General features: G+C 23.9%; 259 protein-coding genes and 3 non-coding genes across 262 annotated transcripts; 122 read left to right on the forward strand and 140 right to left on the reverse strand.

The window, feature by feature from the left end:
* Nucleotides 1-1026: 1026 nt before the first annotated feature.
* PCHAS_0500100 (fam-a protein) lies at nt 1027-2530 on the forward strand (the record flags this gene model as incomplete). The annotated part of the gene is made up of 6 exons (XM_051320955.1): nt 1027-1151; nt 1336-1558; nt 1649-1718; nt 1865-1974; nt 2078-2296; nt 2444-2530. The coding sequence occupies 6 exons, from the start codon at nt 1027-1029 to the stop codon at nt 2528-2530; spliced, it is 834 nt and encodes a 277-aa protein (XP_051176927.1).
* An 878-nt stretch (nt 2531-3408) lies between these two features.
* Nucleotides 3409-4580, reverse strand: PCHAS_0500200 (CIR protein; the record flags this gene model as incomplete). The annotated part of the gene is made up of 3 exons (XM_051320967.1): nt 3409-3501; nt 3604-4428; nt 4566-4580. The coding sequence occupies 3 exons, from the start codon at nt 4578-4580 to the stop codon at nt 3409-3411; spliced, it is 933 nt and encodes a 310-aa protein (XP_051176928.1).
* A 2538-nt stretch (nt 4581-7118) lies between these two features.
* PCHAS_0500300 (fam-b protein) lies at nt 7119-8128 on the reverse strand (the record flags this gene model as incomplete). Its single annotated transcript, XM_016800075.1, has 2 exons — nt 7119-7886; nt 8063-8128. 2 exons carry the CDS (start codon nt 8126-8128, stop codon nt 7119-7121), a joined length of 834 nt encoding a protein of 277 aa, XP_016655127.1.
* A 1167-nt stretch (nt 8129-9295) lies between these two features.
* Nucleotides 9296-12632, reverse strand: PCHAS_0500400 (CIR protein; the record flags this gene model as incomplete). The annotated part of the gene is made up of 3 exons (XM_016800076.1): nt 9296-9607; nt 9698-12484; nt 12615-12632. 3 exons carry the CDS (start codon nt 12630-12632, stop codon nt 9296-9298), a joined length of 3117 nt encoding a protein of 1038 aa, XP_016655128.1.
* Nucleotides 12633-15896: 3264 nt separating this feature from the next.
* On the reverse strand, nt 15897-20022 carry PCHAS_0500500 (phosphatidylinositol 4-kinase, putative; the record flags this gene model as incomplete). The annotated part of the gene is made up of 4 exons (XM_016800077.1): nt 15897-15995; nt 16112-16200; nt 16411-16726; nt 16819-20022. 4 exons carry the CDS (start codon nt 20020-20022, stop codon nt 15897-15899), a joined length of 3708 nt encoding a protein of 1235 aa, XP_016655129.1.
* Nucleotides 20023-21927: 1905 nt separating this feature from the next.
* On the reverse strand, nt 21928-23024 carry PCHAS_0500600 (CIR protein; the record flags this gene model as incomplete). Its single annotated transcript, XM_051321023.1, has 3 exons — nt 21928-22020; nt 22125-22877; nt 23013-23024. The coding sequence occupies 3 exons, from the start codon at nt 23022-23024 to the stop codon at nt 21928-21930; spliced, it is 858 nt and encodes a 285-aa protein (XP_051176929.1).
* A 1802-nt stretch (nt 23025-24826) lies between these two features.
* Nucleotides 24827-25986, reverse strand: PCHAS_0500700 (CIR protein; the record flags this gene model as incomplete). Its single annotated transcript, XM_016800079.1, has 3 exons — nt 24827-24910; nt 25016-25834; nt 25972-25986. 3 exons carry the CDS (start codon nt 25984-25986, stop codon nt 24827-24829), a joined length of 918 nt encoding a protein of 305 aa, XP_016655131.1.
* A 3750-nt stretch (nt 25987-29736) lies between these two features.
* On the forward strand, nt 29737-31183 carry PCHAS_0500800 (fam-a protein; the record flags this gene model as incomplete). Its single annotated transcript, XM_016800080.1, has 6 exons — nt 29737-29867; nt 30020-30251; nt 30347-30416; nt 30587-30696; nt 30790-31020; nt 31175-31183. The coding sequence occupies 6 exons, from the start codon at nt 29737-29739 to the stop codon at nt 31181-31183; spliced, it is 783 nt and encodes a 260-aa protein (XP_016655132.1).
* A 1780-nt stretch (nt 31184-32963) lies between these two features.
* On the forward strand, nt 32964-34651 carry PCHAS_0500900 (erythrocyte membrane associated protein 1, putative; the record flags this gene model as incomplete). Its single annotated transcript, XM_016800081.1, has 6 exons — nt 32964-33199; nt 33389-33620; nt 33720-33789; nt 33948-34057; nt 34156-34389; nt 34547-34651. The coding sequence occupies 6 exons, from the start codon at nt 32964-32966 to the stop codon at nt 34649-34651; spliced, it is 987 nt and encodes a 328-aa protein (XP_016655133.1).
* Nucleotides 34652-38509: 3858 nt separating this feature from the next.
* PCHAS_0501000 (reticulocyte binding protein, putative) lies at nt 38510-46816 on the forward strand (the record flags this gene model as incomplete). The annotated part of the gene is made up of 2 exons (XM_016800082.1): nt 38510-38564; nt 38682-46816. The coding sequence occupies 2 exons, from the start codon at nt 38510-38512 to the stop codon at nt 46814-46816; spliced, it is 8190 nt and encodes a 2729-aa protein (XP_016655134.1).
* A 1755-nt stretch (nt 46817-48571) lies between these two features.
* On the reverse strand, nt 48572-49351 carry PCHAS_0501100 (Plasmodium exported protein, unknown function; the record flags this gene model as incomplete). The annotated part of the gene is made up of 2 exons (XM_016800083.1): nt 48572-49189; nt 49280-49351. 2 exons carry the CDS (start codon nt 49349-49351, stop codon nt 48572-48574), a joined length of 690 nt encoding a protein of 229 aa, XP_016655135.1.
* A 5856-nt stretch (nt 49352-55207) lies between these two features.
* PCHAS_0501200 (early transcribed membrane protein) lies at nt 55208-55759 on the forward strand (the record flags this gene model as incomplete). Its single annotated transcript, XM_736413.2, has 1 exon — nt 55208-55759. The coding sequence occupies one exon, from the start codon at nt 55208-55210 to the stop codon at nt 55757-55759; it is 552 nt and encodes a 183-aa protein (XP_741506.2).
* Nucleotides 55760-57854: 2095 nt separating this feature from the next.
* Nucleotides 57855-58664, reverse strand: PCHAS_0501300 (early transcribed membrane protein; the record flags this gene model as incomplete). The annotated part of the gene is made up of 1 exon (XM_736057.2): nt 57855-58664. One exon carries the CDS (start codon nt 58662-58664, stop codon nt 57855-57857), a length of 810 nt encoding a protein of 269 aa, XP_741150.2.
* A 3214-nt stretch (nt 58665-61878) lies between these two features.
* Nucleotides 61879-65172, forward strand: PCHAS_0501400 (DNA polymerase delta catalytic subunit, putative; the record flags this gene model as incomplete). The annotated part of the gene is made up of 1 exon (XM_736620.2): nt 61879-65172. One exon carries the CDS (start codon nt 61879-61881, stop codon nt 65170-65172), a length of 3294 nt encoding a protein of 1097 aa, XP_741713.2.
* Nucleotides 65173-66304: 1132 nt separating this feature from the next.
* PCHAS_0501500 (rhoptry neck protein 12, putative) lies at nt 66305-67075 on the reverse strand (the record flags this gene model as incomplete). The annotated part of the gene is made up of 1 exon (XM_733340.2): nt 66305-67075. The coding sequence occupies one exon, from the start codon at nt 67073-67075 to the stop codon at nt 66305-66307; it is 771 nt and encodes a 256-aa protein (XP_738433.2).
* Nucleotides 67076-68734: 1659 nt separating this feature from the next.
* PCHAS_0501600 (enoyl-CoA hydratase-related protein, putative) lies at nt 68735-70565 on the forward strand (the record flags this gene model as incomplete). Its single annotated transcript, XM_016800086.1, has 2 exons — nt 68735-70261; nt 70500-70565. 2 exons carry the CDS (start codon nt 68735-68737, stop codon nt 70563-70565), a joined length of 1593 nt encoding a protein of 530 aa, XP_016655136.1.
* A 931-nt stretch (nt 70566-71496) lies between these two features.
* Nucleotides 71497-73061, reverse strand: PCHAS_0501700 (golgi re-assembly stacking protein, putative; the record flags this gene model as incomplete). The annotated part of the gene is made up of 2 exons (XM_016800087.1): nt 71497-72782; nt 73028-73061. The coding sequence occupies 2 exons, from the start codon at nt 73059-73061 to the stop codon at nt 71497-71499; spliced, it is 1320 nt and encodes a 439-aa protein (XP_016655137.1).
* Nucleotides 73062-74125: 1064 nt separating this feature from the next.
* Nucleotides 74126-75761, reverse strand: PCHAS_0501800 (phosphomannomutase, putative; the record flags this gene model as incomplete). The annotated part of the gene is made up of 8 exons (XM_016800088.1): nt 74126-74230; nt 74327-74407; nt 74608-74671; nt 74791-74934; nt 75048-75139; nt 75239-75315; nt 75469-75580; nt 75699-75761. 8 exons carry the CDS (start codon nt 75759-75761, stop codon nt 74126-74128), a joined length of 738 nt encoding a protein of 245 aa, XP_016655138.1.
* A 1921-nt stretch (nt 75762-77682) lies between these two features.
* Nucleotides 77683-78456, forward strand: PCHAS_0501900 (myosin essential light chain ELC, putative; the record flags this gene model as incomplete). Its single annotated transcript, XM_739185.2, has 3 exons — nt 77683-77817; nt 77999-78127; nt 78328-78456. 3 exons carry the CDS (start codon nt 77683-77685, stop codon nt 78454-78456), a joined length of 393 nt encoding a protein of 130 aa, XP_744278.2.
* A 2214-nt stretch (nt 78457-80670) lies between these two features.
* On the forward strand, nt 80671-82140 carry PCHAS_0502000 (conserved Plasmodium protein, unknown function; the record flags this gene model as incomplete). The annotated part of the gene is made up of 1 exon (XM_737007.2): nt 80671-82140. The coding sequence occupies one exon, from the start codon at nt 80671-80673 to the stop codon at nt 82138-82140; it is 1470 nt and encodes a 489-aa protein (XP_742100.2).
* Nucleotides 82141-83511: 1371 nt separating this feature from the next.
* PCHAS_0502100 (conserved Plasmodium protein, unknown function) lies at nt 83512-85038 on the forward strand (the record flags this gene model as incomplete). Its single annotated transcript, XM_738686.2, has 1 exon — nt 83512-85038. One exon carries the CDS (start codon nt 83512-83514, stop codon nt 85036-85038), a length of 1527 nt encoding a protein of 508 aa, XP_743779.2.
* Nucleotides 85039-85484: 446 nt separating this feature from the next.
* On the reverse strand, nt 85485-88561 carry PCHAS_0502200 (conserved Plasmodium protein, unknown function; the record flags this gene model as incomplete). Its single annotated transcript, XM_016800090.1, has 3 exons — nt 85485-85502; nt 85602-85714; nt 85828-88561. The coding sequence occupies 3 exons, from the start codon at nt 88559-88561 to the stop codon at nt 85485-85487; spliced, it is 2865 nt and encodes a 954-aa protein (XP_016655139.1).
* A 1240-nt stretch (nt 88562-89801) lies between these two features.
* On the forward strand, nt 89802-91391 carry PCHAS_0502300 (26S proteasome regulatory subunit p55, putative; the record flags this gene model as incomplete). Its single annotated transcript, XM_737961.2, has 2 exons — nt 89802-89924; nt 90111-91391. The coding sequence occupies 2 exons, from the start codon at nt 89802-89804 to the stop codon at nt 91389-91391; spliced, it is 1404 nt and encodes a 467-aa protein (XP_743054.2).
* Nucleotides 91392-92331: 940 nt separating this feature from the next.
* Nucleotides 92332-93828, forward strand: PCHAS_0502400 (tRNA pseudouridine synthase, putative; the record flags this gene model as incomplete). Its single annotated transcript, XM_738420.2, has 1 exon — nt 92332-93828. One exon carries the CDS (start codon nt 92332-92334, stop codon nt 93826-93828), a length of 1497 nt encoding a protein of 498 aa, XP_743513.2.
* Nucleotides 93829-94208: 380 nt separating this feature from the next.
* On the forward strand, nt 94209-94964 carry PCHAS_0502500 (conserved Plasmodium protein, unknown function; the record flags this gene model as incomplete). The annotated part of the gene is made up of 1 exon (XM_738419.1): nt 94209-94964. One exon carries the CDS (start codon nt 94209-94211, stop codon nt 94962-94964), a length of 756 nt encoding a protein of 251 aa, XP_743512.1.
* A 506-nt stretch (nt 94965-95470) lies between these two features.
* Nucleotides 95471-101599, reverse strand: PCHAS_0502600 (serine/threonine protein phosphatase 8, putative; the record flags this gene model as incomplete). The annotated part of the gene is made up of 2 exons (XM_016800091.1): nt 95471-95564; nt 95682-101599. The coding sequence occupies 2 exons, from the start codon at nt 101597-101599 to the stop codon at nt 95471-95473; spliced, it is 6012 nt and encodes a 2003-aa protein (XP_016655140.1).
* A 1819-nt stretch (nt 101600-103418) lies between these two features.
* On the reverse strand, nt 103419-105653 carry PCHAS_0502700 (peptidase, putative; the record flags this gene model as incomplete). Its single annotated transcript, XM_733185.2, has 1 exon — nt 103419-105653. One exon carries the CDS (start codon nt 105651-105653, stop codon nt 103419-103421), a length of 2235 nt encoding a protein of 744 aa, XP_738278.2.
* A 1523-nt stretch (nt 105654-107176) lies between these two features.
* On the forward strand, nt 107177-108121 carry PCHAS_0502750 (conserved Plasmodium protein, unknown function; the record flags this gene model as incomplete). Its single annotated transcript, XM_016800092.1, has 4 exons — nt 107177-107243; nt 107361-107409; nt 107552-107591; nt 107693-108121. 4 exons carry the CDS (start codon nt 107177-107179, stop codon nt 108119-108121), a joined length of 585 nt encoding a protein of 194 aa, XP_016655141.1.
* Nucleotides 108122-108354: 233 nt separating this feature from the next.
* On the reverse strand, nt 108355-109310 carry PCHAS_0502800 (pre-mRNA-splicing factor RDS3, putative; the record flags this gene model as incomplete). The annotated part of the gene is made up of 5 exons (XM_016800093.1): nt 108355-108444; nt 108534-108611; nt 108742-108854; nt 109065-109103; nt 109295-109310. The coding sequence occupies 5 exons, from the start codon at nt 109308-109310 to the stop codon at nt 108355-108357; spliced, it is 336 nt and encodes a 111-aa protein (XP_016655142.1).
* An 824-nt stretch (nt 109311-110134) lies between these two features.
* Nucleotides 110135-114829, reverse strand: PCHAS_0502900 (tRNA wybutosine-synthesizing protein, putative; the record flags this gene model as incomplete). The annotated part of the gene is made up of 1 exon (XM_016800094.1): nt 110135-114829. One exon carries the CDS (start codon nt 114827-114829, stop codon nt 110135-110137), a length of 4695 nt encoding a protein of 1564 aa, XP_016655143.1.
* A 2317-nt stretch (nt 114830-117146) lies between these two features.
* Nucleotides 117147-118532, forward strand: PCHAS_0503000 (conserved Plasmodium protein, unknown function; the record flags this gene model as incomplete). The annotated part of the gene is made up of 1 exon (XM_736144.2): nt 117147-118532. The coding sequence occupies one exon, from the start codon at nt 117147-117149 to the stop codon at nt 118530-118532; it is 1386 nt and encodes a 461-aa protein (XP_741237.2).
* A 1128-nt stretch (nt 118533-119660) lies between these two features.
* Nucleotides 119661-121183, forward strand: PCHAS_0503100 (conserved protein, unknown function; the record flags this gene model as incomplete). The annotated part of the gene is made up of 2 exons (XM_016800096.1): nt 119661-120776; nt 120989-121183. 2 exons carry the CDS (start codon nt 119661-119663, stop codon nt 121181-121183), a joined length of 1311 nt encoding a protein of 436 aa, XP_016655144.1.
* Nucleotides 121184-121359: 176 nt separating this feature from the next.
* PCHAS_0503200 (conserved Plasmodium protein, unknown function) lies at nt 121360-123219 on the reverse strand (the record flags this gene model as incomplete). The annotated part of the gene is made up of 1 exon (XM_740076.2): nt 121360-123219. One exon carries the CDS (start codon nt 123217-123219, stop codon nt 121360-121362), a length of 1860 nt encoding a protein of 619 aa, XP_745169.2.
* Nucleotides 123220-125502: 2283 nt separating this feature from the next.
* Nucleotides 125503-132015, forward strand: PCHAS_0503300 (eukaryotic translation initiation factor subunit eIF2A, putative; the record flags this gene model as incomplete). Its single annotated transcript, XM_741024.2, has 2 exons — nt 125503-131709; nt 131827-132015. 2 exons carry the CDS (start codon nt 125503-125505, stop codon nt 132013-132015), a joined length of 6396 nt encoding a protein of 2131 aa, XP_746117.2.
* An 832-nt stretch (nt 132016-132847) lies between these two features.
* Nucleotides 132848-137050, reverse strand: PCHAS_0503400 (conserved Plasmodium protein, unknown function; the record flags this gene model as incomplete). The annotated part of the gene is made up of 1 exon (XM_016800097.1): nt 132848-137050. The coding sequence occupies one exon, from the start codon at nt 137048-137050 to the stop codon at nt 132848-132850; it is 4203 nt and encodes a 1400-aa protein (XP_016655145.1).
* A 1649-nt stretch (nt 137051-138699) lies between these two features.
* On the forward strand, nt 138700-139413 carry PCHAS_0503500 (conserved Plasmodium protein, unknown function; the record flags this gene model as incomplete). The annotated part of the gene is made up of 1 exon (XM_741025.2): nt 138700-139413. The coding sequence occupies one exon, from the start codon at nt 138700-138702 to the stop codon at nt 139411-139413; it is 714 nt and encodes a 237-aa protein (XP_746118.2).
* Nucleotides 139414-139841: 428 nt separating this feature from the next.
* PCHAS_0503600 (zinc finger protein, putative) lies at nt 139842-144288 on the reverse strand (the record flags this gene model as incomplete). Its single annotated transcript, XM_016800098.2, has 4 exons — nt 139842-143653; nt 143787-143879; nt 144009-144151; nt 144275-144288. The coding sequence occupies 4 exons, from the start codon at nt 144286-144288 to the stop codon at nt 139842-139844; spliced, it is 4062 nt and encodes a 1353-aa protein (XP_016655146.2).
* A 6965-nt stretch (nt 144289-151253) lies between these two features.
* PCHAS_0503700 (60S ribosomal protein L30e, putative) lies at nt 151254-151805 on the forward strand (the record flags this gene model as incomplete). The annotated part of the gene is made up of 2 exons (XM_732414.1): nt 151254-151377; nt 151603-151805. 2 exons carry the CDS (start codon nt 151254-151256, stop codon nt 151803-151805), a joined length of 327 nt encoding a protein of 108 aa, XP_737507.1.
* A 576-nt stretch (nt 151806-152381) lies between these two features.
* On the reverse strand, nt 152382-159253 carry PCHAS_0503800 (conserved Plasmodium protein, unknown function; the record flags this gene model as incomplete). The annotated part of the gene is made up of 24 exons (XM_016800099.1): nt 152382-152543; nt 152635-152770; nt 152895-153054; nt 153175-153370; nt 153496-153633; nt 153764-153927; nt 154029-154275; nt 154460-154540; nt 154633-154708; nt 154836-154954; nt 155088-155152; nt 155291-155497; nt 155599-155719; nt 155871-156108; nt 156221-156346; nt 156472-156791; nt 156901-157105; nt 157274-157378; nt 157517-157835; nt 157970-158051; nt 158191-158352; nt 158580-158683; nt 158827-158953; nt 159173-159253. 24 exons carry the CDS (start codon nt 159251-159253, stop codon nt 152382-152384), a joined length of 3741 nt encoding a protein of 1246 aa, XP_016655147.1.
* A 1692-nt stretch (nt 159254-160945) lies between these two features.
* On the forward strand, nt 160946-163528 carry PCHAS_0503900 (conserved Plasmodium protein, unknown function; the record flags this gene model as incomplete). The annotated part of the gene is made up of 1 exon (XM_733343.2): nt 160946-163528. The coding sequence occupies one exon, from the start codon at nt 160946-160948 to the stop codon at nt 163526-163528; it is 2583 nt and encodes an 860-aa protein (XP_738436.2).
* A 565-nt stretch (nt 163529-164093) lies between these two features.
* Nucleotides 164094-165749, reverse strand: PCHAS_0504000 (conserved Plasmodium protein, unknown function; the record flags this gene model as incomplete). Its single annotated transcript, XM_738095.2, has 1 exon — nt 164094-165749. One exon carries the CDS (start codon nt 165747-165749, stop codon nt 164094-164096), a length of 1656 nt encoding a protein of 551 aa, XP_743188.2.
* Nucleotides 165750-166541: 792 nt separating this feature from the next.
* Nucleotides 166542-169175, reverse strand: PCHAS_0504100 (tRNA methyltransferase, putative; the record flags this gene model as incomplete). Its single annotated transcript, XM_740256.2, has 1 exon — nt 166542-169175. The coding sequence occupies one exon, from the start codon at nt 169173-169175 to the stop codon at nt 166542-166544; it is 2634 nt and encodes an 877-aa protein (XP_745349.2).
* Nucleotides 169176-171060: 1885 nt separating this feature from the next.
* Nucleotides 171061-171435, reverse strand: PCHAS_0504200 (autophagy-related protein 8, putative; the record flags this gene model as incomplete). The annotated part of the gene is made up of 1 exon (XM_740257.1): nt 171061-171435. The coding sequence occupies one exon, from the start codon at nt 171433-171435 to the stop codon at nt 171061-171063; it is 375 nt and encodes a 124-aa protein (XP_745350.1).
* A 1992-nt stretch (nt 171436-173427) lies between these two features.
* On the reverse strand, nt 173428-175555 carry PCHAS_0504300 (RNA-binding protein 34, putative; the record flags this gene model as incomplete). The annotated part of the gene is made up of 10 exons (XM_016800101.1): nt 173428-173522; nt 173670-173724; nt 173828-173905; nt 174079-174119; nt 174217-174370; nt 174459-174533; nt 174636-174713; nt 174805-174908; nt 175001-175114; nt 175198-175555. The coding sequence occupies 10 exons, from the start codon at nt 175553-175555 to the stop codon at nt 173428-173430; spliced, it is 1152 nt and encodes a 383-aa protein (XP_016655148.1).
* Nucleotides 175556-176634: 1079 nt separating this feature from the next.
* PCHAS_0504400 (flagellar outer arm dynein-associated protein, putative) lies at nt 176635-177312 on the reverse strand (the record flags this gene model as incomplete). Its single annotated transcript, XM_016800102.1, has 3 exons — nt 176635-176751; nt 176848-177033; nt 177310-177312. The coding sequence occupies 3 exons, from the start codon at nt 177310-177312 to the stop codon at nt 176635-176637; spliced, it is 306 nt and encodes a 101-aa protein (XP_016655149.1).
* Nucleotides 177313-178300: 988 nt separating this feature from the next.
* On the reverse strand, nt 178301-181024 carry PCHAS_0504500 (conserved Plasmodium protein, unknown function; the record flags this gene model as incomplete). The annotated part of the gene is made up of 3 exons (XM_016800103.1): nt 178301-180094; nt 180191-180771; nt 180859-181024. The coding sequence occupies 3 exons, from the start codon at nt 181022-181024 to the stop codon at nt 178301-178303; spliced, it is 2541 nt and encodes an 846-aa protein (XP_016655150.1).
* A 1405-nt stretch (nt 181025-182429) lies between these two features.
* PCHAS_0504600 (cytoplasmic dynein intermediate chain, putative) lies at nt 182430-184460 on the forward strand (the record flags this gene model as incomplete). Its single annotated transcript, XM_016800104.1, has 1 exon — nt 182430-184460. The coding sequence occupies one exon, from the start codon at nt 182430-182432 to the stop codon at nt 184458-184460; it is 2031 nt and encodes a 676-aa protein (XP_016655151.1).
* A 283-nt stretch (nt 184461-184743) lies between these two features.
* On the reverse strand, nt 184744-186257 carry PCHAS_0504700 (rRNA (cytosine-C(5))-methyltransferase, putative; the record flags this gene model as incomplete). The annotated part of the gene is made up of 2 exons (XM_738721.2): nt 184744-186048; nt 186153-186257. 2 exons carry the CDS (start codon nt 186255-186257, stop codon nt 184744-184746), a joined length of 1410 nt encoding a protein of 469 aa, XP_743814.2.
* A 500-nt stretch (nt 186258-186757) lies between these two features.
* PCHAS_0504800 (ribosomal silencing factor RsfS, putative) lies at nt 186758-188035 on the forward strand (the record flags this gene model as incomplete). The annotated part of the gene is made up of 1 exon (XM_738719.2): nt 186758-188035. One exon carries the CDS (start codon nt 186758-186760, stop codon nt 188033-188035), a length of 1278 nt encoding a protein of 425 aa, XP_743812.2.
* A 440-nt stretch (nt 188036-188475) lies between these two features.
* On the forward strand, nt 188476-193342 carry PCHAS_0504900 (conserved Plasmodium protein, unknown function; the record flags this gene model as incomplete). Its single annotated transcript, XM_016800105.1, has 3 exons — nt 188476-188544; nt 188635-188757; nt 188849-193342. 3 exons carry the CDS (start codon nt 188476-188478, stop codon nt 193340-193342), a joined length of 4686 nt encoding a protein of 1561 aa, XP_016655152.1.
* Nucleotides 193343-194423: 1081 nt separating this feature from the next.
* On the forward strand, nt 194424-198075 carry PCHAS_0505000 (N-acetyltransferase, GNAT family, putative; the record flags this gene model as incomplete). Its single annotated transcript, XM_016800106.1, has 3 exons — nt 194424-197651; nt 197743-197938; nt 198032-198075. The coding sequence occupies 3 exons, from the start codon at nt 194424-194426 to the stop codon at nt 198073-198075; spliced, it is 3468 nt and encodes a 1155-aa protein (XP_016655153.1).
* Nucleotides 198076-198617: 542 nt separating this feature from the next.
* Nucleotides 198618-201404, forward strand: PCHAS_0505100 (dihydrolipoamide acyltransferase, putative; the record flags this gene model as incomplete). Its single annotated transcript, XM_016800108.1, has 11 exons — nt 198618-198872; nt 198976-199042; nt 199144-199491; nt 199606-199685; nt 199781-199815; nt 199905-199997; nt 200082-200162; nt 200245-200296; nt 200416-200453; nt 200542-201001; nt 201093-201404. 11 exons carry the CDS (start codon nt 198618-198620, stop codon nt 201402-201404), a joined length of 1821 nt encoding a protein of 606 aa, XP_016655154.1.
* A 1091-nt stretch (nt 201405-202495) lies between these two features.
* On the reverse strand, nt 202496-203599 carry PCHAS_0505200 (ADP-ribosylation factor, putative; the record flags this gene model as incomplete). The annotated part of the gene is made up of 5 exons (XM_016800109.1): nt 202496-202583; nt 202719-202869; nt 202994-203081; nt 203199-203269; nt 203452-203599. The coding sequence occupies 5 exons, from the start codon at nt 203597-203599 to the stop codon at nt 202496-202498; spliced, it is 546 nt and encodes a 181-aa protein (XP_016655155.1).
* Nucleotides 203600-206121: 2522 nt separating this feature from the next.
* On the reverse strand, nt 206122-207565 carry PCHAS_0505300 (conserved protein, unknown function; the record flags this gene model as incomplete). Its single annotated transcript, XM_016800110.1, has 4 exons — nt 206122-206216; nt 206335-206832; nt 206970-207202; nt 207324-207565. 4 exons carry the CDS (start codon nt 207563-207565, stop codon nt 206122-206124), a joined length of 1068 nt encoding a protein of 355 aa, XP_016655156.1.
* A 753-nt stretch (nt 207566-208318) lies between these two features.
* Nucleotides 208319-213178, reverse strand: PCHAS_0505400 (conserved Plasmodium protein, unknown function; the record flags this gene model as incomplete). The annotated part of the gene is made up of 1 exon (XM_731718.2): nt 208319-213178. One exon carries the CDS (start codon nt 213176-213178, stop codon nt 208319-208321), a length of 4860 nt encoding a protein of 1619 aa, XP_736811.2.
* Nucleotides 213179-214526: 1348 nt separating this feature from the next.
* Nucleotides 214527-216275, reverse strand: PCHAS_0505500 (conserved Plasmodium protein, unknown function; the record flags this gene model as incomplete). The annotated part of the gene is made up of 1 exon (XM_736261.2): nt 214527-216275. One exon carries the CDS (start codon nt 216273-216275, stop codon nt 214527-214529), a length of 1749 nt encoding a protein of 582 aa, XP_741354.2.
* A 1357-nt stretch (nt 216276-217632) lies between these two features.
* Nucleotides 217633-219097, reverse strand: PCHAS_0505600 (apicoplast integral membrane protein, putative; the record flags this gene model as incomplete). The annotated part of the gene is made up of 2 exons (XM_016800111.1): nt 217633-218072; nt 218185-219097. The coding sequence occupies 2 exons, from the start codon at nt 219095-219097 to the stop codon at nt 217633-217635; spliced, it is 1353 nt and encodes a 450-aa protein (XP_016655157.1).
* Nucleotides 219098-220877: 1780 nt separating this feature from the next.
* PCHAS_0505700 (endomembrane protein 70, putative) lies at nt 220878-223494 on the forward strand (the record flags this gene model as incomplete). Its single annotated transcript, XM_016800112.1, has 7 exons — nt 220878-220973; nt 221248-221631; nt 221726-221832; nt 221940-222818; nt 222897-222964; nt 223086-223167; nt 223251-223494. The coding sequence occupies 7 exons, from the start codon at nt 220878-220880 to the stop codon at nt 223492-223494; spliced, it is 1860 nt and encodes a 619-aa protein (XP_016655158.1).
* A 594-nt stretch (nt 223495-224088) lies between these two features.
* PCHAS_0505800 (ATP-dependent RNA helicase ROK1, putative) lies at nt 224089-225924 on the reverse strand (the record flags this gene model as incomplete). The annotated part of the gene is made up of 1 exon (XM_739717.2): nt 224089-225924. The coding sequence occupies one exon, from the start codon at nt 225922-225924 to the stop codon at nt 224089-224091; it is 1836 nt and encodes a 611-aa protein (XP_744810.2).
* An 802-nt stretch (nt 225925-226726) lies between these two features.
* Nucleotides 226727-227515, forward strand: PCHAS_0505900 (deoxyribose-phosphate aldolase, putative; the record flags this gene model as incomplete). The annotated part of the gene is made up of 1 exon (XM_739718.2): nt 226727-227515. One exon carries the CDS (start codon nt 226727-226729, stop codon nt 227513-227515), a length of 789 nt encoding a protein of 262 aa, XP_744811.2.
* Nucleotides 227516-228104: 589 nt separating this feature from the next.
* PCHAS_0506000 (conserved Plasmodium protein, unknown function) lies at nt 228105-245557 on the reverse strand (the record flags this gene model as incomplete). The annotated part of the gene is made up of 5 exons (XM_016800113.1): nt 228105-228354; nt 228475-228907; nt 229000-238560; nt 238670-245240; nt 245357-245557. 5 exons carry the CDS (start codon nt 245555-245557, stop codon nt 228105-228107), a joined length of 17016 nt encoding a protein of 5671 aa, XP_016655159.1.
* Nucleotides 245558-247389: 1832 nt separating this feature from the next.
* PCHAS_0506100 (schizont egress antigen-1, putative) lies at nt 247390-253281 on the reverse strand (the record flags this gene model as incomplete). The annotated part of the gene is made up of 5 exons (XM_016800115.1): nt 247390-247429; nt 247592-247716; nt 247932-248027; nt 248125-248177; nt 248379-253281. The coding sequence occupies 5 exons, from the start codon at nt 253279-253281 to the stop codon at nt 247390-247392; spliced, it is 5217 nt and encodes a 1738-aa protein (XP_016655160.1).
* Nucleotides 253282-255234: 1953 nt separating this feature from the next.
* Nucleotides 255235-260142, reverse strand: PCHAS_0506200 (PHAX domain-containing protein, putative; the record flags this gene model as incomplete). The annotated part of the gene is made up of 1 exon (XM_732924.2): nt 255235-260142. The coding sequence occupies one exon, from the start codon at nt 260140-260142 to the stop codon at nt 255235-255237; it is 4908 nt and encodes a 1635-aa protein (XP_738017.2).
* A 6052-nt stretch (nt 260143-266194) lies between these two features.
* PCHAS_0506300 (RNA-binding protein, putative) lies at nt 266195-270272 on the forward strand (the record flags this gene model as incomplete). The annotated part of the gene is made up of 2 exons (XM_016800116.1): nt 266195-267254; nt 267409-270272. 2 exons carry the CDS (start codon nt 266195-266197, stop codon nt 270270-270272), a joined length of 3924 nt encoding a protein of 1307 aa, XP_016655161.1.
* A 974-nt stretch (nt 270273-271246) lies between these two features.
* PCHAS_0506400 (methyltransferase, putative) lies at nt 271247-272157 on the reverse strand (the record flags this gene model as incomplete). The annotated part of the gene is made up of 2 exons (XM_734001.2): nt 271247-271779; nt 271920-272157. The coding sequence occupies 2 exons, from the start codon at nt 272155-272157 to the stop codon at nt 271247-271249; spliced, it is 771 nt and encodes a 256-aa protein (XP_739094.2).
* Nucleotides 272158-272646: 489 nt separating this feature from the next.
* On the reverse strand, nt 272647-274914 carry PCHAS_0506500 (conserved Plasmodium membrane protein, unknown function; the record flags this gene model as incomplete). Its single annotated transcript, XM_016800117.1, has 3 exons — nt 272647-272694; nt 272959-273670; nt 273803-274914. 3 exons carry the CDS (start codon nt 274912-274914, stop codon nt 272647-272649), a joined length of 1872 nt encoding a protein of 623 aa, XP_016655162.1.
* Nucleotides 274915-277855: 2941 nt separating this feature from the next.
* Nucleotides 277856-279325, forward strand: PCHAS_0506600 (ZIP domain-containing protein, putative; the record flags this gene model as incomplete). The annotated part of the gene is made up of 6 exons (XM_016800118.1): nt 277856-278000; nt 278087-278458; nt 278626-278744; nt 278876-278963; nt 279041-279105; nt 279197-279325. The coding sequence occupies 6 exons, from the start codon at nt 277856-277858 to the stop codon at nt 279323-279325; spliced, it is 918 nt and encodes a 305-aa protein (XP_016655163.1).
* A 5729-nt stretch (nt 279326-285054) lies between these two features.
* On the reverse strand, nt 285055-287010 carry PCHAS_0506700 (serine/arginine-rich splicing factor 4, putative; the record flags this gene model as incomplete). Its single annotated transcript, XM_737436.2, has 4 exons — nt 285055-286213; nt 286307-286393; nt 286632-286717; nt 286912-287010. The coding sequence occupies 4 exons, from the start codon at nt 287008-287010 to the stop codon at nt 285055-285057; spliced, it is 1431 nt and encodes a 476-aa protein (XP_742529.2).
* Nucleotides 287011-288951: 1941 nt separating this feature from the next.
* On the reverse strand, nt 288952-290655 carry PCHAS_0506800 (citrate synthase, mitochondrial, putative; the record flags this gene model as incomplete). The annotated part of the gene is made up of 1 exon (XM_016800119.1): nt 288952-290655. One exon carries the CDS (start codon nt 290653-290655, stop codon nt 288952-288954), a length of 1704 nt encoding a protein of 567 aa, XP_016655164.1.
* A 1735-nt stretch (nt 290656-292390) lies between these two features.
* PCHAS_0506900 (kelch protein K10, putative) lies at nt 292391-295075 on the forward strand (the record flags this gene model as incomplete). Its single annotated transcript, XM_732034.2, has 1 exon — nt 292391-295075. The coding sequence occupies one exon, from the start codon at nt 292391-292393 to the stop codon at nt 295073-295075; it is 2685 nt and encodes an 894-aa protein (XP_737127.2).
* A 439-nt stretch (nt 295076-295514) lies between these two features.
* PCHAS_0507000 (phospholipid scramblase, putative) lies at nt 295515-296780 on the reverse strand (the record flags this gene model as incomplete). The annotated part of the gene is made up of 1 exon (XM_734937.2): nt 295515-296780. One exon carries the CDS (start codon nt 296778-296780, stop codon nt 295515-295517), a length of 1266 nt encoding a protein of 421 aa, XP_740030.2.
* Nucleotides 296781-299217: 2437 nt separating this feature from the next.
* On the forward strand, nt 299218-301698 carry PCHAS_0507100 (4-hydroxy-3-methylbut-2-en-1-yl diphosphate synthase (ferredoxin), putative; the record flags this gene model as incomplete). The annotated part of the gene is made up of 1 exon (XM_738214.2): nt 299218-301698. One exon carries the CDS (start codon nt 299218-299220, stop codon nt 301696-301698), a length of 2481 nt encoding a protein of 826 aa, XP_743307.2.
* Nucleotides 301699-302005: 307 nt separating this feature from the next.
* On the reverse strand, nt 302006-302857 carry PCHAS_0507200 (CDGSH iron-sulfur domain-containing protein, putative; the record flags this gene model as incomplete). Its single annotated transcript, XM_016800121.1, has 4 exons — nt 302006-302101; nt 302264-302367; nt 302528-302597; nt 302771-302857. 4 exons carry the CDS (start codon nt 302855-302857, stop codon nt 302006-302008), a joined length of 357 nt encoding a protein of 118 aa, XP_016655165.1.
* Nucleotides 302858-304019: 1162 nt separating this feature from the next.
* On the reverse strand, nt 304020-305225 carry PCHAS_0507300 (conserved Plasmodium protein, unknown function; the record flags this gene model as incomplete). The annotated part of the gene is made up of 1 exon (XM_733720.2): nt 304020-305225. The coding sequence occupies one exon, from the start codon at nt 305223-305225 to the stop codon at nt 304020-304022; it is 1206 nt and encodes a 401-aa protein (XP_738813.2).
* An 833-nt stretch (nt 305226-306058) lies between these two features.
* Nucleotides 306059-321952, reverse strand: PCHAS_0507400 (dynein heavy chain, putative; the record flags this gene model as incomplete). Its single annotated transcript, XM_731076.2, has 1 exon — nt 306059-321952. The coding sequence occupies one exon, from the start codon at nt 321950-321952 to the stop codon at nt 306059-306061; it is 15894 nt and encodes a 5297-aa protein (XP_736169.2).
* Nucleotides 321953-324020: 2068 nt separating this feature from the next.
* Nucleotides 324021-325019, forward strand: PCHAS_0507500 (orotidine 5'-phosphate decarboxylase, putative; the record flags this gene model as incomplete). The annotated part of the gene is made up of 1 exon (XM_729697.2): nt 324021-325019. The coding sequence occupies one exon, from the start codon at nt 324021-324023 to the stop codon at nt 325017-325019; it is 999 nt and encodes a 332-aa protein (XP_734790.2).
* A 1095-nt stretch (nt 325020-326114) lies between these two features.
* Nucleotides 326115-327187, reverse strand: PCHAS_0507600 (conserved protein, unknown function; the record flags this gene model as incomplete). Its single annotated transcript, XM_016800122.1, has 4 exons — nt 326115-326140; nt 326385-326462; nt 326803-326932; nt 327182-327187. 4 exons carry the CDS (start codon nt 327185-327187, stop codon nt 326115-326117), a joined length of 240 nt encoding a protein of 79 aa, XP_016655166.1.
* A 27-nt stretch (nt 327188-327214) lies between these two features.
* Nucleotides 327215-328795, forward strand: PCHAS_0507700 (HORMA domain protein, putative; the record flags this gene model as incomplete). The annotated part of the gene is made up of 7 exons (XM_016800123.1): nt 327215-327290; nt 327402-327441; nt 327842-327881; nt 328001-328220; nt 328342-328443; nt 328531-328607; nt 328769-328795. The coding sequence occupies 7 exons, from the start codon at nt 327215-327217 to the stop codon at nt 328793-328795; spliced, it is 582 nt and encodes a 193-aa protein (XP_016655167.1).
* A 56-nt stretch (nt 328796-328851) lies between these two features.
* On the reverse strand, nt 328852-329139 carry PCHAS_0507800 (conserved Plasmodium protein, unknown function; the record flags this gene model as incomplete). Its single annotated transcript, XM_016800124.1, has 1 exon — nt 328852-329139. One exon carries the CDS (start codon nt 329137-329139, stop codon nt 328852-328854), a length of 288 nt encoding a protein of 95 aa, XP_016655168.1.
* Nucleotides 329140-329242: 103 nt separating this feature from the next.
* On the reverse strand, nt 329243-331806 carry PCHAS_0507900 (conserved protein, unknown function; the record flags this gene model as incomplete). Its single annotated transcript, XM_016800125.1, has 8 exons — nt 329243-329299; nt 329403-329560; nt 329728-330373; nt 330660-331071; nt 331245-331353; nt 331445-331481; nt 331580-331615; nt 331783-331806. The coding sequence occupies 8 exons, from the start codon at nt 331804-331806 to the stop codon at nt 329243-329245; spliced, it is 1479 nt and encodes a 492-aa protein (XP_016655169.1).
* Nucleotides 331807-332772: 966 nt separating this feature from the next.
* On the forward strand, nt 332773-334869 carry PCHAS_0508000 (conserved Plasmodium protein, unknown function; the record flags this gene model as incomplete). The annotated part of the gene is made up of 1 exon (XM_739119.2): nt 332773-334869. One exon carries the CDS (start codon nt 332773-332775, stop codon nt 334867-334869), a length of 2097 nt encoding a protein of 698 aa, XP_744212.2.
* A 1289-nt stretch (nt 334870-336158) lies between these two features.
* On the forward strand, nt 336159-338145 carry PCHAS_0508100 (conserved Plasmodium protein, unknown function; the record flags this gene model as incomplete). The annotated part of the gene is made up of 3 exons (XM_016800127.1): nt 336159-336400; nt 336544-336813; nt 336945-338145. The coding sequence occupies 3 exons, from the start codon at nt 336159-336161 to the stop codon at nt 338143-338145; spliced, it is 1713 nt and encodes a 570-aa protein (XP_016655170.1).
* Nucleotides 338146-338657: 512 nt separating this feature from the next.
* Nucleotides 338658-346349, reverse strand: PCHAS_0508200 (SNF2 helicase, putative; the record flags this gene model as incomplete). The annotated part of the gene is made up of 1 exon (XM_739625.2): nt 338658-346349. The coding sequence occupies one exon, from the start codon at nt 346347-346349 to the stop codon at nt 338658-338660; it is 7692 nt and encodes a 2563-aa protein (XP_744718.2).
* Nucleotides 346350-352107: 5758 nt separating this feature from the next.
* On the forward strand, nt 352108-353586 carry PCHAS_0508300 (conserved Plasmodium protein, unknown function; the record flags this gene model as incomplete). The annotated part of the gene is made up of 1 exon (XM_731853.2): nt 352108-353586. One exon carries the CDS (start codon nt 352108-352110, stop codon nt 353584-353586), a length of 1479 nt encoding a protein of 492 aa, XP_736946.2.
* An 871-nt stretch (nt 353587-354457) lies between these two features.
* Nucleotides 354458-357502, reverse strand: PCHAS_0508400 (conserved Plasmodium protein, unknown function; the record flags this gene model as incomplete). The annotated part of the gene is made up of 1 exon (XM_731637.2): nt 354458-357502. The coding sequence occupies one exon, from the start codon at nt 357500-357502 to the stop codon at nt 354458-354460; it is 3045 nt and encodes a 1014-aa protein (XP_736730.2).
* Nucleotides 357503-358591: 1089 nt separating this feature from the next.
* On the reverse strand, nt 358592-359080 carry PCHAS_0508500 (RNA-binding protein, putative; the record flags this gene model as incomplete). The annotated part of the gene is made up of 1 exon (XM_737412.2): nt 358592-359080. The coding sequence occupies one exon, from the start codon at nt 359078-359080 to the stop codon at nt 358592-358594; it is 489 nt and encodes a 162-aa protein (XP_742505.2).
* A 620-nt stretch (nt 359081-359700) lies between these two features.
* PCHAS_0508600 (ATP synthase-associated protein, putative) lies at nt 359701-360096 on the forward strand (the record flags this gene model as incomplete). Its single annotated transcript, XM_737411.1, has 1 exon — nt 359701-360096. One exon carries the CDS (start codon nt 359701-359703, stop codon nt 360094-360096), a length of 396 nt encoding a protein of 131 aa, XP_742504.1.
* Nucleotides 360097-360419: 323 nt separating this feature from the next.
* Nucleotides 360420-361909, reverse strand: PCHAS_0508700 (conserved Plasmodium protein, unknown function; the record flags this gene model as incomplete). The annotated part of the gene is made up of 2 exons (XM_016800128.1): nt 360420-360559; nt 360706-361909. 2 exons carry the CDS (start codon nt 361907-361909, stop codon nt 360420-360422), a joined length of 1344 nt encoding a protein of 447 aa, XP_016655171.1.
* A 1067-nt stretch (nt 361910-362976) lies between these two features.
* Nucleotides 362977-363639, forward strand: PCHAS_0508800 (conserved Plasmodium protein, unknown function; the record flags this gene model as incomplete). The annotated part of the gene is made up of 1 exon (XM_736992.2): nt 362977-363639. One exon carries the CDS (start codon nt 362977-362979, stop codon nt 363637-363639), a length of 663 nt encoding a protein of 220 aa, XP_742085.2.
* A 114-nt stretch (nt 363640-363753) lies between these two features.
* PCHAS_0508900 (RAP protein, putative) lies at nt 363754-365717 on the reverse strand (the record flags this gene model as incomplete). Its single annotated transcript, XM_016800129.1, has 6 exons — nt 363754-363801; nt 363947-363991; nt 364097-364201; nt 364317-364526; nt 364718-364981; nt 365100-365717. The coding sequence occupies 6 exons, from the start codon at nt 365715-365717 to the stop codon at nt 363754-363756; spliced, it is 1290 nt and encodes a 429-aa protein (XP_016655172.1).
* Nucleotides 365718-366294: 577 nt separating this feature from the next.
* On the forward strand, nt 366295-367749 carry PCHAS_0509000 (conserved protein, unknown function; the record flags this gene model as incomplete). The annotated part of the gene is made up of 1 exon (XM_735100.1): nt 366295-367749. One exon carries the CDS (start codon nt 366295-366297, stop codon nt 367747-367749), a length of 1455 nt encoding a protein of 484 aa, XP_740193.1.
* Nucleotides 367750-369238: 1489 nt separating this feature from the next.
* On the forward strand, nt 369239-372475 carry PCHAS_0509100 (exported protein 3, putative; the record flags this gene model as incomplete). Its single annotated transcript, XM_016800131.1, has 1 exon — nt 369239-372475. One exon carries the CDS (start codon nt 369239-369241, stop codon nt 372473-372475), a length of 3237 nt encoding a protein of 1078 aa, XP_016655173.1.
* A 691-nt stretch (nt 372476-373166) lies between these two features.
* On the reverse strand, nt 373167-376553 carry PCHAS_0509200 (conserved Plasmodium protein, unknown function; the record flags this gene model as incomplete). The annotated part of the gene is made up of 1 exon (XM_740669.2): nt 373167-376553. The coding sequence occupies one exon, from the start codon at nt 376551-376553 to the stop codon at nt 373167-373169; it is 3387 nt and encodes a 1128-aa protein (XP_745762.2).
* A 534-nt stretch (nt 376554-377087) lies between these two features.
* On the reverse strand, nt 377088-380409 carry PCHAS_0509300 (EF-hand calcium-binding domain-containing protein, putative; the record flags this gene model as incomplete). The annotated part of the gene is made up of 7 exons (XM_016800132.1): nt 377088-377153; nt 377250-377375; nt 377469-379264; nt 379357-379749; nt 379841-379964; nt 380052-380145; nt 380279-380409. The coding sequence occupies 7 exons, from the start codon at nt 380407-380409 to the stop codon at nt 377088-377090; spliced, it is 2730 nt and encodes a 909-aa protein (XP_016655174.1).
* Nucleotides 380410-383431: 3022 nt separating this feature from the next.
* Nucleotides 383432-385708, forward strand: PCHAS_0509400 (glutamine--fructose-6-phosphate aminotransferase [isomerizing], putative; the record flags this gene model as incomplete). Its single annotated transcript, XM_733904.2, has 1 exon — nt 383432-385708. One exon carries the CDS (start codon nt 383432-383434, stop codon nt 385706-385708), a length of 2277 nt encoding a protein of 758 aa, XP_738997.2.
* Nucleotides 385709-386038: 330 nt separating this feature from the next.
* On the reverse strand, nt 386039-387187 carry PCHAS_0509500 (ATP synthase mitochondrial F1 complex assembly factor 2, putative; the record flags this gene model as incomplete). The annotated part of the gene is made up of 1 exon (XM_732558.2): nt 386039-387187. One exon carries the CDS (start codon nt 387185-387187, stop codon nt 386039-386041), a length of 1149 nt encoding a protein of 382 aa, XP_737651.2.
* A 788-nt stretch (nt 387188-387975) lies between these two features.
* On the reverse strand, nt 387976-390600 carry PCHAS_0509600 (conserved protein, unknown function; the record flags this gene model as incomplete). The annotated part of the gene is made up of 1 exon (XM_733627.2): nt 387976-390600. The coding sequence occupies one exon, from the start codon at nt 390598-390600 to the stop codon at nt 387976-387978; it is 2625 nt and encodes an 874-aa protein (XP_738720.2).
* A 1112-nt stretch (nt 390601-391712) lies between these two features.
* PCHAS_0509700 (conserved Plasmodium protein, unknown function) lies at nt 391713-396430 on the reverse strand (the record flags this gene model as incomplete). The annotated part of the gene is made up of 13 exons (XM_016800133.1): nt 391713-391744; nt 391854-392957; nt 393044-393599; nt 393687-393805; nt 393938-393985; nt 394152-394368; nt 394473-394688; nt 394799-394845; nt 394933-395118; nt 395222-395440; nt 395538-395611; nt 395699-395882; nt 396061-396430. The coding sequence occupies 13 exons, from the start codon at nt 396428-396430 to the stop codon at nt 391713-391715; spliced, it is 3372 nt and encodes a 1123-aa protein (XP_016655175.1).
* A 497-nt stretch (nt 396431-396927) lies between these two features.
* On the reverse strand, nt 396928-412152 carry PCHAS_0509800 (conserved Plasmodium protein, unknown function; the record flags this gene model as incomplete). The annotated part of the gene is made up of 11 exons (XM_016800134.1): nt 396928-397013; nt 397333-397967; nt 398057-398313; nt 398408-398556; nt 398656-401116; nt 401211-402071; nt 402167-404095; nt 404223-404438; nt 404523-406697; nt 406825-411457; nt 411569-412152. 11 exons carry the CDS (start codon nt 412150-412152, stop codon nt 396928-396930), a joined length of 13986 nt encoding a protein of 4661 aa, XP_016655176.1.
* Nucleotides 412153-413495: 1343 nt separating this feature from the next.
* Nucleotides 413496-413693, forward strand: PCHAS_0509900 (cytochrome c oxidase copper chaperone, putative; the record flags this gene model as incomplete). The annotated part of the gene is made up of 1 exon (XM_016800135.1): nt 413496-413693. The coding sequence occupies one exon, from the start codon at nt 413496-413498 to the stop codon at nt 413691-413693; it is 198 nt and encodes a 65-aa protein (XP_016655177.1).
* Nucleotides 413694-414002: 309 nt separating this feature from the next.
* On the forward strand, nt 414003-414593 carry PCHAS_0510000 (conserved protein, unknown function; the record flags this gene model as incomplete). The annotated part of the gene is made up of 1 exon (XM_016800136.1): nt 414003-414593. The coding sequence occupies one exon, from the start codon at nt 414003-414005 to the stop codon at nt 414591-414593; it is 591 nt and encodes a 196-aa protein (XP_016655178.1).
* Nucleotides 414594-414902: 309 nt separating this feature from the next.
* On the reverse strand, nt 414903-415374 carry PCHAS_0510100 (conserved protein, unknown function; the record flags this gene model as incomplete). The annotated part of the gene is made up of 3 exons (XM_016800138.1): nt 414903-414954; nt 415109-415186; nt 415277-415374. The coding sequence occupies 3 exons, from the start codon at nt 415372-415374 to the stop codon at nt 414903-414905; spliced, it is 228 nt and encodes a 75-aa protein (XP_016655179.1).
* Nucleotides 415375-416191: 817 nt separating this feature from the next.
* PCHAS_0510200 (conserved protein, unknown function) lies at nt 416192-421211 on the reverse strand (the record flags this gene model as incomplete). The annotated part of the gene is made up of 16 exons (XM_016800139.1): nt 416192-416227; nt 416365-416403; nt 416533-416640; nt 416773-416844; nt 416950-416988; nt 417071-417343; nt 417466-417531; nt 417654-417692; nt 417781-417917; nt 418024-418051; nt 418170-418314; nt 418426-418520; nt 418625-418690; nt 418792-418887; nt 418968-419339; nt 419481-421211. 16 exons carry the CDS (start codon nt 421209-421211, stop codon nt 416192-416194), a joined length of 3342 nt encoding a protein of 1113 aa, XP_016655180.1.
* A 1268-nt stretch (nt 421212-422479) lies between these two features.
* Nucleotides 422480-423663, reverse strand: PCHAS_0510300 (conserved Plasmodium protein, unknown function; the record flags this gene model as incomplete). The annotated part of the gene is made up of 3 exons (XM_016800140.1): nt 422480-422671; nt 422780-423421; nt 423520-423663. The coding sequence occupies 3 exons, from the start codon at nt 423661-423663 to the stop codon at nt 422480-422482; spliced, it is 978 nt and encodes a 325-aa protein (XP_016655181.1).
* A 1560-nt stretch (nt 423664-425223) lies between these two features.
* On the forward strand, nt 425224-426226 carry PCHAS_0510400 (conserved Plasmodium protein, unknown function; the record flags this gene model as incomplete). The annotated part of the gene is made up of 5 exons (XM_016800141.1): nt 425224-425357; nt 425513-425615; nt 425736-425816; nt 425927-425987; nt 426081-426226. 5 exons carry the CDS (start codon nt 425224-425226, stop codon nt 426224-426226), a joined length of 525 nt encoding a protein of 174 aa, XP_016655182.1.
* A 255-nt stretch (nt 426227-426481) lies between these two features.
* Nucleotides 426482-428059, reverse strand: PCHAS_0510500 (conserved protein, unknown function; the record flags this gene model as incomplete). The annotated part of the gene is made up of 1 exon (XM_735175.2): nt 426482-428059. The coding sequence occupies one exon, from the start codon at nt 428057-428059 to the stop codon at nt 426482-426484; it is 1578 nt and encodes a 525-aa protein (XP_740268.2).
* Nucleotides 428060-428833: 774 nt separating this feature from the next.
* On the forward strand, nt 428834-431512 carry PCHAS_0510600 (conserved Plasmodium protein, unknown function; the record flags this gene model as incomplete). The annotated part of the gene is made up of 1 exon (XM_016800142.1): nt 428834-431512. One exon carries the CDS (start codon nt 428834-428836, stop codon nt 431510-431512), a length of 2679 nt encoding a protein of 892 aa, XP_016655183.1.
* Nucleotides 431513-432198: 686 nt separating this feature from the next.
* Nucleotides 432199-433818, reverse strand: PCHAS_0510700 (cell division cycle protein 20 homolog, putative; the record flags this gene model as incomplete). Its single annotated transcript, XM_016800143.1, has 1 exon — nt 432199-433818. The coding sequence occupies one exon, from the start codon at nt 433816-433818 to the stop codon at nt 432199-432201; it is 1620 nt and encodes a 539-aa protein (XP_016655184.1).
* Nucleotides 433819-434955: 1137 nt separating this feature from the next.
* Nucleotides 434956-435165, reverse strand: PCHAS_0510800 (conserved Plasmodium protein, unknown function; the record flags this gene model as incomplete). The annotated part of the gene is made up of 1 exon (XM_016800144.1): nt 434956-435165. The coding sequence occupies one exon, from the start codon at nt 435163-435165 to the stop codon at nt 434956-434958; it is 210 nt and encodes a 69-aa protein (XP_016655185.1).
* Nucleotides 435166-436327: 1162 nt separating this feature from the next.
* PCHAS_0510900 (conserved Plasmodium protein, unknown function) lies at nt 436328-440473 on the reverse strand (the record flags this gene model as incomplete). The annotated part of the gene is made up of 1 exon (XM_736446.2): nt 436328-440473. The coding sequence occupies one exon, from the start codon at nt 440471-440473 to the stop codon at nt 436328-436330; it is 4146 nt and encodes a 1381-aa protein (XP_741539.2).
* Nucleotides 440474-443836: 3363 nt separating this feature from the next.
* PCHAS_0511000 (40S ribosomal protein S2, putative) lies at nt 443837-445001 on the forward strand (the record flags this gene model as incomplete). The annotated part of the gene is made up of 2 exons (XM_016800145.1): nt 443837-443899; nt 444273-445001. The coding sequence occupies 2 exons, from the start codon at nt 443837-443839 to the stop codon at nt 444999-445001; spliced, it is 792 nt and encodes a 263-aa protein (XP_016655186.1).
* A 1091-nt stretch (nt 445002-446092) lies between these two features.
* PCHAS_0511100 (biotin--protein ligase 1, putative) lies at nt 446093-446953 on the forward strand (the record flags this gene model as incomplete). The annotated part of the gene is made up of 1 exon (XM_738724.2): nt 446093-446953. One exon carries the CDS (start codon nt 446093-446095, stop codon nt 446951-446953), a length of 861 nt encoding a protein of 286 aa, XP_743817.1.
* A 430-nt stretch (nt 446954-447383) lies between these two features.
* PCHAS_0511200 (conserved Plasmodium protein, unknown function) lies at nt 447384-450749 on the reverse strand (the record flags this gene model as incomplete). Its single annotated transcript, XM_740104.2, has 1 exon — nt 447384-450749. The coding sequence occupies one exon, from the start codon at nt 450747-450749 to the stop codon at nt 447384-447386; it is 3366 nt and encodes a 1121-aa protein (XP_745197.2).
* Nucleotides 450750-452631: 1882 nt separating this feature from the next.
* PCHAS_0511300 (U3 small nucleolar ribonucleoprotein MPP10, putative) lies at nt 452632-454614 on the reverse strand (the record flags this gene model as incomplete). The annotated part of the gene is made up of 1 exon (XM_731232.2): nt 452632-454614. One exon carries the CDS (start codon nt 454612-454614, stop codon nt 452632-452634), a length of 1983 nt encoding a protein of 660 aa, XP_736325.2.
* Nucleotides 454615-456267: 1653 nt separating this feature from the next.
* On the forward strand, nt 456268-457869 carry PCHAS_0511400 (mitochondrial ribosomal protein S22 precursor, putative; the record flags this gene model as incomplete). The annotated part of the gene is made up of 1 exon (XM_016800148.1): nt 456268-457869. One exon carries the CDS (start codon nt 456268-456270, stop codon nt 457867-457869), a length of 1602 nt encoding a protein of 533 aa, XP_016655187.1.
* A 754-nt stretch (nt 457870-458623) lies between these two features.
* Nucleotides 458624-460230, reverse strand: PCHAS_0511500 (merozoite capping protein 1, putative; the record flags this gene model as incomplete). Its single annotated transcript, XM_016800149.1, has 3 exons — nt 458624-459517; nt 459674-459915; nt 460221-460230. 3 exons carry the CDS (start codon nt 460228-460230, stop codon nt 458624-458626), a joined length of 1146 nt encoding a protein of 381 aa, XP_016655188.1.
* A 2175-nt stretch (nt 460231-462405) lies between these two features.
* PCHAS_0511600 (DNA-directed RNA polymerase II subunit RPB7, putative) lies at nt 462406-463162 on the reverse strand (the record flags this gene model as incomplete). The annotated part of the gene is made up of 2 exons (XM_732717.1): nt 462406-462690; nt 462914-463162. The coding sequence occupies 2 exons, from the start codon at nt 463160-463162 to the stop codon at nt 462406-462408; spliced, it is 534 nt and encodes a 177-aa protein (XP_737810.1).
* Nucleotides 463163-463853: 691 nt separating this feature from the next.
* Nucleotides 463854-464362, forward strand: PCHAS_0511700 (conserved Plasmodium protein, unknown function; the record flags this gene model as incomplete). The annotated part of the gene is made up of 2 exons (XM_732460.2): nt 463854-464029; nt 464320-464362. 2 exons carry the CDS (start codon nt 463854-463856, stop codon nt 464360-464362), a joined length of 219 nt encoding a protein of 72 aa, XP_737553.2.
* A 112-nt stretch (nt 464363-464474) lies between these two features.
* On the reverse strand, nt 464475-466416 carry PCHAS_0511800 (meiotic recombination protein SPO11-2, putative; the record flags this gene model as incomplete). The annotated part of the gene is made up of 9 exons (XM_016800150.1): nt 464475-464843; nt 464932-465024; nt 465142-465266; nt 465407-465469; nt 465598-465658; nt 465742-465825; nt 465958-465998; nt 466121-466249; nt 466374-466416. The coding sequence occupies 9 exons, from the start codon at nt 466414-466416 to the stop codon at nt 464475-464477; spliced, it is 1008 nt and encodes a 335-aa protein (XP_016655189.1).
* A 463-nt stretch (nt 466417-466879) lies between these two features.
* PCHAS_0511900 (centrin-3, putative) lies at nt 466880-467909 on the reverse strand (the record flags this gene model as incomplete). Its single annotated transcript, XM_016800151.1, has 5 exons — nt 466880-466999; nt 467097-467140; nt 467259-467336; nt 467497-467611; nt 467727-467909. The coding sequence occupies 5 exons, from the start codon at nt 467907-467909 to the stop codon at nt 466880-466882; spliced, it is 540 nt and encodes a 179-aa protein (XP_016655190.1).
* Nucleotides 467910-469252: 1343 nt separating this feature from the next.
* Nucleotides 469253-470413, reverse strand: PCHAS_0512000 (60S ribosomal protein L3, putative; the record flags this gene model as incomplete). Its single annotated transcript, XM_016800152.1, has 1 exon — nt 469253-470413. The coding sequence occupies one exon, from the start codon at nt 470411-470413 to the stop codon at nt 469253-469255; it is 1161 nt and encodes a 386-aa protein (XP_016655191.1).
* Nucleotides 470414-472351: 1938 nt separating this feature from the next.
* PCHAS_0512100 (palmitoyltransferase DHHC10, putative) lies at nt 472352-474538 on the forward strand (the record flags this gene model as incomplete). The annotated part of the gene is made up of 11 exons (XM_016800154.1): nt 472352-472405; nt 472545-472589; nt 472741-472831; nt 472954-473025; nt 473102-473161; nt 473248-473308; nt 473431-473476; nt 473745-473935; nt 474025-474097; nt 474251-474316; nt 474464-474538. 11 exons carry the CDS (start codon nt 472352-472354, stop codon nt 474536-474538), a joined length of 834 nt encoding a protein of 277 aa, XP_016655192.1.
* A 613-nt stretch (nt 474539-475151) lies between these two features.
* Nucleotides 475152-478490, forward strand: PCHAS_0512200 (methyltransferase, putative; the record flags this gene model as incomplete). The annotated part of the gene is made up of 13 exons (XM_016800155.1): nt 475152-475192; nt 475370-475574; nt 475674-475905; nt 476090-476301; nt 476435-476498; nt 476587-476702; nt 476819-477042; nt 477145-477362; nt 477459-477519; nt 477602-477667; nt 477837-477892; nt 478055-478150; nt 478348-478490. 13 exons carry the CDS (start codon nt 475152-475154, stop codon nt 478488-478490), a joined length of 1734 nt encoding a protein of 577 aa, XP_016655193.1.
* A 728-nt stretch (nt 478491-479218) lies between these two features.
* On the forward strand, nt 479219-481123 carry PCHAS_0512300 (protoporphyrinogen oxidase, putative; the record flags this gene model as incomplete). The annotated part of the gene is made up of 1 exon (XM_016800156.1): nt 479219-481123. One exon carries the CDS (start codon nt 479219-479221, stop codon nt 481121-481123), a length of 1905 nt encoding a protein of 634 aa, XP_016655194.1.
* A 701-nt stretch (nt 481124-481824) lies between these two features.
* On the reverse strand, nt 481825-482643 carry PCHAS_0512400 (RING zinc finger protein, putative; the record flags this gene model as incomplete). The annotated part of the gene is made up of 1 exon (XM_739214.1): nt 481825-482643. The coding sequence occupies one exon, from the start codon at nt 482641-482643 to the stop codon at nt 481825-481827; it is 819 nt and encodes a 272-aa protein (XP_744307.1).
* Nucleotides 482644-483817: 1174 nt separating this feature from the next.
* Nucleotides 483818-484981, reverse strand: PCHAS_0512500 (rRNA-processing protein EBP2, putative; the record flags this gene model as incomplete). Its single annotated transcript, XM_740817.2, has 1 exon — nt 483818-484981. The coding sequence occupies one exon, from the start codon at nt 484979-484981 to the stop codon at nt 483818-483820; it is 1164 nt and encodes a 387-aa protein (XP_745910.2).
* Nucleotides 484982-485917: 936 nt separating this feature from the next.
* PCHAS_0512600 (nucleolar preribosomal assembly protein, putative) lies at nt 485918-487063 on the forward strand (the record flags this gene model as incomplete). Its single annotated transcript, XM_740815.1, has 1 exon — nt 485918-487063. One exon carries the CDS (start codon nt 485918-485920, stop codon nt 487061-487063), a length of 1146 nt encoding a protein of 381 aa, XP_745908.1.
* Nucleotides 487064-487464: 401 nt separating this feature from the next.
* PCHAS_0512700 (partial CSTF domain-containing protein, putative) lies at nt 487465-489407 on the reverse strand (the record flags this gene model as incomplete). Its single annotated transcript, XM_016800157.1, has 3 exons — nt 487465-489118; nt 489209-489287; nt 489374-489407. 3 exons carry the CDS (start codon nt 489405-489407, stop codon nt 487465-487467), a joined length of 1767 nt encoding a protein of 588 aa, XP_016655195.1.
* A 1550-nt stretch (nt 489408-490957) lies between these two features.
* On the reverse strand, nt 490958-492016 carry PCHAS_0512800 (conserved Plasmodium protein, unknown function; the record flags this gene model as incomplete). Its single annotated transcript, XM_016800158.1, has 4 exons — nt 490958-491033; nt 491177-491338; nt 491513-491599; nt 491919-492016. 4 exons carry the CDS (start codon nt 492014-492016, stop codon nt 490958-490960), a joined length of 423 nt encoding a protein of 140 aa, XP_016655196.1.
* Nucleotides 492017-494750: 2734 nt separating this feature from the next.
* On the forward strand, nt 494751-497113 carry PCHAS_0512900 (merozoite TRAP-like protein, putative; the record flags this gene model as incomplete). The annotated part of the gene is made up of 2 exons (XM_016800159.1): nt 494751-496440; nt 496557-497113. The coding sequence occupies 2 exons, from the start codon at nt 494751-494753 to the stop codon at nt 497111-497113; spliced, it is 2247 nt and encodes a 748-aa protein (XP_016655197.1).
* Nucleotides 497114-497557: 444 nt separating this feature from the next.
* PCHAS_0513000 (conserved protein, unknown function) lies at nt 497558-498027 on the reverse strand (the record flags this gene model as incomplete). The annotated part of the gene is made up of 2 exons (XM_016800160.1): nt 497558-497662; nt 497779-498027. 2 exons carry the CDS (start codon nt 498025-498027, stop codon nt 497558-497560), a joined length of 354 nt encoding a protein of 117 aa, XP_016655198.1.
* Nucleotides 498028-499464: 1437 nt separating this feature from the next.
* On the reverse strand, nt 499465-500692 carry PCHAS_0513100 (inner membrane complex protein 1m, putative; the record flags this gene model as incomplete). Its single annotated transcript, XM_016800162.1, has 2 exons — nt 499465-500457; nt 500573-500692. 2 exons carry the CDS (start codon nt 500690-500692, stop codon nt 499465-499467), a joined length of 1113 nt encoding a protein of 370 aa, XP_016655199.1.
* A 2512-nt stretch (nt 500693-503204) lies between these two features.
* Nucleotides 503205-507504, forward strand: PCHAS_0513200 (conserved Plasmodium protein, unknown function; the record flags this gene model as incomplete). The annotated part of the gene is made up of 4 exons (XM_016800163.1): nt 503205-506858; nt 507004-507054; nt 507174-507218; nt 507421-507504. The coding sequence occupies 4 exons, from the start codon at nt 503205-503207 to the stop codon at nt 507502-507504; spliced, it is 3834 nt and encodes a 1277-aa protein (XP_016655200.1).
* Nucleotides 507505-508342: 838 nt separating this feature from the next.
* Nucleotides 508343-510016, forward strand: PCHAS_0513300 (WD repeat-containing protein, putative; the record flags this gene model as incomplete). Its single annotated transcript, XM_735866.2, has 1 exon — nt 508343-510016. One exon carries the CDS (start codon nt 508343-508345, stop codon nt 510014-510016), a length of 1674 nt encoding a protein of 557 aa, XP_740959.2.
* Nucleotides 510017-510297: 281 nt separating this feature from the next.
* Nucleotides 510298-512394, reverse strand: PCHAS_0513400 (conserved protein, unknown function; the record flags this gene model as incomplete). Its single annotated transcript, XM_016800164.1, has 1 exon — nt 510298-512394. One exon carries the CDS (start codon nt 512392-512394, stop codon nt 510298-510300), a length of 2097 nt encoding a protein of 698 aa, XP_016655201.1.
* Nucleotides 512395-513065: 671 nt separating this feature from the next.
* PCHAS_0513500 (LEM3/CDC50 family protein, putative) lies at nt 513066-514622 on the reverse strand (the record flags this gene model as incomplete). The annotated part of the gene is made up of 1 exon (XM_738435.1): nt 513066-514622. The coding sequence occupies one exon, from the start codon at nt 514620-514622 to the stop codon at nt 513066-513068; it is 1557 nt and encodes a 518-aa protein (XP_743528.1).
* A 1176-nt stretch (nt 514623-515798) lies between these two features.
* Nucleotides 515799-516128, reverse strand: PCHAS_0513600 (conserved Plasmodium protein, unknown function; the record flags this gene model as incomplete). Its single annotated transcript, XM_016800165.1, has 1 exon — nt 515799-516128. The coding sequence occupies one exon, from the start codon at nt 516126-516128 to the stop codon at nt 515799-515801; it is 330 nt and encodes a 109-aa protein (XP_016655202.1).
* Nucleotides 516129-517133: 1005 nt separating this feature from the next.
* On the forward strand, nt 517134-518225 carry PCHAS_0513700 (adenosine deaminase, putative; the record flags this gene model as incomplete). The annotated part of the gene is made up of 1 exon (XM_737659.1): nt 517134-518225. One exon carries the CDS (start codon nt 517134-517136, stop codon nt 518223-518225), a length of 1092 nt encoding a protein of 363 aa, XP_742752.1.
* A 550-nt stretch (nt 518226-518775) lies between these two features.
* On the reverse strand, nt 518776-521320 carry PCHAS_0513800 (conserved Plasmodium protein, unknown function; the record flags this gene model as incomplete). The annotated part of the gene is made up of 3 exons (XM_016800166.1): nt 518776-520821; nt 520929-521177; nt 521258-521320. 3 exons carry the CDS (start codon nt 521318-521320, stop codon nt 518776-518778), a joined length of 2358 nt encoding a protein of 785 aa, XP_016655203.1.
* Nucleotides 521321-522140: 820 nt separating this feature from the next.
* PCHAS_0513900 (heptatricopeptide repeat and RAP domain-containing protein, putative) lies at nt 522141-523466 on the reverse strand (the record flags this gene model as incomplete). Its single annotated transcript, XM_735209.2, has 1 exon — nt 522141-523466. The coding sequence occupies one exon, from the start codon at nt 523464-523466 to the stop codon at nt 522141-522143; it is 1326 nt and encodes a 441-aa protein (XP_740302.2).
* A 3488-nt stretch (nt 523467-526954) lies between these two features.
* Nucleotides 526955-531067, forward strand: PCHAS_0514000 (conserved Plasmodium protein, unknown function; the record flags this gene model as incomplete). The annotated part of the gene is made up of 1 exon (XM_016800167.1): nt 526955-531067. The coding sequence occupies one exon, from the start codon at nt 526955-526957 to the stop codon at nt 531065-531067; it is 4113 nt and encodes a 1370-aa protein (XP_016655204.1).
* A 1256-nt stretch (nt 531068-532323) lies between these two features.
* Nucleotides 532324-533057, forward strand: PCHAS_0514100 (transcription elongation factor SPT4, putative; the record flags this gene model as incomplete). The annotated part of the gene is made up of 4 exons (XM_016800169.1): nt 532324-532339; nt 532453-532504; nt 532591-532687; nt 532827-533057. The coding sequence occupies 4 exons, from the start codon at nt 532324-532326 to the stop codon at nt 533055-533057; spliced, it is 396 nt and encodes a 131-aa protein (XP_016655205.1).
* A 417-nt stretch (nt 533058-533474) lies between these two features.
* PCHAS_0514200 (pre-mRNA-splicing factor ATP-dependent RNA helicase PRP22, putative) lies at nt 533475-537579 on the reverse strand (the record flags this gene model as incomplete). The annotated part of the gene is made up of 4 exons (XM_016800170.1): nt 533475-534917; nt 535024-535152; nt 535489-535545; nt 535636-537579. The coding sequence occupies 4 exons, from the start codon at nt 537577-537579 to the stop codon at nt 533475-533477; spliced, it is 3573 nt and encodes a 1190-aa protein (XP_016655206.1).
* A 1025-nt stretch (nt 537580-538604) lies between these two features.
* PCHAS_0514300 (claudin-like apicomplexan microneme protein, putative) lies at nt 538605-539894 on the reverse strand (the record flags this gene model as incomplete). The annotated part of the gene is made up of 1 exon (XM_740020.2): nt 538605-539894. One exon carries the CDS (start codon nt 539892-539894, stop codon nt 538605-538607), a length of 1290 nt encoding a protein of 429 aa, XP_745113.2.
* Nucleotides 539895-541242: 1348 nt separating this feature from the next.
* PCHAS_0514400 (conserved Plasmodium protein, unknown function) lies at nt 541243-544089 on the reverse strand (the record flags this gene model as incomplete). Its single annotated transcript, XM_740021.2, has 1 exon — nt 541243-544089. The coding sequence occupies one exon, from the start codon at nt 544087-544089 to the stop codon at nt 541243-541245; it is 2847 nt and encodes a 948-aa protein (XP_745114.2).
* Nucleotides 544090-548811: 4722 nt separating this feature from the next.
* PCHAS_0514500 (conserved protein, unknown function) lies at nt 548812-549690 on the reverse strand (the record flags this gene model as incomplete). The annotated part of the gene is made up of 2 exons (XM_016800171.1): nt 548812-549365; nt 549570-549690. 2 exons carry the CDS (start codon nt 549688-549690, stop codon nt 548812-548814), a joined length of 675 nt encoding a protein of 224 aa, XP_016655207.1.
* Nucleotides 549691-551664: 1974 nt separating this feature from the next.
* On the forward strand, nt 551665-552837 carry PCHAS_0514600 (26S proteasome regulatory subunit RPN9, putative; the record flags this gene model as incomplete). Its single annotated transcript, XM_739627.2, has 1 exon — nt 551665-552837. The coding sequence occupies one exon, from the start codon at nt 551665-551667 to the stop codon at nt 552835-552837; it is 1173 nt and encodes a 390-aa protein (XP_744720.2).
* Nucleotides 552838-553320: 483 nt separating this feature from the next.
* On the reverse strand, nt 553321-554973 carry PCHAS_0514700 (tRNA N6-adenosine threonylcarbamoyltransferase, putative; the record flags this gene model as incomplete). Its single annotated transcript, XM_739626.2, has 1 exon — nt 553321-554973. One exon carries the CDS (start codon nt 554971-554973, stop codon nt 553321-553323), a length of 1653 nt encoding a protein of 550 aa, XP_744719.2.
* Nucleotides 554974-555606: 633 nt separating this feature from the next.
* PCHAS_0514800 (RNA methyltransferase, putative) lies at nt 555607-556314 on the forward strand (the record flags this gene model as incomplete). The annotated part of the gene is made up of 1 exon (XM_016800172.1): nt 555607-556314. One exon carries the CDS (start codon nt 555607-555609, stop codon nt 556312-556314), a length of 708 nt encoding a protein of 235 aa, XP_016655208.1.
* Nucleotides 556315-556848: 534 nt separating this feature from the next.
* PCHAS_0514900 (calmodulin, putative) lies at nt 556849-557568 on the forward strand (the record flags this gene model as incomplete). Its single annotated transcript, XM_016800173.1, has 1 exon — nt 556849-557568. The coding sequence occupies one exon, from the start codon at nt 556849-556851 to the stop codon at nt 557566-557568; it is 720 nt and encodes a 239-aa protein (XP_016655209.1).
* Nucleotides 557569-558312: 744 nt separating this feature from the next.
* Nucleotides 558313-558966, reverse strand: PCHAS_0515000 (ookinete surface protein P28, putative; the record flags this gene model as incomplete). The annotated part of the gene is made up of 1 exon (XM_016800174.1): nt 558313-558966. The coding sequence occupies one exon, from the start codon at nt 558964-558966 to the stop codon at nt 558313-558315; it is 654 nt and encodes a 217-aa protein (XP_016655210.1).
* Nucleotides 558967-560388: 1422 nt separating this feature from the next.
* Nucleotides 560389-561042, reverse strand: PCHAS_0515100 (ookinete surface protein P25, putative; the record flags this gene model as incomplete). Its single annotated transcript, XM_739934.1, has 1 exon — nt 560389-561042. One exon carries the CDS (start codon nt 561040-561042, stop codon nt 560389-560391), a length of 654 nt encoding a protein of 217 aa, XP_745027.1.
* Nucleotides 561043-562099: 1057 nt separating this feature from the next.
* Nucleotides 562100-562770, reverse strand: PCHAS_0515200 (conserved Plasmodium protein, unknown function; the record flags this gene model as incomplete). Its single annotated transcript, XM_016800176.1, has 2 exons — nt 562100-562532; nt 562640-562770. 2 exons carry the CDS (start codon nt 562768-562770, stop codon nt 562100-562102), a joined length of 564 nt encoding a protein of 187 aa, XP_016655211.1.
* Nucleotides 562771-564560: 1790 nt separating this feature from the next.
* Nucleotides 564561-565655, forward strand: PCHAS_0515300 (MORN repeat-containing protein 1, putative; the record flags this gene model as incomplete). The annotated part of the gene is made up of 1 exon (XM_016800177.1): nt 564561-565655. The coding sequence occupies one exon, from the start codon at nt 564561-564563 to the stop codon at nt 565653-565655; it is 1095 nt and encodes a 364-aa protein (XP_016655212.1).
* Nucleotides 565656-566500: 845 nt separating this feature from the next.
* PCHAS_0515400 (conserved Plasmodium protein, unknown function) lies at nt 566501-568588 on the forward strand (the record flags this gene model as incomplete). Its single annotated transcript, XM_739262.2, has 1 exon — nt 566501-568588. One exon carries the CDS (start codon nt 566501-566503, stop codon nt 568586-568588), a length of 2088 nt encoding a protein of 695 aa, XP_744355.2.
* A 2763-nt stretch (nt 568589-571351) lies between these two features.
* Nucleotides 571352-573208, forward strand: PCHAS_0515500 (conserved Plasmodium protein, unknown function; the record flags this gene model as incomplete). Its single annotated transcript, XM_729239.2, has 1 exon — nt 571352-573208. One exon carries the CDS (start codon nt 571352-571354, stop codon nt 573206-573208), a length of 1857 nt encoding a protein of 618 aa, XP_734332.2.
* A 1982-nt stretch (nt 573209-575190) lies between these two features.
* On the forward strand, nt 575191-575826 carry PCHAS_0515600 (protein phosphatase inhibitor 3, putative; the record flags this gene model as incomplete). Its single annotated transcript, XM_016800178.1, has 3 exons — nt 575191-575362; nt 575547-575657; nt 575765-575826. 3 exons carry the CDS (start codon nt 575191-575193, stop codon nt 575824-575826), a joined length of 345 nt encoding a protein of 114 aa, XP_016655213.1.
* Nucleotides 575827-576395: 569 nt separating this feature from the next.
* Nucleotides 576396-578070, reverse strand: PCHAS_0515700 (conserved protein, unknown function; the record flags this gene model as incomplete). The annotated part of the gene is made up of 3 exons (XM_737869.2): nt 576396-577306; nt 577421-577690; nt 577941-578070. 3 exons carry the CDS (start codon nt 578068-578070, stop codon nt 576396-576398), a joined length of 1311 nt encoding a protein of 436 aa, XP_742962.2.
* Nucleotides 578071-578434: 364 nt separating this feature from the next.
* Nucleotides 578435-580849, reverse strand: PCHAS_0515800 (conserved Plasmodium protein, unknown function; the record flags this gene model as incomplete). The annotated part of the gene is made up of 5 exons (XM_016800179.1): nt 578435-578677; nt 578872-579896; nt 580082-580274; nt 580365-580636; nt 580780-580849. The coding sequence occupies 5 exons, from the start codon at nt 580847-580849 to the stop codon at nt 578435-578437; spliced, it is 1803 nt and encodes a 600-aa protein (XP_016655214.1).
* A 480-nt stretch (nt 580850-581329) lies between these two features.
* Nucleotides 581330-583477, reverse strand: PCHAS_0515900 (ribosome maturation factor RimM, putative; the record flags this gene model as incomplete). The annotated part of the gene is made up of 2 exons (XM_016800180.1): nt 581330-581438; nt 581619-583477. 2 exons carry the CDS (start codon nt 583475-583477, stop codon nt 581330-581332), a joined length of 1968 nt encoding a protein of 655 aa, XP_016655215.1.
* Nucleotides 583478-586901: 3424 nt separating this feature from the next.
* PCHAS_0516000 (mRNA-decapping enzyme subunit 1, putative) lies at nt 586902-589838 on the forward strand (the record flags this gene model as incomplete). Its single annotated transcript, XM_016800181.1, has 1 exon — nt 586902-589838. One exon carries the CDS (start codon nt 586902-586904, stop codon nt 589836-589838), a length of 2937 nt encoding a protein of 978 aa, XP_016655216.1.
* Nucleotides 589839-590268: 430 nt separating this feature from the next.
* Nucleotides 590269-591142, reverse strand: PCHAS_0516100 (conserved Plasmodium protein, unknown function; the record flags this gene model as incomplete). Its single annotated transcript, XM_016800183.1, has 5 exons — nt 590269-590296; nt 590400-590534; nt 590678-590721; nt 590793-590849; nt 591008-591142. The coding sequence occupies 5 exons, from the start codon at nt 591140-591142 to the stop codon at nt 590269-590271; spliced, it is 399 nt and encodes a 132-aa protein (XP_016655217.1).
* A 941-nt stretch (nt 591143-592083) lies between these two features.
* Nucleotides 592084-594348, forward strand: PCHAS_0516200 (conserved protein, unknown function; the record flags this gene model as incomplete). Its single annotated transcript, XM_738305.2, has 1 exon — nt 592084-594348. The coding sequence occupies one exon, from the start codon at nt 592084-592086 to the stop codon at nt 594346-594348; it is 2265 nt and encodes a 754-aa protein (XP_743398.2).
* A 157-nt stretch (nt 594349-594505) lies between these two features.
* Nucleotides 594506-596499, reverse strand: PCHAS_0516300 (phosphatidylinositol N-acetylglucosaminyltransferase subunit A, putative; the record flags this gene model as incomplete). Its single annotated transcript, XM_016800184.1, has 7 exons — nt 594506-594557; nt 594688-594757; nt 594874-594961; nt 595074-595115; nt 595201-595950; nt 596030-596226; nt 596340-596499. The coding sequence occupies 7 exons, from the start codon at nt 596497-596499 to the stop codon at nt 594506-594508; spliced, it is 1359 nt and encodes a 452-aa protein (XP_016655218.1).
* Nucleotides 596500-597667: 1168 nt separating this feature from the next.
* PCHAS_0516400 (DER1-like protein, putative) lies at nt 597668-598737 on the reverse strand (the record flags this gene model as incomplete). The annotated part of the gene is made up of 3 exons (XM_016800185.1): nt 597668-597867; nt 598044-598271; nt 598380-598737. 3 exons carry the CDS (start codon nt 598735-598737, stop codon nt 597668-597670), a joined length of 786 nt encoding a protein of 261 aa, XP_016655219.1.
* A 1971-nt stretch (nt 598738-600708) lies between these two features.
* PCHAS_0516500 (conserved protein, unknown function) lies at nt 600709-601752 on the forward strand (the record flags this gene model as incomplete). Its single annotated transcript, XM_737387.2, has 1 exon — nt 600709-601752. The coding sequence occupies one exon, from the start codon at nt 600709-600711 to the stop codon at nt 601750-601752; it is 1044 nt and encodes a 347-aa protein (XP_742480.2).
* Nucleotides 601753-602234: 482 nt separating this feature from the next.
* Nucleotides 602235-603563, reverse strand: PCHAS_0516600 (conserved Plasmodium protein, unknown function; the record flags this gene model as incomplete). Its single annotated transcript, XM_737388.2, has 1 exon — nt 602235-603563. One exon carries the CDS (start codon nt 603561-603563, stop codon nt 602235-602237), a length of 1329 nt encoding a protein of 442 aa, XP_742481.2.
* Nucleotides 603564-604518: 955 nt separating this feature from the next.
* PCHAS_0516700 (leucine-rich repeat protein) lies at nt 604519-605887 on the reverse strand (the record flags this gene model as incomplete). The annotated part of the gene is made up of 4 exons (XM_016800186.1): nt 604519-605097; nt 605250-605349; nt 605463-605593; nt 605768-605887. The coding sequence occupies 4 exons, from the start codon at nt 605885-605887 to the stop codon at nt 604519-604521; spliced, it is 930 nt and encodes a 309-aa protein (XP_016655220.1).
* Nucleotides 605888-606920: 1033 nt separating this feature from the next.
* Nucleotides 606921-611381, reverse strand: PCHAS_0516800 (RNA polymerase II-associated protein 1, putative; the record flags this gene model as incomplete). Its single annotated transcript, XM_734035.2, has 1 exon — nt 606921-611381. One exon carries the CDS (start codon nt 611379-611381, stop codon nt 606921-606923), a length of 4461 nt encoding a protein of 1486 aa, XP_739128.2.
* Nucleotides 611382-612236: 855 nt separating this feature from the next.
* On the forward strand, nt 612237-613727 carry PCHAS_0516900 (heptatricopeptide repeat-containing protein HPR1, putative; the record flags this gene model as incomplete). The annotated part of the gene is made up of 1 exon (XM_735034.2): nt 612237-613727. One exon carries the CDS (start codon nt 612237-612239, stop codon nt 613725-613727), a length of 1491 nt encoding a protein of 496 aa, XP_740127.2.
* Nucleotides 613728-614721: 994 nt separating this feature from the next.
* Nucleotides 614722-618846, reverse strand: PCHAS_0517000 (S-adenosylmethionine decarboxylase/ornithine decarboxylase, putative; the record flags this gene model as incomplete). The annotated part of the gene is made up of 1 exon (XM_740696.2): nt 614722-618846. The coding sequence occupies one exon, from the start codon at nt 618844-618846 to the stop codon at nt 614722-614724; it is 4125 nt and encodes a 1374-aa protein (XP_745789.2).
* Nucleotides 618847-621939: 3093 nt separating this feature from the next.
* On the forward strand, nt 621940-622887 carry PCHAS_0517100 (early transcribed membrane protein; the record flags this gene model as incomplete). Its single annotated transcript, XM_739639.1, has 1 exon — nt 621940-622887. The coding sequence occupies one exon, from the start codon at nt 621940-621942 to the stop codon at nt 622885-622887; it is 948 nt and encodes a 315-aa protein (XP_744732.1).
* Nucleotides 622888-624243: 1356 nt separating this feature from the next.
* On the reverse strand, nt 624244-624877 carry PCHAS_0517200 (conserved protein, unknown function; the record flags this gene model as incomplete). Its single annotated transcript, XM_016800188.1, has 3 exons — nt 624244-624362; nt 624488-624549; nt 624690-624877. The coding sequence occupies 3 exons, from the start codon at nt 624875-624877 to the stop codon at nt 624244-624246; spliced, it is 369 nt and encodes a 122-aa protein (XP_016655221.1).
* Nucleotides 624878-625875: 998 nt separating this feature from the next.
* On the forward strand, nt 625876-627038 carry PCHAS_0517300 (haloacid dehalogenase-like hydrolase, putative; the record flags this gene model as incomplete). The annotated part of the gene is made up of 2 exons (XM_016800189.1): nt 625876-625947; nt 626073-627038. 2 exons carry the CDS (start codon nt 625876-625878, stop codon nt 627036-627038), a joined length of 1038 nt encoding a protein of 345 aa, XP_016655222.1.
* Nucleotides 627039-628269: 1231 nt separating this feature from the next.
* On the forward strand, nt 628270-630333 carry PCHAS_0517400 (WD repeat-containing protein 70, putative; the record flags this gene model as incomplete). The annotated part of the gene is made up of 1 exon (XM_738486.2): nt 628270-630333. The coding sequence occupies one exon, from the start codon at nt 628270-628272 to the stop codon at nt 630331-630333; it is 2064 nt and encodes a 687-aa protein (XP_743579.2).
* Nucleotides 630334-630921: 588 nt separating this feature from the next.
* PCHAS_0517500 (pre-mRNA-splicing factor CEF1, putative) lies at nt 630922-633624 on the reverse strand (the record flags this gene model as incomplete). Its single annotated transcript, XM_738370.2, has 1 exon — nt 630922-633624. The coding sequence occupies one exon, from the start codon at nt 633622-633624 to the stop codon at nt 630922-630924; it is 2703 nt and encodes a 900-aa protein (XP_743463.2).
* A 1424-nt stretch (nt 633625-635048) lies between these two features.
* On the forward strand, nt 635049-636758 carry PCHAS_0517600 (bromodomain protein 1, putative; the record flags this gene model as incomplete). Its single annotated transcript, XM_016800190.1, has 3 exons — nt 635049-635742; nt 635878-635961; nt 636052-636758. 3 exons carry the CDS (start codon nt 635049-635051, stop codon nt 636756-636758), a joined length of 1485 nt encoding a protein of 494 aa, XP_016655223.1.
* An 804-nt stretch (nt 636759-637562) lies between these two features.
* PCHAS_0517700 (plasmepsin VII, putative) lies at nt 637563-639939 on the forward strand (the record flags this gene model as incomplete). The annotated part of the gene is made up of 8 exons (XM_737936.2): nt 637563-638076; nt 638324-638385; nt 638495-638533; nt 638649-638710; nt 638837-638916; nt 639003-639066; nt 639198-639235; nt 639377-639939. The coding sequence occupies 8 exons, from the start codon at nt 637563-637565 to the stop codon at nt 639937-639939; spliced, it is 1422 nt and encodes a 473-aa protein (XP_743029.2).
* Nucleotides 639940-640777: 838 nt separating this feature from the next.
* PCHAS_0517800 (ubiquitin-conjugating enzyme E2, putative) lies at nt 640778-641939 on the reverse strand (the record flags this gene model as incomplete). Its single annotated transcript, XM_016800191.1, has 5 exons — nt 640778-640926; nt 641077-641205; nt 641300-641467; nt 641586-641665; nt 641890-641939. The coding sequence occupies 5 exons, from the start codon at nt 641937-641939 to the stop codon at nt 640778-640780; spliced, it is 576 nt and encodes a 191-aa protein (XP_016655224.1).
* Nucleotides 641940-644974: 3035 nt separating this feature from the next.
* PCHAS_0517900 (Sec1 family protein, putative) lies at nt 644975-646906 on the reverse strand (the record flags this gene model as incomplete). The annotated part of the gene is made up of 1 exon (XM_736776.2): nt 644975-646906. The coding sequence occupies one exon, from the start codon at nt 646904-646906 to the stop codon at nt 644975-644977; it is 1932 nt and encodes a 643-aa protein (XP_741869.2).
* Nucleotides 646907-647671: 765 nt separating this feature from the next.
* Nucleotides 647672-648743, reverse strand: PCHAS_0518000 (conserved protein, unknown function; the record flags this gene model as incomplete). Its single annotated transcript, XM_016800192.1, has 5 exons — nt 647672-647768; nt 647945-648009; nt 648178-648213; nt 648323-648357; nt 648554-648743. The coding sequence occupies 5 exons, from the start codon at nt 648741-648743 to the stop codon at nt 647672-647674; spliced, it is 423 nt and encodes a 140-aa protein (XP_016655225.1).
* A 539-nt stretch (nt 648744-649282) lies between these two features.
* Nucleotides 649283-649915, forward strand: PCHAS_0518100 (ribosomal protein L27, putative; the record flags this gene model as incomplete). The annotated part of the gene is made up of 1 exon (XM_732366.2): nt 649283-649915. One exon carries the CDS (start codon nt 649283-649285, stop codon nt 649913-649915), a length of 633 nt encoding a protein of 210 aa, XP_737459.2.
* A 1258-nt stretch (nt 649916-651173) lies between these two features.
* PCHAS_0518200 (thioredoxin-like associated protein 2, putative) lies at nt 651174-652952 on the forward strand (the record flags this gene model as incomplete). Its single annotated transcript, XM_735778.2, has 1 exon — nt 651174-652952. The coding sequence occupies one exon, from the start codon at nt 651174-651176 to the stop codon at nt 652950-652952; it is 1779 nt and encodes a 592-aa protein (XP_740871.2).
* A 678-nt stretch (nt 652953-653630) lies between these two features.
* On the reverse strand, nt 653631-655526 carry PCHAS_0518300 (flavoprotein subunit of succinate dehydrogenase, putative; the record flags this gene model as incomplete). The annotated part of the gene is made up of 1 exon (XM_737271.2): nt 653631-655526. The coding sequence occupies one exon, from the start codon at nt 655524-655526 to the stop codon at nt 653631-653633; it is 1896 nt and encodes a 631-aa protein (XP_742364.2).
* A 2156-nt stretch (nt 655527-657682) lies between these two features.
* On the forward strand, nt 657683-662836 carry PCHAS_0518400 (conserved Plasmodium protein, unknown function; the record flags this gene model as incomplete). Its single annotated transcript, XM_016800194.1, has 8 exons — nt 657683-657722; nt 657930-661392; nt 661573-661659; nt 661828-661880; nt 662014-662116; nt 662220-662276; nt 662395-662542; nt 662705-662836. The coding sequence occupies 8 exons, from the start codon at nt 657683-657685 to the stop codon at nt 662834-662836; spliced, it is 4083 nt and encodes a 1360-aa protein (XP_016655226.1).
* Nucleotides 662837-663250: 414 nt separating this feature from the next.
* On the reverse strand, nt 663251-664078 carry PCHAS_0518500 (translation initiation factor IF-3, putative; the record flags this gene model as incomplete). The annotated part of the gene is made up of 1 exon (XM_727504.2): nt 663251-664078. One exon carries the CDS (start codon nt 664076-664078, stop codon nt 663251-663253), a length of 828 nt encoding a protein of 275 aa, XP_732597.2.
* A 1083-nt stretch (nt 664079-665161) lies between these two features.
* On the forward strand, nt 665162-665698 carry PCHAS_0518600 (ADP-ribosylation factor, putative; the record flags this gene model as incomplete). The annotated part of the gene is made up of 1 exon (XM_736948.1): nt 665162-665698. One exon carries the CDS (start codon nt 665162-665164, stop codon nt 665696-665698), a length of 537 nt encoding a protein of 178 aa, XP_742041.1.
* Nucleotides 665699-666413: 715 nt separating this feature from the next.
* PCHAS_0518700 (conserved protein, unknown function) lies at nt 666414-668874 on the forward strand (the record flags this gene model as incomplete). The annotated part of the gene is made up of 12 exons (XM_016800195.1): nt 666414-666466; nt 666645-666752; nt 666840-666984; nt 667102-667235; nt 667353-667440; nt 667541-667604; nt 667748-667794; nt 667909-667956; nt 668126-668238; nt 668373-668465; nt 668672-668744; nt 668833-668874. The coding sequence occupies 12 exons, from the start codon at nt 666414-666416 to the stop codon at nt 668872-668874; spliced, it is 1008 nt and encodes a 335-aa protein (XP_016655227.1).
* A 1706-nt stretch (nt 668875-670580) lies between these two features.
* PCHAS_0518800 (methionine--tRNA ligase, putative) lies at nt 670581-673280 on the forward strand (the record flags this gene model as incomplete). Its single annotated transcript, XM_735843.2, has 1 exon — nt 670581-673280. One exon carries the CDS (start codon nt 670581-670583, stop codon nt 673278-673280), a length of 2700 nt encoding a protein of 899 aa, XP_740936.2.
* Nucleotides 673281-674085: 805 nt separating this feature from the next.
* PCHAS_0518900 (U2 snRNA/tRNA pseudouridine synthase, putative) lies at nt 674086-677214 on the reverse strand (the record flags this gene model as incomplete). Its single annotated transcript, XM_016800196.1, has 1 exon — nt 674086-677214. One exon carries the CDS (start codon nt 677212-677214, stop codon nt 674086-674088), a length of 3129 nt encoding a protein of 1042 aa, XP_016655228.1.
* Nucleotides 677215-679587: 2373 nt separating this feature from the next.
* Nucleotides 679588-681015, forward strand: PCHAS_0519000 (conserved Plasmodium membrane protein, unknown function; the record flags this gene model as incomplete). The annotated part of the gene is made up of 1 exon (XM_726478.2): nt 679588-681015. One exon carries the CDS (start codon nt 679588-679590, stop codon nt 681013-681015), a length of 1428 nt encoding a protein of 475 aa, XP_731571.2.
* Nucleotides 681016-681914: 899 nt separating this feature from the next.
* On the forward strand, nt 681915-685670 carry PCHAS_0519100 (S-antigen, putative; the record flags this gene model as incomplete). Its single annotated transcript, XM_739389.3, has 1 exon — nt 681915-685670. The coding sequence occupies one exon, from the start codon at nt 681915-681917 to the stop codon at nt 685668-685670; it is 3756 nt and encodes a 1251-aa protein (XP_744482.3).
* A 2073-nt stretch (nt 685671-687743) lies between these two features.
* Nucleotides 687744-688667, forward strand: PCHAS_0519300 (conserved Plasmodium protein, unknown function; the record flags this gene model as incomplete). Its single annotated transcript, XM_736634.1, has 1 exon — nt 687744-688667. One exon carries the CDS (start codon nt 687744-687746, stop codon nt 688665-688667), a length of 924 nt encoding a protein of 307 aa, XP_741727.1.
* A 1440-nt stretch (nt 688668-690107) lies between these two features.
* On the forward strand, nt 690108-691328 carry PCHAS_0519400 (conserved Plasmodium protein, unknown function; the record flags this gene model as incomplete). Its single annotated transcript, XM_736465.2, has 1 exon — nt 690108-691328. The coding sequence occupies one exon, from the start codon at nt 690108-690110 to the stop codon at nt 691326-691328; it is 1221 nt and encodes a 406-aa protein (XP_741558.2).
* Nucleotides 691329-692653: 1325 nt separating this feature from the next.
* On the forward strand, nt 692654-694393 carry PCHAS_0519500 (conserved Plasmodium protein, unknown function; the record flags this gene model as incomplete). The annotated part of the gene is made up of 1 exon (XM_737701.2): nt 692654-694393. One exon carries the CDS (start codon nt 692654-692656, stop codon nt 694391-694393), a length of 1740 nt encoding a protein of 579 aa, XP_742794.2.
* A 1451-nt stretch (nt 694394-695844) lies between these two features.
* On the forward strand, nt 695845-697773 carry PCHAS_0519600 (conserved Plasmodium protein, unknown function; the record flags this gene model as incomplete). Its single annotated transcript, XM_735679.2, has 1 exon — nt 695845-697773. One exon carries the CDS (start codon nt 695845-695847, stop codon nt 697771-697773), a length of 1929 nt encoding a protein of 642 aa, XP_740772.2.
* A 1735-nt stretch (nt 697774-699508) lies between these two features.
* Nucleotides 699509-700159, forward strand: PCHAS_0519700 (conserved Plasmodium protein, unknown function; the record flags this gene model as incomplete). Its single annotated transcript, XM_741094.1, has 1 exon — nt 699509-700159. The coding sequence occupies one exon, from the start codon at nt 699509-699511 to the stop codon at nt 700157-700159; it is 651 nt and encodes a 216-aa protein (XP_746187.1).
* A 1477-nt stretch (nt 700160-701636) lies between these two features.
* On the forward strand, nt 701637-702573 carry PCHAS_0519800 (conserved protein, unknown function; the record flags this gene model as incomplete). Its single annotated transcript, XM_741091.2, has 3 exons — nt 701637-701746; nt 701847-702054; nt 702229-702573. 3 exons carry the CDS (start codon nt 701637-701639, stop codon nt 702571-702573), a joined length of 663 nt encoding a protein of 220 aa, XP_746184.2.
* Nucleotides 702574-702829: 256 nt separating this feature from the next.
* PCHAS_0519900 (phosducin-like protein 2, putative) lies at nt 702830-704429 on the reverse strand (the record flags this gene model as incomplete). The annotated part of the gene is made up of 8 exons (XM_016800198.1): nt 702830-702859; nt 703041-703108; nt 703231-703352; nt 703473-703570; nt 703664-703750; nt 703851-703915; nt 704077-704200; nt 704382-704429. 8 exons carry the CDS (start codon nt 704427-704429, stop codon nt 702830-702832), a joined length of 642 nt encoding a protein of 213 aa, XP_016655229.1.
* Nucleotides 704430-705396: 967 nt separating this feature from the next.
* Nucleotides 705397-708453, reverse strand: PCHAS_0520000 (acetyl-CoA transporter, putative; the record flags this gene model as incomplete). The annotated part of the gene is made up of 9 exons (XM_016800199.1): nt 705397-705456; nt 705608-705711; nt 705903-705960; nt 706085-706171; nt 706285-707116; nt 707246-707430; nt 707540-707624; nt 707739-707838; nt 708291-708453. 9 exons carry the CDS (start codon nt 708451-708453, stop codon nt 705397-705399), a joined length of 1674 nt encoding a protein of 557 aa, XP_016655230.1.
* Nucleotides 708454-709375: 922 nt separating this feature from the next.
* On the reverse strand, nt 709376-714476 carry PCHAS_0520100 (conserved Plasmodium protein, unknown function; the record flags this gene model as incomplete). The annotated part of the gene is made up of 3 exons (XM_016800201.1): nt 709376-709389; nt 709604-709800; nt 710056-714476. The coding sequence occupies 3 exons, from the start codon at nt 714474-714476 to the stop codon at nt 709376-709378; spliced, it is 4632 nt and encodes a 1543-aa protein (XP_016655231.1).
* A 3250-nt stretch (nt 714477-717726) lies between these two features.
* Nucleotides 717727-719931, reverse strand: PCHAS_0520200 (pyruvate kinase 2, putative; the record flags this gene model as incomplete). The annotated part of the gene is made up of 1 exon (XM_737195.2): nt 717727-719931. The coding sequence occupies one exon, from the start codon at nt 719929-719931 to the stop codon at nt 717727-717729; it is 2205 nt and encodes a 734-aa protein (XP_742288.2).
* Nucleotides 719932-721553: 1622 nt separating this feature from the next.
* PCHAS_0520300 (conserved Plasmodium protein, unknown function) lies at nt 721554-725155 on the forward strand (the record flags this gene model as incomplete). Its single annotated transcript, XM_016800202.1, has 12 exons — nt 721554-721789; nt 721938-722052; nt 722215-722313; nt 722422-722630; nt 722704-722840; nt 722939-723045; nt 723175-723240; nt 723388-723493; nt 723609-723827; nt 723964-724265; nt 724395-724675; nt 724900-725155. The coding sequence occupies 12 exons, from the start codon at nt 721554-721556 to the stop codon at nt 725153-725155; spliced, it is 2133 nt and encodes a 710-aa protein (XP_016655232.1).
* Nucleotides 725156-725883: 728 nt separating this feature from the next.
* PCHAS_0520400 (ADP/ATP transporter on adenylate translocase, putative) lies at nt 725884-726789 on the reverse strand (the record flags this gene model as incomplete). The annotated part of the gene is made up of 1 exon (XM_739170.1): nt 725884-726789. The coding sequence occupies one exon, from the start codon at nt 726787-726789 to the stop codon at nt 725884-725886; it is 906 nt and encodes a 301-aa protein (XP_744263.1).
* A 2197-nt stretch (nt 726790-728986) lies between these two features.
* PCHAS_0520500 (conserved Plasmodium protein, unknown function) lies at nt 728987-732376 on the reverse strand (the record flags this gene model as incomplete). Its single annotated transcript, XM_732135.2, has 1 exon — nt 728987-732376. One exon carries the CDS (start codon nt 732374-732376, stop codon nt 728987-728989), a length of 3390 nt encoding a protein of 1129 aa, XP_737228.2.
* Nucleotides 732377-734830: 2454 nt separating this feature from the next.
* Nucleotides 734831-737062, forward strand: PCHAS_0520600 (dynamin-like protein, putative; the record flags this gene model as incomplete). Its single annotated transcript, XM_016800203.1, has 1 exon — nt 734831-737062. The coding sequence occupies one exon, from the start codon at nt 734831-734833 to the stop codon at nt 737060-737062; it is 2232 nt and encodes a 743-aa protein (XP_016655233.1).
* Nucleotides 737063-738357: 1295 nt separating this feature from the next.
* On the forward strand, nt 738358-741293 carry PCHAS_0520700 (TFIIH basal transcription factor complex helicase XPB subunit, putative; the record flags this gene model as incomplete). The annotated part of the gene is made up of 3 exons (XM_740725.2): nt 738358-738488; nt 738679-739427; nt 739558-741293. The coding sequence occupies 3 exons, from the start codon at nt 738358-738360 to the stop codon at nt 741291-741293; spliced, it is 2616 nt and encodes an 871-aa protein (XP_745818.2).
* Nucleotides 741294-742840: 1547 nt separating this feature from the next.
* Nucleotides 742841-743523, forward strand: PCHAS_0520800 (enhancer of rudimentary homolog, putative; the record flags this gene model as incomplete). Its single annotated transcript, XM_016800204.1, has 3 exons — nt 742841-742943; nt 743107-743227; nt 743430-743523. 3 exons carry the CDS (start codon nt 742841-742843, stop codon nt 743521-743523), a joined length of 318 nt encoding a protein of 105 aa, XP_016655234.1.
* A 176-nt stretch (nt 743524-743699) lies between these two features.
* Nucleotides 743700-748913, reverse strand: PCHAS_0520900 (conserved Plasmodium protein, unknown function; the record flags this gene model as incomplete). Its single annotated transcript, XM_016800205.1, has 17 exons — nt 743700-743798; nt 744061-744096; nt 744213-744305; nt 744406-744497; nt 744576-744883; nt 745065-745198; nt 745393-745476; nt 745636-745709; nt 745858-746004; nt 746095-746262; nt 746359-746419; nt 746545-746613; nt 746701-747219; nt 747436-747714; nt 747821-747925; nt 748130-748316; nt 748588-748913. 17 exons carry the CDS (start codon nt 748911-748913, stop codon nt 743700-743702), a joined length of 2781 nt encoding a protein of 926 aa, XP_016655235.1.
* A 603-nt stretch (nt 748914-749516) lies between these two features.
* On the reverse strand, nt 749517-750990 carry PCHAS_0521000 (conserved Plasmodium protein, unknown function; the record flags this gene model as incomplete). The annotated part of the gene is made up of 4 exons (XM_016800206.1): nt 749517-749684; nt 749902-750012; nt 750173-750292; nt 750700-750990. The coding sequence occupies 4 exons, from the start codon at nt 750988-750990 to the stop codon at nt 749517-749519; spliced, it is 690 nt and encodes a 229-aa protein (XP_016655236.1).
* Nucleotides 750991-751895: 905 nt separating this feature from the next.
* PCHAS_0521100 (antigen UB05, putative) lies at nt 751896-752897 on the forward strand (the record flags this gene model as incomplete). Its single annotated transcript, XM_016797372.1, has 4 exons — nt 751896-751932; nt 752225-752364; nt 752496-752560; nt 752783-752897. The coding sequence occupies 4 exons, from the start codon at nt 751896-751898 to the stop codon at nt 752895-752897; spliced, it is 357 nt and encodes a 118-aa protein (XP_016655237.1).
* Nucleotides 752898-753449: 552 nt separating this feature from the next.
* PCHAS_0521200 (GDP dissociation inhibitor, putative) lies at nt 753450-756161 on the reverse strand (the record flags this gene model as incomplete). Its single annotated transcript, XM_737812.2, has 1 exon — nt 753450-756161. One exon carries the CDS (start codon nt 756159-756161, stop codon nt 753450-753452), a length of 2712 nt encoding a protein of 903 aa, XP_742905.2.
* A 642-nt stretch (nt 756162-756803) lies between these two features.
* On the forward strand, nt 756804-757225 carry PCHAS_0521300 (conserved Plasmodium protein, unknown function; the record flags this gene model as incomplete). Its single annotated transcript, XM_016797373.1, has 2 exons — nt 756804-756867; nt 757113-757225. The coding sequence occupies 2 exons, from the start codon at nt 756804-756806 to the stop codon at nt 757223-757225; spliced, it is 177 nt and encodes a 58-aa protein (XP_016655238.1).
* Nucleotides 757226-757436: 211 nt separating this feature from the next.
* On the reverse strand, nt 757437-759608 carry PCHAS_0521400 (conserved Plasmodium protein, unknown function; the record flags this gene model as incomplete). The annotated part of the gene is made up of 9 exons (XM_016797374.1): nt 757437-757524; nt 757617-757729; nt 757971-758087; nt 758186-758305; nt 758445-758549; nt 758730-759044; nt 759168-759266; nt 759388-759468; nt 759567-759608. 9 exons carry the CDS (start codon nt 759606-759608, stop codon nt 757437-757439), a joined length of 1080 nt encoding a protein of 359 aa, XP_016655239.1.
* Nucleotides 759609-762944: 3336 nt separating this feature from the next.
* Nucleotides 762945-764970, forward strand: PCHAS_0521421. Its single transcript, XR_001678646.1, has one exon. It is a non-coding gene; the product is annotated as an 18S ribosomal RNA (ribosomal RNA).
* A 533-nt stretch (nt 764971-765503) lies between these two features.
* On the forward strand, nt 765504-765623 carry PCHAS_0521441 (the record flags this gene model as incomplete). Its single annotated transcript, XR_001678648.1, has 1 exon — nt 765504-765623. It is a non-coding gene; the product is annotated as a 5.8S ribosomal RNA (ribosomal RNA).
* A 1847-nt stretch (nt 765624-767470) lies between these two features.
* On the forward strand, nt 767471-771405 carry PCHAS_0521461. The gene has a single exon (XR_001678647.1). It is a non-coding gene; the product is annotated as a 28S ribosomal RNA (ribosomal RNA).
* A 1515-nt stretch (nt 771406-772920) lies between these two features.
* Nucleotides 772921-780789, reverse strand: PCHAS_0521500 (zinc finger protein, putative; the record flags this gene model as incomplete). Its single annotated transcript, XM_016797375.1, has 1 exon — nt 772921-780789. The coding sequence occupies one exon, from the start codon at nt 780787-780789 to the stop codon at nt 772921-772923; it is 7869 nt and encodes a 2622-aa protein (XP_016655240.1).
* A 2994-nt stretch (nt 780790-783783) lies between these two features.
* Nucleotides 783784-785550, forward strand: PCHAS_0521600 (serine/threonine protein kinase RIO2, putative; the record flags this gene model as incomplete). Its single annotated transcript, XM_739840.2, has 1 exon — nt 783784-785550. One exon carries the CDS (start codon nt 783784-783786, stop codon nt 785548-785550), a length of 1767 nt encoding a protein of 588 aa, XP_744933.2.
* A 610-nt stretch (nt 785551-786160) lies between these two features.
* PCHAS_0521700 (conserved Plasmodium protein, unknown function) lies at nt 786161-790003 on the reverse strand (the record flags this gene model as incomplete). The annotated part of the gene is made up of 1 exon (XM_016797376.1): nt 786161-790003. The coding sequence occupies one exon, from the start codon at nt 790001-790003 to the stop codon at nt 786161-786163; it is 3843 nt and encodes a 1280-aa protein (XP_016655241.1).
* Nucleotides 790004-791644: 1641 nt separating this feature from the next.
* Nucleotides 791645-793261, forward strand: PCHAS_0521800 (holo-[acyl-carrier-protein] synthase, putative; the record flags this gene model as incomplete). The annotated part of the gene is made up of 1 exon (XM_732653.2): nt 791645-793261. One exon carries the CDS (start codon nt 791645-791647, stop codon nt 793259-793261), a length of 1617 nt encoding a protein of 538 aa, XP_737746.2.
* Nucleotides 793262-797868: 4607 nt separating this feature from the next.
* PCHAS_0521900 (AP2 domain transcription factor, putative) lies at nt 797869-805707 on the forward strand (the record flags this gene model as incomplete). Its single annotated transcript, XM_738857.2, has 1 exon — nt 797869-805707. One exon carries the CDS (start codon nt 797869-797871, stop codon nt 805705-805707), a length of 7839 nt encoding a protein of 2612 aa, XP_743950.2.
* Nucleotides 805708-807448: 1741 nt separating this feature from the next.
* On the forward strand, nt 807449-808258 carry PCHAS_0522000 (ribosome-recycling factor, putative; the record flags this gene model as incomplete). Its single annotated transcript, XM_730875.2, has 1 exon — nt 807449-808258. The coding sequence occupies one exon, from the start codon at nt 807449-807451 to the stop codon at nt 808256-808258; it is 810 nt and encodes a 269-aa protein (XP_735968.2).
* Nucleotides 808259-808577: 319 nt separating this feature from the next.
* On the reverse strand, nt 808578-809732 carry PCHAS_0522100 (conserved Plasmodium protein, unknown function; the record flags this gene model as incomplete). The annotated part of the gene is made up of 6 exons (XM_016797378.1): nt 808578-808623; nt 808717-808774; nt 808889-809013; nt 809110-809231; nt 809345-809403; nt 809549-809732. 6 exons carry the CDS (start codon nt 809730-809732, stop codon nt 808578-808580), a joined length of 594 nt encoding a protein of 197 aa, XP_016655242.1.
* Nucleotides 809733-810875: 1143 nt separating this feature from the next.
* PCHAS_0522200 (conserved Plasmodium protein, unknown function) lies at nt 810876-812324 on the forward strand (the record flags this gene model as incomplete). Its single annotated transcript, XM_733081.2, has 1 exon — nt 810876-812324. One exon carries the CDS (start codon nt 810876-810878, stop codon nt 812322-812324), a length of 1449 nt encoding a protein of 482 aa, XP_738174.2.
* Nucleotides 812325-812387: 63 nt separating this feature from the next.
* PCHAS_0522300 (conserved Plasmodium protein, unknown function) lies at nt 812388-818316 on the reverse strand (the record flags this gene model as incomplete). The annotated part of the gene is made up of 6 exons (XM_016797379.1): nt 812388-812511; nt 812624-812853; nt 813046-813100; nt 813226-813489; nt 813632-813738; nt 813829-818316. 6 exons carry the CDS (start codon nt 818314-818316, stop codon nt 812388-812390), a joined length of 5268 nt encoding a protein of 1755 aa, XP_016655243.1.
* Nucleotides 818317-820187: 1871 nt separating this feature from the next.
* PCHAS_0522400 (conserved Plasmodium protein, unknown function) lies at nt 820188-820547 on the forward strand (the record flags this gene model as incomplete). The annotated part of the gene is made up of 1 exon (XM_016797380.1): nt 820188-820547. The coding sequence occupies one exon, from the start codon at nt 820188-820190 to the stop codon at nt 820545-820547; it is 360 nt and encodes a 119-aa protein (XP_016655244.1).
* An 818-nt stretch (nt 820548-821365) lies between these two features.
* PCHAS_0522500 (conserved Plasmodium protein, unknown function) lies at nt 821366-821599 on the forward strand (the record flags this gene model as incomplete). The annotated part of the gene is made up of 1 exon (XM_016797381.1): nt 821366-821599. The coding sequence occupies one exon, from the start codon at nt 821366-821368 to the stop codon at nt 821597-821599; it is 234 nt and encodes a 77-aa protein (XP_016655245.1).
* Nucleotides 821600-822691: 1092 nt separating this feature from the next.
* On the forward strand, nt 822692-824151 carry PCHAS_0522600 (steroid dehydrogenase, putative; the record flags this gene model as incomplete). Its single annotated transcript, XM_016797382.1, has 5 exons — nt 822692-822796; nt 822927-823259; nt 823415-823505; nt 823591-823721; nt 823843-824151. The coding sequence occupies 5 exons, from the start codon at nt 822692-822694 to the stop codon at nt 824149-824151; spliced, it is 969 nt and encodes a 322-aa protein (XP_016655246.1).
* A 798-nt stretch (nt 824152-824949) lies between these two features.
* PCHAS_0522700 (transmembrane emp24 domain-containing protein, putative) lies at nt 824950-826050 on the forward strand (the record flags this gene model as incomplete). The annotated part of the gene is made up of 1 exon (XM_740805.2): nt 824950-826050. One exon carries the CDS (start codon nt 824950-824952, stop codon nt 826048-826050), a length of 1101 nt encoding a protein of 366 aa, XP_745898.2.
* A 1005-nt stretch (nt 826051-827055) lies between these two features.
* On the reverse strand, nt 827056-835821 carry PCHAS_0522800 (erythrocyte membrane-associated antigen, putative; the record flags this gene model as incomplete). The annotated part of the gene is made up of 1 exon (XM_016797383.1): nt 827056-835821. The coding sequence occupies one exon, from the start codon at nt 835819-835821 to the stop codon at nt 827056-827058; it is 8766 nt and encodes a 2921-aa protein (XP_016655247.1).
* A 4043-nt stretch (nt 835822-839864) lies between these two features.
* On the forward strand, nt 839865-841497 carry PCHAS_0522900 (alpha-tubulin 2, putative; the record flags this gene model as incomplete). Its single annotated transcript, XM_734387.2, has 3 exons — nt 839865-839926; nt 840064-840184; nt 840328-841497. 3 exons carry the CDS (start codon nt 839865-839867, stop codon nt 841495-841497), a joined length of 1353 nt encoding a protein of 450 aa, XP_739480.2.
* Nucleotides 841498-843349: 1852 nt separating this feature from the next.
* On the forward strand, nt 843350-844295 carry PCHAS_0523000 (40S ribosomal protein S19, putative; the record flags this gene model as incomplete). Its single annotated transcript, XM_016797384.1, has 2 exons — nt 843350-843352; nt 843780-844295. The coding sequence occupies 2 exons, from the start codon at nt 843350-843352 to the stop codon at nt 844293-844295; spliced, it is 519 nt and encodes a 172-aa protein (XP_016655248.1).
* A 1619-nt stretch (nt 844296-845914) lies between these two features.
* Nucleotides 845915-853306, forward strand: PCHAS_0523100 (pre-mRNA-splicing helicase BRR2, putative; the record flags this gene model as incomplete). The annotated part of the gene is made up of 1 exon (XM_016797386.1): nt 845915-853306. The coding sequence occupies one exon, from the start codon at nt 845915-845917 to the stop codon at nt 853304-853306; it is 7392 nt and encodes a 2463-aa protein (XP_016655249.1).
* An 82-nt stretch (nt 853307-853388) lies between these two features.
* Nucleotides 853389-853808, reverse strand: PCHAS_0523200 (conserved Plasmodium protein, unknown function; the record flags this gene model as incomplete). Its single annotated transcript, XM_737369.1, has 1 exon — nt 853389-853808. The coding sequence occupies one exon, from the start codon at nt 853806-853808 to the stop codon at nt 853389-853391; it is 420 nt and encodes a 139-aa protein (XP_742462.1).
* Nucleotides 853809-855059: 1251 nt separating this feature from the next.
* PCHAS_0523300 (eukaryotic initiation factor 4A-III, putative) lies at nt 855060-856232 on the forward strand (the record flags this gene model as incomplete). Its single annotated transcript, XM_734922.2, has 1 exon — nt 855060-856232. One exon carries the CDS (start codon nt 855060-855062, stop codon nt 856230-856232), a length of 1173 nt encoding a protein of 390 aa, XP_740015.2.
* A 1431-nt stretch (nt 856233-857663) lies between these two features.
* On the forward strand, nt 857664-859847 carry PCHAS_0523400 (serpentine receptor, putative; the record flags this gene model as incomplete). Its single annotated transcript, XM_016797387.1, has 7 exons — nt 857664-858312; nt 858495-858908; nt 859040-859081; nt 859172-859256; nt 859402-859461; nt 859575-859624; nt 859774-859847. 7 exons carry the CDS (start codon nt 857664-857666, stop codon nt 859845-859847), a joined length of 1374 nt encoding a protein of 457 aa, XP_016655250.1.
* Nucleotides 859848-860255: 408 nt separating this feature from the next.
* On the forward strand, nt 860256-861407 carry PCHAS_0523500 (methyltransferase, putative; the record flags this gene model as incomplete). Its single annotated transcript, XM_016797388.1, has 4 exons — nt 860256-860424; nt 860559-860681; nt 860863-861056; nt 861138-861407. 4 exons carry the CDS (start codon nt 860256-860258, stop codon nt 861405-861407), a joined length of 756 nt encoding a protein of 251 aa, XP_016655251.1.
* A 1007-nt stretch (nt 861408-862414) lies between these two features.
* PCHAS_0523600 (conserved Plasmodium protein, unknown function) lies at nt 862415-863122 on the forward strand (the record flags this gene model as incomplete). Its single annotated transcript, XM_740960.2, has 1 exon — nt 862415-863122. One exon carries the CDS (start codon nt 862415-862417, stop codon nt 863120-863122), a length of 708 nt encoding a protein of 235 aa, XP_746053.2.
* A 391-nt stretch (nt 863123-863513) lies between these two features.
* PCHAS_0523700 (AP-4 complex subunit sigma, putative) lies at nt 863514-864127 on the reverse strand (the record flags this gene model as incomplete). The annotated part of the gene is made up of 2 exons (XM_740957.1): nt 863514-863772; nt 863946-864127. The coding sequence occupies 2 exons, from the start codon at nt 864125-864127 to the stop codon at nt 863514-863516; spliced, it is 441 nt and encodes a 146-aa protein (XP_746050.1).
* Nucleotides 864128-864474: 347 nt separating this feature from the next.
* Nucleotides 864475-865097, forward strand: PCHAS_0523800 (BSD-domain protein, putative; the record flags this gene model as incomplete). Its single annotated transcript, XM_740959.1, has 2 exons — nt 864475-864535; nt 864748-865097. The coding sequence occupies 2 exons, from the start codon at nt 864475-864477 to the stop codon at nt 865095-865097; spliced, it is 411 nt and encodes a 136-aa protein (XP_746052.1).
* Nucleotides 865098-865492: 395 nt separating this feature from the next.
* On the reverse strand, nt 865493-866878 carry PCHAS_0523900 (conserved Plasmodium protein, unknown function; the record flags this gene model as incomplete). Its single annotated transcript, XM_740961.2, has 1 exon — nt 865493-866878. The coding sequence occupies one exon, from the start codon at nt 866876-866878 to the stop codon at nt 865493-865495; it is 1386 nt and encodes a 461-aa protein (XP_746054.2).
* Nucleotides 866879-869045: 2167 nt separating this feature from the next.
* On the forward strand, nt 869046-869612 carry PCHAS_0524000 (apical asparagine-rich protein AARP, putative; the record flags this gene model as incomplete). The annotated part of the gene is made up of 1 exon (XM_731861.1): nt 869046-869612. One exon carries the CDS (start codon nt 869046-869048, stop codon nt 869610-869612), a length of 567 nt encoding a protein of 188 aa, XP_736954.1.
* Nucleotides 869613-871612: 2000 nt separating this feature from the next.
* On the forward strand, nt 871613-872807 carry PCHAS_0524100 (glideosome associated protein with multiple membrane spans 2, putative; the record flags this gene model as incomplete). Its single annotated transcript, XM_731976.2, has 2 exons — nt 871613-872294; nt 872389-872807. The coding sequence occupies 2 exons, from the start codon at nt 871613-871615 to the stop codon at nt 872805-872807; spliced, it is 1101 nt and encodes a 366-aa protein (XP_737069.2).
* A 925-nt stretch (nt 872808-873732) lies between these two features.
* On the reverse strand, nt 873733-877236 carry PCHAS_0524200 (conserved Plasmodium protein, unknown function; the record flags this gene model as incomplete). The annotated part of the gene is made up of 1 exon (XM_734212.2): nt 873733-877236. The coding sequence occupies one exon, from the start codon at nt 877234-877236 to the stop codon at nt 873733-873735; it is 3504 nt and encodes a 1167-aa protein (XP_739305.2).
* A 1573-nt stretch (nt 877237-878809) lies between these two features.
* Nucleotides 878810-879807, reverse strand: PCHAS_0524300 (conserved Plasmodium protein, unknown function; the record flags this gene model as incomplete). Its single annotated transcript, XM_016797390.1, has 2 exons — nt 878810-878826; nt 878925-879807. The coding sequence occupies 2 exons, from the start codon at nt 879805-879807 to the stop codon at nt 878810-878812; spliced, it is 900 nt and encodes a 299-aa protein (XP_016655252.1).
* A 1349-nt stretch (nt 879808-881156) lies between these two features.
* Nucleotides 881157-881603, reverse strand: PCHAS_0524400 (early transcribed membrane protein; the record flags this gene model as incomplete). The annotated part of the gene is made up of 1 exon (XM_740585.2): nt 881157-881603. The coding sequence occupies one exon, from the start codon at nt 881601-881603 to the stop codon at nt 881157-881159; it is 447 nt and encodes a 148-aa protein (XP_745678.2).
* Nucleotides 881604-884582: 2979 nt separating this feature from the next.
* On the reverse strand, nt 884583-885811 carry PCHAS_0524500 (tryptophan-rich antigen; the record flags this gene model as incomplete). Its single annotated transcript, XM_016797391.1, has 2 exons — nt 884583-885389; nt 885512-885811. The coding sequence occupies 2 exons, from the start codon at nt 885809-885811 to the stop codon at nt 884583-884585; spliced, it is 1107 nt and encodes a 368-aa protein (XP_016655253.1).
* Nucleotides 885812-887606: 1795 nt separating this feature from the next.
* PCHAS_0524600 (tryptophan-rich antigen) lies at nt 887607-888904 on the reverse strand (the record flags this gene model as incomplete). The annotated part of the gene is made up of 2 exons (XM_016797392.1): nt 887607-888473; nt 888710-888904. The coding sequence occupies 2 exons, from the start codon at nt 888902-888904 to the stop codon at nt 887607-887609; spliced, it is 1062 nt and encodes a 353-aa protein (XP_016655254.1).
* A 2440-nt stretch (nt 888905-891344) lies between these two features.
* PCHAS_0524700 (conserved rodent malaria protein, unknown function) lies at nt 891345-892806 on the reverse strand (the record flags this gene model as incomplete). Its single annotated transcript, XM_016797393.1, has 3 exons — nt 891345-892063; nt 892188-892641; nt 892759-892806. The coding sequence occupies 3 exons, from the start codon at nt 892804-892806 to the stop codon at nt 891345-891347; spliced, it is 1221 nt and encodes a 406-aa protein (XP_016655255.1).
* Nucleotides 892807-895276: 2470 nt separating this feature from the next.
* On the reverse strand, nt 895277-896115 carry PCHAS_0524800 (CIR protein; the record flags this gene model as incomplete). Its single annotated transcript, XM_016797394.1, has 2 exons — nt 895277-895495; nt 895618-896115. 2 exons carry the CDS (start codon nt 896113-896115, stop codon nt 895277-895279), a joined length of 717 nt encoding a protein of 238 aa, XP_016655256.1.
* A 5111-nt stretch (nt 896116-901226) lies between these two features.
* Nucleotides 901227-903852, forward strand: PCHAS_0524900 (Plasmodium exported protein, unknown function; the record flags this gene model as incomplete). Its single annotated transcript, XM_016797395.1, has 2 exons — nt 901227-901295; nt 901396-903852. The coding sequence occupies 2 exons, from the start codon at nt 901227-901229 to the stop codon at nt 903850-903852; spliced, it is 2526 nt and encodes an 841-aa protein (XP_016655257.1).
* Nucleotides 903853-906705: 2853 nt separating this feature from the next.
* Nucleotides 906706-907077, reverse strand: PCHAS_0525000 (early transcribed membrane protein; the record flags this gene model as incomplete). The annotated part of the gene is made up of 1 exon (XM_016797396.1): nt 906706-907077. The coding sequence occupies one exon, from the start codon at nt 907075-907077 to the stop codon at nt 906706-906708; it is 372 nt and encodes a 123-aa protein (XP_016655258.1).
* Nucleotides 907078-912819: 5742 nt separating this feature from the next.
* Nucleotides 912820-913596, forward strand: PCHAS_0525100 (Plasmodium exported protein, unknown function; the record flags this gene model as incomplete). The annotated part of the gene is made up of 2 exons (XM_016797398.1): nt 912820-912891; nt 912982-913596. 2 exons carry the CDS (start codon nt 912820-912822, stop codon nt 913594-913596), a joined length of 687 nt encoding a protein of 228 aa, XP_016655259.1.
* A 1685-nt stretch (nt 913597-915281) lies between these two features.
* On the reverse strand, nt 915282-923575 carry PCHAS_0525200 (reticulocyte binding protein, putative; the record flags this gene model as incomplete). The annotated part of the gene is made up of 2 exons (XM_016797399.1): nt 915282-923395; nt 923521-923575. The coding sequence occupies 2 exons, from the start codon at nt 923573-923575 to the stop codon at nt 915282-915284; spliced, it is 8169 nt and encodes a 2722-aa protein (XP_016655260.1).
* A 3786-nt stretch (nt 923576-927361) lies between these two features.
* Nucleotides 927362-928811, reverse strand: PCHAS_0525300 (fam-a protein; the record flags this gene model as incomplete). The annotated part of the gene is made up of 6 exons (XM_016797400.1): nt 927362-927385; nt 927543-927773; nt 927867-927976; nt 928144-928213; nt 928303-928540; nt 928684-928811. The coding sequence occupies 6 exons, from the start codon at nt 928809-928811 to the stop codon at nt 927362-927364; spliced, it is 801 nt and encodes a 266-aa protein (XP_016655261.1).
* Nucleotides 928812-932234: 3423 nt separating this feature from the next.
* Nucleotides 932235-933721, reverse strand: PCHAS_0525400 (fam-a protein; the record flags this gene model as incomplete). Its single annotated transcript, XM_016797401.1, has 6 exons — nt 932235-932264; nt 932420-932650; nt 932745-932854; nt 933024-933093; nt 933185-933422; nt 933591-933721. 6 exons carry the CDS (start codon nt 933719-933721, stop codon nt 932235-932237), a joined length of 810 nt encoding a protein of 269 aa, XP_016655262.1.
* A 3547-nt stretch (nt 933722-937268) lies between these two features.
* PCHAS_0525411 (CIR protein) lies at nt 937269-938418 on the forward strand (the record flags this gene model as incomplete). Its single annotated transcript, XM_016798229.1, has 3 exons — nt 937269-937283; nt 937403-938182; nt 938284-938418. The coding sequence occupies 3 exons, from the start codon at nt 937269-937271 to the stop codon at nt 938416-938418; spliced, it is 930 nt and encodes a 309-aa protein (XP_016655467.1).
* Nucleotides 938419-940942: 2524 nt separating this feature from the next.
* Nucleotides 940943-942057, forward strand: PCHAS_0525421 (CIR protein; the record flags this gene model as incomplete). The annotated part of the gene is made up of 3 exons (XM_051320974.1): nt 940943-940945; nt 941042-941818; nt 941923-942057. The coding sequence occupies 3 exons, from the start codon at nt 940943-940945 to the stop codon at nt 942055-942057; spliced, it is 915 nt and encodes a 304-aa protein (XP_051176930.1).
* A 1297-nt stretch (nt 942058-943354) lies between these two features.
* On the reverse strand, nt 943355-944288 carry PCHAS_0525431 (erythrocyte membrane antigen 1; the record flags this gene model as incomplete). The annotated part of the gene is made up of 2 exons (XM_016798227.1): nt 943355-944065; nt 944196-944288. 2 exons carry the CDS (start codon nt 944286-944288, stop codon nt 943355-943357), a joined length of 804 nt encoding a protein of 267 aa, XP_016655465.1.
* A 2617-nt stretch (nt 944289-946905) lies between these two features.
* PCHAS_0525441 (Plasmodium exported protein, unknown function) lies at nt 946906-947333 on the forward strand (the record flags this gene model as incomplete). Its single annotated transcript, XM_051320976.1, has 2 exons — nt 946906-946981; nt 947059-947333. 2 exons carry the CDS (start codon nt 946906-946908, stop codon nt 947331-947333), a joined length of 351 nt encoding a protein of 116 aa, XP_051176931.1.
* Nucleotides 947334-948417: 1084 nt separating this feature from the next.
* On the reverse strand, nt 948418-949200 carry PCHAS_0525451 (Plasmodium exported protein, unknown function; the record flags this gene model as incomplete). The annotated part of the gene is made up of 2 exons (XM_016798226.1): nt 948418-949038; nt 949129-949200. 2 exons carry the CDS (start codon nt 949198-949200, stop codon nt 948418-948420), a joined length of 693 nt encoding a protein of 230 aa, XP_016655464.1.
* Nucleotides 949201-950652: the final 1452 nt, after the last annotated feature.

Here is a 950652-nt window from a genome sequence, read left to right on the forward strand (position 1 = left end):
CCTAAACCCTAAACCCTGAACCCTAAACCCTGAACCCTAAACCCTGAACCCTAAACCCTAAACCCTAAACCCTAAACCCTGAACCCTAAACCCTGAACCCTAAACCCTAAACCCTAAACCCTGAACCCTAAACCCTGAACCCTAAACCCTAAACCCTGAACCCTGAACCCTAAACCCTGAACCCTAAACCCTGAACCCTAAACCCTGAACCCTAAACCCTAAACCCTAAACCCTGAACCCTAAACCCTAAACCCTGAACCCTAAACCCTAAACCCTAAACCCTAAACCCTGAACCCTAAACCCTAAACCCTGAACCCTAAACCCTGAACCCTAAACCCTAAACCCTGAACCCTAAACCCTAAACCCTGAACCCTAAACCCTGAACCCCTAAACCCTAAACCCTAAACCTAACCCTAAACCCTGAACCCTGAACCCTAAACCCTGAACCCTAAACCCTAAAACCCTAAACCCTAACCCTAAACCCTGAACCCTAAACCCTAAACCCTGAACCCTAAACCCTAAACCCTGAACCCTAAACCCTGAAACCCTAAACCCTAAACCCTGAAACCCTGAACCCTAAACCCTGAACCCTGAACCCTAAACCCTGAACCCTAAACCCTAAACCCTAAACCCTAAACCCTAAACCCTGAACCCTAAACCCTAAACCCTGAACCCTAAACCCTAAACCCTGAAAACCGTTACAACGCATAACATATAAAAAATTATTGTATTAGAAAAATTCAAAACAAAATATTTTTCATACTCTATAATTTTTTTAAGTTGTTTTTCTTCCCTTACAATGATTCATTTAAATAAAAAATTAGCTATTTAAATAATTATATAAATTTATTATTTTTTATTATTTTTTTATTTTTTAATTTTTTATTTTTTTTATTTTTTTATTTTTAAATAATTATTAATATTTTATAAATTCCTTTCATATTTGTTTACTTATATTTTAAATCTCTTATAATATAGCATGTTTGTAATCTTTTTAAATTAATACTTTACTTATCGAATCCAAAAATGAATAAAAGATATATTACGATTGCTTTGACACTTTTAAGTCTCGCAGGATATATTCAAAATGTAGTATTTGCAAGCGAAACTGCTTCAGATGGTGCTACCGGACTAGCAAACCAAATATCTGTGTATGAAAATATGAAAATATGAAAAAAATGAAAAAATATATACATATTATATAAATATGCATATTCGTCAAACGCATCCCTTCATAATCATTAAATATTCAAAATCCCATCATAAATTCATTTCTTTCTTTTTTTTTTACGCATTAAAAATAATCTCCCTTTCACCAATAATATTTATATGCAGATTTGATGAATACGACGACGATATGATATGTGAAAACTTAGAAGAAGCTTCAATAGCATTGGATCATGCAAAAGACTCATCAACACTTTTACTAAAACTTGCCGAGAATATGGACGGTTACTCGCTCGATTCTTCAGGAAATGAAAATAGACCTATATATTCTAAGAAAATTGGAATTATAGATATTGGAAGGCTTCAGGTTACCATCCCATCTGCCTCTAAGGTATCAAATATCAAACAATATTTAGCATATAAAAATAACTTAAAAATAAATAATCATTATTATATATATACATATCTTTTTTTTCATTAGTACGATGATGTAATAAATACTATCTGGGATTACAATGATAAACAAAAATTGGATGACATATTTATTATTGGTACATAAAAAATAATCAATAAATTTAATATATGGCTATCACTATTTACCCATCTTTCGATTTTCTATTCTTTGACTATTATTTTCATTAATATTTTCTTATATCCATAATATTTCATTTATATGTGCAAAATAATTATTTTTTAGGATATCTTGCTCGTGTATATACTCCATTTTTAGTCATAATGGAGCAAGGTAACATATATCAAACGGTTAGAACCATCAGAAGAAGATTTTCTGTAGCCGCAAAAATTAAAGTAAGGAGCGTCTTCCCCATTATTCCTCTAAAAATATTATTATTCATATTATTATACATTAATTTACACAATACATATATTTTTGTATTCACTAATTTTGTAGGTATCAAATGACACAACTGTAATTGTGTGTCCTACAAGAACTTTAAATTATATCGGTGGTATCGTTAAAAAAACTAATTTGATAGAATTTTTACACAGTACAAAACCAATCGAAACTGACATTAAAGCTGAGCAAGCATTAGACAAATTGCGTTCTAACATAGCCGGATATATAATTAAACACCGCGACGATAGCGTTGAAGTTACTTATATAAACGCTGTAAGCAATCTCAAAAGATAATAATATAATCATTTCATTCTTATTTTAACATTTATTTTAAGTCTCTTTCTCTATATTTCATATATTTTATGATATTCACATACAAAATATTGACATATTTTATATATTTATCCATTTTTTTCGTAGATTTGTGAGTTTAGAAATTATAACAACAATAAAAGAGATAGAGATATTACATATACAAATATTCTAAACTTAGCAAAAAACATCTGATCTAATAAACAACAATATCCCCCAAGTAAATATCTTTCGACACTTTAATATTGGGATACATATATTAATAAAATTAAATTGTCTTTATACATAATGCTTATTTAAATTACCATCACAACATTTTTTCGTTTTAAAAGTGATTATTTAACATGTAATTTTTCAGCTCTTTTCATTAAAATATATTGAATGTATTTAATTTGTGATTAAATCAAATAATTAATCCTATAATTCAATTATATTTTCTGTTTTATTACCCTTTATATCAATTCGATCACTTTTTTTACATTAAAAATTTTTGTTTCGTATTTATATTATTTTCATTATTATCATAAAACTTAATTTAATAATTAATTATATATCAATATAGAAATATCATAAAATATATCGATCACCATCCTCAAATTAATGTACCTATCATTTTGTTTTATCTTTATTATTTATATTTTTTCCCTTAATGTTTGTCTATGAAATCCTTTACAGAATCCAAATAATCAATACTAATATAAATATCAAACATTACAAATTCTGTCATTTTTAAAACTTGTTTCCTATATATATTTTAAAAAGTTTCTTAAATTAATAAATATTATCAAATTATACAAAATTAAATGTAATGTGGTCCTTAGTCCTAACACTTATATGGGTTCCATAAAGACAACCTTAACCCTGACCCACAACATAACACTATATAAAAAATATGCAAAAATAATGCAAAAACAGCACAAAAATGCAATAATATGAATATATATATTTATATTATATTGATTATATTATTTAATTATTCTTATAAACCCCAAAATTACATATTTCCAAATAAACTGTTTCTTAGCATATATCAATCATTATTACTATTCCTGAAATAATCACTACTATTCGAATCATACATAACTGGCCATTTTATTCTTTATTTTTTTTACTTTTTCTCTTAAATATTGTCTATGACGCCGTTTATCAAATCCAAATAACGAATACTAATATAAAATGTTAAGAAGCATATGATGTTTGTTAAAGTTTGCATATATTTAATGAAAATGATTTTTAAATATTATATTTATAAATTCCTTATTATTTACCTTATAAGAAATTCCCAAGAAAATTGGTATTGCAACAAATATCGATAAAACTGGAATTAATTTGCTTGCTATCGACGAGTTTTGTGATGTAACTTCAGAACTTTGCATAGAAGTTAATCCAGAACTTTCTAAAGAATATTGTGCAGATTTTTTTGTTGATTTTATCGGTGGAAGGGGTGGAAAATTGCTCGATTGAGCATCATTACAATTCTTTTTTAAATTTTCATAATCATTTGATAATGTAGACAATATTTGACTATATGGACTGTCTTTTATATGGTTAGGATCGTCATTAAGTATTTCAAATTTTTTAACAAATTCACTAGCTTTTTGCGAACATTTTGTACAATTTGACTTGTTTTCATCAATTTCAGTATACATGTTACATAATAATATAAATGCTTCATGTAATTTAGTCATATCTTTAATATCCACATATTTTTTTATTTGTTCTATGTAATTATTATGTTTTCGATTCCAATAACCATATTGTTTAAAATTGTTATAAATATCATTTGTTCCAAATTTTTGACTCGGATGTTGATTCATTTTATAGCTTAACCACAAAATAGCATATTGAGCAAGTTTGTCCCTCTCTAATTCTTCTGGACTATAATTAATCTTAAGCGTTTCTTGCAAATGTATAAAAGCAGAGATAACTGTTTCGCTATAACCAATGCAATGCCCCTCTTGTCCATCTTTCCTCCCCTTCGCCTCATTATTGGTAGGGCAATAAGTGTCAAATAACGTGCTACGAATAATTTCTATTGCTTCCGTATTCCTTTTCACTTCAATTAAATCATCAATCCCTTTAATTACATCACACTACGAATATATTTTACGAATTAAAGAGAAAATGTATTAATGTAAATGTTACTAAAATGAAAATTAATATAATTTATAGGCGATCCAGCATATGAATCATATGTGAAGACCATGTTGTATTTAAAAAAATTATATACCAAGTCCTTATTCATTATAATGAAACTCTGTTATAATTTGGAGATCATATGGAATTATATTATTTATATATATTGCATAAATATATGCTATATTTACTTAAGTTCTGTGTATAGCAATTATCTTTCTTCAAGCATATTACATTTATTTTATGTCAATTAACTAAATTACTTTAAATAGATGGCTAGTTAGTACACCTTTGATTAATTATATATATGATGAATTTTATACAAAAAATACGATTCTTACTAACATATGTATAGCTTTATTACAAAAATAGATATACTATTATAATGAATTTAAATCATATTTCCTTATATTTTGTTTGAAGATAGAAAAGGAACATATTTATATCTTATGTTTTAATGATTACCCTTCTAAAAATTAAATGCTGTATAAGTCTAAAAAAAACAATATTCCATTATTACTATAATCTTAAAAGTATATAAATAGTTATTTAATAAGATAAATTACATTTTTATATACTTGTTTCTTATAATATATAATATAGTATTTTTAAATTAAGATGCATTATGCCCTTTTCTAATTGCATATACATAAATTTATATTATTTTTATTTAATATAAATTATTCATGATCCATTTTAATATATCCAATAAATTTATTTGTATTCCTATGTACTTCAATTTAAAAATATACCTTATTGGACAATTTTATAATATATTTTGAGCACCTTTTCTATGGTTTATAACAACAATTAGCACTAAACCCGTATTTGTTGAGCTATTTATAATCTTAAATAAGTCTTTAAATCCAGATTATTTTTTAAATAATACATAGCAAACCCTAAATATATAACACATAAATAAGTATTGATGCAATTTTTAAACCATAATATAAAACTATTGTAATTAGGTTGTTATATTGCGCTTTAAGAGGAGAAAAGTGAAATGTATTTGCTCTTTTAATATATATATTTATATAAATATTCGATAAATGTTCTCAGGATTCATTTTTATCTTATATGTTCTATTATTATAGTTATCAATATATATGCATTCAAATAATATATTAAAATTATATGATAAATAATGCTATTTTAAATTAAAAAAAATTATTATTTACTAAGTACTGGTAATATAATATATGTCAATATGGAATAATAAAAGACACTTAACATTAATTTAATCTTTAACCCTTTCTCATCGATCCAGCTTTTTAGAATATAAAACCGTGTATCCTAAATGGTATCTTTGACAAAATATGTAACATTGATATATTTATAATGCACTATTGTATGTCATTGACTTATTATTCATTCAATAAAAAAAATATTTTATATCTCTGTTAGAAAATACTATTATATAGTTTTATAATTTTTTATTGAATATTTATAGAAAACAATTGTATGCAACATATGACAGGGTTTATAGAGGAATTTAAAAAAAAAAAATTTATTAATTTTTACAATAATATATGATTTTATAAAAAATATATTTTAATCATTCATTATGTTAATAATGTTTTATTCTTATAATTATATAAATAAATTTATAATTGAAAATTAAGTGAACCATTCCAACAGCATCCTCATTATGTATACAATAATACTTGATCATTTAATATTATAATTATATAAACATATTTTTTAGTTATGCATATGAGTTTTTTTACCTATAATAATAGTAATAAACGAATTTACTTATTTATTATTGTTTTATATTTATATGTACTTTTAAATATAGAACCCTGAACCCTAAACCTGGAAAAGCTTTCTATGCTTTATTCCTTCATATAGAAACATATATTTATATATATATTTTTTTGGGCACCGTAATATTCGAAGATTTGTGTTAATATAACGATTTGTTTCCCCACATAATGGTTGCTTTAAATTGTCATCATAAAGTGTTTTTTTGTTTTAAAAATGTTTTCTTTGTATATAATTTGTTTATGTCTTTTAATATTAGGATGTATCTGTATGTATTAATTTGTGAATACTACAATATAACGGTTATTATTTATGATATTCCTTTCATTTAATGCTCGTCACCCTTTTTTGTTTACAAACGTAGATATCATCTCAAGATTAAGTATACAGAGATGGTAACTATATTTAATTAATATTCAAAGACAAATAAACATGATCAAATTATAAATAAATTAATAAAAATATACTTTAACCCAAAACGCAAATTCAGTAGAACAAAAATTCCAACCATAAATACAAACCTATATATAACCTCAATATAGCTTATAATTTTATTAACAAATGTGTTTAAATTAAGTTTATTTAAAATAATTATAAATATTAACTAAAAATGAGTAAAATAAAAATCCATTAATATATAATATATATGTGGAAATATGGATAAATATGTTTTTAACAAACACTAAACAAAGACAAATTCAATATATATTACATTAAAAAAAAAATATATATATATGTATATATAATAAAACAAGCGGTTAAATCAAATTTCATTATTCTATAAATGCAAAAAGTGTAACTTTTATGCCATAAAATATTAAATATATTATTTTTAATCATTTAAACAAGTATAATAAATCATAATAATAAAGAGTGGTTATCTTTATTTTTGGGGTTTTAGGAATTTTAAGGATTTTAGGAAATTTGGGAAAATTTGGTTGTTTTTTGGTATTTTATATATTTTAGAGCCTAATTTATAGAATTGATAGCATCTAAAAAGTGTTTCAGCTGTAGCTCCTACAATTATAGGAAGAAATGCCCATATATTAACTCCTGGTATGAGAATCACACCACCCATGATAATTAATATTCCCGCCCTCACATATAATCCTTTGCGCTTTCTGTTTAGCTCTCGTATATTTTTTAATTTATCATAAGCAGTTGTATTGACCACATTCTGCTCATTCGCCGTGATAACTCTTAGATATTCGGATCCGTTAAGGCCTTCATAATTTGATACAGAAGCAACTTCACGTCTATTTACTATTCTTTTATCTTGTATTGGTTGTATTGCTAATTTATTATTCTTTATATTATCAAGCTCTTTTTTTACTTCATCTAATTCTGTTCGAAGTTCATGAATGAGCTTTTTTGTTTTTTTATCTACATTATTTAAATTGGGTAATGTATTATTTCTTTTATCCTTCTCTCTATGTGAATCTATAATATTTTGAATTTTTTTTATAACCTCGTCATCATCATCTTCATAGTCATCCTTATAGTCATTCAATTGATCTGCAAGAGTCAAAGTTGATCCATAAAAATTATTTAAATCAAATTGATTGTCTGCACCTGCTAATATTCTATTATTTTCTAAATTTATTATATCCCTTTCAAGGCATATGCTGCTCTCGTTTATAAAGTGTAATATCTGCAAATAAATGAAATATTTATTAATATATATAATTATTTTTAATTGATTCTTTAATTTAACATAAATGGTTTACCAATACATGAAAAAATAATATAAAATGAATATAAAACAAATAGATACAAAAGCTATAATGAAATATTATTAATAATAAAGGAAAATTGTGTGTAACTTACATTTTTGCCATATCCAAAAAACCAAATAATTGAAAAAAAAACGGAATTTAAAATATTGACTCTCATTTTTAACTTTACTCATTAAATAAATAAAATAATGATGATAACTTCATATTTATTAATTTTTTGTTCTAAATTTTATGAATATATTTATAAAAAAAAAATATGATATTTATTTCATTTATTAATTTTTGGATTTTTTATAGAATTAATTTATGTAACCGTTGTAATAAATTTCTTATCTCCATTAAAGGTATTTATGAAAATAAATATTATATTTTTTTTTCAAATAAATATTAATTTTTCTCTAAAAAATACCCAATTTTAATATTTTAATTATAAAAATAGTATAGTATATATTATTTTTTCCATAAAAAATATTTTTTGGAACTTGTTATACAAACAGGCTTTTAATATAATTTATAATACATTGTATATCTAGTGATACAGTTTTAATATTTTATAAGCATATATTTTTTCTATTATTGCTTGCATACGAATAAATTAACAAATATCCATTAAAATAATAAAATATTAGATACATATATTTTTTATATGAATAAATACGAGCATATAATGAAAAAATTAACAAATCATCGTTATTATTTTCATTTAAATGGTTTCATATTTGTTATATTTCTCCAATTTTAAATATGACTTAATAATATTCGATATTTTATTTACCATTTTTTGTAAAAATACTTTTTTTATAAATTAATATGCAACAATTTTATTTATAAATCCATTTAAGAATCCGCAACATCAAATTTTTATTAAAATTATATTAAATATACGTATTTTCAAATGAAATTAAAAAAAATAATCAAATTACATATTAAATGAGAAAAAATAATACATATAGAACCAATATATTGAAAGGGATATAACTTTATTTTTATTTCAAATCGAAAAAAGAAACATACTTAATGCTATTATCTTTTATTTTCATCATATTCATTTAACAAATGCTAAGACATTTTTTCTATTTAAATAACACAATATTTTGATTTTTATAAATAATAATTAACGACAAAGAAATATTATAATTCAGTTATAATAGAGAATTTCATCATATAGAAAGTTTATTTATGTTTTATTGTAAAATGTAAAGGGAGCCTTAACTTGGTTCCCATCTATACAAATTAATTATATTAATAGACAAATTTACTATTTAGCATTCTTTAATTTTATACATTTTTTAATTCGATTTAAAATATAAGTTAATTAAATTTATCATTCTATGAAATCGCGCTTTCTTTTATAAACAAAAAAAATCAACAAAAAAATTAAATTAATAAATGGTACAGGATCAGCCTGCATAAGTTGGTATATTTTTAATGATGGAGATTTTTCCCCATAAACAAAATTTATAGATTTTTTAGTCTGTTTTTTTTGACTAGATGATTTTATAATTATTTGTATTTGTTTTTTTCCATCACTTGAGTTTATAACCATTTTTGTCGTTTTATTTACACCAACCACATTTATAACCTTTGTCATGTTTTTTTTTCTCGTCATTTCCCTTCGCCATTCAGATGACAAATACTAACATAAAAATGTGGAAAAATATATAAATTTCGACAATAATGAAAATTCTTTAAATGTATTGTATTTAGTGATTATATTATTATTTACCTTACACACAATTAATAAAATAATGGGTATTAAAACAAGTATAATTGGAATACCAGTTATACTACACTGTTTAGATGTACAACACGCTAATGTGGTATTCATAAAAGTTATTTCAGGTTTACAATCCTCAGATCCATTCCATGTAGTTGGAATTATACTCCATGTTTTTTTCAAATTGGGGTCAGGACTTGATGATTTTACCAATTGAAGATTTGGTGTGTCAGATTTTTTTTGATTAAATGTATCGTCTTGTGTGGTTTTCTGCGTGGTAGGTTGTGATTGGGAAGCTGGTTGTTTTGGTTGTGGTGTATTTGGTGATGGACCTTTTGGGGAATCTGATGGTGATGATGGTGGATCTTTTGGCGTACCTGATGGTGGAGGTGGTGGTAACTGACTAGGTGGATCTTGCGATGTATCTTTTGATGGGGGTTGCGGCGAATCTCCACTTTTTTGCGAGTTATCACTATTTTGGGGTAGGTTATTATCTGGGATGCCTGGTTTAGAAGGAGTATTAACTTGTTTAAATTCGTCAGTTATATTATTAATAAATTCACTAAAATCATTTATGGATTGATCGTAAAAATTTTTTAAACTATCCTTAACCTCATTATATGCACTATTAATTTTATCTATAGAATCTTTGAGCTTTTGTTGATGTTCATTAACAAATTTTGAAGCTTTATTAAAATTGTCCACTCCATTAAATACGAATTTTAAAAAGGGTTTCCACAAATCACTTGATCCATCACTGTTACTTCCTTGTTCACCTGATCCAGGATTACCTCCTTGTCCACCATCATTACCTTCTTGACCACCACCATTACCTCCTTGATCACTACTTGGGCCTCCTCCTTTACTACCTGCGCCTCCTCCTCCACCACCAATACCTCCTCCTCCACCACCAATACCTCCTCCTCCACCACCAATACCTCCTCCTCCACCACCAATACCTCCTCCTCCACCACCAATACCTCCTCCTCCACCACCAATACCTCCTCCTTCACTATCTTTGACACCTTGCCCATTATCTGAACCTCCTGATCCACTTCCTGGCACACCTCCTGGTCCTTCTTTGTCACCAACTGGTCCTTCTTTGTCACCAACTGGTCCTCCTTTGTCACTACCTGATCTTCCTCTGTCACTGCCTGATCCACCCTCTGACCCTTCTTTTCCAACATTTGTACCAATCGATTTACCATTTTCTTCATCACCTTTACTTACTTGACTGCCTTCCCCACCCTTTGGAGCTCCGGGTTCTTTAACTCCACCATTCATATCTCCGTTTTTAACTCCGGAACCTACTTTATCATTTAATCCACCATCAGGGCTTCTGTTTTCACTACTTGAACTTCCTGTATCTCCCTCTTGATGGCTTGAAATTCCTCGATTACCTGTACCTTGTTGACTGGTATTTGCACCTCCCTGGCTATCATTAGATATTTGACCATCTGGCACACCATCTTGTATACTCTTTGTATCTTCTGTTCCATCACCTGGACTTCCTTGATCAATTTGTTCACCACCTGGTACATTACTTGTGTCTCTTGTTTCACTACCTGGACTTCCTTGATCACCACCTGATACATCACCTGTTCCACCTTTTGAATCACCTTTTCCCTTACCGGGATCTCCTGTTTCACTAACTTTATCAGCGGATCCACCACCTGGTTCACTATTTGCTCTATCACCTCCATTTGCTTGACTACCTTTCCCACCACTTGGAGTTCGGGGTTCTTTGTCTTCCCCATTCTTTTTTTCGCTTCCAACTTCGGGGCCCTTTATCTCACTTTTAGAGTCCCCTGTTTCTTTGCCTGAATCCTTTGGTTCATTTTGATCATTTTTTCCTGGTTTTTGAGATTCTTGTAGTGAAGATGAAGACAATCCCACTTTTGCAGGTGGCTCTTCAGATGGTGTTGTTGATGATGATTGTTGTGTTTCTGGTTGTGGTTCTTGTGGCGATGGTGGTGCTGGTTCTGGTGAATCTTGTTTTAGTGGCTCTTTTGGTGGCAGTGATTCTTTTTTTGAAGAAGATTGTAATGATGGTTTGTCCGTTTTTTTTTTTACTTTTCGTTTACATTTTGTATTACTGAAGTTATATGATTTAAAAACTTTCGACGATCTCATCTCTACTCCAGCTATTGTTGTAAGTGTTTGAAGAGGAATTGATAAATTTTGTTCTCTAATTTCCTTCATAGTAGGCTCTCTAAATTGATCATATATATATTTTAATTTATTTAATAAATGGAGATGGGATTTGCATTCAGAAAGCAAATTGTAAAGGATCATATATTGATTAGAACATTCGGTAGAGTTCATAATAATGTTCTTACTTTCAGTGCCATTTTCACTATAATCTGTAATTGTTATACATATTTTATTAAGTAATTTATAAAATTCGCTCATATACTTGAGATTAGCATTTTTCAAGCCCTGTATATTATCAAAAAGAATCCAATGATCCAATTTTGCTTTATGTTTCTTTAAATACATGTCATAAGCCTGATTTAAAGTAATTTGTTTGTTTTTGTTTTCACTTTTGCTGTGTATCTTAAACAATTTATCACTTAGCCACATCAAAAAACATTCATCATAATCATTATACTCATCCTTTCGTATTGATTTTTTGAATAGCATAAGTATATATGCGGCCAAAGCATTAATACGAGCTTCATTTGTTTTACAACCATCGTTACTACAATATCCTTTGATGGTTGGTTCGTCGTTAATTCTCTGCGCATCGACATCTTTACCATTAAAATAACCATCAGCTTCAATAAGTAAACCACACTAAGAAATATTTATAAAAATATACATTAATTCAAATTTTATTCAAATAAAATTTAATATGATTTAAGTATAAATTAAACACAATAAAATAAAGAATATAAGTGTCTTATTTTAAAATAAGGTTATTTACCAGTATTTCGTGGTTCATTGTAACGGAATCTTGTTTTTAAACTGTAGATTGACATCATATTATTTTTATATAAAACTTATATACTATATCAAAATAATTTATACAATTACATGTCTTTCTATATGAGATTGCCAGTAATTAAATGCAATATTAGTGTTATTCTCAATAATAATATTAATTTAAAATAATATAATGAAATAAAACTTATATTAACTTTTGTTGCAATTGAGATAAGCATTCTTATTTTGGGATTTGTTCGAACCATTTTTATCATATGCGAAATATCGCTATTCTTAATAATATTTGAAATAGCTTCATTGTATTATTTTGTGTAACATTTCAATAAGTTTAAATAAAACACATTTTCTAATTATTATATGCTTATGCATTGAGGACTATGCATTTTTTAGATTTATAGTAAAGAGGTCACCAATTTTATATTATTATAAAAATGTACAGAATTAGAAATGCATTATTACTATAATTGTTAAAAATATATTTGTATCTCATTATTTGAATGTCATGTATTGATATATGTTATTGCTCAACGTGAAATATTACAACTTTTTATATATTTCTAATAAATATAAACACAATTTGTGTTTAAATTTAATATTATTATTTTTTCTAAATAAATGAATATAATACGTTTAATTATCTTAATAATTCACCTTAAAATATGTAATAAAATTGCTTATGTGCTAACATTTCTTTATATATAAATATAATTAATGAATAGTTGTGAGTGCATATCTTATTTTATTTTTAAAATTAAAAAAGCATAATATAAAAATTAGGTTAATTGAGCTACTACAATTAAAATGAATCATGAATATAAATTAGTTTTAGAATAATAATTAGTATATATAAAATGTATATTATTCTTTTCATTCTTATTATCTATTTAATATATAAATGATTAATAAATGTATTTTAAACAATAAAGAAAATAAATATAACTGTTTTCGTATAATTTAATTTTAAAATTCTATTAATACTTTGGTTAGAATAATTATTTAATTTAGAAGCAATATAACAAGGGTCCCCATCTTAAGTACACGTTTATACTTATAATCTAAACATATATTATGTGTTATATATTTTATAATAAAACGTTATTTATTTATATAATGAAATTTCTGTATTTTTAACGAGCATTATGGAATTATTATTATATTGATTGATAACTTTAATGTCATAGCACCATAATAAAGTATACTTAGCAACAAAATGTAGTATTTTATTTGATTTATTATGCATACAATTTTAATATTATCATCCATTTAATATTATATATAATGAATTTATACACATGTGGTGCATCAAATAAACATAATATATTATTCATATTTAGTAGCATACTAATCCATTATTATTACTATTATTGCTACTAATATATCACTGTACACTACAATGGGATAATTAACGCCCTCAAGAAAAATACTTTAAACCAATTAGTAATTTTCCTTGTTCCATTGTTTTAAAGTGCAACATTTTAGAGCATATATTATTTAGTAATAGCACTATATTTAAAATATAAATTTATAAGTTTGTATATATAATAATCTAATATAAATATTATTAGTTCAAATAAAATTTATTATTGTTTGCTTTCTCAACAAAATTAATATTTAATTATATGAAGTTTTTACAATAAAATAATATTTCAATATTATTTGTAGAATATTTACTATCTTATATGTATAAGCATATAATAATAACCTTATTTCTATATACCTAATTTTTTTAATTATCATAAAAATTATTAGAACAAAATATTATATGAAATTTTATTAATATACTTATATTTTATCTTTAACTATTTTAAAATATAATTTATTTATAGCTCAAAATTATAAAACTTAAAATATTGTATATGTAGTTCAATTTTTATTGTATTATTAAAAATGGTAGATGCATAAAATGCATTTTGTAGATAACGTTGTATTGTCGAATCTCGATCGATATTTTGTGAATCTATATTTATGATTACCTATTATATGTTGTAATATGCTTAATTAATCTTAAAATCACATATTAACCTGAAGTTGCATTATAATGTAGATAAATGTTCCAAATAAACCTGATTATATAATGTAGCTTCATATATAAGATTACTATATAATTTGGTTGGAATATTGCAACTTAAATCAAAATGATAGTGACACAAATAATATGTTTCATCGAATAAAGAAACATACTGTGCTATTCATTATTCGATATAGCTTTTGGGTAACATGCCTATATAATAAATAATAAGGATTCTTATATATAGTTAGCCCGAAATTAGCAATGCAATATAAAATATAAAGTTATAATATTTCCACATTTAATATATATGAACATATTATATGAAAATATTATAACATATGGGAAATATTTTATGTGGCCCTTTCATATTAATGGATATCCCCCTTTTTTGGGTGCATATTTAGACATAATTTTGTAATTAAACATACGAGGGCGTTGCATATATTTAATCAACATTTGCATACCAAAATATTATCAAATTATAAACAAATTAATAAAAATATATCCCTAGCCTTAACTCAAAACGCAGATGCAGCTAACCAAATAATACCATAATACATAACCTTGACTCATAATGCAAATACATATTCGTAAATGATGAACACCTAAACCCTAAACCTTTTCACACTATTTTATTAATTTTATAAAAAAATTTAACACCTTCCCCATTATTTAAAACAAGCTTGCAATATATAAGAAAAAAAAGCTTGAAAAAAACGAAGAAAAAATAGCATACATTTAGCTTCAATGAATGCAAAATATAGAGGAACTAAATAATAGTTTAATTTAAATGTAAAAGTTTTAACTAAAAAAAAATAATAATTAAAATAACCATTTCATATACAAATTAAAAAAGCAAATGCAAATAATTGATGATAATAGAAAAATTAAAAAAAAAAAGATAACTGTTATATGTATATATAGTAACGAAGGGAATGACAAAAAAAATATTATATGCAAATTCTATGCAATATTTTGAAAACATTAGCATACCAAAATTAAACAAAAAAATACAAAAACAAAATATAGCAATTTGGGCAATGGTAGCAATATTTTCAATAATCAGAAATATATAAAAATCAAAAAAACATGTTAAAGTGAGGCTATCAATTGAATTACACCCACATAAATATATGGATTCCATTTTGTGGTATGCTTTATTCGCTAATTTGCGTATATGTTTTTTTTTCATAATATTTTTAATTTACTGAAAGGTGTGTATATATATGATACATTTGTTTAGATATAAATTTACACAATTCCAGTTGTTACTCGTTGATAATAATCATATAGAACACTTCGGAAGTTGTTGATAGAGGCGTCAATTAATTCGTTAATTCGTTGTGTGCACTGTAGAAAAAAAAACAGATATATTGTTTAAAACGTTTATGCAAAAGTGTAAATATAAGATGGACTATACTATTATAGTAAATGTGTAATACTATATATTAGGGACATATTTTTACCTCGTCAACAGTTAAGTTTGTCATAAATCTCTCTTTTAAGGAATCGATGCAAAACTGCGTTCCATTCGAAAAGCATGGCATTTTCAGAACTGAAAAAAGGAGTGAATCCAAAAATAAAGATAGAAAAATGTATGAAAATAAATCAAGGAATAAATATGTAGCCCATTGTATATATCACTAACTATGCAAAGTGATAAGTGAAACAAACATAATGATAGTGACATTAATGCATTACTAAAGCGTAATAAACAAATTGATATATTTTATTTGCCCTCATTTTATTATTATGTAAAATTTACCTGGCATCATTAATTCAATAAGGAGAATAATTTCTTCAGAATGTTTGCGAGCTTCTAAAAATCCACTGACAATCAGGCGTCTAAAATATTCAAAATTATCTGAATCTTCACCATCCATAATATCTAAATATTCTTGTGTTAATTTGAAATATGGTGCTTCAAAATTCATATTTCCTGGTGAGTTTGTTAACATGAACTCATAATCTATATGTATTATATGCCCAGATGAATCTAATAACATATTTCCGTTATGCCTATCCTTTACTTGCAGCAAGTATGAAATTAAGGAATACGCTGCATAGCTTTCTATAAAATTCTGCAGAAATAAATGGAAAGATACACATATATATAGAGAGAACGTGTACGAACATGGTAATGTACATATGTATATAATAAATAATGTCGAACCTTTTTAGCCTCAAATATGTTATCCGCAAAGGCGATGTTGAAAATCGGTGAAATGCTATCTGTGCCAGACTTTTTTTTGAGTGAATCAACAGAACAAGTATCAGGGACATATTCAATTATTCCTGAGTTCGATCCAGTGACTAATATTTCATAAGGCCGTAACCATAACGGCAAACCAGCATTGTCAAATATAATTTTGAATTGTTTAATTAATTGAGAAGCTAATAATTCTTGTCGTAAATCATCACCCCATTTTACTATGACAGATTTAAGATCCCACGATTTTAATTTACCATAAGGTGATATTTTTCGAATTTTTTTTTTCTTATCTTCAAATGATTCTCCCCATAATAATGTTTTTATATTTTTACAATTTTTCTTTTTAAATTCTTCATTTAAATAATTTTCGACTTTAAAATATTCACTTATATCTGGTGCCACAGAAGGTAATTCTACAGAAGAAAAGCAGTTTCTTGTATTATGAGGATGTGATGATAATCCATTAGCTTGTTTTCCACTACTTTCTCCATTTTTATTATTATCATCTGGTTTGAAGTTGTTTAAATTGCTTGGCATAGATGCAGATTTGGTGGTTATAAATTTATTTGTTTTTATTCTTATTGCAGATGATTCACTAGATGTACTATTTATTTCATTTTTATTATCATTATTATTTTGCTTTCTTAATTTTCTTCTTTCCATTTCGTTATTATCATATTCTTTATCACTATATCCATCATTTGATTTTTCTTTTGCCAATCCAATACATTTTTTAATAAGATATATATTTTCTTCTTCTTCAGAAGATATTAAATTTTCTCTCCTTAAATCATCTACTATAGCATTATATACATAAAGATCATTCATTTTTATTGCATTTAAATCTTTGAAATCGTTTAAACTACTATTTGTACTACTAACTTCACTAGGTTCATCATCAGCACTATTTGTGCTGCTATTTAGTTTGCTAATTTGTTCTTCCATATAATTATAAAACTCTTGATACTTTTTATCATCATAATATTGATAAGAGTTCTCATTGGATTCATAATAACGACTTCCACTAGCTTCTCCTATATTTTTGTTACTATTATTTATTAATATTTTTTTATTTTGTTCTTCATAACTTGGCTTCATTTCACATTCATAGGAACTACCATTTTCATTATATCCTCCATAATTTTTTGTAAGAATATAACTATTATGTTTCAATTCATCATCACTTTTTTCATTTTTTGAATACTCATCATCACTGATATAACTTTTTGCCCCTGATTCTTGTTCATTATTTTGTGTCGTTTTAAATAAATTATTATTTTTATCATTTTCTATATTAAATAATCTATTACTTACACAAAATGTATTATCACTAATATGTGAAATATCTTCATCTAAATCTGCTACTTCGAAAACCAATAAATATGGTACTCTTTTTTTTGAAAAAAATATTTTACATTCATCATTAATAAAATGTAATATTTGTAAATGTTTAGGACTCTTTTTTTGTTTTCTTCTTGATCCACATATATCTGATTTACTAGCAGATATTGATTCCATTGGTATACATAAACCTGTCATGGAAAACATATTTTCAGAAGAAGCTACTATACACCTTCTCATAGCCATCCATGTATTTAAGGAATATAAAAATTTGTTTAGCAATGCATTTCGTACATCTATATTAGTTTCATTTACCAACAGATTAGATGTTGTTATTAATAAATTTATAAAATTGTTCAGCAAACTAAAATAATCACATCTTCTTTGTTTCATAAAAAATTGTTGTAGCTCTTCAATCACATCAAAACTATAATTACAATCTGGGAGTGAACATTTAGAAAAACTTAATGGGTCTCCTAATTCTGCATAAGTACTTGGCAATCTTATTTTCGCAGATGCTACAGTTAAAGGTCCTGTATTTATTATATAACATGATGGCATTTGAGGTGATAAAGGTTTTTTTTTATTTTTATCTTTTTTTTCTTTTTTCGCCTCAAAAATATGTGCACATTTAGGGCAAACACCATCATTATATTTTTGCTCTCCACCGAGATAATTATTATTTTCTGCTTCTTCATTAATATGCTCATCATTCGAATGCATTGGTTGAGGATCAATCATATCATCACATTGAGGAGCCTTCAGTTTCTCTCCATCCACTATATCACTATTTTGCTGGTCATTGTTCTTAATATGACTTGAGCAAAAACACGTTTCTTTAAATATTATGTCTGAATTATTTGAAGATGATAATATATTTGCTTTTTCGACTGAATTACTAAGAATTTTGTTAAATGTTTTAATTTGATTTATTTTTTCATTTGTTCTTATTTTTTTTATAATAAATTCTCTTTTAAATAAAAGTGGATTTGCCAAAATGAGAAGATCGGTTTGCTTATCTTCTTTAAAAATTTTACATTCACTATTTCGGGGTTTACAATTAACTGCAGCCATTTCGATTTCTTGTATCATTTTTTGAGATATTTCTTTATATTTAGGTATATTATCTTCAACAATTGAATTGTATAGCCAATATAATTTTAAAGCAAAATCCATAGATTTGCTAGCTTTATCTAAAAGAAATCGATAAAGAGACGATGATTCATATCGTACTAACGATATTTGGCATAATTGAGGTAAGTAAAATAATATATCTTCATGATTTCTTTGAGTATATAATGAATTTACTAAATACTCGTGTAACCCTACTTCTTTTATATCATATAAATATCTAATATGTAAATGTGTGTCTAAATTTTCACATCGAAACCGCCTCAAAAGACTTCCCTCTTTTAAAGTGCTTCGAGAGAAACTCGGTTTATTATCACAATCATCTTGACCCATATTTTCATTACCATTACTTGTATTTATTTCATTTTTTTCTGATGTACTTTCATTTTTATTATTTTCATAATTTTTATCATTATCATTATTAGCAACTTTACCATCATCTACATTATCATTATTAGCATATTCACTATAATACATATCATCATTGGCATATTCACTATAATATGATACATCTCTATAATCTTTAACATTTATATCATCTTGGTAATCTCTAAGATTGTTTTTCTTTAATAATGCTTCTCGTTTAAATTTTGCGTCATATTCTTCATTAGTTTCGTATATTAATTTGCTAGCACGAGTCATCAGACGTTTTAATTCATATGCCTTAGATCGATAACACAAAGGTATAAACATATTAATATATATATATACGTTAATATATATGTCACAGCATGTAAATAACCACTATTATACAATTTTCGATATACTAGTTTATATTTTGTTTTGACAACTTACAATCAGATCCGAGCAATGTATTGATGCAGCCAAAAGGGTATATAAGACGATCCAAACTAAACTAAATATCCTTTTATCCATTTTTTTATTAATAAAAATTGTTTTTCGAATCAGATGGTTTAAATAATATACATGATTTATTCATTTTAGCTTCCTTTTTATATATTATTGTTGTAAAACAATGATGCTTTTATTTAATATTCCAAATTTTTAATTTTAATTTATTTAAACAAGTTGTCCCATATTTATGAAAGTATATTATAATAAATTATATGTTACTTCTATTTTAAAGCATCCACAAAATTATTATCATGGAATTATAAGTTAACAATATTTTTTTTTTTTTTTTTTTTAATTTAATATAAATAATATAATTTATTTTAATGTATAAAATATATATATAACAATTTATTCTAAATACATAAAATTCTATATATTTATTCTGAATATTTTTGTTTAATTAAACCATTATATTTAATGTAACAAAATTAATTTTTATATTTAAAATATAAATAAAATAATCCACTAATTTATATCCATATACAATAATTCTATCGTCGAAGATGTCGATATACAATTTCGAAAATTTTATATTTATGGTTTTTTCAAATAACAACTCATTTTCGTAAATAGTACATTATTTTAATTACAAACAAATAAGTTTATGCAACAAATTCGCCCTAAAATATTTTTTTACATATTTTATATAAATAAATCTTTAGTTTAATTTAAAGGTTCATTTAATAACATGTTTTATACTTTATAAACATATGTTTTTTATTTTTGGATGTCTACATCCAAATTAATATAATTTAATTGTGGTAATAAAATATTGGATTTATATATATTGTAAATCAATTTATGCAAAAATATGAAAAACAATTACCAAAAATTATTATTTGCATATAAATACGTGCTCATTGTTATATTTCTCAAATATTTAATATCATTTAATAATATTTTATATTTTTTTATAAAAATAGGTGAATGACACTTAATATGGCTCTCATATATCAAAACCCGGATTATTTATACTAATAAATCCAATATGGCTTATTTATTATTGCTTGAATTTTATATTGTCTTTTAAATAAGAAAATAAAACCTATTAAATTTATCATATAAATAATGTTTTTCCTTTTATAATTAAAAAAATAAATTAATAAATGGACGGGTCGGCCTGCATATAATTCTCTATATTAATTAATTCCATTTTTCTCACAGTTTCTCATAATAAATATTAAATTATTTAAATCGGCGTTATCTTATAAAATCAAATCGACATTTGGGGATCATCTGTCTATATCGATTTCGATATTTGATCGATTATCCCATAAGCTATTAACCTCAAATTAACAATAAAATACAAAAAGTACATAATATACTTCAACACATTCCCATTAAGTTATATTAATACGAAATGCAATTACTATAATTTGTCCTATACATATTTTTAATAACTCATTTCCTATATATATTTAAAACAATACCTTAAGCTAATATGTTATAAAGTTATTAAAAACTATAAAAAATTAAATGCGATGGGGTACTTAATCCTAACCCATATGTGGGTTTCACAAACACAGCCTTAACCCTGATCCACAACATAAAAATATACAAAAAATATATAATAAATATACATATATAACTTTATATTTTATTGATTATATTATTTAAATGCTTTTATAAACACAAAAAATAAGCTCCAAAATTATGGCCAAAAATTACTTATTTCGAAATAGACAGCTTCTTATCGTATATTAACCATTATTACTGTTCCTGGAATAATCACTATTTTTCGAATCATATATTAATGTTCATTTTCCTCTTTATTTTTTTTATTCTGTTTCTTATATCATGTCTTTGAAGTCGTTTATCAAATCCAAATAATGAATACTAATATAAAAATGACAAACGTATATACATTTTTTGATCATCACATATAAGGAATCACGAAAAAATATTTTAAATATTATATTTATAAATTCCTTATTACTTACCTTATAAGCAATACCCAAAGATATTGGTATTGCAGCAAATATCAATAAAACTGTAATTAATTTGGTTGGTGTCGTTTTTATCTTTGGAAGAGTTGGAAGATCGTTACAAGAACTGCAATTTTTAGCACGACTATTTTTAAAATCATCATAATCATTAAATAAATTATACAATATTTCTCTATATGAACTATTTCCAGTAATATTATAATCCTGATTAAGACCTTCAAAATGTTTAGCAAAATCTTGAGCATCTTGCAAACAATTTGTGTAACTTTTTTTTTTCCCATCACATTCAGTATACAATTTACATATTGATTTTAATGGAACATAAAGTTTCGTCATTTCTTTAATATCTATACTCATCAAATATGGATTTTTATTTATAATATCCAAATAACTATTATAAGACCCATCACCATTTATTTTATCAATAAAATTCTCATTATCCTTTATATATTTTTTTTGAAAATCATTTAGATTACTGATTTCATATTCTTTTTTTTGATTTAGTTTATAAAATAACGATAAAATAACATATTCACCAAATTTCTTCATATTTAAATCTTTGTCGTTCATAAAATAATTGAGCATTTTTATAAAATAGGAGCTAACTATTGCTTCATAAGGAAAACATTCCCCACCCCCATTATCGCCAGTACAATATTGATTCTGTATATTATCAAATTCAATTATTGCCTTTAAATTATTCACATCCACAGAAAAACCTTTATCGATTGCATTAACTAATTTACACTACAAATATATTTTAAAAATTAATAAAATATGTATTAATGTAAATGATACTAAAATGAATATTAATGAATTTATAGGCGATCTGACATATGAATCACATGTGAAGAGCATATTTTATTTAAAAAAATTATATACCAGGTTATCCATTGTAATTAAATTATGTTATAATTTGGAGATTATGTGGGATGACAATATTTATATATGTTGTATGAAATATATGTTGTATTTACTTAAGCTCTTTACATATATATTATCTTTCGTTAAACATATTATTCTTAATTTTAACTTCATATAAAATAATAATACAGTAATATTACTAAAATCATATTATACTTATTTATGGCAATTAGCTAAATCACCTTAAATAGAGGGTTGCTTAATACACTTTTACCATATGTATATATGATAAATTCTATACAAAAATGCTATTATTATGATAATTCTTAAAAGTATATAAATGGTTATTTAATAAGATATATTACATTTTTATATACTTGTTTCTTATAATATATAATAGTTTGTTCTAAAATTATAGTATTTCAAATTAAGTCATATGATCCATTTCCTATGCAAATCACATAAAATTAAATTATTTTTATTTAATATAGATAAATTCATAATCCATTTTAATGTGTTCAGTAACTTTATTATTATTCCTACGTACATCAATTTAGAAATATACCTTATTGGGTTATTTTATAATATATTTTGAGCATCTTTTCTACGATTTAAAACAAAATTTAGCACTGATACCATATTTATTGAGTTATTTATAAGCTAAAATAAATCTTTTAATGCATATTGTTTTTAAAATAATACTTAGTAAATGCTAAATATATAACACATAAATAAGTATTGATGCAATTTTTAAACCATAATATAAAACTATTGTAATTAGGTTGTTATGTTGCACTTTAAGAGGAGAAAAGTGAAATGCATTTGCTCTTTTAATATATATATTTATATAAATATTCGATAAATATTCTCAGGGTTAATTTTTATCTTATATATTCTATTGTTATATTTATCAATGTATATACATTCAAGGAATTCATTAAAAATTCTATATTTTGTTATTCTATGATAAAATAATGCTATTTTATATTAAAAAATGATGATTTATTAAGAACTGATAATATAATACATGCTAATATGGAATTATAAAAAGACATTTAACATGAGTTGAGTCTTTAACCCATTCTCCATCGATCCAGTTTTTTAGAATATAAAACCATATACCCCCAACTGTATCCTTAACAAAATATGTATCGTTGATAGCTTTATAATGCACTATTATATGTCATTGATATATTATTCATTCAATAAAACAAATATTTATATATTTCTGTTAGAAAATACTATTATATTTTTTATATTTTTTTACTAATATTTATAAAAAATAATTGTATGTAGCATATAATAGATATGTATTGGGATCTTTTTTACATTTTTTTTTAAATTAATTATTAATTTTTTAAATAATATATAATTTTATAAAAAATATATTTTTTAATCATTCATTATGTTGTAATGTTTTATTCTTAAAGTTATATGAATAAATTTAGAATAGAAAGAACCATTCCAACAACATCATCATTATATATACAATAATAGTTTATCATTTAGTATTATAATTATATAAATATTTTTTTAATTATACATATGAACTTATTTGTCTATAATAATAAATGAATTTATATATTTATAGTTTTAATACTTATATTGAGTTTTAAATTAAAATTCATGGAGTTTTAACCCCAAAATAAAGCATTTTATATTTATCGTATAAATAATCGTTTTTTCTTTTATAAACAAAAAAAATAAAAAAAATAAATGATACAGGATTATCCTGTATGTGTTTGTATATATTTAATAATCCCATTTTTCATCGACGCAATTTATAATTATTCCGATTGGTTCTTTTCGATGAATACATTTGTAACGCCATTTTAGGCTTTCTTTTGATCACTCAAATTTATAATCTTTTTCATGGCTTTTCTTTTCGCCTTTTTTCGCCATACGGGTGTTAAATACTAACATAAAAATAAAAATATATAATTATTTGTCTTTTTATGCACTCAAAAAATATGTTGTAATGTATATTTTTTTAATTTATATTTTTGAATTGTAATATTTACCTTATATGAAAATCCTAAAATAATGGGTATTAAAATAAGTGGAACTGCAATGTAGGATAGTTTATTTGCGTTATTTACACTTGTTGGGGTTACTGATGGAACTGGTAAACTAACTTTGGTGGGTGTATCTATTTTTGAAACTTCAAATTTCAGTTTCGCAAACTCCCATTTTTGTTTACCATTACATAAATTCTCACAACTTTCTACCCCTTTTGGTAGCGTCAATTCGGGAAGTTGATCATTATTTTTTCTAAGTTTATCATAATCATTTTTTAAATTTGACAATACACTACAATATGGATTACAAATCTCTTTCCAGGGCGCACTCAAAATACATATACGATAAAATTCATCACATTTTTTAGCAGAATTTATGCATTCTTCGTTGTTTGAAGAGTTACTACATTTATTAATTGTTTCACATATTCCTTTAAGTAAATCATAAAGTCTTTTAAAGTATAAAAAATGAAATCCCATTATATCTTCGTTTTTATCTGTATACTGACGGTATTCACTAAACCATTCATTTTGTGTAAGTATGTCATAAATAGTATTTCTTATAAGCTTTATATTCGTATTTTCCCTAATTTTATAACTAAGCCATAAAATAGCGTATTGGCCAAGTTTAATATCCTCTGGCTTTTCATCATCAATGCTCTTAAGATTTTCTACCAATGCCGTAAAAGCGGAGCCAAGAATTTTTTCATCAGTGTCACAGTTTTTATTAGGACAATAAGCTTTGAGTATATCATTAAACTTATAGTTTTGAGATCCTGAATCAAAGGTAATATATTTCTCAATCTGATCAATTTGTTCACACTACGAATATATTTACGAATTAAAGAAAAGAATGTATCAATATAAATTATACTAAAATGAAAATTAATATAACTTATAGGCAATTCAGCATATTAATCACATGTGAAAAGGATATTTTATTTAAAAAATTTATATACCACTCCCTTAGACATTATAATAGAATTTAATTATAAATATTACGCCTAAATAAATATGTGTTACTTGCACATATATATAATATATATATGATTAAGCATATATTTACTGTTTATAACAATTGAATTAATGTAAAATAATAATAAATGTGGTTAAAAAGAATATTAAATTTCATTTATGTCTATTTAGCCAAATTCCCTTAATATATAATATGTTCAAATATTCTAATCATATAATAGAATAAATAAACAAATATGTAATATTTTTGTCAATATTCAGAATATTCCTATTACATAAATTTATAACCTTGTAATAGTTTAAATAAAGTATATCTCCTAATTATTATACGTTTTCACATAGAAAATAAAAATGTATTTTTTCGTTTTTATAATAAATTAATTTAAAAAAATTGTATTAGTATAAATATTTAAAGAACCAAAAATAATTTGCTACCCGAATTGTTCAAAACGCGTTTGTGTCTCATCATTAGACACCCTTAATGCACTTATATAAGTTACAATTCCTCGTGGCATATTGATCTTTAATATGTTTTCCAATAAATGAAAAGACATTTTTTTGTTTAAATTATAATATTTAATAAATAAATGAATAAATAATTCAATATTATTTTTTCTAATTAAATGATATATTTGGTGCATTTATATTTAATCAATATATATATTATAAGCTCATTTTTAAATATACAATAACCTTACTTATTTCCTAGCATTTCCTTATTATAAATATAATTAATCAATAGTTTTGAGTGCATATATTATTTAATTTTAAAATTAAAAAACATAATATGAAAATTAGGTTAATCGCGCTATTCCAATTAAAATAAATCATGCAAATTGATTAGTTCTGGGGTAATTGCTAGTATATATAATGCATATTATTATTTTCATTCTTATGATCCATTAATATATAAATGATCAAGAAATGTATTTAAACATAAAGAAATAAATATAGTTGTTTTGTATAATTTAATTAAATATATTAATTTTGAATTTTATAATTGTGTTCATACTTTGTTTAGAGTAATTAATTAATTCGAGAAGCAATATAATATGAGTTATCATTTTAAGTATACATTTATACTTATAACCTAAAATATATTATGTATTGAATATTTTTTAATATCATATAGTTAGTTTAAATGTAAATATATTATTTTTAACGAATATTATGGAATTATTAATATTGTATTGATTGGTAACTTTAATATCATGGCATCATAATAAAGTATGCCTAGCTAAAAATTGTAATTATTAATTTGATCTTACATGCAAACAATTTTAATCTTATCATACCTTAGGAATATATATAATGAATTTTATACCCATACAGTGTATCAAATAAGTATAGTATATTTGTTCGTATTCAGCAGCATACTAATCCATTATTATTACTATTATTATTTTTGCTGATATACCATTGTATGCTCCAATGAGATAATTAATGCAATCAAGAAGAATACTTCAAACCAATGTATAAAGCTTCTGTATTCCATTGTTTTAAAGAATAATATTTTAAAATATATATTATATTCTGAAAATAATATATTTAAAATATAAATTTATAAGTTTATATATATAATACCCTAACACAAATACTATTAGTTCAAATTAATGTTAATATTAAATTATATGAAGTTTCCACAATAAAACGACATTTCAACATTTTTTATTAGTAAAGTATTTTATTGATTATATGTATAAGCATATAATAATAACTCGAGTTCCATCTATCATATTATTTATAATAATTAAAACAAAATATGATATGAAATTTTATTAATATACTTATATTTTATCTTTAACTATTTTAAAATATAATTTATTTATGGCTCAAAATTATAAAACTTAAAATATTGTATATATAGTTCAATTTTTATTGTGTTATTAAAAGTGTTAGATGCATAAAACGTCTTTTATAGATAATGTTGTATTGTCGAATCTCGATTGATATTTTATGCATCTATATTTATGATTATCTATTGTATATTAGTATTACGTTTAAATAATATTAAGCATATACCAATTAACCTGAAAGTAATTATAATGTAGACAAGTGCTCCAAATGAATATATATGTTATAGTCTCATATATAAGATTACTTATAGCTTGGTTGAAAAGCTATAATTTAAATAAAAATAATTGCAACACAAATTATAAGCTTTACTAAATAAAATGCTTCATCAAATAAAGAAATGTATTGCATATAATGATATGCATAATTCAATATAAATATGGGTTAACAAGTCTTATATAATAAATAATAAGGGACCTTATATATAGTTAGCCAAAAATTAGCAACAACATGTGAAGTTATAATATTGGCATATATAATATATATGAACGAATTAGATGAAAGTACTATAACTTATGGGAAATATGTTATGCGACCCCTTTCATATTGATGGGTATACCCTTTTTTTGGTTGCATATTTAGGGATAATCTCAAGGTTAAATATACGGGATGGAAAATATGTTATGCGACCCCTTTCATATTGATGGATATGCCCTTTTTTTGGTTGCATAATTAGGCATCATCTCAAGGTTAAATATACGGGATGGAAAATATATCTAATCAACATTTATAGACAAATAAATATGATCAAATTACAAACAAATTAATAAGAATATAGCCATAACCCAAACCTCGATTCCATAGAACAAAACTATAACCCATAATACAGAACCCTGACCCATGATACATGAATAACTCGGCATCAAGAATATTAAAATAAAAAAATAAATTATTTTTATGTATGCATATATATATTTCTTGACTTTACAACTTTATGTTTCATTATTTTATTTTTATATTTTATTTTTATATATTATTTTTATATATTATTTTTATATTTTATTTATTTATATTTTTTTAAATTTTATATATACTCTGTTTTATTATTAAAAGGGAATTTATAATTTGTGTTAACTTATAAAAAAACATGCGCGTCAATATATTGCCAATAAATAATTTTTATAAAATTAAGAATTATGCTAGAAATTTTTTATTTAGTAAAATGTGTATTAAAAGTGATAAAAAAAAACACGCAAAATGTTTATTCTCATAGTGTAATTTGATCATACTATTATTATAATGAGGTAAAAAATATTGTTATTATAGCAATATTAGTAATATATAAAATTAACTGCATTTCTCAAATTAATTATTTTAATATTTAAAAAACAATAGACATACTTTATGTTAAAAAATGTGCATTATCAAAGAAATTTTATAAACACATGGAAAAAAATAAAAAAAATATTTTAATATAATTATTAATGTAGTATATATGTAATTCCATACGTAATGGAATGTGTTATAAATTTTAGACTGAGCTTAATCATTTATAAAAATATAAAACTTGTGTATTCATAATTTCATATATTAAAAATATCATTTATATAATATAATTAAAATTATTTATTTTTAAACATTATAAATTAATCCAACTATGAATCATACTATTCTTGATATTCATTATTTATGAAGTGTTCTATTATTAGCGTTATTTTGTGATTGAATTATTTATATAAAATATATATTAAGATTATAAATTAGATAAAACTACACGAATTTAGCATTTAAATTAAAATATGTATTTTTTTAAAATAAATATAAGTTTTTTATACTTTATTGGAGAAAATTATTTGCTTCAATTTTAATTAGGCTTGTGCAACTTTTCGAGTTGTTAATTTTTAATTAAAAAAATAGTAATTTATATTTTAACGTTTTTTTTGTAAAATTCAAAAATGAATAAGCTTTATATTCAAATAGTTTTTTTCGTTTTAAACATCTCCCTTTATGTGAATAATGTAACCCTTGCAACTGAGATTACTCCAGAAGAAGATACAACCCCCAAATCAAAAAATCGGTATTCTACGTAAGAAAATACAACAATATATATAATATACTATATATTATATATTTCTTATGAAACTATTGAATATATGCCTGTGAAACAATGCTATAATATAAATACAATACCTTTATTTTTGTACACATAAAAAATATGCCCATTTTTATCAATGACAGTTCAGAAGAAATATATGAAAAAAACAAGCACCTATTATGTACCAATCCCGAAGAAACTCCAAATGTGGCCGAAGTTATGAACGAAGCTGTAAAATATTTAGAACATTATGCTACAAAGGATGGTTATGAATTATGTCAAGATCAATATTCTTCTAGTAGGGTTTTTTTTAAAACAAAACATAATAATACAAAAGTTAAAAAATATTATTCTGAGGTTTATGATCCCGATAAGGTATCAATTAACGAACAATGTTAAAGTTATAAACCAAATTAAAATTAAAAAATGATTATAATTTATATGCATATATTTCTCTTTGTTTCCATTAGTATAATGAAATAATAAACATGTTATGGGATCCCGATAGCAAACATTTTTTAGATAAACCTTCTTCTAAAAGTATATAAAATATAAATAATTAGTCAAACTAGCATATTGATGCTACTATTTATCCGACATTTCATTATTTATTATTGCCATTGTTATATGATACTGTTTATTGTTTCCTGTATCTTCAAATTCATACTATTTTAATTTCATCCATGTAATTTTATAATATTGTTTTTTAGGAAAAATTGAACGTGTGTACAGTCCAAATTTAGTATTGATACAGCAACGTTACAAAGACTCGATTTTTGGCCGTTGGAAATATTTTTATGCTTTAGCTACAAAGGCTCAAGTAAGGGACCCTTTTCTCTTTAGTTTCGTTACAAATCATATTTTTCGTATTATTCACAATAATTTATTCAATACAATTTTATTAATTTTGTAGACATCAGAAGACACAACTATAATTGTCATGGCTTCAGGAAATATAAATGACCACAATCCTTCTAGTAAAGAATATAAAAACCCTATCGTAGAAAGCGCAAATTTATTCAAAATTGACATTGATTCTGAAGATGATATTAGAAAAGGAAAATTAAAAAAAGTGTTTGTTAACCTAGCCGGATACTACATTCAAAGAAGTAAATATCGTGTTGATATCACCAATATCGAATCTGTAAGAGACCTACATATTTTAATAGCACAATAATTAATTTCAACAATTGTTAAAAAATATGGTTTTAAATAAATGCATATATTTATAATATATACTACAATTTGCAAAAAATTTTAATATTTTATACATTCATCCATTTATTTTTTTTTCTTAGATTAATTAACATGCTTCCATTTAGCAAGAATGCATTGTTGGAAAATCTTTAGATTATTCTTTCATTCACATATAAGCATATATTTCATATATATTTTCAGCATTGTATATTAGAAGATTTATGTTAATAAGTCGATTTATTTTCATGCATAATGGTTGCTTTAAATTATCATCATAAATCATTTTTTTCATTATAATAAAGTATATTTTGTGTATTTAATTTTGTGAACAAATAAGTGTTATAATTCATCAATTATTTTTTCTGTACAATTGCCCTTTATATTCGTTTCTATCACTTTTTTTCATTAAAAATTTATGTTTCATACATTATTGTTTCCGTTATTTTTATTGTTTCCGTTATTTTTATTGTTTCCGTTATTTTTATTGTTTCAGTTATTTTTATTGTTTCAGTTATTTTTATTGTTTCAGTTATTTTTATTATTCCCACAAAGCTCTAAATTCAATACTTTATTGTTTCCGTTATTTTTATTGTTTCTGTTATTTTTATTGTTTCCGTTATTTTTATTGTTTCCGTTATTTTTATTATTCCCATAAAACTCTAAAATTAATTATAAATTAGTTATTTTCAATAGGCGATGTCTTAAGTACATAAAATATTTATTATTCATTCTTTTAACACTAATTATTTAGCATCTTAATAATAAGAAACATATCTCTAAGAATCAAAATACTACACGTATTTAGTTTATGATATTCTCCTTAAATAGGAAGGAAATAAGGAAGATATGTTTTTTTAAAATCAAAATTTGATGTATATCCCTATTTATTCTACATAGTTCATTTTTATTACACTTTTTCTACCACTATGTTTAATGTGCATATGCTATAAAAATATATTGAAGTATTCAATCACATTAAAAAGAATTATATTTTGCAAATTTATATATTCAATGACGTAGTTTTGGATTATAAATTAATGTTTCGCTAATCATCGGTCCTAAATAATTAATTCATTTAATATTTTTTCTTTTATATGCATATGCTCCTTTTTTATTAAAGCCTATATACTATTTATTGACATTTGAATCTCTTTATAATATAATTTATAATCTTTCACATTCCAATAAATATTATGAAATTTAAAAAATTTCAATCAAAATGGAGCCCATAATAGTGCCCCCCCAAAATATATCGCATAGAACAAAAAAGTAATTCATGTTACAGAAACTATATACACAATACATAATAACTTTCCCTAAAACATGAAAAATTCATGATTCGCCATCAAGAAAATTATAATTAAAAAATAGAGATCTTTTTTGGGTAAGATGCTCCATGATTTATTTTACATTTTTTTTTTTTTTTTAAATGTGTGTATATATATATATATATATATATATATATATAATCAGATGCAAGAAATATTTTTATAGATTTTAGTTTTGGTTTAATGAACTATAAAAATATAAAACTTGCATATTCATGATGCTATATATTAAAAATATTTATTTTTAGGTATTATAATATTAATGAAATTATGAATAATAAATTTTTTTATATTCATTATTTATGAAAGTTTCTATTATTAATGCCGTCTTGTGATTGAATTATTTATATAAAATACATATTAAACTTATAAATATGATAAAACTACACAAATTTAGCATTTAAATTAAAATATGTATTTTTTTAAAATAAATATAAGTTTTTTATACTTTAATGGAGAAAATTATTTGCTTCGATTTTAAATATACTTATGCAACATTTGGGTTTTTAATTTTTAAAGCAATACAATATATTTTTTAATGTTTTATTAATCAAGCCAGAAAATGATTAAAATATATATTAACATAATTTTTTTTGGTGTAAACTTGCTTGCATACGTAAGTGATAAATATTTTGCAAAAGAACTTGCTGCAAGTAACGATGCCATACACGAAGATGTTTTAGCTAATACTGCTCTGCAAGAATTTGTTTCATCCAATGATTCTTTACAAAACCATACCATGTGTACTGATGCTGCACTAAAACAGTCTTCATCCAATATCACACCGCAAAAAAACACGTAAGAAAATATACCTATATACATAATATATATAACCACACGAAATATATCTGTGGATATGTTTGTTCATATATGAGAATATTATATACACATTTGCATGCCGATTCGATCTTCAAAATACTATTTATAAATACATTTTGTTTTTTTTATTTTACAAATTAAAAATAATCCCACTTTGACCAATGGCAGTTCGAATGAAAATTGTGAAAAAGGAAACTCACAGATGTGCAGTAATCCCGAAGAAACTAACAACGTAACGGAAATCATGGACGAAGCTGTATATCGTTTACGGCAGTATGCTAATTTTAATCATGGTTACAATGATTATTATATAGGCAATGAGGAACTATCTTTATGTTTTACGGAACATGAAGGCACAGAAATTGAAAGATTCTATCTTGCAATCCCCAATCCAGATAAGGTATGAAATACCAAACTTATTTTTTTATGTTATAAAATTAAGTTCAAATAAAAAAATATAATTATTATATATATGCACATATTTTTTTGTTGCCATTAGTATAATGAAATAGTAAAAATGTTTTACACATTTAAAGGCATTTCCTATTTGGGTAACCTCGATGTTAAGGGTATATAAAAAATCATCAATTAAACATTTTAATATATTATTTTCATGCTATGTTTCCCGTTTATTTTTTAATTTTTCATTCTACCATTTTTCATCCGCCATATATTATTTTTTTGTTATGTATTAACTTGCATAATGAAATATTATAATTTTTTTTAGCAAGAATTGTTCGCAAATATTATTCAAATTTAGTAATGATGTATAATGATTATAAAGGTCGCACAATACCATTTCATGGATATAGTTATGTTTTATCTGCAGATGTTCAAGTAAGGAAAACTTTTTTCCCTTTGCCCCTCTATATATGATATTTTTCATATTATACACAATTTATTCAAATATAAATATATTTGTATTCATTTTGTAGGAATCAGAAGACATAACAATGTTTGTTCAAACATCTGTGGATATAAATGGCCACAAGGATGCCAATAAAACAAAATATAAAAACACTATTGTAGAAAGTGCAAATTCATTCAACACTGATGTTTATACGAGTGAATATACCCAAATGCAAAAAATAAAAAAATTGTTTATTAATTTATCCGGACTTATCATTAAAAAGAAAAGCGACTACGTTGGTATTACCTACGTCAACTCTGTAAGCAATATAAAAATTATAATAACATAATAATTTGGTTTCGTTATTATCAAAAATATATGCTTTCTCTTAATTTTCCATATTTATAATATTTCCATTCATTCACAAACAAATTGACGCACTTTATATATTTATCCATTTTTTCCTTTTTTCGTAGATTTATGATGATAAATCCCTTCCAAAAAGTTTTCGTGATAGAGACCTTAGAGCAAAAAATATGTTACACTTTATCAATTTAATAAAAAATAGTTTTAAAGAATAAATGCATAATCCGCATAGTAGTTTTCATTTTAATATTGGGGCATATATATTAATAAAATCAAATTGTTTTCATACATCATACTTATTTTAAATTACCATCATAAAATGTCTTTTATATGATTTAATATTGTATGCTTTAGATCTATTTTCTTAGCATTTTATTATAAGGATAAACCTCATGTATTTTATTTTGTGAATAAATAGAACAAAAATGTTGTAATTTATGATTTTTTTTGTATGCCTGCCCTTTATATTAGTGCATATCATTTTTTTGTGCTAAAAGTTTTTGTTTTGTTATTTTAACCATATTAAATCTATATTAACAATCAATTGTATATATTGTACTTTATGGAAAATGGGTTATGCGACACATTCCATATTAGGCTGTGCCTTTTTTTCGCTGCATATTTTAACTTTTGAACTTTATCTCATGATTAAATATACGGAATAGTGTCTATATTTAATCAACATTTACAGACTGATAAATATTACCAAGTTATAAAAAATTAAATAAATATCCAATTTATAACCATAACCCCATACATAAATTCCATAGAACAAAACTATAACTCATGACAAAGAACCATACCCCATTACATATAATAATAAAACACATGCTTAACAATACCATAAAAAATATATAATATTACATATAATTAGTCATCTAATTGAGTTTATAATTTTAGACAAATAGACGCACAACTATTAACATCACATGCTGATCATAAAAATTTAAGCTATTATTTCATATTATATAATTATAAAAACAATATTAAAAAAGAATATCCCAAAAATATTAACTTTTTTATTTATTTTATTTCCCTTTACTGTTACTTTATTATCCCCTTTTTTCTGTTGAAGAATATAAAAAATTTTCAAAAGGGATATGTAACTTATTAATTTGTTTAGATTCTTAACATTATTCATATTAAAACCTTTTTAACAAGTAAAATAAATTTAAATAACGAGAAGTAGACATGCACATATTTTCATATAAAATGTTGCATCAATTGCAAATTTTTATTTCTCTAGGGAGTTAAAAAAATATAGCGACACCAGCTTATAAAATTGTTCTACATTGCTAATATTACATTCCTATTAATAGTATCAAATGTTGTTTATACCAATTTAATGGATTCTTATTCGAATTATTCAATTTTTATATTCTTTAATTACTAGTTCTAATACTTTTGTTGCGTGCCAATTTTATATCTTTTTCTCTTTTTTCCTTTTTATTCTTATTTTTTATTGGGATTAAAACTTTTAATTAGTGTATCTTTATCTATTCAAAAAGTTTCATCGTCGCTCGTTTCGATGTTATTATTTTTCATGCTTACTATACAGCGGTTTTTATCTTTCAGTTTCACAAATCATGATTTTCCAATAATAGCAGCTTTAAAGAACCAAAAGAAAACATCCTACAAAATATTTTTCATATTTAACCTTTATTTGAAGAATTCAAAAAATTAATTGTCGTATGGAATTTGTTTTAATTTAATCAATTTAAAACAGTTCAACAATGCTACTTGGGAAATCAAATTAAAAAAAGTAAAATCATACAGAAAATACATTTATGGTATTTGCATATTTTTGGAATATGCTGAAATAATATTTTAGTCATAAAAAATGTTTTAAAATATAACTTCATTATTTAGCCTGATACTTTAAAGTTGCAGGAAAATAAAGAAAAAGGCAATATACTAGTAATGCTGAAGACAACCAAGATACATTTATTAATGTGTGTAAATGCGTATAAGAAATTTTATAACTTATTTTTGAGTTATATTTTATCTTTATTAGTTACATCCCGCATTATTTTTACAATATAACTTTCTAAATATTTTCATAATAAAAAACAAATAAAATCTCGAATAGAAATAATCACAAATAAACACAAATTCCTAATGAAATAATATCAAACGAAGGTATGTATTTTTTAAGCATTATCCACTTTTAAGTTCATATCCATTCAAATGTCTTTAACACAAAAATAAATACATATAAAAAATATTATGCACAACGATTATATATTGGCTTATGATAAGTTGTCCTTACATGGAAATTATGCTTATTTATTTATTATTATTATTATTATTACTATTATTTGCCTTATTATTGCTATTGCTGATACTCACCATTATATACCGCAGTGGCATAATTAATGCGCTCGATATAAATTTTTTAAATTATCTATAACATTTACTTTTTTAAGTGTTTAAAAGGTATTATTTAGAGTAATATGTATTTTTTCTCATAAAAATGCCATGTGTTAAAATATATATATGAGTTTGCATATTTATAATAACAGTAAATTATAAATAAAAAAAAATTAATTGTTATATAATTTCCCTACAAAATTTCCATCACACATAAATATGACATTGCCTAAATTAAACATGTTTCAGTATTTAACCATTTATATAACTTAAAAAAAATATATAGTAGAATAAATGACGCCATTTTCATATCCCAATTTTTTATTAATCATTATAAAATAGTTGCAACCAAAATATATTATGAAAAAAATATTTTTTCTCATTTAGCTATTTTAAAATACATTTATTTTATATATATTAAAATTTCCCAATTTACACATATAAAAACTATTAATAAAATAATGTTGATAATATAATGTTATACAATATGGGAATTAATTAAACCGCGCAAAATATTCCTATTTCATGAATTTTAATTTTAACAGGAATTTAAAGTAATTAAGTTCAAAAATTGCATTAATATAATTGGGATTTACATTATTTATTATGCAGATGCTTATATTATAAATTTTTATTAATATATATAATTAACTGCATTTTCAAAAATAATGATTAGCATTTATGATATAATTTATAAGGGTATTATATATGGGTAGCCCAAAATTAACACTAAATATAATGTATTAATATTACGCATTAATAATATTTAATTTATATTAAACCGTTAAATGCAAGCTTAAACTTATATTTTTTTTTTATTTACGATTTTCTTTTAATATTAATGCTTATTATTTTTTGTGTGTTGCAAGCTTAGATTTAATCTAGAGGTTACTAAATTGAAATTGCTGCACATTTTTTTTATAATTTTTACTTATATATTTAAACGGTTATTTATTTCTATGTAATGCTTTATAAACCTGATTCAATGAATATTATAAAATTTTAAAATTAAGTTAAAACAAAAATCTACACATGGGACCCCACATTATTTTAAATTATATTTTATATAATATAACACTAATTATTTATTATAAAAAAGAAGCATGGGTTATTATCATTTAAAATATGCATTTTATTTTTAATTAAAAATTATATAACATTTATTCATGCATAAAAAAAACAAAAATATCCTATATTGCAATTTTATATCTTCCTTTATTTAGCTATCATTATATTTTTTTGTGTGTATTATGGGCTCACTAAAAGAGGATTATCTTATTATTTATTTCCCTTTTTGTTAATTAATTCTTATAAGTTTTTTTAATATTTGAATTTCTTGCAGCACAATTTAATTTTAAAAAAATTTGTTATATCTACCAATTTGTTTATTTGTAGAAATTTTTTAAAGATATATGAGATAATAATTATTTTATTTTTTATATTTCCACACCACCAATTATTCATTTGCTAATTAGTAATTATCTATTATAACTATAATTTTTTACTTAATAATAATTTGTTCTCTATACACACATTTTTTTATTTTTACAAAACAAAACGATGTAACTATATATAAGAAAGAACATTAAAAGTGGAAAATTAAAATAAAAAAATAAAAATAAAAAACACAGTCATGAAATAGAGAAATAAACATATGTAAAACATATTATTTTTCGTTCTAGAATATATATTATATTTTTACGATGAAAAAATTTATTTATATTACAACTGCTTATATTGTTCTGTTTACTTCATTAGGTAACAATAGAAGCATTTAACTAATATTTACAATTCTTATATACACAAATTTATTTAACATATATTCATATAAATTGGTACACTTATATATTAACCTTTTTCAACTTTTACATGCAGAAGTAACTTATGGGAGACGAATTGAGACGGAAAAAAAGAACCATGACACACAGTTAAACAATTTTTATTTATATCATAATTTAGGAGGAAATCTTAATGATTCAAACTCTTCAAATGAAAAACAAGATAATAATAAAAATAATGTCATTAGTGATAACAAATTTATACAACCCCATTCAAATACATACTTTGGAAATCAAAAGGACACTGCAAATGATGAAATCACATTATACAATGACTACACAAATAAAAACGACTTTGATACTTTTAAAATTTTTAATAATGACAACGAAAAGTCAAATAGAAAAGAAACTATAGTTAAAAGTTCTTTTATACAACAACCCATTGCGCCACCATTCGATGCTTCTCTATATAATAAAATAGATATTATATATGGTACATCATATGCCACCGAAAATTTAGAAACTTTTTATGTGAACATGGGGGTAGCTCATGATCTTCAAAAATTACTCTCTGATCATGCCTATTATAATTCAAAATATGTAATAGAATCTACAAGGGCTAAACTCAAGCAACTAGATGAGAGTATAACAAAAATAATAAAAGACTGTGAACATATAAAAAAAAAATTAATAAATGCAATGCTCAATTATCAAAATCCTCTTTATGAATTTTATAAGAATCGCACGAATGGTTATTATAATTCATATGCAGATCCCCAAAAAAACTATGTAAACTGCATGCTTCCACGATATAAAAATCTACTACCCCAAGTAGATGATGCTATTTCACCGATGAAATATGATTATGAGTATTTAGCTTATTATAGTCCATCGAGTGTAGATTACTTTTATAAAAAATATGCTATGTCTACGAAAGATCATATGAGTTCTCAATTGAAAACTTTAAAAAATTATACGATGATCAATGATAAAGAAACTGTTCCACATATAAAATCATTAATTGAAATTTTAAAGTCCGAAGGGGAACATGACAGTCTTGCAGCTAAACTATTTTTTTTAGAAAAGCAATTTGAAGATACTATAAACAAATCGAATAAATACGCGGAAAAGTGTAAATCGGCGGATTCAATAATGAAAGAATATCTAATAGACAGTAAAAAAAAGCATGATTACGATAAAATGTTTGGCAAGATTACATTGATAGCAATCAAACGATCTCTTTTCACGTATAATTTAAATAACCTAAAGTCTTTGGATACAGTATATAAGTATCAAAAAGAAGTATTAAACCGTCTTGTTAAAACAATAGGAAAACTATTAATAGAAAAACCTGATCCAAATAACAATCAGGTATTGAAAGATAGTCTTGATGATTTTAATGAATTTGATAAGCCAATACCCAAATCTAATTTAACAGCATTAGAAACAAAATTTATTGAAATATTTAAACAGAAATGGGATTCTTATGATAATAAAAAAACTCTTGGCAAAAATAGTGAGCAATATAGCACTGTAACCTTAATTTTACGGGGGATGCAAGAATTCAAAGGCATAATTGCTTCTATGGAAGTTTACAAAAGAAGGAGCGTTAATTCAAAAGAGAAAATTCGGTCCAAAATCGATGAAAATTTAAATAAACAAACTTATGAAGAAATAGAAAATGGATTGAAGGACTCTTATGCATTAGTAAAAGGTTGGAAAGAATTAAAACTCCAAATAAAAAGACTATTAGAAGAAGACTATGAAAGAGCTATTGAATTGGAAGGAGAAATTACCGATTTATTTAAAAAATATTTGGAAATAAATGATGAAATCATACGTTTAAACACGTTAAAACTCGAATTAAAAGAAAAAATTAAAAATATATCTGACAAAAATGAATATGTTAAAAAAGCAATTGACTTAAAGAAGGTGGTAGAAAATAACAATGCATACATTGATGAATTAGCTAAAACATCGCCATATCAAGTTACGGAATATGTAAATAAAAAAAATAAGATATATAGTACAATAAATTCAGAGTTATCTAAAATTTATCAAGGAGACCTCGATGCACTTTACAATGAATTATCTTCTATAGTTAAAGAAAATGCCATTGATAATACAGAAGACAAAACGGAACTTGAAGATTTAAAATCGAAAATATATAAAGAATATAATAAAATTGAAAACATGAAAACTGAAGCAGTTAAATTAAATTTAAATACCATCGAAGATAACAAAAATGAACTTTTGAGCACTATTGTGGAAATGAAAAAACATATATATAAGGAACTTAACAATGAGCTAAATACAATGGTAGAAAATTTTAAAAGTAAAGAAAATCAGTTGTCAAGTAATATAAGTGATTATTCTAATTATAAAGACGAATTAAATAAATATAAATCTAAAATTTCAGAAATCAAAAATCAATATAATGATCAAAGTAATATAGACAATATAAAGGACGAAGAAGCAAAAGATAACTATGAAAAATCCAAAGAATACATCAAGACAATATCTAACAAAGAAGACGAAATATCAAAAACCATAAATGAAATGAAACGCATGAAAAATGACATCTTAAATAAAGTGAATGTATTTGTTGATTTCGAAAATAATAAAAAAGAAAAGATTAACCCAGAGCACGAATCATTTGCTGAATTGGTAAATAAAATAAAAAATAAATTTTCAGATGACCAGTTGAGTGATTATGAAAAAAAACTTAATGATATTAAATCTTTAATTAATGAAACAAAAAAGTCCATCGAAGAGGAATACCAAAACATGAATATTCTTAAGAAGGTAAATGGGTATTTAAAAATATGTAAAAATACGACAGAATCTATAGAAAAATTCCGTAATAAGAAAAATAAATTAAATGAAATATTAAATAAAAATATAGAAACCATAAAAAATTGCAATTTAATAGAAAAATCGTATACAAACCAATTTGATAGTGCATTAACAGATAAAAAGACAGAATTAGAAAAAACATTCACAGAATTGTCTTTAAGTAATTACGAAGCGAATAACAATGAATTGATAAAGTATTTTAATGATTTAAAAGAAAATTTAGGAACACCTAAAGGAAACATCCTATATCACCAACTCGCTGAAAAAGAAAAGGCTACTAATGACATCGAGCAAAAAAATGTTAATGCAAATAAAAATGTTTCAAACATAGAAATAGTAATCCATACATCAATTTATAACATTAGTGACGAGATAGAAAAATTAATTGGAACAAATATAGAACTCCTAAATAAAGAAATACTTAAGAAAGCAGAAACCAGTATAACCAATTTTAATGAAATAAAGGAAAAATTAAAGCATTATAATTTTGATGATTTTGCGAAAGAAGAAAATAAGAAATATGCTGATGAAATTAACAAAATTAAAGATGATATTAAGACCTTAGATCAAAAAGTCGATAAAAACATAAAGAAATTAACGGAAATAAAAAATACATCAGAGAACTATATTAACGAAATAAAAACGCAAATAACTAATTCAGAAGATGTAACAGATAAAACCATATATAATAAGGATCCAAAGGAAATTGAAAAAAAAACAAAAAATATAGTAACAAAAATCGATAACAAAAAAAATATATATGATAATATGAAAAAATTATTAAATGAAATAGCAGAAATAGAAAAAGATAAAACTTCGTTAGAAGAAGTAAAAAATATAAATATGTCATATGGAAAAAGTTTAAATAAACTATTTTTGGACAAAATTGACGAAGAAAAGAAAAAGTCTGAAAATATGATAGAATCAATGGAAAAATATATAAAAAACATTGATGAAATAAAAAAGCAATCACCCAAAGCGGAAATTAACACATTTAATGTATCACATTCCAAATATAATGATCATTATATTACTAGTCAGAAAAATGATAAAAGTATTTCCGATATTCGTGAAAAATCTTTAAAACTAACAGAAGGAAATTATGAGGAATCAAATATAAATGATATTAAAAACACGTTGCAAATATATCTTTTAGACGCCCAAAAGCATAATAGTGACACAAATCTTTATTTAAATGAAATTATCAATCTATATAACATTTTAAAGTTAAATAATATTAAAAATATTATTGGTGAAGTAAAAGGATATACTAAAAAAATCGAGGAATATAATAAAAATGTAAAATCGGAATTAGATAAATCAGAAGCACTAATTAAAGCCGTCAAAGAAAAGCCAGACTTCGAAACATGTAAATCGAAAGCAGGGTCAACTATAGATGATAAAGATGTTGATGAATGCATAAAGAAAATTGCTGAATTAAAAAATTACATTTTAAGTGAAGAGTCTAACAGCAATACCTATTTTAAAAATGCTAAAGAGAATAATGAAAATGCATCACTACTTTTTAAAAATATCGAAATGGCAAACAACAAGATTCAACACATAATGAAAACTCAAAAAGATAATGGCACTAATGATATGGATTATAATTTAGATGAATTGAAGGAAAACATGGATAAATCTAAAAAATACACAGACGAGGCTGATAAAAATGCAAAGCAAGCGGAAGAAAATAAGAATCTGTTTGAACAACATAAAAAAGATGTTACTGAACTTTTAAAGAAATATTCTGAATTAGCAATAAAAAATAATATCGCACAAACAAAGAAAGACTCAAATATTATAATTAATGAAATAAAAGAATTACAAAAGCGAGCTACCCTTCAAGCAGAAGCATCGGAGCAAAAAATTAACAAAATAAAAAAAGAAAAATTTAGTATTGAAGACGACACTGCTAATAATAATAAATCCAATAAAGCAGCTATAGGTATTCAAACCTCTTTGGAAAATCTTGAAAATAAATTATTAAAAATAACCAATATAAACAAAAAAATATATGATTGTTTAACAGAAACAGAAACAATAGAGAAACAAATATCAAGTTCTTCCATAAATAGTCAAGATACAGAATTAAGTAGCCTTCAGACATTTTTAGAATCCCTCAAAGACCAAAAAAAAAATATTGAAGAGCAAAAAACAGAATTAGATAACCTTGATTCTGAAATTAACAGTATAGAAAACGATGTTGATCAACATAAAAAAAACTACGAAATTGGAATTCTCGAAAAAATAAAAGAAACTGCCATTACAAATAAAGAGGAATTAGAATCAATAAAAACCTCAATAGAATCAACAATAAAAAATGTAATATCATCTTTTAATACAAATGACTTAGAAGGTATTAATAGTAATGAAAACTTAGAAAAATATAATACTGAAATGAATAATATATATAACGAATTTATTACCTCATACAATCTAATAATAAATTATTCAGAAGATGCTTCAAAAGAACCCATAACATATGATCAAATTAAAAATACACGAATCACTGCACAAAATGAACTCTTAAAAATTATAGAAAGCAAAAATAAATCTAAATCCTACTTAGATAATGTAAAAATAAAAGAAGTTGATAGAATAATTACTCATTTTAAAAACAAATTAGATAATGTGAATGATAAATTTACAAACGAATATTCAAATATCAACAAAGGTTTGGAGGATATTTCAAAATCTATTGAGAATGTTAAAACCTCAACCGATGAAAATTCATTATTTGATATATTAAAAAAAACCAAAGATGCGTATATGGGAATGATTGGTAAAACATATTATAGCTATAAAGATGAAGCAGAAAATATATTTAAAAATATGGTTAAATTAGCATATTCTTTAAATATTCAAATACAAAATAATTCAGGCATAAATTTATTTGACAATGTTAATATAGCTGTATTATCTAGCTTAAGTTCAGAAACAAAAGACACATTAAAATTTATTCCATCAGCAGAAAATGAACCGGAAATATATACGAAAATACGCAATTCTTATGATACTCTTCTCGATATATTTAAAAAAAGTCGAGATACACATAAAAAGGAACAAGATACTTTAAATATAATGGCCAAAAATCAGCATCTATATGAAAAAATACATGCATCCAATGAATTAAAAGGTGCATTAAGTGATACAAAATACAAAAAAGAAAAAATATTAAACGATATTAAACTAGTTTTACATAAATTTGATGAATTAAATCAATTAACATGTGATTCTCAAAATTATGATACTCTTTTAGAATTATCAAATCAGAATCAAATAAAAACCAAAATTGACAATTATGAGCAGGAAAAAAGAAAGTTTGGAATGGATTTTAATGTAGAGACTGTGGAAGAAAAATTGGATAATATCATTAAATCTATAGAAAAATTAGAAAATGATCATGATTCTTCAGAAAAAAGTGACTCTAATATACAGCATAATGACCAATTAAACGAAATGACTGAATTATTTAATACTGAGATAAAAATCATTGAGAACAAAATAATCGAAAAAAATGGTTTAATTGATAAACTAACAAAAATGAGAAAGGAATGCCTACTTTTTTCATATACAACATTGGTCGAGACTTTTAAAAGTAAAGTAAGTAATTACTCGGAATTTATAACATCTGCAACTAAATTTTCAAAAGAATATTTAGAATATATTAATAATAGTACCGATTCTTTAAATGATGACATCGATGCATTACAAACAAAATATAATTTGAATCAAACAAAGAAACATATGGTAAGTAACATTACCGATGTTACGAACGATAACAATAACTTAATAGAAAAAGAAAAAGAAGCTACTCAGACAATTAATAATTTGACCAAGTTATTTACAATAGATTTCCAAAATGCTGATGCCAATATGTTATACAATAATAAGCTACAAATGACTTATTTCTATTCCCAACTTCAAAAGTCAATTGAATCCATAAAGCAATTGTATAAAAAAATACGTGCCTTTAAACTATCAAATATATATCTTATTAATGAAAAATACTTCGATATATCCAAACAATTTGATAATATTTTACAGTTACAGAAAAATAAATTAACAGAAAATTTAAATAATTTAAAGGAAATTGAACAATATGTTTCTGATAAAAAAATAAATTTCCTTCATACAGTAAATGAAAATGCAAATTTCAATTTCAATGTGCTTAAAGAGGTATATGATAATATCATTAGTCGTGAAAACAAAGCCCATGATATTGAAAATGTTAATAATAAAGAAAATGAAAATATAATGCTATACACAGATACAATTACCAAATTAACAGAAAAAATACAAAATATCTTAAATTTTATTACAACTCATGAAAATGATAATAATATAATCAAGCAACATATTCAAGACATTGATGGAAATGATGTATCAAAAATTAAAGAAATTCTAAAAACCACAATACAATCATTTCAGCAAATTCAAAATAAAATAAATGAAATCAAAGACCAATTTTATGGTAATAACAATATAAATAGTATTATAATTACCATATCACAAAATGCAAATGATGTAAAAACATTATTTTCTAAGGATTTAACTATAGAAAACGAACTCACGAAAATACAAAATCGTTTAGAAAATATTAAAAATGCTGCTCATGAAAACAGAAGCGAACAAATGATTCAATATACTAATGCTATACACAATTATGTTGTGCAACAATTTAACAAAATTGAGAATAATCCAAATCAAAACGAAATAGACAGCACAATGGAAAATATACGAAATTATAATAAAGAATCCGAAGTAAAATTACAACAAATATCAAATTCCCAAAACGAATTTGCATCAATAATCCCAGAGATTTCTAAGCTTATTGCTTTAATTAAATCTAAGTATGGCACTAATAATAATAATATCTCATATAAGTTTGCCATTAAGCATGAAGAGGATGCCCAAAACATACTTAATGACTTAAATAAAAGCCAAAATATCCTTAGACAATCAATAAATCAAAATAAAAAGAGTATAGAAGATTTAGGACATAAAAAGCAAGGTATTAACAATAATAACAATTTACACACTATTAATAAGCACCAAGAAATATCGCAAATAAAATATCCTAATAATACATCCCATAATAATAATGATGATGCCCAATATAAAAATTATCATCACTCAAATTCAGATAAAACAGATTCCTCCAAAACAAAAAGTTCAGGAGATTCTATTAAATATGCGGGAGCAATTGCATTTGGTTTAGTAGCGTGCTATGCAGTTGCAAATTTCCAAAAAAAAAATGATACAAATGAAATGGATTTAGATAATGGTGAGATCTTTTATCATGAAGGGGAAACTAAGTATTTTGAAAGAGGCGACGAAGTTATAGAAATAAATATGAATGAAGACTATTGATTTAATTAAAAGTTAAAGTAATAAAATATCATCATTTTACACTTTCGAAATAGACAATGTTTAATATTAATTTTTAATTTAATTACTTTGATTAATTAAAAAATATGTATTCTACAAGTTAAAATTATAAGAAATTTACAACCCAAAATAATAAAAAGTCCCTTTATAAATATTTTACATATATAATACAATAATTTATATATTCAAAATAATTTTTTTGTTTACATATATAAATGCTAGTTGCCGAATTTTATATGTGTGGCATCCATTTATAATTGTAATTATATAATAATAAATTAACACATTAATGGCATTATACAATTAAATCATTAAAATTTGTCTCATTTATTAAAATATTTGCAATTTTTTTATTTTTTTTAACTTTTATATTTTTTCGTTTTTTTTTGTTATTATTATAATTTTATATATAACTTTTGTTGCTATATATAAAAAACAAATTTATAACTTGCATTAATATGCAAAAAGATGTTTATCAACATTACTATCGATCTACAGCTTCTATCATCTTATGGTTATAAAAATTTCGATTAAAAGTAATAAAAAAATCAAACACGAAATTCACCACAATCGGAAATTGTTATTCTATATAAATTTGATCATGCTATCGTTATTATGAATAGAAATATTCTAGTTGTTGTTCCAACCATGCATAAACATAATATAATTCTTAGCTTAAATTAATTTTTTCAATATTAAAAAATATAAAATCATGCTTTATACTCAAAGTAAAGGAAAATCTATAAAACACCAAAAATAAATGGAAAGAAACAGAAAAACTATTATTTTTATATAATATTAACTACTATCCATTTTGCCATATCTGTTGTTAATTAATATATTTTTATCTATAATTATATTAAAATTGTATATTGCAACTTGTATCATTTTAAAAATTGTTGTATTTTTTACAATATTTCTCTAACTTTATATTTTATACTTTAAATTATTGGCATACTATGGTAAATAATATAAAGTTTCCCCATGCTTATTCAAATATAAGATATATATTTAATTCCATGCATGATATATTTTATAAATTTTATTTTTAATTATTCCTATTAACTTATTTATTTTCCTAATGATGAAAAATACAGTTGTATCATTAAAAATTTAAAGACTACATATGGATGCTATCAAAATTGAATGGAGTCACTATTTGTGGCCACCATGAAGTATATATACGAAATTGTTTTAAATGATTAATAAAATTATTGTTCATCTTTTATATATAATAAGTTAATAATTTTCAAATAAAATGATATAATGGTATATAATAACATTAATAAACATACAAAGGCAAGCCAATATCAAATGCAAATAAATTAAACTCAAGACAGACCATGTTCGAATTTTTATGACAATTCTATATTATATGTAAATCAATTAAATATATCAATATATGAAAAATATGCAATTAATCAAAGTTTTTAAAGAACACATATGATAAATATATTTATTTCATAATACATGTTTCTGGGGAATATGTGCAGATACTATTTTTTATTATCATTTTAAAGGTGTTATTGCCAAAGCATAAACAAATCGTGAAATATACAATTTATGCATCGGGTTACATAAAAAACGCGAATATTTACTATTAAATGAAATTATATCAATATAATTATTTATTAATATTCACCATTTTTTATGTATGATTATAGTTTAAGGATCCAATGGATGTATATATTTTATGTTTCATTGCATAAATTGATTTTAAAATGCCCTTAAATGATATTAAATATTTTTTTTTCTGGTCTTAAAAAACACATTATAGAAGAATGTAGTGACATATGAATACAAAGCGAAGGATAACCAATAGTTAGTAACATAATCAGCAGCCAATTTCTCTGTAGGGTTCAATATTTGGTTAATTGGGAAACCAAGGGCAAAAGCTCCAGCACCCAAAAATCCTGATCTCATATTAACATTGCATATATACTTTTTGATTTTCTTCATATTAATACCCAAAAAATATTTGGGATTTTTTTCATAGCTGCGTGATAAGTAATCTCGTTTACTGTATGTTCGGTAATTCGAAGAATATCCTTCTTCCTCAAATTCTATCTCATCATCATCATCATCATCGTCATCGTCATCGTCATCGTTAATCATATTATTATTATTCATATTTTCTTTTATAAAATTTTCTAAATTAGCAATATCGTTTTCATTTAGATTTATTTCCAATTCGTCTTTTTGTGACTCAGCATTGGATTCCTTTTTTTTTCGGCGACATGAACTTAGAGGATTCGTGCTTGGTACTGCTTCAGATTCTGCTAATAATCTATTAACTCTTGATGACAGTGTAATTACCGCATTGTGTTCTTTAAATATATGTTCGCTCTTATTCACCTAAAAATAGTACATATAAATTAAATATATATTGGAATAATAATAGCATCATAATAATAGAATCATATTGTGTGCCATATTTATTCTTACCTCATTTTGGTAATATTCACAACATATTATAAGGGCAAATATAATAGGTTTAACCAAAACAATTAAACTCATTTTTTTAATATTATATAATAATATTTTAAATAATTAAATAATAGAAAAATATAGTAATGTTTATTGTCTCTTAAATAATAACACTATAGTATATTACTATTCGAAATTTATTTTATGATATCTTTATTAAAATAATTATATTTAAGAATATATAATAAAATATACCAATATAATTTATAATGCTCAAAAACTATAATAATATTTTGTTATAATTATATTAATTATAACAAGTTGCATAAAGAATTTTCAATTAATGTATAGTTAGTCTATTGTTGTTTGTTAATTAAAAAAAATTAATTAAAATTACCAAATATGTCAAATAATAGAAATAATAATTATAATAGTAAAATAATAAATTAATAATAATAGCAATAATAACAAACTGTGAGGAATAGCTATAATTAAAGGAGAGAAAATGCATTTTACTTGACATTACTAATACAAATAAATAATTTTTATAACATATTTTTTCTTTATAATTGCATGTAATGCACTAATTTTATTTATCTTATATATTACTATAAGTATAATTTCTCTAAAAAAATTATTCCTTTTTCAATTTTATAGCAATAACCATAACAATAGTATTAAGTAATTAAATCATTAGGAAATATAACATGTAAAACAAAACTATATAAAATAAAGAATTATGAAATGAAGCCTATTAGATAAAGGTTACCAAATTAATGAAAATAAAATATTTTGAATAAATTTATTTAAGTTTAACAAAATAATTAATATAAATAAAATAAAACTATTATAATAATGATAAACCCATACAGCAATATGTTGTATTAGCATTTTGTTTATAATAACATATTAAAGTTTTTAAATGTCAATTTAAAAATATTACAAAAATGTTTTACAGATATAAAAGAGTGTTCTATTAATAATATTAACCTTGAAACTGATCCCAATATTTAACTTAAATACAAAAATTCGATATCTAAATAATACCATTATTTATATACGGCTTTCTAAAGTTGTAAACGATAATATGGTGCTTTAATACAAATGCTTATTGCATATTTTATCCATCGATAATATTAAAACGTAATAAAATTTGAGGTCTAATACAATATCATAAATATATGATACTATTCAAAAATAATAATAGGTTGGAATTTCAATATGAATGCTATCCCGTAAAAACATTAAAACTTAATGTAATGACTTTACTATAATATTATTTATGCAAGCATATGCAAATGGCTTTCCCTAGATATAATAATTATTATTATTTTCAATGATAAATTAATATAATAAAGCACATTTTTATGGCATTGTATGACTATAAATTTTCCTAAATATTTGTAATATAAATAATTCTATGTATTTATTTCAATAATCAGTGTCACGATCATTTATAATTACATAATAATACATGAAATATATGAACCGTATGCGATACAATTGTGATGGTTAATTTATAGCAATTTTATTTACTGTTATAATGTTTGTTATTTTTTCGATCAGTTTAATGCTTAAATTTAAATAATTTATATGCACCTATAATTATTTTGTAAAATTTGCTCATCTTCAATACCTTAAATTATTTCATTTTAAAAAATGTTCAAAGAATTTTTTGTAGACATGCCCCTTTTATGCTAATATTTTAACAAAATTTAATATTAAGTATATAAAATTTTTTTTTCATACTTTACAAAATTTAGCAAGAACAGCATCGTTGTAGAACTATACAACTGTTGTATTATTTATTATTTATAAAATTATTTTAAAACATTTTTATATTTTACCTATTTTTTTTTAAAAATAACATAATTTTTGTTATTTATTCATTATTTCATTCAATATATTTAAAATTTTTATTTCTCATTTGCGCATAGTTAAAAAATGCCTAATTTTACTTTTCTCATTTAGGCCATATTTAAACAAAAATCCATATATGATAAATATTTCTATATGTAGAAAATTGAATTACTTAAAAAATTCAAAAATTGTTCATATAAAATAATAATAATGAGCAAACAAAATAAGACCAAATGTAAACTAATTATATATCGGCCATTATCCAGAATATAAACAATAGTATCTCTTTACTAACGTAATATATAGTATTAAGATTTAATATGGTAGTAAAAATAAATGATTTTTTCCCATTTTCCAAGCTTTTTATACTTACATTATTAATATGGATTGCGTAATTTTCCATTAAAGTGCCATATAAATATTTATAAAATGAGCACCATATTTTTGTTTAAAAAATGTGTGAAGCTACATTTTGTATACATTCAATTATATTTGCACCTTTTTGCATGTCATGTTATTATCAACTTTTTAATTTACAATCTATTACTTTGAAAACCTAATGGAATGTGACCACCAAGCTCATCACTTCACTCTCACTTAAAGTTACAAGGACATTAACTAACGTAATATCAATACCAAATCAAGTTAATATCATATCGAGTGAACTCTCAAACTTAATAAAAGTCTCATTTTCAATGTCTCTAGTAAAGCCCCAATTTATATTCAAAATTTTCACAAAACGATGAAGACACATATGATCTAAAAGCAAAAATAAGTGCTATCAAATATGGTATTCATCTCAAAAACATAATTCAAAAGTTACAAGGATTTAATTATGCTGACTCTATAGCTATTCAATTAGCAAAAAATAAAAGTGCTAAAAAAATCATTAGGAAAATCTAGGGTTCTAATGATTCGAAGATTTAATTGGTATAGTAAAATATTCAGAGAATTCAGAGTTAAAGAGTTATTTACTTCCAATAATTTATAGAAAATACTTAGTGTATTACATTATTACAGTAGCCTATCTAACAATGAAAATAATAAATGTCTTTCAACCACTGAGAAAAAACAAACAAATTTTTAGTATTACCCTTTTTATTTAAAATAATAAATAATTTGTATGATAAAATGATGACACAAAGTTTCCTAAACATATATAAATCATATAAGACAGGAAGCTTTCTTAATAAAGCAATTTCAACTAATGTTTTATTCGTTAAAATGGTAATTCCAATATTAATGAGGATTGTGCAATAGCACATTTGTCTTTTGTAAAATGAATCGTATATCACATAACATCCATCGTTATTATAATTGCATCATTTGCATTTACCTTAGATAATTTAATCAAATACCGCAGCCCCATCATAAATAACCACTATCATATACCTTTTGTCACCCTCTTCGAATAAACACCCAAAAATTTAATTAATCAAGAAAAAAATGATGTATAATAAAATTTATCATATCCTTAGTTGTAACTATTTTTTATATTTTTAATGGGGTATTTAATCCTTAGTTATAATACAAAATGCATATTAAGAAAATATTCCTTATATTTTAATAAGTCTATAAGTTCTCATGCTAATGCTATATTTTAGCATTTTCATACATTTCAAAGTATTCCTCCTTTGACTATCGTATAAATAATGCATATAACACAATACAAAAAAATAATTAAAAAAAATATACCACAGTTATCCGCTCAAATATATAAACCTATTTATGCATCAATCATATTAGTATATAACACATTTAAAAATGTGTAAGCACCATAACTATATATATATATAATTTCAATTTTTTTAAGTTTATGCTCCCTTTTCCATACATATATTTTTTTATTTTATGTTTAATCCGAAATCTGCATAAAAAAACATGAAATGACCAATAATTTCCTATAAAATAAATGCTATAATAAAAAATAATCGCTTTGTTTCTTATTTTTAATAGTTTTAAAAGTGTATTTTCTAAAACTTAAAAAACCTTCCTATCAAAACATTAAATTTGTTGTTAAATTCGATTATTAAAAGGATTTAAGACGCTTTAAGGCTGCTTAAAATTTTAATAATTCCATACTTGTTTCCTTAAAATAAAAAAAGTAAAAATATAGGAGTTCATACAAAAATACAACAATATATACATTTATATTATCCCAACTCTCTAACTTATGTTGGCATTATTATCAGAATAACCAACAACGATAACATAAATCACACATATTTTGTTATATTTTCACATAAAATATAAAAAACGCAAATAAATATATATTCTCATTGTTTTTTCGTTCCGCACAATCACCATTACAATTTTTTGCAAACCAAAAAAGTGTATGCAAAAACAATATATCGTTAAAAATATTTTTGTTGTCTAATAAATTGCAAGCAATTTTCGCTATTTTCAAATATTCATTATTTAATGTGAAAACTTATATAATATCATATTTATAAAAATAAAAAAATTTATGGGTGCGTGGTGAAAATAATAATTATATTGCCAGGGGCTTTTCTATTTTTGGTGTAAGTGATAAATATTTATTGGCGTTAAATGAATTTGTAAAAAAAAAGATAAATCTTCATAATTATTTTAATACAATTTATAAGAACCAAACACGACCATTATTTTATTACATATGTATATAATAATATTGCATATACAATCAATATTATTAAATACTATAAAATTAGCCAAAACAAAATCAGGGTACATACTTGAACAAAGCACCCTGAATCATAAATCCGAAATTACAACATATACATAGCTTATATGCATTCATATTTATTTAATATAGTAATGACAACAATTTGATAAAGTGTTGTATTTATTTATATATCAACTGTGTATACATTTACCTATTTGTTCGTTTACTAGTATTTTTTCTTTATATCATTTACGTAGGATTTTAACGCATTTTTATATATTATTATAAAATATTTCCTCATATTAATTTTATAAAACTATTAAACATACCATAATATACATGTATATATATGAACAATAATAATTAGCATTATTTAAAAAAGAGAACCACATACTGTTAACTATTATAATTCATTTAATTTATCTTACTTATATAATGTGCCATACATATTATATCATTATAACAATGCTATGCTATTATATTAATCATTTATTATCGCTATAAATTCCATGAGCGATATTTATGAATTAAATGTTTTCAAAACAAAGGATAATAAATTGAAATATTTCCAAAAGTTTTAATATTATGTACATATATATATACATACATATAATAATATTTAGTTAACTAGTTATAAAATAATTTTTCAATAACATGGGCAAATTTCTCTATTTAAAAAAATGCCTTATTATATTTTTATTTTTTTATTTAATATAGCAAGAAAAATAACCATAATTTATATAAAATATTTATAATTATTGCTATATATATATATATATATATATATATATATATTATATACGTGCCTTTTTTATATATACAACGGTTGTTTTTTCGTGATTAGTTCTATCTTTAAATTTTTACAACTGTTGTCAAAAAAATACCCAATATTTACTAATATTATAATTTTAATAATTAGCTTTAAAATAGTATAAAATTGTCTCGAAAATAATTATTATAAAAAATCTAAAAAGCTAGCAATTAGTAAACGCATTATAATATTATTCAGCATGCAATCCAAAGAATATGTGAAAATTTTATCAATCAAATATTCAATTAAATTCAATCAATATAGAAAAATATAAAGCCAATTAAGAAAAAAATAATAGATAGCTAGTAAAACTAGCTAATGTTATATTAAGGATATAATTCTATATCACAACTTCAAAAAAACAAAATATTAGATTTTAATTTAAGTTTATAATTTAAAAAATATATATTTTATAAATACAATTAATTTTTTTTTATTCTTTAAAAAATTATTTTTGATTCTAAAAATTTAAATATTGTTATCTTAATATTATTTATTGTATTTTATTTTTTATCTTATTATTATAATAAACTCTTATTATTGCATTAATTCGCTTCACATATTTACTATATTTTATTATTATTATTAATATTATTATTATATTATAATTTTTTTACTTAACTATACGAAAATGAAATTAGCAAAAGCATTCTATTTTGTTGCCTTTTTATTGGCTGTTAAAGTTTTAACCCCAGGATCTAATAATTATGTTGAAGCCAAAGCTGCAAAATCAAAAAAAGTAGCCAAGGGTGGTAATGGGTTTATTAGAAAAATTAAAGATAACAAGATTGCATTTTTATCTACATTAGCTGCAACAATAGGATTAGCAATTGGTACTACATTTGGTGTAATGCACCTTCAAAAGAAAAAAGGAGGTAATAAAAAGCCATTGGGCGGTGCAGGAAAAAAACCAACCCCAGCACCAGAAGTTAAAAACCCAGCACCAGAAGTTAAAAACCCAGCACCAGAAGTTAAAAACCCAGCACCAGAAGTTAAAAACCCAGCACCAGAAGTTAAAAACCCAGCACCAGCAGTTAAAAACCCAGCACCAGAAGTTAGAACCCCATCACCAGAAGTTAGAACCCCATCACCAGAAGTTAGAACCCCATCACCAGAAGTTACCCCCCCAGCATCAGAATCTGATATAAAATCATCACCATATTATTATAAAACAAGATTATAATCATCAGCATCACACTAATTGTAGTTTCTGGTTGATATTATATATTTTTATATCATATTATGACAGTAGACCAACAATCCAAGGTATATCCCATACATTGTAAAAATTAATTGATATAATTAAACAAATCAATAGAGGCCAATAATTTGAGGCATTTAAATATCTTGGTGTTATCAATCTGACGTTTTAGAACATTTGATTTTAATTTTTATATACCATATATATAAAATAATATATTGGATTTATTAAAGTATCAATATTGATATAAAAATTCCAGAACTTATATATATTCGCGTGTTTGCTTTAGGATGGTTTAATTCCGATACTACATTGAAATAATTTTTTGTTTTCCGATTTGCCCCTATTTATTAGCATAAAAAATATTTTTTTTATTTTAAGAATAATATCATGTTATTAATATTAAAAAATATATTGTGCATATAATACACATATGCCATGATGTTACTCAAGCCCTTTGTAATAAAAATAAACCGTGTTTTACTGTTTGTTGGAAATAGGCCGTGATATATATTTTTGTCTGTAAGTGATATTTGATTTAAATATCATTTATAGTAATAAAATTAATGATATTGTTAGAACGATTCAATGCAAATGCTACATTGCATGTAATATTTTTTTTATGTTTTTATTTAAAGCATATAATGCCAATACATTTTATGCACATATATATGTAATATTAAATAAACTACCTAAAACTATATAATTATAAAGAAATAATTTGTATGTATTAATATAAAAATTACATAAAATACAACATAAATATAAATGGTATAGCGATAGTAATTTATATATTTTGCTATTAATACTGTTTAATTATGGTAAATTGTAATATTAGGTTTATAAAATATATGAAATATCAATAAAAACCTTTGTTAAATAAAATTGTTCATCAAATAAACTAAACATAAAGGTATTGTGATATATAATTCGATATAACTCTGAATCACCATTATCACTTCTTATACAATAAACACTTATACTATAACATATTAAGAGTTCATATATATGGTTAGACAATATTTAACATTAAAATATAAAATATCGATATTATATTTTAACAATATTTAATCTATAATTACACTAAAAATATATGCACATCATTTATGAAAAATATTTTATAAGTGGTATATTTGTGTTTTTCATATTTAAGGTTAATGCAGAATTAGAAAGCCATGAGATATGGTACATATAATTTATTATTTTAATAAGTTACTACTTATATATACTTAATGATCTAAAGGACACCAATAAATATTATAGAATTATAAAAAATTCAATCAGGACAAAATGTTGAACTCTAAGACAATATAACAACTTTATATGCTGACTTTTAAAAATAATATATCTGGAACACTAAAAATTTTATGAAAAAGTCTTTAGGAAATAAATACAAAATTTATACAACACTATATCCCTTACAGTAAAAACAAACTATGTAAAGTTATATTTTAAAAGGAATTATGTATATTTCGTCAAAATTGAAAACGTATTTTTATGCATACATATGTAAAAAAGTTTGCATATACGGCTGTTTTCATTCATATTTCTATTTCACTGTCTACAAAAAATATTTTATAATCGTTCAAATAATACGCTATGAAGTAACTCTCTATCCCTAACAAAACGTACAAATTATTTAAAAATAACAAACAAAACACTAAAAATTACTCTCAAAAATACATATAATTCTCTTTCGAACAAAAATAATACACACATTTACAAATATAATTATCAAATATATTATATATAATTTTTTTTCTTCTTCGATTTCTTTTCGAAGCCAGATTTATTTTTATTTGCTAGAATCCGTTTTCATTTCTTGAGACAATATATTTATATTTTAAAAAATTATTTTTATGAATTATTTGTATACTACAAATTAAAGGAAATATTTATATATACGTTCAAAATAAACAACTATATTGTAAAATCTTTATACACACATAAAGTAAAATAATGGTTAAAATGCTATTTTTTATAAATTTTTTGCTTCTTTACTCTTACTTTTTATTTTATAAACATATTTATCACAAAACAATGTTCTATTTCTGGATTACACTAATAATGAATTATATTATATGTATGGGTCGAATGGCTTCTCATCTATACCATAAGTTTGATGTGCTTCATTCATTAACTCGCTTAGTTCATCTTTATATTCTATAAAGTCATTTATTCCTTCCTTAGCGTCATCTACAAATAAATTACTATATGATCCCTGAGTATCTGATGCCATATAATATGTGTTAAACGTTCCATCATCACTGATGCTATAACTATATGCATGATCGACTGGTTTTTGTTCTGGGTATGGTTTTGGATAATACTCTAGAAATCGTTTTGTATAGTGTTTTTTATATTGCTCTAGATATTGTTCTGGACTTTGTTCTGAATATTGTTCTGGGAATTGTTCTTGGAATTGTTCTTGGAATTGTTCTGGGGATTGTTCTGGGAATTCATCTGCGTATGGATTTTCGACTGGGCTTATTAATGATATATCTTTAGGAGTGTCTACATCATCAAAGTTTTTAAAGCGGTTTTTAATTCTAAATTTGTTTCGAACTTCAGGATTCATACAAACAAGTGCTAAAGCAAAGGCGATTGTTGATCCTACAATAGAAGCGGCTATAGCTGCTATCTTTTTGTTTCGTCCATTCTGAAATATTTTGTTTGTTTTGTTTTCTACTTTAGCATTATTAGATTTTGGAGTGTTTGCCTCATCAACTGGTGCTACCTTATCATCAATGGGTGTTACATTATCATTAACTGATGTTACATTATCATCAACTGGTAATGCCTTATCATCAACTGATGATGCCTTATATTCCAAAATACCGCAAATTAGTAATATGAAAAAAAAGAGAGAAACGTATGTGGTTTTCATTTTATTCAGACGTAATTATGCGCTGAAAGGTATATATCTATGCTAATATCGATCTATATTATTTATTATTTTTTGTCTAGGTATTTTATTTCTTTTATGTATAAATATGTAATAATAAACAAAATTTAAGGTTGCTGTGGTTTTATTTTTTGTTCGTTTCTTTCTTATATACTTATTTAATTTTTTTTCAGTTAAAATTTAAATAACTGATTTTCCTTATAATTATTTATGATGGTGTATATCTCTATATATATAACTAATTATATATATTGGACTCTATAAAAATTTTTTTCTGTGTAAAGATAAAAAAAATATATAAAATATATAATATAATATTATTTAAAAATAATTGTATTTATTTTATTATATTTTTTTATAAAAAGAGTTTAATATATTTCAAAATTCAGTCCCCTTTTTTTATTGGATTATATATATAGCTCAACAAAATTTTTATGAAACACCATAAAAGGAAAGGATCAACCATAAAATATAGCTATAAAAGAATAAAACATCCTATGTTTTGAGGACTATATAAACTATGAATATGTATAATTAAAAAATAACAAAAAATAAATCATCTGACAATGATAATTTCAGCATGTATCCAAAATAATATTAAGAACCACTAATTCGTTCAGTGTCTATTTATGGCATATTTCGTGGATTATCCACAACAACACTTATTTTATGAAATTTATAATAAATTTTATTTATTTATTATTATTTTTTAACATATTTATATATGTATATATCCATATAATTTACGTTTTTTCATTATTTTCATGATATAATAATTCATCTGTTGTTCCCATTTTTATTCACCCTATAATGAACCATATGTGGATGTATGCATTATATATATGTTTTTTTTAATATCCTTGAATAAATTACAAATTATTTAATGTGGTTTATATAATAATGCATATATTATGAAACCAATATAATAGGGAAAATAAATAAGCGAGTAAAGTTTTTACAAAATTGTCACACCAATTAATACATTAAAAGAAAAAATTGCATGCATCAAAAAATGAATCCATTATATTTAATAGTAAATACATGAAAAATTCAAAATATTATTAAATTTAATGGGATTCATATGCTTATTTCCCAAATCTTTGGTACATGCAAAAGATATGTTTAATACGAATTAGTGAGTACCATAATTGTACTAATAAAATGAAAAGGACATAAATTAAGCAGAATGCAATAAGCCTACTTCTTTTTTATTGTAATTTGGTATCACTAATTCATTTATTTGATTCACAACAAAAATATATCAATCAATTCAATGCTTTTGTATGTAGCTGTTAAAGATATTTTTATGGACAAAAAATTATTTTATTACGTGCATATATGTTCACGGTTGTATACAAGCATTTCCTATTGTTCAGTATTTGCTCATAGAAACAATATTGAAAATATTTTATGATATTTTAAAAAATAAATATATAACAACATCATAAAATTGCTGAATAAAAGACAATGCTACAATAACCAAACAAAAAAACCGCATTATCACAAAAGCAGTTTTTTCATTCCAAATTTTGATAAAAATTTAAATGATTAACAATCAAACGAAAGAGTTAAATCTTTCAAAAAAAAATAAAGGAAAATTGATGGGCTTTTAATTAAAAAAATCATAAATATTCGTTAAATTTTAAATTATCAATCAATGCCATTTTACACTTAAAATATTACACACATAATTATTTGTATGAATCATTTTTTAATGTTTTTATTTCTTTTTTGTGTAGTATAAAAATATAATGAATTGTTGTTACATTTAGGAAAATAAACAAGGAACCAAATGTGTTGATTTTTTTTATGTATATATTACAAAAGCCCTTTAAAATTATTTTTTATAAAAATAATTTGTATTCGCTTTTAGCTTTGTAGAATACTATATAAATGTGTGTATTGTTATTTCAATATATTTACAATTTACACTCATAAAAAATATATATATAGGTCTCAAAATTATATTTCCTTTTAGCGTTATGCATCTATTATTAAAGTCTTCTACATCGACAGTTAAATATATATATAGCAATAATAAGAGTCATCATAAATTGCATGTTAATAATAGTTTATTATGCTATTTTGAGAATTTAATTAAATTACATAAAAAGGAAAAAACTCAAAATATGTTTTTATGTCTCTCGCAATTTTAATATTGTGTATTTTATATATTTTTTTATATGGGATTTTATTATATATGAATAAACTTGTGGGAAAGCACGAAAATTTTTGCTATATTCATTTTCCTCTTTTTTGGTATATAAGAAAAGCAAAATTTGTAAGAACATTTCATAATTTATAAAATATTTACATATAGGGAGAGAAAAAAGAAACATATATTATTTATTTATGCATATGCCCACACGGTGCTCCTTCGAATTTACACATAGCATAGTTATAACAACATAGCACCTTATTCATTCCTTTCTTTTATATAATTAAATAAATTCCATTAAATCTTTAAATGTAAAACATGCATTCCAAATAAAATTATAAACGATAAAAATAAAAAATACGTAAAAAAATTATTTAAACATTTTGTGCCATTTTCCTCACATTATTTTTTCACACTTCCTTTTTTTACTAATTCGAAAAAAATGCTCTTCATTTTTTCCAATTGATAAAAGACGAATTTTAAGTAATTTTTTAAGAAATAACATAATGATGCAAGCATTTTATTATATATATAGCGTATTTATTATATGAATTATATTTTTTTTCGAATTTTTTTTTTTCCACATATATTAATCTTGCTCTCTAAATTAGCTAATGCATGAATAAAAAAAACTACACATCCATTGAATAACATTATAAATAAGCAATTTTTCTAATTCATTTTTTAGCATTCCTTCTTTTTCATGCTATATCATCTCGCTCATTTGTTTATTATTATTTTTTTTCACTTTTTTTTGGTTAGCTATTGTCATTACTAACATATATATCTTATAATAAAAAATATATTTTAAATATTTTAAAATGTTTTGTAAAATAATTTGTCCTGGCAATTAAATTATGCATATTTCTCATATGAATGACGCATAGCTATTACACATAAATAATACATGTGCATCTTGCATGTGTACACAAAATACACATTTTTTATAGCTTAATAAAATAGCGAATTTTTTTATATTTGTTTCTCATACACGTTAATACATTCCATATATTAATGAACTAATTAGGATCACAAAAAATGGAACAAAACATATTTTCGGCCACAAATGTAATTCCTTATGGTCCTCTTTACGATAAAGTAAAAAAGGTGAAAAATAATGACCAAGATGAAAATTATCCTGTTGTAGAAGAATACGAAAAGTTGCTAAAAATATATGAGAGACCAAATCCGTATGATTCAAATGGCTGTTTAAAATTCAACAACAATGATGATTTGATATTATTTCAGATCGACTTAGATTACACTGTGGAAAATATATTTCGAAACGTGATTTATAGTAATGAAGGCTCTACAAATAATAGCGATTCTAAATGTGATAGTATCTATGAGCCATATAAAGCAATCCTAGGCAAAGAAAAAAATTTCGTATCTGTTCCAATTATTCGAATATACAGCATCACAAATTGCGGATATAGTGTTTTAGTGAATGTTCACAACTTTTTCCCATATTTTTATGTAGAGAAACCAAACGGTTTTAATAATGATGATATGATAAAACTTGAATCTATGCTAAATGAAAATCTGAGTCTAAATAATCAATTTAAGATGTATGAAAATAAAATATTAAAAATCGAAACTGTTAAAACAGAAAGTATTATGTATTTTAAAAAATCAGGAAAAACGGATTTTTTAAAAATAACCGTCTTATTACCTAAGATGGTTCCATCATTAAAAAAATATTTTGAAAATGGTATAACTGTTAACAGTAAGCATTTTGGTGGTATCGTATATGAAGCCAATTTACCATTTATTTTAAGATATATTATTGATAAAAAAATAACTGGTTCATCATGGATTAAATGTGAAAAGAATAGTTATATTATACGAAGTAAAAACAAACAATCGTCTAATTGCACATTTGAAATTGATATACATTATGAAAATATAGAACCTATGCCGTTAGAAAATGAATATCAAAAAATTCCCAAATTAAGAATCCTTTCCTTTGATATTGAATGTATAAAATTAGATGGAAAAGGTTTTCCAGAAGCAAAAGCAGATCCTATTATACAAATATCGTCAATTTTATATTTGCAAGGTGATCCAATTGAAAATTGTGCAAAATTTATTTTTACACTTTTAGAATGCGCTAGTATACCTGGTTCAAATGTTATATGGTTTAATGATGAAAAAACAATGCTAGAAGCATGGAATGAATTTATTATAAGAATAGACCCAGATTTTTTAACAGGTTATAATATCATAAATTTTGATATACCATATATATTAAACAGAGGTACCGCTTTAAACTTAAAAAAATTAAAATATATAGGTAGAATAAAAAATGTTCCAAGTATCGTTAAAGATGCCAATTTTTCTTCAAAACAATTTGGGACACATGAAACAAAAGAAATTAATATTAATGGAAGAATACAATTCGATGTTTACGATCTAATTAAAAGAGATTATAGATTAAAATCGTATACATTAAACTATGTGTCATTTGAATTCTTAAAAGAACAAAAAGAAGATGTGCATTATAGCATAATGAACGATTTACAAAATGAAAATTCGGAATCGCGTAAACGTATAGCCACTTATTGTATTAAGGATGGTTTGTTACCCTTACGATTAATTGATAAATTATTATTTATTTATAATTATGTAGAAATGGCTAGAGTTACTGGTACACCATTTGTTTATCTATTAACTAGAGGGCAGCAAATTAAAGTTACTTCACAATTATATAGAAAATGTAAAGAATTAAATTATATTATCCCTAGCACATATATGAAAGTTAATAGTAATGATAAATTTGAAGGTGCTACTGTTTTGGAGCCAATAAAAGGTTATTATATAGAACCTATTTCGACTCTCGATTTTGCATCTTTATATCCATCTATTATGATCGCCCATAATTTATGTTATTCTACCCTCATAAAAAATAATGATGAAATTTCTGACCTAAATAAAAACGATATAACAACGGTACCAGGAAAAAATAATTTTAAATTTGTTAAAGGTAATGTAAAACGGGGTGTATTGCCATTAATTGTCGAAGAATTAATAAAAGCCAGAAAAAACGTAAAAGCTATGATGAAAAATGAACAAAATCCAATTACAAAAATGGTGCTTAACGGCAGACAATTAGCACTTAAAATATCAGCAAATTCTGTTTATGGATATACTGGTGCAGCGGCTGGGGGTCAGTTGCCTTGTTTAGAAATAGCTACCTCAATTACTACATTCGGTAGATCTATGATAGAAAAAACAAAAGAAACAGTTGAAGCATATTATTGTAAAAAAAATGGGTTTGAGCACAATGCAACTGTTGTATATGGTGATACAGATTCTGTAATGGTTAAATTTGGCACAAATGATGTTGGAGAAGCAATGAGATTAGGTAAAGATGCAGCAGACAGAATAAGTAAAGAATTTTTAAATCCTATTAAATTAGAATTCGAAAAAGTATATTGCCCATATTTATTACTTAATAAAAAGAGATATGCAGGCTTATTATACACTAATCCAAATAAACATGATAAAATGGATTGTAAAGGTATTGAAACAGTTAGAAGAGATTTTTGCATACTTATACAACAAATGATGGAAACGGTTTTAAATAAATTATTAATAGAAAAAGATTTAAATAGCGCTATCGAGTATACAAAAAGTAAAATTAAAGATTTATTAACAAATAATATAGATATGAGTTTATTAGTTGTAACTAAATCATTAGGAAAAACTGAATATGAAACTAGATTGCCACATGTTGAATTGGCAAAAAAATTGAAACAACGAGATAGTGCCACAGCCCCCAATGTTGGGGATAGAGTTAGTTATATCATTATAAAAGGTACAAAAGGACAAGCACAATATGAAAGAGCTGAAGATCCATTATATGTATTAGATAATAATTTATCAATAGATCATAATCATTATCTAGATGCTATCAAAAATCCACTATCTAGAATATTTGAAGTTATTATGCAAAATTCAGACTCTTTGTTTTGTGGAGAACATACAAGGCATAAAACTATCCTAACATCAAGTCAAACAGCTTTATCGAAATTTCTTCAAAAAACTATTAGATGCATAGGTTGTAATAGCTCAATTAAAAAACCACCATTATGTAACCATTGTAAAACGAACAAAGAATTCTCTATTTATATGCAAAAAATTAAAGATTTAAAAGTCAAGCAAAACGAGTTCTTTCAACTATGGACCGAATGCCAAAGATGTCAAGGAAATTTACACATAGACGTCATTTGCATGAATAGGGATTGCCCCATATTTTACAGGAGGGCAAAAATTAAGAAGGATGTAGCAAACCTTCAAGAACAAGTTACATCCCTCAAAACTGAATGGTAAAAGGAATAAAAATACCAAAAGGGAAGAAAACCAAAAAAATAAATTCTTTTTTTAATATTCATTTTATCCGCCGTTTCAATATTTATGTAAATTATGTAACAAACTTTTGATGTGCACCCAAAAAAATTAATAATACCCCCGAATATTTTATGTTTTTATTTTTTTTGCTAAAATGCAAAAGAATTATAATACAATGGAATATAATTATTCGTACGTAATTAGAACGATCATCTAGCCTCACATGCTACTAACATCATCCCAATTAAAAACTATACACAAAACGACTACTTTAAGTTATGCCCCATACAAAATTTTAATCGCTTACATAGTTTTATCAATTTAAAAAAGGGGATTATATATCTCATATAATAAATGCAGTGCCTCTTTTCATCTTTAAGCTTTTAGAGAGGCATGGGCATAAATTCTTTTTTTCTAATTTTTTTTCTAATTTTTTTTCTAATTTTTTTCTACATAATGCGTTAATAAAATCTTCGTGATAATGCTTTTTTAAATCACTTACAATAATACCTTTATTTCTTTTAATATATGTATAATTTACCGCAGGAAAATACATTTTTTTCCTCTTGTTGCCCAATGCAACTATTGTATTAAATATTCAGCATATTCCTTTTCTTTTAAGACACAACACATGCTTATACATATGATTTACCTATTCCAATTTTGTGTAGAATTAATTTTTAATTGACATTTGTAACTCTTTAAGGTTTTAAGTTTATTTCACAATTTTAAAACAAAATCACAATATGCACTTAAATATACATATCATCATATAAATTCACATACACAGATACACCATTAAAAATGATGTAACTAACAAGCCAAATAAACAAAAAGAAATAACACATGAAAAAAATTACGTATTGATATTCGACTTTTTTTAACATGCATTATTTGTATTTTGCTTAAAATCTAAAAATTATAAAAAAAAGAAAAAACAAATTATAATATAAAAAATAAATCGAAAACATACATTACTATTTGTTATTTGTTCCTATTTATTATTCCTTTGTGTCGAAATGCCCCATAATTGCTCAAAGAAAATTCATTTTCTTTACACAGTTTCATTGTTTCAACAATTTTCTTAAATATTGCTTATTAGAAATTAGGTATTTTATTCGGTTAAATCTGACATATTTTCTACAAATGTATTTTTTGGATATTCTGAATAAATTAAATCATTTTCTATACTGTTCATATCGTTTACTTCTTTGTCATTTATTTGGTTATCATATTGGTTGATATCAAAAACATTATCTACTTTTAATATATTAGCACAAGCTAATGGAATGCCACCAACACATAATTTTTCAAACATATATAATATGGAAATTTTAGGATTATGGGCATCATTTTCAATAACAATTTTTTTATCTCCATCATTTTTTATAACTTTGGATTCAGATACTTCTTCATTTTCATATGAAATATTTGTAACATCATTATATAATTTACTGCTTGTATTTTTTAATTTTAGTATGTCTTTGTATAAATGTGTCATTGCACAAAAGTTTTTAAAATAATTGTTTTTCATAACAATAAATTCACAAACATCCTTAGAACTATCAAGAACGTTTTCGGATATCAATATATTGTTTAAAATTTCATTTTCATTGTTTCGATTCTTCAAATTTGGTAACTTATTTGCATTGATTGTGGATTTTTTCTTATCCATATTTCTATTTCCTAATTCATTTTTGCATTTATCGTCACCATGATTACATGTTTTTTCCTTTAAATTATAATTTACACCGTTGAAATTTTTATTGTCATGTTCCTTAACAGTATTATTAACTGTCTTATGCATTCTCAAACTTTCTACATATTTATATACAACCAATATGTATACCAAAACCAAAAAGGAATATCTATTAATTTTTGCCATTTTTACTTGCGTATAATTTTTTATTTAGATATAAAAAATATCGATTTTTTCAAAGAATCTATATGTATGTATATTATGCATATACGTATAACTATTGTATTCACATAAATATAGAACTCAGATACATAAAAAATCACTTTATATATTTCTCTATTTAAACAAAGTACTATCCAAAACGTTTTAATTTAAGTTAAAAAATTGCAATCATATAAAAAAAATAATTTTTAGAAAAAAAATAAATGATGAGGATAAACTTAGAATTTAAAAAATCAACCGCTAAAATTTAGCATAAATTCGAAAAAGACAAAGTTTACATATTTTTTAACTTATCACCATAAGAAAACCATACGTAAAAAATAAACAAAAGACGTATATAAAAGTATGCATATTGGTGCTTCGTATTTTTTGTGGTTTTACAGAAACATACTAGTTTATATTTAAAAAAAAATAATATATACATGTATGTATATTTATTTCGAAGAATTTTCATGAATTAAAAAAAATTACCTATATAATGCATACTCCGTGCTGCACTTTTCTACTGATTGTATAGACTGACCAAATAATTGGTAACACCATTTCATAAAAATATGTACCTTTCGTTAATCTATAAATATAACCAAATGTATTTGTAAGACTCTTAAAAAAGTTGTTTATTTACTAAGAAAATGAACAAATTATAAAAATATAGGCATTTCCTTTATCATATGTACAAACCATCACTCTATGACGCCCCATAAAATGGGGGCATTAAAGGGGAAACGATAATAATTAATAACATAAAGACGAATAAAATAATATGATATTAATATGTGTGAATATAAAAAAAGAATCAATACCTAGGTAACGTGGCTAATAAATAAATAGATATATACATAAAATACACTACTCAATTTTCCAAACACAACACCTTAACACGCATCTTTACTATATCAATCTCTCACAAATGTTATGATATGCCACATATGTTTATCCATATCATTTTTTATAAAAATTTTATTATATCCTTAAAATATATATTAAATACAGCAAAATGATAGCCCTAAATTTTACAATACTCTTCGATCGTAACTGTATACATATATCATAGTTCCTCTAAAATATACAGTTTCACAATGCTTGTCACACTATTTTTCTAATTCTCTACTATAATAATATATATTTTTCCAATAAAAAAAGCAAAAAAAATTCCCCTATAATAAAAGTATATTTGCTCCCAAATTTTTATAAGAATATAAAAATTGGAATTCATTTGGCTTATACAAAAATGCACTGTGCAATATTTTTTTTTTAATTTCCTAAGGAATGCTGAAACCACGGTATGTATTTATATGCATCCATTAAATGTAAATATACCATTAATAACTGAAATATATCTTGAGAATATAAACCATATTTTAATTTAAAATTTATTCATGAATGAAAAATATTGGAGGTACACAAAAAAATACATAAATGCGTAAAATGTTAAAAACATACTTATAATCCATCATGATATACCTATTCCACATTTGCCAAAAATGAATTAGCATAAAAAAATAAATATGCTTCAAATTAAGTAATAAGAAAAAAAAAAAATAGGGACAAAAAGGAAGCATTTAAACATTGTAGTAAAAAACACACAATATATACTATCACCCAAGAAATATCTTTAAAATTATGCTTAATAATTTGAATTATATTATAAGAAAGAAAAAAATAAGCAGCGTATTGTTGCTACCAAAAAAGTTTAATTCTACTCACAAAAATTATATAAAAACGAGTATATTTAAAGATGATGACATATATATAGATCCTCTTCAAGTACACAATGAGCAAACAAACAAAACAAATTATCTTAGCTGTGGAAATCCAGACGAGTGTGTATACAACAGAAGTAATGTAGGCATGAATACAATTATAATAAATAATAAATATATTAATATAGAACTTATAAATAAGTTATATAAAATCCTTAGAGATAGTGAAGTTAATTATACTAAGAGGTTCATATTCTTAACTTCGTTATATAATGATACATTTAATTATAGTTATAATTTATATGATATATTAAAAATATTAGAAATATATCAAAAAACGAAAAATACCCATTATTTAAACATTTTTAAAAAAATATTAATAAATATTAATGAATTAGCATATTTAATATTTTCATATAAAAAACCATTTATATCTTATTGTAATGGAAAAATACAAGGGTCTGCTGGATTTTTAACATTTCTTGCTAATAACAGTTCATCTTATTTTCATTCGTCATATTCATATAATAATTTAAGTTACTCATTCTTACCATATGGTGGCATTTCTTATATACTAACACAATTAAGAGGGTCGTTAGGATTATATTTAGCATTAACTGGTCTAGAAATAAAATCGTCTGATTTAATTTGGTCTGGTTTATGTAAAAGATGGATGTCAGATGATAGCTTAGAATTAATGGAAATAACATCAGAAAGCCAATTAGAAGTTTCTGAACAAAATGCAAATATATTATTAGAAGAGCATTTTTTAACTGTCCCAGAAATATACACATTAAAAAATTATGAAGAAATTATACATGACCATTTTAAATATAATAATTTGTTATATATATTAAAGAAATTAAATATTTCGAGAAAAAGTGAAAATAAAAAAATTAAAAATTGGGCTGATCAAACTTATCAAAAAATTACTTCTTTACCTCCATTAGCAACTCATATCACATTTGAAATATTAAATATATTAAGAAATTATAAAATGGAATTATTAAAAAGGGCACAAATAACAAATAAATTATGGAATGATCTTATAAAAAACAGTTATAAAATAGCATATATAACAAAAGAAGAAATAAGCATGGCTGAATTAAAAAAAACAATAGACAATGCGCTTTTTATTAAAGCTTTAAATCTAGAGACAAATGCTCTTTTAAATTTTGTTTCTTGTCCTGATACATTAAATGGTATAACATCATACTTAGTTAAAAATACCGATCATTCATTTAATTCAAATTATATTAATAACAATATATTCGACGTCAAAAAAGATATTATTCAATATTTTATTTTTTACAAAAATAATTATGAATATTCCCCATATGATAGACCTGATATAAGTTTCTCCAGCTTAAGTGTTCTTGATAAATATAATCAAAATTATAATAGTCAGTATGGCAATTCTCATGACAAACTGTTCTACCAAAATGAGGTAATTTCATTATTATTTATTTGGTTTTTTCTTGTTCGATAAAATAATTTATACACCATTTATCCATGAACATGTGTGCATTGTTATTTCCTATTTATATTATTATGCTATACATGGGTATTATTCTCCCTATTACATCATTTTGAATAAATTCATATAAGTTATATAGTTAGCTAATATTACCCACGTTTTTGAACGGATATAATACATATTATTACATTTTTTTTCATTTTATCAGATCAAAAAATGGAGCGACGATTATTTAAAAGACGAATTAAACAAGATTAACGACCAACTTTTATAGATATGCTCTATTTAACTGCAATGCAGTATAAAACATATATATATTCCTTTTTCCTCTTCACAAAAGTAATTCTCAATACCTACAATCTTTACATAAGCACATACATATGTATTTATATATATGCATACATTGGTGGTTAAGGTACTCATAAATTGAGAACACTTCCTTATTCTATAACAGCTCAATGTATTATTCATATTATACTGTTTTATATATCATTTTTATATTTTATTTTAGATTCCTCATAAACAAAGGATGCAAATTAAACGAAGCATGTTATTAAAAAAAACAAAAAAAATTACAATATATACAATGAATTTTATTATTAATTGAAAATGTACACATGCATTTTTAAAACTTTTAATATAATATTTAAATGTCTAACATTTAGACAAATCGATAAATCATCAAATATATTGTTGTTACTTTTTTTTGTGTCTTTTCTATATTTCATTATATACTAAACATTTTTTTTCGATAATTTACTGTTATATTCTCCATTGTGTAACATAAAAATAACAAATTAAAAAAAAACATAATTTAAAATAATGTTTTAATACCCATTAAGCGCTATTTTTAGCGCTATAATCTTTTTATTCTTTGCTGAATATGTAGCAATACACCTCTTTTTGTATATATAAATTTGGCTCTATTTTCAACTATTTGGTTTTTTTTTCATTTAATGTAGGTATCGTTTTCCATTCCTTATTCTTCACATATCATCATTGTCAGTATTACTGACAGAAGTATTGCTCAAGGTGCTATTGAATGCATAAATTATTTCATTACACATTTTAAGGCATTATATTTTTACTACTACTTATATATGTATACCAGGCTTTATTGCTTAGCTTGTAAAAAACATATAAATTAGTGTCTTAACAAAAATCAATATCTTACGTAATATACCTCACTGATATTTTATGTAGTTTTATTTATTGCCAACCAATTCATTATAGCCATCTAAAGGAGTTTCCAAAATTTTCATTTGTTTTATGTTATTGAGTATTTCATTATTTCTTCTCATACTTTCATATATTTCCGTCATTTCATCAGTATATATTTTCATGTTTTTGACATATTCCGAATAATTATTCTTTCGTTTGTCGCTACATTCGCTACTGTCACTGGCATTATTAAACTCTTCTTCACTATTCACAATTCCACACCTTTTAATTTCATCTTTTTCAATTTCGATCGTTGAATTTTCATCATAACTATTCTTGTTATCATTTTTTACACCCACGGAGATATTTGTTTGCTGATTTGTATAGCAAAAGTCATCTATCTCGCTAACTTCATTCGTATTTTGGGCTAGCAAAATGTTATCAGTATTATTATCTTTACTACATACATATTCATTACTAATTTTTTCAGATTTATGGAAATTTATAATGCGATTATCATTATTATATTCTGAATTTGTTGAGAGTGAAGCCACATTCCCACTATTGAAATAATTAAATTGGTCTTTCTTTTGGCTTTTCATCATTTCTTTATCATATTCTACCGAATATTCATCACTGCCATGCTCATGCTTCTCTAATCCATTGTTCTGTGGAAAACATATTTCTTTGAAATTGTTTTCTTCCGTTATATTATTTAAATTTTCTTTATTACAAATGGGGATTGCTTGTAAATGCTTTGCTTTAATGCTATCCTCCAAAAATTCTATATTTTTCCATATTTCATCAAGATTTATTTTAATTTTGCGTATCATTTCAGTGTTACTATTATATATATACATCTGCGATTTACATAAATCGTCTTGGTTTTTTATATTTATATTATTATCAAGATACTCTGTTAATTCTTTTTTATTTCTAATTATATTATTCTCGTGTCCTATTATATAATCAGTATCCTCCATTAAATTACATTCGAAATCTGAAGAGTTATTAAGCGTTTTTAAAATTCTAACCCCTTCATATAATGCATTAAAACGTTCATAGTTTATATTTATTCCTAATAATCCATTCCCACTCCATTTCTTTGGTACAATTTTTATTTCCTTCATTTTTGCATATCGACAATTATAAACATATAAAATTAGTTCCTTATTTTCATAATTTTTAACCTTGTCTATAAAGTTGTTATATGTATTAATAGACTCATCCAATAATATTACATCATCGATTTTAACTATGTAATCAAAAAATATTTCCAAATTACATTTACTCGCTGGGCCATTTTTGCTTATTTTTATTATTCTATATCCTTAAAAGGAAAACAAATATAGGATGTTATGTTTCTAAATGCATGAAAAATTAAAAAAGCATGCAACTATTATGACGAACAGTATGATTATTCAGCTATGTAACATATAAGAATTCACTAATAGAACCAGTTAATATATGCATATAAGAAGAATAAGACAATAAGTATGTTTTTTTGTATTAAAATACTCATTCCTTAGCATTTCCTCTTAATGCTGTCAGATTTTTTCTTTTCATAAAACTTACCCCCATTGTTTTCCTTCGTTTGTCCTGCTCCCATTATATTTATTTTATTCCTTCTGTATATTGTTGTTTTATTTTATTTTTTATTTATTTTAATTTTTTTACAAACAAAGGTGATCAAACATTTTCTCGATACATTCAGCAATTTTTAAAACAAATACAAATTGCTAAATGGATATTACAACACTATTATGTAATATAATAGAGCAAACAAAATACATAAATTAAAAATATACAATCGTTAAAACTTATATAATTATTCAAATGCACACATAAATGAACAAACAATTTAAAAACTTATATATTTTTTTTAACAACACATCCCTTATAATTTCGATTTTAAATTAATTAGTATAATTTAATGCACAATAATAATAAATCTATGTGTTTAAATATTTATTTTTTGGCTTATGTTATTTCTTTTTATATTTTTAATTGTGTCCCCATAACATCACAATCAATAACATCAGACATATTTTTATTTTTTTTTTTTCTATATATGCGTATAAGTGGCTATTTTCTTTCTTTTTTTATATATTTATTTGCACAAATTAAAAAAAAAATCTTATAACACCTGTAAATTATTTAACATTCTTTTTACATATTTTATTCTGTTTTTTTTGATGTGTTGTAAAATAGCCAAACTGTTGGCACATACCCTATGTTCTAATAGGGTTAAATATAATTTATAAAAAAAAATTAAACGAATAAAAAATAAATATATAACTTAAATAAATTCATATAATTTCAAACAAAATAATCATCACAATAATTTTAATCGGAAAAAAAGAAAATAGCATTATAAAAAAATATAATTTTATTTTTATATCACTGATTTTAATTGGGATAAATCCATTATACCCACATGTAATATACCATATTGTATTATATATATTTTATATCCTTATTATTTTGTTAAATTTTACAAATTTAACTTTATAGCAATAACATAAGGCTATATATATTCTCAGACATGTAAATGCAAGATCTGTCACATAAACACTTTTAAAATGCAGTGAAATTAAAATATAATAACATTATGAACGTATTAAACTCCAATTACTAAAAAAATATAACTTTCCCTTTTTTATATCATTTTTTTTAACTGTCTAAAAACGTCCTTAAAACTTTAATAGTGTCATCTGGGCATGTAACTGAATAACCACGCACTCTTTTGTCGTGAAATATTTCATAATCATTTCCTCCCTAGTTAAAAATGCATAGTGGAAAAAGGTTACAATATATAAATAACATATGATAATTATATGGAAATATAGATATTCATTGTTTTTGCACTCTTACTATATCTGTTTTATCGCCAAAAAAATATATTTCATTGGATATCCCTTCTATGTGTCTCAAACAAAATGTCTTATCCCATCCCTGAAAAAGACAATTTATTTTATATGCCAGCATATTGAAATTATATAAATATACACAATAAAAAATTACATTCATTCATTTTTATTGCCCAATACACATTAAACATGATGAAGCACCATAAGTAAACATATATATGGGCATGCACATATATATTCCTTATATTCATAAATTGTGAATTTATTTGCTTCTTTTCTTAGTACTATTGGAAAACAATCTATTGATATTTGTCCTCCTATTGAAAACGCGAGGTCATATTTCCCAAACCTTTCAATATAAAAGATAAAAACAGATATAATAAAACCGGTAAAAAATAGCGAATCAAAATATAAATTTCGAATGTTTAAAAAAAGAAACAACACTATTTCATCACAGATTAAGATTACTCGTTAATCAAATTTGATCGAAATGTTTTAAGAATATCATGCTTGGAATTATATGCACAAAACTCTTCTCTATCTATATATGAACAATTTCGCCCAATGGGACTAATGTTTATTATTCCGTTTCGTAGTTCAATGAAGGTTCCTCTAAAATGTTAAAATTTAAAAACGAAAAAGCAATAAAAATAATGACAAATAGACATTATGTAATATCGCTTTCGATCATCTATTATAGATTATTTTATTATTTATAATTTTACCTCTTCTTTGGAATATCTAAATTGACAATATACAAAAGGCAATAGTTTATGAGATTTTTTAATTTGCTTTCCCCCAAGAAACTTACAACATTCTGTTAAAAGAGACATAATAAAACAAAATTATACAAAATTATACAAAATTAAATGAAATAACATCTTAATATATTATTTATGTGTATTTCGATGTGTACCTCCGAAAAATATTGTTCATTATTTTTGTGCGCTATTACTCCATTTTCTGAAAATATATAATCAAAAATTTCAGGATCTAGGTTAAAAAATAAAAAAAAATTAGAAAAAATCGTAAATTAATACAAATTGAAGATTATATATTTATTAATGTTGTATTTAAACACAAAAAATACATGTGCTTATATGAATGATAAAGAAATAATAACCATACTTTATTTTTATTACTTACATTGTATTTGCTCTATAATTTTTTTATAATCAGATCCTCCAACTACTGCCAATAAACAATCCTCTTTAGATTTTAGTTCCAATAATGTATCAACCATTTCTTTTTCGATCGTCTAATTTGTATAAAAATTAAAAATATGGATACATGCATTATAAAAACATTGATTTGCGAAACAAATATATGCAAATCGAATGTTGCTTTTTTAATGTTTTTAAAGAGAATGCACGTACTTTTCGAGATTTTGTTAAGGTTCCATCTACATCGAACAGAAAAATTTTGCTTTTTTTTGCCATACTCATCATATAAATTAAATTCCTCAAAAAACAAGCAATCAGACTAATTTTGTATTAGGCTTAATATACATTATTTCTCAATCAAACAAAGCGAATTTGTATAAAAATTCGAAGGCTATATATTTAAATAGAAAACCGGAAGACATAAAAATCAAATAAAATGGTAATTATAGTTTAGAATAAAAATTGTAGTCAATAATTGTAACATAATATATTAAAGCTTATGCGTATATTTCTTGTAATTTATACGTTAATAAATATAATATTTTCATATTAACTTTTTTTTTTGTTTTCTTGGTATCCAAATTCAAGGATATTTTTTAGTAACAATTTTTATGAAAAACATGTTTATCAAACAATTTAAAAAAATTAACATATATTCATTTATAAAAATATGTCAAAAAAGATAAATATTTTATTTGCTTAATAGTAAACATAAAAAAAATTCATATTACTATATACCTGCACATGAAAATAAACCTTATTATTTTTTTTCATTACACACCTTTTGTGTATAACCTAATAAAAATAATTTTCATGGCTCCCTAATTATAAATCTACAAAAATGGTGATTAATGAATTGAACAAATATACTTAAAGAACAATACCGTAATATATAAATTTTTTTGTGTGTAAACATTTTATTTTTTTGATGATATACATTCTTGACTACCCATTTTTATACATATAGCTATTAACAGCTGTGCTAACAAAATATATGTTTACTTACATCCTTCTAAGGTAAACTATATATTACCCAAAAAAAAATATCAGGAAGTAGTAACACATATATATTACCGGAAATATTATATTTCATAAATAATATATTTAATGGAATGGTATTTCTTTGGCTGTGTGCACATAATGAAACATATGTATGGGATGCTTTCATTTGTCCATGAATTTGGTCATTATATATAATAGAACATACATAATTGACATGTGTAGAAATGCGTTCATATTCCGGCATTTTCATTCTACAATGGCTTAAAAATATCGAAATTTCCAAATGTTATTTTATATTTAGGAAGAGACAATGATAATATGAGAATAATTTTAATTTGCATCCGTTTTTTTTTCACAACCCATTTTTTTCCCTTATGTGATTCATTTGAAAAATTAAATAAAATAATAAAAAAATATATACATGTTATATAATATAAATTTTTTTAAAAGTTAATACGTAATTAATTATATACAATTTTTCTCTAATTATTTATAAAAATATAATATACACACAAAAAAAATAAAAAGGATTGTACTAACGTTAAAATATATGTTTAAGTGTACGTGCACATATGTACGCCCTTTAGTAATATAAAAATTAGAATATTATTTGGTAATAAAAATTAGAGGGAAAAATAAAATTTATAATAAGCCATAAAAATACAACCTCTAAGGTTAAAATCAAAAAAACAACTGAACAAATTAAAATTTAAGCCAAACTTGTTCTGTTAAAATTTATATATAACATAAAAAACCTCATACCCATATTGTTAAAACATAATATAAGCAACTATATATTAAAATAATTAAGAAAAAAAAATGCCTTTTTAATTGCACACGATTATGTGACCTTCTAGCTATTAATATTTTTTTTGCAACATTATACGCAACTTTTATATAGAATAAAAATTTAAAACACCACCAAAAAAAAAGAAAATTATATGAAAATTAAATAAATTAATTAAAATAAAAAATAAAAACAATATATATATAAAAACACTAAATAAAGAAGAAATCTTGAACAAAAAAAATATATTTATATATATATATATTTTTTAATTTATACAACCCCTCACGAAAAAATAATTTTTTGTTTCCATTTGCCTTTATTATACCTTTTACTTTTTTTGTTTGATCATTTTTTTAATTTTTCATTTTACAAAAATTATCATATTATTTTCAATTTAGTGCAAAAATGGAAGATAAATTTAGAGAAGCTTTCATCCTTTTCGGGACATGTAATGATACTCTTGAGTTATACCAATTTTATGAATTGGCACATTCTTTTGGAATTGTACTAACAGAAGACGAGAAAAACGAATTACCAAATGTAAGAAAAAAAAATAAAAAATATATGTTTTATTATCTATACAACCCACACTTGTAAATGACTTTATATTTCATTCGCTCACACATTTTTATTTACACTATGTTGCATTTTATATTAAACTGTGCTATTATTTATGCCATTTCTATCGCATACCATTCAATATATTTTTTTTTTTTTGAAGGTCGTTGACATGAACTATTGGCTAGATTTTGCAAACAAACACTACAACAGCGAGGACCCACTTAAGAAGATTAAAAGTGCAAATGAAAAAAACTCTAACGTCAAAATAAAAATCGATAACTTTGTTGGAGTAAGTTATATTACATTATTTTTTGTATACTTCATACAGTTTTACATTTATTACATGTTCCACATTATTATACAATTATTTTATAAAGAATTTACCGACTATTCCACGCTTATTTCTTTCATATAATTTTTAAATTGCTCCATAAGACATGTTTACACACGTTTTTATTCATTTTTTATTTTACTTATTCAATAATATAGATTATGAATGCATTGGATACAAAATTGTCTGATAAAGACATCAATTTATTATTAAAAATTGCAAACCCCAATAATGAAGATACCATAGACCTTAATTCCATTTCACAAAAATTGGAAGAAGTTATGTAAATTGATTCATTATTACTTTTTTTATTTTCCGAAACTTCAAAAATATCACTTTTTGTACAAAATTCACATAATCAATATATTGTGTGTGTATAATATTTTTTATTTTTTGGATACCGAAATTTATTTATTATATTCAAATTAAGATATTATTTTACTGAACCTTTCATGTTTTAGTTCCTTAGTACTTTTTTCCGTAATCAAGTTATTGCAAAATATGCATACATAAGTGTATATAATAATATCTATACTCATTTATTAATTGTACAAAACTAATTTGATTTTTCTTATGTCCCAAATGCGCATGTTTTTGTTGAAAAAGTAATTTTTTTCGTAAGAAATTTTTTAAATAAAATATATCGTCATGTTTCTTTAAAACTTTCCGTTTATTGCGTAATATGTAAATTAGTAGAATGCTTGAAATATTTTTCAGTAATTAAATAACATACATATTATAAGTATATATGTGTAATTATAAATTGAAACGAGCGAATTTTCCCCTTAAAATGCAGTAGTTAATTCATATAATGCCTATACTTTTGAAATGTTCCTCTATGTAACTGCCAATGGACGGAAATATATATACAACCCATCATTCCATCGTTCTCCTCGTATAAAAATTTATTGTAAGGAGGTAAATTTGTCTGACTTATTTCAATATATATGCATATTTGTAAACAAATATACCCAAAACTTCAATTTCCCAACATACAAATTATTCTATTTTCTTAAAAATTGGAGATAAAATAAAAATAAGCATAAATATACATAAATAAGAATAATAAAAAAATATAACTTGTAAAATTACAATTGATCGGTATATTTATATATTGCATATTTTCCTCTTTAATATTATGGAAAATATTTCTTATTCTTAATTATTGTTCCCTCTCCCATTTTATTTATTTTTTTTTTTTTCATTAATTTTTAAACATATATTAGCAAATATAAATATGAATAAATGCATATTATAATGAACTCTCTTAAGTTTCATTATTATAGTATGACTTTATTTTTTACATAATTTATGGGTATATACAAATTAATTTTATTATCAAAAGCTTGTAATTATAAAACCCAAGCAAAGGTTAATGCATATATCAATCACAAAGTATATTATTGTCATTATAAAATTATATACATAAAATCACATATTTAACATAATACATACATAACAATATATGTAATAAAATAAATATTTACTGATTTCATTGGAACAAATATATTTCCCCTTAATCATAATTATAACACATAAATACCAAAACTAATATGGCTTTTCTTACCATCATAAATTCGTAATACGTATATAATATTATATATAAAAAAATTAATGTAATAAACATGCCGAATTATAAAATTTTGAAACTTTTTGATTAAAGGAACCATTATATATATATAATATTTTTTTCAGTTCCTTTATTTCCCCGCTTGTTTATGTAAATTAATCATTTAGAACAAAAAGAGGGTTGATTTTATTTCTGTGTATGCATTTCCCCATTCGTTACATATTTGGATGGAGATTTATTTTTCAATTTTTTCACTGTTGCCAAGATTCTGTGCTTTCCAGTAATTTCATTCCATTCAAAAAGTTCCAGCGCCATCTTTATTTTTGATGCCAAAGATTTATCATTTGCATTCCTTTTTTTGGCAAACAGAAAAAAACGATGATATAGGAATGCCAATCGTATGCGCATAATCGAACGCATATTACCAAACAAATCGAGAAAAAAAAAAAAAAAAGGGAACATATAGGTGGCAAAATATTAAGTACAATACTGGATGTCATACATATGGTGAAGTATATACCAATGTTCTTCCATAAGTATATTAATTCAATCATGCTATTGCAGCAATTTACATATCCCCAGAAAATACTAATTTAAAAAGGTATGAGAATTTAATGCAGTATACATATGTATGCACATGTTTAGAGCGATTGAAAGAAAAAGGAAACGCTAATACTTTCATGTAAAAAATTGTGATTATTTTTTTGCACATACATAAGTATATCGATATGATCATTTTTAACCATTGCATTATTGATATGCTTTTTCTGTTTTACTTTGTTTCACTTTTTTATGTTTCTAGAGGAAGGGAAGAAAACAATAGATACCGGTATTATTGGCGGCATATTAAAAATAATTTCAATTAAGAATAATATGTAAAAATATATAATGAAAATAAATGAATCGAATTAAATATATAGATTAAATAAAAATGCCAGATTCCGCACATGTATTTATGGAAAATGTTTTTCATTTAACGGGATATTTGCATCGATTACTTTTCCTTATGAAAGAACTTGATATAAAGGAACATGAAATTAGCAAAACTATTGAAGAAAAAGAAGAACTCTATTTAGAAAATTTAAATTATATTCATAAACAAACTATAAAAAAACAGTCTATGCATAGCCAAAATGATCACTCAATCAATCATCAATTAGTAGACGAAAATGGTCATGAAATTTCTAATAATGATACGAACATCCATATGGATACATTTTCTAAAAGAGAAGAAAATGTAAAATTAGAGATATCACCTGATGATAATAAAATAAATGACGATTTGGAAACAGAATATATGAATAATGAAAATTTAAAAAAATATATAAAAACAAAAAAGGATGCAAAGCATATCAAAGAAACGGAAGAAACATCCTTTAGTAGTGAATTAAAAAATGTAAGTAAAATACTCGCAGATGATCAAATGGAAACAGATATGATGGCACAGAATATTGATGATAATTTAGATAAATACGATAATATAACAAATTGGAATGCTAAAGAAGAAGATGAAGACAGTGATGATAGAAAACCTGAACTTTTATTTAATGAGGATGAATTAAATGAATATTTAAATATAATATCAAATGATAGAGAAAGTTGTATGGCCCTATTAAGGGAAAAAATATGCATAAATAACCAAATATCTTATATGATCAAAAGTTATTATGAAAAATTAAAAAAACAATATGATAAATTATATATTGAAATGGAAATGAATGGAGAAACACCTCCTAATATATATAGTACAAATAAAAATAAAAATGAATATCCTGATTATGATGATAATTTAAACATAAATAATAATATAAACGTTATGAATAATAACACAAGTAGTGGAAGAAACAAAGGCAATTATGCCAACTCAGCCGTAGGTGCATCATCGGTTGCTAACTATACAAATGAAAATTATCAATATGATGCTTACGACTTTGAATGCACTAAAGAAGATGATAATGAAATTTTAAATAAAATGAATAACCGAAAACATAGTGTTAAATATGATGAAGATTATAACCCATATAATAGTGAGAAAAGTAAAAAAAGTAAAAAAGCAAAAAGGAATAGATCAGATAATGCACATTCAAATAAATTATCAAAAAATAATGGTGCAAAATCTAGCCAAAATATTGGGGCAAGTAAAAATATCAATCCCATAGAAAATAAACCTAATAAAATGAGAATAACAATTGGATCTTTGGCAGATTCTCATTTGAAAAATAATGAAACTTTAAAAATAAATAAAGATAATAAAACAGAAAAAACTGAAAACAAAGATCCAGAAGACCTCCTATTTAATGCTGGGATTACTGGTGATGATCATATTTCCGAACACGACGATAAAAATGATGAAAAAAAAAATGAAAAAAATACCCATAAAAATAAAAAAACACAAAAGTAGCGAATATCAAACATATAATTCATCATTAATTTTTTTTCCTATTTTTTGTACCTTGTTGAAAGGGGTATCTCTATATTTAATTTTCCAAGAGTGGTATATACAAATTAATTTGAGAATATTAGATATATGGTATATATGTATATCATCCTGTTTTTTTTCAAATTCATTGTATTATGCATATAAGTATGTGCAGATTTTTGCAAAAAATATATTAGAGGATAATGATGAGCTTTCTAAAACACTCCTAGAAAATAGAACAGCAAATATTTTTGTGTCATTTATTCTTTGCCAAAGTCATTTGTAGCCTTTTTAAGGGAAATATGTATATAGATGGATATATACGATATTATTCTAACACCTATGAGCATACACACAGAACACAGAAATAGTTGTGAATTCCTTCCTCATAATGAAATTCTCAAATTTTTCAAAATTCCCAAAATTCTCAATAATATGGCAATTTGTGGGAGCCTTTAAAAATTTGCAAAAATTTTTTTTTCTTTTTTAAACGGGAAAAAACAAAAAATGACAACAAAGCAAATGAACAAGCAGAACAAGGAACATATATATTAAAGATATTTTTTGCAAAGCTTACAATATATATTTTTTTCTTTTTTTTACACATTTTTTAATTAATTTTTTGGTTAATTTTGTATTTAAAAATTAAAAATTTTTATTTTATTTTTTTTAATTTCCCTTCATATGAAGATTGATATATAATAGTGTTTTATTCTAGTATGAGAGGTAATTCTATATTATGTATACGTGCATATGTGCATGAAACATGTATACATTGTGTAAACTATTTTGAAACTATGTCTTTTTTATTTTTTCTACACTATTTACCTTTTTTTTTTTTTTAATAAACTTCCCTAATTTCTACAACTATATAAATATAATTAATACTTTTTAATTTCAAAAAATATTTTTTTTATCTTTTCCATGCATTTATGGAAAAACTATTTAAATTGTAACCTTAAATGGGATTATTGTATTTTTTAATTTTCATTTTATCTTATTTATAAATATATTTTTTTTGAAAAAAAGCCTTGTTTAATTTGTACTAAATGTGTGTCCAAATATAAAAAATTGTTCTCAAATATATACACCCAAAATCCATTTATTTTATTTACCTAGTAACTAAATTTATGGTATACAATTTGTATAGACTGTCATAAAAAATATACAATACTTTTTTTAAATATATCTACTGTCTTATATAAATTTTATGCGTTTCTCTTACTATCACTTTTAGTATATATATGTATGGCTTCAATATTATTTTAATACAAAATCCACATATATACATTAAAAAAACGATCAAACAAATTTGTATATACATATACTCACGTACCCCGTGAAGCACAAACCATGAACTTCCCCACATATCCAAACGAAAAATATTTTAAATTAATAGACTTAGCAAAACAATATGATCAATGCCAAAATGATTTACTGTATTATAATAAGATAGACAAAAAAGGGATCGAAAATAATATACCTTCTTACAAAAAACATGAAGAAAAGACAGGGAATATAAATACAGATCCAATCGAATTAGTTCAGAGACAAATAACTTTTAGGCCATTTAATATTCATGAAGAAGAAAAAAACGAAGAAGAGAAGAAAAGAATTTCTATATCCACTAATAATACAAAACATAACTTTAAAATGTCGAGAAAACGTCAAAAAATTCCAACATATACTAGTTCTCTCATAGGTGAAAAAAAAAACAAAAATAAACATAGTCCTACAAAATCATTTAAATATTATTCAAATCAGCCATTTAAAAAAATAAAACGAGAAAAAAAATATAAAATTTCAAAAATACCCAAAAAGCGTTTATTAAAACGTCATTTTCAATTGTCCCATTATTGTAGGATACCAAAAAATAGGGGCCTTAAATTTTCAAAACAAATACACGATGGAAAAAATAATAAACAAAAAAAGCAAAGTACAAATATTAAAAAAGAAAAGAAAAAAAATAGTGTAAACTGTCAGCAAACTGATGACAATGATAAGACAAATAAAGAAGATATAAATTTACAAAAAAAAAAAAATATTCAAAATGGTATATTTAAAAGTAAAAAAAATGAATATATGGATGAAAAAGTCAACCCATTTAAAATAAAGAATAGTAATGATAACAAAACTGATCAAGCTAATGAAAAATCAAATCACTCTCTTAAAAAATATGCAAAAATTAAAAACAACGATTCTTCTATGCTACATATATGTTATGATCCAAAAAAAAAGTCTAATAAATTAAGTTCTAAAAATATTCTCAAAAAATGCGAAGATAAATTGGATGAACCTGGCAATAGTAAAATAAACTGCTCAGATAAGTCACCCGAAAATGATACTATTTCATATAACGAATTAAATGTAGATCCTTCTATTTTAGGATCTACTATTAAAAATAAAAAACAAAAAAATATAAATATAAGAAAAAGTATGAATGAAAAATCCATGATTCATAAGAAAGACAATCTTGTATTAATGTCATCAAACAAAATTGTTAAAAAAAAAAAATATTTGCCTAAAAGTTTTAAATACATAAAGAACAATTCTGCGTCCCCTCAAAAGGTACACACACCCATTAACAGCAATAAAAAAAAAAAAATAAATAGTACCCAAGATAAATGTTATAAGAAGGGAAATAAAAAAATAAATCATACAATTGTTGGGAAGTTCAATGTGGATAAATATAACAAAATAACTAAAACTAAAAAAAAAAATTTAATAAAAGAAAATGTAAACAAAGAATTACAAAATGCTAATACTTATAGAGGACTTTTAAAGGCTCTAAATAGAATAAGTGTTATTGTTTCTACTAAATGCCGAAAAAAAAAGTCAAGGAAAAAACTAAAAAATTTAATGCGCAGAAATATAAATTAACCTTTTTATAAAACTATAAATTATATCATCATAATGTCATTCTATCAAGCATGAATATATGCTCAATACAACATCATAAATTTTATTTGATTAATTTTGTTGCTTTATTTTTGTCTAATGTTGTATACAAACTGTGAGAGTACTCGTTTTTTTTTTAAATTATATACATGGTGAGCTACCAAATTTGAAAACATATATTATTATATCGTAATATGTTTATATAAATAGGAAAATCAAACAAATACAAATATAATTCTTAATTAAAAAAATTGACATTTTGCACACATAATTGTGCATTTAAAAACAATTAATTAAATATTTTTTAAAATTGTCATGCAAATGTACAGGTATGTGCATATAGATGAGTATAAACATTTCATCTATCAAATAATAAAAATACAAAAATATAAAATCAAATTCTAAAAAAGGAAAATGGCATCCCCCATTTATTCTAAAATACAATCCTGAAAAGGTTAAATAAAAAAATAAAATATATATAAGAACATATAAAAATGGAAAAAATTATATTATAATGTATCCTGAATTTTTCTCTTTTTTCTAACTAAGACAAATGGTCCCACTATAACTTCATTCCTTTGCTTTATCTTTTTCTGTCGTTTCTCATTCATATTACTGATGAATATCTTCAGAAAACTCGATATGTCATTGTGCATCTCTATAGAAAAATTATTTAAACAAGCAATTAAAATAAAATATTAGCATATAATAAACCAGCATATGTAGACAAATATCAAATGCATATAGGTATCAAACAAATTTACAACATACTTGAAGTTATGGATATTTCATTTTGCTGATAATTCTTTTCCAATGCATGATCCAAAAATAAGGCAATTTTTTTAAGAATATTTAATGAGATAAAATGGAATATTGTATAATTAGGTATTCCCTCTGTTTTCATTAAAATGGTATTTATATTTTTCTTACACAAATCTAAATATTTCAAATCGTTTTTGCAATAGTCTTGTAAAATTACATTGCCAAGTAGTAACAAATATTTTTGTTTTTCATTTTTTAATTTTATTTTTGCTAAATCCCATATATTAATTATGTTCAAATACAAACATAAGATACATGTGTATATTTGTCTAAGTGTAACTTCATTTAGTGTCTCATATTTCATTTCATTTAAAACATGAAATAACATTCTTGAACTAAAGGACATGCACAAATTCGATACTTCAAAGCTGGGTATTTTCACCTTGTGACAATGATCCATCTTGGTGTTTTTGTTTATACAATAATTATAATCTTCACATTTTTTAGGATTTTCATTTTCATAAAACGAAAGATGATCATTTATTTTTTTCCCATTACCTTCATAATTTCCCAAATAAAAATAATCCGAAATATTTATTGAAAAATAAGAAATTAAACATTTATATTCAAATGGAAAAATGTCTAGATGTTGAAAAAGAGAAAGACACAATGTCCTAAATGCTAACCTTTTAACTGTCTCATATTTTTTATCAAAGTTATCAAGTAAGGGAATAGATGAATTGTTGGACGATTCCAACTCGCTCCAAAAGCATTCCTCTTTATTGTTTCTATTATTTTTACCATCACTAATATTAAAATTCTTCCCTATGATAGCTGATCCTTTTAATTGCCTTTCTTTTTCCTTACTCTGACACAACATAAGTGCATATTCAAGACAGTATAAATGATCATAGCATGTTTTGAAATCCTGATTTTTCAATGAACTATTTTTCGTATCACCTTTGCAAAAAGACTGAAATATTCTAACAATTAATAAGCAATCTCTAGTATTTAATATTTTTATTTTTTTATAATTTGTTTGCAAAAAATATATACCTTCTTTATTTTGTTTTAACTTGCCATGCTTGGAATATAATTTTTCAAATTCTTCCATATATTTATGAAAAATTATATGAACAAATTTATAAAATAATAAAAAAAGGACATAATCATTACTCAAATTTATTTCATACTTTGAATATAAATAATCAGCAATACATCTTAAAGAGAACTCTTTCCACATTTCAATAACTTTATAATTAAAACTATGAAAAATATTTAGCGAATTTATTTTTAATTTTATAAGTGATAATACTATTGATGATATTTGGATGCAACTAAATTTATTTAAGACCTTTTCTTTTTGTATATGTTTTAATATTTTTGTCAAAAGCGAAGAATAATATATTTCTCCTTTCTCACATATCTTGTTAATAAAATATGATAAATTCCCATTATCTATCTGTTCATTATTGAAATATAACTTTTCAATATTGCATAAATTATCATCCACACATTTATTATTATTACTATTATAAAACTTTTCATACTGTTTAATACCGTCTACAATATTTCTAATATACGATACATATTGCTTATCGGTTATTCGTTTTAAAAAAATATATTTCTTATACTTTTTTTTCAACAACCAATCACTATTTTTTCCAAAGCTATATAATATATTACATATATCAATATTATTTAAATATTCAAAATTTTTATTAAAATAATAACAACAAATATAGAGAAATTCTACATGTGTAACATGAGAATTAACTAATGAATGTAAAATGATTATTAATTTTGATATATCATATTTTTCTATATAACATATATTTTTTATTTTTTCTATATCTTCTCGACTTGTTTCACTATAACACATTTTATTATTTTGTTTTGATGGTGTGTTAATATCACGTTTTTCTTTATTTAAACATACTTGTGTATATTTTTCAAAATTTAGCTTATCTTTTAAAAATGTCATAACAAAATAATCCGAAAAATAATAGGATAATAAATTATATTCATTCAAATTTAATTTGGAAAATAAATTTAAGATACAACTTATTTCATCTATATTCATTCGTTTCACATCGTATAAAAATCGTATTGATATTTCATCATATATTTTATGATACCTCTTTATATTACTATTACTTTTTTTATTCAAATCTGTTTTGTCTCTTTCCCTATTTAGTTTCACTGTTCCATCAAAGTTTATACGACAAAATTTTGGACCTTCGACTAGGTTCTTTATTTCGCTTTCTTCTTTCACTTCTACATCTCCAATGCTCATACCCCTATCATATAGCACAGTTCCTTTACTTAACGCATTAGAAATAATATAATAACTTTGTGTATTTATTCGATGTATCATAAACCCTTTAGTTAATCTGTTTGCACATTTCAACCAAAAAATATGCTCTTTAAAATAGTTTATTTTTGATAATATATTCATACAATAAGATAAATCCCTACCCATCATTTTACTAAAATTTATTTTTTTTATTATACTTTCATATTGCCTATATATATCTTTTATATCCTTTATGGCAACCTTATCACATTTTTCATATTCAATCGATTTATTATTATTTTTTTTTAATTTATTATTTATGTTATTAAATATACGACTAACACTTGATGAATATTCTCCTGTACTATAACATCGACACCATTTTTGATACCGTACTTTTGATTCGACACCCAAGCATTTCTTAAAATATATATTAATTGAAAACATACTTATCCTATCATTTTCTGATAACTTTTTTATTCATATTATTTTTACAGTATTTTGAAAAAGAGCTTATCAGTAAAACAATGTCTTTTTATGAGTAAGCTGGAAAAGTAGAAAATACACAAAAATACGAAATGCTAATATTTATATATATTATTAAATGAATGGAAATATAGGCCTATATGTACTGATAAATATATAATAGTACATATCTTTTCCTAAGCCTAACCCCCATTTCGAATAAACAATTAAATTTGGAATATTTTAATCTTCTATTCCTTCACCATTTTTAAATATTATCATATAATAAAATATATACATTCCCATAAGATAGTATACTATTTATATAATTCATGTTGTAAACCCATATAGTATTATTTATATCCATATATCAGTTTTCATATTTCTACATACATACTTTTACATTATTAATTATGTACCTTCGAACAAACAACATATTTTTAATTTGTAGTGCATTTTATATTTATACCAAAAAATTATATACAAAATATGTATATATAAAAATCCAACATTATAAATATTTTTTTTGTATAATATTTTATATAAAAAAATTTTCCTAAATTAAAATATGGCAACACAAACATTTTCTATTTATATGTGAAATATCCTTAACATTTATTTTTTTTTATTACGTCATAAATATAAGGATAATAATAAAGCGCATATAATACATACCAGCGATCTCCATATTTTATTACGCATACATAATAATATGTGTATACATTCCTTTATCAATTTGAAGTGCTTATTGAGATATTTTATAAGCAATTTTTAAAACACTGCTTGTTGAAAAAACTTTTCATATTCTTATGTTTTCTTTTTTTTAACCTCTTTTTATATAATAAAAGCTATAGTAATATTTATTTTTATTTTTTTTTGAAGCTTTACAAAATTTAGATAGTATTATTCCCATTTGCATATGTGTACCGATATTCTTTATATACCAAATTATAATACTTTATATACCTTAACAATTTTGCAGTTATTTTTTTAATTCTCTTACTTTCTTTACCCCTAATAATCCTCACTGTTACATGATTATGGAATAACATGTATATATGTTATGTATGAATATAGGTACTATCACCATAGAAAAAATTAAAAAAGAAATAACGAAATAGCAAAAGATTAAGTATAAAAATATATAAAAATAAAAATAAATAAAAAGGGCTAGCCAAAAAAATAAGAAAAAAAATCCTCAGTTTGTACGAACAAATATAAAATGGAAGATACAGCAGCTAAAATTATCGGATCCAGCGATGGTCTCTTGACTGATCCAAGAATAGCCCAGGACTTCAGCGCAGAAACGAATGAACTACTAGCTAAGGCGGAAAACTACTTTACGGTATCAAAATAAATAAGAAAATGTTTTATAACAACGAAAGTGATGTACATCCATTGTGATAGCATATATATAACTCTTAACAACAAATTGCATTCCTTCATCTTGTTTTCATCTTTTTTAACACCAAATAATATACTTAAATTACACACTTATATACATATTCTATTTTGTGATTTCATTTTCTAGGTGGGAGACTTTGAACTAATCATAGAAGAACTCATATTGCTCGAAAAAAAATGTAGGCAATCATATGATGGAATATCAACAAGTAAAATTTGCTGTTTCATTTTGAACAAATACAAATTAATGGAAAACTACAAAAAAGTAAATGAATATTTAATATTTTTTAATAAAAAAAGAGGCCAATTAAAAAGGACGATAATTGATATAATAAATTTATGTAAATCATGGATTGTTGATATACAAAATAAGGAAGAAAAACTAAATTTAATAAATACTTTATGTACAATTAGTGAAGGAAAAATATTTGTTGAAGTCGAAAGATCTGAAATTATAAGAATATTATCAAAAATAAAGGAAGATGATGGTAATATTGAAGAAGCTGCAAATATATTACAAGATGTTCATGTTGAAACATTTATATCTATGGACAAAAGAGATAAAACAGAATACATATTAGAGCAAATGAGGTTAGTGCTTTTACGTAAAGATTTTATTAGATGTCATGTAATTAGTAGAAAAATTAATCCCAAATTATTAAATACAGATGAATTTGCTGATCTTAAATTGAAATATTTTCTTTACATGATTCAATATTACATTAATGAAGAATCTTATTCAGATGTTGCTAATTGCTATGAGCAAAGATTTAACACAGAGTGTGTTCAAAATGATCCTAATTTATGGATTGATGAATTAAAATGTTATATCATTTTTTTAGTATTATCTCCTTTTCAAGAACAACAAACTAAATTTTTAAATTTAATAAAATTACAAAAAAAAAAATTAAAAGAAATACCAACATATGAACAAATGGTTAATGATTTTATTAAACAAGATTTAATAGAATGGCCATTATCTTATGAACAGGAATTACAATCATTTTACATTTTTAATGACTCTGTTTTTGTGGGAGGCGAAAATAGATGGAATCTTTTTAAAAAAAAAGTTATGCACCATAATATACATGTTATTTCAACATGCTATAATAAAATATCATTACAAAGATTAGCTCAATTAATAAATTCAACAAATGAAGAATCAGAAAATTTATTATTAGAATTAGTTTCAAATAAAATGTTAGATGCAAAAATTGATCGTTTATATGGGGTAATTAAATTTGGACAAAAGAATAATCCACAAACTTTATTAAACAATTGGTCATCTCAAATACATCAAATTGTTGACATACTCGAAGAATCATCGCATTTAATACAAAAAGAAAGGATGGTACATGAAGCAAAACTTAAACGAATGCAATTGGAAAATAAAAAAATGGCTCTCTAATTTTTATACATAATAAATTACAAACTTTTCCCACCTCATTCTTGTTCTATATTAATTTAATAAATAAAAAAGCCGTTCATATGATGAAGTGACCAAAATTAACTTATTTATTATTTGTATGGGACTATCCCCTTTTCTTTTTATATTTTTTTAAATGTTGCATACTATGAAATAAATCATATTTTATTTCCATCAATATATTTTCGTAAAATATATGTCACAGATATTACACACGAATGTGTATATATTCATAGTGTACCAATATGTATTTTTTATGCATAGTGAAAATATTATATTCCTTTTTTTCTCTGTGTTGTTTTGTAAATCTTATTTTACATTACTTTTGTACCGAACCAAAGGGTCTACGGAATATATCGTGGGAACATCCTACTTGCAAGAAACTGATCATTTACATAATGCTAAAAATTATATAATAAATATTATAAAAATTGTAAAAAAATTCCTAAATAATCGCCATCTTGTGATTATATATTTTTCTCGATCCATAAAAAATAGCTATTCCTCCTTTTGTTTAAATTATTTCATAATGTCATGACTGGTGAATAAATAAATAAATATATATATATATATATACAAACTAAACAAAATAATCGGAATTATAAAAAGGAAATACAAGCGGGTCATCCATTTTCCAGGTATCCATTTTATATGCCTCTCCGTCACCCTACATAATATACGCAATTTAAAGGTACCCGTTTTATATATTTTGTAATATATAAAATATTTTTAAATAATTTATTCGAATATATATATGTGACAATTTTTAAAGATAAACATAAATTATGATATAAATTTTGCTGCAAAAAAACAAGCTGATACCACAAAGGAACAATAATACGATGATTGCAAAGGGATGAAGAGGCATGAATAGCCATTTTACAAACACACAAACTTATAATAATACAAAGATGCCTGAAATATGCAAAAGCAGAAATTTAAAATATTACGAAAATACCCCATACTATTGTTCATACTCTACATGTTAGTCAATATATGTATGTGTAACAATAACAAAAGTAAAAAAATATTTTATCTAAACCCAAATAAAGATAATAAAAAGTCGAGAAATACCATAAATAAATATTCAAAAAGGAATATTAACAAATATGATAGCATATTGAAATATTATTTTGTATATCCATATTCTGATACTCATAGTAATAATAAAAGAAATATAAAATGTGATAATTTATTTAACTCAAAAGAAACAAAAACAGGTTGCATTGGCAATAGTAGGAATAGTAAAATATATTACGAATGGCGAATTACAAAAATAAAGGATATCTCCAAAAGTAAAAAAATCAAAAATGGAAACCCTCATCTTGATTTTTCCAAAGACAATGATAAAGATGGTAGTGAAAAAATCGAAGAAAATAATCCCAAACACAAACAAGTTGTAGAAAATTTGCAATATAACTTAAATTCAAAAATAGAAAAAAAGAAAACAGAAATTGAACAATCCAACGAATTGGAGGTTAATTTAAAAAATGAAACAAACACTTCCGATCATGTTATCTCGAAAAATGAAGTAGATATGTATATAAAAAAATATGAAAGCGTTTTTTTAAATAGTAAGAGTAGAATAATGAACTTAATACCAAGTGCTGTACAAAATAATACAAAAAAGGAAGCAACAATTGATGATATATTATATGGAGGGTTTTTAAATATTTATAAACCTGTCAAATTATATTCTATGAAAGTATGTGAAAAAATTAAAAAAGTGTTAAAAAATTATTTTATTAATATAAATAAAAATAACATTAAAATAAAAGTAGGACATGGGGGAACATTGGATCCATTTGCAGAAGGGGTCTTAATGATAGGAATACAAAGGGGTACAAAAGAATTATCCAATTTTTTAAAATGCTATAAACAATATCTAGCAGTTTCTGTATTCGGGATAGAAACCGATACGTTGGATAGAGAAGGAGCAATAATTAAAATGAAAGACATGAAAGAAATAAAAAAAGGCGATGATGATACTACTGAATTGTTACAAAGTGATAAGGAATATGCAGAAAATTTAAAAAACGAATTATCTAAGAGTATAAACAAATTTATTGGGTGGAAAGATCAAGTACCACCTATTTATTCATCCAAAAGAGTTAAAGGATTAAGATTATATGAATATGCACGAAAAAATATACCCGTTAAAATAAAATCGAGTAAAGTTCATTTAAAAAATATAAAATATTTAAAAGAATTGGAATTTCCATTTTTTGATTTGCATATACATTGTTCAGGCGGAACATATATAAGAAGTCTAATACGAGACATTGCACATTCCATAAATCAGTATGCTACTCTAATTAAATTAATTAGAATAAAACAAAATGAGTATTCCTACAAAAATTCTTTACATTATGATGACATAAATATCGAAAATATTAAGAAATATTTTATTAAGTTATAAAACTCTTTGTTATGCATTTCCCGCATTTTTTTTGTTTACTTTTTTTACCTTTAAAAATTTACACAATTTTCAGTAGGTAAGCGATTTTTCGCGAACTCTCTTTCCTCATATATACTTCGAAAGCATCATTTTATTTATCCTATTCATAATATTAATAAAAATAATAATTATTATTATTTTATTTTGGCATATTACCTATACGAATAGTGACCCACCTTTTCATCGCAAAGAAAAATTTCTATAATTCCAATGTCAAGATATACCCAATAATTATATATAGCTTTACACACATATATAGATATATACTTTACTAGCTCTATAAATATAATCGTTTTATATGTAAGCCTTGAAAGTAATACCACAATACAAAGGACAAAACAATGGTGAAAATTAAGAAAAAGTTGAAAGGATTTACAGATGGAATAAAAATATTGGGAACTTTTCATAATGACAAATATGTAAACGATGAAAATGAAAATGATGATATAATAAATGATCCTTTATATAAAAACATTATTGATCAAAGACAAACAAATATTAATCTCGATTTTAATCTTAAAGAAGTTATACAAAAACAAATAAATTACAAAGATCTTAATTTGTATTTAAATCAAAATGATACATCCATTCTTTTATCTATACTTTTATATAAAGTTTTAATGAAAAAACCACAAAATGTTGTTGAGTATATTGTTAACGAATTAAATGATCTACTTAATCAACCTACATTGGAAAAGGATGAAAATGTAAATTCTCAAAGTAGTGATAATAATAGTCATATGGAATTATCAAATTGTGACGATGTTAGTAAAAGTAAAAAAAATTCCTTAGACCAACAACACACAATTATAAATCCAAAACCAATGGAATTAATAAATAGTAAAGCCTTTTTAGGAGATGATATATTGAGCTTGGAAAATTTATTAAGTATTGTAAATTTTACAAAAATTCAAAATTCTGATCAAATTTATTTTAATAATTTATTAAAAATATTAAAACAATTTAAAAACTTTAAAAATGATTGTATACTTTTAAATGAAAAAATTAATCCTAGTGATATTATACCTATGGACAAAGCTTTTCATTTAGCTACGCTTTTTTACACTAATCATTTTTCGAGATCCTTCATTAATTAGTTCTCTTTCCACACACACACAAAGCAACACCATTTTATAATTTATTTTTGTTTATTTCAAAATGTAGGAAACAAAACTAGTCTTATTAACTGTCAAAATCCATGTTTTAGTATGACTTTTCCAAATGTCTATATCTCAAATACCATTTTTATCTCATTATTTTATTATATATTCTTTATATTTTTATATTATATATATTTTTTTTTTCCTGTAATTAAACTAAATATCGCTATTTGACCTGACCGGCAAGGTTGGTAAAACAATTTATAAAAAAAATACAGTTAAATATTTATAAATAATGATAAATGAAAAAAAATTAAAAATGGACAAAATAACAATAAAAAACAAAAATTTATAAAAAAATAAAAATATACTTAAAAACAGTTTTCGAAAAATGCACACATTCTAAAATGTAGCATTTATACAAATTTTGCGAATAACAAAAAAAATAAAACTGAAAAGAATGAGGATAAAATTAAAAAAAATAAATTAATCAATTAAATTCTTCAGGATTGGGAGTCATGTAAATCATCTAAACTTTTTTGGAGAGATAATTTTGTTTGTGGTTGAGGGTCTGGAGGCAAATGTTGCATTTCTACCCTAAAAGATTAAAATAAAAAAGTAAAGCCATAATTACATAGAATAATCAAATTGAGAAAGTACGAAACTAAACTGTTTTGATGAATATGAAAAAATAATAACTTGTTCGCAACTTACTTATTCAAAGAATCCATAGTGTTGCTTTCATTTCTTGTGTTTCTCATTGTTGCTAAATTATGTTCTCTATTGTAGCTTCCATTTTTCATTTGGGTTTTATTTGTTAGGGCCAAATCGGGGGGCATCATATAATTTATTCTTTTATACACCAACCCATCATCAATTTCATCCATAGAATTTAAACCTTTAATATTATAACATTTTCCAATATTTTCATTTGACAATGAACTTATTTTTGAACCGTTCCCATTTTTAAAATTGTCTTCATTTTCCTTTAAGTTATTAACTTCATCATAATTAAGAAATATATTTGAGCTGCTTTGTTCGATTGTTTTTTCATTTTTGAAAAAAGTGTTTATAATTGAATTGGTATTATTTCTGCTGTTTCTGCTGTTTGTGCTGTTTCTACTTTTGCACAATTCATTATTTTTTTCATCAAAATTTTCTTCAATTATTTTATCTGCATATTTATCTGACTCAATTTTATAATCACATCCTTCTAATATTTCGTCTTTCATCATTTCATATTTTTTTTCATCGAAAAATATATTGTTATGCTCGTTTTTTTCCATTCCAAAATTATCAAACTTGGTTAAATCTTTATTTATATCATCCATACTTTTACCATTACAATAATTTTCAAAATCGTTAAAAATTTCATTTTCTTTATTATTGTAAAATTTGTCATGATCATGATTTTCTTCAGATTCATTTTTTTCACTACTGTCGTCTTTACCTTTATATTCGTCCCCATTCTCGTCATATCCCATATTCTCTTCTTTCTCTTCCTTTTCTTCGCTTCCTATGTGCTCACTACAAGGGTTTTCGAAAAGGTTGCCATCATTTTTGCCTGTATCAGAGCCCAATAAATCGTCTTGCTTCTTATCATTTTCATCTTCTTCCCCCTTGCCATCACTACAATTATCTAAATTTTTTTCATAACTCAAAACTTTTAACATTTCATTCATTATTTCACTATCATCTAAATTATCATTTTTTTTTTCACACACATTTGTATCATCTGCCAATACATTTTCAGCATTATCATCATTGCAGATGCTTGTAGAATCTTTATTAGTATAAAATTGGGGTGCTTTTAAATCTATTAAATCATTATTATTTTCAACTTCCTTATATTCATTTCCAGAAGTTTTAGAAGGTATATCCTCATGCTTGGTATTATCAAAGTTGTGTGCACTTTTAGTTTCATTTTGAACGTTTTCTGATTTATTTATTTTGTCTTCTTCACCATTTTTGGATACCATATTAGCTTTTTCTTTGTTGCGACTTTCATTAAGATTCATATTTTCACATTCAGGTTTCAAAATTTGATTAAATATTGTTATATTTTTATTTTTTTTAATAATTAATGCACTGGATGCATTGTTTTTATATTTATTACAATAATTTGTAGCTGAAAATAGAGTCAATATTTTTTTATTAAAATCATATTTATATCCTTCAGGAATACATTCATTTCCTCTTATTATCATTTTGATTTTATTACTTTTTAGAAAGGTAGATAATCTATTTTTTCCAAATTTTACTGTTATTTTTCCTCTACTTGATGGGATTATATCATATTTTTTACAACTCTTCAATAATTCCATATCATTATCATCTAAATAATTTATAGGATCAGACCATAATGTATCTATGATTATTTTTTTTAATATTTCACTTTTATTATTATTATTTCTATCAACATTTTCTGGTATTATAACCGGTTTTTCAATATTTAAATAATCCTTTACATTTTGAATACTATCACCAATACCACTATGTATACATAAAATTTCATTGTCTAATAAAACAGATAAAGGTAAAAATTCTAAAACGTCATTAATTCTGTTAAATACTTCATATGAATATGCACATATAACATCATCTTTATAATTTATCTTTCCTAAACAATTAAAATTACTTTTTATTTTTTTTTCAATATCTTTATAAAAACCATATATATAATTAAATAATCTATTTTCATGATTTCCTCTTATTAAATATATATGTCTAGGAAATAATATTTTTAAACTGAATAAGAAGCAAATGACTTCTAAAGATAATTCTCCTCGATTTAAATAGTTACCCAAAAACACGTATTTCATATCGTTTTGATTGGTTGCACATTTAGCATTCTCATCATTTTCTAACTCCTTCTCAGTTTTTAATGAAGAAATTATTTTATTGTTATTATCATGCATTGGCCAATTGTACATATTAAAAAAATCAACAACATCAAATAAGTTTCCATGTATGTCTCCAAATATTTTACATGGCAAATTAACCAATTCAAGTGAATTTTCTAATTTAAATAATTTTACAACTTCATCACATAAAAGAAGAACATCATTATAATTACATACTCTAAATATATCAAAATAATTTTTATAATCCTCTCTTTTCTTTTTATAACAAATATTATAAAAGGTAGTGAACACCTTAAAAGCAATATCCTGATTTAATGTTAATAATTTATGATCTGTTATATATTTTTCTCTATACTCCTTTACAACATCCTTAATACTGTTTTCCACTTGTTCGTTATCATCAACAATCAAATCATAATCATATATTTCTTTTACTTTCAAATTTGATTCACAATTTTCTTCTTTTCCAAAGCGAGGTAAAACATCCCTATTTTTTGTTTTTTCATTACTCTCTAATAATATATTATCATCTTTATTTATATTATTACTTCCTTCCACTACTACATCAGTATTCCTAATTTGGTTTTCCCCATCTTGATCTTCTTTTAAATTTTCATCATGCTTTATATTATTTTCGTTTCCATTTTCTAAAATAGTATCACATTTTTTATCAAAACCAGAAATGGTTAAACGATTTGGATTCAAATTCATACCTTCAGAATCGTTTATTTCATTTTTATCATTTACCCCAAATTTTTCATTAGCATATGAATCATCATTTATTTTTGTTTCTTCATTTGTTTTTTCAAAATTATTTGATTCCTTTTTCAAATCAGAACCCATTGTATCTAACTCGTTCATGTCACCAACAGATTCTTCCACTACATGTTCCATTGAACCCAACTTACTATTTTTAATATTTGCTTTATTTTTTATTATTTCATTTTTATCCTTCTCATCACCATATATATTATTATAATCAGTTTCGTAACTATTCGTTTGGAATTCCACTGATTGGCTATCCGTAAAAGTATTTCTTCCTTTCCCATCAAAATGAATATCATTCATTTTTGATTTTTCAAAATTCTGACTAATACTAGCTAAAAATTCATTTTTCTTAACCTTGTTTGTATTACTATAAGTTTCAATTGGCAATTTTTCCATTGATGTTTCTTTTTCTTTTAAATTGGCTAGCACTTTTCCGGTGCCAACTTTTGAAAATGTATCTATATCAATTTGCTCCGACGAAGCATTTTCTGTTATATCTGTAAATATTCCTGAACCCTCATATGCATTCATTCTTCTTAACATATGAAAATTGTTATAATCCTCATCTAAAATATTATTCGATGATGTACTAAAATGAATAGTATCATGGGAATATCCAGAAACATTTCTCAAATTGCTATCAATAATATTATTTGTTTCTTTACTTATTTCATTATTTTTTTTATTTTTAGAGTATATAAAAAAGAAATCATCACCATCTACATATTTTTCGGGTATCAAATTTTTTGCATATGTGTAAAGAAAATATTTTTTTACAACACTAGCAACGTCACAATTAGATCGTAACAAATTTGCTGTTCCTTCAATTTGCTTATTTGCTATTAATTTATAAAAATAGTCATAACTAATTTTTTCATTATTTTTCATAAGTTTATCCCTTTCATTAATAACAAAATTTTTTAATTTATTTTTATCCGTTTTTAATTCTAAATGTTTCAAATCATTTGATAATTCATATATATGATATAAAAATACTAGCATTTCCTTACTATTTAAATATCCATCTCTGTCCAAATCATAGGCTCTAAAAATTAACTGATGGCGTAATTTCCCTGCATCATCAAATATATCATTACCCATTTGAGGACTGCATGCTAACATACCTATAATAAAATCACTTTCAGTAATATAATATTTTCTTCCTCTGTCTAAACAATTAAATATGAATAATATAATTTTTTTTGATGAAAAAATATTTTTATAATTTCTAAAAATTTGTTTAAAATTTTTTAATGATATTAAATTTGGATAGTCTGTATGCCCATATTCATTAAATAAATATTTTAAAAATATGAATTTTTCTATAATCTTATTATTTTTTTTTTCAAATAATTCATATATAATGTCTTTCATAACATTTTTTATTTCATTTTCATCATTATTTGATAAATAATTTTTAAAAATATGTTTATTATATCCATACATATCAAAAAGTAAATTAAATAAACCATGTTTTTTTATATTCGTATTTTCATTATAAGATGCTATAATATTTTTCAATAATCTATTATGAGATTTCCATTCTAAAAATTCATTTCGATTTTTTTGATTTATTTTTATAGTTTCATTACTCATTGAAATATTATTATTTTCATTTTTTCCACTGTCTTTTTCGATTTCACTTTTATCAACACCCTTCCTATTATTATAACTATTCACATATTCTAATGATGTATCTCCCTTTACAAAATTGTTAATATTATTATACGAAAAAATTTCACTACTTAATTCTGTATTGTCATGATGTGCCTCTCCATTTGGAACTTCAATTGTTTTTGCATTACATAAATCATGAGTGTTTTCTTCTTTGTTATTATAAATATGTTTATATAAATTTCCAGACGTTTCTGTATATACAATCGGTGAATTTATATTGTTAGCTAATATTTTACTATCATTATTATCTCCTAAGCAATCAGTATTCAAAACTGGAGCATACTGTTTATTCATAGAATTAATCTGAGTCTCATAACTATCATTATTATATATTTTATAACCATTTACATTTTTATTATTCGCTACGAAATCATATTCTCCCGAATTATTTTCATATTGAATATGCTTTGAATCTTTTTTATTATCCGTATTATAAATTTTACAAATATTATTAATACCAATCGAATTATCATTTTTATTTGGATTGTTGTAATGATATTCTGATGTTTTATATAAACGAGTATTTCTTAAATTCATATTTTTATCTGGATTTACAATTAAATTGTTTATATTATTTTGATAATTTGTATATCCATTATTTATTTTATCTTCATACGGATAAAACATATCATTTTTATATTCTACTACATTTGGAAGATTATAATTCCCCATGATATTTCCTCTATTTATGCTACTTGTTATATTTGTCTTTGGATTTGTATATATCTCTTTATTCATATTCATATTGAAAGAATTATTATAAATATTTTTTCCTGTATTAATAATAGGACTCTGTTCATAAATAGTGTTATTGTTTTTATTATGATCATTCAAAAGGTATACACTATTCTTATCATTTATTCCTTGTTCGAATAGAGAAATTCCATTATTATTTTTTATATTAACATTAGGGTAATAATTTTTAATATGTGTGCCTGAACTTCTGCTTCTATAATAGTGAGGATATACATTATTTTTATTAATTTCATCATCTACTTTTACAAATCGTTTATTCATACTTATATTATTCATCGTATAATTTTTATCTATCATATTATAAGGCATACCCAAATTGTTATATTTTACATTTCTCATTTTACTATCACCATAATAATTATTATTATTATTTATACTGCTCATTCCATATGGCCCTAAGCCTCCCAATTCAACTGTGTTATAACTATACATAGAATTTTCTGCTATTCCATTTTTTTTAATTCCCTCACGATTTTTCAAAGCCAAATCATTATCTAATTTATTCTGATATTGTGCATATCCACTCCCGTATATATTATTTTCCTTCCTTTCAATACCGTTCTTCATATTTTTTTTTTATTGAATTTCTTTATGAATGCACATGTATATATTAAATGTCTGGTATTGCTGCTCCAGGTATTAAAATTTTTATTTATTACAAAAAGTTGAAATAATAATTTATAAAAAATCTGCAACTTATTAAAGTAGTAAGCGATACAAAGATAGAAAATTTTGACAGACAGGAAAATGCGCCAAATAAACGCAAAAACAAAGCAAAACAAAAGACTAAAAACTATAACAAAAACTAAAACAAAAATAAAAAATAAAATAAAACTAAAACAGATAATTAACAAAATGTATGCCGTCTAGCGGTTACAAACATTACAATTATTTATTTGCTCGTTAAAGTAGCAAAATAATATTTCCGTATTTCCCTTTATTTTTTTTTACACACAAATAGCGTTAAATTTCTCGTATTAAAAAATTGAAAAATTTATATAATTGCCTCCATAATAATAAAGTTAATAAAAATTCAGATCTTGGAAATGTAATAAAAGAAATTAAATGTGTTTACCAGAACAAACATATTTTTTCCTACAAAACATGCATGGAAAAAATTATCCATATATTTTACATAATATATTTTATATACATATGTAATGCTCTTATTTATACAACCATACGCACATATTGTCTAATCGCATGTACGTTATAAAATAATGCAAAACAATACGAAGCAAAATAAACATATAATATATGAAAATAACAAAATTATTATATTTATATATTATTATTTTTTTATTATTCCCATATGTAATGTATTTACATATAGTTTTTTTCATTACACTTAATACAAAATTACTTATTTTCAAAATGCATTAATGTGCACTTACCATACGCTTATTTTTTTTTTATTTTTACTTTTTATATATTTTCATTTTTATTAGGACACATTCTAGCTTATTATATTTCACCGATCTCCTATATGTATTCCTATTTATTTGTAACAGTAAATAAAATATTTATTTTATATGTCTTATTTATAGTTCCGGTTTATGCAACACTAAATAATATATAAACTTTTGTTTTATTCAACTAGTACCCAAATTTCAAATATTATTCATATAAAAGGTGTGCAATACATAAAAAAACGTTGGCAACCATTTTTTTAGCTTTTATTATGTTGTATATCCCTCTCTCATTTTCAATGATTTATACGGAAATACAAAATATTCATTTTTCAACTTATTTGCTTTACCTATTAAATGATAAATTCACCGTTTTTGGAACTTCTCTTATTTTAAAGCCAAAAAATTTGAGTAATATATATTTAAAAAAAAAAAAAAAAGTTGTAATAAAAATATTTATAAAATAGTACATGACAAAAATGAATATATAGGGTCATATAAAAATTTTCATTTAATTTGGCATGAAAATGGTATGATAAGACATAGGTTGAAAATAATTATGTTGTTTTAAAAATTGCATAAAATTAAAAGATTTAAATAATTATTTATGCCAAAAAATAAAAACATTATATCAAAAAAAAATAAAAAAATATATAAACATAGGAAATATGTACATATATATATGCATATTTTTTATAAAATATTAAAGACCTTACGATTTTAAATATTACAAAATTATAAACATTAAATTTATGAAAATATATAACATTTACTAATTAATGTAACATATTCATTTTATGTTCCTCAAAAATTTTTACACACTTACAAAAAGATATATGTAACTAAAAAATCGGTGGTTTTATTCCATCTTTTTAAGCATATCATATATTTTAAAATGCACACAGCATGTGGTACATTTTTAAAAAATGACATACCTTTCATGGTTTATATTATTTTTTTTCTTCGATACCCACAAATTAACGAGAAGATACTTTTGCAGTACGAACAGATCTTCTATATAAATAATAAGATTGTATATCCACTATTAACAAAATAAACAGTACCATTATAAAAACATAAAATCTTGATGAAACTGATTCACATGTTTTAGTCTCATGATTTAATGTATAAAAATACCATATAGAACAATCTGGATCAATACAAATATTCAATGCAGGCTCATATATTTGATCACCTATACATTCCACTTTCTGTGTGCATTTATCATTGGAGTGATGAAAACTTTTTTTATTTGAAAGTCCAACTCTATAATTTTCTTGATCCACTACAACATAAAAATTATTTAATACATAAGTTCCAAATTTTATTAATGGTTTCGTTGTTCTTCCACTATTTCCATTTGATGTACCTTCCCTTACATCAGGGATTATACATAAATAATTATTATTTGGTCCATCCTCTTTAATTATTAAATTATCTAAAGGAATATGAATATTTTTTATATTTTCTCCATGCCCATTATCATTATTATTTATATTATTATTCGATACTATATCGTTATCTGAAAAGGAAAATTTCAAAACAGGTAATGGTCTATATTTATCATCAATTGAACACATTCTAGGTACTGTATCCTCATTAAATTCGATTTCTTTATTGCTTGGTATACATCTTTCATCATTTTTATTAACAGGTAAATATTGCATTAAGCTTAACCAAAACATTTTCGGAAGAACTAAGCACTTACTACTTAAATCAATAGCGCCTTGCCAATTGCTACTATTTTTCCCAAATATATTATTATTACATACTTCTAAATTATATATTGTAAATTGCATAAAAGAATCTGAAAATATTCCACCTCTTTCTCTTGGTTCAGACCATAAAATAGGTTCATATTCTTTTTTATAATCCCCTATATGTATTTCTGAGGGTAGCATTTCTCCGTTTAACATATTTGGATTACCATTTTTTGTTTTAGATGAAAATAACTTAATTACAGATTCTTGGATATTTGTTACAAATCCTGTATTATTCATATTCTTATTTTTTTTATTATTTTCAACTAACGCATTATAAAAATTTATATTTCTTCCATTCTTTTCTGATGAATTGTTAATATATTTTTTTGTTGCATTTTCAGGTAAATTAATATCAATACCAAACAATGAATTATTTTTTTCAAGTATTTCATTCCAAACACTCTTATTTCTACAACTTAATTCATTACCTGCAAGTCCCATAATACCATCTGTGTCTTTAAATAAATCCCAGTTATTATAAATAGATAAATCTACTATAAGCTTAATATCTGCAGTTTCAAATGTATTTAAATTATTTGGCTCCACTTCACCATTATCATTTTTTCCCTCGACTTTTTTATTTACATGTTTTAAGTCCATAAGTTCAATTGTGTCAAACCCTTCTATATGACTTGCGCTATATTTTAATGCATCATAGTATATGTTTGGATATTCAACTTTATTATTTATGTTTAATCTTTTATCAGCATAACATTCATAAGGCATGGATAATATAGCAGGTAAGCAAATCATATTATTGCTACACCATAATGCAGTTTCTGAAAGACTAGGGTCATAACATTTTCTCTTACTATTCTCATCCTTTTGATAACATGAAATTGAATCATCCATAAAAACATACATTCCTTCTAATCGACTATTCAAAGAAAGTTTTAACAATTGATTTCCAACTTTAACATTCGTATATATATTGTTATGCTCAGTAAAATATAAATCTAATGTTAATCCTGTAAATTCATTTACAGTTTTATAATTACTTTTATTTCTTTCACTCTTTTCTTCAACATTTTCAATAGTATCACTACTAACACTCATATTTATTTCTTTATTTCCATTTTTTTCATCTGAAGATTCCAGTGTGTTAGATTTATTATCATTATTAATATGCATATCCTTTTTATTTTCATATTGCTCGGCATCGTTCCCCTTATCACTTTCAGCATTATTTCCCATTGGTTTCATTTCATCATCCACTTCATGATTGGAATTTGTAGTATCCACGTTTTCATTTTTTGGTGTTATATTTTGAATATTAACTGAGGACCCGGGGGAATTGCTTTCCCCTATATCACTATTTAAAAGTCTGTGACTAATATATTCATTTTTATGTACTATATCATTATGTTTAAATCCAAATATGCATATGACCACCACAATTAATATAAGAGAGAAATTAAAACCCTTGCATATTGTGTTTTTTATATCCATGAATCCAATATATATATTACATACATAGGATTGTTTGTGTTATCCTGTTTATAAAATATTTGTCTCTCGTCTTAAGCCTTTGGTATACTTACGTATATAATATATATTATGTATATATATTTTTCTTCGTTTTTCTTATTCAGTTAATTTATAAGTTGAAATACCAATGGCGAAAATACATATGACAAATATTAGTAGTAGCCCAAAAATGGAAAACAAATGAAAATAATTTTTTACAATCTTTAATAAATAATTATATTTATGAATATTACATATATTTTATTTATAATTCCTTTCCTTTATTTCTTTTAATATATTCTTTTTAATTTTTTTTTATTAAACTTTGATATATTTTATTTTCCAGTATAATTTACCTTATTTTTTGTTTCGATCTTTATTCCGCATTATATTATGCATTATTCTTATGCGCATATTTATATATCACTCGAACCATATAAAGTATTTTATTTTTTTTGGAAAATTTACAATTATATACAATGCTATGCTAATTAACAATTTTGCCCTTTAATAATTATCGTCATATTTTTACAATTTTTTTTTTTCCACCTTATATAGTATGAGAGATTATGCATACATTATATTATGTATATATATGTATATGTATAAATACGTATTATTATACATACATGGGAAAAACAAAAATTATTATTTTTTTCACAATATTTTGTTACATTATAAAAAGCAAAAAAGCACAGTAATAAAAGCCCATAACCTTTTCATCAATTTTCTTTTATTTTCCATTACACTATTATAGTATTATTAATATATATATAGGGTACTTATTTATATATTTGTCACCACTTAATTAAGAAAAAACACAAGACGAAAAAAAATAATGATTTGCTTTTTATAAAATTAACTTATTCTGTATATAAATACAGATTTTGTAACTATGTAAATAATTAAATACGAATTAATCGTTTCCTTTTTCCCCTCCAAAGAGGTATTTAATATCCCTTCTCATGTGTATGCAACTAATATATACACACCTTTAGATATTTAATTTATCAAATGGTTTATAGATCCTTGTGCAATGCTACTTCGCATGTACATACACATATTTCTATCATATATCCATATATATCACTTTCATTCTTAATATTTATATAATCCATATTCTTTAGTACAACATATTACACCCTACCCCTATTTTACAATCAAAAAAACACATAACATTACATTGTAACTATTGAGCATCATCGAAATATTTAAAAATATTTTTTAGTTCAACAAAAAATAAATGGTTTTAGCTATTTTAATTTTTTTAACTTAAATTATTTTAATAAAATTTTCATTTTGTAATTATTCATTCGGCCTCTGTTCTATCATCTTATTAAAATTATATTTCGAATCCGTTGTTTACCCTCCATTTTCATGTTGTGAATTTTGTTATATGTCATTTCTTTTCACTATAATCCCCTCTCTATATTTTTGTGTTTTTTTTTATTTAATATAATTTTCATTTCTTATAAAACAAATAAAACACAACTATTATCAGCACAATGAATATAAACATGTCTGAGTTTAGAAAGCGTTTCATGGACAATATTAAGGATCGCCCGATTAAATGTAAAACTATATAAATACAGTTTAACACTATAAATTTGAAAATATTAAGACAACATTATATTATTTTTTTTCACAATTCTTCTTACATATATTTTTCCATTTATAATTTATTGGAAGCGATTCGCAAAAACATGTTTATTGAATCTATTCTATTTAAAAAAAACGGGTTATATAACTATATATGTCTATTTGTTTTTTAATTAATTATTAAAAACTATAAAAAAATTGTCTTTAAATATTTCTACACAGCAACATTATAGAATGTTTTTCCATGTATTACATTCTTTTTGAAATTAAATTCTTTGCAGACTTAAGGACAAAGATAAAGAAATAAAGATTAAATTGATTGTTATAAAAATAAAAATCCAAAAAATGAAAAACCACCCTCCAAAACAAATATATAAATAAATACATATATGTGTGTATATATCCTATTTGTTCCTTTTTAGTGTAAACTGATAATGATCAAATATCCCCATATACTATATCCCGGAAAAAATAATAATCAAATGCTTAAAAAATATAATTTACATTATAGAAAGTTTTACGCGGGAAAAAATATAATAATGGATATATTATTAAAGTCAATAAGCCCGATTTTATATAAATCTATTCTTACAGGTTTGCAAAATGAAAACTGTAACAATAAAATCGAAAACGAATCCAAAGAGACTGTTGCTACATATAGAGATGAAGACCTTTTGAAAATCTATAAGAAATTCGTAAAATCTATTTTAACAATCATTGGGACGAAAAATATAGAGCTAGTATTTACAGAAATATACAATTATGCAGATATATCCAACTATTTTTCATATATGAATAATAATCGCCATCAATATGCTATTTCAAATTATTATATTGAATTATTCACTTAATAATAATACAATAAGGCATTGAAAGTTGTGTATGCTAAGTCAAAAAATAAAAAATAAAAAAAAATCTAAAAAAAAAGGAATGTACCAATAAAAATAATGTTATTCAAAATTGATGAATATGCATTCTTTTCGTTATATCTATTTATTTTTGAAAAATAATAAAATTGTCATTTATTTTGCTTTTATTTTATTTATTTTCAATTGTGGTTCATATTACAAAAAATAAAACATATCTACTGCTTTTTAAACTCATATTTTTTGTTTTCATAAAACAGATCCGTCTTTGCACTACCTAAGTTAACAATTTTCGGGCATCCATCTCTCTGAAAAAAAATATAATATAACATAGTGATTCATATTGTACATAAACATGGGTACATATTCATATGTGTTAATGTTATCTATTTCTTACGTCCTTTTCACAAAGGCAGCATTCCTTGCAATAGTAGGCATCCGATATACCTACCTCTCCACAAATAATACATCTTCCCTTTAAAAATAATAATATTATTTTAATGTGTTATATTTAAGTTTAGGCACATATATGAATATATTCAATAAAATGTTGAAAACCAAATAGACAAAATTTTATGTATATCGTTGTTTGAATAATGCCCTACCTGATAACTCCCATAATTACATTCATCGCATATTCGTACCAAAGTGTATGGCCTTACATATGAATCACAAATTGGGCATTTACCATCACATTTTTCACACAATCTTCCAATAGCTGTATAAAATAGGTAAGTATATATACACATATTAAAAAAATGGATATTTTTATGAATATAAAATTATATTTTTTATTCAAAAACATAATTATATTCCCTTTTTATTGGCTTTATTTTTTCTTGTCATATTAATATAGTATTAAACTTTCGAACCCATATATAAACCATATATGTATCTTCTATTTATTTGATAATTTTTCTGGTGTTACCTATTCCTGGTTGTTTTCGGCACATAATCAGATCGGGATCTAAAAAAAGGGAATCCATTATAATATATTAAAAGAACGAACTAGCATATTTACATTCATTTTGTAATACGCAAACTATAAAATGTCACCACATTATATACATATTTCAATGCTATCCAGAAATAGGCATATGAACATTTGAAATATATCAAATCAACTAGCTAAAGTTTAGTATCATTTTTTCCACTTACGATGTTTTGCTGCCATCTTCACTATATATTATATGATTAATATATTTATTACTCGATTAAATTTTTGTTATATTCTATTTTCTATTTATAACAAAACAAGTTATAATAATAGTTATTATTTTTATTTTCTATCCCTTGCTATTTTTATAATTCTATATTTCCCCTTAATTAAATATCAGTATAATAATATCCTATTTTGTGGGCAACATAATTATTCATACAAATATCCCAAGATCATAAATTTTAAAGAACGAATTTTTTATATTCAAATAATTTTGATATTTTTAAAGCAACGGAAATATAACCTCAAATTATGAATACCGTTTTTTTTTTTCTACCGTCATTTTTTAAATCTACAATTTTATATGAAAAAAAATTTTAATGTTTAAAAAAGTATACATTGCAAATTTAGAAAATGTTATTTTAAAAAGTTTGCATATATATATATACGTTATTTTTGAAAAATATTTACTTTATTATTAACAATGATGGTATACAAAAATGGAAAAAAATCCAGCATTACAATAAAAAATGGTAAGGGAACATAGGATATAAAAATATTGCAAATAAATAGACTAGAAAAAATTATTAAAAATAAATAACTGTGTCTCATCCATTGTATATGATCAAATATTATATACAAAAGATAAAGAAAAAATATATGTACAACACAAAAACAATTAAAGAAGTAACATAGTTCAAATGATATACCACAAGGTTTATTTATATATAATATATGGAGCATAAATAAAGTATGTCCATTTTCTAAGCATATTATAGAATAAACAAACCAATTAGTGGAAATACAATGATTTATATTTTATACTTCATAAAAAGAATTCAAAATTTTTTCAAATATTTTAATTGAGGAACACATTCAATATCAACTACATAGTGATAAATACGAGGAGCATATGATTTAACTTTCTCAACATGTGAAATACTAACTTTCCAATGTGTTTTATATATTTTATAGTCTTCTATAGATATTTTAAAAATTTCAATTAAAACATCTTGAGCAAAATTTAATCTAGGTGATATATTACTTCCTGAATATTTACAATCTATCTCTTTATTTATTATTTCATATTTATTAATATTATTCGCATCTTTCTCTTTTTCATTATGATGCCATTTATCAGTCTTTAAAAATTCTAATACATTTGTTTCCTTTGTGTTATCAATTTCCATTGTTTTATTATATCTCTCATATTCATAAGTATTTAATGTTTCAAAGAAAAAATTGTCTTTATAACATTCTTCTGCAACTCCATGTATATGCAATGTACCTCCTACCTTATCATCTATTAAATTAAAACCCTTTTCCCATGCATTTTTACTATCTGGTAATAGACCAAGTAAAATGCGGTGACACTTTTTAATTATGTTATCATTTTTTGACATTTGAAAAGAGTTTTCTTTTAATATATATAAGTTTGTTTTTTTTATATTATTTAACTTTATCGATTTTTTTAAAAAATTCAATGAATGGCGATTAATATCAAATGCATAGTAATTATTTATTTTACTGTCTCCTACAAATTTTAACAAAGGAAGTGTAAAATATCCTGCCCCACAAAATAAATCCACAACATTTTCTCGAAAATCGTCGCCCATGTAATGATTATTATTATGTATGTTTTTTTTTTTTTTAAGAAACATATTTTTCATTCGTTCTTTTTCGGTACCATTACCAGAACAAAACATACATTTGCTTAAATCTAATTTGTACATAACATTATTTTCTGTATGTATTGTTTTTAAATTATGACCATTCATTAAATATATTTTATTTTTTCTTAATTTTCCTGTTATCTTTTCATATATAGCAATAGATTTTATTTTTCTTTTTTCTCTCCCCGTTTCACCCTGTTTAAACATTCTAATTTTTACATTATCATCCTTATAGATCTTCGAAAATTTGTTTCTGCATAGTATTCCTTCTTTTATGCACACGCTAAAACTGTTAACAACTTTCTTTCGTTTATTTCGTTTGGCTGCTAAACATTTGAAGAGACCTTTTTTGTATATCCTTATTCTTCCAAATAAATTCGTTTTTAAATTATTTTCACCTTTTTTGTGTGTGCAATAGTTAAAAATTTTTTTTATAGATACAAAAAAATGATAAACAAGTTTTATAAGATGGTTATATTTGTATTTCATTCTCATCATAGTGTAAATATCAACATATTTTTTTTTTCGTTCCCCTTTTTTCGTTTTACTATTTTTCCATTTTTCTCTTTTCCTTTGCAACAGCAATAAGCCTATACTTTTTTGATCGTGTTCATTTTCTTTCAAATATGGAATACACAAATCTATCAATGGTTTTAAATGCATATAATGAAATATTAGGATATCTCCTATTATTTCATATTTGTTACAAGCTCGTAAAATTAAGCTTTTATCCGATTCATTTAAATAATTTTTAATTTTATTATTTACAAAATTTTCAAATAATTCCTTTAATTTTTTTTTTAAATTTTTTTTTTTTTCATTTTTTACCTTGCTGTTCATGTAAAATATTTCCTTATTGTCACACACACATATTTTGTCTAAAAAATTTGTTGGCATATCCTCCATTTTTCTCTTAATTGGTATATAAAACCCTTCTTTTTTAATATTATTTATATTAAATTGAGAAAAAACTATTTTTCTGCTTTTATCAAAATTGTTTACATTTTCTAAATAATTTTTTATTTCCTTAAGAAATGTTTTATCCTTTGCTATAATATATAGATCGGAGTCACATGGGGTGTCACAATCTTTTTTACAGTTGGTTATTTTTTTAATTTTAATATCTTTTGCATATATAGAAGCATTTTTATTTTCTTCTACATCATTGTTCTTATGTATATTTTTTTTTATTTCCGTATTCTTGTCAAATGAATTACACTTTTCTATATCCATAATAGCTTTCTTAAAATTTGCATGCACAGGCAGGTCAAAAAAACTTCCAAAAGTGAAAACAATACATCCACCACCAATAATATATATATTATAATTTTCGCACACAACCTTTGATCTTACATACATACTATTAAAATAAAATTTATCTAAATAATACCATTTATTTTGTTTCATATTAAATATCCATATATCATTTAATGTTCTATGATAATTTAATCCCCCTATTAATACAAAATAATTTGTGTCAATTAAGCAGGATGTATGAGAAAATCGACATAAAGGGAAATTATATTTATCATCTCCTTCACATTTTATAAAGTCAAATAAATCTGTTTTAATATTATATATGTAAATATAATTTACATTTTCAATACTGTGCAATATTAATTTATTATTATTTTCTTCTATTTCATCAAATGTTGAACTGCTATTACAATTTGCTTTATCCATTTCCCAACCTTTTCCATAATTACCTCCTATAATATAAATTATATTTTTTTTATTATTATAAATCATAGAATGATTTTTAATTGGAATTATATTTTTTTGAATATCATAATTTCCTTTTTTATTCCATACAATATAGGCTTCATCATTTATTTCATTTATCGTTATTTTCCCTTTCCAAATATCATTTAAAATTAAGCTTGAATTATTCACACCCCCATATGTATAAAATATATAAACACTCGAATAGTTTCCTTTTTTTTTATATCTTTTTACAACGACACATGCATGTCTATATCTTGGAACAGGTACTTCATCACTTTCAATATGCTTACTACTGTTATATCTAATTTTTGCCAAACTCCAACTGTTTTTTTTAATATTATAAACCCATACATGGTTAGAACATGTTTGTGGATTTTTTCTTCCCCCAAATATAAATGCATAATTGTCATCTAATTTTAAAAAAACATGAAATGCCAAAGATGGTAATTCAGTTTCACTAATTACGATTTCTTTATTTAATGTGTCATAAATTTTTAATTTATTATTTCTAACTCCTTTTGTGAACCCTCCAAATATATAAATTTTATTTTTATCCATAAACATATCATGCCCCCAAACAAAAAAATTATGAACATCATCTTTCTTTGGAAAAACAGACCATTTCAATATAGTACTTTCGCTATTTATATTTATTATTTCATTTTTTTCTAAAATTTCTACATTATATTTTTTTAAGTTTATTTTTTTTGTATGCTTTACTTTTTCAAAGCACCTACTTTCCACCTCACCAATTTCGATCGGTTTACTTTGCATGTTTTTTTTTCCTCCTCTATTGTTTATGCTACCATTTACCCGATCTTTATCATGCACAAACTTGTAACTAATATCAAAAAATTCGCCATTAGCTGTATGTATTTTTTCTTTATAACATTTGTAAAAGTGTATAAGTTGCATAACATTTTTAGACATTTTATGATTGCATATATCAATTAATTCTATTATTTTATTTATATCTATATCGAACGAATTTCCCAAATAATGTTCTAACCTCATCGATCCTCTAATTGCAACTGTTACATCTTTATTAAAATTAAGGATGCCACTCTGTTTCAACCCAGCACCTTGAGCTATTTTTAGTAACCTCAGTGCACTACATAAATCAATGCATTTTACATGAATAATAAAAGGTTCGAATTTTATATATATATTTTGCTTTGCTTTTTTTATTTCATTTTTACGTCTCTTTAATTCGAAATAATTATCTATATTTTCATTATCACTAAGGCTATGAAAACAGTTTTTATTTTGAATATGCGTAGGTTCTTCCCTATTAGGGTTAGCCAAATTTTCATCATGGTTAGACAAATATTTTTTTTGACTTAATGCATGACAAAATTCTTGTTTCCAACTTTCAAATAATTTTTGTTTAATGTTCTTTGCATCAATTTCTAAGTTGTTATGCGAATGACTACAATAAAATAGCTTGACATTTTTTCTGTGAGTGGGTGCCTTTTGTGAGGTCGAAAAATGTTTATAATTATTTATATCGACATTATTTTTTTTTTCATCCCCATCCTCGTTAGATAGTATAAAATTTTTTAATATATATTTTTTTTTTAAATACGAAAGAAACTGGTTATCTTTACAATTTCCCTCTAATTCATTAACGACATGTGGCGCGTCTAAATTGGTATTTAAATGAATATCGGAAGTGTTTTCTTTTTTATTTTCGTTTTTCTTTTCGTTTTTCTTTTCTTTTTTCGATTTGCCAGCTTCACAAAATATGATTGTTCTACCTGAACAGCAAGAACTTGTATAATAATTTTCGTTCCTATTAATTTCGTATATACATGGATAAATTAATAAATCGATGCTTTTTTTTATTGATTTATCATTTTCTTTTTCAATTATTTCTTTTTCTTCTATTATTTCTTTAACCTTTTTTTCAGCCAATTTATTATTATTATAAAATATTTCCTTACAGCATTGCGAATGTTTAAAGTTGTTATTCATTTCATTATGTTCATTCCCATTTTCATGTGCATTATATATATTTAAATATATATTATATACATCATGTTCACAATTTTTATAAATATCTACATACTTAAATAAACTGCTATCATTATTTATTATTTTTAAAACGTTTTTTTTCTGTTCTATAAAATGGTGCATGGTGAATACTTTTCTTTTTCCAAAATTTAGTACTTGCCTTTTCACCTGTTTGTTAACTTATATAAGTTTACATATCCAAATATACTTAATACAAATTTAATAATATACGAAACGCTTTCGTTATTTTTATACAATCATTATTTATCTGCTATTTTTGAACTTGTTATATGATTACTTTGCACAACCCGTTAATGTTTTTTTTTAAATCGTGTTTTATATTCAAATTTGTTTACTATTTAAAATGCATAACTAACCAATAGTCCTTTTTCGTGACTTAACGTTAGACTATTTAAAATGTTATATACATATTGGCATTACATGATATATAGTTTGAAGAAATGTAAATTAGCTATGCTATTATTTTTTTAATTTATAGAAAGTAAACATATACCAAAAGACTATTTCATATTTAGCAAAATATATATATACATACGAAAATATACAAAACTTTTTAAACTCAAATTAAATATGACAATCGTTTCCTACAAAAGAGGAATAAGTAATGTTATTATTTTTATTTATTTTATCACCTTATTTTCAACTATTTAATAATCAACATCCTGAAAAAATATTAAGAAAAATATATGTTACATTTTATAATAAGCAACTATATTATTTATAATATACATGCGACGTCCTTATATATATCCTACAAGCCCCGGCAAAATAATATACTGTTTAATTGGTAAAAAAAAAAATATTTGTTAATATAATATTTAATAAAATACGATTAAAATAATTATTTATAAATTTTTATAAATAATGATATATTATAATTTTTATTGCATTCCGCAATTAAATAATATTTTAATTATTTAATAAAATAGTTAACATATACAATCCGTATTTTATTACGAATTTTATGTTTTGAATTTCGTAAAAATTGTATGTTTTAAAATTGCCAGCATAACATACATTATGTATTTATACGACTATATAAATATTTATTTCAAATAATTTGCAATCATGGATAGAATAAATATAAGCATAGAACATTAACCATATCTTCATTTCGAGGATAATTACCAGCTCCTCATATTATTTATTCGTTTAATATATATATACGAATAAATACAACAGCATTCAATTTTATCGATTTATTTTTTGTACTATCACTATTTAATGTAATAAATATACAAAAATGGATGGAAAATTTGTTGAAATATAACCACTACTTATTTTATTATTCTTTAAAATATATATGATTGTATTTATTTGTAAAGAAAGTATTATTTATTTCGTATAATTTTCCATTTGTTTTATATTTTATGAGCATAAATTATCGTTAAACAGTTTAAAACAATAAAAATGGAAAGCCCTTCATGAATAATGCTTATTTGCATATAATTTTTTGTATATTATGTATCCATTTTTATATTTAATTTTTTGGATATTATGTATCCATTTTTATATTTAATTTTTTGGATATTATGTATCCATTTTTATATTTAATTTTTTGTATATTATTTTTACATATCCATATATGCTATTTGAGAGTTAATATTTTTTCATTTTATATCCTAGACATATACATAACTTTATTTAACTAACCTTGCCATTGTCCAGACGAATACTATTATCAGACATTGGATATGCATAGATATAATTATAACCCGCTGATTTTTGTGTTTCGCATTACTTATAAATAAGTATATATAAAAATAATACTCTCTATTTATGTATTTTTTAGTTACTGTTCATGTCAATTTTTCGTCAAAATTAAATATTGTGTTTTTCTTGTGTTTTCTATTTTTTAATAAAAGAGACGAGATAAGGCACGAGCAATAGCAAGAGCAAATCTAAGAGTGCGAAGCGGGTGTCTGATAATGCTTTTATATTACGAGTTGATAATTCGTATTATTCATTTTTATTAATTTTTTATGCATTCCTTTTTATTTCATTCCTTATTGTGCCACTTGCATATGCAATAATACCCTACGCGCATTATTTAAAAAATAAATAATGTAAATAAGGAAAACAATTATTTTGTGCATACATTTGTGTGTTAGCATTAAAAGGATAAGATAATTTTTTAAAGTGAAATATATATGTATATTTATATTTTGAATATAGGATAAATATTTTACATACTCTTAAATATATAGCTTAGCATTTTTTTTAATATCTTCACATATATTTATTAATAATTTTTCAATACCTTTTAATATGAATCTGTGTTTTTTTTTGAATGTTCGAAAAAAAAACGCGGAGTATCGTCACTATTCATATTATTAATAGTGTGTGTGGAATTATTTTCACAAACACTTACTTATTAATTTATTTATTTTATTTATTTGTTCCTACTTGCTTGTAATTTATGGAAGGAAAGAACACGAACCAAGATAAAGAAATCATTGTTGGAAAAAATGTAATCCATAACAATTTTGAAAGCACAAATTTTATGAATAATTTCCGAACCCTTTTAAAAAACGAAACAAATGAAAAAGATTCTAATGAATACCCAAACTATTACATATTAAATAACGAACTCGGGATAAAGGAATCTATAGATAATTTTATTTTTACAAACAATAACAAAGGCGATATAAATAAACAAGAAAAAGCCGTGAAAAAATATATTATCCATTTAGTACCATCAAAAAATTCAAATTTTTATAATTATATTAAAAAAAAAAAAATCGAAGTTTTAAATTTGTATGGAACTGATGAGACATATAAATATGATACACACATAAGTTTAACTGGATTTTTTTATTGTGATAATATAAATACTTTTATAAAAACATTATATATATTTTTCTTTTATTATGCAAAATTATATTATATATATAGAAAATTATTATTAATTAATTTATTCTTTCATATACATCTTAAAAATAATAACGACCCAAACCATACTTTCTATATTATCAATAAATACAAAAATAATACTATTACCTATGAAGACAAAACTGTAAAGAATAAAAAAGATCAATTTGCAAAACTAAAAAATGAAAAAACAACACACACAAAATGTAATACATACTTACAAAATTATGAAATAACAAACTCAGCTTTGTTATATAAAAATTCAATTATATCCAATAATGATAAAACACATATTCTTAAAACAAATGATGGTTATGTTATTATTCCTATATCATGCGATTGGGTTAAAAAATTAATTGAAAATTTCCAATTTTTATTAAAAAATAATAGTTTTAAATCTTTTAATAAAAGAAAATTAAATACTCGAGATGATATATCTCGTACTTACCTTTTTAAAAATGAATATTTTTATAAAACATCAAAAACAACATTAACAAAAATATGTTTTCAAAATAAAAATGAAAATACAATTAATGAAATTGAAAATGGCTATAACCATAATCGAACTCACCGAAATAAATCAAAGATAACTATACTCAAATCTGAAAATGAATATAATCAAAAAAGTAACAAAATTATTAAAAAATTATCACAAGAAGCAAATATAATAAAATATAAATATAGTGATACTAATGTGAATTTAACAAATTTTCGAATAAAACGATGTAATCATATATCTCTAGCTTGTAATCGAACTGATAATGAAATAAAAAATAATATTGCAAATATGTATAATGATATTAAATATCATTTTTATAATTGTCCATGGGATTTAGTTATGTTTGAATGTGATGACGATAGTGCTAATCAAGACAAAAATGCAAATTACTTTTTAAAAGAAATATTTCGATTCAAAAATTTTGCAGTCTCGTAGTTTTAAAAAAGTCCACATGGACTGACTCCAATTTTATGGAACACAAAAATAAATCTACCTATTGTATACCATTTAACTTATCTTAATATTCATGTATACATAATGCACGTATGCATGTATGTGTAGGTTGGCAAAGTTACAACATCCCTTTTTAATTTTGAAAGTTTTATATTCTTTTGTAGAAAATTTAATTATGAATTTAACACGTTTTTTTTATAAATAAATATGCCAGTACTGTTGTTATATGCTTAACGGCTATGAGCTTGGCATTGTATATATAATGATGTGTTCGTGTTTGTATTGTATATATCTTTGTATATTATATAATGCTTTCGTTTTATATTTTTATTTATTCTAATTCATTATTATAATTAATTTATTTTATTAACTTTGTATATTAATTCATTTATTGATACTTATGTTTGCTCCTTTCGTTTTTGTTTTTCTTTTCGTACTATTTTTAAAATACCCTAAATAGCCATTTATGCCTTTAATTCAAAATTTATGTTTTTTTATTTTTTAACGCCTTATGTCCTAACCCATTACATGTATGTGTGCACTAAACGTATTCAAACTATAATACCTTACTAATTCACCAAGCAACGTTACGATAATTTTATTTGCAATATCTTTAATTTTGATATTTGAAATTATATCCATATTAAATAAATTGTGTGCATATTTTATGGAAATATTTCATATATATTTCCAAATTGAGCATTGTCCTTGAAAAATAAAAGAAAAGTTTTTTTCAATTTTTATTGTCCTCATATTTCTATTCACCATTTATAATAAAAATAAAAAAATAAATTATATCCAAGCAAAGGCAAAAATGTAACCATAATCGTTTTACACTTAGCCATATGAATGTTGTACCTTATATTAATAAAAAATTTACACTCATAATAAGCAACATCATATTTATTTCTATCCATAGAATATGTTTCTTTTTGCCTTTCCTTACATGTCCTTTTTTTATTTATTTTTCTACACATACTTATTTCTTGAAAAAAAACAGAAAAAAAATATTTGAAATAAAAAATTATATAATCGAACGATTAACGAAAAGGACATAATTTTCCATTATTATATCAATGACCTGTATATAAAAATGTGTAATCAACAAAAATGAAAAAAATAAATCAACCAAACGAAAACGAACAAAACAATGATTATGCTATTCATTTTGAAAAAAAAAATTCAGTTCCCAAAAATGAATATGAAGAACATACTCCATACAGTATTACACACACAAATAAGGATGATCTTAAAAAAAAAAAAACAAAATACAAAACTCAAGACAGTCATAACAACATAAAACCATTTCAAGTAAAATTTTTATGTCATGTAAAAAGTTATAATTTAAAAAAATTAAGTATTATTCTTTTTTATAAAAAACTTAAATATTGTTTTTTTGATAATAATAATATTTTATGTGTATTTTTAACCCCAGATAAAGCTACAAAAAGCTTCTATAGTATTGAAAAAATATATAATATCGACAGCTTGTCATTTAAAAATAATGTTACCGAACAGAATGCTCAATACATTATTTTTATATTCAAAAGTGGATCTATAGTTATATGGGAAAATTTTTATAATCCAGAAAAATATGATTATTTTATAAATAACCTTATTTTATTTTTTAACCTATATTCTAATGAGCCATTACTCCCATTTGCTATTCAGAACGATAAAATATATTATTCGCTAAAACAGCCAAACCAAAATAGTCATGTTAAAAAGCAATCATATATCGAATTAGACACACAAAAAGTAGAAAATGAAAATAATAATGCGGATAAAATCGATGAACATATAAATCAAGACCTTACTACAAATCCTTTAGAGTTAGACAATTTCAATTATGATAGTAGCGAAAATTATAATTTTTTTTTTGAGGATATAAACGAAGATAACCATGAAAAAAAAAAAAAAATTTCAAGTAGCAGAGTAATATATTTAACAAATAATTCTATAGAACAAAAATTAACAATATCATTTGCCTTGTCTCAATCTATTAGATTGGATGTACATGAATTTCTTATGGATAATGCTATCAATATATTATTTACCATATCAAAAGAAATTGCAACAAATGGCAAATGCTCTGTTTCGAAAAAACAGCTATCAAATATGATAGACGTCTATTCTAGCATTATCAATGTTAATGCTGTGCAAGATTTTTTAGATGTCCCCGAATATTTTTGGAACAAAGTTCAGTACGAACATATGTGGTTTGAGGTACATTTTTTTTTTTATATATAAAATTAAAGCTATCCAAAAAATGTGCTAGCTAATTTTAGCTCGAAAATTGATAAATACCTGAACAAGCAAGAAAAATTATGAACGTTCAGAATTTTTTTGTAGGTTTATTATTACATTATTCATATTTTTTATTTTATATATCTTAATCATTTACATATTTTCACATTTATAAATCTTTTATCCGCCAGATGCACAAATATATGGAAATCCCCGAACGAATAAAGATACTAAACAAGAGATATACATATTATAAAGACTTTTTAAATGTCATAAAATCGGAGGTTTACAATAAAAAAACCATTAACACATATCGAATTGTTGCTTTGTTATTATTCATACACGTGTTAGCCTTAATTTTCAATGATATATTTTTTGAAAATTAAGCAAATAAAACAGGAAAATTTAAAGCACAAAAAAAGGTTAGCATGAGCCAGTATAATTAATTGTACAAATAGCCACAAAAAAAGGAACAAATGTGAAAAAATTGAAAAAGTTAAAAAAAAAAATGAAATTACTTAGTTTATACTTCTCTGTGTGCACACACCTAAAGTATAATGATCTATTTTTTTTCGTTTATTAAGTTAAAATACAAATATTGTGATATATTTTTACTGATGTCGTTTTTATTTTTTGGCAAACTGCCATCAGAAGGGTCGTCAGTGGAAATTTCCTTTTCCGGGCTCAATAATGATTTAGTATGATCAATAACATTTATTGTATCTTCATTAAAGCGTTTTTCAATCTTGTTATATTTATATGTTATCACTTTTTGTATTTCATTGTTTATTGGCAAGGGTGTTATATTTGAATTTGTATTATCCTCTTGCTCAATTTTATTTGTATTTTTTTTTTCTTCAACTAGCGAATTTAAAAATTTAATCATTTCTTCCCACTCTTGGTAATTTTTATTATAAAATTGTAAAAATAATTGTAGATCATTTAAATTAGTATAATTTTCGAATTTTTTTTTATTTTTAAATATTAACAAATCAATTTTTGACAATATATTATCATTGTGAATTTGCAAATGTTTACAACATGTCAATAGACGGCATAAATAAAAATAATCAAATACAAGGACATTTTCAATGTTATCTATAACTATATTTATAATTTCTTCCATATTATTATCAACATATGGAAGAACAGTAAAAAATTCCAAAATTAATATACGTTCTTCAAAATTTATTTTGCTTGTTTTTACTTTTGATAATAAAAAGTGTAATAATCTTTTATAAATATATACATAATTAAAATAATTTAATTCTTTATATGCACATAATAATTTTATTAATTGGTTTAATGATAAAAAGGCTAAACAACTATTTACTTTATAAAACAAAAGAGGAACAATATTATTTAATATTTTCTTATTATAATCTTCGCAATTATTTTTTTTCTTGTCTTCTTCCGCTTTTTTGGTTTCATTGTTTATATAACAAAAATCATCGATTTCTTCACCTTGTTTTTTTTCATTATCTTTAGATAAATCACTCTCCGAATAGTTAGTATCGTTTGTGTGTGCATCTGTTTTGTTATCCTCCCTTTCTATCCCTAGTCTGTCTTTTGCTTTGCCAAGGTCATATGCATAATTATCGTTAGCGAAATAGGCTTGATAAATTTTATCTCGTTTTAAAACATCCAAAATGGTTTTTATTTGTATTACTGTATTATATATAGAAATAGAGTCCATCAATTTTATATTTTCATAAATATATTTTATTAATTTATAATATAACTCAGAGTATGCTACATTTGTTTTTTTTGAATAAGCAGACAATATATGATTAATATAATTATATTTCATTTCATCAAAATGTTTTAACATATAAAAATAACATAAGTCTAATAGTTCATCATCAATTATTTTTAATTTTACTAATGCGTGTAATATATTACTAATTTTTTTCATACCAAATGTATTTAAATTATTTTTTATAATTTTTAAAAATATTGTCATTAATTCATAATCTGTATAATTTAAATTATTACTAGCCAAAATATATCTATAAATATTATCATATGTTAATTTATTGTATTCTATTTTATTTTCTTTAAATATATATAATGCCCTATTTGACAAAATAGAGTATACTTGGAAATTTCTTTCCTTACATAAAGCATAAGATTGTAAAATAAGCACAACATCTTGAAATTCAAAATTGCTTGAATGTTTTTTTACTAAATCGGTATATATATTAAACATTTTTTTATTAATAAAACAATTTTTTACATATTTTTTAATTCCATAACTTATATTTTTACTATCCATATTAACTAGCTTTTTTATTACATCATTTTCTATATCTGTCGTTATTTTTGTTGAATATCTTTTGTTTGTTATAGGTCCTACGAATCCATTTTTTCCCATCCCACAATTCGCTAACTCTCTTCGTATATGCCCCATAAACCTCATCATTTTTCACAAAGTTATCAACCTTCTTATCATCAATGCCAAGATATATGCATATGCTTGATGCTGTTCTTTATTGAACCAACTGAATTGCTTACACTATTTATTTTATCATGTTACTTTATACTTTTTAAAGAAGAAGCACGATCAAATGACTTAACTCTTAGCCTTTATGAGTGCTAGCAAATATTTTTTTTTTATTTTCCTTTTTTGTCACAATTATACAAGTACATTATGCTGGTAACACAAAATATAATAAAAAAAAAGATCACATATATACATAAATAATAGCATATTTATGTACAAACCGTTACAGTATATATTTTAAAATTTATTTTTTATTGAATAGATTTAAATATAAAAAAATTAAATTAACTATTGGAAATTATTACACCAATTTAAGAAAAATAAATTGGTTATTTTTACTGCCCTTTTAACCATACGCATGTGAATCGACCTACATAGGATTATATAAATTTTTTGTTTTTATAAAAATAGTTAAATAATTTTTTCGTTCATAATATTTATATTTAATGTAGATTTCAATTTAAAAATTGAGAAAATAAAACCTTATCACCCTATTATTTTGTTAATTACATTGGTAAGCCTCTTTTATACAATAGTGTACAATTCAAACAAGTGAATATATAAAAATTATAAAAGTATATTTTATATGTTCCTATTAAATATACATATGTCTATTCTGCTTGGATATTTTCTCCTTAAGCCGATTAAAAAAGTAGCATAACAAAACTTTATTTTGTGTGCTTTAGATTTAAAGGTGTGAGAAATTTATTTAATTGTACAAGCATGCATAAGGTTGACATAATTATTTATAAGTCCAATTAAATTATGTATAATTAAAAAAATTAAATATACCAAGCATAACATATATATATAAATTTTACACTCTTTAAAAACAGCTATTAAAAATTGTGTATAGCTATATTATATGTGTAGGGATAATAAAAATAATTAAATAATTAAATAAAGCCTTATTATTTTCTTTGTGTTGGTTTTTAATAAAATAATTGGAAAATTGTATTTATTTTAACATATATAAGGATTATTTATGGTCACATTTTTATTTACATTTATGCAAAACATGTTATATACAAGTTTGATTAGCAAAATGAATGCAAGCCCTTTTCTGTGTTTCATAGGCGATTAAATTTGTAAATTACAAAGCAAAGCAAAGCAAAGCAAATAAATAAAAAGATTTGCTTTGCCTACGCTTGTTTAATTTATTTTTGATAAACTGGAATGAAATTTCTAATTATTTAACTAACCCATAGCCATTTTGAAATGTACAATAAATAAGCACAAGAAAAATAACTTTAATTATGCCGTAAATACATATGTAAGCAAAGAATATTATACGTAATTTTTTTTCTTCGGTTAAAAATTTATATATTAAAAATTATTTAAAGAATGTAATCATAAATAAAAACGAAATGATTATTTTTTACTTCTCATACGTATAAATTATTTATATAATATTCACTGCTATACATATGCTATCTCTCAAGTGCTGCGCATAAAATACATATAAAAACGACTAGTAAGGAATGCATAATAAGTATTGATATTATATATATACATATTTATTTATTTGCTTATTAGTTATATTTTTTCTTAATATTTTTTCTTAATATTTTTTACCCTTAAACTTTTTTTTTTAAGTGTATAATTTATATATATAATAATATTGTATTTCCTTTTTATATTAATAATGATTTATAAAAAAGCGGAAAAGCTTAATTCATTCGTTCTTATATTTTCAGTTTCATATTCCTAATAATTTTTTATACTTATTATTAAGTATTTATAATTTTATACTTTATCAAGTATATATTATTTTTTACCTTTTATCAACTATTTATATTCCTTTCTCTCTTTTATTAACTATAATTTTACGATTTTCTTTTTTATTAACAATTAATAATATTTCCCCTATTATTAAATAGTTATATTTTTTTTTGTTGCTTTTTTCCATCCATATTTAATCCATAAAAAATATATATATATTATATATTTCGTGTAAAAGAAAAAAAATAATAATAATAATAGCTAGATATTGTTAAGTAAAAAAAGCAGAAGACTTATTGACGAGATCCTAAAAAAAACACACACATTTCAGTAAAAGCTAGTTGAAGAATAAATCATATATTATGGTTTAAACATTTATTAAAATTTAACAAACAAGAACTTCTCTATATACACAAATATATACGTGTGCGTGTATATATCTATGATTCGAATTAGTAATCAATTATAAAAATTTAAAAGATGAGCGAATTGCTTATTAGATTTAAAAGTGGAATAAAGTTATATAAATTTGAAAAAAATGAAAATAAATATGACAGTCAAATAATTTTTGAATACGATGGGTATATACATGATGTGATATGGTCCCATGATGGAAATAGTTTCTTAATCTTTCATTCCACAGATGGTGTGTTATTAGTATTAAATTGTTCCTCTAACATTCGAATTAATCAAATCAAATGCCATAATAAATATAAAGAATTATTTACACAAGATAATTTATCATTAATCAAGCATGTACAATGGTCACCAAATAATAAATATATTATTATATTTTTTCCATACGATGAAAATAAACATAAAGATATAGGTAATGTTTTATTATGGAGTACAGAAAAAAATAAAGTTATATCTTCTTTTAAAATAAAAAAAAATATTTGTTCAAATTGGCCGATAATTCATTTTACTAATGATGATAGATATTTCTTTTTACAAAAAAAATCAGATATGTATATTTATGATACGTTAATATTAGAACACGATGAAAATACTAATTCAAATGATGTTTCAAATAAAGATATTCCAAGTAATTATATTTATTCATGGAACCATCTTAATGTAATTGCTATTTACTTTTCTAAATATATTGATGATCAAAATTCCAGATATTTTGTTTTACATACAAAACATAATTTTCTAGGAGATATATATGTATATAAAATTGAAGGGCTAGCCCCTGATCAGTCACCTTCATCTATTTCAAATCGAAACAGTGACGAACATAATAATCCACCTTCCAAAGATAACAACAAAATAAACATAACCTTATTAACAAAGCGAAACTTTCAGCATTTAGATAATCTAGTATGCTTATATTCTATCACCGGAAAATATATCATATTCCTTGTCTCAACCAATGATACAACAAATACATCTTACGGATATGTAAGTAATTGTTACTACTGTTCATTAGTTTCAAAATCTGTAAATATAAAAAAAATTAATACTCAGGTTGCCCAAGATGCAAAATGGAGTACCATATCTGATGAATTTTTAATTATAGAAGGAAAATCAGATAATATAATTTATTTATATGATTCCAATTTAAATGTTAAGTCAAAAATATCGGCCCAATATAAAAATACGATTAAATGGTGTTCCTTTGGAAATATGATAGCCTTAGGGGGGTTTGGAAATTTAGCTGGAGATATTGATTTTTATTATAAAGAAAAAAATTATAATACTACATTAATTAAACAATATAGAGAGCCTTGCACTGTTTTGTGTGATTGGTCTACTGATGGTACTCTTTTTATGACAGCATCTACTTTTCCTAGAATGAAAGTTGAAAACACTTTTAAAATATATACCTATGAAGGAGATCTAGTTAATAATTATAGCTTTAATGAGCTATATGATGTTAAATGGAAAAATTGCTTACCAGGTGTTTTGAAAGAACCACCGAAACCTAAACCTAAACTCATAGACAATAAAAAGAATGTTTATAAAATTAAATATATAAATCATGATAATCTATCTACAACTAATAATACTATATCACATCAACGAAATAATCCCAATGCTTTTCCCGCGTCTCGCATTAATCGAAGCATTCCAAATGTAAGCATAACAAATAATAATAATATTACGGATCTTCCTGACTCTCTTCAAATTGCTAACGACTTAAATGTTTCCAAATCCGCCGATCTAACGAATGCAAATATTTCTGCAAATTTTGATACTAACAATACCGAACTAATTGATAAAGAAAAAGGTGCCTCATCTGCATCTAATCCAAATAAACTCTCACATCTACCAAGGAATCAAATACAGAACCCACAAACTGCATCTAATAATCCAAATAATATTATTAAACAACCAAAAAAAAAAGAAAAAGGAGCTGGAGGAAATCTTTATGATTGGGATATTGATTGGAGAAAGAAAAATGCAGATTTAAATTTACAATCAAAAAATAAATCATCTATTTCAACACCTTCTGGACTCACAAACTCAAATCAAAATATTCTTGATTTGAATAATATCCCCAATGGATTGAATAATTATAAAAAGATGTCTGAATTTTTAGCTCAAAATGATATATACAATAATTCGGATCAAATAGACAAATCCGAATTACTATCTTCTTTACAAAAACAATATTCTAACCTACTTAGTTCTGCTAAAAATTATAATAACATTGATAAAAGTTTAATTGAAAATATTATGGAACAAGAGATTAGAAATAATTATGAAAATAAAGAAATGGGAAGTGCGTTAATAAATAATATATCGGAAATGGATCGGGTCGAACGAAATAATTATTTAAAATCAGAAGATTCAAAAAATATAAGAAATGAAAACAATATAGATAATACAAATAAAAAGAATGATACAAATTTTACAGATGACAAGAAAAAGAAAAAGAAAAAAGATAAGGATAAAGATAATGTTTCTACATTTAATAATCATGGCGACCCTAATCAAAAAACTGAAAATGATGCACTCACTTCTAATAAAGGTCTTAGCACCGTTATAGATACCCAAGGGGGTAATAATAAACTTCTTATGCATATAAAAAATGATCCAAATAAAAAAAATTATTTAGAAAAACAAGGTGATGATACAACAAATAAAGATAAATTTAATAAACCTAATTTAAAACAAGATCAAAATAATAAAAAAAAAGGAAATGAAAAAATTGTTGAAACAGAAAATAATATTCCTGAAGGTACCGAAAAGGATCAAAAAAAAAAAAAAGAAAAAAATAAAAACAAAAAATCAAAAAAAAAAAAAAATGAAATATTAGGTGAAACAAATGATAACTCACCAAGCAATGATCTAGACCAATCAGGAAAACATCCAATTAATTCTGAAGATCCTAATTTTCAAAACAATTCCAATAATCAACTTAACAATGATAATAACATGTATTCAACTATATTCCAAGAAATTATAAAAAACAATGCACCTGAAAATAGTAACATGGCTGGTATCGCAATTACGAATGAACATACACATAATCAAAATTTAGAAAACGCATATAATAAAAATATGCATCATGAGTTAAACCAATACAACGATAGTCGATTTATAAATATGAAATTAAACATTATGAATGATATCTATAATAATGAAACTATAAATGGGTTCCCATCTTCGGTAATTAAGTCAATCAAAAATGATGAAACACAAAGAGATGCAAACAAAATTGGAAATATAAATCGAAACTATTTACCAAATGATTATCAAATGAATATATCCCAAGATAAAAATAGTAAGGAAGATAATTTTAATGAGCTTTCAAATAAAGAAAAACTTATCAAGCATATTTTATTTTTAAAAAAACAAAGAGAAAATAGTATAATTGAAGAAAAGAATCTAATCAATTATCAACAAAGTGATAATATGGATATGCATAATTATATGGATCATAATGAATATCTTAAAATAAATCCAAATTCTCAAGATTCCAAAATGATAGATCATGAAATATCAGTAAATGATTTTACTAACATTCATAATAATTCTAAATTTATACAAAATATAAATGAATTAAAATCTGGACGTTCAAATTCATTTTTCTATAATCTTAATAATAAACAGAAATTATCTGAAACTGATTATCAAATGTTTCAACAAGCAGGATATAATGATTCTTCGAATTCTCAAAGTGCTGAAAATATTTGGACAAACGAAATGGGAACCACTCCATTTAATAATAAAAACATACAGCAGAATGAAGACTTATTAAAATTATTTAAAACTGTTCTTCCACATGCTAAGGTAAATATTCTTGGAAAAAAGAAAGACGAACATGATTTTGATGCTAGACAAAATCGAGATAAAATAAATATGCAATATTATCATGATCAATCTATAAATAATAACAAAAGGGAAACTCTTGATTATAATACACAATCAGAAATTAAAAATAATTATATAAAACAAAATTCAATAAATATTCGTCAAATGGTTGGAGAATCGAAAGAACAACTTATAAAAGAAAATATGATTAATCGAAATAAAAATGAAAATTCCAATGTTCCACATTTTAATATATCTACAAATATGAAGTTACAAATAAATAATTTAGATTTTGGTGAGCTTTTAAAATTTTACCATTCATTAAATATTCAACAAATTCAGTTAAAATTATATTGGATATTTTTTAAAATCAAAAATTATGATAATAATAATACTCCAGAATCATTAGGAAAAGAAAATAAAATATTATTCAAACTGAAGGAAATAAAAGATATATCAAGTTACGCTAATTATGTAATTAAAATAACATATGAAAAGAATGCAAAAAAATATCAATCCTTATTACAACAATTTATAGTTATATTAAAACATCATGATAATTTATATCAACAAAAAAAAGATAAAATTAAAATGGAGCATTATGACAAAAATTTTATTATAAATTTTATTAATAGCATTGATCAGATAGTAGAAAAAACATCAGCTTTATCTTCATCTCAATCGGTACAAGACATAAATACATATAATCATCAAAATCAATATGCTCATCAAAAAAATAAACCAGACTATCAAACATACACAGCAGGTTCTGTTTCAAATCCAATGCATTTCAACAATTCATCTGCATCATCTCCCTATGAAAATCATACCCATAGAAATCAGACATTGAATTCTCATAGCATAAATAGCAATATTAATAATTACACTTCCGGAATCAAATCGAATAATAATAATCTAAGAGATAATGAACAAGCACTAGATAATAATAAAAATATGATTATCCAAAAAATGGTCGATTATTTTAAACAAATAAATGCAACGACGGAGCAAAAAATAAATCTTTTAAACAGAATCAATTTAACAGATGCACAAAAAAAATATATTATAAATAAAATACATTTTAATAACAATGAACAAAATAATAATTATAATAGCAATTTTAATATAAACTCTGAAAACGATGATCATAAATTATATAATATGTCTATCAATGCAAATAATAAAAATACAATAAGAATGCCACAAGATCAGTTTAATATATCACCACAAGAAATTAACCATAATAATGATTCCATGATGTATTCACAATTTGATAATAACAATGATGCAAACATAGATGGTACATCTCCTATTTTAAACATAATTCATAAATCAATTGCTAATAAAAATAATCAAAAAGATTTTAAAAATAATACAGATGCAGAAAATAATCAAATGCTATTACAAAAATATCAAATCCTTAATATGTTGAAACAAAAAAAGAAAATGGAAATGGAAAATGCAGATCATTCTACATCATTAAAAATAGATGAATTAAATAATTATAAATATGATGATATATCACATCCATTTAAACATTCAATACCTCCACATCACTTACATCGTCAAGACATTAATAACTTTTCTGATCAATCAAATTTTAGAACTTCAAACAATACTTCATCGGAACGTATTGATTATCCAATTCAAGAAGATGCTGATCCTAAAACTGCAAACTTCTTACCCTATAACTCTAAAACCCATATGAACCACCCTAACAATACAATGATAAAAAACAAATTAAATACTATGGATAATCAAAAGCAAGACAATTCAATGAATAGAAATTTTTTCAATTTTTCTCAACAAGGTGATCATAATAATGCTACTGGTTTATCACCTCCTTATGATCCTGCATCTAAAATGTCTATAAATAGTAGAAACAATAAAAATGAACCCACTCCAAATGAAGGGGATCAAAGTGAAAATATTCAAACCGCTAGATCCACAAATGATAAAAATAGTGAAACACTACCAAATAATAGAGATACTAATAAGGACCAAAAAAATACAGACAATAATAATTCAAAAAATAGAAGTGCTAGTAAAAATGGAAATAAAAATGATCGTAACAATGAAAGAAAAGAATATGAACAAGTTACAACTAATGAAGGAAAAAATGAAAAAGGTAAAAAAAAAAAAAATCAAAAAAATAACACAAATCAAAACTCATTAAATTCTAAAAATATGGGTGGATCAAGAAATGGAACTGAAGCTCAAGTTCCTAAAACTTCATCTGAAATAAATTCACCAGAATCTAATGTAAATGATGAAAATAAAAATGATAATAAAACAATTAATATTTTGCAAGAGCAAAAAAATACAATGAATCAAAATAATATTTATGATGTTGAAGATGCTAAACGCCCAGATGCATTAAGAGATAAATGCTGGCAATATATCGACCCAAAAGGTGTTGTTCAGGTAAATAAAAATGCTACTTATTAACAGTTTTTAAACACAATTTCGTATTCATATATCTATGATGCTACTTTAATCACTTCCTTTTTATACCTATTTTTTCCGCTTTTTTTTATATAGGGACCTTTTTTTCTGGAAGAAATGAGAATGTGGAGTGAATTAGGATATTTCGAACCCATGCTACCAGTTAGGTGCTGTGATTCGGATCGTTTTATTGCTTTAAACAAATTGTTTCCTCCTCCACATAAACCATTTACTATTGTTCCCAAACCCCAACCAATATTACAATGGGAAGAAGAACTACTATGAAGTTTTATTTATTTAATTTATATTTATCTTACAATTTTTTAAACTTTATTTGGCTATACGCATTTATATTATTCTCATTTCTGTCTACGTAAACCCTCGCCATTTATGTTTCTTCCTTGCCGTGCATATATACATGTACACCTATATACGTATAATATATGTATAAACTTGTTAATTGTATTTTTATTATTTATCACTGTACTTGTCAGTGTTTTTTTTTGTCATTGTTTTTTGTGTGCATAATTAAATAAAATGAAGAAAAAAATGCATACATATAATATTGTATGTTCATATTTTTAACATAAACATAATGTTGTCATTTTTATTATTGTTATGCTATTTTTAGTCAAACATGTATATATATATATATATATACACGCATTTATATTGTGCACTTAATGTGTATATATGTGCATATGCTTGTCTATGCATGGTTATAAAAACATTTTATCATTACCTCGTCGAGGATTTTAAATTAGCCAAATTGGAGTTTTAGTTCAATTATTCTTTTTAACACTCGTGTGTAAGTACACACACTGGTAACATTAAATTGGCGCATTTTCAATATGCCCCAATCAAACAAAACAACATTAACATGTCATAAAACAGCATCAACATGCCATAAAAAAACATTAACATGCCATAAAACAACCTTAACATGTCATAAAACAACCTTAACATGTCATAAAACAACCTTAACATGTCATAAAACAACATTAACATGTCAGAAAAAATAAGCGCATTAGCATGCCGGAAAAAGTAAAAACATTAACGTGCAGGCAAAAATATATTATGTCACAATTTTAAGCGAAAGGAATTCACTTTTTCTTACTCATTTGCACCTCAATTTTTCATACCTATTTACAAGTGCAGACGTTCTTAAAAATGTATTTTTTTTTAAGGCAATCCCTGATTTTTTTGTTAAATAAACTTTAGAAGGTTTATCCAAAATTTTCTCTTCATAAATTATTTCGGGTGATGAAAATTTATAAATTTCATTTTCTCTTTTTATTATATTGTTATTAATAATGTTATTGGGAATTTTAATATTTGTTCGATTATTAATTATACTCCCATTGTTACCACTAAAATAAGGTTGTACATTACCACCTTTCGATGTTGTTTCCTCCTTATTAAAATTGTTAATATTTTTTTTACTGTTCATATAGCCATTAGTATAGCTAGCACAATCATATTTATAGCTACCATTTAAATGGTCTTTTTTTATACTATTTGTTAAATAATTTTTTTCTCTCTTTTCTTGTGTGTAACAATATTTGGTACCACTTCTTTTCATCAGTCCCTTTAAATTTACACTCTGTTCAATGTGTGCATTGATTGGATATTTTTTGTATTGGAATTTTTTTACAATGGATAAAACAGTTTGATCCATATTGTTGTTATTCCCCCTTATATTAGCACTCATATTTTGTACATAATTTTTAAATAAATTATTATCTTCACAAAATAATTTAGCTAGCTTAAAATATTCAATATTATATTTTAAGGAATATTTTTCATATTTATTATTTTTTTTTTTTTCGTTGTCTTCTTTTTTTTTATCCTTTAAATATGCCCTCATAAGTAAACCTTTATCTTCTTTACTTATTGGTTCTTCTGAATTTGGATATGCATCATTGTTATTAACATTTTTTAAATGACAATAAAAAGATTCGTTAAAATATACAACATCAATTTTATTACTATTTATATCGGTACCTAAACTATCACTAGAAATTATTCTGTCTTCACTATTACTGCTACAATTACTAATATTATTTTTTTTATAATTATCTAACCATTTAATAGGAACTCCTTCAGAATATATACTACTACTTTTTTTTTCATTCCAAAAACTATCTCCTTGATTTTTGTTACAATATATATCACGCTTATTTAAATTTGGACAATTCCTACTAATAGTATTTCCGTCTTTTCCCCTTTCATTTATTACCTTATTTTTTAAACCCTTTATAGTATCATCACTTAAGTGTGCACTAAAGGAAACATTCCTCGATTTAAAGGAACAATCTTGTACATCATCAAATTTTTTTTCTACATCATTTAATATTTTTGGTTCTTTTTTTATCAAATCCCTTTTCATAGCTTCAATTTTCATCTTTAAAATTTTTTTTAAAACAGCGCTTTTTATGCTCGTATGGCTAGTTCTTGTTTTTTTCTCAAGCACAATACTGTTATTGCCATTGCCATTTCTATTGTCATTATTTATGTCCACATTTTTCGTCTTACATGATTGTTCGACTTTTTCTTCTGAACAAACATTATCTTTATCTACATCAAACAGATTAAAACTTTTTTTATTTTCCAAATTTGTGTCCTTTTCATTTTTGTCTAGACCATCCCAAAAATGATCACTTGTATTATCTTCATTACAATATGAACTATCATAATTTTTATGATTTTTTTTATCAAAATAATTCTGTTCTTGTTTTAAAACATCTTTACATTCATTAATATGTTGAGATAAATTTTTTATATCTTTTAATTTATTACTAACTATGCTGGTAGCTTGTTTAAATTCTTTTCTTTTATCTGACAATTCTTTAAGTAATTTTCTTGGAGTTAATTTATTATTATCATTATAAAACCATGGGCTTATATTCTCGTAATTTTTCTCCCTATTTGAATATTTATATGTACATATATTCATACTATTACTTCCTTTGTCTGTATCTTCAAGCATACATACGTCTCTACTATAATTTGGTTCGTCGTCATTTTCTATATCACTTACTTTGGGGTACTTAAATGGAAACCTTATTTTTTTATAGTCAGGATATGAATGGGAATATTTATCGTTCATACTTACATTTTTTTTATTTGAAAATATTTCTGAATTATGAATATTTATGTTACAACTTTTGGATAGATCCTCTTCTTTTCCATACATGATCAATGGATCCGTTTTAGTGGAAATATCCATTACATTTTTATGACTAAAATTAGTATTAGAATCATTTTTTGTATAATTTTTATCGCTTCGATTTTTTATATTATTATCCAGTATGCTATCTTCTGACCCTCTTCTCCATTTCTCTTGATTCACAGGTTCTATAATTTCATGCATCTCTTTGTTCATATTATATTTATCTTGATTATTCTCATCCTCTTCAATATAGTAGTACTTTTTTGTTTTATCAAATTCTTTGTGAGGACAGCTAGCCAATAATTTAAAGTTTTTGTTATAAATTTGGGAACCTATATATTCAGAAGAAGTTAAATTAGAGGATTCAAGTTCATTTTTTTTTGCCATAAACAATAAATTATTACTGATTTTGTCATTATATTTATGGGCCCTAAACATTGATCCTTTGTCATTGTCATTGTCATATTTATTTTTATTACACTTTAGGCAATCATATTTATTACTGCATGATTCGTCTATATCCTTGTGAGAACGACCACTGGATAAGTATCTCCTACTTTGTCTCTTATAAAAACATCTGTTACATACTTCACAAGGATATGTCAAACCATTATAATCATTTAATGTGTCCCGTCCATAACAATTTGTTTTATACAATTTCTGAAAGCTTTCATAACTACTGTTATTACTGTTACTGCTGTTAGCAGTTCGCGCAGTTCTTACACTGTGCCCACGTTGTCCACTCCTCAGTCTCAATTTAGAATCAGCTTGTAAATTTCTTAACCTTTTTGGAGCAGCATAAATGTCATCATTATTCTGTGACATTTTATTACCATACAGTTTGCTTATTTTGACTGCTTGCTTTTTCCTTTTATCTAGCATACTATATTTTTTATAACCATTATGAATATAAACATTTTTTTGGGTTGTAAACAATTCTATACTCCTTGATCCTAAAGATCTTTCTTCATCTAAAAAGCTTCCCATATTTGAACTTCCACAATTTGAAACATGGTCAGCATTACAATCAGAGCAACATAAAGATTCACTAACATCAGATGAGGTTTTTGAAAAAACCTTCTGAGAATTTATAGACATACTTTTCATAGATGTACAATTTGAAAAAATCGAAGAACATTTTTCATTTGATATTCTCTTAGATTCTTTTCTTTTTTTTTCAAAACTTTTAATTTTATTTTTCATTTTTTTTTCAATTTCCATTAATTTTATAAAATCACTTCCATATGTTCTTTTATTAATCATATACCTATTCATATTTTCTAAATTTTCAAATTCTATTTTATGATTCACTGTACTAAGTTCATTCATACTGTCTAAGCAATTATCATATAAATTAAAATTCGATGCCTCGCCCTTCTCCACTTCTTTAAGTTTGTCTGCACAATCTCCCGACTCGCTATTTTCAGAGCCCGCATGTTCAGACCCCACATTTTCAGACCCCACATTTTCAGAACCCACATTTTCAGAACCCACATTTTTGCTGTCATTCTTAGCGTCAACATTATCTTTCGCTTTTTTATTGTTGCTTTTCTCACCGTTTATTACATATAAATTATTAATTTTACAATTGACAAAGTTACGAAATAAATCGTTTAAATGATCTTGGGTTTCTTTAGATACGTATCGAAAATTTTCTCCATCTTCACATCCATACAAATTAATGTCTTTATTTTCTTTTTCATTATTTAAGATATAATCACCAATTATATTTTCACTTTTATTATTTATACTTACTTCATCTTTTGTTTCTTCCTTTTTTGAATCTAATTCATATCCTCCTATAGATCCTTTTCTCTTTATATTAAAATTGCCACCATTTGAAATGGATTTATTTTGAAACTTTTTTATGTTTACTAACTTGTTTATTATAGTTTTCCCTTTCATAGGATCACCATTTTTAATTATTTGTTTTCTTTGTTTTATTTGACTCGATATTATTTCATTGTGTAATTGTTTTTTCTTTTTATTTAAGTTTGTATCATCATTAATGTTTATATTTTTAGTATTGTTCCCACGTTTTGTTTCATTCCATTTGTTTATATTTCCATTTCTCGTTTTTAATAATCGAACTCTATGTTTTTCTAAAGATTCCTCTAACCTAAATTTGATTCGTTCTAAGCTTACCATTGCTATGCTTATACTTCAACTCAAATATTGAACAGGTCAATATTTAACAATATATTAATTATAAATTATCGTCACGCTTGTTTACTTTTTCGTTGTCTCTCCACACTTGGCTTGATATGAAAAATATATAACAACTAAAAGGTATATGACAATTAAATAATATAAAATAATTTTAAAAATGCATAATTAATTAATGTCTGCCCATTTATTTACTATATGTCTTGCGTAATTCAAAAAAAATTATTACTCTCACGAAACACAGACATACACATGCACACTGATCGTAAATAGGGAACAGACAATGAACAGGTTGAAAATGACAACGCGAATAGGAGGATGGAACTGTTCCTAAACTTTTGTCACGATATTTCAACTATTACACTAAGATACGTGTAACTTTATAAACAAAATCTACAAAATCTATCATGAATAATATATATACATACAGAAGGTATGCTCATTATATATTCGATACAAACATAAATATAACAATTTAAAAAAAAATTATATAGTTTCATATATTTACAAAAAAATAAAAGTAAATAAAAAGTAACTACAAACAAATACGGACAAAATAATGTCACTTTCGATGGTGTGTTAAAAACAAAATAGGTAGACAATATATTTTATTTTTAATTATGAAAAATAATATAAATAAAAATATACATAATAATTTATGCAAACATTGTGTAGAGTTAAATAGTAATCCGTTTATTTCATGTCCCCACACTTCGTTTTCGTTTTTCTTTCGTTTTGTATTTTCGCATTATTTTCGCATTATTTTCACATTTTTCACGTTTAATTAATTCCTATTTATTCGCTAAAACGCTATTTTGTTTATTTTTTTATTTTTTTATTTTTTTTATTTTTGTTTTTTTTATACTTTTCTTCTTCCCCTTTGAGGGCAACAAACAAAAACAATTTTCCTACACATGATAGGGCATATACTTATGTATGTCTATACATAGAATGGTGAAGTATAAAACAAATTACATTCTTTCTTTTTTTAATCTACATGTTTATGCACATAACAAGTAAGGAATATGTTATTCTAAAAATAATTTATAATTTTTATTTACAATTTTACATAAATATGTATATCCAAATTATGTGTAATATTATATTTTCTTTTGATTTCATAACTATTTATAAACAATTTTTATATATCTATATTTTATGGTTTTCCTAAATGACTGTCTTTTCATTTGTGTCTATTTTACCTTTTTATAAAATCTATTTTATATTTATTTTTGTTTGCACCTATTTGCATTTACATACATTATCATCTATTTTATCTCTTTCTCATAAATCAACCTAAAACTACAGAACCAAAGAAAAAATAACCAACTCTAACTCGTATCAACTTCTCAACGATTCCAAACAATTCTGACAAATTCAACTTATAAACTTTGTTTCAGTAAATTTAAAAAATAAAATTTTGTTTTTACTTCCTAACCATTTCATCAATTCTTTATGAACACGTGGTCACATTTGTAGTCGAGCTAAGCCTCCTTAGTTTTATCGAACCGTAATAAAGGCATACTTAAAATTGCGAATTGTCAAGCCGTAGGTATATATATAGATATAGATAGATATACACTTCAATATCTTACCACTGTAGTGATATCTATTTTTTAGAGGACCACCAAATGAAATATTACCTGAGCTTGATCAAGAGCAGATTGTGGCCCCAAAGAAAAAAACGACCTAGCCATACAATCGTATCTACTAATAATAAAATTAAAAAAATAAATAAAACAAGAAATGAGAGAAATGGAAGTGGAGTTCCTAGTGATAGTTTACTTACACAAGAAAACGGAAAGAAAAATTTAAAAAGAATGCAATTGGCAAATAAAATTAACCTAAACCATTTTATTAATATAAAATTTGAAATGAATAATATAAAATATAATGAAATCAGAAGATATTATTTAAACAATTCAAATAATTTTATAAATTCAGATGGATTGAAATGTAATATAGTATCTGCTATCAATTGTCATGATAATATTTTATTTTATTTATTTGTCTTTTCTTTTACAAATATAAAGAATAATTTCTTAGAGCTTATACAAATTCATATTAAAAATTCTAAAACAAATGAAACAGTATCAAAAGACGTTCCATTTGTTATCGTAAGTCTCAATGATTCGAAAAATATCGACCACCCCCCTTTTCAACACACTTCAAATAATCATAAACTTTTTAGTAACGTTAAAATTGCAATAAAAATACAAGAGAATATTAAAATAAGTAAATATGCAAATGAAAATACATCTATTCAAGATGTCTCTATGGATAGCATATTTTATGTTATAGAGTACAGAATGTGGAACACCTATTACGAGCTGAATCAAAATTAGCAAGCCATTTCGTCTGTTTTATAACTCCAAACTTAATAAGAAACGTGTGAATACATACAACTATATGCTGCTTACGTTCCTAACTTATGATGCGCAAATCGCATCCAAAGTTTTTACAAACATGTTCCAACCTAAATAGTAGACAATGCCATAACTTACACCCTTAAACGTCTTTATATAATTTTTTTTTCATTTTAAAGTTTTTGTTTCTAATAAAAGGGGAATACACATGCTATTATAAAACTAATAAATATTGTTTATCTACAAACCCAAGTGATGTTTACACATACTAAAACGTATCTAATGCTTCGTGCACTTTAGAAAATAAAAAAACATAATAAAACATAATAAAATGTAATAAAATATGGATATATAAAGAGAAAGCACAAGTTTGAGCCTTCTTCCGTTCGAAATTGTATTCCCATTTTCTACTCGGCATTCTTTGCAAAATTAAAAACCATGTCTCCACAAAAATTCATGGAATATTCTTCATCATTCAAAGGAAAGTCTTTGTTTTCAAAAAAAAAATTATTGTTAAAATTTGGATCTTTATTATTGTTTATTTCATTTATGTTCCCATTATTTTCATAAAAATCATTTTCTATGCCATAATTAAAAAAATTTGGTTGCCCCCAGAAATCACCACCCTTATTAATATTGTACTGATTAGTATTTCCTAAATAATTTGCATCAATCATTAAATTTTCAACCTCATTCCCATTTTGTAAAAACATATTATATTCCTGATTCATGTGCCCATAAAGCATTTCATCATTTGTGCTTGCATTTCCCTTAAAGCTAATACTATTTTCTTGTCTATTTGTTTTATTTTTATAATTATGTTGGGTGTAAGGGGAGGCATACTTATTATTGCCGGCTATATTGTTATTACCAATTATATTGTTATTATGAGTGCTAACGTTTTCCATTTCCTTTTTTTCATAAGCCCATGGCGAATCAAAATATCTTTGTACTTCGAAAAAAGGATTCGTTGAAAATATTTCATTTTCATACATTCCCTCTTCATAATTGTAAAAATCAGGACATCCATTATCTTTTTCATAAGCATTTGAAATGGTTGGAGAACTATTTTTTGCTTCTACATTATTTAACTGGTTTATATTTTTCTTTTTATTATCTAGGCATATGCTTTTTCTTGAATTTAAAAGCTCATTATTTATTTCATTAAAGTTTGACAATATTCCTTTTATAATACTTCCGTTTATTTTTTCATTTTTGTTATTTACAATTTCACATTTTTGATCCCATTGATTGGGTTCTTCATTTTGAATTAGCAAACAACTTTTTTTTCTTCCTTCAGTTTTAGATGCAGAATTATTATCACGATGGGTTCTTGTAAGGATAGATATAGGAACACCATTATGCTTATTATCATAAAAACGTTTACTATCTTTTGTCATTACACCGTTACGTATTTCATTCGGTTTATTTTCAAATTTCTCATCCCCTCTACAACAGTCAAATTCGGAAACATAATTTGGATCCTCCATCCCATTTTTTTTGATACCTTTATTAAATGGTAAGTAACCAAAATGATCTATTTTACTATTCGTTACTAACTTTTTAATATCATTCAAATTGTATATATCATTTTCAATTTCGTTGTTTATTTTTTCCACAGAATAATTGTCATACATATCTTCCCTCTTAAAATATGAATATCCATTTTCAGCAATTTCAATGGTATCATCATTTTTTTTTTTTTTTTTTTTTTCTTTTCGATCATCTGAAAATTTACGTATCATATAGTCCCAGTTATTTTCACTTCCTTCATTTTCTATATCATTTCCTTTTCCCATACTTCCTAACCTTTTATCAGAATTTCTCAGCTTGTTTGGTGATTCTATAGGATTGATCATACCTCTTAATAGGTTCGTAGCATCTCTCGAATTTTCTTTATTTCTATTATTATTTAAATTATTAAATGTTTTCATCTTATTTTTATCATATGGAATCATATGTGGGTTCATTGATGTTTCTACTGATTTAGAGACAGATGCATTATTTTTTGTTTTAGGAATTTTATTCATCGATATTTCAAACCCATCATAACAATTCATATCTTCATTTTCATTTTCTATTTTTTTCCCTTCCCATTTTGATCTATATTTTTTAAAACACATGTCATCTTTAACATATTCTTTTCCACTATTCTCAAGATTCATATTGCTAACCATTTTATCTACTCCAAAATGATGTCTACTACTTCTATTTTCTTTATCTTCATCTCTATAAATAAAATTGTTTTTAATTTTATTCCCTTCCATATTAGTTCTTCTCATTATTGTCTTATCTAATCCAACTACTTTAATATTATCTAAATATTCAGTTTTATTTTCTCCAAACTTATAAATCATACTCTCTTTAAAACATTCATTGTTTGCACCTCTTGTTTCTACCCTATCCATTTTTCCTGTTTTCAAATTTGACACGCTTCCAATGTTTCCTACCTCCTTCTCTTCCTCTTTATCTGATGCAACAAAATTTCCAAACGTTGCAAACTTCAAACTTGAGCTAATGTTATTTCCTGAAACATCAAACGTGGTACTTTCCAATTCTGCAGATTTTATTTCTTCATCCTTTTCACATTCAAAACGATTTCCAACAAAATTCGATGTTGAAACTCCTGATATATTTTGCATAATCTTGCTCGAATATTTATTATTATTTAAAAATTCATTATCATTTATATTTTCACCACAAAAGGATCCATTTATCTTGTAATCAATTTCACTTTTATTATTTTCTTTTATTTTATTTGGTTCGTCTCTCTCTTTATGAACATCTTGATCATTCGCATTTTTTAGATGCAACTCGAACCCATTCCCTATACTCATAGAACCCACTGTATCTACGCAATGTGTACTATTCCCCTCATTATTACTCCCCAAATTAAATTCACACATTTCTCTAAATCCTGAATAAAATAAATCATTATTTTTTACATCCTTTTTTTCATAATAATTTATATTTGTTTGATCCGGCAAATTATTTCTTTTATTTTTTAAGTCTAAGTATACATTGTTTTCATACTTCTCATCAATGTTGCTACTAGATATATATCCATCAAGATCGTAAATAACATTTTCTCGACTAGTTAATAAATAATCATTTGTATACGATTTGTTTAACTTATAATTATATCCTTTATCTTTTTTTTTATTTTCAATTTGAAAGTAAGATATCTCATCCATAGTTAAATTACTTTTTTCTTTGCCATATAAATTGTTATTTACTTTATTATCATTTTTCATTTCATCAAACTGAATAGGACTTGTTTCTATAGACACATCTGGGAAACGATTATAACATAAATTAACGTAGTTCAAATTATTTTTTTTAATATAATTATTTCCATCCATCAAATTATTCATAGGTTCATAATTTTCTATTATATTATTATTTATCCTATTTGGTGTATGACTATATTTAAATTCGACATTATCATTTATTATATCCTCTTCTCCATAATTATATGGTGTTTTTTTTTGAAAATTTATAGATTGTCTTAAAACAGAAATATTATTTACTAAATCTGAATCCGTTTCATTATTCACAAAATTCATATTCTCATTTTGTCTTCCATCATTTTGCCTTCCATCATTTTGCCTTCCATCATTTTGTCTTCCATCATTTTGTCTTCCACCATTTTGACCATTACTGCTACTACTCTCACAACTGTTCTGTAACACACAATTTAGATTTTCTACAAACGATCCATTCTTTGCATTATCATTCATATTTATTATTGATAATTTTGTATTTTTTATTATTCCATTTTGATTGTTAATATCATTTTTTTTCTCATTGATATAAATAGTTGATCCTAAATTGTTTGGTCTTGCTTTTACTAAATTCGTTCTATTTATGTTCTGCACATTTTTAGTCACAAAATTATTAATAGCAAGATTGTTTGACAAAACTGATGAGTTCGAACTGTTTTCCATTAGCATTACATCTAATAATTCATTTCTCTTATTAATCATATTATATTCTATTTCAAAATTTGAATTATTATTTCTCACAGTTTGATATCCTTTCATATTGCTCAACATTAATCGTTTCCCCTTACTTATGTTACCCAAAGAGTTATCACAATTTGACACACTATTCATATCACTAATCATATTGTCTTCACAGTCGTAAAATTGAACCAGCTTTGTGTTTATGTCGTTTATCGAATGCGCGAACCTGCACTGGTTCCCCTTTATGCACCGCCCTGAAATGGGAAGAAAAAAAAGGTCAGAAAAAAATGTCAGAAAAAATGTCAGAAAAATATACAATAACAAAACGAGCAAAATTGCCAAAATTGGCGAACTAGCGGAATGAAGAGACGGGTGGGTAGACTGTACCTTCTCGGTGGAGCTGGCAGATCGCCGGCTTGCCCACTTCCCTCAGCTCGTTCACAGAATGGGCATATATGCAACTATGATCAGTGCATTTTCCTATCAAATTGAAAAAAAAAAAAAAATATATAGTATCAAAGTGAAAAAAAAAAATATATAATATCAAAATGAATATTATGCATACATTTCACATGCATATGACATAAATTCGGACAACTTTAAGCATACCTAAAATGTAACTCTTGCATAATTTTGTTTTTCTCATGTCTGGCTTTATTCTCAATTCATTGATGTCATGCGCAAAGGTACAGTTTTCTCCTCTATCGCATTTGTTTATTAGTGCGTACTTGCACATTTGGATCTTGTATATCCTGAAAAGGAATTTATAAAAGTTAAAGAAAGATGTGTAAAATATTTAATGGATCCCATTTTAAATGCATGCACAAAATTTAAAGAAGATACAAATGGCTATGTAATTGTTTATATTTTCATACTTGAATCGATGCATTTTGTTTTCTGAAAGTTTTATGTAAGTAGAATGGAAGTTGCCCAAAAAGAACAACAAACAAATAACAAATAAAACAAAATAATAAAACGTAAAGACAATTATAATATTATGTACATATAACTATTCCACTCTATTATTTAGAAAATTGTTAATATATTAAAAGGTGGAAAAAATAAACATAATTATGTAAAAAAATAAGCATAATTATGTAAAAAATAAAAATTATTGTGCATTATCCTTGTTCATATTTTTTTAAAAATACAACAAAACAAACGATTATAATAATACAAAAATAGTATAAAAAAAAAATTGTCTATCTTATGAAGGACAAAATAAAAGCAAATGAAAATCAAAGTGTTATAAAAAAAACAAAAAAATTATATTATGTAAAAACATATAATATAATAATAAATGTAGCTTATGATGTATTAATAAGGTTACACAAATATAGATCTACAAGACAATTACAATATAAATATAATAAAAAAAATTGGTTATACAAACTCAAAGAACATATAATTTAAACATATGAAAATAGATTATTCTATATTATAAATGATTATATATTATTTTATTAAGCATACATACACACATATATATATAAAAAATCGTAAGGCCAAAAAAATTTTTATTTTTTGGATTTATATATATATACATTCTTTATGCCTAATTATTTTAGCACTTAGCATTTGTGTTTTCTCTTTACACTTTTTTTTTGTTGTTGTCATTTTTTTGTATTATTTATCATTTATTATTTAATGTATATTGTAAAAATATATAATTATTGTATATGCATACCTATGTGCATATAGCATACAAATATTTTATTTATTTACGATCAGTTTTATTTTTACTATACATATACCAAAAGGCCATGTCAATAAATCAAGCAAATTATGTAATGCAAAATGCACAATATAATATTTAATAAACTATTTTATATTATTTCCTTTGTTCTCATATGCTTGAGCTATTACATTTGGGAAATATTTTCTGCATACTCATAATATATATATAACAACTATGTGTAGGTAAGAACATACAAGAAAATATAAAAATAAATAAAATATATTGAAAAGGAATTGCATATAAAAATAAACAATTTCGAATTAAAAGGAATTAATATTATTCATATAAAAAATCAAAAAGGCTTATGAAAAAAAAAAAAAAACAATGATAAAATATAAGCTCATACATAAACATATATGTAGACATGGATATACAAAAAAATACAAATTTATTAAACATAAATTGTATCAATTATTATATGATACCATAACTAAATATACACAAAGGTACAAAAAACGAAATCAAATAAAATATATAATAATAGAAAAATATGAAAAATTAATTATTACATTAATTTATAATAAGCATATAAGACAACTCAAATATACATAACATATATGTACTGTGTAAAAAAAATATGAAAATAGCTAACTAGCTAAACAATATCGTATATAGAAATTAATTTTTAACAAACTATATAAACACAAGTATGAAAAACAAATGAGTATAAGGGATAATGGAAAATAAAATCGAGTCATAAACTGGACACATAAAGGCTTAGTCTACCGAAAAAAATATATAACAGAAAAAAAAATTTTATTTTTAATATTTTCTATTTTATTAATTTTCAACCAATGGACTTCCTCAGATTCTATGTGTAAATATATGCACACAGATATATTAATAAATAAGAAATGAAAATATAAAGTATTATTTTATTCTTAATTAAACAATGCAATGTAAAACAAATCTATATTTTTTTGAGTTCTAGTGTGTGAATCGATGCATCAATATGGCATTCTACATATAAATATTATGTACAAAGTAAAAGGAAGACATATATTTATTTCGCTTACTAGCTAACATATTATTTACACACTCACTCTGTCTATATTATATATTCTCATACAACATCCTTCAAATATTTCATATATAAATATGCATAGGTATAGAAAAAATTACATATAAATATATGCATATAATAAAAATGCAAAAATCATTATAAAAATACACACATATGTTTAACAAATTAAAAATAAATATCATGGATCTGATTTAAAGAAAAAATCATTCTTGTTCATATATTTAACACATAAAACCATACAAATATAGAGATCTATGTGTAAATTCAAATCTCTACTGTTCTATATGCATATGCATATACATTTTTTTAGTTATTTTTTTTCTTGCTACATTAAATAAAATATATAGCTGCATAAAAATATATGAAATTTTTTTTTTTTATACACCTTATTAGTGATACACAATATATGTTGTAAATGAAAAATAAGAATTAAAAAGTATAAGCAGAATCATAATATCTTCATAAATATATGTATTTTTTTCCTTTTTTTATATATAATACATAAAACATGTTTTTGTTTAATTATAACCAATTTAACAAATAGCCATATTATTTTTTTTTAAAATAAAAAATGTACATAAATTTATGAACAGTTAATAATTATATATATACTTATTCTTATAGAGAATATATGCATACACCAATTACATGGGTTTATATATTATTATTTGGCGCTATAAAAATATATATAATAAAATAAATCCAACACACATATATGCTCATACTAGTTTCACAAGTTTAAGATGAAATAAAATTATTTAATTTATTTTTGTAACCCTATGATATATTTTTCATGTATACAATTTTAAATTCATTCGAAAAATCTCTTAAATTGTTTATAGGTACATTAATAATCCGTGTATATGCAACGTATCTTCAATGCTTATATATGCTCAATGTATATCTCTATATAGGAATATACGACATCTCCTATGTAGATTTATTCAGTGTGTATACAACAGGTAATATATATATACCGATTATTAACATACATGTAAATATGCATATAAAATATATATGTAGCTATATTTTTTTTCTTTTTTTTTAATTTAAAGAAATGTATCAATACACTAAAATCAAAGTTTCATAAAAGAATAAATTAAATAATAAAATAAATTGTAATAAAATATTTAACTTCTTATAACCAGTAAAAGAAAATTGTAATAAAATAACTTAAAATGTTACCATAATTAAAAAATACACACACACATATTGGTATATATAACATAGGTATAAGAAAAAATTCCAATTGTTTTATAGGTTTATGTAATTAAAAATATTATATCATATTATTAAAAAGTTGTAAAAAATTTCCAGGATACATATATTATTAAATAAGGTAATAAAAACTGTTAAATAATAAAAAATAGGGTAAAAAAAGTTAAATATATAAATAGCTTTAAATTTATGAATGTATCGCTATTCATTTTTTAGTATAAATAAAATATATAGCTATCCATGCAAAATATAAATTTATAAAACGTGCTACATTAAAAGGTTGTTAAAATAATAACAATGTCTATATTTTTTATTAATAACAATAATACTCTATTCTATTCAGAAATAAATTTATTATATTCTTTTACTTTTAAGGAACACATTATTTCATGTCTCCAAAAAAAAAGAAAAATATTTGTGTAACAAGAACAACTATGATTAATACAACATATAATATGTAGAACGATATAATGTGTATAAAAATATTAAGCATGTAAAAATTTATATAAAATACAAATTAGCACATATATAAACATACAGGAAAAACTGTATATCTCTTTAATTATGAAACACACAAACAGACATATCACGTAATAAATGTGAAAACATATTTATGCTAAGCAACAAGTAATGTATATATTATGCATATATGTATATATATATATCTATTTGGATTTTCTGTGGATCTAAATGTCATTAAAAATAATATTCCACAGGTTGTGTGTTTGTATGAAAGGTGCCACTATACTTTTTTACAAAAATAAAAAATTTATAATGAAGGACACCAAAATTAATTTATCATTAAATGTAAAAAATTTAATGTGTGCAATCAGTTTATCTATACATTCCTATTTAAGATATCATTCCTTAATTAAAATAAAAAATTAGGAAGAGAATCATGTAACAAACAAAATGCTTAAATAAAAGAGAATAAAAAACACATAAGCAATAAATAAAAAAGAGAAATTTTTAAATGTAAAGATTTCTTCTTAAAATAAGTTTATCACTCTGATGATGAAAAATTTTTATATTACTTATTTTTATTTTTTTCATTATAAGTATATATATAATATATTTAGTAAATGTTAAATAGAAACTCTTTATAATGGACAAAGGACATATAAAAATAAATATCTCGATAATATGCAAATCACCTGTGAAATACAAAATAATATATTTTTTTTTATATAGCTTTATTTATTTTTTTTTAATGAAAATATTATTAACTGTTCATACAATAAACAACTTTAGGTACTTATACACAATGGTACACAATCTTTATATTTAAGTTTGGGGGCTTATTTTATATGCTCTCAATTTTATTAACATTACAAATAATTATGTGTTATGCATAACATAAAAAACGTATTTTAAAACTTTATAACAAATAAACAATTAATATATTGAACAAAATTGTATTATTAATTATATACATGAACATACATGTGGAAAATAAAAAAAAAAGGTGACAGTGCATTATATGTACATATCTAACAATCGTAATATTCTTAATGCAACTTACTGTTGTAACTTAAAAATATACACATAGACCTTAATATTTTTTTTTTTTTTAAATAACACATATAATAATTCTAGTATTTTTAATATAATATTTTTATATAAAAATGATAATTTTACAAAATACATTTTTTTTTATTTTTTTTTTGTGAGATTTGTTCATTACTTAATTGTATCCCTATATTACATATTTTTTTCTTGGGCTTATAAAAAAAAACGCATGCACACTAGCAATTATATTTTTCAATATAATCATAAAATATGCTTTAATTTTTAATAAAAAAATTCCGTATTTTAATTAAAATGAATATGAAGCTTATCCATATACACTCTTTAAGTCATTATATGATTAGCAAATAATTTATAACCCAACGTTTTTACATGCTACATGTACAAAAAAAAAAAAATATGTACATGTCATAAAAAATATTCAATTTTTAAGAATAAATATTTATTTTAATAGCTGTTTTCACATTTTGACATGTACATGTTAATAAATATAAATTACTAAAGTTTAAATATACAATAGTTAGGTATAATATATATATGTGCCTTTCCTTTGTTTTAGGTGTAAAATTAAAATTTTTCCTTTTATTATTAAGCATACACCAAAAAATAAAAGAATATTATCTCTACAAAAAAATATATATATCTTAACTTTCTCCTTTAATTACACCAATAATAAAATGAATGCATATAATAATTATTATTAATTTCTGCATCCTACAATGGGCTATTTGTAAATTTTAAGTAATAACTTATTTTTCGATTTTTTATTTTACACCATTTTATAAACCAATTGTCCATTATGCCAAAGAATGTAACCAATAGAACTGCATTATAATAAGCAACCATACTGTTTTTATAAAATTTCTAAAAAATATGCAAAAAAATTAACTGCAAAATAACCAAAACAAATATATTTATATATAGATACTATTGTATTTCCACAACTTTGTTCTACAAATTATCATACATAAAATGTTCATATATGCATTTCCCATTTTTGTCATATTCTAAAACTGTTGAACATATTTCAAAAGATAGTAAATAAACAAATGCAACACCTTTATCAAACCTAAAGGCTTTATAGCATAATGCCATCTTAAAAACAATGTTATTTCGAATGCTTTAACTGATAAAAAAATATGGGAACATTATATAGTATGTGTGAAATATGCTTGAAAATGTTTATTATTTTATAATTTTTGTATAAAATGAAAAATGGATATCCCTATATACATATATATAGCAATAGCTATAGAACAAATGGTCCTTACTTTATATACATACTAATTAATCATAAAATATGCAAACAATTTTATATGTCATTATCATTAGCAGTAGTAATGCTATAAAAAATTATTATAATTCTTTTATAAATTAAATACGAACTTATTTTCCATTTTAAATTATTTACAGAACAAAATATTAAATATACTTAGTAACAGCTTATTTTTTATGGGATGTTTTTATGCGGGTATTTAATTTGGCCTTACAAAAAAAGGCAAACCCCAAAGAGCCTTATAAGGGGTGAATAAAAAATATGACGTTATTATATTTGTAATACCCTTTAAAATTAAAATTTACTATTTTACGTTCATATTACTATACAAATTTAAGTTTTTTTATCATTTATTAATTAAATATAAATTAAGAAAAATATTCATATTTTATTTATCACATTATCCATTATTTATAGAAAAAATTTTTAATTTAATTAAATTAATTCAAACTCAATAAAGCCCTTCAACCTTCCTATTAAGCACAAGCATATTCCTATTATTAAAAGGGTTGGGCAATGAAAAAAATAAAATAATAATAAAAAATTGTTAATTATAATAAGCATATGGATAGGCCATTGCAAGGTATTTTTATATAAAATATGCGCATTACCCCAAATAAAAAAACAGTTAAGTGTATGTTTAATACATATATATATCATTGTATACACGACACAAATACTATATAATTTTTATTATACTACTATACTTATTATATACAATAAATTCCCTTTTTTTGAATTAATTATTTTTTTAAATTCTTTCTACGTAATGTTATTATTACATAAAATGCAATAATAATATTATATATATATAATATATATGCATAGGATAATTGCTTATTTCCTTTTTTCTTATACCCATTTCAAACCCCTTATTTTTTTTTTTAATATCTTAATTTTTTTTTAATTGAAATATATAAAAAAAAAATTTTATATTTTAGGAAAAACTTTTTTTCATATTAAGAAAAAAAAAATATACTGTATGCTTGAAGGCACAATCTTGTATATATAAAATTTTATTAATAATTTAACTCTTTTAAATTTACTGTTATAACTAATAATTATCCCAAAATGGCAAAAAAATCAAAGAAGAGTGTAGGAGATAATATCAACTCCAAACTTCAACTTGTCATGAAATCAGGAAAATATCAATTTGGAAGAAAATCATGTTTAAAAGCTTTAAGAACAGGAAAAGGTACATTCATTTTTTTTAATCCCTCTAATTTGTTATATATATATATGCATGTATATATGTATGTATTAATACCGTATGCATTTCTCAAAATGAATTTATTTTTTATTAAAAAATATCGCCTTAATTATTATAAGAAACTCAATATGTACATACATTTTATTTCCCTTTAAAATTGTTATATAATGACAATATATATATACATCCATTTTTTACGACAATTTGTAGGCAAACTAGTAATTGTTAGCAGCAACTGCCCACCTATCCAAAGAAGTGTGATCGAATATTATGCGATGCTTTCAAAATGTGGTGTTCATGATTACCATGGTGACAATAATGATTTAGGAACTGCCTGTGGTAAATTATTTCGTATCAGTTGCTTAGTCATAACTGATGTTGGAGATTCAGATATAATTAAAACAAATGAATAAACATATAAAAGCATTCTAGAACTACAAATATTGACAATAGAAATAATAACCAGACCAAATGATATAATTAATGAATATATATATATCTATGCAAATCTGAAATATATTTTTGAAATATTTTTTCTTCGTTTTTTTTTTTTTAATATGCATGCGTACATATATATGCCTTCATTTTAATTGTAAACACATATATTTCAATAATAACAATTGTAACGAAAATATGAGATAATATAAAATTTTGAAAAATATACTGCCACTCTATAGGCAATATCAAATAGGGCAACCCCACCTTTGCTTTGTTAAACTCGAAATATGCAAAGTGCTTAGGAAGGGCATTCATTAAAATTGACAAAAATTTCGTAAATTTAAATAACGTTCATATGTGCATAGTTTAGTAGCCATACTAACTTGCCATATAAATAGTCAGTTTTATTTATGTTTGTACAATGTATACAATAAAAAAACAAATTAAAAAATTAACTCATACATGCATAATAAAAAATTCTTAGTTATATATATTAACTAATAAATAGCTAGCTTGCATTTTTTGCAATTTTTTTTTCCCTATCAACACTCTTACTTTGGACTCCACATTCCTAAACGCGTTCCAAATAAAACCTTCAAATATTTTTGTCTATTTATTTTTATTTTTTCTTCTATTCGCTTTAACGTTTCATTAATTACTAGTAAGATCACACTAAACACTGCCAGCAGTAGAATTAGGGTTGTGTCCGGGTACTACAAAAAGGGAAACATCAAAAAGGAACGTATTAAACAATTTGAAAAATAAAGCAGCCCAAATGAAATACTATGTCATTTCTATGCCTACCTGCTTTATATAATAAATTGGTAACATATATATGCGAAAAGCCACATATAGGAGACTTAAAATAAGATAGACAACCAAACATGAATAGTAGGATTTTGAGTTTTGAATGCAACTTAATTTAAACAATCCCTCATACCTAAGAAAAAGTAAAAATAAGCAAAATGTGTCAACACCTCTGCTCGATATTTTTTGTCATATCATATCATATCTTATTTCATGCCAATCGATTTGTAATGCATCCCACATTTTTTATGACGTACTTGTCGCTATAGGACAAAGAGGATACAAAAAAAAATAGCGAAAATGAAAAAAAAAAGAATATTTGATATTGCTTAATCATTGAAACCCCAATATTATATGCGCCCGCATTTTGGTTTTCGGATAATTTGTGCATAAATATGTTACATTTATACAACGATGCTGCAAAAAAAAACAACGAGAAAAATATGTCCATGCATATATCAAAAGAGGGCCAATTGGCTAGCCATATAAATATCACAAATATATAAACTTTTTCAAAATTTGCGAGCCTTTCCCTACTTATGTTAATATTTTTTGAGCAATAATGTATAACATCCCCAATAAAATTCTGACCCAAACTTTCCAACTTATCAGGATCTAATACACCCTTTACAACATACTTATCCACAAACGTATCATTTAATATGTGTATATAATATACGGATACTGTTATTGAAAATGTTAGAAAGGAAATCCATCGAATTAGGAAAAAAAACTATCCAGCAAAAAAAAAAAAGAAAATATAAGTCTCCACAACTATTTTATACACACACGTTTACACAAATGAAAAAATAAAATAACATTTTATATAAATAATAATTGGCACATAATTAAACTTACCAGCTTCTTCACCAAAAAGTCGATACTTATTACTTTATCAGGAATATCGTTCATAATTGTTGAATTATTATTATTATTTAAAAGTGATATCGAAAGTATCGGAATTATAAACAAGATGAGTAATAGGTAATCCCATACCTGCAATTCCCAAATAAATAAATGAAAAAATATGATCAGCTACTTATATTTACATATATATATATATAAATATTTTATTGATAAAAATGCCTTTATGCAATTTTTCATTTTCTTTTTCGCTTTTTTTTACCGATATAAGTGGCGGAAGGAAAAATATATTAATAACAAATAATAAAAAAGACAGGTAGCAATAATAAAAATAAAAATAAAACATCGATATCGACAAATTTTTTTTGTAAATCCTCGAGCTTTTCAGCAATTTGTAAACTAATTCCATTATATTCTCGGACAAATCTACAAAATGGTAAAAGAAAATAAAAAAAAATGACATACTAAATTTGAATGTCTCAAATGGTTGGTAAAAACATATTTTAATTTTTCCTTTTGCATATTACCCAATATATTTTTTTCAATTGTTAAGTTGCAGGGGAAACTATTTACAAAGGATGAATAAGATATTAGTGGGTTTTTATTTATAGCAGATCTTCCAAAAGGATTACTTCTTTCTTTTTTTCCATAACAATCGCTACATATGTTATTATAAGGTAACAACACAGATATAGAATAATTACATAATTTGTATAGTTCAAAATTGCAACAATTCAAGCTATTCCCAACACATGTTATTATTTCATTATTTTCCTGTTAAAATTGCAATTAAAAATGTACAAAAGATTAATAAACATGTACAGTACATGTAAAAAGGGCAATGAACTAGCTATTTATACCCATAATACCTTGCCTGCAATGTAAAAATGCACATTTAAGAAATAAAATTGCACACACATAAATATACAAAAGTGCTACAATAAACTTATATATATACCAGTAATATTTTGATCATTTCAGCGGTGTTAAATTGGTTGCATCCTGAATAGGAAGAAACTCGAAGGGGAATATCATCAACCTGAAAATCAAAAAGTTGAAATAATATATATGTACTATGCTAGCTTAATGACAAATCCATGTACGGCTATGCAATTTTTTTTCTTTTTTTACTTCTTGTATATGTGTTTTAATATTATTTATTCCACTTGGAATAACCACTTTCCCATCCCTATTTCTAAAACTCGATCTAAAATGTTGAAAAGTTTAGAAGCCATAATGAGCAGTTTAATTCGTTAAATGGTTGTCTATTACTAATATTTGCAAATGAAAAAATAAACCTTGATAATTTTTTAATATTTATTTTTATTACTAACTTGTCAGTAAGACTTAACGAAATGGAGGTATTCCAGTTTGTTTCCATTCCCAATGTGTTGGAAGTATTTCTTGTATTTATTTGATCTTTGGTACTGAAATATACAAATCGTATTCCAGCCTAAACAAAACACCATGAAAATTTTTATTCCTTTTTATATTGCTATAACTTTTGCACACACAATTAAACAGACTTATTTACATAGCTAGTATTCACATGCATAGTTTATGTTTCCATTATTTTATAAAATTACATCATAAAAGTCATTTATTCGAGCTTGAATATCATTGTTCGTTAAAATTTTCACTGCCGAATTTCCTGAAAATGAAAAAAAAAAGAAATACATAGGTTTGACACATTTTTTATATGCACATTTCTTTGATAATTATATTGATTGAAAAAAGTTACATGCACGTACATAAATTTTCAACATAATAAACAAAAAAATTTTATTACCAATAAAAATACTCGTGGAAATCAAATGAGAAAGAAACCTTTCATTTTCTTTGCAAGGGAAATTTGGTTCATTATAAAAATTTTTGATGTTGTAAACTTTTCGCTTGTTTATCGTTAATATATATATATTTTTTGTAAAATTGGTTTTTAAATAATTTATTTCATCAGTACTTAGAGGTCTATATGCAAAGCAAATACTCTCGAGTCCTGCAAACAAAATTATCAAATATGGCATACACAAACTTGAATTTTATTACATCCTTATTTTGTTATCACGCAATACGAAATGACAAATTTGCAACACCAACCTGACGAAATCCATTGCATATTTAAAATTTTTAACACTTTTTTTTTCCGCCTTTTCAACTTCTTTATAACTTTCCCGTCGTAATAAAACATACATTTGCTAACAAGGGCATCCAGTTGACCCTACGAAAAAAATCACATCAAATTCATAAACAAAAATGAAAATACACCCACAAATGTAAAAAAAAAGAATTCAATAATAGACTATGTATACATATTCTACTTATAAATTAGTCTACTAAACCTGTGTAAAGGTAGAGTAAAATATTATTACCTTAAAAAACATATGATATTTATTTTTCTTCTTTTCATATAAAATAAAAATAAAAACAAAATTATCTCTCGTTATTAAATTGTCATATATATTTATTCCGAGCTCATTTCCTTTTTCATTTTTGTCAACATGATAAGGTATTTCCCCATCTACTTTTGCCTTCTTATTTCTTTTTAATTCTAAATTTTTTTTTTTGTATAATTCATAGTCACTTTTGTTTTCAATACAAAAGAATAACCTACACAAATAAATAATATTTCATGGGGTTTGTAAAGTCAAAGGACGTACAAATTAAAACTGCTCCCTAAACATGGGCTATATACATATAATTTTTTTTTAATCTCCCTTACATTCGAAAAGAAAATTTGTTGTATGGATATGATATATTTCCAATGTCACACATGCAAGTATATAAATGGTTATAGTCCTGGTCGTTCATATAATTTAATATATTATTTTGAAAGTCGTCCAAATTCCTGTTAAAAGCAAAACAAAGTGATAATTAAACTGCAAACACAAAAATGGGGAGAGAGAAAAGACAAAAATACTTCGAACCATTTTATACACATATACGGTTAGAAACAAATTCGAATGAACTTACTTAATATACTTAAGCAATTGGGTAAAATACGATATTAAAAATAACGAATGTAAAATTTTGATATTCTGTATTCGTTGGTAGGCATACATACTTTTATTATCCATAAATATATCAATGATTGTAAGCATATTATTATAATAGTTATGAAATTGTTTCATGCCATTATTCTCATTTACATTTTTCTTAGTATTTAACTGATTATATATACATATTTCTTTAACACTATGATTTGCATTTACTAATATCCCATTACTGTCAAGAAAACATAATACTGAGCAGTCACTTAAAATGTTTAGATAACACTTATTTATTTTTATTCCCTACAAAAAAAAAATATGTTTATATATTTTCTATACCTATCACACACATTATAATCGTATCTCCATTGCTATAAACATTTAAAATATTTCCAGAAAGAAAAGGACATACCTTGAAGATTAAAAGAAAAATACTTTTGAGAGTATAAAATAATGCAAATTTTTTTTCCATAACAAAGGAACTATTTTCTGTTGCCGATGATAAATCAAATGAGGAAGTAAAACTTTTTCTTTCATAGCTTGTCATATCTTTAAAATAGGTTTCATATGACATGCTCAATGACGAACAGTATCCATAAATCAATTCTGAAAATATTCTATAAAAGTTGTGAACGAAATAAAAATGCAAATATTTTTTTACATAAATACGACTAAAGGGGCCCAAAAGAATAACAATCAAGCATATGCAATTATCTATTTATAATTTTTCTGCGGATGCTCTTGTTTGGTAGCAAGCTACAAACCGAAAAATATTTTCTCTTTACCTGTGGATAAATGGGAGTATAGAAATGGACATTAAAACGGTGTAGGCCAACCAATAAATTAAAAGATATTGGGGAATATCATGAATTTTTCGAAGGTTAGAAACGCTATTCAAGGATAAAAAAAAAATATAATGATCAGCATGATGCGAATTATTAAGATTTAAATGTGTTTATGTATCTCAAAAAGGCATAAAAGATGCTTTGTTAATTTTTTTATTTTTTTTTTATGTTTTGGCTAGTTACTATATAAGCATCAAGGCCGTGGATAGCGAAAAAATAACCATCCATATGTAAATAAATATTGCATGGACTCTTTCCTCTAATACAACATTCCTCAGATTTTCTTTACTTTTTGAGCTCTTGCTTTTATCGAATTTTTCGTTAATATATTTTCTAATTATGTAAATTGATGCGTTGTCATAAGATACGAAGGCATAAAGGTGGAAAGATGGAAGATACTCTCTTTTCTCATCTTTTGAATACTTTGTCATTATATTAGTACTTATTCGATATTTGTCCATAGCCATAAATACTTCATTACGTTGGTATTCTTTTCCATAAACTGCAAATAAAACATAAAAAAGGGAATAAATAGCTAGCTATAAGTTTACACATGCCATAGTCAGGTGTGTGCAGCTGTAGTTCTTCATAAACATTTGAAAAAAATGTTAAAAAATAATTGAATATAAATCATACCATTTTCATATATGTTATATTCTACGCATCGGCATGGTACTAAATCTCCATCATGCAATAAAAAGACGTCATTTTTTATTAGCTAATAATAAAGGTAAAAAAAAATATGAACGTTCAGGTAAATGGGCTAATAATTTAATATAACCAAATGGTAATACACACTAACATATATTTTATATGGCAATTTGTTGCCACACACATATAAAAATTTTATTTCTTACTAAATTTTTCGGTAAAAGTTCCCACTTATTGTTTCTCAAAATAAATATAAAATTCGATGTTGTTAAATAATTAAAATGAGAGTCGTCTTTTTTGTTTTTTAAAATACTTCGAACTGACAAAATGCTTTTTGCTTTCTCTATTTTTTTCACAAATTCTCTGTTCTGAACATAATAAAAAATAAAATGCATATAGTACGAAAATAATTAAGTTTATGTCTAAACAAGGGCTCCAAACACATGGAAATATACCCCCATACTGCTTTAATGCATATACAATAATACGCCATTTTTTTATAACATAAATATAATGTAGTAAGGCGTATAATAAATTTTCGGAAAAATCGTGTGATTACTTCCATGCTACTATCATTATTAAATTTTTTTATTACCTGGGCTTCATTTATTTCAAAATATAATAACAAAAAAATAAGCAATAGAAACGCTATTAGTATAAATAGGGCAGTTAAGCAATGCGGGCTTATCACATTGTTATCTGGCAAAAAATAATATAATTTAAAAATAAACACAATGATAATGACCTAGTAGTAAATCTACAACAAGCACATATCATTTAGAATGCCACCCAAACTATCGGTATTTAAATGTAAATATTATTATGTATTCATTTTAAAATACCTTGTAAAACTATCCTTCCAGCTATCAGGGGAATGAAAAAAAATGATATACAAAAAACTTCGGTCTTAAATATATAATCGGATAGGAAATTATTTTTGACCCTTTTCAAATATTCATCTGTTAATTTCTATAAAAAAGAAGAACCATGTGTAAATATGAGCATACATGTCTACAGAAATAAATAGTGCGCACATTTGTATCGAGCTCTTTCCACTTTTTGAAAGTGTAAAAACACAAAATATGCTTTGCTAGCCTTTTCATGAAGCTATATAATTAACATGATTAATGGGTGCCAATAAATAAAGCAAACAAATTAATATATATATACATAGTGTGCAATTTATACTTTTAATTCCGCTTTGATGGTCTTGCAAAAATATGCATCATTTATCATTCCCGCAGGTATGTTTATCCCATTATTTTCCATTTTCCATAAAAATATTATTAAAATTTTTCGGGAGCACAAAAACCAAATCTTTCTTAGGGAATGTACAATCTACATTACCTACGTCTGAATTCCCTTTTTGCTTGAAACATTAAATTGGTTTTTTCATAAAGCATATAATATTTTGAAAATATTAGGAAAGTTTTCTCTTTTTTCTCATTCCATAAATTTGAAATCGATTCTCATATGCTAAAATATGCATTGACATTACTTATGTATAACAGAGAAACTACATGCGCATGCTATTAAGAATATAAATTATCAATGTAACGAGCGTATCATTACATTTTAATTTATACAAATGTGTAAACAATCAAATGGCATTTAATTGTGCGTTGTTTTTTCATAGATTCAAATTTATCTATAAAAAATGTAAGCATTTTATAAACCCACTAGTATTATTAGAATTTATTTGATTTTGAATTATATCTTCATTTCAAATATTTGTACCAATATCTTCTAATTTTTATTATACGTTTTTATCACATATATTATCCTTTACTCCAAACCTAAAGGTGTTTATTTTCTGGTTATTTATTTACTTATTTTTTGGCTCGCTTATTTAATTTTTTTCCTTTCTCTTTTTTTTTATAACACATAATATTATATATTGTAACATTTATCAAACTAAACATAGGTTCCTTGTGCACATTATGAATATACTTTAATTTTTATATTCTTCCCCCTTTTTTTCCATTTATATAATTGTTAAAATAAGTATAATAATAGGAATATATTTTTATGACACCGAAATTCAGTAGCCCAATGTATATTCTCATAGGCCATCATTTTCTTTTACATTAATTCTTCATTTCTTTTTTTCACACTTTTTTTTTGATTATTTCTTTTTTCTTTTTTTCATTTTCATGTTTTCGTTTTTTATTCTATATTTATTTCTCTTTTTTGTTTGATTACTTACATTTTAAAATCATCCTTTCTTTAAATATTCTTTTTTATTTCTTTAATCCCGTCGTTGTCTTTATCATTTAAATATATTTTTTTTAATGACAAAAAAACGTAATTTCTCCAACATTCTATTATTTTTATATATAAAATATTTGTTAATATTTTTTAAAAAATAATTAATATACATTTTTTGATACTTTTAAATAATTTGCACATTTTTTACCTGATTTGTACATATTTTTTTTAATCTTTTTTCCCTTTTCCTTCGTATTTTTAATTCTATTTTATTCATTCCTTAACACCCCTAAATGTGTGAATAAACAATAGGAATGCATACTTTATGTGTGTGTGCTTTTTTTACTTGTACATATTTATTTGAAAATAGGTAGCTATTAAAACATTGTCAACTTAAAAATAACCTTAATTGTACAGGAAATAAATGGGTTTGTTTTTTTTTTTCTCAACAATTTCTGTTTTTAGCTAGATTTGTAAGCTATTTGTTATGCTATAACTATAAGCATATTACTCATATGTTAAATATTTTCAATATGTCTTTACACACATTTAATTAAATTATTCTATCTCTTCAAAAGTATTATTTTGTTTTGTTTTATTTTCGTCTATATGTCAATTTATAGGAAAGGCACATATTTGCGTCTTATTCCTAACATGCAATGTTTTTCATTATTTTTTGGTGTTTTTAATATAATTTTTTTTTCGGTATTTTTCTTATTCCTTTTTTTCTGTCTGTTAACACCATTTTAAAGAATGGATGAAAAACACCAGTGTGAAAATAGAAAAATGCAAATTCACAACTTTTATGATAAAAAAATAAATAATAATAATGAAAATGATTTCAATTTATCTTCTATAAAACATCCAGATTTTGAAAACGAATTTGAAATGTTTTATAAAAGCACGTCGAAAGAAACATGGATACGACCTAAAGCCGAAGAAAGCGAAAATATACAGTATTTAAAAAAAAAAAAAAAAATAGAGTACCACCATACAAATAATTTACAAAACTTAAAGCAATTGAAAAGACGCTATCAAACTAGATTAGAAAAAGTTGAGGGAACCACTAGCAACTTTAGTGCAAATACAAAAAATATTCAAAATGAAAATAATTTCGGACGAAACAAATCTATAGAACAAATTTTAATGGACATTCAAGATGGCCCCAATTTGAGAAACCCCAATGATCACCAAATATTTATTAGTGATCAAGAATGCTCTCTTTTTAACGCTTCAAACAAAATATATTTAGACCCTGTAGTAAACCCAAGTATTTTCAACACAGTATACGAACAGAATGCACAATATCGAGAGTCAGAACAAGATAACATAATTCATATTTGGTATGAAGGAACTCAATTAACTTATACTTGGGATAGTACAATGGAAAGAGAATATATAAAAAAAGGTATATACGATTTTTGTATGAATATTATTAATGATGATTTCTATTTAGTTCGAATAAAAAGGCTGGCAAAAGAAAATGTAACCAACGTAGAGAAATGTGAAACACAATATGGCGTTCACTACAAACTATTAGAGGAGTATTATTACAACGATTTTGGAAATATACAAAATTGTGAAGAATATCTAATAAAAAAAATAGACCTCAATAAATCATCCCAAATCAATGAAAGGGAAAAAATAGAAAAAGTCGAAAACCTGTCCATAAACAATGAAAAAAGAAATGAAAACAATTTTGAAGAACTTATTAATCCTCTTAATTTCCCTGAAGTTTTAAGAGCTATAGAATATGCAAAAGAAGGAAGTAACTTATTAAAACATACAATTTTTAATATCCCACATTTAAGATATTTTATTTTAAGTAAAAATTTAAAATATATAAGATGGTTTTCATCAAGAAAATATGAAGAAGACTGTAAAATATATTTTAAAGATATTAACAGTTTAGAAATAAATAATATGAATGATCCTGTTTTTTCAAATTATCAAATTGATTTATTAAAAAATTTTACTTTTTGTATAATATATAATAATCAAAAAAAAAAAATAACATTAACATGTAAATGCCTTTACGAGTTTAATACTTGGGTTACCGTTATTCGTTCTCTTATGTTTAAATCGAAAAATTTAAAAACAACAAAAAGGATATTACTCTCTCACATTTATCAAGATAAGTATGTAAATCGAATTGCTAAGGATGCTAGCCATGATCTCCACACCAGTGTCCATAGCAAAAGAGGATGGGAAGATGAATGGGAAAACAACGAGGAGAGTAGGCTAAAGACATTCCACCTGTTCAATCTGATAAAGTTTCCAAATTATAACATCTACCAAGCTAAAATAAAATTTTTATTACTAAAGGAAAAGTTTTATAAATATAAAATTAGGATCGAAGAAGAAATAAACGAATACAACTCAAGCAAGGACAATGAGATTGATAAAGTTAATCTATCACCATTTCAGGATGAAAAAGATGTACAGGCTAATGTAAATGGTAGAATAAATATGGAAACATTATATGATGGTAATATTTTTGAAATAAGTGAAAATGGATCTGATTTCGTTGAAGAAAAATATGATTCCTCTGGTCCTGACCTAATCATAGATGCATATTCATATCTGGATGAAGATTCAAACGAATTCAAACTTCGATTGATGATAAAATTTTATAATCAAATAGATGAAAAAATAAAAATTATTCAAAAAAATATTTTAGATGTTGGAAGATTAATAAAACGAAACGAATCATTATACATACATCAAAATCAACAAAATGGATTCAACATTGAAGATATATTTAAACAAGCAATTGAATTATACAAGACTGTAGAAAATAAATTATTTAAAAATAAAACATCCAATCCTAATACAACAAAATATATCAATTATGGCATAAAAGAAAATGATAACAATACTTTTAAAATTGAAAATATCATACCTGACTATCAATATTATAAAAACATTTTTAATAACTCTTTTTTTAATATGAACACAGATAGAACTAAAATAAAAACTGAACTATGTAATATAGATACATTTGAGAAATACTACGAACATGATAACTTTACATTTATAGATAACTATTCTTATTTGAATGAAAGATGTAAAATTAGAGAGGATAGGAAAATATCAAATTGTCTTGAAGATCCGATTGAAGAAATAAATAATATGATACAAAAAATAATGTTCGATTTATGGATGAGTGAAATAAAATTAGCAAATATAGAAGATATATATAATATATATGTTTATAATTTAAAAACAAAAAATCGAAGTCAACCTTCATATGTCCCTAATATTGATACCCAACATATTTGGAAATACATTTCTAACCTGTTCTCAGAAACGGTTTTGAAGCCCAGCCGTGCATGACAACCTATGCACATCCACATGTTATGATTATATTATTTTTTTATTTTTCTTGAACACGTTTTATATACTAAAAGGTTACCCTAAAAAGTGTACTTACATAATTACACATTTTTGGGGAACCTATTCGATTGGATAAGTGATAAAATAAAAAAATTATATCATATTTTAATATTATAAATTGTTCTTGTAAATATTATGCAAGTAGTGAAACATATTCACATTTTGGTGTGTCCCATCTATACACACACAACTGCAATACAATGAAAAACATACAAAAATTGACGTAAAAAATAAAAACTTAAAACATCAAACTATCACATTTAGGTGATGTTTATTGTAAGTGCATACCCATTCGGTGGATGAAACTTTCCAAATGAATTGAGTATGCACATGTACATAAACAAAAAACGAAACGTAAACGAAACGTAAAACGAAACGTAAAATAAAACGTAAAATAAAACGTAAAATAAAACGTAAAAACGAAACGTAAAAAATAGAATGCGCGCATTTTAGTAAGTACAAAAATGGCTATACGGAATTGTCTGAACCTTTTGATAAGCTATTTCTAACTGGGTATGTACAATTTATATGTTTTATCAAATTCTAAAATGCAAGAATTAATTTCTTTATGTAAATAATTTATTATGTTTCCTTTATGATTAAATATAAAAAAGAAAAGCGAATTTAATTTTTCTAGTTTATTTAAAATGTGCTCTCTCTTATTTACCATCCTTTTAAGTTTATTATGTTCTTTGGATTTATTTTGAATATTATTTTTATTTTCTGCATTTTCGGTCCCAATTTGATCAGCATTATCACTATCTTTATAACTTGACATCGTTGTAGACTTTGAATTAATACTTGAAAATATTTTAAAATCATTGCATTTGTCTGCCTTTTCAGCATTGTTAATCATTTGTGGGGTTACCTCTTTATTGTCTTTGTTTAAAATGGAAAGTCCATCCATATGTTCCAAATTTATTGGGTTTTTATCTTCATCTAGTTGCTCTATCTTATTTGTTTCCATCATTAAATCGTTTAGATTATTTGCATTTTTTAAATTATTTGGATTCAGCGTTTTATTTTCTATATTAATACTATTGTCTATAGACGAATCAATCGATGGATTAGTAATATCTGAACTATACATCGTTGAAGAAAATATATTAATTTGTTGATCATCATTTTTTATTTTTTTATTTGCATGCCTAATATCAATATCTTTCATTTTATCTTCATCAAACATTTCCAATATTTTTGAGTTCCCTTTTTTATATAATTCTTCATATATATAATTTTCTACATGTTTATAATTCTTATATAATACATTAATTTTATTAACAGTTAAGGTTAAACTTGAATCACATTTTACTATTATATTGTAGTAAGATTTCATAAGTATATTTAAATCTTGTACAATCTCAATCATCTTTATTTTATTTATATCATTACTTTTATCGATTGTTATAATTTTTTCAATTGTTTCAGAAATACCATATATAATAAGAGGAAGTGAAGAATTGTTAGAACAAACAAGATTATCATTTTTATTTATATTCATACGATTTTCTTTCATATTATTTATTTTTACACTATTTTCTAATCCATCAATATTTATTTTGATGTTATTTTTTTTGTTAGGAGTTCCATTATCTGTTCCAATATATTTTTCACTGTTTTTCAAAATGTTTTCAACATTCCTTATTACTTTTTCTGTCCTTGTACAATTTTCATTTTCATTTTCATTATCTTCAACATTTGCGCATTTTCGTATTTTCTTTTCCGGTTCTAATATATCATATTTATTTGTATCGTTTATATTTTCACCAAATTCAAAATTATTGTTTTTTTCATTTTCTTCATGTTTTTTACGTTTATCTATGGTACTCCTTTTGTCTGTCTTCTTTATAGTCTCATCTTTAAGATTCGTTTTTTCTTCGTTTTCAATTTGTTCTTGACAATTTTCACTAGCACTTTCCGTTTCAATATGTTTTTTGTCTGCTTCTGTATTTTGGCTAGTCAAATCTGCATGGCTATATTCTTCATCCTCGATATTTCCATAACTTTCTAAATTTTTAAGTTCACTTGTTGAATTTGTTTCGACTTCATCATCTATTTCTTTTGAATTTATTTTTTGCAAACTGCTTGCCTCAACGTGGCTAAGCAGGTTACTATCCATTGGATTTTTCCCCCTGTACTTTTTCCCTCGTGTTTTGTTCATATTCTTTCACACGTTTTTTATTTCAACTATGATAACTTATGTCATGCTACGTACATTCGAGCTGTGTATATTATATATATAAATATATTTTTTTTTTTTTTTTTTTTTTGTATATCCACACACCTAGTATATGGTTATCTTCAGCCTTTGCATCCCTTCCTTATAGTTATGCTTTTATAAAAATGTTCACCAAATTAGTTTAACTTATTTTATAGCTAAGAAATGTTAAACAATACTTTTTAAGAATATTAAACGATTCGTTTTTCATAATACACATTAAATAGTATACAGTACATACGGCATAACTTGATATATCAAATACACGTAGTACTATAATATGATAATAAGCCAATCTAGTTCCCAAAAAAATTTAGATTATTTTTTTTTTTAATTTTTATTTAATCATGTTTTATAGTTTATCAAAAAAGTATATGAAAAAAAAATCGAAAAAAAAAACATAAACATTCAAAAAGTAAATAATTATATAATATACAAACATAAGTGAATATAATTATGTGAGCTTATATAAAAAGTACAATACTGCTTGCCCATATTTGCACAGGCTTACTACATATTTTAAATATAATTATAATAGTTAAACAAAAAAAATTTTAAATAAAACCTTATTATATATATACGAAAATTTAAATACCAAACTTATTTATCATTAAATGTGCGCATATAAAGGAAGAGAAAAAAATGAAAAGTCCTAGGATGATTCATTATATTAAAATTTGTTTACTATCATAGGGTATGCAATATATTTTTCGATAAATTTCCAAAGAGTGTGACCTATTTACTTTGTGAATTTCCAAAGAGGGTGAGGTTATTTGCTTTGTGGATTTCCATTATTCTTTTGTATATCCCAATGTTGAGGTACTGATTTTTTATCTTTGCAGTCCCAACGCAATGGTAGTATATAGGAAGATGTAAATACTTATCTAGGTTATAAATATATTGGGTTTGTTTTCTTTTTTTTATAATAAAAGGTAAATAAAAAGTAATGATCTGACCTGGTGATAAACCGATGTCTGGATTTTCTAATTCCAAATATCCTTCCTTATTATTTTTATCAAATATCAATTTAGCTTTTTTTATTTTTTCATTGTTTCGTATTTTCACAAATATTATTACACTATTTTTGGTTTTACCATCTTTATTTATTTTTTTTAAATAAGTTGGAATATCATCATTGTTACTTTCTTCAATCCATTTAATATTTTTTAATTTACACTTTCGTTTTATAATATCAAATTGTTTATCATAATAATTTTTTGTAACATAAATAAAATTTTCCATAATTTGTGTCTTACCATTTGTTTGGATCTCTTTTGGTAATATTTTCTTATAAACTACCGTCCATTGGCATGAAGAAAATATATTTTTTTTATTTTTTTTATTTTGAAATCGATTTATATATAGATCATGTATATATGTTGTTATATGCTTGTTTTGCCCTATAGTATACAAATGGATATCTGAATTTTTTTCCATAACTATCCCATCATCTATATTTATAATATAATTTACATAATTTAAATTAAAATCTTTTATATCATTTTTTTTAAACCTATGTAAGTCTACCCCCGAAACTTGTGCATCCAAACCAGCCGTCTTTTCACTACGCACAGTTTCACTGTTTGAAGAAGGCGGCAAGTTGCTACACTCGTCAGTTTTAAAGTAAAGTCTCAACAATGAATGCATATCTACATTCCCATACAAGCATAAGCCTTTCGTTTCGTTTGGATTATAATCTGTAATATTATGTTTTTTCATAAACGTTTTAATATCATTTTTATTATACAAACCTAGTGGGAATAAAAATTTTGATAATTGTTTTTCAGAAAAAGACGATAAGAAAAATGTTTGATCCTTTTTCAAGTCACTACTAACAACTAGCTTATATCTCTTTTTATTTTTTTTATTTTTTTTATTTCCCATTTTTCCTTTAACATATGGAAAATTATTATTAAAAATGTTATTACAATTTTGTGCATCATTTGTAGATATCATTGCATAATGCCCAGTAGAAATGTATGAGTAATTGAAATCTGTTCCCTTCGATTTAGATATAGATTTAATTGTCTTTAATAAAAAATTATATTTTATTTTTTGATTACAAACAATATCTGGGTTTGGCACTTCTCCCTTTGAATAACTTTTAAGCATTGGTAAAAACACATTTTCATAATATTCATTATTTATATTAATAATATGTAAATTATTTCGATTTTTGCATATATTTTTTACATATTTTAAATCGTTTTTACTACAATCATAATGTGCAAAATTAAAATAAAAATTGTCGACATAAAACTTTTTTTTTTCTAACAAAATTAGAGCCATCAATGAATCTATTCCTCCACTAAGCATATGTGCTACTTTAGGATAGCAATATATCTTCATATCTTTACTAAAATACAATTTTTTTTCATATTTATTTATGTCAAAATTGGGTGGTATATTTTTTTCGCTTGTTTTCAAATTTGCTGTCTCATGGATTTTTAAAAAAAATTTGCAAATTCGTTTGTAAATATGATTTACAATATGTTCTGTATTGAAATATATTTCAAACATATTTTTAAAATCACTAGCTATTTTTTTAAAATCGAAATTCAAAAAAAATTGTAAATCTAATTTATTTGCTCCCTTTAATAATATGTAAAGAAAATTACTCAATACAATATTATCACTACCTCCATCAATTGTAATATAATAATTTATTTTTTCATTTTTTAACAGACTTTCTTTTTTCATAATTTTTTGTATCCCACTAATATCGTTCATCTTTAGTAAATCGGCAATTTTTGCTTCTTCATTATTAGACAATAACATTTCAGAACTTGTTAGTTTGGGTATTTCATTAGGCATGTCTTGACATGGTTTTACTTCCTTATTTTTTAAACACCGTCGTTCTATATCTACACCCATATAAACATTCGAATTGCACTTATTTATGTATACATATTGAACATTACTTCCAAGCTCATTGATATAACATTTTTGTTTTTTTGTATAATCGAATATATTCTTATTAGTAAACTTTTTTCTATCTATAGGTATATAATAGTCTTTACAATCTTGATTTCTTGCCTGAATAATATAACTAGTTTTATCATCTCTTGTAGCCAAGCTATTCAAATCGTTATATATTTTTTCTATATGGCTTTTATAATATTCATTTTTACATGCATTACTATCATTACAACAATTAGGATCGGTATCAAATCCTTTATTCTCAAGCTTGTTATATTTTAATATACTTTTTCTAACTTTACTTTTGCCATCAAAAACATTTTTCCGTATATAATTTTTTATATAATACTGACTGTTTATTTTTTTTGCATTTTGATCAAATATTATTTTTTTATTTATAACAAATGACACCCACCAAATGGCGTATAATACTGTTAAGGAGAAAAACATGAACTGAAATAATATTTTATATAACTACATTTTTTTTATATTTATTTCATCAAAGTTTTTGATTTACCACATAAATTTATCTGTGTGGATTTATTCCATACTTCGGCTGACGAAGCATTTTCAACAAATATCATTCGTTTTCTTTTGTTTTCTACAGAGATATATTTACATGTCGTTTTTTTTTAATTCATATTTATAATAAAATTTGTTTCATAACTACACAGCTGCAGCTCGCAATCTGCATAAGGGTCGCTACAAAATTTACCTAAAAATGTAGCGTCGAAATAAAGCCACGAAAAACAGCCAAACAGCTAAAATAGCTAAATAGCTAAAACAATGGAATAATAAAATTAAAATAATGTTGTAACATATTTATATTAGCCGATTGAACCATAAATAAAATTTTCCCTTTTATAATTCCATATATTTATTTCTCATTCTTTATACCCCTTTCAGTATGATGAATAATTAATTTATCCCTACATTTTCTGTAAACCTTTAAAATGTTAATAACAATTTTATTTTTATAAAAATAAATCATTTAAAAAAGCAAGTAAAAATAAAATATTAATATTATAGTAGTAATTTCGGGAATTGTACACTACTATGGTTTGGTATATATGGGAAGGGGTAATTTACAAGCACCTGTGTTTTATGAAAGAAAATAAAGACATATTAAATGCATCAAAGCATATTAGCGGTGATATAAATGAAATGCACTATCCTCAAATTGCTAAGCCATTCGCTTAACCTTTTTCGCAAACTTTAGTTTTTCTTTCAGCATTATGAACAAGTCATAAAATAGTGACCCTATTTAAGGCTGCTACTTCAATAGTATGAACAAGTCATAAAATAGTGACCCTGTTTAAGGCCGCTACCCAAATATTATTAACGGGTCATAAAAAATATTAAATGCGAATAAATAAGGTGGCATTAATATTTTGGGAAATCGTCGAAATACCACTTTTTCCTTAACTTCATAAAAAGCATTATTTTCGTTGCTTTAGTTTTATGCTAATAAACATATTTTTATGGTAAAATAACAATTTTAAAAGTTAATTCAAACTTCAAAAAAAAACAAAAAAGATAAAACATATATTCACACACAAACATACATATATATATGCATATGTGTATATATTTACAATGCGGTGAAGACAAAAATTAAACATAAGCGATCATGAAAATATCCACATAAAATAAAATACAATAAAAATTATGCATATTCATAAAAAGAAATAAAAATATGCGATATAATGCATGCATCACATATATAGACATAATATTAAATAAGTTTTAATAAAAATAAAATATAAGCATTATTAAAAAGTATAAGCATATGTATGTGTATATATACGCCAAAATATAAGTTAATTCATCCTCAAATCTTTAATAATAAATAATTATATATGTACTTGAAAGGAGCCACACCTTTTACACATCAAAGTATATCATAAGTATTGTTTGTAACTAAAAGTTTAAAAATAAGTAGAATGCATATACACATATATTTGTGTGCATACATAGGATGGAAAATAATAAAACCTACAAATACCCTATAATTCTATATATTCATTTTTTATCCCTTAATGATATAAAAATATAGTAAGAATAATAATTCCTTTGTTAAATATCCATTCTAATAGAATTCATAGCACTATGAATAAAATAAATGGTTGTTTTATTATCTCGGTATACAAAATTTTGTCTACAATAAAATATAATTTAACTTGATATATTTACAAATCTTTTTTCCCTGGGTGGCTCTCTTTATATAGCATATGTTTGTATTCAATTTTGTACTACCATTTTATGCACAGCATTTTTCAAATGGTATTAATAGCTACCTACAATTTTGTATCTATATAAAAAAGGTTAGCTATTTTTATCCAAAACAACTTTCACAACTGTACTCAAGATATAAATATCCGTCTTCGTCTTTATACATTTCATACAATTCTTGCATTAACAATCCTGTTTTGGGAATAATATTATTGACAAATAAATATATAGTTTTTTCTCTAAACAATTTCATATTACTTCCATACGCACTTTGATTTATATGTTGATGTAAAACAAATTTAAATTCACCTACTAACATATTCATAGGTACAAGAAATTTCTTTTTTTCAATTTCGGGTAAATTTGATCTATGTGCTTTTTCACATACCACTGGAATTCTGTTTGGGTATTTCGCTCGAATTTTATGAGTCTCTGCAACTCTACTTTCAAAGGGGACTTCTTCTTTTAATGATGGCATTTTCAAAAAAAAAATTAAATTATCAAAAAAGAAATGGTAAACAAATTAACAAGAAAAATACAAATAATTAAAAGATTGATTAGTGTTAGCTACACACAGGCATGAGAATAAATGCGTATGTGTGCATATATGCAAGGAAATAATTGGGGAAAAAATTGAAAATATTTCAAAAAAATTTGGTATATAATATAGCCATAAAATTACAAAGAATAAATCATTTTTTTTTTGAAAATCTCCAAACAATATCAAGTTAATTATCAAACATATGGATAATATTTACAAAAAATTTAATATTTTTCTATACACACACATACTATTCTTTAAGAGAAGAAAACATATTAGTTGTAATATACTCTTTGATATGTTATTTGCTTCTTCACCTTGTATGTCTCATTTATTTGTTCATATTTTTTTTTTTTTTTTAAATTATGTACATATATTTATATGTCTTAATAAAATGGCTAGATAGCTATATTTGCTATTATGAAAAAAAAAAAACAAAAAAAAAATTTGTGGGTCTTCTATGACTTTTCTATATCCTATTTAACTGTATTAATAAATGAAGTCAATGATATTTTTTGCGATACTTAAGATTTATGTGTGTAATAACTTCATAAAATTGTATATGCCCACTTTTGCCTATTTAAATTTTTTATTCTTCTATAATTTGATCGATTTTATTCTTGTTCTATTGTGTTTGTAAGACTTATTATACACTGTTCATATATTCAATCTTCTTCTGCAATTACCAATTTGAATCAATACGACACCACACTATTATGACACCCCTTTTTTATATAGAATTATAATTTATATGCTAAATACTATTACACTAAATACTATTTACTAGTTGTAATTTTTTTTTATAATTTTCTTTTTACTGTTATTTATTTAATTTTTACTATACGTACGCATATATGCACATGCATCCATATATCGCTTAAAACATACAAAAAATTATTATAAAACTTTAAATACAAATAAGTTAAGAAAAAAAAACAATGGTTTTCATTATGAATAAAATACTACAGTACAACAAAAAAAAATAATAAAAAATAAAATCTACATATATTTATAATAATCTCCCTATATGCATTTATATATACAAATCTTGGGTCAAGTACTGGGAAAAATAATGTTTATATATTTTTTTTTACAAATACGTGTATTTAAATAATACATATAAAAATGCAGGTATTTCATTCGTAAAACATGCAATATATTAATTTGTGAAATATTCAATTTATAAAATATACACATTATACTTGACATGTGTTAATAAAGTATAAAATATCAACATAATTTTTAAAAAAAAATAAAAAATTCGCATGCTATATATTTGCAACATGTTTTTTACTTATAAATCAGGGTAAATCTGTAAATATTGAAGAAAAAAATTAAAAAAATTAAAAAGAAAATATAATACACTATTAACAAATATAATTATCAATAATGCATATTTCCGACGTGTTTATAATTATTACCCATATATTCATAGGCAGCACAAAAGTTGTTTCTTTTTAATATAAATAAATGTTCCCCTACCATATTTTAATTTTAATGTTATTTATTAAATTAATATTTTTGAAACATTAGGTTTTATATATATGCAAATATTCATTATGAAAATATTGATGGTAGCATTATTATAGTTTCAAAGTTTTTTACAATTGTCTGCATATTTATAGAAATATGCAATATTTAATTCGAATATGTTGTGGAAACAAATTAAAAAAGAAAATTTTAACTTTAAAAAAAATTTTAATTAAATTTATTTTTCCCACTATATTACATAAATAAATGATAAGCAAATGTAAATAAAAAATTTGAAAATAAACAAATTAAACAACAACAAGGTTGAATACTTTATAAAGTGTGTAACTATATAAAATGGAAGCATAATATAAAACTAATTTAAAATAGAAAAAAATAGTTTCATTATGTCCTTATTCGTATTTTATGCAACTTGTTATGTTCATTAATTGGGGCACCCTAATTTTGGCGTTGTTTAAAACGATTTTTGTTTTTTGGTTTAAAATTTTTAAAATTATTTGGCCCTCTCCTTTTAAAGTCAAACTTTGATTTGTCTAAAATAAATAAAAAGAAAAATAAATGAAATATGCATATACTTTATATGTGTGTATATTTTTACATGTCTGCACCCGTTCGTTCATTGACTAAATCGGCATACAAATGTGCAAGACTACTTTAAAAGCTTTTTTTTTTTTACTAACCATTTTTATCGCTTTCTTTTTCCTGTAATACTTTTTCAACAGTAATTACTCTATCCTAAAAAAAAAAAAAAAAAAAAAAATAGCGAAATATGCATAACAAAATGAGATGGACTTTATACAATCAGTTTAGTTACATTTTAAATAAAACAAGGACTTACTTTTACTTCTTTTCCGTTGAACAAATCTATTGCCTTTTTAACGGAATCTCTATTCTCAAATAATATGAAAGCGACACCCTATAAATAGTGAATAAGCAAAATACAAAAATGAGCTTGACTCACCATATCTTGTATAGCTAGCTAGCTAGCTTTTTAGGAAAAATGCACACAAAAAAAAATTTTTTTTTTCACTTTTTTTTTATTTCGCTTTTTTTTTTCATATTTTTTTATTTCATATTTTTTATTCTAACCCTTGACTGGCTATTTTCTAAATCCCTTAATATGCGGACACCTAAATTGTGAGAAAAAAAGATAATAATAAAATGAATAAAATATAGAGCCATTTTCACCACTATATGTGCATACAAAAATTGGCTTTATAGACCCACCTTTTATTTCGTCAACACCCTTAAATAATTCATACAAATCCTTTTCGCTTAAACTCCTATCTAAATTTTTAACGCATACGGATTTTTTTCTACTAAAATTACTTTGGTCACCAAATTTGTTTACTCGTAAAACATATCCATTATATACAGTTCCCTAAAAAAAAATAAATCATAAGAATTTATTACAATATATGACAAACTTTTTATTTTCCTTTTTTATTTTAAATTAAAAAAAAAATTACATTTTTTTTCAAAAGTAAAGAAACATCTTCTTTCCTCTTCATCCGTATTAATGCATTTTTGTTATCCTTCACATCCTAATTCGTGACAAAAATAAAAATTATTATTTAATCAAGCATGTTCATACGTTCTATATGTAAGTAGGCAAATATGTAGGTGAACTTTTCCAATTATTATACCGTGAACTTTTTTAGCATGACACCAAGCTTCTTGTTGTTTGCATATTTTTCTTCCAAAGGTAGTGATCGAAATCGTACCTAAAATAAAAAAAGTATATAGACATCCATATGTATATGTAAATTATACAAAATAAAAATACGAAAGTAATGTGTGTAAAATGTGTTATACCGATTCAACTAATGACTTGTTAATTCCTAGTATTTTTAACAACTTCAAATTGCTTACGTCATTTAAAGGGATATTACCCACAAATACGGTTCGCTCGTTTTTCTCTAAAAAATGTAACATATATAATATTATTTTACCATTTCTATATGAAAAAATGAAAAAGTGAAAAAATGAAAATATAAATAACATTTCTTACCTTCAATAGTGCTATTATTCTTTTTTTCTTTTTTTTTTTCTTTTTTTTTGTCCCTTTTTTGTTGGCTAATTTCTACGGACTGCTTTTCTCCGTTTTTTTTCAACTCTTTAATTCCTATACGTTTGTAAAAATAAAAATAATAATGTGGTGGCTATCATTTTACCATGTTTAATAATTTTTTTTATTTTTTGGCTTACCCTCTTTTTGCACACGCTTTGATTCGTTTTTTTTCAAAAAATCGACGATGGAATTAATTTGTTCTCCCTTTCCATTTCTCTTGTTTTTTCCTACATTTTTACTGCTTTTATTTTTTTCGTTTTTTTTATTTTTTTTATTTTTATTTTTGTTGATACGTTTTAAGTCGTTCGTTTTTTTGGCTTGCTTATATTTGTTCGTGTTCGTGTTCTTGTTTTTGTTCTTGTTTTTGTTTTTTTTATTTACACTGGAATTGTTTAAATTGTTATGTTTTGTAACTTTTTCAGTATTATTTCCATCTTTTTTTTCGTTACAGTTTTCAGCTTTTGGTTGGATCTCACATTTTGTGCTTTCTTCCATATGTATATTTATAAGTTGTTTATGTTTCTATGTTTGATGTTGCGTCTACTCCTCTACTTTCTTCTTATTCACTTTCTTATTTTTTGTATCAACCTCGCTAAATAATAAAGATGGACAAACAGTTGTAACAAATTTTATATTATGAAAAATTTAAATGTACTACTAATTATTCATATACTCATTTTATATATATAAAATATTTTGTAACAAATTGCATATCAATACACCATTTAATAACCCATAAAAAATGAAAATTCATGTATTTTCGTTCGATATTATAAATTATTATTTTTTTTTATAATATTATATATATAAAATATAGAAAATTTTGTTTTATATTATTTTTTTCAACATATTTTATATTCTATATTTTTATTTATGCAGTGTTTTTTTTTTTCCTTTGAAAGTTTCGTATTATAGTTCATATAAAATTGTAAATTATTTTTTTTTTTTTTTACATTTTAACAGAATAACTATTTTTGAAACGGAATAAATTATTCTATTTTTTTTTTATATGCATATAACAATTTTATCACAAAGTTATAAATTTATTAAAAATAAAAAATAAAGAAAGAAAAAATAAATAAACAAGGGAATAATAAAATAATATAGCACATTTTGGAAAAACTGTTGCTATATTTTACATATTTTTATTTTAAAGTTTGTAACGAAAAATAATAAATAAATATAACTCTTCAATTATAAGTATAACAACCAAATATAATAACTTATAAATAATCAAACGTATTGAAAATTTTTATTTATTTATTCTTTTCTGTACATTATAGTAAACATAGCAACCTTTCTTTTGTTCTCATGATTTATAAATGTTGTTCTTGTCTATGCTTATAGATTCATTTGTTTTAAAACCTTATATTTTCTTTTTCCAAACTTTCCATTGCCTTTCCCCAACTTTGCCTCCAACTCAAGCTTAACTGTTCTACATAAAAAACGGGAACAGACATGAAAACAGTATATAAAATATGCATGTGTTGAAAAGCTGGCGAGCTAACGAATGTATAGTCATTTAAAAAAAGCTATAGTTGTGACAAAAGCAAGTTTAGGAATACCGGCATTGTTTAATCTTTGTCCTTGTCAGCATATGGATTTTGAACAACGATTAGAGTGTAGTCCTTGTCTGGTGCTATCATTATTTCATGTTTCTTCGATCGAAGTCGCAAGAAACTTATATCATTCTAAAGGAATGTAAAAATGAAACGAAATAAGTTAAGAAGCGCATATATATATTCTCCGCTAAACACTCTCCATATATTTTTTTTTTTTTTACAAACCTGTGGGTCAAGCTCTCTTATTATATCTCGTGCTTTTGTTGACAACTGTGTAAGTAAAGACGCATGTAAATCAGATTGCTGTTGATCAAAAGTACTTTTTATTATTAATCCTTCGTTGTTGACTACTAAAACTCCTACTACCCCTCTATAGCTTTTAATTCGATTTAATATTTCTTCTGATTCACTCTAAAACGAAAGAAATCAATATATATGTGAAAAAATATGCACATACATGTTCCATATTTTATAGAATACAAAAGGTATGTTGTATAAAACACTTATTATTGTTACATAAAAAAATAGTAAATATGCATATATTTAAATCAGCTATATCGTATTTACTTTCCCATTAATTTTAGTTTGAAAACTCAAATTTCGTTTTCCTAATTTTAATAAAATGCAATTATTTGCATATTAATGGAAAATATCATAACCTTTTATTATTATAATTTTTTTTGTTACCATTTTGCTTTTGTCTTATCAATTTAATTGTGCCAATTCTCCGTTTTTCCGAAAAATTTTAAAAATTCCTTTCTCTTATTTATTCAACTTGTAAACTTATACAAAACATAACAAGCTCTAATTTTAACTAAAATTATGTAACGCCAAAAGAGGTAAAAAAATACCTTCCTATACGTAGCATATATATATACATACACGTATAGAGACAATTATTTTTATACAAAATTATCCCTTTTCCTAAGGTATCATTAAAGGAAGTTCTTTCCTATATAATATGGCTTGTGTGTGCAAAAAAAAAAAAAAAAAAAAAATTATTTCTATTTTTTCAATTTTTTATGAACAAGCAATAATTTTTTATGCATTTTTTTAGTAAGCAATTTATACGCAAAAATCACAAAATTAAATAAAATATATAACAAAATAATAAATAAAATATTAGCATAATATATGCTATATAATAAGATGAAAATGCACGCGATGCGTCTTTTCCTGTTTTATAATATTAGAACATTTGTATGGTTCCAAAATTGGAAATTTACATTTCTATGTATCCTTTATTGCACAATTTTTTATGCATTTTATAGCTAATTTCATCTTATATATATTTGATTAAACCACGCTTTGCATATTATTAATGTAGAATTGAAATTTCTTTATTACGTAAAGTACATGAATATATAAAAATACGCATAGTATAGGAAAATATATGTACATATAATATGCATATACATGCTTAGGGAAAAATAATTAACCAAAATGCGTACTTAGTATACACATTTTTATACTTAGTCGCATATTAACAAAAAAAAAAAAAAACATGAACAGGAATAAAAAATTAAATCATATCAAAGCATTGAATAAAAAATATTGATGGACTAGAAAAGCTAATACAACTGTACACATATTAAAAAATATAATATTTAAGAATATTTTTATTTTTTCTACACTTAGCTCTCTTCCTTTAATCAAATTTTACATAAATATTTAGTCTTTACAAATGTTGAAACAAATCAAATGAGTTGCTATTGCTGCTACTGTTTCTATTGCCATTGCTAGCTCGACTGCGTCCATTAGTGTTTCCACTTCTTTGGAGTTCCAAATTTGAAATGTTTGCATTGTTGCTTATTTTTTTATTGTTGGAATTTCCAGCACTACTTCTACTTCTTCTACATGCATTACTAGTGACCTGATTAATCGGTGCCTTTTTTGTTCCAACTAGCGTTTGACATTCTTTTCGGCTTTTTATTTTTTCTAATAATCTAGCTATATGAGGAGATTTTACTGAACGGGTAGGAAGTTTCATACTTTTTCTGACAACGTTAGGTGATGTTGCATCAAAATATCCAAATTTATATTGATCAGGCATATTATATAATTTATACTTATTAATATAAGAATCATTTTTTTGATACATCTTTCTATTGTCTATTATTTTAGAATTAATACCATGCTTTGTCATTACATTACTTCCTTTTATTGGATCATACTCTTCAATGTCAATACTGCTACTACTACTTTCTAAAGTTTTATATTCTTGTTTCGCTAGCAATTCTTTATAATAATTTACTAAGTCTTCCTCTTTTTTTAATTCAATATCGAGCTCTTTATATTGATCAGCATATTTTATTTTTTCATTTTTTTCAAAGTCTATTTTTTTTAATTCATATTCGGATATTATATTTTTTGAATATATGTCTACATCTTCTTTCATTCTTTTCTTTTCAGTAGAATTAATATCAATTTGATTATTTTTTGAATTATATAAATTTTTTGTTTTTTCATCATATTCTTTATTTAATTGTGCAATCTCTATTTCCATTTTTGTTTCTTTTTCTTTTAATTTATTTTTTATATTAATTGTGTTATTATATTGTTTATTATATTTTTCTTCTAATTCTTTAGTTTCGCTACTTATAATTAGTAAACTGTTTTCATATTCTTTTTCTTTATCTTTAAGATGTGTTAATTCATTATTTTTTGATTTCATTATATTATCTATTTCATTTTTTTCCTTTTCTTTATCGTTTATTTTTGCTTGTAATTCATTTACTTGCATAGTTGTGTGTTGGAGTTCTCGTTCTGTTTTCCATATTGCTTCCTGTTCTTCTGTAATATGTTTTCTTAATTTTTCAAGGATAACTTCTAGCTTATTTACAATTGTTATATTCTTATCGTAAGCTTCGTCCGTTTTAAAGATGTCTACATTATCTGTACATTGTATATCATCTAATATGTTTCCTTTCATTTTTCTTTTTTCATTTATTACTAATTTTTTAATTTCATTTTTATAGTTATTTATTTCTTCATCTATGAAATCTTTTTCCTTTATAAAATCGTTCAGAATATTTTGATTTATTTTTTTTTTTTCATCTTCTATTTTACCCTTTAAAATATTTTCTTCACTTATGATCTTTAAAACTTCTTCTTCTTTTAATAAATATTTTTTTTCTAATTCAACTAAATCATTTTCTAAATTGATTAATTTTTCTTTTTCCTTTTCTTTATCTTCCTTTGTTTTTTCTATCATTTTTGTTACACCTTCTATTTTTTTTTTTGAATCATCTAGCGAATCCTCTAGTTCAGTTCTTCGTTTAATTGTCCCCTGCAACCCCAAATTTATCACATTTAAATAATACTCTTGTGATGATATTTGATTCTCTAAAAATCTACTTTGAGATTCCAATCTGGAATTTTCTGAACACATGTCGTTTTTATTGAGCATGAGGTTCTCCAATTGGTACTTCAGTTCCTTTTCGGTGAGGAACAACCCCTTTTTGTTGTCTTCCTAAAGAACAAACAGAAAGCCGTAAAAAATGTAGGCGAATTTAAGAAAATTCGAACAAATGCAAGCAAATGCAAACAAATGGATGCACGAACTAACCATCTCTTTTGTCTGGTTGACTAAATTTTCTTGAGAGGCGGAAATTCCCAATGTAGCTTCGTTGATTTCATTTATTATTCCTTCCTTTTCATCACACAACTTTTTGTAATCATTTTGTAAAATTATAATTTTTTCGGAATTTAAATGTGTCAAAATTTGAAATGATTCTAGTGCTTCCTTATGCTGATTAATTTGATAATCTATTTCTTTTATTTTATTAGATATGCTAGTAGATTCATTGTTCATAAAATGGATATTATTTTCAATTGTTTTCAATTCTTCTTTTAGTTTTACATTTTTTTCTTCATTCTCTTTCATTTCTGAATATTCTTTTTCTTCTATGCTTTTTAAAACCTTCCCAATTTCATCTGCCTCCTCATTTTTCTTTTTTATATTTACTAGAGAATTATGGAATATTTTAAAAAGAACATTAAAATTTTCACATGACTCATGAAAATTTACATTTGTATCAAAATAATAGTCACAACTCTTTTTACAAACATCTCCCACTTTTTTTAAAAAAAGGTACTCATTCTCGATTTCCTTATTTTTTGTCTTGTTCTGTGATTGTATAAAGCAAACTTATGAAAAAGAAAAAAAAAATATATATATGTGCACCATTTATACATGCACGTGCATAAATATGAAAAATTTAAGCTTAGTAGTACTTGTGTTTTTTGAGTTGTCGGCAAACTCGATGAGGGTATCCATTTTACAGTTAAACTCTTTATTCACATTAATATTACATTTTTCATAAGATTTACTAATAATATTCATTTTATTTGGATTCTCCAAATTTAAGTCATTTATCAAATAACTATCTTTTAATGACATTTTAAAAAATTATAATGTATAACCACGTGGTGTTCATATAAATTATGACAATGCAAGGTAAAAACAAGTAAAATGTAGCAAAAAAAAAAAAAGTTAGCTAGTTAATTTTTTTTTTCTGAACAAAAGACAAAAGCTGTATATATCTCGATTAACACACACAAAATAAACAGGTATAAAAAATATAGAGAATAATGACAAACCTACAAATAATACATCAAAAATATCGAACATATCGAAAATATCGAAAAGACAAATGACCATAATATAGACTAATGCATATGTGATAAAATTATTAAGAAAACGCCTAAAAGACAGATTAAATATTTTTAAAGAAATACCTGAACAATGAATTGTTGGTATATATAAGTTCCTACAATTTAGGTGTATGTACATATCAGGACAAGTAAAATAGCATTATACTCTTCATTTTTGTTAATCAAAAATTGTAAAAAATGTAGCCCCCCTTGTAGAAAATTTATCAACTAGATTATCATCATATTTAAAAAGGAAAATAGGTAGCAGATTGGCATGTACCATCATGTTATTATAAACCTTATTTTAAAAAGTTCATTATAATTAGGATATGTTTTGAAGAATAATTTACACACCTTATAAATTGTATACCCATCTAATGATCTTACATTTTTTAATAAGCATAAAAATAAACTCTCCTAAGTTTACAATTTTAAAGAAATAAAAATTGTTTGATTAAAAAAATGTAAGAATATATTTCAACTAATTTATATATTTCTATATTTACAGGAAAAATATTTGTGGATTTTCCTAGTTATTCTCATATGCAGTTATTTTTAATTTTTTACATATATAATAAGTTCTTTTTTCATTTAAATTTTTTTATATTTTTATTAAAAATATTCTTCAAAAAATAAAAAGACTATTATTATTTTTTAAGGGAATGTAAATAAATTTTTTTGTTTTTTTTTATTGTAGCATTAGACTTATGCAAATTTTTCACGAATAATTCTACACATAAAAATATGAGATAAAAGTTATTTAAAAAAGCAAACATATAAAAATAAACGAAATAAATAGAATAAGCATATGTACAAACTTAGGATTATGAAAACATTTTTTTTGCTTCCCTTTTAAACATAAATATGTATGTGCGTGTATACAATTTTCCCTTGTGTGCAATTCACTACACTTACAACAAGTAGTTTTAATTTGTGAAAATAACTATATAAATAGAAAGAGCTCAACAAAATTGATCTTAAGTATATTTGTATAGATCAAATTAAAAAAGGGGGTTGTCTCCCTACATGATTATTATTGCATATATGATTGAAAAAATAAAATAGTGACCAGTTAAAAAAGCGAAAATATATGCCGAAATATATGCACATACATATAACTGATTTATATAGCCAATTTAGACAAAACTAAAATGGATAGTGATGTGGAATATGATATACTTAAACCAATTGATGAAGAAGAAAGAATAAGATTACAAAATAAGTTAAATGAGCAAAGGATAGAATTAGAAGAAAAAAAAAAATATTTGGAAGAATTAAAAAAATCTAGCGAAAATGGAATATTAGCTAGTAGTAAAATCACAAATATTGAAAATATTCCAGATCCTGATGAAATGGTAAAAAAATTTATTGAGGAATTACAAAAGGAACAGGATGAAGATGAAATAAATTCGAAGGATCAAATAAAAGATAATAATCATAATAATATAAAACATATTGAAAATCATCGAATTAATAGAAATGCTAAATCAGATATGTTTCATGCAAAACAAAGATCTATTGAAGAGTATGTAGATAAATCTTTTCTGTTTAAAAAAAAAGCATCTGTAAAAAATTTTAATTTTAAAATTAATAAAATCAATGAAGAAAAATCTATACACATAGAAAAAAAGATGATAACAAATTTTGATAAATCAGTTCAAGTCGATATAATATCTGAAAAAGATGAAAAGGGTTTAGACACAAAAAACAGCATAAAAATTGGTACGAAAAATGGTTATGAAAAAACAAGGGGGTGTCAAATTAAGCCAACAGAAACGGAAAAAATAATTGGCGATAAGGCTGGAAGTGGCAAAGATGAAAATGACAAAGATGAAAATGACAAAGATGAAAATAAACGCGATGACGACGAAAGCGGGAGTCCAAGAATTGACGAGGAAAGACAACGTAACATAATAAAGAGTAAAAGCTTTAATCAGTTTATCGAAAAATGCTCGAAAATAATAGAAAGATATATGGGGGAACAAGAAATGTTTAATGCTACACTAAACTTTGATACAAACAAATTTAAAAATAAATCGAAAGATTCGGAAGATTGTGAAAAATTAAAACTTATAAATAAATATTATTGTAAAACATATACTAATAATAGACCAATAACAGATGTAAAAACATGTAATATATATAGTGAACTATTTTTAGCATCTTATGGTGCATCTGAAACAGGTTCTTATAATGACCCTGATGGGTATGTACTCGTTTGGAATAGCTTAATGAGTAATCGACCTGAATATACACTTATATCTCAATCACCTGTATGTACATGTTTATTTAATAAGTTCAATCCATATATAGTTATAGGAGGTACTTATACAGGTAATATATTATTATGGGATATAAGAATAAATCAAAAAAAATCTATACATAAAACAATCTTATCTTCTCAAGGGCATTTACATCCTATATATTGTGCAGAAATTATAGGAACACAAAATTCACATAATTTAATAAGTATCGATACAGATGGGAGATTATGTAATTGGTCATTGAGTATGCTTACCTATCCATCTGATATTGTTGATTTAAAAAAAGCAAATAAAGAAATATCATGTTCTTGTTTTTCATTTCAAGAAGGTGAAATAAATACATTATATGGTGGAGCAGAAGATGGTTCAATATTCCAAGCACAAATACATGGAAATAAAACTGGAATAACAGAAACTTATAATATACATGGTGGTCCATTAACCTCAATGCAGTTTCATCCATTCATCGAAGGAATGGAAGATAATAATGATCTTATGTTAACTTCATCTGTCGATTGGACTTGTAAATTACTTAGTATTAAAAATCCTGAAAATGTTTTATTTACATTTGATGGATTTGATGATTATATAATGGATATAAAATGGAGTCCTGTACATCCAGGTATATTTGCAACATGTACTAGTAACTCTAAAATACAATTATGGAATATTTCGAACGATATTGAAAATTCTTATTATGAAACTGTTCTTAATGTAAAAGCAGTTAATAAAATTGCTTGGTCCTATGATGGAAAAAAATTAATTGCTGCAGATTCAAGCGGATTCTTAACATTGTGGAATACATCTAGTGATATATATCAACCTAGATCCGATGAAATTGCAAAATTTGATAAACAAATCGAAAAACTTAAGTCCAATTATACCGAATTTGATCTTCCCGAAGTGGAAGGTGTCTAACTAATAATAATATTTTTTTTTTTTTTTTCATAATTATGTTTCCCTTTTTAACTTGTTACCCATAAAATGGTTGCACACACCAAATTAGGAACAACCAACTGAATGATGGATTTTATTTCGTATGGAGGTAGTTCATTTGATGATACTCCCTCTATCGACATGCACAGTCTTTGTATGTATATATTTAAAACAGTGAATACTTTAAAAAAGTTAAAAAAAAAGTTGCATCAAAAAAATTGAATAACCCATTTTAAGGGATGTACAAAGTAAAAAATATTCATTATTATTTTCTGCACATTTTGCAAATGAATATGCCACGACAGTTGTCTCGGTTAGGAAATGTTCTGACGCATTTATCAGAAAATTCATATTTCCCATTTTTAAAAAGAAATTTATCTGTTCCAGCATTTTCTATATAAAAATCTAAATTTTTTTCGAGCACATTTTTTATGACTTGTTCATTTTCTTCTTCAAAAAAAGAACAAGTAGAATAAATAAATGTTTTGGCTGTTTTTATAGTTATCAATGCATGATTTAATATATCTTTTTGAAAGGTTGATAAATTTTTTATTTTATCTATAAGTGTGTTTGGAACTTTTGGAATTCTTTCTTCTGATATGTCAGAATAAATATTATAATTATTATATTTGTTGTCTTCTTCATTTTTTTTATTTTTATCATTTCCAATCTGTTTAGTTTGTAAAAATACTTTACGCATATTTTCCTTGTGAACAAAATCAGGCATTCCACTAGACGAACATGAAGGGTCTACAAATACAACATCTATATTGCCGATTTCCTGAAAGTCTTTATGAGTTAATTTTAAAAAATCACAGTTATATATTTTTATAATTAATTCATTATTTTTATGTTTAATATAATATATATTATTTTCATTATTTATAAATAAATCCCTTTTATCGATATCTATTTTATCTGTTTCGTTCATATTCTCATTAGTATAATAACCAATATATTCATTATTTTTTAGAATTTCTCGAATTAAGGTATAGCATCGTGTTTTACTTTTTTCTATACATATTAAATATCCTTTGTTTTTTAAATTGAGTAAGCTAAGAATTGCTTTACTTCCAGGTGATGAACATACATCAACAATAGTCATTCCTTTTTGTATATTCGCTGACTTAACAACTAAACCAGATGATTTATCTAATATTCTTATTTTATCATTTTTATAATATATACTATCTATTAAATCTTTTACCTTGCTTGTACATATTTTATATAAATTTTCAACATCCTCATCATTTTCTATAGGTAGCAATGTTTTTATTTCATTCACTATATTTGGATTATCATTCAAATATATTATAAAATATTTTGTTAATATATTTATTTTAACATTATTATTATTTTTTAAATTATTATAAAGTTGAAATATTTCTTTTTCTTTTTTCAAAATCTCTCTCTTTAATTCTCCTCCACCGTCAATTTTTTTTCGGTGTATTAACACACACAATAAAACAATTCCAAGATATTTGTTTTTGCAGATTTTTGACAAATGAGAGTTGTAAATTTCGTTAAATATATCCAAGTCTTCCATCGATTTATGAACAATGAAATATATCTGAAAATGTATAAATGTGCATATATAAGGATGCTGTATAATACATGCCCACATAATGTAATAGTAAAATAACTTAAATAATATGCATTCTCATTATCATTTACCTTTTTTATGGATTTATCTTCTTTTTTAAACAGAACATCCTTTATTCCATCTCCTTTTGAGCACTTCATCAACATTTGTGCAGCCTTCCTATAAATAAACGACATTGTATTTTAGCTATTCCTTTCTTTTTTCTTTTTTTTTATTATTTTGGTCACCTTTCGTAACCTTGAAAATGCATAACATTTATGACTTAAAAAATATTCCTTGTTAATATGGTATGCGCCACTTCCAAACAGCTAGCCGTATGGCACAAATTCGTTCGTTTAGTACGAACCTAAATATGTAATATATTTTTTGGCTATACAAAGTTGCGCATTTTTCGTTTAAATGACAAAAGGAGAAATAAACGAACACCACAAAAAATATACAAATAATTGAATGAATAATAAATCGGATAGCAAAACAACAAAAAAAAAAATTATTGCCCAGTCAGGTATTTAAAAAAAAAAAAAAAAAAAAATTATGGCTAGCGCAAAACAGTGTCGAGAATAACCTATGCATAATTTTTTTTCAATTCCGTTTTTATTATTTTTTCTCATATCACTCCTTCTTATATTATGCCTTCTATCCTCTTTTTTTTTCCATTTTCTCAACTTCCTCTTCTATGAATGTATTATGCCGTCCCAATGTAACCCGAGGGAAAACTGCCCTCCTTCACTTTCTTACGAAAAGATACATGAACAGCAATAAAATTTTTGACACACTAAAAAAAAAAACTGAACAATACAACGATAATAAGAATGGTGAAGGATTAAATGAGAATGGAGGAGAAAAAATAGAAATAATAAATATCGATGAAAAGGTTTTTCAACAAACAAATATAATGCAAGAACAAAATGATGAACATGCTGAAATTAAAGAAGATATAATGTATGAAAATATAAAATCGTTTAAAAATATGGATATTAAAACGTTTATTCAACAAACATTGGATTATTATAGTTCAAACCAACTTAATAAAAATGATAATTTTTTAGAACAAAATGGATATAATAATATAAGCAGCAAAAGTGATGGCACCACTAATGAAGTAGAAAATAAATATTCTTCTGAAATTTATAAAAATAGTAACCTGAATAACGAGCAGAATAATGACAAAAACGATTATAGAGATGGGAAAAATAATATGTATGAAGGAATGACACCTGCACAACGATTTTATGAAGAAAATAAAGACAAGCTAATGAAAGAATGTATGAAATATTATAACGAAAGAAATGAAAAAATAAATAAAAATAATGGAAATATAGAAAATCCAAATAATTATTATGACGAAACATATGAAAACGATTATTATAACTCCATAAGGGATCCTATTGTAAGACCCAAGGATAATTATTTATTTGATTATGAAAATGAAGAAGAAGATGAAGAGGGAAATGAAGATTTAGAATTAGAAAAAGGAATAATGCCAACAATAGAACAAGTAGTATCCATTTTAAAACATGAAAAAGTAAAAAACATTAAAATTATAGATTTAAATAAATGTGGAAGAAGAGATATAGGTATGTTTTTAATTTTATGTACAGGTAATACAGCTAAACATAATAAAAAAGTTGGAAAACTAATTAGTAAAATTTTTATAGATTTAGAAATACCATATATTTCAAATATAATATATTGCTATTGTAACAAATCAGATGATTGGATTATTTCTCATTGTGGTCCTTTAAAAATACATATAGTAACAAAAGAATTAAGAGATAAATATGATCTTGAAAATTTATTTCTATACCCTCATGAACATTTTGATAATAGAAATTTCCCTTCCTTTTTCGATTATACTCCTGGTATTCCTCCTCCATATATTGTTCGAAGTAACAGTACGTTGGACTCATATCATAACGACAATCTTTATCAAAAATTTATTGCCGATGTTTGAAAAAGAAGTAATAAAGGATAGCCGAAAAATAACGAAGAATTTCTAATTTAGCTACTTCAAATTAGTTGGAAAAAAATATTTATCTATATTTACCATGAAATAAACATGCACATGTAAGAATTATTTTATATATGACAAATATCGAATCATACTCTATTTTTGCAAATATATATAAGACACGCACAGAGATAAAAAAGCGGCATTGAAAATGACGTAATTATTATAAATTTTCCATTTTCTTACTATATAGAAATGTAGATAAAATTGGAAAAACATATTTGAAATCTAAATTAAAAATAATCCCAAACAAGGGAATGATTCCATCTTGAAAAAAAAAAAAAAAAAAAAAAAATAATATTTATGCCTTATACTAATGGGCAAGCATAGGCATCTTTCGGATAAACACAAAAGCAATCTGTTTATTTTAACTTGAAAAAATAATGAATGATCATACATCAAAAAAGAAAAATACGATCTCCGAAAGGATTAGAGAGACAAAGGAAGAAAGGGTAAATAGAAAAACACAAAAAAAATAAAAATTATAAGAATTGAAAAAGTTTATGCATCCCATTAATGGTCACGATTTTCAAACTGATCAGGTTTTAAAAAGGTTTGAAGAAAATAAAATACAATGGGAAAAGAAAAGCAAAATACTTATGGAAAAAACAAATAAAAAGGATACCCTTGTAGACCAAGGAGAAAAATACAGAGAAAAGAATGAGGTAACCTTTTCTAAAAAATGCAAGCATCCACATGTCTACTTCTTTTCAATTTCATTTCTTCATCCTACATTCACCTTCACTTAACCAATAGCTAAACACGTTACTGGAATATTTAAAGAAGGAAGATGAAAGAAAATTGCACTGGGAAAACAATTTAAGAATGGAACCTGAAAAAATCAAGTTTCAAAAAGCGACGAAAAAATTAAATATATACAATAAAATATCGAAGGGCAAACAGGACAATATATTTGATAAAGTTTTTGAAAAAAAACATCAATCGGAAGATAAAGAAAAAAATAATGAAGATTATGTTTATGTAACAAATAAAGATGCAAAGAAAGAAAAATATCAAGAAGTTATTGTTAATAAAATAAAAAATAATTTAGAATTTGTTTTGTTAAATTTTGCTATACCATTATCTGATGATTTATATGTTCAAGGGAAACCAATTGAAGAGGAAAATGCTGAATCAAATGTAATAAATAAACTTTCAAGCAACGAGAAAACCGAATTAGAGACTTTGAAAAAGGAAACGGATCCGTTGGGTCGAGATAAATCACAACAAGCTAATTCAGTAGAGCATGAAGAACCAATAGAAATAAATTGTTCCTGTATAAATATAGAAAGTAATGGGAAAGACATAATAAACAAATTTGTATTCCTAAAAAATATAACATCATCAACAATCATATATATAATAAGTTTAAAAAATAAAATGAAAATAAAAAATAATATATTAAAACTAAATGATGTACTATACTTTGATAAACAAAAAAATTATAATCTTTTTATTTTCCCAAAAACGGGATATATAAAACCTGGAGAAACCATAAAAATTAACTTTAATTTTATTTTTGATTCCTTTTCATATTCTGTTGGTTTGATTCAAATTAAATGTTTTTATAAAAATCAAATTTATAAAAAAAATATTTATATATCTATAAATCCATTTACTGAAACGTTAGACACACTTACAAATGGAAAAATAACACAAAGCGATAAAAAAAAAACAAGAAAATTAATAAAAAAATATAACAGCTTTAAACTGTTAAGTAAGTATAGTATTACACAAAATAAGATACAGTTTCCAAATAAACAAAAATTAGAAAATGTGATAAAATATATATATCCAGACTATAATATGAGTATATACGATTTTGAAAATTTTATGAAAAAAAAAAACGAAGACATAAATGGTTCGTTAAAAATTGTAGAAAAAAGCCAAGCTCCTACAAATCAATCGGATATAATATATGACGAACTAATCGGTAGCACCATTTGCCAATCCGATTTAAAAAATAATATAAATACTTTTTTTTACCACACAAAAAATAAAACTTTGCAATACATCAAAGAGTTGGGTAGTAATAATGAGGTCCCATTTTATAATTTGAATACACATGATTATATTAACTTTGAATCAAACTTATTTAATTATAAGTTAGAAACAATTTTAAGCGAACCGAATGAAATGCTACCTATGGTTTCATTTAATTTGTGGAACGATCATGAAATATTTTGTGAATCCCTCTATAATTACATTTCTCATTTTGTTGATTTTTGTCAAACCAGAGAATGCATGAGCAAAAGTCCCGATGGTAATTCCATATTTGCAAACAAAAATGATGAAGCAATTTTGGAATATTCAACCCAACCATCAAAGAGTCCAGATGTGCAAATCACAAGAAGTGGGACTACGAGTGGTCTTAAAAAAGGTGGAAAAAAAAACGGAAAAAAATGTGAAAAGGAAACTGATAAATTGATTCATGATCAAATTATACAAGATAGGGATCTACATAATAAGGAGTTTGAATCTATATATTTAGATGCGCATGCAAAAAAATATTCTACAGACTTTATGAATCATATTTATATTCAAAACAAGTTAAACAATTCACATATTTTTTATTTTTATAATTATTTTAAAATAATTCAATATATTAATCAGTATTTTATACTAGATCAGAATTCGTTTGATCCTAACTCATCAAAACAAAATGTCTTTATATATATGAATGCAAATTTGTGCAATAATATTTTTTTATATATTTTAGAAAAATTGGGTTCTGATTTTTCCCCTGAAAATGATACTAACATTTTAAATAATTCATTTTATGAATCTAAAATGAGAGGTGTTCTAAACAAGTTAACAAAACTATTTTCAGATTATTTCTCATCAATTCTTTTAAGTATAAAAAATAAAGCAAAAAATGTTTATGCATATTTAGGAGAGATAAAAATGGTGAAAGAAAAAGGAAATTTTTTAAACTCATTTTTAGTGGCATACTTAAAAGGGTTTATTTATAAAATGATGAAGAAAACATATACGATCCACATTTTAGAAAATAAAAATGATATCATAGAATATGTCGATAATGCACTTAAAGAAGTAGAGGAATGCCAAGACAAATTTAAAAACGAAGAACCAGATGCTCCAAGCACGATTGACAAAATTGACGAAGCAGTGGCACATGAAAACATCTCATGTAAACAAGGTGATTCCTTTTTTGAGGGGAAAGAAATATATGACGAAATTTGTAACTCCATTTGTGAATATAAAAATGGAACGGAATCAGACGATTTACAAAATGAACAAAGTAGATGTGAAGGAAACATATTTCTTATAAAGGACCACGAAATGTTTTCACAAATTGTCTATGAAAAATACACAAATCAAATGCAAACAAATGCAGAAAAGAATTTAGAAAAGTTCAAGGAAGCCAAAGAAGGTAAAGAAGGTAAAGAAGCTAACGAAGCTAACGAAGCTAACGAAGCTAACAAAGCCAACGAAAAGGAACGAAACAAAGCGGGTCTAAACAATTCGAAAGATAAAAAGAATGAGCGTAGTAAATCAAAAAAAAATAAAAAAAACAGCAAAAATAATAGTGAAGAAAAAAAAATACATATCCAACTTAAGGAAGATAAACCAAACCATGATGAATTAAGTTTTACAAATTTTCATTTTTTTAAAATGTTTGAAATATTGAATATTGAAATGTGTATAATAGATGATAGGGAAATATTAAAAACTTCGGGAATCCAATGTAACCATTTTTCTTCTAATAGTTTTACATTGATAAAAAAGAAAATTCCAAATAATGTTGAAATAAGAGTGGGATATACAATGAGACAAGAAGTTTATTTACTTCTCTACATATTTAATATAATATCTGTTGAGCATATCAATTTTTTATTCAACCATTTTATAAATCCAAACATACTATTATATATTGATTATTTAAAAAGTAATGCAAACTACTTCTTAGATATATTTAATAATGTTTTACAATTTTTTTTTATGAAAAATTATTTATCGAAATTTATTTTTGAAAACAAAATTCCACTATCTATACATCATGATCACTTGTTAGTAAACAACATGGAATCACAAACAGATGAAAAAAAAGAAACTTTAAATTTCTCAAATCAAGTTTATAAACAAATAATAGAAAGTTGGAGAACAGACAAGATCAATAACAAACCCAATGAAGATGCAAAATATGTATGTATCATATCACCAAATATAAAAAATGAAATTTTAAATTTTACAAATATAAATGAAATATCAGAATGGATAAAATTGTTAAACATAATTATTTTCTTAAACATTTCTGATGTTTATATTTATGGAGATCTATTTTTGCTCTTCCTATTTTTCATATATGACTCCGATATTTTAAAGGGACACATTTCTAAATCGACTGATGATGTAGCAACATTTTTTATGCACACAAACGGGGTTACACAAACTAGTATAAATCAAAGTGATGATGTAGAAAATGGTTGTTTCAAAATAATTGACATATCTAATATTCCTGAGCATACTTTATTTTTATTTAAATTTTGTATATTTAACATAATAGAGCAATATGAAAAATATAAGATCAATATACATTTTCCTTACGATATTTATGTAAAACAAAATGTTGGCACCGTTGAAAATGGTCAGTCTTCACTGTATTGCCTACTTCCTTATGGTGACTACAGTGCAATGATAAAGCATGCAAAGCAAGAATTTATAAAAAAATATAGCGAGCCTATTAACCAAACTATACAGAATAAACTAGCCAATTCGACCATTACAAGATCGGTAAATGACATCCTTTGTGATGATAGCAAGTTGCCTACATGTCATGACTCTTTGAAACAAGCAGACTGTCAAAATGGGAATAGTAATGAAGAGGAGGAAGGAGAAAAGCCTATAGTAGTTGGCTCCATTTTAAACATAGGATCCATTTCAATGAAGAATGTTTTAAAAAATGTAAATAAAAAAAATAAAATATTATGGCTATGTGGATCGTTTGAAAAATATATAAATAATGATAATAAAAATAGTATGGAAATATTTAACCATTTCTTAAATATATCCAAAAATGAACAACCCAATTTTGATAATATTGACAAAGATGGTCCTGAAATATATGTTAACAATTTATTAATTTTAAATAAAGAAATATATTCCTTATATATATATCATGCTCCAAAAGAATTGAATCTAAATTTTGTTTTTAACAACCATCATATTTTAATAAATATTTTCAACCATTGTTATTTCGCTCGTCAAAGTGTGCATAAAATAGTATGACCTTTAAAAGGATGTAGACTTTGTGTTGTTTATATATTCATGTAAAATGAAGAAAATGAAAAAGATTGCGAAGTAGTATGTTTTTTAATTTGCCAACCTATAGGCATACACAAAATGGTTTCATTCCAGCCCTTATCCTGAATTATTATTTTTTTTTTGAATTTTTTCCAAATTTTATAACATTTTCTACATTTTCAAATTTTTTCGTATTATTAATTATAAAACATGGCCATATTTTAGTTGGCAAATTGGGAAAACCCGTTTTATTTTTTTTATCAAAGTTGGAAAAGAATACACTTTGCAAAATGTCACAACAGCCAGTTATTTGCAGATTACTTATGCATAAAAAAGTTTCATTTTTCCATAATTTTTCCATAAATTTTTCAACAAATTTTTCAACAATTTTTTCCATATAAAGCTGCTTACTTTTTATGTGGTATGCATTATTTTATTTTTTCAAATTTTTCAAATTTTTCAAATTTTTCAAAATGTTCAAATTTTGCCAATAGCGTGTTTTATTTTTATTCGCAATGTTGGTTCTACCCGACGTTATTTTTATAATTTTCGCAATTTATTTGTTACCATTTTTTAACTAAAAAAATACGTTAATTTTTTAAAAAAAAAAAAGTTAATTTTAAAAAAAAAAAAAAAAAAAAAAAAGTTATTTTATAAGAATGAATATTATCCATTTTTAATTTTTATTTACTTCTGGTAATACTAGAAGTTTTGTAAGAGAATAAAAATTAACAAAATATATTTTAGGAATGTAATACTGATTTATGCAACTGTTTGTTTAAAACGTTGTGTTTTGATATGCCCACCTGTATAGTACATATACAAATATAAATTAAAATCCAACGCTTATTCATAAAGCTATTTACAAGTGGAAAGGGCTAGCACTAAATTTGTTTTTTTTATTTTATTGTTTGTATCCTATAATCACAAATTGATTAGCATAAATAAGTATATGCAAATTATTGAAAGTAAAATTATCAGATATAGCATAAGCTGTTTGACTGCCTACCCATTTTTAAGCAAAAATTTCGAGGAATAGCCAAGTCATCTTTTCACATTATTAACAATGAAGAAAAAGGTAGACAAACGGATCAAAACGCTTGTTGAGAATAACATCGCCATAGGGCAACGGAGTATGTTCTTAGTTATTGGGGATGAAGGGAAAAATGTTGTTATGAATTTTTATTTTTTGTTAAATCGGTTAGTTACTAATAGTAGGTCGCTTAATATTTTATGGTGCTATAGAAAAAAACTAGATTTCTGTACAAGCAAGAAAAAAAGATTTCGAGAAATGAAAAAAAAAATAAAGAAAGGAACATTTGACACACAAATAGATAACAATTTTGATTCCTTTTTAAATAATGCAAATATAAGATATTGTTTTTATAAAGAAACACAAAATATTTTAGGAAAAACATATTCCATGTGTATTCTTCAAGACTTTTCTTATATAACTCCAAATATATTATGTAGGTGTATTGAAACAGTAATTGGAGGAGGTATTATAATATTTTTAATAAATAAATTAGAAGAATTAAAGGATATATATAATTTAACATTAAATTATCATAAAAAATATAATATGAACGGTGCATGTAATGTTTATAATAATTATATTTATCGTTTCTTTCGATCATTAAATACTTGTAAAAATGCTATGTTTATTGATGATGAAATGAATATACTACCACTGAATGATAACCATTTAAGTATTACAAAAATATCTACTGAAGATTCACAAAATAATGGAATCATTTCTGCAAAACAAAATGATGATACAACATTTGAAAAGTCTGCGACATTAGGAGGGTTTTTATCACCTGATAAAAAATTACTTAAAAAGAAATTGAAATTTTTAGAGAATAAATGTGAAGAACTTGAAAAAAAACGGGAAGAAAGAAAAATATCGTTATATTCATCAAAATTTTATAATAATAAAGGAGGTGGAACAAATGAAAAAGTTAAAATAAATTCAGAAATAAATGGAACACAACCTATGCAAAATAATTTAAACGAATTAGATAGTGATGCTCAATATTCATTTCTTGATAAAAATATAATTAAACTTTTTAAAATATGTTTAAGTATAGATCAACTTGAAATTTTAATAAATATATGTAAAATATTACGAAACGATAATGAGAAAAAAAAAAACATAAAAGAAATATTATTTAATTTGTTAGCAAATAGAGGTCGAGGAAAATCTGCTACGTTAGGCCTAGTTTTATCTTTAAGTATTTATTTTAATTACAGTAATATTATTACTTGTTCAGGTAATAATGATAGTGTTCATACGATTTTTGAATTTTTAGACAAGGGGTTAAATATATTAGGATATAATGAATTTAAAGATTATGAAAAAATATATGTTAATGGAAAAATAAAAGAAATAATTATATTTAAAAATATAAAATATTTAAAACAAAAAATTCGATATCTAGATATAATTGAAAATGATAATATACCAAATTGTGAACTTATGATTATAGACGAAGCTGCATGTATACCTATAGATATATTAAAAAATAAAATAAAAGGTGAAATTACAATTTTGTCTACTACATTAAATGGATATGAAGGGACAGGAAAAACATTTACTTTTAAATTATTAAAGCAATTAAAAAAGAAATTTGTAACACAATTAACATATGATGATTTTAAACAAATCAAATATTTATATTTTGATAAAGCTTTTATAGATATAACATTAAAAAGTCCAATTAGATATAGTTATGATGATCAGGTTGAAAATTGGTTAAATAATTTTTTATGTTTAAATTGTAATGAAACATTTAGTATTAAAAATAATTTATTATCTTCTCCATCCAAATGTCAGTTATTTTTTGTTAATAAAAATGTATTTAAAAATTATAACACAACTAGCGAAAATCTTTTAAAAAAAATTATGACCCTGTTCATAACTTCTCATTACAAAAATACACCAAACGATTTAATTATGATATTAGATTCACAACAACATCATTTATTTGTACTCATAAGTTCATCAATCGATACAAATACATTATCTGTTAATAATATTGATCAGATTGATATTTATGGTGTTATTCATTGTTCTATCGATGGAATAATAGATCAGTCAAAAATAAAAAAGCTAGTTAAAATTGAAGACATATCTCAAATGGTAAATGAAAAAAAAGAAATAGACGATCAGGATGACACTAATGAAAATACAAAACAAGACGACAATGAAGAACAGGAGGTAAAGAGAAATGATGATAATGCTAACACAATAAGCAATCATATGTTAAAAAATGAAATTGAAGGAAACTTAATACCCTATATAATTAGCGATTATTTTAATTACTATTTTTATAACTATATAGGAATTAGAATAGTTCGAATTTCTATTCATCCATCTATGCAAAACTTAAATTACGGTTCAGAACTTTTAAAGAAGGTTTATGAATATTATAGCTTGTATAACGACCCAAAACGGGGCACTATTAGTAATAAAGAAGGTGCAAAAGAAAATGTTGTATTTTGTAAATGTTCAGGTGAACAAATATATTTTGATAATAAATTAAAAAGGATAGATTATATTGGTACCTGTTTTGGATTAACTAAAAATTTGTTAATTTTTTGGAAAAAAAATAATTATATTCCTGTTTATTTAAAACAACAAAAAAATGAAATAACTGGAGAATTTAGTGCATTAATGTTAAGACATATAAATCCTAAACTTAAAAATATATTTATAACTTTTTATTATGACTTTGTCAGAACTTTTTGTAATTTATTACCTTATTCTTTTAAAAAATTAGAGTCATTCATAATATATAATTTATTAAATGATAATTATAATTTATTGTCTAACCCTCCTCAGGTTAGTCGAGTAAACGATATAAAACAAGTTATTCAAAATGAAGATACAAATGTTAATATAAGTGAAAAAAATGAAACTGATAATGAATCGGAAGAAAATTTGGATCTTGAAGAGGATGATATGGTTACTTCATTTTATAATAAAAAAGAAAAACTAAATGAAGAAAACATTTTTTATTTTTTTCATACAAACGATATATGTCGATTAAAACGATATGTTTTAGAAAGTCGAAGTACACAAGAATTGTTATACTTAATGGATACAATAGCTAAACTGATTTTATTTAAAAAAGTAAAAATTGATTTAAGTATATTAGAGTATACAATTTTATATGCTGTTTCTTTTCAAAAAAAAACACTCACAGAAATATCTGACGAAATCCAAATTAACATCAACCAAACAAATGCCATCTTTAGGAAGGTGATCCATCGTTTCTACAACTACATAAAGGTATGTCCTTGTTTTTTTTCTTTCGCTTTTTTCTTTCGCTTTTTCATTCCTTCACTGTTTTGTCACTCCGTTATTTTCTTTTTCTTGTTAGGCCATAATGGAAAAGCAAATCGAAAAAGAGGTGAATGAAGAATTTGAACAGAAGTTAAAAAAAAAAAAAAAACGGTCCGTAAATGTTGAGCTTCCATCAAATGAATATGCAGAAGAATTAGAGCATATTTCTAATAATATAAAAAAGAAACAGAAAAAAGAAAAAATGGCACTCATTCAGGAACTTAACTTATCAGGTATTCACTAGATTTGATAAAGCCATACTACAACATTTCGCTTGATTTTTTCTCTTTCTATATATATACCATCTTTTTCTTCAACCTTTTCAGGGCCCATTAAAAGGAAGCAAATAAATATAGAAGACAATGAATGATGTCAAAATTGGTTTAAAACATTTTCATTTTATTACATTTGTATGTTTATTTCTTTTGGTCATTTCTTCGTGTTTATTATATGAATTAATTTTTTTTGTGGCATATAAAAATAAATAAAAAAAATACAAATAAAGGTCACTATTATATTTTATAGAATTATTTAACAAACAATATTTTTATCGGTATATCTCCGATTCATATTCCTTTTTGTTTGCATTACGACACTCTTTTATTATCTCTTTTAAAGAACTATTCTTGTATATTTTTAATTCTCATATTAATTAGCTATTTAAAAAAAAAAAAAAAAAAAAAAAAGCTTGCTGGCTTTTCTTTTTATTATATATAATAATATGCATTAATATGTAATAATATGTATTAACGTTTTTGTGTAGCCAAAATAAAAGAATACTCAACCAAATTAATGTTGTTTTATATATTTACAACATAATAAAAACATATACATATATAGTGTATTTAATATTAATAATAATTGGAGTTTGTGTGTAAAACTTTTTATAACACACACAAAAAAAAGGTGTTCATGTTGTATATGGAAATGATTTATAAAAAAATGATGCGATACTTTATTTTTTTTCTTACGTTTTGGTTACATACTTATAAATGCATCAAAACTAAAAGAAACTATGGATTTGTAAGCTTTAATAATTTGAGAATACCTCATGAAAATAAGCATGCTCTTTACTCGAAGGTTGAAATTAAAATGCCTGCGCTATCTAGTACCATGACGAGTGGCAAAATCGTCCGGTGGAACAAAAGCGTTGGAGAGTTTGTCAACGTAAAAAATGAAAAGAAAACAAAGCAAACAAAATAAATATGCATAGTGACGCATAGTTTTATACCCGCTTGTCTCTACATATATATACTTCTTTAATTTTAAGGTTGGTGACATAATTATGACAGTCGAAAGTGATAAAGCGGATATGGATGTCGAATCGTTTGATGAAGGTTCGCATGTGTACATACAAGTTTGTACTCCTAATTGGTTGTTCATATATTTTTGTAATATGACAAGAGTGTAGACAATTTTGTGCATATTCCTTTCTCAGGATATTTAAGAAAAAAAATAATCGACGAAGGGTCGGAAGCAGGTGTTGGAGACGTACTAGGAATTCTAACAACGGAGGAGGGCGAAGAGGTGGGAAATGATGAAGTAGGGAGTGATCAAGTAGAAAAAGAAAAAATAACGAATGAACAAGCGGAAAACGAAGTGAAAGTAAATCAAATAAGAGATGATGATGAAAAAAAGGTGTACATTCCACTAATGCAAAGTAAAAAAAAGAAAGCAAGAATTTCCAAATGGTTGTTTAAAGAAAATGAGTTTGTGAATAAATCGGATGTCATATTTCACATTGAAGATGACAAAAGTACAGTCGAAGTGGATAGTCCTTATACAGGTTTAAAATTATGCATAGAGAAAAAATGTCTCTTACTTTTGTAATGCAAATAATATATTTACATATAAATAGGGCTATAAATTTATATGTCTTAATTTCTTATTCCTTGTACAGGTGTAATAAAAAAAATTTTAGTGAACGAAGGAGAACTAGCCGATTTGGAAAAAGAAGTTGCCATCATTTCAGCTCAAGAGGTTAAATCAGTTTTCTATCTTAGCATTTTTCAAAACATAATTTTTATTCGCTTTGTTTAAAAAGTTAAAATTATTTCATTATTTTTTTTTGTTAGGAAATATGCGAACTGGAAAATACTCCTATAAATTTGTATATATAAAAAATGAAATATTTTTTTATTATTCAAAATAAATATATAAATGTGTTTTCTATTTATTTTGTCTTTTTCCTTTATTTAGAAAAAGCGAAATAAAAGAACATGATGTAATAAGCCATTTCAAAAACAAATTAAATGACACTAAAGAAGGAAAAAACTTTTTAAAAACATTGAAGTAAGTATAAAAAAAGTAGGAATTTAAAATAAAATACATTTTAACAGCTAGCCAAATAATAATATTTTTTTTTTTTTCTAAAAGTTATGAAACTGAAAAAATACTCGAGGAAAGACTCAAATTAAGTAGTGATAAATATTATCAAGATATCCACAACTATTTTAGGTACCCCAAAAATAAGAAAAAAATAAATACGTCCATTTGGACTAGCTTTAATAAATATGCATTTTATTTCTTTACTTAATAGGCCTTCTGAAGTAGATCAACAAAATGTCAAGGGGCACACACAGGACAGCCAAGTACAACCATAACCACGACCACAACAACAATATGGCATATGATTTGCTACTCTTTACATACATATACTTCTTCTCCTTTACAGTCACACGAAAAAATGGTATTACCTTCTGCCATCGAGCTTATGAAGAAGCACAAGCTAACCCCCGAAGATATCACGTAATCAAAACGGAAAGCGCACCTCATGCATGTTCATCTATGTCAATCTTTACTTTTTATACGACATTTTTTGGCTTTCCCTGTGCAGGCAGACGAAGATGCCAGACAGGATTACCTACGAGGATGTCGACCTGTTTCTCGAAAAAAAAAACGTTCCGAAAACAAAAGATAACACAAGAGTAGAAAACAAAACAAGAATAGCCAAACTAACGAATATTCAAAAGTCCATAAAAAATAATATGATGCAAACATTAAACGTTCCAGTATTTCGAGTAACACATTTAATGAAAACTTCGCAATTACTAAAAATATATGAACAAGTCAAAGATAAAATAAGCATGTCAGTAATATTAAATAAGTGTGTATCATTGGCTTTACTTAAACATCCATTAATCTATTCAACATATATAGATAATGAAAATGGAGAGATTATGTACAACCAAAATATAAATATAGGAAATGCGTTAGGCCTTAGTGATTCCCTACTAACTCCAGTTTTAAAAAATGTCGATCAAAAAGATATATATACCTTATCAGGAGAATGGAAAGTAATACTATTAATAATGATTTATTGTTTTATTAACATATGGTTTATATTATTTCATTTTATTTTTAAAAACTTTTAATTTAATTTTGTAGGAGCTTGTAAAAAAAGGAAAAAATGGAACCCTATCAGCTAATGAAATGTCTGGAGGTAATTTTTTTATTTCAAATTTAGGAATGTTTAACACATATCAATTTGATGCAATCTTACCCAAAAATGTATCATGTATTTTATCAATTGGTACGAATATAATTAGTATGGATCAATTTGAAGATTTAAAAATAAATAAAGGAATAATGATGACCTTAACATGTGATCATAGACATATATATGGATCTCATGCTGCTACATTTATGAATGATCTAGCAAATATTATTGAAAATCATATCACAAATATATTTTTATAAAAGCCTACTTTTTTTTGCGTATCTTTTAATGTAGAAAATTATTTTTTTTTTTTTTTTACAACCTTTTTAAAAAGTAAAAATTTACCGAACCATTTAACTTATAAAAAAAAAGGAAACACCAATGAATATTTCTATACTTCTTTAAAGTGTAAAAAATATAGGAATACCATTTTTTAGATTTGCACAGATATAAAATATCGTATAACCCTGAAACGCTGATGCGATTTTTGTAAGGAGTTACATAATTCAGGGAGGTGATAAACAAATTATATGAAAAATATATAATTGATTTGACAACTAAAATGGGAAAATCGATATCATTTTGTTTCTTATAAACTTTTATAATTTATATATTTGTGTTATATTAATAAAAAAAAACACACACATATACAAAAAAAATATATAGTAAATATATATACATACATATATGCACATGGTTCTACTGTTGCCAATTCAAGTTTAATACATGTATAGGGAATCATTATAAACATGTAGAATTCAATAAAAATAAATATGCATGTATATATAACAGAGTGTATAACATATTTATATAAATACTCAGTAACAAAGTAATAAAATTTTAAGAATATATATATAATAAAAAAATATGCAAAAATATTTACATAATATATATGTATTTTTTTCTGCATTTTTCAATGCGTAATAGTTGGTATCCATATTTTCTCATTACGTATTGTTTCATCGTAAAAATAGCATTATGAATTTTTTATAAAAAATTAAAAATCCCAATGTAAAAAATTTCTATAATATTTCTGTACTTAACCAGTATATTGTAGCAAACTCGTCATATATTTAGCTGTGCATTTTTCGGGTACTTTTTGAATATTCTCTTAGATATTAATTTTTTTTACACGCTTTATTTAGTCAAAATAACTTTTTAATTTAAAATAAATAGGGCAATAAATATTTGTTTAACACCAAAAATAATGAAGTAATCTCTAATCAGTACTCTGCATATTCATATAATATAAATATATATATATATATATCCATGCAGAGTATAAGTTCATACAAACTTTATTTCTTCACCTCTTAGTGTTATTCTGTAACAATGTATAGTCATATTATCTTTATTTGGCATTATTTAAGTGGGTCGTTAGCCAATCGAACCCTTCATATAGCCCATCTCCTCTTGTGGCGCAGGTCGATTGAATGAACCTACAAACGAGAAAAAAATAAGAAAAAAATAAGAAAAAAACAAGAAAAATATATATAATGCAAGCACAAATTAATGGCTAGCTGCTTATAGCTTGATATTCCTTTTCCTATTTTTCAAAAATGCGGATGACTCACCAATTTCGTTCCCTAATCGTGTTAAGGTGCAATTTTTCAGTAACTTCCGCTGCGGACATAGCATTGGGTAAGTCTTGCTTGTTTGCAAATACTAAAATTATTGCATCCTTTAATTCTTCTTCGTTTATCATCCTATGCAGCTCTTCACGTGCTGTAATACAAGGGAAAGAAAAAATTTAATAAATTAGTAAAAAAAAAAATGTAATAAAAAAATTTTTTTTTTTAATAGCTAGCTAAATAGCCAAATTTTATTATTTTCAAATTATTTTACTAACCATCGTCAATTCTTTCTCTATCATTACTATCGACAACAAATATTAATCCATCGGTGTTAGAGTAGTAGTGTCTCCATAATGGTCGAATCTGAGAGGAAAAAACATGTATATATGTTTTTTCAAAGTATTGACAAAGTTTAAACATACGGATTAAAGGACTTAAACAATATATGAAATGCACACACACATATATAAGTGTACGTACCTTATCTTGTCCTCCAACATCCCATACAGTAAAGGAAATATTTCTGAATTCAACTGTTTCAACATTGAAACCTGAAAAGTAAAGCAAGATATATTGTGAATCCGTCCCATTATTAGTACATGTGTGTGTAACAGTTTAATGAATATGAAAAACGAATGTTTATATCTTGTTAATATACATATAACTTATAAGCAAGCATATGCATATCAATATGCCTTTAGCTGTTTTTTTTTAAGTCTGTTTGAAAACACACCTATAGTAGGAATGGTTGTAACAACTTCTCCTAATTTGACTTTGTATAATATAGTTGTTTTCCCAGCAGCATCTAGACCCACCATTAAAATTCTAACGTCTTTCTTTTGAAATAATCGGTTAAATAATCTACTTACTAATAACCCCATTTTGACTATAAAGTGAAAAAATAAAAATAAAGTATAATAGTTTGGGAATGGGAAAATATGGGCACAGAGCTCACGTTAGTGTATATGTATAATATTATAAAATACACAAATTTGGATATACAATATAATGGATATATGTATGTAACACACATAAATGCAAAAGCTTTCAATACACACATAATAAGAATACATAAATAGGAAAGAGTACATATAATTTCTTTTACCTTATTTGTATATGATAAATATCTTAAGAGAATTTATTATTTCTTTTTCTTTAAATAAAATAGTAAAACAAAATTGTATACTATTTAAAATTTTGATAATGTATATACTTTTTAAATAAAAATATATGTGTAATGGTTATTACAAAAAATAAATACAAGTTTTATTTATTTTTTTCTTTTTGAATTCACTCAGTATGGATATATTAAATAGTTGTATATTATATTAAGTATATAATGTATTCATTAACGTTTAAACTATTTGTATTATATGCATACATAAAACGTATGATATACGTGAGTTTAATGTTATTCGACTTTCATATTTTTTTTTTAAGAAAAATAATAATACATATTTTTATATTAAGAGTAAAAATATACTTTTCCTTTTTTCTTCGTTTTCTTTTTCTCTTTTTCTCATTTAATGGCTAATAAATGTATTATTATTGTTTATTTTTTTTTATTACTATTATTATTATATTTTTTTTACAATATATTTTTTTTTATTTTATTAATTATTTCAAAACAATCTAAATTCCACAAATTCTTTGTAAAATATGTAAAACTAAAATTTAGCAAATATATATGTAATAATAACATAGCATAAAGGGGAAATTTTAAAGAAAAACGATAAATACATTTTTTTTTATATATACAATAATTTATATATATAATGCAATGGATATTAATTATGTATATGTATAATAATATATATTTATATATACGCATATAATTTTTTCTATAAGTTTAACACTTTATTTTTTATTTATTATTTTGTTTATTGCCTTATAATATATTTTATATTTATATATGCTTTTATAACTATTTAGAGAAAAAGAGAATATTGATTGCAAAAAGGCAATAATAATAAATACTCCAATGGAAAATAAAATAATGATAAAATAAAAAAAAATAAAGTGAAATAATACTACTATCAAATAATGTAAAATACTATATAATATGAAAATAAATTGAAAGAATATCCATTTTTAAAACTCGCAAATACTGTAAATAAGGAAAAAAAAACATAAGTTGTAAAATTAGGAAGTTTTTTTTATATTAAAAAAGCTTTCAGTGCACAACATTAAACTTCTTTTTTATATAATAATACAAATAAAACAAAATTTGTGTATAAATATTAACTATTAAAAAAATGTATAAACAAACGAGTTTATTTTTCCAACTATTTATTTTACATAAAATTATCTTTATATAAATTAAGCAAACAGCATATATACTATATTTCCATATGAATATATAACGATATAATATATATCTATAATTTTATATACTAATACAAAGCTGTTTTATAACTATTTTTTTATTTTCAAACGAAATTCTTAAAAATAGCCAAACTTTGAAATACTCTATAAAAATATGCTAAATATAAATTAAAATAATAATAATAAATTAAAAATATATAAAGTAAAAAAAGTAAAAACGTAAAAAACAAAAATGCAATAACAGTTTATTAGGTTTTTACTGGAAATAAAAATTGTACATACATTATACACATAAGCGTGTATCAAAATGTGTGCGTATTATAAACACATGAATTAATAAGCTCTTACTATAATCTATATATAATTATATTATTTAAGTACTTACTTTCTCAACTATATACATTGCACATTTTTTTTAACTTTTCTATACATAAAAAATATAGAACAGTCTTACTACTAAGGGGTTAAACCTATTTATCCTATTTTAAATCCTTAAAAATATTAAATAATCAAATTCATATCTTTATAATGAAAAATATCCATTCTTTTTTTGTTTTAAAAAGTTGTAAAAAATATGCACAACCCCTTTTTTTATTTTTTATTCCCTTTTAATTATGTACAATTCATATTTTATTCATTAATAATTATGAACAGTCAGGTATAATCATATTATTTTAGCTATTTAATTTTTAATTAAAATATAATCATATTTTATTACATAATATTTTATGCAAATTTCGGTGTCTCTATATTGTACACTTTATTTAAACTGTGCTTTCACACAGCGATCAATAAATGTATGTATGTTTCAAAAAATGTGTAAATTAAAAAAAATATAAACTTTCAAGCATAGCTTTCGAATTTATATAAAAACAAAAAAATACTATAAAAGATATGCATTTGCCATTCCTTTTCCATTAATTTAGGCTGAAGGAAAAAAAAACTATGATGCACTATCTGTATATACTTCAATATTGTATATTTGCAAACAGCGCCATCGGTTACCAAACTGTCGATGTATTAGTTTTTTTAGTAACAATACAACCTCCCCATGCACACGAATTACATATAAGTGCTGCTAAAATTTATATCTTTTATTTTCTTTTAACTTCCTTTGCTCGCGAAGCATAATGAGGTACTCCTCTTTGATAACATCTCTAAAGTCTTCTATACCTATGGGTGGTGAGAGGAAGAAAAAATAAACCAATTTTAAGCACGTACATTTATAAAAATACGCATAATTGATGTACATAAAATTCATGGGCCTATGAAAGTATGTCATATTTCTTACCTTCTTCGAAAGCCTTAATAACAGCTAGCCGAGTAGGTACATGTACATTTTGGTGAACAAGCTTTCGAAACTCTCTATTTTCAGGTGTTAAGGCACATAAATTTTCCCATTCTAAATTAACATCATACACATAATAATTATATTTATCATTATAAACGCATTCTGTCATTATTTGCATCATTTGATATTCATCATATTGTGGAAATAACCCAGGGGCACATTCACCTCCATATTTTTCTTGTAATATTTTATTTTCTTTTAATATTTTACACCTTGTCCAAAATTGAGGTGGCAATCTATATTGTAAAGTTCTACCCCGTGCATAAAAAATTTTTATTTGAGTATGTATATTCGCTTGCAAAAATATTTCAAATAATGGCATTTTAACATCCAGTTTTAAATTTGCTATTTTAACTTTCCTTCCGAATTTTTCTTTCACCTTACTAATCAAACTCTCCATCTTTTCTTTATCATTTTCCATAAGTTTACAGTATGGGCCTACAATGGGTATAAGAAAATGAAAAAGGTTTTTACACATTCATATATTCATATATTCATGTATATATATATATATGTATGTATAAAGCATATGACACAAACATTCAAGCATGCGCAATCGTTTAATCATCTCTAACCCATTTTGGGGGTCACGAAATATAAAATGTTTTTTTGTTTATTTTTTTGAATTTCATAGTTGCAATGATTTATTAAACGAGTTTGCCGCATTATATCCAACACCTTTTCACGACTTTCGTGAGTCAGTTTATAATCATCTATGTCCCTTTTTTCATCTTCGTTTTTATTTCTTATTTCTTCCTTTACAATTAAATCTTCCCACGTTTCAACTGGCGGGAGAGGAGGAATATATCTGAGAAAGTTCAACAATTTTATAAAATAAATGGATATAAAAAAAAAGGTAGCCACATATAAACCATGTGAGCTCGTATCGTTTCGTACACCTTTTACTTTACTATTTTTATTTTGCCTACTCGTCGTCCGTAAAATACTTGTAATCATCCAACTCCTCTGTCGCTTTTAGAACAAACGCGAACCTTTTGAAACTGTTGATAGGCTGGTTAAGACTGTATATCTTCCTAACGAGGGGCTTGAAAGGATGTTTCACACTCTTATATGAGATACATTTTTTAACATAATTTTCACAGTATGGCATAAAACATATAAAAATCAGTAACAACTTTTTTATATATACATATTTCGAATAATTTAGCATTATAAATATGTATATATATGTGTATGTACATAATCACCTATGTGCATACAAATAATATGTAACCCCTTTTTATAAATATACTCTCATTATAATTCTACTATTATAGAAAATTTGAATGGCTAAAGGTTTATTTTTTCATTTGAATATGGCCCCAATATTTATTATGGAAATGGAAAGTTAATTTTCCTCAAGTGCTCAAGCATACATATGCATAATAATTGTTAGTTCAACAAATTTGATAAAAAAACATATATACCAAAACAAGGAGAAAAAAAATTATATTCATCAAATTATGGTAAAAAATGTATCAATTAATTTTTCTTATTCCTTTAATTATCTCTTTTTAAAATTATATATTATTTTTATTAGTTCGTTTATATATAATTGAAATTACGTCCATGGCTAGAAAAAAAAAACAGCCAAAATGCACTATTATAACATGAACTGTTCATAATTTTTTTAACCATTAGCTGTATAAAATTCCAAGTAGTGTGTAGATATAAAAGTATTTGTAAATATAGTAATACAACTATATATTAGCGCAAAATTGTATACTTTCTAATAGCAAAAGTTAAAGGAGTCTTTGAAAAGAGAGTAATACATAAATAAGAATAAATTATTCTTAGAAAAATAAAAAGAATAAGGTCACCAATAAACTAATAAAATATGTACAAAACTAGCCAAAAATATAAATAAATACAAATTTCACACAAAAGAATAGAAATGAAAAAAAAAAAAAAAAAAAGAGTATTATCATTTCTGTGTTCTATGCAATCTCAAATTTATTAACAAGTTTTTAAAATAGTCTGAAGAATTTTGCTTGATCAAATCTGAAACAATAGTTTGAAAATCAAACATGTTTGGGTTGCCTAGATTTTGTAATAACAATACAAACTGTTTAGTTGGCTCGATATTTACTAATTCATTAAAACTTGTATTTTCATTTATATTATTAAAAATATTTTTTTGTAAAAGGAAATAATTTTTGCATATTTTAATAAATGTGGATGTAAAAATATTTAAAAAGGAATTAACTTCTTGTGGATCATTTTTAGTAAATATACTCATTTCTCCAATATATATATCTATATTATTTTCGTCATATTGGTTAAATAAAATATTGTTCATATTTTTTTTTTCATTCATATTTTGTTGCAATGATAGCATTGGAGGGTTATATAATAAGAATCCTTGTAAAATTGTTTTCATAATTTGTAATAAAATAAAAAAGCTATTTGAAGAATTAAATGTTGGTAATGCACATATTGATTCGGACAAATCAGTAAGACATGACAAGCCTTGTTTAGTAACATTACAATCATAGCTATTTAAAAGACATTCGAATGTTGGTAATAAATAATTAAGCAAACCTATTTTATCACTATTATATAAATAATAATAAAAATAAATTTTATTTTTATCTCCAGAATAATTTCCATTCATATTGCCACTATGACTCGAATCAGTAGACATACTTAACTCACTAGGTATCACAAATAAATTTTTACATATTTTAAAAAAATTAAAAATATGTTTTTTATTTCTATATAACATATCACAATATATCGAATAATCTTCTTCCATAATATCATCCTCATTACTCAAATGGGAATTAACTTTTTTTATAAATTCTTCTTCTTGTTTAAAATAATTAAATTGTTTTTCAAAAAAAATAAAAAATATTTTAACAAACCAATCAATTATTAACTCGTTCATATTTCTATTCATAATTAAGGATTTTACTTTTTGACTTAAAGATAAATAGATTGATAAAATATGATGATTAACATAAGTATATGGGGTATGTTGTAAACCCAAAGATAAAACATCATTGAATATGTTTAATATATTATTATTAATAAATATATAATCTTCTTCAACATATTTTTTTATTACATTACATGCATTTTCATGTAACGACATAAAATTTAATTTTCCAAATTTTTTTACACCCCCATAATTATTATTACTGTTACTCTTCATTTGCACATTTTCAATGTTTGAAAAAGATTCGTTTTTTTTTGAACTTTTATTTTTTGCACCATATGTAATGGCTATCTCTCTTTCCTTTCTTCCTAGGTAAAAATAATTAATATCTGAATAAAGTATAGGGCATGCTTCAAAAATTAAACTATTTATATCGTTGTGTATGAATCCGTTGTATATAGACAAGATAGTTATTGAGCTAGAAAATAGGTTCATACAAATTTGTAAAAATGGATTTTCATTTATTAATATTACATTATTATTTGCTAATTTATAAATTATATCGCTACTTAATTCTGTATTTCCATAATTTGGAAAAGTTGATGACTTGATCATATTTTTTTTATTAATTATTCTTTCAATTTTATTATATGAAAATTTAGAAAAAAAAGCTTGTGCTATTTTGTAAGTATCAAATAAATTGTTTGCTGTAGCTAGTCCATTATTATCTGTGTATAAAAAATTATAGAGACTTTGAAAATTTGTAACTTGTTTATTAAAATTGGTTAGTAGTTCTATCGATTCATTCATTATAACTTGAATATATTCTACATTATCATTAATATTTCCAACATTAAGTGATGAGATTAGGACAAGAATGAAAAAAGAAAACTCTTTGTTATGCTTAAAAAAGGAGTTTGAAGCATTGGATTCATTATTTCCTGAACCCGTAGATGTAGACTTCTTAAACTCAAGAAATGTTTTCAAAATATTATGAATCATATCATTTGTTAAATGGTTTTTTAAATTTTCAACAATCGATGAAAATATAGAAAAATAATTTTTTTTTAATTCCAAACTAAAATTATTATTATTTTGTAAAATATTTTTAAACAGATTCTCCATCATAAAAAATGCATATTCCTTTGTATAATTTAATATATAAGAATTATCTGAAATAAATTCTAATCGTTTAATTTCAAATGAAATAAAATTTTTTGATGCATTTATAAAGCTAGTAAAATCGTTTTCAGATATTTGTTTATAACATGTTACTAAACTGTTTATACAATTATTATCTATTTCATAATATGGAGAAGATTGATATTTATTTATACAATTAATAATATGTAATACTAAATTAATATTATTCTTTTCTTCCCTTAATATTTTTATATTTTCATTTTCCTCATAATCGATTTTAATTCCATTATTTTGTCCACCCATTTGAGCAGATTGCATTTTTTCTTTTTCTCTATCTATAGCTAGCAATTGTTCGATTTGTTGATCAATCGAAATTAACATATTTTTCTTGTCTTGAATGAATTGATTTTTAGAATCACCGGCATTATTAGAACCCGTTGTGGATGTAGAAAGCTGATACGAAATAGTTTCTTCATGGATTTTGTGATTCCCTTCTGTTACTATGTTTTTACAATCTTTCAGTGTGTTAATTAAGAATGTTAACATTTCATAATACATCTCCAATAATGAATAAACAAAATAATCCTTCGTTTTAAGTATTTCATTATATAAGTTATCAACATTTATATTATTATAAAATTTAAAGAATTCACAAAACACATTAACAGCAATTTGATATACTTCATGATTCATACCTATCAACGTTTTTAATAGTGAACATATACGTTGTCTCAATAGGTTACTATTATGACTAACGCTTACATTATCTTTTATCATAGAATTAGTATGCATATCCGATTGAAAGGTGTTGTCACTATCTTCTGACTCGTTCATAATATGTTTATTATATGCAACAAACCATTCTTCATTATATTCATTTATATAGTTACTAAAGAATTGTATCATTAATTTTTTGTTTAAAGAATTTTGATTTTTATATATTGGTATTTTTATATATCGTATAAATATAAGAGTAAATAATTTTTTTAAATCTTCAATAGATATTACAAACATATCGTGAGTATATTTTTTTTCATTACCATCATTTAATAATGCATTTTTTTCTAGCTTGTACATATTATTTTGTTCATTTTGAATTTGGCTAAGTTGATTATTTTTTACAAAAATTAAATCTCGATTTTTTTCAAAAATGTTTTTACAAATAGTTAACATATAAATTAAGATATTAATATTTGGATGATGTATATTTTTAAATATATTAATTATATACATATGTATGCATTTTATTTTATTTTCTTTTTTATGTAAATAGTTAGACACTGGAATGCCTGATATGTTCATAATCATTTTAATATACACATTTTCAAAGTCATAATTTTTTATATCATAATAATTTAAATCTATATTAAAAAAATTTTCTAAAAAATTCATAAGCTCATTTTCATTAATTTGTAAAAAAGTTTTACTATTAATTTTAGATACACCTTCTATTATGTTTGAAAATATTGTTAATATTGTTTCTTGTAAATTTGAATCGTTTAAAAAGTTGGTAGCACCTTCATTAATATGTGGAAATTGTGTTGAATCCATATTATGACCTTGACTAAATATATAACGTGTGTATAAATAATTAAACTCGTCTGGAGATATACGAACGAAAGGTTCATTGTTTTGTGAATTTACTGAACTATTATGGAACGAGTTCTGATATATATTTCCATTGCTTTTCTTATTATTCCGAAGTGGTAAGACTAAAACGTTTAATAAAAAATTCATAGGGGATATAGATGAGCTATTAAAAAATAAATGGATTGGAGAGAAAAAAGATAGCTCCTTAATACATTCCATTAATAAAATAAATTCATTTTTCTTTTTCAACAAAATGCAATAATAAAAACATGTATAAATAAAATTAAAAAGTTCATTTATATCATTTATTATGATCGTTCTAAAAATATTAAACTGTTGTCTGGTTAGTGTATTTGTGAAACTATCATTAGTTATTGTATAAAATATTTCTTTTAAAAAATTTATACTTATGTGTAATAGTGCAGTAAAATAATCATTTTTCTTTTTTTCTTCAATCCCTTCATTCCCTTGTTTAAAAAATGTCTCATGAATTTGTTGTCCTAATTGCATTGGATCTTGATTTCCACCTGATGATGTAATATATTCCATTTTTTTTTTCAAAAATTCAACCATAAAATATAATATAAAATTATATAAATATCGAAAATAAGTATAATCATTGTAAATACATATTATGCTTAATATTTGTGAATATTTATTTCTTGTCGAATTTGAATAGGAACGAATATAATAACAATCTGAACAGTTCATAAAATTTGACATCAAATAATTATTATTTTGATTTATAAATACTTCCATTAAATGCTTTTTAAATAAATCTAAAGATTTCTCTTTTACATTTAACATATCCATATTTATAGAATGATTAAACTCTAGTGATAACCCAAATAAAGCATTAATAAAATTATTTCGAATATTTATTTTGTCATCATAATTATAATTATTATAATATTTTTCTATTAACTTGTTCATGTAACAAAATGATAAAAATGTTATATTTTCAACAAAGCTTGATTCTTGATTTTTATCTCCACCCCTATTTCGAAGTGAGTCCGAATTAACAAGATAAAAACAGCCATAAAGTTCTAATGACTCACCATTTTTACAATCATTTATATATTTAATACTTAATGTGTCATTATTAAAATAGTTCATAAATATTTCTCCCAACTCCTTGCTTTTATTCATGACATGAAACATATCACCTGCCATCTTTCCTCCACATATACATATATATATGTAATGTTACAGAAAGCTCTGCAACACCTTTAAAACTGAAACTGAAAAATCAGGTCCAAATTGCAGCTAATCACAAAGAACTTTCCTAAAAAATATTCTGAAATATTATGAACAGTTCATAAAAAAAAAAAGAAAACAGCTATCTCTGTGTGATACATACTAATTACAATATCTTAAATAAAACAGTGAAAATAATAAAATAAATAAACTTGAAAAATAAAATTATATTTGTATAAATTATTACTATTCAATCATACAGATTAATTAAATTATATTATTATTTTAACGGTACGCAAAAAAAATTTATAATATAATGAGAAGCATATGTATCCCTAATTATAGTGTGACAATGTACGGCAAGCCAAAAATAAAATCTTTTGTTTCACATTAATGCAACTAATTTACTTTAAAAAATTTATTCAAAAAACTTTTTGAAATGACACAAAAGGTGGGGAATAAAATACATATTTATGGCATATACAAATGTAAATAAATTTATTTTGAAAAACTGGTTACCCATGTATATTGCGTAAATGTTATATACTTATGTAAAAAATATTGCCTGTTCATATTGTTGACAATATTACATGTACAAGCAAGGTATTTTTGGCTGCAAAATTAGATAAATGGGAATACAGTTTATTATATATACACGTTGTTATATACTATTTGTGTACCCACATATGATGTATATTATGCCGATATTTGTGGGGCTAATTCAATACTTTTCGCATACTCTCGAAAATGTAATTGGCATTATTATTATTTTTTTAATTTTTTATTTCAGTTTTTTAATTAAAAAAATGAATGTACATAAAATATATATATTTTACATGCATTGTGCATACAATATTACTATATGTCCAATGGATGCATTAACCGTTCATTTTTATAACTTTGATAAAAATAGACTAACATGAAAAATGCATTTTAACGAAAAGTACGCGATGATACACACACAATGTAAGCAAAACGGTTTTATATGTCGCCTGTTTATTCTTTTGTTTTTTTTTTACCACTTCATAGTGCTATCGAATAAAAAGCGTTGCGCTAAAATGTTGCATTGTTTTATGATTAAAATAGAAGTTATAGATAATAATTGATAATGTTGAATTATAAGCGGATATAGTGATAAATGTAAAGGAACATATCTTATGCAAGTTTTACATAAACAAAAATAAAAAAATAAAAAATTGTCACACAAATCGTATGGCAAGTTTCCGATTACTACCTAGTTACGGGATTAAAAAATAAAAAAATTATCAAAATAAGCAATGAAATATAACTATATATATTTTCCTGATTTGGCTAGCAATACTTCTTACAATATTTTACCTTGACTCTCCATCAATTTTTTCTTTTTTTCCCTAGCTATTCTTTTAGCGCGTTCTAAAGGTGTTTCTTCAATGATTGTTGGTTCGTTTGTAACATCAGGCTTATCTTGTTTAGTAGAAGTAAAACTGTTTGCATTGGGATTTGTTTCGTTATTTGTTCCACGATCTTCCCAACTATCTGTTTTAATATCACTTTCTTTATTTTGAGTATCGATGTTGAAAAAGTCTTCTTCATAGATATCCTGGGCAAATATATTTTCTTCAACCTGTTTATTATTTTTATTCATATTATTATTTGCAGTAATATCCGTTTTATTTTCCGACATTGAGTTGTCTGCTTTATTAAAATGTCCATCCCCTATATCATTTTCATCTTGTAGTAAAGAGAAATTATTTGTAAATTTAGTATTATATGTTTTTTTAAAATTAAAAATATTAATATTCTCTTCCATTTGATGATTTTTAAAAGTGGTATTACATATAGGATACGTTGACTTATATTTATAAATAAGATATGAACGATAATGTTCGTATACTTCTTTTTTTTGTGTTAAGTTCTGTACTTTATTTAAAACATCGTGTATATTATATTTTCTTCTAATCGTTTTATAAATGTCAGCTAAATTATTTTCCCCATCATTTATTAACAAAACATTATGTATAGAAAAGTACAATTTTGATGTTACTTCATTTATTAAATTCATAAATAAATTAAAATTCGTTCTTAAATGTTTTCTTTTATATTGTTTAACCGTTTGAATTAATTTGATATATTTATGCTCTAACTTATTTATTTTCAAATTTATTTTTTCACGTTCAATTATAAAATTTGTGTCTAGTTCACCTCTTTTACTATTATCATTAAACATATATTCACTCTTATCTTCATTTATTGATTCATCATTTTCAAATCCATATTCGTCTTCTGTGGTTCCATTCAATCGAGTCCTATTGTCTACACTAACTTCTTTTAAATAATTAAAACAGTTACCCTTATTATAAGTATCAACTAGCCTTTTTTTTATTTCCAATAAGCTATTTTTTTTATTAATTACTGGGGTTGTTGTATTTTTATACACATTTTCGATATTATTATTTTTAAAAAATATGTCTATATCAGACACAATTAAATATTTTTCAAAAATTTTATTTTTAAATAAATTTTCAATAATCATATTTTTATATTCACTACAAAAGGACTCTAAAACTTTTTTAATAGCACTAGTATACCGTTCTTCAGTATAGTCGATTTTCCTTTTCTTTTTTTTTAAATTCAAATAAATATACATATCCCATAATTCATCTTTTTCATCCACCAGTTGTTTAATTTTATTTTTTTCGTCTTGTACATATTTTTTTAACTCATCATCATCATCATTATCGCTATATTTATCTTCGAACTCATCTTGATCCATCATATTAGAATAATCATCATTATAGCTATTTCTTTTTTCACTTTTCCTTTTTTTATTAATATCGCTATTAATCTGTTTTAGTGCGGTTTCATTAAATAAGTTTTTTAATTGAAAAGTTATAGTTTTTTTCCGTTTTTTTTCCTTTTGTTCATCTTCTTCAATGTTAGCATTTCTTTCGAGCTCGTCCGCATATTCATCTCCATAAAGATCGCCATTAAAATTCACTTCATTGTTTCCAATATCCTCATTTAAATTATTCTCATATGGTATTTCATCACCCTTATTTTCATATATATCATCATCACTAAAATTTAAACTCATCCTATTATTCTGATATCTTTATTTTTTTTTTAGCTAGCTATTATTATTTTTTTTATTTTTTTTTTATTTTTGGCTTGTTGTATTTTTCTCTCTTTATTTTTTCAAAAAAATTCAAACTCCTTTTTTTTAATAAACTAATGTGTGTAGGTAAAATGGGGCCATAAAGAGAAAGAATATCACAATTAAATCAAAGGAAAACAAAATGTGAGAAAAAAGGATAAAATACAGGAAAAATAAACAAAGAAAATATCTTTTCCAAAATAAAATATTATAATAAAAAATGTCAAATAAAATATTATGAATATTTAATGCAATAAAAATTAGTGTGCGTTCATGTAAAAATTGGAAGTAATAATCCAAATTAAAATTAAAAAAAAAAAAAAAAAAAAGTGTAAACCTATAAATATACATGAGACGTGGAAAAACTTTAAGAAAAAAATATATTACTATATGCCTATTCTTTTACAAAAGTTTTTGGGAAAATATATATATTACATGCATACACGCATATGAGTCATAACTATCTTGAAATTTTCTTGCCATGTAAAATTTGTGTTAACAAAGAAATGTCACATAATATGAAATTTGTAAAATGCAAAAAAATATAATATTCTTAATGGTTAAATTGTGTCCCCTTTATCGGTTTTTTTCAGCTTTTTTTTCCAGCTTTTTTTTCCAGCTTTTTTTTCCAGCTTTTTTTTCAGCTTTTTCTAAAAATGTTCACATGTTGACGGGTGTTACGCATTGGTTTGTATGCAAATGGGCATAAATAAAAAGCCAAAATAAAAGAAAGCTAAATATTTGATAAATTCTTTATTTATTTTTTCTCACTATCCTAAGCAAATATAGGATAGCATGAATAGTGATTACTTCATAAACACTTAAGATCTTTTTTAACGTCAAAGGTTTTTGTTGACAAAAAAATGCAATATTAAAAAACAAAAGGAAATGTAACAAAAAACGTACATGTATTCAATGCACACGCAATTGTTCATGTATATGCGCTTAAAACTTGTAGAAAAAAATAAAACACACATAAGGATTGAAAAATAAATTATTCATGTATATATTATTTACAAATTTTAAAAAAATATGTATATGCCTTTTCAAAAGACATACCTTTATATTAAATAAAAAACTTGGTAACAAATTAAAAATATATATCGATCTGTACGCATAGAAATGCGAACATTTTCAAAATGGATAATACACAGTGAAAGGTAAATAGATAGGTAGTGAAAGGTAAATAGATAGGTAGTGATAGATAAATGAATAGGTGTTCCTTGTATCTCCTCAAATAGCTATTACTCATAAAACTTTGCAAAAAAGGGTCTTGCAATACGGGCTTGATCCAATTTTAGAATTTTCGCAAAAAGTATAAATCAATTTTATTGGACACGATTTTTAGCATTAAAAGAGCAAATGAAAAGGAAGAGACATAAATGCCAGCAAATGATAGATTATTTAAATAAAAATAAATCGAATGAACTATATATATATAAAACAATGAATTAATTGGTGAAACAATATCCAATAAATATTTATATCTATGTAAGTATAATGCAACTTCATATATTTTATTATTTCCCAAATATAATTTTTTCAAAAAACTATACTGATTTAATAAGTTGACATAAAAATCCATCTTTTTGCTTTCCTTTATTTCTTTAAGTATTTCATCTTTATTAAAAAACTGTTCGTCTGTCCATTTTTTCAGAAAAGATAAATTGTTTTGAAAAATCAATCGGGTATAAATAAAAAATAGCTGAGTAAGGGCAGCCCAACCGAGCATTTTACCTGAACAATTAAGGCAAAAAATGAAAAAAATGAGAAAAATGCATGACCATGTTAAGGTGAAAAATGTATAAAAACTGGAAAGCAATAAAAAAATTGGCACATTTGTTATTACTTTTTTTTGATCCAAGCAAATGGAAACTACCCCAATTAGCTTGCACGAGGAGATAAGGGAAAAGAGAAATGTAAGAGAAAAAAAGAACATGGACTAAATTGTTTACAAGATAAAATTTTTTTGAAAAGAAATCGTATGAATTAATAATAAATATAAGTCTAAGAATACAAAATTTGTAGAAAAAAAAGAATAGGGTAGATAACGTGTGTATTTTAACTAGTTTTTCTGTTTTTGTATTTTGAAATTCTCCAATAAATGCGTATCTTTTTTTAAAAAAGGCATATAAATAATTGGCTTTAAAACAAAATAAAGTAAAAAGTAAAAATAATATATTAACTGAATTATAGCTTATCATTTTAGACAAATGTGTTGGCTTGTTAAAAAAAGGAATTTTATTAACATACTCTTGTATGTAGCTATTATTATATTTATCTTTTAAATAATTAAATGATACGTTATAATAAGCTTTAAATTGATTATAATAAATTACTGAATCATCTTTTAATTTATTCGATACTATTTTGTAATATTTTTTTGCATCATTATATTTATATAAAAGTAATTCTTTTGTTTTTGCTTTAACTTTTTCGATATCTTCTTTATTTATATTTATATTTAAATTATATTTATTGATCAGGTCTTTTAGTTTTTTTAGTTTGCTTAAATCATATTTATTTGAATCAGTTTCATCTATATATTTATTTCTTAACATATCATTGTTCATATTATTTTCGAAGTTATGCATATTTATATGCATATACATTTTCTTCCTCATATGTTTATTACCATCTTTATAATATGTTGGTAAATCAGAAATAATTTCAAATTTTCGATTGTTTATAACATTTAAGCATATTACATTTTTAATTAATCCGACAATAATAAAATATCCCACCAATTTTATCTTCTTCATATTTTTTTTTCTTTATATTCAAAAAAATTATTATTACCCTTGAATAAATGAAATAAAATTCTAAACAAGTCTTCAAAATATTTCCACCACGTTATTAAACTAATTTCCCCGTTCTCCACACTTTGATATAAAAAAAAAACATTAACGTGAATAAATAATTGTAGCTAGCTAATTTAATATCCTATCATACAAGCTTTGTTAACAAAAATAAATCATAAAATAATAGGATATCAATTCGATCTGAATTTTATAGTTCAGTGGAACTTCTTTTCTTTATTTTGTCATAACATTTCACAAACAATATTTCGCTTATTATGTTTTCTCAAAAGAAACAAATGTACATAGTTAAGCGAAATAGCGAAAAACTATTTCATCATAAAAAAAAAAAAAATTAATAAATTTTATGAACATGTTAATAAAATTCTTCTTACGGTTTTGTATATACTTTTATAAGTGTATTCATATATTGGCCTATCATTAGTATCTTTCTTTTTCTTGTTATTTATTATATTGTTTTATAGATTGTGTTAGATTGCTTGTTTATTCTTGTCATCCTAATATATTTATATGTAGTATTATTTTAGCTAGCCAAATATATCGTGTGCATATATATTTTACTAATTTATATAATTATATCTTTGTATATGTGTTATATATCAAATAAAGGCAATCGGCTTCATTCTTATGTTTCGTCCTTTTTTAGTTATTCGTTGTAAGGCGGCATATTTTTAATAAACAGGAAGTCCAAATAGTAAAATAGCCAAAAATATAAAATAAAATAATAAATAACAAAATATTATAAGATTAAAGAGCTTTCATAAATCAAAGAAATGTGCGAGCCTTTGAATATATGTTTGTTATTCATTTGTACAAAAGTCCTTTCCCTTTCTGGTTTTCCAATTAATATAATATACATATCAATGTATAAATTAATTGGAAACAAAATATATTAACAAAATATATTTATAAAATTCAAACTGATAAACAATCTAACTACTTAATATTATATATAAATATGAAAGGCTTAAAAAATGAAAAGGTGTTTGGCATGGGAAAAAGGGGAAAATTAAAATAAAAAAAAAATAATAAGCAAATAAAAAATGTATGCGTAAACTTAAATAAATAACTAAATGAATAAATCGATATTACATAAATATACATATGAGAATGCTTAAAAAAAACACGAAAAAATAATGAATTGTAAATTAAAAGAAATAATTAAAAAAAAAATATATTATTTAACAATATATATATATAACCTTATAAGTATAATAGTTTTTTTTTTACGGGAAATGTATATATTATTTATTGCCCATATAATATATATCCCCTAATATTCTCGTATATTAATATTTAATTGTATGTTCTAAATATTTTTGTTATCTTTCTATAATTTATATATATTATATTTAATTATTTTTTTCATAATATAATTATTATTTTTTTATAATTGATAATTTATTTAAATAAATTGTATATATTTATTATTTTTATATTCATTTTGTTTATTATATTTATTTAGGATTATTTTATTTTATCATATTTTCCAACTAATATTTCTTTGCTTATTTATATATAACTATATTTGTTATGTGTTTGTATTTCCCTATATTTTTGTTACACCACAAATTAATGTAACTTTTTATAATACTGGGCTTGTGCATATGTAAAATTAATATATGTGCACGTATGCATGTGTACATGTTAATATAAGCAAAGGTTGTATTTTTAGAAAATTTGCCAACAATAATGTTCATATTCATTTCTTTCTTCTTATAAAATGCTGTGTCGATTTTTTTGGATACAAGTTTTTTTTTGGCTCTCAATTTATTTTGTGAAAAATGGGGACGCCTATCTTCCCGGAATGAGCCCTACAGTAAGTCAACAACAAAGAAACCATCGAAATGTTGAAAATAAATGGAAATTAAAAAATAAAACTACAAAATAACAAATGAAATATGCTTCATAGTCGAATGGTGAATGCACATTTGTGTGTATATGAGCCTTCGTTACAAATTCTAATCTATTTTCGAGGCATTTCCAAGTGTTCATGCTTATATTTATCATGTGTGTGCGTAATAGGAAGACTTGTGTGCATGCGTAATAGGAAGACTTATGTGCATGGCTTCTTTACTTCCCTAACTTGGCAGGCATATAAAGAAGGGGACAATGTTGTTATTAATATAAAAAACTTATCTAGTAGGAGAGCAGTTACAAGCTTAAACTATTTTTCATTTCCTCTGTGCTCTTCAAATAATAATAACAAAAAAGGCGAAAGGACACCAAACATTTTTAAAATAATTTCAGGAGATACATTATATAACTCCTTTATAGAAACAAAATTTAAAAAAAATAAAACGTGTGCAAATTATTGTGAAATACTAATAAATGATGATGTATATAATAAGTATAAATATTTAATTTTATACAACTATAATATTATTTATACCACTGACAATATGGATATATTTCGAGAGGACCCAAGGAGGAAGGGCCTATACTACTCTGGAATTCCCATCGGATTCATAAAAGACGTACGAAAAATTGGAAAATAGGAAAAATGTAAAAAAAAACAATCAAAACGAATCACTTCCATGCGACATATAACCTTTTGAACTTCCTTTACAGGGCCAATACCATCTCTACAATTATTACAAGATAAAAATTTTGTATAATAGTGCAAAACCGAACTCCGATTCGCACTATATAGTTGGGTTTGAAGTAAATCCAGTGAGGTAAGAGCAAAATAGGGCGTAAATACATCGTAAATACATTGAAAATTTTAACAAAAATATGAAGTGCGGGTCTGAAACTTTCTACTCCTTTACTTCCCTTTGTGCAGCCATGATTTTGCAGACAATGATACATGTACTAATAACGGGACAAGTTTTATAATGGAAAAAAATAAAAAAGTTATATTTAAATATGATATAGTATATGAAAAAAGTGATAACTCGTATCAACATAGGTCAGAACATTATTATAGAAATCTTAATGATCAAAGTATGATACATTGGTTTTCAATTATTAATAGTATCATTTTAATTGTTTTATTGTCTGGGTTTATAAGTACAATTTTAATTAAGACATTACATAAAGATATAAATAAATATAATAGAATAAATACAAACATATTTGAAACAGATGATTTAGATGACAGAGGTTGGAAATTAGTTCATGGAGATGTATTTAGAAAACCAAGAAATTCAACATTTTTTTCAGCATTTATTGGGGTTGGTATACAATTAATATTTATGATTATAGTTTGTGCTATTATATCTTTTATAGGAATATATAAATATAAACAAAGATATAGATATGTACAGATCATGTTTTTTATATGGATATTTATTAGTAGCATATCTGGTTATGCATCATCAAGATTATATAAACTCTTCAGGAGTAAGCATGTTAAGCTTACTGTTTTCAGAACATCAATGATATATCCATTTATATTATTTATTATTTTTTTTCTTATAAATATTGTATTAAAATATGAAAATTCCAATACTGCTATATCTTTTAGTTCTTTGATATTTGTTTGTATATTATGGTTTGGTATATCCATTCCTTTAATATGTCTTGGTTCATACATTGGGAATAAAAAAAAGCCAACTGAGCTACCTGTCCGTGTTAATAATATTCCAAGACATATTCCAAAGCAACCCCTTTTGAATTCCTTTTTTGTTTCCTCTATCCTCGTCGGACTCGTTCTATTCGCGTAAGTCGCAGAACCGAACAAATGAAAACAAGCCGAGCAAATCACACCTTCACATATGCCCACTCCTTCCCTTTTCAGGACGATGTACACCGAGCTTTTCTTCCTGTTCACCTCCCTGTGGAAAAGAAACATGTATTACTTAGTCGGTACGAATGGAAAAGAAAATTTGAAAGCAAATGTGGAAAAAAATGTGAAAAAAAATGTGGAAAAAAATGTGGAAAAAAATAATGGCAAATGACAAATATGCACCCAATTCTTCCTTTACAGGTTTCCTATTTTTAGTAATATTTTTGTTGGGGTTATTAAGCGCCCAATTGTCGATAGCCATAACATACTACACACTATCATGGTAAGTCACCATATATTCACTTTTCATATATTAAGTATGTACCTACGCAGTTTTACATAATATTTTATTTTTTTTCATTTTAGTGAGGACTACAATTGGTGGTGGAAATCCTTTTTTGCTCCAGGATTTTCTGGAATATTTTTATTTTTATATTCGATTTATTATTTTTTTTCAAAATTAAGTATATACACCTTTTCAGAAACTTTTATTTATTTTGCATATTCATTTATTATGTCTTATACTTGTTTTATATATACTGGCACTGCAGGATTTATAGCTTCGTTTATTTTCCTAAAAAAAATATATTCATCCATAAAAATTGATTAGTATTGTTCATATAATGTTTATGTTTCACAAAAGATCCAATATTTCTTACTTTTATTTATCAAAAACAAACATTCATTCTATATGCATGGTATGCATATTGCTGCTAGTATATCTATTTTGTTGTATATATTTTTTTTTTTTTTTCAACCCATTTGATATCAATTTTGTCAAGCTAAAGATTCTATTTTTATAAAATGCCTTAGCATATTCATAGCACATTTCTATATGCTTATGTCTATATGTAGTGACAAACTCTTTAATTTTTTTCAATTTAGTATTACAATTATTACTTTGCCTAATCGTATTGATTTCTTTATTTTCGATTTCAATTTTTACAAACTTGTTTAACTGTTTTTTGCAAAAATGCAATGCAGTGACAAATTGTTTAGCATTTGAAAATGAGAAGTTACGTAAAAAATGTATGAACAAATTATTAAAAAAGTGTAAACAAAAGTGTAAGCAAAATTGTAAGCAAAATTGTAAGCAAAATTGTATGCAAAATTATAAACAAAAAAATGCAATATAGGAGACTAGTTTGATGCACAGCTTTGCAAACTAGACGTCCAGGTGTCACTATCACAGTGAAGAACATTTTTAACTATTCTGTTTATCCTTTTTTTCTGTGTGTTTTCCCTTCTTTTTTGCCTTCTTAACCTTTTTCGTGTTTGCCTTTTCTTTATTTTTGCTGTTCCCCTTTTGGTGACCCTTAGCAAAGTGCTTAAATTTTGGTATCGGGGCAAACCTATAGTTTTCTAAATACTCTGGAATTTTAGTTCCACTGTTTTTAACAAACCTTACGATATCCTTCATATATTTAATATTATCTTTTGTAAAAAATGTGATTGCTTTACCTTCTTTTTTATTATCGGATCGACATACTCTACCGATTCTGTGAATATAATTATATTTATCATAGCATACATCATAATTTATAACAGTTTCAATTCCATTTATATCTATACCTCTACTTAAAACATCAGTACATACAAGGTACCATATATTTCCAGATTTAAGTTTTTGAAATATTTTATTTCTTTCTTCTTTTGATTTATCAGAAGTCAATGTATCAACATAGGATGTATAATTTATATTATTTGTATTAATACTAGTCATAGATTTTATCAAATTTTTATAAATATATTTACATTTTTCTATACTATCTGTAAATATTAAAACGGGTATATGTATTTCTTTATTTTTTATTAAATTATTTAAAACAATAAATTTATCATCTTCATTATTTACATATATTAATTCTTGTTTAATATTATTATTTATTGTATTTATATTTTTGCCAAAATAAACGATAGTATAATTTACACATAATGTATTTATAAATGATTTAACCTTTCCTGGTAGTGTAGCTGTTGTAAATATTTTTTGAATTTTTATATTTTTGATTTTATTTAATAAACAATTGACATGTTCTAAAAATTTTATTTCAAAAAGTTTATCTACTTCATCAAAAACTATATAAAAACATTTTTGCAAACTTATTTTTTTTTCTTTTTCCAATAACTGTAAAAGTACTAAGGGTGTACATATACATACGTCAACATTTTTGTTAATTTCAATTTCTTTGTTTTGAAGATTAATTATGTTAAATTTTCTGAACGACTCAAATAAAATTATTGCATGTTCATAAATTTGGATAGCTAGCTCAACAGTTGGAACAATTACAAGACTTCGAAAGTAAAACAAGTCAGTACCTTCATTATTGTTTATATTGTCATGACTAATTAGTTTGAGAAGAAGTGGAATTAAAAAGGCACATGTCTTACCACTCCCAGTTTGAGAAATACAAATTGTATTAAACCCATTTAAAATTGATGGTATACATATTTTTTGAATGCATGTTGGATATTCAAAACGTAATGTATTTTTTATTGTATTCATAAGCTTTTTTATTTCATCACTTTTTATTTTGTTATCTCCTATTTCTATATTTTCATTAACAGTATTTATTTCCTCTTTTAAAGGATTCACATTATTTTCTGAAATAATATTATCATCATTGTTTTCTTTATTTATTTTTGGACAAGGACTATTATCAAGTTTATCTACATTATGAATAGTCTTGTTATTATCATAGTCTTTATTTTCAATATAATCAGCAATATCATTGAAAAAACGAATAGGGGTTACAACTCTGTTCAAATTAAAATACTCGATATTTATGTCATTTTCTCTCATATATGTGCTCACTAACTTTTCATTTTTTTTAAAATTTAAAAATTTTATAGATTCACAATCTTTTATTATCCCTTTTTTTTTATTATTATTTATATCTGATACTGTAGGAGTATTTATATTTATTATATTTTTTAGGGGCTTTAAATTTTCCTCTTTTAAACCCATCAAATCGTTATTTTTTAAATTTAATCCATATGTTAACTTCTTTACTACATCCATTTTGTTTTTTTCATACATATATAATGCTTAAGTTTGAAAAAAGGTATTTCATATTTTCGCTAATTCACTCATTTGTTCGCAATGCTGAAGTACAAAAAAAAATAGTATAGCAAATTTGAAAAATATGAATTAATAAATAAAAAATTATGACCAATAAATAAAAATTATGACCAATAAATAAAAAATTATGACCAATAAATAAAAATTATGACTAGTAAATAAAAATTATAACTATAAATAAAAATTTGGCTAGTAAATAAAAATATTTTTTGTTCTATTTTTTCCGCCCCCGCCGACTTCTCTACATATGTATTCCGTTTATCGTTTTCAAAAAATGGTCTATTCAATAATTTACATTAATTAAAGGTGGACTATTATTCCCATATATATATAATATACAATTCCAATTATGCCAAATTTGATAATATTATAATGTTTAATTCAAAAAAATATAACCACATCCAATGCAATCAAACATACAGTCATTTATACATGTTATCGTATGTACATGTTAATATTTATTTAACTATTTGATTGCTACCTATTTGCACATTATTTTATTTTGGATGTACGTACGTTACCCAATAAATTTTAATTGAATCATTTCTTATAATAAACTATCATTCAATTATACAATTTCCGTTTTCTTACCAACGGCATAGTGGAAGAAATATTTGAGTTTTCAATTTTATTTTTTTTTACTGCAACAATTCCGCATATTTTATAACTAGCTAAAATATTAAAAAAAATACCTGAACAGTTAATAATATTTTTTTTGTTTTTTCTTTATATATAATTTTTTTTTATTTTTTCACAAAAAATGGCTAACTATACAGAAAAATTTGCAGCGTGGTCAGTTATTTGCTTAACTGATCATACCTTTTTGGACGAAAATGGTACTGAAGATGATATAAGGGAATTATGTAAAGAGTCAGTTAGGACATGCCCATTCGCAGCAGCAGTTTGTGTATATCCAAAATTTGTAAAATTTATTAATGAAAAAATAAAACAAGAAATAAATCCATTTAAGCCCAAAATCGCATGTGTAATCAATTTCCCACATGGAACAGATGATATGGAAAAAATTCTTAACGATACAAAAAAAGCGGTGGAGGATGGAGCTGATGAAATTGACTTGGTCATAAATTATAAAAAAATTATAGAAAATGTTGATGAAGGATTAAAAGAAGCTACTAAAATAACACAAAGTGTTAAAAATTTATTAAACAATAAAGTATTAAAAGTTATTATTGAAGTTGGTGAACTTAAAACTGAAGAATTAATTGTAAAAACAACATTAGCTGTCCTTGATGGAAATGCAGATTTTGTAAAAACATCAACAGGAAAAGTCCAAGTTCATGCAACACCTTCTTCAGTTGAATATATTATAAAAGCAATAAAAGAACATATACAAAATCATCCTGAAAAAACGAATAAAATTGGATTAAAAGTATCTGGTGGTATATCCGATTTAAATACAGCTAGCCATTATATTTTATTAGCAAGAAGATTTTTAAGTGCTCTTGCATGTCATCCAGATAATTTCAGGATTGGCTCATCATCATTAGTAATCAAATTGAGAAAAGTTATTGCCCAGTGTCCATCATAATATACTTAAACAATATTATAACAAGTCATAAAGGGATTTAAAAACGGTATAATATTTTCCAACTTAGTAAGTGTATTATAATGAGTTTATTTTCCGCATCCAAATTTTTTTCTTAGCACTTTGAAAGGTGCTCTATTTTTATGTATGTTTTTTATCATTTTGCTTTTACATAATTACATTATTACCCCTATACTGCAACAACGTTATAATATAAATAATATAAAGCTTAAAAAAAATAAACTAATGAGCCGCGCTTGAGGATACAACTCTTCAGGCTTCTCAAAATAGACTAGCGGTTAAGTTTTTCATATTTATTATGTTGTTCGTTTTGTATGTTTAATTATTGTAAACAGCGAAATAAATTATGTACAAATGAATAAAATTGAATAAGGAAATACAAAAAAAAAGAATATCAAAATAGTATAAAATAACAAATTAAAAAAAAATTGAAATAAATAAAGAAAAAAAACAATGGATATATATTAAAATAGGTTATGGATAAAATAAAAAATCGGAAAACTGGTTAAGGATAGAACAAAAGACAATGAATATTTAAAATATTTTCGTTGCATATAGCAAAATAGATGGACTAATCATTATTAACAAATCTGCATAAGCATTCGAAAATGTTCAAGCATGATTGAAAATCCTCAAAATTTAATTTAAAGACAATATATTTCGGTACATTCTTTTTAAAATTTTTATTTTTTCCTTTTTTCAGATCATCATTTATTCCTTTACTTCCTTCTTCATTCTTTTTAGATTTACGTTTTGGTACATCATCTTGTATTGTTTTATTTCGTCGGAGTAGTAAATAGATCGGATAAAACAGGAGTGTGCTGCGTAAACAAAACAGAATGTAAATAATATATATAATATAATATTGTATTTTAAAGAGTGGGTTGGTAAAAATATCAAACTTACAAAAGGTGTTTTATATGTTTCATGTGAACGCTTACCATTTTAGAAGAAACATAAAAAATGTGAAAAATCCGAAGCCTTTCGATCCAGTACATCGGGTCTCTATGTTCGTTTTATTTTTATTATATTTTTCTTTATTGTTTTTTCCATCATTGCTTGGACTTTTAAATAATGGTGAATATATATTATTATAATTTTTCTCAATTTTAGAAAGAAATTTAAAAAATTTATTCGGATTATAGTATACATTTTCCATTATATTCATATTGTTTCGAACCGTAATATTAATTGTTATCATATAATTTTGATTGGTATTATTTAAGTTGATTATTTCATTTTTTTTTGTTAACGCTAGTTCGGAATTGAAAAAGTATATAATGTTTTTATTTTCTTTGGGGTCGTTAGATCCTAGGCTCTTGTTGTAGAACGAGGACTCGACACTGTTGTGTTCGTCGCACGTCGCATGGTCGGCTGTGAAGAAAAAAAAACGGATGAAATGGATGAACATAATCAAAAGTAAGTAAGGCATAGCATGATATGTAGATTAGAGAAGTGAAACTTACCTAGGTCGGGGGTATTTCTAGAGGGATTCTTTCGGAAGAAACGACTTTCCTTTCGGTTGTAAAATCGGTTAATAGTAAAGCTGTTTGTGACAGTATGTATAATGACATCAATTTTTTTTAAATCGTTTTTTCTAAACAGGAATAATACATTACTTTCTTGTATATAAAAAAATAATTCTTTTGTATAAACAAAGTAGTTAATTTTATTTTGAGTTTTAATATCAACAAAATCTTGATAAGTTAAAAATATTTTAAATGGTTCCTTAAGTGATATATATTTATTTAATACTTGATTTATTTTGATATAGCTAATGGTGCTTATATGATTAATATTATTTGTATTTAAAAAGTCAAGACAATTTTTATTAGTTTGATAATACACTAGCTTGATGCATGATCTAAGAAATGCTTGAAATGTATTATTAATAGTTAGTAAGCATAATAATGAGAATACTATATGCCCAAGTATAAAAGTTTTGAATATTGTAAATATAATTAAAAAGAAATTAAATATAAATGCAAATTTTCTTTTTTTGGTTGTATTTAATTTTACATTTGTTTTAATAATATTATTTTCTCTTGATATATCTTTTTTATTTTTTTTGATTTTATATAATATATTATAATAAACTAAGCTAAACATATTTAAATATAAACTTATATAATAATAAAATAATTTTGTCAAATTAAAATTGTGATATTCTTCAATATTGTTGGAGACTAATGGTTTATTTCTTTCATACTTTTTATTTCTTAAAAATATTCTATTTGAATTGTTAATATTTATTTTATCGATTATGTTGATAAGTGATTGTAATATGAGTGTAACAGAAAATAAGAGCGATAATATCAGTTCTATATTTAATACATACATTCCTAAAAATAGACGTCTTATTTTTCGAATTAAATACGTTATCTTATTCCAGCATTCTGTTATAAATGATATAGATGCCATAAAAATATTTTGTTTTTTTTTATTTTGTGTCTGTTTTTTTTCTTTCTCTCTCTTTTCTATGTGATAATTGAGAAGTTCATTTTGATTATCATCAAGGGTGTTATTTTTTTTATTGTCAAAATTTAAGTAGCTTAATGATATGCTATCATCTTGTAGTATTAAATTTTCTAATTCTATTTTTTTATCATCATTTAAAGTGGGTTCTATAGAACCATTATCAGTATAATCTGAATAGCTCATTTTTTTTATATTATTTTTTTTTTCAATTTCGAAACTTATACTATTTTTAATGCTATTTAAATGTTTGTCTTCATAAATTGTATTATTTTCACAAGATGAATTATAATCATTTAATAAATGCATAATATATTTTTCATTTCCCATGATATCTTCCTTTTCATCGATCAATGAGCTTTCGTTCGATCCATCAAAAAAGTTGAAAATATCTCCCTTGTTTTGAATTTTTGAAAACAAATGTGCATCCCCTAAATTATCAGCATTATTATGATCTACAAATGAGATACTATCAAGTTCGCCATGCATTCTATATGATAAATTATTTCTTGGTGATAAGATTTTTTTTTTATTTTGTTCGATTTCATATTCTTTATCTTCAATTTCGTTATCCTTTAATATTGTAAAGAACTCAGAAAAAGATTTCTTAACATGTGCTATGAAAGAGGTTGGACTTCCAATGATATTAAACGAGATTAACAAATTTGATAAATTTACAATTGTTTGATTGTAATAAAAGTTTAATAAAAAATTAAATAAATTATTGGAACTTGTAAATATATGAATATTTGATAAGCTTTTTAATATGATATTACAATTTGAAATATCTCCCAATTTGTTATATGCACTTATATATTCTTCATAAAACGTGTCGTTAATATTATTATTATTTAATTCCTTTTTATATTCCGATTTAAAGTTTAATAATATATTTATTTTGTCTATACATACATATTGTAAATATACATGCTTACTTGTTTCAGCTTTTTCACAATTATATGGTGTAATCATATTATTTTTTCCATTATCATCTTCTTTAACATACTTATCAATATTTCGATATACTTTATCTTTTACTAATTGATTTTGTTCTATGTCATTATTAAACTCAGCATTATCATCTTCTAAGATTAAACAGTTGTTTACTTCACCACATGCTAAGCATCTATTATCTATATCTTTCTTTCCTCCTACATTTTCATTTAACAAATTTGAAGAATAATAATTATCTCTAATGTCATTATTTTTTTTATTTTCAATACTAAATTCTTTTTGATCATCATTGAGCGTGTAAGTATACATAGTCGGATCTGCTGCATCACTTTCGTGTAACTTTTTAGTATTCCCTTCTTCATTTTCAAAATTCTGATCCGTGTAAAAAGTTTTATAAAAGTAAAATAAAACAGTAATTGAATTTATGTCTGCATTTATTACAAGTGGTTTTATACTTAATAAAAAGTATTTAAAGAAAAGGGTTTCGAATTTTTCTACATATTGAAAATTACAAACTATAAATCCGGAGTTATCATTAAAATTTTCGGTAGTGTCATATATTTTATCAAGTCTATAATCTGGGAATGCAAAACCTCTATCCTTTAAATCGAATTGAGAACCGACTGAGGATACAATTGAATATTGATCTTCGTTTTTTATATATTTATTTTTTTTTAAAAATAAATTTCTTTTTGATTCAAGCTTATTCATAAATATTCGCATGTTATTTTTTTTTAAATTAATTTCATCGTTTGTATATAATAATGCATAAACACTAAGATATTTGTAAATAGCATATGATAAAATATTCTTAATTTTAATATCAACATTGTAATATCCAATATTTTCTATATATTCCTTTTTTACAAATAAATTATTAAGTTCAAATGAAATTAAATAATTTGATGATTCTTCTAGCAAGTTTAGTTTTATTCCTTTTAATGATAATTGGATATTTGTATAAAATTTTATTTGATAATTTGAATTTTTTTTTGAAAAATTTCCATTATTTCCAGTAACTTGATTATTATTAGATGTACGTGAATGTGTTATATTATTATCCAAACTTTTTATCTCATCTATATTTTCATATTCTTCCTCTTTGTCTGAAAAGCATTTTTGCATAATTTCATTAAACTCAACGCTTTTAGTGTTACGTAGAAATGCTGGATAGATCTTTTTCAAACCTTTTAATTTTTTTTCATTGTTTTTTATTTTTCTAAATATATAATCGCTTAATTTTCGTTTTTCTTTTATATTTTTACTTAATGCATAATAGCTACCTTCCTCTTCCTCACTGACCTTATCATTGTCTACATGGTTACGTATCGAACTTTCCAAGTTGTTGGCAAATATCAAATTTTCAGATACTTGATGTGAAAACTTTCTTTTATCATAATTATCATATAAGAATTTGTTAATCGTTTTTTTTTTTTTTTTCTTTCCTCTTATTGTCTTTTTCATAAATAGGGCCTTAAAATTTTGTTCATCAAATTTTTTCATCTGACTAAAACTATTATTTTTGTTTGTATCATATTCTATAATTTGTTTGGTAGACATTTTATTTGATATAATTTTTGTGCTTTTTTTTTTTCTTTTTTCATATTTATTTTTATCTTTTTTATTTTTTAAGTCTAGATTTTTTAAAATAAAAAGGGATCGTATGTTGAAATATTTTTTTGTTTTTTTCATTTTCCTTTCAGTCTGTTTTTGTTTTTGTTTTTTCTTTTTTGCTTTTGTATAAATAGCATTAAATGGATTTTTATTAATAATTTTAAATTCTTTTAAAAAGTTTTTTTTTTTTTTTTTTGATTTTCTATATCTTACAAACTTTTGTTTAGTTCTTACATCCTCATCTCTATTCTTTTTTAATTTAAATTTTCTATAAAAATTTATTTTTACAATTTTTTTTTTTTTTTTTTTATTCGATTTATCAAGTTTTTTCTCTTCGCTTAGTTTAATAAAACTTTTACTATTTACAAAATAGTCTAATTGATTCTCTAACGTTTTTGTATTTATTTCATCAAGACAGAAAACTCGTTTTCCATTTTCAATTTTGGTTGATACGTTTATTTTTCTATTATCATTTATAACTATACAATTATGTTCTTTAACAATGTCTACATTACAATAAAAAACATACACACCAACTTTTTTTAAAACTAAAAAGAATTTCACAACTTTAGGTTTTGACATATCAGTCCATCCAAATATTTCTTTATCATATGGCTTTAACATATTTATTATTTTTTTTTTCGTTTTTCTTTGATAATATACTAAGCAATAATTTGTATTATTATGTATGATTGTATCTGGATTATTATCAATCGATATGTTAATTTCAATACTTGTGTTACTATTTAGTGTGATGTTAACTTCTGATATGACATTTTCTTCTTTATAATAGTAGCTTGTTTTTTGTTTTACAATCGATTTATTTTGGTTTTCACTTTTGCAAACCTGTTCGTTTTCGTAATATTTCATAACAGACTCGTTTGTGTTTGCATTACACTCTTCATTCATATTTATAACAAAATTTCTCACAGATTCAATGCTATTTTTAATTGACAAAGCGATATCTCCTGGTTCGTTTTCATCATCTAATAAAAGGATTGTTTCATTTTGTGTCTTAATATTTTCTGAATATTTAATTCCATCTACTATCTTCGTCTTATTATACATATCAAATTGTTTATTCTGTTCGATAAGCATATTTGTAGTTTCGTTTTTTTCAACGTGTTCTGTTGCTATATTGGGAACTTCATTTGTTTCCAACTGTTCAGGCAAACTTTGTACCTTTATGAGTGCCTTGTGAAATATTTTGCTGCTTCCTACTTTCTCGATATCTATAAGACTTGTGTAAAACTGATTAAATAGTTCTTCTCTTTGCTTGAAAGTGTTGTCGTTTTTATCGATATTTATTAAGTATGTTGAATTTTTTGTTTTTTTTGCAATTTTCTTTTTTAAATAATGATAAACTAAATGTTTAGCGTCTTGATATTTTTCCATATGTTCGTAGCTGTCCTTTTGAAATTGTATATTATTATTGATATAATCATTTATATTTGTGTAAGAAAATTTAAGATAATATTTATTTGCATGTAGGGGGTGATAGTAAAAAGATTCATGAGGTTTAATTTCGAATACATTAAATATTTTATTTGTTACTGACGATTTAGGTTCGTCATCTATGTTTGTATTCATTTTATTTTGTTTAACTTCCTTTTCAGATATAATTTTTTCATTTTTATTTTCAATTTGTGATAATGTTTTGCTGTCCTTTTTAATTATTTTAAATTCTTTACATATTTCCTGAACATACAATGTATGATTTGTATTATTAACAATTGTATATCTATTATTAATCGTAATAATTTTTGTATTATATATATTTCCATATATAGTAATATTTAGAGATAAGAATAAATATTTATTTTTTTTATTTTGTTTACATGTTAATATAATTTTTTTATTTAAACAGACTTCATTAATTTTTAATTTTTTTGAAACAAATAATTTATTATTATGCATTATTTTTAAAACGACCTTAGTTGTTTCCAATTCTCCAAAAAGCATACAAGTATTTTTTTTCACTTTTTGTGAATTAGCATTTGATTGTATAATTATATCATTATCTAGATTATTTTGAAAATAAAAATATGAATATAATAATAGTTGTAAAACACTACTATCTATTATTTTTTTAAAACTATTTACATTATTTGTAGAACTGAAATCTGTTTTTCTACGTAGTACAATATTAAGATAAAAGAATCTCGGAATTTCTTGACATAATTTTTCATAATTTTTTGATGATAAATAGACACGTTTTTTTGATGAACTTGAAGAATATGCTGCTATTGTATTACTTATTGTTGCTTTTCTTCGAAATAAATTAAATCGAAATTGTTTTTTTTTATAAATTATATCATTCTTTGTATCATGAATACATCCTATACGCATTTTTATTTGAACGTACTTACTATTTGTATTATTTAATTGATGGATTGGAATTTTTTTTGAAAAAAAATGAAAAGTATAAGTTATTTCATTATCTTCTCCATTATTAGTTGAATTTCCATTTATTTGATAAAAGAATTTAATATACGTTGGTATGTTATCTAAATGTTTTACACTTTTTGGAAGAATTGTTTCTTTTTTGATTTTCTTTATTTTTTTGGGTATATTATTTATATTATATTTTTGATAATATCCAATAGAAATATCATTAAACATCAAATTATGAACTTCAAAAATATAATCAATTAAAACTCCAAATGTATAAAATTTATTTATTTCTAAATTCTTTTGTTCGCATATTAGAGTATTACTAAAATTACTTTGTTTTTTAGCTGAAAATATTATTTTTTTTAAGTTTTCATTTTTTGCATCATTTTCGACTGAGCATATAACATCGTTTCCATTTGGGATTGTCTTTTCCTTCTGTTCTTCTGTTAAGCAATTGTTTTGAATGTCAATACTGTTTTCGTTTACTTCTACATTTATTATATGATCACTTTGAGAATGTTCTACCGTTGCAGTATTTTTATTTCCATTATTTTGGTCGTCTATTTCTGGATTATCTTCTTCATCCCTCGATGAGCTTTCATAATAATATTTAATTCTTCGAGATAAGTTCGAACTTTTTCTATTCCTATGAATGGTACCTAAATATCTTTCATTGGTCTTTATACTATCAATACTCATTAATATATTATTTTTTGCACTATTTAAATGGTTCTTGTTTTTTTTTTCATGTTTTTCATATAGTGTCATAAATTTCATAAGGTAGTTCGAATCTGGGATCTGTTTTAATTCGGTACTATGTTTTTCTTCATACACATCTATTTGTTTATTAGCATTTGCAGTGTCATCCCGATTATCATCACCGTTGTCATCACTTGCTATAACAAGCTGTTCACGATTCGTTATAATATTATTTAATACATTGTTTTGTTTATAATTAAGTAAGCCATCTTCATTTTTATACTTCCCATTTCCATACTTACTATTTGGATCACAGCAAATAACTTTTATTGTCTTTAATTTTAGAGTTTGTGAAAATAAATTATACTTTTGAAAATCGTAAGAGTGTCTATATATAATTTCTCTTATACTTGAATTGCTAAACAGTTTTCGCGCTCCATTCTTTTTTAAAAAGTTAAAGATGTCTAGATAACATTTTTTATTGCTGTAATATTTATTTATGTAATAATTATAAACGTCTTTTTTTACTATATATATATTATTAATATCTTTTATACTATTATTCATATTTTTTTCGTTAATATAAATTTTAAGTTTTTTTAAAATTTTATTTAACTTATATTTGTAAGACTCTTTGATTTGTTGTAAATTTATTTTATTTTCAACTTCGATTTGTTGTAAATTTATTTTATTATCTTGATCTATGGGTGTACTTAAAAAGTTGTAGTTCGAATTGATTGGAATAATATTATGCATATTGTTTCCTATGAAATTATCTATGAATACGCCACTATTATGCGTTTCGTTATCTTCTAAACTGTTTTTTTGTAAATTATCAACCCGCATAAAACTATTTGTATAATCATCATTTTCTATTTCATTTTTTTTATATAGAGCATGTTCATAATCTATGTAGTAGCTCCTGTTATTTTTACTTAAAGTGTTTATATCCGAATAGGTGTCGCTAACCTTTTTGGAATTATTTGTTTTAATCAAATTTGTATTAATAAAATGTTCGTCGCTTTTTTCTATAAATTCATTATTTTTCTTTTTCATATAATCATATATTACTAAAAGAGGCATAAAAGAAATGATTGGGAAGTAGTATTTTTCATTTGATTTCAAAACGGTTTTCGTTCCCTTTAATGAATATTTTTTTTTATTTATATTGATGTTTTGATTATATATAAACAGCTCGTTGAAAAGTAGAAAATAATAAATTATAGGATGATATAATACAACAAAATTAGTGCTTGTAGTGTTATGAATAAATAAGTTTGAAGAAAAATAAATTGTTACGACCCCTTTATCATCAATATTTGTTTGTATATATAATTTGATAAATGTTTTAAAGACTTTATTTTTGACACTATATTCGTTATACATATCATAATTATTATCATATTTTTTTATAATAATTTTTTTTTTTTCATCACTCTTTTTCAAATCATATATAATTGGTATAAATCGAATATCACAAGTATTTTTATTTCTTTCTATATCTACTATTTCATAAATATAATTAAATAATTTGATAATAACAGCAAGTTCACACACCTTTCCATTCTCATCCTTTAATAATCCACCATGTCCGTTATTAGGTAATTCATAAAATATAAATTTATTTTTATTTCCATTATTTTTTACACTATCATTTCCATCTTTTTTGTCATTATAATTTTGAACTTTACTTCTAAGTGATTGTTTAAATCGTAAATTTATTGTCAAGCCAGTGAAATTATAAATTTTTGATGTAACATTTATACTATTATCATATAGATTATCTTTAAATCCGATTCCATTTTTTGGATTATTTTGATTCTTTATAACAAAAATGTTATTAAAAAAGTTTAATAGTTTTGAATTCATTTGTTGTTCTTTTCTTCGTATCTCTGCATCTATATCTTCATATGTTGCTTCAATACTAGTTTTGTATTTGTCTAACAGCATTGTAGAATAATTTATAATTAAATCCTTTATTTTGTTTGTATATAATATATTAATATATGATGTCTCTATATTAAAATTGAGTATATTCATTTTGTTTTTCCAATTTTCGAAAGATAATAAAATTTCAACTTTTTCTATTAAACTGTCATATAATATTTTATAATTATCATATACATCTATATTAAGATAAAAATTGATGAAATTATTTATATTATATTTTTTTTGAAAAAATATTTTAATATCAAACATACTAATATTTATAAGGGGCATATTTAAATTACTATGTCCTTCATATAAACTTAAACGAAAATCATCTAGAAAATATTCGAATAATATATCATTTGTTTCGTTATATAAATAATTAAGTATATCATTAATTATATTTTTATTTTCGCTAGTTGTATTTAAATTTGTAGAATTATTTTGTCCATACTTTTCATTATTAATACTGTTGTTAATATTAGTTTGTATTTTATTTATATAATTCATAAAATAATTAAAATTGTTATAACAAATTATCAAATTTTTAATTATTTCACTTGAAAAATTTATTATTATTGGATCATTATCAAATCGGATTATTTTTTTTATAGAAGTTTTTATATTAAAATTTTTTCCTCTATCTAAAACGTTACTAGACATTGCAGTGAAATATGTATTTACCGAATTTAATTTTTGATAATTGTCATCTATATTTATATCTTCGTAACTACTACTTTCTTCATCGATTTCTAGACTTTCATTATTCTGCTTTTTTCTCATATTTATTTGAAATCGAAAATCGTTTAAAATTGTTTCACTCGTTTTATCTTTACAATTGAAGTTCAGTATACAGATTTTCCACCGTCGACTTTTTTTGTGTTTGTACATCTGGAGGGACGGCACAACTAGCTTGCTCCCGAAGTTTCGGACCTGCACATTCTGCAAGTTCTCCTCGTTCTCTGCAAAGGTGATAAGTAAGAAGTGATATGTAACAAGTGAAAGCATGGAAAATGAAGGAAAAAACGCATGTACAGACAGCACTCGAGTGGTGAAACGTGTGAAACTTACCGTTGACGGACTTGTAGGAACACGAAAAATGAAACTCCATAGTAGGCAAAAAGGAGGTGTATAAATTATTCTTTGTATTTTCATAATAAGTGTATTCATAAATAGATAGTTTGTAAATTGGAATATATATTTTATTATTTTGTAAAAAGAGTGTGTAATTATATTTGGGAATATTTGCATCTGATTTTTCATTAATACTATTATAGGAATATGCAGCAAAATCAGAAATTTTTTTTATTTTTTCATATTTTAAATTTAATTTAGTAAACCATTTATATACATTTATAAAATAAATATAATCAATAATAACTTCAAAATTAACTAAATGAAATGCTATATTTTGTATATCTTCCATTTCTTTAGGTTTAACAATTTCTACTTCTTCATATTCTTCATCTTCGTTTTCATAATCATTTCCTTCTTCATCATATTCATCTCCATATTCATTTTGTAAACCTTCTGTATTTTTTACTTCTATTTCATTTGAATAGGCACGTTGACTTACTGATTCATCCATAGAAATTGCACCTGTTTCTAAATTTTCCACGTTATCTTCTGCACCGTTTTCGACACCCTCTGGTGCAATATCTCCAACCTTTTCAACGTTCTCAACATTATCATTTTCCATAATTTCGAACGAATAATATTCATTAATATCATCTTTGTTAATATCTAAACATTTCGATTTTTTTAAAGCTCGAAAAGTAGATATATCCAGTTCGGGAGCCCTCTTTTTCTGTGACTCATCTTTGTCCCATCGTGACGGCTCGTCTTCATCATCACTTTTGCTTACCCTGCCTTTCAAAGGTCCTTTTACACTTTCATCCACCGTTTCATTCACAGTTTCGTTCACAGTTTCGTTCACGTTTTCGTGGTTCGGCGCATGATCCGATTGGTCGTTCGCTTCGCCAGCCATTTCTCCGGTTATTTCGTTCGAGCTTTGTGTATTTTGTACTGACATAAATTTTTCATTTTCATCTGTAGCATTACTAGCTTCATTACTCTGTTCAATGAGGTTCACATCTTCAGGATTTTTTAGGGGACAACTTTCATCAATAGGATTATTATCATTATTTGTATTAACATTTTCAGCAACATTTGTCAAACTTTCTAAACTAGTTTTTTCGTTTTCTGCACTTTGTGAAGGTTTTTCAATGATGCTATTATTTATGTCGATACTTATGTTTGCCATCTCTATACTAGTGTTTGTCACTTCAATACTAGTAGTAGGTATATCTACAGGGGCATTACCAATTTCTACGCTACTAATTCCTGCCTCTATACTACTTGGGCATATTTCAAGAGTATCGGCTGGATTTTTATTATTTGTTTCAGGAGCATTAAATGTGAAATAATCAGCATTTAAACTATTATAATAATTTGGATGAGAAAAATCGATACTTTTTTTGTTAAATCTTTTATTTACATTATCAAAATGAATTTTTTTTGGATCTTCAGAAATAATTATAGATGTATCATTATATAATTCTTGATAACCATTAATTTTTTTAGTGGGTTCTTCAATTGGAATTTCATTATTAGATGTAACATTTTTATCCTTAACATTTGGAGTATCAATATTACTTAAACTTGTATTATATTTATTAATTTTATCAATTTGTGCATTTTTATAATCATATGAAAATATGAAATCTCCATTTTTAGCTAGCTTTAATATACTATTATATAAATAGATTCCATTTTGGTTACTATTTTTTTTATCATATAATTTAGAATCGATTTTATTTATTTTATTTTGTTGATGTTTATTTTCAAATGCACCAACTGAATTTAAATTATAATATTTATCATTGTTATAATAACGATTAGCATTAAAATTCTGTTCGTCTTGAATATCACAATTATTTTCACAAGTACTAGCATCATGTCTACTAATATGTGAATGATCTTGATACGATAAACAATTAAGAACATTGAATTTTTTTAAATTTAAAACGAATTTAGAAATTTGATCATCATTAAACATGTATAGTAAGACGTCATATATATGTATAGATATCATACGTTTATTTTTTTTGTAATTATTAAAATAAATTTTTATTTTACTTAAAAATGTGATTAATTCATGTTTATTACTATTGGGTATTTCATTGGTTACATTTCTATCAACTTTATTATATGCTTTTTCATAATTTAAAAAGTTTTTTTTTTTTTTTTTCATATTTTTTTGAACTTTTTGAATCTGTATAGGATCCTTTTTTACACTTGCATCATTTTCTGTATTAACACAAATAGTGATATCATTTTCATCATACTTTTCAATATCAATTATGTCACCATTTTCTACGTTAGTATCATTTAATGATATATTATTGTTTAAGTCTTCTTGAATGTTGTCACCGTTTTCCACCGTTGAATTGGGCAGATTATGTAAATCATGTAAATCGTGTAAATCGTGTATATTATGTAAATTATTTATACTGTTCGCTTCTTCTTCATTTTGATTTTCAGACACTCTTGGATAATCACTTGTTTCAATTTCTTTATCTACTAGACTTGAATCAGCTACTTCGACCGTTTTGTTCTCGTCATTTTCAGACAATAGCTCTTTGTCACTACTTATTTTATGAATAGATTTATTTTCAATTTCACTTTTATTATTAACCAAAGCATTGTCCAGTAACACTTGCAAAGTTTTATAACTTCTAAAATCAATTGTATTTAAATTTAAATAATCTGAATTATTTCTATTATATAAATATTCAAATATTTTATCAACATAGAATTTATAATGATAGTAAAAGAAAATTAATTTAAAAATATGTTTATCATCAAAATTGAAATATAAATATTGTTTATAATTTGTATGAATAAACGTCATTCTTTTTTCATTCCCATCTTTAAAATTATATATGATTGTATCAAATGATATTTTCAATGGTTTTAAAACGTATTTTTTATTTTTTGAATTTTCTTCTAATAATATTTTTTGAATCTTTTCATTACCTTTATTTTTCATAAAAAATAAAGAAAAATTAAAGCATGTCCTTTTTTGTTGAACTGCTGTAATCAATGTTTCTTTTTCTGAACAGGTAACACTACTATTGTCATCACTACTAATATCATTTATATCTTTATTTGAAAAACTTTTTTTTTTTTTTTTTTGATGGTTATACGAATTTGTATTTTCACTTTCACTATTGACATCTACTTTCCTTTTCTTTTTCTTATATCTATTTTTTCTTTTTTCCTTTTTCTCATTCATTACTTCACTATCAAAATCGAATATATCACCATGGATGTAACTACTATTACTGTTGTGAATATAATTACTATCATTATAATTAATACTATATATTTTAGATTTATAGGAAGAACTACTTAAATAATCAAATTTATTTTTTTCTACAATAGTAGATGTAATAATTGTATTACTAACATCATTTGATGAATCTATATTATTTGTTTCGGTTTCTTTTGTTTGATTTTTATTATTTTTTTTTTCAATTTTTTTTGATTTTTCGATATTTTTCAAATCATTAACTCGTAAGAAGTCTTGATAATATTTTTTGTATTCCATTTTTATTTTTTGATTATCATCACATATATCATTATCTGAGCTTAGCACTTTATTATAATAGGAGTTAGATATAGATACATTTTCTTTTTTAGAATCATTATAATATATATTTGAATATGATTTGTTTGACATTATTTTTGATTCATTTCCAATTATTCCTTTGGTCACACTTTTCTTATCATCATTGTTATTATTTATCAATTCGTTACGATTATTTATTTGGCTAATATCTGAATTAGAACCCTTTATTATGGAATCATTTGAACTTAATAATATATTATTATTTGGTATAGAACCCACATTAAGTGAATTGCTTACATCTAATTTAGATACATTTTCTTGATTTTCATTTTTATTATTTTCAAGCTTATTGCTATTATCAGTTATCATAGTTAAATTTTCTAAATACGTTTGAATATTTGTTTTTGTAAAAAAAAATGAATTTAAAGAAATTTTTTGGATCCTTGCTAGTAATGAATACTTTTTATTTATAATTAAATTTATATAAATATTGTTCATAAAATGAATATTAATATCTGCAAAATCTTTTTCGGATGATATATATAATTCTCTACAATATTTTTTTCCTAATAAATAATAGTAATATAAACTTTGATATGCTTTTATTTTTTTTTCAAAATCAAGACATTTAAAATCATAATTGATATTCATGATATTATATATTTCTTTAACACTTAATGTAATTAATAAATTTCGATTGCATCTAAAATAAATTTTATTTTGAGATGTATCAAATTTACTATAAACAAAAAATGATATAGCATTTTCATTTTCTTTATTTGTATTTTTAATTTCATTAGGATTTATTTTTTTATCATCTTTTGATTTGCTACTTATTTTATGATCATTTAATTTATTTTTGTCAACTTCTTTATTTTTATCTTGTCTAGCTTTTATATTATTTTTATTATGAATACTTTTTTCACTTTTAGAATCAATTATAGATGTAGAAGCACCACCATCTTTATCTAATCCTGTTTCGTTACTACTATTGTTACCAATTGTTGTTGTATCATTTCGATTGATTACACCTTGTGAAATACTATTACACACATCTGGGTTGAATAAATAATTCATATTTTTCCTTCGATTCTTTTTACTAAATGAATCTTTCTTCTTTCCTTTTGGATCAACATTTTCAATTGTGGTTGTTTTAAAAAGACTTAACAGAGGGTATTTTTTATTTTTATATAAAAATAAAACATTAATATCATTTAACAATATAAAATAAGCAAAATCATTATTAATATAATTTTTTAATGCTAATTCAAAATTGATCATATTTGCTTGTATTATTTTATTTGTTTTTTCATAACTATAAAAGTTGAGATTCATTTTTTTAAATATTAATTTAAAATTAAATACAACTGGCATTTTTTCCATTGATTTGGATTGCATATTTCGTATACTATGTAAATTTTCATCATTTTGATCATTTTGAATAACGGTATTTTTTTCTTGTTCCTTTTCGTTTTTCTTTATTTTATCATTAGAATCTAATTCAGTACTTGCATCTAAATTAGATGCACTACTTTTTAAAGAAGATGCATCATTCTTCACATTATTATTATTATTATTATCATTTTTTTGGGTAACAGTAACTTTATTATTTATGGAATTGATACTTGTTTTGTTTTCTTTTAAAATATTATTAACATGTTTTCTTAAACTATATATAATCTGAAAACTATGAGTGTATTCAAAATTTTCAAGAAAGTCTTTATCATATTTTTCTTTTTTTCGTTTTTTTATCAATTCCTTTTTATACATTAAAATTTCTTTTACTTCCGGTATATTCAACCATTCCTCTAAATACAATCCGTTAACAAAACAACTATAAATTAAATAAAAATTTACAATATCAAGTATATAACATAATTGTGTAAATGATAGATTAATATTAAAACTATCGACATGTAAAATAAATGTAATATATTCATTTTCTTTAAAATTTATATTTTCTTCTAATATATTAAAATTATCTATATTTGACAATTTGTTTTCTTTAACATTGGATTGTAAATTGGATTCGGTTTTATATAATTTTTTATCACTGATCATATTTTGTTTGCAATTTTCACAAATATGATTATTTTGTTTAGGATTATTTATTTGATTTTCATCTTTGACTGTAGGTGCATTATTGTTAACATTTGAATCTACGACGTCTTTTGTAGATTCTTCATGTTTTAATTTTTCGGAATCAATTTTTTTGCCACATATTTCACATTCTTCTTTATTTAATTTATTATCATCATCATTAAGATGCATATATTTATTTAAGAATTTTTCAAATATTCCTTTTTCTTTTTTTACTTCTTTACATTGGTATAGATATTTATCACAATGTGAACATTTTAAATCGAAATAATTTTTTTTTTTGAAAATGTATTTTGAATTATGATGCATATATTGTGTTGACTTTTCTAAAGATAATATTGTAGACAATACAACAATTGGAACTTCTGATATGATGTATTTTTTTTTATGTAAATTATTTGTAATGTCTTTTATTTTATTATATATTTCATCACCATTTCTATTTTTTTTTTTGTTTTTTTTACGTTTTTCTTCCTTTTTGATTATCTTATTTATCAAATATTTCGCTTTTTCATCTTCCATATAAAAAATACCATCTATAAATGAAAAATCTTTGTATATTTTATAGGAGTGATTATGAGTTTTAAAGCTAGTTATTCTTTTTACAAATAATCCTAGAATGTTTTTTTTTTTTTCAGATCCCTCTAATATCACTTCAACATTTTCTATATCAATAGATATATTATTATACAATTCATATAATAATGAATTTATTCCTTTATTTATTTTTTGATTTAAGTTAGGTCCACTACTATTTGTTTCTTCGATTTTTAAATTATTTTTTTTCACAATTTTTACACCATTAATTTCATCAACGATATTAAAATCGTTGAAGTTTTTTTCTTTTATAACAATTACGACATCTTTGATGGTTATGGTCGCTTTTTGAAACAGGTACAGGAGAGGAATCTAAGATGGAAAAAAGAAAAAATGAAAAAGGTTAGGAAGTGTATATAGATGAAGCAAGATATGGCTTACTATACCATACTATGATGTGCTTTATTTTGTGTCTACTTTTGTAATACCTGAAGGTCTAGAGAGCGGATGTATCCATACTTGATAGTGTAGGGAAGGTACAATATATCGAAAAACTTTTTCTTAATTTTAACATTCTGTAGATGTACTTTCCCTCTAATTAGCGATGTCTGTAATTGCTTCTCTTCAATATTTTCAAAAAAAGATGACAACAAAAAATTAACGATATTTTTGGATAACCCCTTTATCATTATTCACAAAAACTCGTTACATATTTCGAATAAACAATCAAACTAAAAATAATCGTTTATTATTTTATTACATTTACGCATATATATTAAATATATGCTAACTTCAAAAAAAAGAAAAACGGACAGTTAGTTATGACCCGATTTATCTTTTTATCATTATTATCTTCGACAAAAAAAAACAGAAGCGAGGAACAAGGGTATGGAAAATAAAACAAAAGTAGAAAATGATGATATATTAAAAGAATCAAAGTATATTAAAAAAGTTAAAATACATATTTAAAAAAAATTGAAATGAAATATATACTAATCCATTATAAATCATCTATGACTATGTATATATACACATACATATTATACAAAAAACGAATGAAAATAAAAACGGAAGATTAAACATGATTTGTTTTTCTTCATATATAGTGATCAATAGCAATATACACTATATAAATGTTTTTAGTATTATGTATACATATGGGAACATCTATATATAGAAGTATAGAGAGTTCCTTTAAAGCAAATAATATAAACAAACAGTTGTTGTCGTCATAATTATTAAATCAAAAAACTTACATTAAAAAATATATTAAAACAAAATATTCTAATGTTGTTGAAAAATCAGCATAACAAAATATAAACTTTATATTAATACAAATATAAATAGGTATATATAATATATTAGTATATGTTAAATATAGAAAATGTAATCATCTGCATATAAATAATATATCACATATAGCGCACATATATTATTCACATTCGTATGTTATTAGGAATATCTATAATATGATTCCTTTTATTTATAATTTTTTATTATATTTATTTTCTATAAAATCTATATGAAAAATTCTAAATAGAAAAAAAAAACAATTTTCCATTTTTACATTAAAAAAAAAATTAAATATATATTATTATAAATAATTACATGTATTAAAAAAATAGAATACCGAAATAATTTTTTTAGTAATAAAAAATTACTCCAATATTAATACATATATAATATTATATACAAAATCAATGGTAAATTATCGACGGTACAATAAATCGACGTAATATAATGGTATATGGGAAATTTAGAAAAATTCATTAACTGTGTTATTAAACCTATAAATGGAAAATATATTCAATGAAAAAGATGCACACCACGAAAAATAAAAAAAAAAATTATATTTTTATAATATATGTATCCTGACGAAGAAAACAAAAAAATAACTGTATAATATTTTCTACGTGTTTTCCAAATATATTTAACACATTTTACAATTTTCTATACTAGTACATATGCACATATTTACATACTATATAGATAGATGATCCATATTTTTTTATATTATTTTTATTATATTTTTTCAATTATTAACATATTTATAAAGAGAAAAATATGTAAAATTTAAATATTATAATTAAATTTCAATGCACATTTTTTATACCATGTGCACAATTCTCCACTTTAAAATAAAGTTTTCATATTTATAGTTGACAAAAAAAAAATGATATAAATATATATGTATATCTTAATTTTATAAAATGTAAAAAAAAAAAATAAAGTAAAATAAAGTAAAATATATTCAAATTAAATTTCACACATTTCGAACAAATAAAATACATCATGTAATATTTTTTTTTTCTGTTTTTTGGAAGTGTTAAAAAAAAATCATATTTTTAATTTTAAGCTATAATATATATTTTTCCAATTAAATAGGAAAGTTCAACCATAACCTTTAGAATAATAAAAAATAGAAAAACACACAATCGAAATATCTATAAAATTTGATGCACATGCATGTATATATACTTCTATCCCATTTTCTGCATAATAATATTCATACTGTTGATGATTATTTACTTATTGGATAAACATATAAAATACAATCCTCCCTATAAGAAAAAGTAAAACCAATGATAAAATAAATGTATTAACAAGCTATATAAGAAATAGACAACATGGGAAATATCCACTTTGATTTCCTATTAAATAATGTGACATAATTAAATATGCATAAATATGGCTAATCATTTTTTTTTACTAAAAATTATTACCTGCTAATGTTAACAATTTTGAAAGGGGAAAATTTGGGTATGTAAAAAAACTCATCTTTTTCAAAATATTTCTCTTGGTTCTTAAAATAAATCTTTATCTTTTTCCCCTGGTATATATACCCAACCTATGTAGAAAAAAAATAGAAAAAAAACAGAAAAAAAATAGAAAAAAAACAGAAAAAAAACAGAACAAAAACCAAATTGTATGAGAGAGAAAAAGGTTGTAAACCAATTGGGGCATAGCATATGTTTCCCTTCCTATTTAGAGGTGCTAAGGAAAAAGATGCATGCACACACATAATACTGTTTTCCGTTTCTATATTCTTTATTTTTTTATTACCAAAATTTTATCATAACTATTCGAGCTATGTGCTTTGCTTGGGGGAATCTGGACACAAAATAAATTTATGTCTAGCTTGAAATTGTTTAGGGAGCTCTGAAAAAAATAAAATTATTTTTATCGTTGATATTATAACCATTGTTTCTACTCATGTAATGCACTATATGCTAATACTATTTTGTATTTATTAAACCTGTTGTATAAGGGGAAATTGTGCATTTCCTGTTTGGCTACATCCATCGTCAACTGCGAAAAGAGAAAAGTTTGTAAAAAAAAAATAAAGCAAAAGAATTGTGATATATTATAAATGTATTAGACGGATATAGACACACAAGCTAATCATGAAAGACTAATAAAGCCCATATATTTTAAAGGCACACAATTTAGAAACAACATTAATAATGGTTATATAACTATTCAATCATAATTTATTGTTTGTAATAATACCTGATAATTTTACACTAGACGGATATGAAAGAGAAAGACGAACGGGAGTACTATTTATTATTTGCTTATTTCCAAACCCATTTAATATTACATTATTTGTTTTGGGTTTATTGATATTTATTAAATCTTTTATATTAAAATATGATTTTAATTTATCTATAATAAAACCTTTACCATTCGTATTATTTTCTTTATCCTGAGTTACCAAACATACTGTACTATTATTGTCATTCTCATTTGTTTCTTTTTTTTTTTCACTCTTCTTTACTTCATCAATCATATTTTTATTTGGTTTAGTAGTTGTTTCCTTCTCAACTTTCGCCATATATTTATCTTCTTCTTCATTTACTTTCTTATCGCCGTCTAAATTTTTTATTTCATCATTTTCATTAATAGAAATTCGTTCCTCTGAGTTGTTCTCATTTGTTTTTCTTCGCTTTTGATTCAATTCATTTGTATCATGAATTGAATTCTTAATTTTTTTTTTCTTTTTTGAACGTGTAGAAGTTTGTAAATCGCTCGCTTCTTCGTCTTCATTTTCGTGAAGTTCAGAATTTACATCTTTCGAATTTTTTGGATCATTTGTATTTGTTATGTCGTCATTATGCTCACTAGTATATGAATTTAAAATGGCTAACTCTTCATCCTTTTCTGTTTTATCTTCTGCAGTTTTTGTTGCCACTTCTAACTCACCCCCTACGATACTTTCATCCTCTATTTTATCATTTGACTCTTTGTGTAAGTCGCCAATTTCATTATCTGCATCGTCATCAGAATGTTTCATTTCTTTATTTTTCATATTTTTCTTTTTATTTTTCTTCTTATTTTTGGTGCTTGTTTTTTTCGAATTTTCCATTTTTGAATTGTCTCCATTTCCTTTAGAATAAAATGAACTGAAATTCATAAATGATAATTGTTTGTACATTTCGTCTATTTCCTTTTCTTTATTTTTTTCCTTATTCTTTTTCTTTTTTTTTTTCTTTTTATCTAATAATTTCTTCTTCACATGTACATCTTTTTTCTTTTCTAACGCGGTTTCATTTTCTAGCGTGCTTTCCTTTTCCAAAGTGGTTTCATTTTCTAATGTGGTTTCCTTTTCTAGATTGACTTCCTTTTCGTTCTCAACATCATCAGCATCGTTTGCACTAACTTTCGTCGTGTCAACTGCATCTACTACCGGTGCTTCAATAAGTTCTTCGCTTTGCTCTGGGATATCATTTACGTGTGCATTATCTCCAAGACTGACTGCATCAAAAAAAACGTTGTCATCATTTTCAATAAAATCATTACCAGTTACAAATACATTTTGATCTAAATTATTTTGAGAATTCTGATCAGCATTTGTTTCATCATTAATTATATTATCATTAATTGGAAATGTGTTATGATTATCTACATTTTCTTGCTCTACTTCTTTATCTATAACTTTGACTAATTTTTTTTTTGTTTTTTTTTTAATATAATTAATAACGTTAATAAACTTTTTCCTTTTCCTTTTTCCCTTTCTATTTGTTGTATCATTATCACTTCTATTATGAGTATTAGCATTCATACTTCTTTTCAATCTGGTACCACCATTATCATTTTTGCTCATAGAATTCTCGTTACTCTGAATTTTATTATACACTTCATTTTCGTACATTCCATTATTAACTTCTATCGTTATTTCATTTTCGTCATCATCATTTTGATCTAAATTGTTGTTATCATCTTCGTTTCCCCTTTCATTTGAATTATTCACATCTCGTAAATACATTTTTTTATAATAGACTGGACCAATAATATGAGGGGATAGTTGTTCTAAATTTTTACATTCACTAAAACCTACTACATCTATTTCTCCTGTTTCAGGATTTCTTTTCGTAAGTTCTCTTTCACCTATCCAATATCGCAATGTTTTTATTCTATTTCTTTTAGGATACCTTCTTTTCGAATTGATGCTACTAGTAGCAGTGGTTGTACCAACAGTATAATCATCATGTGTTGTATTTTCAAATGCTATATTTGATTCTTTTTCTTTTCTTTTTTTTAATTTTTTCTTTACTAATATTACTTCGACACTTTTTTTTCTAGGGGTTCTATTACTTCTAGAAAATATAAGTGGTGAATTTGTTTGGCATTCTGAATCTCTTTTTAGTTCAGAAGATTTTATAGGAGTATTAAAAGAGGAGTTATCATCTTGAAATAAATTCTTTTCATCATTTAAATCAGACAATTTCAGACGTGATCCATTTCTCGAAGTATTATCACCATCATTGTTATTATACATATCATCCATGTATGCACCATAATCATTATAATCATGATTTATATCGTTATCATGTTCAAACTCTTTATTATTGTCTATGTCTGATTTATTTTGACCTATGTCGTCAAAGTTGTCACCAAAATCGTCGTCATTATTGTTTATATCAAATGAATTAAGCAAATCAAAAGCCTGCCCATCTTCCACGTTGTTTAGATTGAGCTGATTAGTTACATCGGCTTTTAACTCTGCTAAAAAGTTTTGAATTTCATTCTCTTCTTCATTAAATTTATCACGTTTGCTTTTCATCATATTGTAATTGTTCATTAATGAATCAATCTTTTCATTTATGTTATTATCATTTAGGTTTATTTCATCATTATTTATATTATCACCACAAGAAAATATCTCGTTTTTTAATAAATTTTTTGAAAATTCAAAATCATATGATTTTAAGTTATTTAAATCATGCATTTTGATATTATATAAATCGTACATATCATTTTTTAATAGTTTTTCATATCCATCACTCTCTTTTAAGTCTGTGTTTGCATTTTCATTTCCGTCATCACCTCTTTCTCTCTCTGTTTCGCCATTATTATGCACACTTTCTAATTTTCCTATATTATTATTTTCTGTAGATAAAGCATTACTAAAAGATCCTCCTTCGTTAGTAGTTTCCTTGTTATTTTTTAAATCTATTAAGTTTTCATTCAAACCGTCAATTTTATTATTTACATCATTCTTTGCATCAGATGCAGTTTTTAACATTTCTTGAGCATTTAAAGAAGGTTCTTTTGGTTCGTCTTTTGATAAATAAATACTTCCACTAAGTGATGCTGTACCAGATTCATTAACTGACATTCTAGTTTCTTCATATTTTTTTATTAACAATTCAAAATAATCTTTATCATCTTTACTAGTCATTGAAGAAGTTCTTTGCCCATTGTCTTCTTCCTCCTTTTCTGTATGATTTGAATGTGAAGCATGTTCACAAGTGTTTATATTATCCAAATCTGCATTCTTACTTGAATTTACAAAATTATCATTATTATTAGATGGAATATGGTTGTCTATTCCATTCTCTGCTTCTACTTCTAATTCATTGTTATATGTTTTATAATCATCATCTTCTTCGAGTTTAGTATCAAATGTTTCGTTATTATCTCTTTCATCACCATCATAAGTGTCGTAAAAAATTTCTTTGTTAGTATTATCGTCCTCTTCAACCTTGTCAACCATATTATCATTTTCATCGACCTTATCAATTCCAATAACATCTTCGTTAAAAATGTTACTATTTTTATCTTCACAATAATTATTTGATTGTACTTCATTTTCTGGTTCTCTATAGTGTGGGCTTTTTCCCTTACTTTGAGAATGATAATAAAGCATATCCTCCTCGTGAGGTTGGTTTTCATTATGCCACGTACTGTTTCGTGGTGTGCTTAGTTTTTTATCTACATAAATATTATGTGGTATTGAATTTTTCTTATTTGAAATTTCACTTGAATAAATAAAATCATTGTTGGGTACACTCCCTTGTCTATCACTAAAATTTTTATTATAATTATATACATCGTCATTATATAAATTTTCACTATGAGTATCATCACAATAATAATCATCATTATGCATATGAGCTTCTTGCTTATAATTTTTTTGTATATAAAAATTTTTTAAGAATGTTCTATTCTTTAAAATATATTCATCTTGTCCAATTATTTGAGAATTGTATAAAGAACTATTATTCGTGGATTTTCTTTTTTTTGGTAAAAAATGTGGAGACATATTTTCTTGTTTGGATATATCTCTTTCATTTTCATTAGTCATGTAACTATCTAAACTAGTACGATAATAATCACGTGCTTTTCTAGTGGGCGTAAAATATTTATCGCCATTTAAATTATTCATATATGTATTTTTTAATTTTCTTCTTATAAATTCCTTTTCATGCCCTCTATAGTTTTCATATTTTATAAAATTTTCTTGGTTTTTCATTTCCCTCCAATTACTAATCACACTATCATTCATACTACTATATAAATTATTTTTATCATTTAACATGTTACTTGTTCTTCCTTCACGCCCTCTTAGACGATGACGTATGGTTAAAAATACGTCTCCATAATCTATATGCTCAATATTCAATGACCCTTTTTTATCTTTTACAATATTTTTAGTTTTATTTAAATTGTGTGTGTTCACATCAGCAATACTTTTACAACATAGCTGATAAAATCTATCATTCAATTTGTTTTCTAAATCTTCACTGCTTACATTGCTCATGGATAATATATCTTCAAAGCTATTCATTTCACCTTTATTCTGAATAAATATAATATTTATTTTTTCCTTTGGTATTTTTTCTTTTTCACATTTGTCTATATAATGTTTTTCATCATTTTTAGAAATAATCGAGCAAGTTCCATCATCGAAATAACTAGATACCGAATTTCTATCGGAATGCTCTTTGGTATTATTATTAATATCGGCATTTTCCAAAAGAAATGGAATTTCATATTCACATATTCCGCTATTTCCATCATAATTTGTTAGCTTGTCATTTTCTTCTAAATTTCCTAATATATCATTGACATCGTATCTGTTTATGTAATATAGCAGATCGTCTTTATTTGGATGCTCGTTGTCTGTCATGATTTTATATTGTCTTTAAAAAAATATATAATAAATCATCATAAAAAGAGAGAAAAAAAAATATATATATCGAATAATAAAAATAAATTAAAAAATATATGATGAACCAAATTTTCAATGATATTCGTCTGGGATAATTATATTTCACTTCGAATGCTCAAGGAACTAAATTAGTGTTACAAACATGAAGACACAAAATGAAATTAAAAAAATATATATGAATAGCAAAAGGAAAAAAAATTTAATAGTGAACAAAAAAATATATAATTAAAATGTATAAAAGAATAAAATGTCCATCATGCATTCAATATATATAAAGAACGAAATTAATAAAAGTAAATTCATAAAATAAATGCTGAAAAAAATACACACAATTTTTTTACTTTATATTTGGTATATTTTTACTTTATTTATTTTATTATTATATTTTTTTAATAGCTGATTATTTGTGGGAACAATCATAATACCCATGGTAACGAACATTTAAAAAAAATTTACTTTTACAAAAATAATACTCTAGATTTGTATCGTAATATTGTGTATATATAAATTTAAAATATTCAAAACATATAATATTATATATATTTTTTCCGTATTATATACATTATACGCAAGTGTATAAAAATGTGCATAATACTTTTGTTCAGTGCGAATAATTGCCACATTTTGTTTAAACAATAAAAGAAAAAATAATACTTAAGAAATTAATTTTTTTTTAATATATTTTTTCTATTCACGTTATAAATTCCATATTTTCTTTATTTTACCAAATTTATTTCTGTATTTTATTTTTATTTTAATTCATTATTATTGTTATATTTTTTTTTTTTTACAACTTTGTAACAGTATTTTTTTTATTATGCAGATAACTATTTTGCACAATGTCTTAGTAGAACAGTTAAAAAAAAAAAATAATGCAAAAAAATATGAACATGGAATATATTTTTTCTCCTTTAAGACACATTAAAATCCCATAAAATAATATATTTGTGACCATACCTTAAATACCCTACGCGCTTCAACAAAAATACACATATTGAATGAATAGTCACATTGTTACACTTTTTTTTATTGTGTGCTCGCCTTTTAAATACAGTTTAAAGCACAAATAAATGTATAAAAACCAAACAAAATGTAACTAACCATTATATAATAAAAAAAAAAAAATTATTTCAAACTAATGGCTTTTTCGGGAAATACAGATTAAATCGAATGCTCATAATGAGACCTGTCTACTATATACTATAATTTTAATAAATTTATTGTGAAATATGAACAAAATTACATTTTGTCAAAATTCTTTAAATAAATAAAAAATATATATATATTTTTAAAAAACCTGAATTGTTCAGGAAAAAATGCTCATATATTTCTTATGCATAGTTGATGCAATTTTATCACTAAAAAAAATATAATAGAAAAAGCCAGTAACCATTAAAAAGACGCAGTAATATTAGATTGGTGTATAAACCTATTAAAATATGTACATATGTAAACGATCAATAATATCGAATAAGCCTTCATATGAAATAATAAATGGCTTTTTGAGAATAAATGCAGCCTATTATTGGGGGTATTATTTTTCATTACCCCTTAAATTCGTCCATCTCAACCTCTATTTTTCTCTGCTATAAATGTATATACATTTACCCCGTGTGTAATGATAGAATAATATTAGATTTCGTTATTTAAAAGTAGTTAACTATAGTATATTCGAAAGTTTAGTTTAAAAAACAATTCATCAAAAGAAAAAAAAATATATAAATAAATATAAACATGTATGTATATATATGGACATGCCATTTTGCATTTTATAATCGATAAATACGTAAACGCTACATAACATTAAAATTAAAAAATTTACAATAACACTAAAACATATACGCATATTATACATATATATAAGAAAAAATATTAATGGGTATTGCATGTGCACACACACAAAAATTATATTTATGGATAACCATTATAATAACGATAATCCATTTCATTTAGCATGATTTTAGGATTATTATTTCCATAAAGCTTATATGGGTTGTTCATTAAATGCATATTTCGATTGTTTAAATAGTTGTTATAGTTGTATTTTTCGTTTCCCATATAATCATATACAGCATTTTGCAAATTTGATATATAAGAAATTAAATTGTTCTGATAATGCATAGCATCCTTGTTAAAATTATTTGTTTTTTTAATATTTTTACCACTAGTGAAATTGTTATTATGGTTAAAGCTGTAATTTTTATTTCCAGTATTATTTATGTGATAAAATTTTTTTGATGGATTTTGCATTCCATGAAAATCTCTAAAATTGTAATATGAATTTTGAGCAAAGTGTGCATAATGGGGTTCCATAGGACCTTTTGCAATGTCATTGGTATTATTGTTTGTGCTATTATTATTTAAATTCGTGGCTTGCTGGGTCTTTTTCTTTTTATTATTTTTTTTCTTTTTACTGTTTTTCTTTTTCTTTTTATCCTCGTTTTCGTTAATTGGTGCGTCATTTAAAACGGACGAATTTTTGTTATTTGGTACTTCTGATTCATTTTTTTCATCAGATTCATTCAATTTGCTTTTATTATTACGCAACGTAGTTTTGGGTTCTTTGTTTTGTTTCAGTGTGTAATTATAATTGCTTAAGTTAAATTTGTCGTTGTTGCTATCATTATTGCTATTACTAGTGGTAGTAGTAACTAGTGTGGCGCCGTGTTTTGATGTCAATTTATTACTATCGTTATGAATTTTTGTGTTATTTTTTCCATCACCGCTGTTTTTATTATTTTTTTCAGTCAATTCTCTAAGCTTAGAAGAATTCTTATTAGTATTTTCTTGGCCCTTATTTGAATTGTTCTTTAAAATAACTTTTTTTTTTCCATTTTGTACAGAACTGTTTTTCTTGTTTTGTTTTTTTTTCATGTTTGTAGATACATTTTCATTATTTTTGTTATATTCTTTTTGATTTTTCTTCGCATGAAGATTATTATGTTCGGAAACATTTGCTTTTCTATTTTCTTTCACATTTTCTTCTTCCTGTAATATTTTCTTCTTTAATTTTCTGTATGTTTTTTTTTTCTCCTTTTCTTCCTCAACAATATAATCATATTTAAACTTGGATATAATATCATTTTTGTACATATATTTTATTAAATAGAAAAATATTCCACCGGTTGTTCTTTTTCCTTGTTTATTAGCTAATTCGATACCTCCATAATTTTGTATCAAAATCGTTTTTTCTAACAAACTTAATGAAATATAAACACCTAATGCATCAACAACTCTCTTAATTTGATCTTTATTTCGTTCTTTCAAAATAGTACTAATAGTTGTTGTTAAAATGTCTTTTATCATTTTATTATCATTATATAATTCTTTAGGATCCATTTTGTTTTCATCAACCATTTCTAATGAATTTATTGCATCACTTTGAGCATTTTTTGTTCCTTCTTCAGTATCCTTTTTATCAATATTTTCATTTGTCGACAATTCTGTAGATGCATCTTGTTCATTCTTATTATTTTCAGATTCATTTATTTCGGCACTCTCTTTTTTCTCATCAGCATTATCAGCTTTAATTGGATCCATTGTCTCGTTTTCTCCAGTTAACAAACCATTTGGATCATTTGGATTAAAATTTTCATTTATATATTTGGTTAAGAAATTTTTAATATCTTTAAATTTTTTGATTCGTGCTATATCTAAAGGGCTCATATTATATATATCTTTTTTTTGAATAAAACTTTTATTTTTAGCTAAAATTTTAACATTTTCTAAAACTCCTCCTAAACAGGCTGAATGGATTGGTAATCTGTTATGTACATCAAATATATTTATATCTGCCTTTTCATCATAAATTAAAAATTTTAAATAATCTGAATTATTTCTATAAGCAGCATAATGTAAAGCTGTTCTATTTGATAAATCGGTATCATTTATCTTTGCTCCATATTTAAGTAAAAGTTTTGTAATATCTTTATTTCCTTTGATAGCGGCAAAATGTATACACATGCTAGCCGTTGTTTTTCCTCTATTTGGAGATAATGAATGGGGTAATAAAGCATGTATATTTGCATTATTTTTTAACAATAATTCGGTGATATCTTTATGCATTTTTGTTACTGCAATGTGTAATGGAGTCCAATTCTTATAATCAGATACATTTACTTTAGCTCCATTTTTTATTAACAGTTCACAAATATCATAATATCCACCTGCACATGCATAATGTAAAGCTCGTCTACCAATTTTATCATAATAATTAATATCAGCAACTTTTTCTAAGCATTTTCTTACAACAGTTATATTATCTAAATATGCACCATGAAGTAAAGCTCTGTTTATATCTGGTAAACCTAAACCGGGTGGTATGGTAACATTCATTTTGTTATTCTCTTCAAACATGTTATTTTCACACGATTCATCTACTTTAGTTTCATTTCCAATCTTTTCTGTATCCATTTTGTTATTATTTTCTTTATCCTCTACATTGCTATTGTTTTGGTTTTCCTCTTTGGATTGATCGTTCTTATTTTCATTCAATAATTTGTTAAACTTATCATAGTCTTCCATAATATTTTTGCTTGATTCATCGAAAATTTCTTCAATATTTTTTTCAACGTCTTTATCCATACTATTATCATTACTTAAAAATGGAAATTTTTCTTTTTCATCCTTTTCAATAGATGCAATAGCATCTAAATTTTCAGAGTTAATATTAATTTTAAAAATGTTACTCAATTCTTCAGTATTATCATTCATATTATTTGGTGAAAATTCATTTAAAACATTCATCAAATACTTATTGCCATAATTTTTTACACAATAATCTATAAACTTATGTATTTCTTTATTAACTTCTAAATTTTGAGTCTTTCCTTTCTCAGTAGATATTTCTTGTTGACCATTTTTTCCCTTTTCATTAAATGCCCCATTGTTTTGTTTATTCATAATATATTTTTCACCTATGTTACGATTTGCTGCAAAGTTTTTATTCTTATTTTCATTTTTTGTCTTAGGTATTTGATGGGTATTATACTTGCTATAAAAGTTGGCTCCCATATTTGCAATATCAAGATATGGATTATTTGGATATGCAATGTTCTGATAAGGAAACATATAACTTAGATCGTTTCGATTCATTTTCATATTCCATAGTCCATTTAAATTATTTAATTGCATTTCTATTCCACTATTATTTCTATAATCAGCATTGCTCATATGATAAGATGATTTCATGGGAGCATTATTTTTTGTATATTTTTTCTTAGTCTTAGTAGTATTTTTATTTAAATCATTTTGGTCTTTCTCTTTATTTAATGTAGTACTGTTTTGTTCTTTTTCAGCATTTCCTTGATCTATGCATATTTCATTATTTGATTTTTCTTTTTTATTTTGTGTTAAATCTGAATTGTCTTTATGCATTTTTTTCCCACTATCATAGGATGTATGTTTATTTAATCGTGAATTAAAAAAATTTTGTTTATATGAATTTTTATTATTTTTCCCTATAGCATTATGTCCAGTATTATTGTTTCCATTGTAATTGTTAGCCTGCTTCATGCTATTTATATAATTATTGTAAGACATACTATTCATATTGTATACTCCTTGTAGCTTCATCATATTCTCCATTAAAATGTTTCTTTGAGGATCGTTTCTATAGTATCCAACATTATTCATATTGTTAAATGGTGCATCGGGGTATTGAAAATAGTAACATTTATTTAAATTATAAGCATCTAAAGGATTGTACATATAATTTAAATATGCATGTTTGCTTTTATCGTAATTACATTTACTATCTTCACCATTGGCCATTTGCATAAAGTTATTTTCCATCGGATTATTTATTATATCCATATAATAACTGTTAATCATTTGATTATTTGCATTAAAATTATTAGCTAAAATGCTTGAAGGTGCATAGTTAAAACCATCTTTATTTAAATTGCCATTTTTCATATTATAAACTTTGTGATTAGTGGTATTAAAATTGGTACTCTTATTTTTCTGAAGATTTACTTTTTTTTCTTTCGTTTTTTCATTCATATTTAATCCTTTTTTTTTCTTTCCACCTGCTGTTTGTTGTGTCCATGCATTAAGATCACTAGTTGAAGGATTCTTGCTAGCTTGTGTTTTACTATATTTTTTTAAACCTTTTTTCCCAATATCCTTTCCTTCGATACCGTTACTTTCAATACTAATTGCCGTTGTGATCGTTTCATTTTCATTGCTATTAATATTGGTACCATTATTGTCTGTCACTTTAGTAATATTATTTACACTACCTTTAGCAGCATCAATATCTTTCTTTAACTGTTCATTATTTGTATTATTGGGTTTTTCCTTTTTTTTATTGATTTTTTTATTTTTCTTCGTATTATTTTCATTATTTTGGATTCCTACAGCACCATCCTTTTTCTCTTCATTTAATAAACTGTTTTTATTATTATTTTCGGTGCCCTTTTTCTTCAAAGCGTTTTTACCTGGTTCTTTGCTATTCTTTTTATGAAATCCATTATTCTTATTATTATTACCCTTTTTGTTTCCAGTATTTGGAGTCGTAGTATTTTTATTTTGCTCTTTCTCTATTTGATTAGCGTTATTACTTTTTTCGTTAATGGCATTTTTCTGTGAATTTTGGCCATCCTCTACTGCGTCTTTACCTTCAACTTTTTGATCATCTTTAGTTACGCAATCAGTAATATTACTATTCAATTTTTCATTATTGCTGCACACTTGAGTATTTTTCAGCTTTTCTTGGGAAACATTATCGTCTGTAACTACAGTATTATCGTTTGTACTCGTATTTTTTTCTTCTATGTTTTTTCTACTTTCCTCTTTTACTTTGTTTTCTATGCTCATCGTTACTTTTTGTCTTACTTTCTCTTTTTTTTGATTTTAAATAAAAAAGCATATTCCTTTGGGTATACACACCTATTTGGTTATGTGCACCTCTTATGTCTGTATATAATAATATGCATATCTACGTGCATAAATGCATGTGCATGTAATTATGCGTAGTTATAAGTTCCATTCAAATTGCGGTATTTAAATACCTTTCTTATTTAATTGAGGAGCTCGGAATGTTTACTTTTGAAAAGTTCTATGTATTTTGTCAATTATACACTCATACATATATATAAATGCATTCTTTCTAGAATTTCAACATAAAAATTTCTTAAAACACAATATCCATAAAAATATATTATTTTGGCATATATGTGTACATATATTTTTTATATTTCTTAAAAATGTGTAAAAATGTTATATAATAATAGTTATGAAGTTTTGGATTATCATATAATCTTAACTACAAAAATACACTCATTCGCATTCAAGTTGCAAAAAAAATTAAAAGTAATAAATAAGTATTCATACAAAAAAATATTTTTCCCCTTATGTTCAAATATTCTCAGAGATATGTTATATATATAAATATATCTTTAAATTATATTACAAATTATCATTATAAAAAAAAAATCCTTTTTATTCTTATATCAGCTTAACGTTATTAAAGCATACATTTTTTTAAGATGTGTTTTTGGGATTTAAAACTTAAATATGTTAAATTATGATTGTTTTGTTTTTATATAAAGTTTTTTAGTATTATTATTACTTTTTTTTTTCATCCAATAATTGTGTATACATAATAGTGTATTAACATTTTTTGTTTTTTGTGTATGTGCGCCAAAAAACATTTTTCACATATGTTGATTATATAAGGGCATATTTAATTGATTAAAAAAAATATATAATATTATGGATAATGTGCTATCCACCTAATAATTGTGCATTACACCTTTTTTTTATTATGTATATTTTTTTTCCTATTCCAAAGCTATTTAAGAAGAACAAAGCTATTTTTATTAACAAATCATAATTTAATGGCTATACTAGCTTTATTATTATTTATGTTCATATTTTTTATATTTATAAAAATATTTCATATTGTATTCTTTCTAATTTTTCACGCCTTAAAAATGTGAAAGATTATTGAATATACATGAGCAAATATTTTATGCCACAGCATATTTTAGTTTTTCGGTCGTCGGTATATATTAAAAGTATATATACACATTATAATAATGCTAAATAAAAAAACACACATAATGAGAGTACTGCGGAAAGCTAACAAGAAAATGGCTATATAGCTAAATAGCTATATTTATTGTTTTTTTTTGTTCATGTAATTTTTCATAATTTCTTAAAAAAAAAATGTATAGCCATTAATGTTAAGCTAGTATATAAATTAATGATAAATTACACAACAATTTGTCATTTCATAGTTCTTAATGATATATTCACCATCCTTATAAGGACTATATATATCAATGAGAACGCGTAAATATGTGTTTCATCATTGAATATTAGTATAAAATTGAGAATAATTTTATTGTAAAACACTTTGCAATATATAGCTAGCCATAACTTTCAATATAAAACAAAATGTGTGAATTATATAATTCATACACATATTGTGGGTGAATGCAAATATGTTTTTTTTATTATGAATTTAAATTATATTATTTTGTAGCACTCCCATCGCATACTTTGGGAAATTGAGTACACGTCATAAATAACAAAACATGCATTTTGGCGGTACATTATACACACTTCCTATCCTAGTACATACAAGACAGTTGAATAGTAAATACAAATATATATATAAAGCTCTGAACATTATGACCATATTAATAATGAATATACATATATTAATACTCTTGTTTGGGGTAAAATTATTGTATTAAATTTAGTTGGTGCTTATAAAATAATTAAGAAAATCCTCTTTTTCATTTTTAACTAAAAAACGGCGAGAATAACATTGTAAATATAAACAAAATTACAATAACAATTTTTGAAAATAAATTTCACAACGTTGTCTAAAAACTCATAATTTATATTTTTAAAACTGTATGAACATACGATTCATCTTTCTGAGATTTTGCAAACAAATACCATACAATCTTCAATTATATAAATAAATTTCCTATATAGTTTAATACAATTGTTATATTACATGTATGTACATATAATAAAAATAGGCTTCTATAAATATTTTTTTCTAATTATTTATACGCATTCTTATATACAATCATAAGTACATAACATAGTATACGAACTATTAAGATTTTTTTAGCCCATATTAAAAAATTACAACCATTAATAAGTTGTGTGTATTAAAAAAACGGCACCAAAATATTAGAAATCAGCATATGTAGTATGTATATATATACACAATAATAATATGAATTAAGTTGTGGGCTTTGGTGTTTTGTGGCGTCAGGGGAGGTATTATTTTCTAATATATACATACAGTATTATATATGTACAAGCTTATATATATACAATGCAATGGTATTCATAATTTATCCCCCCTCTATGCAATATTTTAATAGTTCTTTTATTTGATTTTGAACACCCCATTATATATATAATTTTATAGAAACATATTTATAGCCTATATTACAAATATTAATTGAAAATTATGCATATAATGCATGCATAAGAAAACAAACATAATCATAAATGGATCATAGCAAATTTATAAATGAATAAAAGATTGGAATTTTATTATAATAAATTTCATTGCTATAACTCCCTTTTTTATATATATTTTAAGAAATAAAATGGTGTTGTATGCAACTATAAATAAGTTTCAATTAAACATGTAAAAAAAATACATATTTATTAAATTAAACATTTTTAAAAATACAAAAAATAACTCTTTAATATGGCGATCATTATTTAACCAAAAGAATAGATATAACATATATATAACTTTTGATGTTATAAATATCAACTTAGAACGATTTTATTACCTTTTTCTTTTATTAACATGCAAGATATAAAAAAAAAGAAATATTGTTCCATTTTTTCAAAGGAATTAAAATAATATGTTTTTTGTGGGGTAAATTGTAATTATTTTGCCATTAAGCCTTTATAAAAAAATTAATTGTTAAAAATAAATAAATATATTTTATGTAGAAAATATTAATGGAAAAAGAAAAAAGGTACTTATAGATAATACAAATAAACCCGAAATAAAAATGTTCCATTCCATTTGAATCTGCATGTCATCGTAGAATAATTTTTATTTATTTATATTTTTTGTTTCAAAAGAACGGTACAAAAAATTTTCATCCACATTGTGTCTCTATTGTATGCATTAAATATACGCTGGATTATTTATTATGACCCAAAAAAACGTATACTGTCATAAATACTTCCATTTAAAATATGGAGCATTTGTATAAATATATAATGTGTCTTAATAATATGTTTTAATGAACTGTTCTTTGTATCAATGTTTTTTAAATTTTTTTAATAATGATTAAATTTTTTTTTTTAAATAAATATTATATTTTAAGGAAATTTTGAAAAAAACATTTCTTAAAAAAAAAAAAAAAAAAAAATATTATTTTTATAAATAAAGCCATTTATTTTCGTTCATCCCTTTTTTATTTAAGAATAATAGTTACTCGATATTGTTATTATTAAACAACTTGTTTTATCATAAAAAATTATATTTTTTTAATATGCATTTTTTTTTAAGAACCAAGTATTTGTAAATAACGTTATATATGTGTATTGTCGTATGCGCGTAAAAAATTATGCCCCATTAATTTTATCTAAAGCAACTATTTGTAAGTTGTATAAGGATACAGATATTTTTATAGTATATTGAAAATATATAAAATTTTTTTAAACTTGAATAATGAATTATATATGTCCCATTTGATATTATATTAATTTTTTATATCTTAATATGCAATTTATAGTGTATTTTTTTTTCCTCAATTCATGCATCTGAGCTCAAAATAAGGGCACATATATATTTATAATATGCATTATATTATGTGGATTATTATGCAATCATCAAATAAGAACGATGTTTTTGTAAACTTAAGCATAAATAATATTTTGTTTTATTTCTTTATTTTTTGTATTTGCTATTATACATATTTTTTATTCTGTTGTATTTACATATAATATATAAAAATAATAAATAAAAATAAAATTGTATGTATCTCAAACAAAACCATTAAGACTCTTCAAAAATGTAATATATATAGTATAAATAAATGGAATGATTATATAATATATATTATTTTTTTTACATATATATATTCATTTATTGAAGTTTATGTTAGTATATATGTTATGCTTTTTGATACAATTTAATACATATTAATATATGCTCCCACATGATAATATGTTATTATATATGGGTGTGTTGAATTGGCTTATTATGCGTAAATACATGTTACTATTTGTTTGTATGCGTTTTTTGATTATTTTATTTCACAAGAAATAATATTTTTAGTTACCAAATACATACATTGTAAACAATTTTTTTCATATATATACAATATTGAATGTAAATGATCTATGCCTGTTTTTTATTTCTTTAGCCTGTTTCCACTATATACTACATATGAAATCGAAGCGATTTATTTAGTGGTTCATTAAATATTATTGAAACATATGAGTTACAGATAAAAAGAAATAAAAAATAAATTTTATGTCAAAATTTTATAATTTTTTTTTTCAAAGTTGCATTCTATTTATTTGAGTTGTTCTATGGAAATACATATATGAATATTTGTAAATTCATACGAAAATACATGTACATATGAACATAAATATATGCATATTTATTAATATAAATTTATAATACTATTTGATATAATATATTTTTATTATATATTAGCAGAACAACCTTTATTAAATATTTTGGCTTATAATTAGATTAACGCATATATAGTCCACATACTTTGTAGCATTTATTTTCGTCTTTCTATGAAACCAGATTCATAATTATTTAAATCTATTTATTAATAATCATTGGCTTTTTATATATGCATATATATACGTATGTACGTATATATTCCTAGTATTTCATATTTGGTTAGCTATATTTACAACCTTTTGTACATTATAAAAATATGAATTTTTATACATTTGTGTGTGTGACACTAAATTTTTGTATTAAGCATAAAATATAGATATGATATCTGTACATTTGCATGCTTGCATATTTTTAATATATTTGAACCCTATTTAGTATGTACATATAATGTGTTCTATATATATTTGAAATATGTATTCTTCGCATATTATTAAATAATTGTACATGTTTACATCTATTGCATACCATCTTGGATGTTTCAATCACTAATACGTAGTAAAGCGTTAGTTGTATCGTTTTATTATTGTATTAATACGTGTGTGTATGTATATCTACATATCTATCTATTCATGCTCGCTTTATACTATATTAATAAAAAGAATTTGCAAAGAATTAATTATTCATTTTATTAACCCAATATTTGAACAATATCAAAATATATTGTCTAACGAATATATATAATGTTTATATGTATTTATATATTTTTATAAATTTAAAAAAAAAAAAAAAATATATGAATCCCAGTTTCTAATATTTACACGTTATTGTATTTATAAGAAATTGAGTATTTTTTCTTTTAATATGTATTTTTAATTTAATTATTTTCGTTTATTTTTTTCCTTTTTTACTTTCTAAATCCTTCTTTCCTTTTTTTAAATAAATTTTATTATACCAATGAGCACAGAACATAACAACACATATATAAGCAAGTTGTATTATAAAAATAATACATCGTGTGATGTTTCATATAATATAAGTATAGATATCCTTATATTAGTAGCAACGTAGTATCTGTATAGTGGCATGTGATAAAACTTTCAAAAAATAATGACAAAATATAGTTAACTAAAGATATTTCAAAAATATTTTTGGAAAATTTAAATACAATATCTCAAAAGCTATAGTTGAAACCCAAATAATTTTGCATCTCATGAATTTAGTTTTGTAACTAACTAAATAAAACACACTAATTATAAAGAATTTGATACATATATAAAAATTTCAATGGATAATATTTCAGAGAATAATGATTTATTTATTACCGACGAAAATACTCACGTCCAAAATATGGTGAGCACTAACACAAATTATAACAAAAACGGTGATAAAATCAAACTTTTTAAAGGAACTAACAAACTCAGTAGCACTTCATCTTCAACCACAAATGCTAGCAAATACAGCGAACACTTATTAAATAATATTATTAAAAATATGAACACAAAAAACGGAAAAAATAAGTTCATTTTTTCTCCGGATTTAAAAAATTATGACCAAATAGCTAAAGAAGATAATGTAGACTTGGAAAATAACAATATTAATAATATACAAAATGTTCCAAATTGTGAAGAAACACAAACAAATCGAAATTATGAAAAGAAAAAGAAAAAAAAGAAAAATTTGCATATAAATGGTTCAAAAAATGAACACTATATATATAACAATAATGGAAACTCTAATAATAGTACCATCACTAATGAGGGTAATACTATTAGCAATACTAAGACTTCAAATTGTGCAGATGCAATTAAAAAGGGTTATAATTTATTAGACGAAAATAATTTTCATCATATTATAGATTACAAAATAAATGATGATGAAATAAAACTTAATGATATAAATAACCAATTCACCAAAGAAATTAATAAAGATGCTAAGTCGGTTGATAAAAATAAAGAAGTTAAAGAATCACAAATTGCTATTTCTAATGATATTAAAAAAAATAAATCAAATTGCAATTTAAAAAATGTTGTAATAACAAATGTATTTCTTGGCAATATCCCACCAAACATAACTGAAGAAAGACTGAAAAATGTATTAGAGATATTTGGATATATAATTCATATAGAATATAAATGGTCATTGGATAAATGGTCTTATGCATTTATTTATTTTATAGAAGAAAAATGTGCTATAAATGCAGTCAATATTCTTAACCAAAAGAAATTTTTCGATAACTCACCGAATCATAAGTTAATATGTTTTATTGTTTCGAAGCAAATTCCTAACCAAAATACTTTGCATTATAGCAAGGCAAATTTTTCTCTTTTAAAGGATGGACCACCAGGTATGCATCTGAAAAAAATCTAAACAAATTAAAAAAAAAACGGATACTACTTTGCACCGTTTAATAGCATAATTTTTTAATATGCACTAATTTATGATACCATTTTTGATTCGTTATTTTAATTTTTTTAATTTTTTTTGGTTTTCTTTTGTAGGGGCTAATTTGTTTTTATACGGAATTCCTTTAAAATGGACAGAATTAAATTTAATACAACTTGTAAACAAATACGGACATGTAGTTGGATTAAGAATTCCATACATAAACAATGATAATGATAAGAAGCAAGGAAATAGAGGTTTTGGTTTTGTATCTTATGATAATAAAAAATCAGCTGTTGAAGCATTTGAAGAGTTATCAAAAATGTACATACATGGAAAGCTTTTAAAAGTTCAACTAAAAAATGGAGAAGAACATTTATTACCTGCAAAATTAAAAAATATATGTAACAATAATAAAAATAAAACAAAAGATAGCAGTAATACCAAAACTGCCCAAAGCTTAGTAAGCACAACAGATACATTGAAAACTATCAATTCAATAAATTCAACAGATGAAAAAAATAAACCCAAAACGAAATCATCCTCTAGTAATAATACTAAATCTATAAACTTTATAACAAATAAAAATAAAGAAAATAAAACCGACGTGCATACCTTTAGTAGTATTAGTACTGTTTGTGATAATGTTAGCAGTAACACATTTAATCCAGATATAAACAAACATATGATACATCCCACCAAATATGACAATACATGTCCAATAGAAATGTATGGAAATTCTATAAAAAACAATGATGATAAAACTGTTGACAATAACGTAAATAGTAATGACACTGCTCCATGTAATAATTCAAACTATATTGATGCATCTACAAATTATATGAACACAAACAATTTAAAAAATATTTCAGATAAATATCCTCAGATGCATAGAATAAATGAAAATATAAACAATCGCATATCAAATAATCATCCAAACAATTTAATAACATCACCCCGTTTATCTAACGACCTTAAAAGAGAAGACATAGATTTATATAACAACCTTGATGATACTTTTCGCTCTCAAGAAAATTATAATAAAAATAATAGTCTTTTAAGTTTTATAAATATGAACAATAATACAAATTTGAGAGCACACATGAACTCAGAAAATGATGTAATAAAAAATGGAAATAAATTTATTAACATAAAAGATAACAATAATAATGGAAATATTAAGATGAAAAAAAATGGGGTTAACAAAAATGAACTATTATCAATATATGATAATGTAGAGAATAAATTTGAATGCGTTGATAACAATGATTTAGCAGAAAAGGGGAAAAAATATTTTTTGAAAAAACGAAGGAATTTCCAACTGAATGATCAGAAGGAAAAAAATATAATTAAATCTTTTAATTATCCGAATAAAATAGATATGAAATATCATAAAAATTTAAATAATATGATATGTTCATGTACCACCAATTTTTTAGAAAATCCAAATATTAACAGAAATGAAATCTGTAAATTAAATAATTTAAAAAATAAAGGAATATATAATCCGCAAAAAAGTCATACCATAATTAATTCAAATGAATCCAACATTAATGCATGTAATAAATTTTTTATAAATGATGTAAATAATATCTCATCTATTAATGAACAAATCCAACTTCCAAAAAGTAAGTCTTATAAAAATAAAAATGCAGAAGACAACGAATTATTTAAACTAACGAATAATAAAACAATACCGAGTGATGAAGGGAAAAGCGTAAGTTCCTTTTTAAACCAAATTTGGTATAACAAAAATGGCGAAAATAATATTGGTAATGATAACTACAATTCCGATATTGAAAACCGTATATATGAACAGAAAGTGTCTTTTCATAATGCTGATATAAATTATGAACCCGAATATAATATGCATAGCCCGTATAATATATATAACAATTTAAAATACAACTATGAAACGATAAGGGATAGTTGTGTTATAAATAATAACCAAGCTAATGAAATAAGCAAAAAAAATGATATTAATAGAAATGTAAATAATTGGGAATATATAGGAAAAGAATATAATAATAAAAACTATCCTGAAAATGGAATTAATAATAAAAATTTTAATACTAAATATGAGTCTTTATATTTTCAAAAACCAAATATTGGTAATACCCAAAATAATATTAGTGATAATAATGATAGTATATATGATGACAAAACACAATGTTTACAAAATTTTAAACATATACATCAATTTTTTACACTCATAAATACGTACGCAACTGAAAACTCGTTAAATGTATATGATTATATTAATAAAGAAAATATACAATTATATGAATTAATATGTTCGAAATATGATAATCAAATGGACAAAAAAAGTTTAGAAAACATATTTATAGCTTTTATGTTAAAAAATAAAGAAAATCAAAAATCATGTAACATAGATACAAAATATGAAAAGCAACCTGGAAGGAAAGTTGGCATTCAAACAGAAAGCGTGTTGGAAAAACGGGAAGAAGATAAACAAAATGAAAATATCCTATCCTATTTAAGAAAAACAAGTAATGACCCAAATTTGGAAAATGATGATTTCTTTTATAACAACTATTTTAATTCAAATTTTTTCACATATCCTTACTTGTTTAACGATGATAATAACAGTATAAATAATAATAATATTCCCATTGGAAATGTTAACAATAATAATAATATCATTAATGTTGGTAATAATACTATTAATTGTATGGGTGACAATAATATAAACGGAAATTGTCAAAATAATGTTGGGAATACAAAAGAAACATATTTTGGACATGATGATATATTTGATAATGAACTGAACGACATTTATACTTCTAATGATTATATGGACTTCCATAATTATGATACTTCATTTTTCAGTTTGGATATAAAAAATCCTAGAAATAATGACGAAAATAAAATAAATGATAATACCATACCTATTTTACAGGATGATGATATTAACAAATTTATGTTATATTATGATGATAATAATGAAAGTTTAAATTAAACTACTATTTTCAATAATATAAAAAATAATATATCCAGTAATTCAAGTCTTTTATAAATTTGAAAAAAAAAATCCCCATTACCCCCAATATCGTATATGCCTTATTACATATGTGTATATTAATATGTTTATTTACCTTATACTCTCTCTTTATCTTTCTTATTAACTTGTATTATCCCTATATGGCATACTAAAAATGTTATGCCATTTTTTTCTATTTTTAATTATTTTCATATACATATTATATTTTATTAATATAGTGTTATATATATGTATGAATATATAACAAATTAAAGAACATTTCATTCTTATTTGTCTAATGTGAATTTATTTTATATTAGTATATTTTATATAGATACATTTTAATTTGCTCAGAAAAATATGTACAACTGCTTGTTCATTTTACAGAGTACATGTTTTTTTCCCAATTTTTGGCAATACCTTTGTGTATGCCATACGTTAGTATATATACATATATATATTATGTTACGTTTGTATTTATTTTTCAAAATAATTATAAAAAAATGTTGTGTATAACATCATTTTACGTTAAAATGCAAAAATACCAATATATTATTACATATATGTGTGTGTATGCATATCCTACAATACATATCTATTTAAGTATTTTTACTAATATATATATATATGTACATATATAATATTGTTTATATAATGTTTGTAAATATTTTATGAAAATTGCTCTTTTATTTCCTCATGTTTCCTATTTTATACCTCCGGAAATGGAAAATGCCCAATTCCCAAATGAGGCATTTTTACATTTACATGTTTTCTATTTTTCAAAAAAAATTAAACTTTTTTAATGTTTTAAAAATTACATAATATTATTAAACAAATGAAAACGAATATATTTTTGGCCACGATTAAAAAAGTAGCAAATTTATTAAAAGGGGCCATAAAAAAGGCTATAAAAAAGGTATTAGAAAGGTATTAGAAATGTAAAAAAAAGTCTTTTATTCTTCTTTATTCAAAAAGGATATTTCTATGATATCCTTAGAATAAATAGATTTGCCTGTACTTGTATGAACTATTTTGGCAACAAGATTAAAGTCTTTATTATTGTTTATATATTCCAAAAAGCTGATTGAACCAGCTCCATCTTCAAAGCCGAAATAATAAGACTTTGTTCCAATGTATACTTTTCCATTTGGTTTTAGATTGGATTTTATAATTTTGACAATACTAGAATAATTTTCTTTTCTATATAATATTTCATTCCCTATAATATAATCAAATGGCATTAATTCTTTCGTTTTTAATTTCTTGTTTAACTTATTCCATGGTTTATTAATAATAAAACATTTTATGTCTTTTTTGCTTATTTTCATATATTTCTTTTTAAGTTTTTTTTTTTTTAATTTTATATCTAAATTTATGCTTATATTTGGTAATAATACATCATTAATTACTCTTTTGTTTAACTCTTGAAAAACAACACTCGCTTCATTTTGAAGAGCATTTATTCCAACGAGTCCATGTGCACATCCTTGAAAAAGAAAAGTTAATAGTATATAATATATAAAATGATGTTGTAATGTTAGTTAAAATTCATATATGAATAACAAAGACTATTTCAATAGTTATAGATTGATACATACATTATATAATCCAAAATAGCATACATACCTAACTCTAAAATGTTCATATTTTTAAAGTTTATTCCTTCTTTATAAAAGAATCTTAGCATTTCCCATGTACACTCCCATATTGTGTATCCTCCTTCATAAACATTTTTCTTAACGACTTTTTTTTTTTTTTTTAATGAAACATGACAATTTTTAAGAATTAATGGGCTTTCAATGTTTTCACGTTCAGTTGTTTTTTGAAATTCTTCATTTTCATTCAAATAGTATACTTCGTACATGTTTAGGAAAAGCTGGATTTTGAAAAAATAAAATCAAAAAAAAAACTTAAAAATGGCGATAAAACAAAATTGATTGAAAAATCAAAAAAGAAATAAAAAGTCAATCATGTTTTACATGATTCAATATTTTATATACAAAGTTATAATTTTTATATTTTAATTTTCGTTTATACTGTGTTTTTAAAAAATAAAAGCTTAAAAAAAATTATATGTAAAATAGATGAAAATATATTATATAGAAAATTAAAAAAAATAAACTAACAACGATTTATAATAATAATAAATTAAACTAAATAAAAATAAACACATAAAACTAACAATAAAAGGTATTTATAAAAATATTATAATTTACATTTGACATAACATCTACAATTTATATGCAACTCATAATAAAATTAGTTATCACTTGTTCTAACATATCACAATAAAAAGTATATTTGTTTTGAAAAAAAAATATATCCATATATTTTATATGTATAACGTCTTTTTTCAAAAAAACGACGGATTATTATCTGCATATTTCCTCCGCATTTCACCCTACAAAAAAAAATAAATAATAAGGTGGTATGTTTTTCAATTTTAATATAAAAAATGAAATATAAAACCCCGAAAAAATATTTTATAAGTAATAAAAAAAATTAATATAACTATTTCATAGATATGGAATATTTTAGCCTTTTTATTTAATTAAACAATATTATATTTTTGATAATATACATTTTTAAGTATAAAAAATAGATTATGTAACATTGGGGGTTATATATACACACATATGGGGTTATAGCATCATTTTTATGTTACCTTTAAATTATCAATTATCAGCCATTGATCACTATCTGAATTTGAATTGGATGATATTTGGAATGCAGTATTTTTATTTTTCATTTCTTCATCTCTGCTTTTATGTGTCTTTATGTTTTCATCCTTAAAACGAACAGTCTTTTTAAGAGCATGATTTTTTTCCCCTTTATTAAATAAGTTGATATTAAAATAACTTTTCCTTTGTGGTTTATTTGATTTCAAATAAATATTATCTTTATCTTCTAAATTTAATGAGGAGGACATATACATATTATTTAGTATATCTAAGGAGATATTAAAATAATAGAATAGACTCGTGCATGTGGTAAAAAAGGAAAGAAGCAAAACAATAAAAACATTCTTTGGCATCTGTAATATAATATCCCACATGAAATATCTTTTACTAATTAAGTTTGACAAATTAAAAGAAAAAATATATATATTAATTAAAGTTGATTCTAAATTTAGGGGTGCTTTTTGTATACATAATAATAATATTGGAAGTGCTAATATTTTTATAGATATATTTTGAACTATGATATTAAGTAAGACTAATACTGGACTCACATATGTGTTCTTATTATAATAAAAGTATATTAAACTCCCTATTTTAAGTAATATGTTAATTAATATTGTTATCATTGCATAACTTTCGTATCGTTTTTTATTTGTATATAATTGAAATATGGCTATTCCTATTAATTTTGATGATCTGCAAATAAAATAAATAAATTTTAAATTATAAAGTATATATATATATATATATAAATGAATGAAGAGACAAAATATATAACTTTTGTATATCAAAAAAATGGTAATAAATGTATACACTATTTTTTCTTACTGTGACACAAGGGGAACATAATTAACCAACGAATTTGGCCAACTATAATTTTTAATTCCATGGTTTAAAATTGGAAATTTTGTATCTATCGATGAATTGAATAGGATCAAAAGAAAAAGTATTTTAAGTAAATTTTCATTCAATAATATTTTTTTTAAAACAGCAAGTTGTGATAATAAGTCTACTGTATTTTTGACACTAATACTTCTATTCTCTTCTTTTAATATCAAACTATTCTGTACATCACAATCATCATTTAATAAAAGTGTTTCTTCGCTCGATAAACATGAAATGACAAAAATAATAAAACTTTTTAAAATTAATATAAAAATACTAACTTTTAATATATATATATAATATAGAATAAGAGATGAAAATATCTTTATGCACATTACATAAGATATATAAAAGATTTGTTCAAAGTGCATTTTTCTTCGACATTTTTCAACTACAACACCTTCAAAAACACATGATGATAATAACATTTGGCTTGAAATTATAAAAATTGTAAATAAATACCAGTTATATTTTATCTTATTATTAAAAATATATATAAATAGTAGCAGTATTGTTGTTATGAGTTCAGTTATAATGACATAATACTTTCTATTTAAAGGGAAATATAAAAAATTATTAGCATATGGATTATTATTATGTATTGTACATTTTTTTAAATATTTTTGTCCTGATGATAGTCCACCATTCAAATATTTTCTAAAAAACATCCTTAAAAATATGTGTTTTCCATTATATACTACTTTAGCGCAATAATATAATCCATCTTTAATCCAATTACATAACTCATGTGCTTTTTGCAATAAAAATAAAAATATATTATTTATATTAAAATATACATTATCCGTCAAAAAAGCAAAAAGCGGTTTTAAGAAATATAAAAGTATCAATATGTTATATATGTTTTTTCTAGTATCTACTGTCACTTCTGATTTATATCTGGTACTTAGTACATAATCATTATATCTCAAAAACAATATATATATAAACTCGCTCATAAAAAAAAGTGGGGATATATTTCTCACCCACTTTAATGCTTTTGAATTATCAACTCCCCTTTTAAAAATATTTTTACTGGATCTTAAAGATTTCCCCATTTTTTCTGTTTCATTTTCATCTATATAATACTTTTATATACATATAACATTTCAAAGCAGTACATACTTCTTTAAGCTTCTGTTTCAACTAATATATATATATTTGTTTTATCCTTAACTGTTATTAAGGGAAAATTATATATATATAAATATACTATATAATAGTATATTGCCAGCCTCATAAACATATATTTAAAGATATATATGTATGTTTGCTTTTAAGCAAAAACGCTGTTATAAATCCTTGCAAATAACATATTAAAAAATTATGTTCTGATTTGTTTCTTTATAATACATAAACTAGATGTATTGTGTCATTTTAAGAGATAAGCACATATGTATAACATATAGTTTACCATTATTATTTTAACTTATTTTTCTGGGTAATAAAGAAATAAAAGAAATGTAAAAAATATATTTTTTTTCATATATTAAAAATGTTTCACATTTATTTTTATTTTAATTCATATTTTAATTTTTCCTATTTTTTTTTTTTTTCTGAAATACTAAAGGTAAATTACTAATATATGTATGTGCTTTATTGTAAATAAATATATATGTATACGCTTACAACTGGAAAATACGGTTTCTTTTTTTTAATTAAAAAAAATTAAATAAATAAATAAATTTTTTCTCTCAAATATATAATAATAATTATTTAGTTTATATAAATTAAAGAAATTCATATTTGAAAGTGTAACATAATATATCCATAAATTCCCTTAATATATTACATACCCATAAGAACCCTTTAAAAGTGTAGCCAATAAAAACCATATTAAGATTACAAAGTAGTTACCATTTTACTTAGAAAATAATTATAAGCTAACCAAATAAGAAAGAAAAGTAATCAAATGTGGTGAAAAAAATAGAAAATGTAATGAAGTTATTTCTCACATCTATTAACAATAATAATTTAATCCCGATAAATTATAAAATTAAATAACTTTTAATATATAATTTATTTGGAATAAAACATAGCAATATATTAATATGGTTAGCATCATTACACTAATACACTCCTAATATAGACTTTTTAACTTATTCGGTAAAAACAAATTTCATCCTATATGTTATATCCCCATTTCTAACTTAATAAATAAACATATATATTTATATCCACACAAAATACATGTCGAAGGTATGTATTTCATGTATAAATAGAATAACTTCATAACGATACCTCATGGGTAAATGTATGATTTTATTACTAAATAATTTACATAAATTAAAATAAACCCTTATTTTATATCAAATATATGTTGAGTTTTGTAACACATCCATAAATATACATATATACATTAAAAAACAAAAATTGTCTTCACAAAATATTATACTGCTATTTTAATAGCTTTGTATTCATGGTGAGATTTTTAAGTTTCCTAATACAAGCATATAGAGAACATATGATGGTATGTCCAATATAAACATTCTTTAAGTAACTTAAAATATTATTTCCCTTATTCTAATATATATTACTTGAGTTAATACATAAATTTTAAGATAACAAAAATAGCGTAAAGCGATTTTTTTTTTCATTTGCAATTGACCCTCCTACATTATTTTCATGTATTCTTATATAAACACTTTTATGTAAATATTATAATAACCACATGAATGTAGGCATTTAAAAAACTCTCAAACCGCACAATTTCAGTATAAAAATTATTTTATGATATAAAATATCAAAAAATAAATATAAATGATATTACATATATATATTTATACATAATTAATAGCACACTAAGACAATGTAGAAAATAATATTTTCCCATATTGCATATGTAACAAAAATTAATATATATACTGTATATGACGCATATTATGTAAGTGATTCTTTAAAAACGATCATACACAAAATAACTCTCATATAGAATTATGCATTTTATATATAGATAGATCAAATATCTGTTTTGTGATGTTACAGAACTCCAAAATTGTTACATATGCCTTAAACCCATCATATTTAATTTAAAAGACATGAAAAAACATCGTCGTAATTATAAAATGAATAATAAATTTACTTAACATGTATATAATGTATTTTAAATGATTTTGATATAATATATATATTTTTTTCGCATTCAAAACCAAAAATATGAGTTAAAAAAACATTTTGATTCGTTTTGATTAGCAATATACTTATGACTTAATCATTTGAATTCTGTTAAATTTTCTTAAAATATTTAATTATTTTTCTTAATATAAATTTCATAAATTCGATTTTAATTTACAATTAATTTTTATAAACATTTTTCGAAATGATATAATATATTTAATAGTTTTTTAACATTTGTGGATTGTTTTTTATTTTTATTAAAACAGGTGAATTATATTATATTAAGTGTTGCTGACGAAATGCATCGTATAAAAATTAGCATAAATAATATGGCCATATATGTTTAAAATATATATTTACAGTTGCATGCCTTTATTTGTATTTTCTATGGATCATTTTTATATCACAAACAGTTTTAATTTTCTTTATTATTTAAATATAAAAACAAATTAAGAATGACAAGATATCAATTTATGTAATTTATAAATTAATTATTTATTTGTATATTTGTTATATAGATCCCAATATGATGCATCGTTTATCATTTACTACATATACATATGATTATTTGCATTATAACTTATTTTTATATTTAACATATTATATTTGATGAATATTTTTGTATTATATAAAATATTATAAACAATATTTTTATCAACAACGGATTTGTTTGTTTTTTTAATGAAAAGAGATGTGTTGCAAAACTACATTGACGAGTTATTTGTAATTAAAAATTATATATAGTTGTACATATAGAAATATGTTTTTGTATAGTAAAATACTGTAATATATATAAAACACACTATTAATACATTAATCTATTTTAATTTATGATATATATTGTTTGTTATTATAATTTGGTATATTATATATTTTATCAAAATGTGGTTAAAACTGATTCTGGCTATAATTATCCTTATTGAATGTGTTGTAGTCATTTACTTGCCCTCCCATATAGAGAGTAGGATGATAAATAAAAAGAACCATAAGGTTTTTAATATGGAAAATTTTGAAAATGTTGCAAGTGGTAAGTACATAAATATTAACATTATGCATTATATTTTATAAACAAATATTAAAAACACATTTTTTATATACCTTCCCTATAATTAGGCGCAATTTTAGCTTTAGCTTTTATACACATGCTTCCAGAAGTTATAACTTTATTAAACAAAAACAATATTTCCATTTATTACTGTTTTGGTTTAATACTTATATCAGTAGCATTTTTGAATATAACAGATATATTATATGATCATCATGAAACTTGTTCTGATATTGAAAATGCAGAAGATACAAACACAAATAAATTTTCTATTAAAAATGCATCTAATCAAAATGATACCAATGACCAAATAGACATAGAAATGAGATCATTAAGCGTTAAAGAAAATACGAACTTTCCAAATAATTTTATTTTTGAGACATTTAAATCAAATGCTTTTTTTATAGTTTTAAGTCTTTTTATTCATTCATTTGTAGAAGGTAACACTTTTAAATATATTTCATTTTATACTTTTAAAAGTTTAACGATGAATTGATATATACTTTAACTATTAAATATTTTTTGTAAAGCTATATGTATAATATACTTTTTACAGAATGAATATTTTGTTTTTTTACTTATATAATTTATTTTATTATTTTTAAAGGTTTACTTATTGGAAGTTTAAAAGATAAAAATCCTATTATAATAGTTGGCCTCTCGATGATAGCACATAAGTGGGTAGAGTGTTTAATAATCTATAAAAATGCCGTCAAGAAGACAGAAGTAAGACCAGGGGAATATTAATATATATTTGTTTCTTAGAATCTATATTAAGTTTGTATATTTTTAAATTTGGTTTATATACTTTATAAATTGTAAGGATATAGAAAGTTTTTATGTTCACCTTTTTTTAGGATCCAATTTTATCCTTTATATACGCATGGTCCTTTATATTGTCTTTACCATTAGGAATTGTCGTTGCAGTGCTGTCATTTTCATCAAGTAAAAACTCAATCCCAAAAAAAAACAAAAAAAAATATTATATTAAGATAAATAAATTATTACTTTTTAATTTGCAGATGAATTTGTGGAAATCATTTTTAGTTCAATTGCTTGTGGATTTTTTTTGTACCTCTCCTTCAACGTAATTACTAATAAGATTTAAACATAAAAAATAAGTAAAACTAATATAAAATGATATAAATTCATTATATTATATATGAATATATTTATAGATGACTAAAGACATCACAGTGACGAAAGCTAACAAATTCTATATATCATTTAGTTATTTTTTTGGAGTGTGTGGAATGTCAACATTAATGATCATATTTAATTATTTAGAAGATTCCAATATAGTTTAAAAATAGCCATTTTCATTTCATTCAAATAAAAATTTCTACAATCAATTTTTTTATAATTTTATAAAAATTCATACTATAAAATTTGTATATTTATATTTTATTTCTTTCCACTTTTTTAATTAAATTGCTAATAAATGATTTTTTATAGTTTCACTATTGATGAAATATGTATATGTTTTCATTATTTGTTCTATCATCCGTGCGAAATACAATACTTAATACATATATTGTTAATATTACAGTATTCATTTTGTTTAAAAGAATATAAATAAACACTATATTTTTATGTAGTATACATTTTTTTTTTAATGTTATATAATTTTTTTATATTTCTATTAACATCATGTGATGTTTACAACTATGTGTCGCATTGATAAATATATTTTATAAATTCAAAATAAATCGGCATTAAGCTTTACACCTTTTATTGTATATCAATAGATAATGACTATATTTTTGCTTCCAATTTTGTATTTTCCAAAAGGTTTAAAATATTTAAAAAATGTATAAAAGGGGATACCCAAGTATATAACATAATATTATAAGTACCATTTGTTACAACTATTTGTCTTATGATAAAATGGGAATTTTAACTTAATACTTCATATTAAGTTATTTTATAAAGTGTATCTCAAGAAAATTACAATTTCTTTTAAAAATGTAATATATTTTGATATTTTTACATTATAACAATTTCTATTAACCTTTTAAATTGTTATATGGATTAAATAAAAATTAAAAAGACGCTTATACGTTTAATCTATTGAATTATGCAACATTATTACTTTGTATATATTTTTTGTATATATTAATCCGTATCAACTTTAATTTCGGATTTCTATAAAAACTTGTTTTTTCTTGATAACTTTGCAATATAAACACATTTTATTTAAAATACCAATAGCTTTGTATTCGTATAATTTAAGCAATATAATTTGTACATATTAAAATATACTTTTTATTGAGGATACATTATGAATGATTAAGAAAATGTTATATATTTTATGATTATTACCATTATTTTAAAGTTATTCTAGACATATTCACAAGGAATTGTGGATTTGCTCAAAAAAAATTGTTATGGCATAATAAATATTCCTTTATTATTTCTACATTATTATATATATTGGGTTTATTCAAAGTAGATAGAAACCGTTAATATAATTCAATAAATACGTAAATATTCTTTTATAACACATTTCTTTATATATAATACTTTAGGAGATACTTATTAGAATAAACAAATTAAAATATATATTCATAAAACATACGTAAAGTATATATGTTAAGTTGTTAAAGATTCAAATAGTAAATATTTAATAAATCTAAAACAAACGCCCAAATATATAGAATGAGAATGCGTTTAAGACAAGATATAACTTAATAAATATAAGCATAACACAAAAACATTGTGTAACAAAAATTGTATTTATAAAATGAGTTAGTGTAGCTAAGAAATTTTACTGAGACATAAGTCTGATACTATAACAAAAATTTGTAGAATAATATGTATGTTTTCAAATTAATGATGACTAATATTATAACAATAGGTTATAATATTAAAATAGAAAAATTATTTATGAAAATTTTAATGAGCATAAGTATATTATGCTATATATAATACATATCATAATTCGAATTTGTATATAATTAAAACATATAGTTCTCATATTAATATCAAATGTATTAATGAAAAATTACGTATATGTTAATAATATTAATATATAGACAGACAAATTATTATGATGTAAATGCCTTAAAAAATATTTTTATTATTAATTAGTAATATATATATCGAAATTAGCATATAATTTAAAATAAAAATAATATATAATTATATTAAAATATAATAGAAATAAATGTAAATTAAATGCTAATAATATTTTTAAATATGTAAGAATCAATAAAAATAATATTTATTAATGAATCACATTAATTTTAAAATAATAAATTAAAATAAATAATAATTTAAATTATAAATAAAATTATTAATATAATTAATAATTATTTAAATATTATAAATACATATATAATTAATTTATTATTATTAAATAATATATAAAATAATAATTAATTTAATAATATAATATATTTTTTATTAAATTTAATAAATATTATTTTAATTAATATAAAATAATTAATATTAAATAAATTAAATAATATATTTAAAAGATAAATATAATATATAAAAATAAATAATTAAATGAAAATATTATATTAATTAAATATATAATTAATTAAAATATTAAATATAATATATATAATATTAATTAATTAAAATAAATTTTATTTTATAATTAAATATAATATATTTATTACACATAAATACTATATAATTAATATATATTAAATTAAATTAATATATTTTTAATATAAATTAGACATATATTAATATATTTATTAATATTTAATTAATTAAATAATTATTTAATAATATTATTTGTATTATATATTATTATAAATATATAATTAAATAATATTATTTTTAAATATTTATTTTTATTAATATATTATTTTAATTATTATTTAATATATTAATTATTTAATTTATATAATTCATTATATATATTTATATTTATTAATATAATTAATTTAATTATTATTAATATATATTTTTTAAAATTATAAAATATTATTTATAATTAATGTTTTAAATTAGAATTATTATAATATTATTAATATATTTATTTAATTTAAATTAATTATTAATTAATATTAATTTATTTATATTATTTTTATATTAAAATATTAATTATAATATATTAATTTATTTATATTTATTATATTAAAAATTATTATTTAATTAATTATATTTAAAATATTAATATTAATAACATATAAATATATTTATTATATATTAGTTTATATTTAAAATATTATATTATTAAATAATATATAAATATATTAATTATTATATTATTTATATTTAAAATATTATATTATTAAATTAAATAATTATAAATATATAATATTTTTTTATAATTGTATTTAATATGTCTTATTATTATAAAATAAATTACATGAATATATTAAAATACAAATATCTTTTTTTTATTTCTATAAAATATAATCCTTATATTTTTTATCTTATGTCTTTTGCGTTAATATGATAAATATTATTATATATGTTATTTATAAAATCATTTGAACATTGTAATCTCGATATTTACTATTTGCTATCTTATTAGATTTATTTTTACACAATGAATTATTTTTGTCTTATATGAAAATTCTGTTTCTGTGTTATGACTTTAAACAAATACACTTTAATAATCTTGCTACCTTTTTGTCTTTCCATATGATACACAATTTTGAAATCATTTATCTTAATTAATAAGCAATATGTATAATGATTGATTAATCTATTTAATTTGTGTCGTTTCATGGAAATATGCATAAATTTAGTAACTATATTTTTTGTTTCTTATACTTCCATTTCTAAGACTGTATTACAAATATGTGTATTGAAAGGCTTTCATAATGTTTTCCTTTTAATTGATACTTACAATATACTAATGACAATTTTCTTATATAAATATATACGCCATTAAAAACATTAGCATTTTTTATTGAAGCCATGTATTATATTCCCTTGAGTTTAATTTATAGATAAGCTTCTTATGTATGTCTTAACGTATACATTTTAAGGTGTTATTTTGTTTGTTTTATACCATTCTCACATTATTTAAATGAACGAAAATCTTATTGTATATTTTTTCCCTATTTATATAATTGTTTTTGTTCTTATACATTATATTTCTAGATTTATAATAACATAGATATAATATATATTTATTAATTTTTCGAATATCATATATGTTTAGATGTAATTCGAAGAATACGTTTATAACGCAAATAAGTCTAAAGGAACAATATTTAAAAACACTAATTTACACAACCATATGTTTTTGTCTTAAAATATATTATTATTACAGTTTTTCATGACATAGGAATTTCAAAATGAAACTATATCTATGTATCTACGTCTATTAATCATATTGCTATCATTGCTAAATCATACAAAATAAATTAATGCAACAGTACAAAAATAAAATTAGGTACAATTTAGTAACATAAATATTTAAAAGAAATGTCTCTTATTAGCTATATGCTATATATAAATTTACTATTTTTGAGTTTTTTAAAACGTAACTATTTAATAAAAAAAGAAACGTGGCCAGGTAGAACCTTAGTTAATTTATAGATAATAATATATTTTAATCGAATAGCATATATATATTCAATTTCAAAATCATATGTATTGATATTATTAAACACTCATTTAATAATGATGCGTTTTTTACAATTTATAGTAGTATAAATCTACGTAAAGACAAATATATTACATTTTAATATTGTCTAAATAAAAAACCTTTTTGGTAATTATATTTTTTAATAAGCATTCATAAGCATTACTTAAAAATATATTACCAATGCATAATTAAATGTATTTTCAACAATTTTTGATGGATTCATCTAAATGTATAAAAAAGACTATTTATTACATAACCCTTAATATTATAAGCATAACATTCCCTATTTAATATATAAACTTTTTAATAACAAAATATTTTGTATAAATATATAATGGGAACAAATGAATAATTCTATTAATCACTATAAATTACAGTGTTTTAAAAAATGAACTTCCTTCAACTTCCCTGAATCATCTGATTTCAATTAAAAAAGTTTACCTATATATTTTTTTGGAAATGAAACTATTTTCTCAATATGAATACAATACAAATAACTTATTAAATTTAAAATTTCAACCTGATCTAATTTAAAGATGTGAAATATTATATAACCAATAAATATTTCTAAAATATATATATTTTTACATGGAAATATAGATTACCTCATATTATAGTCGTATCCAATGAGAAATAATGTCGCACATACATGTATTAAAAGAAATTCGAATTATTTCTATGACTTTTAATGCAATGTACTTTCAAATCATCATAAAAATATAGTGTAAACTTTTTATTGAAATAATAATTGCCATTCTACAGAAAAATCACAATTTTCATCAAATATAGTGTATATATTTTACTATTGTTTTTATATTATATATATTTCCAACAAATATACACATATTGGACAGCTATAATTTTCATATATCTTTCCAATTCTAAACAAAAATGTAAAAATATACTTAATTTTTATGATGCACATAAGTAATACAAATTTTAAAATCATATGACAATATCGTAGTTTATTCCTCCTATTTATTTTAGTAAAAGAAAGAATGGATTTAATGCATTTTTTATAGAATATCGAAGGTGAAAAATGTGTATGAGATAGCATATTAAGGTTTAATATATTTTTATATATTAATTTATTTTTGGTTGTGTTTGTGGCATAGATGGATTAATATAATTGCTTTTATATTTATAAAAAAACAGAAAAAATACATATATATTTTAAAATATGTATTAAGTCTTTATAAAATATCTACAATATTAAAAATAAACATTTAAAAATACAATATAAAAAAAATACAAATATATATTATAAAAGGGTAATGGATTCATAATATTAATAATGCTATTAATATTGTCTTAATTTAAAACATAATTTCATTTAAAATAGGAATTATTGCAACGTTCTTAACAAATTCTTAATATTTACTAATATATTTTATTTGCTTTATTCCAATTTCAATTTAAAAATATTATGAGCACGATTAAAATAGTTAGCCTTTTCTGTTGATTTTTGTCAGAATTTTAATTTTCTTCAGGATTTGCTTTCTTTCTACCTCTTCTACCTCTTTTGGGTTTTGTTTCTTCAGTTTGATTAACTGAGGTGTCGTTATTATTTTCCTTATCTACTGATTTATTTGTATCACTTTTATTGCCATCATTGGAAACACTTTTTAAATCGTCATTTTCACTTTTATTTTCATTTTTTCCTTTTTTTGCCTTTCCAGCTTTTGGCTTCCTTTTAGCAGCCGTTTTCCTTCCTCTTGGGGCAGCTGAAGATTTCTCATTTTTTTTGGATTCATCCACTTCATCATTTTTATCCTCGTTATCATCTTTCTTTACCTCCGAAGCTGTGCTATTATATCCTGACTTTGGAGATTCAGTATGATCTTGTTTTTCTTCTTTTTCACCGCTTAAACTATTTTCCCTTTTCACGTTTTTTCCGCTTTGTTTTTCATTATTGCTTATATCTTCACTAATACTTCTACTTTTGTATTCACTTCCACTTTTACTATGACTCCTACTTTCTCTACTTCTCTTTTCTGAATTATATCTGGATCCTTTGCTTGATCTATCGCTTGAAGTACTGTAATTTTTTTTTTTCTTTTTATAAGTTCTATCATCACTTAATGAATTGCTTGATTCACTTCTACTATATTTATCATCTCCTTTCCCGTCAGAAGAATAGCTTCTTTTGTTTTTATTTCTATCTTTTTTTCTCTCCTTTTTATCATATGAGCTATCACTATCTGTCCCAGATTTGCTGTGTCCTTTGCTTGATGAGCTACTATATTTACTGCGTCGCCGTGATCTATTTGATTCAGATTCGTCACTATATATTCGTTTTTTTTTATGTCGTGGGCTATAATAATCACTTCTATGTTTTTTTATGTAAGATAAACTTCTTTTATCTCTTCTAACTTTAATATTTGTAACCTGATCATGAACTTTAAATTCTGCACGATCAAATTTTTCAATTGCATATAGCATTCCATCGCGGTCAACAAACTCCACGATACCTTTACCATGCTCAATATTGGCATATCCAACATCACCACATTGTCTCATTATGTCTTTTAAATGTTGCCATTTGCAATTATCTGGTAAATTGCTAACAATAATTCGATGTTCTGTTCTTAAAGGTGGACCAATTCCATCTTCTTTTCTTCGATATTTTCCAAAGCTAAAAAATTAATAAAGCACAAAAATATTATTTGTTTCACGTATTATTGTCACATATATTTTTAAAATAATAAATAAATGTATATATTGAAACCTTTTATTTTCTCCAGAAAATTCAACACGTAAACGTTCCCCATCAAATTTATACCCGTCTCTTCTTTCTATTGCATATTCTGCATCTCTGAAACGAAAAATATATGAAATGATCATTTTTTGTTTTCCAAAAATATATATAAACAAAATTTTTCGATATGTAAATAGCTATTAAAGTTAATAATACACTATTTTAAATTTGATTATACATATATTCAATGTAGTAGTATTTTATTCTAATAGCATTGAATTTTATAGTTATATACTTTTTGGAGGGTAATATATATTTTTTTCTCATTTTACACATTTTTTAAGTATTTTCTTACTTTATGTCATAATAATGAACAAATGCATATGCTGTAGAGCTTGATCCTCTTGTTAATTTTATATCAATGTATTTTATACGTCCATACTAAATAGAAACAAAAGATACATGTGTAAAGAAATTAAATAGTATATATAACATATTAGTCATATTTTGTGTATAAGCATCGAAATTTATATTAACTGCATATTTAAACAGTATGTATAAACGAACACATTATAGCAAATTAACACTATACATGGTTATAAGGGACACATATACACACATAATTTTGTATATACCTTTCCAAATAAGTCATAGACTTCGTCTTCCAAGACATTTCCTGGTAAGTTTCCAACATATATGCATGATGTTCTATACCTTGAAGATCTATAACCCATTTTATTAATTGGTATTATAATACATTAAAATGTGTGCATTAACATAAAGTAATATATTCTAATAAATTATCAAAAAACACACATATGTAAATATAATGTAAATTCTCTTTAGGGGAAATAGAATAAAATTAAAAAATGCAGCAATTGGGTAGTAAAACAAGGAATGTATTCTTAATACACATATAACAAAACAAAAACCCAATTTAAACTATAAAATTAGCCTTTAAAATGTTAAAAAAATATATTCAACATATTTTGTATGCATTTTTTAGTAAAGGATATATATATATTCATATATATAATTGTTTTTAATAGCCAAATACATCATGTAAAATAAAAAAAGTCTATCAATTTAATAGCTAATTTTTCTTAGAGAAAAATTATATAGCAAACAAAAATTATGTGAAATATATGCTTAACATATAAATATTTTCTTTTTCTTTAAATCACATTTTTCATATGTATCAATAAATTGAGATAATAATATATTACAAAAATGTGCTTCCAAATAATGCTTATAATGTAAATATTAAAAAAATAAATAAAGGCATTACATATATGTACATAAATATCTATCATTATGGATATTATTCATGAATAACTTATTAGGTTAAAAAAATTATTGCATATTAGCGATGGTTTGGGATATACAAGTTCCCTTAAAAATAAATATATTAAATACATTAGTAAATCCATAATTCATTCTCAAAGCTTTTTATCATTTGTAAAAAATGTCATAAATATTAATTGGAATGAGTTAAAAGGCTAAAGAAAAATTCTTTTGAACAAATATAATATTACATATTTTGTATTAAGAAATGTGTATATATATTAATTAGTGTGAATTGTTAAGTTAAAATTCAAACAATATTTCCCTTTATTTTGGTATTTAATATGAATATTTTACAAATGAGACAAAATTAAAATAATAAAAAATTAACAAAGCAATTGTGTTGTATATATTATAGCACACCTAATTGCTAAGAAAATCAAAAATAACAAAACATTCAAATATTGTGTATGTATCATAAAATATTTACATATTAAGTATATATATTAAAAGGAATATTGTATTCATAAATTTTACACTTATAAAAAAGGCCACCTAAAATATAGAAAGTGTATAAAATGAAATACCTTTTGAGTATTATATTAGATCAATTTATTGTATGTTATTTATTGCATAGATTAGTAACTAATCTATTAGATATATGTTAAATATCCTACATAAGCGCTTTCACTATATAAATAGGTCATGCTAAATTAAAATTTGTTTTATTTTTTGATATAGTTTAAATTATAAAATGCTGGAAAAATAAAAAAGTTTGTGTTCTAAAAGATATTCAAATTTGTTTGAATTATGTATTGAAATACAAACATTAGATATATGTGTTTGCAATGTATATATGGTATGAAATATTTTATCCCCATTTATGTACACACTTACATAGGTGAGGATACCAAACAAATATGCTTAATTTTTGTATGGCTGGCTTAGATATTATAGCATACTAGTTTACATATTATCAAAGTGTATGTCCTCAAATCAACATTTGAAAATTACAAAAAAATATATTAAATAAAAAAATGGATATACACATATTTCACATAGAGGTTATAATTATAACCACTATTCTAATATATAGCATTCTTTAAAATGCTTAGCAAAATATCATGGATACTGATTTCCTCCTTCTCTTTATTTAAAATTTATTTATAACTCGCTATATTATTATTTTGACGCATTTCGCGTATGTTTCCCTATATTTATCGTTATATTGGAATAACGAAACAAATATAAATTTCCCATCTTAAAAAAAGCCCAAAGTATAGGCTTGGATGTATGGGAAAAAGATGCTTACGAAAAATTCCTTCTCGTTTTTACAACTTATGATATATACATCAAAAAAATGTTTTTCTTCCATTTGCTTTGATCCTAACTTACTCGAATTCCTCTATTTTAACATAATTTTTTTCACAAATTTTTCTTAAATTGTATATATCTACTGATTTGGGGCGTTCTAATGGGAACATTAAACCTCGAGATAAAACTAATTGTGACATCACACCTATCGCCCTAGAAATAGCGAACAATACTGTATAGTATTCGGGATATATAATTCCATAATGATATAATAATGAACCACTATAACAATCTACATTTGGGTAAGGGTTTTTAACTTTCCCAGTTGCTAAAAGAATTCCGGGTATTACTTTGTAGCACATTTCAAGTATTTCCACTAATGGATCATTTGGAAAGTTAGCTAAAGCAAAATTTCTAAAAGCTAAAAATCGAGGATCAGGAACTCTTAAAACTGCGTGGCCATACCCAGGTATGACTCGTCCAGAATTTAAATAATCTTTTGCATATTTTTCAATAAATTCATATGATGCTTTATTATCACCTAATTTATTTTTTATATCTAGCAAAAATTTTAGGCATTCTTGGTTAGCTAAACCATGCAAAGGCCCATATAATGCAATAGCACATCCGGAAAATGACAAATATGGATTTCCTAATGTACTTCCTATTAAATGAGATACATGTGCACTTGCATTTCCACCTTCATGATCACTATGCAATAAAAAGTATAATCTTAACAAATCTTTTACTTGATTACTATCATAGCCGATCATTTTAGAAAAATTAGCTGACCAATCAAGATCTATGTCTAAATCAATTCCTTCTCCGTTTTTAATAGAATTGTCAATAAATGTTCTTTTAAAAATATATGCCCCTACAACTTGAATTTGAGCAATTAAAGAAACAGCGTCTTCTAAAATATATTTCCAATAGTCTTTTTTTAATATTCCTTCAGAATATTTTATTTTAAATATGGATAATGATTCTAAAAAAGAAACTGTACTTATTAATTGACTCATAGGGTGTGTAAATGGTGGTATGCTATCTATAAATTCAAAAACAAATGGTGGAATTTTTTTTGCTCGGCAATATAATTCTCGTGAAAAAAGTTTTAAATTTTCTACTCCTGGTATTTCTTTTGTTAATAAATACCATAACATAGCTTCAGCCATGGGATATTTACATGTTTCGTCCCATTTTGGGAAATCTTTTAAAATTTTATCTACAGATCTACCTCTAAATAATATTCCCTTTTTCTTCTCTAAAATAGATGTATCAGTAATTAAAGTTATAGTATTTCTTAAACCCCCAATTACATTATTAGGTGTACATATAGATATAGGCGTATTGGGGTATGTATGAATAATTGTTTTTAATTGTTCCCTCGTTTTTTCTATGCAATCATGGGTTTTTTCCTTCAAAATATTCATAATAATAGATTCTTCACCATCTATGGTATTAATATGCTGCCTTATCTTAGAATAGTTTTCAAGATATAAGTTTGATTCATTTATATTATTTGTAGAAAAATAACGAGCATGGTTTGTGTTTAAAATATTTTCTTTTTTTATTGGAAGCATACAAGAAGAAACGGAAGATATAGACGCTTTATTCTTATTTACTAATTTTTCATTGTAGGTATTTAATTGTTTTTCACAATATTTTTTTTTTGGGGTACTATGAAAAAATGTTTTTTTATATTGGCATTTAAATATGATATCAAAATCTCTTTTATTTTTTGTAAAGACAGCATTATGTGATATATTTCTTATTTTCTTCATTTTTGCAAAAAATGTATATATGTGTTACACTTTCGTTTTTTTTTTTGTGCGCGAATTAATATATCACCACACTGCTAATATATAATTTCCCTTTAAATTACAAATATTATAAAATACAACTTTTTATGAATTTTGTAAAATACAAGGAACATATAATGAAACAGTATAAAACAAATAAAAAATAGACTTTTAATTATTTATTCTTATTACTTTGATTTATTGTTATGTTTGTCTTCTTTCTTTTTGTTCTTTTAATCGACTGCAAGCCGTATATATAAATTAAACTCACCTTAAAATATTATTTTTGCACACTTTTTAATTATTCTTTGCAAACGCATGTGTAAAAAATATTTTCAAATTTTTCTTAAAAAAGAATAAATATTGTTAATTTCATGACATATATATTATATAAATTGTTTTTAAAAAATATTATATTTGCAGAAAATTATTAGTAGTACATATATATTACACATATTTTATATTCAAATTGGAATTTTTCATTTTTCCGGAATTTATTTTATTTTTTTTTTATTTGTACATAACAATATATTTATACATTTGTGCATGTCTATATCAATTAACTGTATAACTCATAATAATATACTGCATAAAGCAAATATGTACCTAAATGTAAACAATCTGCTCTTCATTAACTTTATTGTGTATTTACTTTAACTTATTTATTTTTTAATTAATGCCATTGAAAAAATCATGGTACACAATGCTCTATATCCCCATTTAAAACGGAAGACGTAATTATTACATGGACATGCGCAATTAATATCAAATGTTGATTTATTAAAATGATTTATCTTTAGTGTTTCTGTATACAATGAAAATAATGTGTTAAGCATAAGTAAAAATGGAATAGCTCAAGTGAATATTATATGTATTTTATTCATACACGTAAATAGTCCAATTTTACAAAAAAAAAAATACAAAATGTTGTAGATCTTTAAAATTTCATAATTGTTCTTTAATAATATATTAACATTATGTTTCGTCCATTTAAAACAAAATTAAACATCACAAAAAAATATGTACAAAAAAAAATTATATATTCATAATTTTATTCGTGAAAATACGCCAAAATATATAAAAACATGTTAACATCGCCTTAATACAAAAAATCAACAATTCTTATTTTTTCCACGAAAACATAAAGGAAAATTAAAAATAAAAAAAGGAGCACAATATTTATATGTATAGTACAATTTATTATTTTATATTCATGCAGGTTCGTATAATTATTTTCATATTTTCATTTTTATAAAATATATGAAAGATGTAAAAAATATATACAGTCGCATATTTTTATATTAATATATACATTTTAAGTAATATAAATAAAATAATAACACCGAAAATAGCGGTGATAAGAATAGCCTAGTGCTATAGGTACAAAAAAATAATACCAATTGTTATAATACGTGATTAAAATGTAAGGTTGTATAATAAATGGCAATAATATAAATTTCTATTTTTTTTGGAGGTCTGGAGTTAAGTACCAAACCCAAAGGTATCATTCAATTGGGTATCCTTGAATAAATTAAAAAATATTAAAGAAAATATCATTTAGCATTGAGTTATGCATATATATATGGGGTAAAAATAAAAACAAGTTAGATATGCGTTAAAAATGCTAATTAAAAATAACATTTAATAAAATCGATAAAGTATAGATTGATTTTGATACAAAAATTAAAAACAATTTTAATCTGAAAAATAATTACAGATGGGAAAGAAAGATAAAAAAAGTAAAGAAAAAAAGGAAAAGGCAAAATTGAAAAAAGAAAAGCAGAAACTTAAGTCATTAAAATCAAAAAAAAAAAAAACAAATAGTTTAAATGATGAGGATTTTGAAACAATATGTTTATACTATGAAAATTTAAATAAAAAGAATAAATATGGTCATATAAATATAAACACAACATCCAACAATAGTTTTGTAGAATGTGAAAAACCAAGTCCAAGGTCTAATTGCTCTATTACATTTATCAACGAAGAAGAATTTCTTTTGTTTGGGGGTGAATATAATAATAATAATGAACTAATAGCATACAATGATTTATTTAAATACAACGTAGTAAAAGATAAATGGAAATATTATTTTACAACATGTAAAAAACCCAAACCACGATGCTCTCATCAAGCAGTTTATTTTAATAAAAAGTTGTATATTTTTGGTGGGGAATTATGTACGAATACTCAATTTTTTCACTATAATGATTTTTGGGCATTTGATATAAAAAATAATGTCTTTGAAGAATTGGAAACAAAAAATAACAAAGACGATAAACCATCGCCACGAAGTGGGCATAGAATGATACTATGGAAAAGTTCAATAGTTATGTTTGGTGGGTTTTTTGATAATGGAAAATCAGTTGAATATTTTAATGATATATATATGTATATAATAAATAGTAATAAATGGATTAACTTAACAAACATATATACAACTTCGTTATTTAAAAAGTTATCTGAAAGTAGTACTAAAACCATTCCTGGTAAAGATAGTCAAAATAATGATGTTAATAATACATCAGCAATCGTAACAAATGAAAAAAAAAAAAATAGAAGTAATGACTCTCAAATTTTGAAGAGTAAATTTTTTAAAAATTTTGATCTCGATTCATATATGCCATCAAAAAGATCAAGTGTAAGTTTATTCACAGATATAAAATTTAAAAACATTTATATTTATGGTGGATATTCCCAAGTAAAATGTACTTCAAGAAATGCGATTGGAGTTTATTACAACGATTTATGGGTTTTAAATATAAACTTTGTGTGTGAAAATAATATTTCAGTAAATTTTAAAAAATTAAAAAAAAGCACATTTCAACCATCGAAAAGAGTTGGTTTTAGTACATGTGTTTATAAAAATTCGTTATTTTTATTTGGTGGGGTTTTCGATCAAGTTGATCAAAATCCTTCGAAAAAAAATACCAACAAAGGAAATAATTCAAATGCGAAAAATAACAACCAAATAGAAGAATCCTTAAATATGCATTCCATATTTTTCAACGATTTATATGTATTCGATATGAATAAAGAGCATTGGTCTTATTTAAGTTTAAAAAATATAGAAGCAGCCAATTTAAAAAAAAATACTAAGGATGTAGAAGAAAAGGGATCAAGCAAATTAAAACCGAAAGACAATAATGAAAATAAAAACAATAGTAATAATGATGACCTTTTAGTAGCAAATGAAGAAAAAACAGAAACAGAGGATGAGGTAAAATATTCGAGAAAAAAGAAAAAAAATAATAAGCTTAAGGAAACTGATTTTTTAGATAGTTGTGACTCAAACAATTTATATAATGATGATAATGATGATGAATATTATTCTAATATTTTTGTATATTTTGATGAAAATGGAAATAAAAAAATTATAAAAATAGATAAAGAAGAAGGTGAAAAATCAGAAGCCTCGAATGATAAAAAAGAATGTAATAGCGATGTTACAAAAAACGAAGAATCAGATATATTATCAAGTAAGGAGGAAGCATGTACTATTGTAGATCAACATATTGATAATACTTATTCGATCGTTAAAGATTGCTCATATTTGAAAGAAAACAATACTGAATTAAGCAATGGTGATATAAATAATTCGAAAGAGGGAAAAAATAATTGTTATATAAATGAAGATATAAGCAATTTTATTATAAAAGAAGAAATAAAAGAAGAAATAAACGGAGAAATAAAAGTAGAAATAAATGAAGAAATAAATGAACAAATAGATGAACAAATAGCTGAGAAGATAAATAATTTAGCAAACTCAGACATAGAAAGCAATAATGAAGAGCATAAAAAAATGAAATTTATAATAAATGATATCGAACCTATAGGAAGAATAAATAGTCATATATTTGTGATAAATAAAGACTTATATTTATTTGGTGGAATGTATGAATATAAAAATAATGAAATTATGCTTAACGATTATTGGAAAATTAATGTTTTTAAAAGAGAAAAATGGAATTTATTAGATAAAGGTAATTTAGATGAAATATATGTAGAAGAATCTGATTCGAGCTCTATTATATCAATTGATGATTCCAACAAAGATGAAAAAGAAGTTGAAGAATTAATACTTCATAATAAAATTAAAAAAATCGAAAATAAAATAAAAATGGAAACATTTGGATTGAATTTTGATCCTAACGAAAGTTTAAATGAATTTTTTGCAAGAACAAAACAACATTGGTTGAAAGAACTTAACACACCAAATGAGAATAAGCAAAGTAGAAAAGATGCCTTTATTTTATGTGAAAAAAAATACATAGAGCTTAAAGTATATTACAAAAAAATTGATAAATACAGAGAATTGCTCCTAGATGAAGAATATGACGGAAGTGTAGATGACGAGGATTCAGATGAAAATGAAGAAAGTTCTTCTTCCATAAATGATTGATCGAATTGATAAGTTACACATATTTATGTGTCATTTGTATACCTATTTGTAAATTTTTTTTGTGTTTTACAATATCCTTAATTTTAAAAAATTTGAATTTTAATAAGGTTGTAATTTCTTAAATATATATTATTTTTTAAAGTATGTTTAACTAAAAATATGCATATACACTTAGATAATATGAAAAATAATAAACTTTTAAATAAACACATTAATTATATATTTTGAAAACTGTGAAATAATCTTCACATTAAACAAATAAATATACAAAGAGGCGTTACTAAAATAAATATTATATTAACCTTAATAAAAACATAAAAAGAGCTGTGAGCCTCCCTTTTAGAAAATTGCTCTATATTTATACAACTCCATTATATATGTTTTCTGACTGTTTTTTACTCAGTGTCTTCATAACTTCCATCACCAAATGCATTATATATTATTTGGTGTCATAATATATATAATCTAAAAATAATGAAAATGCCAAGAGCATCATTTTCCATTCTGGGTTTTTAACATCTTCAAAATTTAAAGTGTAGTTATCAATATCTCGTTTTATAAATTTTAAGAAAGGAACTTCTTTTTGTAAATGCGCTATTCGTTCATTTGTTTTTGAATCACGTAAATAATAATTGCTAAATTTGAATGGACCAAATGGGCATGGGCATAAAATACTTATTTGGCAACATGTATCATCCATATAAATAATTTTTTTATTTGATGCATCGAACAAATCAAATTTGAAAGAGCAACAACTAAATGGGGTTCTTATCGTACCAATTAATTTTTTATTATTATTATCTGAAAAATCATACATTTTAATAATTGGTCTATTTAAGCAACATACTGTAAATGAACAATCCTTTTCAACCACAATATCCGGTTTAGCTAATTCCTTTCCATAACGTAATATTTTCATATTAATTGGGATACACATTTTCGGAAAACAATTTCTATTAAAACATTCAGAATTTTCAATGGCAGTAAATTTTAAAATTTCAGTTGCGGAATCTAAAATTAAATATTTATTATTGAAATCAAGCTTCATACCCATGATATAATCAGCTAAAAACTCTCTATCATCAAACTGTTGTTTTATTCTACAACTTTTTATGGGGGCTAATATAGATTTCCAGTCATTTAAAAACATACCCATTTGTTGTTGTGGCGGGGGCATTATATGGGGGTATTGTTGATAATTCATGTTTGGATAAATCACATTTGGGTTATTCATGTTTGGGTTCATCATATTTGGATTATTCATATTTGGGTTAATCATATTTGGATTGTTCATGTTTGGGTTAATCACATTTGGGTTATTCATGTTTGGATAAATCACATTTGGATTGTTCATGTTTGGATAAATCACATTTGGGTTATTCATGTTTGGGTTCATCATATTTGGATTATTCATATTTGGGTTAATCATATTTGGATTGTTCATGTTTGGGTTAATCACATTTGGGTTATTCATGTTTGGGTTCATCATATTTGGATTATTCATGTTTGGGTTCATCATATTTGGATTATTCATGTTTGGATTAATCATATTTGGATTATTCACGTTTGGATTATTCATATTTTGATATGGCCTGTTTGGGTTGTTCATATTTTGTTGGATGGCGCTTTGATTTTGATCCTTGTTTATTGCATTTGATGTATATATCGCCTTTTTTAAGGATGCATTTGCAAATTGGTTATTCATTTTTTTATAAAATTTGTATATTTTTTGTAACTCGCTAACACAGACAAATATATGCAGTATACTTTTATGAAAATTATATGTTATAATAATATGACAGTAACATGAACAGTATTATATAGGCAATTTAATATATTACTTAAAAATATGGGTCTTTAAATCCAATTGAATAAATATATTAATCACTACACTTAAAATAATGTGTTTACATTTTTTTTTAATTCAGTCTATATAAATATTAAATTCGCATCTTTATGCATATTACCAAAAAATATATATTTATAAAATTATAAGAAATATCATGTATATACACACTTTTGCTACCGATTTTCGCGAATAATTAACGTAGAATATATAAATAACAATTTACAGAGTCAATTTTACAAAATAATAAACTTTGTGATATTGAAAAACTTTTCGAAAATGCTTATGCGTATAAATGAATATCCAATTATCCATTAAAATTTTCGTTTTTTAATTAAATCTGCGCACAATGGTAAATGTATATAATTTAATGAACAGTTATAATTTCTTTTCATTAATGTCTTTTTTGAAATTAATACATTTATTATATTTCTTAGCAAAGCTTTTTTATGATAAATAATTTTTTTCGTATATTTTTGTTTTTTATGAGTCTCAAAGGTCATTTTTTTATTTTTATGTGGCGAATAATATATAGGACTATATTAATTATTTTCACATTTTAAGTATTTTTACTTATTATGGGAAATAATGTTCTCATATAATTTTTATAAAATAAAATAAAGTTTATAATGACCATAATAATATATAGGCATTAAATACTATAAACAAAATGATGCTATATAATTTATTGGCTATATATAGTTTTATAAAATTATTAGTGTATAATAAAAGTAAATAATTATATTAAATAAGGGTTAACAACATATCAAAAGTTGGATTTACTCAAATAAAAGAAAAAAGAAAATATGCACCTGTATTTATCATTTGAAAGACGGCTATTATCACTGTTATTTATTCCTCCACAAACATATACAATGAAATAAAAATATATAACAAATAAAAAACAATGTTATATGGCTTTTACTATATAAGCATTGAGCATGTTCCATGAAACTTATAATAAGGGACTATTTATTTATAAAATATTCAAAATAATATTCCTAAATTATAATATAATAGATTTAATCTTTAAAACATAAAACGAAAGTTTGTGTGAACAAAAGGATTAATAAATGGGGATTTATCATTTGGCAAATTGTCTGTTACTAAGAAACCAATAAATTCACACATGAATTGACACATGTGTACATCACGTCTGAAACTATTTACTTAACACACATATATATAAGTTCATTGCACACAATTTTGAATATTATAAAATTTTAATGGGAATACCCATGATATAAAATAGGATGTTCATAATACTCATCGTTTTTAAAATTAATATTTATTTAGACTATGGTCCATATAATATAATTATTTAAGCATCGTTCCAAATGTTATTGCAACAATTAGCCATAATTTCATTTTTTTAAAGGAATATTCATAATACGTATTAAATAATGGTAATTAATTTATTCATGCTTGTAATAGTTAACCCCAAAAAATGCCCATAAAGTTGTACGCTTTCAACCTATATTAACACTTATTTGCTTATATGAAAAATCTATGATATATTTAAATGGATGTATTCTTACTTATATAAAAATGAAAAAATTTTTCTTTATTGTTAAAATTTAAAATAGTTAAGGAAATAAAATACCGAATACAAATTATGATATAAACATAAAACACGTCAATTAGAAAAAATATATAAGCTTTATAAATATATTTGCATATATAATACTCGACACTATCTATAAACATACTCAAAATCTAAAACGTACTAAAAACTCCATTTGAAAATCAAAAGAAAACATTAAAAAGATGTTTATTTTAACACTAATTAAAAAATATATTAAAAAAAAATAATGTTTTTTTGAAAAGAGAAATTAAAATTTAGTCGCCGCTTTAGAAAAAAGGTAAAACACAACGTTGTAATATACAATAATAACTGGCAATTAAGCTTCAAATGTAAGATAAACGATAAAATTGTCATTAAATAATGGAAAATAATAATAATTGGATAAATTTTATAAGAGCGAAAAAGAACAAACTATAGATATAATAATTCATAAAAAGGGGTACAATCGATGGCGAGAAATATATTGTATAAGAATTGGAGATAACCCGTATGGATATTTACAGTTTGTTTCTTTATGTTCCACAATTTTCTATCTTTATCTTCCTGTATATAGAAAATGTGCACATATTCCCAAATGGGGTTCCATATATGCATAAATGAATAATGTATTATATTATCATTATATCATTTCTATACAATTTTTTATAATTTGTTTTCTTTTGTTATTACTTTTTATGATTTCTCACTTTCAATAATGCTTTAAATACGAAAATGTGTCGCGTAAAACGGTTAATATTGTTTATAGTAGGGTTTTATTGCTATATGGAAATGAAAACAAATATCCTTAATCACCATTCTGATATCCCTACCATATTTGTAAGAGCCAAAAATAATGATAAAAAAAATATGTACCAGTTTTTACTAAGCGACACAAGTAGGAAAAGATGTAATAATAATGCATGTGAAAAAGGGGATTATTTTGGAAAAAGTTTACATGGAAGACGAAAAAAAAAAATGAATTTTAATTCACTTAGTAGTGATGAAAATGGTGATTATGAAAACATTAAACAAATAAAAACAGATGAAGATAAATATAATTTAATAAAAGATATAAAAAAATATTGTGAATGTACTAAACGTTATAAAAGATTGCCAACGCATGAAGTACAAATTGGAAATGTAAAGATCGGGGGAAATAATAAAATTGCAATTCAAACAATGACAAGTTGTGATACCCGAAATGTCGAAGAATGTGTTAATCAAATAAAAAAATGCAAAGAATTAGGTGCCGATTTAGTAAGACTAACAGTTCAAGGTGTGCAAGAAGTTGAAGCAAGTTATCGTATTAAAGATATATTATTATCACAAAATATTACTATTCCTTTAGTAGCAGATATACATTTTAATCCTAAAATAGCTTTAATGGCAGCAGATGTATATGACAAAATACGAGTTAATCCTGGAAATTATGTTGATGGAAGAAAAAAATGGGTAGATAAGGTGTATGAAAAAGACGAGTTTGAAGAAGGTAAATTATTTATAAAAGAAAAATTTGTACCATTAATAGAAAAATGTAAGCGATTAAATAGAGCTATGAGAATTGGTACTAACCATGGCTCTTTATCATCAAGAATGCTATCATATTATGGTGATACACCGCTAGGTATGGTTGAATCAGCCTTTGAATTTTCAGATTTATGTATAGAAAATAATTTTTTTAATGTAGTTTATTCTATGAAAGCATCAAATGCTTATGTTATGATACAATCATATAGATTATTAGTGGCTAAACAATATGAAAAGGGAAATGATTTAATGTTTCCAATACATTTAGGTGTTACTGAAGCTGGATTTGGTGATAATGGACGAATAAAATCTTATTTAGGTATCGGATCATTATTGTATGATGGAATAGGTGATACTATCCGAATTTCTTTGACTGAAGATCCATGGGAGGAATTAAACCCTTGCAAAAAATTGATCGGAAATTTAAAGAAAAGAATATTTTATACGGATCAGCAAGATTCAAGTTATTTGGCGGACCAGACCAAGGAAAACAATAATACCATTACGAATAGAAACAATCGTTACACAACATTAGATTTTCATAATTTCAATGAAACATTTAGAGATTTTAATAATATAGTTAAAAGAAATGTTGTCAAAAAAAAAAATGTGTTGCATGAGGAGTGCACAATAGGTAATGTAGTTACTGTAAAAGAATTAGAAGATTCTTTACAAATATTTAAAGACTTAAATTTAGAATTGGATAAAAATGGAAATTTAAAAAAAGGTGCCAAAACTACTGATATAGTTATTATAAATGATTTTGAAAATTTAACAAATGTAGCAAAAAAAACTGTTGAGAAATTAATGGAAGCAGGCTTGCATGCATTGGTAGATTATGGACCCAAATCTGTGGAGTTAATTAAAAATTTAAAAGTAAATGAACCTAATAACCAAAATATATTATATTATTCAACATTAGCAGATATGTTAGATTTATTAGAAAAAAACAACAAAGATGGAATTGAACAGAATAATGTAAAGGGATATGCAATCGTATTAAATGGAAAAGAAGATATTAAAGTTATTGAAAAAATTAAAGATTTAAATCCACAGCCTTTATTTTTTATATTAAAATCAGATAATATATATGAACATGTATTAGTTACAAGAAGATTAAATGAAATACTACACACTTTAAATATAGATATACCATATATACATTATGCTAATATTGATTCAAATGTTTATGATGATATCTTAGTAAATTCAACAGTATATGTAGGAACTTGCTTAATCGATTTAATGGGAGATGGATTAATTATTAATGTAACTGATAATAATGTTATCGCAAAAAAAGAACAAAATGACCAAATAAAAACTAGAGTTGCATTAAATTCATTTTTAACATTAAATATATTACAAGATACTCGTATCCGATTATTTAAAACCGATTATATATCATGCCCTTCATGTGGTAGAACATTATTTAATATACAAGAAACTACTAAAAAAATAATGAAATTAACGGGCCATTTAAAAGGGGTCAAAATTGCTGTTATGGGGTGTATAGTTAATGGAATAGGAGAAATGGCGGATGCCCATTTTGGTTATGTTGGAAGTGCGCCAAAAAAAATCGATTTGTATTATGGAAAAGAACTAGTTCATAGAAATATTCCCGAAGAAGAAGCATGTGATAGATTAATAGAGTTAATTAAGAAACATAACAAATGGGAAGATCCGTAAGGATATTATATGAACTTGGGATGATGATGTGTACATAAGAACTATGTATATTTGCGTATATCTATATATATGCATATATTAACTTACTTATTAACAAAATTTACTGTAAACTTATTATATGAATTATAATTTTTACAAAAGAAAAAATTCTATAAGTTTGTTTTTTATCCGTATTATTGCTAAACATTTACATATGTATGCATACATATATATAGCAATTAAAAGAGGGGAAAGGAAATATACAAAATAAAGTTTAAAACATGTTAGAAAAAAATAATATATTATATTATTATTACATATTTCATATTTATGGATGAAATAACCAAGTTGTCATAATACCAAAGGAGAAACATGCAACATATGTAAATAGGGCAGCCTTCGGGACATTCCTATTTGCTCGAACCTAAAAATGTTTCAAGAAAAAAATAACATATATTAACATATTTTTTGTGCTTTAAAACTGTTTTATTTTTTTTTTTTTTTATTATTTTTAATTTTCCTCATTTATGTTTAATTATTTATAAAAAAACTTAATATTAATATTATTTTTGTGTATTATCTTTACCCATAAATCGGAAAAATCATAATGTGGCAAATGTGTACTTTGTCTGCAGCCACTCAAAAGTCTATACCCGCTTGTTTGTGGTATATACATCAAAGGCTTAATTCCTTTGGAAAAAAAAATTATAAAATATAATAAATAATATAATCCTTCATGTTATAAAGAATATATATTGCGCACATAACTTTTGTTAAAAAATAAAATACACTCATTCAAATATATGCAACAGCTTTCTCCACTTTACATCACTTTAATATTGATGCTTACCCATTCCCTTATGTCCTCCATCACACCATGGTTGAGTTTTACTCGACCCACATGCGCAATACCAATAAACCTATATTTACATTGTGTTAAAAAGAGTTAACATTTTTATTGCAGTTTATTGCATGAATATTATAGAAATGGCTATTTTTTTAACACTCAAAGCAAATATGTAAATGAATATTGCACACACATGTATTAATTATATATATGCTTATTCCCTTCCTTTTTCAATAATTTTAATACCTTATTTTTTTCTACTTTAACAAGATAAGGATCAAGTGAGTCTGTTTTTACAACTGGATCATGAGGCCACCATTGTTCCCAACTCATTTTTTCAAAATATATTTACTTCCCTTTTAAATAATCGTTAAAATTGATGTATACACACCGCTGTGCTTATAGTTTATTTTTGCAATTATAATTATATATATACCCTTGTATTTTATTTAAAATAGTTTTCCAATGTATAAATTTTCTTCTTTCTTTATTCAGTTTTTGATTTTCTTACATTTCTAAAATAAATATTCTACATATTTTTTATTTTAATCCTTTTATTATTATTGAAAGAGCAGCTCCATGGGTGAATTTTGCCCTTCATGTGTGTTTAGTAAAATAAAAAAATATGCATACATATATAAATAAATATATATAATGGAAATTATATTTTTAAACTTTTCACTATCTTCCCAAAATATAGTATAAATAAAATAGTATTGTATTTTTAAGGGGGGGAAAATTATATGCAAATTTTGTTTTCACAAATTTTAGTTTTCGTATGAAATACATTACATAAAAAAAGTTACCCGTGACATACGAATGAATAAAATAAATATACATATATATGCAGCTTTTTTTTTCTTTATTTTTTCCCTTTTACCTTTTTTTTTTAAAGAAACTTTATTCTAAAAACATTTCACAGCGCATATCATATTATATGCAAGCTATTATCCTTATATTTCTAACGATTTATGTTTCATAATTTTTTAAATTATATTATACTTTTCAAAAGTTGATACAATATATAAAAAAAATTTTAATCAATAAAATATACTAGCGTAAAATATATTGTTCAAATGAAGCAAAAAATAATAATAAAAAATAAAGGATAAAATTAATCACGTTTTTATTATATATGTACATTTATGCTGTACTACAATATAAATTATATATTATAAATATTTTGGTAATAAATTAAAAAATGGTACACTATGTTCTCACTAATTCGAATTATTATTCAATTTGTGATAGAAATTATTATACTTTTCCTTACCTCTTCTTCAAATTCTCAAAATATTATCAATAATAACAAACAAGAAAGGGAAAAAAATAAATATTGTTACCTTACCAAATTGTAAGTAACATAAAATCAATAATCAATAGAAGAAAATAAAAAACAAATCTTCAAACAAATGTACAATAAAAACAAAAATGTTATATAAAAAAAAGTAAAAATAAACATAGTGTGCAAAGTAAAAGCCTGTGTGTGGGTGTATCAATTATGGACATATTGATATGCTAAAATAGAACTTAATGTAAAGAAAAAGGAAAAGGCTGATACAACGGACAATATTATTATTCCCATAAAAAGAAGGGTTTTATAATTATAATATATATTAAAGTATGTTTCTGCTATTTTTTTTAAACGTAGATCATTTTTTATGTTATCCTGGATAGTTTCATCGCATATACATGTTATGTCATTTAAAAAATGGTAATTATCCCAAAAACAATATTTATCATTTTTTCTATTAGTATACATAACCCCAATTAAATAATTTATTATTCCATATATCAAAACAAGCAATGTTCCCAATAATACCCCAGATGCAAAATCAAATGCATTCATATAATAAGAGGAATAATAAAAAAAATTATAATTAATTCTTCTCTTAATTAAATTATACAAAGGATAAGAAACCATCAATAAAAAACAACTGATATACCTTAATATAAAGATAATATTATACTTATTCGTTGAAAATAACTTCGCACATAAAAAAAAAAAATATATGTCATTTTTTTTATACTTTGGTGTATTATAAGAAAAAATTAGATTCTTTAAAAGCAATTCGCTTTCAGAATAATTTTCTTTCTTATTATCTGTACTATTAATAATATCACAAAGATCTTTTTTTTCGTCTATAGGCTCTTTCTTATTTTCATTTAAAATATCTTTGGGATTTTGATTATCCAAATTGTCTTCAACATTATTTTCATTGTGTATATTATCTATTTTTACCACAACTTCTTCAGATTTTTGTGAGTTTGCTTTTGTTATATCATCTTCAGATTTCTCTATATCATTTTTTTTTGTATTAGTGCCATTATCATTTTTTTCAATTTTATCATATTTACAAATATCTTTATTTCCTGATACATTAACTAAAAATTTGATAATTTGTTGTGTAAATTTAAATGGGACCAACAAAAGAACAAATATTACTCCTTGGGTAAAATGCCCTATACTTTTTTGGGTTCTAAACACTGTTTTAGGAATCCTATCTAATTGTTTATCTTTCACATATTTAAATATAAGTATCATACATAATAAAATGTTAACACATAATAGAACTAATTCCCATTTTACATAGTTATTGATAAATCGTCTGTATCCTGCATTACATATTTTACAATTCTTCTTGTTTTGCATCTTATTTTTATCATCAAGTAATGGTAACACTACCTCGTGATCGTCCATTATTTAATGTTTATATAAAAGAGGCATTATATATAAATGTGTGTGCATTCCTTTTAATAAAAAATTTGTATTTGATGCTGTGCAAAACTAAATGCTGAACATACAATTCATATAATACTACATACGTATAAATATATATGCACATATAATTGTTTTTCTACTTATTCCGATTTATACTTATTCATTCATGCTCAAATATTTGTCTTTCCATTTATATTCAACGGAATAAATAGAAATATTTTTAACTCAAAAAACTGGATAATTCCAAAGTATAAAACCCATAAACAACAAAAAAAATTATAGCTATTTTCATGCATGCACAATAAATATTATTTTTTTTTAAGTAAAAATGGAAAAATATAGTTAGCTAGCTGATAGTAGAAACAAAAAAAATATATTTTTCATTTATTTAAAGAAATATCTTTTAAAATAATAAAATACTATCAATATTTTAACCTTAAAAAAATATATTATATTATGTATTTTCGTATTCCTTGAGTTTTAATATACGGAAAAGCATAGGAGGAAAATTAAAAAAGACATGCTCCCCAAACGGTTACACTTTATATGCTTTGGTTTAAAGATTTGAATATTTTTTAATTCGTGCTTACAAATGAAAAGTGTAATATACTTTTTCATTATTCATGTTTATATTAATTACAAATAAAATATGTAAAAAATACAATAAATAGAATATAATTTAGCCATATAAAATAAATATGGTTAATTGCATAAAATAAAATACAATATAACCACAAAAAAATAAAGGGGTTGCACCTAGATGCATATTGTTATTCTATAAAAAAAATGCATTATGCACATTTTCAATTAAATTAATCGTCAGCAATATCAAGAATTAAAGCTACCCCCGCAAGAATCCATTTTTCTGGACTGTCTTTCGTTTTTAAATTTATATTCGTTACGTAAGTGTTACCTCTTGACAACGTTTTATATACAGGACATTCATATATGTCTTTATCAATTTTACCCATACTAACAACTGGCTTGCAATGTATAACTGGCATTAAAAAATATTTATGCTTTGATGAGGCATCACATAAAGTATTTTTCTCTATGTCATAATTAGCCCCATCTAAATATAATCCATATATATATGCACCTTCTTTTGGATATGAATGGATATCATTTAAGGATTTGTTTGTTACTTCAACTTGGATAATAATTTTATCTAATTCGCATTTTTCATTTCTAGATAATATTTGTTTAATTGCACTAAAGAAACTGTTAGGATTAAATAATAAAGAAACATTAAAAACTTTAGGTGTCGATAAAGGATCGTTAAACCAATCTGATAAAAATGCTATTCTTTCTTTTAAATTATTTATCCAAGAGGATAAATTTCTGTTACTAGAATAAGAATTATTTTTCCATGATTCTGGTAATGTGTCTTTATATAGAAAATTCATTAAGCTTTCTATTTTACTATTCATATTAATTTCTCCTTTAATAGCTAGATTTAATTCTTTTAACGAATTTCTCATATTTTTTGTTAAAGAATTCATTAAAGTACATTCTTGAAATAAGAAATATTGTAATGGAGTTATTTGATCATCTGGTATTGATTTCATTAATTCATCCACATTAAAAAAAACATTATCTATTTCGCTTATAATTTCGGATACAATATTTGAAGTTTTATTTTCTATAGTTTCCCCTATTGTTAATTCTTCTACAAATGTAGATGTTTCTTTATTTTTTAATTTTAAAATATTTTTTAATAGTTTTGTACTCTCATTTATTCTAAAGTTCATTTCTGCATGTTGATTTAATCCATATAATACAGATGACTCTCCAATAATTTGTGTGTCAATATATTTTAAAATTTTATCATAGGAATAATTATTAGGACTAAATAATTGTGTATTTTTAGAAAATGGTATTAATTGCATTTTTTCTAATGATTGTTCTTTCATAAAATAATTTAAGTATGTTTTGCATACTAACATGTCTTTATCATTAACTATATGACCACCATACATAATTTCCCCAAAAATATATTTCAAATCATTCCATGGAACTTTAATAGAATTTTGGTTATCTAAATAATTAAATAAAACCTTTGCACTATCTCTCAAATCGCTAAGACTAAATGGGTATTTTATATTAAATCCCTTTGTTCCAAATTTTGCTCTTTCAACTATTATTGAATGAAAATAACATAAAGAAAATAATATATTTTTTGTTCTTAAATCTTTTTCTTCATAATCATCTGGTGAAAAGAAAGTAAAAGCTCTTTTTAAATTTTCTTTAAAACCAGTTGGTGCTTCATTTGTTAATTTTATTGATCTCTCTAGTATACTTATTGGGATATTGGTTGTTACTTCAGATGTTAAGAAGCAACGGAAATTTGGATGTGAACCTTCTGCTGAATATTTATCAATTATATTTTCTAAAATTAAATTAAATTTTGCCATTAAATGAATATTTTCTAAAACAATCCAATGCCCTTCTTTATGAGATAACTCAAGTTTTGATAATGCAATAGATTCTTGTCCTTGTCCTAATGATACAATATGCAAATTATTATTTAAATAAAATTTATATTTCTTCCCTAATAATTCTACATATTTTATAAAATCAGAACCCGGTGTTAAAATAAATAATATAGGCGTAGAATTAATCATAAAATTGTATGAAGATTCTAATGTATCTACAAATGAATTTTTTTTTTCCATTATTTCCTCACTTTTTGGTAATATATTTTTAATATATTTTTCTAATGTTACTGTTACTCTATCAGGTCTTAATGATCTAATAATTAATAATTTCTTAAAAGAATAATCATTTAATTTTTTCCACTCTAATGGCAATTTACATAATTCTGGTTGTATTTCAAAACACCATTGTTTAAATTTATGTTGTGCATCTATATGTATATTATTTGCAATGTTTTCAAACTCTTTAAATTTGGATAAAAATAAAATATTTTCCCAACATTCATCACTTAGCCATTCTTTTAATGGGTTTTCAATAGCAACTTTTATATTACTTCGTGGAGGCTTTAAAAAAAAGTTTAGATAATCCATATTAAAATCTTTGTCATATATTTTCTTTGTTTCCAATAATTTAAACACAAATATACAATTAAATAACAATTTATCTTTTTCTAATAAACCTCGACTAATCCATGAATATATTGTTTTTCTAAATGATACAATTAATTTATTTATATGCTCATCATATATTACATTTCCTTCTTCATTCATGATATTATTGTCATTTATTTTCTTTTCATTATATTCGTTAAAATTTATATTAGATTCATAATAGTCTGTTTCATCTTTTTCTCCATTATTAAAACCTTCGCTAAACATACTATCATGTTTTATGTTTATTTTTGAACCAACCTGGTTGATTCCGTCTTCCAACTCAGCAGTATTCACAGATTCGATCGATTTAAGTAGTAAATTTATGAAAGAATCCAAAGAGTATTGATACATGTAATTAATATTATGCATAAGAATCAGAATGAAATAAACAATAGATGCTTCATTTGCCAATGTTCTATATAGTTCTCTTGTTTTATTTATTTTCGTTTCAGTAATAATCGAATCTGCAACTTGTTTTTGTATATTAATAGATGTGTCTTTTGTTGTTCTCAAACTATTAATTAGAGAAATGTTATCTATAATAGTTGATGAATCAGCTGTAGATAATTGATGTAAAATTTCATCTTCTAAATTGTTTAAAATTATTTTATATTCATTTCGATTTTTTACTAATAATTGTTTTTGTTTTTCCAATTCAGGTTTTTCTATATTCACAATAATAGCTAGTATTTGCTCTTCTAATCCTTCACATGTAACACTAAAGTTTATTAAAGTGCATTGACTATTCATTTCTGGTTTGAAGTGAGGGTTACTTAATTTTGTTTGTAATATTAAATTAAAGAAATTTGTTTTTAAAAAACTTCCATTAGACATAGACTTATTCACATTATGGTTGTACTGTTTATCATTGCTATCCATTTGGATACTTAAATTATCTGCACTGTCTTCATTATTTTCAGCATTTTCAGAATTTCCCATATTTTCGCTCTTACCACTATTAAGGGTATTGTTAGAAGTGGTATTCGAATTTAAGGTGTTTTCGAAAAAACTTTTAATCTTAGAAATTCGGCTAATTGCATTAGGATAATTAAATGGTATTTCTTCGTTGTCAATTTTGATAAAGGTCTCATTTCCTTTTTTGATAAATTCTCTGTTCAATAAACTATCAATAACATTATCAATTTCTTCATTTATATTTTCAATGATTAGATATCCTCCTTTTAAAATAACATTTTTTACCTTTTGAATAAAATTTTTGCAGTTAAATTGTAGACAAGTAATATTATTACCCCCTTTTACCTTTAACCATTTTAATCCTTGTAATTGTGGGTCGATTAATAAAGGCCATCTATAACATGTGCTAACTATTAATGCATTTTCTATACTTATAATATCTTCTGGCAATTTCTCATTTTTCCAAGTAGCTATTTGTATATCTTGAACCATAATATCAATAGGAGAAGAAATGTTACTAATTAAAATATTACTCTCTTTAATATGCTCTAACCATAAATTCTTCCATAATTTAACTCTAAAAGAACTCGAAAACACACCGAGGTAAGTAATAAAAGATGATAATAATAAACAGTCACCATATATATACTTTTTATTCGAAATAATAATAGCAATTTCATCTGACCATCTAGAATATTCATCAGATAACATGTTTACTAAATTCTCAGCTCTATTTAATTTGTCTTTTGATTCATTATATATTCTTATAACATTATTTTTTTCTTCATTAACTTCATTCATTTTTCTTCTTAAATTTTCAACACTTTGTGTTAGCTCTTTTACTTTATTTTCAAGTTGATCTAATTTTTCTTGTGCATTATTTTTATTGTTTGTTGCTTCTTGAAGTTTGTCCATAAGTGGTTTTACTTTTTTATATACTTCATTATATTTTACTATATTAATTAACCATAAAGCTAAATAAGCACATGCAGATGATTTTGTTTTCATCATTTCATAATTAAAAAATTTCTTTTGTATAAATGGTGCTAATAAATTTACAGTTTCGTCTTCCATATTTTCTGCATCAAAATTTTGTAATTTACTTAAAAATTGTGTTGGATTATTCATAATCTTTTGAGCAAATTTCCATGAATAATTTTTTATTTCTTTTAATGCAATAAGAACAGCATGTGTAACATCTAGACATTCCTTTGGTGGATTTTGCAACGACTTCAATTCTTGTATAGCCGATTTTGTTATACAATTTACTGCCTCTTTAGCTTTATTCATTATAGGTAATGCTTCACTCAATTCTTTATCGGCTCTTATTTGTATTTCTATGGCTTCTTTTGTAAATATTTCATTTTTTTTTTTCTCTTCATTAACAACTTCTTGTTCTTTATTTGTTACTTCAGTTGCCTCTTTTACTTTATTTAATATTTCATTTACTTCTATTTTTTTCTCTTCTATTTTTTTTATTTTTATTTCGATCTCTTTTTTTAAGACTTGCACATTTTCTTTAGTACTTGTTAATGCCAACAAACCTTTATTCAATCTTTCTACCGATTTTTCAATTTCAACAGTTTTAACACTTAATAAATTTTTATAAAAATATATATACTCTAAAAAGGTTTTAGGGATAACATAATTATATCTATTTTTTTGTTCAAAATATTTTTTGTTCATATCATTTGTACTAGTGTGGACATAAGCCATATGTTCGCAAATATTTTTTTTTAATTCTTCATTTATTTCAACATCATCTAAAAATCTATTAGATACATTTATTAAAGCCTCATATGGCCATGGTAAAAAATATATAAATGAAAAATTAGAAAGTAATGATGGAAATTTTATTAATCTGTTTCTGTATAAATTACTAATAGGTGAATGTGTGATAGCTATTTTAAAATTTTTTCGAATTTTACTAATATAATAATTAAATACATCTTCATTACTTTCACCAATATTTAAATATTTTATTTGATTACGAATTGATGAGAAAATTCCTAAATATTCATCTTTTGTAAATAAATCATTGCATAAACCAGTGGAAGTAAGATCATTTATGTAAGGCAAGAACGAATCTAATATTTCCTTTTCCTTTAATAGTAAAACATGAACAGTACCTGGTTTTATCGCACATTTTAGATGAAATTCTTGTAAATCTGATTTAAAACAATTCACATCATATTTATTATTTGTAGATATATTTAATAAATTTAAAGAATTAATAAAAATACTTAATTTTATTAATGATTGTTTTCCTGAACCACCAAAACCAACTAACATCAAATGAGAAATGTTGAAATCTAAAACTCGGCACATTTTACAAATCTGCATTATAGCATAATCAAATAATACTAATGGAAGTTCTACATGGTTGCTATTATATTCGTTCAATTTTTCTGTCAACACTTCTTTTAATATATAGAATCGTTTCACATTTAAATACATCTTGTCCATTCCATTTCGTACAGATATAAAAGAAGTAAATATATTTTTACTGAAATCATATATTGTGTTTTTAGACAAATTCAAATCAGCATTATTAATATCACTATTATTAGCGTTGCCAGTTGGTAATCGTCCCCATTCATTATTACAAGGTTCATGTTCACCTGAAGAATTTCTTTTAACTTCATCGTTATTTTCATAATCGGAAACTGTTGTATTTTTTTGAGACAACTTATTGGCACCCTTCATTTCTGCATTTACAGTGTCAAAAACTTCCTTATGTTTTTCAAAATCAGCACTAAAAAATGGGAAATATTGTTGAATTAATTTATTAAATATTTGTGTAAATATATTAATATGATCATAAGAAATTAATTTATTTATATATCCATATTGTATTTCATGGAAAAATATCATCAAAAATTTAAATTGGTTATTATATATATCTGGATTTGTATATTTAATTATGTTATAAAATACTGTGTGTATATCATTTAGATTGAATAAATAATGAGGTGCAAAGTTAGACAAATTAAATGCAACATTTCCATTGATACTACTATATAAATCATAAGAAAATAAAATTATATTATTTAATAGTCCTTTTATTGAATCATCAAATTTAAGTAGATGTTGTTTTAATATTATTTTATATATATTTTCAAATGTTTTTATACTTATATCATCTATATTTAATATATTAAACTTATTTTGAATCCTTTTATCAATAAATTTATTAGTGTTATTATTAATTGTACCAATAAAAGATATATCATGAATGTATTTTTTCTCATCTAAATTTTCTCGATCATATATTAGTTTATATGTTAATAGCTGTCTTAAAAATTCTAGCATTTGTTGGGTATCACAATCATCTTTAGCTGTTATATTTAAATCTTCTAAAAGAAAAATATGTTTTTTTTGATTTGGTGGACCATATGTTCTTGTATTCCTTTTTTCTACATTATTTTCAATTATTTTTTGTAAAACAAATGAGTTTGTATAATAATTTATACTTATTATTGTATGTGTAAATTTTTCGATATTCATATTTATATTATTTTTTATACATTTTGTTTTCCCTGTACCATTATTTCCATATACTAAAATTGGTTTATTTCTTTCTAATGAATATTTTATCATCTTTTCTATTCTTATTAGTTCAATTGTATTTATATATATTTCATCATAATTATGTGGAAGCATACTTTCAATATAGTTACTTGCAACTTTTTTTTTTTTATTATTTTTTTTTCTATTTTCTTTTTTCCCAGTAATTTTTTCTCCTTGTATACTTGCTGAATTATTCTCTATTTGCTCAGATTCTTCATGATCTATCTCTTCGTCCAAATCTTCATCTTCTTCCTCTTCGCCCAGTTCGGCCATTTCTTCCATTTCATCCATGTCGTCAAATTCCCCTTGGATACTATTTCCATATTCTCCTTCCTTATTTTCTGGATCATCAAAATTCCATTTAATTCGTTGCAAAATCAAAATGTCTTCGTCCAAGTATGTAGACAAATGTTTCCAACTATTTTCATAAACATTGTAAATGTAGTTACAACAATAATCATTTCCCATTTTTACCTTCAAATTACCTTTTATACTATTATTAAAAAGATTTCGAGAATTCATTATTTTATCATCAACTATTAAATTGTTTAAAACCCACATATAGGAGTTCATAAAAAAACTATTATAATAATCTTTCAATATATCATAGTTATAATTCATTTTGTTTACAGTATTTTTTTCATCATCAGCTAATTTCCCTTCCTTCCTATTCTGTTCACACTCTTCTATTTTGTAATTACTATTGTTACTTTGGTTGATAATATCACCATTAAACCCTTTTTCTTCCGTATTTTTTTCATTCTTCCTTGTTCCTTGAACATTCTCATTCGGAACTTGTTTATTTTGGCTCACTGTTGTTCTTTGGCTTTCATCCCCTGTAAGAGGAGAGACAAGATTTTCACCAACTTGTTGATCTCCGTTTTGATTATTTAAAAATATATTTTCTTCATTTTGCTTATTTTCAATTTTTTTAATTACATCATTAATATATTTTTCATATTTTGCTAAAAAATAATCTATATAACTACAAATAGATTTTGCAATATCTAAATTTGATAAATTGTACAAAAATTTACATTGTTTTCTTAGTGTTTCAATATTTTGTGCATAAAATATATTAAAAAGGTAATAAAATTCTGTTTTGGCAATATTATTATTTAACAAATTAATCCATGAACTTATAAACAATTTATAACTTATATCACCTTTGTTAATATAAAGAACACCACCTCTACTAACTGTTGCTGGAGATGCATATTTCATATTCGTAATTTCAAAAAATAAATGCATTTCTTTAGTAAAAGGAATTCTTTCATTACTTACTAGTGTTAATACTTTATTATCATCCATAACAGTATTCATACTTTCTATCCATTCTGCATCTATATTTCCATCTAATAAAATTATTTTATGTTTTGTGTATTCATTGTATGGTGATATATTTCTAGACATTTTTCTCATAATTGAAGATAATGCACCATCTACCCATTCATTATTTTTTGTTAAATATCCATAAAGTTCATATGATTCAATAGATTTCGGATTTATAATTTCGTGTAAACAATTTTCTTTTATTTTATTTAGACTTTTTATTAAAATCTCTATTACACTTGATTTACCACATCCATCTTCTCCTAATATAAAAACACAATGTCTTACATCCATTAAATCTTTTAATTGTTTAACTTTAAGTATAAAATTATCATCTATTTGAAGGTTCGATTCTTTTAAGCATATTTTTATTGCATCTTCAAAATTGCATATTTTATTTGGACAATTATTTTCTTCCCATTTTGCATTTTTTTCTGAAACATTTTTTTGGCTTTTTCCATCTGAATCATCTACCATATATTCATTATTGTCTACTCCACATTGCTCATCACTATTTTCTTTTGTATTAAGTATATTACAATTTACATTTGGAAATAAATCATTGATTAATCCTAAAAATATCGGTATATCTTCATGAGTAATTTTGGGAATATTAAAATCTTTTAATGCTTTCATTAAAATTACTTCTTCGTCAAAATTGCTATATTTCCTTTTTAAATTTCCAGCTTGAATTAGAACCACTTTAACTGCTCTTAATCCCCAATCATAATGGATATTTTTTTGTAGCAACTCTTGACATAATTGATAAAGCTCAACAAATTTATATGACAATTTATTTGCTTTTATAAAACCAAAGGACATTAACATATTCTCACAAATAAATTTTATATCTGGAACTATCATAGAACAAGATCGAAATAAATTTTTTAAATTTTCTGGTAACTCTGTTCTTCCAGCATATCCTGGGTTCATGGTTATAAAAAATCCACATGTTTTTTTTAATACTATTTCATCATCAATAAAATGAAACATGACTTTTTTTTCTTTAATAGCATCAAATATACATTTAATTTGGGTACTAACAACAGATAACACCTCTATACTTATTCTATTAAATTCATCAAAACATCCCCATGATCCAGTTTGAGATAATCCTATACATATTTGTGACATATTAAAATAGTTCATTTGGTTGCTACAATTAAATATAAATATAGCAATACCAATAGCCTTTGACAAATCTTTTGTTGTCTCTGTTTTACCAGTTCCAGCTGGACCTGCAGGTGCACCTCCTAAAATTAAATTTAAAGCTTGTGTTAGTGTTATATAGCACTTATCAGTTAATGGTGTTATAACTAGTTTTCCTGAATTTCCAATATATTCATATAAATATTTGGTTTTAAAGTCACATATTTTTATTTCACATGTATAATTGTTTATTTTTTTATCATAAACCCAATAATATTTTAATTGAGCTTGCCAATCGAATGATGTATTATCTGATATTTTTTTTTGGATAAAAGATACTATTACATCTCTTGTATGCACATCTAATATTATTAAAGATAACAGCTTAGTCCTAATATTATAATCATCTGTTTTTTCAACCAATTTTATTAATTTATTTATTCTTTCAATTAGCATTTTTTTATAATCTATAAATGCTGATTCATTACCATTTTCTAATTCATCAAAGCATTTACTTATTTCTTCTGTTACACTTATTTGGTTACATGTACAAACTATTTGACTTACATAATTTGATATCATTGTTTCATCTCTTGTATTTTCATCTAAATTTTCAGAACTTATTTTTGCGTTTTCTAAAATACTTCTCAGAGTAATTTTTAAATGATTTTCTAAATCTTTTAAATAATTTTCTACATTTCCTTTTAATTTTAATTCTTCAATAAAATTTAGATACTCATTTTCAATACTATACACTCCCTTTGCTGTATATTCTTTTACTTCATATTGATTATTTCCCTTTTCATCTGTTTTAATTACACTGTTATATCCTTTGGATCTTTTATGCATTTTATAACTACTTCCATTTATGTCTATTTGTCCTTCCATTTCGTTATCTGTTCCAGCATCTGTTGAGGAACCTGAAGATGATTTATTTTTGTCAACATCATCATTTGAATCGCTATTTTCATCATCTGTGTGGATATCTTTATTTTTGATGCTGTTCTTGGGTTCTACATCCTTTTCATCACAATTATCTGAAAGATCTTCTCCACATTGGTTCTCAAATTTTATAGTTTTTATTGCATTGAATACATCATTAATGTATGGTAAAATTTTTAGTGGATTCTTTCCATTACTTAAAATGTCTAATAGAGCTATATTTGAAAGAAAATAAAACCGAGGGAAAGCTTTTTTTTTTTGATCTAAATAATCATTCAATGCCTTTTCACACAGTTCAATGTTTTTAAAAAATTTACTCAACAAATAAAACAACTCTTCATTTAAACAAACTTGTAAAACATTTTTTTGTTCAAAGGCACTTTGTATTATTTCTTTATAATCACTTTCGATATTAAAAAACATTTTACTTTCTTGAGGTAGTTGCGAATGGATATCTTCAGAGTTTAAATAAATTGGTTGTAATCTTTCAAATTTACTTAAAAATTTTCTCCATATATTAATTAATTCATCAATTTTTTTAAGGTTTTCTTGAGTATTTAATATTGTATCTTGTATAAATAATATGTATTTTTTTTGGTTAATGAAAAATAATATCTCAGATGTATGCATATCAACCATTTCTAATATTGCATCCATATTTATTATTTGTATATATGTATTTTTCTTAACAAATTCAAAAGCCATATTTTTCCATATTACATTTATTTCTTTTATTTTATTTTCAATCTTCTTTTCTTTCTTTGCTTGTTCTATTACATCATGAACTGCATCTACGTGTTTATATAATTTCAAATCAAAAAACTCTTGCAACGTCAATTCTTTGTATTTTATTTTCAGATTTTTGCTTAGAGCTGAATCTTTGTTTTTTTCTATTCCCCAGTTAAATTTCCCACTATTACCCATCATACCACTCAAATTATTGTTACTCCTATTAATAGTATTCAAAGACTTTGGCGTATTCATATAATTCTCATCTTCTTTACTTGGAATTGTTTGCATATTTTCACTATTCTTCACTTCTTCATATATCTTTGCAGTGCTTGCCTTAGTTCGAAATTCAGAATTTAAATCCACATCTTCAAAGTGACTGCTACTATGTGTCATTCCCCTTTTGTTTGAATGCAAATTACTTATTTTTCCTGATATGTTAATAATAATATTCCAATGTCTATCAAATATACAATCGTTATTCAAGTCGACTAAAAGAGGCAAAACATGTAACAACTTTTTTAATTCTTTAGTTATATACTCATAAATTGGTAAATGCTTTAAATCAACAAAATTTTTTCTAATATATAGTAATATAAAATCAATTATGTATATATTATTATTTACATCTATATCTCTCCACATTTTCTTTTTTTCTTCTTCTATAAAAAATAGAATGTTGTTTACTACATCCCATAAATGCTTTAAGCATTTTAATTTTACATCTATTTCATCCAATTCATCAAATACTGTTATATCTATTTCAAATAATGTTTCTAATTCATTAAGATATTTTTGTTTATCTTTATATATTTGAAATTTGTTTCTAAAATCATTAATTTTTTCATAAGGTGAATTATATATATCTTTTGGATGACTTGGGATATTTTTAAATATTTCATTTTTTAATTCTATTAATTCTTCTTTAAAATTTTTTATTTCTATCTTTATGTTTTTAATTTCTTTATTTTTATATTTTAATATCTTTTCTTTAATTTCATTATATTGAATTTCTACCTTCTCCTTGTTTTTTTCAACATTTTCTAACACATCATTATATTTTATAATTATGTCTATCTCTTTTAATTTGTCAATTATTTCTTTTATTTTTTGGAAAATTAATGGTATTATTTTCTTACTTAATTTTACACTTCTAATACTTCTCATTAGGTTATAAAATGCATCTTTCTTATTCATCTCATCATTATTAGTAGTACCATCTTCGTTGACATTTTTATTTTGTACTGCATCTGACATTTTTGGTGAATCAGTTGATATTACTTGTTCATCTTCATTGTAACTAATTTCGTTAATTTTATTTTCATCATTATCATTACAATTTATAGAAGCTTTTTTTTTGCCCTTAGACACAAGCATAGTATCCTTATCCATATCTTCATCATTTTCATTTTTGCAAAAAAAATCAATAATATTGTCCTCATTCAAATGTGTAATATTATTTTCGTAAAAAGTATTAATAGCATATATAGCATCTTTTACAAAATTTTGTAAAAATTCTGTATATAAAGAAATATTTTTTTTTGTAAACTTAATTAAGCATTGAATAATTTCTTCAGAATAAAAAGATATAAAATTAATAGACTCATGTGTTTTCAAATTGTAGTAACCATTTAATTCATCTTTTAGTAATAAAATAAATTTTTTATAAGACGATATATTTGGAAATCTATGTGGTATATTTATTTTAATAATTTTTAATGAATCTTTAAAATTGTAATTATATTCAAAATAATTTGGATATAAAGCAATTTCATTTTTTTCCTTAAAAGTTATAAACTCTTTTTTTATATCTCTTTTCCATATACTCTCATATTTTTTAAAAGATTGTAAATATTTATATGCCTTTTCAATTGTATTTTCAAAGTAATTTTCAATTCTATTCTTATTATAATTTACACTTAAGCTTAAAACTATTTCGTTTATATAATCACCATTTCTAATATCTATTCTTTTAATGTCTGATGAAATATTTATAAAGTCATGAACCCATTTATAAAATATGCTAGTAATAGAAAACGATTTTTTACTTCTTAATTTTAAATCCAAATTTAATTTGCTATCAATAAAACTTATTTTAATCAAAAATAATTGTTCATCTTTTTTTCCATTTTGCATAATTTCATATAAGTTATTAAATAATAAATTAGTAAGTTCAATTAATTTACCCATAACTATGTTATTTAAAAATTTTAAATAATTTTTCCACATTACATTATTCTTTTTTATTTTTAATATATCATAAGATTGTTTTATTTTTATATTGATATTTTTTAAATCTTCATTTAGTCGATTTTTTAATATAGACATATTATTCTTATACGTATTTAAATAGTTATATATGTCTTCTGTTTTTTTACGCTTTTCTATTATTGGTTTTTTCATCCAACCTTTTGTTAAATTTAAGATAAATGAAATATTACTATGTAGAGAATATATACTGCTATACACATCTGACATATCTTTATCAACACTCTCAATATATGTGTGTATTTCGCTATCTGTCCATTTCAATTCCTCTACCCCTTTTAATAATATTCCCTTTACTGATACTAATTTGTCTTCAAATAAATCTCTTTCTACAGTTAACATTCTTGTCATCACACGATTATATTTTTTTGTTATATTATTTAATACATTAATAAAATTTTTAAACGAACTAGCCCTATTATATATTTGTAAGCATTCCTCATTAATAGCTAAGTTATTTAAAAAAAAATTCTTTACATTATTTATAAACATAAATATATATGGATGAAAATTTACATAAAATATTCCAGATTTTATTTTAAAGATATTTTCATTTAAAAAGTTGTTTACAACATTTATTGTATCTTTAAACCATACTTTGCTAATCTCACATATATATTTACTTATTTTTTCACTTATATTCTTATATAGCATATTTATTTCTTCAGTTTTTTCATTTTTCAAGTTTAAGATATCTATTATTTTTTTCAACGGGAAATACTGTTGTTCTATCCTTTTTAAAAGAGCCATAAATAAATTTATCACTTCGCAAAATAATGCCGAGTTATTGTTGATATTTAGCTTCTTTAGACAGTTACTTAAATCTCCATTGCTTTGTACAATTTCAACACTTGTAATTTCTTCACCTTCCTTCCAATCTACAAGCTCATTACTTTTCTTAGATTCCTGAAATGAATTTTCCATGAAGATACTCTTGTTATTCTCTATAATAGTAGTATTTTTTATAAATAAATTGTCGACCAATATAAACTCATTTTTAAGATTCTGACAAAGCATAGAAGTGTGTCTAATTAATTCTAACTCTATAGAATGTATATCTCTTAATATTAGAAACGAGTTCAATAACTTTATATTTTTATTTAAATCATTATCAAATGAGTGTACAAAAATAGAAATTAATCTTTTGTTTAATTCTTTTATTTTATTATCAAATGTGTTATATTTATTTATAAAAATATTTTCTTGATTATTTAATATTTCATGGTTTATATCTAAAAATGTTGTATTAATAGTATTAAAGCTTTTTAAAACATTATGTATTTCTTCTGTTAACCTTTTCCCCTTTTCACCTGGTATTTCAATTTTTTCAAGTTTCATATATGTTTGATAAGTCTTAACATATTCAACTAGCAATTTTAATTTATATATATATAAACTAATAAGTGGAAAATATTTACACTCTTCTTCTACTTTTGAATCATTAAGGATATTCATTTTATCTTCATTTTTGTCGTTGTCATTTTCAGTTGTCTTCAATGTTACTACCAAATCATGTATTCGCTTTCCACTTAATTCATTTAACGATTGAAGTTTTACATTTGCTTCCTTTTCTTTATACATTTTAAATAAATATAAAAAGGTGAGTAAAAAATTCAAGGTATTATATAATTTACTTTTTAATACATCTATACAATTATATATAGAGTTTATTATATCTGGAGTGTTCATATTCTGATTACAGATATTTATTAAAACTCTCGATAAAAAATTGAAAATAAATTTACAATTCTTAATTAAATAATCCGATTTTTCAATTGATAAAGATAAAGAATGTACAATTGGCATTAAATACACATTTTTTTCTTCGATATTTTCTTCCTTTGAACTTTCTAATTTTTGTAAAAAATGAACTACTGGTTTTAAATGGGTATATAAATCAAAAACTTCAGACTTATGACCTACTATCTCCGTTTTTATATTTTCAATTATATTTTTATAACTTGAATTTTTCTTTTTTTCTAATATTATATTAATTATTTCTGTAAAGCCTTCTTTATTTATTTCATCATGTAAAAAATTTATGTCCTCATTTTTATTTTTTAGACATTTTAAAAATTCATTACAATTTTCATAATTATTTTTTTTATATGCCATAAAACTTCTTAATATTATATGATAGCATTTAATAAAATGTGTTAAATATTCTTCTAAATTACTTATGTTTCCTTCCTTTACTTCTGAAGGTAAATTTGGCAATATCAATTTCTCTTCCATCTCACCATATACTATTTTTAAATTTAATAAAAAATTATTAAATTTTTTTTTCATTTCCATAAGAAGAGAAGAATTATTTATGTCTTCATTCTTGTTCATAAAATTAGAAAAAAATATTTCTAAAAATCGTCTAATAATATTTTCAGCATCATTATTCATTTCTAAGTATAATACTTTATTTTCAGGGGTTTTATAAATTATTATAAATTTTTCTTTCTTCCTTCTTTTATATAAATCTATTATAGAATCATATATTTTTATACAATCTCTATCATTAAATATAAATAAACATCCATCTGTACTTTCATAAAACAATTGTATCATTTCAATTGTATTTTCATCACCCTTTACACTATTTATAGACTCCTCCCTAAGACACCCCTGTATGTTAAAGTAGTCCAACCCAATATTCATAATCTCTTCAACCCTTTCATCATACCCACAATTATCATTATCTACACCATCTTCCCCATTCATTATATATATTGTTCGTAAGACCAAAGGGGGTCCCTTAATTTTATATGTTTGTGTACAAGTATATATATGGCCTTAAGCCAAGGCTTAGAAACAGCTAGCCAATATTAAAATGCTCAACTGAGTATACCACGTTTAGGTATATTTTTTAGACACATTTGGAATATATAAATATATATGTACATGTATATACGTATATGCTCTTGCGTATATTGAAACATTCGTACATGCATAACTATATACGGATATTTTATGTACGTTTACATATCTACTCGGAAAAAAAATAATATTCCACAAATATAGAGATACAAATTAAAAAAAAATTCGAACCTTTTCATATATAGGTAACTTTAATGTGTACCCATAAGCATATACTACATATATCATATATATAATAATATATTTCTCCTTTTTTCTCCAATCCTTAAAATTATTCCTATTAATTATTTTAAAAAAATAGTATGTCTATTTTTTCATTACCTATAAATATTCCATAAAATATATTCGCCATTCATATTTATATGTGCACATGTAAAACATACGCTTATATATAGTACCATGGAGAGTACCTCCTTTTGCGCAAATTTGTGTGTGCATTTTATTAATAATAGTAATATTATTATATTTTTTATTACGAATATATGCAGAAACCATATATATCCAATCTTATTCCTATGATTCCAATCCATATGAGCATTTATTTTTTACAAGTACAGTACTTTGCGCGTGTACATTTATACACACAAAAATATGCATAAATAAATAGTCTTAAAATAATGTACACGCTATTACAATTTCTCCTAATTAAACCCAAAAATTAAAAGTAAATGAAAATAAAATGATAATAACTATGTTTTGCACCCATATTTACATCAGCATTTCTACCAGTCTATAATTATATTTATTTAACTCCATTAATATATACAAAATGTATGAATAATAAATACATTTTTAAAAAGTAATTTATTTGTCAAAATATCAGATCTATGAACATATTTGGAAATTTTCTTTTTTTATGATACTCTCTCATACATGCGTTTAAATTACGCGACATTATAAAAATACTATTACTATGTTATGATGGATACATATACCTTAATTTTTCAAATCATGAATAAGCATATCTAACTATTTCCCATTTCTATATACACATAACTATATGTATGGGGAAACACAATAAATGTGCTATAAGAGGCAATGTCTATATACGGTGTTTAGTTCCAAAGTTTCCAATCCCAATACAAAGTATGACTTTCGAATGAGAAATAACCATATTAGAGAATTATTATTGCTATTATTTTTATTAAAAGAATTCCATTTCTTATCCCACAAATGCTATAACACAAACGCATGCTCACATATAACTCTCTTATATTTTGAGAATATTTTTTCAAAATAAATTTCATTATATTCACCAATACTTATAATTGTATAAGTTTCCCTTGTAGTACATATCTACATGCATTCGTATGTTTGTATAGGAAATTATTTTCGTAAAGCTCAGCATAGTTACATTTTTCTCATTTGGTGAAATACATTTTTTTTGACACTCATCAGCTAGCTAATAAAGCTTAAAATCATTTCATCGCTTTTTTTTTCTTATAAATATTCTACCATATTGAACTGCTAATTTTTTAAGTGTCCGTTTTTGGCCTTTCATATAATGCCACACTAATTAATATGTGCAATTTTGTATCGCCTATAATGTATAAAATACAATTTGTAGAAATGTAGTAAAAAACGGAAATCCATGATAAAAAATAAATAAAATCATAAAAAAAACTTTAAAATAATTTCATATGTTTAAATTTATATTTTGAATGTATAGATCAATATATGTCGGTGTTCCATTTTGGAAAATATTTTAACATTGGTGCCAATACACAATTCTACAATTTTGCAAGAGAAAAAAAAAAAAAAAAAAAAGTGAAAAAAAATAAACAAGCCATCAACTAAAAATAATAGCTAGCTATTTTTTTTAACGATCAAAAAAAGAATAAAAAATAAAGGCGCGGAAACCAAAACAACTTTCATAAAGGCATACATATTTATACATATAAATTTAATAAAAATGCATTTTAAAACTAAATTAAAAAATCGAAGAAGTGAAGTAAATACCTGCTTGTGTATTGGGTTGGATCCTGATGAAAATGATATAAGAAACTTTATGAACAATGAAGAAAAAAATGGATATAAAAATGTCAAAAACAACATGAACAGTAATAATAATGGAATAGAAAATACCATCAAAATAGGAAAGGAAATACTACTAACAGATGGAGAAAATATACAGAAATTAAGTGAAGAAGATAAGTTTTTTTATTTCTTTAATCATTTTTGTTTTTATATAATTAATAATACAAAAGAATATGCTTTGATATATAAAATGAATTTTGCATTTTACATTCCATATGGCTCAGTTGGAATAAATGTTTTAAAAAATGTGTTTGATTATTTAAATAGTATGAATATACCAACTATGCTAGATATAAAAATAAATGATATCGGAAATACAGTTAAAAATTATAGAAAATTTATATTTGAATACTTAAAAAGTGATTCATGTACTATGAATGTATATATGGGAACAAATATGTTAAAGGATGTTTTATGTGATTATGAAAAAAATAAGTATTATAGTGGTTATGTACTTATTAAAACGTCAAATGAAGATTCGTTCATTTTCCAAAATAAACTTTCGATAAATGATAAACAAGCATATATAGTTATGGCAGAAGAAACACAAAAAATGGCAACCGATTTAAAAATCGATCAAAATGATGAATGTGTTGGTTTTGTTATTGGTTCAAATGCTTTCGAAGAAATGAAAATAATCCGAAATAAATTCCCAGACGCTTATATTTTATCACCAGGAATAGGAGCACAAAATGGAGATTTATATAAAACCCTTAAAAATGGCTATAACAAAGATTATGAAAAATTATTAATAAATGTTGGAAGAGCTATAACAAAAAGTCCAGATCCAAAAAAGGCTGCGGAATCCTACTATAATCAAATTATTCAAATTTTTAAAGACATAGAAAATGGTGGTAATACTGAACAAGTGTAGTTATAAATATGAGTGTATTAAGTTTAACGAAATTCAAATATCCAAAGAAAGGCCAGGAAGTGTGGGTGACATATTATATTTTCCACATCTTCATTTGCCACTAGTTTTTGGATCCTTAAACATTATTCATATTGATTAATTTAAAAATTCATTAATTCGAATTCTCAATTTGACAGTTGTGAGCCCATAGGTTAACTTTTTTTTTGCCAAAAATTGAGATCCGAAATACTAAATTAAAAGCTATCATCATTTTGTGTTATAAATATTATCCTGTGTTACTATTATTAATTCGGATATTTTTTTTATAAATGTTTATATAAACATGTACATTCGAGCTGTTTTGTTTATGGCTAAAAAAAAATTATTATCTTGCTAATAGCAAAATTGTCCATGATACAAAATAATGTAAACATCAAAAAATATTTGAAAAATGGAAAACCATCTGCGCACAAAAATATTGCTTTAAATATAACTAATAAATATATAGATATATATAACAATACAACACAAGTAACTTCATTTTGTAAATAAATTTTAGTATGCACACACTGTCTAGAAAGTGCAAGTGCATACTTCACAAGGGACTATATCCTAACTTAAACATTTATAACAATGAGATCATTTTTGGGGATATAGTATATACTCCTATATGTGCACAAAGACTTATGGTAATTCAATTCCATATATAAAAAAATTAATCATAAACACATGTGAAGACTCACATGCACATACAACATACACACATTGATTGGTTCATCTATCTTTCATAATAATAAAAAATTTGATTAATCATTTAAAGACTATAATAGCCAAGTTTAAGAAAATTTCTATATTATATTTTTCCCAAAATAAGCACTTTGCCCATATTTATAAGCTAAATAATTACTTAACGAAAAATATGCTACCCTATAAAAACAATAGCAACAAGAAATACTACACCAAAAAATTGTGTACAACAAGCCACCTAAGCAATAACATATAGGATTTATCATATTTAAAAAAAAATATATTATAATAAACTAAAATAAAATTTGGATATAAAATAATAACATACTAAAATATTAATTCGTTTTTTCAATATATTGCATGCTTAATTTATTTTTCCGATATTTGTGTAGTTTCTACAAAATAGTAAACAAAAAAAAAGGTTAAAAAATGAAATATATTAATTTATGTATATGAAATAAATTTATTACACTCATATGTACATGTTTTTATTTTAAATATTAAGAATGAAATATAGAAAAATATTTTACATAATTACACATATTGTAAATCCAAAAAATAAATAGTTTTCACATATATAAAAAACACTGTACATATATTGATATATAAAATTGTGCAAGAATATTGTTTTTTTTTTACTTTCTTTAATCTTCTGTCTAAGCTGATATCTTTTCATAAGGTCAGTTATGTCGTCATCTGATTTTTTTTCACTTTCACCTTTAGGATAATAATAGAATAAAAAAAAAAGTTACATAAAAGTTGTGTGTAAATTGACAACAATAGATATATGAAAAAAAATTAAAAAAATTAAATAATAAATATATATAGAAAAACAAACAGGTCTAATATACAAGGAAGTTAAAAATTTTCATTGTATACTCAAACTGAAACAACATGTAATGTATGCAAAAAAAATAATAATAAAATAAATTATAATAATAATAATAATAATAAATATTTTTCGTTGCACTATAGGAAGTATATATGTATATGTAATAAATTCACGAAAAAAAAAAAATAAATAAACTAAACTAAACTATATTATTATCATTCATACCTATATTATAAATTTGATAAAAATTTGTGGAGCAAAAAACCACTTCAAGCAAACCTCCAATGAAGAACATCCCAATGTATAAATATGGGAGACGCTTATAAATATTTACTTTTTTCAAACTTCGTTGACCCTAAAAAGTTAATTTACATAAATATTTTTTTTTCGTATATTTATGGGCTAACCAAATGAAAGCTTAAAAATATCTACAGATGGATAACATACATATACAAAGTACAATTATATACTCAAAGGTATATAATAATATTGGAAGATAAATATAAGAATGTATATAATTACACACATATATATATGACTCTGTACTTTCACAATTATCAGAATTTATATTAACATTTTCTATCTCTATATTTATTTATCATACCTCCATGTTTCCAAAAAATTATCCAAAGAAAAAATGGAAACTTATTTATATGAGTTTATTGAAGCTTTCACTCATTTAATGCTTTATATAATGAATATATATTCTTCTGGTTTGCGAAAAAAAATTATATAATAAAAATAAAATGGAAAATTATAAAAATATTAAAACAAACCCATATTGATATATATGTATAAATATTTTTTTTATTCTTATTTTTCAGAATATTTTGAAAAAAAGAGAAAGTTCAATACTTTAGTTTGGTAATAATTAAGAAAAAAACGAAAAATAAAAATATATATATACATATAAGTGCATGTATAATGTTAAAAATATTTTAAGGGCATACCAGTTTAAAGCAAATACCTTGAAAGTGTATTTGGTTTTAACTACATTTAGAAACATATAATATGTAGAATTATAATATAAACGAAAATAACTAAAATTATTTCCTTCATACACAAAAAATATATAATAATAAAACAATAACAATACGCAGAAAGTAGCATAATCCTAATTCTATAGCAGCAAAATACGCATACACATATATATTACATTTTTGTATTCTCATTATTAACATGCTTGTTAATAAATATGTTTCCACCTAAATCATACATCATAATATAAAAATGTGACCATTTTGTTTTTTATTTATAATGATAGGCATTGTGTAAATAATCAGATCGAGGTATATATACAACAGGTTAGACGACAATATTAGTACAAGCACAATTTACACCTATACATGTATATATTTTGTATGCCCATATACAATGATTCAATCTGATAAATAAAATTTTATTCTTTGTTTTTAATTACAAGGCACTAAACCCTATAAAAAAATTTATTTTAGATAAAAGTTTATACAAATATAAACTAATTTTTAAAAATTTAAAAGATCAAGTATTAAAAATATATACGATCGAATTTGAACAATTTTATAAAACTCATAGTACAGAAATTAGCTATTCTTCCATTGAAAATTTTGTTTGGGATTTCTTTACATATGCTGAAATGTGCCTAACCGAGCAAAATAACATAGGTAATGAAAAAATAACTGCATCCCAGTTTTTCTACCTATGCATTTGTCGAAATGGAACTTATCCTCCCCTCGAAATAGAATCCATTTTAAAAAATATTTTTTGACTTTTTTTAAATTATAGAGAAAACATTTGAAATTGCATTCGATTTAATGAAAGACTATGAAGACAATCCCGAAGTAAAAGAGAGCTTAAGGGATGAATGGGAATTAATACCTCACGAAAGTACTACTAATACCCGCGCACATATGCATATATACATATAATAAAAATATGCGATAAATCCTGATATTTATATTATCCAATTTTCAGGTCAAAATATATACAAAAAACAAATTTTAAAAAGTATGCACGTTTCTGATAATAATGATCCTCGAGTTGTATGCCAAGTAAGAAAATAGAAATAGCTTTCGATCAAATAATATGCTTTATGTTTATATATACAAGATTGTACCATCTTGTATGTATAACGAATTTGCTAATCGCTATTTTTTTGGTGCGTCATTTTATGCTATATATAGCAATACTTATTTATCCACTATTATTATAGATATACGTGGAAAGTTGTCTAGAGTAATTTTAACAGATGAAAAAAAATCAAGGTGTACACACATATATATATATTATTATTTCTCAAGAATATTTAAAAAGTTGTAAAAATATCCACATGAAGTATTTATATAAAATATACATCGGAATTAAACCAACAGTCACATTATAATAATATAAAGCATATGGATGCATATTAAAAAAAAAAAACACTGAGGAAAATATAATTGTTATTGTTGATAAAATTATTAAACATATTCCATAAAATATATTTATTGATTTATCTTTATATTTTTCGTCTTCATTAGATAAATTGATTTTTCTTTCAAATATGTTTTTAAATTCTTCTTTGTAACTGTTTTTTATTGCCATTATTGTATCCCTATCTATAGTTTTGCTATTACTATTGTTTTTTTTTTAAACACTTGTTTTCAAAAACTTTTTTTTTATTTTAATAGCCATACATAATGGCTAGTTACTTAAATATGTCTTTTTCAAATAATGTATAAATACTTTCACGTTTTTCTTTTTTCTGCTCGTAAAAATAAAAAAAAATTATATTACGAAATAATTCAAAATGGAAAAATATATATAACTACATAAGCATGTAACTTTACGCATTTTTGGGAACTAACATCTTTAAGGTTTCCGTTGGCATTTTTATTATTCGATTTTTTATTATTTGGATTTTGCTTATCTCTTTTTCTATCCAAATTAATTTCAAATCGCATTTGCTTTCTTCGTTCTTTTTCCCTTTCCCTTTGATACTCATATATAAGATGCTTGTTTTCCTCTTCACAAAAAATAAAAAATAAATAAAAGCCCGAGTAGCAAAAAAGAAAAAAATAATAAAATTTCACATGTATTAAGCATCCCACTTTTATTAAAGCCCATAAAAAAAAAAAAAAAAAATACACACACACACATATATATAATATATTTTTTGGGGAGTCTCCTTACCGGTATATTTATTAAGAGTAGTAATATATGAATAAATTTTGTTTTCCAATATTTGAAACTTTTTCATAATATCATTAGTGTTAATATCGTAAGAAAGTTGTGTACAAATATAATCAATTTTATTATTTATATTTGTAAATGTTATATTATATTTTGAATTTTTTGTAACATTATCATAATATGATATTTTATCAATATACTCTTTAATATAATTATTAATTTCTGTAATTTTATAATCCATTTCTTTATTCTTAGTTTCATATTTATTTTTTTTATCTTGTAATTTTTTTTCATATTCTTCTAAAATATATTCTGCATTTTGTGTATCATCAATTAGTTGTAAATGTTCTTCTTCCAATAAATTAAAATGGTCAATTAATAGTTGGGAATTCTTAATATATTTTTCCATATTTTTAGAAAAGTTTTTTTCCTTTTCGTCTGTTTTTATTATTATTTCATCGGTTGATGGATTATCATCATTCTTATTACTACTAGCTAGTTTGTTAAGAAATTCTTTATATTTATCTAGCTCTTTTATTTTGTCTTCCTTTTTTTCTAACTCTACGTTTAATTTGCTCATCTCAATATTAAGCAATTGAACCATTTCTTTTTTTTTCTTTTTCCTTGCGTTTATTTCTTCGAATTTCTGTGTAATTATATATATTCAAAAATAAATAAATATGAAAAGAAATAGAATATGGCTCTAGCGAGTACACTACTAACTAGATAACTACTAACCGTGAGGTTGCTTGGTTGTCTCTATACATAAGTTCAATACTTTGTTCTCAACTATCATTTATATGAACAAACGAAATACACACCCATTTACCCAAACACTAATTTTGTAAATCAAATGTTACATTTTTATATGCATATTTTATTAAATTGAAAATTCATATAGCCATCATAAGGCTTATCTAAAAATTGCATACCTGTATTAGGTTCTCTGTCTTTTTAAAATTTTCGACTAATAGTTCTTGATACTTTTCAGATTCTTTAATCATATTTTTGCTAAGGTTCTTTATTATTTTTTCTTTTTTATTTATATATTTGTAAATATTATCAATCTTTTCCTTCTTTTTACGCATTAATGTTTTTGTGATTATTATTTCTTTTTCTAAATTAATAAATTTTTTTATATCTTCTTTATTTTTTTTAGATGTCTTTTTATTTTGTATAATATTATTTTTATTTCTCATTCTATTTGTACAAGGTCCTTTTTTGGAAATATTGGCTTCTTCATCTTTTTTTCTGTTCTTTATTTCTTTCTGTATTTCTAAAACTTTTCGGATTTGCTCCATTTCTTTATCATCATTTATGCTAACGATTTCTTTTATGTTCTTACTATAAATTTTAGTTTTATTTTGTTTAGAATGGGCATATAATTATTGTAAAGCATTTAGTTTATTTTGACATGCTTATCCACATTCTTAAGCATGCTACTATAGCTGGTACATGTAAAACATTAATAAAATTTATTTACAACATATTCGTGTATTACATAATTTTTAACGTACCAATTTTCATATTCATTTTCTGAATCATCGTCCGTTAAAATTACTAAACCTTTATAATCGTAGAAATCGGAATTTGTTTTTTTTTTATCTAATGCTGGTGTTTCTTCATCTGTATTTATAAAATACGAACAAATTATAAATTATTGATGGCTAACCAAAATTGTTTTCAAAATGCATATGCCTTATTTTTTATTCGTTACCATTTTCAGATATTATCAATCTTTCTTTATCTACAATCTTGCGAAAAAAAATGTAGGTTAAAGAAAACAATATAGTATCAAATAAAATTTATTCAATCATTACTTTGTATTTTTAAAACTACTATTGTGTTGTACTCTCTTTTTCGATTCCTCAATGTACTGTTCTAAATTCTGAGCAAGGAAGAAAATAAAAATAAATAAATAAATAAACAAATAAATAAAATATGTGCACAAACTTTTGATTAATAAAACAAATGCTAAGTATTCATAGGAAATAAAAATATATATAGACAGTATATTTAATCTCTCAATTTTTTAACATATTATTTGTATCTAACAAGATAAAATTCGTCTTCATCCATTTTGTTTATTAAATTTATAGATTTTTCAGACACAAATTAAAATAAAAACATTGAAACAAAATTAGTTAATTGTCAAAAATACAACCATAAAATGTATACATATATGTTTGTAATTGTAAAATCATTTTATTATTATTGTCCTTTATTCTTCCACCATTTTTCTTATTTTAAAACATGCAAAATTGCAATTTTTAATATTCACACTTTTCTACACACGAAAAGTTTCAACACAATATACAATATATAAATTAAATTAAAAAAAAAAACAAAAGGGAAAACCTATATTTACTTATTAAAGATTTTGTGAAAATTTAATAAAAATAATTAGCTGATAATATACATCTAAAAGCGGAAAAAAAAAGACAGACAATAAATTATTATATATAGAAAAGGCGAGAGAAAAAATATTTCGTCTTTCTCAAAAAATGAAGACTCTGAATAAATGCACAAGAAGCGCTTATTCTTGTTTGTAAGAAAATGTTTTTCTAGGATCTTCGGGGTGTTCATTTTCAGCACGTTCAGCACTTTCAGCATTATTAATATTAGAATTATTGTAGAGAATACTAAAATAATTAAACTTATTTTTATAAAAAGGTAACATCCTGAATAGTTTATAAGTTAATATATCCTTGCGTATGCATGTGCACATGTTTATGTATAGAATACACACATCGTGCAATTTGTAAAAAGACCATAAATGACAAAATATGGATATTTATTTTTGATGAAATAAAGAAAAAAAAAAATACGAAGGAAAAATTAAAGAGTTAGAAATAACCCATAAATAGTGATAGTAGTCCGAAGAAGACGGGACACAATTATACTGCATGAGCAAAATTATAAAAAAAATATTCTTAAAAATAAGTATATCACGGTTTTCGTGCTATACCAAAGAAAGAAAAATAAATATTATACATAAAACACTAGCATCATAAAATATTATTAAAAAGAAGGTAGACATACAGGATGTTCAAAAGTAGCAACTATAAGGAGGAACTAATAAAATGTGCAAAGGATGAAGAATGTGATTATAAATCAAGGATAAAAGTTAAAATAGGGAACAATCAAAGGATACTACTTTTAATAAGGCATCATAAAAATGAATACTATTTAATTTTACATCAACACAAATTTATAGTAGCATATCCAATGCGCTATCATAAAATTGCACCATACAAATCGGATTTTGCATATGAACCATTTTCTGGAAAAGGGTATGGTAATTTTGAATTTCAAAATCAAATTGGAAATAGAGATTGCTTACATCATAAAACTCCTTTTGATGAAAATACAAACATACCCATATTCAAAGGGTTTAATGAAAGAGGATATACAACCTGTTGCTCATGTCTTGATTATCCATATATCGATCCTAAAGATATGCCTGCATTCCATGGTATACCAGGATATTTGGGTTTAGATTGCAGAGATCTTCCTACTCCCGCATTCGGACCGAAAATCGAAAGAATCGTTTCTGTAAAAAAAACATTACGGCATTTTTTACCTATGTATGCTTTATTCCATTTTAATAGAGCTGTAAAATATTATATATTTTTTTATGTTTCAGTTATAAAAAAAGAAAATAATTATTTAGATTATTATAAATTATATAAAGAAAATACAAAACTAGAAAGTTCGCATTATAGGCATATGTTAGATGGATCTCAAAAAAGCATAAATATATATGATAATAAAAAAATTACTATATCCCATTCTTCAATAGCTTTTGATAATATTAATATACCAAATTTATATAACAAATATTTATTATATCCATTTTATCCTGAACAGTTATATAATGTAAAATATGATACACTAGAATATGGTTGTACATATAATACCCCGTCAGAAAAATTTGAATGTATAGAGAACGATACAAGTAAATGTGTGCATGTTGAATCTACCTGTTTGAGTAATACAATATTAATGCCGGCATCATATGTTGCAAGAAAAAAAGATGATTGTACATTAATAGGATATGACAATGAGCTAATTCATAAAAAAGAAACATGTCTTGAAACAGGTGGATGCTTTCGAAATACAATAGATAGTTATCTAACTGATTCTCAAAGAGATAATAAAGAAACCCATGAAATCGATACAAAATTACCAATTATAAATGGGAAATATCCTCATTATATTTATAAAAAACATAAAGATACGAAGGATCATAAAGATAAAAGAAGTCTTGCATTTTTTCAAGACACTACTATAGAACATCTTATTGCCTATGAATATCTAAAGGAAGATAGAACTGAATTTGTAATAAATATATCCAATAAATCGGGCACAAAAAAAGTTGACATACCAGAAGATGAAGAAAATGCCGGATTTTTCAAATTAATGAAATGGGTTAAGTCTAATAATTTGAATAGACATGCTTTGTACAAAAATAAAGGATTCAATTCTGGACAAAGTGATGACGAAAAACCAGTTGAATATGATGCAACCATTTTTTATATAGAAACATTAAAAGAATTAAGAATTATAAATATATTATTAGCTGAAGAATGTGATACAGCACGACCCGAAGAATGTGGAATTATTATTCATATATGGAATCCATCTAAAGAAAGTATAACAGGAAGATTAAAATTACATTGCTCAATAAATTTATATACAAAATATGTCGATGAAAAAAATATTGTTTATGATGAAGGTGTATATCAATTTTTATTTTTTTTTCAAGTACCTTATGAAAAACTTAAATTATTTCAAAATTGTACTATTAGTGCTTATGGAGCTTTTAAATTATATGATACAAAAAGTTATGCTAAAAATAATGATGGATATATCAGTAGATTATTTTATAATCAACAAGACGAAACTCCTGGAATGTATTTATATGCAGATGGAATTAAAAAATTTACATGTTGCCGTGATGATGATAATACTTGTAAAATCCGAAATATTAAAAAATGTCAAATATTTGAAGATTTAAACTATTTTAATGTATTTATTTTTATTTTAATAATCATATGTATTATTGTCTTTTTAATATATTGTTTTATTAAAAGGAAGAAAAGAAATCCAGAAAATAGAGACATAGATGATCAAATATAAAACAATTATAAAGAAACCTTTCAAGGAACAACACTACCTTGCTACGCCATATAAAGAACATGAAAAAAAAAAAAATATACCCACCCATTTTTGAAATTAATCCAAAATTCACATATAAATAATGTGCAACCAAAGTAAATAACCCCTATCAATTTTATAAAATTTATAAGGTTTTAAAAATGTTTAAAATCATATGAATGCCTTAAAATTTAAATAGGAAAATAATTTGGCTATCTGGTTTTAGCCAGTATTACATATAATATGAATAAGTCAGAAAAAAGTGTTTTAATTTTTTTTCGAATGTTGTAACACATTATAAAAAAAATGTTTTTTATTTATGATCAAAATGGAAAACTAAATTGTACATATTTGGATATATTATTTTTTTATTAAAAGTAACGTACAAGCACATCTACAAATTGCATGTCTATTTTGTGTATTTGTTTTTTTATAACTTTTTTTATAACCTTTTTTTTCGTCCACATAAAAAAATATTTATGTGTAACTATCTTAAAGAAACAAAAAAAATTATTAAATAAGAACATATAATAATTATATACAAAGCAAAAATTTAAATACAATGCCGTTGTTTTTTATTTATGTTTTTTATTTATATTTTTTATAAATTTTTGTGAAATAATTATTCGTTGTAGCAGAATTATGGGCCCTCCTACTTCCATTTGGCGCTGCAATTATAGGTAGACAGATCATATTACCAAAATAAAATAAATACATGTATATATACGCAACACATGATAGTCTAAATAAAAATTTTTGCTCTTTATGAAGGTGTTGTTGGTTATTGGCACGTCAACCTTTCCAACATATATCTCTTGTATTAATTTATTTATATTTACTTATTTAGCTTATTAATATATATTATATGTAAAAAATATGCATGCACATATTTTTGTCAAATAAATTGTATACATAATTGAGAGTACACCCTAACATAAATATTTATTTGTTTCTCTAATTGTGAAAATTGACATGCACAAATATACTAATAATATTCACTACATACTTATCACCATTTGAATATTAGTCTAATTTACAACATCTATATGATTCAACTATTTTCGCCACTCTTGAAATAACTATACGATTATATTCAATAAATTATGCATATTTTTTTATTAACAAATACAATAATAAAATAAAATTGCACATAAATTGTGAATATAATTTTTTTTTTCGTCTTTATTATTTTACACCCCTTACTTTTCAAGCGTGTAACTGCTTCGAACTTAAAAAAAAAAAAAAAAAAATATACATATATCGCGAAAGAAATGCTAAAACCCTTTTCAGAAACAAGCGATACACAAAAAGAGGAATATTCCTCTCTCTCTCAAAATTATAATAAATGTGATTTTGCACATGGCCCTAAGAATAGTGCAAGCGATACTAGCAAATCAGAGATCGAGCACAATGATGTAAAAAAATGGTTTGTACTTGAAAACATAAGGCTCAGAAATAAAATACAAAAATTGAAATCAAAGCATGAGAAACGTCAAAAAATCGCGAACATTAAGTGAGTTTAATCTGAAAAAGTAGAAAAATTTATTCCTCGTTAATATGCATAATAGACAATTTCATTCCTTGCTAATATTCATAAATGCATACATTTCGTTTTATCTAAATTTGCCAATTACCCTTCTCTACATATTTATATAGATACCAGGTCCTGAAAAATAAACAAAAGGAATATACAAATGATAATATTTATCAAAAGATTGATAAAGTATTAAGTGAGAGGTTAAATGAAAAGAGATCAAAAAATTCTTACATACAAACTAACATAACATTTCTCAATCCATTTTTTGTAAATTGGGATACATATTTTGAAAATTGCGATGTTAATAAATTTTCAAGTGATGGGGAACTTGAAGCTTTGAAAAAAAAACGGATTAAGCAAAATATAAGAAAACCTAATATAAAAAAGAGGTACAATATATATCCAAAAAGATGTGGGAAAATTATTATGGCAATAAATTTGCTACTGAAATATATGTAGTTATATGCATATGTATATAATTTTTTTTTTTACATTTTTACTTTTGTTCTCTACCTTTTAGCATAAGTGTCAACCCGTTCAAAGTGCCCATACACAATGTCGATAAAAATAATGTTATGTATAATTTATACACTGATGATAATATTATATTTATAAAAGAAACAACAGAATATTTCAACAAAAAAGAAAAATATAATAATAATAGTGTTCATAAAAATGAAAGCAATATAGAGAAACCAAAACCAATAAAAATAAAAACAAAATTAAAATCACAATTTAGCCCCCCTTCAAGTATTAGTCCCTATGATAGTAAAAAGGAAGAGAGTTCGATAAACAGCAACAGCAGTGAGGATATATGGTTTGAATGTCAAACCCCACCATTGTCTGAATATGCTTGGCTAGATAATAATTTTATTTACCTACCCCCACCAAATAATCTTCAAAACAACGTGATAATAATACAAGAAAATAATTATGTCGAACAAGACAAGTACATTTATTGCAACAAAAAAAATAAATTAAATGACAGCTCCAATGGTAGTAGTATCTACTTGTCTAAAAATGAAAATAGATTTATTGCAAACCCGAATAATGAATATTCCGTACCTTTTTGGGAAAATACAAATGTCGAGAAAAATATAAAATATTTGTCCCCCAATCTTAAGGATATATATATTACTTTAAATGATAATAATTGGAAAAAATATGAACAAGATAGACATTTTAATATCCAAAACGATGCTAATATGGTTAGTAATAATTATACCTATGAACAAAATAAAAATATACATTATCAAATGATAACAGATAATTTTCATTATTTAGAAAATAATTTTTTTAATGCCATAAATAAAATTTTTGTTAAGGATAAAATTTTTCAAGAATTGAAAATCGAGGATTGTGATAAAAAAGCTAATGGATATTATCAAGAAAAAATTAATGATATTGAAAAGCTAAATAAAAATAAAAGAAAAATTGATAAAAATCAAAATTTTAAAGACAATAACTTCAAAACAGATATAAACCTGACGAATACAGGCAAAACTTCCTATATAACTGATACTGATATATTAAATAAGGAACAAATAAGTAATAAAAAAAATTTTGATTTAACTAATGTGCCACTAAATTCTATAAAATCTAATACCCTCACAATGCCGAAAATAGAAAATGATGCAAACATAAATTCATATGGGACAATTTATAAAAAAAAAAAAAAATTAATATTCAAAAAGGTCAAGCATAAACCATCCAAATGTTAGATAAAAAAAAAAAAACAAAAATAGAGTGAGTAAACATAACCATGGCTGTTATGAATATCCCATTTTAGAAGACGAACTACTTAATAAATCAAACCCTACAAAATATACCCCGATATATTTGCATAAACTCTTGAATATTCCTCATATGTCATATATTTATAATACCATTTGCTTATAGAACCATGTGAGGCTTGATTTATTTACATATACAAATTATATAAAATAAAAAATTATTACAAATTTATGTTAAAATAAAGTTTTTACAAAAATTCCCTCATGGGATCATATATGCATATTTTGCATGTGTAATATATACATGTAAACATATGAATAAAATACATATAACATATAAAACGTTTTATATGCTCAAAAATAATAATATTATAATAATAATAAAAGATAAAATATAGTAGGAAAAATATATATAATACTTAAAACGATTTCAATTAACAGAGTATTGGAATCATATTCAAGTTATTTTTTTAGGGAACCAACCTATTTCTCTTTTTAGTTTATTCATCCATTCCATCATCTGGATCATCTTCAGGATATAGTGAACCCGAACCTTTTTTAGAATAAAAAAATGAAATAATATTTTCTTCTGTTATATCAGCATTATTACTATCTTTTAAGTTTGACGATTTGAGTTGTTCATATTTTGATCTTAAATCGTCACTTGTTTCATTCATAAAATTCGATATATATTCCCAACCAGAATTATTTAATATATCTTTGCATTCACTATCTGCACAGTGATCAAAGAATTCACCAATATAGTTCCCAATATAGAAAATAAGTTCATCCGTTTTTTTACGAATTTCTTCAGATTCATCTTCCTCAACTTCTCCCAATTCAATTGAAGATAATACCTTTTTAACTATTTTTAATAATTTTTTATATTTTTTCAAAGGTTTTTTTGTTAATTTATTTATACTATGTTGATCCATTTCTCTTAAATTTGTATTTTTAATTATTTCTATAATTTCTTCATCAGTTAATTTTTTTTTTTTATCTTTTTTTTTTTTTTTTTTTTTTAATTTTTTTCGATCATTTGGATCATTATAATATTCATCATCTCCATCGGGATCAATTGAATTTATACATTCACTTCCCACAATGGAATCATTACCCCCTCTACGGGTTCTAGTACTTCTACGTCTTGTTAATTTATAATTTTCATAGGAATTCATTCTACTACTACTTCTGTTACTACCACTACGACCCGATCTTTTTACAATATTAACATTACTCTCGTCATCGTCATCCTCATCACTTCCATTACTTTTTTGTTCGTTTGAAGAGGAACATTCAGAAGATTCAATAATACATTTACTATTGGTTTTTTCATTTTTTAATGTTACATTTGAAGATTTAGATGAAACACCTCTTCTCCTTCTTTTATCAGCTGTTGATGATGATAATAATGTATTGTCCCCTTTGCTATTAATATCATATACATTTTCTAATTTAGATGATCCGTTTTTATTATCTCTTTCTCCCTTTCTAGAAGATAGTGCCCTTTTTTTCAATACACCTCCAGTTTCTTTATCTTCTTGTGAATATATAGCTTTAACTCGTTCACTACTTCTTCGACCGTAATTACTATTACCATGTCGACCACTTGCATTATTACCCTTACTTGTTCCACCATTTTCCTCCGATTTAATTGATGTATTATTACCATACTCATCTTTTATTTCATCATTATTTTTATTTTTTCCTCGAGCTCGTCGTCGTTTCTTACCAGTTGTTCCTTCCTTATTACTAGAAGTGTACTCTTCTATCATTTTCAATATTTTTATACATCGCATTTTTATCTTATCCCATTTTATATTTTTCATATGTTCTAAATTTAAATTCACATCTGCACATATTTCATTAAATGAACCAAAACCATATATATATACTCCCTTTATTAAATTCTCATCATTTTCTTTAGTCCATGCTTTTACATCTTTTGTAGATAAATCTCTCAAATGATCAAATATATAATTTGGTAATTTTAATTTTAAATAATCATCAGAAGGATTACCACCGACAAGCATAGATGATTCTGCACCTTCATATCCATTAGAAGTTTTTCCTTCTTCTCCTTCCGTATTTGCAGTAGTAGCAGCTGCTTCAGGGTCGTCTTTTTTACCTTTTGTTTTATCATTCTTTGCACTGCTTTTACTATTACCTCCCGCAGTTTCAATCACACCAACATCACCATTCGCACCATTTAAAGGTATTAACGGTAATCTAAAACTATATTCATTATCATTATTTTGTTCCTTTATAAAATCATGTAAACTCTTAAATAGCTGTAATCTATGACATAAATCTAAAGCATTAGCTTTATTAGTACCAATATAAAATGTATATGCATCTATTTTTCTTCCTCTTTCACCTTTTGTTTTATTATTATTATCACTTTCATCATTTAATTCATCTTTTATCATATCATCATCTAATTCATCTTTAACCGTATCATCTTCTGTCTTTGTTTTTATTCCCTTTCCTTCTATTTCATCTTCTCTCTTAGGTTCAGTGCTACCTTTTGTGAATTTCATAAATTTTGAAAAGAATCCACCACCTGTATTATTTTCTTCCTTCTTAGAATCATCAGCTGCTTCGCCATTTTCACCAGTAGATGAAACGGTAGTGCCTCTAGTACTTCTTTTTCCTCTTGTACTTTTATCATTTTCATCATTAGCCTCTTCAGATTGTTGATCTTTCTCTCCTTTCACCTCTATACTCATATCATTATTCTTTACATTTACTGAAGGCTCACCATCTTCATTATATTCATTTTGCTCATCGTTATCCATTTTTACATTCGGGTTAGCTAAAGCACCTTGACCATTATTATTACCATCCTTTGACACTCTTTCCACTATCTCTTTACATGTATCTACAATAATATTTAACTCAGTTAAAATTACATTCCTATCGACCTTCATTAATTTCGAATCAAATTGTATATCATCAATACGTAATGTTGGATTACCAAATTTTAATATAGACCTATACAAACGGAACTTATCTTTTTCAGTAATTTGTGTAGATGTTCTTCTTTTTCGTTTCTTTTTATTTAAATTTTTATTATATTTATCAGTATATTTAATTGTAAATTCATCACTATCATCTCCATCACTATTATTATTATTTGCTCCACCATCATAATATAATCCTTGGTTATATCTAGCATCTCGGGTTCGGGTTTTTCTAGGACCATGTACTAATAATTCTTCTTCTTTCATTTTTTTTAATTTCAATCGTTCTTCTAAAGGTATTGTCTTGTCCCAAAAATCTTTGTCATTCTCCTCTATATCTATTTCACCTTGTTTTGTTGAATCATTATATAATATATTGCTTTTTAAATTCTCAGGAGGCTCATATTTAAACTCCGTAATATTATTATAGGAACTTAATAAATCGTCAGCAATTCCTCCACCACCAATATTATTTACACCAGCAACACCAGCACCCCCACCAAATAAATTGCTATTACTATTAAAAAAGCTACTACCGGCACCATTTTGTAAACTATTTAATTCAGAATTTATATCTTTATTCGCATTATTAGTGTTCTCATTAGCTTCGGCTTCTTCCAAAATCTTATCTAAATCGACATCAACACCTTTTATAATATTTTTTCCATCCTCTCCATCTTGTGGAGAATATTTCGAGCTATTCTTTTCCCATAATTTTTGAGAACCAAATTTAAGAATTTTTGATAATTCTTCTCTTGTAAAACCATTAGAAGAATTACTACCTTCTCCTCCAATAAAATTTACATTATCATTTTGTTTTTTATTTAATCCTTGAACAACTAATGTATCTAAAACCATTTTCACCTTTGCCCTTTCTAAAATGGTTTGCTCAATGGAATCTTTTGTTACTAAACGATATATCTGCACCGTCTTTGTTTGTCCTATACGATGTGCTCTAGCACCGGCTTGTAAATCATTTTGTGGATTCCAATCAGAATCATATATAATAACTGTATCGGCAGATGTTAAATTAATTCCTAATCCTCCAGCTTTTGTAGATAATAAAAATACAAAATCATCAGAATTCTTACTATTAAAATGATTCATAGCTTTTTTTCTCATTTCTTTTGTCATTGTACCATCTAATCTTTGATGTTTAAAACCTCTTAACGTTAAATATTCACTTAATATATTCAACATTTTCACCATTTGTGAAAAAATTAAAACACGATTCCCTCGTTCTTTTAATCTAATTAATAACTTTTCTAATAAACATATTTTTCCACTTGAATATACTAATCGCTCTCTATATTCATCTTTATCAATTGGCTCACAACATAAAAATGGATGATTACATACTTTTTTTAATTCCATACATATATTTTGTAATGAATTTTTTGCACCACCTGATGCTTTAGCTAGTTGTTCATAATTTTTTGTTAAAATGTTTTTATAATATTCTATTTGTATAGGTGATAATTCAACTCGTAAAATTCTTTCCACTTTATTTGGAAGAGATTTTTCAACATCTTTTTTTACTCTTCTTAAAATTACTTCATGTAATTCATGTTGTAATTGCATCAATTGCTTTTGTTTAGCTTCCCCAATTAAACTAGTATTCTCAATTTCATTATATTTTTTTTGAAATGCTTCATAATATGTATATTGTTGTGGATTTAAGAAATGTAACAAGGTCCATAATTCTTCTAAATTATTATGTAATGGCGTACCACTAAGCAAAAGCTTCGATTCTGCCATAAATTGTTTCAATTCTATAAATCTTTTTGATTGACGATTTTTTAATTGATGTGCTTCATCAACAACCATTAATTGCCATGGTATTCTTTTCAAAAGTTCAACATCACTTACACTATTAAGTATAGATGGAGTTGTTATACATACATCAAATTTATATCGATATCCTCTATTTGGTACATATACTTTTTTTAATTCATAGGTTCTTATCAATTCTCTACTTACTGCATTACCATGGTAACATACTACATTCGCTTGAGGTAACCAGTTTTTAAATTCGTTTAACCAATTATCTACAGTTGATTGAGGTACTAGCACTAAATAAGGCCCTATCAATTTTTCTTTGTATAACATATGACCAACTACTGCAATTGTTTGAACTGTTTTACCTAAACCCATTTCATCTGCTAATAAAACACTTAAATTTCTTTTCATTCTACTAACCATCCAATTTAAACCTGTTAATTGATAGGCTCTTAATTTTTTTCCTTGTAAATAACTTGGTGTCTCATTATATGGATCAAATTTTGTTGCAGTTAATGGGCCTCTATTCCATATACTTGATAATGCTTTAGCACCATATATTTTACTTTCTCTATCAAAATATTCTTCTATTAATTTTCCAAAATTATGATCTAACAAGGTTTGTCTTGTTTCTTCTGTACATTGATCATATGCACAGCTTGTCCACTTTACTAAAAATAATTGTTCATTTGTTATTTCACATTTCCTATGAGTTACTATTCTTTCGGCATGTATTGAATCCATTTCTATTTGTTTTTTTATTTCAGAATATATTTTTTCTTGTTCAATTTCATCTGCTGTCATATATTTTCTTTTTTGAAATGATAATCGAATCTTTTTAATATAATTATCGACTTTCTTTACACCATTAAAATATCTTAAATATTCATAAGTACAAAAAAAATTATGAATATGAGATTTGCCTATCCATTTTACTAAAAATTCAACTTCATTTATATCTACAATATCTTCTTCTTCATAAAAATCATCTAATGCTGGATCCTCAATATTTTCAACACCTCCTAATATTTTGTGACAACTAACATCTGGAGCACCTTCTGTTCCACCCGCTTCGGTAGTATTTAATGAATCCGATGATGCTTCTGTTGATCCTACTAAGGTTTCATTCTTTTTATCATCCCCATTTTCAGACACTTCAGGTTTCTTTCTATTTATAAATAAAAACGGATTATTTTTAATACTATTAATAATATCCCAATCTTTTATTCTCCTATGATGAATAACACGATCAATACCTCCCATACTTTGCTTTTCTTGTTTAAGTAAATTTTTTTCTTCATCTACTTTTTTATCTTCTTCATCTGTTTCATAATAATTATCTATTTGGGCATAATTATAAACTCTTTTTCTTTCTCTTAAATTTGTTCTACCTCCTACTGCGCCAATATTTGGGGAAATAAAAATATCATTTTTTTCATGGCGTTTCATTTTTTCAGTATATTTATCTTCAACACTATCGTATTGTAACCAACTCTTACTACTACTACTTTTAGGTGCCGATTTCTTAACATATGAATTTATATACAAATCATTATCGTCTTCATCATCTGATTCGGCTAAGCTATTTTCATTTTTCTTTTTTCGTTTTTTCTTCTTATCTTTTTGTGCTTCAATCTTTTTCTTCATAGAGCTAGAAGCAACAGTATTAGTCACATACTGCTTTCCAATAGCAGTTTTTCTCACATATTTATTACCATTGTTTAAGCTTCCATCATTCATATTGTTTAGATCATGGTTAACAATTCGATTGCCCATTGCATCGGTCATATAATTTGTACTTAAATCACCATTATTCATATTGTTTGGAATATTTCGACCATTTAATAATCTCATATTCATATCATTAGCATAATTTCTATTATTCATATAATTCATATTATTATAATTGTTCATATTTATCATATTATTATTAACACCAGCATTCATGCTAGTATTATTATTATATCGATTATCACCATACATATTCATCATATTATAATTATTCACATTTGGCATTTTACTCATATTATTCATTAAGTTATAATTTTGATAATTGCCACCTTCTACATTCATATTAGATACACCTCCCATATTATTTATACCAGTTTTATTATTCATATTAAAATTATTCATATTATTAAACATATTCATATTCATTGGGTATTTTAAATTATAATTTGGAAACATAGCATATGAATTATTAGCATTGCTATTAGCCGAATCATTTAATTTAGAATCTTTCCCATCCTTCATTTTATTATGATTTGCATCTGTCTCACTTTTATATTTTTTATAAGAATCAGAATCATTATTACTATTATTATCTGCTATCGTACCATCTTTATTATTCCCCTTTCTAATATTAGAAATAGAAGAATTTGTTTTATTATCACCTAATAAATTAGAGTTATTACTGTTGCTAGATTTATCTATATTAGCTTTATCCTTATCTAACCCATTCTCATCTTTAAAATTGTCATAACCATATTCCATCCTATTATACATATTCATAGGATGATATCGTGTATTATTATTCATATCATCTATAGAATTTTGTTTATCTAATTGTGAATCACTGTTTAATCTATATGGAGGAATATTATTACTGTTGTTATTTGTACCGCTTGTAGTAGCAGTATTATTAGCATGATGACCCATATTTAAATTATTAACATTCATGTTATTTGATAAAGATTTCATTTGAGATGATTTATCCAAATTCTCAGAATCTTTATTTAATATATTATTCATTGAATTACAATTTATATTTTCACCATAATTTACTGAGTTTAAAGTCTTCACAAAATTAGGGTTATTATTATTACTGTTACTTGAAATAGTATTGTTAGCACCACCAGGAGCTGTACTGGAGCCAACACCACTTCTTATTGTATTATCATATGGAAAAGATCCATTCATTTGATTAAAATTATTTGTATTATTATTATTTGCTACATTTGTAGAATTGGGCTTATAGCAGTTTGCTGATGACATTCCATAAAATCCATTATTCATATATGGATAAAAATTCCCATGCATATTATTAAAATTATTTGAATTATTCCTTTGATAATACATATAATTTTGATCTTTACTATTTTGTTTTATTAACATATCATTACCTTGCATAGAATTTTGTTTCATATTATTATTCATTTGCATATTTGGATTCATTTCTTGTAATGGATAATTCATAGGATTATACCTATTCATCACATTATTGCTACCATGGTAATTCATTGATGGCATGGGAACATTGTTCATATTATAGGAAGATAACATTGACTTCTGATAAGATTCATGCAGCCCACCACCAACGTTGCCATTTTTATTTATTCCCAATTTAGATTTTATATTAATATTTTTATCATTGTTACTTAATAAACTGCTTGTTATACTTATTGTCCCATTATCATTATTAACAATATTATTATTATTCATCATGGTCATATTATTTTAGTTATTTAAATATAAGTTGGTACTATTACTATGTCCCATATATTTAGTATGACCTTTTTTTTTTTATCACTGTTTTAAATTTTATTCATATAGTTTTGAAAATTACTTTTCAGATTGTAATTTTTAAAATTCGTCATACGATATTATTATATCGATTATAACACTGCCTTTTTATATATAATCATAGGACTTCAATACAATATATATTTATATATACTGTTTTTAAGAATTAAATATTTTTGCTGAATTAGGAGCATGCACGCATGTGTGTGTTTTTTTTTCTTGATGGTTTTTTATTAATATATTAATTTAGTGAACTTGAGAATTTCCTGGTGATAAAATTGAAATATTATTATTACAATTTTTATTATCATTCAGTTAATTCTCATTTTGAAAATAATTTTTGGATTATTTATCCATTCTTCTGTTGCGCTATATCCATAAACTATACTCATCAATATGCTTGTTATATATATATACGGATAAAGCGCACGCACGATTTTTTTAATTTCTATATTTTCTTTTCGTTTTTAACAACAAATTTTTATAATTATCATATAGTGCATAATATTTCTACAAAACAATTATATAAGAATAGTTATGCATTTATTATCACTGTTATTTATGCTCTTTGTATAAAATAAAAATCTGCGTATTCGATCATTCAAAATTGCTATATCGTCGCGTATAATATATACAAGTACGTATAGTGTGTCTTGAAACTCCTATTGAACAATCAAATCTACTTTTATGTTTTCTAATTTTTATTATTTTTAATTTATGCTTCTTCGATTAATTATTCATAAATTTTATTTATAATTCTCTTACAAACGATTTATATTAATTTAGCATATGTATATATATTGCTTTCTGTTAATATATATAACGTCCATATCAGTTTTTGATATTGGCTGAAAAGACAAAAACTAAAAGAAAATATATATATATATGCATAAAATAAATCATATATGGTAAGGAATAATAGAAACGTATTTTATATTTCACTCTCTATATGTACATATGTAGGTATAAATATACAAGTTTTGCTTATAACTTAATGTAAAAAATTCAAGTTTTAATATGCTTCATAAAAATGAATCTAATGCATTACATACGTTTTAAATGCTTATATAATTTAATTTCAAAAAAATTCATAGGTTATATAAATTTGTATATACACATATAGTATGCTTGTACAATAATTTGATAGTATGTATAAGATAAAATTATAAATACTGAAAAAGAATTAAAATGTCAATTTGACAAAAAATCGTTATTAATTGTAATAATTGTTATAGCATTTAAAACAATAAAAAAGGCATGCATAAATGTAGTTTTCATACTTATCATTCATAATAATAACAAAATAAATAAAATATATTGCATAATTGTCTAATAGACTATAACTCACATGCATGCCTTTTGCAATTATAAACTTATGTAAAAGAAAAATAAATTAAGCACATAAACATTTATTTAATATATAAGCAATTCATTGAAATGATAAAATTGTCACTATAAACATGAATATAAAATGCATATATAGTACATACTCACAAAATACATGTATTATTTTTATTATTTTTTGTCTATACCTTAAAACATTCCGTGAGGCTTATATATATCAGGTTAGTATTATATATACAGTAATAATCGTTGGTTTCAAGAAATTGTGAAGCGTTTTATGCACCAAATCGTATTAAAAATTAATATTCATTTTTTTTTTGGTGATGCATAAAAATGCTTACTTATTTTTCTCTTTGCACTTTTAACTGTGTTTTAATATATATACATAAGAAATATGCGCATTATATTAAATTAAATTTTTATATATGCATAAATAAATATATATATATTGGAAAAATATTGCTTTTTGTAAATATATTTTTATATTTTTTTGTGTCCACAATTTATTAAATATTATATTTTGTTTCCCTCTTGAGAATGCATAAAATAATTGCAATTGAATATGCGTGCAGTTTATAATATTTTTGTGTGTGCAAGAAACAGCTCTTCAATTTTTTTTTTTTTTTAATTGTTAAGTATTCACCAAAAACAAAAAATATAAGAAATAATACAAAATTATGTAATAAAATTAATATATCAAAATAAACTCTGTATTATGTATTATATATTAAAAATTAATTATATATAAAAAGATATAACTGAAAAATATATTGAAAGTTTAAAATAGCGTGTGCACGTATGTATATATGTATATATAACACAATATATTTTTTTTTTTATTAACGTACATAATAAAATACAGATTATTTTCTAGGTATATATATATACTACATTAAAAGTACATAACTTTTTTTTACGTCTTTTTTTTTATTTTTTTTATATTATACTACTGAAAAGCTTATATACATAAAATATTAAATACCTCATGACAAGACATATACTTCAATATGAAAAATATATATGTTAACTGTTAAAAAATGTATAAAGTCTCTATAAGTATATATTATGTAATAAGCGAAAAAAATGTAAATATAAAAAAATATAAACATAAACTATTAAAGGCTTTAAAATACACTCTCATACAATGTATTTTAACATATAAAATTTAAAAAATTAATTAAAATTTGAAAGTTTTGTATTAACAAAATACAAATACTCTTAAAATATATAAGAGTATATAAATTATAATACTTGTCCTATAAAGTTATAATATGCACATAAATGTTCATAAATAAGTAAATACAACATATATATATGCATAATAAATACCTATACATATGTCTTATTCAATAAATGAGAATATGTAAATTGCCTTTTTAAAAATATTATTCAAAAAAGGTTGTGGTTATCTATTATTACTGTTATATACGTATTACAACATATTGCATTACATAAAATCGAAACAAACGAAAAAAACATGCAACATACATTTATCACATAATTACGTATATAAAATAAATAAATAATAAAAAAATATCATATACATATATATAATACTTTTAATATTATATATAAAATGTAATAATTTTTTAATTTATTTATTTTTTTTTAAATAAAACATTTCCTTTTTCCTTATAAATTATATACATATAAATATAAGTATATAAATATTAAATAAACGACCTCATAAAAAAGTATAAAAAAATCCAAACTATTATTGAATTAAAATTTTTTAAGTATCACATGAATAATTTTAATACCAATTTGAATGGAGAAGGGAAAAAAAACCTGTTATGCAATAATATTCATATGTAAATTAATTTATACGTATATATATCAAAATTATAAAAGAAATATAAAATAATAAAGTACGTACATAAAATGGGCGCAAAACATAAGCATATATAATATAATAAAATAATATAGAAGGGTTGCATAGAAAAAATAATAATTACATGTACTACAAAAATAATAAAAAGCACGCATATCATATAATATATTATATATTATTTCATTGCAGGCTTATAAAAATGCATACTCTATCAAAGAGGCATATGGGATATTCACTATATATATTTATAATTTTATATATAATAAAATACTTGAGGTATTTTATTGGGTATTATTTTTTTCGGAGCATGCGCATTTATGAATTTTAAAAATTATTAATGGTATCGAAATATTTGTACTTATAAAAATACGCCGTCATATTTTATTATAATAAGCCCATTTTTCTTTTCTCTACGTTTGAATATATATTAATATCTAATATTTACTGCATATGACAATCATAATTGCAGAATTTTTTCCTATGCGTACTTCTTATAGCATATATTTGCCCTGCATACTATACTATATATTTTTTTTAAAGGATTATTTTTTTTAATTATTTGATCATTAATTTTTTCTATATTGCAAATATAGTATATATCATATGTGTTTTATTTTTTTTATTAATTGTATTATTGGCAAAATAATTATTTTTAAAAATGCCTTATATATTTAAATAAAAAACTACTACATATTGCAATTATACAATAAAGAAATATTCAAATTTTTTTTTCTTTATGCCCGCTCTTAATTCAGTATATAAAATATTTTTTATTTTTGTACTTTTAATTGACGAAATGATAGTATTTTTTTATATGCTATATTTGTAGGTACATTTATATATAACATATAAATATAGTATAATATTTATATAATATATATATTATTATATAAAATATTTGAAATATAATATTTTTTTATTATAGAAAAAGGCGTTTTATATTCAAAAAAATTATAAGCATTTATATCGAAAAAAAACAACTTTATAATTTTACTTTATCTTAACATTATTATACTATTTTTAAGATATTATTGTTTTTATAAGTTTATTTTATTATTTTCTTCTTTTTTTCATATATATAATTTTTACAAATTTTTTATTTATTATTTCGTCTCAATTAATTATTTTCAGTTGAGTAATTAGATTGGTTATATATTTTTTGTTATTGCCCATTTTTATATGTAATAAAAGTTATATCTGTTCTGTTTCGTTATTTTATCGAAAGCTGTAATATAATAAACAAAAAAGGAAAGTTATATGTATATAAGTTATGGCATATACAAAATAAATTGCAATTTTAACATGTAAACAAATTTATATATAAGACCATTCTGTTTGTTCTTTTAAAAAAAGTATACGCGCGCGGTTTCATATCTTCGAATTGTTTACCATCTTAAAATGCAACATAGTTAAATGAATATGTTGAATAAACAAATCCATATAATAGCAAAAGGAAACCATTTTAGTATATTTTATAAAAAAATTATGTGGTATGTATAAGCCTTATTTCATTTTTTTTACACAAATCTGTTTTTTTTTGGATTAATTAAAAACCTATAACATTTAGTTATTTATTAATCTTCTATTTTTATATGTATAGTAATAATATGGACGAATAATGTTTTAATTAAACATACAATGGTCATAAAAAAGTGCAAAATGGTTAAGCAAAGGATTATGAAGATATATTTTTTATGGTATAAATAACAATTTTATTAATATATTCCTACATTTTTAAATAAATCTTATTAAATAGAGTAACATATAAGTATGAAGTTGCTCTGAAAGAAAACTGTTTCATTTGTTGTAATGGTAGCGATGGCCATTTCGTCCTTATATGTGACTATTCGCTAAAAATTTGCACACAATATATAGATATTTTATATAAGCACGTTCTTATTTAACTGAAAGCTTATATTTTCATGGCATGCTAAATTAATAGGAAAAGCAATTCTTTATTATAGTTCAAATAGTAATAATATTTCTCAAACTTTTTCAATTTTTCGATATTTTTTCATATATTGTAAACTAGCATGTGCCGCTTAGTTCACATTTTATATGCCCTTAAAAAATTGCCATCTGATAATTTATAAAAGATTTTCCATTTTTTCTAATAAAAAAATATAAGGGCATAACAATATAATAAAAATGAATAATATATTATATATAAATTTCCAAAAGCAGGTTATATTCTTATTTTTGTTCTACTCAATATTATTACGTTGCAGTTGTATATATACGCACAATTTTATACGAATAAAATATGCACATATTGATAAATATTATATGAACAGTTAATATTTTTTTTTCCTTTTTTAAAGAAATAATGACCCTTTGGCTAGTTTCATAAATAAAAAAAAAAAGTGTACATATGATTTATTTCCATATATTGGATAATTTTCATTTGTTTTTATTGAGTTTTTAGCAATTTTCCCCTAATTTTTTTTAAGTATTATTGATAAAAATGTAGTGTTTAAAAATAAAGGATTTTTTTGTGTGTATGGTAAAACAATGAAAATAAAACTTCTTGTAATTGTTTTGTATTTCATATTTATGAGAGTAAAATGTGAATGTTTAAGAATAAGAAGAACACCATATTTTAGTATATTAAATAAAAAAAATGAAAATGTAGCCAAAAATAAATTTATTAATAATGATAAAAAAAATACGAAAAATATAGTTAGCCAAAATGATAATAAAAAAGAAAGCAAGTTTATTCAGTATGAAAATGATAAAAAAATATCAATTGATCCATTGTTTGACTCAGTTTGTAAGAATGTAAGTGTTAGTGAAGCTTGCTTATATAATATGCAAGGGTTTTTTAATAAAATAAATTTTAATAATGAAAATAATAAATTATTTTGTGGAATATTATATGGAAAATATGAAAATGATAATTCGGTAAGAGTTGAAAATGTATTTTTTTCCATAAACAGTTCTCAGCATGATTATAATGTAGACTACCTTTTAAACAGCAATGATCGAAAAAAAATGGACATACTAGCAAAACTATTAAATTTACAAGTTGTTGGTTTTTTTTATGCTTATCCAGATATTGGTGTAGACTTAAATGAAGCTAATCAAAAAAAAAAAAATTTTATAAATTTAAATAAAAAAATTAAAACCTTAAACCATGATGAAAATGAAATATTTATACCTATGGGAGGAAAAGAAGTGTATTTAGCATTGAAAGTTATGAAACAAGTTCTGCCCGAATTAGGTGCAAAAAATAAACATAGCGAAATAACAAATAAAGAAGGAAAACAAAATAATAACACCGATAATTTTTTACATAAAATAAATAATAAAGACACCAAAAACGGTCTTGAACAAACTAATAATGGCGAAAATAAAGGGAAAAAAAAAAAAAAAAAATATAATGAAAACTTAAAACCATTTATTATTTTGTCTGTTGGTATGAATAAAAAATCAAAAGGAATTATTGTTGAAGCATATGAAATGAATAATGACTTAATCAAACTAATAAACAATGATATGGTTAAAGATATCGAAAAACAAAATAGCATATTACAATTTGAAAAAAAGAATAATGGAAATGAACCAAAAATAAAAAGCTTTGATAGTGAAGTAGATCTTATGAATGAACTATATTTAAAATGTAAAGATAATATTTTTATTAAAAAAATTGAAATAAAGAAAGTAGATATTTTATTTTGTGTAAATAATGTTCCTATATTTTCTCATAAAAGTAGTTATAACTATTTTTTCCCATATCCAAATAATTCGAATTATTATAACATTCTTCAAAAGTTTAATTACACAATAAAATCATTAAAAAATAAAACCGATATTGTAAATCTGTTTAAAGATTTTAATTTTCTTTTTTTCTTAACAAATATTTTTTCGATCCAAGATGATTTACCTTATATTTGCAAAGCCATAAATAATGCAAATAATTCATTAAGCATACCAGATCAGTATATACAAATTTTAAAAAATCTGTCAAAAAATACAAACTTTCTTATTTGACAATTTAAAATTGTAATAAACAAATAAGTTAATATATTATTGTCTGCAAATAATTGGTTACACTAGCTTATCCAAATTGCATACCTTTTTATTGCTCTTATAAATTTTAGAGGGCAAAAAAAACTATCAAATTGTTTCCATATAAATATATGTCTTATTCTATTTGTTTTTTAATAAAACTGGCATACTATTTTTATCCATATTTGTTGTTTTTAAGTTTATATTTGACAAGTATATGAATTTATTTTTTTTACACACACAAACATATTATTTATTCTATATATAAATTTTTGAAATTCATTTTTTTTTTGATATTTTTATTTATTCTATATATAAAAGAAATGCATATATTACTATGATAATTAGTCAAACCCTTTCATTTATTTTGCCAAAAATGGTATCCTTTTTTTATAGTTTTAACTTTATTTTTAAATTACACAATTTTTGAAAATTATAAAATTCATGAGCAGTTTGCTTATTTATTAAATATAATCTATGCAAAGGAGCAAATCAAAAAATGAACATATGAAATAAGCTAACTCAGGAAAAATTACATAAACATAAAGATTAAGAAGTAATAAAAATTGTCACACTATCCCACCATAGAATATCCAAATGTAGTAGCCATTTGTGGGCAAGTGTTTAAAGAAACTACCCATGGATATACTTACACATATATCCATACTATGGGCAGACAAAAAAAAATGAAATAAACATGCCAATAAATATAGACACATTTTACATTACATACATAAAGACAAGCACTATTAAAATAACATTTAATTTGTAATATGTTTTAAAAAATATGTAAAAAAAAGTAATTAAATAAAATGGAAACCCACTTTCACAAAAGAAATAAGCACAGGAAATACTAACTAGATGCTAAAATGCGAACTGCTTTTTCCATTTTCATTGGTGGAATATGCTCAGGATTTAAACTCATATTATCTACGTAAATTTGTATATTATTTTTCCACCTATTTTGTGGAGGAAACGGAAAATCACAATATTCCAAATTGCTATCACTCTTTTTACAATCATATAAACAACATATATTAAACAAATTATCTATAAAGCCATATCTTAATGATTTAATATATGTTTCTACAGGAGCATTCATTTTTTGTTTTCTTTTTTTCATTTGCTCTAATTTATCTCTTAACATAGCTAATTTATATTCATCACTCCACTGCTGTAATACTAAAAAAGAATGAGACCCCATTATATATTCACCTTGAGACGAATTAAAAATTAGATTACATAAATTATTTCTATTACAAACAAATAAATTATTTTGATGCCCCAAAAGGTTTTGATTAAATAAGTTATTTTTATACATGCTATTCTCATTATTCGAACCATATTTATTTTTGTTATACATATATTTATCATAATTCCCATTTTTATATTTCATTATTTTAGATGCAACTACATGTTCTTCTTCATCATATATTTTTACTATAGATTCTGTTTTTAATTCTTTTTTTAACTTGTCCACAATTTTATCAAAAATTTGAAGTACTAGTTCCATATTATTCATTTCAATATATTCACATTTAAATAGCTTTTTCATTAACTTTATTGTATTCTTACCAGTATTACACTTGTTTAATTCTTTTTCATATGCATCAAAAAAAAAATATATATCACTATAACGTACTTGGGCTATACTATGTGGAAAAAAATTTATAGTATCTATTTTAAACCGTTTTTCATTAATATCTAATATATCCATAAAATTTTTTCTATTCATATATTTTCTTTTTATATTTTCTTCCTTTTTTGAAATTATATATTTCTCCAATATTTTATTCACTTTATTATCTTTAACAATATTACTCATGTTCTGAGCAGTTGCTAGTTTGCCCTTCTCCTCAATTGGCTCCTCTGCTTTATTTTTTTCTTCACCTCTTTCGTCACCTTTTTCGTCACATTTTTCACCGATTTTTTCGCTGCTTTTTTCATTTTCTTTTTTGCTACCCTTTTGTTCGTTGTCTTTTCTTTCCTTTTTTACATCATGCCCCTTTTCTCCACCCCATTTTGCTTCCTTACCTTTTTGCTTTCCTTTATTTTTTTTTTTTTTTTTTAAAACTGGTTTTTCCTTCTCTTCCCCCTTTTCCTCTTTTCCTATCATTTGTGTTTCTAGCATATTCCTTTCCTCTGATCTTGCATCTTTTTCTTCCTCCTTTCTTAATTCGGCATCTTCAATTGTTATAATATCTGCTTCAAGTTTTGTCATTGCCAATACTGGATTTTCTTCATCAATCTCGATTTTACGTCCTTCCCCATTTTCTATTTTCCATTTTTCTTTCGTTTTTACTTTGGACTGTTCGTCAATTCCCATTTTTATTTCTTCGTTCACCCCTGTTTCGTCGTTTTTCGATATGGCATTTTCTAACTTTTCTTCCTCTTTATCTATTATTTTCGTTTTTTTTTCATCCTCATCTTTGCCACCGTCTTTCACATTTTCTATCACATTGTCTTTAGTGGAACTTCCATTATCTACATCCTTTTGCTTATTCTTTTTTTTGTCTTTTCCTTCATCTTTTAGCTTATCACTGTATGTTTTTTTTTCTTTATATTCCTTTTTTGGGCTTATCCTTTTTCCACTTAACTTCTTCTTCATCTTCTTGAGTTCCAAAATTAAAGTTGACGATGTCCCTTCGATATTTTTTTTATCAATTATGATATCATTAATACTATTTTGTATTTTTTTTTTCTGTTTAGTTTTAACTTTTGTTCTCATTTTTTTTTCAGATTGATTTTTTTTTCTCTTACCATTTAATGAAGCCTTTTGTATAATTTTTTTCGGATTGTTCGATTCAGAACTTTTTCCTAAATTAACTAAATCATCTTTCTTATCAAAGTCTTTATCTTTATTATCTAACATGGCATTTTCACGAATATGCTCATCATTTCTTTTTTTTTCTTCTTCTTCAGCTTCTTTCTCTTCTTTAAGTCGAATATTTATATTTCTGTTGCTGTTTTGCTCGACCCCATCATTCTCTATAGCTTCCGTAAGTTCACAAAATAAACTCCTATTGTGATCGTTACTATTGACGTTGTTGACAAAATTGTTTATATTCATATCGTTGTTATAAGCTCGTCCATTTTTTTCATCCTTATCAATGATGCCATACTGTTTTTTTATCATATTTTGGATATTTTCTTTATTATTAGTTGTATAATTTTCATAACTATTTTCAATTCCGTGAAACGGACTGAGGTCTTTTATTTTTTCATTATTGTCCAAATTTTTAGTACCGCCATTGAAATTTCCTGTGTAAGGGGTTTTACTTATTTCTATATCATCCGGTTTATTTATTTCTATTTCCAAGGGCAATAGATTAACTTGCTTTGGTTCAAGCTCAGGTATGTTTTCATTTTGTGTGGAAGGAAAGGATTCGTGACTTTTATGCTTTAAAATGCTAATTTTGTTTATTGCTTTTTTTTTAGTCCCCTTTTTAATTTTTTTTTTTTTCTTTAATTTTTGAAATTTTGTGGATTCTCCTGAGTGTGTGCTTATGCTATTCTCATTGTGAAGAAATATAATTTTTGAATTTTTTTTTTTTACAACTTTTGGTTTTAAATGTTTACTATTATCATTGTTATTATAAACATTTAATTTTCTTTTTTTTTTTTTTTTGTTTTTTTTTTTATATTTTGAAGAAACCACTGATTCGTCGTCAGTGTACAAATTGAGATTATTTGGGAGGGTTATGCTTTCTATACTTACAAAAGCATCCCGTATTTTTTTTATATGTGTTTGTTTTTTTTTTGATTTTTTTTTGGTGGAATTTGTTACATGACTTAATTCTTTCTCTATTCTTTTACTTTTTTTTATTTCATTTATTGAGGACTTCATATTAATTCCTTCATGGGATTTTCGATTATTTGGTATATGTGTTCTATTCATCCTCTTTACATTTTATATTTTTATTTTTACATTACATACTTTATGTTTCTCATGAATGCTCTACAACATGAATGTATTTTTATATTGTCTATATGTTAACGGCATATAAAAATAACAATTTTTCATAAAAAATGTGTAGTGTTTAAATGTATATATATATATTGTTTTATTGTCTTTAACGATATTAACATGTGTAACATGGATTTATAAATTATTCATTCACAAAATACTCGAATATAATACAATTATTTTATTTATATATATTTTTCAAGACCGTTATTATAGCTATTCTTAATAATAATAAAAATTAATATAGCTAGATCTACTTTTTCTGAACAATTTTCTTTTTTATTGATAATTTTTTATGAATGTTCATAAAAAAAATAAATATATATATAAATAAGTACATAAAAAATATAACAGGTAAAATATGTAAAAAAAAATAAAATAATTTTACATGACAAGTTAATAAAATATTGAATGAAATTATACACCACAAATTAAAAACAACTAAATATAAATAAAAAGTAAAAAAAATACATGTACAAAAATAGCTTTTTTTTATTTGTATTTTAAGAAAACACAAAATATATATTTTTTAATTCTCTATTTTATTTTTGTCCTTGTCTATTTTTATGTGTGGTTGTTTATTTTCCCCTTCTCTTTTCATTATATATATAGCTACATTTTTGTATTTTATATGAGCTTTTTTTCATAAGTATATATTTTTTTATGGCTTTTATATGTAAAAATTAACAAATGTAAAATTAAGTTGGTTTTATATAATATATAATAAGTATAACACAAAAAGGGGATATATTCTTACATACCTCTCTGTACATATACAATAAAATATGTAAAAAAATTATGAGAATAATTTGGACAAAAAAAATTTAGGCTTTTATTTTATTTTCATAAGAGCGAGAACAAAAAATCATGGAACAAACTAGTATATATATGATGAACAAATCGAAGATAAATTTATAAAATTTGTGAATTAATTTTTTTAGCGAATATCGGTCCACGCTTTATTGAAATGTGCAGAACATTTTAAAAAAGTCCATATGCATATACAACATTTGGAATTGCTTATTGGTTGTCTTTTTTGTACCTGTCCCTCATTAATGTTGTTACATGCTCCTTGACCGGTGCTAAATTGTGATTGTATACATAATCTATGTATATTTCAATATATCGATTTCTTAAAAATTTTCTATTTAAATGCTGGCAAGCATTTCTTGCTTCTTCACTATCATCAAAATAAACATATGCGTGCCCCGTGGGCTTATCTTTTATTCCTTTAATTATATGAATTGGATTTTTCTGGTTTGATAATTTAAAAGAACTAAAAAAATTTTTTATTTCATCTTCGGAAACATCAAATGGTAATCCTCGTAGCTTTATTCTTGGTAAATTAACTTTATCTTCTTCTATTTGGCTATATTCACTAAACCCTCGTATGGTTTTAAAAAAAGGTATATTATCCTTAAGTAAATAAGTAACACACATTTTGTTTGTGTTATGCAATTTTTTCAAAGCATTCACATATTTCCTATTTTCAAATATTTTTAAAAACATTGTTACCCATTTAATTTCTTTATTTCATTCGCTTTAATTATTTGTATTCTACCGTTATGCTTCATTCTATATAAAATTGGCTTATTTGTAAATGTATACTTTGCTTGACATATAAAAAGTACAGTATTTAAACAAAAATTATTATAATTCAATTTAATCTGTTTCATATATATAAATATTTCAAAAAAAAAAATTTAAGCAATAATGAGAATTGCAGTTTCCATTTAAAAAAAAAGTATGCAATATATTTAGTGTATATATGCATATATAACATACGCATATAATAATGTGAATTAAAAAAATGAAAATAATTGTTCTTGACTTATTAATCGGTTTGGAAGGATAAAAAATAAATAAAAAGTAATAATAAAAATAATAATATCAAAAGAATTCACAAGAAAAAAAATACATTTTTTTTATTTTTAAGAGGAAGCAGCTTGTTATTAATTGTGTGTCAATGCTACTTTTTATGTGTATTAAATTATGGTATGTTTCTGAATATATATAGGCATTTTAGGGACTAACAGATATATATAATATTCATAAAATTTCCAATAAAAAATAAACAAAAAAAAATAATTCCATTCTACAGAAGATAATAATATTTTAGCTATAACAGAATGGAAAATATTACCATTGGAAAAAGCAATAATGAATTAAAAAAAATAGAAGACGAAAAAAAGCTAGTAACAGGACAGAACTTAAATTTATTATTAGGGGATTTGAAAATGATGACAGCATATGAAATGTCATCAGAATGGAAGGATACAAATATGATGAATGAATGTTTTAATAATTTTTCATGGTTTGATTCAAGAATACTTAAAAATATACAAAACTATTTAAATGCTGATGAAGTAGAAAGATCAAAAATCGACTATGCATATAATGCTTTATTTCCTAAACCAATTGATATAAAAGATACCAAATTAAATATGATGTCACTATGGATTAAATCAAGAATACATTACAACAATACTTTTTTCCCTTTACACTTATCTGAATATGACTCATAAAATCGGAGCATTTCACACTCCACTCTTCTCAAATAGTTTTTTTTTTAAATTTAATATATGGGCATGCTGCACATGCTTCCTATATTTTTTACTGTACCTTTTTTGCTTATTTATTTTCATGTTTTTACACTTTTTTTTGTTGCCTTAATCAAAAATAGAGACAAATGAAAACGGTTAAATAAAAATTTTATCAAACATTCCATATGCAAACAAGTTGGAATCGCACAAATAAGTTTTTATATAAATGTGTAGGTCACGCCAAAAAAGGGCATATAATATATATAGTTATATATATATATATAGAGAGAGAGAGAGAGTACCGATCAAACTATCGCTTGATTAATTTTGTGTTGTAATTCTTTAACGTGGTCATAAAATTTGTCGAGCACAAATAATGGGACATCAAGTGCTTCCTTAATGTATGAGTTTGCAGCAAATTCATTTTCTTCTGTCTGTTCTTTGCCTATCAAAATGAAGAAGTATATTATTTTATAATTTTTAACACTCTCTCATTTTGTTAACCAACATTATGCATGCTCACTAATTAGAGAGTAATAAAATATCGATACTAATACAAAATGATTAAGCATGCACAAATGGATGCATAACCTGATTCCTGTTTTATTTCATTATAGGTTGAAAAACTGTGTGGTGCAGATATACTTGCAAATGTAGTACAAACAGATATATTAGCAGACAGGGGAGGAAATAAAAATAAATATTCTAATATATTATATATTGAGAAAATTTCATCAAACATATATTTTATTATATATTTAGCTTCATTATATTCAAAAAGAATAATATTTTTTTCTATATTTATAGAATCAGAAGATATTAAATCAGTATTATCAACATTTTTATTATCTTTGTTAATATCATTTTGAATCAAATGTTTTTCATCTTCAAGGATTTGTGTTTTTATATTATCATCATGTGCTCCTTTTTTGTTTTTTAAATTATTACTGCTTTCTATATTATTTATTTCTTTTTCCATTTTTTTTTTTTCTTTTTTTTCCCTCTTGTTATTTTTTCTATGCTTTTCATCATTCATGATGTTGCTATTATCAGATGGTTCGATTTTTTCAACTTTTGAATTGTCTTCATTTTCTGGATCACAATTTTGATTATCTTTATTTGCCTGAACATGATCAACATAACTTGTGTTTTTTTCTAATAAATTTATGAAATAACTTATTGTTATTTCTTTTCGTTTTTTTTGTCTTTTTATATTTTCTTGTAAATTTTCCATAATTTTGTACATAACCATAATTATAATAGATATAAATAAATTCAGTTTGTAAATATCTAGATTAATTTTATTTGCATATATAATAGCTTGAATTATTATTTCAATTAATAATTTATATTTTTTTGTAAATTTCGCATTTTTTGTATTCTTATATAAACAATTAAATATTTCTTCGCTAATTATTTCATGATGATCATATGCATTTTTTTCATTAAACAAGCCATTTTTTGATACCGATGATTTGGATATTATATTTTCTTTTTCATCTTCATTTTCCTTTTTATTACCTTGCTTGTTCATATTTTCTTCTTCAAATGATTTACTTTTTTCATTGGCTAGTAAACCTAATGAAGATATTTTTTTAACCTCTTTTTTTTCTGTCTTTTCCTCAGTTACAGAATAACAATTTGAGTCAAACAATAATTCATAAGAATTACAAAAACTAAAAAGTTTATGACTATCTTTTCTTATTTGTCTAGCATTATTAAAAAGGTTTAATATTTCTTCTAAATCTTTTATGGAAAAAAAAAGGGTAACATCCTCACAATAATGGCTTTCCATAATTATTTCCTTTTTTGCACATGCTATTATTTATTCGTTATTTTAATATCTATAATATTTCGATAGAATTAAAGATGTGTGTTATTTTATAAAAAGACTTTATGCTAACTGAAGGGAATGAACAAAAATGAAGTTTTAACAAATTCGCTTGTTTTTCTCCATCCCGTTATTCTGACCGCTGTTCCGTCTATAATAGCTATTTATTTTATTATTATTTTTAAACCATCAACAAACAATTAATCATGCATTTTATGCACTCGTTATTTGTTCATTGATTCATGAAACGATTTTGAATTATTACACATATTTTGTTTATGATAAAAAAAGCCCAAAATAATTTTAGCTATTTAAAAAAAATGCACTTTTATTATATTGCATGGTCATAATAATATGCACAATTTTCATAATAAATTTATGAACACGCAAGACGATTTTGCATTTTGACATGACTTAGTAATGTATTTTTCGAAAAGGGGAAAAATACATATATACGTATAAAATGGGATATGCTTATTTATAGAAAATATTAATTATAACACAAAAAATGTATGCTTTAAAAAAGACGAAAATTTATAATTTTTTTTATACATAATTTCTATAACACAAAAATGATAATTATTAATCTAAAAGTAATATCTCTAAGAAAGAGAAAAAAAATGAAATATGGTGTTTTCATAAGTAAAAAATAAAAAAAATAATATTATTAAATTTTGAAAAAATCTTTCTACTTATCATGTTTACAATATTTTTCACATAAATACGTATCTATTTTAATCAAGAACAATTTTTTAAGAGTATTTGTTTTGTTTCCCTATGGGAATATTTATTACATTTTTCCTACTGATTGGATATCAAATTGTGGCATGAAATTATTTATATACCATGGTTTAAGATGATAATTTTTTTCCCTTTTGTGTTAAAGGGGAATATTAAAAAAAGTAATAAAATAAGCTAGTAATAATAGCAAGAACCAGTTTTATCAATTTCCTTATTTTTATATGTACAGGATATTAAGTTGGCTAGCCATACACATACACACATCACCTTTGTTAATATATGCTTGAAAAATGAAAAATTATAGAATAAACCTTTTGAATGTTTTTAAAAAGTCAGTCCCTTTAAGAGTACTCAGAGAAAAACACACAAACTCAACTGGGGGTACAGGAAAATCAAAAATAGAAGAAAAAATAATACAGCCAATCGAAAGTAAAACAAATACATTTGTAAATAAAAATAAACAAAAGCTATCTAGCAATGATAATAATAATATAAAAACATTTTTAAAAAAATATAATATATATATAACATATTATAGTGGTTATATATTTTTGTTTTCTATATTTTCATATTGTGTTGGTAATCTGGTATGGATGTTTTTTGAACAACCACCACCCTTAATAATTGTAAAGGAGAATGTTTTAAAAGATAAAAAATTAATAGATGAATATGAAGAAATAAAATTTTCCAAATATTGGACTGGCTATATAAATGAGGATAGTGCCCAAATTATAATTAACATCAAAAGTAAAAATAAACGTGATAAGAAGGGAAAAATTATTAGTAACTTAATTAAAAAAAATAATGAATGGATTATAAAAACATTAACATATTATAATGTAAAAAAAAATGATAATTTACAAACAGATGATTTGAAAACATTAAAACAAAACATGACCAATAGTAGCTTATGCCCAATAAATAATGACAATTTTGGATGCAAAAAAAAGTAACAAATAATCAATTTATAAAAACGTATATTCAAATATATATTCAAATATATATTACAAATATATTTTTTTTTGTGATAAAAATATTATTCTAAAAATTAGGATAAACCCATTTGTCTATTTTATTTTTTCCAATATATTTGTCTCTATATATTTTATTTTATCCTAAAAAAAATAAATAAAATAAGTGATATATAATAAAAATTATAACTAAATATTTAATAGCTTTTTGATAAAGCAAACTTTTCAAGAAATGAATACAATGTTTCTATTTATTCATATAATTGTTTTTTATTTTTTTTAAATTAACATCTTTTGATTTGTTTTTCCAATCCATATACTCGATAGTAACAATCTGTGTGTAAAATAAAATTATAAAATAATTTCATATGTATATCTCAAAAAAACAACATCCAATTTTAAGTATTATTTTTTTATGAAAAAAAGTGAAATATATTACCTTCCAATTAAGCTTATTTAGTATGAAATATTTGAGGTTTGTTTTGTTATTTACTTTTCCATCAAATGTGTAATAATGTGTAAATCCATTGACTTCGATGTCAATCTACGAAATGTCATGCAAATTGCAGTGATAACAGCAAAGTGAATATTTAAACTGGTCATGAAAAAATATATAACTATAAATAAGCATACATTGGCATAGCAACTTTTTATGATACCTTTTTTTTTTTTAATGCAAAGTCTAGCATATATGGACCCACAGGATATTCCTTATCCACATTTAATCCGATTTCTGTAAAAATTTTTTCAACTTGTTGCTGCATTTTAGACACTGTTATTGTATTTTTAATATTCTTTTTTTCAACCTTTTTTATTGCGTCGTCATAATCTTCTCCGAGTGCCCTTAAAAAGTATAGCACTATGTGAAGCTAAAAATGGTCGGAAAAAATCGTGAAAAATCGTGAAAAATCGTGAAAAATTGTGAAAAATCGTAAAAAATCGTGAAAAATCGTGAAAAATCGTGAAAAATTGTGAAAAATCGTAAAAAATCGTGAAAAATCGTAAAATAAAATAAAATAAAGGCAATATACAACGTTCGCCTCTTTTTTTATATAAGTACCTGTTTCAGTTCGTCATTTTTAAGCTTATGCATATTGCTTATTAACAAAAGCACAATGTTACTTAATAATTCGTTTAAGAATTTGTCTTTTACACCACCACGAGCTAGCCAAAGTGTGATGGAATATGAAATATTACACAAATATTTTATTTCAAACTTTTCATAATTTGTATATACATGTAATTTTAGAAAACTGGAGTAAATCTCATAATTCAAGTTGAGTGCAGATAGACTTAACAAAATGGTGGTCAACACACCTTTGTCCTGAAAAGGTGAAGAAATAAACAAGTTCAATCATTTTCCATTTTAATTGCATTTAGATAGCCATGTAAGAAAGCTTAAAATTAAGCAGGCACACACAAAATACATATACATTCGCTACCTCATCAATTATAGGAATAAAATGCTCCGAAATGACCCGACATATTTTATTGACAGTTACACAATCGTTGTAATTATACTTATTAAATATGTATAATATCATAGAAAGGTCAAATAAAGAAAAACTTTTAACTAAGTTGTTTATATAATATTGTGTAAAAAATGTTAAAGCATTGAGATCTAAAGATGATGTTTTATGAAGATCAATTAATATTTGTGTTAGCATTCTTGTATTTATCACCGGTTTTTTAGTCATAATAATTTTTACAAAATTATTATACAATGAATATTTTGTGAAATTTAACTTACTAAAAGAATGTATAATTAAATATATTTCATCTATGTTAAATTGATTTATATGACTTTTTAATAAATTGCTAATATTATTTAATATGCCTTTTTCTTTCAAATCAATCATTTGTATGTTCTTCACCAAATATATTAGCTTGTCCTTATCAATTTCTCCATTGGTGATACCATCAAATAAATCATTTCTAATATTACTTACATTTCGGCTTATAAAATATTTATTATAATTTATAATATGATCTTGTTTTTGTCTTGATACAAAACATAGAATATTTTTTGTAGTTAATTTTTTTATTACTTTATTAATCATCCTTTGGAAATGTAGATAGCCATATATGCTTTTCCATAATTATTTATTACATGAACAAAAAAAAAAAATTAAACAAAAATAAAAAGCACTGCAAATTATTTACAAAAAAATGAAAAAAAATATTAACAATAGCTCGAAAAGTCAGAAAAAAAAAAAAAAAAAAAAATAATATAGAAAAGTCCGAAATGTAAGGTGAAAAAATTCAGCAATACGAAGATGGTAAATGGTAGAATTATAAAGAAATGTTTATCATATAAATAAGTAAATATGATACATATTTATATGGATAAGTGTAATAAATATAAAACTAACTTCTTCATTTCACAATTAGTATAATACCAAAGTGTATACAACTTTCTCAAGGGACTATATTTTTTTCCAACATTTGATCCTTCATTTAGCAATATTAATAAGCATATGCATACGATGTGTATAAAAAAATGCGCATGTACTGTTCACCTTTTTTGTTATTCCTTTAAAATTTCAAAACCCAAAAGAAAAAATAAATGCTCTCACATTATATGAGCATATAAAAAGCAAGAAAAATATAGGACTTCAAAAAAATAGTGATTATGCAATGCGTTTGTGTGTGCTGAAAAGTAGGATTAAAAAAAACAGCTTGACAATATGTAGGTATGGGTATAAACATATACACACAGAAATCGAACAAAATGAAAAGAAGGCTGATATTATTGAAAAGTTAGTAGAACGATATAAACACCTTCGAAAGGAAGATAGGATGAAATTAATAAATAGCCATTTAGAAAATATTAAAGAAAAAAATATTAATATAATATATGAATTTACAAAAAAAAACGAAGAAAAAGAAATAAAAGAAGAATATGAAAATAAAAGGAAAGCTAAATTATTAAAATTAAGAAAACCTGCTTATTTACAACCAAAAAATGTCAAAAAAAAAATTAATAATGAATTTACAATAGATAATAAATATGAAGAATTGGCATGTTCTGAAAAAGAAAAGGAATTAAAACCTATTGAAAAATATACACTCGTTGAGGATGTCTATAAAGCATATATTTATAGTAAAGCATTTTCATTATTAAATAATAAATATATTACTAAACATAAAATAAGTAATGATTTTAGTTATGTTATGATTAATTCAATAAAAAAATACCTTTTAGAAAAAATCAAACCAGCATTAATAAACGAATTTAGTGTATATACCAATCCGTATATGCTCTTAAAAAATTCTTTACATAATCTCATATTGCATGAACATGTAAAGAATTGTTATGATGAAAGCTTGATAGAGAATTATATAAATAAAAAAACAAGTCTAAACATTTTAAAAATAAATAGTGCCGATGTACCTGTCGAAGTATATGAACCCCTAGTCTCATTTCATGGCGATACACATTACAACTATAATGTGCAAGACAAATTCAAACGAAGCATAAATACGTTTCTCAGCATTTTAGATACGATTCAAAAAGGGGGTGGAGATTCCCAAAACAAAAGCGAACAAAACGAATCAAGCAATAAAATGAAATATGAAGATATGTCTATCTTAATAAATGATGTACTAAAAAAATTGCCTGAAAACATAAAATATCCATTTGAAAACTATCCGTTTGAAAATTTAAAATCATTTAAAACAAATATAAAAAAAAAATATATTGGAGGTATTAAAAATAATAAACCTGCAAATATAGAGGATGAAGAAATAGCACATATGAGATATCCAAACTTACAATGTGTTTCTCATTCATTACCAAAGGATCCCAAATATAGAGATAATGTTATACATGCTATTAAAGTTTTAGAACGATCGAAGCATTGGGATTATAATAGCAAAATAAAAGCCATTAATACTTTAGTTGAAGTATGGAATAATATGAATAAGAGTGAACATTATGAACATGTTTTAGATAAAGCACTTCCTCCTATTTATACAAAAAATATGTTACGAAAAACAAGGACACGAAAAGATACATACAACAAGGGACTTTCCTATATACAGTCTCTCACTACTCAAAAGCCTCTCCACCTTCGCTCAAAAAAAAATTAGTCACCCTAACCTGAAACCCTGAACCCCACTTTTTTCCTTAACAAGGGCGCCAATATAAGCAGCTGCCCTTTCATTGTTGTTCATGCAAATTTGAAAGTGTAGAAAAATCATATGTAGCATAAAATATGTTATCTCTACACGCGTACAGTTTTAATATAATATAATCCCCTAAAAAATAGAGTAATTATTATTATATAATTTTTTTTGGTATTTTTTTTATTTAAAAAATTAAATAGTTATATGTTTTACAAAAAATGAGCACTAAAGTGGCAATTACTATTTGGTATTTATTTTTTTTTAACTAACTTATGTTATTTTTTTTTCTTACATGTTCATACAATTTTCTTACATTTTCTTGCATGTTCATACATTTTCTTACATTACCTTACATGTTCATACATTTTCTTACATTTTCTTGCATTTTCTTGCATTTCCTTACATGGTCATAATTATAAAATAGCGTAAAATGTAGAACAGTTTTGGTACACTAAAAAATATTTTTTAATTTTGGCGGGTATATGCACGATAGTTTGATGAGGGCATATATTGAAAACACTTTTCACGCTAACGGAAATATTGAAATAAAAAAAATAAAAACATTTTTTATAGTAATAATTTTATTTATATTAATCCGTTTAGCAGTGTATTAATTAATTTTTTAATGCTTATATAATAGCAGTAATATTTTATTATATATATCATTTATTAATTTATTCGTTTTTTGGTTCCTTAATTTTTATATTGCATATGGTATGCGCACATTGCTATAAGCAGGTAAAACTATATAGAGAGGAAAATGATATAAGGTTACTATTTTATTATGATGTAACGATAAAAGTATATATTCTTAAATAAAAAAATAATTTAAAAAAATATTGTTGATGCACATAGTTATATATATATATCCTAAATTGCCTAATTATGTATTTCCGTTACTTTTCTTTGTAATTATATATATAATATATTTTTGTACGAAAAAAAAATATTTTTTGTTATTTTATTATTGCATACTCTTTTATACTAACATAAAAAAATGTCCTTACTATTTTAAAAATAAAAAAAAAATGTAATTGCTTTTTTATAAATAAATATTAGTAATTGTTTTTTTTTCTGATTTTATATATATAATAATTTTAATTTATATATAATTAATTTAAAAAAAATATCGTTCTTTAATACATATATTTCCATTTTTATATTCCTAATTTTCTATTTTAATTTTACATAAAAATAATAATAATTAGAGGAATGCTTAAAACCCTTCCCCATATTATTATAAAATAATATGAAATGATTTTATGGAATATTTTTTAGAAAACCCAACATAAATAATAAATAACTATATATATTTACCATATGTATGCAATAAGAACGTTTAAAAATTTTGTACCCCTTGCTAGCTTTAAAAGAGCTCTATATAAAGTATAACCTATGTTTCTTTTATTTATATTATATATTTAAATAAAACAAAATATTAAATACGGGTAAAATGATATTGAAAAAAAAACTGCTGCTGGTTGTTAATTTATTCATCGTATGTGCATATTTAGATTTCCAATCCGTCGAATCAAAAATAAATAAATTCAACTACAACAATGACGACCTATTAAACAATTACGTTGATATGCCAATGCCCTATTCAACCGGTAACGACGAAATTGATAATGCCGACAATGCAGATAATGCCGACAATGCAGATAATGTCGATAATGCTGATACCGCCGACAATGCTGACACAGCTGACACCGCTAACACTGCTGACACCGCTGACAGCGAAAATTATATAGAGAATGCTGACGAGGTAAACGAAATAAGTCACACTGATGATCCATCCACCATCTCACACTTAGATAGTGACATCATTTATGAAAGTGACGATACCACTGAAAATGCAAATGCAGAAATAGAAACACAAGAAGATGCCATAAATGAAATTCAAGAACAAGTCGAAGAAGAATTAAAAAATGAAATCGATCAAATCGAAGATGCTGTTTATCAAAATGAAAAGGAGGATCAAAACGATGATTTATTTTCTTCATTTAAAGAACCATTAGATATTAATAAAATATTAAAAAAACAAATGAGTATGAGTAAATGGAATAATATTTTAAACTTTTTCAGAACAAGCAAAACACAAGGATTTAAAGAAAGTAAAAATAATTTCTTAAATGAAATACAAAATAGTTATGCATATAGAAACGGTTTATATTTTAGTACAACGAGCGTTGGGGAATATAATAAAGAAGTAGATCAAAGCCAATATGCTACTATCAATTTGCCAGACAATACTATGGTCTTAGTAGTTACAGGAAATAAATTATTTTTACAAGACTTAATATATTCCACTAATAAAGAAAATGCAATTAAAAAAAAATTCACATATACTATGAATAAAATAATTGCAAATTTGAAAAAAAAACTATATTTCAAAAATTTCAATTATCAATATTTATATAGAAATGATTCTTTTGCTGAAGATAGCACAAATAAACTACTTGACATGGATTTATTAGGTGAATTATCCAACATAACACAAACAATTTATACAGATGATAGAGAAAAGAAAGTAAGTATGCATAAAATATATGGTGGTTGGTTTCATTTCTTGGGTATATTTGTAGTAAATGGATATAACTACCATGTTGCAAATAATGTAAAACATGAAGATGCCTTAGGAGAAAAATCTAATGATCCTGTACCTGAACATTTATTACCTGAATTTAAAAATCTACTCGCTAAAAAAAATCCAGGGGATTATCAAAACGGATATTTATTAGGTTTATGGAGAGACTTTCCAAATAATAAATTCGTAAACTGGCGATATTCACTTGAATTATTTTTATGGGACTTATTAGGAGTCTTACCTCATGAATTACCACATCCATCCGATTTAATCGTTGGTTATAATAAATATGAAGATTACAAAGAATTAGAATTAGCTCAAGAAGGAGAAGGTAATTCCGATGAATTCAAACATTTAAACAATGAACATAAAGATGATATATATCATTTTGATATTGAAAATACATGGCACAAAATTATTATGAATAAAATATCATCCTATAGAGGATTTGATGTTACTATTGTTTCTGCACAAGATTATATGAATGCTAGTGGATATGATAACGAAATCGTATCTAAATATTATAATTTAAAAAATGAAAAAGAATATATTTTTCTTATCCTATTAAATAAAGACTTTTTTGTTGATGAATTTGTTAAAAGTCAAAACTATAGCACAAGTAAACAAAACTATTTTGATAAAATATTAAAAGAAGTAGTAGATGATGTTATTAAAGTATTGGAAGAAGTTAAAACGAAATTATTTCCAGATAATGATGATATTAAACCTATTGTATCTGTATATAATTATATAGAAGAATTTGAAAGTAATTCTGCAAAAATTAATCCTCATATTTTAGGTGAAATAGCAGGAATAACAAAACATTTAAAATGTGAAAACTTATTAAAATCTTCTAGTAAATGCACTAAGGATATATCTATCCATCATAAATATGGTGGCTGGTTTGAATTCGGAGGTGCTATATATGTTAAAAATGTAAATCATGTTGATATTTCATATGAACATAGAAATGATAAAGAACCTATAATTAAAAAAGAATATGAACAAGCAATATTAGCACAAGCTAATTCAAATTATTCAAGTGCTGGATTATGGAGAGACATACCTGAAAAATACATGGCTCCATACAGATACCCATTAGAAGTTTTTGCTTTAGAAAATCCAGAATTAAATATATTAAATTTGAGAGATATACATCCATTTGTTGCTATGGAAATTTTAAATAAAGGATTAAACTCAATGCAATTACATGAACAAGTAGCATTAAATGATAGCAATCAAATTATGATTACTTCATTCGCTCCCGAAAATACAAACTCAATTACTTCACCAGCTGCGCCAGCTGCTCCTGCTGCTCCTGCTGCACCTTCTACACATTCTTCATCTCTTAGAGCAACATCAAACACTGAAACTCAACATGATGGATTTGTCATTAACGAAAACATTAACATTCATAATAATCCAGATGAAGATAACGAATATGCAGATCCATCTAGCGAACAAGAAGATGCAATTTACGTCGAAATTGATCATGGAGTTCAAGCATTAGCACAACCATCAAAAGTAACAAAACCCAAAAATGCAAACCCAACAAATATAGACTTAATAACAAACAAAAATTTATTTAATGCAAATCCAAATGATATATTCACAGGAAATCCATTTTTTTCTAATAATAAACATCAAAGTTTTATCGACAATTTTAATTATATAACAAAAGCAGTTACTGATAATAAACATTTTTCTGATTATGATGACGATGATGATGAAGAAGAAGAAGAAGAGGAAGAAGCTGATCCAAGACTTATTACACACAACGATAATAATAATAAATACTTTAAAAATATAAGCAACTCTGATAAAATAAATGCAACATTAAATACTGTTGCTAGTTACATAAATAAATATACCAACAATGAACATCTAACTGAATCCATCATCAATTCTCAAGTTTATATTGTCATGACATTTTGTATTGTATTCCTATTTGTAGCTCTCTTTGTTTTAATAGGAGTTAGATTATACAACTTGCTATCAAAAAAACAAACAAGCAATGGAAATCGAGGTATTTCTTTATCTTTAAAAGAAAAAACAAGCATACCTGTTGCACAAGGACTTCCAGCACCTTGGCTAAATGCTTAAATCAAACTTGATGAATATCAAACATTAAATAATAAATTCAAATAATATATATATATTTATTTACGTTCATTTGTTATTATATGTAAATGAACTCAAAAAAAGAAAACCAATTTGATCACCATTTTGTATGATACTTTATACTTAACAAATTAAATTTATTTAATTTATTCCGAAAATTCCGCACCTTGTAATATTTTTATATTTTCATTTTTTACCTATATATATAATATATATATATAGTGGTATGATATATATAATATGCATGATTGATCGATAGTATTATGTATATATGTGTATATATAGAGGCATGCGTGCAATTTTTTAATTCGCTTATGTGTGAAATATCGTTTCATTTATTTTCATATTTTAATATTTTTAATTTATTGCTAATACATATATTATATATATATATACATACATATATATATATAATTACGTACGATTTCGTTTTTTTTTTTTATTAATAATAAAAATTAACATTTTTGAGTCCTATTGATTTATAGTTTTCTTTTTAAATTAAATGAAGTTTCGATATATATAAAGCTTTGTGTCAACAATGACACATATACACTATATCGTATGAATAAGCCACCTATAAATAGTTAGGCGTGTTGACCTTAAAAAAATATATAGGCAAACATTAACAAACTCCATAATAGTTATGCAAAATATAAACAAGCCAGGCATACTATTATTTATACACCTTTTTCCAATCATCCATCGATACGTACAAAACGGAAAAACCGCTACTGTTTAAAAACCATTCCCTCAAAAAATAGTATGGCTTTAAGCAAGTGGTTACGCCACTTTCGTAAGTAATCGCTTTTTCGTCCGCGTTCTCGTTCATATTTTCTTCCAAATTTTCTTTCCTATTTTCTCCCAAGTTTTCGAAAAAACTGGTTACTTGCACATTTTTTAAGTACAAATTTTCGAGGTTGTCAATTACAAATAAGGCTTTTTTTTTGTGTGTGTGGGAATCCCCATTTGTGTTCTCTTCCATTACAATGTCAATCATGTATGGATAATAAAAATATTTTACAAAATGAGCGATTTTTTTATTTCTGAACAAGTCAGATAAAAAAAGAGTAAATTGTTGGCTAGCTCGATCTTTTTCGCTAGTTATGTCTTCATTTATTTCAAAATATTCTTTTTTAACATGCTTGCAAAAGTCGAACAATTCATTGGGCATCCTTCGTTCCATTTTCATGTATAGCATTTGCAGCATTTGCGATATGATGCTTAGCAATTCATAGGTTATTTTTTTCTCTTCATTTGTTTCGTATGCTTCGATAAGTATTTGCAACCCACCCCTTATTTTGTTACACAACATAGCCATTGATATTTCAAGCAAGTCAATATTATTTGGGCACACATTTTTTTTTAAAACAATTTCTACAAAATAAAATGATATAACTGAAAAGGCACAACGTGGTAAATGACTATCATGTATATCCAAAATATTTTTTTTTAAAATTTCGTTTAAATAACTGTATAATATTCGAATTTGAGATTCTTGGATGGAAGAAAAAAAATTTATGTACTGTTCAGAAAAAAACTGTAATAAAATTATGATATCATTCTCATTAAACAAATTTAAATGACCATGTACATAATTTATACAGTAATAAAAAATATTTATATTTGTTATTTTTAAATCTGCACACACTTTTAAAAAATATATGAACGTGTTAATATCAAATGAAAATTCTTCTAATTTTTTAGAATAAAATGTAGCTATATTTTTTTCCCCTATATCCATATAATCTTTTTTTATATTTTCATCCATCTTATTATTTTTAAATTCGGGAGTTGAAATATGATCATTATCTTCTGTAGAGAGTGTCGTATTTTCTTTTCCATTTTTTGTCTCATCAATTTTCTCATTATTTATGGACATAAAATTATCACATGTTATTGTATTTTCCTTTTTATCGAAGGGTAATTGATTATTTGTTTCATTATAATGAAAAACAAATTTTGTTACATGTCTGTCTATTCCTATTTCCCATTTTAACTTTCTCTCTTCCACATGAGTGTAATTATTTTCATTTATATCTAATGTGCTTGTATTGAAAAAATGCTCTCGATTTAATATGAGGTAAAATATATATTCTATATAAAAATCGGCTATTGAATTTTTGATATATATTTTGTTAATAAAAAAATTATTTTTATTTTTCAAGTAATCAATATTTTTATGTATGAGATAAAATAAATTAATTAATGATTCATTTGATAAATCTTTAATTTGTTTTAAAACATTATTTTGTGATAGTAAAAAATAGAAAAATTCTGAGTCGTTGTAATTTAATTTGGATATATATTTAAGAATGTATATAACATAACTTATATTTATTTTAATATTGTTGTTTTTTTTGAGATCTAATTTTATATAATTCATAATTTGATGGAAAATTGTAAAATTAATTTTATTTATGATAGACATTGATTTTAATAAATTAATTATAACAATTGGATGAATAGATTTTTTAATATTATTTTTTAAATATAAAAATAATTGTTTATATGTTTTATCTTTACATTCAAAATATGAACAAGCAATAATAGTTTCAACCACAAATTCAATAGGCCAATAAAAATTCAGCATATGTGGTATTCTTCTTACTAACCTTCGAACAACTTTTTCATTTTCTTCTCCTAAGCATTTTTTATTTAAACTAAATAAAATTAATGCCTTTGCATGATATCCATATTTCATTATATTTATATATTTATCAATTTCATTTATAAACCTCTTTAGCATTCCTTTTTTATTTATTTCAAATATTGTATAAAATTCAAATAAATCAATTAAGTTATAATATTTATATTCATGCACACATTTTTTAAGTTCACAATTTAATATATGAACAAGTGAACTTTTTTTTATTAAGTCTTTAAAACTATTATATGTTTTTATTTGTTGAGATGTTGTAATATTTTTTTCTCTATGACTTTCTTTATCCATAAGTTCTACATTGGTTTTGTTTGAAAAAATAAGACTTTTGCACACATACCTTTTTATAAGTCTATGAATTTGTTGGTTATAAATAATATTATTCATAGCTATTGAAATAGAAAATAAAATTTTGCTTAAATGTTTACATATAAATGTTATGTCATGTTCATCAAATTTTTCAAAACGCATAGATATTGTACTATCTAAATAATTAAATATGGTTTTATTAAAATATAAATATTTATCTCCTAATAATACAATTTTTATAATATCATTATTTTCTAAAATTAAATTATTTGTTAAATTTGTGAATAATAATGTATATAAATTTTCCAACTTTGAAAAGGGCCATACAATTGAATTACCCAACTCAGGTACTCCTACCCCATCTCTTTCCTTTTTCACATTGTTTAATCCAATATGATGAAGAAATTCAAAGACATAGAAAATGTTTGTTTTGGTTGAATAAAATATTTTATCATCATTTTGTTTTCCTTTCTCAATTTGTCCACCCTCCTCACATAGCCTCCTTAAGAACTCCCTCTCAATCAGATAGTTCCTAACCTTTTTCGTGGTCATGAAAATGCATAATTTTAACAAGTTAGTATCACTTACATATTTAATCATATCATGGTTATTCTTTTTTGTAATAAAGAAATAAAAACTTTTCAAATGTGTGTAAGTCACTAGGTCTTGGTTAAGTTCGTTTATTCTGTTTTCATTTTCACTCCCAGTTTCCTGTGTCAAAATTTGGGACCCCCTCTCGTCTGGCTTCTCAGATAAACATATTTCATTTAGAATGGTGAGAAAGCCATTTGGGTTTATGTCTGAATTAGTATTACATTTTTCAACATCCTCTTTATCAAATAAATTATATTTAGGTTGATATAAAATTTGAAAACTATCTTTAGAAATTATATTCTTAAATTTATTTTTATTGACAATAAGATTATTTATCACATTATTGTTAAGATATAAATTTTTTGTTTTTATTTTTTTTAATAATTTTAATTTTTTAAATTTTTCTCGACTTTTTCTTTCATATAGTGGTACTACATTCTCTCGTTTGGATTTTGAAAAATAACATCTGTGGATTCGGAAAATGGTAACTATGCCCATACCTTCATCTCATAAATATATTCTATATAAATATCTATATAAAGAACAACACTATAAATATCTGAAATAAAACAATATATTTTTTCTATAACATATATATATACTGCCCGCATCACCTACAGGCATAAACATTTGATCAAATTTTTTTCATCACACTCATTTCATAAATATATATATTTTTAACATTTATTTTTTTTATTAACAATAAAAATGCGACATCTTTCGAATGCCAATAAATCCTGCACTGTTCATAAATTCTGCATTGTTCATAAATCCTGCAGTTCATAAATTCTGCACTGTTCATATTTTTTTGTGCTTACATGGGATATACACAAAAAATAGGCCATTTTTCGAATAATTTTAAATATTAAAAAATTAGTTAAAGAAATGATAAGCGGTAATGTTATGAGTTTTTATTAAAAAGGAAAACAAACAAAATAAAAATGGAAATAAAAAAAGTAAGCAAAATGAAAAAAGCGAAAAAATTGAAAAAAATAAAACATTGCCGCATGCGCTACAAAATTGAGGGTCGCACTATGGGCTGTTGTCGTCGCTCTTGAGGCTGCCGTCCTTCAGTGACATTTCGTTCGAGCTGCCATTCTAAGAAGAAAAAACAGGAAAGAAGTGAAAAAGGTGAATAAAGTGGGAAAATGAATGAGCGAATTGAGATGCTCATTGGCGAAGCGGTGGGCGTACCTCGTCTCCTAGGGCGTCCTCAATCGAGTCCATTTCATCGAGGCTGGAAAAAATATCGACACTGTCTCCATTCTTCATGCTTTCAAAGTTTTTGACGTTCTTTTTAGTGGACTTAATTTCTTGGCTCTGCAAAGGGAGAAGGTGGTAACATGAAAAGTGGCTGTCAAAATGGCTGCCAAAATGATGGGCAAAACGACGGGCAGAATGGGAAGAACTTACCGGCTCGTTGGGGATTCCCTTCTTGTCGACAAAGTATTTTCGTTGCAAATTTTGGGACGGGTCATGGAGAAGATTGTCTTGAATTGGGAAGGCGGGGCTGGGTTGACTTTCAAGAGTTTTTTTTAGTTGCGGATATTTATTTTTTAAATCAAGTAATATAGATTGATTAGATAAAGAGTTAAATAAAACAATCTGTTGATTTTTTACTTTTTCTAAATCTAACCGTTTATTAACAATAGTATTTAAATTATTTTGTTGATGAAAAACATTCTTAATTAATAATTGATAATCAGTATTTGTAACATCATATCTACTTTTTAAATCATCTTGTAATTTAAGAGCCTTTGATTTTTGTTTTCTTAAATATAAAATCATATTCTTTAACATAATTAAATTCTTTTCATCTTTTTTTAAATATTTTTTCTCTCTACTAATAATTTCTGCCAATTCTTTTCTTTTTTGATCTGCTGCTTTAACTTCTTTTTCTTTTTGAATATAATTTTTATTAATATTTAGATTTTCGATATTTATTTTATTAATATCACTTATAAGTTCTTTGATTTCTTTTTTAATATTTTTGATATTTTCTTTTTTATACTTTATATCTTTATATAAACATATATTTAGAAATTCTAAATTTCTTCGTTCTTCTTTAAGACATTGATGTCTTTTTAATTCATGTTCATATATATAAGAAAGTCGATTAACTTGATCTTTCTGTTTTTCAATAGTTATTTTTCTTTCTGTATTTTCTGCTTCTAGTTTTTTATTTAATTCTTCAATTTTATATATATCTTTACTTTCAATATTTGCATTTTTTAAATTGGCATAATTAAATTTAACTAATTTCGATTGACTCATTAAATCTTTCCATAATTTACTTCGAGATTCATTACTATCGTTATCTTTATTTTTTGAAATTATTTCATTATCAGGTATATTTTCTAATGCTATGTCACTTAATTTTTCATTTATTTGTCCTCCTACTTGTTCAGCCATTGCTACTCTCATTTTTTCTTTTAACTTGGCTTTTATTTTCTCTTCCATTTTCTCTTTCCATCTTTCTTTCCAATTCTCATCTCCTTGATCTTTTTGTTTTATTTTCTTTTTCATTTTATCATCTTTTTTTTCATTTTTATTTTTTACATGCTTTTGATTTTGATCTACATCCATTTCTTCAATTCCACATGGTTCTTCATTATATGTCATAGTTTTATCATCATATTTTTTTTTTTTTTTTTTTTTTTCTTTTTCTTTACTTGTTCCATTGGTATTATTTTTCTTTTTCTCTTTGATTTTTTTCTTTTTATTATTTACTATTAAAAGTTCATTATTATGTTCTTCATCATTTGGAACTTCCTGAATTATGTCTCCTTGTTCATCTTCCCCTTCCTCTACTTCATTATCATCATCATCATCTTCTTCTTCCTCCTCTTCTTCTTTTTGGAAATCGGAGAATTCTTCACTCTTGTCCTTATATATACTTGATTTGGCTATATTTTTTTTTTTTTTTTTTATTTTCTTTTCGTAATGACTATTATCATCTGATCCTTCATTTTTAAATTCATAAAAATCGAATTCCATATTTAATTTTTCATTATCTGTATTTTCATAATTGTCTTCTTGTTCTGAATTATTTTCGTTATCACTATTCTCTGCATTTTCGATATCCTCAAGGTTTTCATACTTACTCTCTTCTTTATCATCATTTTCTGTTTTTAGTAAATTTACGTAAGACAACTTATCAGACTCATGAGTTTCCATTCCTTTATCCGTACGCTTGAATGTAGTTCCATCTGTAAACCAGTGAAAAGGTTGATAAAAGTTAGTTCGCAAAAGAGATGCATAAACAAGGATGAGAAACGCATGCAATTTTCCTGCTGATTACCATTCATAGCAAGCTTGTAGTCCGGATTTATCGAATTAAGTAACTCCTTTGGGATAGATAGCGGGATGTTTATTTCCTTTCCTTTTCTTACATCAACAATCTTATTCATAATACAAAATTGATTAAAGTCTAAATACCCATCATTATCATAATCGGAAATATTCCATATCTGCATAAGTTCACATATTGATATGTTAGAAGTATTTAAATAATACTCTCTAATAATATTTCCTTCTATCTTTTCTTCATTATTTATATCTAATGTTTTGAAAATCCTTTTGTAGTCCTCTTTTTCCGCTATCCCAAGCTTCCATTCAATTGTTCCTTCCATAATGGAAATGTTCGAAAAGGACTTGTGTCGTATTATGTCGAAGCTCGGCAGGCAAGGGGGCTCTGAAAATGGGGAAATGAAAAAAAATATATCATTACATACGCATGCATAGACGAGTGCACTGAGTTTGGTGCAACTTCTTCCATTCCTTACGAGTATTGATCAGGTCGGAGCTCAAAGGGTTTCCATTTTGGGCATGGGCAACGAGTCTACAGCAAATGAAAAAGTCTTCGAGAGTTAAATACCCCTTGTTTTGAATATCACTATATTCCCATATCTAAACAAAATGAAAAAATAAAAAATATGTAATGCCATTTCTTATACATGTCTTACATTTTAACTTTTTCAAATTTCTAAAACTTACTGAATGTAAAACTGCAATGGATAAACCAGAGTTTTGTAAAAATGATGATGCTGTTTTGTTATCAATGTAGTTGTTTTCGTATTTATCGTTTAAGCTGTAAACGGGTGAAAATTGAATAAAAATTAGAAAAAATTAGAAAAAATTAAAGAAAAATTAGAAAAAAATTAGAAAACATCTGGAAGCATATAACTGTTCATAGTCTTTTCAACATTTTCCATTTTCATTACTTAAACAGATTCACGTAATACATGTATTCCTCCGACGAGAGTGATATTCGATCGGTAGACCAAGCTGGGGTTTCTGAAGTATTTAAAAGATTAATTTGCGAACTTTTTTTATCATTAAATGTGCTATTCATTTTATTTTCAATTTTGTAATTAAAATAAATAATTATGTTTCTTATATTAATATATTCATCAATGTCTCGGTGAAGTAAAAATTGTCAATTCGTGGCGCTATTGCTTGACATGTTATGAAAAATATGAAAAATGTGAAAATTATGAAAAATATGAAAATTCTATATTTTGCTACTACTTAATTGTAACATATAGCACACGCTACACCGGATTAAGCATCAACTTTCTGCTAGCACTAAACTGATTTATTATTTTTTTTTTTTTTCGTTTTGAATTTTGGAAATATGCTTGAAATGTATTGTAAAAGAAATCGGTTCAACCCATTTAAATGGAACTACGGGTTAATGCATGAAAAATATAATAATATACTTAATTACAAAATAGTAGGAATGTAAAACAAATTCTGAGAGTGATAGTAAACAAGATATTAAAGAAGAGAACAAGGCAATCTTCAAATGTCTTGAATAAATGAAAAAATAAAAATCACGTATGTACGGTCTTAAATTGGGTGTCTAGCAAAATGCAAGCATATATACATACATTTGCTATTCACAAAATGAACGTAAGTAAATATAAAGCTGATTAATAAAACAATAGAAATACATAAACATACGAAACTACATGTAGGATATATATATCAGGGTATGTATTGCTTATGTATACTCTCTATATGTTTTGTAAAACTTAAAATTATATATTTAAAACAAGTATATAATATAATTACATTCTATAAAAATGTAATGACATATACATACCTACGCAAATATCTTACGAGAGTGATATAATTAAAAGTAACAATATAAATATGATTACTCTTATTTCGCTATGATAAAATTATTGTAAAATTTACAAAAATGATTTGTATTTAAAAAAAATTATTAAATAAAGCGATACTAAATAGAAAATATGAAAAGAATAATTAAAATAATATAAATTATATTTCTCATTTATTATATATCTGTTTTTTTTTTCTTAGTTTGAAATTTATTATATAGGGTATATAAATATATTTATTTTTTTTTTTATATTCATATAGTTTTTTTTTTTTTTTTTTTTTTTTTTTTACAATATAATATACTATGATTGTCCCATACCAATAAATGTTTGCATATATTTTAAAAATGATTTCCAACAAAATAAATAAAAAAATTGATATACTGATTTAGAAAAATATTTAAAATAATTATTTATATCTCAAATTAAATAAAATTATAATTAGTGTAATATTTTCAAATAGTTCTATATACATAAACATTTAATAGTAGGACAGTAAAACAAGGCAAGTATATAATTGTACCCACTAAAAATAATATATATATGTAAATACTTATCTATCCTGTTTATTATATAATATTAAAAACGTTTGATGAGACACTAAAAATTAGTTTTCCCATTTAAAATGGCGTATTCTATATTTTGTTACTTTATTTTGTCATAACAATATGAACATTCAGAATAGTGACCTATCCAATTTTGTGAAACTTAAATTTCTTTTTTTCCAATCTTAAAAAGGGTATCACCACTGTTTGACCTTTACAATGTTGTTAAAGTAGGATCGGTTTTAAAGTATGATATGTCACATTTGCCATCGAGTCGTAACTACGATTAAGACACCTTCATGCGTGTATAAGAATAAAAAATATTTTAAACAACCATCAAATTAGTGTTAAAACAAATAAATATATATATATATATATATATATATATATATATTTACCTATACAACAGCAGAATAATATACTATCAGTTGCGGATAAATATAAGCATACCTTTTTTATATGAAAGACCGATCTTATTTTTTCATACTTAGTAACATAATTTAAAAAAAATAAAAAAATTGAATGTGTGTGTATTTTCTTATTAAATCGATGATCATATTTTATTGACGTGTATAAAATTATAATCTATTTTAAACATATTCATATGTTTATATAAAAGTCTGATATGATTAAACATTTCTATAGCATAAGTATAACAAATTCACTTCCTGTTTTATTACCAACATAATTTAAATATAAAAATGAAAAAGGAATTATATACATATTTAGGTGTATATATATATTTCATAAAAAAAAAAAAAAACTATATAGAGTTATGTGTCTGTTTTATTATGCTCAAGGTATATTATTTTGTCAATTTTACAAAATCATATTATATTGTCCTCTAATTTCGTTATTTATACAATTATAAAATCTTATTTTATTTATATAAATAAGTAATTATTTTATTATTATTTTTTTGAATTTTTTTTCATAAAATATTTCATATATTTTACAATTTTTACGTTTAGTAAGTTGATAAATATAATATATCACACAATGCACAAATAAAAATAAATTTACATATAGAAGAAAGTACGAAATAGGAATAATATTTTCCAAAAAAAAAAAAAAAAAAAAAAAAAAAAATGACTATCATGAATAACGAACGAATTTAAAGAATATTGGGAATAAAATCATGATTGCATAAAATCCCTTTTTGAACGAAAAAGGGAATAAAAATAGGAAGTTAAATGAAAAGCTTAAACGAAAAAAAAATGCTTATGTGGTGATTACACTGTTTTATATGATTGGTAATATTAATTATTTGCATTCTTTTATTATTTATTCCCATTTTACTTTATATACACCATAGAATAGTTAAGAAAAGACTCGTTTTAATGGGCACCTTTTTGGGAAACGAAGAAAAATAAAGCTGGAAAAAAAAAATACAAAATTTACGATTAAATATGCGAAGAAGACTCCAATTAAGCTCTAAAATGATGACAAAATATAATCAACTTTAGAATATTCATCATACATGCACATGCACATGTATATACATATATATACTTTTTAATAAAGAAAAAGTAGAAAGTGAACTAAGCAAAGCGACGAAAAAAAGAAAGACGGGCAAGCTATGCCTTGTCGTATTTTTACAGTGACATTTTTATATTTCCAAACGTGTGAAAAATTTGAAAAGATATCATATCCTGCACAATAGTAGCAACAAATTTAGTATTGGTTGAATAAAAGGGGGGCTAAGATGAAATCCAAATTAAATGCCTTTCTGAAGAGACTTCTAAATAAGTTCGAAAATGATTTTGAGGCAAACAAAAAAGCATATGTCACTTATTTTAGGAAAAGTTTATACAATGATGAAAACATAAAAAATACAAGATATAATAAATTGGGAATGAGATCCATGTTTTCATCAAAATCAGCTAATAACTTTTCTAACCAAGATTTTGATAATATTGTTGAAGGGATTGGAAGGAATAAAACCGGCAACGGATATAATAGTAAACACTTATCATTACACCCTTTTCAAACATATGGAATATCGAACAAAGATTTTTTTTTAGCCATGCTAGCTGTTTTGGGTATGTACGAAATTCTGAACAGCAAGGAAGAAAAGGGTAAAAAAAAAAAAAATTTTTTTTTTGATTTTTTATTGCCAAAAAATAAAGCTAGCTGTTGTGGTATTATGGCATATTTAGGGGATGGAGATGCCTCAAAAATATTAATAGATGGTATTGAAATATTACAAAATAGAGGATATGATTCATGTGGCATGTCAACAATTGATAAAAGCAATTCATTAAAAACAACAAAATATGCAAGTAGCTCAGCAACCAATGCTATTGAAAAATTACGCGGAAATTACATGACCAGTCATAAAAATGATAATATTGGTATTGCACACACAAGATGGGCAACACATGGAAGTAAAACCGATGAAAATGCACACCCACATGTAGATTATAAAGAAAGAATTAGTCTTGTACATAATGGAATGATTGAAAATTATAGAGAATTAAAAAAATTTTTAGTTCAAAAAAATATTCCATTCAAATCAAATACGGATACAGAAGTTGTTGCAAATTTAATTGGATATTTTTTAGATCAAAAACAAAGTTTTCAAGATGCTGTTGTATCATCTATAAAACAATTAGAAGGGACTTGGAGTTTTTGTATTATTCATAAAGATTTTCCTGATGAAATGATATTAGCAGCAAATGGATCACCATTGCATATAGGTATAAAAGATAATGAAATGTTTGTAGCTTCGGAACATTCTGCATTATTTGCTTTTACTAATGAATATATATCATTGAAAAATGGAGAAATAATGTCAATAAATAAAAATAATATTAACAATTTAAAACTGATTAAAAAATTTGATAATATACCAGAAATAGTTATACAAAAAACACCAGATCCATATCCACATTGGACGATTAAAGAAATACATGAACAATCTATAAGTCTATCAAAATCTTTAAACAATGGTGGCCGATTTAATCTTCAAAATAATACGGTTAAATTAGGTGGTTTAGATCCATATGTAGACGAGTTAAAAAATATAGAAAATATAATTTTAATTGGTTGTGGTACATCATATTATGCTGCATTATTTTGTAAATATATTATGAATTATTTACATTGTTTTAATACTGTGCAAGTTATGGACCCTAGTGATTTTAATATATCTTCTATTCCGAAAGAAAAAGAAGGAATTATATTTATATCACAAAGTGGAGAAACCAGAGATATCATTAAAGCTTGTAAGTTAGCAGAATATTTTAATTTAAAAAAATTATCAGTAATCAATTCAGTTGGATCAACTATTGCGAATATGACTGGGCGAGGGGTATATCTAAATGCAGGTCGAGAAGTTGGTGTTGCATCAACAAAATGTTTTACATCAGAAGTTTCTGTATTGACATTAATAGCTTTATGGTTTTTTCAAAATAAACAAAATTTAAATTCAAATAATAAAGTTAGTTCTTTAATTAATTCATTATATAGATTACCACTATATGCTGATACAACTATCAAATCATGTGAAGATACATGTAAAGCATTATCACATAAATTATCCAATGCAAAATCAATGTTTATCATCGGAAATGGATTAAGCTATCCAATAGCTTTAGAAGGTGCATTAAAAATAAAAGAAATTGCATATATACATTGTGAAGGATCAACTGGAAATGCTCTTAAGCATGGCCCTTACGCATTATTGGGAGGAAATGACAATATACCTGTAATTATGCTTATATTTAATGATGGTACAAAAAATTCAATGATTAGTATTGGTGAGCAAATCAAATCAAGGGGTGCACATATCATATGCTTAACTGATGATGCAAACCTTTGTAATCATTTTGCTGATGACATTATATTAATACCAAATAACGGAATGCTTACATCGCTACTTGCAGTCATACCATTGCAAATGCTGGCTTATTATATGAGCGTTAATTTAGGTCACGATCCTGATAAACCTCGATCCCTAGCAAAAACAGTTACAGTATAGTATAAAATTTGCCATTCTATTTATCCACAAACAGTTCTATACATATAGTTTGTTTCTATTGTATTTATTTTTTTCCATTTTATCACAGTTCGATTTTTTTTATTTTACTTTTTTTTTTGATTTATTTTTTTGTGTACACCCCTAGCGAATACAAACAAGGTGAACCTTTTTGGGTTACCTACATTATCATGTATTTCGCCAAGTTTATTATCACTTTGGGGGGAATAACTATTAATTTTTTTTTGATATTATATTCACAAGAAGTGAGATATTTGCATATATATATTGCATATGTATTTCTACTTATTTCCCCATGAGTGCGTGCGCAAACTAGCTATTGCCTAACTTGTTAATATGATTTTCTGTTTCTGTATTTATTGCTCTCATAATTAACATTAAAGATGACAATGTTAACAACGAACTTGAATCCTTTACACTATTGATATCGTATACATATCCCCATTTTGAAAACTGGTATATATATTCCAGGTTGCAATACCGATAGACATCTTTATAATTTATATAACCTTTTAAAAATAAATAACTAAATATAAATGAATTTAAAATTTGTGTGCATTTATAAAAAATAAAAATTTCTGAATTGTTCATATTTTTAATCAAATTTTGAATTGTTTTATGAACATGTTCATCTTGTTCAGGCGTTTCAAAATTTTTAGCGCTATTTAATTTTATTTTATGAATATTTTCAAACATATTCATAAATTTATTATAAATATTATTTTCTTCTTCACGTAAGTTTTTTATTTTATAATTTTCCAAATAATTAACACTATTTGGTAGATTTATAGAATTCTCTAAATCCATAAATTTTTTTTTCTCTGTGCCAAAAGAATTTATTTCATCACTCCTATAAAAAATTAAATCGGTTTTGAAATGATCGTAAATATTTTTTTCTATCAAAGCTCTTTGTATATCAAAGTGTGTCCTTTCTTTATTGTTGCAATTTGAAAAGTTTGATGAAAATTCTTCTGTTCCATTTCGGCAGTTATCTAACTCTTTGTCCACATTATTAGCATGATGGTGTGTGCTACTCTTTTCTTCTTTTTCAAGATTATTAATTTGATAATTATTATTATTTTCAGTCTGAATTGTATTCATACTTTTTGTCTTTACACCTATTCCCTCTTTTGGATTTATAAAATCGATTAAATTATTCATAAACAATGTTAAAGGCATTTTTAAAATATTCATTTCTTTACTATTTCGCAGTAATTCTAATTTCACAAGAAAAGCTAGATCCATATTTTGAACTGCAAACACATTTTTATTGTTTGTTAATAATTTTTTTCCATCAATAAATATTTCTACCTTGTTAATACTTTCATTTTTTTTTAAATCGATTTTTTTTAAATTCTCAAATTTCTTTAAATTATATTTTCCTTCACCAAAACAAATAAAAGAACTATTATTCTTTTTAAAAATATGAAATATATTATTTTGTATTTTTTTCCTCTTCATATTGTAGAAAATCGGGAATATATATAAATGTTATGTAGCTTGGGGTTAGGGTAAAAACAAGATCATTCATTGTTCTCAAAATTTTGAACGATACAAATTGGCTTATTCATCTTATTTCTATTGTTGTTATTCTTTATAAACAAATACAAACCATGTAATCAAAAAAACAAATAAACGAAAAAGGGATGCTCTACTCGCTTGATGCTTAAAAATGTAACAAGCCACACCCTTAAAGAAAATATTGCTAATGCATGTAAAATAGTATATTAGCTAGCTGATATGAGAAAAAAAAAAAAAATATAAAATATCAACGCCAAAATTGTTGAAAAAAAAATATCGGAATGGCGCACACGTTGATTGACTCTCTTTACCATTACAATGAGAATACAATTTTAAGAAAAATATAATAACGTAAATATTTTATTTATTATACTTATTTGATTTATTTTTAATTTTTTTAATTTTTTCTTAATCTTTATTGTTTTAAAAAATTCAAAAGAGAAAACGAGGGGGCTATTATTAAAAAGTGTAAAAATAGCATAAGTTAAAAATTAACATAAAAATTTATTATTACAAAATAAGGCATAAGCATATAATTTTGAACAAAATTAAAAAATGTAAGAATAAAAGTTAAAATAAAATGCAATATATGCTGCAAAAACAGAATGCATGCATATGATACGCACACTGAGAGGTTAACGTCATGTTGTGACGTTGTTTTTGACAAAGAAGAAATAAATGGAATATAAATGTATAGACTTAAAATATTATTTAAGTATTTTGGTTATTCAAAAAATTCCCGACTGTTTCAGCATTTGGAGTAAGTACATACTTTTGTTGTCGTTTTGATTTTTACATTTATCATATGTATTTTGATAACCATTTTTAACTGCATCAATCAGTATATTTCGTATACTATCATTTTTTAAGGATTGTAATATAAAATTTTTTAAATTATCATCATTTAATTTTTGTACTTTATTTAAAAGGAATATAATATCTACATCTTTTTCATTTTTAATTGCTTCCTCTATGGTATCTTTTTTTTCTTCTTTACTATTTTCATTATTGTTTTGTGGTGTATTTGTTTTAAATCCAATTACGCTTTTTTTTCGTTTTTTTTTAAAAAAATTATTATCCATATTTCCACCTAATCCAAAAAAGTTATTTAATTCAGATAAAAGGTCATGTTGATTATCATCACTTTCATTGTCTAATTCTTCACTATCATTATTATTATTTCCAAAAAAATTTTTAAATATTCCTGAAAATAACGAATTAGGAAATAAATCATTTAAATTATTATTCATACCGTTATATGAATATCCTTCTCCATTATCATTAAAAAAATTATCTAAACTATTATCTTGGTCATTATTATTTTCATCTGAATCGTCAGAATCTAATCCACCTCTTCGTATAATTATTTGTGTATGCACATTATTGTCATCATTTGTAAATCGTCTAACGATTACATTTCTTCGATTTTTATTTTTATTATCGTGACGTCCATTTTTTCCATTACCATTTTTGCCGTTAAAAAATACTCGTGCTTCTGCTACTTTTTTTATTAATTCTGCTTCATCTTTACAATCCTTAAAATCGATCTTTTGTTTTGTCAACTCTTTTTTAAAATCATTCAAAATTTCAAAAGAATATTCAGGATGAGATGTATATAGATTATATAAAAAATTGTATTCATCATTTAGAGCATTCTCATTTATTTTATTTACATTATTAGATTTAAACAAATGTAAAGAATATGAATTATTACTTATTTCATAATTTACAAACTGTTCAATAAGTTTTGAAACTTTTTCTCCTCCCAAATAATCATAACCAATAAAATTGTTATTAGTATTTCTCCTCATAATATTTACAATCTCATTTAACATATTTTGTTTTTGATCATTATTTAATTTTTTAAAAAATTCGTTAATTTCATTATATCGAATATCGAATTCTTTTTTAACACTTTCTCTATCATTCGTTTTTAACACACTTGGACCATAAAGCAATTTAATTGCATATTTTTTAATTACATCATCTGTATTTTTACAATCTTTTATGTATATATTTTCGCTTTCTAGCTCATTTGTTATTTTTAAAAAATTTATCTCTTTTTTTCTTAACTGTTCATAAATTTCTTTACATTTACGACTTATTTCAACATCATCTAAATTTTGGCTGTTTTCGGAATTGTCAGTTGACATATGCATAGATTTTCCTTCCAAATATAAAACTCCATTTTTTAAATCAAAAATTAATTTTTTATCTCTCAAAAAGTCTAGCCCTAATAATACAACATTTTTATCTAAATATTCCATATTTCCTTTGTAAACATTATTTAATTCTGCATTAATAATTTGATTATTTTTTGTGATAATGTTAAAATTTTGTATATCAGCCTTTTGCACACTAAATTTTTTATTTAATATATTTTCAACAGTTTCGACATTTTTTTCATCATTATAGCTAGCTGGAAATAGATCGCTATTTACAATAATTGTTCTTGAATTTCCTGTATCTATAAAACATTTATGAGGCTCAGATTCATTAATATTTGCAATAAAATATTTTAAATTATTTGAATAATTTCTTAATGGTATTGCATACATTTTCTCTTTTTCTTTCTGAATCCTATCTCTCAATTCATTACCATTTTCATTATCAATTAAATTAATTTTCATATTTACTGCATCAAATATAACCATATCAAACTGTTTCAATATATCAAATCCAATTATACCATCAAAATTTTTACTAATGTCATCATTTTTTATAACATAAAAATCGAATTTTTTTTTAATGTCATTGCTAATAGTTATAATATTTTTTGTTACCTCAAGTTTTGTATTGTTTAAATGCATTTCATCTTTCATATCTTGAACATCATCAGGGTGAAAGTTCATGTGTAACATTTTCTGATTAATATAATTATTTGATAATGCGTTATCAATATTTTCGTTCATATCAAGAATTCCACCTTCTTCATCTTTTTGAAATATAAAGCTGTTATCACTACATAGATCTACTATAAATTTTCTTTCCTTATTATTTATAAAAAGCTTACTATAAAAGAAATCATTACTATTGTCATCACTTTTAAATTTTTCAATAATCAGTTCTTTTGGATTACCATTATTTTCTGCATTTAAAAATATATTATTCTTTTCTTTATTAAATTTTGTGGGCATACGTGGCTGTATTCTATTTCCATTTTTTTCAAACACACTATTGTTAATAAAAAAATGTCTTTTATATTTGTTTTTATTAAGGCTACTTGGAAATGTAGCTAATTTGCTACTCCCATTCATTTGTATTATCTCATTTTCATTCCATCGTATTTTAACAGAATTGTAAAAAGCGCATGATAAAAATGACCATGTTGCGAAAAGGAGTAGAACAAGCATTTTTTTTTAAATTTTAGCTAGCCATATGAAAATTTTTCAAAATAAAAAAAAAAAATCTTTGAAACATGGTTTTCGTTTTTGAAAAATCTTACCTGTACTAAGATGTAGCATAAATATAAAAATAAGCCAACTATGCATACAAGCAAAAGTAAACAAATACACGTGTAACACACAAATTACAAAACAATCTGTTATTTATAAAAGCTTCATTATACAATCATCTCATAGCTATCCATATGCCATAAAATGCCTGTACATGTCAGCACAATTTTATAAGTTTTTATTATGGCTACCACATATATTCATATATATATGTATGTATACATGATTTGGCCAATCTTAATAACTAAGTTTAAGTTAAAAATGTTTACTTAAGAGATAAATTCTTGTATTCTTTTTTATAAAATTTTAAAAATAAATATAATAATGAAGCAAATTAACAAAATATATCTTTATTCCTATATCAAAAAATTACATATCATATTTCCAGTCCCACAAAAAAAAAATAAATAAATATGAAACAAAAAAAAATAATCGAAATTATAAAAATAATAATTCACAATTTAATAACATAGGATGATGAAAAAAAAAATATGATTTATAAATATATGTTGTACTCTCCTTAAATTTAAAGAGAAAATGTAAAAAAAAAATATGTGATGCCACGCGTATATACCACTATATGTATATTTCACGTGAAATACATAGACTTCTACTAATTGCACTTGTGAATTCGTGATAAATACATTTTATTTGTTCTTATATTAATTTAGGTTTAAAATATAATAAAAAAAACAACAAAAAATATAATGAAAAATTTAAAAAAATAAAATAATTAAAATAGTCAAACACTTCGCTAGTGTTAATATAGGGGCTGACTATAAAGCCATGATATTTTTTCTCATTTATGGATATATTCAATTGTTTAGTGAATGCTATATGTATGCACAATCCTTTTTTATTATTATAAAAATTTTCAAATAACAAAATAAACGATTAGTTCCATCTCTTGGTGAAATAATCAATATATTACATATGCTAACTAATTGGGTGTCGTCCGATTAAAATTTTATTTCCCACCATCATAGTTGTATAATAACATGATAGACTTATCATTTTTCTTCGTGGGTATCCTTTTTATAAACTAAAAAAGAAAAAGTATTATGAAATAAATAAATACACAAGCTAAACGATAGACATATTTCTTAACTTAAAAAATGTATAATTATAAATAATTAAAATTTGCGTCTTACAACATTCATCCTCTATGATTTGAACTAAGGATCCCTTCAAGTCTCTCTGTATACAAATATTCTCTTTTAATGTTTGCATTTCATTGTTTAATATTTTTTTTAAATTAACTAAATGCTTTTGATATATGAATTTATTTTCATACTGTTCCTTAAGCTCGATTTTATTAGAATTAAAATTTTGTATACTATTAATTAGTATATGTTTTTTTATTTTTAAAAATACTATATATGTATACATAGTTTTAATTTGCTCAATATATTCTAAATCGCTTAACAAATTTATTATCATATTTTCTAATATGTTTTTTTTTTTTTTTTTTTTTTCTAAATTTTGTCCATTTCCAGTTTTACACTTTTCAACATCCCCAGATAAAAAGTTGAAATCATATTTTGTGTTTAATACTTTTGTAAAAAATAAACTCATATTTTCAATTTGTTCAACAATTATTGCTTGTTCATATTTTTCAAAATCCTCTTTCGTGTTTTGTATAGTGTTGTCTTCTGATTTTCTTTTTTCATTTGTTTCACAAATAGAAGGTGTATTAACGTCATAATTTGGGGGTCCATTTTGAGAGGTTGCAGATATGTTGAATATTTTTTCTCCTGATATTTTTTTATCAGCCATTTGTTTTTCTTCCAAATTTGTATCAACGATTTTGTTGTTGTTTGAACCATCATAATATGGGATATAATCTTGCTTTTTTAAAATTTCATTTTTTTGACAAACATAATTATGAAATTGTATATACTGATTTATTGTTTGAGATATATAATTATCCTCTTTGATTATTCTTAATTTTTCAAATATTTTATCTATTTTATATATTATTGCTTTGAAATATATTTGCATATCATGGTCTTCAATAATTAAATTGTCTACATGTAATGAATACTCATTCTTCTTTTCAAATTTTAATTTTATAATATTTTCACATTTTTTTAAAAACATATATATATAAATCGAAGTCATATAAAACGAAAAAAAATAAAATAAACTATCATTTAAAATATCGTAAACTGAAAAGGTAAAACCCATTTTAATATGATAAAACGTCATTATCCATTCTAAGAAATTTTTAGACATATGAGTAATTCCACCGGGCCCTAAAAAAGTAAATAATAAACATGAGCTAGCGAAATGGGGAATTTCTTTTTTTTTTTTTTTTTTTTTTTTTTTTTCGTAAACCTACCAAGTATGGATGCAAAAAAAGCAAGGGAAAATATCGGGAGTGTTGTAAAAAGAAAATAATATTTGTATTTTAAAAAGGAGAAAAAATAATAAGTAAAAAAGAGAAAAGATATTTTTAATATAGATATAATAATAATAAAGTATGAAAATAAATTTCGATAATGTGTGTAAAATTTTTTATTTATTAAGTCTTGGATTGCTGATCTGAATTTTGTTAACTCTTCCATACTATATATTGTAGAAATATTTTTATTTTTTATTTTTTCAATATAATTATTATAATGACTAATAGATTTATAAGACATAATATTAAATAATAAAAATAAAAATACGATCAGAAAAAAGGAAAATAATAAACAATTCATATAAATATTATTTATTTTATAGTAATATGACAAATAGATTGTTAACATAAAATAAGCAACAACTACAACTACTAAAATTCCTAAATTTATCATTTTAATTATATCCATACTTGTTTTCTCATTCCGTATTTCATACAAAATTATTTCTTTTTTTTGTTCCCTTTGTCCATTATAATGTGTATTTAGCGATGTCTGAAAAAAAAAAAAAAAAGAAAGTTTGAAGTGTTGAGAAATTTTGATAGTTCGAAAAAGTATTATCTATTTATATCCATGTATAACCTTTATAAGGACTAGTAAATCGTTTTCAAAATTATAGAGAGTAGAATGTGTCTCATAATTTTGGGTGTTTTCTTCGGAGTTATCAAAAAGGTGTTTGTACTGGTTTAGTCCTGCTTTGGCTGTTTTAAAAATAAGGCAAAAAAAAATATGTTATAATATTAGTAATAATAATTGCATTTAAATTAAGGGAAAATATGAATGCTTAAAGGAGTAACACCATCACATTTTTTGTCTTTCATTATTTTCCTTACCGGCTCCAGAGTTATAGAAAAATAAAGAACTCTCAAGAGTTACATCGTCTGTAAATAATGAAAACAGAAAAAGGAATGAAAAATTATAAAAATAAAAACCATAGTTAATATAATTATTCCCGAATAAGCATACTCCTATTTTGTCATCCTATACAATCATCTTTTTATTTTTTTTTGGATATTTCGTAAATATAGACAAATAAAAATGCTATACCTTTTTTAGTGCCTCCAAATTTAATATAAATATCGTAAGGAAAAACAGGAAAATAATTTTCATACAAAAATATATCACTATTAGTTATATTAGATTCAAGCTCATATAATTTTTTGTTGTCAATACATTTTTTATTTTTCATTATATTATTTAGTAACACAGAATTTAAAAAGTTATAGTATTCCTCTTGTGAAGTTAGCGTATCGAAGGATATCCCCTACGTCGAAAAAAAGGCATGTTTCATTGCGTTTTTCCTTTTCCATAACATATAAAGGTATAGTGTTTATAATTTATTCGTTTTTTTTGTCTTTCTTTTCTTACTTGCTTCGATTCGGATGCAAATGACTCCCCCAACAAGCCAGAAAAATGTTCAGTAACATGGGAATAATAATTTCGGCCCAGTATTATATTAAAAATAAATAAAATTAAAAAAATAAAAAACAGTGACAAGTTTACTATTTTCAAGAATTTTACTTTGTCTCTTTCAATTCCCACATTTTCAATATTGTTAAAATTTTGATCTATCTCATTTGGTACCTGCAAATAATGAGAGAAATAATTTTATGAAAGGAAATGATAAGACTATCCGATTCAAAGTATGTCTATTTTTTTCATACTATTCTTTTTTTTTCCGAAAATAAAAAAACATATTTTTTGAATGTCTTCAAAAATGGAATATTTATAGGTTGTTCTTCTACAAAGCAAAATAAAAAATAAGTTGCAAATATGTGATGCATAAAAAAGGGAGGATAAATAAATATTTTTTCTTTTTTGTCATTACTGAAATTGTGTTTATTTTTATGAATAAGTAGAAATGTTGTCGTTGTTGACAATATTATTATCATAGGAATTATAAAATATTGATAAATAATTGTAAAAAAAAAGTTGGAAATATATTTTGTTTCCACTTGTTCGCCATCAGACAAGTCGTCTATTAAGCTGAGCCCGCTTCCAGATTTCTCATCACCTAAGAGTGTAACAAAAAGATAGATGTTTTATTTTTTTCAAAATGGAAATATATAAAGTTGAAAATTTTCTCAAAATATTTTATTTACATATTTTGTTATTACTTGAAAAATAATTAAAAATTTTTAAAACGAAAAAGCCAAAAAGAAATATCAAAATTGAGAGATTATGCTTTATACTGTTTTGAATAATTTTTATTGGAATATTAAATGTTTTATGTATTTTTGAAATTTCATTAAATATATTTAAAATTATAAAAACGTTGTATATATATATCAGTCCTTCAAATATTTTTGATTGCATCGATTCATAATATATTGAACCTATCAGAAAATGGATAGTTTAGAATATGGAAATATGTTTATTTCTAATAAATGCAACAAACAAATAATAATAAAAAATATACACATTGGATATTACCTATTATTTGCTCGTAAAGGATATTCAGATTAAGTAATGCGATTATTACTATAGGAGCTACATTTCCCAAATTTCTAATGATAAAAGAAAAATGAAAAGTTTGAAAATAATAATGATATATTTTTAAGTGTCTTATATATTTCTTTTTTTTTTTAACATACTTTTTCGTTCTATAAATGTCTAGCTTTTTTATATCCCATGTTCTATATATTCGAAAAATTGTAACCGCATTAAATAGTATAAATAGAATCCATTCTGTCCATACATAGTTATGAGAAATGGCTAGATATCTTTCTTCTTTAAATATTTCAGATTTAAATATTCTGTTAAATTCAATAATATAATCTAGAAAGAGAATAAGGGAAAGGTATGTGAATAATGCATACATATGAAAAAAGAAAGATAAACATAAAATCGACAACATACAACAATATAAGCATATTTAAATTAAACTATTATAAAAAATATCCATATATATAATATGCATGTGAAAAGTTTTATATATTTTTTTGGTCTTATGAACCTATATATGTGTTAGCATGGTTGTTGTACAAATTTATGGAGAATTTAAAATTATCGTCTACATTTTTCAAATAATTAATTTTTTTATAATTGCATATATTTTTTATTGTTCCTAAGTTCTTATCAATTGCTTCGATTTCATTTATATTGAAGTAGCTATTTTGCACAATATGGGACAGTGAGTTGTTAAAGCACGTTTTAAAAGTTTCATTGTTATATGTGTAATAAATGCCAATAATATTTATATACAAAAATAAATGAAAAAATATTAAAAATATATTTATTAGAAATTCATAATCGTATTTTTTATTATTATTTAATATCTTATTTTGAATTTCTTCCAACTCTAAAATTTCATCACATTCTTTCATTTTAATCTCCAAAAAAAAATACACTAAAATGTTTGAAATTAAATTTAATTATAGAAAACACAAAATATGCATACATATATATATGCTTATGTGTTTATTCTCCTATTTCATCATAAGGTATTTAGGATTTTTCATTTGTTCAGAAATTTTTAAAAGGAAAGACATTGTACATAAATAAAAGCTATATAGCTAAAAATGAACAGCTATCAAGCATATTTTATATGCACATACATTTAATTATTTTATTAGTTAGGAAAGCATCAGACAACTAACTATACAATTAATTACTCACATACACATAGGTAGATATAAAGCCAAAAAGACAATGTAAATTATGAAGAAGTATCAATTTACAACTGTAATTATTTACTTTTTAGCGGAAATAATAAAAGTAAACTTCAATTTGGTTATGCACTTAATTGCATGACCAAAAAAAAAATATATGCACAAATATGGAAAAAATTATGAACAGACAGGTTAAAAAATTATATGAAAAATTATAGCAGCATATGAACTTTATGTTTTTTGCAAATTATTTTGCTATGAATGCATGGCAAAGGAAGGAAAAATTGCAATTTGGGATCTGAGAAAAGAATACAAATAGTAATGTAAATAATGTAGTTGAATAAATACATGATATAATAAATGAACAGCCAATTGTAAAAAAACAGCGAAATACTAAATTACTTTGCAAAAATACAACCACATACTGAGCTATAACTAAATATGCTTAACTATAATATACTATTCGAAACTAAATTAAATGCTTTAAACAACTATATGTATTTTTCATACAAAGATAAGAATAGTTAATATATATACATACACCCTTTTGGTGTAAATTTTTTCGTTTAAAAAAAAATAGCGTTCATAAAAAAGTAGGCATATTTTTTTTTCTTTACCTTTTTGTATGTACGGATTAAATTTCATAATAGGACAGTAATAAATAAATTCATTATCATCAAATTTGTCTTTATTTTCAAATAAATCAAAAAATTGATTCGAAACATTTTCCATGTTAACTGCATTATCTATAATATTTTTACTCGAATTTGACTCATCATCTTTAATTGTTTCTGTGTCTTCATAATTTTCATAGTCTTCTCTAATCTTATCATGTTCGTTATTTTTTTTATTTTCCATACTCTCTTTTTTCTTTTTAATTTTTATTAGTATATATGGTGAGTCATAATAAAAACTTTCATCCTTTTTCCTTGCATATGCCATATAGCTATTTGAATAACGCATATTTATTGTATTTTCACTAAATGGTTTTTCATTTAAATTTTCTATATTTGGATTGTTATCCTTTTGAATAGAACTTTCATCTTTTCCTTCTGGTTTACTCAGATTATTGTCTGAATTATCTTTTTCTATATTAAGCGGTTTTGTATCTTCCCATTTATTTTCTTCATTTTGGACTTTAAAATAAATATCATTTTTATTGTGTATTTTTTGGTGCATAAACTTCTCGGACCCTTTTACAAATAAACCTTTGTATATCTTAATCGGTGCTATCCAAACACCTCGTTCGTTTCTAAACAGGATCAAGAAAAAAATAAATAATTAAAATGGAGAGCCAATCAAATGCAGGGGGAAAAAAGGACTATCTCTTTCTTTACTTACTCGTTAACATTCTCGGAAAACTTAAGAGAAACACTTAGCTCACTAATATTGGTATTCATATTAGTTGCATGTGTAAAATAAACTGAATAAAAAAACATCATTGGATTAGTGAACATTGATATGTTGTAAACATTTCTTTCACCCTTTTGTTCTTTCCTTATAAGTTCTTTAATATAATTTAATTTGTTTTTAAGTTCCTCAAAGAATTTATATAGACATTTTTCCCCGTCTGAAAAATAACGCCATTTCCATGGTACCTGAAAATAGACATAAAAAAAAAGTTAAGTTACGAAATGTTAATGTCATTTAAAATTTACTATGCATTATTTGGTTCATAAAAATTATTCTTACTTTATATCGAAGCAAACTTCTTTCCATTTTAGCTGAATATTCAGTTGATATTTTCGACAATTTTGATGTGCTTAAATAGTATTCAATTTCTTTTTTCATTTCATAAACACGGGACAGAATCATGTTGTATTCTTGGATCAGATAATTGACTGCAAAAAATGAATGAACAAAATAATGGGGAAGCGCATCTAAATTTAGAGGGGAAAATCCATATAAGCAATGCAATACAATATCTATTTTCAACTCACGTTGTGCTGTACTGTTTAGGGGCTGATTTACAAAATAAAAGGAATCAAATTGATCAAAAGATAATAGGATGATATTAAAAATTGATGTTTTTTTATCTATATTAGTAATACAATATTTTGAAATAAATATTTTTTCCATCAATTTTATATTATAAGCCATTTTGTAAATATTAGAAACTTTGTTTTTTTGGATAATATTTTCAAATATCTCGATATTCTCTAAAACATATTTTATCATCTCTTTTAGTGTTATAAGGTTAGTAGGAATGTGTTTAAAAATGTTATCATTATTGCATAATGCATTTTTATTTGGTAGGCTAAAAAGGTTGTATAAAAATGATTCTATCATATTCTTCATTAATATATTTTTTTCTGAAAATAAACGATCAAGAAAATTTGTAAAATAGTTCAAAAAAAAGGTTCTACATCTATCTGATTCATCTCTTTCATTTCGTTTTTCAGATGTAGAACACATTAAATTTTCTTCATTTACTACATTGAGTTCCATTTTTTCTGTCTCAGCATTTTTTAATCCACCTTTTAAATTGTTAAATAATTTGACTAATAAAATAATCTCATTAGTAATATCAAAATTTATATTCATATTTTCTAAATGTGCATACTCATTAATTAAAATAAAAAATAAAATAGATAAGAATAAATGCTTTGAATATATATGATTAGAGCATACAGATAATTTATATATTTCAACAAGATCGAATACAAAATTAATATAATTTAAAAAATCAAAGGAATCAAAACTAAAATCTAGAGTAATACCAAACGAAATATTAACCAACTTTTCTGTTAATATATTTATATTATTATAAAATATAATAAAAACTTTTTGTCCTACATTTTGTTCTTCCACATTTTTAAGAATATTTTCTATAAAGCTTTCACATGCTAGTACTTCCGATATAGTATATACATCTGCTACAATAATGTTACTTATTTTTTTGGAAATATTTTCTACATGTTTAAAATCTAAAAATAATGCCTTACTACATTTTAACAACATATTTAGTATAACATTACTGTAAATATTTTTTTCTAAAAGAAAAATAATGTAATTCTGTTTTTTTAAAACATCAAAAAAGTAAAGATTATCATTTATATTTTTATTCGAACTTTCTATTATGTCACTTCCATATTCAGACGAACTAATAATATGGTGTCTAAAAAAGTTGTAGAAATTATTGTATAACATCTTTTTGTCTTTATATATAAGATTTGATAACTTAGTAAGTATATACTCTTGAATAAGCATATTTAACGAATCTTTTTTTATAATTTTATCGATAGATATTTTATAAAAATACATGCATGGTTCATTTAATTCTCTCATTGGAAATTCTATTTTGTTTTTTAAATTTTCTGAACTTATATATTCATTCCATTTATCTGGACACTCATATATATTACGTAAAACATTTCTATATATTTTTTTTTTCAAACTAAATAATTCTTCTAATTCTTTAATATAATAAATTATACTAATTTTGTTTTTACTTTCTTTTTCCAAAATTATATTAACATCTTCATCTTTATATTCATTATACATTTGGGGAACCCACTTCGATTTATTTTCTCTACCCACTTCCTCATATTCATTATCAAAATATTTATTATGTAACTTTCCTTTAAGCTTCCTTTTTTTTATATATAATAATGTATATGATTTGTTTAAGTTTGCTGATAAGGTTTGTATCCGATTTAAAGGTTTCAACCTTTCATCTGTTTCTTGAGCATCCTCATTTTTGGAACTTCCTTCGTATTTCTCTTCCTCGTCCACTCCATCTAATTTGTTATCAATCAGCTGATAGTACTCATCATAAATATTGTTTAAATTTGATGAAGTATTATAAAACATTTCAAAATCATTGCCCTTTATTTTTCTGTAAAAATTGTCATTCCCTTCATTAGTTTCTAATATATTTGCAAATAAATATTTTTCTTCTTTTTTAAATTCGTCAAGAAATTTTTCATCATTTTTGTAAACAGATTCAATATTTTTTTCATAATTTTTATTTTTACAATTTCTAAAAAATAGAAATAGATCTCCCCATTTAATAAATTTATAAACAAATATGTCTAAATATATACTTAACAAAAAGTTGAAAATAAATAAATCTTTTTTTTTTAAAATTGTTACAATATGAAAATACATATAATTCAAAATGTCGTTGTAACGACTCTTATTGTTTATATCAATTTCTTCAAAACATGATTTTATTATTTTTATAAATTTTCGATGGTTTATAAAGTTCACATTTTTGTTCGCTATTTTTAGTGTTTCCACCAAAACATAGAAAGTGTAAATTAGTAAAAAGTTTGTTTCTTCAAACTGTTTTTCATTCCTTTCTTTCGATTTTTCAGCTTTTCCAATATTTTCGAGCTTTTCCTTTAGCTCCTCTTCACTAATTTCTTTGTCTAAGAACCGTGTCGCTAAACTAGTTACCTGAAAAAAAACATAGGTTTATTCATTTCGTATATTTTGTATTTATTTAGATGCATAAACAAAATATCTCAACAAACTAATAAACATTTTTTACCTCTATAAGATGATTCTCCTTTTCAACAGATTCAATTTTCACGTCATCAGGAATTCCTTTACACTTTTGATAATAATATGAGAACAGGCTTAAGACATTATTTTTTCTATAGTCACAATATACATAAAGAATATTTTTGTTGTTCTCTAAAAACGTTTTAATATATTCTTCTTGTTCAATCATGTTAATAAAAATGTAAATATTCTCTACAAAAGATTTATCACATATTTTGCTTAACATTTGTAAAAGGTCTGCATCTAACCCTTTGAATATGATAACATAATTATTTTCTACATACTGACTAATTTTTTCCACAAGGTTTTCATTACCCCCCTTTTCAACTTCTTTACATTCATCATCTTGATCATACGATTGAATAGACATTTTATTTATGCTATGATATTTTATATATACATATTTTTTTTCACCTTCTTTGATTTTTTTTAAAAAATATTTTTTTATTTGACAAAATGGGTCGACACAAATGTTTATTTTTTTTTTAATTATTTCTAACATATGGCAAGTATATATTATCATATTGTCATTACACAAATTCATTTTTTTATACTCTCTTAAGAATGAAATGCTAATAAAATTTTTGTGGTTCATCAAATGTTTTAACTTCTCTTCTCCTTTGTTTACTGTGCTATCCATTTCATATGACATTCCATCTGATGCTTCACCATCGCTCGTGTTTCTCTCATACATACATTTCTTATCAATTAGAAGTTTAAAAAATATTCTTTTTTCTTTATCATTAAATCCGCAGCAATATCCAAAGTGTATCGATTTCATGACTAATTCTTTTCTTGTCTGTTTTATTTGCAATTTTAGTTCCGAATAGAGAGAAAGAAGGTGTGCCTAAAAGGGAGCAAAGCAAATAAAGAAATGTTTATAGATGCGGATAGATAGTAGGCATACAATTTTCAGATTGATTCCACTCTTGTTGGTCTTACCAGTAGACTTGATACAACTTTAGATGTTACACATCCTAAACGGACTTCCACAATCTGGCTACCCAAAGAAGATATTTTAGATTCCAAACTTTTTATAGATTCATATTCTAATTTTAGAGATTCACGTTTTTTAATATAATCATTCATAGATATAATAAAAAGATGAATAATATAAACAAATTTATAATTTAAAAAATTCTGAACATTTGACATATTTTCATATTTTAAAATTAAACTTTTATTAATTTTATTTTCATCAATCTTTTTTATACATTTCATAATGTAGTGATAAGAAAATGTGTCTTGAATAAAAGTTTTATCATTTTTCTTGTTTATATATAAATATAATATTTTTAAATATCCCATATAATTATTTTTATTTTTATATTTAAAATATTCAAAATCTTCTTCCTTTATATCATTTAATTTGTTTTTAGCTTCCATTATGTTTTCCTTATATGCTATCAAAGACTGTTTAATGTTTCTTTTTATAGTTTTAATTTTGTCTCTGTGTGTGGCTATTTCATTTTTTATGTCTTTTATTTTTTCCATGACTTTGTCACTACCAAACTGCACCGATTCTATTACATTTTTTATTTTCTTCTTTCTTTCTACCAACACATTTAGTTCTGTTCTGTTTAAATATTCATATATTTTATATGTATCTTCATCAGCATTTTCTCGATAATGATTAAGCTGGGGAATGTCCTTTTTATTGTTTAACATGGCTAGCATTTTATTTACAGAGCTCGATAAATGGGAAATAAAATATAGCTCCCTATTCTCAACATCGTTAATGTTCGAAACGAGAGATTGGACTGTCTTTTTATTTACATAATTATATATAGGCATTGACAAATTAAAAGAAAATATATTTTTTTGATAAAATTTATAAAAATTTAAATGAACTGTATAACATTTTTTAAATAGATTTCTATATTTATAAAAATAAGTATTTTTAAATGAATCAAAATTGTTCGTATAAAATAAATAATGATTTGAATCTAATAATTTAGATATTGCAAAATTTTCTAAATTTCCTTCAACATCTTTTTCTTTATGCTTTAACATATTTATTATATATAGATAATGTTCATTTACAAAATTATCATATAAATTATCTAAATTACAATTATACAATATTAAATCAAAAAAATTTAAATATTCCTCATCAAATTCGAGTTTTCCAAAAAATACAGTTCTGTTCTCAAGAATGTTATTCTCATTAGATGTGTCCAAATTTATTTCATTTAGTTTTGAAAGTTTTTCAATTCTTTTAGTATAACTTACACGAATTTTATTTTTCATTTCATTATCATTCCATTTTAAAAATACAGATTCACAACTTTTATAATAACAATAAATAGAAACTATTTTTTTTAACAATTTATTTTGATGGTTTAAAAAAATGATGTTACTTTGTCTGAATATAAGATATGTATTTATTATTTTTATAAAACTTAATATATCATTATAAAATATATCGAAATGTTCATATTTTGAAACTGGGAAAAATCTTTTTAAATAATTCATGTCTATATTTGTATTCATATTTTGTTCTTCCTTCTCAATATAAATCATATTATTTCGTATATTCACATTTAATGGATATTTATCATTTGTTACATATTTTGGAAAATATTTTTCAAAATTTTTTTTTATTATATTTGTATACTCTATATTCTTATCATAAAAAATGACATCACTACAAAATATACGAATCATATCATTTAAAAAGTAATATCCAATTTCATTCATATTGCTACAACTTTCTTTATCATATATTAATAAATAATTTATTATATTATTTATCATATTTGTATGCAAACTTAAATCCGTCTTTTCCTTTTTCAACGTAATACTCTCGAACGTTTCCAAAATGCAACCGATGAAGTTCTGGCACTCATTTATCATGTCCTCGCAAAAGTTCTGAAAAGGGGGGAAGTAAGCAGATGAGAAATGATGGAATTACGAAAAGACGAGACGATGAAATGGTGAAACTACGATACGACAGGACTATGGAACACGGTGCGAACTACAATATTTAGAGACTTACATATTTCAGGAAAATGTACTCTATAATGTTAAAGTAAAGCGAGTGTATATTCTTTGGCGTAAGTGATGAGATATTTAAAATAAAAAAATTTCTATAAATTTTTGATAAAGCTAAATTTTTCCTTCCAGATGGTTCTGAATATTCATGATTCAATGTTCCGAGTATTTTACAGTTCGAAAAAGATACGTTTTTGTTTTCTTCCGTATCAAAGTATTCCTAAAAATTGGAAGAAGCAAGTGTATTTGTTATTGAGAAGGGGAGATACGATTGGTTTGCCATTTCAACAAGGCAAAGACCTACCTGCTGGTTTATCAACTGGTGGAAGAACTCGAAGGAAGAGCGCACACGGTCACCACTTAGACAATTAATGTCATCTAAAAATATTGTAACGTCTTCTTTGATTTGGCTAGTAGACAAATTAAATGTTTTTCGTAATTTATGAATAATATTTGTATACTTAAATGAATGATTAAATCTAAATATAAAGTTGTAAATATTTTGTTGAGTATTTTTATTTTTTTTAATATATGAATTTAAAAAATTATAAATACATAAAGATTTTCCTGAACTAGAACCACCAATAATAATAAAAGGAATAGACATATTTGTTGAAATTTTAATAAAATTTTTTATAGATAATATATTTAAATCTTCAAATAAAAAAAAATAATTCTTATCTGCAATTGTATTACTCATAAGTGTATTTTTATTTAAACATATTTTTTCATTTTTATAAATTTTTTCTTTTTTTAAAATCTTGTTACTTTCAATGTTGTAGTATATATGTGTAAAGGATGTATTCTTTGGTATTATTGATATATTGTTTATATATTTGATAATATAATTTTCATATTTTTCTCGTTCTTCTTTTTCCATAAATGCAGTAAAAGTATAAATAAAACTTATTGTTATTATGTTATTCAAATGTGTATCTATAAGTTTTTTATTCCCTACCTTTTTTTTTTTTTCAACTAATAATTTTAAAAAGTAATCTATAAATTTTATGAATGTACATATCAATGTATTTATATGTATAGAAACATAACCTTCATTGAATTTGGAAAATTCAAATATTTCTTCATCAGTTTCAAATATACATTCATCTTCCAAATTCTTTGTTTCATTATTTTGTTTATCTTTTATCTGACAATCTATACTATTATTATTTAGACTTTCTGTTATATCAGCTTGTCTATTTTTTATTTCTTTCCCATTTTCATCAATAGACGAATGAGTAAGCTTATCATTTTCTCTTTTCTCTTTATCTCCATATTTGGTTTCAAACCGATTTGTATTTACTTCCTTTTCTTGTTTAAAAAATTTTACAGTTTCAATTACTAAATCTTCAAAGTGCCGAATAATTTTTTTTTGCGCTGATTTATATATTTTTAGGTTTTCAACACAAAATGTAAGAAAAGAAATATAAGGTACTGCATTTTTTATATGAATATAATGGAATGTTTTAAAAAAATAAGGACTTATTTTACTAAGATTTTCAGACTTATAAATAAAACAAATATTATTAAATTCACAATTTTCTTTATTTATTTCAATACACATTTTGTTATTTTCTAAACATGTATAATTAACTATTTTTTCAATATATTTCGTTTCGTCAACCTTTATATATTTTATAAAAATTTTTTGACGTTTTTTATCACCTTTAACACTATCACCATTTTGGATGTCTAATTTGATTTCGTTCTTGTTATTATTCCCACTTGTTTTCTCAAACTTTGAATATAATAAATTATATTTTTGAGATGAATTAATTTCCTTTGCTAGTTCATTTTTCTTTTCAAATAAAAACGAGTTTAAATTTCTCAAAGCGAATTTTAAAACATCATCTTCGGAACAATATTTTAAATTAATTTTTTCTACTAAGCATTCTTCATATATTATGTTTACTAATAAGTTGTGTAAGATATATATGATTGTACTAATCCCTGAATATTCTTTTCCATTTATTATAATATTTGTTATTTTATTTTCAGTTCTTACATCTACATTATTTAAATCTTTCCCTTCGTCTTTTGAATTCATTTTCATGTTTTGACTTAGAATATCAAAAAGTTCAACCGCTTTAACAACCTGATATTTTAAAACTATTAATTTTTTTTCTTTTTCCAAATTTTTAATGATTTCTTTAATTTTGTTTTCTCTTGATTGTTCTAAATTTGGAACGGGTTCTATAGAGAATGAATCTGTTTTATCTTCCATTTCTGTTTCTTCATCTTCGCTACCTGTCACTATTTTAGATGCATATTTGTATAAAGCTTTTTGTTTTATCATTGGAATTTTATATATAAGACAGATGGTGGAGACTATTTCCTTTAATTTGCTTGCATCTAAAAAGTTAGAAACATAATTTATTACATGCATGAAAAAACTATACTCCGTTTTTTCAGATGCGGCTACAGATTCTTTTAGTAAGTTCCCAATCCGTCCTTCGAAAATCCATCTTTTTAGCTCGTCCTAAAAATAAACAAAGATAGAATTTGTATAGGTTATCCGTTTTGTTTTTATTTTATTAACCACACTCCTACACTTTTTATGAGCATACAAATAGAACCCACTTTCGTAGATGCATAAAGATACTTACGTGCTGTAACAGATAATCAAAAAGCCGATACGTGGCTACTGCCAAATGATGGCATTTCGTAAACCCATTTGAAAAAAATATAAAAAATAAAAAAGAAATAGATAACTTTTTAAAAGGCTTATGAAAAGAAAACTGATAACATAAATCATCAAACTGGTAAGTATCATTTTTTGTTGTTATATTAAAATTAGACAAGGGTAGGACATTTTTTTGAAGTGAAATAAATATAAGTGGCTTTTTATTTAAAGTATATTCATGATTCTTTATATTTATAAATTTTTTTGCACTCTTTAAATAATTATTAATTTTTGAAAATTGATTTTTAAAAATTTGAATAATATCTTCTTTAAATGTATTGGCATTAAAAAAATAAAAAGAAATATTTGAGAAAAGACTACAAGCTATATAGTTATATATTTTATCTCTGTTTAAATTTACATTATTTATAAAAACATAATTATATCCTAATAAAACAGAAAAATTCTTACTAGTGTTTATAAACTTATTATTTCTATTTTGTGATAACATAATTAGATTATTATTTATATAATTTTGTAAAAAAAAACCATAACTTTCCCATTCATATATTAAATCTAAATTATAATTGAAACTGTCTAAAAACTCGTATGTATATTTTATCTTATTATTAAACTGGGTTATATAATAATTTGAATCCCTAATATAATGCTTAACACTTTTTAAATATTCAAACGAATGATTCGTTATATTTACATTCTCACTACTTCTAAACGAACTAAATCTATCTTTGATGTGTATAAAAAAATAAAGTAAAAATAAAATATTTTTAGAATATTTTTTTATACACCCCCTTGAAATTTCAGGAGATACATGACATTCTATAGACATACTTGCAATCTTATTTATATTCCTTGATAATAAATAAATTATGTTTTTTCTTTCTTCATAAGAATGTTCGACAAAATTATCAAAAATAGATGTAAAATATATAGATAGTAAGATATATAATAATTGTAAATTGTTTATATTTATAAAATATAAGTATGTTTCTTCAGATAGATTTGTAAAAAACTTTTTATTATTAACATGAGTTAAAATATTTTGTAAAACATAATTTTTTATCTCTACCCCAATCTCATTTAATAAAAAATCTAACTTTTTAAATTTAATGCTTTCTTTAAATATTATTTGTTCTCCATCAATACTTAACATACCACATACGGATTCATTTTGAATTATAACTTTTTTAAATTGTGGAAATAATTTTTTTATATATATATTTATTTTTTTTAAACTACTAACATCTGAATAAATATTTAAAAGATCTTTATCTTGTAATAAATAAAAAATAGGGTATTGTCTTTTCTTTTCTAATATATATTTTTCGACATCAATTTTTATTTTTTCAAACTCTTCAAGAACAGATCTAAAATAATAAACATCATACTCCTTCTTTATATGTTTACTGACTTGTGGATATATAAAAAAATCTTCACACACATTTTTATAATTACTAATTGTGCTAGTAAATATATCTAAATTTGTAATATTCTTTATTTCATTTTGTTTATATTTATCTATATGTTTATAACAATTTTGTATTTTTTTTACAAGACTAAGAATGTTTGTAAAAGTTAATATACTCTCGGAAATGTTATACACTACTGTATATATGTGTCTACTCGAATGATTATTTCCAAGCAATATTAATTTATTTAAAATTTTTCTTAATTCTGTTAATATATGATCAATATTACTTATATAATAAACCTTCTTATTCATTAAACTTACATCTAGTTTATGTTTTTTTAATTCGGTTTTAATTATATCCATATCTGCATTTATCTGTTCTTCTTTTTCATATTCTATAAAAACATTTTCAACTTTTGATATATTTTTTGAATAATCTAAAGACAATAAATTTTTTAATATTATGTCATTGTACTCGTATGAAATGACTTGCTTTATTTCTTGACTATCACAATTTTCGTCATCCATTTTTGTGTCTACATTTTCAAATGATTCTGAACTATTAATTATATCAATCAGCATCCCAAAATGTTTTTTATTTTTATAAATCAAATTTATCATTTTTAAAATTTTAAATACATTCTCATACTTTGTATAAAATTTATTACATTCATTATATATTTTTATATCTATAAAATTTTTATTCATCTTTTTAAAATGCACATTTATGTTACTTATTTCTTTTTCTAATTTATCTACATCTAACTTTACGATCTTTGTTAATTTATACTTTTCATCAAAACATATGTACATAAAATATGTATATACTGTTAGACTCGTATTTATAAATATATTTTTTAATAAACTAAAATTTACAAACTCATTCTTTTTTGTTTTTAAAATCTTTTGATAATATATATATTTTTCAACATCCTTTTTTATTTCTAATATGTTTGTTCTTATAAATTCAAGCAATGCAAAGATGTAGCACCCTTTCTTCGCCTCTTCGCTCACAACAATCTCGTTGTCCCCGCCAACCAGGAAGGGGGCTGCCACCGAATCTGCTTGGTTTACGTCTGCATCACTGCTCTCGTTTTTGTTCGTTTCTTCACCGCTCTCACTTTTGAAGTAGACCTGCTCTACTTGCTCGATTGGCGTCACCAACTTAAGCGCCGACTCCATTGCATCTACCGAATACTCTAAAGAGAATTTAAATACGTCGTTTTTTATAATATTTATAAAATTTTGTATTTTTTTTTCAACGACATTTATTTCATGCACCAAGTCCTTAAACTGAGAGTTAAACTGAATTTCGTAATTCGGATCTGAATGTAAAATAGTCTTTAATGAATTTATTTTTTGTTTTATATGAAATAGTTTTGTAGTATAACTTCCATTAATATTTATATAATGCTTTTTGAATAACAAAAATAAAGACGAAATAGATTCAACTGATTCTTCAATATTTAATAAATCATTATTAAAATTGTTTGTAAAATTTATATATTTTACTAACTCAGATAAATTTGTTGGTGTCTTATTTATATGATTATATGCTTCATCTAATTTGAGAGCTAAGTTACTTATTGTTGTTTTGTTTAAAGATGGCAAATAATTTATAAGTTCACCCCATTTTGTATTTATACCTTTTAATAGATAGTCTATCAATATATTATTATTTACTTTAAATATGTTAATATTAATTTCTTTATTAATTTTTTTTATTTTATTTTCTAATTCTTTAAAATTTTCAAACAATCCAGATATATAACTAACATCCATAATGTCTATGTCTTCAACTTTTATATTTTTATATTTATTGTGTAAAAAAATTATATTATTAAATTCGTTACATGAATCTACCATCAGATTGTAGACACTCTTTAGTTTTTCTCTTAATTCAATTTTCATTTTTTGAATTCTTACATCACTTTCAACATCAAATATATTTTTTTTTTCATTTCCTATTTTCCCTTCCCCACAAATATCAACTTTTCGATTCTTAAATATGATATCATCAACATATATTTCACTTTTAAACATATTTTTTATTTTAAAATGATTAAGAAAATTTTCTCTTTTGTTTACTATTTCAATACTTGCATTTATATAATGTTCAACTGTTGTAATAAGTAAATCACATTCAGGAAATATTTTCAATTTCCCTTCTTCAATCGTTAAGACAACATTAAAAAGGTGTATATCATTTTTTGGCTTATATCCACTATTGTTTTGTATACAGCTACCATCTTTTTCTTTTTCTTTATTTGTCACTTCTTTGCTTGCCTTATCATAAAGTTGTAAACCATTTTCCATAAATATTTCCATACCATTTTTCACATCTATCTTGTCAGGTAATAAAACAAAATAGCTGTTTAAAATTGTAAGGAAATATTCATATGTCTGTATAACCATATTTCTTAATATATTATCACATAAATATTGACATAGCTGTATAAACTTCTTAATATAAAATGAATAGCAATGATTTAAAGCAATTTTGTTATAATAGATATATATATTTTTACCAGCATTACTTTGGTTGTATTCTATTTTATTTATTTCATTTTTTTTATTAATATATCTTCCTCTTTTCATAGTAGCTTGATTTTTTCCACCTTGTCTAGATACATTTACATTGTTAACTACAACCGAATCATTTTCATCAATTTTATTTTCCTTTAAGAATTGATTAAGAGCTTTACGACAATATTCACATATAATTGCAATAATCTGTTTTTGTTTATCATTTATAAAAATATAAAATTTATAAATATATTCATTTTGTAACTCTTCAAATTGCTCTATACTCATATTATTTATATTTATGTCTAACAGCTTATATTCATTTAATTCATTTAAAATTGAATTTATTTCTACAAGTCCTCTCAGCATTTGATCGTTCAAAAAAATTAAATTCTCTCTTATATATTCTTTTCTTTTTTTAAATTTATTATATTTTATTATATTTTTTAATAAAAAATAATATTTATATAATTTAAACTTTTTTATAAAATTTAACCTCATTGCATTATTTAACATTGTTACATAATTTTTCCATTCACTCAGTTCATAAAAGCTTGTTTCATTCTTTTCATTTATCAGTACACCATTTAAAGAAATCGAAATTACGTTAACTTCCTTTTTCCGATGGCAACTTACTTTTTCGTACTGCCCGTCTTGGCTGCGTTTGCAAAGGAAGAAGTTAGCGAAATGAAAAAGCGAACAAAATGAACTAGCCCAAATGAATAATAACTATATCTGCCTACATTTTGTAACTCGATTTGTGACTTACCTTTTGACATATATGAACTCATTATTCTTTAAATTATTTTTTACAAATTCAATTAAGTCAATGTGATTCCTCCATTTGTTTACAGCACTAAAACTGGACTCTACAATGTTTAAGTTCTCTTTAAATATCACTTCTTCATTATTTTTATTTTTTTTTTTTTTTTCATCAACTAATTTATTATTACTATTGTTGTTAATAAAGTTATCAGAAACAGTTGTAGACAAAGCTGTTCCCAATTTTTTATTTTTTTGGGAACCTTCATATTTATCAAGATTATTTGTGTCTACACAATTTTTAACACTCTTTGTTACTACATTAGTTGATTCTTTTTCTGAATTATTCAAACTTAAGATATCATTAATTTCGTTCAAAACGTTGAGCTCCGTTTTTTTATTATTTTTTTTCATATCTTCATTATTACTTTTATTTATTTTTTCCCAATCTGAAACCTTATTCAAGTTTCTTTCCATAGACAAAGACAAATCAATTTTTTTTTTTTTTTTTTCAACCTCATAATTACATACTTTATTATTTACATCATTGAAGTTTTCTATTAGTTTTTTTTTCAACAAACTGTAGTTCATTATTTATAGAAAAAGCTTTTGAGTCAACTCCTATTATTTGTATTTATTAGTTTGTCTCTTATTTCTTAAGATTAAGAGAAAAGAAAAATTATTATACCCTTCACAATGCTCAAACCACAAAATGCAAACACTTTCAAAATGTGTTTTATATCATTTGTGCATTTATATATATATTCTATTTATATAGTATGACTTTTTTTTTTTGAAATTTTTTATAATTCATTTTTTTTATATACACACGTAAAAAATTATTTTTTCTCCTATACATAGTATTATTCCTTATTGAAAAATAGACAAGGTGCAAATATAATTAAAAAAATATAAATAAAATTTTTACTAGTCCATTTTAAAACAAGCAAAGAAAAAGGAAATTGCGAAGAAATAATTAATAAACTATTTTATAAATAGCTAGATGGGAATATCCAATTATTATCACATTTTTCAGTATTCCTAAATTCGTACCTATTTTCCAAAATCAGAGACTTATATACTTTTTGAAGGGTATTCAAACTGGATAGACAAAACAGTGAGTAAGCTCGTTCATAAAAGGGATTGTAAATTTTCACATTCTTCATATGTTCACATTTATATAAACATGTGTAACATACAAATAGTAAGCTAAACTAAAATAAAGAGTATATAGGATTGACATTTTAAAGTACCGGCTTTCACTACCTTAGTGCGATAAGAAAATTCATAGCAAATGGTATTCATATTGTTAATAAAAAAATATGATAAATGTAAATAGGTCAGGTAAAAATTATTAACCATTAAATTCAGTTAACTATCTGTAGGTAATAACTCCACAGAGGGAACATATTCAAAAATGTCAATCGAGCTTACTATGACCATTTAGAAAATTCACACTTTTATTATTGCATGTGCATATTCCTTTATATTTTTTATTTTTTTCTTCCTTTTTACAATTAATAACAACTTTTATCATTCAAAATGATTCTAAAAAAATTAAATAAATTTTACGATATATGGAAAAGGAAAATCGCTATAAAATAAAATGACGTGGCAATTTGCATAAAAATTGGTCCCTATATATGTAGAGAATTTTTATATATATAAGCTATATTTATCCAGCTAGCTATTTAAAAAAAAAAAAAGTGAAAATAAAAAATAAAATAAAACATTTTTTGTGAATTATACATATTTTATGTTCATATTGTAAAAATATTTAAACTTTTTATAAAAGCATGAAATAAAAAAAGTATACGAACAACTGAAACTTATTAAAATAGCCAAAAGGAAAAATATCAGGAAATATAATTAAGTATAAACAGTATAAATTCGTATATATACATACATGTGCTATATATTGATAACACAACAAAATGGGATCATCTTTAACTATATTAAATACAACTGATGAAAGTAAAACGGGTGCACCAAAAAAGAAAATATGTTGCGTATGCTTAGATACAAAAAAATTAAGAGATGAATGTATTGTTAAGTACGGAGAAAAAAAATGCAAGAAATACATTGATGATCATAATCGATGCTTACGAAATGAAGGGTTTGATATCAAATAATATATAGTATACAGTTTGTTTTTCACATTTTTACACCTATAATTATAATTCCTTTTATATCAAAATATTCATATATAAGTTATATACCATTTTATTCTTGTTTAAACAAAAATTATATTTTATATCTCTTAATTTTGTTTTTCTATAAACACCCATGTGTGTAAATTTTATACCCCCTATAAGCATGCTATCAATTAATTATTTTATTCTGTATGCTTAAAAAATAAAAAAAATAGCTAGCTGTCTGAATAATTAATCATTAGCATAGTACTACATTTCAAGTGAAAATATAAATACAAGTAGAATATCATGGAATGGTTAGGAAATAGAATAATAAGCCGTTTGAATGCTAGACCAGTGCTAGTGAATTGTTGTAAAATATATAGACAGTATTATAGTGGGTATGATGGAATAAATAAAATAGCTATTATGAATTCAGCTCGAGATAGCCAAAATCAATGTAATAAATCAATTTTATTTCAAAATATTATAAATAAAGTTCCATATATACAATTTAATATAAATAATATAAATAATATCAATAAACGATTTTACAATCCTAGAGAAAACATTAATTGGGTACTTATAAGATTTCGTCATAGAGTATCACAATTAAGAAAAAAAAAATTAAAATACAAAAATCATTCAAAAGTTGCTTTAAGATTTCGTTTAACAAAATTTGGATGGGAAAGATTACAATCAGGTAGAAATGCAAGTAAAAAAAATTTGTCAGTAAAAAAATATCATGAAAAAATGAAAATAAAATATGTTTCACGAGATGATATTAAAAAGTTTAAATTTCAAATGCCAAGTTATGTACTAAGAATAAGAGATTCACCTGTAAATTATAACCCTAATATAATGAGATCTCGAAAGTTTTTGCCATCTCATTTTGGCTAGTCTTTTTTTTTTTATTTTTACATTTTAATTATTCATATTAAATATGTAACCTTGTGGTTTATTTCAAAAACAAAATAGCAGTTTTAATTCATACAATAGTTATTAAAAATATTTTAGAATTAAAACTTGCAAAAAAAAAAGATAAATGATAATTGTGCTTGTCGAAATTTTTATAAATATACAAAAATGCACACAAAAAAAAACTCAATTGCATAAATATTTTATAAAAAAAAGTTATTAGATAGTAATTATATATACACACACAACTGTTCTAGTAATTATTTCTATGTGATAGAATTTTCCAACTTATTAAGAATGCTGATTGTCTTTATCATTCAAAATAGCGTTTTCGTTACCTAATCTAAAAAATGGAAATACATTAAAAATATGGAGTATAAAATGTGCATACAAGTACACCAAGTTTTGTGTGCGGTGTTATTTCTCTTGAAAATAACATGGACATACACCATATATATACATAATTTTTGCATTTTATTGATTTTCATTTTTATAACCTCTTTAAATTCACTTTCTCTAACCACCATGGCCACATAGATAAATTTGGATTTCGTATTTCTGGAATGTCATATTGGCTAAAAAAAAAAAATAGCGATAAAATGGTCATAAGAAATAATAAATTGGTAATATTTTATTTCCTGTTCATGTAATTTCGTTTTTCTTACTATCTGGCTAGTTGATCTACAATGACAAAAAAACCAACGGTCCCAAAAATACTTTTGGCAAACCAGTTTTTCTTAAATATTAAATTGTATTTTCCCATTTTTATTAAATACTTATTTGGCTAGTTAAACACTTATCACTGTATTGCCACTATATGTGTGTACAAAAACAGGTATACTTATTTGTGTTTTTTTTTTTTAAATATATAAGCGGGATACTAAATTATCAAACATATGGAAAGAAGGATGTATAAAAAATTCTACGCTTGTCGCCGTGTTATTTAAAAAGAAATAGCTAACGATTAAGTCTGTATATTTATACATATATGTATAATTAAATATTTATTCGTACATATTTATACAATTGAAAGTATAATATATGTTTTTTAATGCTATATACCACTAAAAAATAATAAAAATATATATAAATAAATAAAAAACAAATACTTTAAATATATAAGATTATTGGCATATTCCATTTAAAAAATTGTAAAAAATAAAAATAGTCAAGTATATTCGCTATAAATAACATAAATTTGTTCGCACTTCATGAAAAAAAATATAAAACTAAAATATAAATAAAGTATGTATACAATTATTATTATATATTCACGGAATTGTATACATTCCCTAAACGAATAAAAATTATATCGCATAAAAAGGCCTCGGAAAAGTAAATAATAAAAATGTACACAAAATAATTAGCTTCATAAATCATATAATAAATATACGGAAAAAATAATACACACACTTTAATAGTTTATACATTTGCATATGATTATTTATATTTTTGCCATTTAAAAATTTTCAATAAAATGTAAAATATTTCAATAAAATGAAATAATTTAATGTTGAAGGGAAATAATAACATTTATATTTTGATGTTAATTTTTAAAACCTCATTACTATGATAGGTGTTTATGAAGTTACTGTATTCTTCAAATTGTCAATACACTAAAATCGAAAAAAAAAAATGAACACCCAAATGTATATAATTTTGTATAGTATTTATTTTATATGGACATATTTGCATGACTATGCACATGATACATAATATGATATATGTATTTATTTGTATTTGATTTGCTTACATTTCCAAACATTTTTATTTCGGCAGCTTGGGATTCAATCTAATAAAAGAAAAAAACAAAAATTATATACATATCTATATATGTACACTTTGTCTATTGCTTGTTCATAATATTATGAACAAATCATATTTTTTGTGTTTAGAAAAAAACTTTTTTTATTTATAGTACCAAAGCCAAAATATTATTTTCTGTATCATCATCAGTATTTTTAATAGTATTTTTTATGGCCTTCAAATTGTTATATATGCTTTGTATGTTATATTCATTTTCGGATTTCTAAAAAAAATTAAAGACGTAAATTAATATATGGATATTGTATAATTTTGTAAATTAACACACTGGAATGCTGTAATAATTAAATTGTCTACTAAATATATCAAAAAAAGAAACCTCTTATTTCATGCTTACATGTTTTCCAAATGACTTGATATAATTTTCTGTATTTTCAACGAGGTCGTCATTATTTTTTCCTTTCAAGAGCTAAACAATGTATACATAAAAATAAATAATATATATTAAAAAATGCATTAACAAGCCAAATGAAAGATATAAACAGTCTGTTCATGTATTATTTTTAAATATTACAGCTAGTAGTTCAATCATTTTGTTTTTGCTTTTTTCCACCTAAAAAAATGTAAACATACATGTATATATGCACAATTCGATTAAAATTTTATACAGTATATATTTAAAGCTTTATACTAACTTCTTCATCACTCATCCATTGTTTTTTATTAGATGGGGTATTTTCCGTTTCACTGTCTTCATATTTGGGCGAGTCTGATAAATCATCTGCATCCTGAGAATCTTCTTTAGATTCTTCATAAAAATCGTTGTCACCTTGTTCTTTATTTTTTTTTTGAAAATGTTTATAATTCGTTTTTTTCTTTTTACTATTAATGCTCGTATCATGAGGTTTGGTCAAATGTGTAGCACCCTTTTTAATACCCTTCGTTAATTTTTCCACTAAAAATTTTCTCTGTAAACATATATATAATACATATATGTGATTGTGCATCTTGAAGAAACATGTTCATACAATGTACATAAATGTAGACCATGATTTTAAATTGTTCTTAAACAATATTTATTTAATCGAACATTTTTCGGGTAGTTTTCCTCTTCACTCTCATTATCATCTTCATCACCAGTGTTGTAATTTATGTGCTAAAATAGGGAGAACAAATAAATACGTAATTAGTCTTATGCATATAAATATATGCATGTGTGCATGAAAACATAAATGCATGATATACATATTTTTATTCAATTTAATATTAGTGGTATACATTGCTTAGGGTATTTAATTGATCCTCAATTTTTTTTATCTAAAAGGAAGGAAAATGTATGTATATATTTCGTGAAACATTTATGTATTAAATTTATATTAACTTTTGTTTTTTTTCTTAATTTTACCTTCTCCTGTAATCCTGAATTATCGTCTTCATTGTTTTTATTATGCGACTTTTTGCTAGCTACTTGGGAAGCATTGTTTACTTCTTTCTTCTTGTGCACACCATGTGTGATATTTCCTTCGCTATCTACATTGGCTTCTGTATAAATAATATGCAACCATTCAAATTATCAAAATTAATTAACTTAAAAAATGTAGCATTGCATTTTCATTAACATTTATTGTTTCATATATTATTAAATTACCATCATTGAGACATTCAACTTGTTCTACCTAAACAAAAAAAAAAACAAAATAGAAATATGAATATACATAATCAAGAGAATATTTACTCACATAGCATAAAAGAAATTACGAATTATTTTATTAAAAAAAATATAGAAAATTTTACCTGATTAAATTGCGAATTTAGATCATTTAGACATAAAAACAAATTTTTTTTTCTCAAATTTTTTATCATCAATGAATGTTTATGTAATTCTTTCTCCAAATGATTAATATCATTTTCTAAAATATCTCTTGTTGGTTTGCATAAACTGAAAATATTAAAAGACAAATTACATGTGTGTGCATGTACATACATATTTTTTATGATTTTTTATGTACAACCAAAATTGGCTAGCATATAAAAAAAAAAAAAAGCTAACCATAAAGGATTTGCTCTATTTGTGTCTAAAACGTGTGCCTTAACATCTTTCATTCGCTTCCTGAGTTCGTTTACTTTTACAACAATTCCATTGATCTATACATTTAAGAAACGTAAATACAAATATATATAGGAATATGCGATTGCACATTTTATGAAAAACATGTTAATGCATAAAACAAAATCGTTAAATTAATTACCTCGGTTAAATTTTCATTGATTATTTCTTCCAGACTTGTAACATAAAGAAGTTTTTCTTTTTTCGTCTGAACATGTTCAGAAAAAAAATAACAAAAAAAAATGTGTTCATAATAAAAATGAAACCTTATGCACACACAAAAGAATTCTCTTCATCTTTTATGCTTACATATTCATCCTCCATAATAAGAAATTTTATTTTATCAAAAAATTCGTCTATCAGATTTCTCAAATTTAAATAAAATACATTTATTGATTGGTGTGCCTATGAAAAACAAAAATAATATAAAAATGTGGTATTGCTTTTTTTTTGTTTTATTATATTTTTCTTGTGAAAAGACTTACCTCAATAATAACATTTTTGGTTTGTAGAAAAATACTATCAACTGCATCAACGGAAACTTCTGCTTTATTAATATTAAACATTACTTGATTATTTATGTTTTCTTTTTTTTTCAATTCTTTAATTTCCTTTTTATATTTTTCATTTTCATCATTTAAATTAATTATTTGTTTAGCTAATACTTTTTTAACTCCAGCTATATCATGAGTTGATAAAATAGCTTTACCTAATACTTTTATTTGCTCTCTTAATTTTTCATTTTCTTTTTCAAGTTTTAAATTTTCCTTTTCATAATTTATTATTTTTTTTGGTGAAATATAATTTTTGTCTACTGCGTGTGTAGAAAGCGTTTCACGCATTCGGTTACATTCATTCTATAAAAAAAAAAAATAATATATGAAAAAAAGGAATACAATATTTTTACAAAATAGTGTCCATATTAGTTAATTACATTTCACAAAGTTGTTATGGTATAGAAATATAATTGTAGCTATTTATATTTTTTCTTTTCTTACCTTGTACATTTGAGAAAGTTCGTTAAGGTTTTTGTTTGTTTTGGTGAGTTCAGAAACCTTGTTCTGTAAATTTTTTATTTTTTGATTTACATTTGTCGTTTGTCCGTCTATTTTTTTATCACCAATAGACTCGAGGCTAGATGCTTCGGTAGAACATTTATTTATTTCACTTTTATTATCGCAATCTTCTATTAATTTATTAATAGTCGTATTATTTTTTTTTTCAAAATTTGTATTATTTTGTATAGGATATGTATAAGTTACTTCATGTGTGCAAATTGGATTAATATACATATTTTTATGTTTTACATTTTTTGAACCCATTTTTTGGACGTTTAAATTTTTCAAAGGTGAAATATTTTTTTTATTTTTAGAATAATATGTATGAGGTGTTAAAGATCTAGTTCGAACAAATACATTATTATTTATTGGAATATTATATGTACCATTTTTTATATTTTTTGGTGGATTTGATAATGGATTTTTATATATTAATATTTCTGCCTTTAATTCATTTTTCATATTTTTCTTATCATTCTTTTCAGACCTATTACATAATAAACTTTTTATTTTTGTTTCTTTTTTTGCAAAATTATAAAATCCAGTAGTATCATTTATTACTATTTTATTCATTTGGTTAGAATTTTTTTTTAAATTATTCCTTTCGTACTCTACTGTATGTACAAATCCAGGATTCACTACAGGACTTGTACTTGCATATAAATAAGTTGAACCTCCATTCTGTGTTTGAAGTGTATGCTGATTTTGTGCATCATAATTCATATTATTATTCGAACCTAAAAAAGTTGGTTGTATACTTTGATGGGGAACTACTAAATGGGCTGATGGCTTTACAGCTGGAGGTAGTATCGCATGTGTAGCGAATTGCATATTATTATATGGATTATTTATATTTGTAGAAATGTGGGCAATATTGTTATATAGGTCTACTTGCCCATTATGCATTCCAGAAATTTCAGATGTGTTTATACATGTACCTGTTTGATTTTGCATATTGTATATACCACCATCATTATATGCATTGTTAATAAAAATTAGATTTTCGTCACATTTTGGATTATAGTAATTATTATCAGTATTGTTAAACATTACAGAATTTTGTTGTTTCATTTTTGCATGTTCTTCATCATTTATTAAATATGCATCTGTTTCATATGTGTTATTATTACTAGATATATTGTCTGCATCCTTTAGAATCGTTTTTTTTCTTGATACATTTTCAGAAACTATATCAGGCTTCTTTTCGTTTGTTTTCATTTCGGTCAATTTTTTTGTGATCGCACTAAATATGGATGTCGAAATATCGAGGAGTCCATTTTTTGGATCTAAAGTTGAAGAATTGTTTTTTTCATCTATCTCTTTACTATTTTTTAAATTATTTATTTTATCTTCTGTTTCGTTGTTTAAACTGTTTTCTTTATAATAATATGTTTTTTCTGAAGCCTCAGAACTTTTTCTATTTTCATATACTGTGTCAATTCCATTATCAAATTTAGTGCTACGTCTATTTTGTGAATCATTATGTTCTTTAAAAGTTGTACTTAAATTTTTGCTCGATTTCTTTCTATTCTTCTTTCTACTTTGATCATCAATCTTCTCATCCATTTCTTTAAACAAAATAGGAGATGAGTTCATTGTGTTAACATTCTCTTTGGTATGCATAGAATTTGAATGCCCTAATAAATTTCTATTTTCAATTTTTCCAATCATATTTATAGCTATTTTATTTAAATGATATAAAATTATGTCATGTATTTTCTTTATATGTTAGTGCATATGTGTGTAACCATATATTTGTTTTACTCGAAAGACATTTTATTATTGTGCATATATCGTCTTCCTTTATGTATCCTTAAAAAGTGTAATATTGAAAATAAAATTTGCTACTATTTTTTTACGAACAAATAGGTAATAACAAAATACAATGCGCAAAAAAAAAAAAAAAAAATTTTATAATTTTTATAAATTTTTTAAATTAAAAAATATATATTAAGTGTATAAATACAACTCTAGAATAATAGAAGAAATACACAAAAAAAGAAAATACGAATAAAAAGTAAAAAACAACAATTTTGTATTTTCAACACATTTTTATTATAAACTTGATAAACAGTATTTTATTTTTTTTGCACTGTTGCCACCTTTTAATATTTCCAAATAATAGACTTACGTATATGCAATGTGTGTATCACTACTTATTAACAAAAATGTGGAGGGAAATACGTAAGTTCAAGGTCGGTTATAATGATAGTATAATATTTTTTGTTTCATTTTTAAGTATTAAAAATTTTAAGTTTTATATTTCGCCCATGTTTCACATTTTACTTGCAATATGTACATGAAAACGAATGAAAAATAAAATAAAATAAAAAATCGTTGTGTAAAAATATAAAAATATAAATAGCTAATATATAAATAAATAGCATAACAAACTGTCTAAATTTAGAAAAATATATTAATTATATCCATATCTTCAAATAGAAAAAAAAAAAATAATATAAGGACAGTTATAACAACAAAAAAAAGTTATTCATAAATGTATATTCATATATTTACAATGATATAATATAATCCTTCAATGCGTATGTATATATGCCTGTACACACACACACACATATCTCTGCATAATATATATGCATATAATTAAAATGGAAAACGCATAAAAATTGTTATATATATCAACAAAAGTTTTATTAAAAATAGATTTTCCTTCCATACACAATCATATATATATACCTTATTCTACTAAAGGCTTTATAAGGGATACTTAATAATTGTTTAACTATTCAAATTTTAGCATTTCCATTTTATATTGGATTATTGAGTTTGCCATTTGGGGTAGCAAACGTCCCAAAATCCAAACCCAAATGATGTTGTGTGTGCATTTTATACATACATATATATACACATGTAAAGGGAAAAAAATACAGATTTTTTTAAGAAAATTATAATTTTGTTTAATCAAAGATTTACTTATTTTATTGCATTGATTTTTGTAATAATTTTAATTTTTGTTTCTCTTTTTGTTTTAATTTGTCCTGTTGTTTTTTTTTTAAATTCTCTTCCTTTTCAACGATAGCTATAATATCATCAACCTTCCCTCCTTTCTTTTTTTTTTTATTTTGCGCCTTGTTCATTAGCAATTTTATTTTTTCGTTAACTCCGATTTCCTACAAAAGGATAATAATAATGGGTTGAATTATCAGGAAATATAGTGTGTATAAGCATGTAGGCATAAACAATCAACCAGTTTGATATCACTTTTCCAGCGAGCTTACCTTTGCATCATCCTCGGTCTTACTATTTACAGTGGGACTATTATTTATGTCGCATGAGTTAGGTTGTTTGGTTGGCGAATTATTTATAGACTGTTCTCCAGTGTTGTCAATTGTATTTCCAGTATTCTTTTTATTTTTTTTTTTTTTTTTTTTAGATTTATTAACATTTTCATTATCATCACATTTTATATCATTATTATTTTCATTGGTATCTTTTTCTATTTTTGAATCTGTAGGTTCAGTTTTATTTTGTTCCTCTTCTTGTTTGTTTTCATTGTTTATGTTTATATTGTTACTTTTTGCAAATTCTAATAATATATTATCAAACTTGACTTTTTCTTTTTTTTTTTTTTTCTTTTTTTCTGGTGAATTAGGTTTATTTTTATTTGGAGTATTATTCTTTTTTCCATTTATATTTATTTTATTTGAACTTAAATTATTTTGTTCATTTTCGATTTCTTCTGAATCGTCTGAATCACTACTATATTCATCAATTTCTTCAATAGGTTTTTTTTTTTTTTTTTTTTTTTTTTCTTGATTTTTATTTATTCCATTTTCACCTTGTCCCTTTAGTTTGTCAACCTCATAAAAAAATTCATCATACTCATCAACCATGTCCGCCCACGAAGAGTACTTACTTATCTGCAACAGAAAAAGGTGATGTATGTTAACACATTATCATGTATGTGCACTTATGTAGGCAATGCAAAATGATTTCTATTTTTTCTTTTTCAACTTACATCAAAGGAAAAGTTGGCTACCTCCTTTTTTTCATTTTCCTTTGGTTTTTCTTTTTTTTCCTGATCCTCTTTAATTTGTTTACTTTTTCTTTTTATTTTGTCCTCCTGCCTTAATATTTGAAACATATTATTTCTTGAATTCATTTTGAAGACAAATTATTACAAAAAGCTTAATCTTATTTATGTGTGTGAAATATTAAAATTTTTAAAAAATATAGATAACATATTTTACAATATAAAGTAAAATATGTATGCAGAAATAACCTGCTATCAAAATTTATGTTTTTTTTATTGTTCGTTACAAAAATGTATAAAATAATAAAATAATTCTCAGCCCCACAATTCTATCAAGCGTTCCTAACCCTATACATGCATGTTCGTACAGCTTTCAAATGGTATACTTCCTCATACAGCTTTAAAACGGTATACCTCTTCATACAGTTTTAAAATTCGTATATTCCTTTTCTATATATCGTACGACTATTTTTGTAATATTCAACCCCTTATTTTACTAAGAAGTTGGGAAGGAAATTATCAAAATTCGATAGTATTTATATATGCCGATTAAAAGGCACAAACTTATTAAATATGAAAAAAAAAAAAAAAAAAAAAAATATACTACAAATTTTAAGTGTAGATTAAACTATATGTATGTAGCTTATATATGTGTATAATTTCTATGATTTAAAAGATAAATATAAAACAAAAAAAGGATTATTTGTTGTGTTATTTTCAAAATTTGCCAACATTAATTTAAAATAGATTTATAAAACAGTATAACAACTGTATAGGCATATTATATATGTACGTTCAGTATAAATATGTATTTAAAAAATTGTAAATTAATCTACTATTCAATTTAAAAACACAATCATGGAATAAATTTTTTTAATTTAATTAGATCTATATAATAATATTTCGAGCAATTATACAAATATTATATTATTTAACATTATCCATTTATTATTTAACAGATTATAATGCAGTGCTATTATTAAATTTGATAAACATATATATCACCATCTAAACTATTTATATAAAGGTTATATTAATTCATTGAACGAAAGGGGTATATACTTACTTCGTTTTGTGCCTATCATATATAACATATACATATGTAGAATCATGGCGTAGGCATTTATATTTATTTTTTTCGTGATATTCACAAAGTGCAGATTAAATGACGCAACAACAAGTATGTAGTGTATATGTAGTATGCATATGTATAAAATAATTAAATTTTCCAACTATGAAAAAATATAAAAAATTATTATGGATATGCATAGAATAAATAAATGATTTTTTTTTACAAACTTGCTCTACCTTTGTTCGAGAAATGTACATATACAAGCATTGCAATATGTTATATAAATTTTTTTTTAATTATTTATAAGTCACAAAACATTAAATATAAAATAGAATTGGCTATCACGTCAAATTTTATGGGTCGCTTTCGATTAATATGGAAATATTTCAATTTATTATTTTTTCTTAAAAAAAAAATAAGTATATATGATCTGCTTTTTTAATCGCCTGTTCGCAAGCTATATACAATTATTTTGTCATACCTCAAATTTGTCACACCTCAATTTTGTCACTCCTTCATTTGTCATTACCCAATTTGACGTTACCCAATTTGACGTTATCCAATTTGACGTTATCCAATTTTGTTTTGTTTGCTCGCTTCGCTCCAGCTTTACAAACATGCAGTCTGAAATACTTAAAGAAAATGATATGAACAAAATTATTCTAAATTTAATGGAAACAAAAAAAACGGAAGCCTTACCTTCCCAAAAAAATAATAAAAAAGAAAGTCTAAATAAAAATGATATTAAAAGGTTAATAAAAAAAAATAAAAGTTATCATAAAACAATCTTATTTTAAACGAAAAAAAAAAACACACAATGACTCATTCAAGTGCTACTATGCATATATGTGTGTATATCTATATCCATCTTAATTTATTCTAATTCTTTTCTATTTCATATATTAGTGCTGTTGAAGCTTTTATCAAAGAGCAGGAGCAAATCTACAAGGCAGAGGAAAGCCTTACTATGAACTGTTTAGAGACTCAAACGAGAGATAAAGAAAAGGAAGTAACAAAAAAAAAAATAATATTTACACCGTCCATGTTTCGTCATGTACACCTCCAACATTTTTCCATTTACACACGTCTATATATACCGGTTTAAATCCTCTTACATTTTTTCGAATAGCTAAATGAATACTATGCTTATTGCCAAAATTATAAAAAAGTATATAACAACAATTTCAATAATATTGTTAAACAAACAGAGGTTAGTATATTTTTATTTTTTTGTCTATCCATTTTTGGACTCAACTGGGTTTTTCATACTTTTTATGAAATAACTTCACCACAAATTATATATGCCATTGTTTAATTCAGGAAATAAAAAAAGAACTTAAAGACATGCATATTGAATATATAGATAGTAAAATACTTTTAGGTACAAACAAAAGTCAGCCATACATGTTTACACATTCATATCAGCATATATATATATCACATATGAATACTACATGCTTATAATTTTTTGTAGAAAATAAAAGAAAAGTCGAATTAGAGAGTATGCTAAATTTTTATAAAGAAAAATTATTAAATATTAAAAATCAATGGGAAAATAAAACATTTTGTGATGAAAATATAAAAAATATTGTTTATGATATATTGGAAGTAATAGATTAGTTCGCAATTTTTTTGTTACTTAAAATTTGAAAATTATTTTTTTTTTTTTTTTTATTACCTACTTTTTTTGTATTTGCACACACATCACCTAAAATGGTGTACACCCTTGAAAAAAAAATATTTTAGTTACAAAAAAAAATTATCTTCAAACGTTGCGAAGTGTTTTACAACGCCATCGCCCAATTAAGTGTAGGCAATGAATGCAGACAAATGAATGTCTACAAATAAATGCAAACAAATAAAACTTCGACCCTCTTAATAATCTTCCAACTCGTCCATGTCGTCATACACATTTTTTCGGGGTTTGTTAAAAAGCTGGAGGAAAATAATATTTTTTCCATTCGAAATAAATCGGAGAATAATTTTAAATTTTAATTGTGTTTTTTCTTTATACTGTTCAGGAGCAAAAACATAGGCATTTAAAATGTCTGATCGCAAAAGCAGTTTTTCAAATTTCAGAATTTTTTTTTTTTCTTGATTTAATATGTTTGTAATTAAAATACAATTTTCAGTTATGCTATTTATTTTTTGAAAATTTAAAAAACAAAATTTTATATTTTTCATTAAAAAGGTACTACAACCATTTTCAGCATAACTATCGTTTTGAAATATTTTGTCCAATTCTTGTGAATTAATTAGACTTATATCGATAGGAGAAGATATCGTTCCTTTTTTAAAAGTATTCGCATTTGATTTATCCGGTACTTTATTATATTCATTACAAGAATTATTATTTTCACTGTCCTTTTCATCACATAATTCCCATTTAATAAATGATAATACATTATCTTTTTTATTTTTTTCTTCATTAATATTAATTGGCATTGTTTCAACCATTTTTTTCATATTTTCATTTGCTTGTCTTATGGAATTTTTATTTTCATCTATTCCTAAAAAATATACATTATTTAAATTCTCATTTCTGTTCATATTTATTTCATTTAGTACACTATAAAAACAAGACGGAGAATGTATTGGGAATGTTAAGATAGGATAGCTAATACTTGGTGACCCATTAGGTATTGATAATAATATACTGATTAGTTCAATAATTAATGTACCATCATTACAAAATGGATCGATAATATATAAATTTTTTTTCGGATTTATATATTTGGCAAGACTTATTTTAAATGCACCGGATGCTACTATTGTACCTTTTAATGAATGCTTACTTTTATATGCTTCATATATTCGTTTATTTAGATCATTACTTAAATTTATATATATGCTCAATTCATTATATTTAAATAATACATTTATTTTTAAGGGGGGTAACTTATGAGGATTTATTTTTTTCTTTTTTAAAAATATATTTTGGTCACCATTCTTTTCTATATATATCTGTTGTTGTCTTTTAATTACATTTAGTATAATATTTTTTAACATACATGTATGATATAACCTAGATTTAATACTTGTTATAGATATTTGGGGTTCGATATAAATATTACTAAAGGGGATATACAAAGACCAGTTTATATTTTTCACATCATTTATAAAATTTTTCTCATATGCACAAAAGGAGTTATGTATTTGTAATCGAATTTGTTCGATACTTCGACTATTTATTAATAATTTATATAAATATATTAAATTCGATTCAATTTCTACATTGTTCTCACTAAAAACATGACTATATTTATCCTCATATATATTATCCTCGAATGGCAAAATATTATCATTTTTATATGGTACTAAGCACGAATATTTATATACTTCTATTTCTTTGTGGCTTACTAAGCTTGTGGCATTATTGCTATAAGCTCGCCACCATATTCTTCCCAATTTGCATTTCACAAAGGCTTTCCGAAAAGTATGCTGCAAGGTCATTTTATATTTCCATGTTTAATCCATCTACTCGCTCGCAGTTATACGTTTATGTAATTTATTTCCTATTTCATATTCCTTTATTGGATATTTCTTTTATATTTTTTGTTTTTATATTTTATTTAATTATTTTTTTTTTGCAGCTTTTTTATTATCTTTTAGCTATATTATTTTTTTTTTTTACTATTTTTGCATGACTTGTTAATAAAATTACGGGAAAAAAAAAATATGCATAGTAAATATTATGAACATGAAAGAAAAAATAACATGTTTGTAGAATAAAAAAAAAAAGTTGTTTATGCACCATTTTTAAATACTGATATATTAAAGCATTTTATTATATGTGTATTTTGATATATTATTATTTTTTTTAATGTGTATTCCTATTTTGTAAATAAACAAAAAAATAATATTAAGCATACAACTTTTTATTTTATTTATTTTATCACCTTTTTTTGTATCCCACAAAAACAAAAATACAGAATAACATTGTTCTACATAAAGTTCAATCGCATTAAAAAAGCTACTTGTCAATACAAAGCACACAACAAAGAGGAATACATATTTATTTAATACGCATTATGAATAAATGGAGGCAATTACGAAAAGTTGAACCATGATACACAGTAATATATTCCGAAAGTTTTCTTTTCTTTCTTTTTTATATTTTTTCGTATATTAAAAAACGGAAAGAAAGCCATAATATTTTTACTACAAAACGTATATATGTGTGTGTATGCATATGTGCATATATAATGTTATGGTATATTGCTCGGGATGGAATTAGTAATAAAGACACCCTATATAGAAATATTTGAAAAAATATTAAAGCTATTTGCATCCATTTCTGAGAATTTAAATTTTCGATTGACAATAAATAAACTAGAACTGAGTGGAACAAATAACATAAGCAATCATTTAATAATAACTATCGATAAACAATTCTTTAAATTAAGCAATGTAAATTATGATGGACAAACGGTAGTAACTGGTACTGTTAATTCAAAAGATTTCTATAACTGCATATTTAGTAATCAAATAGTTAAGGCATTAAAAAGTCAAGGAAGTTATACACATAATCTGAACAAGACTAGCAGTAATAATAACGAAACAATTTCAAGCAATTATAAAAATTGTCAAAAAAATAACTCCAGTAATAGTAATGAAAACACAAGTTTAAGTGTCTCTAAATTAGTTTTAAAATTTAATAAAGAAAATAATAGTTTAGAAATAGGAATAAAGTTTAAAAAATGTAACACATATTGTAGTGCAATAATCAAAATACGATCTTACAATAGTCCGTTAAAAAGCTATATGTATAAAAATGAATCTCTAATACAAATAGAGCCAACACTTTTTCTTCTTAATCTAAAAGATTTATCAAATGAAAGAAATATATTTTTAAAAAGCACCGATAACTCATTTATTATAAGTGCATTAGAAACATCCGATTTCAGCTTAAATAAAGAGAAAGTTAAAAAAGAACAATTTTTTTACAACAATAAAAAAATTAGTATCCCATTAAATAAAACAATATACTTTTTCAAAAACAAAAAATTTGAAGATCATAGTATGTCTTTACCACTTAATGAATTAAAAAATATAATTAAGTTTTGTTCTGATTTAAATTTATTATGTTTATTTTCCACAAAAAATTTTAAGGAGAATGTTATTATTTATTTTGGAGCTATAATTACAAATATCTTAAAAAGAAACAAAAAAAAAATATATAATGTCAAGAAAGAAAGAAATCAAATAAGTATGCACACAAGTACTTGTAAAAAAAAAGACCCTATAGATAATGATAAAAATTGTTACGAAATTGGAAACTTTGAAGATATTTCTTATGAGCAGTTATCAGAAAATTCAGACAATAATGAAATAGAATCATGCATATATTATATATCAGATAATAATAATTCGAGTGATGAATATAATTCTAGCTTTGATGAAATGGAAGATGATACTACTTTTTCATCAGAGGGTGAAATAAAAAATCGTATTTCCAAATCTGATATTAATATGACATCATATTATAGTAATAATAATTATGATACCAATTATAATGATATAATAACAGGCTATATTCATTTTACTTCCTTTTTTAATATATCTTGTAATTTTAATGAAAATACATATTATAAAGATTATTTTTCTCAAAGTAACATTATAGATGTCTACTCTAAAGAAAAGCTAGCTGCACAAGTAGCGAATGAAGAAAAGAAAGTTATAAATAATGATGTTCACATAGAGAAACGAAAAAAGGAAATACCTGAAACTTCTTTTGATAATTTCAAACATTCTAATAACCATAATGAAGATAAAAATGGAGGTACTCATAATACCCCTAGTAATGAGCAAAAAGAAGTACAGAAAGATATGCATATAGACAATGCACCAAGCCATTTTCTACATAAAAAAAGCAGCACATTAAATATAAAAATAAATAAAAGTAATGATAATGCACCAAATCAGAATGAAGAAAAAAATAAAAGTAATAAACCTATGCAATCAAAAAATAATAATAAAAATGAACTTAATATACCTTTTGAGGATTCTAAAAAAAGCTTAAAAAAAAAAACAATTTTTTATAAAAATAATTTTAAAACAAGTGACGATGAACATAATATGAAGAAGCATGGAAAAGACACCACAGTGGATGTAAATAAAGATGAAAATATAATTAAGGAAAAATATGAAAAAGAAAATGATAATATTAAACAAATAACAGAACCTGAACAGTTTAATTATGATAAATTTATGAGCAAAGACAATATTTCTAAGGTTTGTATAAATATGGATTTACAAATAAAAAAACTTAATAAAACATTAAAAAATATAAATAAATGTAAAAAAAAAAACTTATTAATGAATAAAAAATGGAATGATGATATATTTTTTTCTCATGACTATAATAATTTTAAAATGAAAAGGAAAAGACCAGGTGATTATGATCCAAATTTAAACCATATTAATAAAACTTTTAAAAATGCAGAAAATAGACAAGTAAATAATAATAGATATGCAAGTAGTATATGTAGTAGTGGTACCGATAAATATATTAATAACAAAAATAGGTCGACACAAAGTGATACTTACTATTCCTTTAGTGATGATAGCTTAGTAGAAAAGTCACAAAATGAAAATGTTGATAATATAAATTATATAAAATATTTTGATAATGTATATTCTAAATATGACTTATGTAATAATTTCCAAAGATCGAAAAAGAACATACATGATAATTCCTATAAAGAATATGATCCTTATGTAGCTAATTATCGTAATTACACAAATATGTCACCATTGAATTATAATAAAAATACAAAATATAGACGAATAAATGCTGATACTGATGATGAAGTAATAAAAGGCAACATTCCAAATTATATCAATTATAAAAATAATCATAAAATATTTTATAACAATAATTATATGTATAAGAAAACATATTAGTTTTAAGCATGCCCTCATATTTATTCATATCATGTAAGGGGAAAACAATACAAGGTACTGCCTGGTTAGTTTACAATCCTAATTGCACATAAACTGATCACCTTTTATTTGTTTTCATTTGTTATTCTTTATTTGTTAGTATGTTTATAATTTTTTTAAATGTCTTTCTTTTCACGTTGTACTAATGTGTGCATATATGCTTGCACAATTCCATCCATATTTCTTATCCGAAATGCCCCCTTTTCGAGGTAGTCATATATAGAAGCATGCTAATTAGCTTCATATCCGTTGAATGAACAATTTTCATAACACCAAATATTTTCAAGTACAATATAAACATTACAGCCATTTTATATGATAAATTTTTATACATATAAGTGTTAATTTTTACAAAATATATACTCATTAAAATTTAAAAAGGTTTTCTTATAAAAAATAACGCTATAATATGTCTAACTTTTGGGATGCTTTGACAATTTATGATTAGAATAGCATATTCTTATTCATCATGTTAAACACCCTGGAATATATCATGAAATATTTGCTTTTTTCACACATATTTTTTTTTCGTAATAATATGAACAAACTAGCCAAAACATTTTTTTGCATGAACTGTTCAGGCATATATCATGAAAATGCATATTTATCTACAACTTGGGGAATGAGCACTTTTTACTAAAGAAAAATTATCTGATTATTTCATAATAATTTTCAAAGGGAAAAAGCAAAGGTAAATTATGGTCATTGATTTTTGGAAAAACATTCCATAATCTTATCGTTTCATCTGGAGATCCAGAAACAAGAGAAGTTCCATCAGGACTTAATGCTGCATATAATACTCTTAATTTATGATCTGTTAAGGCTGAAATTTTATTTAAGTCAGGATAATTCCATATGATAATTTGGCTATGTGTGTAACTATGTGTTGATATTAATTCTTTCGTATTTTTAGACCATAAAATATTTGAAACTTGAGACTTGGTATTTATACTATTTATACATTCTCCATTGTTAATATCCCAAAAATATATTTTTTTATCAGCTGACCCACCCCCAGTTGTTAATAAATTATGATCATGTGGACACCAGGAAATAGCTTTAACAGCAGCTTTATGTTTTGTAAAATGAAAAATAAAATCATTTTTATTATTATCCCATATATATATAGAATTATCATTACTTCCTGAGGCTAATAATTTACCATTATAATTCCATTGTAATCCACAAACTTCGGATGTATGTTTTTCATATTTTATATAATTACTATCTTTAGTTCGTATATCACAATTTATTATTGTGTTGTCTCGACTTCCTGTTGTTAATATATTATAATACCAACATAATGATCCAACTCTTAATTTATGATTTTTATATTTTCTTATTTTAGAACCCTTTTCAATATCCCATATTTCTACTACACCGTTTGATAATCCGACTGCCAAATAGTTACCAAATATATTCCATTTTAATGATGCTATATATTTTTGAGTATCATTTTTTTTTTTTTTTTTTTTTTTATTCAATATGCTTAAATCAAATAATTCATGTTTTTTACATGTATAACAATTCCACATATACAATTTCTCATTTAACCCAACTGCAATAATATTTCTTTTTGACCAGTCTAATAAATTTAAATAAAAATTGTCTGCTAATTTAGGGGCACTTAAAACTTTATATGGTTTACTAAATATTTTTCTTTTTTCACTTTTATCATTGTAAAAAATATGTGATGGATATGTAAAAGAATAACTTGTTATTAGATTATCTATACACCTATTTTTATTATTTTCATTGTTATATATATATTTCCATTCATTTTCGATAAACATATTTTCCTCACAATGGGAATTATTATTAAGATAGTTACTGTTCAAGCTATTTTTCTGAGAACCCATAATTCCACTTTTTTTCAAACCCATGTTTTTACGGCCTCGTCTCTTTTTAATGTAATCAAAATTGTTTAAATTTCTAAAGAGGCTACTATCCCAATTATTATCATTTTTGCCATTCAAAATAGTGGCTCTCTTTAATGTATATTCATCTATTTTTATATTATTTTCATTTTCGCGACTATATCTTGTTTTATAAATATAATTAAAATGTAAATTTTGATCTTCTATATCTGATTCATATTCGTCTACTATATTATGTTTGAAAATGTCTTTATATAAATCTCGGTTAGACACTGAAAAGGTTCCTAAATTTTGATTTGGCATAGGAGTTTCTTTATTTTTCTTTTCCTTGAATAGGTTTGCAAACAAACTATTCCCCACGTTTCCTTCATTTATAAGATCATCAATCATTTTATGTTCCTTTCAGTTACATGTATGGTCATCCATTTAGCAATTCACATGTACATGACATATGGCTACATGAGCTAGCTTTATTCCGATCTAATGATCTTACCAAAGTAGTAGACACTACACAGTTGACAAAATAAAAATCATGCGTATTTTTTTTATTATTTATACATTTTCTACACATGTAAAAATATGCCCATCCCTAAATTATCATTCCATGGAATACTATACAATAGCCAAATTGCACACAAAAAATAAATAACAAAATTAAAATAAAGAATTATAAAAATATTATCATAAGCTTATCAAACAAGGATATAAAATAAGACCGTAATGAGTAAAGTAAAAAGTTTCCTATAATTTTGCAAATTAGGACCCACTATGAATATTAGCTATATTTTCTCCTAAAAAATATTTGCATATATTTATCCGCTTAAATATGTAATATAGCATAAAACAAAAAAAGACACGCCAGATAAAATTTTTTTATATTTTTTATTCATTTTAAAACGTATTAATTTATATTTTTTTTTATCAAACATAAAGTAGGCTACTCTTTTTTATGCATAATTACCAACTATCTAAAAGGGGCCACAATTTTGGGATGCCCTTTCAAATGAATAGATATATATAATGAAGCTATGAAGCTTATGTATTTACTTTTTTAATTGTAAAAAAAGAAAAATATATAGACATATTATTAATGTGGCTATAATTGTTTTCATAAATAGGAACAATTCCACTTTATATTTTCTTAAAAAGAATATATGAATTTAAAATATTCGGATTAGTTTTGAATTTATAAAAAAAATAAAATTTCAACAAATTTTATAATACTAGTTTGAAGTATAAAAACAAAACAAATGATAAAAGACGAATGAAGTAGTAGCATAAATGGTTATTTAAAATTGAATGATGAAAGAGAGTTAAAAAAAAATAAGTTATAAATGTATTTTAAAAAAAAATTATTAACATTTTTTTTTGTCCAAATGGAATTTTAAAGTTTAAATAATTCCTTTTTTTGGCAATTCGGTGTTTTTAATTCTGATTTGTGGTGTCCCTTTTATTCGCTTATCCTTCAAGATCCTTGGAATGTACACAAATGGCTAATTTGTTTATTTCCCCATTTTGTATATTATCTTATCTTCCTTCACAACTTTTTATTAACAAATCAGCTGAACATAAAAAAATTGAAGCAACGGATGTTATTGTAAGAGCAACACAGTCACATAATGCCTCAGCTAAATTACAACATGGATCTCTTGGGCGTGGCGTTTCATATAATACATATCCTGGATAATATACTGGGGTATACATAGTATCATAGCTATAATATTGTTTGTAATACATTGTAATAAACTTAAAAAAAATAAAATGATATAAATTAATATGGTACACTATAATATGTAATACCTTTTGATGCGTATATAAAAATATGTTGCTTTAAATATTTTCGAATTTTACTTTTTTTCTCTTTTTGTAATTGTTAAAAATGTGTTTTAAATATAACTCTCTACAATTGTTCTTAAAAAATAAAATTAAATAACTACGTTTCCTTAAATTTTGTACACAAAAAATAGACAACAATATAAACGTTGTAATTTAAATTTTTCATTGACAAATAAAATTTACAACACCAGTAGTAAATAAAATAAAACTATAAAAATGTTAACATAATATATTAAAAAAGTGTAAAAAAAAGCTGTTTGCTCAGAAAAATACCTTGCATGATCAGGAGATTACCTTACGTGTTCAGAAAAAATTCACCTTTTTATTTTTTTTGCATGCATAATACATAAATTTTTTTTTAATTTGGCTTAAAAAGCAATGAAAATAACATTCATAATGTTGCTATCGAAATAAGCAAAATAATTTAACTAACCATTCCATATAAAAATGGTTTCCATAAAATGGTCATATTTACGTATTTTTTTGGGGGGTAATTTTTTTAGTAAATTGTCTTGAAATGTACAATAATGGAAATAAATAATTTGGCGATTATGGAGAAATTTTTGCATTAAATATTTCTCCGATGTGTGATTTTTTAAGTAGCAAAATCAAAAAGTTACAACATCCTCATTTTGGCATTATCAATGAAAACGTGTCAAAACTAAAAGACAATATATGCTTAAATTATAGAATTTTACAAATCAGTTAAAAGTTTAATTAATTTAAAGAAAGAATAAATACAAAAAAATGATAAAACAAAAACAACAAAAAAATACATTAAGACAAAATTGAGCGCGCAAAAATGGCGTTCTACACACAAACTTATACTATTCTTAAAAAAGTCAAATATAATAAAATATAAATAGCGGATTATATTTATACTCGTAAATATATAGTTTTTTAAAAAATAACGCGTATTGTTATACACAATTTTGTATATATCATAGATTCGGATAGATATAAACCCTTTTAATATAATAATTTTTTCGGTACTTAAAAAATAATAAAAATATATTATTTCTATTCCTGATCGTTTAAATGACAATCATCCCGTCATTATATTTTAAGCAGCTTTGGATTTAAATTTGCTCAACATTGGTGGTTTTGTCTTTGCAATTTTGTTTAATAAACCAGCATTTTTAGTTAAGTTTGCTTTAGTAGGACCACTTACTACATTTTTAGGAAACTTTGGAACAATTTTAATAACTGGTTTTGATGGTACATTGTTTATATTTTCATTTGTTTTTTTCTCTTCATTGCTTGAATCATTTTTTATTTGCTCGTCTTGTTTATTTACTGAATCGGCGGCCTTTACCGAATCGTTAGTAAGACAAGTTGGGGTGTCTAAGTTTCCAGATGATTCTACAACAGATGTATTATCAGTTTTAATAGAGTCTGAATTTAATTGAGTATCATCATTTTTATTTTCATCGATCTTTATGTTTTCGTTCATATTTTTTGTATCACCCTTATTTTGGTTTTCGTTGTTGTCGTTTTTAACTGGCAATTCTTTTAATGTTGATATGTTTTTTAAACTGTTTAGTTTTTTAATGAAATTGTTTTTTTTTATAAGAACTTTCTCGACATTGTTTTTAGGGAGACCCATTTTAGCTTTTAAAGGATGCTTCAGTATGTTCGGTTTTTTAGCTGCCAAATTGTCTGGCTTGTTATTTTCAGTTTCGCCCTCCACTTTCTTTTCGTCAGCCTTTTTTTCATCAACTTTTTCTTCAGTCTTTTCCACTGCTTCTGCTTTCTTTTCGTCAGCCTTTTCCACTACTACTTTCTTTTCTTCAGCCTTTTCCACTGCTTCTACTTTCTTTTCTTCAGCCTTTTCCACTGCTTCTACTTTCTTTTCTTCAGCCTTTTCCACTGCTTCTACTTTCTTTTCTTCAGCCTTTTCCACTGCTTCTACTTTCTTTTCTTCAGCCTTTTCCGCTGCTTCTACTTTCTTTTCGTCATCCTTTTTCTCAACCTTTTCCACTTCCTCCACCTTTTTTACTGCCTCTGCCTTTGCTTTAAAGACACCATTTTTACCACTCTTTAATGGAAATTTCGGTGCAAACTTTTTCGAAATTCCAATTTTTGATGCTACCTTAGAAGCATTTTGACCTTGGCCCTTCGGAGGTAAGTCAGCAGCTTTATTCATATTTGGTTCTCCACTTTCTTTCTCTTTCTCTTTCTCGTCAGACTTCAAAATAATTGAACTCTCAGCAGTGTCATTTATATTTTCTTGATTTACGGGACTACAATTATTTTGATTATTTTCTACAATCTCAGATTTATTGCCCTCTTGAGTTGGAGAAAATAAGTTAAGGTTCATTATTTTAGAAATAGTTTCCGATGTATTAAATAAAGACAAATCAGGTGCAGTCCATGTTTTTCCTGCTTCTTCATCTTTTTCAACTTCCTCTTTCTCTAACATTTTCTCAATATTTTTTTTTACTGCATTTTCTATAAATTTTCTTTCATTTATATTATTATTATCTGTTTTATTTAGACCGTTTTTATCTTTTTCTTTTTTTAGATCCTTCAAAGATGGTATATTTTTTACATTTTTCTTTAGACATATTTCTTTATGAATTTCCACTTTTTGTTCACCATCAGATTTCTCTGCTTCCAATTTTGGTTTGCTCAATGGTGTCTCATCTACCTCTGATTTTTTCTTTTCTTCAGACTCACCATTTTGATCACCTCCTTTTTGGGAATTAGGTTCAGAAACATTCTCCTCTACTTTTTTCGAATCTTTATCAACCTTTTCAGTGTCGCATGATTCTTTTTTTTCCGCTTTTAAAGTCACACTTTTTTTTACCATCGATTTGTTAAGTTTTGGCATTTTTGGCATCATCTTTTTCATTACCATTTTGTTTATGTTATTTTTTGCAACTGCAACTTCGTTTTTTTTATCATCCCCTAATTTGCTATCACCATCTTTTCCATCATTATTACCTTCGCCTTTCTCTTCCTTTTCTTCCTTTTCTTCCTCGGCTTTTTTTTTCAACTCACTGGCATTTTGCTTTACACAAATTTTCGATTCTAATTTTTTCGCCAAAGTTTTAATGACAACACTTTTAGAGGCCGGTTTGGAAGCCTTGGGCTCCAATTTTGCTGGCGTCTCATTATTTTCAGAAGTTTTAATATTAGCATTTTGCTCGCTAGGGGTTGGCTCGGCACTTTCTTTTACTTCACCCTCTTTCATTTCGCTTTTTGTCACTTCTTCCTTCGCGCTCTTACCTCCCAACGAGTCCTCCGCTTTTTTTTCCTCAGGTTTATCATTTATGTTTACATTTTTTAAAGCCAGATTATTTTTGCCCACGTTTTCATTTCCACTTTTAATTTGATCAACCTTATCAACAATTTCTGCCTTAGTTTCATTAATCTTGTTTTTGCCAAGCTTAACGTCACTATTTTTACTTTTTATGTTACTAGTTCTTTTACATATTATGGGTCCACTCCTATTTCTACTTCCTACAAAATTATTTGAAAGTTTGGGGTTAAGAAGATTCATTTCTTTTTTTTTACCTAGTATATTAGACATATTTAGTGATAACAATTTTTTATCAAAATTTATAGAATTTTTTTTTATTTTATTTTTTTCTTCAATACAAATTTGTTTTCCATTTAATGTGTTTACAACTGATAAGCTTTTTGTTTTTTTTTCAATTTTATAATTTCCAATTTTGTTTGGATTCATTTTAAAGATACTACCATCATCTAATTTATTTATAAAAGATAATTTATTTTTTTTTTCAAAATTATAATTCGAATAATATTTAGAATCTTCATCAATTTCACTTATACTACCATTTCGAGAAATCATACTATGGATAGATATTACACTTTCTCGTTTTGTATTATATTTTACAATTTCTATATTATTCTTTTTTATATTATTAATGTCTATATGTTCACTCATTTTGTAGCATAAAATGCTGTTTTTACTAATTTGTTTTTTATTTATAAAGGGCGGAAATTTTAAAAATAAAGACATGCTTTGTTTTTCTAAATTGCTACTATCCAATTGTGAACCCCTGTTTGCTTCAACGTCTTTTTTATCATTCAATAGGGGGAGTCCTCTTACATTTGCATGGGCATTCACAATTTGATCATGCTTTATACTTTGTTTCCTACCCTTTTCAATACCTTGGAGTGGGTGCACACAACTTATATCTTTATCAAGGCCTTCATTTTCAAACCTGCTACCACGTTCACTATCATCACTTAAACTCATATATGTTTCTTCATATTTATGACCTGAATTTCTTTTATTTTTGCCATTACTATCTTTTCTAGAACGAACACTAGTATTGCAACTGTACAGGTCCGAGTCTTTTTTCTTGCTATATATATTTTTAATATTTTCTTTCATAATATATTTATTATTTTTAACAAATTCTTCAATTTCACATACTGATTTTGTTTCTCTTTTTTGTTCATTCACTGTTTCCATGTCATTTAAAACTTTGCTATCCTTATTTTTAATATTTTTAAATAAACAATTAAAATATAATTTATTTTTTTCATAATTTAGACGTATGCTTAATGGGCACCTGTTTGTTTTGCCTGACTTTTTTGTTTCCTTTTTATCATTCACATATTTTCTTTCCTTCAAATTATAAATAACATTGCTTTCTTTTTTTTTGTCCGCTACTTCGCGTTTTGTCACTTCTTTGAGATTAGCTACTAACTTATTTCTTACACATTTTTTAATATTTTTTTTTTCTTTTTGAATAGCTTTTTTTTTTATGCGAAGAAAGGAGGATATATTAATTTGGTTTCCCCCCTTCAAGCATATATTATTTATTTTTCCTAAAAGTTTATTATTAATTTTTTCTTGTCTTAAATCGGAAGTACTATGCTTTATTGGATTACTTTGAGAATGCTTTAAAGAGTGTTTTTTTCGATCGTTGACTTTTTTTATTTTTCCATAAAATTTGACACCTTTCGAATTTTTTAAATATTTTGAAATAAACGTTTTAAATTCATCGCTAATATTTATATCTTGATCAATTGATTTATTTAATATGTCTTTTTCTTCATGATATTCTTTGAAATTTGTATTGTTAATCCTTTTTTTTGCTTTCCCTTTTACTTTTAAACGGAAATTTTTATTTTTCAAAAGTTCATTATCACTTAAATTTACAACAGCTACAACATCATGTAGCTCATTGTTTTGCAACCTAATCGAACTTTTTATTTTTATTTCATTCATTGTTATTAAAAATGGTTGTACAATTGTATATCCTGCTTTTGTAAATAATTCGTTAAATTCTCTCTACCCTAATTATTAATCTGTAACCCCTAAGTTACAGTATAAATCTTAAATATATCAAAATATGAAAGACAAATATAAGTAGTTGAGTTTATTTTTTTTTACTGATATGTACACACACTATCTCTTTCTCATATATGCTTCCATTATTATTTTTTTTTTTAAATATAAATTCTTTGTGTGTAAAAACTTTTCACAATGTTTTATAAGCTTCTACATTAGTTTCCTAAACTATTTAAGTGTAATCAGATTTTCGTTTTATGTTTGTTTTTTTTTTGGGGGGTGTGGGAGCATTTTTTCTAAAAAAAAAAATGAGCGGAATAAAAATAAATATAAAAAAATATAAAAAAATAAATTGTATTAAATTTATTGAAAAATCTTAAATCCAAATGAAAAAAATAATAATTACACTGAAAAATATTCTCTGTATTTTTATTAAAAATTTATATACTTTGATAACAAGGATTTAGATTTAATTCTTTCATCCACTAAAACAATATTGACTATATACCTTAGGGTCTACAATTTAAAGAAAAATAAAATAGCAAGCCAAATATATACATAAAATTGTGTGTGTTTTTTTTTTTTTTTTTTTTTGAAAAAATATAATAAAAATTAAATCGGTTATATAAATTATAAACTTGAAAAAATTGGAAAAAACTTAAATAAAAATAAAATTGTATAGAACAAATTGTCGCTAGAAAATGTTGTTGTAAAATTTTTAAGCGCCTTTCCACGTGTATATAATATATTACATTCTTTAAAGAAAAAACACAAATAAAGAAATAACAATTTTTAAAACTGTATTTAATTAAATTTACAAACAAAAAAATAATTTTCGAATATCTATAAAAAGAGTGGCAACACGTAAAGCACAATTTTTATTTAGAACAAAATTAAATAGTTGTAAGGAAATTTTAAAGACTAATAAAAAAATCGACAATTCCCATTTTAGGCAAAAATATGGAATGCCATAACTTAACAACATTAACAAAATAAAATCACAATTTTGCAAACATTTTTTGAAATAAATTATTTAATAATAAAGAAAAATCAGGAAAAATAATAATGTAGAATAAATAATAATTGAATTAAAAGGAAATGTATATATTTATTATACACACTTTCTTTGGTAATAGCTTCCTTATTTTATTTTATATACCTTTCTAAGGAAGCCTTTCGAATAAATGTACTTCATTTGTTTTTGTTTTGATAAATAATGAGACATCGTGACTATTTTATAAATATGAATAAACCTTTGATTTACTCCTTGAATATTTTATTATATATCAAAATATAAAATTTGAGAAAATTTAAATTGTTAACTTGTTCAAAAAATAAAGGAAAAATGAAACCCATTTGCTGGTGTTTAAATAAAACTTTCAAATTTATTTTTTTGTTAAAAGTTTAATAAAAAGGTGTATAAAATTATATAATTATTTTCTTATATTTCGAATAATGTAACATTTAAAGAAAAAAAAATATATATGTGTGTGTCTTAAAGTTGTCAAGCTAAATTTTATAATATATTTTTTTATTGGTTGGGAAACTTTTTCTGACAATATAACATACAGGTATTAAAAATGTCAGCAAATATAATAATATACTGCATGTCTTTCGAATCATATTTTTTTCATTTACATCCCAAAAAGTAATAATAAAAAAATAAATATGGTTTTCCTTAAAATTATTCGAATCTTAAGTGTATAAAAACACAAAGATTTATTTATATATAACCATACCGCATTTTATAAGTCTGAAAGATATATTTTTTAGCATGCATTACTACCGTTTCCACATATGTAACACCACTGTTGTATACCTGGTTTATTGCTTAGAACATATATTTTAAATTGTCCCTATATTTAAATAAATAATTTATTTAACCCATTTTATTTAAAAAAAAATATAATTATGATTGTAAAATTTATTATCAAAAACATTTCCAATATGACCACGTGAAAAAAAATAAAGAAAATAAGAGACAATTATTTTTTTGTCCATACTTAAAATTATAACTTCAGTAATTAAAAGGGTATACCATACATATACACATATTATGATGCTTATTTTTTAATATCCCCAAAATTGCCATTTACCAAAAATACATATTTTTAAAGGTTGAAGCTGTTATACGTAAAATGCTTTATAACTTCCAAATTTATATTATAAAAATATACCTTAAAAAAATTAAGTATTATGAAAATAGCATAACTAATAAAGAAGAATAATAGGTTTTTTAAAAAATATATAACTTATTTTAATTGAAAAAATATTATGTATAAGTCATAAATAATTTGGAAATATTTTAAAAGTTATGTAATAGCAATAATTATAATGATAAAAATTCTGAACAGTCATAAAAAAAATGGCTAAATAAAAAATAATACTATTTTTTCAGTATATAAAATATACAGGGTATTAGGGACCCCTCAATTCACCCCTACCCGTTGAAAAATATAATAGGCCTTATAAAATATTTAATGGGAAAATGTAAGCATAACGGAAAAATTTATATAACATCATGCATATATTGCATTATATGTATATACCCATATATATTATAATTTTTTTTCTTATTCTGTTTTTTTATAATATTACTTAAATATTTAAAGAGCTATATATAATATGTAAAATAACGTGCGGTTTGCTTAAAGTTTTTTAATTATGGCATATATTATTAATAATATATTAACAATACTTTGTATCGTGCCCCCCAAGGTAATCCGTTTTTTATGAATTTTCTATACAAAAATAATATGATATGCATATAATATATCATAATAATATATACCTATAATTATGTATACACTTAAATATATAATATAACGCTTTATATTCCTTTTTCCCTCAATTTTTTTTATCGTATTATATAATAATTAAAAAATATATATGTACATTATATTATTGCATTTTTTCACTGCTCTTCTTTTTTTAATAAAATCTATAATTAAATATTTATAATAAATAATATATATGCAATGCCTATGTAACAATATATTTTTGATTTACAATTTTTGTATGATTTAAAAAAATAAACACAAAAATATATGTTTTAGATAAATGAGAATAATTATATACATATAATATATTTATGATCAAGTATAAAAATTAATTATCATTATATAGAAAAAGATACAAGCTAATTTATAGTATTGTGCTAATTGTTTTAATACAATAATAAATATAAATAAATAATATAGGTATTGTTCATACACTATTTGAATAGCCAAAATATATATTTAATAATTAATTTCCATTATTAATAATAATATAAATACTTTAAAAAAATATATATTCAAAATGAGTAATAAGAAGGTACAATCCCCTAAGGAAGAAAGCATTGCTAAAATGCTTATTTGTAAAGTAAGTTTATAAACTTTAAAATAAATAAAAAAATGCCAACGTATATAAAACCAAGCATGCTTTATAGAGATATATGATATGTAGCTATATGAATTTTTTTTTTCTATTTTTTTTCTTTATGATGCATTACAAAACCATTTGTATGCATAAATATTCGTGCTGACCCTATTGCATAAAAATAAACGAAATAAATAAAAAAATGGGGCAGCGCATATTTTGAGAAAAAAAATGCGTATACAAGCGTGGCAAATATTTGTTGTATTTATTATACGAGCATATGCATATTACGCTATGCGTATGTGATATAGCAATATTACTATATATAAGCATGTACACATGATTTTACTTTTTTTGATCCATTTTAATTTGTTAGGTTCATATTGGAACTAAAAATTTAGAAAACAAAATGAAAAGATATGTATATACAAGAGCAAAAGATGGTGTACATATAATAAATTTAGCAAAAACATACGAAAAGCTACAATTAGCAGCAAGAGTTATTGTAGCAGTAAGCAATCCCGCTGATGTTGTTGTCGTATCAGCAAGGCCATTTGGTAGTAGAGCCGTTTTGAAATTTGCTCAATATACAGGTGCTCAAGCAATTGCAGGAAGATGGACCCCTGGTATGTTAACTAACCAAATTATACAAAAATTTATAGAACCAAGATTATTAATTGTAACAGATCCAAGAACTGATGCACAATCAGTAAAAGAATCTGCATATGCAAACATCCCAGTTATAGCATTATGTGATTCCGATTCCCCACTAGAACACGTAGATATAGCAATTCCATGTAACAATAAAGGAAAAGAATCAATTGCATTAATGTACTGGTTATTAGCACAAGAAGTTTTATATTTAAAGGGATCCATACCAAGATCTCAAGCATGGGATGTTATGGTTGATATGTTCTTATGGAGAGATCCAGAACAATTTGAATTAAAAAATTTAGCAAATGAAGAAGCTACACCTACTGCTCCTCATTTAGCTGATAACCAATATGCCACTGATGCACCATATGATGATTGGAATAAAAAAGACGATTGGAATGACAATGCAAATGAAGAATGGAAAAACCCAATTGCTGTTGATGAATGGTAATTAAATTGCCATAATTTCTTTTTCAAACATTGAAGTATTCTGAGCACGTACATAATATCTTATACCTTCCAAATAATTTTTTATCATACCAAATTTTGCGAGACAAATCATGTGAATTACATAAAAGAAATCAAGAGAAAAAATAATAACAAAACAAAAAATAAATATAGGAGTAAATATTACACGTTTAGATATACATTGTTATAAAAAAACACATTTGTAACAAATACTATGGTCTTAAAAATTACAAAAAATTGCGTATTTTATATATTTTTAAGTCCCTTTTTATATACCCTATAATTTACACTAACTTTTTATTGACGTTTTTTATTTCATATCATTAAACTTTTTTTTTAAATTAATCATAAAACTAAAATTATAGTAAATATTTATTTATAAAAAAACAAAAAAATATCGAAAGAAAAAAGTATGAATATTTTATTATAAAAATGTATAATTTTTTTACTACATACATCATAAGCCTATTAACTGTTCAATGATTGTATATATGGTGATATTTGGCTAGTTAAAATAAATATATTGCAAAGTCAGGTAAAATTTACTATTTATAGCGAACCATTACGTTTCTTATGGCATATTCGATAAATTTACCTGACCTGTTAATGCTATCAAGTATTTTTTTTAACTAGCTAAAATTTCTGAACTATTTTATTTAAATTGAGTGTGCAACACTAATATTAAAATTGTTAATTTTTATAAATCGCGTAAATTTATATATGTAGAAAATTTCATGATAAAAAGAAATGGCGAAATATACGAAGCATGAATGTGTGTATTAAGAAATGATGTTGCTTTACAATGGAATGCTTTATTTTTTGCACCCATAAATAAACTAGCTATATGCGAAAATAGCGACCACATGTGCATACAGAACTAACCTATCAAATAGAGAACAAAATGGCTACTAAAGTGGCAATTTTTAAAACCTTAAAAAGGTATGTATATTAAAAAAAAAACATACTTACACAATTTTCATTGTATCAAATTATATATTTTTTTTATCTTTCTGTATATTCAAATAAATAAATAAAATTTTTAATACTTTTTTTTAATTTATAAGAATAATACAAATGGAGAAAGAAAATGCAATGCAGTATGAACGATTTTATGAAAAGTTTAATGCACGCCACGTGCATTTCGATGAATTGGATTCTACACAGTTATACTGCAAAAGAAATATGAAGTTGTTTATACAAAATGGTGAGTTAAAGAATGAAGAAAATATGATAATAGTTAGTTGTAACTCTCAAACAAATGGTATCGGAACAAGAGATACAAAAAATAAGGTCGATAGAGTTTGGATATCTGAAAATGGAAATGTATTTATTTCAATTATAAATTTATGGAAAATTGAGGATATACAAAAAATAAATTGCCTAGCTCAAACATGTACTGTTGCTATAAGTAAGACATTAGAAGAATTTCATTTATTAACACAAATTAAATGGATAAATGATGTTTTAGTTGATTATAAAAAAATATCAGGATGTCTTGTAAATTTATTTTATTTAGATGAATTTCCTGATTTAGAAAAAAAGTATGTTTGTGTAATTGTTGGAATAGGTATTAATGTAAACTTAACAGATAATAATATTTTATCAAATAATTATACATCAATAAAAAAACAATTAGAACAAGATTATAATGTCTCTAGTTTAATACCATCAGTAGAACAAGTTATTCAAAAATTAATTAACCATTTTTTTATATCTATAAATAAATTAAGAGATGAAAATTTCTCATATTTCTTAGAATATATAACTGTTAGACTTTTATATAAGGGAGAAAAAGTTATAATAGATCAAGACAATCATCAAATTGTTGGATACTTAAAAGGGATATTACATGATGGTTCAATCATATTACTAAATGATCACAATGAACTAATTTATGCAAACACTGGTCATTTACGTTTGTATAGAGGATCCTAATTCTATTCCCCATGACTATATTTTTGTTAACTGTTTAATATTGAAAATGTTATGTCCCTTTTTGCACTATATATGTATTTGCATATTCTTCATCTTAATAGGGATATACCAAATATAGGGACATCATTTTATTCATTTCTATGAAAAGTATTTGCATATGACAGTAAACCTTTTTTAAAAAGTGAAATATTCATATATTCGTTTTGGACTTTTGTATTATTCCACATTTAAAAATAAATTTATTTAATAGCATTTATTTGTATGCACATTTCATATAGCATTGAAAAAATAAGAAAAAATGAAAAAAAATCAAAAAAAATGTAGCGAATTGGGAGGTAGCCAAATAAATGAACTATAAGTTATAACAAACATGTTTGGTTACAATATATACGATGTAATAATAAGAAATAAAACTTCATATTTCTACAGATTAATAATCTGATAGTGGTAAAAAAGGTGAATTTTTCTTCTCTACATTCGCTAGTTTATTGTTTGTACATGTGTTTTTTTTATTACTTGGATTAATATACTTGCTGCACAAACTGTTGTAATAATTAGTGGCTTCAGATGATGGGTTTAATAGTACTTTGCTATTTAAATGGCATATATGTGAATTTATTTCAGAGTCTAGTTTATTTTCTTTATGAGTTTGATCATAGAGATTGCATTTTTTATCAGCATTTTTATTAATTAGTTGGCCTCCTGTTTCATTAAAATTTGTTTTAAAATAGACAGGATTTTCTTTCCCTTTAAATGAAGAAATAATATTATTTATATAAACATCTTTCACATTATTATTTTTTTTTATAATCTCATGAATGTCAATTTTAATAGATATCGAATCGTTATTTATACAATTTTTTAGTATACCCCAATTATTATAACCAAACCAAGGGAATGTAGAATAGTTGTAAAAGCAATATTTTTTTTTGTAAATTCCACATGTTACTGAATATATTATATCACAAAATCCAGTATAAGAAAATAATAAATCAATATAATTATTATAAGATGAATTTATTTTATTATTTATATTTAATAATATAAAAAAATCATTAATAATTGTTTCTGTTTTAAATTCAGGAGACACAACATAATTATTTTCACTTGAGCATAATAATGATATTTTTTTTACATTCCATTGTATAGTTAATAAAATCTTTTCAGAATCTTCTTTGATATTATAATTTTTTAAATTACTTTCCTTTATTATTTTATTTTCATTAGTTAATAAATTATTTTTATTTTTTTTTTCACAATAATTTGGCTTTATTTTGTCTTTTACATTTTTACATTGTTCCTCTTTATTATTTATATAACTACTTTCAGTCTTTTCTTTTATTTCTTTATAAATTTTAATATCATTTTTTTTGGAAATATTTAAACCTTCTATGTTTTCTTCCCCGCTTCCACTATTGTCATTCTTTTCTGTTTTTATAATTTTATCTTTATTTCCATGTTTTGTAATTCTCAAACTATCCTCTAATGTCTTATCCTTTTTAAATGGCTCGTTATTAAAATGGTGATTCTTATTTGTTTCTTTATATGTTGGATTTGAATTATTTCTAAAATTGTGAAAAAAAGCATCAACCGATTCAAGCAAGTTACTTTTCATATTGTTTCCATTCTCTTCGCTTCTGTTTTTTTCTGTTGGTTCTTCATTTTTACAGTATCCTCTTTTTTTGATAATAAATTCTTGTCGCTTATCAGGACTTACAACACTATGGTTATTTCCAATTCGTAGACACTTCCCTTTTTCAAAATTGATTTTAAAACATTTTAATAAATTTATACCATTATATTTAGATGCAGCTTTAGGTGAATATGCACAGGTTCGAGTAGTTTTATTCGTTTGTATGATTTTACTAATTTCGCCTTTTAATCGACTACTAAAATAATTATCTGTATTCTCATCTTTAACTATATTTTCACTTTCTGTATTATCATTCATATTTTTCGTTTTCTTTATTAAATTATTTTTTATTTTATAATAAGGAATATTATTACCTTTAAATAGTGTAATATCATTAGGGGGTATAAAATGGATATTATTTTGGCTTGTCACACAAGGTTTTGAGGATGGGCATAAAACCGAATTGGATTCTTTTTTGAGTCCCACTATATTATGTATAGGTAATTTATTTACTTGTTTTTCTCCAATACATTTTCCTAAATATATTTTTTGCATATTATATAGACTATTTTCATTGATTAAATTATTTTTTCCTACCTTCTGTTCAGTATCTACATTCTTATAATGTTTTATTGTTGATATAATTCCAGATTTATAATTTTTTAAATTTCTAATTTCCTTCTCATCATGTTTACCTATTGGTTCTTGCATCATACAGCTATTATTGCAACTTATACAACTTTCATTCTTTCCTTTATTTGGTATATCATTTTTAAGATTCATCAAATTTGAACAACCATAGTAGTTATCATATTTTTTAAAACATTTGATCCCTTTTTTTGTTTCTTCAATATAATTATTAGAGTTATCATAAATAATATTACTATTTTCTGACTTGTTCATAATATTTTTCACTTTTTTAGAATCCTCATAATGTTCATTTGTAATAAATTTATTTTTGGCGATTTCATTAAATGTATGTACATCATGTAAGTGTAGTGGCATATCTTTGTATCCCATCCTGGTAGTATCATTATTATTTATATTTACAAATTCTTTTTTCTCATTTCTTATATCATAATGTGGATTATGTAGTTCGTTTATATTCATTGCTTTATTATCTGCATCTGTGTTTAACTTATCTTTGCATCTGTGGTAGGGTTCAACAATTTTGGGCTTATTATTGTATTGTTCATATTTCATTTTATCAGATGCATATATAGAGAACGCACTATTTTTATCAGTAATGTTATCCATATTTGTATATGTACATGTTTGTTCTTTTATATTTTGTAAAGAATTTGGAATATCCTGGAAAGTTTTATTATCCATATTTAGAGGCAGTTCTGTAATGGGATCATTTTTTACATCTGCCCTACTTTCAATATTAGATAAATTATTCATTTTTTTTATTTTATCATTTTTTTTGATATTTCTTAATTCAAGATCCCAATCCGTATAATAACTTGTGAATAAATCGCCAAAATTATTTTCAGGTTGAACATTATAAATTTCTGGATGTTTAAAATGGGAAATATATATTTCATGAACCTTTTTTCTAATATTGTCTGTTTTTATAATTGTATTATCAATTGGGTCTACTAACTTATTTGAAAAGTAGATTCGATTTGTATCATCATTTATGTTGTTTATATTTTCATGTCCATTATTTTTAAAATTATTTATTTCATAAATTTTTTGTGTAACTATATTAGAATCACTACAACAGTAATTATTTTCTGCATCTAAACAATTACGATATTCATCATTTTTTAAAAAAAAGAAAGTATCTTTATCAATTTCTTTTATTTTATCTCTACTTTCGTTATGACAATTATCACAATTCATATTTCTATTCCTGTCTAACGAAAAAAAGTATCGATTCTCAATATGTTCAATATGTTCAGAATTTTTATTACATAATTTGTTCATCTCTTTTAGAGCATCATCATTATCAATTTCTTTTGGCAAGTACATTTTAGTATTTATTTCATTTTGTGATATTTTCAAGTTAGTATTGTTAAAATTATTTGAATTGCATTCTTTACATGTATTCATATAATTTTTGCCATAGTCAGGCCCTAAAGATTTTTCATTAAAATTTGTTCTTATTATTTTACCGCTGTCTTCATTAATTTTATTGCTCATATTGTGAGTCTCCATTTTGATAATATCATTACAAGTCTACTTATTTTTTCTTTAAATAAAAAAAAAAAAAAAAAAAAATACTCTACTTATATCCACAATATAATTTGCAAGTGCGGGTAATGTTGGCATCAAAATCAATAACTTATTTGTAAGACTTACAATATTGTTAAAATTGAAACAGTATGTGTTTTTTTGTAAACTTTGTGAAAAATATTAATCTTACTTTACAACATATGTATATATAGACTTGAAAAAAAAATAAATGAACAAATAATTAAATGGTCAGGTAAAAATCATAGAATAATACGAATAATAATAAATCATATATATAGTTGTATGCATATTTGTTTTATTATTATAATTTTTTTTTCTCGTATTCCTTTTATTACAAAATTTTTTTTTTTTTTTTTAAATTTTCTGCTTTTTAAGTACAAAAATGTGTGTCAAAAAGTATTCGTAGGTTTTATATATTTGCCTTCCTACAATAAATAGGTTTAATTAAACTTATTATTAAAAAAAAATATATAATAAAATAAAAAACAAAAAAGTAGAATAATATGAAAGAAAAAAGAATTGAACGATATTTTATAAATTCCAAAAAGGGTTGCATAAGCAAAAAGGCAACAGGTGGCTGTTCTATCACAAAAATTGTTAACTATTTTTTTTTTTTTTAATTTTATATAAGTATTATTTTATTTATGTAATGATCAGCTATAGCCTTATAACCAATACTGAACAAAATGTAAAAGAAAACAAAGAATATACACACGTGCAAAAATATTCATAAATATAGATTAAATATATGTGTGTAAATATAGGATATATGTATTATAATTTTACAGAGGCATATTAGTTATAGGGGATAGCGATACAAGAATAATATTTAAAAGGAAATCCAAAAAAAAAATAAAAAAATAACGATACTTGAGAATACTGTTTAACCTGACCATGTAAGAATAAATCGTTAAAGATAAAAAATGTATACATACATATACATATACATGAGTATGCGCCACTATTTGTTCGCCCCCATACTGTTGATATATGCTAAATAAAAAATGTATGTATACAGCATAAAACAATTTTGTCGTTAACACCACGTGCAATACAGCTGCAAACGGGCTGAGAAAATATTAAAAAATATAAAAACAATAAAAAAATATAAATAATCGAATATATAATCATTGTGTGTTGTAATAAGAAAAAATAAAAGAACAAAATGTTGACACACTTTTAAGGTTTATAAAAAATAATTCGATTGCATATTATTGAAGATAATATTTGTTTTTTTGAACAGTGTGAAATTATATGAAAAGGGTATATACTGAATATGTAATGAAAGGAATACACACTTAATTTTAATTTAAAGAAAGAGAGCAAATTAAAAGAGCTATATACATATGAATAATTCTGACATGTTAATAATTTATACACACGTTTTTCCCATACATATTAAATTACTACTACATTATCGACCTTATGATGAATATGAAGTGAAACCTTGCTTTTATGATGTCGTAAAAAATGAAATTTAAATTTGACAAAATTTGAATTGTGTTGATAAAAACAAATTAGTAAAAAAATAGTCACGTGTCAACATGCATAGCACGAGACTGTGTTGCTTCTTTTGAAGATAAATAGAAGAATAAAATAAAAATTGTATAAAAATGCTAAAAAATATTAACAAGATATAAAAAAAAGCAAAAAAATATGAACAAGATATAAAAAAAGCAAAAAAAATATGAACAAGATATAAAAACCGTTAAAAATTATTAACGAAATGCTAACCAAAAATTTCCACGTCACAACAATATGAGCGTGTATTGGTATATGCCTATGCGTATATACGTAAAAAAAAAGGACAAAGACAAGCATACTTATATATGTGTATAAATTTTCACTTTCTTTTTTCAGCGTCATAAGCCATGGCATTATTTATACCCTGGTTATAATCATATTTATTTTTGATTTTTTTTTGTAATAACTGATCTTTTGATGATACACCATATTTAGCTATATTTGTTTTTTCTTCTTTACTTTTTTTATTTTTATCCATGAGATAATTATTTCTTTTTTGGAGTTCAGCAATTCCACCAGTACTACCACCTTGGGCTTGTTTGAATTGACTTAATATTTTTTTCTTTCTTTTCATTTTTTTTAATTTTCTTAAAGATTTTCTTTCTTGCTTGGACATCTCATTAGATGTTTTTACATGACCTGGTGCATAATTTTCTTCTGGTGCTTTTTTATTTTTTTCTGATAAAATAATTGGAGTATTTTCTTCAATATGTAAAGTAGCTATTTTTTCATTAGGCCCATTTAATAAAACAGGTTTTGGTATAAAATATGAATTAGATAAAGAATCTAATGAATGCATAATTTTTTTAAATAAATTCATTAATTCTATTTTTTGTAAATTAATTTCTTTATTTTTTGATGAACCGTTCATATTATTATTGATTTCATTTTCATATTTTTTTGTATATTCATCAACTAAACTTAATTTACTTTTCGTAAAATCTAAATTATTAAAATTTACTTCATTATTATTATTATTTTCATTATCAAATATTTCTAAATCTTCTATTTTTTTTTTTTCGACATCATCAAAAAGAAAATTTTTAATTCGTTGTTTTACAACTAGCTCAATTTCTTCATTTAACATATTTTTTTTATCTATAAAATTTCGATCTGTATTATTTAACTCACCATTATCTTCATCACTTTCAAAATCTTTACCCACCGTTTTATTTAAAAATGTATCATTCTTATGTGTATTTACTTTAGGAATATCTACATTTAATGATAGTATACTATTTTTTGGACGATCTTGTGCAGTTACTTCTCCTATCAATGACCAATGTTTTTTCGCAACTAACTCTTTTTCGATTTCTTCTTTTTCCATTTTTTCTTTTTCAAATTCACTTGTCTCTTCATCAAAATATTTACTAGTGTATTCGTTCATTTCTTCGAGGTCTCTTTCCAATCGCTTATCTGCCTCTTCTCTCATTTTCTTTGACTTCGCACTTTTATTCTGTGCCATCGCATGCATCTCCATGTCCATGTCGGCGCTCCCCGCCTCGTCCTCCTCTTCGTCATCTTCTTCTTCGTCATCTTCTTCCTCATCATATTCCTCGTCATCCTCTTCTTCTTCATCCTCTTCATCCTCTTCTTCCTCTTCGTCATCTTCTTCTTCATCATCCTCCTCATCTTCCCCCTTGTAAAAATCGGAGTACCTGATATCCCCACCCTGATTGGGCTCCAATTCGAACTGGTTTAAATCCAGATCATCAGATAAGTTATCACTTTCTCCTTCATCTGAATTATCTACAAATTTATTATCTTCTATATTAGCAAATTTTTGCATTTCTTCATAGTTAAAAAATTTGTCTTCGTCTTTTGTTTCATCATCATCATCCTCTTCCGTTTCACTTTCTCCTGGTGATTCAGATTTGGTAATTTTTCGTCGTTTTGTATTTTTGCCTTGGTCCATTTGTTGATCTAAAAATTTAACTTTTTTTTTTTTTTTTTTAATTTTTTTTTTCCCATTTTTTTCCCTTGTCTCTTCAATTTCTTTATCGATTTTTTTTTCAAAATTATTAAAAAAAGTTGACAAATTTTCTAGCTTTTTTTCTTTTATTAAACATTCAATAAAATACCATAATTGTTCATAATCTAAATCCGAGTTGGAAATTAAAATATCATCCATTTCTTTTTCATTGTAAAAATATTTAACTAAAGTATTTGAAAAATATTCAATCATTTCTAATAAATTTGTTTTATCTTCTGTATTACATTTTTTTGAATTTAATTCAAGTTCACTTTTCTTTTCAAACGAACTAATTAAGTCCGTATATTTTTTAATTCGTACTTCATCCATTTTAAGACATATTTTAACATTCCTTCAAATTTCTATAACATTATCAACTATTTCATTAAAAATGTACCACCCTCTTTTTATCTATCCCCTTACTTATATAACCAAAGTTTGTATATCCTACCAAGCCTCAACACTTTTCTATATTAGTTCTTTACTTCCTCTGTAATATAATTAAATCGTACTAATTACAAAATGCGTTTAAATAAATAACATTGTTTTATAAACATTTATCATGCTTTTATATTTTACATACTCTACAAAATTTTTTTTAATTTATTCAATATATATTTATTTAAAAAATAATAAATTAAAAGGATATAAAAAATAATATCATATTGTATGTAAATATATATGAATAAATAATTTTGATAATAAAAAAAATTATTTTTTTTCCTTTACTTTTTTTACAGCTATAATAAAATATATGCAGGTAATTATGTTGGAATATTTTTTGCAACGCCACTATAATTATGTTGCTACAAAATTTGCATATATAAATAAAATAAAATAAATATATATTTTTATTTGAAAGTTAATATAATAAAAATAACATTATTTTATTTTCAAAATTTTTAAAATAATTATTAAAACAGTTAAAAAAATAATACTCTCTCTTCATATACAGCATTTTCAAACATACATATGCATAATAAAAATTGTAACTACTTGTATGGGCAGTCCAATTATACAAAAGTACCTATCATGTTTAATATCTAGAGTATAAAAAGTTATATTATTAAGTAAGAATTCAAATAGGTTGTCATATTCATATCGCTTCAATTTTGCTTCCCTTTTTTGAACATATACAACAATGTAAATATTAAACTGTTAACACTACTATCACATTTAGACCTATCCCCAATACAAACATTTTATAATATTCATGTATATCTTACACTAAAAGTATGGATAAGTATGAAATATAAAAATATGATTAAAGAAAATATATATATTTATAAAATATTTCCATATAAAATTATATTATACAATATGTTCATATATACTTCGTATACAAATTGTGTATGCACTTTCATAATTTAGTCAGCTTACACAAATAAATAAAGCAGTAGCCATATTTTTCCGTTTTTCTCTTTTTACAATAAATTTAAAACTGTATTCAATATATAAGGCCATTTTTTGTACATTTTTAAACATTCCGATATTTATTTTTTTTTAATTTTTAAATAAAAAAAATAATACTTTTACTCCAAATTAAAAAGAGAGAGCCATAAATGAATTGCTCTACAAAATATGTCAACCAAAATAACATCAATTATTTTTGTAAAAAAAATTGACACATTTCTATCTTCTTAAATCCTTATTTAAATACCATTTTTCTACTACATACATGAAATCCTTTTTTTATTTTATTATATAATAGAAAAATGTAAAAAAAAAAAATTTTAGTAATTAATCAAGTTTAGCTAGCTAAAGTAATAGAAAATTTATAATTTTTTTTTTTTTTTTATCATAAGCCAAAATGTACATACTATATATGTGCTAACTATTAAGACATAGATTTGTGTGTTATATCGAATATAATCAAATAATGGAAAAACCAATGATGGGAGAGTTCCAGTTTTTTATTCCAACCAATGTATAGGCTTGAGAGGAATAAAAATAAATAAATCTTTATAATAAAATACAAATAAAATGAAAATAAATGGATTTATAAAATTAGTTAAATTAGGTATTCCTCGAATTGATGGAAGAAGAACAATTTCAGGGAGAGGATTCAAATTTGATAAAATTTCAGAAAGTCAAAGTTTAAGTGCAGAAGAAATTGAAGAATTTGATAAAGTAAGTATGATAGGTCTTAAGACCTTAAAAATACCTGAACATGCAAGGCAAAAATTACATAATCTAGCCAAACAATTTGTAAAAAAAAAAGATTTAGAAAAATTAGGAAGATATATGGCAAAACAATTAACAAGCCGAAATTGTGTAGAATTACCAAGAGTACTTCCATCAAAATTATTATGTGAAACAAAAGAAGAAAGAAATAAAATTGAAAAAATGCTTGATAAAAAATCATATAAATGTTTAAAAGAATTTATATCACAATATAAAAATAAATCAAAAGAAATTGAACAAGTAGCATTAACACATGCTGAAGATTCAAGACACAAAATAAATATTACATTTTTCCCTGAAGTATCTATATCATATACATTACATAATTTTAATGGAACGTATGGAATTATGTATAGAATATTTAATGAAATAAAAATAAGGGTCCCTGATTTCTCACCTAAAAATATTTTAAATTATAGTGCAGTACCAGCTGCTAGTATTATTGCATTTTCCGAAGTTTATAATGGTTTGTATGAAAAAATATTAGTCGTTGAATCATCACAACACTTAGCATCCATATCAAAATATATGCTTGACAATATACCAAATGTTAAATATCAAATGCATTTATATGAAAATTTTGATTCCTTTGATTTAGTTGTTATATCACATAAATTGTTATCATTATATGATTATAATTCAAGAAATATATTTATACAAAATATATGGAATAAAATAGAAAAGAATGGAATATTAATTATTGTTGAAAATGGAACACCTACTGGTTTTCGTATGTTACATTCAATAAGAGAAATGTTTATTACTGAATTAAAATATAATAAATTTCATATAATATCACCATGCCCTCATGAAAATATATGCCCACTAGCCTTAACAGGAAAAGATTGGTGTCATTTTTCTCAACGTACCCTTAGATTATCTCATCATATTTATTGTAAAGGTAGGCAAATGAAAAATACCGATGAAGAAAAATTTTCATATTTAGTAATACGAAAATGTGAAGGTCCAAGAACGAAATATAATTCCGAAAATGAAGCCTTAACAGCTCATGAAAAATCTTTTTTTTGGCCTAGAGTTGTTATGCCTACAATTAAAGCTGGAAAGCATGTATTACTTGATGTTTGTTCGTATCCATATAATTTTGAAAGACTTGTTGTTACAAAAAGTTCTTCTTTAATTTCCAATTTAAAAACAAAAACAGGAACTATCTTAAAAGGGTATGGCTATAAAAAAGCCAGAAAAATTTTATGGGGCGACCTATGGAGATTTACAAAAAGAATTAGTAGACCTGATGCCAGATTATATACTCCCGAATCTACAAAAAATATTTTATATCGATTATATTTAAGACAAAAAAGAAGATCAAATATTAAATCAGTAGTTGACTCAAAATCTCAAGCCTATTACAATTCCCGATCAATTCAATATTACACCTCATAATTTGTTTTGTTTATTTATTAACCTTTTCAGCTAGCCATAAATATTTTGGCTAGCTATAATTTTGTATTTTTTTTTTTTTTTTTTTTCAATTTTATTTGTCTTTGTTTTACTTTACTTTGTATATTCGTTAAATCAGCATATCCAAGTTTTAAAAAACACAAAGATAAAATTTCATAATATACCTTAAAAAAAATTGTATTTATATAACTGCTTTAGAAAATATATATATATGCCCACCCCTATATATATATATATATATAATATATATATATATACAAAATGGAAAAAAAAAAAAAAAAAAAATAAAACAAAAACATATAGCAAGAAACACACACACATTAAATAGGAGGATTTCAAATATTTATAATATATAGTTATAAAGCATACGTGTAAAAAAATGTAAATATATATATATATAATTGTGGATGTAGACACCACCCCCATAAAGGTAACTACATATTTATCATAAATAAAAGTAAAATATTCACAACTTATGCATATATAAAATATATGCAATCTCATAACACATAAAATATACGAATTGTTCATCCAATGTTCGTTTAAAACATTTCAAATAAAAAAGAAAAAAAAACGGTAGACGCCAATAAAAATTCTATAATAACAAACTGTTTTTTTCAATATAATGGCTTTCAATATTAAAAATATTTTATAAAAAATTCTTTATAAAAAAAAAAAAAAAAAGGTATATATACAAAATCGAATAATAACATCAAGTATGTGCTGTTTTATTAGTTTACTTTTTTTTTAATGTTTTTTTCATGGTATTTTTAGCGTTACTTTTACTAACGTTTTTTTTGTTAATATTTTTTTTGCCAATATTTTTTTTATTGTTTTGTGCTTTTTTATCGATTTTTTTATTTTGAACTTTCTTTGCATTTTTTGCTGGAGCAGCTTTATTTCCTTTGGCCATTTTCATTTGTTTTTTTTGTGGTACATTTTTATTTTTTCCACCTTTTGCATTTTTTTTATTTTTTTTTTCATCTTTAACATTGGCTTTTTTCTTTCCATCTTTTTTAGTAACCATTTTTCCTTTATTATTTTTATTTTTAGATTTTTTATTGTCAATTTTCTTTTGAGCTTTGCTGATCAATTTCTTTTTAACTTCTTTCTTTACTTTTCCAGACTTTTTCACCATTTTATTATTTTTTCCTTTTGCACTTTTACCGCTAGCTTTGTTGGTAGTTTTCTTTACAACTTTTTTCTTTTTTTGTGCATTAGCTCCAGAAGCTTTTGCTGCTTTTCCTTTTTCACTTCCACTTTTTTTGTCTTCACCATCTGCATTTTCTTCTTCTTTAACTTGTCCATCTTCGTTTTTTTCTTCACCGGTTTTTTCTTCATCATTTTGTTCGTCAGCTTTTTCTTCAGCATTTTCTTCAGCATTTTCTTCTTCTTCGTTTTCTTCGGTTTCATCAATTTCACCCTTGATAATAAAGTTTAAAACTTTTTCACAGGATGTGGCTGGCTTGACTCCTTTCTTTACATAAGACACAGTAGATTCGTTAGATATAACAACATGGGATCTTATAATTTTGTCACCCTCTTTCAAGCATTCGATTTCTTTTAAAAGTTTTTTTTCAGTGTCACACAAAAGAGTGAATGGCAATTCGAGGTCGTTTTTCCATTTTAACTGCAAAGGGGAGGGAAGCACATGCATATGTGAAACGTGTGAAAACGCGTGAAAATATGTAAAAACATGCGAACACATGTGAAGGCACAAAACGTAGGGGGCACAGATGTAGCACTCTTCATGAAGACATGACTAAAATCGCGTCTCTTGACATACCTGATTCTCAGCATTGTCTGCAGACAAACCATAAACTGCATACTTGTTTTCTACGAACTCTTCATGCTTTTCCTTGAATAGTTTTGCTTGCTCAGTGCAACCTGGTGTGTTTGCTTTTGGGTAAATGAAAAGAGCAATTCCCTTATATTCGTTATGCTTTTCAATTTCAGCTTTTAAAGTTGTATTTTCATTCTGGTCATTTTGTAATTCAATAGCTAAAATTTCGTCGGATAACTTAGTATCTAAAAAAAAGGAAAAAAAAAAAAAAAAATATATATATATGTCAAAATATCAGCATATACAGACAGTGTATAAACAAAACATTTACGAAATGAATCGTTCGAATAGTCTATGTGTTAAACATTTTTCAGACGTAAAGAAAGAGGAAGTAGTATACGGAAGGAAGTTTGACGTTTTAGTAAAATTGTTGAAAAAAAAGAATATGTCACACTAATATTGTTTATAATTTACATTCACAATTTGCATTCGCAATTTAAACTTATGCAAAATCACAACAAAATGGTTTTTCTATTTTTATAATTCTTACTTTGTATCATTTTATCCACAGTCTTAAAAATGTATAATAAAAAAAATATAAATATTTATTGTCAATAAAAAATCAGAATATTTTATAGAATATCAAATAAAATACATCTTACAATATTCGATTTTTTTAGAATTTGTAACAAAAAAATGTTAAAAAAAGTTTATTTGATTATTTTATTATTATTATACTATTTTGTTTTCATGTATAAGTTTTATACTTTCTATGTTTTTCAAAAATAAAAAAAAAATTTTTCAAGTACAAATTTTTATGTTATAAAAAAGTGAAAAAAAACAATAATTGAAAATAAAATGGAAATATATTTTAATTTTATAATTCTTTTATAATTTTTTGCGCATAGTATTTTTAAATATTATCATATTTTTTATTTATATTTTATATTTTTTTTTGTTACATTATATATGATTTCGCACTATTATTTTTAATAAAGTAGAAAATTATAATTAAAAAAATATAACTTACTATAAATAAATGCATACATACACGCATATATATAATTTTATAATTATAAAAATATTGTATTTATAGATAGTATATATATACTAAATAAATAAAATTAATAATGCACGTATCTCCTTTTGTTAAATATATATTTATATATACAATGTTTTAAAAAAAAAATGCAAACTCGGGTTATCAAATTATAAAATAATATTGTTTTCAAAATGTATCAGATTTTTTCTGATATGTATATATAAATATTTTATGCAATTTTTTTTATCTTTTTCATTCCACATTTTTTTATTTTATCGTTTTTTATTTTTCTACCTTTTTTTTCTTTGCATTTTTAGAATAGATTTTCATTTTCGTCTTTTTCGTACACATACTTGTATATCACATTAATATTTGCCAAAAATTTAATATGTTATATAATATGTTATTTTTATACAATACTTTTTTTATTTAAAAAAACATTTCTTTTTTGTTGTAACACAATATTTCAAAAATTTACAAAATGGTTAATACTTAGCATGCATATAATATATATCCGTTGGACATTCATATATTTACAATAATTATACCGTTTACTCTTTTTACATATTTTTTTTCAAAACTGTTAATATAATTTGTTTCTTCCTATCGTTTGGGAATAATCAAAACAAAAAAAAAACAAAACCACTACCATTTTTTATAATACAATTATTCTTTGGTTATTGAATATATATATATTACTTTCGCCATAATAAATCAGTGTACTATATAAATATATACAATTCATATAACTTTTTTGCTTTCACACTTTTTCAACATATCTAAATACCACTTTTCGTTATTCATTCGTGAAATTGTCATGTGTACACTATTAAAAAAAGAAAACATTTCGTTTTTATTTTTTTATTATTGTGCATGTAAAAAATTATCGCTTGGTAACAATTGGAAATTACATACTTTTTGCCGATAATATAATTATAGTAAATAATATGGAATGCAGACGATAGGATATATAATAAATAAAATAAAAACTATTTTTTTAACTAAAAAGACACAAATAAAATAGTCATTTGCTTTGCATTTGTTGTTCCTCTATTTAATTAAAATTGTCTTTCGAACTGCTGTAGCCAAAAATTTTATACGTTACCTATTTTGTACTTACCTGACAAATCGAATATTTGCACAAATATTGTTATAATAGTTTAATTTCTTTCTCTTCCCTTTCTTTATTTTCATTTTCTTCCTTTCCATTTTCTTTATTCCATTTCGTTTCTTTCATATTTTCATTTATTTTTTATTTATTTGTCTGTACTGTCATGCTAGTGACGTGTGCATAATTATGTATTTCATTTTGGCAAACTGCTACCAATGGACAGAGGAAAAAAACATGTATACACAATTTGAACTACATAGGAATATTGTTATTTTCCTTTTAAACTTAAAACCATGATAAAATACTTTTTAAAAATGATTTTTTTATCAGTTTTTTAAAAAAATAAAATTTCACATTTAACTCATTATTTTATCTTTTCGTGTGTATAGTGACACCCTGAAAAGATAGACTTAACATGCTTAAAAAAAAAAAAAAATATAGCTAAAAACAATAATATATAATAAATAAATGATAATATTTATGTACAGTCAGGTCTATAAATGTGTGTGCAAGTATATATGATAAAAAAAGGTATAATTTAGTAATCTGCATACATAGGCAAGTGTAAATATATCAGCATATCTACATAACTTGCAATGTATTTGATTCTATACATCCAAGATATTCATTATTAATAGTAGCAATTGCAAACATATTTGATAAATCATATCGTATACCTTGTAATTTTAATCGAACCGTTGTTTGTGGCTTTATATTATGGCTACCTGATGAAAAACAAGGGTAATGCGCATCTTCCGTATATTCAAAATATTTGGGAATAGCAGTTCTTGATATAAATATTTTTAATGGTCCTGCTTGCGCAAAAAAACCCAATTTATTTACGTCCGTAACGATTGCATCGAGAACCTATAATTTACATAAAAAAATAATGAAAAAAAAATATATACCTTTTTACATGAACAGTGCATAATTTTATGTACATATTATATAGCTACATTAAAATAAAAGACATAAAAAAGTGTGAAAACACCCTATAATTATGTAATACAATTTTGGTAAAAAAAATATACATCTCATGATAAATACGTCAAAATAAAGCATTTTATTTATTTATTTAATTAAGCAATACCTCATCCTTAAATGGTTTGAAAACTATTGCTTGATATTTGACTTTAACTACAATCATTCCTGTACCATCTTGAACTCTTCCCGGTTCACTATGCATAATCCTAATCACACATATAATGTATCCATATTTTTCAGTACATTGACCTTCAATACTATTTCTTAGCATATCCTCAATATACTGCTGATATTTAGGCCCTAACTGGCTAGGCTTTATAATCACATTTTTCCACTCTTCAATGACAAAATACATTTTAATGTTTTTTTTTATACAATTTATGCATGCTAGTATTTAAATAATATTCATCATTTGGTACAAAAGAATTAGGGTTTACTATCTCGCATCCTTGCCTTCATATATATATTCCCCTCTTATTTTTTCAAAAAATTGGAATTATAAGGGTATTATGAAATATATAACTTTACAGCATTACAATTATTTTATATATATTTAATATGGCTAAAAAAAAAAAATAACTTAATATTCAATAACTATACTTAAACTGAATCATTTTATTTTTTTTTTTCATCCCACGAATTTCCTATTTTTCGGAGCCTTATAAAAGAGTATAGAACAAAAATATTTGCGCATATATATATTTTGGAAAGTTAAAATAAATTTATGAAAACTTTTATATAAAATATAACCTTAAATATGGTATAGGAAAAATATTTATATTATATATGTTTATGGGGTATATGCCATTTAACTGTTTTGGCCCTATCATACCATGCATCAATTATTACCTACTTATTTATCTATCACTTTTAAGTATACTATATAATGACTTATTAAGATTTGGAGGTCTTGCCCCCCCTTTCTATTCATGTCGTATGTTCGCTATTTGGAACGCTATAGCTACATAATCAGTATGTATAATTATGTCATTGCGAAAATAGGCAAATATGCACATATTTAAAATATACCCTTGAAGAATCATTGCATGATGGGGTTTACTGCAGGAAAATGTTGTAAATATGTCAGGAAATATTTTACGAATGGGCAAAGAAAAAATATGCTACCCTATTTTATGTATTGTAAAAATAAACCATTTATCATGAATCCGAAATTTATACAAAAATATTCACTAGATAGTGTACCACCAAAAGTAATAAACAGGTTAGTCCCAAAAAATGAAATTATACTATTGAAATAGTTCAAAGGAATATAATAAAGATGAAAAAATGCAAAACAGACTTATGTAATATATACCCATATTTGTCACCCCTTTTGTATAGTCTATAATTACACATCCATTTCTTTCTTTTAAATTGTCATATATATATGTGTTTGTAGAAAATAAAAATTTAACTTTTTTGATAACACTTAGCAAGTTGTTAAATTGTTTTATCCAATTTTTATAAGACATAATACATTATTTGCTTCGTTTTTTTTAATTAACTTTTCAGATATATACAAGATAATAGAAGGTTAAAGGATGACAGTTTTTAAAAAAAGAAAAAAAATACAATTTTACTATACTCATTGTAATGCTATGCAAGAAAGTGATAAATTTTCTAAAATGAAAAATGCTAGGCGACAATAATTTGGTATGAGCCCCCTTTTACTGCAACCATTCTTTTCTTAAAATTTTTCGTATCAAATAATTTTTAACAAAGAATTCCATCCCTACATATTCAAAAGCTTCAATTTCAAACTTTACATTTTTTTCATTCATTACAAAAATTTCAGTTCTTAATTTTGAATTATAATATAAATTTTTATCATTTAGTAAATTTTGTATAACATGTTTTTCTTTCATACTTAATGGTAGTAGCGATTCTTTGGGAAAAAAATTCACATCTTCCGAGCACATCCCAATCCATTTTATATCCTTACATGGATATATAGCATTTTGATTATTTTTACATCCCTCTTTATAACTTAAATATATTCGAATCCCATATGGGTCATAGTCCCCTACATATACACACTGAGTATTCAAAGTTGGAAGAGAAATTCATAAAATCACATGCACAGTTTGAAGTCACATAAAAATAAAACAATAATTATGTTCTAACCTCTAAATGAAATAAATTGACAAGATCAAATATGATTTTCCTTGTTGCATAATCTGGGAATCCTTTTCCAGTTATTAAAATTAAGGGAAGAGTCTATAAATCGTTTATCACAAAATAATATTTTTATTTTTTTTTTTTTTGTTATAAATATACATGTTTGCAAATATGTGTGCATTATACTACTCCATTTTTTATATCATTTTTTAGTACATTCCACATTTTTTTTTCACACAATTTTTGATAAAGGGAATATTTTTCCACGATAAGTATATAGTGAGCTAAACTTTCTACTTTGTCCACATTTAAAAGATTATCATTTATCATTAAACCATATTCTGTTCATAAAAAATTAAAACAATTCAATATCCTTTCGTATGATATACTTAATTTGGTGAAGCATGGGCATGTGCATATGTATAGTCTTACTATTTTATGTGCATGTATTTTGTTTCGCATTTTATTAATTATTATATACCCATATTGCTTATATTTAAGATTTCTCCTCTCTTTTTAAGTGTAAGAAGCCCAGCTATACAGCCTGTACGTTCATAATATTTTTCACATAATTAAATTTGCTAAAACTACCCGCTGTAGCATTATGCCTTATAACGAAAGTTACTAATGCATGCTATACGTATATATATAAAAATAGGGCAAGTTTATAACCTTTTTCAGAGGCGTAAATATTTAAGGACGATCTTGGGAATCCTAGGATAGCACAGACATCCTATAAAGCCACAAATTTTGTTTCATAAAAATTTTATTGGATAAAATGTGAACAATAATTGGTATATTCAATTATTAGCTTACCTTTATGTGCCTATTGGTTTGACATTGCTCGTTGAAAATGTTGTATAGTTTGTAATAAATTTCTCGTTGTGTACAGCTTTTATTCTTTTTATAAAAAATGAAAATTATAAAAATAAAAAAAAGTTAATGTCTTATTATGTGGTTAAGATAGTACGAATATTGAACTTTCGCTATCCATTAATATATGTACTTTACAATATTATTTTTTATTTTAACCTGAATGATCATATTATTTATAAGCTCGACAACGGATACAACTAAAAAATGCACACACAATTAAAATTTTATTAATAATGAAAAATACAAGGTTTCAAAAAAATATACAAAAATAGACAAAAAAAATAAATAATAAAAACTAAACGAATGAAAGTGGTATAACTTCGACTTAGCTTGACCAATTTTTTATCCAAAATGCTACTCGAATATTTTTTATTTGCGTCATTCTTAAATATATCAACATTAATATTTAGTAGCCATGAAATTATGTACAGAACAAAATCTTCTATTGCTAAAAAAGTTAGTACCACAAAAAAAGCTTTATTATTTTTTATTTTTTTTGAAATAACTGTTGTAATAATATACAATTTGCTTGTATCAAAAACAGGATAGACAGAAAGAACAGAATAAATAACCTTCAAAAATTTTCTCCTTGTCAGTAGCATTATATTTCATCATTTTTGATGAGAATACTAAATCAGTTTAAATTTAAATAAATAAAAAAGTTTATTAACAAAAACAATTTTTATCGAATGAGATTATTCAGCATGCACTGTACATGTAAATATATACATATTTTTTAGGAAAAAAAAAAGAACATATTCAGTGATATATTTCATATGTATATACATATAATAATGCTTTATAAAAAAGTAATAGACATATAAATAATATTATAAGCCAAATATATATGTATACACATAAAATAATTATTTATTCGAATATTGAAAAAAAATAATCATCCATACATATATATAATAGCTATTTAGTTTAATAGCATTGCAATGAGGTATAATAACTATTTATGCTAAATTTGGATAGAAATATAAAAAAGGAATAAGATATCCCTCTAACGATGCTATACAAACTATTACACACACTTACATTATAAATATTCTCATGTAAACGAAAAATATATTTATTAATAAAGACTAGTTTGTTTCATTATACTTAAAAATTCTTCTTGACTAATCTCTCCATCCATATCCTTATCAAACTCATCAATCATGGCTTGTAACTCGTCGTCTGATAAATTCTCACCCTGTGTGCAAACGAAAAAATAATTCCATTCACCATGTATTTTCTCTCTCTATATATCCATGCTTTTCGGGTTGTTATTTTCAACTATTATATCTTACCAATTCTCTGGAAACTCTTCTTAAATTTTTTAATGATATTTTTCCTGTTAAAATTGAATAAAAATTGCGAAATTAAGTCAGCTAGCTATTTTTATATTTCACCAATTTAAGCAAAAAAAAATTAAATAATCGGATAGCTAGCTTATTTATAATTATTATTACCTGTATCATCATCATCAAATAATTTAAAAGCTTTTATTATTTCTTCGGTTGGATCTCTATCACTAATTTTTTGTGTCACTTAAAAAAAATATACATATACCAAAATGTATGAAATTGTTAAATGCATATATTGTGTGTGCATTATTTATACACTAAATGGTGTATTTTTTAACATAGACATTTAAGGATAGTCATATAGTGGTAGCAACATGCATTATTCTTTTTATTTTTATTTTACTTATGTCTAAAAAATCGTTGTAGTCTATGTATCCCGAATTTGTTTTATCATATTCCCTCATCAATTCCAAGACATCAGCCTTTTTTATATCAAAACCGAGTGCCCGAATAGCTACCTAAAAAACGGGAGAAATATATTAACATGTTCATATTAAAGGTAAAAAAAATATGAACAAAAAAATCGAACAAATAAAAACATAACCATATGCACACATAAAAAAATATGTATACCTTCAATTCATGATAATCAATTTTCCCAGTTTTTTCTGTATCAAATAAATCAAAGGCTTCCTTTATTTCATTTTTTTGCTCCTCTGTTATTTCATTTCGCCCTCTCCTTCTATTGCTACTTATGGGTCTATTAGTAATCGGTCTTGGTGTAAAACTTACGATATCACTTTTTCTGGTAATCATTAGCTAGTATTATTAAAAGTAAAAAAGTAAAAAAAAAAAAAAATGAAAATATAGCTAGCTATAAAATTTTAATATGTTAATACTACATATGCTAAAATGTTTTAGCGCAATTTGAGTAAACTTAAATTTATATTTTTTTAACATAAAATTATGGTAAAATAAAAACTGACATATTTTGAAATTTAGCAAGAGAGTAAAAATAAAAAATAATAATTATTATGAAATGTATGAAATGCTTATTAAAAACTTAATAATGGAGAATAATTTATTTTACATTTTATATGTATCTTAAATATATGCATAAAATGTGTGCACACGGTATGACAAAAATACACTGATAAATGTTTAAACAAAATTATTTTTTCCAATTCTCTATTTCAAAAATTAATTATTATTTTTAAACTTTATAATATTATAGCAAAGGGGAAAATAAATTTATTATTAAGAGTGTTATTTATTTTTATGGAATGAAAAGAAAACAAAATTAAAGACACTAATTCGAAAATGTTAAATATCCCGTAATTAAACTATCAAATTGTTTGTAAAAAAATGGAACCACCTATTATCCAAACGGATAATAAAGCATATTGCTTATTTTACTAGCTTTACCACCTTGTTTGAAATGTTGCAATATTTATTCATACCCCCCTTTTAATCGCAAAAAAGGATATCATTGTTATTTAAATGTTTTACAACCCCCTTTTTAAAAATAAAAATTACATTTTCCATAAATTTCCGTAAATTTCCGTTTAAAAATTCCACTTTTTAATGACCAACTTTTGTGACGGTCAATACGAATAGGAAAACGAAGCTAGCGAATATTTTACCACTATTTTTCAAATAAATTTACGAAAAAAAAATAATTAAAAAAAATATAATTAGTATTCATTTCTTTACCCTTGCAACGATGCCATTTTATTAACCATAGTGTATAGGAATAAAAAGTATGGGACAAACCGAGGCATATTTTGGTAACAGCATTGTGCATATAAATAAGTATATTTATTTGCACATCGCACTACACTTTTAAAGTGTAAATTTATAAATACATTATTATTATAAATATTTTTGTAAAATTAGTTCTTAATAAATTTTGAAAAATAAAAGATGAATATAGAAAGAGGGGAATAAAATAATAAATAAAATATGCTTGTATAAATTTTCAAAATTTTACATAAGTAAAAAAATACATGAATTTATAGCACGTACAATGATATATCTATGTATACGTACATATGCATGTATACACGATATAAAGACGTGTTTTATTTTATACGTAATCCGGCTATTTTCATTTTGTAAGTTATTTAGCTTATCCATTTGTTGACCAACTTACTCCCTCCTTAGGCTTTTAAATCTTTCTTAAGAGGACCATAATATTTAACTTTTTCATCGCTAGTCTGAAATCTTCCATGACCTAATTTAGATGATGTATCTATAAATTTGAGAGAAACTTGTGATAATGCATCTCTCGAAACTTGTGGTACTAAGGTTTTTCGTAAAGTAATTGGTCTTTTCTTTGTTCCAGATATACAACCTTTTAATAAAATGAAATCTTCATTTACAACACCATAATGTGGGAAACCACCCATTGGTGTGATTTTTTTTTCAGTAATATCAGCATCAGTAGATGCATTATTTTTATCTTTTTTCAAACCAATTCTATAAATCTTTTTATTTCTTTCTGTTCTATGGAAATAACCTTTTTGACCATGTCTTGGTACTTGAAATTGTACTCGAGCTGGATGCCATGCACCAATACAAGCAACTTTACGTAATCCTCTGTGTGTTTTTCTTGGTAACCTTTTAACACCATATCTACTAACAACACCTTTAGTTCCATGTCCTTTTGTTACACTAATAACATCAATCATTTCATTATTATTGAATACATTTGTTACTGGTATATTTTTTTCTAATAATTCTTTTACAAAATTTATTTTATCTTTCATATGGCCTCCGTTTATTTGAATTTCCATAATATGGGCTTTCTTTAAACGTAATGGTGTTTTTGATGGTTGGGTGTGGCAAATGGCTCTTAAAATTGTGCAATATTTTTCAATTCTATCATATAATTTTTCTTTAGTAGCTTCAGGAATATTTAAACATTTTGTAAATGCCTTTTTATCAGATTTATACCAATTTTTATAATATCTTCTTCTAAATTCATCTGAAACATGATTTGCCCATACAGCTGTCAAAACTTTTAAACCTTTTGGGGTTTCTCTATATCCAACCATACCAACTACAACCATTGGAGCACATTCAACAATTGTACATGCTTCAACAATTTCTTTTTTATGTAATTTAGATCCAGGTTTATCAACTTCTCTAACTATATGGGACATACCTGATTTATATCCCATAAAGGCTGTAAAATGAGGAGCGAGCTCTTTGTTATCTTTAGGAAATGATCGTATTTTTCCTCTTAATCTTTTGCATCGCTTTCTTGGTAAAAAACCTAACGAACCGTGACGAGGCCTTTCAAACTTTCTATGCGACATTGTATATGTTTAATATGTGTTTTGTGGAAATGTACTACTTATATAAAGCGACCATAAAATGGAAATACTAACGTATGTATAACGTTTGGTACAATATGGAAAATAAATATTTTGTTTTTATAAAATATTGAATTATTACATATATATGTAAATTTATATAATGTAAAAAAATTATTTTAATTGAAATTGTATATGAAAAAATATTTAAAAAAAATATATTTTCTTTTCTGCAATTTTAAGAATGGTCACTTATTTGTATTTATTTACTGGCATTATATTCTATATTTATTTTTTTTTTTTAAGTTTAAAAAATAAATTAAATTACCATTTAAAAAATGTAAAATATATATTTTTTCATAAAAAATATGTATTTATCCTAGGGCTTAAAATTTAAATAAATCAAATAATGTATATATATTATTTATTAATTGCATATATATGTAAATAATTTATTACCCACAATTTATATAGGATGTAAATTGTTCATATATTTTTTTTAATTTTTTTAAGCAAACTTAAGAATATGCAATAGCATAAATAATATATTATGTATATATTTTTTATAAATAAATAATAATATACAAGGAAAATATTTAACTTCACTATTACAAGGCCAATATGTCCCGACAAAAAAAAGTATATACAAACATTACGCAGCTTGGGTTGGTAAAACCAAAGGGGAGTTACAAACCCAAATAAAAATATGTCAATAAAAATCCAAATAATATATATACCTTTTTTATGCATTACCCTTTAACTTATTTTGGCCCAAGCCTTTTTTCCTTCCATATATTTTTTGGAGGTACCTATCCAAATTTTTTGACTATACACCTTAGAGTCTAAAGTGCATTAATTTATATGCGGGAAAAATGAAGGAAACTATAAAATAATAAAGTAATACTATAAAATATTACCATTACTTACATATAAATATGTAAAAAAAAAATCATGTTACATGTTTGTTCTCCTAACATATGTAAAATTATTTATACATTTTTTCAAATTAAAAAATGGCACTAAATTTTGTTATAAAAAAATTGGGAAAAATAATTCCTATTTTTTATAATATTCCTTATATTGCTAATTATAAAAAATAAGAATTATTTTCCCACTTTTGGGGCTGGAAAATTGAAATAACAATTATGTAGGCATACATATTTTGGCTTCCCACCAAATAATCAATTTTTTTGAAAAAAACGTATGTAGAAATCGATTTATTATAACTCCAAAACTTTTAATCATAAAATTGTTATGAGATTGATCGTATGTATATTAAAAATTTTTAAAATGGAAAAATAGCGAAAAAAAAAATGAAAAAAAAAAAAAAAAAAAAAAAACAGGTTTGGCTTGTACATTCATTTGGTCTATTATTCTTTATTTTGGAAAAATGATGGCATTTATTTTTTCTCCATAGTTTTATATATTAATATATTTATTACTTCAAAAAGGTTTTAAAAAATAAATCTTATAAATATTTAAAAAGACGATAAAATAAAGTAAAATAAATAGGGGGTGAGAGGTGTACCTACAAATAATGCCTACAAATTGTTCGTTGGATTTTTTATATAATGTATAGGGAAATTATAATTCCCCTTTTTTTGTGTGCGTTTTTTTTTGTTATCATAATTTGAATTACTTAAAAATAATAATTTCAAATCGCATTAATTTTTTTTTATTTCACTATCGAACTTTTATAAATATATATAATTTGCTATATTTATTAAAAATAAAAGAAAGCTCTCTTGTCTATTCTTTTTTTTTTTTTTTTTTGTCATATTATATTGCACCTTTGTCATTTGGTTATATGCATATGTGTTGTTGTCTGTGACATAGCTATGCCACTATCCATTACAAAAAAATAACAACAACAATACAACTATATATACTAGTTTAGTTTGTTTATAGTTCCAACGATTATTATATATTAGCATTTATAAAATGAACGATAGCAAAAATAATGTACAAGGAATACGGCATTTATTGCCCGTAATGGTAATAAGTTATAAAAAATATAAAGAAAAATCCAAAGGAATATAATATGGCATATTGTAACTATGCACTTAACTAATCTAGAATATTCGAGTTTATATTATTTTTTCATGTCCTTTTCTCATACGGCATGTTTTTATAGCTAATCTGTTTTGTAACCATAGTCATGTACACAATATTTGTCACAGTAATATCATTGATAAAATTAAATTTAAAGCTACTTATATTTTATTTTTTTTAAAAAAAGGAATATATTTCACTGTGTGTATACTTATAGGCATATTTAATTGAAATATATATAAATACATGTTATTCTTTTTTTTTACATCTTTTTTAAGTTTTACTGTTTTTTGTTGTTACAAGTAAATGTCGAAAGCCAATATGTAGACGAAGCATTACTAAAAGACGGATATATAACATTGTTTACATGTATAAAAAAATAATTATTTTTTTTTTATGCATAAGTTTAAACATGTGCTAATATGCATATAAATATTTATATAGCCATATTTCATATAATTTTTTAATATATGGCTTTATTTTATTAACAGTTCATGCAATATTATTCCTAATGATCTGGTCCTTTTACAAAACATATAATACAAGTCCTGGATATGTTCCAAGTATTAATACAAAAAAAATATATTTATATATTATATTATTGTGTCTATTTATTATTTTAATTTTTCTTTTTTTAAGACACCCATGAATGGAGAGTCGAACCAGATGTTAAAAGGATAAAGGAAAGAGAAAAAACAGGTTAAATATAAGCTATGATAAATGTTTCCCTTTTTTTGTGATAGTATAAGGTATTATTTTTATTCTTTTATATTTTATTTTTCAAGGTGAACTACGATACTGCCCCTACTCAAAAGTATACAAACCAGATCGATCCCATTATTGCCGGTTACAATTTTTTCACAAATATATTTTATAAATTTAGCTTGCATTTTGGCATAATCCCCAAATTGTGTATATACCTATTTACAACCATAATTTTTTTCTTTTTATTTTTTTGGCTTGTTCAGAGCGATTGATAAAACTGTTTTAAAGATGGATCACTATTGTCCATGGGTAAGACAATATGCATATTTATAATTATTTAAAAAATACTTTTTTTTATTTATTTGAACTAGCCATTTTTATAAAAAAAGTGGTATAATACCTGTACCGTACATGCGAATAAATGATTATACTACTATTTAATCTTTACAAAAAAAAAAATTGATCATATTCATAGAAATATGAATTATACCAAACCTTGTATATATAGGCACGCATACACACATATGATATTTATAATTTCTTTTGTTTCCTTTTTTTAATAAAAAATAAATATCAGGTTGCAAATTGCATTGGATTTTACAACTACAAGTTTTTTTTACTAAGTCTCCTTTACGCAAACATATGCTGTTTTTATGTCGGAATAAATTGCTACTCATCTTTCCCCTACTTTTACACTAATCCCAACATACTGTTTAACGAGGTTTTTTATTTATTCCTGGAAATTGTTTTATCGGCCGTTATTATATTGTAATTAAGGAGAAATAAAAAAAAAATTTACATATATCGCTGTATTTTCATATAATGGCTAGCTAACTAATTTTTTTTTTTTTTTGCAGAATAATTTTCCCCTTTTTTCTTTTTCATCTATATTTAACATCACAAAATTATACAACTTTGGAATTTTGTGTGGTAAGAATATTTCCCTATATTGTTATTTATTTCATCATGTGATTCAAAATAGACATATATGAGCATTTCTTGATTTCTTCATTTATATATATTTTTATTTATTATGTGTGCATGTGGGATTATGAATTTACAAAATTTTCCGAATTTTTTTAGCTCGGTGAAAAGGCTAAGCAAAACATATATAACTTGGGTATCGAGGAAAACTTTAAGCAAGTTTTGGTAAACAAATTAGTAAAATAATGAAAGCATATAGACAAATATTATGCCTATTATTCTTTACCCCCAATTTTATTTCTACATTTCCACATTTCCACATTTCTACATTTCTACTTTTCTACATTTTTACTAATATGCTATCATTCACAGGGTGAGAATATATTAACTTGGTTACTACCCATAGGAAAGCCCAAAGGGAATGGACTATTTTATAAAACATTATAAAAACATGAATGAATTCTTTTTTTTTTAAATTGAAATATTTATTCTATTTGTATTTATGTATAAAATAAAAAAAATTCACACTTTTGTATGGAAAACAAAAAATTGAAAGTATGTTTGTCTCTAAAAAAATAAATACATAATGCACATATATGTATATAAATGGTTTTAAAAATAATGTTGCTTAATATAATTAAGTATTTATTTTATGGAACCTGTTTACTTCTACATATCAATTTTACGCCTCGTAATTTTTTGAGATATATTTTTTAAATCTTATTGTTATTATTTTTTTTTATTTCCTAAACTTGTAACAATTTTGTAAAAATAAAATAATAAATTAATATTTTTATTTATGCCACTCTTTATATTTTTTTTTAATTTTGTAAAATATATTATTAAAAAAATTGGGGCATTCTATAAATTAATTTCCCAATTAAACTGCCAATTAATTCAAGCAAATCCATATGCAACTTTTTTGAATAATGATTTTAAAAATTTTCAAATTAAGTATAAAAAAATAAAAAAGGAAATGCATATAGATTAAGCATATACACATATATATATGCGCATATATGTCCAAGCCACAAAATTTAGGAGGTTCGATATATGAACAATGAATTTTATAAAGACATGTTTGAGTTCATACCCTGTCAAGTAAAAAATTAATAAAAATATATTCTAAATATGATTTCTATTGTATTTATATTCTTTTATTATGCATATTTTTTGTGCATAAGTTAGTTTAACTACTATGTTGTCTATATAATTAAAAATGGTTATACATATTTGTATGTATATATATATGGCTACCCCTTTTTTACCTACTTATAGATATTATGGAAAAACATATAAAGTTACGAATACTCTCAAATTGGATGGGATTGGATTAAAAAGTGCAAACGAAGAGGAAATAAAAAATTTTTTAAATAAGTTTGATTTAAATTGTATGGTTTACCTAATTGAAAATGAAGACATAATTTATCTTGAATTCCATAGGAAAAAGGAATGTTCATATCTATTTAACTTTTTAAATAATGTAATGATATATAATTAGATAAATAAAAAAGCTGTAACCTTTTTTGTATGTGTATATAATTTTGTTGAAATATAATTCGCTTTTTAATTATTTTTTCAGAACTCTCGAAATTGTACAACTCCATTGAAGTTTGATATAAAAGCAGAATATTCAAATGTAAAATATGACATAAAAAAAGATTGCTCTAATATATATTCAACAACATATGAAAAGTTATTACAAAAAAGTGATGGCATATTTATATATAATGATGTTTTGGATCCAAATATGTCTAATGATATTATCCAAAATTATGAAAATGAAAAATGGTCTAAATATACCAAAAATGATGGTAAACAGGCATACAAAAATTTATAAAAAAAATACTACGTTATTTGAAATAGCTTGATTTATATTGACATACTTGGGCAGTGGCAATTTCAAATTTCGATACTTTGCATTATCATATGTGGCTATACACATAGACTTTTCGATAGTAGCTAGCTATATTTATTGATGTTTTTCTTTTTTTTTAGAAATAAATATAAGTCATTATTTTTATAGAGGCACACCAAATAAGATATATAAAACATACTGTGTTCAAGATGCCTCCTCTTTTTTTCCGTCCGCATTTTTAACACAAATAAAAAAATTATTAGGAGATAAAGAGCCAAATCAATACACCATTTTAAAATGCCACGTTAAAAAGTCGATTGAATATATTGTGGAATCAAGCTATATTTTTGAAGTAATATATTCTTAACGAATAATAATTAAATAAAATGAAGGCTCCAAAAAATATGTACCTCCTTATATTTATGTTTCTACATAAACCTAACTTATGTATATATTTTTTCATATTTGTCTTTTTTTTTGTATAGGATGAAATTGCATTTTTGGTCCTCGAAAATGATCTCCCTATGTCCTTTCTAGATATAAAAAATGGTAAACAAAAAATAAAAAATATTATCCAGCTGTTTAAAATATGCAAATACAGTGCTTTATATTTGCCTAAACATTTTTTCAATTGCAGAATCCAAAACAAACTTGATGATAAAAAAAAATACTCTCATCAAAATAAAGGGAAAATTAAGATACGAACTTATTTATGGTATCCCTAAGAAAAAAAGTATACAGCTTGATGATCAGGTAATTTGAAAAATATACGAGATGAAAAAATATTCAATTTTGATAATGGAACCGATTCGTTGTCAAATTAATGAGTAGCACATTGCCATGCATATGTGTACATATTTTTTTTTCAGATTGTGGAAAGAGAAACTAGCTATTTAATAATTTTCCGATTTATAAATAAAAATAATATAGAAGGAATGCTAGCACATAAAACAAGAAAGGAAATTATTAAGGACCCAAAACAAGAAAGCAGTTGCATATCTATAAATGTTAATGAATACTCTCCAGAACATTTGGAAAAAGAATATGTCATGGATGTTTATAATCAAATAGCTCAGCATTTTTGCTACACCAGGTATTACCAAAAAAAAAAAAAAAAAAAAAATAGCTAAATATACAGTTATGAAAAAAAAAATGTGTGCAACATAAACTGTGAATGTATGAATTGTTTTGACAGATATAAACCATGGAATAATGTAGAAAATATTATTAATCAAGAAAAAGAAGGAAATATAATTATGGACGTTGGATGTGGAAATGGAAAAAACCTTAAAGCATCTTCAAAATATTGTTTTATTGGATTTGATTTTAGTTTGTATTTATTAAAAACAGCTAAAAAAAGACCAAACACAGATATATTTTTAGCTAACTGTATTAATATACCAATAAAATCAAGTAAATTTTATTTTTAATTTATTTTAAAAACATTTTTAGCTAGTTAAATTATGGCTAGTCATATTAATAACTTCATTTTTTTATTTCGTTTTACAGACATAGCAGATTTATGCATTTCTATAGCCGTCATACATCACCTTGGGACACATGAAAGCAGGTAACTATCATTTTGTATATTAAAAAAAAGTATGATTAAATATTGGAAATTTACATTTTTTTTATTTCGCCAAAATGTGCAGGAGAAAAGCTGTTTCAGAGATGGTGCGATGTACGAAAACAGGAGGGAAAATCTTAATATATGTCTGGTATACACATAAAAAAATATATAAAAATTAGAATAAATATAATACTAATTAGGGCAATTGGAAATGTTCATACAAAATAAATTTAATAAAATTTCCTATATTTAAATAGTTCATCATATAAAAATAAATTTTATTTTTGTTATAATTTATTTTTTCCAAACATATTTAGGGCATATGAGCAAAAAGAAAATGTTGTAGGAAACAGAAAATTCGATTCCCAAGATAGTAATAATTTATTTTTAATATATTTTATATTTTTCTATATTTTAGTTATTATATAATATTTATTTTTTTTAACCATTCTAATTATATATATTTCGTATTCCGTAAAATACATACTTAACAACCATAAATAATTGTATCCCCCTTTCTCTTTCCCATTTACAGTATTTGTTCCCTGGTATTTACAACAACAACACTTAGCGGAAACAAATCCGGATGACGTTTTGGATGACAAAATTGCTTACAACCCAACCAAAAAAAGTAAAAAAAATTGAAAAAAAAGTCGAAAAAAAAGTCGAAAAAAAAGTTGAAAAAAAAAGTTGAAAAAAAAAGTTGAAAAAAAAAATACAATTTTTTGGAAAATAAAACATGCTTTCCAACATAACCCAATTGTAACCCCCTTTTCTCAATCAATTTTAATTCTTCATTTTCAATCCGTTTTTATATTTTATTTATAGATCTACTAAAATTTCAAAGGTATTACCACGTGTTTAGAAAGGAAGAACTATACGATTTATGCACTAGTATTGATGGGGTGCAAGTTGATGATTTTTTTTTTGATAACAACAATTGGGCAATTCTGTTAAAAAAAAAATATTAATATATATTTTATACATTTGTTATTTCATACATTTTATTGTTTTTACAATTTGACAATATTTTTCATTTATTATTTTTTTTTTTTTTCCGAACTATTTTAATATAATTTATTTTTTTCATGTTTTGTGGCCTTGTTTGGCATCACCCTTATACATAAATTATATTTTGTTTTCTATTTTTTGCTTTAATAATAACATACAAAAAGTTTGCAAATTTTAAAATATTTATAATTCATGAGAAATGCATAATATATATATCTTAAGCCATAATAAAAATTATATTCAATATGGATGTTTTATTTGGCAATACACTCGTTTGTGAATGTACAGTATGGTAAAGTAAAAAAAAAAAAAAAAAAAAAAATAATAACACAATAAAAGTAGAATAATATACAATATGAGAATATTTATTTTTCCAAATATGTTAAACTCCTAAGATTTTTGTGTCAACTAATTTATATGCATTCAGTATATGCTACATTATTACACCTTTTTCCCATTTGCTTACTTTGCTATAACACACTTAAGTCACGTTGAAAAATAATTTTTTTCCAATATAAAACAATATTTTTCACACGTTTAAAATTGAATTTTTTCATGATGTGCTAGGGAAGTATAGTAACACGTGTATTATTTGCATTGCGTTTATTTTAAAATAAATGATATGATATAATGCTGGGGAAGGAAGTGTAATTATACAAAAAGTATAAATGTGAAGAAAGCAACAATAATGGAAACAAACGATAAAACGTATGATTTTATTCTGGTCGGAGGGGGGATATACAGTTGTTGTATGTATTATTATTTAAAGAAGCACAATCCAGAAATCAAAATTTTAATTATTGAAAAGGGAAATAAACTAGGAGGTTGTATACAAACAGAGACATATAATAATAATGTAATATATGAATTAGGGGCAAATGTATTTAAACTATGTAATAATAGTTATAAGTTAATTAAAGACTTAAATTTATGTGATCAAATTGCAATAATAAATAAAGGATTAGTACGATATATATCTTATGAAAATAAATTATATCCACTATATTTAAGTTTTTTAGGATACATATATTTTCCTTTAATTTCATTTACAAATAAAATTAAATTAATATATAAAATATTATTTAAAAAATATAAGCATGTTAATTCATATCATTATGATATATCTATAAAAAATTATATGAAAGAAAATTTCGATTCTCAGCATTATCAATATTTGTTGTTACCGTTAATATATGGATCTAGTGGGGGGCATGGAGATATTTCTGCACTTTCTTTTTTGTCTCGAAATTTGAAGCTTGTTCATAATAATAAAAATTCATTAAGAATATGGAATGAAAAAATAAAAACCATTGATAATGACATTATTTCCAAGTCTAGTCTTACAAATTTTAACAATAATAATTCAATGAATGTAAAAAAATGTTCTCAATCAAGTTGTGCATCAACCGAGTATGATGATAATGTCACACTACTAAATCATGCAGACACAAATCATAATGAACATGGTCATAATAGAAAAAATACATATACCACCGAAAACAGTGATATAAATACAAATGCTAATACAATTGAATCGGTGCCCATTTCAAAACCCGTTTCTATAACAACACCAGCACACAAACAGACTCCCTACAAACGCCTTAATAAAAATGTTGATGAAAGAAACAAACAGCCATTGTTTGAAAATGGCACACCGAATCAATATAAACAAAACTTCGTGTTATCCATCATTGGTTATTCACTAAAAATTATTAGAAATGTTTTTTTTTCTATAAATTATACAATATATAAATATTTCCCTATGCTATATAGTAATATAGGTAATAAATTTTTACAACGTATTGAAGAAGAAGAAAAAAAAAAATATATTGGAAAAACAGTATCATTGAATTATGGATTATATGAATTTATTCGTCATCTAAAAAAACATATACATGAAAATGATATATCAGCAAATACAGAATTAAATTATATAGAAAAAAATATGAAAAATAATATATGGACATGTAATATAAATAAAAATAATACAAAAACAAATATATATAGTAAAAATATTATATTAACTGTTAATTCAAAAATGTGTGCAAATATATTAAGAAAAATTTTACCTACCCAAATAAAAAATAATCTTGAACAATTTTCCTATTCATCTTTAATGACAGCAAATATATATTTTAATAAAGAAGATATAACAATACCTAAAAATTTATTTGGCTTATTATCAGCGGAACAAAATGCACATATACTTGGCTGTTTTTATGCAAATAATATGTTTACAAATAGGTGTGAAAATAATAAAATTTTATTAACCTTATATATAAGAGACACCAATCTACCTTCTGAAAACAATGATGAACAATTAAAAAAAAATATATTAAATAATTTAAAAAACATTCTACCAATTAATAATGATGCTAAACCAACTATATTAAATGTAACAAAATGGAAAGATATTTTACCTGCATATTCAGAAAATTATGAAAATAAATTAAAAGAATTTTTAAATGAATTAGAAAATCCACAATATCAAAATTTATTTGTAGACGCAGGATGGATTACTGGCACTTCCATATCAGACCGAATATCCTCAGCTATGGAATTGTCTGATTATATCATAAAAAAAAAATATTAGCTAGCCATTTTTATATTTTAAAAATAATGGTTATGGCTAGTCAATATTTCTGCATATGCATATATCCGATTTGTTTCGATGCCCTATAAGACAATTTGTATTTATTATCCAAACAAATAGCAAATATTCATTTTTAATAAAATCAAAATATGCTTCCTTGGTTTTGGATATATATTTGTAAACTTTTATTGCATATTTTCAAAATACGAAAATGTGTGCATAATTTTGTATACCCTTTTTTTTTTTCTTTTATGTTTTCCATTTTTTGCCTTTTATTCTTTACGAATAATAAACTATTTGAACAAATACAATTTTTATACAAAAAAAATAAAAAGTTCATCTAAAACAATAGTTTATCCATATTTATAAAACGATAAAAAATGATGTAATAAAAATAAGGTGAAATAATAAAGTGAAATAATAAGGTGAAATAATTAAGTGAAATAATATAATGAAATAATGACAAACAAAATAACTTCAATGGGCACACACAAATATGTCCCCATACTATATATGGCTATATTTTTTTTTTTTTGCAAAATAGCTAGCTGAAAAAAAAAAATCGGACATAATTGCACACACCATTGCCTACAAGACATACGTGTGCGATGTTTTGATAAATAGTTTCTGTTTCGTAATATGTACTAATACATGGATTGCTTTATTTTTTTTCTTGCTTTTTTCTTTTCTTTTCTCAATTTTCATACGGGCGAAAACACGCCTTGAGACGCAATGGGGGATTTGCAATTTGGACAGGTAGCACTCCTGATCAGCCACAAATCAATGCAAGCTTTATGAAATGTATGATTACATAACAATAATGTTCTGGCGCATTCATTAATTTGAAGATCATTTAAACAGATAGAGCATTTCATATCATCGGGAACACTATTTATATAATAATATGGTAAGCTATTAATTTGTTTTGAGTTAAGTCCATTTCTATATATATATATACCATAATCTTGCATTAGATCTATATTATAACCCCATCTTGAAAAAAAATCATTTGGCTGTATATTTGTTAATCGTCTTTCATATAATCTAGCTTGATATTCAAAATATAATGATAAGGAAATAAAAAATAAATATAAAAAAATCCAAATATAACAAAGCGCAATCCATAATATAATAAACCATGGATGATTATTTTTAGGTAAGCATTTTGGTGTGTATTTAATAATTTGATATATCCATACAGTTCCAATAATATTCCATATAAAAAAAAATGGAAATAAAATAAATATCAGTATAGCATTGATAATATATGGCGGACCATTTCTTCTATATATTATAAAACTTTCATTATTGTTACTTAAATATTGAGATAAAATATGTGCCAATCTATATAAAACAATCGATATAAATGATACAACTAGCCATAGTTGTATTGGCTTATGACATTTTGAAAATTCTTCCCATTGCATAAATATATCACAGATTGAATAAAGCACGGAAATTATTAAAATAAAATCATTAAAGCTTAAACGTACCCCCGCATTATACCTTTCATCCTCCATTTTTATTTTTCCTCTTTCTTCTTCTCAAAAATACTGTAAATGGCATTGCAAAACGAGGCTATTCTTCATTGACAAAGTTCACAAGTATTAAAAAAAAAAAAAAATTTATTATATTCCTTCATAAACTATTAATGTAAAATTCCAATTTTCATATATACTACGTATATACGTATTTTTACCATTTAAAAATACTCAGCATTTTTAATACCCCTTTTTGTCCTTGATTTTATTATTATTATTTTTTTTTTTTATTATTTTTTAATTTATTTTTTATGATATTATTATTTATTTTTTATGATATTATTATTTTTTATTTTATGATATTATTATTTTTTGTTTTATGATATTATTATTTTTTGTTGAGGAGAGCGGAACAGGTGTAAGCCTACCTCAGGTAGATTATCATGAATTTTTTTTTGTGCCAAATATATTTTTTCTAAATTAATATTTTCATATAATAAAAAGTTGCAATTCATTAGGTTTATATTTTTTTATTTTTTAACATGATAAACTACTTAAAATGGAGAATATCAAAAATTTCCCCCTTTTTTGTAACTCATAAAAGTATATATTTTATTAATTTAAAAAAAAAAAAAAAAAGTTGATTACCATAAATTTTATAGTTTAAAATTGGTATATATATATTATATAAAAAACAAAATAAATAATATAAAATATAAGACAAAAAATATTATGACTTGTTCATAAAAAATAATAAAATTCATAAATTTTAAAGTGGAAAATTGTTTAAGGTTAATTAAAAAAAAATAAAAAAAGGAAAATAAAATCAGTAGGAGAAAAACAAAGAGAGTAAAATAAAATAAAAACAATAGTGCTACATTAATATTTTCCCCTATGTATACAAATTGATTGATAACTTTCGCTTTTGTGGTATGGTTTATTTTGCTAAGCATTTTAAAAAGTTATATATATATATATATGCATTCTTATGACTCTATTATTTCAAAAAGAAATGCCATCATATTTACTTCAATAGGGTACTTCTGTCTAGTGCCCACCATACAGAATATCGAATATAAAAATGTAGTGTCATGAAGTTATTGAAAGTTGACACCCAAACTGTACTATGAGCCTTTCTACTTATACAAAAGGCAAAAAAAACAACATAACTAACATTAGTTTGTATTTTTTTTTATTTTCTTTTTTTACATTTTTAGCGTCTCTTAAATTTTTTCTTCTTCCGATTTTTTCCTCCCTTCTTTCCCTTTGATGGAAATTTACGTTTAGTTTTATTTGGCTTAGTTATTGTGTCTTTATCAAAATTATTTTTGGATTTGTTGATATGTTTCCGATTATTTTGTTTGCTATTTTGTTTACTATTTTTATCGATGTGCTTATTTTTTGTTTTTTTATTTTTCACATTATTTTGATCGGCATTTTTTGAATGCTTTTGGAAAAAGTCATGAACATTTAAACTGTCTAGGTTATCTTTAAGTTCTTCAATTTTTTCAAGATTCTTTTTTTTTTCAATAGCTTTTTTTTGATCTAATACTTTCATCGATCCACCATTTTTATTAAATTTTTTATTAAGTCTTTTTAATTTATTTTTTTCTTTAATTTCAGACATTTCATGATTTTTTAAAATATGTTCTCTTACCTTTTCCATATGTATATCACTTTTTATCATTTCTGCTAAAAAATCATATGGTCTATTAAATGGAATATTAAAATTTTGTAATTTTTGTAAACATTTTAAGACATTTGTGTGTGCAAAATCTGCTAATACTTTTTCTCTTATATCACATTTTCCAAAAAAATTTATTTTTTTTAAATGAAAAGTTTCTGAACAAGTCAGGTCTAATTTATCCAACCACCCATTCTTTTTATTATCTACATTTATTTCTATTTCTTTTAATTTTTTTCTTAAAAGTTTTTTATTTTCAATAAACTTTGGTGTTACCTCCTTTCCATCATTGTAAATATTATTATCTAAATTTAAACGTTTCAACATTTTTTTTTTTAAAACATTACTTTTTAAAATATTTTTTATATTCATAACATTCTCATCATTGTTGGCTAGCATTTTCTTTAACTTCTTTATTACATTTGCATTATTTATTTTATCAGCTTTTTGAGATTTACCTTCCTTTTTTATTTTTTTACTTCCAGTTATTCCATCTTTTGATTTCTTACCCTTCAGTAACTTTATTTGTTTCATGGCTTGTTTAATAAATAGATCATCGTCGTTGCTACTTAGTACTGCGTTTTTTTTTGCTTTCTTTTTTAAGCCTTTTGTTTTACCATCCTTTAGGACATCCTTTTTTGTTTTTAATTTTTTTTTCTTTTTCTCTATGTCCATTATATTGTCATCTTTCATAATGGAAAGGTTTGTCGTATATCTTTCCCAACTTTAAAATAGCAGTTATTAGGTTTTTTTTTTATTTTTTTATATTTTTTTTTGCTTTCGTTACAAAGTAAATAATATTTTTTATTTTACAAACAATGGAGTAGCATAAAAAGGTATCGTTGTGTTGTTCGGCTAAATTTTGTTTATTTTGTTTTCCTTATTAACAATTTTTTTGCATATCTGTAAATTCCTTTTCTCATGATAATGCTACTATATTAAATTTCTTTCTGTTTTGCATATTTTTTTTGAAAATTTAAAAATTATATATTTTTTTTTAAATACATTTTATATACTAATATTTTATTAGTTAAAAAATATGGCATAATATAAAAATATATACATACATATATAATATATACGAGATATTTTTTTACCACTCTTAAAGAGAGTATAGGAAAAAAAAAACACTAACATATCTACAAATATTGTATACATATAATATATTTATTTTCATATTTCAATGCATATATATATTACATAATCAAAATAGAATAAAATATTATATTTTAAAAACTATTTTTAAATAATTTATCAATCTATAAAAAAATATTTTTTTTTTTATTTATATTGGCATATATTCGTTCTGCTAAATATTTTGCCATCGTTGTAATAAATTTATATTTATGTTAGCGAATAAAAAAAAGGTTAAATATTATACGTCCATTTTCAGCATTTTCAACATTTTCAGCATTTCAACATTTCAACATTTTCAACATTTTCAACAGTTACAATGCGCACGTGACATATTAGCAAAGCATATCCAACTGTCATATAGCTCACTAATTAAGAATAACAATTTTGTAGCATTGTATCGAAAAAGGGAAACCCCTTGGACATAAAAGTTTAGAAATTACCTGAACAGTTCATACGATAGTAGTCACATAACAAAGTTAATATATTGGCAACATGTCGAACGAATTTGATGATACAAATGTTGAAGAAGTTGCTGATGGGATTAGAGGAGATAAAGCAAAAACAAGAAAAGGAAATTTAATTTTAAAAAAAAGGGAAGGAGAATATCAAGAAAGTTCAAAAAATTGTTTATTTATATGTAGTAATAAAAGAACAGAAGAATTAAAAAATTTAATGCATGATATATATATAATTCAAAAACCATATACATGTTATATGCCTAAATTACATCCACAATTAGTAAATATAACTGAAAAAATTGATAAGATTGTTGAAATATGTATTCATAATACATGTTCTTTTTTCTTTTCAATATTTTCAACAAAAAAAAATCCATCTAGATTTATATTAGGGCGTTTATATAATAATAAAATTCTAGATTATTATACATTCTCTCTTCTTTCTTTTATACCAATGAGCATATTCCCATCCTCTAAAGAAATTCTATTTAGTACTAAGCCGATTGTGTTAATACAAGGTTCATATTTTAATATGAATGAAAATACAAAATATTTAAAAAATATTCTGTTCGATTTTTTTAAACATAAAAATGTAGAATCTTTTACAAAAAATAGTTTGCAACGGCTAGTTGTCATATCTGCTTATGAAGATACAGGCGATGCTCCGTCTCGCAAATTTGTCACTCCACCTGGCCAAGGCGAAGAAAGCGGTGAAAACAAAGAAGGCGAACAAAATGGCGAGACCAAAGAAGGTGAACAGAATGGCGAGACCAAAGAAGACGAACAAAATGACGAGAGAAAAGAAAGTGGCGAAAGCGGAAGGACAAAGAAAAAGCGAAACAAATATGTCATGTCGTTTAGGCAATACATTTTTAAAAAAGGAATGTATCAAAGCGAAGAAGAAAATGATAGTCCCAAATTGGAGGAAGTCGGACCACGCTTTGAATTTACCCTTGACTCTTCACAAATACCAAATTATAATTTATTCCAAGAAGCAATAAAGAAATATGATATACATCCAAAGAAAAAAGAAAAAAAAATAAAAACTGATGAATTCGGTCATGATATTAAAAGGGTTTATGTTCAAAAACAAGACTTTAACAAATTACATACAAAACATTCAAATTTATTTAAAAAATCAAAAAAGTTTGGAAAAAAAAATAAAGCAACTGCCCAATGAGTCAGTAAACCTATCCATAGATCCACATGCATGTGCATATAATCATGCTTATTTAGACTATTTTCTTATTTGTTTTATTTCATTTTATTTGCATTTTTTCATGTTATCAATCTATTTCATTACCTTTTGCAATCGAAAAAAGTTTATTTTCTTAATTGATTTTATTTAATTTTAAAACTCGATTTTTTCAGTTTGTTTTTTAATATATTTTTTATTGCGAAAAACAAAAAAACAAAATACGCGATAAGTTTGTAGAGCGTATTATTTAGGTAGTTGTGCAAAAGATATCTAAAAATGTGCACACAATTTTCATAAACAAAAAAAAAAAATAAAAATGAATTCACATAGTTATTTTTTACAAAATTATGTAAAAAGTATGAATCACTAATGGGATTCTATTTTTATATAGGTCCATGAATTGTGTATCCTTTTTTTTTAAGAGATTTTCTTAAAGATAAAACTCGTAATAATTGTTCATTATTCCATTTTAACATGTCTGGATATTTACTAGCTAATATGTTTTGAAGAATATCTTTTTGGTTTATAACTTCTTTTACTAATTTTTCTTCTGCTTCTGGGATAGCACTAATTGTAAGATTTATTTTTTCTAATACTTTTTTAAGATTTAGACTTGTTTGATTGTCGAAAATGTTTTTTTTATTTTTATCTTTTTTATTTGTTTCGTCTTGAATATTATATACATTTTTTATTTTAATTCCATTTTCTTCAGCAGTATCTTCATTATTTGTTCTATCGATAAGTTTGATTCCTCTTCGTTGACCATTTGATGTATTAATTTTTTTTATTAAATTTTTTCCAAAATCAAATCCTTTAATTCGTGGATTATTTTTATTTGAATTAAGATTATATTCATCTTCATCATATCCACTAGTTCCATTTTCTTTTTCATTATCTTCTACATTATAATAATTTGTTTGATCAATATTTAAATTATTTTTCATTTTTTTATTTTCAAACGTATTTTTTACATTCATTTCTTGATCTGGTTCTATAACATATGCATTTGGATTCAAATTATTATTTACATCATTATAAATATCTTTCCCTTTTTTATTTTTATTACTTAAGGAATATAACCCTTTTCCATATAAACCCGATTTATTTATATCACTTTGATTATATTGTGTTTTATTTTCGTTTCCATTTTGTTTGCTACCCTTACTACTAATAAATGAATATAAAACATTTCCATAACTATTAGGAATTGAATCTGTTTTTTCATTATAATAATTTTCATATTCTATATTATTTAATTCGTTTGCTTTTGTCTTTAACTTTTTTTTATCACTTGAATATAAGCCATATTCATTTTGTTCTTTATAATTATCATTTCTTTTTTTATTAGCCAAATTATATAACGTATTTTGGGTGGTACTATTTTCATCTATTTTATTTTCTGATATTAGATCTTCATCCAGGGTATCATCCGTTTCATCACTTTCTTTTTTATTTAAAAATAAATATTGTAACCTACTTTTAATTTTATGGAAATTCGATAATATAAGTTCTTCTTCGTTTAATTTATTTGCATCAATATTTAAAATACCCAAAAGAAAAAGAGCATGAACAAATGAATAATATATTTTTTTATTTTCATTTAGCATTTGAATAGCTGTTTGTGGAGAGGCACGAATTAATTCTTGTAACCTATTTATTATTAATATAATATCATGCATATTCATATTTTCAATTATTGATTGTCCATATTTTGTTATATCTCCATTTTTGTTTATTATTTCCATTTTTTTTTTATCAAATTGTATATTTCTCAAAATTTCTGAATTAGCAATGTCATTTTTGTCATTTACCTGACCTTGTTCATTTTTTCCAATTTCTTGACTTTTTTCGTCTTCGCTATTTTCCTCATCCTTTCCAACATCCTCCTGTTCACACACTCCTCCCTGAAATATCTCAATCCATATTTTGTGGTTTTGATATACATTATTTTCAATAAATGAAATTACGTCTTCTTTTTTATTCCTGAAATGTAAATAGCCATAGCTACTTTTTACTCCATACTTTGTCCTTTTCAAGCTAGCGAAAAAAAAAAAAAAAATATACAACCTAATATTATTACATTCTTAAATCATAGTACTATGCAAAAAAGATAAAATGGTATATTACTTAGTGAATGCAAGATCAAGGTGTGGAGAAAAGTATTCTTTTAAACTATTTTCTGTAGCTTCATAAGGTAAATTGGATGCTGTATAATAAGAGAAAATAAATAAATGTTATATATATATGAACAGGTCATATTATTTCTTCGTTTTTTTTTTCCAAAATTCTTACCAAAAAAAATGTTTATATCTTGATTGTCTACCATTTATAATGTTGGGAATGTAGTAATTTCTTTTTAATATTAAAAGGTGAAAAAAACAAAACATAAAGGAAAAAAATAATACAAACAAAATAGTTTGTATTTTAATTATTAATGAAAATTCTCCTTGTAACTTTCATTTTTTCTGCAAATTATAATATGAATAAATAATGCAATAATGTAATTATTTTTTTTTCACTTATTTTTGCTCCTTAGCGAAACAAAACTCTTTTAGAAATTATCCAAAAAATAATTAATAACAATAAATAAATAATAATATTATTATTAAATAAAATATGTATGCATATATATAATAATAATATTTTTTTTTTATTTAACAATTTTTGTTACCCATTTTTTATGCTATACATTGTTAATGATTGATTAAAAGAATGTTGTAAAGGGGTACGATTTAAAAAATAAAAAACTGCAAATGTAGGAATAATCATGAACAAAATAAAGTTAAATAGGTAAAATTATATTGAATTGTAAAGGTTGCAAAATAAAAAATTTGTGAACAGTCGTACCTAAATGGATGCATGTTTGGCGGCATATTTTTATACAATAATTATGATTTGGTAAGGAAATTATTTTCTCAACCCTTGAAAGTTTTAAAATTTAATAGAGCTATAAATGCTTCATATTTATACAACTTAATATGTTTATTGTAACGAAAAATAAAAAACAAAATACAATTAGTGTATGACATAACTACATGAGAAATATTATTTCATGACAATAATATTGTCTTAAAACACTTCATTGCAACGACTCTTAATTTGCATATTTCAGATATAAATTATTTATAAGAACAAGAGAACTTGTTTAATTAAAGTTCGGATTATTGTAAATATGTACTATTACATAAATATGAAAAAGTGTTGTTTTCCATTGTAAAGACCTACACATAGAATTTCTATCGACTGATATATATACGATTTGTATATGTGTGTAATTTTATGATAAGTTAATATACTTATTATTACTTCACCATTTTGTGCTTTCAATATAATAAAAACGGTTAAATATTTATAGCGTATTAAACAATATAAAGTTTAACACATTAATCATATGCCTTTTTGAAAATAGCATAACTCATTATAAATTAAATTTTCGGATAAAATAAAAAGAGTTAAAAAAAATTAAATAAAAAAGCGAGCAAAAATGAAAAAAGTATATATTTAAAAAAATTCACGCATAACTATTATGCATTGTTATTTTATTTTTTTAATTTAAACATATAAATAGGTAATAATAATTGTGAGAAAGAACATTTTTCTTAATGTATGAAAATCGCAAAATTGGAAATTTAATAAATTCCCTTGTATTATCAAAACCACTCATAAAATAGGAATACTAATAACATTGAGTTATGCAATGGCAAATATTCAAGTGATTTTCTTATTTTTTATAGTAATTATTTTGTATTGTTAAAGCATATTTACACATCAATATAGTGAATAGGGAGGCTGAAAAAAAAATATATACTTGTCTAAGATTAATAAAGCATGTATATTATGCTGATTTAGCAATTATAATATTACATGTCTATAAAATTAAAATTTTCTGCTTTTCAATTTTTCCAATAATTCCTGATTATTCCCCGGTAAAACAGCCTTTGCCCCTAACAAGCTAAATGAAAAAAAAAAAAACATAAAAATTATGAACATGCAATAAATAACTGAGTTGTGTATGTACAAGTCATGCACAAAGCCGTTATCGCATAGTTATTGGTTAGCTATATATTTTTTTTTATAATAATAATTATTTTTTACAATTTCTTTTGGGATGGAGTCGTATTAAAGCTGGGTGTATTATAGTCTACATTATCTGTTGCATCATAGTCCAAATGATTATTTTGTTCAGCGGCTTGGTTCGGGTTATTTAAGCCCATACCGCTATACACTTTTTGAATTCTCTCTTTTTCAGCAATAATTCTGCAATGAGGGTAAAGTATAATATGTCCGTATGCACACACATATATATTTATGAAAGCAAAATGATGTTTGTCACAGTATATTATGTACAAGTCATATTTTTATTCGAATAAAACTAATAACAACATTAACAACAATATAATATATAATGACATTTTTTCGATTGGTATTTACTTGGATGCCTTCTTTACGGCCTCCATAGCTATATCTCCCGAAAACCCACTGCTATATTTCTTTAATTTCATTATAATATGTTCTTTTCTAAAAATTAAGAAAATGGATTAATAAAAAATATATACATATATATATGCACACATGTTCACCCTCTTTACGTATTAATGCATTTCACACAGTAGGGGTATATTTTTTAAAGCATTGTAAGTAACTAAATTCAATATGTTAACTTATGCATTCACACAATATAGACATATTAATCGACATAATTATTGTACATTTATATGATAATTCGAATTTAGAGTTTTCATTTTTTATTATATTTATTTCTCTTTTAACATATAAGTTAATACAATAAAATTATAGTCATACTATACTGTTATACAAATTTAACATGTTTCTTTACCCTGTAGTTGTATTTTCCATATTTTCATCACTTTCATTGTGGTCATTTAAATGAAGATCATTATTATGTTCCTCTTCGGTTACTGTATTATCACACATTTTTATATTTTTACTTTCACATTCAAAGCATTAAAAAAAAATTATATCCTTAAAAAATTTACACAATGGTATATTATTTATAAGCAATGTATATATAAAGCAGTGAAAGAAAAAACGGAAAAATATAATATGTCAGATATAAAAATCAATAAAATTGAAAAATTTGTAAAGCCAATAAATACTTAAAATGGTTGCTTATAATAATGTACTAATTTTTATCTTATTAATTTAAAGATAATTGCTTCAAAAAATGTAAACAGGAATTAAAAAAAATCATAATTTCCTTAGATAGGTTATTTTATTATTTTTATATTGATATTTTTTTTGCTACTTTATTTCGCTGCTTTTAATTTTTTTATATTTAATCCCGAGTTTAATGTATAGACAATTGGCAAAGGGATGTGAAAAAAACGGAGAATTTACCATACTTTGATAAAATCTAAAAAATATGGAAAATTTGTTATTTTTCCTTTGAGTTAATTTTTCATTCGATTTTCTTTCCTCATTTTTATTATATATATAGCAAGTACAATAATTTTTTTTTTTTATTTAAAATTGCATTATTTTTTTTAACTTAAATTCGACAATGTTATAATTTTGTTTCTTTTTTATAATATAAATATCAAGTTATTGTTTATTCACACTTTTTTAAGCATTTTTAACGATTTTATTACATTGGGAACATAACCTTTCCTTACTAGCCTATCCTCTTTAAATCGCCGTATCCAAATTTCACAATATATTTTGTGTATCTTTATTAATGACAAATAAAAGAACTAGGAACTATATTTAATTTGTTCGATATTTTTAAACTCGCTATAATTTATTACTATGAAATATCCCTTAATACGAAACCATAGGAAATTGTCATTATTATTTTTTTTTTCCTATCTGCATGTTTTAATTATAACATAAAATTTGGTTTGGAGAAAACTTACAGCTTTTATTATTTGTTTCGATTTATCTTTCACCTTTTTTTTAAATTGATAAACATTTTTATATGAAAAATGGTTATCAAATAGCGTAAATAACGAAAAGAGGGTTGCTCGAAATTAAAAAAAAAAAAAAACAACAGACAGTCTGCTACAAATGTTGTTACACTTTTTATAATATAAAGAAAAGGGTTTATGTGGAGGTGTGTTCATTTTTAATAATATATATATGTAATTATATTCAAATAAAATGGAAAAAAATTTTCCAAAAATTATTTGGATAATCCTCAGGTTTAATAAGAAGCCATAAAACAATGACACTTGGTGTAATAGCTGTTCAATGTTGAAAAAATGATGCTCAATAATTTTATATTAATATATATATTTTTATAGTTTTTTTTTCAAACCTTTTTGATTTAATATTGAAAAATATATTTCCCCATGCAATGCCTTTTTACACTAATTAATTCACCATTTTATAAGATAATATAAAGGTTTTACACATGCTTATATATAGCTAAATAAATTTTAAAAAATTATATTTTCCCTTTTAAATAAATAATAGAGAAATTTCCTTTAATTTATATTTTTTTATTGTGTTATGTTGTAAAAAATAAATATTGCAATTTTTTTTTTTTTTTTTTTTTTTTTTGAAAAAATGGCTAGCTACCATTCTTTCCTATATATATTTTTTAATATAAAATTTTGATGTCAATGTGTAAGTATGTAATATAATTTTTCAATCATTTGATAATCTATTTTTGTAACTCTTTTTTGAATGTTCATTTTTGATTGATTTGATTTTTTTGTTTTGTTCTTTTTTTGGTTCTTTGGACGCTCTAAAAATTTTACACTCACCAATATTTTATTATTTTATTTATATATTTTTTATGATGCTACTCTAATTAAATTTAAGAAAAATATAGGATTACACCAAAAAAAACCTAAGAAAAATTGCCATAAAAAATAGTAAAGTAATTCAAAACATAGGATGAAAATAAAAAATGTTTATAAATAATTTTTATTATAAATTGATGAAGAAGATTTTAAAACGCCATAACTATCTCATAATTGAAGAGAGCACAAATATTTGTACATGATAAATATATGGACTATATAACACACACACATATATATACATAATATTATATATATTATTTTCCTACATGATGTTTTTATAAACTGATTATTATTTCACACACATTTATTTCTCATGACATATTTTTAACGAAATAAAAAAAATAACATCCCCTATATACACATACGTGTATTCATTATTTTCCGAGCTCAAGCATTTACTTCATTACATTTGTAGTTAATTATAAGCTTATGTATTATAAACATTTTTAATAAAGCTTATTTTTTTTTTGTGCATTTGTCCGTTGATATATAAATGTGAATATTATTTATCTTTCACACATTATATATACATATTTGTGCATACTATTTTAGTGCAAAATATGAGTGTATATAAATATAGCTTTCATAATCGTTTACTATTTCTAAACATATAAATATATACACACACACCTATTCATAGACATTACATAATTGTTAAAATATTATTATTGTTTATTTAAATTATTTACTAGTGCATTTAACAGTATTATTATTCCGCTTTAAATATTCTATTTGTACTTTTTTTTTTTTTTATTTGTATCGCTATCTATAGTATATGTCGGAATGTATTTATTTTTTTAGTTAGATCGCGATATTTTGAAAAGTTAAAAAAAAATATAGAGCAATATTTATATTTTTTTTTTTTTTTTGTGTTTTTTTTTTGTTGAATAATTAAGTGAAAAATGAAAACGCAGATTACTAGCTATTTATATGCATATGTCCTTTTTGCTATTATTCAAATAAAATATAATTCCGCAAATGAGACATGTGATAATTGGGGGCCATGGAGTCCATGTAATAATCAACTCACGACTAGGACATGTTTAAATAATCCATCTTTAAAGGAAGAAGAAGATTGCACACAATGTAAGGAATGGACTGAATGGCTTGAATGTAAAAATGGAAAAAGAAGTAGACACATTATTAATTGTCCTTTTATTATTGAAATTCAAGATTGTATGACAGATATTAATGGCGAAGTCATAAATAAAAATAAACAAGTCATTTTTGAAAATCCGGATTCCGAAAATCAAGAATGCCAATCTAGTAATACCGAAAGTACTATAAAACCGCATTTTTTACAAACTCAAGATAATCCTCAGCCAGCCCAGGCCCAAGGCTCTGAAAAAAAGGAAAATCCACCAACCACAGGATCAGATATTCAGACAACGAAACAAAAGGAAGCAGGCACACCTGCTGGTACAGATAATCTCAAAAGCGCAAATAAAGCAGATACGGAAGCAGAAAAAACGGCCGCAACATCTCAGGATAAAACTATCACTGTCACTACTGATGGGCAAACTACTGAAGGAGAACAAGCTAGCGGAAAATCTGGTGATGATGCTCAAAAATCCACTACTAAAGAGGAAACATTGGGAGGAAATACTGACAAAGTAACCACTGTGTCGAATGTAAATGGAGAAGGAGTCAAAGTATCAGATGCTACAGTACCAGAAGCAAATACATTAGAAACCGTCACACCACCAGTAAGTACAGGACCAAGCGCTGAACTTGGAATGAGAGACGAACCTTCGAAACAAATTTCGCAAGAAGGAGATTCAGAAATCGGTACACTTTTAAAGCAAACAGTAGATATTCCAGGAAATACAGACACACTCGATAATTTAGCAAGTTATGGACAACTTGGTAATCCTGAACACGGTATTCGACAAATTCCTGGCGGACCTGAACCAAACCTTGGAAATGTAATGGGACCAGGAACTAGACCAACCCCACCAGGAGGTCCAGGAGTTCCCGGTGGCCAAGGAGTTCTCGGTGGTCAAGGAGTTCCAGGAGCTCCCGGCGTTCAAGGAGTTCCAGGAGTTCCAGGAGTTCCAGGTGTTTCAGGTGTTTCAGCTGTTTCAGGAGTTCCAGGTGCTTCAGTAGTTCCAGGTGCTTCAGTAGTTCCAGGTGCTTCAGTAGTTCCAGGAGGTCCAGGAAGAGCAGGAACAAATTTATCTTTAAATTTACCTCCAGGTTCACCTTTAGATCCAGCTTTAGGGCGATCTCCAGGCTCATCTTTCGATCCACTTTCAAATCCATTTTCGGGTCCAGCTCCAGGTCCATCTCCAATTCGCAAAGAAATAGGTATGGAAGAAACTCCAGGGTTCAGTGCAACTCAAAATGAAAGTGTTGATGACATAATGAGAACTAATATAGACCCAATACCATCAGAAATGAATACCGACGGTATATCTTCTCCTACACCACCAATGGAAGATACAGATTTAAATGTGTATAATAGTGATTTAAGTTCAATGGATGTGCATAATTATAATGGTCCTGGTGCGAATAATAATTTACATTCACATATGAACCCACCTCATGGTGAATCAATGGGCAGAAGTCATAAATTTGGTGCACTTAGAAATGGTAATATAAATAAAAATAGTTTTATTATTGTAATAATAAGAAAAGTTAATTTTCATCAGTTTGCAAGTGCCTAAATAATATAAATTATAATGATATTTTTTTTCATAACTTTTTAGGTCCCCCATCAAACTTTCCTGGACAAGAAGGTCCATATAGAAATGGGCATCCCATGAATAATTCAAACACCTTATATGAAAGCTCTCATAAACCAAATTTAAGAAATAATGGAACTGATGAAATCTCTTTTGAGCATAATAACGAGCATAACAGATATGGTAGTCATAACCCAAATGATACGCACGAAACAAGCGAACAAGGCGAACTACATGAACTACGCGAACCACACGAATTGCATGAACCACATGAATCGTATGAACTACACGAATCGCCTGAATCGCATGAATCACATGAAGAACATGAGGGTGAAGAAAGAGATCAAGATAATAGACAAAGACGATCAAGATATAATAATTCTGAAGAGCATGATCATTTTAGTAAATTATATGTAGCTAGCGGTATGGGTGTAGTTATTCTTTTAAGTGGTGCTATAGCTAGCTATGCTTTATACAATGATAAAAATAAACAAAATACCGACTCTATATTTAACAATGGATTTGCTGATATTCCAGCAAATAAAATGATCCATGAAGATGAATTTTGGGGCACTGAGTAGGTGCATACAATTTAAGAGAGGTGGTACCCCATCTTAAATAAAATTAATCATTTGAAATAGAAAGATATAAAAATATTCATTATTATATACTAAACAAATATCAGAGATATATATTTTTTTTATATGGTTTACATATTTCACACATTTGTGCATACATTTATGCCTAATTAAAACATTCTCTATTTTTAATCAGATTTTATTTCTATTTGTTATGCATTTTATTTATAATATTTTTTTTAATGATTAATTTGGACACATGAAAAAAAAAATGTGCATATTTAAGTAAATGTTAATTTACATAATTCAATATAATTTTTATTCGTGGTCCAACTCAAACTAATTCAAATTAATTTTTTTTTATATATATAATATTTATTGTCTTTTCGTAAAAATAAAATAAGTTATTAAATAGGGAAGTAAAAAAAGCAAAACAAAAAAATAACATCACCATGAATCTTCACACAATTGTGAATTCCCTTGAACTTTTGGTAATGGCTTACCAGTAAAATAATAATTTGAATGAAGTAAAGTACCAAAAACAATAGCTCCCTATAAAAAAATTTTGGAAATTAAAAAGTTTGTGTGTGTATTAAAAATTGTATACAGCTAGCCAAAAAATGTAAATTATTTTTTTTTTTTTTTTTTTTTTTTTATGAAAAAGTTACTTGTAAAAAGAGCCAGCTCCACCAAACATATTCAGACATAGGGGATACCATGTTTGTTGCAATTTCTGAACAAGTGTAATAATCTTCTAAGTAATGGGTTAAATGTGGTTTACTAAAAGATATGTTTCTTTTTATTGCATAGTTAAAAGGTCTCATTCCATGTTTTACATATGCGTTAGCAACTATACTATTAAAGGATGGACTGCATATCATTTTTGCAGTATGGGTACCCAATTTTTTTGTAATCATTTTTTTCTTTTTTTATTTAAATGACCTGCATATATATATGTATATTATTTGACTAATTTTTGGGGAATGCTAAACACAATCATCCAATTTATACGCTCTTTTAGAAATATATTTAAAAAGGTTTGGTAATTTACTTTGGCGCAATTGTGGGCATATAATAATTGTAAAATACGGATCGTACGAAAAAGTACTTATTTTTGCATATACATTGAGTATATATTATTGAAAAATAATAAATACAATAAAATAAAGAAATATATAATGCTAAACTGAATATAATATGTAGCTACTATGCTATATTAATTTATAGCATAACGTACGAAATAATTATATGTATGTACGGCTATCCTAATATTTATTTAACTTACCCTATTTTTGCATAAATAACACTTTTCCAATATTAAAAAAGTGACACACTAAGGTATAATTAATAATAAATAAACGAACAAGCAAATAAATATGAAAGAAAAATATTCAATTTCAAATATTAGTGCGTATAAAAATATGCACAAAAATTATATACGCCTTACAAAGTCATATTTTTTTTTATTTTTTTTTTTAATGGAAAAAAATATTTAATGGCTGTACATAAATATTGGCACATTTAAACAACATAATTTTTATATAGTTAAAAAAATGTATATATTTATTTATATTTCCAAATAATAGTGTGCCAATTTTTATTATAAAAGGAATAAAAGTTTTACCCTAAGTAGTATATTTATCCTATTGCATGAAACACCGTATTTATAAAGAATGTAAAGTTGTAACTTCATTGTCATTTGTCACCTTTTTAACATGCACAAATACAATATCGTATAAATCGCTGGATATTTTACAAAAACGCAACAATAAAAAAGTCTTTTCATTCATCCCTGATCGCAATTTGTTTGGCATAAACTAATATATGGTTACATGACATCATAAATGAATTATCAATTTCAAACAACCAACTTTGTACTATCTTAAATACGAAACAAATAAAGCTAGTCAAACTTTTACTATATATGTATAGTACGTGTGTGTGTGCCTAAGCAAGCACATGCCCAAAAGTTGGCCGATATTTATTTAAAGAAAAAAATATATATTAAAGAGTTTACAATAAAGCGAATAAAATAGAAAACATGTATATTAATTTTTAATTGAAAAAAAAATGTCATAGAATATATATATATTTATCGGTGTTAAAACCTAATTAAAAAGGGGTCTTAACTATATAAATGCTTTTATTTATTTTGGTTATGTTCAATCGCATATAACCACTTTTGCTTTCACTTATTTATGGGTATTATTAATGTATATTTAATTATTTTGAAAAAATAAAGAACGCGAATTAGCCACAAACATGGTTATATATGCATACACACACATATATTAGTGCATGCTTACATAATTCAAATTCGTGACAAAATTTCGAGCTATCCTTTCTTATTTAAATTATATTTTTTCGTCTACCTTGTTAAGGTGACCCCCATTTATCCCATTAATTTCTTTATGTTCCTTTTTTTCATTATTATGTTTATTTTTTTTGTGTGGGCAATCTTTTATTTCTTTTTTAGAATCTTGATTAGTATTATTACGTAATAGTAAAGATATTCCATATATACCCAATTTACCTGCTAATATAATAGCAACTCCTGTTGCTGCTAATACACTTGATGCTGCCTCAATTATTCTTTTATAAAAATAGTTTTCATCACGTGTTTTAATTATTGGGTAATTATATCCATATATTTCATATGGTGGGGAATCATATAAAATATCATTTTCACCAGAACAACAAAAAGTATTACTACGACCATAATAATTATTGTTATACATATATGGTGTAGGCTCTGAAAATAATAGAGGATCTAAATTTTCATATGTCACCGTATCAATATTATTATTATTGTTACAAAGACAACTTAAAAAGCCTTTACTATTTCTTGTTCTATTATTTGATGCATTATAAAATGGGTTCATCATATTTAAAAAATTATCATTATAACCTTCAAAAAGTGGCATTTCTTCTGTATATCCATTATCAAGCATATTTTGTGGTTCTATAAAAGTTTGATCATATTGGCGTATATATCTAGGCATAGGAATCTCAGTATATATTTCTCTTTTAGGTCTAAATGGTACTTGTACTTCTTTAGGTACATATCTAAATCTTTTATATTTTTTTTTTACAGCTTTTTCTACATATTTATATTGTGGAACATTTACAACATTGTAAACAGGTTTTATTCTAACCTGTTTTTGTGGAACCTCAACATTTTTATATATATATCGATCTTTATATATTGGTGTCTCTATATCTTTTACTACAGGATATGCACGATATTCAACTCTGGGAATTTCAACAACTTTTTCCTTGTACTGAATTTTTGGGACGTTTATTGTAGTTTCTTGTACAATGTTTTTTATACCGGGGCTTCCCGCAACCTTCAAAAAAAAATGTAAAATGTGTAAGGGGCACACACTAAGCATTTCCAATGCACATAAGCAAAGACTTGTTCATATGTATGTACATATATATTAATTTTCATTTTTATGGTACCTCGAACTTTCGAAGATCTTCCATGGTGGTGCACTGGGAGCCGTACATTTTCCCAGGCATATATATGGGTAAAACACCTATTCTGTGGCCTCTCTCATTATTGCAAATGCTATCATACATTATTATATCGTTTTTTAATAGAAATTAAAAATGCATATACAATGTGCAAGTCTGAGTGAATGTATTACTAACGCAGCATGCGAGTTGGTATAGGAAAAAACAGAAATGTATACGTGCTCAGGGATAAAGAGTCTACGTATGTATACCCACACTATTTGCCTTTAGTTTGTTTATAATAAAGTGAGAAATATAATTGCTTAGTGGGTTGTACAATTATAGCAAATGGATAAATAAATAAAAATAATGAAAAAAAACGGAAGCTAGAATAAAACTCGTATTTGAACTTTTACCACATTCCTCACTCTCAAAAAATTATATTATATACATACCCCAATGAAATGAACTGTATACAAATTTAAAGCAAAAAATAAAATAAAAAACTCATTTTATAATTTAAAGTGAATATATATATATATCATATTGTATATATGAAGAACTTACAAATTAAAAGAAAAATATACATATAGACAAAATTTATATATTTTTATGTTTTATGACAAAATTATAAATTTTTGGTGCTGTAAAAAAGACAATAATTGATCGTGTGTGTGATAGTTGAAAATATTATGAACAAAAATAAAAATGTACTTTCTCCATCCAATCATATATATTTATTAAGGGTGGAAATGTATATAATTATATGTCATGTACATAATTTATTTATTTATTTCTAGGTGTACATAATATATGCATTATTTTTATGAACTGTTCAGAAAAAAAAAATGGACAGCACTGGATTTTTTTTTTAACTATATTAATTATTACAATTATGCAATAAAAAATAATAGATAGATAGCTATTTTTCATATTTCAAGATATTTTTATTTTTTATTTTTTTTCTATATATTTTAAAAAAATTATTTTATGAGCAGTTTTAAAAAAAAATTGACCCCAAATTTTTATATCCCAATTCAAACACTCAACCGTTATATTTTTCGACAGACACATTTGTGTGTTTTAACCAAATATATTGTTAAAAAAAACAGTTAAATAAAAAAAATAAATTAATTGGTAAAATTTTGTGAATGTTATAAATATTTAAAATTAAGAATAATTCATAAAATATATATATACAACTTGTTTGTGTGCTTAGTCATTTGTCTATAGAATTATGCTAATTTATACAGGCAAATATATGATCATACATGTTTGCAAATATTAATTCAAAAAATGGTAAAAAAAATAATATAATAAAAAGTGGGTACATAAGAAAAAAGAAACAACCGGCATATAATATTCAAAATAACTATGACAATAAAAATAAAAATTTTCACGAATTAAAAATAAATAGTACTCGTTTTTTCACTTAACATTTTCTATATGATATAATATTTTCTCATCAAATTTGAAATTTATATATTTAAAATGGAGTCATATTCTAATAAGTTGTAAATGCAAACAATTAATGCATTTGTGCTTGCATACAAAATGAATGAATTTTTTGGGGTAATGATATGAATTATTTTACACTTAAATAAATTAAGAAGTTACATTTTTTCTTCCCATTTTTCGATATTGTTCTACTATTTTTTTTAATTATTTCAAGTTTGGTGTTAAGAAAAGAGGTGGAAATAAAATATATTAACATGCATGTAGCACACGCACATAAATTATATATTCTTTTGTTGACGTAGAATACAAATGCTGATGTTGTTAATATTGAATCAGAAAATATGGAAATACTTTTAATATAAAAAAATAAATTCCTTAATAGTTTTTTTTTTCATATAATTTTTTATAATTATTTTTTTTAATTTAAAAAAAATTCTAATTTTTATTTATATCTAATTGTGTCATATGTACAGAGTATACGAATGGAATTATCTTTGTAGATTTTTCAATTGTATGTTTCTTTACTTTTTAATATTTTGATAATTAAAAAAAAATTATGAATAATATGAAAATAAAGTCATATTTATCTTTTAAGTAGTTATATATACTTTCCGAATTTCATCCATATTTGTAATTGTATATGTACGTTCAGAATAAAAAATAATATCAAAGTTAATCTTATTTTATTAACAATTCATAAAAAAGAGAATAAGCAAAATCAGTCCATATATTAACACCGCCTTTGTCTTTATTCCTTTTCTCCTATTTTCAAATTTCCCTTTATTTGTTTGTTTCCTTTCATAGGAAAATGCCCATTAGCTAATGAAAACTCATGGGCAGAGATAAAAGACGAACGAGCCTTGCCATCATATATTCATGCAGTTGTATATGTATATGCTCGTTGTGTGTAGTCAGACTAAGCAGAGAATAAACAATTAGAGATGCCATAAAAGCTTATTAAACAAAATCAGTTCATTTACAAGTATAGAGAAACTACAATAAAGACTTAAAACCTTTCATACAAATAAATGGAAATTCAAATTATAACAGTTTAATAACATGCTATGCTCAATAACTTGATACAATGTTAATAAATTATACTTATCAGCATTCTACATGCACATGCCATAATAAAACGATGTAAATTATTTATTAACATTTTTGGCTAGTTTCAAAGAAAATGCTTCATAGCAAGAGTGGTGAAATGCGAATGCTTATTAAAAAAATAGCAGAACCGTTTTCATCCCATTCCATACAAAAGAATAAATATATGAAGAATAGATTCTCAACAGAAAGAAAAATATTAATATATGAATATGTGCATGAAGATGATTGCTTTTTATCAAAAAAAAGTAACTCCATTAAATCTATTATGAATTATAATTATGTTAATAAAAAAATTAATGAAATAAATTATATTATAAAAAATTATAACAAAATTAACACATTAAATAAAGACAAAATAATAGATAACTTATATATTTTATGTGTCAAGGGAAATATAGGTTTATCTGATGAAAGGATAATATACTATGTTAATAATGTATTAGAATATATTAATAAATATATAAATCATAATGATGATATAATTGTTTCGTCTCAATCTGATATTTCAGAAAAGAATGCCCCCCAAAATTATTTAACTGATGAAAATAAAAATGGGTGTGATCAAAAAAATATTCTTGATATAGAACGGTATATAAAATTTTTAAAAGTTTTAAGAGTATTAAATATAGAAAATAGTTTTAATAATTTATTAAAATATGTTAGTAAAAATATTCATTTTTTTCATATTGACATAGTTCGAAAAATATCAGTAAATCATAAATTTAATGATGATCAGAATTTTTTTTTTAAAGACGTATTAAATTATATACACACTATCATACAATGTAATAATAATATATATTATAAAGAAATAAAAAATATAAATATATGTTTAAATGTTTGTACGAACTTTTTTTTTGCAAAAAAGTTATCAAAAAAAAAAGCTACTTATCATTTTGTAGAAAATTATGACATTGTCTATATGTACAACCTGAACTATATATATATGAATCACATAATTGTGATTGGGACAATATTAGATGGAAATAAAATAAACAATGAAGAAGAAACCGTAGCAAATATTAACCTGCACATACACAATGGAAGAGGAGAAAAAAATACACACACACAAACGCCCGATATTAATAATATTACCTTTCCTACCAGCACAAGCAATGGACCAGACACATATATGAATGACAAACTTTGTAAAGATAGCCACAAAAATGATGAACATTTTTCAACTGAAATGAAAATGCAAAATAACATGGAAAAAATAGAAATTGATACAAAATATATCGATGATTTCGATTTTAATTACAATTTGGTTGATACTATTTATGTGGCATATAAATATTACACATATTTAGGAATGAAAAAAAAAAAAAAAAAAGAAGCTAGCTATAGTGATAATAATGAACATGGTCATAATTTTTTTTTTTGTTTACCAGACATAAAAAAATATATCACAAATATTGTTTGTAATTTTATTAACATAATAAATAGAGATATAACAGGGGGTAAATTAAAAAATATAAAAAAAATAATCTTATCATTAGAAAGAATAAATGAATTAGTTACCTCATTTGATATCCCTTTTAAATTAGATCCTTTTTTAGTTTATCATTGTAATATTTTATTGGCTAGTAAAATAGATCTAACGGTTTTAGACAACATAAAAATATTGGGGCTTTTAAGAAATGTAATCAAAAGAGAAACTAAAAATTTGGAAAAGAAAAAAAGTAGTAACACTGTGTGTAACGATTACATAACAGACTTAAGTACCAGTTTAGAAAACAAAAATAAAAATGATGAAAACAATGGTAGTGGTAAAAATATCGATAGTAATCCTATTATAAAAATATCATCACTTTTGAGCTATGAAAACGAAGTAAACAAAAGGATTGATAACTCTCTTTTTGATAACATGATTAAACTAATTTTTGACAATTTAAAGAATTGTTTGCATAATTGTCAAAGTAACGATTTATGCCTTTTAATACCCATGGTTTATGAATTTCATAAATATATGGATGAAGAAATAAAAAATATATTAACTGTTCAGGTAATATTTAATAAGGATAATATAAATCAAGATAATATAATAAATATATTGAGAGTATTTTCAAAAATTAAATATAAAAATGAAGCTATTGATAAGTTTTTGTATAATCGTATGAAAATATTTAATACTGGTTGTAGTGATAGTAATAATTCTTTTTCTCATGACATGCCAGAGGAATATATGAGGAATGGTGGATTTTCATACCCTAAAAATTTTTACTTATTTTTTTATTATAAAAGTAAAAATAAATTATTTAGTTATAAAGATATTTATTATATTGAAAATTATATCCAAAAGAATTTTTTTGAAATGAATATAAAAGATTTTCTTTATGTTTTATTAATATATTATAAAAATTGTATATTTTTATTACCACAATTGTTGCTTAAAATTGCTGTTATTTTTAATAATGCAAAAAAAAATATATCTCATGATGATTTATTGTTTTGTCTATTTTTACTTTCAAAAAATTATTACTTATTATCAATGGACAGTAACAATAGTAGCATATTTGCACACATGGATGAAGAAGAGAATAATATTTATTTAAATAAAATGAACATGTTCAGAAAAAATAAATACAACCAACATCATATCGATAATTTTATAAATATAATTAATGATATTTTGTCATACCTTTACGATGATAAAATGATTAATTATAAACCATATCAATTAGAATATAATAATAATGTAGAAGACAAAACAGTAAGTGATTTATATGAGACTAAGGAAAATCAAAAAGTAGACGATATGAGATCAAAAGAAATAAATCAAGGGGAAATAAACAAAGGAGATATATTATTGACACCTAATGATATGCTCAATGGGAACGAACAAATTAACGAGTTTAAGTGGGTATTCCAAAAATTAAAATATAACTTTATAATGATGAAAATATTTTATAATTTTTATTATTCTATTTTTAAAAATAATAAAAAAAATGAAAAAAAAATTCTGAACAGTCAGCATGAAAAATTTATATTATATTTATTTACCTGTTTTAATCAGAATTTTTCAAAAGACATTAAAGAAATAAAATATGTCTCATCCTTATTATATTATTTTAGCTATTTCAATATTTATTCATCGTCTTATTTCGATAAGCAAATGTTGTATATATTACAAAACTGCGAATTTGATGACCATAAAATAGTAGCAAATATGTTGTTAAGTTATGTTTTTATCAATAAAGAAATACAAAGTGATATTAAAAAACATATTAAGGAATATATTATAAAAAATTTTGAACATTTCAATAAAAATGATGCAATTTTATGTTTTAAACATAGTAATTATTTTTTAAATTTACAAAAAACAGAAGATATAGACAAATCCAATGATCATATTCTATTCATTAAACTTTTAAATTTTTTAGTGTCAAATCTTGAAAAATATAAACCTCAACATTATTTATATATATATACAACTATTTGCAATAATTTTGTAAAGGAAAAAAGAATTTATATTAAATTATTTTATTATATGAACAAATTTGCCACACACTATAATTCTGACCAATTGTTCTTAATACTTTTTTACATGTACAAGACAGGTTATAGCAAGCCAAAAATTAGAAAAAAAATTAGAAATTTAATCCTATATTATCATAAAAAAAGAATGATTAACTTAAGTACCTATATCAAGTATATATTACCACTTGATGAATTCGGCATATATCATTTGTTTCCAATTAAGTTCCAGAACACCCTATATAATCAGGTACATTCACAATTTATTTCCCTTTCTCTACATATGTGAAAAATTATGAACGTTCATATAAAAAAAGAAAAATGTGTGCACACAAATATGCAATATGCAACAATTAATCATACACTATTAACGTATTTATTTTATTTTTTTGTAGCTTGGGGAAGATATAAAAACATATGTAAGAAAGCCACTTATGGATAATGAGGTAAAGGAAAATAAAAATGCAAAAATAATAATTTTACAATAGCATAAAAATGGATATGCTATTCTTTAGTAAACATGTCATACATTTTATTTCCCTTCCCCCTTTGCATATTATTATAGAACAATTCCGAAACGAATTTGAAAAATATTACACAAAAGGAACAAGTAAGCTTAATACATATAATATTAGTATTATTATAGTGTTATGAAAAATATATTTAAAATTTTTTTGCATTTATTTTAATTATGTATATGTTATATGTCTGCCCAAGATATGTTACATAATGTAATAGCGGCAATAATTGGAATAAAGTTTGATAAAAATTAATTGCTTCCATTCATTTTATTTTTTATTTGTTACTATCAGGAAAATAATGTACAGGATTATAAAAAGGAAGATAGTGGAGATGCCCCAATTTATGTTTTTGAACAAATGGTTAAAAATTATTGAAAATAGAAAGAGGGAAAATATTTATTTTTTCGTAATTTATAAATGTGTATGGCTATTCATTCTCATTAGTTTTTTTCACTAGCTTTTTTCACTGCTTTTCTCATTTGTTTTATCATTTTTTAATTAATACATATTTGGACAAACATGTTTATATTCCCTTTAATGCTTAAATTTTTTGAAATTCAAAAGTTTGATTTATTATAATTTTTTGTTATTTATAATTCGTATAATATTCGTACTTTAATTTTTTCCACTTATATTAAATTGGCATAAAATACAACATATTTTTTATTTTAATTTTTTTAATTAATGTTATTATAGTGCATATTACTATGCATATGATATTTCATATATGTTTTTTTCTTTCATTTAAAAATGATAATTAAATAAATATATATTATATAGATATATAGAACATTACTAATGTATGTTGTTTTAAATTAATTTTGAAAACATCAAATGAAAAAAGGGAACTTATCATTTTTTCAATCCCACATATTTATATATATTTTTTGATAGCCGCCCATTTTAATAATTTAGTATTTGTATGAGCATTAAGCATGTAAAAAAAAGAAAAAAAAATATTTTTTTATTTAAAAAATAATCAAATAATACAATTTTGACAAATATACGAATAATTATCCATTTTCAAAATAAAAGTAAAAGAAAAGTATAAATAACTAATAAAGCATATTGTACATATATAACAGTGGTAGTAAGGACTACATATTTATTATGGCCATTTTCAGACGCTTATATTTTATGAACAATATTATATAATAGCAAATTATACAACCTTTGAAAAAGGGATATATATATATAGGAAAAAATATACAACATGGATGACGAAATTAATGTGGGTTTAGGGGAAGATGTTTTATATGATGACATAGAAAATAAATATGACATTGTTGATATAAGTTCTAGTGAAGAAAATGATGATGAAAATAGTATTGAAGATAGTAAAGATCCTGAACAGATAGAATTAATAAAGTTTAAAGAAAAAAATATTTCATACTATAAAAAATTTTATGGAAATAAAAGCTTATATTGTGTTAATAGTTACAAAAAATGGATTTATTTTGGAAGTATAAATAATAAATGCTATTTATACAACAGTTTTGATTCTGATTTGAAATCCTTTGCTAATGGCATTGGATATAACAATCAGAATGGAATAAAATGTAACGAGATCGAGTTGGAAAGTTTAAAAAATCAGAAATATAGAGATACTGTGACAAATATAAAAATTTCAAAAGATTGTAAATATGTTGCTTTTTCTATATATAATGGTGATATATATGTATATGAAAATAATAATATGAACAGTTCAGAAGTATTAAATTATAATTTAAGTAATATAAAGAAAAATATAAATAATAGTAATTCATTGGTAAATATATATAATTGGGATATTAATCAGAATGTTACAAAAGAAGAATTAATAAATGAAGATATGAAATTTATAAATATTTTAAGTATAAATAATTCAGAAGATAAAAAAGATATAGAATATTTTATGTTCTGTCCATATAATGAAAATATTATTATAAGTATTTATTTAAATTCACCAAATATATATATATGGGATATATTTGAAAATACACCTATAAATATTGCACATACGATTGATGTACCAACATTTATAAATGTATGTAACTATGGAAATAATTTTTATCTAATATCTGGATTTGATAATGGGACAACAAATGTATATGATTATAATATATATAACTTAAAAAAAAAAGAAAATACAAATAAAAAGTTTGAAAAAAGAGAAAAAAAATGTTATCAAAGTATGGGGTCTAACCAACCTCGTCTTGTCAAAGAAATATTTGACGAAAGTAACGACACAAATAATGAAGGTGCATTAAAAACGAATTCTAGAAATATAAACAATAAATATTTATATAATGAAACGGTGCCCAATACACACAATATAATTAACAATGTTTTCGATGAAAATTGTAGTAATGATATACTATGTATTGATAATTGTATTACAAATGAAATATATTTAGCAACACATAAAAATATAATTAAATTATACAACATAAATACGAACAGTGTTGTTGGTATATATGATAATATGCACACCGATCTAGTAGATTACTGCTTGTTTAATAACAAAAAAAATAATTTATTTGCATCATCTTCATTAGATAATAATATTATAATATATGACTTTCAAAATAATAAATGTATTAACACATTTTGTGCTAACTATGATTTTAATATAACTGATACAAATAATAAAATGGAAAAGGGAATTAATTTTTTAAAATGGATAAATAGTAACTTACTTTTATTTTCAAGCTTAAATGGAAATATATATATTTATGATATAAGAACAAGAAAATGTATACATCAATTTTATTGTCATACTGATACTATTTTTAATATTAATTTATCTCTTCATTTATATCAGAATAAAAATATTTTGTCAATTTTAACAGCCAGTGATGATAACTCTTCAACTATGCATTTTTTTGATATGTCTATGTTCATATAATTAAAATAATATCTACATATATATAGCTAGCTGGCTAGCCAAATAATAATTTGTTCATAAATTTATGAATAATTTATTTATTCCTTATGTACAAACAATTTTTTTTTAATTTTTATGTTTTCGTATTTTTATAGAATGCACTATCGCTTTTTATTCTGCGGATAATTGTTGATATGTTCTATAAGTGTTGCTTTTCTTCATATGTCATGGGATAAAAATAAAAACTAAATTAGTAAAAATATATGATAGCTACTTGAAATGTGTTGCAATATTCGCGCAGGCTATTGCATGCACACATAACTCGATTGAGGAACGTGCTTGAAAAAGTTTGTTTTTAAAATATACATAAAAATTGTATATGCTGAAATAAGTTCTAGTGGTTTATCCACATTATTATTATTTAACAGGTTAACATAATAAATGTTATCAAAAATAGTATCATCATTGTTGTCAGTGGTATTATTTTGAGAATTCCCTTTGAAAGGCTCCCCATTTATTTCAGTCTCTTCAAAATAACTCCTAGAAATGTTAATACCTGTTTTGCTAACTGATGATGTATACATTTTTTCTATATTATTACAATTATCCATTATGAGAAAAACACCTTTTGCTTTGCTTATTAAATTTAAAAAAGTTATGTCTTGTTCAGAATTTTTTTTTTTATAATTAATATATAAGTCACTTTGGCTATTATATTTTAATAGCAATATTTTTCTTTGTTTAGCATATTTATGAAGTTCATATAAATTTGTATTTTTATATGGTATATCTAGTAAATAGCCTGATGAAGCACGTATAGTAAAAGGATGAAAAAAATCAATATTATAAATATTGTACATATTTGAATATTTATCAGAAAGACATTTTTTTATTTCATTGTCTGTTATTTCGTTAATTTTTTCATTTTCAATTTTTTTTTTTTTTTTATTGCTAGCTATTTTTATATCGTTAATATTAAATATGCATTGCCATTTTAACAAGAAACAGCTTCTTATTATTGTTCCTATATCACCATTGCATAAATATTCTATATCGTCATAACATGAATTTTTGTCTAAATGTAAATGAGAATCCTTTGAAGGTTTATCATTTATTAAATTGTTTGTCATGATTTCATGACATTGTGCATGTGTGTCGTCTTCAATTTTGTCACCCTGTTCAGTCTGGCAATTTGTAAATAAATGGTTGTGTGTGTTTTTTTTTTTATGACCTGTACAATTAATGTTGTAAAAGCATAAAGCCAAATGGGGTAAACCTACGTCGTCATAATAAAATTTATGCATTACCTCCGCTAATACACCATTTTTAAATGAATATAAGAATGCAAGTTTTTTTAAAAGTTTATTTGATAATAATATAAAATTATCATAAGAAATAAAATCTTTTAAATTATCAATACTATTTGTATATATTCTTGTAATATGATTTTGTTGTCTTTCCATTATAATTTTTTTATTTGTTAATAAAATTTTTTCTTGTTCTTCTCTATATTTTTGATTTGTGGCTAGCTTATATAAATGTATAAAAATTGGATGATTTTGCGATTTAATTATTTTTACTTTTTTCGATGAAAAAAATATTTTAAAAAAATGATCACTTCTTTTTTCATGTATAGTTAGATTGTTTTTTTTTTTATTATATAATAAGATATTATTTATGTTTTTATCTTTTGTATATTCAACAATAGCTCTACTCTTACTGTTGTTATTTTTGTGTTCCTTTTGGCTTGTACTTAGAGAAGACATTTTTTCTCCTACCATTAAGCTTGTATTTTTTTGTGTGTGTATTTTTTGTTCGTTAAAAATATTTTTATCATCCTTTTGTTCCATCGCTATTTCATCGTTGTCAATATTTTTCTTAAAATTGGTTTGACTTTCAAAATAGTCATTTTCTCCATTTTGGGAATTTACCACATTATCTTCTCTCCTTTCCTTCGATTTTTTATCAAAGGGAAAATTATTTTTTATTTTTTTTTTGGCATCACTATCCTTATTTTTTTTATATAACTTATGTTCCTGAACAATTTTTTTGTAAATTTGGCTAGTTAACATATCATTTCCATAATCTTCATTTTTTAGATTATCATATTTTTCTACATGAATTTTTATATTTTTTATTATTTTATTGATTTTATTTTGTTCAGTTTTAGATATAGGATCTAAGATATTATTATTTTTATCAAAGTTTGGAAACCCATCTTCCCTCTTTTCATGTTCTACATCCTTTACTTCGTTTTTTATTTTATCGTTTATATTATCAAGGGTTGAAAAAGAAAGTTTATAAATAATTCGTTCACACTCATTTCTTGAGTTCTTAAAAATGGAATTAAATGGAGTAGCCCATTGTGTATTTTGGCTTATTCGGCGATACAACATCATGAAATGTTGATGGAAAATTTATTTATTTTTTTTTATATATATCCATCAAATTGGCATTCCATTATTTTTTTTTTATCTTTTTCATTTTGTTGATAAAGGAAGTATAGTGATATATCTTATCATTTTCAACAAAAAAAATAATAATGCATTATCCGATGTTGGTAATAAATATTTTTTCACAAAATATTTCTAATCCTTTTTCTACAGATATAGTACGTGCATAAGAGCAAAATAAAAAAATAATTTTTTGGCACATCCTACAATAAGCCAATAATATATTTAAATATTTATTGTTTAAACTTTTTTATGGTAAGAAGTGTAAGAGAATTAAAAAAATATAAAATTGTTAATGTTTATCAAAAAAATTAATCGAAAAAAAAATCAAACTTGGGTAAATGGAATGGCAAAATTATATAACCATACAAATGTCTTTGCAATATATTGCCATCAAAATAGGGGGAAGCAAAGATAAGTAAATATAAGTAAAGATAAATATAAATAAATAAGTAGAATGAATGGGACATGGAATAGCTAAAACGGCATGCGGAGAAAGTAACAAAATGGTGTAAAACAAAGTCAGGTTTAAAATGAAAAAAGGAAACGAATAGGAAAAAAAAAAAAAAAAAAATTAAGATTAAAAACGAATCAAAGAAATATATACATTTCTTTGTTTAATGTAAGGGACAAATACATATATTTTTATGAATATTTTGATAATTAATAGATGGTTCAGAACTGTCTAGTTTTGTTAATAATTTATCATTTCGTAAAGATTGGCTACTAGCATAATTACTTTTTTTTTTAGAATATGCAATATGATATTTTGGGTGTAATTGATTATCCTTATTATTTAATAGGGTATTGCAATAATTAAAAGATTTTCCTAATTTACAAAAATTGGTTGTAACTAATATAAATATGATTATAACTATAACTAGATATATAAATGATAATAAAAAAAATGCATAAGCTAATTCAAAGGATGCATTTCCAATAGGTCTTAATGTAGTTAATTGAAAAAATTTTTTTGATTTCCAAGCTTTATCAGGCCATGTATTTTGTGTAAATGTTATTTTATAATTATCTCCAGGTTGTAAATCTTCTTCAATGATTCCATATGGTTTAATAAAAGATGATGTCATTGGTGGGGTAAACCAATTTTTATATTCATGTGAAAATGTATTTAACCATATTTTATATTTTTCAGAATTCTTTTTATGTTTTTTTAAATAAAAAAATAAATCATAATAATTAATAATAGGAAAATCTTTAATTTCTAAATTTGTATTTTTAACTGATAAACTTATCTTATCATTAAATACAGAAGCAGATATTAAACCACATGGAAATATTTTTTGATTTTTTTCTTCTTCTGTTAATACATTTACATCACACTTCTCTCCATCATATTTTGCAAAGGTATCATCATCTTCTACAATGACATTTTTTATTTTAGATTTATTTTTTATGTTTACATTTTTTGTTAATTCAGGAAGAGTTTGCCTCCCATTTATACATCGAAATTTGTAAAGGTCTTCTAAAGTTTTAATATGTTTACATCTTCGACCATCATGAATAGAATGTGATTCATCGGCTAAAAATTGTTTATAGTTATAATAGAAGTTTGATATTTTATAATATATATAAACTGGTTGTTTCATCTCTTTAGGAATTTCAAAAATTTTAAATTTACTATCAGAATCATATTCAATTGTTACTTCAACAACTTCTTGAGATTCATGATAGATATATAAACCGATTAAAAAAAAAATTATCGATAAAAAAAATAATATGACTACTGAAAATTGCCATTTATAAATATAATGAAAAGTTTTTATTCTCTTAAGTTCTTGTTGTTTAAAACGGTTCATTAGTTTGTTATACTTATCATTGTTGTAAAACTGTGTTCGTCTTCTTTTAACTAAATTTTCAGTTTTTTGGGACTTCAAAATTGAAATTTTTACGACATGATCAGCTTTATCAGCCTTGTCAGCCTTGTCAGCCTTGTCAGCCTTATCAGCTTTGTCGACTTGATCATTTTGAAAGGAGACTAGTTTTTTTGCTTTTTTGGGTTGTTCCTTTCCATTATCTGCTTCATCATTTAATGCCCTACCATGTACAGGCTCAGTGATATATTTTCTCTGACCTACACAATTTTGATATATCTCTTCGCATGCAGTATGATTAATAAATATCAGAGAATCGTTATTATCGTCGGTAGTTTCCATTTAACTTTTTTTTTTTATTAAAAACTTTTTGTAGAATATGATGCACACACATTTAGAGAAACAAAAGTCGACGGCGTTGGAAGTTGAATGATGCTTTTATGAAATAAAGGAAGTAGCAAAAGTTGAAAAGGTTGGAAAACGTGGAAAAGGTTAGAAAAAAAAACAGTAGGAAAAATTAACAAAAATAAAATAAATATCTATATCATAGTATTATGAATATATATACAAACGGTAAAATAAAATATTACCATCCATTTTTTCATTCTTTTTTTAATTTATAATATAAATCTACTTAAAATGTTTAACTATATACAATGGAAATTTTTAATTTCTGTATATAATACTGTTTTTTTTTTTTTTTTTTTTTTTAATTTTAATTGATTTTAAACATTTTTCAAAATCAAAAATAAAATATATGATATTGCATATGTTTATGTTATAAGTAGGAAGAAAAAAGGAATGAAAATATTCTACGAAAAATATATTTTATCGTATGCATAAGTGAAGAGTGGTATTTTTTTTTTCGTTTTTTTATTTTGTATTTTTATTTTTCGTTATTTTCGTTTCCCGTTTTTTGCCCCACCTGCAGTTGAGCAATTCAAGGCTGTCGCTGAAAGGGAGTGATAAGTAAAAAAGTTTGAAAATGTAAAATAAAAAAATAAAATAAAAAAATAAAAATAAAATAAAAATATAAACCCCATAACGTTGGTTCCCCTATGTAGGAAATTTCCGTCATACCGCATGCTTATTTTTATAAAAAAATTCGAAAAATTTCCAACCGCTTTAAATAATAAATTTTAAAAAAGGAATATCGAACTACCAAATGTACATATACGATAGTAGTTGGTTTACTAGCTTAGCCAACACAAAATGTATTTTCATTTTTTATTATTTTTATAACTATATCATATTAAAAGTTTTATTTTTTTAAGCCTTATATATAATACTCATCCAAGCAATATGCATAATGAAGTAGTGGCAATTTTTTGAAAATTTGAATCGTTCGACAAAACGAAACTGTTATGAAGTAGTATATAATATAGAGAGTTACAAATAAATAGTGGCTACATATTTTATTGTTATACTGTTCAATAAAGCATGACTATCAACCAAACCATACATACTTTAAATCATGCATAGTTATGTATAAATAAACATATAAATATGTGAAAAATCTTAGTTTTTATTTTTTTCTTTGTAAAATGAAATAACATGATATGCATTCTCATTATGTAAAACCCTTTTAGGCAACGTATTAAACATTTCGAAATCTTTTATATAATTCTTTTTAAATGTATTATAAATAGTTGACATATGTTTTAAAGAATCATAATGAATCTTATCAGTTTCATTATTTTCTTTGCTTTTTTTTTTTTGTGAATCTCCTAAAAATTTTATTTGAACTCCTGACAAAAGAGAAATGCATATGCTAAACACAGTGTAATCAATTATTTCGTTTGTCAACGAGTCAGAATTATTTTCATTTTTCTCTTTACAATCCTTCATGTTTAAAAAAAAGTAATATATTGCAAAACCTTAAGTCTTTAACTATTCTTAAATTAAAAAAAAAAACATTTTATAATGTATAGGTAGAATACATGTGCTTGCTATGCACTTGCCTCGGTTGCCTATTTCTCATTGTTATGTTTATTTCCTTACTGTTCACGCATAAACGGTCTAACCCAAGTAAGTTCTTTACTAAAATTTGGAAGGAACAAAATAAATATGACTATATTATGTGCATACAAAAAGAATAATTTTTTATCTCTATTTATTATGCATTCTCAAAAATGGGAAATGACACTTTAAAAGTTAAAGCAAAAATGTGGGCATATAAAGGGAGATGCTGAAAATTTTCGAAGCGAAAATTGGAACTTATAAAAATTACGTCATAAAAATTGTCATAGATAATTTTAAAAAAACGTGGAAAAAAACGTGGAAAAAATAACGTTATCTTATATTTTCTAAAAATATTATGCACATTAAAATTTTTATAGGCTGAACATTTTTGATGTTATTTTTTTATAAATATTTATTAAATTATAGGAACGGAAAATGGAAAAATAGTAATCGTTATATAACAAATGCATAGCGTTTAAACGATAAAATCGAATTAATTTATATACTGTTTATCATATTTACTATATCCGATTCTGAATATTTTACAGTCACATAATTATTCATGCCTATTTTACAAAGCGTTATTTTCCCATAATTATCGGTGCTCTATAAAATAAATATTTTTGTATGTTATTTTTAAATGGGTTTATATATAATTCATTTTTTAAAAGCATTTAAAAAAATATAAAAGCATTTAAAAACATTTAAAAAATAATTTTTTATAATAATCTTTAAATATATTTATTCACAACACTTTCCAGCAAAATTGCAAAAAAACTTTTTAAAATTTTCTGCATACACAGTAAGAGTTCTCTTGTAACGTTAAAAATTTTTTTATTTTTATTTTTTAATTTATAATTTATAATTTTATTTTAATTAACAATATTCACAATGACAACTCCACGAGATGATATCCAATTCCTTAAAATGGGCGATATAAAAAATATCGACTTAAAGGGAATGACTAAAGAAGAAAGGTATGGTATATGGAAAAGAATCCCAAAGGTTGAATTACATTGCCATTTAGATTTAACTTTTTCCGGAGAGTTTTTTTTAAAATGGGCTAGGAAATATAATTTACAACCCGACATGTCAGATGAAGAAGTCCTTGAGCATTATCTATTTACTAAAGAAGGTAGTTCCTTAGCTGAATTTATTAGAAAAGCAATAAGTGTTTCCAATATATATAGAGATTATGAAATCTTAGAGGACTTAGCAAAATCTGCAGTTATAGAAAAATATAAAGAAGGTGTTGTTTTAATGGAGTTCCGTTATTCACCAACTTTTGTTTCATCAATGCATGGATTAGATGTAGAATTAATTCACAAAGCATTTGTTAAAGGTATTAAAAATGCCACCGACATGTTAGATAATAAAATACATGTTGCGTTAATATGTATTAGTGACACTGGTCATGCAGCTGCAAGTATTAAACATTCCGGAGACTTTGCAATTAAACATAAACATGATTTTGTTGGATTTGATCATGGTGGTCGTGAAATCGATTTAAAGGATCATAAAGAAGTTTATCATACAGTAAGGGATCATGGTTTACATCTAACTGTACATGCAGGAGAAGATGCTACATTACCAAACTTAAATACTTTATATACAGCAATAAACATTTTAAATGTAGAAAGAATCGGTCATGGTATAAGAGTTTCAGAATCAGAAGAACTTATTGAATTAGTTAAAAAAAATGATATTTTATTAGAAGTCTGTCCTATATCTAACCTTTTATTAAATAACGTTAAGTCTATGGACACACATCCAATTAGACAGCTTTATGATGCCGGTGTTAAAGTATCTGTAAATTCAGATGATCCTGGAATGTTTTTAACAGATATAAATGATAATTATGATAGATTGTTTGTTCATCTAAATTTTACATTAGAAGAATTTATGAAAATGAATCATTGGGCTCTTGAAAAATCATTTGTTAGTGATGAAGTTAAAAACAAAATTAAAAGTTTGCACTTTTAATCCATAAAAAATACTTGTAAAAAATGACAAGGCATATATTTTTTATTGATAAAATTATATGCAATTGTGTATAGCTCCAAGTGCTTATTTTCATTTTTATATAAGCATATATAAGGTACGAAGTAAATAGGAGACTTAATTATGTATTATTTAAAACCCACAATTTCGACCAAAGCATGCCGAACGATTATCTTTTTATCGAAAGTGTGTTTTGAGTTCGTTTTCAAAGAGTGTTAAAAATGGATTGCATTCAAACGTTCCATGCTTTGCTTTGTATTTGCCATTCTTTGTATTTCCCATCTTTGTATTATTTTAAAAAAAAAAAAAAAAACATGTGCATGTGCAATATTGTATAATTGCTCGTCTATTGTAAATTTCGAATATTGTGGATTTTTATTCGAATTTCACACATTTGGAATAAATAATTATAAAACTTTTATTTTTTAAAGTATCCTATTGTGTACAAATTGGTGTGCAAAATTAGTATACCTTTGCTTTGTCCTTTTTTTATTTTAAAAAAAAATAGCTATCTCAAGGTTAGTCATAATTTTTAGACTTTATAGCTTGTTTGAATTTCTTCTCGAAAAAAATTATTACTTGAATTATCTTCATTTTGTTCTACCTGTTTATCACATTTTCGTGACTCTTTATGTTTATGCTTGCGAGAGGAACTATGTCTTTTTCTGTTTTCTCTAATCAGTTGTCTTAATTCTTTTCGATCAATATCGCTACCTCTTATTCTGTTGTTCAAACCCAATTTCGAATAATTATATTTATAATGAGAATTATAATTAATATAAGAATATTTTTTTTGTTTTTTCTTTATTTTATTTGTTTTCCAATTTTTCATAATTTTAATTAAATTAAATTGATCGTTTAAAACATATCGATATAATATAAAAGATAATAAAATAATTAGCAGAACAATAATAATATAACATGTGACTAGCCAATTACTACATCCTTCTTCTGGATATGAATAAACATTATATTTTTTTTCTATAACATTTTCTGATTCTATTTTTTTAATAAATAATATTTTAGCATCCCAATTAGTAAGATAATGCAGTCTATTTTGAAATAAGGAAAACATTTGATTACCTGAATATATTTTTTTTCTATCATTTATTGAAAAAGAATTATAATTTTTAAAAGCTAGCTGTATTAATTTATATCCATTAGGAGTTATTTTTTCTAACTTTTCGATATCTCTTTTATTTATTTTTGATCCAAAACCAAGGGTCCGTCTTTTAAAATAATTATTTGAGTTGCTATAAGACTCTCCTAAAATTTCGACTAATTCATTTTGTATTAATTTATGGTCTTTATATTCAAATCCGTCTAGCGATTTTGAATAAACAGGTTTTATTAACAGGTTAATAATATTTTTTTTTATTACACTAATTTTTGTTTCTGTTAATATTTTTACCATCAAAATTAATATAACAGTTTGATCATCGAAAGGCTCGGCTTGAATATTCTCTGCATATTTTTCTTCAAATGCATTTTGGATATTCAAGTTGGGAATATTTTGTAGGTTATTATTTTGTAAATTATCTTTTTCGAATTTGTTACCCTCTTTATTTTCTACTATCTCATCTTCAAACAGTAGCAAATTATCCACATTATATTTGTCTTTATTAAATTCATCATATGTATATATGTTACTATCATTTTCATTAAAGTTTCCATTTTGATTGTTCATATAAATAAACTTTTTTAATATTATCGATGTACTGGAGTAGTATCCATTTCCTAAATGAAAATACGAGTTTAATATTAATTCTAATTCAATAAAATTAAATAAATTTTCGATTTGCGGAAAATTATGAGCATGGTTAATTCCAAATTCAATTTGTACAAATAAATTATGACTTGTTAATAAATTTATACATTTTTTGAAATAAAATTTTGGAAAAAATAATCCAAAATCCTGAACATGCAATAATTTATTACTTTTTTTGTCTAAATATAAATATCCATTAATGGTTACAGTAACTGCTTTATCTAATTCTATATTTATATCATTATTTTCATTTATTGTATAAAGGTTGTTATTATTTAAATATTTTATATATCTATTTATTCCCTTTTTTATAATTTCAGACATAGATTCATTTATTATATTTTTAAATGTTTCGTTTATTTTATTGCTTTCTTCTATATTGCTTGTTAATAAATTTATTAAACGACTAGCGTTTTTTATATTCAAAATTATTATTTCGCTTTGTATATTTTTTAAAAGTTCGTCCTTATTTAAAACATTTAAATAAATTCGATATTCTCTTACTAAACCAATGTCATTACTTAATTTTAATAATTTTAAATTATCTGTCTTATTACAAACTACAATATTGGAAAATATTTTAAATAAATATTCGGAATGTAATGCATAATTTATTGCATATATCATACAACTGATACATGTTATTGGGAGTTTTTTTGAAGGCAATGTTCTAAAAACAGCTAGCGAACATTTTTCCGATGTTAACATATGACAATAATTTTCTTCATTCCAGCACTCTTTAGAAATTAAATCCATCCAACTGAAATATTTAGTATCCCCATTTTGTATATCTCTTCGTATGTTTTGCAGCTGTAAGGGGAATAGCAATATAAATAAGTGAAGGTATATACATATATTTTTTCACCACACTTTGCTCAACGAATGGAAAAAAATATGAACATGCATGTATAAATTACCCCTTGCACAACATTTTTTATATCTTGAATAGAATAGCTGTTTTGTTTTTTTACAACATCCGATTTGGCTAGCTCTTCATTATATAAATAAATAATAGCATCAATAACTTTTTCATATTTTATATTTTGGGTAAAATTTTCCAACAAATATGGAACTTGTAATTGTATTAATAAAAAAAAAGCTAGTCGACTATTCTCATTCAGGTTGTCTATTTTGCTTTGATTATTTTCTTCACCTCCTACATAAATCTGACATAAAAAATGAAATCATATGAGCATATTATAGGGGTACACACATATGCATATTATATATATATTTTTTGCTATACCAAGATTGGAAAAATCAGAAAACAAAACAAAGGAACATACTTAAATAAAAAATGCTTCTTCATGCTTTTATTGTTTCAATCATAAGACCAAAGCAACATATTCATGCTTTTCATCATCTTATAAATAAATATAAAAACAAACACATTTTCACTTATCAATACAAATAATTACATTAATATGAACATATAAAAGAATTTTTAATATGCCTTATTTTATCAATTAAAATATGATTGATAATTTTTTTTAATTTCTCTTTCTCTGTATTTTGTATATTATGAAAGACAAATAATTCAGTGTTTTTTTTGGTGAACTGCATGCAGAAAAAGTCTATACATTATAAAAAATTTTTTGCATAGACACATAAATAGGTATGGTTATAAAATCAAAATTGAATCCGTATATTAAAAAATTTGAAATTCACATATTCCGCTTATTTTCAATTTCGTGTTTCTTATCCACATTTTGGAAATTTTTTTAATTAATTTTTTTTTATTTTAATTGTGTTGGTGTTATTTTTTAAACGATATTAAAAATGTAAGTAAGTAAGTAAGTAAGTAAGTAAATGAATACACAAAACGAATGGTAGGAAACATAAATTAACAAACAAAGTAGATGCTCTGGAAGAACATGTGCAGATGCGCCATGCTTATATAATTCTCTATTTTAAAAAAGGTTAAGTAAAAAATGAAATGATTGCATAAATAATCGTCTTATAAAATATTATTTAAAAATTACAAAAAAAAAGAAGACTGAATTATGATGAATTAAAAAATGGAAATTTTATAAAAGCAATGAAAGATGCTTGAAAAAAATAAAGCTATTTTTGTGTGAATCTACATATTTGAATTATTAAAATATAATTTGTATGCTTATTTGAGAAAACTACATATTTAACTCTATTCGTTCTTGGTTTTTATATTTTTCCATTTCTTTATTGGTTTTATACAATTTTAATTCCTTTAATTTTGAAGCAATTTCATCAGGATGTATAACTGGAGTGTGAATTAAATTTTGTCCTAACGGTTCATTGTTTCTTTGTTTTTTTATAAATTCGATTTTTTGAGAAATGTCATTTCCCATGTTTAGCCAATCAATCCAAACAATTCTTCTAATGTTCCATCCTAAATCATATAAAATTCGATGTTGTAATTTAACAGATTCAGTATATTGATTTGTTGCTGTGTAAAAAGATGAAGGTCCATCAACGAACCAACAATTTCGTTTTTCATTTGTTTCCCCGATATCAATAAAATAACAACCCCATAAAAATGTATTTCTATGTCCAATTCCAAGTTTTGCTAAGCAATCAGATACTTCCCATTGAAACTCTGATGGTGTTCTAGCACTTTCAGGAATCCTTCTCATACTTAATCGAACATAAAAACTTTTTACTTTATTTGTTAATGAGTCCCATACATGTGGATATAATACTCGTATGGCAACTGCAGATTTATATGCACTTTTATAATGTTGTGGTCTAGCACATATAAACATATTACTAAAACGTGTTAATATATATTTTTTTACTTCATCATCATATAAATTAATTAATGTAACATCATTTATTACATTTCTAAAGTCTTGTGCAAAAATTGTTTCTAATTTATTGATTATGTTTTTGTTTATAAAAGTTTTATAATTTTTATCATCAATCCCTAGTTTAGCTATTGAAGTATTTATTTTAATTAAATCTTTTATTCGAATTTCATCAAACTTATTTATAACACATTGACATAACTTTTTTAAAAATTCTTCTTTTCTTATTAACAATCTATTTAATGCCCATGCTACACACATTAATGGATGGCTATAAAAATTATCTAAACTATTTTCTACACTATTTAAAAATATATTATAAAATGGCATATTTAAAAATCCACTTTTTCCCATTCCATAAAATATATAACCAATTTGTTGTGGTGTTAATGTATTAGAAATTTCTAATATTCGTTCACTATATCCTTTCCACAATGCATAATCATGTTTTCTTAGTGTTGCTGCTTTTTGCACACAAGCTGAGATATATTGACCATCCATTAAATTTACCTGACTTGTTAAGCAAACATTCATAGGTAGCCAATATTCTCTAACTCTTTGTTGTGCCCATGAACGAAAGCGCTTATGCATACGCTTCGCTTTATATTTTATCCTACTCTCCCTCCTTATAGCATTTACAATAACACGTTCTCTTGGTCTCAAAAGTCCCATTTTGTACGACAATATTCTTATGCTCAATCAGAGGAATATATATTTTTTTTTCACTTTTCAATGTTATATAATTTTTTTTTAAATGCTTGTCATTGTGGCTAGCTATTTTTATTTAATTTCGCAATATCACACAAATAGATTAGCTGTTTCAAGAAGTTTGACCTAGTTTACCCGTTAAATTGAGAAATTGTAAAAAAAAGAAAAGTAAACAAAAATTCTTTATTTTTACTTTTTTCTTAATATGCCATAATTAAACATATAATTATACAAATATGTTAAATCCTACTAAAAGCATTGCATATGTGAATTTTTTTTTTCGACATTTACATTGTAAATATTATGAACGCGTACATAATTTTTAAGTTATTTTTTAAAACACCCCGTTGTTATATTATTACTTTATTTATTTTATTTTTAAAAATTTTTATTTAAATTTGTGTAACGGAAAATGCCCATTTAGAATTTAATAGTTAAATATTTATAAATATACTAAAACAAAAATTTATTTTATTCCATTAGTATGTGTGCCATACTTAAAATATGATTTACCCTAACTATATTAGCATTTCCACATTATGTGTTTAACCCATATTAATATAGCCATAGCCATTATATATAATTACATATATATGTTTCCGTTTTAATTATTCATTTCATTGTTATTTTTAAATAAAACAAGATTAATACTATGAACACATTATTATTCAACCTTTTAAATTACCAAATTTCAAAGGGTCCCAATTAGTTAGGTTAACAATGCTGGTTGCTATTTCCAATTTTTTGTTTTATGACCCGTTAGCAATGTTCAGTATGTATGAATACATACTCAGATTTATAGTTGTACTTTTACAGAATAGGAAAAAAAAACAATTTTAAAAATATGAAATTAATTATATATCATATTTATTATTATTATTACTACTCGTTCTAGTATTTTATTATTATGAATTGAAAATGACCAAATAAATTTTGATAATCATGAGTAAACTCATTTATTATTTGGTTATTGTATATTTTGAACTGTTTAAAAGAACATACTTTAAGTAATAAATCTTTTACTTATGTGTGCAAATTATATGTATTTTATATTTTTATAATTTCATATAAAAAAAAACCTTTTTAATTGGGCAAACTTTTATTAATTAATCAATACGTCTAAATGTATTCATAAAATATGTGTGTGAATTAGGTACATTTATTATATAATATTGCAATATATGGCTCTTTGTATTTTTTTTTTATATTTTTTATCATATATCCGACTAGCGTTTATATAATACGCATTGATATACTCATAAAAAAATGGAAAATATGAGCATATTACCATATATATGGCTTTTTGAATTATCCTAATCACCAAAATGAGAATAATTAACTTTTGAATTGATAATATTGATCTTAGACATATTAAATAATATGATGATAATAATGATAATGTAAAATACATAAATATAAGAAAATAATTAGGAAACAAAAATAAAAAATAAATACTTTTTATTATTTTCCAATATTAATTATTATATTGGTTGTGAAAAAATACATAAATAAGGTTTGTTACCGCATGCAATATAATAATTTTAATGCCTACTATAATAATACTATAGTATCGCTACAAGGGTAGTTTATTAATATTATTATTATATATTATTTTTTAATTAGAAAAAAAACAACCCGATATAATTATTATAGTATGCTTTATTACCAATATACACACACACACACACACAATAATGCGTATATATATCATATATATATGCTTGTAGCAATGTTTATTATTCGAATATATATATAATATTATATATATTACTGGAATATTTGTTACGCCCTTTTATAAATATATGTATTATTTTTATATTATTATTTATTTTATTATGTATTTTTTATAAGTTTATTATTTATATATGTTTATTGTTGCAATAATTTATTTGGTTTTATTAGACAATTTGTTTAGCAATTATTTATTCTAAATTTATTTGTTTATTTGTTTATTTGGTTATTTGTTTATTTGTTATTTGGTTATTTGGCTATTTGTTTATTTGTTATTTGGCTATTTGTTTATTTGTTTATTTGTTATTTGGCTATTTGTTATTTGGCTATTTGTTTATTTGTTTATTTGGCTATTTGTTATTTGGCTATTTGTTATTTGGCTATTTGTTTGTTTGTTGATTTGTTTATAGTGTGTGTGTGTTTTTTGTTGTCTCGTATTTGTGTTGTAATTATTTTTTAAAGTATCGTTTTATGCTTTAAAAAGTAATTATAAAAAATATTCGTTGAAACCTTTTGGCTTCATGTGTTTGTTTTTATTTGTATTTCTTTCTTTTTGAATATTTGTTTGTTTGAATTTGAGTTTGTTGTTTTTTTGCGATTTGTTATTTGTTTTTTCTGCACACATTTGATATCATTTGATTTGTTTGTTTGGCGTTTGAGTACATTAACTTTCGTTTTTGTACGTTGTGTTTGTTTATATATGCATGTGTATATGTATGTATATATGCATATATATTTTTTTTCTTTTAAATGACATTATTTGGATATACCTCTTAACTACATTATGCAAAATTTGTGTGTAGAAAATTTGAGGTTATTGTATTTGATTTTGTTTGTCTATTTATTATCCTTTTTATAAGCTTTTTGAAAAAACAGGATAATTATATATTTTTTTTATTTTAATATTAGATTTGATACATTTTTATATTCGTCGTAATATATATGTATATTTGTTTGTTTTTATATGTGTGTGTTGTGAAAAAAAACCTGACTGTTCAGGCAAAAAAAGCAAACAAAAAATACATATATATTTTATTTGTCTTTTAATATATTCACAATTATACAATACTATTATGTATATTATTATATATAATGGTATAAATGTGAATATTCGTTTGTGTCTTTTCTATTAAAATAATAATATGACAAAATTTATAACAAATCGTGATAAAATTTATAAAAATAAACAAGCATGGAGCATCATATATGATAAGATTATAAACCTAACTTACTTAATACCATTATATATTTTTTTTTCTACAAATTATTAATTATTTCATTTTATAACATTGAAGACATGTATATATTTTCTAATATTATGATATGGCTTAGTGTCTTAAAATATTTTAATTTTATATTAACAAAATTTATATATCGTGCACGTATTTGATTATATTCAAAATATATATTTACACACATGCTTATATGAATATATACAAGGTGTTCGATTAATAATTAAAAAAAAATAGCAAAATAAAGAAAAAAAAAGAAAAAAAAATCATCAAAAAATAGGCAAATAATAATGAGAAAAATCGAAAACATTAATAATTAAAGACTGTCTACAAAATTAATGTTTTATTATTAATATTTATAAAATAACAGATTAGACAAAATAATAAACAAATACCTTCGTTTTAACAGAAAAGTATATTCATTCGTATAACTCAGACATATTAAATATTTCAAAATTGTGAAAAAAAAAAAAAGCGAGCTAAGTCACAATGGCTGAAATAAGCCCTAAACCCGTTTATATGGGGAAAGGGTTTATTTTGAAATCCGTGAGTACTGAATATTTAGAGGGTAATAAAAATAATGTAGATAATGCAAAAAAACGAAAAAAATATATTTATATAGATAAAAAAAAAAATATATTTAAGAGATATAATCCAGTAGTTATTCCAATATTAAATAGAAATATAAAAAATTATACAAGAGAAAAAACAAAAAAAAATGAAAAAAAAAAATTTTGTGATATTAATATTTTTGAGGAAAGCGAATTGAATAGTTTTTTATTAAGAAATCGAGCTTTTCGATTAACATGGATAAAAATTATTAAATTAATAAAAAAAGAAATAGATATACAAATATCAAAAAATTTAAGTGACGTTTTTGAAGACATATATTTATATTCAATGTCCTCTAGTGAATATCTTCCATTAATATTAATGACAGCAGGTACAAATGTTGCTGATCATGAAATAGTTATAGATACTTTATCATATAAATTAAAGAGATGGATTCATAAAAAAGGAAGACGAGGAAAAAAACGAATTCCAAAAAGTTATGCTTCCAAAGGTTTGGTAAAAAAAGTTAGATCCGATAATTATTTCAATTCATGTAATACAAATTATGATGATTTAGATAAATCAGATTGTTTGTCTTCTAAATGGGGAAAAGAAAGAAATAATTTAAAAAGACGGAAAAAAAATAATAATGAGAATGAAGACAATGGTTTAGTAAGTGATTCAAGTGATATAATCGATGAAAATCATGATAGTTCCTATTATGAACATACAGGTAGTGAAGATAATTCAAATTGTGATGATTGCGCCGATTGTGCTGACTGTGCCGACTGTGATGTATATGTGTGTTCGTTAAATTCAAGCACATCCAATAATGTGAATTCAGCAATATGTAACATATATAACCAATTATATAAAGAATATAAAATACGAAAATTTTTATCAAAAAATGTAAGTAAAAAAAGTAGAAAATATCGAAAAAGGTGTAACAATAATATAAGTAGACATGAAGAAGAGAATAAAATAAATGGAAACGCATTTTATCATGAGCAAAATGAAGAACCTTCCTCTAATCCACATTCTAATTATGATGAAAATGAATTAGATAACGATTATACAATGAATAGAAAGCTAGTAAGTATTGACAAACTTGTTGAATTGTATAACAGTATGACAGAAATGAATAGAAAGTGTGATGATAAAGTAAGAAGAAAAAATTTTGGAAAAAATTGTGGAAACGATTTCGAACGAAAAGAATCAGATTTGTCATGGCTAAATGGTGAAACAAAAGATTCTGAGAATGAAAGTTTTTTAAAAAAATATAGTAATTTCGAACTATACAATATTGAAAATTATTATTTTAATGATGGAAGAAAAAAAGTTCGAGTAATAGTATTGATTCATGATTGTGAATATTTTAATATAAATATATTTAATGGGATTTTAAATATATTGATAAATTTAAGAATAAATAATAAAATATGTTTAAGTGTTATACTTGGAGTATCATCTACTTTTTTTTTTAACAACGTAACAACACCAAGTACACAAAGTAAATTAAGAATAAAAAATATAGATATATTAAATAATAGATTGGTTTGTGAGAATATATGTAATACTATATTATTTAAAAATATTTTACCTTTTGTAATTAATTTTAGAACGATACATACAATTAAATTATTATTATATAAAAACAATCAATCAATTAGTCATTTAATTCATATGCTTTATATATTAACAAAAGATTTTTATGACAATAATTTATTTTCTTTTTTATCACTTCCTATAAGTTATTATTTTAATAATTGTGATAGCAATGAGTTTGATAGTGATAGTGAAGATGAATCCGTTACAGAATATTCACCATATACATTTGTTAGAACAAAGAATAAATCATTTAATACATTTATACAATACAACGTACGAATTTTACATAAAAAAATTATTTCTTTATGTTATTCATCAAATTTATATTATTTTCATTTGTCTTATTTAAAAAAGAAATACTCTAACATATTAATCAAAAATTATTATTTAATACATGATGAAGATTCGGATGTGCATACCCCAACAATTTCAAGTATAGACTCAGATGTATTTACTTTAAAAAAAAATAAAAAAACAGATCACGAGCAAAACGAGGATGATCAATTTGGTGTAGTAGACAATTGTACAACCCCAATTAAGATAAACAATGCTGAGAAAAATGAAAAGGAAAAAAGCGAATTATTTGATAAAGAAAAGAATGGAGTGTTTGATCGAAAATTGTATGCATGGAAATTTAAAGCGAATACGATAAACTGGTGGCTAGATCATCCATTCAGAGATTTGGTGTATTGTTATGAAAATAGTAATTCCGTAAAGAAAGAGAAAAAAACAGTTTTTAATATTGATGATAAATTATTGTTAGAGCCAGGAGAAGATAATGAAATAAAAAATTTAAAAAATCCTGAACACATAAAAGAAATAAATAAATATTTATGTGAAAATTTTATTCCTGAAACTGTTTTAAAGCTGTTAGAAAGAAAATATGCATTTAATATAGCTATCAATTTTATTAATATTATAATTAAACGTAAACCTGAATATAATAATTCGTTGAAAAGAATTGAATATTTTCGTAAATTGTTTGACAATTTAGAAAAAGCTAAATGGAATAATAATACAAATATATTATATATAGAAGAATTATATAAAGTTGCAGAAAATGATGTAAAAAAATGTGTGAACTTTTTAATTGATATTGTTAATCCTTATTATTTTAAAAATCAAGAAATACTTTTAGATATATTAAAAGAATTTAAAAAATATTATATAAAAATATATTCTATAGTATATAATTTAGAGGACTATTTATATTTACTAAAAGAAAAGATGTATGAGAAAGACAAAGAATATTTAATTAATGATGATTTTTCAAAAAGTTTTTCCTATTCCGATTCATTTTCCATTTATTATTCTCTTCTTTACAAATTAGATGACTTAATAGAAATGTTTAGAAAGTTTTTGAAACAAAAAGATAGCGAAGTGAACGTGTTTAAAGGTGGGAGTTTTCCGAAAAATGATAATGGCACTGATATGTCTGATGAGCAGAGTGAAAATAATGAAGGCAATGAAAAAAAAACATATAAACGATATTTGACAATACACAATACCACATTAAAGGTAAATGATACGGAAAGTAGCAAAGATCGAATAATTACCGTTGAAGATATCTCAGATTCTTTAAATATTTTTATACATGATTATTTATACTTATTATTATTGCCACCATTACATTATAATCCTCTTGCATTTGATATAGCAATTCATAAACCAGATAGAGACTTTACAGATATTATGACAAGAAATATAAAAGGTGAATTGTTACAAGCCCTTTGTTATAACAATCCATATAAAACTGGAAACTTAATGTGTTCATGTTGTTTTTGCAAAGAAAATCCAGAAAATGAAAATGTGAATAATAATATTATATGTGATAATAAAATTTATTTAAATCCATATTATGATAATATATCAACTTTAGAAGATTTAGTAAACCTGTATCGAATTTACGAAAGGTGTAACAAAACTATAGACTTATATAATTTATTTATTTTATTTGTAAATATAAAAGTGGAAAAATATGAAAATACAATTGAAGGAACTAGTGATGAAAAAACGAACAAAATACCAAAGGCAGGTCAGAATGCATTTTTAGATATTGGAATATTACAAGAATATTATTTAAAATTTGTAATTGTAGTTACAACCTTTTGCTACATTTTTAAAGTATTAAAACAACCTAATGTATCAGCACTTTTAAATTATACTGAAAAAGATGATTATTTATCAAATAATTACGATGAAGATATGACAGAAAATGAAGAAAATGAACAAGACGCTGAAGAACAAATTAAAAAATTCTTAATCGATATTAAAAAATCATTACAAGGATGTACTAGTAAAAAATTACTATTTGGAAAAATGTACTACAATAATACTATTATGTCAAGGGAATTATGCTTACAAAAAATGATGGAATATAATTATGAGTATAAAAGAGAAACCATGTGTGCAAATGACAATTTTAAGCGTCAAAAGAATTGAAAAATAATTGAAAAAAATCGAAAAATAATGGAAGAACCTATTTGGACATCTTTATTTTATCTTCCAAGGATTTATAACCCAGTTTAGGCCTTTACCTATTTTTATTACAAACGAACAAACCGGCATATATCTATGTCTATATTATGCCTTCATAAAGTTTATTATTTTTTTTTTTTTTTTATAATTGACAAAAAAGATAGCTAGCTATTATGTATTGATCAAACAGCTATCTAGCGATTATTTTTTTTTTTTTTTTTTTTTTTGATATATTGTTAATGTAATATTCGAAAACTGAAACGAACAAATTTACTGTTTAAATTAGAAAGTTTTGATCAAATATGGAGCAACTGTATTTTTCAGTGTTCGTCTTAATTTCTCATATTGTGTAGAATATTTATTTCAGCACAGGGTAACTGGTTTTACTGTATTACCCATTTTGGCGTATGCATTGAAAATGTGCATGTATATGTAAGCGTGATATGAGCTTATTACACCTTCATGGGCTGTCTCAATAAGTATATACACTATATAGTTTATTTTATGACATGTTTTTGAGAGGAAAATGGGAAAAAGTGCTACCAACTCTACTCTTTTTCCAAATATGTTAAAAAAAGAGATATATTATATTATTATTTTTTGTATATTCCAATTTTGCATAACAATTATGGTACGATAAATATAGTATGAACATGTTCATATTATTATGATAAAAAATATAATGATATAATTCTACATGTTTATATTAGTATGATGATTGATTTTGTTCAGATAGGGGAGGGAATCCCTAAATAATTACTACAAACAATGGTTTATAAAAAATTATATGGATATTACATAAATATATAATGTAGTATATTATTTATATATTAATTTTTTAAAAAGCAATATAAACATTTTATGGATCAATGAGTTACATATTATTCGGTGGAATGAAATACTTAGTTGCGTTAACATAATTTTCTTGCATATATAGATAGGCTATTTTTTTCGAACAAATTATAATATATAAAATAAAATCATTAGAATGTAAGCAAAAAAAATATAATATATTAATAACAATACAAATGATTAATTTTCAGAAAAATTACGCAACAATTTTAATTATTTAAAAAAAAATTAGGAATATATCATATATTTATATGGATATGTATATAGAGAAAATGCATTAATATGAATATATTTTATTATGATTATTTTATTTGACCCCACAACTTTTTTTTATTCATTAAAATAAAGAAAAAGTGGAAAAAACAATTATGGCAACTCCAAAAGGTTAATTATTATTTTTAAAAAAACGTAAAAAATGATAAAAGTATTATTATCTTGTTTATTTTCCAAAAATTTTAGTATATAAATACAATTTTATAATTAATTTTTTCTTATAGGAAGGAAAAAATCAGACATGAAGAAAATTGATGATCCATTCGCAGAGCATGGGTAAGTTATATTAAGTTTAAGAGGAAGATAAAATAGCTATCTTCACACAAATATATGCATATATATAATCCTTTTCAACTTTATAGGGATTCAACTAAAAAATCGAGAAGTATTGCCCAAGATGATAGGGCCTTAAAATTGCGAGCATGTTTATCTTGCCGTTTGTTGCAAACTGAAGCTGAAGTAATTATTCATAAATTATAAAAAAATATAACAACACCCACTATTTATGTCCCTTTATCTCATTAAAAAATGGTTGTCAATTTATTGTCATGCATATATTGCAACATACTTCATATTGTTTTATACCACTTCTTTATAGTTTTATCAAAGCGGATGTAGTAATTGTAAATTTTTGCAAATGACAGGGGACAGACATAGGATACAAGATTGTACAACAGAAAATTTTAGTGGATTTATAGCGATAACTACTCCTACAAAATCTTGGATAGCTCAATATAATGACCTTAGCAAATTTAATCCAGGTTTTTATGCCTTACAGGTTGTAGGAGAATTACCTGAATCAATAAGAGACTTAAAGTCGAACTATTAATTTGATAAAAAAAAAAAAAAAAAATGGCTAGCTAATTTACATATAATTCTACTTTTTTTATGACCATTTAATAATTTTTTAGTAAACTTTTAAATGTTTTTAGTTATTTTTTTATTTCACTATTTATGTGCATATTATTAAGATGACTGATTGATGAGTCTCTTTTAAACACATTTTTCGAAAATACTTAAAAAAAATTACAATTTTTAACGATATGTTTAAAATATTATCAAAAAGAGTTTATAAGTGTAATAAAAAGACAATATTTTTTACATTACCAAAAAAAAAAAAAGAATAACACAGAAAATAAAAATAAATGAATAGCATTCATATTTAATAAATAGCTAAAAGGTGTGGGTCCACTAGAAATCCAACTCACTATATTGTCCAGCAAATTTTTGGACGAGTAAAGGGGGCCTATCCTTTCCTTCGAGATAACCGCCAAGCATTGGGCTCTTCGTAGTAATTATGTAAGGGCTCGATTTTTTCTCTAAGCTTAATCTTTGATATTTTTTTTTCATCAGCTGGTATAAATAAGTTAGGAGCTAATTGTATTAACCATTGAGGTTGAATTATTGTACAATCTCTTATATATTCTTTATTGGTTAAAACCAATTCATGATATACAACAAATAATGGATTTTTACTAAAAAGAGTTGAAGATGGATGTATAAAGACTTGCTGATTTGTTAATAAAGTTGTATATCCTTGTTGACTATCTCTTTTACATACATGATTAAAATATCCTGAACAAATACTTTTACATATATTAACATAATTCGTAGAATTACTAATACCATCTTCTCTTTTTTTAACTTTATAATTATATTTTTCAAAAATTGATAATAATTGTTTTCGAACATCTTGAGCTCTTTTTAATGCTCTTGATTGAATAAAATTTTCATGACACCAATAATTTGAAAAACTATTTTCTTTCCATTTATTATAAATATTTAAATATGTAATTAGATCTCCTTGTGGCATTACAAATTTATTTTTTTTTTTATCGGCTAATAAAATCTTATTTTGAGGTCTATAAAAAATATTCTGAACACTGATCATACTAACAATAGTACATATATCATCAGTACAATTAAAATTAATAGAAGTTAATAATATCTTAGATAAATTAGGTTCCATAGGAAAGTTTGACATCTTTTTTCCTAACTTAGTTAAATATCCATTATCATCTAATGCTCCTAAGTAATATAAACTTTCTAATGAATGAATAAGAGTTTCAATAGATGGTGAGTCCATAAAATCAAAGTGTAAAAAATCATTAACTCCTAATGCTTTTAATAATAATACTATACTTCCTAGATTAATTCTTTGTATTTCTGGCACACTAGTTTCTGCCATTTCATTTTTATATGCTTCTTCAGTATATAATCTATAGCATTTACCAGGCCCTGTTCTACCTGCTCTACCTGCTCGTTGTTTAGCATTTGCTTTAGATATAGGGGCTATTATTAATGAATCCATATCTCTTTTCGAATCATATTTTTTTATTTTACAAAATCCAGGATCTATTACAAAAAATATACCATCGATTGTTAAACTAGCTTCTGCTATGTTTGTTGCTAATATACATTTTCTACATCCTGGGGGTGCAGGTTCAAATATTATACTTTGCATTTCTGATGGGAGTGATGAATATATGGGTAATATAATTAAAGGTGGTGGAGACATACTCTCTAATTTTTTCATACGTTCATGTAATATTTCACAAGCTGTATTAATTTCCTCTTGTCCTGTTAAAAATACTAATATATCTCCAGGGTGCTCATTTAGGTGAATGTTTAAAACTGTGATAAGGCACGCCTCTACGTAGTCACTTTCGGGTTCCTTCGAGTGGAGAATCTAAAAAAGTTAAAACGCCAATGCAGGTATGTGTCGTCAGTTCGTCATGCAACATATCATTCAATAAACCATGCAGCTTTTTTTCAAAATTTTCAGCCTTTCGTACCTCGACTGGGAAGATTTTTCCAGGAATTGTGAAAATCGGGGAGTTGAAAAAGTACGTGGAGAATTTTTCTGCATCCAGAGTAGCAGACGTGACGATGAGCTTAAAATCGGATCGTTTCTTAACAACATCCTGATTTAAAGAATTATGTAATATGTAATATGTAATATATGATTACGAGTAAATGTGTCTATATTGAGCAGTAGCATATTTGAAAATTTATATTCATGTTATTCCCTTGTAATGTAAATTTTGCTCCGACATGTTAATGCACCAATAAGGTGACCATATGTCTTCGTTTTAAAGGGAAGTACTCATTTTTAGCCACATACCTGTCGACAATTCTTATCTTATTTTTAAACGAAGTGTCGTCAATAGAGAGGCTATGCAAGTACAACAAGAGAGAATATGCGGGCTCTCTAGATTGTATATATTTCAGATTAATGTATTTTTCTTTTTTTAGCATACCTTTAGGAGGCAAAAAAGGATATCCGTTGAGATTGTCCTTTCATGGGCTTCGTCAAGCTGAGAAATAAAAAAAAAATGAAATAATAAAGGAAGCAAAAAAAGCATAAAATGTAAAAAAAACATGAACAAGTGGGAGTGGCAACTTACTATTATGAAGGAATATTTTGATAACATGGTATCACTTAGGGCTTCTCTTAAAAGCATACCATCTGTTAGATATTTAATTATTGTATCGTTGGAAGTACAATCATCAAAACGTATAGAATAACCAACTTCTTGTCCCAATATACAACCAAATTCTTCACTAACTCTTTTTGCAATTGACATTGCAGCAACTCTTCTTGGTTGTGTACATCCTACTATTCCAAGTTCTGTATATTTAGCTTCATGTAAATATTGAGGTATCTGTGTAGTTTTACCACTACCTGTTTCACCAATAACTATAAGTACATTATTTTTGTTTATAGCTTTCATTAAATCTACTTTTAAATTATAGATAGGTAATTTTTCTCTTTGTTCATTTAAAGGTAATGAATTTTTCATACCTATTGATATATTATTATTTATATAATTTTTTTTCCAATCAGGTAAATCATAATTCTTTCCAACATTTTTTAATGCTTCTGCTATTGTTCTTTCTCCTAGATTAGGTTTCGGATCTTCCCAAGGTCTACTAATATCTTTAGGTATAGAATCAAATAATGCATTTTGTTCATTCTTTTTTTCTTCTTTCCTTTCTTTTGTTAATGCTGATGTTGTTGTTATAGCTCTAGCTAATGTCCCTTCAGCATTTACAATAATTTGGATAGGTGATAAATTTGCACCAGCTTTTGTAGTTTGTCCTTTTAAAAAATTGGGTTCCCTTTCATTAACTTCAATCTCAATCATTTCTTCTTCATCATCTATTTTTTCTTCATACTTTAAATTTTTATATTCGTTTTTTATATTTTCATCATAGATGATACCACTTTTTATTAATTGTTGAATTTCCCATTTTGAATAATCACTTTTCATTTTTATAACACTTTCATATTTGATTGTCTCATTTGGATCATCAAAATATTTAGAATATTTATCATTATGATGTTTATTTTTTTTATGTTTAAATTCATCTTCTATATCATCAAAAAACGAAGTTTCATTTTTATTAAAATCATTTTCTTTATCATTATCATCAACTAAATTTTTTCCAGTTTTTTGATCAACTTCAGACATATTTAAACTAATCTTTTCACCAAATATTCCTTTTATTTTAACTTTAACAATCATATTTCTTTTATAATTTTCATTTAAATTTATTTTTTTATTATTCTTTTCAACATCTGTTATATGTACTAGCCCCTCTTTATATCCTTCTCTCGTTTTAAACGAAACAAACATTCCGAAGTCTGTAATTTTTTTAATGCTCCCACTGAATATGTTTCCAACTTTTAGTGCCCGATAATCTGGTTCGCTACTACTATCACGCTTCGATCTTTTCCTATCGTCATACTTCGATCTCTTTCTATCATCATGCTTCGATCTTTTTGCATCGTCATACTTCGACCTTTTTCTCCCTCGGTCATCATCTGAAGAATAGTCCTTGTGTCTGTTTTTTTTTAATTTATCGTTTTCGTCTGTTTCTTTTTTTCCATGATTAGAATGTCGATGAGATTTATGATCTGCTTTTTTATCAAATGATTTGTGTTTGTCTTTTTCTTCTTCGCTACTGTGATCAGTAAGGTCAGGTAAATTGATACTATTCTTAATTGATAGACATCCAAACTTTTTCATTTTTGCATTTTTGTTTTCAATTTCTTGAATTTCTTTTGAAATAGTATTATTGTTTACATCCTTTTCATTTTGTTGATTTTTTCCATTATCAATTGTTTCATTTTTTGATTGTTTTATTAAGTTGTAAATACTTTTAAGTACTGACTGTTCAATTTCGCCACCATTTTCAAATACTTCCTTACAAAATTCTTCTAAACATGTAGACTTTTCACATAAAAAAATAATAAACTCTGTTAAGTTCTCATCTTCAATTCCTAAATGATCATATAATTTTTCATTTATTTTTTGAATTAAGTTTATTTTCTTTAACCCATCCATTAATTCTGTTATGAAAATAGTTTAAAATTGTTCATACCTTTTTTCAAATAATTTTATACGTAAATAAAATATTTACATACTCACACTAATACGATTCTTTGATGTTCCTATTTTGTTCCTTCCTTATCATTGTACCTCTGTTTAAAAAAGCGAAAAAAAATTCACCTTAGCTTTTACAAGCACAAAAAATGGAATATATGCTCCTATTTTAGCTGTAACGATTTAAGTATAAATTATTATTATTCCCCTATTTTTATCTTTAGGAAAGTTGACAATTATTGGATTTTAAAAATAAATAAACGCTTCACGCATGTATTTATGCATACATTTATGCATATATTTATGATATCCTTTTCAGCCTTGGCGTAAATAGCTATATTTTATTAAAAAAAAGTATGCATACGCAATATATTTTTTCGACTGCTTCGTAAATTACATAATTAATGAAACATTTCAATTAGTTTGCAATATTTTTACAAAACAAATGAGTTGCTTATTTTCAAAAATATAGGAAAAGAAAAAAAACTATTATAGTTGGTCTACAATTTATTTTTTTAAAAAAAAAATGGAAAAAAGAAAAAAAAAAAAATTATACCTTGGATATAATTAAAGATTATTTAATTTGAAAATATTTTGTTAATTCATTGTTCAAATGGTAAAATATGAAAAAACATGAAAAAATATGAAAAAAAAATTACACAAATAAAGAATATGAAAATATGAATTGCCATTTTTTTAAATATTCACTACCCACCATTTAAGATAAAATATTTTGAACTTTTTATTTTATGGGACTTATCTTTACTCCCATTCTCTCACTTTTCATGGGATACTCTCTAAAGTCAAGCATGCATTGGCACATGGCATGATCTGACTTTTTTCGCTCCGTTTGAGAAAGGAATTGGTTGATCGGCTTTCTCGAACGGTCTGACTTCTCCTATATGATGATAATATTTTTTGAAAGTTTTCAAAAAAATCTCTAACAAAATAGTGAAACGATGCTACTACTGATTAACTGGTTTAGATTAAAACATATGTTGCTTTTGAGAACCATATGGATTATTAACATCAAAGTTCATGCGTGAGTAACCTCTTTGGTTAGGCATACCTCGCATGTCTTGCATATTTCTGTTTGGGAAATTCATCATTCCTAAATTTCCCATAGAAGGGGATCCTGAATAGGAAAATTGTCTTGACATTTGTGGTGAAAACATCGGATTCAAATTTTGATGAGGCATCATCATACTCATATTGCCCATACTTGATGACATATTACCCATGCCTGATGGCATGTTTCCCATACCTGATGGCATATTCCTAAACCCTGGATAGCCTCCAACATTACTTCCCATCATATTCATTCCCATAGGACTATTCATGCTCATTTTGTTAGTATTGTATTGCATAAAATTAGGAGGGCAACTATCCATTCCTTTTCCAAACTGCATCATATTTGTATAACTAGCACTTCGTGGCATCATCATACTATTTTGATGTTCATATAATGGTTGATAAGGCATACCTTTCCCTTCTTCAAACATTATATTTCTATTATTTCCATGATTAAGATATGATTTCTTTTGAGAATTTTTATTTGACAAATCCAATAATAATAAGGCAATAAAACATAAACCATATATACATGTAGTTATCATAAAAATATAAAAACTGTAGGAACATTTTGGGAATGGAAATTGCTGAGATTTTGTAACTAAATTCCATGATAAATCAGTTTCATAATACCAATAGGTTCCTATTCCTCCATTAATTATAAAAGATAACATAAAACAAGCCATAGATATTAAAATATTTTTTGTAAATAATATATTCCATCCTACACACATAACAATAAGAGAGCATGCTAAAACAATACCACATAATAAAACTAATGAAATAAAGGATACTCTTTCATATGCTTCAATACGTTTTATTATTGAATCTCTACATGGTTCTTGACATGCAGATGTCCATAATGATAATGATCCACTCGCTTCACTGTTTCTTCCTACTTGTATTCCTTCACTACCTTTACTTCTCATATTTTGAACTCTTTGGGTCCATGTTTCAACATGCCTATCATCATATATTACTTTGTATAATCCATAATAAGTATAATCAACATATAAAGAATGTTCGCTACCTCGAAACATGTATTTATATTCAATTGGTTCTCCTTCTCTCCAACTTGTCATAACGGTTGTTAAAATTTGTGGTATTGCACTTATAAAACCTACAGCCATTATTAAATTCAAAACGCGTATAGCGTTTTTTGACATTGGTGGCGCAATCGCCTTTCCTTTCTTTACTTTAGGCATTGTATACGTTTTATCTGTGTCAATATAAATGTGTTATAAATTATTTTCTTAAAATAGATGTAAAAATCAAGTTGTTTAAATAATGTAATATAAGTATGCGACACTATGCATACGTTTTATTGTGCAATATTATTTTAGTTAATAAAAATATTCATAATTTTTTCTCCATATATAAATATAAAAAAAAAAAAAATTATTTTTACATTATTTTTACATTATTTTATATAAAAATTGTAATAAAAAAATGTATATATTGTTACTTTTAATTCAGTATTTAAAAAAGCAACATTTTCTACATTTTCCATTTCTGTCTTTTTAAAGTAATATATATTTAGATAGTTTTTTGGTTGCCGTTTTATTTTCCATTATTTTTTTTTTTATTGTTATATTTTTTCCTTAATGAAAATGATCAAATAAATACGCACACATATATGTGTTGAATTCGCACCTTTTACAAGAATATATAGACATATTTTTTGGGGGCATTGTAAAGTTTTTTTTATTTTTTTTTATAAAATTAAATTATTTTATAAGTGAATTCATTTTGGACAAGATAAATATATACATGCACACTACAAAAAAAATTAAAATATAGGAACTAATACACAATATATCTATGTTTCCTTATATAGTTGTTTTTATAACAATAACAAAAAACAAACAAAATTATACCGAAACATTTTTTAACGATGCTTGTATATATTTTATTATCATGTCAATTGGTACAAATCGGAGAAAATAATTATAAGGCATTAAAAATGTTATACTTAAAAACGAAAGAAAAATAAAGACATAAAAATAAAGGCATAAAAATAATGAACCAACTATATATAAATAAATAGTGTACATTTTCTATGTCTTTTTTTTCCTTCGTCGAGCTATTTTTTTTAACTATATATGCATGCAATATGATGCAACATATTTTTTATGTCCTTATACATATCTGCTAACCAATTCGTATGCTTAAAAAAATATACGTACAAGCATAAATAGGTATACCCTCTTCCCATAAATATATTATCTTATATAAATGGTCTACATGTTGTATCTTAATTTTGATATAAACTGGAAAGAGAGAAACAACAATTTGGTTTCCCTTTTTACACTTAAAAAGTTGTGTACCAGCTTTATTTCATTTTAGGTGTGCCAAAAAAAAATTTATTTTTTTTGTTTTTGTTTGAATTATGACAAATTATTTGGCATTGGTTATACAAAAAACGAAAAAATTAAATAAAAAGAAAAAAAGAAAAAAAAAAGAAAAAAAAAGGAAAAAAAAAAAAGGGAAAAAAAAAATAAAAAAAAGAAAAAAAAAATATGCACATTTTTGCATTTATAAAAATGTGCAAGATCAATATTTAACACCCCTTCTACTAGCTAATAAAGATTGAACTCTTTCTCTTGCACTTTTAAAAGTAGATTTATAATCAAATGAGACATTCCATTTTTTTTTTTTTTTTCGTCTTCTCATATCATCATCCATTTCATAGGACAAATCAAATTTTGTATTATTATAATAATTATTTTTATAACTTTGATTATGATCAGCAAATATATGATCATTAGTGTTATTTTGGTTAGGCATATTCACATTATTATTTTGTAAATCATTTTTATTTATATTATTATCTTCTATTTTATTGGCAATACCTTCTTGCCCTTGATTATTATTTCCATTAATATTATAATAATTAGTGTTATTTGTATATTCTTGATTTGCTTGTCTTGTATAATTGTTATTCATATCATTTATGTGGGGTAAGGATTTTCTAACTATCGAAGAATATGACATATATGCTTCCTTCGAGTTATCTTTACAATTATTTGAAAAAATATTTGAATGCAAATTATTAGCATTATTAGCATTATAATTTGTGAAGTTACTAATTCCATATGTTTCGTTGTTACGGGACGTAGTAATATCTTCACCATTGTATTCATTCGTTTTATTATTTGTTTGGGAATAATAAACTCTGTTATTTATTCCAACACCGTCCATTCCTGTATGCAATAGTGCATTATTTGGCTGATTATTTTGAGCGGGATATTCGACAATATTAGATTCGCTATAATTTGAAATATTATTTAATTTTAAGTGATGCAATTCTAAATTATAATTCCTATTATTGTTTTTTTCATAGGTTGGAATGTTATTATTATTGTTGAATATATTTTTTTCACGATTTTCATAATTTTTATTTTGATTAACATTGTTAATACCATTTTGGAACATATTTTCTGAACGGTTAATGTGATTATTTTCAATAGGAGGATTTCGGTTTTGGTCGTTATAACCTACTGCCGAACTTAGGGCACTATTCATATAATCACTCAGCATGTTCCTTTTATTTTCGCCTCTACGATAATAATAATCATTAATACTATCATCATTATTATTATTATCATTACTGTTAATACAGTTGTCTTTAAATTTGTTATCGCTTATATGGGTATTGTTAATATTCTGACTGTTCAGGCCACCATTAACGCCGTTATTAATATGCTCCAACGATTTGGGCATCGTATCAGACGTAGATGGATTGGAATTTTCAGCAAAAGCCCCAAATTTATTATCAGGTAATTTAATTCTAATGCTAGTATTCATTGTTTTATTTTCATAATAACTATTTTTGATATTTTTTGATAACTCAAATTGGTTTTTATGGCCATAATTATAGCCATTATTATTAACAATATTATTTTTACCTGACCATGGAATATTATTTTTATTTTTTATATCATTTTTGGCTAGTTGGTGATAATTGTGATTTGGTATATTTTTTTTTTGCATTTTATCATTTTGAGTATTATTTAAATTATTTTTATTGTAAAAAATTTTAAAATTAGGAGGATTATTATTTTCATTGTTATAAGCAGTACCATTACTATTATATGGAATATTATTTTTTGGATTTGAAAAAATATTTTTTTTATTATATTTATTATTGCCATTAATGTGCATAGTAGCTATTGTATTACCAGAAATACTACTAGCATCACTATTTGAAATTCCATAATAATTATCTCCCCATTTATCATATTTTCCTTTCTTTTTATTAATATAATATTTTTTCGTTTTTGATGACATTTTTTTCTTTTTCTTTTGTTTTTTATTGTCCCTATTTTTTGCACTATCAATAAAGACATTTTTTCCATTTCGATCTTTTAAGCCATACCACATATCACAAGGATTATCACACATATTTATACTAACTTTATTTTTTTTATTAATAAATACTCTAGTGGATTCATCACTAAATACGGAAATATTATCATTATTAATAGTTTTATATGTATCAACATTATGAATATATTCATTATAATTTCCACTTTCACTACTAGCTTCCTTAGTATATTTATAGCTATTGTCTACATTATTACAATCGTTATCTTTTTTATCGGATGAAATATAATTATCATTTATATTATTACCAAATTTATTTTCTTGATAATTTTCATTATTAGTCCAATTATTTTTCCTTCTTTTTGTAACATTTTCTTTTTTTTCTTCGATTTTTTTTTTAACATAAATTAAAAAATCGTTAGTATTATTATTATTATTGTCACATGTTTCACCATTTTCTTCATCCATGTCTTTATTTCGTTTATCTAAATCTTCGAGTAATTCTTTTGTTAATCTAAAATTGTCATCACTATTGGTTGGCGAGCTTAGAGAGTTTATATTGGCATTATTACTATCATAATATGCTCTTTGTTCATTTTTAATAAATGCAGCAATATTACGATTAATTTTACTAAAATTATTCACATTAATTTTATTACGTGAATAATGATGATGCTTATTAATTTCGGAATTATTTATTTTAGTTAAATTATTTGTACCTTCACAATTTTCATTATTATTATTATCAAAAAATATATTATTTTTTACATTTTTAAAATTTATTTTTTTTTGTTTATTATCACGTACAGGGTAATAATTACTTTTTTCATTATCTGTAAACTGATTTTTTTCTTTTTTATAAATTTCACGTTTTTTATTTTGGTTATAATAGCCTGGGGCGGCTTGATAATTTTTTTTTCGGGACCTTTTCCCATTACAATTTTTTTCATTTTTCCATTCATAATTTTTAGATTTTTCATTTTTATTTTGGGAAGATTCTTCATAGAAAAATGTATAATTAGTACTTGTTACTGTTGTCTTGTAGTAACTTACATGGTTATCGATGTTCTCCATTTTATCATCTCTACGCTATCATAGAAATCTGAACAATTCAGAAAATTATAAAAATATGTGTAAACGTACATAATATGTGCAACCACGTGGACTATATACATGAAAAGTATCACTATGCATCCCCCAAAAAAAGCATGCAATCGCACATGCACACTACATAAAGAATAATGGGCATGCATTATGCCATAGCAACTCATTTTAAGGGCATAACAAATAGTGATATACATAAGAATGTAAAAAAATAGTTGATTCATTTAAAATTATTTTTTTCAAAATTAATATAACAAATAATAATTTCTATATATAAAATATATTTGTTTATATTTATATATTACCAAAATATTCGTCAACGTCTCAGATATATGATAAGTCAACAGTTTATAGTAATAACAATAACCCCAAAATTAACACTATTTAAAGAGTTGTATAATTCGCTCTTTTTTGGTGTTGATTCAAACCACACTAGTCTTAACAGTTTACGCTGTTCTTCCTTTTTTGTGATAATATTTTATTACCTTAATATTTTTTTATAATACTTTTTAATTTTTTTTGGTATTATAAATTGATACCATAAAAAATAAAGAAAGAATGGTATGCATACTAGGCATATTATTCAATCTGTTTTATTTATGATAAGCACAATTTACCCCTTTTTCGTATTTGTTATATCCACAAACTTCCGAATATATATAATAAATACTTATGTATTTATCAATATATTATTTTAAATGCGCTTATTTTCTTGTTATATTTTTTTTTTTTTTTTTTTTTTTTTTTCAAGCATCCTTTTTTTACTTTACTGATGCTTTCGACTTGTTCTTAAAGTATGGGTCATTTTTGTACTAATAAAAATGCCGAATTTAAAAGTGTTGTTAAAATAATTTGTTTTGCTTGCTATTTTAATTGAATATATATATATGTTAACAAAGTTGCACAAACTGCGCTCACGTATACATACATATATATGTGTGCGACTTCAATATTGAGAACTTATATTTTGTTCCACGTTTTTTCTGCTGTGTTTTATGCTTTCGCAAATATAAATTGGATAATATATTATACCTGCATAAATAAATATATGTATATTTATTTATATCAACGGATTGCGGTTTTATTCGTAGCCTTATTTACAATCTAGTTATAAGCTCTAAAAATATATTTATATATATGCTGTTTTATTTGCACAAGTTCAATTCCAACATATATTCCTTATAAGGGAACAAATCCAATAATTTAAATAAATATTTTTGGAAGCTCTATACAACTTTTTATGTTTATTCACAGCAAATCCCTTGAAAAATATTTAGGATGTGTAACAAAAACAATAAGTCTCGTTTCTTTATTTTGTCACGCAAGCAATTATTAACCAGAACAAGCTTATTTGTAGTTATGAAACAAGGGGGGGAATCTATGAGTGTATACGTATATACGTACAAATGAATATGCCTATATTTGTTGAATTTAAAAAATATAAATACATATGTATTATTTTATGATATGTATATATCAATATAATGTGAATTAAATTAAATTATATTTTTTTTTTTATCAAAATTGTGGGCATAAATCCTTAAAAATACAACGTAAATTTTTTAAATATTAATCATATATTTTTTTTTCTCACTTATAGAATTTTTTTTGAAATATATGAACTTAAAATTTTAGTGCTTTTACTTTTTTTTTTTCCTCTTTTCGTTTTATCTGTATTTTTGCTCACAGCTTGTAAGCGTTCGAATTGTTTGGTTTAGTCGAAAAATTTATACAATTGTGTGGTAATATATATATACTTATGAATGCTCAAGGATAGCATTTATTATATGTATGCATATATAAATATATATATATGACACATTTTATCATAAGCTATTTTTATATTTTGACAATTAAAAAATTAAATAACTTGTTTCTTATCTTTCTTGTTTGGTTTTCAATACTATTACTCTATAGACAACTTTATTGGATGATTATATGAAATAAATTTCTCTTCCAATTTCTAATATTTTATATAATAAAATTTTAATGAAGAATAAAATGGGGGGAAAAAATAGTTAGCCAAAAAAAAAAAAAAAATTGAAATTAAAATAGAAATAATTGAAAAAAAAAATACATAAAGAAATATATATATATGTATATATTTCTTTGTGTGTGCATATTTATATATTGAAATATGCTATTTTAATAAAGTACATATATATCAATGAATTTATATGTATACTATTTATTAACTTTCTTTCGACAAAATAGTTTTCATAAATTGTATAAATAAAAATATAATAAATAGCTCGATCTATATATATGTATTATGTATAGTAAATGTTCGTATTAAAACGCGTAACATACTATTTAACAAATAATAATAAATAAAAACAAACAACAATAATCATATTATATAATAGTTACTACCGTTAACTACATAATATGCATAATCAATATTTTAATTAATTGTATTTTTTATTATATATATATATATATGTATATTTTTTATTTTAATTAATTACTATTTTCACATAAAGATTATTCAAAACAACATTAACTTACAAAACGTCGCTTTCTCTATATATATATGTAGAGTATGTATATGTATATATGAATAAAAAACTCTTTTTTGGTGTTAGCGCACACAAAATAGGTTTGTTATCTACAATTTTAAAATGGTTGCAATTTTTTTCGCAATGAAAATCAACAATATATATACGCAGCATATACACGACTATGCCTTTCCGCTATTTTATTATAAAAAAACGTTAAATAATCTAAAACAGCAAAAAAAAAATATAAAATACTTTTTATAATAAAATGTACTTAATATATATAGTAAAAGTAAAACAACGAAAAATATAAGGAATCATACTTTTATATATATTTATCGTACATTATTATATATACATGTATATATCACTATGTTTTATATTTTTATTTGTATATTTTATTTATTTAGCTAAAAATTGTAATAAAAATGGAAATAACGAATATGTATAATACATATATGTAACTTTTTGTGAATATATAAACGCATATCTATATATTTGTTTTTATATATTCATTGTTAGCTCGCATATGTATTAAAAAAACAGTATATAAATCAATATGCTTATTAATCTCATAACAAACAAATAGTACTATGTAAATAAATAAATCATAAAATCTTATTTAACATAAATATTATAAAAATTGTACTTAAAGAATATATATATATATTATATTTTTAACATTAAAATATTTAAACTGCAATGTTAATGAAATATTTAAATAAAAAAATATAATAAAAATAAATATAAAAATATATATAAAAAATATATAAAAATATATAAAAATATATTAAATAAATATAAATAAATATATATATAATAAATATTTAACAAAATATTTGAAATAAATTTATATATTTTTACATGTATATATAAAAATAATTATATACGCATGGGTACAAAAAATTAATAGGGCGATTAGCAATTAAATGAAAAGAATATTATTAGCTCAAGGATTTTATTACAATAAAGGGCGAACGAAAGAAAAATATTAGTAGCAAAAATGGGTATGCATATAATCATATATTATAATATATATATCAATATATAATATAATAAATATATCACGTATAAATCGTTAAATATTAATATTTATTAGCATATATATACAAAATTATACGTTATATATATATTATATTTAATTATTACGTAATAAAAATATTTTAGTATGTAGAAATGCATAGATATACGATTATGCACAGCATATGCGTTTTTCCCTTTAGTGCCATGAATGGTTAGGGTTAGGGATTTTAGGATATTCCCTTTTAATATGGCTACCTATTGTAATTAATAAAATATGTACTGTTAATACTATATTATATATACTATATTAACAGGAATAAAAAATTAAAATAATGAAAAAAGTCATTCCATATAAATAAATGAATTATAATTAAGAATTAATAAATATATAAAAAAATATTTCATAAACATGGCATATTTATATTAACATTTTATCTACATTATTCAACAGACAAAATGGTATATATATTTTGAAATATGTAATCTCCTATTTTATAAAACAACGACAATAATAATAAGCGAAATAAAAAATGTACATATAGCTGTGTATTTTTTTTTTCTTTTTGGATATAAAGCTTGTAGTAATTGAATAGGAAAAGGAAAATATAATTTTTTTAAATGTTAGAATATATACATTTTTGTCATAAAAAAGATTAAACAATTATTTCTTGTACAAAAAATGGAGTATATTCTATTTTATATGTGGCATATGTTGTATAGACTTTTTGTATCCATAACAAAAAAAAAATTATAAAATAATAAATTTTATTTACAACTTTTTTAGTTATAAAAATATGATTTGGTCAGAATTTTTAGTCATTTTTCGGTTTTTATATTAACAAAAATTGGCTAGTCTATGTATGTGCATATATTGCACTATTTGTAAAAAATAAATAAACAAATGAGCGAAAAGAGGAATGCATTAAAAATAGATAGCTATATAAAATTGTGCATATTAAAAATTTATTAAATAGGGAGCATATTCATGAATAAATATTAGTATAGACAATTGTAGTTGTTCCATAAAGTTCTGTAAAAATATATTGAGCAATAATAAGGATACAAAAATGGATATGATAATAGTGAACATGGTAATATGATATATAGACTTGATTAGCATATTTTATTTAGATGATTATGAGTGATATCATTTCATCTTTGCTAATAAAGGTTATAGATATAAATCATTTGAAGCATTTATGTGTGATAATTTTACGCACAATTTGTTTTTACATTTCATGTACATAGGTATAATTTTATTAACAAAATTGTGGTTATTTAAAAAGTCTTCTACTTTTAAATAATTTGTTTTTTGAAATAAAAAATATACAATCCTATTTACATAAGTATAATACTCATGAGAAACAAAAGGTGAAAATATTTTTGTTGCTGCATAGCCATTTGCTTCATTAATAAAGCCTAGCCATTCTACACAAGTATTTTTTTTCTCTTTTTCCTTTATATTACAAACAGTTGTATTTGGCTTCTTACTTTTCTTATTTTCATTTATTGCTACATCATCAATCATCGTTTGGCTATTCCAACTACTTGTATCCGAATTTGTGAATTCCAAACGTATTTCTGAATTATAATTTTTAATATTTGTTTCTATGTCTAATATATCCTTATCATTAGGTATGAATTGACATAAATTGAAAAGAGTTTGATGTAGTAAATCATCATTGGAAAAAAAATAGTTTGCTCTACTTTTTAATTCTTCATGCTCTATAAAAAATGGAAGCATAAAATAGTAGACATATACTCATTTGGGTACTTTGCATTTATATATTCAAGCAAAAATATTATCTTAAAAAAGATAAATAACGGATATGAAGTAATTATTAACAATAAGCATGTTTATGCGTTAGTATACTTTTGTTGTTCTTTGATAAATTTTATTCAATTATGTGTTTGTGCCAATAAGCTTACCACGTATATTTCTTTTTAAAGAATATACTAGAGCTTCAATTTGTTTTTTGTCTCTTTTAAGGGACATTTGATCTGATGCATTGCTTTCTTCATCGGGATGTAATATTTTTTCTTTTTTCATAGTGTAAGATTAATTTTATCAAATGTGTATATATTTATAAAAATAAAAATATATGCATAATCTCAATTTATTTTTAATATTAAACAATATTATATATAGACATAAGACATGCATATGCATTGCTTGATTTATTTGTTTTATATTACGTTTTATTTTTTTGATAAAATTTGCAAAATATGAATTGTTTTATTCTGAATGGTGCAGGTAAAACAAAAAATTTTACTTTGCAAATATAATTTAACTCAAATAATAGGGGAGAGAAAATGACAATACAGTACTATAAGTATTATAGTTTGTTATAATTATATATAGTAACATTGTCTATAGTTATTTAGCAAATTATAAAACAATGTTTAGATAATTCATAGTTGTATATATAAATGCTGCCCGTATTTTAGTCGAAATTTTTTTTTATTTTATATAGAAATTTTAAACGCCATAAAAGATAAATAATATGGCTAGACAAAAATATGTTGCATAGCGAGATAAACTATAAAATAGGCATATACCTAATGTTATAATAAAGATAACGAATTTACATATATTGAATGTAGGGAAGTAGAACTAAAAAATGTAGTACATAATAATTTGTGATTTGAAATGATTTCTTATATTCACAAAATTTTCATTATGCATATATAACACTTTTTCCGTATTAGTATGCACTATTAAATGTTTAATTATATATCGAATGTGTGTGTATTTTTTTAGCATAGCCATGACCTTTTATATTAGTTAATATGATACCTTTTGCAGCCATTATATGCATCCTCTTTATTTTTAAGAGTCCCATTTATTGTTAATATTGACCATGCATTACTATATATAAATAAATATACATTTGATAATACTAGCTTAAAATATGACAACGTTTTAAAATAAAATAATTATATGGCTATACCACTTTTATGTTGACACACCATAAGTGGAAAGAAGGAAGGAGCAAAAAATGATTGTTATCCTTTAAAATGAACAGGTATAAGAATATCCATATTTTCGTCATATATATATTAACAAGTTCCAGAGTTTGAATAAATTAGGGCTTAAAAAAATATGACTATTTAATATATATTTATATTCCTCCCTTTTTCCAAGCTATAAATTAGTTTTAAATGGTGTAGCCAATTATATATTTTTTTTGTAGGATATATATTAAATGAAAATAAACAGGTTTGATATATTTTTATGTTATTTATTTTTAGTTAATAATATATGATTGTTTTAATATTATTTAAAAAATTAGTTACAATAAGTGATGATGTTTTTTTTCGATTATTTTAAAAATATATATTCACTTATTTTTAAAGTATTATTCCCAAATTAAATAAGCACTGAAAAAAAGTCGTGTAAAAATAATTATTAGCTACAAATAAAAAAATATCCAATACATATGGCAATGCTAGTAATATTCTTTAATTCTTAAAAATATAAATGTGATTGTATTACAAAAATAAGAAATAAAACTTAAAAAAAGTATAATATATATATAAGGTCAAAACACATTATTGTATGTATGAAGTAGAATATATATAAAATAAAATATTATAAATATATAAAAGATAAAGATATATATTTATATGTATAAAGAATAAATGAAAAAAGGTGAATTTAGGTATGTACCTAAAAAGAGTAAGCATAAATTTTGAACATTACCAACCTTTCTAGTTTATATATTTCTTTTTATTGTTATCCGTTATAATTGTATCAAATTTATAAATCTCCTATTGCAAACACCAAAAAGGGAACTATAACCTAAATAACTAACAAAATAAAGAACCTTATATTATATCTATGAATTGAGCTATAGATATATATTAAGAAAACATAATTTATAAAGAACAATACAAAGGCTTATAAAAGAGAAAACACAAAATACTGTTGTGTGTGATCATTTTCACTTTTATTTCTACCCCCCCCTAATAATTAACCCATACACATTCCCAATAAATAAACAAGATATACAAAATATACAAAATGAGTTTGACTGACGAGATTAGTAAACTATTGAACGAAAATGAAACTGATTTATTAAACGAGTTAGAAAAAAAATACAGTTTTGTCGAGTTTAATGAAATAAAAAAATATAAAGAAAAAAAACATTATCATGAATTAACATTGGAAATTCAGAAATTTGTAAATACAAAGGATATAGAAGATAGGGATAAGTTTCGTTTATTTTATACATACTTATCACCAATAATAAAAAAATTAAAAAAAACAATATATGCTGAGTTATTATATATAGTAACAAATAATTTTGATGCCGAATGGACAATAAATTATGTAAAAGAAACTGAAAAGAATTTAGAAAATGATAAAGATGCTATTATAATATATAGATGTATATTAATATTAAAATACACAAAATTAAATGATTTCAAATCATGTGAAAATGAAATCGAATTTACAAAAAATATGTTACAAGGAGTTATAGGTTTAAATATTATTGCACATAAATTTTATAACTTTGCATTAATGAATTATTATAAAGCTTTAAACAAATCTGAACTTTTTGTAAAATATGCATTATTATATTTAGCTTATACACCATTAAATAATTTAGATGAAGCTGAGAAAATAGAAATAGGAACTCATATATGTATTTATTCGATTATTAGTGAAGATGTTTATAATATTGGAGAAATTATACAATTACCTTTAGTTAATGTATGTATAAAAAATAATGAAGAAAGTAATTGGCTATATCAATTAATTGATGCTTATAATGAAGGTAGTATTGATATGTTTAATGATGTTGTTAAAAAATATGAACATAATATAAAAAATTCACTTTTAAAAAATTATGAACGAAGTATGCTTAAAAAAATTACATTACTAGCTTTAATGGATTTAGCTTTTAAAAAAAAAAAACAAAGATCAGATATTTATTTTTCAGAAATTTCACAACATTGTAAAGTTGATATAAATGAAGTTGAAAAAATGTTAATAACTGCTAAGAGTAAAAATATATTATCGTGTCAAATTGATGAAATACAAAAATCGGTTAAAATTACTTGGGTTAAACCAAGAGTACTTAATAATGAAAAAATATTTCTCATGAAAGAAAGTATAGATAAATGGATAACACATTCTAAAAACCTTTTAACTTATGTCGAAGATTTATCAGTTGAATTATTGGTCTCATAAGTGATGTACAAAGAGCGTGCATGCATTTAGGTACCCATGCACTAGCCTATTCATTACCTTGTTTATTCACTATTATGCTTATCTACTTATTTATTTTTACCTACAATTTTTACTTACATTTTTTGAGCCGTTTAAGGCATATAAAGGCAATGCCGATGAAAACGCATACATGCAACGAGAGCCTCAGCAGTTCATTCCATATTGTTCATCCTTAATGTAGTAACAAACACATTGATTATGCATGCATATATTCGTTTTCAACAATTTTTATTTTTTACATCAACACAAAAACAAGTTTTTTCACGTATTTTAAATTAAAAAATGATAAATAATAAATTGTTTAAATTGATAGAAAAAAAGTGGAAATCACAAACTGGGACTTCATTAGGTGGGTGTCCTTATGGGCGCAATAGATAAAGTCGCGTGTGTCATTTATTTTGATTGTTTCGTTTATTTTGTTCCGATTTTTTTGTCAAAGGTGAACTATCGCCACGTGACAAAGACGTCGTCTGTTCGGTAGCGCTGGTGAATAGATATATTTTCAAAATTGAAATTTTCTTTTTTTTGTGAATTTAAATATTCTAAATATCCGGTATAAGCAATCATAGCACCATTATCAACACAATAACTATGATCCATAAATCCAATTTTTATATTTTTTTGCTTTGCCATTTTTTTCATCATATTTTGAAGGAATACATTACATCCTACACCCCCTACAATAATTACTTCTTTACTATTTGTAAAGGCGATAGCTCTTTCTGTTATTTCAATAAGCATACTAAATATATGATGTTGTAAACTATAGCATATTTGAATTTTTCTTTTTTCTTCATCAGTTAATTTACTAGCTTCAATCTCATCTGGTGAAGTTTCTTCTAAATCTTTTTCGTAATAATCCGAACTTGTTTCTATAGAACAATTATCATCATAGTATTCATTATTTTGGCCATAATTTTGTTTATTTTCATTTTTGTATATAATATTATCTTCATAATATGAACTTCCTTTCATTCCATGTAGGAAATTATAATTAGGTAATGCATTATTTTTATCTGTTCCTGTTTGTTTATTATGATTAATCTTGTTATTATTTTGAATTGAATTGTCAATACTATTTGGAGAATCTTGATATAGTTCATCTTCTAAGGTTATATCATCATTTTGTAAAGAACTATCTTCGTTTATTTTTTGTTTTTTATTATTATCTTCTTCTTTACTAATTTGGCTAGTTCCTTTTTTCTTATTACTTTTATATTGTGGATTACCTTTTTTACTGTTTTTATTTATATATTTTGAAAAGTATTTACTAATATAAAAATCGTAACCACTAAAGGATATGTCCATACCTTTGATTGTGTAAGGGAATTGTAGTAGTTCATTGTAATATAAAGATTGTGAAAATTTTTCTTTTTTATTAAACTTTGATGAAGGAGTGTCCTTTGAATTGGAAGACAAAGCATCGCTCTCGTTGTTGCCATCGTTGGTATGAATTTGGTTTCCCTTTTCCCTTTCTTCCATTTTTCGTAGCAGTCTTAATAGTTTTTTTTTTCGAGCCCATAATTCTACATTATAGCCAGGAGATGGTGAATTAGAAATTTTTAAAATTCGAGCAGAGCGATCAATAACATTTCCAATAGCAATATCTAGCGTTTCTCCGATTATTTCATATTTTTTTTTATAATCATTATAATAAATAATTTGTGTATTACTTCCACTAACATATAAAATAATAGGATGTTGTAATTTTGTAATAAAGATTCCCATTTCAATATGAGAAATACAATGGTTTACTCCTATAACAGGTATATTAAAAAGTAAAGAGAATATTTTTGATATATTATATGCTACATATAATGCTGATCCTATACCAGGTCCTTTAGTATAACATATTAATCCTATATCTGTTATTTTTATATTTAATTTATTTAAACAATCTTTTATCATATCAATTATATAATATTTATGATGAGCATTTATTTCTCTAGGAATAAAACCACATCCAATTTCTGAAACATAAGTTCTTCTCATATTTACAAGTATTTTCATTTCTTCATCGATGATACTGATCCCTAACTTATTAGCACTCCCTTCCATTCCTAAAATATACATTCTTTTCTTTGCAACCTCATCCATTTTTACAAATTATCATATGTGTGGGTTGGGAAGTACCAGCAAATTTTACTTACCTATTTATATAGATATATTTTGAAGGGTATAATTATAGTTCCCCAAAATGTGACATTAACTTATTTTAAAACACTATACATACACTATGTTTCTAAATTTTGTTAATATATATAATGAAAAGAAAAATGTTTTCCCCTTTATATATTCTCAATTATTTTGCAAATTTAATCTCTCTCAAAAAAGGAAACCCTTTGCAAGCACAAATTGGCAAGTAGATAATTAATCCTTAAGTGGTGGCCATAAAGTGAACTTATTAATATTGCTATTGTTTTGCAATTTGTTAATTTTCCAACTTTTTATGTAGTATTAATTTTTTCAAATATTTATTTTCTTTGTGGTGATGGCATATATTGGGGTGATCGAGATGGCAAAATAGGATGACTACGCACCGAGGGGATATAAAAATTTTTGCAAAAAAATATAATAAGAAAAAGTTAACGAACTACAATTAGGTTTTAAATAATAAAATGGATTTGTAGAGCATCTTCCTCAGTAAATTTTATTATATATCATATTTACTATGCAAAAATTCGTATAAATTTATAAATAAAAATATATAAGCATGCATGTTTTGATATAATGGAAAATGGAAACAACTTTGAAACTGATAAAGAGAGGGAAGATGATAGAAATGGGGTAAGGACGAGTATAAGCAAAATGTATGTAGTTATATATAATATAGGTAAAAAAAAAAACATTGGAAATATCGTACGTAGTTGTGTTGCATTTAATGTCAGTGAAATATTTGTAGTTGGACGAAACAAAAAAGAAACAAGTTTTTTTGGTAGTATGGGAACACATGGATATATAAAAATACGATATTTTACAAATATGATTGAATTGAAACAATATTTAAATAATAATGATATATTATTATATGCATGTGAAATAACAAATCAATCTATTCCTATTACTGAACAACCATTTGTAAAAAATAAAGATATAGCATTTTTATTTGGAAATGAAGGTACAGGAATTAGCGAACAAATAATAAATATGTGTGATAAAATTATTTATATACCACAATATGGAAATGGGACCGCTTCTTTAAATGTTTCAGTTTCTTGTGCAATCATTTTACAAAACTTTGCTGTATGGGCTAATTATATAGAAGTCAAAATTAAAGGAAATAAATTTATTATTCAAGAACAGGAAAATAAATTAAATAATTATTTAAATCCTTCTCGAGAATTACTGAAAGAGATTGATGATAAGAGAATAATGCGAGAGAGAAAAAAAACGGAAAATCAACTAGCCAATTTGGATAATTTAGAATTTTTATTTTGACAAAAAATTGTGCAGCAATTTGATACAGTATATATAGCATTCTTTTTGTTATCATACTTTCCTATCTTATTTGTTCCTTTACATTTGTAAAATTTATAACAATTTGGGTGTGCATATATAATAACTACTTTGTTTGGTACATCATTACAAAACAATTTATATACTACAAAAATATACAAAATTTATGGTACCCCATAAATATAATAATTATTTTTCTTTAATTTTTTAATGACACCATAATTATTAAATAGTTTGAATATTTTTCGTTCCGGAAATTTACACCATTTTTTTATCCATTTATTGCAATAATTTTGCAAAAAAAAAATAACAAAATCAAAAAAGTAAAAAAAAATAAAATGATGATATTCCTTAGTATTTACAATATATGTTATTCGCACATTGTGCATACACTTTTTCCAATTCATCAAAATATATAAATTTTCATAATTAAAATATAAATAAATATAAACATATGCAACACATATATGAGTATACAGTAGGAAAAAGACACTGGACAAACTCCAAAGCGACAAAATGAAAACTCAGATAAATTTCCCAATTGATAAAATAAAATTAATTGAAAAAAATTTCAATTTGATTGATGGAAATGGCGATAAAAAAATAAACCCTGAGGAATTTAAAATACTGATAAGATTACTTGGACAAACTAAAACAGATAAAGAAATATATGACATCATTGATCAGCATTTTGAAGACATAGATGAAAAGTCAGAAGATAATAAACAAGTTGAAAATAGTAAGGAAAAAACCGTAAAAACAAATGGGGGTGAAATAAATAAAAATACTATTGTTAAAAAAAATGGTGGAAAGATATCACCAAATCATGATCGAATAAAAAATTTAATTAATAAATTAAATAATTTTAATGATGATTATGATAAACGAAATAAGGGAATAAAAAAAAATGAAAATAATTTACAAACAGATAATGGAATTGACATAAGTGAAATGAAACCAAAAAAAGATATTAATTTTGAAACATTTATGAAAATATTTATAAACACATATACAGAACCTATATCAGTAAACGAATTAATAAAATCTTTTGAAATTTTAGACAATAAAAAAACAGGTTATATCAATGAAGACACATTGAAACATATTATGATCAGTTCTAATGAACAAATTAGTAATGATGATATGAATTTATTTATGAACTCTTTAAATTTTAAGGATAAAAAAAAAATCGATTATATTCTTTTATCAAAAAAATTAAAAAACACAATTTATTAACACCAACATATATAATATCATTTTTAAGAAAATACGTATTTATTTCCAAACAACATTTGTGTAAATATATATAAAAAAATGTTTAACAACTATTCGTATAAGCACGGTTCTTTTGTGGTACTGTGTTTATATTTCTTCGCTTTTTTTGTTTTTAATACATATATATATATGCACACATGCATGATCGTATATTTTTTTGTTTACTAACCCTATTCTAAACTTAATTTTCTAACACAAAGAATTTAAATTAAGAACTGTAACATCATTCTAATTACATTCTATATCATAAAAGGAAATATAAATTTAGTTATACTTTATACTTTTTTTCAAATTGTTCAATATAATTAAATTTAAGTCATTAATCTTAAAAGGAATAATGAAAAAAAACAAAACAAAAAAAAAAAAAACAAAAAAATATCGAAAACAACAAATGAAATACAAGTTGGAAGCGAAAAAAATATGCAAATAAATGAATATTTTATTTATTTTATTATTTTTTTCTGTGTTTTCCTCATTGTATATCGTATTAATGTCATTTTTATGTATTCCTTTTCCCTTTAAACAGAAAAAAAAACGTACATATTTTTAACATATTTAAATAGACAAGATAAAAAAAAATAATTATTTCATTCTTGTAAACTTAGCCACGACAAATATCAATTATTTAAAAATCAATTTTGTTCCAATTTTTTTTGTCTCTCTATATATAAATATCTCTACAATGTGCGATAGCAATTTAATATATTACATTACTGTTATATACATAACAAATAATGCAATAATACTGAGTATTGACGTTCCGTTCATAAAACTACCACTGGCTGGTGGTTTTACGGTACCTGCACCTCCACCAGTACCTGGGGCTGGGACTTTGGCAACACATTCATAATATTTTCCTTTCAATTTGCATTCTTCTTGAGCTTTACATTTCAATGAACATTGGGTTTGCCCTGTACCTGTACATCTACCATTCTGTAAAATTTTTCCTATATCACATGAGCATGTTGCGTTGCTAGGGTTTCCTCCATCGAGTACACATTTTCCAAAACCACAGTCGACGTTATTACATTTTTGTGGTTTACATACACCTAGTGATGCTACAAATCCATTTACACAGTCACACCTAAGAACGGCTGGAACAGCATTTGCCTGGTTTACACATGTAGAATAATCACCACATACTTTATCTTTATTTTCAAGTTTATCACAAGCAACCTTTGGTTCACAATTGTTTTCAGTTTTTAATGCAAATCCAGGAGAACATAAACATTCAAAATGATTACTCATTTGAATTAGTTTTCCATTTTTACATATTGTGTCTACAGTGACTTTTGCATTAGTATATCTTATTGCAAGTTGGATAAAAAATAAAAAAATAAAACTGTATTTGAAATTCATTTTTGCGAAAATTTAATATAATATAATTTGGGTAAAATAAATGTTGTGAGAATAATTTTATGAAATTGTTTTGTTTTTTTTAGGGAAATTTTGAGAATATTGTTAAACTTAAAAAAATGTATAAAATAGAGTAAAAATAAAATATATAAAAAAAAAAATATATATTATAAAATAATATATTATAGAATTTATATTTATTTTAATCTGTGCATTTTTGTTAATATATATTTTTACATACATAGTTTAAAATAGTTAGCTCAATTGTTTTATTTATTGTACCTATATGTATCGTTGTATTTTTTTTTTTTGTAATATAGCTTTTTAGCTACTTAAAAAATCGAGCTAAAAAATAGACAATAGCTAGCTGTGTGCATTGTATATAGCACCATAGAATTTATATAAATAAAAATTATTTTCAAAAATAGCTATTTGATCATGTTTAATATATTTAATGATTTTACAAAAAACACGTGTACACACATTTTTCTACAGTTTTTATTGAGCATTCAATTATTCGCTAGTTTTACTTATAAAAAATAATCCAAGCAATTTTAATGGATAATATACATTATTTTTATTATAATTTTATGTAAAATTAAAAGGATACAATTTTTTAAATCCTTGTAGACAGGTTAAAAAAATTATAAACAAGTGTCTTTTTTCGATTAAGTCGTAAGATAAAAAAGTGGAATTTATAAGATTATATAGACTTTTTGTAAATATATTTTACGCATATTTTTTTAATAGTATTATATTTTGTAATATTTACAATGAAATATAGGATGAAATAAAATTTATATAAACTGGAATTTATATATAGGGAGTGGTAAAATATAGGTGTTACATTCCTTATTCACAGTAAATATGCAAGCATACGAGGATTGTCTTTGGTATTTTCATGAATGAACATATAAGATATACTTGTTCAATGTCAATAAAAGACATATATAATGTATTACCTTTTTTATATAAATATAGTTATCCCACCAAAATTATATATACATACAATATAACTTATTTTACAATGCATAATATTATATACAAATAAATAGATCGCAGGAAAATAATTAGGAATATCAAATGTTAAACCGGCTTTCCATTTTTTTCTTTTTCCACAATTATAGCATGAAGGTTTTATCGAAAACCTTTTATGCAATCATTTGATAAATTAATATTTATACTAATTTTATTGTGGGGTATAAGATAAAAATACTATTATTTTAATGGTAGTTCTATTGTGTTTGTTCTATAATTCGTGTTAAACAAAATTATATAACTCAAAAAATGAATATATGCATTTATATTAAAAAAATCAATACATGTATATATATTTTTTATTACCCACAAAAATATAACTACAAAGCGTTTAAACTTAAAAGTTAGGACTGCATTAGTAAAATTTATTCAGAAATATTTGTTTATTTAAATGATATTTGAGAATAATAGTAAAATGGCAAATATAATGGTTATATTGAACATGCTATATATTGAATGTGAGATACATTTTTCTTCCTCAATGCTAAGTTTAAAGCCTTCGTCACAGTCGCACCTATAGAATGCATCTACCTTTTTACATATTTGGTGTTCTTTACTGCAAACTAATGAACATGGGGTCTCTCCTTCTTTTGTACATTTGCTTCCATCATCAATATTTACAACATATCCTATATTACATGAACATGTTGGTGGATCATTTACGGCATCCTCATTTATGATACATTTACCAAAGCCACAATCAATATTTTGGCAAGTTTCTGGAACACATATATTACCTTTCGCAACATATGAGTTTATGCAGTCACATGTGTATGTCTCTGTACCTTCGTTTTCATGCTTAGTACATTTTGAAAATTCACCACATGCCTTATCAACTGTATTCACAGAGCATTCAACTTTTGCTTCACAGGCATCATTAGACACATGTACAAAGTTTTCATTACATCGGCATTCTAAATGATTACTCATTTGAGCCAAAAATCCATTTTTACATTTAGTATCTGGCGTAATTGCTGCATTATAATAACTTAATCCAAGGAAAGCGTATATGAAAAGAAAAACAGTGTAATAAGTATTCATTTTTAAATAAATTTAAACGAATAACAAAATTAAGATTTTTATTATATAGTAAAGTGTAATTTTTTTTATGGGACTTTATGTATTGTATAAAATGTAAATATTCAAACAAAATTGTTAAATACAAATAAAAAATTAGAATAATAATATAATAAGAAATATATAGTGAAAAGCCAAATGGACAATAATATAACGGAAATCAAAAAACAAAAAGGGAATACAATATTAGAAAAAGTAAAATAAATACTGAAATAATAATAATATTATAAAAAGATAAAATTATTCTTTTGTATATTTATATTTTATAAAGTTTTTTTTTTTATGCATATTATATATGGCTAGTTCCCAAAAATGCCCGAATAATATACAAAAAATTTGATGAAAAAAAAAAAAACTCAAAAATAATATAGGTATATACAAGGAAAAAGTGCCTATACAGTAAATGTAATATTATATATGTATATAATATATTTTTGTGTGTGCATACATAGCATTTCAAAACATAAAATATTTTTTGTAGCTATGTAAGTACATACCACGGTATATGTTGCCTATATTGTTATTTACACATATTTTAATAAAAATATGCTCAAAAAATTGAAGAATAAAGTAGGAAATTGTCTGTTAAAATAAATAATTAATAATTCTTGTAATGTTTATGTAGCTAGCGATTTGCATATAAAATATTTTTTTATATAAAAAACTGTTATTAGCTAGCTAAACATATTTATACATACTAAAAAATTAAAAATATGATATGGTCAGCACATTTTTGGCGCTTTTTGCAGTCATATGTAGAAATATTTATGCATATGCATAATTATATGTACTTACAATTGTTGAATTTTTTTTGAAGAATGTCCAAATATCTCTACAATATAATACATTACACAAATAAAAGGATTTGCGATTTTCCTCGATTATTGAGCTCTTAAAAATTTTTCAAATGTCGTTATATTTTGTTTTCTCTTAAAAGTGGAAATGACATAAATTTGTACTAATATCATAGAAATAAAAAAAATGGTGATATTGTATTTTATATATGTTTATATCCAACATATCATTTTGCACACACAAATTGTTTGCATTCCGTGATTAATTTGTTAACATTGTACTTTTCTAATATGAGGTATAAAAAAGGTGTTTCTTTCCACATTAATTGCAGCCTATTAATCTCATTTTCACTTGTACTATCAACATGAATAAAGGATTGGTGTAATCTTCGCTTTAACTTATAATCCTGTTTAAAATATTTAAATGCTTTACTTAAAAAACGGTCTAGGGAAAATAATGTTGGCGATTTAATTGATGATTTATTCATCTTAATATCTTCGATTAATTTTTTCTGTTTTTTCAAATTTTTAGTACATTCTTCGATTTCAACCAGTATCCATTTTAAAGACTCGAATTTTTTTATAAAATCATATTTTAATTCATTTTTTATAGATATGTCCAATTTCCCATTTTCGTCAAGGTCTTCCAATGGAGACACACTATGATGAAAAAAAAATAGAGAGAATAAAAGTGAAAAATTGTGAAAATGAAAAAAAAATAGAACATAGAAAATTGTATAACATTGTAATAGTGAGAAAAAACTTACTTTTTGTTTAAGATTATTTTTATAAGCTCATTTATTTCTATAACGGTTGAATCATGTAAGTCAAAATATTTTTTAACATAAATAATACAATCGTTTATTATTTTTTTTTCATTGTTCTGTTCTTCATTCATTATAAGTAGCCAAATAATAGGTTAATTTTGGAGGTTTAATAACATAATAAAATTAGGGAATGACAAAAAGAAAGAGAAAATACACCAATCTATGTTAGTCAATGGTTATTTATAGTATGTTCGAAATTACATATTGATATTATACATGTATAAGTATTATATCCGCTTGTTTTCCTTTTTTTTTGTTTTTTCCATTATACAGTTTAACTGTATATAGAAAATGAAATACATAAAAATTATAAAAAGCTGAAAATATTTAATATATACAAACTTGTATAAATATGCTTTAATTTGAATGCATTTATCATATGAACTGTTAAGGTTGGATTATTTGGAATAATAATAAAAATGAAAAAAAATTATAATATTGCATTACTATAATTTTTGTTCACATTGTGAATGCGCTTTAGGAATAAAAAAGCTTAAAACAAATTAATGCGAATATAATTCCGTATTCACATAGTAAACTAGTAGAACGAAAATGAAATAAATTATTTTTTATGAATAATGTATTGGTTGTATTTCTTAAAACTGTATTACCATTTCGTTAATATAAAATGGTTACTATGTAATTTGTTTATAAAAATTGTAGCAATTTTCCATGTAACAAAAATATTATAGTACATTATACTATGGTTTTTCGAGAAAAAAAGAACAATGAAAAAAACAATATACCTAACTACACATTTATAATATATTGCTATTGTTTAAATAACTTTGTGTTGGTTTTAAAATCCATTGTATGCGATTTGTTGAGATATAGAACAGTTTGCTTTATTCTGTTTACAGACTTACAAGTTTTTTAGAATTAATGAATATTGCCCATTCATAATAATATTTAAAAAAGTATGAACGTTCAGAAAAAAAGAAAAAATTGGTCATAAACATACACAATATATGCATGTGTAAATATTCCTTTGATAATCTAAACATATTTACATATACTATTTTTAATTTCTAAAAATGTAATTTTTGATCTGTATAAAAAAATTGAGGGGGAAAAATGGAAAAAAAATTAATACTGTATTTTCGGATAACTATATTATTATATATTTAGAAATATAAAATTATAACAATTTCTCCTATTTTTGAAATATGAATATTGAATAGTTTATGCTACTTTATCACCTCAGTCGTCATAAATATTTTATGTAAATATTGAATAAATATAGTAACATTATTATTGTAAAACAGGAATAGTAATAATAATTGATATTATATATAAAGACATAATAATGTAGAAATTAATTAAATATTTTCCATATTTTACAAAATGATAATTCAATATTTAAATGAAAAAAAAATTTACACTAAATGCTATAAAAAGACAATTTTGAAAAAAAAAATAACCGTATTACCGCTTTCTTTTTCCTATTAATTTTTTTATTTTCTGTTACTATTAGATAGGTACTTTGTTTCAAAAATACACATGCATATATATTTGTAGGTGATTTTTCGTGTTTAAATTTTTATTAAAATTATTCTGTAATTTATTTGGCAAAATATATTTATAGCAGGTGCTATTATATGGAGAAAAAAATATAAATATTCATATAACGTTGTTATATGTGCATTTTTTGTGACAATTTTTTGTTGATTGAAAAAATAAATATTGTGTATAATTATGTCTATATAATATATATGTATTAATTATTCATATATTTAAAATTTATAAAAATATACATAACTCTACACCACTTTCCTTTTATAAAAAAAATTACGCACACACATATACATCCATATATTTACACAACATTACCTGCATTGTGACAAAATTTAGTTAGAACAAAATGTCCGAAGAAATGCACTGTTACAATGGGAACATTAAGGATGGGTTGTTTCATGGATACGGTGTTTTAGTATACTCAAAAAATGAAAAGTATGAAGGTGATTTTGCATATGGAAGAAGGGAAGGAAAAGGAAAATTTACATATGCTGATGGTGCAACATATGAAGGAGAATGGATGGATGATAAGATACATGGGAAAGGAGTGGCACATTTTGTAAGTGGAAATATATATGAAGGAGAATGGGAAAATGGAAAGATAAGTGGGTTTGGTATATTAAATTATAGTAATGGTGATAAATATGAAGGTGAATGGTCAGAAGGTAAAATGCACGGAAGAGGTACATATATATATGCTGATGGAGATATATATGTAGGAGAATGGAAAAATGATAAAAGACATGGAAAAGGATGTGTTAAATATAAAGGGAGTAAAGATAAAATAGCAGAAACATATGACGGTGATTGGTATGAAGGGAAAATGCAAGGCAAAGGTGTTTATTCTTTTGCTGATGGTGGAATATATGAAGGGGATTGGGTTGATGGGAAAATGGAAGGAAAAGGTATATATAAATATTTAAATGGTAATAAATATGACGGTGATTGGTCAAATGATATGAAAAATGGATATGGTGTATTAACATATGCTAATGGGGAAATGTATGAAGGATATTGGAAAGATGATAAAGTACATGGTAAAGGGACATTAACTTATAGTAAAGGAGATAAATATATAGGTGATTGGGAATTTGCTAAAAAGTGTGGAGAAGGAGAATTAATATATTCATCAGGTGATAAATTTAAAGGAAAATGGAAAAATGATAAAGCAAATGGATTTGGGGTTCTGAATTATTCTAATGGAAATAAATACAAGGGTGAGTGGGTTAATGATCAAAGGCACGGATTTGGTGTTTTTACATGTAAAGAAGATGGGTCTGTTTATTCAGGCCAATTTTCACATAACAGAAAAGAAGGACATGGTACATTGACTTTTTCTAATGGAACCATTGTTGAAGGTATATGGAATTTAGGTGTTTTGACCAAAGTAACAAAATTTCAGTTATACCCATCTTCTCCCTGGAATGACCCTGATTTATAATTGCGTGTGATGAAAATCGAAGCAAAGGGAGAAGGTCGATATTATATAACTTTTTTTTCATTGATAATTAGGTACAAATATAATGTTTATATTTGTGAAAGATTATTTTATTATTATTTTTTTTATGTGTATTTTTATGTTTGTTCTTTGGTGTTTATTTTTTTTATTATAATTCATATTTTATACATTTGTTAGTATATACATATTGTGTATATAAATACTTTTTATTCTCATAATTTTTTATTAATTTTTATTGTTTAATGAGGCTTACTTTTTACAATGTAAACGCTTCATATAGTATACACACTTTATATTAATTTTTTATTATATATTTTTTTTGAATAATTTAATATATGCATACTTGAACGAAAAAAATACAAGCAAACAAAAAAATAAAAAGAAAAAATTAAAATAAATGAAATAAAATATAACAAAATAAGTTTGTAACAATAAATAATGATGATAAAAATGATAACACTTTTTTGAGATATTAAAATAAAGTGTAATCACAATGGAAGAAATGGATTGCTAGACCGAACATGTTGTCATATTTTATTTATTATATATAATATTACTTTGAACAAATAGCTAGCTATTTTATGTCGTATTATTGATCATTTTGTTATATGAACAGTTCATATATATTTTTTTGTAATTTCCATTTTTCTTAATTTGGTCATGTATTTTATTGCATGGTCATATAAATTTGTATCTTTTTCCGTGATTTGGTATTATTAATTTTTTTTTTATACTATTGTAGCTATTTTATTCCCTTAAATTTATTTTTTCGTTCGTCTTCACATTTATACACACCACATGCATGTTACATATAAAAGCGTACTAAAATGGAAACGCTGAAAAAGCTACAAAAAAATTCTCTTAATAAAAAAGAGCACGCTGGTCTTGAGAATGTACTTGGAATAATATTTGATGAGTTAATGTTTGATTTTAAAATAAAATTTATTGAAAAAATATCGATACTAATCAATGAAGTGAGACATAGTGACTCAATTTTGGAAATTGATAAGAGTGAACACAATGCGAAGCGGCGTAAACATAATAATCATGACAAAAATGAAGATGATGACGAAAAAAAAAAAAATAATAAGTCCTTATATAATGAGGGCAACACTCTTAGTATATATTTAGAGAGTTATATGGATCGAAAAAATCATAGCTTGTTAAAAAAATTGAAAAGGGGAAGTAAAGAACGAGAAATATATGGATCTTATAAAAATGTCGATTCTGAAGATGGTGATAACAAGGTGGAGGAGGACGACGAAGATGATGATAAAAAAAGGTATTCTCTTAATTTATATGAAGGAGGGAAAAAGAATTTTAATTTTTCAAGTAAAATTGAAAATGATATATATAAAATAAAAGACAAATCATCTATTATATTAAATAAAGACACCCAAATTAAATCAGATATTGATAATAATGAAATAAATTTATTAAATTTAAAAAAAGCATATGAATATAATTATTTAAAAAAAAAATACATACCTGAAAATATAAAAGAGTTAGCAATTTCCAATGAATTAAATAAGAATATATCTGATTTACAAACCGATCCACCTCAAAAAAAAGACTTAGATATATATTCAAATGTGATAAGTAGATATACAGTAAAGCGACTTTTATCGAATAGAGGCGTGGATAAATATGGTAGCAATAACAAAAGTACTTGCACAAATAAAGAATTAATTAGTAGTTCATATATAGATAAATTAATGGTAGGAAAAATAAAACGTTTGGGTTATAGTAGTGATTCAAATGATGAAACTATGATAAAAAATTCTAAGGGTAGTATAGAAGATGATGATAAGAAATATAATAAGGAAAAAGAGACAAGATGGGGTGATAAATACCTTGGGAAATTACGTGGAAAATATGATGAGTTGTTAAGTAAGTCATTAGAGGAATTGCCAGAAAAAGGGAAAGATGAATCAAATGACTGGAAGTTTAAATTCGTTGATACAATGAAAACTGATACTGCTATTTATAAGCCACGTTATTGTAACTTAAAAGATAAGTTAAGCATAGAAAATATAAACTATAAAAATATTGAAAAAGAATATGATGCAATTTGTAAAAAAAGGGAAAAACATAAAGTTGAATCATTGGCTTCTGAAAAAGATCCTATAAATTATTTGATCGAAGCAGAATTACGTGAAAGGATGAATATTCATAGTAATGATGAGGATGATGATAAATGTGTGAAAAATAACTGCAAAAAAACGAAAGGGTCACATTGTGAGAATAAAAAAAAGAAACAATTATTTTTTGAAGTTATAAGAGGGAAACGACGAAAAAATTTAAAAGGATTTGAATGTGATGATTGTAAATCTTTTTATAATGAAATATTTTCTGACCATTCAGAAAATGAAAATTTCAAACAAACAGAAGAAAATGTGAATCGTTTTGAAACCAACAAAAAAAATATAGATGATGATAGTAAATCAGATGGACAAAGGAATCCAGTTCATGATATATTAAAAAAAAAAATGAGTAAAGATATAAATGCCAAATCAGAAGATATATTATTATATAAAAATAATAAATATAATTATGACAAAGAAAATAATACAACTATAAGTGATACATTAAAAAAAATATATCAAAAAAATAATAATATTTATTCAAAAAATAGAAAAAATGATTCAAATTCTATATATGATAGTGATATAGATAAATCTACAAACGATGGTAGGTTATCTAGTAAATATGAACATAATGGAAAAGAACACATTAATAGATCGAAACAAGATGATACAAACGAGGATACATTTTATGAGATATGTGATGATAATCAAAACAAAAAAAAAGAAACAAATAAAAAAAAAGCTATACAGGCTTATTCTCGCCACAGATTTCATAATAAGGTTAATGATTCTCCTCAAAATTTTTGGAGTTTTGATTTTTTTAAATAAAAAAAAGCATGCCCATATTATCAAAGGCATATATGTGTATGCAAAATGGAAGTGCAAATTTTTCCTTTTTTGTGTATGCCCAAATTATTTGTTTCTTCGACACACATATATAGATAATTATCCATGTTCTTGTGACAGTCATATTATATACATATGTGCATGTGCACTTTATACTTTTAAAGTTATTAATGTTTGACATATATTTAATTTTTTCATCTTTTCATTTTATCATTTATTTTTTGTTAGTTGTTTTTGGTGTTATATGAATTGATAGTAGAATAACTGGCTTTTGCTAGTTATAAGTTTTTATCAGTATTACAGTTTTTCCTATTTTCAAAAATAATTGCCTACTATATTATTATGGTGTTTCTTTTCGTTTCGCTTTTCATTTTTCGTTTGCATTTTTTGCTACCACATTTAGCATACAAAAGGTGAAATGCGATATAGACTTTAATTTGTAATCGACAATTTTTTTATCTTACTAATAAGGATAATTAATTTTACACATAGAAAAATATAAATATTAGGAATGTGTATATGTTAAGGATAAAATAATATATTATGTTTTATGCAGGGCACCTACATATATATGTGCGTGTACTGGGTTTCATTTTTTGGAGGGTCTATTTAAAAAGGTGAATACACCATTTGTATGAGCATACATATGTATAATATACAAACTTTGAGCACCATTTTTAGTTAAGAAAATAAATGTAAAAATAAAAGAGAGACAACCGTCGGCATACGAAAGGGGCGAAAGAGAATATGGGCACAGGAATTTTCCATTTCTTTTTGGGTAGCTTGTTAAGTATGCTACAAAGGAGTACAAATTTGTTGGTCGTATAACAAATTCATAAGATTCATGAGCAGAGTATATTAAGACTGCATGACTGTGTGTGCATGTTTGTACATATATATGGACAAGGAGATATACTTATGCCTTTCCAACATTAGAGCTTAAGTTTGTAACAAATTAAGGCATGCACACAAGGGGGGTTTGCATTTTTTTTCTCTTCCCCTTTTAAGAATTAAGCTATTGTTACAAAGTTGGTATTATATATTTATTTTAGTAAAATATATTTTCTTTTTATTTTATTTAATTTAAAAATGGTTAACTACAATGCACAATATAGCATTTTTATATATTTGTTGAACGGTTACATAATTGTATATATTGGATATGGGTATACATTTTATGTGTGTTTATTTGCTGCATTTGCAATACAAGCCAATTGAGTAAGCAAAGCGAATGTTACCAATGATGTTACGCATAAAATAAATAACGTTTTAGCATTTATGCAATATGTTAGTTGACGTTTTTAAAATATTTTTTTAAATATGCATAAGTATATGTAAGCAGTATTGACAAATTACAATATAACAATATGTGTGTATTTTCTCCCGTAATATAATGATAAAAATTGTGCATAATATTCGCTTTTTTGTGACTGTTTAAAAATATGTATAATAAGAACAAAAATATATGTATACAAAATTTAAAGCTAAATTTGTAAAAAAACAAAATTAAAGAGAACATAAAATTAACATTCTTAAAATTCTTTCTTCCATTTTTTTAATACTTAAATAAAAAAAGAAGTTTGGAAAAAGAGGGGCCTTTATTATTATATTATATATGCACGCTTAAAATAATGTGCTTATATAATCTTTGAATAATATAATGTTTCTCCAATAGTTTTTTTTGTAGCGAGTTACAATAAAAAGGAAACGAGAGAAGTTTTTTTTTTTTTCTTTTGAATATATATATGTTTAATTATTTATTTTATTTATTATACTTTTGTATATTTTGTATATATTTTATATTTGTTTATATTTTTAGTATACGCTGTTGTTAAAAGCAATTCAACCTTTTGGGTTACTCAATTGTATATAATATATAAACATGCATATATACGTTTTTTTGTCCTTTTTTTAAAAATATAGTTTTGGACATTAATTTTATTTATTCATTTGTTTGTTCATTTTTATATCCTTTTTTTTTAAGCCGCTTAAACCATATTTATTATGTACATATATAAATAACAATTATAAAAAAAGGGAATATAAAAATAGAATAAAATAAAATAATGATGAATAAAAATAAAGGAAATATACCAAAATAAATTACAATAATAAATAAGAATTCTTAAGAATATACAAAAATAAAGCATAAAAAATATAGTTAAAATGCGTAATGACAAATAAAAAAAGTTGTTCTGTATATTCATTAAGAAAAATATATATATAATTTTTTCACATATTTTCCATCTTATACGTATATAATAACATACCGAATAACGTATGCATGTGCTTGAAATAAATAATTATGTATGTACCCACATTTTGGACTATACACGTGTGTATAATTGTCCATAGAGTGCTCCTAATTCACTCTAACATTTAAGTAATTAGTATATATCTAATGTGTCGACCAAGACTGTATACATATAGTTATGTACGCATTTTTTATCGAACGTTTTCATAGACATAATCAATAAACAAATATATGCATATACACATTTCATTGCATTATTCAATTGTTTATGCATATATATATGTTCATAAAGTGTTATAACTTCACGTGCGTACATATTATATACATACAAATTAAGAGAGACACACACAATTTGGTGTTTTTTATTTTCCCATAAGCTTAAGTAATTAAAAAGATATTAAGCATAAAGGGAAAAGGTAAACCACGAAATAACAACAAAAGTTGTAACAAAATTTGAGGTTATAAAATAATTTTGTAAAATTTAAATAAAGATGCTGAACGAGCAAAGTGTTGAAGTTGATTTAAAAAAAATAGAAACAGAACTAGTGAGTTGTCATGATAATACAGAGAAAACAAAAAAAAAAAAAAAAGTTCAATTTTCTGAAAAAAACGAAACATTATATTATGAAAAAGATGAAAATGAAAATAGTTATTTTAATTTTGCATTAAATAATTTTAATTATTTTGAATCCTTTTACAATAGGATGTATAATTCAGATTTTAATGATCAAGAAATACAAAAATATGACACCTTTTTAAATGATAATGATAATGATAAAATATTGGAATATAATGATATTGATGAAGAAGAAGACGACGAAGATGATGATGTAGAAGACATTTTTTTAAAAAAATCGGATTTAGTTAATTCAACATTTAAAGGAGTTAATAAATTAAAAATAGATTTACATAGTAAAATAAATAAAGATTCTTCAAATTCTACTACCGATGAAAATGAAAAAAATAATACTCCCTATTCAAAAAAAGATAAATTTTCTCAATCGTTTAATGAAGATTGTTCATTTGAAATTAATGATATTCAATCTGCTATTATAAATGCAGAAGAAAAAACAACATATTATAATAAAGATTATTTTGGATATGAAATCGAACCATTTAATATGAAAAATGAATTACAAGAAGGTTATATAGATAAAGATGGAAATTATATTTATCATGACTCTAAAAATAATAAAGTTGAAGAAGCGTGGTTAAGATCTATTGATGAAAATGAATCTTTTTCAAATAACAAATTACAATCTCAAATAAATAAACAAACAGTTCCCAAACCGAATAATACTATTAATACTGATATATATGACAATTCTCCTAGTGTTAATATTTATGATGCACTTTATTCCTTGTCATGTTTATTAGCAGATAAAGAAACCCCTATTAAGGCCATGGTCAGATATAAAAGCGATTTAAAAAACTGCAAGGACTACTTAAATCAGTGCAAAACGAATTTAGAGGAAGCCAAAACACAGGGACCCCAAAAAGCCGAAGCGGGGGAGACCCCCAAATCTGAACAAGACCAGGCCACTCCAAATGAGCTCCAAGCGGATGCCAATCAAAGTGAAGAAAACAGTGGAGAGAAGGCGGAGGAGGATGACCAGGCTGGCGAAAAGGCTGGCGAAAAGGCTGATGAAAAGGCTGAAGAAAAGGCTGATGAAAAGGCTGAAGAAAAGGCTGAAGAAAAGACGGCTGACGCAACCCAGGATGAGCATAAGAAAAGGGTGCAGCAGCTGGAGGAGGCCTATCAAAAGGCATCACTAGATTACAAAACAATAGAAAGACAGTTTAATAACATAATTGATTTAACCCAAAAATTAACGAATGAATATAAAAATGTATATTTTATAACAAAAAATGAATTTGACGATATTTGTAAAAAATTAGAAGAATGTAAAGAGAATGGAGATATATTATGGCAACTAAAATGGCAAAGTGATGTTAATAATAATATATATGGGCCATATAATTATTATGATATATATAATTTTATTTCTCTTGGCATTGTATCAGCAGCAAATCCAATACTCCTAAGAAGAGTAAATAATGAAAATAAAATATTGGAAAATGTTTGGCAAAGTTACGATACTGTAAATTATCTTAATTTTGTTAATAATGATCATGTAAAGAAAAAACGAAAATTAAATGAAATAAATATGGAAGATTCTGATGATGAGAAAAAGGAAGTAGATAGTTCTACTGATGATAATGAATATGATATTCAAAATAAAAAAAAAAAGAAAAAAGGATTGATACAAATATCAAAAAAAAAGGAAAAAACAAGTAATGAAGAGGATAGTGATAATGAAGATGATTTTGAAAATTATGGCATTTAATTGCTATGTGAATTTTTTCAAAATTTTTCAAAATTTTTCATAATTTTCTCAAATCTTCCAAATATAATTATAAATATTCCCTTATTACCCTTTATGCAAAAATGCGAATTTATTTGCAAAGTGGGAAATGTGTAAATCAGTTAAATTGGACGTAATTAGACAAGACATCGAATAGCTATTATTCTATAGATTTTCGAGTATATTTTTTTCAAAGCAATATTACTATTTTATTTATATAATTGGAAATAAATATATTTCCTTTTTTCACCTCAATGAGATAGCACATATATATATTTATATATGTGTGTGTAAATTTTATTTTACTTGTTTTGTTTTTTAAAAAACCCAGTTTAATTTGTATATAATTTTTATTATATATACTGGTTTATTTTGGCTAAAGACAAGCATCAAAATTAGACATCACAAGATAAAAATTTTATATTATCATTTCCCCTTTCCTTTGAAGATTTAACCATTCAGATATTTTCAAATATAAAAAAGCTGTTGATAGATGGCTGTAACGAGGAGTACTCATCAAATTGTAGCCACAAAACATATAAATATGTCTATATAGATTTAGAATAATAATTTTATATATATTTCATATATTTATTATTTGCTTACAATAAGAGCAAGTATATATATGAATAAGACATACTTTTATGAACGTAATTGGGCATATATGAAGAGTTTATCAAAATAGTATTACTCATTTGAATTAATTGTTGCAAAATAAAACATTATATGGAAAAAAATATATATTTTATGAAAATCGAAAAATAAAAAATAGGAATTTTATTAACATACAGACACACGCCCCCCTCATAATAATGACATGCAATCCTATGCATTATTTATTATTGTATAAAAATAGAAACAATTTATGAACAAGGATGTTTGATCTGAAAACCTGTTTTCATTGTTATGCATTGGCGTTATTATATTTGTATATTGTATTTTTTTTTTGTCGTTATTCCGATTCCTCATACATATATATATGTTAATATATATGCATGATGAGGCATATGGGATTATACATGCAAATTTTATGATTATATATATTATTCACGCTATAAAATAAATAAAATAAAAAAAAATTGCATTTATTTTATGCATATTTTGTACCATAAAATCCATAGTAGAAATGTTCGATTCATTTTATGATTTTATTTTATTTTATTTAATTTTTTAAGTTACAAATTAATCTATAATAAAGCATAATTAAAAAAAATTATAAAAATTTTTTATGTATAATTATGGTTATATTTACAAGTATATATAATACTAGTATAATTACTATAAAATAGTACACTACAATTTTTTTCTTAATTTTGTATTTTTTACTATATGCTACAAAATTAACTAATCAATCAAAAATTGTCAATTAAAAAAAACGAAAAAAAACGAAAAAAACGAAAAAAAACGAAAAAAAACGAAAAAAAACGAAAAAAAATTGGTAGTACAATCCAAACCCCAGTTGTAGAGAGTGCTTAAAGTGATTAAATTGTTTGAGCATATAAATAACAGGGGGTTATATATATTTGCTATGTATAAAATTTTTATGATTATATTATATATACATAGATCAGTGGAGACATGATTTAATATGCTGAATAATGTAAAATAATTAAAATAAAATTATAGTTAATGTTTTATAAAAAATAAAAATGCCATTTGTTTAGTAAACTGAAAAATATATAGTTTTTTGCGTGGGAATATATATGAAAAAATACTGCTTTATTTATTGAAGTATATATATATATATATTTTGGTATTTATTGGAGATTAAAGGATATCGCTTTATTTAAAATAGGATAATATAATTAATATGTATATATATATATTTACAAAATTTATTGCAAATATACAAAATAGTACACGCATTTAAATGTATTATATATTGATCAGGTTAAATGCTAAGTACGATATATTTTTTTTTTTTGGTGTTATTATATATACTACCTGTTGAAAGCACCGTAAAAATGTCCTATGGTCATTCGACTATAACATGCTTACAAGATCCGCCCTCAAGAACTGGAAGAGGTGGAAATCCTCGAGAGGTTGTAAGAATTGTAAAATTGGCTCCCAAAAAAAAAGTCACATGGGATAAGAATACAATTGATAATGAGCATGCCAACAAAAAGTCATCTAAAGGTAGGTTTAAAAAGAGGATAAAATAAAAAAAATATGTAAAGCCAGAAAAGGGTATATGCATAAAGAAGCATTGACAAGCATATTAAAAATCGAGTTACTTCATTTTGCATACTTATGCATATTTGGTTGCATATACTATGTATTATAAGAAATAATATATATTATTTTATCTAACTTTTGTCAGTTTGCTGTAAATATAAAAAGCCAAAGAGATTTGATGAAAGTTCTGAATCCGAATCATCAGATAGTGATTTAGAGAGAAATGAATATGAATCATATAAAAAAGCAGGGAAAGGTATGCATATCATATCATTTGAAAATTTATGTAAAAATAGAAACATGCACATTTATAAGATAATTTAAAACAATAAATATTATAATAATTTCTTACCTTTTTAATAGCTAGCTGTAGTGGTTGTTCCAAGAGAGCATCAATCAAAACAGAAATAAGCGTAACACATTAAGCATTGTATTTATAGCTACTTGTTTGTTTCGCTATATGTTTTAAAAAGCGAAAAAGGCATGAGTTATTAATACTTTTTTTTTACAAAACTATTTATATTTTAACATCGAAGGTATTGAAATAGGAAAAAATGATAATAAGAATGTCATTTATTTCATTCTTTGCCACAACATATTTTTTTTTTTAAATATAATTTTTAGTAATAAAAAAAAATGAGATTAAATATGTTCGAAATAGTGATCTCATTTATTGAAACCTTATAAAAAATATAGACAATTAAATTTTTTATATGGTTGACATTTTTAACAATATTCCGTTTACAATTCTTTTTTTTATTTTATTATATATTTTTTTTTTTTTTTTTCACTAAAAAATGTTTTATTTTATTCATCTTATATTGTTTAATAATAATTTTTTTTGATAATTTTTTTTAAAAACATTAACGAGACATAAACAAAACACTATTGCCTCATATTATGCATTAATATAAAAACTATATATTTTTAATTAAGAATATAAAATGAATAAATAATACTAAACAAACGTATTGGGAAAAGGCAAAGTCAAATGTTATGCATCCCATTTATAATGGTCAGCAATTGTTAAATATAAGGTTCTATTATTATTATTAGTTAGGGATGAAGAAAGTTGTGTATTTTTTGGTTTACTTTCTTGGGGTATACTCTTTTGTGTTACTTTATTTTTTTCTTTGGTCGGCTCATATCCATACTCATAAAACATTTGTATCCATATTCGATGAGAAATATGATGGCCTGAATTAACTAAATATTCTGTTTTTTTAAAAATACAAGATCCATTATATTTATTAAGAACAGATAACATACATTTAATATATTCTAAAAAAAGCAATGATAAAAATTCTGGATGTTTTCTAAAATGAAATAAATTCCACATTAATTCATCATCATTAATTTGTAATCTTTTATAATATTCAGAAATAAATTGAGTAAGCGTTATTTTTTCTGACTTAAAATATGTAGTCCCTTTGATTTCATTTTGATCATCACATGTGTGTGGTAATGGATTATTATGGTTACATGTTTTGATTAGATTTTCAGTAAAATAATCTAAGCTTATAAATATATTTGATGTCATTGAATCTTTTGTAATAATACAAAAACTTTTATTTTTTTCTAATTCATTTAAAACTAAAGAATAATTTGTTCTATCTATTGGTCTCAATGTACCAGTTTTTAAAAAAAAATAATTTATTACATTTTTCCAATAATGGATATTTGTTTTTATTTCATTGTCTTTAAAAGATAATGAATATAAAATTTTTCGGAGATATAAACTTACAACTTCATTGTCTATTTTTGAGCATTCTTTAAATCGTATTAATGTTTTAAAATCCATAAAATTTAAAATGTAGCTAATTAAGTTATGTTTTATAAACATTTGTTTCTCGTCTCTTTGGAAGAAAACATTATGTAAGGAACAATTTTCTTGGGGCGGGTTAGCTGAAGGGTAGGCACAAAAAGGAAAAGGCGTGAATTATACAGTAATCATAATCAAAACTGTTGAAAACAATTGAAAATGGGAAAGTGGAATTACGAATCGAAGAGTGCACCTACCTAGGATCTCTTTCATGTACAAATTAATGTGATCATCAGAATATTTTGAGAATTTATTTTTTACGATTTGATTAATTGTGTTTAGAGCATTTTCTCTATCTTTGTCATTTTCTTTTTTTTTCAGTATCGGTTTTTTATATGTTTTTTTATAGTCCCATTTGGGAATAGCATCCTCATTTTTGGTTACATTTTGCGATCTTAGGATTAAAGAAATATACTCGGCTTTAGACTGGATAAAGCTATAAAGTTTCTTATAAAATTTCCCTTCTTCTGTAAAGGTAATAATAAAATGAAATCAAACTAATGAAAAAAGACTGTGAAATAAGGACATACATAATTGGTGATAAAAACGGAAGAATACAAACGCGGATGGCATTTTATGACCATGTCATAAATTTATGCAAAACCAATTTAAACAAATTTTTATAAAACTGCATATTGACAATATATTATATGTTCTACTATTTGTTTACACATAATAAGTATACATATATATATGCTTATCCATGTATTGACATACTGTTTACTACAATAGAAAATGCTTCCACTTCTTCATCATCACTATCGGAGAAATTTTGTGACTTTGAATTTTTGTTGTTCTCATAATTATTATACCCATTTGATTTTATATTTAAATTGGTATTACTCATTTTTTATCACATCCTTTTTATTAATTTTTTTTTTTAATATATTCCAGGTTATATTGGCAATAAATTGATTTTCATTTCGAAAGATATAAATTATCATAAAATAAGTTTGGGAAAAAATATGAACAGCTAGCGATTTGCGAATGGAAAGTTTATTTATTTTTATTTATGTGTATAAAGGTTAATGGAAATTTGATAAAAATTAAATGACATAAAGAGATAACAAAAGTGCATTGAAACTAAGAAAAAATATTCATACAAATAAATGTGTAAGTATATATAAAATATATACATGAAAATTTATAATTAGAAAAATGTGTATTTGTAAGATAATAATGTGAAACAGCTTTTATGATAAAAAAAAAAATTACAATTTTAATGGAAGAATATTTGGTTCTATTGGTACTCTCTTATTTTGCATACTAGCAGAATTTACATTAATTTTATTATTTATCATCCATTTTTTTCTTTTATATATATAATAACAAATAATTAGACTTAACATAATTGGAAGTAATATGCAAATGTATAATGTGTATAATCCACTATATCCGGTCAGACATACATCGCATCTGTAGTTGTGCTTGAATTCGTCGTACTTGATTATGGCCTGGAAAAAGGAAACAATGAAATAGTTGGTTAGTAAGGGAATAGAAAAGTAAGAACAACCATTGTTGTAACTTCGATCGATATGTGCATAATCGCTAGATTGTGCATAGATTTAGATAATAGCATCATATGTTTTCACTTTCTGTTGCCCATTTGTTTTTTTTCTCAATGCAATATTAAAGAAAAAGAACTTACATCTCGTTCGAACAGTAAAACGGTTTCGTAGTATTCCCAACGACTACTAAAAATTCTTTCTGCAATAACATCAGATTTCATTTTAGATGCATCTTCTGTTTTTTCAATAGATAAATAGATTAATTGTTTATTTGGGGTGAGAAGTGATATAACTTTATTAAGGATATATGTACTAAGTCCCCTAGAAAAGAAGCCACTAAAAATAGGTGGTTGTAATTTATTTGTATATATACAAGAACCCATGAGTTTTATTCGTTCTTTATCTGGTTCTTTATTAATTGAAAGCATATCTTCAGATAAGACCATATTATTCATATTATCTAAAAGCATTTTCATATTTATGTTAATGTCTGTTAATATAATAAGACTTAATGTTACATCATCATTTATGAATTTTTTTTCTTTTGCTACATCAACATTTTCTGAATAAAGTAACTGAAATTGTGTATCTGTATCACCTATTATAGGTTTATGTATTTCTTGCATAATAGTTTTATATATAGTATCAGCATCATAGTATGTAGGATTATTTGCATACTCACCAATTATATATTGTTTAACAATTTTGATCATTATTATTCCTTCATTAATTTTAAGATTATTTTTATATTTATTCTCTATTGTAGTATAGTAATTTTTTTTCATGTTATATTTTCTAGATTTATATAACCCGTTTATTGTTTTTATATATATAGGTACTATATCAATATAATTAAAATAATATATATCATTAGCCGATTCTAAAAAAAAGACTTTTTTAAATACAACAAATAAATTGTGTGTAAGTTTTTCTCCATATTTATTTTTTAAATATATCTCATCATACAGAGATAGTAAATTTTTTTCATTCAAAGAATTTATATTAAACTTTTCTTTTATTTTTATAAAAACATTAATTTCTTTTTTATATATGTCTACTATTTTATTATTTTGTTCGTTTATTATTGAAACAAAAAATGAAAAGTAATTAAAAGATTTTGCTAGCATATACTTTATTTCGTCTTTGTATGTTTGATCTGATATATCTGCATAGTTAAGGGAAAATAAGATCACCAAACATTTATAAAAATGGATATTTCACAAGAAATTGTTTACATACAAAACAGTTCACTCTCGAACAGAGCAAGAATGAGATCATCACGTTGTAGAGATAAATATGTATAATTGCATATGCATGTCTATTTTAGGTTTACTGCATTTTTCTTATTACCTAGCTTTTCTAAAATAAAAGGAAGTATTGTCAGTTGCATACTAAATTCTTCGACTGAAAAAATTGAATCATAACAAACTTCTAAAGTTAATTTTGAAATATTTCGAAACTTAGGATTAAGGTCTTTTAATTCATTGTACATTTCTAAAAAATTTATTCCATTATTTTTCATGTATTCTTCTATTTCCTCAATCTAAGGGAAAAAAATTTGCAAAAAAAATAAATGAAAAAATAATCACACAAATATATTTTCACTACAAATTTTGAAAACGTTTCGAATTACGGATGACAATAAAAGTTGTGGAAGATTAAAATCGATAAAGCTCCATTGGCTTATGTCTTGTGGATTTTTATTTAAATATAACAACTGTTCTTTTACTATATGTATTTCTTTTTCATAATTTTTATCGGGGTAAGACTCAAAAACATGTTGAGTTAATGTACACCTTAATATGTTATATAAGTATAAGAAGGAGAAATGAAAAAATATTGTAGAATCATTCAAAATATAATTTTTCATCACATTTTTTATTTCATCCATGGATAGGTGTTCGGCTTTAAGGGGTATGGAAAAAGGAAAAAGGAGAAAGAAATGGAGAAGATTGGAAAAGGCTAGAAAGAAATGAATAATTTATCACCTCTCTTTTATTGTCACTATTTATGACACTATTATTGTTTTTATGTTTTTATTTCCAAACCATTTTCTACTATTTGAAAAGGAAATATGCAAAGTAAAATCAAAAGAAATGACAAAGTATTTTTCCTCATGTTAATATACTTATTAATTATTTAGAAAATATGTTACTTAATAAAAACGAATTTAATTCACAGTATATAGGATTGCACATACATAGAGAAAGGCATAGAAATAGGAAGGAAGCAGATATGGTTGAAAAAACAGTGTCTATACAACCAAAGAGGGTTTATATATGTGTGTGTGAAATATTTGGATAGCCTCACTTTTATATGAGATAAATTAATGATTTATTTAAAAATTACAAATTAGGGTAAGGTTATAAAAACGGAATTTTTTATAAAATAAAAGAAAAACTTCATTGAGGTTTTCACAAATGTGTGCATTAATAATGTAACAAAAAATAAAAGACGAAAAAATATGTCGCAACTAAACGAGCAAATTCTGCAAATATTTTATATTCCCAGAATGTTATTTGCAACATTAAAATGGGCAATGCAACTGTTTTTTTTTTGAATAATTAAAAAAAAAATATATATGATTTAAAAATAGGATTATTTGGGGTTGTCTAGCAAAAAGATTGTGGATATATCTAGGTAAATTTTTTTGTGCTCATAATGTACCAGTCTTATTGTTTTTTCTTTTACTATGGGAACAAAGAAACTACAAGAAGGTAAAAAAAATATATATAAATAAAATGATGAAATTCTATTAATATTCATGGATATTATTTTAAATAATTATAAAATAAATGGAGTTGTATAGAACATATAAAAAATTTATATGTATGTAGAGAAATAAATATAGGAATTTATTATAAAATTTATTTCCTTTGTTTCTTACTAGTTAATTTTTTTTTTAATATTCTTTAATTCATCTTCAGTCAATTCATAAAGGGATTCCTTATTGGCATTGGATTCAGACGAATGAAACAGCATCTCTTCGTCATGTTGAAAATGTGAATTTTCATGTTCCGTTGCTTCTTTTAAATTATCATAAATATCATCACAAAATTCACATTTATAAATTTTTTTATATGAATATCCTTCAAAATTTTCTAATGAGTCATAATAATTTTTGTCTCCTTTTATTTTGTCTGATTCATCTTTGTCATAATTTTCTTTAGTTATATTTTCTTCCGTTTGATAAAGATTAAAATTTTTACGGTTGATAAGTACCTTAACAGGTGCATGTTTTTTTTTTAAATCTTCCGTATTTTCGCTAGCTCGGCTAGCCTTTAAAATATTGAATATTTTGCTTATTGATACATTTTTATTAAGCTCAATTTTAATTAAATCTTCAGAAATATCTTGCACTGATTTATTACATATGTAGTCATATTTAGAAACAAAAGAAAAAACAGTCCCTATTGGCATATTAGTGGGATCATTAAAAATGTGTATATCAAAATTTAGTAAATCTGTAGATATATATTTATTTTCACCAATATCTGGAAAATCTCTTTTATCATCACATATAAGACAACCTTTTAATCTTAAGGCATCCGTTCGTGAATATATTTTTTCAATTTTAATATAAAGAAATCCAATTTTTAATGATTCTTTTACATATGTGATTTTTATTGGTACAGGATATGGATAGGAATTCATAAAAAGGTAACGATAACTATTTTCTTTAAATCGAATATCATTAAATGTGGTGAAACTCACTACTTTTAGACATCCCTGTAATCCATGTACTCCTACTATCTCACCAATAACAGAAAACTCATTCATAAATGAAATATTATTTTTGTTTATACTTTTAGTTTGATTTGTTTGCGAATTAGTATTTATATTATTTTCTAAATAATTATTATCTTTTTTAATAAGATCTAGATCATTTGGTCTCATTGAATCTGCATAATAATTTTTTATTAAAACATCCGGAAGATTAGTATTACTATTGTTTATATTATTTATTTTGTTATTTTTATTTTTTAAATTTTCCAAATCTTCAAATGATTCTACATATGTCAATATATTATCATCATTTTTTATGATATTGTCAAAAATTTGATTATTATCATATATTGCATTATTATTTATATTTATTTCTTTTATTTTCCCCGCTTTAGAATATTTGCTCCGCTTGTAATATTTTGTATCTGTCAAAAATTGTCTCTTCTTATTTCGTTCTTCTTGTTTATCTTCATTTGACAAAACATTATTTTGTTTATCTTCTATAGAATTTTGAGAGGTGTCGATTTCTGATGTTTCCTTTTTTGTACTATCACAATTGCTATTATCACTATTTGTTATATTATTATTTTCGTCTGAACAATATATATGCATACCTAAGATGTTTTTTTCATTTGTTTGAATTTTCCCAAAAATATTTCTATGTTTTATGTTGTGGTTACTTGAAAAAGTTTTATTTCTCACATTGGCTTTGTTCAAATATGAAAGTGTGTCATATTTTAAAAAAAAAGAAAATAAATGTCTTTTCGTATGCTTCTTACTCTTATTTTGCACATCCTTTGTGTGTTGATATGGTTCTGCATGTGGCTTGCCTCTTTTTGTATATGCATTTTTTCCTTCAATTTTTTTATAATCATTTAAAAATGGTATATCCCTAACCAATGGTGAACTGCCTGTTTTTGATGTTTTATTCCAGGCCAGACTACTGACCCAGGTCTCAGCAAACAAAAGAAAACTAAACAGAATAATTGTTCCTCTCAATTTTCCAAAACATTTTATCATTTACGTATGTATTTTAGCTCATCAAGGTGAAGGATAAAGATAAATAAAAGAGATAACAAATTAATAAACTAAATATTTATTTCTTCCCATGAAAGGGTAGGAAAATAATATATAAGTCAAGCCCCAATTTTAGGAGAGAAAAAAATTAATATTTATATCTCCGTTTCGTTATCACATTTACTTATGGATATTTGTCATTATAATTTGTGAACCCTTCTCTTCATTACTAACTTTTTTTATATATATAAATATTCATCGAAGAGGGTAGAGATAATTCTACTTTGTTGCTACAACAATAGCACATATTCCCTTTTTATAGGCAAACAATTTATCTTTATTTTACTTGCACAATTTTTATTTTATTTTTGTTAATATATTTTTGGTGAACTATGAGGAAGGAAAATTCTTTTTGTCATTGTAAAAATCTATTTACATTTTAAATTTACTAACCTCGAAAAATAAAAAAATAAAAGAACCGGTGGGTATATGAGGTGAAAGAAATATGGTTATCTGGTAGGGGCTTATCAAAGAGTACCTATTTTTTGTACAAGTTTGTAAATGGAAAATTTTAAAATATTATATATATATTAAAAAGCGATTGACTAGGATAATAAGGTGTATGCTGATTATATTTATTGTTTCTTACATAATTATTTGCGAATACAAATGAAATAATGAAAATTTCCCAAGCCAAAAAAAAGAGAAAGAGAATAAGACTTTTTATTTTGAGAACCTTATTATATTTCTAAAATAAGAGAGTACTATTCATTTTATTGTGTATAAATGTATATGCATTATGCATAATATTTTGTATGACCCTGTATATGGTTACTACTTATATATTCATAGACCAACCTCAAAATCGAATAAGAGTTTTACAATTTGAGACTAAGTTGTATATATACATACATTATGAAAGTTTTAAAGAAAGAGAAAAAATACATTTTTTTATTGTCCTTTTGAATATTCCTATTTTCCAACGATTTTCCATATTTTATGTATATGACATAAACTCATGATTGAGAGGTTCATTTGTAATGGCTTAGTCTGATATGCATTACTTTTGGGTAATACATTTTTGACAAAGAATAATATTATATTGTCACAACTAATGAAATAAATATATAAAATGAATTATATATAAGTACCCCCAAATATAATAATAATGATAAAGTGCTTATTTTTTAAGAATTTTTTTTGTATAATCCATTGGCTTTTATCATTTACTTTTGATATGATTAAATTTTTAAAAAATCATGTAAAAGAAATATCGCGTTTAAATTAAAAAGAGGAAAAAAGGAGACGCAATGATGAGAAATAAAAAGAAAATAACAAAATGGAAAAAAAATACAAAATTTCAAAGCTTAATATAATAAAAAAATATATATCGCCTGATCATAATGTGCTATTTATGTAAATATTATTTTATATTATTTATTTAAAAAAAAAGCACGATAGTTTGTTTTCATATATGAGCATTTAAGCCCTTCACCATAAATACGCAAAAAACTATATAGCCCGCCTGCATTAGCAAACTTATTTTATATACGCATAATTTTTGATATACTAAGAAAAAAATAATTTTTTTTTTTCATTTTTTTATATATCAATTTTCATTTCGTTTTTTCCTTTTTTTAATTTTTTTTTCCATTTTATATTTATATTTTTTTTTATGAATGTATTAAAATCCAGAATTACAAAGTTTTATTCCATTCATTTTATATTTGTTATGAAATATATTTTTTTGTGTTCATATATAATTATTATATTATGTATAAAGGAATAGATTATAAAAACATTTTTTTTCCATGATATTACATATATATATTTTAAGCATGTATATTTTTACAAGATATTATGGAAAATATTGAAACTTTTACATATGCAGAATACAAAAAATATATAATATGTTAAAGAATTCATAAAAACAATAATTATAAATTTAGTTAGCTAAATATATTATACAAAGTAATTTACACAAGTTTGGGTAGTATCACAATTTGTTGGATTTATATATTAATATATGTATACATATGTATGTATATGTAAATATTACATTTGCCTGCTTATACATTTTATGCATGTACAGTTTAACTTATATAAATGCGTAGAGTATAAATTTACAGAAAAGATAATCCAGTATATTATTAATATGTATATAATAGCGTTCAGTGTGTTTATGATTATATATGTCATATACATATGTAAATATATATGTGTATGTATGCTCGATTTTATAAAATAAATCCATATTTCAATTTATTCGAACATTTTGTTACTGCTATATTATAATTAATTATTTCTTTTTATATATATTAAATGTAAATCGTTGCGCATATGAATTATATGATTATATACTTATTACATTTATTTAGCGTTTTATGTATTTATTTGTTTATTTTTTTGCGTCTATATATTATATAATTTCTTTCATAATTATTAAGACCTTTTCCGCTCTATTTGTGTTTATATACAAGTAGCGCAATCGATTTGTGCATACAAAAAGGAATGTGAAAAGAAAACAGAAACGAGCGAAAGTAAATAAGCAAACAAATTATTTATATATCTATATGTATATATTTATAAAATTTAAAAAGACCAAGAATAAAACAAAGAATGAGAATATAACAATATTCATAATTCTATTTAAATATATTCACAATGTGTAAATATAATACATATAGGTAAATCCTATTTTATAAAAAAAGACTGTAGCTATTTATTTTTTTATAGCATGCCTGTGCCCATTTTTACATCATGAAAATAGTAGACGTTTCTTTGGATTACCATTTATATTTTTATTTTATTTTTCACGTTTGTTAATTTGTAATAATTCGGTCTTTTAATGATATTATATATGTGTTATACATAAGTGCATATGCATATGGATTTATAGTTATACATACTTTTATAACAATTAAATAAATCCATAGGAATATATAACTATTATATTGGAACTTTTTTTTGTCATTTATTTTTGATTTTATTTTTTGAGAAGATTTAAAATATATTTTGCTTATTTTAAATTTCCCAATTTTTTTATAAATATGATAAATTAATATTGTGCAAGAAAGCATATATATATGAGCATGTATTTTGTACGTATGTGCATGTGTGTGTATGCTTGATATTGCTTTTATTTTTTGAATTTACAGCGATAAAAATTAGCTATATATGCATATATAACCATTTTACATTAATTTATCTTTTATATTATACGCCTATTATGTATTCTTTACGCTAATTGCTATATTATTAGAAGCATTCGCCTTCTGTTTTTTTTTTATCTTTAGAATTATTCCAATTTATTCTGTGCGAATTTTTCATTTATTTAGTTGCTTCTAAAATTTAGTTATAACCTTTGTTTTTTTTTTGTTTTTTTCGCATCCTCTTTTTTTTTGTTTTTGTTTTGGCAACAAGCAAAATGAAAAAAAAAAATAACGTCCCCACAAATCACGGCAAAATGAAAAACGCTGTGAGTCGTTATGATATGAACTGTTCATATAATTATAATGAACACAAGAGCAATAATAAGAGTGGGAAAAATAGTATAACAGCAGGAGATATGAGTAACTATAAGGCTTATGATAGTGGAGGGGGATATAACAATAATTCAGCTTATATCCATGGAAGTATGATAAATAATAATAATTATCATTATTCATATAATTTAAAACATAATAAAAATTCTTATATCTATGATTATAATTCGTATGCCTCAAGGAAAATGTATGAATATAAAGACAAGCATAAAGGACAGACAAATGGAGTCAGCACCAAAAGTGGGAATAATAATGATATCAATAATAGTGGCACTAATGAAGTTACTCAAAAGTTAAATGATGGTATATCTAAAACAAATAAAGAAATTGGAAATAGTGCACCAAAAGATGATAAGAAAAAAGACGGAACAGTTTCAAATAAAGAAAATAATAAAAATGGGTCAATAGGAATAATACCTGATAATATAAGTATGAATAATTTAGAAAATAAAAAGAAAGATGAAAATATAAGTGAAGAAATGAGTTTACTTCGAGAAAAGATATGTTTTAAAATGCTAAAAAGTATAGATATATATATAACTGAAATTATTATGAAATCCTGTTTTGTAACAGTATATAAAATGAACGAAAATGAATTAAAGTGGAAAAGAGCAGATATAGAAGGTTTTCTTTATATTGTAAAAAGGTCTTTAAAACCTTTTTATAGATTAATTATAACAAATAAAAAAAATGAAAATCATTTATTAGAAGATATTAATAGTAATATGAATTTATCAACAGATCAAAATTATATTTTTTATAAAATTTTGAATGAAGAAAATAAATCAAAAAGTATATATAGTTTATGGTTTTATAGTACAGAAGAAAAAGAAAAAATATATTCCGTTTTAAAAAATATAGTTGGAAACATATCGAAAGAACAGAAAGGAAAAAAAAATAAACAATCATATGCTAATTCAGAACAATATATTTTAACTACTAATGAAGATAATCCAATGACTACTGTTTCAAGAAATAGTATTGCTAATTATAATAAAAGCGTTAATTTTATTTTATCAAAAGGTGATAATAATACAGTTAATAATGCAGAAAATGGTTCGGACGAAAATGAGCCCCGTACTAATGATAATGACATGTTGCTTGTACCTAACTCTGAAGTACCAAGTATAGATAATTTAAAAAATATAAATAACTGGTATGATGAAAATAGCATAAATAAAGAAACAATGAAAAGTATAGAACATCAATATCATTCTATAGGTAGTGTAAACCTATTAGATGATCAAATAACGAACATAAATGTGAGTAATAATGAAATGGATGGTAATAATATTAATAGTTTTGGTCTTGTTAAAAAAGAATCTATACTTAAAAATAATGAAATAAATAAAAAAAATAAAATAGTAGGATCCCATACGCATGATAATAGTAGTATAAATGGAAATGAACATTTTATGGATATGTTAATTCGACCAATGAAAAATCAAAATATGGATTATGGGCATCCTCTTGATGTTAGTAATAATGAAAGTGGTGATAGTATCTTAAGTACTGATAAAAGTAAACTATGTGAAAATTATAATAATGTAAAAATGGGATCACATCAAAATATGCAAGAATATAATGACAAAGCAGGCCGTAAATTATTATATCTTATTAAAGGTCTATCAAATGACGATAAAAAAGATGAATTGGGAAAAAAATATTCACAAGATACACATTATGATAAACAGATTGTAGGAAATAATAATGGGGTATGTAAAATGAAAAATAATTTATCTGATGATAAAACAAATTATTTTCCCAAAGAAATTACTGGAAAAACAGGTGGAGAAGCTATTATGAATTTGTTGGGATTAAATAAAAATAATAATCAAAAAGAAGAACGAGATGATATGTCGATGTTAGACATGGGTAGAAATATTAGGATGGTTGATAATGAACTTATAAGAATTGGAGAGAAAAGTAATAATGACAATGATGAAGATGAAAATGGTGAAATCAAAAGTGTAAGAGATAGAATGAAAATGAATAAAAATGGAAATAATAGTAATAGCTCAAGTATATCTCACTTTAATGAAAATGAAATACCTGAAAGAGATATTTTAATAAATAATATGATGAAAAATGGAAATTTAAATAATTCATATAATAATATTAATATGAAAAAGTTAAGTTATCAAAAAAGAGAATCACTAGAGATGCTTGAACACAATAAAGAGTACATACTAAACAATGAACATACTTGCAATAATAATAATAACAACAATATGTATGCTTATTATAAAAATATGTATAACGATAATGAATGTAATAATAAAAAATTAGATGATAATGAATCGGTTGAAAATAATTATTATAATAAAGATATAAATATGTTATGTAATAATAGTCACGATGAAAAAGCTATGACAAATGCATTGTTAGATATTATGAAATTAGCATCAAATAAAGCTATGAATGATCAACAAAAATCGAATTTTAAAAATACTGAATCACATACTGTAAATAATACAAATAAACCTATACATAATAATTATATAGATTCCTATGATGTTTTGTTAAAAATGCAAAACTCAATGGAAAATGAAGACAATATGACAAATTCGATTGTAAACCGAATACCAAACACTAATTCATATGCATATAATAACAATTTAATGAACAAGCATGAAAATAAACAATATAATAGTAAACATGAAAATTATGGTGATCATAATAATATGGACGATTTTAAAAATAAAAATATAATTCTAAACAAAAATACTGTATATAATGTAATTAAAGAAACATTACAATCTGAAGAATTTATAAACCTTATATGGGAGAATTTATTGAAAAGCGCTAAATTTACATAATAATATATTTTGAATACCTATAAACTATTTATATCATCATATATGTTTTTAGAATATATCTATTCGTTTATCAAAAGAATTCAAGGATAACTATGATTATGCATGTTTATATGTGTTTTTTTTAAGTAGATATAAAGGAATATTTGCTTTTATTACATTTTTAATTTTTTTTTTTATGGGATATACTATATATTTATATACCCATATTCGTGCTTGTTTTATTTCTTGTTTTATTAACAGTGCCCATCATTTAATTAGTAACACTAATTAATGTGTACATTTTAAATGTTGTGTTTAATGCAATATATGGAATAACGGACTGTATATACGGCATAAATATAATCTGAATAAAAAATAATGAAAAAAATAACAACTGATAAAGACCAGGAGTGAATTTAATTATAAATCCACGATGATACTAAAAATGTATTTATCTGCTATCCTCGTCTTCAAGAAACCTAAATTGAAAATCATTCAAAAGGTGAAATATATGTTTATATAAACCATTTTATAATCCTTAAAATGTAATGTGTGTGTGTGTGTGTATTTTTTGGGGGGTACATATCACTATCTGGGTCGAGATAACTTTTTTTAGGTGCACCTTCTTGAAGAATGCTTTGTAAATTTAATCTATAACTTCTTCTCGTAATGTTATTTTGTGGTACTAATTTGGTGCCCCCACTTTTGTTCGTCCGTCTTGTCAGTATTAGGGAAGTATATAATACATGCATATGTATAGTAGATATGTTTTATTTTTTTTTTTAAATTAATTAATACAAAAAATGGTTATTGCTACCATTTATATGGATATTAAGAAATAATGTAAAGTCAAGCCTTACCGTTCATCTTTTAAATTTTCTTCTTCTGAGTCGGATGTATATTTCTATATGTTAAAAAAAATATATTTTTTTGTTTTTTCATAAAATGGTAGAATAACGACATGATTGTAAATACCTCATTTAGTGTTGTTATTTTTTTCCATCTTTCAAACAGATTTTCTTCGTCTTTTTCCTGAAATATACAATTTTTAGGAATAAAATGCAGTCAAAAAATAGCATATGCATATGCATATATATGTATATATATAATATCAAAACATGAGAGCGCACACAGACTTTTCCTCTAACGTGTGTATATGCAATGCAAATGTTGTACTAATGCATTCGAACTTTAACCCATTTTATGATATATTTATTTTTTTTATTTTTTTGAAATTTATATTTATGTATAGATCTTTTATTGGAAAAATGTAAATTCCAGGCCTTTCGTTTTAATTCGGCATCATTGTTTATAAAATCGTCCATTTGTTTTTTTTTATTAATTTTTATGTGAAATTTGCAGTTGTTTTATCATTAAAATTTTTTAAAAAAAAATATTGTCTACTGTTTAAGTTATAAATATATTTTAATAAAGGCAAAGCTGTTTATACAATTCCTATTTTAATGTAAAGTAATCGAATAAAATAGTTAACAAGCATATATATGATACAACGTTGCATTTTTAAATTAACACAAAAACAAAATTTAATAAACCTGACATCGCGAAACGTGAGAAATAAAACAAAAATAATAATATTTGAGCTTTTGAGAATATATATATTTTTTTTTCTGTGTGTATAAAAAACAACGGAAAAAAGTTGCATAGTATAGGATATGCACTATTGTATTCTCCCTCTTAAATATATTTTACAATTTCTGAATCCTCCTATTTTGCCCCGTTGCTTTTTTCCATTTTTTATCATAAGAAATAAATTTAATAAAGTCGCGAATAATAAAGTCGAGAATAATAAAGTAGAGTAACATATATAATGCTTGCATTTATTTTAATTCGAATTTTGAAGGAATATGAAAAATCGAAGTTATATGCATGTATATTTTTTTATATTTGTTACATTATTCCATTTGTGATTTATTTCAAAATATTTTAAATGAATAAACTTTTATATTTAAAAATAAATTCTATAAATTTCGTTTGATTATTTTACAAATTTAATGTGATGTTATAATTACTATATAGTTATTTAGGTTTCTTCGAATTTTATTTTAATGAATAATTATGAAAAAGGGGTGATGAATAAATATGTGAAAAAGAAAAGATAAAAATAAAAAGTATTAAGAAATAGGATAGAGAAAGTACGTAAAATATATAGTATATATAAATGGTTAATGCTAGTACAATGTGCGAAGGGACTATATAATGACTTAAAGAGAAATAAGAAAGGGATATAAAAACAAAATAATATAAAATGATATCATTTGGAAGAAGACAAATTATAGAGAGGAATTGTAATATAAAGAAAAAGAAATTTAATGATTTGTTTTTATTGAGCTATTGCCAACATAGCACAAAGGGTGGAGGTAAAGTTAGTAGTGAACCCACCAAATTTAATAAGGAAACGTTTGAAAACAAATGGAAAAAAATAATTAAAAAGGATTATGTAAATAGAATAACAAATATTTTTGAAAGCAATAATACAAATGAGATAAAAAAAAACAGTTTCTATTTTATCCTAGGACCGAAAGGTGTTGGGAAAAAATTCTTTATCGAAAAATCGAAGGAGATATTTTTAAATAGTGAAACTCAAGATGAAGAAAAAAAATCAACTACTATAAAAAGGAATAAATATAATGAAGGGAATGTAGGACCTCGAACTGAAGCATATTTGAGAAAAGTAAATGTAGACGGAATGAACAAGGTCAAGAAACAAAATATATTTTTTGAATATGATTTTAAATTGAAATGTGAAAATAATGTAATACCATTTTCTATGGTAATTTACAACTTGGAAAATTTTTTAAAACATGAATTATTAAAAGAAATGAATAATGATATAGAAAGTAAAAATATAAAACTAGAAGATATATATAATGAAATTATGAATACAAATTATAATGATATAATAAGCTTAACAAAAATTAAAGACTTTTTTAAAGACATTTTAAATAATAAAAATAAAAATATTGGGATAGATATGTATGACTTTTTGAGTGGTACTGATAAAACTACAATAGAGAATTATATAAAGTTGATAGAAACAAATAAATTTAGTTACAACAATTTTAAATCCTTTTTAAATATATTACTAAAAAGATTAAACCCAAATGTATTCTGTTCGTTTTTCAACGAGCTTAGTTCCTTTTTATATTTTTTTAAGCTTATTGCACAATATGAAGAACAATTATATTATTCAAAAAATTCTGAAAATATTATTACACATTATTCAAGTAGCGGATTGTATATTTATAAATATTTTTTACCATTAATTAAGTTATTAAAAAATAAATATGATTATAATTTTTATTTTATTTTTTATAATTTTCATTTGTTATTTATTGGCCCCCAACCTTCTCAAAATTTTCAATTCTTTTATAATTTTATGGACGAGAATTTAAGAAAATATAACATACCGGTTCTTGCTCATTCTATAAAAAACTTGGAAATGATGAAGACTATTTTTTTATACAACAATTATGTTAATAATTTATTTTACCAATCACCCCTGAATTGTGATAGTAAAAATGTTTCAGACTCACCAAATATGAAAGAGATAAATTATTCAGAAATGAATAATACCATATCTCCTGATAAAATAGCTAACTCTAGTAATGATACCAAACATTATAATGATGAATTGAAGGAAATACAGAAAAGGATTTGTATGAACGAGTCAGAAAATTATGAATTAATTAAAAATAATATAATAGAGATAGAAAACATGTCCTATGATATTATTAAATTTATTTTGGTTCCCAATTTTGTAAATAAAGAAGAAATATGTAAATGTATTTATGAAATAATTGGGGGTAATATAGGATTAATAAAATTAGTGTGTAAAGGATTAGATGATTTAAATAGTGAATTTAATGAAAAAAAAATATGGGAAGAAATTGAAAAAGAAAAAAAAGATAATATTATTTATGATATGGATGAAGAACCAGATGTAGGTCAAGACAATACAATTGAAGAAATTATTGCTTATAAAAAAATAGAAAAACAATATAATTTTTTAAAAAATATTCACCAAAATATTTTGCATACCTTTATTTTAGATTTTGAACAAAAAATTATTAACTTTTTTTCTTTACCACATATTGAAAAAATGAAAGAAAATAATTCTTATCAAATAGATGAGAAAAATAATACTAGCAGTACAAGGAAATGTAACAAAGACAATTCTGAAAAAAGAGGACTAAGTTATGTTGAATTTCATTTTACAATTTTCGAAGTAATAAGATATTTTATAAAAAAAAAGAAAGTATTTTGCAAAAATATTTTAAAATTAAATAATCCAGTCCTTTTAGGACTAATAGATGTTAATATAATTCATTACAATTACACAAACAAATATCTTGAGCTTACTAATAAGTTTTATGAAGTCTTATTATTAAATTACATAAATTTTAGATATAATCAATTTCCTTTAAAATTTAAAGCACAATATAATATCAATTATGTTTTAAATTATAATACTATAAAACATGAATATAATTTATTGGAAACACAAACATAATGAAAGTATGAAATATGCATTACATCTATGTGCATATATAATAAGCAAAAAAGTCATGCTATGTGTGTAGCATACTTATGCTATTAAATTTTTTTTTTTTCGTATTTTTATGTTTTTCTTTTTATTTTTTTGGTTATTTTATGTTAAGAGTGTATAATTATTCGTCTTCGATCAGATGTGGGAAACTAATAGCCTCTTCTATGCTTTTTCTAAAAATTTTAATAAAACAGTTAAAAAATATAAAAACTCATACGATATAACATTATATTATGTCCATCATTTTTATGAGGATATTAGAAAGGCAAAATGAGTAGGCAAACTTAATTTTTTGTATCTTACCTTGGGACTATCCACTCCAATATTTTGCAATAAATATGACTCACCATGATCAAAAAAATGCAAATTTTACCTTAACAGAGGAATGAAAAATAAAAAAAAATGATTGAAATTATGGAAGGGCAAAAAAATATATGTGCCTCTGTCTTTTTTCAAATATGTATTATTTGCCTATTTTTAATGCCGTACTAAAAAGGGTATTATTATCGTACATCGTTTGGATCCTATTTAATAGAGTCTCATTTGAGTAAGACATAACATTCATATAAACTTTTTCCTGAAATTGGAAAATAAATTTTGTTTTTATATGTTCAGATGTAAAACTATGTCCCATTTAAATGGCAAATTTATCAATTATGATGTTATAAATTTTATGTCTTTGAGCGTACAGTTTTTTCGGCGACTTTTTTCCAGGAGTACATTTTGGAAAGCTGAAAGTGGGGGGCAAAATGAGAAAACGTTTAAGAGAAAAATATGCATAATGAGAGAGTTTTACATGATGGTTCGATAACTTACTCTATCATGAAATAAATTTACATCCACATCCTTAAGCTTAAGCAATGCTTGGTCAACTGCTTTAGATAACTCGATAGGATCCGGTTTTGCTAAAATTATCATATCGGGGGGTAAAACCTCAGAAGTACCTCCTACATTAGTTGATACAACAAGTAAACCAGAACTTGCTGCTTCGATTATAGCTATACAAAAGGCTTCAGTTAAAGAAGCATTTAAAAATATATGACCAGTTTGTAAAATACTTTGAACTTCTTCTTGTTTTATTTTTCCTAATAAAATAACTGAATTATGTAATCGGTATTTTTCTCTCATTTCTTCAAGTATTATTCTTTTGGGCCCATCGCCCCCAATTATAAAATTTATAAAAGGATATTTTTGATGTACTAAAGGAATGACTTTGGCAATTAAAGTGACACCTTTTCTATATGTCAACCTACTTATTATTATTATATTTATTTTAGGGGATGCTGGTCGTTTATTTATACAAGGAACAAATTTTGTACTATCAATTGCATTACTTATTACTGAAGTTTTATAAGGATTTACTTGAGTACGTAAAATAAAATTTTCTCTATTAGCATGTGAAACACATATAGAGTGATCTACATCATGTACACAATGCCTTAATAATTTATTTAAATGTAAGCATCCACTTTCTGAAAAGGAGTAGAGAGAATGATCTGTGTATACAGTTTTTACGCCTAATGTCTTAGCATGTAATATAAATTGTTGAGTTAGTGGTGACCCGGCCTGAAAAGTATAGGAATACATATGTGCATATTATAAATATGAAAACAGAATAAGCATATAAAATAGTGTATTAATATACCTGATGACCATGAACAATGTCCACCTTTTCTCTAAATATGATATTTCTGCACAAAGGTAATACTCCTATGAAATTTGGAAAAGTAACAGCATCTGTCATTACTTGTAAAGGTAGATAATACACTTTGATTCCATTTCCCATCCATCTGACTCCATGTCTATTGCCATAACAATGTGTAACTACAATAACTTTAAATCCTTTAAAGAAAAAAAAATTAAATGTTTTCATAAGCATGTATGAAATATGAATATATAATAAGTGTGTAATTTTTTCGTTTGTTTAAGTTTTGGAAATATTTTATTTGATTAACCTCTTTTTATCAATTCTTTAGATAGCTCAAATATATGAATTTCTATTCCTCCCATGTTAGGGTAAAAAAAGTCACAAACCATGCAAATGCAGCATTTTCTTTCCTTTTTATAAATTTGTTTTACCCTCCCTTTTGTTTCATCATTGTTTTCGAATTCCATACTTCGACTTTTTAAAGTCTGCTTTTTATTATATCACGTCTTCATTTATTCGTTATATGATTCATACCCGTTTTTTAATATAAACAAACTACCCTAATTCATGTATTTATACATGGTAATACGTTCCATTAATAAGACAATAAATGTGTAGGAAGAGTGCCAAAATATGCACCAAATGGGGTTACAATATTTTTTATCATAAGATTATAATTGCTAAAATAAAACAAAGAACAAACAAATTATAGTTTTTACGATAAGGTATATATCTAATATATTAAAATATTTTTATTCCTAATTTTTTTTAAATTTTTTTTTAATTTTTTTTTACACTTTTTTGTTTTATTGTTAATATTGGAAAATGAAAAAGAGAATATATGTTAGATTGGAAAAAAAAAATAATAATAATTGTATGGATACTTATTTATGATTATTTACTTTTATAATATGAGTGCCCATTTCTATGGTTTTGTTTTTAGTAAAAAGAGTATTACATTTAAAAGAAAAAGAACAAAACTAAAAGCTATTTTGAAATAGGAAAATTTTTCTTTTTCTTTCCTTATAAATTTATAAGCTTAAAAAATTATATCTTAATTGGTATATCGTGCGTATATATATTTTACAAGATCCAAAAGTACACAAATGTGCATATGCGGTCTTCAAAAAATGGTACCACATAAAAAAAAAATTTTAAATAAAAAATAATTAATAATTATCATTCCCAAAAAAAATTCTTTAAGATGAAAAGTAAATTATGTACTTTAAAAATTAAATTAAACAAACAATTAAGAGAAAAACTATAAAAAAAATGCTTAGTGTAAATACAAGAGAAATTGAAACAGTGTAATTATAATAAAACATAGGCTTATATTCAGTAGTATTTATATATCAATAAAATTAATAATGAAATAAAATAGAAAAAAATAATAGGTATTAATATTAGGTTGTTCAAATATTTATATGGGTATATGTGGATATATGATAGATTTATAATAAAACGTGTTAGCCCATATATTTTTTTTTTTGAATATTTTAAAATAGGATAGAGAAAACATATCTTTGTATATCGATATATGTGCATATGCCTAGTTAAAATTACAAACTGATACATCGGTAGTTAAATATTGGCAATAAATATAACATCAATATTTTGGTGGTGTTAAAAAGAAATTCAATTGCCACCTAATCGCATGCCCCTTCCAATGAAAACTCTTCGTGAACCCATATTGGTTGTTGGTGGTTGGTTATTTGTATGCCCATAACCATATCTGGTGTAACTATTTCTTACTCCGTTATTTATTGTGAAATTTCCTAGCTTTATCATTATTTTTTCGAATATCTTGGGAGTCTTTTCCACGAGATTAGGTCCACCTGTGCCCATAAAAAAAGATAAAAACGTTAGAATTGTAAAGACAGTAAAATGGTATGAAAACGAATAAGCTCAAAAAATAATAAATAAAAGGTATGCACTGATGCATATGGCTTGTAAAAATTTAACAAAATCGATGCATCACAATTAAACTGTTTTTTTAATTTTTTAATATAACCTTCTCTTGGAAGGATCTCCCTTAAAAAGTAATAAAAATGCCCTGATAAAAGTCCCATAATATCTCCCCATAATGATTGGCCCATTATTAGGTGTAAAAATATTAAGGCAAATGGTAATTGATACCCTTTAACTGTAAAGAAATAAATCGAGACATGACTCCATGCTTCTCTTCGAGACCAATAATAGATTATTGCAAACAGGAGAGAGTTTCCTAAAAATGGATAACCTGCAAAATGATGGGAAATTATGTTAATCATATGTGTATATATATATACTAGCATATTATCATGGTTAACTATAGATATGTGTAATTTCTCTTGATTTGAAAACTTACCCCTTGGCCAGTAAAACAGAATACTTATTACTGATAGAAAGACACAATGAATAGTTATAAAATATAAATAGGAGCCGGGTGTGGAAAACATTTCATTTTTTTCCAATGATGATGAGAATTGAGCAAACAACGACATAAAAAATACCCAAGAAAGTGAGAAATTTCCCACATAAAAAAAGTTAAAAAAAATTCTCCATATTTGATATTTATTATATATTAAATTCCAATCTAATAATATGTGTACTATATTTAATAAATTACATGTTATTAATAAAGTAACAAAAAAAATTATTAATATCATATATTTGGTCACATTTGGCAAATTGTTGTACCAAACTTCTGGGCCCGATAAATCCATTCTTTTCTAAAAATTCATGTAAATTTATTTTGTAAATAAGGGGTAGAAAATGGATTAAAACAAAAAATAATAATAATTTGTTTTTATCTTCTATCTCTATAAATGTCCGTTATATTCAAACTTTTCAAATGGATGCCACTTATAGATGTTTCTTGATTTTTTGAAATTTATATACTCCTATATATTTTTACTTTTAATTAATTGATCCCAAATTATTATATTCTTGTACATTTCGTATTTATTTCTCATTAAATTCCAGCACATTTATTCACTTGGACATGAGCCAAGTTTTTTTTTACTTATTTTTTATTCTATAATATATTATGTTATATCATAGTACTTAAAATAATCATTTATATAAACTATTCCATATACAAACAAAATTTTTTTTAAAAAAAAATCCATTAATCATTCATATTATATACATATTTTGCTAAATATAATTAAAAAGGTGTTTAAAAAAAAAATATAAAAACAAAAAATATAATTTTTTTATAAAAAAAAAATTTTATAGAATAATTTTCAATTACAATAGGTAAAGAAAATTTCCTGCACATTTTTGTATATAAAACTTATTAACATTTCTATTGGAATATTATATAGAAAAAAAAATATATTAATTCATAATGTTAAGCCGTGCATTTTTCAGATATACATATAATATTTTTACTTTTTGTTGATTTTTCTACTAATATGAAAATAATTGAAATATTTTAAGAACGGAGCATTTATATATTTCTCATTTGTTTTTATTTATTTTTTTCTTATTATTTGATATTTTTAACTTAATACAGCGCACCTACAGTGGCAAATAATAAATGCAAATTCCAACAATTATTTTGTTATGCTACATATATGTTATATTTTTATTTTTCCGTTACAAGCCCAATAGTTTTTTATAAGTTCATTTGAATAAATGCCAATTTTTTATTCCTATTTTTATGAGAATATAAAATTAATTATAAGGTTATATATAAATATATTTGAACTTTTTAATATGGATGGGTAATTTGTGAAAATTATAATTAAAGCTATAGGCTTATATAGTATTATATATTTTTTCTATTTTGTTTTTTGTAAATTCAATATAAAATATGATGAGAGCGGAAAAGTCTCATAACCCTTTTCTACAATTAAAAATTATATATATCTCTAAATAAAGCAAATTTATTGGAGATACCATTTTTTCACGTAATTTTTTCATGCAATTTTAAGACGATTATATTGTATACGCTCACTTAAAAATTCTATTGAAAGTTCGACAAGGGGAAATGTGTTTATATAGTATATCCCTTCAAACGCAAAAACAAAAATACAATTATCGAACTATGCATATATAATAGCAGGTGGTGGTAGTTATCAAAATGGGCCACCGACACATGAATAATGATAATTAAAATAGATATTATATATAGATATAATATTATCGAATATATTTCTTTAAACTTATTGGTTTATTCTATATTCTTTCTACTGTTGTATTTACCTTTTTTTTCAATCTATAATTGCAACAGTTGAATAAAAAATATTGCTTATATGTTTGAATTCAAAAAGTTTGTTATAATTTGTTTTATTTGATTACATTTTATTTGCATGTAAATATATATGATAAATGTTTGTATATTAATTTGAAATATAAAATGAAAAAATAATCATAATATTCCTTAAATTTTAATTCATAGCCAACAGATTATGAAATACTGTTGTAGAATGTTAAGTAGCTAGCCATTTCGTGTTTACATAAAACACACACTTAGTTGTGTGTACTCAGAATATTATATTAATACATTTTTTTGTGTTTTCTAAATTAAAATTTAATAAATGTGCATATTATTTTGTCCTTTTGAGGTGATGAGCCCTTGAAGGGAATTATAACGAATGTTATGAACATCTCGAAAAAATAATTCAATGTGCCATTTCATTTCAGTGATAAAATATTTATACAATAAAAAATATTAACAAGATAGAAATATGATACGATTTAAGAATAGAATAACAGGAGGAAGTATGTTTTTCCGAAGCATACCATTTTTATCGAATAATATAATGCATTACCATCATTTGAATAAAGAAAAGAGTATTAATAATATATATACAAAAAAGAAGATAACAAAAAAACGAGAAAAATTATTATGTAATATAAAGCCATTTATAAATGATAAATGTGATGTTTCAGAAAATAATGTAATAGCATATTATTTAGGTAAAAATTTTAATTTACAAAATTTAAAAAATTTATATGAAAATGTAGGAGCACAAGTTATATATAAAGAGCCATATTTATATGTAGAAAGTTGCGAATATTTTAATCAGCAAAATAGTTCAGTTGTTATATTTAAAAATGGTTGTATAGTATTCTGGAATATGAATAGAAAAAATATTATTTTTTTTTTAAATTTTAGTAAAATTCATTTAAATATAAGCGATGGACATACATTAGTAGACACATACGATTTTGAAGAACTTGAAGTTCAAAATGTTAATAATAAAAGTTATGTAAGCAATTCTATTATTTATTTAACACAAAATAATTATCGATGCACCGATAAAATATCTTTTTCTTTTGGATTATTAAGTGCAGTAAGATTAAACAATTTGGAAAAAAAAATTGAAAATAAATTGTTATTAGAAAATAATAATATAGAAAATATAAAACAAAAAATAAGATCAAGCAATTTAGACTTATTGTCTAAGCAATTATTTTATTCAAAAACTACTTTACATAATCTAAGATACGAATTAAATATTGAGCAAGACATATTAGATGTTCCTGAACCTTTATGGGAATATGAATATCAAAAAAAATTATTTTTAAATTTATTAAATATATTTGATATTAAACAAAGAGTTGATTTATTAAATCATAGACTAACATGGACCTTTGATTATTTAAATTCATTTTTAGATTACGTTAATCAAAAGCATTCTTCACGACTTGAAAGAATTATTATAATTATAATAGGCTTAGAATTGATACTTGGAATTATGCAAATGGCTCAAACAGTTGGTTTATAAGTTAAAGCTAAAAGTTATAATAATTGATCAAAATAAAACATTTGATAAAAAATGCGAAAAATAAATTAAGGGAACTCCTTCAGAATCATCTACAACTTTTATGATAACACAGAAGGAATTAATCGTTAAAAAATTTATAAAGTTATAAAAAACAGGATACACAAAAAAAATGTTTGTCATACTATTTTGTTTGAACATTTTCGATTATTTTTTTATCGCCAAATTTGATTTAGGAAAGTTATTTTATCCTATTTTCAAATTTATTTTTTTGTTGATTTATTTTTTCATAAATTTGGAATTATAAACTCCGATATTTGTTTTCTTTAAATTTTAAGAATTGTTAATTAAATAATTAACATTTTTTAATAGCTTTGTTTACACCCCTATAATTAAGTCCCTTTAAATCATTACACTTAATAAGAATGGTCAATTTGATTATTTCATTTTTTTAAATATGTTCATATAATTACTTTAGTATCGGGTTATAGTCTATATTGATTGTTTTTATTTTTTTTTGTAAAATCATATTGAATATTCCAAGAGGGAAGTATTGTATTAATAGAGCAATCATCAGGAAGATGTGGAGGGAATCCCATTGGATATTTTATGTTTCTATCAACAAATACATTATTTATATCTTTTTGTTCATATGTTGGATCATCATATACAAAATCGACATTTTTTTTTCTATAAATATATTTTAATGCATATTCTCTTATTGCTTGGTTTACACTTTCTTCATCAATTATGAGAATATCATCTTCTGCTTCTTCTTGTACGTTAGCATTGTTATTTTCATTCTTTCCATTTTTTTTATTTTCATCATTTTTATTGACCAGTTCTGTTCCATCATAATTGATTTTATCTAAATTTTCTTCAGATGCATTATTTTTTTCATTGATATTCTCAGCATTTCCTATTTTATTGCCATTATTATTCTTTGAGATATCTTTTGATGTTTCCATTTCTTGGGCCTCACCCGATTTATCATTATTGGTTAGCAAGCTAGATTTCTCCTCGCCTTTCGGATCATCTAATTGTGTAGTATCATTTACTAGGTTTTCTTTTTCATTTTGTATACTATTATTATCAGTGTTTAATTTAGTATCTTTAGAAGGGTCTTCTGTTTTTTCACTATCCTCAATTTTTTTTTCTTCTTCGTTATCTTTTTTTGAAAAAAAGCTAGAAATTGTTTTAAATAAACCGCCAGTTTTTTCCTCTTCTTTGGGTTGTGCCTCTTCAGAATTTTTCTCGATTTCATTTTCTTTACTTTGATCATTTTTGTTGTTTTCTGCATTTCCTACATTTTCTTCACTTGCCGATTGTGTATTTTTTGAAATGCTTTCTACATTTTCAGATTGCATAAGATTATCAATATTTGGAGAAATTTGAGATCCGTCATTTTTTTGATCAAAAGAATCTGCTTTGGAAATATAATTTGGTTCATCATTTGGATGACTAGGTGAATCGTCAATTGTTTCTTTTTTCTCAACCTCTTGAGAAGTGTTAGTAGCCTGATTGTCTTCGTTTTTTTGATCAAAATCGGGTTGATCGCTATTTGTTTTTGTATTTGCTTTTGTTCTTTTTTGAATTTTTTTAGAACTTAATAAAATTTTAAGGGTTTCATTTTGTATTATATCGATTAATAAAGTTGTTATTTTATGATCATATTTTTTAACATTAAATTTTTTTAACAAATTTTCAATTTCATTTTCCATGTGTGGGATTATATCATAATATTCACTGATTAATTTTTCATTGATATCTGCTGATTTGTTTTTATTATATGTTTCCTTTTTTGTTATTTTCATTTTATTCAGCCAATAAATCGTTTTTTATATTTCATCATATGGCCCTAAATACTATATGCATTTACATTATGTATACATAAATTTTACTAATAGGCTAATAAGCCATATTATGCCATATTATTTCAGTTTTTTATTATTTTACATTTTAATAAATGAAATTAGGCTTTATTTGTTTCCATAAAAATTAAATAAATAAAAAAAATAATTATATCCATAAATATGTAATATAAATAATACATGCGTTATATGTAAATTTTCTTCATGCTTGCATTCATTTATGAAATATTTTTTGTCACGGGAATATTTAAGGTGAACAAAATTGTAAAAAATTTTAATCACCCCTCAAAAATGTATAGACATAAAAAATAACAAATATTAAATTATGAGAAAAAAATATGTCATGCCAAAATAAATAACATGCTAAAGCCGAAAAATGATATAAAAAATGTATTTTTTAAAAATAAAATTTGGTATATTTTTTCTTTTTTTAATGTATAAGTTTTTAAGCTTGGTATACATTGATGGTAATTCCAAGGCTTGTTGGAATTACGAAAAGTGCGGAAAATTTTCTTTCCTCGAATTTATATGTTATATAACAAGTTAAAAAAAGTAAAAAAAAAAAAGCAAAATGAAGTATTAAATAATTTGTATAGCAAATTTTTGTTGGTTTACAAAAAATATGTAATAATAATGTATATTTAAAAATAACATAATAATAGCATGTGTGTACATATAAACTTAGGAGAGCAGAAATATGCTCACTATATATGTAATATACATATTTTTATATGTATAATACATATATATATGTGTGAACAGACTTTAAGTTTTGTTTAACATGTACGCACTCACAAAAAAGCATTCCTCCCAGTATGCAATTTCTTCATTTTTAGAAAAACTATAAAGTAATTTTCTCAATTTTTTTTTCAACATATATAATATTATACATGGTTGACTATTTCTTTAACATATTTGTTGGGGATACCAAAAGAGCATCCAATTGCTGTATTTGTGGTAGGATTGATATAATTTGTTCTCTATATGTGTCTTTTAAATTATCTTGTATTTCATTTTTTTCTAGATATAATGTTTTTAAATTTTCATTATTTTTTAATTTGATAACCATATCTAAACTTTTAATATTATTATTATTTAACCATAATTCTTCTAAATGTTTTAATTCAGAACATATTAATATATTTTCTATTTCATTATATGCTAAATCTAAAACTTTAAGATATTTTAGTTCTTTGATTTGATCATTTATATCATTTAATTTGTTATAACTTAAATACAACTCATTTAATGATAAAACATTATTAATAGATTTTTCATTCCAACTCGTTAGTCTGTTATGTTGTAAACTTAATTTTTTTAATTTCGGTAATTCTGGTAATTCGAGTTGTTCTATTTTATTCTTACCCAACCATAACTCTTCTAAATTTGTCAAATTCTCTATATTTTCAATTTTACGTATTTTATTATATCCTAATTCCAGTAGCCTCAGATTTTTGCAGTTCTCCAGGTTTTCAATCTGTTGGAAAATAAAATGTGAATATGTAGAAAGGACGTTAAGCTTAATTTGAATTTACTTTTATTCAGCCATCCATTTTGTATAAATATAAACGCTCTATATAGTCAATTCATAAGATATAATAGTTTTTCGAGGTATATGCACTTTTTTACCTTTGATATTTTATTGCTAGACAAATATAATTCTTCTAAATTTACTAGTGCCTCTAAATTTTCAATAACTTTAATTTTGTTAAATGAAAGATCTAGGACTCTACAAAAGGTGCAAAAAATATGTGGGCATAATATGGGATATGCAAAATAATTAAAAATAGTGGGATCAGCAATAATACTGTATTATTATTAAGAGAAATAAAAATGTATTACTTTAAATTTATTAGCATCGATATGTTTTCAATTCTTTTAATAGAATTCTCATATAATTCGAGGTGTTCCAATTCTACATTATTTTCCAAGTTTTCGATTTTTTCAATGCAGTTCGAAATTAATTGAAGTGTCTTCAGTTTGTAAATCCCATTGAAGGTGATAAAAAATGTACATAGATGTGTTATTGTTTTGTTAAATATGTGAAAATATAAAATATATAGCAAAAATATATCGCCAATAAATGGTATAAAGACACTAAACGGTTTGTAGAGGAAAATAAAAATATTATGAATGTAGAGACTTACCATTAACTTTTTGCATTTTTCAATATTTTCTATTTTCCTAATTCTCGAATACTGATGAGAAATAATCGTTTCATTTTCATCAAACGTAGCTATTTCCCCAAGTACATTATATGTAGCCATGTTTTGTATTCCGAATGTTTTAATTATCCCCTATATTTTAACTATCATGCCCAAGCATATATATAAAAAATATAAATAAACTAATATATGTATTATATATTTTTAATATTAATAAGCATCAAAATTTATAGTAGCTTTTTACATTTGGATATGAAATAAGAAATATAGGATATCTTGGTGTTATTATTTTTTTCACGTATTTTTCCGTAAATCATCAATTTAAATGATATTAAAATTTATTTTTTTTTAACATTGAAATGGGAATAGATATATTAAGAATATATCCCATAAATATATATATGTTATATAATATATATATTAATATATATTAATTTAGTTCCTCCCCCCTTTACATTTGTGAAATAGGCGTTCATATTTTTTTTTTTCATCACCTTATAATTTCAATTATATAAATTCGTTAAGAAATATTTTCAAAATTTTATCAACTTTATATAACATTTTTTAGTATCATTTTAATTTAATAAAATAGGAATAATTTTAATAAAATGTATAATTAAATTAAAATTTTTTGCAAGATCAGTATTAAGCTATGGAAATGTAGAATGTTATGTACATAATATAATAACGGTAATAACGGGATGGGTACAGAAATGTGGAAATAATTTGAAAATTAAGAAAAGGTGTGTTGAGATAAAAAATATAGTAATATAATACATAAAAATAACTTACACTATGTTAAGAAAAGTTTATGCATATTTATATAATGATACATAAAATATTATACAAAATTGTATTCACTATTTTAGTTTTATATTCTTTTTCAATACACGAATAACAAATTTTATTAACAATGGCAAATGAGCAGAATAGCTCTTAGACGAGTTTTTTAGTTTATCAACATGCAGACAGGTATACATACATAAACAAATAATTATGTTTGGATGCACACTATTCAACTTTTTATAGATATAAAAAATGAAGACAAGGTAAATTATTATATTCAATATAATAAAAAGGGTAATATTATTCAAATAATATACATTATATATGTTGTGTGAATCTTCTGTCTCTGTTAGTGATTCTTTTGTTTGTCATGAATTTGTTTTTTAACAAAAAAGAGAAAATATAAGAAACTTGGATCGGAATATTCAGTTAGTAAATTTTTAAAATATTCTTCCAAGTTTTGTTGTAAAATAAAATTATCATAAGAATTATATATAAATGAAAAAATCGAAGGAAAGAATTTGGTTAAATCGATAATATAATTATTTTCTTTTAATCCATAATATGTGGATATTGTATATATTATATAATTCTGATTATCAAAAAAATGAATAAATATATTTTTCCCTAAGATTTTCAATATATCATAATCGTTAAAAAATATATTTCTGCATTCTTGTGGAAAGGATAGAGTAGAAAAAAAAAATAATATTGATAAAAGTAATGGGTTAAAAAAATATCCTAATTTAAAGGATTCGATGATTTTTTCAAAAACTGTTTGTGAAAGAGCGCGGCTAATATTGAGTCGCTTTAGTCGAGTACACGATTTGATATTCTGTTTATTTTTTTCGAACTGGTTTAATATATGTTCATTTTGCCCAAAAGAACTTTTTCTATTATCCCCATTTTGTTCCGCTCCCTTTTTCCTTTCTATTTCATTCTGAAGAATGGAAAAAACAATATTTTCTATGCTCTTTTTATATTCCAATTCTTCATCAAAAAATGTGGTTTCGCCCCTTAAAGTATCAACATCACAAGACATATTATTAAATATATATAATTCTGCTATAGACACAAAATAGTTATATATATCTATATGTTCGCTCATATATTCTCCAATCTGTTTATGGTTATTAACAAGAAATATTTGAATAAAAAATTTAAAAAATGTAGATACATCCATATGTTTTACTAAAAAATTTAAAACATTTTTATTTAAAAATAAAATTAATACTTTACTAATTATTATTTCTTCCATTTTGTTTATATCATTTAATGGCTTATTACATTCTCTAAACATATTTTTTAGTAACAATAAAAAAATATTTTTTTTGCTATTATATATTGATAAACTTTCTTTTATATATTTTTGTAAAAATAGGATAACATATACCACATTAACATCTTTTATATATTCATCTTCGTTCTCATAATTTGAACATGTTTCCCTTTGATGTGTGTCTACATTTTGAAAAGAAGTTGGAATAGCTTCCTCTGCCCAGGTAGGTAACATACCTCCCTTTACATTACCATTGATGGAAATGCTTGGTTGTTTCGTAATTTCCTTTAATGAAAAGTAACTAAGAGGAACTGAGGAGCAAAATACAAGCGAATAAAAAATAATATCCATGTTATCATCCCTTAAAATGGTGTAACATTTGGGGCTATTTTTAAGTTGATTATGATTAGTATTCATACTCGAAGAATTGTTTTCCTTATAAATTTTCATATTAAAAAGTTTGTATAAATTGTAAAACAAATAGGATAGGGGTAGAAACACATTGTTCGAGTCGAGAACATTTTCAACTTTGAATACGTCTACTTTAAAAAGTTTTAACACATCTTGATTTAATTGATAAAATATGTCAATAAGCGGATTTATTTCGCCGTAAATATTATCATCACTATTTTGTATTTCCTCATTCATATAACTTATCTTCAAAATTATTTTCAAAATTCCGTTTAATAGCTGTATAAATAGGACGAAAAAAAAATGAGGATCCAAATTTTGTTCATAAATAATGAAACTGAACATAGAAGGGCACTCCTTTGTTTTGTTAAATATATTTTTAATTATGTTGTCTTCGTTTGTGTTATCGTTCCTTTTTACATCATCTCTATACCAGTCTAGCAACCAGCTAAGGTTTCCTATAAATGTGGGTCCAATTCGTTGAAGCAATTTCATAAGTTCGTATATTTGCTCGGTATGTATACACTGCTCTATATTTATACATTTTTTTCTAATACAAATAAATACTGTATATACATAATTAAGACATTGATTTATTAATATCAGATCATTTAAATAATTAAATTCTAATTTCTTTTGTTCTTTAATATTATTAGGGTAAGAAAAAGAATTGTCTGTATGTATATATTCATGTGGCTTTTCATTTTTGTGTATATTATGATTTTCTACATTATTAATTTGAATTTCTAATGTTTTAATAACTTTAGAAGTATATAAAAACCCTGATAAATCCATATCATCACATATCAAGTTATAAGTAGAAATATATAAATATACTTGAGCTAGAAACTTTTTACAAATTATATCATTTTTTATATTTATTTTATGAATTTTATTAACAATATCATGAAAATATTCAACTGATTCTTTATACAAATTACAAGTTAGTAAGATTCTAAATACTTTTAATGTTTCTGTGGAAATAAATATATAAGAATGTCTCATTGCAGTGTCGCTATTTTTTTCGATGTTTTCATCATTCAAACTAAATGGCAAAGTTCTATAAAAAATTAAAAATGATAGCACATCGAAATTTTGTAAAAAATCTTTATCATAGTTATATATAATTATATATCTTATCAAAGTGATTAAATTATAAACAAAGTTAAGATCAGAACAGTTAATTCTTTGATTTGTATTTGAACATTCTTTTTTTATTCTTTCATTGTATAAACAGCTACCTACAATTTTTGATTCACATATTTTTTCTAAATTTTTTACAAGATTTTTATTTTTTAATATATTTATTTTATGTTTATATTTAATTAGTAACCCTATTAAAAGACACACACAACTATTTTCTACTTCGACAACAGCAAAATTATTTTCCAAAATATTGCTTATATTATTTATAAGTTTTATAATTTCGATATCTTCATTATCATTTATTTTTTTATATGATTTTATTATATCTAAATTTATTTTTATTAATTTACTTGGATCGCTAGTACTTTCATTAACATTTTTAAGGTAGCATAAAATTTTATCATAAATTATACTATTTTCATCATTCTGTTCATATTTTTTTTTCGTTGTATTTTTTATAATTATTTTATCTACTTTTTCTTCTTCCTTTTTTATTTCATTTTCTTTGCACTTATTTAAAAAAATTGTAATATCATCATCCCTCGGATTGTTAATATTGTTTGCTTGATCTGGATCAGATGTATTATCATCTTTATGATCTATCGAATTTTTCAAGGTCTTCGAATTATCATTTTCTAAGGGCAAATCTGAGATAGAAGAATTATGCCCTTTTTTGGTTGAATAAAAAAATATATTATAACTTTCATCAAAAAAAATGTTATCACTAAACAGATCGTAATATGAGAAAAATTCATAATCTATAGAATATTTAAATTTGTTAATTTTGTTTTCTTCTGTTCCATCAAATATTATTTTATCTTTTATTATGTATGTATTATTTGGATATAAGTAGCTAGCCATAGCATGAAGACAATTAAATTGTAGATTTTTATTATTATAATAATTAAATAAAAATAATAATTTTGAAAATATATTCAAATCATTATTTAAATAATTTACAAATCTATTAAATGTAAAGGTGTAAGAATATTTGTTTTTTACTTGATAATTATTTATTACATTACTATCTAAAAGCACATCATTTAATTCAGAAACTTTTAAATACATATTTATAAATATATGTCTCATAATTTTTAATGCTATACATACTTGATTTGGATATGAACTTTGACATAAAAACAAAAGCTCAGGTAATGTGTATCCACTATTTAATGGTTCTTCATTATGATGATAAAGACCATCAAAATTGTCAAATATTTTTTTTCGTTCTTTTTCGTTATATAGATTTTCATTTATTTGTATTCTTAGTCGACCTAAAAAATCAAATCTGATTTCATGTAATTTTATTTCTTTCATATTTTTTATTTCTCTAATTTCTGTGTCTTCTATTGGATTAGTCCATTGTAATTTCGCTAGTTCGTTTTTGTTCATTTTAAAAATTACATCATATTTTTTTGTATCATTATTTTTGTAGTAAACACTATGATGATTATTATGTGTTTTTTTTTCTAAGTCTGTGTTTTCTATATTTATATCCTTTTTATGGTTATCATTATATTTTATGTTTGGAATTGTTTTGTTGGCAAAATTATAATTTTGCTTGTTCTCATGTTCATTATTTTTGGTATTCTCACAATTGTGGAATGAATTATTATTATTGTATATTTTACTTAAGTCTAACTTTTCATTCTTATTATTTTTTTGGAGATTTAATATACTTCTGTGAAGAGCTGGGGGGAAACTTACATTACAATTTTTTAATATACCATTATATTCCTTTTCTGTTTTTTCATTCACAATTTTTGAGGATTCATCAGCGAGATTAAAATTATGATCCATATTTTTTGCATCATTGTTGAAGTGTTCTTCTTGTTGATTATTTTCATTTTCCTCATCACTTGAACTTTCATCATATTTTTCTACGATATCAAATTTGCATTGATTAACTATAAAATCGTTTACTCGTTCTTTTCGAAGTTTATCCTGCAAACCGTCTTCCTTATTATGTGCCATTTTTATGAACCCCAATTGAGATTGTAATAAATAAACAAATGAATAAATAAAACACAAGTTTTATAACCTTTTACAACATGAAAATAATTATTATATAGCTCAAATATTTATATGTCGCCATATCTGGGTTGTTTCATGCATATACATATTTTATATACATCCTATCAACTCCATTTTTCTTTTGTTAATTTTGTACAGTAGTAAGATTGTTTCAGTGAAGCTCATGCACAAAAAGGAAAAATAAATTTCAGCTTTTTAAAAAAAAATAAAATAATAACAAGATATCAAAATGTTATGCAAACATCTTAAATATTAAAAAATATAAATAAAAATAATGCGGTGCTAATTATACAAAGGCAAAATAAACCGTGGTAAAATTTATGGTAATAAAATGGAATAAATAATTGGGAGAGACTAGTATTTCAACATAAATATAGAGTACTAGCCTAATATATACATAATATAAATAATTATAATTCGAAAATTTTTATTAAAAATAAATAATAATTTTTTTTTTACATAACTTTCTTATGATCAAGTGTATACACTAATGAATTATTTATAAGGTGATTCTTATAATTTAATATAATTTTCTTGATAATGTAGCTTTATTGTCCTTACACAAATTCAATTAATTTGGCACAATTGGGTATATTGTGATTTATTTTTTTATTTCATCATTTTTCACTTGCTATGTAGTGGAAGTTTATGCCTATGAGAAAAGGAGTACGGATACATGGGGGTACGTGATGACGTGGTTTACCCCATTTTGAGAGAATTGATTAGAATGATTTTTTTTTCCATCCTTTTTTCTAAAATTTTATTATTTATCAAGTTATTAACAATATAATAAGAATGCTTATATGTGGCATGCTATTCAGGAGGGGAAAAACCCAAAAATTGTATCCCCAAAATATAGGGCGTTGGATGTATGCACCTTTTGTAACAAGTACAACAAATGATAATATAATATTAAAGAGAAATTATGAGGAAATAAAAAATTTGAAGGCACAAGAGTTGCGTAAACTAAGCGAAAACTGTTGTATAAAAAAAATAAGCGATGTAATTATATGGAGTGAAATATGTAGAAATGCAATTAAAAAAAGTGATGAATTTAAACATTTTGACGCATTATTATTATTATCATGTTTTGATAAGATGAATTTATTAGACAAAAGTTTATATACACATTTTTCAGATATATTCATAAAACATATAAATAACTTTGAGCCTAGACATTTAATATTATTAATAAATTTATATTGTAAAGTTAATATATTCCCACGTATTTTATTTATAGAAGTTTTTCATGCAATCATACGTTATTCCCCTAAATTGTATCCAAACGAATATGTTGATATTTTTGAATGTTTTGCAAAATATGAAATAGCTAATAAAGACTTGATAAGTACATTGTGTAAGTCTATAATAAAAAATATCAATCTTTTTGGTTACACAGATTTATGCTCTATTGTTGGGTCATTAAGATCGTTAAAAATAAATGATGATGTATTTTTTTATTGTATTGACGAAAAGCAATTAAAAGAATTAAAAATGTCAACTTGTCAAGAATTATTTGATTATATAAATAAAATAAAATTATTAAAATATAGTTGGGAATTATATGAAAAAGATTTAATAAAAGAATTTTTAAATAGAATAAATGATTTTAAAAATGGAAATGATATAAATCAATTACATGACCCATTTATTTGTTTAAATTATTTAATTTCAAAAAATATAATTTCTAATAACTTTTTATTAACTTTAAGTATGTGGTGTGCTAATCAAGTTTATCAATATCCATCAAGATCGGCTAAAAGACCTCTATCTTATCAACTTATAAAATTATATCAGATTATGAAAGAACATAATGTAGAGAATTTTGATTTTATAGAAAAAGCAATTCATAAATTTGTTATTAGTAGAGGAGGTCTTGCTACTAATCGTGAAAAAATAACTAAACCAGTTTCTTATCAAAAGGGAAGGAAATATATATTTGCTCCTGACCCATTAAATGCAGATTCTGAAGATACAAACAAATATATAGATTCTTCAAATGAAGAAGAAACCCACCAAAATGAACAATTAGCATATTCTAATATGTACCAAGGAAATGATAATGACTTCGATTCCATAGAACAAGATTCATACAACGAGAATGCAAATGAGCATATCAAACACAATTCTAATATACTAACACAAAAACAGAGATTGATTAATCTAAGCTTGGAGAAAAAAACAGAAAATAAAAAAGAAACATATTCTAATTCTCGGCATTGTAATTTTAAATTACGTCAAAGACCTAAAAGGATAAAAAACCAACCCATATCGGATCAAAAATAGTCACAAATAGTGCATGAACAAATGAAAGAATTGTTTAGTAAATGATCATAAAAAATGTATTGTAGCTAGCCACTGTATGGCAAAAGTATTTTTTATATTGCATAATTTAATATGGGGAAAAAATTATTCCAATTTTTTTCTTTCCAAATTTGGTAGTATGCATTTTCACGAGTCAATTTCATGACATGTAAATCATAGGGATGCGGCTCTATTCGGATAGTTTTATCCCCATACCACTTTGTTTTACTTTATTTTATCCCCTTATTTTTTTTTATTTTTTGGGGATGCGCATGTAATAAAGATAACCTCATTATTATTTTTATTACATGCTTTACTTTTTAAAAAACTTAAAAACAATATTAAATATTGATTTTATTCTTAATTTCTCACATTAATTATTTATCCATATATATAATTAATTAAAAAAAAAAAAAAAAAAAACGCATACAAGTAAAATATATACATATATATAAATATGACTACTAATTTAATTTCAAATACGTATTTAAAATAAAAAAAGAACAAAAAGATAATTTAATTTGTGATAAATGTATCAATAATCCAAAGACATACCACATGATACTTAGGTGGTCATTGTATTAGCAGCGTATAAAACACATATACGCACAATTTGGTATGCTTTTGAAATTTCCTTAAGTATTAAGAAAATTTCACAATGTTTTTCAAACCAACACCAATTAAAATGCATACTAATTGATTAAAAAAACAAATATCAAAATTAGTTTTTTATTAATTCGGTATATTGCGATTTTTGCGTTTGCATATTGAGATGCAGGAGCGCAAAAAAAGTTCCTCTGTGTACCCCCTGTGCGGCTAGCCAAGATTTGTTCGCGCCTAACTCATAATAAATATTTAGCATCCATTTATATATGCATTATTAATTTTATATTTCCATTTGTCGGATTTTGTGTATTTCTCATTTATCCCCCCTTTTTGTGATGTGATATCCTTTTCAATATGTTTTTCGTATAAATCAGACGGGAAAGGGAAATTTATTTCGAGGGAAAATGTACAACTTTTTGCAGGGCTGAAATCCATTGAAACCTGAGGCACTAACAAAAGTATATGCGCCAGAATATTCATATATAATCCAATCATTTATATTACATTCAGGTAAATAAGTAGACGAAGTAATCATATCAAGTCCATCACATGATTGCCCATATATCTTTGTTAAATACAAAGGGGAATCTAATATCATTTGTTTTGAGTCCATTTTGTTATTATTTATAATATATATTGGGTGTCTACTATATTCATCAAAAATAATTCCACTAAAGCATCCATAAATACTGTCAGTTATATAATATGAATAATAATTATATTTATTATCATGAATACTAACAACGTTTTTTTTAATATTTGTTATATTTCCTAGTTTTGAATTATCTTCGTGATTAAATGCACTTCCAGGAATAAAAGTTTTACCATCGTTTGCTTGTATCTTTCCATTAGTGCATACTTCAGATGATAAATCAGTTTTTTCTTTTTCGCTTTTTAATTCTGCATCTGGTATAGTTCCTATGCTATTTTCTTGGTCTTTATTTTGTATATTTCCACCACCATTTTGTTGATCATTGTTGTTGTTAACCACTTGTTCGTTTTTTACTACATGTCCATTATTATTTTCATCATTTTTCATATTGGACAATCTGATAGGAGAAAAAGCAGGGCATCGTTTTCCAATAACTTTGCAAGCTAGTGTTGATGAAGAAGCAACCATAAATCTACCAGGCTCAGACATAATTTTCAATTGATCTTTCATATCTTTAAAATAATGATCTATAGACATATTAATAGCAAGTGCAATTTTTTCAAAATTGTGAAAATTATAATTTTTTTTAATAGCTGATTTGTCATTTAAAAAGCTTATGATTTCTTTTTTTAATTCTTCTTCATTTAAAGTACAATAATGTTTTTTTTCATTTTTTCTTGCACGATCATATTCTAATTCTTCAGGATAACCACCCCCTATATTTAAAATTTGAAATTTAAACCCAAAGCGACTTCCAAGATCAAAAGCATCTCTCGATAATTTTATAGCTTGACAAAAATCGAATGAATTTTTTGTATTACTACCTACATGAAATGATACACCTACAATATTAAGATTGTTTTCTTTTCCAAATTTAAGAATTTTTTCCCATTCAAATTCATTTGCACCATATTTTGACGACATATATGATTTATAATTTTTAAAGTCTATATTAATACGTAAAAGTAATGAGCAAGTAGGATGATATTTACATATTTTTTTCAACTCGTCAATATTGTCAAATGTGCATAAGTTTATATTCTTTTCTTTTGCATATTTTAATGAAGATGGACTTTTAATAGTATTAGCATAAATAATTCTATCTCTTGACATGTTTGGGAAAAGGGTTGTTAATTTGTTTATTTCACCAATAGATGCACAATCAAAATTACAATTTAAGCCATATAAAAATTTTATGACATTTTCATCATCGTTACTTTTTACTGCAAAAAATGGTGTAACTCTTGGTAAGTTTCTTTTAAATCGAATATATTGTAATAATACTTTTTGTAAATTAATGCAAACTACTGATGTGTCAATGTCTTCGTTTAACATTTTATTAAATGTACATATTTCTGCTTTATTATTACGATAAAAATTCATCATTTCTTCTTTATTTTCTTTTTCCAAATCAAATTCGTTACCATTATCGTTTGTGTTACAGCTATTCGTTTCAGAAACAAACTTACTTTTTTCACTTTGAACTTCTTGCCCATCTAAAAGAAAAGGTGATATAGAATCTGCTCGTTTTTCTGTTTCACAATCGTAGTTTAATACACTTGATTCCTTTTCCATATGAATATCATCAACTTTATCATTAGAATTCTTTACAGAATAATTATTATGATTGGAGTTTGTAGTATTATTCTTCGAATTCAAATAATCTTCTACATCAATGATATGAATGTTATTTTCTTTGCAAAAGTTATAACTATATTCATACATACGGTTAATATTCTGTGCATTTTTGTTAGACTGTTCAAAATAAATAGAGTTGTATGATTTGATTTTTTCGTCGGTTTGAATCAAATTTTTCTGTTCATAAACATAATATTGAATTTTTAAGAAGCCAACAGATTGCTCTTTTTTTTCGCATAAGCTGTAATACTGGTGCTTGTTGATAATAATGTCGTTGTTCAATTTTTTATTTATTTCTGCCACTCCATTGGTGCTTTTTATACTCTTATTATTTTGAGAGGATAATAAATCCGATGGTAATCGATTACTGCTATCATTATTATCATTATTATCTTCATCTTTCTGCGCCAACGTGTTTTTGCTCAAATCATACATATAATTAACTATATATATATATTGACCATTATAAAAATTCAACTCTTTTTTTACAAAATTCATAAAATGCTCTGATTTCAATGCGCTGGATAATTCTATCGATACATATGAAACACCATCTTCAGGCGAATAATGGACACATAAATAATTATTTTTATTTGCAAAATTACAAGAATATCCGCATGGAACAAAATGATATTCGTTATACATAAACTTATCATTATTTTGTAAATTTATGCATTCATATAAATTTTCATCGACTTTTTTAATGCGCATATTGCTTGATATACGATCTCTGCCTTTTACGTCATTTGTATTTTTATTAAGCAAATCAGAACATACAACTGTGAAAGATTCTAAGGGAGACTCAGTTAATTCGTTTTGTTCATAATTCTTATCTAAATTATTATCCAACATTGTTTTGCTTGATAAGTTATCAAGGTTATCAACTTTTGCATCGATTATTTCGTCATTGCTTATGTAACTAATAACTTCTTCTTCTACTAAAAGTCTACCATCATCTTCTATTGTGTCCATAGCACGATTTTTTGGGTGAAGTTCTTTTAAATCGTTTTGTAATAAAGAAGTATAAGTGCTACTGCTGCTACATGTACTCTTGCCATTGCTTCTAACACTATTAGTGTTACTATAAGTTTCTTGGGCTTTATTAGTTGAAATAAGCATATAATTACTATTATCATCGAATACTTGTGTGTTATTCTTGCCCATATTTTTTGAATTTTCATCAGCTAATAATAATTTTGCATCTGATTCATTTAAACAATTATTTTTGTCATCAGCACAAGTTGATACTGCAATTTGTTCATCTACTGCACTATACAAAGTACTAGTTGAATTATTATCAAGATCTTTAGAAACATTTGTTATAATAGTTGTACTTGTAATATTGCTTGTGCATTTTGATGAATTTTCAACTGAGTCAAATGAATATACACTACTGCTACATATCTCTGTCTTTTCGTTTTCTTCCGATTTTGTAACATTTCTAGAATGGTTCGAAAGTACATTGAACAAATCATAAGTTAAATACTCATTATGGAATTGGTTTGGCATTCTATATTTTTTAATCCCATATAAATGCATTTCAGAGCAAAAGTTTGGGAATACGTTCAAAGCAGAAGTATCTATTGTTGCATCTTTGTTAACTTGCGAAAAAAAAATGTAATGATTTCTATTCATAGGCAAGGTTGTGTTAACAAATTCCATATTTTTTAGAAAAAATTTGAAAAAAACTTGTTCATCTTCAATAGATTTATGGGGATATTCTTGCTCATAATAGCCATCTTTTGTTACATTCTTATAATTCATGTGTGTGAAAAATGTATATTCAAAATAATTTTGTATGAAATCGATAATTTCTTCTAATTTCGTATTATTTTGAATAAAGGATTCATTATATAAATAGAATTTTTCTAAGACAAAGTATTTTTTCAATTTATATATTAATATATCAACAAAGAAAGGAATAAAAAATAGTACTTTTGTTTTGCCACATGTTTTTATAAATATCATGTCATTATATATATATAATGAGCTTTCTGATAATAAGTATACTCTACATCTTTCGTTTGATGGTGCATTTATATCTTCTTTTATTTCGGATACTATATTACAACCTATTAAATGAAGTTTCTCTTCCCATAAATCTCGTGATATATCTAATAGGGAATTTATGTTTCCGTTCACAAACAAATTTTTCCTTAGCTTGATTATTACGCGTTTTTCGATTCCTTCAAATAAGTTGCTCATTTTGTCTGCGCTTAATAGGAAGATAATTTTATCGAAGAAGGGTTTACGTGGTGGAAATGTGGAGGTAAAACTATTTTTTGATGGTAGTGGCTTTGTATAGATATTTTCCAACGATAATTTTTTATTTAAGGGGGATATTCCAAGTGGTGATATATATAGGAGAGATACTATCCCGATACGATATTATGATAATGCGTACGGGAAGTGAAGAATAATTTTATATGTATTTATTTTTTTTTATTTTTTTTTTTTCCCTTTGTTATTCACCCGTCGTGGCTTTTACAAAGATATTTTTTTTGCAGCGAAAATTGGATAGGTAATTATGGTATAATGCTGATATTATCTTATTACAACATTAATTGTTAATATATATACATAATAGATATTGCTTTCTCTATATGTATATTCTTTAAACAAAAAAAATTAAATATATTAAGTATAATTTTTTTCTTCCTTTGATTGGGGGAGGGGGTTTGTTATGACTTAATAAAAAATGAGGATAAATTCTCTCTTTTAAAATCCTTGGCTATAATATGATTATATAAATAACTTTATACAAGTTGGAATAAGTGGGTATATATTTTTTTTGGGGGGGGTATATGAATAAATCTGAAAATTAAAAAAATGGGCTTGTGCTAATGTGTAAATGGATGCTAAGGAATTCCCTCCTTCACGTTGGCGCAGATGAATACAACTAGCCTCAATTTTCTTTTTTGTTGGCTCCTTCGAAAACTTATTTTGTTGATAATCATAGTAAAATATTTATATATTTTAATAGGGGTAAGAATAAATATTCCTACTCAAATTTTTATTCATTTGGAATATAGGATATATTATATATATGCTTATACAAATATATACATCCAAAAAAACGCGTGTTTTTTAGAAGATGTTGGGGTGATGATATTTAATTATTCATACAAGTTTATTGTATGTATGTTTATATATATTATAGCAAACTTCGATACAGGGGGAAAGTATAAATATACTTCACATGCAAAATGCTATTTAAATTTAACTTGACTTTTTTGAAACTTGAAATGAGTTTTTTGCTCTTTTGGACGCTTTAAATTTGCAAATATAACTACTTTGTTTCAAAAATATTTTTACTTTACGTTGTTTTGCTTCCTTTATTTATTAAATATTTTTTTAATATATTTTTGATATATTATGACGTTATTAAAAGTGTTTATACTGAACTGTATTTTAAATTTTTGTTTTTTTTGAGGAGAATGATATCGATATATTTATTATTATTGTTTTGAGTAATAATATTATTATATATACGAATATATATAAGTTTATATTGTTTATTACTTATGTATAAATGGCAATTTTATAAACAAAGAATTATTTATTAAATGTTTTACAAATATTTAAAGAAATATAACATAAATATTTTTTGCTTTTAAATTATTATATGTAATTAACGTTTATTTTGTATGTGGATTTTTTTCAGTTATTTTATAACTTTATGAACATTAAATTCTATAATATATTAATTTAATGTTTTAAATTGTATGTGATTAAAAATTGGGTATAAAAAATTAAATAATGTTTTATAAAAAAAAACAGCTAAAAATATTAACTTTATAAAGTGGATAAATTTTTATTTTATTTGTTATATTTGGAGAAATTATAAAAAAATGTGTTTTTTTTATGATGTTTAAATATATTAAAATAATTTTTTATTAAATATATTATTTTTTTTTACAGTATTTTCTCATATTATTATATTTGTATGATAAAGTACGTATTGTAAAATATATTATTTTTACTTTTTTTTAAAGTATAATTTGGAAAATGTTATAATGACAAAGATACAATAAGTATATATTTTTTACTATAAATAGTTAACCTTAACTTAAATTTTTATACAATAATTGCTATAAAAATAGTGCTTTATATATTTATATAACTAATGATATGTTTTGGGGGATTATATAAACCTGTTTAAAAAATATATACTATCTTATATACAAAAAATGCTACATGCAATTATTTAATATGCTATAATAGCATAAAATTATATATATAATAATATATTATATAATAATGGGAATTCTAGTATTCCATTATTATTAAACGAATTAAAAATAATTTTTTTTCTCATTAAACCATGCATGGTTGGGGCGTCTAATTAAAAATAAAAAATTCCAATATATACTATGTTTTTAGAAATATGAATAAATATATGAGAAAATAAAATAAAAAATACCGCTTGAAAAAAATTAAGGCGAACGCATATTCTAAAGAACTAGTAAATAATGTATATAAAATATATACGTAATAAACCTTGGCGTAAAAAACGCCTATAAATTGTTTTTTATGTTAGCATTATTTATATTTAATTAAATAAATATTGCATACTATATATTTTTTACAAGGCGATATAAAAAATAAATAAAATAGCATACTGATACGATAAAAGGTTATATATATGTATACCTAATTTTAGATGTACGTACATAAAATTATCATACGGGTACAAAACGTAAAAATTTTATATATAATTAATAAAATTTTTAATAGGTATATTTTTATCTAAAATATTTTAAAAAAGACTATAAAATTATATATAATAAAAATAAAATACAAATAAATATATTAGAAGGAATACAATTAGAAAATAGTAATCCGCAAAAATATATAGTATTATACACGCAAATAAAATAAAAACTATTATGAGCAAATAATAAAAAATTATGCAATGCACAAAAAATAATAAAATAAAATAATAATTATTATTTTATTAATAATTAAAACTATTATATTTTAATGCGTTTTTCACACTTTAAGTACTCGCGAATATGTATTTCCTAAAAATATCGTTATTGAAAAAATAATAAAATATATATTTATATGTTTAGGTTACAAGAGTAATTGCTATAATAATAAAAATAATTAAAAGAATACAGAACTATAATTATTATATTTTTATAGCGATTTCTAATAAAATAAATATAGAATTTCGAGTAAATGATATTAAAAAAACGCATATATTACAAATAAAGTATTACTATATATATTATTATTTTTTTATTTGTTATATTATTACATTATAATTTTTTCTAGTTTATATTTGTGGACACAATGAAAGTATCTAAGATATTCGTTTTATTTAATGTTATATTAATAACCCATTATTTAGTTTTTGGTATGTCAAAAAATGTCGCCAAAAATGGAGGCTCTTTTAAGAAATTCCGAGAAGACCTTTCAAAGAAATTCGCAAAAAACAAGAAAGCTATCCTGATTACATTAGGATCCATATTAGCCGCAGCTGCAGTAACGGCAGGTGCTGGATATGGTATATATAAACACAAGAAAAAAAACAAATATGGAAAACCCGGATATTATCGATCTACAGTAACATATAGTAGTTCAAGTGCAAGTTCCCAAGCCCAAAAAACACCTGCTAAAGTCGAAACAAAATCCGTTATTGATTCCAAGACTACTACTAAACCTACCACAACTACTACAAAACCTACCACAACTGCTGCTACAACCGCTGCTAAACCTACCATAACTCCTGCTACAACTGCTGCTAAACCTGCCATAACTCCTGCTACAACCGCTGCTAAACCTGCTACAACTGCTGCTACAACCGCTGCTAAACCTGCCATAACTCCTGCTACAACTGCTGCTAAACCTGCCATAACTCCTGCTACAACCGCTGCTAAACCTGCTACAACTGCTGCTACAACCGCTGCTAAACCTGCCATAACTCCTGCATCTTCTCCTGCTAAACCTGCCGCATCTTCACCATTATCTACTTCTTTATCATCTTCTTCTACTAGACCTTCCGCATCTCCTACAACATATCCTATTCTTTCAACATCATCCGCTTTTTCTAAATCTGCAACACCTCCCCCTAAACCATCTCCTTCCCCAACTATAGGTGGTGGTTCTTCCACTTATACCCCCACTATAGGTAGTGGCTCTTCCGCTTTTACCCCTACTGGATATGGTAGCACTTCTATAAATAACAGTCCCGGTATGACTAGATCTGGTATCACATCTAGCATAAACGCTACATACTAATACTAATACATCGAAGACTAACTCCTTATATTATTTAAAATCAATTCTTAAAAATTGATTGTTACTGTTTATATGACTAAATATTAAATGAATTCCTCACCCATACTTTAAAATTTTTATACTACCTTTTTCGTGGATGCTTTACTATGAAAACGCGTCCTTTAAACTAATATGTTTTCAGTCCGCCTTGCACCAAGTGCATTTACTGCTTGATTGAAGCTTCAATTGGGAACCAGAAAGCTATTTCAGTTGAATAAGATATTGGCAAGTAAAAGTAATAGAATAGAAAAGGAATAAACAGAATAACCGAAGTACATAATAGCATGTAATTGTACATGGATTTATTTTAATAGAATAAAAATTAGTTGTAATAGTTTACGATTCAACGTGCAAAAATACATCTAAGATTATACATTAAAATAATAAATGGCATGGCGATGTTATATATATTTGGATTTTTATTTATGTTAATTTTTTTTATTTATTTTCATTTAACAAACCGACGTTTTATTCATGAAAGACATTTATTTTTTTTTTATATGTGCTATGTATATTTTTTATTCGTTTTGCATAATATGTGATATTCTATTTTAAAATAGTCTTACATCCTTTATATTATCTCCATGTTTTTAATGCAGCATAAATAATTAGAAAATAAAAATATATGTTTTTTTTACATGAAGAAACGACAATTTATAAAACTCTTTTAATAAAAAATATTTTTTTATTATTAACCTCCCTCCCTTTGGTTGCGTATTGAAAAATATTATAATGATGCATGAAAGAGCCATCTCATAGTATTAATATACTAGTTGTTTTTATACAAAAAAAATGGCATTCAATAATTATATATTTTCTATATTTAATGATATTGCATATACTTATAAACGAGGTAATACAATAGATTTGTAATGATTAAAAATGATGTTTAATTTTTCCTAAATTAATATATAAAAGCTGTATTTAAAATATGTAAGTTTTCATAGACATGTTCAAATGCATTTAGTATAAGCTAAAATGGGGAATAAATAAAAAAAAAACATAACGGAATATGAAAACAATAATACAAAATATTTTTTTTATAAATTGTGTGTACAAAACATAATGTGGTATATATATGTCAAACAAATTTCATTTTTTCCATAGTTGATATATTTTTATATTATAAAAAATGTGAAACAATAAGATAAAAGGAAACTAAAAAAGACAGCACATTGCATAATGAATAAATAAAGAGTGAAAGGGTAAATGAGATAATAATTTAACTATCAATGAAACCAAAAAAACAAATAACTAAAGATGAAAATGAAAGCGTATGTAAAGAAAGAAAAGAATATATATCTTATTTATATTTTTCTACATTTTATTTATATTTTTTAAAAGCTCAGTATTTGTATTGTTGTCTTTTCGCACTCTTTCAACCTCTTTTATCGAAAGTAAATTGCCATGACAAGAGGTACATATCGTTTTCATTCCTATAAAAAATGTGGTTCAACAAAAACTTCAATGTCAAAAGTATATAATAGGCATCTATATAAACATTCGTATGCATATGCTCAATATGCATGTAATTGTATACAAATACAATTTGTATGCTTACCTTCTATAGTGTCCCAGTGGACTTTAACATTGGTCTGCTTTACTTTATCACATCGCCAGCACCTATAAAGCATAGTATAAATATGGAAGGAGATGAATTAATATAATTCTAGCATATATATATATATATATTGCTTTGAGACAGGGGAAATAAAATATAAAATTCCTCATAACATTTGTTTTATTAATTCTTTGGTTCTTACATGTAAGCTTTTATAGCACTATATTTTTGAACTACCACATCTTTTGGGTCAAATTTACCATCTAAATGTTTTCGAGGCAATGGCTCGAACCTTTTTAATAACTTCACAGCTTTGTTTCGTTCTTTACTAACGCTAGAGGATAATATTTGTATTAAGTCGCTTTTTTTATAATCTTTATGCTTAACCATATTTATTATTTTACTAATGTTATTCTTTCTATTTTTGTTAGTGTGATATATATTTTTATCTTAAAAAATATAATTTCTCCGTTTTTTTATTTTATTTTTATCTACTTCCATCCATGTATTTTCATTAAGAGAAATAGCATAGTAACAAAATAATACAATAATAAAAATAAAGTTATAAAAAATAAAATAACGAAAATTATAACTAAAGACGCATAATATTGTTAAGTAAATAAAAAAATGGAAAAATGAAAATAAAACGATACAATTTTTTAGCACACAATATTTTAATATTATATAATATGTATGCATTCAGAGTTTTACTTAGGCATGCTAATTTTGTTTTTATAGATGATGAGATGATGGGAGAATGCACAAAAATATTACTTAACAATTTTATTTTTTCGATAATACAAATTAACATATACAATTCATAAATTTAATGGCATTAAATCATATATATTTGTAAATTTATGTAATTAATTAAAAATATGTGTTAAAATAATTTTTTTTAATTTGTCAATAAATGCATTTACATTAGAGTTTCGAAAAAGAAATATAATCCAAATATAATATTTTATACAATATAGAAGAGCTTAATATATTATAGAATTTTATAATTTTCCAATTTTTTTCTCCAATAAATTTATATATATACTATTAAATTTTTATGTCATCTTTTCATTTCCTCTAATTCATTTTCGTTACGAAAGAGTGTATATATATTTTTTGAAATACTAATTAAAAAAAATTATAATTAAATTGTATTATTAAATATTAATAACATTTTTTATGAAATCTTCATATATTTATAGCTTTATATACAAATTAATGTAAAATAACCAAAGCTATTATAATAAATTGATATAATTAATACCATATATTAGTAAATAAAATTATATAGTATAGAAATAGTATGATATTTTATATATAAAAGATAATTTTTTTTTATTTCTTAAAATTTTTTTTGGTATTAAAAAAAATAAATATATACTACAAAAATGAATCCCAAATTAATAGAAACTACTTCGTCTCGTCTTTTAATGGGCTCATCCGAAGCACACAGTAACGAGGTAAACTATTATGTGTTAAATTTATAAATATTTGTTTATTGTGCTAAAATTTATAATATGGCTGTGTCTTATATTATAAAATAAGATTTAACTCTAAATATATTCAAAATTTATGTTATTTTTAGAAAAATAATAATGGAACTAAGATTATAAAATCGAATCGATTGGTATCTGAACCCGAAACCAATGGAGTAGGAGTATATGAAGACCAACCAAATAATGAAGCATTCGTTGTAAGAGATAAAAATGGGAAGCCCGTCGATAAAAATAATTTAAAAAATAATATAAAAATCGTTTTTACGGATTTAGATGGAACATTATTAAATAGTCATCATAAAGCATCCAAATTAAATATAGAAAGTTTAGCAAAGGCAAAAAATAAAGGAATAAAAGTAGTTATTGCTAGTGGCCGTCCAATACTTTCAGCTAATGCTGTAATAGGAGAAGATATTAAAAAATATAATTTAAGTTTAATGCCCGGAATATATTTAAACGGTTGTATCACATATGAACCTAATGGTGGCAGAATAATTGATAATTATATAAATGATAAATTAATAATGGATATATATAATTTTTCAAAGGAAAACAATTTCGTTAATCGTATGGTTTGGTATGATTTCGAAAAAACATATACCTTTGAAATGAATGAATATATTGATGAATATAAGGCTCTTGAATGTATAACACCTGATATTATTGATGAAGAAAGATTAAAAAATACAAAAATATATAAAATTTTAATTTGCTTAAATGAACAAAATTTATCAAGTGTATTAAAAATGTATCACGACAAATTTTCAGATCGAGCTTCTGTAATTAATCCATTTAAAACATATATAGAATTGTTTAATAGTAACATAAATAAATTTGAAGGTGTAAAAGCATTATGCAAACATTTCGGTATAAGCTTAAATGATGCATTAGTTATAGGAGATGGTGATAATGATATGGAGATGTTACAAGGGGTAAAAACTTCGATAGCAGTACAGAATGCTGGTAGTAAAATAAAGGAATGCGCAAAATATGTCGGTCCATCAAACAATGATGATGCAGTACATCATATACTACGCACATTTTGTGGCATTTAAAATAAAAAACCCGAAAGAGATAAGCATACATATAAAATGCTGTGAAATTAAAATAATAGTTATTAAATGGATTGTTATGGCTCCTACTATTTTCATTATCCTCTCCAGTGTTATAGTATATATTACTATTAATACTGTTATTAAATTTTTTAATTAAATATTAATTTTGTTCTCCTTCTACATCTCTATGCAATAATAATATATGTTTATGTTGTGTTTTCACATTTTATTGGTCGTTTATTTCTGATTTTTACTTTTTAGTAGCCCTTATTGGCAGAGATGCAATTTTATACTATATATATTGAATTGTGTCTCCAAATTTATGCATAAATGTAGATTTTAAGGAAGGAGAACGAGTATATTGGCTTTATTTTGAATTTATTTGAATTTATTTGAACTTATTTGAGCTTATTTGAATTTATTTAGTTTCTTAATTATTTTTTTATTATGAAAATTTGCCTCCTTGCATAAATAAATATAAACGAGCATAATGGCTCGTAGTATAGTGCTTGTACAACTGTAACTACGAACGGTATTATATATTTATTTGATACTTTTTTAGACGTTATAAAATTTTATTAAAACAATTTCTTAAAAAGGAAACTATTTATAAAATATGAACCTAAATTTCCAAACAAATGAAAAAAAAATTACTAATTATAAAACATAAGCATAAAGTTTTAAAAAAACGGAATGATGACGTAATATATAAATAAATTGGCATAATGCAATGCATAAAATTAATAATTTTTCAAAAATATGAAACGTATTTAGTTATAAAAACATTTAGGTGAAATATTTATTTTTATTATTTTAAAATTTTGTTTTATGAATTATCAGGATAATAATGAAAAAGCATAATGTCGCACGCCATAGGCATTTATATTTTGTTACTAACAAAAAAGATAACCAAAATAGCTAATTTGACAAAAGTGTAAAAATATATTAATTTATGCTAATATATATAGTAATAAAAAATAATACCAATCATATTTAGTGGCGTCTTGAATAATATAGAAGGATAGGAAAGGATATCAACCGGCATATAAATATAAATTGAAAATAACATATATTTTATACAAAAAAAAAATATTTTTTTTTTATTTTCCCATGAAGGATATAAAAAAAGTTGTAAATGTAAGAAGAAAACAACAATAAAGATATAATATTATAATATATTAGCAGTTACATATATTTTACTATTTTGTTGTACCTAAACTAGGAAAGTATAATGAATGAAGAGGATGTAGTAGGGGATAGCGAATACTCAAACGAGTTTTCGGATGACGATGGTTCAAATGAATTTAAATCTGACAATGAAAGTGAGAAAAAAAGTAATAAGAGTGTGGAGGAAAATAGCAATTCAGAAGACGCAAACAATAATGAAAAGAATGGGATAAAGGGAGAAAACCTATTTTTTAATATGAAAAAAGAAACAATAAATATAAATAACAAACATATATGTAATACTAAAATAATGAACAATGGTAATAGTCTAATTATATCAGGTAATGATCATAATGTAAGAATATACGAATTTAAAAATATGAATAAATATGAAAAAAATTACACAAAACTTATAAGTTTATCAGAAAATTCTATTGTTAATAGTTTGGATATAAATAATAATTTTATTCTTTTGGGGTATGGCTATAAATGTTATGTTTATAATATGAAATGTGAATTAATTAAGAATACAATTCGAGGTGATATGTATATTACTGATGTTAATAAAACAAAAGGGCATATGAGACAAATAAATTGTTGTAAATTTCACCCCAATAATAGCAACATATTTATAAGTGGCTCGTTAGATAGCACACTAAGAATATGGGATTTAAAAAATGAAAAAAATACTTATGGTATCGATAATGAATTAGTACATAATCAATGTTTAAAAATTTTGAACGAAAAAAATATTATGAATAATAATGTGTTGTGCTGTGACTTTACCAAAGATGGTAATACAATATTAATAGGATGTGAGAATGGGCAATTAGATATTCGAAATAAAATATCTAATGATTACATGTATAGTTATAGATCAGATTATAATATGAGTAGTGGCAATAAAAAAGGGTTATGCCATAAAAATTCTATAATTGATATATTAACTTCGAAAAAAATGGATCATTATTTTTTTACTAGAAGTTTAGATGAAACAATAAAATATTGGGATCGAAGAAATTTACAAACCCCAATTAATACAATAGAAAATGTGGATACATTTATTTCGAAAAGTAACATGTCCTTTTATGGAACTGGGGAAAAATATTTAGCAATTGGAACACAGAGGAAAAAAGCAGAAAACAAAATAAACAATAATAATGATAAAATAGTAGGATCAAGGAAGGCAAAGTTAAATATCGATAAAGAAGAGACATGGATAAATGAAAACAATGAAAATGCAAATACTTTTGAAAATATGATAGACTTAGAGGAGCGTGAAAACAAAGAAGATGAAATAAAGAAGGCAAAAATGAAAAAGTATACTATGGACAATTATATAAAAGTATACAAAGGGGAAGATGATATTAACAAATATCTTAGTGAGATGGCTTCATTTGATAATAAAATAAATAAAAGTATCGAAGGTGCTCTAAAAATATATGATATAGCAAGTAGTAATTTTAATATGGTTCATAGTGAAATATATGAGGAATGTGGAATTATATCTACATATTATGATGATACAATAAAACAACTATTTTTAGGTAGCACTAATGGTAATTGTATAATATATTATGATGATAATTCTCGAAATGGAGTTTTACAATATATTAACAAAGAAGTAAATGTAACAAAAAGCGTAGATAATTCATTTTATGTAAATACAGAAAATATATTTAATATGGATAATATACCTGAGGATATACATATTACTGAATCAGGAAAAGTTATAATTAAGAAGAAAAATAAAAGAGTAAAAATGAATCCAACTATTGGTATGCATACTTCAAATGCATATGAAAAGAAAAGGCACATTGATCCATATTCTAAATATATTGTAAATACAAAAGATGGCAAAAATCCTTATGAAGATATAGATAATGAAATTAAAAACATGGATGAAAACGAAGACGATATTGTCGACATATTAAGAAAAAGAGAGCTAAATAAAAAAGATAATGACTATTTTTTAAAAGCTTACCAATATACTCAACCCAATAAAATAATTGATTACTCCTCAGGAGATGAACAAGAATACTCAAAATTTTTGACTATGCCAAAATGTCCACGATGTGGAATTAAAAACTGCGTTTGTGGGTACATGAAAGGTAAAGGGAAAAAATGAGATGCTCCAGATAAACAATGCTGATGGACGATGCATTTGAAACACATTAGGGGAAATATCCCTGTTCTTTTTCATATTTTTTGTTATATATATACATATATTGCATGTATATACATATTTTTCCAATTTTTGAAGTAAAACTTTAATTTATCAAACAAAGTAAACCAATCTGTTTTATACATTTCAAAAAAAATTAATTTATAAAATAAAGGACACTTGTTGTATTCAAGTGCGAGAGTAGTTAGGAAAAAATATAATGCGCATGTATAATACAACATTATAGGGTGAAGAATATACACATAGAAAAATTTTACGCATCGTATAAGCACTTTAAAGCAATACATGGTAAAAATATTTCAATGTTTTGTTCTATTTTATTAATACAAAAAAAGAAAAAATCGAAACAAAAATGTGCAAAAAAAAAGGAAAATTGGATTAAATTTCGAGTCATAATGTAAGGTGGACTATGACAGAACACCTGCGGTTTATTAAATATAATTAAAATATGTTTTTTTTTTAATTTGGTTATATTTTAAATAGTAAATGTTATACTTTATCTATTTCAGACTGATATCATTTTATATATTTTTATTTATTTCCTTGGGCAAGTTTCAATTGCTCATTTGCGGCAAGCAATTCAGCATATATATTTTGTAAAGATTTATGATATTCTAGTTCCTTTTTATTTTCTTCCTTCTCTTGTTGCATACGTTGTAATGCATAAACTTGTTCCCCTTCATGTAAATTATATAAAGCTTCTTGCTCACTCAAATGATTAATATATGTATTAAAATTGGAATTAAACGTTTTTTTGTAACTTTTTAATTTTAATTGATATCCCTTAGTATATATATCATATTTATTTTCAATTTTTTTATACATTTCCATATTTTTATTAATTAATTTTTTTAAAGTATCACATTTGTATTTATAGCATTCTATTATATCCTTTTCTTGCATATTTTCAACAAATGTATAAATATTTTTTGAAGGGCAATACATAACTTTTTCATTTAAATCAGCCCAAGGATTTTTATCCACCTCATCAAATTCAGCTTCATCATTTGTTTCATTTGAATTTTCATTTTGCTCATTTTCTTTTAATGTAGTATTAGGATTTACTGTATTATTATCAAATTGGATAAACGAATATCCATTTTTAATTCCAAGATTCTTAATTTTTTCGATTTCTGTATTGATAGAGTTTCGAGCTAGCTGTAAATAGGAATCTTCTACATCGTCATAATATGGCATCATACTTTGGACAGGTTCAGCTCCTTTAATGGGATAATTAAACATATCATTTTTTATTATAGATAATAATTCTTTTTGTATTATTCTTTGTTCTTCATTTATATCTATATTTGGTACATTGAAAATATTTATTTTTTGTAAGAAATATGGTCGTGGTAAATTCCATTGAATAACTTTATTTTGTTTATTAAATTTATCTTGTTCTTTTTTTAGTTCTTCCATTTTTTTTCTTTTTTCAGCCTCTTGTGCATCTTCTTCTAATTCCATATCCACTTCTCCATCGTCATTTGGAATATTATCATTCTCTGGTATTTGTAGTTCGATAACATTTGTTTCTTTTGGCAAATTCGCTAAAGAGGATTTTATAAGCAATTTAGCTCTATCTACTCTTTCCTCATAATTATCATCATCTTCATCAATCATATCTTCATTTACTAATGCACTAGGATTAATCATAGAATTATCATTTTTAAAACCTTTATAGGATATAATAGATTGTGCATACACACTTATATTTTTTCTAAAACTTTTTATATCACTAATAATTTTATTTTTGGCAGATAGCCTTTGTTTTTCTGCTATATCTTCTTCATTTTTCATTCTATTTTTATTCTTTTCAATTTCTTCTTTTATTTTTTTTGAATGTTCTCTAATATCATCAACGGCATTATTATCATCATCATCAAATATGTTTCCTTCATCCATATCTTCATCATTTTTTAAATAGCTTTTATTACTTTGTCCTTTTTTTTGAGAATCTTTTGTGAATTCTTCATTTCTATGCAAGATAGGCATGTTTATATTGTTCGATATTATACTTTGAGCCGCTTGTTGTATACTATAATCTAGGACACTTGAAAATTTTATTGACTTATTGTTTTCGTTATAAAGATTTGTTCCTATAGATGATAACATATCTCCTTGATTTAATACAAATGGTGTACTGGCAATACTAGGTAATATATTATTTATAGGGCCATTTACCAGATTGTTATCATTATAATCCTTTATTATTTGATTAAAAGATGTTGCTTCTTTATTAATTTGAATAATTTCATCTAATTCATTTTCATTTAAAACGGGTTCAGGCAAATTTAATCGAACTCGTTTTCTTAGATGACTTAATTCGTTAAATTGTTTATCATAATTTTCGATAGCATTTAAAAGATCATGCTCTTCGTTTTTATTTTTTTTACCTTTTTTATTTTGTTTATTATCATCTTGTCCCAACTCCGTTAATCTATTTATATTTTCTACCTCCATCGATTTGATGCTTCTTATTTTGTTATTACTGTCAGCAGATGTGCCTTGGTCATGTTTATTTCCATATTGAGATTCTTCAATATTTTGTTCATTTTCTACATTATAAAAACCTTTTAATGGTTTCCTTTCAAATAAAATTTCATTAATATGATCGATTTTATTTTTATCATTTTTTTTATAATGATTATTTGAAACAATACCAGCAGCTTTTAGTTCTCTTTTTTTTTGTAATAATGCTAATCTTCTTGCTTGTTCTAATTGTTTTTCTCTGGCTTTTCTTTTAGCTTTTTTCCCTTTAGTATTTGCTAATCTAGCTTTAGCTTCTGCTAACATTTCTTTTTCTTCATCATCCATATCAACAGGATCAGCACGAGCAGGCCGAGTTTCCGGAGCGGGGTCAATTTCACCTGGTCTTAATTGCCTAGGATTTTTATTTTTATCATAAACTTTTCCCTCAGCTTCATCTAATAAATATTCATAATGTTCTAAGCATTGCTGTGCTGTTCTCCCAACTACAGGAGCAATAGTTCTCCATTGTGTTGGAAATAATTTCGCTAGATGTAAAAGTTTTTCTTCCTCTTCTTTGCTCCATTCTGTTTTTTTAACAGATGGATCCAACCATTCATACCAGCGTGCTTTACATTGCTTTGCTGATTTTCGAACAAGTAAGGAAGCAACACGAGACCAGTTATTTAATCCATATTTCATAACAGCTGCTTTCAGAACTTCATCTTCGCAGTTCTTCCAAATTCCTCCCTTAATTTGAATCCTCATTTTTATTATTTTGGGGTATTAACTAAGTATACAGTATAAATATGTGTGCTTTTATGAATGTCTTTCGAATTGCCACCCAATTTTTTTCATAGTTTTTTTCCTTAGCCTTTTTAATTTTGTTAAATTAAAAATGCATCCAAGCATTATGTTAGAAATATTTCATAAACATAATTGTTAGATATTATTTATTCGAATTGGAAGTTTATTCTCGTGTTTTTGCTAAAATTATTATTTTTTTCTTTTGATATAACCAATTAAAAAATATAAATTACTTTAATTATAAACTTTTTCCCCCTGTCTCCATTGATGTATTATTTTATTGTAGTGGCATTCACACAACTATTGTTGTTATTACTGAAAATTTGACAAAAAATAATAATATCTCCCAAGCAGGTATATATCCATACAATACATATATATAATATACAATTGATCATAACATTTAAAAAGGTATGATAATTGTAAATATGCATTTACCTGATGATAATTTTTTTTTCGTATAAATAAATATATATGTATATATTAATATAAATTATTAGGGGATAAATGACTCTAAATCGATTTCATATATATAAATAAGGTTATAATGAAAATATAGATAAACCTTTAAAACAAATCGATATATTAAAATAAACAAAAAAAAGTATGAGGAATAATGATAAGCTATATATTTTAATATGCATATAATATACTATATATTATTGTAAAATAAATTATATGCGTATAATAAAATATAGGTATTAATAAATACGTGCATATCACCTCAATTAATATATTATATATATACTTCGTATTTAATATGGCAATTTCTCGTATATTTTATAAAAAATATATATTTAATTTTTATTAAAAAAAAATTACATTTTTTAGCCTTTCATCATAGATATAAAAAAAAATTGGAAAAAAAACAAATACTTTAAATTAAAGAATTATTATTTTTTGTCATTATAGGAAATACCATTTATTTGACTATTTCCTTTTCGATTTTTTCATTTTTAATCTATGATAAGTATGTATATTATATATATAAATATATATATTTGATTTATTTATTCTTTCTATGTATATTATTTGATTTTATATTTTTTAAATATAATAAATTTGTATTAAATGACTATAGGGGGTCACTGAAGTATTCTGAAATATAACCCGCGTTTAAGTTGCATATATATAATACTTATTTATATGCATATTGTTTAGAAGCATTTATTATATTCATGCTATCATTAAATTATATAGAATGAGAGAAATTGAAAAACAAATTTGAATAATATCAAAAGTTTAAAATAGAAAATTCGTAAATAATAAATAAATAAATTATATAAGGATTGTTAATATATATAAGCATATATATGTATATATGCACGAATAATGCCTCGATATTAACCCTTGTTATATAATTTTTTTTTTTGTGGGGGGAATAAATGATGTACGAAGATTTTAATACGCTGCCATTGATAAAATCAATTAGAGAAGACTCCATTGAGAATTTACATAAATTTTTAGAAGAAAATTATAAAGAATATGAAGCAGACGAAAATGGAGAGTTTAAAAAGAAAATTGAAATAATAGACAAACAAACACAATCAACACCATTATTTTATGTAACAGCAAGAAAAAATGACGAAGAATCAGTAAAAATATGTCAATTATTAATTGAAAAATTTGGTATATGCAACCCTGCATCAAAAGATTTAATGAAACAAACCTGTTTATTTTATGCAGCAAGAGAAGGGCATCTCCAATTATGTAAATATTTAATTGAAAAAGGATGTAATCCTAACGATGCAGATAATTTTGGTCAAACATGCTTATTTTACGCATCAAGAGAAGGCAAAACTGATTGTGTTGATATTATAATTAAAAAAGGAGGTAATCCAAATTTATTAGATTTAAATAAACAAACATGCCTATTTTATGCATGTAGAGAGGGTAGATATGATACAGTTAAATGTTTACTCGAAAATGGAGTTAATCCTTCAATAAAAGATGCCCAAAGAAGAACAGCTTTAACTTTTGCTAAAGGGAATGGCCATAACAATATTATTAATCTTTTAAAAAATGCTGGTACTTCAGCAAAACCTGGAAGTGTCGTACATACACAGGCCAAAAATGCAAGTAAGTTATAGAAAGGAAAATAAAATAAAAAATAATTTACGAATTTTCTATGTTTATAATCTCCCATTTTATTGCATTCGCATAGTTTTGCGGTATTTACATTTTTTGTGTTCTTTTTATTATTTTTGTTTGCAGAATTGAATACGGCTCATTCTATGGTCTCTGTAAAGAGTGAACCCCATGCTAACGCGAGTTCCAATGTGGACCCTATTGGCAGTGGTAACGAAAAAGAAATAAAATAAAATAAAATAAAACAAAACAAAAGGCATTCCCTATATATGCATGAACTAATTTTTTTGAACTTATCAGGTGACTCACAGCGAAAGAAGTACAGATTGCAATATCAGCCCTTAGAGGACGAACCTGAATTATGGTTAGATGCCCCTTTAATAAAAATAAAAGAATTCGAGCGTAAATTTCCAGATTTAGCCTTATGGCCGAAAAATGGGGATGTAATAAAAAATGAAAATAGTAATTTAAATGATGCATTTAACAAACAATGGTATTCAATAGCTAACCAAATAATTCAGGCATTAAGTAAATATGAAGGTGGTCATATATTTGAAAGATTAGTGGATACTAAAAAACAAAATTGTCCTGATTATTATGATGTTATAAAAAATCCCATGTCATTTAGTTGCATAAAAGCAAAATTAAAAAAAGGCCAATATTCATCCCCTCAAGAATTTATAAGTGATGTACAGCTAGTTTTTTATAATTGTTCTATATATAATACAGCTGGTACAATTGTAGCTATTACAGGAAAAAATATCGAGGCATATTTTAATAATCAATTAATTGTTACTGGATTTAACAATTTTGTTCAAAAAGAGAAAACTATTAATGAACATTTACAAAAAGTTGAAGAAGAAAATGAAAGATGGGCAGAAGAACATCCAAACAATGTAAAAGAAGAAAATAGTGAAAATAACAATGAGTTAAATCAAGTATCGGAAAATCAATTAAATAATGAAACGAATAACGAACAAAATAGTGAGGCCAATAATGACGATTAAATAAAATAACAAAACAATGAGAAAATGAAGGTATATATTATTAAAGAATAAATCGAGCAATTACCATGTAATAGCAATATGTTTTAATATACAATTGTTTTTTTTACCCATATTTTATATTGGAGTAAATGTGTTACTATATGGATATTAATATATGTGTATATATCACATATATAATATTGTGTGCATTGTGAAAATTTTTTATTATTTTGAAAATTCATATTATCAGAATATTTTGGGAATTATTTCAACATTGACTATTTAAAAAAAAAAAAAAAGTATATTTGTAATAAATATTTACATTTTTGAAGATATACATATTGCATATAGTTATATGTATAATATTTTATTAATTTTGTTTTTATTATTACTGTATTTGTGTGTATGTTGTTTTTGATAATTTAAGTAAATAAACTTATTTTTATTGATATTTAAAAATAAATAAGTATTTAAATGGATACACAAATAAATGAACAAATGATAGGGGAACGGGATAAAAAAATAAAAATAAGTGTAGGGACATTAAACAAATTTGATAGAACTAATAGGTATGTAACATTTTTTTATATTTTATAATATATTGTAAACTGTATTAAAATGGAAAAATGTAGGGCCATTCGAAAATAGGTATTTTTCCTTCATAATATGTATACACAATTAGAAAAGGTATTTTTTTTCTGTTTTAATATTTTCAAATTCTTAAAGTTCTAAGCTTAATTTGTTAACTTTTTATTTTACCATATTGGCATTTCGTATCAATTTATATTTTATTTGTTTTTTCTTTGTCATACAAGTGTATAAACCATGAAAAATGTATATTACTATTTTTCCATTATTTTTTTTTTGAAATTGTTTTTATGTAATTGCATATTAGCTATACCCCAAAAAACTCTTGGTAAAGGTTCACTTTCTTTAGCGTTAAACGAATTAAAAAATAATGTAGACAATAATTCTTTAAATATATTAGGAGAATTAAAAAATTCTAAGCCTTTTATAAATAAATCTTTTATACAAACAAATGAGAAAAAAGACAATGTTTTGTTATTAAAATTGTATAAGCAAAACATAGCTTCTGATAAATTGTCTACTTATTATGGTAAGATAGCAATAGGTGAAAATTCAGAAAACATATTTAATGTTTTATTTGATACAGGTTCAACTGAATTTTGGGTGCCTTTTAAAACTTGTAAATTTACAAAAAATAATACCCATAATAAATATGAACGTACGAAATCGTTTAAATATAAATATGACAATAAAGGGTTACCAAGTGTATTGGAGATAAATTACCTCAGTGGAAAGTTAGTAGGATTTGACGGTATGCCTACTATATATATTTATACCTCTTTTAAATAATATATTATGATTTGTTTTTTGGATATATTACTAACTAGTCAAATGGTCATGCTAATATTATTCATAAATGAGTAAATCAATCATATGAAAATAATTATACAGATTAATGCAAAATAAAATATTCTGTAATATGCGTCTCAAGTCTGTATATATCTATAGTTTTTCTCTCTACATATAATATATGATTACATAATGGGTGCTTATTTTAGGCTATGATACGGTTTACCTAGGCCCTGGCTTCGCCATTCCCCATACGAACATAGCGTTTGCCGTATGAAAAAAAGCACTATGCTTATAAAAATGAATAAAAATGCAATAAAATAATAATAAAACATCAAATCATTTGAACATTCGAAATAAAAATCATTTATTGGTTATAGACAAGCATAGATATACCCGTTTTGGAAAAATTCAAATGGGTAAATATATTTGATGGCATGCATACGCTGTAATATATTCCATTAGTTTATTTTTATTCAATTTGACTTATATACTACACATTATTGTTTACTCATTTATTATTTTTTTAATTAGGACGGGATAATAGGACTTGGATTCGAAAATGAAGATTCCCAAAAGCGCGGAATAAAACCCTTGTTCGACTTAAAAAAATTTTATGTTTTCCCTTTCCATTTTTTATAATTCACATCTAGTTTTATTTTCATTTATCACTTAATTTTTAATGGGGTATAAAAAATTCATATTTTTTACAAATATCTTAGTTTAGATCATTTAAAAGATGAAAAAATTTTAACAGAGAAAAATTACAAGAACATGTTTGGCTATTATATAACTAACACAGGTAAAAGGAATGCCAAATTATTCTATATATTTTTGTTTATTATAAGTTATGATTTTTATTTGTATGCATCTATTCTTGTTTTATAGGAGGGTACATAACACTAGGTGGAATAGATGATCGTTTTAAAAGAAGTCCTGATGAAAAAATTATGTAAATAAAAAATATATTTAACCATTGATTCATCTTAATTATTAAAAAGAATATTTAACTAAATGAAGATATATATCCATACATATGATTATACGTTTTACGTATTTTGGCGGATCTTCTATTTATGCTAGTTGGAGCCCAGTTTCAACAGAAATGGGGTTTTGGACAAGTTCGTATAAAAAAATGATATAAATGAAAGAAAATTCAGACGATATTATTAATTTCTTTCTTTTCAATATAATTTATGTATATGTATGTAAAATAATAATATTCATAATGGGGTGTTTTCCCCTATTTCTTTTCAAAATAGTTGACATTTTAGGAATACGAAAAGAAAAACAACCATATATGAATGAAAGAAGAGATGATGAGGTGATTGTAAAATATGAAGGATTTCATGATGGAAGTAATAAATCAATAGTTGATACTGGAACATTTTTAATATATGCGCCTAAAAAAACAATGGAAAATTATTTAAATGATCTGACAATAAATTCTTGTGAAGATAAACACAAATTACCATATATAATTTTTCAAATAAAATCAAAAGAAATTGAATCAATAAAAGGATTATCTGTTATTGAATTAGTTTTATCTCCTAATGATTATGTCATAGAATATATAGATGAAGTGAAATCAACAAAAGAATGTATCATAGGTATACAATCCGATGAAGACAATATAAATGGATGGACGCTAGGACAAGTTTTTTTAAAATCCTATTACACGATTTTTGATAAAGATAATTTACAGATTGGTTTTGTTCGAAATAAACAAAAATTAAATGATGAAACTTATTTAAATGAATCATTTCTAAGGGTTAATAAAAAACGAAATAAGAAAATGAGTTATAATGGACCACTAAAACTGTAAAGATATTGTTTTACAAGAAACAAACATCGATGTTGCTTCAATGTGTAGACTGTTCTAAATGAAAAAGAGCACATATTATATATGAATATAATATATTTTAGTTTTAAAAATATGATATATTTTTTGATTTAACTAGTTTAGCCTGTTTTGCATTTTTTTTTTGTTTTAAAATATAAAAGATCCTTTTTTTTAACCCTGTTTGCACACATATTAATCAAACGAAATGATGGCCAATTAACTACATTTGATAAATAAAAATTTTAATTAAAATGATAAAAAAAAATCGGTTGTGTCCAAGGTAAACCTATAGATGTAAAAAGATGCATTTTTAAAAACTTAAGAAAAAATAATATAGAGAATAAAAATTATATTAAAAAAAATATTTATAATATTAAAATGTTTTTTGTCTATGGAATATAGAATAAGCTATATGTATATATAAGATATATATATGCATATATAATAATAAATAAAATAATTTGGGGGTGTATATGTTTAACAAGTGAAAAAAAAAACGAAAAATGTGTAAATAAAAAAAATATTAGTTACTTTTTCTTTTTGGAAAAAGTAAATATAAAAGTAGCACCAATCGTGCGATTAAATAGTGGAATTGCGTATATAGATAACTATTATTGTATCAAGGAAACAGATGTTTATATATCATGTCAATCTTATTTTAGCATCCATCTCCTTTATTTGTACCACGATGTGGCATTCTTTTATAAATAGGGAGTGTGCATAGGCACACACGGTTATACGCATAAACATAAAAACATATACAAAAAAAAATTTTTTAATAATGCATATATATATTCGGAATAATAGAGTTATAAATAGTTTATAGGTTATCCAAATCTATATCTTGAATTTCTTGGTCAGCATATGATAATTCGCTAACAGGTGATATATTGCCATTCATTTTTGATGGGTTTTTATCTTTTTTTTGCTGTTCCCATAAATCTTTACTTGCGTATAATTTAACATACTCTGATAAAAAACGAATAAAAAATGATAATATATAATAAAGCATACTATTTATATAACAATCTTTTTGCAATAGCTCAAATTAACAAAAAATAATTTTTGTAGAGATAATTGGGAATATAATAATGGTCTACAAAAATGGCATTGTAATACCTTTTACTTTTTCTTCATAAATATTTTTATCTTTCATAAGTAGGGAAGCAGCATCACTGTTTAAGGGGTCAGATGGATTAGGGTAGGTAAGTAATTGGGGTAAGAATACTTCAAACACGTTTACAAGACCTTAGAAGAAGAAGGAATATATAATGTTACGATGATATAAGGATATAGGGGAATGAATATGCACAAATATTTATAATGTTTCTAAAATGCGTACTATATAAGGGCGTCCATGTTTGGTTAATAACATCTAAACACACAGATCCTGATGCTTCATCAACATTAGGATGTAAGAGTTTGTTGATAAATCCAATTGAAGGAGATGCAAATGGGTAATCATCTGGCAAAGTTACATGAACTTTCCATATTCCTCCTTCATAGGCAGCTATAATAGGAAAGGAAACAAAAAAAATGCACAACCATAAGTTATATAATGTTATGGTGTATATATAATATAAAAATTATAAAATATTAAAGAGTTTGAACTTTATTTATTTTATTACTTCCATTTGGCCCATGAAACATAACATCAAAATCTTGTGTACTTCCATTGTTTAATTCTAAGTCATACCCAGCCATAATACTAAAAAAAAAATAAAATGTATAATAGTGAATATGTTTGTATTAGTTTCTCCATGAGACTAAGACGAATATTATAACATAATTAAAGACGCAAACATTAGAGAAAGGAAAAAATGTAAGCACATAAAAGGAGGATAAAGGATAAATCAATATATATAGATAGGAGCATATGTAATATTTCAATTTTTAGCGTAATTTTTATTTTTATTTTTTTCAAATACTAACAGCTTGGTGAAGTCACACTGTTTTCGCGTCAAAGCTGCTTGGTGATTCATTATATATCCTATGGTTGTTTATAATTATAATTATATTTTATTTCGTTGTTTTAATATTCTCTACGTATTTTATCTTATAATGTCTTGATTTTTCCCCTTATTACTTTAGAAGTTATGGGAATAGAAAGTTATTATATCGTTTATCCTTTTTCGTTTTAATAAAATATTAATGTATATGAATCCCTTCTCTATATTTTTGTGAATATTTCTAAAGAGGAAATTATTTTATAATTTCAATTAATATTCAATTTGCAATAGTAATATATGGGCTCCCTCTTTTTCTTATACTTCTTTCTTCTTACCAATGTTTTGAAGCGATATCCTTTAAATGCTTTACACTATAATGCTTTTACGAATATAGGAGATATGGGTAAGATTAAAGGATAATTTTTTTAATTTATAAATTATAGTATAATGGATGAAGAAAAAATAAGGATCATTGATATTATATGCTATTTTAATTCTTCATTAGCACATGCATTGCATATATATTTATACACATTTGTATGCATGTAGAAATATATATAAAATAATATATTCACAATGTAGAATTAATTATTAATATACCGTTTGGGTAGCATAAAATAAAAATTACTAAAAAAAGGGAACGAAAAAAATATTATTTAATTATGAATAATGTTTTATTTTATACTAATAATTATATATATATAATATACTTTCTAATTCAATAACTGTAAAAAAAAATTATGTAATTAAAGTAAAAATAATCATTGAATCATAAGACCTATTTTATATTTTTATAAAAATTGGAATAGTTTGGTGATTTATTTTTAAGATATAAACTTATATACTTTTAAGTATAATTTTAATATGTTTGTCGAAATGTATGTTCTTAAGGGTTTTACAAGAACATGCTATATTATTATCAAAAGCATATTCATGCCCCTTTGGGGAAATTCTATATAGTCTTAATATATACATATACAAAAATACTATATATGTATATACCTCATTTCTAATTATAATAATATGCTTTTAATGGTCCCTTTTTTATTTCGATTTATACATAAAATAGAAAAGGCAAACACGCACACCCAAAAAAATGAAAAAAGAAAAACTTTTCGGGAAAATTATTCTTATTAGAACTTAAAAAAACAAAAAACAAAAAAAATACAACGAAGCTATATTGCGTCAATTAAACAGGAGAAACATGAAATTTTATTAATTTATACTGTTGGATTGTATATGCATGAATATATATATAGAGAGAGATATGTTCTTATGTAATGTAGTTATAAATTATAGTAATGAAGCTAAGCAAAATATCGGCATATATGCATGCGCACGAATATATATGTATATGAACTACATGCGTATATATTAAAAACAATATATAAACATAAGTCTTTAACTTTTAGCTATAAATTGCCTTGAAAATAATTGATATATATTTATAAAAAAAATAATAAGTGGGAAAAAACGAAAAAGAATAAAGGTAGTTATGATATATATGCAAAAGAAAAGTACTATATCTTTAAAGCGATCTCATCAATGAGTTTTTTTTCCGATATTTGTGTATATAAAAAATGTGTATAAATAATAAATAAATTAACTCAGCATAAATTTATGGCGAAAATTTATTTTCTATTAAGCTTCGTCTTATTATGATATTTTAAAAGTGATATAAATAAAAATTACGCATATATATTATATACATATTCAGAGGAGAATTGACAAATATAGCGCAGTGTATCATTGAGGAAAATAATTCAAAATAAAAATATATAAAAAAAGAAAAAAGACAATGCATTTATGTTAATATATTAATTGATGAAAATCAATAGATAAAGAAAAAAAAATATAATAAAAAATTAATAAAGTATATACATTATCATGCTAAGTATTTCTCATATTCAGTTATTATGTGTTTTTGTAAAATTCAAATAAAAGCACAAGGAGATATACTTATTCATATATTATGTGAATTTATCAGGTTTGCCACTTATTTCATAAGTTTTGAATTTGTTACAATTTTTGTATTTGCATTGTATAAACACACACAAATGCAATATATGCATGTGTATATGCACACATAGATAAATTAAATTCGAGGTATAAAAAAATAAATAAACAGGATATGTGGGGGGGAAGGGATATTTTCCACAAAAAATATAAAAGGCATATATGCATGCTACATTGGACATAAAGATTCACATTAAAACGAAAATTATATGCATGCGTAAAAGAAAAATATATTATATTTTTTAAATTCAAAAATGACCAAAAAAAAGTAAATACAATAAGATAAATTAGAAATATATTGACATTCAATTGATATTTAACATTATAGCGACATCATTATTACACAATTTTGAATGTGTGATAAGCATATTATATCCTCTGAATGTAATATTGTTAAATATTGTTACAAGCCTTTTTTGATATTTCATTATAAATAAGGCAATAATTAAAAAATTGAAACATTGGATATATGAATAAAAGAGTTGCTATATATCTTTAAGTATATAATATATAAATTTTAAAAAAAGACTATTATTTACTATTGTAATAACTATATGTTATATTGATATAGTATTTAATAAAATATCTAGATATATTAGTTTGGCTTTTGTGTAATCAAAAAAAAATTTTTAAAGCGCACATATATGTGTGCCTATTTGTACTTGGAGTTAAAAAAAATGAAAGTTATTTTATGATAAAAACAAAGGTATCATTGTATACATAAATATATATGCGTATTTTTCGATACTAGGAAAATGTAAGATGTTATGCAAATATTGTTTTGGGGTAACAACAAAAAAGGTATTAAACATTAACTAAAATGAAGTATATGTGTGTATATATAGAAAGAATAAGAAAAAACGCAATGATAATCAATGTATATAAATTATGATTATACAATAATATGATAAAAAATGCAAAGGCGTAATATTAGGAGGTTTCCCCCTTCACTAGCATATGCGAATAATATACATAAAATAGTTAGTATATATGTGAAAATGATTTGGTTATTGTTTTATGAAAGGTTAAATATTTCACATTGCTTATCAATTTCAGCATTTTAAAGCTCTTCCTGTTTCGTTGAGTTCTTGAACAAAGTTTTCGGCCCTAACAAAATCAGTAGATCCGTATATAATTTTTTTATTTATTTTTTCTTCCAAATCTTTTAATGCTGAAACTTCTATATAATTTCCACCACCAATAATAAATATTATACAATCTTTTATATTTTCATTTTTGATATATAAGTTGTTCATTTTAGTATTTGGTGGATTTTTCGGATCAATATAAATAAATTGATCATTTAATGTGGAGGGCTTATTTTCTATAAGCGTTTCAACCAGTTTAGTAATTTTTATTTCTCTTCTTTTAGGTAATAAATTTTTAGCTCCTTGTAGTATATTAAATCCTTTATCAATAAATATATTACTATATGTATTAAACTGTTGTTTAAAGGAACTGGCATTATTAGTAGAGCTCGAAAGAACATTGCCAAATCCATTACTAGCTGTACGATTTAATTGTGAATTAACATTAATATTAATATTCATGGATTTAAAATTTTCTAATTGTTTAATAAAATAAATAGCAGATGTATCTATATTTAATTGGTTTAACTGCTGAATAAATTGATCTACGGTTTGTGGATTTAAATTTCTTTTAGCTAGATATAAACATAAAAAAGCTCTATATTTATCATAATTATTTGCTTTTGCAGAATTGAATATATTATTCATATGCTGTATACACACTTTATCGTTAGAAGATTCAAAATCAAATTCATTTTCATAAAATCGATCGAGTTCTCTTTCTTTTATTTCTTTAATTAATTCGGTTAATATATTTGTATGCATATCTAATAATCTTTTATGTTCAGCCATTTCTGGTAAGATATTCATAGCGGACATCAATCCCCCTGTTATATTATCATTGTTATTGGCATTTTTATCGTTTTTATTTAAGTTTTTCATTTTTTCATTATATTCATTTAAACATTCACTTATATTATTTGCAACTTCTGGGAATGGTTTATTACAATTGTTTAAAAAAAATGAATCATTATTATCAATATCATAATGCTTCGTTACTGGTTTTTCAGAACCTTGTGGTGTATTACTACTCCCACTACTCGGTACTAAATTAATTTTATTCAATTTTATATCAAAAACATCATGAATTAATGCTTGATATGTCCAAGAATGTTGAACCATGACACTTAAATCTATATCTCTATCTGCTAAAATTAGTAATGGTCTTTGTGCATTTTTTGAATTAAATATATAATTATTTGTCGATCTTAAATTTAATAATTCATAAATATTTTTGTGTAACTTTTCTGCAATCATTTTAGAAGGATATGAATCATTTGATGAAACTCTTATAATAGGTACAACACCCAATGTGACTATTAATGAGACTAGGCCTTCTGTTATTTTGTTCATAACATTTTGTATTAAATTTTCGTCTGTTTCATGTAGTATTTTAAAGCAACGAGGCATATTTAAAGAAAATGTAGAACTAGATAAACTAATAAATTTTAAGTATCTATCTGTTATTTTTGATATATAAGAAACTACATTATTTTTTACGCACTCATTGGCAAAATATTCAAGTATTTCATTATCTATATATGAAACAAAATTGATATAATAACTTCCATACATATTGTTTATCATATCTTTTATAACTTTATCTATATTTTCTTTATTACTTCCAATAAAATAAACGGCATTCACTTCTGGTATTGTATTTCTTTCGTTGTGTAAATTTAAATTTAATGTTACACCATGGTGCCTTAAATTACCAATTTTTAATAAAGGGGCTAATATATTTTGGCCCTCCGAATCATATATTAAAACTTTCCATATTTTATCATGAGAATAGTATGACATATTACCACTATTATTTAGTCCATCACTATATTCATTTAAGTTCAGCATATTAATTGCGCTGTTTTTTTGTTCTTCTTGGATATTCATCGACATTGTCTCCCCATAAGCTTCTGTATGTATGTAATTATTTAATTGTTCAGTTTCTTAAAAAAAATAACAATAATAGGGGCACCCTTTTATCATATATATATACGCATGTATATATCTTTCTCTCTTCCCCCTCCTTAATGTAATTATCCCTTTGAATGATATTACTTTAGGGGGTACAAATATTTTCACTTATATTTCATTCAGTATGAGTCATCTTTTTACTTTATATAGATTTTACTCTCTTTTCCCTTAGTAATATTAAACAGTTTAAATATTTTATATTCCACTTGTTTATGTTTTATAGTTCACATTACTTTATTTTTTTTTATATTTGATTACTAAAATATTATTATTATATTTTTTCATAAAACATGATAATTATCCTTATAAAAAAATTTATAATTTCAGAAAAATACGTGGATATTTTAATGACAATAATACTACTCCGTTAATATTTTTTTTTATGCATTATTTCAATTTTATTTATGGAGTTAAACTGCCATTATGCTTATGCATGACGGCATTGTGTTCTTGTATGTTTCTAAATGCATGAACTAATAAACACAGTATAAAATATTATATTTACATATAAATATATATACATAAAAATATATTTTATCATATACGATGCTACTATTCTCAAAAATTGGAAAATTATTAAATTAATTATTTTTTTTTATTTACACTATATATAATTGTATGTATATATTAGCATGTATTACACTAAACAAATGTATACAATACATATATATAAATCTTCTTAACAAGTTAGAGTTCCTCGTTTATTACATTGTTCTTCTTGTAATCCTTTAATGTTACTTCGTAATATATTTTTCCAATATTTCCAATACGTATACCAATACGTCTGAAAGGGGAAAGCATTTTCATATATATAAATATTGTATATACATTTAGGTATGTTATATATGAAAATATTTACGTTAAAAAAACGGGGAAGAGAAGAAAAGAGAAATTCTATGAGAAAACAAAACAAGAAACATAAATAAAGGAAGAAAAAAAAACTAAAGCCTATTTTCAAACCTTAATTCACCAACGCACATTCCTATTAAACCCTTGTTTAATGGAGTAACATTATGCTTCCCAACCTTTGAAATTTTTTTAAACATTATCGAAAAAGAAGGTAAAACATATGTTAATAAGGAATTTCAAGACAGTAAATATGAGCATAGCATGATGCATAACTAAATAGCATATAAAAATTATTGAAAAAAACAGAATTAATATAACACACAAAATTATGAAAGCTCGTTTACTATAAATGTCTGTTCAGCGTAACCAAATTTATAACCCTGAGAAATTAGAGCATATCAAAAAAGGGGGAAACAAATATATATTATGTAAATGTATGTAATAGAAGAAAGGGGCACAGATATATAGGGATGCATGTATAAATATTACTGATAATACATTAGGCATAATATCTACCCCTGGTGCTATAAGTAACAATTTGTAATATGTAAAGAAAATATATGATCAGGTAATATAATAATGGATAATAATTGCACACGAATGTAATAAATATAGGAATAAATCATGTGTGTGAAAATAAACCTATAGGTAATTATTTTTTTTAATTAATATTTATTTTTTATGATTTTAATGGGAATACAAAAAATATATAATCCTTACAGAATGTCCTTATATGAATTGTTGCCAGGTCATTCAATTTTAAACCACATTCTACAGTTGATTTTTTCAATATACGAACACTATATTTATTTTTTATTTCATCGTCATTTAATTTGATATAAGTTTCGTCATCAGATTTTGCGATATATAATATAAAATAAAAGAAAAAAGAAAGATATAAAAAATTCATTCTGATAATAAATATATATATACACCAATTGATTGATATATATGTGCATATTATATTTATGTATCTAACATAATATATATTATTCTTTAAGTCTATTCGTAATTCATATGTTTAATTGTAAAGTTGCATCATTAGCATAAATTATATGATATAAGCATAATACATTTTTTTATTTTTAAAATATTACATTTTTCCTATAGCATCGTTTTTAAGACGTTGATACATATTTCTATATGTGTTCGTATTTTTTAGATTTGCATAATCTTATTTATTTTTATTATTATACATTTTATTTATTTTTTTGTCGATACACATTCAAGTACACACTACATATAATTTGTATACAACAATAAGCATTTGTGCATTTATAATTTTAATGTATATATATTATGTCCAGTGTTAGGCGCTAAATTAGTGTATAAAAGACGTATATATATTTTTTTTTTTATTTATTAATACTTATGAACGTATTCGACATATGTATGGGTAAATTGTATTTACGAAAGTTGCTCATTTAATTATTTATAAATTGCTTATAAATGAAAATTCATTTCTTGCTTACAATTATTTTCATATTAAAATGTTATATATGTGCAAAAACAAAATATAATAGCTATGGATCGTGGATGAATTTAAAGTACCCAGGGAAAAAAGAAAGATCAAAAAACTACCGAATAAATTTAATGCATATCAATAATGCAATTCCGCTAGAAAATATATATAGAAAAGTACACAATAATTTGAAGCGTAATATAATTTACAATGTAGAATACTGCAGAAATTGCTTTATAAATAGTTATTATAAAAAAACGAATATAGTAAAAGTTAGGCGCCTTAATAATTTATGGGCTAAAAAAAAAGGTGTCGGAAGTACAAAAAATGGTAGAGATAGTAATCCCAAAAATTTAGGTGTAAAAATATTAGGAAATAATTTTGCACACGCTGGTAATATTATTGTTAGGCAAAGAGGAAGGACGTTTAAACCGGGTTATGGAGTAAAGCAAGGAAGAGATTTTACTTTAGTTGCAACTAAATCTGGAAAAGTTCATTTTTTTAATCGTGTAGTAAGTATTATTGATGTTAGTACCCCTAAACAAATGACGTATAAAGATATTTATCAAGAAAATCCAACCATTATAAGTTTATCAAAAATGTGGACTTCTGCGGCTTAGAAAAATATCATTTTACATTACTAAAATAGTCAAAAAGTAAAAACAATGAAAATGAAAAATAATAAATATTATAAGTACACCCATAATACATTGTATAAAACTATACCATTTGCATGTATGAAATATTTATAAAAGCGCAGGGTATACATCATTTTCGTTTGTTAATTATACATACATATATGTACATATGTATGTATTATATTTTTTTTATGTTAAAAATAAATCTACAATTTATACTTGCTTTATATGAAAATGCATTTGCTGATATTATATTGTTTGTAGACATTATTTTTTTATCTTGCATAATATAGATATAAATTTGTGTAAGACAAATATAAGAAAAATAAAAGCAAAAATTTTTTTAATTTATTTGTGATTAAAAGATGAATTATATAAAATATTTAATATATTTTCGAAATAAGTACATAAAAAAAATTAATATAATATTCATGTTATATTAAAAAACTTCATAAATTGGTGATAATATTTTTTTAATTTAGCTATTTTTTAAAAAAAATTATGAACAGACATATTTTTTATTCGATTTATTTGATAATATAAAAATAAATATACATTACAACATACAACTATAGATAAAAACTAATTTTAAGGTAAAAACCAAAGAATGTATTGTTATTTAAATTCAAACTAATTTTATTCTTAAATTAAAGAAATGTATAATACTAAATGTTTTTATTCATAAACTTGCAGTTTTATAAATGTATAATAAAAAAAAAATAGCTTGCTTTAATATGTAGCTTGGAAATTACATAAGAAAAAAAAATGTGTATGGCTATTTATAGTTTTTAAATATAATAATACAATATTAATTATAAAATAAATATTTGTGGAAATCAACATTTTGGTAGTACCCATAAAAAATAATAAAAAGTATAACATTGTATGATTCCTGATTAAGAGAGAACTATGAATAGTGTGAAACATGTATTTTATTTATTGAATTGAATTTATTTTTTTTTGTAAATAGCTCATATAATTTTATGCAATCAAAAAGACAGGTAAAAATAATAATAAATAAATAAAACAGCAAGCCTAAAAAATAATAAAAATCGCTATTTTACCAACACATAAAATATTTTAATTATTGTTGCAAAAAGTTCTAACCGAAAAACGAAATAAAAAATGTAACGTTCTATTTCAAGTTAATATATTTGAAATGGTTCTTTTTTAAATATAAAATAATATTATAATTGAACAGTAATCAAAATATCGTAATATATCCAAAAAGCACAAAATAATGTACACACGCGGTGGGATGAATTATGAATACGCCAACCCAATGGCGTTTAACATGAATAATAGAAATATAGAAAGTATGTCTCATGGTGGTTCTCCAACTGTTCGACCAGTGCCAATAAATTATCAAGGGTACACATCACAAAATACAAGTGTAGTTTCCTTTAGTAATCAAAATAATATTAATAGCAGTGATAATTCAAATTTTTATATTCAACGTTATAAGAATCCTGAAAATGCAAAATCGTCTTTGAAATATAGTACTACGCAATATATACCAAAAAATAAAATAGATGAAAGAAATGAAATGACAAACCCTCGTATACATCGTAATTATATAAATGATAATAATAATGGAAATATAAATAATCGTTCGAATCAGAATTCGGTTGCATTACCTGCAAATTATAGTTCATATAATAGATTGCCGATGAATTCTTATTATGCAAATGGAACAGATAATAACACCCAAAACAACGAAATTAAATTAACTTATGCTAAAATCGATTCATTAAATAAGAATGAGAAGATAAAGTCTATGACTATTCCCAATACTATGGAAGCTGATAATCCAAATTATGTAGAAAAAGTCCAGAAAACGAAAAATGTATATATTCAGGATCCACAGAAAAATAATAATTTTGAGATAAAAATGAAAAGAGATGAAAAAATTTCCAATTCGAACAAACAATATCTTATCAAAAAAGAAAAAGAAGAAACCATGTTATTAGATGATATAAATCATTCAAGAAATGTAATATTTGCAAAATCTCCAAAAAATAATATAAATTCTCCAACATATGATATCTTAGATACAAACAAAAAGTTAAGGATTCAAAATCAATTTGGAAACGAAAGGAAAACAACTGCAAAAAATGAAATAGAAGATAATAGAAAAGGAGATTTGTATAATAAAGTTAAAGGGGGTATAGAGAATAGAAAAGGTGAATATTTATATAAAGAGAATAATGATATGGAAGATACAAAAAAATTAAATATAAAAGAAGTAAAAAAAGATAACAATATGTCACTCAAAAATGATGAAAAAAAAAATGAAAGGAAAATGAATATTTTAAAAAACAAAAAAGTGAATGGAAAGAATATAGACAGCGATAATAAGAAACTAGAATGTATTGTTACCATGAATTTTAAGGAAGATGCATTTGATTTAAAAAATGGATTAAAAGCATTTAAAAACATTATTATTATTGATAGAAATAATGTGATAAAAAAATGGAATGGATATGAATGGATGAAATTAGAAAATGATTTTCATTTTTTTATTAAAGCAAGATATGATAATAAAGGGAATATATGGCTCATAAACAATTCTTATGAAATATTAAAATTAAAAGATAACAAATATAAAAAATATGGCAATATAGCCAACGAGGAGATTGTAGACATAGGGTTTGATAAAAAAAATATTTTATGGTGTATAAATCGTAAAGGGGATTTGCTTAAATGGGATAAAACGCAATGGAAAAGAATAAAGTATTCAGGGTTTCATAAGCTAATAAGTCTAGCATTTGACATTAAGGGGAATTTATGGGGTCTTAATTCGAAGAGAATATTAGCACTTTGGAATACAAAAAATAAATGCTGGGATGAAAAAATTATTAATTCAGAACTAAAAATATCGTCTATGGATTTTGATAAGGATGGAAAAATATGGGCAATTTCAAATAATGGTGCGTTATTAACATATGTATCTAACCAATGGATAAACTTTGGATATGTATGCTTAGATGAGTTAATTTCTATCAGCTTTAGGATGTAAAGAGTTGTAAGTATGCAGGAACAAAATAGTTTTAAATAATAAAAGTTCTGTAGTATTTTGTGATAATAGTATTTTTTTCTTTGATTTTAAAATTGTAAAATATTGCAATATTTTTTTAAATTGGCACTGTTTATGCATTTTGTCTGTATTTATTTTCTTCCGTTTTCACTTAATTGGGGTAAATAATGCCCTTAATCATTTTTTACATGTATAGCTGTTTAGAGGTAGATATATCACCATATTTATATATCTCACCAATGAACACAATTTGAACTATACATATTAAAATCACCAATAGCTTCTTTTAAAGCATTATAATACGCAGAATGAAATGCTTCCTTAATTTGAGAGCAATATAATGGGCAAACTTATATATTATGAGTCTGTATATATAGACTATAAGTAGATGTGTTTATTAATGATACATATAAATGTAATAATAAATAGAAAATAAAAAAATTAATTTAATTCATGGAATATATTAATTGAAACAATTTATTTACGAATTGCCAAACCTCATTATTTATGCAGATGCATATAAAGCATCTTCCTTTTGTATATATTATATGTAAATAAAAATAGTAGGTAAAAACAAATAAAAATTAAGATAAAAAATTATACAAACTTTTAAAACATGTAAAAATTAATTCAAATTTTTGGAATAAAAAAAAAATAAATTTAATAAACCCTTTTAACTGGAGGTACGTACTCCATTTCATTGTCTAAAGGTTTTGTAATTACACTTCTGTATGTTGTGAAAAAATTTGATTTTTCTACATCCCTATTTGTCATCCATGTTAAGGAATGTTTCAAATAATTTTTATCATCTCTATCAGGGAAATCATCACGAGCATGTGCTCCTCTTGATTCTTTCCGATTAATAGCAGCTAATATAGTTTGAGCTGATAAAGTTAATAAATTTTCTAGCTCTAATGTTTCTAATAAATCTGTATTCCACGTTAAAGTTTTATCACTAATATAAACGTCTTTAAACTGTGAGCAAATATCAAGTATTCCTTTATATCCTTTATCTAATAAAGGACCTATACGAAAAACTGCTGCATGTTTTTGCATACATACTTGCATATTTTTTCTAACATTAGATGTTTGAATAGTACCTTTATTAAATCTTATTTGATCTAATCTTTGTATTGTTTCTTCACCTATATTTGTATTAGGATTAATTTTGGGAATATTTGGTTTATCAATTTCCATAATGGTTAATGCTGCTCTTTTTCCAAATACAACAATATCTAATAACGAATTAGCACCTAATCTATTAGCTCCATGTACGGATGCAGATGCAGCTTCACCTGCAGCATAAAGTCCTTTAACTATTATATCATCTGTCGAATTATTTGTACACTTATCAAAATTTGCAGATTGTGTTAATACTTGAGTTTTATAATTAGTTGGTATACCCCCCATATTATAATGAACGGTAGGCAAAACTGGTATATATTGCTTTGTTACATCTACACCTGCAAAAATTTTAGCTGTTTCCATAATACCAGGCAATCTTTCTTTTATTGTTTCATGTGGTAAATGTGTTAAATCTAGATATATATGATCTGCATTGGGACCACATCCTCGATTTTCATTTATTTCTATTGTCATAGCTCTACTTACTACATCTCGACTAGCTAAATCTTTAGCTTTGGGTGCATATCGCATCATAAATGCTTCCCCTTCTCTATTTCTCAAAATCCCCCCTTCTCCTCTGCAACCTTCTGTAATTAAACACCCAGCAGGATATATACCAGTTGGATGAAATTGAACAAATTCTAAATCTTGTAAAGGCAATTTACTTCTGGCAACGATAGCATTTCCATCACCTGTACATGCATGTGCAGAAGTACAAGATAAATATGCTCTACCATATCCACCAGTCGCAATAACTGTGTGTGGTGAAAAAAATCGATGGATTTTCCCATCTGCAATATTAATACATATAACTCCGATGCATTCCTCTGGATTTAACATTAATAAATCTAATACAAAATATTCAACAAAAAAAATACAATTGTGTGATAACGATTGCCCATACAATGTGTGTAACATAGCGTGTCCTGTTCGATCTGCCGCAGCTGCGCATCTATATGCTTGCCCTCCTTTACCGTATTTTAAACTTTGGCCACCAAAAGCCCTTTGATATATTTTCCCATCTTTTGTTCTAGAAAATGGCAAACCGAATTCTTCTAATTCGATAACAGATTCAGGGGCTTCTCTACACATATATTGAATAGCATTTTGATCACCTAGCCAATCTGATCCTTTAATAGTATCATAAGCATGCCACCTCCAATCATCCTCAGTCATATTCCCTAAGGCAGCATTTATACCTCCTTGTGCTGCTACTGTATGGGATCGAGTTGGAAATAATTTAGTTATACATGCTACTTTATATTTATTTTTTGATAATTCTAAAGCGGATCTCAAACCTGCGCCCCCCGCTCCTACAATGACAGCATCATAATGGTGATCTATAATATCATATGCTTTATTTTTAGTGAACGAAAAATGGCAATAACTGGTTCGAATAAATTTGAAGTTTCGTACCCCTCTTAAGATCATTTTCTTTATTTTATGCCCTTGTTACACAATTGTTGATTTTGCAAATATTTGTATAGTTTTATTACACCCTTTTGTTGTTTATTTTATCCTAAATTATATTATGATTGATATAAGGTCCATTAATTTTGTACAAATAACATGTAGCGAGTTAACTATATTGTGAGCATAAATTATGTAGTAATGTGAAATATATTGATAACTGGCCAATCGTAGTATGGCCCCTTTTTACAGAATATATGCACACACATATACATGTAAAAATAAATATATATTTCTTTCTTCTAAATGTGCAATGTTCCCACTTTTGAATTACACATGTTTTGGTACTTATTTTGTGTATGACCCATGTAGGAAGCTTGTAGATTTTTTAGAATTTGATTTTCTTTTTTCACAGCTTTGTAACAAACAAATAATTTGAAAAGAGAACTATAGTATAAAGATTATAAGTATATGATATGTGTGTGTATAATATGCACTATATTGTTTCTATGATATATTAATGATAGTATACAAAATAAATAAAAAAAAATTAATTATGTGATTTTTGTCAAAATCTTAAACAAACAAAACATTTTTCATTTTACGATATAATATTAAAATTAACACAACGGAGGAAATAATCAATAGATTTTTTTTTTTGCAAACATCATCCGTTCATATAACAATATTATTTTCCTCCATAATAAAAAATAATTATAATGTCAAAATGGATAAATAATACAAAAATACGAAAACGGTAATAAACCAGGTAAAGTATTTCAAAACACAGTAGATACCCTTCAAGTACAAAAAATTAAAAATTAAAAAATAAAAATAAATAAATATATATTGTGTGAGCGTAAAAATGATAGTAGTAAGTTGGTGTTTTTACCGACGACCATTCAAGTGTATATAATTAGCAACCCTTTAAAGGGACGATAAATATATTAAAATATTTATATGCATATGTATACATACTTACGCAGGTATAATTCGCTTTCTAAGGAATTAATGTATGCTTATATATTTATGTATATTATGTTTTTTAATCTTATAATTTTAAAATAATATAAGGTTAAATGAAAATATTAAAAATAACTTGCGCGTTTTCATGCCTAATATTTATGATAAATATAAATATAATATAAAACGTGAAGTTATGCCTATTTTGATTAGTGGCATATAAGGATGTATTTTTTTTCAGTAATTCATAAAATGAGTTTATATAACCATTTTTAGTCTAAATTATGCAAAGAAATAGAATATAGAATACATTTATTATTTAATAAAAAATAAAAATATACCAAAGAAAATGTTTATATAACAATTATTGTATAGTATACACATAAAAAAGATCTGAAGTATGAATTGTGAACTCATAGATGGTATCATATATACATGCAAATGTATATATCCATATACATAATTGTATTATGCTTATAGATGCTTAAAAATGTTTTTTTAGCCTGCCTAGTTTTTATGCATATTTAATTCAAGCAATTGATTGTTGTCACATTTTTGAAATTAAATATTTTTTACACTATAAGTGTTGTGTGATATGCATAACAGTAGGGTAGCAAAAAGTAAAAAATACAAGGAATAGAGACCAGACGAAAAAAGCAGAAGAGAAGAAGGATGCTAAAGTTATAATGTTATGAACATGTTACACCTTTAAAGCAGACTTATTAAAATTCTAAACTATTTATTATTATTATTTCTTAAGGATAATAGGCATATCGAGAACAAAGTATACGATTAAAATATTAGATTAGATAAAAATAATTTTATATGAAAAATATATGACTATTTTTATTATTATTGTACACCTTTATACATAATATGAGAAATAAATTATCTGGAGTGTTTTTTTTGGGTATGACACATATTTAACAAAATATAGGTTATGATTACGATAAGTTGATAAATCGGGAAGTGAAAATATTTATAAAAAACGCTACCAATTTTGGGAAAATTAAGATTCATTAAGTTTCCGCTTATAATAGATAGTTGTCATGAAAAGGAGTTGATATAATGAATATCGAATATATGGTTCATAGATAGATGCATATGTATATGCGTTCTATATACACCAATACCTTTTCTCACCATACTTTTATTTTATTCTCTTAAAAGGGTGAAAACATTTTCCCCCCTACATATTAGAAAAAAATAATAAAATGGCGAGCCAAAAGAGTGGAATCCTTTCAAAGCTGGCAGGTAAATATTAGTTTATTCTAAAAAATATAAAAAATGAATATTTTTAAGAAAAATATATTTTTGAATTTATTTTTGATTTGCATAAATGAATGATAAATTTTTTGGGTAGTATATGGCGATGTAAAATGGTTGTAATGAAAAATTGTGGATACACTAATTGTAGTATATCTTTGTTATTATTTTATTAACTTTTTATTTTCATTACAGATATGACCATAAGCCTGTTTAAATTTCAAATGGATAACATAAATGAAGAAATCGATGAAAATATGAGCTCGTTAGAAAAAGCTATACTTTATGGAAACAGTAATTTAAAATGTCGTAAAATGGTATTTATAAAAGATATAATAAAACTATTAAATGATATAGATTATGAAGATTTTCAAAAAGATATATATCCCTTATTAGTAAAATTATGTGAAGAAAATAGTGAAATAAAATATGAAGTATGTAATAAAATAGGGGATTTGTGTGCATATATATTACAGAATAATAATGATGGTTGTAGTAGTGTAATAAGTTTATTATTTCCAATTATTGAAAATTTTATAATTAATTATAAAAATCATAAAAATATATTAAGATATATATTGAAATCGTTATTAATATTATCAACACATGTTAATGTAAAAACTCGAAAGAGACAAGTGTTTCCATTTATTATATATCTAATATGCAATGACCCCTATATGCAGATCGGGTTTATTCTGTTAATTAAAATGTGTTATATTTTTGATAGAGATAATATAGCTATATATAAGGTTTTGATTCCTTTTATAGAAAAGCATTGTATAAGTAATAATATTGAATGGAAAATATTGATATCGTCTTATTTTTTTAATATTTGTAAAATGCTGGATGAAAGTAATTTTATAAGAAACCAAATTTTTATTTTTAAGCATTTATGTAATGATGAATATGATACAATAAAAATTATTAACATTTTTAATTGTACTCATTTGTCATCTATATATTCAAAAAATTTGTTTTTTAATTTCTTTCTTCCTATATTTAATAATTTTCTAAAAAATAATAATCTATATGTTTTTTACTACTCTTTAATAAATCTGCTATTATTTTTATGTATATTTGAAGATATCAATATAATTCATCCATTTTATATTCGAAAATTAATTTTTTTTTTCAACAATTTGTTTTCTTCACACCTTTTTACTCTGAATTATTTAAATGAAACGGCCAAGAAAAAGACGAACTATATTTTTCTCGACAATACTGATGGGGTATATGATGACTCAAATTCAGCACAAATTTGGAATGGAGAAGAAAAAAGAGATGACACACCATCATATTCATTAAATGAAACTGATATGGCTACTGATTTTCAAAATTCTAAAAGTGAAAAAACTAATGAACCCACTATACAAAATAGAATTTCGGATGAATTAAAATATTATGCTAATTATTTAAACGGAGATATGTGTAAAGAAAACCAGCAAAATTTAGATGAAGTGATTGAAAATGGCATAACTAGAAAAATATGTAATGATGAGCAAAATTTAAGTGCTGGGTATGATATTATAAGCCCTATAGATGGAAAGGGATTGTGGGTAGAAGAAAAAAAAAATACACATCCAAATCCCCAAGCACAAGAGCTAGAACAAAACAAATCCGATACGAATATTTATAATGAAAGTGGTGAACGTGATGGAGTAGCCATTGTGAGCAAACCATGTGAGGTTGAATCAGTTGGAGAATCAAAAAATGAAATATTTTCTAGTGAATCTGAAATGTTAAATAAGAACAAAATGGAAAGTGTTTTACTTACATCAGAAATTTCAGAATTAGAGTGTTCATCTGTCCAAGAATTATCAAATGAAATTATATATGACGAAAATATTTATATTTTTATGAATAATGAATTGATAAACGATTTAATAATTAAAAATCATCATTTTTGTTCTAGTATAAGTCAATTTTTCAAAACACATGGTAATGATTATTATAAAAATGGTAGTCGTGACAAATATATTGATCGAAACATAATAAATTTAATGAAAAAAAGCAGTGATGATATTTTAGAAAATAAAATAAATGGAGAAACAATTGAAGGTGAAGAATTCGAAAAAGATGAAGAAAATGATTTTATCAACATAAATGAGAAAGACATAAAATACATCGATAATATATTTAATCATGATGATAATATTGATATATTACAAATTAAAGGGTGTTATTATAGTGAATTAGAAATAATAAAAAATGATATAATATATGGAAAAATGCTCTTAAGGGAAAAAAGGAGGGTACACAAAATTAACAATAATAATATGTACGATAGTAGTGATAATATAACTTTTGATATAGATTATGAAGATATATATACTATTGAAGGTGTTGATTTAGATTCTTTAAAAAAACTGTTTTTGTTTGATACCCCAAATAATGTGATTGTTTCGTATAATATAAATGCAGTATATATTACTGCTCTTCATATACCTGGATTAATTTTAATATTAAAAGAATATTTTTTCCGATTTTTTTCACATGTGTTTTTTTTCATATGCACATATCCATATTATTTTGTAAGAAAAACAATAGCATCATTGTTTTATGATATCCTCAGTAATTTGATGGAATCACCATTTTTTAAAATAAATACAGATAAACTATATGAGGACAGAATAAATATGAAAAAGCAAAAAAAATTTTTTAAAATAAATAAAAAAATCGAGGAAACAGATAAAAAAAAAATAAAGGAAGAATGCCCAGATGATATAGAAAAGGAACAAAATAATGATAATAATTATGAAGGTGAAAATTCTAATGAGCAATCTAATTTATATACACACAAAGAGGATAATATAAAATATCAGGATATAAGTCATATTTATAAAAAGGAACACCCTGAAATAGCGAAAACATTTAACAATGACTATGGGGCATATAATAATATGGAGCACATACAAAATTATAGTTTTGCAGGAAGTGGCAAAAGTTGTGAAAATTCTGAGGAGCATATCAATAGTTGTATTGTGGAAAAACCTGAGGAATTAGAAAATGAGAAAAATAAATTATGTGATGAAACATGGGATATGATATATTCTAATAATAGTAACACTAACGATAGTCATTATAGCCTTGATCAAGATCATACAAAACAGATTGCAACAGATACAATAGACCAAACCAAAGAAGAAGAAAATGATATTCAATTAAAAAAAGTAACAAACAATACACAAAGTTATAGCAAAAAATGGAGCTATGATAAGATGATAAAAAAGATTCAAAATAAAATAAACAGTGATTTGTATGCAAATGATTTTTTTATTAACGAAGAAAATGAGAATTATTTTTTTTATAAAAATTTTCTTGGCAAGTATGAAATGATATATATGAAATATATTCAAAAGTTTAAGAAATATTATTCTGATAATTCTCCGTTGTATTTTTTTCATTTTTTTATTTATTACTTTTTAAATGATTCAAATGTATTAGTTAAGAAGGCTATTTTAAAAAATTATGATAAAATTATAGAATTTTTTCCTAATAATACTCAAAAAGTTTTTATAAAATACTTGTCTAGTGTGCTAAATTTCAAAACATTGAATTATTCTTTACGCAAAAAAGTTTCAAAAATTGTTTTTAAAATTCTATCCAAAATTAATGATGCAAAGATTGTTAGGAATTATCTTTTCCCCATTTTTATGCGGTACGTTTTTTTCTTGATTCACTGAATATGTATGCATCCAGATTTTCGATTTATTTTTATTTCAATCATTTGCCACCCTTTTTGTCAAGTTGATTAAATGAGAAGAATATGTATATTTTGTATCTATTTCGAATTCATTTTATTTTATTCATTTTCATTTGGATATTTCCCCTTATACAGGCTATGTAAAGATGAAGCTGCAATAATACGTACCTACACCTCGAGTTACTTTTATTTATTCATAAAAAAGGGATGCCCCCGCATATAGTATAATTTTAATAAAAAAACGTATTATATAGTTTGTTATGCTTATAAAATAAATCGTTTATATAGCACATTTATGTTATGAAATGGCACTTCAATATATAATCACTAATTATATGCTATATATGTACATATAAAACACTATTATAATTTTCTCCCCCCTTTTAATAGCAATTTTTTTAAGAATGGAGGTGAAATATTACCATTGGAGGATTACAAAAAGGGTTAGCTTATTAAAAAGAGATAATCATAATATCGTTTTTTCATTTTTCATATCATTTTCATGATATCTAATATATTTTTCAATAGTTTTTACTGAGCATATAATTTTTTCCCTATTGCATACCTATTTTTCAGATATAATATTAACAAATTCAGAAAATGATGAATTAAGGAGTTTCCACTTCATAAGCGGAGAGGAAATACATGTATTAAAAACAGTTATATCCACATTTTACAAGTAAAAAAAATCATAAAAAAACAAAATTTAATTACACCTTATGGTTCAAAAAAGGATAAACTCAAAATGCATGATATATATATCACCCTTTTGTATTTCTTAGGAGTAACCGTTTTTATGATAGGCAGGTCTTCATAAAAATATGCGATGGCATAATTAAGTAATGCTAAAAAAGCTATAATAAAAAATATATTATGAATATGGGTGTGTTTTTACTATTTCCCATAGCCTTTGTTCATTTTTTATTATTTATATATATATATTTCCCTTTTTTTCAGTGAATGCCCAAAGAATTTGTTTTTACTATATTTTTTGAAACCCTTTATAAACTTGTCTGATGATAAAGTTCACGTTGTGCGAATGACGTGGGAAAATTGCGTTTGTTCGCAAATACAGAAAAGGGGATATATACTAACCGTCCCAAGGGTAAGAAATTGCACACTTATCACTGCGCATTTGTACTTATACACTTGCTCATTTCCTATTGATTATATCTATAGTATTGTACTTGATTTTATTCGTCACATAATTTGTACGCTTACTAGTGTAGTTTCATTTTTCAAACATTTTTTTTCGATTTTTTTTCAGGTTTTAGAAAAATTAAATAATTTACATGAAGAAAATAATATAAACGGTGTAGAAGCAATTATAGATTATGACGTTAACAAATATAATAGCATATCCATTGAAACATTCGATCTTGATGATCTTGATTCATAAAATATATTATTTATGTGAATATAATATCATGTTGTATATACATAAAGAAAGATACATAAAGTAACATTTGTTTCGTGTTTTTTATTTGTTTTCGTCTTTTTGTTTTTTGTGTCATTTCATTTATACGTAATAATATAAATAAATTAATTATTTGATATAAGAAACTCGAATTAGTAAATTAAAACAGGAACATCAATTAATTATTCTCTTAAATATTTGCTCAAACAGTTTTAAATTTATTTTAATTTGCTTTCTTAATAGTCCCTATGATTGCCATTATTTATCTCAAAATTTGGCAGTGCTTATTTTCGCTTTAAACCCTTAAAAAATATTCACACACATATATATATGTGTGTATCTTTTATATAAATGAGGAATATTTATACATATTCAAATGCGAAATAAAAATTTATTTTATTTTGGATAAGCTTTTATTAAAATGATATGATTTTGATTTTTAATATGCCTAAATATTTCATCAATATATGCAATATTTCTTAAATGGTTTAATAATAAATGGATTTTTGCATAAGTTTGTAAAGAATATTTTGTTTGATTAATTTTTTGAAACTCTGTGAAATTTGTATATTTATCACTTATTTCTGAATTTGATTGTGTTTTATTCCCATCTTTAAAACTTGAATTATTATTATCATGATCGTCATTTTGTTTATCAATATTTTCCTTTGTACGAATGTCAGCGTTGCATATTAAAAGGATATCTACAGGGGTACTATTTAGAAGATAATTTTTAATTTGATTAATTTTACGATCCATATCATGTGTTTCACAATTATGATATATTTGGATTTTCTTTGTTTTAACTGATGGATCTATGTTATAATAAGGAATTTTTTTTTTATAATTCCCTATATTGAAATTAGTTCCCAAATATGGCGATTTCCCCTCTTTATCAATAAATATATTTGATGATATGCTACTGGGCATATCTTCTATAGTAACTTTATTAGTAGTAATTTCTCCATATCTGTTTGATTTTGAGATATTTTCTTTTTCTTCTGCGTTTGTGTTTTTCCGCTCTGTCTTTCGTTCGTCATAACAATTTTTTTTAACAAACGAATAATCATTAATTTTTTTTTTTAGCTTGCCATCATTAGTATTGTATTCCCTAATTAAAGTATATATTTTATCTTTTTTTAAAAATGGTAATAAAATATATTTTGGATTTATATTATAATAAAATATTAGCTTTAGGAAGTTTCCTTTTTCGATAAAGGGCATCCTTATTCTAGCATTGGTATCCTTTAAAAGGGAAAAAGTTATTATGTTTGGGATAAAAATAATATAATTTAATAAAATCACAAATAATGTTAAATTATATGAAAAAAAATACAAAATTTTTATTTTGTTTATTTCACGGTTATCATAATATTTTCGTAATCACGGTATATATTTTTTTTTTATATTAAAAATAAATTTCCAGGAAAATTAATATATGCATACATCCAATATTGTTTCATTAAAATCACAGAAGATTGTTAACACATTTAAATTTGATAAATAAAAAAATGTTTATTTGTTTTTATAATATTTCTTACACATATTATTTATAATGTAAAAATAAAATTTTCCAAATTTGTAAAATATATATAATTTTTATGGAAATACACAACAATAAAAGTGAGAATATAATACACGAAATAATACTCACTTAATCATTAAATATCGCTTATACTACTATGATATAAAAAATAATATAAAAAGGATGATAATAATATGTGATGTAATTAATAAGTACAAAATCGAAAAGTGATAAAACAAAAATAATAGTGAAATATCATATATTACCACATCTCATCACTTAAAATACAAAAAAAAATATTAATATATTAGCAGATACATATGTCATAAAGGCAATAAAAAGGATTGGTAATACATGTATAGGGTAAACTGATCAGAAACTACACAATTAAGAATAATTCGATGTGTGTAAATTCTCCTTACTAACGGAAATGATATACATACACGCACACATATATATTTGAATAAAAATGTTTGTATGTTCACAATAAATAAAAGATACTTGTGAATTCCAATATATTTTTGCTTTAAAAGGTAACGAAAATAGCTAAATAGTAATGTAAAGATAAAAAAATTATACCAGAAGGCCAAAGAGTTTCGATATAAATATTGCAAACAATTTATAGTATATTCATAGGAAATATCTTACTTATTGTGTATTTTGTATGTGATTATATATAGGTATATGTAAATGTAAAATAAATCAAAAATATTTTTTCTAAGGGAAAGGTAAACTTATACATGCTTATATGCAGGTAAGCACATAACTAAAAAGAAAAAAAAATGGGATTAGTATTCTCCTCAATATTTTCTCGTTTATTTTCGAATAAAGAAATAAGAATATTAATATTAGGTTTAGATAATGCTGGTAAGACAACCATATTGAATAGATTACAATTAGGCGATATAGTTCAGACAATACCAACAATAGGATTTAATGTAGAAACAGTGAATTATAAAAATTTAAAATTACAAGTGTGGGATTTGGGAGGCCAATCCTCTATTAGGCCATACTGGAGATGCTATTATAAAAATACGAATGCTATTATTTATGTTATTGATAGTTCAGATGATGAAAGGATAATTAATACAAAATACGAGATAAATACGATTTTAAAGGAACCAGATTTAGAAGGTGTTTTGTTAGTTATATTAGCAAACAAGCAGGATGTAAATAGTTGCCTTCCCATATCACAAATATCAAAAGATTTAAATTTAACAACAATAAGAGATAGACAATGGGCAATTTTTGGTACTAGTGCTACGAAAAATGAAGGAATTACAGAAGCTTTGGATTGGCTTGTTAGCAATTTAAAATAATTTGTACATATTATATGTATGTATGAGCGTGCAGTGTGTTTTTATAAAAATAGGATTTTATTATTTGGGTATATAAGCCTAAGAGCATGTAAATCCTGCAATTGGTACATATATATTTTACACTTTAGGGAATTTTGAGTTTTTATTTTTGAATTTATACTTTTAATTTATAATAATATTTGTGTAAAAAAATATTTATTATTATTCTTATTTATTTTGTTACATGTAACACATTTTTTTCTTAAACTATTAAATACTGTTGTTTGGTATTTGTATGTATATATATATGCATGCATAATTATATGCGGAATTATTATTTTAATATTTTTTTTAGTTATTATTTTGATTATAAATTCTTCGATAATATTGAAATGCATTTTTTGTTTAACAATTTTCTGATTGTTTCATATTTTTTTATCTTCCATACATTATTTATTTTGTATATATATTAGAAAACTTCGAACAAAATTTATAAGGTATGTGTATAAATACGTCGTTACCTTTCATTTACTAAGCTGAAAAAGATATGTAAATATAAGAAAAAATTCCAGGTTAAATATTTTATAATAAAGATAATTTATTTTAAGAAATGTAGAACGATTTTTTTGTGAATACTTTGGGTTTATTTCTTAAAAAATAAATATACCCCTTTTTATTCGATTTATTGGGGCCTCATTATTTTACCGTTTTAACAATAAAATAATCTGAATACATAATGAAACGAGCCACCAACTTGAAGAATACAATTTTTTTGAAAAATTTACGATAGTAAGTTTATATATGGGGAAATAATTGCATAATTGTTCTTAAATAGTGTAGTTTTCCAAATTGAAATTGATTTTGTTTGATATAAGTAGTATAATTGGACATGTGACATATATGAATATATATCTATGTGAATTTTATTTTAAAAATATATCCCTTCTTTTTTGTCGTTTCCCCAAAGCTTTAACACATCACTTATTAAATCGAAGATAGATGTACTTGAGAATTATGCGAAAAAAAATCAGTTGCACAAACTGAGGATGGATCATCTATTTGAAGTGTTTAAATTGTAGGTGGATATTTTAATGATAGAAATCATAATGGAAATAATAGCATTGAATAATTATAAGATTGGGAAATTTTAACGTTTTTTTAGGTCAAAGACTGAGGAAGATTATAAATTGTCTCTGCATTTATTAAATGTTTACTATAACTTTGGTAGAAATTTAAATACACAACAGGATGTAAATTTATTTTTTGCATTAATTTTAAGGACAAATCAGCTAAATGAAGCAAAAGATGTAATATATAATTAAAAAGGAAATATATACTATTTTAAGGAATAAATATTTTTTATATTTATCATTTATTTAAATTTATTGTTGTTAACATATTATTTTTACTCATTATTTTTGAAGCTCTTGAAATATTTCAATGGATGGTTATTATGCCCACCCTCTAACAAATATATATTATTATGTATGGAGGAGTTTTTTAAAAAAAAACAATATTATGATGTCAGGGAAATATTTTCTTTTATTAGACAAAATAGGTGATATATTTTTTTAAGAAGAAGGAAACAAAGAAATATATGCTTATAAAGATATTCATATAAATAAATATATATGTATGTGTGAATATATGGTTTCATTATTTTCATTTTTATTAGCCAAATACAATTGGAGAGTGCCTTCTATACAATAACAATTAAATCCATGATAATGTTGGAAAAAAACTCCATTGAAGAGGCGATGATAGTAAAGCAAAGAGATGAACTGCGAATATATATTCCTCTAAATTTTGCAGCATACATTAATAATTTTTAACTTGGATATTATTTTTCTTTGTTCCACCCAGATTTACGACGATTCCTATAACATGTCCATATATTTAACAAATGAAATTCACAATTTATTATTAGGTTAAAAGGATATTAAATATGTATAATTTTGTCCACACTATTAGTTACATGCTTACAAATCCGATTATTGTATGTGCATATGTATATATATTTATTTGTTTGTTTTATATATTCATATGTATAATGCTTTACCCACCTATCAGAAAACAACTTATATAATTATTATCACGAGAAATCAGAGAAACCGGAGGTAATAAATATTTAGTGCATTTATAAAATGAAATTTATTTAGTTTTATTGTGCATATATCCAAATTCATATATGGGTATTTGATTTCTTTTCCGCTTTTCTTTTTTTAATTCAGAATTTAGAAAAATTGGACACTTATGAAAAGAACATCAAAACAATTATTGTAATATAAAAATAAAAAACACACTAAATGAGGAAATAATTATGAAAAATCACAATATATACTTATGCTTATTTAATATTTTAATATTTCGTTACATAAGCATTGTGCCCATGTCGTAGTTCCATTCATATAATTGTTTTTTTTTCTATCATTTCCACTATACTTATAGGTACGAATGATAAATGAATCAATAAAAAATCGAAGATACGTAAAGCTGTCTTCCAAAAGTTTGAGTTTGCTTGCTTGGACAAATATTTACTTTGATCTAAAGGATATAATTTCGTAATATATATTTAGCAAATTAAATACAAACAAAAGGATATGCAAATAAAAAGAAATAATATAAATGTGTATTTCTTTATTAATCTTTCGAATTTATAGATCAAATATTTTTTATATTTAAATTGATTTTTTAGGAAATCAAATCATGATATAATAGATATCAAGGAATGTAGCGGATGGCTGGATATTTTAAAACTATCGTGTGTGTACAACCAAATATCTGAATGGTACATATATATATCTTTTGTGTAGACTTAGTGGATATAAATTGCTAATAAATGAAAGCCCCACATATATATAGTCATACATTTGTATATATAAGAACTCATATTAATGCAATTTTCAATATGGGCATAATATATACAAATGTCCCAATGAAAAAAGAGGAAGTTATTATATCATATTTATAACCCGATTAATTATTTTTTTTTAGTTACAGCAGTTATTTTTCAGAAAAGTTTAAAGATGCATTAAAGGATATGAAAGATGACGAAGACGCTGTTAAGGTATGGATGAAAAAACAGATATATTTCTTTTTAATATTTTAAAATAATACTTTGAAATTATTAATGATTATTTTTTTTATTATTACAGGCATTGGAATATATCACCACTTATTTTGGAGACGAATCTTAGAAAAATGACATTTTCTTAAAGTTATGCAAATATAGGACTTTTTTATCCAAGTTATAAAAAAGTATATTAATTTAAAAAATTTTTCCTTTATAAATTTTATGGTACTTACATTTATAAAAGTAATCAAACATAGTAGTCTGCATACACAACAGTGGTTATACATATTAAAATATAAAGAATAATAAATTATACATAATTTAAATGAATTATTTCATTTGATGTTTATTTATCCCCATTTTTTTTGTTCATTATATTTTGTTTTCCCTTCATTCCTTTTTTATTTTTTTTTTTGTAATTTCTTTAAAATATGTTTTTTTATAAAACAAATATATTATACAATTAGAATAAAATATCATAAATATATTTTTTTATATAATACAATCTTTGAGCATATTGTGCATATAAATGCTCCACACATCTGAGGAATATTTAAATATTATTTACAACGTCGTAAAATTAACAATAACGGTTTCAAAAATATATTTGGGATTTTATTATATTTTTAAAGTATATCTTTTAAAATAGTTAAAAAAAATAATAAATAAATTAAAGAATATTATTATATTTAATTAAATATACCGAAAAATATATAAATAAAAATATTAATAACGTATTACATATTTATTACATAAAATAAAAGCTAACTAGAAATAATAATAAAACCACATTCTCTATATTAAAAATAAAATAAATAAATGCTGCATATATAGTATGCATATAAAGTGTATAATGTAATTGTGCGGCCTTAATATATTATTAAAAAATAAGTATAACCCTATTCCGTGACGGTAACATAAGTTATATATGCTTATTTATTATACATATATATTATAATTATCATTGAAGTGATATATATATTTTTAATTACAAAATAATTTAATCTTAAAAATATTTTATCTTATTATAATGGAAAAACAAAGTAAAATATATAACATAAATGTAAAAAATCATAGCTTATTAGAATAAGTAAAAAATAATAAAATTAAATAAGGATATCCTAATAAATATGGATAATAAATGTAAATACATACAAAAAATTGTAAAATTACAAGAATGGGCACAAATACCATGCGCACAAATGTAATATAAGAATACAATTATTAAATATGAAATATAATTGTGAAATTTTTGAAAGTTTCCAATTTTTCATATGAATAAACCTATATAATATATTATACATAACGAAAAAATACATATAATATATTATTATGGCATTAAAATATATTTTAGTATTTATTTAATGTTCATGATCCATGCCATTTTTTAATTTTTAATGAAATTCAAATTTTTTTTCATTACAAAATTTACTTGTGATTTATATTTTTAGATTGTGTTACGTTGATCGAATTGTAAATAATTTTTCCCATACATTAATTTTACTTTTCTCTTCGTTTTTTTTCAACGCCATAAATATATTTTGAAGTGAGTATATTATAAAATTGAAGAACAATTTATTCACCTTATATATATATAATATATATACATACTATATACGTACATTTATGTACCTGCATTTATATATATATGTATATATTATATTACGTACATTTATGTACTTGCATTTATATATATACGCTTATTGAATACGCTTCATATACATATCGGTGTATATATACTCACAATCTTTTACTCCCCTATCCCTTTCCCTTTTTGTACCTTGGATATTATCTTAAAGGGGGAAAGCGGATTAAAAAATAGAAATAAACATGATTTTATATCCAAATAAGTACTTACTATCCGGCACATTAAAATGTATGCTGGCAGCTCACATATATAAATTGCCGGTAGAGCTAAGTGATGATTTTTATTTCACTCGTACATTTGAAATTGAGAAAAGTTTAGTAGTGAATAAGAGGCCACTGCTTATATATGAAAACAAATTTGTAAGTTCCACAAATGCAATATGTTTTTTATTGCATCGATTAAAAAATAAAGGTATAAACGCAAAAAGTTTCGATGACAAACTACGTTTATATTTGGCATGGATCGAATGGAGCGATATATTAGAAAAAAACATTGAGCGCTTGAATAAAAAAAAAATAATCGAAAGTTTAGATGTGTTAGAGTCTTATTTGAGTGAGAATAATAACAAGGAGTTTATATGTGACGACGCTGAGCAAATCAAAAGAGAGGATGGATGCGATGAAACAGATCAAAGCCAAGAAAATGGTACATGCGGAATTTCATTAGCAGATATCTATGTATACACATCTTTGAAATATTCGAATATTGTTATATGTAATGAAAGTTGGTCACATATAAGCAGTTATGTAGAAAGGATAAATAATTTGGAAGATGTACAAAAAGTAATAGAAACAGTTGAAAAGGTTCATAAATTAAAAAATATATATAGTTTATTTATATCAAAAATTTGTGAAAAAAATATTAATGATCATGTAAAAAATGATAATTTTTATGTAACTACTGCTATTAATTATGTAAATGGCGACCCACATATAGGGCATGCATACGAAATCGTATTAGCTGACACAATAGCTAGATATCACAGAAATTTAGGAAGAGATTTGTTTTTTACAACCGGTGCAGATGAGCATGGATTAAAGATAGCAAATCAAGCAGCAAGAAACAATATGACACCACAAGAATTATGTGACCAAAATGTAATAAAATTTAAAAACCTAAATAAAAATTTACATACCACAGAAGATTATTATGTTCGAACAACTTCAGAAACTCATAAAAATATTGCACAATCTATATGGACGAAATGTATGGAAAATGGTGATATATATTTGGGTGAATATGAAGGATGGTATAATGTTCGAGAAGAGACATATATACCCGAAAATGAAGCTAAATTAATGAATTATATGGACCCATTAAATAATGTAAAACTAGAAAAAATGAAAGAGCCATCATATTTTTTTAGAATGTCTAAATATCAAGATAGATTACTACAACATATACATGATAATCCAGATTATATACAACCAGAAAAGAATCGAAATGAGATATTACAAAGATTAAAAGAACCATTAGAAGATTTGTCTTGTAGTAGAACAAAATTCAGTTGGGGTATTCCTGTCCCAAATGATCCAAAGCATGTAATGTATGTATGGATGGATGCGTTAATAAATTACTATTCGAATTGCTTTATAAATGACCAAGAAAAAATGAAATATTGGCCACCAGATATTCAAATAATAGGAAAAGATATTGTTTGGTTTCATGCAGTAATTTTCCCAACAATTTTAATGTCTGTAAATATAGAATTACCTAAATGTGTATTTTCACATGGTTTTGTATTAGCTAGTGATGGTAAAAAAATGTCGAAATCTTTAAAAAACGTGATTGATCCAAAAGAAATTATAGAAGCATATGGATCAGATGCATTTAGATTTCATGTAGTAAAAGAATCTAAAACAGGATATGATATGAGATTTGATATCGATAATTTAGTTGATATGTGTAACTCTGATTTAGCTGATACTATAGGGAATTTAGTACAACGAACATTGTCGCTTTGCTTTTTATCAAATAATGCAAAAATTCCACCTTTATATGACGATATAGATATTGAATTGCCATTCTGTATGCTCCATTTTATTAACAGAATAGAATACTATATGAAAAATTTTCGCGTTCATAAATTTTGTGAGAAAACAGTAAATGTTTGTAAAGATTTAAATAAATTTTTAACCGATTTAGCCCCATGGAAATATAAACAAGAATCGGAACAAAATAAAAAATTACATATTATAAGATTAATGTTAGAATCTATTTATTTTATTGCACATTATATAGATATAGTTGTCCCAACAATAGCATCACAAATATTTAGTCAATTAAATACACCGAAAAGGAAAATTGTGGATTTAAATCCATGGCTAAACAATTTAGAAGAAGGTGTAATAATTAATAACGATCATGTTCTATTTAAAAAATTTGAAGTAGAAAGCGCTAAGATAAAAATACAAAAAGTTATTATGAAACTATCTAAAGTTATTAAAGTTATAGAACATGGAGAATTAAAAAATTCAACTCTTTATGAGATTGAAACAGATGATGGAAAATATATAGCTCTTCTAAATTTACCACATAATGAAAGTAACATTAATACACTAACAGTAGCTATTATGAATATAAAGCCTCTTACCATAAATAATATAACAGTAACTTCTATCATTCCACATGTACATAAAGATATTTTTAAATTTAACCCAGACGAAAAAACACCCGTGGGTACTTTAGTGCATGCCAAAAATTATAAAACTTTAGTTAAACAAAGAGATAATTTAACAAAAAAAGAGATTAACTCATTACAGCTCTCAATAATTAATAATAATTGTTTTTATGAAAAAAATGTCCCCTTAATTTTCGCTTCCTCTGGCAATCCACTTTACCACGCAACTCAAAGCTCAGGCACCCTCTATTTTTTTAGCTAATTTATAGTCACATAATGTGGTTATCCTACATATACCTTGACGGTGTTTAGGCATATTTGTTTATATACCCTTTTATATGTTGATCGATATTTTTCTTATTTTCTCTTTTTCACCTTTTTGTTTTAAATACCTATCCTTTTTAATATACGCGGATAGAGTCATTGAGCTTTAGCTTTTCTTTATCTGCATAATTCGTTATAAATTTTTATATATGCATGATAAATAATCTTAGAAATGTTAAATAATACATCATTTTCAATATATATACAAAAAAAAACTTTTCTTAGTTTTTAGTTCTTATGCATAGATAAATCGTGCATATAGATATATATATGTAAAAATATTTATTTATATTTAATTCATATTGGCATATTTTTGCAATATATGTACCATTGTGTGCATAAAAAATAATATAAGTATAAGGCTATATCAATTTATAGTTTTTAAACGAATCGAACAATATGTTCTTACCAGTTCTAATACCTCACAATATATTTGAATATGAATTAAGCAGGACACATACATGGTCACTCCTCTTTAAAATATTTAAGTTTTTTATTACTCCTTCAATGTTTTAAATTTCCATTTTATAAATTAAGTGATTTTACACCGAATTATTTGATTTGTTTTATAATTATATCGATATTCACAGCAAACATGTAAAACACTTTAAAAAATATATCAACACATAAACATTAATGCATAGGAATAATTGCATATGCATAAATCGAATTTTATGTAACTTGAAAAATAATAAGAATAATGAAAGGTTTAAAAAGTGCACATAACTATATGCAACATCTAATTATTTTATTATCTCCATAAGTGCAACAGTAATATAAGAAGATTTAGGTAAAGAGCAGGTTAAAAAAATTGATGACGTATCTTGATAATTTGGTATTTCTTTAATTAAATGCTCATGATATAAACTACTGTTAGTAAAAATAATGTTATGGTCAAACTGTTGGTCAATTTCCTCATTTTTATGATTCATTAAATTATACAAGTCGCCTTTTATTATCGGTATTGTGTCTTTCTTCGTTAAGTCCGCTTTAATAAAAACGGAATGAAGATTAGATGGCTTGACTACAATTTTTCTATACCCACCTGATGCATTAAATAAATATTTGTCTGATTTAAAATGATCAAATGATAATTCAAAAGAATCTAAAACGTTTTTATATTCATCAATTAAGTTAGAAGGGAAAAGTGTATTTTTATCACCAGGGAGAGGTAAAACGACATCATAAATATTATATTGGGAAATATTTTCTTCTGTTATTATAATTATTTTGTTTTCATCAAAATCAATTTCATTATTTGAAGATGAATCGTTTAGTTTTTTCTCAGGATAATTTATTTCTGATTCGTTCATACTGTCGTTTGTGTAGTCTGAATTTACATCATCGTGATTCTTTAATTCGGTTTCATAATTGCCTTTATGGGGTACTTGAACTAAATCGCCTATCACAACTTTAAATCCGAATTTGTTCATTCTTATATTAGTTAAAATATTAAAAATTAAACTTTGCGTTGCATGTATAAATAATGAAAATATATCTTTTGGTATATTTATAAATGCGTTTTTAAAATTGTGACTATTTTTTAATGACCCTAATATAATTTTTTCAACATGAGAATTGTTTGATATTGAATTTATTATTTCTTCTATTTCATTAGGTAGTATATTTTTTTCGTTTTGTTTTTTGTTAAGAAAGTGATTTGAATAATCATTATTTTTCTGGTATTTTTTTTTTTTTTTTTCGAAATTGTTTTCATTTCTTATTGGGTCAATTTTTATTGCTTTGTCTGAATTTGAGTTCAGAGTTTGAGTGTCGTTGTCTAGTTTTAGACCTGAATCCGGATCAGTAGGTCCTATTCCATTTAGTTCGGCATTTGGTCTATCATTTCCATTTACAATTTCGTTCTCACTTTTATGGACAATATTGTTAGATTGAATAAATTCTTTCTCTACCTTATCCAGATAGTCCATTAATGCCTTCTTTTTCTCAGGATCCAAATCCGTGTTTTCAATGATAAGAAAAAGAGCTTGCTTGTAGTTTTTTTTTAAAATAGAAATACCAATTTGATAATTTTTAATTTTTTTACTACCAAATCTTTGATGACCATAGTAATTAATAAAGCCAAAATTTTTTAAAATTTCAAAAAGGTTATGAAATTTTATTTTTTCATCTTCATTGTTATTTACTCCCCTAATTAAAATTTTGAAAAAATTCCCTTTTAAATATCCTAAAGATAATTTATTTTTTTTATATTCTAAATTGGATAAATAAACATTATTATACCAATTGCTATTATTAATTAACATTTTATATATGTCTTCTTTTTTTATTTTCTGGATGCAAAATTTTTGTATTGTTATTCCTCTTTTGTCCTTAATTCCACAATAAGATATATCAGAATTGTTTTTTTTGAAAATTATTTTTAATTTTTTCAATATTTCACATATATCTTTATTTTCTTTATATAGGTTAAAATGTAAATATTTTTTATCTCTTTTTTTGTTTCTTTTTTCTTCTCTCATTTTGTTAATCTTATCTATAAAGTTGTCACTACTTAAGCATTGACCTTCCTTTTCCTGAGTCATTTTGTAACTATTATTGTCGTTTTTTAAGCAATTGTTTTTGCTTTCTTCTTTTATTATAACATCGGTTGTATCGGTCCCAGGTTCTGTGCAGATATCTTTCTCACATTTACTCACTTGATCTGCTTTGGGGGTAGATAAATTATTGATATTACTCAAAATAGGAATGGAATTTTCCTCATTTGATACTTCATTGATTTTACGTTTTTTTCTGATGGAATGGTTTGGAAGATTATCACATGTAGCATCATCATAATTCGACCCCAGTTTATCTTGAAATGAATTTAAATGGGGGTCTTTTTGATGATTTATATCATTATGGCATTCGGTTTGATTTTCCAAGGGTATTCTTATATCGTGGTTATTTTTATCCTTATTAATATCTTTTAATTTTTCTAATCCTTCCATAATAACATTTTCAAAATTGTCATTTTTATTCGACCGTAATTTTTTAGCATTCGACTTTAATTTATCGAATATCTCAGGAGGTGTAATAATTTTAAGACAATTAAAATTTGGATAAACTTCTATGATTGTAAAAGGCTTTTTATCATTTCCCTTATTCTCATTTTCTACTTGATTGTCATTAATTTGACAATTTAAGTGCTCGTATGTATATGATTCATTTAAATTGTTGGCTATCTGATCGGTTAATATATTTCCATGTGATATAACTGTATCCAATTTAGTAACTGTTTTTGTTTCAGTTAATAAAAAGGGGCAATATTTATTTATAGCATTGTGTACATTTTTTCTTGCAATTTTTTTTTTTTCATCAACTGATAGAATATCATTTGGTTTGCTATTTTGATCTCCATTGGTTTGATCATTATTTTCGCATAAAGTAGGGTCGTCAAATTTTGTTAAAACACAATATGGAATTGTGAATTTTCTTTTTGATTTTTGAAAAGGTTCATTATTTGAAGATTCAATTTTATTGTTTTCTACCTCAGCTTGTTCAAATTCATTTTTTTGTGTTTTATTTTGTTTTAGTAAAAATATTTGGTGTAGGATATCCAAAAACTGTTTGAAAACATTTTGATCATACTCATTTATATGTTTTTTAAAATGTTGAATACATAAATCTGAATTGCTTATATTTTGAAAAATATTGATTTCATCATGCTTTTCTTTGTCTTCTAAAATTTGATTAATTTTATCCTTGTTTATTATTTCATCCAAATGTAGAATAATGTTATTTTTTGTTATTTCATGAACATGAAAATCTTCGAAAATTGTTTTTACTTTACCATTTATACCTTCGAGATTATGTATATTTTTTCTAATCAGATATTCAATTCCATGATTTTCAATATAAGGTAAATTCATCGTTCATAGGGGAATCAAAAATAGAACTGGGGATATACAAAATTAAAGAAAAGATAATATATATACCATTATATAATATATTGTATGAATTTTTATTAGACCTTGCTAAAAAAGGGAAAGAATATATATCTTTTAAAAAATATAACTTTTTAATTTTTTCTATTATTATTTTTTTGAATTATTATGTTGATCATTTAAGAGTGCAAAGAGGCGAGTTGGTAGTTCTATAAAACATTATATATATAAATATATATGTAATACTTTGCAATGCTTATGTAAAATTTTGTAAAATTGCTACTCATATTTTAATAAATGTAAGAAACAAAAAACTATAATGAACAAATATCAGAGAAGAGGTAAAAAAAATATATATAATCCGAAATTATGTTGAATTATTTATTTTATTGGCGTTGTTATTGTTACAAAATTTTCTTTTTTAATTACTTTGGATGCAACAAAATTGGAATTTAAATATTATTGTGCATATTTTTGTATTTTTTTATGATTAAAAAGATGGAAACCAAGTAATATCCATATGATTGGATGAAAAAATAAGTTTAGCAAATGTGTTCCCTTTGTAAGGTTTACAAATTAAATAGTAAATAAATGAATATGCATATATATTCCCAACGATGATAAATTTAATTTTCCTCCCTTTAAAAGGGACGATAAAAACAGATAGGAAAGGAAACTATAATATGGTCTCTTATGTAATTTAATTATGAATGAATTTGTATTAAGTACATCCCTACCATATAGACGAGTATGTATATGTTCTGTTATTATACAATTTCAGACATACGAAAAAGTATATATATATGTATCTACATTGGTGCTACCCAAATAAAAAGTGAAAACATTTTGCATCGATCAAAATATAACGATAATATATTTTTATAATCTATGGAAAAGGGGGAAATAGTATTTTATATGTTCCTAGATATAAACAAAACACCATTTATTTACTACTTGTTTAATTATTAGAATGGTTATAATAAAATAGTAAAAAAGGATATATTTGCTAGCATTATTTTTTCATTTTTTAATTAAGAATACATTGCAACCTTTTCGAAGTTGCTAATAAAATCTAAGGAATAGCTATTATATGCATGGTCAATATTATATATTATTAAATTGTAGACTTTTTATTGAAATCTTTGTGAATATCTATATTAAGTAATGAAAAAAATAAAATAATGGAAGATACTGCATTGCAACTAGAAAAGTAGTAAAATGGCCATCAATTATTTTTTTTCATAATTTTTTCCTATAGTTTATATTTCTGATCAAAAAAAAGACGAAAAGTTCAAATGTTATAATATTATGTATTCCTTCATATTTAATAGAATTAATTGATATATTTTTAATCTATTTTAATGGTTTAATTTTTGTATAATTAAAACAAATCATTCCTCATGATGGTTACGTTTTGGATATTTTCTTTTATTTTCCGCATCGATCGTGGTTACGATATTAAAATGGTATAAAATGAATATATGTGCATATTTGTATCAATGATATTAAAAAATAAAAAATACATATATTATGCAGACCACATGGAAATATACACACAAGGTTTCTATAATTGCCTCGATTTTCCAAGTAAAAAAAAAGATATATGCACTTTGGTAGGCATACCTTTTTGTGCTTGCTCAATTCGAGACAATAAATAAAGGTTGCAGTCTTGTAATATTGTTTTACTTTATACTTCTATGATTAGCTCAAAAAAAAACAATGTGATAATCTTACATTAATATATTTTATGTGGTATATAATTTAACAAAAGAAAATACGGCGATTCAATAAGCAGGTAAATGCTTTTTTAAATAGCCATATTCAATTTTCTCATGAATTAATAGTGTAAATAATTGTAATCATTGATTATGTTCTAAAAATACTTATATAGATCATTCGAAGGTTTCGAAAAATATGTGTATGCAATATTTTGTCTATTGTTATCGCCATTTTTTATAATAGAGCAAAGATGATAGCATCAAAATGAAGAATGAGCATTTTTACTTAAGAATTGAAATGAATATTTTTTTTAATTACAATTTTTTTATATGATAACATAATTTTTTTTTATTTTTATTTAATATTTTTCATTTTCAATTGTTCCATTGTTTCATTTCATTGTATTTTATTGCTCACGAAATTTTCTTATTACCATATAAATTTGAATAGACATAAACATATGTATTTTTAATAAATTTGCTTGGAAAGTAATAATTGTATTTACTAATCATATAAATATATGCATTTCCTTGTTAGTATAGTAACATAATACGTGTATTACTTTTGGAAAATATATATAAAAGGGAGAATTATTCTGAAAAATATTATTTTTTAGCTTTCTTAAAAAAATAAGTAGCAATGAGGAAAATTATATCTATCAATTTTTATGTGGCTCTTATAGCATTATACGCATTTCATAATAATGCTTTGTGCCAAGTGGAGCCAAATGGAAGAAAGACGTCCCTAAGAAATGGAAATACTTTAGGTTGGTCTTCATTGCACCATGTAATAAATAATATAGAAAAACCGCAAAATATAAATTCCGGTAATTCTGAGCATCATGGAAATAAACCCAAAGAAACGCAACAATCTAGTGCTGATGGAAAAAAATCCAATGATGTGGTTACCCCAAATGATTCATCACTGGTAACAGAAAATGGTAAAGGAAATGGAGATAGCAATTCACACACCGAAGATAAAAAAATAGAAAGCATATCTAGAAATACTTTACCTAATAGTTCCCAAGAAGATGCTAAGACAACCAATAGTCAGACGAATGGTTCTCAGCCTACTGATAATAAAAAAGAAGATGTAGCTCCAACCAGTTCAAAAAATATAAATGGAGATACAGTGGTTCATAAACAAGAAGATAATGCGAATCCGCCTTCAATAGTAGAAAGCGAAAAGGCATTAACGAAGTTAGAAGAAGTCAATCCTGAAAAAAAAACCATAGAAAAAAATAAAGAATTAGATGCAAACGCTTCTAAGATAGAAGTAAATACAAGGAATGAAGCTAATACAAATAATAGCATAGATGGTGAACAAGCAAATGGTAAAGAAACACCTAAGGAAAATACATCAGAGCCAACTTCCCAGGATAAATTACCAAATACAGGAGCGAATTCTGAGATCAATAAAAATGAAGATAATTCAGCAAATGCAAATATAAAAGCGCAAGATAAGGTAGAAGGGGAGAAAAAAGACACACCGAATAATGGCAATAATAATGGAGAGCAACTTACTCCAAATGAGCAATTAGAAGGAATAAATACATCAGACACCGTGAAGAACAAAGAAAGTGAAAAAGAGGCAAATGATGCTAATAATCAAAATTCAAATAACAAAAATAATTTGGTATTCGAAAGTGATATAGTAAAGAATGTATATGAATTTATAATGGCCGAACTTCCAAAAGATAATGTTTTTACAAAGAATATCGAAGAGGCGGGTAATAATATAAATAATAGTGACACGGGTTTAGCAAAAGATACAGAGAAAAATGTTGAAAATGAAAAGAGGGAAGTAATACATGAACAGCCAGTAAAGAACCAAGGAGAAATAAATAATAAAAATGAACCTAAGGCAGAAGGAAAGGAAACATCCCCATTTAATAATAGCAATATTCATAATTCATTTAGTAAAATTGTTGATAATATTAATGCAGCACAAAACGAAGGAAATACATTATTGAGTAATATAATAAATTTATTTGGTAATCCCGGTTTTATTTCAAATGATGTAAAAAATTTAGTAAAGGACGCAGTTTATTTAATTTCAGCTTTTTGAATGTATTCTAAATAGGTGAAGTAGTATGTGTTTACATTGGGTTATAGCATATATATGTATTGTAAATCACCTTAATTTTTCTGAAACACTGAATAATAAAGTAAAATGTTTGCAATAATGATATATTGAGGTAACAATGGTATATAAAGGGGAAAATATGGATGATAATAATAAATAAAAATAAACAGAATTTTCATGTATGGATAAAATGTAGGTAAGTTGCTATTATCAATATGAATATTATTAATTTTTTTTTTTTGCAAAAATAATATTTATTTCAATTAAAAGATGAAAAAAATGAAAATATTAAAAACTTTACATGCATTAGGATGATACTATTGGTATTTTTGTCTATTTTGTTATTTTATTACTATTTCTTATTTGTTTACAATTTGGATATTTTATTTTTTGTGTGTTATGAAAAATTGCTAAAAAACATTATAAAAATAAATACGGAAACAACTAGTATGAATAAATAGGAATTTTCAATTGGTATTACGTTGATAAAATTTTAAAAGTTATAGTATTCCTTATGCACACATGTGCATATTAAATTAAACATGTATTTATTACTCTCCGGAATATTTTTATTGTCTTTTTTTTGTTCTGTAACCAAGAAGTATCGATTTAATCGTTGTATTTTAAAAACAGTTTTTATAGCTAAAGAATACTTTGTCATATTATAAAAATACACACACATACAATATAAATGATTATTATTTTTTTGTTATCACATTCCAATAATACTAAGATACTTTTTTAAAAATTTAATAAATATACATATTTATCATATAACTATTAATATTTTTTATGAATTTTTTAAACTGAATAAATAAACATATTTAACATATAACTATTAATATTTATATTTATATTTTGTTAATATAATAAAGGTAAAAATGAAAAATTTTTTGTCTACTTTTTACATTTTTCTTCTTTTGAAGATATTAGTATTAGACAACAATGGCGTAAATAGCGAAAATATAAATGTACATACCCCATATTTAAGGGGAATTATGAAAGACAGTCATTTTAAAATAGATAAAGATAAGGAGAATGAAATGAACAATGTCGCTAAAGGGGATGACGAAGTACAAGAAGGAGAAGAAAAGGGTACCAAAAAAGAGGGAGAAGAAGAAGGTGTAAAAAAAGAGGGTGAAGAAGAAGGTACCAAAAAAGAGGGTGAAGAAGAAGGTACCAAAAAAGAGGGAGAAGAAGAAGGTACCAAAAAAGAGGGAGAAGAAGAAGGTACCAAAAAAGAGGGAGAAGAAGAAGGTACCAAAAAAGAGGGAGAAGAAGAAGGTGTAAAAAAAGAGGGTGAAGAAGAAGGTGTAAAAAAAGAGGGTGAAGAAGGTACCAAAAAAGAAGGTGAAGAAGAGGGTACCAAAAAAGAAGGAGAAGAGGAAGGTACTAAAAAAGAAGGTGAAGAAGAGGGTAGCAAAAAAGAGGGAGACGGAGGTGTAACAAAGGTAGGAGATAGTGAACAAAAAATTGAAGGTGGTGAACAAAAAGTTGAAGGTGGTGTAAAAAAAGAGGGTGAAGAAGGTACCAAAAAAGAGGGTGAAGAAGAAGGTACCAAAAAAGAAGGAGAAGAGGGTACTAAAAAAGAAGGAGAGGAAGGTGTAAAAAAAGAAGGAGAAGAAGGTACCAAAAAAGAGGGTGAAGAAGAAGGTACCAAAAAAGAAGGTGAAGAGGAAGGTACCAAAAAAGAAGGTGAAGAGGAAGGTACCAAAAAAGAGGGTGAAGAAGAAGGTACCAAAAAAGAAGGTGAAGAGGAAGGTACCAAAAAAGAAGGTGAAGAGGAAGGTACCAAAAAAGAGGGTGAAGAAGAAGGTACCAAAAAAGAAGGTGAAGAGGAAGGTACCAAAAAAGAAGGTGAAGAGGAAGGTACTAAAAAAGAAGGTGAAGAAGGCGTAAAAAAAGAAGGAGAAGAAGGTACCAAAAAAGAAGGTGAAGAAGAGGGTACCAAAAAAGAAGGAGAAGAGGAAGGTACTAAAAAAGGAGAAGAGGGTGCTAAAAAAGAAGGAGAAGAGGGTGCTAAAAAAGAAGGAGAAGAAGGTACCAAAAAAGAAGGTGAAGAAGAAGGTACCAAAAAAGAGGGAGAAGAAGAAGGTACCAAAAAAGAGGGAGAAGAAGGTACCAAAAAAGAAGGTGAAGAAGGTACCAAAAAAGAAGGAGAAGAGGGTACTAAAAAAGAGGGTGAAGAGGAAGGTGTAAAAAAAGAAGGTGAAGAAGGTACCAAAAAAGAAGGAGAAGAGGGTACTAAAAAAGAAGGAGAGGAAGGTGTAAAAAAAGAGGGTGAAGAAGGTACCAAAAAAGAAGGTGAAGAAGAAGGTACCAAAAAAGAAGGAGAAGAGGGTACTAAAAAAGAAGGAGAGGAAGGTGTAAAAAAAGAAGGAGAAGAAGGTACCAAAAAAGAAGGTGAAGAAGGTACCAAAAAAGAAGGAGAAGAGGGTACTAAAAAAGAAGGAGAGGAAGGTGTAAAAAAAGAGGGTGAAGAAGGTACCAAAAAAGAAGGTGAAGAAGAAGGTACCAAAAAAGAAGGAGAAGAGGGTACTAAAAAAGAAGGAGAGGAAGGTGTAAAAAAAGAAGGAGAAGAAGGTACCAAAAAAGAAGGTGAAGAAGAGGGTACCAAAAAAGAAGGAGAAGAGGAAGGTACCAAAAAAGAGGGTGAAGAAGAAGGTACCAAAAAAGAGGGAGAAGAAGAAGGTACCAAAAAAGAAGGTGAGGAAGGTACTAAAAAAGAAGGTGAAGAAGAGGGTACTAAAAAAGAGGGTGAAGAAGAGGGTACCAAAAAAGAAGGTGAGGAAGGTACTAAAAAAGAAGGTGAAGAAGAAGGTGTAAAAAAAGAGGGTGAAGAAGGTACCAAAAAAGAAGGAGAAGAAGGTACCAAAAAAGAGGGAGAAGAAGGTACCAAAAAAGAAGGTGAAGAAGAAGGTACTAAAAAAGAAGGTGAAGAAGGTACCAAAAAAGAAGGAGAAGAGGGTACTAAAAAAGAAGGAGAGGAAGGTGTAAAAAAAGAGGGTGAAGAAGGTACCAAAAAAGAAGGTGAAGAAGAAGGTACCAAAAAAGAAGGAGAAGAGGGTACTAAAAAAGAAGGAGAGGAAGGTGTAAAAAAAGAAGGAGAAGAAGGTACCAAAAAAGAAGGTGAAGAAGAGGGTACCAAAAAAGAAGGAGAAGAGGAAGGTACCAAAAAAGAAGGAGAAGAGGGTACTAAAAAAGAAGGAGAGGAAGGTGTAAAAAAAGAGGGTGAAGAAGGTACCAAAAAAGAAGGTGAGGAAGGTACTAAAAAAGAAGGAGAGGAAGGTACCAAAAAAGAAGGTGAGGAAGGCACTAAAAAAGAGGGTGAAGAAGAGGGTACCAAAAAAGAAGGTGAGGAAGGTACTAAAAAAGAAGGTGAAGAAGAAGGTGTAAAAAAAGAGGGTGAAGAAGGTACCAAAAAAGAAGGTGAAGAAGAAGGTGTAAAAAAAGAAGGAGAAGAAGGTACCAAAAAAGAAGGTGAGGAAGGTACTAAAAAAGAAGGAGAAGAAGGTACCAAAAAAGAAGGTGAAGAAGAGGGTACCAAAAAAGAAGGAGAAGAAGGTACCAAAAAAGAAGGAGAAGAGGGTACTAAAAAAGAAGGAGAGGAAGGTACCAAAAAAGAAGGAGAAGAAGGTACCAAAAAAGAAGGTGAGGAAGGTACTAAAAAAGAAGGAGAGGAAGGTGTAAAAAAAGAAGGAGAAGAAGGTACCAAAAAAGAAGGTGAGGAAGGTACTAAAAAAGAAGGTGAAGAAGAGGGTACCAAAAAAGAAGGTGAGGAAGGTACTAAAAAAGAAGGTGAAGAAGAAGGTGTAAAAAAAGAGGGTGAAGAAGGTACCAAAAAAGAAGGTGAAGAAGAGGGTACCAAAAAAGAAGGTGAGGAAGGTACTAAAAAAGAAGGTGAAGAAGAGGGTACCAAAAAAGAAGGTGAAGAGGGTACCAAAAAAGAAGGAGAAGAGGACGGTGTAAAAAAAGAAGGTGAAGAAGAAGGTACCAAAAAAGAGGGAGAAGAAGAGGGTACTAAAAAAGAGGGTGAAGAAGAAGGTGTAAAAAAAGGAATAGAAGTAGGTGAAGAAGAAGGTGAAGAAGAAGGTGAAGAAGTAGGTGAAGAAGAAGGTGAAGAAGAAGGTGAAGAAGAAGGTGTAAAAAAAGAGGGTGAAGAAGAAGGTACTAAAAAAGAGGGTGAAGAAGAAGGTACTAAAAAAGAGGGTGAAGAGGAAGGTGTAAAAAAAGAAGGGGAGGAAGGCGTAAAAAAAGAAGGTGAAGAGGAAGGCACTAAAAAAGAGGGTGAAGAAGAAGGTACTAAAAAAGAGGGTGACGAAGAAGGTACTAAAAAAGAGGGTGAAGAAGAAGGTACTAAAAAAGAGGGTGAAGAGGAAGGTGTAAAAAAAGAAGGTGAAGAAGGTACCAAAAAAGAAGGTGAAGAGAAAGGCACCAAAAAAGAAGGTGAAGAAGAAGGTGCCAAAAAAGATATGTTTAGTGAATATAAAGACCCTAATCATGAAACGAATGCAAATACATCATTTAAAGAACTAACTGATATAATGGATAATGATAGTGATAGTGATTTTGATGATGCATCATCTTTTTTTGAAGATGAAATATCTTCTCATTTGGGAATGGTTGAAGAATATTAAATATATTAAATAATATAATTTGGGGTGGTTATGCTCATATATTTCATTTCTAGTCATTTAAAAGAATAAATTAATAAATTTGTATGCATTATTCCTTTTGGGTATAGATATACCCCTGGAGAGTACAAATTATAAAAAAAGCAAAGTGATAATAAAGAAATGAGGGCGATATATAAGCATATTAATTATGTTGGGGGATATATATTTTTCTTAATATTAACCCCTTAGTTATATCATATAATGAAAATTAATTTAAATTTTTATTATCAAAATGATATTTTTCTTAATATTAACCCCTTAGTTATATCATATAATGAAAATTAATTTAAATTTTTATTATCAAAATATGAATTTAATAATATTTGTGATAATTTCCTAAAATTGTCACCTCAAATAATAAACTAAATGATAATTTTTTTACAATTTTTTTAAACATTTTTTTTATAATTACATTATATATTTTTTAGTAAATTTCTAAATTGAGAGTTCTTTGAAAATGCATATTATATAATTTTAAGAAAGACATGCTATTTGTTCTATTTCATTATATTTTTTCATATTATTTAACAATATATATATGTGTGTGTGTATTTTTTTAATTGTGTAATAACACATTGTAGACGTTTACAACTCTACATATTTTACCAATATTGGTAATATAAACTAAGCTTTAAAATTATTTATTAATAAATCAATTTGTGGTATCATGGATAGTTATATTAAAAGATGCATATTTATTTGTGTAGGTATAAGGTATACTTTATATATTAGTTGTCCAAATATAAATTTTATCAAATTTAGTTCCTTAAGACATGATAGTGAAATTATGTTAAATTCACATGAGAAATGTACTACCAATTTTATTTTATATACCAACTTATAATAAAGATATTTACATAAATCATTACTAAATCCCATGAAAAACCAACAATGCAAATTTTTTAAAGACCTATTTAATGCATAAATATATGCCATTTCGAATTTTTCTTTTTTTTTGCGGTGTATGTTAAAATGGACTTTTAACAAGCGAGAATCGATAATTAAAAAAATTTGTGTTTTACTTGTATAATATGCATGTTTTATGAAACCTAATAACCTACATAATTATTGAAAGATATTTGCGTATTGCAACCATAATTACCTTTTAAAAAATGTCTTTTTTTTCTTACTTTTTTGTATATGAACAGAGAAAAATTGTACAAAATAAAAAATTTGTTATTAAGAATGGTAATAAAAAATTTATAAGGCAAAGGAATAAATTTTTCAAAAAATTTAGAAAAATAATGTGTAATTCTAATATATGGTTTACATGTAACAATTATGAACATTCATAATATTTTAGAACAAATTTTTTAGGTGCAAACACCGAAATTTACATCATATTTTTTTAAAATTGTGATCCGATATTTACTATTTTCCTAAAGTATTATAATTTATGCATGTGTGCAATAATTTTTTTTTTATATACTTGAAAAACGTTATACATAAAAAAAACATATATCAATAATAATATATACAACTTAGAAGCACACTCTCCAATTTTCCATTTTTTTTAGAACAAATTATATGGTTATGGTATGTAACGAATTAAAATTATAAAAATATATTAATTTACAGTGTTAACTAATTTTAATTTTTCCTCCTTTTTTATGGCTAATTTTTTTTATATTGCACTTTATATAATAAAAATATTTTATTAATAATTTATGGTGAGTTTTATTGTAATTATTTTTCGGAGTATTTAACAAAAATTGCCTTTTTGGAAAATCGGAATTTTTTTAATTATTTAATTTTCCAATATATGAGTATTGAATGATTAACTATAATGGTTTACTTATTTAATGTTAATAGTAAAATAAATTCACAAACGATGATTTAATTGTGATAGAATAATGTCTTATTAACCTTTTCTTCATAGCACCTTTTGTTTTTTATTTTATTGTATTGACTTAAAATCAAGAGACAAATAGCATGCATATTCATATTTGAAACACATAATATTATTATAAATATATTTTTTCCTCGTGTTTAATTTATTGTAAACTTTTGTGACATATTATAAATTATATAAAAATGAAGACTAATTTGGTTTTCGCTTTATTTTTTTTATTCATAAGTGTACGCGGATCCAATGCTAATTTAAGAGGGCAACCTGAATCAAATATTCCATCAGAAGGACAAAGTGCCGATGATAGTCAACAAACACGTTCTGACGGACAAACTCAAGAATCTGGAACTGGTGTTGGTGCTGGTGCTGGTGTCAGTACTGGTGTTGGTGGTGTTCCTGGTGCCGGTACTGGTGTTGGTGGTGTTCCTGGTGCTGTTCCAGGTGCCGTTCCAGGTGCTGTTCCAGGTGCCGTTCCAGGTGCCGTTCCAGGTGCCGTTCCTGGTGTTGTTCCAGGTGCTTCTACTGATCCAAATACTCAAACTGAAGAAACACAAAATGGAATAGAGGAAATAACAACAACCGATGAGAATAATCAGATAACAGAAGAAGAATTAGCTGTATGTGAGGAAATTGAGGAAAGTTATGATGATATGGAAGATGAAGAAGAAGATGAAGAAGATCCAGTAGCAGAAGACTTTGAAATAAATAATGAAGAGGACGAAGAAAATGAAGAAGAGGAAGACACTGAGGAAGACACTGAGGAAGAAGAGCAAGCACAATCAACAGAAAACGCCGAAGCAGGAGAACAAAATAATGCACAAACACAAGAATCAAATGGTACTACTGGTGAAGAAAATACAAATACTAATGGTAGTGAATCACCTGCACAAGTCAACACTGACGAAAGCGCTCAAAATAAAAAGAAAGGCACAACCGAAGGTGCAGCACCTTTAACTGACACCAAAGCTCAAGACAAAATTAATAAGGATTCTAAAAAAGAAGCTAAAGAAATAATGAAAACCTTAGTTACTATGTTTGACGATGCTGATGTAATTGATGAGCCTGTAGGTGATTTCTCAGATGATATTTCACAATTTCTTATTATATAAAAATTCTAAAAATTTTCAAAAAAAATGAGCATATTTATCATTTGTTAGCCTATTTTTTGTTTATTATACCGCCATTAATTTATTGATTTTTTTTTGTTTTTTTGTAAAATGGGGAAATAGTATTTTTTTATTTATTTATTTGTTAATTATAGCAAATGGACAAATAAAAATTCATTTATATATAAATATGCATGTCAACGCGTGTCTATATATATACAAAGAATTGTTTTTAAAATGTGTCTCTGTTTATGTAATTTCATTTAATGGCAGCCCATTATATGTACATAAAAATTATAACATAATTGTTAAGATTGTAAATATTATGATTTTATAATTATAATGAAAAATTATATTTTTTTGTATACCCTAAAGAAAGTTACATTTCTCATGTTTCATTGAACCTAAACTTAAAACTTGATTGTTTTCTAATAGTGTTTTAAATATTTAAAAATGAAAATTTTTTAATATTTTACTAAGGTTTCTTTAAAATGGTAATAATATACACAATTTGCAAAGTTAAATAAATATAATTTTATCCTTATAGGATATGTGAATTATCACATTATTTTGGAGAGGTGATAAAATATATGTTAAAGAATATATTCTTAAAATTTTATATTTATATGTTATAATTATCTTTTGTTCGTATTTTTTATGAGCAAACTATTAAAATGTTTAAAAGAATTATAGAATATTTTATAAAGTGTAAAAAAAAATTAATATTAACAATGTTTTTATTATACCGTGTAAATAATGGAAAATTGTATTAACCTAAAATATTAGAACAATCCTACTATTTTTTTCTTCTAAATAATAATTTATTATATTGCATTAAATTATGTATAGTGTGTACTTTTTTTTAATTATCCTAATTTAAGCTGTTGTTATGATGTTGGTTTACTAATTTTTTTTTTTAATATCCTATATTTATTTGGATAATTGTGTGTGTGTGCAATTGAAAATTATAATAGCTATTATCCATTCAATACATGAAAAATAAAATTTATATTATTTGGAAAATTGTGAATCTATTTTTTTTAAATATTGCAATGTTAATTTTTTCTCGTTGTTTTCCGTTTTTTTTTTACAATTTAATGTTCTAATGAACACTCAATTAGGAAATTTAGGTCGATTAATTCTTATTATAATTTATAACATCGGTGTGAAGAAAAAAAAATTACACATACAATTTATAACTAAAATTAAATTATATATATATTTTTTTTTTTTATTTTCACAATTAACAAAAATTATAATTAAAAAGAATAAATGTGTTATCTTATTTCTATATTTTTATTAAATATTTAATATAATTCGAATGGTTCTGATATTTAATTACTAATTAAAATTTTTGGACACAAATTGTTATTTTACCTTTATTACTATTACAACCACTATTGTTATTTGATTTTTATTTATTTTTGAAAACATTAATTCACAATGAAAAGCAATATTATAAAAATTAGTTTTGCTCTTTTGTTTTTAAGCTACTATGTTAGTGAAATAAATGGAAATGTTACAAAAAAAAGTAAATTTAGTTTAAGAAGTTTTTTTACTAAAAATGAAGATTTAAATAACGATTCAGATGATGGAAATGTACATGGAGAGGCTGAGGAAAAAGTGGGGGCTGACACAGCACAAACAACTTTAAATGGTGGAGCAGGTACTCAAAAAACTGGTAGTCAATCTCAGGATGGAGAAGTACAATCCCCTGGTATAACCGTTACACAAAATGTTAATCCTGACCAACCATGCACAGAAGATTGTGAAGATCATTGTGATGAAGAATGTGATGAAGAATGTGATGAATGCCATGATGAATTATGTGATGAATGTCATGATGAATCTTGTACAGACTGCCAGGATGAATGCACTGATGATTGTCGAGAGGAATGCGAACAAATGAGAGCTGGTGATGGCCACTGCGGTGGAGAAAATATTCCAAGCTGCACAAATTGTACTGTTAATGATCCAAGTTGTAAAGAGTGTCAAAAAATATTCAATGCCCATCACCCAGAAACACATAATGCTAGAAATGGAAGACATCATACACCAAGAGTTCAAAATGTGATAGAAGCTATAACAGATGGTACAAAAAACATGGCAGATGAAGATGAAGCAGTATGTGATGAACAATTGGATGAAGGTGGTGACAATGAAGAAGAAGAAGAAGAAGATACTGTAGATATTGAAGATGTTGAAATCATTGAAAGTACCGAGGAAATTGAAGATAGTAATGATAATGAAGAATTAGAATTAGAAGAAGTTATAGATACGAACAAAGGTGGACAAGAAGAAAATGAAGCCGAAACAGAAGCAACCGTAACAAATGAACATGGAAATAATAATAATACTACAAATACGAATGAAGCTGCTAACAATAACCAAACTAATAATGCCAATAATGCTAATAATAACCAAACTAATAATACCAATAATGCTAATAATAACCAAACTAATAATACCAATAATGCTAATAATAATAAGACTGGTATGAATTTGCTTATAAAAGAATATAAAGGAAACACTGGTGCTACAACTGAAAAGGAAAACATTTTGGATAATGCTTTACGTGGTATTGACGATAATCAATTTTCTAGTGATATTCAAGATTTCTCACAAGATATAACTGAATATGCCTTAATGGAAGATGATATTTAAGAAGGAATAGACATATGCATATATATAACAGCAGGCAACATATAAGGAATACTAAGATTATTTCATTTGTTTTAGTAATTAAAGATAGCATCTTAATTATATAATTTTTTTTAATTCATAGTTTTGAGTTCATATGCACATTTACACATAATATACTTTTTTTGATATAACAAATAAAAGTGCACAAATTTGTGTTTATTTTATTTACGCTTAAATGCATAAATTGACAATTTTGTTTCATATTTTTTTATGTTGCCAATTCATTATGATTAGCCAAATAAAACTTATAATAATATTTTTTTCTCAATTTAAAAAAAAATTATTTTTATTGTTTTACTATAGCTTAATTGGAGCATATTAAATAAATTAATAAAGTATTATATACTTTAAATTAAATATAAGGTTTGAAATAAAATGCAATACTAAATCGTTCTTATGTATGTGTGTGCCGCTATATGCATATCTTTTACTATGTTTCCTTATTATGCAACTATGCTATAGTTGTAAAGGCAGAACAAAAAAGAACACAACTAAAGTTGCAACCTGTATTATAGTTATTTTGTTTTCGAAATTTATCACGAAAAAATAACAAGAGAAAAAAGCGATTAATATTTATTTTATGCATGATGCTTCTATGCTTTTTCCTTGCTGACAGAACAAATACGTGTATATTTACCATATACTTGTGAAATACCCATAGGGCAATTACAAAATTGGTATAATTTATATTCTTCTTTTTGTTATTAATATTATTGTTGTTGCTGACACAATATAATTTTATTTATTGTTTTCTTTAGTGTGTGCAAATAGCATATTTTTTGGTTGTATAGGAATACATATTGTATGCATTTATTTTAAAAGCATTTAAAACTATTTTATTTTATATCTATTTAGAAAACAGTATGCAAATTGGAAATATCCCAGTTTGTACTATTTTTAATAATTTTATTCATTTTATATTATTTATTTATTTGGGTAATAATTATAAAATTCTTCAAAAAAAATAATTGATAAAAATTTTTAAATATTTTACACCATGATAAGTGTGCGCATTGTCTTTTTCAAAAATTAACTTGCCAAAAAAAAAAATATTTTTTTTAAAAGTATTATTTTCAATGCTGCATAATATTTTTTTAATTGTATATATCATTATTATTAAATGTCTTTTGATTAGTTATACTTTTTAGTATTCTGTTTAATAAAATAAGTAATAATAATAATAATTTTAGAATAACTCAAAATAACTAAATTTGGTTTAACTATATAGTTTTTATTTTATTTGTCTTTTATTTGTTTTTTTGTATTTTTTGATTTGGCAATCAAAAATGGGGAAAAAAATTAATATTGCAATTTATTTGATTCTATTAAATTTGTTTGGTTGTGGAATTAAATATGGAGAAAGTGGTATTCCAGTGATAAAATCATTTAACTTGAGAAATAGTTACGAAAACAAAAAAAACTCACAAACAGACATAAATACTGTAGATAATACCAACATTCAAGATGATCAAAACAAATTAGTAATAGAAGGTAACGATGAAAGTTCACCAGAAATTAAAGAAAATACAAACGAAGACGAGAAGGGGAAAAAACCGTCTGATCCTGTCGAAGTATCTGACCAAGAAAACACCCATGGTACCGCAGATAAAAAGGAAGAAGACCGTCCTAAAGATGGTGAAAAAATTTCATCTGAACAAGGTGCAAAAGAATCTCCCTCTAATCCAGGTAGTCAAGCTCAAACACAAGTTGTAAATAATTCAGGAGGCGATAGCCATACTGCTACGGATAAACCAGAAGAAAAAAAAGAAGATGCAAGTATTCCGAAAGAAACACAAGGCACAGAACCTACCGATAATAACGGGAAAACGGTTGAAGGTGGTGCTACTCAAAAAACAGGTCAAGAAAATTCTGACAAGTCTTTAGGTGATGTAAATCATGGCGATCAAAAGCTATCTCCTGCACCCACAGAAGGTCACGGTGTAACTCCACAAGGTAATACCAATGGCGAATCTGCTAATAATCCATCAAGTTTAGGTGATCAACCAGTAGATGTTAAGCAACCAAATAATGAAGAAGATATTACTAATAAAGATAATACACCTAGCGGTCCTAAAAAGGGTGAAGACACTTCTGTAACGGAAAATTCCGATAGCATTGGCAAGGAAAAAACACAACAGAAGGAAACTGTCATTGGTAAAAATAGTGATAAGGATCCTGCTTCTGACGATTCACCTGAAAATACTGTTGATAATACAAAAGACAAAACCAAAGAAGTTCATAATGGTGCCGATGAAGATAGTAATAATCTTGCTGGTAATACTAAAACAGAAGAGTCTAATTCAATTGTTGAGGTTCCACCTGTTGCTCCTAGTAAGGTTCCTGAGCAAAAGCAAGCCGATGCTAATACTTTGGAGTTACCCCCTGCTAACCCCAACAATGTAAACACCACTAATTTGAAGGATACCGAATCTAATGTTAAAACTGGTAATGATGGTGCTCCTAAAGAAGATGGAACTAATGAGGCTCACAATAATCAAACTATTATAGAAGAAGCAGGAAATGATCCTAAATCTGAAACTGACCCAAAAGATAATGCAGTAAATAAGAATGTTGAACTGAAATATGATAACGAAGAAGAAGAAGAAGAAGATGATGATGAAGATGAAAACGTCGTAGATGAATCGGTAAATGTTATAGAATCAGATGCAGAAAAGCAAGATGATAACAAAGAAGAAACCGAATCTGAAGAAGATGATGAAAATAACGATGTAGCAGAGGAAGCATTGAATGAGGCAAATGAAACAAACGAAAATGAAAAAGAAAAGGTGCCAAAGGAATCGGAAAACGAAACAACAGAAAAGGAAGAAGATAAAGAGGAGCCTACTACCATTGATTCTAAAGCTAAAAAAATAATTTCTGAATATTATCAAAATATGAAAAATATCAAGAACAAAATCAAGGATTATGTAAAATCGGCGATGGATTTAATAGACGGTAATAATGGAATTTCAAAGGCTTTCTCCAATCTTTCAGAAGATATAAGTAATTTTATCCTTAAACTATAAAGAAGTATTAAATATCATTAGTGTGAATTATAATTTTTTTATTTTTAAAATAATCATATTTTGCTTATAGTATGTGATAATTTGTGAGCAAATTTTAGTAAATAATAATATGCTAATATATATTTTTGCATGTTATATGTATGCATATATATACGATACATACACATTTTTTGAAAATAAACAAGCCAAAAAATATGTGTTATTTATTGTATTTTGGTAATGAATAAAATGAAGCATTTACAAAATTCTCCAAAGTGGAAGTATATTATATGCATATTGTGTTGTACTTTCTTGTTGCCTTTTTTAAAAATATGTGTTTATATTTACATTTAAGATTAAGTTTGTTTTTTAAAATCGATATAAAGAAACTTTAATAGGTTTATTATTTTTTTTATAATAAAATGTTTTAACATATTTGAATAAAATAGTTGGTTTCTTGTTACCACTCATAATAAATTTTCAGCTAAAATATTATATTTTATGAAAAGATATATAATATATAAAGAATATATAGTATCATGTATATATATATACATGTGTGTGATTAGCTTAGATATTATTAAGGGCGAATATGCACATAAACTTGCCGAATAGTCCAAAGAATAATGTTTACTTTCTGTATCATATCCCATTGGGCATTTTTTTTAGAGCAAATTAAATAAGAAAAATATAAAAATACAAGGTTTTCCGATTTCAATTTTAACTTGGTTTTCCTTTTTTCAGAATAAATTGGAGAATATGGAATGATTTTATTTGTAATATATTTTTTTAAGTTATATTTCGTTTTATTTAAAAAATATGTTTTTTTAATTGTCTATCCATTTTCGGTTCCTTTTACTGGTAGCAAATATATTTTATGTATATATTTTTTTATTCTTATTTTCTGCATGATTTTGTTTTCATTAGAATAAAACATATATTTTTAATATTCTCATAGTTTTATTATTAAAGATTATTTTAATTCATCATTATATCATGGAAATTTAATATGATAAACTAATAATTATTTTATAATAAATATGAAAATATAAGACATTCACCGATACTAGTGATGTAAAAAAAAAATAAAATACACACAATATTGATATTACTTATAACCGATTTTATAAAAAAGAAAAAAGATTAGTATATAAAATAAGTAAAATAAAAAGTAATAATATATAATTATTCCATAACAAATAATATTTAAGTTTGTTTTATTATTATTAAAGGTGTATCCTCCATATTATTAACTTTTTAATTTTAGGTTATCCGCATATATATATGTATGTTTGTGTATAAAATCATATTTGGTTTATGTTTTTTTGTTTGAAATTGATATATTAAATATGTTAGTACAATCATAAAAATAGTGAAAATAAATGTGTAATGTGCTATCATAAGCATTTTGGTGAAATACTTACTATATATATATACAACTTTTTCTTATTTATTGTTAAATATCTAAAAAAATGAAAAAAGGAATAAACGCAGCCGTCTTACTAGCCCTTATTACTCTTCATATAGAGAGCAACTTAGTATCCACTGAAGTTACTAATAAACAGGGGAATTTGCGAAATAGTTATAGTTTTTTTAATTTTTTTTCATCAAATAAAAATGATGATTTAGAAAATGAAGACAATGAAAGTCAACAAATTCAAGGAAACGCTGATGACGTTGAAAATCCTGGATCACCTAGCGTTCCTGATGGTGACTCATTAAAGACGAAAAATCCAGATGCCACAGATCAAGGATCTGGAAAAAAAGATACAACTGGTGATGGTGCATCAGCGGTCTCTGGTCCAGAGGCATCCACGAAAGAAAAAAGTGGAGAACAAGAGGGAAATGAAAAGCAAACAATACCAGCGCCAGCCGAAGGCGAGGGATCGGAAACAGAAGAAGAAAAAGAAAAAAAAAAACAAGGAGGTTCTACAAATGAAACAGGAGAACAAATCGAAACACCAAAAGGTGGAGAACAAGGAGAGCAAAAAGCACCAGGGGTAGCAGAAGGCAAGGAACTAACACAAGGATCAGAAGTAAGAACGGAAACAGGAACAGGAACAAAAGCGGGAGAAGGTGTAAATGCAGAAACAAAAGACGGAGCAGTAACAGAAACAGAAGATGCAGGAAAAAATAAACAAGAAGATTCTAAAGGTGAAACAGGAAAACAAGCCAAAGATCCACAAAATGGAGAACACGGGAAAGAAGAAGAGGAAAAGGCGTCAACATTAGGATCAGAAGAAGGAGTAAACACAGGGAAAAAAGTCGGAACAGAAGCTGAAACAATAGAAGGATCAGGAGCAGGAACAAAAGTATCAGAAGAAGGATTGAGAACAGAAAAGTCACCAGGATCTGAGTTAATATCAAAAGAAGAAACTGGAGGGGATGGAGGAGAAGTTCAAAAAGAGGATAGTTCAAAAACAAAAGGAGAAAAGGGGGATAATGAAACATTGGATAACCCACCAAAGAAAGAAGATGGCCAACCAAGCCCACAAAAATTACCAGAACAGAAAGAAGAGCCACAAAATAAAAAAGGTGAAGGTCAAACAAATAATGTTGACGAAGGAAAAGAATCAAACAAAGATACGAAATCTACGGAAAACCTTTCTTCAGATCAACGTCCATCTCCCCCTCCAGTAGAGCAACAATCTCCACCAGAACAACAACCACCAGCTGGAAATCCTACTAATTTACCAAGTGGAAATATTCCACCTGTGGATGGAGAAAATAGTATTGAAAAAGGAAGTAAATCTCCAAATGCGGTAGATGGATCACCTACAAAAGCATCGGGTGAAGAAAATCAACACATGATAAAACCATTAGAAGTACCTTCTGACACTGATAATGTTATTCTTGACGATGAAACAGAAGAGGAACATGAAAATGAAGAAGAAGAAGAAGATGATGATGATGATGATGACGATGAACTTTTACTGGATGCATCAGAAGATGAGGATGAAGATGAAGAAAAAGATGCGGAAGAAGATGATGAGGAATTGAGTAATGATGAAAATGAAACCCCAGAAGAAACATCCAATGAAGTAACAAGCGAAACCCCAGTTGTGCAAGATGAGCAACCAAACGTAACGAGCGAATCATCCCCTGCAGAGGGAGAAAATGGTGCACAAGAAAAAAATTCAGACGATTCAAGAGCTAATGAAAATAGTACATCTGAATCAAAAGGTGCTGAACAAAAAAAACCAATAAAACCACAAAATGGGGACATTGCTAATAAATCGATTTCTAATGAGTATAAAGAAGAGAATAAACAAAAAAAGGATGCTAATAAATTCGTGAAAGATGCTTTTAATCTTTTTAAAAAGAAAGACAATGAAAATGGAAATGACGATGAAGATGTTAGTGATTTATCTGAGGATTTGTTTCAATATATTTTGGAGTAATATGGAAAAAGGTACAAATTAAGAAATTTATAAATAAGAAGGTTTATTAGTATGTACCTATATATATTTGTATTGGTCACGTTATGAAGTGATCATTAGAAAAATCCTAAAAATATCGGATGATAAGTTATATTTTATATTTAAGGCATACAATATATTCAATCTCAGTTTGAAAAGGAATATTTTTTTACAGATTTATTTATCAAAATGACTGAGAATATTATATATGCATACTTGTGATAAAATATATTGTAATTGTTCAAAAATCCTTCCCATAAATACATTTCAAAGTAAAAAATATAACAATTTTATTGGGTTGGAATATATGCACATGTGTGTATGTATACATGATATATTTATTGTTTTGTAATATTTTTTTAAATAACTTTTAAATATAACTTAATATATAATTTTTTTTAACCACTTTTAAACTAGTACTTTAATGGTTTTATTTTCGAATTAATTTAATATGTTAGGGCACGATATGTTTGGTATTTTAACTGTGTAAATAAACAAGCTAAGCTATGTAAATATATTTGTGGTTATGTTCATTTCTTAAAAATATATCAATACCCATTTATTTTTATAAAAAAAATAAAGCCATATTTTTGTGATTTTGTGAATATACTATTACTATAGAAAAATAATCGCAAATAAAAAAGTTATAATTCAAAAATGTATACTGGAATGCATAGAAGCAGAATAAATCTGTATATGCTGATCCCGATTTTGCATGATTGCTCTACACCGTTTAATCGACAGAGCCTATATGAAATATATTTTTTGAGCATGTAAATATTTATATAAATATAAACACATTGGAGGGAACAAGACATTTTAATTTTTATTATGTATCATCTTTTTTTTAAATGGTGCATATTTAATATATTTTATTTGATGAACTATTCTCGTAACCACCATCCAAACAAAATTATAGGAAAAAAAAATAGGGGGTGCATAAAATAACTATTTAATCTTCTCTCCATTTTATTTTACTTAAATTTATCGATTACATGTCCCCGTAATAAATTTATGTGGATAATGTTATTTTATTTGCAATTTTATAATTATTTCATATATATATACGCGTTTTGCCTTTTATAGATATGTGGAATTGCCAAATAATGTGCATTATCAAAATTATATGTAGAAAAAAAAAATCGACCTTAAGTGGTTGAATATTGTATAGTTGCATGTCTAAGCAATACACTTCAGTTTTCGATTTATATTTATTAATATATTATGTGTATAAATGTGCAATGGTGAAAAAAAAATATGATCATAGTTTTCAATTAATTTTTTTTTTTTTATATTTGCGATCGAATTATTAGTCCCTTTTCATAGAAAATATATAATATACATTAAGAAAATTAATAAGAAAACATTATAATGAACATTGCATAAATGTGTGAAAGGTGTACAATCGAAAAAAGAAATAAATGGTTCTTTTTACTTGCTCTTTTAGATCCTTGAAATATTTTTTATAAAAACTTTTAGTACAAATTGATACAACTACTCATTACTTTTATGTATCAATCACCTCAAAAAAAATAAATAGAAATAAAAATCAAATGAACCAATATACGATATATTTGAGTAATATAAATTACTAAACAAATTATATGCTACCAACTTGCTCCTTTTAAGTTGTAATTATTATTAGTTAAGAGCAAACAAACAACACACACAAATAAATATATGTATATATATATGTGCTCCCCCAATAATACTAAAAATGAATGTCCTATGCATTAGTTTTTTTCTCTTCTGTATTTTTCATTTTTATAAAACTGCTAGTATAAATGAAGTTAGTAAGGCATCAGAAGTCGCGCAAATACTTGTAGATATTTCTGATCAAATAGAAAAAACAGCTATTAATACTCCTAATCCTGAAAATGGACCAAACGGCGATTCTAAATTGTTAGAAAATAAAGATTCTGATAGTGCAAAATATCATGACCTTTTACCTCAAAATAATCCCAATATCACAAAAAAAAAAACAGATAGAAGATTTGATAGCAATTGTGAGCAATCATCAGATAAAAAAGAAGATCTTAATAAGACTGATCATAAGCAGGACATTTCAGCTAAACCAAGTCCTCAAAATGATAGTGATAAGTCAACAAGCCCAAAAGAGCTAAATGAACTACAAAAAAATAGAAATAAGGTGGCAGACCATGAATATTCCAAAAATGTGGACGGTAAGCCGATAAAGAGCAAACGAAAGCATATGAGAAAAGGAAGGAAAAACAGAACGGCGAAGGATTTGAATAAAAATGATATTGAAAAAGCGAAAATAGGCAGCACTGACGAGAAAAAAGAAGAAAATGGAAGTCATAATCAACCAATTGATGAACCTTTAGATTTATCAATGAAAAAAATATAGAAAACGTAAAAGAAATTGACAAAGTACCACATTATGAGTATGTTGATGGAGCATCCAAAGTTAAACCTACGAATTTGAAACGATATAATATATTATTAACAAGAATAATATGATTGGTAATAAAAAAATAAATGGCATTACTTCCACAAAAAATAAATCCCAAAACATATGATAATAAATCTGTGGAAAGGCTAAAAGTAACAAGAGACAAATGAAAAAGGTGACACATATTTCTAAAAAATTGCATTAAAAAAGTGTATATATAACTCATTCAATAATATTCATAGCTATTATAAAGTAGTGAGCATATGCACGTTATATGTGTTGCCACCATTCCATTCTCATTTTTTATACAAAAAATATATGTATATTTACTTTTTTCAAAAATGTTATTTTATTTGATAAACAAGTAAATTTTTTATATATATTAAACTTGCTTCTATATAAATTTATTTATTCGAAATTTGTATATATAAGCACAATTGTAACGGTTGGCATTTAGTCAACAAATATCATATAACCATTTGAATACTGTAGAACCCTGAAACTACAATTATACAAAATATAAAATTGTAAATTCTATATTAAATGAATTTACCCAATTGTGTATTGAGTATTTAATCGTAGCATCCCATATGTTTTCATTACTCATGTTATTAGTTGTTTTAAAATTATTATATTTCACACACTCCCTTAAATATTATTTAATATTTGTGCTTTTGCTTTTACACTACTATTATCCAATTGCGGCAACTTCAAAGGGCCAAAAGAATAAAATACAATTTTTTCTCATGCTTAGCCTTTATTTTAAGAATTAAAAAAATGCATAGTTGCATGATAATTATGTTTATTAAATTTTAAATATTTTTATTTATATTACTAAGAATATTAAAATTATATAAAATTGCCTTTTACGAAAACGGTTTTATTTCCCACAAAATATTATACACGTAGCATAATAATTTTTTTTATCATAGCTAATGTTATATTCTATTCCCCTTAATATTTTTTTGGAAAGAGAATGTTGGGAAATATATTTTATTTTGTATTTATTATAGAATAATTCATTTATTTATTTTTCAACAAAAGGGCGTAATTATAGTTTTAGGATTTTATTTCACAAATGAGTTAATTTTTTTTTACACTAATATATAAGAGAGCAAAAAAGTATAATTATGTCGTGATTTGTGATAATAGTTTATATGATATCATTTTGTAAGTGTAAAAATATAGATTGTTCCACTTTTTAACATATATGTATTTGTTTTATTTTAGCATTTAATTCGTTGATGAAGCGTATTAAAAATGAAAAAGGTAAAATAAAGTTATGGAAAAAATTAATTTTCGAGAAAAAGGCTTATAATTTTACAGCTATAAAAAAATAAGAATAATTTTTAATACTAAAGATAATGATATTATAATATATAGAGAAAAAAATATACATCGAACGGAATAAAATTATTGTATATATTTAATAATGCTGTCACGAGTATCTTTATGGGGTAGAAATTCGTGTCCGTTGTCTTTTGTACCAATGAGAGCACCCCCCAAAAAAAAAAGCGCTCAAGATAAAAAAAAAAAAGAAAGGTAAGCTGTTACATTTAAAATATAGAAACAACATGCCAAAGTATAGTTATATGAAAAATAAAATTATTATATTTTATATTTTTTTTTTTATGTTTTAAAGCTTGGAAGCAAAAAGGGATTTGTCAGAAACGAGATACTTGCCATATATACCACCAGCTTATGTAATTGATACGGCATCATTTTTCAAAGACAAGACTAAATTAGATAGTTTATTGTCCTTAATTTTTAGTCCACAAAATGCAAACGATACATATGAAGATAGAGTAGAATATCAAAAGAGGTTTGAACTGTACCAGCTTTTGAAGGAGGTATAAAATCAAAAAAATTATATCCATATATATATATGTGTATCCTTTAATTCCAATAACTGGAAACACGTATAACTTGGTGAAATGTTTGCGTGTTATTCATATATAATGAAGAGAAATATTTATATGTGCATATCATTAATTTTTTTTCGTTACTTTTTAAACCTATTTTAGAAGGAGGAACAAAGATACGCAAGGCACATTGAAAAAATGAGAGAAAACGTTTTTAGGGCCATTCATGAATTGCCCGAAGAATTATATGATGAAAGTATTAAAGGGGGTGAATTGTTTGACAATAAAGAAATTCAATTTGGTTTGAAATATGAAAATAGTTTATTAAATAATTTAAGTAATTATAAAAAAAAATTATTGCATGTGTATAAAATTTTACTGCATTTACGATATCCATTTTATTTAATAAAAAAAAAGAATCCTATGTTATTTTATATAAGTGAAAGTAAAGCCATAAGCAGACAAAAACAAATCAATGCTCAAAGGAAAAAATTAAAAAAAAAATAATTTCTCATATTTTTTTGTGTATGAATATATACAACTGATTTGTGTTTAATTATAATGAACAAGAGCAAATGATAATTTAGCAAATATGTATGAAATAGTATAAATTGAGAAGGTATATATGTGTGGGTGAAAAATACTGAATATATATAACCATGGAGGTATACCCACATATATATAAACGGATGCCCAGATTAATAAAGTAATATTAACTAAATTAAAATGGAATAACTGGAGACGAGGAAATCCTTAGATCCGATTAATCTTCTTCATCGCTTTCGTTGTATTCCTTAAAAAATTTGAAAAATATTATTTATATTTTACAAGAACATTTGAAAATACAACGATTTTTTTTTAGTTTTCCAAAAAAAATCATATATTTTTTTAAATATTATTATATCGAGTGTGATTTTGTTTAAATCGTTTTTATTTCAATTTCATTTATATATATGTGTATATATTTTTTTTACCGTATTTCTAATAAGATTTTTTTTAAATAAAAACAATTCCAAATCCTTTGTTTTAAATTCATCTTTATCTATTAATAGAAATAAATTTATAAAAACATGTAGAGCTCCGTGCGTGGTTATAAGCTATTAACTATGCATATGCATATATAACTATTTTATTTTGTTGTTTCTTTCATTTTTTTTGGAGTACTTCCAAAATCTTCAAATCCAATACAAGTCTTGACTAACACACCATCGATAAAAAGGCATAAACTCGGCAAAACCTTTATATTTAATTTGTTCATAAAAAATAGGCAATTTTTAGCCTCTACTCTGAAATTGGACAAAAAAAAGGGAAGATAAAAAAAATGGCAAGGCATATAAGTTTAAAGAAATAAAATATGTATGTTATTAAATACATTATTTATCGATTTTTGTTATTTCTATATTTACTTAATAAATTTTGTCGCTAAATGAATATTTGCTAATTTGATTAAATGGGTATGTAGAATATGGCATCGTTTAAAGTTGTTGTCATAAAAATGGCAAACCTATTTGACCAGATAAATTAGTAAAGATGATAAAGTATTATATTAATATACTTATATAGAGAAAATGGCATGTCGATAAATATAGATACTTACTACGCAAGCATTTTTAACAACTGTGGGTATGAAATCCTTTTCAATTACATCTATATAAACACCATCTTTTTTTAGTTCTTGCCTTTTCTATTTGTAAATGGAAATGAGAATAATTTGAAAATTAAAATGTGTACATGTTTTGCATTATTTTTATATAACTTTTTATAGTGTTTTTTCTTTTTTTTACTTTAAGCTGCATTAATCTTTTCTCCCTCCATTTTCGTATCTCCTCTTCATCACTATTTTCGTCTGCTGAAAAATTTTATATTATAATTTCGTTTTTTGTTTCTACATTTGATGCAATTTATATAATTATTGCGCTGTTTTCAAGAAGCACATTTAAAACACTCATAGCTACTATTATATATGCATTCCATATGTGTTAATAGATTTTTTAGCTTTATTTGTCATACTTTCGTTGGAATTTAGGGGATTGATATTTTGGTCCAATGTATTTTTCGGTAGTATATCCTTTGGATATTTATTTTGTTCCTTCACCAATTTGCATTCTTTGGTTATGTCCTCTTTTGCTTGCTCCTGGATTTTTTAAATAAATAAAATAAAATTTGGAAAAAATTACAATTATTTATTGAACTAGGTGTTTTTACAGTGCATAGTTAGCACACATTCATATGTGTACTTATACATATTTAATTCTGTATTTATTTATTCGATCATTTTTATGTAGATAGTTGATAATTCATGTGTTATGTATTACTAAGGTTAGAGATGTGCAAATATCTGTTAGCTTATTTTTGGGGTTCATCTTATAGATCTATATATAAAATATTTAGTTTGTTTAATAGGAGTACTATAATATTTTTCTATACTTATAATACTTTTTTTCTTATTGTAAATATAAAAAATAGAATATCTTTTGTAATAAGGTTTGATAAGGTGTTTTACAATTATATAGATAAAAAATACGAAAAAAAGAAAAGTTATTATGTAAAATAATAAAGGAGAAAAAGAAAAAAATTAAAAAATAAATAAAATGCCAAGCTATGCAATGCAATAAATATTATATGCATAACAATGATTATGGTGTTATGAAAAAGGGAACGACGAAAAATGTATACAAAAAATGAAATGAAAAATAAATAAGTACATAAATATATGAATTAAAACAGTAGAATTTAAATTAAAAAAAAAAACAGAAACTATATTCCTTCACAATGTTAATATAGCAATTGTTATTATTGAATAATTTTATTATTCTTTAATTTTGTTAATTTTATATATACATATAATATTATTATGTATAATATAAACTTTTCTGAAATGTGTATATTTATAATATGCTATATATTCCTGCATATGCATTTTAAAGTGTATAAAATACGGGTACTTTAATTTATATGCTTTTGGTAAATAATAAATATGATATATATTAAAGGTTTTTCTTTCTTGAACTATATTTTGACTCTTCCAAGCTATGAATATTATTGTGTATACACATACTCATATGCAAAGGTGATTCCTTCATACATATATTGTATAAGCATACACATCCACATTACTAGGGCACTTTCAAGGGAAAATAAGACTTCCCCAATGTATTTCACTATATTATCATGCTTTATTTTTTTATTTATTATTATTATTACTTATTATTTTTGTGAAACTTTTATACTAATTAAGCGAAATGCATATAATACATACTAAAAATTATAAATATATGTTTCACCTATTAAACAAATAATATTAGCATTTAAATTATTTAATACATTTTACTAATTATTCTTTTTTGTAATACTATCGGAATATGTTCTCCAGTCTTCTATTGGGAAATTCTAAAAACAATAAAAAACAGTTATGGCAAATAAAGTAATGAGCTCATTTTGTAGAGTCATGTATTAATTTGTTTTTCACACACATATATATAATATGTATATATGAAAATTTAAATGTAATGGTCCTTTTTTAGTATTTATATAATTTTACCTGTAATTTTTTAATACATTTTAAAACAAAACTATTAATTAGTATCCCAATTAAGAATGAGCATATCATTTGTGTGTAAAAACCGTCAATGAATATACAACGCCCTGAAAAATAAAAAAAATATAATTTAAAATGTGGTATTGTATGCATACGAACGTAAATTTTGTTAATAAGCGGGCATGGGGCAACAATCATATAAGAAACTGTTTGGCGTATTTAAGCAAAAAATATTCATTTCTTGACAAAACTGAGAAGAAACTCAATATGATTATGAAAAAATAAAGTATATATATACCTCCGTAGCAAATTGTCATATCTGTATAATCAAGCAACCATAAAAATATCGTTGACCACTAAAATAAAAATAAAAATGGTAATATGAGTAACTGTTATTCGTATTTTATTGTCATTTTTCCGAAAAAGGGAAATATTATTGTTTTTTTTTTAATTTGTTCCTTTTCTTTTTTTGTATATTACGTGAGAGCCCATGTTATTAATGGTATTTAAAAATGTCATATATGTTCCGCCTATCTGTGGATCTGATATTACATTTTGAAACCCCATCTGAAAAAAAAAAGGTAAGAAGTGTGTATGTGTGTTCCCAAATATGTACACACATATTATATCCACATATGTAAACTTTAGAAGCAATGTAAATAATTATGTAGTAAAATTACCGATGAAACTGTCATCAAGTCTATACAGAGATTATTAAATATTTGAGCTCCAAATATATACAAATAATACATATAAAAAAGTATTTGGGGTGCGTGAGTTTTATTTGAATACATATATTCAGTTAATGGTAATAATGTCGATAAAACAATATTAGAAATATATCGTAACATATATCCATAGTAATATACATTTAATGGATTCGTATTTTGTATAATTTTTCCAATAATAGCTGGTGATATAATTGATATAGGTATAAAGAATGGATTAAATATTGCAAATTCTTCTTTTGTTATTCCTTTTTTTAACATTTTAAAATTTGTTGCAACTTCAACGGATGCAAACGGTAATCGATTTATTAAAAATAAAATAATAAATATTTTCATTGGTGGTAAGAATAATAATTCGTATAAATTTTTATACGTCTCTTTTGCATTTCTAAATTCGTTTCCATCTTTTTTGGGGGCATTTGATATACTTTGCGATTTATTCTTTTGCTCTTGTTCTTCTTCAATAATTTTTGTATTTTCATTTTCCTTATTATTTGATGTTTCTTTTTTAAAAAATGTAAGTATGGTTAATAATAAAATAAATACACCCCAAAATTTTAAAAACACATTCATATCAACAAAAGGCAAGAAAGTATGATATATCAATTTTAAATTGTCGTTCAGCATTTTATAATATTCTGAATTATGAAATATTGAATGCATAATTTTGACATATCTCTTAAATAAATAAAAACATATTTTTTTATTGTTTAGGGTTAAAAATGATAGTTGAGATACACAATACCCGATATTTTGCCCTAAAATATTGCATATTGAAGCCAGCCTATATTGAGAAATGTGAAAAAGGAATACATGAAAATGCTATATATCTTCCTCATGATTGTGGTTAATGTGTATCCATATATTTATATATATGTATGTATATATGTGTGTAGTTCGATTTGTTTGTTACCCCTTATTCTTCTCCGATAACATGGTTAAGGCCCACCCATCCACTGCAATATCTTGGGTAGCCATTAAAAAAAAAAGAATAAAAAAAAAGGAGGTCAAGTAATATAAGTTTATTGGGTCATTTCGTTCTCCTAACCATGTGCTAACCCGTAAACTATAGAGTATCATCAAAAGGCTGCATATTAACTGAACATTTTAAAAAAAAAATGTTTTTTTATGAATTTAAAGGAAGAAATTTTATTTAATTATATAATATTTTGTATTTATTTCATTTTATTATTTATTTTCATCTTACCTGTAATGGAATTATCCAACTCTTTCTCCTTCCAAACTTCTTTATATATACGGCATCTACAATGGGTGCCCATAATAATTTTAAGCTAAAATCGAAAAGAATTTCATGCATATATATGTATATAAGTGTTATAGAGGAAATACTAGTTCCCACAATATATATAATGCATCTTTTATATGAGTATACGTTAAATACGAACCTGAAAGGTATGCTAATCAATGATAGCATGCTTAGCTGGGAGTAGCTAACCTTATCCTGAATTATTAGAGGGACTACAGATGAAACCCCTATGGGCACACCTAAAAAAATTAAATAAATCAGGTATTATAGTTTTGCTATAAAAATAGTCAAGATATGGAATGCAAAAAAAATGAATTATATGATTCAACATTGGCTCGCGCTCAAATGGTATATACACGCAGTGTGATTTATAATATAAATAATAAAAATTTGGTATAGTATGCTTGAACAAAAAAATTCAAACATAACAAAAAGACCATCAGCACGTTAGCCTTTGTATAGTTCGCTCTATGCATGTATTTATATACACAATATTTTATTTATATATATATACGTATATATTTTTTTTATGAGTATGTGAAAAGAATGGTGATATAATGGCGCGGCTAGCAACACACATAACATACATTACATTCTCTTTTTTATTATAAACAATTATTTAAACATAATAATCAAAAAACATTTAGACGAATATTATACTAAAATAGCTGATAAATTAAAAATATGATACCTTGTATAGTGTATAGCAATAATAAGAAAATCACATTATAAAAGTCTGAATTATTATTTGATATTTTTTCTTTGGAATAATCTTTTTCATCATCTGTTTTTTGCTTTGGCTTTCTTTCTTTCATTAAATTTGTATTAGTGTTTCCATGTGAAGATTTATTCATAATGAAAATGCTTTCTTCTTATTTTTTTTTTATATTTTTATAATAATATCAAAATTTCTATTAATCTCATAATTATTTTACTTTTTTCTATTTTATATATTTAAAACAAAAAAAATATATATTATCTATATATATACTTTGCCAAAAAAGGGAAGTGAAAACTGGGTGGAAAAAAAATAATAAATCCTTTTTGCACTATTGCAATGTACACATATACATAATATATATATTCATCCTTATGCTTTAATTTTTTCTAATGTGTTATTTTCCTTTTGTAAATCTTTTTTATACATTTAATTTTATGTTACTTTTTTTTCAAGCCTATTAATATTATTTGGTGATAGCAAAAAATAAGAGCAAATAAATACTTTCCCCCTTCTTTTTGAAAGATAGAAAAAAGGTGAAATTAAAAGCCCTAATAATAAAAAGGATGATGTTTTTACGATTAATATTAGCGTTATATGCTTAAAAAATATTTCTAATAGCATGATTTTTTTGTTTAGTATACATGTGTATACACACATGAGCTTATTATATATTTATACGAAGAGTTAATTATAACAATAATCATATATTTTATTATGTATAAAAATATATAGTAAATTACACAATCGGATGATTGCTTCGATTAAACAATACAAAATTTTAATTTAAAATGGGATAAGCACACATATATATTAAAATATATGCGTAAGAAATTATTTGATATGCATATCACAAAATACATTAAGAAAATAAAAAAAAAAGTAGAAATACTTATAATAAAAAAATATAAAAAAAATAAGATATATAAAGTTAAAAGAAAATAAAGAAAAACATAAAACTATAGTAATAACAAATTATATATGATATATATAGGAAAAAAAAAAATTATAAAAATGGGGATATATAGAATGACCATATTATTTTATTCCGTTAAAAGTCAATCTTCTCTATCTGTGAGTTGGAAAAAAAATATGAATATCAATAAAGAGTGGAAACAATATGAGATGTGCAGAATGGAAAGTATGACATGCCATAAAAAAAGCAATAAACGAAAATATATGAAGCATTTATTGTTTCACTAAATAAGGGATAATAAACTAGGGCAAAAATGACATAATACGTCCATACTATATATGTATGTTAGCATTCGCTATGTTTCACTTACTCCACATAGATAAATTGTTATTGTATCCGGAATAATTATAACTTCTGTTGTAATTGTTTTGTTGTTGATATTGAGTATTTTGATAATAGTTTTGTAAACCTGGTGGGGTTTGCAAAGCATAACTAAAATTATTGTAATTAAAAAATGTGTTTGTATTATCTCGAGTTCCATTATATCCATTACTATTATTGTAATTCCTATAAAGATAAGTAAAATTATTTATTAATTAGAAAAAAATATACAGGCATATTATTATGTATAGATAAAAAAAGTCCGCTCAAAAAAAGAAATAGTACGAGGCATGCCAATTGCTCTCTCAGCCTCCTTTGCTTCTCATTCAAAGGAAGGCGATATCGAAACAAGCTAGTCACACCGCGCTTATTTGTATACTAGTTATGTAAATATATGTATGTACACCATGCTACTATATATTTTTTATTTATTTAACTTACAAATTGCTAGTATAGTTGAAGCTGTTTTTGCTTCCCCGGTTGTAGTTATAATTCATGCTGTAGTGGTTAAGATTTTTTTCATTAATATTACTCCAGCTATTTCTGTAAGCTGCGACATTTGTATTAGCATTGGTAGTAGTAACATTATTGTTAAGATAATTGGCATTTTGTTCTTTATCTTGTGACATATTAAATCCAGGTGGTATGTTATAGCTATTTGAGTTTAAGTTATAGTAGTTATTATTATGATATAATTGTTTATTTAAGTAATTATTTTGATTATTTTGTGATGTGTTATTGTTTAAACTATTTGTTTCTATTTTTCCTGTTAAAGAGGAAGAAGTAGATGAAGCTGTATTTTGTGAATTGTTTTGATTCAATTGATTTTGGGAATATTGATTTATAGAGCTGTTATTAGCATTGCTATTATTATTTCCACTATTATTGATGATTAAATTTTGATGATGGTGAGTTGAATGTTTACTATTGTGGGGATGTTGGCTGCTCATATTATTCGAAGCAGTGGAGGTAGTCGTATTACTGTTGTTATTGGTACTTTTAGTATGAGCATTTTGACTTTGTTTCATTGATTGTATAGGTGTTTGTAATTGTAAATCGTTGATGTTTTTATTTAATTGGGATTTATTTTTTAAATCGTTAGTGTTACTAGTACTAGAACAAGGTATATTCATGTTGGGGGTCATATTATTTAATGATAAATTATTAATAGCATTATTATTTGTTGTATTATCTATGCATGATGAATTATTCATATTTGTTCCATTGTGATTAGAATTATTATTCTGATTATCATGAGATAAATTGTGAGGTTGTAATCCACCTGTTATAGATACATCACCAGAGTTACTTAATGTATCGTCATCTGTATTTAATTGGTTTTTTTTTATATTCGAATTCACAAAATTTACATAATTATTCATATGCATATTATTATTATGAGCATATAAATTGGTTTCATCAAAATTATCATAATTCATATTATAATTAAAATTGTTATTATGAATGCTATTATTTTTATTATAATGATTGTTTATTAAACCATATTGAGGAACTAATGTTTGTGTAGTATATCCATTATAGTGCATGTTATTATATGGATATGATAAATTTGTAAATGAATAATTAAATTGGTTAGCTAAACCTGGAGGAGAATTATATGAATTATACATATTATTATTACTTAAATTATTCATTCCTAAGTTTATTAAATTCATATTACTAGCATCTGCATTTGTATTTTTATTCGACATATTATTTGTTAATCCATTGCTTGAATTTACACCAATATTTATATTACCATTGATATTGTTGGCGTTACTATTATTGCTATCATCGCCATTATTGTTGCTATCCGTTGATAGTTTATTGGTTCCTGAATTATGTTGATTTTGTAAAAATTTCTGAGATATTTGGTTTAGTTGCAAAGTATTTGCGTCTTCATTATCAGGGTCATAATTTTTGTTTTTCATTACATTATGTGCATAATTATTATTATGCTTTCCATTAATAAGAGATGATGATGAGTTATTATTTTCATGTGCAGAATGGTGTTGTAATGATTGGTTCATATATACTGATGAAGAATTATTAATCAAATATTTTGCATTATTTTGATTACTACTATTAGCATTATTGTTTAATGAACTATGAATTTGATGATGGTTACCAATTGATATATCAGTAGTGGATGTTCCTATTGCTCCAGATATTTTTGGTATGTATAGATGTTGAGATTTTGCACTAACTTGTGCATGTTTATTACTTTGGGTATGGAACATTCTTTTTTGTTTATCATCACTTAATATTTTATTGTTGTCATTATTAAGATCTTCTCTCTTTTGGTTTTTATTTTTAAAGTATAACTGTTTCATTTCCCTCTCTTTTTGGTTTCTTATGTCAATATTGCTATTATTTTCAGCACCGTTATGAATTCTATGATTATTTTCATAATTTCTATTTTCAGTATCCTTCATATGCAATAAGGATCTGCCACTATTATTATCACTGTTAGCTATTTCGGCATTTATATCAATTTGAGATGTATCTACATCATAATTTTTTCTTAAGCTATTTTTTTTTCTATTTTCAGAATTTATCATTCTGTTATTGTTGTTACTAGCATTTTGATAATTGCTATCATTTTTCATTAACTCGTTATCGCTATCAGGGGCATGGAAATTTTCTATTTGATCTCCAGTAATGTTAATATTACCAAAAAATATATTTTTATTTACATTATTTCCCATTAGAGATAAACCGGGCATAAATATTGGGACGTTGTTTTTATCTTTCATATTGTTATAATCATCTGACATTGAGAATTGATGATCATGTAATTTATCCATGTGTGAAGAAATTGTGAATTTTGAATTATTATTTTCAATGGCGTTAGCACCAGATTGATTTACTTTGCTTTTTCCTTTTTTAACGTCACTAGATAATTCTTTAGCATTTTTTGATTTTACTGAAACATTATTATTTTCATTACTTGGAACGCATTCTTGGGCATTCTTTTTCTTATTTGCATCACTTGCATGTTCATTTAATTGACCTTTTTTATTTCCCTCTTCTAAGATTTCTTCTTTATTTTTAGATGTATTCTCACTAGATGTGATTTGATCTTTTCCTTGTGCATTTTCTTTTTTTTTTTGTTTTGAAAGTTTATTATTTTGAGCACCTTTTTTATTTGCATCTTTTTTTAAGTCTTTTGAATTAGTATCATCATTTTTTGTAGCATTATCATCTGCATTTTCCGCATTATTATCGTGAGCATTTCCATTTTTACTACCTTTTGTAATAATGGATACCCATAATTTATCAGTTTTTCCATCATTGTTGCTATTATTGTTGATGGAATTCTTATTAGAATTTGTTGACTGATTTTTATTACTTTTTTTTTCTTTTTTGCCACCCTCATCTTCCGTTTTATTTATAGCTTGATCGTTTGATGTGGGTTTCTTTCCTTCGATTTTTTTTATAACGCCTGAAAAGGCTTCTTTAAGTTTTTTATTAACTATAGAAGCATACGACATATTTTTTGTATTACTCTTTTCATTTGGGGTTTTTCCATCTATATTTTTTTTTTTTTGTTTATCATTATTATTTTCATCACTATTTGAAGGTTTATTATTTGGTGAGTCACCATTTGGTCGTTGATCCGTAGAAGGATCACAATCCAAACCATCTATGTTATTACTTTTATTTTGTGTTTTATTAGTATATTTGTTCAAATTACTTTTTTGTTGGGGTCCTTTACCATCGTGGGTATTAATATTATTATTATTAGAATTATATAAGCCTTGCTTATTGTTATTTATGTTGTTATTACTGTTATTATTGCTAAATGTTGAATATCTTGTCTTATTACCATTATTCCGTCCATAATATGAATCGTTTAATGGTTTATTATATCTATTGTAATTTTTATTAAAATATTTATCATTATAATTAAAATTACTATATCTACTAAAATTCGAAACTGTTGTTGATCCAGACACATTAATATTAGTAATACCTGTTGATGGTATATTAACTGTCTTGTTGTTTTTACTATTTTTTATACCTACTAATTTATCATTATATTTAGATTTATCTCCTTCATCGGATGCTAATAGTTTTTTTTTATCAAAATTTTGTGCATTATTGGTGTAATTATTATTGGATAGAGGGTCCCCCTTTTTGTTTGTAATTTCTTTACCATGTAAAAAATTTTCATCATTTATTATAGCATGTGATGATTGTTTAAGATTTTTTTTATTTTTTTGGCCTTCGGCATCTTCACCTATAACATTTTTTTTTGTCATATTATCATCATAAGGTTGTTTATTACCATTATTTAATAGTGAAGTATCTTCATTTTTTGAGCCATAATTTACAATATATGTGGCTTTATTATCATTTTTATTATATTTATTATAATTTCCAACATCGGCACCGGTATTCGCAATGCCCATTCCAGATTTATTATTTTTTCTTAAATCTTTTTCTTTTAAATTAAAACCTTTTGAAAATAATTTATCAATTTTGTTACTTTTTCCTCCAATTGTATTATTTTGTGAAAGACTTTTTTTCCCATTTTTTGCAGGGGTTTTTTTGCTTTTTCGGGTTTTCACTGTTTCCCATAAGCCTTCTTCATTACCCTCCTTAGATTCCACAATATTACCTAATTCTAATTGAATTTTTTCTATATCGAATTTATATAAACTAATAAAATTGTATACATCTTCTTTATTATATCCATAATAATCTAAAATTGGGGATATTACTTCAATCATTTTTTCTATTCTAGGAGAATAGCATGATTTACCTTCTATTTTTTTTTTGGATAATGAACCCCATTTACTTTTTCGTAAATTTTTTAAAGTTAAAGCCATTGTTTCTTTTGTAGTTGATTTATCCATTATTTTAATTAATTTTTTTATGCATATTTTTTTCAGGATTATTTCCTTTTTGTTTATTTATACACTTATTTTATTATATATATATAAATATATATATATAATATTTTCCACTTTTCGTGTATATATTTTTCTATTAATATGATATTCTGCTATAAATGCGTGTATGTGTTGTGATATCTTGGATTTAAAATATATATATATATATGCAAATATTTGTCCAATCATATATTCAAACATGCAACAATTTTTACTTCAAAACTAATTTAAATATATAACCGGTTAAATGTGTATCTAAAATATATATTCATACGTACATATATGTGTATTATATAACTTTCTTTACTTGTATTTTACTACAAAACTGTTTTTCTGCTCGTATTTGACAAATATTAAAAAAACATAATAGAGATTAGCTTAATTGATTGTAATATTTCGCATAACATATACATATTATAAGATAAAAAATGTATATGTATATATATTATATGCATATAAAACTTTATAGAATATAATATAGTGTAAATATTACTCTTTAATTTATATTTTATCGAAGGCTTCTTATATATAATTGTATTTAAATAACATAATATTCTTTATTTTTTATAAAATCACACTAATATAAAATTTACATGTTTTCTTACATCATTAAATATGTATTGTGTATTTAATAATGCACATGTATAAATATATAAGCTTATATAGAGAGAAAAGAAAGAGAATATTGAATATGCTTCTCACTCTTTCTGAATTATATATATAATCAATAAAAGCAAGAAAAATACATATACCATAAATAGTTTTAAAAAAAATGTATAAGCCTATATGTTATTAACTAAAATATATATATATTAATTTCATTTTTTAAAATAAAATTATCTAAAGAAAAAAAATATATAAAAAGTACATAAATATAAATAAATATTGTACACATATTTGTACTGTATAATATATTAAAATCGATGTGAATGAGAAAAAAATAATATATCAATTTTAATCTTATAAAAATTAATTCATACGCAATTAGTAATATATTTAAACAGATGTTTTAAAAATATATATATAATGTATAAATAAAAAATACTTAATGTATGTATGCATTATTCATTTGTTCATAAACATCTTCAAAACGATACAACGTAGTATTAAGATACGGGCAAAAAATATAGCATATGCAAGTAATACATATATGCATAAATATGAGCATATTTTAATACTCCATTTGTGATTTATGCCAACAATAGTATTATATGCATAATAATATTGAATGAATATCAATAGAAAAATATTCCTATTATATAAAGTTCATTGTCATACTTGTAAGCTGTATGCTTTTTTTTTTTTTTTCTGGTTTGCTTAATATTACATATATCTTTTTCTAAGTATAATATGTATTTATAATAAAAATTATATTTTATCAACGTTTTCAAAAAAAAAATAACTGTCCTGGTATAATATAAATTATAAAGTAAAATATTTATATATAATAAAAAAAAATACATAATAAATGTAAATATAGTATTTTTTATATATATATGAATTTATGTTTTTATTTTTTGCAATGAAAGTACTCAATTTTGTACATATATTTGTAAAAAAAAATTTTAACATAATAAACGGGTACCTCATAAATGTACCGCATATAATAATATAATATTATATGCTATTTATAGGTATTTTATTTTACAATATATATAACGATTCATGTATATAATAAAATAATTAATTAACAAATTATTTAAGCCCGAATTTATATAGTATACATAAGAATATTTAATTCTTATATATAGAATTTTATAAACCCAAATTAATTGAAATATTGTGGGCGCATTCCTTTTCTTTCTATAAATTAATAAAAATATAAAGCCAACAAATATAATATAAATTTTTTATTTTTTTCTCAATTTTTTTTATTATATATATGTAGTCATTTACTTAATATCCATTATTATTCTGTTTTTGTATTTTTTCCTATAACATTGGAAATAGGTTGCTATATTGTAAAATAATTTTTGTATTTTTATTTTCTGCGTTTTAATAGTTACATATAATAATATATAGGGCATATATATAGAATTATTTAAATTAGGAAACAAAAATTATAATAATAAAATATTTTTTTTTTTCAAAACGTTAGTTGTTATGTAAATACAGCTTTAATGAGAAATAATAAAGCTATATTTTATAATTTAGCTAGTTTATGATAATAAAATTATTCCTGTTCATATTAAAAATAACATCAAATAAATATAAATAATATTTATATTTACGAAAAATACTGATTTATTAATTTATCGTTGTCTATATATAAAACATGAAATTATTACAACAGTAAATTTCCTTTTAGGCATATATATTTCATGTAGTAATAATTCATAAAAATATTAATGTCGTATTTCCTCTAATAAATTATCACACCATATAAATGGTATTGTAAAGCATAATATTTTATATTATTTGGTTGTAGGTAGTATAATTGAACATGGAAATACTAAATCTGTTTCCATATTTTTAACTACTTATTCTTATTAATTTATAATTACAAAAATTATATCTTTAAAACTTTTTTATAAGCAATTAGAGGGTAACAAAACATAGTATACTATTTTTTTCGAAAACACACATTTGCATAATAATTGTAAGGTTAACTGTATATAAGTGCATATATGTATATGTGCTAATATTCGATGGGTTATTATAATATAGATGGTTGTTAACTAATAATAGCACATAATTTATAATAAGCAATCAGGGTATTACCATATTCACATATATAAATATTTTTTTATGTTTTCCATTATATAATAGCCCAATGTTTGTTCTTTCATACGATGTAGCATCATACTTAGGTATGTTTCAGAAAAAAACATATTTAAAAGCATAAGGGAAACGGTAAAATTTTAATTAGTATAATAAATAACAATATAACAAGTAAAAATATGAAAATTGTGTGTGCATGATGTTTTAACGATCAACTGCACATCTTTTGTTAAAGATGCTACGATTTCTATCGTTATGCTTTCCATATGTATCATTTTGCGATTATCTTTTTTAAAAACTAGCCAAGTTTATATTTAAAATGTGTTCATAAAAGAAAAAATAAAAATACAGAAACAAACATAATAATTGTGTTGAAAATGTACACGAAGATGAGTATAAATAAATGAATGGGTAAATGTATATCATACTCTCATCGCTTTATCGCGAAAAAAAGTTGCTACTTCCTTTTTTTTTATGGGAAACAAGCCAATGTTTAGTTTTCTAAACATGGTTGACATAAATAAATCAAATTAGCCGAATTTTTTATATTTTCAGTAAATGTAACAAGCGAATATTCATCAGGTGAAGTAACAAAACCTTCTTGTTTTGAAATTTGACACCCATAATTAATTAAGGATATAAAATCTTTATTCGTACCAGTTTCTATACTTGAATAGTATGGATATATACCCCATGGTAATTGTAATTTTCGTGACAAATTTTTATTGTCAGTTATAACAACAATTGGGGCTTTAGTTTTTAAATTACTTAATTTTAGTATTTTATTAAAGTCATTAGAAAACAAAACTATAGATTTGAGGTTTATATTGTTGCTTATATCTCTTATACTGTATATTAATTTATCAAAATGGGAGGTATCTGAGGGTGTTTTTTTTTGGTGTGCACTTGATGTATCGGAAATACTTCCAAATTGTTTCAAATGATTATGTGTATTCACAAAGCTTATATTATTGTTATTAGCGTTTTCTGCTTTTTTCTGTGTATATTCATAAAAATAATAATCCTTCTCCACATTTTGTATTATACTATTTTGTGTTGAAGATGATAATATAGGATATTTTCCAGTGGCTGTTTCAGCTGATAGCATAACACAATCAGCTCCATCATAAAGAGCAGTAGCAACATCAGTAACTTCAGCTCTTGTAGGAGATGGTATAAATCTCATACTTTCTAGCATTTGTGTAGCCACAATAACTATTTTGTTATATTTTGTTTTACATAAATTTATTATTTTTTTTTGCAATATTGGTAAATTCGATAAATTCGTTTCAATTCCTAAATCACCCCTTGCAATCATAATACCGTCCGATAATTTTATAATATTATCTAAATTTTTAACAGCGGATGGTTTTTCAATTTTCGAAATTATGAATATCTTATTCACATCCTTATTAAGAGTATACTTAGATATTTCATTATCCAAATTTTTATTAAATGAGGAACTTTCTCCAAAACTGGGACTAGCTGAATTGGCACTTTCGAAGTGTGTATCACGATCATTCATCTCTTGGTCCATGTCCCCAACATCTAAATTATTATTTTTATACACATTGTATATTTGTTTATATGTGTGATAATTTTTTAAATAATAATTATTATAATAATCATTTATTTCTTTTATATAAAAATCGGTGTCATCGTCATAATCTTTATATTGTAATTCATTTACGTCATAAACGATTCGATTTTTTTTTATATTTTTATAAAAATCACTTTCATAATAATCATTAATAATATTTTTTAAAAACATTAAATCATATTCAGTTTGTACAAAGGAATAACCTAAATAATCCACGCCTTCATTAATACAAAATAGTATATCTTTTATATCTTTTTCACTCAATACCTCTATTGGCATTATCATATTTGGAATACAAAATCCCTTTTTGCTATATAGTTTTCCTCCTGTTAAAACTGTGGCTTTTACTGATATATCTTGATCGCTAGTATATGCAATACCTTCTACTTTCATTTTTAAGTTCCCATCATCAAGCAATATTATTTGCCCTGGTTTTACATTTTTTAATAAATCTGGATAATTTAAAAACACTCTATTTTTATTTCCTAGCTTGTTTGACAAATCAAAGGAAAAGGTATCTCCTTCCTTTAATTCTACAAATGTATTTTTTTCATCATCAATTTGATTTTGTTCATTTTTTTCAAACTCTCCTATTCTTATTTTGGGACCTTGTATATCCCCTAATATTCCAATTGATGTATTATATTTTTTTTCTAATATTCTTATAGCATTAATTATATACTTTTTAATACTTTTGGGACCATGAGAAAAATTTAATCTAAATACATCAATTCCACTTAAGTATAATTTTTCAAGATTTTCAAGCATTTCCGTTGCTGGTCCTACTGTGGCTATTTGTTTACATTTTGTAAATGATATTTTATTTTTTTTTGTATTTGTATTACTAATGTTTGAAATTTGTAAATCGTCAAAATTATTTTGTGAATATATTGCATTTCTCTTTTTTCCTGATGCTGCTTTTGCTGTTATCCTATTTCTTTTACTTTCTAAAGTCTTATTTATATAAGCATTATTCAAAAATAAGAATCCATCTCCTGTGTGTTGTAGGTCCAAATTATTCAAATGTGAATTATTCTTTAGCCCGTAAACAAAACATGTTATTAATTCTGCGATGAGGTAAAAACAAAGTAACCTCATTTTATTATTGAATATACTTATATTTTATAAGCCAATTTTTTACGTAATATTGACACCAGGTTAGCCCTTTAAAGTGTATATGTTTGCCAAGTAGGAAGCATATAGATAGGGCATACGCATATATACATATATTAAAGATATTTATAGGTATGTATAATTTATTTATTTGTTTGTTTACATGAACTTCCGAATGTGTATAATACATACATCTTTTTTCAAAACACCAAATGTCGAAATAGTAAGCATATTCCAATTTTATTTTTTTTTATTTTAAAATTATTTACCTCAGCCTTTTTTCATTTCATTTGAAATAATAAAAAATATATTTAGTTTTTTTTAATATATCATGTTTTACTGATTTATTTTCCGTGAATCTATAAATTTAATTATGGAAAGTAAAAAAGATAATATTATTTTTTTTCATCCACATAAAAATATATATTTTTGTGCGTGCAATATAGGCATACTTTTTCCCCGTTATGGTGTTAGATTTAATTTTTCTGTATCCCAACACACTAGATCATTTAAGAAATATGATTATATTACAAAGAATACAAAAAGAATATAACTTTTTTTAAGTATGAAAATTTAATTCTTTTTTATTTTCATTTTTTGGTATATTATTTTGTCGAAACTAAACCAAATTCATATTTTATGATATAGAAATGTGCCCTATTGTATTCAATAAAAAATGTTGTATTTTCTTGGCAATTTTTATCATACAATTTTTCTATAATATTGCAATTATTCATTTTTTTTACTCTTTCGCGAGGAGTAAAATGTGAAGTAAAAAGTATTTTACATAAAAACGGGTTACATTTTGAATAGGTGTATAGTATGTGTCGATCTACATCGCCATGCACATACACATCATATTTTTTTTGAAAACTTTTCGTATTCGTAAACAATACAGATAATAAGAAAACAACAGTAATTATTTATGAATCGTGAAAATAATTACACCTATTTATAATCTAATAATTTTTTACCATATATATGACTATATCATACTCATACATGCTACATGTTGTAAAACTAAAACCATGGAAATTAAGGAATTATATTTCATAAAAACTAGCCAAAAGGGTATATAACATATCTACAGTCTAATATTCCTTTAAATGTGATTTTTATTAAAATTGAAAAAAAAATTGTCATGGTCATGTACATGCCAAGGATTTTCTATATTCCTGGTTTTTGAGTGATGCTCGAAATTTTTTTTTATTCAATTTTATGTTTATTGCACGTATTTTAAAAGTGTTAACATAAATATGATGATTCCAAAATGTAAAATAACTATATATAGAGAAAATGAATATATTGGGGGGAAGCAGGATCTTTTAAGCTATGATTAATGTGTATATACACATGTAAAAAAAAATATATATAGTTATATTAAAATTAATACTAGATATATCTTTAGAAAATCACATGTTTGAATAATTCATGAAATAAATAGTATAAAATACTGTTAAAAATAATGGATGGTAATAATATGATCACTGAAATATAACTTGCGTCTATGAAATTTTTATTGACTATGTTATTATAAATGCATGTTTCTTCTAAATATATCGTTTGAAATATTTGTTTATGGCTAATATTCATATAACATATGAAAAATGATTTTTAATAAATATAAAAAAAAAGTGAAAAACACCAAAAGGGAATATTGTAATGTACCAGAAGATGATAACAAAGAAAAGACGGTTTTATCAAATGTGGTTACTAACGAAAAATGTTTTAAAAATATTATATTAAAACATTATTTTAAAATAATCCTAAAAAATATATACACCAATTTTTATAAAAACAACCATTTTTTTGAAATTGTTCTATATGTGGACATAATAAAAATGTTAGTTCTAAGGAAAATAATATGCATGCATTGTGTGCATATATATTATGATATAATAATGTAGTATAATATACATATGTTTTATTATTATGTGTTATATTTTTACTTATTATTATATTTTCCATTTTGTGTGTTCTTCGAAATATAGAATAGACTCAGGATTATATGACGACTGCCAGATAACTACAAACTTTATTTCGTTTACCAAAAAATTCAACAAAACAGTGTACATTTTATTTTCGGAGTTTTTAGAAAATTTTAGGGTAACATATAATTAATTCCATATGCTTAATTATTTGTGAACATATTAATAGGAATACATATATAGAGACATATGATTTATATGAACTAAAAATATGTTAGATACAATATTCATATAATAGTTAAATTAAAAAAACATCATACATATATTATACTACAAACAGAATGAAAATGATAAAAAAGATTTTATAAATTATTTGGAAATTTTATTAAAGAATAAATTTTTTACTATTATTCTTGTTCCTATTAATACCCCTATAAAGGTATTAAATAATTTAACTAACAAATTAAATATTTAAGAGCAACCACATTATTCGTATTTGTTTATATGACTATACATGTATAAACATGTTCTTTATTTTTATGATCAGACGGATTGTATTACTAATCTAAGCAAATCAAACAAGCTAGAGAAAAATATTTATGAAGTGATTGAACTTATTAATGCTACACTTATACGAAAAGATAAAAAAAGTTTCTTATATAAAACTTTTTATATGAGAATATGTGATTGTTCACATAAATACATGCCTTATCAAAATATAATTGTAAAGACCTTTAAACTTGGGGGAGTTAATAAGTAAAACTTTTGAAAAAAAAAATATATATGCATATGTGAGAATGGGATATATTTTTTTCTTTATTTTTAACAGAAGCAACAAATATAAGGGGAAATGTAGCATATGCTTTACCAAAGAATATGAAGAAATAATCATAAAAAGAAAATTCAAAAATTTTTATATCTTAACATTTTCATTTACCAAAGAGATGGACGAATACAACAGCAAAGGTTATATTTTCATATCATGCTTTCAATACCTTTTTATTAATGTCTATACTTATGTGTACGGTTATATATATTTGTTTATATTTTTTTTCAATATTTAGATGAATGTATAACGTTTGATGTATTATATCACGACGTCAGTGAAAAAAATGAACTATTTGAAAATGGGTTAAAATACAACTTAATCGTTGTACCGATTCCTGATGAGGTTTGTATTGCACATATGAAATTTGACAAAACATATAGAGACAAAAATAGCGCAGAAACATATTTATCTATGTTTGGTAATATAACATTGTATGATTATTATTTAAAAGTTATTTTATATTTTTTTTAGTTAAGCAAAAATGGTTCTAAAGGGGCACATACTAATACCCTTTGGCTGTTAAACTATAGGGGGCATGTAATTATGAAAAAAAACATGTATATATCGCATTGATAATAATTAGAATGATGATGATAAAATATGTATACAATATATGTAATTATTTATACACATCATATTATATTTTTATATGAAATTATGTATATACACATTATATATTTTAAGGAAATAAAAAAGTTTGAAAGCGGAAAACTAGCATTGATTGGAAGTTTGGACCCATCCTTACTGATGCAAAAATTTAACTGCTTTATAAAGGACCAAAATTTATTCGGTATGTTAATTCAGATGAATATGTGTAAACACAAATGATCAGTGTAACATCAGATATGCATATATGTATGTATAAACACAATTTTCCCCCCACACATTTGTTTACAACCAAGCAGATATGAAAAAAATCATTTTTAATATTCTAAAGATTCCGAATGATAATTTCTGTTTGAATAAAATATGCAAAACAACAAAACTTTCCCTAATTTTAATTAGCATAAGTAGTAATTTTTTAAAATATTCAAAATTAGATATATCAGCATATCATATATTTAATAAGATAAACATTGGAAAGTCTATAAATAGTTGTAGCATCAAGGAACACCCATTAAAAAGTAAACAAACACAAATCTGTATAGTTTCCTTTAGTATGTTATGAGAAATATATATATACTATTAGTTGTATCATGATAATTTTCATGTATATACTTATATATTCAATGGGTACTACTTTATTATTGATATATATAGGGATAAGAGGGCCCCATTGTTTTTTCATATGCTCAGATGAAATAATAATGACCGAAATCGTTAAATTTTGCAACTATTTTTGCAATATTAAAATGTTAAATGTGAAAGTTGATTCGTTTAGTATATTGTTAACACAAAAATATGACATATTAGTTATAAATATAAATAATTTTAGTAGTTCTCAAATTTATGCACTAGAGGAAATATTAAAAAATGGGGTATACAGAAACAAAAAACATTCCGTTCCTATTTCAACAACCTTTTGGGTCTATGCTGTAAAGCCATATATCCGAAACGAATGTGTAAGAAATTGCTATACACACTACCCACAAATATTAAATAAATATGCAAAGAGATATTGATACTCTATGCATTTTCCCAATCCTATTGACTATACATATCCAAAAAATTGTTGTATACTATTTTTACAGGAATTTAATACATATATAAAGGGGAATTTGTTAGCGCGTTTTGATTTTCTGTTTGATCTAAACTTTGGAGACGATGATGAAATTATCGATGAAATATTACGAATGACAGATAATGATGAACAAAAAAAAATATTTGATTATTACTTTGATCTAAATAATGAATATAATTATTTAAAAAAAGGTAATATTCCAGATTATGAATTTACTGAAATGAGTGATATATCTGAATCTATAATACAAAAGTATTTTCATATGGCCTCGGATTTATCAACCCTAACCATGTAAGTTTTTATGCAATTCGGTCTTCAATAGACTAATATTGCATATATGTGTGTATAATATTATATATATGTTTTCCCTATATAAAGCAATAATTCTTATTTGGTTGATTTATCATTGATAAAGCATTATACAGTGCTATTTTGATGGTATATACATATATAACTATTTTTCATATTTAAATGTTAAATAATATATGTTTTTTTGGATGTATTTTTTTATACAGACATCATATAGGAATTTGCGAATTGCTGTGTATCAGTATTTCGATTCTGTTGAGAAAAAAAGAATGTTCAATTGAGCATGTAGTTTTAGGATTGTTTTTATACGACAGATTTGTATCTTCCACAAAAAATAAATTAACTCAGTTTGATAAAAATATTTTAAATGATATAATAAACTCAAAATCAGATGAAGATAATTCTTTTTACAAACTAATGAATTATTTTTCTTCATATTTAAGCGCAACAATAAATTTGTAAATTATATAATAAAACCACCCGTATTATTCTAAACGTGTGGGTACACCCTTTTGGGTTTCATATTAAGTTGTATATACACAAACTGATATTCAGTTTTATTATGCTTCATTAAAATAGTTTGCTATTGTTTTTTCTTGGTACCAAAAAAAAATATAAACAAGTGGTAGTTGTTATTACATTAGTAAAATAACGACCAATTTTAAATAAAAAATGCATACAACCCATATAATGGTATATGTATGATTATGCATATACAACATGGATATATATAATTATGCATATACAACATGGATATATATAGTTATGCATATACAACATGGATATATATAATTATGCATGTAATATTCCGTTACGCACAAAAAAATAAAAATAATTTTGATACATATTTGGAATAAAATATGCATTAAAAAAATGCATATATAACAATGCATAAATATATAAATGAGTAATATACATTCATTATATAATTTATTATTGTACACTGTAATAATTAAAAAATTATGATATCTCAAAGTGGCTTCCTTGAAATTATAAGCAACTTTTAAGTCATCTTATAATATATTACGTAATATTTTTACACAAATGCAAATATATGTAATACATTTTACAAATCGAAGAAGTATATTTTATATCAACATATTTAATATTTTTCCTATGTTAATAAATATGAATAGCTACATGCTTAGTATATGAATACAAACATTTTTTTTCATCGCTGTTTTATTCCGTTAAAGCAATCTTTGCAATTCGTCATAAAAAACAAGGACAAGAGCACCACCAGCTCCTCTAATAACGTTAGCCCATGCTCCTTTGAAAAATCCACTAATACCTTCATGTTTTAATATTTTAAGCCAACAATCTATGGTATTTTTATATTGAATATCTTCTTTTGCTTTTCTACCTGACATCATCATCATTCTTCTCCTGACTGTATCAAATGGATATGAAATTAAACCAGCCAAAATAGTAACTGATTGTGCAACTGACCATTTCAAAACAATACTTGTATTTTGATCATTATTAAATAATATGGCTTTTGCACTATCGTATAAGCCAAAATATGAACCTCTATACACAATGATACCCGTAACTGAAATACCAAAGCCACTATATAATGATAATAATCCTGTTTGCTTGTATATTTTTTTTAAGCAATCAAATAACCCATTAAATTCTCTATCTTTTCCTTTTCCTATATCGGATGCTAACCTTGTCCTTGCAAAATCTAAAGGATAAACTATAAGTAAAGAAACAGCTCCTGCAGTTGCTCCCGATAATATATTAACACAAAAAAACTTTGCAAATTCTGAATTTTGATCATATCTTGGAAATATATTTTTAAAATAATCCTTGAAAGCAAAATTAAAAGCTTGCGTTGGGAAATATCGAATAATATTTGCCATATTTCCTCTCCATAATGATGAAACACCCTGTTCTTGTGATACTCTTTTAAAGCAGTTGATTAGCCCAGAATATCTTTCGACTTGACCGGATTTTATTTCAGGTATAGAGTCTTGTGTTTGTATTAACATTTTTACTCTTTCGATTGGGGCAACTACTGTTTTTGAAATAGCGGCGGATACACCGCCCATTAAAAAATCAGCAGCAAAGCTTGTTTTGAAATCTCCACTCATTTTGAATAAATATAAAAATAAAAAAAATAAATTGTTTTATATTTATTTCCTTTTTACGTAAAAATTGATAAAATTACTACAGAAATTATATATTTCTATGTTATTCAAATAGAATATAAATCGAATTTCTGGGTAATAAAAAACCAAAAAAATGGATATTTTTATTTTTCAAATATATATATATATGATATATTATTGAAAAATATTAAATTTTACAAAAATACATTTGTATATTCTATACACATAAAAAAAAATATATATAATTTGTTATTATACAATTTTTTGAAATAAGATATTTAACTTCAAATAAACTTGTACTCTGCATATTTTATCATGGATTAGCTTTTGTTTTATTAAATATAGCTTTTGTTTTATTAAATATAGCTTTTATTGTAAAATATTTAGCCACTACATTAAAATTTTATCTGAAAGAAAGGAGTAAATATGCATATAATTATATTTTTCCTGTTTATATATTACATAAAAATGATGTGCGCGCATATTACATATATGTATATACGAAACGGTCTGTTTTTTTTTAATATGAATTTAAGGTTTGGGTAATATACAAATAATGTGAAAAATTGGTCATCCCATTAAAATATAGAAGAATAAAAATATTCAAGATACAAATATAATATGTATATAAATTATGAATACATTTATGCGGACTGGAAAAAACAAATAAAATTGTAATCGGTAAAATATGTAAGAATACTGTTAAGTAAAGGCTTTTTTAATTCATTATTTTTTTTGATCGATTAAGCATTTTGTTAATAAATATGGAAGTATATTAACATATATAAGGAGAATGTAAAATATGTACTAATCATACATATAATAATTTATGTGGTATTTCGTATTTACTTTCGTTGGCATTATTTCAGGATTAATTTTACTTTATCTTATTATTTACAGTTAAATATTATATTCCCCTGTATTTTTTATCCTTGTTAAATTTTAATGATTTTATTGAATAATCTAGAATCCATAAAATTGTTTAAGTTTCATAAAACCATTTTAAAGATGTTTTTATTGAGTATTATATATATAATAAATAAATATTTATTTAATTAATTTATTTATTAATTATTTTTTAATGCGGGTTTCTTTTTATCATATTAAAAATGGAAGATATTATTTTCTTGATGCATGCGTATTTTTTTATTATTTTTATTATAATTTATTGCCATAATTTTTTATTTATTTCCCCCATTTGGGTTTGTAGTAGGCAATATATATATCCATAAAAATATTTTTGTGCCCTATATAATATAATTCAAGCTACTTTTTTTATTATTTATTTATGGTATTTTTTTTATTTATATGTAAAATGCATGGACACCATTTTTTTGATAAAAATAAATATTTTACTTAGTAGCTCTTTCTTTGTTTAAAATTTTGGGAATATTTTTTAATTTTTATTCTTTAATGCTTTATTATTAAACACAAATTAATGTATAATAAACGTTATAATATTATTTTACGAAAACAAGAGCATAAAATGATATAAAAAATCAAAAATAAGAGTTATAAAATATTTTTAAAATTTATATTAATGGTGCTACCCATAAGGGAAATCTCTACAGTTTCATGAGACTATATATGAAAAATTATCCTCACCTATGATATTTGATAATATTATTCTCTATATTAACTTAGTAAAAAAACAAAGCAAAAATTGTTTTACCTTTTTTAGCTATTTCGTGATATAGTATATTCCATCTTGTATTTTACTAATTGGTATTACTTATGATTACCATTTTATTATGTATCTTAAAACTAAGCAAATCGATATTTACTATTGTTTGGAATTTTTTATAGTATTTCAAATAAGTAATTTAAAAAAAATATAAAAAGTTAATTAAAATGAGCATTAAAAGACAAAAACACATGACAACATAATAAAGTATGAAAAGATTAAATGAATTTTTATAAGAAAAAAATATATTATCACATGAGAAAAGTACATGTATGAATTGTTTGTCAAATGAGGTTTAGAAATAAACTGAAAAATATTCATAAACAAAGAATACAATTTAAGAAAAACGTCAAAAATGTCAAATGAATTACATAAAGGTTTATATACATTGTGTTTTAATTAATACAATTAAACGGTACATAACAAAACAATGATTTTATTTGGGGGCATACTTAATTTTCATAAAAGTATTTTAATTTATATCTCCATGTGACCTTAAGTCATTCTAGGAAGTATGTAAAAAATGTAGAATGAATTTATAAAAACATTTTTTTTTATCTTAATAATTAATTCATTATTTGTATTTCCAAAAGAAATATATGGAAAGGGGGGTACATGAAACTGGTTGGATTGATTTAAATTGTTTTCAACATTATTTTCTTCATTTTGCTTATTTTTTTGATATAATGAATAAATAAATGAATTTTCATACATGATTTTCGTTGCATTAAAAAGGGATTCTTCGAATTCTGGAAAATATTCCATTATTTCTTCGTCATAGTGTGTTTTAAGGTTGTTATTATAAAAGCTATTTGTATTTTTTTTTTTATCTTTTAACTTTTTAGTATTTCTTATGTTTTTATCAGAATAATTTATTTCTTCTGTTAATTTGGATTTGTTTTCACAATTCTGAGCATTAAATAAGTCATTTTTTTTTAAAAGATAAATTAAATATTCATTATTTAGTGGGATATGTGTAAAATTTAATAATATTTTTAACTGACAAGTGTGTAATGCGTTAATGTAGTTTTGCACTTGTATTTGTTCTGTTCTATTTTTTCCTAGCATAGGAAATTGTTCCTTTTTCAAAAAAGTATTCAATTTAATTTCATATATATCTGATAATAGTAATAAAAAATATATCTTCAATTCTTTAATATTTATATTATTAGTGTTAAAGTCTATATTATTTAATAAAGTATCACTATGAGTATAAAAACAATTATAAAATGGAAAATTAGTTGTTTCTTTTTTATTCCTTTTTCCCAATTGAGAATTGCACGTTTTTTTTATAATATCGCAATTATAAGTAGTATTTACATGTTTTATATTTTTTTCAATGTATTTATCTAGCATTTCATGATTTTCTATTTGTTCTAAAATTTGAGCATCACCACCGTTTGTTTCTTCATCGCAAACTATAGCTTTAAGTATATTTTCGCAAAATTGAATACACCTTTTATTAAGAGATAACACTGGATTTATATATATGTGTAATGATAATAATATTTTATCCTTTAAGCTAAGAAAAGGACTGAATTTATCTAATAAATCGACTAATTTGTGTAAAATATGTGTTTCCCTTTGTAATGTTTGTATAGAATAAACTGACAATATTTGAAAAATATAAAAGAAACTTTTTGAGTTTTTTATTTTTGAAAATAAGTTGTTTATAGCTGAATTAAAAAATATGTGATTAATATCGTAATCTCTCTTCTTTATAAAGTATAAAAATGGTAGTAATATTTTTTCATCTATCGATTTAAAGTTATTAAGTATATCTATACAAAGATTTTGTAATAGTATATCACTAAATCGAATATTAAAATAAGCACATGAACAAAATATATAAATAATATTAATATAATTAAATTTATTTAATTTATGCTCTATTTGTGTATATAAAAATTTTAAAAAATTTGATATTTCTGAATTATTTTTACAACTTGCTATTTGTGTGTATTTATAAAAAGACAAATATATATCTGTAATATCTTTTTCATTATAGTGATTTTTATCAAACAAAATTTTAAAATGCGATAATAACAAATTAAATAGATTTTTATCCAATAAATTTAAATTTACTAAAAATTTTAATATAACACATGTATTATATACATTAAATATATTTATTTGTTTTTGTGTTTCAATTTTTATATATTCATATATATTATAATAATTGGGAATTTGTAATTTATCTATATTACATGCTAAAAAACATAAATCCTTTTTATTTAATTGTATTAAATTTTCTTCTGTTTTTGTGTGCATAATATAACTATTATCGTTTTGAGAAAAGTAGTTTACAATCATTGCTCGTTTTTCTAGCATATTCTTATGACTATATGAATATCCTGTGTTATTATATTTGCTATCACTGTCACCTGCATTATTTATGTTTTCATTTTTTATTTTTTTTTCGTCAGTATTTTGATCCATATTTGTATGCATAAATTGCGCATAAGAATGATCATAACCATCCGACATAGCATCGCTTAATGCATCCCCATTACTGTTTAATACTCCTTTTTTTAGTTTCGATTTTTTTATTTTACTTAAATTGAGATTAACAACACATGAAAGAATAATATGTTTGAATAAATCGTTGTCATTAAATTTATGTATCTTCAGTACATGCATTAACATATTTAAAGAGCATATATCGATAGTGTGTATTTTATATAAATTTGGATGCTCTATGCTATGCTTAGTTAATAGTATTTTTTTTATTTTTGAAAATACTGATTTATCAATAGTTCCTTTTAAATTTGTATAACTATAAATAAACAAAATTAAATGATTATAATCCATTTCATTATTATGAAAAAATAAGAAATAGATAAAAAGTTTATAAATAATATGTTTAAATTCTTGTATATATTCCAACTGACTTACAGCATTTATCTTTGAATAGGTGTTACATAATATAGTTATGTCAAAGAAGTTTAATCTGTTTATATTTGTTCGATGTTCACTAAGCATATTTTCATTGCCATTGTAATTGCTATTATTACTTTTATTTCCCATATTAAAAATTATTTTGAAATCTGAATAATCATTTTGACTTATTAATTTGTTCCACCCTTTTTTTTCACTTTCACTATAAGCAGAAACAGTGCATGAGTTCCTATTTTTTTCGTTTTTCTTAGTAATTTTTTCTAATTCATTGGTTACACACGAATTAAAAACATTTACAAAGTTTTCTGCACATTCTTGTTTGTTTTTGCTTTTATTAGTTATTAAAAGGAAGTATTTCTGATAGTATAAGATATAAATTAGTTTAAAAGTAAAAGGATTTAAAAAGTTCAAATGAATAAACGGAAATGAGTTCGAAATACTATAAATAGTAATAATTATTTGTTTTAAATTCATATTAAAAATAAAATTAATGTTTTCAGCACTTGCTACACTTCTCCAAAAGCTGTTATCTTTAATTTTCTTGGTGTTTAATAAATGAATTATAACAGAAAAATCATTTTCATTTAATTTCTTTGATTTTAAAAGGTCTAAAAAATTGTCATTAAATTTGTATATACTACACAAATCATCCTTTCTGCAAAACTTTCGTATTTTTCTAATCATCTCAGATTGTTTCCCTTTTTCAGTTTGACTTATGCTGACATTTTTGGGGGTATTATGTTTTATATTTTCTTCATTTATTTTATCATTTTGTGTGTTTACAAAACTAAAATATTTCTTATCCCCTTTTAATTTATTATGCCCCAACGAAAGGTGAGTTAAAAATCTTTTACCCCCATCATTTTTTTTTATAAGCGCCTTCGTTTCATTTATATATAATTTTTGGTGATTTATAACTTGTATTTTAATATACGAATATACACGATCTTGTACACTTCGAATATCACATTTGTGAAGGCATTTCATTTAACTAATTTATATATTATGCATTTATATATTTGAACATTTATAATTAATAAAAATTAAAAATTATTACAAGTGATTTGTGGGAAATATAGGCACAACGTGCACATGTGTAGCGGGGTGGCATATATGAAAAGGGGGCAATTAAATATGTTAAAAAATTGGACTTGTAATGCTAAATTATATAGTATAATACAAGGTGCGTATTTTTTATACTGAACATATTTGAAATTTTCTATTCTTCCATATGTGTGCGTATTGTGATATTTTTCTGTTTTAATTAAGATGTACTACTTTTTTCATCTATGATTAGGAACTATCAAACTTCTGAATGTTATATATTTTTTTTGTGCTTTCCTTTTATTGCTTCGACGTGAAAATTGTGTTGTCCTGATTGTTTACAATATTTTCATAATTTATAAAATTTACACTATTACTTAAGATTTGATGTTTGGTTCTCACAAAAATGCTAAGAAAAATGGAAACTAAAAATGATAAAAATTTCCCCTTGATTTAATATATGAATATATATTTTTCTAAATTATTTTATTTACTAATTTTAAAAAGCAAACAAAATTACTATATCGCTTTTATATTAATTTTGTTATTTTTATTTATTATTATTTTTTTTTATCTTAAAACTATTAGCATAATATAGTTTGTAAATTATGTATTTTATACGGTAAAAAAAATATGCATACATCGTTGTGCGGTGAAATATGCAATTACAAGTGTTAAAAATTTCCCTTTTAATATTTTGCTATTATTTGAATATTGCAAATATAGTAAAACATAATATATGGATACGTATATAATGCTATATATTATGTATTACTATTTTTATTAAAAAAAAAAATAATATTGTTTTAATATTTGGAAAAAAAAATATTTGGAGAATATTGCAGTTTTCCTTTCTTGTTTATTATATTTTTTATTTGTGAGTATATTGTTTGACTAATTAAACATCTTAAAAAAACACACACATACATAAATACACGTGTTATTTAAATTTTATATACATAATAAAGAATAAAAAAATATAAAATACGTAGTATTTAAGACATTCCCACTTTGTTTTTACCACCATTGTAATGTTATATGATGGAAGAAATCTTTTTGGTTTTTTCGTTTTGTTTTTTATAGCATAGCAAGTATTTGACGCTTTTATATTTAATATTAAACAGATTGAGGATATATATAACGATTTGTACAGATAAATATCCTTATGCCCACATATGCATATGTATATAATATATGATACATATAGCTACGTATAAATGCATATACAATATGTACATAATACATATACAATGCCCACTTTTATATTCAAAAATACATGCATAGACACATATGTTTCATTTATATAGTTGTTAGGAGGAGGGGGAATATAATGATATAAAAGTTATATATGTAAAAAGTATATGTTAATATACAATCAGCACTAACATTGATAGCAATTTTTTTTATGGTGGTTTAAATTAAAATAAGATCATAATTTTATTTATTTGCCTACATTTGTGGCTGATTGACGAAAAGAGATAACATAAAATTGTACATATATACGTAAATACATATATCATAATAGGGATTGCAGATTTGAGGAAATTAGTGAAGCCTATGTGCATGCTAAATATATAAACTAAGAAAAGAAATTTACAAATTGTATTTTATTTTAATAATTATATATATTATAGAACACAGAGAGAATACATGTGTAGCTTTTATAATTTATGGATATTTATAGCATGTTTTTAAATATATATGTGTTGTTTTTCTTCATCTATTTTGTTTTATCATTACACTTTCAATACATTCATTAATTTTTGTTTCAATTTTGCTGAATTTATATTATATATATATTTTTTTTTTGTTCATTTTTTCCCTAGAACATTTTTCAGTATTTTCATACCAACGTGTTTTGTGTTTTACAACCATTTTGTGTAGTTCATTTCATTTCGCTTTATTACATCGACGTATTGTCGTATTAATATTTAATTTTTTCCATGTTTTTGTGCGTATATATAATAGATATATACATAACTTATGGATAAACGTGTATTCTTATCCATTTGTTCATTCATTTATTTTTAAGTACATATATATATTGAGAGTTAATTACATTCGTACCTATACCTGATAATATTAAAGTAAGAGTTCGTGATAAGCTCAGTTATCTTGAAGTATACATTTATTTTTTTTGCATCAGCAATTTGTGTGTAGTTATCCAAATATAAATATTCTTTACCATTTGATTCAATGAGTAGTGAATAAAATTAAAAACTGGATAAAGTACAAAATAAAATCAAGAAACGGTTGTAGGCAATTTTCATTTTTACCATTTGTAGCAGAAACATACAGAACATTTCAAGAAAAGAATATATATTTATAGAGAGAAAAAAGGAATCAATTCACTTCTCATACAATAGATATACCACATTTTTATAAATCTCATAAAAAATGGATAAATTAGTGCCTATTGTTAATAAATTACAAAATGTACTTTCGTCATTTATCAGTAGTGAAACATTAAGCCTTCCACACATAGCAGTAATAGGAGCACAGTCTGTTGGTAAAACATCTTTGTTAGAATCATTGGTTGGTTTAAGTTTTATGCCAAAAGGGGAAGGTATAGCTACAAGAACACCCATAATAATACAATTAACTAACTCCAAAACAGAAGAATGTTATTGTACAGTGACATATTATGATTGTGAAGGTAATAGAGTAGAAAAACATATAGATGATTTTTCTATTTTAAATAATATGTTAATAGAAGTAACCGATGAAATAACGGGAGGAAATAAATGCATAAAAGAGACTCCTATAATTATAGAAATTCATAAAAATGATGTATTAGATTTAACATTAATTGATTTACCTGGTTTAACAAAAGTACCAGTTGGAAATCAACCACATAATGTAGAAGAGCAAATTGGATGCTTAGTTAATAAATATATTAAAAACCCTAATTGTATAATTTTAGCTGTTTCTTCAGCTAATATCGATTTAGCTAATTCTGATAGTTTAAAAATGGCTAGAAATGTAGATCCAAAACACGAAAGGACTATAGGTGTAATAACAAAGTGTGATGTTGTGGAAAAATCCGAAATATGGAAAAAAATGATTAGTGGGACTTTATATCCATTAAAAAAAGGTTTTGTAGCTGTAGTTTGTAGAAGTCAAAAAGATATTGATGATAATGTTAGTATTGATGAATCATTGAGAAAAGAAGAAGAATATTTTAATCAATACATCGATTTTTCAAACCAAAATGAATGTATTATGGAGTGTGGAATAAAAAATTTAGCAAAAAAATTAAATAATATACTTATTGAGCATATAAAAAATACTGTACCATATTTAAAACCCAAAATAGATGCATTAAAAAGTATTGAAGAAGAAAAATTATTAGAGCTAGGTGAACCAATGGATAATATGAACCGTTCAGAATATTTAGCAGTTCTTGTTAATTATATTACAAAATTTTCTCAACAATATCAAGATATAATAGATGGAAAAGTATTTTATAAAGATCGAGTAGATGAATTAAAAGGGGGTGCAAGAATTCATTATATATTTAATGATTGGTACATTAAAGCATTAAATGATTTTTCCCCATTGGAATTATTAAGTGATGAAGAAATACGAATAGCTATTAGAAATTCAAGCGGGCCAAGAGGTGCATTGTTTGTGCCAGAAAGCGCATTTGAAACGTTAATAAAAAAATTAATAAACTGTTTAAAGGAGCCATCACTTCGTTGTGCAGATCAAGTTTATGAAGAACTTATTAAAATTGTTGATAACTGTAAAATAAATGATATGGAAAGATTTACAAACTTAAAAAGCGCAATAAATGAACAGGTGAAAATTTTATTAAAAGATTGCTTACAACCAACAAAGGAAATGATCAAAAATCTTATGTTAATTGAGTTATCTTATATTAATACAAGCCATCCTGATTTTTTGAATGAGCATTTTATGAAAAATGTATATGACAAAGATAATGAATATGTCGAAGAATTGGAACCTGTTGTTAAAATGCACAGTAACAACAATAAAAGCCCACACCATAAAAGGGATTACCACGAAAATTATATGAGCTCGAACGGAGTTCACAATAATGGGTATATGCAATCACATCATCAAATGCATGATGGAATGCATGGAACAATGAATAATGCAAATGATAAAATGAACAGTAATACAGGAACGAATATGAGCAATACCAATCATGGTATTACATATAAAGAAGAAAATAAAATGTGGAAAAATAAAGAAGATTATAAATCACATAAAAATAAAGATGGTACAAAAATAGCTAATTTAAATAATAGAGAAAATGTTTTTGTTTTACCAGTTATCCCTGAAAAAATAATACCAGAATGTTCATCTTCTTCTAAAGAGATTATTGAAATTGATTTAATCAAATCATTAATTAATAATTATTTTAACATTGTAAGGAAGCATATAGCTGATGCTGTACCCAAAGCTATAATGCATTTTATGGTTAATACATCGAGAAAAACGATGCAAAAAGTTTTAATTTCAAATTTACATAACAGTGAGCTTCTTAACCTTTTTAATGAATGCTCTTCTATCAAAGTAAAAAGAAACAATTGCAAAAAAAATTTGGAATCCTTAAATCAAGCTATTAAAATGTTGGCAGAAATCAGAAACCAAGACATTTAGTTAAATAAAAATGAATTAAATGTGTGGATAATATGTTAAGAAAATTGAAAAGGGGGATTCAAATTTTTTTTGTTTGATTGTTTTGACTTTGAGATATAATGTAGTAATTTAAATGATGAATAACTGAGTATATACATATATACAATGGTACTTTTAATATATACTATGCCATATGTATGTGTGCATAGCATATCTTATATGTGAATTTTTTATGCATACCAATTTTTTATAATTCTCAAAATATTATTCATTTTATCAAAGCGATATGAAAAATAATAAATCGTTTTATTTATTGTATGTTGAAATATCGCTGCTTTGTCTTTATTTTTTTTATTTTGTGTAATAAATTTACTTGCCCATATGTTTGGGTGCAGACAAACTTCCTACTGTAACTATAATATCTACGGAATATCTAATATATGTAAGCATTTAAGTGAGACATTCATCATTTTATCTTTTTCTTGACCCTTGAAACTTAGCTCGATTATCATTATAATAAAATAAGTCATCAATATAAGAATGTGTAAAAGGGTATTATATAGAAAATAGATAGATAATACGGTTTCACAAAACAGTGTGATTATCTGCTTACTATTTTTAGAGAATAAAAAATATCTTGGAAAAAATGAATATTAAAAGTTTGATCTAAAAAATTAGAATGTAAAAAATAAGGTAAAAAAATAAGAAATTGAGTAAATATGAAAAATATGATAATTAGCAATTTATATATAAACGTATAAAACATATACGCTATTTTTTTGCTACGATTTGAAAAAAAAAATCCACCCTAGTAAAAAATTATAAACATAATACGCTATATTTTTATCATTTCATTTTAAGCGCATGTTTATTTTTAATTATAAGTAATAAGCTATTTTTTTCTTTTTTTTTAATTTTTTTACTTGATGAAATTGTTAAATTGTTAAAGATCATATTCTAGCTAATAAGGTATGTCATAATATGTGAAATAATATACTTAGGTTAGTTATGTTTTATCTTTTTGTTGCATCCATGTAATAGTGGATATATTTCCATAAAATACTTTAATCTATCTATAAGTGATGGACCATATTTGAATATATATGTATGTATTGTTTATAGCATACGAAAAAAGTTTATTAGTGCTAATTTATGTTTTGTATTTTTAAAATATTTTGAAAAAAAAACTAATTTACATTCAAAACGTAAAATGGTCGTATATTAAGCCGGATAACAAAGGAAGGAACATAATATTTTTGGCGAGCTAGCTACAAAAAGTTTTATGGAAACATAAGGTCTTGAATGGAGGTGAAAATATGGATGATCCAAACGATTATGTATACGATAATATTAGCACAGATGGATTGAATAAAAGATCAGATATTATATATGAAGATTATTATGCAAAAAATGTGAAACGACGGAAATTCAAGTCTTCCGAAAAAATGTTAGTAAATAAAGATAAAAATTAAAGCTACCCATTTGTTCTCTCCACATACATTCAGTTTTATTTATATATTGTTATGAATGTAGCTTATTAATACATATATGTGAATGTCGTTTGTATTTTAAGATCATACATTATATTATGATATCTGTTATATTGGTTTTCGCTTTTTTTCGCTTTTTACTTGCAGAACGGAAGAAAATGAAGAGTTACCAAAAAAGGCAAAAAGGAAACTTAAGGAATATTATGAAGTTTTATTTGATAATAAGATAATAAATTTACCATTTAGTGCTGACTCAATAAATGTGCAGCAAAGAGGGTTTCATGATTATAGTAAAGAAATGAAATTAAAAAAAAATCACATGAACAAACCACTATGGATATGTTCAGATGGATTTATATATTTAGAAATGTTCAACAGTTGTAGTAAACAGGCTTCGGATTTTCTTATAACAATAGCAGAACCTATTTGTAGGCCTGAAATAATACATGAATTTCAGTTGACAATTTTTTCATTATATGCAGCTATATCTGTTGGTATAACCTTAGATGAGTTATTATTAAATTTGGATAAATTTTCTAAAAACGTATTACCTAGCGAATTAGTGTATAGTATAACAAAAAGTGCTGAATCATTTGGTAAAGTAAAATTAGTATTAAGAGAAAATAAATATTATATTGAAGCTAAAGATAAATTTGAATTAGATTATTTATTAAATAATAATATTATTAAAAATGCACGGGTATATTCAACAGATGTTAATAATAATGATTCAAAAAAAAATAGCATGTTTAATTTAAATAGTAACTTTATGGAAAGTAGTAGGGCTGATAACACAGGTGCTTCAGGAAATGTTTTAAATGACGAAGCGGAGAATAAGAAACAAAAAGATGCCTACGTCACATACGAGGCCCCTGTACTCGACACAGCACAGCTAGGTGAGTATGAAAATGGGATTGTGAGTTGGAAAAATATACCATTCCAGCATATATATGTGCATGTGTATTTTTTTTAATATATGTAAACCAATTAAAATTTTTTGCAATAAATTTATTACGATTTTTGCAGGTTTCAAAATAAGTGAGAGTGAAAAGCAACTAATGCTAGAGGAAACAAAGAAAAATGCAAATGATAACTCGAATGAAAATTCAGCAGAAGTTTATTCCTTTGAAGTAAATTGTGATAAAATAGAAGAAGTTAAACAAGAAGCATTACAAACAATGCAAAGGCCATTATTAATGGAATATGATTTTCGAAGAGATAAAAAAAATCCGAATTTAAATTGTTCATTAAAAAGTCATGTACAAATAAGATATTATCAAGAAAAAGCATTAAGAAAAATGTTTAGTAATGGGAGAAGTAGATCAGGTATAATAGTATTGCCTTGTGGTGTTGGTAAAACATTAACTGGTATAACTGCAGCAAGCACTATAAAAAAATCTTCCTTATTTTTAACAACATCAGCAGTAGCTGTTGAGCAATGGAAGAAACAGTTTGAAGATTTTACAAATATTCATCCAAGGCATATAAGAATATTAACATCCGATTATAAGTTTGATTTATGGCCAATTAATGAGGCTGGTGTATTAATATCAACATATACTATGTTGGCATATTCAGGTAAAAGAAGTGAACAAAGTTTAAAAATTGTTAATGATATAAGAAGAAGAGAATGGGGTTTGTTAGTTTTTGACGAAGTGCAATTTGCCCCTGCACCATCATTTAGAAGAATTAATGATATAGTAAAGTCACATTGTAAACTTGGGCTGACTGCTACATTAGTTAGAGAAGATTTACTTATAAGAGATTTGCAATGGATTATTGGGCCTAAGTTATATGAAGCCAATTGGGTAGAATTACAAAATAAAGGATTTTTGGCAAAAGCTTTATGCAAAGAAATTTGGTGTAGTATGCCGAGTTCTTTTTATAAATATTATTTAAAATCAAATAGCTTTATAAAACGGCGATTATACACATGCAATCCTAGAAAATTAATGATGTGTGAATATTTAATAAAATATCATGAACAAAATAATGATAAAATTATTGTTTTTAGTGATAATATATTTGCGCTATTACATATAGCCAAAACTTTGAATAAACCTTTTATTTATGGTAAATTATCACCTATTGAAAGAATTGCAATAATAAATAAATTTAAAAATGATTCAACGATTAATACTATTTTGTTAAGTAAAGTCGGAGATAATGCTATCGATATACCTATAGCAAATGTTGTTATACAAATATCATTTAATTTTGCTTCGAGAAGGCAAGAAGCACAAAGATTAGGAAGAATTATTCGACCAAAAAACAGAGCAAATGAAAAAAAAAATATCAATGATCCTGATTCGTTTTTTTATTCTTTAGTTAGTAAAGATACTATTGAAATGTGTTACTCAGATAAAAGGCAACGATTTCTTATAAACCAAGGATATGCTTATAATGTCCTTAGTGATAATATTGTTGATTTTAATAAATTAAATTTAGTATATAAAAACAAAAAAATTCAAGATAATTTACTTAAATGTATTTTGGCCAGTACAGATGATGGAAATAATGATGAAGATGATGACGCATTTGATGATATGAATTTTAAAAAGGAAGCCCCCAAAACTAATAAAAGGAATAGTAGTGTTTTATCAAGTAATAATGATAATTTGGTGAGAATGTCAGATAGTGATGGACTTCTCAAGTTATCTACAAACATGGATATAACATTTAATGATAAAAAAAAAACAGCTTCAAAAAAATTTGCAGATAAACACATTCTTTTCAGAAAATTTTTGAACCAAAACCGATAAATCAAGGTATACAAAGAAATCACTGTTCAAAGGAATTGTGTTTAATTTTGTTTTGTGTATCCTTAGAAATACGAACATATAGAAAAAGCGAAATTGCAAAAATACAGTCATAAAAGTGTATAATGCTAATGCTTTTCATCGTAATAGTTTTTTTTTTCCATATTTTTTTTGTAAAAATATATATTACGGTATATTTTATGCTATACCATGTATATATAAATAGTTACACATTGTTATGCATATTTGGCGAATATTGAACTAACTTATTTTGTAACTAATATATGTTACAATTAATTTGGCATGTTTAACATGCATAAATATAATAAAAAAAATAACCCAGATATATTAGTGTAGCTTTTACCGTTACGAATGTTTTATAAATATATTCAACAAAATAATTTTTGGTGTTCCCATAAAATGTGGGTGTCCACAAAATAAAAATTAATACTATATGCGTCGTCATTATATACACATACGATATGTGATCAATTAAGGCATTTATTGTATTGGGATGAAATATAATTTTTTTGAGTTTACATGTACTTTATTTAAAATTTGATGAGTACATAAATATTTAACATGTGTCGTGTGGTATACTAATTTACAATTTTCTTATTTTAATTTTTTTTTGAAAGTTATTTTGTTGTGTGATGATTATGAATACATATTTTGCATAAATACGAAAACTACCACATGTGTTAAGTCTAATATACAAATATACATAAAGCTTGTATATATTCTTTTTAGTCGGTTTGTTTACATTGAAAGAGAGAATTGAATATATGGACTAAACAAAAGAAATATATATAATAAGAAATTATACTTAAAATATACATTAACAGTTTCCTTTAAGACCTTTAATGTTTTAAGTATAGCGATTAAAGTGATATATATGCACGTAATATCGTTAGTATAGTTTTGTTTGGCATTTTGATGAACTTTTCTACCTTTTGAGAGTTAGTTTTTATATATAGGAGAAAGATATATCTAAATAAATCCCAAGCATTAAAAAAAATTATAGATTAGTTGTTTTGCATTATAATTATTATATATATTTATTAATTTCATATATTAAATTTTTTTAGAATTATAATACAGTATTTTTAGTGTTAAAATATAAAAACACATAATTATAGGAGCATGCTCATAAGTACGCCCTATAATGTTTTACATATTATTATATCCCATTTTTGTGAACACCAATTGATGTAAACATTAACTTTTGCGCGTATGTATATTATTATATTTATGCATGATAGAAAAAAAAATAAGTAAAACAAAAAATATATATAACCATTTATTTAATTTAAATTATTAAAATATTTTTTTAGTGGAAAAATAACTTTGTTATTTAATGTTAAAACTTTAAGAAAGGAATAATTAAAAAATAAGGGAAAGGGCAATATAAAATAAGAGAGAAAAAAAGGATACCAAATATATAATAATAAAGAAAATTTTAAAGAGTAAATAAAACGAAAGAAAAATAAAAAGATAACTGAATAATCCAGCACATTTTAAGTTAAACAAAACACCAAAACCCTGAAAAAATGAGTGCAGGTTATAGTGATGTTGTGCTATTAGTTCAGTTCTCAAAAAAAATAGAAAGTAGAACGTTTGTTGAATATAACTCATTAAAATTGGCCTTAAATGGTTAGTATATAATGGACACAGTATATATATCTGTTTTATATGATAGAATGGATCAGAGATACATTTCAAATGTGATCATGCACGTATTCAAGCATTATACGAATTTCCTTATCATGCATATGATATACATATATATGCACCCATTTTTTATTGTTTTCCTTAGGAATTTGTCAATTATATGAACAAGCAATAAAAGAAAATGACCCTTCAGTACAAAGAATAACATATAGCATGAATGATTTGTTTGTGTATATTGATAACATCCAAAAAATGACGATATTATTGTAAGATTTAGAAAAAGGAGAAAAAATATATATTCTCATATAATATATAATGTAGTTACAATAATGAGTTTGGTTACGTAATATTTGTAGTATATTAATATATTCGTATGTGCAGATTTATAAAATTTTCGAATGGTATAAAATTGCAATTTATCTATTAAAATGTGTATTCATATTTATATGTAACTCTTTTCATTTTTAGATTTCATCAACCCACTTGGTCATATAGACTTCATGACAAAAAATGGATAAAACAAAAATTGGTTGAACATATTAAAGATCAGATTGGACAATAAAAGTTAATGTTTATTTGGTTTATCAATGATGGTATCAAAGATGTTTGTAAATGTGCAATTGTACAAATTTTATATTACAACAAAATAAATACTGCTATTATAATTTATACATATAAGAAGAAAAAAAAAGGGGGACCGAATTTAAAACTTCCATAACATTTTGAGATAATCCATATTTATAGTTTATTCCCTAATAAATAATTTTTATATTTCTCCATTACTTTTTTGAAATCTTCATTTAATTTAGTTTCAAGTTGCTCTTTTCTTTCATTTGCCTATACAAAAAGGAAACATCAGATAAAAAAAATAATAAAATATACAGGTATATGCATATGTGGTTTATGTTGATTTTTTTATGGAGAATGCTTTTGCTTTTTCATCACTTATGAATAATGATTTTTTTTATTTTGTTAGTTTATAAAATGTTTATTATGCAATTCCTTTCATAATATATTAAGGTGAATATATACACCGCATTTTCACATCACATATATATATATCGTATGCATATTGTGTGCATATGGGCATGTTTATTACATCTCCTATATCCTTCTTTAACATTTCATCTTTTTCCTACAAGGAAAACAATTTAAAAAAAACTCATAGAGTATAAAAGCTTATACAATTTTATTTTTTATAAATTTATTTCCACGATTTATTGAAAAAGTAAATATAAAACATATTCTTACTTTGCATAGTTCAAATTGTCTTTTAGTTTTTTGTTTATTCACATATATTTGGTTTTCCATCCAAAGTATAAACTCATCAGTTTCTTCCTTCGTCTGAGATTATAAATAATGCATCATATACCGTCATTCAAAGGTATATACACAAATTGTGTTGTGAATTTTATTTTAAATATATGAGAATAAGTTGAGTTACCGAGGTTAGAAGATTTTGCTCCATTTGATAAACATAAACACATCCATTAGAATCGCCAATTATTATTTTGTTGTAAGAATATTTATATGCATCTACAAAAATGGAATAAATTGGAACGGTAAAATCGGTCATACATATGTATATATATGTATACACCTTTTTTTTATTACCATCTTCATTTTTACTTCTTAAGTAATCATTAGTATCTATAATCTCATTCTCATCATCATAATTTGTTTGGTTATTATTTTCTACTGAAATGTTGTTTTTCTTTTCAAAAGAATTAAGTACACTTGAATCCGTATTTTGCAAAATACTTATACATATTAAACTCGAATTACTAATTGATACTGAGTGTATACACTGTTTTTTTTGTTCTAGCAAATTCCATATTTCTATATGTCCATTTGTTTTTCCTATATATATGACACTTATTTTAGTTTGGCTAAATTCGCAACACGAGTATATTTCGTTGCTTCTACAAAAGGAGGGGAAAAGCATAGAATACAAAATAGAACAAGTAATACGAGATGAATAATGAAGTACAAAATGCATTTCAAACTATATATAAGAAAGTATCATTTATATAATATGTATAATAAGCACACGCACACATATGATTATTCAAATATATTGTAATGCATAATTTATTTGCAAACTTTGGTGAAATAAAAAAGGGATGCTTTTCATCTTCCTTCCACAAGTAAAAATTATGATCAGTTAAAGTTAAAATTAAATTTTTTATTATATTATTTCTTTTTATAGATAATAATGTCTTAAAATTTTTGTAATCCTATAAAAAAGGAGTATTTTATTGAATTTTATTATTTTTCCGTGTTTTTTTTTATAATAAATAATTAAAATGCAATTTTTATTCATATGGTTGTGTGTCGCTTATATTTGTGAACAGATGTAGTATATTTATTCAGGTGTACATTATGAATATAAAATATATGAGATATACAAAATTCTTCGTTTATTTATTACGCTGTTGATTTCAGAAACAATAGAAAAGTTTTTGTCTTTCTGCATACAATTGTATATATTCCCAATTACATACTCTCCTTCTTCCTAAAAAAATATATATCGTAATTGAAACTGACATATAATTTCTTTGATAAAAAGTGGAGTATAAAGTATTCAGACAAAAAAATGATACCATCCAATGTGTATATGGATATATGCATAGCAAAATAAAATGTAATTATTATAGCATATGTGAATATTTACGGAAAAGGCAAAAAATTGGGAAGTATGTGAATTTATCTCCAAAAAATGGAAGTATGTAAATCCTAGTGAGTATTCTACAAAGGGGAATGCATAATAATCCAAAGATCAGACATGTATGTGCATATTATTAAATATGATATAGGTCAAATAAATTTATTTAAATGTATAATGATATATAAATAATGGGTAATTGAGTATGTATATATGCATACAAATGTATACCTGTATTGGGTCGTGTAATATTTATTTTGAAAATTGGTTTAAAACTGTATAGTTCATCTGCTAATTCAATATCTTTTTTTTTTATTTCAGTTTTGGGTTTAATTCTCTCAATATTTGTGGCATTCCATATTAATATTATTCCATCGACTAATAACATTTTATTGAAATATAAATGGGTATTGTGTGGTGATACGATTGAGTATGTATTGAATATGAATGGATAGGTTTATAGAGTACCTGAAACAGACAATAGCAAATGGGAGTTTTTCTGGGTATTTATTGATATTTTTTTTTCACTTATTATTAAAGTTTTGTCGCTTAAAAATATTAGGGACGTTACTTCCCTTCGATGTGACTCTTCTATACAGCTAAATAAGTATGGTTCTACATCTATAGTTTTTTCATCTGCATATAAAAGAAAATTTATTAAGTTATATAATTCAATTGTATATATATAATAGCTCATCCTTATTTTATTTTGTTATTTTTGAGTGTTATGACTTGTTTTGGAATTTAAAAAGAAATCTTCATGATAATTTGGGGGCAATTTCCAAATAATTAACTAGAGAAAATTATTTAAAAAAAATATAATAATTCGGGGCAATGTAAGAATATGGATGTTTTAATAGTTGCATACATAAGATATAGTATTAAACTATTTGTTTCTTTTTTAATATTTAAGTGAACCAGTCCATTGTTAGATCCAGCAATAACCATATTGTTGTCTTTTTCATTCACAATTGCAGTAGAAATTTGCTGCAAAAATATAGATGTATTTATTTTATATCTTATTTATATGTAGTACACATTTATTTTATGTTTAATAATTTATTATTTTGTTACATATGGAGATATCAAGGCATAAAGGGGATTCATGTAATTGCTGTAAGACCATATAAGGATGTAACTATCTGTGTTAACTCCTTCAATTTGTAAAGTATTTTTATAATTATTAACATATATTATAAATATTAAATAATTGATATGTGGTAAAGATAGGGTAAATAATGCCACTTTATCTGTTGTATATTTTATATCTGTATATATAAATATTTTATTTAAGTATTTTATATTTTTATATGATAATATATCTATGTTATTATTATTTGGTTCTTTAATTTGTTCTGAAATTATAATATTTTCAATCATCGATTTTTCCACAAGTGGTAAAATTTTATGTAGATATTTATTTATCTTATTTGATTTCAATATTTCTTCTTTTTTTTTTTTTAAAAATTCTATATTATATTGAATCCCAATATTTTTGTGAACTGCCTTATATGTCTGAGTACTTTTTTCTTCATGTATAATATAATTCTTTGAACAAAAATCTAGTGTCAATTGTTGTAATGTTCCATTTGACTAAGAAAATTAAGGGTATATTTAAATATTTCCATTGTTACCATCATACAGATATATATGGTTGCTTATTTGTTTGCACATACTAACATGCATATAGATATATTGGGATATTTATTAGGAGTGTGCATATGGGTAGCTATATTTGTATAGTAATGGTTCACCAGTTTCAATTATATAATAATATAAAGACTTTTATGTTTGCTTATTTTTTCTTACTATTAAATTTCCACTAATAGACACAAATTTGTTATAATTAACGAATTCTTCTATTTGTTCGCCCTTTTTCTCTTTGTTAATATATATAAATTTTTTTAATTTTTTTCGACTTTGAACAACTTTTGTTGAATATATTTCCTTTTCTATGTCTTTTTCATATGGTGAGATATAATTTTTAGGGTTTATAAAAACACATTTTAAATTTTCATTTTCTTGAAACTCTTCAATTTGAGGGTTTTCTTCATTTTTTTGTTCAGGGGATTCTATGAAATTTTTATTCTTTTAATAAGTTATAAATAAAAAAAATGTGATGAAATAAACGAAATAGTTTAAAGATAAAAATAGTTTCCTTTTGCAATCAATTATGAAAAGAGAATTGACATACCTTTAAGAAGTATGTAAAAACTTCTTCGTCAGTAATTATAATGTTTTTTTTTGTATAATATTTTTTTGTATTTTTAAAAATTAATACATCATCAAGATTATATTTCTATGAATTCGGAAAAAAGTTATTGAATATGTGTATGTCTTTTTTATATGCATTTCCTAAGATGAGCTGATATATACTTTATTATTAATCATAGGTAAGTATGAAGGATGGAAAAAATGTAAATAATTTGATCATAGTTGCTTTGTAAATTCAGTTGCACATGCACATGTATGAAAAATATAATGAAGTGTATGTCTATATTACAGATAATGAATCCTTAATAATAATAAACTCGTCATAATTAAAATATTTTGGGAAAAGAGAAAAAATATAGCTTTTTTTTATAATGATAGAATCCGTGTCTTTTAAAAAAATTAAATTATTTAGATCATTACTAAAATCAATTTCTAATACATTTTGTATGTTCCTTTCTAGTTCGATATTTATTGCTCTAAAACAGAAAAAAATATAATTATGACGCAAGTGTATATCTATATATATAATAAAAACCCAAATGAAAGACGAAGCATTGCCTACAATTTAATATTTAACTGAATTGGATTAATCTATTAAAATTGCATATATGGTTAATCATTTTCGAAATCGCCTATTTGTTTAGTCTTTTGCTTTTTTCTCTACAACTACTCATGCTAATCGATGCTCATATATTTGATAATTGTATTGGTTCATATTTTTATAAACAATTACATATAATTATTAACCTTATTATATTGCTATTATTTTTATAGCATTGATTTACAGAAGTCGAGTCTTCTGTTTCTTTAAAAAATTCAGTCAAATCGATTAATGTTTTATTTTTTATTGGATTATGTTTTTTATCTACACTTATACTTTTTTCATCATAATAATGATCCGTTTTTTTTTCATCACTTTCTTTTTCATTTTTTGAAGTTATTTTTTCCAACTTATTTTTAATGTCAGTTTCAATTTTTTTTTTTGTCATAATTTTTTTCTTTTTTGTGTATTCCTTTTTTTCATTGTCCTTTTTATTTTGCTTTTCTATAGGGAGTGTATTTTTCGTTTTCATTTTACTTCTCAAGTTATAGGAGAAAAAAATTACTTACAAAATATTAATTAATTTGTAAGAACTAATAAAATAGAGCCAAGCATAAATGTATATAGTTTTTTTTTCTTTCCATCATTCAAATAATTAAAATGGATATCTAAGAAAAAACATAAGACAATACAAATTAATTTGTATGTATAAATATTATACATTATAGTTATTTATTATTTATTTTTTCAATTAATGAAGTTAATTAAACTATGTGTAACATAGGTAAATATTCATGACAAAAAAAATGATAAATAATATAGATACAAAAGTATGAGTAAATTATAAATATATTAACATATAAATGCAGGGGTAAATAAATAAATATAGACACGCGTAAAAAAATGTATAGTATATACATTTATGTATAAAAATTCTTTTGTATAGAAACTATGTGATAATAATTCGGATTAAATTAAATTATGTTTTAAAGAAATGATAAATATAACATACATATGTTATACATATAATATACATTAATTAATTTGTTTTCAGAAAAAAAATATTATATATGCGTTAGAGAAAACTGAGGAGTACATATATTTCTTTAACACATGGCAAAACAAATATTCCTTTTTATTTATTTTTTATTAAATCATTCTCAAGTTTAGTTAAAATATTGTGTATATCCTTTTGATTTATTAATAGTTTGTTCTTGTTATCATTTAATCTCTTTTCGATATATAACTTGCTATTGTTTTCCTTCGAGGCTTTATGTAATATGTAAACGCCATAGACACTTGCCTTGATAAGAAATATAAAAAAGGAAATGCATATAAAGAAAGGGCAATAAGATGGTATTTTAATTTATTTCAGTGTTTTACCCCTTTCACACATATAAATTTATAAAAAGGGGAGAACATAGAGAATACATATAAAACTAAGCAAAGGAATATAGATGAATATTTTTCACACAAAATATTTTTAAATGCTTTATTTTGGATTATATATTTTTTCAAACCAGATAAACCAAAGGATGAGTAACTGAGCCAACAGCAAAAAAAAACCCAGTTATAAATAAACCAATCATTTCTTTATTTGTATACCGTTCTGTCCTCTTTTCAGTTAATATCTAAAAAAAAGGGCATATACATAATATGATAGAAGATAAAGAATATATAATATTTTGTCTTAAGTATGTGAAACAAATAAGGAACGATATAATTGTAAGATTAAACTAAGATAAATGTATATACTCAAACAAAATATAACTTGACTATATTAGTACATACTTTTTGTCTTTCTTCTGTTAAATTCGATTTATAAGTCAATAAAACATTTAAATCTTGAATTGCATTTTGAAAATGTGTTTTTTTTTCCTGGCTTAAAATTTTATAATTATTGCTAATTGACTAAGATATTATAAGAAAATATATATTAAAAAAAAATGTCAAAAGATAAATAAAGATTTATTTGGAGGACACATAAATTTAAATTGTAAACATTTGTTATTATCTACACGATAGGCATATAAAACCATTTTTAGTGTTATTTTAAGCCAAATGAAATATTATGTATTTGTTTATTTATTACTATTTTAATATATTAACTATAATTTATATCTATATTTTTATGAAATATATTGTATCAACAAGTTGTTACAACCGAAGGTTATATATAACTTTATAAATTCAAATACATATGTAATGATTAGGTAAGTGTTTTTTATGGATACATGTATAATTGTATTTTTCATATAAGAGAAATAACAGATATATACAATATTATAATAATATATATACATGGTAAAGATGTTTACCTTTTGAAGTAAATACAGCGACGCCCTATCTAGATCATTTTTTGCATTTTGAATAGAATTAATTATTGATTGGTCTGAAAAATATTTTTTATCAATTATATGAATATTGGTATTTTTGGTTAAAAAAATAGTATTAAAATTTTCCAACCGTTTAGAGTTGTTTAAATAATTTGGATAACTTTCATTTTTAAAAAACAATTTAGATGATAAAGAAAATAAATTGTTCGATAAATGCTTATTAATATTTTTTACATTTGTGGAAAATGCAATATTACTACTATACAAATACATTTTATTATTATATTTTTTTGGCGGTTATTAATTATACAAAAAAACAGGAAAAAGGAAATATTTTTAATGTATTTTCACATTTTATGCAAATATTATATTATTTTATTATTGTTACACAATTATTGCATACTGTTTTTGTTAACGTTTTTTAACAATGGTTGTTAATTTGATCTAGTATGCATATAAAATTTAATAATACTCATTTAATAATATAAGTAATGTGTTTAAACAAATATTATTATGCATATAAAACGTTGGCCATTTTTTTAATGCTTAGTTTTTATTTATTTTGCGAATTTATTATCTACGCTTCAAAAATTGTAATAAATAATAATGCATTTATAAATATTTGCTTCAAACTATAATAATACATAATTTTATGCGCATTTATACATAAAAAATATATATAATAATTTATATATATAACCATATACTAAATAATAAACATATGTTTGATACATATCATTTTATATATATTCTTACTGAAAACAATTGTGCATATGTTTTTTTTTTATCGTCGAAGCAATACATACTTAACTAATATATTCTAATATTAATAATAATAAAATATATATGCATTTGTATGTATGTATTAATTCTTTTTGTACATTGCAAGGTATTTAAGTAAAATTTGAATTAAAAATAAAAAAAATAATATTATATATATTTTTTTTTATAATAAACAAAATATATTACTATATTTTTCTTTCTAAAAAAAAATAAAAAATATATAATAATACTATAATTATTTAATTTAATGTATTTTATAAGTACGGAATAATTAAATTATTTTTAAATACTTAAAAATAAAATAATTATAATAAAAGGTTTTATATTGAAATTATTTTTTATTTTTTAATATTCCTTTAAAAGTATCATTCTTATATTACTAAAAACACGAAAACATGGGATCTCATATTCAGCCATCACGATTTTTAGATAGTAATGACAAAAAAATAATTATATATATAATATATAGTAGTTATATAAATTATCATGTACATATTATATACATATTTATATTTACATAAAATGCTGTATAAATACAATTAAAATATGTATCTCCAGTTTTTGTATGAATACAAAAATATTGCTGGAGTAAATATATGCACTGCTTGGTTTTGTATATGTTATACGACTAATGAATGCGTATTATATATTAGTGTTTATACTAAACAAATGTATAATATAAAATTGACCTATATAAATAACCTTTTTTTCTTTTGTATTTCAGGTGCTATACTATCGTTATTTGCCATGATCATTTCGGCATCTTTCCTTTATATGTTTTCAGAATTTTATTTGTTAGCATTTGAATCTAAATTGTTTGACAACAAAGTGAGCATGGTGTTGAATCGTTTGTTCCCCTTTAAAGTAATTAATTCAAAAAGAAAAATAAGCGTGTTATTTATATGATTGCATCCCCACTAGTTGTATATATGCATATTCTATGTATAACACAAAAAAAAACATTAATTTTTTCCCTTTTCCTTTTTTTACTATAGACATTTGAATACAACTTAACCCATATTTTACTCTTTACCCTATGTATAATTTTACTTAGCCTTAAGTAATACACCGAAAAGATTTTAATAACATTTTATAAGAATATAATATATATATTTGCATGTTGATTTGTTTTGTTTTTTTCATTTGATGTATGAACATGATTTAAGTTTTTTTGCATGTCTTTTATGAAAATGTTTATACTAATTAAGAGTAAATACATCGAAAAGGAATATATGATGATACCAATTATTTCATTTTATTTATTTATTAATACTTTTTTTAGACCTGACTATAGCTTCTGCAAACTTAGCTCAAGGGAATCTAGAAGATACCAAGGAAAAGAAGAATCATCTAGAATGGATGATGCTGACCGATCCCAAAGAGACAAAAAAAAATAAATATAAGATAATTTGAGATAATACGATCGTAGAAATATAAGAATATATACCTTGTGAATGAATTATTGACATCAATTATACGTTTTATTTATATTAATATGCATATAAATACATGTTACATGTTATACCATAATATTTTTTTCTGTATTTGTGTGCCGTCTTTTTAATTATGGTGATTGAAACAAAAATAGCACAAAAAGAAAGAAAAATATATATTGGGTAAAGAAAACAAATAAAAAAATGTAAGTGATTAAAAAAAATATATAATAAATTTATTATTGTTACACATCTTATTCTACTATTATTGCATGTTTTATTTTTTAATAATTGAGAAAAGGAATGTTTTATGAATTATATCAAAGTGATTGTTTTTATTATTATTTTTATTTCATTATTTTTTTTAAATGTATGCATAAAAAGAAACGCCAAATTTAAATGAACATATATAATACTTAAAAAAATATAAATAAAAGACATAAAGAATAAAAATGCGGAAAATTTATACTATTAATAAAAAGGTTTTATATCAAAATTTGAAAATAAAAATGGGTTTTAAACATTATTTGTCTTATTATTATTAAAATATGTTTTTATCATATTAGCAAATGTATCATATGTTGTTTGATAATAATCAGGTTGACTAAAATTATCGTTAAATTTATTAATAATATAAAAAAAAGTAGAAACATCTTCAATGAGAGGATATATAGGATAATTATGTATATCATTAGTAAACAACAAGTTGCAAATTTTTGTATTTTCATCAAGTTGATAATCATCTTTTTTATTTAAGTCATTACACGATATATTTTGTTTTATGCTTTCCTTATTATTAATATTTAAATCGTTTTTTTCATTATTTACATGTACATTTTTATTTTCATCCTCACTTGAATGATTTAGTGTGGATTGTTTTTTTTCGATTAATTCGGTGTCGTTATGTGCATCTGCAATGTTTTTTTCTACACTTTCAAATATTTTTTTATATAGCTCTATATTATGATTAATTAATTTAATAGTATCTTTCCTGTATATTACAGGCTTGTATTCATAATATGCACAATAAATAATGCCTTCCGTTTTCAATAAATCATTAAAAGAATTTAAGAAAAATTCATTGCCTTCATTTTGTTGCTTCTCTGCGCTTTCTACAGTTTTGCTATTTTGTGAATAGGAGTCGTAAATATTATTTACACCATTTTGTTGGCATGGCGAAGTACAATTCATTGTTTCTTTTTCTTCGTCGTTTTTTGCACTTTCAAGTTTTGTAAACTCATATGCACAGTTATTATTTGCAACGTCGGTGCTAAAATAGTCACTGATTTTTTTCATAATTCCATAATCATTATCGTTATGCACATTTTTAGCTGATAAATATTGATCTACATATGAATTGGAAACTCCTTTTGATTTTTTTATGAATAATTTTAATACATCAAATAAAAGCAAATAATTTAATGGTTTATGATTATCTGTGTGTGTATCATTTTTTTTATCGTTTGCTTGATCTTTGCTATTATTAGGCAAGTCGATGAACTTGCTATTTGTTATATTCTGGTCCTCTATAATTTCGAGATAAGTAAAATATGTTAAAAAAAATCCTGGAGGACATGAGCCACTACTATAGTCTAATTGCAATATATGCACATTGGTATTGATGTTATGAGAATCTGTTTGTTTCTTATATTTATTATTTTTATCTTTATGTATGAAAAATGATACACCATCTTTTCCAAGAAATGAATACGTACTTAAAACAATTAGTCGGCTTGTTACCATTTGGATACGATTTTTATTACTACTATTGTTATTAATTTTTTTGGGGTGTGACGAAAAAAGAAATCTTTTTATTTCATGGAAATTTATGTTAGATCCAGATGATATAACAAACTTCGGTTTGATAACATATTCATTATCGAGAGTGACTTCATTTATTTGTAATAAAGTTGGTAAACATTTATCATGATTATCATTATATTTATTATTTATTTCGATAGGATTGTTTTGGGTGTAAAACTTTGAGTAATTAATATTTTTTATTTTTCTGTTAATCATATATATGGCATTATTTAGGCATGATACTCTTGACATCGAAAATATAATATCATTCAATCCATATGATGGATAAATGAAAGCATTTTCGAACAAATTTTGTAATTTAAATTTGTTTAACGAGTTTATTAATATATCCAGCCGTTGCATAAATTCTCTTTTATTCATAATAAATTTTTTTTCTTTTGTAAATCCATTTAAGTAATATTCGGATATATTTTTTTCATTAGTTTTTTCTATTTCAAATTCAAATAATCCTATTCCATAAATAACATAATCAGTTAATTTATCTGTTATTTTGTATGCCTTTAAGTAATCTAATATATTTATATTTTCATCTTGTTCTTTTGTTTTATCATCAATATTATTATTATTTTCAGTTTCTTTTTCATTTATTTCCCGTTTTAATGTTTCATTGTTTACACAATTTTTATTTGTATCATCAGGCTTATTGTTTCCATAACTACTTTTTATTGGTGATTGGCTGTCGTGTAGTGTGTTTTCTGTTTTTATAAAATTGTAATTTGAAAAACGTGAAAATGTGTAATTTTTATCATGTATAATGTGTTTGTAAATAAAATTCATTATCATTCTTTTTTCAATAAGAGTTAGATTTGGATCTAAAAAAACTTGTGATTTATTTAGTGGGATTTTTAGTATTATTAGATCTGTTTGATTTTCATCGGTTGTCTGCTCACCATAATTTTGGTTTTTATTATCATTCGTATTAAGAACATTTTCCTTGTGTTCATCATTTGTGTGTGATAAATAAAAATGTTGCATTCCTACAAAACCAATATAGGTATGCGCATTTAAATTTACAAGTAAATTAACAATATCACTTTCATTATATAATATTTTTGGATTAATATCAATGTTAAATTTATTGCTATTTATTTGAAAATAATTTTTAATAATTTCGTCCAATTTCTCTTTTTGTGTTTTCCCCTTTTGTTTTTCACTTTCTTCTTGGCTATTATTTATTTTATAAAAAGGAAAATATTCCTCGTAAAAGTTATGAAGGTTATTTTTTTCATCTTGGAATTGATTGAAACTCAAAGAACAATTGACATCGCCATAGTAATTATTTTTATCAATGTTTATTACTTTATAACCTTTTAGGGAGAAATAAACTGACAATAAGCTGTTCAATAAACTGGTACCACATATTAAAACATCACAACTGAAAACTTTGTTATTTTTATCATCCATTCGATATGAACACAAAAAATTAAAAACCTGTGGGTAAATAAAATATCTAGTATAATAGTTAAGAGAAAATATGATGTGAAAAACGAAATGTGATTAAGTATAAATGCTTATATAATTTTTAGTTTTCTATATATGGAAAGTGTATATAATTCTTTATATTTTTTTACCCTGATTTTTTTCTTTTTATATGTTATATATATTTGGTTATAGAAAATATCCTACAAATGTAGTGCTAATTTTAAATGAACCTTTTGACGTATTATTTTTTGTACGTATTATACATTCATATATAAAGAATGTTGGCATTAATATAGTCATATGATTTTGCATTATTAAAATATTTTTAGATATTTTCTACTTTTTATAATGTTTTTTTTGTATATTTTAGTGTATTATTTGATTGGCATTTTGATAATACTTTGATTTGTATATATCTTTTCAAATATATACCTACACAGATTTGGGATATTTTTAAAATATTCACAAAATAAAAAAATATAAGATATTATAAAAAATGTAAAAGGTGAAATGAGTCCAAATAACGATTTACGATTTGATATTTTAATATGCTTAGTATGACAATAAAATATATATATTGTAATAATCTATATACCATTTTGACTGTGTAACAAATTAAACAAAATGCTAAATTTTGCCAATTCAGTTTTTTTAAAACATATACGGAGACACTTTTTAAGTTTAAATAGTACGAAACTAAAGGAAAATAAAACAATATAAATTTTTTTTAATGAAAAAGAATTCAAATATGCATATATTCATATTGTATGAATAATATACATACTGTATGTGTGAAGTATTAATTAAATTACATTTCTATACACTTGTTTTGTAGTTTTTTTGTTAGCAAACTGTCTTGCTAAGTTCATGTTTTGACATCTTTAAGCAAATATATAATATTATTTTAATTGTCTATTTTTTCACGTATTTAAGGCATCTTATATTCCAAAAGGACATGGCAAACAAATATGAAAAGGAAAACATATAGATCAAAAAAACGGAAAAAGTATATACGAGTAGGAGAAACATTAATAAGAATTCAATAGGAAAATAGTTACCAGTTTTTTTCGATCTCTCATATATTTTTTGTTTCTATTCAGCTATTATTATGCTTAAAATTCATTTATGTGAGTTTTATAATTGCGAAAAATTAATTATTTTTTTTATGGATTTTTTTGTGTTTATTTATATATTTATTCGTTTTAAAATTGCTTCCTTTAAAAGTGTTTGGAATTTTTTATAATGCTTCTCCCCCTTTTAAATAACCTTCTTTTTACATTTTTTTTTTATTCTTTTTCTTTTAACCAACTTTAAAGTTATTTCCTTTAATATTGCTTTGTTGACTCTGTATAATTAATACACACAAATAATGAATAATAAAAAATAATGCTAAAACATATATTTTTTATTATATTATTTAATATTTTTTATGCTAACCCATTAGGTAATTTTAAAATGGAAAGGGATTTATTAAAATTCATTGCATCATTTATCTTGGACAAATTGTCGTTGTCCAAGAAATTTCCAATTAGTGATATACTTGAAATATTCTGAAAAAACATTAAGATATTTTATTTAATTTTCATTAAATATGGTAAATGGCATTGTATCACTATGGCTTATGAATATAAAACGGCATCGTGTGTAAATTATATGATCTTAATTACGATATGCTTAATATTATATTTATCCAATTCTATATTTTTGTGCATATGCCTTGTTAATAAGCATAATCATAAATAGCTAGTAAACTGCATTTCCCTAGAAAAATAATAATTTTTTTTTCTTTACCGTTTTATTAATTATAATTTTGGAAAACATTTCAACGAATGCGCTAGATAAATTAAACATATTATAAGATACATCGATATTAGACAAAACATGGTTTAATAAAAAACTTTCAAAAAGCTGATATTTGAAAAAAAAAAATAAGTATACATAATGTACATATGATGATAATATAAATTGTGGCTGAATCGCTAAAAATAACAAATAATAATCATTACTGAGCATATTCCTTCTTCGGTAAATTTATTTCCAGATAAATTCAAGGTAGTTATAGAGGAGTTCACATATATGATTATATCGATAATATATTTGATAGCTTCATTGTTTAAGTTACAATACTAGGAAGAAAAAAAGAGACACCGAATGATGTGTTAGCATGGCATGTATTTATTTATATCGACACATTTTTGGCTCATATACGTATATATACATATGTACACAGGTAGAGATATTATTGTATAAGCACTTTAAAATTACTTGAAGGCTTAAAGATTTTAAACTATTATAATTGCACAATGATAAGGATAAGTATTTGAGAGAATCATTTTCTAAATTAATACAATCTATTGCCAAATTCTCCAGCTTTAAATTAAACGGATGGGGATATAAATAAAATGGGTACATACATATATATATTTATTTATCATTATTTTTTTTTCAAAATCTTATATTTCACATAAACACGTATATGTTTAAAATCACTGTCTATACGAATTGTGATACATATATGCAAATATATTTTTCCGGTTATTTTTATCTGACCTTTGAGTAATTATTGTCATATAAAATTTTAGAAAGAAGTACTATTGCATTAATATCTATGTTAGTATTAAATATACTCAAAGACTTTATATTGCATGGATTTTTTTTAATTGAATCACTTTTTTTTTCGGGGTCAATTGTCGTTTTTTTTAAATTCGATTTATTTTTTCTTTCAATAATGGGGTTTGGTTTCCTTACATTTTTATTGTTTTTTTTTAGAAGATCACATATTTTTACATTGTCTATATAAAAACAGAGGCCCTTGATTATATCATTTCCATTTTGCGTATTCAAAATATTAATTTTGCTAATTCTCTAATATGTTTATACATATAAAAATGGAGTAAGATGAATAGACAAATAAGCAAAAAAGTATATATAATAATTAAATATAAACAATGTATTTTTTGTCGAAATAAATATCAATTAATTACTTACATCATAATTAGAATCAATCATTGCCAAAATTAAAAAGAAAAAGGCATCTGAATTAATGTCCTCATATATTATCAAAGATCCATCCCCATTCTTATTTTCCTTTTAAAAAATTAAATACATATTTGTAGAAATTTTATTGATGTTATGAAAAATATTTTTATAATGTTTATTAAAATATGATACTCTAACTAAGGAATACCCAATAATTTTTAGTGTGTACCTTTATTAAAAACTCATCAATGACATAGGCACTTTTTTTTTTAAATTTTTTTAATAACAGGTAGTAACAATCAACCAAATTCTTTGAAAAAAATATAAATATTCATTATTAATGCCTTTTTTTTATATTTATATGCATATGTGTATGTATTTTTGATTTTATTGCATTTACGTTTTTACTTTGTATTTTTCATTATTTATAGCAGACTTATCTTTTTCCATTTTAGTTGAGTTGATATACAGTCATTTTGTGTGAGGATATAGCAAGTTTACATATAGGGAAGTTTTATAATTTTATTTTTACTATTATTTTTGTCAACGTTGTTACTATAATAGTTATATTACTATTGATACTATTGTTATTATTATATATGTTTTAGATTTTACTTATTTAGAGATGCATGCAAATACAGCGTACACGCATAAATGCATATTGAATATATAAATTATTATTGTTGAGACTATTTAATATACATATGCAGTAATATAATACTATAATTTTTTGTATTATTATTTTAGGCATATAAAAAATGGGTTTATAGTAAGTAAAATTTTAAAATGTATATGTTTTTTATAATTTGATGTCTTATTAGCTTTTTAATCCCTTAATCACTTTAAGGCGATATGTTCATAATTAATTTTATATTAGGTATATAAAGAATACCTGCACATTTATATTTATTTTGTCTATACATACTAATAATAAGAAAAATAAGGAAGTTATCGAAAAAAAGGAAAATATACCGTATATATAAAATTCCTATAAAAATATTATACTGGATATGCCTTTATATTATATTGCTCTTGATAATAAATATATTAATATTTTCCTATTATATCAGTTTTTCGTTTTCCTTTTTTCGCATTTTTAAATAAGCATTGCAATCTTTAAATGATGCAAAAAAAAATATTATATGCAAATTTTGAATTTTACTAAAACATTTGAATAATTCGGTAATCAAACTAATAATATTTCGTTAAAAGTATTTATGTAAAGTAACAAGCGCAGCCTACCATAATATCCTTTTTAAGGTGATATATATAATCTATATTTTAAAATAAAGCATTATGTATATGTAATATATTATTGTATTCTTAGTAAGAATATAAATTTGCACATTAAAATTAGGAGTATACGTATATAATACATAAATTTTTCTATAATATAAGGATATTTACTCGTCTAATTTGCTCGTATTGTTAATGTTATTGCTCTATTTTTTTATTACACATTGTAATATATTTTACTTAATATTTTGCATAATTAGCAAATTACTTGAAATTTGGAGATATTTTATATTTTTTTAGTATGCATATTTAAATAAAATTAACGGTATATTTGACAATACACTCAAGCCTACATGTGTAACATAAAAAACGTCGAGAAAAGTTACATAATAAAATTGTTTTTTTTTATCACTAAGCCATTAGTTTTATGAGTAAAATAAGCATCATTTTTTAAATGTTTTTATTATATACTATATATTTCATATACCTGCGATACAACACATATATATGTACATACGTATTATTTATATGACAACTTCGAGTAAGTGTATGCTTAAAAAAAAGAAACCACCAAAAAAATACCATCCATATCTTATTGAATAAAGCGCATTTTGTAAAAATGAAATCGTAGTTTGCAGTTTTTTAATTTTATTATTTACAAATAAATAAAAAAGTGGTACTTATTCAATCATGTAGATTCGTGTGTGTAATAATATAGACAAGTAGACAATTAAATTCCTATGATATTATATATTTAAAATTTATAAAAAAAATATAAATATATTTCTATTACATTTCCAGCTAGCCAAATTTTTTTTTTTTTTTTTTTTTTTTTTGAACTAGCCAAATTGATGGATAGTATAATGGCCTATATGTGGGCAGACATCGTATATGGTATTAAATCACGGCCAATGAAAAACGTCCCAAAAGTGGCAAAAAGTGGGACTTTTTTGGACGTTTTTTTGACGACTTTTTCATTATTGTTTTTAAAAAATTTAATCAACAAAATAATTGGATAATCATTTGGAAAAAGAACCCTTTGCTAGGCTAGTGAAGCAGCAATCAATGAAAAATAAAAAAATAAAAAGTAAATAATTAATAATATATTATTATAAGAAAATAAGTATATTATTAAATAATAATATATTATATTTTAAGTAATTTAATATATTATTATATAAATACTTTTGTTTATTTATACATTTTTTATATGTAAAAAATATATAATAAATATTTATATTGTTTATGTAATTTTTTATGGTGTAAAAATTATAAATAAGATTTCATTGAATTTATTATAATATTTAATATATAATATTTAACATAAATTTTATATTTTAATTAACATAATAAATTAAATTGATTATTTGGTAAATGTATATCCAATTTTCCAAAACAACGATTTGAATAACAAACTTTGATATAATTTTAAATAACATTGGTAATTTATATTTAGTAACTATATTTATTATTGGTAATTTATATTTAATAAGTATAGTTTATTATTGGTAATTTGTATTTAATAAATATAACTTATTATTGGTAATTTATATTTAATAAATATAATTTATTATACTCTTATTTTATTTAATAAGGTATTTTTTATGCATATAGAAATTCCAATATAAGGCGTTCTATTGTGTATTTTGAAGTGTATAAATAAATGTTATAAATATTATATAAAATCTTGTGAAAAAACTATTGTGTTGTTAAATAAATATATGTAATACATTGTATGTGTGTAAAAATAACAATTTATTGTACGCTTCTCGTAATATACATAGGTAAATAGGGTATATTTTCCGTGTTATTACAAAGGTTTTCAATAATCTTCTTCAAGTCTCTTAATATTAGATCTTTATAGTGATAATATATAATTGTTTGGATATTTGTGTGTGCTAGCCTAGCACCAAAACCCAAAACCCAAAACACCATCCTTATAATTATAGAGACAAAAATAAAAACAATATGCATATTATTTATTTAAGCATAAATAATTTGTGAAAATAATTTTATAATCATCATTGGACCCATTTGTTAAAAACGTAACGTTATATTAAACTTAAATTTTTAATAAATAAAAACTAAATGTTTTGTTAAAATTATAAAAGGAGTTTCAAACTAAATATCGGGACCTTTTTATAGATTTAATGCTAATTTCCGTAATTTGTATACTATATAAAATAACTTATATATATTAAGCACCATAGTAAAAAATGTATGTCTATTAAGTCGGTGCTAATACCACCAGAAATGATAGAGATGTATTTTTATGCTAGATGCATTCATTTTTTTTATAATGCTATAAATAGAATATAGCCTGATAAAGAAAAAATAACAAATAAATAATCACATTGTAAATAAAAGCACTACTAATAAGTGTGTTTTTCTAAAATATGTTATAAAAGTATAATATTATTAAAATGCGTTATCTTAATATATATAATATAATGCATATATTTAATGTTTTTTAGATATATCGAAATTATTATATAATATTTAGGTATTTCATTTATGGTATTAATATTTAGTAACCTGGTTGATCTTGCCAGTAGTCATATGCTTGTCTCAAAGATTAAGCCATGCAAGTGAAAGTATATGCATATTTTATATGCAGAAACTGCGAACGGCTCATTAAAACAGTTATAATCTACTTGACATTTTATATAAGGATAACTACGGAAAATCTGTAGCTAATACTTGTAAAAGTACTTACTCCTCGGAGTAAATCAGTATGTATTTGTTAAGACCCCCAAGAAAAATGATATTAAAGGAATTATAACAAAGAAGTTACACCACAACAATCGTTAGTGTGTATCAATCGAGTTTCTGACCTATCAGCTTTTGATGTTAGGGTATTGACCTAACATGGCTTTGACGGGTAACGGGGAATTAGAGTTCGATTCCGGAGAGGGAGCCTGAGAAATAGCTACCACATCTAAGGAAGGCAGCAGGCGCGTAAATTACCCAATTCTAAATAAGAGAGGTAGTGACAAGAAATAACAATATAAGGCCAAATTTTGGTTTTATAATTGGAATGATGGGAACTTAAAACCTTCCCAAAAATCAATTGGAGGGCAAGTCTGGTGCCAGCAGCCGCGGTAATTCCAGCTCCAATAGCGTATATTAAAATTGTTGCAGTTAAAACGCTCGTAGTTAAATTTCATAGGATTAAAATATTGTAAGTAACGTGCTTGGCGAGATTCATCGTGACTTTGTCATTGTACTCTGCCTCGCCGTACTTTTAATTATAGATTCCTTTGAGAGCCTAATGTGAATCATCACAGGGCTCCAGTTACTTTGAGTAAATTAGAGTGTTTAAAGCAAATATATATAATTGGTATAATTACTGTGTTTGAATACTATAGCATGGAATAACAACATTGAATAGGTCAAAAATTTTTGAAAATTTTTCTTGTTTTGGCTTAGATACAGTTAATAGGAGTAGATTGGAGGCATTTGTATTCAGATGCTAGAGGTGAAATTCTTAGATTTTCTGGAGACAAACAACTGCGAAAGCATTTGCCTAAAATACTTCCATTAATCAAGAACGAAAGTTAAGGGAGTGAAGACGATCAGATACCGTCGTAATCTTAACCATAAACTATGCCGACTAAGTGTTGGATGAAAATTTATAAATAAAACTATCTTCTTTAAAGGAATAGTTTTTTAGATGCTTCCTTCAGTACCTTATGAGAAATCAAAGTCTTTGGGTTCTGGGGCGAGTATTCGCGCAAGCGAGAAAGTTAAAAGAATTGACGGAAGGGCACCACCAGGCGTGGAGCTTGCGGCTTAATTTGACTCAACACGGGGAAACTCACTAGTTTAAGACAAGAGTAGGATTGACAGATTGATAGCTCTTTCTTGATTTCTTGGATGGTGATGCATGGCCGTTTTTAGTTCGTGAATATGATTTGTCTGGTTAATTCCGATAACGAACGAGATCTTAACCTGCTAATTAGCGGAGGATACGTGATATTCTTAGAAGGTTAACTAACTATAACGTTTTCGAAGATATGCTGCACAATCATTCGGTTTACCTTTTGTTATTTTGCTTCATATTCCTTCGGTTTCGTTGGGTTGTTTCCCTAGTAAGGATGTATCCGCTTTATTAATGCTTCTTAGAGGAACGATGTGTGCCTAACACAAGGAAGTTTAAGGCAACAACAGGTCTGTGATGTCCTTAGATATACTAGGCTGCACGCGTGCTACACTGATATGTAAAACGAGTACTTAAAACTATATCTCTATGGTAATTAATCAAATTTTACGTATGTTAGGGTATATTTTTCCTACACTGAAATAGTGAAGGTAATCTTTATCAATACATATCGTGATGGGGATAGATTATTGCAATTATTAATCTTGAACGAGGAATGCCTAGTAAGCATGATTCATCAGATTGTGCTGACTACGTCCCTGCCCTTTGTACACACCGCCCGTCGCTCCTACCGATTGAAAGATATGATGAATTGTTCGGACATTTAAATAAATATTAATTTTTATATTTTTGGAAGGACCGTAAATCCTATCTTTTAAAGGAAGGAGAAGTCGTAACAAGGTTTCCGTAGGTGAACCTGCGGAAGGATCATTTTTAGCACCCGGATATGGAATCTTGGTGCATGTGCTTTATATGTTCAAAATTTATAATGGTGTGTAAACAGATATATAGATTTTGAGATATATGTTTTGTAATTTAATATTCGATGTCATAATATAAAGAAATATATTTTAATATATCAAGATATTATACCAGTCGTAATTAATGCATAACGTTAAGTATATTCCCATAAAATATATATTATGTGCTCATTTATTCATAATGAGGATTATAAAGTGTGTGTATTAAGGTACCATATCTCCCGAGTACTAGTATATAGCATACAGCACCAACCTGTTTAGTATTTTTGGGGTTGGTTATATCACTACATTTTTTCCGAAAAGTTAATATGAAAAGGGTATGATTGATTTCAAAGGTATTAAGCACGGTGCTCTATGAATATACATACCAATACGGATATATCAATTTTTACATGTTATGTGTTTGTCTATTTTGTTTGAAACGCTTTATTTCGATATAGCAAGTTCAAGGAAAATATAAAAAATTTAATCACAGTCTTAACGATGGATGTCTTGGTTCCTACAGCGATGAAGGCCGTAGCAAAATACGATAAGCAATGAAAATTGCAATACTGTGAATCATCCGAATGCTGAATGTAAACTACTCCCAGCCCTTTTTAAGGGTTATGTGGAACTCTTATTCTATTTGGCCGTCGATATTATTTTACACAGGGATAGGTGCTATTCTATGTATTTCAATAAATACTGTGTATCATATTTACGTCAATTTGGTTTGTGGTCGGTCGACAGGCTGTAAGGTAGATTTATGTTCTTATTATATGTAGTATTTGGAGGGATATATTTGAGAGCATGCTTGGGGAGAGGTGTAAAATCTAATCTTTTAGCAGCATATGACGTATAATATGCGAAGAAGCTTTACGTGACCAGAGCCAATCACGTAATTGGACTACTGTGGTTTGCTGAGGCGGGTAAGGGTAGGACATCGCACGAGGTTAGGGATAGGGAATGATATTTCCACATTTCGGTTCGGTGGATACGTAAAAATAGGAGAATAAACTTATGCTTTTTTTGCCGAGTGAGCCGCAGGCCTTTAGGATTCCTTGAAATCCTATTCCTTTCAAATTTTAATTAATTTGAAAGGAGCCTGGTAACTTGCGCGTGGTAGGCTTAAAGAGTATGGGGAAACTACGATATTATAAACGGGGTACATTTTTACCCACCGCGCTGAAATGTGTGTACTGGGGTGGCTCGTGATGTATGGCAACAAACTCTACAGTATGTAAACAATAATGTTATAATTAATAACTATAAACATATTGAACGTATTCAAAAAAGCACAAGACTTTTATTTATTTATGCGTTTGGTTGCATTCTTAATGCAATCAAATGCATGAGAAAAATGTTATGATGAACTTTTGATATAATTATAATTATAAGCGAATATGTGATACAATCTATGTTATTACGTGCATATTTATATGCACATTGTAACAAGCAATTGTTACAAGTACATAATACTCGAACATTAAATACTCCAACACAGAATGTACTAGCATAGAAGTTATAAACGGTAAGATATGGATTAACAAGCGGTTATAATAGACGTTAACATATGTATTATGTATAGCCATTTATAATTACCGCTTTAACCGATATATTGTTATAAGCCAAGTATTGTAATAGATAGGTGCTACAACGCAACAGTTGAAGCGATACCATTACAATTAGGTTATAGCATAGATATCGTTAGGAGGCGGATTATAATTCGTATAATTCCGAGGATGATGTCATAATTATATTCCGAGTTATAACGTACGCGTTAGAAACATATGAGTTAAAACATATTGTGTTAAAAGTAAATAATGCTAAAGTATATGTAATCGAATTTATATATTTATATATTTATTTAATACATATATTGTAGAATATATTCGTGATTGCTTTATAAATGTATCAAAAGAATCTATTTTATCAGAAGAATACAATTAAAATTCACGATAAAATGCATCATAATACCAACTTTCAAGTAGCTAACAACTTCGACTAATTAACAACTCTAATTACCAACTATCTAGATAATAAGTCAAAGACAAACAGTTATTTACATAAAAGTTACAGGATAAACGAATAAATTCCGTAAAAATCCTATTACATGTTAATTTAGTTTATTAATTATAATATTATTGTAATACCAATGATATTAGATTATTGTAATGGCAATGATATTAGATTATTGTAATGCCAATGATATTAGATTATTGTAATGCCAATAATATTAGATTATTGTAATGCCAATAATATTAGATTATTGTAATGCCAATAATATATGATAAATGTAATGGCAATAATATATGATAAATGTAATGCCAATAATATATGATAAATGTAATGGCAATAATATTAGATTATTGTAATGATAATAATATTAGATTATTGTAATGATAATAATAAAAGATTAATGAAATGGTAATAAATATTGATCCGAACTATAGAATAAGAGAGCATATCCGCTGAATTTAAGCATATAATTAAGCGGAAGAAAAGAAAATAACAATGATTCCTTTAGTAACGGCGAGTGAACAAGGAAAAGCTCAAAAGGAAAATCCGCGCGTGGCGAAAACTACGGTGTGGAATTGTCTGGTTGGGGTTTAATATTCTCCCTATGCTTTGTTAGGTTACGAAATTAGTAGGAATACTATTCCATAGAGGGTGAAAGGCCCGTAGTTCCCTACAATTATAGATGGAGTATTCCCTGTAGAGTTGTGTTCTTTGAGATTGGAGCACGAATATGTGTGATACATTTCACATAAAGCTAAATATTTGTAGGAAACCGATAGTAAACAAGTACCGTGAGGGAAAGATGAAATAGCACTTAGGAATGAGGTTTAAACAATACCTGAAATCGTTAAGGTGGAACGGATTGAGAGAGAAATAACGTAAGATTAATAATATTTATTTTTTCTCGACGGAGGATTTAAATATTCATATCTTATTAAAGAAGCATCAGTGAACTTTTGGATCATTAAAACATGGTTTCGTTCTTTACAATCATAATGTGTTTTCTAAAGATTTCGTATCACTCTGCTGATGGTTACATACGAGCCATTGCGATGTATCTAGTTTACTGAGGCGTAATATAATAAGTTGGTGTGACGCCCATACTTGTTTAAGTTGCTTCTAAAAAGCACTTTCTCAACCCACCCGTCTTGAAACACGGACCAAGGAGTCTAACAAATGTGCAAGCGTATATATGTTTTTAACTATACAATAAAGAAATTATACTTTATAATTACGCGTAATTAATGTGACCATTCTGGCTTAAAAACGGGTGTAGATTATACTGAAATTGAATTATTTATTTTTCACTTGAAGTATATGCATACAATACCAGTTAGCAATTATGCTTAATTGAGTATGAGTATATTTGTTAGGACCCGAGAGGCTTTGAACTAAGCGTGGTGAGATTGAAGTCAGACGAAAGTCTGATGGAGGATCGAATTGATACTGACGTGCAAATCGTTCATTTCAATCACGTTTAGGGGCGAAAGACTAATCGAAAAGCCTATTAGCTGGTTATTTTCGAAAGATCTCTCAGGATCGCTGGAGTTGATTAATATAGTTTTACGAGGTAGAGATAATGATTAGAGGACTCAGGGAAAGCGTTTCCTTGACCTATTCTCAAACTCCCAATACGTAATAAGGGAATTATATCTTAACTGCATTTTTTCCATTATAAATAAAATAACTCCAAGTGGGCCATTTTTGGTAAGCAGAACTGGCGATGAGGGATGCTCCTAACGCTTGGATAAGGTGCCTAAATATTCGTTCATAGATACCATAAAAGGTGTTGTTTTATAATGACAGTAGGACGGTTGTCATGGAAGTTGAAATCCGCTAAGGAGTGTGTAAAAACTCACCTACCGAATGGAGTAGCCCTGAAAATGGATGGCGCTAAAACGAGTTACCGATACCAGGCCATAGAAAGAACACAAAGAACGAGAGTTGCGCCCTTTTTTTTTCTCGAATCTTTCTATGAGTAGAAAATCGTGGGGTTTGTGTCGAAGCAATATGCGTGAGCTATTGTGGAACATATCCCTAGTGCAGATCTTGGTGGAAGTAGCAATAATTCAAATGAGAACTTTGAAGACTGAAGTGGAGAAGGGTTTCTTGACAACTTTGATTGTACAAGAGTTAGCCGCTCCTAAGGGAAAGCTGAAATGCATTTAAATGGGGACTTGGTGCTTCAAGCAATTGTTGCATCTTTTCTCTGTCCCAAAAGGGAAACAGGTTAATATTCCTGTGCCTAGGTCAGTGTTATGTATATGATGGTAACATAATTTGGAGTGAACTTCTTAACGTAGGTTTCCCGTCCGAGATGCGTTATCTTTGCATATTAACTCTCGAAATCGACCTTGGAATCAATTTAATTGGAGAAGAGGTTTATTCAATTGCAATTCAGAACGTATTTAAGTGGGAATTATTTATAATTCTCATTTAAAAAAATTCTGTTTTGTAGTAATAGTAATTCAATATTTTGAATTATCGGAATGCGAAAACTACCCTTGAAAAAAGAAGGGAATAGCTATATGTAGTGACCATATTTTGACGTTTTTAAGAGAGATGTATATTAAATTGTAAGGTTGTATTTAAGCCTGCACTCTTGCAATTTGTATATAATTGCTTTTAAATAATAAATATGTTAACTATGATAGCATATATAACGATGCCACATAGTGCGTACCCACAACCGCATCAGGTCTCCTAGGTTAATAGCCTCTGGTTAAATAGAAAAAAGCAGGTAAGGGAAGTAAGCAAATTGGATCCGTAACTTCGGGAAAAGGATTGGCTCTGAGGACATATGAGTAGAAAAGTTTAAATTAGCATTTGAAAAATGTTATAAGGAAAGCATCTTGGTTCGCCACGGTGTTTTTTTTTATTTCATTTTCCTTATGTTTATTTTATTCTATCCCTCTACTCGCCGCCATTATTATTACTTCGGTGATATTAATGGCTATTATGTTAACTCAGAACTGAAACGGACAAGGGGAATCCGACTGTTTAATTAATACATAGCATTGTGAACGCCATAAATGGTATTAACACAATGTGATTTCTGCCCAGTGCTTTGAATGCCAACTTGATGAAATTCAATTAAGCACAGGTAAACGGCGGGAGTAACAAAAAAACTCTCTTAAGCAAGATGCATTGTGTCATGGAATTATGACGTAATGATAGATTAACGAGATTCCCACTGTCCCTACTTGCTATCTAGCGAAACCACAACCAAGGGAACGGGCTTGGTAAAATCAGCGGGGAAAGAAGACCCTGTTGTGCTTTACTCTAGTCTGGCTTTGTGAAACGACTTAAGAGGTGTAGCATAAGTGGGAGTAGGGATTGAAATATATCTTCTACGTCAATTAAATACCACTACTTTTAATGATGTTTCACTCATCTATTTACCAGGATATTATACATGTCGAGAATTTCGGTTCTTGTTCTGTATATAAAATATTATGCGTGTTGAAGATAACTTCACGGTTATCTTATTATCCTAACCCGGGGTATAGAGACATGGCCAGGTGGGGAGTTTGACTAGGCGGTACATCTGTTAAACAATAATGTAGATGTCCAAAGACAAGCTCAAAGAGAACAGAAATCTCTTGTAGACTAAAAGGGGACAAGCTTGTTTGATTTCTATTTTCAGAAAAAGTAGAAAACGTGAAAGCGTGGCCTATCGATCCTTTATATTTGCAAAATGACGGGACTTGCTCCCTACTGTGCATATAGGGGTGTCCGAAAAGTTACCACAGGGATAACTGGCTTGTGGCTGCCAAGCGTTCCTAGCGACGTAGCTTTATGATCTTCGATATCGGCTCTTCCTATCATTGGGACGCAGAAGTCTCAAAGTGTCGGATTGTTCACCCGCTAATAGGGAACGTGAGCTGGATTTAGACCGTCGCGAGACAGGTTAGTTTTACCCTACTGATGAATTTTATTATTATATTATAAATATATAATGTATTGTGACAGTAATTCAACTTGGTACGAGAGGATTAGTTGGTTCAGACATATGGTACAGCGATTGGTTGACCAACCATTGTCGCGAAGCTACGTCTGTTGGATAATGACTGAACGCCTCTTAAGTCAGAACCCATGCTGATTAAACGATACTATTGGTTCTTTTTTGCCCACTTTTGCAATATTGTAAAAGAAAAAAAATATGTACTCATACTAGCAAGTTTTGTATGAATGCAACTATTTCCATGGCCCATTAGGATCTGGTATTCTTTTGGGTATTACTAATTTAACAACGAAAAAGACAAACACAAATTGTAGACGACTTTTATATCTTAAGGTGCTGTAAACATGAAAGTAAACCTTGTTTTACGATCTGTTGAGGCTCATCCTTTATGATAAAGTGTTATTAATTAACAAACCCTTAATTTAATTAATTTATATTGCAAACTTTTGTAGTATAAATTAATTATTTTATACCCCCCCCAATTATTAAAATCAAACTTTTACATTTCTGTTTATTGAAATTACATGATATGTATGCTTTACATCCTACCCTTTCTTATTTTTAGATACGCCTTTTTGATAAACTGTTATTAATTATAACAAAATTTAAATTAATTAATTTATATTGCAAATTTTTGTAGTATAATATTGCAAACTTTTGTGGTATAAATTAATTTTTTTATACCCACCAATTATTAAAATCAAACTTTTACATTTCTGTTTATTGAAATTACATGATATGTATGCTTTACATCCTATCCTTTCTTATTTTTAGATACGCCTTTTTGATAAACTGTTATTAATTATAACAAAATTTAAATTAATTAATTTATATTGCAAACTTATGTAATATAAAATAATTAATTTATACCTTCAACAATTATTAAAATCAAACTTTTACATTTCTGTTTATTGAAATTACATGATATGTGTGTTACATCCTATCCTTTCTTATTTTTAGATACGCCTTTTTGTAGTAATATGCCCAAGTTGTTTGAACTTAACATTTTTAATATAAATACATTACTAATTATATGCATATTACTGTCCAAAAAATGCGGCAAATATTATCGACATATGTCGTGTAATAGTTTATTCGAAAAGCGCTTATTTATTTTCTTACAACAGTATGAGTTTTTGAAAAAGGCATGGAATAGTATATTATATATTAGCTATAAAATATGATGAAATTTATTCAAGTATATATGTGTGCATTTTTGGGGGTCGTTATAAATGTATTGTAAATCATTATATTTTCCAATTACATTTATGGATAATATATTACTTATTCATTTAAAATATCAAAGTAATATAATTAATTTAAACGTATTTTTTAAGTTCAATTTTCATTACACGAAATATATGTTGTGTATTATTATTTATACATTTGATTGACACTAAAAAATATGATATAGGAAATTATAAAATGAGCGTTCATTTGAATAAAGATAAACCATAATTAGTGCGTATTTTTAATTATTTTATGTGTAACCAATTTTTTATATAGTTAAAAATCTTTAATTGTTCATAAAAAAAAATCAACAGTAATATTTAGTATAACATAACAGCTTATTAATCATATGTGAATCGAATAAAATGTGGCAAGCCACAAAAAAATAATAATATAAAATACAACAAGTTAAAGATATAATAAATAAAACGTATTTTGAAACACCCATGCATATATAGGCACAAAAAATTTATGCTATAAATGACATAAAAAACTTAATGTGTGAATGAGTAAGTAATTGACTCTATAGTTGTATGTATTATAAGCAGATAAACAAGGCAAAAGTATATCGAATTATGTTTTATGAATAAACGAAAAAAGTTTCAACTATAATATATATTATTATATTATATATATTTAATTTGTTTATACATAATAACATTATGGATATATCGCTGGTACGATAAAATGTTGTTAAAATTTGTGTATTCGATTTTGTTTGATATGGATATTATTTCCATACTTCGAATTATTTATATTTGTAAATTTGTCGTTCCTCATTTTATTTTTTATAATATCATCCCTTGGTGAACTATTTCTATGTGAATAGTAATTTTTGTAGTTTTTATTAATTAATTTTTTATTTGAATAAGTATGAAAATGACTATTTCTGTTATAATTATTGTTCATGTTATGCTTTTCCCCACTTCCATAATAATAATCATGATTTTTATATTTTTTATAATGATATTCATCATCATTATAATTTTCATTGTATTTATTTTTATAATAATTTTCAGGATGGTAAAAAGGTTTTTTACCACCACCTTTTGAATAATGTTCTTTTTCGTACTTGTTATAATCTGAATATTTTTTTTCATAATCATTGATGTCACTATTATCTCGTTCACTATTATTTCGTTCATGCTTCTCATTTTTTTCATCACTATTTTTTTCAGTATCATGTTTTTCTCCGTTGTATTTACTAAGTTCATCTTTATTGTTATTTGCATTATCGGTAATAAGGTGACCATTGTAATTATTTTCATTACTCTTACTCTTTAAGTTATCTTCAGATTTATAAGTTTTATTGGTATTAATTTTTTCTTCTGAATTGGGAGGTGCCGTAGTATTATTGGAAATTAATTCTTCATCATCGTGCTTGATTTTTTTTTCATACTTATTTATTATATTCCTATTACTACTGTTATTATATTTATTTGGATATTTCTCATAATTATGTATATATTTATTATCATAATTATTTCCATTTCTTTCATATTTATGATGCTCGCTCTTATCATATCTATAATGTTCATTCCTATCATATCGACGATCTTCATTCCTACTATTATACTTATGATAATCATATCTGTCATATTTATTACTATTATTGTTGCTATGACCATATTTGTTATGTTCATATTTAGTGTTATGTTTTTCATATTCTCCATACTTATATTTATTTTCATTTTGATGTTCATACTTAAAATCATGTTTTTTACTAAACCGTCTATTCATTCTATCTTGTTCATTAATACTGTGTCGATCATATTTATCTGAGTAATATGAGTTATTATTTTTATTATATTGATCGTGGTGCTGGTTATTAAAATTGCTTTCTTTTTCATCATTATCGTGATTATTGATTTTATAATTGGTACTATCATATGACTTATATCTATTTTCTTTATGTCTTCTTTCTGATTCAATACTCTTATTACTCCTGTGTATTTTATTGTTATGTATATCATTTATTGAATCTCTAGAGCGATTATCATGATGCTCTTTATGGTGATTATAATAAAAATTTTCTCTATGTTCTTCACTTTCAATAGTGGCTCTATTTTTATCATCTCGACTTCTTTTATTATAATAATACCTTCCATCAGAATCGTCATTATTTTCACTATAAGATGAGTAACTATTTCGATGATAATCATAATTATGTTGATTCGTATTTCTATTATAGTATTTGTTTTTATCAATTTCATTTTTATTAAGTGTATTATTATGATGCATTTTTTTATATCGATAATGTTTATCTTCATATTTACCTTTACCATACTCTTCTTTTTCAAAATAATTTTCATGAGATTTATTCCTTTGGCTATTATCATTACTGTATGATCTTTTTCTTTTAACTTGATGATATTTATCATCGTAATATTTATCTTTATAATAATCATCTTTTTCCTGTTTATTATAATAAATTTCATCTCGGTCCTTTGTATCGTAATATTTTTTTTTATGATCACTTGAATCGTCTTCTTCTTTATTATAATCTAGCTTTTTATTGTCATATGTTTCTTCTTCGTCATCATCCAATATGCATCGTTTTCTCTTACTTCTATTGTTTGTGTCAATAATAAAGAAACTACTTTCATCCTTACTTTCTTTATCTTGTAAATAATTATCAGTTTGTGAGTTTGTTTCTTCACTGTTACTTTTTCTATCTGAACTAATTGGGCGTTTCTCTTTTGACTTATAAGAATTTTCATTCCAATGTTTCGAAATATGTTTATGTTTATTTTTATTATTATCATATATATCTTGATCACTTTGACTTTTATCTTCCTCTTCATATATATTTGAATCTCCATCATCAACTGAAGAACCCTCATTTTGACTTATATGATTATTATAATCTGTTATATTCATTTTATTTTTTTTATATTCTTTATGCATTTTGTTTTCTTGTTTATCATCCATAGTATCATTATTTGAATATTTTCGTTTTCTTTCTCGACTGTGTTCACCATGATTTCCATCGACTTCGTTTGGAATAAAAGTGCTTTCACTATTGTAGTTATATTTTTGTTTATTATTATCACTACTTTTTTTATCTTTGGATTTTAAAACATGACCCATGTTATTATCCGTTGATAGTATGTCACTTTTTTTATCAACTTGATCACTTAAATTGTTAAAGTCATTGAGCATAATACTTTGTTCATGTTTTAATTTTTCTAACTCGAGTTGATATTCATTTGGGTCTTGATAGGTTTCTTTATCTTCTTCGTCATATTCATTATTTAATACTTTTTTAATCTTATTACTATTTAGTTTTTTTACAATTTTAAAAGAATCATAATCATTATTAATATTTTCATTGTTGGAAAGAACTTTTGCATTTTTTGCAACATGTTTTGCCTGACTTTTATTTCCTTTTTTTAATTTTTCAGGTCGTACTTGATCATTTATTATCATTTCCGATTTTAAAATATTTTTATTTGTAGCAATTTTCCCCTTGGAGTAATAAATTTCATTTTGTGTTTTATCTTGATCATAATTTTCAGAAAAATTAGCATTATCAGAAATTTCGAAACTTTTATTATTTTCTAAGTTAGTAGTATTAATTTTTTTATTATTTTTTGTAACTTTCCCTTTATTTTTTTTCTTAATAGCATTATTTTTTGTATCATCATTTTTATAGTAATCAATACTATTCTTATTTTTCTTCTTTAATTTTAATTTATTTTTTTTACAGTTTTCATCATATAGTTCTTCATCGTCATCACTTATATTACTATGCTTTCCATCCAAACTATTTTCATCACTGTACTCATTATTTTTTTTAATAGTATCATTAAATGAATGACTATTATTTTGATTATCTAATTGTGTTTGATAATTTTGTTTTTTTTTCCCTTTATTTTTATCATCGTCCAAATGTGTATATTTTTTAAACTTATACTTTAAGTTTGGAATTTGAAATTTTATATTATCATTAAATAAACTTATTTCATTAACAAATTTTTTATAATCATAAGTAAAAACTTGAGTGACAACTTTTTTCATTTTATTTAATTCAATATTATTATTATCACTAAAATTAATATTATGAGCATAATTGAAGTATATATTATTACTTTCTATATCATTTTGTAGATCTTTATTAGGATCATCAACATTTTTTTTACTTTTATTATTTGTATTAGTAGAGTTCGAATTATTTGTAGCAGTATTTGTATTGTTAGAATTAAATTCAGTACCATTATTTCCATTTAATAAATCAATTTCTTCGTTATTATAAAAGTAAATACTATTTTTATTTATTTCTTCAACATTAAATGTTAAAGAGGCTCCTTTTGAATATATAATTACTCTGCTACTTAGTATATGTTTTTTTAAATTCTTGGCATTTAATATGGTTGTTTTTATATGACTTCCATCATATTCATCATTTATATCATTATAGGATAGAGATCGATTTGAAACATTTCCTTTCGATATATTTGTATTTAATATGTTATTTCGATTTTTTATTAGTTCCTTAATAATATTTTTATTTTCGTTACATCGCATACTAAATGTTGTATATTCATTGTTTTCATTTTTTTCAATTTTTTCATTCTTATCACCCTTCTCTCTTTTACTTTCCTTTTCACCTCTTTCGGTATCCTTTCGATTTCCAGCATTCCCTCCAACTAAATCTTTTTTTAATGTATTTTTATCATTACTTTTATTTTTTGTGTTTTTATTTTCAGTATTTAGTTTTGGCTGTTGCACTTGTTGTTTCGCATTTTTTTTTAAACTCACATCATTTTTATTACTATTTATTATATAATTTTTTAATGCATTTTTGGTAGGAATTATTTTGGATATTTTTTTCCCACCTTTATTATTATTTTGAACTGACTTTGTATTTTCAATGACATCTAAATAATCATTGACAAACGAATTTACATTCGCGTTATTTTCCCTAGAATCATTTTTATTATAACTTTGTTGTTTTTTCATTAATATATTATTAATATCGAAATTGTTAGAATGATTTAAAATGACTTCATTCATTCTTTCCATCGGGATTGTTTTCATTAACTCGTCTGGATAATACATTTGTGATGATAAACTGTTAAAATAATTGACACTTGCAATAAATTTTTCATAATTTGGTAATATTTTATTTTTTTTTTTATCACTACTATGTATACTATTTAAATCGTCATTTGTTTTTATTTGACTTTCTAAACGTAATTTATTGATGTCATCTCTATACGAATTATATAGTTTTTCATTTTCCAATTTTATATAATTATTATTTATTTCTTTTTCAGTTATTGTTATATTTTCATCATTATATTCTTCAAATGAAAAATTTACAAATTCATTTGTGCTTAGTCTACTAAACGAATTGCTTTTGTGTGTCAATATTTTATTATTGTTTGAAAATAAAAACTTGTGATAATTTATATCTGAACTATTTAATAGTTTATTTTTGGGTGTATTTACTAAATTATCATTATTTAAATAATGTTCGCCAGGTAAATATTTTATGTCATTTTTTGAATCAGAAATAATGCGAAGGTCACCATTTATATTGGATTTTTCTTCATGTGAATTCAACTTAGTTGAATATATATAGGGGTTACTATTATTTTGTTCCCCTTCCATGTGTTTATTAATATTATGATCATTGTTATTTTCTTTATTGTTTTCTAAGACATCGGAATTATTATTATTTTTTTTTTTAGCTTCTTCATTAGATTTATCATAGTTTAAATAATCTCCCATCCTTTCTCTATTATATAAAACATAATTTCGCATTATTTCATATTTTTTTTCATTACAAAAATCGTTAGTACTATCATTACATTCAAATATATTATGGTATGTATATTTATTAGTTTCCTCTTTTTCATTTTTAGGGCTAACTGCAGAATTGCATTTGTTTGCATCTGCTTCGTCACTTTTCTCTACTTCATTTTTATCAGTATCATTTCCTTTCCATTTATTAATTCTAAATTTATTTATAAACATACTCCACATGCCTTTATTTGAGTCCCCTTGATTCGTTTGGGAATCATCAGCGGTATCACATTTGCCCTCGTTTTCAGCCTTTTCAGCCGTTTCAGCCTTTTCAACATGTTTTGTATTATTATGATCTAAATTTTGAAACGTTTCCGAATCTTGTATATGGGAATTGTTTCCTTTTTTACTTTGCTCATCTTCTGATTCGTTAATTTTTTCCAACTTATCCTTACTATTGTCGGTTTTTTCGTATATCTTATTATCACTAGTGGCGTGGGTTTTATTAAATTTTATCATGTCATTTTTATTTGGATATAAATGGTAAGGGTATACATCATAACTTTTATTATCACTCAAATGGTTGTAAAAAAATTGTGAATTTTTATTTCTATAATTATATATTCTATTTCTTTGAATGAATTTTTTTTTTGAAATTTTTACTTGTAAAAAGCTATCTGATAAATAATTTTGATCATGTTCATAATTCAAATAACCAGTTTTATTTTCATAACAACTATATGAACTTGATCGTCTAATAGAATTTCGATCCCTTAAAGTCCATACATTTTTAGAAGTAGCATTATTACCATAACTATTAATAAATTTTATATATGCACAAATATTATTCCAATGTTGTTGATCTATTTTATTATTTTTTATCAGCTTTTTATAATCAATATTATTAGCAATACAGTATTTTTCAACATAATCATCATGATTATTGAAGTTACTGTAGATATTGTTAATTTCATATTTATTTGTTAAATTTTTACAATTTTTATAATTTTTAGGTTTTATATTATATTTATCTACATTTTTTCCTTTCGTTTTTGTTTGTTTTGAATTTTTATCTTTTGGAAAATTCTCGAGAATATTATTATTTATATTTTTTTCAAAGTTATTTATATTTTTATGACCAAGATTATCTTCTACATATACTTCTTCTTCGGCATCACAATTATTATACTTATTCCAAAAGTTCAATGAGCAATACCATTCATCAGGTAATTGAGTAACATTAACATGTGCATCAACTTTTCGCCATTTCTTACAATTTTCACATTGTACCCAATTTACTATATTATTTAATGGGCTGGTATTTTTTTCTAAATCGTTTTTATTATTATCATTATCCATATGATTATTATTAATTAATACATTGTCACTAGTATAACTATTTGAATTTAAATTCGTTTCGTTATATATAGTGGCATTAGTATTTTTATCACTTTTGTTAGTCTTATTTTGATTAAAATGAGACTGATTTATTTTTATATCATTATTTTTTTTTTTTTCTAAGTTCATTTCATTTTTTTTTGAAATAGAATTTTTAATTTTATTCATATTGTGAATATATTTATTTGTTTCTTTCGAATGATTTTCACCTATAATATTACCATTTTCATCTTTACAAATATTTTGAAAAATTGAAATATCTTTATTATCATAATTTTCATATATATCTATTTCATTTTTAATAGGAGTAATTTCTTTTATTTTTTTATTTTTTTTTAGTACATCATTTGAATTTTTGTGTGTATTACTATTCAATGATGCTACTAAATCATTTTTATTTTTATCACTTGTTTGTTTTTTTGCTTTCTGTTTTTTCTTCAATATATTATTAACAATAGAATGCATAGATGAATAAAATAATGTATTATTATTATCATTTCTTTTATGCATTCTTATATTATCTCTAAAATTACAATTACTGTTTGTATCGCTATAATAATGCGTATTAAAATTGGCTTGAGTTTTGAAACGTCTATATACTTCTCCATCACTATTACTTCTCTTAAATCTGTTTAGATTTTTTTTACTATATTTTGAATATGACATATTAATTGTATATTTATTATTATGATTATAAAAATTATCATCATAATCGTGTATAATATTAGTAAATCCATTGTTATGTTCACTGTTTATTTGTTTTTTTTTGTTGTTTATTTTTTTGATAATTTTGGGAGGGGACTTACCACCCTTTCCAGAATAAGTTCCAAAATCTAAAGGTATATTATTTAAAAGGATTTCATTTTTATATTCTTTTTTATTAGTATTATATTTATTTTTTGACTTCTTTTTATCTTCTTTATTTTTTTTAATGTCATATTTATTTTTATTATTAAAGGTTGATGAAATTATATTAGTTTCATCATTTGGATTAACAAAATTATCATCTCTTTGGTTTATATATACATTTAAACTATTACTATTTTGTGAAATACTTTCTTCATTATGAATAATATTTTGATAACTATTTATTCCATTATTGTTACTTATATAGGTGTTATTATTACTATTGCTATAAAATTCGTTTTCGAATTTATTAGCATTTTCTAATGAATCCACATTTTTATATGATTCATTAGGGAGATTAGTAAGATTATTATTGTTTAAATTATATTGGGGAGAAATAACAACTTCTTCCTCTATATCACATGAATTGTATCGGGTATCACCATTTAAGCTACAATACCATGTGTTTGTTAATTTACTTATATCAGTATTTGAAGGTAGCTTCCTCCATTTTTCACATTTATCACATTGCACCCAATTATCGTTTTCTTGAATACTTAAATCCATATTCTTATTATTACTATTGATTATTATTTTTGTTTAATAATTTTTTCGTCCTCATCATTGAAAAGGTATATTTTTTATTATAATATATTGTATATTATTATAAACTTTTAAATGTTTAAGTAATTTACAACATTTATTTTACAATTTATTTAATATGTTATTCTAAATTATTTTCATTATTCATCGTTTATTCATTTTATTTATTTCCAATTTTTCAATGACTATAATTTAAAATCAACAAGTATCTATACAAAATATATGTTATAAAGACTGTTTTGTTTTTATTCTTAGTTTGGAAAACTATTTCAATGTTTTTTTTGCATACATATACAATATCTATTTATTTAAACTCATCCTATTAAGTTTACTAAAAAATGGATAGCACTATTTTTGTTACAAGAATAGGGATGATGTTTGTGTTATTTGGTAGTTCGTATCTGCTTTTTGTTTCGTCGCTGTATTGTTCCGAGTGTACGTTCAGTTTTACTTCGCTTTACTTTGCCTTACTTCGCTTTATGTGGTGTGCGATATGTATGCTTTCCCTTTATAATATGCAATTTTTATAACAATAAAATAATGTTAACAAACAAAAAATAAAGATAAAAATAACAACTGCGCAATATATTTATAATTATATAACATATACATATATAAAGTATTTGCAAATTTTAATAAAACAGCATATTATGGTGAACCAATTTTTCTGTGTACCCTTAAAAATAATATTAACTTTTTTTATGTTTCTTTTAACGTGTTACAAATAAAAACAAAATTAAAAATCATATGAAAATATAGAAATAAACAAATATACAGAATATATAAATTTATTGTATTATTTATAACCTCAAATCGAGGGAATATATGCATAGGTATAAATCATATTTGTCAAATACTAATTATATACATATATATATATTATGTATTTAAAAACAATTTCATAATCATATTTGTTGTAAAAAATTTAGAATAAAGGGTAGTGAAAGGCACAAAGCGTTACAATACTTTCTTTTTTATAAAATACATTTCATCACTTACAGACACATACATATATGATGATATAAAAATGTGGAGCTATATATATATATATATATATATATATACGTATTATGAAAAGATAAAACATATGAATATGCATATATAAACAATAATCAAATAAAATAACAGTTTAAATTGTACATAAAAAATTCAATACTGTTCAAAGAAATAAAAGTATGTATATATGGTGTTTCTTTTAAAAAGAAGTAAAACAAAATACTTAATTTTTAGTAAGCCATGTCCTATTATTTTACAAAGTATTATATATTTGAATACATAGGGACTTAGCTTTTTTATATATAATCACACCAAAAAAATGACATAAATATAAATGTTATACTATATATACAAACATGCATATGCAAATAATGATGTATTAAATTTTATAATCAATTATAAAACATTAAGCATATAAAGGTAACATAATATTATATGCCTGTTTTCTTGTAAAATATATAAAATTAATCGAATTTTATGTTTTTTTTTTAATTAAAATGAAAAATAAAAATTGGAATAAATCATATTGAGTCTTCTGTTCATATTCTCAATTTTTATTTTGTTAGTATTTTCATGTTTGTATTTATATTTTGATTATTGTTTCCTTTTTTTTGTTTATTCATGATATGAATTTGATATATATTTGATATATATTTGATATATATTTGCTTGATTTTTTCTTTTTATAAAATTGTTGTTATTTTATTCATATTTGGAATATATATAACAATTTTATGTTTGTATTTTGATATATTTGATTGATTATCTTCAAGTATGTTTTTTTTTTCATCCTTATTAATTTAAATCTTTCTTCGTAATTTGGAATAGTATATATATTTAAGTTTTATTTTCAATGATATTAATATATTTGATAAAACGAATAAATATATGATGATAAAAATTTATTAATTATTTCATTTTTATAAATCTACTGAAAATTTTTATAGTTTTTTTTTTTGGCATATATATTTTTATTATATGGAGTAGGAACGCTGTACTAAAAAATACGATTGTTATGTTTGCAAAAAAAATGAAAAAAAAATATTAAAAAAATTTTTAATATATAAATTATCCATTGCTGGTATTTTTAAAAAATAATTAAGCATATGAGTAAGGCCCACATAAAATTAATTGAAATAAGTTGGAATATTTTTATTATGAAAAAAGTATAATTATCATCATTATCTTATATTCCTTATTTATGTATTTATAGTACATTTCCAATTATATATTTTTTTAAGTTGGTTTTCAAAAATTTGTTAAAAAATCCAAAAAAATAATTATAATAACAAAAATTGAATGCTATAATGTTAAAACAAAATAATATTACAAATATAGAACTTGTAAAATTTGAGATAAATACAAAATTGATTTTATTTATTGAAAATAATTTTTATAAACAGATTGAAATAAAAAATATATCGTTAATTTGATTGGAAATACAAGTTTAAACCATAAAATGTGAGAGCACAGTTAAATTATATGAACAAATTATTATGTACTATCATATATACTTATTAAGGGCAGTCAACACAATTTTAAGTAACAAAAAACGTAGAAAAATTATGAAATTTTAAAAATATATAGAAAATGGATGACTAAATTTTAAGTGATAACAAAAGTTATAGAATAAATGGCGTTGAACTTTTAGTTGATGGCATGCCGCATTTTCCATGTAAATTTTTAATGCATAGAAATTAACTTTTTTCATTTTTTTTCATTTTATTCAAACAAGCATATATACATAGTAGTATATTTTGCTACTCTGTGAAGTCAGTCAAAATTCCAGTAACAAATATTTGCCAAATAATTTGTTTAGTCTTAACACATCTTCATAGTTTTTATTTTTAAAAAAGAACAAAACAAAAGAGGATGAATAACTACTGCTACAATAGTAGTTATCACAATAATACTACATAATACATATCAGAAAAAAAAAAAGTAAAAAATATATTAAACACAATGAAGCTCGATATATCATGTTTTTGTTTTTTATCAAAAAATGAATACAGAGTACTCACAGCGATAGAAATGGGTATGAAAAACCATGAATATTTAGATGTCCAATTAATAGCTAGTATTGCAAATTTAAGAAAAGAAGGTATTATGAGCGTATTAAAAAAATTATTAAAAAATAAATTAATAAGTCATGAAAATAAAATATATGATGGATATAAATTAACATATTTAGGATATGATTTTTTAGCTTTAAGAGCTTTTTTAAATAGAGGTATATTAAAAAGTGTAGGGAATCAAATAGGTGTAGGAAAAGAATCAGATATATATATATGTAAAGATGTAAATGATAATTTATTATGTTTAAAAATTCATAGATTAGGTAGAATATCATTTAGAACTATAAAAAATAATAGAGATTATTATGGAAAAAAAAAATTTCGAAATTGGCTATATTTATCAAAAATAGCTGCAACAAAAGAATATGCATATTTAAAAGCATTATATGAAAATGATTTTCCTGTTCCTAAACCATATGATTTAAACAGACATATGATTTTAATGTCTTATGTAAATGGATATCCATTATCTCATGTAAAAATATCTAACCCTTTTAAAGTAATTGATTTCTTGTTAAATACTATTATAAAGTTTGCGAGATCAGATATAATTCATGGTGATTTTAACGAATTTAATATATTAATTGATGATAATGAAAATATAACTATTATAGATTTTCCTCAAATCGTTTCATTACATCATGAAAATGGAAAAATGTATTTTGAAAGAGATGTAAAATGTGTTATTAATCACTTTTATAAAAAATATAAAATACGAATTGAAGATTATCCATTATATGAAGATATTGCATCTTTAGAAAATGAAAAAATTATAAAAGATGAAAATAATATTTCAAGTAAACATGATAATGCACTTTTAGAAATTCTACAAAATGATAAGTCGGATTATGAAACTAATTTATCTGATAACGAATCCGCTATAACAGTTCAAAATGATGACAAATCAACTGGAAATATAGCAGAACTAGATGATGGTATAAATTTACAACATGAAAATAATAATACAACCGAACACGATTCAAAAAAAAATGAAAAAAGTTCGATTTTAAAAAATAATAAAGATGATACTTTTAGTGATATGTCAACGAATTATTTAAATGACAGTTTAGATAATCAATATAAAGATGTTTATGAAAATAATCAGGAAAGAGAAACTGAAAATAATAAATTATATAAAAGGGAAGATACTGTTAATGAGCATGTTGATAATATATTGGAAACAAAACATAAAGAACTAATTTTAAATTCGTTAAATAGTATATCTGATAAAGAAAATGACACTCCAAATTTAGTTGATAAAAATTGTAGTAATCAAAAAAATTATGAACTTGATGATAATTATGAAGACATTCCCAGTGAACAAAAGGTTAGTCCCCAAAATATGGAACATGATCAAACTAGCGATAGTGATGACAACTTATATGATGAAAATTCAAGTGAAGAAACGAGTGATCATAATGAAAATGATTTAACAGAATATTCGAGTTGTGATTCGAGTAATAGTCAATCTGGAGAAACAAAAAAAAAATTATCTGATACTTGGAATCCACATATTAAAAAATATACCAAAGAATATGCAAAAAGCAAATTAAAATATATGGATAGGAAAAAAAAAAAAAAAGAAAAATTTAAGGAAAATTTAAAAACAAAAAATAAAAAAAAATTGATGGAAAAAATTAAAAACTACATGTAGTCTAATATATGTGTAATATACATTTTTGTTATAAAGTTATAAAAAATGATAATTTGGTGAAAGGTATGTCAGAAAAACAATGTGAAATAAAACGACGTAGTCATTCATACGTTACAATAAACGAGGAATGATCATTTTATATTTTTATATATTTCCAAATTAGGAAAAACAAAAGCCATGTGGCTAATTTCTACCTTTTGTATGTTTGGATTTGTGTATATATTCATATGCACAGTTACAATATTTTTATTTATTTGATATAATGGTCCCTATTTTTATTTGTTTTGTTCATATATGAACAGATATTTTTTTAAATAATTTTTATTTGTTATTTTCTTTTTTTCTTTTTCATGTTTTTTTATTTTACTCATATATGTAAAATAAAAAAAAATAATTAACTTTTCCACCCTATCAATAGTTATATAACCATAAGAATTAACATATGCATATGTCGAAATAGAGGGTCTCTTTTTACAGTTCATTGCCTATGTCCCATAAGCACACCTTTTTAACTCTGATAAAGCGTTGGATTAAAATTTGTGTCGCTACGCCGTATATGGTCTATTTTATATGTCATATATTTTACTTATATTGGTTATTGCTTCCCGTTTTAGCCGTAAAAGTTGTATACATGGTCGAGGAAGGAAGCAATCTGGTTGTCATCATTGACATAATTAATGTGTGTAATATGAAAGTCGGGTTGTATAAAAATGTATATTGCGGATTGAAAATTTGGTTGATAGATAAGATTGTTTGGTAAATAAAAGTTGATATTATATTGTTTTTGAAAATCATTTATAAAATCATATAAAATAACTTGATCTTTTATTTTTGAATCTTTTATAGTATTAATTAATTCATTTGGTATATTATAAGAGCTAGTAGTAAAATTACGTGTATATACATTAAAATTAGCAGAACAAATACTTGTATTCGTTTGAATAAAATCACTTTTATTTTGATTACATAATATCCATAAAATTTTTAAAAAAGGTTGTTCTCTACAATTGGTGTTGTTATTTTGAGTTCCCTTTTTTCCCATAATATTATGAGTTAAACGTGCAATTTTTATTAATTTTTTTAAAGCTGGTTTATCATATGTATAAGATAATTTTTTATTATATTTATTTTTCAGTAGTTGTGTGGTAATGTAATTACAGATTGGTTTTTCTTCTTTTGTTATATTTATACATAAAATTAGTGTGTGCATTTGATTTTTTAAATAATCATATAAGGACACATTTTTATTTTCTTTACTTTTATTAAATGAGGATATAAATTTTAAAATACAATTTTTTGCTCTATCTGCATATATATTATTATTTTTATTACAAAAAAAAACATTCCTTGTATTGTTAATAACATAGTTAGTATAATTATGTTGTAGTAAAAATGTACTTAAATAGATTTTTTCAAATATGTTATAATTCGTAGGAAATTTTTGAAATATATAAGCAAAAAATTTTAAAAAGAATATATTATAATATGCACAAATATTATTATTACCATTATTATTGATAAAAACAAAATTTAATTTTTCTCTATTCCATGATACAACTTTTTCAGATATATATTTTCTTTCTTTTTCATAACCTTCTAATAATATTAATGTGCAACCATAATTAATAATATATTTTAATTTCCATCCTATATTATATATATCATGTATAGTTAAATTAACACTTACATTAAATAGTGGGTTATAAAAACAATTTGCTTCTCCAGCTAAAACAACATAATTATTATAATAATTTCTGCATATTTTATCTTTATGTATTCCTATTTTCAAATTATATAAATAATATAATTCAGTATTTGGAAATATTTTATTTATTAATTTTATAACTTCTATATATTTTATTTCTTTCGATTTTTTAATAGGATATAAAAATTTATTTTGGGAAAATTTGTCGATTTTTCTACATATGGTTATATGCCAATTATATATTCCTAATTTTGCATATTTTGAAGCTCGATTATTTATTTCATTCATTGAATTGTTACTCAATGCATCCACATAGTTATTGTCTGTATCTTCCTTTAAACTTTCGTTTGGCGATGTTTCCTTATTTTTGTTTTTGTTTTTGTTTTTAATTAAAATAGAGCTTGTATCATTTTCTGTTGTTGAAACTGAGGCGGTTTGCCCTTTTTGTAAAAAATGCTTTGCCAATTCTTGATCACTCTCTTTAGTAGTGAAAATGGAAGAGGTATTTGACTTATGATAATTTTCTTCGTTTTTTATCTCCCCCCTATTTTGTGAAAGACACATTTCTAAAGTACCCAAAGAGTTTTCAACCCTTTCCTCATTACCTTCTTTCGTCACCTTTTCCTCGCCATTTTCTTTCGTCACCTTTTCCTCGCCATTTTCTTTCGTCACCTTTTCCTCGCCATTTTCTTTCGTCACCTTTTCCTCGCTATTTTCTTTCCCATTTTTAATATAACAGGCAAATTTTTCTTCATATTTTTTGATAAAATTCATAAAATATTCTTTAGTTTTTTTTTTTTCGAGACTAATATTGATCATGCCTTTGTTCGTTAAAATATTATTTTGTTTTTCATGGTAATCGTTAATTTTTTGGCAAACACTTTTTGGCTTGTTCGTTTTAAAAAGCTCTTTTTTTTTATAAACTTCTCTTTCCATTATTTCATTTGTGTGGCTTTTATTAAATCTGTTTCGCTTTTGATTTGGCATATATAGGCTTTGTTTGTTTTCTTCTACATCCTTTCGTTGTAATGATTTATCATGGGCTATATCGTCCTTTTTTCCTGTTTCACTTTGCACGTATCTTTTTACAAATGCAATATTATTCCTTATTTTTTGTATGCCCTTATTGTTTGAGCCTGCAGTAGTACGTATTGGTGAGCTACTTAAAGTATGAATAGATAATTTTTGTGGATTACTCATTTTGAAAGATTCATTTTTTATTGACTTGTTGGAATTTTTTTTAGAATTAGAATAATAGCTATGATTTTTTCTTATGTACAATTCTTTTTTCATATTTTTTATGGTGTCTTTAAATTTGGGGTCGGTAGAATAAAAGTTATTTTCATCAACATTTGCAATATCGAAAAATATAGGAAAGCAAGTAATAAATCCATATTCGGATTGAAATAAAGATAAATTATAATAATGCATTTCATTACTCCATTTTGCACATATATCTGCAGATATATATTCTATATCATTATTTTGTTTTTCTTCCATTTTTATATTAAATAATTTTCTAACTAATGAATGTTTTCCATCAACACCAACTATAAATTTACTTTTAATATAAGAATAATATTTTTTTTTTTTGTTTTTTTTCTCTTTTTCATTTTTGTTTATTCTTAAGTTTTTCAAATGATTTTTTTCTCCATCCCAATAAGTATAGTTATGTTTTACTCGAACAGTTGTCCCTGTTATATTACAATTTTTTTGAATATTTTTATTGTCTTTTTTTTCATAAAACATATTTAAATCACTGTTTCCATTATTATTACTGTATTTTTTTTCGATGTACCCTTCAATTTTATATTTATTATTTTCTTCTGACGAATATTTACCCAAAAAACTGGGATCAGAATTATATGTCTTATCACTGATATCATAGGGATGACTATAATTAGTGTCAGTACTACAATAAAAAGAAAAATCGCTCGATACATTTTTATTTGATAAATTAGAAAATATTGAATTACTATTTGATGTTATTAAATTCATGTCTATGCTATTGTCTTTTTCGTTAGAAACACTTTTAGATGTACTTTGGGTTTCAATATTGTTTTCCATTTTATTATCATTTTTAATGAGAGCATTTTTGATTTCTCGATTTTTTAAAAGTGATGGTAAAGTATATAATTTTTTTACTTTTATATTTTCATGATGGAAGTCGGATTTATTATTTGTTGATAACTTTTCAGTATGTTCATTTTGATCACTATAATTGTTATAGCTTATAAACTTTGGTGTTTGATTTTGAATGGGTGATAGTAATGTATTATACCATATGATCGAACCATTTAATTTGATTTTTTTTAATAATATTTTGTTTAGAGACATTTTATTAATACTTAGCATATATGGCATATTTCCATTTATACTTTGAAAAAAGTTTTTACTACTTTGATTTATTAATTTGTTTTGTATATAAAAATTTATACCTGTTAATTTCAAACTATTCGCTAAAATTTCAGGGAGAAGATTCAAATCGTGTAACATTTCAAGGGTTCTAGGATAAAGTAAATATTGTTCATTTATTTTTTTATTTTTTATATTACTTTCACATGAATCTATTATTATATGTTTTATATTTTTTCGAAATAAATCGAGAGACAAAATAAGTCCCCCTGTAGTAGCACCAACAATAAGTACATCCGTTTCCATTTTTTTGTTAATTTTATATTTTCTTCTTTCTATATTTGTATAAAAATTACTGGAATAGTTTCCATTGTCACTATCATTATTGCCCATATGCACAAAGGGCGTGATGAAGATAGGGTAAAAAAAATTTAATTAATATAAACAATTTACAATTGTATATGTACCAACTAAATATACGAAAGCGAATTTATAATGTAAGGGAAGTACAAAATAAACACAACAAAGAAGTAAAATATAATATATTAAGTCTACAGAATTGTAGAATATTATTATGTTGTTTTGTCAAAATTTTTTTTTATTATATGTATATAAATAAGATCATTGCTTTTGAATTTTGTGTTATTCCCAAATTGTCGTTGTATTATGTGCTTAGTAACGAATTATTAAGATAGTGTAATGTATTACTATTATCAAATTGTATATTCATTATTTCATTTATTTTTTGTGTTGTATTAATTTTTATATGGAAGACTTATTAAGAGACCCACAAGCTTAACGAAAATAAAAGAAAAATATTGGTCATAAAAAAATTGTCTTTTGTTGTTTTTTTTGAATTATATTTGCACACAATTGCACTTTGGAAATAATTTTTTTAAGACCAGTTAAAAAAGTAACAATAAACCATTGGATATACTTTTAAATTTTATATTCTTAAAATATTTAAATACTAAAACAGCTATTAACATTCTGTAAACTATTGTAAAAATATATTCAACAAACAATAAGTGTAATAAATTACAGTATTATATATTGAAAAATAAAAGACGAATATTTAAGCCCTTTTACTGTATAGTAAGTATTACCATTTTGGTGATAATTTTATTTGTGTGTAATTCTACACATATATATAAGTCATAGGTATAATTATAACAGCATATTTTTTTGTATGAAATTTTTAAATAGTAATGATTATTTTAAAAAAAGTATGTTCTTTCGAAAAGTAAAAAGATAAATTATTTTTTTTTTGGAAAAGCCCATTTAAAGGTGTGTGTGTCTCTCATTAAAATGTTCTACAATCATGCCAATAAATATGCATATATAGGAGCATATTGACACGTATTTTATTTATTCATATTCTTTGGTGGTTGTTTAACTGTTCTTTAATAAGTGGTAACCATTTTAAGGTTGCAATTTTAATAAATGGAAGATCTATTTAAAAATGTGGTACTAGCCAAATGACAAAAAAAAAAAAAAAAAAAATTGTATGGAATAATGAATAGCAAAAATAATATGTTTATACATATGCCAAAATAACGATGTTTCTCATTTTTTAGTAAACAATTAAATGGTTATTATTTAAAAAAAATTATCACATAATTCTTCTATAAAACGATTTAAAAAATAATTTTTTTAAAGATAAAAATTTAAGAAAAAAAAAATATTTAAATATTATATTCGTGTGATGAAGAAATATAATTTTGATAGCCTCAATATATGTTTGTTTACAATTATATGATCACATATACATAGCAGTTGCATATATTGGATAAGTTAAGAAATGTTTGAAAGGGAAAAATAAAGGGAACTAGTAGTAGCAATAATATAACAGTAAGGAATTACTAGCATTTCACAACAGTACAAATAGAGAAAAGAAAAGGTTGTGCAATGATAAATGGATAAGCTCAATTAAGACTTATGATAATGATATTTGTGTATTGATAAATTTTAAAGTACTCATGGAGAATCTTAGCATTCTATTTGTAAATATTTGTTCTATATTATAATAATATAATGCCATTTTTTTTGTTGTTTCCATTTAAAAATATATGCCTGAAAATAATCAAAGTGATAATTTTGTACTTGTTTATATATGAGGGTAATATTATTCGAAATGTCATAATAAATTGTTTACATATAGCAAATCAAACGAATGCTGCAAAATTTAATGGTTTTGAAAGTAGTGTTTTTCCAAAATACCTTAGGAAAAATGTGGATACAATTTTATACCCCCACAGAGGTTCGATAAATAAATGTTACATTACTAATCGATTATTTACTAACATAAAAAAGAAAAATGCCATAAATTCTTTGAAAAAGTATTCAAAACGAAAAAGGAATTACTACAATGGAATGTCGAACATAAGCAGGATAAACACACGGATATATGCGATAGACAATAATGAGGAATATCAAACTAGCGAAATAATTGATAACATACTTCTTAATAATAAAGGATATAGCGAAAATAACGAAGGTCATTCTTTTTTAGAAATTGTTAATAATCAAACTGATGTACCTATTGATTTAGCACATTTTGAAAAGGAAACAAAAAAACTTATTAATATATTAAATTTTAATAATGTTCAACTAATTATAAAATTTGTTGATTTGAAAGAAATGAAACGTATTAATAAAAAATATAGAAATAAGAATGAGCCAACCGATGTAATTTCTATTTTGAATGTTGTAAAAAATGATGATATAACAAGCGGTGATGAAAATGATGAAAATGATGAACATGATGAACATGATGAAATCTTACACGGTGATGATTTTTTTTATATAAATAATTCCAAAAGTGGCGATATATTTTTATGTCCTGAATATATAAATAAAGAATGTGTTATATCAAAAATGAAGTATGAAAAAAATATATTAAAAGGCGATAGTGAAGAAATAATAGACGAACCTATTAGTACAAATTCTAATGAAGAAGAAAACAAAAGAGGTGTAAATAAATTATTCCGAAATATTTTTGATGTTAATGAAAGACTTCCTTTTTATGTTTTACATGGTTTAATACATTTAATGCATAAAGATCATGTAAATAATTTTAAAGAATATACTGAATTTATGGATTTAGAAGAACAAACCATTGAAAAATATTTTAAATTTCATAAATCTACAAATACTTTTTATGCCCACCATATAATAGGTCTTGGTACAGATATTTTATGCGTTAATAGAATTTATAAAATTCTTGAAAAAAATAATAATTTTATAAAAAAGGTTTTAAATCCATTTGAATTAGTCGAATATGAAACGCAAAAAGAAAAATTAAACGAAAACATAAGTAAAAGTACTGATTTAGAAAAACTAGCAGTTTATGTTAGTAAAAAATTTGCAGCAAAAGAAGCTATACTTAAATCCATGGGGCGTGGATTAAGTTCTATATCTAAATATGGATTAAGTATGAATGATATTGAAATAAAAAATGATAAATATGGAAAACCTCATGTCCATTTATATGGAAAAGCTAAAGAGGTAGCTTACGAAATGGGTATTGTCAAAATATTTTTATCAATTAGTGATGAAAAAATTATGAACAGTCAGACAAATGATATTTCGTGTAATTTTCCGACATATATTATACAAGCACAGGCACTAGCTGTAGGCTCGAATGTATAAACAATATAGCGAGTAAGTGAACGAAAGAAGGAAAAAATAAGTATACCAAGTTTCACAATAAAAAAAATACATTTTGTTCGTCTTTAATTTGTTATTTTGTTTGCATTATAATACAACTAGTTGCACACCATATTTATCATTTTTTTAATTATTTTAGTAGGTATGACATAGCTATATTTTTCTCTTGTATTCTTAAAAAATGTAATAAAGGGGTAGGAACAATGAATGCATAAATTATAGGTAACCATAATAAATGAAATTCCATTTTTATAGTAAATTAAAAATTATATATTTTATTCAACCAGGCACATATATTCTACGCTTATTTTTTAAGCACATATTTTTTATATTTGTTTTTTTGTAATACATGCACATGTGTATTTTATTTTACATATTTACAAAGATTTTATTATGAAGCAAAAAATAACATAATAATGTATATATAAAAATATTGTACTATAATTTTCCAACTAATTTTTTTCATACATAATAAAGTGGAAATTTCACCTTATGTGAAATAGCTTTTGAATAAAGGAAAAAAAAATTTTAAGTGCATTAACACATAATATAATAGTATATATGTTTTATTAATAATATTCTTCTAATATGTATACTACTAATTTTAATACCAGGAAAATTATAGGGAAGCTATATCCATACAGGTATATATTAAAATATGTAATTCGATTTTTACCACGGTTATGTATAGGCTATAGTATCATATTTGTAGGTATGTATAGTATAAAGAAAAAATGAGTGTACTATTTTATGTGGGGGAGCTGGTAAACTAGTCTTTAATTTTTCATATAATTAAATATTAAAAAATGGCTAAATATAGAAATATTAAACTAAAAAAATATAAGAAAAAAATTAATATGTAGAAAATGTTATACACTTTTTTTTAAGTTAAATATTTGTTCCGTTTTGTGTTATTTCATACACGCTAAAAAAAAGCAATAAATACTTGTAATAATTATTATATATATATCTAGAGTATGAACAACACATTAAAATAAAAAAAAATTACATGCTTGTAATAATTAAAAAAAAACCTGTTACAATAGTGTAGAAAACCTATAATGCTTATTTTAAGATACCCTATTAATAATTTTTTTTTTTTAATGTAAAAGATTATGTAAAAAAATTATTATATAAATTGAACAAAATGAGGTTGTAAAAATAATGTTATGTATATATTTATTAGTGTATATATATTTTATGTAATTTTTAACCAATCTAAATTTTTATTATTGTCCCACAAAAATAGCCATAATTTTTTTTTATACTAAGGGGGACGGACTGATAAATATATAAATGCATGTACACTATTTTTTATACATTTTATACAATTTTAATTGAAAAAAAAACATTATATGTAAACACTGTTGTTTTTTTTTCATAAGCTTTCTTAGTACCTAAAAATTTATATAATTTTTTTACAATTTTAATTTTTTTTACAATTTTAATTTTTTTTTACAATTTTTTTTTTGCACAAAATTCAATTTATGCTTTAATTTATGTATAAATATATATATAATAATTTAAAATAAAAAAAAGTGTAAAAAACCATTTATGGTATATATATAAAAATTTATTAATTAAAATGTTCGAGAAAATTATTATATATATAACTATATATGTATCTATAAACTTATATAGATAAAACATTCTTATACAATTATGTTGTTATTACAATTTATATGTGTATAATATTTTTTTAATTAATACCATGTTACCACTAATAATTTTTTTTTATATTTATCTGCATTATATATACACAATTTCCTTTTTTTAAGCCTTTTTTGTGTTTCTTATTACAATTTTTTTTCATTAATTAATATGTTTAATTAATTTTTCCATTTATAAATAAATTTACTTCATTTATTATGTAATTGTAGTTATTTATTTATTTGTAAATTAAACAAATGTTAATATTTTGAATAAACAATGAAATTAATTATATTATAATGTATACACCACAACGTGTTTTATAAACACATGCATATACACATTTTTATACACACTTGTAAATTAAAAAATTTAATTTTATAAAAATGCCTTTTGTGTTTTTTTTTAATATATCTACAATGTAAATGTTTGTTCATTTATGTTAATAAATTAACGAATTAAATCAATTTTTTTTTATTATTAATTTGAATTAAAAAGCCTTTTTAAAAATATTATAGATTACTATATATTTATATAATATATACGTGGTTATGTATGTTACTTAAATTAAATAATCAAATGAACGATGTACCTAAGTTTTCATTTGATTTAATTGTATGTTAATTTTGCTTTTAATAATTTATATTGACGTAAATTGAATTTTGTATTTTAAGAAGTTATCAAGTATATATATGTACATGCATATATATTATATATATATACGTGTTATATATATTAATTTTGTTCTTTTAATATATTATATGTATATGTGCTATCTTAATATTATTGTTCATTTAATATTTTTAAAAGGTACTTGTTTGTAAGTTTAATAATTCATAGTATATATACAAATTAAAAATATATCTTATATGTATATATATTAATGTATTATGAAGTATGCTTATAGTTTGAAAATACTGTTGTTATAGTCTTATGTGTTTATTGATTATGTCATTCAGTGAAATTAAATTCATGTAATTAATATTTGTGTATTATATAAAAAACAAGGTTGTGTTTAATTAATGGTGTAAATAAATTTGTGGTTTAAACTCAATTTTTTTCATTTGTTAATTTTTTAAATATGCAACATAAATTTATAAGCACCTATATATGCTTTGCCTTTATTTTATTTTTTAACTATCTGTTGCTCATTTAGATATAAATGTATTTTGCACACACGCATGTGAATAGGTACTTTCTATCACATGCATATGTAAATAAATAAATATATATATTGTGTATCCAAAAAAATAACCACTGAAAGTATGTTTTTATATCTCTATACACATTCATAGTAATATATATATATATATGTGTGTGCATGTGAATCGTTTTGCTTTGTATTTTTTGTTTTTTTCCCGTGTAATTTTTTCTTTTTATAAGTATTTTTTATGAATGCAACACATGTTTGTTGTTATATGTAATATATGCTCGTTGTATAATTCATGTATATTATAATATTTTTTTGTATAAAAGCATTAACAATATATAAAATATATTTGGTTTCTTATATATAGAACAAATTTTTTGCAGTACTTACGGACAGAATGCATAATATATAATTTTTTTGAAATAAACAAAACAATTTTGGCAGTAAATATATATAGAGAGATAAAGAGACAGCAATAAAAATATATAACAAACGAAGAAGGTTTAATTTTTAAATATTTAAGTTTTTTTGGTATTTTTGTAAAATTTTGTTAATTAAAATATTTTATATCAATTTTAAACATTTTATATATCAAGTTTACTAAATATATATATATATATATATAATTTTGCGTATATGTAGCTTTTTTATTAACTTTTTAATTTTCATTCTGTATAACCTATATAATATTTTTTTTCTTTACAAGCCAGGTAAAATATATATAGCTATCTATTATGTATTTCAATTTTTTTTTTTTTTTTTTTTTTTCAGTTAGCTATAATTATATATAAATTTTATTGAAGTATTAATGTTTTAAAGAATATGTACGTATTGTTGTAATCATTTATATGTATTTATTAATATATATGTATATATGTTTCCATTTAATGAGATAACGTTTTGTTTTTAAAAAATAATACCATGTGATTTTATGTCATAATTAGTGTACAACATACATAATTATTCATAGTGAGAAAAAAAAAGTATAAATATAATTTGAGTGAGCTATTATACATTATTCTACATAAATTACAACTATGCATTTTTGCTTATTTGTTAATTTTCCGTAATAAAAAACTATTCACAAGTTATTTATTTGAACATATTTGTAACATTATAAAAATTACACTATATACATACATACACACACACACACATTTATATATGTAATTAAATACGTGAATATATATATATTTATTTATTTGCATATTAATTTTTATTAATATATTCATATTTATAGTTGCCTACAATATTAATTCTTTAATAATTTTATTTGTTGTATCTTTACCGATGTTTGTATATCATTGAAATTTCATAGTTCAATGTGTGAGATTTATATAAATACCATTAAGAACTTTTTTTAGATATATGTTTGAAGTATTTTATATACTTTTTTAATATATGTACATTGGTATTTTTTTAAATATATACAATAATTAACGTTACATTGTTCTTTTGTATATCTTTTAAGCACATAGACTAGTTATGTGTTTTATTTATCTCTATACATATGTATTACACGTTTGCATATTTTTATTTTTGAAATGGTAATATAAAATGTTATATGAAAATTGTTAATTTTGCATATTTATATTCGAAGGATTAAAGAGACATTTTTCTTTCGATTATTTTAAATTATTTATTTTCATATATACATTGTGTTTATTAATGGATTTAAGATAATATTTATTTATTATAATAAAATATAAATATACAACATTACTGTAGTATCATGATATTGTTATAATAATATACATATAAATTGTTAAAATTTTGATTCCTTAAAAAAATGTCAAGTTGCAGTCTCAAATGTAGTGTGTTGCCTTGTGTACACATACAGAATTCAAAGAGTGAAATAAATATTGAAGACTCCAAGGAAAATAATTCGCCAAAAAGCTATAAAGATGATTTAGATGCCAATGAATTGAATAATACTAGTAACGACAATAATAACAATATGTGTGATAAATCGTCAGACGATTTAAATTTAAACATTGATTCGTGTTATACAAATTCTAACATGGATAATATAAATATGAATGAAGATTCCAATGAAAACATAAATACAGATGTAAATACAAGTATGAATCATAATGTAAATTCAAGTACAGATTCCCATAGGAATGATGATTATAAATTTAATATGAAAATAAATTTAAACGCATATAGAAATATTTATGAAAAGGGGAAGGGTAATGCGCATCCGAAAGAATCTAATTCCTCTGCTCAAAAGGGTAGTAAAGGTATTTTATTAAATACATATAATTATTATTTTTATAACAATTTTGGTGATATAAATAAAAGAAATAAAAAAAGAGAAGACGATGTAAATATTTATTTTTATAAAAAGGTATCTCGTAATGTACCTAACTGTTATGAAAATGAAAGTAGTCAGAATAGTAGCGATTATGGTCATGTTGAAAAATCAAATTTATATAATTCGAAAAATTGTAATTACAATAATCAATTTTTCGGAATAAATTCTTATGATAAAGTTTTTTTAAAAGAGTTAAAAATAACGAATATAGATAATAAGTATAAAAAAAAGAGTGTCAAAAAATATAATATTCCTTTTGAGCCAAATTTTTATAGTAATAGATTTTTCTTTTCTGATAAGAATATAAATGAAGGTCATATTGGAAATAATAAAAATATAAAAGTTAACAATTCTTTATCCGTCAATAATAATAGTGAGAGTTACAATGACAGTGAACGTTATTCATATGTTTTACAGTTTGAAGGGCCACCCCCCCATTTTTTAATAGTAAAACGAAATAATATAACAAAGGAGTCAATAGTAGTTAAGAGAATATCAATAAATAAAAACATTTCTTTTAACCTTGCCAAATTTATTGCAGAAAAGTATATACATATATTAAATAAAAATGTAAAAAGGGTTGAGAAAAGGCTGAAAAGGCTAGAAAGTAATAAAAGCGTTAACAATAATACCAATAGCAACTATAATGCTATTGAAAATGTTAATGATAGTGACAAAGTGAATAATGTTAGTAACAATGAATGTGTTTTTGATAATAATAGTCCCGCAGATAGTAATAATCATAATGGTTTGAATAGCCAAAAAAATGATGACTATAATAATAGTACACATTCTGAAAGTAATAGACATAGTTATCATAGTTCGAGTTCTAAAAATTATGATGAAATTAGTCATAATAATAATGATATGAGTAATGTGAATATTAGCTTTGCAAACAGTGAAAATGACAATGAATGTGATATAAATAAAAACAATGAATATTTAAAACACCCTATAAATAATTCCCCTGATAATATAAATTATTTAAATTATGAAGATAGGAATATGGAAAATACCTACGATGAGCAAATGTTTACAAATGAATGTTTAAATATCGATTTGGATAATATAGTATTTAACTCAGATGCAGAGGGATATATAAAATTTTTGAATAATGTAAAAATATATGTTTTACAAAGAATAGAAGAAGAAAATAATATTCCTTTAGATGCAAAAGAACTCCTTGGAAATAAACTGGTTATTTTAGTAAAAATGAAACAAGGATTTTGTGTAAAATCCAAAACATTTATTTTTGAAAATGTGAAAGGCATAGAAAATGAATATAAATATAAAAATAATAATAATATCTCCAACCGCTTAGAGGTTAAAGTAGAAAAACTTAGTGATCACGATTCTGTAAATAGTAATAAAAATGATAAAGAAGAAAACAATAAAGATGTGGATTCAAATGGCAAGGATAATAATAATGATTTATGTAATATTTCTATAAAAGAAGAAGCTCATGAGAAAGAAGGTGAAAATAATAGTAACAATGATAAAGATGGAATTATAAAATCGGAAGCAGAAAATAAGAATATAAATTCAGATAATACTTTGGATAGTGATGCAAATAACGAAACACAAGAAATCGAATTATCTGAAAATTATAAAAAACAAATATATAATTTTATACATGATAATATATATATAAATTCATATATTTATGACAGCTTTGAAAATACTTATATGAATAAGAAATTTTTTAAAAATGATGTTATTATAGTTAACATGGAATGCCCCAATGATGAGATAATAGATGATGCTCCAGATTATATATATGAATTAAATAAATTTGTATTTATAAAATTTGTAAAATATGAAAATTATATAAAAAAAAATCACAAAATAGCTGAAGGATATATAGAATATTTACTTCAAAGTAATATAAAATGTATAAATAATTATATGATAGGTATAAGATGGGTCCCTGATTTGTTTTCTTATGAATATTATGTTTGCAAAATTACAGAAAGGGATATAAAATCTAAAGATAGTTTAACAAATGTAAAATATAACTACTCTTTAACATCAGAAAAGGACTCAAATGAAGAGCCATTAAAATATTTAGTAGATTATGAGAATAAACCAATTGATAGTGTTTTATGGGTTTTACATGAATATTATCAAGCAAGTTTATTTACAGAGAAATGTCTTTATAATTTATTTAAACTAGTATTATTACGTATTAGTATGTATATATATGTTTTTAATGCAAAAGTTATTACATTAGATTTGGATAAAGCTATGTATAGGATGAAAAAGTTTTCAGAGCCAATAAGTTTACTTGATAATAATGGAATGGGAGATGACAGAACGAATCAAAAACGTGACCATAATGATATTCTTCTTGACAGTTCTCTTGACAATAATTATAATAGTGAGGAAACAAATAAAAACGATAATTATTTTAATGCAATTATAAATCCACAAAATGAAAATAACAGTTATAGCAGTGCCAATGATGGAGACGCTAATGGTATAGATAATAACGATAATGAAAAAAATAAAGGTGAAAGCACATCAGATAATGGGACTAATAATGTTATGAATACTGAAGGTAATAATGGGGAATGGATGAATGACAATAATAATAATATCAATTACAATGAGATGCTTATTAAGCAAGCAGAATATGAACAAGATAAATATTTTCAAAATAAATTACGAAGTAAAAAAAAAGTAAGTTATAATTTAGATAATATATCTATATCATTGAGAAATAAGGATAAAACTGGTAGTAATAAGTATGGTATATTAAAGGACAATGGGATAAATAATAATATTTTTACAAAATACTATGGACCATCTGGTGATAACAAGATGGTGACTATAAACAATAATGATGTCATTAATAAAGGAAATGGAAATTTAAACAAAAGAGGATATAACTCTAATACAAGTGATGTTAGTGATGGGTCCCATTTAACAGCTAAACATAAATATCACTTACGTAGTAATAATGCTCAATCTACGGATAATTATTCATCTGAAGAAAATGCATCACGAAACAATTTAGGGGGTCGAAATAAGGTCGTTAGAAATAGAACGCTATATAAAATGATGAATAAAAATGGACTTGTCGAACCATATTGGTGGTTTTTTTATAACTTATATGAAAATGCAACAATAAAAGATAGTACCATGAATGGAGAATGTAGTAATACTCGAAGTGGGAAAAATTTTAATTTGGCAAAAAATGGATCTGCATTTCGACCTGGAGAAAAGAAAATGAAAGTATTTAATAAAGAATCATCTCTAAAGAAAAAAGAAAAAAAGAAAAAATTAATTTATGATAAATTATTAGAAAAGAAGTATAACAATAATTTGTTAAACCATTTATTTGAAAAGAAGAAGAAAATCAAAGTGAAATATATTTCGATGGTTCATGATGTTATATATAAAAAATTCATTTTATTAAATAATACAATATTTCCACGAAATGTACATGAATCTGAAATATTATATACATTATTTCCACATGAGCCCCAAACTTTTATGTTTTTATATACGAATGATGATTATCAATATCAGAATGAAGTGTTTTTAAAAAACATAAGTTATGATGAATATTTAATGGCAAGCAATAATAACCACTTAACTGGAAATATTCAAAGAGGGTTGTTAGGAGATATTAGTAACGCTATTGACAGTAAATATTATGGAGATGGTTTATTACCAATAGATGGTAAATATATATTGGATCAAATTAATCCGAATTCAAGTAGAGTGATTGGAAAAGATTTTGGAGTAGATCATTTAATATTAGGTAGTGGTGGTGATGCAAATGTAAATATGATAAATTATGGTGGTGATTCATCAAGTTTATTATTTTCTACATATAATAATTTAAAATTTAATAATATTCCTAATTATGATAAAATAAAAAAAGGTGCAAAAGTGATTGAAGGAATTAGTGATTATAAAAGTCGTTTTATGGATAGTTATAATATTTTATTAAATAATGGAAATGATTGTTTAAATAATATTAGTATTGGATATAATGACATTGATAATAATTTTGGATACATAAGCAATACTGGTTATGATATAGTTGGTGATGGTAGTAACGAATTGATTGACAATATTTTTTTGCAAAACCCATCCTCTGGATATCATAAAGATTTTGATTTTGAAAAAAGGAATGCGAAAAAGAATAATAATGATAATTATTATTATTACAATTATTTTGTAAATGGGGAAAGAGGTGGTAAAACTCGAAATAACAATTCGAAACGAAGTGTGTCGAATGCCAATTTTGGTAGAGATGCTGTAGGTAGTAGATATTATGATAATTATGATGATGAAAATAAGAAAAATAAAAGTGATTATGATATGCCATTAGTTAAGAAAAGGAAAGGCAGTAACAAAAGAGCAAAGAGTAACAATTTGGGTAATGTACGAAATTACGATGCTTTGTATCATAGTAATAAAGTTGAATCAAATGTTAGTGGAAATAATAATAACGACACATCATTAATACCTATGGGTCCATTACCAACTGGTGTTTATTTTGATTCTGCAAGAAAGTTATGGAGATGTCAATGGAAAGAAAATGGTAAATTTAAGACAAAAGGATTTAGTTTGATACATTATAACACATTAGAAGAAGCACGAAAACAGTGTATTCTTTATAGATGTGATGTAGGAAATATTCCCGTAAAAAGCGAATGGTTAAATCCCGTATATGTTAGTTCATCTTACTTTTATAATAAAAAATGTGCAACTACTAGTAATAGTAATAATCCTGCTGTAACCTTTGGAACACCCCATAAAGAATTAAAAACAAGTTCATTAAATTTGGGTAGCTTAAAAGATAAAACCGATCGAATATCCGGATTGAGAGGAGTTGATGGAGGTAATGCAAAAATCTTTGCATATGGTTCTAGTAAAGATTCGAGTGATAATTATTACGAAGGAAATAACAACAATGCAAATAATAATGTAAATGGACGTAGTAGATATAGCACTAGAAATAATACATCACCTAGTGAATCTCGTGTAGTAAATAATGAGAATATAGATGAAATTGATATATCCATTTTAAAAGAATTTGTCCAAAGAAATAAGAAGAATAATACGTATGAAAAACAAGGCAAAGAATTAAATGAATATAATACTAAAAATAATTATTATTATGATTATGATAAGATAAAAAATGGAGTTGCAAATGAAATGGATGAACAGAATGATGATGATAATATGGGCAGGCTAAATGATATGAATGCTACGTTTAAAAATAATTACCAGGATAAATCAGCTAATGATGCATCGAATTCATTTTATTTGAATGTAAAGAATGAAAGTAATGAGAGTGCAAAGAATGAGAATGCTGGTGAAAAACTAAAAACTGGACTTCAGGCATTACTAAGTATGTTACGTTTTAAGGATACTAAAGAAACATCGAATGTGGAAAATAGTAATACGGGAGACTTATCAAATGGTATAGATAAAAATGTGTCTGATTTAATTGAAGGCAATAAAAATAATGAAAAACATAATAGAGAAATGATCGATGGAGCATATGGTAGTGACATTGTTGAAGGTGAGCAAAATGGACATCATGGAGGAACAGGAATACATTCCGTAGATGCAAATGAAGAAAAATCATACCCTGATGATGGTGAAGAATATTTAGATAATAACAATAATAACAGTAGTACTAGTAGTAATAATAGTAACAATATATATGATAATATAAAAAAGAATACTGACTTGGGAAAACTTAATAATCTTGGTGAGATAGGTAAATATTCAATGGATTTTTTAAAATTTATTAATCTTAAAAATAATAAGAATAATTATGATTTACAATCTAGTATGAAAAAGGGATATAATGGGATGTTGCCTGACTTTTTATCTGGTACCAATGGAAATGAAGTGGCTTTAAATATAATAAATAGAAGCGGAAAAAACGCTACTAGTAGTAATAGCAATAATAATAGAGGAGAAGCCAATGGAAAAATGAATAATAACAATAATAAGGACGAATTTGGATATAATAATGATGGTTCGGAAGTATTTTTTAATGACATTCAAAACTTTTTAAATTTTGCAAAGAGAGGTAATAATCCCCCTTCTGGTAATGGTAACGATTTTATGAACAAGTTAGAAAATATTGGGAATAGGAATATATTAATAAATTATCCAAAAGGGAAGAGTAATAAAACAAAAAAGAATCCTCAGCATGGTCATCATAAAGATATATATGAAAAAATGAAATACAACAATAATCGTATTGGCCTAGGTAGCAATGGTAATATATATGGAACTGATGAAAATATTCATCATCCTGGAAATAATAATAATCAAAAATATATGTACCTACTTGATAAGAGTGATAAATATGAGGAATCTGGTGTTAATACTAATAAGAACAATAATTCGGATCCATATAAAAATGATTCTGAAAGTTTCTTTTTAAGACAATTAAAATTGTTTACAAGGGGAGGAAAAGGAATGAGCAATGCTAGTGACAATAATATAAATTCGGAAGATTTGAAAAATAAGTTATTAGGAGAAAATAGTAAGCAAACATTGGATTATCCAAATGTTGAAAAGGAAACAAATGATTATAATACTCGTAAAAAGAAAAAAGGAAATACTTATTATGAAAATAATGATGATTATTATTACTATGACGAAAATTCAAATGAATATTTTAACAATTTTATGGATAATTATAATGATAAATATAATGATGATGGATATAACAATGGAGTAAATTTTGAGAATAAACTATTGAATGATATGGATTATATAGATCCTGGATATGGTAATAAAAAATCGAAAAAACGATCAAGCAATTATATGGATTCAAGTATGGTTGGTAATAATAATATGTCTGAAGTCGAGAGGAAGCACCTTGAAGATATGGCTAGCATGGGTAATAGTATGAACAACAGTAATATGGTTGGTAATGAGAATAATGGTATGAAAAAAGGAAATGGTGGGGGTGAAGGTAATTCGGATATAGATATAAATTTAATAAAACAATCGTTGCCCAAAGGTATATATTATGATCATGCGAAAAAGTTATATAGAGTTCAGTACATTGTTAATAATTCGATTAAGACAAAAGGTTTTAGTGTAAAGAAATTAGGTTTGGCTGAGGCAAAACTTGAAGCAGAATCTTTTCGAAATTTTTGTTTAGAGAATGGTTTATTAAATTCGCGTAAAAGACGAATAAATTCCCCTTATAATAATAAAAAGGATGAGAAGAATTTTAAGATGCTTAAAGATGATGATGAAATATTATCTAACTTATTGTATTTATATAACTCAAATACCAAGGACCAAGTTATATCTCCGTGAATGTGCAATATGCATGCATGCGCGTATGCATGCGTGTATGTATGTGTGCTTGATTTGGTGAAAAGATTGGGTAAGCATTGCAAGGTATCAGATTTTACGGATATCAAAAGGGAGCAAGTTAAGTCCGAAAGAACGATTCAAAAATATATTGCACTGTTTTAATTCCTCTGTATTTTTGCAGTTAAGTTAGGTTTTTGTTACTAAAAAAAAAGCCAAGTCTAAATTTGAGAAAATAGATTTGTGCTTTTTTATGTATTTTTTTGTGAGCGTATTTTAAATTATATTAAATTTACTTTTTAACAAATAATATGAGTCATTTGCATTTGGTATATATGTATATATTTATGCTGCATGTTGCTTAATATTGTTTGAATCCCTTTTTGAAGAATTTAAAAAAATTGCCAAGCCGGCATTTTTTCTTTTATATATAATTTTGCAAAATATTTGGACGTAATTTCTGTTAAATTATGCATATTTATGTTAGGTATATTTTATGTTCGTATGTGTACATGCTAGAATATTTTTTTTTCTTTTTTTCTTTTTTCCTTTGTTTGTTTATTTGTTTATATCTAGTTTTAATTTTGCTATTATAATGGTTGTAATGAATGTGAGAAATAATTTCGCATATTTTTTTTCCATTTTTTACGATCATTATTTTATTGAGTTGGGTTTTTAAGTTGCATACATAATTATAAATATTATGAGCAACGTATATGAAGTTGTAATTATTTGAATATTTTTTTTTTTACTTTTTATAAAAACATTGTTTGATATATTTTTGTTAATGCTTTTAAATTATATGGATATTTGCATTTATTAATTTTTGCTATGTTACATGTGTATATCTTTTTTAAAAAAACTGTTTGAGACACCTTTTTTAAGAATGTTACGTTTATCTTTTACTAAAGCGTTTGGTAACACAGTTGTGAAAAGCTCGTAAGTAGAGCGAGCGAAATGAATGGCATTTCACGAGGTTTAAAATTGGAGGTCGATTGGTTTCATTTTGGGTCACTGCGTTAGTGTGAGTTCTTTAAAAGAGGTTATCATATTTCTATAACTATTGATTAGTTATTAAGATGGGAAAAAAGAATAATTTTTTTATTATCATTATAAAGAGATTTATGTGGATTATGATTTATAGATCATGCTATAGATTATCCATTAATAAAAATATGTCATTTTCATTCAAAAGATGTTTATTATTTTGTGCAACATCAGAAAGTGCCATGTGCCATAAAAAATGCAATGAGGTATATCCAAAAGTGTGAAAAAATTACGAAATAAAATCGTTTTAAAAAATAGTTTTGAAAAACATTTTTTACTTCTTACTTTTTAATAGCAATGAATTTATTAAAGATGGTGATTTGCTTTAACTGTGCATGTATACTAAGCATCCTACGAATTTTATAATTTTTTCAAAATTTTGTGGATCATAAATTTGTTATAGAATGATGTAATATAAGTTTGGTGGATTTTCCATTTTAGTATTGGGCATAAATTAACACACAAAATTATATATTGTTTATTTATGCATTTATATACATATAGTATTTTCCCTTTAATTATAGCGACTGAAATAATCTGATTATATATAGATAGGGATCATAAGGATTATAAAAAAATATTTATTATTGTATATGCATGAGTAGTACGAATATAGAGCGTTCGATTTTACATAATTTTTTTCCTTATAATATAGATTACAGTAAAATGAGAAGGATAATAGTATGTTTCAATAAAAATGAATAGGCCATTTAGAAGATTGAATATATTTAGTAGCAGTTATTTGAGTCCCATTGTTAATAATAGTAATAAAATTAATAGGGGGAGTTATGGTTTTTTGTGTGTGCAAGGATTAAATTTTGGAAGTAAAAAGGAAAAAACTGATAAAGAAACAAAAAAATTTCGTAATTTATTGAAAATATCAGGGATAAGAAATGATGAAACAGAAGATAATGATAATACAAATAGAAAAGGAAAAGAGAATGTAAAAAGAATAACAAATGAGAATAATAATGTAGATTATAAATCATATGATATAAAAATTGAAGAAATTATAAAAAATTTTGATATAAAAATGAAAAAACTTTTAGAAAATACATTAACAGTTGATTTTTTCAATAATATTGTAGTTACAAAAGATAAGAAAAAATATAAATTATCAGATCTTTCACAAGTAGTTATTAAATCATCAAAGACGATTTATTTTTATCCATATATAATTAGTGATATACAAAAAATAATTCATACTTTAAAAGTCAAGGATAATACTTGGAATCCTACAACATCTAATGATGGGCAATGTATTTTATTACAAATTCCACCATTAACTAATGAGGTTAAATTAAAAAAAAAAAAGGAAGCAAAGGATTTATTAGAAAAAGTAAAAAATGATATAAGAAATATTCGTCATAAAATTCGAGACTTTATAGGGAAAAATATTGAAGGGGATGAATGGAAAATTGAAGAAAGAAATAAATTAGACAATTATATAAAAAATAAAGTTAAAAATATTGAAAATGTATATGAAAAATATACTAAAAATTATTAGCTACCTCATAGTAACTTATCAAATTATTCACATCTCCATTGTTGACAATTTTATAAATGAAAAATTCACTTTTTTTTTCATCGAATTTTTACTCACCAAATTAAATTTTTTTTTTTTTTTAAGTGATAATTTAGCTAGCTGTATTTTTTTTTATTAATTTTTTTCAAGTCAACACTATGAATTATTCTGTTTACTTATTTATTTGTATACATAAATGTGTGGAAATAAAAATGTTTAAAAATATAACGAAAGGTGACGGATAGGCAAAGCAAAACACATTAAAAAGTTACAAACAGGCGGCATCCTTTCAAGAATATTCTTATGAGCAATCTCGATCTTTAACATCAAAATAGGTTGTACATTCTCTGCATTAAGAATTGAATAAGTAAAAAGACATTTGCATATGTAGAAAAGGGGAAAGAAATTGTATTTATTTTTTTATTTCATTTATTTTATACCCTGGATAATATGTTAGCATGTGCCTTTTTGTGAAATAATATATTTTGTCAAAGTCATCTAAAAAGGGGAGCATATCAAATGTATAAATAATAGGGAGGTTAAAATATAAGAAATATTTTTTTTTTATTTTGCATATTTATAGACTCGTTTGAGGAGCCATTTAAATATTACCAAGTGGAATGACAAAATTGGAAAATAGTTTCTTTACATATGAATAAGCATCTTCAATATTACAATTTAAGGTTATATTTATGTAAAATATTATTAAATATAAAATATTGTTAAGGTCGAAATAGCTAGAATAGTATGAAATAAAATGTGTGTGTGTGTGGATAATGTAAGAATGGAGGTCAGTGGTTAAGGTGAGAAATAATGGAAACAAGTGTTATTACCTATGAATAAAAACTTTATTCTTTGGATTTTCAAAAAGTATATCATCAAGTAAGCATTTAAAATGTGAATAAACTGTGAAGTCGAAATCGTCTTTTATATCAATAATATAATATTCAAAATCCTTTTCAAAGAAATATCAAAATAATAACAAGATTAAGAAGGTTATTTAATACAAAAGTGTGTAGACATATTTGGTTATAAAATAAATGGGTTATCAAAAAATTTGAGTTTTACATGTGGAAACATAATCCTGGCTACATTATTTTCTTTAGAGCATCTTATAATTATAATGTCTAGAAATAAAAAGATGTTTATTAAAAAGGAAGAGATTATTTATGGAATAATAGAAGGATAGTTTATATCAACATATAATGTGCATAATACAATATAACATTTTAAAAAAGTTTTATTATTATTTGTTTTTTTTTTTGAGGATACGTGTAATGCCAGTGTTTTTCATAAGAAGGATATTTTTTGAGTCTTCATAAATTCCTATATATACCCTTTTTAATATTTCTTTAAGTTTTTTTTTATTTGTTTCTTTTTCATAATTTAAAATTTGTTCCTCTTCAATAAATTCAACCTGTAATTCATTGGGAATAGTAGACTTTAATTCGCACATGTTTATACGAAGTATATATAGACATATATAAATATTTATTTTATAATTGATCAATGCTTTATTTGGAAGATATATTTTAAATGCTTTATATGTATGCAAACTGGCTTATATATCCACATGTTTATTTTCCTATTATATTAACACTTATCAATAACATAAATTTTTATTTTTAAGTATATAATTAAAAAAATAAATATTAAAATAATAATATAACTTGGATACATAAAGACATTTTCCGAGGAACCCCCTTTTCCCAAAGATAGACATATGCACAGGGAGAATAAAATATCGATTTTTTAAAATATTTAAAATAAGATATATTTTTGCACTTTTTTTATTTTCAAAAAAGGTGACACAATTAAATATAAAGAATGAAACAAATTTTGGTTTTGTTTAAGAGTTAAAAAAAATTTACGACAGAGGGGATGTGTATTTTATGCGTGTTATTATGCCCATTTATGTGCGTATCATTTATGTATTAATATTGCATACAAATTACATTTTTTATACTTAAATTTTGTATATATTACATATTTACAAAATATGTATATAATAATTTTTATTTATAAATATTTAATTTTTATATGTATGAATTTTTTCTCATTTATTCCCAATTATTTTGTATATTTTTCCATTTTTTTTTTAAAGTTGAAAAAAATTGTGTTTAAAAAAGGATTGCTCTGATATTTATTTTTTTCAATTTGTATTTCCATTTTATTTGCAAAAAAAAAAAAAAAAAAAAGTGAAATATAAATATGTAAAAAAAAAATAAAGAGAATAAGGAAAAGATAAAATGCGTCTGATAAAGTAATGCATTAATTATATAATTTATGAAGGACATATTTAAAACTTGTGTAAAATTGGAAACAAAAAAATATATATACTATTGGTATAGCCTTTTATGAGGTTAGTGCGCATTATCAGGAGTATTACTTAAAATGCTTGACGGAAAGCAATCGGAAGATTTTTCCAAAATATAAAGATTAACAATTCACATTTATATGTGTGTAAAATAGTACGTTACATGTACAGAACTTTTTTCCTTTCGAATGGGAAGATTTGATATAACTTTGTGGTTTTGAATGACTTGTTAGTTTATTTTTGTTTGCACACACGTTTGCAGAATATAAAAATTTGAAAACGATGAGTGTCTATTATGAAAAACAATATATAGATAAGGAGACCAACAAGGAGGGAAATATGTTTATAGAACATGAAAATAAGAGTGAAGAAAATTATGTATTTATTGATGAAAAATATAAAGAATATTTTGATAATATAAGTGATATGTTTGAAGAGAAGGTTGATTATATTTTAAAAAAACATTTTAAAAAAAACGATCCAACAAATAAAAATAAATTATTATGTTTAAATGCTTGTGTTTTATGGAGGAAGAAATTTTTACAACTACTTGGGAAGTCTTTAATTGAATATGATGAGTATTGTAAAACAAATGAAAAAAGAAACGATGAAACGTTTCAAGATATAAATAAAGAAAAAGAATCCGATATAAATAAAGAAGAGGCAACAAAATTAAAAAATGAAAGTGAAAAGGAAACGAGTAAAGAGTCTGAAAAAGAAACAAAAGAGGTAGAGAATGTAGAAAAAACAAATGTACAGAAACAAAATGAAAAAAATAATAATGAAAAAGATCTTAAAAGTTTTATAAAAAACGTAAAAATTGTAGATAATAAAAATATAGAAGTTATATACGATTTCAATGAAGCTAATGAAGATACTAGACCATGTGCAGAATTATCAACAGATGAAATATATTATTTACTTGTTGAATCTAAAAAAAGTGAAAATGAATATAAAAAAAAGATATTTACATTTTTAAAATATTTGCCATTGTTTATTAAATCTATTGAAAATAAAAGTATTATGGAAAAAAATATATTAGAAGAAAAACTTTTAAATAATTCCTATGATCAAAATGAGATTCCAAATGAAGGAGAGACATCTAATATTAATGAGAATATTTCAATTTTAGAAATAAAAAATAAACTAGATGCAATAATTAGTTTTAATTGTAACTTGTCTGATAATTTAGAAACTGTATTTAATAATGGAATAGACCTAATAAATAATAATAATAAATCTGAAAACTTTTTTCAATATAATTATGATACATTAAATGAAATAAATAATGAAAATGAAGAAAATTATATGAACGATCATAAAAATAATGATAACTTATATGAATCAAATATGAATGACAATAATTGTAGTGTTATAGGTCAAAAAACTAAAACTAGTAACAACAGTACCGATTTAAAAAATTTTGAAAATATTTCTAATAAATGTTTTAATCAAAGAACAGATAAATCAGTTGTATTACCTTTATCAAGAGTTAACGATTTATCAATGATAAATAATATGAATTTAAAATCGAATATTGGCTTGAATGATGATAATAATAAAAATGATTCACCTTTTTATATCTATAAAAATGACATGAATAAACTTAATGTATATGGTTTAGATATGCTTATTAATTTGAATAACGATCTAATTTACAAAATTAATCATGTATATAGCTTAATACAATTTTATACAATCTTAGCTAAAGACATATTTAATGATAAATAAAATGGATAGTTGTCTTTTGTTTACATAAATAGACGTACACATATATTGATGTCGTTATATCTTTTATTCATAATATTTTCTATTATTTTTTTTATCGTTTGAAATTATTTTGATTATTTCGATTTTCTTCGTATCCATCTTTTTTGTTATATCTGCATAAAATTTTAGCATATACTTTTCAATTTTCCTAAAAATGAATTATAAAACATGTTTTAATTTGTTTTTGATAAAAACGCGCAGAGGGGTCTCATTAATATGGCGTAAATATTTGATCACTCAAGCAGGTTGACATTTTTTACCTTTCTAATTTATTCACAATATAGGAATCTTCATTATTGTATGGCATATGGAACTGTTCTTTATTTATATTATTGGATATTTTGGCTTCGTTGATTTTTTTTTTTTTTTCATAATTAATTCCGTATACACTTTCTACTTTCTTTTTGATATCGCTTAAGTCGTCTGATGAAAAGGGGGAAGGGGAGCGGTGTGTTTTGAAAAGGTTTCGAAATGTGATTTGTGCAGTTTTCTAATTTTTCATTTATTTTGGTTGTATACAATCGATGGAGCTATCCATGAAGTGGATTTTTGCAAAGCTTGTGCCCCATGGTTGGTGTGGGGAATCATGAGGGGATCTGCCAATGCAGCGATAGGGTCATTGCAAATGAAAGATTAAAAAAGGAAAGAAAAGAAAAATGTATTTATCAACTTAGCTATTTACAGCATTTTGCATAATGCTACAAAATGGATAAGCCTCGAACACACTAATTTTATTTCTTTTTGTTTGTATAATCATAGCTAAGGTTGTGGGCATTGTCTACTATTACATAAGTTATCCCTTTGTAATAACGCTTATTACTCTATATTATATGTGCATATATATATAACTATTTTGCTTTACTCATTTTGGTCGAGTCCAGAATTGCAAGGTAACATATTTAAAAGGTATACGAAAAAAATAAAATTACTATACAAGTTTTCATATAATGAATATAAATGATTTGATAAAATATTTTTTATTCCTATAATATATAAATTGAATAATTTATATAATTCATCTTTTCTCATTAATATAGTATCTGGAACATCATCTTTTATTTCTAATTCTTCACTTGTTTCTTCAAATTTTAAGATAAAGTTTTGTTGCATTATGTCTATCCGTTGACTTGAATTTTTGAAAAAAAAAAAATATAATTTTCATTGGGTAAGCTATTTATAATATTTGAAGAAACTACTTGTAATTGTAAATATATTCACTATATACTCATACGCTTGTTGCATTTTTACTGATCGAGATTTGTCTGTACCTGGTAAGATGGCTATGGTGGTCATAAATTTCTTTGAATGCAAAATATGCAACCTTTTTTGAGACGACTTTCAAGTAAGTTGATAATGTGTAAACGTCTGGCATGTACTGAGAAAGGAACACATCACGTTTTTGCATTAAAAATGGTATGGGTAGAAATGGAAAGGTGTAACATAAGGAGCAATTTTCTAAACTTACCTCTTCCCTAATTTTAACCCAATTTGGGTTTTCATTGTTTTCTTTCGTTTGCATTTTACTTAATGTGTAGAAATGGGTATGTAAAAATTCTTCTACAACTTTTTTTTCAAAATTATATAAATTAAATAATTTTATTTTATATAACATATTATTAGGATAATAAATATAAGAAGAGATAGTATCTTTTTGTATATATAATTCTTTTAAATTATTATTTTTTATTTTTTCATTATTTTGTAAAATATAATTTTTATATACTAAATAAGAAATATCATAATATATAAATAAAACATGGTTATATTCCCCAGTCTTTTCTTTAAAGAAGTTATTATTATATGGAGTTAAAATTTTTGTTATTATACTTATAATATATATACAAGTATATAAAAAAAATTTTAAATCGCTATATTTTTTTCGAGTCAAAATATTTTCTATATATTTTTTTACATCATTTTTTGCGTCTACTAAATTTAGGTCTGTCTCGTTTTTTTTTTCTGATCCCTTAAAATCGTCAGACAATTTTAAAAATTCGTTGTTAGCCTTATTATTTTGTGTCGAAAAAGTAATTGCATGATCTATTTCTTCTTTAAGGGGGGTTCCACTTGTTGAGAATAATAGAGTGTTGATATTTTTTGAAATAATTGTAGAAAGAAAAATATTATCTAAAATGGAATTTGTACTTATTCTTAATTCATATATATTTTTTATTTTTTGAAAAAGTTTAAGTTTATTATATATATGCTTGTCTATTTCTTCAAATTTAGTTTTTATATTTATTTCATTTGTATTTATAATTTCCATTTTATTATCACAAATAGGATTAGATATTATTTTTTTATTTTGTGGTGTACTAGCTTTTGTTTCATCTTTGTTACTGCTTTTCTCTTCTCTTATACTCGATTTAATGCTTGTCTTTTTTACCTGACCAGGCAAGGTAGTTATGGATGAAGGTAGTTTAGAAGTACCACCAGATTGGGTATTATTTTGGTTGTCCATTTTTGTAATAGAAATTGAATTTTTAATATGATATAATAAAAAATAGAATATCAAAATAACATTTTTAATTTCTTCTTTGGCATGTAAGTATGTAATTGTTTCATTACTTGTTAATGTATTTTTGGTTACTTTCTTCATGGTAGCATTATTTGTTTGTATTGCTTTAATTTTATTGTTAAATATGTAAATGTTTGAATTATATAAATTTTGAATATCATTTTTTTTTTTAATAATATTTTGACGGAAATTTATAGAATTTTGCAAACATTTTTTTATTTCTTCAATGTCTATATTTTTTTCCTTTATTTTTATGACCATGTCATAATATGTTTGGACTTTTTTAATTTCTTTATTTAATTCATTTATCATATTTTGTAACTTATCTTGAAAATTTTTATAGTTATTTTTGAAATTATTAACAAGTACATCAAAGTCCTCTCCATATTCACAGTCATTTTGATATTCACGTTTGTAGTTTTTTTCTTCCTGTTTTTCCATTTTTAAAAACAATTTATTAACTTTATTCAAAGATTTCATAAGCGATTCTTCAATATTTTGATCTTCTATAACGCGTGTATACTCATTTATTAAATTATTTAATTTGATTATTAAATTATCAAAATTTTCTTTATTTTTTATAAATTTGGATTTAAGATTTTCGGCTATTTGACTAATTGCTTTTTCATTTTCTTCCATAGTTTTTATATAATCATTTTTGTATATCTTTTCAAAATATTTTGTATATTCTTCTTGTTCTACATTCTCTTTTATTTTTAGCATATGCTCAAAGAGGACATCCTTAAAATGTGTGTAATATGTTTGTAAAAATTCTTCAAACATCTTTTTTAAAATTTGAATGTTGTACATAATATTATCATAGTTTAGTTCATCAATTGGGATATTATCATTTTCTTCTTCATCATTTTTATTCTGATTTAAAAAAGAAATATCTTTTTGTGTTTTGTCTATTTCAGCTAGTTGCTCTCTTTTGGCTAGTTCTTCATCTTTTTTTTTTTGAAATTGGTGAAGCATATTTCGTACCAATATTTCGGCACTTATCTTTATCTTCCCACCATTCGTTTGTAGGTTACATGTTTTTTTTTTTCGATGTCTTTTTTCCTGGGTCTTATTCTTTTCATTTTTTTTGTATAGAGGATAATTATTTTTTGATTTAAATTCTTTAGAGCATAATAAGGTTTTAATATTATTCTTATAATTGTCATATATAGTTTGAAAAAAGCTTGTAAAATCAAAAATGTATTTGTAGTTTATTTCTTCTCCTATAAGTTGTTTAATCACAATATTATCATCTTCACTAATGCTTATTTGTTTCACATTTGTACTATCTTTCTCTATATTTTTTATTATTTTTTTACTATTTTCCTTTTCCTGTTTTGTTACTTTTAAATCTGTGTCGTTATATGTTCTGACATGTTCATAATTTTTTTTTTTGGCGGATTTATTTTTTTTTTCTACTATTATGGCTTCTTGCATGCCTGTAGAAATTATTTTCGCCTTTTTTAAAATTGACAAAAATAAGATCTCTAATTTATCTTTCAATTTTGTAACAAATGTGTTGTTGGTAGAATTAGCATTTTCTTTAACAGTACAAAAAAACAATTGAATATTTTTGGCTAGCTCGAAATTTTCTTTGTGTAATTCGGTGAGTTGTATATAATCTGTACAGTTCATACATTTTTTAACATTAATATTGTATTTATTATATAAAATATCATAATTTTTTTTCAATTTATTGGTTTCTATTTTGCAATAATTGTTGTAATGTGTTATATTTTTTTGTATTTCTATATAGGACATAATTACACAACTTTTTAAATTTTCTAAAAATTCAAAAAATGTTAATAAAAAATAATCATCTCTTAAATTTATAGCATTGTAATAATTTAGTATATTACTTATGTACTGTTCATAAATTTCTCTTTTTAATTTTTTGTCATCAAAATGTGTGAGATTTTTGGTACCGTCTCGTTTTTTTAATTTAGATAAAGTATTATAGGGTTGATCTTTTGTTAGCTCTCTTTTTTTTTTAGTATGATTTTTTATAATGTTGTTAAAATTGGTAAAATCAAAAAATAATTTGAAGGTAACATTTTTATAACTAATTAGGAGACGTTCTATCTGTTCATATTTGTTCATATAATTTTCATAATATTGATTAAAAGGGGTAAAGAAATCTTGTGAATTTTCTAAAATAAAAAAGTTCACAAAATATTCGTCTTTTTTTATTTTATTTATTCTGTCATTATATATATTTACATAATTATTTTCAAACATATTAATTATATATTTCAAAAACTTTTCATTTTTTAAATTATTTATATAATTTTCGGAAATAGACAAGTAGACATAACAATTATCATTATGATCATGTTCATAAAGAATATTATAAAAAATATTTTCACATTCTTTATATTTATTATATATATATTTATATAAATGTAATATATAATCATTAAAATAATTTAAAAGTTCAATGAATATATTATTTTTTTCACTTTCATTATCAATTAAAACATTTATTTCGTTATTAGTATAATATATTGTTTCTTTTAGTTGGCTTTCTAATTCTTGTATCTTTTTATTTATATCTTTTTTCGAATCTTCATATTTTTTTTCAAAATATAAAATGAAATTATTAATATCTTCGTTTAATTTAGTAAATATATTTTCAACTGATACCCAATTATTTGAAATCTCTTTCATTCGTTGAGTTATATGTATCTTTATTTCTTCGATTGTTTGAAAATTTTCTGTCTCATTCCCATTCTCAAATTTGCTATTTCTACTACTACCGTTGTTGGGCAGTGGATTGTCGAGAGTATTATTCGTGGTTTTTATAAAATTCTTGTCTAAATAAAATAAGAATGTGTTTTCATAATATTTTATTGCAACTTGGTAGTTATCTTTTTTATTTGCAAGTGATTGAAAATCAACATTTGGATTATCCCATTTTATGGTTACTGACTTTTGAATATATTCGTCGATTAATTGGTTTGAAGCTTGTAGATTTTTTTGTAATAAATTTGTTCGAATTAGTGTTTCTTCTTTGATTTCATCTATTATTTTGTTTACATCGATATGATATTTTTTTAACTTTTCGTTGGACACATCATGACATTTGTCTAGGTATTTATTAATTTTTAGTTTTATATTTTTTATTTTTAAAATAGAAGAGTTATCAAATTTTTTTGGAAGTATTTCATCACCATTTTCCGTTTTATCATCTTTTATATTATTATGTCGTATTGCACGTTCAGCAATCTGGTTTTTATTAGCACCGTCTTTTTTTTCATTTTGCAAAATAAAATGCACAGTATTTTTATTTAACTCATTGGTTCGATGTACTTTAAAATTATTGACATCATATTTTTTTTCTTTTTTCTCTTTATCATAAACTAATTTATTTTCTCTTATATTTTTTTTTTTTAAAAATTCAATAATTTGTTCACTAAATATGTTGGAACGTTCCATCCTTTAGCTTAGCAGTTGCTACGACCTACTTGGTTCTCTATATAGTACAGAGTCTACTTATCGCACATTTGTCAATTGCTTAGTAAACATATCATAGACTTTATTTTTATATGAACAATCAGTTAAATTATATAAATTTTCAATTATAAAAAGACAAACTATTTGAATCTAAAAAATGATTGTGTCTCTATAATATACTGCGCTTTATTATTATGCAAATACATTGATATTTAAAAAAATTATATAATAATAAAAATAAGTTAAAAAAAAAATTTACTTTTGTAATCATACAATCTGTTATGCTATAAAAATTATTCTCTTTTTAAGAAAAAAGCATATAAGAATGAATAGTAAAACTTTGGACGGATATAATAAAATAATTTATTATTAGTAGAAAGAAAAAGCCAGAAAAAAAAATTCTTGTCTTACATATATGCACATAGCTAGCTGAGAATAAATTATGGGGAAAGATTATGCGAGTCCTTTATTTCTACATATATATATGCATATGCATATTGAATGATCTCTACAAAGTTCGTTCTTTAGTTATTTGAGTTGTGAATGAAAAGGAAGAGAATGGGAAAATACAAATTTAGTATCCCCTTAACATTTTAAGAAATAAATTAAAAAAAAATATACACCTTTTTTTACATAAAGTTGAAAAGAAATCGTTAATATGACAAGTAGAGAGAGAATAAAAAATAAGGGTCATTTCTTTTTTGGACATTTGAGAGAAATAATTTATGGATGTTGGATTTGTCAATATTTTGGCTTTTCTCCAAATTTAAAGTTATAACATAAAATGGTTGAAAAATAAAATATTTGTTTTTTTTATAAATCTTATACAATATGCATAATGCATAATGAATTTATTTTGTGTATTATAAAAGAAGGGACAGAGTGCCCATTCCGTATTTTGATAAAATTATGTACATGCATGTTATTAAAAAGGGTAAGGATATATTTGTGTCTTTTTATTTTGTAGAAAAAAAATAAATAAAGTTAAATGACAAAATTAAAGAGTGGTTTTAAATATAATATGATTGTAAATATTTTGTCCTGAATATTTTTTGTGGCATATAATATGCATGTATTATTTTTTTTAATTTATGAACTTACATGTCTTTAATTCAGCCTTTTAAAGCATATATTATTTATTTTTTATAATTGTTTATATGTTTAATTCTTTATTTTTTCAAATGTGCATCAGTTTGATATGTTTTGTTTTTTTGTTTTTTTCACATAAGTCAGTATAATACATTTTTAAATGCTACATTACCAAACCATTTTGTTGAAATTTTTTTATAACTTTTAAATAAGTCTTATCATTACACATTTTTATTTTCTCAATTTTACTTCATTTTATTTCAAGTTTGTTACTTTTTATGTACATAATATGAAATTGAATAATGAAAACATATAATTACAATTAATATTTTTTTATAATAATTTAAAATATAAGCCAAAGATTTATTTTGTATTGAAGAATAGAGAAACGCTATCACATTGTTATAAAAAATAATTGTAGTACTGTCCTTTCATTTCTCATAATTAATATCATTTATGCTTAAATATATCCAAGTAGCATTTCAATTTTTTTTTGTAAAAGAATAAGTCTATATAAAATATTATCACCCACATTTTTGTTTCCTTATCATTATAATATTTTATTGTTTTATACATTTTTATATAATTTGGCATATTCCCAAAATTACACACAAGCCCACATATATAGAAGCTTACAAATATACAATCTTTCATAGTTGAATGGTTGAGCACCAAAAGAAAGGAATATACAATAAAAATATATGAAATTTTTCTTAAAATTTTCTTAAAATAAAATAAAAAAATAAAGTTCTATTTAATAAAATATGGCCTTTTGTAATAATGAAGATACAAATATAGGAGAAATAAGTTACAATAATTGCAGCTACTATTCTGATACAACAGCAAGTGATTATTCCAGTTCGAGCAACGATATTCATAAAATTCAAATAAAAATAAAAACAGCGATTGAAAATAAAATATTAAATGAAACAAAGAAGACAGGAAAAAGAAAATTAAATAGTTGTAATAAAAATTCAAAAAAAAAAAAAAGTATGCACATTGAGGAAATGGGCAATTATAAAATAATAGCTAGACAACTATATTTTTTTAATGGCAATCAAATAAGAGAAAGTGAAAACCATATTATAAATTTGGATGATACGAAAAAATATTATATTAATTGAAAAAGTGAAAGTTTCGTAATTTTCATACTGAAGACATATAATATGTATGCTTATAAATGGATTCGTAGGAAAAATATTCACACACTACATAAAAAAAATGCCTGTACATATGCTCGAAAAATTATGAATTAGCAATAAAAAAGCACATTTCACCTTAACATGACATATAATTTTAGGAAAATAATTTTAAAGAAAGCTTTGTAAGTTAGTCATTTTACACACTTAATATATAAGAATAAAAATCCTTAGTAAATAGCTTTCATCCATGTTATTATTTTCAGCAAAAAAAAATAATATATAATCTTGAATAATAGTAAGACAGACCTATTTTCTGAATTACAAACAAGACTTTTATTTTATTATTATATTTTTTATTTAATGTGGGAACAGTTTAACCATATTTATGTGTGTCTCATTCTGTGTTACTTTTTGAGATTTTCATATACAAGCACAAAATAAGTATATATAAAATAATAGTACAAAAAATATATTGAAATGTGTAAAAGCAAATAATATATACTGTTGTTATTTTATAGAAATATATGTACGCCTGTGTATATACAAGCTAATATAAATTTGCGTTGGCACTATTTTTTATTTTTTTATTTACAACTTTTAAATACATGTGTATACATTTTACATATAGTAAATAAACAAACATTCATATTAGAAATTTTTTTTATTCTCTCTTCATTTTCCATTGTTTTATTTCATCACCATTTTGATATAATTTTTTTTTGTGTGTACATTAACAAATTTGTGCAAAGACACTTTTATAATTAAAAAAATATTTATATTTTATTTAAAAGAATAAAAAAATGAAGTTAAGTTGGTGTAATAGTATTATTTTATTTTATTTCATGTTTTTTTTTACGGTTTGTCTTTCTAGCTACCCTAATAATAATGTAGAAAAAAATGAAAAAAATCAAAATCAAGAAACGAATATTATAACAATAGAAATTCTTCCCCCAGATGACGACCAGGATAGTTTTGAAATTAATGACAATTTATTAGACGACATGATTAAACTTAGTGATGAAAATAATAAATGAGAGACATCAAAATATAGAAAAATATTTCACCATCAAAGTTGATACAATAAGAAAGGGAAGTATATACACTTATGCTCTATATAAAGAATAAGATATATTAACAAGAGAAATTATTAATACCGTTTTATATATAACAATTTTGAAAGAGTTTTATTATATGTGAATATGGAATTATATGTAAAAAATCCACAATAATGTGATGGTATACAAATTGTAAATGCCGGCTATATAAAGCATTGATTTTATACTTTTTCTTTATATTTTTCCAATATATTATATAAATGTATTTAAACTGATTGTAAAGTAAATATATGTGCATGTGGATGAATACATGTTTGTATTAAGTGCCGAACAAAGTTTTTCGTAAATTTAAAAAATTTAGAATAGAACAAAGAACATTGATATAGATAATGCATATGATATTTTTTTTTTAAATTATATTATTATAAACTTTATAGAGGTATTACCAATTTTGATTCAACTATATTATCGCATATACATATATGTATTTCTTATCATTTGGCTTGTTATTTCCTAAAGCAAAAAAAAATAATACTATTATTTGTGTGTGTCAAATTTATTATGTATGCATATTCTCAAAAATAATAACATTAATCGTCTACCTTTTGAACGAAATAAAAGGGTTTAATTTTTTGCGATGTCATTATAATTTTCAGTTTGATAACAATAAATATTTTTTCTACAAAAACGATTCGATTGCAAGTAAATTATTTTTTTCGTTCGTTTATTTTCACTCCGTTTTTTGTTTTATTTTTGTAAAAAATGCTTGTGTAGAAATATGCGTATGTTATCATATATATGTGTGTATGCAACAATTTTATTTATTATTTTTTATGTAGTGTAAGCACTTATTTATTTATATAATGAACTAAAAAATTGTGATCAATTATTTTTTTTATATTCCTTTTTTTTAATGACTAAAATATATTAGTTTTGAAATTTTCTAAAAATGTTGTAATTATACAGCGTTGCCCTTTAACAAGTTAATTAAACATATAAAATTATTTATAAAAAAAAATTTATATTTACATACATAAGTCACACACGAAAAAATACATGACTATTTATAAAATGATAGCTTATTTTGGGAGACGTGCTTTGAATCCAATATTTTATATTGGCTTAGTCGTTGTTGTGAAAAATGTCTTGTTCGGGATATATTGGTTATTACATTATGTAAGCTATTTTTATTTTCCTTGCTTGTTCATAATTTTTTTTCATTATCCATTAAATATGTGAAAAATTATGGACATGTAAATGTTGGCACACACATTTGTATCCCCCATTTTTCTTTCTTATTTTGCAGTTGAAGGCTAAATTATTTTTAAAGGATTTGAAAAGTTATGGGAATACAATAGTGATTACAGGATGCACAGATGGTATTGGGAAAAGTTTAACATACGCATTGGCTAAGCAGAATGTGAATTTATTATTAATTAGCCGAAATGAAAAGGAATTAAAAAGCATAAAAAAGGATTTATTGGAAATAAATAAAAATTGTCAAAGAACTATTGATTATATAGTTTTTGATTATAATGAACATAAATTTTCTTCATATAAAAGTATGCAAGACAAACTTCAAAAAATTGATGTCGGAATTTTGATTAACAATGTTGGAATTTCATATCCAAACCCATTGGTACAAAAAAATAAAAATAAAAAATATATAGCAGTAGCAGTAGCAGTAATAGTTCATTTGCACACCTTCAATGAGAGTCATATGCATTAATAGATAGAAATATAATATGTATGTAAATATGTAGAATAATTAAATATACGAATTTTTTCTTTCAGTATTTTCACGAAATGGAAACCGAGCTAATAGAGCAATTGGTGAATGTAAATTTGATGTCTGCTTATTTTATGACAAGATTAGTTTTACCAAGTAATTTTTATTTTTTAAAAAAGTATGTGATACCTACATTAATAGTTCTTTCCATACATATTGTTATTTTTTTTTCATTTATTAGCCATGATAAAAAAAAGAAGAGGTTTAATTTTGTATACATCAAGTGGTGTGACGGCTTTACAAGCATCGCCATTATATACTGTCTATGCATCCGTTAAAGATGGAGTGTGTTCGTTTGCGAATTCTTTGAACGTAAGTCCTTATACTTATGCAAATAAATGATTATTTCGTTTTCTACTTATTAATCACAGGAATGTGTCCACTCAGCTTTCCTTTGCTTTAATTAATTTTCATTGATTGCTACGTTTTTTAGGCTGAGTTAAAGGAATATAATATACAAGTTCAGTGCCATATTCCTATGTTTATTACAACCAAATTATCAAAAATAAGAAAAAGTAGTTTATTTGTACCAACCCCTGAAATGTATTCTGAATGTGTTATCCAAAAAATGAAGGAAGGGAATATTTTACCATACAATGTTATATCTTCTCCATATTTTTTTCATAAAATTCAAATTTTTTTTTATAATTGTTTTCCTAAATGGTTATTTAGTATTGTTTCGTTAGCATCACTTAAGGTAGTCAGACAAAAGGCGTTGAAGAAAATGAAGAAAGAAGAATAGAGTGTGTTCACTTTTTGTTATTTATGATTTAAGTTTACTATTTCAATCTTTGTCATTTCTTATTAATCGCTAATTATTTTTTTAGAAATTTTTTTTTCCATAATTTGTAAAAATACATATTTACATTTATACTATCTAGACTTTACATTAACCTTTTATGAAAAAGAGGGAAATAGAAAAAAAAATTATTATATTAATTTTGCCATATAAATGTAATACCTTTGTCATAAATTTATAAAACATATTTATGGCTGTTCATTAGTTAAACATAAATAGTATACTTAGCTTTGTGCATAAAAATAATCATTTCTTAGTATAAATAAATTGTAATACATATACAAGGTATTTTTTTTTTGGGGGGAAGGTTATGAAAATATTTCTTGCTATATAGTATATAATTAAATTAGTATAGATATAAATATATATATGCTTATTTATGAATACCCGTTTAACTACTATTTCGTTGCATTTGGTTTTTTCCAAATTTGTTTTTTTTTTGATAGAATGTATTGCTAGCTATTTTTTTTTTTTTTTCATTTTTTTAATTTCACAAAAACTATATTAAATTTGTAAAGCCAGTGGTAAATAAGGATATTTTTTTTGCATACATTTTGAATTAAAAAAAAAGTGTTTGTATTAAAAATATGGATTAATTTATTGGGATCTCATTAATTTTATGAGAAGATATATTTATATATCAGCTTAGCTAATTTTTTTCCATATTTGTTTTGCATATTTTCCGAAGGGTATATAATATTACGAATTATATTCTTAAAAGAGTTATATAAATTAGAAAAAATGAAAAGGAAATATTTTCATTTATTTATAGTTATTTTGTTGATTATATTCAACATATTAATAAGTGGCGTTTCGTCACAAAATAGTAATGAAAACAAAAAGGGTGTAGAAAAACAAAAAGGCAGTGATAGTAAAAAGAATAACAAAAATTCAGCATCCTCTAATAATAAAAGTTCAGGTAAAAAAAAAAGTAATGACAATGCAAATAACAGTAAACAAAATAATGCGAAAAAAAAACCTGATAATATCATAAAAAAATCAGATAAAACCAAATCCGGTGCGGCATCGAATACTATTAATAATGGCACTAAGAATAATAATCAGTTTATGGATGAATATAATAAATTTGAAAAACAATTATTAGACAATGAAAAGGCTGAGGAAATATATGAAGAAACAAATAACGTTAAAATTAGTGATGCCCAAAAAATTGTAGAAAATAATAATGAAATGAAACCTAATGCTAATGATTATAAAGAAGTAGATTCCGGTGATTTAGAATATAATGATGAAGATTTAACAAGTATATGGAATGAAAATATGAAATATTTTGAACCAACTACTATGTTAACTTTTGAAGTTTCTGGAAATTCTGAAGAATTTTTATATGAGGATATTCAAGATTTGAATACATATTTTCGAGGTCTTTTTTATTTAAATAATGAATTAGATGATAGTAAGGTCTTATTTATTATTTCCGATCCGGATGGTGAAATTGTATATAAAAGAGAAGCTACTGAAGGTATATTTTATTTTCATACAACCAAACTTGGGGTATATACTATAATTATTAAAAATACAAAATGGATGGAAAAAAAAGTAGTTACTGTTGCTATAGGGTTAGGAGAAAGACCTTCATTGAGTTCTGATCACTTAAAAGATTTTTCTAGCTATATTGATCAAATTATTTTCGAAGCAAAAATATTAAAAAATGAAATTAAATATTTATCATCAAAACATATTGCACATATAGAAAAAATGGAAAAAATTACAAACAAAGCCTTTTTATATTGCTTCCTCAAATTATTTGTTCTTATAGTTCTTTCTTTTTTTACAATTTATTATGTTAAAATCTTGGTATCAAACAAAAGAGTTCTCTAGGGTGTTGTGGCATTTAAGTTGAAATAAATAAGTGCAGGGGAATATTAAAAAAAACGCTTTATCAGAATTCCGATACTCAATGATATGCCGATAAAAAGGACCTAAATCAGCGGTGCATATATTTCCCCCTATTATTAAGTATTTTTTCTTTTTTTTCTTCCTTTTTTATGTTTTTTGTTTTTTTTTGTTTTATTTGCAACATTTGCATTTAAATGTGAATATTAAAATGTAGAAATATTTGTCATTTCACTAAAAACTTTTAATATACAAAACGCCAAATTTTTATAAATTTTTTACTATTCAAAAATGATGGTAGCCATAGCTAGCTGTGTGTTAGAATGTTTTTTTTTTAATTTTGGCTAGTTGTGCAAATTAATTCTGACTTATTCAGAATATTTTTAAATATTAAAAAAAATATTATGGGATAGGTTTTGTATGTGGAAATAATTTTATAGTTGTATCAGGAATATATATGTGTGTATAAAATAAATGGAATGTATTAAAAATTTAATGGTAATTTCACTAAAAATAATTTTTCAAGATATAATGTAACAACATATATTAAAAAAAAACATGATAAGATACTTATCGAATAGGTATTTCACTAGGTATATAAGAAACAAATCGTTTGAAATTGAAAGCAAATACATTGTTAAAGTTAATTAATAATGGTATATTCAAATTTTTATTTATAATTTGAATTATAAATAAACATAATTGAAGAAACAAAAAAGGAAAAATGGAAGAAAAAGTATTTCACAAAAAAAAGGATAATAAAAATCTGCAAAGGTTATTAATATAGTGATACATTTCTTTGCAACAATATTTATGCATACATACATAGGGATATATATGTGCTGGTACTTCCATGGTAATTTGATAATCCTTTACAATGGAAATAAAAGGAAATATATAAAATTTGATAAAAGGTGTGTTTAAAAATTGGAAAGAATTTTATTTTAGTTACACGGATTTAGAGTTTCAGTTTTATTGTTACTACTTATACTAAGGTTTTTTTGATTGAGCCGTTTTTTTTTTTTGTTTCATGATGATGTCACGTATAATTGTGGCTAGTTCTGTTCTGGCATCTTCATAAATATTGGAGAGCATAAAGTGATTTGTGTTTATATTAAATGTTCCTTTTGTTAAACAAAAATTGCAAACAGATACAGGTTGTTGAAGAGGAGTTTTAGTAGTGTTGGAAATGTTTTGTGCAATTTTATAATAATATGGGCAACTTTTCATAATTTTTATTAATTCTTTATATCTCATTATTTCATATCTTGGAATAATTTGTATGGAATATATATCATCATTTGTTTGTTCATTATGTTGTATGCTGGTTGAATTAATTTTTTTTCGTTTTTTTTTAAGATTTTCATTAATATCATTTTCTTTAAAATTTGTTTTTTCAAATATGGCATTTTTTAAATCATGATTAATAATATGTCTACTAGAAACATAAACAGTTTTCACATTTATCCGTGTGACAAAATTACATGGGTTTACAAGAAGAACATTGTCTTTATCGTTGTCTTGACAGCTATTTGTAGATATACAACTATCGCCATTTTCTTGTGTTTGTTTTTTTTTTTGATTTTTTATGCTTTCTTTGTCTGATCCAATTTCGGAGTTTGTATATTTTCCGAACAAATCATTTCTATATTTATTTTGATTTATTAAAATACCGATATAATTATTTTTGGCGTTATAAATAAAATTACTGGATTTATGTATTCGTTTTTGTTTTTTAAAGTCCCAGTTTTTAATTTTATCTTTTATAATTTGTTCAGTATCTGCGCTTCCTGCAGTTTCGTCCTCTTCTTCTTCTTCTTCTTCTTCGTCATTTTCATTTTCTTTAGATTGATCATACGTTTTCAATGTGTGCTTTGAATAAGTATCAGTTGGATTTTGTGTATTATTAGAATTGTGTGTTTCATATTGTGATGCTATTGATTTATCTTCTGTAATTAAGTTGTTTTCATAGCATATTTTATCATGATTTAAAGATGAGGAAGTGCTTTGATTTTTTTTGTTTTTTTTTGCACTGAGCTCACTAGAAATAGTTTCGCTAGTTGCTTCTTCAGATATTACTTGATGGTAAATATTTTCATTTGTAATTTTTTTATCTGTTTCGATTAAATTTGTAGAAGGAAGATTTGAGTCTAAATTATTTTCAACCACTTGATCTGATTTATTATTTTTTAATGAAAAAGACATTGGCTGATCATTGCTTTGATTCATTTCTTTGGCTATTCCATGTTTGGAATTAATTTCTGTAGCTTTTGGAGCACTCGATTTAGAAATATTTATATAATTTTTTTTTTTTTTTGAAACAAAAATAACATCCATTGGTTTTACATGCATAACTGTTTTTATATCTCTTCTACATAAAAACATTTCATTCCAAAAATTTTGTTTATCAATGCATACATTTAAAAACTTAACGAAAACAAGTTTACCTTCAATTAATACTAACCCAAATGCATTAATCATAGTATCATCATTATTTTTATCATGTAATTTTTTATAATTTTCAATGGGACAGTTGGACATGTCGTTATCAAGAGCTGGTTCATTCTCTTCTGAGTTTATACTAGGGTAAATATTTAATTCCATACATTTTTTATTTTCATTGTCTTTAGTATTTTCTTCTGAATTTAAACGATAAGGTAATGTGTATATATCACCTTTTGTTTTTTCAAATAAACTAATTATAGAATAATTTAAATTTTGAACTATTGATTTTAAAATTTGTTTCATATTTTTTATAAGTTCTACACTTTTTTTTTGTTTTTTTAGTTTCTTTAAATGTTTTTGTTTAGATATATTTTCATCCAAATTTTGAGAGCATATTATTTCTTTTGATATATTTTTCCTGTCTTGTTCAGAATATTTTGGGTCTTCTTTTAATTTTACATGACCATGTTCATTATTTAGTATGGTATGATTTTCGAAGTTATAATTTTTTTTTTGGGATAGTAGTTTGTCTGTTTGCCCATCCTCCTTCCAAATATCTTCCCTCTTTAGAACAACCCATTTGTTGTTTTGGAATAGCTCGAAGTTTTGGTCATATTTTTTTTCAGCATTTTGGTCATAATTTTGTTCGAAATTGGTGAGTAACTTTTTAAATGATATGAGCATGTGCATGTGGTGAATATAATAGTTAATAAAAAAGCTAGCTCGTTTTAATTCATATAAATAAACTAACCAAGTTGCACTGCTTACCTTGCTTGTTAAATCAATATTGTGTTCATATAATTTTTCAAAAGCATTATTTTTATAGTTATTCCAAATTTGAGAACTTTGATTATATCTATTGTTATAATGTTGTGCCCATGTGAGTTCATCTAAATCGCATTCATTTTGCCAACCAATTTTATGAACATTATTTATTATTTCTGGTATTTTTCTTGCTTGTGCAGGTTTATTTTGATGGCTGTTTTCAGCTTGGTCACTACATTCATTTAAAGGTGCACACAGATTTTCATTGTATTGTTTTTGTATATATGAAGAATTTTCACATTTTATATCAAATTCATTATTATAATTTTCAATAGAACACGAATCATGATTATTTAAACTCATTTTATCGTTCGAATTGTTTTCTAAATCGTCATTTATTGTACTTATTTCGGATTCATTGTTTTTATTTATAGAGTTGTAAGAACATAAATTATCCAAATTCTTTATTGATTTATTATTTTCAAACAGAGCTTTTCTAATATCTTCAGGGTTTAAATTTGATTGTAAAGTTATATTTTGTTTAGTATCAATTTTTATTTGTTCGTTTAAATTATGATAAAGTTCAGGGTGATAATCTCGGGATCTTCTCAAATGTTGACTCGAACTTCGACCTGAATATTGTCTTGGTGTTTGGCTTGATAATTTGGATGGACTTCTTTGAAATAGTGTTTGAATTTGATCATTGTTTTCTTCTTTTGTTTGATAAATAAAATCTTTAGAAGATAAGTCATTGAGTCTGCAGTAATTTTTTAATTCGAACTCGTTTTCGTTTTTTTTTTCATTTATATTTCCGGTGTGATAATTGGAAGTGCTTCTAGCGCGTGGTTTATAAGTTTCCCCGTTAGGATTTGGGTGCATTAAATAGGGATATAAATAGCTTGATTTATTAAAAAAAATATCATAATTAAAACTATATATAGGATCATAAAGAGTAAGTAATTCATCCCATACACCTCCATGACATGCAGATGATAAAAGTTTCTTATTTGATTCATAAATATTTTTTTTATAACATCTGTCTTTATCAATTATATTAATAATTTTCAATAATTTTTTTCTTGAATTTAATGCATTATAAAAAATAAATAATGAATATAAAAGAGGGGATGCATATAAAAGATATTCTTTATTTATTTCTTCTTCTATATCCTGTTGAAAATTATTTAAATCGTTGTTTGTTTTTAAAGATGATTGTTTTTTTTTATTTTTTTTACTATATATAATATTATGATATTTTGCAATTTTTTTATTATTTTTATGTAAAATTTTAAGAGAATTTATTTGGTCCTTCTGAGATTTTCCATCCTTTTTAAGTTTCACACTATTCTGTGTCTTTGATTTTTTTTTCATTTTTGGCACATGGATTAGGGAGCAATCTGAATTTTGGGAACAGATTGTGAAAAAGTTTGCACTTTCAGCATGGTCACTATTTTGTAGATGTGCTTGGCAATAATGTTTTAAGCACGACTTAGGAGTCTGTTCGTTGAACCAACTTTTTGAAAAAAATTTATGGATATAATTATATGATAAATCCAAAAACTGTTGATTAAGTGTATTGTAGCTAGCTTTTTCATTTTTTAGATTAAACAAATTTGAATCATGAATAAATGGCGTTCCGTTTGTATCTGTGTTAGAATTGGTGTGCATTATTTGGTTGGAAATTTTCGTATAAGTTTTGACACTTTCGTCTTTATTCAATTCTTTTAGATCATAATTATTTTCAGAATTTGTTTGATCAGGGTAATAAAACTGATGTTTGTTTGTATGGTTTAAGATTTCATTTTCTGGAAATTTACAATAACGTATAGAAAGCATCATCCATAAAACAGTTGGTAATCCACCTTGTTTCATAGATGGGATCGTTCTATTTTTTAATAAAAGTTTTAGAAGCTTCATAACATTTTTTAAATTCGGATAAGATTTCATTATACTTAAAAAAAATTCAGTATGTTTTATTGAATTAGTTGTATTTACTGATAAGTCACATGCTACATTATTTTTTTTAAGAGTAAGAATAGGTACTCTTGCTGAATCAATAAGTTGCATTTCAACATCTTTCAAAAAGGTATATTCATTTTCGTCAAATTTTGTATTATCAATATTGTATGAGCAGTTAGATGTACTAATTGATATGTCATTTTTTTCCTGCTTTATTTTATTTATAGAATAATATAACGTGTGTAGAATAAACTTACTAGAAAATTCATTTGTTTGTATAACGATATCTAGGTCGCTTGATTTTGAGTCGATACCATATGCACTCGACCCAACTATATATATATGAACATTAGAATTAAATAATTGTTTTATCAATTTTAATAATGATAAAAAAAATAATTTTTTTGTTGATATAACATCTTTAGTAGGCTTAACCAAATTTAATATATTTAATAAATTATTTTCTGTTTTTCGTAATAAATTAAATATAAATAATTTATCTTGATTTATCAAAGGTATATCAAATGGTGGTATACTTTCATTTATTTTATTTCCTTTACTTATTATACAATTGGTTAGCATGATTTGATTTGTCATCGAATTATTATGTTTAATAAGTGGAATTATGGAAATAGATCTACTAGCGTTTTTTATTTTATTATTTTTTTCTTCACACATTAAACTTATTGATCGAAAATTGCCAATACAATTGTTATGCATACTTTTTATATTTTTACTTAAAATATTATTTGAATATAATTCTATTTTGTTATATAAGTTTGAAATTTCCGATTTTGTTTCTATATAGTTGAAAATGTTTTGTTGTGTGTGACTGCCTAAGTGATTATCTCTAACTTGTTCATAAGCATTATTAGAAAGCTCAATTTTGTTTTTATTTTTTTTATTCATTTTTGGGTAGTCGTTTTGTATAGTCTCATAAGGATAATCATTTTTTTCTTCGGCTCCTGCTTCAGCGTGATTTTTTTCTAAATCGGGACCATCGTTTTGATTAGTGTATTTATGGTGAAGGGGGTATTGCAAATTTATATGGGGGTTTTGAAAAAAATTCATATAATTCTGCAAAGTACCAAAATGTGGATAGGGATTGTAGGCATAACTATTATTGGCAATGCTGTTGTTATTATAAACAAAATTAATAGGATGTAATAAATGATTTGTATACGGAAAAGGAAATGCAAACTGTGTTAGCATTTTATTGGTGTCACGATTTTTTATATTATCAAAATTGTAAAAAGTATTATTTGATTCTTTGTGTGCAATATGGATATCATTATATTGTTTTGAAAAGAATGGTATATTATAATTGGGTATAAATGAAAATTTAGATTGATTTGTGTTAGAAACTTCATCATATTTTTCATTATTTGTATCAACATTGTAAGGGTATTGATTTTTATTTGCTGTTTTATTCTTTATTTTGTTATTTATAAAATTTGGGAAGTGTAATGGCAATTCTTGAAACTCTTTTCTTTTATATTTGTTTAATGATTTATTATTTTTTTCATTTTTAGTAGCACCATTTTGATGACCATAGTTATGTTTATATAGGTTTATAAAATATTTATTCAAATTTGAATTCGGATCAACATTATTAATATTGCTTGAATTTCGAAGTGCATTATTTATGAGCGGATTAAATTCATTATAAAAATTTCCTTTAATATTATAATTTTCTCTTGAATTAAATGGACTCATATAATATTTATCAAAATATTGTCTATCATATAGACAATGATTGGCAAAATCCATGGAACTAGGAATTTGATTTTTTAAAATATGATTTTTCTTATTATAAAAATGTCTTGAATAATTTTGTAGTATCCCGTTTGGAGAGTTGAGAAAAACTTGATTTCCCCATCTATCCAGATAATATAAATTATTTGTATTTATAGTATTATTAAAAACGGAGTCATAAGATTGATGATTGTTTAGGACAGGATTTGGTGGAGCATTAGTAAATGGAATAGGAATAACATTGTTAATATAATAATTTGGCCCTAAGGTATGATTAAAATATGGTATATTCATTTTTTGTTTTTCTATAGCTACTTCATTTTGCTCACTTAAATATTTCCTATTAGAATTTTGCATACAAAATAGGTTATTTAAATAATTATTATATAAAAAATCTGGTGAAAAGTTTGTATTTGGAGTAATAAAATTATTTTCACAGTTGTTTATGTATTGAGGATGCTCTTTATGGAATTTTCCATCTTCATGATCTTTATTTTTCTGAACTTTTACACTAGTATTGGATGTTGTTTTATTTGGGCTGGTTTTTTTTTTGTTATTTTGGATATTTTTTTTTTTTTTTTTTTGGCTAGTTGGGTTACTATTAGATCGATTATTTCTATTGCCACATTTGCTCGTTTCGTTTTTTTGAGCTCGGAATGGTTCTATAATTGTATCCTCATTATTAGAATTATTACATGTGTCAATTTTATTTGTTTTTAAATTTATAAATTCGTCTTTGCCTATGATTTTGTGAAGTTGTTTGTTTTTTTTTGAAAATTTTTCATTATTTACCTTTTCAGAATTGGTAAGTTGGATGTGTTTTTTTTTTACCTTACCATGTTCAGGTAAATTTAATGTCGAGCTAGCTATTTTGGTCGTTTCATGGTTATAATTTTCTTTCTCTTGTTCTAATATTTCTTCAAATTTATTTATTTTTTCTTTCCTTTGTTTTTGTTTCTTCCTTCGTCGTCGTTTCTTTCTTCTCATGATGTTATTATTTGTTTCATCGTTTTGTTGAATATTTGGCACATTTATAGGACGAGTTAAATTAGGGGACGTATTTTCTTTATGTTCAGAAAAAAATAAATCCTCCTTATTATTGGCTAGAAACTTTTCATTTTCTGTGTAATTACTACTAATGTCATTATGCTGATCATCGGAATTATATAATTTTTCTGTTTGTGGGAATTTCTTTTTGATATTTTGTGTGTATGAATTATTAGAGGTAGAGCATTGTAACGAATTAAAACTATTTTCATTAACATTTGGAGAATTCTTTTTTTTTTTTTTTTTTTTTTGATTTATATCCAATATATTTTTAATACTATTATTCATGCGATTTTTATTTGGTGGAAAAATTAAATTGTTACTTGGGGATGTACTATGATCTGAAAGAAAGTATTTGGCCGTAATTTTATTAACATTATTATTTTTTTCTGAACCGTTAATAATTTTATTTTGACATGTAGATTTTTCGCTATTATTATTATTTGTGTCATTTTTTTTGTGCTTACTAATTATGTTATTATGGATATTAGAAATGTTTTTTTGAACAGTTAAATTAATTTCTTTAGCATTTTGTCTCAGTCCTGTTTCATTATCAGTTTTGTTTTGTGCATGTTCATAGCTAGTATCACTACTTTTTTTTTTTTTTTTTTCGTTTTTTTTTTTTTGTCTTTTTTTATTTAAAAGACCTTTTAATCCGATATGAAGAAGAGACTTGAAATATTTATCATTATGTATTTTTTTTTTTGGAATATTTGTAATGTTGACAATTTCAGATTCATAATAATTGCCATTCCATTTTTCTAAAAAAGTAAAGTCTTTACATGTATTATTATTATAGCGATTTTGTTTGGTATTTTGATGGTCATTAAGGTTATATTTATTATTTTTATGTATACTATTTTCATTATGAGTATGAGAATCTTTTGATATATTTGTACTTTCGGTGTTATTTTTAATATCCGTAAAATTATCATTTATAAAGTTATCATCTTTTACTTGTTCAAGTATGGAGTTATTATTATTATTTTTTAAAATATTATTTGCGGTTTTAAAATTTGAAACTTCCTTTAAGGTTACAAAATTAGAAGAATCATTATTGTCATTATGAACATCTTTTCCTTTAGTTGTATTTTTTTTTATATATATTTTTGTGTGTGATTTTTTTTTCATTGAATTTTTTAAATTTAAACTTTTAAATTGAGTAAAATAATTTAAATTGTATAATATTTTATTAACTTGTTTCATTTTTTTTTTATACATAATTGTATCTAATTTACTTTTTGAGCTTTGACTATAATCTTGGGTATCATTACTATCATAATTACAATCTTCATTATTCTTTTTGACAAAATAATTCTGATGGTTTTCATATTCTGATAGTATAGAATTAGTAGTGATTGTTTTATCAAGTAAGCTTTCATTTTGTGTATTATTAATTTTATTATTTTTTTTTTTTTTTTTTTTTTTAATCTTTTTTTTATCAAGTTCGCTACTTTTTTTACATGTGTATATTTTGCTGTCACTGTCATATCTTTTTGAATACTTACTAATGGTTGAAGCATTTCTAATATTATAAACATTTTTGTTATTTCTACATGGGTGTACAGATTTGATTTTCTTTTGTTCATTATCATTATTGTTGTTTAAGCTTTTGACTTTTTTTTTTTTGGCAGAACTTTTATCATCTTTATCCTGGTTAGTGTCATTAAAAATGGTATCGCTAGATATGTTACATATTTTTTTTTTACACTTTTTTGTGTTCATATTATTATCTTTGATAAGGGAGATATGATTAGCAATTTTTTTATGAAGTATATCTTCCATTTTGATTTCAATAATGCTTGTACATGTGTAGATTTAAATATATGAGCGTGCCCAATAGATATAGGCACAGACGTTTCTACGTGTTTTCTGTTATTTTTTATTTTTTCGTTTTTTTATTATGAGATGCCGTTAGGCTATATCCTTTTTATGAGCAGATAAATTTTGACCCTCGTTGAAATTCACCATATTTCGTGGAGGGAATATAAAATAAATTGCTGTATTATATAATATATATTTTTCTGAACTGTGCAGGAGTATGTATATAAATGTGTGATATAATTGTTATTTCATATTTTATATATGTTCGGTAAGGCTCGTATCTGCATTGCTGTATTTGTTTCTGCTTGCGTAGAAAGAATGCAAAAACGTATAAAAGTTTTGTGCTTGGTATATGTAAGTATGTATATACGGGTTAAGTATAAAATGGGACGTAGGCGAATAAAACAATATGCATATATTATATATTGATAATATGTCGTCGAAAATAAAAAAAAAGGAATATGAAACAAACGAATATGTTTATAAATGGATGAACTGTTTATTGTTAAAAAATCAAAGGCCATAAATATGTCGTTTAAAATGATTTTTTTTTTACAAAAACATAGATAGGTATATTTGAAAATAAAAAAAATGAAATAACATAAAATGTTAAGTTAAAAAAAGTATGTATATAAATATATGAACTTAATTAAAAACGTTGTAGTGTTGAATTGTACGTATGTAGGTCCATTCAATTGATTATAAGCATATATAGTAATTCATAAAACAGTTTTAACTTAAAATGAGTTTGCAAAATAAGGGGATGGCACAACAAGCTATACTCTTTTTTTAAAAAAATATACACGAATAGATTATTTAATTAACATAGAGGAAAAAAGTATACATGACAATATGCATATGTATATGTATAATATATGTGTATATACATGATATGAATAAATTTTCCAATTCCTATGGATTCTATATAACTAATATTTTGATAATCTGCTTGAGATATGTATGAATATAATTTATTGTGTACTTTAATTTTTAATTCCCAAAAAATATAAAATATATAACATTGGATATTTTGAAAAAGCTGAAGAGTATAGGCTATGCATACTTTTTTCATAAAATTTATTTTTTATATTTTTACATTTGGAAAATAAACAAATGGATGATATAAATAATTAACGACATGAATGTATAAATAATCGACGACATAAAAATATAAATAATTGATGGTAGAACGCATTAAAATATATAATAATATGGGAACAAGGGGAAAATTTATGCAAACTCAAATATTAAGAGTGTTATGGAAAATGAAAAAAAAATTATAATTCCTTTTACATGCATGTATATATAATAGCTTATAAAAAATATGGAAAATAATATATTATATTCAAAATAATTTTTAATGTTTTAAATAATGAAAAAAAAAAATATATATATAAAAAAACGAATTAAAGAATGCACATTCTTATAACTAAAAAAGGTACAGAAACATGTTGGGTATGTTTTATAAAATTTAATTTGATAACACTTTGATTTTCGTTTTTGTAAACATGTTGATTATATTTAATTATAAAATAATGTAAAGTTTGATAAATGATATGAAATATATCATTTTTATTTTCTTTAGAAAGGTAAAAGGATAATAACAAAATATGTATAAAGAATTTACACGTATTTTTTAAAATTTATTTAAAGTACGATATAAAATAGATGAATACAAAAAGATGTAGATAATTTTGGAAATCATTGATAAAGCCTGATTGTCTTTGATATATTATATTTTATTTAGTATGGATAGTGTTGTTCCTTATATTTCTATTCATAAATCTTTATTTCATATATATATATATCGAAGTATGTCATACTTTAAATGCTTAACCAATTCATTTTTATTATGTATTAGGTTATTTTCTTATTTATTACAAAGAGCAATCTTACTTTTTACGAATGTAGTTTCTTCTAATTGTTATAAATAAATTAATTGCACACATCTTAGAGGGTGGCTTAGTGATAATTAAATATGTGTGTAATATATATACACACATAAGCTTGGAAATGTGTTTGATTATGTTTAAGCTCATCCAAATTTAATAAAAATAAAATAATTAAAAAAAAAGAAATAACATAGGCTAATTATGGAAATACTAAACATTGCAATATTGAATTATTATTATTTTTTTTTTTTTTTTTTTGAAAATGTATAGTTTACAAATTTTAATTTTATAATTTAGTTAATCAGTGTTTGGTACTGATAATTTTTTTCCGTATCTCTTTCATTAGTTAAAAAAAATTTGGATATACAATATTGTGTATTAAGAAGTGTGTACGCAAAATGGCGGTAAAACGTTAAGTAAATTTTTATATAATATTAAAGTACCTTTATATGTACTGGTACAAGCTAATAGTTTGCATATCTTCTATTTTTATTTGTTAATAAAATTTGATCAATATTATTGTGCGTTCAATGAATGCACATATCATAGTAGTACTTGCACATAATAAAAAGAAACGAAATGGGAACGAAAATAAGGATATGCCAATATAAGCGACTTATTTTGTATGCAATATTTTGTGAATATTATATATGCCCTTAAGATTGTAAAATTTTTATTATAGCTTAACGAAAAAGGAAAAAAAAATATTTATTAGTAATAGCTATATATAGATAACACATTTTATAGTGTATTTATTTTTATTAAATATAAATTATGAACACACTATATATTTATAAATGTTAATTAAAATTAATTGACTTAAATAATATATAGCATAGGAGTATGTAATAACCCTAGTAAAAAAAAAAAAAAAAAAAATAAAGGTAAGAAAATTCCCTATCATGCATAAGTATATATTTATCATGTGTTAGCTATTGCATAGTTAGATAAAGTAGTACAGTCATAAAAGTTTTTCAAACATATGCATACTATACCTGTGTACCTATTTTTTCTCAAACTCTATGATATATTGTGTAAGAAATAAAAAGATTACTCGTGTATATTTGATGTGTCTTTGTTTTATGTCGATAATATATTAAGAATGCATATTATAAAAGTCGTTTAGATTTTCATTTTCTTGTCTCGTATTTAGAGTACACAAAAAATAGCGAATCATATTGCTAGATATACAAAATGAATATTTAAAAAATGTAATGAATACACAATCTTTTGTTGATATTTACGCGATTTATTCCTATTATTGTATAAGTTTCAGTACATTTTTAGAGACTTCGCATTAGCAATATCTCTAAATGTGCATTTGTGTCTTTGATTTTTATAAAATATTAAACATAGGAATGTATATTTCATTCGTTATTTTACAAGTAATGCTATACGCTTTTTATGAGTATTAGTATTATTTATTTTCTCCTACATATTATACAAAAAAAAAAAAAAAAAACTATATATATATAATTCGTACACATATATGTAGCTATATCCGCATTTTACACAATTCATTTTTTTTGTGTTATTGAAAAAAATAAATTATAAAATATATCGTTAATTAATATAGTTTATCATATAAAGAATAAATAGCTGATATTATATATTTGAATATTATGTATATAAATGTATAAATATATATAAAGATATAATATATACTTTTGATTTTGAAAAAGTATAAATAATTAATAAAAAAATTAGAAGTGATTTTATGTAATTTATTTTTTATAAGCATTATATTTATTGACTGTTATAGTTATATATATTAACAAGGTAATAAAAATAATACTTTTTCTTTATTACCTTTGCATATTTTATAAATGTTTATACTTACATTATTTACATACTATATATACATAATCCCTTGTGTAAATATATCTATATATATGTATATAAGTTTGGCAATATTTATGCTCTTTATTTAGTTATATATGTGTTTATAACTGTGATATTATTACCCTTAAGTGGGACTGCACACACATTTTATGTGTACATCTCGTGGGCATACTTCACTTCTTATTATATCTATACCTATTGCTTCTTTAAACTAAATTATGCTTATAACACATTTCCCTTTCTTCTTGTCTTAGATAAACTTATTCGAAAATGAGAGAAGTTATTAGCATTCACGTTGGTCAAGCAGGTATCCAAATCGGAAATGCTTGCTGGTAAGGGATCAAACCTCAGAAAAGCTGCAAAAAACTGCAGAAAAAATAAAGCCGCCTTTCGATGGCGACGCTGCATGCGGACCGATATTGTGAAATTAATTTTTTCTAAACCCATACTTGTACTTCTTCGTTTTTAGGGAGCTTTTTTGCCTAGAACATGGAATTCAACCAGACGGTCAAATGCCCAGTGATCAAGTCGTAGCAGGTGGTGATGACGCATTCAACACGTTCTTCTCTGAAACTGGAGCAGGAAAACATGTAAGAAGAGAGAAAGGGAAAGCAGAAACCTTCTTAATGATAAATTGCAGGATATATGACTTACTTTAAGTCGGATCTCGATTTATTAGTCATTTTTCTATGAATATGGTCGACATTATGTGTATCTATTTTTCTCTTTACAGGTTCCTAGATGTGTATTCGTTGATTTAGAACCCACTGTGGTTGATGAAGTAAGAACCGGAACCTATCGCCAATTATTTCATCCTGAACAATTAATATCAGGAAAAGAAGATGCAGCAAATAATTTTGCAAGAGGACATTATACAATTGGAAAAGAAATAGTAGATATATGCTTAGACAGAGTTAGAAAGCTAGCTGACAATTGCACAGGTTTACAAGGATTTTTAATGTTCAATGCTGTAGGAGGTGGTACAGGTAGTGGTCTTGGTTGTTTATTATTAGAAAGGTTAGCAATTGATTATGGAAAAAAATCTAAATTAAACTTTTGCTCATGGCCATCACCCCAAGTTTCGACTGCTGTAGTTGAACCATATAATTCCGTTTTATCAACTCATTCATTATTAGAACACACAGATGTAGCTATTATGTTAGATAATGAAGCTATTTATGATATATGCAAAAAAAATTTAGATATAGAAAGGCCCACATATACAAATTTAAATAGATTGATTGCTCAAGTTATATCATCTTTAACAGCTTCATTACGTTTTGATGGTGCATTAAATGTTGATGTTACTGAATTCCAAACAAATTTAGTGCCATACCCACGTATTCATTTTATGTTATCATCCTATGCTCCAATTATTAGTGCTGAAAAAGCATATCATGAACAATTATCTGTATCCGAAATTACAAATTCAGCATTTGAACCTGCATCTATGATGGCAAAATGTGATCCTAGACATGGAAAATATATGGCTTGCTGTTTAATGTATAGAGGAGATGTAGTACCAAAAGATGTAAATGCCGCTGTTGCCACTATAAAGACAAAAAGATCTATTCAATTTGTCGATTGGTGTCCAACTGGATTTAAATGTGGTATTAACTATCAACCTCCAACAGTAGTACCAGGTGGAGACTTAGCAAAAGTTATGAGAGCTGTTTGTATGATCTCTAACTCAACTGCTATTGCTGAAGTATTTTCAAGAATGGATCAGAAATTTGATTTAATGTATGCAAAGAGAGCTTTTGTCCACTGGTATGTTGGTGAGGGTATGGAAGAAGGTGAATTCAGTGAAGCTAGAGAAGATTTAGCTGCATTAGAAAAAGATTATGAAGAAGTCGGCATTGAAACTAATGATGGTGAAGGAGAAGATGAAGGATACGAATAAATAAACTTTTTATGTATCGCATAAAATGTGATTATACCAATGTGCATGTATATATACATTACTTTGCATACGGTGAATTTTTATTTTTTTTCCATCTCTAACACATTGCCATTCATAGAGCAATTATGTTCCATATCTGTGTATATAAATAAATATGTATAAATATATACCATCTATTTTTTTTTTCAACATATATTCACGTAAAACATATACATGCATAATATATGTGTGTGTGCATTCCGTAATAAGTAAGACAGCTTCCAATTAGTTCAATTTATATAAGCGTATGTATAGGCATAAAAATAATAAAAAAAATAAAAAACATAATGCGTAGAATTAACTTTATCCGATATTTATAAAGCCTTGGCATTTCATAACAAATTAAAAAAAAATAATTAACCAAATATAAATGGGGGGGACTAAATTGTGATTATTTTGAAACCCAACTTGTCAATATGCGACATAGCATATTGCCGTAATATTATTATAGTGACTATTCGTTTTTTTTATTTTTTTAAATGGTCGTATGCCATCAAGGTAGCGATATAATTATATAGTAAAAAATTGATTGCAAATATTTTTATGCACAGTTAATAATAAAAGATGATATTATATGACTGTTCAGAATTTTATATACAATTTGTTTTTTTTTGTCGTTATCATTTTTATAGTTTCAATATGAACAAATAGGATGGTATATTTTTCAGACAAACCATGAGGAACCTTTTAATGAAGCATAAGAACTTTATCATTTGCTTTGGTCTTATTTGGTTATATATATATTCAAAGAGAATAATAAGGTATATCTTAGGATATTTTTGAATTTATTATATGCCAAATAAATGTTTCTTATATAAATGTTTTTTTTTGCATTATTTTGCATACTAATTATTACATAATAAAAACCTAAATGTTAAAGATTTGCCCCAATTTTTGAAAACATATAATATATAGAATTATTTAATATGCATAATTATATAGCTTTTAATAATTCTCTTTTTATGAACAAGCAATGTGATTTTCTATATTTTTTTATAGCGTAAAATGTATATCTAGCTAAAATTAAAAAAGTAAAAAAATGTTTATTTTAAATTTTATAAAAATAAGCTATTTTTTTTAATATTATTTTAATAAAAATAAAAAAGGAAAAAATATGTCATATATATATGATGAGATGAAAAATGGATTTCCCCTTTATTATTATTGTGTGGAGTTGTGGGGGGTTTTGAAGAATATATATTTTTTATATGTACGTTAAAAAATGGCTACTATTTATATGTAATATATGCGTATTAGTATATAGGGCGAAATAATTATTAAATATGGATATGTATATATATTATATGGATTACCAATGGTGATATACAATTTTTCCAATACGGTATACAAAAATACGTAAAGTGCTTTCCGATACTTGAAATAATTTAGTATATATAAATAATAAATGTATATAGATATAGCAAGCCCATGCGAATATAATTTATTATGCAATATTACAAATTTGTAAATTAATAATGAATATATAAAAAATTGGCCAATTAATATGTATATATTATTTAGAAATATTTAATTTTTGGTACGACCGTATTTTTTTTTCAAATAATAGGGGTATTTTTTATACATTAATAAAGCCTTAAATCTATAAATAAAACTTTTTCATTGTGCTCAAAAAAAAAAAAACAGAATATGTAAAATTTATTTACAATTATAAAAAGATATAATTAATAATTTCCATATATAATGAAAATATAAATTATATAAAAATATATTTTTTATATTAAGGATTATTGAAAAATAAATAAAAAATTATTTCTCAAAGTATTATTAATTTTTAACATTTGAAGATAAGAAAATGGTAAGTTTAAAAAATGTGGAAAACATAATATTATATATATATGAAAAAATAATAACTGTTTATTTATGCTGTTTGAAAAAATATTAATTTATTTGTACATGTGTTTTTTATTAAAATGTTTGTAACTATATGGAACGCACTTATATATGTAGAGAGTATATATATAGCATTTTGTATGTACCTATATTTGGTTCGAAAATTATATAAAAATTATGGATCGAATATAAAGAAACAGAATGCTGGGGTTTGCATTTGTATAATAATATAGCGCAATGTGAATATGGCATGCTTAGAAAGTTTGTCATACATATAGTGGGCAGTAAACAGTTTGTGAATGTTTATATGATAGGCCTGTTTTAAGCAGGCTTAGTTATAAATGAAGTGTATATATATGTTATATTTATTATTTTAATTTTTAATATTATAGGCAGAAGAATTCACTGATGATATCGGAGTATTTAGCTCAAGGCTGTTAGAGCCTGCTCCATTTGTTAGAACAAATAATTGCATAAAGGATGTTGATGCTGAATTATTTATTAGCGCATATGCTAAATATTTAAAACTCCATAATAAAATAACATTCCCAAAATGGTGTAACTTTGTAAAAACCGGCAAGGGAAGAAAATTGGCACCTTTGAATGAGGATTGGTATTTTATTAAAGCATCAAGTATTTTACGAAGATTATATATACATCCAGATATTGGTGTTGGATTTTTACGAAGACAATTTAGCTACAAACAAAGAAGAGGTGTAGCACCTAACCATACTAGTTTAGCTAGTGGAAAAATCTTAAGATCTATTTTACAACAATTAGAAAATATAGGATATGTAGAACAAAACCCAAAAAAGAAAGGCAGAAGATTAACAACAAAAGGTGAAAATGCTATTAATAATTTTGCTAGACATATTAATAAGAAAGTTTATAAATTAGAAAAACAATAAACATGTCATTTATAATTATTGTACATATATTTAATGAATATATAATAAACATTTAGGGCTTTAATAATATATGTGAGATGTGAATGTTTTCTTTTTTTTACAATTATGCATATTTAATATTATTTCTTTTATTTATTATATTTATGTTTTCCCTTGTTAAATAATATGAATGCTCAATATAGTTAAATATGTATATATATGTATATATACTTATTTATTCTATATATATAGAAAAAAAACATAGACATTAAAAATATAAAGAACATATATATGTATGTATATAGGCGCTAACGTAATTTTTTACAAATTATTAAAGTTATTTTGAAAAAATATATAACAAAATAGTGGAAAGAATAAACCGTTTGTTTTTTCCTGCTTAATAAGAGGGGTATTTTCCCATTCCATTTTATGGAAAATTGTATTTCAGTAGGTTGGCAAAATCGTGTACAAAAAATGTTATGTACATGTACATGCACATGCACATGCATACTATTCTGCTTGATAAATTTTCAACGAATACAATCATTGTAAATGTTGGTAATACATTTCGAATGTGTATAGTTGTAGTTGTCACAAAAATTTGATTAATAAGCATTGGTAATTAGGAATATATATATGTATACTTTCCAGGAATGAAATAAGAAAAAATTAGGTATAAAAAAATATAAAGTATATATTTAATAAAATAAAAAAGTTATAATTTTAAAAAAAAAAAAAAAAAATATTAAATTGGCTAGTTATAACGGCATAAAAATGTATGCATGGTTAAGTATATTATGTACACTTAAAATTTTATATACACAAATGAAAAAAAGAAAATAAAATTATAAACATGCAAACATACAAACATATTTTCCGTGTTTATTGGCAAAAAGAAGAATACTATTTTTTTTTTTATCTTTTTATAAATTTAATAATGGATATTTAACTTGGATTTTATGCACAAAATTTATTTATTTGTTTGGTTAGCCACAATAATCATATCTAAAATGTTATAAAATATGAGTATAAAAATAATATGATTATTTAATTTATTTATAATATTATACAAAATCGTAATATCCCATACGATTGCATAGTATTATATGTATATATATTCCTATTCTATCTTTTGAATTAACTTATTTTGTTTTTTTTTTTTTTATAAGTTTTATAAAATCAAGAGAACAAAGATTAGTTTCCTTTAAAGATATATTATTCCGTTTATTTTTATATCTTTGTTGTGTAAAAATGATGAGAAGGAAGTAACTAAAAAAAATGATAATGCATGTATTTTATTTAAATGGTATAATATATACATGCATATTTAACACAGTATGATATACAACAATCAAGAACAGTAACAAATTATAAAAACAAGGATTATATTTTTATATTATATCTGTGAATAGGAAAAGGTAAATACTCTACAAAGGTTTTACTATTGATGCCAAACAAGGTAGAGGAAGAAAAATAGAATACAGAAGATATGTATAACTACAAAAAAAAAAGCATTGTTCATATTTATCAAATTGAATTAGTATATTGGGTTGACAAAATAAAGTAGATCCATTTAAAAAGATATCATAGGAAAGTCAGTATATATTTTTTTTGTTTTTTTTTTAATTGTGTAAGTAAAGATGGCGGAGGAATATGAAAAGTTTAAACGATTTGAGTATCGAATGAACTCAAACCTGGTACTTCAAAGAGAAGGACCAGCACCTAATCAGAATGAACCAACTGGAGAAAGTGAAAGTCTAGTTGGTAAAATAAAATACAAAATGGGAGATAAAGTAGAATATAATAAACCAGTAGATTCTCGACGAGGGAAAGATAAAAATGATCGAAGTAATAAAAAACGATTAGATGATGATAATGAAATATATTTTGAAAAAAAAGTAAAAAGGCTTAAAAATAATTCTTATATAAATAATGTAAAAGAGAAAAGTGTTTTAAATATAAATATAGATGATATATTTTTATATAAACCAAGTACAAAATATACAGAAGATATTTTTAGTAAAATTATGAATATAGTAAGAAATATAATAGGTGATAATACAGGAGATATTATAAATAGTGCATGCAACGATGTAATAAGTATTTTAAAGAATGATGATATTCAAAATAATGACACAAAAAAAAGGGAAATAGAAGATGTGTTAGAAATTAGTATATCAGATAATGATTTTATTGAGTTAAACAATTTAGCTAAAGAAATTTACGATTTTGATAAGAAGGAAGAAGATAATGAAATAGGAGATGATGAAGGGGTCGCAGTTATTTTTGATGAAGCAGATGATTATTTTAATTATAAAAATGGAAAGAATAAAAGAAAAGATAATTTAGATGATACTGGGACTAATGTAAGTGAATTGAGTTTGGATGATGAGGAAGAGGATGAAGAAGAGGAAGACGATGAAGAGGAAGAAGAAGAGGAGAGTGAAGAGGAGGATGATAGTGGAAATGATGATGAAGAAGGGAAGGAAGATAATGAATTAACTTTAAAGAAAGGAAGAAAAAATAAAAAATATGAAACTCATTTGAGTTTAAAAAATATGAATAAAGATTCTAAATTTGGAAAAAATAAAGAATCCGATGAATATGAAATTGATACTAATAGTATAGATCCACATTGGCTTCAAAGAAAATTAAATACAATATTTAGCGAAGCTAGTTTATGTATTGAAAAAGAAAAAGAAGTATTAGATATATTAAAAATATATGATATACAAGAATGTGAGAATAAGTTAGTAAACATATTGATGTATGAAAACTTTTCAATGGTTAAATTGTTTATGAAAAATCGATGGAAAATATATTATTGTACATTACTTGGTCAGGCTCAAAGTGAAAAAGAAAAAAATAAAATAATTGAAAATATGAAAAAAACAGAAGAAGGAGAAGAAATATTAGAAGAACTATCAAACTTTAGAAATATAAAAAGAAATAAACAAAGTGAATTTACAAAAAATTTAAGAAAAGAAGCAGACAATTTAATAAGTATGAAAATGAAGGAAACAAGTAAGTATGGTCATAGAGATGGATTGGGAAATGGAAAACAGTTTATACATGATGAAGAGGGTGCAGAAAGTGGAGAAGAAGAAGAGGAAGATGAGGATGGGGATGAAGAAGAGGATAATGAAAATGTAGAAGGAATAAAAATAAATGTAAAGATGAATAATAAAGGAAAGATAAAAATTAGAGATGGTGAATTAAAAGCGAAATATATAGATTTAGAAAAATTAAATTTAAAAATAAAAAATAACGATTTTTTAAATAAAGAAATAATATTACCAGATGGAAGTAAAAGAATTGAAAAAAAAGAATATGATGAAATAATAATATCTCCAAATACTAATGATAAAAAGGGTAATAAAAATAATGTACGAAGTGGAAAATATAATTATTATACAAATAAAGATGAAATAAAATTAATTGATATAAATGAGATACCTGAATGGGCTCGTGAAACATTTTTTTGTGTTAATGTTAAGAAATTAAATGCAATCCAATCAGCAGTATATGATATAGCTTTTAATCGATTTGAAGAGAATTTATTAATTTGTGCACCTACTGGTTCAGGTAAAACAAATATTGCATTATTATGTATGTTAAATGTTATTAATAATTATCGATTATCAAGTGGGAATATAGAAAGGAATAATTTTAAAATAGTTTATATATCACCTATGAAGGCATTAGTAAATGAACAAGTACAATCCTTTAGTTTACGATTGAAATCGTTGAATTTAAAAGTTTGTGAATTGACAGGAGATGTACATTTAAGTAGTAGAGAAATTGATGATCATCAGGTTATTGTTATGACTCCAGAAAAGTTTGAAGTAATCAGTAGAAAATGGAATGATAAGATCATGTTACAAAAAATAAAATTAATAATTTTTGATGAAATTCATTTATTAAATGAAGCAAGAGGTCATGTTTTAGAAAGTATAATTACTAGGGTAAATAGATATGTTGATAATAATGCATCTAGTATTAGTGATGTTAATAAAAATAATGGAATACGGTTAGTAGGTTTATCTGCTACCCTTCCTAATTATGAAGATGTAGGAATATTTTTAAGAGCAGATCCTAAAGAAGGTATTTTTTATTTTGATTATTCTTTCCGACCAGTACAATTGGAGCAATATTATATCGGATTAAAAGAAAAAAAAGGAATAAAGAAATACAATCTTATGAATGAGATAACTTATGAAAAAGTTTTGGAAGAAGCTGGTAAAAATCAGATGCTAATTTTTGTTCATAGTAGAAAAGAAACTTATAGAACTGCAAAAATATTAATTGATAAATTTGTAAAAAATGATAATTTAAATTTATTTTTGATGGATAAGAAGATATCTAGTGAAATATTATTATCTGAAAAGGAGGCTATAGTAAATGAAGAATTAAAAGAATTGTTACCTTTAGGTTTTGGTATACATCATGCAGGTTTAAAAAGAACAGATCGTAAATTGGTTGAAGATTTATTTTCTGATCGGCATTTACAAGTATTAGTATGTACAAGTACGTTAGCATGGGGTGTGAACTTACCTGCACATACGGTTATAATAAAAGGTACAACTATATATAATATAAATATAGGTAATTTTGATGAGCTATCATTTATGGATGTTTTACAAATGATTGGTAGATCAGGTAGACCTCAATATGATAAAACAGGAAAAGCTATAATAATTACGGATCATAAAAATTTACAATTATATCTTTCATTAAACAATGAACAGATGTATATTGAATCTACGTTAATGCAAAATATAATAAATATAATAAATGCTGAAATAGTTTTAAAAAATATCCAAGACTTTAAAGATGCAATAAATTGGTTTAAGTACACTTACATGTACATACGTATGATGAAGAATCCAAATCATTATGGGATAGGAGATGATAAAAATAAACTTATAAAAAATGTGAATAATCGAATTAACGATATAATATATTCATCATTTTTAACTTTAGAAAAGTATGACTTAGTAAAATATAATAAAAAGTTAAAAAATGTAAATAGCACATATATAGGTAAGATCAGCAGCTTTTATTATATAGATTATAAATCTATGGATATGTATAATAAGAAGTTAAATAAATATACAAGTGAAATTGAATTATTAAAAATATTTGCTATGAGTGAAGAATTTAAAAATATATTTATTCGAAATGAAGAGAAAACTGAATTATCAATTTTGATGGAAAAGCTGCCGATACCTGTTAAAGAATCAATTAATATTTCTTTTACCAAAATAAGTATATTATTACAATTATATCTTTCGAATATAACATTAAATGGATATATAATAAATGCAGATTTGGTGTATATTCATCAAAATGCTTTACGTATATTTCGCTCCTTTTTTGAAATATCATTAAAGAAAGGATTTTATAATTTAATATACTTATGTTTAAAATTTTGTAAAATGATAGAGCATCGAATGTGGAGTAGTATGACACCATTAAGACAGTTTGGATTGTTAAGTAAAGATTTAATAAAAATAATTGAAAAAAAAAATATAAGTTTTAAAAATTATTTAACTATGGATTTAAATGAATATATAACAGTATTTAAAAATAAAAAGATAGCAAAAAATATATATAAATTAGTTCATCATTTTCCTAATATTGAATTAAGTGCATATATACAACCAATTGATCATAAGATGGTTAAGGTTGAATTAAATGTAACTCCTGATTTTATTTATAATCCTAAATATCATGGATATACGATGTTATTTTGGGTATTCGTTTTTGATATTGCAAATGAAAATATATTACATTATGATGTATTTACTTTAAGAAAAGGATTTGAAACAGATACGATGTTAGATGGTATAGCTGGTGGAAACTCTAATTTAAATAAAAAAAATAATTGTGATAGCTTTGATGAGCAGTTAGTACGCTTTTATCTACCAGTAAATGATAGCCCATTTTATATAATAAAAGTTATTTCCGACAAATGGCTAGAATGTGAATGTACAGTTAATATAAATTTATGTGATATTTATTTACCTCCAAAACAAGGGTACTCTACTCAGCTATTGGATCTTCAAGCTTTGCCAATCAGTTCCTTAAAATTTGATAGTGGAAAGCGAATATTTATGGATAGAAATATAGAAAGTTTAAACCCAGTAAGTACACAAGTATTTACATCTTTATATGAAAATAATGGAAACGTATTAGTATGTTGTTCAAATTGGAAATATTATCTAATATCTGCTGAGTTAGCAATATTTCGTATAGTAAAATATTTTGAAGAATTACATAACTATGTAAGGTATTATATAAAAGGTGAAAGTAATTTAACGAAAATTATGAATGATAAGAAGCTGGGTAATATTCTTTATAATGATCATTTAAGTTTAATAAAAATCGTTTATATAGCACCTTTAGAAGAAATAGTTTTAAAAACATATAAAAATTGGATACCAATAAAAAAGACATTAGATTTAAAGATGTGTATATTAAGTGGTGATGTAGGAATAGATATGAAACTATTTCAAACGAATCATATTATATTAACAACACCAGATAAATATGATAATATATCTAAAAAATGGCGAAGGAAAAAGATGTTTCAAAATGTGAATCTCTATATTTATGATCATATAGAATTGTTAAATACAAATTATGGTGCTATTATGGAAGTTTTAATAAGTAGAGTACGATATATATCAATACAATTACAGATAAGTAACAAAAATGAAACTAGCAAAAATAATGATGAATCGATAACTCAAAGCGATTTAGATCTTGTGAAAGAATATATACAAAATGAGAATAATAAGAGTAGTAAGAATTCTAAAAAAAATAATAACGAAGTAGCAACACATTTAAATAAGTTACGTAATTTAAAAATGGAAGATATATATGAATATATAGGAATAAATAGGATAGTATGTTTATCCAGTTGTTCATTACAAAATTCGAAAGATGTGTCTGAATGGATAGGATGTAAAAAAAATGATTATTATAATTTTATATCAACCATTCGAACAATACCAATTGAAATATATTTATTTGCAGTAAATATTATGAATACGAAAAATAGATATATATCAATGCAACGTCAGGTTTATCAAAATATAAAAAAGTTTAATAAAAACAAAAAGAATGTTATAATTTTTGTTACAGAACAGAAGGTATGTAAAACATTAGCACTCGATTTAATTTTATCAGCATGTAATGATGATTTTACTTTTAATTCAGCTGTTAGTGATCATATGAAAGATAAGAGTGGAGAAAATGAAAATATTTTGGATCATATTAGCGATAATATTTTAGTGCAATGCTTAAAAAAAGGGGTAGGATATATATATAATAATATGTTAGATATAGAAAAGAAAATCGTTGAAAATTTATTTGATAAAAAAGGAATTGAAATATTAATAATATGTTATGATTATTTATATAGTTTAAATGTATATGGAAATAATATAATAATATTAGATACAATAATAACACATTATAATAATACAGAAGAAGATTATTCAATTCAATCGATTTTAGAAATGATTAGTTTTGCAGGAAGGGAAAAAGAAGATGATAAATCATTTGTTTATATATATACATATATAACAAAAAAGGAATATTATAAAAATTTTATATATGAACCAATAACAATTGAATCGAATATTGAAGAGTATTTGCCAAACTTATTAAATAATGAAATAGTTATGAATACAATTGAAAATTATCAAGATTCCATTGATTTATTAACATGGTCGTTTTTTTATAGACGTATAAAAAAGAATCCTAATTATTATGGATTAAAAGGTGTTAGTACTGAACATATATCTGATTATTTATCTGAATTAATTGAAAATAATATTGAACTTTTATCTATTGCTAACTGTGTTACTGTATCTAATGAAGAAGGGGATGAAGAAGGGGATGCATCTTCGGGTGTTTTATTAAAACCATCTAACCTTGGAATTATATCATCATTTTATAATTTAGATTATCATATAATATACTTTTTTAATCAATATATTAGTTCAATAAAGGGATTAAAAAAAAAAAAAATTTTAGAAATTATTTGTCTTGCCAATCTATTCAGTGATATAATAAAGATACAGAGTCATGACATATTCCTTTGTTTAAAGATAGCTAAATCTTGTAATATACAAGTGACATATGAATTTTTGAAATTGTCACTAGACAGTAAAAGTTTTTTTAAAGAAGATGATGAGGAAGAACATAATGAACAAAATGATAATCAAATAATTAACTTAACGAATTTTGTAACTAATCCATCTTATTTTACTCCCAATTTAAAAGCTCTAATATTGCTACATGCACATATAAATCGATTTTCTATACCTGTGAATTATATTGATGAAACAAAAAATGTTTTATTAAAGTCATTAAAATTGATAAACTCATTAATCGATGTAATAAGCAGTAATAATATTTTAAATTATTGTCTTTTTGTTATGGAGATGTCACAAATGATAACCCAATGTTTTAAAAGTACGGATGAATCCAATTTATTTCAACTACCTTATTTTAATGAAGAACTAGTACAAAAAGCAAATCAACTTGAAATATTTGATATATACGATTTAATTAATTCGGAAGATGATATAAAAGATGATTTATTAAATGGCTTGAGTGAAACGGAAAAAGGTAGTATAGCTAATTTTTGTAATTCATTTCCAATTTTAGAAGTAAATTATGATATAGATTTAGAAAAAGAATATAAGATTAATGAAATTGCTCAATTAAATGTAAATGTAGATCGAGATATTTCAGATGACGACCCAGTCGGATATGCACATTCTACTTATTTGCCATTTGAAAAAGAAGAATCATGGTGGTTTGTAATTGGAATTAAAAAACTTAATTTATTATTATCTATTAAAAAGGTATCCTTACTAAAACAAGAGAATAACGTAAAAATAAATTTCGAACTACCAGATAAGCCAGGCAAATATGATATAGTTATGTATTTGGTTAGTGATTCGTATATTGGGTGTGACCAGGAGTACGAGTTTACAATGGTTGTTGACGAATAGGAAGTCGCATGAAAAAATTGTGAAAAAAACACAAGTGAAAAGATGAAAAGATGAATAATATGAAGAAATATGAACTCATTGGCTACTTCTTACTAATTTTGTCGTAATTGATTGTTTGATAAAAATGCTTAAATAGCGAGTTACATTTTTTATCATCATTGTGTAAATGCATACAATAGAATAGATTTGAATAATTATCTTGAAATAATTTTATAAATTTAATATTGTCATTATTATTAGTTGTATTATATTTATACCCTTGTATTTTAAAAGAATCTTTTATAGTTTCATTGCATTTTTTATTTCCATCTTTTAAAATTTTTGAAACATCATATTTATCATTATCGTTTACCATACTTCCTAAACACATAAACTTTTTTATGTTATAAAATAAATCATTTTGTTTTTGGGTATAATATTTCTCTTGGTTGTATAATGATAGTGAGTCTTGAACTTGATAGACAGCATCGCTAAGTTTTGAATAGTCGGCTCCAAGTGCCATCTTCAGACTGAGTGGGAAGTAAACCTATTTTGTCTGCATAAAAATTGGAAAAAATCAAACGAAACGAAAAAGGTTGATAAAATTTGGGCTTAGTATATGCTTATTATATTATAATTTTTTTTTCTTTTTGTACTTGCTAACCTTTTTTGGGGGTGTGCAAATGTATATATATACTTTCTTCGTTATCCTTTTTTTGAAATAAAATTCAAACTAATTTAAAACGATAGTCATTTATTTTTTTCAATAATTATATAAAATATGTATATATAAAATAGTATGCGCATTTATTAGCTTTCTTATAATTATTTACTAGCAACTTGGGATGCCTATATTTTCAGCATTTTCAACATTTTCAACATTTTCAAATGGTCACTAGTGAATTGCGAATGTAAGAACAAAAGAATAGGAAGTAAACTTGTATACACATGTAATGTTAGTAAAATGGCATTTATTTATGTTTCTTATTTTTACATTTGTTTGTAACAAGTGAAATAAAAAAAAATTTCTAACATATGCATATGCGTATTTCCTTTTATTTTGGGGACATAAACGGCTTTAATAAAAACGTCGGATATCATTTAAAAATTTAAAAAAATAAAAAATTTACAATTTTTATAATATAGAAAAAAATAAAATCAGCGATTTATTATATCATTGTTTTTAGTTTTTTTTTTTTTGAATATTCTATTTTACTATTATCGCTTGACAGGTATTATTATTTTTTTTTTTTTCAAAAAGTCGAGGGTTTAATTCGAGTGGTTATTTATTGTAAAATAATTTTTATGAAAAAAGGAGGAGAGACAAAAAATAGGATGAATATATTATAAATTATAAAATAAATTGATAAAAATTTGAACAGCTTATTATAAATATTTCAAATAGTATAGAAGAATAACAAAATGAATTACTAAAAATAATGAATATAGTATTATATTGATTAAAATTTATATATATTATCTTTTTTTTTTCAACTAAATAAGAGGTATATATTTAAAATTTTATTCTTTATATGGTTTATAATATATGACTGATATTTTTTTATAATTTAAAAAAGAAGACTCAAAAGAAAGTGGGATGAAAATAAAATAATAAGTAAATAGTTTGACATAAAGTATATCTTTTTTAATAGTGCCTTTCTGTTTTATTTAATTTTGGTTGAGCATTCAGAAAGTTTATATATAAGCAGTTTTTCATCAAATTGTATGTGGGCATATGATTTATTTATTTTGAAAACAAAAAGTAAGTAGTAAGATGGATAAAGAAGAAACATATAAATCTTCTGAAAAGTTGGAAATATGTACAAGCTTCGAAAGTATAGGAATTGATGAAGGATTGTTAAGAGGAATATATGCTTATGGATTTGAAAGACCATCAGCAATACAACAAAGAGGTATTAAACCGATATTAAGTGGTCGAGATGTTATATTACAAAGTCAAAGTGGTACAGGAAAAACATGTGTGTTTGCTGTTGGTGCTTTAAATTGTGTTAATAGAAATTTAAATGAAACTCAAGTAATTATTTTATCTCCAACTCGTGAACTAGCAGAACAAACACAAAAAGTATGTTTAGCATTAGCTGATTATATACATGTAACTGTATATTGTTGTATTGGAGGTAAAAAATTGAGTGAAGATATAAAGGCATTAAATAATGGTGTTCATATTATTAGTGGGACACCAGGAAGAATATATCATATGTTAAATCTAAGACATTTAAAATGTAAATATATAAAACAGCTAGTTATTGATGAAGCGGATGAAATGTTAAATAAAGGATTTAAAGAACAAGTGTATGATATTTATCGATTTTTATCACCTAATACTCAAATAGTTTTATCTTCAGCTACTTTACCACAAGAAGTGTTAGAAATAACAAATAAATTTATGCACAATCCAGTTAAAATTTTAGTAAAAAGAGATGAATTAACTTTAGAAGGTATAAAACAATTTTTTGTATCCATAGAAAAAGAGCAATGGAAATATGAAACATTAGCTGACTTATATGAAAGCTTAACTATTACACAAGCAGTAGTTTTTTGTAATACTAAATTAAAAGTAGATTGGCTAGCTAAAAAAATGCAAGAATCAAATTTCACTGTGTGCAAAATGCATGCAGGAATGAGCCAAAGTGAAAGAGATGATATTATGTTAAAATTTAGACAATGCAAATATAGAGTTTTAATATCAACTGATATATGGGGTAGAGGATTGGATGTACATGAAGTCTCATTAGTTGTTAATTATGATTTACCAAACTCTCGAGAAAGTTATATTCATAGAATTGGAAGAAGTGGTCGATTTGGAAGAAAAGGTGTTGCAATTAATTTTGTAAAAAATGATGATATAAAAATTTTGAGAGATATAGAACAGTTTTATTCTACACAAATTGATGAAATGCCAATGAATATTACCGAGTTATTGTAAAAAAAGCGGAAAAAAAAGAAAAGCATAACAAAAATGGAAAATAATGAATATCTAAATAATATGAAAATGTTTGTAATAAAACAGAGCTTATGGTGTGATAAAGTAATCGCATATATTAATAATAAAATGCAATGTGATTTTTTTTAATTTTGTAATTAATTTGCGTATTCTCAAAATACGTATATGCATATATACACATTTTTTAAATAATATTCACAAATATTTCTTTTCGAGAAATGGGTTGTGTGATTTATAAGTTGCGAAGTAGCTAGCTATGTGTATATAATAAATTAAATATGTATATTTTGAAGCCAATTCGATTTCTTTCTTTATTCTTTTACACTTTGAGCAATGTACATAATTGTATAGCTATCACTTCCCGATTGTTATGTTTACTTCGTGAGGACATTCATTATGAAGTATTTTTTTCTAAATTTCTTGAAATGCCTAATTTTTTGTTTCACTATTTTAGTGTATTTTTATTTTGTAGTACACACATATGTATATATATTTTTATTTTTTTATTATTATTACTAAATTTAATTAAAAACTTTTTTTAAATATAAAATTAAATGAACATAAAAAGCTGTTTTCTTTACTTTTTGGGGGTATATTACCTGACTTGTTCATAAATTATTAACAGGTCAGGTAATTTAGTAAATTAAAGGAAATTTGTGTAGAAAATTGATGAGTTCCCATTTAAGTGAATTTCACAAAAATATATTTATTTATTTTAATTTTTTTGAATACTTATATAAAATGAGTAATATAAAAATGGAGGAGAAAAAAAGATATGAAATGCAAAGATAAATAGTAAAATTTCTGTTTATATAAAATACATATATAGTGTATATATTGTCATATGCATATAATAAAATGAGATTAGCGATTTTTGAAAGAAAAAAGATAAAAAAAATAAATATATATATGATATTAATTTAAAAATATAGAAATATATGAATTTATTATATAAAATAAAAGATCATCATATATAATATATGATAAAACCAATGTTTTTATGTGCATTTTTTTGTTGTATAAAGATAAATGTAAAGATATATATATATTCGTGTGTGAATGAAAAAAACCTTTTATGTTTTGTAATTCAGCATAACAAGTATATTGTCATTGATTATATAATTACACTGAAATGAAAGAAAATACAAACTCTTAAAATGTTTGTAGTATAGTGTGTTTTTTGTGCTTTCTTTTTTTATATACATTTTTTAACCTGGTTATATATACTTTTCCGTATTATTTATTTCACTTTGAATAATTAAGCTTTATTTTGTTTTAGATATATAAAATAGTTTTTTATTATTTTAATTTATGTTATATATAAATTTAGAAATAATAGAGAAGAACAAAGACCTAAAAAATTGTTGAACCACGGTAAAAGTAAAATAATATCTTTTGCTTTTCCATGAAAAAATGAACAAGCTATGTCAAAGGAAAAAGCTGCTTGTCTTTTTGTTTTTTTTATTGTACATATCAAATTTGGGTAATCAAAATTTATTACAATACGAAGATTCACATATAATTGAGCACAATGAGAGGGGCAAATATAGCTACTCGATATTTTCTCCGCTCGTTGAATATATTAAGGGGAGTAATAAAATAGAGGAAAGAAAATCATTTTCTTTTTTTGTATCATCAAAAGTAATATATGGATTATATCATAATAAGAATTATAGTAAATTTTCTGACTTTTGTTTTATTAAAAAGAATAATGAAAAAAAAGGATCTGTTATGCTTTCAAATTCGTATTCCCCTACTACTAAGCTTTTAGTTTTAGATAAAACAGATAATGAAATTTATAATTATACACAAAATAAGAATGGAAAGAAATGTGAAGATTTAGAAAAAGAAGCATTGTATGTATATCGATTTAGTGATACACCACAAGAAAATATAAATAATAATTATGTTTTTTATAATAAAGATATAGATCATCAGTTAGAAAATAAATCGTTAAATTTTATAATACTTCATTGTGATACTAAATTTAAGAATGCTTTTAAAATCGAATTTGTAAATAATGACAATTTTTTGAGAAACCATTTTTCATGTGAAGAACAAGGTATGTAGACAAAACTAAAAAATGTAACTATTTAAAATTTTTGCTTTTCATACATGTCACAATGTTTTATGGGGAGTGGAAATTACGAGCGGTGTTATATTAATAAAATTGCATATAAATAGGTGTGCCGATTTTTCGATTATTTTGTTTAATCCTTTTTAACATTGCTTAATTCCCTTCAGGCCTCATCGAGATATACATGCTGTTGTTTGTAATATCGACCGTTTTGTCGTTGGTATATGTTCGAAAGAGAAGTATGTTGAATAATGCGAATGGGGCATTAAAAGAATCGGTTCATTTTGGAGTTTTGTTTTTTTATTTTTCAAATATTTTCTATTTAATTCATATATATTCATACGCATTTAATGGGACAGGGTTTAGTATACTAAAAGTTTTAAGCCAAATATATGAATCAATTTTTGATTGTATAACATTAACAATAATTTTTTATATAGTAAATACTATTAATAATAAAAAGAGAAGGAAAGAGGATACTATAAAAACAGGATTTATATATTCCATACTAAAATTTTTTTATATTCTATTTGAGATGCAGAATCACCAAAGTCTGAATGTATATTCAAGTTTGCATTCCGGTTCGAATAAAAATTGAAACTACATTTATCTATATCTATTTAGAGCATTTGAAAGCTCAAATTCGTAAATATACATAAAAAAAGCTACGATTTCACTTGCTTACTTATTTATTATTGGTTAACCTTTTTAGTTGTAGCGCTTCCTTTTGTTAGCCACAGAGTGATTATTTCTGGTAAGGACCATAAACATGATTTTGACATATTATAACGTGAATATTTATTATAGACCTATATAAGTATGTCTATCTATTTTTTCTCAACAGTGTTAATATATAACAATTGTAAAAAATTGTTGAAGGAGAAAACAAGTGCAAGTGATAAAACCAGGCTCCTTTTGGATGCGTCTATGTATGAACCGAAAAAAAAAAAAGCCATGTCACAATGGGGAGTCGCAACATATGCTATAACCATTTTGACATACTAACCAATTTTATTATGCTTTATAAAAATAACTTTACTTTAACAATTATTATGTTTGCATATTTTGTTGCAGGTATATCGCATGGATTCTCTCTATTCCGTTTATTTATTTTTTTTTGTGGAATGCTTCAATGTAATAATACGAAAGCTAAACGAGTCGACAAATAATGGCATATTTTGCAAAGTCCACCCATGATTAATTGTATTCATAATAATTTTCTTTTCTTCTTTCTTTCACGCATTTAGGCACTTTACCCATTTGTTCATTCATTTCTCCAACCTATGCATATTAATATGTAAGAGTGGAAAAAATCGAATACAAATTTTTACACCATTTGGTTTAATCATGCTCTATGATTTGTTATGCGATTTGCTCTACGATTTGTTATGCGATTTACTCTACGATTTTATTATATGATTTGCTAATGATTTTGCTTTTTTGAAGGTTTGGTATACAACATTTCAGAGAAGAAGTATAACAGTTTGGAGTCCAATCACCCATACATAGATATGGAATAATTCTTTTTAATAATTTTTCGTTTATATTTTATGTATATATTAATTAAAAAAGGGTTAGATAAGTCTATTTATTTGTGTAATAATTTTTAATTCCATTTTTTGAACAAAAGTATATTTTACATATTTATGTATGCAAAATAATTATAGTCCGTATTTATATTTTTCATTTCGAAGTTGTGAATAGCCTAATTGCATCCGGCATTTGTTTTGCATTTTTCCAATTTTTTCCAATTTTTTCTATTTATTTGATATTTTTAAAAAATAAAATATTTTTATGTTTTTTTTCAACATATAAAAATAATTAAAAAGCAGGAAAAAAAGTAAATGTTTGAATAAAGCCTATAAATATTTTTCTAACCTTATTTATATTGTTACTATTGTAATAATAGATTTTTGAAAAAAATAAATATGTACTATGTCAAAAAATATGAACATAAGATATTAGGAGATACACTTCGATTTTTAGGTTTTACAATTAATTGGGGAATTCATGAAAATGGTTATTGGTTAACAAACTTTAACTATTCATTTGATTATGTATTATCAAATTTGATCATAAAATATTTCAAGGGAAAAAGTAATAATACACAATTCGTTTGTATCAACCTATGCTTTACCGTTTCATCAAAAACAGGAAGCATATATGAGTTTACACATTACTATGTAGAAATAGTTTTACATCACATGCTTAATAATTTTTTTCTTTTTCAGATATAAAAACAGTTTTAGATGTTGGGTGTGGGCATGGGCATTATGTGAACGAGTTGAATTTTCATAAAATATGGGCTGCTGGAATCGATGGGAATCATAAGCTTGTGAGTTCGTTGAATAATGGTATGATATGCCTCTACATATTTTATAAACAACCTGTGTGTACTAAATCGTGGGAACTAAATGCGAGTTCGGTGTGTGCATAAATATGTGCATCCATGCATATATACGTACATGCATGCATAAATACGTAGATACATGCATATATACATACATACGTTGGCATATTTTTTGCAAACTGCAGAGAGGATACACAGCCTTGATGCGACGGATGAGAAGTTCGTCCACAAACTTATAAACAAAATAAACAATTCAATGAAAGCAGAAAATGAAAAAGTAAATAAACCATTAGTAAATACTAAAGTTATGAGCATCCCCTCCAAGATATTAACATTTGATTATGTGTTATGTTTAAATGTTGGAGAATACATTCCACAAGTAAGAAACCAAAATGTGTACATGCATTTGTGAAATTCCAATATTTTATTAAAAATGGGTTATGTTATGCTAATTTTGTAGAACAAAGAAAAGAGATTTCTTGAAAACCTTGATCGAGCAAATAGGAAAGGAATAATAATTTCATGGGATATACCAGGGACATTTAATATAGGAACGATTAATGAAAAGAGTGGAAAGGAGCTAGTAGAAATATTCATAAATGATTATAATTATAAGTATGATGAAAAGAATAGTAAATTATTTAGAGAAAACTGTAATAATAATTCTTTTAAAAAGTGTTTATACATTTTTGAAAAAAAAAATATATCCCCTCCGTCTTTGTATACATAAATATAGGGGGTAGCAAACAGATGCCAATTTATTTTGTTCATTTATCATTGCATGATAATGTATGTGCATTTTTTATTTAACCATTTTTACCTAAGTTAAAGGTTTTGTTTTTATTTTTTTCAACAAAATAAACAGTTTATATATTCTGGAAAATAACTATTTTATTTTAATAGTATTATAGTTTGCTTTTTTATTTAAATTTGTAATTCATAATTTATAAGTATGGGCAAAGGGTTGGTAGTTATACCATACGCACACATATTTTTTTAATAACAAACAGAATAATAATATTAGCCTTAATATAGTATATTTTCAAAAATTATGAACTATTAAATAACTGAATATTTATTATTATTATAATTTAAAAAAAAAAAATAATAATTGGTTATCATTACAATAAGAGTTTATGGGATTACACAATTATTATTATGCATAATTTTTTGTATAAATAAATACAAAAATATAATGGGGTAATTACACTGAAAATGATGAAATAACAATTTTGAATTCATCTAAATATTTGTTACGATAAAAAATATGATAAAAAAATACGATAAAAAAGGTGTATGCATATTATAATAAATAAATTAAAATATGAAAATATACACAACACCAAAAGATTAAACTTTTAAATAATAAATTATATGCATAGTCTAATTAATAATAACAGTTAAATAGAGCTATAAATTCAAAGAAATTGCAAAATAATAATATATAAATCAGACAAGAAAAACAAAATAAATAAATTAAAGTGAACGTGACAAAGTTTAAATCATATTTATGTGTGATATGAAAAAAAAACAAAATTAAAATGAGTAAATGAATAAATGTGTAATAAGTAAATGTTATAGAAAGGGTTTGCTTAAATTTGATGATAATCCTTAAGAGCATATTTCAAGTGAACCAACATAAAAAATAAAGGAGGTGACAAAAAGTGAAAACATTAAATGATACGTATTGGATCTTTACTATTTTTAAGTAGACAAAACGGGAAGTAGAAGAAAAAAATGGAAGTACCGATGAAGGGAAATATTCAAACAAGAATGCAAACAAAAACATTGACAAAATTATATATGAAAAATGATGTGACAAATAAAAAAAATACAAGCTTAAGAAATAAAAGTAGCAAGAGAAAAATCGAATCGAAGGATAGGAAAGGTAGGAAAAGAACTGTAAAAACATATTTAAAAAGTTGTGATAGGAAAAGGAAGAAAGAAAAATTATATGTTAAAAAAATTGATAACTCAAAAAAAAAAAAAAAGAAATCAAGCTTTTCATCCAATATTAATATAATTAAAAAAGAAACAGATAAAAAAAATAATAATAATATAGTAAATAGCAATAATTGCAACGATTTTAGTAACATAACTAATACATGTATTTATTTTCACAATAATTATAACGATGAAAAGAGTGAAAATATGTATGACATAAAAAATGAAAAAAAAAAAAAAAATAACGAAGATACAAAGAAAGACAAAAATTATATATATAATTATTTACAGGATAATGGTATTGAAATAAAAAATGATAGATATATTTTTAAATATAAAAATACATTAGATAAAATTCAAACTTTTATATTTCCTATATATAAATATGGTGATAATTTAATAGCTAGAAATAAAGCAATATTCTTGAAGATACATATGCACACATGTTTATTTTGTCAAAATGGAATACTTTGTAATTTTGTAGAAAATTATATGATATAAATATTTGTTTTTCTCTTCATCCAGAAAAATTATTATCTCATCAATAGCCATCGTTACGTCTTATTCGTTGGTCTCTGCACCATCTTGGTTATTGCAATTTTGGCACGTCTACTTCGCCATTTTGTCACGTCATCGTTTGCATAAATTCACAGCTGCATGTTCCAGTCTGATTTTTATGTATGTATATCTTTAATGATTTATTTTAATATTTTAAAAATTTTATAAAAATTTGGGTATATACATGTATGTGTATAAAATATTGCCGTTCATAATATATGATGATCTATATAGTGTGATGCATTCTGTTTTTTATCTAATTTAATAGGATGTATGAAAACGAACATGCATATTGTATATGTATATGTATGCATGTTTGTGTGTGCGCGTTTGTTCATATTTTTAATGAGTATTTATCCATCAATATGATTGGTCTTAAAACATTATTCTTATTCATGTCACATATTTCACCATTACATATAATTTCATCTATAATAAAATGAGTTTTATCGATGTTAAACATAATATCAAGTTCGCAAACATTTTCATAATATTTATCTAAAATTTCAATTATATTATGAATCATTTCGAGGATAGCAAACTCGTTAACGTCTTGGTTCGTGACACCTACGATTAGGTATAGGCTGGCATATCTGAGAAATGAAAAGGAAAGTTAAAATGAACTAAGCACGAGCTATGCACGAACTAAGCATGAACTATGCATAAAAATGTGATAAATTATAATGTAAGCATGCATAATAATTGACAAATTTTTTATCGTTGTAAAACATGGGGATATGACATATGTTTGATGTACTATCCTAACCTTCTGTATATAATCTTGTACTCTCTAAATTGCAAAAAAGAGCATTGATAGTCTACTCTGGATAAGCATTTTCTGATTAATTCGCCTTCGAGTATTGTTTTTTCTTCGATACTTAAATTGTTATAATATTGGCTAAGTCGGGTTTGTCCTTGTTTGTTAACCATCAAAATGAATTCTATCATTTTTTTATTTTTTTCATTTATTATTGATAGTAAAAATAGAGGCGAAAAAGGGGAATAAATAATACAAATTAAATGAATATATGGAAAAATAAAATAGCTATATAATATAGAAAAAAAATATTTTTATCTTGCGAAAGAATTTATTTATTTACGTTTTTTATTTTTATTTTTTTTTTAAAGTATGCATAATAGTATGGCCTTGAATTTGCAAAAAATATTTTTTTTGTATGGAATACCAGATTGAGCGTATGGCTATTTACGTAAACTGGTGCTTATAATTTAACAATAAAAAAATATAATAATATAAAAAATATGACTTAAAATATGTTTGCTGTAATTTTATTATAATGGGGAATAAACAGGGTAAAAGAAAAAAATACGAGCTATGTGAAATTCAGTACGAAAAAGGTGATATATATAAAAGTTTATACATATATATATGTTATGATTTATATATTAATGAAGTATAGGCATACACGTGTTGTGTTGTGTTTGTATGTGTGATGCAATTGGTTAAAACACATTTTATAGCGTTATAGATACGAGAGAAATGTGTTAACATTGCCTTTGGTTTTTATTCGCTTTATTTTTTAATTGATGACTTGTCATTTTCTTTGTAGAATTTGAATTAAAGCCTCCATGGCAAGAACTTATTATATGGGCACTTGAAGATTTAAATGCAAGCTTAAATATAGCTATAATTAAAAACATAATTGAAGAAATAAAAGATATAACAGCAAGTGCGGAATCATTTTTTAACATAACTGAAGGACATTGTATTGGAGGTTTTATGTTTGATAATAAATATGTTACATGGGCATCATTTTTATTAACAGAAATAAAAAGCTTAAAAAAGGTGAGATATTATATTGTACCTAAATTAATTAGCGAAGATGAATTTTGGTTGAAATATTTTTCAACTATAAAAATGATAATAGTCAAGCATGCGTTTGAAAGTAAGAAGCAGTGATAAATGTATAGGACAATTATATATTTATACAAATTTATATAAAAATTGTATTAGACGTTTTTTTTTCGTTTTTTTTAGTGTCCATATTTATTTGTGTAGCAATTGTTTAAAATATTCAATCCTTCATTTTTTTTGATTTACTAGATTAAAAAGTTTATAAGTGCGTCTATCACATATGTAGATTTGCATTGCATTAAAAATTAAATATTAAAATAAAAAAATTATTAAAAATTTTTAAAAAAAAAAACTAAAATGGCGTACAAAAAATTTTAAAATAATGTTTAAAAATAATTTCTCCATATTGGAGGTATGCATATGTATGCCTACTAAATCGTTTATGTTTTTTTCCAAAGAATTTATGCTATATCTGTGGTAGGTAACATTTTAAAGAGATTTTATGATGAATTTTCTTGTGATTGTGTTTCCAATGAATGTATAGATGTTAATAATGCTACCATATGCTTTTCCGCATTTTCTAGAATATCTTTCTTTTCTTCCAATTCGTGAACAACCTTATTAACTTCTTCAAGTTCCTCTTTTTTTTCTTTTAATTTGGCTTTATTTGTATCAGCTTCATCGTTTTTCTTTTCCTTTTTCTTTTTTTTATTTTTTTTCTTTTTCTTTTTCGATTTAGACTTTTCATGAGAATCATCACTATCTGAGGTATGATCATGGTCATCATCGTGATCATCTTTATCGTCAGATTTTTTATGTTTTTTTTTGTGTTTTTTAACACGTCGTTCCTTATCATAATCATCTTCGTCATCATATGGTCGCTTCCTCTTATAATTGCCATCGTCATCCGCATATTTTCGCCTCCTTCTATAATCGTCATCGTCATCTACATATTTTCGCCTCCTTCTATAATCGCCATCATCATCTACATGTTTTCGCCTCCTTCTATAATCATCATCGTCATCTACATATTTTCGCCTCCTTCTATAATCGTCGTCTATATACTTTCCCTTCTTCTTATAACCGTCATCTACGTATTTTCGTCTCCTTCTATAATAAGCGTCTTCATCATAATCCATAAATTTGCTTCTACGTTTCTTATAATTATCATCATCATCATCATCTCCATATTTTTTTATTTTCTTATAATCATCTCCATTGTCTATATAATTTCGTCTTTCCTTATAATCTTCTTCATCATCATCTGCATGTTTTGCTTTTTTTTTCTTCTTGTTCTTTTTCTTCTTATTCTTTTTCTTCTTGTTTTTTTTTTTCTTTTTTTTTTTTTTTTTGTCTTTTTTTTTTTTTTTCCAAGGTTTAGTCTTTTTTTTTTTGCGGCTTTTCGTTAATGAAAATAAATTTCGCCTTTTAATAAGTTTATTTTGAATATAATCACTAGTATCTAATAAAGTTTTTTGTCGAATTGCAATATCTTTTATGAAATCATCATTATTTATGTCAATACTTATTGCGTTTTCGTCATTTTCACTTGAAATATCTAAATGATTAGCACTATTATTTATATGTACAAAACTGTATCCATTTCCTTCTTTAGAATAATTTAAAAAAGATTTCAATGACTTATAAGTAAATTTGGTTGCTTCATTGTTATCCCATGTTAATCCACTGTTACCATAGGTTTGGCCATATTCCGTCTGTGGATAATAATAGTATAAATTTAAATAATTTTTTGCATTGTTATAAAAATGGTGTGCTATATTTTTACTGAAGCATAGTATGACAATTGTATTAATTAAAACAATAATATGCTTTCTCTTTAGTAGACAGTTTATGAGTGCATAGGCTGAAGATTTAAAATTAGACATTTTTAACTTGATTATTTACATACACTTTATATATATTCATTTGCCATTCGTTATTTTTTTTTTATATTATATAAAAATTAATATTTGTTAATCATTTTGTTTTCTTTTTTTTGGGGATTGTTTTTCTATTTTGTATAACTAGTAAAAAAAATAAAATCTTTTATGTCTGCAAAAATAGAAAGTGTTATTTTTCATAAAATATATAAAAAAAATAATAATAATAACAAGTAATAATATAATTTACCAAAAATAAAAGGTGCATCAATGTGTTTATTTTATTATTGTTCGTTGTGCAATTATTTTGTGACTATTCTATTTTTTTTTTATAACATTTTTCTGTTGGCTGTGTAAATAGGTGTATGTTTTTTATTTATTTTTTTTTTTGCATTAAATCATAATTTTTTTATACTTATTTGTAAATGTTTAAATAAAGTATTATATGCAGATTAATATTTTTTTACATTAATATAAAAAAAGTTAAAAAGAAAAATAATTTATAGATTATAAAAATATAGAATATATGTATACCTTAAAAACAATAGGAAAATATACAATAATTTTTTAGGCCTATTAAAAATTATTATTTTGATATATTACAATATATGGTAGGAAATGTAATAATTTCAAATGTGCAAAAGAAAGACATACATTTTTTATGAGCATACATAAAATATTATTATTATTGGCTAGTTTTATTTCAAAAAGGTGATTTGTTAATGTTTTTTTCAAAATTATAACATGGTTGTACATATTAAATTATTGGAAAATAGTAAGAATGTATTTTACGATAAAATAATTTTATGCGAGTCCTTTAAAAGATTAATGTTGTAGAAATATTGTTTGATTTTAAAAAGGAGAAAAAATGTATCCTTAAAAATGTTTTAAAGGGTTTGAAAATATGCTAAAACTAGTTTGTCGTTTATATATATTTATTACAACAGCAATAAATAATATGAACAAATCATGCTAAAAATGTATATATAGCTAGCGATTGTATTATAAAGAGACAATATTTAAATTAGAAATATTCTTGTTATTAATTAATCAATCTTTATTTATATTAAAATTTGATGCCATTCGAATAGACGATTATGCATCATGTGAACAATTTATAAGCATGTGTGATCATACGCATATATGTGTGATGAGATTCTTTCTTATAGGAATTCATATAAATTAGCGTGTGCATACTTATCAAACCACACACATAAACATGGTATAACATTTTTTATGTTTTATATTTGGAAATCGTTTCGACTTTTGCAACAGTCTAGCGTTCTTATTTAAATTGGTAACAAAATAATAGTCTTTCTAACTACAAGTATGTGTAAATTTATATGGTCTTAGCTTTAGTTATTTCGTTGAAACAAATGTGTTACATTATAGTAGCAAAACAAAAATGATAATATTTAAGTTTATTAATATATTTCATAGCGTATTATCAGATTCGATGTATATATAATTTGATTACACCATTATACAATTGAATGAATTTAAACAAAGAGTTAATTTACATTTATGTATGGTGTTTTTTATAACATAATAGAAACCTTTATATTCTATATTTGTTTTCTTTAATTGAAAAAGAAATAATTGTGTATAAGTCTATTTTACATGTATGTATGTGGAGAATATACTAGCATTATATTGGAATCGTTTATTTTATTGAAATAATTTTTATTATGCGAAATGAAAGTCATTAAATTTTGTGTCTGCGTTGTGGTGCTTTAGCTAAACTTACGATAATACGTGGGGGTAGGAATATGCACATAATAGTATACAACGAATTTTATTAGATATTTTTTCGAATCACATATTAAAAATAATAATATAATAAAATAAAATAGGGAAAAAACACGATATTTATTCATTAAAACATTTGATATTGTTAATTTTTTCTCCTTATCTTTGGAACACCATTTAACACTAAGGCAATAAATTTTATAAAATTTTTAATAAAAAAATATAAGTTTATTACATATATATATTTGTTAAATAGTAAAATATTGATAGTGATTCCAAAACTGATTAAGACATCAGTGATAGGAAGAGATAGATAAAGATCGTTTATGACAAATAAAAAGTTGAATGCATGTATTGATTAAGAAAGAAAAACATATCTATAAATTATGAAAATATAGGAAATAATATTTATATATAATTTTTTATGAAAAAAATGATGTCGAAAAAGATTATTAATCTATTTATACTTTGTATATTTTATTATTCCATTGATCAAATTAGTTCAAGAGAAAGAGAAAAGAAAGTTAATTTATTAAATAAAATAGATCATAAACATGGGAATTTAAAAACCATAAATCCACACAATAACATAAAGGAAAATGAAAAAGATAATTACAATTATGATAAGAAAGAATCTTTCATTTTGTTAAATCAAAAATTCAAAGAAGATCAATCAAATGATGATGAGGAAGATGATGAAGAAGAGGACGACCATGATCAAGAACATGATCAGGAACATGATCAGGAGCACGATCAGAATAATAATAATGAAAATAATAATACAAATAATGATGCTAATAATGTTGCTAATAATGATGCTAATAATGAACAAGCTAAACAACCCGGAATAGTTCAAAGCCTCAAAGAAGCCTTGCCTCCCCCACCTCCAATAGTTCAACCTCCACCTCCACCTATGACACCATCAAGTATTGCAGGACATGTTGTATCAAATGTTTTCCAGGCTGGATTAAAATTAATAGGTATTCCATAAAGGAATTGTATACATTTTATTATGAACAAGTAAATCATTTTTTTTTATTTCATAATGATATTTATGAAAATGTACTTTGAAAATCACAATTTTCATTCTATACCTTGTAATTTGTTTTATTTATTTTTAATTTTGGGTTTAAATTTTTTTTTTAAATTAAATAGTTTAAGTTGTAAACAAACGACATACATGTATATGTATTTGTTATGAAAATCTTTTAAAATAATTTTTAATAAATATCCCAAATTATTAAAGCTGAGAAAAGAAATGAAAGTATTATTGACGTCAAAAAATGGTATTAATAATGCTACTTTCGTTTTAGTCCATGGGATAGACTGTTCCTACATGTGTGTATGCATGGATGAGAAATATAAAATTAAGAATTAATATGTCTAGTAAAATAAAAGGAAAAAATGTGTCTGGCTTTAAAAAATGCTAAAATTCCATAATAAGACAGGTTTAGACAAATTAATTTTTAAACATTCTTTTATATATGTGTGCACGTATTTTTTCAACCAGCTTAATTGTGTTAAAAATTGTTTAATATGTGTAAGGGGTTTCATTAAAATGATCTATTGTTTATTTATAGTTTTGCCTTTATAATTATACCGACAAATGTTTTTAATATGTATATATAATGATTAGAAATAAAAGGTTTATACAGTTAATTAGGTATGAATGTATTTTTCCCATACTTTCGAATACTGTAAAATTAAAAAAAAAATACTTTCCATTTTAAAGTTAATAAAAATTGTTTATAGAGTTCTATAAAATTTTATAAGATGAAAAATTTGAGGTTAACAGAATTCTCAGAAATTCGATAAAAAAAAATATAAAATAATGATAAAATTTTTTTTAATAAAATAGAGAGGAAATAACCAAGAAAGTAAAACAACGAATGTAATGGGAAATATAAGAAAGAAATATACTGTTAAAATTATTTTGAAAATTGGAAATAAATAAAACACGCATATTTGAAATATATATAATGTGTATATAATAATATTCATAAAGATTTTGTAATTTTTTGTTGCACCGTAGTACATACATGGTAATTTTAAAAAAACATATAATGGAAAAGAATTTAATATATATGTTGAAAAAAAAATTCTATTATATTTTCCAACAGTACACATATATGTATAAATATATTTTCCGTAAGAATAATAAAAAACATAATTTACGAATTTAGTGAATAGTTATGTTTATTATAAATGTCTTTTTTCTTTTATCATGAAAAAATAAAATCATATTATGTGTAATAATATATTTCCCTTGATTTGTTTTTATTTTTCAAAGAAAAAATAATTAAAAATATAAAAATTTCCGTTTGGTTAAATGTGTGTGCTACACCCTTTTATGAAGGAATAAGCGTATGTGTAAAAAAAAAAAAAAAATATAAATATAAAAAAAATAATATTTCCATCATATTCCCTCCCTAAAAAAAAACGAAGAAAATATTACGTATCTTATAATACACAAAGGAGTGTGGAATTAATATATAGTGCTATTTATATAAATATCAAATTTTTACCTTTACCTTTTTTTTTTTTTTTTTTGATACAGATATGAACTAAATTGATATATACAATGAACACATTAAATTATATATTTTTGATGTTATTTTAAGTTTTAATTCATTGTTTTAATTAGGAATTTCGAAGAATTTTTTACCCAAATATATAATTAATTTGGCTGTATAGATTTACACAATAATTTTAAATTGAAAAGTAAGAATATATATATAAGGGCGTGTTACATATATTTGTGCAATTTTGCAGATATTACGTATGTACATAATTTCGCATGTAAAATCGTGTAAAAATAATTACGTGTATGCATATATTCGTTTTATAACGTATTAAAAAAAATATTGTGACTTATAAACATATTCATAACTTTGTAATAAAAAGACAGGTTTAAAGCGGATAAGTAAAGCGCATATATATAAGCAGACAAAAAAAACCATATATATTTTTCATTAATATTGTAAATACAAAATGTATTCGTACGGTATGGAAGGAGATGATACTTATTTACCCCAGGTCCAGTATCCATCTCCATATGAAAATCAATATCAAGATGAAGAGTCCCCAAGTCCAAGAGGAGAAAATCATACTCCTTTCATAGGATATTTTAGTTCTCATTTATTAAGAACTGGATTTCTTTTACAATGTGTGTCATTAATATTAATGTTTGTATTTTATTGGGCATTTGGAGGAACTGGAATTTTTATATTTGATTTATATGCAGGACCAGAATGTGTTAAAGTATCAAGTGCATTTCATTTAACAATATCAGTTTTAATGTCAATATATTTATTAGGTACATTATATATAGCAATGTTCCAAGTCTTTGTAGCCGATAATAGTAAATGGTGTAGAGGATTTAGAGCTGGATCTAAATTATTATCAGCAGCTGTTACCTTAGACCTTTTATCATCAATATTAAGATTAGTTCAATATTTATATGCATATTTTTATATGAATATGAGATGGTGGGCACGATATCAACAAACCAAATCCGACTGGACTTTGTTACATTTTGGTAGTATCGTACATAGTTTTGCATTATTTATGTATGGAGCAGCCTTTTTCTATATGGAAGCTTATCATGATGAGGGTACCTATGAAGAACTCGCATGGTCCAACTTGACTTTATTCAAATTAGCTGGATTAGCAGGTAGGCATAGCAGCACGTGTGCATGTACTTATGAAACCCTTTTTATTTCCACACACTTATTGAGTGAACATATTTATTATTCCTTCCTTTTTAGAATTGTTAATGGTCTTTTCTGGATTCGGAGCCTTCTTTTCAATTCTCTTATTGGGAGCAATAATGTGTGCAACAGTTTGGGCCTTCTCCTTCGAGCCTTTGTTAGAAAAATGGTCACCCGAATTACACAGCAGAGACATAAATGCTGATGTATTACCTGAAATAAAACATGATGATGAAAACGGTGGATATAATGAAGAGAATATGTATGAACCATATAACCCTAATCCTGAAAATATGGAATATAATGAAGAAATGATTAAACATAATGCAAATGAGAAATATATAAATGGAAATGCAAACTTTTATGATCACAATAATGGAATTCCAACAACTTATGATTATTCACAAATTGAAGGTCAAGTAAAACAAAATGCTGAAATGGGAGTCTCTGAAAATAAATATATTGCACAATATTAAAATGGAAAGGTGTGAAGAAAAGATATATAATCTAGGCATATGCAAATTCATATGTAAATAACATTTTTAATTTGTGTGTAAATGTTTGTATATATTATATGTTTGTAAAAGTCTAAATAATAATACATTTAGACAAATATGATAAAACCGCATTATTTGAAAAATATATATGGTTGTAAATTTTAATAAATTTATTGAAGATATTTAGTAAAATTTTTTAGTTATATTTTTATAATTGTTTTATTGTTATTTATATGAACGTTAATAAAATTATCATTTTTTTTTTTTTTTACGCTTTTACTTTTTTTAGTATTTTTTTTTATGGTATTAAAAATATGTTGTTTATGTAACTCAATATGCATATTAATATAGGTATATATTTTTCATCATTTTCCACTGAATGGTCTATATAATTTCAATATATATTACATCCCTATGTATAAGCGTGCTATTTATATAACATTTTGTTAATATACGAATAATCACATGCATATGTACATATTTATATGCATGTTTATGTGCACGCCTATGTACCAGTTGTCATATTAAACTAGTAAAATGATGTTTATTTTATTAACACAATATAGTATATACCCCTACATGTATATCCATGGATATACTTAAGTATGTACATGCATATGATGGATAAAAACTATATATAGGATATTTTGTTTCTACTAAAATAATTATGATGATTAAAATGGTGTAGGGATTTTATTGATTTCGTATTTTCAGTTGTACAAATTAGATGAAAGTTGACGAAAAAAAATAAAAAATAAAAAAAAACATGTCGAAAAAAAAAGATAAAACAAAATGGTGAGCGTGTGTATCCTTATACTGGGCAGGATAGAGAATACGCAAAGGTGGTTAATTTATAAATGTAATATAAGTAGGAAATAATTTCCTTTTTTGTAGCTTCAGCATATTATGTGGGTTGAGGTTCGGCTGGTTCAGGAGCTTCTTCCTCAGTTAGGGCTTTATCTAAAAGTTGTTTTTTTTGTTCTAAATTTTTATCCATTTGTAACATTAAATTATATAAGAAATCACAGTTGGTTGAGAATTCTTTATTTTTGACAATAGTATATAAATCTATATATTTAAGAATAAATAATTTAGCTAGCCTGAATTTAAAAACAGGATTATTTTTACTTTTTTCATCTTCTTCGATTTCATTAATTGGATCATTATCAATATCCATTTTTTTTTTATAATCTTCTAATTTATCAATTAATTTTTCGATTAATAATTTATGTTCATTATCTTGTTTCTTTGAATTAGTAATAGTTTCATCATCATCGATTTCCCAAAATTCTCCTTCTCTTCTTAAATAGATTTTATTAATTTCGAGTAAATAATTATTCATATTTTTTAAAAAGCTATAATTGGTAAGTATATTTTTTTTAGATTTATCATTCAACTCGTTGGAAGTGAAAATTGTTTTGGATATATCATTCGAATCGCTTATATTTGTAAGAGATGGCAAAGAGATGGATTGGAAATTATTTATATTTTCACAAGGGGTATTATCTAAAACTTTCGTGTATTTATAAATATTTTTAGTAACATTTGGATTATCTTGATTTATTTCGTAATAATAATTCATTATATTATTTAATGTTTCAAAATGTTCAATTATATTTATTAAATTATAAAGAGGTGAATTATTATTTATTATTCTTTTACTATATCTATTTGCTTCATTTTCAATATCAGGATATTGCTTAGTAGTATCTAGCATATCTATATTTTTAAATTGAAAATTTGTATCTATATTATCTTTAGATTGTTTGGTTATAAATTTTTTCTTCCAAATATACCAACAATATTCTGTAGATAATAATAATTTAAAATGATCATAATTTTTAGAATGATCTAAATAATTAATTAGATCTGTCATAAAATTGTACATAATTTCTTCCGTTTTTTCGTTACTAATTTTTGAATTATTTTGTGAATTGTTTTTGGTATCAATATCTTTCGATTTTATATTTTTATTATCATTATGATTGCTTGTTGGGGCAGTAGTATTACTTGTGTTACTGTTCATATTTTCTTTCGCATCTTTTTGATTCGGTTTAGTTACCCTAGTATTTGATGAGGAGTTCTTATCTTCATTAGTATTATTATTATTGGAAGGTGTTGCATCGTTTTTATTTTCATTATTTGTTTCTTGTTTAAATATTATTTTTTTTTTCTTTAATATATTATGTTCACAATTTAAAAAATTTAATGCCATAAGAATTTTGAAAAAATATATATTTAAAAAGTTTTCATCATGTATTAGCATATTATATATATGTCTATTCCCTAAAAAATCAAAATCTGAATTATATAGATATTCTCTTACAGTATTTATATTTAATATATTTGTTTTTTTTAATTTTTTAATATAGAAATAAAATGTTTTAAATGCATTGTATATATCTTCTAATTCTGATTTAGCTTCTGTAACGAACATTTCAGGATATTTTATAAACATAATAATATAGATATATGAAATATATACATTATAATTTTCAATTGGTTTATTTTTTATATTTATTTCATGTGAAGTTATTTTTTGGTTTTTCTCGGGGTTTAAATTGTCTGGAGATATTTCGCTTAGTTTTCTTTTACGGTTGTTTTTGTTTTCAGCACCTTTTTCAGTCTCTACTTGAGCATCTACACTAGACGCAGTTGCATTATTTGACTGTGTCTTACTATTATTGGTTGCAATTTTTGTGTCCGTGTGTGAATTCGTATTATGGTTGGAAGTTTCGTTATTTTCCAGTTGGTGTGTGCTAGTTTGGTCGTGGTTATTTAAATTTTCATTTTGGAATAACTGATCTTGTATTTGAGATTGGATGATGTTTTTTAATTGTTCATAATTTGTAATATTTTTTTTAATATTTAATTGGAACTGATCATAAATAAGAGAACGATCATTTGCTGCATTAACATGAGATTTGAATGAATCGTAAAAAAAAAAATTCAGATTATTTTTTAAAGACTGTCTATTACAAAATCCTAAATGATTATTTGGTAGACACTCAGATAATAATATATTTAGAAAAAAAATATTTTGAGATTCGTTTTTTTCACTATTATTGCATTTTTTTTGTAAAATTTTAATAAATCCAATTAGTTTAGCTCCGACTGTTTGTATTTTGATCATATCATTAAAAATAACATTATTTTGAAATAGTTTATATTTATATATAAAATCATTTTTATTTTTTATAAAGAAATTAACAAAATATTTTACAAACTTAATTGGAATGATATTTGCAAACTCAGTTAATATTTCAATCAAATGTGTTGTGTTAAGATAATATGGGGTTAATAATAAACAAACTTTTGAAAAGATAACAATTAATTTAGAAATAAATTTAGATAATTTTACTTTTGAAATAATTGAAAAGAAAAATGCTTTTAATTCAGATATAAAAGTGTTTAAAATTTTATTAAAATTTGCATCATTTGTTTTTATTGGATTTTCATTTTTATCTTCATAAGTATTTATATTTTTAAGAGAATGTGATGGTAAATTTTCGCAATTATTATTTGATGGTAGATTAACAGTTCCTTCTATACTATTTGAGTCTAGTGGATTTTTATCAGTAAATATATTACTATCATATGAAATAACTGATTGTTCGTTTTTTTTATTATCTATATCATAACTTTGTAAATAGTTCATATTATCTTTTTCTTTATTTTCTTGCATTTGTGCATATTCAATAAAATGAAAACATTTCGTTATTATATTTTCATTTTGCAAACTGTTTAAAAGGATTTTAAAATAATCTGCTATGGATACTATTGCTTGATGACCATTAAAAAAATATATTTTTTTTTTTAAATCGCTAATTTTATTTGAAGAATTTTGACACTGTTCCTTGTTTTCTTTATTATTATTGATCGCATTCTTTTTTTTTAAATGTTGACTGTCTGTAGATTTAATTATTTTTGTACTGTCTTTATTTATATATAGGCCATTAATAAAAACATTGTAAAAAAAAATAGGATATGATCCATCGTTTAATAATTCATTATTCATATCATATTTTTTTATATTATTTAAAAATTGTTTATTTTGTTCATATTTATTTAAATATTCTTTTTCTGAGTTTAATATGTTTAAGTAGTCATTGGCTAGGTTTTTTTTTTTGTTTTTTCTTAATTTTCTTGCTTTTTTAATTTTTCTTATTCTTTTTTTTTTGTTTTTTAATAATAATATGAAATTAAATTGTTTTCTATTTTTAATATGCTCTATTTTGTATCGCTTTAAGAGTATACCAATTTTTTTATTAATAAGATTTGTATTTATGTCTTCCCTATTGATGTATGCACACTCAGTGGTTGTCTCATCGTGATCACTATGTTGTGTTAATTTTGATTGTTGGTTCATACATTTTTTATCATTAGTGTTGGTCATTTTGATTGTCATTTCTTTTTTTTTGTAGGATTTGAGCTGTTTAACTCTTTCCAGTATGCTTTAAAAGATGAATAAAAAAAAGCTTGAGAGTAGGTAGTTGTTTACTATTATATGCTATTCCCTGTTTTGTACTTATTTATGGCATGACAATTGCAATCCATTTATTTTGAGGTGCGTAAAAAGGGAGGGGGTACTATTTTTGTTTATTGGAAATATATGAAATATCAAGGGACATATGTGTTTATATATGTACATATCTCTGTGATGTTATTTTCATTTTATATTTTCCGTGTCACAATTTTGTTATTAAGCAAGAAAATGGATTGGTGAAAGAATATCGAAAAGAATTTTAAAATCACTGATTATTTAGTCGCATTATTAATTGAATATATGGGATGCATACATTATGCTATTAACGAAATAATAAACATGTGGACTATGTCAATCATGTAAGCATAAATAAATGAATAGATGAATATATAACATTGTTGTGTTTAATTTTGTATTCTTTCAAATCAATATTATTGTTACGAATAAAAATGCATATATTTCCAAATTACATAAAAAAAATACTCAGCTTAAAATGCTTTAATACTTTTTTATTCATAAAGAAATATATAATAATTTTGTACATAAGAAAGAGATAAAAAAAAAAACAAATTTACATAATTTTATATTAAACGAAATATTTTATTTTTGTAAAATTACAGTATTTATAAGGAATAATGTATATAGCTAAATTTGTATTTACCAAAATAAATAACATAATTATATGGAATAATATTGCACTGCTATTTTATTATATAGTATAATAAAGTTGTGAAAATAAAAATGATACTTCATTACTTGCAAAAAAAAAGTTGATGTGATTATTAAATAAAATACTAAATAAACACCAAACGAAAAATAGTTTGAAATGATGAATATAAATTAAAAAAAAAAAATAATAAGTAAAAAAAATATATAAACCAAAACAAAATACAATAAAACAATAATGCAAGCAAACAGTAGAACAAGTAAAAACACAAATAGCAAAATTATAACAATAGTTAATTAGCTAATTAAAAGTTGTATACTTATTCGTTTGGCAAACTAAATGAATTGCGTTTATATAACAAACCACGTTTATTTTCATCAGTAGAAATGAAATAAACAAGTGTGTGTTGTGTTTTATTGGGCAGAATGAGAATATGTTTATAAAGGGGGGAAATAAAAAACGTTTCAAAATAAGTTAATGTTATAACATTTTCTTAACCCCCTTGAATGATAAATAATACTATCACCAATTTTAAACAGTATTTGGAATAGTATCCAACAAATAAACGGATGAGCATATATATATATGCGTTTGCATTGAGATAGTTATATGTTTTCCTCTTTTGTATTTGGCTATTCTTTAAAATAAAGATGTTGCCAAAAAAATATTTTGGATCAATATGATTAATACGCTTTTGTGCTTTGTTTAATCATCTTCGAAAGTAAGTAAACTCAATTGTGTTTTGATAATGCCTTGAATTTTTAATAAGACATTATTGATACATAAAAAATAGGAGTCCAATCACATAAATGTGTATGTACTACTATGCTAGAAAGATAATTGAACTAAAAAAAAAAATAATAATAATAATAAAATATATTATAACAAAATAATAGTAATATTAAAAATGTGTGTGTACAAAAAATTAGACGTTTAAACTTACGGTACATAATGCCATCGATTTCTGATAGTGAGACGTTAAGATCGAGCATTTTAAGATAGGTGGAACTTCGATAATTTTTAATACGTTTTAAAACTTTATATTCAAAACTATTATAATATTTTTCTTTTTCTTTTAAAATGGAATAGTTAGGATCCCACATTTTATTAAACCGACTAGTTAAATCACCATCATTTACATAATTTACAAAACTATAAAGTAAGAATGGAATTGAACTGATCAGAATTAATAATATAGTTGATCCAAAAAAAAACACTTTATATTTTGTGGCTTTTGCCTTGTAAGCATCTGTTTCCATTTCTAAATCTATTATTCTTTTATTTTTGTCGGATATATATTCCATTAATGTTTTTGGGATTTTTAATTCCTTTTTTTTAAAAAAAAAGTTTTTTACTTTATTATACCATAATTTATCTATTTCTTTCTCTTTTTCTTTTTCTTCTTGTCGTTTTATAATTTTATTGTCTATGTCCTCTTGAGTTGTGATATAACGGCTTAGCATTTCTTTATATAATTCATGATCCGGTCCTATTACTATAGGTTTTGGAGTGTCATCTTTTCCATTTTTTCCGTATTCATCACTTACTTTTCTTTCGTTTTGTCCTGAAGTTTTAATATTTTTATCAGAAAGATTATTAGAATTTTTTAAGTTGGCTGAATTGTTTGAAGGGTCGTTTTTTGTTGACCTAAATATGTTTCGAATCCCACAATATATTCGTGTAACTCCAAAAATTCTATCAAAAAAATTTAATATAGGGGTAATAATTATTATGCTATCGACATTTTTTGTGTTTAATGCTAAAAGAAGTACAATAAGGGAAAGCAATTTTTTATATGGCATTATATTCAAACAAAAAATGTGCATAATTTTTATAAGTCATTCATATAGGAAGGATCATATTGTCATATACTGTTTAAAGGTTTGGTAAATATTTTTCAATTAATTGATGTACTCATGGTTATAATTAATAAAGAAAAGTTATTGTTATATGTGTATATATTTTCCACAAATATATAAACCGTGTTCATAAAAAATATATATTATTTATGTTGTACATTAAATATTGCCTATGTAAAATTTAAAAAATAAAAAAATGTCCATTAATAAATTATTTGCAGCAAAAAAAAGTATATACCTCATTAAATAAAATAGTTATAATAATAAACTTTTTATATTATTATTTCATTTTTATGTATTTTTTTAATATATAGTAAATTGTGGTAAGTATATACAAATCGAATAATAAAAAAAAAGGATGATAATGTCTTTTTCCTTCGATGGTCATAAATTTGGTGATTTCATGTGGTACTACTTTTAAAATGAATTAGTAAAATTTCCAGACAAAGGAGAACTAAAAAATGGTTTAGGCATTTTTTACAGATATATGAACTTAGTAATATATAGCAGCATAATTGCAGTACTACTATTATTACAATTTGTTTGTGAAAAATGGTGTTATAGAATTATAAAATGGAGTAGACTTAAACATAAATTATATTATTCTAAGTCATTTGGGTTGTATTTTATTTTTAATTTTCTATTAATGCATAACAAACAATTTTTTTAAGGCTATTTAATTTTAACAGTTTATTATAATACTACATTCATTATATATGCAAAAAAAAAATTGATATATATATATATGTCTAAATCGGGGTGTAAGGAAAAAAAAACATGATAATGAAATATAACATTTGCGTTGAATTATTTAATAATGTTATTAATTTCAATCATTAATATGAACGATATTAAAATTATATTTTCTTCACAAGAATATAAAAGATATACAATAGAATGCATTTTACACAATAGATTATTACGATTGATTTCTTACTTATAAAAGAGGCCCTTAATATTTTTTATATACGTATTAATTACATGTTAATGTGTTTTTTAATACTAATTATATGGAATTATTCATAAAATAAAGAATAGTTTTTATGATAATAAACAAGAAAAAACATATAATGAAAAAACGAACATTATTTTAATATAACTTTAATATTAGACCGTTCTAATGAAAAAACGCGAGTATTATATATATATATATTCTATAATTGAAGCATCAAATATTAGTTTTTTTTTAAAATCAAATACATTTTTATCTAAACATGCATATTCTGTATAAAAATAAAAAGATCGAGAACTGATAGATTGGTAATATACTAATATTTAACTTAACTTAAATTATTATAATTTTTTGGTTTGGGCAATTATTTTCTTCTACTAAGTTTAACAGTATATGGGGCTGATGGGGTTCTGGTACCGGTTAAATCTTCTATATTAATTGGTATATTGTCATCAGAAATTGAAGTTAAAATTGGACCTTTTTTTGAAGGGCCACTTTTTGAGGATCTTCTACTAAGGCTTCCTCTTCTGCCTGAGCTTGGTTTGCGTGATTTACTAAATCCGAATAGGTTTGCAAAAGTACCATATTTGTGATAATGGATTGCACCATATGCGGTACCAGCTGCTAATGCTATTGTTGTAAGTAATGTAGATATAAATGCAGCTTTGTTTCTTTTAATTTTTTGGGCAAGGGAATTACCACCCTTGCCTGAACTATCTGATTTAGCTTGAACGTAATAATTAGATCCTGGAGCAAATATGTTTATGGCCAATAAAAAGGCAAAAAAATATAATGCTTTTGCTAATTTCATTTTTGTATAATAAAATAAAAAAAATTATAATATAATAATATTAATAATAATAAAAAATATAATAAATTTATAAAGCAGAATTAATATAATTATAAAATTTTATTATAATAGTACGATAAAAAAATATAGTACAATAAATATTATTAAAATAGCATTGTTTAATATTTTTAGTAATTAAAAATAGTTTTTTAAAGAATAAAAAAATTATAATATTTATTATGCATATAGATTTTTTTAATTATAAACTTAAAATAAAAATCTAATATATTATTATTTTTTTTTAGTGAAGCTGGATATAAAAATAATATATATCCTTATTATATATAGCACTTATTAGTTTTTTATTATTTTTTCGTAATTAATTTTGCTTAATATTTTATTATATTAATTAAATTTAATGCAAATTATGGGTACCATTTTCTTGTATTCTTTGGATTGCATGCTATAAATAATATTAGTGCATTATTTAATTACTATAATTTATAGGTTTTTTATAATAGTATTTATATATCGGGACAGTTTTATACTATTTTAAAAAAGTAGTTATTAAAATTATATAATAAATAAGTTAGTGAATATTGGGTATTTTTTAGATAGCAGTATAAAATTTTTAAGATAGAAATAATTAAAAAAAACAACAACACTATATATATAAAAAAAAACATAATTATATATATATTTTTTAATAAGCAATAGGTTAAATATTCTATATAAATAATTATTGTTATTATATACTTTTTGCTGCATTAAATAAGAAAATTAAATTTAATAAGAGGGATATATTTTTAAAATAATTACATTCGCACTTGCTATTGAAAAATAATTTATAACGAGCTAGCTAAATATTATATTATATTATATATTATGTGTACATATTCCAAATTTTTTGGAAATATTCCAATTTATTTATCATTTGTTTGAAAGCATTTAATTCATAATTATATCCTCTCATGGAACTTATAGTAATAATAATAAATGGGAGAGACTGATATAGTAGAATATCGTTATTATAATGTGTATAAAGTATTAAACCAAGAGGATATAATAACAAAAATGAAATGGTTACCTATTTATCGTTTAATAAAGCATATTATATAATGAATGTAAAAGTAAAAGGAAATATAAAAAATTATTACAAGAAATAAGCAAATATACACTTTTCATATTTAAAAATTTGCTTAATATTACAAGTTTTAAAGTAACTAATTATTCCATTTATTTGGAATTATTTAATTTTACCCTATTATTATTATTGTTATAATGCCATATTAAATAACATTAAAAAATTTTATTTATGTGAAAAGGTCTTTGCAATTCTTAAAATTTATACACAACAAAAAAATATATTGGTACAATATAACTGCAAAATAATAAATAGTAATATTATATAAAAAAACAAATGTTCATATTTCGTTTTTTGGTATAAAACTATTACAAGGCATTATATATATTTTCTTTTTAAAAAAAATTAAAATAAAGTTTCCTAAATGTGTGATTAAGAGAATATATGTGTATATACATTGTTTCCTTTAGTGCTTATGTATATTGGAGGACAATTTTATGCATAATGTTGTTATTTTCTTTCTGGTTAATGTGTCTTATATATATAGTATATATAAATAAGTAAAGGGGTTTTATTTTTAATAAAATTCAAAAGTTTTTTCATTTTTCATCCTTAGGAAATATTGTAATAATAAAAATGATATATTAATAAATATACGTGAAAGTATATATACTATGTTTGTTATTTTGATTGACGCCAATATTAATTTTTCTCCTTATTTTAAATAAAAAAAGTTGCAGCAATCAAAAACGATCAAATAAGAGATTAATTTTGTTAATATTTATTGGAATAAAATAGTAAAATTTTTGTATGTGTCTTAGGTATATACATATATATGAACATCCAAATTAAGGTCATAAATAAATTGCCCTATTTTTTAGTAATACACAGTGTTTTACTGTTCCTATAATTTTAGTAGCATATTGATAAAATGCTTTATTAGCTTATTATTTATAGAAATATTCCTAATGAAAGTAGGAAAATTATTATTGTGTAGGTATTAATTTTAATAATTAACTGTATTTTATAAGTTTAATGGAGTAAATAAATTACTTTTAAAGAATCCAAATTATCGTTTGGATATATTTAATCGTGTTTAATTACAGATATATGTGTTGTGCAACTATATATATGTGCATTTTGCTTTTTATGAACAACCATAAAAAATTAATTAAATAAGGATTTATATGCACCATTGTACAGTCGATGCCAAGCATAGACAAGACTATAGCACTTATGAAGCAAGGGCAACGGTATTATATAAATAAGCATATATATATATTGAAATAAAACAGATACACCTTCTAATATTATTCCATATATATATAACATGCATATAATAAACAGCCATAGTAAAAATACATGTTGTAATTAATATAAATTAAAAAATATAGATTAATCAATTTAATATATTATATGTAATATAGATATATTAATCGATTAAAAATATTCAAATATGGAAAAAGCTTATATGAATTTTTTATATTTAAAAATGTTTGTCTTGATTAAATTATTTCACATTAACAGTTCACACATATTTATATATGCATGCATATATCTGTATCGGATATATGTAGTTCCCTTTTACATAGTAAATATATGGGGCAATATATTTTTTGAAAATTGTAATAATATGGCCTCCCATAATTTTATTATATAGGTGTTCATAACATGTGTAGGACACGTTTATGTTCTGTTCTTTCTGCACGTATAATTATATCATTTTTATTTATATAATTTATTTGAAATATGAATTAAATTAATTCTAAATATATCATGAAAATTAAAAATAATGAATATATGGTGTTGCTATTAAATTATTATATAAATGTTTTTAGTTTATTGAATTATTCGAGTTTTGTTATCCTAGTTTTGACAATATCTCATAAAATAAACTTGTGATTCGTTAATAGTTTTTACATAATTTGATTGGATCTCATATATCTGTTTCTTGAAAAATAATTATTTCTTTCACTTGTCCATATAAACCAGTGTTTTTCTTTAACCCATTCATCAACAAAATTATCTATCCACAAGTCAAACAAGGCTTGTTTCTCAGATTTCCATCGTGCCCAAGTACCTGTTTTATGATCTATAAGTTGTTCTTCTTTTTCCTTTGTCCATGTATTCCATTCAACCATTTCTTTATTTATTCTGGCTCTCCATGCAATCCAGGCATTTCTTTCTTCAGGATCACAATGTTTAACCCAAAATTCTTCCCATTTTGCCCAGTGCTCATCTTCTTCTCGTTTCCAATCAGACGATAACCATTTACTTATTATTTGATTTCTCCATTTCTTCCATTCCTGAACAGTCCATACATTTAAATAAGCTTCGTTATTAGCTAGCCAATCATCCCAATCTTTTTTAATTAATTGTTTTCCTTCTGTTCTCATCCATTCATCCCATTCACCTTCATCTAATGCTCGACTTCTTTTTAAAATATCGGATTTTATACTTGTTTCGAACTCTGGGGTATAATGTGTCCATTTATATTCAATATATTTCATATATTCAGACCAATCTTGTTCTTTTGCTGCTAGCCATACTAATCTTTCTTTTTCAACCAGTTCATTAAATTTAGTCCATTCGATTCCTTCTATTTTTTCTTTCCATGATTCCCATTCATTTGCTTTCCATTCTTCTGTTTTTGTTGGATCAGCAAAATAATATTCGATCGCTGGTTGAGAGCCGTTACCATATTCGGTTGAACCTAGTTGAAACTAATGGAATTAAAAAATATACATGCATATTGTTGATGTGTAAAAATAAAGGCAGAATTTATGAAAAAAGCATATTACATATATAAAGAGTAAGAAGAAAACACATTTATTTTTTATATTACCGGTGAAAAGTTATTAAGGAAGTTTGCGCCATTTGGTATATATTGTATAATTGATGTACCAAGAGCACCACCAAGAGCGCCAAGAGCACCAAGAACACTAAGCCTTTGAGGTTTAGGAGGAGGTTGGTATTTTCTTATTCTTAATTCTCTTTGGGGGTCATATGGCTTTTGCTCTGGTTCATCATAAAGAGGGTTTGAAGAATAGCGTGAATAACCAGGAGAAAAACGAGTAAAAGGGGAGGGTTGATCCATTTGTTCGGTGTGAGAAGTTTCGTATAATTGCTTATAATATGGATCCATTTTTAATAAATTTTATAATATTATGATAAAATTTATAATAATTATTGATTAAATTAAAAGATATAGTAAAAATAAATTAGAAAATAGTTTATTGTATATGTTTTAATTCATTAGTTATATATTTTTTTAATTGATTCGACATATTTTGTCGTATAAATTAAGCTAAAAGATACTTTGTATTTCAATCTTTAAAAAAATATACGGAAGTAAAATAAAAAAATATTTCTTGAAAAGTTAATTAACTAAAATAAAAATATGAAAGTATAAATTATGAACGTACACATTTAAATGCACACATAGAACAGCACGACGTGCAAAAAAATAAAAGATTAAAAACAAATAGATAAAATATAATATTTATATAATTACATTCATAGAATAAATTAAGTAATTATAAATTAAAAAAAACAGATATCACAAGTATTGATTCTGAAAAAAAATGTGTCATTTTATATAATGTGCAAATTTTTTCTATGTTTATGGAGTAGGTTTGGGTTTTTTTTTATATTTTTTTATGCATTCTATATGCACAAATAAATAGAGAAAAATATAAATATACCGATTAAATAGAATTACACATATTAGTGCCTACTTTTTATGAAAGCACACATCTAAAAAAAAATAATTTATAAGCACAGCGAAATATGTTCTAGTTAGATTCAAATTATATATTTTTTGCAGTGATGAAAAACTCAAAAAAAAATCCTAATAATGATAAAAATTATACCAAAAAATAAAAACATACCAAAAAACAAAAACACACCAAAAAATATATCCAACATATAGCTTAAAACACATAGAAAGCTTATATTATGTGGAATACACATCTACTATAAAATAAAAATAATAGATGCATCTAGGGCAAACATATGCAGAAAATTTAAAATAATCACGTAATTTTTTTATATAAATAGAAAAATATAACCTAAATAATAGGAATAAAAGATACTAAAAATTTAGTTCACTATTTAATTAAAAATTTGATTCCTTTATAGGCATTTTTGAAATGAAGCATCTAAATATTATTTTATGGCGCAACATTTTTGATAACAAATAACCTATACACATAACATAAAAAAATTATTTATAACTTTATTTGTATACTTATGAAAAAAAGAACATCTTTTACGTTTTTTAACTCATCTATAGATCTAAATAAAAAGAAAGAATGAAATAAAAAATTGCATTTGTTTTGATAGGTTTATATGTGTTGTATGTATAGGGCATATATAAATATAGGGGATATATTCATTAAAAATATAAAACCAACAAGAGGATTAATGTGTTGAGAATGAGCAAATAATTAAAGTATTATTTATATAAGAATTTCTCTTACTATATATTTTTGATAAATCATATATGTATGTAATTATAATATGAATAATAACAATTTATTATGCCCTTATTAAATGTTTCGATGTTTTATATTTTTTTAACTATCGATATGATTTTATAAGTATCATATTTAATATAAATTATTATTTATTTAAATAATGCATAAGATAAAAGTATCCATGCAAATGTTTGACAAAAAATTAAAATTAAATACATATTTTTGATTTAAAGGTGAATATTATGCAGTATTAAAAATATCACTATAGTGGTATGCAATTGTAACACTAACAAAGCAAATAAAAAAAACATGTTTCGAACATTTATATTTCAGTATACATAAATGTGTCAATTAAATTTATAATTATAAGCCGATAAATGTGTAATAAATGAAAATATATGCATATATACACATGAATTATAAGCAATTAATATAATATATCATTTTTCGAACAGTACAGAATTAAGATGTGTTTTGTTCCTGTTGTTCTGTGGGTTTTTCAGTTTCTTTTTTGAATGGAGCTGCGTATTGGTCCGCAATCCAAACATTCCATTGTTTTTGATTTATCCATTTGGTAACAAATTTTTCTACCCATTCTTTATACAAGATATGTTTATCATCTTTCCAACTTAAATATGGATCTAATAAATTTTCAACAAACATATTGTCCTTCGTTTTGACCCAATCATTCCATTGGTTTCGTTCGGCTTTTGTTCTGTTTATATATTCGTTATATCTTTTATTATCTAAGTAGTGAAGGCGTTTGAATCGTTTTTGGTTAAAACCCGCCCATTTTTGTGATTCTTTACGTTTCCAATCAAGCTTGGACCATGATAGGATTCTATCTTTTTTCCATGCCATCCATTTATCTACAAATTTATCAGAAAATTCATTATGGCTTTCTAGAACCCATTTTTTCCATTCCATATAAATAAAACGGATTCCATCTGTTTTCATCCAATCAATCCACTCGTTAGGAACCCAACTAGAATATTTGCTTATAATATTAGTATCAAATTCGGCATCAAGATGCTTATTATAATGATTCCATTTATTTTCTAATTCGGTTAAAAATAAATTCCAATCTTGTTCTTTTTTTTTAATCCACTCATCTTTTTCATTATTCATTTCTATATTAAAGGCCTCCCAATCGTTTTCCAAATCTTTCACCCATTTTTTCCATTCTTTTTTTTTCCATCTTATTGGTTTTTCGTCATTGTATGATTCTAAATCAGAATCATATGCTTGATCTTCATCACTATCTTGATCTTCATCACTAACTTGATCAGCGATTACATCAAAATTATTAATAGATTCATTTTGTCTTTCCTGATAAAATAAATGAAGAAAGAATAATAAATAAATATAAATATAATTTTTGTAAAAAATAAGATAAAAGAAGAATATCTATGAGTTTGGTGCATATTAAGATAGCAAAAATATAATTTTCATCAAAGTATATGAGTTAAAATATGCATTTTCATGTCTTGGATTTTATTGGTTAATTTATCAATTATTATTTATTTGTAGAACTTTTACAGTATTTATTATTTTATTTCTATTACCTCATTGTATGAATTGTATATGGCGCGCCCGGTTAAGAATATCTGTGCAAACATCATAATATATATGAGCATCATGATAAAAGATGATGTATAATCGGTGTTTTTAATATCAGCGTGGCTTTGGATATCAATGTTGTTATGGGGGTCCAATACCATATTCGCTACGTCTTTTGCATTTTCTGTAATTGACTCCATTGTATTTTTTGTAGTTTAGAAAAAATATTAATAATGAACAAAAAATATAATTTTAATCTGTGTGGCAGGTATTTATACCTCTATAATACATATTATATAAATTATTTATTTTCATAACATATACTATGCAAAAAACAACTAAATATTAATAAAAATATTTATAATTCTTTGCCAAAATATAACAAAACTAATATATTGTTGATAGAATGCATTTATTTTGACAAATTGACATTTTTCTATAATATAAATGTGTAGATGTATAAAGAAAAACAAAAAACGTTTAAATAATTGTAATATAAAAATTTTTTTTTAATATTATGCACATTTTGTTTGAAATTTTTATTATATAGAAATATATATTAATATATTTAGGTATATATTAATTTTATTTATGTAGTATCGAAATAATTATTAGATGTTATATAAATTTCAAAACAATATATTAAACCGGTTATATATATATAGTCAAATTATTTTTTTTTTCTTTAAATTTTATAAATAAACAATTATATGCAAAAAATAATAATTTTGTTACAAAAAATTATTTATTTATATATCATTATAATTAAATAAAATTTGAAATATAACAAATACGTTGTTATTGATGGTAGGAATTAGAATATTACTATGCATTGTCAAAATATCCCCTGATGATGAATGCATTATTTTTTTAAATATATGCATTTAAACTTTTGGGATAGAACAATCAATGTTTTAGTTGTAAAACCAATAAATTATTTCAATTTTATGAATTTATAATACTTAAATTTTTTAATATATTATTACAAATTTGTATTTTTTTTTTTATAATTTAGCATTACAATTTTATAGAAAATCGTTGTAATTAAAAAATATAAACAATTTTAAGTTTTTTATAAAATTTAGTATGTTGTATTTATGCTTTAAATTATTATTACTTTGGCATTGGCAGATTATTTATTAATATAACGTCAAACATATTATAATAGTTCTGTTACTCTTTTTTTTTATTTGATTATTTTATTATACCCATCTATTGAGATGTTGTTTATTATATTTTTTTTAAATATCAACATAAAATAAAAAAAATATAGTTTTTACCGCTTTTTCAATTTATACAACTTTTGAAATTAATAAAATTGACATTTTTCATAAGCTTTAAAAAAATATAATAAATAATATTATATAATTTCATAAAAAAGTGGGCAGAATAGTTAACCTTATTTCAGAAGGGAATAAAACAAGTTGTCTTTTAGTTATTATGCATAATAAATGAAATATATATTATGTTTTATTAATTTGAATTATATAAAAATATATGTTTACAACTTTATGATCACAATACGATCATTATAATATACATGTGCTACAAAGGTGGTCCTCATTATGTTCCTTTATTTCTTCTATATATGCAGATAGAGGATACAGAATTACATATGTATTATTATTAAACATTAAAAAAATAGAATATTATATCCTATATATTATTGATAAGAAAAATGAAAACATTCTATTTGGTCTTTTCAATTTTAAATCGGTTAGTATAGATTAATAAAATTGTTTGTTCATTTTTCAATGGTAAATTAGTTTAAAAATGTTAATATGGTGATAGAGAAATATTATATGAAATTAGAAGTGAGATAAAATAAGAATGATGTTATTTTTGTTTATGTACATAGATAACAAATGTAAATTGGTTTATCCGTTTTTCTTCAAATAGGTATGGAGAAAAATATGTTCATTATTTTTGACAAATGAAAAAATATTAAAATTATTTAAGATTAATATAAGACACGCTCCAAAATATATTATATATAATGTGGGCAGGTGTTTATATTTAATGTTTTATTACAAATAATGTGAAAAAATATATAATAAGCATAAATATTTGCATATTTTTACAATTTATAAATACGACATATAAAATTAAACAAAATGTGATTTAAAATTATTTAATAAAGAAACAAGGAAACAAATTCATGTACATATAAAATATTACAAACAAAATTGTATAAATATGCATTGCTCATTTTATAATGTTGCATTTTTTTCTGTCTATGAATTTTCCTATTAAATCTATGTATCCATCTCTTTCAAAAATTATGCAGCATATTAATATATCATTGTCATTTAATTCTATTTGGTTAACAACCATAAAATGAATAATTACAATGGATATACATATTAAAATTTATAAAAAGAATGAGTAGACACTTATATGTAATTAAAAAAATGTTTTAAATACTAAATTGGTGATCAAACCCTTTGCATTCGTGGTGAATTTTCTAATATCTGGTTTTATATTCAGTAAAAAATCATAAATATGATAAATGATGTTAAAAAATATTTTTAGGATATTGTTGATTCTTTTCTTGATCTTCAATTTTATTTAAAGATATAATTTTGTTATATAATTTCCTTTTCATCTCAGATCAAATATTTTTTATTCTTAATCGATATATCAGCAGCCAGTAGTCACAACTGATAATGCGATTGCTGTTATAACTATAGCAGCTTGAACTGCTGTTGCAGGAATTAACGCTCTCTCCAATCTATTTAATAATTTTTCTACAATATCACATTTGCTTTTCGGTGTTTCTTGGTTCATTACGCTTTCAAATAAAAGTCGTTCAGTTTCATCATATAATTCATCTCTTAATGTTACATCTATTTTATTAATGCTGCGTATTTTAGTCATTATATCTGGCTCATCATTATAATCATACTCAACTAAACCCATAGGTTCAGCTTTCTTTACTACTCCAATGGGATTTTCTCCTTTTTTCTTATCTTTTATATATGAGGGTTTATCCCTAATTTTTGTTGGTTTAGATGATGGTTCAAGCATGGGATCCCTTTCAGCGCCAAATGGGGAAGGGGTATTACTTTTTCTTTTTTTTATTACACTACTTTCATCGTCGTCGTCGCCATCTTCATAAACATATTCATCATCGTCGTAGTCATAAACATATTCGTCATCGTCGTCCTCGTCATAGACATATTCATCATCATCCTCGTCATCGTCATCATCACCGTCATCATCATCGTCATCATCATCATCTTTCTCGTCATCATCATCATCTTTCTCGTCATAGTTAAAGGAGTAGGCATCACTCTTGTCGTCATCATTTTTATAGTCATAGTTATAGGAATGGGCACTGTCCTTATCATCTGCATTATCTAACAAATATATCATATTTTTTATTTTAATATTGTTTCAATTTTTTTTTTTGAGTATATGTTTTTATAAATATTTTTTTCTTACCTTCCATATACTTTTGAATTGGATTATCCTTTTTTCTACGAAAAAAGTCAATTATCTCCTTTTGATTATCTAAATTATCTTTCTCATCTTTGTCTTTTAGTGCATCAATTTCTGATTCGATTTCCTTAGAGTATGGAGTAACTTCTGGATCATCATCTAAATCATCAGATTCATTGTTTGATTTTTTTTTGATTAAGCCGTTTATATATGGTTTTATAATAAATAGTTTTCGAAAAGCTTTTTTTACTCTACTTATTGGTGTGGTTGTTGTTTTTGATTTATGATCATGATCATGATCAAGTAATTCTGTTTGTATTTCCTTAGAAGGGCTTGCATTATTATCATTACTTTGATTATATTGGATTGTTATGTTATATTCATTTGGGAACGATGAAATTTCTTCAGTACTTAATTCCTTTACAGGGTTATCATTTGTTATCAATATATTTTCTCCACTTTTTATTTCATTTTCAGAAGAAATAACAAATGATGTCTTAAAAAAAATGAAAGGATGGGAAAAGACAAATATATATATTAAAATTATGTATAGTCATACAATTGTGAGTAGTGTATATTAATAGATTCTTTTATTATTTTTTTAAATTGTTACATTTTTATAGAATAGGAATATAAATATTAAGGCAAAATATGGAAACATATTTGTAGATTTTTTCATGTCATTTTTATTTGTTCTATTTTATTTCGATTTATTTAACGTGTTTATTATTCAATGGTTAATATAATAGTATACACATTTCATTGATAGCTTAATTAGTAACGATGTTTGATTTTTAATGCTATAAAATTTCAATATATATCACGTAATTATTAATATAATAAAGGGAGCTATTTGTAAATATATGGATATATATATTATTCCTGGAATTGAATATACATTTGTTTTATACATACATTAATTTTTCATAAAATATAAAACAATTAAAATTATTTTTATATGTCTTTAAAAAATTTGGAAATGATCGATTTAAAAAAAAATTATTTTTTTTTCGAAATATCAAATAAAAATTGAACAAATTATATTTGTTGCAATTTCCATATATAGCATCGTTAAAAATGGTGTGTATAGAATAAGAAAACAACAATTATATTATTTATAATTTTTAATATAATACTTTTCAACGGTCGTGCAATTAACAATAATTAAAACAAATGATTTAATATATGCAACCAAGATAAATAAATGTGTAATTACGTGTTATTATTTTAGGTGGTGGTGTAGATTAAGGAATATTTGTCGTTATAAATTTAATTAATAATATGTAATTGAAATATTATAAATGTTATTAAATGTGAAATTAAAAATAAAAAAAACGTAACATAAATATTTTTATTTGTTTAAATTTTTTTTTATAAAATGTTACATTATATTAAAAATTTATATAGGGTCATATAGTTGTCTTTATTTTTTGTTTATATATATAACAACAAAATTTATTTGAATAAAATATTACAGTAACGCTTTATTTATCATTTATAACTTGACATTTTCGAGTATATATTTATAAAAATTTTCACAATTATATGGAAATTTACAAAATACGTATAAAATAATAATATGAGGACTCAAAAACACAAAACCAATTTGATGTTAGCATATTATAATTTTATATGAACACACTATATAGGAATATTTTATTTTATAAAAAAAGTTATATTATAACACAAATGAATTATAAAGCATTTCAAGGATAATAATTGATAGTGTGTTATCATTAATATTTTGTTTGGTTGAATATATATATAAAAAAATAATAATAAATGATTTAATTACAAAAATATTATTGTTGCTATATATCCCACTCTTTATCAAATGTAGTTAGTAAATGGTCTTATATGAAACCAGGAATTCTTCCAAAGTACTTTATAGACTTTAAATATTTGTATTGTATGTTTAAAACATAATTTTAAAGTTATCTAGACAATTTTTACTTATCACAAACATATTGTATGCATACAACATATAAAGGGAACCAAATGATATTTTATGATTGTATAGTTTCCAAATTGATTTACAATATTATAATTTAGTTAAAATTATTTAATTTATCATAATGGTATTTCAAAATACAAACATATAGATAAATGATATGCCAATATTATATGATACTTTTGCTTTTTGCAAAATATTGATTTGTATATATTATTTGGGATAAATAATGTTCCTTCTCTCTTTCAATTTTAATATTAAAATGTTTGAATTCGATATTTATTATATTCATCCATGGCATTTGTTTTTAATGTGTGTATGATAAGAATATGCATAAATAAGTATACATCCTTGATGTTTTAATAAAATTGTCTTTTGATAGTTTATCTTTTACTTGGCATGCTTATAATGCCTATTTATATCGCTATTACGTATTTGCACAATTGGATATGCACAAACGTTTGTTAGTAGTAGCGTAATTCAATTACTACTTGAAAATTGTAATTAGTGTTTTAATCATACAAAGAGAAGCGATGAATCATATATCTATGATTCATGGAAAATAAAATAATTTAACAAAGCATATATTAAAATAAAAAAAGTTAATTATATGAATTAATAAAATTATGACTAAACAAAAGTGTAATTAATATTATGAAATTTATATATCTAGCATATAACATAAATTATAAATTTATTACAATATATAAAATTCATAAGCAATACAGATGTTGTAATATGCAATTATATATATCCCTTCTTACTATATTTCAATACTATGCTGATCAAATTTTTATGAGCCAAAAATTTAAATATTGAATAAAAAATTAAAAAAACGAATAATGAAAATTAAGCATCTTCTGCTAATTTCGAAAACATCGTTACAGTTATAAATTTATATTTATTTTTAAAAAGATATCCTAATATCACATCACAATTATTTTAATTATTTGGCTACTGCATAATATATAGAAATTGTGATTTAATATGCGAGAAGGATATATACTCGGATTGTTTTAACGTATTATATTAATCGAGAGAAATTAAGTAATACTATTTATTAAATATAAATAGTTTAACTCTTATAAAACTATGGAATTCGGCCTTGCTTAAAATTAAAAAATATAATATTTTATATTCACAATTGTATAAATGTTATGAGTTTTAATTATGCAAATAATCATGTATTTTCTGGTGTTACATTCGTTATTATTTGACTCTCAAGATCTTCATCTTTTTTATCTTTTTCATTTTCTTCCTCCACTTGGTTTTCCTTCTTTTCTTCATCAGTATCGTTTTCCATAATCTTTGTTTCCTCTGGTTTGTTTTCTTTTATTTTATCTGGAAGTGTGATTCCAGTTCTAAATATGGACTTAATCCAAAATTCAAAGGATGTAAACTGTTATTATGAAAAAAAAAATATATATATAAATATATAAGGAACCAATAAATTTAAAAAACAGTAAACATATACAAAAAACAAATGAAAATATAAAATTTTTGAAGTATAATTGTTTTTACCTTATAAATTATTAATAACAAAACAGGAATAAGTATATATATGAATGAAAATAAAACTCGTGAGTAGTGTAGTTTATCATTTGCATTATTTTCCTGTTTCAAGTATTTCATGTCGATACATTCCAAGATTTCATCATCATTACTATTGTAATTAGAACATTGTGGTATTGTTGATAATCCTGGTATTTTATTTACATAATTGCTATTACGTAGAAGAAATTCACGACGAGCATTATAATAGTCATTTCCCAAATTATATAATTCTTTACAATATTTGTTGCATTTATAAAAATTACATTTTTCTGCTATTTCATTATATTTTCGTGAAAATTTTTCATAATATGGTACATAATATTTTATATCCTTATCATTATTTCCATGAGATATTGTATAAATTAATGATATATTTATATAATAATAAAATATGCGATTTAATTCATCTAAATATTTCTGGAATATTTGTCTCAGTTCTTCTGGTGGTAATTCACACAATGACATTTTTTTTGAACATTCCCAAAAGCACACAAAGTTTATTGATAAAGATTAAATTATGTCTTGAGTATATTTGTTATTACGTGTGGATTATATATATATCAAAATGTATATATATATATACGTATATTTATTTGTTTACTTATTTATTTCCATTATTTTAACTATATAATACAGCGTATATAATATTAAATTATTATATATTCATAAAAATCCTCAATTTTAGGTTCATTTTGTATTCATTTATAAGATGATAATATGGCATATATAAAATTTAAAAATTGTCAAAAACAATAATATAAAAACCAATGTATAAGCATTGGGATTAATATGAATTATTAAAATATTTTAATCCAAATTTAATTATATTACAATCGATTTGAATTAATAAATGATGATACTAAATTTATATTAAAATAAATGTATATATATGTTTATTCATATAGGAATAATAATATATATTTAAAATTAATGAATAAGATATATTTACATAATAATGCATAAAAAATATTCCGTATTTTTTGTCTATACTATAATTTATAAGTATTATGTAATTTTAAAAGTTTATTATTATATATAATCTTAATTTATATATGATAAGAATTAGCAATTTTAAATATATTTAATAGTGCGTTTTTTCAAAAAATTAAAAAATATTAAATTAAATAATAATGCATTATATAAGTAAAAAATGCCCATTTTCTCATGATAATTTTTATTAAATTATTATTGCATATTAGGGTCAACAATTTTTTGGTATATAGTTTTTATAATGATTTACATTAATTAAATTTTTACAAACTGAATTTCATTTACTATACAACATTATACTAATACTAATAATGGTAACTATACCACAAAAAATATTTATATGGGAAAATGATATGCAAATAAATTGTTGTATATGTATTCCTAAATATGAGCTAATAAAGAAATGATATTTATAATTATATTATTTACATATTTTCATCAATGACAAAAAAAAATAAGGCTCCTTTTTAATTTTTGTTTATTATATTTATAAAAAATATAGATCATTTGCGGAATTATATTTTATGAAGAATAATTGATATAATATAATTTTATTTTTATATGGAATTGTTTTAATTAAAAATGTGTGTTGCATTTATGAAATTAAATAAACAAATTTATATTAAAACAATTTTAATATTATTACGCATGTTTATAGTTGTGCTATGTCTTTTACTTAAAAAACAATAAGTTGTAATATGTCATTTTTTTAAAATGGTGATTGAATAAATATTTATATAAAAACCGTAATCGAAATTTTTTCATTACCTATAACAATTTTATTTGAAAATGCTAAATAATGTATAAAAAATTGCATATATAAATTTATTTTTTACACTTTTAATTTATAAAGACTCTACGAATTCAACAAATCGGGATTGGTGTATTTGTCATTTAACTAATGAAATGCTGAATTGTTTCTATCTACAATTTTATGTTTAAATAAATTTTTTATCATATGAAAGAGTATGTAAACTATTTAAATGAATAATAATAAAAAAGAGGTGTTATTTAAACTGGATGGAGAAATAAAGCGAAAAATAAATGCCTACTGTGTAAACAATGAATAATATATATATGTATGTATATTATATGGATTGGTGTTACTGGTGAAGATAGTTATATGCATTGATATTTATCTTATATATATAATTATGTATAAATTTGGGGGTGTATGATTAAAAAATGTCTATATATTTTATAATGAGCATATGGATATATAAGAAATTAAAAATATCGGCATAAAAATGCCTGAATGTATAGAAAGTAATATATGTAATCGCATAATCATATGTTGATAAGTAAATAGAAAGTTAAGGGAAATAAAAATATAAAAAAGAGTTTTATAAAAGGTCATATACATGGAGAATGAACCAAATTATAATTTCCTTTAAATAAAACATAAGTTATTGCAATTTATATCGTATAATTTTATTACATAATATGTGTAGCACTATTAATAAAGAAATTTTGTAATATTCTTTTTATGTAATCATTTATTATGCATTCCTTAACAAAATAACACATCCTTATGTGGCATTATTTTGGTTTGTCTTTCCATTCGTTGGATGATTTCCTTTAAAAAGTAACTTCTTTTGATACGTAATTTTGTCTACGAATATAATATATGTGCATATGCATATATTTGTTTATGTATATTGTTTTTATGATGCAAATATGAAGTTGCACACTTTAAAGGCATGCCATATATTAGTTCCTACTTAAAAGACGTTTGATTATAGTACTAAGCATATTTGGGTTTTGCTAGTTACAATTTCAATGCCGCTATAAAATAATATCATGAGTAATATATAGAAAAAAAACAAATTGTAGCAGTTCATTAAATAATGTACAAACTAAAAATAAGGAATATGGTTATTTTCCCCCTAAATTTTCAAAATACAGTTTAATTGGCAAATATTATAATGGCTTATATAAAAATAATTCAATTTAGAATAATAACGATGCAAATAGACTGGGTGGTTGATTATAATAGTTTTACTTTTTCACAAGTATACCTAATTAAGATATATGATTTTAATAAAACTTGATATATTGCTGTATATTAATTATGATTTCTAATGCTTATTGTATTATCTCATTATATGGCTTATGTTATAGATAAAAATACATAATATATGATTTATGTACTTATTAAAATTGTGCAGCATATCTATAGGCATACGAATTTGGTGTAACAATATTTTCATATTATTTGATAATGTTATATATATATAAATAAATAAGTTAATATAGAATATGCTAATAATTGAATTTGGTTATTTATAATCATATGAAAATACTTAATTGTAAATATAATCAACATTTTTTATTAATCATATTTATGCATACTTAAAAGATTATCTTAAGGCATAAAAGTATGTTTGAATAATTCTTGTGTGTTATATATGTGTGGTGCATACAAATATGATAGATTAAAGATATATAATGAATAAATAATGAATTTTATCTTAATTCAAGCAATAGAAAAGCAAGCATGTTAAATATTATAAATAACTGTTATTCATACAGCCATACAACACTATTTTATAAATGATTTTCAATCTTATGGACATTTTATAATATTAGCCAAGAAAAATAAGTTATTTTCAATTATCAAATAAAAAATTAATAATAATACTTCATTACAAGTTTTATTATTCTTATAAGTTTAATTGCCATCATTCAATAAAAACATAATACCAAACAATATAAAATAAATATGATGCTATATAAATCGATATATTGTTTCTTTCTATTTAAAGTAAAGTAATTATAATACGTTCAAGATAGCTGCATCTATTATGTATATATCTTTCGTTTTAGTTATATACCACGATGTATATATATAATTTGTTATTTTGTTATTTCCAAATGGTTTGTGATATGCATCTTTGCAGGTGATAGATCAATGTCATATGCATTGTATGTTATATATTTAAAGATGGGTTTTTAATATATTTTTATATTATAACTAATATTAATATTTCAATATAATTTCAAGTCTATGATAAAAGGAAAACCAACGGCATTCTAATAGTTAAATATGTAAGTATAATGCTGAAAATACTATTAAATAATAATAAATAATCAATGAAACTATTGTATGAGCTAAAGATTTGATATAGCACGTTTATTGATTTATTAACACTGGTGTTGTAATGTATAATGCCAATAATCTTTTGTGCGCAATGATTAAGAAGTTATAATTGTTGTGACAAAGAAATATATTTTTTAAATAATAGGATGTTTTCTAGATATAACTATATTTTAAATAATAAAAAATAACTTAACGGAAAATATGTCTTTGTAACAGCTTTTACTTAATAGTATCTTTATAGTAAATGGCATATATATATTTTTTCGTTTTAGATCATTAATTTATATGCTTCATTATTTTTCATTTTATATAAATCAAAAAAATATTATAATATCATTAATATATGGATACAGAGTTATTCATTTATTAAAAATAAATATTCTTAATTTATATAATTATTGGATTTTAATGCATATATCCATTTAATATTTAGAATAATATAATTTTGAATTAGGTATTAGTATATATTAGTTATGTAAAATACGATATATTGGTTATATATTTATAACATAAAGAATGGATCAATTGAAACTAATAATATTTTTTAATAAGGTAATTATTTAATTAAAAAATAATGTGTTTTGTATAAAATATGAAAAAAAATTACTATATAAATAAACAATGATTATTTTTTAAAACAATGGTGTAATTAGATATAGAAAATATAGTTATATTTTTATGTAAATTATATATTACGAACTTTAATCAACACAAAACTAAAAATATATTTAATATATTATAAAATATTATCCATCTTATCACCTAAACTATTTTTTATTTTTATATGATCAATAAAAATATATTTATTCAATTATAATAAAAAGACTTATAAATTTGCATTTTATGCAATTTATATAAAAAAAATAATAAATTATTTATTATATTATATAATAATATATGATGGTGAAAAAAAAATATATTTATAATTTATTAATGTATTATCATAATTAATATACTAAAACTTTCGTATATTGTAAATTTTAAATTATATGTTTTTTATTATTTATTATTTGTTTAATTCATATAAATTATGCATTAATTGAAATATTTGTATATATATTATAACTATAATATTTTTTATATTTTATATAATAGTCAGTATATATTTTTATTAATTAGTTTATTTGATAACTATAAAATATATAAATTATGTTTTTAAGTTATATATACTGTTCACTATATAATAAATGTCTATAAAATATTTTAATGGACGCATAAATGAATTATAATAATATATATTTGTCATATGCAGGAATTATAAGGTTTAAATTTGAGTCTACTTCAACTGATTATAGTTTCCTATGGCAACCTATATTTTATTACTAATAAAATAAATACAAATAATAAAAAATGACAAAATTAATAGTAAAAATTACTGATTTAATGGGTATATGTCATATGGTTTAATATAGTATTCTTGATGAAGCAAATAAAGTGAAGATATGCCAAACGGTGAAGGGAAATGTTAAAATAAAATAAATATAATATGATTCGATATATTGTTAAAATATTGATATGCAGTATTGTAATATGCTCTTTTCTAAATTATAACAAGGTAACAATTTAAAAATAAAAATAAAATTATTAATATTCCTCATAGACAATTTTATGATTACATAATATAATGCATGCATATATATTTTTTTACTTTTTAGAAATCCTTTTCCATATATTTCTCCAAGAAAAAGAAAAATGATGGCATAGTATTGGTAGGAAATGCTAGAATTTTGGCGAATATTGATAATGAAAGGTTGTTATATACTCCAAATTACACTAAAATAAGGAATTATAATAAAATAATTGAGAAGAATAGATATAATGGTAAAAACACAGTGCAAAGACCCGCAAAAACACTAAATGGCGGTTATAATAGTAAATATATAAAAGAGGAGATGACGAAAGAGGGGGTAGTAAAATATGTGCATATGCAACCCGATTTAGTAAAGCCAAATATGAAGGATGGTTTAGGAATGAAAATGCATGGATGCGAAGATAAAAAGGATGTATTGAAAGAATCTAAAATTAACACAACCCATAAATACAGTGCACCGGAAATCGATTCGCTAAAAAAACAATCTCAAATTGCACTAAGTAATAGACATACAAAAGATAATATGTCTGAGTCATATAATGATTATAACTTAACCAAATTAAATTCACAGCATGCATTAAGTGAAAAAAATAACAATGCATTAAAAAATGAATTAATCAAAGAAATTAGGTCATATATTCTAAAAAATAAAGACGAGCTTAATAAGTATACGAAATTGGAAGTATTAGATGCATTAAAGTTGGTATTAATGAATAATCAATTTAATAAAACCCCCCCAAAGGAAATTGATATAATCCTATATTATGCATTATATGAGCCTCCTAGAGTTCATAGAAATATTCCATATTATCATGATGAGACTTTAAAAGACAGAAATAAATTAAATCGAACTAATATAAGAAAAGAAACGACGGTAGAACACAATAAATTAGGAAATAACAAAATGCAACTACATACAAATCGACGAAGAAAAAATTTACCACATAAAGTTATGGTGGATAGAAATAACTTACCGAATAAAAATTCGGTGGAAAGAAAGAATTCGGCACAAGAATTAGTCGGAAAAAAGAAGATCAATGATAATAGATATGGTACAATAAGATATCGTATAGATAACAAAAAAGAATGGTCTTCAAACTATGATTTGATAAAAAAACAAAATATTATAAAAATAAAAAATGAGTTGAATAAAGTGGATCATCCTATAGAAAAATGTGTGAAAAAGGAAAATAAAATATTACATGAATATAAACATCCCATAAATACAGGTAGTAAAAATGACGAAATAAAAGAAGTAAATAAAGTAAGAGACTTATATGGGAATACAAAAAATGATTCATCAAAGAAAAAAGAAAGAGGGGCCGAAATATATATGGAAGATAAAAATGGGGAGCAACAGCATCCAAAAAAAAAAGAAACGGTCATCAAAATATATATGGAAGATAAAAAAGGAGAGCAACAACAGCCAAAAAAAAAAGAAACGGTTATAGAAATATATATGGAAAATAAAAAAAAAGAGCTAGATAATAAAATTGAATCTATAAAAATAAGCGATACAAATAAAAAATATGATTTATCAAATAAAGGTGATTTTGAAAATCCAAATAATATAAAACTGGGAATGAACGTATCAAATAATATAGGCAATGATGATGAGCTGCTAGAACGAAAAAAAAAACCTTTAATCCAATTAAATGCTAATGATAAAAAAGACATAATTAGGCCACAAAGTGAAAATGTAAAAGTTTTAGACATATCCCTGATAAATAAAAAAAAGAAAAATAATAATAAAAATATTGATGAAAACGATTTTATAGATTTATTTGATAATGATGATGAAGAAAGTTTATTAACTGAAGTACAAGATAATAACAAAATAGATGTATCTCTTATGGACGAAGTATATGACGAAAATGAACGCCTTTTATTTGAAAAAATAATAGGGAAAAAACGTGTGAAAGGAAAATATTATAAAGTAAAAAAATATTTAAAAATATTTGGCTTATATATATTACCCATAATAGGAGCAACTGTTTCGATATCATTAATGGGATTACAAATATCGAATATTATGGGAGCTGACATTTTCAGTGGATCTCTTATAACAGCTGGAAAAACAACAATAGTTGAAGGAACGCAATGTTTAGCAAATGCTGCAACTGATGTTATGCAAGGAATTACAAATGACGTATTACCGAGTATAGATTTAACTGATTTTAGCTTCGATGATTTATTTAACTCTATTATGGACGCTATTGAAAATACTACGATGGTTGGTATGAAGACTGCTAGTAACGCTTTAACCTGTGTATCTGATAATATGATACCTAAAGCTATTAGTGCTGCTACAACATGTGGAATTTCAATTGCATGTTCCCAAATATTTTACCCACTGGGAATTGCAGTAAACATTGCATTTCTTATATATACGATCACAAAGATAATAGTAAAATTAAATGATATGGGTAAGTTTGACAAATTCCATAAATATAGAAAAAAGCTTATAAATAAATTAAAAAGAAAAATTAATATAAAGGAAAAGGGAAAAAATAACCAATAATTCATATTACATCATCTCATTATAAATAATAAAAATTAATATTTATAAAAATATAATTAGTATATAATTATATATTGGCAATATGTTATATGCATACTATATGTAATAATATATTTGTTTTTATTGGATTAAATTATTTGTTTTTGTGTTGTTTTTATCCTTTCCATTATAGCATTTAATAAATATGCTAATACATATTTTATTTGTTTATTTATATGCTAACATTCTTCCCTATCTAATTTATTATATTTATGAATTATTTGATATCTGATTATTCTACTTAAATTTTATAATGCATACATATTGTTTTATAATGATTTTTTTCATTTTATATTGTATTATTATATAAAAAATATATATTTATTTATATGTTTTGGATGCGTTTTAAAATAACATTTTTTATGTTTTTAATTTAAATTTATAATAAACTTTTAGTATAATTACAAACTAATATTTGTATAATATTTCTTATTATTACGTTAAGTAAAATGTGCATTTTTTTGTCTACAAATAGTAAGAAGAAATAAATATTCTTAACATATAATTACATGAAAAATTCATTTATAATTTTATAAAAATAAGCCATTTTAAAAAGAAAAGGATACTAGTTTATAACTTATTATGCATATTATTGTACATTATGAGGAATTGTATTTTACTTGTTACTATAGATTTGTTTCAAAATGAAAAATGGCTATCACATATTATAATTATGTGTTAAGTAATTAGACACCAAAAAATAATTGGCATATCGTTTTTCTACAATGTCTTATATATATATTGATAATTCACACTATTTTATTCATAGTTATAATAATTTTGCATAATTCATATTAAAACATTTGTCATATCACAATATTATTCAATGCCTATTCTGTATGCCATTAAAAACATAATCAATACATTTTATTTGGTAAACTTAAAATAAATAATAATTATAAATTATTAATTCGCCTACATCAATTTGGCTTGCAAGCATCATTTATTCCTTCAATTTTCTTAAATAAAATTTAGATACTTTGATAATATTATTTATAGAAACATTTCGATTTTGTTAAAATGGTTGAAAGAAAATGTTATTGGTTGTTGCCATATGCAATAAATCAGTTTGGGTTAAACGATTTTTATGAATCGAATGCAAGTTTTGCAAATCATAATAATGATAACGATTATAATGTTGATAAACAATTTTTTAAAACGCTATCGATTTGCAGATAAAAAACTACATATACATTAATGAATTGCACAAATTAAAAGGTCTAATCGTGAAATGAAAATTTTAACTCAAGATATTCAAGGCAAATTAGCAGAAATTATAAAAAAGCGAAATAATAAAAAGGAAGATAAATTGTGAATACAACACATATCGTATGTTGCATTAAATAAATTGGATACATATTCTCCTGTGTCTGATTATGAATTTTTTTATCCATTTGAAAATGATGCAAACATTTTTGATATTGATTACGATAAATTTGAAAGTGAATATAATGAAATTATTACAAGTGATAATTGTAAGAATATAAATATGATGGTTGGTGTAAAAAATCATTACTAGGTGTATCAAAATATTTAGCATTAACCATAGTATCCTTTTTTTCGTCGGTATTTTCAGTAGGATTGTTCTCTCCCATCTTATATTATAGTTCATCTGTTATGCCATTCAAAGCTAAAAAAACTTGGAAAATATATAGTTTTCATTAAAGGGAAAAATGTGTTTATCATAACTCATGGCTTTCTATATTATATGTTAACATTAAATATGAAAAACAGAAAGATGGCGACGAGTATTAATACGAAAGACATTTATAAAATATTTTTCATAAGTGGCATGCATATATTTTTAGTGTCAATTATATATTAAATATGGTTAAAATATAATATCGATATTTTACATTTTAATGTTAAATATTGTCTAACCGTATATATGAACTCTTAATATGCTATAGTATAAGTGTTTATTGCAAAAGAAATGGTAATGATGATTCAGGGTTATACTGAATATATATATATATATATATATATATATATATATATCACAATGCCTTTATGCTTAGTTTATTTGATGAATAACTTTAACAAAGGCTTTTATTGATATTTCATATATTTTTTAAGCCTAAGATCACATTTTACCTTAACCAAACAGTATTAATAGCAAAATATACAAATAAATTACTATTGCTATACTGTTTAAATTTATGTTGTATTTTATGTAATTTTTCTATTAATGCATAAAAAAATATTTTTGTAATTATAAAGTTTTAGGTAGTTTATTATGTTACATATATATGTGCATAAAATATATTGGTATTACATGCTTTAAATAACAATATAAAAAATGATTACATATAATGTAACACTTGCATTAATCACTCTAATAATCTCATTAATTTCATTACTATAAATGGTATTAAAATTAAATATCACTTACAGATAAAATTATATATCACGGTACAATTTGCAATAAATATTAAATCACAGTTTATTTTTACTATAAAGGACACAAGTAGCATCACATATATATATTATATGCACAATATATTTTTTATACAATAAATGGGGAAAAATCGGGAAGAAAAAACGCGAATATATATAAGTTCTGGAATTGCATATTAATTATTGGCGTTTTTTAATAAATTCAATATTATATATATATGGCATATAAAAATAAAATAAAATGTTATAAAAGGCAGATAGATAACATAAAGATATTTAAATGCCTCGAACTATTGTCATCTTATTGATTTGTATAATTATACCAATTAATTTTTACAATGTGTGGGATATACTTGAATTTTTGATCTACTGTCATAATACGATATGAAAATAGATCATATCAATAAGATACTACAATTAGTGTGATAGAGGTGAGTATCCTCTTGCAGGGGTACTGGCAGCAGGAGCTGGTTTTGCGGGGGTCTCTACTTTGGGTGCAGGTTTATTATCTGCTACGGGGGCTGTCTTAGCATTATTTACTGCTGGTGATTTTTTACCCTTTCCTTTCTTTTTAAGATGCATTACACCAAAAGTGGTACCAGCTGCTGCTAATGCTAATGTTGTAATTAATGTAGCTATAAATGCAGCTTTGTTATTTTTAATTTTGTTAGCAAGAGATTTTCCATTGGCATTTGCGGGTTTAGCTTCAACATAATTATTAGATCCTGGGACGAAAACGTTTATGGCCAATAAAAAGGCAATAAAATATAATGCTTTTGTTAATTTCATTTTCGGAAAATTACGTTAAAAAATTAAATATAATAATATAATAATAATAATAAATTTATGAAGATAAATTAATGCAATTATAAGAATTTATTATAACAATAAAATTCAAAATAAAATACAATATTTAATATTTTTAGTAATTAAAAATAGTTTTTTAAAGAATAAAAAATAAATTATTGTGTGGTATTTCACTATATTTTTTTTAATTATATACTTAAATAAAATTAATATATTTTTTTAGTGAGGTGTGAATGGAAATCTATCCATTATGTAGAATTTGTCATTAATTTTATTATAGTTTTTTATTATTTATTTCCTTATTTTCTTTATATTTTATTGGCAATATTTTCGTGTATTCTTTGGATTACATGCTAAAAATATATAGTGCATTATTAGTTTCTAAATTTTATAGGTTTTTTACAATCATTTTTTTATCGGGTCAATTTATACAATTTTAAAAAATAAGTGTTAAAATTTAATAGTCAGTGAATACTGGGTATTTGCTTGATAGCATTATAAAAGTTTAAAGATAGAAAAATTAAAAAAATGGGTACTATATTAAAAAAGTACAATAAATAATATATATAGCAATAATTTTAAATATTCTATTAAATTGTTGTTATTATCCTTTTCCTGCACTAAATATAAGAGAATATAAATTTAATAAGGCACTTTTTTAAAATACTACATTCACACTTGTTTTATTGAAAAATTAATTTATAAGCTACCTAATATATATAAATATTATAATATATATACAATATACATAATATTAAAATTTTTGGAAATATTCCAATTTATTATCATTTATTTTGAAAGCATTTAATTCATATGTATCTCTCATGAAATTCATACTAATAATAAATGATTAATATAATAGCATAACATATTATAATAATATAGTGTGTGTAGCATATTAAACAAATAAAATAAATTAGTTATAATAGTTAAAAATGTGTAGTTCTCCTTTTTAAATAATACTAATTATTATTGTTGTTTATATAATACATATATTTATGGTATGTTTAATAGTTTTTAAGATTAATGTGGTGAAATATTTTATAATAATATGTAAAAATACGTTAAAATCCTACGTAAATGATATAAAGAAAAAATACTAGTAAACGAACAAATAGGTAAATGTATACACAGTTGATATATAAATAAATACAACATTTTATCAAATTGTTGTCATTACTATATTAAATAAATATTAATGCATATAAGCTATGTATATGTTGTAATTTCGGATTTATGATTCAGAGTTTTTTGTTCGAGTATGTACCCTGATTTTGTTTTGACGAATTTTTTATTATTTAATAATATTGTTTGTAATGCAACATCATTATATGCATATATAATAAAATAATGGTCGTGTTTGGTTCTTATAAATTGTATTAAAATAATTATGAAGATTTATCTTTTTTTTTACAAATTCATTTAACACCAATAAATATTTATCATTTACACCAAAAATATAAAAGCCTCTGGCAATATAATTATTATTTTCCCCACGCACACATAAATTTTTTTATTTTTATAAATATGATATTTATAAGTTTTCACATTAAATATTGAATAATTCGTGTAATTTATTAGACAACAAAAATATTTTTAACGATATATTGTTTTTGCATGCACTTTTTTGGTTTGCAAAAAACTGTAATGTTGATTGGTGCGGAACGAAAAAACAATGAGAATATATATTTATTTGCATTTTTTATATTTTATGTGAAAATATAACGAAATGCATATGCTTTATGTTATCATTGTTGGTTATTCTGATAATAATGCCAAAATAAGTTAAAGAATTGGGGTAATATAAATGTATATATTGTTGTATTTTTGTATGAACTCCTATATTTTTACTTTTTTTATTTTAAGGAAACAAGTATGGAATTATTAAAATTTTAAGCAGCCTTAAAGCGTCTTAAATCCTTTTAATAATCGAATTTAACAACAAATTTAATGTTTTGATAGGAAGGTTTTTTAAGTTTTCGAAAATACACTTTTAAAACTATTAAAAATAAGAAACAAAGCGATTATTTTTTATTATAGCATTTATTTTATAGGAAATTATTCGTCGTTTCATGTTTTTTTATGCAGATTTCGGATTTAAACATAAAATAAAAAAATATATGTATGGAAAAGGGAGCATAAACTTAAAAAAATTAAATTATATATATAGTTATGATGCTTACACATTTTTAAATGTGCTATATACTAATATGATTAATGCATAAACAGGTTTATATATTTCATGAGTGGGTAACTATGGTATATATTTTTTTTAATTATTTTTTTGTATTGTGTTATATGCATTATTTATACGATAATCAAAGGAGGAATACTTTGAAATGTATGAAAATGCTAAAATATGGCATTAGCATGAGAACTTATAGACTTATTAAAATATAAGGAATATTTTTGTAATATGCATTTTGTATTATAACTAAGGATTAAATACCCCATTAAAAATATAAAAAATAGTTACAGCTAAGGATATGATAAATTTTATTATACATCATTTTTTTCTTGATTAATTAAATTTTTGGGTGTTTATTCGAAGAGGGTGACAAAAGGTATATGATAGTGGTTATTTATGATGGGGCTGCGGTATTTGATTAAATTATCTAAGGTAAATGCAAATGATGCAATTATAATAATGATGAATGTTATGTAATATATGATTCCTTTTACAAAAGGAAATGTCCTATTGCACAATCCTCATTAATATTGGAATTACCATTTTAACGAATAAAGCATTAGTTGAAATTGATTTATTAAGAAATCTTCCTGTCTTATATGAATTATATATGTTTAGGAAACTTTGTGTCATCATTTTATCATACAAATTATTTATTATTTTAAGTAAAAAGGGTAATACTAAAAATTTGTTTGTTTTTTCTCAGTGGCTGAAAGACATTTATTATTTTCATTGTTACATAGGCTGCTGTAATAATGTAATACACTAAGTATTTTCTATAAATTATTGGAAGTAAATAATTCTTTAACTCTGGATCCTCTGAATATTTTACTATGCCAATTAAATCTTCGAATCATTAGAACCCTACAATTCCCTAATGATTTTTTTAGCATTTTTATTTTTTGCTAATTGAATAACTATAGGGCCAGCATAATTAAATCCTTGTAACTTTTGAATTATGTTTTTGAGATGAATACCATATTTGATAGCACTTATTTTTACTTTTAGATCATATGTGTCTTCATCGTTTTGTGAAAAATTTGAATATAAATTGGGGCTTTACTATATATAGACGTTGAAAATGTGGCTTTTCTTAAGTTTTTAGAGTTCACTCGATATGGCATTAACTTGATTTGGCATTGATGTTGCGTTAGTTAATACCCTTATAACTTTAAGTGAGAATGAAATGATGAGCTGGATACTCACATCCCATTAAGTTTTTAAAATAATAGACTGTAATTTAAAAAGTTGATAATAACATGATGCAACAGGGTGCAAGCATAATTGAAGGCATACAAAATATAGCTTCATATATTTTTTAAACAAAAATATGGTACTCATTTTATAAATATTTCTATGGCACTTTAATGGAAAACTACGCAATCCATATTAATAATGTAAATATAAAAAGCTTGGAAAATGAAAACAAATCATTTATTTTTACTACCATATTAAATCTTAATACTATATATTACGTTAGTAAAGAGATACTATTGTTTATATTCTGGATAATGGCCGATATATAATTAGTTTACATTTGGTCTTATTTTGTTTGCTCATTATTATTATTTTATATGAATAATTTTTGAATTTTTTAAGTAATGCAATTTTCTACATATAGAAATATTTATCATATATGGATTTTTGTTTAAATATGGCCTAAATGAGAAAAGTAAAATTAGGCATTTTTTAACTATGCGCAAATGAGAAATAAAAATTTTAAATATATTGAATGAAATAATGAATAAATAACAAAAATTATGTTATTTTTAAAAAAAAATAGGTAAAATATAAAAATTTTTTAAAATAATTTTATAAATAATAAATAATACAACAGTTGTATAGTTCTACAACGATGCTGTTCTTGCTAAATTTTGTAAAGTATGAAAAAAAAATTTTATATACTTAATACTAAAATTTGTTAAAATATTAACATAAAAGGGGCATGTCTACAAAAAAATTTTTGAGCATTTTTTAAAATGAAATAATTTAAGGTATTGAAGATGAGCATATTTTACAATATAATTATAGGTGCATATAAATTATTTAAATTTAACCATTAAACGGATCGAAAAAATAACAAACATTATAACAGTAAATAAAATTGCTATCAATTAAACATCACAATTGTATCACATATGGTTCATAAATTCCATGTATTATTATGTAATTAAAAATGATAGTGAGACTAATTGTTGAAATAAATACATAGAATTATTTATGTTACAAATATTTAGGAAATTTTATAGTTATACAATGCCATAAAAATGTGCTTTATTATATTAATTGGTCATCGAAAATAATAATTATTATATCTAGGGAAAGGTGTTTGTATATGCTTGCATAAATAATATTATAGTAAAATTATTACATTAATTTTTAATGTTTTTACGGGATAACATTCATATTGAAATTCCAAACTATTATTATGCTTGAATAGTATCATATATTTATAATCTTATATTAGACCTCAAATTTTATTACGTTTTAATATTATCGATGGATAAAATATTCAATAAGCATTTGTATTAAAGCAACATATTATCATTTACAAGTTTTGAAAGCCATATATAAATAATAATATTATTTAGATATTGAATTTTGTATTTAAGTTAAATATTGGAATCAGTTTCAAGGCTAATATTATTAATATAACAATCTTTTATATGCGTAAAACATTTTTGTAATATTTTAAAATTGGCATTTAAAAACTTTAATAAGTTATTATAAACGAAATGCTAATACAGCATATTGCTGTATGGGTTTGTCATTATGATAATAATTTGATTTTATTTATATTAATTATTTTGTTAATTTTAAACAAATTTATTCAAAAGGTTTTATTTTCATTAATTTTGTAACCTTTATCTAATAGCCTTCGTCTTATAATTCTTTATTTTATATAGTTTTGTTTTACATGTTATATTCCTTAATGATTTAATTACTTAATACTATTGTTATGGTTATTGCTATAAAATTGAAAAAGGAATAATTTTTTTAGAGAAATTATACTTATAGTAATATATAAGATAAATAAAATTAGTGCATTACATGCAGTTATAAAGAAAAAATATGTTATAAAAATTATTTATTTATATTCGTAATGTCAAGTAAAATGCATTTATTCGCCTTTAATTACAGTTGTGCTTCACGGCATGCTGTTTTTACTATTATTATTAATTTGTTACTTTATTATTATAATTATTAATTCTATTATTTGACATATTTGGTAATTTTAATTAATTATTTTTAATTAACAAACAACAATAGACTAACTATACATTAATTGAAAATTCTTTATGCAACTTGTTATATTTAATATAATTATAACAAAATATTACTATATGTTTTGAGTATTATAAATTATATTAGTATATTTTATTATATCTTCTTAAATATAATTAGTTTAATAAAGACATCATAAAATAAATTTCGAATAGTAATATACTATAGTGTTATTATTTAAGAGACAATAAACATTACTACATTTTTCTATTATTTAATTATTTAAAATATTATTATATAATATTAAAAAAATGAGTTTAATTGTTTTGGTTAAACCTATTATATTTGCCCTTATAATATGTTGTGAATATTACCAAAATGAGGTAAGAATAAATATGGCACGCAATATGATTCTATTATTATGATTCTATTATTATTCCAATATATATTTAATTTATATGTACTATTTTTAGGTGAATAAGAGCGAACATATATTTAAAGAACACAATGCGGTAATTACACTGTCATCAAGAGTTAATAGATTATTAGCAGAATCTGAAGCAGTACCAAGCACGAATCCTCTAAGTTCATGCCGCCGAAAAAAAAAGGAATCCAATGCCGAGTCACAAAAAGACGAATTGGAAATAAATATAAATGAAAACGATATTGTTAATTTAGAAAATTATATAAAAGAAAATGTGAATAATAATAATAATAATAATATGATTAACGATGACGATGACGATGATGATGATGAGATAGAATTCGAGGAAGAAGGATATTCTTCGAATTACCGAACATACAGTAAACGAGATTACTTATCACGCAGCTATGAAAAAAATCCCAAAAATTTTTTGGGTATTAATATGAAGAAAATCAAAAAATATGTGTACAATATTAATATGAGAGCAGGATTTATTGGTACTGGATCTTTTGTCATTGGTTTTCCAATTAGCCAAGGATTGAACCCTACAAATAAATTTGCTGCTGCCGACGTTTCTAACTATTGGTTAACCTTATCTTTGTTTACATATATCGCTAAATTCGTACATAATGTGACTTTCAAGACCAGAAAACAAAATATTTAATATCATTTAAGGGCATTTTAAAATTTATTTATGCAATGAAACATAAAATATATACATCCATTGGAGCCTTAAACTATAATCATACATAAAAAATGGTGAATATTAATAAATAATTATATTGATATAATTACATTTAATTGTAAATATTCGTTTTTTATGTAACCCGATGCATAAATTGTATATTTCACGATTTGTTTATGCTTTGGCAATAACACCTTTAAAATGATAATAAAAAATAGTATTTGTATATATTTCCCAGAGATGTGTACTATGTAAGAAATATATTTATAATGCGTGTTCTTTAAAAAATTTGATTAATTGTATATTTTTCATATGTTGATATATTTAATGGATTTACATATAATATAGAATTGTCATAAAAATTCGAACATTGTCTGTCTTGAGTTTCATTTATTTGCATTTGATATTGGCTTGCCTTTGTATGTTTATTAATGTTATTATATACCATTATATCATTTTATTTGAAAATTATTAACTTATTATATATAAAAGATGAACAATAATTTTATTAATCATTTAAAACAATTTCGTATATATACTTCATGGTGGCCACAAATAGTGACTCCATTCAATTTTGATAGCATCCATATGTAGTCTTTAAATTTTTAATGATACATCTGTATTTTTCATCATTAAGAAAATAAATAAGTTAATAGGAATAATTAAAAATAAAATTTATAAAATATATCATGCATGGAATTAAATATATATATCTTATATTTGAATAAGCATGGGGAAACTTTATATTATTTACCATAGTATGCCAATAATTTTAAGTATAAAATATAAAGTTAGAAAAATATTGTAAAAAATACAACAATTTTTAAAATGATACAAGTTGCAATATACAATTTTAATATAATTATAGATAAAAATATATTAATTAACAACAGCTATGGAAAAATGGATAGTAGTTAATATTATATAAAAATAATAGTTTTTCTGTTTCTTTCCATTTATTTTTGGTGTTTTATAGATTTTCCTTTGCTTTGAGTATAAAGCATGATTTTATATTTTTTAATATTGAAAAAATTAATTTAAGCTAAGAATTATATTATGTTTATGCATGGTTGGAACAACAACTAGAATATTTCTATTCATAATAACGATAGCATGATCAAATTTATATAGAATAACAATTTCCGATTGTGGTGAATTTCGTGTTTGATTTTTTTATTACTTTTAATCGAAATTTTTATAGCCATAAGATGATAGAAGCTGTAGATCGATAGTAATATTTATAAACATCTTTTTGCATATTAATGCAAATTATAAATTTGTTTTTTATATATAGCAACAAAAGTTATATATAAAATTATAATAATAACAAAAAAAAACGAAAAAATATAAAAGTTAAAAAAAATAAAAAAATTGCAAATATTTTAATAAATGAGACAAATTTTAATGATTTAATTATGTGTATATAATGACATTAATGTGTTAATTTATTGTTATATAATTACAATTATAAATGGATGCCACACATGTAAAATTCGGCAACTAGCATTTATATATGTAAACAAAAAAATTATTTTGAATATATAAATTATTGTGTTATATATGCAAAATATTTATACAAGGAACTTTTTATTATTTTTGGTTGTAAATTTCTTATAATTTTAACTTGTAGAATGCATATTTTTTAATTAATCAAAGTAATTAAATCAATAATCTTCATTCATATTTATTTCTATAACTTCGTCGTCTCTTTCAAAATACTTAGCTTCCGCTTCATTATAAAACTCATTATTATCTAAATCCGCTTCATTTGTATCATCTGTTTTTTTGAAGTTTGTAATTGCATAGCACGCTACTAAACCAAATGCAATTGCTCCTGCATATTTAATAGAATCTCCTGAACTTTTTGTTTTGGAGGAACCTTTTTTATCTGAATTTGAGTGATTATAATTTTTATATTTCGGATTATCATTATTATTATGGTATGTATTTTTAGGATATTTTATTTGCGATATTTCTTGGTGCTTATTAATGGTATGTAAATTGTTGTTATTGTGATTACCATGCCATCTATATCCTAAATCTTCTATACTATTTTTATTTTGATTTATTGATTGTCTAAGGATATTTTGACTTTTATTTAAATCATTAAGCATATATTGGGCATTTTTTTCATGCTTGATGGCAATCGTATATGAGATATTATTATTACCATACTTGGATTTAATTAAAGCAATGAGTTTAGTAGTTTGTGTGATTATTGAAACAACTTCGTTTTTGTAATTTGATATTTGTTGTAATTTTACTTCGGATTCTTTATTATAATTTCGTATAATTTCCATTGTATTCCATATTTCGTCTTTATTTGGATTATTCTTAATTTTTGTAAATTGGTGTTCAGCATAATTGTGTATAGTATTGACATATTTGGCTATTTGCTCGTTTCTGTTTTCATGAGCAGCATTTTTAATATTCTCTAAACGATTTTGTATTTGTGTGAGTTCTTTTTCTATAGTTAAATCCTTAGTAAATAGTGTTTTAACATCATTTGCATTTTGTGATATGGTAATTATAATACTATTTATATTGCTATTACCATAAAATTGGGCTTTTATTTCATTTATTTTATTTTGAATTTGCTGAAATGATTGTATTGTGTTTTTTAAAATTTCTTTAATTTTTGATACATAATTTTCATCAATGTCTTGAATATGTTGCTTGATTATATTATCATTATTTTCGTAAGTTGTAACAAAATTTAAGATATTTTGTATTTTTTCTGTTAATTTGGTAATTGTATCTGTGTATAGCATTATATTTTCATTTTCTTTATTATTAACATTTTCAATATCATGGGCCTTGTTTTCACGACTAATGATATTATCATATATCTCTTTAAGCTCATTGAAATTGGAATTTGTATTTCCATTTACTGTATGAAGGAAAGTTATTTTTTTATCAGAAACATATTGTTCAATTTCCTTTAAATTATTTAAATTTTCTGTTAATTTATTTTTCTGTAACTGTAAAATATTATCAAATTGTTTGGATATATCGAAATATTTTTCATTAATAAGATATATATTTGATAATTTAAAGGCACGTATTTTTCTATACAATTGCTTTATGGATTCAATTGACTTTTGAAGTTGGGAATAGAAATAAGTCATTTGTAGCTTATTATAGTATAACATATTGGCATCAGCATTTTGGAAATCTATTTTAAATAACTTGGTCAAATTATTAATTGCCTGAGTAGCTTCTTTTTCTTTTTCTATTAAGTTATTTTTATCGTTCGTAATATGGGTAATATTACTTACCATATGTTTCTTTGTTTGATTCAAATTATATTTTGTTTGTAATTCATCGATGTCATTATTTAAAGAATCGGTACTATTATTAATATATTCTAAATATTCTTTTGAAAATTTAGTTGCCGATGTTATAAATTCCGAGTAATTAATTACTTTACTTTTAAGAGTCGCGACTAATGTTGTATATGAAAAAAGTAGGCATTCCTTTCTCATTTTTGTTAGTTTATCAATTAAACTATTTTTTTCGATTATTTTGTTCTCAATGATTTTTATCTCCGTATTAAATAATTCAGTCATTTCGTTTAATTGGCTATTATATTGCATATTAGAGTCTTTTTTCTCTGAAGAATGGTGATCATTTTCTAACTTTTCTATAGATTTAATGATATTATCCAATTTTTCTTCCACAGTCGCTACATTAAAATCCATTCCAAACTTTCTTTTTTCTTGCTCATAATTGTCAATTTGGGTTTTTATTTGATTCTGATTTGATAATTCTAAAATAGTATCATAATTTTGAGAATCACATGTTAATTGATTTAATTCATCAAATTTATGTAAAACTAGTTTAACATCGTTTAATATTTTTTCTTTTTTATATTTTGTATCACTTAATGCGCCTTTTAATTCATTGGATGCATGTATTTTTTCATATAAATGTTGGTTTTTGTTCATTATATTTAAAGTATCTTGTTCCTTTTTGTGTGTATCTTGACTTTTTTTAAATATATCAAGAAGAGTATCATAAGAATTGCGTATTTTCGTATATATTTCCGGTTCATCTTGTGGAGATGGAATAAATTTTAATCTGTCTTTTGTTTCTGAACTTAAGCTAGATAATACAGCTATATTGACATTGTCAAATAAATTTATGCCTGAATTATTTTGTATTTGAATATTTAAAGAATATGCTAATTTAACCATATTTTTAAATATATTTTCTGCTTCATCTTTATAGCTATAATATGTTTTACCAATCATGCCCATATACGTATTTTTGGTTTGTTTTAGTATATCAAATAATGAATTCTCATCGGTTGAGTTTTTAACATTTTCAATAGATTTTGAAATATCCTCCAACCCTTTGTTGATAGTTGAATATTCGCTTGTAAATTTATCCTTCACATTATCTAATTTGTTTTTAAAATGAGTAATTATTCTATCAACTTCTTTTATTTTTACATTATCTAAGTAGGATTTAGATTTCTTTTTGCTTTCAATAATTTTTAAGAGTTCATTTTGTGCAGTGATTCGTGTATTTTTAATTTTATCATATGTTATGGGTTCTTTTGAAGCAGCTTCTGAATAATTTATTATTAGATTGTATGAGCTAATAAATTCGTTATTTATATTATTCATTTCAGTATTATATTTTTCCAAGTTTTCATTAGTGTTGATACCTTCTAAATCATTTGTATTAAAAGATGATATTATACTTTTTATTGTTGATTCTATTGAGGTTTTTATTGATTCTAATTCCTCTTTATTTGTAATGGCATTTTCTTTTATTTTTTCGATAATTCCAATTTCGTAGTTTTTTTTATGTTGATCAACTTCGTTTTCTATACTTTTAATTTCAGAATCAAGGTTATCTAATTCTGTTTTTTGCTCTTCAATATTTTTTTTTTGGTCTTTGAGGGATTCTAAACTTGTCTTAAGGCTACTTAATTCTGTATCTTGGTTATTTATAGAAAAACTTGATATTTGTTTCTCTATGCTTTCTGTTTCTGTTAAACAATCATTTAATTTTTTTTTTATATTGGTTATTTTTAATAATTTATTTTCAAGATTTTCCAAAGAAGTTTGAATACCTATAGTTGCTTGATTGGATTTATTATTATTAGCATTGTCGTCTTCAATACTAAATTTTTCTTTTTTTATTGTGTTAATTTTTTTCTCCGATGCTTCTGCTTGAAGAGTAATTTGTTTTTGTAATTCTTTTATTTCATTAATTATAGTATTTGAGTCTTTCTTTGTTTGCGTGACATTATTTTTTGTTGCTAATTCAGAATATTTATTTAAAAGTTCAGTAACTTCTTTTTTATATTTTTCAAACAGATTCTTATTCTCTTCCGCTTGCTTTGCATTTTTATCAGACTCGTCTTTATAATTTTTAGATTTATCCATGTTTACCGTCAATTCATTTATATTATCATCCTTATCACTAGTGCCACTACCTTTTTTAGTTTCCAATATGTGTTTAGCTTTGTTGTTTGCCATTTCTATATTTTTAAAAAGTAGTGATACATTTTCATTATACTCTTTAACATTTTTAAAATAGGTGTTGCTGTTAGATTCTTCACTTAAAATATAATTTTTTGATTCTGTAATTTTCTTTATGCATTCATCAACATCTTTATCTATAGTTGACCCTATTTTTGATTTGCATGTTTCTAAATCTGATTTTTCTTTGACGGTTTCAATTAATATTTTTGATTTATCTAATTCCAATTTTACATTCTGATTATATTCTTCAATTTTTTTCGTATATCCTTTTACTTCATCAATAATATTTTGAATATTATTTAACTTAAAAATATTATATAGGTTGGTAATTTCACTTAAATAAAGATTTATGTCACTATTATGCTTTTGAACGTCTAAGAGATGTTTCTGTAATTTTGTTTTAATATCATTTATATTTGATTCCTCATAAGTTCCTTCTATTAGTTTTAAAGATTTTTCACGAATATCGGAAAAGTATTTTTCATTATCCTGACTAATGGTGTGAAGTTCATTAAATTTGGAATATTGAGTATCAAGCGTTTGTGCTTCCGCTATATTTTGTTTATTTTTTATATCATCAAAGTCTTTTTTGCATTGTTCTATTGATTTTATCATATTTTCAGACTTTTCCTTTTCTTTATCAATTTGATCCAAAAATAATTTATTTAAACTTTTTTCGTATGCCAAATTTATATTTTTTACTTCTTCTAACGAAGTTTTATCTTTTTCTATTTCCGCGATTTCATTTAATAATTTGTTCATATTATTGTATATATTTTTTTTTTTATCGATTTTTTTTACTAGACTTTCTTGTTTGTTTTCAATTTTCATAACATCATCGTTAGATAGGATGTTATTTATTACATCTTCTAAGTCACTTATTTGTGTTTTTGCTTCATCAGCATACTTTTCTGATTGGTTTTTTATATCCTTTAATTTCTTTATGTTTTTATCGACTTTTTGATCTAAGGTATTAATATCATTTTTAATTTTGGTAATTTCATCAGCATATTTCATATTTTCTTCTTTCGCAAAATCATCAAAATTATAACGTTTTAATTTTTCCTTTATTTCATTCAAATTGGTTATACTGAGTTGTGCTTCTTTAAGTATTTCTTTATTTAGAAGTTCTATATTTTTTCCAATTAATTTTTCTATTGCGTCATTAATATTATAAATCGATGTATGAATTACTATTTCGATGTTTGAAACATTTTTATTTGCATTAATATTTTTTTGCTCGATATCATTAGTAGCCTTTTCGTTTTCAGCGAGTTGCTGATATAGGGTGTTTCCTTTAGGTGTTCCTAAATTTTTTTTTAAATCATTAAAATATTTTATCAATTCATTATTACTCGTTTCATAATTACTTAAAGACAATTCGGTGAATGTTTTTTCTAATTCTGTCTTTTTATCTGTTAGCGTATTATCAAAGTTGTCTGTATACGTTTTTTCTATTAAATTACAATTTTTTATGGTTTTTATATTTTTATTTAATATTTCATTTAATTTATTTTGCTTATTACGGAATTTGTCTATAGATTCTGTCGTATTTTTACATATTTTTAAATACCCATTTACCTTCTTAAGAATATTCATGTTTTGGTATTCCTCTTCGATGGACTTTTTTATTTCATTAATTAAAGATTTACTATCATTAAATTTTTTTTCATAATCATTCAACTGGCCATCTGAAATTTCATTTTTTATTTTATTTACCAATTCAGCAAATGATTCGTGCTCTGGGTTAATCTTTTCTTTGTTATTATTTTCTAAATCGGCAAATACATTCACTTTATTTAATATGTCATCTTTCATACGTTTCATTTCATTTATGGTTTTGAATATTTCATCTTCTTTGTCAGATATTGTCGTGGCGTATTCTTTGGATTTTTCATAGTTTTGTTTTGCTTCATCTTCCTTTATATTGTCTATATTACTTTGATCATTATATTGATTTTTGATTTCTGAAATTTTAGATTTATATTTATTTAATTCGTTTTTGTAATTAGAATAATCATTTATATTACTTGACAACTGCTTTTTTTTACTTTTAAAATTTTCTACTATTGTATTTAGCTCATTGTTAAGTTCCTTATATATATGTTTTTTCATTTCCACAATAATACTCAAAAGCTCATTTTTTTTATTTTCGATGGTACTTAAATTTAATTTAACTGTTTCAGTTTCCATGTTTTTAATTTTATTATATTCATTATGTATTTTTGATTTTAAATCTTCAAGTTTCGCTTTGTCTTCTGTATTATCAATGGCATTTTCTTTAACTATAGAAGATAATTCATTGTAAAGTAAATCGAGGTCTCCTTGATAAATTTTAGATAACTCTGAATTTATTGTACTGTATATCTTATCTTTGTTCTTTACATATTCCGTAACTTGATATGGCGAGGTTTTAGCTAATTCATCAATGTATGCATTGTTATTTTCTACCACCTTCTTTAAGTCAATTGCTTTTTTAATATATTCATTTTTGTCAGATATATTTTTAATTTTTTCTTTTAATTCGAATTTTAACGTGTTTAAATATATGGTTTCACCATTTATTTCCAAATATTTTTTAAATAAATCGTTAATTTCTTTTTCCAATTGAATAGCCTTTTCAGTGTCTTCTTCTAATAATGTTTTTATTTGGCGCTTTACTCTTTTCCAATCTTTTGCTAATAAATAAGATTCCTTCAATCCATTTTCTATTTCGTTATAATTTTTTTTATTTAAATTTTTATCGATTTTAGACAAAATTTGCTCTTTTGAAAGAATATCCCTTGTTTTGTAAGTTTCCATAGTATCAATTATGTCTTTGAATTCTGCCATGCGCTGTATAATTAATCTTACATTATTATCTTGACTACTATTTTTGCCAAAAGTTTTTTCATTATCATAAGAATCCCATTTCTGTTTAAATATTTCAAAAAATTTTGTTTCTAATGCTGTTAAATTCGATTTGGGTAATGGCTTATCAAATTCATAAAAATCATCTATAAATATTTGATTGTTATTTGGATCAGGTTTTTGTATTAATAGTTTTCCTAGTGTTTTAACAAAACGGTCTAATGCTTCTTTTTGATACTTATATACTGTATCCAAAGACTTTAGGTTATTTGAATTAAACATGAAAATACCTCGTCTGTTTGCTATCAATGTAATCTTGTCTAATAATTCATAGTAATAATGCGTTTTTTTACTATCTTCTAAATAATCTATCATTAATAATTCCGACGATGTACACTTTTCCAGATACATCCTCGATTTTTGTATAGCTTCTTCAAACTGCCTTTCTAAAAAAAATAGTTTACTTTTAAGACGTTGATTTTCCCCCTCAGTCTCTAAAATTTTAATTAATGATTTTATATGTGGAACAATTCGTTTATCATTGACTATCGGATATTTTTTTAAAGTATTCAATTGAGAGTCTATAAGTTTTTTTGTATCAATAGCATATTGTTTATAAGATCCATCTATATCCCAATAGCTATAATAAAATACATAATCAAATTCGGGTTTCAACGATGAAAGAATAGCCTCTAATCTGGTTTCTAGATTTTTAAATCGTGGAAGCATGCAATTCACATAGTCTCTTTTGGCAAATTCATATGAATTATTATAGGCATTTATGGGTTCCTTATAAAATTCATAAAGAGGATCGTGAAATTTGACCATTTCATCTATTACATTGGTTCTTCGAGGTTCACATTCTCTTTTTATTTTTAATATATCATGTTCTATTTGTTTGAGTTTATTCAATGTGGAATCTAATAGATCTTTTGAACTATAATAGCCGCTACTGTCGATGGTTCGAAGGTCGTAAGATATTCGTAATTTCGCATAAAAAAATTCTAAGCTTTCGTTGGCATATGATGTACCATATATAATATCTATTATATTATATAGAGAAGGATCGAATGGTGGCGCAATGGGTTTTTGGATAAAAGAACTTTTAACTATAGTTTCTTTTCTATTTGACTTTTCGTTGTCATTATTAAAAATTTTAAAAGTATCAAAGTCGTTTTTATTTGTGTAGTCATTATATAATGTGATTTCATCATTCACTGTGTCTTTTTGATTTCCAAAGTAAGTAATTGAATGGGGTTGTATAAATTTGTTATCATTAATGGCATTATTTTTATTATTATATTGTTTTTCATTTGAAGAGTTTGAATTATTAAGATTTACTCCTTTTAAATTATGATATAAATAAAAATTGTTTAACTGTGCATCATGGTTCTTTTTTTCCGTCTCTATTCTTTTCCCATAAGTTACCTCTGCATATAAAAGTTTAAAAAGATTAATATGTTAATATATAAGTATACCAATTTATATGAATATATGTAAAATAAATTTGTGTATATAAGAATTGTAAATATTAGTTAAATGTTTCTATTATTACCTAATGAAGTAAACAGAACAATATAAGTAGTTGTAATATAAATAATTTTTTTCATCGTGAAAATATAATATATATTTTAGAACGAAAAATAATATGTTTTACATATGTTTATTTCTCTATTTAATGACAGTGTTTTTTATTTTAATTTTTTTATTTAAAATTTCCACTTTTAATGTTCTTTCTTATGCATAGTTACATCGTTTTGTTTTGTAAAACTAAAAAAAATGTGTGTGTAGAGAACAAATTATAATTAAGTAAAAAATTATAGTTATAATAGATAATTACTAATTAACAAATGAATATTTGATGGTGTGGAAATAAAAAAAATACAATAATTATTATCTCATATATTTTAAAAAATTTCTACAAATAAACAAATTGGTAGCTATAACAATTTTTTTTAAAATAAAATTGTTCTGCAAAAAATTCAAATATTTAAAAAAATTATAAGAATTAATTAACAAAAAGGGGAATGAATAGTAAAATAACCATCTCTTTAGTGAGCACACAATTAATTTACACAAAAAAATAGGATGATGTGTAAATAAAGGAAAATAGAAAATTTAAATATAGCACCTTTTTTTTTTTTTTATGTACGAAAAACGTTATATCGTTTTTAATTTAAAACAAAATGCATATTTAAATAAAATAAGCCCGTGGTTCGTTTTTATAATAAATAATTAGTGTTATAGCATATAAAATGTGATTTAAGATAATGTGCAGGTACCGTGTGTAGAGTTTTGTTTTGATTTAATTTTTAATTTTGATAATATTCATCGAATCAAGTTTATTAAGAATTACACAGAAATAAAGAACTGATTAAATATATAAGTAAAAATTATAAAAAAAATGCGCAGTAACCCCAATTTGTGAACATCTAGATTAAATCTAAGTTTGCAACACACAACAAAATTATAAACGTTAATATTAAAAGAACATCGTAAATAAAAAAAAATTATAAATTTAAACTTACATTTAACGATTTAATATAATTAAACATCATTATTGTATAATATTTATATGTTATATATTAATGTTAAGTTCTGATGAACCATATATAATACCCTTATAAATTATATTATAAATGCTAATCGTTATTTTTGAAATTACATTTAATTATATATATTAATAAAAAATTACAATATAAATATCTGCATAAGAAATAATGTAAATCCCAACTATATTAATGATGTTTTGAACTTCATTACTTTAAATTCCTGTTAAAATTAGAATTCATGAAATAGAAATATTTTACACGATTTAATTAACTTCCATAAGGTATAACATTATATTATCGACATTATTTTATTAATAGTTTTTATATGTGCAAATTGGTGAATTTTAATATATATAAAATAAATACATTTTAAAATAGCTAAAATGAAAAAAAATATGTTTTTTCATAATATATTTTGGTCGCAACTATTTTATAATAATTAAAAAAAAACAGGGTTATAAAATTGGTGTAATTTACTCTATATATTTTTTAAAGTCATATTAATGGTTAAATACTGAAAAATGTTTAATTCAGGCAATGCTATATTTATGTGTGATGCAAATTTTGTAGGAAAATTATATAACAATTATTTTTTTTAAATTATAATTTATTGTTATTATAGATATGCAAAATCATATATCTATATTTTAAACATGGCATTTTTATGAGAAAAAATGCATATTACTCTAAACAATACATTTTAAACACTTGAAAAAGTAAATGTTATAGATAATTTTAAAAATTTATATCGGGTGCATTATTTATGCCACTGAGGTATATAATGGTGATAATCAACAATAATAAGGAAAACAATAGTAATAATAAATAAATAAGTATAATTTTCATGTAAGGGCAGCTTATCATAAACCAATATACCCCCGTTGTGCATAATATTTTGGATGTGTATTTATTTGTGTTAAAGACTTTTGAATGCACATGAATTTAAAAGTGGATAATGCTTAAAAAAATGCATACCTTCGTTTGATATTATTTCATTAGGAATGTGTGCTTATTTGTGATTGTTTATACTCGAGATTTTATTTGTTTTTTATTATGAAAATATTTAAAAAGTCATATTGTAAAAAAGATGCAGGATGTAACTAATAAAGATAAAATATAATTCAAAATTAAGTTATCAAATTTCTTATACACATTTACACACATTAATAAATGTATCTTGGTTGTCTTCGGTATTACTAGTATATTACCTCTTTCTTTATTTCCCTGCAATTTTAAAGTATCAGATTAAATAATGAAGTTATATTTTAAAACATTTTTTATGACTAAAATACTATTTCAGCATATTCCAAAAATATACAAATATCATAAATGTATTTTCTATGTGATTTTACTTTTTTTAATTTGATTCCCTAAATAACATTAGGTTGAACCATTTTAAATTTATTAAATGAACACAAATTCCATACGACCATTAATTTTTTGAATTCTTCAAATAAAGGTTAAATATGAAAAGTATTTTGTAGAGTGTTTTTTGTTGGTTCTTTAAAGCTGTTATTATTGGAAAATCATGATTTGTGGAACTGTAAATATATAAACCACTGTATAGAACCCATGAAAAATAATAGAATCGAAACGAGCGTCGATGAAACTTTTAGAATAGATAAATATAACTAATTAAAAGTTTAATTCCACTAAAAGATATGAATAAAAAGGAAAAAAGAAAAAAAGATATAAAATTGCCATGCATAATATATTTATAGGCTATAAGTAGAAATACGCATATATGAATAATAAATCCACTTATATTGTTTCTAAAAGATTATTATTACCACTAAATAAAAGGCAAATGTTAAAATTACAGACTTACAAAATTTAAGTAAATTACATGAAAGGAATTTCATTTAGATTCTTTTATAAATTAAAATTAGTTTTTATATTATTCGAGTTTTAAAACAATGTACCTAAAATTATTTAATAAAGCATATTTGGGTCTAAATAAAGTTATTACACACTATAAAATGCCTTTATAATATATATATTATAAATACGATCTACATATAATTTATTTAGAAAAGCAATAATATTAAGTTATTCTATAAATATTATGATTTAAATAAGTAATTTGCTTTATATAGACAATTAAAAAATGTATTTTTGTGTAATATTATAATATAAATATGTGTTTTAATAATATATATAAAAAAATGTTGTATAGTTGATTCAATCGATTTCGAATTATAATCTCCTTTTCTATAATTCTAAAAATATAATAGTTTATAAAATTATTTAGTAGCGAAAAAATCATACGGTTCTTGACATTTTATATTAGTATTCACTATTTGAAATTCGGATCCATTTTCAATAGCAAAATTTAAGAGAAAAAAATATAAAAAAAGGAAATAAATCATTAATAAATTATTCTGAGTATGATGATTGGTGTATTTAAGGTATTCATATATTTGGGAATAACTAATTTTAAATCTTAATTTTGAGTTTTATAAGAAAAACGAAAACAACAGAAACAACAAATATATGCAAATTTATAGATATTTAATAGAAAAAGAGTGATAAACACCAAACAAAAGGAATATAATAAGAAATAACTGTTATATTTGTAGTATTCAAAAAATTAATCCATATAGATTCATCATAATATTAAAGATATAAACAAATAATATACAAAAAAATATTATTAAAACAAAAAAACATTTTTAAGGCAAAAAAAAATTTTAAGACAAAAAAACATTTTATGATGGTAATTTAAAGCAACCATCATGCATGGAAATAAATCGTTTTATTAACATAAATTTTTTAATATTACGGTGCTGAAAAACATATATGAAGGAAAAAATAATCGAAAGCTTTCCCAATAATGCATTTTTGTTAAATGAAAGTATTTCCATCAATCTAAGAAAACAAACAAAAATGGATGAATACATAAAATGTTTAAATTTTTTGCAAATTATAGTATATATTATAAATACGTGTATTTATTTAAAACAATATATTTGTTAACAATTGTTGAAATAAATTACTATATTATTAAAATTTGTTTATTGCTTACAGATTCGACATAGATGATATCAACATAACTGTTGTATTCTTGAATGAAGTACCCAGCTAAGTTAACAAACGTTTTTTTTAATTTTCCTTTTCTAATATCTTCTTCAGAATCAATCTCAGTTGTGAATAAATTTGCATTTTCTATGATTTTGTTTTTATATTCTTTATTGGAAGGGTAGTGATCATTTATATTTGCTGAAATCATGACAATTATAGTTGTATATTTTGATAGCTATAAAGTTATTAAAAATATATTGCATATATTATTGTGAATAATATGAAAAATATGATTTATAACGAAACAGAAGACGAAAGTTTTCCTTACTTCAACCTTTGTAGCTAAAGCATAAAAATATTTCTGACGGTCAAAACGCCATTTTTTGTAACGTTGCTGTATCATTATTAAATTGGGACTGTACACACGAGCAACTTTTCCTAAAAAAATATTATAAAATTACATAGATAAAATTAAAATATCATGAATCTGAAGATATGGGAAACAGTAAATAGTATCATATAACAATGGAAATAATAAATCACGAAATTTCGAATAAACAATAACAATAATATGTTAAATTGACAATTATTTATGTTTTGTATACTTGTAGAAGAAAATTTATTTAAAGAATGGTCACTATCGGGATCCCATATCTCATCTATTACTTCATCAAGCTAATGGAAGCAAAGAGAAATATATACATTATAATTGTTTTTTTAATTGAATTTGGTTTACAACTTTAATATTGTTCGTTAATTGATACCTTATAGGCACCATAAACTTTATATTGAATTTGTTCAATATCTATATTGTTTTCACGTTTTTTTGTATGCAAAGGAACACGATGATAAGGATTTTTTACACAAAATTCATAATCATCCATACTTATAGCATGAAATTTTATATGTATTAAAGCTTCGTTCATAAGTTTCTCCGCATTGATAGTTTCTTCTGGATTGGTGCATAATAGATGCTTGTTTTTTTCATATATTTCTTCTGGACTATCATTGATCAAAATTAACATATTTTTTATGGGTAAAAAAATAAAGGTATTACATTTATATTATAACATTGTTGCACAGGCGTATATTTAATATTTTCATAATGGAATATGTAATATGTATATATTGTTGTATTTTCTTACGTAGAATAACGATTTTTTGATTCTGTTGTATATTGGTTTGGAGCAAGTTCAGTTGCAAGGGTTTTATTATTTACATATAGGAAGGTTCTTAAAAGAAATAAAACAATTTGAATATAAAATTTATTCATTTTTGAACTCTCCAAACAAAATATTAAAATATATATTAATATTTTGTTTAATTAAAAATTAACAACTCGAAAAATAGGAAAAGTATAATTAAAATTGAACCAAATCATTTTTTCCAATAAAGTGTAAAAAACAAATATTTATTTTAAAAAAATACAAATTATTGTTTAAACGACAAAATGTATACTTTTATCAGATTTAAAAGTTTAATATATTTTTTATTTAATTAATTCAATTACAAGACGACATCAATAACAGAAGCTTTCATAAATAATGAATATCAAAAATATATAATTTTAATTATATAAATGATATTTTTAATATATACCATTATGAGTACACACGCTTTATATTTTATAATTGATTAAACTCAATTTAAAATTTATAAAAGATCCCATTATGTATGGAATCACATATATATTTGTATATAATAGAAAAAAACAATGTTGTTTTTACCCAATAAAAAATTAACCATTTAAAATAAAAATATAAAAGTAATAAAATATTATTAAAAAATATATATTTTTTAAATATTTATTAATGTAAGTATATATAATTGTATTAAAGCGATTGTTTTGCTATTTTTTCCATTTGTTTTATAAAATTTCTTTGATAATGTGTAGTTTTTAATATAAACCATGTCTATATATTTTTAAATATTAAATAATTAATTTAAATGAGAAATGCAATTAATTTTATATATTACTATAATAACAATATTTTTTACTGCATAATAATAGTGTCATAAAATTTTATTATGAGAATCGCACATTTTGTGATTTTTTTATCATTTTAACACAAATTTTACTAAATAACATTTTTTTAGCAAAATTGTTAATTTCATAAAAATTATTTATTGGTAGTAATATTGACACCCTTAGTTTTTTATAAATTAATACAAATTATAAATTTCCTTTTGATAGTAAAACATATTATATATAAAATTAAAAAAAATACAAGTAAATATAATATAAAAATAAAATAATGAGACATAATGTTGTAAAATCAAGAAATGTATATATACATAAATTTAATTTATTTTTTAATTATAATATTTTTGATGCTAAGGCGTTCATGTTTTGTGGGTCAAAGTTATGTTTATGGGTTGTCTTGTTCAGTGAATATCCCTTTTGAGTTAAGGTTCGGGGTATATTGTAATTTAATTTTTTATAATTTGATAATATTTTTATCTGTAAATGCTGATTAAATATATGTATCATCTCCGTATGTTTAATCTCGAGGTGATGTCGATGTTTGTAAACAAAAAAAGGGTGATAAGCATTAAATGAAAGGGGTTGCATAACATATGTTCCGTAAAGTATAATACTTCTACATGGCTCTCTCATATGTATTAAATGGGACAATATTGTAACTTCATATTTTATAATTGATTGCTAATTTGGGGCTAACTATGCATAAGAACCTTTATTATCTATTATATAAGACTTATTAGTCCATAACTATATTGAATCATGAACAACGCAATATTTCTTTATTTGATGAAGCATATTATTTGTGTCACCATTATTTTAATTTAAATTATATTATACCAACTAAACTATAATAATAAAACTCATTTTGAATATTCATCTACATTACAATATATATTCATATTAGCATATGTGTTTTTAACAATAATTAAGCAACCTACTAATTATAATAATAAAATATAGATGTATGAAATATCGATCTGGAATAGACAATAGAACGTTACCTATAAAAGGCATTTTATGCATCTATTATTTTTAATAATGCAATAAAAATATGCATATTAATAAAAATTTGAATTACAGATATATGTATACTATCCTTTTAATTTTTGATTATATTTAGCACCATTTATGATAATATTTTAATTTCAAATAATAAAAATAGTTCCATATACTTTAATTTATTTTCTATAAAGATATAATGTTAGGTTAATCATTATTCATTTTTAAATTTTATAGTTTTGATGTATATATAAATTATATTTAAAAATAATTAAAAAAAATATATAAGTATATTAATAAAATTTCATATCATATTTTGTTCTATAACTTTTCAAATATTTACAAATAATATGGTAGATAGAACTAGAGTTATTATTAAATATTTATATATAAACTAGAAAGTATTCTGTTATTAACTAATATTGTAATATTGTTTTATTGTGAAAGTTTCATATAATTAAATATTAACATTAATTTTATCGATAAGGTACATAATAATAATTTTCTTTGAACTAATAATATTTATATTAGGTATTATATATATAACTTATGCAGGACGATCTCATATTATTTATTAATCTATTTTTTTTGTTAATTATTTGTCTATAAAAGAAAATGATACACTATAGAATGATAAATTTAATTAATGTCTTATATTTTTTGTAAAGCCAAGATGTTTATGGTTCTACATTTAAAAGTACGTATAAATATATAACAATAATAAATAAGTAAGTTCATTTACAGTTATAAATGAATATGTTCAATGAGATAAATAAATATGTATTTTTATGTATTAGTTGAATATGACATTATCATTTGCTATTTTCATGGATTATTAGTACCTGATTATCATTTTTTTCAAAATTCCATGAATAACAGTAATTAATAATATATAAATCCTTTTTAAAAAACAATTTTATTATAAAATGAATTATTTTTTATTGAAAAAATATTACAATTTTGTTAAAATGTAAAAAATAGCCCCTATTTTCCTATTATATGCTACATAGAATTGTTTTTTACAAATATTTAGTAAAATATTATATAAAAATATAATGGTACTTCCTAATAAATATATATATGTAGTTTATTGAATGAATAACAAATCAATGGCATATACAGTGCATTATAAAGGTATCAACGTTATATATTTGTTAAAGATCCAATTTGGATATATGGGTTATATTATAAAAAACTAAATAAATAGAGAAAAGACTAAAAACTCAATTTAATATCCAAAAAAAGAAAGAGGAAAATAAATCATCAATAGATTATTCATATGGCATCAATTGATAGAAATAAGACATGTCTTATTTGGAGAGAGTTTTTAATGAAAATTATTTGGTTTATAAGGACAATTAAAATTGCAAAAATAGTAAAAGAAAAACAAAACTTATCGATTTTGAGTAAAAAAAACGGATTATCATAATAATATGAAAAGATTGCCATAAAGAAATATTTTTCATAACTTATAATACTTATTTTTGTAGTTCTTATGAGTTACTATATATAGATGCAGTCTAATATTAAAAGATATAAACAATTAATTATAAAAAATTATTAAAGCAAAAAAAAACTTTATGATCGTAATTTAACTCGGATATTATGCATGGAAATAAACCAATTTATTAACATAAATCTCCAAATATTACGATGATGGAAAATATATATGAAGGGGTAATAATCCCAAGCTTTTCCAATAATGCATTTTTGTTAAAAAAAAAAATAAGGACGCCCAGGAATCTACGAAAAAAACATAAATGGATGAATATATAAAGCATTAAAATTTTTTGCAAATTATAGTATATATTATAAATATGCACATTTATTTAAAACACTATTTTTTTAACAATTGTTGAAATATATTATTATATTATTAAAATTTGCATATCACTTACAGATGCGATATAGGTGAGATCAGTATGTGTGCTGCATTTTTTAATGTAGTATCCAGCTATGTTAACAAACGTTTTTTTTAGTTTTCCTCTTCTAATATAATCTTCAGAATCAATATCAATTTTGAATGAATTTGCATTTTCTATTATTGGGTTTTTATATTTTATATTGGAAGGGTGGTGATCATTTACATTTGGTGAAACCATGGCAATTATAGTTGTGTCATGCGATATCTACAAAATTAATAAAAGTGTATTTGAATAAATTGCATGTTATAATATGAGAAATACTATTTATAATGAAACAGAAGAGGAAAGGTTTCCTTACTTGAACTTTTTTGACTAAAGCATAAAAATATTTCTCACGGCTCAGCGGCCCATTTTTGTAACGTTGTTGTATCAATACTAAATTTGGATTGTACACACGTTCAATTTTTACTAAAAAACAATATTATAAAATTGGATAGATGAAATTAAAATATCATGAGTTTGAAATATGGGAAACAATAAATAGCATCATATAACAATGGCAATAATAAATCGGGAATTTTCAAATAAATAGTAACAATAATATGTTAATTTGACTAATTATTTATGTTGTGTATACCTTTAACAGAGCCATACTCGAGGAAATTTTTACTATCGGGGTCCCATATCTCGCTTATTACTTTATTATGCTAATGGAAGCACGTGTAAATATATATAAGTTATAATAATTTTTTAATTTAATTTGGTTTATAAAATTTAATGTTGTTTGTTAATTAATACCTTATTGGGTCCATAAACTTTATATTCCATTTTTTCAATATTTGTATTGTTATCATGCTTTTTTTCATAAAAACGTATACCACGATAAGGACCGTATGGATGCGATCTATAACCGTCTTTATTTGTTGCATGGTATTCTAACTGTTTTACAACGTCGTTCATAAGTTTTTCCGCTCCTATTGTTTCTTCGGGATTTGTACATAATAAGTGCTTGTTGTTTTCATATATTTCTCTTGAACTATCATTGATAAAAATGAACATATTTTTAATGTGTACAGAAATAAATGTATTGTATTTATATATGGCATTGTTGTATATGTATGTATTTAATATTATCATAATGAAATATGTAATATATATATATATATATAGAGAGAGAGAGATATATATTGTTGTATTTTCTTACGTAGGATAACGTTTTTTGAATTTGGGTTGCGTAGATTTTATTTGAGCGGCATCAGCTGCAAGGGCTTTATTATTCCCATATAGGAATATGCCTAAAAGAAACAAAACGATTTGAATATAAAATTTATTCATTTTCGAACAACACAACCAAATATTAAAATATATATTAGTATGTTTTTTAATCACAAATTAACAACTCGAAAATCTGAACAAGTATAATTAAAATTGAAGCAAATAATATTCTCCAATAAATATAAAAAACGAATATTTATTTTAAAAAATACATATTATTACTTAAAAAACAGTTTGTATGCTTTTATCATATTTATAAGTTTAATATATTTTTTATTTAAATAATTCAATCACAAGACAATGTAATACAGAATTTTTCATAAATAATGAATATCAAAAATATTATGATTCATAATTTCATTAATATATAATATTTAAAAATAAATCATTTTAATTAGATTATATAAATTACATTTTTAATATATACCATTGTGAATACACAGATTTGATGTTTTTACAATTGATCAAACTCATCTTAAAATTTGTAAAGCAACTCATTGGGCATGGAAATATATGCTTACATTAATAATTATATTAAAATCATTTTTTTGCTATTTGCTTCCATTTGTTTTACAAAATTTCTTTGATAATGCTCGTTTTAATATAAAGCGCGTCTATTTATTTTTAAATATTAAAATAAATAATTTAATCTGAGGAATGCAGTCAATTAATATATTAATAATATTACTATAATAATAATATTTTTTTATCTCATAATAATAATATGGTCAAATATATATTATGAGGATCACACATTCGTGATTTTTTCGTCACTTTTAATACACATTTTATTAAATAAAATTTTTATAGCAAAATTGTTAATTTTATAAAAATTATTTATTGGCAATAATATTGATGCCCATTTTTTTAATAAATAAATAAATAAATACAAATTATAAATTTCCTTTTGATAGTAAAAATAGTATATATAAAATTAAAAAAATACAAATAAATATAATATAAAAATAAAATAATGAGATATAAAGTTGAAAAATCAAGAAACATATATATGTGCATACATAAAATTAATTTGTTTTTTATTTTAATATTCTTGATGCCGAGGCGTTCATGCATTATGGGTCAAGATTATGTATCATAGACTAAGGTTGTGCATTATGGGCCAAGATTATGTATCATGGGCTAAGGTTGTATATTATGGGTTATTGTTTTGTTCATTGAATCAGTGTTTTGAGATAGGGTTATGGGTATACTGTAATTTAATTTTTTGTAATTTGATAATATTATTGTCTGTATGTGTTGATTAAATATATGTATCACCACCGTATATTTTATCTCGAGATTATGTCTAAATATTTACTCAAAAAGGGGTATACTCATTAATATGAAAGGGGTCGCATACCATATTTTCCATAAAGTATAATACTTCTATTTGATATTCTCATATATATTAAATGTGACAATATTATAACTTCACATTTTATAATTTATTGCTAATTTGGGGCTAACTATGCATAAGAACCTTTATTATCTATTATATAAGATTTATTAGTCCATATATATATTGAATCATGAATAGCATAGCATGTTTCTTTATTTGATGAAGCATATTACTTAGAAAAACTTATTATTTGTACCATATTTATTTTAATTTCAATTATAACGTTCCCTAGCCAAGCTATAATAATAAAACTATATATGCATCTATATATTATAATAAAAATCATTTTGAATATTCCTCTATATTACAATATATATTCAGATTAATATATGTGTTTGTAGCATTAATTAAACAAACTACTAATATATAATAATAAAATATAGATTCATAAACTATCGATCGATGTTCGATAATACAACGTTACCTATAAAAGGCATATTATGCATCTAACATTTTTAATAATACATAAAAAATTCACTATATATATGGATACTGTCCTTTTAACTTTCAGTTATATATATCATTTTATGTTAAAGTTTCAAATTCAAATAATAGGAATAATTCTATATACATTAATTTATTTAATATAAAGGATAATATTATATTAATCATTATTAATTTTTAAACTATATAGCTTTGATGTATAAATAAATTATATTTTAAAATAGTTAAAAAATAAAATATAAGTATATTAAAAAAAATTATATCACATTTTGTTCTAGTAATTATAAATAATATTATAGATGGAATAGCATTATTATTATAGGCTTATAGATATAATATAACAAAATACTTTACTAATAAATAATATTGAAATATTGTTTTATTGTGGAAATTTCATATAATTAAATATGAATATTATTTTGTCGAAAAGGAATATAATAATTAAATTTCTTTGAGCTAATAATATTTATATTAGGTTATTATATATACACAAACTTATAAATATATAATTTAAATATATTGTTATTACGAAATAACATATATTCTAAAATGCTCCACATTAAATCAATAAAATACGGAAATATTATACATTGATTTAAAGTGCTCCTATTAAGTGCTCCTATTAAGTGCATTAAATGTATCACTGTAGTATACAATGCTATAGCCCAAACAACAATAACAATATTAGATTAATATATTATGTTTATTTGATACACAATATAGATATAAATTTATTATATATATTCTTAAAGGTATAACGAAATTAAAATTGTATGCATAAAATATCAAATGAAATATTACACTTTTGATTTAGTATTTTTTTTAATGTGTTAATATTAGAATTAACGATACCAATAAAAATAACAATAATTCTCCTCAAAAGTATAGTTTTTATATCTAAAACTAAATACTTTTTATTATAAAATATACAATCATAATATATGTTTAGGTTCTAATAAAATTGGGTTTATAAAATGTAAATTATGTTGCACTGCTCCAAAATTAATTGATCATTCCAACCAAAGAGTACAATTATAAATTAAACAAACAATCGGTTTAAAATATCTTATATGAAAACATTTTTATTAAACTCATTTTGATAACATAAAACCGCGTTTATTACATATTCACATATCACATAGTTAATAAGAAAGAAAAATGTGATATATATTAATTATTATTCTAAAAATATATTATATACAATGGATTATTTAAGCTTATAATTAGCTCAATAAATATGGGTCATTGTTAATTGTTGTGTTAAATCATAGAAAGATGGTCAAAATATATTATAAAAGAACCCATAGAGTATATTCCTAAATTGGTGTACATAGGAATAAAAGCCAAGTTATTGGATTTATTAAAATGAATCATGAATTTATATATATTTATGTATATGTAATTAGAAATGGAAAAATGCAACTTAATTTGAAAATACAATAATTTTAGAAAAAACTGCATTATATATTATAAGAAGCAAGTACATAAAAATGATATTTATCATATTAAATAACGATTTATATACTTTCAAGGATTGTAGTAATAATAGTATTTTTTGTACAAAATGCATCATATATACATATGGCAAAAGTATATTAAGCAACCCCTATTTAAGGTAATTTAGCTAATTGCCATAAGCATAATATGTTTAACGAAATATAATTGCTATGTAAAGAGATTAGTAGATACAATAAATATTTTATGCAATATATATAAATAGTATCGTTCAGCATAATCTCCAAATTATAACAAAACTTCATTATAATGGCTTCTGCAGTGGTATATATACTTTTTCTTATATTATTTGGATGTTGCATTGCATATAAATTATATTAATTTTCATTTCAGTAACATTTATACTAATACATATTTTATTAATTTTTATAATATTTTCATAGTGTGGTGCAATTAATACGATCGAGAGACTTATTGATGTGAAGGAGAAAGATTCAAGAGTATATTTTACCCCTAACCATGCATTGAAGGCTTATTGTAATGTTAAGGAGAGGGGGACAGGAGTATGTTTTAGTTATGCCGAAATAGTTAGCTCTGCTGTTTTATTTTTATTAAAATTGCTAGAGATTGATTATCATTACGAGGATGATTTAAAAAATGCTAAACTTGCCGAATACGCTATTTTATGGTTAAGTTATAAACTAAATAAATACTCACAAAAAGGAATAACCAAATTAAATGATTTTTATACTCAACATATAGAAAAAAATAAGTATTATAATGTGGAAATAACTAAATCTAGTGATAAAAAAACTTATAAGGATATTATAGATAGAAAACATGATTTGATGAATATTGGTATTAAAGAAATATCTCAATTTTATGATGCATTTAAATCATTATGTGATATGTATACTGAACTTGATAAAGAGAATCAAGATTGTGAATATTATTTCAGAAAAGCTAACGAACTTGTTGAAAATTTTGAAAAACTTAATGGAAATTCTGATATTAATGAAAGCAGTTCGTATAGAAAAATATTGTACACTTTATCAACTGATTATGATGATTTTAAAAATTATTTTGTTAAAAAATGTAGTGGTTATACCGATCTTCCACCTCTTTCAAAGATAAAAACTCTACAATTTTCGTCGATAACAAGTAAATTAATTCCAGTTTTATTGGCATTTGCAATACCAATTTTCTTGGGAATTGCTTATAAGGTAAATAATAAGGAATTTATAAATATAATATTAAAAATGATTTTCATTAAATATATGCAAACTTTAACAAACATCATATGCTTCTTGACATTTTATATTAGTATTCATTATTAGGATTCGATAAACGACTTCATATACAATATTTAAGAGAAAAACGAAAAAAAATAAAGAGGAAAGAGTATAATTATATATTATTCGAAGAGAGTGATTATTCCAGGAATAGTAATAATTATTGATGTATGTTAAGGCTGACTATTTGGAAATAAATAATTTTTGACCATAATTTTTGACCATAATTTTTGACCATAATTTTGGGGTTTATAAGAATTTTTAAATAATATAATCAATAAAATATTTATGTATATTTATTGTATGTTTGCATATTTTTATGTTGTGGATCAGGGTTGAGGTTGTGTTTATGGAACCCATATATGGATTAGGGTTATATACCGCATTGCATTAAATTTTGCGTAATTTGATAATATATTAGTTTAAGTAATTGTTTTAAATATATATAGGAAATAAAGTATTAAAATATGTATAGGACAAATCACAAGAATTGGATTTCGTGTTAATATAACTTAATGATAATGGCTTATGGGGCAATCGATCAAATATTGGAATCGATATAGAAAGATGAATCCAAAGTATCGATATAGTTATAGAAGAGGCGTTGATTTAAATAATTATAATATTTAATGTGAGAAACTGATGGAGAAAAATTGGAATAAAAAACAATAATTTATTATAATTTCAATCAAAAGACATTTAGAGCGATTTCCTTCCTCAGTACCTCTTGAGCCCGATGATAAATGAAGAAAGTAATGGAGATAAGAAAGAAGTTGTTGAGTTTATGAGAAAATGGAATTATTAAGCATGTAGAAAATTATATGGCAATTATTATTTTATTTTTTGTTAATTTTTTTTGTTTATAAAAGAAAAAACGATTATTTATATGATAAAATTATTAATAACTTTTATTTTGAGGTTCAGAATTTATGAGCCTATTTTAAAACTCAATATAAGTATTAAAATGATAAATATGTAAATTCATTTATTATTATAGGTAACTAAAGTCATAAGAATAATTAAAAAATATATTTATATTATTATAATATTATAAGTATGATGCTGCTGGAATGGTTCACTTAATTTTCAATTTTAAATATATTTATATAATTTTAAAAATACAAATATCACTAACATAATGAATGACTAAAAAATATATATTTTTTTTAAATCAATAAATATTGAAATATTTCATAATAAAGTTTTTAAAAAAATATAAAAAGTGTCCCTTTAAATCTCTTCATGCATTTCGATATAGAATGTTTTTTTATGCATATTCAGTAAAAAATTATATAAAAATATAATGATATTTTCTAACAGAGATATATAAATATATATTTTATTGAATGAATAATAAATCAATGGGATATAACAGTGCATTATAAAGGCATCAGCGTTACATATTTTGTTAAATATACAATTGGGGATATATGGTTTTATATTATAAAAAATTTGATTGATGGGAAACAGTTAAAGATTCAATTATATCAATTCCTTTTTATTATTGCACATTAGAGTGCATTATATTATTAGTGTTTGCAATTCATCATTTTTTAATCTAAAATAGCAATATTTTATCATATAATTAATAAAATATAAATTTTTTAATAAATTATCTGAATGTATACACATTGACAATTAGAAAATTAGAATACATAAGATAAAAATGAAAATTCAAACCATTTAGCTAATATTTATATATTAAAAGAGCAAATATATCTTTTATCTCTCCCCTAACAAAGGGTAATATAACAGCCTAATTACACCTAGTTTTCAATTATATTTTAAACTTGCATCAATAGTTATTTATGTGTTATAAACTAATATTTTCTAAGTATTATTTTAAAAATAATATGACTTTAAAGAATTATTTAAGATTATAAATAGCTCAACAAATACGGGTTTAGTGCTAATTGTCGTTTTAAATAGTATAAAAGGTGCGTAAAATATGTTATAAAATTATCAAATAAGATATATTTTTAAATTGAGTATATAGGAATAAAAATAAAGTTATTGGATTTATTAAAATTGGTTATGAGTTTATCCATATTAAATAAAATCAATATTAAAATTATGCATATTCAATTTATTTTGTAAATTCTATAACTTTAGAAAAAAACTATATTATATATTATAAGAAACAAGTATATAAATATTTAATCTATCTTATTAAATATCTATTTATATACTTTTAATGATTATAATAATAGCCTAATTCATAACTTTTTAGATTTATTCAGCACTTATGCTTTAGAAAATATTCTACTAAAAAAGGATATGGTATAGATTTTTTATGTTAAAATATACGTATAAGGAAATATGGTTTAAATTCATTATAAAAGTATATGCATTTTTATAATAAAGCCATACCACATTTTAGTAAAAATAATATTTTTTGTATAAAACGGATCATACATACATTCAATCGGGAGTGTATTAAACAACCTTCTATTTAATGTAATATAGCCAATTATCATAAAAAGAAATAGAACGCTTCTTTAGTAATAATATTATTTTGTTATTCTATACTAATTTAATTATTGAGAAAATTATAATATATTTAACTACAGACAGTTGCCATATATAAGGATAAAGTATTTGTGTCACATATTTGGTGCAGTGTATATAAAACAGCATGATCCCACTCAATTTACAAATCAAAAATAAAATTTCATTATAATGGCTGAAAATATGGTATATGCATTTTTTGATATTGTATTATATATAAATGTCATTAACTTTGTTTTAATAATACACATGTCTAATAATTATTTTTAATTGTTTTCTTAGTGTAGAAGTTTCTATAATGTATGGACTGATTTTCTCGATCAATTAAATGAAGGAGACTATAAATTTAATGATGATGAATATTCCACAAACTTGTTCACTAACAAAAGTGATAATGATATCGATAAAGTTAATGCTGTATCATTTTGGTTATTTGAACAAAATTTATGGGATTGTTCTTCGTCATCGATTAATGCAAAAAGTAATACCGATATTGTCTATTACATTGTGATATGGTTAATTCATATGTTAAGACTAAAGAACGATGGCCAAATCGACAATGTAATTAATTTTTATAATACTTGTATACAACCTACTCAAGAATATATTAATTCTATAAAAGATACTAATTCTAATGCTTATAATATCTATAAGAAGCTTATAGATAATAAACTATATTTGATGAATAAGGATATTAAAGATATATCTATATTTTATGATGCACTTAAATCGTTATGTAACATGTATAATAAATTTGATGACGACGATTCAGATTGCACACAATGTTTGGATGATGCCAAAAATTTTGCTAAAAAATATGAAATACTCTTTAATAATAATAATAATAATGGTACTGATACTGAAGGCAGTCTATATAGTCAAATATTATCTATATTATCAACTGATTATTATAATTTTATAAATCTATGCTATGAAAAAAAAGAAGGATGTGGTCGTTTTCCATGCCTCCCACCTTATTCACGATGTTCATTAACAAAAAATGCGCTAATTACATTTATATTTGTTGCAATACCTATTTTCTTGGGATTTGCTTATAAGGTAAATAAAAAGGATTTTAAAAATATAATCTTTAAAATTTATTTTTGTAATTCTTTATATGGGATTATCAAAAAATGTATATACGATTACCATTTTTATATTAGTATTCATTATTTGGATTTGGTAAACGATCTCAAAAACAATATTTAAGAGAAAAACGAAAAAAAATAAAGAGGAAAGAGTATAATTATATATTATTCGACGAGAGTGATTATTCCAGGAATAGTAATAATGATTGATATATGTTAAGGCTGACTATTTGGAAATAATCAATTTTTTACCATAATTTGGAACATAAATTTGGGGTTTATAAGAATATTTAAATAATGTAATCAATAAAACATAAAGTTATATATGTATATTTATTATATATTTTTTGTATGTTTTTATGTTGTGAATCAGGGTTAAAGTTGTGTTTGTGGAACCCATATTCGGGTTATAGTTAAGTGTTAAATTGTGTTTAATTCTGTATAATTTGATAATATATTAGTTTAAATAATTGTTTTAAATATGTATAGGAAATAAATTATTAAAAAAAGTATAGGAAAACTTATAATAATTGCATTTTGTGTTAATATAACTTAATAGTAAATATGTTGAACTATGCACTTTTTATGTTTATTGTTAATTTATGATTAATGGTTTATAGATCAATTGATCAAATATTGGAATCGACATCGAAAGATGAATCCAAAGTGCCGATTTTCTTATAGAAGAGACGTGACTTAAATTATTACAAAATTTATCATGAGAAAATGGGTAAAAGAAGGAAGTTTACAATAAAATAATATATTATGATTTCCTCACCCAATATCACCTGAACCATATGATAAATGAAGAAAGTAATGGAGATAATAAAGAAGTTGCTGAGTTGAGGAGAAAATAGGATTATTATATACATAAAATGTTATCGAGGTCGATTATGTACATTTATTAATTTATTTTTTTGATTTTTTTTGTTAATAAAATAAAAGATGATTATTTATACGACAAATTTAATTAATGCCTTTTATTTTGGGAACAAAATATTAGCATATATAGATTCTTATATTCATAATTTCATTCTTCATAGTTAAATTGGGATAGTAATTCTATCAAATTGTGTGATAAGACATAATAACTAAATTAAATTACTATTATTATATGTTTTATTTTTTATAATTAAAATAACTTATAAATTCATGATAAATTTAATTGTAATATTTTATATGATAACCACACTAAATATTTATATCATTAAAATGTAATTAAAAATTATGATAAAATTTAAACATATTTAAAATATGGTATGCACAAAAGCAAACCATACTAAATAATATATATAGTCATGTTTAACATGAATATAAGAAAACGACATTTTAAAAATTAAAAAAGTATATAACTTGAAATGTTTGCAAGCATTTAGTCGTTTCTTATTACTATTATTATTCTATAAAAAAATATATTATATATAATAGTTTCGCTTTTGCTCATTGTGATTTTTCAATAATTATTTTTAGGGCTACATCACTTTATATTTCCTTTATGCATCATTTATTAATTCCAGCATTTTATTTTATTCATCAGCTTCGTCATCTTTTTCTTTCTCTCGATCTTCTTCATTTTTTTTTCCTCCATCTTCTTCATTTCTGTTTTATCAATTTCTGTTTTATCAATTTCCGCTTTATCCTTTTTCCAGACACGATACAACCTTCTTACTATCTCTTTAATTTTTTTATCATCTTCTCTATCCTCGGGAAATAATTGAGCTATCGATTTTTCTTCTAATTCATCTTTTTCTTCAATTTTATTTTCATTTTCTTTATCTTCATGTAGTATATTTGAGTCGTTTTCATGTATTGTATTTATTTCTTGTTTTTCAGACATCCTACATATTGGAGTGTAGGTTCCACTTTGTTTATGTGCGTTCTTTTGTTTGCGTTGATAATATTCGCTAAGAGGTATAAAATTAAGTTTAATCATATGATCATAATCTTCTTCATATGGTCTAACATACCATCCTGATAAAACGGAATCGTTTTTTCTTCTTGAAAATCCTGTAACTTCATCAATAATCATACCATCGGTTTCTGAGACAAAGGGATCATCTAATTCCTTCAGGCGTCCTTTGCAACCTTCTAATGTCATTGGTTCGAATTCTTCTATAAATTTGAGATTTGGTAAATCAGGGTTATACTCATCCTTACCTTCAACTAGTTCATCTGCCGTCTTATGGCCTTTCTTTGTTTTTTTTCTACAGAATGGAAACTAAAAAAAATAACAAAATTAAAAATATATCAAATGTTGTTAATTTATTATTATATTTATATACAAAATTAAAACAATTAATATGGACATATATAATATGATGCATTATTGTGCTTATTTATTATATTACGCAACCCGTGGTGGACTCTGATTCCGAACTGTTTTTTGCTAAAACTATACTAAATAGTATTGAGGAAATTAGGCCTAATGATATTATCTTCATCTTTAGTAGTGATTATTTGCAATTATATATAGGTAAAACTTATTTTGTATTATTGCCAACTTAAATATAAGATTGCAATATTCTATTATATAGACATTTACTCCAAATGCAATAACTAATATAACAGTAAGAAAATAAAAAACAATATATAATTTTATAAATAAATGTATTAAATTGTGATATAAATACATAATATGCGTTCCCGACAACGCAACTTTAAACTCTGTGCAATTCAAATTATTAATAAGGGAATAAAATAATTTTGGTTTATCATATATATTAAATATGCAACAAACTGAAATGTATAGACATGAACAAATATACATAAACTTTTGGAAAATCATGTAACATATAATGCACTTTTCATAATCTATGCATAAAAAGAATGATATCCAATATATTTATATTCCTTTTAAATAAATCAATTGTTTAGATCCCCGTAACCATTTTATTTTTGCAAATGAATTGCTAATTCAAATAATGATAATAGTTTTTATTCATCAAAAGGACTATATCAATCAAATATGTATATTATATATCGTTTTTAGCTATTTTAATATTTATAAATATTTTATGGTATGTATTTCCGAGGTTCTAAGTATGCTTTATACGTATTAAATATTTAAAGACCGATTTTAAATATCATTTTATGTTATAAAGGAGTATTAATGATTCAAAAGAATATTAAGATTTTTATAAAAGTAAAAAACTTTAGTTTAATAATTTAATATATAAATATTGTGCTATGTACATTATTAAATAATAAGAAATAATCAGAGATATTATTATATGAAATACTGGTCTGGTGTAATAGTTACATTGGGTTATTAAAATGTGTTGTATTAATATATATATAATATATACAACCTGATTGAAGTTTTTTATGAGATTACAATGATGGTAGCAAGAAATATCCTCATTAAACTGATTACATTTTTGCTATGTCTAGCTTGGTTTTGATGATAAGAGAAAGATTTACCAAAAAATATGCCATTATAACAATTTAACTCTTAATAAAGACCTTATGTCAATTAATGTTAGTATTTAGTTCCATTTTAAGCCCTAATTTTATTATATATTTTCCCATTTTATATAAATCAAAAATATATTATATAAGGTATGTGTGACATGGGATTGGTAACTTATAAAAAAGGTACTTAATTTATGTAATTTAGGCTTATAATGAATTGTCCAATAAATTGGAAAACCCATTGTTCAATAAAAATAAATACAAAATGGTTTATACAACACAAGGGATGAGCTATGTATATATAAATTACAAAGCAAGCCTGCTTGAGTGAAATCAAAATTTTGAGTAATTGTAAATGCTTTTAAAAAAAATAATATATTTGTTAATTGAATTGAGAAATTTTACTATATAAAATAAAATAATATTCTTAATATAATTTAATGGCAATTTCCAGCTATATCCCTTATAATTAATGGATACACCTTATATATTTTCATAAACATAAAGCATAAAAATAAAGTTACATATATGGCTTATTAACTCAAAAAAAATGTAAAAATTTATTAATTTGAAATGCTAAAAAAAAGTAATTATTTATATAAAAATTTTTTATCATTTATGTTTTATTTGTTTATGATATATAATAAAAAAAATGTATTTTTGTGAAAATGTGTAATAGTGGAAAGTATATAAATACAAAATAAATCACATTTGTATATTTATTAACAATTTATTGATATTATGCGATAATTCATTGTATTTGTAATTCCAAAATATTTGTTTTATTTTTATATTTACTATTATTGTTTGGGCGTATTTATATAAGCCAATTTTGTTATTTATATAAGCCTGTTTTAAGCTAAATTATATATAGTTGTTTGGGTTGCAATTTTCATATTTTATAAATAATCATTATATATTTTTATTGTTTGTTTATTTATTAATGTTATATACATTTGTTTATAATTTGTTTTTACCGATATATAATAAATATTTACAAAATGCTTAGTGATTGTACAAATGAATTATAATGACAACATGCATACGCGTAGGAAATTGTAAAATTTTGATTTCGAGAGTACATAAGTGGGTATATAATTCATCATTATAATTATTATTTTATCATTAATAATCAAAGTGTAAATGAAAACAGAATTATCTATAATAATATAAATCACTAATATAAGTTATATGAACAATATGGATCCATATATTAAACTTTGGTTGGATAATTAAAGTGTAAATATAATAACGAGAAAATGCTAAAATCAATAGACAAAATAATGAGAAGGATAAAAATAAATTGAAAGTTTCTTTATTAAAAGATTCGCCCCCAATTGTACTAAATAAAATATGGCTCCCGAATAAAAAATTTGAACCATTACATAATGATTATACTCCAATTGAATAAAATCCAGATGATTTGTTAAAAAAGCAAAATAATATAAAAGTAGAAAATACATTATATCAAGTACACAAACCACTAAATAAAGGCATAACAAAGGAAAATGTAATACAGGATTATAAGCATTTTATAAATACAGATACTAAACAAAATGAAATAAAGGAAATAAATAAAATAAGAGACTCATATGACCAAACAAAACATATCCATCAAATAAAAAAGAAATAATTATCGAAATATTTATGAATGACACAAACAAAAAAGAATTAAAGACAAAAAATGATACAAATAAAAAATATGATGTATTAAATAAGGATAGTTTCGAAAACCCAAATGAATTCAAATTGGAAAGAGCATACCAAATAATAAAGATAATAACGATGACAAATTTATAGAGCATGAAAAAAATTGTTTAACTCAATTAAATATTAATAATAAAAAGGAAATTATTAGGCCAAAAGATGAGAATGTAAAAGTTTTAGACATATCCCCCATAAATAAAACAGAGGAAAAAAGTAATAATAATCCAAATTTAGACGGAAATGATATTACAGATTTTTTTGATAACGATGAGATACAAGATTTATTGGTTGAAGTGCCCAATTGGAATTGCGATAAACGTTGCAATTGTTATATATGTGCTCACAAAGATAATAGTAGAATTAAATGATATGGGTAAATTTGATAAATTCCATAAACATCGAAAGAAGTTTATAAATAAATTAAAAAAATTTAATAGGAAAGTAATGAAGAAAATTGCCAATAATAATTAAAATTTTATTATGAATAATAAAACACAACATTTATAAAAATATATTTTGTGTATAATTTAACATTAAAATACATTATATGCATCGATATGCAATAATATATTGTTTTAGTTGAATTTATTTTTTTTGTTTTTGTGTCTTTTTTACATTTCCACTATTATAAATAACAAATATGTTGATTATTACTGATATGTTATTTTCACCATTTGTTTATTTATATGCTATATCCTTGTCTAATTTATTATATTCTCAATTGTTTTGTATTCTACGATTTTGCGTAGATTTTATAATAAAATACATATGGTTATTGTTTAGTAATTGGATTTTTCATTTTATAAATGTATTATAATATAAAATTGTTAATAAACTTTTAATATAAATCCAAATTATACTTTAAATCATTAATTAATTTTATATTTTTTTTATATATAATATGCTCTCCCTTTTTACTTAAATTAATACTAAGTGTATATAACAAACTTCTTTAACATGTCTAGGATGTTAGTTGGAGTTTTTAATTTATAATAAATATATTTATCAAACAAACGAAAAAAATAAATGCCAAATATGAACAAAAAAATAAAAGCAAACAAAGTTCGGATTTTTATGACAATTCTATATTATATGTAAATACAATAAATATATCAATATACGAAAAATATGCAATTAATCACAGTTTTTAAAGAACACATGATAAATATATTTATTTCATAGTACATATATCTGGGGAATCTATACAAATACTATTTTTTATTATCATTTTAAAGGTGTTATTGCCAAAGCATAAACAAATCGTGAAATATACAATTTATGCATCGGATTACATAAAAAACGCGAATATTTACTATTAAATGAAATTATATCAATATAATTATTTATTAATATTCACCATTTTTTATGTATGATTATAGTTTAAGGATCCAATGGATGTATATATTTTATGTTTCATTGCATAAATAAATTTTAAAATGCCCTTAAATGATATTAAATATTTTGTTTTCTGGTCTTGAAACCCACATTAAGTAAAAATGTACCGACATATGAATACAAAGCGAAGGATAACCAATAGTTAGAAACATACTCGGGAGCCAATATATCTGTAGGGTTTAATATTTGGTTAATTGGGAAACCAAGGGCAAAAGCTCCAGCACCAAAAAATCCTGATCTCACATTAACATTGCATATATACTTTTTGATTTTCTTCATATTAATACCCAAAAAATATTTGGGATTTTTGTCATAGCTGTTTTCTAAGGTTTTTCGTTTATTGCATGATTTGTGATTAGAAGAATATCCTTCGTCCTCAGATTCTGTCTCATCATCATCATCATCGTCATCGTCATCGTCATCGTCATCGTTAATCATATTATTATTATTCATATTTTCTTTTATAAATTTTTCTAAATTAACAATATCGTTTTCATTTAGATTTATTTCCAATTTTCCTTTTTGTGACTCGGCATTGAATTCCATTTCTTTTTGTCGATGTGAACTTAGAGGATTTGTGGTTGGTACTACTTCACACTCTGCTAATAATCTATTAATTCTTGATGACAATGTAACTGCTGCATTGGACTCTTTAAATATATGTTCGCTCTTATTCTCCTAAAAATAGTACATATAAATTAAATATATATTGGAATAATAATAGTATCATAATAATAGAATCATTTTATGTATCATATTTATTCTTGCCTCATGTTGATAATATTGACAACATATTATCAAGGCAAATACAAAAGGGTTAATAAAAAATACTGAGTTCATTTTTTTATTCGGTATCTTAATAGTTTGAATAACTAAATAAAATATAAATGTTTTTTGCTTAGTTATCTTTAAATAATAATACTATCGTTAATTAATAACCCAATTTTATTTTATGTATGCGTTTATTAAAAATTAAATCCAAGAAAACGTAAATAAAAAATATCAATATAATTTATTTAATATTCACAAATATAATAATGTCTTATTATAGTTATATTTCTAATTATACGATTATAACGATCTTTATAAAAAAAATTAATATATATCTAATTAAAAACAAATTCTATAATTGAAATTAGTAAATATAACAAATAATGGAAATAATGATTCCATATTAAAATTATGTGATCTTTCTTAATACTTCTTTTTATGTAAAGTATTATTGATGTATCTTGTATTTTATTATTAATATTAAAATATAAGTATTAATAAATAATAATAAACTTTAAAAAAATTGGAAATCTTAAAAATAAGCAATAATAATAAACAAAAAAAATTATTTATTAGAAAATATAATAATAGTAATAGTTGTAAATATTTAATTATATATACAAAAAATTAAAAAATTATTTATTCGATCCTAAAATATCCATAATTTTTTATATAACTTTTTCTTTTATAAATAAAAAAATGCATGAATATTTTCCCTATAATAATAATTTTATAAACAACGCTCCTCGCTATAAATAATAATATTTTATTAATTTTATATACATGTCTTAACTACAAATAGCAATTAGGTAAAATGAAATTCCAATAAATGGACAATTATAAAATTATATGGATTAAATTAAGTAAAATGAAATTCCAATAACTGGACAATTATAAAATTATATGGATTAAATTAAGTAAAATGAAATATATAAAATTTAATAAAATTAATAAATATAAATATGCAATATTATATATATATTATATTAATTTGATATTGTTTATAATAATATTTAATTTATTAGAAAAAGCGGTTTAAAAATGCCATAAATATTTTATGTGCATAAAAAATTGTTTTATTATAATATTAAGTCAAATTGACATTGTTACTTTATATAAATAGCTTAAATAGATTCCATTATTTTATATTTTGTCTGAATATCGTAAATAATAATATGTTTTTCAAATATCTTTTACATAAGCCCATAGTATATTATTCAAACATAATAAATTTTGGGCCATAAATATAAATGGTGTCTTACAAAAATATTAAAAATTATTTTAATAGTTTTTTTAAAATTCGATTTATATATTTCGATTTTATCGAGGTTTAGGGTTTAGGGTTTAGGTTTAGGGTTTAGGTTAGGGTTCAGGGTTTAGGGTTTAGGGTTCAGGTTTAGGGTTTAGGGTTTAGGGTTTAGGTTCAGGTTTAGGGTTTAGGGTTTAGGGTTCAGGGTTTAGGGTTTAGGGTTTAGGTTTAGGTTCAGGTTTAGGGTTAGGTTTAGGGTTTAGGTTTAGGTT

Source organism: Plasmodium chabaudi (genome assembly GCF_900002335.3).
Source record: "Plasmodium chabaudi chabaudi strain AS genome assembly, chromosome: 5".
Classification (NCBI taxonomy): Eukaryota; Apicomplexa; class Aconoidasida; order Haemosporida; family Plasmodiidae; genus Plasmodium; species Plasmodium chabaudi.